Source organism: Ambystoma mexicanum, chromosome 5q (assembly GCF_040938575.1).
Source record: "Ambystoma mexicanum isolate Mex_15411 chromosome 5q, UKY_AmexF1_1, whole genome shotgun sequence".
Classification (NCBI taxonomy): domain Eukaryota; kingdom Metazoa; phylum Chordata; class Amphibia; order Caudata; family Ambystomatidae; genus Ambystoma; species Ambystoma mexicanum.
Genome location: NC_090933.1, coordinates 607,641,471 through 608,794,903, shown reverse-complemented (window position 1 = coordinate 608,794,903; position 1,153,433 = coordinate 607,641,471). Strand labels below are relative to the sequence as shown.

At 46.9% G+C, this 1,153,433-nt stretch overlaps 1 protein-coding gene across 1 annotated transcript; it reads right to left on the bottom strand.

The window, feature by feature from the left end:
* Window positions 1–569,256: 569,256 nt before the first annotated feature.
* On the bottom strand, window positions 569,257–1,091,882 carry LOC138497543 (uncharacterized). The gene is made up of 5 exons (XM_069621077.1): window positions 1,091,348–1,091,882; window positions 790,109–790,633; window positions 760,287–760,444; window positions 640,690–640,930; window positions 569,257–569,579 (listed from the first exon to the last, which is right to left on the bottom strand). The coding sequence occupies exons 1-5, from the start codon at window positions 1,091,556–1,091,558 to the stop codon at window positions 569,431–569,433; spliced, it is 1,284 nt and encodes a 427-aa protein (XP_069477178.1). The 5' UTR covers window positions 1,091,559–1,091,882; the 3' UTR covers window positions 569,257–569,430.
* Between the last annotated feature and the right edge of the window lie 61,551 nt (window positions 1,091,883–1,153,433).

The following is a 1,153,433-nucleotide window of genomic DNA, read 5'->3' as shown; positions in this document are numbered from 1 at the left end:
TAGAACTTTTTCTTGCTTAGATTGGGGAAATTCCAGATAGCAAAGGCACTACAAGAATGTGACTTTGAAGAAAGCTAGATACCTGGATAAGACAAATTATTTTTCATGAATAAGTGGATAGAGAAATAGAGAGGAGGGGACAAATTCAGCGGCAGGTTTTTTTAAAAGTGGAATTGGAGTTGCAATTTTGAATGCAGTAAGGAAGTTTCCAGACAAAAGAGATTGATTGAGCCAAGAGTAAAGGTAAGGAATGAGCAGTGAATAGTATTACATTAAAAAGTGTGGTAGTGAGTCAACAGGTGCAGCTGTATAATCTGCTTGAGAAATAAAATGAGCTGCACCTAATTCAGAAACTGGCAAAAATGCAGCGAAAATCAGATTGAGGTAGATCAACTTCTAACATTTGCTCAAAAGAAGGACAGAAAGAAATTGTGATCAAGTAAAATAATAGCTTTGTACAGGAGTGAGCTCTATCTTAGAGGTACGTTACAAGACAAAATAATGAGCAAACAGAATGAATAAGGATGCAGGTTCATTTGGTGGTGTGAATTGCATTCTATTGATGAGGAAAAGGTTTTCTGGAGTAGAATCCTTCAGAAAAACAACATAGGGAAAACAATCCCTATTATCAAATGTTGGTCCCTGAGAATAAGAATGGTGTTAGGACCAAAAAGTTGCAAGAGTGTACATATGCTTATTTTTAAGCCAAAGCTCTTCTGCGTCCACAGCTGGGTGTTCGGAGACTTCATATATGAACATGGCCAAGGAAAAGGTTGTTTCTGTCTAGATTTAAATGCTTTGTCTGGAAAATGAAGATCCATTGAGGCAAATATGGTGACCTTAAAAGTATTCAAAGCTGAATACACACCAGAGAACCAAGATGAGGAAAAACAGAGTACCGTAAACACCGTAGGAGCAGTAGGCAGTTTTCGTAGGAGCAATAGGCAAACACTGCAACAGAAAACACAACCTGAAAAACTAGACAAGCATAGCGAAAGATGTGTTTGACACAAGAAGGTCTCAGTGACAAATATCAAGTCCATACCTGCCCCTTACCAAGTGCAGGAGGAGAGAGGACGAGTTTGAGCATATGATAGGTAGAAATAAGAAAAAGAGAAGATAATTTCTCCCGAATATGTAGATTCAATTTGAAACTATCTGTAGAGGAGGAGCCAAGTACCCCCACTCCACCTACCCTGCCTACATTACCTGAAAAGTATGAACCAAAGTATGTGACGTATACTGCAACAATAAGAAAGCAAGAGGAAGAGAAACAACTCTGTGCAGTACCCATAAGAATACCTATACCTAAGAGAATATTGGAAGTAAAGTACCCATTGAGGAAACCATACCTACATCCAAGACAATATGATGGCCATTTGAACGTGATTCCCGATGAGGCAAAGAAACTGAATGACCAGGATGATGGTGACGTCATACGAGACTGAATCAACTCCATATAGAAGATAACCAGACCAGAGAAGCAGACGATTTATGAAGAATAAAGAAGTACCAAGGATAAATGACATCTTGAGATCAAGATAAAGAGACATATGCCATAATCATGATAAAGATACTTAGTTTAAATGTTTACAGATGCAATGAAACGCAAGCAGCAAAGCAATCATGAAACTAGTCAAATGCTTATAGTGAATAGATCGCTGCACGCACCAACATATACATATATACCTCATAGATACATATGGATTGAATAAAGAGTGAATGTTTCACTACGTATGTATCAGTCTTGAGCAACAAGGAAGGCCTCAATTCAGTGTCGCAGTTACAAAAGAAAATTGAATTAAACAGAATATATTTCAGCTAAGGAGTTGGATGACCCAAGAGAGCCAAGGTCTTACCAGAACTAGAATTGGCTGACATTTGATAAAATTAATGTAAAAGAACAGAAGCTCCTGTTCAGGAAGGTCAAGTGAAAACAAAAGACGTCAGAGGACTATTAGAGAAAAAAATCAAATACACAAAAAGGTTCAAATCGTGGTGTCCAGTCACGTGATGGAAGAAAGTTGGATACATGAGAAGATCACACCTACGCATGGAAGCCAGACAGTACCCATACGCCTTAAAAAATCCCAGAGAACAGTACAGACTTAAGGCCAACTTCAAAAGATAATTGACACTGAACCATTGAGGTGATGATGGAGTGTACTTTCAATTGGTGGGAAGCTGGTATCAAGACAAGCCCGCACCCGGTTGTTCAGTCTGCACGCTGCTCACATAGGACGGGGTTAGTAGCCAACCAATTGTAGAGGACCACATAGTTGGGGTCCTATAGTTGTATAGCCAATGGGACGTTGTACATTTAGTGACGTTCATAGTGGCCATTTTGAGGCGAGGGCTTAGTTGCCCCACCTGTTGTTAAGTATTCAATTATTTCTCTCTGTTACTCTATACAGATATAACACCTATGCTTAGTTATTCACTTAGACCCAATCCTGCTTCCAGATAGGTTTTAGAAGTTTGCCACGCAGGATGACGTTGGTAATGACGCAGGTCAGCATGTCAGCTATGACGATTTTAGGGTTTAAGAACCCAGCTTTTTTATGAAATGATTGAGAGTTGAGTATCGGGCGATTGCTGATGTTCGTTGTACTCCCTGTTTTAGTTGCTTACATTAAAACAGACAAACATTTTGCCAAGCTATTTGTGTCGTCTGAATTATTGATGTTTGATTAAAATCTGCATTCCCATCCATCTCCAGGGTATTGCTACTCATCTTAAAGGGCTGGAAGTCTCCAGTTCATATTTTTAACAAAAAAAGAAGAAAAAAAAAGAAATGACAAGATTTATGTTCTCCATAAACTATCATAAAAGTCCCATGTGGGTGATAGATAACATGTATAACAAGAGCACCAGATCTGCGTAATTATAGACATGAAAACTCAAACGAGGACAATGATGTAGGATAGAGCACTTAAGTTGATGATATATTCATTGAGTTTGGTATGACATATCAACTTTGCTGCCGTTGCCTTATAATCTTTGAGTAGGTTAATAGAAAGATTGAAAGAAGTGAGAGCTGCGCTTTTATGAGTACTGTGAGGAACCTTCCATATATCAATAATGCAAAGAAAGAGCAGGTGGCATGATAAAATAAATCAAGTGCAGGGAAGACTTATTTACAATACATCTAGAATTTAAAGTAATAGTTGTTGAAAACTCTTAGAAATAGTTGGATAACGTAATGAACCTGTGAAATAACAAAATTAGGTTGGTACGATTTCTGATTATGCGAGTTGGAACATTGATTATTGCAAGGCAATAATTCAGCTGAACCATTAGGAAATAGGCAGGCAACAAGCAACACATTGCCAGAAAATAATAGGAGCTATATGAATTTGATGCAAACAAAGCAAGGTCATAAGCCTTAGCTTGTGCCCTTCACAAGGACATTTAAGCGAGGATGCTCTGAGGAAATGGTGAATAGTGTCTCTCCCCATATTGCCACTACACAGGAGAGGCTATATGGTGTCTTCCAGATCAAGGGTCCACAGAAGGTCTGGAGAAAAGACGAGAAGTCAGCACCTGCAATGTTCCAGGTGAGTTATCCACACAGGCTCTCCTGCCACTAACGACTCCAATGTGCATGTGCAATGCCCCTCCCCATGTTGCCAACACACACGGCAGACTCACCCCAGTTCGAATGATTTACAAGGTCACACTGATAGTGGGTGTTATTTTCAGGTTATATTAATAAAGGGGAATACAAGCAATCACCATATACATTACAGGCATTCATACATTTGAGGAACTCAAGCGTGGTAACCTGAGGTAATAAAAAGGACATCAGTTAGGGAGGAACACGTTTTGCCAAAGTATGGAACGGAGGAGATAAAATGGATGTAATAAAAAAGGAATCTGGTGCAGTTAGTTGAGGAGAGAAGAAGGCACCAGGAAAGTAACCAAAGGGATGTGGCATGGCGAAGAGAGAGGAAGAGAGGGAGGAAGTATGACGCAGTGAGGATCATCTCAGTCAATGCTGAGGACATGAAAGCAAGCCCAGAGACGAAAGCACTCGGGGGAGAACAGATGAGTCATTCTGAAGAGGTCGAGGGGATGCCAGCAGAGAGCCGACTTCATTCCTTGGTTGCAATAAACAGGATAGAGAATTGTATTAGGTTACATATGTTAGCCATCATAGCCTCCTACGTCACATCAAAAGGAGGGATCATCAAAAAAGATGGGGACTGGATAAATGTCTCCTTTTACCGAATATAAACAATATAAACAAAATGAAAAAACAAAGCACCTGTAAGAGACACGAGTTTCTCAATGTTTGCCCTTTGTTCCACTCTCATCCTTTGACAAACATTTTCATACCTAACATCCCATATGTTACAAATTCAGCCTGTCATATAAAAATATTTTTTTTTATGAAACTATCAAAACTATCAAAACTATGCACATATACATCTATCTATTATAAAACTCTAATGTTGTTAAAACAGAAGCTGGTGTATTAACACCTCATACAATACAAATCAATAATTGCATCAAAACTCATTTTCACTTTTGGACACAAAGCACTGGTCTCCATTTACAGTTGCTTAATTGATACTTTTGTTTGGCCACTTTTATAGCACAATCCCGATATTTCATTTGGCCAAACCTTTTTTTGGCAGAACACTCCGGGCCCAGTGAATTCCCGGCATCAGTAATTCACGTCTCAGACCTCTTCTGGTTTACAGTGCAATGTATTTAAAACAAAAAAACATGTTGACACATGTGTGTTTCGGCCTCCTAATAAGGGGTAAGCTCTTTGAAATCGAGCGTTCCTCTTAGTTACTAATCAGGCCTTCATCAGGACAGATACAGATTTTAAACCCTAACCTGAGAAACAACTTACTATGGACATTTCAATGTTGACCTTTCATTTGCAATCAATGCTGCTGCCATATTTGAAGAAACTTTCTTCAGTCTTAATACAGTCACTCATTCACGGATGTCTTTCTAAGAAAAAAACAGAAAAACACACACACATACCCACGTAGGATCTGTGGTTACTGAATAAAATATTAGTTTTACTTGTGATGGTTTGTTTACCTTGGGATTGTTTTCCTTCAAATACTTCTCAGGGTGGATAGTGGATTTCTTCTACCTCAAAAAATCTACCAATCCCTATCAGGCTCTATGAATAAAAAACAACAAAAAGAACGCAGGGGGATGCGGGTTGGCCCCTTAAAACCTCCTCCTCTCTGCATCATCTGTTTATGCAATATTATTGATGTTTACCTGAGAGTAAATAGCGCTCAGGCCATCACACTTATCTAGCCATCATCCAGTCCTGGATGTCGACCTCCTACTTCAAACTAAACCCATCCAAGACTGAATTCATCCTCATCGGTCTGCCCGGAAGCAAATGGCAGAAAGGCACTGGTATCCATAGCTGATCCAAAAACAATCAACACCCACAAATTAATACTAGAACAAACAAAAAAATGTAACCAAGAAAGCACAAATAGCCTAGCTCAGGATATCTAGCCTTTGAGAAAAATCTAACCGGTCACCCCACAGAAGGACTTCCGGACCGTAGTACAGGCCTGTGTGGTCTTGCATATCGATGGGGGAAATGCTCTTGTGACAGAACCCCCAGTTGCTCACTTGGCTCCCGTAAAACAGTCCACCTCGCTGTAGCATGTTTTATTATGGGAGCAAGGAAATCTGACCAAATTACCCCCATCCTACGCAAACTACATTGGCTTCCACTCCAAGCCAGTATACTGTTCACGACTGCATGTATCCTCTACAAAGCAGTCACGAGTAGCACATCAGCGTCCCGATGACTAAGCCCCATATATCTGGGTGCAACCACTCCTGGCGCAGCAAATTGACCAACCAGCTTGAACCAGAATGTGTCTGCAAAGAGAGCACCCACAAATGATCCTACTTTTGTCATGAACCCATGTTCTGGAACTCGATCCCAGTGTCAGTTCGGAATGCCTCCACAATTCTTCAATTTCACAAATCTCTCAAACCATGGCTCTTTCAACAACACCTGACCAAGTGCTAATTCCAATGGATACACATACCGATGCAAACCTCACAGTACTGCGCTACTCTTAAAAGATGCCAGCCCAAATGCCAGCTACCCACATTCTTCACTGCGCTCAAGTTAGGCCCATGCTTTAAACAATAATGAATACAAATAAGAGCGTGGAAAATGGCAGTATATGGGGGAAACCCTGGTAAAGAGTTAACCTCTGATTTTGCAGAACACTGCAGACACAGGAACCTGGCTTAGTGAATTATATGCATGCTTGCTTGCTTTCTTTCGAGATGGCAAATAGCATTCAAGTCACATCAGAGAAACAAGCAGGACTTGACTGTAAAAATCGTTCATGCCCTGCAAAACTGGAAAGTAGGATAGTGGGTCTTGGTGTGCCAGTGAATGCTTTTTGATGCAATAGATAACAGAGGGCATGTTATAGAACCATTAACCATAGTTAGTGTGAGGAGTCAGGAATGAAACTCTGACACAAGTTACACATGGGTTTACAAAGACTTTAATTAATAAATAAAAGGGGTTGGAAAACCTAAACTCAAAATTAAGGATCGGTCAGTGTCAGAATATCCAAAACAAAACTGTCCAGTGCAAAACAAAACTGTCCTGTGCCCAAAGTACTATTCTGACCCTTGCATTCTAAGGAAATAAATCTTAAGGTGAAAAAGATAATGGGCCTGATTACATGTTTGCTGCTCCGGAATCAACGGACCCTCATCGTTTTCCGGACCGGCACATTCTGACCCGCGATGGTGGAAACATCATCCCCGCATATCGACCCCACGCTGCCACCGCAACCAGTAGCACTGTGACCGGAAACAGTCAGACGACTAGGCGGAGCTCTGCCAATTACTGCCAAGGCGCTCTACTGGGTACATTACGAGTACCACGTACACGGAAACACCACCACGATTATGCTTGTAATACCGTGAACACTGTGCCTGTAACACCGGCACCGCGGACTAGGCGTTAAACAGTGGCAGGTGATTGAAGAAGACATCAGCAGCCACATCAACATCTGGACTGCAATCCCATCCCTGCTGAAGGTAGTCTCTGTACTGCACTTTTTTTGGCACGGGAACCTATCAGCACACTGTTGGGGAGCTGCATGGGCTGTCACAACCCTGTTTGTCCAGGATACTATTCCAGGTACTGGATGCGCTGCTGCGCCATGTGTCAGACCACATTGCTCTACCCCGTACCCCTGTCCAGGTCAATGCCACCACAGTGACCTTCCATGCCATTGCCGGAATGCCCAATTGCATAGGCGCATTAGATTGCACGCATGTGGAGTTGACTGTCAGACATGCAAATGAGGTGGCGTATCGCAATCGTAAGCAATTTCACTCACTCAACATCCAGATGGTCTGTGATGCCCATCTCATCAAGCATTGCTGTGCACGTTTCCCAGGGTCCACACACGACGCGATGGGATTGCGGAACTCCACGTTGCCAGGGTACATGGCATGTTATGCGGGACAACGGACATGGCAGTTGGGTGAGTACAACTTCCAATGCATGACCCCTGTGTAGTTGGGGGGGGGGGAATAGGCAAGCACCACAGTTTCCCAGGCTGCTGGGTGAGCACAACTGCCAATGCATGACCCCTGTGTAGTTGGGGGGGGGAATAGACAAGCTCCAGAGTCCACCCAGCTTACCGCTACAACTGTTAAATGGCAATATGCCATGTTACAGCAATACATACCCTGCCTATCATCAGGAATACCATAGCCATGGAGTGTCACAACATGCAATGCCAACCTGTGGATGTGGGTACCTCCCCCGGTGAATTAATATTAGCTACACACATGTGTATGATGGGTGCACCTCGTGCTGTGTGCAGAAGCCACATCATTGGTGTGGTCTGCGTCTGTCTGATGCAGATCTGCCCACCACCTTACAATACAAGAGCCACCTACCACATCTGAACACATGTACATTGCAATGATTGAGACATGTACTTGCCTACCATCACTCAATGATTGGAAGCATCAGACATTACTGACTCTGTGAGGATGTGTGAACCAAGTGTGCACAATATATATGTCCAACATAGGAATACCAAATAGGACATCTGTGAGCTGTAGTGATCACTGTGCTGATTTCATCCAGAGACTCTAAACATGCTATCTGATACAGACACAAAAAGTAACATGTCTCCTTACTATCACTTCCATGCATGTGATGCTGGATATGGACTCACGCCATGGCTAATGAGGCCCATACGATGGCCACGGAACAGGCATGAGAAGGTCTACAACCGGGCACACATACGGACACGTGGCGTGTTAGAGCGGACCTTTGGACTGCTGAAGGTCATGTTCCGCTGCCTCAGCCGATCAGGTGGCGCATTGCAGTACAGCCCAGTGAAGGTAGGAAAAATAGTGCTGGCATGTGCCATGCTGCACAATATGTGCATACGCAGGAACATTCCACTGCCCCTGGGCATTGAGCCAGCAGATGAGGATGAAGATGATGATGACGATGATGAGCGGATGGGTGTACAACCAGGCCGGGGTGTCATTGATGGACTACAAGCACAGGGAGCACTCATAGAGAATGTTTTCTGATCAACTTCAAATGCACATTCTGCACTTCAATTTGTGACACTTTGAGTAAATGATTACAACACACACGAAATGAGATTGTCCACTCGTAATTTGTATTTGCACACCAGTCTATTGAGAAAGTAACAAATGGAACAGGTGCAAATACAAATAATGCCCACACGTGCCCACCCATCTCTGCAACATACCCACCCATCGACCAGGCCCCAACTAGCAAACCCCACTATAGACCACCCCCACCTCCGCAACGTACCCACCCACCAACCAGGCCCCAACTAACAAACCCCATAATGGACCACCCCCACCTCCGCAGCATACCCACCCATCGACCCGGACCACATCACAACATGTGTGACTTCTGTGTCACGACGTATGCCCTATTTTTTCCCACGCTTGGGCCCATGATTGTCCCTCCCAGTTGCTCCAGCCAGCCACGATGACCTCCTCCTGGGGTTGCTGGCCACAGAGCTCAGAGGATTGCTGCTGGTGGAGGGCAAAGCAGGGTTTGGTGGGGCAGATGGCCTATGATGGCCTGCAAGGCCAGCAACATTGTCTCTGCAATGTTCGATTGGATGTTGTTCCCCTCTCTGACCCTTCTTGACAACACCATGTTGATGGTGGCAAAACGCCCTATTGCACGTGATAGGCGGCGCACAGAGGTGGCGAGGTGGCATTGCTCTCACGCTGCAAGCGCGCCTTCTCACATTGGAGCCTTCGCTCTTGAAGCTGTTGCTCCACAAGTCACGTGAACGTGTCCTGGCGCTCTTCAATGCGCTGCAGCCAATTGGTGAGTTCCTGTAGGGATGGTGTAGGAGAGCGCATTGGACTGTGCAGTCCTGTTGGGCGGAATGTGCCCAGCTGGTCAGGTGTGGAGGTGCACCCTCATTCCCAGACCCTGGTGCCTCAGCGGTCTGATGCTCATGCACACTTTCCACGCCATCAGACTCCTCATGGCTTGGTGGTGCAGCAGCACTTGTGATTGCACTTGTAGTGGCAACAGGGGTATTCACCAGTGGTGAATGCTAGTCCGCAGGTGCTGCAGGGATGGTGGTCTCTGTAGGATGGTGCACCGGTGCTTTAGTCGCTGCATGGGTGCCAGAGGTGCAAGCTGTGGATTGGTGTTGTGGTCTCGGACGACAGCCACGTGCAGTCCCCCTTGGTGTTGACTGTACACCCCTGTCACTGTCGGATGATGTTCCTGTGGGGGATTGTAAGGCATGCCGTTAGTGGTGTCACAGGATGTGTATGGGCCAGTCACATGCAACACACTCCTCATGCTTCATTTAGTTGCAAGTACATGCATTGATGGGTGCTGCGCTGAGGTGTATGATTCAGGGGATGCACTCGGTTGCACGCCGTCTGGCTGTCCGGGTGGTGGTGTCCCATGGGGGTGCTGGGTGTGGTAGGGTTGATGGGGACTGTGCTATGTGGCTCTGTATGCCTTGCTGGGGGGGTGTCGTGGGGGTGCTGGGTGTGGTAGGGTTGATGGGGACTGTGCCACGTGGCTCTGTGTGCCTTGGTGGGGGGGGGGGTCATGGGGTGCTGGGTGTGGTAGGGTTGATGGGGATGGTGCTATGTGGCTCTGTGTGCCTTGCTGGGAGGGTTATGGGGGTGCTGCGTGTGGTAGGGTTGATGGGGACTGTTCTATGTGGCTCTGTGTGCCTTGCTGGGGGGGCAATGGGGGTGTTGGGTGTGGTAGGGTAGATGGGGACTGTGCTATGTGGCTCTGTGTGCCTTGCTGGGGGTGGGGGAGGTATACCCTCATTCACATTCATGTCTTTGCACTATATGTACTTACCAGCCTCGTCAGGTGTGTCTGCTCTGGCCTCGGCTTCGCTTACCCCTCAATTCCTTCAAGGCGCAGCACGCTGCTGCACCTCTCCTCCCATGGTTGAAGCTGCAGTGGGGAATGTGGTCCCCCTCCTGTGGCACAGCTTTGCTGTCTGTGGGCTGACAGCAGGTTCCTGACCCGCAGCTGCAGGTCGTCCCACCTCCTATGGCAGTCTTTTACTGTCCGCACAGTCACCCCCACAGCTGAGGATTTCTGGGCAGCCTCAGCCCATATCACATTTCTTCTCATATGCGTGGAGCACCTCTGGTCTGCGCTGAATGGAACTGCAGCATTCTCCACTATGTGCTCAACGAGCATGGTAAGTTCAGTCTCAATGGACCGGGGTTTCCGCTGCCAGATGGCTGGGATCCTTGATGTCATCTTCCTGAAGGATTTTAGACAGTCACAGGAGCTGTTATCCTTGTGGTTCCAGAGGATTGCAGTATATTGTGATTAATGTAATGGTCGCCGCGCTCTTTCCGGTTTTTGCGATCACAATATTTCCGGTGCCAATGTTTCTGCCTCCACTGATACCAGCATGGCCGTGGCGGATACGGATGTAGCACTGGCATTTCTCCCGGTGCATCCGTCTCTGTGGGTGTTGCTGTGCTGAGGCTTGCAGCCACCACCCCATAATTCTTCCTTGTTTCTGCATCCATGAGGTCACAGAACCGGTGTCACTGCTATCACAGTAACACCGGATTCCGGACCGGCACACTTGTAATGAGGGCCAATGTCTTTGGCCTTCAGTGTTGAAACGGGAAAAGGAATAAATAACTCTAACAAAAAGTCTCTCAAGGATATTGCTTCTTAATCCAGAGTGTGTCTCCCTTTCCCTGCATTCTTCTTCACGGTTTCTTGAAAATAACAGTTCTTGTCTTTTTTCTTGATCAGTGCCAAAGTCCTGTAGAATTATTTTTGGGCTTTGGGTTGTCAGGATACCTGATGTACTCTTCTGCCAGGGTTTTTCTGCTCTCCTATATTCACACATTTGTGATTGCCTGGTGTACTCTTCTTCCAGGGCTTCTTGTATTCACACACTTGTAATTGCCAGTCTCTGCAACTCCACTTTTGATAATTTTCCACATTAGCCCTTTTGACTAATTCACATTGGCCCTCATTACAAGTCAGGTGTTAAGGGTTTAACGGCGCCGTCGGCGCCGTTAACCCTTAAAGCCTGATTCACACTTTAATGCCTGCTTTTTGCAGGCGTTAAAGTCCAAGGCGCTAAGCGACCTTGGTTCTAATTACGGCACCGTAATTTACAGTCCTGTAATTAGCGCCTTCCCCATCCCCATTATGCCCTATGGGCCAAAAATGGGAATGGGGAAGGGCAAATGGTGAATGGGGAATTACCGCCCCACTCACCTTGGAATGGGGCGGTAATTCCGCCATCCAACATGGCGGAATCCGGCATGGACCATGGTGCTAATAGCACCATGGTCCACCGCCTGACTTGTAATGAGGGCCATTGTCTGGAAAATATTAGCTTGTTACTGTTTCATATTCTCTGTACCAAAGGGGTAAGCTTCAAAGATTCCTTCTGTGGCAAATGTACTTGTACTTTCCGACTTTCAGTGTTAACAAACGGTTTCCTTTCTTTATCCATTTTGGGTTGTTTAACTTTTAACATGCGACATGCTCACCAATACACCCCGGTGTTCCCTTTTGTCCCAACGTGGACTCACCGGCTCTTCATGTCATTTCCCAGTCTGCTCGCAGCCCGCTGATGACAGTTGCCGGATGCTCACTTCCTTGCGCTGCTCGGCTTTCAGGTTCTGTGTTTCACGTGGTTACAGCTGGGCTTCTCTTCTCCTCACGGGTCTCCGGTAAGTATCATGCTGGTCTTTTCACTAATGCCCAGGAGCCATGCACTTGCTTCTTGCGTTCCCGCATAGAGTCTTTTTCACGCAGCCTTCCTCTGGGTCAATATCTGAGCCGGTTGGCTCCAACGTCTTTCTCCTAGCTTTTCGGTAGCACGAAGGGCAGCAGCCCACCTTTTCATCTGGAAATCCTGTTTTAAATGTCACGGGCACAGATGCATTCTCCCAACAACGAGGGTGTTGCCTGTGCTCTGGGCTTGTTCTGCTCTGTATTTCTACATTCCTCTTCTTTGTTGCAGTGTTAAGGTGTTTCTTGGAATAGTAGTTCCTTTTAACTAACTTGCACAGAAACATTGGAGGAATTGTTTTCACATGTTCCGAGGGCAAGGCAGTGTTTGAGAGTTGATCTGCAGATTGGATTGAGAGAAATCCAGCACTCTCCTTTGAGGGAATAGGGAAAGAATCACAATAGGTCACTAGGGTGTTTTGTATGGGAGATTCAACCTGCAAGGGGAAAGGGGACTACCATGTCTCATCCGTGGATACCACCACTCCCTCTCAGAGGTTGTCTCCTCCCATGTGATCCTCCCTCATAAAGCCACCCCCAGGGTCAGGATCAGGCAACTACTGCCATCCTCCGGCCACATGGGAGAAGGCCACCCTTAGGAAAACAGTGATGACTCCATCAGATTCATCACAATAGCTATTACTAATCAAAACAGAAACGGCACACATATAAACTTTGAACCAGTGTTCACAAATCTTACTGTGAATGCACTTTTGATGTGCCGGAACAACAACAGAGTCCAAGATCATCAGGGAGCACTAAAACAGTCGCAATTACTTGGATATCAGTTTATGATTTGTGTTCATAAAGACTAATATACTATATTGCCCGAGAACCAGTGTACCAGCTTACGTTTTGTGTTCATAAAGACTAATATACTGTATTGCCCGGGAACCAGTGTACCAGCTTACGTTTTGTGTTCATAAAGACTAATATACTATATTGCCCGGGAACCAGTGTACCAGACCATATAACAATGGTCGTATTCTAGAACAAAAAACAGTGTTTGAGATTTATCAGGTGAAGTTCCATATCATGTTTTCCCAGGAACATATACATTTTGATGTCTGATAACTGTTTTCAAAAATGTACTTTTGTTCACAAATAATGTATTGGATGTCTCGCAATAAGGTGTTTACAAACGCACTGTGGTTTTCAATAACGGGTATGAGAAGAGTGTTATGAAATTGGTGACTAACTTTAGCGAGTGTGACGGTCTGTTTTTTTTGTCAGGAGAAACTGTACTAAATTATATTTGGTTTAACTTTACACATTACTACCTTTTTCTCGACCAATGACACTGTATAAATACAACAGGTTTAACCGGGATCCTACAAAGTACGGTATGTTAGCATGGCAGTGTACAAGAACCAAAGGGCTAGTAAAAATGACTTTTCTATGTATGTGTTAATCATTCCTATTATTTATTTTAACAGAAAATGTAAAATTGCAGTATCTTTTTTAAAATGAAATCCCTTCTACAAGTTTCCAACACCAAGAATATATTGCTTGCTATTCAGCTGTAAAATATTTGGCGATTCTTATTTTTGTGTTCAAGATTAATAATTCTGCAACAGAATGTTCATCCAACTCTCATTTAAAACCTTGTTCATATCAATCTATTTCTGGGATACTTAAACCAGAGATAAATGCAGGTGCCACTTAGTTCATACCTCGATTCATAATGTGCAGCTCCGCCATTTCATGCCATCGATTTACAGTCACACACAATATAACTGAGGTAAACGAGCAATGAGCATAATCATTCTCAATGACAGTCAATTAGTGTCAGAACAGCGTTATGCACGTTACCGTGATATTAAAATGGCCGCTGCTGTGAAATGAAGACGTGATGCATGGTGATAGTACAAAATCAGAATGAATGTGATTTGTGGATTCGTCTCAGTTCCGCTAGTGTTTTAGCTGTACTGACGTCTTACCCTGTTGGACCATATCAAATCTGGTTTGTAAAGTTAGACTATTAAATCCACTTGATTTCACATCATATTGATTAGTTGTCCTGTGTTATGTCGTTCTCAAACTGTGCTTTTTTTGTAACAAACTATCTGCCTGAACAGATGCGGTCCTGCCTTTTTTTAGTTTGGGCATTAGGTTTAGTGCTGCATATAAACCGAAACTATTGCATGAGAGTGCATATAGGGAGGAATGGCATATGAGGAGGGACACAAAGCTTGTAGGTGTTGTTAGAAGCTTTCAAATTAATTGCACTTTAGGCAGAACCAGCCGCAGCAGCAGCACACAGAAAAGGGAAGTGTTCTGCATTTTTCTTTTTTTGGTCTACCAGGGGAGCAAAGGATCAGAGGAGAAACAGACAAGTACCAGAGGAGAGCAACTCACCTGGAAGCCTAGAACGAGATGGGTGATGGACACACAGAGAGTGACTCACCAGGGAGTCAAGGCTCAAAGGGGTGACAGAACAGAGGAGCATCTCACAAGGGAGCAGGGTTTCCAGCTAACTCCATGTCATGATAGACACCCTACTCCACTCCTGGGCTTTGCTTTCACCTTAGTTTTCCTCCAGTCCATGTTTTTTCAATTAGGTTTCTGTAGCCAGATGATTACTGGAAACTACAAAGCGTATTGAGTTGAAGATATGGGATGGGTTTGCCCAAAGTATTGAATTTCTGTTTTGCTCAATTGCTATTATTGACTAAAATAAATTACTTATTAAGAGAACATGATACAGTAATATTAAATGAACATTAAAGAGTTGCCTGTCAGGGCTGGGTTGACTTCCTGTACTATGCAAATAGGAACAATTCATTTTTTTTTCCTACTGGCACTGTTATGCATTTCTAATTTAATTGCAATAAAAATATGATTAAAGGTATGTTTGTAATCGAGTCTTTTAGTGTAATAGTGTAAACGAGGGATCAAAGATGTTCGATAGAAGCGTGTATCAAACAGCATCTTGTTTAATTTGCATACACATTTGGATGAAAGATTTCTATTTCTGGATCCATTGTATAAATATTGCTGTCTGGTAAGACGCTCCAGGCACGGTCTCGTCAAGCCCCAATGCACCAAGATCCAATGAAGATTTCAAACCAAAGTGCCAGCCCTACCCTGCGCCTCCCACACCTTCCCTGCCAACCCACTCTCTCCTGTTTGGGTGCAGCCAGAGGACCACCTCGTTTTTTCCCGACTTCCACCCCCTGATGGCATATCCGTTAAGATGGTTGCTCCAAATAGCAACTTGAATAATCCATTTAAATGAATAAAAAAAACAAAGAAACAAGGCCAGAATCTCCTGCGCTTGCTGTAGGCCTTTCGCTTCCTATGAGAGCAGCTAACCCTGCACAGGAATCCTGCCAGTGTTGGATCACTTATATGAATGAGCTGGTGCGAGCTTGTCATGAGGATAATGCATCTCCCGGGGAGTAGGACAGTGGTGGTGGGCTTTCGGGGTAATATTTACATGTGTCTCCATTAGCACAGAGTCAGCTCATGGCCTGAACATGTACCTTCACTTCTCGTGGCTAGTTGCAGGCTTGCTGCCACGTGCATAGAACCTGCACAGACAATGTTTTCAAATTAAGCAATGTGGTTGCATGCATATGCAGAGATCCACGTCTCCCTGCATAGTCATTGCAGAGACTATGGGCCTCATTACGAGATTTGGACGTAGCCATGGCGCTATTAGCACCATGGCTGCCTCCAAAATTGGTCCGGGTTCCTTGAATGGGGATTTACCGGGTCATTCCAACCTAGGAGGACCCAGTAAGTCCCCATTCAAAAAACCAATCCCCATTCCCATTGAGCCCTGATAGGGCTCATAGGGCTCAATGGGAATGGGGAAGGAGCAAATAACGGGCCCGTTATTTGCTCGCTGGTCCCTTAGCAGGTCCCTATAAGGGCAGCTGGTTTTTACCAGTAATAGGGCGGTAGGGGTTTAACGGCACTGTCATCCTTACCGGTGCCGCCAGGGTCGGAATGACCCCCATGACTGAACTTTGTTATGATGTAGAGGCCATGAATCTACATGATAAACCGTGTGCCCGGTCCACCATGTCGCTTTGCTCTGCTACACAGCTTTTAGATACTGAACTAAAAGTGTTATAATTCAATATAATGCGAGCATAGAAGCCAATGATGGCGGATTAAATCACACCTGGCATGGACCAAGTTAGGGTATTGCCTAATGAGTGGTTATGCTTTCAGATTGCGACACACCTCAGAAGTGAGTGTGTGCTACAGTCAGCTGCCTGTAGTCATTATTTTGCACGGGGACAGAGGCGTGCAGCTTGTTTATATGCATCACTCACAACATTTGCCATTCACAAAAAGTACATGTCATTTGCACATAAAGCAAGCAATAATGCACCATTATCCGCTGTCAAAATGAGCTCTAAACACAGATGAGCTCTGACCAGAACTGCATGTTGGACCCTGTGGCAATAACGGTGGGTCTTGACCCTCGTGACCCTGTCTAAACCATTGATTTTAATGTACTCTAAAGTCAAACTAAACCTCATTCAAACTTCACCCAAACCACTGAGTATAAAACATTAACGCAAAGCTCCTTACAGCCAAATTACAACCAAGAGAGCACACTGAACTCCATCGTTTACAGGGAACTACGAATGTTTGCTGAAATCCTAATACATCTAGAGAACTTGGACTGCAAACCGATTGCTCATACTTTCACTTCTGACAGGACAAGATGCCAATGCGATCCAGTAAATTCATCAGACAGAGGGGACTCTGGAGTTAGTCTGTGATGCAGCATGGAAAAAGTCAAACTGCCATGGAAAAAAGTTTCCCTTTAGGGCCAACGAGACAGGCCACCATCTTCCGATGAAGTAGATTGGTTAGCATTTTGACTTTCGCCTTGAAAAATCGCACTCCGCTCGTTAAAATAGAGGATTCAAGTTCCATTTTTTTGCCAATACCACACGGAGTCCACGAGGCTCCAAACTATCCATTATGTTTTTCAGACTGTGGAACTCCATGGAGCTCTGCTGGACAGTCTAGATTACACCCAATAATGTCTGAATATTACAAATGTATAGGATGCCCACATCCCTGAGCATCTGGCAGGTAGAGATTAAGTCAGGCGCTGTGGAGTCAGAAATGGCCCATCCACGTGCAGCTTCTGGCACTTAAGGTGGTTGAAGGGTGTTGCCCATCCCCCAGTGTGTGTCTTTTCCACTTTTCAAATTTGCTCATAGGCAGTACTCCATCTTTGACTCCGCTAAGCACTGCTATTTCCATCCCGCTAATGGCCATCATTACCTGTGGGGAAGTGCCAACACTTGTAAGCGGTGTCATGGCCCAAAGAAGAGTGAAGCGTATAACTGTGTTTTGAAGAAAAGAATGCATACGAACAATCTAGTACCAGAGCTCAGAAGGATGGTGGGACACAGTGGGCATGTGTTGGGATCAATAATGTCCATAGAAAAGAAGGTGAGGTGGAGAGTGTTTATGTTTAATGTTCAATTGAGTGGTGAAGACCATGAAAATGGTTACAGATCATGCAGAAGGTAGGTGACTCTTTGCACATTATCTGCCATGAACATGGAGAGGTCCAAGAAAGGAGGTATGGGTTTATAAAGCATTTGGGTTGCAATGTGGAAACTAGTATTCTGATCAACTGGTTCTGCCTACCAGGAGATTCCCTGCTGAAGGCTTTCTTGCTGCCATCGTTAGGTAAGAATTGATGTAGTCACACTGTGTGAGACGACACAACACTTATCTGCTTGCTATTGCTATTAGGTGACCCACCTTTTGGTATAGGTCTGTGCTATATAGGTCGGTAGTGTGAATGAGCAGCCAGGCCTATCTCTAGAGGAGTAAATGTGAGCTGTGGAGCTGTACAAATGAAATCCATAAATACAAGTAGCCAAGTAACACTTACACTCAAGGTTAATTATTTATTTAACACACATTTTTAAATAAGCATTCTTGACAAAGGCAATTCATGTAACAATGTAAATATGCTTTAAAAACACTTTCCAGAATCAAAACAAGTTAGTGAATAATCTTTGGATATGCTTCTTACACACTTCCAAAACTGACTTCAATTACAAGGACAGTAATGGCATTTATATATCACACTATTTATACTTTGCAGATTCTGAGGTTGCAGAAAGAAAAGGTTAGGGAAGGAAAAATGTTAAACAGGTTCTCATTACATATAAGGACAACTAACTCTTCCAATGAAATCTAGATAGGTTTTTACCAGAAGTAACAGTTTGCACTAAGCTACCACCTATGAGGGACAACCAGTATCAACGTCAGTGGACTAGAAGAGTCTGCAGGGAGCAAGGACAGCCAAAGTCAATTGGAACACAGTCTATGGATCTGACACACTTCTTAAATCAAAGTCTTGCACAAAGTTAGAGAGTTTTAGAAAATAACTTGTAGGGTCACTAGCTATTAAACCTGAGCAAAGAGAGTTGGAATAAACTCTAAAAAGGTAAACCACTACAATTCCCACCTGAGAAAAGCACAGCTAAAAGACAATGAGGTAAGTACCACAAGCCTAAACAGTACCTCTGGTTTGAAGAAGAGTGGTCCAGCTGTATTCTGTCTTGCTACAGCAGTGCAGACCCTGTGTTCCTGAGCCTCAGTCATAGGGACAAGAGGGAGGACATCTGGAGGGCTCCTACCGCGATACTTGAGAGGTTGTTGCAGCTACAGGCACTTATTTGGATCAGCAGCACTTTGCGTTTTCAGCGCTTAGTAAACAGCACCATTGCGGATCTCGGATACTGGTTGGACTTCCTTCACTCCTTGGGTCCTGCACTGTGGTAAGGGGCCTCAGGATCTGGTCGTCCTGCTTCTGGAGGGTCCTTAGGAGACTCCTCACGCTTCTAGCCAGATTTGTTACCGTTTCAGATGTTTCAGTCGACTATGGATATTTGACCCCTGGTATTGGGCTTCCGAAGCAACAGAGAGGCACAGCAAGTCGGGGGTGATGGTCCAGTGGAGTTTTTCTCGGGTTGGTTTGTCCCACGAACTCAAGGTGAGAACTCATTCCGGAGGAGCTTCTCTGTTGAGGTGAAAAAGGTGTTTAGCACACCAGCAGGGCTTCCCCAGGCAATTCAAAGGTCCAGGAGTATGCAGCAAGCTTCGTTCTTTCTTCGTCAGGTGTTTCTCACAGTGGTTGACTCTGCCTCTAGTCCCAAAAACATTGCCTTTTAAGCAGGTTTCTCCCATTGATGCATAGACTAGGCTGTCACTCACACAGCAGGGTGGCTGTCCTGAAATGACAGCTAGCCAGTCAATCAAGACTGGTTGCATTCAGGCATTCCTAGAGACAAAGGACAGGGGAGATCCAGAACCTCCCTCACATTCTGCCCTTCCAGACACACTGGAGCCAGAGGCGGGCTTCGGGGCTGAAGCCCGCCAAAGGCAAGACAAACAAAAGGCTCGAATCTATCTCAACACACACAGTAAAATGCAAGAAAGACCTCACAAACAGAAAATGGCAAAAAAAGAAGACAGGGGCCATTTTGACAAAAAGGTCACCGTTGGGTGCTGTACTGCAGCTGAGGGTCTAGCCTGTGGTAGAAAAGCACAATGGTAGGAACAATTAAACCACTGCTACCAGCCAAGTAGTGAGGGTAACATAAAAATGTTGCATGACAATGTAGGATAAGGGGCTACTACGTAACCCCCCAGCACTCCACATAAGATGGTGTGTGCTGGACCTACAAAGAGAAAACGTAAGTAAAGTCAATTTCACTTTACTCTTCTTGGGAATGGAAGTTCACACAAGAGAAGGTATTTAAACGTTGTGAGAATTCTAAAAGGAGTCCTCAGTGATACAGCACTGAAGGTTCTACCTGTGGAGTTTGTCAGACTCCAAATCAGGTCAAAACACATAAGATAGTGAGAAAAAGGTCTCACTCACTCCAGGGTTAAAATTAAAAAGTCCTAAATCCAGCAAAATAGCTGGGGGTCTTTAAGTTTGAAGGGAATTAGCATAGAAATAAGAATTCTCCTTAACAGCCATCACTTTGAGCTTTGCTGGCTTTGGATCAGGATGGAAATCTACAGAACAGGCCTAAACGTAGTGGTGAGTAAATGTCAACACTGGGCTGTATTACTGGTGGCTTCAAGTTGATTGGATGCAATTCCACAGAGGCATAACTACATTTAAGACAACTTCCTGTATTAATAAAGATACAGTTCCGCGTTTCCACAAACTGCAGAGGTGTGTACATATTGTTATTTATGTTTAAATAAGAGACACAGCTAGTTAATGAGGGTTTGTCTCTGTGCAGGACGCCTGATAAAGAGAAGCCTAAATCCACTATCACAGGGCAGCACCTTCAGATCCATTGTCCATGTGTTGATGGTGGTGATGCTTCATCTGAGCAGGTTTCCTTCTGCTCCTCGGTACGTGCAATCGAGGCAATATTTTGAGTGCCACCACTATTATGATTAATATTCAGTTCATAAAGGCTTTATTCAACACAATAGTCCTTAGCACACAGCAAATAATGCACAAGTCAATAAAATCACTAGACACCATAAAAATCATTTGTCACAATATAGATACACATATGAATATAATACAAAAATAAAAAGAGCATCATATAAAAAAAGAGAAAAGACTATCAATTGTCAGGAAAAAGTCCAATCAGTTCCTGCCTGTCCATGCCCGATAGATATACTTTATTTATGTATTTATTTATTGTATGCTTGTTAGGTGCTTATACAGCAAGCACATTATGTTTCAAAGCACCCACAGGGAAACATGTAGGGGCCATGGGGATAAGATACATTAAAATACATAATAAAATATAAAATGCAGTGGGGGTGGGAGGGGTGGACAAACCTACTATGCATTGTGAGTATTACGAATGTGCATGTGCAGAAGGGAGGGGGCAGTGGGGTAGGTGCTGGGGTGCTCATGGGTGAGCAACAGATGAAGTGCAAGGTATGTTAAGTGCAAGCCTCCAGGATGGAGAGTGTGCTTAGGCAAGTGCTGAGGAAAGATAGAAGCTGGGGAAAATTTGGAGTGGGAGGTCAGGGCTCTGAGGATGCATAAGCGTCCTGGACACCAATCAAAGCAACTGTGAGATTATCAGAGGAGAGAAGAGGAGGGGGAGGAGGAGGTAAAGAGGAAAGTCTTGAGGAGCTTCTGGAATTAATTGAATTTAAGAAAGTCCTGCTCAAAACAAAGAGGGAGGGGAAGGCTCTTACAAAGAAGGGAGCCAGCTGAGTAAAGCGAGCGACCTCCTGCCCTCCGTTTGGTGAAACCGTTTACTCACAAAGAGTTTGTGCCAGAGAATGCAGAGCTCTGGAGGGGGAATATTTAGTAAGAGAGAGTTGCAGCTAGTGTGGTCACCGGCCACAGACAGCCTTGTGTATGATACAGAGGGATTTGAATTTAATCTGTGAAGCAACCGGGAGCCAGTGAAGACTTTTATGGGCAGGAGAGATGCGATTGTGGGGCTTGAGGCCAAGGATAAGTCTCACTGCCCTATTCTGGATGAGCTAGAGGGGTCTCAGAGTGGAAGAAGGTAGATTCAGGAGGAGGCTATTGCAATAGTCAAGCCTAGAGAGAACCACGGCTCGGGTCACATTGAGCTTTTGGCAGAAGGTGAGAAAAGGTAGAATTCCTTCAAGAATGAAGAGCTGAAAGTGGGACTTCTTGGCAATGTCCTGGTGTGAGGGAGGAAGGGAAGAGAGGAGTTGAAGATGACTCCAAGATTTCTGGCTTCAGAAGAAGGAGCAGGGGAGAGCTCATGGAGGAAGGCCAGAGTGAAGGGAATGCGGCAGGAGCAGTGGTCCCAAAGGGAAGGATCTACGTTTTGCTGGCATTGAGGCAGAGATCATTGGAAGTTTGACAAAAAAGTTGTGTGTTGTCAGCATAACACTGGAAGTTGTGGGAGAAGGAGGAAATGAGGAGTGCCAGCCGAGTAAGGTAGATGTTAAAGAGCCAAGGCAAGATGATAAAGCCCTGGGGGACACCACGGGTGGACAAAGAAGTAGGAGAAGAGAAGGTGCCCAGGATGACTTGTGAGGAGTGGTCAGTGAGGAAGGAGGTCACTTTGCCACAAAGAAGACATTGCTCTGATTGGTAGTTACCTGGCATGACAATAGTGCTTCTGCTACTATAAAAATCCCTGCCTTCTTGAACAGCTGTAGAAATACTGTGACCTCAAATCCTTAAATGACTCACAAAGGATCAGAACATGGATGATGTATTCCACATTGTTACCCCCACAATGGACAGATATCACGGTGTGTAGCCTTCCAGTTGCTAGGAAATTTAGCAACCTTCAAAGTCTCTGTCTTAAATTTCATATAAAATGCTCATGCATAAACCGGAACAATGAAGTTATTTTTCATATTTAAACTCACTTTTCACAGCCAGGTAATGCACCCCTGTTTTTAACTGTAAACATCAGTTTTCACCTATACCTCTCTGAGCTACATGTTTCACTGTGCACTTGCTATGTGTGGTAATAATTTCAGGGTTTTCAGTGGCTCAAATTGATGGCACTGAACTGCTGTTTAATATGATGTATCCAAGCAAGCAAGTGTCCTCCGGGTTGACCCAATATGTGAATTGGGGCCTCTCTGTACTTTTATAATTTCAGGGTCGCCGAAAGCCTAACCTAGCACATAACAGACTTTAAAGATACCACTCTAGAGATTGGCACTAGCCCACACCCTAAATGTTGCGGGCCATTCGAGTAACTCCTCGGAAGTCTAGGGAGCGACTTCACAAACTTATTTTCTATTGGAGCCAATTTATGACACTCACTATGGCCCAATATCTCAAGCACACAGACCTGCGCTAACCCCCTGCAAACCAGAATGGGTGTTGTGCCTCGTCTTTGAATACAGTGTGTCACAGCCACCCTTGTGCCTGCATGGATCACCATAAGGGGCTTTGTAAGACCACCTATATGCCTATTCTATTAAAGATACCCAAAGTCTCCTGTTGCGACAAGGAATCAAAAGACTGACCAAGCAGCGCTATAGTGGTTGCTATACACTTTTATTAAATGCAAACCAAACCTATCTACACCTAACTCTAAGAGGGTTTCCCTACCTAACCTAAAGCAACTCTGGGGCTTGTCAGGAAGTCTGTGTGAGTCAAAACAAAAAGGCACCGTCCTGGTCAAAAAGGCTCCTACTCTATCCCTGTCACTACAACAGAACACCATAAAGCTCAACTACTGTTCGTAATCCAGGAGAATGACTCCCAACTCATGTATTTCAAGAGTCCAAATGCCTCTCAGGTTGATCAAAGCAAAATTGGCCACAAAGGTTCAGGGTTCTCTGTGACCCAAAAGAAATAAACAGTTGCATACAGTTCTCGTGGGGATAGGAGAATGACTGGATCCTCCTAGCTGGTTCCCTAATGTCTTTCATAGTTCTTAATAGGGTTTGTAACTCTCTTAGGGAGGTTTTCACAACCCATAGGTTTTGTACAATTCTTGATCTGTCCCCACTGGGATGATGAAGCTGTTCCTGGAGTCCTTCTTGACTCTCCAGCACCACACTTTTGTGGAACTGGCCTGGGAAATGTATCACAAAATGGTTTACGATTTTCTTTATTTCTCTATGGCGTACATTATTGTAACTTCCCCACCCCCTCCCAGACTTGTGAGTATTCCTGTTACCTTTTCCCAGGGAACTCTTCACCAGTTTCACCTGGGGTCGTGGGTCTACACTTCTTAGATTAACTTCTTTCTTCAGTAGTCCTTTGCATCTTACATCTTTCCACCTTGAGTTATCATGGCCCACCTCAGCATAGCTGTCAGACCCCTCGTTCCCGCTGTGACAGTTTAAGCCTCCTCCATGGTCTCTTGCTCTCTTCTGATAGCCACCTTGCGGCTCTACTGTAGGATATGGTTGGTGATCTCACTGCTGTTGTTGGACCAACCCCTCACAGTCTCTGCATGTTTATCACACTGGTTCCTAATTAACCTGCAAGACGCTTCACATGCGTCCCACTAGTCCTCTTATCAGCCATGGAGATGAGCCTTGCTGCAGACTCCCAAAGCCATGCGCCAGCTTTCCAGGCTTTGAAGCAGTCTCCTCAGTCGCCTCGTTCTCCCTTTGGTTGTATCACAGCTTCCAGCCTGCCAGAACAACACACGCCATTGCTGGACAGGTCCGCGGATGACGAAGAACCCAGTCCGCCTTTGCTGTTCAGTTGAAATAGCAGGGATAGCTCCGGCATAACGTCCTTCCAAATGATAGCAGCTGTTCTAGCTTTCGTTCTGCTCAAATGTAGCATTTTGAGCATTTCTTCTTCTCAGTACTTTTGTCATCAGATGGGTTTGATATTTCACAGAAACACATTATTTCGTAGGTGATCTTATGTTGATAGGTTTTGGGCGTTATCATCAGGCTACATGGTGTGATACACAAGGGTTGGCCTCCCAATTGCATCCTTAACTCCAGGAGAGTAGTCCCTCCCCATGAGATCCTCCCTCATGTTACCACCCACTAGCGACACTATTGGTTAGCAGCCATGGATGTCACTTAGGGGATGCTAGGGATCACAGCTGTGACTTCTGGCGGTTGGCTTGCAACCCCTGGCCAATCCTTTGCAACCCCTGGCCATCCTGCCCCATCCTTCAATAAAACGCTGGTAATTGCTTGCGTGCCTAAATCCAAAACGTGGCACGCATGCACAGTAGACAGACGCAGGCAGCACAGCATGAATTCCTCCATTTTGTCCTGGCAGCCCGTGTGTGAAGAAGTTGGTCGGTCTGTGAGAGAAGGCGAACATTGTTAACATGTGAGCAGGCGTCCCTGGCCCAGTTTGAGGGATTTAAATCAGGGAAGTGAGAAGGAGTCTGAGGGTCAGGGTGCGGGGCGGGTGCTGTCATTGTGCGAATTTGGAAATTGGGTCTCTTCCTCCTCTGCTGCTCTTGGGAAGAGGGTCTCATCGCTCGAGCTGAGCAGCGACACTTGTGTGTCAGCACTGTCCGGAGGCCTGGGCCTATTTTATTATGTGGGGGAAGAAACGGGCTGGCAGGCTATGCCGTGCCAGGTGCATTTATGTCTTTGATCAATTCCACTGTTGGACAGTCTGAGTGAAGTTTGCTGGACAGACTGAGATTTCTGTAAATGAAGCAAGTACAACCGTCATACGCTTTATTTTTGAAGGGACTGGTTTCCTGCAAACATTACTGCCATTCTATCGATAAGAGCCTGCATAGTGCAGGACTTTTATCCCCATTTATCCCCATTTCGTTTCCACCAGATCCAAAACAGTTGCGACCCAATAACATGACCCCAATTATGCAGACTTTGATTCTCGCCAGTGTTAAAACAAAGGGTAAGTGATGCGTCATTTGTCGAAACCTGTGAAGGGTTTATTGGAACAATGGGCACATTCGTGTTTCACCAGACTTGCCTCTAATTGATTTAATAAGCATGTTTTATTGGCCAATTTAAGTGTTGCCCAAGATTCCTAAATAGCGTTTTTTTACATATGGTGTATCCTTAGAGTCATCGAACAAAACGTGCATTGCGGCATATAGACAGTAGAAATGGGGAACAGGGGCCACATGGGACCACGCGCCCTCTCTTCCTGTGTTCCCCATTAGTATTCTAATAGCAGTCGCAGCATCATCTGGGCCAGCTTGACAAGCAGGCTGCAGCTGAACGTTCCCCTTTCCTGCATTTAAACTGAAGATTTTGTAGTGCAGTTGGTGTTAAAATATCTAGATTGTGTCCATCCTGCACACATTCTTCAGTGGGCAAATGGATATTTGTTCAGATTTAAGCCTTGAAATATAATCACAGCCGAGTCACTTGGTTCGGCAGTGGACCCTGGTGCTGTTGGCATTGCTGTTTTGTGAATGCATGGCAGGCTTCATAACGCCCTAGGCTTTTTTCTAATGGGCAGGGTAAGCAATCTTTAATTCTCTCGTACAATGGTGATGTTACACCAATACTATATGAAACGTGTTAGGATTGGTGATCCAATTTGTTAAATACTCAGGTACACTGGTAATATGGCACTACAGCAAGAAAGCAAATGAGACACGGAGCCAGCATCACAGCTTGATGCTCTTTATTGAATCAGGCACGAACTGAGCTCTCCGCTGAGCCCTGCCTACATACCAAACACGTCGGTCGCAGCTCACTCAAGCATGGCAACAGAAAGGAGACGTGGCTCCTCATAACAATAAACATGGACGTTACATCTCCCCCTTCCTTGACATGTGAACTGGGGGCTTTAGTTAATTTCCTCTGCAGGTGGTGTCTCGCTTATCATGCAATCACTGTCATCAGCGTCGCTGTCCTCTTCTTTGTATTCAGAGCCTAAGTCTATTGAGTTTTCGGCCCTGGTCACGTCAGGGTTTGTCTTGCTTCTTTCACCTTCAAACATCCAGAAGAACGAGGAGTTCAGTGTGATGGTGCCTCATGGGCTTGCTGCGATTATCATTGACCCGTGTATGTGAGTCACTGTTATGGGTTCCAGCTTGAATGCTGGAGTGTCTTTGGCATCTGATTTTGTTGCACCAGGACTTGGTCTCCTATTTGGGTCCAGCTTCATTTGGCATGTCTCCTTAGATCTGCATATTCTTTCATCTTTGTTTTGCTCTCCTTGTCTTTCTCTCTTGCGATGTCAACATAATTGTTAGGAATATCAGCATGGGCGTTGTGCGGCAATGTGGTTCTTACTACCCGTCCAAACATTAGTGTGGACGGACATTCCCTGGTCGAGCTTTTTCTGTAGTCTCGTAGCAGTGTGCATATTGCCTGCATAAACAATCCGTTGGTGATGGAGCAGATATGGAGGGCACATTTTAAATTGCTCATGAATTTCTCCACCATCCTGTTGGCTTGTGGCCTCAGTGGAGTGATCTTTTGGTTTTCAAAGCCAAGATGTTCTGCGATCATGACAAAGTCATGTCCGCTGAATGGTGGGCCATTGTCCGATTTTACTATGGACGGAATCCCGTAATCTGCAAAAGTTTTGTCAAGAGCCAGTATTACTGCTTGTGCGCTTGTGGAGTGGATGAGATGTACCTCTGGGAATCGAGACATTTCATCGACAATCACTAGAATGGACTTGCCATTTGCCAGGGGGCCGAACATGTTGATGGCCACCTCATCCCACACTTGCAGAGGCATCAATGACGTTTTGAGAGGCTCTGGGAATGTGCGTGTGGCGACTGCCTGGCATGCGATGTAAGTTGCCTAGTAGCTGTTCCACCTTTCCGTGGGGGAACCAAACCTTGGTTCTAAATTGTTGTTTTGTTGACACTATTCCCCTATGTCCCGAGAGTGCTAGTTTTAGCACTTGTTCTTGCAGACTTGCTGGGATAACAATTCTGTTTTCTTTTTGCACGAGAACTTCTGGTGACATAGATAGTGCGTCTCTAATAAGTTTGAAAGAGCGGAAATGTCTCTCTTCAATCGGAGATAGAGGTTGTCGATGATTGAGCTTGATGTGCCATTAATTCGACTTTAGGCATTCTTGTATCTTTTGAAGTAATTGGTCTTTTTTCAAGGCTTCCATTATTTGAACCATTGTGATGGATTTGGAGAGTGCATTACTTGTCAAATAATGTATATATTGGGTCGCTTTGTCAGACTGATGTTTGCCATGAGCTGGAAGCGGGTACCTGGACAAGAAGTCCGTCGGGTTGTTGACCTTACCCGGGTGATGTATGATTTTGAAGGAGTACTCTTGCAATCTTAGTCCCTTCCTGGCGATGTGTGACAGCATCTTGGTGGTTGGTTGCCATAGATTGTGGTGAGAGCATGGTGGTCGGTGATGATTGCGAATGGGCGTCCATATAGGAATAGGTGGTAGTGTTCACATGCCCATACGACCACTAGACTTTCTTTCTCGGGTTGTGAATATGTGCATTCAGTTGCTGAAAGACTGCGGCTTGCATAGGCTACAATGCTCTTTGGGGAGTCCGGTGGCACTGCTGGTTTTGACTGTGCTTGTATCACTCCTAACCCCACTGGGGTGGCATCCACTGTCAGTTCTGTGTCGAGATCCGGATCGTAGTATGCCAAGCAGGACCCTGATGCAATGCGCTTCTTGATCTCCTACAAGGCTTCTTCGCATTTGGTTGACCAGTGGAATTCTTGATATTTTCCGGTGAGTAATCGGAGAGGCGTGCTTACTGACGCAAAGTCTTGGATATAGCGCATGCAGTAGCTTGCCATTCCCGGTAATGAGCTTACTGCGTACACGGATGTGGGTGTGGGAGTCTCCACCAACGCTTGCACCTTTTCAGGGCCCGGTTGTAGGCTGTTGCTAGAAAATATGTGTCCAAAGAACTTTAAAGTTGACTTGCTGATTTCACACTTGTCTGGGTTGAGGGTGAGGTGAGCGTCCTCCAGGGCCATGCACACTCTTCTTAGTGTGTCATCATGTATCTCCTGGGTGGTGCCAAAGATTAAAATGTCATTGTTATAGTTTAAGCAATTTGGGATGTGCTTAATTACTTGGTGGATTCCATTTTGAAAGATTTCAACTGCTCAGCCTTTTGTACCTAAACAGTCCCAGGTGTTTTGAGAATGTGGTGATGTATCTGGAAGATGGGTGCAATTCCAGTTGGTGATAGCCTTTGTTTAGGTCCAATTTAGAGAATACTTTTGCCCCATGAAGTAGATGCATCACATCTGTCATCCTGGGCGCGAGATGACATTCTCTTTCTATTGCTATGTTTGAAGCCCTCATGTCAACGCAAATGCGGATGCTGGCCTTGTCTTTTTTAGGCACGGGCACAATGGGGAACACCGATGGTGTGAGTCCTGACGCATGTTCAATTATGTCTTGTTTTAGCAGGGATTGGATTTCATCCTCTACATGTCTCTGGATGTTGAGGGGAATGCCCCTGTAGAGCTGTGCCGTCGGTTGAATGTGTTGGGTTTATATGTAGCTTGATTGGTTTATCTTTTAACTTCCCCAGACTCTTCAACAGCGCCAGAAACATTTTCTGTATCATTTCCTTGGTACTGGTAGTATATGCGGACGTAATCTGGTACATTATGTCTATAAGGCCCATTTGAATGGCCGACTTGAAACTCAGTATGCTTCCAGCTGCTACTTCTCCTTCGATGACATAAATCTTGACCCTTTGGCTTATATCCTTGTATTGGCATGTGGCTGTGAACATGACTCGGCAGTTGAGGGGTTTGTTTGACCAGGATGGGTAGATTAGGCTGTCTGCTTCGCTTAAATCCTTCTTTGTGGTGAGCGACTTGCATGTGTCGTCATTTATCACATTTACCATTACTCCGGTGTCAATCAGGAATTCACAACTTTGACCATTTATCTGTAGCAATAATGTCAGACTATATTCTGCAGCAATGCCGTTTCCGATGGTGTGAACGTATCCTCTCTTGCTGTCTCCGCAGGAAGAGGAAGAGTGTGAATCTCGTTGCTGTCGTGGAAAGTCTTGCAGATATCTGATTTTCTGTTGCATTTTCTATGTTGAGAGTCGTGTCTGCTCCTGTAACGACTAGAGTGGTCTATCCTTTCTTCATGTCGTCCATCGTGGTGTGATGACTCCCGCGCTGCGCTGTGAGAGCTGCGCCTGCTGGTGGTGGACGATCGTCGCGCGTAGGATCTTGTGCTTTCCCACCTTTAGGGGCGGCTATCTTGTCTCCTGGAATCTCTACTAGTTTCTGCTGGTTGGAAGAATTTAATGTTCCGGCAGACGGACTGGAATTGATTTTCACTTCCCCATTTGTCGCACCGATGACCTATGGCCGGGTATGGACCAACATGTGGGAATTTGAAACTGCATCTATAACACTTATTTTGTTCGCCCGTGTCTCCTGACGTGCAAATGGGGCACACCATTGCTGCTGAGGCAGAGTGCGTTATTTTAATGTTGCCAAGCGACTCTGTTTGCAGAGATAGGGCAGAGTCAGCTCTTGCTAGCTGTAGGATCTCTTCTAGTGTTCTGCTTTTTTGGAGTAGTTTCTTTCAAAATTCAGGCGAGTCACAGCCGACGATTGCCTGTGGTTTGAGTGCTTCATCTGTTGAGTATCGATCAAAGTCACAATATCTTGCACATTTTCTCAGTCTCATTACAAAATTGTCCAAGTTTTCCCCTTTTTCTTGGTTTGTGGTATGGAAAATATGTCCCTTGTAATCTACATTTCTCAGTGGTGCAAAATAATTATTTAGGGAGTCAATTACACATTGAAATGTGTCTGTGTTGTCTTCTGCAGCTCAAATACAATGTCTCTTACCTCTGGGCCAAGCGAATGCATGAGAATACCCCTTAGGTGGCGTTCCTCATGGTGGACCCCTGATGCGTCAATATATATTTGCAGTACTTTAAGCCATCTGGCCCATCTGGGTGCCAAGCTACTGGTGTCAGAGATATCAAATTGTGGCATAGCCTGCAGCTGTAAGGACTCGGCGCCCTTCTCATCTCTGTGCACAGGGTGGTGAGGTGTGGAGTTAGATTGGGGGCTTTGTAGGCTGCTGTCTGCTTCATTGGTTGACATGATGGCAGAAATCAGGTGTGCAGGTTCTCACCTTGGGTGTTGGCTGTATGGTGTCCTCAGTGTTCACTGCTGCTGTGGGTAGTACAGCCTTGTAATGAGCTTGGGAGTGTCTTCCTTGGTGACACGTAGATTGCTGGCAGGGCTGCAATGATGTGATGTCAGCAATTGTTCAATGTTGCTTGTCAACGATCTTGTAGTTTTTGTTCAACGGACCATTTCCTCCGTGGCTATGCAATTAGAGCACTTGTAGGCAGAAGCGTTTCCTCCGTGGCGGTGTAATTAGAACACGGGAACATTCGCTTGGAGGTTTTGTTTGACGGAACATTTCCTCTGTGGTGATGCAATTAGAACGCAGGAACATTCATGCCGGCTTATGGTAGTTGGCGTGCTGTGCGCATGGTGATACGCAATCTGTGTTGTTGGTTGGCATGTGTTGCCCACGTGTGGGTTGTACTGCCATACACGGTCCAGGTTGTCCACCTCAGCAGCGCATTGTGGCGCTGAATGTGGATTGCTCACCGTCTGTGGCATGTGGAGCGTTCGCCTGCGCGCTTTCCTGGGCCGTGGGCAGTCTGGGTAACAGCTGCGCGTACCGGCTGTCTGAACTTTGGATGGATGACGTGAGTTCAGCGTCGTGCAGGGTTCATAGCAATCCTTCGGTGTAGCAATAGCCTTGTCGCCATTGTTAAATATTCAGGAACACTGGTAATATGGCACTACAGCAAGAAAGTAAATTAGACACAGATCCAGGATCACAGCTTGTAGCTCTTTATTGAATCAGGCGCAAATTGAGCTCTCCGCTGAACCCCGCCTACATACCAAACAGGTGGGTCGCAGCCCACTCAAGCATGGCAACAGAAAGGAGACATGGCTCCTCATAACAATAGACATGGGACGTTACACAATTGCTCACAGGAGTCGACCTGAGCACCAAAGAGAGGATTATGTGACTAGTGAGGATTAAGCACACTCTTTAGTCTGGGCAGGGTGGTTAAGATGGGATAAGGTGGCATCCCTGTTGGATTTTTAACAGGATCCCTTATTTTGTTATTGGGTAAGGGTGCGGGGGCTGGGAGAGGGTTGTTGGTGCGCCTAACATACATGTACAGATTTTCCTGATAGGGGAAGGCTAAACACGTGGTTGGTACGGCTGCTATTTCATCCAATATGCCAACCTTGCTTCCCAACCTCTTGATATCAGTAGGTCTGCAGGCCAGTAGTAGTCTGGGGCTACTGACATCATTCTTTTTTAACATTTCACTTCAACAATCAGAGTGGCCTTCAAGTCACCACTCACCAAATGTAGTGCAGCCTATCATTTACAAAATCCACACTTCCGACTGCAAGCATCAATTCAGCAGCAAAGCCATCTTGCATTTTTCCTCCCTGCCCACTAACCTAACCCACTCCCTTCTGTCAGATCCATCCACCAGAGTGCCTGGAGGCCATGCAAAATGCGGCAGTCTGTGATATAAATCCCAATAGCATAAGATAACACCCGGTTTCCACAATCCCTAAGCGAGACATCACTGTCACACTATGTGAACACTGGCTGCATGTGAATCTGGAGTTACAATACAGCAGGTACAACACATGTAGAATTCCCCGGTGTCACATTTTCCTGAATGTTGGCGTTAATAGCTAATTCCTCCCCACCCCCCCCAACCCCTCCAGCACTATCTGAAATGTCGTCAGGCCTAGTATGATAGTCGTTTGTTTTGTTCCTCCCCTACCTTTCTGCACCCCTCTCCCTCACCTCTTGTTTTTCTCCGGCTCTACCAGAAACGTCATCAGGCCTAGAACGGTAGTCACCTGTCTGTTTCCATTTCCTTCCCACTCTCCCGTCCCGCTCCCTTCTTTATCTATGTTTTAGCTCTTGCAATATCTGAAATGTCGTCAGGCTGAGCACGATTGTTAATCTCACATCCTTACTACTCATGGCCTGTAAGAATGTCATTGTAGTTTCCCTTGTTCCCTCCCTTGCCTTGAAGCGCTTTGGAACACATTGTGTATAAGCGCTATATATATATAAACTATCATATCATACCACACATTAAGGTCATGGAGTCGGATTACATGCAGAGAAGTGATACATGTATGTATTCACTGGTGATGATTTATATTGCTCTCACCATTGAAATCTGCTTCAGGCATTTCTTTTGTATTCTTCCACTCCCGGAGTAATCCAGTGAGGCCCACACCACTGCTCGCAAATTGGAAACCATTAATGAGGTCAAATGTGTGTGTACATTTCTAGTCTTGGTCCTACACCCGTCATGTCCAAGGCATGGGGATTCGGTGCACTATCCAGTCCACTGCTGCTTTAGAAACATCATGCATTAAAAGCCATGTGGCAGGCACAAGAGACAGAGCACTTCACTAGACATTGTCTGCAGTTACTTTACCAGCCTTTCAAACACACTGATTCCAACTGCTCTAGGTATTGTCTGTAGTTACTTTACATTGCTAACAAAAATGGTTCTGTGTTGAGGGATATGTCTCTGAACCACTGTGGACTCAGTAACTGCTAGGTCGCTCCCTCCCCTCTCTCGTTCCTTCCTCTTCACCTCGCCTAGTGTGGTGTGATCCACACCTGCTGGTTTGTCATCCATGTGGAACAATATCACTTTAACCACTACAAACATTGGCACAATGTCCTGCTAATGCTAATTTCACAAGAGGGCACACTTCTTTTAACGATAACACATCTGAAGATACCTTCCTCTTTCAAAAGCTCTAATATCCATGGAACACACATTCCTTTTGAACATGACCAATATCTATGGAAAGCACATTACTTTTAGCATTACTTACATTCCTGTTGTGAGTGAAAAGGGACAGAGCCCCTTTAAGAGGGAAGCTCAGGACCAGGGGAGGGTGCGGGAAGCGGGAGGAAAGGGAGGGGCAAGGGAAGAGGGAGGTCAATTGTAACATGGAGGAATAAAGTGAAGGTCAGGAGGAATACGGCTCCTGTGCAGTTAATGAGATGAATGATGAGGGGGGCTACAATTCCTTCTCCCCTATTCCCTTTCTCCCATTTTGGTCCCCAGGGCTCCAGTCCTACAAAAAGAAGTTGGGGGGGACTGACATGCGCGATGGTAAGTCACAGGAAGTGTACATATCCCAAACTGAAATATACAAATTTCATTTGATGTGGAAAATCAGAGTTTATTAATAGTGACATCAAGCTCCCGTGGAGAGCTGGACTAGATAAACGTCTCCATTTGATTTCAGCTGCTTTTAGCGCAGCATGAAGGGAAACAACTGAACGCAAATTTACGAATACCACATTAAATAAACCATAGCAGAATTGAAAGTGTACCACATGAAATGTGGCCATAAAGACATACAGCAAGACACTGCAAGGAATACAAAGTGAGATTTGTTCTTATACCTCCCCACGTTGTAAACTGTTAGAGGAGGCGTCTGGGGCATCACACCTGGCCCAAGGTTTGCACGGTGGTCCACTCACACTGAAGGCTGACTCTTTAGTATTGGGGAGGGCATATATCATATTACAGTGCTATCCTAACCATATTTTTCTTAGTGTACTGAAGGACAATGCTATGTGATGCCACTTTGTGTGATGACGAGGGGTGAAAGGCTGTGTGCCATCACTTCTTGTGATGTCACTTGGTGGCAGGGTAAAATGACAACCCTCCCTGTTTCGTCAGGGAGGTCAAGGGTCATGTGATGTAACTTCTGCTACCCCTGGAATTTTGGTGAAATGACAGCCATGTTAGCTGCCTCACCTCTCTAGCCTCGTGGGAAGGGATTCTCCTCTGGGGTGAAGTACATTCCGCTTAGTTTTTTGGCTTCCCCTATCTGTCTCTACAGGAAATCATGGAAACATTATGATTGTGGGTCTAGAAACTAGTGTACAATGTGGGGATTCGTGCCTTTGTTCAGGTTAAGACAGGTTAGAGGGGAGTGCCATGTCACCAAAGTAAATTTGTGCCCGCTAAAATAATTTCACAGGTGTTCCACGGACCATTTCTTAGCAAGGTCCTACAACTCTATGGTTGCATTATTTATTTCAGAAGGGAACAACTTTCGACTTGTGTAGAGAACTGGATGTTCCATCCCATCATGGATTTGTGATAGGACAGCCCCGAAGGCCAACCTTTGAAGCATCAGTCTACAGGATACATTCTTTATTGAAAATAGTTACCCACAATGGCTCTGATCTCCAGTTGCCAACTTTTTCTTTCAGATTCCCAAGGCTCACCACAGAATTCTGCCCAAATCTCTTCTCTCGCCATGTCCGAAACCAGAAAGTTAGACCACCAGTTGTCCAAAAATGTGCATTATCTGTGCCCCCTTGAGGAGAAGGAGGGAAGATACTATGCCCCGGTACAAGTACAGGGGCAGGGTACAATTTTGGCACTGGTGGACACTGGATCCCAAGCTACCCTTCTGTCCAAAAGGGCCTTTGAGGAACTAAATGCAGGAAGGGGGGAGAATTACCGAATTCCTCCCACCTCTCTTCCTGGACAACTGCAGAACTTTGACGGGAAGGAAATTCCCGTTGAGGGGACTGCAGACTTGGACATTAAAATTGGGCGACACAAGGTGAGACACCCGGTCATAGTAGTGACTCCAGACACCCCTTGTTTACTAGGGAATGACCTCCTGAGAAGGTTGTCACCCCTAATAGATTGTGTAAACAAGGTCCTCTGGACCCAGACTAGCCGACCAATAAAATTAAAACAGAGTGTTAACCATGTTAGTTTAAACGGCACCTGCCACATGGTTGAACAAAAATCTGACCAAGTACAATTTCACTTCCAGAACAACCAAATTCCAGACGTGACAGTAATAGCAGTAGGACAACAGACTGGTGATGGGGGGTCCTCTCTATTTCTGAAAATCAACCTTCCTTCCAGTTTAAAGTGGTATTCCACACTGGAAGGAAACACCCTGAAATTCTTTACTAATCCACAATCAGAAACTCCCACTCCTATAGTCCAGAAAGATGTGAAATCAGCTCAGAGCCTGGCTGATATTCAGCAAATTGGAGAGCAGTTGTTCATCCCTGTTCAGTTAAATGATGGGAAGGACTCTGTTCTCGCTCGAGTGTGCGTGAACAACGGTAAGAGCTTCATCAGCGAAGCCATGTTCCGCCAACTCCCAAAAGATCCAGCCATTCCCACATTCAAACTGATAGACAAATGGGAAATGGACCTGGAAGCACCTAATTCCAAACAGCTCCTGCCAAGCAGGTGTATGCTCAAAATCTCCATTGGCAACAAGAGCATAGTCCATAATTGTTGGGTCGTGCGAGACGTCACTGCCGCCTTTTACTTATGCAGTGACATTCTCAATCACTTTGCCATTAGTTTGGACCTAATAAACTTCAAAGCTTGGTCCCGATTAGCGGATAATCCCATGGGCTTTGATGATCCAGAAAAAGCATTTGGGTCAGCTCAATTGCTACCTTATGCAGTTGAAATTCAGATTAAAGAGGAAGCCACCATCCCAGAAAGGACCCGACAATTCTCCCTGGAAGTGAAAGTTAAAAGAGGACAATACTTGCAAAACCCTGATGCTTATATACATCTAAATGCTTCTCTCCAACAGCAAGGGTTGGGGGTAAACCCAACACCATGAGTCAACATAGAACATGACACCATTCCAATAGAGGTGGATAACAGCGACTTAAAGAGTATTACTCTAGCCGCAGGCACCATTATTGGAATGGCGGTTGATGACCGACATTTTTCCATTGATTTAGGAAATGAACTGTTAGGACCAATCCCCAAGGACTGTTTTGACAGTGACAGTGAGGACAATACAACACCAGACAGGATTTTTACCCGGCATGGGGGGAACTTCCTGGTGTACACTTCCTGCCCCTATGGTAAGGAAGATGTGACTTGTGACTTCAGGAGGGATGAGGTGATTTTCCAGGTCCATGAGGGCTGCCTTTCCCACCTGAAGCCTCCAGTCCAAATCAGCACTCTGACCAGGGACTTCTCCACCCAGCTGGAGGAGGCCGCTGAAATAGCCAAACCAGAAGTCTTTCCAGGCTTCAGGCAGATGAAGGAAGAGAGAGTCAACCTAGCTGATGCCTGTGTGACTCTGGAACAAAAGCAAAAGTTGAAACAAGTTTTCTTGGATTTCCAAGATCTCTTTGCGGTAGACTCATATGACTGTGGTCGCACCGACATCCACACAACAACAATCCCCACGGACCCTGGCATGACTCCAGTGTTTGTGAAGCAATATCGTTTGCCTCTCGCATCCATGGAGTCCCTTACTGAAATAATTAAGAACCTTGAGTCCCGGGGAATAATTCGTCCAGTTCACAGCACCTTCAATAATCTGGTGCTGGGAATATTGAAGATAGATATTTTTTCTGGAATGAACTATGATCAGTAATTAGGTTTATAATGAAATGTACCAATGAAATGAATTATTCTTTTTATGGCACTTTATTACATTTATATAACTTTTAGATGTGCAAATAACTTCGAATGAATGTGTTTGAATGTATGAGTAGTAAAATAAATATTTTCTAAGTACTATGTATTATATAATTCAAAATAAAATGAAAATGATTATTTGAATTTGCATCCATTCACCCTTCTTTTTAGAGTCTCCTCCCCTCCTGGTACCATCTTTCGTGTATTATCATATGTTCTTACCTCAAGGTACCAGTGATTGTTGAGGTTCCCACTTCTTTTGGGTTTTGTTTGCTGGGAATATTGAAGCCAAACGGCCAGTGGAGACTCTGCGCCGACCTCAGGGAGCTCAACAAACGGGTCCATACTTCCCGATGGCCTCTGCCCTACATTGACCAAGGGCTGGCCCAGATTCAGGGGTCAGAGGTATTCACTGCAATAGACCTGACCAATGGATACTGGACTGTGCCTGTCAGTAGGGAGGACCAATACAAGCTGGCTTTTACCTTTGGGGGCCAGCAGTACACATGGACCCGGACTCCCTTCGGACACCTCAACTCCGGCAATGAATTCAACATTTTCCTACACAAGGCCATGCCCGACCTGGGTGCAAGGGGTAACCTGGCTTATGTAGATGATGTCCTCATCAAAAGTTCATCTGTGGAGGAACACATAGCGGAGATCCGTTATGTTCTGACCCAGTTGAGGGCCGCCGGAGCAAAACTTTCCTTTCAGAAAGCACAGTGGTGTAGAACCCGTGTTAATTTCTTGGGGCACGAGATTACTCCTCAGGGTCTCTGTCCCCAGGAAAAGAAAGTGGAAGCACTTCAGAAACTGAAAGACCCCACAACTCTGCGGGAACTAAGGAGCCTCCTTGGACTGACTAATTATAGCAGAAAGTTCATTGAGGGCTACGCAGAGATCACCAGACTCCTGATTCATCTCCTGAAGGGGGGGTCAAGTGGGAATGGGGTCCAGAACAAGCCGAGGCAGTAAGACAACTCAAAAGAAGCCTCTCACAAGCGCCTTGCCTAGCTTACCCTGTCAGAAACAAGGAGTTCTTCCTGGAGACGGGGTTCTCTAATACGTGCTTGACGGCAGTATTATACCAAAAGCATGACAAGGTCAATAAAGTAATCTCCTATGCGAGCAAAACTTTATCCTCTGTGGAGGAAAAATTCAACGATTGTGAGAAGGCACTCCTGGCAACGGTGTGGGCATTGAAGAATTACCGCCCGTTTATCCAGGGGGAACACATCATCGTGGAGACTCCACACCAGCCTCTGCAATATCTCCAAAGTGACAGAATCCGGGCCGGAAATGTGAGTAATTCCCGAATGACTTCCTGGATTCTGTCAATGCAAGGCTTTCCTGTGGAGATCAGATATGGCCAAAACAAGAAGAGTCCCCTCGCGCAAGGTCTGGCTGACTTGCATGATTGTGCCAGAGAAAACTGTCTCGAGGACGAAAGTCTAAAAATCAAGGACAACACGGAGGCATACCTTAATTCCCCACACAAAGTCTTTGAAGAAGACAAGTGTGAGGGAATGCCCACTGTCTATGTGGATGGATGCTCTTACCATGTTGACAACAACAGGGAGAAAGAACTGGTGGCTGGCGTAGGGAATGTATGGGGAAGGAGTTCCCAGAACCCTCCGCCGGATACAAAATTGGTCCCCGAAGTAGTCAGGTGGCAGAATTAATGGCTGTGCATCAGGCCATCCTCACTGCTGTCCAACATCAACTCCACGAACTGGTCATAATCACCGATTCGGATTATGTACGGAACGGGTTTGTGGAGCCCCTGGTTAATTGGAAAACCAGAGGCATGTTATGTGCTAATAACAAACCCCTGAAACATGGGAAGTTAATCCAAAACATTGATGATCTGGTCACCTCGAAGGGGATGACCATCTATTGGAAGAAGATCAAGGGTCATTCCAAAGTAGAGGGACCAGACAAAACTGGAAATGACTTAGCTGATCAGCTGGCCAAAACCGGGGCCATCCAAGGGGATCTAATTGAGATTGAGTCCCTGTTGGGGGAAATCCAGGTCACTGCTATCACTAGGTCCCAGACAAATGCTCACAATGATCTTTCAATTGCACAATGGAGTAAGGAGACCCTTGATGCTGATTTGATTACCGCTCAGAAGGGGGATCCAATAATTGGTAAATTTTACCAACACATTGAGGATCCTGAGAACTTTCCCCTGACGGATACCGATTACAGTGGGAAAGAGGACCTAAGAGTGTTGATGAAATGTCCAAAAATGTTCCGGATCCAAGACGGTTTGTTGGTAAGGAAATCCCAAGCTGGCCATGATCAGTGGGTGGTTCCTACCTCCTTCCGAAGCCTTATGTTAAGTCACGGCCATGATGCGGCTACCGCCGGTCATAGGGGGTTTCATACAACACTTGAGATCTTAAGAGAGGTTGCCTACTGGCCACACATGGGCCAGGACATCAACCAATATTTGAAGGGTTGTCTTGTGTGTGCACAATTTCAGCCAACATCCCTCACACACCGGGCGCCTCTCCAAAAGAGGGGAATGACACTCCCATGGTCAGATTTACAAATCGACTTTGTAGGCCCGTGATTCGCTCTGCTAGGGGGAATAAGTACATGTTGACTGTGACATGCTTGTTTACCAAGTGGGTGGAATGTCTCCCAGCCCCAAACTGCAAGGCAGAAACAGCAGCTGCCTTGATGATTAACCACATCTTTTCCCGTTTTGGTCTACCTCAAAGGATTGAGTCAGACAGAGGTAGCCACTTCACCAGTGAAGTGATGACAAAGATGTGGGAGATACTGGGGGTCAAAAGGAAGTTGCATATTGCTTACCGGCCAGCTTCTTCTGGGGCAGTAGAGAGATATAACCGAACCATTGTGAGCATATTAAAGAAGTTTGTGGCAGATTCTGGGCCAAGTTGGGATATCCGATTACCTCTGGTCCTAATGGCCATCAGATCTACCCCTTCATCTGCAACCAAATTGTCACCATTTGAGTTGATGACTGGGCGCAAGATGGTGCTTCTGCAGCATTTGCTCTACAGGACCCAAGAGCAGACACTAATAAATGCCTCCACAACTCACGAGTATGTGGAGAATTTAAGGAAACACCTTCAACATGCTTTTGCTTATGCTCAGCGGAATCTAGAAAGATCAGCTGATAGCATGAAGACCCACTATGACCTGAAAACTTGCAGGAAGGAATATCAGGTGGGGGACCGGGTCTATTTATACAATTTCCAAAGGAACCAGGCCAAACAGCGAAAATGTTTGCCTACATGGAAGGGACCCTTTGAGATTATAGACAAGATCTCCCCTGTGGCCTACAAGATCCGCATCCCCAAGGGCGGTTTGGCAGAGGGGGACGACAAGTGGGTCCACATAAACCAGTTGAAGTGTTGCCATCCCAGGCACACTTTGCAGCAACTGGAGGAGTCCTCTGCAATCCCAGAGGGTACCGCTCCAGAGTAATTCAATTCCAACCCTAAAAGATCCTACATATAGCCTATCAAATTCTGTGTTTCTCAAGTTATGTGTTCCTGTCTCTTCATTTAAAAAAATGTGCATGTTCATATCTGTTGAGTTCTAAAATATATATGCCACCCCACTATATCAATGGTGGGGGAAAATGTCCATGAATAGGTATTGCCGCTTTTCCTTTGTCGTCCTAGGAGAAAGAAAACCTGGAGACTGGCCAATGAGGCCGAGGGGCCAAGGGTACCGACCAATCTTCCCATCAGGACCTGCGAGGAGAACCGATCGATCCGACCGGATGGAGAAAAAGATGCTGAACTGTGCCATCTACCGGAAGAAGATGAGGAGAACATCCCAGATCTTGCGAGTTCCATCAGTGAAACAGAATGGCCATCGCAAGAGGGGGGCTTGTGGGATGTTTTTACCCATGCATCCGAGCCCTACCAAAAAATAAACTGTGCATTACTGGCATTGAAAACATCATGAGGGCCAGAGCTTCCCAGAAAATGCACAGGGAAATGCATGAAGAATAGGCTGCCACCCATTTTTGCCGATGTTATGGGCACAGAAGGGCACTGCCTAAAACCACCATGGGCTACCCACAAAGTAGCCTGAAACCATAGGGAATGGCAATGCTGATTGCCAAAAGCAACCTAGAACTGTGGGGAATTCATTTTCTTAAATCCCAAAAATGGTTGCATTACCAGTACTCACCACTATCAGAACGCCGGCGTTTTAAAACAACACCAGACATTTGTGTAAAACTGAATAAATGAACCCAAAGCAGGCTAAAGAAAGACATACTGAGAGGTGGATACAATGTAAAGTTATATTCTGAAGTGACTTGAAGGTTTATAACAAGACTGGCTGAGCTCTGCAGGTCTGCAGCGGCTTAAACTGAAACTGGATTTAAAATTACCAAAAATCGAAATGTGTAAATAAACTGAGGGACAGACTTGTGACTGCCACATAGTTTGTCACTGTTAAAATGTCATAGTTTTGAGCTTAGAATCAGCATTCTAGCTGCATATGTAAAAATTGTTAGTTTTATTTGAATGCAGAAAACTGGGTAACTAAAAGTGACATTAGCTGGGGCCTGGCTTAAGGAACTGGATTCTGCCCGACAACTTCCCCCCAATCGGAGTGAAACTGGATCCACAGCAGTTCTCAGGCCTGGCTGCATTCTGAGGGGAGGTTACCCCTCTCTGATTGAATTACCAAGGGACTGCTAGAGACTAAACAAAGGACCCAGGCAGAGGGTTTATTGGGGGGAGGCCATAAATGGCTTCATCTTGAACAATGGGCCTTCCAGGACTAAGGCAGATGGTTTATTGGGGGGACCGTAAAACAGCTTCCTCTTGGCAGACGCTGGGAGGGGCAGGGTCTCTGAGCTTGGCACAAACTGGATAAACTGGTTTCTATACCATGTGACCTGAAAAGAAACACCCCTGTTGGCCAGAATATGATTCTAAGAAAGATGTATAACTCACAGTGCAGACTTGTCAAAATTATTAAATTGATACCATAATTCTTGTGAATTTTCTGTGCACGTTTTAAGACGCGTTGGGAATTTGTGTGGTGTTCTGGGGCAAAACCCCGCTATTTATGGATACTACAGACTCTGTGTTTAAGCTAGAGACATGGGAATTTACTGGAGTATGTAAGGACAGGCCGTGAATATGTGTATCATTTTTAATGAAGAACCAAGGTTGCATAACCCACTAAAATCAAAAATAAGTTGCCATTTTTGAATGCAAGCCCTCAGGAAGAGCAGAGTTTGAACAGAGTATACCTCATGTGATAGGTAATATGTACATGCAATGACAAACCACTTTGTATTTGAGAAATGTGTATTTTGATCAAATATAGATTTGTGTGCAATTTGACAGTGGATTGTCCTTTCTGCAAGCCATTAAATGACATCATTCTGACACACAATCCTGCTCTCCAGTGAGAATGCAAAGAATTCTCCAACCTATCAGAACTCTGAAGGGGTTGGGCCTAGAAAGCTTGCCTCTCCACCCACTTTCAAAACACATAAAAAGAGACTGCTGGGACAGGTAGGGACATTCAATTCCATTTGCTGCGGAGCATGCTGACCAACGACTTCACATCCAGAGATCCTACACTTAGACTTCCAAGCTAAACAGAGACTACAGAACTTTGAACCAAGAAGGCCCACTGCAAGCAAAAGTATTTGTCAGCAGGCCCAAAAATCATTTGCAGACTATTCACAGCCGGACCCAGGTGTTGATTCTGGCCTGAAACCCTGTGCCAGAAAGATCCAGAAGCAGTGCTGTACCCAGAGAAAGCAGAGCAGTATCCAGAACCAGAGTGACCTAGACCGCTGTTAGCAGAACCAGAGAGCTGACCCAGATCACTGTGAAGTGCCGAGACCAGAACCGGAGTCCAGTCCAAAACCTGACCAGATCCGTGGGAGGCCTATTTCAAAATATATTGTGAGTACCTAGCAGAACTGTGCAGAACCAATCTCTTAGTTAAAATAATATAATTCAATCTATTTTAATCTTACCAGAACTGCCTCCTAACTGTCACCTGTCATTTGCAAAGCTGTCACCTGTCATTTTCTAGCTGCAAGCTGTAACCTGTCGCTTTGAACTTTTAAAATTTCAAATCCGAAAAACTACCTTTATTTAATCGTCCGTATCTCTGGAACCGTTTGGGCTAGGAACTTGGTTTAACTTTCCTCTGAAAGCTTAGAATCTCAGCAAGAACCGACTTGCTACTCCTTATACTTTTGCTGTAATCGTGATTCACACATTTGCGAATTTTGCTGCGATTCGCGATTTGGTTAAAAATCCAGCCACGTGTGAAAACAGTAGCTTCCTTGCTTTCCTTTGCCAAAAATTAGTTTACCTGCTAGTTACTCCTAGATCCTTGCTAAAGTGAGCCTGAACTCATCCCAAGTATATTTCACTCACCCTGAACCTCCTAAAGGGAATTAAAACCATTTTCAGCATATTCCTCACTTCATTGCCAGCACATATTAAAGCATTTTAGGCTTGTGTTTCAAATTTCTGTAGTCTAAGCTTGCTGGGGGGAACTGAATTACATTTGATTGCATTTCTGAGAACTGTGTGCTTTCCTTCCATTTCCTTGCATTGCATAAAGGGGGGGAGTGGATTGCCAGAGGAAAGTGATTACATTGTGTTGTTGAAATCATATTGAGTATTTTCTGTATTGCATTTTCATTCAACATTGCATCCATCTGAAACTAGATAAAGCATTCTCTACCACCTTATTCTTCTGTTCCTATTCCCAAGCGTGCTACCGGTTTATAGTCATAATGTCGACAGTCAAAATGTCGACAGTCAAAATGTCGAAAAAAAAATGTCGAAAAATAAAATGTCGACTTTTTTTTTCAATGCATTTTTTTTTATATGGGGGGGTTCCCCCCCCCAATCCCCCTTTTTTAATTTTTTTTTTAATTTTTCCCTTTTTTTTAGCTCCCAAACCCCTAAAATAAATATATAATTAAAAAAAGAGAAAGTCGACATTTTTTTTTTCGACATTTTTTTGTCGACATTTTTGTCTGTCGACATTTTTTTTTCGACATTATGACTGTCCACCCGTGCTACCTCATCCTTTATACTACTCCTGGGTAATCAAATCAGTTTATTAGTAGAACATTACCCATTGTTGTTAACTGCTCATGTTCTGAAGTGTGAAACTAATTATTAATTTATTATAAAGTGTGATATATATATATTGTTTACATTCTCAAATAAACCGTTTAAACTTGCAAAACAGAACTACTTCTTGGCTCAGTGGGATCAGGGGGGTTCCAAGAGAGGGGTGTTATATAGGGGTAGTCATCCAGAACTCATGAACTGGACATAAAGATATATCAATAAGGGTTTCCATTCAGTATCCCAGACTAGGCATTGACTTAGCTGTAGTGCTGGATTGAATCCTCTTACACCATGATGCAGTCCTTTGATTGTGTTCTTCATTGTAAATAAAGGTTAGTCCCTCGATTATGTCTAGTGAGCTTGAAGCTTTGCTGCTACGTTTGGAGGTCGGTGCCGCGTGAATGAAGAGGGTGCTGATTCCACTTATATTGTGACGGCGAGGACGGTGTTTCCTAGAAGGTAAGGGATGAGCGAGCAATAGATAGATGCTTGTGGTGACGATGGTCCGCCGAATGAGTAGTCACAGAAGAGATTTGGCACATTACGAACGCACTTAGGGGCGATAGATTTCAACATAGAGTTGCTCATGTGGCAGAGTGCCAGAGCGTATATGAATGCACTGGGGTCTACTTTATTGGTGTTATTGGCCAGCCGAGTGAGAGAATGGTTTATAGATACCACGTGGTGAATGTTACGGGGATATTGATAGTGTTGATACCGCATGTTAGGGCTCCTGGCCATGTTATTATTTAATGCAGAGGACAATAATAATATGGACACTGGATGTTACAGGTAGTTGGTATTTTCTATTGATGGACTGCCATTATTTGTTGCATTTACAGTGCCACGGAGTGATTACTATATACTAGTATACATCGCGCTACTACATCTTGAAGGTTCCGGAAGGAGCTTCTTTTGGCACTAGGTTGTGTGTAAGTTTTTATATTTATCTTTATTTTTCATTTTGATTGTGTACCATATAAGGTCACATGTAGGCAGATTATGTGCCTGGTAGTGTTGAATATGTTAAGTAACACACTAAGTGGTGTTCTTTGTTTGCTTTTGTTGGTTCCACAGGCTCATTATACATACTGATGCTAGTGGAGGATTCATTCCTGTTGTCCCACCCACGATCCTGAGAAGTGTATCTTCGGGGTGAGTAGGGCGTCGTGTGTATTAATTTCTAACACAATGTGACATTTTTTGTCACCTCGTTTAAGAAATAGGGATGACATTGTTGTTTTTATTATTGATTTTTAGATTTACTATTGGCCCATATACGTAAAGAACAGGGTGGAGTATTCGCTCCAAGCCCAACGTCCTGAAGAAGGTCTCTGACCGAAACACGTGTCGACACTTTTCTGAAAAAGATATCTGGTGGAATTCGATGGCAGTTATACAATGACACTTGATACTATGGACTGGGTCATTGCTGAATAGGCCAAAGGAATACATTTGTTGTAATGAACATGTGATGTAATGATATTTTGAATACCTATTGTGAAAACACTAGGGCTTTTTACATTCAAAGGTTTGAATGAGTGTTGTATGTGGTTATGAATGAGGGCATGAATTGATCGATTTTTATGTGATTTTATGATATTAGTATGAATTTTATTGTGATGAATTAATTGAATAAAATGTGATATGTATTAAAACTTAATCAGTGTCATCCCGTTCTACTGATCCAATTTCTGTGATAACTGCATTCTTCAGTCTGCAATGGTCATAAAGCACCCCATCATGGGGTGCTTTATACAGACCACATGTTAAATACAAGATTGTTGGTGGCATATTAGTGTGGTTCTGGAAGTCCCCGCTGTCTGTGTCATGCAGATGCACTAGAAATACTGCACAGACACACGTTGCAGATTTTGCCACTTTAGACAGGTGAAGTGAGTGCATATGGACCTGCTCCACTTCTAAACAGCAATTCTGGCGTAATATCGATAAGGGTGCTGCATTAAGAGGAGCCTAATGACTCTTATACCTACCAGTGCATTTCACAGATCAAGAGCGATACCAAGGCTGCCTGGAGCTGTGGAGTGCACAGTGGTGTGGTGCAGGAGTCAGACATTGAATAAGTGGTGTAATTTACGCTGCTTAGATTGTGGACATATTGTGAGCTGTTAAATGGCCCAGCCACGGGCCACTCCATTCCTCCCACTCCAAGGGCCACTTTACATAGAGCTGATTTGAGAGGACAGGTGTGTGAAGGTGATGGCTTCATTTAAACAGTTTAACTCTTCAGAATCAGCCCGCAGCAAGTATGATGAGTGTTTTAGCCCTTTTTAGCGCACTTTTGCTGAACCCTTCCTGTGCACTGTGGGTATGAAGGTGTTATGTCTGGGCACAGAGAGCTGCAGGGAGCCGGAGACCCGAGGACACAATGCTAGGTGCGGTGCAGGTCCAGAGAACAGCACCCCCATGTGCTCCTTTCATTGACATGTGTGGCACGCTATGAGCGATAGATTGTCTACGTATGTTCTGGGCAATCTACAGCACAAATCATGTTTCCTCTTTTTGAACATATTTGCATAACATATATTTATAATTTCAGACACTGGGCATAGTTCATTTTTTTTTCCACATGTTTGCAATACCTATATTTACAAGTTGGGACACTTGAGGGCAGTTCGTTTTTCTTTTTTTTTCAACATGTTTGCATAACATTTACTTACAAGTTGAGCTGCGGGCACATACAGTGATTTTCCCAGAATAACAAGTGATTTGGTTGTGGCAGTGTCTAGTACTCCACGTTGACAACTTCGAAATGTTGCACACTTGTCTCGGGCAGTGGGCACACTACCCTGAAAAGAAAACTGAGAGAGCAGAATAGGCAATACAGGTAAACCAGACGCGGCACAACGCCACCTAATACAGTCATCCTTGGGAGCATCTGAGCAATGTATTCTGGGTATGGAAATGAGTTTCAAAGTATGTTTTTTGCTCCACAAGATTGTCTTTGTCCTACAGGGCAGTATCTAATAAAACTATGGTCACAGAATGTCCGGTCTTGAGATATTTACATTTTCCAAACGATTGCCTTCCAGGGTTAAGTGTTTTCATTTTACTAGTTCGCTGCACGCCATATTAATTCCCCACTGATTGCCTTTCAACTGTTGTGAAAGCCTGCCTCATTAATGGGGAATTGGAGTATGCAACAGCTCATTTAGGCATCACCCCATAAGAGCACTGGGTGTCACCCTAACCCTTTCTCCAGGGTTGAGAGAATGCCAGTGAGTTTCAAGTTTGCCATTTGCTGCGTTGCCATCTGCATTTCATGCTTTAATTGCTCATTTCACACACTTTGCTCTACTCCCTCTGCGACACCATTATTTCTGCTGCATGCTCTGCCTTTGAATATGCGTGAAATGCAGGCAATATTTAACCAGCAGAGCAGGGATCACCACCGTGATGCATTAGGCCCTGATTCTGAGCTCGGGAGAAAAGTGGTGTAGACAGCCCACAATCTCTCCTTTAGTTTCCAGCAGCAGCGTTCTGAGGTGGGTGGAAGGGCTAGAGGGGAGATATTGTGCTTTCCAGCTGTAAAAGCTGATAGACATCTATAGTTGCGGGTGCTGCATGTGCACAAGTGTCACTGTCACTGCAGGCATTTCTCAAAATGTGACACTTTTCTGATTTACGAAAGTGTCCTTCAACCTACAGTAGATCAGAAAAGTGGTAAAGCCATCCCGAGAAATACCTAGCCTCTAAAGGAACTGCTTTTTCAGTTAAAGACACCTCAAAGGTGCAGGATTTTATTTCATATCTTGTTAAACATGCAAAAGTTGGGCTCTGTAAGGAGAACACCCCCACAGTGTTTTCCTTGAGTTACTTACCCTCACTAGGGCCATTGTTAGGCCATAAATAAGGCACACACACGTATACCAAACTCCCCACAGGGCTCGGCTTCATTACCGCTGTGCGTGCTGGATTTACAGGGCTGTTGACTGACTGACAGAATTTGCACGCAGAATGAATCTCCTTTGCTATTGTGCCACTGTCATCATTGAAACCCATTGTTTGATGCAGTGCTTTATATATTCTGTGGATGTTTTGTATGACCCGCCTGTTGCGTATGACCCGCCTGTTGCGTTGCATATTAGTCCTTTTGTATTGTTGCAAGTATGTGTGATCTAATCTTTTATCCATTACCGATGGGCCAATAAGTCAATGTGACTGTGCCCATCTTACGGACGAAACACTTCTTAGCAAATGTTTCGCCAGGACGCATTCCTGTGGTTTGCTGGGCGCAGTCCATGTTCTTATGATGCCAGCCCAGCCAGAAGGCTACATGAGAGCAAGAGTGTTGGGCAGGAATTCCATTGAGATGATCTCTCATGACAATCTTTAAAACAACATAAGAATCATCTGGAAACAGTACACGGTGAGAGGTATTTCCCTGTGTAAATAATTATGCACCTCAAGGTTATGCACCCCCATGTTGTCTGTCTTTCCCAACCCTGCGCTTTACTACCCCTTCACCCTACTTAGCTGACCGCCCTTTCTGCTGTTTACCATCTGGTTGATAATTTGCCTCCTGGGCTGTGCAATGTTGCACCTACTTGCATCCATTGATCTGACTTTTGAACTGCTTTCCTTGATTTCCCCCTTCTCTGCCTTCTGTCCTCAACGTTCTTTGTTACCCCCTTGCCCCTCTTCTCTCTGATCTACAACCAGTTCTCTGACTTGCCGTTTCTCCTTCTTGCTTATCTGCACCCCTGGTATTTAACTGTCAGCCTGTGCTTCTTCTACTTGCTGTATACCCACCTTCCCCTTTGACCTCAGCTCACTGCCTTGTGTTGTGCTTGATCTGTCTACCTTCACCCCTTCATCCCTTGTTGTGGCCAAGCACAGCTGTAGCACAGCTACACTTGCAGGCGCATGCCAGGCACAGTGCCACTTGCCAGGCACAGTGCCACTTGCCAGGCACAGCTGTAGCAGAATTAACTACCCGTTGTTGTAGAAGCAGAAACATGGTGCAAGTTCCTGGGCATCATGATCTAATAGCAGTGCCTGGCAGAAGCTTACACCGTATGCTCAGAGCCAAAATGTTGGCTTTGTCAATGCTTGTGTTTGAACAGGATCTCAGTGGCTTTGCCAATGCTGTTGTTAACAGGACTTCAGCAAAGGACACGCAGAGTGCTTATAAATCGGGTGCCCGAAGGGCTGCAGCAAATTAATTTTGTAATGTGAGCTCCGCAAAGCGCACTTTTAAAGCCCCAGAACGAAAACATTACAAAAATGTATATATTGCAGCTTTATACAACTGATGACTGGCACATGGTGGTAGTTGCTGGTACTTTCTTTACACATTGTACTAATGATTATTCTGGTGCAGCTTCAATGTTACAAGCAGTTAACTCTCTCTCCTTCATGTGTGAAAACCCTTTTAATACTGCTCTGAGCCTATGTTGCCCTTTCTCAGATCAGTCTCTCGCTTTCTCTTTACAGACCATCAGCAACACCTTATATGAACAAATCCAACCAGTCCAGGGCAATTGTGCAACTAAAAACATAGGACTTCAACCTCCACAGTGCACCTTCTGGGATTTGGATTTTCCATAGCCTGCGAAGGAGTTCATTGCAGTGACCATTCGAGGTGAGCTAGCATGAGTCTTTTGTAGGGTTTGGTGCTCAGGGCACTCCAACTCTGTTTGTGTTCATCTGTAGTAAAGCAGGCACACAGCTATCTTGTTTAATTTTTTTTTTTTTAAAAGAAGCCCATGTTTGTGGGGATCAATGAGGTGGGGGAAAATCTGATGAACAGTACAGACTACAGAATGGCATCTATGACTAGCTGAGAGGGTGGCATGTGAAAATGGAAAGTCATATATATAATGCAAAAAGGCCTACTTATGGTTCAACGGAAGCAAACCTGTCCATTTGGAAACAGTTTTTCGAAGGATGGGATTGAGTGGTGGTTCCCACTTACCTCATGATGTCCTGGTGTCTTCCAGTTGAATGGTATACAGTAATGTGTTTTACTGCTGTAAAATCCCAGTCTTTCAAACATCAGAATACCTTCTTTCTAATCTTCACCATTGCTCTCACAGTGCTTGGGAGGGGTTAGGGTTGTGTCATGCAGTCAGAAAAATCTCCCTACATTCTAAACAATGTTTTTTTAGAACAGTATTAACAGAATAAACTTGCCTCATTTCTTCCATAAGTACTCATTTGCCAAACAAGCTGCAATACGTACTGTGTGGCTGGTGTCACATTTGCTAATGGGCATGTGTGTTAACGCATGCATAGATAACATCGGCAATTATACTCAACTGTACTGGTCGATGATAAGTACAGCAGAGTTGTGTATAATTGCAGACGCTATCTGTGTCTAGTACCGACTAATTATACTTATGTCTTATTGAAGAGCATACCTAACAATGACTACATGATTCCATCTACATATACATGTACATAATCATTTTGCTTATTAACAGGGGTCACTGTTGCCGAAAATGAATTCAGTGGACCAATTACTCTCAAAACCATTTTCTGGACTCGCACACAGTGAAAAACTGGAGGTGAAAAGACTAGGGCCTAATCGGCCAGATGTAAAAATTGAACAGTCCGCAAAAGATGGGGCAAAGGCTTACACACGCACATTTTCCATGGTGTGGTATGAAAAGAAGACACGGCTCACTGGTAGCATTGCTAAGCGGTCTTTGTTCTGCTTCCCTTGCCTGCTGTTTGGAGGTGAAACGGCATGGACAATAACCAGAGTCACTGACTTAAAGCTTTTGTCAGAAAAAAGCAAGAGACATGAATCGTGCAAATCTCAAATTGAGAATATATTACAGCTGTGCATGTCGGGAAGTGTAAACATTGCAACACAGTTGGATGATGCCTATTACCGGAGCGTGATGAGGCATAATGAGGATGTGGATAAAAACCAATACATCTTGTCAAAGTTAATAGACTGTGTGCGTTTTTGTGGTGCGTTCTAATTGGCTTTACGTGGCCATGATGAAACTGAAGACTCTTGGGCACTTCAAAAACAATTCAGAATGAACTGCTGGTCTGTGTGCTCATGGTCACCAGAGAGATCCTTGTAGAGCAGTTAAAATGCACAGATTATGTGGCTATTCAGGCAGGTGATACAACTGATGTTTCCACTAAGACTCAGTCTGTGCTAGTCTATCGCTACATTGATGAACGATACAGAATTGTTGAAAGGTTTTATGGATTCTCTCATCTGAAAGACTCTAGTGCGCAGACCATTGCTACTGCCATAATGGAAAAATTGGACAAAGTATTCCCTGAAGATTGCCACAAAAAAAAAGTAATTGCGCAAACATATGATGGTGCGAGTGTAATGAGGGTGGTGTCTGGTGGAGTCCAAAAGAAAGTAGCTGAAGTGTATCCAAATGCACATTATGTACATTGCTATGCACACCAGCTTAACCTCATCATTGAACAGGCTGTTTCAGAAATCTCAGAAGCTTGAGTTTTCTTTTGTGATTCTCTGGCTTCTGTACATTTTTTTCTCGTTCTCCAAAAAGAACCGAAGTTCTAGATGAGGTACCAGATCAAAGACTTCCAAAACCATCTTGCACTCGCTGGAGCTACCATATTCGGGTAGTGGACGCCATATATCAGCACAGGGAAGCACTCCGTACATGCTTTGAGACCATTATTGAATGACGGACTGATTTTGAGGGGGTTACTGTGCATGAGGCCCAGAGATTCATTCGAACTCTGAAAGAGAAGGAGTTCCTTTTCTTCCTTTTTTTGTTCAATGACATAATGCCCCATGTCGACATTCTATATAACCAGCTTCAGAAGCGAGACATTGACTCTGTGTATGTGCAGAAAGCTACTGCAACTTTTATCAAGTGAATTGGCAGAGTACATGAAAGCACTGACAATCTGGAAGCTAAACTTCCATCAGAGGCAACTTTTTCAGGTCGCAATGTAAATATGAACACTTTGAATATGTGATATTATAGTTGAACAAGCCCAAGAACGCTTTGCATTTACTAACCACTTGGAGGGGGCCAAATTGTTGCAGAGTGACCTATTTCAAACACATGGACAGTCTTTTCCCAATGATGCACTGAATGCAACTGTCCAAGCGTACCCCATGCTAAACAAGGACAGACGGTGCACTGAGCTTTCAATTGTTTATGAGAGACCAGAATTCTGTAGTTCAAGTGGGGCAATTTCTTTATTAAAAGTGTTTGTTGAAAAGAATCTCGAAGAAGCATTTAGTGAGACAATGCAGTTATTAAAAATTCTGATTACTACACCCATGACAACAGATGAGTCTGAGCACTGTTTCTCCACCCTGAAGCGAATTAAAACATTCTTGAGAAACACAATGACTGAGGATTGTCTGAATGCTTTGGCCATGCTGTCCATGGAAAAACAACTAATTCAAGAGATCCCTGACTTCAATAAACGGACTATTGATAAATTTGCCTCTCTGAAAAATAGACGTGCACAATTTGTGTACAAACTTTCAAAATGATTGATCAGTGAATGTTCTGTTACAAACAAGCTATTTGCAGTTATTTTGTGGGTTACCTTGAATTCTTTGTTTCAATGGCCTTATGTATGTTAGGAGTTTGTGTAAGGTTGCAGTGATCTATTTGACAGAACAGTGAGAAATGTGAAGTATGTTTTGATGTTATGGTTGTTGGTTGATAATAAAGCACTCAACATAATAAACTTAGTAAACTATTTCTGTTGCATTTTTCTCCATGCAATATGTATGTGCTATTTCTGAGACCTGTGCATTCCACGTGTTGCAACTTTGAGAAACTGAAGCAATGGCAACTCAGCGAGGCAGACAGCCATGAAAGGTAGGACAAATGTCGCATTATTTAAGTGGTTAAAAACTAAAGTAATATTTTAGCTTAGTTTCCCCCTTTCAGAAAATGCCTAAAATCCCACCTTAGTAAGAGGATGAGCGCATGTGAATGCCAGTAACAGCATGACAAACATATGTTTCCATCATTACTGACTATATAATGAATTTCTTTATGCATACACCATAGTACCAGCTATTTTCAATACAAGCTGCTGTAAAATACACCATCACACTTGCACACGTGAGAATAGTGTACCACCATTAATATGTAAAACCGAATGCTTTTTTCATATTTCGGTGGGTTTTTTGGACAGTAAATTGCACATTTTGTAGGCCATTTTTCCAAAATTTTCGAGGGGGGAGAACCCCCCCCGCACCCACCTTGGGGGGGGGGGGAGCCAGCGCACTGCACGCGCTTGCTACTAAATTCGTCCTGGAAAATGTACGCCCCACCAGCTTTCAAACTCACCAGCCGCCACTGGTTTCAAGATCAAGATATTCTCTTGCCAACATGTCAGTCTTTCTCCGTTACCCAAAAGACTTTCAAAACCTTGCAAATCTTCTATACGCGCCACTCTGATACACAGTATATTCATACAGCCTCGTTAGCATACCATTTGTTTGTTCATACAGTTCAGTAGCACTCACAAGTTTATTTGTGACATGCGCCCGCTCTGCACAATGGTATCTTCTTTTCCTCTTGCTCGCACACCGAGTATCTTTACACACAGAAACTCACCAGTAGCTTTACTTGATGCTGCGGCTCCTTTGCTCTCATGGCTTCTCATGAACTGAGGGTAGCGTCTCACCACCTGCCCTTCAGGCTCTCCTGGGCTGGCTTCTCCTCCCACGGGAACAAGCACTTGCAGAACCAAACGGGAAGGGCTGGCACTGCATACGGCTTCCTTCTTCTTACCTCACCGGCTACCTGGAGACACGGCTCCCTCGCCACGCTTCCGCAGTGCCCCCTGCCCTGCAACTTTCCAGTGTTCTTGGGTTCCACTCCCCTCCAGTGTCCAACGTCCTGTCTGGGCTTTGCTACTGCTCTCTTCTCCCTCTCTGCTGCTATGTTCTGCTTGACTGCCACACCATCCTTTTATACACCTGTATCCCATAAATGCTTCTCTTGCCTATTTTGCATGAATCCAATCAGACCAATTACTGGGACATGCCTGGCCTTCACCTCTGTAGTGTTCAGTGTGGGACTGCCTCTTTTTGGTCCCAGTACTATAGTGGTGTTTCCAATAGGAAGAGTGCATAACTCTTAGTTGCCTCTTCCTCGTCTCAGTACTTGATGTGAGATTACAGGGAAAAGCTGGAAAGGACTGGCAATATCCCATAAAGACTGAGGAAGGGTCTGATAGGTCAGTGATAGTGAATCGGGGATACCATGTCTCGCATTCAGGCACCTTCTCTCCAATACCCAAGGACCCTCTGCCCAGGTGATCCTCCCTCCTTTCTAGTCCACCCCCGTGTCGGGATCCAAAAGCAATGGCCCTTCCCTGGCCACCTGAGAAGAAGATCCCTGGTGAGCAGATGTGAGAGTATCTTCAGGTTTTTCACAGCAAGTACATATGCTGTGTGTGGTTATAGCTGATGTTCATATGGAAGGCCTTGGTGCTTAGCAAATTGCGTATATTTTTAGCGTATTTTGTATTTCTTTCACTTTTTTTATTATTGATTTGCATTTGGTTCAATTACATAAAACAATTTCATGTAGAACCTTTACAAAGTCTAAAATATATAGTTCAGCAATTAAATATTCATTATTTCTAGTCAATTTCTTTTTTAAAAAAAAATCTTTACAAAATTGATCGCTAATATACACGGTGTGAACTATAAAATGTAAGCTATCAAAGCCATTGTTAAAAGATGTTTTCAACAATCACATATATAACTCTTGAAATTCACTGTTAAACAATCATATGGTAGATAATAAATACTGTGCAAATAATTCTGTTAGATCCCCAAAATCCAACCCTCTAAATATTTCCTTTAAGAATATAAGCAAGTCGACTACAAAAATAAATCAAGTTCCTTCTCAATATGCTTATAAAAGCTTACCAACTCATAGATTAAGGGTTTATGTGCTCCCTGCATCATTCTAGACCATAAGGATTCGAGACAGTCCTCATATTCACTATTCACAAATTTCATAAATCTCGATGTCCTTATGTTCTTAAAATGAGGACAGTACAATATAAGGTGCTTCAGTGTTTCATAAGGTTCATTGCATTCATCAAAGCGACATCCTACACAATGTTTTGTTTAATTCATTTTCCAATTCTTAATTCTTTCTCTTGTATGGAATAGATTCAATCTATATCGAATATATACCTTCCGTGTATGTTCGCAAGGGAATAGCGTGACATGATCATATCGTGGGATGCGCTGCTTGACATATAGCCCATATTCTTTATATAGTCTGTAGGTCATGATCCAATCAATAGTTAAGCACCAGTCCATTTCAAAAAGCTTTTTTTTGGCATAACAGGGGCGATATTGTATATCATCAACAGTGATGTTCACATTACCTAATATTTAGCATTTTCGAATGGTAGTTCAGAAAGGAATTTGAGGTTTGAGTGCCCAGCATTTTATTCATGTCCATATACAACAAATTAGTGGGTGGGTAGTGTATCTTTACATAATTGGACAGCTGTTTCTATTTCCATCGAGTTGAAAGTGATACCAGCCCCAATTCATGTCGGATAATGGCATTTGGGACCGACATTGGTAAGAACATAGCAGATTTCAGAAGAGAACCCTGTAAGCTGTCAAGCATAATAGTCATGTCACATAGACATACATCAAATGTGTAAAGTATGACACTTTCAATTTTCAGTGTCATAAATTCTATTAGCGGAATTAATGAGAATTTGCAATACCGGGTATATATGTTTTTCATTTCAGACAAGAGTGGTCAAGTCTTATATTTAATGATCGCCAACCATGAGTTGATAGAATTTTGGGCTGATAGATAATACCCTAGGTAAATTGTATTGTTAACACAAGATATTTGTGTATTCATGATTTGCCATCTGAAATTACCTTTTTTAGATTTCATTCCAAATTTCATGATGGCAGTTTTTGCTGGTTTGGGAGTCAGATTATGTGTTTTTGCAAAATTCTTGAAAAGTGATAGTTTAGTTTGGAGCCCTGCCGGGGTAGGGTCACACAAAATAATATCATCTGCAAAAGCAATCCATTTCAAATGAATACTCCCAACCTTAAGAGAAAAAAATTCCCATTTTCCCAGTTCTCACCCAAATCGGATAGATATAGATTAAACAGGGTAGCCGCAAGGTTACAACTCTGTTTCAAACCTATCTCTGTACAAATTGGAGCAGTAGTGCCACCTTCCAATGATATTCTTATTATATACAATGTATTTGTGTGCAGCTTTATAATCCAATACAACAAAACAATTGGGATTCCTAGCTTCATCATTTTCATCCATAACAGGTTGCGGACAACAGTATCAAAAGCTGAGCTCATATCAATCATCGCAATATAGACAGGGTTAGAGTTCTTTTCTTTTACTCCAGCAATAACATGTGACATAATAACTGCATTTAGAGTTGTACTCATGTTCTTCCTAAAACCAGTTTGAAATGTTGAGTATAAGCCGTTAGCCTCAATAACTTTCTCGAGATCGTGTAAAAGAAGGATCGCAAAGATTTTAGCCTCACTATCAATTAGTGATATTGGACGATAATTCTCTGGCAAAGATGGATCGCCATTTTTGAATATAGGGACTATATTTGCAATTAGCCATGATGGTGGAACATCCCCAGAATTGATGATGATTTCAAATTTGTTTTTTATAATGACAGCCCACATCGCAGGATCCGCCTTATAAAGACACGGGGGAAGCCCATCTGGCCCTGCAATATTTGAGTATGACAGCCTAGAAATTGCCCAAATAATATCACTACAATTCCACTTCAACCGCGGAATAGTATGATACTCCAGAGAAACACATGGGGCATGCTGAAATTCATAAGGCAATTGATATTTAGCCATTATAAATGTTTGCCATATCTGTTCAGGAATACAATTCGGAGAAAGCAGTTCGACACACTTGTTGTCAGCTTTCAAGGTGCGCCAAATTACACGTGTGTCGTGAGACGTAATGGTGCGAATTAATGCACAATTCATCTCATTGTGTCTTGAAATACGGGCAAATCTTAAATTTTGTTTATAAACAGATACAATTTGATTCCGCCTAGCCTTATTGTCTTCATTGCACAAGCTGCTTTTCTCCAGATATCTCAATGCCCTATTTTTATTCCTTTTCAGTAATTTGCATGTGTGATCATATAAATGTGTATGTTTCACATTACTTTGTATTTTACAGAACCTCGCAAGTGCTATGTTAACTATTTCAGAGTACTGCGTACCAGATATTTTTTCCAAATTTCTCCCTTCTCGTCGTATCCTCTCAATTTCAAGAAATGTGTATTTTACAACATGATTGCACATCCCTTGGTTCCATCTAATGGAATGCTGAGAGCGATTAATTTCCACCACTGCCAATGTTATATTTGGCCTGAGCTTTTGACATTTCAAATGTAAGAGTGTAGAAATGTGTGCGTGGTCACCAATCTCTATCTGACCTACTTCTAGTGATGCCGTATGCATAATAAGATTGTGAGAGACATATATAAAATCTATCATTGAGTTCTTTATGCCTCGTTCCCACATTACTTTAGATTTCATGTCATTTGTAACCATTAAATCCATATCCCAATCAGTGAGGAGTTCTCTAAACTTAGCTCCTCTAGTGCGTGAAAGAGTTGAGGGCTTGGACATATGACTCTCAGTCATATTTCTGCAATCACAATTAAAATCCCCACCTATAATAATTTCACATATCTGATACCTGCCAGATATGTATACTAAGCACATATCTAGTTCATCCAACATCTCATCAATTGTTGTAGAGGCAGGATTCCAATATAAAGAGATTATCATTAGTGAGGAATATGTAATTGATGGTATAGTGAGATTAACCCCCAATAAACTTGCAGATTCCCAAACCAATTTTGATTGAGCCTTCAAAGATATATTGACTGCAACCGCCAAGCCCCCAGATGGACGCCCTTGGAAAGATCTCTTTGCGGGTGAGGAGAAGGTCAAATAGCCAGGAATCAAAAGTGGTTCAATTTTCATGGATTCTTGTACTATTATTATCATAGGTTGATCTTTAAAAGTTAATGCAGAGTGCCATTTCATTAAGTTTACATATCCACAAGAGTTCCAAGAAATTATTTTTATACTTATCTTATTGAGTGGCTATGTGGCAGAAAAAGATGTTTTAGGACACAAAATAGCCGAGAGCATTGGTTCCAACCATAGTAAGCCTTTTGCATCAGCTACTGATTTCAATAAATCCAACATTTCACCTTCCGAACCTGGTTCAGATAGCATGCCAGGTCTACTTATTTCAGGAAGCTTTTCAGCACCCTTACCCACAGGTTCTAAAAAATCTCTAGCCTCCACCGCAGATTCAAAAGTAAACAGCACCAACCTCATTATGTATTTCCTCACGGCTAAACCAGATGAATTTCATTACGGCCTCAGAGCTGAGATAACAAAGAGCCCTATAATTATTTACTCTTGCCAATAAGACCCTTATGATATTCTTGAAAACAAGGAAAGTATAAAGGATGGATTAATGCGATTATCTGCCAAATCATTTACATCCCCCTCAAATCCAATGATATACTGTCTTTCAAGTTCAACTTGTGGAGGCTTAGTAGAATTTATATTTGTTACTGTATCTCTAAGAGTAACTGCTTTCGACGAAGCACTAGCAACAGCATGAGGAAACTGCATTGACAATGTTCTCTTAGTACTGTTTACATTTTCATTAGCCTCAAATGAGAGTTTACACATGCTGTCAAATAATTTGTCACTGTGCAGATGACCCTTGTTAACTTTGATTTCGGATAAAGACCTACTTAATGCAGGACCATGAATTGAAATGTGATTAGGGATATATGGAATTTCCATAAAATCAGCATTATTAGTTTTATTGATTATAGGGTTCCCAATAGGAACGATAGAGGGTACCTCAGCCACTTCAGTTTTTGTACCCCTACCATTTACCACTACAAGATGCTTGTTTTTGTTCGGTACACTATCACCGGAAATCAATGTTTCTGCTCGTGCGGGCTTCATTTTGTTACCCATACTATTTCCCACATTTAAATGCTTATCTTTACTCAGCGTACATTCATTGATTGCAGTGGTTCTTAAATTCACAACATTGGTGCAAACCTCACTATAAGATTTCCTTATGGGTATATTTAGAGGGACACTGCCACATGAGTCAGAATATTTCATGTCTCTTTTTGTTGTGCAACATCTCCCTACAATTGGGAAGTAGCTGCTTAAGGTAGGTTTCACAGTAGCTTTAATAATCGATTCAGTAGCAATCATTTCACTTTCTTTTTCAAGGGTTACGTGGACCTTTGGGGTCATCGTACCTGTATTTGGTTTCATTACAGAATTACAAATTATTACTTCCTCAGAGACTGTTTTTACCAGTTGTGTGTTACTCGGTTTAATAGTTACTATCTTCGAATGCACATCTTCCTTCATCAACAGGGCATTACTAGATCCCCCACTTCTCGTTTCCACATTATTTGCAGGTGTAAGTGCGTCTTGACTTTCATTAGACATTTGTTCTAAGTCAATATGTTCCTCATCTGTTATTTCTAGAATTGGGGTAGATTTTAAGTCTTTTGCTATTGATTCCTTCTTGTGTAGTAGAGCTTCCTTCCTTCATTTAGCATATCTCTTCACAGCACGCAAATGCATCCTTTTAGCCCGACGAGACATGAAGGTGGACGTTTCTTCAATGAATGAGTTTACATTCTCTGCCTTTTTTTGTTGTTCCATTTCTTCCACCAAAACAGATGGGCTATCAGGCGTAACTGGAGGTGGTACGATGTTCAACAAGTGCGTAGCAATTGTAGTATTCAATGCTGCTACTGAGGCTTTGATCTCTTTCAAGTCATTATCGCAATTGCACTTCACAGACTCAAATGGTACTCTAATTGACTGTGTAGTCAGGCCCCCCTCATAACAGCCAGATTGCAAACATTGCATGCTTTTATCGTAGCTCACATCACAAGCCTCATTAATTCCTTGACCACGTGTTTCAAACTGCATAGACCTCAAGGTATCAACAGCAGTTATAAATCCCTCAATTCTATCCATCTTAGAACATAGATAATGCAGAATTGCCTTTGTTTCCTTTAATTCCAAGTGGGTAAGTTCATGGCCCTTATCAAGCAAATCCAATATTTTGGTAATAACTGGAAGAGGACCGGGGGATTGATGTTCTATTTCGCTCCCATCAGATGTACCACCTTCAAGATCATCAGGTAACAGCCTACTATGATCTTCAGGTTGATTGAGAGAGTACAATAAAGCATGCGGAATCACTTCAGAAACTCTGTCGCCTGTTGTCTCATTGTTAACCTTAGAAGTATCATCTCTACTAGATATTTTTGAATTGGCCATCTTAGATGATCTATTTACAAGTGGGGTCATCATACTGATAGACCGATTGACCTGCTCATCTAATTCGGACATTTTCCGCTTAGTAATTTTAAACTGGTCTTCATTAGAAATACATGGCATCAATGGAGTCGTACAAGCACTCATGTTCTCCTTAGTATACTCCCTTTCCTCTTCTATTGGGGGGCATACAGACATACAGGAGAAACAGCGTGAACCTGAGCTAAGTGGGTAACATGTGTAACAGATTTTATACAACTCAGAGGTTCACCTTTTGGTACCACTTCTGAAGTGTCTGTAGTTGATGGATCATTGTACGAGGTACGCCCTTTACACACAAGGGAGTCAATATTAGATGCAGTAAGAGCTTTCATTGTTGCCTCAGTGCAACGGCCACTCCGCAGGCCATTGGCCATTATTATATAGCAAAAAATCAAGCTAATAGAAGTATACTAGAAAGGCAATAATCTCAATCCAGTAAACAATTTCTAGAAGTAGCAATACCCAACTCAGAAACCAAATAGACAATACTGGCCTGATAGAATCAAGTTAAAGCGTAAATTAAAGATAAGTAGCGCCCAGCACCCCACTTGACCAGAGAAGAATCAACAATGCTTAACCAATACTTCGCCGGTGCACAACATAAGTGCGCTAGACTGTTTGTTAAAAGAAGAGCCAAGGTGTGCGGCGGAGCCAAAGAAGGAGATCAGTGTGCAACAAAACCCCTGCTTTTTCGCCAGCGCAACAGTCAATTACACTTCCGAATACACTCCTTGCACTTTCCGGAAGCTCACCGATGTTACAGATTCACACGGTCCAGAGGCTCCAGCAAGACCAGACAATACACCACTCGGCCGAAGTGCTCGTCTCAAGGTGCTTGTCAATTGTCACTGCTGGAATGGGCAACCAGAGGGGATCAAAGAGGAAATCCTCAGCAGTCTCCCGTCCGGTAAGCACACCACCAGTGCCAAACAGCCGCACAACAGCCAATAGGCATGTGTCTGAAGGGCTTAACGCTGCAAGGGTGGCTCGAGTCTCATAAAATACACTCGGGGAATCACGTGATCAGTCACGTGATCTGGACTGGGCCCGCCTCCTCCAGGAAGCAGGGGGCCTCAAGGGGCCTCACGGCAAGAGCGGCGCTCGCTGTGCCGTGTAAAGGTGCTTGAATGCTTGAGTTCAGGTCAGCGTTCCAGATAATTAACAATCCGTCCTTGCACAATGAAATGCTGTAGAAATGCACCGCTCGGGCGGCTCGAGTCTCATAAAATATACTCGGGGAATCACGTGATCAGTCACGTGATCCGGACTGGTCCCGCCTCCTCCAGGAAGCAGGGGGCCTCAAGGGGCCTCACGGCAAGAGCGGCGCTCGCAGCGCCGTGTAAAGGTGCTTGAATGCTTGAGTTCAGGTCAGCGTTCCAGATAATTTACAATCCGTCCTTGCACAATGAAATGCTGTAGAAATTTCTTTCACTTTCAGGGCACAGGTGTCATATATAGAGCCTCATTACGAGTTTGGAGGTAGCCATACCCTTAATAAGAGCATGGCTGCCTCCAAACTCGGGTCCCGGTCTGGGTTTTCCTGAATGGGGCAACACCGGGACATTCCGACCTTGGAGGGCCTGGTATTTCCCCATTCAGGGAACCCGAACCCGGACCATCCCCATTCCCATTTGAGCCCCCATAGGGTTCAATGGGAATGGGGAGCATGCTAACAACGTTAATGACGGGCCCGTTGTTAGCATGCTGGGCCGCTCGCGGGACCCGCTAAGGACGTCTGGTAAAACCAGGCATCCAGAGCGGGTCCCGCTCGCTGACCTAATAGGGCGGTAAGGGGTTAAAGGCTCTGGCGCCTTTACCGGTGCTGTTAACCCCTTACCGCCCACCTCGTAATGAGGCCTAGAGTGATTCGAATCCTTAGTATCTCAAAACTTTTCTTTTTTTTCTCTTTTTTTTTACCAGTGCTCCAATACAAGCTAAAATCTAGGATCCTGCCAAAAGTTAGACATGTCGAATTGGCCAATTTTGAGATAACTGGGCCAAAACAGGAAAAATCCATGTTAAAAGCTGGTCAAAACACGATCAAAGTAAACATTTTTAAACTCTGAAGCCGTTGCTGTAAGAAGTTTGCATACACAGGCGGCTGCCTCAAAATATGACACTAATATTTTCAGATTTTTCCATGCAAGCGTTTGTAGGTTGTTGAGAAAAGTCCTTTTCTGAAACACCATTGAGACTTTGTCTTTACCTGAACTATGCATTGTGCAAATGCATAATATGGAAATTGTCATATCTGAAAGTATTTTTTCCAACAAAGTGCCTTTTTTTGAATGATATATATATATATATATATATCAACAAAAAAACTGTGTTAAAGAGACGTTATGGTTACGTTGCACTAATAAAAACCTATGAAATTCAATGAAAAAAAACTTTGTTTAAAGGGACGTTGTGGTTACAAGTAAAATGGAAAAACATCAGAAATTCACCAGTTACGGTAAGCTAAGCAGCCATAACTTGCGCCACCACGGTGCACTGCTAAGACTAACACCCATGACAATTTCATAGGTTTCATAGGTTTTTAGTAGCGCAACTTAACCATAACATCCCTTTAACAATGTTTTTTCACTGAATTTCATAGGTTTTTAGTAGCGCAACTTAACCATAACGTCCCTTTAACAACGTTTTTCACTGAATTCATAGGTTTTTGGTAGCGCAACTTAACCATAACATCCCTTTAACAACGTTTTTTTACTGATTTTCATAGGTTTTTATGAGCGCAACTTAATCGTAATGTCTACGAACATCTGACTTCATTGCACACCTTTCAGAGAATGCCACATGACCATATGCTTGCGCACAGCATGATGACGTGTCTGAGAACCCATACGCACTTCACAATAACATCTGTGCCTCGTGGATAGTTTGGAACTACATTTTCTACTGATGTAGGAACTTGCAACTTCAACATTTCCCTTGTACAGCTCCAACACCTATTCGTACTCATCCATTAACAATCTAGTACACAGTACATACTTTTAGCAAAACGGCTATTTATGTTAAAATGACATCAGCTAAGGCCATCCCTCCTCCCCAAGAGACACTACCACTGCTGTAATCAAGGAGCATGAGAAGCACTCACGCATAACATTTCCCCCTTTCCACCTGTCCCTCCATATTAGTGTTTGGTGCCTCTTCCCTCATTTCCCTCGCCACCTTTCGTTCTTAGCTCCCCAGCCAAAAAAAATCCATCCAAATAAATGTTCCTTTAGGAACCACCTTTCACAGTTAAAAGATAGAACTAAAAAAAAAGTCGCATAGAGTCCATCTACTTTGTATTTCTCAGTAAAATACATAGGCGCAATAAGATTTTCCAACATTTCCATTTGCATTTTGTATTATAGTAATGGGAATATTGTAGCGGTCATGCGCCGTTCCAGGGACTGGAATGGTGGATAAAGGCCCAGTAGCCCAAGTTATCAGCCCAAGCGAAGCGAGGGTGGATAACAAGGTCTCTGGACCATTACCCCCATTTCAGCCCCTAAAATGGGGGATGAACGCCATTAGCAGCCTAGGTTTCCAAAGCGGTAACCCGTGCTACTAAAAAAGAGGATTTTTCGTCCTATACCGGGACGCCTTTTCCAAGCTGGCCACCATGTAAAGGGAAAGCGCCAGTTCCATACAAGGCCTCTCTTCGCTTTCCATGGCAGCCTCCAAAAGGCAAAAAGAAATCCCTCTAACCATATTAACATGAGCACATTTTTCTTCCCTTTCAAATCTATCCTAATTGCGTATACCTTTACCACAAAGCCAGTCCCAGGTGGACATGACTACTTTAATCCTATGTTTTGTCCCTTGTGGTCATGGCCAGTAGCCACATTGTCCGGATCATGACCTTATACGATGACCCTGACATTCTGGCCACTGCCCATGGCAACAACCTACCCCTCAGGCACTAAAGCTATACCGCTATTTATTTTTTAGAAAACACAGCCACATTGGCAAAACCATGCTTTTCGATCCTTGCCAATGAGCCTTACGCAAATTTGCTGTAAACCACCCACTTTTTATTTTTTCAAAAATAGTCAAAAGAATACACAAATGATTCATCATAAGCTGTGTACAAAATCCCAACAAACTTTGTAAACTCATTGGAAATCACGTCAGAAATATTCCACCCATCATCATCACCCATCACCTCCCCATATATTATTGCATAAGTTTCACAAGTGCAATGCTCAGAAAATATTATTGTCCCGAGGGTTTTACCATGTATTTTTGTACATACGTTGATCTATCGCAAACATTTCCAATTTACCTTACCTCATTTATCCTCTTTGAGAAATATACGAAATCTGGCAGCAGGGCACGTCCATCTTGTGCTATTGTTATCCATTGCTGCATAGGCCTAAGGTAAACTGGCCTGACGTCACTAAATCATAAGCCAGGGTATCATAGTACAAAAGCGTACTAAAAACCTACCAAGAGATGGGAACAATAGCCACAAATAATGCCAATAGCCAGGGCATTTTTAAACAACAATGTGATTGACATATAATATCCAAACATAAGTACTGCTTTGGAAAACATGTGCCTATATGACAGAGCCTAAAACTACTCCTACAAAAACTATGTTATGCCAGATGAGACAACTGGAAATTATTCAATCTCAACTTGTGAAAGAAGCCTAATTAATCATATAAAGTTTCAATTAAATCTCCACAACATAGAGAACTTTATTATATGGCCCTACTACAACTTTTGAAACCTTGGAGAAAAGAAGAATTATTAGGTGACCATGACTCATTTGAAGCTGCATTCAATGCAAATGAAAGCATTATAACAAATGTCTATTTTATACAATACAAACACATTTTGGACAATGAATGCCAACAAGGAGGAAGCCATTGAAGATTAAGACACTCCCGAGGGCAGTCAACCTTCTCTTAAAGGAAGCCAAGAACCACTCATTCTAAATGAAGCATAAATATCCATGACTGAGGTAGAAAATACCATGTATAAATCTAAACAATCTTAAAAAGACTGGGCAGTGCTCAGATCAAAGCTAAATGATGAACAACTCACCATTTATTGAGAAGTCACTGAATAAATTGAGCATGGTTTTAAACATGAAACTAAAACTTGTACCTGTAAAAATTATAAACCTCTGCTCCTGTATTTAAGTGGTGAAGCTAGTTCTGGCAAAACACTCTTAATTAAAATAATCAGCACATTTCTACAATACTTAAACAACAACCTTTCAGCTGTTTTAACAGTCCACACAGGTCTAGCTGCCTACAACATAGAAGGTGTAACTTTACACCGACTACTTCTCCTCCCAGTAGAACACCAAAACAAATGAGAATACTACAAATTATCCACAGAAGTTGCTACTGAAGCACGCAGAATTCAGAAACAATATGAAAGTCCCCCTCATTGAAATGTAAGCAGGATTTCCAAACTCATGCTGGCTTTAATCTAACAATGCTAGGAGTCCTAAAAACCGACTACTAAGAACTGTTTGGAGGAAAACAGGTTATTGTTTTCGGAGACGTCCTACAAGTTAACACCAGTAAAAGGTCGACCTATTGTCAAAACATTAGGACACAAACAATGCTATTAATACACTCAGCAGCATTGAAAATTTAAATATCTGTCAACATTTTCGCTGCAGAGAAGTAACTTAAAACATTCGTCAGTCTGCAGATCTAACCTATGCTAACCTATGCTAACATTTTAAAAAGCATCAGAACTGGTCTACTTACTCTGCATTCTGATGCACTCAAATACATGGTGGACATGGTGGACATTTCCTCCAAGCCTCAGTGGAATCTGGACTTGATGTGAACTATTCACTGGATACAATTTCTTTTCAACATAGCTCATACTATTTCATTGGTAAACCAGGAAATAAGTCTACAGACGAGATTTTTTTTTACCAACTTTTTCATCATTTAAAAAAAAAAAAACTACTGGATGGATTTACACCAAATTTGCAAAAGGACCCTCTTGGGACCAAACCGCTGCTCCTTATGCAAGTTTGTTGCAAATCCATCCAGCGGTTTAGGCTTTAAGTACAAGCAAAACATTGTTTTCCATTATGTCTTTGAGGATTTCAAAGGTTTTGGGACTTCCCCTGCCCCATAGACGAATCCTCACCAAACGTGGCAAAATCATTCAGGCGTGGTCATTACTTTTTTTTTGCAAAGTTTGGTGAGGATTCGTCAAATGGCGCCAAAGTTATAAACCACCCAAAAACTGCTCTTCCTATGAGTTGAGCAACTTAAAGGATAGTTCCGGGACTTTTTTTTTATTGTTCCTATGGTTCGGCCATGTGTTTTTAAGCATAAATCGGTAGATCGTAGAAAACTTTCCTATGGACCTTACCCGACTTTTCGTCCATTAACGCACTCGAAAACATCCGCCATTTTATGATAATCCTATCATTTCCCCCCATCGCCCTGGCTCACCTGCTTTTGCGGCACTAAATCAAATCCCCCGCCCCTGAAACAGACTTGATCAAAACATTCATATTCCCCGCCTCTATCCGTGACGTGACTGTGCTGCGTAGGCAAACGCGCCCAGGCGTCTTCTACGCGACTCCACACAGAACCAGGAAATCAACACAGATGAGCTCACACAACACAGCGCGCCACAATTGGGAATATGAAACTGTACTTTTAAATTAAACCGCAAGATTGTAAATTTGGTAAAGTACATTTATTTGACATCAAATGTTTTGAGAATATTCAGCGATTTGCATTTTTATTTGCCCACGTTCCAAAAAGTTCGTTTCGAGGCACACGATGTTCCTTTGCTGTACACAGGGTCTTAGATCATCTCACAATACAGCGCCACAATTCGGAATATGAAACTGTGGTTTAAAAGCAAACGGCAAGATTGTACATTTGGCAAAGTACATTTATTGGACATCAAATGTTTTGAGAATATTCAGCGATTTGCATTTTTATTTGCTCACGTTCCAAAAAGTTTGTTTCGAGGCACACGATGTTCCTTTGCTGTACACAGGGTCTTAGATCAATACATTTTTATTTGCTCTCGATCCAAAATATTTCGTCTTGAGGCAAGCGATGTTCGTGTGCAGTACACAGGGTGTTGGTTTATGATAAAATAAGCTCTTCGGTCGCACTGATAATCGCATGGCTGTTCCAACAACGAGGCACTAGGCCACCACAACGGTCTGTATGTTGCATCTAGCCGTTAGTACCGCGTAAGGGCATACTTGTACTTGGCGATCGTCCCACAAAATGGTCAGGGTGCTAACGTTGTTCACGCGGAGAAGCAACTGGCGATTATAGAAGCCATCCGCCGGTGTCTGGTACTCGTGACATAGACAATAATGGATGATGTACCTATTTGAAAAACATAAAAAATGAAATTAGTCTCACCATCAGATCTTTATTGAAATTATTCATTTTATATATTAGGTCTGGAAATTATTTCATAGCTAGGACAGTGCAACTGGGTTTTATACGTCAAGGGGGGGCTGTAGGATACTGAGACAGTCCCCCAGTGCAGGGGTTGACAGGGAGTGCAGGTGGAGAGTGGAAGGGCCCAGGACAGAGGTCGCAGACAGTGGACCAGTTGTAGCAGGGGAGAGGGAGAGAGAAAGCAGAAGCAAAGAGGAAGGTTTTGAGGTGCTTCCGTAAAAGGAGACGGTTCTCCCCAAGATAGTGCGCGGTACAAAACAATATGCCACATAGAACGAACAAGTACAACTTAACCCGTCTTTAAAGCTACTGTATAGCAATTAAATTGCGGTATAAACTCATCTAAAGAGTTACTTACATTATATTTGCATTTTCCATTGTGTCTGTGCGTAGGGCAGCCCCGAAATACCACTCCTTCTATGCCGACGTTATTTCTTCTAATGAACAAACATGAAATGGCTTTCGTTTCTGAAATTATATTCATTATCGTTTCTTACGTGGTCCCGGCCTGTCAAGGTCAAATAACAATAGAACCTTATACTGAGTCGTGGGCCATTCTGGCACCCGAGAAAAAATCAAAGCAGCTGACCTTCACTTTGAACGAACACACATTCCTAGTTAGCTACATTCAGTGTAAGGCCATCTCACAGGACTTGAAATTTACACTCCATCTTTGCATTTTGTCTGCGTGCTTTGCAGCCCCACAGAACCATAAATACGGAGACATTCTATATTTTTTGAAAAATGATTTATATTACTGTTTGGTTTAATTTAATTTAATGCGCAAATGAACAAGGTTGGATAGATAAACATATTCAATGGGCCTGCGACATGAGGAGACTCGAGAGAACAGACAATCAAATTACAATCATTTAAACCGTGATGTGTATTTCTCAATGAGCTCTTCTTTAGGTGGACATGGAACAGAGGCAATGTTGGGTGGCAATGCAGTTGTCCCCTGCACAGGTTCGTTCACAACTCCATTTATGTGCCTATCTAGGACGTCAACAATAAGTCTCTCAATAAACTCATATTGCATATCCTCAAACACTGGTTTGATCACCCATTGTTTACTTCTTTTAGTGAAGGCCTTATTGTAGCGAAGCGTCCCTAAAGTTCCGGTCGTCCTACTTTGTTGACGGCCAACATTATGGTTATGTGCCAAGACCGCTAAAAGAGTCCGATTTATCATGCCCTCCATGCCAAAATGCAATCGTTTTGGCCTGTACTTTAGGCACATATTGTGGAACACCTCCAAATCTCCTGTGTGGCAGAATTCCGTGAGTCCCCTCAAAGCTTTTCTTATAGTTTTATCAAATACAATCTTTTCAATGGCTTTGTGAGTGGGTGATGAAGGAATCAACCACTTCTTCTTCCGTGCCTCCTCTGTGGACAAATGGCCATGTTCACAATTGTGGAAATGTTGGTTCGTGTTCCAGCGGTGAACGTTTGTACAGTGTAGCATTACTGACCGCCATTTTTCCAGTAGAATTTCCAACGACCCTCCACATGTTTTTGAGCTCCACCAAAGATGGTTGCTGATTGACTTGGACCACTGTGAAATACCTTGCATATCTTTTTTTTTACCTGCAGCCGACAATTTTTTATTGATTGTTTTTGCAAGATGCCAAACGTCAAATTGGTGATTTATATTTTTGTACTCTTCTCTCATTGTCTTGGCAATTGAAACGTGTCTGTCCGTGGCTATCAGGTCGATCACCATTCCCCGCGATTGTAGTTCTTGCAATGATGCTACAAAGCCAACTTTCTCCATGGCCACTGAGGATGTACTTTGTGACACCTGCACGACCACCGAACTCACAATTTTCTTACTTTCCATGTCCTGAAAGTGGTAGGTGCAGTACTTGGCTGAAAATCCTGGGCTGTCGCACTGTCCATCACCGGCTAGCCTGAACCGTTTGCCCGCGAATGTACTATCAATAGACATTTTTTCCATTCTCCAAGCTTCGCTAATGGCTGGAAATAGATAATCGGTTTGGTATTTGTAGAACTGAGTTTTCGCAATGAAATGGATTCCCACAAACTGAAAGAAAGACTCTAATTTTTTAAAACTTGAACCACTAAAAAGTGCAGCCGCTGCACAAAGTAGATTGCCTGCTGGCAGTTGTCCCAGCATGGGTTGTGCAGACCATGAGAAAGGATGATATTTTGTACAGGTGGCATGTATTTTAAGGTTAGTGCCTCGAATTGCACGAGTCACATTAATCAATGGCTCCCCACATACTTCCCCACCTACCGAATGCCCACATTTCAACCGAATAATAATATCAATCAAACAACTATCGAATACAATGAATTTGGCCTCTTTCCTTATACTGTCACTCTGCATCCCAGCTGGTTCGGCCTGTAACGTTGAGGCCATGTCACTCACATGAAAGGTAGAATCTCTGATATCGTCTTCCGCTATGTTCAGTGATATTGAAGGTGTTTCATTGTAGTCCACTTCATTCTCTTCCATTGCAACATCTGTTCCTTCTCCGGCAATGAGTGAATAGGACAATTTCTTCAACTTTCTCGCGGTCATAGTTTTTGCGGGTGTGGATTCTGTGAATTTATCTCCGACTGCATCCGAACTACCAGGAGGACATTCACTATCAATGGCTGGATGTGGTATAGCTCCGTTGTCAATCACTTCATATTGTTCCCATTGGCACGATGCATCTCCAGTCTCAAGTCCCTGCCAAAAGGTTTGACAAGCAACATCTCTCGTTCGCTTCACTGTCTGTGTAGATCTAGTTCGTACACCCACTCGCAACTAGAGGACAGATTGGAAAAGGGATGTTCAGTTTAAACACAACTTACAGTATTGAACTATTAACAGTGAAAAACAACATAATATAGTGACCAGGACACTAACCTTCTTTTGCTTTCTTTTCTTTGAAACTTTCTTGCCTCGAACTTCAACATCAGGACGCTGTTGCTCCGACTCGTGTGTGCATGTCTCCACTTCCTCTTGCGCTGCAACGACTATATTTTCATGATAAGCACATCCATCACGCACTGACGCTCCATCGACTCCCTGAAACATAGAACTTTCATTAGTATGTATAATAATATCGAAAACACAAAATGTACTTGTGGACCAATACCCACGTACATCTCAATAGCAAAACACGAATGAACGCTTTGTGTAGAACATTCAAACGACAATTATTCACGCATTGTTCATCTAGTTAGATGGAACTGTCAAGATCCATACCTCGGGCTCCTCATAGACTTCCATTGATGATATTATTGAAGATGATGCTTCAGTGACTCCCTGAAACACAGTAATTGCATTAGTATGGTTTTCTATTTTGATAAAAAGAACAGAAACTTTGTGCAGGCGTGAACGGCTCATCTAAATAGACCTGCACAAATGATCAGTTGTCTAAAATAAATAATGGATATGTAAATATGATTCGATTTGCTCGATCGTTGGAAGTGTCACCACCCAGAGATCTGCATCAACTACTAGGGGTGATGTTCTTGTAGAAGAAGATCCGTCATCTCCCTGAAACATAGTACTTGCGTTAATAAAGAAGGAAGTATAGCGGATGTAATCACGTCATATGATTTCGCTTGATCGAACTGTCAGTATCCATACCTCGAAATGCATAAGAACATCAAGGGACGATGTAACTGCGGTGCACACTTCTGCAAGCTGTTGCGCCGACCCGTAACTGCATGCTCCCCCTTCTTCTTGGACTAATGCTCCATCGACTCCCTGAAACATAGGACTTTCATTAGTAATGAACACAATATTGAAAAAAGAAGACACATAGGAGGGCGACGGAACTGTCCTGAAACGTACCTCGAGCATCTGAGTGACATCAACGGTAGTCGTCAATACGTTGGACTCCTCAGCATCTCCCTGAAAGACAGTACTTGCATTATTTTGGATAACAATAATTATAACTGAAAACAAAGACTAGAGGACGAGTACAAGGGTGTACCATTAGGTAAAATAATTACACGATAAATTAAAACTATTGATTTACATGCCTAAAACAAGTCAGTGGCAGAATAGCCAAGTAAGATTACCCGATAGGCGCTTGAAGTGGCTGATGACTGCAATAACGACACGGATGGAGAATCTTCCGCCTTCATATTGAGTGGATACATAAATGGGGAAATTATTGTTAGCTAATGCTACACACTACCGCAAGGCCGAGAGATAAATACGTAAACTTGACTCACCAGTGGAGGGATGTGGACGAATAGAGTGGGAATAGCGGTTGAGAGCAATTTTCGCCTCGCTCGCGGTGTGTTCTTCTTTATTAGCAATGATGTGGAGTACATGTCTGAGCTAAAGTGCCTGCTGCAGATGCGGTATCGATCACCCCTCTTGTCCGCAAAGACTTCTAGGACTCTACTTTCAAGCTCAGACGGTGGATATCCGCAATATCGGACCCATTCTCTTATCTGATCTATTGTTTTAGGGAAAACATGCATTATAGTACCTTCAGATTTATTATGGGTCTTCGAAGGGCAACCGCCAATGGAACAGGCAGGCATTGTGGAAAGTTCTGAAAAGTAAAGATCAACAATTCTCTATGAATACCAATGTAAACTCAGAACATGTGACTAGTTCCTTGCATGTACTGTCTTGAACGAAAAGAAATTGGACGCAAAATGATTATGGTACATGGCCTTACCTTGACGAACAAACAGTTAGATGCAGGGATCAGAGTAGTTTCTTGTCGTAGAACAGGGAGCAGTTCACAGGTTGCAAACTGAGGAGTTTCCTCGAAGTGGTCACGGAAGTTCACAGAGACGAAGAGCAGATAGCCAGCACCTTCACGGGTTGACTAGCAAAGCGCAAAGAAGTGCTCATTAGAAATATGAAGTGGGTTATAAAGAATTCGAAACAGGGGTGTGTTTGTGAATGAATGACGTGTATAAATCGTGGCATTATGCGGTTTGCAGGGGGCCGTCCAGCGTGAGGGGGGATGCTTGGCAGGAGACACGGGGTCTGGAGGTAGACATGGGAACAACAACCCATGCTCTATAGACCACTTTGAAGTGTACATAGTCTTTGGCACCTCTTGGCCTTTATCGCTCCCTGACAGCTCCAGTTGCCAGCACAAGTACCCCGGTCCGAACTGCCTTTGATAGGGCGGGGGGTGGATTGGGGCGGTGGTCGTGCAGACAAGACACAGGAAGACTCGTGAATGGAGACACACTTATGTGGATTGCAGGGGGGCGTCCAGCGTGAGGGGGGATGCTTGGCAGGAGACACGGGGTCTGGAGGTAGACATGGGAACAACAACCCATGCTCTATAGACCACTTTGAAGTGTACATGGTCTTTGGCACCTCTTGGCCTTTATCGCTCCCTGACAGCTCCAGTTGCCAGCACAAGTACCCCGGTGCGAACTGCCTTTGATAGGGCGGGGGGTGGATTGGGGCGGTGGTCGTGCAGACAAGACACAGGAAGACTCGTGAATGGAGACACACTTATGTGGATTGCAGGGGGGCGTCCAGCGTGAGGGGGGATGCTTGGCAGGAGACACGGGGTCTGGAGGTAGACATGGGAACAACAACCCATGCTCTATAGACCACTTTGAAGTGTACATGGTCTTTGGCACCTCTTGGCCTTTATCGCTCCCTGACAGCTCCAGTTGCCAGCACAAGTACCCCGGTGCGAACTGCCTTTGATAGGGCGGGGGGTGGATTGGGGCGGTGGTCGTGCAGACAAGACACAGGAAGACTCGTGAATGGAGACACACTTATGTGGATTGCAGGGGGGCGTCCAGCGTGAGGGGGGATGCTTGGCAGGAGACACAGGGTCTGGAGGTAGTCATGGGAACAACAACCCATGCTCTATAGACCACTTTGAAGTGTACATGGTCTTTGGCACCTCTTGGCCTTTATCGCTCCCTGACAGCTCCACTTGGCAGCGCAAGTACCCCGGTGCGAACTGCCTTTGATAGGGCGGGGGGGGTGTGGATTAGGGCGGTGGTCGTGCAGACAAGACTCGTTTGCCGCAGGGCCTCACCAAGGAGAGGCCATCTAACTGCATGTAAGAGGCTGGCTGCAGGATCTAGTACATGGAAGGCAGGGGGGTGAGTTTATAAATACCTCACCCTCCCAGGAGAATATATGGGTGCAGTTCACCCTGGAGACCCTGGATGCCTAGGCAGTTAGTCAGCAGCAGGCTGGCCTGTGGTGGCAAGGCGGCACGGGCCAGAGGTGGTCATCTCTGTACCCGGTGCCCAAAAGGATGATTTATTATGATCAACCATATTGATTATTTACCTATAACCATGTTTTGTATCAATAAAATCCAACGGCCTTCCTTTTATTGCCAACGCTTGAACAAAGTGGTGTGGTAAGTATTTTTGGGGGAGGAGGCAAGGCCGGGAGGCTTGATGCCAACCCGCAAAATAACATATGTATGTCTGCTGCATATGGGTTCAACGGTTATGTGGATTGAAGGTGGGCGGCCAGCGTGAGGGAGGATGCTGGCCGGAGACATGTGGTGTGACAAGACAAGGCACATGAAGACTAATCAATGTAGACACACTAGATTCATTTAAAAAATCAAAACAACCATTGTTAAAATATATGTTGGGTTTTATTTTAGATCTTAATTTCAATTGAACATAAATAATAAACATTACACATTGTAAAGTTGCGGTTGCAGCACATCCAGGGAAAATCCGCGGTATTGTCCACTGTCGCTGGGGAAATGTTGTCTAATGGCAAGTACCGCACAGGCAGGTATTACTCTCCGAACGCGGTGTCCGAGCCTCCCGTGAAGCCACCAAGTGAAGCAACGATAGGCCACCAGCCTGTACCACCTGTGAAAATGAAAGATGCAAACTGTATTAAAATGACAAAACTTTCTTATCACTGTCGATTCAGGTAAAAAATGTCATTCTGCTTTGAAAAAAATTCTATCTAGAAAATGCACAATATGGAACCAATTTACATGCACTCGAATGATATGTAGATGTAATTTTATATGTGGGAGACGACCATGACATAGTAGTGGCATCACTGACATCACAACCAGAGTATACTTACTCGTTACTCGGATTACGCGGACGAACAGTGCCGCGAAGTTCGTGCATAAGCACCATCATCATCCTCAACACGGTCCGTGAGAGGCAGGCTTCCCTGAACTCTGGCAGCTCGGTGATGCATTGCGGACTTGGCTCGCCTTCCGAAATGTAGGCCAGGCATCCCGAGTTTTCTCGGCAGCAGCAGTTCTCCTCCTCAGTTGGCATTAGCTCGCACCGATTGCACGTGCACCAGGTGGAGACGCCGTCCATGCGACATGGTCCAGGCTCTTCATCCGTTGACTGGTCCTCCCAACTGCCGTCCGAATCCCCATCGTTTTCGCGTGCTTGCCTTTCCAGTAGTTCTTCCTCGGTGTACTCGGGCTCGTACATATACGGCATTATTGTAGCCATTGTGTGGTAAAGAAAGTAAAATAATTTATAGCGGTGGTACTGGTATCTGTTCACACGGGCTACAATCAACGAAGGTAGCTGACCAGAGCACAGAAACGAGTCACAGAATACTCAAAGTAACACAGAGAGAGGAATGGATTCGAAAATCTGCTGCTGTGTGTTGTGAAACGGTGTGTTTATACTTATTGAGGAAAGAGGCGTCCTGCCATTTCCATGGCGACACTTCATTAGCTGAGGCGCAGCGATTGTTGACACGAAACGGGAAATGGGCGGTACGCGTCTGCTGATGTCAGGCTCAGGGGCGGGGGATTTGATTTAGTGCCGCAAAAGCAGGTGAGCCAGGGCGATGGGGGGAAATGATAGGATTATCATAAAATGGCGGATGTTTTCGAGTGCGTTAATGGACGAAAAGTCGGGTAAGGTCCATAGGAAAGTTTTCTACGATCTACCGATTTATGCTTAAAAACACATGGCCGAACCGTAGGAACAATAAAAAAAAAGTCCCGGAACTATCCTTTAACCATAACTACATGGCTCCTACCACACGCCATGCAAAATATGACAAGAAATTATTGCAGCAAAGCAGCAGGACCACACTCCAAGGTCTGGAGGTGCTTGAGAAAAATGACAACACCTGTGAGTAGATAACATGGAGAATTGTATTAATTAAAAGGCAAAAGGTTGCAGAGTACAAGGGACAAAGCGTCCTGAGTATGGCGTGTTGCACTCTTTGAGTCTTTGTACACACAAGGGTTCGGGCAGCAGTAAGTATTTAATATGTGATAGTCTCTCTTTCTTTTTGGTCGGCAAAGATGGTAAAGCCTCAAACCTGCAAAGCAGGCGGATATGTTGGAACGGAAAGCTGCATTTTGAGAAACCATTCACTATTCAATTAATGTGACAATCTCTAACAAACCGGTAGGTAAAAACGGTGGAAGGTTAAAACATTGCATTTCAATTGATGGCAGTAGGCAGGGGAAACACAGAAAAGAAAAAAAACATTAGTTAACCAGAAACCCCAATATTAAATTACAATACAAATATTGGAGGCAGATAAGATGACATAATGCATCAAACCAAATGTATCTTCCTCACATCATAAAGTGCTAATGCACAGCTGCCATCAAATTACAGTACAAGTGAAAATGCATGATGCCACAACAATCAAAATGCCACATATTAAAGTGAATGTTCAATGCAGCTGCCAACTAAAATGTGCAAAAATAACTTAATAAAATAGGCCTCTATGGCTCAATATGCTGGGATCCAATGGAATAGACTGGCACTCTACCTACTGAAGCCCATGGTCAACATAATTACATGAGGTCCAATGACCTCTTGTGGACATAGTGCATAGGGGCTGTGAGAAACCAAAGAGTGTTCACCTGCTAGTCGCCGTGGATCTCTCTCAGGTGGCATGGGCACGGCCATCACCTTTGGATACAGACCCTGGGGGTGAACCAGTGCGGGAGGATCACGTGGGTGAGAAGCCTTTGGGGAGTGGGGGCGAGGCAGCCGGTGGTGAGACACGGTATTCCTCCCTTTCCTGTACCCATGATCCCTCCTATTTAATAGGATTCTCTGGTGTCCCAACTTCCCCCCTTAGCACACAAACACAGGGCCGAGGAAGAGGGCGACAGAGTAATAATGCTAACTCTTAAACAACACATTGGACATGTCCCGCTAATCGGGCATACATCCGATACAATTAGCTCTACTCACACAGATAAAAGGCAGAACATAGAGACACACTCTGAGCAAGGTGAAAAACGAGTAAGAGCAGAACTTCTGGGGTAAAGATCAGCCTATTGGAGGAGAGCCACGGACTGAGGACCGAGAGCCACGGGTGGAGAAACCCAGGAGTTCTCTGCAGGAGGTTGTTGCCTCCGAAAGGCTGCAAAAGACACGTGGAGGAAGCGAACCCCAAATTAGAAGGCTGCATTGTATTTCAAGGATGCCAGTGACCCTCCTGGGTGAACGGTAGAGTTGGGGAGGCCTGGCCAAGCATGTGGCACTAACCTTGACTCGTAAACTGGAAGACATTAAAGACAAGAAAGAAACACACACAACCGATGAGTTAGCAAGTGACACGAGCGACTGGTGTTTGCTAAAGAAAGATTGAAGTGGCAACATTATATTGCACAACTGAAAGCTGCACGTGTGTGGATGAGACACAAAGAAAGGCAGACCTATGAATGAACCTTGAAGTAACGAAAGCTGCAAAGTCTGGGATACTGAGTAACAGAGAGTTCCGGTGAAAGGAAGTAGCCCACTCGAAAGTCTCAGTGAAAGGTGAAAAGTTTGTAGTGACAAGGTGAATGAACTGTAAAAGCGAGGTGACTGAAATTGACCATGAGAAAGGGGAGAGTAAAAATGTGAACGTTGATCTTTGGTGTATAATACAGTGAACTACTCAGATCAGGAAGCACTGGGGCAAATAACATACGAATCTGAACTTTTGAGCTGGAAAGTCAAAGTGGTCCTGCGGAGGTCTGTAGAAAAAAGTCATGCACATTCGAAAGTCTTCGACATCAGTAAAAGATCCAAGTCCGACTGAGGGAGACCAAAGGTGTAATAAGTTAGGGGATGGTTGCCCCTGAAGGAGGTGAATTAAGCTTGGGGAAGGGAACCCCTGCCAGTGTTTTTGTTTTGCTGTGAAATTTCTGAGCCCAACAGAGGGGAACCGATGTGAACTTTTTGGTGAACTGTGTTTTGGAAATTGAAAAGTAAGACTTTAATGTAGAAGGCCAGATGGGCCTTGATCCACATCTTGAAATGCCTTTGTGTTAAAGAACCTGAGCCAGAGTGTGGCATCCTGCCTATAGGGACCGCCTTACTCCATGCTGTCCAACGTGGGGACTCAGCCACATTTATACTTTATATTTGAACACTGACTTTCCTTTGCATACATATTCTTCTTATCACACTTTTTGTACAAGATATAGGGCAGGCATTACGTTTTTGTTAGTATAGGCCATTTAGATATGACGGACTCAACTAGGACTATTTGATTTATTATTTGATGGTCGAGAATGCTCCCATTTTAGCTATAGGGCCAAGTAGAGGTTTCTGGAACTCCATTGAAACTTCAATAAAGGTTTTTATTAAATGTACCTTTTGTGCCAGTATCATACTTGTGATCAGTGGTGACAGAGTGGTCAGAGACAATTGGTAAAAAGGTTGAACAGCCAGTTTGTAAAAATAAGGGATAAAACAATAAAATAAATGAAAATTGCAAAGGAGGATGGAGCCACAATTCCTAAAAGAAAGGCTGGAATTAAAGCTGAGCAATAACTTAAGACGGGTGGTCAAAAAAGAAGATATGAAACATGGTCAGTGCAAGGAAACTAGGACATAGTAATCAGACATAATGATTATTTAATCAACATAAATATAAATTAAAAAAATTATGTAAGGTAATATACATAAAAGGTGACCAAGAATAACAACCAAGGAAAGAAAAAATGTATATAAATACTCAGTCTAAATAACCAAAATTTTACATGATCATGAAAAGCTAAAACGAACCCATTGACTAAGTCAAATACATGAAGAATTTATTAAAACTGTATATGCTAAACAGTGATAAATGAGGAGCAAAAAGAGCAGCAAAATAACCAACCCACAAAATACACGAAATGACACACTGCATTGAAAATGAGGGTACAAGAAAATTAAACATAATGCAAATCAGACTCCAAAAAAGGGAGTAAAGTTTTTCATGGATATTGTGGCCTTGAGGCACCTTAGTATCGAAATCCAGAATAAGCTTTGCCTCCAGCTGGCATAATCTGAGAATCCTATCCCCACCTCTAGGATAAATAGCAACATGGGCAACACCAAAAAAAGTGAACTGTGAATTATTGTCGTCTTGCTCCTTAAAGTGCTTGGCAATGAATAAGATGAATCACAGGTTTTGATAGCTCTAAAATGCTGTAGGAACCTAAAGGTTTACACGTGGTGCCGCCCACATAACATTTATTGCAGGGGCAACACAGTACCTAAACAAAAAAAAGTGGTGTTGCACGTGATAAACTGTTTAAAGGCTTGAGGCATGACATGTATAGGATGTTCAAGCGATTTCTGGCAAACAGCATGTGTAGACACACCTTGCATGTGTGATATATATATATATCTTACTTCAGCCGTCGTTTCCGCAGTTGGTGGAGGAGCACTCCTCGGTCCCAAAAGAATTTACAGAATCAGGAAACCAAAATGCAAAATTGTTCCACTTTATTTAGGTATCAAAAAAGAAAAATCCATAAAATCATTGCACATCCTCATGGCAAGAAAAAGTTTTCACAAGCCACTCACATTGTGGCCCTCCCAAGGTAGCTGGCGCATAGTAGATGGAGTCTACGCGTTTCACGGTCCACTGACCGCTTGTTCACAACTAATGACCCAAACATTGTAGAGGGTTAAAATACCCCATGTGACATATGGACAGACATAGAGAGAGGACTACCCAATCTATCTGTCGAAAAACCGTGTCTGCCATTTTGGAACGGGTCTGTTCTGTCATATGGGTTTGCCAAACCCAGGCTACTAGCCGTATTATATATATCTTGGCCATCCTTTTGGGTAGCATGTCGTAAAGCTCATTTGGTGAAGGTACCAGTGATTTACATAAGGTTTGTGTGTCCCAGCATAGTGCTTGTCGTTGCCTCTTCATTATGTGGTGGAGATCAAATGACCTGTACGGATGATACTCTTTGGTAATTCCAATGGTGGTAGGAATACAATGCTATTATAAATAATGAAATTAATTTCATGTTACTCGCAACATAGCTAAAAAGTGCATAGTGCTATCAGCGTAGCCATAAGGTGCATAGTGCACATATTGCTTAGTCCAAAAAAGTTTTGCAGATTGCTCGCAGCATAGCTGTAAAGTGCATAATGTCAGCAACATAGCCATAAAGTGCATAGTGCACCTATTTGCTAAGTCCAAATGGTCCTTCACAAAGCCTGCCATACTTAATATTAAAAGTTGGCGGTTATTTGGCTAAACCGTCACCGAATGGCCTTCGGTTTATATATACACATGGTACTCGTACCTTGGTCCAAAGTGGTCCAAAGTGCAATGTGCTAGCAGCAAGTTTAAAAAAAGTGCTATTCGTCTCTCCCTCCAGAAAGTGCAAGTGCCTATTGTTCTAACAAGGACAGGTACCAATCTCTATATACAGATTAAAATCATAAAAAGGTTTAAAATCTTAATATGAACGTCCACATGTCACATCCAATCAAAACCCTACAAATATCATTGTGAATTGGATCACCCAAACCCATCAAATCCCAAAAGTGAATTAAAATTACACAGTCTCTACTGTTAACCCGATACTGGAAAAGAGAGAAGGTGGGAAACAAAAGACCAACACGACAGACAAAATCTCCAAAAGGGCAAAAGGACTTATTACAACACAGGAAATCCTTTCTTCTCATACTTGATATAATCTACTCGGGAGAGCAAGTTCGCTTGCATATCATGGTCCACATCAGTACTCCGGCTAAAATTATATCGGTCTCATTGCATCATAACAATTCAAATATTAACCCAGGAACGTGTATAGTTCTTCATCTGTATTGTGCCCACTGGGTGTTTTGCTTTCAAAATCTAGGATGCAACAAGTTTCTTTTTGTCGAAGTTTCTGCTCTCTATTACCTCCTCTGGGATCGATCTCTATCTTGTGTATCCCAAAGAAGTAAAAACTGTCCATCTTAGCCTCATGATAATCACTAAACTGTTTGGCCATGGGGTAATTCGGATCTTGGTGTTGAATGGCCCTCACATGCTGTTGAATCCGAATTTTTAATTTACACTTAGTACTCCCGATGTACCATTTCTTACATGCACATGCCAGTACATAAACTACAAAATCTGTGTCGCATGTGATCTTCTCCTGAATGGTGATGGAATTGCCTAGCACCGGATGTTCATAGGACACACAGTTTCTTGCAAATTTACAAATGTTTCATCAAGTGCACTTTCGGAAGCCTGGCTTCTATGTTTTTAGCCATGTTTCTTTTGTGGATGGCCTATCCTTGAAACTTTGTACCAAACTGTCTTTCAGGGATCGATTCCGTCTGAAGCTTATTTCAGGATTCATTTTCAGATTTGCAGCCAAATCCTTATCTGCCAGTAAGATCCTCCAATGTCTACGGAATATTCGTTTTACTTCTGTTATCTCATTATCAAAGGTAAGAATCATTCTCGTAGTTTTGTTTTCATTTATTGGTTCGGCTGGCTTGTGTGATCCTGTGAGGAGTTCTGATCTTTCTTGTTTTCTTGATTTTATGTATGCCTTTTCTATGACTTTTTTGGGGTAGCATTGTTCAAGGAAGCCGAATGCTGCACTTTTACTGTCCTGATCATATGCCGCTAGGGTGGAGCTGTTACGTCTAATTCTTATAAACTCCCCATACGGGATGCTCCACACCATGTTCTTGGAATGTCCACTTGTTGCATGAAGAGGAGTATTGGTTCCAGTAGGTTTCCTGTGCAGCTCAGTTGTTAGGGTCTGGTTCACAATCCTTAAATTCACATCTAGGAAGGTTAGAAAGGTACGACTATGTGTCTCTGTGAACCTTAAATTATGTTAATTCTTGTGAGAGTTTTCACAAAGTCTACCCAGGCTTTTTCTGACCCTTTCCAAATTATAAAAAAGGTCATCAATGTATCTTAGCCATAGTACAACATCTTCCGTGGATATTTGGTTCTTGTCCGACCATACATCTTTTGCTTCCCAAGCCCCCATTGTCAGATTCGCATACGATGGGGCAAATGTTGTGCCCATTGCGGTGCCTTGCACCTGTCTGAAGTATTCGTTGTTGAATAAGAAAACATTATTTGTGAGGCACAAATTGATCATTTCAAGAATAATTTCTGTGTGTTCCAGGTAATTTAATGATCTGGTGTTTAAAAAGCTTTCACTTGCGTTGATGCCATATTCGTGTTCTATGCATGTGTATAAAGAAACGACATCCATTGTAGCCAGTATATAGTTTGTGTCCCAAGGTATACTTTCAATGCGTGTGAGAAAGTCTGTTGTGTCTTTTAAGTAGGATGGAAGAGATGATATATATATATATATATATATATATATATATATATATATATATATATATATATATATATATATATTTAAAAAGAACCCATTACCCGATCCGTGATGGAAACGGGATAAGGTTAGCGGAATGCACTCCCAAAAACAAATAGAGAAAGCCAAAATGACCCTCTATACAGAGGCAAAAAAACCAGAGTTCGTCCAGACTGACATACCTTTATTTTAAAGTCAGCATGGATAAGAAAAAAGCACAGAATACAGAATATATATATGGTGTAAATTACAGGGCCTGCAGTAGCGGCCCTGTAATTATGGTTAAGTTGCTCAATCCATAGGAAGAACAGTTTTTGTGTGGATTATAACTTTGGCACCGCTCAACGAATCCTCATCAAACCTTGCAAAAGAAATACATGGGCACCTCTGAATAAAAAGTTTGATGTGGTTTCATCAAGGGGAGGGGGGGGCAAAGTTATAGGAGGTCCCAAAACTATTGAAATCCAGATCATAAATAGTAAAAATGTTTTGCACACGCCTACTGCTTAAACCGCTTGATGGATTTGCACCACCTTTGCATTAGGAGCGGTGTCCTGATTCCAGAAGTGTGTTTTTGCAAATGTTGTGTACATCCATCCAGGTCTCTCTCTTTTTTTTAATGGCTAAAAACTAGGTCCAAAAAAAAGAATAGCGTTATCTGCATCCAGTACGCTCACTCACTTCCTGATCAGTGTCTGCAGACACCTCAGGAACAATTAGAAAGCAGCGTAACAATCACAGACATCGTACGGGCCCACCGATTGGTCAATAAAAAAGATGAGGTGTGTCAAAACCTTTGAAATGGATGACATATTGGATTCACAAACTGCGCCCGTAGTCTGTGAAACATATTAAAAAACACAACAGTCCACTTGTCAAACTAATGGAGCAATCTCTGGGGAGGTGAGGGGTGATGTGGATGGTGGGATATGTCCAGAAAAAAACAAACATCTGGTGTTTATTCTTCTCCAAAGTCTGCAAATGTCTCACATTTTCTGGGATATTGCTGGGATACTCTATGAACTTGACAAAAGTTTGAGAGCCTCAACGCATATTTGTGCATTATAGTGTCAGTGACAAGCAGTTTTTGGATGGCTTATAACTTTGGTTCCATTCAATGACACTGCTTGAAGTTTTGCAATATCATTTTAACCCAACTTCGGATGCATCTGGTTTGGTGCAGTTTGCTGCAGTTTCAGTAAGAAGGGGCCAAATTAGAGAAGGGGTCCCAAAATGCTTGAACGACTTATAAATCTGGTGCCGTCTAACAAATCTGCATACAGGTTTGAAAAATATTTTAGACCCAACGTTAGGGGGATCTGAACATTTTTAGATGGTTTATAACTTTGGTGCCATTTGACGAATATGCACAAAGGGTTGCAGAAAGATTATAGACCCACCCTTGCATGTTTGTGCAAAGTTTGAATGGATTTTGTCAAGTGGGGGCTAAGTTATATAACTATGTTTTGTACATACATTTTGATACTTTTCAAAAACATAAAACACGGATGGATTGGCAACAATCTTGTGCGAGGAGCATTGGCAAGGAGTGTCATAATGGAGGTACAAAAAAATAGTGATCTACTTTTGGTGACTGAGGTCTAGCCTGTGGTCATGGCCAGTGGCCAGATTGTCTGGGTCATGGCCATACCCCGGACAATCTGGCCACAGGCCATGACCACCATCGACTGGTCATTGGGTTAAAGGGGGTATGGCCACCAGAAACCGGTTATGTGATAAGGTTTTTCGAAATCAGGATATGTTTGAATGGGAAATGAAATGTGCTTGTGGCTACAGCCCAAAATGCTGGACAGGATAGCAGCTAACTTGCGCGAGGAGAAACAGCAAGGACCTGAAAGCATGTTTTCGCAAATGTGTCTGTGCTTTATTTTTTTATAAAGTGTCAAAGTGTAAGTACAAAAGAAATAGTGCTATAACTTTGGTGCCTGGGCAGTGCACCTGGGGCTCAGCAAGGACTAAGGTCTACTCTGATTTGCTTATTGAGGCATGCAGCATGGCTGAAGCCCATTCCCCATGGATTGTGGAGACTGGCGAGGGCTGCAAATCATGAGCACTGGTCATTGGTCATAATATGAGGGTATAGTGGACATTGAACTAGGATGCAGGGCCGGTGCAGTGGATAACGGGGGTGGTTTGGAGGGGCTGGGGTCATGATCGAGCCACATGCCCTCGTCAATTCAACCATGACTTGCATCCCCAGCATGCACTGCTGATAACGACACGCATCAGTATGCGTTGAAAAAATATGTTTGTTAAAGGAGGTTTATAGTTTGTTCATATATGTTAAAAGAAGAATCATTATTAATGTATATAGTGATATAACATGAAACTTTTTCACTAATAAAAACCTGTGAAATTCACTGAAAAACGAAAAAAACAAGAAATGTGCCAGTCATAAGCTAGGGAACCATACCTCGCGCCACTGCCATGCACTGCAAAGACTAACACCCAGGATATCAAAGATGACATCACAAATGGCATCATTGATGACATCAATGAGGACATCACATATATCAATTCTGATGAAAAGCCCCGACAAGGTTGTGTTGAGAATGTTGCTAGCAACATATCAAGGGAGATTCATGCATCAAAATACGTTCTTATTTGAACCGAAACGTTATATTGAAGTACAGCAATCTAATAATACATACACAGTGGCAATGGCTGCATCATGGACCATTGAAGTTATTAATTTGGTATTATTGGCCTATAAAATCATAAATCCAAGCCTGTAAGAATCTTGCTAATGTTAAACTTTGAACTACCAGCTAACAATACAAGATTTACTACACATGTGTTCATACAAACAATACATATGAAGAGCATCAATGCATACAAATCTGAGGCACATACAGGGAAACTCTAGTAAGGAGGAAAGAAACACCATGACCAGAAAATGAAAATATGATTAGAGTTCATCATCATGTATGAAATTAATTGTCTGTTTGGGACCTTCTTATTTCCCCATGTATGTGCACCATGTGCTCAGGCCAAACCCAAGGAAAGTACCTTAAGAACAAGGACAAGGTTAACGTCTAGATATACAGCACCTTTGAATTTTAAAATTCTCACTGTCACTGAACAAAAACAATCGGGCCGGATATGTGATGTCATCAATGATGTCATTTGTGTTGCCATCTTTGATGTCCTGGGTGTTAATCTTAGCAGTGCATGTTGGAGGCGGCAGTTACGGTTGCATAGCTTACCATAACTAGCGAATCTCTTGGATTTTTCGGTTTTACTTGAAACCATAATGTCCCTTTAACAAGGTTTTTTTTAAAATAAATAAGGGTGAGAGTTCATCTGAAGTCATTTGCAAGCTTTCTTAATTTTCAGTTCACTAGTGTGATGAATCCTGCTGAGCCATCACCAAACCCCAGCCTAAAGCCTCCTTGCATGTGGCCAGGACAGGGCAGCCGCTGCCTTACCCTAAGCAAAAAACAACAAGCTCCACCGTGATGAAAGGATAAGTTCAATAAATCATAGACTTGAAATTTACAGTGTGTCTATAATTATTTCACTGTGATTCTGATGTAAGCCAAATCAAAATTCTGTAAGCCATCAAGTGATTATATCATAAATTAGCCTTACCCTAACTCTCGGGGTGTGTATTAGGGGGAAGGATCACATGGGAGGAGATGGCTATCAAGGGGAGGTGTTGCCTCTACTGCGAGAGACGCAGTGCTCATCTTCTTCTGAGGACGAGCATGAACTAATTCCAAGATACTATGGCATGCTATCAATGTACCAATCCCTCTAATGTCAATGACCAAAAGCCTGCTATACAAGCCATTTAAACAGAACAAAGTTGGTGTCTCAAAGGCTGAGGATTTATAGATGAAAGCATTGAATTGTTTTTCTGCCTTAATGAGAAAAAGCCTCACTTTAAGGTGTAAGGTGGAATTACAGACCTTTCCCACAATCTCCCCTTTCTCTAATAACTCTCTGCTCCTAGAACAACCTGATTTAGTTAAAAGTAACATGACACATCTTAATGCTATACATTCTTCTATGGACTGCAGTTCCCATAATGCTAAAAGCACTGGGACGAGGAAGAGGAGCTCCAAAGGTGCGGTCTAGTTGTTTTCAGTCAAAGCAACTCAGTGGGATATGTTGCACCCAAGATGAAGCCCAGCTGGCGGATGAAGGTAATGAAGGAAACGAAAGAAACAAAAGGTGAAAAAGAGGAAGAAGGCCAAGAAGCTGTGAATGGCCGGGCGGGAGAAGCTGAAGCCATTGAAGGTGCAGGAGCAGCCTCGGAGAGAGGTCCGCTTGCAGGAGACACCCAGAAGGGTGAAAGTAGGCAGAACTGCACAGCGGAAGGCAGAGTATGAAGAAGGAGCCCAGCGGAGGAGACGTGCCCCCATAGCAGCATGAGGCAGACAGGTGAAATTGCAGAATATCAACAATGCTCCCGAAGACTGCAATGCAATTTACCAGAGGCTCCCGAGAGCAGAAGGAACAGCCGACCAAATGCTGCAAGGCCACAGCAGAGTCTGATAGCCAGAGGGAGCCACCGCAATGAACCGGTGAGTTGACAGTGAATGAATGCTGACCCTGGGCTGCTCTGTAAACCAACGCTATCACCCAATGATAATTTTGAATGTTGAACAATTGAAAATGTACAGCAAAACTTTAATGAATGCTGAATAGCTAAAGAAAACCATTTAAGTGGCAAGGAAGAAAGTTCCTTTATAAGGGACTACAAGAGGGGAACATTAATAACCAGCATTAGCCACCGCCAAGAGGCTGTCTAAACACTTTGAGAAAACTACCAGTGGGGAAGCATCTTACCAATACTACCCACAGCCAAGAGACTATGGGCATACCATATCAAGATAACCACTGGGGAAAACTCATAACCTGCATTGCAATCAGCTAAGAATTTGTGAGAAACTTTTGATAAAGCAACCAAAGCATAAACCCCATTTTCAGATATATACTTTTGGGAAAGCTTGTATCTCACATTGCCAACAGCTAAGCGACTGTGACACTACACTAAGGCGACAAGTGCACAACTCTTCCTTTTTGGGATTTCAACTGGAAGAAGCTTGAAACCCAAAGTGCAATCAGTCAAAAGGTTGTCTAGAAATTAAAGAGAGACCCTTTGCAAATAATTCTGGTACATTCCGTTCTCAGTTGAGGAAAACCGAAACATAAGATGTCAAGAGTCAAAAGACTATAAGAAAATGCAGTCATTGGTCAAACCTCCTTCCAAGAGAGATTGGTGTGCAGGATCTTACCACCAAGTTTGTTGTAGGTGTTTTTCTTCCTGGCAAGCAAGTATACCAGGAAAGGGCTTATAGTGGTTAGGCCTGGCAGGAAAGTGGAACCAGAAAGAAGATTGTGGTTTGATATCTTTGTGACAGAACGATATGTGGAAAGATGTTTAGTTCAATTGAGAGAATACATGTACTGTATCATTAGTTTGACAAGTAGTGGCATCATTGAAACAAGTTGCTTTTTGCTACCCTAACAAAAGTGTTGAGAAAGATTAAAGTGCTATCTTGACAAGAAGACGTTTCTTTGAAGAAAGTGTAAAAGGGTAACTGAACATTTATATTTCATTTGAAACTGGTTTGGAGTAGAAATTCAAACATCATTTCAAAAGAGATATTGTGGAAGACATTGGGCCTCATTCCGAGTACGGCGCTAACCAATGGCGCTATTAACGCCTTGGTTGACGCCGTACCCGGACCGGCAGCGCCTTGGTGGTTGGCGGAATTACCGCCCCATTCCAAGGTTGGCGGGGCGGTAATTCCCCAATCCCCATTTACCCTTCCCCATTCCCATTCTTGTCCCATAGGGCATAATGGGAGTGGGGAAGGCGTCAATTACGCCACCGTAAATTACGGTGGCGTAATTAACATCAAGGTCCCTTAGCGCCATGGTATTTAACGCCTGCTAAAAGCAGGTGTTAAAAGCACCATGGCGCTAAGGGAACTCGGAGTATGGCGGTAAGGGATTACCGCCACCGCTCTCGTTAGCGGTGGCCGCTATCCCTTACCGCCATACTCGGAATGAGGCCCATTGGGCCTCATTCCGAGTACGGCGCTAACCAATGGCGCTATTAACGCCTTGGTTGACGCCGTACCCGGACCGGCAGCGCCTTGGTGGTTGGCGGAATTACCGCCCCATTCCAAGGTTGGCGGGGCGGTAATTCCCCAATCCCCATTTACCCTTCCCCATTCCCATTCTTGTCCCATAGGGCATAATGGGAGTGGGGAAGGCGTCAATTACGCCACCGTAAATTACGGTGGCGTAATTAACATCAAGGTCCCTTAGCGCCATGGTATTTAACGCCTGCTAAAAGCAGGTGTTAAAAGCACCATGGCGCTAAGGGAACTCGGAGTATGGCGGTAAGGGATTACCGCCACCGCTCTCGTTAGCGGTGGCCGCTATCCCTTACCGCCATACTCGGAATGAGGCCCATTGTCTTCTTTTGAGTTATCAACCAACTGTGATGAAAAGGACACTTGTTGTATCTCTGGAAAAGACAGTAGACTTTTACATTTTATGGAACTGAACTTTTTTGAATCAGAACTATAATTTAAGTATTCCTGAATTTATCCAAGCGAAGGGAATACAGCCTTTGACGCAAGGAGTGCTTTCAAGAACATTTGAGTTTGAATTACAAAACTTTGTTGAATCAAACGTCAGCCATATTTTCCTTGTATAATTTTGTTGTGTGTAAGTGTGAGGGCGAGAGATATTTTAGACTCTAGGTAATTTTTCTTTATTTTGCTCGGCAGAGACCTCTCCATTAGGTTAGGGCTAGTTAGGTTGTTTATCAAAACCCCTTTTTATTTTAAATAAATGGCAAAGTCTGAGAAAACATTACCTTTGTGGTCATCTCCCATTTCTGGCCCCTCACAGCAGTTTAAGAATGCACCTCTGAAAAGTCGTATCCATTCACGTGAGTGTTTCGGATTTCTGGTTCCTTCACGCGCACTTCAGAGATTACCCCCACACATTCCAGTCTGAAAGATTTAATTGGGATGCTCTCTCTCTTCATCTAAATATACACAAAAATATCAAATCTGTAAAAAGTGTAGTGGAGGAATTCCTGCAGAGAAATTAAAAAAGTAATTTCACTTGACATTAAACAGTGTTTGTTAATGAGCAATTGTAATGGAGAGTCAATTGATATAAAGCGGAGTAGTGCAATTCGAGTTAAAAGGGTTTGGTACACATATAGTAATAAACTAATAACCTGATGTATACTGCTATGTACATGGCTAGTAATGCACTGGCAGTACTCAAGGACTCACAAATATTGCTTGCATATTGGGTAGAGAAAATCAATCATTTAAAAAGATTTGAGCACACCTTCGCAAGACAGAGACAAAACCGTCAGACTTGTGCAAGATGCTGTCAAAAGATTCACTATGCGATCAGCCAGGAACCCCAAGTCTGAAAGAACAAACTAACGGACCAATCATGCATGGCGTGGTGCCTGCCAGCAACTGTTTCAGGGAGATGGATTTGCCAGGCCCCTGGGTTTCAATACAGTGTAATCCAACCCAAAATTCAATATTAGACATTTCAATAAAGAGAATATGTGAAGTTTCTTATGCAAAATAAACCTTTGAAAACAAAGAGAATCAAACACATCTTAATTTACTAAGCACTTTTGTATGGAGTTTCCATGGTCACACAACAACCCAAGCAACGTATCAAGGGAAGACATCTGTATACTTTTGGTGCTCCGAGGATTGGCTCAACCTGGTAGTAATTACTGTAAACAATGTACCAAACCATGAGAGTAACAGTGCTGAAAAAACGCGAGTGACAAGCCAGGTGAGCATTCTGATGACCAGAATCACTTGTGCTCCTTGGGCAGAGTCATGGCACTGGTTAGGCTGGTGCTTCTGACAAGTATGCAGAAGGCAGCCCAAAACTATAAAATAAAAGAATAAAGCAGCATGCTATTTATATTTCTGTGATCATTCAAAAAGTGTAACTGTTTTGTTTTTAGGGAACTCTTAAAAGCGGCATTGGATATCACAAGGTACTACTATGTAGTTGGACTACCTAAATATCTCAAGTATTGTCATACAGGGTGCATCATATTCACTCGTCAAGCATGCATGTAGCAAATACCTTCTCCATGCATACTTAAGCTTCAAGGTCATTTTTCATACAGCATTTGTTTTTGTTCCATAAGCAACAAAAGAACACAAAATGCACAAGATCAATTAGAAAAACGAGTTGGTGTAGGTTGTATTTCAACCCAGCTCTCATGACTGTTCCTCATTCAGCATCCAGCGCCCGCCTTAAACCCTTCACTTTCAATATTGTACACATGAAGCCCATGAAAGCAGAGATGAGCATTAAAGCATCCTTATACGTAACCCTGTGCTCTGCTTGGCCAAAACCTTGCTCATGGGCAGTGTGGTTTCTATCTAGTGTCAAACCATAGAGAGGTGCTGTTAGCTTCTCCTTAGGCCTATTGCCAATGGAACAGAAAAAATAATCAAGAAAAGGTCACTCACCTACAATAGGTGCTGTATCAGGCCAAAGGGCGAATCGTTCAGATGATATTACTAATGCCGATAAAAGTGCAGTGTATGGAGGTTCTCAGAATATTTACCAACCCTAGAAAGAGCAGACACTAACAAATTATTCTTTTTTCAGTATGAATGTGCACGTTATGCTGCACGGAATTTCTTATCACAGTTTCTGCCATTACGATGGTGAAAGACACTGATGTACTGACAATTGAGCAAATTTAGGTTAACATAAGAATGTTAGCATTGAGATCCAGGTCCGAATGGCTTTCCTCACCATGAGAAGATCAACACTGGATTGAATACTTAGGCAATAACCCCCTCGACTGCGGGCCTTTACCGCATAAGGTAATGCCCTCAGGGCCCATAGTTACAAGACCCCAGGGGACTACGTGTAGTCCCTTCTCCCTCTTCCATGGCAGCCATTTTCTTTGTTTAGCATGGTTGCCACGGAAAGAGAAAACTTATTTAATTGTGTTTATTTTTTTTCCAGCTGCGAAACGCAACGCGTCTTGCAGCCGGAAAAAGAAAACACAATTAGTACCCTGGTCTAACGGGCCGGAGTACTAATGGCAATAAGCCCCTCGACTGTGGGCCATTACCGCATAAGGTAATGCCCCAAGAGCCTTTGTTAAGGCTCTTGCTACGCTTGGTGCTGTAACTATGGACCCCGGGGGCATTACCTTACGCGTTAATGGCCCACCGTCTCGTCACTTATTGCCTAAGAACTTCATTGCCTGCTGGAAAGATATTGCATACTGTTGCTTTGCAGCAATTGGGAACCCGGTCTATGAAAAAGAGTGCTGCACTAAGTAAAGGGATGTGTGTACAAATATGCTGCCCAACAGTAGCCAGTTGATAAAGCATAAGGCTATTGAAGTATGATTGTAAGTGGCCAGGTACAGTCTGCCCATTGCATTCGAAAAATCGTAAATGAAGCAGACAAGACATAGGGGGAGGATCATGTGTATATGCAGGTTGATTACTAAAACGTTGAGCAACAAAATACCATTTCACAAGAGCACTTAGCTGAACAACCATGATTGGACATCCATGTAGAAGTTGAGATTTTGAATCCTCCGCAGAACAAAAGAGCAAGTTACTAATGAACGAGGCAAGGGTTTGGTTGTAAATTCAGTGCAAGCGTGGTGGCCCATAATATTCATCTCTGTTGTGTCTGGATGTATCTTCTGTCAGTTATACCACAAGCACAGATCCACTGCCTCGAAGCATTGCCAAACTGTATGTGTTTGATCTCCAACAGTTTCATCAATATAGGAGAAGGATCTGGGTGAGAGTGCAGTGCTAAAGGGTGATGTCACATGAGCAGATGATCTTACCAGAGCTGTTAAATGCCATACTATTTGAAAAGCAGTGGTGATAGAGTTGACTGTGTAGGACATCCACAGGACAGATGCTAGGCAAAGGATTAGAAAGTTGGCATAAATCCTTTCTGGAATCTTCTTGAAATGTGAATAATTTTAGGGCCTTGCAACCTGTGGTCAATTTACAGAGACACTTCAAAGGATTGCCATCATTAATGGTATAAAAGCAGCTGAGAAAGACAAAGAAGCAGGGTCCTGACATTACGCCTAGATGGAATGGAGCACTCATTCACACCCAGAAGCTGGTGTAATCCTTGGTTGGAAATGGCCTATTAAGTCACTTGACTTAACTTGAAGCTCCTCACAAGATACATTCCCCAAGCATTTAAACGTATACCGCAAATTTAGTTTAGGCTCTAAGGGGGTAATATCCTATGAATTCAGGCGAAAATTCTTCAAAGTTGAATTACAAAAACCAGTCTGGAATTGCACTGGAAAATAGAGTCTCCTTAGAAGGTGCCACAGAATGATTACATTGAGTAGGCTGCAAGTGGAAATTCTGATTTATCTTTAAACATAGCTGCATGGCAGGGGTCCAGAGGAGACCAAGAACACCAGTAGTCTCGTAGTGTTTGTAATAAAGGAAAAGAAGGATGTTATGAAATGGGGGGTCTCCTAAGTTAGCACATGTGGATGCTCTATGTTGCTGATATCACTGGAAAACAACATGGGACCATGGGCAGCTAAGCAGCAATAAATTGCTATTTGAAATTGATCAATTAACATTTGATGGCAGACATACCTTGTTCAGAAGGTCTATTCCTTATACATGTCTGGGTGTTTGAACAGTTTAGTTATCTGAATTACAACATAGAAACTGTCCAGTCTCCATATTTTTAAAAGGAGTAGAAAAGGTAACTAATATTCGTCAAAGCCTGCTGTCTGGACATGAAAATTGCAGGACAGATATTCTGCAATACAAATACAATGCACAGGGAAGTAGTGAATAGTCAGCATTGATTATGAAACAAAATTCCTTTTCTGCAGGAGCACTTTGCAGACCACTCGAAATCATCATAGTTGTCAATGGGTTGGTTCGATGCAGTTGTTTGACAATGATGTCAAAAGACGACATCCTTTATTATTCCTGTTTTATCACCGATGGAGTTAGTGAACATTTGACGTTCAATCTTTTTTCTTGCGCAGCATCTTCTGACTCCAAGCAAGGCTTCTTGGCGCTCTCCTCTGAGACTTCTTGACTGAGGCTAGCAAATCTGTTCATCATCAAGGAGTTTTGATCACCACAATGACCAGGCAGTGGTTGTATCCTATATACAATGGACCGCCAGTCATACAAAGTGCCATGACGAGGCAGAATGGGCCATAATGCCGCTCATGCTCATACACAAGAGAGAGGGACCTGGTAAGAAAAAAAGGGGTTATACCAGGTGACGTACTCAACTATGCATACAACAGAACCCCCTTGGGCATGAGTCATTATCCAGTGGGAGAGCTTTTCTTTAATGGAACTGAGCTATCACAAGTACTATTTTTGTCAAACAATTAGATTTTATACAATACGAGTTCCTCAGACAGACATGATAACACTCATTAATTGTTGAAAATGAATAATCCTGTAGGTCGCTGTTCCGCCTTATCCTGGCATGGTGCAGTTTGTTGCGCTGTAAATATCTTGGATATCGTGCATCCTAGGACCTTGAAACGTGGTTTTTGTGGTCCCAAAGGGACCTCAAGTTTTGTTCCTCGGGTTCGGATTGGTTGAGAAACATCATTTTTTCTTTCCCTTCCCGGTGGCCATGGTTCACGGCTTCGTTTGCAGGCACCATCTCGCAATCAAACTCTGGAAAAGCAATTTTACCTGATGCAGCAAAAATGTTGACATTACTGAAATGCTACCTGCCTTCAACTTCACCTCAGGTCCAGTCGCCTCTCATACATTTTTTGTTTTTTTGTTTCCCTTCCTGGTGAATATGTTTTATGGCTTCATTGGCAGGCCACAAACAAATTTGAGCTTTTGCTGAAATCCAGGGAAAGGGGCGGGGTGTCCAAATCTCATGTAGCCAATAATGCCCAGAGGGAACAGGTAGCTATGCAAAATATGATGCAGATTGGTCAAACTGTGTGGTGGGGAATTGTATAAGGAACAATGCTTTGCACCACAAACCCACACACAACTTTTGACTTGTATATATGATTACAGTTAAAAACTTCAATGCACATTAAAAAAATATACATTCTTTGCAAATTAAATTTAACAATTATAAATCCCCAGTCCGAAAATCTCCAACTTCGGAGGTTATGATCCAAGTCTCAAAATAATTATGACACCTAGGCATCCACTCATCTTTAACACTTTGATTATGTAAAAAAGAAAAGATTGTTAACGTCCTCTTTGGACCCATCTATTAGTCATCAAACATAAACAACCCAGTCTGTGTTTCCTTAATCTATGGACATCTCATGATGAAATACACTGGGTCCATGTGATATTATATCGTAAGGTCTGCATTCTGAATGCCTAATCGAGATCATACAGCCCCTCTACTTTTAGGGTTAAAAAAAAAACACAATACAAAAGTGATAAAAACAGCATCAGATACATAAAACAGAACATATGACCAGGAAGCATAAGAGCTAAGCATCAGAGCATAAATGTCATGTACAAAACAAGGTAAAGAAATCAGCGCAAACAATTCTTTATAGTTCGATTCCATCATTTATTAAATAACCCACGAAGTGCTCAGCGTGATATTTTCTCCATATGTTAACAGGGTATAACACCATGGGCCTCATTACGAGTTTGGAGGTAGCCATTCTGTTTTTAGCGCCATGGGTACCCCCAAACTCGGGCAAAAAGGGAATTACCGGGCCATTCCGACCTTTACGGGGCCGGTAATTCCTATTCACAGGACCCGGACCCGGTACATCGCCATCCCCATTTGAGCGCCCAGAGGGCTCAATGGGAATGGGGAGGATGCTAGCAACGGACCTGTTAATGACGGGCCCGTTGTTAGCATCCTGTTCTGCTAGCGGGTGCCGCTGTGCACGTCTGGGCTGGCCAGGCGTACAGAGCGGGACCCACTGCAGAACTCGTAATGTGGCGGCCCAGTATGAACGGTGCCGGTCCCTTACCGGCACCATTCATACCATGGCCGCCACAGTGGTAATGAGGCCCCATGTATCCCAGTTTAAAGTGCTGCCTATTTTGCGCTAAACAAAATATATTGTGAGGCCCAAGGCCATAAATAAAATATATGTTTGTCCGACAGATGAGGCCTGGAATAAAAAAGGTCTTCATAGCCATTGCAATCTGTGACAGCATATAGAGAAACAAAAAAGCTGCACACCTTTGATGAAAACCCTCTTCCAAGCTCAATGGTACATAGGGCAAAAAAGCCAAGACTGCACTAAGAACCTCAGAAATAGCCACACCATGAGCCAACCACCGTGGCCAAAGGCAGTTTCTTAATTTTGCACTTTACAGCATGGTTTGCATTCTGTTAAAAAGGGCCATGTCAGATAAGTTTCAATAGTTGGTGGCATCTTCAGCAGCGCATAGTTGTGGACAGTTGATTTGTCCTTTTTGTCTCATTTTTTCTACACTCTATGGTAAAGTCTTCAGAAAGTCTCATTTCGATAGGATTTGCCTTAACAGGGAGAGTCTCTGGGCTGTTCTACCATTTGGACAGTCTCAGGTTGCAAAGATCATTATTTACACATTGAAGCCAATCAATGTTCCTTCCCACTTTCTCCCCTCCCACCACATAATCCCAGAGATATAACTTGCTCACTGCCATGTGAATGTTGGTCCATTTCTCAACCCATAACAGCAAGGGATAGAGATTGATTTGACCCTCCATGTATTTCATGCCCAATTCCTCATGACTGATTGAAGTGGTCATCGCCGGTGGGAAAGCAAGAATACTCCTGGCAATTTGGGAATAGGTCATTCAGGAAACTATTCAACTTAAACAGGACATTTTTCCAAATCAAGGCTTTTAAATGACAAAGACGATGTGTACCCAAAAGGGTGTTATGGTTGTGGCCCACGTTCGTGTGTTACTGTCGACCAATTTACCCCAAGGTTTGGATATTTCTATGCTGATTTGTGGAAAACCTTTTGATTTTCTATGTTCTAGTTTTCTAGCAGGTGAATTGCGATTTTCCAAGTTCCAGCTCTAGATAAGGCATATGTAGGTTGCTTCTATCCGGTCTGATCCTGGCAGCACTTTCGGTTACATGGCATACAGTTTGATGTGGACTGCCTCTTTTTTATGAGACCAGGGATAATTTACCAGTGGTTTTTCCTCTTCTATAATGGCAATTATGTAATGCAATGCTCCACATAGAAATGTCCAGTGGTTATAATAAATTCAAAGCATTCCAACTAATAACAGTGAGTTTCTGTATGTGACATAAGTATGCTCAGACATGGTTCCCAAAGGTTGTGTCTAGAACCCCAACAAACCTCACAGATGATGCTTAGTGAGACTGAGAAATGTCTGTTGTTGCTTGTAGTTATATGCAGAGATTTTATGCAGCAGTTCAGCTGGATTGCACCTTTTGGGTAGAACCAGTGGTGAAGTGCACATGGGGTTTTTCTCTTCTAAAATATCACATATCAGATAAAGAATGTTGGATTAAGAAGGTGCCCAAAGGAATTCCCATCAGCCAGTGACAGTTCTAAGCTTTCCATTCATTACCTGTTTTTGTTTCTTTGCTTCAGTGTCAATGTTTATATTATGTGCATGCTGAAGTTTTGTTATGCTAGTATTTGATGGCACATTCTCATGATAAACCACAGCATCAGAGCTCTGCTGAAAACATATGGGTAGCATCACCCACTTCTCCATAATTGCCTATGGTTGTAGGGGGTGCCTGAGATTAGCAAGGTTGTCTCATAGCTCAGAGGAAAGAGAAGTAGGCAAGAGCAGATCCTGCTGGAAGAAAACAGGTATTCGAAGCTCCTCAGAAGTTGAAGCGGTCAGGGGCTGAGCGGGTCAGGGAGGAATGTGGACAGTGCTCGAATAGCCCCTCAGGTCCATGATGTGCTTTAACAAATGTACCTAATAAAAATAATAATGTGGATCCAGAGCTAGGAGGTGATAGTGGAGAAGGCAGGCCCACCTGAGCAGGATTTATTGTACAAAGGTATGATTGTTTGAGGAAGAGCAGAGGGGACTGACTAGGAATTCACTGTGTGGTGTGTAATTGATGAAAGGGCAGCATATCTGGTTGAATGCTTGTGCTTCATTTACAATTACTTGAATGTTATGCATTTTGAGACTGGAAGCTAATGACTGGAGGGGAGTCCAATATGATGTGTTCACTTTTCCTGGTGAGGAAAAGGTAGAAGGTACCAACATTCTAGACATGCTGCAGCCTGTGAGCAAAGAAGAAAGGCAGACCAAGGTATGATGTGTTTCTTTAATCCGGTCTAAAAGAGAAGAGGGAATTAGCAATGGTAGGTTTGTGTAAGAAAGTGAAATAGTGACAGATATTTATGAGGATGCAAAGGAGATGGATTATGATGTGACTACAGCAGTAATTTGGAGGGCAAGAGAAAGTTGGGTGTATCTTCAGGTGGACAGCCTGGAAGATGGAAACGGTCCATTAGAAGGAATCTAGTTGGACAAAGGCAAGATTTCTGATGAGTGATTCATGATACAGTGATTTGTCTGTTTACTGTTAAAATAATTTAAACCAATTGCATTGGTTTCTTGTATTGTGCTTCATGCCAGATTCCAGTGTCTAAGCATGATATTGGAACTGTGTATCTAACCCGTGCTGCTCAGTGTTATCTTGTTTACAAGACCAGTGAGTTGCCCCTGACCTATCCTTCCCTGTTAGGTTTGAGCCAGTTGCTCAATATCTTGTCATGAACAGTTGACCTGTATTGGTGGAGGATTTTGGAAGGGGAGTCAGGGTTCTTGTGCAATCTGAGAAAAGATTTAAGTGTCATCAACATGTAATTGAAAGGTGTTATCAAAAAGGGGGATGACTGACACTGGGGCATGTTGATACCTTTTTATGAGGCTGGGAGAGAGAGAGTTAGATGGAGAGAGGGGGGTCTTGAGGAACTCCACACGTTAAGGATTGAGGTGTGGCTTTACAACTGGAAGAACAATGTGCTGGAAACTTAGAAAGCAAGGAGTCAATCTGTGAGAGTTCAGATTATAGACTCTGGCAGAAAAGAGGTGGAAGGTAGGTTTATGGTAGTCAACACTGTTATATGCTGATGACAATTCTAGGATTATTTGGGTGCCAATGAGGGTGGGATAACCAGTTCAGTTGCTCAAAAGTGGTAGAAACAAGCATGGGTGCAAGAAAGGAGAAATGGTTAGTTCTAGGAGTTTGTTAAGAAGGGGAAGTTGACAATTATTAGGGATTGGGGATCCGAGGAAAGGTTGTTAGGAGGGGTGTCATAATTGCCTGTTTAAATAAAGGAGGCACAGTGTCACATGGAAGGGAGGGCTTGAAGCAGAAGAGTATCCACTTAATAAATACAAGCATGATATATTGAAAGCTAGAGAACAGCAAGTGGTTGAATAGGGAGCCAAAGTTGAATGCAGAAGGTAATCCACTCCCCTGCCAGGCCTAGTAAGACAAAGTTCTCTGCTCTTGTGTACTCTCCTGCCAGAAAAGATAAAAATCCAACAACATTCTGTGACCCTTTGTACTCTACTGCCAGGCCAGAACAATCTACTTCTTGCAAGTACGTCTGTGCTAAAGGTTAAACTCAAACAGGTTATCAATGTCTTTAGCTCCACAACATCAAATATAAGAAACACTTCAACGGAAACAAGAACCACAATGGTGCTGTATGCTTTACCCGTGTGATTGCCACACTATCTGCAGGTTAGATTCCATTCCCTCTGAAAGTCCTCCTTCAGAAGGGCAACCTTCCTTCCACTCTTGTTTCTTCCCTTTTCCACTAACCAACTGCTGATTAGGTTTCTGTTTTCAATGCACTCTTCTTTGGCTTTGGCAATGTGGGTTTAAACCATTCTCTCTTAGTACCTCCTTTTCACATGGTTAATAGTTTTTACCAATCCCTTGTTCTGGTTTTGGCAATTATGGTTCTTTCTTTATTGCCTGGGTAGGTTTCTATTTTGGCTTTGACAATGTTTGTTTATCTTTACTTTTATAGATATTGCCCCTTTGTGTAGCAGGATCTTGTTATTGTTTGTTTGTTTGTTTGTTTGTTTATTTGGTATAGCGCAGAAACCAAACCCGAAGGGGTAGCTGGGCGCAAACAGTACAAGGTTGCTTAAGAACTTAGTTACAGGAGAAATACACGTTATACATTCGCAGTTAAATCATGAAAGTGCAGTTTATACAGTTCACCTTAGATCAACGGTAGGTATAGTGAGAAAGCAACGGGAAAAGAAGAAAAAAAAGAAAAAGGGGAAAAGTGCGGAGCTAGGGTTAAGTCTAGTTGATCGGATGTCATTCAGCTGGTTGCAGATATCTAGTGTCTATGTGGGAGGGGGAGGTCCAGCTAAGTGTCATTGGCACGGATCCAGGTAAGGACTTTTCGCCTGAAACTCGAGTAAGGTTGGTCCATTCTGAGATCCAAGGGAAGTTTGTTCCAAGTTTGCGCAGCTATGATTGGGAAACTAGTGCCGCCGGCTGTACTCTTTTTGAATCTAGGCATCACTAAGGTGAAGGCGTTGGTCAGTCTAGTGGGACGGTTAGAGGTTCTCTTGTGGATTCTGTTGGCCAGATAAGGGGGGGCAATGTTGTTAAGACATTTGGATGTGAGTGAGAGTATTTTAAGGGTGATCCTGTCTTTGATTTTTAGCCAATGGATATTTTTCCTAAAGGTGGAGATGTGGGCTCTGTTAGGAATGTTTAAGGCTACTCTGATAGCGTTATTTTGGAGAGTTTGTAGTTTGTTAAGGATATACTTGTTAGAGCCTGCATAAAGGGCATTGCAGTAATCCAGCTTGGATATGATGAGAGCATTAGCTAATGTGATGCAGCTAGTCTCAGTTAGGAAAGGTCTACATGCTCGGATTAATTTGCAAGTATATGCCGTGGAGGATGCTAGTGAGTTCGTTTGCTTTTTGAAGGTGAGCGCTGAATCAAGATAGACCCCGAGGGTTTTGACTGCAGGCATCACTTTGATGACGTTATTGTCAATGTTGAATGCGGCATAGTTGGGGTCAAGTTTTTTGATAGCCAATGCTGAGCCAATGATCAGTAGCTCCGTCTTGTCGTCGTTCAGGCAGAGGCCATGGGATGCCATCCAAGTCTGAATGAGGAGATATATCTTATTTACTAAGTCCGTGTCTTCCAAGAAGTTACCCGAAAGGGGGATTAGAATCTGAGTGTCGTCTGCGTAGTTAGTGTAGATAACACCCAGTCTGTCCAACTTATCAAACAGGGGCTTAGTAAAGATGTTATACATCGTCGGAGAAACACATGATCCTTGGGGAACACCGCAAGAAACTTGTATGGGATCAGCGGCTGCTGAAGGTGAGAAGACTCTCATTGTCCGGTTTGCAAGGAAGGATTGTACCCAAGCTATGGCATCACTTGAGAAATGAGCGGCTGAGCTGAGGTGATTGCATAAGACTGCATGATCTACCAGGTCGAAGGCCGCAGATAGGTCAAGGAGGAGTAGCATCGCTGTTTTACCATTGTCCTTCAACTCGTCAATTTGGGTCTTGAGGTCAATCAAGGCTGTTTCAGTGCCGTGAAGGGGACGGAAGCCAGATTGCCGTGAACCTAGTAAATTGTTAGTTTCTAGGTAGTCCTGGATTTGCAGGTATGCTACTCTGTCTATGATTTTAAGTAGGAAAGGGACAGTAGTGATGGGTCTGTAGTTAGTTGGTATAGCAGGGTCAAGTGTTTGTTTTTTTAGTAAGGGAAGCACCCAGGATTGTTTGAGGTTGTTCGGTACTAGATTAGACTTAAAGGATGCATTAATGATTTTTGAAATGAAAGGTGCTAGGTCACGAGCTGCATCTTTTATAATTTGGGCCGGACAGTTGTCACCATTACAGTTGGAGGGTTTTAGAGATAGTATAATTTTTTCTGTCTCTAATACGGATATCTTTCTGAAGCTAAATAGGTGAGGGGTGTTAGATTGGTTAGGGGGGAGCTGAGGTTGCAATGTGGGTTCTGTTGGCAGGAGCAAGGAAGCTTTTTTATTAGCAATTTTAGATTGGAGCGAGCTAATTTTACCCGCCAGGGCATTTTGTATATTAGTGCACCAGGACTTGTTTTTGGGAATGTTGTCAGGTGGGGTTGTGGGTGATTCCATTTCACGGAGGATGGAAAATAGCTCCTTAGTGTCTGATTTGGCTTTAGAGATTCTGTCATTGAAGGTATTTCTTTTAGTGTTTATAATTTCCTTTTTATACTGTTTGGCAAGGGTGGCTAATTTAGATTTGTTCTCCTCGGTGGGTGAGTGTTGCCAGATAGACTGCAACTTTCTTTTTTGGATTCTAAGGTCTTTCAGGTGTGGCGTGAACCAGTTGTTCAGGTGACAGAGTTGTTTGCTTTTGCGCAGCTTGGTGGGGGCAATCAAGTCAAGTGCCTTGATCATAGAGCTGTTGTAAGCTTCAACAAGCGACGTAGGGTCTGTAATGTTGTCTAAATTATTGAGAGTAGGGAGAAGGTGGGGTAGGAGTTGTTCTGATGTGATGTCTTTTTTACTTCTGGTGGGAAGTGGCGGGGCCATGAGTATAGGTTTGGGCCGGATAAGGTCTAGTGAGGCATTGAATACAATTAAGTGGTGGTCAGTCCAGGATTGTGGTATTATGTTGGTAATGCTGATGTTACAGTTCCGATCAGCAACCCAGTCTAGGGTTCTACCTTTGGCATGAGTAGGAGAGGAGACTTTTTGAGATAGGGCGTAGTCATTCAGGAGTGATGCGACAGATAGGGCATGTTTGTCGTTGCTGTCATTAAAGCCCAGGTTAAAGTCTCCCAGTAATAGTATTTGAGCGTGGTCTTTAGTATTGTTGGTTATAATGCTGGTTATGTCGTCTTCAAAGGTACCCAGAGGTCCAGGTGGTCTGTAGATAGCATGCAGGGTGAGAGTCCGGTTGCAAGAGAGGTGCAATTTGGCAGTAAGGAGTTCGCAAGATGAGAATATCTGGGTAGTAACTAGTTTGATAGGTAAGGTAGCTTTGTGAATGATGGCTAGGCCGCCACCTTTAGTGTTAGGTCTATCGACTCTTAGTAGTTGGTAGCCGTCAGGTATAGCTAGCATGATGGCAGGGCCAGCTGCGTCATGGAGCCATGTTATGTCCCACAATGTCCCAAACACACACTTCTGATATGTTAATCAGGTTCTTATTTTGCCATCTGCGCCCTTTTAAATCAGCTTGGTTTATAATAGAATAACTAACTTACTTTCTATTGGTTCAGTATTCATAAACTGTCTTCTTCACTTGTTTTACTTTGTGTACTATGTTTCTATGTTTAAGGCCCCTAGACTTGGCCAGCGGGTGGCTATGGACTGCTCTGGGGTCATTAACTAACAGTGAACTCACCGGGTCTGGTATGAGCGTCCATTCTATACCCAACTCCAAAGTACCTTTGAAGCATAATCTCATGTTTGAAACACAGACTTTAATTATGCAAAACTCAATTAACAAATCAGTGTACAATAATGGTTACAATTTCGCCCAATTGCTGGGCTATCAGTGTTTCTGAGAAACAAAGTTACACTGATGGTGAAAATGGCTGAAAGAAATGTCTTCCGTGTTGCCCTAAAACCTTTCTTACATCAACTTTAATTGTACTTCGTGTCTTATTGTGTTATATTTTTTTTTATTGTATTCACTTGTTCATTCCTATCGTACTGTAAATTGATCTAGTTTGTGCCTTGGTGTAAGGGGCTATATAAATAAATAAATATGAAATACAAAAAAAATTTAGATTACCACCACCTGAGGTGGTATTTCTGCAATAGCTCGGTTGGTATTCCAGAAATATCACCTCCGCTGGTGTAAACTTTGAAGAAGTTGGATTTTCTGAAATGCCACTGGCTCAGGTGGCAACTTTCTCCAAGGGTATTCATTTTTTTTTAAATCCACTCAACTCTCAATAACCCACTTAGTTTGTAGTCTGCTAATACTGAATACCTGAATGTTACCTCCAGTGCCGAAACGAAAGTACCGTAAACGAACTAACACTTTCTTATTTTTCTCTTCAACAACTTTTATTTACCTATACTGTGTTGTCTGCAGATAGCATAACATACATAACAATCCAAATCTCCATGACCTATTGACATACTCTAATAGATTGAGACCATGGACCAACCCTCAGACACTTGGTATATGGAACAGCGTCGACCCTTACATACATATATTTTGTCTCCACATGGCATACCCTGACTGCCCCTGTAAGAAAAATCATAGTAAAGACGCATTTCTTCTGTACATGGGCGGTTTTGTGGTTACCACAGGAACTCTGAATACTCTATAAATGGCATCCATATCCACCTGTACTTTTCATATATGTTCCATTGCATAAAGCCGTAATTTCTTCTGCTGCCAAGATGGTCCACATTTTTCACCCACCACATTTGGAATACTGGGACTTCTGAGTTTTACAAATTACGAGCGATGGTTATCTTGGCAGCCACCAGCAGGTGACCAATAAGAGCAGCCGAGAGACCCGTTATGGGGAGTACTCCCGGCGCCTGAATCGCCCAACAGAAGAACCAGTGTGTCCATTGGGAGCAGCTGCCCAGTTATCCCTTTAATTTGAGCCAGTGCTCTCAACTTGCCAAATGTCTATAATAGCTGCCGAACTTATCACAGACTCTCCAACATTTCAAGGAGTAAACTTGATTTATGTTATGTTGTCCGTGAAACTTACAAAGAAAACCACAGCACAGGGGAGCCCGGGAGACTGAAAGCAAAGGCCACCGCAATCATAAATACAACACGGTTGTATTTGTAAATGCTGTAGTTTTCTTTTTAAGTTTCCCAGGCTCCGCAGGGCTGGAGGAGCCCGGGAAACTTAAAAAGAAAACCATGGCATGTATACATACAACTCTCCCGTGCTCCCCCGGGCCATAGGAGCCCGGGGGAGACTCAAAGTGAAAGCCGCTGCAGTCATAAATACAACAAAGTTGTATTTATAATTGCTGTGATTTTCTTTTTAAGTTTCCCGAGCTGTGGTTTTCTAAGAAAAAGTAAATAATAAGCACTTACCGGCAGCAGCCTTCCTGCCTGCATTCTCTGATCTCCGGCAATAATGAAGCAAAAGCTGCTTTAATAAAAGCTACCAGCAGGTGGCTTTTCCTTCATTAGAGCTGCAAGGGCAAAGATTAACACAAGCACAGGTAGCTCATCCATTTCACAAAATGGATGCCTCCTAGTACTTGACATTATTGGGTTTGAGCCTTATTTGCTCAACATTTTACTTAGGAACTTTCTTTAAAAAGATGTATAATATATGTTTTTGATTATTGCCCATCTTTTAAGATAATAACATTTCTGAGCGCACTTTCCCTTTAATCATGCATGGTAAGCGTTCCTGGGGGTCGAATCAGTCTGGCAGGTCATAAAGTGTTGAGATCTTGGATGTTGATATACCAGCGCCATATGTAAGGTCCAGAGCATTGAATGGTCTCACACCCCTGGCATTAGCGCTGAGTTGGGAGGGCCAATTTCTTAGCTGTGCAAAAAGGAAATGCCTATTTTCATCCACCCTTCATGCAGTTTTACATTCAACCAATTGTTAGTGGCTTACCCACGTTATATAATTGCTACAAATTCTTTAACCCTCTGTTGATCAACCCCCTGAATTGTTCCTTAGCCATGCTCAGATGGAATTCCGGGTTATCCCATAGCAGTATCAGGGGTCCCGTGCCCACTGGTGTCCCCCATCTGCGTGTCGCTCTATTCCAGTAATAGATCATGTGTTTAGTCGAAGTAAAAACCGGAATACCCTCACCATGTCTTATTGCACTCAGGAAGGGAATTTTGGACATTGCCTGCTCTATCGATTTCCATTTAGGCATTAAATCACTCCTCCGGTCAGGATTTGTGACACCTGAGCTACCAGATTATACAGCTGGACATCGGGGACCCCCAAACCACCACATCTCATCCCACATAGCAGGACCTTCTTAGGAATGAAGGCTTTCTTTTTCCCTCAAATGAATTGGACAATTCTCATCTGAAGAGCAAAGAGGCCAGAATCTGGGACCTTGACAGGAAGCGCCAAACAGTGGCAATCTAGGGACTAACTTCATTTTAACCACTGCTATCCTTCCGAACCATGAGCTTTCCCTTTTGTCTCATCTGTCAAGATCCTCAGAAAGCTTGTAAAATAAATGCATGAAGTTAGACTGAAATTTCTTTGGCATGGCGCTTGGGATCTAGTCCCCCAGATAACATATAGGGCCTCATTACACGGACGGCGGTAAGGGTTAATGGTCACCGTTAATGGCAACGGTGACCGTTAACCCTTACCGCCGTACTACGAGGTCCCTTTGCGGGTTGGTGCTCTAACGCCTGCTTTTTGCAGGCTTTAAAAACCAACCCGCTAAGGGACCTCGGAGCTAATTACGGCGCCGCAAAATTGCGGTGCCGTAATTAGCGCCTTCCCCATTCCCATAGAGCCCTATGGGGCAGAAATGGGAATGGGGAAGGGCAATGGCGGAAGGGGGATTTACCGCCCCACCGACCTTGGAATGGGGCGGTAAATCCCCTTTCCGCCAAGGCGGTGCCGGTAATTTACCAGCATGGTCCAGGGTGCTAATAGCACCCTGGATCACCGCCTTCCGTGTAATGAGGCCCATAGACTCCTGATTTCATTTTATAGAACATAGTAACTCAAGATTCCTCATCCTTCTTTAATGACAGGACTTTGAATAAAACCAGAGGTGAACCCAAAGTTGGCTATCATCGCTAATAGTGCAGTCAGCAATGGAACAACCTCCGGTAAATTACTATGAAATCGTCACCATACAGGGATATTTTGTATTCCTCCCTACCCACCCACCATAACCCCCTTGATCCTCCCATTTTTCCTCAACTTTCTCACTAATGGCTCCATAGGTAATGCAAAGATCAATGGGGGCAGGGGACAACCCTGTCCAGTACCTCTCATAATGGCTACTGCCAGTGTATGCACCCCATTAATTCTAATCGATGAACCCACCACCTAAAATTTGAGCCAAAGGACTCCAAAGGCACTGGATATAGATCCAATCCCCCCTATCAAAGTCTTTATAGGCATCAAGAGCAATAACTCCCATTTCGATTCCATCCCTATTCACAACTTCTATCATTGTACTCGGTCCACTATGAACCCAGTTGTTCCTCATTTATCAACCCTCGGAGAGCCCTCATTAGCCTGTGTGCAAAGATTTGTTTAATATATCTTTGAATCGTAATTCATTAAAGTGATGGGCTTGTATGAGCCACTGCTTGCATGGTCTTTGCCCAACTTTGGTATTTACATTGTAGTAGATTCCTCCATAGACGGCATTATCCTTCTGAGTACCAAAAATGAATTAAACAGGTGTGTCAAGTGAGGGATTAATTGGCCCTGGAACTTCTTGAAAAAAGTTGCTGGCATGCCATCTGGCCCCAGGGCTCTGACTTTAAGGGCTTTTATGGCACATTCCACCTGAAATTCCTGGATTGGGGTTTCTAGCTCCTGTGCGATGTCAGTAGACAGCCGGGGCAAGTGAGTCCCTAAGAGATATTTCTTCCGCACCAACAGCTGAAGTGATTCCCCAGTCATCAAGGTGGCAAAATATTTCCGTATCACCTCAATCTTTTCAACTTCCGCAAAGCACAAGTTCCCGGAATCATCCCTAATTACTTACATATTGTTTTGAGTCTTACGTTTTTTCAATTTATATGCTAATTGCTGGTTCACCTTGTTACCGTGCACGTAATAGAATTGCTTAGTTTTGAGCATCGCCTGCGCCGATCTGTGCTTGTCATGCTTCTAATCTAGCACATGCCAATTTAAAACTTTCTGAACACAGATCTGGCCCCTATCTATGTTCATGTTCTGTCTCGGCTACTTGAACTTCCTTTTCTAACTGCGCCCAAATAAGCCTACAAGCTCTTGTGTATGCAGCTGTTCGATGTATGATCTCCTGCCGAACCACCACTGCTATTGCATCCCAGATGATCGCTGGGGTGTGGTCAGCCCCACAGTTTTCTGCAACATAATTTGAGATAACTCCTGAGATTTCCTGATATAATTCCACAGCTTTCAGTATGGGAGTGTATAGTTTTCAGGGATATCTAATTGGGGAAGGTTGGCCTGTCGCCACTATGTTTACCAACACTGACGTGTTATCAGAAATTGCTCGGAGCCCTATGATCATCTCCTGGATGCAAGGGAACAAAAGCACCAGCCAACAACAAGAGCTCAATCCTAGAGAATCCCCAGTGGACGTGTACAATGTGAAATCCCTGTACTGACGAAGGACCATATTAGCCAGAAATGCATAGGCCAAATATGTGTCTGCTTTCAAGTGATTATCAAGCATAATCACCACTACTATTGAATAAACTTTGATCCACACTTTCTTTTGCAAGATTACGTTATCATTTTATACTATTTTACTACAAATTGAAGCAACCACGTAGTGGTTAATAGGGTGTGCAGCCCACACCACTGACTGAATGGCCATGGTTTTCGCATTTAAATCCCTGTACTCCCCATTGGACAACCACCTCACATCAACCAGTCCCAGTTTCCGCAGCAATCTACCGAAGGAGATTGCATTTTTGTAGTCCACTCCAGTAGGTGGCATCATCTTTCAAACGTCCATTTCTAAAACCACCATATAGTAACATCCATGAGTTCTACTAAACTCCTTTTGTATTTAACTCACTAGTGATCAAGAAATTCACCAGAACATAGGGGAAGAATTCTTGCAGAATGAAACAGAGGGCAAACGCTAATAGGATATGGGCATTTACTTCCTTGCAAGTAGGAGTCCCAATAAGCTGCTGAGGATTGTAACAGACCTTCGGTGTATGGTGCACAGGGGCACCAACATTACCATCCACGGTCACAGAATGTGTCATTACAATGTGTATGTTGCTGCTGTGCAATATGAGCATGCACCTGTAGCCTAGACTCGTCTCTCTCATTTATTCACTGTATCGGGGCACGTGTGTTTTCACCAAAACACAATAAGTCTAAAATGAGTAGGAGTGCTTTGCCTCATCTACACAGAAAAAGAGCAAGCTTTGCAGTATCTGCTTCCTTTGAGGTAAGCTGGATTCTGAAGGATTGCCATTTGGTTATTTTTTTGGGGGCATTTTGCAGCTCTGGTCCAGGGGGCAACAGCCCAGCCAGCCTCTGGGGACATCACTCCCTAACCCCATTCCCAGTCTGCCCCCGATACCCAGAGAAGTAAATGTCCTAGTGGATCGTGGAGATTCTTTTCAGTAAGAAGGAACTTCTTTCCAGTAGGCAAGGGAATGGGATGCAGAAAATTGGGTAGGTTTTAGTTAGGTGAGCTTGGGCATGACTTTGAGGAGTTTTCTGTGTGTGCTGGGCATTATAAGTGGACCTCTAGATGATTTGAATTTAAGTTCTTACTATTCAGTGCCAGCATAGTAAAGTGAAGGATGATGGGTGCTGTAGTCCAAAACAGCTGGAAGACAACATGAGTAACCACATGTTGCGACATTACGGATTCTGGTGGGGAAGTAGGCTTTTTTAGCACATTGCATCTGATGTGTCTGCTCTTAAGGGAGTATGGTCAACAAGTCTTACTTAGAAAGTACACTGGTACATTCCAGAGCATCTAGCTTTTGTTGGGATTGATGGCTACTCCTTTGCATAGATTTTTTGGGGATTTGGGCTAACATCTCCAAGGCATGGGGGGAGGAGTTTGCTAAAAGAGTACAAGCAGGCAGCCTGGCAAGGATGCACAACTGCGCCGGATTCACAGGCCAAGAGGAATGGGGCAAGAGGGTGGTTGGATATTTTCTTTGAAGCTCTGGAAGATACGAATTACAGTAAAGAGGGGAGGGGTGTGAAAGCCAGGGGAATGGAAGATATCATAAAATAGATGCTTAAGTAGTTATACCATGGAATTGCACAGCATTGGAACATGTGATACACACAATATATTATGTGTGTGAAGAGAGAGGTATGGCATTATTGGACGAATGCAAAATATGCCAGTGCTTTATCCTTGTCCTAACTCTCTCCACCCTCATTTTGAGGAGACATTGGTGTCCTATGTCACAACAGCTCAAAACAATGGAGGGTAGGTGCCCCCAAGTGTGAAACCCTAATCGTAAACCATGTTTCATAATACAATATCACTGTTTTACAAATCATATGTGTGGTCCTTTTACCTTATCTTTTACATGTAGTGGTTTGTTTTAAAACTTTTTTATTTTATTATTTGAAACGACTATGGACCTCTTGGGCCTTGAATCTAAAGAGCCCTACAGCTCAAAATAGTCTATTGCTGTTTTTCTCATTCGTTAATTTCTCTCACAGGGAGAGCGAAGTAATGCTGGGATGGGACGATGGGGTTACCTTGCTCAGGAGTGACGTTCTTGAGCTTTGTGGGAAAGCCTGCATACTGTAGGTAATGCATCCAAGAGCAAAGATAAATTCCACTTACGTCAACAATGAAAGCAACGACTTAATGACGCCTTGCAAAACAGCGACTAGAAGCAATTCTGCTTACTGCAGGGTTCTCTGTGCGGGTATCTGCCGTAGCATGCTTGCATGATCAGGTGGAAGACGTCATAGGCTAATGACCACTCAGCTTGTCAGACCTAGTTATCACACGCCAGAGCAACAACTAGACCAAGAATTGAGGAAAATAGCACTTCTATGTTAATGGTTGCCAAACAGTATGGTATTTGCAATGAGCTGAAACAATGAGGACAATGGGCCTCATTACACGGAAGGCAGTAGCCATGGCGCTATTAGCGCCATGGCTACCCCCTTACCGCCGCCGGAGGCCGGGTTCCCGGAATAGGGACTTACCGGCCTACTCCGACCTTTGCGGGACCGTTAAGTCCCCATTCCGGGAACCATTCCCCATTCCCATTTGAGCCCTCATCGGGCTCAATGGGAATGGGGAAGCAGCAAATAACGGTACCACAATTTGCGGTACCGTTATTTGCACTGAAGTCCCTCAGCAGGTCCTGTCCTTAACGTGTGGTCTGACCACACGTTAAGGACGGGACCCGCTGAAGGACCTCATAGTAGGGCGGTGGGGATTACTGACACTGGTGCCCTTACCGATGCAGGTAATCCCCTACCGCCTTCCGTGTAATGAGGCCCAAAGTAGGAAAACTGCAAAAAAAAGCTCAGATCCCAAATGTGTGCTATGATATTACACGGTTTGAAGAGAACAAGGTCAGGATCCACCATTGGCTCGTTAATGCTTTCAGTCAGATTAAGGTTGTGCAAGTTATTGAAGAAAGCCTCATGGCAGTGGTTTACGTTCTCATATGTGACTTCCACATTGAACTGCTTTGTGTACAGCTGTTGGGGTGCGGTAGTCGAGCACATTTTCTTTGCTGGCTAATGTAATAGCTCAGAGAAAAAAATACACAGATTGTTTTATTGGGTTTCTCTTTGTTTTTCTACAGATACTTAGCATTATGGCTCCATCGAAAGCACTTGGCAATTTAACCTCTTACAGTATTCTGGGACAGTGTTTCATAAAGTTAAAATAGAATGAATAGAATGATAGAATGAATATTGTCATTTAATGTTCAGTTGGCAAGCTTATATATATCAGGTGGTCTTACTTATCATTAAGGTTTTTATTAAAGTGCATTGAATTACAGGGCCCTTTAGCTCAATATATCACATTGTCCATCTTTAACAAAAAGCATGTACACATAGATAAAATGTTATGACTATCAGGAAATGCATTTTGATATAAAGACCAGTGTTTCAAATACCAAAACTGTATTTAGTAGAAACGAATATGGAGACATTTGAGAGATTCCAACCTTGCTGTACGCAGCCTCTGCTGACTACTGTATGTCACCCAACATCGTGGTGCCATGGTATGCATTCTATTTGTAAATGGTTTCCACTGACTCCATGTGCACAAATATGCATTAATGTAGGTGTTCTGTATAGTCAAAAGGGAAGTACCAGGCAGGAATTTAGTTCAAGTGGTTTATTTACATTGTTGTTTCTGTTGTATGCTACAATTGGATCCTGAAGAAAGCATTTAGTAGATGTAAACTCCAAGTTCTACTACAATGAGCTATGTAAAGCTGACATCGAACTACTGTATAAATCCGACCCATGCCATAACCAGCCTCTGCCATGTCATGTGTTTTATTTGAAGGCAGTGTGTAGTGGTGGAAACCTCCTTGAACATTTCAAAATGGTTTCTACTGCATCCTCTAGCTGGCATCTGGGATTTTCTACATCTCTTAAACCACTATTAAGAAAAAATATAAAAGTTCATCTAATGTAACTAGAACACATGTTTATTAAAGAAGATGTGTCCTCCCTATCATGTAACTTTCACTGAATTACATGGAAGCAAATGGTTAAAGACAGTGGGCCTCATTACAATTATGCCGGTCCAGAAACAACGGTGCCGGTAAGCCTACCGGCATGTTGTTTCCGGACCGGCACACTACAACTCTGCGGATGGGTGCTGTCCCGCCCAACACACCTGCCGGGTGGAACGGCACCCGCTCATAGAGTTCTCACGGGAGCACCAGCACCATTGTTAACGGTGCCGGTGGTCCCGTGTCCCCATGCCCATGGAGTCCTATTGGACTCCATGGGAATGTGGACTTACTAAATTACTGGTGCCTGACTTCCCGGCCACCGATCTCGGAATAGCCCGGTAGCACAGGGAAGTCAGGGGCAAGTAATGTTTTACAGGTCTGGCGGCAACCCGCTGGTAGCATCAGCAGGGTTACCGCTGGACCCGTAAAGAGGCCCAGTGTTTATTTTTTGCAGACATGTTACACAAATGAAACAAAACAATGTTAAAATGCACTGTGTGGTATACGTGTTGAATTTATTTTATTGATAAAGCCCTATTTTACCAACTTCTGAATATAGAGAAAATGAACCATAGTGTTCTATTTGCATGTCATGGGAAAAATGTTCAAATATAGTTGAAACCAGTCCTGTATTCCATGAAGCTCGGCTCAAAAGACAAAGACGCTCACAGTTCTGTTCTCTGGTAAATAAAGACTTATCATTAATCAGCAACTAATATATTTGCTTAGCTGAACAGATAGGGTATTTAGAGCATATGTGAGAATACAGAGAACCAGGCCTGTTTGCATTCCACAATTCTCACTTTGCAGATTTTCAACAGTTTTTAGCCTTTAAGTCAGGTCAGAAGGAATGGATCTATTTGAGCAATAATCCTAAAGCCGGGGGGGAGCATTAACTGACTCGGTAATGCCCCCGGTAAGGGGATTATTACTATCAGTACCCCAGCCAGTTGGACTGCAGTACTAAAAGAATGTTTCTTCCTTTCCAAAATGCTCCATTTTGGAAAGGAAGAAAGAGAAAATTGCCCCGCCGGGGAAGTTTTCCCTTTCCATGGCAGCCATTGAAAATAATTTTTTTAAGTAAACCATGGAAAGGAGAGAAGGGACTATGCATATTCCTTTCTTTCTGTCCATGGCTGCCTGTCACAGATCAGGATCGGACACGCTGGAGACAGAAGTGTTTCCAGCATGTCCTCTCCCAAACAGGAGCAAAAAAAGCATGTACCTGGAGGGAAGAGGGGGGGCATTCACCTGAATCCCCGATGGGGGAAGATAGCGACCTCCAGCCAGGAGGAGGCTTGGAGCGGGGGGATTACCATGTGGTAATTACCCCATTCCAAGCCTCCACATTGGCTGGGAGGCTGCCGACCACCCGAGCCCCAACAGGGTACTGATTCTTATTAAGGCAATATGTCAAACAACCAAGTTTTGAAGCAGACCTTGACCTTTGTGACCTGTGGCATGGCCATAAAAGACCATCTATATGTGTATTGTGTGGACAGGGATATCAACTGACTAAAGCCAACATTTGAAGTTAATGATGAACTTTGATGGAAACATGCAATGCACAGAAATAAAATAAAGCATTATAAAGTACTGATTTTACTGCACCATGAAATTGCAATATCAGACATAACTGAAAGCAAAAACAGATTTATCTTCAGCAAAGCGTTTACCATAACATAATATATGTACAAACACAATATGCTAAGTCCAAATTGTTGATTAATTTACATATTTAAATAACTTTTTAATATTACAAGTCATTGGAACATGTACAATATCTGCTAATTCAGAATTATCTTGTGATTATGAATATGTTGGCCTCAATAAAGGAAATAAGGCAATTGCTGAGTTTATAAAGGAGACATAGATTTAACTCCAATATGATCAGAACTGCAGATGGGAGAGGTGGAAACCTGACATTGTCACATGGCAAAATACATTTGACCAATTAAAACACAAGGGGGGATAATAGGGAGTAATAGTGTCTGAAAAGAATCAATGATAGGCCCCATCCAATGAGAAAATGTTACATCAAATGACACTGCCTCTGTGGCTTTCACCAGTTGTTTATGGCCAAACAAACAGAAATATTGTGAATTCTTGGGAAATCTGCCGATTAAGGGTGCTTGCCCCAAAGGGCAAATGCTTAGTGGGTTTCCAGCTTGGATGTAGCCAATGGGAATCCATGTTAAGAAGGCCTTTTCCTTAGGAAGCCGATGCAGACGCCTGGCCCAAGACAGAACCAAATTTCCTGCAGGGGATTTTGAAAGCAGGGCACAGAGTGAGGCCAGAGCTTACCTGGCAGAGATTGCCTGCAGTGTTTGTGATCACATATTTCCTGTGCCTTTAAAATGCAAACCAAAAGTGAGTATAACAATCCCTGGGCCTTTAGAAATATGTCCCAGCAATAAGTTATAATTAATTATAGCAATTGAAAGTCCTCTAGGGGCAACCCTTTACCAGCTAGGCCACTGAATATGGGGGCTGGGCTGTAAAGGAAACTTCATGGAAGTGTATTTAAAATTGCATGCCCCAGAATTAATTATTTCAAAGGGCGCATAATATTCTGTGACTGTAGCCAAATAAAGTAATTCTCGAGTTTATACAGCAATCATTTATGCCCAGATTCGTAAGAGGGTTTACAAAATGTCACAGATTTGCTTAATTTCCCAACATGTGGAAGCCATAGTTTATATAAAAGAGAAATCTTGGATAGTGCTATACCTCTTAGGGTAGAATAGGAAGAAGGTTAGTTTGTTCATTTTATTCCAAAGAACATAACATCAAATTACATAACAAACATGTTTCTAAATATGATCAAACAAAAATTTGAGGATTCCACCATAAGCAGAATCCTAATGCCAAGTATAAATGAATTGTTGATTCCTGTTGTGTCCCAAAGTTATACTCTCATGCTTGTGTGACACTTTAAATGAACATAGAGTTTGCGCTCTCTAAAATAAAAGATTCTATTCTAAAGCCAAGCCTTTAGACAAAGAAGGCCAACATCACTTTCTGTATTTTATACACAAGCCCAAACCAATACTACCTTACATCTAGAAGAGAATTGCCATAGAATAGGAAATGTATATGTGAATCCAATATATGTTTTTCTCTGCTGCCCTCACTTGTCGATGGTATTAGAGAAAACTAAGAGATCTATATTCTAAATTCTTGATGAGGATATAGAACTGTTATTATCTTGAAATAGAAGGTTGACACGTGGTGATAATTTTAATATTTATCTTGAAAATGATTAAATAAACTTTTTTAGAATAGTTATTCAGGTGAGATTTTATATGAACAGATGTTTGTGTCTTTTCCAAATATGGGGGAGGAAGGATATCTCAGGGACAACGCGTTCATCTTGAAAGCAAGACAACGCAGCGCAACACAGGTTAGAATCCCAAGCCCGCGCTTGGATACCACTCGCTAGTGTTAAGCGTGTTATAAAATAACAATTATAAATGTTTGTGAGGAAATAGGAGGCAGGTTATTTTTCTTTTCTGTAGGCAAGTTACCTGTAGTGCTGTGGAGTATTGTGGGTGAATTCCCCAGCATAACGCTATGGGACCACAGTTACTTTTATTATATTATTTTAAATTAAGCTGAATAGTCAGACCAAAAACAGCTTGTTGCTTGTTACATAATTTTGAGGATGGTTTGTCATGGTAAGGCGGTGTAAGATTACATGATGTTTCTCTGCATATCTGTATCTATAAAGCTGAATGTATGTATGTATGTATGTATATGTTTGTCCGGCTATACAAATCCACACTGTTGAACCCACATCTAGCCAAATTTTGCACGGATTCCTCTTTTGTCTGGAGCAAGATCGTAGTCTATGTTTGGATGCAAAAATCTTATATGCAAAAGAAAATGTGGATGTGTGTGTGTGTGTGTGTGTACCTTTGTCTGAGTATACAAATCCACACCGTTGAACCCACTGCTTCCGAATTTTCCTCATTTGTCTGGGGCATGATTGTAGTCCATGTTTGGGTGCAAAAAAGTCCCTCTGTAGACACCATCATTTACTGATGCTCACCCCGATTCACTACAATAGGTACTAGAAGGAGGCAAAATGTGGAAAAGTGCCTGAAGCAAAATGTTCGATGGGTTGGTTATTCCTTTGAAATGTATTACTATTGTATACAGTTCAAAAGTTTTTATTAAAGCATTTTTAAAGGGAATTAAAAATGTTTTTTATCACGCCACTCCAAATATGGGAAATGGCAAGGTTACAGTTTACTTAAGTTCATCCAGAGAGCACAATCAATCTTTCTTGGACATTTTCTCAAATGTGCTGAAGCCATTGAGTGACTGCAACGTGCCGCACAAAAAACGAACATCATTTGGAAAAGCTCCATCTGATGCAAAGCGACAACCAATATGAAGAGCTTCTGAAACAACAACCAGCACGTCTTGCCGACCAGAGAACAAGATTATGTTTCTCTAGGGCAAATGAGATGCCAGGGCAAACTGTAGCCCGACTTGCTAACAGGAGGACAAGAGCAACATCCTCCAGGGCACAGGAGACACCAGAGCAAACTGAAGCAAAACTTGCCAACAACAGGACAAGAGCAGTGGTCGGACAAGAGCACTGGTCGAAGTAGGCGGGAGGGGTGCTCCTCTACTTCTTTTAATTAAGTTTTACAGTTCCTATACTTTTATTTTAAAAAGAAACTGTTCAAGAATGGTTTCATTTTCAAATAAATGTTTAGGAAGAAGTTGAACCCTTCACTTTCAGTGCACTACACTGAACGTTCCCCTAAACAGCAGGCACATGTGTTTTGGGGTTTGTATTGTGCTTGGAAGGGTGTGTGGCGATGGGGTTTGTGGGGAGCCGTGCAGGCCAGTAGGGAACATAGTTCCACTACTTCTTTTCGTATACTTCGACCACTGGACAAGAGCAACATCCCCCAGGACACGGACAACGCCGGTACCCCAGCTAGTTGAATAATCAAATGGCATAAACAGAAAAGTTCTGTGATGATATTTCTTCCTCCCTCTGCATCTCATCACTCCCATCTCCATATATTTGTAGACAGTGTCCTGTGAACTGCATTCTTTCCCTCCCTCCTCAATCCACCTTTCCATTCTTCTTAGAACTCTGCTTTTCCTCACTCCTCACCGGTACCTTTTCTTTCCCTACACCTCCTTGCCCCACTGCCCCTCTTTCTTTCTGTTACCCTCTTTCCAGTGTCATAAAAAAATCAAAACGTTTGCCCTGGACAACGCTATGCGTAAAAGGCCGTGAAAAAAACAGAGCAGTGCACCAGCCAACTGCCAACAGGTAACTGTAGCTGCAAAGGTTTGCACTTTAAATATGTGGCTAGCGTTCTTTCTTCAATCTGTGACTCCAAAATAACTGCCGTTACTTCTAAAAACATTTTTATTAGCTATGTAAATAGTAGCAGCCCCTTTCATATTCGATTTCGAATTTCACCACTCCACAAGGCCGTATACTGGCAAACACTCTGTAAAAATAGATTAAGAAAATGATGCTTTTCCCCAAGCGGCAATGGTTTCATTATATTAAATGGAAAAAATGCAGTTACAATAGAAAAAAAAAATTGTTGAAACATTTTGTGTAGCAGTTAATAAAACTGGCAAGCAGTGTTCCAGGATACGCAGTAAACAGGCAGAGCGTGCCTTGTGAAATCCCCCAGGATATTAAGCAATACAATTAGAATCCTACTTTCTGAACTGTTGCAAACTTTATTTGAAATGTGCTGCAAACAATCTTGAATCCTCTGTATGAATCTAAATGTTAAAATCGCAATACGAGCCAGCATTATGAAAACGCTCATTTGTGACACGAGTGCAACCTCTACGCTTATGCTTCACAAACTTTCACTCAACATTATAACTCAGTTATTGGATGGGCCTAACCTTCAATTTTCGTTATTTTAAATGTACATCTTTAGTACATTACTTCTCTTCAGTACAGGTATCAGGATTTTTAGAATAACTCCATGCAATAAGTGCGTTAGGGCTCAAGTGACAAGACCTCTGGTGCACAAGTAAATCTTGAGCCTAGGACATTGCAGGCACAATAATTCTATGACAAGACTGGAGGCGAGCATTATGCTTCAACTTCTTTATTTACTACCCTTCAGCAGTTTCAACAAAACTATTTCAAACCAACTAGGAATGTTCATATGTCCATATAACTTTCGTTTTCCTGAAACTACAAATCCCAAAGTCTCTGTAGTCCATCCTTCCAGCTCAGCTATGACCACATCCTGTCCCTGAGCTCCTCCTCTTCTTTTACTGCTCTTCACGCAGATAAGTCACGTTCTCTCTACTTTCCAGTTAACGTGTATATGCATAGCAATAACTGATGCCTAGATGCTATTATTTGTCTTTAAGTAGCATAACGACTGCAATATGCCATAGTCCAGTGAGTTTTATGAGGAAGCGCGAGCGTAGGATCTACTAGCGCATAGCGGTATTCCGGACGGTGTCGGTTCGAATTTCTCGAAGTACGGCGTACCACTCCGAGGACGCAACAGGAGCTCCGGCAGCCGCCTTGGCCCCGTGCCGTATTCCCGGCACCTCAAGGGGCGTCGGCGAGCCGCGGAGCTCACGGAACCGCGCTGGCTCTCCCCGGAAGGTAGCGCAGTTTTCGAAGAGCGCAGGGGCGGGGCCGAGCGCAGACAGCCGCCAAAGAGTGATACGAAGCGAAGAGCAGCCCCCTTCCTTCGCGTGGGCGGAGCGGGCCGAGTGCCGAGCCGCGTCGCATTTAGTCTGCGACGCGGACCGAGACACTGGCACCACTGTGGAAACACGCAACAGAAAGCTGAGACCCAGCCGAACGTCGAAGTGTTTGACTTCACTTGCGGGAGCAGATCCCGGAGAGAGCTGAAAGAGGAAGCAGGCCGCTTCAGCTTCCGCGTGGATTGGGCTGGCGAACAGCACACGCACACGAGACAGAAGCCTCTCGAACACGGTCAATGTACCCAAGCCACCTCAGGCATACGGTATATCGCATCACGAAGCAGTAACCTCAGAAAGACTGTCAGTGAACCAAAGCCGCCTCAGGCATAAGAAATATCTCAGTAGTCCGGTGCAGCCACGATAAAAAGAAAAAATTTTTTTTTTAAAGAAAGGGAATTTGGATCCCTGCTAAGCAGCTACTAGGAAGTGGACAGCGAAGACACCTTCTTACAGGTACCGAGGCACAAAGCACCCCTTGTCATGTCCGAATTCGAGTGGAGCGAGGAAGAGCAGGCGCTAGACCTGGCTGCCAGTTTCAAGGAGGTGCTAGGGAATTCCCTAGTAGATGCAGTGGCGCAAGGGGTAAGACCCTTACAGGAAAGGCTGGAGACCCTGGAAGCAATGCTTCATCAGCCTAAAGAAAGCACCATAAGGACTCGCAGCTGGTCCATTGAACCCTCAGGTACAGGGTATACGGGGAGTATCCAGGCCCGCAAGAGGAAAGCCTCTGCAGACCCCCAGGGCCCTTCAGATGGGGCGAATGATAAGGCCCCGGAGGTTGCCGACGCCTTCGCGAAGCTTAAGAAAGCATATTTGCAGCGTCAGGCCGTGCCGAACCTCGCGACCCCCTCTCCTGGGGAAGAAAAAGAAGGAGATGATGACCTAGGCTCGGAAGGAGAGTCAGAGGAGGGAGTACTGCCTCCTCAAGAGCCGGAGGACGCAGTCGAGGAAGATTGGGCTAAGCCCAGCGGGGGGAAGAAAGCCCGCAAAGAAAAGCACCTCGAGGAGGAGCAAGACGACATGTTCGATCCGGATGCCAATAGAAATCCGAGATCTTCCGACTGGCAACCTTCCCCGAGAGTGGCTCAATATATGACGGCGAGGCTAAGGAAGGCTTTAGATAAGGAAGTGAGGCAGCGTCTACGAGCAGAATGCCCTCGACCTGATCTGCCAGGGAAGGTAGCGGAAGCTCCCGAATTAGACCCTAAGATGCTCACGTTCGTCTCAAAGACCAATAAAGACCCCCGTAAAGGGATAGACAGATCCTGGAAGAGCTGCCAGGAGAAAGTTCTGGACTTAGCCGGTCCCCTCGCCAAGATCATGGACCTAGCAGAGAGGGCTAGGGACACGGGCGAGGAGGTGGACCCAGAAGCCCTAGCAGGTTGGGCGCAGAGAGCGGTGTGCCTACTAGGTAACGCGAACTGCGCCATAGCCTCCGAGAGAAGAAGGGGACTGCTTCTAAAGATAGACTCGAAGCTTAGTGACCTGGCATCCTACGAGGCAGGAGAGGCCGCCCAAGGATTCCTGTTTGGGGAGACGTTTGGGAAAGAAATGGGCCGCTTTGTAGGCACTTACGCCTCACTGGAGAAAGCGCAAGCTTCCATACGAAAGATCTTCCCACAGAGAGTTTTTGCCGGGACCGGTCGATACAGGGTTCGCTCGACCGGTCGCCAACAAGGAGGTAGAAGACCCTCGAATTACAGAGCACAGTATTGGGAAAACAGACAGCAAGACACGTTCTTCCCATCCAGAAGTCGCAACACCAGAGGGCGACGAGGAAGAGGTTCCGGACGAGGCCAAGGGTTTACACCAGGTGAGAGCGGGAACTTATCCTCCGGTGGGAGGGAGGACATGTATGTTCTGGGGAAACTGGCGCGCGCTTTCCAGCGATGCCTCGATATTGCAAACCGTCAGAGGTCTGCAGCTAGAGTTTATTCAAGATCCTGTACAGACCTCTATTCCCCAGCGCCCGTTCTTAGCGAAAGCGGAGCAGGAAGCTCTCGATGCAGAACTAGTGCAGTTAGAGAAGAAAAGGGCCATAGAGAGGTGTCCCGGGGCCCCGAGCTTTATCAGCAATATGTTTCTCGTTCACAGGAAAGAGAAAGTACGCCCAGTGATCAATCTGAAAGAGTTGAATGGATGGATAGTTTACCATCACTTCAAGATGGAAGGGATCCATCAGCTCAGAGACTCCCTGAGAGAGGGGGACTGGCTGACCAGGCTAGACCTGAAGGACGCATACCTTACAATCCCAGTTCAGGAGCAGTTCAGGGGATTCCTAGCTTTTCGCTGGAAGAAACAGTTCTGGCAATTCAGGACGATGCCATTCGGGCTATCGTCGGCGCCTTGGGCGTTCACGAAGCTGATAAAACCTGTCGCCGCAGCCATTCGGGAGAAAGGCATTCGGTTGATTATATACCTGGACGACCTACTGCTTCTTGCAGAGGATCGTCAGGCGCTGGAATACCAGACGAAGTGGGTTCTAGACCTGCTGCAGTCCCTAGGATTCCTAGTGAACTCGGAGAAGTCGGATACAAAGCCGGCGCAGAGGTTAGATTTCCTCGGCTTCATCCTGGATACAAGGAAAGCCACCCTGGAGCTACCAGCGAGGAAAATACGAGACATCAAGAGAGAGATCAGAGCATGTCTAGCGAAGAAAGTGATTTCTCTAAGAATCCTGGCGAGAGTAGTGGGCCTCCTACCAGCCTCTATCCAAGCCATTTTTCCGGGTCCCTTACATTACAGAGCTTTACAGAGGTTAAAGATAAGGCACCTGCAGCAAGGGTTGAGATATCACCAATTGATTGCACTAGATCAGGAGTCTATAACGGAACTGGAATGGTGGTTGCAGAATATGGACGCCTGGAATGGGCGTGCCATATTCGGAGACAGGCCGGACCTTGTGATAGAATCGGACGCCAGTCGTCTAGGATGGGGTGCCCGGTGCGGAGAGTTGCAGACTGGAGGCAAATGGAGTGTAGAAGAGCTCAGCCTCCACATAAATTGCCTAGAGATCCTAGCGGGCTCCTTCGCGATAAAGACGTTCACAAGTGGCAAAGTGAAGTCTTGCGTCCTGTTGAAGATGGACAACATTTCAGCAGTTCGCTACATAAACCACTTAGGAGGGACAAAGTCCAGGATGCTAGTCGAGCTAGCGAAGGACTTCTGGCATTATTGCCTGAGAACAGGGACATCAGTAACGGCAGAATATCTGCCCGGAGAGCTGAATGTAGTAGCAGATTGGAACTCGCGACACCTCACAGACTCCAGCGATTGGAGGCTGGATCCAGCGGTGTTTCAGAAGCTGGTCCAGAGATGGGGGCCTTTACAGACAGACTTGTTTGCGTCGCGCCTGAATGCCCAGATACCCAGTTATTTCAGCTGGAGATTGGATCCAGAAGCCAAGGGTACGGACGCGTTCCTACAGGAATGGGCAGGCGGCACGCACTACGCATTCCCTCCATTCATGATGCTGAACAGAGTGCTGGCGAAGTGTCGGAGGGACAGAGCGGAGCTAGTACTAGTAGCACCATTGTGGAAAGCGCAGGTGTGGTTCCCGACGCTGATAGAACAACTGATAGATCTGCCGAGGGTTCTTCCGGAAGGAGAGCATTTGCTCACAGACCCAGCTGGGCAGTGTCATCCTCTGAGAGTGAAGGGGACACTCCCGCTCATCGCGTGCAGGATATCCGGAGACGATGGGAACTGCCGGGCATTTCGATGCAAGTGGCGGAACTTATTGCCGAATCCTGGGCTCCATCGACTAGGAGGAGCTACGACGCGGCTTGGGCCAGGTGGACAGATTGGTGCAGAAGGAGAGGTTTTCATCCCGTTTCGGCACCTGTAGTAGCCATTATAAACTTCCTAGCACACCTGTTGCATAATGGGAAAGCTTTCCGTACTATCAGAGTATACAGATCAGCGATCTCAGCAGGTCACAGTCCGATTGAAGGGGTGCCAGCAGGCGAACACCCGGCGGTATACAGGCTTATTAGAGGAGCTAAATTCAGAGCACCACCCGCGCCCAAATATACAGTTTTATGGGACGTGGCGAGAGTACTGAAATTATTGGAAAGCTGGCCGGGAGATAGATACTTACCTCTCATGCAGTTATCAGGTAAACTGGCGATGCTGTTATGTCTCATATCCTGTAAAAGGGTATCGGATGTTAGAGCATTAGAGATTAATAGAAGGACATTTGGCCCAGAAGGGGTGACCTTTATAGTAGTACAAAGGACTAAGTCGAACACAACCTCAGTGCACTATCCGTATTTTCCAAATAATAACAAGTGGTGTGTAGCTGGTTGCATAAAAGAATATGAAGCCAGGACGGCAGAAGTAAGAGGACAAACGCGAATCAGTTGCTAATAGCGCGCAGGAGACCTTTTCAGGCGGTAAAGACAGCTACCATTGCGAGATGGGTAAAAGAGGTGATGCTAGCAGCAGGTATTGATCTGAAGCGGTATGGGGCGCACTCAGTGAGAGGGGCCATGGCTTCTAAAGCGTACAGGACGGGAGTTCCATTGCAGGATATTATGGCAGCTGCTGATTGGGCGAATGATCGAACTTTCAGAGTATTTTATCTTAAACCAGCGGAGAGTTTAGCGAGCACAGTGTTGGGACAGCTTTGAACAAGCATAATGCTCGCCTCCAGTCTTGTCATAGAATAAAGATTACCCCTGCTATCTGCGCAGGGAGTATTAATTCTATTAAAGACTAGGAGGCGAGCATTAGTTCCCACCCTCACAAGTTTGATAATCATATTGTATGGTGATAAGAGGGGGATATGATGACAAACTAACTGCCACCCTGATGTTATGTAGATAATAATATTGTATGGTGATAAGGTGTGGATATGATGACAGTCTAGCTGCCACCCGGATGTTATGTTTATGTTCTCTCTAGGGGAAGAGCAGAAGAATAATTGATGGAGGAACGAGAAGGTTTAAGCCGGAGTGAAGTTAATTGTTGGAGTTCATGGAGTCCTTGCTCGGTTGGCGGGACGAGAAAGTTTGGTGACAAGCCATTCAGAGCACGTAAAAGAGAGGAGGAGCTCAGGGACAGGATGTGGTCATAGCTGAGCTGGAAGGATGGACTACAGAGACTTTGGGATTTGTAGTTTCAGGAAAACGAAAGTTATATGGACATATGAACATTCCTAGTTGGTTTGAAATAGTTTTGTTGAAACTGCTGAAGGGTAGTAAATAAAGAAGTTGAAGCATAATGCTCGCCTCCTAGTCTTTAATAGAATTAATACTCCCTGCGCAGATAGCAGGGGTAATCTTTATTCTAAACAGAGATGACTTGAAATGTGCAGAAACAGCAGCACAAACCAACCTGGCTAAAAGAGCATGTTTTTTCTTTTGTTTTCCCCATACGAAATGGAAGTATCCAATTGCCAGTATGCAGATTAATGCAAGCCTACAAAATCGCCTCGGCTCTATAAAGAAACAATATGCAAGAAAAAGCAAATGGTTTTAGTCCTGTGTTTCACCCAGCATGGATCCCTTCCATTTAATCACCCGCCGTTTGCCAATTCCATTCATTCACTGCTTTCCATCATCAACTAGCCTTCTTGATGTCTTCTAGAATAATCACATTTGGTTCTGAATCAGCGTAATGGTTCTCCGAGGCAGAAAGGTGGATTTGTATCTGTCCTCCAGGGGTGGACTGGTCAATAGGGAACTCTGTAAAATGTACTGGTAGGCCTCTGCACACTTGGGCTCTTGTGTGGTATTTTCCAAACGTTCCATTGGGAAAAGGCTTGGGATTGCTGAACGTGTGTGACATGGGCCACTTTGAAAAAGATTTCCAGGGCCTCTTTATCCACAATGAAGGGATAGTGCCGACCAGTGCTCGAGGCATCTAGTCTCCAGCTACATTTGCCCATTACCTCCACGTCCACTCTTCCTCGTCCCAGTACTTACATCATGAGGCCCCTGCCTCCGACACAGGTCCTTCTTCTATTTCGTTTATTTCGTATAACTCCTCCCTTTAACCCACGGCATCCAGTATAATTTTTCCTGCCTTCGGCAGGTTGACTGTTCCTGGTGTGGGGCTCCGGGGAACGACGATTGCTGGCACCCTGGTGGGGCTATGTGACGGGGCCTCGGTTCCCTTCAGGTGCAGCGTGCTCCCGGTTCCCCTGCTGGACTTGGGCTCCGCTAGTGCATGGACTGCAGCCTCTCCTGGTTTTTGCTGGGCATCATATCCGGCGTGTGAGGCATCACTGCCCAGGTCCTGCAGGTATGGAATAAGGTCAGGGGCTGCTGTGAAGGGTCGGGACCCTGTGTATGCCCCTGGCTGTCCGTTCCACGGAACGTGATGTTGTCTCCAGGATCGATGTGCAACAGGTGGTGTTTGTGCCTTCCGGGTGGGGGTTGGCCCTGTCTCCCGGGGGGAGTTTATTAGTGGTTTCTCCAGAGGGCCTGGAGTTAAGCATTGCTGTAACGGCCCGTTGCCAGGGGGATTGAGTGATTGTTCTCGCTCATTGGTGGGTTCTCTCCCGGTCCTGGAGTTAAATGTTGTGCAACAAGTGTTTTCTGGCGTTCCTGTTTTTGCAGTATTTGTGCTGCTGCTCACACCATGGGAAAGTGCACTGATAAGCTCAGTCACCTTGCCCTTTCATATTCCTCATCCTCCTCCTCCCCTGAGCTTCGCAGGAGGCAGAAGAAAAAGTCGAGAACATTTTCCTTGTCCAGGAAGGACATTAAAAAGTTGCTTCTTTGGCATCATGGCCACACGCATAGGCACAAGCGCCGGCGTTGATCATCTTCATCTTCCTTCTCTTCTGGCGGAGAGTCCTCCTCGTCGCTTCCCGTTCCTCATCGGCTGGTGCGGAAGGAAAATATCTGGACTGGAAAAGGTGGAGGGAGTTCTTGCACAAGTTTAGGACTGCATGGGGTTTTCGGAGCCCACGGTGCAGGTGGATGGGGCTGACCCCACTATTCGCCAGTATAAGCATACCCCGAGGATGGGGTTGCCTTTGGTCTCTGACATCCGGGCTAAGATCCTTCGTGAGTGGTGTGATGACATGCAGGTTGAACTCATATCCGATCTAGCGTTTGATGGAGTTCGTGGCTCTGCGATGGCCATGGGGGCTGGTGTGTCGGCCCGGAGGCATGTGCATCTGCAGGATTGGAAAACGGAGGGTTCACAGAAGGCGACTGCCCTTAAAATTCCTTTTAACGGTTCCAAATTCTTTGGTGATTTGCTTGAGGATAAAGTGCATAAGGTGTTTCGTGCTGAAAAACACGCTAACAAGTTACGGCAGAAGTCTACCTCGACGGTCAAAAAATCTTCTGGTGCGGGGACTCGATGGTCGTTCCCTGGTTCCTCTTCCCGCTCATTTCCGAGGCACAGGGGGGGCGCTCTTCTCGTCCAGGCTGGGGCCAGAAGTCCTAATGGTTTGAGCGGGCCGGTGGGCGGACATATCCATCTGTTTTTTTTCATTATGGGACCGGTGGTGCTCGGATTCTTGGGCTCTGGACACTGCCCGGAGGGGTTATCGAGTGAACTTCCTGTCTCCCCCTGTCCAGGGGTGCATGGTTCGAACTGCTGTTCCCCGCTCGCTGCCCAAGAGGTTGGCTATGTCAACAGCTCTGATGAAGTTGTCACTGAAGGCGGCTATCATGCCCATTCCCTTTCCGCAGCGGGGTCTGGGATTTTACTTGCAGGTGTTTCTGGTCCCCAACCCTTCAGGGAAGTCTTACCTCATCTTGGACCTAAGGGCTCCGAACTGCTTCGTCCGGAAGGAATGCTTCAAGATGGAGACTTTGCAAAACATTCTCCCAACGGTGTGGGTTTCTTTTGAACTGGCAGAAGTCCTCTCAGGATCTGGTTTTCATCGGGGCTCAGATTTGCACCAGGATGAGGAGTATTTTTCTGTCCCGAGAGAGGGTCCAGCGCCTGCTGTCTGTTCTAGGCAGGGTTCTCAGGCGATGGTGTGTCCCGGCTCGCCTGTTGCTCATTCTTTTTGGGCTCCAGAGGAGGTCCTTCACTCGCCCAATTGGAAGGAGTTGTGTGCCATTCTCCAGGCACTGTTGTTCTTCAGGGTGTTTCTGGAGGGCCGGGCAGTATTGGTCCAGATGGACAATACCACAGCATTGGCATGTGTCAACCGTCAGGGGGTCCGGCCGCTCCTTGAATGCTCTGGCGGCCCAAATAGGTTCCTGGGGGGAGTTGCACCTGTTGTCCCTGGTGGCCTCTCATGTCAGGGGGGTGGATAATGTTCAGGCGGATCTGCTGAGCTGCCGGTTCCCCTCCTCTTTGGAACTGGTTCTGTCAGACAGGGTGTTTGCAGAGATATGTGTCAGGTTCGGGCTCCCAGTTCTGGATCTCTTTGCCTCTCCAGCTTCTCAGAAGGTTCTTCTCTTCTGCTTCCTGTTCCCAGCTGAGGGGGCTTGGGAGTGGATGCCCTGATTGTGGAGTTGCCTTGGGGTCTCCTTTATGCATTCCCTCACCCTCTACCCTTCTGCCCCTGGTGGTTCAGGGCATTAGGCAGAGCGGGTTGACTGTGCTGTTGGTTGCTCCATTCTGGCCCTGCCTGAGCTGGTTCCCCTCCCTGTTGAAGCTTCGGTCCAGGAAACCTTGGTTGATTCCGAGGTGGCCTTGTCCCCTGCAGGCGGGTCTGGGGTTTAGGGTCAGGCAGATTCAATGGGTGGTTTGGCTATTGCACGGTCTCGGTTGATCTCCCAGGGTTTTTCAGGTCATGTGGTCGAGTCTATCATTAATGCCCGTAGACCTTCTACTCTGAAGGCATATGACAGACACTGGAGCCACTTTCTGGATTGGTGTTGGTGGTCTGGGCCCCCCCCCCTGCGTTCCGGTCTGTCCGCAATCCTCCAGTTCCTCCAGGAGGGTTTTGACAAGGGCCTGTCGATCTCCTCACTTCGCTCCCAATGGGCCTCTATTAAGTTCCTCTTGGTGGACTCTTATGGCCACCTGGATGGGGAGGTCTTGGTGGGGAAGTTGCTTCAGGGTCTCTTCTTCCCGTCCTTGTACTTATAAGGGCTTTTCAGGAGAATTCTTCAGAATGGCTAATTTCCCTTATCTACTGAGTCCCTCAGCAGCTTTGCTGGATTTCTGGGGTTTATTTTGTCCCCTGGTAAGAGTGTGAGCCTTTTCTTCCCACTCTTACATGTGTTTTGCTGTGTGTCTTTAACATTTTCTTATGTTCGTAGACTATGGAGCCTCACCTAGTCCGTAGGCATCATCTTTTTACTGTGTGTTACACAACACCTTCAGTGCAGGGACACAGGGTTGTCTTTTTGACTTCCCAACTCCGAATACATTTTCTGAAACTGACTACTGTCTCTCAGAACATGTAAAGTTGCCATTGACTTTATTAGTCTCTTTTAAAACTCACAGACCCAGTACAAACTATCTTAAATATAGTTCTGGAAAGGGTTGATAGTTATCCCTTTTTGTCTGTTTCTCTTGGAGCATTGTTTCGCTCCCTTTTCATTAAGACTTGGCTGGTGGCAGTGGTAACTACCCTATTTTTCCTACCGCGGTTATCTTAACTCGCCCTGGTATTGTTTTGGGCTATCTTGGTAGCCTCGAACTTAAACCCGCTAGACCATATATGTTTTTATACGGTTCCAGCTGGGTTTAGTCGCCATTTCTTTTTGTAAAAGTCTTTCTCGTGTTTTACTCTGCGCGCCAAACCAGGTTTGGTTCCTTTGTTCGCCATCCTTTCCCGGACTTCTGCGCCTGTATGTCTGGGGGGGACAGGATGTGAGGGAGGGGTTTAGGACTCACTGCACAGGGTCTCCTTGGAGACCCATGTCGCACTCTGATCTGATTGGCTGTGGTGAATGTCCCGGCGGGACAGCCACCCTGCTGTGTGATGGACAGCCAGGCTGTCTGAATGGGGGAAAACTGCATAAAAAGCAGGTCTCTGGGTCTGGAAAGGCAGAGCTGCCATTGGAACTAGAGAAGCAAAGAGGGGCTGACAGAATAGGACCACTACAACGACTGAACCGCCTGGTGAAGCACTGCTGCATGTCCGAATCTTTATACTCCAATGACAGGGAAGATCTGCAAAGAATCTTCTCCCCTTGAGCTGGTGGGACCAACCAGTTCACCCAAACTCCAAGCAAGGCTCCCATCTCTGGTCGAATTTGCTGTACAGAGCTACAGTGAACCAGATAGCCAGGAGGAACAGACCCTGCTTGCGTTTTAAGGAGCGCACCTTTTATTTGTTGCTTTGCTCTGCTGCTGGTTTCTTCCCTGGGCAGTGCAGGACCCTCCAGTCTTCCTACTTTGTGTCAGTCTGACAGTCGCTTCAGGAACCGTGAGCCTGCAGGACCGGCCAGGAACGTCCACCTCAGCTACAGCCTTCTTCTCCATTTAAGGTACTTTTCAAATCCGGTTGTGCGTTTCGTCCAGTTGCGGTGAAAGTGCGTGAAACCTTTTGCCAATCCGAGGGCTTGTCCTTCTCCATTCTATAAACTAACTTTTCTGCCGACCAACTTCGTCCGGAACTCTTGGCAAAGACTTAACCGCAAACTACCCTGAACTGTGTGACCTTGAGCAAAAGACTCTGACCCATTGACCTTGGGCCAGGCCCTGTTTGAAACTGATTTCCTCACTGTAGTTCCTTTTTCTAGATTGCCCTGCTTACTTACTTATTGGTGTTACTCAATTTCTGCCTAACTTTGTCTTTCCCTCCCTTTTAAATTGCTTGAGTGCCATTTTGCTCACACTTCATTTTTTAGCCTAACTTGTCCAGAATATATTGGGTGTGGTGTAGTGTATTAAGAGTGTGAATTTTCAACTGCTTTACTTTAGTGAAATGTTATACAACTGATGTGTAAATAAATGTATATTCTTTTACTTAGAAACCCTGAGTCAGTGTTTGTTTGAATCATAGTAATTGCTGTCCTTTGTGTAACTATTGATACTGCTCACTTACTCTTGAGATAAGTCTGGCTTCTCAGCCATTGCTACCACTTTACTGTGTAGTACAGGCTTGTACCAAAGGTGAATTTGTACTGTCATTTGCAGTCTTAATTGTGTGTGGTGTTCCCAAAGGGTACTGCATATAATTCTGCCTAACAAGGGCCTTCCCCTTTGGGACCTCCCTCTTGTCTTGAAGTTCCTTCAGAGGCCTCCCTTTGAGCCCCTGTCAGAAATTGACATCAAACACCTTACATTAAAGATTGCTTTCCGGATCGCTATCATGTCAGCCCATAGGCTGAGGGAGGTTGGGGCTCTGTTCTGTCATCCCCCTTTCTTGAGGGTTCTACCGGACTTTGGTTTTGCCGGGTGATCCGAAGTTCCTGCCTCAGGTTGTGTCTCAGTTTCACACCTCTCAGGATCTGGTTCTCCCTGCTTTTTTCCAGGATCCACAGATGCAGGACGAGGTGGCTTGGCATGCCATAGATGTACGGTGGGCGGTTCCGGAGTATTTGGCTCGGACTGCCTCTTTCCAGCAGTCTGATGGTCTCTTGGCTACTATCGGCCCCGCTGGTGCGGGACGCAAGGCCTCTGTGGTTTCCATTAACCGGTGGATCCATGCTGTTGTCTCCATGGCTTACGTGGCTTCTGGCCTACCTGTGCCTGCCCACGTTCGGGGTCGCTCTACCAGGGGTTTGGTGGCTTCCTAGGCGGATGCTAGTGGGGTTTCTCTACAAGATATTTATAGGGCGGCCACCTGGGCAGATCAGAGCACCTTTGTCAACTACTATCAGTTGAATGTCTCCCGCTCTGGGGATGGTTCCTTCGGAGTTGGGGTTTTGTCTGTTGGTATGTGATTTTGGAATCAACAAAGGCGTGCGTTTTTTGTTGTGCACTTTCTGTCTCTGTGTCTTATTGGGACCTCTCCCCGTTGCTGCTATGGTATGCCTCATGATGTAAGTACTGGGACGAGGAAGCATGGACGTGGAGGTAATGCTCTGATTACTTACCAGTAATCTTCATTATTCCTAGTCCTACTCTTCCTCGTAACGACTCTCCTCTCCCTCCCTGCGGGGGAGGTCCCATGCTCCGGCTTGAATATGTTAAACTGGATGCCGTGGGTTAAGAGGAGGAGTTATATGAAATAAAAGAAATAGAAGATGGTCCTGTGTCAGAGGCAGGAGCCTCAAGATGTAAGTACTGTGACGAGGAAGATTAGGACTAGGTGTAATGAAGATTACCGGTAAGTAATCAGAGCATTTATGTTGTGAGCATCCTGGCTTCGACCTGCAAATAGTCAAGATGAACGACGGAAAAATCGTCAGTCTCTTTCCGGTTCTCACCTAGAATGTTCTCGTCCTTGTATTTTCCTACCTCAAGCAATGGCAATGCAATGCTCAGCAGGTGGAGTTCTGATTACTGGCACCTGGCTCCTTGATTGCGTCTAAATGCATTTTGGGCACTGCCCGTAAAAAGCGTGACACTGTAGTCTATTATGTGTAGTACCATCGTACGAAACCTTGTCCCTTGCTGGTTGCTCTTCGGCCTTTGAATATCTGTTCCTGTTTGTTTCTGTTGAAGTGTGGTGCCTCCGAATTTCCTGCCAGAAGCCATAAGGAATTCCTTTGCAGCCTAGCACGTGTTTGACTTCCAAAGTGCTCATGATGAGCTGATGTACTCTCCATTTCTGTCTACCTTGTTTTTATGGGTTTTGCCACTGGTATTTGCTGCTATTGCAGTAGCACCTTTGTTTTTCTTGGTCATTATTTAAAAAAAACACAAATCTTGCGGCTATGGTAGCATTGGCTTCTGTGTATTTCTAACATCTATATTACTCTTAGGCCAACCACCTTTCTACCCAAATTATTCATAGACACACCAAGGACTAATAAGGCTACACCACCTAATCCCACTATCAATATAAATGCCACAATCCATACTACAGGACTTTTCACCACATGCCCTAGTTCCAACGTAAGAAACATCAGACTCAGCCCACTAATATCCACCGTAACAAACGCTGCCCAAAAATCACAAGCAACCACCCCAAGAGACCCCCATCAACTAAGCCTTCCCAAAACAACCACCCTGTGAACCAGAAACAATTTAAAGCCTGTAATAGCCCAGCAAACAATGCCAAACATTCTACCAAATGAGCCTTAATAAACGCCATATCCTTAGTAGCACATCCACTGAGATAGCAGATATCATCTTATCCAACAATGTGGACTTCCTAGCAGTTACAGAAACCTGGCTCTCTTCTACTAGCAGTCCCAGACAACTATTGCATCTTCAGAGCTAATAGACCTAATTCCAGAGGAGGAGGCATCGTCATCATATTCAAAACCACAATTGACAAAAGGCTAGACCCCTCATCGACACTCTCCTCATGCAAACTTCTTTCAGCTAAACTTCAAACGTCGCATAAAAGCACCACCACAATACACCTCATCTACAGACCTCCTGGGCCCATAGGTTCCTTCGAGGAAGACTTAACAACATTACTTGCTGACGCCATCCAAACCACTTTGCAAACCTTAATCCTAGGTGAGTTCAACTTAGGTTATAATGACCCCAATGACCACTCAGCTATCTCTCTAGCCACTGCACTGACTGAACATGGACTCACACAAAAAATCACCCAGCCAACCCACGTAAAAAGAGGGATCCTTGACTGGGTAGAAGACCTGAACTGCAATATCACAGTGAACGAAGTCCTACCTCAACTATGGACTGATCACTATCTTCTCACTTTTCAATTTAGCAGTAACAAACCACCTAACAAATCTGGTCCTGTAGCACCACCGTGCCCTACCAGAAATAAAAGCAACATCACTGCTGAGGCAATTATGCCACTGGTAATCCCCACTTTAAGCGCACTACCCATCACAAATGACCCTAATATACTGGTAGATGCCTATAATGATGCCATGGCCAAAGCAATAGACTTAGTAGCACCTCTTAAAATGTGTAAAGGGAAACCTGGAGCTCACATGAACTCCTGGTTCACCCCCAAACTAAAAGCACTTTGGTCAGAAAAAAGAAAACTTGAATCACTCTGGAAACACATCCCTTCAGCAGAGAACAAAACTAATTTAGCCATTATCACCACTAAATATAAAGAGGAGATTATCCGCACCAAGAGGGACACATTCAATAACAGAATCAGCCAAGCAGGATCTAGCACCAAGGAACTCTTCATTATTCTGAGAGAAACGGAGACACCCATCCAACCTATTGACTCCTGCCTAAAAGACAAACTTTGGTGCACAAACATTCAAAATGCTCTCACCAACAAAATTACCGGCCTTCAGTCTAAAATGGCAGATAAACGGCGACTCCTAAAAGATTCAACCTCATCCAAACAGAACCTTACTACCACTACCCAACAGCCATCAGATTTTAAATTCATTAATGTATTGGTACCTGAGATACAAATAATCATAGCATCTCTGAAACCTTCTAATTGCCAGAACGACAGCTGCCCCTCACAGATTATTAAAGATGCAGCCAGAGACCTGGCCCCATTTATTACCAAACTAATCAACGCATCCTTCTCTAGTGGCACTGTTCCTAGCAACTTGAAGGAATCGTGGGTACTCCCTTTACTCAAAAAACAGACATCAGACCCCACGATCCCCACTAGCTACAGACCCATTACCACAGTCCCTGTCCTGTTAAAAATGTTGGACAGGGTTGCATATTTGCAAATCCAAGATTACCTAGATTCCTAGAAACTCAGCAATCCGAGTTTAGACCACAACATGGGACAGAACCCGCCCTTATTGATCCCAAAAGCCAGATTGATGAAAAAAAAGATAAAGGAAGACTTGCAATCCTGCTCCTCTTGGACCTGTCGGCTGCATTTGACTTGGTTGATCACAAGATACTCTGCGATCACCTCGCCTCAGCAGCACACTTCTCCAAGTCAGCCATCTCATGGATCCAATCATTCCTAAACAATAGAAACATGCGAGTTTTCTCGCCCTCCACTTCAGCTGACTCGATACCTATTACCTGCGGTGTGCACCAAGTATCGTGCATATCGCCAACTTTGTATAATATCTTTACAAAGCCTCTATTTGATGAACTGGACTGTCTGGATGTCACGTATTCAAACTATGCAGATGACACACAGATACTCCTACCCCTAACAGGCATCTACGACTGTGAAGTACAACGTGTGAACGAAATCCACACTATCATTCAGGCATGGATGGCCGTCCATGGCCTCTGCCTGAATGACGACAAAACGGAACTCCTCCTGGTCGGCTCACAAACCAACATAAACAAATTAAGCCTGAAATACACTACTTTCAATATAGATGGGAACATCATCCCTATTGCCAAAGATGTAAAAACTCTAGGGTTCTATCTTGACGCCACCTCCAACCTCTCCAAACAAGTGAACATGACTGCATCAGCCACGGCCTACACAGGCAAGTTGATAAGGGCTTGCAAACCATTCTTGTCTACAGAAAGCTGTCTCACATTAGCTAGAGCATTTATAATGTCCAAACTGGACTATTGTAATGGTCTCTATCTAGGCGCCAACAAGACTGTACTTAACAAACTACAGATAATGCAGAATAAAACTCTCAGTGCTGCATTAAACATACCTAAAAGAGAGCATATATCAGCAACTAGAAAATAATGTAAATGGTTATCTATTAAAGAAAAGATTGAACTCAACACCATATGCCTCACCTTCAAAGAGTTAAACCACACAGCCCCTCCATATCTCACTGAAAAATTCAATCTTAGATCATCCATACGAACCACCAGATCCTCCAATTCATCCTGCCTGATGGTCCCAAGATTTAATCTAAAAAAAAGCAGGCGGCCCCAGCTTCCCAATCATGGCCTCTCAACTACTCCCCGCCGATATTAAATCTATCCAGGTATTTTCCAACTTCAGGAGAAGTGTAATCTCTTGGCTTCTCAGCAAGAACTAGCTAGTCCTTTCCAGTCCTAGCAACACCACTTCCTAAACTATCGTATTGCAACTGCTCACTTTTTTCCATGTATGCACTTTCTGTATCTTAATGCTTGATTCTGTAATGTACTATTTAACGCAACTACTGTATTATTATTACTATTCTAATTTCTGTAACTTGCTACTTGTCTCAAATCGCCCAGATACCCCTGGGTCAGGTGCACTATATAAGAAAAATAAACAAACAAACAAACAAACAAACTCACTGACTCAGGCTAGGCTACCCGAGTGTTGGGCCGGAATGGCCCGATAAAGAAGGAAGCGACACCGGAGAGGATTGTATGTCTTTCTTTATTAAACTCAACATTCGTACTCCCTTTCCTTTCTCCCCTCCCCGCTCTCACATCATTCCCCACGTAATCTCTGTCTCCCTCTTAAAGGGAAAGTGCTTGCTAACATCACCCCTGGACAAATGTCCTGACATCCGCCTAGCACTCTTCTACTAGACGAAGCAGTCTTCTGATGGTCCGCTAAGGCCTTGCACTCCTTTTGCCGCTCACAGGTGGCCTGGCTGCTTCCACCGGCTCTGTTACACGACACTGAGTGTCTACAGGGGGAGTCCACAGGTCATCCCTGGGCTCTCGAGAGTCAGTATCGGGGTCAGGTGGCAGAGGTCTTTCTTTCTCCCTCTTGACGAAATGCTTGAATTGGGAACTGTTCCTTGTCACCTCTTTGTCCGCATTCTCAGACGTTACCATGGTTCCTTTAATGGCTCTGATGTTGAATTGCTGTGGGGTGAACCAAGCATCCGTCTTCTTCGAAGTCACTTGCTGTACCAGCATCTCATCTCCTACTCGAAACTCCTTGGGCTTGGCCCCTCTTCTCACGTCTGTCTCCACTCGATTCTTTTCTTTCCGCTTCGTGTCCCTTCTTATGACCTCCGGATTGGCCTCTTGCTGGGTCATTGGGTGTCTCACAATGCGGGTGCGCACTGCATATCTCATCATTGGGTCAGCGGGGGCCTTGTTAGTAGCCTCGTGGGGCGTGTTTCGGTAGTCCTGCAGCAGCCGGCATAGTGCTTGATGAGGGTCAGTGCCCTCGATGCGGGCCCTCTGCATTGTCTTCTTAATGGAGGACATGAACTGTTAAGCCATTCCATTGTCTTGCAGCCATCGGTGAGTAATCTTCTGATAGGCGAACCCCCTGTGTTTCGCAAAAGATGCAAAGGCATGTCCACTGAATGGAAGCCTGTTGTCGGACTTGATCGTGCCAGGGATTCCCCATTCACTCAACACTTGGTCAAATATTGCTGCTACATGAGCGAATGCTGTGGTTACTTTTCTCTTTACGATGGGGAACTTGAATGTTCATCTATGAACAGTAGGAGGTATGCCCCTGATTCCAGGGGTCCATAAATGTCAACAGCTATCCTTTCCCAGGGATTCTCTGGGATTTGTGTTGGCTGGAGTGGGACCGGTGCCTCTTCTCTGGCTGTGCATTGGCACGCAATGCAGTTTTTCACCCACCTATCTACCATTGAGTCCAGGAAAGGGAACCGCACGTGATACTGGAGTTGCCTCTTAGTGTTTTCAGCACCTCTGTGTCCCTCGTGTGCCGTCTTGATTACTTCTGCTCTGAGCATCACAGGGATGACTAGTCGGCACGCTCTCAGTAGCAATGCATTGTCCTTCACAGCCAGTTCTGTGTGTACTTTGGGGAGTCTTTCAATTTCATCTCTGCACACCCCCCGGTGGGTCAGCACGGCCCGACGTTAGTTCTTCCGCTTGTTGTTCTCAGTTGGGCTGATTGCTAATGCAATGGAGGAATCTGCGGCGTATGCTGTTGCAACTGTGTGTAGCGAAATGGCAGGTGGAAGCACATTGGAAGCTACGTAGTTTATGCACTGCGTGTCTATGGCTCTGGAGATAGGCTTGCCCACCGGATGTCAAGATAGATAATCAGTGTGGTTGTTTTCTCCCCCAGTTGAAGTCTGATGCCCCATTGTTCTATCCGGGGGGGGCATCTTGGTACGGGGGTTCCCGAACAGAGACAGCAGGGCCTGGTGGTCGGTGATGGGTGGTTTTTTTGTTGCCTATAACGAAGTTGTGGAAAGGCCTGCAGGCCCACACGGCTGCCAGGCTCTCTTTTTTAGCTTGTGAGTAGGCAGATTCAGGCGGAGCCAGTGCTCTGCTGGCATAGGCAATGATGTGCCTGGGGTGAGAATCGACCCCATTCGTCTGGGCGAGTATAGCCCCTAGCCCCACCAGGCTTGCATCCACCATTATTTTGATGTGCCAGTCTGGGTCGAAGTAGCCCGCTATCCCCACAAACGACCGGACATCGACCACTTGCGCTGGTTCACGAAAGATCGAGATGGTGGTGACATTGTCGGGGTCCGGAGTCATACCGTCAGCGGAAAAGGTATGGGCAAATAATTTCAATTTAGTCTTGCTGAAACAGCACTTCTCTATGTTCAATGTCAGACAGGCTCCTTGGTCAGCTGCACAGGTCGCTAGCAATGCAGTGTCATGCTCCGCACAAGTTCTTCCGAAGATGAGAATGTCATCACTATAGTTCAAGACTCCATGTACTGGCCGGATGACTTGTCTGATCGTCTTCTGGAAAATCTCAGCAACTGAAGAGATGCCGAAATTGAGGCATTTGTAATGAAACAGGCCATTATGGGTGGTGAACGTGGGGATGCCCTTCGAATCGGGGTGTAGCTCCAACTGATGATAACCTTGATTGAGATCTAGTTTGGAGAACAGTACCGATTTATTCAGCTGGACAATCATGTTCTCAATTCAGGGCCTTGGGTGTTGTTCTCTCTATATGGTGGTGTTGGCCATTCTCATGTCTACACAGAGTCTCAAACATCCTGGATCACGTGGATAACCGTGGTTGTGGACAGGCCTTTGTGAATGAGCTGGCGCTTGAAGTGTCCAATGGAGTGGAGGAGAAGGTCTGTTCCCCACTGGAAGATCCTGGACGTCGCCTGAGTTAACGATGGCCTTTCAGGGATTTGCAGGAATTATTTTTCCCACATAATGTTGACGGTGGCACCGGAGTTGACCAGGAAGCAGAATTGTCCACTGCCTATGTTGACTGCTATCCTAGGTGCCTTTTTTGCCTCTCTGTCATCCAGGATGAGGTTAAAATACTCGACTTGCAAGTATTGGTCCTAAGTCCCAGTGCTAATGGCACGTTCTGGCTGTGACATGGCTGAGGTGGTCCGTCATATTAATTTACCATCTGCGGGTCTTGTTTATATGGTTCGAATTCTCGGGGATAGTCTTCTAGGGAGTGATCCTCCACCACTCTTACATATCGTCTTGGCCCTTGTTGGTAGGGTCACATCTGATAGGACGGGTTCTGTGGGGTCCAACTGTATGTCCTATGTTGTGGTTGTGGTGGTATTCGCGGGTTGGGAAATGGTCTGCTTTCCCTGCAGACGGACTGAAATTGGCCTACTCTGCCACAGTTGATGCATCTCTGGGAGAGAGCAGGGCACGTCCCTGAATGGGAGAACACCATCCCACAACGGCAGCACTGCCGTTGCATTCTGGGGCTTGTCTGGTACCCTCCTGTCACTCCTCTGTCTCCTGGGCATTGGCTGGCCGGGTGAACCGCTGAAATGAGTTCGTTTTTGTCCTGTTTGGTGCTGGCGCCCCCTGACATTAAGGCTGCTTGCGCGCCCACTCTTTCAAAGATTCTAGCCATCTCGCTGGCTTCCACGATGGAGAGCGGATTCTTCAGTAACTGTTTCTTCAGGGTCTGGGACCGGCACCCTTCAATCACCCTCAGCCGTATTGCTTCGTCCAGCAAAAAGGCATGAAATTGACAGTGTGCGCCTTTGATTCTGAGTTGAGTGATGAATTTGTCAACTGTTTCTTCCCTCCTTTGGGTGCACTGGTTAAACATATAGCGCTCGTAGTCGCGATTGGGCTCAATCACAAGTTTCTTGTTGAGCCGATATCACCGACGCAAAATCTGGCTGGTCCACTGGGGGAATGGACTTGATGAGCGTCTTGACCTCACTGCCAGCAATGTTGATGAACATGTTCTGTAAATTCTGTGAATTCTCCTCACCTGCCACCTTTATGAAGTTGTTGAAGTCGTCCAGCCATTCTACCCACCTCAGGCCTTTGTCTGCCTGCGGGGTCATAGTGAACAGGAGTGGCATGCGCCACACGGTGGCTGTGGACCTTGCGGGATGGTCCGGCATAGCACGTGGTTGTGGCACAGGAGCAGCTGGTGCACTCATAGGTGTGGGTCTATTTATGGCCAGCAGGAAGACTGGCAAAGGGAGGTTATCCACCCGCAGGAAGTCTGTGGCGGAGAAGTCCCCGGTCAATGACTGTTGTGGGTGGCACCCACTGTACAATGGATGGGGTTGATCACTGTGGGTGCACCCCACTACCAGTGTGGAGGCAGGGAGGCACACGTGGTGCGTAGGGATGGATGCTTGAAGTGTCCCAGTTGCACACTTGTTGGTAGGTTCCTGATGGAGGCCCGGGATCGGGTGCTTCAGTACTTGGCGGGATCGCCAACGCATATGATGGATTGTTGTAGAATGCGCACCGGAGCGGAGTGCTGGATTCAGTGTTCTGTGCAGTGGGATCACCCGCCAGCTGGAGAGGAGGACTCTGGGTCGCAGGGAGAATGCCTCGTCCCCAGTTGTTGGGCCAGAATGGCCTGATAAAGGTGGATGCGACACCGGAGAGGATTGTACGTCTTTCTTTATTAAAACCAACATGTGTACTCCCTTTCCTTTCCCCCCTGCCCGCTCTCAGGTTTCCAAGTTCCTTGCGTGAGGAAGGCACCCAGTCCCTTTTTTGTTCTTGGAATTCTGGGATTTGCAGTTTCCATTTTAAATATACAACTACTAACCCCAGAATCCCAAGAAAGTAATGAGACTGAGTGCCTTTCTACCAAATGGAAAGGGGAAACTTGAGAGCTGTGAGGTAATGTATTGTGTATTCGCCTCTAATATTAGAGTACTCTATATAGTTTCTCAGAGCTCTCAAGTTTGTTGTTGGAATTGTGGGACTTGTAGTGCTACATTTAAAATGGGAACGATAAAACTACAAGTTCCAGAATTCTAAGAATAAAACACTGGACTGCATGACTGGCTTACAAGGCATGGGCAAACATGAGAACTCTGGTCTCTGCATGTTTCCGTTGTGTTGTTTCTATTTCTTCTCATGCCGTTTTCATTCGTTTGTCCTATACCTTGAGCTTCTCAGTCAGTTTCCCTTTTCCCATTGCCCTGGTCTAAGACCCATCCAGGGTTATCTTGGAGTCCTTTCGTAGATACCTCTCCCCTCCAGTCTTTCCCTGCTTGTTGGATTTCCCATAAATCCTCTCTCTACTGTTTTCAATGTATCTGCTGCAGAGAGCCGTCTGTTTGTTATCAAGGGTGGCAGTGAGTATGATGGAGCAAGTGAGAGGGTGCTTTATATCCCCCTTCCGCACAAAGCCCATTTAATCTCCATTTTCCCATGGAAATTCTGGGTTGCTGTGCAAGAATAAACTGCTGCAATATGGCTTTCGGAAGTCCCAGGGTAGGTCGCACTCAGGCAGCAAAAACATTCATTATCATTTCTTTTATGGTAGTTTGTCTTTCATACTCGCTATTAATTATTCCTATAGCCATCTATCCTGTTGGCACCCTCCAATACTCTGATGCTGCCTTTCCCCTTTACTATTTTTCATCCTTTCATTCCTTGCATTAATCTCCCATTACCATTAAGTCCTGTTTTATATTTTTGTATGCATCGCCACTTCCCAGGGCTCTGTAATGTATGCGGCTGTAATGCGACCACTCTACAGCAGAACGTCTGGCGTGTGTGCTGGCTCTTGGCATTCGGTCCTGTGAGAGATGGAGAGGTTGGAGCTAGTGGGAAAAAAAAGAGAGGGACGATGCTAAACCTGACGATTTGATGCATGCAGTTTGGAAGGGCCCATGCACGCTCTTTGTGCTGAGTCCACGAGTTCGAGGGGAAAACACATGGGGTGTTTGTCGTCAAAGTGGAGCGCCAGGTGTTGTTATCCTGCTCATTAACCAGTTAGGCCCTGTTAGCACAGATGAGCCGGGAGTTCTATGTAATAACGTCCCCAAAATAAATTCTCTGTTGTAGAAACAAGTATTGGCAAAGTCAATAGTTTTTCCATTTACTGCTCTCCTTTGCATTTTGCATATATAGGCACTATGGTGGAAGGAGGAGAGTGCAACTTTCAAAGGAGGATGTGATAAGGGGTGCAGGTGGGCAAGGGAATGAGAAGGAAGGACCATAGAGCAAGGGAGAAAACGAATGAGAGGGTGCCATCGACAATGAGCAAGAGGAAATATGAGCGAAAAAGTTTGAGAGTGAGAGGGTAATAAATAAAGCAGGGGGTTGAGGTTGGGATAGAGAGAGTGGGGGCGAGTGTGGGTAGAGAGAGGTGGGCGGAGTAGAGAGAGTTGGGGTAGGATGGCTGAGTGAGGGTAGAGTGGATGTTGGTGATGGTATACAGGGTGGGGTTAGCTTGGGTGGGTGTGTAGAGAGGGTGGCGATTAGGGTTATGTTTTGGTAAAAATATTTATTAAGTGCTCATACACCCGTAAGCATCTTGGCACTACAAGAACCAGCCAAACACTAACCAGCAACAACCATTGCCTAAACGAGAAATGTTTTTAGAGCTTGCCGAAATGAAAGATGGTTCCCCATAGCCTGCAACCACCGAGGTAATGAGTTCCATAGTTTGGGGGCCTATGTACAAGACACGGGGACTTGAACTGTACCCGTTTCCCAATAGGGAGCCAGTCAAGCTGGCGGAGAACTGGAGAAATGTGGGAAGCAAACAGAGCATGGTTCACAACTCACGCAACAGTATTTTGTAGAACTTGGAGCCATCGCAACAAGTACTGTTGCTGGGTGTTAGGGAGAATTCTCCAGAATGGCTAATTTCCCTTACCTACTGAGTCCCTCAGCAGCTTTGCTGGATTTCTAGGATTTAGTTTTTTCACCTGGTAAGAGTGTGAGCCTTTTTCCCCACTCTTACATGTGTTTTGCTGTGTGTATTTTTATAATGTGTGTGATCTTGGGCAAGGAGCCTCACCTACTCCTCAGGCATCATCTTTTTACTGTGTGTTACACAGCACCTTCAGTGTAGTAACACAGGGTTGTCTTTTAGACTTCCCAGCTCTGACTCCATTTTCTGGGGCTGACTACTGTCCCCCAGAAAAGATAAAGTTGCCATTAATTTTATTTAGTCTCTTTAACCACAGACCCAGTACACTCCATCTTACATGGAGTATTGGAAAGGGTTAATATTTATCCCTTTTTGTCTGTTTCTCTTGGAGCATTGTTTCGCTCCCTTTTCATCAAGATTTGGCTGGTGGCAGTGGTAACTACCCTATTTTGCATACCGCGGTTATCTTAAATATCCATGGTATTGGTTTAGGCTATTTTGTTAGCCTCAAATATAAATCTGTTTGACCAAATATATTTTATTTTGGTTCCGGCTGGGTTTATTTGCCATTTCTTTTTGAAAATGTCTTTCTCGTATTTTACTCTGCCCGCCAAACCAGGTTTGTTTACTTTGTTCGCTGTCTTTTCGCGGGTGTCTGAACAGAAGCTCTCCTTAAGGCGCCTGAAAGTCTGGGTAGGCAGGATGTGAAGGACGGGTCTTAGGACCCCTGCCATGGGTTCCCTTGGTAACCCAAGTCGCACTCCTGTTTCATTGGCTGTCTGACTGTCCTTGCCAGGACAGCCACCCTGCGGTGTGATTGACAGCCAGGCTGTGTGAATGGGGGAAAACTGCATAAAAGGCAGGTATCTGGGACTGGAAAGGCAGAGTCGCCACTGGAACGAAAGAATCGACGAGGAGCTGACAGAAGAGGACCACTTCCACGACTGAACCGCCCGGTGAAGCCCTGCTGCAGGTCTGAATCTTCAGAATCCGACGACAGAGAGGATCCTCCAGGAATATTCTTTCCTTGAGCTGGTGGGACCAACCAGTTCGCCCAAACTTCAAGCCAGGACCCCTCCTCTGGTTGAATTGACTGTATAGAGCTACAAGGGGCCGGATAACCAGGAAGGTCAGGACCCTGCTTGGGTTTTAAGGAGCGCACCTTTTATTTGTTGTTTTGCTCTGCTGCTGGTTTCTTCCCTGGATAGTGCAGGACCCTCCAGTCTTCCTACTTCTTGTCAGTCCGACAGTCACTTCAGGAACCGTGAGCCTGCAGGAACTACCAGGAACGTCCGCCTCAGCTACAGCTCCCTCTCCGTTTTAAGGTACTGTGCAAATCTGGTTGTTCGTTTCGTTCAGCCGCGGTGAAAGTGTGTGAAATCTTTCGCCAATCCGAGGGCTTGTCCTTCTCTTCACTTAACACTAACTTTTCTGCCGACCAACTTCGTCCGGAACTCGTGGCACGAACTTTACCGCAAACTACCCTGAACCGTGTGATCTTGAGCAAAGACTTTTGACCTAGTGACTTTGGCCCTAAGCCTTTTCTACCTAATTCTATCACTGTAGTTCCTCTTGCTCAATTGCCCTGAGTACTTACCTGTTGGTGTGGTTCAATTTCTATTAACTTTGTCATCCCTCCCTTTTAAATTGCTGGAGTGCCATTTTGCTCCCACTTCATTTTATGAGCTTAACTTGTCTGTAAATGTATATTCTTTTACTCAGAAACCTTGAGTCAGTGTTTGTTTAAATCATAGTAATTGCTGTACTTTGTGTAACTATTTGATACTGCTCACTTACTCTTGAGATGAGTCTGGCTGCTCAGCCATCACTACCACTTTACTGTGTAGTACAGGCTTGTACCAAAGGTGAATTTGTACTGTCACTTGTAGTCTTAATTGTGTGTGGTGTTCCCAAAGGGTACTGCATATAATTCTGCCTAACACTGGTGTACAGCGGTGACAATCAAGTATAGTGATTACACTTAGAGTGCTACTATTACCTTGGATCAACTAACCACAAGGCTAACATAAAAAAAAGCAATATTAATCATGTTTGATATGGAAAGCTACAGTCAGGAGACCCTTCTTAGCTATACTGTGAAGTATCTGAAAACCCTGTGTAGAGCTAGGAATCTCTCTGGCAAAGGCAAAAAGTCTGAATTGATTGAAAAGTTGTTAAAGAACCAAAGTCTGGGGAGTGGGTCTGAAATACCTGACTCTCCAGCAAATGTGGAAAGTATTGAGGATGATAATGTGTCTGTTAATGATGAGCTGGAAGAGACATGAGTGTCTCCTAATGTAGTCCTCACTGCTCTCTTGCCTGCTCAGCAACCTCAACCCTTGTCCACTGGGACCCCCACAGGTCCTACACTCAGTCCTGAATTCATTGTTCTAGAGAAAATGAGGCTTGAATTGGAATTCAAACCTTTAAATGCTCAAACTGAACAAAAGCATCAGGAACTTAAGCTCAGAGAAATTGAGTTGAATCATGAACTAGAAATGAAAAGGTTATCTCTTGAAAATGCTTCTCTCCCAGAGTCTTCTAGGTCTTCCAGTCCTAAGAGACCCTGTATGCCTAAAGAAATTGTGGGTATGTATGGGGTTAAGCTTCATATTTTGGATTGGTTGGCAATGTTTGAATATACCCATGGTATTCAAGGTCTTACAGGGAATCAATTGCTTCCCTGGCTCTTCTCTAGGCTACCCACTGTTGCATCTGATGTTGTGATGGAGTTGGGGGAGGTGGATAGGATGGATTATGAGTGTGTGAAGCTAGCTTTAATTGCTAGATTTGGAAGACCCCTTCCCAGTACCTTAAGAGGTTTAGGACCCTCAAAAAGGATGATGGTACCCCTAGGGCTACCTGAGTATGTGAATGTTTGAAAAACCTAGATGGTTGGGTTAAGGGTTACGGAGTGAACACTTATGAAGGTATGAGAAATCGTATTATTTTGGAGTCAATTTATGATGCCTGCTCCCCTAAGCTCAGACAAACTTGGCTGATTCTAAGGAGATAGATCCAAAGAAGTTAGCTAAGGCTGCTGACTTGTGGGTTGCCAACAGGGCTACTCACAAGGATTCTGGGGCTACTCAGAAGAAGGATGAGGGAAAGCAGCCAAAGAAAGATAACAAGGAGAATTCTAATAGCTGCAATCCAAAAGAGGGCCACAAACAGCAACATAAGGGTAAACCACAGGGAAAACCAAATCAGGCTAGTGCAGCATCTGGACCCAAACCAGATGGAGGTCAGAACACACCCCCATTCATCAAGACATTTGGGAAATGTTATGTTTGTGGGTCAACTGACCATGTGAAAGGGGATCCCAGATGCAAGGGTAAACCTTCAGGGGTCCACACTGTCTCCTTAGCCTTCTCCCCAGAGGAAGAAGTACCTATGGCAAGTGGAAACTTTCACCTACTGGCTGATGAACCCATGAGAGTCTCAGCTAGTGTTTCTTTAGTGTCCCTGGGCTTGTGGGAACAACAGAATTTGGATGTCTATAATTCCATCCCAGATAATACTAAAGAGTATCTGTAACGCTCACCTGATTCCCGCAGAGGCGCCGGTCTTGACTGGGTGAATGCCGTATCTTCAAAGGTGATGTGTAACACACGGTTGGCTCTTTGGGCTGGACCTCTGTGCACTGTATGTCTGACTTGAAGAGTAAGATGTCTGCAGATAGAAAATATGGGATTAATGAACTGGGGTTATTGGGTGCCTCTCTCCTCTTCCCTTTCTCTTCTCCTGTAGAACCCCAAAGGTTAACGCCCTCACTTTAGGTAAGTGAACGCCGAGCTCTCCATCTGCCTCGGGGCAGGGTGCCGTAACCAGTTTCTTCACTGGATAAGGGTGCAGGCCTCTTGACCTCAGAGGACTGCTGTCCGTCGTTAACTGCACGAACGGTAAGTTCTGGGCACTTCAAATGTCTTAAAAGTCTTTTGTAATGATATCTCTTGTTTTGCAGGGTTCCGGCGATGGCCGATGGCGGGCTGATGAGAGTTGAGGATCGAACCCGCGTGAGGAATAGAAGCGCCTGGAAGCACGTAAGTAAGCGCTTGTAGCCTGCTTCACGATGCGCACTAACTGTCCCTTTTATCTTGCAGGTACAAGTTCGGAGCTTTAGAGAAGCTGAAGGGTGCTGGAATACCCACTGGACTCGGCGTGGGAAGGAGTAATGGCACGTGAGTAATAAAGTTGCCCAATGTCTTTAAACGCACCTTCTTTTGTCTTTCAGATGCGGGATGCAGCGCCGAAGGCCTCCGGAGCGTGCGAAGAGTAGGTAAGCCTTTGTCTTTCAGATGCGTTGGTGACAGCCGATGGACCAGGTAAGAGATGCGCTGCCACTGAAGACCGTAGTGCTAACCTGTTCTTTCTTTGTCTTTACAGGTGCTGCTGAAGACTGGATTCCAGGATGGTAAGCCTTTGTTCGCTTAGGCCCAGGATCAGAAGCAGAAGACACGATGAGCGTTCTGCTGCAGAGAATGCAGAATAACACAAAGCAAGATTCATCCATCGGGTGTGGTTTAAATAGCCTCCTGTAGTGCTTAGGTGTCTCCTTCCACAGCCACGACTAGGTAAGAAAAGAGTTCCTGCTTTCCAGAAGAGTTCCAGTGTTCTGAACCTAGGGAGTGGCTCCTGCCCCACTCAACAGGAAAAGTAGTCCCAAACAGAAGAGGATCAGGGGTTCAACTGGCAGGTAAGTAAGCAGCATGGTCTGCTGCAGGTAAGTCCACCCAAGCATTATGAGCCCGGCGCTTCCAGCGCTGGGACTGGGCATCTTTATGAGCCTGGTGCCACTGGCGCCAGGACAGGGTCCAAAAGGTCCCAATTGGGACTGGCTGGCACTCGGAACCGGGGTTATGGGTCTGCTTCCAAGGGAGTCGGGCAAGTCCTGATCTTTTGGAAGCAGAGATCATGACAGCACCCCCCCTCAAGGCCCCTCCCAAACCGGGCTTCTCTGGGGGTTTGGGCTTGTTAGGAAATGTTCGATGAAATCTTTTGATTAGAGGAGGCGCGTGGACATATTCTGCAGGTTCCCAGGATCTTTCTTGGGGACCGTAGCCTTTCCAGTCAATCAGGTAAAATAGTTTAGATTTGGAGATCTTGGAATCCAGGATGCTTTTGACTTCAAACTCGAGTTCTCCATCAACTAGAATAGGTTTTGGAGATGTAGTTAGTCGGGTTTGAGGTTGCACGGGTTTTAATAGAGAGACGTGGAAGACCGGATGTATCTTCATGTGAGGGGGCAATTCCAACTTGACCGCTACTGGATTTACTATGGTAGTGATGGAATAGGGACCAAGGTATCTTGGGTTGAATGTGCGTGGTCCTTTTAGAGGTAGATATTTGGTGGATAACCAGACTTGATCTCCTACTTGATATTGGGGGGCTTCCTTCCGATGTTGGTCTGCTCCTTTCTTGTATTGTTCTTTAGCCCTTTGAAGGTGAGTAACGGCTTCCTTAAAGGCTTGGGTGATTGTAGAATGCAGGTGGTCTATTGCTGGTGTTCCAAGATCTTGGAGTGGATCCATCTCCGAGGTTCGAGGGTGACTACCGTATAAAAGAAAAAACGGGGTCTTCCCAGTTCCCGAGTGGACAGAGTTATTGTAGGCATATTCGGCTATCCAAAGGATATCTTTCCAAGTTTTTTCAGTTTGTTGTAGCATGCAGCGCAAATAGTGTTCCAGAGTTTGATTGGTCCTCTCGATTTGTCCGTCGGTTTGAGGGTGGTGGCTGGTCGAAAGTCTCACATCAATTTGAGCCGACCGACAGCAACTTCGCCAAAAATGAGAAATAAATTGACTACCTCGATCCGAAATTAGAACTGAAGGAAAACCGTGCAGTCGGACGATGTTTTCGAGAAATTCTCGGGCCAGAGTTGCTGCTGTTGGTAAGCCTTTGAGTGGAATGAAATGCGCCATCTTGGAGAATAGGTCCACGATTACTAGGATCGTATTGTATCCGGAGCATGGAGGTAGATCAGTGATGAAGTCCATAGAAAGCGTATGCCAAGGGCGAGGCGGGATGTCAATAGGGCGTAAGAGGCCGGCTGGTTTTTCCTTTTGACTCTTGTTTTGGGCGCATACTCCACAGGACATTATAAAGTCTCTGATATCTTTTTTCCAAGACGGCCACCAGAAGTAGCGCTTGATCTTTTCCGAAGTCTTGGTCATACCGGGATGTCCTTCCATTAAAGAATCGTGATAACAAGAGATTACCTTTTTCTGTAAATCTGTGCTGGGCAGGTATAACCGTTCTTGGAAATATAATAGGTTGTCCTTCACCGTAAAGTCCTTTCCCTGCAGATGCCAATTCTGTATGTCTGCTGGAGTTACCAGTAGCCTGGCTTTATCCTTAACTTCCTCTATGGATTGTGTGGCGATTACACCTAGAATTCTTTGTTCGGGAATGATAGGTACAGGTTTAGGATTGAGCTTTTGCGGTTTTCAAATATTGCAGGTTTCGGTGATCTGTAATCACAGAAACGGTGTGTCGGGCCCCCAGAAGATAATGCCGCCAAGCCTTAAAGGCGGACTTGATAGCTAGAAGTTCCTTATCAGTAATAGTGTAATTGATTTCAGGAGGCGAGAATTTGCGGGACCAAAATGCCACGGGATGCAACTGATTGGTTACTGGGTCCTTTTGTGATAGAACTGCCCCCACGGCAAGGCTCGAAGCATCAGTTTCAACGATGTAGGGGAGTTCTGGGCGAGGATGTTTTAAGATCGGTGCAGAGATAAATCTAGTCTTCAAATTCTGGAAAGCTTGTTCCGCCTCGGTAGACCATTCAAAACGTTTGTTTTTCTTTAACAAGGCGGTGATGGGCTGCACTATTCGAGAGAATTCGGGGATAAACCTGCGGTAAAAGTTAGCGAAGCCTAACATGCTTTGAACACCTTTTACGGAGGATGGCGATGGCCATTTGAGAATTGCATCGACCTTCTTTGAATCCATATGCACTCCGCTAGGTGATAATATGAATCCCAAGAATTCAACTTCAGTCACGTTGAAAACACATTTTTCCAACTTAGCGAAAAGTTTGTGTTGACGCAATCTCTCGAGGACCATTTTCACGTGTTTCCGATGTTCACTTTCCGATGAAGAATAAACGAGGATGTCGTCAATGTAAACAACAACACACACATCTATGAGCTCTCTGAGGACATCGTTCATAAAATATTGAAAGGCGGCCGGGGCATTGCAAAGTCCGAAGGGCATGACCTGATATTCAAATAGCCCATTCTTGGTGCGGAAGGCCGTCTTCCATTCATCGCCCTCTTTTACTCGTACCAAGTGGTAGGCTCCTCTAAGATCCAGCTTTGTATATATGCATGCTTTTCTGACTTGGTCCAGGAGTACAGGGATCAAAGGTAACGGATATCTATTCTTAACGGTGATCTGGTTCAGGGCGCGATAATCTATACAAGTTCTAAGGTCCCCTACTTTTTTTGGAACGAAGAACAAAGCTGAGGAAGCAGGGGACTTGGAAGGACGAATAAACCCATTCGCTAGGTATTGATCCAGGTATTGTCGGAGGTGAAGATTCTCAGGCTCGGTGAGGGCATAAATTCTACTACAAGGAGGAGTAGATCCAGGTATCAGGTCTATCTGGCAGTCATAAGACCTATGAGGAGGTAGAGAGTTAGCCTGATCCTTCCGGAAAACATCTTGGAATTCTAGGTATTCAGGAGGTAACTGGGGAGCCTCCGAGGAAATTGCTGCCAGTGCAACACCAGGTCGAGGGTGACAAGTAGAGACACATTCTGGAAACTGAACCGTTCTTGCTCGCCAATCGATCTGAGGATTGTGCTTCTCTAACCAAGGAATTCCTAGAATAATCTGGAACTGAGGGGCCTTGATCACATCGAACACGATCTTCTCATGGTGTCCATCTTGACTTACTAGCATCACTTCTTGGGTGGTATGCGTTACTGGTCCGGAGGCTACCTCCGTACCATCCACCGTAGTAATGACGTCCTTTACAGCCTTTGGACAAAGAGTCAGATTCATCCTCAAAACCATTTCATGATCCACATAATTGCCGATGGCACCGCTGTCGACGTAAGCTTCAATCGCATGTAATCGATCTGGATGTTCAGGGCTAATGAGGACCATAGGTATCACGAAATGCGAGGTCACTGAACTGGTTTTAACGCTCGGCAAGAGGACCTCTATTCTTGTCGGGCGAGGTCGTTTCCCTGCTCAGAGTTTGTGACCCTGGTAACTGCAGCTCCTACTGCCTTCTTGGCTGGTTTCACCAGACAGTCTCGAAGAAAGTGCCCCGAGTTTCCACAATAGAGGCATAATTGCAGCTGTTTTCTCCTTTCCCGCTCCTTTTGTGTTAGTGGTCCTTTCAGGCCCCCTATTTGCATGGGTTCCCCGGAGTCTACTCCTTTGGTAGGAGTTGGTGGTTTGGAAAATACTCGAGCATCAAACTTGGAACGATCGGCCTTCCTGTTCTGCAGTCTGTGGTCAATTTGAACGACTAAGTCAATATAGTCCGAACAGTCTTGCGGGGGATTCACTACTTGGGCTAACACATCTTTGAGCTCTCCACGTAGACCTCTATAAAACAGCGTAATCCTTTTGTCCTCAGGCCATCGAGTTTCCACTATCAGTCTGTTGAAAGACGCAATATAAGCCAAAAGGTCTTGATTACCCTGTCGCAATGAAAGGAGCTCATTCTCCAAGGCCTGCCCCTGTGAATGTCTTGCAAACAGTTTTTCCATACTGAGCTGAAAAGCTTGAAAATCATGGAGAACCGGATCATCTTGATTAACTAGAGGGATCGACCAGTCTGCCGCATTGCCACTAAGGTACGAAAGCACGAAAGCTACCTTAGCTTGATCAGTTGGAAAGGCTGCTGGCCGGCATAAGAAGTGCAACCGGCACTGATTAATAAATACTGCAAACCTCTTTGGGTCACCAGAAAATCGTTTGGGCGGAGCCAGAGGTACATTCCCAGGTAGGTTGATCTGCACTGGGTTCGTAGAGGATGTTGAAGGAAGATTTGCCCCTGATGCAGGTAACGGAGTTTGTCCGGCTTGTGACTGTAGCAATTGTCTAGCGAGATCGTCTGTTCGCTCCTTGGAAATAATCAGTTCCCTTCTTAGAGCATTCGTTTCCTGACGGGCTGCATGCACTTCTGCTCTTAGTTCCCCAAGTAACTGGGCTAGCTGGTCGGTATCTGAGGTTTCCATAGCGCCTGGGTGGGAGTTTTGCGGTTGGCTTTGTGTTCTGTAACGCTCACCTGATTCCCGCAGAGGCGCCGGTCTTGACTGGGTGAATGCCATATCTTCAAAGGTGATGTGTAACACACGGTTGGCTCTTTGGGCTGGACCTCTGTGCACTGTATGTCTGACTTGAAGAGTAAGATGTCTGCAGATAGAAAATATGGGATTAATGAACTGGGGTTATTGGGTGCCTCTCTCCTCTTCCCTTTCTCTTCTCCTGTAGAACCCCAAAGGTTAACGCCCTCACCTTAGGTAAGTGAACGCCGAGCTCTCCATCTGCCTCGGGGCAGGGTGCCGTAACCAGTTTCTTCACTGGATAAGGGTGCAGGCCTCTTGACCTCAGAGGACTGCTGTCCGTCGTTAACTGCACGAACGGTAAGTTCTGGGCACTTCAAATGTCTTAAAAGTCTTTTGTAATGATATCTCTTGTTTTGCAGGGTTCCGGCGATGGCGGATGGCGGGCTGATGAGAGTTGAGGATCGAACCCGCGTGAGGAATAGAAGCGCCTGGAAGCACGTAAGTAAGCGCTTGTAGCCTGCTTCACGATGCGCACTAACTGTCCCTTTTATCTTGCAGGTACAAGTTCGGAGCTTTAGAGAAGCTGAAGGGTGCTGGAATACCCACTGGATTCGGCGTGGGAAGGAGTAATGGCACGTGAGTAATAAAGTTGCCCAATGTCTTTAAACGCACCTTCTTTTGTCTTTCAGATGCGGGATGCAGCGCCGAAGGCCTCCGGAGCGTGCGAAGAGTAGGTAAGCCTTTGTCTTTCAGATGCCGGAATGCAGCGCGAGGCGTTGGTGACAGCCGATGGACCAGGTAAGAGATGCGCTGCCACTGAAGACCGTAGTGCTAACCTGTTCTTTCTTTGTCTTTACAGGTGCTGCTGAAGACTGGATTCCAGGATGGTAAGCCTTTGTTCCCTTAGGCCCAGGATCAGAAGCAGAAGACACGATGAGCGTTCTGCTGCAGAGAATGCAGAATAACACAAAGCAAGATTCATCCATCGGGTGTGGTTTAAATAGCCTCCTGTAGTGCTTAGGTGTCTCCTTCCACAGCCACGCCTAGGTAAGAAAAGAGTTCCTGCTTTCCAGAAGAGTTCCAGTGTTCTGAAACTAGGGAGTGGCTCCTGCCCCACCCAACAGGAAAAGTAGTCCCAAACAGAAGAGGATCAGGGGTTCAACTGGCAGGTAAGTAAGCAGCATGGTCTGCTGCAGGTAAGTCCACCCAAGCATTATGAGCCCGGCGCTTCCAGCGCTGGGACTGGGCATCTTTATGAGCCTGGTGCCACTGGCGCCAGGACAGGGTCCAAAAGGTCCCAATTGGGACTGGCTGGCACTCGGAACCGGGGTTATGGGTCTGCTTCCAAGGGAGTCGGGCAAGTCCTGATCTTTTGGAAGCAGAGATCATGACAGTATTATAAAGATAGTGTTCTTGTGAATAGCCAGGAGACCCCTGCCATCAGAGACACTGGAGCCAGCATAACTGTGGTGGATGAATCATTTTACAAGGTGGATGATGTTGCTAAGGCACCTGAATGCCTCACCAAGTTAGCTGGAGGCCCTGTGCAAATGCTTCCCCAGTCACCAGCTCTCATCCAGTGTAATGATATGACTGTCAAAATACCTGTTAGTGTGCAGAGTGAAGTGCCTGGGAGAGTCCTGTTGGGTAATGACCTAAAAACTCTTGGAGTTGTGTCAAGCACCCCCAGGCCTCCCAGTAAGGGGAGACATGAGCTCACTAAGCCTGCAAGGGAGAGAACCTTGAGAGGCTCTCCAGAGGAGTTGATAGAGGAAACTATCACTCCCACTCCACAGGAGTTGGTCACTGCTATTTCTAAGAAAACAGAGGCAAAGGGGAAACCCAAGACCTCCAGAAAAAAGTCAGACAGCACCCCTGTGCTACCAACACAGACATCCCCAAGATTGTCCAAAGTCACACCTGTGACTCCTCCACCTGCTGAGGCAGAGTGTGAGGTGTAACCTTTTGTGGTTGAGCCAGTTTCTGAAGAATCAGATCTGGAAGAAGAAACTGCCTTAGTTGGAGATCTTGACCCTGAGCTGTAGTCTTTACTGGCAGAAGGTGGACCCAACAGGGCAGACTTCAGCAGAGGACAGAGAGAGTGTCCTACTCTTGAAGGTCTTCGACAACAGGCTGCTAACCAACTTGATGGGCAAGAAGTAGGAAAGCACAGGTTAAGCTGGGAAGATGGCCTCTTCTACAGTGAACCGACTGAGTCTATCCCTGGGGACTGCAAAAGAATTGTAGTGCCCCTTGCCAACGGTATCAGGTATTAATATCCCCAACAAAAATATTGCCGTAAATATGGCCGTTTGGTTCGCCATAGGCGATATTTATATTTGGGATATTATGTGGGAGTGGGGGTTGCGGGGTGTCCCCTGCACATTAAAAAATGATGCGGGGGTGTCCCCCACAGGGTGCATTGTGATTTTCGCCGCAAAAATATGGTGATACTTTTGTATCGCAATATTTTTGCGGCTGAATTATCACATGGAACCCTTGTCAACAGACTTCAGTTCCTACAGTTAGCCCACGACATACCTTTGGCTGGTCACTTGAGCTTCAAGAAAACCAAGGACAGGCTCTCTCTCTCTACTTCTACTGGCCAAAGATGGGTGCAGAAGTTGACAAACCTCTGGCAAGAGTGGAGCCAAGAATGTGGCAACCCTGGTGCCTCCCCCAGTGGTTGGAGTTCCTTTTGAGAGGGTGGGCATTGACATTGTCGGTCCCCTTGACGTTCCTACATCTTCAGGAAACAGGCTTATCCTGGTTGTAGTAGACCATGCTACAAGATACCCAGAAGCCATACCTATGAGAACTGTTACGGCTCAGGCTGTGGCTAAGGCTCTACTTGGTATTTTTACCAGAGTAGGGTTTCCTAAGGAAGTGATATCCGACAGGGGATCCAACTTTATGTCCCACTAAATGCAAGCCTTGTGGAAAAACTGTGGTGTCACTTACAAGTTCTCTACAGCCTACCATCCACAGACCAATGGACAGAGAGGTTTAATCGTACTATGAAGAGCATGATAGGTGCTTTAGAAGAACCCCCTAAAAGAAAGTGGGACCTTCTACTGCCATGCCTTCTCTTTGCATATAGAGAAGTCCCTCAGGAGGGAGTTGGTTACAGTCCCTTTGAACGTCTTTATGGCCATCCAATCAGAGGTCCATTGGCCCTGATTAAGGAGGGGTTGGAGAGTGCACCTTCCCCAAAGCCAGTCAAAGTGACTGACTATGTAATAGGTCTCCGAAGGAGAATGTCACACATGATGGCAGAAGCAAGTGATAACTTAAAAGCAGGTCAGGCTCTGGTCAAACATTGGCATGACCAGAAGGCCAGCATGGTTGAGTTCATTCAAGACGAGCTTGTATTAGTTATGGTGCCAACAAGGCAGAGGGCCTTGCAGGACAAATGGATAGGACCCTTCAAGGATGTGGGCAAACTTGCAGAGGTGAACTATTTGGTGGACTTAGGCAGACCTAAGGAGGCTCCCAGAGTCTTTCACACCAACCGTTTAAAGGCATATGTCACAAGACCAGAAGTAGGAGCTTTGCTTCTAGCTTCAGCTCAGGAGGAGGAGAGTGAACCTCTACCTGACCTCCTCAGAGGCCAACCTTTGGATGAGAAAATAGAAGGAGTTAATCTCTCTTCTCAGCTGACTTCGGAACAACAGGAGGAGTGCAATGTTCTGTTGAATCAGTTTGCCTTCTTGTTTTCACTATCACCAGGCTTGACCCCTTGGGGCCAGCATGATATTCTCACTGGTGACCGTTTACCTGTGAAAAGCAGAGATTACAGAATGTCAGAACATGTGAGATCCCACATCAAAGGAGAGGTCAACAAGATGCTTGATCTCGGGGTTATAGAACCCTCTACAACTCCATGGTCTAATCCAGTTGTTCCAGTACCAAAAGCAGGATCCAAGGAGTTGAGATTCTGTGTGGACGATAGAGCTTCTGTGTGGACTATAGAGCTCTAAATGCAGTCACTAACACTGATGCCCATCCTTTGCCAAGGACAGATGAACTGGTGGATAGTCTTGGTTCAGCCAAGTACCTCAGTACATTTGGTCTGACCTCAGGTTATTGGCAAATAGCTCTGACAGACCATGCTAAGGAGAAAACTGCATTCTCAACCCCAGCAGGCCTCTACCAATTCAAGGTTATGCCTTTTGGACTAAGGAATGCACTTGCTACATTCCAAAGGATGGTCAATCAAGTTCTGAATGGGATAAAGGACTTCTGCATGGCATACTTGGATGACAGTGCAGTGTTCAGCCCTACATGGAAAGAACATATTGATCACATAGGATATGTTTTGCAGGCTCTTGAGCAGGCCCATCTGACCATAAAGGCAAGCAAATGTTAAATTGGTCAGAGCAAAGTGGTCTACCTTGGTCATGAGGTAGGAGGAGGTGAAAAAAGGCCATTGCCCAGCAAATTACAAGCTGTGCAAAACGGGGCCACCCCTACTACTCAAACCCAAGTGAGAGCTTTCCTAGGTCTCAGTGGGTAATAAAGGAATTTCATAGAAAACTATGGGACCATACCTTCTCCCTTGAATGTCATCTCCTCTCCAAAATTCCCTAAAAAGGTCAGATGGAATGAGGAGTGCACTCAAGCCTTTGAAAACCTGAAGAAAGCCCTTTGTCAAGCTCCAGTCTTAAGAGCTCCTGATTATCACCAACCCTTCATTGTGCAGACAGATGCATCCAATACAGGTATAGGTGCAGTCCTTAGTCAACTGGATGAGAAAGGTAGGGAGCACCCCATTTGCTTCATCAGTGGGAAACTGAAGGAACCAGAAACAAGGTGGGCAACCATAGAGCATGAATGTTTTAGCATTGTGTGGTCTTTGAAGAAGTTTAGACCATACTTGTATGGATCAACTTTTGTGATTCGAACTGACCACCAGCCCTTGAGATGGCTAATGCAAATGAAAGGGGAGAACCCACAACTTCTAAGATGGTCAATCTGCCTGCAAGGGTTTGATTTCACCATTGAGCACAGAGCAGGATGTCACTACCAAAATGCTGATGGTCTCTCTAGGATGTTTTTAACCGACTAGAGGTAGAGATTCATCCAGGAGTGGATTAAATCCTCCTATCCCTTAGTCTGTATGGGGGGCGAGTGTTAGGGAGAATTATCCAGAATGGCTAATTTCCCTTACCTACTGAGTCCCTCAGCAGCTTTGCTGGATTTCTAGGATTTATTTTTTTCACGTGGTAAGAGTGTGAACCTTTTTACCCACACTTACTTGTGTTTTGATGTGTGTGTTTTTACAATTTGTGTGATCTTGAGCTGAGGAGCCTCACCTACTCCTCAGGCACCATCTTTTTACTGTGTGTTACACAGCACCTTTAGTGCAGTTACACAGGGTTAACTTTATTTAGTCTCATTAACCACAGACCCAGTACATCCCATCTTACATGGAGTATCGGAAAGGGTTAATATGTATCCCTTTTTGTCTGTTTCTCTTGGAGCATTGTTTTGCTCCCTTTTCATCAAGACTTGGCTGGTGGCAGTGGTAACTACCCTATTTTTCATACAGCGGTTATCTTAAATAACCATGGTATTGGTTTAGGCTATTTTGTTAGCATCAAAGATAAATCCGCTTGATCAAATATATTTTATTTCGGTTCCGGCTGGGTTTATTCGCCATTTCGTTTTGAAAATGTCTTTCTCGTGTTTTACTCTGCACGCCAAACCAGGTTTGGTTCCTTTGTTTGCCGTCTTTTCACGGGCTTCTGCACAGAAACCCTCCTAAAGGCGCCTGAAAGTCTGGGTAGGCAGGATTTGAGGGAGGGGTCGTAGGACCCCTGCCATGGGTTCCCTTGGTAACCCAAGTAGCACTCCTGTTTGATTGGCTTGGTGACTGTCCTTGCCAGGAAAGACACCCTGTTGTGTGATTGACAGCCAGGCTGTGTGAATGGGGGAAAACTGCATAAAAAGCAGGTCTCTTGGACTGGAAAGGCAGAGTCACCACTGGAACAAAAGAACCGACGAGGAGCTGGCAGAAGAAGACAACTACCACGACTGAACCGCCCGGTGAAACCTTGCTGCAGGTCCGAATCTTCAGAATCCAATGCCACAGAGGATCCTCCAGGAATCCTCTTCCCTTGAGCTGGTGGGACCAACCAGTTCGCCCAAACTTCAAGCCAGGACCCCTCCTCTGGTCGAATTCGCTGTACAGAGGTACAGGGGGCCGGATAGCCAGGAAGGTCGGAATCTGCTTGGGTTCTAAGTAGCGCACATTTTATTTGTTGTTTTGCTCTGCTGCTCGTTTCTTCCCTGGGTAGTGCAGGACCCTCCAGTCTTCCTACTTCTTGTCAGTCTGACAGTCGCTTCACGAACCATGAGGCTGCAGGAACTACCAGGAACGTCCGCCTCAGCTCAGCTCCCTCTCCGTTTTAAGGTACTGTGCAAATCTGGTTGTTCGTTTCGTTCAGCCGCGGTGAAAGTGTGTGAAATCATTCGCCAATCTGAGGGCTTGTCCTTCTCTTCTCTTAACACTAACTTTTCTGCCGACCAACTCCGTCCGGAACTCGTGGCACGAACTTTACCGCAAACTACCCTGAACCGTGTGATCTTGAGCAAAGACTTTTGACCTAGTGACTTTGGCCCTAAGCCTTTTCTACCTAATTCTATCACTGTAGTTCCTCTTGCTCAATTGCCCTGAGTACTTACCTGTTGGCGTGGTTCAATTTCTATTAACTTTGTCCTTCCCCCCCTTTTAAATTGCTGGAGTGCCATTTTGCTCCCACTTCATTTTGTGAGCTTAACTTGTCTGGAACTTATTGGGAGTGGTGTATTTTATTAAGAGTGTGATTTTTAGACTGCTTTACTTTAGTGAAATGTTATACAACTGATGTGTAAATAAATGTATATTCTTTTACTCAAAAACCTTGAGTCAGTGTTTGTTTGAATCATAGTAATTGCTGTCCTTTGTGTAACTATTTGATACTGCTCACTTACTCTGAGATAAGTCTGGGTGCTCAGCCATCGCTACCACTTTACTGTGTAGTACAGGCTTGTACCAAAGGTGAATTTGTACAGTCACTTGTAGTCTTAATTGTGTGTGGTGTTCCCAAAGGGTACTACATATAATTCTGCCTAACACTGGGATAAAAAGGGCGAATTGCAGTAATCTGCACCACTCAAGACAGGATGTGCGACCACAGGGGCATGTAGCTGAGCAGGAATAAAAGCTAGAACTGTACATATGATCTTTAATCTAGAATGCCCAGACTGGCAGTCAGCTGGGCTAGGGTGGGTGGGAATCGGAAGAAATGATCTACCACAAAATAACGAATGTGAGAAATGACTGCATTTGTTGAGCGATTCATTTCGGATTTTGCAGATATCGGTGTGAGGTGGGCTAAGGTAGGAGGGAGGGAGGCATTGGGGTTCTACCCTCATTAAGTAAAAAAGAAATTGGTCATTTCTCACATCTTTTCATTTCTCAGTAATCCGGGTTTATGGGGGTAGAGAGGGAGGGGGTAAGGTAAGAGGGTCGGGCTATGGTGGGTAGAGGTGGGGTTAGAGAGAGTGAGGGTGGGGTGGATGGGTGACGGTAGTTGGTTGGAGCAAAAAACATGAAGAACAAACCCACCTTGGGAGGACTTGTCAAAAGTAGCCCAAACAAAACTCAACCAGCACACTTAATAGGGTGGGATGGCTAGGAGGCAGTAGAGAGAGTGGCAGTGGGGTGGTTGGGGATGGAGAGAGTGGGGTTAGGGCTGGGGGTAGAGAGTAGGTATGTGTAGAAATGCAGCCTCAGGAGGGCAAAAAACAGATCTGTCGAAAGTACCCAAAACTGTCCCAAATGATCTTGGAAATTGCCCCAAAATAGCCCAATATAAAATCACTGGGCAGTTGGGAAATGGGGAAGCCCAACTTACTTCTTAAAAAACTGTTGATTTGAGCAAATATTGTTAGGGAACTTTTCATTGGGTAGAACGGCAGAGGAGTTTGGATAAAATAGATCCTAGTAATTGGTGTTTCATGTCACAGCATTGCCTGTTGCTATGCCAACGCAATATCCTCAGTTCAGAACCCATATTCCCTCCCTCTCTCTTCTGTTACAATGGTTATGGCAATTTTGTGGTGCAAAAGTAGTAAAAAAGAAGAGGTTAAACAAATACAATTCACATAGCAATTTATGTATTTATTAAGTATAGTAAATACATTTAAACTGTACACATGATTGACTCAGTAAACACATACAAATTCAATGATTAGTTCAATAAAATACCACCTTTTATCAGATTATGAGTTTAAATCCACAAAAGCTACATGTTTAAATACTTTGTTTAGCTAAGCGAACACTTAGTTCAAGTATCTGTTCAATAAGGTGCAACATTTTTGTTAAATAATACAATCTTTAAAAAAATGTATTTTAATTTGATTCAGCTGATCGAAATCAACCTTTCAAATGATGCACTTAAAATATTTTTTAAAAGTGGGACTTCATGCATGGTATATGATATTGCCAAACAGAACATCCATACAGAAACATTTAAAACATTAAAAACATGCTAACAGATTAACAATCTAAAAAGAATATAAAAAAATAAGTAACATTCAAAACAGCATATAACAAACACATTTTCTAAAACTCTGTGCTAAAATAGAACCTCATTGCAAGATTATAAGAAACATCAATTGTGCAGTCTGTGCATATCTTATATAGTTGATGTTCTGTTAAAATTACACCATGGTTTTCTAAGATGACTAAAAGTGAATGGTCGCTATATTGGTCATCAAGCATTGGCAATTTAGTATGGCTGGCCATAATGTATCAGATGTCATATTACAATAGCTTGAAAAGAAATGAAAAAGTACTTTCTTCTTGCGTCAGACAAAGCAGGACATTCAGCAATTATGGGGGTAATTCATAGATTTCAGCGCAGAGGCAACGCACGCGAGCAGCGCAGAGAGGGATCGTGCGCCAGCGTGCGCCAGCCGTGTGCGCTAAACAGCATTCTGGCGCACCGCGTATTCATTGAATTCCCAAGGCAAAAAGAGCCCTGGCGCAGAGAACATCCCGCAGCACCAGTTATGCCCCCAAGAACGCCCCTCGCGCAAGGAAAAGCCATCAAAATCCCCACTCCCGCGCAAAGGGCTGTGCTAACCCAGGACCAGCTTACAGGGCTGCTACACAGCAAACGCCGAGCGGGGAACGTGTATTCCTGGGGTGCGCTGGAATTATCACACGCGGTAGGGCCTGTGCGAGTGGAGTACGTGTATTACTGGGGTTCGCAGGGAGTTTCACACGCGGTAGGGCCTGTGCGAGCGGGGTACGTGTATTACTGGGGTTCGCGGGGAGTTTCACACACGATTGGGCCTGTGCGAGCAGGCTATGTGTATTTGGGGGGTACGTGGGGAGTTTCACACGTGGTAGGCCCTGTGCGAGCGTGGTACGTGGATTTCGGGGGGCGGGAAGTTTCACACACGATTGGCCCTGTGCGAGCGGGGTACGTGTATTACTGGGGTTCGCGGGGAGTTTCACACGCGATTGGCCCTGTGCGAGCAGGCTACGTGTATATGGGGGGTACGCAGGGAGTTCCACACGCGGTAGGCCCTGTGCAAGCGTGGTACGTGGATTTCGGGGGTGCGTGGGAAGTTTCACACACGATTGGCCCTGTGCGAGTGGGGTACATGTATTTCGCTGGTGCGCGGGGAGTTTCACACTCGATTGGGCCTGTGCGAGCAGGCTATGTGTATTTGGGGGGTACACAGGGAGCTTCACATGCGGTAGGCGCTGTGCGAGCATGGTACGTGGATTTCGGGGGTGCGCGGGAAGTTTCACACACGATTGGCCCTGTGCGAGCGGGGTACGTGTATTTCAGGGGTGCACGGGGAGTTTCACATGCGATTGGGCCTGTGTGAGCAGGCTACGTGTATTTGGGGAGTACGCGGGGAGTTTCACACACGGTAGGCCCTGTGCGAGCGGGGTACGTGTATTTCGGGGGTGCGTTGGAAGTTTCACACGCAATTTCGCTGTCAGAGCGGGGTACGTGTATCCAGTGGGGTGCGCGGGGTGTCCCACATGTGAAATGGCAGTGTGGGTCCGCCCAGGTGTGCCCTCCACGGGCCCTGCAGGCAGCCCACACCACCGGGGACTACCCTGCACCCCTGGCCATGTCCCGCAGGCAGCCCATCCACCATGGGCATGCCCCCCAGCCAGGCCACATGTCACCTTGCACTAGTGATCACCAACTCATGTCCCCCTGCACCCCCACCCCCCAGGCATGAGGGGCACCTGCCAGCAGGCCCCCACTCATGTCCCCCTGAACCCCCACCCCCCAGCAGAGAGGGGCACCTGCCAGCAGGCCACCATTCATGTCCCACTCATGTCCCCCTGCACCCCCAACCCCCAGCAGTGAGGGGCACCTGCACGCAGGCCCCCACTCATGTCCCCCTGCACCCCCACCCCCCAGCAGTGAGGGTCACCTGCCAGCAGGCCCCCACTCATGTCCCCCTGCACCCCCACCCCCCTGCAGTGAGGGGCACCTGCCAGCAGGCCCCCACTCATGTCCCACTCATGTCCCCCTGTACCCCCAGCAGTGAGGGGCACCTGCCAGCAGGCCCCCACTCATGTCCCACTCATGTCGCCCTGCACCCCCACCCCCCAGCAGTGAGGGGCACCTCCCAGCAGGCCCCCACTCATATCCCACTCATGTCCCCCTGCACCCTCACCCCCCAGCAGTGAGGGGCACCTGCCAGCAGGTCCCCATTCATGTCCCCCTGCACCCCCACACCCCAGCAGTGAGGGGCACCTGCCAGCAGGCCCCCATTCATGTCCCACTCATGTCCCCCTGCACCGCCACCCCCCAGCAGTGAGGGGCACCTTCCAGCAGGCCCCCACTCATGTCCCCCTGCACTCCCACCCCCCAGCAGTGGGGGGCACCTGCAAGCAGGCCCCCACTCATGTCCCACTCATGTCCCCCTGCACCCCCACCCACCAGCAGTGAGGGGCACCTGCCAGCAGGCCCCACTCATGTCCCCCTGCACCCCCACCCCGCAGTAGTGAGGGGCACCTGCCAGCAGGCCCCAATTCATGTCCCACTCATGTCAAGAATATAAAAAAATAAGTAACATTCAATACAACATATAACAAACACATTTTCTAAAAATCTGTGCTAAAACAGAACCTCATTGCAAGATTATAAGAAACATCAATTGTACAGTTTGTGCATATCTTATATAGTTGATGTTCTGTTAAATTACACCATGGTTTTCTAAGATGACTAAAAGTGAATGGTCGCTATATTGGTCATCAAGCATTGGCAATTGAGTATGGCTGGCCATAATGTATCAGATGTCATATTACAATAGCTTGAAAAGAAATGAAAAAGTGCTTTCTTCTTGCGTCAGACAAAGCAGGACATTCAGCAATTATGGGGGTAATTCATAGATTTCAGCGCAGAGGCAGCGCACGCGAGCAGCGCAGAGAGGGATCATGCGCCAGCGTGCGCCAGCCGTGTGCGCTAAACAGCATTCTGGCGCACCGCGTATTCATTGAATTCCCAAGGCAAAAAGAGCCCTGTGCAGAGAACATCCCGCAGCGCCAGTTACGCCCCCAAAAACGCCCCTCGCGCAAGGAAAAGCCATCAAAATCCCCACTCCCGCACAAAGGGCTGCGCTAACCTAGGACCAGCTTACAGGGCCGCTACACAGCAAATGCCGAGCGGGGAAAGTGTATTCCTGGGGTGCGCTGGAATTATCACACCCGGTAGGGCCTGTGCGAGTGGGGTACGTGTATTACTAGGGTTTGCGGGGAGTTTCACACGTGGTAGGGCCTGTGCGAGCAGGCTACGTGTATTTGGGGGGTACGCGGGGAGTTTCACATGCAGTAGGCCCTGTGCGAGCGGGGTACGTGTATTTCGGCGGTGCACGGGGAGTTTCACACGCGATTGGGCCTGTGTGAGCAGGCTATGTGTATTTGGGGAGTACGCGGGGGATTTCACACGCGGTAGGCCCCGTGCGAGCGTGTTACGTGGATTTCGGGGGTGCGCGGGAAGTTTCACACGCGATTGGCCCTATGCGAGCAGGCTACGTGTATTTGGGGGTACGCAGGGAGTTCCACATGCGGTAGGCCCTGTGCGAGCGGGGTATGTGTATTTCGGGGGTGCACGGGGAGTTTCACACGCGATTGGGCCTGTGTGAGCAGGCTATGTGTATTTGGGGAGTACGCGGGGGATTTCACACGCGGTAGGCCCCGTGCGAGCGTGTTACGTGGATTTCGGGGGTGCGCGGGAAGTTTCACACGCGATTGGCCCTATGCGAGCAGGCTACGTGTATTTGGGGGTACGCAGGGAGTTCCACATGCGGTAGGCCCTGTGCGAGCGGGGTATGTGTATTTCGGGGGTGCGTGGGAAGTTTCACACGCGATTGGCCCTGTGCGAGCAGGGTACGTGTATTTCGGTGGTGCACGGGGAGTTTCACACTCGATTGCGCCTGTGCGAGCAGGCTATGTGTATTTGGGGGGATCGCGGGGAGTTTCACATGCGATTGGCCCTGTGCGAGCAGGCTACGTGTATTTTGGGGGGTACTCAGGGAGTTCCACACGCAGTAGGCGCTGTGCGAGCGTGGTAGGTGGATTTCGGGGGTGCGCGGGAAGTTTCACATGCGATTGGCCCTGTGCGAGCGGGGTATGTGTATTTCGGGGGTGCACGGGGAGTTTCACACGCGATTGGGCCTGTGTGAGCAGGCTACGTGTATTTGGGGAGTACGCGGAGGATTTCACACGCGGTAGTCCCCGTGCGAGCGTGTTACGTGGATTTCGGGGGTGCGCGGGAAGTTTCACACGCGATTGGCCCTGTGCGAGCGGGGTACGTGTATTACTGGGGTTCGTGGGGAGTTTCACACGCGATTGGGCCTGTGCGAGCAGGCTACATGTATTTGGGGGGTACGCGGGGAGTTTCACACACGGTAGGCCCTGTCCGAGCGGGTTACGTGTATTTCGGGGGTGCGTGGGAAGTTTCACACGCAATTTCGCTGTCAGAGCGGGTACGTGTATCCAGTGGGGTGCGCGGGGTGTCCCACATGTGAATTGGCAGTGTGGGTCCGCCCAGGTGTGCCCGCTACCCCCTCCACGGGCCCTGCAGGCAGCCCACACCACCGGGGACTACCCTGCACCCCTGGTCATGTCCCGCAGGCAGCCCATCCACCATGGGCATGCCCCCCAGCCAGGCCACATGTCACCTTGCACTAGTGATCACCACTCATGTCCCCCTGCACCCCCACTCCCCAGGCATGAGGAGCACCTGCCAGCAGGCCCCCACTCATGTCCCCCTGAAACCCCACGCCCCAGCAGTGAGGGGCACCTGCCAGCAGGCCCCCATTCATGTCCCACTCATGTCCCCCTGCACCCCCAACCCCCAGCAGTGAGGGGCCCCTGCCCGCAGGCCCCCACTCATGTCCCCCTGCACCCCCACTCCCCAGCAGTGAGGGTCACCTGCCAGCAGGCCCCCACTCATGTCCCCCTGCACCCCCAACCCCCAGCAGTGAGGGGCACCTGCCAGCAGGCCCCCACTCATGTCCCACTCATGTCCCCCTGCAAGCCCACCCCCCAGCAGTGAGGGGCACCTGCCAGCAGGCCCCCACTCATACCCCCCTGCACCCCACCCCCCAGCAGTGAGGGGCACCTGCCAGCAGGCCCCCACTCATGTCCCACTCATGTCCCCATGCACCCCCACCCCCAGCAGTGAGGGGTACCTGCCAGGAGGCCCCCACTCATGTCCCACTCATGTCCCCCTGCACTCCCACCCCCCAGTAGTGAGGGGCACCTGCCAGCAGGCCCCCATTCATGTCCCACTCATGTCAAGAATATAAAAAAATAAGTAACATTCAATACAACATATAACAAACACATTTTCTAAAAATCTGTGCTAAAACAGAACCTCATTGCAAGATTATAAGAAACATCAATTGTACAGTTTGTGCATATCTTATATAGTTGATGTTCTGTTAAAATTACACCATGGTTTTCTAAGATGACTAAAAGTGAATGGTCGCTATATTGGTCATCAAGCATTGGCAATTGAGTATGGCTGGCCATAATGTATCAGATGTCATATTACAATAGCTTGAAAAGAAATGAAAAAGTACTTTCTTCTTGCGTCAGACAGAGCAGGACATTCAGCAATTATGGGGGTAATTCATAGATTTCAGCGCACAGGCAGCGCACGCGAGCAGCGCAGAGAGGGATCGTGCGCCAGCGTGCTCCAGCCGTGTGCGCTAAACAGCATTCTGGCGCACCGCGTATTCATTGAATTCCCAAGGCAAAAAGAGCCCTGTGCAGAGAACATCCCGCAGTGACAGTTACGCCCCCAAGAACGCCCCTCGCGCAAGGAAAAGCCATCAAAATCCCCACTCCCGCGCAAAGGGCTGCGCTAACCCAGGACCAGCTTACAGGGCCGCTACACAGCAAACGCCGAGCGGGGAACGTGTATTCCTGGGGTGCGCTGGAATTATCATACCTGGTAGGGCCTGTGTGAGTGGGGTACGTGTCTTACTGGGGTTCGCGGGGAGTTTCACACGTGGTAGGGCCTGTGTGAGCGGGGTACGTGTATTACTGGGGTTCGTGGGGAGTTTCACACGCGATTGGGCCTGTGCGAGCAGACTACGTGTATTTGGGGGGTACGCGGGGAGTTTCACACGTGATTGGCCCTGTGCGAGCGGGGTACGTGTATTACTGGGGTTCACGGGGAGTTTCACACAGGACTGGCCCTGTGCGAGCAGGCTATGTGTATTTGGGGGATACGCAGGGAGTTCGACATGCGGTAGGCCTTGTGCGAGCGTGGTACGTGGATTCCGGGGGGGCGTGGGAAGTTTCACATGCAATTGGCCCTGTGCGAGCGGGGTACATGTATTTTGGGGGCGCGCGGAGAGTTTCATACGCGATTGGGCCTGTGCGAGCAGGCTATGTGTATTTGGGGGGTACGCAGGGAGTTTCACATGCGGTAGGCCCTGTGCGAGCAGGTTACGTGTATTACTGGGGTTCGTGGGGAGTTTCACACGCGATTGGGCCTGTGCGAGCAGGCTACGTGTATTTGGGGGGTACGCGGGGAGTTTCACACACGGTAGGCCCTGTGCGAGCAGGTTACGTGTATTTCGGGGGTACGTGGGAAGTTTCACACGCAATTTCGCTGTCAGAGCGGATACGTGTATCCAGTGGGGTGCGCGGGGTGTCCCACATGTGAATTGGCAGTGTGGGTCCGCCCAGGTGTGCCCTCTACCCCCTCCACGGGCCCTGCAGGCAGCCCACACCACCGGGGACTACCCTGCACCCCTGGTAATGCCCCCCAGCCAGGCCACATGTCACCTTGCACTAGTGATCACCAACTCATGTCCCCCTGCACCCCCACCCCCTAGGCATGAGGAGCACCTGCCAGCAGGCCCCCACTCATGTCCCCCTGAACCCCCACCCCCCAGCAGTGAGGGGCACCTGCCAGCAGGCCCCCATTCATGTCCCACTCATGTCCCCCTGCACCCCCAACCCCCAGCAGTGAGGGGCACCTGCCCGCAGGCCCCCACTCATGTCCCCCTGCACCCCCACTCCCCAGCAGTGAGGGTCACCTGCCAGCAGGCCCCCACTCATGTCCCCCTGCACCCCCACCCCCCAGCAGTGAGGGGCACCTGCCAGCAGGCCCCCACTCATGTCCCACTCATGTCCCCCTGAACCCCCACCCCCCAGCAGTGAGGGGCACCTGCCAGCAGGCCCCCACTCATGCCCCCCTGCACCCCACCCCCCAGCAGTGAGGGGCACCTGCCAGCAGGCCCCCACTCATGTCCCACTCATGTCCCCATGCACCCCCACCCCCCAGCAGTGAGGGGCATCTGCCAGCAGGCCCCCACTCATGTCCCACTCATGTCCTCCTGCACCCCCACCCCCCAGCAGTGAGGGACACCTGCCAGCAGGTCCCCATTCATGTCCCTCTGCACCCCCACCCCCCAGCAGTGAGGGGCACCTGCCAGCAGGCCCCCATTCATGTCCCACTCATGTCCCCCTGCACCGCCACCCCCCAGCAGTGAGGGGCACCTTCCAGCAGGCCCCCACTCATGTCCCCCTGCACTCCCACCCCCCAGCAGTGAGGGGCACCTGCCAGCAGGCCCCCACTCATGTCCCACTCATGTCCCCCTGCACCTCCACCCACCAGCAGTGAGGGGCACCTGCCAGCAGGCCCCACTCATGTCCCCCTGCACCCCCACCACCCAGTAGTGAGGGGCACCTGCCAGCAGGCCCCCATTCATGTCCCACTCATGTCAAGAATATAAAAAAATAAGTAACATTCAATACAACATATAACAAACACATTTTCTAAAAATCTGTGCTAAAACAGAACCTCATTGCAAGATTATAAGAAACATCAATTGTACAGTTTGTGCATATCTTATATAGTTGATGTTCTGTTAAAATTACACTATGGTTTTCTAAGATGACTAAAAGTGAATGGTCGCTATATTGGTCATCAAGCATTGGCAATTGAGTATGGCTGGCCATAATGTATCAGATGTCATATTACAATAGCTTGAAAAGAAATGAAAAAGTACTTTCTTCTTGCGTCAGACAAAGCAGGACATTCAGCAATTATGGGGGTAATTCATAGATTTCAGAGCAGAGGCAGCGCACGCGAGCAGCGCAGAGAGGGATCGTGCGCCAGCGTGCGCCAGCCGTGTGCGCTAAACAGCATTCTGGCGCACCGCGTATTCATTGAATTCCCAAGGCAAAAAGAGCCCTGTGCAGAGAACATCCCGCAGCGCCAGTTACGCCCCCAAGAACGCACCTCGCGCAAGGAAAAGCCATCAAAATCCCCACTCCCGCACAAAGGGCTGCGCTAACCCAGGACCAGCTTACAGGGCCGCTACACAGCAAACGCCGAGCGGGGAACGTGTATTCCTGGGGTGCGCTGGAATTATCATACCCGGTAGGGCCTGTGTGAGTGGGGTACTTATCTTACTGGGGTTCGCGGGGAGTTTCACACGTGGTAGGGCCTGTGTGAGCGGGGTACATGTATTACTGGGGTTCGTGGGGAGTTTCACACGCGATTGGGCCTGTGCGAGCAGGCTCGTGTATTTGGGGGGTACGCGGGGAGTTTCACATGCGGTAGGCCCTGTGCGAGCGTGGTACGTGGATTTCGGGGGGGCGGGAAGTTTCACACGTGATTGGCCCTGTGCGAGCAGGGTACGTGTATTACTGGGGTTCACGGGGAGTTTCACACGGGATTGGCCCTGTGCGAGCAGGCTATGTGTATTTGGGGGGTACGCAGGGAGTTTCACATGCGGTAGGCCTTGTGCGAGCGTGGTACGTAGATTCCGGGGGTGCGTGGGAAGTTTCACATGCAATTGGCCCTGTGCGAGCGGGGTAGATGTATTTTGGGGTGCGCGGGGAGTTTCACACGCGATTGGGCCTGTGCGAGCAGGCTATGTGTATTTGGGGGGTACGCAGGGAGTTTCACATGCGGTAGGCCCTGTGTGAGCGTGGTACGTGGATTTCGGGGGTGCGCAGGAAGTTTCACACGCGATTGACCCTGTGCGAGCGGGGTACGTGTATTTCGGGGGTGCGCATGGAGTTTCACATGCGATTGGGCCTGTGCGAGCAGGCTACATGTATTGGGGGAGTACGCGGGGGGTTTCACACACGGTAGGCCCTGTGCGAGCGTGGTACGTGGATTTCGGGGGTGCATGGGAAGTTTCACACGTGATTGGCCCTGTGCGAGCGGGGTACGTGTATTTCGGGGGTGCGTGGAAAGTTTCACACGCAATTTCGCTGTCAGAGCGGGGTACGTGTATCCAGTGGGGTGCGCGGGGTGTCCCACACGTGAATTGGCAGTGTGGGTCCGCCCAGGTGTGCTCTCTACCCCCTCCACGGGTCCTGCAGACAGCCCACACCACCAGGGACTACTCTGCACCCCTGGTCATGTCCCACAGGCAGCCTATCCACCATGGGCATGCCCCCCAGCCAGGCCACATGTCACCTTGCACTAGTGATCACCAACTCATGTCCCCCTGCACCCCCACCCCCCAGCAGTGAGGGGCACCTGCCAGCAGGCCCCCATTCATGTCCCACTCATGTCCCCCTGAACCCCCACCCCCCAGCAGTGAGGGGCACCTGCCAGCAGGCCCCCATTCATGTCCCACTCATGTCCCCCTGCATCCCCACCACCCAGCAGTGAGGGACACCTGCCAGCAGGTCCCCATTCATGTCCCTCTGCACCCCCACCCCCCAGCAGTGAGGGGCACCTGCCAGCAGGCCCCCATTCATGTCCCACTCATGTCCCCCTGCACCGCCACCCCCCAGCAGTGAGGGGCACCTTCCAGCAGGCCCCCACTCATGTCCCCCTGCACTCCCACCCCCCAGCAGTGAGGGGCACCTGCCAGCAGGCCCCCACTCATGTCCCACTCATGTCCCCCTGCACCCCCACCCACCAGCAGTGAGGGGCACCTGCCAGCAGGCCCCACTCATGTCCCCCTGCACCCCCACCCCCCAGTAGTGAGGGGCACCTGCCAGCAGGCCCCCATTCATGTCCCACTCATGTCAAGAATATAAAAAATAAGTAACATTCAATACAACATATAACAAACACATTTTCTAAAAATCTGTGCTAAAACAGAACCTCATTGCAAGATTATAAGAAACATCAATTGTACAGTTTGTGCATATCTTATATAGTTGATGTTCTGTTAAAATGACACCATGGTTTTCTAAAATGACTAAAAGTGAATGGTCGCTATATTGGTCATCAAGCATTGGCAATTGAGTATGGCTGGCCATAATGTATCAGATGTCATATTACAATAGCTTGAAAAGAAATGAAAAAGTACTTTCTTCTTGCGTCAGACAAAGCAGGACATTCAGCAATTATGGGGGTAATTCATAGATTTCAGCGCAGAGGCAGCGCACACGAGCAGCGCAGAGAGGGATCGTGCGCCAGCGTGCACCAGCCGTGTGCGCTAAACAGCATTCTGGCGCACCGCGTATTCATTGAATTCCCAAGGCAAAAAGAGCCCTGTGCAGAGAACATCCCGCAGCGCCAGTTACGCCCCCAAGAACGCCCCTCGCGCAAGGAAAAGCCATCAAAATCCCCACTCCCGCGCAAAGGGCTGCGCTAACCCAGGACCAGCTTACAGGGCCGCTACACAGCAAACGCCGAGCGGGGAACGTGTATTCCTGAGGTGCACTGGAATTATCACACCCGGTAGGGCCTGTGCGAGTGGGGTACGTGTATTACTGGGGTTCGCGGGGAGTTTCACACGTGGTAGGGCCTGTGTGAGCGGGGTACGTGTATTACTGGGGTTCGTGGGGAGTTTCACACGCGATTGGGCCTGTGCGAGCAGACTACGTGTATTTGGGGGGTACGCGGGGAGTTTCACATGCGGTAGGACCTGTGCGAGCCGGGTACGTGTATTACCTGGGTTCGCGGGGAGTTTCACACGGGATTGGCCCTGTGCAAGCAGGCTATGTGTATTTGGGGGGTACGCAGGGAGTTTCACATGCGGTAGGCCTTGTGCGAGCGTGGTACGTGGATTTCGGGGGTGCGTGGGAAGTTTCACACGCAATTGGCCCTGTGCGAGCGGGGTACATGTATTTTGGGGGTGCGCGGGGAGTTTCACACGCGATTGGGCCTGTGCGAGCAGGCTATGTGTATTTGGGGGGTGCGCAGGGAGTTTCACATGCGGTAGGCCCTGTGCGAGCGTGGTACGTGGATTTCGGGGATGCGCAGGAAGATTCACACGCGATTGACCCTGTGCGAGCAGGGTACGTGTATTTCGGGGGTGCGCATGGAGTTTCACACGCAATTGGGCCTGTGCGAGCAGGTTACGTGTATTTAGGGAGTATGCGGGGGGTTTCACACGCGGTAGGCCCTGTGCGAGCGTGGTACGTGGATTTCGGGGGTGCACGGGAAGTTTCACACGCGATTGGCCCTGTGCGAGTGGGGTACGTGTATTACTGGGGTTTGTTGGGAGTTTCACATGCAATTTCGCTGTCAGAGCGGGGTACGTGTATCCAGTGGGGTGCGCGGGGTGTCCAACAAGTGAATTGGCAGTGTGGGTCCGCCCAGGTGTGCTCTCTACCCCCTCCACGGGTCCTGCAGGCAGCCCATACCACCGGGGACTACTCTGCACCCCTGGTCATGTCCCGCAGCCAGCCCATCCACCATGGGCATGCCCCCCAGCCAGGCCACATGTCACCTTGCACTAGTGATCACCAACTCATGTCCCCCTGCACCCCCACCCCCCAGCAGTGAGGGGCACCTGCCAGCAGGCCCCCATTCATGTCCCACTCATGTCCCCCTGAACCCCCACCCCCCAGCAGTGAGGGGCACCTGCCAGCAGGCCCCCATTCATGTCCCACTCATGTCCCCCTGCACCCCCAACCCCCAGCAGTGATGGGCACCTGCCCGCAGGCCCCCACTCATGTCCCCCTGCACCTCCACCCCCCCAGCAGTGAGGGGCACCTGCCAGCAGACCCCCACTCATATCCCCCTGCACCCATACCCCCCAGCAGTGAGGGGCACCAGCCAGCAGGCCCCCACTCATGTCCCACTCATGTCCCCCTACACCCCCACCCCCCAGCAGTGAGGGGCACCTGCCAGCAGGCCCCCACTCATGTCCCCCTGCACCCCCACCCCCCAGTAGTGAGGGGCTCCTGCCAGCAGGCCCCCACCCATGTCCCCCTGCACCCCATCCCCAGTAGTGAGGGGCTCCTGCCAGCAGGCCCCCACTCATGTCCCCCTGCACCCCCACCCCCCAGCAGTGAGGGTCACCTGCCAGCAGGCCCCCACTCATGTCCCCCTGCACCCCACCCCCCAGCAGTGAGGGGCACCTGCCAGCAGGCCCCCACTCATGTCCCACTCATGTCCCCCTGCACCCCCACCCCCCCAGCAGTGAGGGGCACCTGCCAGCAGGTCCCCATTCATGTCCCCCTGCACCCCCACCCCCCAGCAATGAGGGGCACCTGTCAGCAGGCCCCCATTCATGTCCCACTCATGTCCCCCTGCACCCCCAACCCCCACAAGTGAGGGGTACCTGCCCACAGGCCCCCACTCATGTCCCCCTGCACCCCACCCCCCAGCAGTAAGGGGCACCTGCCAGCAGGCCCCCACTCATGTCCCACTCATGTCCCCCTGCACCCCCACCCCCCAGCAGTGAGGGGCACCTGCCAGCAGGCCCCCACTCATGTCCCACTCATGTCCCCCTGCACCCCCACCCCCCAGCAGACAGGGGCACCTGCCAGCAGGTCCCCATTCATGTCCCCCTGCACCCCCACCCCCCAGCAGTGAGGGGCACCTGCCAGCAGGCCCCCATTCATGTCCCACTCATGTCCTCCTGCACCGCCAACCCCCAGCAGTGAGAGGCACCTTCCAGCAGGCCCCCACCCATGTCCCCCTGCACCCCCATCCCCAGCAGTGAGGGGCACCTGCCAGCAGGCCCCCATTCATGTCCACTCATGTCCCCCTGTACCCCCACCCACCAGCAGTGAGGGGCACCAGCCAGCAGGCCCCCATTCATGTCCCCCTGCACCCCCACCCCCCAGCAATGAGGGGCACCTGTCAGCAGGCCCCCATTCATGTCCCACTCATGTCCCCCTGCACCCCCAACCCCCACAAGTGAGGGGTACCTGCCCACAGGCCCCCACTCATGTCCCCCTGCACCCCCACCCCCCAGCAGTGAGGGTCACCTGCCAGCAGGCCCCCACTCATGTCCCCCTGCACCCCACCCCCCAGCAGTGAGGGGCACCTGCCAGCAGGCCCCCACTCATGTCCCACTCATGTCCCCCTGCACCCCCACCCCCCAGCAGTGAGGGGCACCTGCCAGCAGGCCCCCACTCATGTCCCACTCATGTCCCCCTGCACCCCCACCCCCCAGCAGTGAGGGGCACCTGCCAGCAGGTCCCCATTCATGTCCCCCTGCACCCCCACCCCCCAGCAGTGAGGGGCACCTGCCAGCAGGCCCCCATTCATGTCCCACTCATGTCCTCCTGCACCGCCAACCCCCAGCAGTGAGAGGCACCTTCCAGCAGGCCCCCACTCATGTCCCCCTGCACTCCCACCCCCCAGCAGTGAGGGGCACCTGCCAGCAGGCCCCCACCCATGTCCCACTCATTTCCCCCTGCACCCCCACTCACCAGCAGTGAGGGGCACCTGCCAGCAGGCCCCACTCATGTCCCCCTGCACCCCCAACCCCCAGTAGTGAGGGGCACCTGTCAGCAGGCCCCCATTCATGTCCCACTCATGTCCCCCTGCACCCCCACCCCCCAGCAGTGAGGGGCACCTGCCAGCAGGCTCCCATTCATGTCCCACACATGTCCCCCTGCACCCCCACCCCCCAGCAGTGAGGGGCACCTGCCAGCAGGCCCCCACTCATGTCCCCCTACACCTCCACCCCCAGCAGTGAGGGGCACCTGCCAGCAGGCCCCCACTCACTTCTACACCAAAATACCACAGCACGCCACCCCAGTCTTGAGACGCAATGATTTCCCAATCCACCCCACACTGACATGCCTATCTCAAGACACAAACCAAAACTCACCTATGTACATCAACACATGTCCGTCACACACACACACACTTGTTGGCATTGATTGTGTAAATTGACAAGGGGGGTCCTGGGAGTCTCTCTGCCAGACATTAGCCCTGGTTACGAGAGACTTACCCAGAGTCTTTAGCTCACTATCTTTCACAGAGAAGAAATATCCCAAACATATCAGTCTTTGTCCTGCCCTGGGGCAGTCCAGCACCGAAATGCTAGGCAATTCTCCTCTGAACAAGAGTACCAACAGCATCCCCAGACACGTGTTTCGGTCTGGTTGGACCTCATCAGTAGGGAGGAGCTGTGCCTCTCTAAGAATAGTGAGCAAGGGGTCCACGTCTGGATTCCCCTAGTAGCCAGTGGTTATGATTTATTCAAAACCTTCCAGCCGTCACCTTTTTGTTTTGCTAAAGTCACCCCGAGTGGGACGGGTATGCCCAGACGTGCAAAAGGGATGTGACCTAGCAGTTCGGGCTGGACTGCCCCTTTTGGGGTAGGACCATGCCTGATTTGAATATGGTTTTTCCCCTTCTGTAATGGCTTGGCAGACTGAAAAACGATGGTCTGGAGGGTTGCCCAGAGCTTTGCCAGTGGTTATGATTTATTCAAAACCTTCCAGCCGTCACCGTTTCGTTTTGCTATTGATTGTGTAAACCCACATTTTCACATGCATGAACCCAATGAGCGAATCACACACATGGAAGTAAAATATCAAAATGTATTATGGACAAAAATAAAGCAATGAAATGAAAGCATAAAAAAATAGCAAACATGAAATGAAAAGCATGTCCAAAAGATGAGTAAATGAAAAGTATAACCAATCCAAAGAAATCCAAAAGAAAAATAGTGCAAACTCTCCCTCCACCAAAGCAAATCCAAAGGAAACGTAAAAAGAAAAATCCATTAATCCATGGTGAAATCCAAAGAAAAAGTTCAAATTAATCCATTGTCCAAATATGTACAATCCATTGTCAAAAAGAAAAATCCATTAATCCATGTTCAAATCCAAATGAAAAGTTCAAATAAATCCATTGTCCAACTATGTACAATCCATTGTCAAGGGTCCATGAGCCCAATGAAAGAAATGAAACCTACCTAAGAAACTACCTAAGAAAAAAACTATATACAAATGTGTGGGGCATAGTCCAATCACCCCAAATCAAAGGAAAACGAAAATGAAACCTAACACCAAAAACTATTTACAATGGCGGCAGGCTAGTCCGACAGCTCACTTTCCGATGTCCCGGGCATCATCGAACTCCCGCTCAATGTCCTGGAGGCGGTCCTCTTCCATGGCCCGAGGGTTTGCAGGGACGATGACATGTTGACCTCCAACTCCCTGCGAATTGCCTCGAGGCACTCGGCCCGCCTCAGTGCCCTCCGCATGGAGTTCTCCGCCCTGACCATTGTGAGCCGTGCCTCTTCCACCCGCCGCTGCTCTGCATCTATGGCGTGGCCCAACCGCTGCCACATGGAAGACACTTGTAATCCTGGGTCCTCCTGCCCTCTGGCCGATGCCTGCCCTTCCGATGTCGATGGCCCTGAGCCATCATGGCTCCCACCTTGTTGCTGCTGCTGCTGTGCCTGTGTCCCTGCTCTTGCTGCCTGCACGTCCTCCTCTGGCTGGGGTGCAGTTGTCGTGGTGGCCACCCCTGCTGGACGTCCGACTCCCGACTGTGGCAGGGATGTGTCCCCCACCAGCCTGGCCGCTGGGTCAGAGGCAGCTCCACAGGGTACCCAGGTGATACATGGGTGGGAAGATGGCATGGAGGACGACTGGCGCGTAGGGTGTTCAGGTAAGGAGGGGGTCTGAACAAGGTCCAGCAAACGGAGGAATCCAGCCCTGGTGACCAGTCCCAGTAGGTCAATGCGGTCAATGAGGCATTCGAGATGACGTGCAGTGTCTTCACGAAAACACTGCAGGTCACCTCGCATGCCCCGTTGACGCAACGCCATCCCACTCAGGACAGGCTCAACCCGGTCCCGGATAGCCACGTCCTCAGGGAGAGGAAGGCCAGTTGTTGTAAGCGGATCCCCTCCCTGAAAACGGGTCTGGACATAGGCATCCCTGCTGGTGCAGGATGATGCAGTCACAGGATCGGGAACAGGATTACACACAGGCACCTCCGCGGCGGCCTGTGCTGCCTCCTGTCCCTGCCCCTGCACTGCACCACTAGCACCAGTGGAATACCCACCTCCAGACCCCATGTGTGTCCCTTCCACGGCCTCCTTCTCCACCAAACCTCCCACCAACCTGGATGACTCCGTGCCATCTGCCTCCGTCGGACCCTGTGGGGTCTCAGCTGCCCCTTCTGCTGCCGAGGAGTCCACCTCCAACCTCTGCCTCTTGGACCAACCCTCGGCAGCTGCGGCCTGGGACGCGGCACCAGACTCCTCACTCCCCGACAAGATGGCAACCTGGGAGGGGAGCCGGGCCTTGCGTCTGTGGCTGGTGGTGCGATCCCTGCCGCTTTGCTAAACAGCACCCTCTCCGCCCTCTTCATCAGTTGACGCTGCAGACAGAGAGAGATAGAACACAGGCATCAGGGCACTGGACAATGGACTGATACACACATTACAGTTGTACATGAGTGTCAGTGTCAAACTTCAGACATGGCATCACACTCCACAACACACATGTCATTTCAACTCACACACATGAGCAATTCAACAGCATTATTGCACCAGGCAGCACCATCCATACACAAACAACAGCACGAGCAGCCGAAGGGGAGCCTGATGTCACATGAAACACGGGGAGTGCACAAAACATGCACACAGGCCACCACACTTACATGCATGTGTACATCTCCACCAACTGTCGCAATGATGTGATTGCCATCCATGTCACATCTGCCATTCAGCCTTCAACATGTCAGTGTCACATGCATCCATGTTGCATCACAGTTGCACTCTTGTCAAATACACACACATGCACATGTACACAGTGCAGATACATGCAGCTGGAACCACCATCCATGTGTGACACCACAACCATGCCAACGTACATACACAGTAATTCAAACATGTGTGCTCCCACACCTGCATTTGGCCTGCATGCTTACCAACACATACACCGTCCATGTGTCTCACACATGAGAGGACTCACATGTGTCAGCCTCACGCCCCTGTACATACACATCCATACATGGCCCTACAAAAACACATGTGCAACCTGCACACTACTGGCACACCACAACACGCACAGCGTCCAATCAGTATGCATGTACACTTACCGCTCGACTCCAGACGGGTCTGCCTCTCAAGGACCTGGACATGGAGCGCTGGGCGTGTGTGTTCCAGGACCCTCATTTGGTGGTCCAACAGGTGGCCCCGGCGCCCCTTGGCATCCGCTGCCTTCAAGAGGCGCTGGGCCTTGTCGAGGGTCCTGGACCTGAAGTCCTCCCAGCGCTTCCGGACATGTTTGATGTCGCGGACTGCCACCCCCTCCTCGTTGATGGCAGTCACGATGTCCATCCAGATCCTGGTCCGTCTTTCATTGTCGGCGCGCGAACTTCCAAAGAGGGCATCATACTGCCACAGGACTTGCTCCACCAGGACACCAACTTCCCTGGCACTGAAGCTGGTGGCCCTCTGCCTCTCTGGCTGGGGGCTGCTTGTGGTGTCGGATGGTGTTGTGCCCGACATGGCAACCCCAGAGGCAGGTGTGGGTGGGCAACTCGGTCCTGGGGCTGGGCTGTGGAGCGATGGTATCCCAGTCGGGAGTCTTCAGTTCCAGCAGGGGTGGTCACAGACACTGCACCACTGGCTGGCGTGCAGGCAGCAAATAGCAGGGCACGTGGGCAGCAGGCAGTCAGGCAGCAGCAGTTGGCAGGTGGGAGCGTGCTCGGGCTCTGGGGCAGGAAAATGGCCTTTTGGGCAGGAGCGTGGTCTTCCATGTGTATCCGCGTGGCCAGCTTGATACGAAGTGATTTGGCACGTGAAAAAATTGCATGTCAGCGTGTAATTCGAGGAAAGGCCCTTGGCGCGTAAGCGCGCCGGTGACGTTAGGCGCGCAGGCGTTGCCCACAACATGGGTGCATAGTGAATCAGCACGTGAGAAAACTGCACGTCACTGTGCTATTGGAGGAAAGGGCCTTAGCCCGTAAGCGCGTAAGTGACGTTTCACGTGTGGGCTGGCTTAAAAGGTACGAGTATCACGCTATTTCCTTGTACGTGCTTTTTGTGGAGAGCGAGCGGGTGTATCTTGTACTTCTTGTCGGTTCACACGCGATTAATTCACAACGTTTCCAGTTCGTACTCCCTGTTTCCTCAGACTGCGTTCTTTTCTTCTTTTGGCGGGGGTGTTGCCTACGCGCACACGCGTGTCTTTTTCACGTTCTTTTTCAACGCAGACGGTGAGCCGCACACGTATTTTCCAACTGTGGTTGCCCCCGTGTGTCACGTACCCCTTCAGAGGTCATTGTAGGCTGCGTGTAACACGCGTACACTTATTTTTGTGTTTCTGGGTGCCACAGCGTAGTGCAGATTTATTTTTCCATGCACGTGGTTTACCAGGGGTTGCGTGCACGTGTGCTTTTGTTTTTGGGGTGCCTGTGCGTTGCGTGACCCGTCATCTTCACCCAGGGGTCACATACAGCCTTGCTAGAGCACCAGGGTATGAATTCCATCTAGTACCCTACCCCTTTCGCCCCAATTGCCCAGGTCAATTGTTTACTGCAACTCCCATACGCACAACAACATCAGTGCCATGGTTGGGAGGTGACCAAGCAGTAAGGGAGGCAAAGGTGGCGGACCTCCAAAAGGTGGGCATGGTGGGCGCAGTAGGGGACGTGGCCAGGATTTGCAGGGTGCCCCTAGACCCCATGTGTGGAGGACCAATCAGGGACACCCATGCCCATCCCATGGTTGTGGGAAACGTAGCTGACACCATGCCAGCGCAGCCCTTGTTGGACCGGCCCATTTTGGCACCTGAACCGGCACAGGATGACTCCCAGGCTGACTTCCAGGTCAGCATGTCTAAGCCACGTGTGGCGGTGCAAGTTGCTGTCACCAAGCCACGTGGATCTGGGGCAGCAATGTCATCTGCTGCCCCAAGTAGGCAGGGTGGGGAGGCTGCAGGGGCAGCTGCAGCTCTATTCACCCCATCTCTGAGTCTCCCAGCCGGGACAGTGTCGGTCCAGGTCCATCAAACCGACATTGGCCCTGCCAACATCACCCTGCAGCCAATGCCTGTACCAAGACATATGGTCATTGTGCATTCGCACACTTCTAGTACCCAGTCCACCTGCGCTTCTGCCCCTACTGACCAGAGCGGCGTAAGCCACTCAGGATCTGCACCACCTTTGAAAAAGAAGAAGAAGGGTGCTCTGGCACTACAGGCTGAGACCCCAGACACGGCTACACACTCCGGCACGTCAAGGAAGCCTAGCTTTAATGATGCCGAACTTGATGCACTTGTGGCCTATGTGTCGGCACATAACCGCGAAATGGTGGTGATTGCAGGGTGCAAGACCACACCAGGTCAACGTAGGGCACAGTGGCAGACCATCGCGGACCACATTAGTGCCCTTGGATTTGTGAGGCGCACAGCTGATGATTGCTACAAGTGGTGGAATGACCTGAAACGCAGAGCAAAGAACAAGGTGGCCTCAAATCATGCCTCTACTCTGGTGACTGGTGGTGGGTCTCCACCAGAGGACAACCAACTCACTGAACATGAGTCTGTTGCTGGAACCTTCGTCACAGAGGAACAGATCCAAGGCGTGGGAGACCTACCAGATTACGACTCATTGTCCGGTGAGTGCCCATGCATGTTTGTGTAATCCATGTGTATGTTGTTTGGGTGATGGGTTCTGATTGAGTGCCAGGTGAGGGTGTGTACTCCTGAGTGGTATGGGTCACCCATATGCTTCCTCCAAAACATTCACCGGCCTTGGATTTGGGTATAACAGAATCCCTTCTGCCCACAGTAGCCAATTAGCGCCACATTACTGCAGTTGCCCTTGAACTGTCATCTTGCAACAACATTGTTCTGAATTTTTCAGTGTTCATTCAGGCTGACTGTTTCAATTCTCCCATTTTTTTTTTCAGCCCTAATGCCACATATGTGACATGGTTCTGTCATTGATTACACCCCATATTGGCCCGCATTTGTTGACTTGTTATGTGAATGATTAGACCATTCAGGCTGATTGAGTATTGTCCTGCTCACATTAATTTTTGGGGCCTGTTTGAATGTGGAACATGATAGTTGTTTCCTATCATGTTGAAGTGACCAACCATTTATGTGTACATCTGCCTGCGATCACTGTATTATTGTACACTGGATGTGTTGCAGTGTGTGGCACGTGCGTATTTTGTCACACTATTTAGCATTTTTCATCTCATCATGTCCATCTCACATGGATGGGTGACAGTACTCATTCACTGACATATGGCTGTACTTGTCAAATGTACCATGGCTAGGCTACATGCCATCTGTGTGCTGGCATGTGTCATGTATGTGTATTGGACATGCCACTTACAGGCTAATGTGTGATGCCAGTGCTACCCAGCATGCAGCAAATGTGTTGCTTTTCCATCTTGGTGTCCTCAGTGTCTGCTTTTTGCCTCCCCTTCCAACTCATTGACAGTGCATGCATGCCAGGGTTATTGTCATGTGGGACATGTGTAAATCATGTACTGGATCTCTGGCTTGTCAGGCCTATGTGTGTGCTATGGTGCTCATGCCTGTTTCCATTTGTTGTCTTCCATGTTTTTGCAGGTGATGACGCACTTGATGCTGTTGAGGTTGAGGAGATGGTGCAGACCCAGGAGGAATCTCAGGCACGACCGGGCACCAGTGGAGGACGTGGTGTGGTGGTGGGCGAAAACCCAATCTTATTGCAGACCATACTGTCCAGGGGTATCTCTGGTTGCACCTCCCCAGACCTCTATGATTCAGGTGCTGAATCGGATGATGAGACTTATGTGCTGTCACAGGTGAGTGTTTCTGGCAGGGATTCTGTTCTGTCCAACCCACCTGCACCAGAGGTAGAACCCTCTATGGGGATGTCAGTATTGGTAAGTCCGCTTTTGGCGGTTACAGATGCAGGGTCACACTCCACAACATCTGATCCTGTTCCTGGGCCAGCAGATCAGAGGGGGAATGCAGCCCTGCAGCCTCAGGCAGTGCCGGCACAGCAAGGTGCAGATCGCCTTGACCCAAACAGGTGTGGTGCCCGCCGACACAGTGGCCGTACGCCACCAGGCAATACTGTATGGGAAAACTCCATGTACGGTATAGCAGCACAACAGGGAGCATCAGTTGAAATGATGGCTCAGGCAATGGAGAAGGTGGCAACTTCCATTCTCCCCCCTGAAAGGCAGATGGAGCAACAACAGCAGGCAACAGACTCCATTTGCCAATCACACAGGGAAGACATGTTGGCGTCCAATAGGGACCGACGGGCGGCACTGGAGACTCTGCAGGAAGCCATTTCTGTAGAGTCACAGGGCCACAGGGAAGCCCTGAGGTTAGAACTCCAGTTCCTCAGGCAGACTCTAAGTGAACTTGAGGCTTCCCGAAATTTAAGGTCAGAACAGCAGCTGGAGCAGCTCACACGTTCACTCTCAGCTGAGCTGCAGTCAACTCGGGAGGAGATCGGGGCATCACACGAGGCCATGCGTGCAGAAATGCAGGCAACCCGTGAGGTGCTGCATGGGGATCTCCGCACTATCATCCTCCAGAATCAGACCTTCAACACCCGCATGCTTGCTGCCATAGAGGACCATACCAGGGCTTTGCGTGGGCTGCCTCCCATAGCACCACCACCTCCTGATGCAGAAGCAGAGGGTGAAGAGAGCGACAGCAGCAGTTCTCCCACAATAACATAGCTGTGCAGGCCATGAGCCAATGGAGGTATTTTTTTTTCCCAACATCCACGCAGGTGGGTGTTGGTGTGCACCCTGTCCTCGAACCTCCTGGGTGCCCCCCCTGACCCCCACATGGCCATTTTTGATTTTTCTTTTTTTTTTTTACAGTGTGTTGCCTTGTGTGGCTCCCGTGGGCATCCACTGTGTATTCCAGCTGGGCACATGCAGGCTTGTCCTGTCTTTGGGTTAGATGCTTGGGTTCCTGACACACACACCCCTCCTGCTTCCCTTTCCATGGGCTTGCAAAGGGTGTGACCAAGTGACAGTGACTTACACAGTGACATTGGGCTCCCATGAGCTGTGTGGGCAGTCTGTAGTCAAAACTGTGTGTACATCCCTAGTGGGGATTGTGGTTGTATTGTACACTGCATGGTGTATTGATATGTGCTTGTGCATCTATATCTTCCTCCTTATTCACAGGTACCTTCTTCATGTCTTCACAAGGCCGTCTCCTTTGCGGATGCAGTTCATGTTGTATGCAGTACACTGACACATTTGCCTGACGTCAACACTCTGCAGTTGGAAGGGGTGGATGTGCTGGCTTATTCAGGTTGTAAAACTTGCACTACTTTGATTTGGTACTGTCCTATTTTGGCAATGTTTCATCCTGTGTTGCTGTATTGTGTTGCTGGTAAGTATTTGGTCATGTGTGTTGTTTGTTATTGAATACTGGGAGCATATTGTCTGTGGCCTGTTTCCATTTGGGACAGTGCACTTTGTGACACTTGTGTCATGTGTTGTGCATTCCTTTGTTTGCTTTCACATTGCATGACATGCCATGGTGTGTTGGGTAGAGGAGATGGGGAGGGGTTGGGTGACATGGCGCTGTTTTCATGTTCTATTTTGCAAGGGGGTAGTCATTCATGCAGCATAAATGTGTGTCTTTTTGTGACACAGCATTGGTTGTCTTTAGGTAGGTAGGGATGCACACAATGTAACACTTCCAGGTGACAAATCTCAGGCTGGTATGGTTGTGACAGTTGACTGTCCCTTATGTCATACTCATTGAGTGTCAGCTGGTATGTGCCAGGGCTGTGTGCACTCCACAGGGGCGTGATTTTAGGTGAAGTAATTAGCCACCAGCTGCGTACGGGCTGCCTCTCCACGTGCCCTTTCCCCTCCCATGCGCAGCGGGTCGTGCATGTGGTTGGGGATGTGGGGGCACCACCATGTCCATCGGCAGGCCCTGGCGGGTTGCAACGTTGTGCAGGACACATGCTGCCATTATGATCCTGCACACTACTGGGGGCGCGTATAGTAGCTGCCCACCAGAGCGGTCATGGAAGCGAAAGCGTGACTTGAGCACTCTGAATGTGCGCTCCACTATGTGTTACGCTCACCTGGACCCCACAGAGGTGTCGATTGGACCCGGACAGCTGTGGTCTCCTTCAATGTGATGCGTAGTGCAGAGATGACTGTCTTCATTGGCCTGCCCAGTCTTGTCTGCGGACCCGAAGAAGTATTTTCCTGCAAGTGGAGACAGGGATTAACCACCTGTGGGTTTTAGTGATGGCCTCCCAACTGTTCTCGCTCTCCCCCACTAATCACCTACGATATCCCCTTGGTAACCTCACCTTATGTTCGTAAAAGATGAACTCTCCATCCTCCGTGTCTTGCAGGGGCGCATAGATACCAGTTACTTCACTGGTTTGAAGGCGTTGGGAGAGTTCCGGTAAGTATTGACTCTGAAGTCCCTGGCGGGATTGGTAAGTATCAAGTTCAAAGAGTTCAATGTGCCCGATGTTCACTCTTGTCCCCTTCCTTCCTTAAGTTGCAACTGAGTTCGTGAGAAGAAGGTCTCGTAGCTGCTGCTGGCGTTCACTTAAGAGTCTGGGTTACCCAACGCTGTCCGGTAACTATCATGCGTTAACGTGTTGTTTTTCTCCCTCTTTACAGATGCGGCATATGAAAATGTGGAGAGTTATGGAATAATACCGCCGGTGGTAAATCAGGTAAGTCTATGGTGGTAAGAGATTGTATTTGTTGATTCCCTTGGCTCACCTTGTTTTTTCTTGTGTCCCCTAGGTGCCGGATTACGGCGAAGAAATGATGGAGACAGTGCCGGATCGAAAGATGCAGTGAGAACTGGTGAGTATGGCGCCGTGCTGGAGCTGGCGAAGCGACGCGTGCAGGACTGATGTACTTTCCAGGTCCGGAGATGAAATGGTTCCGGAATTAGGTGAGGAATTTGAAATAAGTTTGTTTTCTAACCTTGTCCTTTTCCTCTTTTTTACTCTAGGAGCTCTGGATTCGAGGCGGGCCTGGCAGAAGACTGGATGCTGGCTGCAGGCACGCGGGCGTGGCAGAAGACTGGATGCTGGCTGCAGGCACGGTGAGCGTCACGCTGCTGGATGCAGAATAACGCGAAGCATGTGCTGCTGTTCGGGTGTGGTTTAAATAGCCTCCAAAGTAGTTCCAGGTAAGAAGTTCCCTAGAGCCACGCCTGAGTAAAAAATAGTCCCTGTAACAAAATAGTCCCATCCAGGCCTCATGTAGGCTTGGACTCTTTTACAGCATGGTCTACATCAGGTAAGTAAAGTCTATGAGCCTGGCACCTATGGCGCCAGGACTGATTTCTATGATGACCCTGGCGCCTAAGGCGCCAGGACTGAACCCAGACAGCCCCTAGCCGCGGCTGCTGAGGTTTAAACAAATGTCTGGATGCCTGCTCCCGGAGCTGAGGGCCTTGGTCCTGATGCCCGGGGGTAGGCATCATGACACTATGCCCGGGTTGCAATATGGGCTGTGTTGTATCTTACCTCGGGTGGTGTGGTGGGGTTCCGAATTGGAGTCATCATGTGGGTGCTCAGAGGGTAGGCACTGTCCCCTGGGGAGGTGATGATGGGTATCATTAGTGGGGTTGTGACATTACTCAGTATCTGACATGCATGCATGTGCAGAGGCATTTATACTCACCAAGCAGCCATGTATCGCCATGCCGCCCAGCTTCTAGGTCCCGGTTTAGGGTTGACATTCTGAAAATGAAACTGTCATGGGTGGACCCTGGATAATTGGCATATACTGAGGTGATGATTCCCTTGGCATCACATACTACCTGCACGTTGATGTAATGCCAGTGCTTGCAGTTTCTATAGATATGCTCAGTTGCCCTGGGAGGACGTAGAGCCACATGTGTGCAATCAATGGCACATAGCACTTTGGGGAAGTGAGCCACCCCCTAAAACTCCTGGAAGGCAGCCTGCCTTTCTACAGGTGTTCTGGGTAGGTATATGTGCCTGCGGACTGATGGGCGTGCAGTCATGATGGTCAACACCTGGTGTAGGCAGCGTGACTGCGTGGCCTGTGACACCCCCCCACTATGGCACTTGTCCGCTGAAATGAACCAGTGGCCAAGAAGTGCAGTACATTGAGCGCCTTTTCCAAGGGGCTCAGTGCTTGGGAGCACAGGGTGGGTGATTTGAGGTCATCCTCCCACTCACTCACCAGGTCGAGTATTATGTGAGGTGGAAACCTGTACCTCCCATACACCTGGTCATCAGGCATCCCAAAAAGGCTGGTCCTGGGTGTAAAAATTCTGGCCCTGACTATCCTCCTCCTCCTGCGGTGTCCCACGACTGAGCTTGTTTGTTGTTTGCGTGCACTTTTATGCTGCGCGGGTCCATGTACACCTGCTTCCTGCTGGCATACGTTTTTCCGGATTAGCGTGTCTTTTTTGGTGCATGCGTTTCCCCTGTTCGATTACATGAATACGTGTTGTAGGCGTGCATGTGGGCGTTCTGCGCATTTGCCTCCTGTACTTCCCCCGTAACGCCCACATTTTCACTCGTTGTTCCCCATTCCGCGTGTTACGCCCCGTATTACGCCTACTTTTGTTGTGTGTGCAGCGCTATGTGCGCTTTCGCTGTGCACGTAGAGCACACCATTTGATGACGTGTGCGCCCGCGGGCACCACGCAGGATTTTAGCATGCATCCCAGTATTTACACGCGCACCGACTTCCATGAATCGATGTGCGCGGCTTTCGCACGCTTGCACTGCAATTTTCGCACTTGCGCTGCGATTCGCACGCTTGCGCGGAGCTTTTCGGTGCACATTAATTCCATGAATCGACCTGTGGTTTCATATTGCTTTGGCTTCAGACAAAATCTGCACAGATTCTGTTCTGTGTTGATTAGTCGACGTCTTGTTAAAACAGCTCTAGTATGCCATAAATCAAGACGAAACCTCAAATATTGATTTCTTAAAGTAGCAGTCAGGGATTTGTTTAAGCAAAGTTCCAATTTGTTGACGTTTTTCAGCATGAAATTATGATCTTTAAATAGAGAGAGTTTGGTCCAATTCTCTCTCGTACTAATCCAATCAGACAGCAGGAGTTTGTTCTTTGCTCTATCTGTAGTTGTAAGTAACAGCATTTCTGAAATGCCTGTGTTTTTCAAACACTTTATTTTAGTTCGCCAGATTTGCATTTTTGCATGTTTGGTAGTGAGCACATAGTTCGATATGATGTCCATCAAGCCATTTTTTTTGTTGTTTAATAGCTACTTCCTATAAGCTGACAACAATTTCCACATATATATGGTTCCATGTCGTAATATCGCTGCAATAATATTGCGATACAAAAATATTGCCATATTTTTGCGGCAATATTGACCCATGGACCCTGTGGGCAACACCCCCGCAACCCCTGCTTTATTTTAAAATGTACGGGGGACACCCACGCAACCCCCGCACCCACAAATTATCCCCCCAAAAAATATCACCTATGGCGAGACAAACGCCCATATGTACGGCGATATTTTTGGTGGGGATATTTTGTAGGGATACCATATATATAGTGTTTAAGGAAGCAATGCCTAACTCGTGTTGAATGGCACACATAGGGGCGGAGTTGGGAAGGTTTAGGATTGATCTCCAGAAATGTCCTTCCATACGTAACCAAAATATCTCAGGGCACCACGCTCTGGTTTCAGCAGCGTAGACAAGAATTGGCACGGCTTTTTGCCTATAAAAGGTTATTGCCGGTTTTACTGAGAACTTGCCCTATTTAGCCTGCAGGATGCGTGTTTGTGATATGGCAGTTTTAAGTTTTCACTGCAGATCTTGTATATAGGGTAGGTCTGATATGTGATTGCTGATAATCAGTCCAAGATATTTAAATTCATTGACCACCTGTATCGCCTTATGTTGGAGTAACCATTTAGGTTTAAATTTATTCTGAATTAATTTGTTTTGTCAATTACAATTTTAAATTTGGGTTGGTTGATTGTTAGCATGTTGGCATCTGCATACATGCGAAGCTGGATTAGGAGTGCTTGGTGTCGCCTGGGAGTCTTAGCTAATAGCACAAGGTCATCAGCATAGAACAACCAGGGGACACGCTGCCCTCCCAACTTAGGTGGATCAGAGATCACCTCCGCAAAGCGATGCCGCATGCCAGCAATAATAAGTTAAAAAGTGACGCGGCAAGCAGACATCCCTGTTTGAGGCCTCTGTAAGTGGTAATAGGAGAGGATACATTCCCATCCAAGGACAAACGTATCTGTATGGTCGTTTTATGATGAAGTTGCTTTATCCATAAAATCAGGTATGCGGGGCAGGCGGCGCCACGCAATTTTTCAAGCAGTATCTCCCTAGAAACCAAATTGAAGGCTGCTTTAAAAATCAATCAATGCCATGTAGAATGACAGTTTTTTTGGCATTCTTTAGCTTGATAGCGTGTAGCATATGCAAATTTACAGTAGTGCCTACATCCAATACAAATTCAGTCTGTTTAGGATCTTGATGGTCTGTTGTCATAAGCCAAGCATTTGTTGTATATCGGGATAATAATTGATTGCCTCCAAGAAGCAGGAATCTGTCAACTCTGAATAGTTTTAATGAAAATTGCTAAAAGAATTTTAGCCCAAGCCTGAGGATGTTTTTTGATCATACAGTTTGAGAGGCCATCTGGGCCAGAGCCCGAGATGAGCATAGTTTTTTGATGTAGCACAAAATGGGTCTCATTACGAATGTGGTGGTAAGGCAACAACGGTGCCGGTAGTGCTACCGCGCCGTTGTTACCATACCACCACATTACGAGTTCTGCTTTCAGGTGCCTCTCTGCACGCCTGGTCAGACCAGGCGTGCAGAGCGGCACCCGCGAGCAGAACTCGTGATTGCACCGGCACCTATGAAGGCAAACTATTGTTCTTAACTATTTCTGTATTGCTTCATGAATGAAATAAGTGATATGCAAAAAATTGGTGAAGCCATGCTTTCTATTTTAAGTGGTTTGAGATAGAGTAACTGCCATACCTGTTGGCCTCTAATTGAGTGGACTGAGAAAGGGGTAGTTGATTTCACCTGTTCACTTTTCAGTAACGCACCTTGGCCCTCATTACGACCCTGGCGGAGTGGGTTACCGCCAGCGGTAATCGTGGCGGACCCGTCCGCCCTACTACGAGTTCCCGTAGCGCCATGGAGCCTTTCTCCGCCTGGTTTTACCGGGCGGAGAAATCCATGGCGCTAAGGGACCTCGTTGTTAATTACGCCACCGTACTTTACGGTGGCGTAATTAACGCCTTCCCCACTCCCATTATACCCTATGGGGCAAGAATGGGAATGGGGAAGGGCAAAATGGGGATTGGGGATTTACCGCTCCGCCAAGGTCGGCATGGGGTGGAAAATCCGCCAACCCCCATGGCGCTATCGGCAGCTTTCCGCCGTGCTCCGCGGTGCATTTAGCACCGCGAATTCCGCCAGGGTCGTAATGAGGGCCCTTGTAAGGGGGCACAATTGTTCACCATTTTTTTTACTTTGCCTTGCAGCCTCTTCTTTTTGCTATTTGCACAGTTTCTTTCCTTTGCTATGCGCAAATGGTGTTGTGCAAGCATTGCGGCTTCTACTGCCTTGCTTTCTTTTGCTTTCCTTTCCAATATGATTTCCTAAAGAAAACAGAATGTGCTTGCTTTACATGTAGCAATATATAGTACATAATGTATGCTTTACAATACAGTGCGTACCAATGGGGTTACTGTACAAAGTCATTCTGTTATGAGGGACATTTCTTTCCTGCAACTCGAAGGTGCATGGCATTGCCGCGTTTCAAAACCACACGCTACACATATGTACTATTGCATACTGCAACACCTGTGCAATCATTACAGACTGTTCTGCTTCTTTACTACTTTGTACCGACATTTTGCTGTAAGCTCTTGCCAGTTGTTACTCTGCCCCTTACTTCTTTGTTCCCATGTACAGTAGCAGTGCAGTACGATTGCTGAAGGGAGACGTTCATTCTGCTGTTGCTGCATTCCCTTATGGTATCCTCCCAATGTCTTTCTCCTGATTGCTTTGCACGTACACATTTTCAACACCTACCCCATTTTGTTTAGCCATTTTATTGCCATGCTGCTGTTTTCATATATTTTTAGCGTTTGGTGATTGGCACCACTATGTAAGAGAGCAGGTGACTACCTGAGCAGGTTGCATGCCACCCAATGTGTGCAACCAGACGCATAGTTTGTGACTGCCATCTGCATTACCATGCCGCCAGCAGTTTCACTATGCTGGAAAGTTCTTCTTTACAAACTATGTATACCCTGCTAAAAACCAATGAAATGCACTGGCAAAAAACGTTGTTAAAGGAACCTTATGGTTAAGTTGCACTAGCAAAAACCTATGCAATTCAATGGACAAATGTTGTTACAGGGACGTTATGGTTACTGTCACGATCCCTACCCATGAACACCTCAGAGGCAACAGCCCCCTGACAGCAGTAAGGCAAACCCCCCTAAAAGACTCCAAGGGCCTTAAAGACCCATCAGCACAGGACATGGAGTCAATCCTGGTGCCTTTGGCGCCAGGCTCATTATTCAGACTGAAGCAAACACCACACTTGGGACTATGATCCAACATGGAGGTCCTTATTCCAACTCATCCCCAAGAACTGAAATTGGCAGTCTAGTGTTTTGGGTGTGGTCAATCTGCTGGCTATATAAGCCACACCCGAACTAGGATTCACGCTTCACGTTATTCTGCACTCCTGCAGCGTAACGCTCACCGTGTCCGTGTCCAGCTCCAGCTACTCAGCTTCTTCCAGAGGCATTCCTCTGGAGTCTCCGAGCTTGATCCCATCGGGAACCTGCAAGAACAAGAACAGCATTAAAGGAAGCTTACATGTGATCCATCCGCACTTCCTGAGTGCTCAGCGGTCTCGCGATCCCCAGAGTGCTTCATAGCCTGCAAGAACAAGAACAGCATTACCGAAGGATGCTTACCTGTGAGTAGCGGTTCCTATGTTCGTCCGCACTTCCATCAGCGCTTGACAGTTTCTTCATCTCCAGAGCACTCCGCGACCTGCAAAACAAAAGGACAGCAGATTAATAACCCGCACTCAGCAAGCAACGGGTTATACATCGCGCAATGCTTCCTGCAAAGGTAACAAGCTAAAGACACCAAATTCATTCACCTGAATAACTGGTCGTTGGGTTTTTCACTCCAGTTCGTCAGCACACTGCATCCTGAGGAGATAAAGAGAGAAAAGGCAGGTTAGCAACTAAGTCACATTAAGCGGCGCTGCTCTTCGCGCTAAACCACTTACCTCAGCATTATCGTTCGGCGCAGCAGCTCTGCCATCAAGAACACCTGGGAAGACAAAAAGAGACTTAATTCAACATCGAAAAGACATGTGAAGGAACTGAACTAAAAAGACTTACCTGAATGTTATAAGCAGATAAAAAGAGTCAGTGTCACAGCCGGACTGGACCCGACACGAAGGGCACAGGACCAGTGAAGCAACTAGGCCCTCAGAAAGCCCTCAACTATCATGCGCCCAAGCGCAGAGGTGCAGGACGGAGAGCTCAACATACAAGTAAACAAGGTGAGGCCGAATCTCCAAGCAAAGGGGATTGATCAGTGGGAGGCGGGGGTCCCTATCACAGACGTGATACCTAACCTCCATTCTCCTATCATAGGATCAGTCCACTAGCCAACACACAAACAAGCAGAAGGGGTCCAGGAAGTGCACAGCCTCTCATCCGGTGTCGTGTGGCGCTCCCGTGGATACCAGGTGAGCATAACAGTTACAGGTAAAACCGAATAAAACACGATATTTGCAAGCAACCATAACTCGCGCCACCAGTGTGCTCTGCAAGGACTAACACTAATGACATCAAAGATGCCATCACAAATCTCATTCATGACATGGCCCAGCAACTCTCCAGTGAGCGCTGCCCACAAGCGGCAACTTCCCACTAGCATAATCCGTTCTCATGCCTCTGCCTTCTCCCGTGGCTCTGCTTCCTTCTGCTTCCGTTTGGCTTCTCTCCCTTTGGAAAAAGTAGACACCATTTTTAAATGTCCAGCGTGTTTGGGACTATTCATAACAACTAGCCTGCGTATTCAGTTTAGTGGTTCTTCTGATCCATATTAACTCCTTTCTCCTCTTCCTCTTCCTCACCCCAGTACTTGAGGTTTTATGGGAGTTGGAGTCCATAAGAGTTATAAGACTTTTGAGCTGATTTTGGTAGGGATTTCTGGTTACCATCAGAGACGGGAGGTGTCATCTGTGTATTATGTACATATGAGGTGAAAATAGTATTCTGTCTAGAATGTCTGGTAGGAAGGGATTTTAGGGTTTTGCAACTGGAGGGATTTGTATAATGACAACATGCCATCCGGATCTCCTCCCCCATAATATCAGCCCCAGGGTCAGGATCAGGTAGCGGATGCCGTCCTCTGGCCACATGGGATGAGATTGCCAGGGTGGGGATCAGTGATGACCCCATAGGACATATGAGTAGTCTAGATGTCTAGAAATTCATATGCACATCCAGGTGACATTGCACCCTTCTATTGAAATATGCTTATTTGGCGAGAGCAGTATATCCATTCAGTGTTAGGGGATGGAGTACCCATATTTCTTGCGCTGAAATCACATCATGTAAATTGAGGAGACAAACAGAATCCACATAATGTAATTCACTACCAATCCCTGCTACATTCATTGATGCTACTCACAATATTTCATTCAATGCATCATTATGTGTTGTTCCTAAAATTACCAGTCCCACTAAATCACAATAGCCTAGGTTCTTACAGGCAGTAGGGTGTAAGTCATTATCATTTAGGGTGGTTAGAATCTAGAATCTGCTATTCATATCTCATTGGGCTGGGAGGGTTAGATCATTTAAAGACTTTCTATTGCTTGTCATATTACTATTGTATGCAACTTGGGACAGCCGAAGTACTGAAGGGGGTTGCTGATGTCTAGAGCTGTTATCCAAGAAGGTATTTCAAGTCTACCCAAATTGATTCATGTTTTTTTTATCTGCTTAAAACATAGTAGTTGAGAAAACAATAATCATTGCAATAGTCAAGGACAACAATATCTATATTTGCTTTTTTAGCCAAGGGATCTACCCTTTTTGCCAACGGGTCTCCTGTTAATATGCTTTGAGCCAATGCTTTAAAATGAATATCAGCATATGGGGTTCATTATCACTAGATGTATCAAGCTCTTGGACCTTTTTAATACAATTACTGGTGGCACCAGCTCTGGGGACACGTTTAATCATTTCTTACAGCCTGATTACAAGTTAGGAGGTATTACGCCTGGTAATACCTCCAAACTCTTTTACCACCACCACATGCAGTCATTCCCGGGAGGTCCGGTAGGAACATGTAATCACAAGTCATGCGGACCATTCCGTTATTCCCCATTTTGCAGTACTATCGGACTCCATTGCGGTCTGCTAATGACTTCCTGTGGTAATGCTGCACCGGGAATTCCAGAATTTGGTACTGATTTTTATGTTGCCAAAATCTGCCACTCAAAACCAGCCAATAAAATGAGTTTCCAAAATTGAACTCATCATTTGGTAGAGTGGCAAAACATCCGGTAGCAGCAATTACCGGTTGTTTTACACCTGCCACCACACCTGTAACCAGGTGCCTGAGTGTGCATGTGATAACATTGCCAATTTCAGAGCAATTTGGGTGCAGGAGGGAGGTTGCACCATTCATTCGTAATTTACTAGCAGAGACATAATAAATAACTAGCCCTGGTTGTGAATTTTCTGCATGGATCATGGGGTGAGGCTGAAAGAGCACATCTCCCTCCCCCACCTTCCTTGTGAAGAGATCCTCTTGGTGTCGTTTATGGGCTCCATCAAAATGACCACCTTTGTGATTTATCTTCAGTGAGTGCTGATACGCTGAACTGCGATATGCCTGCCTTGGATTGATTGATTATGGGATTATGTGGTACAGATCCGGCAGATGTTAATTGCCTTTCCCTACCGTAGTGAGATGCACTAGTGAGATTGGGTTTTTGCTCCCCTTCCCACAGCTCACTTCCTCCTGCATGATTCGTTATTTATTTCTTCTTCGTTACCCCTCAATATCGCAGTAGCTGAATTAACAAATGATGATGTACTTTCAGGCATATATTGCACTATTGATGTGATGCATTACACTAAATACATAGAAAATGAACGATTCGATTAGCATGAGACTTTTGTGCAGAAAGTCCATACCGCAAGAAGTTTAAGTGAAGTCCCTCCTGTGCAGGCTCGGAAAGGCGCACGGAGGCAAAAGAACACAGATTCCCCTCTTTTTAGCAATAGCATTTGCTTGCTTCAGTATCCAACGTAGGTTTATCCTTCAACATTTTAGAGCTGCGATTTCTTTTGAGTTTTTCAGTCCCCTCCTTCATATTTCACAATGCCTCCAGTTGATAATCCTTCTTCACACGGTAATCCTCCTTTACACCCTTGCATTGAGGTTAGATGTCCTTCCATCATAAACTGGCCATGTTTTTACATGACCTCTGTGACAGAGATGGATCATCATGGCCGTCTTGTGACTATTAGGGGCACCTTGCTCATTGTTGCCAATAAAGGAAGTTGAAGCGTTCAGTACCAATTATAATTGGTTATTCATGATGCGCTTAATACCGAAGAGGTTTCTAAGCGCAGACCTGGGATTCAAATCTGTGTTGCTTTGCGTCGTCTTGCTTCCAAGACGAGCGCGGTGCCACTGACCTATACTACCCGTGCATGCTACCCTCTTTACTAGCACACAGGGCATCATTGCGGGTTTATCGAAAACCTGCCATAGGCGGCTATCAGCAACCCCGTAACAACATTTCCGCCGCCTGACTTCTCTGTGCCACTGGGATATTACTTCACATTGCCGAAATGGTAAATCCATCGGCCATCATTCATGGGCCTGGCAATACAGTCCTTATTAGGCTTCTTGTGCTGCAGGTGCCTACACATGCCAACGGCATCCAAATTTAATACGAGTGTGGCAAGGTCAATTCATGTTTTTACCATGACTAGGAGGTGGAATTCCAAGACATTCCAATCCCTCAGGCCTCTCATTCACTGGCGGCTTTCATAATTTCTGTGGCGATTAACAAAAAACTTTAAAGTTGTGGTTCTAATGATTTTAAGTGTTAGAGCCAGGATAGGTTGGAATAAGCTATGTACTCGACCTTGGGATGCCTTATAAACCAAGAAGTTTCACTTCTCTCAGTGCTATGCTCGTAAAGTGCAAGGAACTAGACAAAGGGCCAAGGAAATCTTCATCCTTCCTGAGATCCAGCAATCAGCTAGCTTCCCTACAACGCTTAGAGATATTGATCCGGGCACACTTTATCATGCACTTTGATGGCCCTAAGATATAGTAACTAGAATGCTTAGAGCCTTTCTTCTCAGTATCAGGGTTGTAATGCACAGCACGCTTCTTGGTTTACTGTTCAATCTCAAGGTTAAAGCACCCAACAATCTGCTTGCTTTACTTCCAAGTGTGAGGATGTCCTCTGGCTGGCTCTTTAGACAAGCAAGGTGGTGACTCAGGGGGAAGATGCCACTACTAGTCAGTGGATGTTGGGCTGAGATGGTATGAAGAGGCTCCCCCGATCACCCTGGCTTGGTCCTTGTCACATGACAGGGGACAATCACAGTACTGCCTATGATAGATAGAACCTCCCCACTCCTCAGATGCCCATTAGGGCAACAAAGTCCTGAAAGCTATGTCCCTGTCTATACCCTTTGGCGACTCTGTAGAGTAATCATTGTACACACCCTCCCCACTGAGAGACCCCAAAGCTCTTGCTGAGCAGACCCAAATTGATAATGTTGGTAGGAGAAGTGGGGAGCATGCTAACAACAGGCCCATTAATGACAGGCCCGTTGTTAGCATGCTGGACCGCTCGCGGGTCCCGCTAAGGACGCCTGGTTTTACCAGGCGTCCTTAGCGGGTCCCGCGAGCGGACCTCGTAATGAGGTGTTAGGGGGCCAATGGGGCCGGCAGCTATACCGGCCCTGTTAACCCCCTACCGCCAGGGTTGCAATGACCCCCAATGTGTGTTGTTGAATAAGGTTGTGATGAGCAGTGAGACAGAGTTAGATTGTGATAGGAGGATTGATTAGTAAGTGCTGGAGGTGAGAGGGAAGAAGGAAGTGGTAGCAAAGGATTAGGTCATTTTTGGGACATCAATGAAGTAAGTGGTGTCATAGGAGAAGGAGGAGGTGGTAATAAAATCAGAGAAGGAGGAATAGAAGAGAATGAAAGTACCAACAGTTAAGGTGTAGAATGAAGGCAACCAAGAGAACTCGTAGGGGGAGGCTTAGTTTGCCCAAGGCAGGTCAAGGAAACAGGTGGAGGAGCAAGACCCCAACATGGTGGACAGATGAGGAGTAGTTTGGTCACAGGAAGGGGCACTAAAATTAGAAAGGGAAGTGATCATGGCATTGGGGAACAGTAAAGTACCAGCAACACGTGGTGACGGTCCCTGGACCACTCTCAAACTGTCTGAGAAATTGCGGCTGTACCACCCGGTGGTCGAAAAGACTGTGCAACTGACAGAGAGATGATTCATCCTTGATGAAAAAGGTCAGAAGAAAAGGCACTTGAAGCCCTAGGAAAGCCACAACTCCACTATTAAAATAAGAGGACATCACACCCTGTTATTCGGCATTGTTCAGTCTTCTGTACATTCTACTCAGGCCTCCTGACACATGTTTTCAGTCTCAGGTTTAAAAGAGCCTGGATGTTTTGTGCCCAGGCAAATAGCACCCACCTCGCTCCTCTCTCTACATCCAAGAATATAGCACCCAGTTCGCTCTGCAGCTCTCACACTAGGCATTCAGGGATATAACAGTCTGCACTGCATTCGAGGGAAATAGCAACCAGCTTGCTATGCAGGTTGCACTGTGCCTTCAGGGGTATATAGCCCAGTTCCATCTGCCTGTGGGGATAAAGTGCCCAGTTTGCTGTGCATCTTGCACTGTGCCTTCAGTGGTAGAGCTCCCAGTCACTCTACAGCCATCACATAGCCTTCAGTGGTATAGCGCTGTAGAAAAGGTTATGTGCTAACGAAAGTGTGCAGCATATTGTATTCTGTGTGTAGTGTAGTACATGGGTCACTAACATTTAGTATTGGGGACAACAAGTGGGGTGACATTGGTTACTAACATTTAGTATTGGGATGAATTCAGTGGGCTAGATTTGTTAGGCCACGTGCTCTGAGTGTGCTAATAGTACAGCAGGCACATGAACATCACTGACTAATCATTGCCAGGTTCATAATGTAAAATTGAAAATTGAGTAGCAGTTAGTGCTTTGCAAGGCAGAACGTGCGCGATGGGCCTTGAGAATAAACATTCATTGTTCAAAGCAGGAAGAGAGGAAGGAAGGATAAGCAACCTTATTGGGAGGTGTTGTGCAGAATACTCTGCCCAATGGTCATGAAGCCAGGGGCTGAAAATACACGAGCAGAATAAGAGGGGCAGTATATATGCTGGAAAGTTCTGGCACGTGGTATGACATATGACGCAACAAAAGAGGCTGGAAAATGGTGAAGGAAATGTAAGGGGACATAGCATAAAAGATAGTTCCCACTGAAAGGCTTAAAAGAGGATGAAAGGAGGAAGGTAGGATCTTCTGCTGGGTCAAGATGTCTGGTCTTTAGAGCATCCTGGTGAGAGGGGGAGCCTTGTAGGGCTTCTAGCTTCCCGGGGAGAGTGGGATGCTGTTTCTGGCTGGCTGAAGAAAGAGGGCTGTCCTGTGTAGCTGTCTCTGAAGTTTTCTCGTCTGGGCTGGATACCAATGTAGCTGAGAGGGAGTGCTTTGAAGGCTGAAGAATCAGGGGCACTGTCTGGACAGAGATGGGCCGAATCGCACTTGGCTGCAAAAAGGATTTGGCGAGTTAAAGATGGGGATATTTGAAAAGAAAAGGGCTGAGTGTGAGTATAAATAGGGTGACAATCAATTGGGACCCCCTTCTGCAGGGCATTGTAATTTGCAAAGTTTACGACTGGGCACAGAAAGGCAGAACTGTTTTAATCTTTCTGGTACCAAAGGATTAACAAAGTAGCCAGAATCCAAAATATTAGCTGGGGTTTGTCTCGTTCACACAGACGGGGGCAGGGGGTAAACAATCTCATAAACTTGTAATCACACAATATTATAACCTTCCTACTAATCCCACTTAGATAAGGGTAGGGGAGTAAATGAGATCTGAAACTGTATTCATAACGCATTCATTTCATAGACAAAAGTGCTAACTTGGATGTCTCAGGTTAGAGGGAAATCACTTATGCTTGAAGTGCTATGCTGATCCAATGTAAAATAATTATTAATGCAAAGTGTGTGTTCCCCCTTTCTCACATGTGTCCAATGTGAACACTTACTAAAACTATTTGTATGTTTATGAACTGGTTTGATTATATATCTGTTCTTTCCGATGAATATATGTAAAAAAGAGCATAACTGTGAAAGCATGTGGTGGTCACTGGTTTGTTGTTGGTTTATCTAGAATACAAATGCACAGTACAAAGTCTGTAGATGTCTAGCTAAGATCATCTGGTACAATTGTGCGAGAAAGGGAAGTGTCAGGAATTATTTTGTAGTGCCCAACTCACTCTGCCTCCAAGTATATGGCACTCAGATAGCGATGCTGCTCTCACCTCATTCCATTTTTCTTCCTACTCATCCTCTAAACCGTCTCCTCCTTTGACTCTCTGTTTTCTGGGCTTCTATATATGCTTTTGCTAATTGGGATTATCTGCTGCTGTTATTTCTGTTTTGCTCACAAGGCTTTACAAGGTCCACCAGCTATTTTGAAGTCTAGTGGGAGTCGCACCCTTACTCCAGTGTCCATGTTGCTCCAGACTGCAGTATGCAAGGTCTGTGTCTAGGTTACTGAAACTGCTTGCCACTTTATTTGGGGAGCAGGATTTCTGAGATGAAAGCACCCAGAAAACGTCTTGCTTTACTTATCAGCCTCTGGGATATAGCACCCAGCATGTTCTTGGCTTTACTTCTCAGTCAGTGGGTTATAGTGCCCAGCATGCTCTGTGCCCATGGACATAGTTCCCACCTCGCCCTCACTCTGTGTCCATGGATATATCTCTCAACTTGCTCTGCAGCACTCACAATGTGCCTTCAATAATATTGCATCAGCTTGCTCTGCCTCCAGGAATACCCATTCTACAGCGTGCACTGTGCCTTCAGTGATATGTAATGCATAGTTCACTCTGAGGTTTGCCATGTACCTTCAAGGATACAGTGCACAGCTCACTCAGCTTCAAAAGGTGTAGCACCCACCTGGATATGCAACTCTCGCCTTGCTCAATCCTGACTCCTTCATTTCCTTGCTGCCCTCTACCCTTCACCTCTACCCTTCACCTCTCTGATGTGTCAGCTTGTACATGCTTTTGATCATTGGGATTACCTGCTGCAGAATCTGACTATTCCTCCAGCATTTGTGCAGCTCCACCCGGCAGCTGGACAAGTCAAAGTCTGGTATACTGAAAGTGAACCCCATTTTCTTTAGGCTCCATGAGCGAGGCTCCTTCTACCGGTTGTTTCCAGGTAAGCCAGTCTCTTAGTCCTATGGCACCACGCTGGGGCACCAGGCATGCCCACGAATAAATTGGGCAAATGCAAATAATAGGCTATAATGAGGGGATCCCCATAATGAGAAGGCTGGGTTATCTGCTGGGGTTCTGTCCAGGCATTCTAGTAGAGGTGAGGGTCCTTCGGGTTCTGACCTCCCCTTGCATTTAGCTCACAGTATTGGTGTGGGGTCCATATGAGCTCACATTTCCACAGCATCTCCACCTCCTTTATGGGAGAAAAGAGGGAACTCACTTCATCACCCTTCCTAAAAGTACTGCCTCTGTGGAGACATCCATCGCCGGCACAGCAATCCTCATCAACACAGTTGTCATATAATTCTTGAAATGATGCACAGGAGGCTGTGAGGCTCTGGATAATGTTGCTTTATTTATAACATCCAGCAACTGATGAAATGCAGCTCATCTGAAAACAATACCAACAGGGCAACAAGCCCACAAACATGGGGCTGCAATTATGAGTCTAGGTGGCTGCTTTATGGGGCCTGTATGCCAGTCCAATGGAGGAGCAGGCAGGAGCCGATGGTGCTCCGTGCCCCCGCTCCAGGCTTCTCCGCGGGAACCGCAGGGCGGCGTTTCAGCATCTAGCGAGACCATGAGGTCTCGCGATATCTCTACAACAGTTCACATTGAATATCACCAACGTCAATGGGCAGCCTAAAGAAGCCCATTTTTCAACCTTTAGCCTTTTTTCTCCAGGTGAACATGCACGTTTCCTCTGGAGTGAAAAGGGCAACTACACTGGAGGATACATGAGTCCCTGTAACTAGTGTGTCAAGACCCTGATGGTCCCTTTTTAAGCATCCAGGAGAATATAGAGGGAGAAAACCACCTGTTCTCATGTTAAAGGCCACAGAAAGGTGAGGATCCCTGAATGAGAGATAAAGTGCTGTATCTAATAATATAGCCCACATTGAAGGGGCAGTGTTAATGCTATCGGCGCCCTCTTGTTAGCACCCTTTTAATTTAGAAGCTACCTGGGGGGCAGAAACAGAAGCGAAGTCTCACAGTGAAGCGAGATGTCTGCATGAAAAGCCATGTACCTGATGTGTGAATGTTTATTGAGAAGCGCAAAGGGAGGGGCACGAAGAAACGCAGATGGCTCAAGCCTACATCCCCACTTTAATGATGCCAGAGAAAGGCATGTGGGTCACCTGTATCGTGCAGATTTGTGTGGATGGAACAGGATGCAGACAGTGAACGCGTGAAGGAGGCTATGGTTAAGGCAGTGACCGTTACTCAGTTATTTGCAAAACATGAAAATAGGAGAAAAATAATGAAACAGTATTTCCAGGGATACTGCTTCCAGTATTATTGAAAATCCTCATGCATTATTCATTTTTTTCATCCATTTTCATCCTTATATTAAGGCCGTACATTTTTTTGTACCCAAAAGCAATTGATACTGCTATTGATTTCTGATAAAATTGTTTACGATACAAGCATATTTAAGAAGATATGTGATGGCGTATGTAGGGATTTTATTTTAGTGTACACATCAGCTAAGTTCAGACCTATTAATAAACACCCCATTCTGAGCAATTTCATTGGCTAGCCGTTGTTATGCTGGTGTTAATGTAAAATACTGTAGGTAGATCAACCAGTAGTAGCCGTGTCGTTTGACTTAAGTCTGATTCTGCTTGAATCTATGGGTAGACCAGAATACTTTAAGGAGTTTAATAAAAATGCCAACATCATCAAGGTGGGTTTCCACCAGTTTGGATGCATTCCCACCTGTGTCCAGGTGTCAGCTGCCCATATCACAATGTTTGTGTGCATGAAAGGTGCTTAGTCTGCATTACTATGTAAAGGTACGACTACAATCCTGGCACTTGCTCCACAGTCTCTTCTAGTGAGTGTCTACATCTTGAAAGTAGACAACCAATTAGCCAGTTTCTGACATTGTCCCTTGCCAGATCTGATATAATTTCCATTACTCCTCGTAAAGAGTAATATGGAGGATTCTATTGATTACATGGAGGTGAGAACTAAGCAATGTCATTTCCTTTTTTACACAGTGGTTGTAAACAAAACAAAATGTTCGATTGAACTACCACTCCCACAATTTTCTTATTTCCCCACCAATCAAGATTTTAGTCCTCCTTTAAGAAGCTTCTCCTCCTAAATCACTTCTTTTTTATCACAACCACCAGCATCTCTGTCCACTAGTTTCGAAGGAAGAATCAAGAAAGTGATAAAACCCATAAACCAACAAGTCCACACTAACAACGCAGGTGAACCCACTATCATCTCAGAAAACCGATGACCCAAGATGGTATCATTGGCTGTAGTCGATACAAAGAAACATGGAGGGTGAGAATTGAGGGATAATATTCTCCTCTATGTCATTAATAGAATCCATACACTGTATCATAATCGTTACTAGGAATAATATACATTCTATGTCATGGCACATAGGTTTCTTATTATACAAAGAAGGAACTACTACAGCAGGATGAGCAATAGTTTTGTAATGGAATCTAAGAAAAACGTGTTGTTTCTCTCAATCAGCTGTCCAGAGAATGTCTATTAGTCTTGCTCCAACCCACAAGGCTTTGGATACCATAGCCCACCAAGATAATGGGCATCAAAAGTAGAAATGCCAGTACCTGCTAAGGACGTGACCCCTTCAACACATTGGACTAGCATAGAAGGAGAGACTGGATTTTGCAGATTCTGGAAGGATATAAAAGGGTGTACGGAAGACCCTCTTAGGGAAGACATTCAGTCCTCTTATTTCTTAAGGCTTCTAACTACACAAATGTAAGACCTTTCATCACAGACTGGAAAAGCAACATTGGTAGACCTTGTCTTACTTCTTGTAGCAATTCTAAAGGAAACCACAGGAGGGGTAAAAAAACACCTGTACAGTTCTAAGACCCAGACATTGAACACCCTTCTAAGTGAACCCATACACATAATCATAACACGCTCAGTAGATAGTTCTTGAAAAGAGAGGACAGCGATGCCAGGCCACTAGCAAAACAGAAAGAAAAACACATTAACACCACAGTAGTGAAATCTTCTAAGAAGTCTCCAAACCAAGGGGTGGAACCCAATGGTCTAAACATACACACAATGATGAAATGAAGAAATTGCTCATCTGTTCTACAACCTGAACGGATGGATCCATGCACCATTCATCACACCAACACAGCCAAGGATGTCAGGCACACTCTTGGGATCTGCTGTTGTTGGGTTCCCAAAACTTCCAGAGGAGTCCTGAAGCTTCTGTCCAAAGACTTCCGGGGGCCCATGTACTGCCAATATTAGCCATTCTGAGAGAGGAAGGTAGCCTGCAAGAGTCAGGGGGTAGGAGCTGTCCTGGGATCCAGAAGACATTATAGAGGTCTGGAAGCTGAACTAGTAAGTTCATGACCGTCACAATGACCAGAGAAACCACACCTTTGCCTGCCAAAACAGGATGATGAGTAACAAGGAATGCTTCTGTGTTCTTGCATTCAGTATGGTTCTCACAATCATTGGGAAATAGGAAATGCAAACTGGTCTGTCTGACGTGGGCTCCCCTTCAGTGGCAGAGGTTTTAAAAAAATCAGACTTGGGGGTATGGCTGAGAGCACCGTCGATGCAGTTGTCTCTGTGAGAGACTGCATGGGGAACTTGGCATATGGAGCTCTGCCACCGGTACCGGCATCTGGCCAATAATAAAGAGGGAGGAGGTGGGCTTTAGAATCCCCAAGCATACCTGTTGAGCCATCCACTGTGAAGATAACACCGTTGGTCTGCCGGACGGAGCAGAAACGCCAGAGAAACCAAGATGGCGCCCGTAGGACTGCAGTGAGATGGTGCTGCTGAGGGATGTTAGCTCAGCCCCAAGATGCTGAAAAGGGATGCCTCATTCCTAGCATGCAAATCAGTAGCTGGGCATAAATCAAGAGAGGGGAGACCCCTAAGCGTCCATGGGTTGATGGCAGTGCTATCGCCCAGTGACCATCCATCATCACGCTCCTGAGATGGAATAATTGGGGATCCTCTGGCCCTGAGGCACCCACACTGTGACCACAACACAATCCCGTATTGGTGTGAGCAAGACGAGCAGCCCTAATCAAACCAAGCGGTTTTTCTGTCAGGGATCCATACAGGGGCATTCTACACCTGGGGCCTTGGAGCACCAAATTGGGGGAATACAGTGCGCATCTATGCTGTGGGTTGCCTCTGGACGACAGTTTGTGGCACAAAGCGACACTATAGGGGCAACAGTTGTAAAAGTGAACCACACTACAGCCCTAGGAGGTGGATTGCTGGAAGCAACTCTGTTTGGGACAGCGGAGACATACCGAAGTAGGCAAAACCCACAAAATAAAAAGACATTGCTGCAATATTGCAAGCGCAAGAAAAGGTGGGGAATGAACATTGTAGCTCTCATGTGACACTCACCAGAACACCCGGATATAAATATGGATAAATTAGCTACCAAAGCTACCCTCGACAATGTTATGGGTGATATAAAAATTAAAATAGGAACTGCATGGTGGAACTCACATCGAGGGTGGAGCACTTGGATGTTAGAATCGTTCAGGTGGAACAAAGGATTGTGGACTTGGAGACTGCATCAACTGATCAATCATCAAAGATATCAGAACATACTCGGGTTATTAACCCTAGAAAATAATGATGAACCCCTGCAGGCAAAGAAGGAAGATATGTAAAATCATAAGATGAGGAACAACGTGAGACTGAGAGGGATTCCAGCAACAATACTGGATACAGACCGCCCCACGCACATAGGAGCCTTATTTCGGTCTTTCTTGCCTTCTCATGAAGAGGAGAGGTTGTTGCTGCACCAAACTCACAGTGTCTGCAGGCGTCTGGTGAGTGAAATGGGGACACCACCGGATGTCATAACACGGGTGCACTTATTAACTACAAAGCTAGATATTATGTCAACGGCCCGCACCATGATGGATATATCATTTTGAAATGCCCATATTCAAATCTACCACGATCTGGCCGCCATAACGATACAAAAGAGAAAGGCTTTCAAACCACTGACATGTTCCATGCAGAATAAAAAATCCAATATAGATGGCTCTTTCCGGCTACTCTGCAGTTCACGATGGCAAACAAAACCTGGGTCATCCAATCCCCCAAGGAGGCAGGAGAATACTTGCAGGCTGAATCACCACAACTCCTGCGACCAGTTGATCCACTGATGATGTCCCTATCAAGTTTTCCAGCACCAAAACTGCAGCACACTACAATGGACTACAACTGGGAAAGCCTGCAAGCATTTTGGCCCCTGAGACGCAAGTGAACTCAGTTTTCCACCAAACTCTATGATGACCACCAAAGCATCCTGGGAATGTGGATCCCGGGGACATATACAAGAGCATGGGGGATCATCATGACCATGAGCTGGAACTACCTCGTGCAAGACTAATTTAATTCCAATCTTGCTGAGAGCCCTATGGTATTAACCCCGACCTGTGGAGCAGATGGTTCGGAGGTCAGAGGGATGTGATTCCTATCATTTATCTGTTTCTTGTTTTTCTGTCCTTTTGGATCTCCTTTGGTTGGGGAATTGGGAGGGATGGGCGATGGTTATTATCTTGGGATTGTTAATGGAAAATCGGTTGCAGCAACAGGGATTGATCACAGGTTGCAGGTTATAGGCTGAGAGGCCCTCAATATCCCCCTTTGATTGGGACTCTCACCCACGCCGAACATAGCCAACATTCACAAATGCATGTCTTCACCCTTAATGTACAAGGCCTCAATTTTCCTAATAAATGTAAATTAATAGTCCAAAGGCTTTTGGATATAGGATGTGCAATTGCTTTCCTCCAACTGACACATCTGGCTCCCACAGATATGATCAGACTGTGCAGCAGACTTTACACCTTACAGTTTTTAGCATCTATCAGCTCAAAAAAGGAGGTAAAACTATCTGATAGCAAAAGGAGTTCCATTTGTAGAAATTGCGACCAAAAAGAAAGGGCGAGGTATATAGGAGTTAAAGGTTCGTTATACGGGCAACTTTTCACCTTGATTTCAGTTCATGCCCACAATGGCAAACAAGACGATTTCCTGAGTGACCTGGTTACAGAACTATTGCCATTTGTCAAAGGCTAATTGCCTTTTGGAGTGGATTTGAATGTGGTACCGAACCCTTACATTGACAAAACTCTTCCCCCTCTGCTGGAGATTTTAAGAATGCCATTGATTTTCTTTACCTCCTTAGAACACTGGCGGTGGTGTACATTTGGAGACTATGACGACATTTTCCATGCAGCATGATTATACACGTCCATCAAACCTTCTCAAGAATGTATCTCTTATTGACCTCTCCTCAGGTAGTGCCAACCGCAGACGAGGTACTCATAGGTACATGGATAGGTACACAGATCCTCTCGGATCATGCACCAGTTATAGTGCGCTTGAAAATCCACACTCTGCCCTCAGAGAAGCCCTCATGAAAATGATATGACCACATTCTTAGTGACTGTGCCCTTCGAGATGATATTGCGAAGGCGATCTTGTGCTATTTTCATGACAATGCCATTGACTCCCTCTCAGACCCAGCAATATGGGACGCCATTAAGGCAGTGACCAGGTGTGAGCTGATTGCTCAGTCATCAGCCTATATAAAACGTAGGAAACTTCTCAAAGTAGAACTGGGAGAAGTTGTTAGGAATTGTGAATCAGCTCACAAAAACCTGTGCTCCCCCAAAACACAGATATCTTATAGTAGCCCTAAATAAACTGGAAGCTTATTTGGCAGAGGAAACTGCTCAGGTAATGGTCAAAACTAAGCAATCATATTATGCCAAAGGCAATAGAGCTAACAAATACCTGGTAAGGAAACTTGCTGTCCTTAAAAACAGATATGTAGTGGTGGGACTAGAAGACCCTTCGGGGTGGTGCACTATGCAGAGGATTCCAAACTACAGATAATGGAGAAATATTTTAAGGGGGTTAAGGTGGCCACACACCATACTCAATCAGAACAAACACAATAATATATTGAGGAAGCTGGGCTTCCTCAGCTCCCGAAGCTAATAAAGCTCATCTAGACCATCCTATTAGTATAGAAAAAGTAGACAAGGTGATCAAATCCCTGAAAAGGAGAGCTTCAGATCTGGATGGGTATACCCCATCATTTAAAAAAACATTTAGAGTCCAACTACTCAAACTCCTCCCTAAAGTATATAATTATTTTCTTCAAACAGGACGGGTGACCACCACAATGGAGGCTTCAGCCACCATGCTAATAGTCAAACCAGGGAAAGATCCCCATAATTGTGACTCCTATAGACCTATATCACTGTTAAATATGTATTTGTTTAAATGATGTATCAAATTGTTTTTATGTAACGCGCCTAATACCGTTCGGCTTCTAATCGCGGCTCTGGGATTCGAACCTCTATTGTTTTGCGTGGTCTTGCTTCCAACTTTGGCTAATCGATTGTCAGAGGTGATGCCATCATTAGTGGATCGTGATCAAACAGGCTTTATTAAAGGGAGAACCACCTTTGATAACATATGACAGGCACTAGATTTAATAGATTTTTTATATACAAAAAGAAAGTCCGATATTTCATTAGGTGTCACCTAACACTCTTCCCACATCAAGTGGAATCAATTATCACAAAATTTTATTAATAAAGATTCAATACATTTCATGAAACAATCATAAAAATGATCATAGTACATAAAACATATACATTATGTTAAAATAACACAAATAGGAACACCATGGGTGAGTAATGTTTCAATATTTCCTTAAGGATCACAAAATGAGTGTACATATCACACTCTGATTCCTATGCCTCACTACTTTTAGCCTATTTACTGTTAGTGTATTTCAAACAACCCGACTTGTACAAGTTTCTGTCCCTAATATACAATCATGTAGGACATTCTTCAGGGGAAATTGTCTTATGCCGGAATTAAAAATCTTCTTTTGTTGGGGAGAGAACCCTGTTAATCAAAAAATGGACACCCTATAAGTATCTAATAACAAAGTATCAATCTCTATTGACATAAAACTGTACCCTCATCCCTCAAAGGGTATCTTAGTAGGATTTTAATTACATACCTCTCTTTCCCATCAATACATTCTGGGCCTGTTCTGGTATTTGCTGCAAATTTGCTATTTGAGATATCTGTGGTATTTGCTGCAGATTTTTAATTCCGGCACAAGACAATTTCCCTTAAAGAATGTCCTACATGATTGTATATTGTATATGATATGTACACACATTTTGTGATCCTTAAGGAAATATTGAAACATTACTCAACCATTACTCAACCATGGTGTTCCTACTTGTGTTATTTTAACATTATGTATATGTTTTATGTACTATGATCATTTTTATGATTGTTTTATGAAATGTATTGAATCTTTATTAATAATTGATTCCACTTGATGTGGGAAGAGTGTTAGGTGACACCTAATGAAATATCAGACTTTCTTTTTGTATATAAAAAGTATATGCTCACAGAGCAAGAAGTCTGTTGATCCCTACCTGTGACTCAGAACCATTTTGAGAATAGAGACTAGATTTAATAGAAGCAGCTAACAATAATAAACTTAAAATGGCCACATTGATGCTGGATGCCACTAAAGCGATTGACAGGGTTGACTGGTCCTTTATGAGTGAATCTTTGAATTTTGGCACCTCATTTTGGCAAATGATATTAGCCAACTATTAAACTAACGTTACGAAAATATGGTGAATCGTAAATGTATGAACCCCATACCAATTTACCGTGGCACGACACAGGAATGTCTCCTATCCCTATTACTTTTTGCATCAGTAATGGAACCCTTTGCTAAAAGTATTAGGGACAACCTTGGAAGGGATAATTGAGAGAAGGGTGCAATATAAAATCTCCTTGTACACAGATTATGTCATGCTGACAATGAAGACCCTGAAATCTTCCATAACCGAGACAATGTCGGAATTCGATCGGTTCCAACAGCAGGCTTTGTTGTCGGCGATCAAAAATCGGCGGCCTCTGGGATTGCATTGACCAACTTGGACAGGCGATTGCTGAGCTGATTATGTCCATTGACCTGGAGGTTGACTCAGTGCAATACCTGGGGGTTCAGATCCCTGCGTGTCCCCAAACTACCTACTTGGCAAATTTCCCAAAACTTTTTAAGACACTGGAGGAAGACCTAAAACGATGGGGAAAACAAGAGATCTCTCTTATGTGCCGAATCAATGCAGTGAAAATGCAGCCTAGGTACCTCTATTTCTGCTCAGCACTTCCGTTCAAGGTTCCGCTATCGGCCTTACAACGACTACAGAACAAGATATCCCGATTTGTATGGAGAGATAAACAACCCAGGATGACTAAGGTAGTTTTGAAGGGAGATGCTCGCCTAGGAGGAATGGATGTGCTAGATATGGTCAAATATAACATTGTTGCGCGGATCTCGCTCATTGCGAAGTGGTGTCATGCTGATGTCCCCTTGCCACCCAAAATGGATACACCTAGCACAATCAAGGGCAAAATCACCCCTACATGCCTTACCATATAAGACAACCACGGCCCGAGCACACCTGACTCCACTGCTGTCGGCCATCAAAAATGCATTGCACTATTGTGGAGAGGGATTGAGAACTAAAGGAATCTCTGCAAGATTGGGCCCTATGACCCCCATACTTAACAATCCAGAGTTTTCCCTGGGGCTTAGACCAAAGGATATCAATAGCTGGACACAAGGGGGGCTACAATACATCGCACTACTGTTTAGAGAAACATCACCCCTAACCTTTTTTGACTGCAAAGAGAAATGTTCTATCACAGAAAGGGAACGATTTAGATACTCTCAAATTAGACATTGGATTGTCCATCCTCAGGTTAAACAGGCAGTGCTGCGGATTCCCTGCACCCTAGAGCTTACCATTGGGGGTGGCCCAACTAGGGGGTGCATCTCCAGACTATTTAAGATTTTGAGAAAGCAGATGCCAGTGATTAGGCCTAGATACATGAGTACTTGGGAAACAGACATGAACCGGCCAATCGATGGCCACACTGGGCTAGAAATATGGGCACAAAATGACTCCCCCTCCATATGTTACACAAATAGAAAGTGTATGTTTAAAGTGACTTACAGATGGTACAGCCCCTTTACCCCTGCTACGTTACATAAAATCATGAATTCCATCGATCCTCGGTGCTGGCGTAAGTGTTGTCTGCAGGGCTCCTACTTTCACATGTGGTGGGATTGATCAATGGGAAAAAATATTTAGCGGCCATAACAGATATAACAGGGGTTCAGCAACCCATGGACCCGGTGGTTGTCTTATTAGGGGCACCTTGCGAGGGGATATATACAAAAGCAGGATGGACTACCAAAGTGCTTACCCATTGAATAGTGGTGGCGAGAATCATAGTTGCTAGATTTTGGAAAGTGGAAGGGGGCTCATTTGTTCCATGATGGTGGTCTAAAGTGGGCTCTGACAGTTTGGTGGCAGAGAAAGTTACAGCATATGTAGACAATCAATACCACAGTTTGGAGAAGTCTGGTCACCAGTGCTCGATTTTGACTTAAATAATCCAGCACAAACTCACAAACTGGGGGCCATAAAACATTTCTTGCAGCACTGAGCGTCACTAGGAGGGTCTAGGGGGAAAGAAGAGATGGTAGTGGTGGCAGTCTGAGGGGAAAGGCAATGGGACAGACCCGATTGACTTCTGATGACTATATTGATTGCTACTGTTGCAACCAAACCTGAGTAAAGTTGATTAAAAAAAGAATTGAGACTTGTCTAGCCTCCAGTCACTACACTTTTTCCATTTCTGGGGACACTAGGCTGTGGCTGGATTTTAAATAGCTGACTGAACCTTCATACATACTGAAGCTGAATTCCTAAACGCCAACCATCTGGTCTGAAAGACATTTGGATTTTTGATCCCCCTCATTTTGTTGATTTGACTATTCAATGTTTGTCTGTAAGGAGTCTCACCACACAGCAGGACAGATGCTTTTTGAATTTGCAAACGGCAAAGGAGCCGACAAGAATCTCCAAACGGTTCATGTGCCATAAAGACTCCCAATAAGACCATTGCCCTCCATTCTAAATGGCTCCTGAATATCTTTGGCTTGTATCTCTAATTGAAGAACTGGAGCATATTGTACTTCCATTCCTGGCTTCCACATTCCTGGCTTCCACGTTCACTCACCACCATCTTAGCTCTTCCTTTTCATCTGTGGAAAGTATGATGAAGCCTGAATAGTCTTTTCCCTGGAAAGCCCTTCTTGTTAACCAAAGAAGAAAGAACTCCTTAGTGTAGGGGACCCTGAAAGACTGCTTTAATAGAGGAAGGCAACAGCCCTCTGATCTAGGACAAGTTGCTTGGGGTACCGTAAGGATAGCACAGGTGTGCTTAGGTTCCTCCTCAGGCCCTTACTGATTGATACATTCTTTCAGCATGGGGGCCACAAAGTGGAAGTCACACAATCGACCACAAATCCCAGAAATAGCATCCTCCATTGTTTACCAATTTAGAGAGAACCACAGTTCCTGCAATAGATTCACCATCAGTGTGAGCTGGAGCATAGTGTCTCCCTGGGCCTGCCACAGGAGGAGAATATTGTCAAAAAATTAATCTTTAATTCAGTTGACCTCAGATAAGCCACCAATGTTCTTAGAAGCTTTGTGAGGCAGACACCAGGTTGAAAGGGAGGGAGGGGATCTGGCATTTCCTCCCTCGTCAAAATAATTGAAGCCATATGTTGAGAAAATACTGGAGACCTCAAAGAAGCATCTTTTAAGTCTAACCTGGCCAGGTCTACGGGTCTCAACATACCTCTCAATACAGAGACCATCCCCATCCTGAAATGCTGGTAAAGAATGAACTTGTTAAACTGAGATGATCACAGCCTACAATCCTTTCTTTTTTTTCTGGCAGGGAAATATTATTCATAAAATGCCAGTGGTGCCGAGGAGCATATAGCCTCATTTTTCCATGACTCTTTAAATTCCAAAACAATCAAATTCTCATTCTCCCTTGTGAAATGAGCTGCTCTCCAAGGAGGCAATTCAATGCAGAGGGGATGGAAATTACAGTCTGAACCCTTGTGCCATCTGGAGGACCTGTGGTTCCAGAGAAACAAGAAACAAGCTTTGAAAACAACATTAAATTCCTCCCTCAGAAGGAGTGCTTTAATGTAAAGGATTGAAACTGCTTACCTTGGATACAACCTACACAACCTCAATTCCTTCAGAATCCCCTGGTTCTGAATGGTTGGGCCTTTGGTGGAAGAAAATAGACTTCTGCTGCTGGAACTCTGGGAATTTCTGGCTCTGGGCGAGAGTTCTGATCTGTGGGAAAAGTTGCCGGCTGAGCGACCTCTCCTATGAGTGGCTGAGGAAGAGGCCCATGCGTTAAATGGTGTCCATAGGGATGTTTGATCTTTGTCTAGGGAAGTAAAAGTAGTAATATAGTTTCCCAGATCTTCAACAAATTTCTTTAACAGTTATTTCCAAAGAAATGGGGCACTGCCACATCATTTACATTTATCTATACTTGACCACTCAACCTAGGGCTTACCTTAAGAAGCCTCCCCTTCTTACGCTTGTGAGTGAAAGTCACAGTAGCATTTCCAACAAGTATGGTGACCTAATTGATACTTTCAATGGGGTCTAGATGTGTACTATGAGCTGAGCCTCCTCTGAAAAGTCTGCATGGTTTAAAACCCGATCATGAGGTACGGCAAGACCTATCTATGCCATTTGTCAGGTCTTACCCATGGTTGGAATAGTCAACTTTGAATCTATAAAAGGGAGTGGAAGTGGTTGTATTATGGGTATTGGGCTGTGGGCATTCCGCCTTAATTATATTACTTGAGAACGAATCCAATTCATGCCTCAATAAGTTTCCATTATACCGTGCTCATACTCTTTCCAGTGGACCGTGCTCCCTGGAATTTGGTTGCATTATTGCAGATGGAAGGAAAATAGACTACCCTTAGCAACAAGTAGGTAAGGGACCTCCAGTATCATCATCGTCATCATTCCCAGGGAAGAGAGGTGATGGGGGAATACTCCTTTTGTCCTGTGGAGGCAAGCCCAAAGCTAGAGGGGTGCCTTTTAGTCTGACATTGTCCTTCTGCCTAGACACTGGTTCTTAACCGTGCTTACAGCACCTTCAGCACCTTAGTAAGTCACAGAACTGGGTATCCACATAAAAGGTCAACAAAAAAAAAGATTGGTAGAATTGTTCGAATTTGGGCTGTACCAAAATTACGTACAGGTGAAAATTTCGCACAATTCTACCATACCTGACCATTATAGCGAACAAGTGAAGCAGGGTTTGCTGGGGTGTCCCACTCACCCTTGTTCGCTATAATTGCATTTGGGGTTTCGGGGTGTCCCCCGCTCCCTAAAGAATAAAGTTTAAAAAATAAAAGGACCCTGGGGCGCTGGATCCCATCCACGGAAGTGAAGGGAACAGGCGTCGCAGACAGCAAAGTGTGCCGCCAAAAAGTAAGTAAGGGGGCAGGGGGAGCAGTTTGCCAGAAATGTCCGGGGGGAGAAAAAAACGAAAGTGATTTGCGTTCAAATACCTTTCGTTTTTTTCTCCCTTGGACATTTCGCATTCCATTTTTTTTATGGCCATCCACAGTACTGCACCTCTCAAACGCCTGGTGTTGGTAGGCTTAGGAAGAACACGCACCCTACTGTACTCATTCGTGTGCCAGGTTCTGTTTAACAGGAGAATTTCTTAGGATTCGAGATTCCCTACATCTCCAGCATTTCTAACCCAGCTCTAGAGTTTTAAAAGATTAAGAGAAGGTGAACCTTTGACTGGTGGGTATATGCGATGCCTCATTGGAGGGGGAAGGGCATTGTGGCAGTGTTGGTTATAATAACAAATGTTTCCTTTCTTACTGCTATGATGTGATATTGCATAATAGGAAGAGAAGACTCAGTGCCATGATATAGAGCCAAGACGTTTTCTCTCTTGGGTTCACATTCTATTGCATTCCAGGGCTTGTAGTATGGCATTTTAAAACTGTGCAGCAAGCACAATGACATGCGCGAACACGATGTGAGAGATCTGTTTCAGCATTTTTTTTAAAGAAACAAGATTGTGAAGGAAGTCGTTGAATAAGAAAGAGGGGCATTGATTTGCCTGCATTACTAGATTTCGAATGTTCACACTCAGCAATTATTTTGATTGAAATGTACTATTGTACAGCAGAAGAGAAAACATGTACCGATGTGTGCATGATATGATATGGTAAATCATTTATAACGTACCTGTACACAAGTGTTTCTAGCCGTGAGTGCATACATGCATGAATGTATATGTGGGATGTATATAATGCAAGCCTAGCCAGCAACCAATAGAGTGCCGTGTTTAAAAATGGTAAAAATATAGAGAGCGGACAATGGGAGAACGGATGGTGGGAAGGACAATTAAGTGGGCTAATCCCATGGGGCCAGGTTTACATATATGTAGCTATCCAGAGATCTTTGTGGAGCCTGCATGCGAATGTCGGAATTCTAGCAGAGCCCTTTGTGACTTTCACCCTTGCACAGCTGGGAAAATTAGTACTATTAAGTTGGGTGACGGGCGAATATGTTCTCATAGTGCAATGAATAAAGCCACTAAGATCTCAGACTTTGGCCTGGCTGTTGGATCTGACAAGATAATGCACTCCAATTAAATATAGTTTATGACACCCGCAGCTGTAGGCCCAAGTGTACACGGTGCCGAGGAAATTCTGGCCAGACCATGGAATCCTCAGCCAGGACAAAATGGTGTTCTGTCTACCATAGCACGCTGAAACCTAAGCTATCATACTAAAACATTGCTTGGCCTCCTAGAAAAATCACCTCTCCTCATAACTCGTTTCATTGCAATCCAAGAGATGTACATTAAGGAAACCACACTATCTCCCTACCAAACAAAGGATTTTCTTTTTTCAGTGTGCCTACCATGTGAAAACGATCCAGGGAAAACATCACGCACAGGCTCCAAGCACCTCCCTTAGCAGCTCCGGCCATTCCAGCAATTCCAAAAAACAGACTGTATCACCACCCAAATAAGCTAGCCAAGTCAGAGGGCGTGTCTTCCCGACCCGGCACTGACCCTGCAGAAACACTTCCAGGGGAAACAATTACTATCTCATTGTTCCTAAGTGGATTTATTTCATTACACAATGCCAACGGCCTGTTCAATCCATTCAATACCAATTCGTCCATTACAAATGATTTCAGACGCAAACACCACATGCCACAAACAGAAAGAACATAAAACGTTAAGGAGATGAGGGGTGCTATCACATGCACAGCATTGGTGGACATTTACGGTGCCCACATTGCCATAAAGAAGGCAACCATAGCCCTCTCAATTTGAGTTTTGAGATGTCCAAATGGGTAATAGCGTTACCTCCGATGTTATTTTTGAACTCTACTTCATTATAAAAAATCTGATTTGTTGAGGGAAACAAATGCAGATTTCCAAGAATACTGCTTCCTTCATGCAGTATTTCCTAATTGTTCATCCATTTCAATCTTTACATTGATTATGTAAATGTATTGTAAATAAAAGCAATTTATGCTGCTTTTGATTTCTTTTTAAAATGCACAATTAGTTCTTTTGTGACCATTTTGCCAGGGACGTAATTTCACCAAAATGCCAGGGGTAGCGAAAGTGACATCACACGACCCTTGACCTCTGATGACCTCACCCCGAAGTGACATCACAGGAAGCGATGGAACAAGACATTTCACACCTTGAAAAAACAGGAAGTGGAATCTCATAGCATTGTTCCTAAGTACACTACGAAAAATATGGTTACGATATAACTGTAATGTGGTATACATTTCCTACAAGAATGGATGATATGTATTGTTAATATCAGTGTGTATAGGCTCATATTACAAAATAACTGTGAAAGCAAGCAGACTTCAAAGGCCAAATGATAATGATGTGTTCTTATGTAGAACAAATAAATATACATACAATATCACCAACCTGTGTTGGTACTCATTTATCCACTTGATGTGCTATGGTCAAACATTTCGACACTGTACACAAGCTGTTAGGCATAAGGATTTTGTCAAGTGACCGAGCACACCGAAATGGAATGTCTTGGGATGATCTAACAGAGACAGCCGCAGAAAAAAAACATGCTAAAACTGCAACTTGTGGAAAGCAAAATACATAGGGGGTCATTCCGAGGTTGGAGGTAAGTAACTGTCCTTACCGGCATGGAGTAAATACCGTGTCCATGTAGGTCAGAGACCCCTAATAGAGGGCTAATACGAACTGGCGGGCACGAGCTTTGTGCCATGCCGGTAACGACATTACCGGCATGCTGCTAAAGTCCCAAAAAAGGGCCTTAGCGCCATCAAGTAAAGCACAGATTGCACTACCGGCATGAATCAAGACAGCATTAGTGGTGACCGCTAGTACCGGTCACCGCTATCAGCGTTCACCATAAATAAGCGGAACCAGAAGTAGCGTCATCGCACAGGAACGGGAAAGAGCATGGCGGCCATCTTTAAAAACACAATCCATTGCCATCCTCAGCAGCCAGGACCTATAGGATACTGCTGTGTGTGAAATCCTAACCACTACAACACCACAATGCCCAAGGCTGTGAAGAAGGGTGTCTCCTGCCAGCACAAGGAGCGCTTTAAGGAAGATGAGTTGACCATGCTCGCGGAGACCCTGCAAGAAAATGCAGATGTCTTGTTTGCCCAGAGCCTCAAGAGGGAGGCCATAATCAGAAACTCATTTATCCACTTGATTTGCTATGGTCAAACATTTCGACACTGTACACAAGCTGTTAGGCATAAGGACTTTGTCAAGTGACCGAGTACACCAAAATGGAATGTCTTGGGATGATCTAACAGAGACAGAGGCAGAAAAAAAACATGCTAAAACTGCAACTTGTGGAAAGCAAAATACATAGGGGGTCATTCCGAGGTTGGAGGTAAGTAACTGTCCTTACCGGCATGGAATAAATAATGTGTCCGTGTAGGTCAGAGACCGCTAATAGAGGGCTAAAACGACCTAGCGGGCACGAGCTTTGCACCATGCCGGTAACGACATTACCGGCATGCCGCTAAAGTCCCGAAAAAGGGCCTTAGCGCCATCAAGTAAAGTGCAGATTGCACTACCGACATGAATCAAGACGGTATTAGCGGTGACCGCTAATCACAGTCACCGTAAATAAGCGGAACCGGAAGTAGCGTCATCGCACAGGAACGGGAAAGAGCATGGCGGCCATCTTTAAAAACACAATCCATTGCCATCCTCAGCAGCCAGGACCTGTAGGATACTGCTGTGTGTGAAATTCTCACCACTACAACACTACAATGCCCAAGGCTGTGAAGAAGGGCGCCTCCCGCCAGCGCAAGGAGCGCTTTAATGAAGATGAGTTGACCATGCTCGTGGAGACCCTGCAAGAAAATGCAGATGTCGTGTTTGCCCAGAGCCTCAAGAGGGAGGCCATAATTAGAAAGAAAGAGACCTGGGCACTAGTCGCACAAAAAGTAAGCGCGGTCGGTAACACCCCCCGCACAATCAAGGACTGCAGGAAGAGGTGGGATGACTTGCGCCTACGAGTCCGCAACATCCTCTCGGCCAACAGGAGCCAGGCCATGTCAACTGGCGGAGGAGCAAGCTCTCCCATAAAGCTGTCCCAGTGGGAGGACATATGTGCAAGCCTGATTGGCATGGAGGCCATAGAAGACGTGGGAGACATGGAGTGTGGGGACACGACATCAGCAGACGGAGGTGAGTGTCCTAAGAAAACACTGTAATGCAGAGTCTGATGATAGTCCACCAATATGTCTGTCTAAAGAGGCAAGCCATGGCACAATACACACACATTCCCAGAAAAGTTGTCGTACGCAGCACAGACACATGCAGATGCCTGCAGCAAGGCAATGCCATCCCTTACACAAACCACACTAAGATGTCAATGGCATAAGTCACACTGCATGCAGGCCCCAAGAAATATGCATGTCACAAATCATACGTCTGCCCCAACATGAGTGACCCCGACGTATGCCTGCATTAGCCACCCATGTAGCAAGCAACATGATCATCCAAACTCAACTGCCTATTACCCTCTAATGTGTAGATGAGCAATTATACAAATGTATGCATGTTGCTTATCAAACCATCACTCATGCCGTCCCTCTCTTCGACCCCCACAGGCTCAGACCATGACAGCGAGGTGCGGGACTCATCCCCACAGCCAACCACACCCCGGAAGAGGGCCCGGGATGAGGTCAACAGGCCTTCGACCTCAAAGGCCCAACACAAGGCCCGACATGCACCACCGAGGAAACCACCTCCAGATACCACGGCACTAGTGCCTCCAAGGGCTGTCGAGACAGAATCCGCTACTCATGTAAAAATTGCAACACAAGAAACACTGCTAAAGCTCCACACTCAGCAGAGTCCAGTGCAGTCGGGGAGGCGGCAGCCACAGCACCCCTGGCTGAGGAGGAGGCGCAGGAAGAGGTGTGGGTGCCCATGGAGGATGACTCCTCCGAACTGCCTCACACACCAAGTCCAGCACCATCCCCCCAGATCACATTGTTAAAGTCTGACCACACCACCACCATGGAGCTGTCTGGGGGAGTACAACCAAGGGGCCATGAGTCCCATAGTGGAGCCCATAGAAGTTGTACATGACACTCAAGCACCCTCCATCTCCACAGGTGTACCGGCGGTGCCGCAGAGGCAGGAGGAGCTGACTGCCCTTGTGCGTCAATTTGTGAGTGACAATGCCCAAGCAAGGCAGGAGTGGCGCGAAAACATCGCCTCTCTGGGCTAGATAATTGCTGATTACACTGCCTCCCTGGGCAAGATCTTTGCAAAAAATACAAGTAGACTGTGTGAGGAGGTATCAGCCCTGAGGCAGGTCCTCGGCCACATTGCTGATGCAATGGAGGCTGAGCGTCCGGCCCCCCAAATGGAGCAGGCGGCCACCCCATCATCCTCCAGCTCAACACAGACCAGCCCACTCCGCAGGTCGTCGTGCACCCTGCGCCGCCGGACATGCCGCCACCAGGTTCAGGGAGTGGCAGGAAGTAGACTGGCCAGCCTGATGACGGCAATGGACACTTGTTGGGACATGCGTGGGGGAGTTGTGGGGGGAGGGGAGGAGGGGGAGGGTGTGTGGGGGAGTTGTGGGGGGAGCAGGAGGGGGTGAGGGTGTGTGGGGGAGTTGTAGGGTGAGGAGGAGGGGGAGGGTGTGTGTGGGAGTTGTGGGGGAAGGGGGAGGGAGTGAGGGTGGTGGAAAGTCAGTGCACTTTCATCTTCATTGTACATTTCAATACACCCGTTGTGTTAAAAAAAATATTTTTGCGCATGTGTCATTTATTCACATACAGTGCATAGTGTACATGTAAGCCCACACCCAGTGCCCTCTGTCCAACTATCATATCACCCTCTGCAGCAATGTGTGTCAGAAATATTGTGCAATCACTGACTGACGCACAGCATGTCCCTCCTGTGCATCGGCACCGCGATGATGTGCAGCCACATCTTCTTCACCCCCTTCATCATCACCAGGTGGTAGCAGTTCAATGTCAGGGGGCAGGGGCATGTTCCTTCGGATACACATGTTGTGCAGCATGACACATGCCATGATGATCTTGGCCACCTTCTCATGCCTGTAGAGGAGTGCCCCACCTGACTGGCTCAGGCAGCGAAACCGTGCCTTCAACAGGCCAAAGGTCTGCTCAATGACCACACAGATACAGGTGTGGGATCGATTGTAGTCCTCCTCATGCCTGTTCTGTGGGTTTCGGACAGGGGTGAGGAGCCACGGCTTCAAGGGATAGCCACTGTCACCTGCATGGGAGGCAAAAAAAGGTATATGTCAGTTGATTTATGATGGACAGTTGTACTAGTCACACATGCCTGCAGATTATCGTTGGTCACGTGCACATGCCCCTGGTTGTATGCATGCCATTCTTAGGCCCTCAATGTGTCCTGTGCCATGGAATAATGGTGTGGGTTGCATCTTCAAGATGATACACGGTGTACACTGCCGTCTTGTTGCTCATGCATTGTGTACGCATACAGCTGTGTTTGTGTCTAATTTGTGATGTGTTGTGTTCTGTATGATTTTCTGACTGGGAGCGTTGGTAGTAGGCTCTGCAATGTTAGGTATTCAGCGCTGATTTTTCCCATGGTGACATGCAGCATTCCTGTGGTTGTGGTGGCCCTGTGACAGACAGTGAATTCCCTTGGTGGTTTTGTTCAATGCACTCCCCTGGATGCTTGTCCTGTGTGGTGATTTGCTGGAGACAGCAACATAGTGCATATTCACTGCATGTTGCTGGATGGTGTTACGGAGGCTGAGGTTCGCTGATGAGTAGTGCACGTGTTGTGGGATGTGGCGTGGTTTACTGTTAGTCATGTTGTGATAGGTGTCGACCTTACTTCTTTCCTATGGGATTTGGGTGTCATGTTCGGTTTGGGATGTTTTGGGGCACAGTGTTTCTTGATGTGCACATTGTGCAGTCACATCAACATTGACACCATGGTGGTTTGTGCATCTCTCCCCCTATTTCAATGCCATGTGCAGGTCATGTAACTTACCAGGCAGCCAGGCACGTCGTCCAGCATGCCGCTCCATGAAGCGTGGTAGAGTGGAGTTTCGCAGGACCATAGAGTCATGAGTTGATCCGGGATATCGGGCACAACAATGTGTGATGATCTTCCTGGCGTCGCATGCCACCTGCACATTGATGGAGTGGTATTGCTTGCGGTTGCGGTACACCACCTTCATGGCATGCGGGACCACCAACTCCACGTGGGTGCAGTCGAGGGCACTTATACAATTTGGCATGCCTGCCAGTGCATGGACGCCAACATTTGTATCAAAAATCTCCTGGGGAGTCCGTGGTAGGGATATGTAGTCCCTTGTGTGCTTGAGGAGGGCATCCAGCACTTGCTGCAGAATGCGAGAAAATAAGGGTTGTGATATGCCATGCATGTGCCCCACTGTGTGCTGGTAGGTACCTGTGGCAAGGAAGTGGAGCACAGACACTACCTTCAGTAGAGGGGGGATGGCGGTGCGTATTTCAATGAGGCTGACAATGTCATTGTGTATCATGTCCACGATGGTGGTGATGGTGTCCCGGTCCAGACGGTACAGGGTGTGGATCTGCTCAGGGATTAGGTTGAAAGGACTGGCTCTGATGTGAGGGATTGGGGGCTGCCTGCATGGTAACGCTTTCTGCGCTGGTGGAGCATGCTGGGCCTGTCTCTCCCTCCTTCTCCTCCTGCATCTCCACTGTGGTGCCTGCTGTTTCTGTTGTTGTTGTTGTTGCTAGTGTGGCAATGCAAGCATGTCCTCCAGCTCCAGTATTGCTACTACTATTGGAATCTTGGTGTGGGAAGGGGTGTGGTGTGTGCTCCTTTTGTACTGGCCCAGACTCCATTGCCTCCACCTGTGCTGATTGTGTGCACCTGTGGCAGTTGGGAACACTGCACATAGCATTTTACGGTTGGTTCGCGATGCCGGTATTAGCGGCATGCCGGTATCCCCTATTGGCGCCTTCATGATGCTGGTATTTGCTTGTCCGCCCAACTTGTGATTTCCTCCGATTAACGTCATGCCGGTATTGCCGGTATGATGGGCCGCATGCCGGTGACCATGCCGCTATTAGAAGCACCATTAATAACGGTACCTCTAATAGCGGGGTCTTAGGTCAGAATAGGCCAGAGCCGTATGCGATGCCGGTAATCCTTTACTGGCATTGTTTTTCCATTACCTCCAACCTCGGAATGACCCCCATAGTCTGAAATGGATGCTTCTTCTACTCTAAATGGTTTTTGGACATTTTTGTCTGCATTGTGAATTTGAGGTGTCTAAATCAGTGGCTCAACCCCTGCAGTGTGCCTGAAATAAACCTTTAATGAGTCTGGAAATTATTGTATAGAATTCCAGAAAGAAAAATTATTTGTTGTTCCTATCGTTATTATTTAGGGTCACTGCTGAAAGTGTTACACTTGTGGAACCCCCTTTTTTTAATAGGCCCGAATAAAAAAGCCAGCCACTCCAGAAACAAAGCCACATGGCGCTGCCCCCATTTTATTTTAGGAGTAGCAAGGGATACCATAGGTGTAGCAAGGGATACCTCAGCGGTCGCATCCGCAGGGAGAACCCTGGGGACCACTAAATGACATCCCTGCATTTTGCACATTACATGCCACGTTCGTGAGAATAAGAATCAGAGGTAATCAGAGATGTTTTTTGTTTAAATTAAGTGTTTGGTCTCATAATGCAGCAATAATTATAGCATGTGGTGTTATGGGGAACTACCACATGCAGTAAAATCAGCAGGCCAATAATCAGGCAGTCTGAAAAAGCTAGTGGTATTTCCAGATTAAGGGGCTGTGATGAATCATTAGATGTTGTCACTTCTCCCAAGGGGGAAACCCTGTCTAATGAGGCCTGGGAGGGGAGTCCACTACCCAATAGTCACCCTGGGGGTGGTATAATGAGGGAGGAACTCATAGGGAGGGACCCGGACCCCCCCCCTAGGGAGAAGGATGACCTTCTTGGGTATAGCTCTTATAGGAACATCACGCCCCCATACACTCTAGCCTCAAAGTACTGGGACGAGGTGGGACACAGAAGCAATGAAGAACAATACTAAGAAGGAACTGCAGTGGTACAGACTTCCGCAGAGGCATGGTCCTCCTTACGCATTGAAGACCAAAAAAGGACTGCCTGTCGGAGAAATGCAGCCAACCAGGACGAGAGACCGTGAAGCCCGGGAAGCAAGAAGGAGACTCGGGGAAGGCCAGGACAGAGCCGAGAGCAGTGTGCTCCCTCACAAGAGGACAATGGGACACCTTGACCTGACAGCGCACAAACAGTTACAGCAGAGTGGCAGACGGTGATGCGAATGCAAGAAGCAGCGTCCATACTGTCACTCCAAGGTCTGGGCAGGAGATCTGCAAGGTTAAGAACCGAGACGCAGAGGAAAAGGGCCCCAGAAAGAACCAGGTGTGCATCCCGGGTGCAGACAAGGTAACGGTAAAGGCGCAGGACCAGTAGGGGCTGGAAGATGCGGGAGGCACAAACCCTGTACCGAGATTACAAGCAGTACTTTCTTCCTCATGTCAGTAATTGCCAAACAAGGCAGCCAAGAGGACATAAAGAGAGGGGGAGTAGAAGAGTCGAGGACCTCACCTAAGAGAGTGATACAATCCATCTTCCTCATGGCAGTACTTGACAGGGAAGTGAACCAAGTGGTCCAGACCAAAGAAGAAGAGAAACAAGGATCGAGGAACCAAACCAAGAGAGTGATATGAGTCATCTTCCTTGTGACAGTACTTGGCAGGGAAATGAACTAAGTGGGCCAAACTAAAGAAGAAGAGAAACACGGGTCGTGGACCCCTAACCAAGAACGCAATATGGGTCATCTTCCTTGTGCCCATGGAGCGGGACAGACAAAAGTCAGCTGAAATATCTACCATCCTGACTGTCGTCGGAAAGAGGGTGAAAGAGATGTCAGAGAGCATCTCAGCCTTTGCTGAGTCAATGCAGGCCAGCATGCTATTGACGGGTCTGAGCAGTCCACCTTTATCACCCCCACAGAGGGATCTTTGCCCAGCACCCAAGGCACCGCTCCATGCGCAATTTGACTCCAAATGTACTGGAGGAGACCAGTAAGGGTAAGAGGCCACACAAGTGGCTGTACATTTGCATATTTGCACAAGGGTGGTGGGGGTGTGTGTTGGGGATGGTGTTGTGTGGATGGGGGAAGTGGGGTGTGTGTGGGGATGGTATTGTGGGGACGGTGGAATGGGGGGCATGTTAGGGATCTTGTTGTGGGGAGTGGAGAAGCAGGGAGTGTTTGCACATTTCAAGATTAAAGAATAGTTCACTTGAATCAATGCTAGGACATTCTGTACTGTGTACATGTGTTCATGACATGACTATATTTACAGAGGTGCGTAACATATGGATATCAATTTGCTCAAAAAACGTGTCCATCAGCTCTTGCCAAACCAGACGTCCATCCCAACTCTCTTCCCACCATTTGCATGGCAGCGCATCACCCACAGGCAGTGAGTCCTCCTCGTCTGGTTGTGGCATTTCCACATCAGGGATTCAGGGGACATTCCGCCTGAGGCAAATGTTGTGCAGCATGGCACAGGAAAGCACAATTTGTCCAACCTTTACTCCTACGTCCCGTCTCCTTTCCTCCATACTTATGGGACATCTCTCCGTCCTGTGGGACGGGACCGGAGCACTTTTGTAAAAAGCATCCACATTTTTTTCAAAAATGTGTCCCTCCTCTCTTTCCTGTGCGGGGCCCGGCACGCGGCCGTAACCCCGCCCACCTTGGCTCCGCCCTGCGCATCGCCCATCAGTCCTTTTCTCCGCGCGATCGGGGCCGGATGCACTTGCATCCTCAGAAGATTTTCTTCCCTTTTTTTCCCTCTCTGGCTCTCGCTAGCATTCGTTTACTAGTCTGTCTATGTCTTTTAAACTAGATTTTCCAGACTGTTCATCGTGTCACTGTCGCTTCGCGAGGGCGGATCCCTATCCTCTTTGTTTAGAGTGTTTGGGTCCGGAACACCGTTGGGACTCCTGTTTTTACTGTGACTCCCTTTCGGTCCGGGCACTTCAACGTCGGTTGGAGCGGTGGAAGGAGGTGTTCGGACGGACTCCTCCTTCGCATTTTCAGGCGTTCATCGACGAGAAGAAAAAACGCCCAGTAAATTCTTTAATTTTCAGAGCACCCCGGCCGGGGGATACCTTCCCGGGTTCCTCTCGAGCCGGGAGGGGCGTTGATCGCTCTGTTACCGGGGTTCGCCCTGAGGTGCCTGTCGGGCCTAATAATTCTACCAGAGTTTTCTCCAAGGGTCTCCATAAGGGGCCTGTGAACACCGGAGTACGCTCCGAGGCCCCTCCTGTGGGGGCTGTTTGTAGACCCAGTTCTACTGAGTCGTGGGGTACCAGAGCATGCTCTGAGGCTGCTCTTTCGGCTTCCCTCAAAAACAAAACCGGGGTACGCCCCGAGGTCTTGGCTGGGCTTGAGGTTACCGAACGGATGTTCGAGGCCCGTGCTGATAAGGCTTCTACCGGGCCTAGGTCTGAGGTCCCTCGTACAGAGGCTAAGGAAACCAACAGTTCTGAGGGGCCAGGCAGGGCCCTGTCGGTGACAGCGCACCGTTCCCGCTCTTGTGGTGACACCAGATCTGTTGAGGGTGCAAAGAAGAAAGTTTCTTCTTTTACCGGCAGTGCCGAGGCTCTTCCTTCGAAGGCTCAGTTGGCGATTGGTATGTCGCAGAAACATTCCAGGCCTCATAGTACCGGCTCTGCCGAGGTTCCTTACGTTAAGGCTAAAATTAAGACCCCTGATCCATTGACGGGGACCCCTGCCTCACTTACTCACATGCCGCAGTTCCCCTCAGATGAGGACAAAATGGCGGCCGTTCCCACCACGACCACGGCGGCCATTTTAGGTACTAACCCTACAACTATGCCATCGGCCCCTGGTGTAGGGTTCGGTCCTTCGGGTGAACCCAAGGTCCCTTGTGCGCATCTTTACCGGCCGGTTTATGATTGGAACGCCCGGATGCCTCTTCCGCACAATGTTTCGTTGCCCGCGGGGGCGGCTCCCTTGATTTATGTGGATACTTCGGCAGAGGGGCCGGCGTGGCACCCTTCCCCGTTACATCCCTGGATTTGTCCACCTCATGAGAGGCCTCCTCAGGTTCCGAAACAATCTCCTGAGGATGCTTTTTCGGTAAATTTCAAGTGCTTATGCGCACCGACCCCATGAGGGAATATTTCAAAGGGCTTTTCAAGGAGATATGTCCACCCGCGCCTCCGGCTCCACCCGTTCCGACGGTGGTTCCGCCGTCGACTCCCTTGCCCGTGGTGCCTCCCCCTGCCCTTCCGCCTGTGCCACCATTGTCCCCAGTGGACAAGGCAGTGCCTGACGCGGTTCAGCAGGATCCTGACCTGTCAGATGACCCTCAAGGCGATCAGGACAACGAGGACCTGCCCCGCTCTACCAAAACTTTCCATGACCGGGTACTGGACATGATGAGCTTCTTAGATGTTCCGGTGCCTGAGGCACCTGCTCCGCAGGAGGGCGTGCTTTCTGGGCCTTTCACCTTGTCTCCTTTGGAGCATACCGGCCTGTTCTTGCAGAAGGACGTTCTGGCCGAGGTCTGAAGAGTTTGGGAAAAGCCACACTCTGGACTTTTTGTCAATAAAAAGATTGACGCAAGGTACAGGCTACATTCCTCGGAAGAAGTGGCTTTGTCGTCTTGTCCGCCTCCCTCCTCCACAGTGGTGGCTGCGGCCACGTTGCAATCCAGACCTGCAGCATCCTCCTCTGCCACGGCTACTCAGGTCTTGGGAAAGGAGGACAAGCGTAGGGAGGAAAATCTTTGCCAATTCGGCCTTGCAGCTCAGGCAGGCCAATGCAGAATTGATTTTGGCGCGAGCTAACATGCGGATGTGGAGAGGTCTGTCGGAGTTTGAGGAGCACATTCCGGTCGAGAAGCTGGAGGATTTCAGAGGAGGCCTTTCCGATGCCAGGGTCTTAGCCCAGGATCTCCTGGAGGCTGCGGCTCATCACGTAGACACCTCGGCTCGGGGTCTGATGCTTGGGGTTGATACCTTGCGGCAAGCATGGATACATGCCACTAAGTTCTCGAAGGAGGTGCAAGACAAGGTTCTGGACCTTCCATTTGATGGTAAGGAGCTTTTTTACTCTTCTACTGATGTAGAACTCACCAAAACCAAAGACAGCACTCAGACGGCCAAATCATTGGGCCTCATTACGAGTCCGGCGGTAACCGCGGCGGTAAAACCGCCTGGTTACCGCCAGACTCGTATTACCATTCCGCCTCCGTGATTCCCGGATTTACCGGGGCATTACAACCCCGGTTTTCCGGGAATCACGGAGGCAAAATGGTGTTAATTCCCATTCCCATCGAGTCCTATGGGACTCGATGGGAATGGGGATCATGGAAACACCGGCAGCATCTCGTAATGCTGCCGGTGTTTCCTCGTCCGCCTGCAGGCGGGCGGTGTTAAACCCGCCAGGTCAGACCTGGCGGGAACATCACCTCCCGCCTGCGGGAGTCGGGATCAGGCGGTCCGGAAACAACGGTAGCGGCCGGTTTAGCGCCACCGTTATTTCCGGACCGCCTGAGTTATAATGAGGCCCATTGTCTGTTCTGGTCAAAGCTCCCTTCAAGGCTCAAAGGCCGTTGTCGCAAGGTCGACCTTCCTCTGGTTTTAGGGGCTTCCTCAACCGCAAAAATCCCAGAGTGGATACCCCTGCAGGGAATAACCGCCGTAGACAACAGCGTACGCGGTATTTCTCCCGCTCCTCAGCCTCCTCATCAGGTTCAGGTGGCACCGCCACCGATAAACCTGCCAAATGAGGGTTTTCCACGCTCGCACGAGACCCCGGTGGGAGGACGCATTGCGTCTCATTGGGAGGCGTGGCAAGCCATCACAGAAGACAGATGGGTCTTGTCAGTCGCCCGAGCGTGCTTCCGCTTACCTTTACCCGCTACCCCTCCCCTCAACCCTCCTTTTCAGCTGTCGGGCTCACCCTCCCTCAAGGCCGAGGTTCAGAAACTTCTGCTCCACAGAGCTGAGGAACCCGTTCCCCTTGGGGAGCGAGGGGAAGGCTTCTACTCCCAGCTGTTTACGGTGCCCAAACCCAACCAGGCTGGCCTGCGCACGATCCTAGAGCTTTCCCAGTTCAATCTTTCGCTACCCCAAGAGAAATTCAAGATGATCACGCCCGGCCAGATTCGCTCCTCGTTGCAGGCGGGCGACTGGCTCAGCGTGGTGGATCTTCAGGATGCATACATGCATATCCTGATTTGGAACCCACACAGGAGATACCTCAGTTTCTCTTTGGGAGAGGAGCACTTCCAGTTCCGGGTGCTTCCTTTTGGCCTCAGTTCGGCACCACGTGTCTTCACGAAGATGATGTTGGTGATCGCGGCCTATCTTCGTCTCCAGGGTATCCATGTGTATCCCTATTTGGACGATTGGCTCCTACGCAGCCCTTGTCCGTGACAGCAGCGGGCAACCTCCAGTCTCTCCTTCAGCTCCTGTTCCATCTTGGGCTGTCGGGGAACTGGCGGAAATCCTCGATGACGGTCTCACAGGACCTGATTTTCCTGGGTTTTCGTTGGAACACGATAGACTGCCGAGTGTATCTGACCGGGGACAGAATGGCGGATCTGTTGGCCACGTGTCAGATGTTTACGCAGTCGGAGAGCATGTCGGCCTGGTGGTTCCAGAGGCTTCTGGGCCTCATGGCCTCGTGTGTACTGGCTTTTCCTCTTGCTCGTCTCAAAATGAGACGGACCCAGATGGCTCTTGGAGTTCCTGGCGTCAGGCTGTGGACCCGCATTCCAAACGAATAATGATTCCGGATTCCATGAGAGTGGACCTGGACTGGTGGTCATCTCTCAGCAACCTGTCAGTGGGCATGGGGTTCCAGGACCCAGCCCCCATGGTGACGATCACGACAGACTCCTCCCTTTTCGGGTGGGGCGCGACGTTAGATCTTCTTCAGGTCTCGGACCTCTGGTCATCTCAGGACAAGCTCCTGCACATAAGCCAATTGGAGCTTCTGGCGATTCTTCTGGTGCCCAAGGCGTTCAGACCTCTCATTGTAAACAAGGCGGTCCGCATAAGAACGGACAATGCGGTGTCAATGTACTACATAAACAAGCAAAGGGGAACGAAGTCTCCTCCTCTCGTGGATCTGTCCATCCAGATTTGGGAGTAGGCCATGCTCCATGGGGTCTGGCTGCTTGCAGTGCACATCCCGGGCCGGCTGAATGTCACAGCGGATGCCCTCAGCTGGCATACAGTGGTCAGCTACAAGTGGGAGTTGAAGGCAGAGATCCTCTCATGGATTTTTTCGCGTTGGGGCACACCGGAGGTGGACCTCTTTGCCACGGCGGGAAACAAGAAGCTTCCTCAGTACGCCTCCAGAGGGGGGCTGGGAGCCTCCTCTCTGGGGGACGCACTTGAGATCCCATGGCACAACATGAGAGCTTATGCCTTCCCGCCTCTTCCTCTGGTTCATCGAGCAATTTGGAAGTTGAAGTCCTCTGTCAACTGTTCTCTTCTACTGATAGCTGCGTGGTGGCCGGCCAGATTTTGGTTCTCAGAACTTCAACACCTGTCGGTGTGTCCGCCGATCAGGTTATCAGTAACTCCCGATCTTCTTCACCAAGGGGAACAGCAGATGTGGCACCCCTCCCCACAATCGCTCAACTTGGCGGCATGGTGCCTGAGTTCACGGCTCTAGAGCATTTGGGTTTGTCTGTGGATAACATGCACATTATCAAAGCAGCCAGGAAACCCTCGAGCCCTGTCATTGGTGTTTGGAGAAAGAATTGGACCTGAGGGTGGCGACGATTGACACGGTGCTGTCCTTTGTCTCCTCCCTAGCAGAGTCAGGGTTCATGTCTTGTCCTGCAGGACTTATCTTTCGGCAATTTCCGCCTACCTCTCTACAGGCCGGTGTTCTTATTCGTTAACTAACCCCGTGGTGAAGAGACATTTTGCTGGTTTGACACACATCTACCCTCCGGTTCGTAGTCTGCACCCGCCCTGGGACCTAAACGTAGTCCTGACGGCGCTGTGCCATAAACCTTTCGAGCCAATGGCTACGGTTGACCTCAAGTACGTGTCCTGGAAAGTGTCCTTTCTGGTCGCCATTACGTCAGTGAGGAGAGTGAGTGAGCTCCAGGCATTTTTGGTGGAGCATCCTTTCTTGGTCTTTCACAAGGACAAGGTAGTCCTTCGGACGAACCCAGCTTTCCTACCAAAGGTAGTGACCGAATTCCATCTGAATCATTCGATTTCCCTTCCGGTCTTTTTTCTGAACCCTGCCTCGGAGGCGGAAAGGGTTCTACACTGCCTGGATGTCTGAAGAGCGCTTAAGTTCTACCTGGACAGGACTGCCGAGCTTCGGAGCTCTTCCCAACTTTTTGTGACCTTCGGTAAACCCCAGGGCAGGCCGGCGTCTAAGGCATCCATTTCCAGATGGATTGCTGCCTGTATCACAGAATCTTTCACCGTCCAAAAGCTGAAACCTCCTATGGGTATCCATGCACATCAGGTGCGAGGCAAGGCAGATGTGGTTGCTTTTCAGAAGTATGTTCCCTGGGAGTCCATCGCTAGAGCGGCTACTTGGGCCTCCCCATCTGCTTTCTGTAAGCATTACTGCCTCCATATGAGCTCTAGGGCTGACGCTCTGTTCGGCCAGGCTGTGCTGAAGAACCTGTTTCAGTAAGGGGTATTTCCATCCACCTGTAAGGAGTGCTTGGGAATCTCCCATAAGTATGGAGGAAAGGGGACGGGACGTAGGAGTATTACCAGGTTACTCACCCTAGTGACCATCTTACTCCTAGTCCATAGTCCCCTTTCCTCCATACGCCCGCCCGCCGTCCCCTCTAATAAGGTTCCTCTGTTATTGCTAATGGGTCTTGGACCATGCGATAGAAAAGGACTGATGGGCGATGCGCGGGGCGGAGCCAAGGTGGGTGGGGTTACGGCCGCGTGCCGGGCCCCGCGCAGGTAAGAGAGGAGGGACACAATTTTGAAAAAAATGTGGATGCTTTTTACAAAAGTGCTCCGGTCCCGTCCCACAGGACGGAGAGATGGCCCATAAGTATGGAGGAAAGGGGACTATGGACTAGGAGTAAGGTGGTCACTACGGTGAGTAACCTGGTAATTCCGGGCTGTTCATCAATGCACCTCCAATTTGGTGTAGGCACCGGAAGCAAGCCTTCAACAGGACAAAGATCAGCTCAATGCAGAGTGTAGTCAGGACGTGTGCCTCATTGTAGGACACCTTCTGTGGCGTCTGTAGATGCTGCACAATGTGTCATTAGCAATGGTAGCTTGGGGTATCCAGAGTCACCTACACAGGCAAATTTCAAAGGTGTCAGTCAGAGAGCATTGTAGATGTGTTGCGTTTTACGCATGCATTCTATGAGTAGTGTTACACAACACGTCTTACAATCATAGGATTTGCATGCGGAATCATTCAGTATTTGCATTGTCATGTAACACCATACAACCAGCTCATGGCCAGCAGTTGTCACTTTCAGGGTCTGTGATTGGGCCTGTGCGTTGCTCTCATGCATATGCCCTGATGGTTGGTTAGTTGTACCTCTTCAGGTTTGTGTCGACTGCGTCTGTTCCATGATGGCTTCATATACCTGAGTACATGGCATTACTACTGTCAGTGTTCCATTCCTTTGTATAATGTTGCATTTTGATACATGTAGTCATGTGTGTGGGTTGGTAGCCTTTTAGGGCAATGTACATTGGTGACTCCATACAGCATATTCCCTCATGTCCAAGTCCTGTGGGTTGTAGGCTGTTATGTGTGTGGTGAGAGGGCAGGTCCGACATGTACAGGGCTTTAATAGTGCATGCATTTTTCCGTTGTGGCTATGCACCCCCCTTCACATTGCTTTTCGTTAGTGCTGCGAGATAAATTTGTGTTAAGCCACCACTTTTACTCACCCAATATCCACATCCATTACCCTCTGTGCCTCTCCATGTACCCAGGCAGTCTCCTGTTCCGCAGGACCATGGCATTGTGGGTGGAACCAGGAAAGCAGGTGTGATGAAGAGGTTAGAATTGCAGGTGACCTGGACATTGAGGGAGTGATACTGCTTCCTATTGCGGTATGCCTCTTCAGATACTCAGGGGGCCATCAACGCCACATGGCACCCTCCTGTGCCAGGGTGGTGGGCAGGGAGATTTACTGGGACACATGGAACAGGAGGGCGTCCAGCACCTGCACGAATATGTTGGATAATGTGGCCTGGAAGGTGCCAGTTGCCAGGAATTGCAGGCTGGCACAAGTTTCAGCAGCAGGGGTAAGGCTGTTCTTATGCTGACCCTGCTCTCTATGTCTTCCTAGATTATGGTGAGCAGCTCAGCTACGGTTCCCCTGTTCAGCCAGTACAGGGTGACCAGCTGGCTGTCAGTCAAGTCCAAGGTGAGGGCCTGACCCAGGGTATGAGCGCTTACATGGTATCTCCTCCGCCTCTCTGCATCCTGGGTTCTGTGCTGATCTTCCTACCTCTGTAGCTCAATGTGGAGCAGCAGCAGCTGCATGTCCCAGTTTGCAACAGCTAGTAGCAGCATGGTGTTGGAAAGTGTGTTTGGGGAAGGTGAGTGCCTTCTGTACCCTTCTTGAGTGGATTGGGTGTACCTGTGGTTTAATTTCTAGCATATGTATGCATTTACCTCCACCTAACTGCATTGTGTTTTTGGTCCAATTACTGCCACTTTGGGCAGTATTTCAGGAGTATTTCTACTTGTATTATGGCACAAATACCCTTTTGGGTATGGGTGGTAATTCACTGGCAGATTTAGCACCGGTGTTGATTCAGCCACGTGGTGGTGGTAATTCCACCGGGGCTAATTCTGCCGGGTCTAATTCTGCCACGGAATTAACACAGACTCATAATTCGGGGTACGGTAAAAGTGGCAGTCACTACATTACTGCCACTTTTACCATATACCGCCCAACTCAAAATGATCCCAAAGCCTGTTCTACCATTGCCGCCATACTCATAAGGAGGGCCTATGTATGGGAATTAAATCACCCCATCTATGCTTCTTGTGAAGGCATCATGAAGCAAGACACAGACAACAGACTTACATTTTAAACAAAAGATATGTATTAACTTAAATGTCAGGATGGTTAAAGGTCTAACTTGCCCTATGCTAAGGTGGAATTTCCCTACATAAACGAAACTAAAGCAAGTCTGAGTCAAAGAGTTCAATTTAATAGTCCGCCTTTGTCCAAAAACTATTCTTGCCCTCACAACTAGAACAAACAAATGTGTAGGGATGTCAACGTCAAAAGAAACAGGGCCTCATTACAAGTGAGGCGGTAAGGGGTTAACGGCGCCCGTAAAGGTGCCGGCGCTGTTAACCCCGTACCGCCTCATTACGAGGTCCCCTCGTGGGACCCCCTCTGGACGTCTGGTCCCGCGAGGGGATCAGAATGCTAACAACAGGCCATCATTAACGGGCCCATTGTAAGCATGCTCCCCATTCTCAGTGAGCCCTATGGGGGCTCAAATGGGGATGGTCCGGGTCCAGGTTCCCTGAATGGGGAAATACCGGGCCCTCGAAAGTCGGAATGGCCCGGTATTTCCCCATTCAGGGACCACAGACCCTGACACGATTTTGGAGACAGCCATGCCCTTGTTAAGGGCATGGCTGCCTCCAAACTCGTAATGAGGTCCACAGTGTTTAACTTAAAGTTATGAGCTTCTTCCTGCTCCAGGTTTCTCTCAGCTCCCCTTCCCTGAGCACAAGAAAGTTCCATAAAAAAGGGTCTTGAGGTTTACCTTTCTCCAGTTCAAGGCAGTATAGTTCACCAGTTCAAGGCAGTATAGTTCAGAACCAATACTGGGGTTCCCTTCCCCAAGTGTCAAATAACACAATCCGAACAAACCCTGGGATTCCCTTCCCCAAGGTTCAAATAATATAATCCAAACAAGAGGGGTTCTTGGGACTTCAATGCCAAGACAACACACGCAAACATGCAAAGTCTCAGGGTTCCCTACCCCAAGACTTCAAGGTCTCACATAGGTTCCTTGGTACTTGCTCCTGTGCACCAAGTCACATTTCTTTGGTTTCCTTAATTGGTTTTCTGAGTTTAGGGTGTGCTCTTAGACTCTTCTGGTTTCTCTTTAGCTGCCTCAGGGGTCTGCCATCAGGCATTACACACCCTTTTGCAAATGGTAGCCTTGTCACACTGTATTTACTTTTTAAGGTTTGCCGCTTGGGGTTCTGTTCAGCTTCAAAGTTTGGGTTTATTCTTTGTGCAACAATCATGTAGTATTATTCAATTGCAGTTCAGGATTTAATGGAATGTTGTGTGGCTTTAAATGCTGGGTTGCGTTGCTTAATTATCTACAGATTCAAGATTTAGGTTCAGTCATTGTGCCACGTGCATTCAGCATTCAATGTTTACTGGTTTTAATATTTCTCTTAAGTTCGGTATTCAATATGCATTGGCTTTCTTTAAGCTTCCCTTTTAGTTCAGCATTCAATATGCGTTGGCTTGCTCTTAATGGACAGTTCATCTGATTTAAGACACGCCAACACTTCACCAACAAGTTAATGGATTCAAAAGGGAAGGATTTGTAATGTTCAGAGACTTTCGAAAACGCCCATGTTCCTTTAACAAGGCACACGACCACTCTGCTACATTGTACCAGTCTCTGCTCTCATTCAACAATATCACTTCACCTTATGAGCCTTGCACTTACTGTAATATCAGGTTTCTCGATCTGGGCAACTCACCGGCTCACTGTGCAGTCTGTTTCCATATTGCGCTGGCCACAAACTTGATGGCTTCCTCCAAGCAGGTCTTTGTCTGCCCCTTAGACACTCTTGCGCTCTTGCAGCACCATGGGAGCACAAGCAGTTCCTTTGATGAACTGAATGACGACCCGTCATCTGGCCTCCTTGCTTCGCCTTGCCTCTCTGTCACTGAGATTTTGCTCCCACTTCACACTCGCCGGGACCCTCAGCTGCTTCAGTCCTCAGTGTGCGTCTCTGGCTGCAGAACGGCTCACCAGGGCTCCCATCAGTGTCTCACCTCTCACCCTACACCTTCCTGTCCATACCCCTTTTATACACCTGACTCGTGTAAAGGGGTTGCAGGTGTGAGTCATTTCTCTCAATTGCCTAACCATAGTTAGGCTGGTTAGTAAGACATGCCTGATCTTGACAATGGTACTCCTCTGAGGCCCTCTTCCTCATCTCTGTACCAAAGTGGTGTATCTGCAAATTGGTGTACATCATTCCTAGTCACCTCTTCCTCGTCCCAATACAGTCAAATGTCACATGTGGAAAAATAAGGGGAGCTGGCTTGTAATCGCCAATAAAGGTTGGGGGAGGTTGAGGTTTGTCACCAACAGAAAAAAGGGGGGTACCATGTCTCACCCAAGAGTTCCCCACTCCCAGTCCTCAAGGACCCGCAGCCAGGTGATCATCCCTCGCTTTTCCACCACCAGGGCCAGGATACAAAAGCGATGGCCTTTCCCTGACCTCCTGCGCACAGGATCCAAGCGGAGTAGGAGTAAGAACACCCTCAGGTTTCTCACATCCTATGAATGTGATGGTAGCAGCCTTATTGCAAAGGAAACCATCACAACTAGGCCTGGAGCCCCACATGACAGCTAACTTGTGCAAGCATCATGGATCAAATAGGATGTGTAAAGCACATTTTAAAAAAAAGAAATGGTTAAACATATAACACAGCAACAACACCTACACTTGGCAACATGATGCCCAAAATGTTGGAAATGGCTTGCAGCATTCTACTCCTTGTCACTGAAAGTACATGTATGAACGCCAATGCACCAGGCTTGACTAGCCAGTTTAATGCATTGACAGGGCGCTCACCCAATGCAAGTTAGCATTTATGGTTTGAGGACATACCCCTTCATAACTCTATGGAGAAAAGAGAGGTAAATCAATTGTAAAAATAATAATATCCCATTTTTCGGTAGCGCTTCATGTCAGATTCCTCCAGTATCTAATCACTTTGATAATAGGTCTGATTATTAACCAACGTAATGATTCTCAATTCATTGATCTTATAAGTATGAATGGCTCAGTCAGCTCTTGTGGGATTCCAGCCTGGATTCAGCAGGATGCACACAGATGTCTGAGGCAAGCTCTGAATTCACTAAGCTACATCAATGGCTACTTACTTTAATGTCCAAAATGGCTATGGCCCCACCAATAAAAATGTTGGGGCCTGTCATTGAAATTGACTTCATGAGGTGCTTGCCCTTGCAAAGTAAATTGATCCTGCTGACATAAAAAAAACTCAGTGCACGACTCTTTTATCGACAATGCTTTTTGGACATAGAAAGTTGAATACACAGACATAAACACCAAACACAAAGCTGGTTAGAAACATATATGATTCATAAAAATGCAAAGTATTTAAACAGCAAAAGCTTGTAAACACAAACATATTTAAAACAATAATAACTAACCTTATTTGTCTGGAATTAATCATTAAGGAGTTATACCAATCATACCCCAGTTATTTGCGTTTTGAGAAATTAGATTCTGTATCATTTGTGTCCGAATACAGTAGTGTTCTTCCCCGCCTGTTGGGTGATGTCAGGACACTGCTTTGCTGTATCAGAAACTCTGTGCGGCAGTTTGAAATGTCCTCTCTTGTTGGTGGCTTCAGCTAAGGACTCATCTGATCTTGTGTCAGATAACCTTTCAATCTCCCTCCAAGGAAGGGGAGCTGCTCCTTCAGACAACTACTAATAATCCTATTTTTTCTTTCTGGTACCCTGCCTTGAGTGCTCTAATGCTTTTGCTTTGGGTACAGTGCAGTGGTAAGCCATATCTTAACCTTTACTTGTATAAAGGTATTTCTAATGTTGGATTGCATGAATCCGTTGTGTTCATGAACAACCTTTTCTGCTGATCAGAAAATATTGCAATCCAAGCACATGTGTCTCAGCGGCCTAAAATGCTGTTTGGAAGACTGAAGAACTGATACAGCAGCCTATCATTGTTGTAATGACTTCAATCTATGGAATATATCTACATTTCTAGCATGTGATTCTTTTACGTAGAAATATCCCTGATCTTAAACTTCCATCATGACAATCCCATCCAAAATGCGGGAACAAAAAACGGCTATTCTTATATGAGTATTCTGTTTCAATGTTGGTGAAGTCACCCACAAATATCCAAGTAGAGGAACTGTGCAAACAGAAAAGAAATGCAAAATGCTGGCTGTAATCTTTCTATTGTTTACGTTCACAATACACACAAACATCCATATGTATAAGTGCAAATCAGAATACTGTTCTAGACAATAGAATAAAATCATATACAGTATAAACATACAAATTGTCATCGTACATAGAATTAAGAAAACACAAAACTTTGCATAGACTAAACCTTACAACAATACAAATCATTTAGTGTCCTCTGAAACTATTGACAAGTGTTGACATCAGAAAAATATCGGTTTGACATAGATTTGATTCACTTTAAAATGTTGGACACTTTTGGTTTCTAGGTTGGACATATATAGAATGCTTTGTAGGTTTGACTTAGCTATACATATTCTACAGGCTTGGGTTTAGGGTATAAGCTTTATTTTGGAGAGAAAAAAAACTTTTTGTATTAAAGGGTCATACATTGAGTTTATAAAATTGAAATAGGAAGGGGCTGAAGAACTACATTTTAATTGGCATTAGGAGTCTCCTTAAAACAGAATCTGTCTATGTCTGTGCAATATTATTTGGAAAAATTCCAAAAGTTCATTATTTCAATTGACATTATTTTGTTGGAAATGAAGGGGAGGAACTAACCTCCTTCCCATTCCACTTTGAGTGGTAGAAATCTTTCATGATGATTTTTACGTAAACTATGGTTTTCACAGGGCAGCAAGTCTATCAATCCCTCAAAATCTGTGATTCATGTTGTGCACCTTGCAGAGAACCCTGTATATACTCTGCTCCTGTGAAATCTGAGGGAATAATTATTAATTGCTTACTGTCAGAGTCTTTGGCCGAGTGTGGCCACGACGAGAGTCTGCTTTGTTTCTTGTCTTTTTTGGCCGCTTCCTGTTCGCAGAGTCTGTCTGCTCTGCTCATTTCAAGGAAGAGGAGCCTATTTACCAAAACACTTGCCACGAGCATGGCGGAGTGTTTGGCCGAGTGTTCGGCTCAAGTGGAGCTCATTTGGAGCTGTTAGCCCGGTCTAGCAGTTTTGTAGCAGCCTTGAAGCAGCATCTACAAGGGAAGCTCACCGGAATAGTGTGAAGCGCATAACATGGAACATATACTGCCTGATTCATTGTGGGAGACTGCGCCAGCTGCCACTTGTACGGTGAAAGTCGATGAGGTGAGTGGTGTGCTGGACAAAGACATGAAATCGCTTCCATGTCCGCTAAACAGTGTTAATGTAATCATTGCCGCCCAAACAATCTCACCCCTCATGACAGCCCTACATAATGACCCGGTGCTTCCCCCTCAGACTTCCATTCCTCTGCAAATTCACAGCACAAAATCCCTGACTTTGCCCCATACAGAAACGGTGGACGCTCTCTTTGTTACTCACGAAGAGCGTGCGTTTGAGCAAAAAACTGCCTGAACCACGTGTGCCAGCTCTGAATCTTTTCTTGCGGATGCTGAATCGTTGCATGAACTATCGCATGAAACTCACCAAATAAGTGATATTGAGACCGAAAGACACAATTGTGCGCTGGATATGGAGATGCTCTGTACACCCACACACTTGACTCAAACATTTCCATCCAAAGCGCCTGCTGGTAGTTGTTTAGGGAAAGGAGTGTGCAGCGCTTCTGCAACTGAGCCAGCGACTGAGTCAGCGCTCGGGCCAGCTGTGAAGGGCATAGACATCTATGTCAAACCTTTAATTGCATTGCAAGCCCCAATTGAGCAAACACAAACAAAATCAAACTATACTGTGTCTTCACCAGCATGCCCTGCTAATTTTCAAGCTGAAGTGCGACAAACTATAACGTCTGATAAAATTGTCAACCCCTCAATAGTACCGTAGTTCGGACCCGGCCAACGATCGTCTATCCAGCCCCCCTGGCGCCCTTATCTGGGAGGACCAGCTTACAGCATTTTGAAGTCCACCCCTTAACTCAATTGGCCTTGAAAAAGACTTAGGTTGAAACGCGCGTCGGCTGTGTAGCGAGTTACCATGTCAAAAACTTGTCATTCATTTCTACAATGATGTTTTCTTTGGTGCTAACTAACCAAAAATAAACAAATTAATGACTAGGGGCCTCATTACGACCCTGGCGGAAATCGCGGTGCAAAATGCACCATGGAGCACGGCGGAAAGCTGCCGATAGCGCCATGGGGGTTGGCGGATTTTCCGCCCCATTCCGACCTTGGCGGGGCGGTAAATCCCCATCCCCCATTTTACCCTTCCCCATTCCCATTTTTGCCCCATAGGGTATAATGGGAGTGGGGAAGGCGTTAATTACGCCACCGTTAAATACGGTGGCGTAATTAACAACAAGGTCCCGTAGCGCCATGGATTTCTCCGCCCGGAAAAACCAGGCGGAAAACGCTCCATGGCGCTACGGGAACTCGTAGTAGGGCGGACGGGTCCGCCGCGAATAACGCTGGCGTAAACCCACTCCGCCAGGGTCGTAATGAGGCCCTATGACCTGATTGGACCATATAATTGATCAAATTGCCCAACAGCGACCATTGGACCACCATACCCTACCAGCGCCCAACTTATCCAGAGTTTGTCATCCCCACAATTCTCACAAATAAATGGAAACCCCGGAGTTGGTTCCTCGACAAACCAGGATCCAGGCTGCTGGTCAGATTCGGAAACAAGAAAACCGGAGGTGCGCAGGAGAAAGGGAGTCCCACCACGATTAACTCCACCCCTGCTAAAACTACCCCTCAATAGTACCGCCTGCTCAAATTAATTCTCTTGTGAGCAACGATCGTCTATTTGCCAGTGACAAGATCTTACAATCAACTGATGCTCACATGCACAGAAATATATCAGTGAAGTATCACTAGCAGGTGGCAAAATAAAGCAACGTTATATTTTTCCAAGGAAGCAGCTTTCCATGCCTTATCATCTCCCAGAGAAATGTATATGGAATTCTGGGAGCAGCGACAACTGGCGCCTTCACCAACATGAAAGGCAGCAAATTGGCAACAAACGCTCCCACCCGCCCAGATCTCATGAACCACCCTTAGCAGGGTTGGATATTTCTGACCAACAGCTACTAGATTCTGCTTCTTCATTAGAAGCACTTGAAATTCAAGCAAGGAGTCATCTGTAGTTGCAACTGAAAAAACGAAATCACACAATAAAAGTGATTTCATCCTCAATTCAAGACAACGAAAGTTGAATCATTGTGCCACCTCTACTCTCCATTGGAATCCTTCTGGGAGTCAAAATATACAACCAAAAGACTCTGCAAGCAGTGGATAACCTGCTACCCGATAAAGTCATACTCCGGGATGATGCAATTCAAACCGAAGAGGTACCAAAGAAGGATACACAGAGCAATTCAACCTCTACAGTTAATTCTGAAAATAACTTCACTGTGATTACAACTATGACTGCGATCATGGCACCATTCATGAAGCTGCATGAGCAAATGGCAGAACAACTAAAAGATCAAACAACAGTCATAAAATTATGACTTCAAAAATAATATTTGTAGAAGCATTCATAGCTGCCATACAGAAGGACATGGATATGAGTCAAGCGAAAGTGGCAGCCCTCCTTCACTCTTGATCCAGTGATAAAAGAAAAGGAAAATCAATGTCTATCCAGGCGATTTGAGTCAATTGATGTAGAAACTAACACAAATAAATCAGTTGATCATCTGGTGGATCGTTTTGAGATTCCAGGGGGCAATTCTTCAACAATAGATCCACTGCACAAAAAGATCACTGGCCAGCCTCTTGGCGAGACTATACCATCACTGAGAACAGCTGCAACACTCGACAGGAGTGAACTGCCTCAGAAGGAAGGGCTAGCAGAAATTGCGCCACCACCTGGCACGGGTTACCCGTCATTTGGTCGAAAAAAAAAGGTCGGCATGACAAATGGTCGACACAATTTGGTCGAAAGACAAATGGTCACATTTCTTTTTTTTTGTATTTTCAATTTTTTTTTTGTTTTTGGGGGGGTCCTAAACGAAAACCTGAAAAATATATATATAAATAAATAAAAATTCAACCATTTGTCTTTCGACCAAATTGCGTCGACCATTTGTCTTTCGACCAATTTTCTGTCGACCAAATGACCGGGCAGCCCTGGCATGGCTACTACTCAAGTCCTATGCAATAAATCATCTCAACAAATATGTCCTATCTTTGTCAAAGGAACAACAATTCCTAAATTGAAATCCACTAAAAACTTATCAAGACCCAAACAAGATCACAAGATGAAAACCAAAATAACTGATTCCTAGCAAATTCAAAACAACTAAGGACTCAGAACATGATTGAAGTACTACCTGAGACCAACTTAAAAAACTGACAATCAAAACCAGACAAAAAGAAGGATCAAGAATCAATGAACACAGAGTCACCAATGAAATTGCCACTAATCAATCAAAAAATAAAGACACCTCTAGAATTGACCAGAGATGACCCTCCGCACAATAGAAATAGCAACCAATAAGAGCAAAACTCACAAGACAATCACAATCAAACATCAGTCACAGAAACAAATTGTGAGTTGGAACAGACCATTGATGAAAACAACACATCATCAGTAGACTTGATGAATCCATCAACTTATTCCATCATAGCAGCATCATGACAAATGAAGACCTGGAAGATGACTAGGGGGCAAATGTTAGCGTCTCTTCAATTTATACTGACATTGAGGACGGAATACCAGAACCTAAAACTAAACCACACTGGAAGGGTGCACCTAAATGGCCCCTCCACTTGCACATAGAAAAACCTATGCCAAACCCTGAATTCATCAAGGGAGGCATAAAATCTAATAAACTGAGCTCTGCAACTCAAAAAAAATCAACATGCCTTGACGGAACGTCAGAAAGATCTAGAACAGAACAATATCATCATCAATGAAAAGAAAAAAGAGAAAGTGACGAACAATGAAAAAGCCTAATTGCTGGCACGGAGTGCAAAATTGCTTCTGAAACCCACAAACAAGGAGAGGTGCATGGTGACTCACGTGCAGAACCGAGTGAGGGCACGTATCACAATGTCCCCACTCAAATTACCACAACCTTTGAAAAGTCATGATGAACAAAAATCAGGAAAGAATGTAAACAACTTCAATGTGTATGAAGATGATCTCTTACTAGAAAGAATTAGCACAGAAGAAGATGGGTTGATCATGAATCTAGCAAATGTTATAAGACTACTACACCACATACCCTCTCGACGATGACTAACCTCTAGTGACCTAGCGAGAGTCGAATTTCCTGAAGAGAATTCACTCGATCGAGTACTTATCTACCCAATGACTCCATTGATCACTCAATCATTGAAACAAGAAATTTCTCAATTAAGATCTTTAGGCTTTGACCTTACTGAGCCGAAAATCACCTACGGCTCATTAAAAACCTTATACACTCCATCTGAGGTGAATCCAAAATCTGTGCACAAGTCAAACGTCAGATATAACAACAAGTGGTCTTCGAGAGCTAACGGAATAAATGAAAGAGCTACATTCAATGACACTTATGATAGACACTCTCACAAAAATGAGTGGCATGATAGATCACGTCGACAACCTGATCGATACATGTCAGACAGAGAAAAGACTGATCACCACAGGCATCCTAATAGGCGGGAAGAATCAATGCCGCCATCATTTAGTAGAGCAGATAGCTATGACAGATCAGCAAGTAAACAAGATAAAAGGATGTCAACGAAAGGAACTGAAGAAAATTGGAAATGGCTTATGGGCCTAGTGGCTGACAAGATCATGAAGTCATAGGACGGGCCTTCACTAGTTTCAAAGCCCCTTACAATCGCATCATGGAACAAAAGGGGCTTCACTCATGTGTTCCAAAAAGAAACTAATCGAAAATCATGATATATTCTGCCTTCAAGAGACTTGGAGGCGAATCTCCCCTGTAGTTGAAGGCTACTCGAGTCATCTAAATCCTGCAATCAAGGGAGATACTGGCAGACCAATGTCAGGATTACTCATTCTCATTAACAACCATCTTGACTACTCAATAGTGGAAGAGATAACACCAACCTCCCTAATTCAGATTATAGTGGGCACCCTCAAAATTAACAACACAGAAACAAGGAAAACACTCATTGTTCTTAATCTCTATTGGAACCCAGCATCCATTGCGAGTTTGAGCTTTCCAGAACAAATTGAGAAGTGGATAGTACACTGCAAACAGAAATGGCTGGATCATTGGTCATTGGTTCATCATTTGTGGAGATTTAAATTCCAAATGCTGGCATGAGAAAAGAGGACTTGTAATACTCAACACTACATCTGCCACACTTACAGAAAAAAGAGGCTATCAGTGGAACATCACCATGGATGCAAACAAACTGAAATTACTTATTGGAAACACTGATGGCGATATACCAGCAAATATCACCAGAAAAAGTCAAAATGGTGGTCAAATTCTGGACTATATATACATTTCGACTGAAATTATTTAATCGGTAAACAAGATGATAGTTCAACAAATGGATAACAGGGATCACAATTTGCTTTCAGTAAAACTGCTGCCAGTTTTCAATAATGCAACTTACACAAACATGTCTGCTGTAGGAGTCAACATGGGAAGAAATCGAATTAAAATTCCATCCTCTAAATTACCCTCATTGACTCAAAACTTAAGCAATCTTGTGAGTTGTCGGCATTCGACATGAGGGGTCGAACCTGTGAACTATCTCAGCCTGTTTAGGACATTTGATACAAAATCAAAATTGACCTCACTGAAGAAGACAACTCATCATTATGCTTACGATAATGAAATCATACTTTTAAAAAACTGAGGAGACAAAGTTTAAACAATTTTAACCGATATTGCTCCATAACAGCCATAATAGAAAGGAAAGAAATTCATCAGCATTATCACAACTGGCTACGACGTTACAAAAAGGTATTACAATGAAATGATACAGAAAAAATGCTAGATATCATCAAATCTTCCAACACAGCGGAAATGTGGAGACAAATAAATCAGCTGGTAGTTGATCAAAATTCATTGACGATGACACCAATCCCTCCTGCCATTTGGGTCTCCCATTTCAATTTAACCTTTAATCAAGAACCATATAACATGATACCTCCAAAAAAAAGAAAATTAATAGACACTTCATATGAAACTGTTATCAAGAATTTATCTAGATCAAGAGCATGTGGCCCTGATGGCTTGAGTAACATGGCCCTTAAAGAAGACTCAGAACAATGGGCTAACTTTCTCTCAATTCTATTCAACTATATTGTGAAAGTTCAAAAGTTACCAACTTCATGGAAAGAGTCCATAATCATACCCATTTACAAGAAGGGTAATCGAGCAGATTGAGCTAACTACTGCCCTATAGCATTGATGGACTCTCTGGGCAAGGTTTTTGGAATTCTTGTACTAAAGTCATTACGAGCATGGGCCACATCTTCAGGTCACATAGACCCATGGCAATCAGGTTTTGTGAGAGGAATTGGGACCGCACTTAACATCTTTATACTAAACTTGCTGAAAAGTCGTACAGAGAGAAGGAAAGGGACAAAAACGTGTATTGCATTTATCAATCTTACGCAAGCGTTCGATAGCATCTCCCTCCCTTCATTATGGACCAAATTGAGTGAATGGGGATGTCCGCCTTCCATCATAGACCCCATCAAGAAATTCCATCAGGATATTACTCTCCAAGTTCGACTGAACAAGACAGGTCTATTAACTGAACCTATTCCTACCAACAAAGGTGTCAAGCAAGGATGTCCAATGGCCTCTGAAATATTCAACCTATTCATTTCTGACATAGACTCTGCAGTCAAAGATGTAAGATGCTTTCCTCCATCTATAGCAAACATCCAAGTGGGACGACTTTTGTATGCTGATGATGTGGTCCTCAGAGACCAGACTCAATAGGTCTTCAGAGACAGCTAAATGCCCTACAACTTTATTTGGAAAAAAATTGATTCATAATTAATCCAAAGAAATCTGCCATATTACCTTTTGGCGCCCACAAAGCCCAATCCAGATTGAAAACCATGCAATGGGCCCTACTAGGAATAGAAATTCCAGTAGTTCAATCCTTTGTGTACCTAGGAGTATGTCTAAACGCAAGTTCTATTGATGCTCCTCGATATCAAGCATTATCAAAGAAGGCAACAAATCTGACAGTTCTGGGAAAAATCATTCTGAAACGCTATTGTGGCTATAGTTTGATTCCTCTAATCAAGTTCTATAAAGCTAAGGTTGTTCCAATTTTAACCTATGGCGCTGAAACTTCCTTCAACTTCAAAAAGAAAAACTCGGCTACATTAGAGGGTCATTTTGGAAAAACACACTTCGACTACCTAAAGGCACTCCAATACAGGCAGTGCAAAGGGAGCTAGGTTTAACTTCTCTTCTAGCAGTTGTTGAATGGAAAATACTCTCATTCTACAGAAAATGTATAGATGACAACCCCAAAGGAGGATTCAACTGTCTTAAGAAAGTCCTTATGGAAGAACAAGATCCTGCCTTGATTCAGTGGCAAGCTGAATGTCAGAATTTGCTAATTACTATAGGAGAACAAACTGATACTCTTAACAATCCTGACAAAGTCCAAAAAAAAATCTACTCCCTCGATTGGTTTAAAACAGAAAAAGAATGGTGCGCATGTAAAATCTACGGCAAACCGTGGGAGGACAACAAGAAACCAAACACTCTCCCCAATTATCTAAGATTGTTTCCTCACTGGTACTTCAGAGATCAGTTTTTTAGATTTCGGCTGAATCTAATTAAAACAAGAGTACTTTCCTGGCCTCGAAATCATGCAGATAATACCTTGATTTGCAGATTATGCAATAAAGATGAGACTATAGAAAATATGAATCACTTGATGATGAACTGCCCAGCCTTATCATCAGAAAGACAAATTCTAATGGATACTAACATAAAAAAGTATGGACGTAGATCAAAAGACTTATGGTGGAAAATTATGCAATCTGTTGAAAAAACATCAATAACACTAGCCGTAGGAAAATTCTCAATCCCCATTCAGAAAAAGTTAATATCATTTGATGAACCATAAACTCTCATTTAAAGGAACATTGTTTCACTTTAAAAAAAACATTTTTTACTAATGAAACTGTGACTAAAGTTTGTCAATTGTATAACCATAAATCACATTAAATAAAAAAAATCCAAAAAAATTACTGTCAGAGACTATTGTGCCTTGCACAAATTAGGAATGCAGGGCAATCTATTTCAAACATATGTGCTGAACATTTAATTTACCGACTCATTGTTCCCATTTAGTGAAATAAGATGCAAACAGGGTTTCCCCAAAATACTCACAGTTGCTATCTGGGATTTAATTAATTTTTGGGGCATTTATGTAACTGCTCTTGGATTATTAAATTCATGGTTGGTTTATCTTTTTAAGCCCCAGGACAGGTAGAACTCCTTTCAGCTCCGGCAGAATTCTAAACAAACCTTGATTGGCCTGTGCAACAACAAGATGTTTTTCCAGTGTTTCAGAAAAGGTAGACGGTATTCAGAAATTAAGCTTTCACTGAGAATTAGAAGCAAATGTCCACTGCTGCCCCCAGAATGCATTTCACATAGACTCCATATTTGAGTCAAAGATATTAATTTTTTTTTAATGTATTACCGAAGGACAGGACAAATATCACCCAGATGTGGTAGAAAGAGGAGGAGAAGGAAGGGGGTGAGGTACCTTGGTAAAAAACACCTTTATTCTAGTGGCAACTGACCCTCCCCTCCCCTGACCTGTATAGGTAATTGTAGAGCAGTTCCCCTTTATTCCCCTCTTGGGGTACCTAGCAATACTGGGATTAGAAAGAACCAAATGAGAGTAATGAACTTTACTGACTTTCCCCACTCTAGTACTGATTCGAGGAAGAAGAACTGAGAGTATTGAACACCACTTACTCTCACTACATTGGTACCGGTACAAAGAAGATGCATGAAGGTCAGGCATGTCATTTTAATCAGAGTCAGGAAGGAGTAATTGATGGAATACACCTGCAGCTCATTGAAGGACCACAGGTGTATAAAAGGTGAAATACAGAAGCACAAAGGAGCAGCAGTGGAAGAGGAAGCATTAGGAGAGAACTTGGAAAATTAGGCATAGATTATTTGACCCAGGGCCATGATAGAGTGTGAGAAGCCAAGCCGCCGGGACGCAGACAAAGATCCCGGGAGTACTGCCGGTGGGATTGTGCAGGATGAGGAACCTTCGGAAGGCAAGGCGGGCAGCAAGCGCTGTCGTGGAGCGGAGGCAGAGCGAAGCGCAGAAAACCTTGTGTGCTGGATGAAGCACCCAGCAAACAGGCTTTCCCGATTGGGGAGAAGCAGACCAGTTGAGCTGCCGGATCCCGGTAAGTGTCGTGGACAGTGAAACCACCTGGGCGCTCCAAGGGACCGTGAATATAGTAGCGGTCCGTGAAAGTAAGACACTTTCACATTTATTGAATACTGAATGGAATGAACAAGTAAAGTTGGATTTAAAGAAGCAAAGTTGCCTTTATTGAATGCCGAATCAAATGAAACAAGCAAAGTTGCATTTATTGAATACCGAATCGAATGAAAGAAGCAAAGTAGCATTTATTGAATACCGAATTGAATGAAATAAGCCAAAATGCACGTATTGAATGCTGAACTGAATGAAATAAGCAAAACTGCACATATTGAATCCAGAAGTGAAAAGGAAAGGCAAGACTAAAAATCTTTTTATATTGAACTGTATGAAACAACACAAACTGCTAACCTTGAATATCAAATCGAATGCAAATAACAGACCTGTGTGAAAAAACAGAGGGTGTTTCACAACCTAGTCTTCGGGGAGTGTGTACTCAGGTTGCCAGGAAACGGCCATCGTTTTTGTATCCGAACCCTAGGGGTGGACAAGCAAGGGATGATCACCTGAGTAGTGGGTCCTCGGGCAGTGGGGAATGTGAAAAACCTGAGGATGTTTCACAACTTAGTCCCCAGGGATCCCCTACTCAGGTGGCCAGGGATAAGCCATTGCTTTTGGATTCCGACGCTGGGGGTGGACAAGCGAGGGAGGATCACCGGGATAGGGTGTCCTCGGGGAGTAGGGAGAAGTACCTGATGGTGAGATATAGTATTCCCCCTTTTTCCGCAACCCATCCAACCCCTATCCCTGCTTGTTTTATGGGAAACTACAGCCCTTAATTCCTCCCCACTTCACATTTACAACTCTACTGAGCCGAGGAAGATGAGGAATGAGGCCATGAAGATTACCTCTACTGACTTGCAATGGCTCTGTCCCTTTAATGAGATGTAATCCTAACTATACACACCTGCCACTTGTTAACACTCCATGTCAGGATAAAAGGTTGCGGGCACAGGCACACTCTGAGCAAGGCTGGGTACGAGAAGGTGCAGCTCTTTCGGGGCTGATGTGAACCAGGCTATGGAAGTTGGAAGGCAAAAGGGCTGATCAGCAGTTGCGAAGAATGAGAAAGAGCCAGGTGAGAACTGGTAATGGCCTTGACTACTACATGAAAGGTGTTGAAGAAAGAAGCCCAATTAACATGACCAGTGAGTTATTGAAGGCAACAAAAGCCTGGTTTTGTGCTAAAAGCAAAAGTAACTGTATGTCATGGCCACTTGCCCAGAATCACAGAAGCTGAACCATCAGGTGGAGGGAGAAAGGGGAACCATGGTCACACGCGTCCCTTTGGGACGTTTATACACAGAGGGCCCGGTTGGAGTCAGTCCTGGCGCCTTTGGCGCCAGGCTCATGGAGAAACATAAGCAAGACTTTTATTATGGGCAGGAGTGCTTTCAAGAACTTTCCACTTGTGTGCAATCAGTCCGGGTGTGGCTTTCTATCTTAAGTTGCGCGTGCAACTTCAAGGAGTGGCAGGTTGTGGCAAGCAGAACTGAGCTAGTGAGCGTAGCCGTATCGGCTCAGCGCCATCCCAACCCCAAGGCGCACGCTTCGTGTTAATCTGCATTTGCATGCAGCGTAACAGTCACTGCCGCCTGGGTTAAGTAGCACTTACCTTGGGAATCCAGTCTCCTGTCCATACGCTTACCTCCTGGATTCAGCTTTCACCTGCATTCTTCACCGCTGATCCTGGTGTCCATTGTTCATCTTCCGGATTGCAGGACTTCGGCTCTGGTCATGGAATATTCTTCATCTCTGGCAGGCAGAACTTCAGCTCTCGGCACCGCAGCATGACATCTTCTTCATCTTCCGACACGCAGGACTTTGGCTCTGGGCTCTGCAGCACGACATCTTCTTCTTTCACGAAGGCGGATCCTGTAAAAGGACAAAAGGCAAGGTTAGACATACAAACCTGCAGCTTAAGGTCGCGCTTGCAAAATTCTTTGTGCTTGTCCTTAAAAGCTCACTTACTTGCTGCTGGACCACCGCAGGATCCTCCGCTCCTCATCCGGAGACACCTCGGGCTCTGTTGCTCTGCTGGACCACAATTACAACTAGTTGGGATAAAGATGGACATTGTTACAGGGCTGACAACAGGCTGTGAACAAAACCATACCAATACTTCAAGACAAACAGAAAACAGAAAGACACTTACCAGAAAGCCGCAGCAACTCGCACGCACTTCACCACACTGCAACAACAACCACACCACACAGACCTCCAAACAACAGCACACAACGGACTCAGAACCGAATAACATACCAATATGCTCGACGAACAGTGTTAACAAAACTGAAGCTGCCAACAGTATTTCACAGCTCCCTTGCTCTTCTCCAAACTTTGCCCTACTAACACGCCCAACCTACTCCCCTTTGTTTCAGATCCACCAGAGCGCCAGGGGACCACTCCAATGGTGATAGTGTGTGGTACAAAAATCCTTTAATATTAACATTAACATCGCGCCTTGAAGCACTTGTGTATAGGCGCGTTATAAAAGCCATATCAAATCATATCATATCATTAACATACATTGAAGCTGCTGTCTGTGTCTCCTTCCATGATGCCAACCTCACATCATACACCCCCTAGAATCCTCTTAATGACTTCAATTGACCCAATACATCTTCCCATGTCATAAGGGGATCCATTTAGCTCCAGGTTAGCCCTCCCCTCAGGAATCACGATCAAATTGAACTGAAATATGTCTTTCCCTTATAATTCCTTGTATGGTTCTGTACCATTGATGGGACTTACATATTGTGGCAGGCCAGAAGCAAGAGGTGGACAAAGAGGTGGCATTTCTACCTATGATTTTATTCAAATAATAAACAAAAGGTTGGTCTTTCCCTACCAAAAAGGCTTTTTCCCTTCCTAACTGAAATCTAAAAAGGGTGCTCATCGTCAGTGAGGTATTCCAAATCAAAATAGTCCATCCTCTGTAGAAAAACGACCCTACGCTGACCCTATCACTAAATATTTAATCAACAAAACAAAAAGGGTTCCAGGAGAATGACTCCTTGGAAAGGCCTTCTTATTCTTAATAGTCTTGAGATTGCTCCTTGTGGCATAATTTCCTCACTAGAGGATCTTCGCCTTTATTCCCCTGAATTTTTTTTGCCTCAATATCTCTTTCACTTGAACTTGTTTCACAGTCTCTCATTCCACAGAGACCAGTGTCCGTCCCTAGTTTCTTATACCACTTAATTATCTTCTAAATACTTCCCTTTATGAGTACCACCATATAGGTGTGTCTGTACCTATTTGCTACAGTGTTGGTCTTCCCAACCACTGAGACAAGTATTATCAGTCTTTTTATTTTCTTCACTATATTTTCTGCATTTTTAATCACTGGGATGAGTGTGAGGAATCCCTCTGTATTCAATATATATTCTGCTGCTTTCATATGTATTGGGATGAGTATGACAAGTCCTTTGGTATTTGTTATATGTTCTGTGGCTTTCACAGTCACTGGGATGAGTATGATGAGTTCCTTGATATTCGGTATACTGTTTGCGCTTTTCACAGTTACTGAGATGAGTATGATGAGTCTCTCGGAATTCGTTATACTCCTTGCTGCTTTTATCATTACTGAGATGAGTATGTTGAATCTCTCGGTATTCGTGATACTCTTTAAATGTTTAGCGCCTGCCTGTGGCCCCTCCCGGGTGTCCTGCAATTCCCTGTTACCTCTAACTTGTCCGATTGGCATCACATTATCTTCCTGTAGGGTGGGGATCACGCTGTCTCGATCTCGTGGTCTCCGAGGCTGCACAGAGTATTCAGCTGGATGCTGGCAACACATATGAGTCGTCTACATGCCGGCTACTGCACCTCTTTCCTTCTTTGTTCTCCACGTCTTCTCGACTGAGGACCTCCCGGAATGCCCTGGCTTCTCTCTCCCAGGTTCGAACTTCCCAGGCTTCACCTGCTTGGCGAACACGACTCCTCAATGCAAGTCCTTCTTTGCTTTTTTTGCATCTGAGCTGGGTCCTCCCCAGCCGAGAATCTTGGTCCGTCTTCTCTTTCCACGAAGTACTCTTTCTTACTCCATAGTTCCCACTCTTCAGAGTATTCTCTATTTGCCATGGAGGAGTGATCAGCATTACTTCTTCACTCTTCTTCTGCTCAGTGGATTTGTGTTGGGTTCTAATATTGGAAGTTATATTACAATAACACACAGTTGTCTGTTCATGTTGTATCTTCTGAGGCAGTGATGGTCTAAGGGGTTCATTGGAAAGTGGGGCAGGGAGTTCCTTCACGGAACAGAAGTGCTTTTCCCCAAAATGCAGAGTCTCTCCCTGCGAGGTCCTGCTGACCACCGCCCCTATTTTATTTGATTATTTGTACAGCTCCAGAGGCAATCTAGCCCAGGGGCATCAGGACACCCACACGACATGCAGCACATAACAGGAAAGCTAAATAATACTCATCAAGATGAAACTAGATAACCAAAAGCAACCAGAGCTGTGCATAGGACAGTCTTAAGTAAATAGGTCTGTTTTCACAATACACTTGAACCTTGTTAGGGAGCTGCAACCCCTCAAATCCAGAGGAAGTGAGTCCCACAGTTTAGGTAAAGCGCTAAAAAAAGCGCATTGGAAGATTCCAAGATGGCCACCGACGAGTGAAAGTGCACTCCTGAGAGCTCCCGGCCAGGCCGTTTCTCCTTTATTGTCTTTCTGGACAATAAAGGAGATAAGGGTACCTGAAAACCCATAAGCAGGATAGAGTGATAGAGAATACGGCAAGCAGGTGAGGCAGAGGCAGCCTCAGGTGAATAGAAACAACCAGAAGCTCCACACGAGCGTTCGCTGGCATCCACTGAGTCAAAGCCAGACGGGGTGAGGCAGAACGAAATGCTGCGACAGGGAGGCAGTGCTTGCTGGAGGGAGGACCGAGGAAGATTGCCAGGTGAGAGGACCCCTGCCAGAGGCAGCGGTGCAAAGGTTGCAACCCCTCTGATGGAAGAGCAGGGAAGAAACGGCTGCCCTGGCTCCCTGCACGAAGGAGAGCAGGCGAGAAGGAGCTCCGTCATCAGCGGAGTCCCTGCAGTAGAAGAATTCAGGGTAGAGGCGGCCCGACTGAGACCCTCACCTCCTGCATTGAAGATACAAAGGCCGGTGCGGGCAGGCGCTGAGGATTAGAGCTGGCAAGGAAAACGGGGAGGAGCAGTGAAACCCTGCTTTGGTGACCGGAGCCGTCAACGAGAACTTCGCAACCCGGGAGGAGGAAATGCGGGATACCGGAGAGCACAGCTGCAGAGGCTCTAAGCAGAGGAAGACAAGAAGAGACGCGGAGACTGCCGGCAACAGGGATAAAGGTAGGATGGCCACTCTTAACACCCTCCACATAATAGAATCCACAGAGAGTTTCAGGCATCATAAATTGATAAGAGGCCAGCACGCACTGGACAGTTAAAGGGCTGCATAAATAGAGACTCAGTACACAGTAACACCAATGGGGGAGACGCCTGAAGTGAAGCACCACGGGAAGTGACTGTGATCACAAGACATAAGGCAGCAGAAGGAATAAAGGGCTGGGAAGTGAAGCCAGGAAAGGCCTAAAAGCCCCCTAAAGGCTCAGAAACTGAAGGGTGTGGCAAGCAGGGCCTGGAAGAGGCTGTGCACCGGGGACAGCAGAAGAAGAATCGGGGGGGCAGGGACAAGACGGTGGAGAGCTGCTGGTTGGAGGGAGAGCTAACAAGGCAGTTAATAGAATAAAGAAGGGGAAGTTCTGACACATTAGCGGAGAAACGCAGATACTGGAGCACGTTCCCATTCTCAAATGCCAGGTCCAAAGGGGAAACAGACACCAGGACTGCAGTCTGCAAAGAAAAGCCATAAAAAAAGCCAGCTGGAAAAGTACTGGCAACGGGCGCCCTCGAACACGGAGCAGGAAGATTCTGGCAGACAGGGACGAGGAAGACATACAGGTAACTGAGGCAATGGCCTTAAAAAAGGAAAATCTTTTACTGGGCATGGAGGAGAGAATCACAGCATCCTTTCAGCAGCAGATAGGGAGTATGAAAGAAGATCTGAAGTGCTTGCTGAAAGAAATCAGAGACAATATCAACTCCTTAGGGGGCAGGGTGGACGCAGCAGAGAATGGTATGTCCGAAATGGAAAAAGAGGTACGGCAAAACTCCAAACTATTAGAGCAGATAGCCTCCACCACACAAAACCTAGAAATATAGGCAGAGGATTTGGAAAATCGTTCAAGATGCTTGAATATAAGGATTAAAGGCCTGGCGGAGGCCACCCGGATGCAGAGGTGAAATCTACATTGCAGCACTGCTTTGCCACCGGAGGGGATTCGGATAGATCGGGTACACAGAGTGGGCCCGAAGAGTAGTGGAGAAGGAAACAGGCCTAGCGATGTCCTAGCGGCCTTAGCGTCCTGCGAGGAGAAGGAGAAAATATTAGGGGCTGCAAGAGGGCAAGAATTGATAACAATAAATGGCTCGGAAGTAAGTCTATTTCAAGATTTGGCTGCGTCCACCCTGCAGAAAATGAGAGTGATGGGACCGGTGACAAGGAAAGTCCAGGAATGAAAAGTCCCCTATAAATGGACATTCCCCTTTGGCTTTATATTTCATTGGGGAGGGAGACAGCAGAGGGTAACCACATGCGACAAGGGATTGGCCGTCCTTGAGTTTGAACCGGAAGACGCGGCCTCAGGAGAGAGATCCAGCTATACACAATGGAAGGGGCCCAAGCCCTGGGAATGGTCATTGGCACAGAGGAAAAGAGGAGAGAAATTGAAAAGCCCTAGACCAAGAAAATGAAGAAGAAGTAGATCTCTGCAACCTTGGGACAATGAGCAACTAAAGGTCCACCTGAGATGGGTGCTCGTGAGGAGACTGGGGCATGTGTAAATGCACAACTTAAAGTCCAACGACGATGATCCCTGGTCATGGTGGCCCGGTAGGGAGGGAAGAGGTACAACTTGGAATCTTAGAAGGTTATGTTAACCTTAGGGTCCAGGAGAAACATGGGTTGGTGCCCACATTTTGTGAAGTATCTCTGGACACCGAGTCATACCCGGAGAGGGACGTGAGGCGGTGGAGGGGGTATGGGCATGGGGGGGCAAGGGGAACTGCATTGAAAGATGGTCACGAACAAAATGGATAGGTCACACCAGGAACACATGGGCTAAGGGAGGAACACATGTACAGTCTAATGGCTAGGCCCTTGCAGATAATTTCACACAATGTACAGGGCCTGACCACTCGATATAAAGGAAGAAGGTGCTAACTCAGATAAAGAGATGTAATGTAGATATATTCCTACTTCAGGAGACACATATTCAGAAAGAGGATAGTCACAAAACACAGATACAGCAGTACACACAATTACATCAAGTAAAGGCCCGTAATAAGACAGCAGGAGTTGTGATGGGCTTTAAGAATACATTGGGGGCACAAATACACAAAACACTAGCAGACCGGAATGGGAGGTACAAATTTGTGCAAGTGCAGATAGGGGAAATAATTATTACCATAGGCACCACATATGCCCCCAATACAGGACAAGATCCCTTTTACGGACAAGGTTCTAGGGATACTAAAATAGTTTGCTGAAGGGGAAATCATTATTATAGGAGTCTTCAATATGACCTGGCACCCGGAAATTGATAGGAGTGGGCAGAGTATGCAGAAGGGCACCAACCCCTCTGGGCGGTGAAAGAAAAGATGAAAGGACTGGCGCTGAAAGCCTTATGGAGGGCGAAAATGGGGCAGGAACCAGGGTATAAATGCTTCTCTCAAGTGCATCACACACACTCTAGAATAGATTACACCTGGGGGACCCCCAAAATACTTGGTTCTTTAACAAATATAGAACTCGACCCGATCTCCCTATCGGACCATGCCCCGATGAAGATATATCTAGGGGGCTAAAGTCAAGCAATCCGCTATGAACGTGGAGGTTCCCAGGGGAACTCATGAGAGACCCAGTATTACGTGACACAGTGAGAGGGAAAATAGCAGAATACTTTGATTGGGACAACACGAATGAGGTTTCACTGAAGCGTGTATGGGATGCCTTCAAGGCGGTACTACGAGGAGAGTTAATTTCACTAAAAGCTCAGAGGCGGAAGGAGAGGGATAGACTAGAGAAAGAACTGGAGGCAGAGCTGAAACAGGAACAAGGCACATTGGCAGGCCGTAAGAATAGGGAGAACTACAATAAAGTAAAAGAGGCGCAGAGAAAACTACCACTATTGAACACGTCGAAGGCGGAGAGCGTCTTGTTAAGGCTCAAACAGCGATATTATATGGACGCCAGTAAGGTGGACAAAATGTTAGCCAGGCTTCTGAAACAGCATATACAGGGAATAAAACAAGCAGACGGCTTATTAACAACTGAATCGGATAGGATTATGCAAGCCTTCTTAGCATACTATAAGGAGCTTTACTCTACAGGGAACCCAGAATTACAAAAAATATGGACCTTCTTAGATTGGATAAAACTCCCCAAGATTAAGGCGGAAGAGAGAGATAGCCTGGAAAGGGAAATTACAGAGGAAGAAGTGGAAAGGGCGATTAAAACCCTGCTGAGTAATAAGTCGCCAGGGCCGGATGGTTACACTGGGACTTTCTACAAAGTGTTCTGTAAAGAGGTTAAAGGCTTCCTAGCAAGTCTGTTCAACATATTTAGGAATGAGGTAGGGGTGACGAGCTCCATGATGGAGGTGAAGGTGGTTCTGTTTGAGAAGCCAAATAAGAACCCCACAATTTGCGGGTCATACAAGCCTATGGCCTTTTGAATATAGATGCCAAATTATATATCGGGATATTGGCGGAAAGAGTAAAGGAGGTTCTCCCTGGGGTCATAGAGCAAGATCAATGAGGTTTTATAAAGGGGAGGCAAACATGGGATAATACCAGAAGGGTGATCCATCTATTAGAAAAATTAGAGGTAAAACAAATACCATCCACTCTCATCTCATGGGACGCTGAGAAAACTTTTGAAAGGGTGGAGTGGCGTACCTTTTTCAGACGATGGAACTAATGGGCTCTGGGCCAAAATATATGCAAATGGTAGGGGCAAATTATAGCAACCTATCGATTCGCTTACTATTAAACAATTAGGTCTCAGAAACGATACGTATAGAACGCGGAACAAGACAGCGATGCCCCCTGACGCTGCATCTGTACGCTATTTATTTAGAACCCTTGTTAGCAGCAATTAGACAGAATCAGTCTATCAAGGGAGTTCCATACATAGGGGAAACACATAAAACGCTGCTTATGCAGATGACATGTTACTAACAGTAGTAAAACCTGAGAGGTCTATCCCAGCTCTAGTATGTATTCTTAAAGAACAAGAAGGGCTGTCGGGTTTGAAAATAAATATGGGGAAATCAGAAATGTTAGAGGTGGGACTCTCGTAGGAAGAGGCCAAACAGATACTTAGTTGCTAAGTACAGAAATGATTTTGGGCCTCATTACAAGTTGGGTGATAAGGGCAAATACTGGCAGTAAAGGAATTGCCACCACTACCCAGAAAATGGACGCTTATTACACGAGCAGAATTAGCATTGGAAACTAGTGAAATTAGCCCTGATGGTAATATCATTGGCGGAATTACTGCCTTAAATAAAAATGGTAATTCCACCACAAGCAATTAGCCATATTGTATCGCTTGGACTGGCACACCATTGCAGACCTGTTGACCCTGGGCACATTACAGCACACACATGGCATGCTGCATGGCATGTCCCAACCAACATTCTCGAAAGTTCTGCTGCGAGTGTTGGATGCGTTAATGAGACATGCCCATCAGAACATCTTGCTGCCCCCAACCCAGGCTCAGGTGCACTCGGCAAAGGCACTTTTCTCCACCATCGCCCAGTTCCCCAATGTCATAGCAGCACTGGATTGCACACATACGGCATTAGTGCCCCTCCTTCCCCAAGGCAGTGGATCTGGCATATCAGAACTGGAAACAGTATCATTCTATGAACATTCAGACGACATGTGATCCAGATCTCACTACCAGCCACTGCTGCACACAATTTCCAGGTGCCTCCCACAATCATATTGTCCTGGGGGAGGAAAAGCACCCTTCAAGATTGCATGAAAACACACAGAGAACAGGGTACCTGGCATTTGGGTTACTGGTCAATCTGACAATATGTGGCACAGAGACACACAAGGAGACAGGTATGAGAACAAATGTGAGCAAACTACAAGTCGCATAATGCCCAGTCCAAGACACATTAAATAGTCCATGGCCCATTACCCACTTTCTGCTGGTCACAGAGTGGCCTGAGGAAACTCTACAGGCGATCATGGTATGCATGAAAGCAGGCGCAAGATTCCTCATGTCAATCAATGCTCCTGTCAAACCCAACAAGCCATTCGATGTCAGTGCATGGGGATAGGTCAGTAAATGGCCTAGCGTCATCACCATAATATCACCTTAAGGGGTTATGTCCAAACAGACCAAAACCCATGAACAATGATATAGGACACAATACAATTTTCTGCTAGTGCTCATTGAAAGCCACTGTCCCCCTGGCCCTCCCAAGGGATGTATGGGGTGCCATCCACAAATTTATATGAGCAGATACCATCAGGGTCATCAGCACAATAGGAATAGTAACATGCACTTTGGCAACCAACAGTCATGTTCAAAACTGTGCTTTCTACCTGTTGTAGGTGACTCATGCTATCCGCAGTTACGCTGGTTGATGACACCTGTGAGGCACCCTGCTATACCTATAATGAGACACACAAAAGGACCAGAACGTGCATTGAGTGAAGATGTGGATTGCTAAAGGGAAGAACCCTGTTGCCTCCACCAGACAGGTTGGTCCCTCATGTACAGCCCAGTAAACGTTGAGAAAATAATTTTATGTCATGTGCATACGGCAGAACATTCCAATGCCTTTACATGAGGACAATACCCCCCGATCCCAGCTCTGATGATGAAGACGTTGCAGTTTCAACCACGCACCTCAGTATAGACGTGAGCAAGTGAGAGAAGGAGGCTTGATCTGCCAGGACCTAAGTGACAACCATTTTTGATTCCACACATATACACTGTAAGGAAGGCAAGGTATCAAACAGTAAAACAGACACAAGTGATCATAGTTCAAGGGTGTTTATTGAACTTCAATTGGTTTGAAAAACACCTACCTAAACCTAAATCTAAAGATGGGAGCAAGCTATAGCCATCAAATAATAATAACACAGTACTAGTGGTGTCTGTCAAAAATAAAAGGGCCTACACTAATAAGCCTATTGTCAATCTTTACTTCTAAATGCAAACAGTGTGAGAAACAATGTTATGCAAAAGAAAAGTGTTCAAGAAATGATATGTCAGGATATTCAAGTCATTGGCTTCCCTTCCACATGTTTTCAGCACGGGACAAGGAGGCCGGCACACTAGAGCTTAGCACGCTCTCTGCTTTCTCTGGCACAAGGATGCAGTTCAAGACTTCAACATCAGGACCTTCCGTGCCAAAGTCTTTCTCTGTCATTCAAAGTCTCTTATTTCAGAGGGCCTGATGCAACATGAAAAAACAGTAAAGTTCCTTTCTTCTTATGATTTTCACATATACAACTTCTCGTGAGATTTACTGTTCACCTTGGGTCCGCCGGGTTCAGACCCACTTTAACACAAAACCTTCAATTGGTCTCCCTCTGCCGGCCTCGCACCAAATTCACGTACTTTTCCAAACTTTCTCTATTTCATCAAAATTGAAGACTTACGACTGTGTGCGGGATTTTGCTTGACCTGTCGCAGGACCACTTCGATTCACATGTATTTGTTCTCTTTCAATTGGTCTCCCTCTGCCGGGCTCAGGCCAAATTGTTCTACTGTTATTACTTCTCAGCTGGATACCTTACAGAGACCTTCGATTGAGCACCCATGCAGTGCCAGACTACCTTGTCAAAGGTATTGTAGCTTGCTTTAAAGTTCAATCACTCATCAGCAGTTTAACTTCACTCGCGTCCCTTATCACACGCGTTTTAACAATGTTTGTTGCAGCTCTCACCATACAATGTTGCTGCTTGCAATCTTGGCTTCAACACAGACTGGTCTTGTATGGATCTCCCAAACTTACCTGCTGTATTGATTTCACTGATGCTGCTTTGTTCTTGGAGCCAAGGATGGGACCACATCGGCTGGCGATTCTCCCTGCCTTGATTACTGACTCGGGAGGGCCCCGGGTATCTCCGGCACACAATGCAGGATTCTTCAGCCTGGTTTCCTGGTTTTACACTTTCTATTCTCGAGGTCTCTGGAAAGTAATGGTTCCTTGTCAAAAGGGTCAAGGGAATTTCCCTCCTTGTGATCCTCTTTGGTTTGTCTGTCTTTCCCCTTTCGTTCTGCTGCCAATTTGAAACTGCTGTTTCGTTGTGTGCTTTGCCTCACTTAGACTGTGCTCTCATGCTGCACCTTTTAACCATGAGGGGAAGTGTAATGGGAGTCAGGTGTGAGTGATTGTCGATAATTGCCTAACTTCGACTAACCATAGTATTGGGACATGTCAGTTACACGGCTCCGGTGTTAGTCTGTTTTTCCTTAGATCGGGCAGTCAGAGAGAAAGTGTTTGGGTTGTAAAAGGGGGGAGTGGAGTTCCTAAATATCCTACCGGGTAGGATGGGGTAAAGGTGTTACAGGGAAGGGGATACAGCATCTCACCATCCGGTGTCCCATTCCCCGAAGACCCCTCACCCAGGTGATCCTCCAGCACTGGTCCACCCCCAGGAACTGGATCCAAAGGCGATGGCTGTGTCCAAAGGCGATGGCTGTGTCCTGGCCACCTGGATGTCAGATCCCTGGGGACTTGTGTGTGAGACACCTTCTGGTTTCTCACATGCCCTTCCCCTATGCGATGTAGTCGTATCTGTTTCACAGGGAAACCGAGAAAGGAAATCAACGTTCCCCTGGTCTTTACCTTTTCAGTGCTCCACAGTGAAACAATTGGGTTGCAGGTCTAGGAACTGTTGGGAAGTACCTGGTGCCTTTCTTCGTTCCCAAGCTTCCAAAGTGCTTTAGAATTAGGCAAGACTTCTGATAACTGTTTTCTAAGCACTACAAGAGTCCAGGGGTGGAGGGTCACTAAATTAAGATAGTTAGGATTTAAATATAAGGTGCAAATAATTATTTAGCTGAATATATTTGTAAAACTGTTAAATTGTAGTTAGCTTTTCTCTAAGCACGGTAAATGCAGCCTGTGCTGAAAATAGACTGCAGGCATTGCCTGGTGTCGGCTAAGGCTGGCAGAGAGCACGAGGTAACATAACAGGTGTATCCTGTCCATCAAAAGCCCATGCAGACTAAGAATAGGGGAGTGTACGTGCTCATGCACACAATGCAACATTATGTGAAAATTAGGTTTCACGCGGAATTACTGGACCAGATAAAATATAAGAATATTGAGTGAAGTGTTGAGATTATGGCGGGAAGGTGTGTTTATATAAAACTGTTTATAATATAGAAAATTATGCTAAACAAGAGCTACAATGTATTCAAGTAGAGGCAGCAGTGTGTTAAGTAGGTTGTACCCTGGTCATGCAAGAAGGGTGACTGCAGAATACCTTTTAAGGAAGAAGAATAGTTTTGGATGAGCTATGCCGGTATTCAGTGACTGAGTCATACAGTATATAAGGTGCCTGCTTGGCATTAGTCTGCAGGAGCCAGCCACGGAAGACAGAATGCTGCCCCCCCATTCTCATCTTTCTACAGATTAAAGTTTGTTATCCCTGCAAGATGAAGACTTGTGACCTTAATTCCCTAGAGTGGTGCATTTACTCGTGTGTGAGCGTGATAAGTGGTCTCTGTATTTAAGGAGTCTCCTCCCTCCTGGCCTCTACCACACATCTCCTCCTCCTCAGTGACCTAAATATACATTTAGACTCTCCTTGCTCCTCCTCTGTACTCTTCCGTGACCTCTGCGACTCCCTCTCCCTGTCCATCCTCCCCTCTGGCCCGACTCACTCTGCAGGGCACACATTCGATGTCTTGATCTCCTCTGACCTCCCCCTCTCCATCCCTCTGACCACTCCTCTCTCCTGGAGCGATCACTCCCTCCTCTCATCTCATCTCTCCCTCTCTTCCCCCCAAGCCAAGCCTACCCTTGCCACCTACCTTCTCGGACATCCGGCCCATGAAGCGTGTGTCAGTTGAGGCTTTTGCAGCCACTTTCTCTCCCCCCCTCCACCTTTGGCTGTCTGTCATCCTGATACAGCCCTGTCTCTGCTCTACTCTTCAATTTCTGATACGCTTGATGCTCTTGCCTCTGTCACGAGGATCCGTTTGGAGTCCAAAGCCAAGTGCAATTCCTGGTATGACTCTGACCTAGCTACACTTAAACGTAAGTGTAGGGCAGCTGAGAGGAAATGGAGGACTTCCTATTCATCCTCTGACAAACTGGCCTGTCGCCTGCTACAAAGGCAATGCCGACTCTCTGTCCTCACCAAGAAGAGAGTTCACATTCAAGCTCGTGTCTCTGCCGCATCTAACAACTCGGCCGAACTCTTTAAAATCTGCAAGGAGCTGGCCAACCCTGCTGCAGTCTCTACCCCTCCTGTTGCCTCCCAGGCTCTTTGCAATGTCCTTGCCTCTCACTTCATTTCAAAATCCCAGGACATCCTGTCCCCCCTCTCCACCTACACTCCTCTTCTTCCCTCTCCATCTGTGCTTGCTGAGCCTCCTTTAGCCACCCTCCCACCATCCTTATCTTCCTTTCTTCTTTTCACCCCTGACAAGGTTGCTAGACAAGTCCGATCTATGAAAGCCTCTTCAAAACAGGTTCATCCCTGTTCCTCTAAAACCATCAAGGACCACATTGACACCTTCGCTCTGGCCCTTGCTGATTTTTGCAACCACTCCTTTGCCTCTGGATCCTTCCCCTCCCCTCTGAAGCACTCCTTTGTGCATCCTCTTCTCAAGAAACCCATAGCTGATCCTTCTTGTCCAGCTAACTATAGCCCAATTTCCATTACTCCCTTTCTTGGCAAACTCCTGGAAATGTTGGCCATCTCTCAGCTTAACCTTCATTCCAATTCTGTTGGCTGTCTCCATGACCACTAGTCTGGCTTCAGAGCTGCCAGAAGCACGGAAACTGCTCTCCTAAACATCCGTGAAGATCTGCTCACCAACCTTGACTCTAACATTCCATCTGTCCTCATCCTCCTCGATCTCTCTTCTGCCTTCGACACAGTCAACCATACCATCCTGCTCAACCGTCTCTGTGAAAACCCGGGTATCACTGATCAGGCTCTGGCCTGGCTGACCTCTTTCCTTTCAGATCGACCCTCCCAGGTCCAACTTGTGTCCTTCCTTTCATCTATCTTCCTCTCTACCTGTGGTGTTCCCCAGGGGTCTAACCTCTCGCCCTGGCTTTTCAACCAATACCTGGCAACTCTCGCCCACTGCATTGCCATTTTCTGCTCAAATTTCCAGTGCTACGCTGACAACACTCAACTCATTTTCAAGCTGCCCTCTGCCACCTCCTCTTCCTCTCTCATCTCTGATTGCCTAACTGCCATTCAAGATTGGTGTGCCGCCAATGATCTTTGTCTGAATGCCAGCAAGACAGAGATCCTCCTCATCGGCACACCTTCACCATCCTTTCCCTTCACTCTCTGGCCGGCCTCCCTTGGCCCTGCTCCTACCCCCACCTGCAAGGCTAAGAACCTCTGGGTCATCTTTGAATCCGCCCTTTCCTTCTCCGCCCACATCTCTGAGGTCTCTAAAAAGTCAAATTTCCGACTGCACCTTCTCAGAGGTACTCTGCCTTTCCTCTCCTTCCTATCAAAAAACGAATGAGCAAGGTCAGGTCAATCTCTGCTGAAGAGTAACCACTGCCACACCCTGAATGGGTGACCCCTTGTGTGGATGGTCACAACATTCTCATGAAACTGTTCTTCTGCACAAAAGGGTTTTGGTTTTATTTTGAAGTGCAGTGGTGTAGTAATACACTGGTATTTTAAAAAAAAACATAGGATATTCACATTTGAGGACATACAAAGTGTAGTACCTAAGTACAAATGATCAAGTAGTCAATATTTGAGACATCTACTTGTACAGTTTGTTCATTCTTTATAGGTTCCTTGGGAAGGAAGCTTAGAGAATTCAGTGGAATCATAAACAGGTGGGGGGCCCATAGAGTGTGGGCACAATCAAGAGTTGAACAACAACATATAATACATGTCAACACGACAGTGTTTTGACCATTTTGCGTGGAGCTAGGTGAGCTCTAATGGTGTAGGCCTTCATCAGGACAGGAGTGTCTTTACGAGTGGAGGGTCCTATGTGGTCGAATCCGAGGAGCTTAGTGGCTCAGATTAAGAGGTGGAAGGATCCACTTCTTCAGGATGCAGTCGTCATCTTGTCAACAGGCGCGGTCACGTCTATTGTCAGTGCATTCAGCTGCCAAGATCGTTGAAGCAGCAGTGTGACGTCCAGCAAGACAGAGATCCTCCTCATCGGTACACCTTCACCATCCTTTCCCCTCACTCTCTGGCCGGCCTCCCTTGGCCCTCCTCCTACCCCCACCTGCGAGGCTAAGAACCTCAGGGTCATCTTTGAATCCACCCTTTCCTTCTCCGCCCACATCTCTGAGGTCTCTAAAAAGTCAAATTTCCGACTGCACCTCCTCAGAGGTACTCTGCCTTTCCTCTCCTTCCCCCAGAAGCTCATGGTATCTCAAGCTCTGGTTCTCTCTAGCTTGGACTGTTGTAACAGCCTCTTTCTAAATCTACCTGCCTCTACTGTCTGCCCTCTGCAACTAATCCAGAACAGGACTGCGAGACTTGTCCTTGGCCTCAATCCCTGGGATCGTATCTCTCCAGCTCTGAAATCTCTCCACTGGCACCCAGTGGATGCAAGGATTACATTCAAAACCCTCTGCATTGTCCACAAGGCTTTTTGGGGCCTGGGTCCAAAATACCTTCAGCTATCCCTCCGCAAATACCTCCCCTCTCGAGCTCTTCGCTCCTCTACCTCCAACTCACTCAGGGTCAGTCGTTTTTCTAAGAAATGAGCTGGGGGTAGATCTCTGTCTTCGGCTGGGGCCTCCCTCTGGAACAGCCTCCCTGCCACTCTAAAACTTGAGGAGAAACATCTCCGGTTCCGGAAGCACCTCAATACCTTCCTCTTTTCTTCCGCCTTCGCTCCCCCTCTCCCCTGCTGATCTGTTCTCTCTTGGCACCGTGCACCTGGCCACCCTCTGTCTTTTAGGCCCAGGTACCTGCTCATCCTGCCACCCTCCCGCAGTGCCTCCAGGCCACCCCTTGCACTGGGGTCTGTATCTGTACCCATACAGCCCCCCCTTTTTCTTCCTGCACTTATCAGACCTACCCTGTCTGCTGCCTTAAACCTAGCACTTGCAAATTGATGGCTGCATTACCACTGTTTGTTGCCTTTATTATTTATTTATTGTTATTTATCTGTTTCTCCTCTGCTTCGCACTTTCCACCTCTCCCCCCTTCCATGCACCTTTCCTTTCCCCCCTCTCCTATGCACTTGCGCGTTCTCAATGTCACTGGGCCTAGTAAGATCGCTGTTTTGTTCTCCCCTGTTCCCCTCCCTTGCCTTGTCGCGCTCTGAAACACTTGTGTACGAGCGCGATAGAAATAATATATCAATCAATCAAAAAAAATCCTGTAAGTTGGGTTACCTTTCAGTGGGGACCCCGACGTGACCTCAGTCTTTCCCCGCTCTTTACAAAGCCTAGGCCTAGTCAACAGGAAAAGAGCCACGTCCATCTAAAGTGATTGGTCCCCTTAATCAAAAACCCCATGTATTTTGAGCAACTTTAGTAGGAGCCATTTTAAAAGAAATCCTCTCCGCTCACTGAAGCAGGGCGTGGCTCCAGAGCGACAGGCCAGCTTCGTAACGGAGGAAACTCGAGTGAACAACGCCCACGTGAGTATACTCTTGCAAGTGATAACAGCATGGGAACATGTATGTATGACATGGTGATGTGAATGATGCACAAGGTCAATGGAATAGATGGAATAGGACTTTTGGTGATGTATTATGGTATAGGACCTTTGGTGATAAGGAATAGATTGGATAGGATGGATTGGATAGGATTTCAGGTGATGTGTTAAGGAGTAGATTGGATAGGAGGTGGGTTATGTATTGAAATTGTCATGTATTTTTGTTTTTCTACTTTTTATAATGGAAGAAGGGAACCTCAGCTTACAAGGACTGGGAAGTAAGGGATCCTCAGCCATAATAGGTTGAGAAGGTAGTACCACACATTATTGTTTTATGACGATAAAAGCAATGGGATCCTCAGAATATAAAAAAATGCTGGGAAGGTGGTATTAAAAGTAATGGCTCGGTATAAAGGAATGGGCCTGGATTTTAGTCCATTGTTTTTTATATTTTCTCTTGCTGTCTTTTGTGGTAAAAAAGGAAGGAAGATGGATGAGTCGCTGTGTGTGTGTTTGTGTGTGTATGTGTGAAATCAAAGTGGAGAAAGTATAAGGGGATGGCGAAAAAGTGTGGGTTAATCTGTATTTTTGTGTAAAAAGCTGAAGCATGCATAGCAGTAGGGTCTAAGTGAAGTATTAGGGACGCGCACAACATTATGGAGGATGAAACACCAATAAAATACATGCATAGGGTTCTGCCACTATATTGTGACAGAATGAATAAACAATGGATAGTAGAAACAAAGGAGGGGGGGGATGTCCTGCTCCTGGCCAGAGCAGAGCTCCCATAACAGAAACATGCTAGAAGAAATGTTCATCTTTTTAGCAGAAAAATATGAAGGGAACAAGTCCCAAAAAAGAAAAGAGATTCTAGATCTCTGTCAATTAGTTGAGGATATGGAAGATCAGGAAGGTGAAAAAGAGATCCAATGTAATGGGATATTCCCCATGACGCCTAAACTTGCAGTAGGGCATACAAACCCAGTCTATAAGCCTCCAGTGGTAGAGAGAGTGTCAACAGGATTGACAGGATTAGCAACTAGGGGGTGGGGGGCTCAAGAGCTTTTGCACCTCCATATAACCCATCCACAAGGGCAAATATGCCCGTAGAATGGGTGTACCCAGAGGGTCCACAAGTAGACATAGACAACGAGTTAAGAGCATTGTGGAAACAGGTGAGTCAGGTTACAAGAACCTGAAGAAGTATCACCAGAAATAAGGGTCCCGGTGCAGAAAACAGGGGATTGGATGTCAGGAGATTTTTTGTTTAAGTTTAACCCTGGGGGAATAAGAAATGTTTGTGTTGAAAAAGATGATGGGCCGAGGTCCTGGGACAAGAAGTAGAACAAGCAAGGGATAATGGAGGTTAAGATCAAGGTGGTAGAATTAATGAAGAGGCAGTGCAAGAAGGAGATCAAGGAGAGGAGGTGGCGAGAAACCCGTCCCTGCCACAAGAGGCAGTGAGGAGGGACAGACCAAGAAATAGACCAGATTTAATCATGATAGTTCAAGATAAGAAGAATACTAAAGGGGTGGAAAACAAAATATATATGCAGATGCCTCTAATACATAAAGGAGTGGGGATAACGCAGTATGTGGCATGGCCTCAAATGGACAAAAATAATTTGATTAAAGCTCTCAACCAGCTTATAGCCGGAGCTACTAAATGGATCTTGAATATGAAAAACAAACAGCAGGGGTAGCCTTAGCACTAGGACATTTTAGGAGTCTACTGATCACCATAGTTGGGGACCAGGCTGGGGACGTATGGACAAGGGCTGGGGTAAGTCTTACCGATAATGTACATGATGGAGCAGATTTTGATGAGGTAGGTGCAAGTGAATGGGCTGCTCTACAAAGGGTGTACCCATATACCCCTGACTTACATTCTTTAATGCAGTGCACAATGGGTGATGATGAGGACCCAGTTAGGTTTATTCTTAAGTTACAGGAAATGTGGAGAGTTGAGACAGTACCATTTTTCTATTTTATTGTAAAGAGGGGATTACCAAAAGAGGTCCAGAAGGCACTAGATAAAGTTGTGGGAATTGAAGCCAAAGGGTGGGCAGAGATACAAAGTATAATAGTCCACAATTGTAAGAGAAACAAGGAGCTTGTCAGGGAGACAGTCCAGAAGCGTCAAACTGACGAGGCAAAACTAGTTGAAAAGAAACTAAATAAGGTTGTTGTTCAAGCACATGTGAAGGCACCAGCTCAGGGGGAAAGGACAGGAGACACTCAACAAATTGAGAATGCTACAATTGTGGCACTATGGGGTGAAGGAGGACAGTGACAATGGGGTGGGGGAGACAGTACCCCAAGCCACAGTGGCAGTATGAAGGAACGTTCAGGAGGAGAGGAATTCACTGACGGGCCCATAGGTCAGCGCTCACCCTCTAGAACTTGTAAGACAAGATAGCTGCACCATGTGAGGACAGGGGGTGCAGGATTCACTTACTCCAACACGACTCAATAATGAGGACTCAGTAAATTGGCAAAGGGAAGTCCGTTTACTGACAAGTACATCAAACAGAGAAACAAATGGAAATCAGCAGCATTGTGATCACCTGTCTCGCTCCGACTTCCTCGAACTTCAGTTGAACAGCAATTCTTATAGGCAATATTCGTCATCATTGACATCTAACTCTACAAAAACTCGACTGGTAATTGGTTAGGAAAGGTAACTTAAGTATAGGTGCTATATCTGTATATGAAAATAGGGCATGCGGATTGGATAACTCTTATCGGGTGGGCGTCTACGCCCATCCCACTACACCACACGTGATTGACGTCACTACAAGTACGACGTCTTATTGGTTCTACTATCTATAGGACTCCAGATAACTTGGTCCATTGTAATTGGGCAGGTTACACCCCTAGACATAAATCCCCATTTTAATTAGCGGCATGCAGAATGGACACCCATGTGCCTGGTGTCCCAAGTTTCACCCTGCCTCCCTTCCATCAATCAGTATCTTAGGGCTATGTGTCAATTAGTTGGCTGGGTATGGCCTCGACACTGTAGCCTCTTATCAGGAAAAGTTATGGCATCCTCGGGTCCTGGATGACATCAGGCGGTGGTACTTCTTCGCACCTGGCTGGTCACGTGTTACTTCACCATGAATCTGCTTCAGTTTCCAGCTTTTAGTGCATTTAATTCTGTTTCAGCCTTGCCACCTGCATGGGCCGCCCTTATCTTGACCTTCATGGGGCAGGCTGGTATGCTCTGAAGTTTGAGTCTTGGTAGCTGATGCTCTCCTCCCTTTCTCTGGTTGACCTCGATTTCCTAGGCCTGAGCCGCACTTTGTTAAGTTTCGATTCCGCTCCTTCTCTTGCCTTTGGCTGGGTTACAAAACTTGGCCTGTTAGGCCTCTGACAGCCTGGGTACATTTCTGCTTTTACAAAACGGAGTCGCACTTGTATAATGTGCCTTATTGAGGTAGATATATGGTTGGCGCTTGCCGCTCTAATCTTCTACTAAGCATTGCAAGCAGTATCGTTTCTTTTGCCTCTTGCGTTCCAACCCTATTTACACATGTTTGACAGGTTGGTTGCTCCCATCTTGTCTCGTAGCAACGTTTCCTCACATTTTAACATTGTCTCTTCTCTGTGTCCATTACATCTATTTTCGTAATTTCTCTCACTGGCGTGCTATCTTCGATAGCTGCTTTTGTTCATTCACGAGTCGGTTCAGGCCCTTGAGTCATTTCCATTGGCCTTCCGTTAGGGCTTTTTGGGTCTCTTCATGGACCGTCTGTAGGTACTCTTCGTTTCGTATCAGCGGCTAGTACGGCTGTCTGATAGGGTACCATGCTGCCCAGAGTTGTCTGGTTATGGGCGCTTCAACAGTATGGATCTTCTGATGTATACTGGGCAGAGTCCCAGTGCAGCTCTTTGTTGGTTCATTTGCTCCTCATACGTCACATACCTTGGCGAGTATGCTCCTGGTACCTCGAAATGAGGCGAAGGGGTGCAGGCCATGTCTGGGACCTCCTCTGCACTCCCCCCTCTGGTCGGTCCATCGACCACTTCTGCAACTCTGTTGCACTTATTTCTTTTGATTCTTCGGTGTCATGTTCATCGTCTTCAGGGTTTGTACATGATGGTGTGAATGTGTGAGCCTTTGGAGTCCATATTTTTATCACTCCTTTCAAACTCCCTGCTGTTTTCACATGTTCGTCTTTGTTCCATGTCATCAGCTGGCATTGTCCATTTGGGCTGCAGTAGATCCATTTTCATTCATACCTTCTTCGTTTCTTAGGGTATGTGAACCTTGTTTCTTCTGGCGCAAATTTGCTGGCCTTCACAAAGTCTCTTATTTCTTCATCAGTCAGGTCTCTGGGCTTCCACCCTGGCTTGACATCAACCATTATTTTCATCCCTATGGCTTTCTTCACAGTTTTCTGGCACTGTGTAATGATTATCTTGATAACACAGAATCCTAGCAATACCATTGCTAGTAGAGCTCCCAGAAACTTGAATATATCTGACATCCATTGTGGGACCCACGAGAATAGGTCTCCAAACGGGACCCACGAGAATAGGTCTCCAAACCAGCTGTCATCATCCACTTCATCACTTTCATTGATCATCTGGTTTTTCAGGTTTGTCAACATGCTTATGGCCTCTGTTAGGGTTCCATTTTCTTCATTGTGTGATGATACAAATGTGGAACATGATTCTCCGATTTTTGCACAAACACCTCCATCCATTGCTGTGATCATGTCAAGCACATATCTGTTTTGGAGGGTCATCAGTCTGATTGCTCTCAGCTCTTCTTTGATCGCGTTGAATCCTTTTATAGTGGTATTGATGGTCTGCAATAACTCCCATCTGGTTATCTGCAACCATTTAGCATTCACTCCAACTTGGATGTGGGGCAGGAGTAGTATTGTGAATACTGTTGAGGTGAGGCTGAACAGCCTGTGTTCGTACGGGATTGCATGGAATGCCTCTTCTGATTTGGGAGAAAAGTAATTTTCCCTCTTCATCCTGGATACCAGTTCGACAGATCTCCTTCTATTTAGATGAGCATCTGCTTTCGGGAAACTGTCCAACTTCAGGTCATTCTTAGGGATCACTAGCGTGGGAACGTGGATGTTCACAAGTGTGCATATGCCTCCCCAGTTTTTCGGCAGCCTTATGTATGCCTTGGATCCACACGCCCAGTAATGGTCCATAATAACTGCGGTTCCTTGTGTCATTCCTGGAGCTTCAAAGATTTGTCCGCAGTTTTGATTCTCTCCCATCTTCCTTGTGCCATTGTTTCTGAAGCATAGTTTCAGGCTCTCCAGAGGCACTATCGGCAGGGGTCCTCCTCTATCTTCGACCCATGTTAGTAACTTTACTAGCTTTGGGCATAGGGGTTTGCACAGTTTTTGAGAGTTTTCTATTGCTTCTTTGCAGGCTCCAAGGACCATCTAATCTCGGCAGATCACTACTCCTTCTTCCTATCTATTTGGGGAAAGCACTGTTCCCCAGATCTGCATTTGGCCTCTGTTCTTCCAGATTTGTGCCTCTTTTGCAGTTTTTCCTTGAATGTTCAGTCTTGGGTTTGTACCCATCGTGTTCCTGATCCTTTGACATCAGGATTCTCGTTTCGGATCACGTGATTCCTGGTGTGCGCCCTGTTTCTTGTTTTAATGTCCTGTACGTAGCCATCTTTGTCTGGGTAGTCCTTTTGGGTGGCCCATATCAGTGAAGTGTCTCTTCCCATAAATTGTCCTCTGGTGTTGCACATTGCTACGTGTGACATACAGTGTGCTATGGGGACATCAATTTCTACAGCCACGAAGATTTTGGATTTGCCCATGCTGTACGGCAGGAGAGCACAGACGAAGCATTCTCCTTCTGACTGCCTTTGTCCTACTTCCTTCATGTGCTGGTACCATATGTTATTTCCGAGATGGGCTGTGCTGTCCAGGTAATTGTTGAGCTCATTGTCATCTTTGTACGGGCTTCTCTTGATTCTCAGCGTTTTTCTATAGTTTGCTATGACTATGTCTCTAAATGCATCTGTGCTGCTTTTCCACTCTGTGCGTCTTGGTGGAGCAGGGTCCTTTTGCTGCATTGCTGTGGTAGGAAAAGGTTTTTGTTTCTCTTACTCTCCTCTTGTAGTTTTTCATTGAGGTTCTCTGGCCGCCATTGGCTCACCATCTCCTCAACGTGTGGCTGAGTCATAGATCTGATGCTTGTTTGCAGTGCTCGAGCTGGCGTGCTTGTTGTTATAGTCTCTGCAGTTCTATGTTCCAGCTCCTCGTGCAGTTTCTTTGCTCTGATTATGACTGGGAATAAATGATCTATCAGCGTTTGTGTTTTCTCTGTGAGTTCCTTTATGGCTACTTCTGTTCTTTCGAGGGATTTTGCTATGCCCTCCCTCTTGGGTTTCTCACTTGACTTCTCTTGGTCACTTCCACTATTTTCTGGAACTGATTTTTCGGCAGGCTGTCTCCCCTTCTCTGCCACCTTCCTTGGAGGCCCTATAGCCATTGACATTTGCCCTTGTCTGTGTGCATCCTGTGTGTGGGTGCGTGCAGTGGTCAATGCAGCGTTTTCATTCATTCCGTGCTGACCCTGTCTCCAGCTTTTCTCTTCATTTGTTACCTCAAATTTGTGTAAATTACTGCTAATTACATTTAATTTTAGTTTGTTACTTTTATCATCAGGGTTTCTTGGGACTGGAATGACTATATAGGGCCTGGGTGTTTTCGTAGGCCCCAGACGTTCATTATCTGGTGGGTGCACTGAGATTGGGACACTTCGTGCACCAATAAAGAAAGCAGTTCTGATTGTTAATGGCAGAAAAACAATAATAATAACTATACATATACACATAATCATTCGGAATGACAATTTGCAGCATTTTCTTCCAGGGAAGTGGGGGCGCCCTTCTGTTGGGGGTAAAACCAAGTTACTGTTCTGGGCCCCCATTTCAAATGAGTTCATAGACAGTTATTTATTCGTTCTCTTGCTCTGGTCTCGTAGTTCGAGAGTTCATTACTATTAAGTGACGAGTGCTTTCCAAATGTCCCCCCTCATGTGAGTGACGACGGTAGTCTCTGGGTATTCAGTACAGTTCCTGTGCTAGGCTATGGAAAAGGGTTAGGCTAGCAACTTTGGTACATCACATCCATCATGCATATCTATAATAGGTAAGGTCCCAGTGCACTCCTCGAATTTGCTTTGGTCCTGAGGACATGCTGGAACTTGCTCAATGGGAAGGAATGAAGAGATGGAACTGCTAAAAATCACACAGAAATAAAATGTTGTAAAAATAAAAATAAAAATTAAAAATAAAAGCGAACATAAAAAAATAAAAATAAAAATACAAAATAAAAATAAGGAACAGTAGAGGAAAAGTACAAAGAAAAAATAGGGCGGTGTAGTTCTTGTCTTTGCTCTCCTCGATCTGTCCTGCGGCTGAAAATTGAAGAACTGTGTCTCTGTCCTCGGTTTGTTCCATGGCGGAAGTCTTACTGGAATCTCCTAAGGTATTCTCGCTGGAAATTGGATAGCTCCACCTGGAGCATTATGCCATGGAGAAGTGTGCCCATGTGTGGGCCGTTGGCTGGATCTCTAAGGAAGGTGATGACGTCAACATCTGCAGGCCTCCCCACCATTTCCGGATAGTCTGTGACTAGTCTAAGCAGGACGTTGTGTGCCAGCAGGGTGTCCTCGGGAGATAGGGACATTTGTCCTGTTTGGCTGGGTCCTGGTCATGGGCTTTTCTTTTGATTCGCACAGTCTTTACACTTTCCTGCTGCGTGGATTGCGACCACGTAATTTAGCTTGATCCACAATTGGTTCAGGTATTCATTGTTTCTTGGATCTCTGATAAATGTTAGGGTATCTGTGGTTCTCCCTACAAGTCCTGGGCATTCCTCTATGATGCGAAAAAAGAGCGTGTATGTCAGCTCATCAATGATCACTTGTGGTGGAAGCATCTGTGTCCTTATCACCATAGTCGGGCAGTACAATGAAGGCTTCCGCGATGACAGTCAGTAGTTGCCAGATTATTTTCTCGTTTGCTGGATCTTGGACAAAGTCTGTGATAGTGGTAACTCTCCCTACAAGCGATGGATATGTCTCTAGCACTAACTGAAAACAGGACAGCACATCTCTTGTAATATTCCTGTTGGGGGATGTCATACGTTCTGCAAAACAAAGTCTGGGTGTTGGTTGACTCAGGTGACTGTGTGATGTTCTTAACTTTTGCTCTTAGTTCATCAAAGTCTCGTTTACTAATAATGCTTCAGGATACCGTGTTACACTCTCAGACAATATTTTGTTTACAGTCTATCAGAGTCTTGATTCTTTGTACTACTTGGGCATGACGTGCTTTCAAAAGTTTGTTCTATCAATGTTATTGTGGCTTTGGATGTGCTTCTCTTTACCCTGCAACTGGGATGCACAGAGTGTTTGTTTTATGTCCTTTATTATCTTTCACTGGTTTGAGAAAATGCCTTGTTTATAAGCCACAATTTAAATCAGTGTTCCTTTTGTCTTAATTATGCTGCTCATGCGTCCTTCTTCCTCGCCATGGATCTTGTCTGCACGTGCTTAGGTTCTTCCCCATTGTCTGTGGTTTTTTTCACAGTTGGATGCAGCAGGAGGGCTCTCCCCTATGTACGGTTTAATGTCATTTATGAAGATCCATGCCCTTCTTCCCTGGAGCTTGACGGCGGAAGGGGTGCAGTCTTCTACGATGAAAGGGCCATTGAATCGTGGCTCGTCCCATCTCTTCCTCGTAAAGTTCTTCACAAGCACGCTGTCACTAGGGAAGACGAGGGGCGCATGTAGACCTTGTGCGGGGTCAGCTTCAGCACTTCCTGATGTGTTTTGTGCTGCACTGTCCACTTTTCGCCGTCGCTGCAGCTGGCCTGAAATGACAGAGGTGCTGGATGTCATACAGTTAAGGCACTCCTGCATCTCTGTTCCCAGAACCTCTCTAGTTTGCTGGGCATCACATCTAGCTCTATCTCGGGGGTAAGAGGGATCCTCATCCGTCTGCCTGTTACTATCTCGTGCGGCGTAAGATGATGGTCAGAGCCGGGTTAGTTCCGAAGTGCATTCAATGCCAGTGGTAGACAGTGCAGCCATCCCTTTCTTAATGTGAGCTTCAACTTGGCTATCCTCTCCTTTAACAGGCCGTTGAGCCGCTCACATATCCCATTGCAATCCGGGTGATACGCCGACGAGAACTTGGGCTTTATACCAAGCAACAAGCTGATCTGTTGGAACACTGCATTAACAAAGTGAGCCCCGTTATCGGATCTCATTACTTCGCACACCCCCCATCTAGGGAACACTTCCCTCACTAGAAATTTGGCAGCACAGGTAGCGTCTGGGTGTGTACAGGGACCTGCTTCTATCCATCTAGAGAATGGACACACCACCACAATTAAATACCTGTACCTGTTTCACACTTGAATAATGTCGACGTAGTCGATATGCAAGTGCTGCAATGGTCCATTCGGCCGGGGGATAACTCCTCTCACTACTTTTAATGTGTGCCCAGCGGTGAACTGTTGGTAGATAATGCAGTTCACCATGAAAAATGCAACATGCTCTGCTAAATTCGGTGTGAACCAGTCTTCTGCGAGCGTTGCAGCAAGATTTTCTTTTGTCATATGTATAGGGTAGTGTAACTGCTCCAATGCTACCTTCAGTAGGGCGACAGGCATTACCGGTTTACCAGTGCTGTCCTGCCTCCACAAACCGTCAGAGGCGTTTAAGGAACACCCTCGATGCTTCCACATATTTTTCTCTTCCTGAGGTGCCTCCCCTTGGAGTTCCATTAGCTGAGTCTGCCCCATGTTATTACAGGCCTCAGGTGTGGCTCGCTCTACCATCATCCTCTCATGGGTACTTGCCACCTCCACGTCTATGATTGTTTCAGTTTTGGATGCCATGCGCTTGGCTTCCGTGTCGGCTTCATGGTTTCCACGTGACACGAAATCTGTCCCCTTGGTGTGGGCGGCGCGTTCACGACCGATATGCCCACTGGGAGCTGTAGTGCTTTTATCAACCTGTCCAATAAGGCTGCGTGTTGCACTGGCGTGCCGTCCACTCGGAGGTAGCCCCTCCTTTTCCAGCGCGCTAGACCTGCATGTACTGTGGACATCACAAAGGCGGAGTCACTGTATACAGTTACTTCCTGGTCTGCATTATTCTCAATGGCGAGTATCAGCGCCAATAGTTCTGCAGCTTGCGCAGAATAGTGAGAGGGTATTCGCGTACTGACGAGTACTTGGAACTCTCCATTCGTTAGGTGTTTTACCACAGCCGTGCCTGTATATCTTTGTCCGTCTTCTTGATCGATTCTTGAAGAACCGTCAATGAACACGATTTCACCATCTGCCAGGGCATTTTCCTTTACCCTGGGGATTTCATCACAGAATTCCTCATAATTCGCACAGTCATGCATAGGTCCTCCTTCTGCGACTGGCTCAGCTATGAATGTAGCAGGGTTCACAGTTTTACATCAAACTATTTTGATCGATGGGTTGGAAATAATCACCTCATAGGCAGATGCTTTCTGTGATGTCAGCGTGCCCTTTGGCTTCTCTAGTATGGCGAATAACAAGTGCTCGACGTACAATGTCATGGAGCACCCCATCACAATAGATGACGCCTTCTCAATGGCGAACGCGGCAGCAGCTAGATTTTGTTCGCATGGGAAGTGGCCCCTCATGACCGGGTCCAGACTCCCGCTGTAATGTGCTAGGGGCTTGTACTCTAGCGAGGTTTGCTGCGCGAGCACTGCGTCATAAAATTACCATCAGAGTGTGAGAATAGGTAGAATTCCTCTGCATAATTAGGAATCCCGAGAACTGGGGCCTTACAAATTGCCCCCTTAAGTTCTGCAAACCCCTTCTCCATTGCCTCAGTCCATTCAATTACTCCTTTTGTTGCCTGGGCTTTCTTCAAAGCCTGAAGCAGGGGCTTGGTATACAAGCTGTAGTCGAAAACCCATGCTCTGACATAATTGTACAGGCCTAAGAAGCTTTGCATTTGTTTTATCGTGAGTGGTTTAGCCGTGTTCATGATAGCTTCAGCCCTTTCTGGGGTTACCTTTTTCCCTTCGTGTGAGATTAGCTGGCCTATGTACAGCACCTCTCGCTGACAGTATTGTAACTTTTCCTTATGAACTTTGTATCCTTCCTCAGACAGGATTGTCAGTAGCTGGACAGAGTCGCGCCTGCATTGTTCCTCAGTGATGCTGCAGATCAGAATGTCATCCACATAGTGCAAAACAACACTGTCTACTGCAATATTGTTTAGGTCCATCTGCAGGACTATTTTGAAAATAGATGGATACTCACAGTACCCCTGTGGCAACCTCGTGCTTTTCAGGCGCATTTGTCTGAAAGTAAATGACGTCAGATCTTGAGAGTCATGGTGCAACGGGATTGAGAAAAACGCATTTTTCAGGTCAATCACCGTGAAATATTTTGTCTCATTTGGTATGTTGCACAGAATTGTGGATGGATTAGGGACTAGAGGGAATTCGGCTTCAACTATATCGTTTAATGCTCGTAAATCTTGGATTAAATGCCAAGACCCTCCCTTTGATTTCTTGACAGGGTAAACAACTGTGTTGCAATGTGATTCTGATGTCACTAGGATGCCCTGCTCCATCACGGTGGAAATTGTCTTCGCGATCCCCTCATCTGCCTCTCTGGAGATGGGATATTGTCGCGCTCGTGGTAAAATTGCTCCTGGTTTCAGTTTAATTTTTACTGCACCTGCCCCGTTCAGGAGGCCTACGTCATAGGGCCCTGTAGTCCATACCGCGGCAGGCACTTGGGCCATGTCATCATTGAAGTATTCTGGATGTATCAGTGACAACATCATTTTCTTTTTGCTCTTCCCGTTTGATCATTTTGACCCCAAATGTCAGACTTACTTCCACCCTCATCTTTTCCAGTTCAGGCTCTTCTTCCAACAGATCGTCGTCGGTGACGTCAGTCACTCGATACCCTTCTTCGATGGCGATAATAGTACACCATTGTCTGCCTTCGTCATCATATCCTTCTACTAATACCACTTTTCCTTGCACTGCGGCAAATTGTATCATTAAGGGAAATACTTGTCCCTCCTCTTCGTGCATAGGTATTCTGGGTCTGAATAAAAACTCATCAGGTGTCCTCATAGTTCTATCTGCGAGGCCTGGCAGTCCTGCCATGAGCACCCGCACCCCACAGGCGAAGATTTCTGGCTCTAACGGTATAGGTCTCATGGCTATACGTCCGGACTATGCTCTGATCATTTCGCACACGTTTGAATAATGCATTCCTGGAGTGGAGAACACTATACTGTTCTCGGTAAACGAGATTGTCATATTTAACTTAGTCATTAAGTCCCGACCCAGAATGTTTACTGGGGTCTGACGTGAGTATAATAAGGGTACATTCATTTTGCGCTCTCCCACAGAGACTGGGAGTGCGTCTGTAAAGGGAACTCTACTGTGAGCTCCCGTGAAACTCTGAGTATCTATGGCCTCGCCGGACAAGGAAAACTTGCCTTCTCGTATGCACTAACGCGTCGCACCCGTGTCAACTAAGAAGGAATATTCTTCACCCCCTATGACGACATTCACCCTAGGTTCCCTATTAGGGTCTGGTGTCACTGATATGATAGAACACATCACAGTCCCCCGTGAGCTGTCATATTTCATATATAAGTTTGGCCCCCTGTATACTTGTTGATTTCCCCCAGCCCCAGGGTTGACTACCCCTCCGGAGCTAGTGCCCTGTGACATTTGCGGTGGTGCCTGCTGGGATTGTCCCTGCGGTACGTTCCCCATGTGCGGGAGTTAAACCACTTGCTGTGCACCTTGCTGCCTGCCTGGTGCCTGCTGCTGCACTGTGTGATTTTGTGCAGTGCCCTGCTGCGGGACGGCAGGCTGATTCACCATGCCTGCCCCCATCCCTTGGCTATTTTGCCACATGCCTTGGCTTCTGCACACACGCACCACATGTCCTGTCATTCCACACAGCCAACACACTGGCGGTGGTCGGGTCATCTGTCCATCTGGCATAGCTGGACCGCCCACCTGTGCGTTCTGAAAGCCATTTTGATTATTCTGAAAGCCTCCCTGGTTACCTCAAAACCCTCCCTGATTACTCTGCCATCCTCTTCCTCCTTCCCCTCGGGTAAAATCCTGCGTTACCCTGATTGTTCTGCGATGGGTTAGTCGCTTGCTGTGCACTTGGCTCAGCTGGGCTCATCAGCATGGCTCCCTCGAGAGCATACTTTGAGAGTTTCTTTTGCACCAGCTTTGCCTCCTCACCCTTACGGATTGCTTCGTTTTTCCGATTCTTTTCTTGCAGCAGTCTACAGTAATGTGCAATTGTCAACTGTATTTCGGCCCATGGTTTTGCTTCTACTCCTACCAATTTTCTTTTAGCTGCTTCCGCACCGGTTCAGGGAACCCCTGGCATAATATGTGGTAGAATACAGGGATAGATTTCGTCCAAGACTCATGCGTTTCCAGCACCCACGCGTCTTGAAAATTCTGGATATAGATTAAAGGATCCTCTGACTCTTTCATTTTCCGAGTCATTATAGCCCCCATATCAGAAGTGGCTGGATATAGCGTTCGCAGCGTTTTCCACACTGCTGCCCTACAGTTATTAAATGGCGCTCCGTCATGGGAGGTGTTAGTTAGGGTTACCCTAGGATAGCCTGCCCGTTTCCATACATCATCTGCTCTTTCACCAAGTATGGCAATTAGGAGGCCCTTAATGTCCCCTATAGCTAAGGTGACACCCCCCATCATTTTCTCTAACTCATGTATCCACTTTCCGGCTCCCGATGTCAGCATTAGAAGCTTATTTTTAAGGTTCTGTTGGTCCATGTGTGGCCATGGAATATATTGTGGTCTTGCTCCCCTCTTTTCTAGCAACGGGAATTGGAATGCGCAGTCTTCCTTTTCCTTCCTCATAGCTCCTCTGTCTACTGCTGAGGTAGCATTCCCGCCTTGCCGTCTCCCTGGCAATGCCCTTAATCTGTCTGCATAGGTAGGTGCTGCCGCCCTCCTCTGACCGTGGGGTGTTCCTTCTTGTCAGCTTGACTGCGCGGCAGACTTTGGTGCCCTACTTGTGGACCCGCTAGCGTCTGACCATCGTACCCCTCGATCCCCTGGGGACCATTTTTTGCACCGTCTCCCTTCTTCATGTGCCTCGTCCTCTGTTTCCCCACCGGAGTCGGTTTCTGAATGATCCCAGTCTACGCAACTCCTTGCATCCTCTTCGTTCTGCCTGACAGTCCCCTGCTCCCACTACTTCGGGTGACATCCTCAGTGTCATATAGCTGATTGCTCTCTAAGCGCTCATCTTCCCTTCCCCCATCGGATATCTGCTCTAGCCCCATCTCATTGTATATGTTATCAATTGTTTCCCCAATGCTTCTGCTGTCAAAGTCATCTTCAATATTTGTCCCACTTATACCTTGCACCGAGTCGTGTGCAGGATAGAATTCTTCTATGTCTTCCCATTCTACGACAGGATTGGGTTTTTTAACTTCCCGCTCCAGATATTCAAGATCCCGTGCCCTCTGTCTGCACTTACGTTCCATTTCCTAATTTACTTCCTTACGCTTCCTCTCTTCTTCTCTAGCCTTATCTACTTCCCACATTATTTCGTTGGTACATTCCTTTGCCCTTCTAATTTCCTCCTCTTTTCATCTCTTCGCTCTCTTCTCAAGTACCCTTTGCTCTTCTTCCATCCTTTGCTTAGTCTGTCTGTACTGGTCGTAGGCTACCTCTTGTCTGCGATCGAGCTGTTTCTCTTGCTCTTCGCGATATAGTTGTTATTGCCTTAGCCTATCTTTCTTTCTTGTCCTTCCATCCCTTACTTCCATCTCTTTCTCTCTCTCCTTTGTGTCTCATCAGACCTCTCCCTTGGCCTCAAATCATCACTTCCTTTTCCATCCAACTTCAGTAATATCTGACCTCCCATCCATTCGTCTTTCGCGAATTCTATCTCATCAACTCTACCTTAATTTCCTTTACATTTATTTCCCTCTTTCTCCTTATCTGGAGGTGCACAACTCCGTACCCAATCTTTTCCTTCATCTTCGCATCTCTCTTTGTCCCTTGAGACCACGGAGGTGATATTGTTTTCCTGTTCCTGTCCCTTATTATCGTCACTACTGTACGTAGGCGACTCATATGCAGGGTTGCTATACCCCGTGGCTGCCTTAAGTTCTCTTAGTGGGTAAAGCCCCTCTGTTTTACTCCCTTCAATGACTGGCTCAGGCGGAGCTGGTGGCGCGGTAGGCATCTCACCCCCTCCGTACATACATTTAGAGTCCAGTCTGTGGGTGGTTCTTCCACCTTCGTTTCTTCAAACATCCTCCACAATTCTAGAACAGCAAGACGTTTCTCTAGCTTCTTGCCTGTATATGTGGCGTGTAGGAAGGTCATCATATGCTGTAAAACAGCCTTAGAAAGGGACCCATTCTGTGGCCAAGGCATGAACATTTTGTGGGTGGTACCCTTAACCCACTCTGTGCTATACTTCTTGAGTTTTGGTACATGCTTAGGTAGTTGCATGCACAGATGCGCAAGTGGGGTGACCTCCTCCATTTTTGATTCCGCCACCAACAATGTCTATACAGTATTTTATCCTTCCAATAGTTTGAGCAAGCACCAAATACGCAAGCTCCGATCCAAGCTTTTCCCGCCAAAATGTTACTATCAATTAACTCAAAACCATCAATTCCTTGGCGATTCCCTCTCAGTTACAGAATCGCGTAAAACCAAATTTCATTTCACACAATCAATAATACAATTATTTTACATTCGACGTACAACAAAACACATCTGACAGACACTTGACAGACTAGACAGACACCAGCTGGTCATACATATATTTGCCTTCTAATTAATACCCTGTCATGGAGTTTAAACAAACTCCTTTGATGCGTCTTTAAACGTCACCGTAGTCTATTTGTCCCTTATTATATGGGCTATGAGTTCACGTTTCTTCTGACCGCTGTATTAAAGCGCAGGAATAAGGCGAGTCCTTACGTTTTTATCTCAGGTGTCCCCCTGGTAATCCTTCGTTTTTATCTCAGGTGTCCCCTGGTAATCCTTCATTTTTATCTCGGGTGTCCCCCCGGTACCCCTGGTTTTTCTCTCGGGTGTCCCCCCCGGTACCCCTTGTTTTTCTCTCGGGTGTCCCCCCCAGTATCCACTTTTTATCTATTATGCTTGAGTCATTACCCCCTATATATATATATATACAGTCTTCTCTACTTCTGACTATTTCACTTTTTCTCCGCCACCCACCGTTACCTTTCCCTTACCGGCTCTAATGCCTACATGACATTTGCCAAAGTAACGAGTTTGTTGTTTCACTCACCGATCGCACCCTTTCCTCTCTGGAACTTCGGGATCACCGCCCCTTCCTCTTCCAGCCTTTTAAGGTTTTTTCGTCCGATTGGCTGCCCGTGGGAAGGAGAAGGGTTATGCTTGGAAAGGCAGGTTCCTTCGGACCCACTGCAGATTTTTTTATGGACTTACTCTATCATTGTCCACGGGGAGCTTCTCAGTCTACTCAGCCGGAATGGCGAAAGGACTTGTGATATTGCCGAAGGCCCGGAGTTACTTCGTGCCATCGGTCTAAGGTGTCTTAGTATTATATAATCAATAATTAATGGCTGAAACCATCCTCTGCTACCAAGTGTTCAGGAGGAGAGGAATTCACTGATGGGCCTATAGGTCAGCGCTCACCCTCTAGCACTTGTAAGACAAGATATCTGCACCATGTGAGGACAGGGGGTGCATAATTCACTTACTCGAACACAACTCAATAACGAGGACTCTTTATTGAGGCGTCTACGCCCATCCCACTACACCACACGTGATTGACGTCACTACAAGTATGACGTCTTATTGGTTCTACTATCTATAGGACTCCAGATAACTTGGTCCATTGTGACTGGGCAGGTTACACCCCTAGACATAAATCCCCATTTTAATTAGCGGCATGCAGAATGGACACCCATGTGCCTGATGTCCCAAGTTTCACCCTGCCTCCCTTTCATCAATCAGTATCTTAGGGCCATGTGTCAATTAGTTGGCTGGGTAGGGCCTTGAAACTGTAGTCTCTTATCAGGAAAAGTTATGGCATCCTCAGGTCCTGGATGACATCAGGCAGTGGTACTTCTTCGCGCCTGGCTGGTCACGTGTTAGTTCACCATGAATCTGCTTCAGTTTCCAGCTTTTAGTGCATTTAATTCTGTTTCAGCCTCGCCACCTGCATGGGCCCCCCTTATCTTGACCTTCATGGGGCAGGCTGGTATGCTCTGAAGTTTGAGTTTTGTTATCTGACGCTCTCCTCCCTTTCTCTGGTTGACCTCGATTTCCTAGGCATGAGCCGCACTTGTTGAGTTTCAATTCCGCTCCTTCTCTTGCCTTTGGCTGGGTTACAAAACTTGGCCTTTCAGGCCTCTGGCAGCCTAGGTACATTTCTGCTTTTACAAAATGGAGTTGCACTTGTATAATGCGCCTTATTCAGGTAGATATATGGTTGGCGCTTGCGGCTCTAATCTTCTACTAAGCATTGCAAGCAGTATCGTTTCTTTTGCCTCTTGCGTTCCAAGCCTATTTACACATGTTTGACAGGTCGGTTGCTCCCATCTTGTCTCGTAGCAACGTTTCCTCACGTTTTAACATCGTCTCATCTCTGTGTCCATTACATTTATTTTCGTAAACGCTATTACGATAGCTGCTTTTGTTCATTCACAAGTCTGTTCAGGCCCTTGAGTCATTTCCACTGGCCTTCCATTAGGGCTCTTTGGGTCTCTTCATGGACCGTCTGTAGGTACTCTTCGTTTCGTATCAGCGGCTGGTACGGCTGTCTGATAGGGTACCATGCTGCCCAGGGTTGTCTGGTTATGGGTGCTTCAACAGGTATGGATCTTCTGATGTATACTGGGCAGAGTCCCAGAGCAGCTCTTTGTTGGTTCATTTGCTCCTCATACATCACATACCTTGGCGAGTACGCTACTGGTACCTCGAAATGAGGGGAAGGGGTGCAGGCCATGTCTGGGACCTCCTCTACAGGAGCACAAAGGGAAGAGGAGGATTTCGGGGAGCAAGAGCAGGAGGCTTTGGGGGGATAGGCCCTCGGGGAGGAGGATTGGGAACATCACAGTGCTGGTATTGCGGGAAATGGGGATATTTTCCAAGGGAATGCAGGAAAAGGCCTGAGATGGGATTTAATTATGGACTGTCACCCACAGGGCAGGAATTCCAAGGGCCTCAAGGAATGGGACAACAGCAATTTGGCGAGGCGGTGAAAATCAGTTCCCTTATGGGACAACGTGGGCAACAACTACACCAGGGTGAGGGAACATAGTTTAACAGGATGGCAGGGGGAACAGGCGCCCCATCCCAAGGAGTTGCAATGACGGGGGCACCCCTTTTTCATTCCCCGGGACAAATACATTTTCTGATTAGGACAAGCCACAGAGAGCACTCGCATGTCCAATCCTACTGATAACCGCACACCCTGAAGAGGAGCCCTTGGTGATAGTGGAAAAAGGAAAAAGGCAATTTTTTTTATTTATGGTAGATTTAGGTGCAACCAAATTATGCATCATGGAGGGGAACTTTCCATTATTAGGTAAAACTCTTTACATGCAGGGATTCTCTGGGGCTATTTATACAGTTTCATACATGGAGAAGCTGGATATAAAAGTGGCAGGGGAGGTTGTACCAGCCCCCTTGTTATATTCAGAGTGTTCCCCTGTGAACCTGTTGGGTAGGGATCTGCTCAATACAATAAATGTAATTATATCATTCACAGATCAGGGGGTAGTGTGTTCCACTCCAGGGATGTGTGTAGCTCAAGCAATAGTAATAATCAATGCAATGGTAAGGGAGTCAGTAGTACATGGGGTTCCTGTGGCCCCAGATATATTTTTCTATGGTATTTTTCTATGGTGTTAAAGGTATTAGTAAAAGCAGTGCCTCTAATTGCGACAACGTGTTGGCAAGTGCCTACAGATTTTATTTTCCAACCCATGGTGCCACCCGAGATGGTGACAGGGACAATATTGTCATTAGATTTATAAGCACTAGTAGTATCAGACAAAAGAGTAGTCCTGATTGGAACAGACCATGTTGGGTGCGAGTGGCGCACAATATTATGTTTAGACATGACAGTGTAATTAAAGAAAATGACTGATGAGGAGTTATTTGAGGACAGTGAACAAAATGGGGAGATTATTTTGGAAATCTGCATCCCCTGTGATATCATGTTGCAGTATAGGCAGGTACAGTGCCCCCTGATGGCAGTGGCAACTCAGATGTTTTTATTTTTTGAGGAGGCCACACGATATGTGCCAGCACAATTATGGACTGTTAATCCAGATGATGGTGGGTTACTGAGAGATTACACCCCAGTACAGATTACATTGAAGTCAGGTACTTAGGTACTTAGCACAATCATCCAGTATGTGGATGATCGGTTGGTATGTAGTGAAAATGAACATCAGTGCAGGAGGGATTCTGTTGCATTATTGTAATTGCTGGCTCACAAACGGTACAAGGCAGATAAAAAGAAGCTACAATACTGCCAACAGGAGGGACCATCCTTGGGACAACTTATTTTTTGTAAACAGGTAAAAATATTATCAGATATGGCATCAGCAGTACGCACCGCCCCCTAGGCCCAGTACTGTAAAGGAAATGCAGCAGTTTTTTGGGCTTATGTAATTATTGTAGGGCATGGATCCTAGACTATGCAGTCTACACAAGGACACTGTTACAAAGTCTCAGGGAAGGACAGAGGACTTAAAAGTACATTTGAATGGACTAACAAAAGAACTAGATAATTTGAGGACTTAAGCTATTTGCACGGCCTCTGTTTTAGAAAATCCAGATTATATACAGGAGTTTAATTTATTTTTCCACTCTGATGAACGGCTCATGCAATGATGGAAGGAGACATATTATATGTTGATGGGTCATAAATAATTGACCAGGTGACAGGACGGAGGCACACAGGGGCGGTTGTGGGGCACGGTAAGGGGGGGAGAAATAGTGACCACCCCTGTAGAAAGCAAGCCTATAGTTCCATACACAGCATTACCCATATTACAACTGGTCCATTATTATCTGGGGAACTGATCAGCCCCAGGTTTAAAGGTCCATATGAGGTGGTGTTCTGTACTCCTCTCGCCGTCCGTATGAAGAAGTTAGCTATTGGTGGCATCTCTCAGATGTCCGAAGAGCACCTGAGACAAGGCAAAGTTTAGTAAGGGCATTGCCAAAGAAGACATTTTTGGGGATCCATGCCAGGGTGCTGTGCAGTGGCACACGCCTAATTTTTTCTTTCTTTTTTCATTGTTTCATTTTTTATTGCTTTTTCATTTTGATATTTTTTCAAATTATTTTTGATTTTTCCATTTTTTGGAGGTCCAGAACCAGGCCGGCCCTGGTAGGAAAAGGTCTCTATCTCTCCCTCCTCCTCTCCCTTTCTCTTTCCCTCTCTGCTTTCTCTCCCTCTCCTCCCTCTTTTTCTCTTTCTCTCTCTCTCTCGCTCCTTCTTTCTCTCTCATTCTCTCTTTCTTTCTCTCTCTTTCTCTCTCTCTATTTCTTTCTCTCTCTTTCCTTCTCTTTCTCTCTCTTTCTCTCTTTCTTTCTTGATAACCTTCTCCTCTCCAGGAATAAGCAAAGATGGCTGACCATCCTCTCTGTTATGTAGGGATAATGATAATAAAGATTTTATGTATTGTAGCAATGTAGTATAGTTGTTTTGTGTGACACTAGTTGTGGTTGTTGAAGTGGATGAAGGTATGTCTGTTATATGGGGTGGCCATATAAAGGTCGGTGGGGGGGTTTGGACTGTTGGAAAAGAAATGCTAAAATGAATATCCATAAAAAAAGAAATACAAAATGGCTCACTTTTTTCCGGCCACCCCTACAGGTTTTCTTAGACAAATGAAAAGGGAAGTATGAATGACATATGATTTACACAAGGGACTGGGCTTGGACACTATTTCTGACATCCAGCATTTAGGAACATTGAATAGCTGTTACTCTGATATGCGCATTGCAGGAAGGAAATCAATGAAAGCTGTTACATGTGTGCACTTATCCCACACAAATCATGGACTTCTAAGGTTTTAGTTCCACATCCAGTCCCAATTACAGAGGCAGAATACTTGGTACATCTTGCACTATAGGGAATAAAGGGCACATTCCAGGCACACAGCGTGGAGTTGAGGAGCATTGATCTAGACCCAGCGTTATGCAATGGCAACACAAAATACCGCCAGTGTCTACCAGTACCATATTTTTCCTTGGGAGGTTACTCAAAAGACAACAACAAATGGCAGGGCACCACAGTGTTGTGCCTGGCAGATGGGCTGATCGAGTACAGTGGAGAAGCAATATTCCAAATAGAGACTGTGTGTGCAAATATGGTCCCATCACATCACAAGGCTGACACGGATTGCAACAATGAAGAAGCCAGTGCGAATACACAGAGCCATAGACGCAGTGAAGGAAAAGTTCCTGGTGGCGCAAACACACAGTGCAACCACACTCTTGTGATCCTTGATATGATAAAAAGGTACGGCAGCAGTGATGGATTACTACTGGGTGTGTGGCCGACAAGCCTACCTGCACCTCCTACCATCTTGGAGGGGCAGGTGTTCACTGGCCACCCTGCACTCAGTGCTACTAGCAATCCTGGAATAACACCTGAAGGGAGAAGAAATGCCTGTCGGGTTGCTAACAGCCACTCTAGGACCTACAGAAGCAGAACATAGCTTGCAGATCACAAAAGAATTTGATATGCTGCCAGAAAAAGGGCGATTTCAATGGCGGGGAAGAAAGAAGAGATCGAACTGTCTCAAAAGGACTGTTCTGTACTGCTCAGAGGAATACCTGATGAGTATCAGCCTTTTAGCTCATCAGAGACTTTCTTTTTTATCTTTCTTGGCTCCTGGGGTACAAGCAGCTGCTGCATTTTTATACCCCCAGGGGATGCAGAGAATGGGTCACTATCCCACGTCATCCAGGCGGTGCACAATCTAGGTGTTCAAATGAAAAAAGAAGGTGGAGTTCAGAACACAGATTGGCTATCGCTTTCCTTTGATTAGGTCCCATCATGGCTGAAGGCAGCAGTAAAAATACTGGATCCTGTGATCGTGTTCTTCTTGGTTCTCTTCTGCACGTGCAAATTGGGTCTCCGATGGTGTGTTCATATAATCCCTAATAGTGCAAAGATGATGGTATCAATTGGGGGATCTAAAACACCTTACCATACAATAAACAGCGAAACTCAAACTAATATTTATGGGGTTGTAGATATGTCGGGTGGGGATGAGTTTGTTACTGTAAAAGTAACAAAAGGAGGGGAATGTTGGGAAGTAGCTAGTGCCTTTCTTCATTCCCAAGCTTCCCAAGTGCTTTAGAAATAGACAAGACTTCTGTTAACTGTTTTCTAAGCAGTACAATCATCCAGGGGGGAGGAGAGTCACTAAATGAATATAGTTAGGATTTAAATATAAGGTGCAAATAATTATTTAGCTGAATATATTTGTAAAACTGTTAAATTGTAGTTAGCTTTTCTCAAAGCACAGTGAATGCAGCCTGTACTAAAAATAGACTAGATGCATTGCCTGGTGTCGGCTAAGGCTGGCAAAGAGCACGAGGTAACTGAGTAGTGGTGCCCTGTCCATCAAAACCCCATGCAGACTAAGAATAGGGGAGTGTACATGCTCATGCACAAAATGCAACATTATGTGAAAATTAGGTTTTAAGCAGAATTACTGGACCAGATAAAATATAAGAATATTGAGTGAATTGTTGAGAGCATGGTGGAAAGGTGTGTTTATATATAACTGCTTATGATATAGAAAATGCTGCTAAACAAGAGCTACAATGTATTCCTGCAGGGGTAGCAGTATGCTAAGTGGGTTGTAACCTGGCCATGCAAGAAGGGTGACTGCAGAATCCCTTTTAAGGAAGAAGAACAGTTTTGGATAAGCTATGCATGTATCCAGTGACCAAGTGAAACAGTAAATAAGGCGCCTGCATGGCATTAGTCTGCAGGAGCCAGCAACGGAAGACAGAATGCTGGTTGGGGGGCAGAGTACTCTGCCCCCGTCCTCATCTTTGTACAGATTAAAGTTTGCTATCCTTGCAAGATGAAGCCTTGTGACCTTAATTCCCTAGAGGGGTGCATTTACTCTGGTATGAGCATGATTAGGGGTCCCAATATTTAAGGAGTACCCCTGTAAATTGGGCTACCTTTCAGAACCATTGCATGACTCGAGGATTAGAGTCCTTTCGTTGGCTTATCCACACTAGTGGAGAATTATCTGTGTTGAGTGTGAACTTCCTTCCTAGGAGATAGTATCTTAGATGGGTGATGGCCCATTTGATGGCAAGGGCCTCTAATTCTAACATCGCTTTTTGCTCACTGTACATTTCACAAAGGAGGAATATTGTTGCAGGACCACATTGATTCACATGTATTAGTTCTCTTTCAATTGGTCTCCCTCTGCCCGGCTCAGACCAAATTGATCTACTTCTGCCGGGCTCAGACCAAAATGATCTACTGTTATTACTTCTCATGTGGATACCTTACAGAGACCTTCGATTGAGCACCCACTCGGTGCTGAACCACTACATCAAAGGTATTGTAGCTTTCTTTAAACTTCAATCACTCATCAGCAGTTTAACTTCACTCACGTCTCTTATCAAACCCGTTTTAACAATGTTTGTTCCAGCGCTCGCCATAAAAGGTTGCTGCTTGCAACCTTGGCTTCAACACAGACTGGTCTTGTATCCCCAATTTACCAGCTGTGTTGATTTCACTGATGATGGTTTGTTCTTGGAGCCAAGGACCATGTCATGAACCATCAAACTCGCCCTTTCTGGGCCTCCTGGTCCCTGACACGTCGGGGTCTATACTCCATAATACTACCAACATGGCGGCAAGCCCAGAACGCCGCTCACCAGTCTTCGCGTTCTACACAGCGTGCTCTATAAAGAGACCACTCCCCCGCGGCCCCATGCGTCTCAACGCTGCTGCTAGCTGTGTCCGGACGTGTGCTCCGTACTCTTCCTCGTACTATTCTGTTGTTTCCTGGTTCCAGGTGTTCTGCTTGAACTAAAATGGCACTGGTGCGCAGTGCATTCTGGGAGCGCTCAGAGCCATGATGGATATTTACTTCATGCCGCAGTGAAAAGCTGCACGCATTTTGCTGAGAGTTAGATTCAGGGTGCTGAAGAAAACATGCTTTCCAAACCTGGTATGCAGTCAACAACATTTCTGCTGGGAAAGCTAACTTTGTTATGTCTTGTTATGAGCTATGGGACTGTTTTTCGTGGTGCTTGTTTTTAGAGGAGGGAGGCACTCTGCTCCTTGAGGGTACTGTCGGTTGACCCAGCTGGCCACCAACAGCTGCTCATCAATGTGCAAGTCCGTTGCCAGAAGGTTCAAGAAATCGCCACCCCTTTTCGGAGTGTGCATATATGCGGAACCCCGTGGGTGGTCAGGTGAGACTTCAGCCGGAGGGGGACGCTTTCGTCCAGCATTCCCGTGAGCTGTTGTGCTCTCGGCATGGCTGTTATCGGGGTCTTCCAGCCGCTTCTGGCGAGATGAGGAATCCAGTTATGCTCACGGTGATGTATTTCCTTTTGAATTCTTTGCGTCTTCTGTGATTTATTTCTATGTTATCACTGGTTGCTTCTAAGGTTTGAATAAACAGCCGTATAAGTGCTTATTATTTTCTAAAAGTGTGTGGTTGCAAGTTATTGCGTCTTACTGCGTTCAAAGTATTGGCTCTGTAATTGCATTGGTGATTTACGATTTTCCGTGCACTCTGGGAGAGCAATCCGTTTTTGGCGTCACAAACAGGATATTTGTGATGAATTGTTCCAAATATTCAAGAATCTGTTTGAACGTAGATAGGATTTGGTTACTTTGCAAGTGAAAGTAATTTGGCAGTGAGTGTTGAACAGTGAAGTTGTTTTTTTTCCCTTTGCTGGTGTGTGCGTGCTTGTGGGAGTGATTGTAGTGTGGAAAGAAAAAAAAATATAGATATAAAGAGGTTTTGTTTTGTTTGCAATAATGAGTAGTTTGTTCAAGAAAAAGAGCGTTACCGCTGGCGGTGAATGTTCTGATGTTGTCATTCCAGGCTGGACTAAGAGTCCATATGATAAATTGGCCTAGGCGTGGGCATGCGGTGCAGGGCTAAGTGAAACATGGGATCAGGGATTGGGAGATGCTGATCCGTCTGATGTAATGGTATGCTTGCAACAAGGTCCGGTGGAACGTGGCAGAGAATGCGCTGCATTGGGTAGGCGAGGTTGGGTTCTTTTGCCTGCTTATAGGAAAATACATCAAATGAAGGTGGAAATGAAAAATGAGGTTTTGCGATTAGAAATAGAGTTGGCTGCAGAAAGGCAGACTGCGTTAATGCAGCAGATTCAAATGAAACTTTTTAAAGATAAGGCTGACACATATCAGGCTGTGGCCGAGAGGGCAGCAGTCAGAGTAGCCCGGTATAAGTATAGGAAAAGACGGGGAGGGGTCAACAAAAGAAAGGTAGCAGCTGTAATCGCTACGGCCGGTGTGGACTGGGATCCGGATAAGTGGGATGGTGATATTTTTGACTCAACCAGTCTAGAGAGTAGTTCCGCAAATGAGTCCGACCCCAAAATGGAAATGAAGCAGAAAACAGTGGTGGCTAAGCCTGTTAGAAGACGGCGAGCCGGACCCCACCCGCAGAATCCTGCCGGCAGAATGGTGGATTTAACCATGCTAGAGGATTACACCCAGCAGGAGGTTGGGGAAATTATTACCCGTTTGAGGCAAAAATCAGGGGAATCTTTATTGACATGGATGGTGAGATTGCTAGATGGGGTGCTGCAGGGTTGTTGGTAGATTCCACGGATTCACCGCGTTTTCTGCCCATTTCAACTGACACCAATGTACAGGAGGTCTTAAGGGTAGGACCGCCCCCTGATGACAATGGTCACGATGCACAGGTGTCTTTGTTGCACCTAGTAACCCAAGCATGTAACCGTAAATACCCCATTACCACAGATTGGCCTAGTTAAGAAACAAAGTGGTATACCTTGAGAGAGGCAATTAAAAAAAGTCAGAGAGCATGCTATGAAAGAGGCAATTCACGAAGATGCTCCAGGACACATGGGGACCGTGCCGCTCTCAGTTTCAACTCAAAACATGGTGATTAGAACTGCGCCACCCGCATACAAAAGTGTTATTATGACTTTGCTCGTAGGTATGACGGGCAAACCCACTGATGAGGTAGTGGATGCCATTTGGCAACTTGCAGATTAGGGGAGTGGGACAAGAGTGATGACAAGCCACGGGAGAGAGAGGGGCGTAGTGAGAGAAGAACTGAAGGCAGGCGGCAAGATAGCAGAGACTCCCGAGTGTCCCGAAAGGACATATTTCTGGCTTTGTTAAAAGATGGTGTGCCACACGAAGAGATTGATGGCATTGAAACCCGAGTAATGTATGAATTATACAAAAAAAGAGAACTTGCAGCCAAAGAGCGCTATAAACAGGTTAAGAAACAGGTAGTAACCCAGCCACAGGGGGACACCTCACCTTCTGCTCCTCCTGCGGAAGAACAAGAAGAAGGGTCTATGGGGACACCTTCCCCGTACCAGCCAACATACGCTGATTTGAGAAAGGTGGTGAGTGCAATGCTAGAGGCGGAGTCAAGTCACACTCATTTGAAATTTGACTAGGGCTACGGCCAAGCTCCGGCAGCATCTGCTCGCATAAAAGTTGATAGGAGGCCCCATGTTGATGTTAAGATTTTTTGGGGGCCAGAAAATACACAAGGGGTGCAAGCATTGATAGACACCAGGGCGGAGGCCTCTCTGATTCATGGCAATCCAGCACGATTTAAAGGAAAACAATTTACTATTACAGGTCTCGGGGGAAAGGAGACCCCCGCAGTACAAACGAAAGTGGAGATGAAAATAGGCAATTTGAATAGGCAAAAATACCAAGTGTTGATTGTCCCGATACCTGAATATATAATTGCCTTTGACATTCTGGAAGGGTTAACTTTGGGACTTGGAGGTAAAACGTACCAGTTTGGGGTCAGTGCATTGACCTGTACACCCATTACCGTAGGCAAATTGAAGATGCCCCCAATGCAAGTGCCGGTGGCAACCAAGCGGGTAGCAATGAAGCAATACCGCATTCCTGGGGGGCACAAGGAAATTTCAGACACCATCAAAGAGTACGTGGACGCGGGTGTGTTACGCCCTATCACCACCGCATGGAACAATCCTCTCTGGCCTATTAAAAAGGGGGATGGGTCGTGGAGGATGACGGTGGATTACCGGGAGTTGAATAAACACACTCCTCCCTTAGTGCCCGCGGTCCCAGATGCCATTACCTTGATTGAGAATGTCCAAAAGTTTGAGGGGACTTGGTATGCAGTGATCGATTTAGCCAATGCATTTTTCTCTGTGCCAATTGCTGAAGAGTATCAGGAGCAGTTTGCATTTTCTTGGAGTGGGTGTCAGTACACCTTTACAAGGCTACCTATGGAGTACATACATAGCCCGACTATCTGTCACCGGCTGGTGGCAGAGCACTTAGACAAGATAGCGTGTAAACCTGACATACAAATCTCTCATTACATTGATGATATTTTGATTCAGGGCAAGGATGAGCACAGTGTGCAAAGCCAGTTAGATGTCATTTTGGAAGGATTGAAGAAGGAAGGGTGGGAGATTAACCCGAATAAAATTCAAGGTCCAGCTGAAACAGTGATATTCCTAGGAATTCAGTGGCATCATGGGCATCGAGAAATGGTGCCAAAAGCCCGACAGAAAATACTTGAATTCACCACGCCAATGAACGAAAAGCAAGCTCAGCAGTTTATAGGGCTGTTTGGGTTTTGGAGACAGCACATTCCCCATTTAGGGCACATATTGGCCCCCCTCTACAAGGTGACACGCAAGAAATATGAGTTTCAGTGGGGGGAAGAGCAGCAGAAAGCATTTGAGCTGGCGAAAGACACCGTGCAGCAGGTGCTTGATTTATGGCCATTGAAGGAAGGCGAAGTGCAATTAAATGTGTCTGTTCAAGACAATTATGCTAACTGGAGCGTGTGGCAGAAACAGGACAGAAAGCGTGTGCCATTGGGGTTTTGGAGTCTTAAGTTGCCCGATGCTGGTAACTCATACACTCTGTTTGAGAAGCAGTTGCTGGCGTGTTATTGCAAATGACGGTGGGCCATGATGTATTGATGAGGCCAGAAATACCAATCATGCAATGGGTACTGAGCTCTCCTAAAACGCACAGAATAGGACATGCTCAAGAAGCCAGCATAATTAAATGGAAATGGTACATTCAAGACAGAGCCAAATCAGGGAAGGGTGGAGTTGCAAAATTACATGAGCAAGTAGCTAGCATACCGCCCTCAGATTACATACCACTGGAAGTGCCTGAAAAACGTGAGTCTCCTGTGAAATGGGGAGTACCTTACAGCGATTTGACCGTGGAACAAACAGAGCATGGCTGGTTCTCAGATGGCTCAGCCCGATATGTGGGAACTGAGTGATACTGGAAAGCAGAGTCGTACAATCCCAAGACAAAAAAGATGTTGACAACGTCAGGGAAAGGGGAGAGCAGTCAGTTTGCAGAGCTTTACGCAGTTTACCAAGCATTGAAACAAGAAACCCCTGGTCAATGTTATGTGTACACAGATTCATGGTCAGTCAGTGGCGAATGGATTGGCAGTGGGGTTGCCAACCTGGCAAAAGAATGGGTGGAAGATTCATTCAAAAGAGTTGTGGGGAAAAGAACTGTGGCAAGATATTGCAGAAATGTTATCACAAAGTGAAGTCACTGTGTATCATGTGGACGGGCATTGTGCCACAGACTCATTAGAACGTTGGTTTAATTCTGTTGCAGACGAACACACCAAGATTTCATCTGTGGATGCGGAGGCTCAGGAAGACGATTTGGAGGGTTTGGCCAAGTGGGCTCACCAGAAATGTGGGCACCTTGGAGAAAAGGCTACTATCAGATGGGCACAAGCTCGAGGAATCAGTCTTTCTTCATAGGTAGTGAAAACGATCATTTTGCAGTGTCCAGTATGCCAACACCAACAGCATAGACTTATCCCTCAGATTGTTCGGGGTACATTGCGAAGAGGAAAACTGGCAGGTCAAATTTGGCAGATTGATTATATCGGTCCCATGCCAATCAGTAAAGGTTGTCAGTATGCATGCACTATTGTGGATACCTACTCAGGATATCTGATGGTTTTGCCGTGCAAGCGTGCAACACAACTGAACACCATCAGGTTGTTAGATCAGATCATATTACATTATGGGGTGCCTTTGCAGATTCAAAGTGACAACGGGTCACATTTCAAAGGCAAACTAATACAGGAGTACTGCCAGGAAAAGAGCATTGAGTGGCTGTACCATGTGCCTTATTACCCTGCTGCTTCAGGGTTAATTGAACGAACGAATGAATGGGTTGTTGAAAGAACAGCTGCGCAAATCTGGAGATGGCAATTTGGCAGGCTGGCGTGATCGTGTGTTTGATGCGGTGCAAGTATTAAACAATAGGCCTGTGAATGAGCATGAAACTCCTTTGATGCGACTAATGACTCCTACTTTGCAGATTCAACCCAATTCAGTCAGAGAAACCCTATTGTACTGGGATATTACCCCGGGTTCTTTAGCTCCCTATCGGGCGACTCCAAAGTCAGCAGGAGTAGACTTGCATTCCCGTGAAGAAATCAGATTAGACCCAAGAGGGATTGTTGTAATTGAAACAGGGATTGGAGTACAAATTCCCCCAGAGCATATGGGATGGATTGCCCCTAGATCTGGCCTAGCACTAAAGGGAGTTCAAGTGTTGGGAGGGGTAATTGATGCTGATTACCAAGGCGAGATCATAGTCATCCTGATGAATAGTGGGGACCAATTGTTATCAATCCACAAGGGTGATCGGGTGGCCCAATTGATCATTATTCCCGTTAAGCTGTCCATGATTAAGAAGGGGGAGCCTCCTACAGTGTTCAATACCCACGGGGATCGTGGTTTTGGCTCTTCAGAGAGTATGGTACCGGGTGCGAAGGTGTGGGTGGAAAGGCCAAGTGGCCCACCAGTGCCCGCAGATGTCATTGCATCAGGCAAAAGACCAAGTAGTTTTAGTCATGGAGCCCGGTAGAAAGAAATGGCAATATGTGCCCGCAGAAAAATGTTACCTGAGAGAGTGATGTACAACACTGATATCTCTTTTCTGGGTTTGCCTTGTAGATCCTGTGTCTGGCTGGTGTAATTGTGGTACTAAATGGACTCCATTTGGGAGAGTTAAACAGCATGCTGCTACCAACGAAAAATGTCACATCTGTGCCAGTGATCAAGGGGATACTGATAGTGATGAGTAATGTTGTCCAAAAGCAGCCTTATGCCGATGCCGAAAAACCAGCCAGACCGAAGACATGGATTTGTGAAATGCGGCAAACACATCAGGAGCAAGTGAAAACAACCTTGATGCCAGTCATGCGAGAGGCATCTTCAGGACGGCGAAGACATTCTCCCATGATTACGAAAACTGAGAATATGTGGATATACCTGGCACAGCAGGTGCTCAACATTACGCACTTTTGCCTTACCGATGTGCCCAATGCTGAAGCCTTATTGGCTACGTGCTTAGTAGCAGTGCCGATGCCAGTTCTGGTTTTAAAGCATATTTTCGGCGTCACACACAATGATTCTTTGGTTCAAGATTCCAGGGTAAATAATACTATGTCTTGTAATCATACAGTGATAGCTGCCAGTCATTTGAATCATGTGAAACTTCCAACAGGATGGCTCTTTTCATGTGGCAACATCACATACACTTATATTCCAGCTAACATTTCCGGAGGTCCATGTGCCTTTACTCGATTAGGACTAATGATGTTTCCTTTACACCCAGCAATAACTCGAGGCAAAAGATCAACTTTCGAGTCTGTGGGTCTATCTCCCGATAGTGATTCACATGTACACTTGTTATCAGAAGCTGAAGTTCTAGCATTAACCCTTTCATTAGTGGGAGTTTGGGGTTTAGCTGCTGGGGGTTACAAATCTTTGATGAAATTAGCATGTTTAGTAGTCAAAGGACTTAATCATACTTCTCAGGCATTAGAAGAACTACTCCTTGATAGTCAAGTTATTAGAAAAGCCACTTTGCAAAACAGAGCTGCTGTTGATTATCTATTGCTAAAGCATAATTTAGGGTGTAACGCATTTGACGGTATGTGTTGTTTCAATCTAAGTGACCATTCACGATCCATTGAAAGTCATATTCGAGGTTTGAGGGATCTCATTTCTCAAGTGTCCCAAGATCGTACTGGGAATTGGTGGGATTGGTTATTTTCATGGATTCCTGATATTGGGGGTACACTACGTTACGCTTTTGCTTGCATTTGCATTATATTAGCTATCATAATAGCTTGTTGTTGTTGTATTCAATGCATTCCTAATTTAGTTTTAATATTTCGTCGGTTTCAGAGACATGCTCCTCTGCCACTGGGCGATGGAAGGTAAATATCCAAGGGCGGAATTTTTATGCTTGAACTAAAATGGCGCTGGTGCGCAGTGCATTCTGGGAGCGCTCGGAGCCATGATGGATATTTACTTCATGCCGCAGTGAAAAGCTGCACGCATTTTGCTGAGAGTTAGATTCATGGTGCTGAAGAAAACATGCTTTCCAAACCTGGTATGCAGTCAACGACATTTCTGCTGGGAAAGCTAACTTTGTTATGTCTTGTTATGAGCTATGGGACTGTTTTTCGTGGTGCTTGTTTTTAGAGGAGGGAGGCACTCTGCTCCTTGAGGGTACTGTCAGTTGACCCAGCTGGCAACCAACGGCTGCTCATCAATGCACAAGTGCTTTGGCAGAAGGTTCGAGAAATCGCCACCCCTTTTCGGAGTGTGCAGAACCCCGGGGGGGGGGCGGGTCAGGTGAGACTTCAGCCAGAGGGGGATGCCTTCGTCCGGCATTCCTGTGAGCTGTTGTGCTCTCGGCGTGGCTGTTATTAGGGTCTTCCAGCTGCTTCTGGCAAGATGAGGAATCCAGTTACGCTCACGGTGATGTATTTCCTTTCGGAAGCCGGGGACGGCCGAGCGGGCTTGTATAAGACCCGAACCATACGAAAGAAGACTCCTCCTAAAGAAGTCATCAGGCAACGAAAACAGGTAAGAAAGGGGGAAACCTGTGACAGATTGAGACGCCACCTGACCGAAGTCGATACAGACATGGAGGCAGCCATCCAGGATCTTATGCGCGGCATGCAAGAACTAACCACCGAAGTACAAAATCTGAAAGCTGAGAACGCAGCGTTAAAACAATTGGTACTATCCCGTGACTCTGCCACAAAGGACAGTGTGCTATTGGGCGGCATTGTCGACAAATATGATGGCTCTGCAAAAACCCTCTGTGGATTCCTGGATTCTTGTTTGGTCCACTTTACCTTTAAACCTTATTATTTTTCTACCCCCAGGGCTAAAGTGGGCTGTATTATTTCACACCTTTCCGGGAACACATTAGCCTGGGCCACACCATTAGTTAATTCCAGAGATGCCCTTTTAGATGATTATGACGGATTCATACAAGCACTTAAAACCATGTTTGACTGCCCAGAACAGGTCTTTAGTACTCAAGATTGTTTACTCGATTTCCAGCAAGGCTCTCAGGACATGCTCACTTATGTGACTCGATTCAAGCAACTGGCTAAAGAAGCGGGTTTGCCTTCTGAAGCTTGCTTCACTCTCTTTCGAAGAGGGCTAAATGAAGATATAAAGGATGAATTAGCCAGGGTGGCACGTCCAAGTTCTTATCAGGCACTTATGGATTTTGTTCTACAGATTGATTTTCGCATCCAGGAAAGGAAGGCAGAGAAAAGGAACACCAAGTCACCCTTCCAGAAGAACACCTTAGAGACCTTCTCGAAATCCAAAGATCCTTCTGTCCCCACAAACGAACCCAAACCCATGCAACTAGGCGCCTTCCGTGGACCCATATCCCCCCCAAGAAAGGTTGCGAAGGATCCATACTGGCTTATGCATGTACTGTGCCTCGGACAAGCATTTAGTCAGAGAATGTCCAATAGCCCCTCCGCGGCGTTCGGGAAACGCCAGCTTCCGATCCTAGATGGAGCGCAGTTTCGGGAGAGAGATGTAGGCTCCACATCTATACCATCCTTGAACTCTCCTGGACAAAACTCTCTGGTAATTTTACAGGCCTTTCTATCACCATCCAAGAAGGAAACCTACCCCATTCTGGCATTAGTGGACTGTGGGACTATGGTAATATTCATAGATCAAGAATGGGTCCTTAAACATCATATTCCCTACGAATCCCGGACAATCTTGCAACCCGTAGAAGCAATTGATGGCAGGCCTCTCTCTTCTGGACCTATAACCCTTCAGACCAAGGAAATTGAGCTTGCAATAAACCATCATCGAGAGAAGATAAAGTTTGACATCATAAAATCTGCCCATTACCCAATGGTATTGGGAATGCCCTGGCTACAAAAACACAATCCATTCATCAATTGGACAGCAGGTTCCTTGTTCCTAGGTTCTGAATTTTGCATGTCTCATTGTCTACTCCTGGATCCTTCTCCAACACCATCGGAAGAATGTTCAACAACCCAGCAAGGTCCTCTCACGGTCTCCAACATCGTCCAGGTTCCTAAAGCCTACCAGGAGTACAGAGATGTGTTCTCTTCTGCTATCGTTCAAGCCTTACCACCCCATAGGCCAGAAGACTGTGCTATCGAAACCGAACCTTCAGCTGTGATTCCCTTTGGAAGGATGTTTATTCTGTCTGAGCCCGAGAAAAGGGCCCTTTGTGAATACCTAGATACTAACCTAGAAAACTGAACCATACGCCCATCCAAATCTCCAGCCGGAGCTTCACTATTTTTTGTTCCTAAGAAAGATACCAAAGAGCTCAGACCTTGCCTTGATTATCGAGGTCTAAATCAGTGCACCCTTAAGGATCGTTATCCGTTACCCCTGATCTCAGACATCCTGAAAGCCGTAAGAGGAGCCGTAATATTCACCAAATTGGATCTCATGGGTGCCTACCATCTGATCCGTATTAGGGAAGGAGACGAATGGCAGACAGCCTTCAGAACACCCTTTGGTCACTATGAATACTTGGTCATGCCCTTTGGACTCGCTAACGCTCCGGCGATCTTCCAACGCTTTATGGATCAGGTGTTTTCGGATATGCTGTTTCTCTTCGTCATCGTCTACCTGGACGATATTATGGTATTCTCTAAGGACCCTCTCAAGCATGAAGGACATGTTAAGGCAGTACTACAACGACTACGTGAGCACAAGCTTCTAGCAAAACCCGAGAAGTGCCTTTTTCATGTTTCCACCGTCCACTATCTAGGATTTGGCCTTAGCCCAGATGGCATAGGAATGGATCAATCTAAGGTTAAAGCCATACTATCCTGGCCAACTCCGACCACTGTAAAACAGATCCAGTCTTTCATGGGCCTAGCTAATTTCTATCGAAAGTTCATACCATCCTTCTCCGAGATTGTTCACCCGATAATTGCCTTGTTGAAGAAAGATACTCCCTTTCATTGGACATCTGCCCAGGAGAAGGCTTTCCAACGCTTGAAAACAGAGTTTACACAAGCCCCCATCCTGGCTCAACCTGATATAAATCGACCCTTCCTAGTGGAAACAGACGCCTCTAACTATGCCATCGGAGCAGTTCTGAAGCAGGAACTCGATGACGGACTGGAACACCCTATTGCCTATCTTTCACGGACATTGACCCCCAGTGAAACTCATTGCTTGGTTTTAGAAAAGTAACTGCTAGCCATCCGTCAAGCCTTCACCGAGTGGCGTCATTTACTTCTAGGAGCTAAACATCCTGTCCAGGTTCGCACGGACCATCGAAATCTCCAAGTATTACAGGCCCTGGAATGCAGGAGCAGCCGTCAGGCCCGTTGGGCCTTCTTCTTTGCCCAATACCAGTTACAGATTCACCATGTTCCTGGAACACAAAATATAATCGCTAACGCCCTGTCTCGGCGTCCTGACTATGAACCTCCTGAAGACCGAACATTTCCTAAGATGTTTCCCGATACAATATTTGTAGCTCAGGCAACCAGTCTTCTAGATGAAGTCCGCGTGCAAACTCAATCCTCTGATTTCTGCAAGGACATCTCGGGCAAGAACCAGTGGAATTTGAAGACTAAGCATGGATACCTGTTCAAAGATAACGCCTTGGTTATTCCAACACAAAAACTACAACAAAGGATAATAAACCTCTGTCACGATACCCTTTACTCCGGACATCGCGGTATTACCAGTACCCTGCGACTGATACAAAGGCAATTTTGGTGGCCCGGAATGAAAGCTGACGTACAACTGTACGTTCAGTCATGCTCTGTCTGTAATAAGAACAACCACGACAACAAAAGACCGGAGGGTCTACTACAGCAACCTCCACTCCCAACAAGGCCTTGGGAATTCATAGCAACAGACTTCATTGTGGAATTACCGCCTTCCAGGGGATACACAACCATCATGGTCAACATTGACTTGTTTACTCATATGGCTCATTTTACACCCCTGTATAAATTGCCATCCTCATCAGAACTTGCTGGAATTTTCCCATAACACATATTCCGACTACATGGACTCCCTTCCAAGATCATATCGGACAGAGGGCCTCAATACATTTCTCAGTTCTGGAAACACCTTTGCCGGATACTAGGAATTCAACGTGCCCTCTCCTCAGGCTACCATCCCCAAACCAATGGAGCTACTGAGCGAGTAAACCAAACCCTGGAACAATATCTTTGTTGCTTCTCTACCAAAGTCCAAGACGATTCGTCCTTTTTAATACCAATGGCTGAATTCGCTTATAACAACTCGGATCACTCAGCCGTTAAGACTAGCCCTTTTTAGCCCATCATACACCAGTTCCGACAGTCGACTCCTGGATTGAAACACTCATTAATGTACAAAGAGAAGCCAAAGAACAATTAGAGAAGGCCAGTACCCAGACCAAGCTGTATGCGGACTCCAAAAGAAGGCCGAGCCCTTCCTACTCAATAGGGGATAAAGTATGGCTATCCTCGAAGCTGCTGCCACGGCATCTGTGACCAAATAAATTGGCTCCCCGGTATTATGGGTCATTCCATATAAAGGAAATCATCAACCCAGTGGCCTTTTGACTCAAATTACCAGACTCCTGGAAGAAAATCCACCCAGTCTTTCATACATCCTTAATGAAGCCCTACGTCCAGACCTCTCGAACTAACCTCCGGCCTAATCCAGTACTCATCAATGACCAACTGGAGTATGAGGTCTCCAGAATTTGTGATTCCAGATATAGACGTGGCCAACTCCAGTACCTGGTGGAATGGAATGGATATCCCCCCAGTAAACGCACTTGGGGACCTATCTCAAACTTACTCAGAAGGTTCCATCTCATACACCCGGGCAAACCCGGCGGGACGGGTTTTCGGAGGAGGCATGCTGTCATGAACCATCGAATTCGCCCTTTCTGGGCCTCCTGGTCCCTGACACGTCGGGGTATTTATTCCATAATACTACCAACATGGCGGCAAGGCCAGAACGCCGCTCACCAGTCTTCGCGTTCTACACAGCGTGCTCTATAAAGAGAGCACTCCCCCGCGGCCCCGCGCGTCTCAACGCTGCTGCTAGCTGTGTCCGGACGTGTGCTCCGTACTCTTCCTTGTACTATTCTGTTGTTTCCTGGTTCCAGGTAACCCTTGTTCCAATCTACCTTTCCTCCCTCTTATCCAGCCTTCCCGGAATCCTTGCACCGCCTCCGCGTGCTTCTTATCCTCTTCTTGAGTCTCCTAGAGTTTTCCCTTGATCCCGGGCATCGAAGCTGAACGTACACTGGAAGCCGAGGACGGCCGAGAGGGCTTGTATAAGACCCGAACCATACGAAAGAAGACTCCTCCTAAAGAAGTCATCAGGCAACGAAAACAGGTGAGAAAGGGGGAAACCTGTGACAGACCGTACCACGGTGGCTGGCGATTCTCCCCGCCTTGGTTACTGATTCAGGAGGGCCCCGGGTATCTCTGCCACACAATGCAGGATTCTGCAGCCTGCTTTCCTGGCCTTACGCTTTCTATTCTCGAGGTCTCTGGAAAGTAATGGTTCCTTGTCAAAAAGGTCAAGGGAATATCCCTCCTTGAGACGCCCTTCGGTATGGCCGTCTTTCCCCTCTTGCGCAGCTGCTGTTTGAATCTGCTGTTTTCTCGTGTGCTTTGCCACGCTTAGCGTGTGCTCTCATGCTCTGCCTTTTATCCATGTGCAGAAGTTTAATGGAAGTCAGGTGTGAGTGATTGTCGATAATTGCCTGACCTCGCCTGACCATAGTATTGGGACATGTCAGGTATACTGCTTGGGACTTAGTCTGTTTTCCCTTAGAGCGGGCTGTCAGTGAGAAAGTGTCAGTGAGAAAGTGTTTGAGTTGTAATAGGGGGGTAGAGTTCCTAAATATCGTACCAGGTAGGATGGGGTAAAGGTGTTACGGGGAAGAGGATACCGTGTCTCGGTTGCGGTGTCCCATTCCCACTCCCCGAAGACCCCTCACCCAGGTGATCCTCCCACACTGGTCCACCTCCAGGAACTGGATCCAAAAGCAAGGGCTGTGTCCTGGCCACCTGGGTGGCATATCCCTGGGGACTAGTGTGTGAGACACATTCTAGTTTCTCACAGCACCTGTCACTGTACTGTAACCTTTCACTGAATGCACATGCATTACCCAATAGAAGTAAACACTGGAAACATTGGCTGTAGTACAAAGTGATTTATTTATTATGTACCCACCCCCAACCCCAACAGCATACCCTCCCCACATCTTCCTCTGCAACACCATACTCTCCCCACACCCACATCTCCAACACCATACACTTCCAACACCCTTGTGGTGTGCAGTCAATCACATGGACGTGTCTACTACTTTCTCTTGCCACCTTTTTCAATGAGCCACAGTGAGCACCTTGGTGGTGCGTTCATCATGAGCTGTTGGGGTGGCTGACACTGAACTAGCAGGTTCACCCCCTGGCCCCCCCCCACCCGAGATGTGCTGTAGTGTGAGGGTTATGGGTCGTGACACATTTTCATTGGTGGCAGACATGTGCACTGCCAACTCCTGCACCCTTTGGCTCATGAGTGTGGTTCTAGCTGTGCCATCGGTGGCTGAAACAAATGGTCCAAGGCAGTTGCAACCCAATTGACGGTAGCCTGCATCACGTCATGCATGGTCTGGGAGTAGCTCAGTTATTCCTGTGAAATTTGTTCCATCTTCTCCTGCTGCTGATCAATCTGAGTGAGCCTCGCCCCAAGGGCATTGAATCTGTGTTGCAGAACTGGGCTTGGTGTAACATGGCAGTGCCTTCCCTCAGAGCCAGAACCCTGTGCCCTGTATGCATCTCCAACCCCTGGAGGTGAGTCAGTGTCTTCTGCATGATGCCAATTCTGGGCATTGTGCGATGATAAGGGGGAAGGACGTGTATGCAGAAGTGAGAGGCTGGGAAAGGAAGAGGAGTCCATGGACATGTGGCTCACTGGGGCAGCTTGAGTAGTAGTGTCAATGGTGCCTGACCCAGGTGCCGCAATGTGGGGACGTAAAGTGTCTGTGTCAAGCGCAGTCAACAGCCTCACAGGTGTCTGTGGTCGGTAGGTGGTTTGCACCCCAGACTTGGTGCCAACAGTGGTGGAAGGCAGCTGGATGGTAGGTACTCCTGCAAGCTGTCATATGGCCGATGTGGTTGTCAAAACCATTGGAGGTGTGCTCATGACCCTAGAGGTGGCTGTAGCGGTACTCCCGTACGGTGAGGACCTGGAGGTGTCCTTGTGGCCATGGCTACTTGGCTTGCCAGAGGCTGAATGATTGAAACCTGCTGCATGTGTTGGTGGCAGGAGTGGGAGATGTGCTGGGTCCTTCCATAGTCTCCTGGCTGTCTTGTCTGCCTGTTGGGAGATATGGAACATAGCATGATTACCCTTGGGGAAATGTTGGTATGATTTTATGCAGTTTAGCATTCATTTACTTTACTAGTAACACTGGGTGGGCAGGGTGCAGAGGTAAAAAAAGGGACTTGTTGAAATGGCAGGCAGAGTTATGGGTGACTGGATTGATTATTGGTTGTCATTTGTAACTGCTGGGAATGTGTACCTTAGCTGCCCTGTGGTCTCAAGGACTTAATGGCTGTGCAAGTTCATGGGTTCCCATGGAGACCTGAGCCCATTTTCTATTTAGTAATCCTGTCACCTGAGGGGTGCCCAGCTCCCCGTCATAATGTGACTTTGCCATTTGGTGCAACACGCTGTGCATAGAGGCCTTGCTGTTACTGGTCTGTTGTACTTGTTGTCTGCAGGGAGTAGACGGGGCACGACCGGGCGGTCGCGCTATGGTTTTTCATCAAAAATATAGAAGGAAGACGTTTTTCCTCTGTGGGCAGTCATGGTGGTGCGTTAAGGGCCCCAACGACATCCCGGAGGGAGTTGACCTTAGCCCTGCGAGGCAACCCCAAAAGCAATGTAACTTGTAATTAACTAAGATTGGGATCCCCCCCTGTTGATCGAATTTGCATTGTCCTGATGATGGCTCTTCTATGTAATCCAGGCAGACATAACACCAAAACTCGCGTCGACAAAAAAATCTTAATTGAATTTAACTGTTTGACAGTATCTTCAAATTGGAAAATCCTCATTTGCATTTACATTATATGTGATGCAGGCCATCAAGAAAGGAATGGTGCAATGTTCTGCTTTTTTATTGTTCTTTGCACTTGAGGTGTATATATTGACCCTCTTTTGTCATTTTTATGGTATATTGTATGAATTCATACAGCAGGAATGTTTGATATGGTATGATTGTTTGATGAGAGGTTGACAGGGTTTGCATTTGCACTTTGGTACTGTGTCACTGGTCTAACAATATTGGTGAATTGTATATTGAAGAAATGAATTAAATGTATGAGTAATATTAAATAAACTATTTACTAAATGTAATTAGCAGAATGCCTTTCTTGAGAAGGTTGTCTGATGGGCCAGGCCATCAGTAACTTTGGGATGTGTGCATCGGATTTTGTGGGTGGCGTCTCTTTGGCAGACATGTGTTGTCTATGCATGAGTGCATTGCATATTTCCCACAGGGTTTGGTAATGTACTATATGATTCCAGGATACTTGCTGTTTCATGTTTCTGATGTAGGTCCCATATGAAGGGCCTCCTCCCTCTCTTTGGTGAGTCTTTTGGGGGTTACAACCTGCCATGCCACCCAATGCTCAGTTCAATGTGTTGCTTGTGCTTGTGCAATGGCTGCCTCATAATCTGCAAAATGACAAAATGACAGCAAGTTTGTATGTTGACATTCAATTGGGGTTGAAGATAAATGAGCGCATGGGTCACTCATGTACTCACCGGGATCTTTCTGGTTGCCTGCTGTGACCCCTGCTGCTCCTACACCCTCCAGGCCTGCCATGTGCAATCCTGCTCACTGTCTCCTCCCAGGATGTGAGTTGCAGGGTCTCCACTGTCCCTCCTTAATTGGCTGTTGTCTCCCTAAGGTGGTTGGCTACTAGGGTGTGGACCCTGGCTTTCCACCTCTTCCCCAGGTACTCACAGTCCTGTGGCACGTCCCCACAGCCTCCACCGTGTCCCAAATATCACTACAAGTGGAATTTCTGCACTGGTGGGAGGTCTTCCGGTTTTGTGCCCCACTGAGCTCTTCCGGATGGGCCACTACCTGCTCAGTGAGCCTAGTGAGCTCTGCAGTATTTTAGGGAAACATTGCCTTTCCCTTTGCCTTTGGACATGTTTTGGCAGACTTCCAGGTTCAGATGGCACTTCCAAAATGGCGATATTGCCCTGAACTGACTGTTGACAAACACCTGACAAGTACCTTCTTGCCCTGCCCCAAATAAAACCCAGCAGTCCACTGAGCACAGCACCTAAGCATACTAGAGTGAGGTTCAAGGCATCTTTCAAGCCTGCCAACCAGCATACTAAGAAATAGAGAGAGAGAAAGAGAGAGAGAGTTTGAGTGCGGGTTTGGCAGAGGCAATGTGAGCTAGTGAAATGGGACCTCTCTGCAAGAGGCCAGTGTTACGACTACAGGGTTGGAGGTTGTTATGTTTTGTAAGGTCTTTTACTCCTCCACAACTAACTGAATCCCCTTTAAGATATCCTACCAATTTGTATTTGTACTTGTGTTTGTATTTTATTGATTCATATAGCGCTTCCGCCAAAGCACTGCACAAAAATAGATTTTTCGATATATGTGATAAAACAATTCTGAAAGGTTACTCTATCAGCAGGCAGAAGAAAGGAGAACATTTTTTTCAGATTTAAACAACCTGTTGGAAGTGTAGAAGAGAATCTAATATCAAGAAGTGGAGAATTCCAATATTTGGTTTCCAGAAGAGCGAAGGGCCGGAAACTAGATGAGGAACAATGAGGTTTGGGTACAGCAAGGAAGAACTGACAATGTGAGTGAAGGGAGTTAGAGAGGATGGACATGTAGCGTGGTCAGTGAAGACACATAAGGAGTGCCAAACCCATGGATGCATTTAAAAACACTGCAGATCAAATGGAAGAGAAGGTGCAATTTGAAGGAAAGCCAAAAAAGGGAGTGTAGAAGGCTGCTGAAAGATGGAGAAAATCATTTTAGTGAGAAGGAAGGCTGTGACTGATGGAGGGGATAGGTAAAGAACGAGGTGTAAAGGGTAGCAGTATGAGGAACGGTGAGTCACAGAAGATGCTGTAATGTGATTATCGCCACTGTCTCAAACAGAAGCAAACAGGAAATGTTTCCCTGAGAAGTTGCCCCCCTTTGGAGAGGGCATCAGGTGCACAGCGCTGACCCGCAAAAGTCGAGATGCTGGAGGCAAATGCCTCAGTCTCCGGTGGCATATCCTCTGTTAAGCTCTGGGATATAACATGGACTAGGATACATGACCGACTGGTGAGGGCAGATGGGAAGAGTCACCAGAGAGCAGTAGCTCAATGGCAGGATAAGCAGGTGTAAAGGCACCCACCCACAAGGGGGATATTGGAGGTTTTCAGTGAACACACAGATCACCCACAAACGGCCACCATATGTCTAGCCATTACCACATCAACGCTAACTGAACGATGACTAACCTCTCCTCTTTAGTCCTATCACACTCTATGTTATCAACTGGCTAACCTAACTCAAATCAATGTAGTATATCAGATCTTGGGCTCCTTCCTATGAATAAGATACTCTCAAGTTTCTCTTTCAAACCCATGGAAATCAGATTGGCACACAGGAAATGGGTACTTCCAACCTGCATCATCAACACGCCAGGTTTAACATCGGCCTCTCCCGTGGCCCCACTAATGACCCCCTTTACTTAAAGAACCATGCACAGTGAGGCCACTAAAGGCAGGCCATCATTGCTTCACCCACTGCTGGTAATGTCCACCTGTTGCTAACTCCGTATTGGCTTATGCCCTATCTTTATATGACCTATTGCCTTTACCACTCACCTTCTGCTGACTTACAATTTCTTTCCAGGGTTGTCAGGTCCTGTTCTTATCCTGTTATTCACCACAAATGTGTTTTGACCAGACATTCAATTATATCCTCTTCTGGTTTCAGTCTCCAACTGGTCTTAGCGTCTCACAAACTGAATCATGCTCTCTTACACTTTACTGGGGACTTCTTGATTTTTCTCTGTGATGTAACAACTCCTATAATCTTTCCCTGTCCTTACTAGATATTTTTTTTGGATGCACAGTTTTCTTTTTCAAAGATTCACTCAGCTGCCTATGCATTCTCGGGCACAACATCATCATAGGACTAAAGCATCAATGTGTTTTGGGAAGCAAAAACCAATGTGCATGCACTTCACACTGAAAAAAATAACAATTTCTGATATTAGTAACACTGAACTATTCAGTGGATTCAACTCAAGATTCTGCAGCGATATCCTTCATAAATTAATAAACATACTGATATTTACCATGGCCCCCATTATTGTGGTTTGCCCGAAAACCTCCTTTCAATCAATACTGTATTTTTTAATAGAGACACTCACGCTCAGGCTGGACTATAGGGCAATAGGGCAATGCCCGAACAAAAAATGCAAAATGCTGGTGTGGGCCAGTTTAGTTGGTCAAAGTGGCCCACTTTTTTGACCAATGTGGGCCAGTTTCATGAGTTACTTCACTATGCAGCTGGTCGTTCTGACCAGTGTTGCTGAATAAATATTCTTTAAAATGCCAAATTTGCATGACATTTTATCAGAAAACTCCCCCACGGGTATTATTCAAACAGTCTGTCACAAAAGGAATGAATTGCCATTTGCAACCATGTGCCATTTTTTCATTGGTGCCCGAGACAATTGTATGCCCCAGTCCGACCCTGGAGACACTTTCATATCCGGACTCTCATGTTTGAGTGTCTCCACTCATCCATACTCTCATTGGTAGGCAAAGTTTGTATACAGTAAGTACCCTTTGGGTGCACTACACACAACTCTGACTACAGGTATAGGAAACCCAACCTTTGGTATAAGCTTGTACTGCACAGTTTTGGTAGCGTGTTGAGCAGCCAGACTTATCTCAATAGGGGTCAATGTGAGCTGTAGAGGAGTTACACAGAGATTCACAGTGACAAGTATTCAAATAAACTCTTACACACAAGGTTTCTTGACCAAACAATTATTAATTTATTTGTCAGTCAGTTAGAATAAGCCTTCTTCAGAAGGGAGCAATATAAACAGTAACACACAAATACACTTCAATACTGTACACGCTTAGTTTTTAGATCAGTAAATAGCCTTTTGGGATGGCCCACAGACACAACCTACACCCTCAGGCGACTTCAATAGCTAGGGTGCTGGGAACATTAATATCTTACTATTGGCATTTAGAAAACTCTTAGAAGTTGGTAAAAGGAAAAGATTATTAGAACAAGAGACCACAAATATTCTTAAGCAGGCAAATACTTTTGGATCCCCCAAGAAGAGTCATTCAGTACAATAGGCTAAGCCAAAGTAAATGGGCAAAAGTCTTATATAGGATGCAGCACTTCTGGTAGGTAAGTAGAAAAGTCTTTGCACAATGTTTTAGAAGAATCAAATGTAGGGCCACAAGCTGATTAGACTTGTGAGTAGTAGAAGATGCAAGCAACTCTACAGTAAGAGGTAAGTTCTCTCAGACTTTTACAGTACCTTTACATTGAAGAAAAAGTGCAGCAGATGTCTTCTGTTCCTGAGCAGCTCTGCAGATCTCACTGTTCCTGGGCCTCAGTCTTGGGGACAAGAGGGAGGACGTCTGGAGACTCCTGCACTGCAATGGGATGGTCACCACTTGCAACTGGCAATCTTCATATCAGTGGATGTTCAGTGTTTCAGCTCCTCTCGTCTACCACAAATAGTAACACTGTGGTTCCTGGCTGTCGAGATGGACTTTCCTTGCTTCTGTGATCCTGCACTCTGTTGAGGGGGCTCAGGCTCGGTCAGTCCTGCTTCCTTGGAGAGCCGAGGATCTTTCTGGAGCTCTTGGCTAGCTTAAAAGCAACACACACAATCTGGTGTTCCTCTTCCTGGCTATACGGTTTCCAGCAGCAACTCTGTAGAAAATCAACCAGCTCCGAGATGGATGTCCAGGTGGCTTACTTTGGAGTTGATTGGTCCCACCAACTCAAGGGGAGCAATCGTCCTTGCAGGGGCTTTTCTGTCGATTCAAATTTGGAGTTTCAGCATGGCAGCAGGGCTTTACCGGGCAAACCAACGATCCAGGAGTTGCAGCCAGCATCCTCTTAAAGTTCTTCTTCGGTTCTTCCGTCCAGTGGTCGACTCTGCCTTGCAAGCCAAAAGCCTCGCCTTTTATTCAGTTCTCTCCCATTCATTCCAGTCTAGCTGTCAGTTACCCAGCAGGGTGGCTGTCCTTGCCGGACAGTCAGCCGGCCAATCACAACAGAGTGCATTTGTGTCTCCTAGGCGACTAAGCACAGGAGTTTCGGGCACCGCCCTCACTTCCTGCCTACCCCAGACACCCTGGAGCCAGAGGCGGGCTTCACTCGTGAATCCCACCAAAGGCAAAGCGAACAATGGGACCAGACCTGGTTTGGTGCACAGAGTAAATCTCAAGAAGGACCTTTCCACAAAAAGCAGACCGGGCCATTTTGACAAAAATGGCACCCTTGGGTGCTTTACTGCAGCTGCGAACGCAGCCCACGGTAAATGCACACCACGGTAGTTAAAACCAAACCACTGCCACCAGCCATTCAGTGAGAAAAGGGTAACATAAAAATGTTACATAAGAAGGTAAACAAAGGACATATTAGGTAACCCCTCCAGCACCCTATTGTAAGATAGTGTGTGCTGGATCTAGAAAGTTACAAATGTAAGTAAAGTCAATTTCACTTTATTGCTCTGGGAAACAGTAGTTTATCCCAGCAAAGGTATTTAAACCTTTGGGAAATCTGAAAGACTTCCCTGTGCCACTGCACTGATGGTGCTGTGTGACACAATGTAAAAATGGATGCCTATGAAGTTTGTCAGACTCCAAAACAAACAGAAACACAGAGTTCAAAATCACATTAAAATACATGAGAGAGTGGGAAAAAAGGGTCTCACTCTCTCCAGATGAAAAAAAAAAATCAAGTCCTCAAAATCCAGTTTAGCATATTTCTGAGAATTCTCACCAACACTCATAATTCCAGTTTTGTGGAAATATCTCACAAGTGAACGAATTTGACACATCTACTTAAGTTTCAAGCGGTGATATCGTCTATAGAGAGACTGTTTTGAAATGATTTCTCCGTTAATAGTCCGCGCCTATCAATGCACTGGATATGACCGCGTGCTGTATTTTCCTTCCTGGCAGTGCCCGTTCTCCCCGGCTGCAATAGAAATACCATGCGCCCATAGATACAACTCACGGCTCGACAACCTTGTGACGTTTTCTCTAATACGAGTGGAATATGGCAGCTCGACCCTGTGCAGCTATGGATGTGACGGAGGCAGTCCCTGAAATTGCACGAATTGATGTAATTTATTGGGCCGGATCTGTGCTTTTTAGCTTTGGAACTGAAGTGCGCCACTGGCTCCCGACTCCTGACTCAGCACAACAGTTCGATTTACGAGCAAATGGCTGCATTATGAGACAGATGCGACAGGCTGTGTCTATCAATTGGACTGCAGAGGAAAAATTAGCCATTTAACAGTGCAAATAAAAGGATTTACTGAAAACAATTTGACCGAAGATGGGGTAGTATTTCAAAGGATCTTACACTGCAGGTGACATTTCAGTGTTGTGGAGACAATAAACTATGGTTTCAATATTTGCCTTGTTTCTAAACTGTTCATTTTTCTGGGTTTGCAGAGGATTATTGCTTTAGAGAACTTTGTGTATGAAAGTTTCACTGTGCCCTTCAATGTCCCTTGAAATAATGGTTAGAATTGTGGGAATATAAACTGCTCTTGGGGCTGGCTGCAGAGAGTCTCAGCGCTCAGGAGAGCTGGTGCATTTGTGAAAATGACTCAAAAGGGGCCTCTAGCGTGGCAAAGGCAGTCACGTGATACCACAGAGGCGGGAAGCCATTTTCATTGCTCGAAATGAATCAGTTCAATGTACTGAACCATTTTCTTAGTGAAACCTTGAGTGCTAGTCCGAGCTGGGGAAAGGTTCTATATCCCTCATTTGTGTCAGTTATCTTCTTCCCTGCACCAGTTCATGCGCAATTTTGCACTGCATTTGCACCAAGGCAAATGTGTCCTAGTACAACTATCTATTGTTTTGCACCAGAGCAATTTTCGCCCTGGTCCAAATATCATTTAAAAAAAGGATTGCACCGTTGGATAGGGTCTGTAATGCAGGTCCTGGTCTTTCTGCCTGTAAAAACAACACATGAAGAGAAAATGTAAACAAAGATTGCTAAAACGGCACTGTACTGAATGATGACAAGCTGTAATCTTTCAAATGTAATGCATCCATGACAAGAATCATGTGTTTAGAACGTTTGACTGGGGGCTCCCAACTCAAACACAAAGACTTGGTAGAGTCTCTCCCAGGCGCCATCCACCCAAGAACAGGTCAATGGGTTGTGTTTGTGCTGGTAGAGGGATTCCCAGAACCCCCCTTGTTTCGCATATTAAGTAACTTTGGGTCTCACCCAAAGTTACCAGGGGAATCCAGACGGGAACCCCTTGCTCACTGTTCTTAGAGAGGCACAGCTCCACCTCTAACAAAATAACTCAGCATTTCTGCAAACATATCTCACTCAAAAATCTCACACAAGCATCTCTCGCACAACAACCCGCACGCACTTCACAACACCGCAACAACACATAAGCAACACCAACAGCACACGAGGACTGGCATCGACCCAATACTCGCACCAAAGCTCAGCACCCGGTGTATACCGAGTTGAAGCTGCCAACAGAACACCACTCCTCTCACTATTCTACTCCCGCTTCACCTACTAACCCATCCCACCTTCTCATTTACAGATCCGCCAGAGCGCCTGGGGACCAACTCCGTTGGTGACGGTGTGCGGTACAAATACCTTTAACATTTAACATAGAATGTTGTGCTCTATAAAAAATAATATCTACACGTTTCAGCTATATATCCGCTATCGGCATCCGTTCTCAGGGAGAAAGGAAGACGGCCTATTGTTCAGGTTCGGTTTCGAAAACTACTGAATAAGTACACATAGACATATCACTGCATATGTCACCTCTTCAGTGTGATAGCACACCCAAAACCGCCGTCAATAAATGTGGAAGTCTTATTGTTATGTCGCGTTCTTGCATGAAATCTAGTCTGATGGCGCATAAATGCACAACACCGACTACATCGAAATGCCAGATGGTGACAGTGGACCCTGAGTTGCCAATAGGATGGTAAATCATTTGCATTTGTATTTATTTCGATTTTTATAGTGCTTTCTGAAAAGCGCTAAACATTAAAAAAAAGCTGCGGTACGAAAATAAGGCACTGATTGGATAACAAGAAGTGATCTGTCAGGTATTAGGAATCAGGAAGAAGAAACATTATGTGGGCTTTTAGGCATGTACGGAAAGTACAGGAAGTAGAAGAAGAACAGGCAGTGAGGGGAAGTGAGTTCCAATGAAGAGGTGCAAGCAGAGAAAAGAGTGAAAACGGGAGGCAGCGCGGAGGGGCGGGGGGGTTTAGGAACAACTAGATGAAAAGAGAACTGGGAGAAAGGGAACGAGCAGGGGATTAGAAAGAGACTAGAGGGGACAAGTACACTGGAGCAATCCCATGAAAACATTTAAAAACAATAGACAGAAAAGGGAAAAGAAGCAGGATTCAAAGGGTAGAATGGAAGACGATAACAGGGAGAAAAAAAAGAAGCTTGTGGAGGAAGATAGAAGAGAAGATGGATTGGAGAGGGGTAAGATGTGAGACAGGAAGACCAACTAAGAGGGACGTGCAATAGTCAATCCAAGAAAAAATCAGAGCAAAAATAAGAAGTCTAGAGGCGTGGAATGAGCGAAAGGACGAGGGTGGTGGTGTTTAAACGGAAGAAAGCGGAAGTTACATGCAGCAAGTGAAATATGGAAGGAAAAGGAGAGAGAAGAATCAAAAGGAACACCAAGATTTCAAGCAGAGGTAGAGAAAGAAAACAAAGAAGGGGCAACAATTAAAAGGGGGAGGGGAAGGAGGGCGAGGGGAGGGAGAGCGGAAAGAAGAGAATCTCTCCCTTTGAGGGTTTCAAGAGAAGAAAATTCGAAGATATCGAAGTTTGAATGGCAGAGAGACAGGCAGAGACTCGAAAGTAAAGAATATTAGGAAAATCAAAGCAGGTGAAAAAGATTTGTGAATCGTCAGCATAGAAATAACAGGATAGATTGAAAGATGAATTAAGAAAGGAAAGAGGAATGGTATAAAGGGAGAACTAGAGGGGGCCAAGGACAGAGCCCTGGGGGACACCATATAGTCTATATAGAGGACGGGGGGGAGAGAACCAGCCCAGGACACGGAGTAGGAACGACCAGAGAGAGATGAGCAGAGCCAAGTAAGAGCAGGCCATTTGTGCCAAAAGAGGAGAGAGTGGTAAGAAGAGTGGGGTTGTCAACAGTGTCAAACGCTGCAGAGAGATCATGAAGAATTAGTATGCAGGAGAGTTTGTTATGACAGGCGGAAATAAGTGAATCAGATACATGCTAAAGGACAGATTCTGCAGAATGGGCTGGCCGAAAACCAGACTGGAGTAGCTGAAGAAGTGAATGAAGATGTAAGAATAAAGAAACTTGAAAATAGATACCATGTAAGAATGAGTAATGCATGAAAAAAGTAGGGTAGATGGCTCCTACCACAATATCTTAGAGAGGTCATGGTTGAGGTGATTCCCAAAGGGAATGACTCATCAAGGAACGTGCCTAATTCTTTAATCAACAAGGACACCAACATACTCTCCAGAAACCCGGCTGACTGACTCCTTGGTATCAGAATAGATGTTATCCATCCATAGGAGAACATTTCTCCCAGAACATTCAATGAGCTTCAATCAAAGGCTTCTTTATATGGCACTTGATTATTTACCGAGATCAAGCATTCAATGCAGTTCTGGCTTGGAAAAAAGAAATTTAGCAGTATCAAATGGGTCCACATGATTAAACTGATACATCAAAACTTGTTTTGGCTTAGAGTTCCTGATGAAGATGCAACCGTTTTATGGGGTTTAACACCAAGTGTAAAAGTGAATGGATGCCTATTGAATACCTTTGAGTTGATAATGGGAACTACACAGGGTTCCCTCAATCACCATTGTTATTTGCACTCCCTACCAACCCCCTGCTGGAATAGATAAGAACCAACCTCACTGAGATGAGGTTTTCGTAGCCACGGGAGGCACCTTGTATTTATGTACAATGAAGACCTCCTACTACATTCAGTAGATCCCCAATATTCAGTTCCTACACGTATGACTATTGTTAGGGAACTTGCCAAGCACATACATCTAAACATTAAGTGGACCAAATTGATACTGTTCCAATAGACAGAGACAGACCTGCACTCTCCAGGCAATATGTGCAATCCCAGGGCTGCAGAGTGCTGGGGGATACCTTCAAATAGCTTGGTGCACAGGTCACAGGAACAAGCACAATCATTTTAGATCATAATCTGAACCCAGCAGTTAGGTAATTTATTAGGTTGTCAGACACTGGAAGAACTTGCTGCAATCATTCATGAGCAGGGCACTCCTTTATAGGGTGATGTCCTTCCCACACGTACTTTAAGCACTTCTAAGCACTCTGTACATAGTGAGAGAAGATACAACCCACAGGATAGATTCAGAAGTCAAGCAACTGTCCTGGAGGACAACATTTCCAGAATTTCCCTATAAGTGTAATACAATTCAATATAGGAGGGCTCCAGAATATGAGTTTGAGGCTTACTCTTGATGGTCATCAATGAGTGGAAATAAAACGATAGGACCAACCCTGCAGAAAGACTGGAATTAGACAGTATTAGAGAATCATTAAATGGGGCGATACTGTATGAGCAAAGGAGATGTAGGTATATTGCACTTACCATGCAAGCAGTGGAGGTGATCTGAACTAATCATGCCACCAATGCTGTGGAATGGTCAGGACGATATTCACAAAGGACCCCATTTTTGAAATGCAGAGGAGTGAAAAAGGTAAAGAAGTTGTCGGGCTATCAGAACTATGAGGAAAATGGAATATGCAGAATTAGCAGCGTAAGAAGGATAGATGTCTGGGGAACTTGAAATGAGCCAACAACCATCGACCTGGAATGAACCAATTAATATGCCATGTCTCTGTTATGGTTCGCCAGCTATCCATCCAAACCTTCCCTAGATCACACCTTTTGTCTTTTTCAGCGTATCATCTTCCCAAGAAACCTTTCATCCTTTGGCACACATCTTTTTTACCCTTTGCATGCACTCATGCTTTCATCCATCACTCATCCTAGCTCAACCTTTTATCCTACTTCAATTTCCATCCTCTCATACCCTTAGAGCACCATCCACCTTCTATCTCCTTTCACTATTCATCTTTTCATCCCTTTAACTCTCACAGCCTACGTTCACCCCTACACCCATGTTCACCTTCTGGTCCAGAATGTTCTCTTTCCCACTGGCCCATGTTGTGGACCTGGCAGTTTTTGTAAGTGTGGCATGCTCTTGCAACCCAAAAGGTAGAGTGTCTGGTCCTTCTGGAGGGATCCCACATAGACGACAATGTACTGACAGCTGGCATATATTGAAACCCATCTCTACCCTTTGTAGTTTGTTTGTGGTGTTTATGGCAGACCTACTTGGGCTAAGGAAGACACAGGATCTCAGCACCAATGATCATCATTTAAAATGAGCCTCCTACTTTTACTTATTAGTCTTGGGTGTTTCACCTGGCTTTGCCTGCCTCACCCCCAAGGTCTAACCAATCTAACCTACCCGAAGGTCGAAAATTCATCCACTATGACACAATCATGCATTCCTACTTCGGGGCCACTCCTAAATCACCCGTGTACCACAGCTATTAGGAACTCTAGACTACGATCCAGATTCACAAAACTTTATGAACCTACTATTAGATCCTTGCCCCCTGTTAACCAGAAATCCAATTGCCTCATCAACCAAAAAATCACAAGGACCAACCTTATCCCCAATAAGCCACATACTCATGCCACTTCCAAAACCCAACCCATAGGTATACAGAGTACAGCTACCATCACCACCCCTAACCTTACAGGTGCCCTAATGAATGCCAGATCATTGGTCGCTCACGCCATAGAGATATCTGACCTTATTCAGTCCGAAAAATATGATTTCCTGGCAATCACTGAATCCTGGTTACATGCTGCTGCAGGCCCTGCCCTTTCAATGGCTATTCCCAATGAATATACCACCTGAAGAGCTGATAAAAACAAAGCACATGGAGGAGGCATAGCCCTCACTGTCAAGTCCAATCTCTCAATATGACAAGTCACTCCCCTTGACATTAAATCATGTGAAAATCTCACAGCTCAAATATCCATTAAAACTACCAGACTGTCACTATCCATTTGATATACAGACCCCCAGGTCCGATTGGAACATTTGAGGAGGATATTTCTACTATCCTTTCTAACAGCTTAGAAGCGGAGTGTACTGAGTGTTTCCTGTGTTCTGGGTCCTGGCAAGTCTGTTTACCATTGCCATTGCAGGAAGAGGAGGAGTTTTTCATAAAAACTACCACTACTCCAAGCGGAGCGGAGCGGAGTGTACTGAGTGTTTCCTGTGTTCTGGGTCCTGGCAAGTCTGTTTACCATTGCCATTGCAGGAAGAGGAGAAGTTTTTCATAAAAACCACCACTACTCCAAGCGGAGCGTAGCAGAGTTTACTGAGTGTTTCCTGTGTTCTGGGTCCTGGCAAGTCTGTTTACCATTGCCATTGCAGGAAGAGGAGGAGTTTTTCATAAAAACCACCACTACTCCAAGCGGAGCGGAGCGGAGTGTACTGAGTGTTTCCTGTGTTCCCTGGTGGTCCGTGGAGGAGCGTGGAGGACCGTGGGATGCTGACGGAAAGGAAACAAAAGAATCGGCGAGTGAACGAGTGCCACTCCACTGGGCCGCCCCGGTGGTGGAATCGGGTAAGAGCAGCCCTGTACGTGTGTGCACGCTTACCTCAATAGACTCGAATAGACTCTGGAAGTGCTTAAGAATGCGGAAGGGTGCAACGGCGAACACCCGTGCGCAAGCGAAGCGTGTCTCTGGAAACGTGACTGGCATAAGCTTGCAAGCCGCTCACGGAAGGAACGTGCATGCGGAATCAAGATGCGCGGACCTGTCCGTGTCACCGCGGCCCCTCCCTGTGATGTCGGTGCCTGATGGTGCCCGGACTGTCAGGCAGGGGGAAAGGACTGGTGAGGTAACAATCAGCGCGGTGATCGAGGATCGAGAGGATTGTGCCGAAAGTGACAGCGCGAGTCAGAGCGATTGTCAGAGCGATAGTGAGAGTGATGAAGTGGAAGGTGAGGGGGCGGAGGAGGTGTCGAGCTGGAGGAGTAAGAGGAGGGGAGCAAAAGGGGTGATCGAGTCTGCCTCCCATAAACAGCAAACACGATCATGCTCACAGATAAAACAAGCTAAGGATCGGACGGTGAAGGAGACACTGGGTGAGGCGCTGAGGGTGGAGGCCGGTACAGAGTTTGAACATTGTAAAGTAATGATACACCATATACCGGCGGTGAGCCCCCCCCCCTGATGATACCCCCTTCTCAGCTCGAACCCAGTCCAAGATTGCCCTCAGTATCAATGAGTGAGGGTGAAACCCCCAAGTGGGGCTCATCCGATCCCCCTGCCCCGACAGGCCCCAAAACTAATGTTAATTCTAGTGAAAAACAAACAAATCTACAGATACTGGCTGTGCAGTGCAGCCAAGACAGCCGTGTTGATGAGCAACCATCATCAGGGTGGATCCAACCAGTACAAGCGATAAGTTCAAGGAAGGACAATTGTAACAACGAATCGTCACCTTTACAGAAAGCCCCATGTACGGAGAAACTAATTAAATCTGGACCCTCACTGAAACTACTGGCTTGGGCAAGAGTGGCAGCCATGCACAAGCCGGAACACAACATTTTAGAACTAACGAGTTCAACCCTACAATCACCAATTTCGAGACTGACTGAGGAGCTATGCCCCACTCCTCCATCAATGCTGGAGAACGAAATTCATGTCGGGCCATCGAGAGTTACAAAGGAGGTTTGGGGGAGTCCTGAAGTCTGGAAAGAAAGATCTGATGAACAAAACATGCCCAATTTGATAACTCAAAGAGACTCTTTGGGGATTGCGGACAAACTACTGAAAGACCTCGCAGAGATGAACCATAAAATATTGCAACCTTGAAGAACCTCACAATCAAACGTATGTGGGGGAATAATACCACAAGCAGAGTGGCTATTGACTAAAGATAGGAACATTCGTGAAGTACTGAGTCTTGAGCCAATACACCCCCCTTTGAGACAAGAAATGACGAAATCATAGTCTCGCAAAAAGAGGAGTAGACGAAACAGAAGCTTGGATGCTGAAACTGAGGGTTCGAACAAACGTTTTAAAGGAAGGATAGTTGTGGAGGAATCCACACTGCCCATAAGAGCGAGCGAACCCACAAGGAAGCATTCAACGTTGGAGCCTGAGAGTGACGAGATGACAACGTCTGGGCAAAAAGTGAGTCAGCAGTTGGAGGAACCCATAAATGCTAGTGCTCTGAAAAACTGTCAAATCAGCTCTACCCTGCTGGAGTCGGTCATCTCTAAACTAAGTCCGATCCTGATGTCAGCAACGACGATAGCTGTGGCACCTCTGATGAAGCTATGCGAGAACTTAAATGAGAACTGTTGTGATCAAACCACGTTACTAGCAATACTCAATTTCTAAAATCATAAAACTAGAGGCCGACCTGACGGAAATGACAGCACAGGTCGTGATGTCAAGAAGAGGCAACAAAATTTCCCTAACAGCTTTAAAAGAGTCTCTAAAAAACTCAGCGGAAGATAAGAGACTCTTGGCTGAAGCAACGAGACAGGCTCTGACCCTGTTACAAAAGGAACGTGAAGGCAAGGATGTTGTGGTCTATAAACATAAACCTGCTAAAACCCATTCAACAACTGACACAACGATAGATCTGGAAATCATTGATAACAGCGAGGGTTTAGCCAGCGTCAAACAACAGCAAGAGAAAACTACAAAAAACAAAAAGGCGATCTCAACCCAAAATTGCTGTTATGAAAAGGAACTTATAATCAGCACTGTGGAAAGTGATATCCCTAAGATAGGGTTCAACGAAAATGGTAGCTCTAAGGATATAGACGTTCATACGGCTACCACTTGTACGACGAAACCAGCAAAAGTCGATTTACAAGATACCTCCCAAAAGGAAATGGAGAAAGAAAAAGGAGAGAATCCTCTGACAATCGACCTGACCCAGGCTGAATTAAGCAAGGAGATCAGTTCAGTGAATGGGAAGAGTTGCTCTAAAGCATCGTCACCAAAAAAGAACGAAACGGAATGGTTCGATATATTTGATAATCCGAAAGCCCAAGGTAACAGCGGGAATCTTAAAGGAAAGACTGCTGAACAGAAACAGAGTAAAAGTAAAAAAAAGTCGAAAAACCAAAAAATACAAAAGAACCAAAATCCGCGAAGCTCTGCGAATTTCTTTAGAAAAATTAAAGCATTGAATATCACAGTAAATAACTCAGACCAAAAATCAACAAAGAGTAACCAAAACAGCGACGATGGTGAGATGCGAGCTGAAAACAAAACTTCTGAACCTCAAGATGAAGCCAATGTCTCTCACCCAGTAACAAATAAAAAGTCAAAGAGCCAGAGTAGACCACCGGTGATAGAAGATGAGGAGGCTGAGGCTGAGGAACTTCTGAACCTGTCAACATGCAGCTCACCTGTCGAAGAAGATTTGGAGACTGGAAATCCAAGTAAGGTAGAGCAAGCAAGGGATGAGGCGAATGGTCCAGTTGAGGTTCCAAGAGATTCATCGGGTACACGGTCACCTCAGACCAAAAATCAACAAAGAGTATACAAAACAGAGACGATGGTGAGATGCGAGCTGAAAACGAAACTTCTGAACCTCAAGATGAAGCCAATGTCGCTCACCCAGTAACAAATAAAAAGTCAAAGAGCCAGAGTAGACCTCCGGTGATAGAAGATGAGGAGGCTGAGGCTGGGGAACCTCTGAACCTGTCAACATACAGCTCACCTGTCGAGGAAGATTTGGAGACTGGAAATCCAAGTAAGGTAGAGCAAGCAAGGGATGAGGCGAATGGTCCAGTTGAGGTTCCAAGAGATTCATCGGGTACACGGTCGCCTTGCAATGACCCTAAGAAAGTGAGTGAGGTTCAACCGATAAGCAAAAGAGTTTTCTCTTGGCCAATAACACAAAAAAAACAACGCTATAAAAGAAAAGGAAAGTGCAAAACTTCAAGAAGCACAAATTTACTATACATTAGAAGAGAAACGCGCGATAAGTATGCAGAAAGCCAACTTTGGGACGAAGAGCTCGGCTGAACTACTGAAGAAACCAAATGATCCCTCACCGAAGCAGAAGTCAAATTCCGAGAACCTAAAAGGGATGCAGTGCTCTTTATCAAATGCAACGAGGGAGCTGAGCGAAAAGCCAGAGAAACCTAACCGGCAGCAGCTCCACGCCGAAAATACCAATCCCATCATGCCGGCAAGACTTCAGCCTTTTAGATTATTGGTGGAAAGGATCGAAACTAGAAAAAGTGACACTCCTCTAAACAGGTACTCCATACTGCAGCTATTCCAAAAAATTCCTGTTCTAAGATCAATAAAAAGTGCACAAATTGACCGTGTGGAAATCATAACAGATGCGAATCAGAAATTCGTACTGTTACACATCATGGACAAGAAGGTTGTGGAACTGCTCATGATGTGTGAGAGGCAGTTGTGGGATATGGGCTACCTAGTTTATGAAGTGGATAACGCTTTGGTGGGTGAAGCGTTTGAGAAACTAATGGAAGAAAACGTACAAGAGGAAAAAGAAACCGGCCCCGTGGTTAACACCCCGGCACCTGCATGTACAAGAGCAGAGGCTCAGAGGAGTGATGAAGCACAATCGAAAGAAGGTGATGAGGAAATGCCCTGCTCAAGGTTTGAGACAAGACTGAAAGAAATCAAAATAACAGTCGAGAATCGCCAGGTGACATTGTCAACGGCTCCAATGAACGAGGAGCGGAATGCCCTTGAGGATGGGAGAAATAAATGGGCTTGGCTGGCAAAATCTTTAAATGGTCCGACGATGAGTTAATGCCATGAGCAATCGACAAAGATGATAATAGCCTCTTGGAACACGAGAGGCTTCTCCCACCTTCTGAACTCAACACCTGAAATCTTAGTAAAGGCCGATGTGATATGTCTTCAAGAAACGTGGCTCACTGATATACCATATGTTGATGGCTTCGAAGTCGCCATAAATCCAGCCATTAGACAGAATAAAGGCCGTCCAATGTCAGGTCAATTAGTTCTCATTAAAAGAAACTCTGGCATGAGAATCAAATCAGTACTAAACTTATCGCCTTTTCTACAGATGATTGGTGTTGAACCCGTTAACCAGACAGAGAAGAAGAAGCAAGCTATTCATCTCCTAAATGTTTACTGGAATACAACGTCAAAAACACACCAAAAATTTGAAGACGACTTCCTAGATGCAATAGACAACATTCTAATTGATGAACCGGAGGCCCCGTTGATTGTGTGTGGAGACTTTAACATGAAATTAATAGAAATCGACCATGTAAAGGCGCCCACTAATTTTAAAGAAAGATACAAGTGCGATTGTTGGTTGGACGAAATGGCACACAGGAATCTGGTATTGCTGAACGGAACAACTAGAGGAGATATACCTGCGAAACCAACCTGGGAAAGAGGTGGGCAAAAATCCACACTAGATTACATCTTTGTTTCGAACAGAGTAGTGCCAGAAATCGTTTCATTGAACGTGAACAAGTCAAACAAAAGTGACCATAACATCGTGTCATGGAATGGAAGATGAATAAACCAGTAAAGCTGAAGCAATGGAGTCAAGCTATATCGATGGTTCCAGGTCGGAATAGATTACGTTTAAAGAATGTCGAAATAGTGGCAGTAACAGAGTCTATGCACCAGTCTCAGGAGTTGGGTCGAAGTAACCCGATTGAATACCAGCAATTTCTAGAGATGTATAAAATCAATAAGAAGACCTCCCTGAATAGAGTTGGATACAAAAAACACCAATACGACCCTGAAATTGCGAGAAGACAGAGAGAGTTAAGGAAGACCGTAAGAAGAATTGGCGCGACAAAATTGGGTGATTACAAGAGTCAGATAAAAAAAGCAAAGAGCCGATATAATAATTGGTACAAACAGCATAGAGCAGTAATGGTGCAACGGGATGCCGAGCAAATGCTGATGGCCCTAAACAAAACAAACTCCAGGGGCTTTTGTGCTATAATAAATGAAGCAATGAACTCCGAAAAGGCGATGATAGCAAATTTGGTAAATGAAAATGAGTGGGAAAGGCACTATACAAAATTATTTCAAAAAAGAAAAACCACGAGTACCACAAACTTTCAATGGAACCAGCCGTGGGAAATTGCAATAGACAAAGATGACATTCGCACAACGATCATAAAATGCGATGCCTCACGTGCTGCAGGGCCTGACGGTTTGTCAAATGGGGACCTAAAAGAGAATATTGAAGAGTGGACAGACTTCTGTGACTTTTTGTTTCGATTAATAATAAAAGAAGGTCGGATTCCATTGACATGGAAGTCTGGAATAATCGTACCCATCTTCAAGAAAGGAATCCGCACAGACCCTGCTAATTATTGGCCAATAGCCCTACTTGATGTTGTGGGAAAAGTGTTTGCATCGCAATTACTTGCGCAACTGACCACATGGATTCGAAAAGAGAAGATCTATGATGACCGCCAGTCTGGGTTCGTGAAAGGTGTAGGCTGTGGCATTAATATGTTAATTTTGAACCTACTAAAAATTGATGCTATTAGATCTGGCCAAAAAATATACCTTGCCTTTATCGACATGGCGAATGCGTTTGATGGGGTGGATAGAGAAACACTCTGGAACAACCTGATGGAGAGGGGGTGTAGCATGAGCCTTATCCAAGGCATTAAAGAGCTATATTCAGAGACATTCATACAAGTGCGTATGGATAGCAAAGGAAACCTATCGAACGCCATTTCAACAAAGAGAGGCGTGAAACAAGGATGCCCCCTAGGGGCAACCCTATTTAACTTCTATATATCAGAAGTTGGGACCACCCTAGAAAGTGTTGTGTCTTTTCCACCGCTGATAAACGGAACCCAGATAAATCATATCATGTACGCTGATGACATGGTGATCCTAGATCGTACACCAATTGGCCTCCAGCGAAAACTGACAGCACTAAGAACCTTCCTGGAAGATCTGGGATTGGAGATTAACGCGGCAAAATCAGAAATCCTGGTTCTTGAAAACAAAAGAGGAAGAAAATCCAACAAGTTCAGACAAGGGTGGTCGCTTGGGGAGAAAAAGTTGAACAAAGTTCCACATACAAGGTACCTGGGAACAATCATCAGTTCCAGTATCAATGACGAGCCGATGTCCAAAAAACTTTTAAACAGCTGCAAACAACTGACTTCGCAAGGCATCATAATCCAAAACAAATATGGAAAATTTTCATGCGAGCCAGTAAGAAAATTTTACCAGAGCAAAGTCTCTCCAATTCTAACCTATGGAGCAGAGAACATGTTTGGGTGTGACCACAAAATATGGTCACGTTGCGAAGGCTTCTTCTGGAAAAAAGTGCTTCAGATTCCCCAAAGTACGCCGACCGCCTGTGTCCTGTACGAAGTAGGGATCTCCTCTCTTAATATGAGAATCACATGGAATAAATTAGCACTGTTCAGAAAAATATATGAAGAGGCAAATTTGCCACCTCTTAAAATGTTGGCGGAAGAGATGACACAAAAGAAATCAGCGCTAAATGAATGGAAACAACAATGTAAAGGGATCCTAAACCAACTAGGAACAGACGAGCGAACCCTATGGTACAATCCAAACTCAGTGACAAGAAAATTACTTGACCTCGATTGGATCGAAATCGAAGAGAGAAGATCAATCCATAAATCCATGCAAAATATTCCATCTGAAGCCAAAAAACTCAATACACTCCCAAAATATCTGATGTTATCACCTTGTAAACGCTTAAGAAGGCTGTTCTTAAAGTTCCGTTTGAACATCTTTGAAACCAAAGAAATTTTAAGACATTGTCAGATGATCCCAGAAAGCAATGTAAAATGAAGATTCTGTGCAAAGGATGACGAAAATGTAAAACACCTGGTGTTGTTTTGTTCGGAACTTGAAGTTCAACGTGAGAACTGTTTGGGGAAGGTGATGAGCACATTCCAGACGTACAACTCCGAAGAATTGTGGAAACAACTGCATATTGGGGAAAGCAAAACGCTGATGATTGGCATGATGCGATTTTTGGAGCAAATTCAAATCAAACTAGAGACAAGCCCATATACTTGAATAGCGATGAAAGTATGAAAGTAAGAGAGAATGGAACCGTGATGATCCACGTAAAGGACACTTGAGTCACATAGTCTATCCTAACAATGAGTAGAAGAATATGTTACAGGACAAGTGAAGTACTTTTAAAGGCTAGAATTTAGGTAAAAAGTGACAAGTGGCTTTGTCTTTTCTTTTTTTTTTCTCTGACATTTTCAAAAAGTTTGTATAAACTAAATGAAATAAAATGTTTTTTTTAAAAAAAGGCTTCCCAAATTATCTTACTAGGGGTCATTAATTTGGGCTTCAATGACCCTAAAGACCTACACGCCTTAAGAGTGGCCAATATTCTGACCGACCTTGGCCTTACACAGGCAGACCATAATTGCAATGTTACTATCTCGTCGATCCTCCCTCAAATATGGTCAGATCATCACCTTGTGACATTCTCTCTATCAACTAAACGACATACCTCTACCCCCACCAAGCTGGCCCCTCCCTTACCCACAAGGAACACAAATAATGTTACCCCTGATAACTTACTCCCTTTGATCCTTCCCACTCTCAATTCTCTTCCGGAAAATTTGAACCCCGAAGCTTTGGTGATCGAGTATAATAAAATCATGTCCACTTCCTTAGACTCCATCGCGCCCCCTAAAATGTGACCAAGTAAACCTAAGGCTCACCTTAACTCATGGTACACACCACACCTGAAAACATTACGGACAAAAAGAAGACAATACGAGGCAACTTGGAGACTATTACCTTCCAAGGAAAATAAAATTAAACTCCAGACGATATCTGCTCTATACAAAAGCAAAATAATTGCTGCCAAACGTGAAACTTATAATACCAGAATTTCACAAGCCAATTCAAGTATAAAATAATTGTTTGTTATGCTGAAGGAATTAGAAGCCCCTATACCAATACCTGACAATTGTGTTAAAAGATAAACCTTGGTGCTCCAACATACAACAAGCATTATCCAACAAATTTACAAACTTAGAAGCCAAAATTGCCAAAAAAAAAGCATCTCAAATTCCTACTACTACCCCTAAAACTTCTACCACACCAGCAATAGATATTGTTTGCCCCCCCGCTTTAAGTTCTCCAAAGTCTCCATCATTGAGACTGAAAAAATGATTCTATCGCTCAAACCTGTTACGCTCACCTGGTATCCATGGGGACGCCCTTATGTCCTGGTTGCCGGATTCACCCTGGACCCTTCTCAATTCCGGATGGTGCCTTCTATGGAGGACGGGCCTGAAAACACAGGAGGACTGGACTTAGGAACAGATTTGTTTCCTCCCCCCTGCACCCTGGATCCGATCTGAAGGCCCACTCCTCACCTTGTTGTGATGTCTGGCGTGCCCTTCATCCTGCCTTTTGTGCAGAGGCACGTTGTTTCCTGCAGGTTTAAGCGACCGAGTTAACTTCACTGGTGCTAACCCATTCAAGTGTCTTTAAGGAGGTAAGTCTGTATAGCAGTTTTAAGAGGTCCTTGCTTTCCTTTCTTGCGATTAATGTCTTTGCCTTATTTTTCCCCCTTAGGTGCACAGAAGTTCGGTGGATGCGCAGCATGGATCGGACTCTTACCAGGAAGATGGACGCAGGAGCGTATGATGGATGGTAGGTTAAGCGGGAAGTGTGGCGCGGTAATGTCTTCTTTTGCTAACCTGTATTCTTTATTTCTTTTTAGGTCGCGAAGGTCTTTCTGGGCGTGTAAAGATTTCCGGAGCGGAGCCGGACAAGAAATGCCCAGCCAGGTGAGGTTCTCGTGATTACTCCCGTAAATGCCGTGAGTAACCTGTTTTAACGTTGTCCTTCTTTCTCTCTCCCTCCAGGTGCTTCGTTCCGGTGCGTGGTGTCCCGATGATGCTGCCAGCTGGTTGGAAGACCGCGAGCAGCAGGAAGATGGATAATCGACGGATGGAAAGTTGCAGGTAAGCAGAGACTGCTAACGATGTTCTTTTGTCTCCTCTGCAGGTCCACTGTTCAAGGATCGCTGGGTTCTGGTCTCTGGACACGATGAACATCACGCTGCTGGCTGCAGAATAACGCGCAGCACGCTCTGTAACTTGGGTGTAGTTTACATAGCCCTCCAGTATAGTAGTCCAGGTAAAGTAGTCCGGGCTACCACACTCAAAACACTGCACCACACAGTCTGGTTCTAGGAACTAGGCTGTGTGGGTGCCTCCATGTTGGCTACAGGCCTCCAAATGAAAAAGTAGTCCCTTCAAGACAGTGTTCCAATCTGAACATGAGCCTGGCGCCAAAGGCACCAGGACTGACTCCAGGAGAGTCCATGAGGATAGTGCAAGGCCATTGGGGCCCCAAGTGAACCTTGAGTCTTAACCCTACCTGGCATGTGACCATGCCAGTGGGGTTTTGGGTCACGGGTCGTGACAAAACCTTCTAACTGTCAGGGAGATCAATGCCCTGCCCAACTGATAAAGGACGCTGCCAGAGATCTGGCCCCCTTCATTTCGAAACTTATCAATGCCTCATTCTCGTCTGGCACCATACCACATAACCATAAAGAATCTTGGGTGCTCCCGTCACTTAAAAAATAGACGCTAGACCCGGCCATCCCCACCAATTACCGAAAGATCACAACAGTGTGCTTCCTTCTGAAAATTATAGATAAAATGGCCTATATACAAATTCAGAAACACCTGGAATCTAATTGTCTGCTGGGTGCTCGACAGTCAGGCTTTCGGCCCCAGCTCGGGACCGAAACATCCTTAATAGACCTAAAAGCCCAGATTGATGTCCGAATTGACGGTAAGTTTCTCTGTCCGTGATGCTTTTTCTTCACGATAGCATTTCACTTTCAGCATTTCAACTCACTTTTTAATTCACCTCTTTCTTCTTTTTCTTTTTCTTTTAAACTCATGCACTCTATGCACGTTTGAGCATCATGCATTATTTTGATGAGCTCTTTTACAAAGATGCTCTCCAATTTGTTACGGTCTCTGACAAGTTCAGCCACCCATAGAAATCATGGTGTTTTCTCTGTTTTGCCTCCTCTCTTCCCTTCCTTTTTTGTACAGATCAGGTATTCATTACCGATCAACGTCCCTTTATTGGACATTCATTTGCCAGCCATTCGTGGTAGTTCCTCTCCCTTTACTCAGGAGTTGTCAATCTTTGATTTATTCACGACAGTTGTCACGACGTGAGAATCCAACATACCTTTTTATTCAGGTATATCCTTTTTTCTTTTCTCATCTTTTTTCTACATCCAATGCTTCTCATGGTAGATTCTGCAAGCTTCAGACACTCATTTGAGCTAATTCTTATTTTATTCTTATATCATTTGATTTTTAGTGATGATTCACCTCAATCCTTGCTGCATCAAGCTCCAAACTAGGATATTTACCAGAAAAGCTGATCTTTCTTGTCTTCTTGCATCTGTTGCAAAAAATTACTTCTATTACATTCTTGTTAAAAGCATAGGAGTTTGTGTATTTGGTATATGCATTCACTTTTGCCAAATAATAAAAAATGGTAACATATATATTTTTCTCAATAAATTGTGTGTGATGTGATTTTGCATTGCTTTGTGTCTCGGCTTGGACAGTCTGGGTAGTTTCAAGTTTGGATATCCATTTGTTGGATACCAAACTAAATAAAATCAGTAGCTTTTTTCGAATTTACTCCTTTACAGCTTGTGTATTTTTTGTGCGAAGGTTTGAGACCCCCTCACTAGCTGTACCACATTCGGGGCAATCCCCTTTTATGTTCACGATCACAGGGTCCTCTGCAGCCATCTGTACTCAGCGGCTCAATTTTCTAAAGAAGCAATAGTATGGATAGAATCCTTTCTTAACAACAGGACTATGAGAGTCTTCTCCCCTACTGTGGTGGCGGACCCCATCCCCATCACTTGCAGAGTGCCCAGGGCTCTTGCGTCTCTCCTACCTTGTACAACATTTTCACAAAGCCCCTTTTCGATGATCTGGACCATCTTGGTATCACCTACACTAAGTATGCAGATGAAACTCAGATTCTCCTACCACTTACTAGTGATTATTATAAGGATTTGGCCTTGGTGAACAAGGTATCTCTCATCATCCAGGCATGGATGGCCTCCCATAGACTATGCCTGAATGATGACAAGACTGAGATCATTACCCTGGGCACCTCTTCAACCCTCAAAAAATTGGGACCCAAATATTCAACATTGATAGCAACCTTATCACAGTCGCTAGTGAGGTAAAAACCTTGGGTTTCTACTTGGACTTGACCCTTTCCTTCAATAAACAAGTTAATGCAATGGCATCTGTCACAGCATACACCTGCAAATTGAAAAGAGCAGGTAAACCTTTTCTGTCTAATAACAGTTGTATTACCTTGGCCAGAAAGTTGGACTATTGCAATGCTCTTTACATTGGGTCCAACTAGGAAACTATCAAGAAAATCTAGATTCTCCAGAATAATGCTCTTAGAGCTGCCCTCGGAATCTCAAGGAGAGATCATATCTTTGAAACGAGAAGATCAAACGACTGGCTCTCTACACATGATAAAATTCATCTGAAAGTAGCCTCTCTCACATACAAATGTCTAAATCACGCGGCACCATGTTATCTTAGTGAAAGACTCACTAGAAAAGCCCTTATAAGACCTACCAGATCAATGAGTACCAACTGCCTCTTAGTCCCAAGATTTAAACTCTCCAGAGTTGGGGGAGGTAGCGTCTCGGTGAAGGCAGCTCAACTGTGGAACTCCTTACCCCCTCCCCTGCGAGCTGATCAATCCTACTTACAATTCCGACAGAGCCTCATAAGATGGTACAAAGATTCTGACAAGTAACCCCTCAGCTCACGCTAGACTACCTTTTAGGCCCTTCACCTGTTATACCACTTTGTACATATTATTGAGCACTATGTGCTTCACTAGGCTATATACCACCTTTACTCTCAGAACCCCTACCTAGGGTGATCTTTTTGCTTTCAATGAATAACTGAATCTGTATTTCATATTTTATGTCTATATTTTATTTTGTACTCTGCATATGTGCCCATCACCTTACTCTGTATCTTTACTTTGTATTTGTATTTGTACTTTCCTGTAACCAAGCTGTAAGCTGTTTTATGCAATGCGCCCTCATACCTATGGGGCTGGTGCGCAATACAAGTAATAAAACAAACAAACAAACAAAAGACAACACTGAAAAGGGATCTTTCTGTCACACACACATGGTGTTTCTTCTGATCAAACAATAATGTGATCAAGTCTTCCTTGGAATCTGGGCAGTGTGATGAATCCTGTGGAGTCATCGCTGTTCCCCAACCTAAAATCTCCAAACTGAATTTACCTGATTCTCCATATCTAAAATGTCAATATGGGGAAAGCAGGAGTCAATGTTGTCATGAGCAAATGAACTGTTGCAAAGTAATTGAAAGGCAAGAACTATACAGATCTTAACACATGAAAAGTAAATATAGAGGAGAATGGAACAAGTATTGCCACAAGCCAATGAATGCTAACAATGAAGATAACAATGAACACTTGAACATGTCTCCATATAAGGGATGCCAAAAGGGAGTGTTACCTGGAGCCAATACAGTATAGACATTAAAGGATGACCACTCTGTTATACCTTAAGATACCAAGAGAACTGAAAGAGTGTTAGAAGACCTGGATGAAAGAGTGCATCAGACAGTAAACCTTTGGGAAAGGGGAGATACCTGGCAAGAGAGTACACCAGGGGATCATCAAAGCCAAAAGGGGGGGGGGATTCCTGGCAGGGGAGTATACTAGGTAATCCATATAGAGTTGTTAGACAGAAAAGACGTTTTGGAAAAGGATTCCTGGTAGGAGAATATACCAGGAGACAATTTGTATATGTTGTTTGACTAGAAAAGACATTGAAAAGGGGGTTCCTGGCAGGGGTGTATGCCAGGAGACCTTCTTTAATAAATCACTGAATAGAATGGACATTTTGCATCATTCATTTAAAAACCACCTCTGCCTTGAAAACATACTTTTTGTCATTCCTGGGAAGGTGTTGTGTAGAAGAGACATCTCTACTGTCCTTGGGGAGTCATTGTTTGGAAAAGACAATTTCATCATCATCCCTAAGAAAGAGTTATAGTATAATTTCTTACGTTGCCAAGAGATACTTTTGCCATCATTTCGTCATCATTGTTTTCATCATCATCCCAAAGAAAGCATCGAAGCATCTCTTCTTAAGTTGTCAAGAAATACTTTTGCCACCCTTGTTAGAATCACCATTGTTTGGAACAGACACGTTTCATCATCTTAAGGAAGTGTTATATGAAAGAGACATTTCTCCCACCACTAAAGGAACTATTGTCTGGACTGAACACTTTCTATATTCTACCTGAAGCAGTTGAAGGGAAGGGGACCATCCCCTGGATACAAGGATTGTTTTTGTTGAATTTACACACTTTAGTTTTTGCACACTTTTTACTGAATTTAAAACAGAGACTTTTACCTTGCACAGGTTGTTGTTCATTTTTAGTGTGAGGGTCAGATATGTTTTGGACACAAGGACATTTTGCCTACTTATGATGACGCGACACAGACTGATCTTTAGTTGGTTTCATAGGTAGGCAAACTCTCTTTAGGATAGGGATAGAAACGCCTTTATTCAAGCCCTTTTGACTTTAATAAAATGTCTAATGTTGAAAACATTACAAGTTTGTGTCTACTGTTGTAAATTGCATGATCGTTGGATTGCTGTGGGTTTACAGACCAGCTGTAGACTAAGGGATTTGCCAGGTAATCTTTATTCACATATGTACATATATACAGGAACCTGTTAGTCCTAGAGAAAATGTACAATTGGACAGGACAGAGGGATAGGAGCTCACCCACCGGCTATCCACATGCATCCCTGCTCAGGCCCCCAACTGTTACTCCTGAATCTTTCATACACAATCACATGGCAACATTCCCCATAGCTGTCAAACAAACATTCCACAACATTCTATCACTCATACAGAAGGCCATCTCTCTTTTTTCTAGCAGAGCAGCATTTTTGGACTTCTTTCTAAAGTGTCTACATGCCACTTTTTCTAACCAAAATCTCACAGCGGCAGTGTCGGAACTAAGTAAACATGTACTCAAAGACAGCGAAAATTGGTTTGTGAGTGTGCTGAACCTAATGTATCCCTGGAAAAGGACCGTTGAGGAGGTACGGGCTGTGCACTTTAAATCTTTCTGCAAATCCATTCTTACAAAAAGAGCAGCTGAGCTTGAAGTGGGTGCCTTTTTAGAACAAGTGGTTGTGCTTCCTTTTTTACGGTTTTATGACCCTGTTTTGGTGCTTCCGAAATCCTCACCAACAATAGTTAGATTACATTCCCCTGACAGCCACATGTTACTGCTTATGGCACAAATAAATGTATTATCTTTGCAAGCGAGAGTCCTGTGGTTGAGGTTAGAGAAAACCTGTCCCTGTGGTTTGGGTTGGATTCATGTTTTAACTGTCGGTAGGTTTAAATTCACATGAGGAAACACTGGCCTGGGTAGCATTTTAACCAGAATAATAGAAGAACCTGTATCGGGGCAAATACATTTTTTATGAATACTGATGATGTAACATTTTTATCCGATGTAGCCAATTTTATTAAGGAAGCTTTTAATGTATTAAATATTTTATTGAAGAAAGGAATCTGTATATGATGTCTAATGATAATTGTATGCATTGTTGTGTTATTGTGCTCATGGCCGAATTGTCCGAATAACATTTATTTTCTCTGCCCGGTAGGAAATGGAGGCATACAGAAGGCCAGTGAAGACAAGCACATTCATCGGGTTCCATGTCATTTCACCGCGGGATGTTTTTTCGCAGGGTTTTTTACCGTGAGTTTTTTTTATTGAAAAAACCCATCAAATGTTTTTACATTATTTTTGGGGGTTCCCCCCATCTCCCATTCCCTTTAATTGTTTATGTATTCCTAAACACCCACATTCCATATATATATCATTTTCTAACCCCCTCTAATAAATTCGGTGGGGTTTTTGGTTGAAAATATCACAGTAAAAAAACCTGTGAAAAAACATCCTGTGATGAAAGATGTCGTACCCATTCATCATAACATCCGCCTTTCATTTCTGACCCCTCACAGCTGGCAGTGTGGTCACAATACAGATGAAGTGATCAGTGATCAAAGGGTAAATACTGGCAAGTGAGACATTGTATTTATTTATATTTATATTTATAATTGTGAAAGACTGTCACCTGTTGTACCTTCCTCCTGGTCCAAGTTACCAGGAGAATGACTCCCTTCTGCTGGCATCTGTAACACACTCTCTTACAACCAGTGGGAATGACTTCCTTCCCCTGGTCTTCTCCTCATTAGCTATCACACCTGCAACACCCAAATCCAAGTGCTAGGGGGGCCCGCAACCCTGGCTTCTCTCTCCTTCTTTGGTTTTTCTCACTTGGTCCACTTCCCAGCCAAATTCTGCCATGAGGAAGATGACCTGTATTGCTCTCTAGGTTTGGATCCCCGACCCGGTTTTCTCATCTTCTTTGGTTTGACCCACTTGGTTCACTTCCCTGTCGAGTACTACCACAAGGAAGATGACTCATATCGCTCTCTTAGTTCGGTCCCAGAACTCGGCTTTCTCTTGTTCTTTGGTTTGGCCCACTTGGTTCACTTCCCTGCCAAGTACTGCCGCAAGGAAGATGACTCGAATCACTCTCTTGGTTTGGGTCCTAGACCCTACTTCCTCTCCTCTTTCCTTTATGCCTCCTTGGCTGCCTCGCTTGCCAAGTACTGGCATGCGCATGGGATGTGCGGACGGTACTTACTTGTGGATCTCCTGCCCAACCTTTGGAGCGAAAGTCTGGACGCTGCCTCTTGCATTCGCATCACCGTCGGGCAGACTGGCCTTACTGTCTGGAAGCCGTCGGGGAATCAAGTCCCGTTGTCCTCTTGACTCTAGGAGTGTACTGCTCTCTGCTCCATCCTCGCCTTCTCTGTGTCTCCTTCGTGTTTCCCAGACTTCACGGTTTCTCGTCCTAGTTGAAAAGCAATCCTGCTTTGGTTTTTATGGCGTAAAAGGAACCACACCTCCACAAAAGTCTACACTGCTACAGTTCCTTCTTGGTATTGCTCTTCATTGACCCTGTGTTCCACCTCGTTCCAGTACTTGGATTACCTATGTCCTTGATGTTCTTATTTATCTCCGTCCTTTGCAGGTCCTTGAGGTAGTCTAGTTTACAACAGTAAATAGATCTACTGTCTAGAAAGAGGTTCGTAGAAGGACAGGCTAGAGTGTGCGGGGGTGTGATGTTCTTATAAAGGTTATACCTTAGATGGTTGTATTTGCACTGGTGGGGGAGTCCCTTCCCATGCGATCCTCCTGCATTATATCACACCCCCAAGGGGACTATCACGTAGTGGGCTCACCTCCCTTGCCTCATGGAAAAGCGCTTCCCCTCAGGGAGAAGGGACGACATGTTGTGTATCATCACAGTTGGTAAACATTTAGTCCTGCAAACCTGAAACACTATGAATTTGAACATAAGCCTGGTCATGAAAGGGAAGATGGTTTGTAAATTTGGATAGCACTGGGAAGTGGGTACGGAAGAGGGAGGGAGGTTTTGGAAGACTGTCAAGGATGTTGTATTGACCTTTGATATCATTGTGAAAAGTAAGCTGTGAGTATAAGAGTACACGTGCAAGTGTGGACTGGGTACAGAAACGGTAGTGAAGTGAGACAATTCAGAAGCCTGGTGCAAAGTTTCCAAATGCCTAGCATTCTTATTGTCTGCGGTCCACTGTGTTTTGCTCAGGGTGATAATATAGCATTAATGAAAGTTCTGGAAGGAATTATCAGGAGATATTGGCGCACCACCACTGATGGCAAAGGAAATTAAAAGGGGGGCTATTGAGCTAACTAAGCATCCAACAGGACTTATCAAAACCAGAAAGAGACCTATCAAAAGAGTCCCTTTTGTAGGGATCCACAGGGGATACAGAAAACAAAGAAAGCTGGTAGACAGCAAGGGAGTAATAAATGCCTCTGTGTCATTAATAGAATCATGACCTTCTGGCTAAATCTTCTAGGAATATAATCTGAATTCAATGACATGATCCTGAGACTTCTTATTATGAATGTTCAAATGTCCATGGTTGAAGCAGGCAAATATATATGCAATATAATTTATGAAAAGGGTGGCAATGGATCAATTAGCTGAAGTAAAAAAAGTCTAATTGGGCTCAAGACCAAAATGCTTGGCAAGACGTAGTGCCACTGGAAGAACGAGGTCCATAAACGGAGATCTCTATGCCCACCTGACCCATTATCCATTTAAATCTACTGGATACATTATATAAGGGAACTTGATGGAAAGGCCTCCAAAATAATGAAAAGGTCCCTGGAAGAGGTCCTAAGATCAGAATGGTTGATGTATATTGACGCAGACAATGCATGACTAAAAGCTCAGGACAATCTAGAAAGGCCTGAAAATCAGTCACCTTTGAACCAATTTTAGTGTGACAAAATATATGAGAAGAAACACCAGATGGCAAAAATACCCACTTTGATAAAGCCAGGAACGTAAGCCAGACACTCAGCGGAATGCAATCAAACACATCAGCATGACTAACTGGGCGGATAGTGCCTGTAGTGACAGATTTGCATTATTCGACGTGTCATATAAAATAGCTAAAAATACATTCATCTTTCGCATATAGCCTGTTGACATTGCAGGGCGTTAGTTGAACATACTCCATTAAGTGGAAGACACATGAAAGGGTGCTTACCTATTCAAATAACTGACACCCAGTTGGCGATGGGTACAAATAGCAGATCTATAAAGATTAAAAAGGGGATAACGGAATGTTTATGGGAAATCAGCAAGAAAGTTCTGTCTGCACCTCAGATGGATGAAAGTGATTCAAATACCTTTGCTCACACCAGCAAACCCAGAACATCCAAGCAGAGCTGTAGGATCTGATCCCTGGTAACCCAGATGCCTTTAATCATAGAAGAAGTTAGTCACAAAAAGCTTCTGGACTACCATTGATCCCAAATATTAAACAACTCATCAGTTGTGCTTGTCTTCCACCAGTAAGAAATGAGGTTCCCTTGGCTGGATTTGCCAGTAGACCATCAAACAGTGGTACACGTTTGAACAAGGTGAGAGCAATTTGATACCAAGCCTGGGTTGGCCAGCGCACGGAACCCTGACTCCATACCTCAAAATGGATCTATGTGATTACTGCGCCACCCATAATGTCGACCCAAAAAATGCTGACTTCCGTTACGGTGCAGCGCAGTGATCCCATAGATCACATGTTCCCCGCATTCCATCACCCCTTTACTCACAAGATCTACACAGGTAACCTTCATCACACCTATAGATCCTAAATCAGCATTGGTATCCTGATACTGCAGTTAGTAGAGGGAGAACTGAGAAGATAGTTTCAGTAAGACTTTCAAGGTAGCGTGTCTGATGCTTTCAGAATCCTATACCATCAATCCCATGGTAGTCTGCTTGCACTTAGAATACTTTAGGGCAGCATACCAATCATGCATACAAGAGTCTAGGAATGGTAGCAGGCCTTTTGTCCTCACAGATGATCTAATGACACAGCAACATCAAAGATAAGCTATATCTTCTGAGCTCCAGGTATGCATAAACGCACCACTGTAGTGGACATCTGCAGCAGGCATGGCTAACCATCCACGCACTTTAGAATGTAGCTAGGAACTACAACAACAAAATGTAGTCTAGCTGGACACTTTATGTTCTTAAGCTTACTGAAATAACTTGGTTCCATAAACTGACACCCCTGAGCCAGCAGGTATGTTACTGTGGGTTTATTCTGTAAGATAGTTAACAGAAACACTGGCACGTCCCTCAGCGCCAGTTTACACTCTCCAACTGTGCCACTTGGAACACTAGTTCAGATAACAACACTGACACTCCACACTGACACTCCATAGTGACATCACAGCACAGCGTGCACTCCACACTGACATCACCACACTCAGAGATCAGAGAGCCAATGATGTCTCCCACAAGCCAGACATACATTACAACGCCTCTCTCTCCTTACATTCTTGAAAACTATAAAATGACCTTACCACACTTCTCCCTCCTTACATTCCTGAAAACCTAAAGGATTTGCAGCACTTCCTACATTTGTACCCCCATACATCCCCTACAAATACGTGTGGCCATCACGTACCTGCACCAACAACACCAGAACCCAAATGGACACACAACTCAAACACTCGGAAAAACTGTGCACCTGGAGCATCTCTCACAATCAAAACAAACACCAATGACCACCTAACCTAGACTGCCCTACAACATCCCATAGCACACTAAGAACAGATGAGCTACAATAATAAACCACACGCGGCACCCCATGAATCTATACCCTAACTGTGCCAAAGAATACATTAACTCCATCTATACCCTAACCGTGCCAAAGAATACTTTCGACTCCACTCCGTTCCCAACAACGACAAACAAAACGAGGAACCCACTGAAATAGAATGAGGGCTAATCACCTACCCTCAGCCTGGACTGGAAAACACTTGAGGACCAAAAACAATAAAAATATGCACTCCGCCTGTTTCCAGCTTCCCCTTGAAACCTAGAGCCTGCCACGCCCCAGCGTTCCACAAAAGTACATTACACTAACCATCAAACCCTTCCGTGCACCAACATCCTTCCACCCTGGTCTGCACCCCAGGGCACCAGGGCTGCCACCCCCGGGCACTACACCAGATCACACAAGAGCAACAACAAGCACACACCCTGACATCAGTCCATAACACCACGAGACCCCTAGTCCCAGCCAACTGCACAACCGCAGTACACCAACACACCATGGGACCCCAAGTCCCGGCCAACTGCACAACCGCAGTACACCAACACACCATGGGACGCCAAGTCCCAGCCAACTACCACTGCAGTACACCACCAACTGCCACAGCAGTACACTACTAAACTGCCTACTATAGTACTCCACCCTGACACCACGGGACCCATAGCCCCCACCAGACTGCAAAAACAGTAAAAAACACTACCAAAAACATGGGACCCCTAGCGCAGGCCAGGCTGCCATCACAGTCACCACCAACACACAATACGGGACACCTTGCCCCGAATGGACTGCTAACATAGGAAACATCTCCACACACACACAGGACCCCTTGTCCCAGCCACCGCGACAACAAAGCAAATATCATTTAACACCAAAAATTAGTACCGACACTGCAGGACCCTGCCGGAATCCCGCAGACCAGAGATGCACACGAACCCACCCTGCATTCTGCGTCCTAACTCCCGAAAACAGCACCTCACTGCAAACTCTGCACATGCTCACGCGCGCACACCCTGAACACAGGACACAAAGAATGGTTGCATAAAGCGCTAACACAACACAGTATGCATTCACTACAATAATCTCATAATAACAATGTTGTGATCCACTGAATGACGTGTCTTTTCACTGATAGACATCCTTATGGTAACATTAAAATTTAGGGAATACTCAATAAAAACAAACCCAAGCCCTCGAGTCCCAGGTTGTAACACGAAATCAGAAGACCTTCCACCCACGAGTCCCTGGTTGCAACCTCCCGCCGTTTCAAAATACAACAGTACACCTCTTCATTAAATCCTCAGGACACTGGACACCAAAACTCTCTATTTCGAACCCCTCCTGAAGGAAAGAACAAATTAAACAAAATAAAGACGCAGCCAAATGACGTGCAGCTCCTCAGCTGACTGTTACGCTAACTTGGTCTCTGTGGGGACGTTGGGGCACGGTTGGAGCCCTCCCTGGATTTGGCTTCCCTGGATCTTGCTTTACCCCCAGCTGCAACGATTTGGTCTAGTTTGGTTGCTGGCAATGCCCTTGGGGAAAGGTAAGAGGCAGTGAGAAAGCTGTGACTAACTGCGATCCCCCTCGGACCCCTTGTGCCAGAATGAGATGTGCAAGCGTTTTCCCATAGGCTCTCACCTGTTATTTTGCAAAGATGAGCTCTCCGTCCTGCTTCTCTTCAGCAGGGGCGCTATAGATGGACCCAGTTGCTTTACTGGCTCGTATGCATAATGGCCCAGACCGGCTGCGACCAATCCTCGTGGGAGGTGAGTGTTAATAACAATGATTATTGTCCGGATGCTTCTGTAAAGTCATTCCCAATGATTATTGTCCGTATCCTTAATAATGTCTTTCTTTTCCCCAATAGGTGTTGAAGATGGCGCCGCTGAGTCGCGTTGCTGACAGTGTACCCACGCGGTGTCAGAAAAGAATGGAGCAGACCCCACTAGCAGGTAAGTAGGGTTTCTAAATGAAATGCAAGGCTTACGTGTTGCGCAGCCAAGCTTTAAATGTTTATGCGGTTTCTAACTTTGTGCTGTCTTTATTCCTTGCAGGGATGGCCTGGTGTCGGAAAATGGAGAACGGCTATCCGGGAAGTTGTTCGCAGCTGCGAGATGGAAGAACCACGAGGATGCCTGACGAGAAGAAGACTTCTGCGCGAATGAAGACTCTGACAGGTGAGGAAGAGGCGCCCAGCAGAAGATGGATTCGAGGAGAAAGGTAAGGTGCACGCTGGAGATACTGGCGTGAAGCTCGTAGTACTTCAAGCAGTGGTATGGCTGGCTTCAGGTAAGGTGCGCGCTGTGGATGCCGGATTGAGGTTGGATGCGCTCCGGGCGATAGTATAGCTGAATCCAGGTAAGGTGCGCGTTGAAGATGTACAGCTGGAATCAGGTAGGTGCGCGCCGCAGATGTGAAGCTGGAATCAGGTAGGTGCACGCCGAAGATGTGAAGCTGGAATCAGAAGATGCAGAGCTGGAAACAGGTTAGAGCTTCAGACGGCAGTAAGTGTTACGCTGCATACAGCATATTAACGCAAAGCCTCAACATGCGGGTGGCCCCGGCTTAAATAGTCTGGCCGTAGCCACTCCCCTTTAACTTGGTTAGTGGCCATGACAGCACTCCCCCTCAAGGCCCCTCGCACGGGTGTTCTTCCTCCTGGCCCCAGTTTGGTGGGATTGTCTCGATGGAATTGTTTCACTAGTCGTGGAGTATGGACAAACTCGACGGGGTCCCAGGTGCATTCTTGGGGTCCATAACCTTGCCAATCAATCAAGTAGTATAGTTTTGATCGTACTAACTTGGAGTCCAAAATGTTCTTAACTTCATATTCTGGTTCCCCCTCTATGATCTCTGGCTCAGGTGGTGTTGAAATCCGAGTATCAGGTTTCATTGGTTTTAGAAGGGAAACATGGAACACCGGATGAATCTGCATGTTGACTGGTAACTCCAATTTCATAGCAGCTGGATTAATGATGGCTTTGATGGGGTAGGGTCTAGGATATCTTGGACGAAAGGCCTGCGGTCCCTTCAATGGAATGTTTTTGGACACCAACCAAACTTTATCCCCGACTTGATAACGCGGGGCTTCCTTCCTGTGTCTGTCCGCAAACCTTTTTTGTTGTTCCTTGGCTCGGTTTAAATATTCGGTAGCTTCTTTAAGTGACTGGGTAATGATGTTATGTAAGGAAGCGATTTCAGGCATTTCTAATTCGTCCAGCGGATCAAAGGAAGATGTCCTAGGATACCGACCATTCATTGTGTAGAATGGTGTCTGTCCGGTGCTGGTATGAATAGAGTTATTGTAAGCAAATTCAGTTAGCCAGAAAATGTTTTTCCAGGATCCTTCTGTCTGCTGCAACTTACATCTCAGGTATTGCTCAAGAGTCTGGTTGGTCCTTTCCATTTGACCATCTGTTTGGGGATGGTGACTTTGGACAACCGTAGGTCGATTTGGGCGAACTTACAACACCTCTTCCAGAAGGCTGAGACGAATTGCGTTCCTCGGTCCGAAACCAATATGGATGGAAAACCGCATAATCTGACAATCTGTTCCAAAAATACAGTGGCCAGAGTAGCAGCAGTGGGAAGTCCTTTTAGAGGAATAAAATGTGCCATTTTTTAAAATAGATCCACTACGACCAGGATTGTGTTCAACCCTTCACAGGGTGGTAGATCGGTAATGAAGTCCATAGATAGTGTATGCTATGGTGCTGGAGGTACTGTTAATGGACGCAATAATCCTGCAGGACGTGACTTCTGGGATTTAAGTTGTGCGCAAACTCTGCAGGTTGTAATAAACTGGGTAACATCCTTTCTCCAGGTGGGCCACCAATAGTTCTTTTGGATCTTAGCCCGAGTCTTTGCTATTCCTGAATGTCTTTCCACTAATGACTTGTGGTAGTTGGATATTATTTTGTTTTGCATTTCCTTGTCTTGTACATATAGGGCCTCATTACACGGACAACGGTGGACCAAGGTGCTACTAGCACCTTGGTCCATGCCGGTAAAACACCGGCACCGCCTTGGTGGAAAGGGGAATTACCGCCCTATTCCAAGGTTGGTGGGGCGGTAATTCCCCCTTCCCCCATTGCCCTTCCCCATTCCCACTTTTGCCCCATAGGGCATAATGGGAATGGGGAAGGTGCTAATTACGGCACCGCAAATTGCGGTACCGTAATTAGCTCCCTGGTCCCTTTGCGGGTTGGTTTTTAACGCCTGCAAAAAGCAGACGTTAAATTCCCCAACCCGCAAAGGGACCTCGTAGTAAGGCGGTAAGGTTTTACCGGTACCGGTAAAATACCGGTACCGGTAAACCCTTACCGCCGTCCGTGTAATGAGGCCCTTAGTCTTCCTTGAAAATAGGGTAAATTGTCTTTGATGGAGTACTGATCTCCTTTACTCAACCATTCCTGTTGGGCTGATTGATCCATTTGAGATTGTAGATCAGCCTTCAAGTCTTCCCAGCAGGCGGTTGTAGCAATCTGAGTCTGAATCCATACTTCAAGAATAATGGCTACTGCTTCTGATGGAGAGAAGGCGTCTTTGTCTTCTTCCATGCCGGATAAGGCATCTGCTTTACCGTTTCATACACCTGGTCTGTACGTTATGATTAAATCATATTCGGCAAAGAAGAGGGCCCAGCGAAGCTGACACAAATATTGAGCCTTAGCAGTTTTCAAATATTGCAGGTTCCTGTGGTCTGTGATAACAGTGACCGTGTATCTTGCCCCTAAGAGTCTCCAGGTCTTTAGGGCCCCTTTAATTGCTAACAATTCCTTGTCAGTGATTGCGTAGTTCTTTCCTGGTGCTGAGAATTTGCGGGACCAAAATGCTATGGGATGTAACTGCCCTGTCTCTGGATCCCTTTGTGATAGTACCGCCCCCATGGCTACACTGGAGGCATCCATTTCCACCACATAAGGCAGGTCAGGTTGAGGATGTCTAAGAACAGTGGCTGAGGTGAATGCTCATTTCAATTCTTGGAAGGCGTTCTCTGCCTCAGAGGACCAGAAGAATTTACTGTTCTTTTTAAGGAAAGTAGTGATTGGGTAGACAATCTGTGAAAAGTCTGTGATAAATCGTCTATACAAATTAGCAAACCCGAGCACACTTTGCACTCCTTTGGTATTTGTTGGAGATGGCCATTGAAGAATGGCATCCACCTTACGTGTGTCCATATGAACTCCTCGTGGGGTAAGCATGAAGCCCAAAAATTCAACTTCTGTGACATGGAAGAAGCATTTTTCCAATTTGGCAAATAGCCGATGCTGACAGAGTTTTTCCAGGACTGCCCTTACATGGCCAACATGCTCTTCCTTAGATTTTGAGTAAATTAGGATATCGTCGATGTAAACGAGGACGCAGATGTCCAATAGTTTGTGAAGCACATCGTTCATGAAGAACTGGAATGCCGCTGGTGCATTGCATAACCCAAAGGGCATCACCTGATACTCAAAAAGCCCATACTTAGTTCAGAAGGCTGTTTTCCACTCATCACCCCTTTTAACTCTGACAAGGTGATAGGCTCCTCGTAGATCCAGTCTAGTGTAGATTCGAGCATTCTTCACTTGATCGAGTAATTTGGGAATGAGTGGCAGAGGGCATCTGTTCTTCAAAGTGATCTGATTTAATGCCCTATGATCTATGCACGTTCTAAGGTCCCCCTCCTTCTTGGGTAAGAAGAAGAGCGCCGAGGAGGCAGGAGACTTAGATGGGCAGATGAATCCGTTAGCTAGGTACTGATCTAGGTAAGTCTGTAGATGCTGGTTTTCCTGCTCTGTTAAAGCGTAGATTCGGCTGCAAGGAATCTGAGCTCCAGGAATCAGGTCGATGTGGCAGTCGTAAGGCCTGTGCGGAGGCAGGGTATTTACTTGTTCTTTTTGGAACACGTCCTGGTAGTCCAGATACTCGGGGGCAAGGTAGCAGAGAGCCCCAGGATGGGTTTAACTTTGACTTCAGGACTCTTTACACTCTTGTGGTAGCAACTCTTGGCGCATTCTGGAGGAAAGGTCAGCACTCGGGTTCACCAGTCAATCCTGGGGTTGCGAGTTTCTAGCCATGGCATTCCTAAGATCATTTGGAACTGAGGTGCCCCAATAAGATTGAAGGAAATGTCTTCCCGATGACAGTCGTGACACATCAGCATTACTTTATCGGTATGTTGTGTTACTGGGCCGGACGACAACTGAGAGCCCTTCACTGCGGTGACATTTTCCAATTGTTGTTTCTGCTGGAGAGGAAGGACAATTTGTGCAGACAGATTCTGATCGATATAGTTTCCAACAGCTCCACTATCAATATACGGTTCCAAGGCATGTACCCTTGATGGTTGCTGGTGGTGGACTACAAGGACTGGAATGACCAGGTGTAAGGTCTGAACAACTTTCTTCTTTTCGCTCGACAAGTGTACCCCTACGCTTGCCGGGCATTGGAGTTTTCCGGGATCTGATCCTTTTTGTCCATGCTGTTATCCGTTGCACCTACTATTCTCTTGGGAGGTTTTATTGGGCAATGCCGAAGAAAATGTCCTGTTTTACCGCAATACAAACAAAGTTGTTGTTGCCTCCTTCTTTCTTTCTCATCTTTGGATATAGGGGCCTGTAATCCCCCAATCTGCATAGTTTCGGTTGGTTCATGAGTTTAAGTTTGATTGTCTCTGGGTCGCATGTAAACCGACCCCCCTTCAGATCTTGTGCGGTCCATTTTCCGGTCTTGTAGCCTATAGTCCAGTTGTACCGTCAGGTTAATGTATTCCGCACAACACTCCGGAGGGTTGACCACTTGGGCTAGCATGTCCTTTAATTCCCCACGTAACCCTTGATAGAACAGTGTGGTTAACTTTTCTTCGGGCCAATTGGTTTGTGCAACGAGGCGATTAAAGGTGGAGATATATGTCAGCAGATCGTGGCTCCCCTGTCTGAGAGATAACAATTCGTTATCAAGGGCTTGTTCTTGGGTGTGCCTAGCAAACAACTTTTCCAATTCCTGTTGAAATGCACCGAAATTGTGAAGTACTGGATCATCTTGGTTAACTAATGGTATGGACCAATCTGCTGCCCTGCCTCCCAAATATGAAAGTACAAAGGCAACTCTGGCACTGTCGTTAGGGAAGGCCTCAGGGCGGCACAAGAAATGGAGATGACACTGGGTCATGAATATAGCATATTTGTTGGGATCGTCGGTAAAACGTTGGGCAGGGCCAAAGGCACAGCCCCCAGGAGGACCACTTGGACTGGTGGTGATGGCTGCGGCGAAGGGGTTGTTGCGATCCGGGGTAAAGGAACTTGCCCTGCATGAGTTTGAAGCATCTGTCTTGCCAGATCATCAGTTCATTCCCAAGCGACAATAAGATCCCTTCTTAGGGCATTAGTCTCTTGTCTGGAGGCATGCACTTCAGCCCACAATTCCCCCAACAATTGGGCCAACTGGTCAGTTTCAGAGGTTTCCATAACGCCTAGGCATAGATTTGGAGAGGCTTTGCGTTCTGTTGCGCTCACATGGTCTCTGCGGGGACGTTGGGGCAAGGTTGGAGCCCTCCCTGGATTTAGCTTCCCTGGATCTTGCTTTACCCCCAGCTGCGGCGATTTGGTCTGGTCAGGTTGCTGGCAATGCCCTCAGGGAAAGGTAAGAGGCAGTGAGAATGCTGTGACTGAATTTGCGATCCCCCTCGAGCCCCTCATGCCAGAATGAGATGCGCAAGCGTTTTCACATAGGCTCTCACCTGTTATTTTGCAAAGATGAGCTCTCCATCCTGCTTCTCTTCAGCAGGGGCACTATAGACGAACCAGTTGATTCACTTGCCCGTATGTGTAATGGCCCAGACCGGCTGCGTCCAATCTTTGTGGGAGGTGAGTGTTGATAACAATGATTATTGTCCGTATGCTTCTGTAAAGTCTTTCCCAATGATTAGTGTCCGTATCCTTAATAATGTCTTTCTTTTCCCCAATAGGTGTTGAAGATGGTTCCGCTGAGTCGTGTTGCTGGCAGTGCACCCACACAGTGTCAGAAAAGAATGGAGCAGACCCCACTAGAAGGTAAGTAGGGTTTCTAAATGAAACGCAAGGGTTAGGTGTTGCACGGCCAAGTGTTAAATGTTTATGCGGTTTCTAACCTTGTGCTGTCTTTATTTCTTGCAGGGATGGCCTGGCGTCGGAATATGGAGATCGGCTATCCGGGAAGCTGTCCCCGGCTGCGAGATGGAAGAACCGCGAGGATGCTTGATGAGAAGAAGACTTCTGTGTGAATGAAGACTCTGACAGGTGAGGAAGAGGCACCCAACAGAAGATGGATTCGAGGAGAAAAGTAAGGTGCGCGCTGGAGATACTGGCGTGAAGCTCATAGTACTTCAAGCCATGGTATGGCTGGCTTCAGGTAAGGTGCACGCTGCGGATGCCGGATCGAGGTTGGATGCGCTCCGGGCGATGGTATAGTTCGATCCAGGTAAGGTGCTCTTTGAAGATGTACAGCTGGAATCAGGTAGGAATCAGGTAGGTGCGCGCCGAAGATGTGAAGCTGCAATCAGAAGATGCAGAGCTGGAGACAAGAGCTTCAGACGGCGGTAAGCGTTACGCTGTATACAGCAGATTAACGCAAAGCCTCAACATGCGGGTGGGGCCATCTTAAATAGTCTGGCCATAGCCACTCCCCTTTAGCTCTGCCTTGTGGCCCCACCTCACCACTCCCATAGATGATTGCACGTGCCTTCCAATGCTTTCTAATGGGCACGCCCGGCCTGGATACACATGCCTTGGACCCAAAGGGTGCTGAGCACACTTTCTTATGACCCAAAGGGTGCTGAGCACACTTTCTTATGAGCTTGGCGCCAAAGGCGCAGGACAGGGTCCATTTGGACCCTTTGGAAGGAGGAAATAAGGGCCCTTGGTTAGTGGCCATGACACTGACACAGGAAGTCCATGCATCCTTGTCCATTGCATGCCACACATGGCACGCATTCCAGAACCACCTCACTTCCCAGCTGCACACGCTGAAACACCAACAGACATCCCGCTGACTTCACCATTAAGCCAGCGGGCACCGCGGGGATCACATCACCGCTGCCAGCTTTACTGAGGCAACGAATCAAGAGTTCATGGCGCCAGGGAACCTCCACCCCGACGCCCTCCATTGCTGTGACCTCCAGAGACTCATCACACACCAACACGAACACTTTGGTGTGCCTCGCTCTTCGCCGGACAGCCCGTCCGCCAGCGCTATCTTCGGCTAATGGAGGCTCACCCAGTTCAGCCTCACTCCTGCACTGCCTGGCAGGACGCTACTCTGCGCCCCCGGGAACAGGCTCATTGCGGGATGAGCAGCGCTGCTGCAAGTGGAGCCACTGCTGCGCACCGGACTCTATAACATCTGGCACCGGCTCCAACACCACAGACACCGTCTGCCTTCAGCACCACCTGGCTTGCTGAAGATTAGCTCCCAGGTCCGGATTCCCAGAGCTAGACACAGCTGACATCAACACTATGGGACGTGTGTAACTGAGGGCGATGTCCTGACTGTTCTGCTGCCCCCTTCATGGCAGATCCCATCCTCGTCGCCAGTGAAATAACGTGGTTCCATAAACTGTCACCCCTGAGCCAGCAGGTAAGTTACTGTGGATTTATTCTGTAAAATAGTTAACAGAAACACCAGCACGTCCCTCAGCGCCAGCTTACACTCTCCAACTGTCCCACTTGAGACACTAGTTCAGATAAAAACACTGACACTCCATAGTGACATCACAGCACAGTGTGCACTCCACACTGACATCACCACAGCCAATGATGTCACCCACAAGCCAGACATACATTACAACACCTCTCCCTCCTTACATTCTTGAAAACCACAAAATGACCTTACCACACTTACTCACCCCAGAGTTGCCTCAACACCTCTGGCATTGGAATACAGCGACTGCCTATGACATAATTCTGGTACAGCTGGACACATAACGAGTCGCTTGCACTTGCACACAATCATGACCTCTTGGGTTGCTTACTGGAGTCTAGCCAGTCCATCCAATCCCTAGTCTTGGCCATATGTACACACGCATTGTAAAACCTCTTTGAGAATTTCCCATACTCTGGATTCCGGTCTCCAAGGACGTTCCCACCACAAACTGATTGAGACTATAGTAATCGTAAAAGGGCACAATATAAATAACAATTACAATTACAATCAGTAAGTGATCATGTGTTTCCAGTGAAAAGGATGTGCCCCGAGATGAGTCCACTGTGGTTGTGTTCCACTATTCTGTAAAGAGCGATGAGCATCAGCTGTCCTTTGTAAACTGAATCACAATGTCACCCCTGATAGGTGGACCCCATACACTCTCAATCCTGGGGTAACTGACCTGCAGTGGCAAACACCACACAAAACAACATAAAGGGATGTGTCCTTTAGGCATACAAGCAGGGACGCTCACCAGGCAAGGTCCTGTCCTCTACAGTCCGTATATAGTGGAAGAGGCTGATCAGCAATCAGAGCAGCTCTGGGCTTCCCTGCGCCATATCCTCACTCCAAAGCCTTGCAGGTAAGCTCTCAAAGCAGACATCATCAACAAATACAGCAAAGAGACAATACCTCAATAGCAACAAAGTGGCCCCAAAAAGATATGGGCATGCTGTAAGCGCACACTGGGAAAGACAGGCAACCTGTAGCTTGCAGGCCAAGTGCAATTTATTGACCCATGGTGCAGTGACCCAAGTCCACAATGCAGTGGCCACAACTTCCAGAAAACCTAAACTCAATACCAATTTCTCCTTCACCCACGCATTCTCAAGTTAGACATTATAGACATCACTTTCCTTTTTTAAACATATATTTCAATTGGAACATCCTCCACATAGCAAACATAGTAAAACGATTTCACCAGGATAAAGTAATTTGGTGAAATGGCAAAGCTGGGATTTAAACCTTGGTTTCCTCATGTCCTAATTTTTAATTTGACAGAAGGCTACCTCTCTTCCCATCTTATACCATCCCATCCCATTGTTAGATTTAGACTCATGTAAAGAAGTGGAGAAGCTTGATAATTCATTGGTAGAGCCGAGTCAGTTGTTCTGACTTTGCCCTAAGAGCCAAACATGTGCTGGAATGGCAAAAGACCTATAACTGACTTCCTGCCTCCCCACCCCACAACTCAATATCTGGTAGTCCCCCACAGCCCTCACAACATAGGAACCTCCAATGGAATGGAATCCAGCCTCCCCACCAGTAGGCATTATATAAATGGTTAATATTTATTTCGGGAGTAACACTGTAGATCATAAACCCATATAAATTAAACTTTCCTTAGAGACAGTTAAGGAAAACAAGGCACAGTGATGAAAACTGATTTGCTCAGGATCACAAAATGTGTCAATTGTAGAAGGCAGGGATTTGAGCCATAGCTTCCTGGTTCCATTGTTTCTTTTTTTTTTTTTTATTGAAAAACTTCAGTTTGAATTCAAGAGACAAACTTTTGTTTCAACAGAAAGAAATCACTTCATAGCCAAGAAATAGATTCCATCAGTTTTCTAAAACAGGCTCTCGCTGGTAATTCTAGTTAAGAGAGTCCATTTTCAGAATCGAGTCAAAGTAGTTCACAGTCGCGCATACAAGTCTTATGTTGCTTCCTGAAATTATCCGCCCCCACCATCGCTCCATATCTTCATCTAGTGGTGCAAAATTTCCTAGATGTAATGAGCGTTGTCTGACAGTTTGAGTGCATTCGTTTAGCAGATGTTTGACTGTTTCAATTGACTGTTTACAGAAACGGCAGAGATTATCGTCAATAGATTTGTCCTTTCTTTGCCAAAGAATTCCTTTCGTTTTTAAAGCATTGACTCGCAACCTTAAGAATTGGGTTCGATGATGACGAGATGGACAGTGCAATAAATATCGCGCTGGTTCGTTTAATTTCCTGTGCACGCCTCTCATTTCCTCTGTTGATTTTAATTTTGACATTGCTTCATTGGTGACGATCCATGCCCAGTTTTCAAATTTCTTTTTTGCAAGCTGTGGCCAATTCAGCAGTTCTTGATTGCTTATTTGTGCGGCTGTAAGAAAAGCCGACAGTTTGTGAAACCATAGATTGAGAAGGTCGCCTTTTTTTGAACTGCCATTTTTGGCAAAGATTTTGTAAGCCGGTGCCGATGAATCGAGGGTCATTTTTCGCATTATTGAGATTGAGTTCCAGACCACTCTCATATGAAGGGAGTTAATTGCTAGTTCTTGTCGCAGACTAGATAGTGGTGTTGCATGTGGCAGCTGCAGGACTTTCCGCCAAAAGTGTCCTTCCAAGGCATGCCAAGTTTGCACGCTTATATTCCAACCCGCCGCAGCCCCAAAGATTATTGTTGGGGTTACTTTTTGTAAGTAGAATTTGAGTACGGGTTCCAAAGAAAATTTTCCAAAATTTTTATTGATTTTTACAGCCTGTAGTGCTAACTTCGACATTTTGGATGTTAGTTCTGCCGTCCATTGTTGTTCGCAGACGGAATTGTTAAATTGTATCCCCAAGTATTTTATTGAGTCGACGGATGTTAAGCTAGTTTCTTCGATTTTCCACCTGAAACCTTTATCTTTTTTGCTTCTAATATTTCCAATGGACATGATCTTGGTTTTATGTGAGTTTATTTCCAGTTGGTTTATGCCCATATAGGATTTCAAGCCTAGTAAGAGACGTTGTAAGCCAATTTGGGTTCTGTCTATCAGAACCAGGTCATCCGCGTAGACTATACAATTGATTGCTGTTTGATTTATTTTTGGTGAGAAGCATATGACTTTGTTCAGGTAGATTGGCAGATCTGCTAGAAATAGTTTGAATAATTCTGCAGCTAGGGGACAACCTTGCTTAACACCTTTATGGGTAACTATTTCATTTGATATCAAGCCGCTGTTGTTTAGCCAGACTTTGATTGAAGTGTTTTCATGTAGAGCAATGATAGGCTCTAAAATGGATGCCGGACGCAGCCATTTTGACAATTTTTCCCATAATAAGCTTCGATTCACACCATCGAAAGCTTGTTTCATATCGATGAAGGCTAGGTGAATCTTGCCATTTTTATTTAAGGTTTCTAGCTTTAGAATCGTAAGAATGAGCAGATTTACGTCGACTCCGGTCCCTTTCGTAAATCCAGTTTGCCGAATGTCGTTGATCTGTGACATCTCGGCCCATTTTGCGAGCTTGATACGTAAATTCGACCCAAAGATCTTTCCAATGGTGTCGAGCAAGGCAATTGGGCGATAGTTGTTTGGATCGTCCCAACTGCCTCGTTTGTGAATTGGCACCACAATCGCCGATGTCCAAGATTCAGGCAATTCTTTGGATCGACTGATTTTTATGAATAGCTTACCAATGAAGTCAGCCCATTCGTTTGGATGTTTTTTTAGATCGATATTTGAAATCAAGTCGGGTCCAGCAGCACGTGAGATCTTTAGAGTGCTGGTAGCACGGACGATTTCCTCATGGTCCATCTGCACATCCCATTGAGTATCAGCAGAGCGTTTTGGTGTTGGGATCTCAAATTCCGGTTTTTTGAACACCAGAGAGAAGTGCCTATTCCAAACGTCGCCTGTTATGGTGTTTATTGGGATTGAGTTGCAATTAGATAGATCCATATTCAGGATTTTCCATATGTCACGTGTGTTTTTAGTCATAATTAATTGTAACATATGCTCTGCACGATCTTGCTCTATTATGGCTGCATGTGACTTTGTCCAATTTCGATACATCATGCGTCGTGTCTTTAGTTCTTTTTGGGCGTCCAACTTGGAATTTCGCTTCTTTATCAATCTCAGATCTTTCCGCAAAGCCTTTTTTGCTTCATGTAATACCTTACAATATATATGGCGATGAGTCTGACCGAGCTTTGATGAGTTTTTCCCAGGAATAGTAAAATCTGTTAACAATGGAATATAGTCAGGTCTTTGATTTCCTGGCTCAATCATTAATTTCTCCCCGATTCGTTGAATTTGATTGCTTTTTAGTCGTAGACGATTTCCACGACAATTGGTTTCTAGTGAAGCTTTGAATGAATTTATTTGCAGGTTCGTGTTTATCTTAATACGTAGTTGAAGAAGGCTGTGATCACTATAGTTCATTTGCTTTATTTGCAAGTCCACTAACTTAGGCACCTGGTTCCTCGAGAGCCAAATATAGTCAAGAATGCTATGTGAGGCATCTCGATACCAGGTTGGTTTGGCAGGCACGTCTCCTTTGACGTTTCCATTTAACATTACAAGATCGCGGACACTCATGGCGGTTTGCCATCTTTTTGCTCTTTCATCGAGCGCCTCGTTTTCGAGTTGCTGGTACTGTTTCGACGAGTGATTTTGTTGGAACCACGTGCAGTTCATATCGCCACAGCAGATAACTGTTAGATTGTTATAGGCTATCATTGCGTCGTCAATTAGTGATATTGCCGAAATTATGCAATAATTTGCAATATGCAAGATCTGTGCTGATCTTTAGTGGGTTCCAATAGATGTTTATAATTAGTAAATTAAATTTCTTTGTGGTATTTTTTTCCAAGGTATGTATGATAGTTCCTTGTAGGTACGGATTTGGGTTTAGTGATATCGGAGATGACCAAGATTGAGTTATTCTTACCAGTGTAATTAAGCCCGAGCTTGGGCGACCTTTAGTGTTTTTGACTGCTGTATTTAATAGAACAGTGAATCCATCACAAATAGGAGGTGTGCATAGCCATGTTTCCTGCAAGAAAATGATGAAGATATTTTCAAGTGGTGTCTCAAAATCATTGAATAAATGCTTATAGCCACGTGTGTTCCAGGATAGAAGTACCATTGGCTTTCCCCTTGTAGCTAGTCATGGCTAATGATGTGTCCTTGTTTGATTTTGGTTATATTTTTTCGATGTATTATTTCTTTTTGAGGACTGACCTGGACTTGAGGACACGGTGATACTCATTGACTGTCTTAGTGTGTCCGAGCGAATTGGGTTAGATTGTTGCTTTTTCCCCATGTTTGATCTTTCAACTCGAATTGACTCATCTTGATCCGGTTCCAGAGAGATTTCAAACCCAAAGAATAGCAGTTCATCAACAGCCTTTAAGAGCGTGCTACGCACGCTTGCAGAGTTGATGTGTAATAGGACCTGGTCTGAGTTTTTTTCGGTCGCATACTCAACAATGCGTATGTCATCTGAAACGATTGTGCGTAACGATGGCACACATTTGAACAGTTTCATGATATTTGATCTGTTGAGGTTAACCTCCGCATCATCGCATTGTATATTTTGCAGACGTAATTTACGACATCCACTTGAAATTTCCGTGTGTGTAGTCTTGTGTACTTTACTTTTAAAGTGAACCCGTTGAGTTTGTTAGTTGGATGTAAATTTCGGATTCAGCTGTTTGTCCCCCGTATGATCCTGAGTGGAATTAGCAGCGCCCCCAAAACTCGGGTGCTTTTCTTGTGACCCGATTTTTTCTTGTTTACCTTTCCGTTGTTTTACGGCCTGTGCTAAGGACAGTCCGGAGGACTCTTTCGTGCCCGGTAACCTGCATTCATCAGGCAGTTCCTCGCCAATCGAATATGTGGACAGATCACATAAATCGATTGAAGTGGATACGATTGTAGTGTAGCTGGTCTCAGAGTCAGAGATGATTCTTCTTCGTTTCGAGGATGGTTTGTGAATTCCTTTAGACGAGGACACTGGAATAGCTAGGTTTGCAACAGGATCTGAAATCTTCTTGTTTGAATTGTTATTACGTTTAAACAGACTCGGACGTGGCGGAGTTGATAAGTTTCTTATGAATTCTTTTTTCTTAGAGGAGCCTGCTCTTTTGGAAGTTTTTTTTGCAACCTTAGTTGTTGTCCCACTTTCTTTTTTATCAAGAAATTTGATTACATCTACAGTAGATGTGGTAGCAGTTGTTTTTGCAGAGCCAGAGAAAATGCCAAATGAAGAGAAATGACATCCCGGTAAGGCAACTTTCACTTGTAGATCTTTTTGGTGTGGTTCAACGGTTACATCTTTTGTACTGTTGTCCATTGATTCGCTTCCATGGGTACCAGATTGAGTTGTCTTACCAGGATCAGTCGCAGCGTCCATACCGATGTTCTGAGGGTTTAATTCTTTTGTCGTTGTTGTGTTGGTGGCTATTTGGCGACATCCAGTAGCTTCTGGAAGTGTCGCACTCTCGATCTCCATTATGACTTGACAATGTTTTACGGAGATTTCATCCGATGTTGTGGTAGAAGTTTTGGTGTTCTTTGTGCTAGTGTTTGGGCTTTCATCCTTGCGCATCACATAACTTTGACAGTTTTGCATTGTATTTAGAGCATTTATGAGACCATCTACAAGTTTCTCCATTTGCGTGCTGTTTTGAACGGCCTGGTCATGTTCTCTTTGATGCCATGATGTTGATCGTTCAGCCTCAGCCTGTATTTTTTCCTTTAGGTTTATATTGGATTTTTCCATTTCTTCCATTTTCTGAATTAGGTTCGACAGCATGGCACCTTGGTCCTGTAACCGTTTGCTTAGGACTTCATAAAGTTTAATAAATGGAATCATGGCTAAAGAGGATGCCGCTAAAACGTTGTTATGTATTTGCATTGCTGCGGCTGACGAGATGCTCGCTTTTGCTGGCGTTTGTCCAATGGTCTCGGCACCACTTGCTGAGAGGCACGATGCATCCTTAGCTTGCGCACTCGTTTCAGGAGTCGGATCAGCTTTTCGCAGAGAATCAAGGTCCTTGTTGGTTTTACTTTTCCTTGTAGATGCCAAGGGAGTGCTTGTGAATGGATTCGCTGTTTGAAGGATTGGATCCGACGTTACTCCTTTGGCAGTATTTCTTGTTGTGGTTTGTGTGTTTGAGACAATATCTTTGTCTCGACATGAAGACATGGGTGCCCTCAAAGCTGTAGCAGCTGTGTTTAGTGACTTTACATTTCGATTGAGGACTTGCTCGGAAGCGGTATTCCAGTTGGCATAGGATGAAAACGTCTTACTTTCCCTCCAGGTAGTGCTGATCCTCCATGGGTTGCATGGAATTGTATCTGATGCAGATTTCTCGTGGTGGCATTTATCGAGGCTCGTGGGAGATCATGAGTGCATTCCATTGTTTCAGATTTAGACAGTGGAGGAGACATCTTTGTATCCTATTTCATCTTCAATATTAGAACCAACAAAACGCGTTCTGCAAATTAGTTATTCAAGTGTTAAACTAATACATTGTTCAATAAATCTGGCTTTCAAAATACCAGGTCACACGGTAAAGAAACCTGACAAAATATAAGAGAAGTCGGTAAGGGAGCAGAAGAAGGAGGCTGACACAAAGGTGTCTATCCCCATTCCTAAGAGGGGTTTACCTGCCTCAACTAAAGAGATAAGGTGACTGTCAGGATGTTTGTCAACTTAAAAGTGTCCACTGTCCTGTGTCATGAAACGCTTACTTCGGTCCCTTCTGTCTTGAAACAGTCTCATGTCTCACATGTTGTCCTGGGAAATGGTTCCCTTCCCCCGATGGTAAACTTCCTAACAATACTTTCTCACAAGTTGTCAGGGGGAATGGCTCCCTTCCCCTGATGGTAAAGTTCTAAACAATACTTTCTTGGTGGGCCAGGAGAATGTCTCCCTTCCCCTGATGTCTGATCTCAAATAGCCCAGGGGACTGACTCCCTTCCCCAGGCCGTTTTGGGCTTTACTGCTGGTCCAGGTTACCAGGAGTATGATTCCCTTCTCTTCTCCTGGTATCTTATTATCAGTTCCTTACAACCAGGGGGAATGAATCTCTTTCCCTGGTCTTCTTTTTATTATGCTTCACACCTACAACTGTGAGTCTAGAAATTACCCTACCAAAGCATAGAAGGTATATTATGTTGGCCGAAAACCAATCGCATCATATACCCTACATCGCCAATAGAGAATCGTCAGCATAACCATAGAGCATCCATTTTGTGCTTAGATCTGCCATTTGCTTTCTTCGCCTTTCTGTTCAACACTTTGCAAAATGTATTTTATTCCATAAAGCTCATCCACGGAGCAAGGCCACAGTTTACATATTGAGAGACCGGCCCAGACAGAAATGCCAATCAGTACAGAAATACATTGTTTTCCTCCCTCACAAGTCCTTGAAGGCGAGCAGAGAGGCATTTAATCAGCGGCCAGGTGCCGGCCGGTCTCGCTGAAACTGTAGAAACAGGCTGTTAAAGCATGGATTATACTTTCCTAGCGGCCCCCTTCGGGGCTCTCCTTAGATCAGGCTGACCCCTAGCTCACGAATAGAAACCAGTAGATAACATACTTTGGAATGTGTCTCTCCTACGAACACAGTATCCTCGTGGAACAAGTGCCTAGTGTTCTTCATAACAAAGAACTATGTCTGCTCACTGCAAATTGCAACTGTTGCTAAAACGAGTAATATAGATTGAGTAAGAAACGTGTCATAATGTGTCATATTTGTCATAATTGTCAATTACCGAACCCTAGATCAAGAAGATACATTATGTGTCTCTCCTACGAACACAGTATCCTCGCGGAACAAGTGCCTAGTGTTCTTCATAACAAAGAACTATGTCTGCTCACTGCAAATTGCAACTGTTGCTAAAACGAGTAATATAGATTGAGTAAGAAACGTGTCATAATGTGTCATATTTGTCATAATTGTCAATTACCGAACCCTAGATCAAGAAGATACATTATGGGCAGTTTTGATGTGTCACAAAAAGATTGTACGATTGTCTATTTATATATATGATACTGTTGTAGAATGTTCGCTCTCTGGCGTCTCACAAGGTCTGAATGACACACGTTGTGAGACGTTTGACCCAGTCGGCCGATTGAGAATATTTGCTTTGCAATAAACCCTAGTACTTGGAAATCGATCCTCGTGTCTGTCGTATCACTTGGTGTATGGTGATTGTGCCTTGTTCCATGCGCGAGGGCCTAGCACAACACTCAGTTCTAAGCGTTATGAGGGTCCACGGCCCTGGCTTCTCTTCTTCTTTGATCTGGCCCACTTGGTTCATTTCCCTGCCAAGTACTGCCATGGGGAAGATGACTAGTATCACTTTCATGCTTTGGGTCCCAGACCCTGATTTCTCCTCTTCTTTGAACTGGCCTACTTGGTTCACTTCCCTGCCAAGTACTGCCACGAGGAAGATGAATCATATCACTTTCTTCCTTTGGGTCCCAGACTGTGGTTTCTCTTCTTCTTTGAACTGGCCCACTTGGTTCACTTCCCTGCCAAGTAGTACCACAAGGAAGATGACTCGTATTTTGTTTAGGTTCCCTGACCCTTCTTGGGCTGTCAGTGGGCTTATCTCTACCACTGTATAGCCGGTCCGATAGCACAGAGAGTTGAGCGCTCTCTTTGACATATGTGCAGAGTATGCTGGTGCAGGTTCAAATCCCAGCAGGGCCAAACTCGGCCTTACATCCTTCCAAGGTTGATAAATTAGCACCACACACTGTGGGTAATAATAAGCAGCGCTCAGATGCCTGAGGGTTCGTAGCGCTATATAAATGCTAAATTATTATTATGATTATTATATTACTGTCGTGAGGGACTTTCCCTCTCAAGATCTCTTTATGGTGCTTGAGGTCCTCGACCCTTCTATGGTGGTCAACAGGCTTCGTTCCACCACTGCGATGAGGACATGGTTTGTAGGCTTTCTGCTTTTGCCGGGCTACCCAGGCATTATGATTGCAAAGGGGCCTAGGGACAACTGCATCCGTCCTCGTGGTGAGCCTCCCCTCATCCCCTCTGAGTCTCCCGCTCCACCCTTTACCTTGTTGGGGCTTTTGGCACATCACTGGGGCTTCCTGGGATGGCGGCGTTTGATTTGGCTTCTCCGGCACCTTGCTATCCCGGCTGCTGTGCGACGGCATTCCCGGATGCCATCTGCGTTCCTTCCTTCTCTCGACACTGATGTGCACAGGACTGCTCCTGCAGACCTTCAGATCATCAGATACAGCGGACTGCCAGCATCTTTGGAGCTTTATCCCTCCGGATCAGCAACAGAGGTTTGGCCCATTGTATAAGTCCTTTGTCTCTTTCACAGGTTTCATCTTTATAAAAGAGAATTAAGGATGCACTTAAGGGACATTTAAAACATATTGGATGATCACAATAGACAAAAAGTTTGAGTTTGCATCTTTCAAACAAGTTAGATTTGTTGCTCATTTAGTACTAGCCCCTTGGTCTCGCAGCGGCAGATCCTGCCTAATGGGTAGTAACCGATACCCAGGAACTGCTTTTTGCTCCTAGTCAACAAATCATAATTTTGATCCCTGTGTAAGTGTTGTTTTTCTTTGCTTTTTCTTATATAAATTACCTCAATTACCTACGGCAACCACACCTGCCCTTGTGGTTAAACCTGATCTGCCACTTAATAATCTGGCCTGCAACAAAATCCAAGCCTGCCTGAACCTATACCATTTAGCTCTACCAACTATGACCCCTATAACGAACCTTATGAGTCCTGCAGCATCCACCGCAGGTGCCCACCTCCCCAGCAACCACTTTAACCAATACCTTAATGACCCAGCTCTCTGGTTGGAACACTTTGCCATGAAACCCACTCCCAACCAACCTTGCCCCCTCATTCTTAGAAACAAGAGACTTGGCACCAGATTTCGCCCACGACATTCCCGCACCAATGCCACTAAGCAAATCTCACAGATTACTAAGCAAATCCCACATACTCCACCCTGCTCACCTTCATCCACCGCTATATGCAAAACCATTACCACAGGGGTTAAACTGCCTGTGTTCAAGGGCGCTCTGATCAATGCTAGATGTCTCACAGCACACGCTCTAGACATAGCCGACCTCATCACCACTGCTGACCTTGATTTCATTGCCATATCTGAAACTTGGCTACATGCCGCATCTGGCCCCGCTCTATCCCTGGCTTTACCGCCTGACTACGGCATCACACGTTGTGACCGCGCCTCTGCCCAATCCAGAGGCGGTGGCATGGCCTTCATCCAAAAAAACTCCCTTGACCGAAGAGTGGTCTCCAATTCCAAACTCGAATCAGCTGAACTGCTGTCAATCAAACTACTACTAACGCCCAACCAAACAGCTACCGTTCACCTTATCTATAGGCCCCCTGGCCCGGCACCCACCTTTGTCAGTGAAATTTCTACTCTCCTCTTCGACAAAACGAAAAACAATGCACAAACCATCATCCTAGGTGACCTCAATCTAGGTCGTGGTGACTCAAAAGATCCTGTGGCAACTGACTTGGAGAATGTTCTAACAGATCTTGGCCTCATTTGTACATCCAAGAACCGACCCACATCAAAGGCAGGACCATTGATTGGTTAGCTGGTTCCAATTGCAATATCCAGGTCCTCAAGAATACCCCATGTTTATGGTCTGACCATCATATCATAACTTTCAATATCGAAGCTATCCCACGAGCCCCGACACCGATAGCCCCAGCACTCCCCACTTGTAGTAAAAAAAACATAACCAAGGAACAACTCCTCCCTCTGTTACTCCCTGCCCTCAACGCGGCTACCAACGCATGCTCTGACGCCACCTCCTTAGCGGACACTTACAACCAAACCATGCTCACGGCTATAGACACCATAGCACCCATCAAATTTAGGAAGGCCAAACCACGAGCACATCTTAACTCATGGTTGACTCCACAGTTAAGAATCCTCCGCAAAGTTAAACGCTGTGCGGAAAACCGCTGGAAAAGCTACCCGTCTGATGAGCATAAAGATGGCTTCCTTCTTGCCTCCCTTACCTACAAAGACGCCATCATCACTGCTAAAAAAGAGTCGCTCAACAATCGTATTTTGCAAGCTGACTCAAACTCCAAGGAACTCTTTAGAATTCTAAAAGAGCTTGAAACTCCAGTCTCCCCTCCAGACACATGCACGAAAGATAGTAAATGTTGTGCTAACATTCAAGCAGCCTTACTAAACAAATTCTCCACGCTTCGATCCAAAATTAAAGACAAGCAGGACAGCCTGAAGTCGGACAACCGCTCATCCTCCCCTGCCAGGTCCCCCCCTCTAGACACTACCAACACCAAACCTTTCGCCTTCTCACCGCTCACCACTACTGAGGTTGAAAATATCATCCGCAGAATTAAACCATCCAACTGCCAAGGTGACCCTTGCCCAGCTCCCATTATTAAGGACTCTGCCCATGATCTAGCCCCCTTCATTACGGCCTTCATCAACTCCTCCTTTAAAACAGGTATTGTCCCGGACAACCTCAAGGACGCGTGGGTAATCCCGTTACTCAAAAAACCTTCCCTAGACCCAAGCATACCTACGAACTTCCGACCTATCACTACAGTACCGTTTCTGCTCAAGATTCTGGACCGCGCAGCTTACCTTCAGATCCAAGACTACTTGGAATCTAACAATCTGCTAGGTCTATGACAATCCGGTTTCCGGCCCAGACACGGGACCGAAACTGCTCTAATAGACCTAAAAACCCAGATTGAAGTATTGAAGGACAAGGGCAAACTAGCAATGCTATTGCTCCTTGACCTCTCCGCCGCATTTGATTTGGTCAACCACCAGATCCTTTGCAGGCACCTCCACTCTGCTGCAAACTTCTCATCTTTCGCTGCGGCATGGATCAAATCCTTCCTGAGCAACAGATCCATGAGGGTCTTTGCACCATCCGCAGCCGCGGACCCCTCCCATATTCACTGCGGCGTACCTCAGGGTTCCTGCGTGTCACCCACACTTTACAATATTTTTACGAAACCACTTTTTGATGTGCTTGAATGTCTGGGTGTCTCCTACACTAACTATGCGATGACAGACAGATACTCATCCCCATCTCAGGTGATTATCTTGCTGACACCAAGGCCCTCAATGACATCTACCTGGTCATCCAAGCCTGGATGGCCCAACACCAGCTATGTCTAAATGACGAGAATACGGAGCTCCTTATCTTGGGTACCCCACAACGCCTGAGCAAACTTGAGCCATCTTATCAGTCTTTCACCATAGACGGTAATGTCATCAGAGTCTCGAAAGACACCAAAACGCTAGGCTTTTACCCTATCCTTATCGAGACAAATAAATGCTGTCAGGTCTGCCTCTGCTTACACGTGCAAATTTATTGCAGCCTGCAGACCATTTCTCACTACCCCCAACAGTGTCACACTGGCTAGAACCCTCATTATGGCAAAAATTGATTACTGCAGTGCTCTTTACTTAGGTACCAGCCAAGAGAACCTGAACAAACTCCAAACTACCCAGAATAATGCCATTCGAGCGGCCTTGAACATCCCCCGCACCCACCACATCTCAGAATCCAGAACCAACCTAAAGTGGTTACCTGTCAAGCAGAGAATTTGCTTAAAAACACTTGCCCTTACACACAAATGCCTGGCTAACAAAGCCCTGATCTACCTCTGCAGTCGGCTATCCTGCGACTCTACCTCCGGACCACTTAGAACTGCCCAGACTCATTGTCTATCGATCCCCAGGTTTAAGCTGCAAAAAGCAGGGGGCACCAGCTTCCCGGTCTTAGCCTCCAAACTATGGAACACCCTTCCCGCTACTATCAGAGCTGAAGACTCTTTCAACACCTTCAAGACCAAAACCAAATCCTGGCTCTTTGACCAGCACTAAGACTTGCCGCGTCTCTGCCTGACATACTTTGACCTGCCTCCTCTGATTTTACCCTCTGTTAATCCAGTGGCACTGTAACTTATGTAATATATGTAATTAGAAAGAGGGTTAATATGCTTTTACTGTAAATTTACTAGTGTAATTTTTTGTGTAATTTTTGTGTGGACTTTACTGCAACCTTGTACAAAGTGCGCCCTGATGCCTCCAGGCCTGTTGGTTTTTTGCGCGTTATAAATAAACAAATACAAATACAGATTGTATTTATATACACATGTAGTGTGCAGACATTCTGTAGATTGGGTATACATGACAATTGTGTCCTTCACCTGCTGACCACCCCACTACACCTCCTAAAATTGAGGTCTGGGCTGCTCTGTCGCAACTAACACTTGGAGATCCTGGTGCGCTTGAGGGACTCACTAGTAGTACCTAAGTCAAGAAGATACACCTAAAGAGCCTGGCCATAGGACTAAAGGCAAATCAACTCAGTAACAAAGTGGTGCTCAGTGGTGTGGATACTGGTATCAGGACACAGTAAACAAGGTAGTAAATATCTGTGAGAGACTTACATACAAGGAGATACAAAAAGATACATACGTACCTTGAAAGTATTACTATACAAAAAGGAAATGTTCACTGTTGATGCCTTGAACAAAGTCAAAGCTGAACAACTAAGTTAATTATGAGTGAAAAGAGAACTTAGTTAAGCTGGTATAAAGGGTGAGCTAGTAGAAGCCACTTGTCAATAGAAAGACCAGATCTCTACAGAGGATGAGGAATCCTCTGGATCTACCTCTTCCCTTGATCCACAATCTCTGTCCCCGAGCTCTACCATGGAGGAATCCCTCGAACTGCTGTGAATGGAGTTGGATTATGGGAGAGCCCAATTTACCCAGCAGAGACAAGGACAGGGGAATCAAATGGAAGAAATTGAAGTTGAAGCACTTGAAGCTCAAGGAGTCCAGAGAAGCAGAGGCAACAGCTGACAGAGGCAGGGAACTGCAACAGCAACTCAAGATAAAGGCATTGGAACCTGACAGATGCAGAGAGATGTAACAGCAATTTAAGTCCAAGGAGTTAGAGCCTGACAGAGGCAAGGAGCTGGAACAATAACTCAATATCAAAGAGTTGGAACCTGACAGATGAAGAGTGCTGTAACAGCAATTCAAGTCCAAGAAGTTGGAGGCTGGCAGAAACAGGGAAATGCAACGGTAACTCAATATCAAGGAGTTGGAGCCTGACAGACGCAGAGAGCTGCAATATCAACTCAAGATCCAGGGATTGGTTCCTGACAGACGCAGAGAGCTGCAATATCAATACAAGATCCTGGGATTGGTGCCTGACAGACGCAGAGAGCTGCACCAGTAATTCAAGATCACAGAGCTGGAGCCTGACGGATGCAGAGAACTACAACAGCAATTCAAGGTAAAGGCGTTGGAGCCTGACAGAGGCAGAGACCTGCAACAACATCTCAAGATCAAGGATTTGGAGCATAATAGGTATAGAGAGGTGCAATAACAACTCAAGATCAGGGCGTTGTAGTCTGACAGTGGCAGAGAGCTGGAACAGTAACTCAATATCAAGGAGCTGTAGCCTGACAAATGGAGAGAGCTCTAACAGCAACTGAAGATCAAGGAATTGAAGCCTGAGAGAAGCAGAGAACTGCAACAGCAGCTTTAGATCAAGGAGATGGAGCCTGACAGAGACAGAGACCTGGAAGAGTAAGTCAATATCAATGCGTTAGAGCTTGTAGCAGCAAATGCCAAGAGCACCCTTTTCACCAAGACAGGTGATGGTGACAGTCCAGACCATTCTCTTAGGATTCCCACAAAGTGGGTGAGTGAATACAAGGTGGCAAATGATGTCATGTTATGGTTGAAGTCCTTTGAGAGAGGTTGTAGAACGGTCTTATGCCTGATGGATAAACTGCCTCAGAGTGCTTTAGAAGCTGGAACTGGATGAAACTGAGCAAGAGAATTCTGAATGTATGAAGATTAGATGGTGAAATTTGGTAGGGCTCCTTCTTAATAATCTAAGAAGCATAAGAAAAAGATGGAGTGACTTCTTCCCTTAAAGATAAGGGTGCATGCATGTTCCTCAGGGCTACATCGCCACCTTTCTGACACTAAGGAATACAACCCAAATAATCTGGCAATGCAAACAGACCTCTGGGTCTCCCACAGAGTGTCCAAAAAAGGGTCTCCTAAGAAGAGTGAGCCGCACAGGGCTACCTCTGATAAACACCCTCCCAAACAGGTCCACAAAATAGAAGGGGGAACGTTCCATGGAGGTGGTAATACGGTTAGTGGGGTCTTTGCCCAAAGGCAGGAGGTTAAAAATTCCTTCCTAAATTTCCATCTAACTGTGGAAGTTGTGTGTCTTCAGACAACAGCAAATGGGGCCCTAGATCTAAAGGGGCCTCAAAGGGGATCCAGGCCACAAGCCATACTTTCCTGCCTGGACATGGGTACAATAAGACATACTCATGATAAACCTAAGCCACTGTAGCAGAAGAAACAGGAACTTTTAGGAGGTTAATTCAGAGGATGTCTATCAATGGGCCGGAGATCACTGGTCTTAAAGAATCGGGCACTAGCAGAGCAGTAGTGGATAAGAGTCTGATCCATCCTGAGGACTATCTGCCAATAGAACCTCAGATCACTAGACTGGGAAGTTACCTGGAAGAACGTAGCATGGTGGTGCTACTTCCTTCCATTGCTCCTGACATGGTCACAGGGCCACAAGCACAAAAGGCACGCAAGCAGACAAGGCTGTCACCACACCAAAGTAGCATTAGTCATCTAATGTGGCAAAAGGGCAAATGGAAAACCTAAAGCAAACAGAAGTAAGAAGAAAAATTCACCCTATGTAATTTAGCCATTTCCTGAACCAGCACCTATAGCAGGGCTTATTACCTTAAGGGAACCTTGGAACTCTCTGTGAGCTACCACATCATCTAGCACAATTGAGCATGTGCAGGCAAGGAATCTGCCTTGGTGAACAAGTGCGTCCTACTCTAGAAGCTCTGACAAAATAGGCTGATTCCCAGACTAAATGGATAGTGCGTGGCAAGCACAAATTCTTTGGGATGATGGGCTCTTTACAGTGAACCTGTTGATTCAGAGCCTGGGACCAAGAGATTGGTGGTGCCTAAGGCACATAGGCCCTTCCACTTCCAGTTAGCACATGAGCTGCCTCTGGCTGGTCAACGTGGAGTGAAGAAAACCAAAGAAAGTTTGACTCTTCACTTCTATTGGCCCAAGATGGGAGTTGAACTAGAAGGCTACTTTAAAATCTTGTCACACCTGCCAAATGCAAGCAAAGTCTGTGGCAATTACTAATGACCTATATTACCACTCCTGTGGTTCGAGTTCCGTTTCAGAGGGTGGGAATTGCTATGGTTGTTCCCCTAGTCCCTCCTCAGGAATCAGATTAATTCTGGTTGTGGTGGACCATGCCACCAGATATCCTGAGGCAGTGCCAATGAAAACTGTCTTCTATATATTTTTATAGGTGTAGGGTTTCCCAAAGTGGTTGCCTCTGACAGGTGAATATGAATTTATGTCTAAGTACATGGAGCTATGTGGCAGGAATATGGGGTATCCTAAACATTGTGCACCACATATCTTTCTCAGACCAATGGTTTTGATGTAAGATTCAACAAAACCTTGAAAAGCCTGATAGTGCATAAGAAGAGACATCAGTCAATGTCTGTCTCTTCCAGTGAGAGGATGAGACATGTCCCATCAATAAAAGAGGTGGAGTAGGGGGAGCAAGGATTCCCTCAGAAACCTCTAATGAATGAATGTCAGAGAGTCACACTAGCTTGATTCTGGTGGCAGAAAGCAGCAAACTCTTGGCTATGACAGTGATACATCAGTCAATGGTGTCTCTTGAAGTTAGGGGATGAGAGGTCTGTGAGGAGAAGGAGGAAGAGAAAATGCTTGAGAAATGCTTCTGGATCAGTCATGCAAGCGTGATTTTTGTGGGAGGAAGTAGCCGAGATTCAGGGATGTGGGTGATACACCAGTAAGTCAGTGAGGGATGTGGGTGATACACCAGTCAGTGAGTGAATGACACACTGGAACAATATGACAGAAGCACCCAAACAAACCAGAGGCCGGTGCAGATGTGCTGCTCGTGGTCTTTTCAGATCTTCAGCAGTTGTTGTGTGAACTGGGAAAACCAAGAGGGTATAATTTCACTCATGTCCACACCTCATTACAAGTTGCACTGGAGTACATGCCAGTTGAAGTATGTTACATTTACAATATACGAAAGGTAGTGTGTTACATCTCAATATACATCAGGCCCCTACTCAAAGATACATCAGGAAACGTAGAGGACCTCTCCAACTATAGACTCATCTCCAACATCCCATACCCATCTAAACTGCTCGAAACATAAATGTACAGAACTACCCAAGAATTCATAGAAGGGCACTGCCTATTAGACCAGTCACAAGTAGGCTTTAGACCTATGAGAGGAACGTAATCAGCACTCCTCTCAATATGGGATGACCTAAAGGCAAGTGCAGATTCAGACAACAGTACTGCTTTGATACTTCTAGACACCTTAGCGGCATTCGACACAGTTAACCACGACATCCTCATCACTAGATTGGAGGAATTTGGAATCACCGGCCACACACTACTATTGATCAAATCCTTCTTAACAAACAGAACAGAGACCATATGGATCAAACCTTTCAGATCCAACCCAAGGGAATCCTCATGTGGAGTACCACAAGGATCATCCTTCTCCCCATTATTATTTAGCATCTACCTGTCTCAATTAATCAAGATCATCAAAAGACACAGCCTAACCTGTTACAACTACGCTGACGATACACAGTCTACAAAATATTAAACACTCAAGAAGAAAACCCAACATTAGAGAACTGCCTTTGTGAAATATACAACTGGATGAACTCAAATTACCTCAAACTCAACCCAGGCAAAACAGAAATAATGATCAACACAAAAAACAGAGAGGACAACCACTACATCCCCTGGCCAAGGGAACTCAGTACAACCCCAGCTCGATCGTCAATTGTAAAAAGCCTGGGAGTCCTGATGGACAACAAACTTACTCTAAAGCCACAAGTAAATGCTTTAATCAAGAAATGCTTCTATCTCCTGCGATCAGTAAAAAGGATCCTACCATTCCTGTCATTTGCTAACAAAACCCTCACCGTCATTGCTCTCGTCATGCCCAGAGTAGACTATGTCAATAGCTCATATCTGGCATGCCTGACCGAATTCTAAAGAAACTACAGCGCATACAAATGCGGCAGCAAGACTGCTCCTCAAACTACCCCGAAGAGAACACATCACACCAGCGTTGAAAACACTACACAGGCTACCAATAAAACAGTGAATCAAGTTCAAATCAATGTGCATTATGCACAGAGCAATCCACGACCAAGGCGCAGAGTTCCTAAGAGACAAATTAAACCTACATCGTCCAACAAGGATGTTTAGATCGAGCAGCAACATCCGTTTGGAACCAAAACCCTACAACAAAAGAACATTTGGAGGATCTTCTTTCTCTCACCTCGCCTCAAAAACTTTGAACGAGCAACAAAGAACATTCGTAACACAAGAAACCACCTATTATTCAGGTAACTCCTCAAATCCTGGCTTTTCACCCCATAACTAGAAGAACACCTACGGGGGCATATACATAGCTGAAACAATGCTGAGTGAAGAAACCGATCCCCCCGATCCTCCTAAGCTATCGTCTATAAACAGAAGTTAAGGAAGAACAACCTACGGCATATCAATTTACCAATTTGAGAGATAGATATGATAGGACAATACCTTAGAATAAATACAGATAAATCGGGATGGAAGGGCAAGGACAACATATCAATAACACCTTGGCCTGCACATCACATACAGGCAACAATGGACCACCAACAGAAAATAGGTAACAAGGGAGTGGGTGACTGCTAATTTACAGCACTAATACCAGAGTGGGGGACAAGAGACGCCCCTTACTATCACACTAAGTTCAAAACAACACAGCTGGTAACGTGCCACGACATCACCCATAACAATTAGATGGACAGGAAAGAAAATTGGAAATGTTGCCCACCGATAGGACAACCGGACACATACAACAAGATGTATAAGGACTAAAAAATATATAACCCACTAAATCTATGCTCAAATCTCTGCATAATTAAACTCGCACAAAAATCCACACAACCATCTTCTCGCTTAGCAAACCACACCCACTTCACCACATCGCAACAGCAAACAAACAACGCATAAACCGCACCAACAGCACACAAGTTCTCGCATTGATCCGATATTCACACCAAAGCTCAGCACACAGTGAAAACCGAACGGAAGCTGCCAGCAGCACACCACTTCTCAGACTTTCCTACTCCCTCTTCACCCTACTAATCCACCCCACCTTCTTGTTTAAAGATCCGCCAAAGAACCCGGGGACCAATTCTGTTGGTGACGGTGTGTGGTACAAATACCTTTAACATTAACATTAACATAACACGGGGCGCTGTTGCGAACATCAAGTATGGCCGCCTAGTGTGAGAGCTCCGGCTCAGACAAAATCCTTGTTTGTCATAAATCCTCTCAGATTTGTCCCAGACTTCAACAGAAGCCAGCATCCGAGGGCAAGAAACACAAGGCACAATTGGGTGAAAGAGCGGTGGAAATCCGTGCTCGTGTTCGCAAGTTATTGCGTCCGGTGTTCTCGGCGGCAAAGGGAGACCCGCGTGGCCGCCTGGAGGCTCCACAAATGCTTGGACTGCAAGCCGCGGTGAGGGAGGGGCACCGTGCGGCCTACGATATCCTGGAGACGAAGAGAAAGCCGAGAGGCTGCCAGCCCCTGAGACGATCGTGGCTGCAGCAGTGATCGCTCCTCGGGACCCTTGGAAGGAGACAGGAGGAGGCAAGAACGAGAAGAGGGACCCGGTGGAAGTGGACCGCCTTCATCCGGTGGGACCGGGAGTGTTGCAGGGCCCAGCCCCAGCCCACAGCACCTGGCGGCGCTGCCCGCTGGGGTGCCGACTTGGCCCGGGGGCACGTGCGGTAGGAGTCCACCTCATGCACATATAAAGTAAGTGATTTTGGGCCGCACCGGGGGCCCTATTTCAGACGCCCGAGAGGCGGACCCCCTACGATACGTGGCTCGCGGAGGCAGCTGCGGCGGGGGGGGGGCCCACATCATGCCCCACGGCAGTTATCTCGATCCAGTTATAACCCCAATGGATACGGGGGAATAAACACGGATCCTTGAAAGTGGGGGCATCCCGGGGTCCCATTGGGCCACATGCATGTGACTGAGGGGGAGAATGAACATTGGCCCTTAAGTGCAGTATAACTGCAACAACCTCAAGCCTTGGAACGTGCAGACACAACTGGGGGACACCGCTTTTATTGATCCGGGCGCACTGCCCAATGCTCCAACAAGGCCCTCACGAATACAGACCGGAGTGGTGGCCGGGGGGCTCCCACCAGCGCAAAACTGCCGGATTTACTCAACCTATAGAAGCGAACCACCATATACTAAGGGCAGACATACAAGGAAACAACCCTTCCCCATTCTGAGCCAATCACCAGTTCATTGGGCGGCAATACATGGGAGAACGCAGTCCACCCCCAGCAGAACACCACAGCACATGGGCCGCAACGAGAAGAAGGGGACAGGAGGGAAAAAGACTGGCCCAATGGATACCTACACCAGTTCGCAACCACAAGGGGCAACTGGGGGGAACCATCAACGTCAGATCGGCAGGAGAATGACCCGATGGATCGCCTGGCAACGCTGCTACAGAATGGATTCATGGCTGTGAATGTTAAACTAGATGACATAGTGGCGACGATCGGATCCCTGAAAGCATGTGTGGAGAAGGAGAGTGCACGTATTACTGAGGCGGAAAACAGGATAAGTGTCAGCGAAGACACGATATTACAACACAGTTGAGACATAGCCCACCTCCAATCAGAATAGCACAAAACTCAAGCCAAGTGCGAGGATCTCGAATCGAGGTCCCGGAGAAATAACATACGGATCGTTGGGGTATCGGAAAACTATGGCAAAGGACCCATGGAGAAACAAGTAGAAACGCTACTGAAGGACATCCTAGGCGCCGACTCCTTCTCGGAACACTTTCTGATTCAAAGGGCCCACCGCACCCTAGCACCGAGCCCGAAACCAGGAGCTCCCCCTCGAACTATAATTGCACGGCTCCTTAACTATAGGGACAGAGACACTATACTCCGACTATCGAGGGAAAAAGGAACTCTACACCATGATCAGAATAGAATCCACATATATCCGGACTTTTTGACCACTGTGCAAACGCAAAGGAGATCGTATGAAGGAGTGAAAAGACAATTGCGAATGAGTAATGTGCCCTATGCCCTTATCTTTCCAGCGAGGATGAGAATACAACATGGGGGACGGGCCCATTTCTTTGAAAACCCCACAGAAGCCATGGCGTATGTTGAGGCGTCCATTCCGTTGCCCCCCGGAGACCGAGCGGTGAACCAAAATGCGAGACCACAACCAAGAGATGAGAGGCGAGACCCGACAGACTGAAAATGGAATGAAAACCTGCTACCTGTCGACTGAGGAAAAATTGACAACTACATAACAAGGACGAACAGAACAAAGACTCATGATTATCCAGGTTGTGAGTCTCTAGCTGGGGCGCGCCAGATGGCTGCAACTAGTGACCCTCTGGAAAGCTCCACCAGTTCAGGGGAATGTCAATTACAGGGAGGCATTGTTAAGTTGGGGAAGATGATGTGGGTGGGGGATTAAAGTATTGCAAGTTGTTTAGCTCCGTTGAGCATTGTGGAAATGACCGGGGGGAGTTGGGATATTGGGAATCAGTTGGAAGAGTCCCACAAGTTCTTAAAAAATGTGGTGACAGTGCGGCACATGTAACTCTCCTAAATAGCAGTGCGAGGTGGGGCATGATGAAGACATGCGGATATGGCTAACCCCAATATGATGGCCCGAGGGTTGAGACTAAAGCTCCTCACATGGAACGTCCGAGGGTTGAATAACCGAGCCAAGTTAAAAAAGGTGGGGACCTATGTCAGTTGACACCACCCCCACATAGTCATGTTACAGGAAACTAATGCACTGCAGAGAGTAAAGACTGAGCTTTTGAAGGGGTGGGGTCAACACAAATACTATACCGAGTACTCTTCACAGGCGAGAGGAGTACTCATCCTGATCCACCCCTCAGTTTGGTTTCAGTTTGGTAAGAGCAAGATAGACCCAGAAGGTCGCTACGTGATAGTGTGGGGAAGCATCACAGGGGAAAAATTGATACTGGTGAACACATATGGTCCGAATGTGGATGATCCCGATATTTACACAAATGTAATACAAGAGGTGAACTTCTCTGGTGGCGAGCAAGTGGTGTGGGGAGGGGAATTCAATACCATTCTGGATAACACACTAGATCGCTCTACGTCTAGACACAGAAACCCCACCAAAACCGCTGGTATCCTACAACAAATCCTGGTACAATTCACGCTAGTGGACGCCTGGAGGGCTGTTCACCCCCATAAAAGGCAATACTCCTTTTACTCCTCAGTGCATGACACAGAGTCCCGGATAGATTACTGGCTGGTGTCTGCGTCGCTCATGCACCAAATTGACAGTAGTGAGATGCTCCCCCGTACCCTATCTGACCACTCACCTATCCTTTTAAATATGACACTGGAGAATATAAAGCCCCCTCCTAGAAGATGGAAAATGCCACCTGATATTTTCAGAGACCCCACAGTGACGGAGGCACTGCACACAGAGGTGGAGTTCTTCCATGAAACAAACAAAGATTCAGTGAATAGCAGTGCAACTCTATGGGAGATGTTTAAGGTTTGGATGTGGGGGTTTCTGATCTCCAAGTCCATGGGGCTGTTGTGAGCTGTCAGGATGGAACTGGCGGAAACTGAGAAGCGATTAGGCGAATTGGAGATGCGATACACAGCCGCGCATGAGGACAGTGTCCTGGCGGACATTAATGGTAACCTGCAGGAATTCAATAGACTGGCCACTAGGGAGCTGCTGTATATGGCAACCCCAGTTAAAGCATGCCGTTATGGCGAAGGGAATAGGGCGGGTCACACCCTAGCCAACTTGTTGAAGGCCGAAAAACTTCATACCATGATTTCTAGCATAATAGCGGGGGACGGTACGGTGGCCACAAGTGAGGGAGATATAAATAGAGAATTCACCCAGTTCTACACAGACCTGTATGCTAACCATTATCTGAAAACACCACAAGAAATTGGAGAATACTTAGAAAACATTACACTCCCGAGGCTGTCAACAGAGCACAGACTGTTACTTGACCAACCCCTATCGGTCGAGGAAATTAAGGAAGCGATAAAGTCACTAGCTGATGGTAAGGCACCCGGCTCAGACGGATTGGGGGCCGAGCTGTACAAGGAGTTCAGCGAGGAACTAGCCCCGGTGCTCCTGTCTGTGTGGGAGGAGGCCTTGGAACTGGGGACACTCCCAACATCCATGAGGGAGGCTATTATAATGGTGCTCCTCAAACCCAGATGCCCGTCGAATGAAATGGCCTCATATCGGCCTCTATCCCTTATAAATTGCGACGCCACGAGACTCCTGCCTAACATGCCAGTACTGGTCCACCCGGACCAGTGCGGGTTTATCCCTACCAGATCCACGGCGTTAAATCCCCGCAGGCTATTTGGTATCATGGCCCAGATTAAGCCTGATGCCCAGGCGGTGGCAGTGTCTTTGGATGCCGAAAAGGCGTTTGATTCGGTGTCCTGGAGATACCTGTTCTTGGTGCTGGAGAAGTTTGGAATAGGTCCATACTTCCTACAATGCGTGAAGCTCTTATATACCAACCCCGGGGCTAGGGTATTGCACCATGTCTGATTGGTTTATGCTGGGAAGGGGTACGAGACAGGGGTGCCCGTTCTCCCCAATATTGTTAGCCCTCACGGTGAAACCAGTCGCAGCAGCCATTAGAGAACATCAAAGTCGAAGGGGCATATACATGTCGGGCCTGACCCAATCCATTTCTCTGTATGCAGATGATGCTATGTTGTATGTCCGATAACCAGACACACACCTGGGGCCAGTGATAGGGGCGGTACAGGAATTTGCAGAATACTCGGGATACAAAACTAACCGTTCCAAATCGGAAATCTTTCCCTTGACCCCCGCCACTAAATGTCCGGAACATACACATGGTCTAAAATGGTCCCCTGATAAGATTAGATATTTGGGTGTGATCGTGTCGAGCGATAGAACCTCCCTATTGTCCAACAATCATGATTCCCTCTTGGACACAATTGCCACTAAACTCCGTTTTTGGGCCAAGCTCCCCATATCGCTCATCGCCCGGGTTGCTGTATTAAAAATGGTTATTCACCCCAAACTATTATATGTATTCACTAATGTCCCGATATGGCCTGATAGGCAATTTTTTGATAAACTTAGGTCTATGGTGGTGGAGTTTGTCTGGTGTGGGGGGCGGACAGAATGAAGTGGGAAAAGATGGTCGAACCTTATAACAAAGGAGGCACAGCAGCACCAGATTTTGAATTATATTACCTAGTGGCACAGGCCCAGTTTGTTAAACATTGGTATGACGAGCAAGACACCTCACCCCACATAGTCCTAGAGACGCATGCAGCACGTCCGACCGACTTAAGGTCCATTATCTTTAAAAACAAACACAAGGATGAATGTCCATTCGACCCAGTTAGTACAACAGTGCATGCATGGTCCAGGATCTTCCACAGGCTCAGGTTGGAGTCACCATACTACTCAGAAGCCCCGTTCTGGAACTTCCCAGGTATAGCACCCACGTATGACTCTGATGTGCAAAAGACATGGGATCCAGAGAGACAATTCAAAATCAAAGACATATTCCCAAATGGAAAAGTTATAACATTGGAGGAATTCAAAACGGGGATGGGTAGAGATCAATTGATGGTTTTGCAATACTATAGAATGAAAATGGCATTTAAGACTAGATGGCCCCTGTTCCCTGATGAGCCCCCACCACACCCGTGCCTGGCGACCTTGTCCACCCGATCGGGAACCAGTATATCGGGACTCTACACGGCCATACAGGCTAATACTCCTACTGTGAACTTTATAAAGGCCTCCTGGGAATCAGATGTGGATGCTACCATTAATGATAGGTCCTGGGAGAGGTATTGTGAACTGACCAAGAGGGTGTCCATGAATGCGGCCTCCGGCTGATCCAATTTACGGTTCTGAACAAGTTACACTACACACCCCAGAAAATTGCGAAATTCACACGAAGCAGCCCTGGCAGATGTCCGAAACGCGGGGCCGATCAGGCTGACTCGTTCCACATGTATTGGAGCTGCCCACACATATATGCATTCTGGGGGGAGGTGGCGAAAATTATGGAAGAAGTTACGCAGATACCGGCGGACCTCACACCATTAACATACCTGTGTTTTAATACTGGTGATCAGTTTGTAAATCTCCAGGTGTGCGGTTGGATGCAGCACCAGCATTTTGTGCGTTATCCTCCTTCTCCGATTTGCAAAGCTTAAGCAGACTACAGGTGGGTGGCGTACCCCCGCCGCATGGTCTACACTGTCTCCTTCCTTGCCCTATATCTCTTGAGGGGCTGGATTAGGCTGTCCAGGCCGCTCACACTTGTTCCGTGTGTGAGGGGCTGATGCTCGTGCACAACATAATGCCACGCCACTCCCCTACTCGTGTGCGACCGCAAGTGGTTTTGTCTAGCAGCACTGAGCTGCTCAGCAGTGACACCCAAAGAGCCAGAGAGCTGCTTAGTAGAACACAAGAAGGAAATAAATAGGATCCAAGATCCTAGGACGCCTGCATTGATAAGCGGTGAACAGTTTGTTTTTACAAGAATTAAAGATATGCACTGTGGACATTCAAAACAAATCAAATATCCTGTGGATTCTGCCAGACCTAGAAGGCTTCTGCATTTTTACATTGTCCATTTTGCCATGGCAAATATTCCCAGACCACCTCTCTTTTATGCAAGAGGTGGGGAACACCCTGTTAAGTGGGAAGATTGGAAGGAAGGGTTTTTACACTACATCCATGGAGTCTATGAAACATACTTTGCCAGCAATAGATATGACTCTCTCTTTTGTATCATTGCTTGGGCCATGATGAACAAATCATTTTCAAACGTCTTTCGGATCCAATACAGGGAGAATGTGAGGGCTTCAGTTCATTTGAGATGAGCCTACTGAAACTGGATAAGCACTTCATTGTCAAGGAGAACAAGATTTTAGCCCGGTATCATTTCACAGCCCCGCAGCAAAAGAAGAGGGAGTCTATAGAACAGTTTATAACTGCCCTTTGAGGCTTGGCCATAAAGTGGAGTTTCTTTCGAGCATTATAGAGAGGAGCATCTCATAGACCAACTGATGATAAAGTGTTTAAATCACAAGATACGAGAAGCCACGTGGAGGGAAGGAGATTTGCCTTTGTGAATGCTTGTAGAAGTGGTGAAAACAATAGAACACAAAGAAATGGAGGCAGAGGCATTCAAGCAGCTTAGAGATATTCTCTATGTGGTGATAGAGTCCCAAAGACCTGCAATGAGGAGGACAGATCAGAAGATTGTGCGGATGGACAACAGAAGTGGCTATGATAGGAGATGCTATTGTTGTGTTAGTGCCAAACATCTGGCCACTGATAAGGAGTGTTTCGCCATTTACATAGTGTGCAGTGATTGTGGGAGGAAAGGACACATCGCAAGGTGCTGTAGACAATGGACTGGTTATGGCAGGTTAGTCCAGGACGTCAATTCTCTGAGTGGAACACACATACCATTGTTTAAACCCTGTACAGTGCTTGATGTAAATGGTGTTGATTGATAGTGTGGCTGATTATTCTTTAGTTAACGTGAATACTTGGAGGAGGAGTTTGACGTGTTGTACTTTGCAATTGTCAGTGGTGACTGCATATGCATATGGTGATGTATCAATTGAAATTGTGGGTGAGTGTGACGCCAATATGCAATTTAAGGATCGCAGGGAGAAGGGCGTGATTCAATTCACCAAGAAGGGCACTGATTTGTTGCTTCGGGATGCGCAAGCAGATTTGGGAATAAAGTTAGACCCAGAGCATCCTGAACAAATATTGATGGGTGATATGAGTGCTGAGATTAGGAAGGTGGATGGAGAAAACATTGAATCTCCTCAAAAAGATTCTGTTTTAGGAAGTTCACCTAGACCAAGGTAATGGTGCTTCAATGTCTCTATTACTTCTGTTCCTCTGAAAACATGAAACCTTTTCTGAAGAAAAAAGGGGCGCCCAAATGCTCATTGGGTAAGCATTTTAAAGTACCATTAAACCTTTCCCATAATAAAACGGGCACAAATTAAGCATTACAGCAAATGCCAACTGGGTCTCATTTTAGACATTTTGTACAACGTGTTCTATCGTTAGAAGCTTCACACTGGACTACTCTGCGACTCCTGTTTCAGGAGGGGGCTAAAGGGACCCACTTAGAAGAGTGCGTACATCAGGCACAGTGAGGAAATTCTGTCTCTATAAGAACGAGTGGAGTCCATGTTGCGTCCAACATACACGCAATGTGATATAGGACACGGATACCATTATCATGCTTCCAATCTCTTTATTCTGTAACTACAGACTAACTTGTCCCTCCCCTTTTCCCTCCCTTCCCCTGTCTTCCCCTTTCCCCTGTCAGTCACTTCCTCTTAAAGGGGCTGCACTCTTTTACTCTCTAACAGTCAACGGCAGCAGGCCTTTAATTTAGTATCGTTTATTAGAGGTAATTATTTTGAAAGTCATGATACCTTAGTAGGGCCAAGTTCGAGCTGTACACACATACACGCCATACAATATGCGTGTGCCTGGCCAATAAACACCAACAAACAAACAGTAAATGAACATCTTCGAAAGACCACGACATCAAGCACCCTACCCTCTTTTAGCACGTGTATTCATAACACATCTTTAGTTTATGTTGTCTGGAATTAACGTCGACCCCTCTGATGATTCATTTATTTTTCTAATACATTTTCCCGCTTGACCTTCTGTTTAGAAGGAAGCAGCGGGTATTTATTTCCCTGTGAAGTCTTTCAGGCGCAGGCTGGTGGAGACACTGATAATAATACTATTAATAATACTGGCAATAACGCGGTGCACCCGCAGCCATAAATAACAGCAAACATATTAAATTTGCAAGGATGACCTCTGACCGGGTCAGCAGCTTGGAAAGAGATGGCAGCAGATCACGTCTCAGCCAGGGTGATAATTGCACAAATAACATTGCATGGGGAGATTACATCGTGGGGCAAATATATAATTAAACTTCAGCTTTGGTTTCTGAATAGACATGATAGTGCACTGCTAAGAAACACCACTCATGTATATTTATGAAGCGCTGTTTATGAAGCGTTTGGTAATTTTGCAGAAATATTAATATGTCTGCATTAGTCATCCGGAATCAAATGAGGGACTCAGGGAGAGGGGCCTGTTATGAGCTGCAAGCATTTGAGGTTTATGTGCTGAATGAAAAAAAGGAAGGAAAAGAAAATGTGAAATTACTTTTTTGTTCTCTTTATGAATGCCTTCTCTTAGCAAATTCATTTTGTTATGACCCTGTGGATCCAATCTGAAAGAAGTAAGAATGAGCATACATTTTTTATACAAAAATAGAATATGTTGTTCCCAAATGTTCATGTTTTAATTTATATCAATTTGGAAAAAAGTCCTGATATATCTTATTTCCAGCATTTATATACCCATTTCACTTGCTACATGTGTCCTTCATTTTATGCACTGCTTTCAAGCCCTTAAAGGGAAGTGACGTCATAGCAGGAAAGGAAGTGCAGTTTGAAGATACATTATAGAAGCAAAGCGGAAAAGTAAGCGGTTGCCTTTTCTTACTCATCCCCACAAGTGCTAAGGACGTTCATTTTCGTAGCCATGTATAATGGCCCATCACTTAAGGTTTATTAAAGGAATACAAGTGTTGCCGGCCACCAATGGGTTAATTTGTTTAGCCCCCGCCGTTGGAGAGGCGGAGTTATGACAGGGAGTTGGGGATCGAAAGGAGTTCTGGGTAAGGCACGAGAAGCGCCAGTTACTGTTAGGGAAAGTAAAATAAAGACGTGTTGAGAAACCGCTCCGTGTGCGCGTCCTCCTTTCAGGCCTCGTAGAAGGCAACAACAAGAACATATTTTGCAGCATGTGAAATGTCCACACCACCTTCACTTTGAATGTGGCATAGAGACAGTGTGAGAAAGCTGAGGGTATTCTCACTTCTACTCCCCCTGTATACTCTTCTCAGGTGGCCAGGGAAAGGCCATCACTTTTGGATCCTGAACCTAGGAGTGGAGAAGCGAGGGAGGATCACCTGGGTGAAGGGTCCTTGGGGATTAAGAGTGGAGTGCCCACAGGCGAGACACGGTATTCATCTTTCCCTATTGATGACTAAACTACCCCTCTGCCGGCCTTTATAGGCTACTATAAAACCTTTCCCCTCATTTCCCCACATTTAACCTCTGAAAGTACTGGGACGAGGAAGAGGCAACTAAGAGTAATGAACACTATAACTGAATTTCACCACTCTGGTACTGGGATTAAGAAGATGCCTGCAAAGTGCTTTGAACGCCAGGCATGTCCCTTTAACAATGGTCAGGGAAGCCAAATTGTGAATCCACACCCGCAACCTGCTAAGTGGTTGCATGTGTATAAAGGGAGACCAGTGGAACAGCAGAGAGAGCAAGAGGAAGACCTGTGTGGGAAAGACCAGCAGGGGACCTGTGACGTGAGGAGGCAGCCATAGTGGGGCCTGTTAGGAAGCCAGAATGCAGGCTGATGCCCAGAGAACCTGTGGACCAAGGCAAGTTAAGCCGTTAGTCTACCACAGGTGTGGGAGCCTCAGTGTTGGGAAGCGCGTGGCTGAACATGTAAGCAAGCAGGAAAGAAGATGGGACCCCATCTGCGTATGTGGCGGTGAAGTCTAACCACTGGCATATGCGAGCAGGACTGCAGAAGATGGTCCGTCGACCAGAGGAGCAGAACGAAGGAAGCAGGAGCTGCAGGAGAGGGTGCCGAGGACTGGTGAGTGCCAGGGAGGTCACTCAAAGACAGGGTGTCTTGAGAAGCCGAGTGAAGGTGAACTTGGACACAGGGGTAAATACAGGAGAACCTGTGAGGGCTGAAGAGCCTAGGATTCCTGGTTGCTCAACCTGTGGTGGGTGGACTGTGTGGTTTGACAACTGTGCCTAGTCCAGGGAGCCCTGAAATGGGAAGGCCAAAGACATTGCAAAATATATCAAGATGGAGCACTACAAATAAGCTAGCAAGCTAAGCAAATCAAAACGAGGGTCAAGTTGGCCTGGATTTATGTTGAACTTTGAAGGACTGAAACAAATATCAGTTCTTAAATTGAAGCCTTGAGGAAGGGAACCCTGAGACCCGAGGTACTACAACGCTGTCTTGAGGATGGAGCCTCAAGACCCTTTGGTTTTGAACTGTTTTGCTTGGAACTTCGGGACGGGAACCCAGCGGATTGAGCAGAAATGTATTGCCTTGAACTTGAGAAAGGTAATATTGAAACATTTGCTGAACCTTCTTGAACTTGGGAAGGGGAGATGAAAAGGAGGCTATGAGCTGCCAAAAGCTCAGACTTTGTGTTGAACTCTATTTCTTTCATTATTGCCATCCATACAGGTTGTTTAGCTTTATTTGTGAGGGCAAGGATAGGCTTTAGACACAGACAGACTTTTAAATTGAACTCTTTGACTCAGACTTTCCTTAGATTTGTTCAGGTAGGGAAATCCCACCTTGGCATAGGGCAGGTTAAGCCTTCAACCATCCTGACATTTGATTTAATGAACCATTTTATTTTGAACTTTGAATCTGTTGTCTGCGTCTTGCTTCATGATGCCTTTACAACATACTTGACCTTTGCAGCAGGTAGATCCAGCCAAGACATATAGAGGATACATTTGTCTATCCGTGTGTTTGTATTTGCATAAGTTAAGGAAATGGTGCTTCAACAGTAAACACATAAAGAGATACAAACAGCAGACAGGGCAATCCCATAAATGGGTGCCATACAAAAAACCTTTTGAGAAATGCACAATAAACCAGACTATGATAGGTATTTAAGTTAGCAAAGTGATCTTATATAGTGCCCTTTCTGTTGGCCTTGCTCACCTTGGCTTTGTAAGAAAACAGGGGGGTTGTTATTAAGAGTGGCAGAGGCAGATGCAAAACCTGTGGTGTAGATTGGTGCAGGTCGGAAGTACCCGGGTCCTATGTGCTGATGGGCATTCTATGGGTTTGGCAGGACACTTAGGGATATGTTATCCAACTGGGAGAGACATGGATCTGCAGGATGAAGGACTTTTGTAGCCCTGTTCTCAAGCACTGGTCCGTGCCAGGGTGTACTCCTCCCTCCCTTCCCTGGAGCAGGGACAGTTCCCATGGATACCACACCCCCAGCCACCAGTCCACCTGGATAGGGAGGGGCTTTGCACCTGCCAAATAAAATGGTTGTGAACAGGAGACAGGCTACATCATGAGTTCTTAACTGTCTAGCTAGACAGAGGCCAGAGTGAATTTTATAGGGATTCCAACGGGGACCCTTTTTTATTTATAAAAAAACACTCCAACTGAGCTCCAACTAAATGCGGACCTGCTATGTCAGGTCACCCTTCCTTGGAGGGGTCCCAAGGACCCTTCGGTTGTGTGTGATGCAAAAGACTCCTTATCTAAACTCAGGTACCACCCACATGGAGTGTGAGGCCAGAGTATGGCCTCTGTGGTTGTTCCCATCTTGATAGGCGGTCTCAGGCAGGCCGCCATATCCTCCCGCCACATCCTCCTCACACAAAGGTACCTTCTTTCCACCTCCCTTTTCCTATAATAAAACAGCCTACACCTAAATAATGTATAACCTCCATAACACTCCCTTCCCATTACTCAAATATATGTTATGTTATGTTAGGATTGCTTGCAAAGCGAACCTTCGCCCAGAGGTATCATGGTGCTGGAAAGGGAGAAATGGACCTGAAGGAAAAAAAAGAACGCCATAGTCTGCCCATAAATTAGAAGAAGTGGATTTTCAGAGCCTTCCTAAAGGCCAGATAACTAGATGTTTTTTTTCAGAGTCATGAGCAGCTTGTTTCAAAGCTTAGCTGCAGTAGAGAAAGCCTGTCCCCCAATCAGGGAACGACGAAAAGATGACACACAAAGCCGGCCAGCATACTCAGACCTCAGGGAGTGCTTCAGCCAATACCGTACACATTTGGCACAAAGATATTCCGCCACCTGAGCATGAAGAGCACGATGCACAATACAAAGCGCCTTAAATTTGAGGCGTTGAGCAACCAGCAGCCAATGCAACCGGCGCAGAGTCTGAGAGATATGGACACCATAAGGGGACCCCGTTGCCACCCGTGCTGCAAGGTTCTGGAGGCGTTGCAAGTGAAGGACCAGGCCCTTAGGCTGTGCAAGATAAAGAGAATTGAAATAATCCAGCCGACTGGATACAATCGCAGCACAACCGCTGGATGTAGGGGATGTGGCATAAAATGGAGTACTTTTTTCAGGATTTTCAAGTGACAGTCTGACAGACAGATGAAACCTGAGCATCCATAGATAAAGTATCGGTCATAGTAACTCCCAGATTTTTAACCTTCACCGAAGGAACAGGAAGAGTGCCCAAGGAGGAGGACCAGAAAGAAGCAATCCAGAGTGAAGGGCCAGGGGCAGAACCCACCACCAGCACCTCCATTTTGTCCCCATTCAACTTTAGCCAATTAAGGCCCATCCACTCCCCCATGGCCGACAGACACTGATGGAGGCCAGACGACACCCTGTCCCGATCAAGATCTAAACGGATCAGAATCTGGGTGTCGTGGGCATAAAAGTAGCATCTGACACTGAAGGAGCGAATGAGGCACACTAAGGCCCAGATATAGATGTTGAAGAGAATAGGGGACAGAGTGGAGCCTTGAGGGACACCACAACTGAGGTGACAAGATTTAGAAGAGCAAGGTGAAAGAAGAAGAGATTGAGATCTATCCACCAAAAAACAAGATAACCAAGCTAATACTTGACCTGATATACCAACTTGGACCAAGCGGGATAGCAGGGTTGGATGATCAACTGCGACGAAAGCCACTGATAAATCAAGTAATATCAGGGTCTGACACCCCCCACATCCACCAGCCTGGCCAGGTCTTCCTGGGCAGAGACCAGGACGTTCTCTGTGCCCCTGCCAGGGCGAAAAACCAGACTGGGCTGGGTCAAAACAATCAGATCGTTTGAGAAAGGAGGACAGAAGAGGAGAAGCCAGTGATTCCAAAAGTTTCATAAAAGCAGGAAGAAGAGAAATAGGCCAAAAATTAGATTGCAGGGAGGGGTCCAGTGAGGGGTTTTCAGAAGAGGAATGACTGTTGCAGCTTTAAGCTCTGATGGTATAAGTCCTGATTGAAAGGGGACATTATCAGCAGCTGTGATCTTCCCAAGAAGGTCAGGTGTAATCTCTTTCAGAACTCTTAAAGGCACCACGTCAGAAGGAGCACAGATATATATGCATACATATATACATTGACATACTGCATATATTCAACATGTAACACACATAAAAAACTATATCACAGTGGGGTAACTGCTGCAGTCAATCACCCCTTCACAGTACCATCAAGGGCTGTCTCTGGTGGTGGCTGCCTGGGACCTGTCCCCTGATGTTCCTCTGGCCTGAACCACTCCTCTTTTTTCTTCTAGGGTACCCACACAACAAGTGGGGCCACCCATGTTCACCACATAGACTGTGCTGTTTTTGGTCTTCTCAGCGGCCCTGTCACATGTGGGGTTCAACCCACAGTCACCACCTCTCCCGAGTCCTTTGTTGCATACTTCTGGGTGGCCCTGACAGCATGGGTGCCACCTGTGAACACTACTGTGTTTGCAGCCTTTGATAATCTTCTGGGTGGGCCTGGATAACACATGTGTCAGATCCCATGAGCCAAGCTCAGTTGTGGAAGGTGATGTGTTTTCTGGTCATACAGACAGAGCCTTCTAAATGGCAGGACAGGAACCTGCATGGCCATGTCTCTTCTTAGATCTCTTTGTGAGGGCAGGTTACACCCTCTGCCATGAATATCCACACAACAGGCAGCTGCACTAGGCCCATGTATCAAAGCAGCACACCCATTCAAAGTAGTAACCTCACACCAGGGTGCAGAATTTCTAAATGCCTTTTATTCCTAGTGAGAATGAAGGGGCTTATTTAGAGGAGGAAGGAGGGCTCTGTACAGTGGAGTAAGACTTCTACCATCTTGATTCTCTCTGCCTCTCTCTCTCCTTCCTGCCCCTTCCATGTCCTATGAAGCAAAGCAGTTTGGGTTGGGTGTCAGAAGGGCAAAGTTCACTTCTTTCAAGAACAGGGATTGGACCACCAAGATAGGCTAGCTTTAGTTGTCTTCTTTTACCTTTAAAAGAAGGGGTCTCTCACCACTTCTTGGAATCATCTCGGAATCATCTCTGAATCCAACCCTGGAAGAAGATTCTGCTGGATCCTGATGAGAGAGCAGTCCTTTCTAAAGTCCTCCAGTTCTGAGGTGAAACCAGGTGTTCCCAGGCAGAGGCAGGCTCTGTCCCCCAATCATCCTCAGGGACCAGTGAGGTTGTTCTCTGCTGCATCTTTGCCAGCCACCCTGTTGCCTAGGACCTCACTGTGTTGCAGGATCCCTGAAGGTGTGGTAGCCTCCCCTATGTTTGAGAGCCCGAGAAAAGGATTAACCTTAGCCCTTGAGACCCTGGAGTGGGTCTCACAGCTCCCGAAAGCCTGAATAGCCAAGATCCCTGTGTTTTCAATGCCGACCAACTGCAAGCCATGATTTGAGCATGTTTGATGCCAAGCGAGCCAGCAAGACCTTTCAAAGCTGCCTTTTTCATCCATTGTTCTCCGAACCAGCGTTTGCTGTTTGACCCTCTTCGTTGCTGCACTGCACCAGCTGAAGCACGTCATTGCCTCGGCTTGAGCCAACGAAGTGCCTTGTATTTCTTGAGTCACCATTCAATGCATCAGTTTGTACTTTTTTTCTCCTGTAAGTCGATCAAACTGACCCTGGTGTCCCCTCAACAGCGACCTCTAAACCTCTGCATCAAATTGACTCATCTGTGCATCATGGTACCAGCTCACTGCCATCGAACTTCGACCACCGATGGAACCTGGTGACTGCACAATCTGCACAGCTCAAGTAGGCGCTTCAAGACCACAACTACCTTCCATTCAACCCTGACTCACCGTCAGTTTACCACTGGATCACTGGGATTGCTGCATCATCGAACCGAAAGGATCCCGCAAACAATGCAGAGAAGCAACCTCAAGAAATATAATTTTTGAACATTGTGGACTTTTAATTCCCTTTTCTCCCCCGTCTTATTGCCCCGAGCGCTGCATCTTTTCTATCTTTGAATATGCTGTGTTCTTTATACAGGGGTTGGCTTTTAGTGTTTTCTAGTAAGCTATTATTGTAAGGTGGGTTTCATTAAAGTAGAAGCTTCATTGGGCATTCCTTTATTTTGGATTGTAATACTTCCCTATTTGGGTTGATTATGAATCATATTTACACCCCTCTTAAGCATATAGCATTCCCTTGGCCCACGTTACCACACAAGGCAAAAGAGGTAGATCTCTTAACAGCACCTGTTTTCCCTTCATGATTGTGTTGGCTCTTGGTTTGTAGAAATGTGAGGGCTGAGTGGGCTCTTTGAACCTCTACTCATACTTTTACTCCTCATGTGCCAAGGTTTATCCATCATACTGGCTCTGCTGGGAGTCAAATTTGCCCTCCAAAGTTAAGTAATACATTAAAGGGTTAAGAGATCCATATAGCAAGATGGCTGGAAGAGGAAGAGTCATGGCGATATTATCGCTTGTCATTGGGCACTGTGGGAATGAGGAGGTGGTGAGAAGGTTAATGGAGGTCAGGGTATATAGTCGTACACTTCTGGTACTGGAATAAAAGGTACAAAGACTAGATCTGCTAGCATATTGCACATTTTAACAGCACTTCAAAGTTGTGTAAGACCCTGTAGAGAAAATATACATGGTCAAACTGGAGCATTTGTCATTACATGCAAGCTAAAGAGTTTGCGTCTCTGTGTAGGGAGATATGACAACTGGTGATGACAGCTGATCTTTCCCACCTGGTTCTGAGTCTTCTCTGGTAGCTGCCCCTATTGTCACTGTGCTGCTGCCTTGCGAAGCCATCCACCACCAAGCGACTTCAGATTGCTTCTCCCTGGGAGCATGTGACGCTCCCTGCCCCTGTGGTGCTGTGGCAGCTACTCCATGACACACCAGGTCACTAGTACCACTTAGTGAGTCTTGTAGCCCTCTACGAATTTCTTATTCCTTTGAGCCCCGGCAGCAGTGAGTCCCATGTGATGGCACCTACCCATGATGCGGCCATATTGGTGTGGGCTGATTATCCTGTGTGCATGCACCTTGATGATTACTGGATAATTTAGCAGCCATGTTGAGCTATTAGACCATTTTGCATCAGTTGTAATGTATGTCAATACGTCTCCAGCTACTTGACCCCGCAGGTATGGATACTGAAATGAGGCCGAATGCCCTGGGCAATTCTTTTCTAATTTGACATTCTGGGAAATAAATGCTTGTGGGGCAAGGTGCATACAAAAGCCAGACTGTACACGTTCATCAGGTCATTTTCAGAGTTCTTCCTGGCTATCAAGCCTGAGCTTTCATTGTTTCTGGAAAGTACTTTGTATTTCTGCATCTTCACTCACACGTAGACTCGTGTGCTGCGACTCAAAGGAGTACCTGGGGGTTTACTTTAAACATCAAAAGACTATAGATCATGAGAGACATACATTTAGCCCAGTTTATCAACTATTTGGAGACTCAATAGATGCGTTTGCTACTAGACTATGTAGCTGGTTGCATATTGCGATTTCCGCCAATTCAATAAAAATAAAGCCATCCACCATTGCTTAATAAGATGATGCTCAACAGCCTGACTCTCGCCCCAAGCCCGAAAACAAAGTTGTGTTTTTTTGATGTTTTAAGACACCCCCTTTCATTTGAACCCCCCTTTGTTTGGAAAAAAATTTTGGGGGGGGCATTTTTTCAGAGAGCATCACTTATGACGCTTTCCCCCCAAAAGTGTTTTTTTTTCTGATGGATGGAAATTCACCAAAACATACTGGGCCGAAGCCTAACATGATTCTGAGCAAGAAAAACTAAGTCTGGTGAAAAAATTATGTACGCTCACATTTTTACACAAAATCTCACTGTTTTTCACTTTTTCCAGGGAAAAAAAAAGTTCCCTGGAAATTGAGACGTTGCCCGATTTTCAAAAATAAGGTCTTGTTTGAAAGGCCTAGACCTTAGGCCAAAGAAACAAAAATAATTTCATGAATATCTGTTTTACACACAAAATTATAAGGGATTAAAATTCTAAGGTTTATTTTCGACATCATATAAGAGGCACACTTTTAACATGGGGGCTGGGAATGTCTAAAATAATATATATTTCTGGGATTGTTTCGGAGTCAAATTTTGCACAGCTGAAATACTTACATTTGAAGGCACATCAAGCTGAAAAAATTATTCAGATAGCATGTAAACTCACTGAATTATAGGCGATTTTCTCTGATTGTTTTTATTAATTATTAAAATCATGTAACCAGTGCAGATTTACAAAAACGTTTTTTTCTTAATGTGAAACATGGATTCAAGTCATCTTTACATCAGGCTTCTTGAACAACAGAAAACATATCTGTATGTGTTTTTTTCACTTTTTTATCTTCATTTTTCCTTTCAGGTTAATGCAAAAAGCGGCATATATGACTATATGGTTTCTGGATTGAGTTTTGGTAAAATGACCAAAACTCATGTTTAAAGTAACTATTGAATAAACTCTCGATTTGAATGGGTTCCACATACTGTAAGGCCTATATGAAGCAAGAATTGTGTAATTGCTTTCATCAGTCACCGAATTATAGGCAATTTTGTGAAGTGTTTTGGGATCAGAGAGCGGCCATCTGGTAGTGCAATGCATTCCAATGGGCCGGGTGGGATTTTCATTTGGCCCATTGGCAGGACTGGAGGGACCCAATGAGGAGTGGAGAGCGGTCGACCCCCATGGGAGACACGCATCCGAGGATGGGGGCAATACCCCCAACCACCCTGGAGCTCTGGCCAGGCCCCTTTAGAGCTTTTACCTCCACATTAGAGCATTTTGCCTCCTGGAAAGGACAGGGACTCCCCGGGGCTACCGCTGGGCTTGGGGAAGGTAGACGCAAATATAGGAAGGTGCTCCCAGGCCGTGAGTAGCACTAATGGCTGTCCTGGAGCGCTGGCCAGGCCGCTTTAGAGCTTTTCCATCCACGTTAGAGCTTTTTCCCACCTGGGAGGGACAGGGACTCCCCGGGACCACAGCTGGGCTTGGGGACAGTCAATCCACATGTGAGGCAGCCACCCCAGGCCGAGAGTAGAACCACTGGTCATCCTGGAGTTCTGGAAAGGCTGTGTTAGAGCTTTTCCCGTTACATTAGAGTGTTTCCATCCTGGGACAGATGGGGACTCCCCTGGACCACTGCTGGGCTTGGGGACATTCGATCATGTGCGAGGCAGGTGCCCCAGTCCAGAATTAGCACACCTGCACGTCCTGGCACTTTGGCCGGCCAGCATTAGAGCTTTTTACTTTGTTTTAGGGATTTTCCCTCCAGGGAGGGCTGGGGACTTGGGGACGTTCAAAACCATGTGTGAGATAGGTGTCCGATGCAGGGGGCAGCACCCCTGGCCGTCCATGAGCTCTGGCCAGGCTGTGTTAGAGCTTATCATTCTAGGGAGGGACAACAAACACACTGGGCTCCCTGGGACCATCGATGGGCTTGGGGAAGGTCGACCCGCAAACAAGGCAGGTGCCTAAGGCTGGAACCAGTAACCCCAACATGCCGGGAGCTATGGCCGGTAAGCATTAGAGCTTTTTCCTCCAAAGAGGGACAGGGACACTACTGGGGCTCACCAGGAATACCGCTGGGCTTGGCGGACAATAGACCCATGTGCGAAACAGGCACCAGAGGCCAGACAAAGCATCCCCAGCAAACCTGGAGCTCTGGTCTGGCCATACACATTTCCCATCTGGGGAATCTCATCTTACCCTATCCCCCAGTCACCCTTTCTTCCTGCCTGCTTTTCTGCTCCTCATAGCCTCTCCTCCAGTCACCCTTCCTTCCTGCCTGCTTTTCTGCTTCACATACCCTCTCCACCAGTCACCCTTCCTATCTGCCTGTTTTCTGCTCCTCTTAGCCTACCTTCCCTTCCAGCCCACCCCTTCCTTCTGGCCTGTTTTTCTGCTCCTCATAGCCTCTATTCCAGTCACCCTTACTTCCTGGCTCCTTTTCAGCTCATCTTACCCTATCCCCCAGTCACCCTTTCTTCATGCCTGCTTTTCTGCTTCTCATACCCTCTCCACCAGTCACCCTTCTTGTCTGCCTGTTTTCTGCTCCTCTTAGCCTATCTTCCCTTCCAGCCGCCCCTTCCTTCCTGTCTGCATTTCTGCTCCTCTTAGCCTCTCTTCCAGTCACCCTTCCTTACTGCCTGCTTCTCAAAGCCTCTCCACCACTCACCCTTCCTTCCTGCCTGTTTTTTCTGCTCCTCTTAGCCTCACATCCCTTCCAGTCCCCTTTTCCATCCTGCCTGCATTTCTGCTCCTCTTACCCCCTCCTCCAGTCAGCCTTTCTTCCTGCCTGCTTTCCTGCTCCACTTACCCTCTCTTCCAGTTACCCTCTCTTCCAGTCCTGCCTGCGTTCCTGCTCCTCTTACCTTCTCTTCCAGTCAACCTTACTTCCTGCCTGCCTCTCTGCTCCTCTTACCCTCTCTTCCAGTCACCCTTCCTTCCTACCTGCTTTTCTGCTTCTCATGCCCTCTCCACCACTCACCCTTCCCCCCTGCCTGCTTTTCAGCTCATCTTACCCTATCCCCCAGTTGCCCTTTCTTCCTGCCTGCTTCTCTGATCCTCTTACCCTCTCCACCAGTCAACCTTCCTTTCTGGCTGTTTTTCTGCTCCTCATACCCTCTCCACCAGTCACCCTTCCTTCCTGGTTGCTTTTCAGCTCATCTTACCCTATCCCACAGTCACCCTTTCTTCCTGCCTGCTTTTCTGCTCCTCATAGCCTCTCTTCCAGTCACCCTTCCTTCCTGCCTGCTTTTCTGATCCTCTTCCTCTCTCTTCCAGTCACCCTTCCTTCCTGCCTGTTTTCATGCACCTCATAGCCTCTCTTCCAGAAACCCTTCCTTCCTGCCTGTTTTTCTGCTCCTCATAGCCTCTATTCCAGTCACCCTTCCTTCCTGGCTCCTTCTCAGCTCATCTTACCCTATCCCCCAGTCACCCTTTCTTCCTGCCTGCTTTTCTGCTTCTCATACCCTCTCCACCAGTCGCCCTTCCTTCCTGCCTGTTTTTCTGCTCATCATAGCCTCTCTTCCAGTCACCCTTCCTTCCTGGCTGCTTTTCAGCTCATCTTACCCTATCCCCCGGTAACCCTTTCTTCCTGCCTGCATTTCTGCTCCTCATAGCCTCTCCTCCAGTCACCCTTCCTTCCTGCCTGCTTTTCTGCTTCACATACCCTCTCCACCAGTCATCCTTTCTTCCTGGCTGTTTTTCATCTCCTCATAGACTCTCTTGCAGTCACCTTTCCTTTCTGGCTGCTTTTCATCTCATCTTACCCTATCCCACAGTCACCCTTTCTTCCTGCCTGCTTTTCTGCTCCTCTTACCCTCTCCACCAGTCACCCTTCCTTCCTGCCTGTTTTTCTGCTCCTCATAGCCTCTCTTCCAGTCACCCTTACTTCCTACCCGCTTTTCTGCTTCTCATGCCCTCTCCACCACTCACCCTTCCCCCCTGCCTGCTTTTCAGCTCATCTCACCCTATCCCCCAGTCACCCTTTCTTCCTGCCTGCTTTTCTGCTCCTCTTACCCTCTCCAGCAGTCACCCTTCCTTTCTGCCTGTTTTTCTGCTCCTCATAGCCTCTCTTCCAGTCACTCTTCCTTCCTGGCTGCTTTTCAGCTCTTCTTAGCCTCTCTTCCAGTCACCGTTCCTTCCTGCCTGCTTTTCTGCTCCTTGTACTCTCTCTTCCAGTCACCCTTCCTTCCTGCCTGTTTTCCTGCTCCTCATAGGCTCTCTTCCAGACACCCTTCCTTTCTGCCTTTTTTTCTGCTCCTCATAGCCTCTATTCCAGTCACCCTTCCTTTCTGGCTCCTTTTCAGCTAATTTTACCCTATCCCCCAGTCACCATTTCTTCCTGCCTGCTTTCCTGCTTCTCATACCCTCTCCACCAGACACCCTTCCTGTCTGTCTGCTTTTCTGCTCCTCTTACTCTCTCTTCCAGTCAATCGTCCTTCCGGATTGTTTTTTCTTCTCCTCATAGCCTCTCTTCAAGTCACCCTTTCTTCCTGCCTGCATTTCTGCTCCTCATAGCCTCTCTTCCAGTCACCCTTCCTTCCTGCCTGTTTTTCTGCTCCTCATAGCCTCTCTTCCAGTCACCCTTCCTTCCTGCCTGCTTTTTTCTTCCTCTTACTCTCTCTTCCAGTCAATCTTCCTTCCTGGCTGCTTTTCAGCTCTTCTTAGCCTCTGTTCCAGTCACCTTTCCTTCCTGGCTGCTTTTCTGCTTCTCCTAGCCTATCCCCCAGTCACCCTTTCTTCCTGCCTGATTTTCTGCTCCTCTTACCCTCTCTTCCAGTCACCCTTCCTTCCTGCCTGCTTTTTTCCTCCTCTTACTCTCTCTTCCAGTCAATCTTCCTTCCTGCCTGCTTTTCTGCTTCTCATGCCCTCTCCACCACTCACCCTCCCCCTTGCCTGCTTTTCAACTCATCTTACCCTATCCCCCAGTCACCCTTTCTTCCTGCCTGATTTTCTGCTCCTCTTACCCTCTCTTCCAGTCACCCTTCCTTCCTGCCTGCTTTTTTCCTCCTCTTACTCTCTCCACCAGTCACCCTTCCTGTCTGCCTGTTTTTCTGCTCCTCATAGCCTCTCTTCCAGTCACCCTGCCTTCCTGGCGGCTTTTCAGCTCTTCTTAGCCTCTCTTCCAGTCACCTTTCCTTCCTGGCTGCGTTTCAGCTCATCTTACCCTATCCCCCAGTCACCCTTTCTTCCTGCCTGCTTTTCTGCTTCTCATACCTTCTCCACCAGTCACCCTTCCTGCCCGCCTGTTTTTCTGCTCCTCTTAGCCTGTCTTCCCTTCCAGCCCCCCTTCCTTCCTGCCTGTATTTCTGCTCCTCTCATCCTCTCTTTCAGTCACCCTTCCTTCCTGCCTGCCTGCTTCTCATAGCCTCTCCACCACTCACCCTTCCTTCCTGCCTGTTTTTCTGCTCCTCATCGCCTCTCTTCCAGTCACCCTTCCTTCCGGCCTGTTTTTCTGCTCCTCATAGCCTCTCTTCCAGTCACCCTTTCTTCCTGCCTGTTTTTCTGCTCCTCATAGCCTCTCTTCCAGTCACCCTTCCTTCCTGCCTGTTTTTCTGCTCCTCATAGCCTCTCTTCCACTCACCCTTCCTTCCTGCCTGTTTTTCTGCTCCTCATAGCCTCTCTTCCAGTCACCCTTCCTTCCTGCCTGTGTTTCTGCTCCTCATACTCTCTCCACCAGTCACCCTTCCTTCCTACCTGTTGTTCTGCTTCTCATAGCATCTCTTCCAGTCACCCTTCCTTCCTGTCTGCTTTTCTGCTTCACATATCCTCCCCACCAGTCACCCTTCCTTCCAGTCTGCTTTTCTGCTCCTCTTACTCTCTCTTCTAGTCACCCTTGCTTCCCTTTTTTTTCTCCTCATAGCCTCTCTTCCAGTCACCCTTCCTTCCTGCCTGTTTTTCTGCTCCTCATAGCCTCTCTTCCAGTCACCCCTCCTTCCTGCTTTTCTGCTTCTCATACCCTCTCCACTAGTCACCATCCCACCTGTCTGTTTTTCTGCTCCTCATAGCCTCTCTTCCAGTCAATCCTCCTTCCTGCCTGTTTTTCTGCTCCTCATAGCCTCTCTTCTAGTCACCCTTCCATCCTGGCTGCTTTTCAGCTCTTCTTAGCCTCTCTTCCAGTCACCCTTCCTTCCTGCCTGCTTTTCTGCCCCTCATACTCTCTCTTCCAGTCACCCTTCCTTCCTGCCTGTTTTCGTGCTCCTCATAGGCTCTCTTCCAGAAACCCTTCCTTTCTGCCTTTTTTTCTGCTCCTCATAGCCTCTATTCCAGTCACCCTTCCTTTCTGGCTCCTTTTCAGCTCATTTTACCCTATCCCCCAGTCACCATTTCTTCCTGCCTGCTTTTCTGCTTCTCATACCCTCTCCACCAGTCACCCTTCCTGTCTGCCTGCTTTTCTGCTCCTCTTACTCTCTCTTCCAGTCAATCTTCCTTCCTGCCTGTTTTTTCTGCTCCTCATAGCCTCACTTCCAGTCACCCTTCCTTCCTGCCTGCATTTATGCTCCTCATAGCCTCTCCTCCAGTCACCCTTCCTTCCCGCCTGCATTTCTGCTCCTCGTAGCCTCTCTTCCAGTCACCCTTCCTCCCTGGCTGATTTTCAGCTCATCTTACCCTGTCCCACAGTCACCCATTCTTCCTGCCTGCTTTTCTGCTCCTCTTACCCTCTCCACCAGTCACCCTTCCTTCCTGCCTGTTTTTCTGCTCCTCATAGCCTCTCTTCCAGTCACCTTTCCTTCCTGGCTGCTTTTCAGTTCTTCTTAGCCTCTCTTCCAGTCACCTTCCCTTCCTGGCTGCTTTTCTGCTTCTCTTACCCTATCCCCCAGTCACCCTTCCTTCCTGGCTGCTTTTCAGCTCATCTTACCCTATCCCACAGCCACCCTTTCTTCCTGCCTGCTTTTCTGCTCCTCTTACTCTCTCTTCCAGTCACCCTTCCTTCCTGCCGGTTTTCCTGCTCCTCATAGCCTCTCTTCCAGAAACCCTTCCTTTCTGCCTGTTTTTCTGCTCCTCAAAGCCTCTATTCCAGTCACCCTTCCTTCCTGGCTCCTTTTCAGCTCATCTTACCCTATCCCCCAGTCACCCTTTCTTCCTGCCTGCTTCTCATACCCTCTCCACCAGTCACCCTTCCTGTCTGCCTGTTGTTCTGCTCCTCTTAGCCTACCTTCCCTTCCAGCCCACCCCCTTCCTTCCTGCCTGTGTGTCTGCTCCTCATAGCCTCTATTACAGTCACCCTTCCATCCTGGCTCCTTTTCAGCTTCTCATACCCTCTCCACCAGTCACCCTTCCTGTCTGCCTGTTTTTCTGCTCCTCTTAGCCTATCTTCCCTTCCAGCCCCCCTTCCTTCCTGTCTGCATTTCTGCTCCTCTTAGCCTCTCTTGCAGCCACCCTTCCTTCCTGCCTGCTTCTCATAGCCTCTCCACCACTCACCCTTCCTTCCTGCCTGTTTTTTCTGCTCCTCTTAGCCTCACATCCCTTCCAGTCCCCTTTTCCATCCTGCCTGCATTTCTGTTCCTCTTACCCTCTCCACCAGTCAGCCTTTCTTCCTGCCTGCTTTTCTGCTCCTCTTACCATCTTTTCTAGTCACCCTTCCTTCCTGGCTGCTTTTCAGATCATCTTACCCTATCCCACAGTCACCCTTTCTTCCTGCCTGCTTTCCTGCTCCTCTTACCCTCTCTTCCAGTCACCCTTAATTCCTGCCTGCTTCTCTGCTCCTCTTACCCTCTCTTCCAGTCACCCTTCCTTCCTACCTGCTTTTCTGCTTCTCATGCCCTCTCCACCACTCACCCTTCCCCCCTGCCTGCTTTTCAGCTCATCTTACCCTATCCCCCAGTCACCCTTTCTTCCTGCCTGCTTTTCTGCTCCTCTTACCCTCTCCACCAGTCACCCTTCCCTTCTGCCTGTTTTTCTGCTCCTCATAGACTCTCTTCCAGTCACCCTTCCTTCCTGGCTGTTTTTCAGCTCTTCTTAGCCTCTCTTCCAGTCACCTTTCCTTCCTGTCTGCTTTTCTGCTTCTCTTAGCCTGTCCCCCAGTCACCCTTTCTTCCTGCCTGATTTTCTGCTCCTCTTACCCTCTCTTCCAGTCACCCTTCCTTCCTGCCTGCTTTTTTCGTCCTCTTACTCTCTCTTCCAGTCAATCTTCCTTCCTGTTTATGCTCCTCATAGCCTCTCTTCCAGTCACCCTTCCTTCCTGCATGCTTTTCTGCTTATCATGCCCTCTCCACTAGTCACCTTTCCTGCCTGCCTGTGTTTCTGCTCCTCTTAGCCAGTCTTCCCTTCCAGCCCCCTTCCTTCCTGCCTGCATTTCTGCTCCTCTTAGCCTCTCTTCCAGTCACCCTTCCTTCCTGCCTGCTTTTCTGCTTCTCATACCCTCTATACCACTCACCCTTCCTTCCTGCCTGTTTTTCTGCTCCTCTTACCCTCTGTTCTATTCACCCTTCCTTCTTGGCTGCTTTTCAGCTCATTTTACCCTATCCCCCAATCACCCTTTCTTCCTGCCTGCTTTTCTGCTTCTCATACCCTCTCCAACAGTCACCCTTCCTTCCTGCCTGTTTTTCTGCTCCTCCTAGCCTCTCTTCTAGTCACCCTTCCTTCCTGCTTTTCTGCTTCTCATACACCCTCCACCAGTCACCCTTCCTGCCTGTGTTTCTGCTCCTCTTGGCCTGTCTCCCCTTCCAGTCCCCTCTTCCTTCCTGCCTGCATTTCTGCTCCTCTTAGCCTCTCTTCCAGTCACCCTTCCTTACTGCCTGTTTTTCTGCTCCTCATAGCCTCTCTACTAGTCACCCTTCCTTCCTGTCTGCTTTTCTGCTTCCCATGCCCTCTCCACCAGTCACCCTTCCTTCCTGCCTGTTTTTCTGCTCCTCATAGCCTCTCTTCCAGTGACCCCTCCTTCCTGGCTGCTTTTCAGCTCATCTTACCCTATCCCCAGTCACCCTTTCTTCCTGCCTGCTTTTCTGCTCCTCTTACCCTCTCTTCCAGTCACCCTTCCTTCCTGCCTGCCTGCCTGTCTGCTCTTCTTAGCCTCTCTTCCAGTCACCCTTCCTTCCTGCCTGCTTTTCTGCTTCACATACCCTCTACACCAGTCACCCTTCCTTCCTGCCTGTTTTTCTGCTCCTCATAGCCTCTCTTTCAGTCACCCTTACTTCCTGCCTGCTTTTCTGCTCCTCTTACCCTCTCCACCAGTCACCCTTCCTGCCTGCCTGTGTTTCTGCTCCTCTTAGTCTCTCCACCACGCACCCTTCCTTCATGCCTGTTTTTTTCTGCTCCTCATAGCCTCTCTTCCAGTCACACTTCCTTCCTGCCTGCTTTTCCACAGGACCCAAGGACATGGAGAGGACCACAGTGAGCTTTCAAGTGGTGCCCTGGAGGATGCTGGGCCTCAGCTCTAACAATGACAGGCACCTTGATCATCAGACCATGAGCAGCAAAGCAAGTGCAAATGCATGGCCTACACTAGGTCTCACACTGATTAGAACGTGGAAGCTGGGGAACAGTGTCACTTATCCCAAATCTCACATTATCCATTTCTGGGTATCGACAGACATGTTGGGATGGTGAGAGACACACCATGACAAGGAGAAAGACCCAGGTATTCCTGAAGGCCACCATTAAGTGACAACAACAAACAATAGCTATGGATGAACCACTAAACAGCGAAGTAAAGAGGTACTGACACACACACACTCATTAGAAGGTTATTTATTGGGCTAATACATTTCATGCTAACAAGGCTATCTCAGTGCTAAGATGCAACCATTCAGAGACACATAGTGCAAACACATTTTTTGAAATGACAAGATAAAAGATTTAATTTAAGAAAGCAAATAGGAATATACAAAAGACTTAACAAATGCACATGTAAAGAGAGCAATATCTTGGAAAACACGTCTACTAAGGCAAAACAAATCATTAATCAATGGTCATTATGACATTTTAAAAATTCAACAAAACATTAGCAACCAGGAATATACAAACCACTTAAAAATATAAGGTAATTAGCAAAAAGGTACTTTTAAAGAGAGTGATAACTTAGAAAACAAGTCTACTAAGGCAAAACAAATTCAACAGTCATTATGAAATTTACGAAATTCAACAAAACATCAGCAAACTGGAATATATAAAAGACTGAAAAACATAACGTAAATAGAAAAAAAGGAACATGTAAAGAGCGATAACTTTGAAAATAAGTCTACTAAGGCAAAACAAATTATTAATCAATCGTCATTATGAAATTTACAAAATTCAACAGAACATTAGCAAACAGGAATATACAAACGTCTTAAAAACATAAGGTACATAGAAAAAATTTACATTTAAAGAGAGTGATAACTTAAAAAACAAGTCTACTAAGGCAAAAGAAATTATTAATCAATAGTCATTATGAAATTTACTAAATTCATCAAAACATTAGCAAACAGGAATATAAAAACGACTTAAAATATAAGGTAAATAGAACAAATGTACATGTAAAGAGAGCGATAACTTAGAAAACAAGTCTACTAAGACAAAATAAATTATTAATCAAAAGACATTCTAACATTTATAAAATTCAACAAAACATTATTACATGCTGGAGAATGTAGCTAAAACCCATAGCTGGAGAATTGACAAGGAAGATAAACCTATTGAAAGAAAGGATAGGGGAAGCAAGTAGAGTGAAAACTGATGCAGAAAACAGATAGGACAGAGACAATGCAAAGGAAAGGGGGTATATGATCACAAAAAAGGACACAAATAGAAATACATATTTGGAGAAGTACACAGGAAAAGAGAAGGAAAGATAAACAACTACTCATTCAAGATACAGAATGGACCATAAGACTGAAAGCTGACTGCAGTACACAGGGAAATACCGGAAATAGAGGAAAAGGAAATAGAAGGATTGGGCATGAAAAATAAGGAAATGCAGAAAAAACAAGGAGAAAGAACATTTGCAAGAATACTGTTGTCCAAAGAAATTAGGTGTTGTGAATTGGAAACAGTGTTTGGGAATCAAAAATTGAAAAGTTGGTTTGTTTATTGAAAATCCTGTTAATCGTTCCAGTCAGGCACCTCTCCTCTGTGTGATTTTGTAGATAGCGTGTAATTGTAGGATAGGTCCACTCCAACTGCAATGTTGTGTCTTGCAACAAATAGTATCACATACTGATTGTTCCCACGTATGTCCAGTGTCTGTACAATTGGTTGTACATTGTAGTGTTTTTTTGACTCGTATATAAATCGTCCCGGGGTTTCCATCATTGAGTGGCATGTGCATGGCAAATTTGGGGCAATGATGCACCACGGGGTTCCAGAAGAATCATGGAAAAAAAATAAAGATCTCAACTCTTTGGGTTTAAGCTCATCAACTTTTCTTAGTCCTTCTTCGGCAGAGATTAACTCCCCGTGGAAATCACATAACACCTCCCCTTTCTGGAAGGTGCGTTTAGTGGACACTTTCCTCCCTCTCTTCTCATCATCAACTAAACCAAGTCCTTTCCACTTTTGGTGTTGCACCAGCGATATCATGTAGGCGTCTGTTGGATCCATATCTTGGATTGTCGCAGGCTTCCAGTTCCTAATAATATCAGACACATCAGGTACATTTTTGCTCCAGTCCATTCTTTTAAAGAAACGTTGGATGTGTTTTTCCGTAGGTTCGCGCCATGAGAAATGTTCTGCAATTAAAAGGAAGGAAAAAAGGTTAATACTGTGCTCAAAACTGTATTTGGAAACATAGTTCTTTTACAAACAGGAAAGTTTGCTTACTCGTTGTTATCTCCTTTCTCAGGAGTTGCTGCTTGACTCTCCATACATCATAAAATTGCCGGTCATGCTGCCCAGCCAGGGCACCCCGCTGCTTCTTGTTGGGCGGGTTACCGCTGGGTGTCACTGGGAATGCTTCTTCAAAATTACGAAGTAAGCAACCAAATGGGAGGCTGGTTAATTCCTCACGGGCCACTTTGGATGTTGATTCCTGATGAAATGCCCTGTAAAAAACAAGTAGTCATTATCAGGGCATATATTGATAGGTTGGAGGGCCATGACAAATACAAAAGCCAATTATGAGCTGTTTAGTAAAACATTGGAGTTTTTGAATATGTTTCTTAGAACAAGGGTATGCAAAACCACTGAGGATGTTTTTGAAATAAGTAAAACACCTAATACCATAGTCAGTTTCATTTCAGAAATATCTCCTGAAAGAACATATCATCCTGGCCAATATTGTTGAGCGAGCTAGAATGGAGGCACAGGCTTTTCAGGTACCACATTATCACCCTACTATAGAGTGTAACTACTTGTTATGTCAAGGACTAGGCAAGTTAATAGGTGCACTCATCACTCTCCATATTGGTCAATCTGTGCAAATAGCGGGAAAGTATCATTGTAGAGTCTGAATAGACTTGGGGAGAAGGAAATGTAAAAGCCAATGCAAACTTACATCATACAACCGGCTACATGCCCGACCCCATGGATCTCTCACATAAGGGCAGTGCCCAAGAAACAATAAAAAAGATGGCATTTGCATATGCAACAAACAAACCGCTGAATTGAAAGAGGCGTCCAGGGATGCATATAAATGATAAGATCAGTTACTTAAATGGCACCTGGAGTATTTTCTAAATTAGATTTAAAATAAGTAAATTCCAGCATACAAAAGTGAAGAAAAAAAAATTCAATACATCACAACCTTTTCTACTTACATGAAATTGGTCATTTGGCAGGGGCTTAACTTTGGGAATTCTTCGGGGGAAGAAATATTTTAAAACCAGATCAGGAAGGTTATTAGGTGCATATGTAATTTTTTCAATTGCAGTGATGGCATTCTGGTCCTTGGGGAAACAAGCAACATGGCAAAGCTCTAGAAGAAGTCTCAAGAGATGTTGAAAGAGCTTTTTTATCATTAAATATATCAAAATGTTCGTTCAAAAAGGGCAAACTGAGATTCATTGGTCGTCTCCTCTTCTGCAAAGGAATGCAACATGATCCAGAGAAAGTGCAGGGCATGGCCGAAACACATGCTCCTCTGATGCCAGTGACAATGTCTCTTTTCTTTGCATGGCAATCTATTGCATTTGATATACAAAAACTTTGCAACAACCTATACTGCGGAACTAACAAAACCAGGCAGACTGTTCCACTAGTTGAAGGACTTTCCGGATGCATTTCAGAAAATAAATTCATACATACAGCTCTTTGTGCGGTCTCAAATTCCCTCCTTACTGCCCGCTATTCTAAGCATTCCTCTTTTCTTGTTTTTCTTGATCTTTCTGTGGCTTTTGGCAGGGTGGATCACTCTATCCTGCTGTCCTCTTTTTATAATCTTGGCTTTTGGGGCACGGTCCTAGATTCCTTCACTTCTTCCCTATCATCCCATACTTCCTCTGTCTCCTGACTCAACCACTCTTCACCTACTCACCCACTCACCTATGCTATTACTCAGGGTTCCCGTCTTGGTCCTCTTCTCTTTTCTTTATACACCAGCCCCTTTGCTGCTATTATCTCTTACTTTGGAGTCTCCCATCACCTTTATGCTGTTGACTCCCCAGATCTTTTTTTCCTTTTTTTCTGAAATCCATTCTAATCTTTCTGCTTATCTACTTGCCATCGAGTCTTTCATCACCTTAATCCCTAAAAAACCAAGGTGATTTTCTTTCCTGCTTCCACTGTTCTCCTCACTTCCTCCTCCTACGATCATCTTCCCCTCGCCTCTTCTTCTGCTGCTCCCTCTCAACTGGCCCGTAACCCAGGCATTATCTTCTACTCCTCTCTCTCATTTGCTTCCCAAATATCTGCTTATTCTCGAGCATGTTGGCACCAGCTGTATAATATAGGGAAGGTTCTCCCATGTCTTACCACTCATGCTACTAAACTACTCCTCCCTTCACTGTCTTTTCCCAATGGAGACAGTGCGGTGAGAGTAGATTGCCCACAGATTGCGGATCTCGATAATGTCACTCCTGTCCCAATTATAAAAAATTATAATTATAATCCAATTATAAAAAACCCTCTTAAAGTGGGCATTTCACACATGATTGGGTTAATTCCGACAAAATTAATGCAAGCCTTACTTAACAGCACACCGGGAGGGGAGCTTTGGAGGTGGTGCGGCAGTAATATGCAAAAAAGAACTTGGAGTTTACGAAGTAAAAATACAATGCATAGACTGTGACCTGCTACATATCAAACTTCTCCCTGACTCGAATCATAGCATAAACCTGGTTCTAGTTTACCGTCCACGAGATGAATCCTCTAAGTTTAATGAGGAGCTTGTATATGTCAAAGCCCCACTACTGACAACTAACTCTGCCTTAGTGATATTGGGTGACTTCAATCTTTGGAAAGGTCATGCTAAAGACAGTAAAGCTCTCGGCCTGGAGAAGACTCTAAATGGCCACGAGATAAAAATACATAATTGTGAACCTACTCATATAAAAGGACATATCCTTGATTGGTGGGAAGTGGAAACATCCTTCTTGACAACATAACTACCACACCATGCATCTGGTCGGACCACTTTTCAATTTCTTTTCAGCTGACACTCCCATCTCTTCTACCCAGAAAGCATGAACCTGGTCGTAAAATGCTTAACAGGAGCATGAAGACCATTACTGCACCTATTCTCATGAAATGTCTAGACACTATAATGACTAAAACAAATGACTCTGATCACCCGGAAGTCCTCATTAAAACTTACAATGATGAGATCATAAGTATGCTGGATCTTGAGGCACCTCTGAAAACCAGAATTGTCAGAGATAACCCTAACCATCATAAATGGTTTACTCCTGCGTTGGCAGAACACAAAACTATAAAAAGACAGGCGGAACATACCTGGTTGAGAGATAAGACTGTGGAAAACTGGGCAGCCTGGACGCAAAAGGCAAAGGACTACAAAGCTAAAATTGTGGAAACCAAGTGCAATTTTTCCAACAAACAAATCATCCAGGCAGGGAATTAAACCAAGGAACTTTTCAGATCATTTAGGTCTTGGGAGAAACCTGCTAGCACCAATCCCATCATTAAACCCACTAATAAAGATTGTAATAGAGTATAGAAAGCCTTTTCTGATAAATTAAAAACTGGCCAAAGAGAAATTCAGGAAGAATTAACCAGGACAACCTTACATGCCACTCCCGTCATTGAGGAGAGAAATGAAGAAGGACACATCAACTCTGTAGTGGGCCCCCAATCCTTGGAAATTGGGGACCAAGCCCCAAAGAAGTGCCAGACTGGCTTTAGATTTAGGGAGCATACCAAGTTAGAATTTCACAATATTTTGAGGAAGATGCACCCTACGAGCTGCCCGGGTGGGCTCCTCCCATCAAAAATTATATTGGAACAGAAGGACATTTTTGCCCCGTTTCTTTGCAGATTTGTAAACTCGTCCTTCAGAACTGGCAGTATTCCATCCTTGATAAAAAAATGTTGCACTTACACCATTATTAAAAAAAGCGGAACTGGACCCCAATGATGCGACAAACTTGAGGCCAATTACGAATACGCTTTTCTTTTTAAAACGTATCGATAAAGTAGCAATACTGCAACTTCAAACCCATGTTTCAGAAATGGGCATATTACACAAAAAGTAATCAGGCTTTCGCAGCTTTCATGGCACCTAGAGTGCCCTATTAGATTTGCAGACAAACATGCCCTCTGGGCTGGAGTCCAGCAAGTTAGGGCTGCTGATGCTGTTAGATCTATCAGCAGCCTTTGACCTGCTGGACCATAATATTCTATTGGATCAGATGGCCACTGTAGGGGGCCTCTTTATGGATGCTATTACCTGGCTCAAATCTTTCATTGAAGGATATAGCTCCCGAGTCCATTGGGGGAACAGTGCATCAGAGGCTGAAATTACCACCTGTGGAGTCCCTCAGGGGGCTTGCCTCTTCCCTCTGCTTTTTAATATCTACATCATCCACTATGCCTGGACCTAGAAAATCTGGGCTTTTTTTCTGCAATTATGCAGATGATTTCCAATTAGCACTAGAGCTCAGTGGAGATCACAACAAAGAGCAACTGGTGCTGGATTCAGTCTACCAGATTGTTAAGAATTGGATGTCTACTAATTGGCTATGCCTTAACACGGCGAAGACCGAGTTAATGCTATATGGCACTAGATAAACCAGCGAGAAGCTGAGTCTAGCATACACGAAATACTGCATTGATGGCAGTCAGATCACAGTGGCACCTAAAGTAAAGACCCTGGGAAGCCAGCCTGGATAGTGGTGCCCATGTGGATGCCATTGTGAAAGGCACCAACTATCATCTTAAGGTGCTGCGATAGGTGGCCCCATTGGTCTCTGAAGACAACCATAAAAAACTGGTCAGGTCCGTGATACTCCTGAGAGTGGACTATTGCAATGCGCTCCTGGGAGGGGCTAAGAAGTCAGACATACAAAAATTACAGTAGATCCAGAATGCTGCTGTGCACATTGTATAACAAATGAGCCGCGCCGAGCCTACTTTGGTGGCCAGAAATACCCTTCGCTGGCTTCCGGTCTCAGCCAGAGTTCAGTTTAAGCTGCTGACCACCTGTCACAAATGTGTTTTCGGCGATGCTCCAGTCTACCTTAAGAACAGTCCGAGAATCCATAAACCTAAAAGGAACTTGCGATCCGCTAAAGCTCGTCTCCTAGTAGTGGATCGCGTCAAGAGAGCGCGAGGGAACGGTCATGCCTATCGCATTCAGGCTGCGCGGGCTTGGAATGCCCTCCCTGAATAATTGCAAAACACTGTAAATCACTTGGATTTCAGAAAACAGCTAAAGACTATTCTGTTCGCATAATTATATAGGCATTGTTTTCTCGCTCCTGGATGCCTTCGGGCTTTGGTGCCCTACAAATGAATTAACATAACATAACATTTATTCTATTGCTCTTCTATCCTCGTTGGCCTCCCTACCTACAAAATTGCCCCCGCTCAATATATAACTCTTCTTTTTGTCTTATTTTCTCTTTATCCCCTCCTGAACAAATTCCACCAGCTCTCGTTTATCGTTTCATTTTCTTTGTATAGTCTTTAAATGTCTGAACGGTCTTGCACCTCCTTATCTTGCTTCTCTTGTTTTTTCTACTCCACTGCTAGCTCTCTTCGGTCTCAATCTCAATTCTTTCTATCTGTCCCCCATCGTCCAGGCACGCCCTCTCGCTCCCGATCTTCCTCTCAGCTTGGTCCAAAATTCACTCTGTTGAAAACTCTTGAAACACTTGTGTATAGGCGGATTATAAATATCCAATAAATAATATAAATATCAAAGACTACCTTCTATCTTCCTGACCTGACATTCCATGCTGATTTTGCATTTTCTGTTACTGTAGCACTTATCGCTTTTGTCCAGCGCTTTGGCGTAAGGCATTTTATAAATAAAATAAAATACAAAATAGAAACAGCAATGGCCCAACACATGGTATTTTGAAATTTCCCTATGCACAGAGTTAACAGTGGGTGGTGGTGCAGTGGCCTTGTGGTCATGATGGCTCAACACAAGCCAGGAAGAGACCAGCAAGACGCATTGTCACCTATGCCAGCCGGAATTTATCAGAGATGCAGAGGTCCAAAGAAGCTTGCCGTTATGTAGACATGTTAGCATTTTCTGGTGTTTATTTTGGGAAAAGCTTTTGCCATCATAACAGATCAACAGGCTTTAACATTTAACATCCGCTTATGGAAATCCCAGATGCAAAATGTCCCCGAGGTTTGAAAGGTGGGGTCTCAGGTTGTAAGAATACAATTTGAAAAAAGTCCACAAGCCAGGAAGGGAGTTCAACATGACGGACTTCATGTCCCTTCATCTGACTAAGAAAGTACAAAGGCAGGAGTCGTTGGCTCAAGAATACACCAACTCCATAATGCATGGTACTGGCTTTGTAAAGCAACTAGTCAGCTTGACACAGACGGATGTGACACCCTGCAAAGTGATCGAAGTGTTAATGTCGAGTCGCTAGAGAATGATTAGAATTGCTAGTTTATTGCCAGAGAATGAGAGTCATTCTGCTTCAATTGCCTCCAAGCAGACACAGCAGTAAATGGGCGATGCTGGCAGAAGGTGTACTTCTCTGAGGATCAAGGACAGTCCTATTGAAAGAACTCCAACAACAAATAGTTGATACTGTGCATAAAGGACATCGAGGGGTAACAGCCACAAAGAGGCAACTAAGAGGTACCACGTGGCATCCCTAACTGGACAGAATGGGTGAGTCAATTGTGGGCGGGCACATTTCACATATATCAATGCCCCAGCAAACCCGAATCACTGGTGCTGTTGGGTCCCCTGCAAGCAGTTTTGCATGTTTACAAAATAGAGGGCCTCATTACACGGACGGCAGTAACCATGGCGCTATTAGCGCCATGGTTGCTGCTGGTATTTTACCGAGTTCGCCAAGGTGAATGGCGGAATTACCGCCCTATTCCAAGGTGTGTGGGGGTGGTAATTCCCCATTCACCATGGCCCTTCCCCATTCCCATTTTTGCCCCCATAAGGCTCAATGGGAATGGGGAAGGCGGTAATTCCTCCTAGGTCCCTTTGCGGGTCCTGTCCTTAATGGCTGGTAAAACCAGCCGTTAAGGTAGGGGCCCACAAAGGGACCTCGTAGTAAGGCGGTAAGGGTTTACCGGCACTGGTACCCTTACCGGTACCAGTAAACCCTTACCGCCGTCCGTGTACGGAGGCCCAGAGTACTAAAGGAAGGTGGGGAAAACATCCGAAATCGCCTATAAACTCTCATGTTGTGCTCAGCTGTGTAAAAAATGTGAATGCTTTGCAGATGCCATTAACAATGTATTCCTTGGGAATCTCCCTGCTTTTAGCAGGTGCTTAATGGAGGTTGATACCATAGAAATCAATCCATTTGTTTTGTGCCTGCAGAAATATCTCATGCAGGCATAATATGATGAGCACGTTGAAACCGGAGAAGAAAAGCATTGCGGAAACATTAATTCCATTGAATGCCCCTTCTCTGCTGTCAAAGTGATTTAAAATATTGCATGGCGGTAAACCAAGCCATAAGAAGTGTTGTGCCCTGCATTTATGCCTTGATTTACCACTCAGCCAGCTATAAAATGACGCCTTAGTGTGGTTGTTGGGAATTCATTCTCGTTTTTAATATAAATCCCTTTGTCTGGATTTATGGTATTTTATCTCTGACTGTTTTTAAAATGTGTATGCTATTTTTTGCACTTCCTATAACTTCATGATGGATTAGGCTTTGAGCTCAGCCAAGCTATTAAAAGGAAAAGGAACATTCAGAGCCTATGGCATACCTCATGTGTTGCTATCTGGGTCTCAGTCATATAGAACCTCACTTATGTTCATGTGAGATTGGTACGATGGAACATCTGCTATGGGATTGTAGGCTGGTGAGACTGTTTTGGGGTGAGATTGGACGTGTGTGTGATGAAGTGATTGTTGCTCTCCCAGTCTTGGATTTTAGTGCGATCATATTGGGGAGTGATGAGTCTTTGGATGATCTCACTCAAAGTGAGAAGAAGTGGTTGTTCAGAGGGGCGATGACTGGTAAAAGAATTATATTGAGGAACTGGAAGAATGCTTTGACATTGAATATGGAGACGTGGTTGTCTGAGATGCATGAATTTGCAAATATGGAGAGAGTGATGTATAGGAGACTTGGTAAATTGGCTTTGTTTGAGAAAATATGGGGTAGATTTTTGCAGTTGTTTTAAATTGACATTATAGTTGTTGGGTGGGGGGTAATTGAGAGATGTATTTGAGATGTTGGGGATTTAGGGTATTGTATATCTCGCTGTGTACATAGTACTGTGTAAAATGTTGTGCTTTCTTGTGTTTTTTTTTCATGTGTTATTTGATATACGCTGATTGTATTGGGATTTGTTATGGATGTTGTGTAAATAAAGTTTTAAAAAAAAAACTCTTTAGCTTCTGTTCCTGTACCTTCTGTACCATTATAGGCCCAGTGACTCCTCACATTGGGTTCTATTGACAAAGCTTCCTAATGGCTTTATGGCACATGAATAACTCCACTGGAGAAAAACATACACATGGGGCCTCATTACGAGTTGGGCGCAAAGGGATACCGGGCACTGGTAAGGACACCGTACCGGTAATCCCTTTGCACCCTATTCAGAGGTCCCTTTGCGGGTCCCGCTAAGGCCGCCTGATTTTACCAGGCGGCCTTAGCGGGAGCCGCAATGGGTCCAGTGAGCAAATAACGGTACCGCAAATTGCAGTACCGTTATTTGCACCTTCCCCATTCCCATTGAGCCCTATGGGGGCTCAAATGGGAATGGGGAATGGTATTTTCAATGGGGACTTACCTGTCCCGCAAAAGCACCATGGCTACTTCCAATCTCGGAATGAGGCCCATGGTCTATTTTCTAGAAATTCATATGTTTACCATTTATCCTTGAGGTGGATTTGTGAATTGTCATCATGGACATTGCATGTGTGTGCATGACATTCTCTCTTATAACCCATGAATTTTAATTCCTTGTCCGAGGAATTCATATCTGTGGGTTTTGTGTATGTAGGGGGTTGGTGTTGTTTGTGTGACAGAGTGGTTGTGTGTCTCCCTCTTTGAGAGATGTGAGTGACTGTTGGGAAATTGGCTGTTAGTATATGTGATAAATGCAAGAGAAATGGTATGATTATGTGTTTATGGTGTGAATGGCAGTGGGTGTGTGTAAATGAAGTGTTTGAAAGACCATGTTTGTGTGCACAAATGTGTTTGTGTGAAGAAAAAGTGGGTGTGTGTAAACATGGTGAACTGGATGATCTCCAAACAGCCCTTTAAGATGAGTAGCAGTACCCTCGAGATAGACAGGGATGCAGATTCATACTCATGCATCAAATAATTGAGACAACTCAATAGTTTGGCAAAGTGAGTCAGTTTAATGACAAGTTCATAAAACGGGGAATACAATGAACATCAGCAATCGCTCTATCTTCTCGCTCTCCTTACTTTTAGAAAAAACACAATATTTGTAGCAAAAACTCATCATTGCTGACATACACCCTGCACACATACTAACATCATTCTATGTGGCAATCTTAAAAACCTAACATGCAATTAGATTGGTTATAGGAAGGTAACTTAACATAGGTACTATATCTGTATAAGGTAACAGGGAGAGGGGATTGGATAATCAATGTTTAACAGTGATGCCACGTGAGCCTCCCGGTATTCCTGTTCATCTCATTACCTCTGTATTTACAGGAGAATGCTTTTGTGTTTGGCAAATGGAATTGAGAAATGGAATTTCTCAAGTTTAGTCTGCGCCAAATCCAGACAGAAATGTGATTGCTAGCATATGCCACACTTAGATGGAATTTCAGAATTGTGATTGTTAGCATATGCCACACTTAGATGGAATTCTCAAGCTTAGCCCACGCCGCATCTAGAGAGAAATGTGGTTGTTAGCATATGCCACACCTAGAGGAATTCTCAAGTTTAGTCTCCGTGCCAAATCTAGACAGAAATATGACTGTTAGCATATGCCACACCTAAATGGAATTCTCAAGCTTAGCCCGCGTCGCATCTAGAGAGAAATGTGATTGTTAGCATATGCCACACTTAGATGGAATTTCAAAATGTGATTGTTAGCATATGCCACACTTAGATGGAATTCTCAAGCTTAGCCCACGCCGCATCTAGAGAGAAATGTGGTTGTTAGCATATGCCACACCTAGAGGAATTCTCAAGTTTAGTCCGCGTTGCATCTAGAGAGAAATGTGATTGTTAGCATATGTGATTCTCAGCAGGCACCACACTTGGAATTCTGAACCTAGCTTGCATCGCATCTAGATAGATAGGTGACTGTTAGCTCGTGCCACACTAGTATGGAATTCTGAACTTGAGCTTGCGTCGCATCTAGATAGAAATGTGACTCTTAGCATGCACCACACTCAGGATTCTGAACCCTAGCTTGCGTCGCATCCGGACGGAGTGTCACTGTTGGCATGTGCCTGACTAGTATGGAATTCTGAACTTTAGATGGAGCGACATCCAGATAGAAATATAACTGTTAGCATGTACCGCACCCAGATGGAATCCCACAATTGCAAGGACAGCAATGCCAACTAACCAACCAACTAACAATTCCATCCCTCTGCATACACCTCTCAAACTATAACCAAACACAACCACAAACCTAAAACGCAGCAATCCGCACAGACTTCAAAACAATGCAACAACAAAACAAACAACACATAGACTTGCACAACAGCACACGACGACTACGGACCATAAAACACCCCAAGCCCAGCCAATGGACCCACCGGGCTGAGGCTGCCACCAGCACATCACTGCTCTCTTGCACTTTTCCAACTTATTCCCACTAACCCACCCTCTCTTCCCCTTTTTCAGAGCCGCCAGAGCGCCAGGGGACCACTTCGGTGGTGATAGTGCGCGGTACAAATGTCCTTTAAAATTAACATTAACATTAACACATGCTCGGGTGCCCTTCCTCTGCTCTGTATCTCTTGTCAGCGTCTTGCACTCAGTCTCCTTCCTCGGTTCTGCCGCATCTGTCTGCAGTTCGCAGGGCGTCCAGTTCACTCCCTTGTCTGATGGTTCCAGCGCTGTTCAACGGGCATACTGCCCACCATGAAGCTGTCATAGTAACACTACCACCGGGAAAACACTTCCCTTCTCCTTTGGCTCCCATTTTCGGAAACGGTGAGCTTCCAGCCTTTCCCTGTGCTGATCAGGACTCCTACGAACGTTACAGGCTCTGTGACTCTCCTTGACTCCACCTCCTCCAGGCATCACCTCATCAAGGGCTTCCCCTGCTTATGTTCCTCTTTCTCTGGTCGTGGTTCACCTCTCCTCTGCATGCTCTCACTCGTCCCAGGGTGTTCGCTCTCCTTTTCCAGCCTACTCGTCTCAGTTAAATGTACGTCTCTCTCCTTAAAGAGACAGGGCCTTTTTCTTGTTCAAAATGGGATATTATAGACTTGTCTTCAACTGGGTCCTTGTATCTTACAATGTTCTTCATATCTGATAGTCCTCTATATGCCATTATGGTGAATGTTCTATGGAGTTCCTTAAAGAAACAACAATCCTTGTTCCCTAAGGGGGAGTCTCTCCCAGTGAGGTCCCAATTGCCCGGACCCCTAAGGAGGGTCTTGCAGAGCAGGCTCACCTCCCTAGCCTCTAAGGGGGTGGCTCACCCTTGGGGAGAAGGGACAAATACCCAGATTTGTCACACTACCTAAAGATTTCTGTACAGTAGAAATGTTCTCAAACAAACAACATTTGTTTTTCAAGGATACCAAAAGGTGACCTACTGTGGAGGCACCGCCCATAAATCCTGAAGTAACAGGCAGTTATATTTTTTCTGATTGATAGAATAAACCGTACTTGCTGTGAAAATAATAATTAAAAAGCAATTAGAGACCTGATCTAGGATGGCAAAAAGTTGATGATCTTTGGTGAGCAGGGATGTTGTGGACAAAATGAAACTTTTTCTGAAAGCTGAGGGTATTAAAAGAAAGAAAACAGTGACTTACTACATGGAATATGCTGAAACCCTAAAACTTTTAAATGAGGGTTCTCTGAATTTGTTGCTCCTTTCAGATCTAAAAAGATTTAAAAGAATTGGACATAAATTGACAAATTGATGAAGTGACAACATTGACTTTTCACACATGTTGATTTCTGCAGCGCATCCTCCACTACCTTGACAAAGAATGTTATGCCACGATGGTTGGCAACATTATAAATTCGAAAATTAATTATTCCAACTATTTGTTCACTACTGGGAATCTGTTACTTTTCAAAATCCCCAAAATAAATTTCAAATCCAGGGCTGATTGAAGATTTGAGGTAACTGCCCCCATCTTTGGAATGGGCTGCTCATTGCTCTACATCAGACGGATCAATAGTTATAAATTTGTGAAGACCTTAAGACACTGCTTTTCTGCTAAGGCGATTTGTCTTTTGGGGTGTTTTACCCGTGCTTAGCTGAATTCTTGCACCCTGATATGGTTTGATCGGTTTGGTGGAGCGTTATAAATTATTATCAGAAGTCAGGGGTCTCTGAATTTGCTGCTCCTTTCAGATCTAAAATAGACACCTTTCAATCAGAAACAATGCTCCACTAACAATTTGCATCAAATAAACAAATAGGGGTGCTGAACAGAAATGGTGGAAATATCCTAGTAACTTGCAGAGGGAACATCAGAGATCCCTGCAGAGAGAATACAAAAAACATTTTATTAATCAAGTATCTACTTACGGCAATTCAAAGAAAGCATTGTTCCTGATACTCAAGTAATTAACCCACCAAGCCCTGCCTGTTTGATGACAACTACCCTCAAGTCTAGTGCAATAAATCACAGATTTAGTTTTATGAAAAGACCTCCAAGACATGAGGACATGACCCCACAGATCAAAAATTCACCACGACGTCTAAGGCACTCCATTAATTTTTCTCCCAGTACAGTCAAGAAATCAGCTGGATCCAGTTTCTCACTCCAATGAATGATATCAAAAATATCCTTAAGAAAATGAAATCAACTTAATTTCAGTGGAGGCCATTTCCCTCCTAAATGAGTCAATGATTGTGCCCAAGATTTAGCAGTTGAAATTGTTAACCATTAATTTGAAGAGGGTGTTGTCCCTGAATCAACTAACTGTTGAAGAAGCCATCTTCAAGCGTCACTCCATGTGCCAATTACATGCACATATCAGACGTGCCATTCTTGATGAAAATTCTGGACAAAGTATGATGGTCCAGTTCCAATCTCACATAGAGGCATTTAAGATCCTCAGTGACCCTGAATCCAGTTTTAGCCATAAAAGCGACAATGATACGACACTAAAAGATGTTAAAAACAACTTAATAGAGTTGATGAATTTGGCTGGCTGTGACATGTGCTTCCTACTAGATCTCTTGGTTTTGTTTGATACAGTCAATCATTCCATCCTGCTGGACAGACCGAGAGATGTAGTGGGCATCACAGATACTTCCGAAAAATTGGTATACTTCTTCCTTGTGTGCAGATCTGTCTCTCATGTCAGGTTGGACTCCTTTAAATAATTTTCTTCCAAAATCGAATATAGAGTACTGCATGGGTGTTGTTTGTCCCCAGCTCTGTTTAATATCTATAGGAGGCCACATCATGATTTGTTGGCCATGGAAGGTGTATCATTCCTTCAATATGCAGACAACACACAGAGTTGGTTCAACTTGTCTAGGGACCCAGCTAGCAGCCTTGGTCACATGCAGTACACATTCAACATTATTGAAAACTGGATGGAAGTTAGGTGGTGGGTCTCAATACATTTAAAACTGAATTTCTTGTTTTAGCTATTCAGCAACTTCAGTAGAGGATAAGCCTTGCATACAAGCACATTCCTATTACGAATAGAACTCTGGTCATCCTGAAGCAGTGGAAATCATTTGGAGTCATATTTGACTTAACCCACTCTATGTCAGCTCAGATGAATACTATATTCAGTTCAACTAATAACCAGTTTATGATTTTATCCCAGATTCACCCCTTTTTGTCCCATGCCATATAAGCCACCACTTCTAGAGCTACGATGGGTGGCACTTGACAATTTTAACACCTTGTTTGTTGGAGCCAGTACAAATATTGGTCAGCATTTTGAGTTTTTTACGAAGCTGCAAAGGTGAGCACTAATATCCCATTATTTTTAAAAGCTACCACGGTTGCCCACGAAGTCTCAAATTTCCTTCTATGCCCGCACTGGTCACAAAGGCATTGTATGGCCCAGCTCCTCAGTACCTTAGAAACAAAATCAGGTGGCACCTAAGCAAGCACAAACCTAAGTTGAACACAGGTTTCTTCTCAGTATCACGATTCAGACAGAATGAAGGTATGGGTCATTCTTTCCAAGTCATGGATGCTAGGCTGTGTAATTCCCTCCCAAAGGATGTGTGTGAAATTTGCCAGTTACTGTCTTTTAGGAAAAGGACAAAACACTCCCCTGAATCTGTCACCTTTTTGAAAATGTTGACCTGGATGTCCTCCCTCTTACCGAGACATGGTTCACAGCCAGCTCTGTCATGAGTTTTGACACTTTCCTCCCTGACAGCTACAAGATCCTCTCCAAGCCCAGAACCAACTGACCCAGAGGTTGAGTAGCTCTGATCTTTTCCTGAGTGGCTCCCTGCTTCTGTTATTCCTACGCAGGCCTACTCCTCCTTTGAATGCCTGGTCTGCAGGCTCTCCATCTCTCCTGGTCTCTGGAAGGAACTCATGGTGACAACAGTAAAGACAGACACAAGTGATCACAGTTCAAGGGTGTTTATTAAACTGTATGATGGGTGAGAAAAATGCCTACTCTAAACCTAAATCTAAGATGGGAGCAAGCTACGACCATCAAATAATAAGAAAGCAGTCCAAGTTGTGTCTTGTCAATTAAAAAGGGGCTATACTAAAAAAAACTATTGCCAATCCTTACAACAAAGTTACAAAAATAGTGTGGGATAATGTTCTTGAGAAAAGAAACACGTTTTCACAAAATGATAAGTGTGGATAGTATGGCAGGGTCTCCCTTCCCATCTCTTTAGCACTGGGCAAGACAGAACCTTTCAGCACAGCACACTCATGGGCCTCTCCAGCATGAGGTTACAGTTCCTTTGAACGATGCCAGGACCTTCCCTGTCCAAGACTCTTTTCCTATAAAAGTCTCTTGCTTTAGAAGGATGGCTGTACCAAAACAATAAACAAACAAAAGTTCCTTTGGCAATCTTTTCACCTTGGCGACTGCTCCTCAGCCCTTGGATCCCACCCAGCCGGACTCTGCTCCTTCTTGTGATGATAGCCTCCCTCAATCCAGTTCACTACGGCCTTTCACTCAAACAAATATCACTTAGTCTCAATTCGCAGGCATCCCTCTGTCGGATTCACATTTGCCAGTTTTACAATTCTCAATTCGCAGGCATCCCTCTGTCGAGTTCACATTTTCCAGTTTGACAGTTCAATCAGTTTTCTCTCACGTGTAAAAGACTTTCGAGTGTACCAGGGCTTTTCCTCAACCCTCGTAGGACCACTATGACACTTTACACTAGCCTCTTCTAAGGTCTCTTGGTCTTCATAGTTTCATCAAAACAACACAACCTCAAAAAGGCTTCAGTCAGAGTCCTTCAAATGAGCATCCCCGAGATGCCTGACCACTCAGCTTCTGAACCTTTTACAAGGGTTTCTTTAAAGTTCAATTGCACAAGTTCTTTGTTCAACAAGGTTGCCACCTGCAACCTTGGCCCAGAACAGTTCGGTTTCACTATCTGTCTTCTCAGACTCACTGGCTGTGCTGAACTGTTGGAGTCTCTTGTCTCGGGAGTCAAGGACAGCACCACGGTGGCAAGCGCTTCTCCCCACTTTGACTATCAGCACAGGAGGGTCTCATGTGCCGTTGACACTTGTCACACCACACGCCAGCTGAACTTCCCGGTCTTATAATTTCCCTTGTGGAGGATTTGCGGGTCTGAGGTGAAAAGGGCCAGGGCAATTCCCTCCTCGTCATCCCTCCAGGTCCCTCTGCCTTTCTCCTCTGTTTGAACTGCCAGTCCAGAATTCCTGCTTCCTTGTGCGTTCAGCCTTGATCAAGGTGTGCTTTCATGCTGCGCCTTTTATCCTTGTGGAGAAGGGAAAGGGCCATCAGGTGTGCATAGTTTTTGTTAATTACCTGACTCTGCCTGACCCTTGTGTTGGGACATGTTAGGTTAACGGCTCGGGTGTTAGTCCGTTGTCTGTCACGGTGTAGGAAAGTGTTCATGTTGGGGTATAATTTCTGAATATCTTATGAGCTAGGATGGGGAAAAAGTGTTAGAGGGAAGAGGGTACAGCATCTCACCCGTCGGTGTCCCGCTTCCACTCCCCCAGGAACCCTCATCTAGGTGATCCTCGTGCACTGGTCCACCACCAGGAACTGGATCCAATAGCGATGGCCATGTCCTGGCCACCTGGATTACAGATCCCCGGGGACTAGCGGGTGAGACACCTTTAGGTGTCTCACATACCCTTCCTCCATGCGATGTAGTCGCATTTGTTTCACAGGGGTACCAGGAAAGGAAGTCCATATTTCCCTGGTCTTTGCCTTTTCGGTGTTCCACAGTGAGACAATAGTGTTGTAGGTCTAGAAACCATTGCATTATCCGAGGGTTGGAATCTTTGCTTCGGCTAATCGGCTCTAGGGGTGAGTGGTCTGTAACAAGTGTGAACTTTCTTTCCAATAGGTAGTATCTAAGATGAATAATGGCCCTCTTGATGGCCAGGGCCTCTAGTTCCAACACAGAGAAAAAAATGTCATGTGGGAAAAGCTTGCGGCTAGCAAATATGATGGGATGTTCTAATCCATTGCAAAACCAGGGACAGGACTGCTCCAAACCATGTAAGGGAGGCATCTGTCTGTAAAAGTTTATCGGTCAGTTTAGCTGTTTGGTCAGAAACGTTGGGGATAAACCTATGGTAATATCCTATTAATCCGAGAAAAGTGCTAAGATCCCTTTTGGCCTTGGGTGTTGGTGTATCTAAGACGTCTTTCACCTTCTCATGTTCAGGCTGTACATTCAAAATTCCTACAAAAAAGCTGAGGTATTTTACTGCTAAGTGGGCCGACCTGCATTTAGCTGGATTAGCAGTTAGGCCAGCCCCTCTGAGGACTTTCATGATGGTATAAAGATGGAAGAGATGGTCCTCCCAAGTCTTACTATAAATGATGATATTGTCAATATAAGCTCCACAGAAATTGGAATAGGGTTGCAGGATTTTATCCATGAGGCGTTGGAAAGTGGCTGGTGCACCCCATAGACCAAAAGGGAGGACTTTAAATTGAAACAGTCGTAGAGGCGTTGAAAACGCAGTCTTTTCCTTTTCTGGCCCATATCCGGGAACTTTCCAATACCCCTTGGTCAAGTCTAGGTTGGGTAGAAAGGTGGCTGTTCCAAGTTTGTCAATTAGGTCATTGATCGTGGCATTGGATAGGCATTGAAGTCTGAAATGACATTAACTTGACCGACATCTATGCAGAATCTCCAGGAACGGTCAGGTTTAGTAACCAACACGATAGGAGCAGATCATGGACTTGAAGAAGGCTCAATAATACTGGCTTTCAACATTTTGTTGACTTCCTCAATCACTATATGTTTACAGGCTTCTGGGAGTCTATACAGTTTTAAATGAACCACTTTACTCTTAAGTGTTCTAATATAGTGGTATGTGCCTTTTACTCTTCCTGGTTTTTCTGAGAATACATTGGGAAATGAGGTGACTACATCTTTTGGATCTTCTTGTTGTTGGACAGATAGCTCTGGAGGAATCAAATCAAAGTTATCCTTCTCTTCAGGAGCTAGTCAGGCTAGTACTTTGGCTTGGGTTTCTGACAGTTCTCTTTCCACTCTTTCAAGAGATGTATGTGATACAAATGGACCTTCTGTTTTCTGTCTGGTTGGGCTACTTTATAAGTACATGTTCCCGTTAGTTCTAATATCTCATCCCAGGCAGCTGGGGAGCAGGTGTAAGTGGATCTAGGTCACCTGGCCTAATCCCTGCCCACCTGGTGCCTTCCTGGTTGCCGCTCCTTTTCACCACTTAGCAAGCCACGCCCACCTGGTGCCTTCCTGCTTGCTGCTCTTTTCCCTACTTAAGGAGCCCTCCAGCCACTTTTCCTTTGCAGCTGGGTAGCAGGTGTAAGTGGATCTAGGTCACCTGGCCTAAGCCCCGCCCACCTGGTGCCTTCCTGGTTGCCGCACCTTTTCACCACTTAGCAAACCCCGCCCACCTGGTGCCTTCCTGCTTGCCACTCCTTTTCACCACTTAGCAAGCCCCACCCACCTGGTGCCTTCCTGCTTGCCGCTCCTTTTTACCACTTAGCAAGCCCTGCCCACCTGGTGCCTTCCTGCTTGCCGCTCTTCTCGCTACTTAAGGAGCCCTCCAGCCTATTTTCCTTTGCAGCTGGGGAGTAGCTGTAAGTGGATCTAGGTCACCAGGCCTAAGCCCCACCCACCTTCTTAGCCCTGCCTCTTCCTTCCTGCTCTTAACTCTTACATAAAGGGTGTCTCTTGCCCGGGCGTCCAAAGTGAAGGGCAGTCAAAGAAAAGGGCTATTGCTGTTTGGACCTGTTCGGACCAGTAGGATCCAAGGTCCGACCCCCTCCTAAGACAGCAGGTAAGCATGCACCAACATGTGTTTACACCCTCTATCCCAACAGGCCATCCCCACCCTCTCTGGTCCTCCTGTGTTGTTCCTTTGTTCACCCCCCCCTTCCTGCACAAAGTAGTCTGACCCGATACATTCTGGTTTCACCATCACCGTCTTGTGGCCAATGCTGCATTTTACTTTTATGGGCTTCATTGATTCACTGTGCGTCACCCTTTCTCAACTCTCATGCTGGACTTCCTTTGCATCGTGTACTCATGGTGGCCCTGAATCATGCTGTTCCATCTTCATCTTGTATCCTGGCTTGCATGTGTTACTACTGACTTCTGCAATTGTATTTGCTCTCCTCTCTTGCTTCTCCACTCTTTTCGACTGCTTACTCTCTGTTCTCTCCTCCCCTCCCCTCTCCCTTTTCCCATCTCCTCCCCTCCTCCCCTTTCTTTCTTCTATGCACTTACTCTATCAGAATTGTCCCTGGACCTACTATGATAGCAACCTCGTCTGTCGCTCCCCTATCCACTTACTGTTGCCCCCCCCTCCCTCCAGCACTATCTGAAACGTTGTCAGGCCTAGTATGATAGCACTTGTTTTGTTCTTCCCCTCCCTTTCTGCACCCCTCTCCCTCACCTGTTTCCTCCGGCTCTACCAGAAATGTCGTCAGGCCTAGTACAGTAGTCGCCGGTCTGTTTCCATTTCCTTCCCAATCTCCCCCTCCCTTCGTTATCTATGTCTTAGCACTTGCACTATCTGAAATGTCGTCAGGTCAAGTATGATAGTTAATTTTTCATCCTTACTGTTCATGGCCTGTAAGAATGTCATTGTATTTTCCATTGTTTCCTTCCTTGCCTTGAAGCGCTTTGAAACACATTGTATATAGGCGCTATATAAATAAACTATCATATCATATCATATCATATCATAGGTTCCGAGCCACTTGGAGATGAGCTTGTTTTCTGAGGTGGGTAAGAGGACCAGTACTTTCTGTCCTATGGAGAATGATCTTAAGTTCACCTTCTTGTCGTAAGTGGATTTTTCTTGTCTCTGGGCCTTTTACATAAGAGTACAGGCTAGATCTCGAACTAATTTCATATGTTCTCGCATTCTGGTGGCAGTTCTCGTTCTTCCCAGGTTTCACGGAGCATGTCCAGGACATCTCTGGGTTCTCTACGATAGAGCAATTCAAAAGGAGAGAAACCTGTAGTGGCTTGAGGGGTTTTCCTTACTGCAAATAGTGCCCTGGGGATAATTCGGTACCAGTCTTTCCCATCCTTATCTACCAGTTTCCGGAGAATCAACTTCAGAGTTTTATTGAATCTTTCTACCAAGCCATCGGTTTGGGGATGGTACACAGAAGTTCACAAGATGGTAATATGGAGTAGCTCTTTGACTTCTGCCATGAGCTTACTCATAAAATGTTAACCCTGGTCGGTTAGTATTTCCTTGGCAAAGGTAACCCTGGAGAAATATGGAAGGAGGTGTTTAAGGATCTGCTCGGTGAGATTATTTCACATTGGGAATGCTTTAGGATAACGCGTTGCATAGTCCACAATCACAGAGACATATTTGTTGCCTAGCCTGGATGTTTCGAGAGGTCCAATTATGTCCATCCCAATTCTTGAAAAGGGGACTTCTATGATCGGCAACGGGTTCAGAGGGGCAGGTAACGGGATGTGAGTGCTGGTCTTTTGACATATTTTGCACGTTTGTATTAAGGTCTTCATATGGGCATGAATACCTGGCCAGTAAAACTTCCCACTAATATGTGCCTTGGTTTTAGACTGTCCTAAATACCCCCCGGTGAGATGGGAATGCGCAATCTCCAGTACAACCTTTCGGTGGCTCTTGGGTATTACCAACTGTGTTTTTACTAAGCCTTCTGTCGATGTCTCTCTTCTATAAAGTAATCCTTGTTTTTAGAAGAAAAGGGGGCTTCCTTTGTCTAAACCTTCATTTTCCAGTACAGCTTGTAGGAAAGCTTCAGCGACAGCTGGATCATTTTGCTGTGAGAAGGCTATGTCGGGATAGATGGTAGGCTCTTCTCCTTTCCGTTCTTCGATGTTAAAAGGTTTATCAGATTCCCCAAAGCCTAAAGTACCTCTTTCTGTTTTGTCTGGTTTACTTTCTTGAAACTGAGGAAATCAAGCCCTTTCCAAAATACCTTGGGCAATTTGATCTCCATGACGGACTTCAAAGAGGATCTAACCATGATTATGTAAGAGAACCTTTACATCTCCCCGGAAGTCGGGATCGATGATGCCTTCTAAAACGTCTATTCCAACCATATACGCTAGGCAAGATTTTGGGGCCAATCTTTTATAACACCCCCAGAAAAACCAAGTCTGTAGGAATCATTCCTCTTTTCCCAGGGGGGATAATAGCTTCCCTAATGCTACAGATATCAAAACCTATTGATTCCTTGGTGGCAATGGAAGGGTAAGAAGCTCTCTAAGTTTTTCAAATTGTAGGGTTCCCCAATTAGTTTCAATTGAGTCACATCCCACTCTGACACCATATGTAAGCAACTCATGGTGACCACAGTTAAGACAGACACAAGTGATCACAGTTCAAGGGTGTTTATTAAACTGTATAATGGGTGAGAACAATGCCTAATCTAAACCTAAATCTAAGACGTGGAAAGCTATGACCATCAAATAATAAGAAAGCAGTCCAAGTAGTGTCTTGTCAAATAAAAAGGGCCTATACAAAAAAAACTATTGCCCATTCTTGCAACTAAGTTACAAAAATAGTGTGGGATAATGTTCTCGCGGAAAGAAAGAAGTGTTCACCAAATGATAAATCAGGATAGTATGGTGGGGTCTCCCTTCCCCACGTCTTTAGCACGGGACAAGGCAGGACCTTTGAGCACAGGCACACTCCTGGGCCTCACCAGCACAAGGTAACAGTTCCTTTCAACGATGCCAGGACCTTCCGGGGCCAAGTCTCTTTTCCTGAAAAAGTCTCTTGCCTTAGAAGGCTGGCTGTACCAAAACAATAAACAAACAAAAGTTCCTTTGGCAATCTTTTCACCTTGTCCGACAGCTCCTCGCCCCTTGGATCCCCCTGAGCGGGCTCTGATCCTTCTTGCGACATTAGCCTCCCTCATTCGAGTTTGCTATGGCCTTTCACTCAAAAACATATCCCTTAACAGTCTCAATTCACAGGCATCCCTCTGTCAGGTTCCCATTTGCCAGTTTCACAATTCTCAGTTTGCAGGCATCCCTCTGTCAGGTTCACATTTGTCAGTTTCCTCTCATGTGTAAAAGACTTGTGAGTGTATGAGGGGTTTTGCTCCACCCTCGTAGGACCACTTTGACATTTTACGCTAGCCCCTCCTGAGGCCTCTTGGTCTTCATAGTTTCAACAAAACAACACCAGCCCCAAAAAGGCGTCAGTCAGAGTCTTCGAATGCACGCCCCCGTGAATACCTGACTACTATGCTTCTGAAGCTTTTACTTTAAAGTTCAATTACACAAGTTCTTTGTTCTACAAGGTTGCTGCCTGCAACCTTGACCCAGCACAGGTCGGTTTCACTATCTGTCTACTCAGGCTCACCAGCTGTGCTGAACTGTGGGAGTCTCTTGTCTCGGGAGTTAAGGACAGCACACGGTGTCAAGCGCTTCTTCCCACATTGACTATAAGCACTGGAGGGCCCTGTGTGCTGGTGACACCTGTCACACCACCGGCCAGCTGGACTTCACAGTCTTATGATTTCCCTTTCGGAGGCTTCATGGGTCTGAGGTGAACATAGCCAAGCCAATTCCCTCGTCGTCGTCCCTCCAGGTCTCACCGCCTTTCTCGTCTGTTTGAACTGCCAGTTTGGAATAGCGGCTTCCTCGTGCGTTTGACCTTGCTCAAAGTTTGCTTTCGTGCTCCGCCTTTTATCCTTGTAGGGAAGGGAAAGGTCTGTCAGGTGTGCATAGTGTTTGTCAATTGCCTGACGGGCTAGGCCTCAAAGGGATAGGCCTCAAAGGGCTTCTGGAATCCTCCAAGAAGTGTAATTCGATGAAAATCCGCCCTTGAGGGGCATAGAAATTTCCGAAACGGGTCCCCGTTGATCGGAAGAAGAATCGGTGGGGCTTGAGGCTCAAATTGACCGAAAAAATAAGAGTAAACTCTTTGAAAAAATGCAATACACAGTAAAAGATCGAGATCTACAGCACGAGGACTCCCAACACTTGAACGTGCGGTAAAAATCTGAAGATGGCTGCCAGAGGAGGGGCTTAGGTAGAGGGCAGTCATTGGCTGGGGGCAGTATGACCCAGAGACCAGTGATTGGTAGAAAGACAGTTCAGAAACAAAACTGAAACTGATTTTTTCTTTACCAAGGATTCCCAGCCTGACGACAGGGAATATTCACGAGCATGTGAATCCATGCCAGACCCATGCTGGCGAACAACAGTTACAGGTAAGTAACTTGTTCCCTCACAGTAATTAGCATTGCTTTCTGATCTGGTGTGGAAAGGTGTAATTAAGGAAATATCTGACAGCAATTGTAACAGCACCATTTTGCCCATTTTTGAAAAGGGTGACAACATTTTGCCCTACCGTTTTTTTAAATTTGTTTGGGGGCAATTGACAGAATGGTTGTGTCACAATTTCAAATTGTCTCTGACATCATGATTCCTGCACAAGGAACATACTTTTCTGTGATTGATGCATTTACCTTTACTAGAATACCACAAGGATACACTGAGAGTACTAGCATTTACAGTAGGGCTCTTAAGGAATAAGTAGGTACATTAGAGTTACGACAATACTGCTCATTGTTACTAACTGCAGCAGACTCCTGTGAAGCATGCTAGAAGGGCACTATTGGTTTACTAAAGGATCTTGCAAATACAGGTCACAGGGTTTCTTTGAAAAAGTACCAAAATCGTCAACATGAGGTGGCATATGTAGGGTACCTCTTGTTGAAGGAGGGTAGGAGCTTTGCCCTCGAGAAAGTACATGTTGCATCACCTTTGCAATGGGATGCTCATTGTCAGAACACTTTTGTCACACTAAAAATGGTTTTGTGTTGCACTCCAGTCTTGGGGACTTCTAATTATGTTAACATTTTTTGCCTTGTTTGTATATGTAAACGATGGGTGCGCTTTGGCAATTCTAACCCAGGAACATGGTGTGAAAAATAGACCATGAGCATATTTTTCCTTCACATTGGGTACTGTTGCTTATGCACTACCTAAATGTCTTACAGTAGTAGCTACAGCAGTTGCATCATGAAAACAAAGTGAAGGCATGGTTTTGGCTCACCATGATGCCTCACTCACTTGATGTGTTACTAAACAGAAGACTACGCAAATATGTCACATCAGCTCGATTTACCAGATACACACTTACTCTGTTCACAGCACACATTGGGATCACAAGATGTAACCTATTGAACACAGCTGAGTTGCTACCTTTCCCTGAGCAAAATGATGAGAATGAGGACAACCATGATTGTGTATACACCACTGAATACGAGAGCAAAGAAAGAATTGATTTGTCTGACACACCTTTGTCGCTTCCTGGACTAGCACACAATAAATTGGAATAGCCTGACACCGAGCTCCTACCACTGCTGTCTCACACACAGCCTAGAACAGGTCTCACCCTGTATAAAAGTGTGAAGGGCAGTGTTTATGCAGTATAATGCAGGAATTAATGGCTTTGCGTTGTTTGAAAACAGTTTAACCACATCTGCCATACCTGACACTGGACTTTATTTTGGTTTCTTGAAATACATCTGGTGCAGGACGACTGGCCTACTGATTGGCATACAGACTGGCCTACAGCTGAACACCCATGACAAGTGACCGCAGAGCTGTGGAATGAATAATGCCTCAGGGTGCCGGACATGCTAACAGCTCCGCCTGAGAATGTACACAGCAATGATGCGGCTGGCTCGAATCCCAGGGTACAAGATGCTCGCAGAAACTGCCTGCAATTGAGAGATGTACTTCCCTGCTGTTCTTTCGAAATGGACATATTTATCATATGTACATTATACAAGCTGTTCGCATGGGCGGCAAGAAGAAAAGAAATTGGAACCATGCAGCACTTCTGAAATAAGCACCTTTGCCCCTGCCCAATGACAACTGGGTAAAGGAGGGTTAGGGGACAGAGAAATACATAACAAATACATACCCCGGTGTGCCTTTCAGTGAAAAAAAGAAATACTGACCCTAGTTTTGAGCAACCTGAGGGTCTGTTGAGATCTGAATATACCCGAATTGTTCAAAGATCACTCTGTGTCCAGGGGGACATGATACAATCTGTACCATGGAAAGATAGGGAAAAACCTTTGAGGTAGGAAAGTGTTGCAGCAATTTGTGCAGCACCCACAGAAACCAAAGTGTGTCCCTCCCATACCCGCCCAAAGACGCCTGGAGGTAGAGGGGGGCAGGGAACTGAAGACTTGAATTAAGGAAGGACATGTGGTCAGGTGCCACCCACGGATGGACCTATAGAGCCTATATCAGTGAGGATTCGTAACGGACACTGATAGACTATGCCCATTTTTGGGTTTGCAAAGAAATGAGGATATGGCCAACTTTGCCACAGAAATGATCTGATCCAGGAGACCATGGTCAGCTAGAACAAATATGTAATACTTGGTCTAATAATAACTGGTAATGATAATAACAACTGTCTTTTGGGTACTAGAGTCTGTCTTTTGGGTACTAGAGACTGCACACCATCTCAGAAAACCGTGATATATATATATATATATATATATATATATATATATATATATATATATATATATATATATATATTCCCTGCTTTTGTCCACAGTTTGCTGTGCATCATTTAGAGCAGTGTTTTCAGGTAAATAGAATGACAGCACTAACATTTTTGACACTACTGCAATGCTTGCAGGTATCATCCTAGGATGCTGCCTATGTATACAATGCTTCACTGTTTTAGTTTCCATACTATGTACATGTTCCAGAGATCTGGCGCACTTATCAGCCATCATGGTAAATTGACAAAGGTTTACCTTCTCTCACCAGGACACTACTACCTGAGTTTCACTACGCTTTCTCCATTGTGTTACTGCACAGTATCACTATTCCCCTGTCTATGTTACTACATGAGTGTCTAGCTAAAGTTCCTTCTTTTTATCCCTGTTTTTCTGACCTCTCTGTAACATAACTTGCCTGATGTCAATGTACCATCTCCTCCACACTACTGCCCTGCGTTACTGCCCTAGAATTGATTAACTTATGCTAAAAGGAGCATTTGTGAATCTGTATTTTAATGGTTAGCATAAGCTAATCCATTCATTCATTAATGTAAACTCTGTTTAGCAGTATGGTTTGTTCTGAGCAATCATGGATTAAGATTTACTGAGAGCCATATAGAAAGCTATAATGTATTGTACTTGTTATTTTGTATAGCGCACATTCTAAATTTCTAAGTGCTAAATGTGTTTGTTTGCCAATGTGAAAATGCTATAACACAGCTGAACAGTGTAGAGCTGATATTGTAAGAGAGTATCTTTTGGCAGACCCTGTTGGCAGACTGTCAGCTATTCTCAGCACAGAAAACAACCTTGGCTGCGGAGAACAAGATAGTGTGGGCAAAATTGGAATGTCTTGTACCAACGACAAAAATGCTTGCACATTATTTCTTGCTTTCTCAGAATATTTCAGAACTACATGTGATTATGTTACAGCACAGCACATGCTCTAATGAAATATGTACATAAGCAAAAGTATGATGTTTCTCTGAAATGCTTCTACGCATATAATGTACATCACTGCCACTATGTATAAAGAGTGGATTTCTTTTCAGTAGAAGAGGGGGGCCTTAGCTTGTTAGTGAGCAGCTCACTAAACTGGCTTAGATCGAACACTCCCAAGCTCACTTCACTACTTCCCTTTGGACGTGTTGAACATGAGCCAACACATGCAAAATAAAACTGTGTTTTTCGTATACTATCTCTGTGTCTCTTGTGATCTTATTTTATATTTGTAGGTTTATAATTTTGGGTCTTACACCATAGCTGCTTTCTGCAGTTCAGATAACCCTCCTGGGCTGGCTTAAACGGTCAAAGAAAATGGCCTATTAGGGATGCATGCTGGGGAACTGCACGTCTGAAAGTGTATGGGGTTTCACCTGTGCCTCCACACACATTCAAATGGTCTGAGGCGGTGGCAAGGCTGCACTCAAACTCCTATGCACATGTGAAGGAACCAGAAAGCACTCTTTGCTTCATGTTGCATGTTCATGATGCCCAGTAGTCAGAGGGCTTCTGTGTTTCCAGGAAGGCCAGCACATGGAGAAGAGCAGAGTCTAGACCAGGGCTGAAGGTAAGAAGAATTAATTATGTATGCGTTTGTGTGTGTGCTGATGCGAATTAATGATTGTATTATGTATGGTTGGGTGCTGGGTTTGCATATTAATGAGCGAGCGTATGGTGTATGAGTGCGCAGGTGAATACTGTGTGAATGCGCAAGTGACTTTTGCACGGATGTGTGTGGTGGTGTACGCTTATGTGTTATTGCTAGCCCAGTCTGCTGATTTGGGTGGCCGGGAGGCAGACGACAAAATCAAAGATACCGCATAAAAAAGTGATAGCATCAGTATTTACAGGGCATCTTTGATAAAGCACTCTGGTAAGTGTTTTTCAGTGCAGCCATACTGAGCATCTTTGATAAAGCTAACATGATAAGTGTTATCACTGTTATAAAGTGTCATTTTGGTGCAGCCAGTCAAGCTATTTCTGTGACATCTATAATAAAGCAAGCATGATAAGCGTTATTATGTGTCTAGACTGGCAATTTGGTGCAGCCGGACTAGCTATTTTGCACTGCCATTCAGTGATAAAGCAAGCATAATATGTGCTATGTAAGGGTACAGAAGTATGAGTCGAACACAATGGTGGCATTGTGAATGGCAAATACTTTTATTTCACCAAGAAAATAAAGAGAAAACCTATCTCGCCCTATCTCTTAGAGGGGTTTCTCTGCCTCAACTAAAAATACTACAGAATCTGTCAGTATGTCCAAAGTCAAGGGTCCACCGTCTTGTGTCAATAACCTATTTCCTTGGCTTACAGAATGAAACAAAATAACTGAGGGGACTTCACCAGTTCCAAATTGAGACTGTGTTTTGAGGGAAGGCCTGCCTTCCCCAGGCTACAGTATCATTATAAAGCAAAATAAAGTTCCAGGTTAACCAGGTTTTTTAAAGTACAGTTCACAAGATATGTCCCTTGTTGGTCATAGTTGTTTTCACTATTGTATCTTGGCAATGTAACTTTCTTCAGTTTGTTTCTGGACCAGGGGATGTCTCCCTCCCCTCTGGCCCCAGTCAACAATGTTAGGGGGGGTGTCACCCTCCCCCTAAACTTTCTTACATTTTTGGTTAGCTTCCTTGACCAGGGGGATGACTCCCTGCCCTCTGGTCCCAGCTCTGGTAGCTCAAGCCTCTTTCGAGGGAATGTCTCTCTTCCCCAGGCCTTTCTCAGGCTTCTAAGATAACACCATGTTCACAAACACACCAGGGGGAAGGACTCCCTTCCACTGGTTCTCTCTCTCAGCTCTTTGCACTGCCAAGAGAATGCCTCTATCCTTATGGCTTTCCTGGCTCTCTCCGGGCTTCTTGCAATGCCAAGAGATTGCTTCTCTTCTCCTGGCTTTTCGCAATGTTCACAATCACACCAGGGGAATCACTAATTTCCCCTAGTTCTTTCTCAGCTTCTTGCACTGCCAACACAATGGCTCTCTTTTCGTGGCTTTCCTGGCTCTCATTAGGCTTCTCGCAATTCCAAGAGATTGCTTCTCCTCTCTTGGATTTTCACAATGTTCACTAACACACCAGGGGGAATGACTCCCTTCCCCTGGTTCTCTCTCAGCTTCTGTTGGGCACAGCCAACCTGGTTCACTACCCTGCCAGGTACTGTGACTGTGAAGAATGATGATGGTCTTTCTTCCTTATATGGGTGTGGGTCCCAGACTCCCCTTTCTCGCTTGACTTTCTTTCTGGACAGACTTGGTTCACTTTCCTGCCAAGTAATATCGTGTGACCCAAGGTATGAAAAAGTCTCTCCGCTTGGTCATGGGTCCCAGACCCGGTATTCTCTGCTTTCTCATCCTCTCTGGATTGATTTGTCACCACCTTCTCTGGGCCCCAGCGCCTTCCCAGTAACCTGCATAACTTTTCGTGCTGTCCACAATCGCCCTGGGACTTTCTTGGCATCTGCGGCTAGCAGTGGGGCTTCCCTGACTCTCTTGGTCTTCATTCGGGCTACGGCGGCTCCGCAGCTGCAAGCTTCCTTCAAGCAGTTCTCCCTTCTAGTGCTATCCACCTCTGAGGAATACCTGGAGCGTCTATCTCTGGGGTTGTCGAGCAGTTCCCCCAATGTGGACCGGCCTCAGACCTTCCCGCTCCCTTCTCTGCGTCCTGGTCTGCTTTCCTGCTTCCTGCGCTGTGCTGGCCCTCGCTACTCCTCCGGGAAGGATTGGACAACATGTGTAGTCCTTCTTTCCTTTTTATATCTTTAAAGTCCCTGCATTGAATGGAACGTGTACCTTGGTTCCGTGGTGCGATCCTCATTCCTCTGCAGATCTTCTTCGTCCCAGTATTGTCATGATTACTCTCTACTGGGTTAGGTAGATTCTTCTTCATCTCAGTTTTCTCATGCACTCCAAATAGGTAGTGCGTACTATTCCTTGTCTCCGTATGTCTCGAGGATGTGGTCCTCTACTATGCAGAAACATATAGAAGTGTTGGAGACTACAGAGGTGGGTGTAGCATGGAAGGATGAGGGAGGAAGGGGTGGAGGATGGAAATAATGTGTTCTCCCGCAATAGTCGTTACTGGTCCCATAGGGGCGTTACATCCCCATGAGATCCTCCCGTGGACTACCACCCCCAGGGGGACTATTGGGTAGCGGCTTCACCTCCCTGGCCTCATGGGAAGGGGCTCCCACATTGAAACAGTGGCAATACCCTAGGGTTCGTCACAGTTATTATTATGTGTCTAAACTAGCATTTTAGTACAGTTAGTCCAGCTATTTCTTACTGGCCATCTTTGATCAAGCAAGGATGGTAAGTGTTATCACCTGGCAAGAATGGCATTTTGGTGCAGCCAGTCAAGCTATTTCTTTGGGATGACATTTTTTACTGGGCATCTTTGATAAAGCAAGCATGATAAGTGTTATTACCTGGCTAAACTGACATTTTGGTGCAGCCAGTTTGGACATGTTTGCATATTGTGGCCTGGCATTTTTAATGGCAGAGCCAAATGGAGCATGTTCTTACATAGGGTTCTACCATATATTGGCAGAACCAGCATGGACTTTTTTAAAGTATGGCATTATGCTGTTCGTATATTGGAATACTGGGATATATTGGTGTAGCCAGCATGGTAATGTACCGGCACAGCCAGGGTGAACAATTGTTTATATTGGCATATATTGTGTGGAATAGCATCATGAAAATGCTTTAAGAAATGCTCCTGTGTAGTTGGTAACTTACATCGATTGGATGTATTCATTTGTCACCCTGCAAAACCAATTGCAAACTTTCTTTTACCCAAAATTGCTGTAAAATGCACCATTTTAACCCATTATTCAAAAAATGTAAGCAGGGAGCACCCCGCAACCTGAACCCTCCTTGTCGGTTTCGGGTATGGAAGTTACGCATCATCGCTTTGGCATATTTGTGGGATATATGTATGCCCCTGCAAATAACAAATTCACCAGCTGCCACTGTTAGCTGTGCGCTATATCGGCAAGTCTGAGAAATCAAGATGCTAACTGGGCGCTATAACCGTGAGACCGTGAGCGGCGGGAGCCAAGAAGTGAACTGGGCACTATAACCCCAAATCTATTTTTTAAATTAGGCAACCCTGAAAGGAATGTTGGTGCTTTATCTAGGCCTTTAAACCATTTGAGTACACCGATACTAGCACCCTTAGGGCCTGATTCACAGAGCGTTTTCAAATGGGATTGTGCCATTATAAACGGCTCCTGTGAATCAGGCCTTTAGTCTATTCATCCCGTGAATCAGGCCTTTAGTCTATTCATCCCGTGAATTAGGCCTTTAGTCTATTCATCCCTCTTGAGTTTTAGTTTAAACCTGAGGCCGCTTAGGGATTTCTCCAACTCCATCCTGTTACTTGCAAATAAAGGTGTTCAACTGCGCATGTGGCTCTTGTGTGTCTTGGGTGCGCTTCAAGGATGGAGGCATTTCAGGGGTGTGCTAAGACCCCTGAAATGCCTCCATCCGCGTTTTTAGAGTTGAGGCGGGTTTCAGCGCATTTCGGCAGGGCACAAAGACAATCCTTTTTCATGATACATACTGCAAATCGATCCCAATTTGATTTGCTTTGCGCTCTGGAAGCCTTGTTGTCTTCTCACTTTAAGACCGTGTTCCCTACCAGTCAGACAAGGAACCAAACCCCTTTGAGTGTTGTGGACCATCCCAATCCGAAGCCTTTAACACCCAAAGTAAACCATAAAATATCCCCTATCCAAGGAGTACACAATTCCATCCTCAGTCTTTGCTGGTATAGTAATATTAACTCATGATCCTCTTGCCACACCATTGCCCCACATCCACTCCCACACACACATGCGCTTGGGTAAGGCCTTGTGCACCGTAGGACGAATACATATCAGCAAGGAATAAATAAATACATAATAAATAGAGAGACGGGAATATAAACAGATTGACAAAACACATCCATGAATACCAATGTATGTACACAAATATTTCTTGGCCATGCATAAAAACGTTCAGATGTGTATTGTCAGATTACATTACATTCCCATCATGACACTACCACCTCCTCGCAGGCATAGACTCGGAGCCTACATTCTGCTCAAGCAGAATCACTGTCAAAAGGAACTGTAATGCCCGCAGCGACACGAGGAAAATTAGACGATGGCTGGCAGCAATCAACCGTATAAATAGAGTTTATGCGGCTTGGCAGTGGCTGTCCGGAAAGTGGAAAATAAGGACGACGTGAGACATACTTTACTGCTTATACTGAGGGTTTGCCCAGGATGCCACTTTTAAACGATGTTGCCATTGATCCCACTCCCAGCCAAAAAAAAACGAATGTATTGGAAACATTTTCTGAAAAGTGCCCTTGTCGTCTGCCTTTCTATGTTTAAACTACAGTAGTAAAAAAATAGCAACATACACAGTTATTTAAATGCATCAAAATAGGGATCCTTAGATCGTTTTATTTCTTTGCCTAAAACTAGGTGTGTTTGCAGTACTCGGGGTTTAGGTGGAATGAAGAAGTAAAATAAGAAGCTTTGACATGACTGTAGGAGAAAAGAAACAGCAAGAAGAAAAGCAGCATTTCTGCCATATTAGGTTCATCAGCGATCACACTGGTTTTCACTATGTCTTACAGCGGGCCGCCACCAGATCAGGTGATAGCCATGTCATCATGCCAATAAAGGGGGAGGTCTTCCCGCCTGCGAGGACAGATCATCCCAGTAATCACTAAGACGACTTGCATCTCATTTGTGTGTACCGGTGACCCAGCATACTATATAACAACTGGCAACGAGGTCCATCGAGGCCCACCGTGCCAACTAGCACCTTGGGGCATAGAAGCCCGCCAGCGCGGAGACGCCATGTGATTCGCCCGGCATGCCGGCAGTGCTCAGACGGGACTCTGCGAGATGCAGGCGCCCCGGCTCGAGCCACAGCGCACAGCGGTGCGTTGTGGAGCTTCCCGCTTCCTCCCCTGATCAGCGGAAGGGCCGGTGAGTCCACGCACCGGCGCGCAAAGGGAATTTGAGCGGAAATAACGAAGGGAAAAGTACTTCTAAATAGACAATTGCATGTAGCAAAGAGGTAGGCACAGCTGGTAGCAGGGAAAAGGGGGTGCCTGCTCTTTCTCTCCTTCCACTTCGGCACCTCTATGGTGGGGTCAAAGCACATCCAGCCGGTGATTGCAGGGAACGGGTCCCACAGTTGCAACAGATCTCGGGTGGCAGGGTGCAGAGAGGTCTGGGTGTTCCCACCATAGACAACGACTGAGTTCCGTTCCAGCAAGAGGCCCTGTGTCAAGGGTGCTCATGCTGCTGGTCAGCGCAGGAGACCTGGAGACCAGAGGGAAGAGTAACCTAGTCCCGTATCCCGGCTATCGGTCCCCTACGACGAGGAAAAGGGGGTGCTCATGCGGCCGAGAGGAAAACAAGAAAAGGGTCTCTCCCCACAGACGTGCCCGTCCAGTAGGCAGGGGGAACACACGCTTGGGGCAGGCTAATCTTCACCGTCATGGGGGAGCCCGATCAAGACAACGACATGGACAGCCTCGCATCATCCAGAGTATCACTGTCAACAACCAGTTGTGAGGGTCAAAGAAGCAGGAGTGCACCACAAGAGACTCATACAAGTTTCACAGGCTGCCCAGTGCCTGAGTTTGATGTTAAAGGTGTGCCCACAACCCTTGGTCCAAGGTGGGACAGGAGAGAGACCGGAAATGTTTTTCGACACCATCAAGGAAACTGATGAAAAGATGATGAAAGCCATGCTCCTTTTGTAAGCTGGCAGCGAGGTGCATCAGATATTCAGAACGCTATGACCTCGCAATGACTCGTATGATGCGGCAAGGAAACCCTACAAAAGTACTTCTGTCCACTGGTCAATCACGACTATGAGCGATTCCGCCTGCGGCAAGCCCATCAGGAGTCGTCGGTGTCCCTTGACGCATATCGCGCGCAACTGTGCCAGCTGGCCATGACCTGCTGACTGGCAGACGAAACAGATGAAATAAGGGTCCAAATCATACAGCACTGTTCATCTGTGGCACTGCGATGCCAAATACTGAAGGAACAGACATTCCCCTAATCAGAATACTGGAGCTTTGTCAGACGCAGGAATTATCAGCGTCCAGAGTGATGGAGATAAAGGGGACTGTGATAATGGCCGTCAATGCCCAAAGGGCCGTCACAAGGAAAACGTTGTTTTTCAAACACTTCAAACCAGAGGAAGACACCGGACAGGAGACCAGGGCGCCCGAAGGAGGAGGAGAGGAGAATGAGGACAGCCCCTGACTCCAGCCGGAGCAGGGGGCGACCCAGGCGAGCTGTCAAGAGGCCATGAAGACTTATTGAAGAAGTGTAAAATGGCTGTAAGCAGATATTGTGAGGGGGAGGTGTTGTGAGGGAGGAGGCAGCAAGTAAGGAAAGGGTTTAGGAAGATGATGCAGGAGTAGGAAGAGGAGGAGCCCCGAGGGGAAGAGGCAGTTAGTCAAATAAAGTGAGAGTTTGATATAAGACGTATCATCTCCTCCTTCCATGCATGAGTGGTAATTATTTCCTTATAACACCCTTGATTACGTTTTTTTATTTCTTACTTCCTCACCCTCCCCAGCTACCTTTAGTTTCAGTGGCGGTGTCAAGGCGCCACCGGCTCTGCTGCTTCTGCCGCGCTCCATCCATGCCTCCATGGAAATGGAAGAGGGGCTCTGTGGCAGCCACCTAAGGACCGTATTTTGTTTGAATGAACGGGACGCTATCCATGTGCCTTTCATTCAAGCAGAATATACCGCCATGAGCATCTTGGGTTACCGTATTGGTAACCCGGGGTGCTAATAGCATTAAGATCCTCTCTGGCATGCCAGGTCGGGTGTTATCGGGCCAAGGAACTAGTGAAATGCCCTCGCTTCACTCTGGACTTTACCTCAGGCCAGGGCCGATAACAGCTGATGCAGCCTGACAGACATGATTGCTATAACAGATATTAAAAAACACATGGATCCTTTACTTAACATATCAACTGCAACTTCCTATTTTTGTCCTTAGATGTGCTTTCAACAGCATAACATAATAATATTTATTGTGACTTAGTTCAAATTTGAACTTTACACACGCTATACAAATACATAACCTAATACAGACATACAATCAGAAACATACAATCAAAGACAGTAAATATGAAATTGTATAAAAATTGTATAAAAAGAAGTTATATATAGAATAAAATACAAAATAATATGAAAACATTTTCCAGAGATATCATATACAACCCAGCACATAAAATGCCTATCACCAATGTACACATTCCGCGAGCACATGGTAACAAAATGACATTCATAATGGTCAAGCCACAGGCTACGGGCTAAGTACTGGGAACAGATGCCTAGACAGGTCACTCAAAATCAGCTAAGCCGGCAGATTGGCCAATATGCTTTTTACTTTGACCCAAACCCTATATATTGCCATGCTGGGTCCTGATAGAATCCGAATTTAAGCAATAATCCCAAAAGGACTCGCCCTTTATGGTCTCATAGTTGTTAACCAATTCACCCAGCATACACATATACAATGCACCCAAACTGGGGCACAGAGTCAAAACGTGCCTTGTAGTTTCTAGGTGTTCACCCATCACACAGATACAACAGCACCTATCCTTTAATACAATACCCAACCGGGACCCGTTGACCGCTAACACCTGGAGCTGATTCATCCGCAGCCTTAGCATAAATTGCCATACCTCCGGATCCGGGCACAATATCAGATATGGATGAGGTTTGCTGTATCTATGAATTACGTGCGATACAGCTTCATGCCCCTTAAGGGTCGACAGGTGGATATAATTCTGTGTCCAATCCCATCTGTTCAACAGCATAACATTGTTCAACAGCATAACATTGTTTGGATATATTTTGAAGGCCTTGAAGACATCTCCCTTTGGTGTGAAACACGTGTCAGACAATTTTCTTGCATGATTACAATATATGAAGAACAGAACATTAAAGAGAATTCATAAAAAGACTATTGAATTTATGGATATGGATGCTTGAAAACTAGATAACACTGGATAATCACAGACGTTAGCAAGAAACCCTGGCAAAATAGGGATGTATATCCAGGACCACAAGTATGTAAAAATCGAGGCTTTGCCTAGCTTGTTATTTAAAATGTTCTTAAATATTGCTGTACAATAGGTTGGTTAAATCGTTTTATGGGTTGGTGTACCATATTAGCCCTCATAGGTTAGTTGTTATGAAGGGTATATTATCCATTTGCATTCTAACGGTTTTCATGTTCCTGTCTTGGTTTTGTTGCCGCGTATGTCATATTACTGGAAATCCCAAGAATTCCCAAATTAGCAGCATCAGATTTTATTTTAATACCTTTGTGAACTATATAGAGAAATGAACCAATAAAGGTATGCATCCATCTCACAGCCAGTTGAATGAGGACCTGTTCATTTTTTTCTTTCTGCGAAGTTAAACCCAATTCCACAAGTATGGCCAGAAACAGTGATGATGGAGGACACCCTGAAAGATAAAAGGCTTTCTAAACGACCCAACAAGACATGACTTGCCACATTCCAATATTCACACCTGTAAATCAATAACAATATCAGAGATATTTTACACTCACATGACACTATAAATGGCTTCACCAACACTGACCTGGTGGCATGCCGAATCAGCCATTACGAATGATCACTGCTCTCGTTCGCACTCTGACATTTTGATAATGCTTCTTCCATGTACATTTTCTATTAAACAAGAGTCCTAAATATTGGAAATCCACACTGACTGAAATTTGGGTGAGACTATCACTACTTTTGTTGTCTCTTTTTTCATCTGCAGATAATATGATTGACATTATACATATAATTGATTTATTGAACTTTGGAGACCCAACGTAGTAGTGCCAAGCTTCTCAATATCGTCAGCATGTTGAGACAAAATCCTCAAACATCCTGCTTCAAACACCTATCGCTTACTAGCTTTGGTGTACATCCGCCTCTCAATCACATGCAAACTTTGACCCATGTAAATTGCCCTAATGTAAAATGTAAATTGCTCTAGTGCAACAACCATGCTTTTTTGAAACTGGGCAAAGATTGCCCTTGTGCTAATATGGAATGGTATATGAACTAGGGCAAACTTTGCCCTTGTTCAGAAATGCATTGAAAGTGCCCCAGTGCTTATGCCATGCAAAATTGCACGTGTCATGGAGCAAAGTTTTTGTTTTAATAAGGCCCCAATATGTTTTACACTGCAGCAAAGTTTGCCTTAGTGCTAATACCGTGCCACTTTGCACTTGCACTGGTCCAACGTTTCCGTAATTTGGCCCCTGAGGTTCCATTAATTCATTAAGGCTGTTGCATTGCAAGATTGAAAACCTTTGAATTCTAATAGTTTAAACTGTTACGTATTATTTAAAGTGCACCACATTACCATCTTTGTACAATAATTCAACAGTTTATTGGAGAGATACATAGAAAGTTACATTAAAGAACCTTGGAATAGAATGATGTTTCATTTTGGCTTCAATTAATGTGCAGCAAGAAAACTACATAAGTGCGCCATTCAGAATGCTTGGCATCCTCTTATCAATTGACCTTTGTCATTTTAACAGAAATAACTCTGTAGCACCAGCTGCACCCGCATCAAATTTCTGATCCACTCAGGTCCGATAGGCAGTTCCATGATTTGTAAGGAATGAGCTTTCAGCCCAAACTGCTGTTGATTGAAAGACATTTAAAACTCAGCTTTTGGGGTCAGTTCATATGCGAGTTCCTGGTGTATGTATGAAACTCTATGCAATTTGTGGGGTGCTATTTCTTAGAGGAGCAGATAATTATTGGTTTTCCATAAGCGCATCCTTGTTGTGGTATCTAAAGAGAGGTGACAATCATGAATTAAATGATGCCTTTTTCTGGCACCCCTCTCTCACTTAAACTTGAGACAGTGTCCATGTCCCATTTTCTCCCTACAATAAACCATCTGCCCCAAACTTGAAAGAAGGAGGGTGGTTTCTCTGCATAGGTTTTCTTTAGGTTTTCCTTAGGGTGACAATCCCCACCTCCACTAGGGTGGGACCGGTGCCTTAAATTTGCTTGTGCATCAAAGAAATAGTGGCCTACATTCGCAAATGAAATTAATTCCTTTTGTCTAAGACTATGTATGTAGTTCCCAAGAAGGAGTGTTTGGTAAACTGTGCTGCAAATTGTGAAATGTAAAGTATATTTTTTCATTAACGCTGGTCAAAACTACTAGCTGCACGCATAAACTGGCCCACTTTGTGCCTATATGGCTCATTTTGACCCATACAAATGGCCCACACTACGATGTTTGGTCTGCACCTCAGCATTATCCAATTGCCTTTAAGGCCAGTCCACACATGACCTCCACACTACCCCACATCAGTCTTACCCCACCGTGCCACAATTTACCTGGGCCTTCCTTTCTCCACCTTACCCTACACTTGCCTACACACACCCTATCCCACACTTGTCTTACTCCTGCTAACACCAACATTATCCCATGCCTGCCTACGCTCACCCTACCTGCACACAACTATCCATACCTGCCTACACCATCCTACCCCACATTTGGCTACCCTCCATACCCATGCCTGACTACTCCAGCCATCCCTAAAACGGCCTATTCCAACCGAACCCCAAATCTACCAAAGCAAAACCACCACACCTGCATAGTCCCACCCTAGCCAATCCGTGCCTAACCCACCCTATCCCATTTCTGCCGGCACCAACCCTACTGCATGCATTCCTACACCAACCCTACTCCATGCCTGCCTATACCCATCTACCCTACGGCTGTATTTAACCACACTACCTCATCCTTACCCTACCAACTCACAGCTACCCTCCTCCATCATACCCCACCCTATGCCGTTAATATCTACACCCATCCTATCCCACACTAACACATGGCTGCCTACACTCATCCTACCCCACAGATGCCTACCTCACCCTTCCACACACCTGCCAACGGCCAGCCCACCACACCCCATGCCTGCCCACCCCAGGCTTTGCTACCCTCACCCATCCTGAATGTTTCAATGTATATGGAGAGACTATCTCCAGCTAGCAATTCAGTGCACATAACTCTTGGGTCAACAATGATACAAGTGTAATTGCTGCTTTAAGTGTACAAAAGCTACGAAGTGACAATCCCATTGCACCATACCACAAAATACAATGCTCACATATTTCATATCACCAACCTAAAACCACCAACAAAAACAACCTAGCTCCACCCTGTTTCATGTTTTGCTATCCCCACTCTATCCCACACTTTTCTACATTTACACTATGCCATGAATGCCACCTCCACCCTAAACCGTGCCAACATTCCCCCATCCCTACAATATGACATGCCATCCCTACCAAACACAACCTTGCCCCACCCTACCACAGAGTGGCCTACAAACACCCAACCCACATATGCCTACACCCACCCTACACCATTAATTCCACCTGTGCTCTAGCCTATGCCAGTACTCCCCCACTCTACAACATGCTTGAATAATCCCAGCTTCCTCAACCCTAGCCCACACATGCCTGCCAACACCCAACCCCACACCTTCCTACCCCACCCAACCCAAAGTCATCCTACCCCACACATCCCCACCACCCAACTTGCTCACCTCCCCCACACCAGCCTATCCCTATCCTACCCACCATACCCCATGCCTGCCTCACGCACCCTAGCCCCTGCCTTGCCCCACCCTACCCCCTGACTGTTCATCCTCTCTAGCTTTACTCACCCACCCGTGCCTGCCCCACCCACCTTAGCCCTGGCCACCCACCATAGCCTAGCCCTGATAACCTCATTTCCATTCATCCTCTCTTGCTCACTTCTAAACACCCCAGCTCCCCCACCCGACCTCTCCTCGCTAGGATAATTCTAAAAAACACTTCCATGCACTGTAACTTTAAATGTTCCAAACAAGTTTACATATTAGTGTTTGAAGGCACATAATATTAGTACGCTGCAGTGTATATATGTGTTTTTGGTGCATCTCATACTAATGGTATATGTCTGCAAACACTAACTTGCAGGCAGGTTTGGCATCATTGACTGTGTAGGCCCCAAGTATTTGCTGCATTCTTGTCTATAAATGTTAAATGCAAAAAACAACTGCAAATGCCCAAACTCTTGACTTTGCCATTGCTTGTTACTACCACAGAGCACTCCCACAGTGCCTGTTATTGCATCATCGTACTACTAATATCCTTTTATTTTTTATTTAAAAATACAAATTCTTTACACCCACAGGATGATACACGAATCAGTGGCTGTCTCTTGAAACAAGTGGGCAAGACATGTGTCATGAGATGACACCTGGGAGGAGCAGGAGGAGCTCAGCATTTGTGATGGTAGCTGGTGGAGAGACACAGAATTAGGTGATTGCGATGAACATGGACTGGGGAGGATGGTGATACCAAAGCCAGTGTCTGTCTCTTGAGGTGTGTGGATGAGACATGTGCGATCAGGTGACACATGGGAGGGTGAGTGGGAGGAGCCATTAATCCCTGATGGAAGCTTGTGGGAGAGACACTCTCACCGGTTATTGCAGGAGGGAGCAGCAGAGATTTGGGGAGTCTCCGCCTTTTGAAGCGAGTGGATGAGTCGCATGCCGTTAGTTAAAACATGGGAGGAGGTGTAGGTGGAGCCAGGAATCCTTGAGGGCAGCTTTTGGGAGTGTCAAACTTTCCTGTCTTTGCTTGAAGGGAGAAACAGGGATTCAGGGAATCAGGTGAGAAACTAGTTAGTGTCAGTCTCTTGATGTGAGTAGATGCTTCACGTGTTTTTACACAACACCTTGGAGGGGGAGCTAAAGGATGTTGGAACCTCTCAGGGCAACTTGTGAGAGAGACATGGTCAACACATTTTGCTGAGAGGGAGTAGGAAAGATTTGGGGAGATGTATGATACACCAGCCAGTGCCTGTCGCTTGTGGAGAGTGGAGAAGACATGTGCCATCAGTTGGAAATCCAAGTCTCTGTCCCTACCACCCCTATTCACTAAGTCAGAAAATAATTATAATGACGAGATGGATGATGATCAAAGCAAAGATTATGATTTGTCAGTGACCAGACATGAATGCAGGAATGCTGAGTAGGAGGAGGAGAATGACAACACAGATGTAGAAGCTGTTGCATTATTATATTATTATAAACTCCCTTCCTCCCCCCACATGTGCACAGTCTATTCGAGAAACAGTCATCATGTCACAAATTAAAAAGGACATAATCCCCTGCAGTCTCCCAAGCCCTATGTGACACCCTATCACTGCACTTCCACAATGTCGCTATTGAAAGACACTCCGCCATCATCTCTATATTGAACACATGCCCCTGCCGCCCACAGACCGACCTTCTTCAGAACCCCACCTCGATAAAATTCTTCGACTCTTCTCTCCCATCTCACACTAGGAGTTCCACTCGCTCATAGCAGATAGCCGCCCTTCCGGCTCCCCTGAGGACCTCTGCCCACCCACACTCCTCAAAAACATCCTAGCCTCTACTTGTGCTGGTAGTATTGCACGCTCAATCCTCAACCACTCACTCACTTCAGGATCCATCCCGGAAGCCCTACAATCCTCCTACATCAAACCCAAACTCAAAAAAACGCTGTTCGACCCACTCCTCCCCCAAAACTATCGGCCAATCTCCAACACATGATTCATACGAGGAGCTTGGCCTTTTCACTGGAGCCAACAACCTCCTAGACCCTGTACAATCAGGCTTCAGGCCACTGAGAGGAACAGAATCCTCCCTAGTATCCATCTGGGATGAACTAAAAAGAACAGCCGATGCAGAAAGCTGCTCTGTACTGATCCTACTGGACCTCTCTGCAGCCTGCGATACCATCAATCACACTATCCTACTAGACAGGCTACAAACACTGGGAATCAGACACACAGCCCTCTCTTGGATCTCCTCCTTCATCTCAAATCGCTCACAAACCATGCACCTCCACCAGTTCACATCCACCTCACGTCCAGTATGTGAAGGGGTGCCACAAGGAGCATCCCTATCTCCCCTAATCTTCAACTTCTACCTAAAACCTAAAACCCCTGCCCGCAATCATCCGCTCATACAATCTTACCTGCTACAACTACGCAGATGACACCTAGATCATCCTTAAAATCCCAAAATCTCAAGGTTCCAGCAGTCCAGTCCTGTCATCCTGTCTCTCTGATATTGACCAGTGGATGAAAATCAACCACCTCATCCTCAACCCTGCGAAAACTGAAATCCTAATATGCGGGAAAACAGCCCTCCTTCCCCAACCAATTCTGTGGCCTCAATCCCTAGGACAAGCACCAGCAACTTCAAAAGTGGTAAAAACCCTTGGATGCACATTGGACACAGACCTATCCCTCACCGAACACAGCATCTCCATATCCAAAACCTGCTTCTACCATCTACGGATTCTCAGGCATATTTTCCCTTACCTCACCTATCCCCACCTATTTTCCACCGTCAACTCCATTATCCTGCCACGCCTAGACTTCGCAAACCCCCCCCTCCATATGCGCTCCAGTGTTCCAACTAAGGAAACTCCAAAGAATCCAAAATGCGGCAGCACGCCTGCTAATTAACCTACCCCCAGAGAACACATCAGCTCCACACTAAAAGTCCTCCATTGGCTCCCGATTGGTCGACGCACTTCCTTTAAGGCCATGTGCATTACCCACCGCACCATCCACAACACTGGCTTGGAATTCCTTCAAGACAAAATCCTCCCCTACCAGCCCTCATGAAATCTCAGATCTCACACAGCATATCGCCTAGTGTCCCACCCCACAACTCCTCCAGGATGGGTGGATCCTTGTTCTCCGTCCAAGCACCAATTATCTGGAACTCCCTACCTCTACACATTCACAATACTGAAAATCACCTGAAATTCAGAAAGGCCCTAAAAACCTGGCTCTTGCCAACTCCCATCTGAACTCCTCCCCTCTCTAAACTACACTGCCGAACCCAACATCGCTATACACCAATCACAGTATTGATGCCGGCAGCATTGGCAGCGGCTCACCTAGACAAACTGTCACCCCATGCACAACAACACACCCACCCGATAAATACTGCATGAAAGCCAGCAGCATTCGCTGAGACACTCCACAGTAAACCTTACACCTCCTCCAACTACAACACAAACAACAACAGCATTAGCATCGGCTCACCAGACAAACTATCGCCCCATACGTAACAGCACCCCTACCGGTCAAATACGCCAGGGAAGCCAGCAGCATTCGCTGTGAATACTGCATAAACCTCACCCGCCCTCGCCACTCAGACTTTCGCACCAGAGAGACCATGAATAATGAGACCATGCCACCCACACTGGACAAAGGACGCTGCAGCTGAACTACGTCAAAGCATACGGTATGTATACCTGTTAAGCACATCTGTGGACACAGGCCGCAGGCACGGCCAAACATCCATGCACTGTAGAATGCAGCTATGGCTATGCCCATCCAGTCTAGCAGTGCACATAGACGTCCACACTGAAACACCTGACATACCTCAACACCTCTGCCACTAGCATACAGTGATTACCTATGAAAAAAAATTCGGTTTAGCTGGCCACACATCGAATCTTCAACAATAGCAGTCTATCGTATACCACCAACAGCGCACACCCGCGTGCCTGACCTTTGGGTTGCTTAGTGGAGCCTAGCCAGCCACCTAAGTCCTAAACCGGCGAAAATGCACACAAGCATTTCTTAATCTAAAACTCTTAGAACATCCACCACATTGACTACAGTCACCAAGGGCGTTCCAACCACAAAGCGCATTGAGGCCATACAACTGGAGAAAGAGCGCTATATAAATAACCAACTACAATACAATACAAAACAATGTGGCATCTGGAACACCACCAGCATACCCACTCCCTGCACAATGCAACCCACATGAGACCAGCCTGTGTGCTAGCCCATAAACACAAGTCAAAAGTGTGTCAGTACTTTAAAGAGTATAAACACAACCGAATCTGACCACTTCAACATTCTGCCAGAAAGTGGCGTGTAGAGGGAAGGCAAAGACCAATTTGAGTAACACATCTATGGGGTCCCTTATAGAGCGGCATCATGCACAGACATGGGAAGAAGTCCAAAGGTCTGAGGTACATCTCTCCCCATCCCACCAGACAAGCTGCCTACCTCCACAATTGCACATAATTACCCCTGAAAATACTTGATCTGTGTTAGTGTTTGTGAGTGCAACATCAACCTCTCCCCCTGGTATCCCAGCAGTGCGTAATGTTTATCCCTAATGGCATCAAGCCAGTGTTGTGGGAAGCTTTTGAGCATAGTCAAACGTATCACAAGACAGACAGTGCCTGCTCAATGCTAACTGGGCTATAATGTTAGCATTTTTACTCTTGCCCTACTCTATTGTGGTGAATACCCTGGATTCTGGTGATTTAAGGGAAAAATCAATCCCTTCAAAGCCCATGTTATTTGCTCTTGCAAACAGTACTGGAAGGGATACGTGAACCAGTGGTCAGAATATTTACTACATGGTGTTTGCAACAAACTGCGTGGCATTTCCTTCGTCTGATAGCCAAGAGAGATCTCAGAGTAGTTCAAGGGTGCCACAGGTATATGAAATTCATCCCCAGGTATTATTTGCGTGCAAGGGCTTCAGGGAAGATACCATAAGGGAGTGGACATCTGTGAGAAAGTGGAGGCATTAGAGATAGTTCGGTGTTGGGCAGACAATGGTTCAAATGTCCTTGCTGCTTTTTGAATTGACAACAATATGCACATCCCCTGCTTTGCAGATGTCCTTCACCTCGTGGTCAGTATTTCTGAGCCTGTGAAAAAGAAAGTTCCCGTCACCCAGAAGACCAGCTAACATTTAAGTCAGGCTGACCATGCAAAAAATGCCCTTGGTCAACTGCAGGTGTGCCACTGCACAACCTGAAAACACCAGTGGCCATCTGTTGGAACTCTACTTTGCATGTGTTGGAAAGACGATGTGAGCAGAGCCATTACAGATTACTGCGATAGTTACAGAAGAACTCCAGATTGGGTTTCTTTTACCCTGTGCCAGTGGCAACTTCTGTTTGAGGTCTGGTCTGCACCACCACCTCTTGAGGAGGCCACCAATGGAAGCCACCATTGATTTAGTCATCCCAAATCATCTCTAAGTGAGGTTCTCTCTCTGGTGTACCTGCCTCAACCTGACCAACATGACAAGGTGCTGTGCCTCGGCAGGTGATGGAAGTGTGGCAGAGCTGCTAAGGCATCTGCTTTTAACCTTGTGTGGTGATGCAAAAGTAGTTGGATTTAAAGGTAGTATTGAGTACCTGCAGGTTTCCTTTATCGAGACACATTTCAAAGTGAAAATTATTGTTTTTCATCTGTTTCTCTGGGTGAGGAGGACTACCAGCAAGCATCACAAGTAAGAGATTCAACATCAATTGGAGAAAGGCATTTAGCCAAGTACATGTGAATGTCAAGCCCAAGAGGATTGATTTCATCAACGGATAATACATCAATGGCACCTACTAAATGCTTTGTAGGATGAGCGGGTGCAGGCTACAGGGAGGAAAATCTGTGGGACACCTTCCTCAGTGACTCAGGCATCTTGAATACAGATAGTTCATCAACAGCGGGCTGTCAACTGCATGGATACTTAATGTATTTTCCCTTCTCACATCCCCCGTGACAAGGGAAAATGGTACATTACAGTACTTGTAAACCAAATGGTCCATCTGGCCAGCAACACTTGTGAGAGTTGATGCTGAATCCCTAACATACCCCCCACCAGTGTGAAGACCTGAGATAATTTTTCGTGTGGCCGTGGCTATTGGCTCTAACCGCAACAGAAGCCGCACATTGAACAATTGACATTTATACAAATGAAAAGTCGCATTACTGCAGAAGACTATGGAACACCAGCTACCTATAGCCAACACACCAGCTCAGATGATGATTTGTTACCCAGTACATGTCAGACACTGAAAAGGGTTGTTTTGTAGTGCATGTGACTGGGAAATGGATGGCCAAAGAAATGATTGGGAAGCCCAGACCATTTGCTGTATTATACGTATTGTGTTATGATTATTACACCACTTGTCAAAAGCTCTCATGATTTTCCACAGGGCACAGCTAAACACTAAGGTTCTGACAGAATGCAGCCACCCTTTAGTGTTCTTTGATTTGTTCATACTGCACAGCCACCCATTAACCTTCTTGGGTTCTCTCATAGGGAACAACCACACCTTAACATTTTTATTTTTTTTCACTGCACGCAGCTGCTCACTAAGGTACTTGGGTTCTACCACAAGGTTCAGCTACCACTTAAGGTTGTTGGTTATTTTTAGAGGGTACAGCCATACACAACATGTCGTTGGTGTTTTCACTGGGCACAGCTACCCTTGAATGTTTGAAGGTACTCACACAAGGTGCAGCCACCGCTTAAGGTCCTCAGATTATTTTCAGAGAGTGCAGTCATACCTTAAGGTTCTCAGCCACCCCTTAAAGTTCTTATGTTTTTTCACAGGGTACTAACTCAATTAAAGATCTGTTTTTTCACGGGGCACACCTGCCCACTAAAGCATTTCCTAACCAGCTCTCCCTCAAACCACTGCCAATTTTTGGTGGGGAGTCTCCTGGTGAGGCTGGTCCCTCCTCTATGTCTGCCTCAATCCTACCCCCACAGACACACCCTCCAGGAGGTAAGGGTAGTGGACTGCCACATACCTTCTCAGGTTGCCCGCCACCACTATATGTTCCTGCCCCCCCCCGGATCATGGTGGTCCTGCAAGAAAGGCAGTATGTGCCCAATATCACCACCATACAGCTTCATGGCCCTCTCCTTCTTCCTTTCCACTGCTGGAGGGGGTGTTGGTGAGAACCAGCCAGTAGCAGTATCCATGGAAGCAAAGGCCTCATTAACCAAATGCAAATTCTTGTGCCGTCTGTGAACATGTTTCCTCATGGCAGTAGTCCCTAGGGTGCAACCCTGGCTGCTTCCCTTCTCCCCGCTCTTGATTTTTTTCCCACTGTCCCCCACCATGTAGAAGACCTCAGGCTCCTCCTCGCTGATGGCCTTCCCCTTATGATAGGGCAAAATAGCCCTACACCCAGGACCATATGGGCTGTACTATGGGGGTAAGGGATTCTGCACCTGGGACTCTGTATGTGCATGCATTGGCCCTTCTGCTAGTCCGACAACAGGGAATTTTCAATCAGTATGTGAGTCTATGAACTATCCAATGAATGAGAAGAGTCTTTACTGCCACCTTCCTGACCCACTCATCTGGTTGGTCCTCTTGCTCCTTCCCTTCAGGGAGGTCCACCACCCTGGTACAGGTAGCAGGGAGGTCCTCCTCTTGATATGCCTCCTGGTGGACCTCCCCGTCATCCTCAGCAACAGCCTCAATCTGCAAGAGACCCCTTCCTCCTCAATGCCCCCTAGCTAAATATGAGCAATCCCATACTCCCCTTCCTGGCTTTCTGCGGCGGTCCCTTCCCCTACACGAGGAACATATCCTCCAGCTTCTCCACTGGCCCTGCTTCTGTGGGGGAATGTACTAGAGGCTTTGTATCCATGGGCAGGAAACCTGGCAAAACTTGCTCCACTGATACTAGTTGGGTACAGCTCCTTTTACTCTAACTCCTCCCCCAATGTTTAACCTGAAGCCCCCATGGCTTAGCCTCACCCATCACCATGGAGGATTAGAGATGCTGTTTGCCCAGACCTAAAAACCTGTGGCCACAAACAGCCCAAGGTTCATCCCTCCACATACATCATGGATACATCTGTTTCCTCCTCCTGTAAGGAGAAACATAGCTCTTCCTACTCTTCCTTCTTGCCATGAAAACCTCAAATGTGAATGGCAAAGCTGAGTGAGAACTGTGTGTGAGCACACCCTGAAATACCAGAAGTCTGAAACACCAAATCAGCCCTGAGAACCAAAATCCAACCCCAATATAAAAGTAACCAAATCATAAATCATATTAATTCTATAACACTACACCAATGACGGACCTGTACCTGGGGAGAATAAGCAACAACAAGAAATATGCAAGGGGAGACTAGGGAAGGGCAAACACATTTTATTGGTGGATTTTTAGACATGTGAACAGGGGCAGTGCATATTTTAGGGATTTTTACCATTTTAAAAGGGACACAAAAAGGAAAAGGCACAAGCGGGAAGGGCAAACTGGGGGTAACTAACAACATACTATCAACACACTGAACGAACACTAAAAAAGGGGGTGAAATATGACCTACAAAAACACACTAAACACCAAGAATCGAACTAGACAAAAGGCCAACGCCAAACAGCTGCAATCCCTCAAAAGTAATCAGAACCCTGCTCCAAACCTACAAAAACCGTCCCTACACCTCTGTACTCTTTGCCTCACAACCTAGCAAACCTATAAAGCAACAGAAAGTGAACAGGGCTCTATGTGGGGGGCTGCACGTTCTTTATGAGATTGTAGGGCTTTGATTGGCTAAGCAAAAAAGAACAAACTCGAGAATGAATCCCAAGAGAGCTCTGATTGGCAGGACAAACTTAATGAATAAGCATGTAACATCCGAAATATGTGACTCATTATTGGATGAGGAATCATTGCGCAAGAGTCAGATGTCTTCCACAAATTCATCCTGGGATTCGTCAGTGCCAAAAACCCATCCCATATCAACAAGGTACGGACGACTCGTCTCTCTCCATCTGGTAACTTTCTCCCTCAAACCTCCTGTAAGGACATGTATGGGACTTTTGCCAGCATATAACATATAGCATTTTGCCAGCATACAATATACATTAGTTTTGCTAGCATACAATATACATTAGAAAACACAGCCAGGCCCAGTTTGGAACTGCAGGCATGGCTGTGTTGGCTGTGTTTTCTAAAGTATATTGTATGCTAGCAAAACTACTATATATTGTATGCTGGCAAATATGCTATATATTATATGCTGGCAAAAGTCCCATACATGTCCTTACACTCCTCCTCCAATGTAAATTCCTTCCTGCAATCTTCAACAGGCAGGATAGTGCACCATACGTGACGCTACAATCTTTGAGCTGTAAAAAGAACAAGGGGAAGGGACTTACCTCCTTTATACATGGGTAATACCGTTGTTGATAAAAATATCTACAGTTAAGTCTGACAGGGTAGTAAACCAGACTTCATACTATGTGTGTGAACTGAAGAGAAGAACAAGGGGAAGAGACTCGCCCTTGATACTTGGGAACCGTGCTCAAAGAGTCACTCGTGTTTTCTCATCAAGAATGAAACATCATAAGTCTGTATCCAGAATGTGAGAAGCCTCCCTCTGGATCAAGAAGACAGTCAGTTTTCCTTAGTTTAGCATAAGGCACAGAAATAGGTTTGGATGCAGGACAGTGGACATCCTGACTGAGTCCTTAGTCTTTTGCTGAGGCAGGGCAACACCTCATAAAAATTGGCAAGTGCTCCTCTCAATAGACCTCTGAATCCCCCATCTCCTCCAATAACCTTCCCCCAGCTCCTTCTCGAACACCACAGAGTCTGACTGAGCAAACTGGCTTTTGTAGTCTGGTCACTCCTCCAATAGGGTAGGGATGTCATTTAGGGGTCACCAGGGGTCGCATCTGTGACCCCTGCGGTCTCCCTTGCTACCCCTGTGGTCTCCCTTGATACCCCAAAAAAAGAAAAGCTTTTTTAAAAAAAATGTATGCTCAGTCCTGGACTGTGGCCAGCGCCATGTGGCTCTTTGCTTCTTGAGTGGCTGGCTTTCTTATTCAGGCCTCTTAAAAAAAAGAAGAGGGGTTCCACAAGTCTAACACTTTTAGCAGTGACCCTAAATAAGAAAGAATAGAAATACCAAATAATGTGTGTTTCTAGAATTCTATACAATAATTGCTAGACTCTTTAAAGGTTTATTTCAGGCACATTTCAGGGGGTGAGTCACTGATTTAGTCTGTTCTTAAACACCTCAACTCAGCCTGTCTTCCTTCTGAGGTCAATAAATGTTTACCAACACAGGTTCGGTGATATTGTATGAATATTTGTTCTATATAAAGCTCTTAAGACTAACAGGGTAATTCATAGAATTTCGCCGAAAAGTGTCGCAAGCGGCTGGCGCAGAGTGTCCGCGTGCGATTGGGTGCGCCAGGAACATGCGCTAAAACCGATTTCCGCGCACAGCGTATTCATGGATTTTAGGCTCCCAAACCAGCCGTGGCGCAGAGAATCGCAGCGACCCTGCAGCAGCGCCAGTAACGCCCCCAAGAACGCCCTCGCGCAAGGAAAAGCCATCAAAATCGCTAAATCATCGCAAAGGGCTGCGCTAACCCTGGACCAGTTCACCGGGCTGGCAAACAGCAAACGCCAAGCGGGGAACATGTATTTCAGGGGTGCGCGGGAAGTTCCACACGCGATTAGCCCAGTGCGAGCAGGGTACGTGTATTTCAGGGGTGCGCGGGAAGTTCCACACGTGATTTCATCAGGGTACGTGTATTACAGGGGTGCGCGGGAAGTTCCACACGCGATTGGCCCAGTGCGAGCAGGGTACGTGTATTTCAGGGGTGCGCGGGAAGTTCCAGACGCGATTTCAGCAGGGTACGTGTATTCCAGGGGTGCGCGGGAAGTTCCACACGCGATTGGCCCAGTGCGAGCAGGGTACGTGTATTTCAGGGGTGCGCGGGAAGTTCCACACGCGATTTCAGCAGGGTACGTGTATTCCAGGGGTGCGTGGGAAGTTCCACACGCGATTGGCCCAGTGCGAGCAGGGTACGTGTATGTCAGGGGTGCGCGGGAAGTTCCACACGCGATTTCAGCAGGGTACGTGTATTTCAGGGGTGCGCGGGAAGTTCCACACGCGATTGGCCCAGTGCGAGCAGGGTACGTGTATTCCATGGGTGCGCGGGAAGTTCCACACGCGATATCAGCAGGGTATGTGTATTTCAGGGGTGCGCGGGGAGTTCCACACGCGATTGGCCCAGTGCGAGCAGGGTACGTGTATTCCATGGGTGCGCGGGAAGTTCCACATGCGATTCCAGCAGGGTATGTGAATTCCAGGGGTTCTGGGGAGTACTACACGTGAATTGGCCGTGTGGGTCCTCCCAGGTGTACGCTCGACAACCTCCACGGCCCCTGCAGGCAGCCCACACCACGGGGGACTACCCTGCACCCCTGCTCATGTCCCGCAGGCAGCCCATCCACCATGGGCATGCCCCGCAGCCAACCCACATGTCACCTTGCACTACTGATCAACAATGCATGTCTCCCACCACACCCACCCCCCAGCAGTGCAGGGGCAGCCTCCACCAGGCCCCCACTCATGTCTCCCACCACCCCCACCCCCCAGCAGTGCAGGGGCAGCCTCCACCAGGCCCCCACTCATGTCTCCCACCACCCCCACCCACCAGCAGTGCAGGGGCAGCCCCCACCAGGCCCCCACTCATGTCTCCCACCACCCCCACCCCCCAGCAGTGCAGGGGCAGCACCACCAGGCCCCCACTCATGTCCCCCTGCACCCCCACCCCCCAGCATCCAGGGGCACCCTCCACCAGGCCCCCACTCATGTCTCCCACCACCCCCACCCCCCAGCAGTGCAGGGGCAGCCTCCACCAGGCCCCCACTCATGTCTCCCACCACCCCCCAGCCACCAGGGGCACCCTCCACCAGGCCCCCACTCATGTCTCCCACCACCCCCACCCCCCAGCAGTGCAGGGGCAGCACCACCAGGCCCCCACTCATGTCTCCCACCACCCCCACCCCCCAGCCACAAGGGGCAGCCCACACCAGGCCCCCACTCATGTCTCCCACCACCCCCACCACCGAGCCACCAGGGGCACCCTCCACCAGGCCCCCACTCATGTCTCCCATCACCCCCACCCCCCAGCCACCAGGGGCAGCCCCCACCAGGCCCCCACTCATGTCTCCCACCACCCCCACCACCCAGCCACCAGGGGCACCTTCCACCAGGCCCCCACTCATGTCTCCCACCACCCCCACCCCCCAGCAGTGCAGGGGCAGCACCACCAGGCCCCCACTCATGTCCCCCTGCACCCCCACCCCCCAGCATCCAGGGGCACCCTCCACCAGGCCCCCACTCATGTCTCCCACCACCCCCACCCCCCAGCAGTGCAGGGTCAGCCTCCACCAGGCCCCCACTCATGTCTCCCACCACCCCCACCCCCCAGCAGTGCAGGGTCAGCCTCCACCAGGCCCCCACTCATGTCTCCCACCACCCCCACCCCCCAGCAGTGCAGGGGCACCCTCCACCAGGCCCCCACTCATGTCTCCCACCACCCCCACCCCCCAGCCACCAGGGGCACCCTCCACCAGGCCCCCACTCATGTCTCCCACCACCCCCACCCCCCAGCAGTGCAGGGGCACCCTCCACCGGGCCCCCACTCATGTCTCCCACCACCCCCACCCCCCAGCCACCAGGGGCAGCCTCCACCAGGCCCCCACTCATGTCTCCCACCACCCCCACCCCCCAGCCACCAGGGGCAGCCACCACCAGGCCCCCACTCATGTCTCCCACCACCCCCAGCCACCAGGGGCACCCTCCACCAGGCCCCCACTCATGTCTCCCACCACCCCCACCCCCCAGCAGTGCAGGGGCAGCCTCCACCAGGCCCCCACTCATGTCTCCCACCACCCCCACCCCCCAGCCACCAGGGGCAGCCCCCACCAGGCCCCCACTCATGTCTCCCACCACCCCCACCCCCCAGCCACCAGGGGCACCCTCCACCAGGCCCCCACTCATGTCTCCCACCACCCCCACCCCCCAGCAGTGCAGGGGCACCCTCCACCAGGCCTCCACTCATGTCTCCCACCACCCCCACCCCCCAGCCACCAGGGGCAGCCTCCACCAGGCCCCCACTCATGTCTCCCACCACCCCCACCCACCAGCCGTGCAGGGGCAGCCACCACCAGGCCCCCACTCATGTCTCCCACCACCCCCACCCCCCAGCCACCAGGGGCACCCTCCACCAGGCCCCCACTCATGTCTCCCACCACCCCCCAGCAGTGCAGGGGCAGCCTCCACCAGGCCCCCACTCATGTCTCCCACCACCCCCAGCCACCAGGGGCAGCCCCCACCAGGCCCCCACTCATGTCTCCCACCACCCCCACCACCCAGCCACCAGGGGCACCCTCCTCCAGGCCCCTACTCATGTCTCAAACCCCCCCACCCCCCAGCCACCAGGGGCACCCTCGACCAGGTCCTCACAATCCCCAATCATGTGCGTTATGGTCAGCCTCCACAGCCAAAAAGCCCTATCAAGTAACCCATTCACCCACATGGAAATGGAAATTACATGTCACACCCCCAATGTTCATGAAGCTAATGAACCCATGTCCGTCACACACAATGTTTGCAATTGAATGGGAAAACACCCAACATGACATGCATGAAACCAATGAGATGATACCACACAGTGAAGTATGAAAACAAAATTGTATTGAAAAAAAGAAAGAATGCTAAAGAAATGAAACAAACTACAATGGGAAGTAAAAAAAATCAAGCTGCATGTCCGCATAAAAATAAAGAACTGCAAATCATAATCCAAAAAAATGTCGTCCAAAGTCAAATGTAAAAAAACTATCTATCAAATCAAGAACTTTGTAAAAAACTCGAAAGGGTCCATGAGCCCAACTGAACAAAGGAAACCTAAAAAAAAACCTAACTAAAAAGCAACTATATACAAAAAGTGGAGCAGTGTCCGTCGACTCCAAATCATAAGAAAAAACAAAGGAAACCTAAAACTAAAGAACTATATACAAAGGCGGCGGGCAAGTCCAGCGGCTCACTCCGTGGTGTTCCGGGCCAGGGCATCATCGAACTCCTGTTCGATGTCCCGGAGGCGGTCCAGTTCCATGGCCCCGAGGGTCCGCAGGGACGACGCCGTGTCCTCCTCCAACCCCCTGCGGATTGCCTCGAGGCACTCGGCCCGCCTCAGGGCCCTCCGCATGGAGTTCTCCGCCCTGACCATTGTGAGCCGCGCCTCTTCCGCCCGCCGCCGCTCCGCACCTATGGCGTGGCCCAACCGCTGCCACACGGAAGACACTCTCTGTCCTGAGTCCTCCTGCCCTCCGGCCGATGCCTGCCCCTCCGATGTCGAAGGCCCCGAGCCTTCATGGCTCCCACCATGTTGCTGCTGCTGCTCTGCCTCTGCCCGTGCACTGCCTCCTGCTGCCTGCACATCTTCCGCCGGCTGGGGTGCAGTTGTTGATGTGGCCACCCCTGCTGGACGTCCGACTCCCGACTGTGGCAGGGATGCCTCCTCCACCAGCCTGGCCGCACTGTCAGAGGCAGCTCCACAGGGCACCCAGGTGACTGATGGGTGGGAAGATGGCACAGAGGACGACTGGCGCGTAGGGGGTCCAGTTGAGGAGGGGGTCGGAGCAAGCCCCATCAGACGGAGGAATCCGGCCTGGGTGACCTGTCCCAGCAGGCTGACGTGGTCAACGAGCCATTCGAGATGACGTGCAGTCTCTCCATGAAAAGACTGCAGGTCACCTCGCATGGCCCGTTGACGCAACACCACACCAGCCAGGACAGGCTCAACCCGGACCTGGATAGCCACGTCCGCAGGCAGAGGAAGGCCAGTTGACGTCAGCTCATCCCCTGCCTGAAAACGGGTCTGGACGTAGGCATCCCTGCTGGTGCAAGATGATGCAGGGACAGGATCGGGGACAGGATTGCACACAGGCACCTCCGCGGCGGCCTGTGCTGCCTCCTGTCCCTGGTCCTGGACTGCACCACTAGCACCAGTGGGATCCCCACCTCCAGACCCCGTCTCTGGTGCTTGCACGGCCTCCTCCTCCACCAAACCCCCCACCAACCTGGATGACTCCGTGCCATCTTCCCCTGTTGGGCCCTGTGGGGTCCCAGCTGCCCCTTCTGCTGCCGAGGAGTCCAACTTCAACCTCCGCCTCTTGGACCTCCCCCCGGCAGCTGCGGCCTGGGACGCGGCACCGGACTCCTCACTCCCCGACGAGATGACAACACGGGAGGGGAGCCGGGCCTTGCGTCTCCGGCTGGCGGTGGGATCCCCGCCGCTGTGCTCCACAGCACCTTCTCCGCCCTCTTCATCAGTTGACGCTGCAGACAGGGAGAAACAAAACACAGGCATCAGGGCACTGTACAATGGACACATACACACATGACAGTTGCACATGAGTGGCATTGGCAAACCTCAGACATGTCATCACAATCCCCAACACACATGTCATTGCAACTCGCACACATGAGCCATACCACAGCCATATCGCAACTGCCACCACCATCCATACACATACAACAGCATGAGCAGCCAAAGGTGACCCAGACATCACATGCAACACAGGAAGTGCACCACACATGTACACACACCACCACACTTGCATGCATGTGTACACCTCTGCCAAGTGTCGCACTGTTGAGACGGGCATCCATGTCAATTCTGCCAATCAGGCTTCCACATACCGCAGTCACATGCATCCATGTTGCATCACTGTTGCACCCTTGTCAAATACACACACATGCACATGTACACAGTGCTCATACATGCAGCCGAAAACAACATACATGCGTGACATCACAGACATGTCTACTTAAATACACATTCATCCAAACATGTGTGCACACACAACTGCATTTGGCATGCAAGCCTACACACACAAGCACCATCCATGTCTCACACATTACAGCCCTCGCATGTGTCAGCCCCACGGCCCTGGACACCCCCACCCATACTCGACCCCATACAAACAGATGTGCAACCTGCACACCACCGAATAATCACCACACGCACTGCTCACAATCAGGATGCATGTACACTCACCGCTCGACTCCAGACGGGTCTACTTCTCCAGGACCTGGACGTGGAGCGCTGGGGATATGCGTTCCAGGACCCTCATCTGTTCTTCCGACAAGTGGCCCAGGCGCCCCTTGGCATCCGCTGCCTTCAAGAGGCGCCGGGCCTTGTTCAGGGTCCTGGACCTGAAGTCCTCCCAGCGCTTCCTGACATGTTGGAAGTCGCGGACTGCCACCCCCTCCGCGTTGATGGCAGTCACGATGTCAGTCCAGATCCGAGTCCGTCCTTCCTTGTCGGCGCGGGAACTTCCGAAGAGGGCATCATACTGCCCCAGGACTTGCTCCACCAGGACACCAACTTTGGTGGCACTGAAGCTGGTGCCCCTCTGCCTCTCTGGCCGGGGGTTGTCAGTGGTCACAGATGGTGTTTGCCCCGACATGACAACCCCAGAGGCAGGAGTGGGTGGGCAACTGGGTCCTGGGGCTGGGCTGTGGAGCGATGGAATACCAGTCGGGAGTCTTCGGTTCCAGCAGGGGTGGTCACAGCAACAGCACCCCTGGCTGATGTGCAGGCAGCAAATGGCAGTGCACGTGGGCAGCAGGCAGTCAGGCAGCAGCAGATGGCAGGTGGGAGCGTGCTCGGGTCTCTGGGGGGCAGTAGTTCGGCCTTCTGGGCAGGAGCGTGGTCTTCCGTGTGCATACGCGTGGCCAGCTTGATACGGAGTGATTTGGCACGTGAAAAGTCTGCACGTCAGCGTGAAATTCGAGGAAAGGCCCTTAGCGCGTAAGCGCGTCAGCACGCATACGCGATTCTATTGGACCAAAGGCCCTCAGCGCGTAAGCGCGTCTGTGACGTGACCCGCATGGGTGTTTCCCACACAGCACGTGATGACAGAGCACACGTGGAAAGACTGCACGTCAGAGTGTCATTGCGTGTTATTGGACAGCACGTCAGAGTGTCATCGCGTGTAATTGGTGGGAATGGGCCTAGCGCGTACACGCGGCAGTGACAAAGCGTGTAATTGGTGGAAATGGCCCTACACGCAGAAGTGACAAAGCGTGTAATTGGTGGAAATGGCCCTAGCGCGTACACGCCGCGTAAGTGACGCTGGACGTGTGGGCCTGTATAAAAGGTACGTGTAGAACACCATTTCCTTGTACGTGCTTTTCGTGGAGAGCGAGTGGGTGAATTCTGTACTTCTTGTCGTTTCACACGCGATTTACTTAACGGCGTTTCAAGTTCGTATTCCCTGTTACCTCTGACAGCTTTTTCTCTTTTACTGGTTTACCTGGGCCTGTTCCCTCAAACAGTGTTCCCTTCTACTGTTGTCCTGTCTCCTCAGACAGCGTACAAATCTTCTTTTGGCGGGGGTGTTGCCAACCAAACGCGCTCCTTTTTCACGCTCTTTTACCTGGCAGACGGTGAGTCACGCACGTATCTAACATCTGTGCTTGCCCCGTGTGTAGCCTACCCCTTCAGAGGTCATTCTAGGCTGCGTGTGACACGCATACGTTCATTCTTGTGTTACTGGGTGCCACAGCGTAGTGCAGGTTTTTCTTTCTGCACACGTGGTCTAGGAGGGGTTGCGTGCACATCATCTCCCTTTTTTGGGGCTCCTGTGCGTAGCGTGACCCGTCATCTTTCCCCAGGGGTTACATTCAGCCTTGCAAGAGCACTAGGGTACAATTATCATCTGGTACCCAACCCCTTTGACCCCCAATTGCCCAGGACAATAGTTTACAGCCACTCCCATACGCACATTTACATCAGTGCCATGGCTGGGAGGCGAGGATTCCGTAAGGGTGGCAAAGGTGGAAGAGCCACAAGTGGTGGCCGGGGTGGATCCGGTAGGGGACGTGGTCGTTACTTGCAGGGTGAGCCTGTCCCCCCATGTGTGGAGGACCAGTCAAGGGCACCCATAATCCCCCCCCTCCCGTTGAGGCTGATGTGGCTGACACCATCCATGCTCAGCCCTTGTTGGACCAGCCCATTGTGGCACCAGACCTGGCTGACTCCATGGCTGACTTCCAGGTCAGCAGGCCTATGACACGTGCGCTGGTGCACGTTGATGTCACCATGCCACGTGCATCTGGGGCAGCAAGGCCATCTGCTGCCCCAAGTAGGCAGGGCGGAGAGGCTGCAGGGGCAGCTGCGGCTCCATCCACCCCAGCCCTCACACACCCAGCCAGGACAGTGTCGGTCCTAGTCCATCCTGCTGACATTCCCCCTGACACCATCACACTTGAGCCAATGCCTGCACCAACTCCCATGCTGAGTGTGCAATCCCACACTCCTGATACAGAGTCCACCAGGGCTCCTGCCCCTAGTGTCCAGAGCGGCGCAGGACACTCAGGATCACCACCACCTTCCAAGCGGAAGAGGAAGAGTGCTCGTCCGGCACAGGCTGATGCCCCAGACACGGCTACACAGTCCGGCCCGTCGAGGAAGCCCAGCTTCACGGATGACGAACTGAATGCACTTGTCGAGTATGTGTCCGCACATGACAACGAGATGGTCATTGTTGCAGGATCCAAGACCACACCTGCACAACGCCAGGCACACTGGCAGACCGTTGCGGACATCGTAAGTGCCCTTGGAATCGTGAGGCGCACAGCCAATGATTGCTATAAGCGCTGGAATGACCTAAAGCGCAGGGCAAAGAGTAAGCTGGCCTCAAGTCATGCCACAACTCTAGTGACTGGAGGTGGGTCTCCAGTAGTAGACATGGAACTCACTCCACATGAGTCAGTCGCTGGGACCTACGTCACGGAGGAACAGATCCAAGGCGTGGGAGATCTGCCTGATTACGAGGCATTGTCCGGTGAGTGCACATGCATGTGTGTGTCATCCATGTGCATGGTGTGTGTGAGGGCTTCTGTTTGTGTGCCAGGTGAGAGTGTGTGCGCCTGAGTCGTATGGGTCAGCCATGTGCTTCATGCAATACATCCTGCGCAGCTGCATTTGGCCATAGCAGTATCCCTTCTGCCAACAGTAGACATCTAGCCCAACTGCACGCCAGTTGCCCTTGAAGTGTCACCTTGCCACAACATTGTTGCTTATTTTTCACAGTTCATTCAGTCAGATTGTTTGCGTTCCACCACTTTTACTAGGCATTTCGCAGTCCTCTAGTCACATGTCTGACATGGCTATGGTAAAGTGGAGTGACTTTGTTACCTGGATATCATTTGTTCACACATGTCCCTGTGCAATTGGACCATTTCGGACTGGCAGCTCCAGGTGAAAAATCTGACCTGTTTGAATTAGAAAAGCTATTACATGCGGGAACTGGACTGAATGAATAGGTGCTGCCCTCCTCTCCATCTTCACTCAATAGCAATGGTACATGCCATCTGTGTGATGGCATGTGTGTTTCACCTGGCAATCACAGGCCAATGTGTGATGCCACTGCCCGGCAGCATGCAGAAAATGTGATCATCTTCCATCTTGGTGTCATCAGTGTGTGCCATTTGCCTGCCCTTCATATGCAGTGAGGGTGCATGCATGGGAGGGTTTTAGTCATGTGGGACATGTGTCAATCAAGTACTGGTTCTCTTGCTTCTCAGCCCTCATTGTGTGCCATGGTGCTAATGCCTGTTTCCATTTCTTTGTTTTTATGTCTTTGCAGGGGAAGACGCACCTGATACTGCTGGGGTTGTGGAGATGGTGCAGACCCAGGAGGGGTCCGAGGGCCGACCAACCACCAGTGAGGGACGTGGTGTGGTGGTGGGTGAGAACCCACAACTGCTGCAGGTCGTGCTTTCAAGGGGTGTCTCTGGCTGCACCTCCCCCGAGCTGTACTCAGGTGTTGATTCGGATGAGACCTACGTGCCGTCGCAGGTGAGTGTTCCAGGGAGGGATTCTGTTCTGTCCCACCCACCTGCACCAGGGTCAGAACCCTCCATGGGGATGTCAGTGTTGGCAGCTACGCCTTTGGTGGTTACGGATGCAGGGTCACACTCCGCGACATCTGATCCTGTTCCTGGGCCAGCAGATCAGAGGGGGAATGCAGTCCTGCAGCCTCAGGCAGTGCCGGCACAGCAAGGCGCAGTTCGCCTTGCCCCAGACAGGTGTGGTGCCCGCCGACGTGGTGGCCGTACGCCACCTGGCAATACCGCATGGGAGCAATCCATTTACGGTATGGCAACCCAACAGGCAGCATCATCCGAGATGATGGCTCAGGCCATGGATAGGGTGGCCACTTCCATTGTCCCCCCTGAAAGGCTGATGGAGCGACTACAGCAGGCAACCGACTCCATCTGCCAGTCACACAGGGAGGACATGTTGGCGTCCAACAGGGACAGGCGGGCAGCACTGGCGACTCTGCAGGAGGCCATCTCCACAGAGACCCAGGGCCACAGGGAATCCCTGAGGCAGGAGCTCCTTCACCTCAGGACGACTCTTGTTGAGCTTGAGGCTTCAACACACCAAAGGACAGAACAGCAGCTGGAGCGTCTCACCCGTACGCTCTCAGCTGAGATGCAGGCAACGAGGGCGGAGGTCCGGGCATCCCGTGAGTTGTTGTATGGGGACCTCCGCACACTCATCCTCCAGAACCAGACCTACCACACCCGCATGCTTGCAGCCATGGAGGAGCAGACTAGGGCCTTGCGTGGGCTGCCTCCCATAGTGCAACCACCTCCGGATGCAGCTGCACAGGGTGATAATAGCGACAGCAGTGATACTCCCACAATAGGGTAGCCGTGTGGGCCATGAGCCCATGGAGGTGTTTTTTTTTCCCAGGATCCACGCAGGTGGGTTCTGGTGTGCATCCTGTCCTCGGACCTCCTGGGTGGCCTCCCCAACCCCCCCGGGCCCATCAATGGCAATTTTTGATTTTTTTTTATTTTTATTTTTATTTTTATTTTTATTTTTAATTATTTTTTCCCAATTATTTTGGGACAATTTGTTGGCTTCCGTGGTTCCTGTGGGCATACGCTGCATTGTGGCTGGGCACATGCAGGCTTGTCATGTATTTGGTTCAGATGCTTGGGTTAGAGTCACACACACCCCTCCTGCTTCCCATTTCCATGGGCTTGCAAAGGGTGTGCCCAAGTGACATTGACGTACATGGTGACATTGGACTCCCACGACATGTGTGGGTAGTCTAGTCAATACTGTGTATACATTCCTAGTGCATATTGCTGTTGTGTTGTACACTGCATGTTGCATTGATGTGTAACTCATCATCTGTGTCTACCTCCCAATTTGTAGGTCCCTTCCTCATGTCTACACAAGGCCCTCTAGTTTGGAGATGGGGTCCATGTTGGCAGCAGTGCACCTACAACTCTACATGGCGCCAACACTGCACAGTTGGTAGTGGTGGGAGTGCAGGCATTTCCAGGTGGTGAGACTACTAATATATAACATTTGTGATGTCATGTTGATGGTAGTACCTGCTCAAGTTTGTTGTTGGTCCTGCATTACTGTGAGCATTTCAGGTGTTGCAAGTTTCAATTAGGGACACTCTACATTGTGACACTAGTGTCATGTTGTGGGGATTAGTTTGTTTACCTGCAAATAGCATGACATGGCACGGTGTGTCGTGTGGCGGTGCTGTGGATGGGTTGGCTGACATGGCACTGTCCTCTTGTTGCATTTTGCAAGTGGGTATTCATTTTAGCTGCTTGAATGTGTTACTTCACAAAACTGCATTGGTGGTGTCTGTGTGGGTAGGGATGCACACATTGTGACACTTCCAGGTGAACAATCTCAGGCTGATATGGTTTTCACGGTTTATTCTCCAGACATTCAGGATCAGTGTCAGGTTGAGTCATCATTGATTGTCAGATGGAATGTGCCAGGGCAGTGTGCACTCCACAGGGGTGTGATTTCTATGTGAAGTAATTAGCCACTAGCTGTGTACGGGCTGCCTCCCCCCGTGCCCTTTCCCCTCCCATGCGCAGCGGCTGTGCATGTGGTTGGGGATGTGGGGCCACCACCATGTCCACGGCCAGGCCCCGGCGTGTTGCAACGTTGTGCAGGACACATGCTGCCACTATGATCCTGCACACTACTGGGGGAGCGTACAACAGCTGCCCACCAGAACGGTCAAGGGAGCGAAAGCGTGACTTTAGCACTCCGAATGTGCGCTCCACTATGCCCCGGGTTGTAATGTGGGCTGTGTTATATCTTACCTGGGGTGGCGTGGTGGGGTTCCGAATTGGCGTCATCATGTGGGGGCTGAGAGGGTAGGCACTGTCCCCTGTGGAGGTGGTGATTGGTATCATTGGTGGGGTTGTGACCTTGCTCAGTATCTGACATGCATGCATGTGCAGTGGCATTCATACTCACCAAGCAGCCATGTATCGCCATGCCGCCCAGCTTCTAGGTCCCGGCTTAGGGTGGACATTCGGTAAATGAAGCTGTCGTGGGTTGACCCGGGATAGTTGGCAAATACTGAGGTGATGATTCCCTTGGCATTACATACTACCTGCACGTTGATGGAATGCCATTGCTTGCGGTTCCTATAGATGTGCTCTGATGCCCTGGGGGGACGTAGAGCCACATGGGTGCAGTCAATGGCACCTAGCACTTTGGGGAATCGTGCCACACCGTAAAAATCCAGGGCGGCAGCATGCCTTTCTGCAGGTGTTCTGGGCAGGTATATGTGCCTGCGGACTGATGGGCGTGCAGTGATGATGTTCAAGACCTGGTGTAGGCAGCGTGACTGGGTGGCCTGTGATACCCCACCCACAATGGCACTTGTCCGCTGAAATGATCCTGTGGCCAAGAAGTGCAGTACATTGAGGACCTTCTCCAGGGCGCTGAGTGCTTGGGAGCACAGGGTGGGTGATGTGAGGTCATCCTCCCACTCACTCACCAGGTCCAGTATAATGTGTGGTGGAAACCTGTACCTCCCATGCACCTGGTCATCAGGCATCCCGAAAAGGCTGGTTCTGGGTGTGAATATTCTGGCCCTGACTATCCTCCTCCTCCTCCTTTGGTAGCCCACGCCCACTGCTGCTAGGAACGGTATGTTCATCCTGGGTCTGAGCTTGTTATTTTGTTAGCGCGCAAATTAATGCGTTGCGCGTGTTGTAGGCGAGTGTGTGACCCGCGCACCCCTGAAATCCAGTACCCAGTCCAATAGCGTGTGGAAATTCCCGCGCACCCCGGGATACAGGTGCGGTGACGTACTTGCGTGTGTAAGTGCCCGCGCACCCCTGATATACACGTACATAGGCCAATCGTGTGTACGCGCACTTTTGTCCAATTACACGCGATGACACTCAGACGTGCTGTCCAATAACACGCAATGACACTCTGACGTGCAGTCTTTCCACGTGTGCTCTGTCATCACGTGCTGTGTGGGAAACACCCGTGCGGGTCACGTCACAGACGCGCTTACGCGCTGAGGGCCTTTGGTCCAATAGAATCACGTATGCGTGCTGACGTGCTGACGCGCTTACGCGCTAAGGGCCTTTCCTCGAATTTCACGCTGACGTGCAGACTTTTCACATGCCAAATCACTCCGTATCAAGCTGGCCACGCGTATGCACACGGAAAACCACGCTCCTGCCCAGAAGGCCAAACTACTGCCCCCCAGAGCCCCGAGCACGCTCCCACCTGCCATCTGCTGCTGCCTGACTGCCTGCTGCCCACGTGCACTGCCATTTGCTGCCTGCACATCAGCCAGGGGTGCTGTTGCTGTGACCACCCCTGCTGGAACCGAAGACTCCCGACTGGTATTCCATCGCTCCACAGCCCAGCCCCAGGACCCAGTTGCCCACCCACTCCTGCCTCTGGGGTTGTCATGTCGGGGCAAACACCATCTGTGACCACTGACAACCCCCGGCCAGAGAGGCAGAGGGGCACCAGCTTCAGTGCCACCGAAGTTGGTGTCCTGGTGGAGCAAGTCCTGGGGCAGTATGATGCCCTCTTCGGAAGTTCCCGCGCCGACAAGGAAGGACGGACTCGGATCTGGACTGACATCGTGACTGCCATCAACGCGGAGGGGGTGGCAGTCCGCGACTTCCAACATGTCAGGAAGCGCTGGGAGGACTTCAGGTCCAGGACCCTGAACAAGGCCCGGTGCCTCTTGAAGGCAGCGGATGCCAAGGGGCGCCGGGGCCACTTGTCGGAAGAATAGATGAGGGTCCTGGAACGCATATCCCCAGCGCTCCACGTCCAGGTCCTGGAGAAGCAGACCCGTCTGGAGTCGAGCGGTGAGTGTACATGCATCCTGATTGTGAGCAGTGCGTGTGGTGATTATTCGGTAGTGTGCAGGTTGCACATCTGTTTGTATGGGGTCGAGTATGGGTGGGGGTGTCCAGGGCCGTGGGGCTGACACATGCGAGGGCTGTAATGTGTGAGACATGGATGGTGCTTGTGTGTGTAGGCTTGCATGCCAAATGCAGTTGTGTGTGCACACATGTTTGGATGAATGTGTATTTAAGTAGACATGTCCGTGATGTCACGCATGTATGTTGTTTTCGGCTGCATGTATGAGCACTGTGTACATGTGCATGTGTGTGTATTTGACAAGGGTGCAACAGTGATGCAACATGGATGCATGTGACTGCGTTATGTGGAAGCCTGATTGGCAGATGTGACATGGATGCCCGTCTGAACAGTGCGACACTTGGCAGAGGTGTACACATGCATGCAAGTGTGGTGGTGTGTGTACATGTGTGGTGCACTTCCTGTGTTGCATGTGATGTCTGGGTCACCTTTGGCTGCTCATGCTGTTGTATGTGTATGGATGGTGGTGGCAGTTGCGATATGGCTGTGGTATGGCTCATGTGTGCGAGTTGCAATAACATGTGTGTTGGGGATTGTGATGACATGTCTGAGGTTTGCCAATGCCACTCATGTGCAACTGTCATGTGTGTATGTGTCCATTGTACAGTGCCCTGATGCCTGTGTTTTGTTTCTCCCTGTCTGCAGCGTCAACTGATGAAGAGGGCGGAGAAGGTGCTGTGGAGCACAGCGGCGGGGATCCCACCGCCAGCCGGAGACGCAAGGCCCGGCTCCCCTCCCGTGTTGTCATCTCGTCGGGGAGTGAGGAGTCCGGTGCCGCGTCCCAGGCCGCAGCTGCCGGGGGGAGGTCCAAGAGGCGGAGGTTGGAGTTGGACTCCTCGGCAGCAGAAGGGGCAGCTGGGACCCCACAGGGCCCAACAGGGGAAGATGGCACGGAGTCATCCAGGTTGGTGGGGGTTTGGTGGAGGAGGAGGCCGTGCAAGCACCAGAGACGGGGTCTGGAGGTGGGGATCTCACTGGTGCTAGTGGTGCAGTCCAGGACCAGGGACAGGAGGCAGCACAGGCCGCCGCAGAGGTGCCTGTGTGCAATCCTGTCCCCGATCCTGTCCCTGCATCATCTTGCACCAGCAGGGATGCCTACGTCCAGACCCGTTTTCAGGCAGGGGATGAGCTGACGTCAACTGGCCTTCCTCTGCCTGCGGACATGGCTATCCAGGTCCGGGTTGAGCCTGTCCTGGCTGGTGTGGCGTTGCGTCAACGGGCCATGCGAGGTGACCTGCAGTCTTTTCATGGAGAGACTGCACGTCATCTCGAATGGCTCGTTGACCACGTCAGCCTGCTGGGACAGGTCACCCAGGCCGGATTCCTCCGTCTGATGGGGTTTGCTCCGACCCCCTCCTCAACTGGACCCCCTACGCGCCAGTCGTCCTCTGTGCCATCTTCCCACCCATCAGTCACCTGGGTGCCCTGTGGAGCTGCCTCTGACAGTGCGGCCAGGCTGGTGGAGGAGGCATCCCTGCCACAGTCGGGAGTCGGACGTCCAGCAGGGGTGGCCACATCAACAACTGCACCCCAGCCGGCGGAGGATGTGCAGGCAGCAGGAGGCAGTGCACGGGCAGAGGCAGAGCAGCAGCAGCAACATGGTGGGAGCCATGAAGGCTCGGGGCCTTCGACATCGGAGGGGCAGGCATCGGCCGGAGGGCAGGAGGACCCAGGACAGAGAGTGTCTTCCGTGTGGCAGCGGTTGGGCCACGCCATAGGTGCGGAGCGGCGGCGGGCGGAAGAGGCGCGGCTCACAATGGTCAGGGCGGAGAACTCCATGCGGAGGGCCCTGAGGCGGGCCGAGTGCCTCGAGGCAATTCGCAGGGGGTTGGAGGAGGACACGGCGTCGTCCCTGCGGACCCTCGGGGCCATGGAACTGGACCGCCTGCGGGACATCGAACAGGAGTTCGATGATGCCCTGGCCCGGAACACCACGGAGTGAGCCGCTGGACTTGCCCGCCGCCTTTGTATATAGTTCTTTAGTTTTAGGTTTCCTTTGTTTTTTCTTATGATTTGGAGTCGACGGACACTGCTCCACTTTTTGTATATAGTTGCTTTTTAGTTAGGTTTTTTTTTAGGTTTCCTTTGTTCAGTTGGGCTCATGGACCCTTTCGAGTTTTTTACATAGTTCTTGATTTGATAGATAGTTTTTTTACATTTGACTTTGGACGACATTTTTTTGGATTATGATTTGCAGTTCTTTATTTTTATGCGGACATGCAGCTTGATTTTTTTTACTTCCCATTGTAGTTTGTTTAATTTCTTTAGCATTCTTTCTTTTTTTCAATACAATTTTGTTTTCATACTTCACTGTGTGGTATCATCTCATTGTTTTCATGCATGTCATGTTGGGTGTTTTCCCATTCAATTGCAAACATTGTGTGTGACGGACATGGGTTCATTAGCTTCATGAACATTGGGGGTGTGACATGTAATTTCCATTTCCATGTGGGTGAATGGGTTACTTGGTAGGGCTTTTTGGCTGTGGAGGCTGACCATAACGCACATGATTGGGGATTGTGAGGACCTGGTCGAGGGTGCCCCTGGTGGCTGGGGGGTGGTGGGAGACATGAGTGGGGGCCTGGTGGGGGCTGCCCCTGCACTGCTGGGGGGTGGGGGTGGTGGGAGACATGAGTGGGGGCCTGGTGGAGGGTGCCCCTGGTGGCTGGGGGGTGGGGGTGGTGGGAGACATGAGTGGGGGCTGCCCCTGCACTGCTGGGGGGTGGGGGGGTGGGAGACATGAGTGGGGGCCTGGTGGAGGGTGCCCCTGCACTGCTGGGGGGTGGGGGTGGTGGGAGACAAGGATGGGGGCCTGGTGGAGGCTGCCCCTGGTGGCTGGGTGGTGGGGGTGGTGGGAGACATGAGTGGGGGCCTGGTGGAGGGTGCCCCTAGTGGCTGGGGGTGGTGGGAGACATGAGTGGGGGCCTGGTTTAGGCTGCCCCTGGTGGCTGGGTGGTGGGGGTGGTGGGAGACATGAGTGGGGGCCTGGTGGGGGCTGCCCCTGCACTGCTCGGGGGTGGGGGGGGTGGGAGACATGAGTGGGGGCCTGGTGGAGGGTGCCCCTGCACTGCTGGGGGGTGGGAGGGGTGGGAGACATGAGTGGGGACCTGGTGGAGGCTGCCCCTGCACTGCTGGTGGGTGGGGGTGGTGGGAGACATGAGTGGGGGCCTGGTGGAGGCTGCCTCTGCACTGCTGGGGGGTGGGGGTGGTGGGAGACATGAGTGGGGGCCTGGTGGAGGGTGCCCCTGGTGGCTGGGGGGTGGGGGTGGTGGGAGACATGAGTGGGGGCCTGGTAGAGGGTACCCCTGGTGGCTGGGGGGTGGGGGTGGTGGGAGACATGAGTGGGGGCCTGGTGGAGGCTGCCCCTGGTGGCTGGGGGGTGGGGGTGGTGGGAGACATGAGTGGGGGCCTGGTGGAGGGTGCCCCTGCACTGCTGGGGGGTGGGGGTGGTGGGAGACATGAGTGGGGGCTTGGTGGAGGGTGCCCCTGGATGGTGGGGGTGGTGGGAGACATGAGTGGGGGCCTGGTGGAGGGTGCCCCTGGTGGCTGGGTGGTGGGGGTGGTGGGAGACATGAGTGGGGGCCTGGTGGAGGATGCCCCTGGTGGCTGGGGGGTGGCGGTGGTGGGAGACATGAGTGGGGGCCTGGTGGGGGCTGCCCCTGCACTGCTGGGGGATGGGGGGGTGGGAGACATGAGTGGGGGCCTGGTGGAGGGTGCCCCTGCACTGCTGGGGGGTGGGGGGGTGGGAGACACGAGTGGGGGCCTGGTGGAGGGTGCCCCTGGTGGCTGGGTGGTGGGGGTGGTGGGAGACATGAGTGGGGGCCTGGTGGGGGCTGCCCCTGCATTGCTGGGGGGTGGGGTGGTGGGAGACATGAGTGGGGGCCTGGTGGAGGGTGCCCCTGGTGGCTGGGTGGTGGGGGTGGTGGGAGACATGAGTGGGGGCCTGGTGGAGGATGCCCCTGGTGGCTGGGGGGTGGCGGTGGTGGGAGACATGAGTGGGGGCCTGGTGGGGGCTGCCCCTGCACTGCTGGGGGATGGGGGGGTGGGAGACATGAGTGGGGGCCTGGTGGAGGGTGCCCCTGCACTGCTGGGGGGTGGGGGTGGTGGGAGACATGAGTGGGGGCCTGGTGGAGGCTGCCCCTGGTGGCTGGGGGTGGTGGGAGACATGAGTGGGGGCCTGGTGGAGGCTGCCCCTGGTGGCTGGGGGTGGTGGGAGACATGAGTGGGGGCCTGGTAGAGGGTGCCCCTGGTGGCTGGGTGGTGGGGGTGGTGGGAGACATGAGTGGGGGCCTGGTGGAGGGTGCCCCTGGGGGGTGGGGGTGGTGGGAGACATGAGTGGGGGCCTGGTGGAGGGTGCCCCTGGTGGCTGGGTGGTGGGGGTGGTGGGAGACATGAGTGGGGGCCTGGTGGAGGGTGCCCCTGGTGGCTGGGGGGTGGGGGTGGTCGGAGACATGAGTGGGGGCCTGGTGGAGGGTGCCCCTGCACTGCTGGGGGGTGGCGGGGTGGGAGACATGAGTGGGGGCCTGGTGGAGGCTGCCCCTGCACTGCTGGGGGGTGGGGGTGGTGGGAGACATGAGTGGGGGCCTGGTGGAGGGTGCCCCTGGTAGCTGGGGGGTGGGGGTGGTGGGAGACATGAGTGGGGGCCTGGTGGAGGGTGCCCCTGGATGGTAGGGGGTGGGGGTGGTGGGAGACATGAGTGGGGGCCTGGTGGAGGCTGCCCATGGTGGCTGGGTGGTGGGGGTGGTGGGAGACATGAGTGGGGGCCTGGTGGAGGGTGCCCCTGGTGGCTGGGGGGTGGGGGTGGTGGGAGACATGAGTGGGGGCCTGGTGGAGGCTGCCCCTGGTGGCTAGGTGGTGGGGGTGGTGGGAGACATGAGTGGGGTCCTGGTGGGGGCTGCCCCTGCACTGCTGGGGGTGGGGGGGGTGGGAGACATGAGTGGGGGCCTGGTGGAGGGTGCCCCTGGGGGGTGGGGGTGGTGGGAGACATGAGTGGGGGCCTGGTGGAGGGTGCCCCTGGATGGTGGGGGGTGGGGGTGGTGGGAGACATGAGTGGGGGCCTGGTGGAGGCTGCCCCTGGTGGCTGGGTGGTGGGGGTGGTGGGAGACATGAGTGGGGGCCTGGTGGAGGGTGCCCCTGGTGGCTGGGGGGTGGGGGTGGTGGGAGACATGAGTGGGGGCCTGGTGGAGGCTGCCCCTGGTGGCTGGGTGGTGGGGGTGGTGGGAGACATGAGTGGGGGCCTGGTGGGGGCTGCCCCTGCACTGCTGGGGGGTGGGGGGGTGGGAGACATGAGTGGGGGCCTGGTGGGGGCTGCCCCTGCACTGCTGGGGGGTGGGGGTGGTGGGAGACATGAGTGGGGGCCTGGTGGAAGGTGCCCCTGGTGGCTGGGGGGTGGGGGTGGTGGGAGACATGAGTGGGGGCCTGGTGGAGGGTGCCCCTGCACTGCTGGGGGGTGGGGGGGTGGGAGACATGAGTGGGGGCCTGGTGGAGGCTGCCTCTGCACTGCTGGGGGGTGGGGTGGTGGGAGACATGAGTGGGGGCCTGGTGGAGGGTGCCCCTGGTGGCTGGGTGGTGGGGGTGGTGGGAGACATGAGTGGGGGCCTGGTGGAGGGTGCCCCTGGTGGCTGGGGGGTGGGGGTGGTGGGAGACATGAGTGGGGGCCTGGTGGAGGGTGCCCCTGCACTGCTGGGGGGTGGGGCGGTGGGAGACATGAGTGGGGGCCTGGTGGAGGCTGCCCCTGCACTGCTGGGGGGTGGGGTTGGTGGGAGACATGAGTGGGGGCCTGGTGAGGGTGCCCCTGGTAGCTGGGAGGTGGGGGTGGTGGGAGACATGAGTGGGGGCCTGGTGGAGGGTGCCCCTGGATGGTGGGGGGTGGGGTGGTGGGAGACATGAGTGGGGGCCTGGTGGAGGCTGCCCCTGGTGGCTGGGTGGTGGGAGACATGAGTGGGGGCCTGGTGGAGGGTGCCCCTGGTGGCTGGGGGGTGGGGGTGGTGGGAGACATGAGTGGGGGCCTGGTGGAGGCTGCCCCTGGTGGCTGGGTGGTGGGGGTGGTGGGAGACATGAGTGGGGGCCTGGTGGGGGCTGCCCCTGCACTGCTGGGGGATGGGGGGGTGGGAGACATGAGTGGGGCCTGGTGGGGGCTGCCCCTGCACTGCTGGGGGGTGGGGGTGGTTGGAGACATGAGTGGGGGCCTGGTAGAGGGTGCCCCTGGTGGCTGGGTGGTGGGGGTGGTGGGAGACATGAGTGGGGGCCTGGTGGAGGGTGCCCCTGGGGGGTGGGTGGTGGGGGTGGTGGGAGACATGAGTGGGGGCCTGTGGAGGGTGCCCCTGGTGGCTGGGGGGTGGGGGTGGTGGGAGACATGAGTGGGGGCCTGGTGGAGGGTGCCCCTGGTAGCTGGGGGGTGGGGGTGGTGGGAGACATGAGTGGGGGCCTGGTGGGGGGTGCCCCTGGATTGTGGGGGGTGGGGGTGGTGGGAGACCTGAGTGGGGGCCTGGTGGAGGCTGCCCATGGTGGCTGGGTGGTGGGGGTGGTGGGAGACATGAGTGGGGGCCTGGTGGAGGGTGCCCCTGGTGGCTGGGGGGTGGGGGTGGTGGGAGACATGAGTGGGGGCCTGGTGGAGGCTGTCCCTGGTGGCTGGGTGGTGGGGGTGGTGGGAGACATGAGTGGGGGCCTGGTGGGGGCTGCCCCTGCACTGCTGGGGGTGGGGGGGGGTGGGAGACATGAGTGGGGGCCTGGTGGAGGGTGCCCCTGGGGGGTGGGGGTGGTGGGAGACATGAGTGGGGGCCTGGTGGAGGGTGCCCCTGGATGGTGGGGGGTGGGGGTGGTGGGAGACATGAGTGGGGGCCTGGTGGAGGCTGCCCCTGGTGGCTGGGTGGTGGGGGTGGTGGGAGACATGAGTGGGGGCCTGGTGGAGGGTGCCCCTGGTGGCTGGGGGGTGGGGGTGGTGGGAGACATGGGTGGGGGCCTGGTGGAGGGTGCCCCTGCACTGCTGGGGGGTGGCGGGGTGGGAGACATGAGTGGGGGCCTGGTGGAGGCTGCCCCTGCACTGCTGGGGGGTGGGGGTGGTGGGAGACATGAGTGGGGGCCTGGTGGAGGGTGCCCCTGGTAGCTGGGGGGTGGGGGTGGTGGGAGACATGAGTGGGGGCCTGGTGGAGGGTGCCCCTGGATGGTAGGGGGTGGGGGTGGTGGGAGACATGAGTGGGGGCCTGGTGGAGGCTGCCCATGGTGGCTGGGTGGTGGGGGTGGTGGGAGACATGAGTGGGGGCCTGGTGGAGGGTGCCCCTGGTGGCTGGGGGGTGGGGGTGGTGGGAGACATGAGTGGGGGCCTGGTGGAGGCTGCCCCTGGTGGCTAGGTGGTGGGGGTGGTGGGAGACATGAGTGGGGTCCTGGTGGGGGCTGCCCCTGCACTGCTGGGGGTGGGGGGGGTGGGAGACATGAGTGGGGGCCTGGTGGAGGGTGCCCCTGGGGGGTGGGGGTGGTGGGAGACATGAGTGGGGGCCTGGTGGAGGGTGCCCCTGGATGGTGGGGGGTGGGGGTGGTGGGAGACATGAGTGGGGGCCTGGTGGAGGCTGCCCCTGGTGGCTGGGTGGTGGGGGTGGTGGGAGACATGAGTGGGGGCCTGGTGGAGGGTGCCCCTGGTGGCTGGGGGGTGGGGGTGGTGGGAGACATGAGTGGGGGCCTGGTGGAGGCTGCCCCTGGTGGCTGGGTGGTGGGGGTGGTGGGAGACATGAGTGGGGGCCTGGTGGGGGCTGCCCCTGCACTGCTGGGGGGTGGGGGGGTGGGAGACATGAGTGGGGGCCTGGTGGGGGCTGCCCCTGCACTGCTGGGGGGTGGGGGTGGTGGGAGACATGAGTGGGGGCCTGGTGGAAGGTGCCCCTGGTGGCTGGGGGGTGGGGGTGGTGGGAGACATGAGTGGGGGCCTGGTGGAGGGTGCCCCTGCACTGCTGGGGGGTGGGGGGGTGGGAGACATGAGTGGGGGCCTGGTGGAGGCTGCCTCTGCACTGCTGGGGGGTGGGGTGGTGGGAGACATGAGTGGGGGCCTGGTGGAGGGTGCCCCTGGTGGCTGGGTGGTGGGGGTGGTGGGAGACATGAGTGGGGGCCTGGTGGAGGGTGCCCCTGGTGGCTGGGGGGTGGGGGTGGTGGGAGACATGAGTGGGGGCCTGGTGGAGGGTGCCCCTGCACTGCTGGGGGGTGGGGCGGTGGGAGACATGAGTGGGGGCCTGGTGGAGGCTGCCCCTGCACTGCTGGGGGGTGGGGTTGGTGGGAGACATGAGTGGGGGCCTGGTGAGGGTGCCCCTGGTAGCTGGGAGGTGGGGGTGGTGGGAGACATGAGTGGGGGCCTGGTGGAGGGTGCCCCTGGATGGTGGGGGGTGGGGTGGTGGGAGACATGAGTGGGGGCCTGGTGGAGGCTGCCCCTGGTGGCTGGGTGGTGGGAGACATGAGTGGGGGCCTGGTGGAGGGTGCCCCTGGTGGCTGGGGGGTGGGGGTGGTGGGAGACATGAGTGGGGGCCTGGTGGAGGCTGCCCCTGGTGGCTGGGTGGTGGGGGTGGTGGGAGACATGAGTGGGGGCCTGGTGGGGGCTGCCCCTGCACTGCTGGGGGATGGGGGGGGTGGGAGACATGAGTGGGGCCTGGTGGGGGCTGCCCCTGCACTGCTGGGGGGTGGGGGTGGTTGGAGACATGAGTGGGGGCCTGGTAGAGGGTGCCCCTGGTGGCTGGGTGGTGGGGGTGGTGGGAGACATGAGTGGGGGCCTGGTGGAGGGTGCCCCTGGGGGGTGGGTGGTGGGGGTGGTGGGAGACATGAGTGGGGGCCTGTGGAGGGTGCCCCTGGTGGCTGGGGGGTGGGGGTGGTGGGAGACATGAGTGGGGGCCTGGTGGAGGGTGCCCCTGGTAGCTGGGGGGTGGGGGTGGTGGGAGACATGAGTGGGGGCCTGGTGGGGGGTGCCCCTGGATGGTGGGGGGTGGGGGTGGTGGGAGACCTGAGTGGGGGCCTGGTGGAGGCTGCCCATGGTGGCTGGGTGGTGGGGGTGGTGGGAGACATGAGTGGGGGCCTGGTGGAGGGTGCCCCTGGTGGCTGGGGGGTGGGGGTGGTGGGAGACATGAGTGGGGGCCTGGTGGAGGCTGTCCCTGGTGGCTGGGTGGTGGGGGTGGTGGGAGACATGAGTGGGGGCCTGGTGGGGGCTGCCCCTGCACTGCTGGGGGTGGGGGGGGGTGGGAGACATGAGTGGGGGCCTGGTGGAGGGTGCCCCTGGGGGGTGGGGGTGGTGGGAGACATGAGTGGGGGCCTGGTGGAGGGTGCCCCTGGATGGTGGGGGGTGGGGGTGGTGGGAGACATGAGTGGGGGCCTGGTGGAGGCTGCCCCTGGTGGCTGGGTGGTGGGGGTGGTGGGAGACATGAGTGGGGGCCTGGTGGAGGGTGCCCCTGGTGGCTGGGGGGTGGGGGTGGTGGGAGACATGGGTGGGGGCCTGGTGGAGGCTGCCCCTGGTGGCTGGGTGGTGGGGGTGGTGGGAGACATGAGTGGGGGCCTGGTGGGGGCTGCCCCTGCACTGCTGGGGGGTGGGGGGGGGTGGGAGACATGAGTGGGGGCCTGGTGGGGGCTGCCCCTGCACTGCTGGGGGGCGGGGGTGGTGGGAGACATGAGTGGGGGCCTGGTGGAGGGTGCCCCTGGTGGCTGGGGGTGGTGGGAGACATGAGTGGGGGCCTGGTGGAGGGTGCCCCTGCACTGCTGGGGGGTGGGGGGGTGGGAGACATGAGTGGGGGCCTGGTGGAGGCTGCCCCTGCACTGCTGGGGGGTGGGGTGGTGGGAGACATGAGTGGGGGCCTGGTGGAAGGTGCCCCTGGTGGCTGGGTGGTGGGGGTGGTGGGAGACATGAGTGGGGGCCTGGTGGAGGGTGCCCCTGGTGGCTGGGGGGTGGGGGTGGTGGGAGACATGAGTGGGGGCCTGGTGGAGGGTGCCCCTGCACTGCTGGGGGGTGGGGCGGTGGGAGACATGAGTGGGGGCCTGGTGGAGGCTGCCCCTGCACTGCTGAGGGGTTGGGGTGGTGGGAGACATGAGTGGGGGCCTGGTGGAGGGTGCCCCTGGTAGCTGGGGGGTGGGGGTGGTGGGAGACATGAGTGGGGGCCTGGTGGAGAGTGCCCCTGGATGGTGGGGGGTGGGGGTGGTGGGAGACATGAGTGGGGGCCTGGTGGAGGCTGCCCCTGGTGGCTGGGTGGTGGGAGACATGAGTGGGGGCCTGGTGGAGGGTGCCCCTGGTGGCTGGGGGGTGGGGGTGGTGGGAGACATGAGTGGGGGCCTGGTGGAGGCTGCCCCTGGTGGCTGGGTGGTGGGGGTGGTGGGAGACATGAGTGGGGGCCTGGTGGGGGCTGCCCCTGCACTGCTGGGGGATGGGGGGATGGGAGACATGAGTGGGGGCCTGGTGGGGGCTGCCCCTGCACTGCTGGGGGGTGGGGGTGGTTGGAGACATGAGTGGGGGCCTGGTGGAGGCTGCCCCTGGTGGCTGGGTGGTGGGTGTGGTGGGAGACATGCATTGTTGATCAGTAGTGCAAGGTGACATGTGGGTTGGCTGGGGGGCATGCCCATGGTGGATGGGCTGCCTGCGGGACATGAGCAGGGGTGCAGGGTAGTCCCCCGTGGTGTGGGCTGCCTGCAGGGGCCGTGGAGGTTGTGGAGCGTACACCTTGGAGGACCCACACGGCCAATTCACGTGTAGTACTCCCCAGAACCCCTGAAATACACATACCCTGCTGAAATCGCGTGTGGAACTTCCCGCGCACCCCTGAAATCCACGTACCCTGCTGAAATCGCGTGTGGAACTTCCCGCGCACCCCTGAAATACACGTACCCTGCTGAAATCGCGTGTGGAACTTCCCGCGCACCCCTGAAATACACGTACCCTGCTGAAATCGCGTGTGGAACTTCCCGCGCACCCCTGAAATGCACGTACCCTGCTCAAATTGCGTGTGGTACTTCCCGCGCACCCCTGAAATACACGTACCCTGCTGAAATCTCGTGTGGAACTTCCCGCGCACCCCTGAAATACACGTACCCTGCTCGCACTGGGCCAATCGCGTGTGGAACTTCCCGCGCACCCCTGAAATCCACGTACCCTGCTGAAATCGCGTGTGGTACTTCCCGCGCACCCCTGAAATACACGTACCCTGCTGAAATCGTGTGTGGAACTGCCCGCGCACTCATGGAATACACGTACCCTGCTCGCACTGGGCCAATCGCGTGTGGAACTTCCCGCGCACCCATGTAATACACGTACCCTGCCGAAATCGCATGTGAGACTTCCCGCGCACCCCGGTATACACGCACACGTAATTTTTTGTCAGCGGGTGTCCGTGTTTGTGGGTACCCCTTTGCACGTCATTTGTCCTGGAGGGCCACAGTATAGGACATTCTTCATGGCTGTATATAGGTGCTATTTGTTGGCGCACCTTTTGGCGCACATTTCTTCCAGGCGCAGAGACGCTACCGCCTGCTTTCTTGTGGCGGTCGTGTTTGTGCCTGTGCGCTGGTTTGTGCGTGCGCTTTTTTGCCCTATTCTATTCCATGAAAACGTGTTGTAGGCGAGCGTGTGGGCGTTCCGCGCACTTGTACCCTGTACTTCCCCCGTGACGCCCACGTTTTGGCAAGTTGTTCCCCATTCCGAGTGTTACGCCCCGTGTTCCGCCTACTTTTGTTGCATGCGCCGCGCTATGTGCGATTTTCGCTGTGGCCAGTGCGATTTTCGCTGTGACCTGGCGCACGCTGTTAGATGGCCTGTGCGCCAACGTGCGCCGCGCACTTTTTTTTCGCACATCCGATGGTTTTCTCGCGCACGGCCTTCCATGAATCGTTGTGCGCTGCTTTTCGTGCGATTTTCGCACTTGCACTGCGATTTTCGCTATTCCACTGCGATTCGCACGTTTTTGCCCACTTGCGCCGCGCTAATTATTCCATGAATCGGCCTGTAAGTGCTATATAATAACACATTAGTATCATTTGGCCTTGGACGTCTGCTTGCATTCACAGTAATTTGGTAATATGGGCTTATACACACTTATCTTAATGATACATATGGCGATCCATTCTTGTATGAAATGTATATCACACTATAGTGATATCGAAACCTTATTTTTCGTAATGTACTTAGGAACAATGCTATGTGATGCCACTTCCTGTTTTTCAAGGGGTGAAAGGTTGTGATCCATCACTTCCTGTGATATCACTTCAGGGTGTGGCCAAATGACATCACTTCCTGTGTTGTCATCAGAGGTCAAGGGTTGTGTGATGTCACTTCCGCTACCCCTGGCATTTTGGTTTAATGACGTCCCTGTACTCGGGTGGTTATTAGGGGAATGGCTATCACCTGTCTAGTGTGAGTTGGGCTGGTCTGTGATTGGGCCATGTACTGCAGTCATTTGGGCTGAAAGGGGTTTGGGCTGAGCTTATGTGAAGGCATGCCGCCATTTGGATTTTAAGTTCGCCCTGAACATGAGTGAGGTCTCCTTCTTGTCCCTTTGGAGTCATGTTGACATTGCCTGCTGTGAACTGGGTTCCTCTGTTTTTCCATTGTGCAAACCAAAAGTCAGAAAGTCCAACGCAACTAAGTGGAATCTGGCTGGTGTGAATATAATACTATTGTCACAGGAAAGCGGCAACTTTGGAACCTCTGTGATGGTAGGAGGTGAACATGTCTTCTTAGTTTTGTCTTCCATGTGGTTTTATGCTTACATTTCATTTCATTTTTTTTTTCGAGCACAAATTATGTCTTTCCCTTAAGAGCTCTCTTTGGCAAGGGTGTCGAAGAAAGAAATGTATTTCCACACATGGCAATTAATGTCTGAGCATTCAAGCTTCATTCCCTTAAGGGAAAAGGCACAATGTGCTGGGTGTTTCGGTCCGGCTAAATGGGTACCAGTCCAGGAAGTTTACTGGGGATTAACATTTGTTCTATTTGCAATTATTTATCTTTCCCCAATCTGTTTTTTGGCAGCACATCTCAAGAATTATGTTTACCAGTCCTTCATGTGCCAGTACCAAATCTGTAACTTTACCGGGATCAGTTACTGGATAACTGCCTTATGGGACAAGTTGCAGTCTCACCTCGGCAGGCATAATTACATGCATAAGTTGTCAGCCAATGATGGATGAGTGTCCCAAGCTCCTCAGAAAAGCTCTGTGGTTTGTCTCTAATGTTTTGAAACACTTGCCAAAGTTTCTGAGGTCCCCCAGTGAGCATGGGGCGTATACAGTGACAAGATTGCCTGTGTCATCAGAGTTCCCCACTACCTGTCTCATAGAGGCTTGTATTATAGGTGTCTTTCTCCTGTAGTTGGTTCCCTCTCAAGTAACAGATAGAGGGAGTTAGCAGGAATTTTGGTGAACCTGGGAGAGAATAACTCCCCAGCTATCCTGTGTGGAGGATAGGCTGGCGGACCAGTTAAAGGTGGTACTGAAATGAAAAACTAACTAGTACTGTTATATTTGGTGTACATGTAGTGTGCTGGAGAGCCCTTGGGTGGTATCAGCACTTCCATGGACTGACCTGTCCCCATTGTTCTGTCTAGTCATGCTAACTGTGAGAAGTCAGAAATGAGGGCAAGACACAAGGAGGTAATGTTTCAAGAAGAGATTTATTGAAAGAAAATGGGTTCGAAAAATACCTCTCTCGCCCTATGCTAAGGAGAGTTTCCCTGCCTATGAACTAAAACAAGCGATCTGTCTGTGTCAGAAAGTTGATAACTGAAACTGTCCTTGTGTCCAAAATGTCCTAACCTTACCCTCATACTGTAAACAAAACACAAAGGGTGCAAGGAACTTGACTTGATATTGTCAAAAAGTGTTCAAAACCAAAAGTATCAAAATTGATTCCAATGAAAATGTTTTCCAAGGTAAAGATCCTTGGACCCAGAGGTTGATCCCCTTCCCCTGGTGTCTTGATAGGATGGCAAAATGTGTTGCTGTAAATAACAGTTCCGTTGTTACACTCATAAAGTTCTTGTTTAAGCTACAGGTTATGTAGCAATCTCTCTGTAGTGTTTCTTGCAGCTTAACAAATCACATGGTGTATTCCCCTGTCAGGAATCTTCATACAATGTTAGCTGCCTGGTGTACTCGGCTGCCAGGACTTCTTTTGTAGTTTTTTCTAATCAGTATTACCCTAAAATATTGTAACCAAAATACTGAATCTACCATTATTGTGATTTTTAAAGGACACAAATGGTCGTATTATCCAAAATAGCGCATCACGTTCCCATTTTCCTCACTTATATTATATTACAAGTTTATATTATCACGTAACCACATCACATCCATTTGCTTACCCTGTCTTCCGAATTGAATCTAATCCTTCTATCACTGCACAACATCACATCCATTTACTTACCGTGTCTCCCGATATGAATCTATTCCTTCTATCATCGCACAACATCACATCCATTTACTTACCCGTCTTCCGTATTCAGTCTATTCCTGTCGTTTCCTGACTGTGTCTTCTAAAGACTTTCGCCACCTGCTGACAGTCAACGTACCTGCTGCACAAACGAAAATAGCAAATACAATTATTCTGATATCAAACAATTGATTACACATTTAATCCCATAACCATTATTATTAGTAAACTACACATTCACTAAATCACTGAATAATTTCAGAAGGATTCCACAATACTGTTGTAAAAATGCTTACATTTATTTAATTGCAATAAACATTTGCAACTTGTTAACCATCTAGTATGTAAGAACATTACCTTCATCAAACATTTTTAAACTCATTGGTTACGCACAATTAAGTTATTTTTTCACCAGTGTTTTCTTTTTGTGTGCACTTTTACAGCACAAAGAATGTAACATGAAAGGCTAGACAAGAAATATAATCACCTAAACCCAATGTTTCATATTTTTCAGCATTTTTTTTCAATTTGTGGGTATTCAGAATACTCGTAGATGATTTATTTTTTGAGAATTCTTGCCACTTATTCTTTGCAGAATAGATGTCTTCTGCCCTTTTTATGAAGTTTAAAAATGTCCAAATCGACGCCTTGCTTTGTCCCACTGCTACATTAAGGCTATGATGCCATCCTTCAAGCTTGTTGTTCATTTTGGAAGAACTGTGCATTATCGCCTCATAGCAGTTCCAATATTCTATCTTGATGTTAGGTTGTTTTCTGCCAAAACGTGTCTATGATGCAATCCAGTTCTCCTCAAGGTAATTTAAAAAATGTGCCAACTCGGATTAATTTCTTTAAAATAGTTTTCGTTAATTGTAGCCATGTAGCCTCTTATTACCTCATCTTTTGGCAGAAATGCTTATGTGCAAACATTTTTGATCTGGTACTGAAATTCGCAAGCAGTAGTGTATTTATTTTGAAGCCCATATTTTTGTATATTTCTCCACATATTTTAGTTAAAAAAACAACCCTGCATTTCTGTTTCTGGGAATGTTACTGTAATACTTTTAATTGCTGCCATTTTGAAATCCACAATGCATGTTTTTGGTGGTTTTTGGCGGCTGTTTGAACTTCGCAAAATATCTTTTCAGTGTGCAAATGCTTCCTTCCTTGTAAGCCTTCTCTGTTCTACTTGTCATTAGTATATATACCAAAGGGAACAATTCATTGTCAATTTCCCCATGAATACTGTATAGTTGACTGAATAGTTTCGGGCAACTTTTGAACATGCCATCCATCATCCAGGTTGGGCTGATGGCTAGTCTTCCGAGATGTGGACTAGTTGCAAATAACAAAAAATGATATTCTCCAGACTGACTGTCATACTGTAAAAGAATTGCCTCCCAGCAGTGTTAATTCTAGACTTTCTGGTATAATTAGTTCTTGCAGTTTTTTGGGAATCTGGGGCACTTTTGATTTGATTTAGCTTTTATATATTATTTGCCGTTTTGTCTTGTGACATGACTTGCAGCACTGTCCTCATTTAGTGCCTTTTGCTTCATTACATTAATTTTCTCCTTCACTTCGATCTTGCTTGCATCATTTGGCTTGTGATTATGAGCTGTTGCAAATATAACCATTTCATTTTCAGTACTTGCCCTTCCCCTGTGGTCATTAATAGAATATAAGACAAACTTCCACCAGGACATCCCACATTTTGTGATCTCATTAGTATAAATATAACATTCATGACTGAGTTGCCTTTTTCCATTGTTTGAAATTATATATTTAGCCACTTCCATTGACTTTTTATATGTCACAAGTCTACAAAATAAAGTAATAATGTATTAGAAACTCACAACAGAAAGTTTTCCCCATGTTCTAGCAGTTAATTTGTTCTTCCATTAAAACATGTTTACCTTTGTGTCTGTTGAACGGTTTTTCTTTTAAAAACCGATCACACTGCGTCTTGTATGTGTCTCTTTCTCACACAACGTATATGCAGTTTTTTTTCTCTCTACGTGCATCGCGTGATTACAACTTCTGTGTTTCAAGATCTTTTGCAGTTTGCATCACTTTGACTGGCGTGGTATTCCAGGAGGACTCAAAACCATAGCTAAGTAAATCTCATTTGCACAATTGAAAACCAAATGTTCACCCACCATCTAGCGTACACAAGACATCTTTTTCAGAACATATAACGTTTCTGCTCGCGGCTCAGAACCCACGATTATGCAATACGATATTTTAACATAGATTCTTCTGAATCACCTGGTATACTAGTATCTTTGTCAGCTTCAACTGCCTGGTGTACTCGCCTGCCAGGATTTCTTTTGTGGTTTCCTGAATCACTTGATATACCCCCCTGCCAGGTATCCTTATTTAACTTCACAGTTCTTTGGCTATACCACAATATCACATTCTCAATTCAACTTCTTCTTCACATTGGCATTTCATTTATCTGTAGTTGATTGAAATTCGTCTTTATGCTTTACCAAATATTCTTCTTATTGGATAACACTTCCCCCACACTGGCATTTCATGCATCTATATTTGTTTAGGGTTTATTTTTGTGCTTTATCTTGATTACATTTAAATAGGCTTATGGTATTTCCTATACCAGCAATCTCATATTGTTCAAGTATTTGGAAGCATGCTTGTCGGAAAGCCCTGGGGCCCCCAACTGCTTTGAGCATACTCACTGCTGGTGTCCAGCATCTCCTACTCTGCTCTCACCTTGGCTGCGTGACTCCTGCAGCCACTTTCCATTTTGGAGTATACAGGCACTCTCCCAGCATCCTACGTGGCTCTGCAGTCACGCGTCAGCTGCCTCGGTTTCCTGATTTCCTCTATAGTGGGGAATAATTAGTTGACAATAAGCCGTTAAGGTCTTGGGCGTCAGAGGGTTCTCCTTATGGGAAGGGGGAAAATACTGTGCATCATCCAATGAAGTCATGCCATAGCCCCGGTGGTTGTCTTATCCCCTGTGATCCGCCCTCATATAACCACCCCGAGGGTCAGGATGAAGTAGCAGCTGCCTTCCCCACGTCACATGGGAGGAGGTTCGGACCAGGGAATTCGTGATGACTCCATTGGATTCATCACATAATGCTTGCTCTCCTTGCCAACATTTGAGACTGTCTCAGATAGACCCTTCTTCAACTACTCTAACCACACACATACACTCAAAGGTAAAACCACTTTTCTAAACTTCTGAGTGGGAAGAAAATCGAGGGGAGAGAATGGGAAAACTCTGCTAAGAGATGGAAAAGACAATAACTCACACAGGAAAGCTCTGCAGGTTTGGAAAGAATAAAAAGAAAGCTGTGCAATCATTGTCTTTTCCACATCTGCCCCTTGATTTTGTTACCCACTGACAGGTTAGGTCATTGGTGTGACTGCAAGCCAAGTCATACTCAGACCCATCCAAACATATGTATACACATTCACACAACTCTGAAGTCCTGGCATCATGCATGTAATACTCATCCCTTCATTCTTCTATCAGGAGCTGGCTACATAATGACATGAGTTTCCCTATATACTGACTGATTAGAGTTACACAAACGGACTAACTGCATACAATTACCTGGCTGTCTGACTGGGAATATTCCTAACATTGTCATGTGGGGCATTCCAATACTGTGCACATTTAATGTAATATAATGTAAGTGGTCTTGTATAGCACTCTTCTGCCACTGTTTGTGGCCTTGCAGCGATTGATTTCCAAAGAAAAACAGGGATCATTAGTGGAACATTGAGGGAGGCAGAAACAAAACCTGTAGTGTTGATGGGTGCAGGTCCTGGGTGGCAGACAGCTTTCTATGGGTTTTGTGGGGAGACTTGGGAGTATGTCATCCATAGGAAAGTACCCACAATCTGAGAGACTGCAGCGCTTCAGGCCTGTTTAGCCACTAATGTGGGATAGTGTGATAGGGTTAAAGAGGAGAGCTAAGTCATGGTTCGGTTAGTCTTGATGTGATAATGGCTAGGTATGTGGAGGCCATCTGTCGGAGATTTGGGTGTATGGTGTAACATGATAGGAGGGGAGTCGGTTAGTCCAGGGAAGATAGCAGTGCACAAAAAGGGCAGCTTGAAATTTGAATCTCAGAATGTGCCCTTAGTGACTTGCTAGGACATTTGCCTACCAAGGCAATGCCTTTTGGGGTTAGGGCAAGGTGTTTGTTTGGGCAGACTGAGTAGGGGATAGAATCCCAGAGGGGGGGGTGGGTAAAGTTTTATGGAGGGTCCTAAAATGTGTGGTTTTCATCATAGATGCAATGGAAGAAATATTTTTCTTACGTCTACAGCCCAAACCGCTGGACAGATTGTCACAAAATGTGTGCCAGGTGCGGCGGTTTGGTCCCGAAAGCATGCTTTTGTAAATTTGGTGTAAATCCGTCCAGTAGTTTCTTTTTTAAATGGCCAAATCGTAGGTAAAAGAAATGAGTGATATCTGGGTCCGGTCTGCGGACTCACTTCCCTACTCGGTCTGCAAACACCGACCTGGACCAATCAGAGAGCAGCATGATGTCCACGGACATCGTACGCACCCGCTGATTGGTCAATTAAAAATGTGAGCTGTGTCTGATATTTTGAAACAGTCGCCATGTTGGATTTGCGGACAGCCGCCGTTGTCTGCATACATTGCGGTAAAAACATATTAAAAAACACAACATTGCACTTGTCAAACTCATGAAACCATCTTTCGGGAGATGAGGGGTGATGATGATGGGATGGAATATGGCCATAAAAAGTCAACAAATGTGTGTTTTTCATCTCCAAAGTCCACAAACAGTCTGGATGTTCGGGGGCAGCCCTGTGATGTTTGTGAACATCTCAGAGGTATGGGGACATCCATACATATTTCTGCATTACAGGGTTGGTAAAAAAAAAGCAGTTTTTGGTTGTCTTATAACTTTGGCACCAATCAATGAAACTGCATGAAATTGTGCAATATCATGTTGGACCTGACATTGAATGGTTATATGCTGTTTCGCCAAGAGGGAGCCAAATTAGAGGGGGGAGGTCTCAAAATATTTGAAAGGCTTATAGTTTTGGTGCTGAAAAGATTTTTGACCCAGATTTTAATGTGTTTGCAAAGTTTGGTGGGATTTTATTAAGAAGGGGCAACATCAGAGGGGGGCCTTAACATTTTAAGATGGTTTATAACTTTGTTGCTGTTTGACGAATGCGCACAAAAGATTTCAGAAGGATTATAGATCAAATCTTGAATTTTTGTGCAAAGTCTGAACGGATTTTGTCAAGTGGGGGCTAAGTTATATGACTATTTTATGTATGCACATTTTAACACTTTTCAAAAAATAAAACATGGACGGATTTGCAGCAAACTTGTGCAAGGTGCATTGATAAGGACCCGAAAGTATGGTTTGGCAAATGTGTCTGTATTTTATTTTTTGAAAAGTGTCATAATGTACGTACATAAAATTGTGAGATACCTTTGGTGATTGAGTGTATAGCCTGTGGCCTTGGGCAGTGGCCAGATTGTCTGTGTCATGGCCAAAGGTCATGACTCGGACAATCTGGCTACTGGCCATGACCACAAGGGGCCGGAAATGGGGTTAAAGTGGGCATGGCCACAAGGAACTGGCTATGTGGTAAAGTTTTTCGAAAACAGGAGAGGTTTGAATGGGAAAAGAATTCTGCTTGTGGCTACAGCCTGAAGTGCTGGACACCCATATTTGCGACCATACCTGGAAAAGATATTGGGATTGCATCTCGGTCTCATTTCCACAACCTTGCAGCAATGACTGGCCCACAACCACATGCCTTGAGAAAGACCCTAGAGGGTGAAAACACAGCGCTCACTCTCCTATTCGAAACCTAACACTTGATGAAGGAAGTGCACCTTCACAAAAGAACCCAATCACCAGCAGCAGGGTAATCCAATTAAAGTACTAAATCAAACGCAGTGATCTACCCATTCTACTGTCCTGCAGTTAAATCATAATCGTGTACTCTGATTTGCTTATTGGGGCATTCGGTATGGCCAAATCCCTAGTATTGAATGGGAAAAAATATCCTGCTTGCAGCTACAGCCTGAAGAGCTGGACTGGATTACAGCAAACCTGCGTGAGGAGTATACGCAAGGACCTAAAAGCATGCTTTTGCAAATCTGCCTTGTGTTTTATTTTTCCAAAGGGTTCAAATATATGTCAAAAACATAGTGATATACCTTTAGTGCATGGACAATGGACCTTGCCCTCAGCAAGGATGAATGTCTACTCTGATTTACTTATTGGGGCATGCAGCATGGCCGAAGCTGTAGGTTTAAATGTGAAAAATAATTCTGCTTGCGGTTGCAGCCCAAAGTGTAGAATAGATACAGAAGTAGGGGTAGTAGAATACGTGCAGGGAGAGGAGGAAGATGGGAGAAAAAGTTGAGTGGAGAGAGAGAGCTTGAGAGAGATGAGGAGTGAGATTGGTGGAAGGAGAGAGGAGGTAAGAGAACATTGATGTGAGAACACTCAACAAGAACAAGTTACCTTTAGAAAGACCCCTAAGGAGACAGATAGAGAAGTCTACAACCTGTATACCCCATTAGGACAAGGCCAGCTTATATAGTAGGTATTACTGTGCATCCGTACAAACCTTTGGGACCATTGTGAGGGCTAGGGATGCCTTGGTTAGGGCATAGGGAGCCCCGTGGAGATTGAGGAAGTCATAGGTTCCCCTTTATTTTGGACCCACCAAAATCTCTTGGAGAATATCTTACAAATCTTAATAAATTGTGAAAATGTATAATATCTTTGTCTGTGAATTGTTTAATTATCACACCCTTCTTACGTGCACCGCTAAATGCTAATCATCATTTCAGCATTTTGACCAACCAAAGACTGATTATTACAAAAATATTCAGTTTATTATTCATTTTTGTAAAAATAATGTTATCTCTTAAAATACATTACATATTTATGACTTGTTTCAAGCAAACCATTAGTACAGAGTAATTTCAACAGTTTTTTCGTGGGGTTAGTATGGTGTCACTACAGTTCTATTATAACACGTCATAACATTGTAAGTGGTACAGATCCGTTTTTCAAAAACCACTAGTGCTCGGGTTCTTTTTGACTCAGAATCAAATCGATGGAAAAAATGGTTAGCACATATAGCCATAAAGATGTCACCATGTGTTTCGCCCCCTGTCACATTATGTTTTCTGAAAGTTCTTAGACAGTTGTTGAATGGGCCTTCTTCAGGCTGGAAATGAGTTAATGCTAGAATATATCGATGTGTACCCCAATGATTGTGCTCTGAAATACAAAAAAAGAGCAATGTAAACTCTAAAGAAGCTTGGTTGGATTAAAACCCATATGATAGGTTATCCTATGGTGCTTGAATATTAAATGAGGTAGTTAGAACCTATCAACACTCACACCAAACCAATTAAATTTGTGAGTCTTAAATATCTTATCGAACACAATTATCATTTATTAACAAAAATGTCTTTCTGGAATAAAAAGCCAACAGCTGTCAGTTGTTGTGGCAAACAATATACATTTTCTAAAACACAATTACTAAAACATTAACAAAAGTTAGTGACAAAATGTCCTAAATCGAGTAGGATGTTGTACATATAATAGACACAGTTAATTATAGACAACGTAAGGAGCCTTCACCGTCTTTCAGTTGTCTAACAATGGGACTGGGTTCAAAACTGGTTCCTAGTAGAACCCTTTACTAGGTCAAAGAACTCGACATGTTTCAGTTCTCTTATGTAATTCATGGAACTTTCATCTGGAGATATGTCACACTTATGTTTCCATTATGATAAAACAAACTTTTGTCAAAAACAATTTTGACACTTGTCCACAGTATGAAATCTTCTATTCTTTCTTCTATTATGTGGCTGTTGATAGAACACAAAGCAGGAATAAGCGAAAGTTGCTCAGGTTCTTATAGATACTATAATTGTATCAAAATTAGGCATGTTACATTAATTAACTGGTCTAGTATGTGGAGTCAGTCCTCGCTAGATAAGATCCTCAAGGTAGCAGGAAAATGTCCTCTGTAATCAGGGGCATCTCAAAAGTAGTTGCTTGACCTGGAATTAAATTGACAGGACTTAGCTATCTACTAAAACTAGGTAGTCAAAATGAAATCATATTTGAAGGACACCAAGAGGTTATCAAATGTTTTTAAAATATGCCGTACAATGTGACAACTGAATGCTTGATTGGCTTAGACATCATATCCCTCTACACTAAAATTCCACAACAGGAAACTCTGGAAACCATTGAGGAAATTCTCCTTATACACACCGACACAGACCTAGTAGCTACGTCTTTCATACTATGGTGCATTGTGATTTTTCTGACCAACATTTTACTTTTTAATTCCAAGGATGTTTCTACCAACAGATTGAGGGTACAGCAACGAGTCTAGCCAATCTATACACAGAATTCTTTGAAAAGAAGTTCATTTACCCAGACCATCCATTTGAACAAAATCTCTTGTCCTGGGCACGCTATATTGATGACATAATAAGGGTATGGACAGGCACACAGGCCCAAGTAGAGGAATTTTAATTTGGTTGAATCAATGTAATCATCATCTCCAATTCACAATGACTTTCAAAAATGAAGAAATTAATTTTCTAGACTTGACCATCTTCCATCATGAAGGCCATTTACTAGTAAATCCATACCATAAAAGTACAGATAAGAACTCGTTATTACATTATCATAGTCATCATGTCAAACATCTGAAAGATAACTTGCCCTATCAGCAGTTTCTAAGACTGAAGAGAAATAGTAGCAATAAAGAAGCATACGAGGAGGAGGCCGTGGCCCTCATGAAAAAACTAAAAGAAAGGCAATATCCTAAAAAAATTATCAGAAAGCCTCAAAAAGTGCATTCAATAACAATCGTGAAGCCCTTCTAGAAGATAAGATTAAAAAACCAACAGAAGACAATATAGTGAGTGTTAACACCTTTAGCAACCTTAGCCTCACCATCACTAACATTGGTCGAAAACAATGGGAGATTTTTGAGAAATCAACAGTGAAACTCCAATGTCCATTTTTTGCCTACAAGAGATCCACTACCATTGGTAATCCAGTTAGCAGCAGCAAACTAAGAACGAGTCGTTCAGAACCTGCAAGCCTCACAAGAATGTGGTGGCTTGATCCAATAACGGGTCATCATCCGTGCGGACAGTGTACGGTGTGCAAACTCACTTCAAAATCAAAAGCGATAGACATAGGTCTCAATAAACCTTGACGACAAGTTCACTTTTCGAACTGTAACTCAGATTATGCCATTTATATGATTACATGTCCCTGTAATCTTAAATATATAAGCAAAACGATCAGAAAGGTAAAAATATGGATTATAGAACATAGAAGTTGTATTAAAAATGACACTGCGCTTGCTCCAATGGTAAAACACTTTATGGAACTGAACCATACATGTGAGGAATTCAAATGAACAGTCCTGATGACCATTAAAGGCAATGACAATATCAAAAAGAAAAGAATATTACTCGAAAAAGAACAAAAACTCATCTTTCTTACAAAAAGTGATTAAGAAGGCCTTAACAAAGCCATAGAGTGGCATCAAATCTAATTATCCGATCAAGTTAGTAACATTATGACTATACTTGCTAGATGGCCGAAACTGTTATATAGTATCAATGCGATTAATATTTTCACCTTTCTATAAATCCCAGCCCTCTGTAGATCCACGAGCTGTGGGCCTTGTTACAATAAATGTCCTAATGGTGAACGTATCAACAGCATTATTATCCCTATATGTTCAATTACGATTGATTTATAGATACCGTTTAACATCTAGCATAAGATGTCGGCTTCTGAACCTTTCAAGGATATTATTAGAATGCAAACACACTAAAAGATAATATCCACTTTAAAAATTAAGTAGAAGAATGGTCCCGCCTGTGGAGGAGAATTCCTAAGTTGGCAAAGGCTTCGCAAATACAAGAAGCCTGGTATAAGATAATATACGGGTGGCATTATATGCCGGAAATCCTGCACAGGATGAACCCTGAGATTACAGGGGAGTGTGGGAGAGGTTGTGGGCAGGAGGGAACAGCCAAACATATTTGGTGGAGGTGTCCGAAAATCGCTCCATTCTGGGAGGAAGTACATAGAGCAGAAGCTCAGGCATTGGGAGAGGGGGAGACTCGACCTCTAGAACAAGTGCTATTGGGCCTCCGGGGCGGCGGATCGGTCGGGGAACCGCACAGCAGAGAAAGAGCAAGGGTGATATTGACACTTACTGCCATGACTCTTATTGCCCAAAGATGGAGGAGTGTTATTGTGCCGACCTTCCAATGCTGGCTACGAAGGTTATGGGATACTATCGCTCTCGAGTGGGCCACTTATGCTATGAACGGGGAATTGTCGATATTTGCTGGAGACTGGGGAGAGACGCTGGCCTTCCTTAGAGACGATTACAGAGCAAACTGGTGCCCCCAACGCCTTAAGATCCTAGACCTGTATCAAGCTTGATGAACATGCCCAACCAGGGGCTCCCCTGGAAAGAAGAAGAAAAGCACCCGGTGGGGTAGGGGGTTGGGGGTTGGGACGGGAGGGTGTACTGTTGAGTTTTCATTTGTTCTCTTTTACTGTACAGACTTAATAAAGAGAGGTTAAAAAAAAGAAAAATTAAATAGATATATGTTAGATGTCACGCTACTTATAGGGGATTTATTCCGTTAGTATTAGAACCGATTTTTTTCAATATTTATCGGTCCTATCTACAGTAAAAAATAAAGGAAGGACTCCGGGAGTTATATATACCTACCTAAGATGGCAGCCGTAACACCATTAACCTGACCGCAGTACCAGAAGGAGGAGATTTACTCTCCATATACAGCAATCTTCTAATACACCTGAGTGACACCAACAAACTAAATCTTAAACAGGTAATGGACATTTAACACAGGGTAACACTGCTGAAATCTTAAATGCCGGCTATGCTTTACGTACCCTAGAGCCATCACAGCAATAGATCCATTTCAATATCATTAAATTCATATACATCTTTTTGTAGACGCAGTAGCGGTGAACTGCATCATAATCATTTTTGGAATCACTACAGCCACCTCCCTGACTGTTATTCTAAAGTGGATCCGGAGTATCTTGTACTATATGCAACACCTCACATTTATGGATACGAGTTAGAGGTAAGAGTCTATTTTGAAAAGCAGCATATACGCACATTTCTTAAATACAATTGAGTGACTGGTTGCTTTTCTAATTTTAAATCTAGTGACCCACACTGGGGTTGACCATTGAAAGAATTGCAGCTAACAGAACGAATGACACTGTATGCAGTGTGAAGGCATTTACTCTGCCCCTTAACAAAAGACGTACCTATAAAAGGTAAGCTTTTGACCTACTATTGGAGGTTTTATTTAAAGCAACTAGGAGCTAACTGATTTCTGGTTACCAGATAGCTAAGTCCTGTCAATTTAATTCTATATCAGGCAACTACTTTTGAGATGCCCCTGATTACAGATGAAATTTTCCTGCTACCTTCAGGATCTTATCTAGCGAGGACTGACTCCACATACTAGACCAGGTAATTAATGTAACCTGCCTAGTTTTGATACAATTATAGTATCCATAAGAACTTGAGCAACTTTAGCTTATTCTTGTTTTGTGTTCTATCAACAGCCACACCAGACTGAAAGAACAGAAGATTTCGTATTGTGGACAAGTGTCAAAATTGGTTTTGACAAAAGTTTGTTTTATCATAATGGAAACATAAGTGTGACATATCTCCTGATGAAAGTTCCATGAATTACATAAGAGAACTGAAAGATGTCGAGTTCTTTGACCTAGTAAAAGGTTCTACTAGGAACCAGTTTTGAACCCAGTCCCAGGGTTAGACAACTGAAAGACGGCGAAGGCTCCTAACGTTGTCTATAATTAACTGTGTCTATTATATATACACCATCCTACTCGATTTAGGACATTTTGACACTAACTTTTGTTAATGTTTTAGTAATTATGTTTTAGAACATTTATATTGTTTGCCACAACAACTGGCAGCTGTTGGGTTTTTAGTCCAGATAGACTTTTTTGTTAATAAATTATAATTGTGTTCGATAAGATATTTAAGACTCATGAATTTAATTGGTTTGGTGTGAGTGTTGATAGGTTCTAACTACCTCATTTAATATTTAAGTTTCATATTCCCCAAAAATGTAGAGATTTCCACATTTGTGGTTGATTTGGGGTTCCCCCTATATATCGAGGATTATCCTATGGTGCATCTTACTAACCTTTGTCTTAGGTCGTGTGGTATGGTAATAGGATTGCGCTGTCACCATTAGATTTCTTCTTTCTGGAGATGCATGGATCTTCCCTGAAAATTACCTAGGTGTGCGCAAGGAGGCTTGGTAGTAATACTCGTACTCGCATTTATTGTCGCATTTATTTCAGCATGTATTTCTGTTTACTGCTGTTACATATAGCTTATGCAGCATGCCAAGCCCTCTAGCACTCACCTTCACCATACACTGACTTTTATGGACGTATTTCTTAATTGAAGGGCTGTGGCTTTGCATTTTCTTACGAACTGTGTTTAAGAGTTCATTTATATTTCCATCATTTTCGTTCCTGAAAAGGAACGGTACAGTGGTTTCAGCTCAAAGAATCATGCTTTGTGATCTTATACTTCCATCATTTTCGTTCCTGAAAATGAATGGTACAGTGGTTTCCGCTCAAAGAATCATGCTTGGTGATGTTGCAAGTGATTACAGTATTGCTTTCATCTTATCGTGAAACGGACAAGAGGTAGAACTGTCTCTTAAGGAGAAGGCCTCTCGTGCCTTCTTTTTTATCATTTTTATCAGATATAGGTCACCACGTGTTTCACTTTCCAAAATTGACTGCTATGAGTCTTCTGCTCGCATATCTTTACACAGCTTTTAACTAAGAGAGGTACTTACTTTGCGGGTGTTTTAGAAACACGTCAGGCTTCACAAACTCTGAGAGTGGTTGATCTCTACAGCAGCAACGATTGAAGCGTTGTTGTTTCCTCCACTAGAGCGCACACTCTAAAGAACTTATTATATAATCGGGGTGGCCATTTTGGGAGTATTGAGTGCTTCTAGTTGATTGGCACATAAGATTACTGGATTTTGAAACATATGTAGTGTCTACTGGGTACATGTTAGTTGTTTATTACCTATATCTGGGTTTATTTAATCCCGATTAAAGAAGAGAGGTGCATCGGATATCTGTGTGCACAATCAGTAACCCTTTATTTTGGCATTACAAGGAACCCAACAACTCGTTCCTTGTCATATACAATTATTTAGATATTGTTTAAACAGGCGGGTCTTGCAAGGGCAGGCCACCGTCTATAGGTTCCTATCACATGAATCACATTTTATTCGTCCTATTTGGACAAGTGTGTTGTGATACAAGTGGGACAATGCATCTATATTGCCTCTGAGTGATGCAATCCGGTATTAGTTGGCTATTCAAGGTATATGTTATGTTATGTCATGTTATGTTATTTGGCATTTATATAGCTCTCTATATATCATTGGTATGACCTCAAAGCACTGGTAGGTTCAACGCCCTCGGGAACCGTAGTTCGGGTCAGTAGATAGAGATAGTGTCGTAGGGTGCGTGGGTGCACCAGATAAGTGTGCAGCTGGTGTAATTGTCGGGTGGTAGCTGCGTCCTAGCGTTTAGGTGTGTGTGGTGTTGCAGATGTCAGTTGGATGTGTGCAGTCTGGTGGGTAGACATCCAGACTGGGCTCTGGCTGCGTTAGGCCTGAAGGACGCATATGTGAGCAACTATGCCGGAATGTGCTCGGCTAGCTGCGTTTTATTAGGGTGATGAGGTGTTGATGAGGTCGTATTCGTATGTGGACAGCTAGGAAAAATTAATCAGGGGTATAGCTGTGTTCTAGTTGAGTGATTGGGTATAGAAGAGAGTAGGAATAGTGATGTGATATGATGGTTATCTTTAGAGCGCCCCAGACCAGGCACGTGAACCGGATGGTGGGAACATAGCAACGCACTGAAAATTAGAGACAGGGTGCGATACGGATATATAGGGGGGATACAGATAAATAGCATATATTGGGGGATACAGATATATAGCAACAGCATGGGGTACAGGGAGGCAGGGACCACAGTGATACACGTATGTGGCGAATTCCATCGAATTCCGCTCATTCCATCTGCCCCATTCATTCTGTCCACTCTGTGCATTTCTTCTACTTCATCCACTCTTTCTACTCCATCCACTCTATCCGTTCTATCCATTCCACCTATTCTATCCACTCTATCCATTCCTTCCATTCCACCTATTCCATCCACTCTATTAATTCCATCTATTCTATCCACTCTATCCATTCACCTATTCCGTCCACTCTATCCATTCCATCTATTCCATTCGCTCTATCCATTCCATCTATTCCATCCACTCTATCCTTTCCATCTATTCCATCCACTCTATCCATTCTGACCATTCCATCCATACCATCCATTCATTCCATCCCCTCTATCCAATTCATCCATTCTATCCAACGTATCCATTCTATCCACTTCATCCATTCTATCCACTTCATCCATTCTATCTATTTCAGTTAATCTATTCTATCCACTCCATCTACTCCATGTACTCCAGGTACTCCGTCCATTCCATCTATTCCATCCATTCCAACCACTCTATCCATTCCATCCACTCTATGCCTTCTATCCACTCTATCCATTCCATCCACTCTATCCATCCCATCTACTCTTATCCATTCCATCCACCCTATCCATTCCATCCATTCTATCCATTCCATCCACTCTATCCATTCCATCCACTCTGTCTGTTTCATCCACTCTATCCGTTCCACCCACTCTATCCATTCATCCACTCTATCCATTCCATCCACTCTATCCATTCCGTCTATTTCGTCAACTCTACCCATTCAAGCTATCCCACTCACTCTACCTATTCAATCTATCCCATCCACTCTACCCATTCAATCTATCCCATCTACTCTACCCTTTCAATATATTTTATCTACTCTACACATTCAATCTATCCCATCCACTCTACCCAATCAATTTATCCCATCCACTGTACCCACTCTATCCATTTCATCCACTCTGTCCATTCCGTCCACTCTGTCTGTTCCGTCCGCTCTGTCCGTTCTATCCACTCTCTACATTTTATTTGTTCTGTGTATTCTATCCATTTCATTCATTCCATCTATTCCATCCACTCCATCTATTCTATTGATTCAATCCACTTCATCTGCTCTATTTATTCCATCTGCTCTATCCATTCCATCCGCTCTATCCATTCCATCCGCTCCATCCATTCCATCCGTTTCGTCTACTCTATCCGTTCCGTCTACTCTATCCGTTCCGTCAACTACATCAGTTCCATCTACTTCATCAGATCCATTCCATTCACTCCATCAGTTCCATCCACTTCATCAGTTCCATCCGCTCCATCAGTTCCACCAGCTCTTTCCGGTTCCATCCGCTCCATCCAGTTCCATCCACTCTATCTGTTCCATCCACTCTATCTATTTTGTACGTTACATCTATTTTATCTATTTCATGTGTTCCATCTATTCTATCATTCCATCTGCTTTATCGATTCCACCCACTCCATCCATTCAATCTGTTCCATCTACTCCATCTGTTCCATATACTACATTCATTCCATCTACTCCATCTGTTCCATCTACTCCATCCGTTCCATCCACTCCATCCAGTTCCATCCACTCCATCCAGTTCCATCCACGCCATCCCATTCGAACCATTCCATCCGTTCCGTCCGTTCCATCCATTCCATCCGCTCTGTCCGTTCCATCCGCTCTGTCCATTCCATCCGCTCTATCCATTCCATTCTCTCTGTCCGTTCTATCCGCTCTCTCCGTCCCATCCGCTCCGTCCACTCTATCCATTCCGTCCACTATGTCCGTTCCGTCCACTCTACCCGTTCCATCCACTCAAACCGTCCCATCCACTCTAGCAGTTCCATCAACTCAGTCCATTTCCATCAACTCTGTCCAGTTCCATCCACTCCATCCACTCAATCCACACCCTCCCCTCTCTCAGTTTCATCCAATTCTATCCAGTTCTATCCAGTTCCATCCACTCCATCCAGTTCCATCCACGTCATCCCATTCGAACCATTCCATCCGTTCCGTCCGTTCCATCCATTCCATCCGCTCTGTCCGTTCCATCCGCTCTGTCCATTCCATGCGCTCTATCAGTTGCATTCGCTCTGTCCATTCTATCCGCTCTCTCCGTTCCATCCGCTCCGTCCACTCTATCCATTCCATCCACTCTGTCCGTTCCGTCCACTCTACCCGTTCCATCCACTCAAACCGTTCCATCCACTCCAGTAGTTCCATCCACTCAGTCCAGTTCCATCAGCTCCGTCCAGTTCAATCCACTCCATCCACTCCGTCCACTCCATCCACACCATCCACTCTCCCAGTTTCATCCAATTCTATCCATTTCATCCAATTCCGTCAGTTTCATCCAATTCCATCCACTCTCTTCATTCTATCCAATTCCATCCGTTTCATCCAATTCTATCCATTTCATCCAAATCCATCTGTTTCATCCAACTCCATCCGTTGCATCCACTCCAGCCACTCCATCCACTCATTCCATTCACTCCTTTCATTCATTCCATCCACTCCATCCATTTCCGTCCACACCATCCAATTCCATTCACTCCATCCAATTCTATGCACTCCATCCAATTCCATCCACTCCATCCACTCTCTCCATTCCATCCACTCTCTTCATTCCATCCATCCATCCACTCCATTAATTCTATCTGTTTCATCCAATTCCACCCGTTTCATCCAACTCCATCCACTCCATCCACTCCATCCATCTACTCCATTCCATCCACTCCATTCCATCCACTCCATGCACTCTATCCACTCCATCCATTCATTCCATCCACTCATCCATTCATTCCATCTGCTCCATCCATTCATACCATCCATTCCTTTCATTTGTTCCATCCACTCCATCCATTTTCATCCACCCCATCCATTTCCATCCACTGCATCCAATTCCATTAATTCCATGCAATTTCATCCACTTTCTCCATTCCCTCCACTCTCTTCATTCCATCCATTCCATCGGCTCCATCAATTCCATCAGTTTCATCCAATTCTATCCGTTTCATCCAATTCCATCCATTTCATCCAATTCCATCCGTTTCATCAAATTCCATCCACTCCATTCCAATCCATCTGTTTTATCCAATTCCAACCATTTCATCCAACTCCATCCAACTCCATCCACACCATCGATCCACTCCATTCCATCCACTCCACTCCACCCACTCCACTCCATCCACTCCATCCATTCCATCCATTCCATCCTATCCTGTGGGTAGATCGACGGTCTTTCAACACCAGGTAGAGGTCTCATTTTGTGTTTCGTCATTGATTTGTTGGAGTTCGGACATATCTTTAGGGGGGTCGTTGGTGTTATGTGAAGAGCTATGTTTTAACTAATTTGCGGAATGACATATAGTCTTGGGTGTGTCGGATGTGAGGTGGAAGCGAGTTCCACAGAGTTGGGGCCAATGCTGAGAAAGAGGATCCTCTGATCCTGACGGAGTTTGTGCTTGGGATCACTAGAAGGAGGGCAGAGCTTGATCTTAGGTTGCGGGGTGAAAGGTAAGGTTTTAGCTTGTCTTGTAGGTATAGAGGGCCGGTCTTGTGCACTGCACGATGACTGATGCACAGAGTCTTGAAAGTGGCCCTTCGTCCAACTGGGAGCCAGTGGAGGGTTCTGAAAGCTGATGAGGTGTGGTCTCTTGGACCCAGGGCTCGTAGCATTTTGGCAGCTGCGTTTTGCGCTCTTTGGAGTTTATTAAAGTGGTATGGCGGAACCCCAAGGTAAAGGGAGTTAGAATAGTCTAGTCTCGACATTACAATGGACAAAACAGCGGCAAGTCTGTTCGGGAACGAGAGGTAGGGAAAAATGAGCCTAAGAATTTTGAGATGGTAATGACAAGATTTAGATACATTGTTGATTTGTCGGGAGAGGGCTAGGTGAGAGTTCATAGTGCATCCAAGGTTTTTTACTGTGGCGAAAGGGAGCCAAAGCAGTGGACGGGGGAGAAGTTCAGTGTTGCCGCACACCGTGATTTCGGTTTTAGTGGGGTTTAAGAGGAGGTGGTTTGTGGTCATCCAACAGTCGATATCAAGGAAGCAGGCTGTGAACGTCGGGCTGAGAGTTGGGGTCTGAGTTGAGGAGTCTCAAGATGATTTGTGTATCATCGGCATAGTTGTAGCACAGGATATTGTGCGGGTGGATGATTCTAGGGAGGGTGGACATATAGAGGTTGAATAGGAGGGCTGATACACATGTGCCTTGCGGTACTCCAGTATTAACTGGGCGAGCAGCCGAGGAAAATGGGAGAGGAGGGTTATTTGTTTCCTGTTGTTGAGGAAGGAGGCGATCCATTTGAGAGCGGTTCCTCGCATTCCTATGGAGTGGAGGCGGTCAAGGAGGATTGAGCGGTTAATTGTGTCGAAAGCGGCAGACAGGTCTAGGAGAATTAGTGCAGCGCATCCTGCAGAGTCTGCAGTGATTTTAAGATCTTCCCAGATTGAGGCCAAAGTGGTTTCGGTTCCGTGTCACGGTCTGAAGCCTGATTGGGCGGGGTCAAGGAGGTTGTTGGATTCGACAAAGGCGTTTAGGTGGGAGTATGCAGTACGGTCGATGAGTTTCGCAAGGAATCTGGTGTTCGAGATGGGGCGGTAATTTTTGGGGTCAAGGGAGTCGAGCGATGGTTTTTGAAAGAGGGGCTTGACATGTGCAATTTTGAAGGCATCAGGGAAGATTCCAGAGCTGAGGGAGTCATTTGGGATGGTTCTTGCATACTGTCCTGCTCCGGTGGATTAGAATATTTCCTTGAGGACTGAGGCGGGGCAGGGGCCTAGGGGGGAACCAGAGGGTTTGCGAGCGGAAAGAAGGTTGAGAAAGTCTTCTCTGGAGATTGGTTTGAGGGAGTCAAAAGTGGGTGAGGTCGGTGTTGCAGTGGTGGGCGGGGGGGCAGTTGTTACTGTGGTTGGTTTTTGGGGCGGGGAGAGGAGGAACAGTTTGTTGTTCTGGGAAGTCGTTCTGTCGAGGGCGGTCATGTAGAAGTGGAGCGAGTGAGAGTCGCAGAGTGATTGTGATGGGGTAGATTGGGCAGAGGTACAGGTGGGTTTGACGAATTCAGATATGATTCTGTGGAGTGCCTTGCTGCGGTTTCCACAGTTGAGAATCCGATTGTTGTAGTGGGCTTTTTTGGCTTTTCGGATTTCTGCTTTATAGTTGCGATGGTACAAGGCGAATGTGGATCTACTTTTCTTTCTCGCCATTTGCGTTTGAGGGATTTATTTATTTGTTTGGCTTTCCTCAGCTCAGGAGTAAACCATTTGGGAAATGGTCCAAGGCGTGAGAAGGAGGAGCATGAGGGGATGAGCGGAATTAGTGAGTCATTGAGCCATGAGTCGAAGGAGTCGATGGTTAAAGATTCATCAGTGGGGGGTAGTTGTGGGGTGTCTGTGAAGCAGGACTTTGGCTAGGTCAGGGAGGATCTTTAGTTTGTTCCAGCATTTGCAGGGAAGGGGGGTGGCGGGTTCGGGGGTGGGGGCAGGGGCGAGGATTGAGAAAGGGGCGACAAAGTGATCTGACCAGATGAGTGGTAAGGGTGGGGCTATCAGGTCATGGGGGCTGAAGATAGCATCTAGGGTGTGTCCTTTATAATGGGTTGGGCCGTTCATGTGAAGGGAGAGGTTAAGCGCATCAAGGCTGTAAACCAGTGAATGGGTCATCGGGTTGGTGGGGATGTCTAACCAGATATTGAAATCTCCTAATAGAGTCAGGGAGGGGTGGCTTACTTGGATGGTGGCTATAGAGTCACAGAGGCTGGTTGGGAAATGTCTGTCATAACTGGGAGGTCTGTAGATGATTAGGAAGCTGTGGAGAACGTTGGAGGCAGTGAAAGTTTAACAAGGAGGGATTTGCACAATGGAGTGCATGTCTGGGAGTCGACGAGTGAGGAGGAGAAGTGAGATTTGAAAAGGATTGCCACGCCGCCTCCTCTAGAGGGTCTGTTGAGCGGGATGACAGAGTATTCGTGGGGGAAAGCCTCATGAGCAACAGCGGCGAAGTCGTCGGAGAACCAGGTTTCCGTGATAAAGACTAGGTCAGGATTGTCAGAGGAAAGGAGGTCAAAGATGCTGTGTCTGTTGTTTGCTACAGAGCAGGCATTAAAAAGGATGCATTTTACTTCGGAGTGGGGATATGTCCTGGAGGTTGTAGGGGTGTGGGTAGGGTGTATAAGGGTCGGTGGCTGGGGCATTCAAGGTCAGTGGGGCAGGGAGAGGAAGCAAAGGGGGGAGGTAGGGTGTCAGTGGGTTACGGTTGATGGGTGGTGGGGTTAGGACGAAGGAGGTTGGGAAGAGAAGGCGGGGGAGGAGGATGTGTGAGGTGGGACGGTAGAATTGGGAAGGCGGGTGGGCAGTTGGTCAGAGGGCGGGAAGGGATTTGGGGCCTGAGAGTCTTCTGTGAGTCTCGAGGGGCTGGGAATGTCTGGTGTGCGGGGTGAGAAGTCGAGGGAGAGGGTTTGGAAGCCGGACGAGGGTAGGGGGGAGTGTGGTGATGATGGGGGTTGAGAGATTGTGGGGTTTGGTCGAGGTAGGAGAGATGAGGAGTAGATATTCATTGAAAGGGACCAGGCTCATTTTCTACTTTTCAGGGGTTTCAGTGCAGTCAGTGTGTGAGAGAGGGTGGGGATGGTCGGAGGGTAATGGTGATGAGACCATTGTTCTTGCCAGGGCGAGTCGTGCAGTTTTTAGAGAGGGCAAGGGATACGGTGGGGGGGATGTTGGTTGGTGTCGATGGGGGATAGGGCAGGGGGAGGAGGAGGTGGATCTACAGTTCTGTGATGTGGTGGGGGATGGGGACTGTGAGGTAATGGGGGTGAAATGAGGGGAGGTATGATTGCAGGACGGTGGGAGGAAGGGATGCGAGAAAGAGAGGCTTTTGTATGTTTGGAGCGTCATCGGGCTCCTCTGACTTGGGAGTTTGATAGAGGGCGGGGTGTCATGGCGACGCTTACTAGGGAGTTCTCAATGGTGGGTGGAGGGTGGGAGGGGAGCGATGAGTTTAGTTGGGACAGGAGGGGGGTTTAAGAGGAGAGAAGTGGGAGGCGCGCCAGAGTGAAGCTCTCATTTTAGATTTAGATGGGTGGCGGGGTGTCATGGCTCGGTGTAATGGGGAGTTCGGGGTCGCCATCTGGATGTGGGGGAGCCCTATGATGGAGGTTTCCTTGTGATGCAGAGTACAACACGGTTATCTTTGGGCGGGGAATCTAGTTGTGACACAGTCCCAAGGGGCAGGATCCAACACAGTAATCTTTCAGTGAACTCGAGGCACAGGGGGTGGAATGCAGCACAGTATCGCTTGACCACAACACCCAGACGTGACACTGTCTTAAGAGGCGAGTTCAACACAGCAAACCTCCAGTGCAGAGTCAATGTCCCTTGAACACAATATCTAGATGCAGAATTCAACACAGTAAACTTTAGTGAAAGCTCAATGTCGCTTGACCACAACATCCAGGAGTGACACCGTCGTAAGATGCAGAATTCAGCATAGTAAACTTTCAGTGCAAACTCAATGTTGCATGACCACAGAATCTAGGTTGCAGTTTAACACAGTAGACTTTTAGTGCAAATTCAGTGTCGCTTGACCGCAATATCTATGTTCATTATCAATAGATGTACACAGTAAACTTATAGTGCAAACTTAATGTCGCTTGACCACAATATCTAGGTCGCAGTTCATCACAGTAGACTTTTAGTGCAAACTCAATGTCGCTTCGCCACACTATCTGGGTTGCAGTTCAACGCAGTAGATTTTTAGTGCAAACTCAATGTTGCTTGACCACAATATCTAGATGCAGAATTCTACACAGTACACTTTTAGTGCAAATTCAATGTTGCTTCACCACAATATCTAGGTCACAGTTCAACACAGTACACTTTTAGCGCAAACTCAGTGTCGCTTGACTGCAATATCTAGATGCAGAATTCTACACAGTACACTTTTAGTGCAAACTCAATGTCGCTTGACCACAATATCTAGGTTACAGTTCAACACAGTAGACTTTAAGTGCAAACTCAATGTCGCTTCACCACAATATCTGGGTCGCAGTTCAACACAGTAGACTTTTAGTGCAAATTCAATGTTGCTTGACCACAATATCTCAATGCAAATTCTACACAGTACACTTTTAGTGCAAACTCAATGTCGCTTGATCACAATATCTAGATACATAATTCTACACAGTACACTTTTAGTGCAAATTCAATGTCGCTTGATCACAATATCTAGATGCAGAATTCTACACAGTACAGTTTTAGTGCAAACTCAATGTCTCTTGACCACAATATCTAGATGCAGAATTCTACACAGTAAACCTTTAGTGCAAACTAAATGTCTCTTGACCACAATATCTAGATGCAGAATTCTACACAGTACACTTTAAGTGCAAACTTAATGTCGCTTGACCACAATATCTAGGTTACAGTTCAACACAGTAGACTTTAAGTGCAAACTCAATGTCGCTTCACCACAATATCTGGGTCGCAGTTCAACACAGTAGACTTTTAGTGCAAATTCAATGTTGCTTGACCACAATATCTCAATGCAAATTCTACATAGTACACTTTTAGTGCAAACTCAATGTCGCTTGATCACAATATCTAGATACATAATTCTACACAGTACACTTTTAGTGCAAATTCAATGTCGCTTGATCACAATATCTAGATGCAGAATTCTACACAGTACAGTTTTAGTGCAAACTCAATGTCTCTTGACCACAATATCTAGATGCAGAATTCTACACAGTAAACCTTTAGTGCAAACTCAATGTCTCTTGACCACAATATCTAGATGCAGAATTCTACACAGTACACTTTAAGTGCAAACTTAATGTCGCTTGACCACAATATCTAGGTTGCAGTTCAACACAGTAGAATTTTAGAGCAAACTTAATGTCGCTTGGCCACAATATCTGGGTCGCCGTTCAACGCAGTAGACTTTTAGTGCAAACTCAATGTCGCTTGACCACAATATCTAGATGCAGAATTCTACACAGTGCACTTTTAGTGCAAACTCAGTGTCGCTTGACCACAATATCTAGATGCAGAATTCTACACAGTACACTTTTAGTGCAAACTCAATGTCGCTTTACCACAATATCTAGATGCAGAATTATACACAGTACATTTTTAGTTCAAACTCAATGTCGTTTGACTACAATATCTAGATGCAGAATTCTACACAGTTGTCATGCCTACGAGAACTCCACGTTTCTCTCACGTCTATGGGAGAAGGAAGTGGCGTCTACCCTGGCACCTACGGCAATGTTCCTGATGACTTTCTTAAGGCACTACGGTTCCCAACGGGGCCCGTGCTACATGTGTCCATGGAACGCTGCTTGTCTTGCGTTTCATGCCTCACTTTGGTTTATGCTTCCTACATAAACTACACCCCCCAACCGCCGTTGCTCCTAAACCGTTGTTATGGCGAGCAGCGTTTGTTTCCTGGGAATGTCTTTGTTTTTTTTGTTTATGTGGTACTTGGACCTGGCTTGCCTCCTGACTCCCTCCTTGGATTTTGTTCTGCTTCGACGCCACTGTGAATTAGCCTGTTACGTGCCTCTGACTTCGGATTGCTATCAAGGACCGCCTTTTGGATGCCGTCTGTGTTCTGGTTACTGGCCCCCTTTTCCATCTCCCAGACCCTCCCTGAGTTTACTCTGGCTCCTTCGCTCTCAAGAATTTGAGCGCTTCAGCATCTCCGGTCTTCAGCTATTTGTGCTTTTGCTGAGGACGCTATATTGGTAATGTTTTGACTGTAATTTCCATTTGTGCCCCTCTTTTTACAGACACTGCCCTTACCTCCCTGGACGCTCTGCTGCTTAGGAAGGGTGGTGCACTGTACTTTTTGTGCTGCTGGATTACATTACCCTTACCTGCCTGGACGCTCTGCTGCTTAGGAAGGGTGGTGCTCTGTACTTTTTGTGCTCCTGGATTACACTGCCCCTACCTCCTTGGACGCTCTGCTGCATAGGAAGGGTGGTGCTTTGTTCTGTTGGAACTCATAAACACAGATTCTCTGCTTGGATCTTTTGTGGATTACTTCCTGTTACTCCCTAGTTGCACCCTTGTTTCGCCCAGGTTAGGGATACTCCAGTCCTGCATCAGGAACAACAGTGGTGCATGTTTTCTTCCAGACTCCTCCCAGCCTGGGTTGAATCATTGACCCTTTCTACATCTTGTGTTCTAACGCAAGTAGGTGCACTGTTGATCAAGGGATTATCACAGGTAAACTTGTGGGTATTGGAGGGAAGAGGGGGAGTGACGTGTTTAGCCATCACAGAACAACGGTATGTAATGATTGCCTTGTTTTCCTCTCTCTAGTTCTGCTGTGCATCCCGCCTTTTTACCTGAGCCCTTGGGCTGACAAGTTTTACAATCTTGCAAGCCGTGCTCTCAGGAAGAAAGTCTATTTTCTTCAGTGGCGAAGGGTCTGCTTGGTTTTCTGGACCATCAATAGACCCGACGGTGTACGACAACAGTACACTTTTGGTGCAAACTCAATGTAGCTTGACCACAATGTCTAGATGCAGAATTCTACACAGTACACTTTAAGTGCAAACTTAATGTCGCTTGACCACAATATCTATGTTCATTATCAATAGATGTTTTGGGTGAATGAGTAAACAAACCCCATTCCATGCTTGTGTTAAGGCCATTTGGAACTGTGTCCAATTTAAATATCCATCTTTGTTCCGTTTTCCTCAGAAGGAGGTCACAATCACCCCCTCTTGCGGGTGCTGCAATGGTTTGAATTACAAGCCATTATAAATCAGAGGGTTTGTGTTTTAGTCTTGCAAAATGTGCTACTAGGGGTTTGTCAGCCACCTGGTTTCTTATACAGGAACTGTGTTCACAAATCCCTTGCATCACTCGGTGCTTCATTTTTCCAATATTAATTAGATTACAGGGGCATTTAATTCCATAAATAGCCCATTCAGTCTTGTAATTGGTGAAAGATGTTCAATTCCACGTGAGACCATACAGGTCGACTGTTTTCATGTCCTTTGTTAATTGGCACACTGAGCATCTCCCACACTTAAAATGACCTACTACAGGAGGTAGATCCCAGAGTGTCATTTGTTGTTTCCTTGTCTTTCTACGGGTATCTTTTCAGGTTTTTTGTCTTTTAAAGGCAAATCTAGGCTTAGCTGGTGTAAAATCTGTGGTTTGTACTAAATGCCAGTTCTTCAAGATGGACTTTCTCAGACTGTTACTAATGGGACTGTTTGTGGTTATGTATGTGATTGTATCTAGCTTGGTTTTGTCCTGTGGTGTGAGGCATCTTTCACAGGGTATATGATGAGCCATTTTCTGGGCCTTACGTACTATTTTTTCTGGGAAGCCCCGATCAGTGAGGCACCTTTTTAAATCTTGACTGTGTTTTTCAAATTCAGTTGGCAATGTGCAGTTTCTGTGAACTCTCAAAAATTGTCCAACAGGTAGGACATTATTTAGGCTTTGCAGATGGAAGCTACGATACTGGAGTAAGGTGGTTTTTTTAAATCTGTTTTCTAAATGAAGTGGTGTTCAAAGTTTCTTGATCTGATTTCTGGACCATAGGTTCTAGAAACCGCATGTTTTTTTTAATCATAGGCCAAAGTAAAGTTGATAAACTGATCTTGTGTGTTGAGCCACACTAAGAAGGCCATCAATCATGTCACTGTGTCGCTCCAGACCAAAAGGATATATCAATGCACCAATGTCACCCACTGATCAAGGACTTAAACTGATTATTTTCATTGTAGATCAATTTTTGTTCCAGATGATCCATGTATAAATTGGCTATGGCGGGGGCAATTGTGGCCCCCATACTTGTGCCATGTTTTCGATTGTAAAATTGTCCATCAAAAAGAAAGATGTTTTCAGTCAGGGCAATTTGAATGCCTTCAAGCATAAAAGCTGTTGGAACCATATTGAGAGTTCCATCCTTTTGTCCAGATATTATTTCATTACCATGATACATTCCATCTGCAGTATACTGGTGTATAAAGCCTCTACGTCGAGGGAGAGTAAAAGATCTCCATGATCGATTTTCATGAGTGCAAGTATGTTAATCATTTCTGTGGTGTCTTTAACAAAAGATCTAATTTCTCTTACAAAGGGTCTTAAAAAAATCTGTGTAGATGGATAGTGATTCTAAGATAGACCCGATAGCTGATACAATGGGTTTCCCAGGTGGACAAGTGCTGTTTTTGTGAATCTTCAGAAGAATATAGAAAGCTGGTATGGTGGGATTTGGTTTATTGAGAAAGATTTTTTCATCTGAATCAATTCAACTTTCCAATAGGGTGTGAGACGTTAAACCCTTGATTTCTTCTTTGAGTCATTGTGTGTGATCTCTGTCAAGTTTTTATAAAACAGAGAATTGTCAAGATGTTTCATAGCCTCTTATCTATATGCCTCTCTGGACCATAGGACTATACCCCTCCTTTGTCTGCTAGTTTTATTACAAAAGTCAGGTTGTTTTGTAAGCTTTTTAAGGCATCTCTTTCACATTTGCCCAAATTGCCTTGATCATTATTTTTAGATGCTGCCAGTTTTTTTGACTCAGATAGCATTTTATTTTCAAAAGCTACTATGGCTGGACTCACCATGTTGGTGGAAGGCGTAAAAGAAGGAGGAGATTTTGAACCAGTTGTACTTCTGTCTTTTTGCATTTCCATTATAGGATCTCTAAAAAAGTATTTTAGACGTAAAAGTCTGAAAAACCATTGAAGTTCCACTTCTGTTTGAAATGGGTCTGCTCTAGTGGTGGGCAGGAAACTGAGTCCTTTACTTAAGACATTAGTTTTGTGTAAAAAGTACATAGTAGTTTAGATTAAATATAGGTATCACTGTTCTGGTTGTTGGCTGCTGTTCCACTGTCGAGTTCTCATTCTCGGTGGACCTTGTTGTCTGTTTCTGCCTCGTCTCCCGCATCCCTGAAAAAACTGGAGCTGTTGAATGGAGAAGCCCGCAGTGGTCACTACATTACCTCCATTGTTGGTATCAGAGTCACTACTTATAGAACTGTGGGAGGTATCTGAGAAAGTAACACATTTTTTTTTTGTGAATGGCGTGTTATTCAATCTATTTCTATTGTGTGCAACTTTATTTTGTTCCTCGTAATAATGTTCAACAACATACAGGTATGTTTTTTCTTCTTTATAGCTTTCGACATATTTTTTAAGTTTCCTAATTCTTTCATCCAAGGTGAATTTTAAATTGTCCAATTCCTTCATTGATCTTTTCCAATGTTATGTTAATATCTTGTATTAAATTGTCTTTTTGAATCTTATTATCAAGTGTCTCTATTTCTCCCTTCTGCGTTTTGTCTTCCTCCTCTGCTGTCTCAATTATTAGAATGACCCAGTCATGGGAGCACTTATTTCCTACACCGCTGAAGTTGGTCTAAAACTTGGGATTGTCTATGAAAACCTGTGGTATATTGCGTACCTGAAGGCCCTCAAGAACGACATCAGATTTAAGGTATTTCGACATCAATTGACCATGAGATCCTGTCCTCACTTATTTCTTCCTTTTTTTGGGTCAGTAGATCTAAATCATTGCTGTTGGGATTGACAATTCGGCCACTGGGGTTTGTTTGTTTGTTTGGCCTATTAGCCTTTGAAAGTGTTCTTCTGAAAATGACACTGTGTTTACATTTTCCATGATAACAAATATCGGTCTACAATTTTCCGTATATGATATGATAAGACTGGTCCCCCAAAAACTAAAAACAGGGATGGATCCAATTGTGTATACAAATGTGAATTTTTTAAGCCATCTGTGACAAGGTTCTCTTCGCCAGTGGAGAGAAACTACATTCATTCAGTGTTTTGCATGTAATGTGTAATGCACCCAAACATTTAAGCACGGTGAGTGGAACCCAGTATAAAAAAGGGATACTTTTGTAGAGAAAGTCAACAATGTTAGATTCAAATGCACACCATTTGCAAAAGAAAGAATGTGCTTTTTCACACCTTCCCTGTGCAGCTTAAAGTTTTTTGCATGTCAGTGGGCTTACATTTCCAAAGTTTCAACCAGCCTCCAGTTTTTCCACTTGGAATGTGCATTAGCATCTTCCTGGCAGACACATTAAAAATAATTGCTTGCAGTAATTGTAATGGCTGAGGACTAGGAATAGCACCCTACACCAGTGTGAAGAGGTTAGTGCATGTTTCTGGAGCCTCCATGCTGTGCTAGGGTCGTACAATAGGTTAACCGGGGTTACTTAGGCCTACTTGTATACATCTGGTGGAACCAATGCAGAAATATCCCTTAAGCTCCCAATGTGCCATGTCTAAATGTATCCTAGTTGTGCCTAATGTTTGGCAGTGCATTACTGACTAGCACACAAAGTGGCAAATGCAAAACTATGTTACCCCTGTTAAAATTGAGACATTTTCACTGTTAGCTGATCGTGTCTCGTACTTAATAATGGGTACTAATCATTTGTTCTCAGGCATCCAAAGTTGCCATGAATTATGCCTGTGTCCTTACTCATTCGGGGGTTCTGAGACATTGGGCCTCATTACAAGTTGTGCGGAATGCGTTTAATGGCGCCGGTAATGGTGCCGGTGCCGTTAAACGCATTCCGCAATTCCGCACTATTACGAGGTTCCCTCGCGGGACCCGATGTGGACGTCTGGTTAATCCAGACGTCCATAGCGGGTCCCGCGAAGGAACCAGGGAGCTAACAACGGGCCCTCTTGTAATGGGCCCGTTGTTAGCTCCCTCCCCATTCCCGTTGAGCCCTATGGTGGCTCAAATGGGAATGGGGAAGGTCTGGGTTCGAGTTCCCCGAATGGGGAAATACCGGGCCCTCCATTCTTGGAATGGCCGGTATTTCCTCATTCAGGGAACCCGGACCCGGTTTTGGAGGCAGCCATGGCGCCAATAGCGCCATGGCTACCTCCAAAGTCTTAATGAGGCCCATTGTGTCCAACAATAGAATGTAAGAAGTGGTAATGTCAGATTGTCTTCTGGCACTGTCAGTTTGGTTGCCTTGAAGATCCCAGGTTCAAAGTAGGCCATATTTTCAGCAACTTAGTGGCCATTTATAAATGTCAATGTTGCTGGTTGCCCAGCACTTACAATTTATAATCTTCAAATCTATGAAGGCAAGAATCTGTCTATGCATGATTATAGGACTACATGGTTTGCATGTACATAATTGGAATGCACTTTGAAATATGTGAGCATGGTTTCCAATCACCTGTGTATATTTGAATCCTGCATTGAGATGTTAATCAGAATGTGAATTTAGCTTTGAGGGTTTAATGGCAGGCCCAGATCCAGATGTTTATTTTTGGGATTGTGACCCTGGTAAAACAAGAAAGGAAAATGTGAGATATCAGGGGAGATCACAGCTAAATACTGTGTAATATAGTGAGATAAAACACCAAATGCATTTGTTGATTTCTATGAATATTAATAATACTTTTCCCCTAAGAATATTTGCAAACATCATAGGCAAATGGTTTATTATAAAGCACATTCCATAAAATAGAAAGGATTTAAGAACAAGCTAGCAGGGGTTGATCTCCAGCTCCTCAGCCCATGTCAGTAACCAGGAAGCTCTCCCTGTTTATAGGCTCCGGTCAGCGTGGAATGCAGGAGTTGGAGGCGTAGACGGCAGCTGAGTAGGCGGCATCTCGTTGAGTCGAGAGGGAAAGAGCTAAGGCAAAGAAGCATTTTTGTCTGTGTGTATGGATGTGTGCGAGGATTCATGTATGTATGAATGTATGTGTGCATGAATGCGAAAGGGTGTCTGTGTAAGTGCACATATGTATGTGAGGGAGTGTCTATAAATGCGCACATCTGAATGAATGCGGTGTGACTGGTGTGCATGGGTGCGAGTGCCCGTGTGAGTGGGAATGTTCTGGGTGCAAGTGTGAATGACAGAAAAGCTGTATGGGTGCTTGAAGGTTGGGTGAATGTGTATGACGTGTGTGTGTGTGTGTGTGGGGGTATCTGCATGTGTGGGCTAGGGTGGGGCCAAGGGCGGTATAGACCATTTATGGGCCAAAACAAAGCCATTTTGATTAGTGTTATTACGTGGAGGAGGGATTGGGGTGGGTGGAGGTCAATACAATGGGCTGGCAACCTGGATCATTTCATACTGTGGCATGGAATGTCGCACTCTCATTAAGGGCAAAGCCTACATTATAAGTATTCGTACATGGGGATGGGGAGGTCATGTTTCCTTACTCTGGCATGGCATTTTTGACTGGTGTCAAGGTCAAATACTTTTCTTACATGGGGGCATTTGTGCAGCCCACAAGGCAATATTTTCTTACTGTGGCTTTGTATTTTTTACTAGCAATAGAGGGGAAATACAAGAAGGGCATTTTTTCAGCCAGCAAGAACAGGTTTTCAAACTGTGGCATGGTTTCTTTTATACTTGCATTAAGTCAAAGCTAACAGGAGTATGTTCTTATGTGGGGATGCTGGTATATATTGGCAGAGCCATCATGAACATGTTAAGTTGTAGTATTATTAATTTCATTATAGGTGAAACACACATATTATTGTTTGGGAATGTTGGCAAATATCGGTGAACCAGCATGAACTAGTATGGGCACGATCAGCATGAAAATGTGTTTTCTAGCATATTAACTGTAGATAGTGGGCAAAGGCATTATCAAAATGCACTGGAAAATGCTACTGTCCATTGTTGGTGACTTGGCATCTAATATTTTTGTTTTAATGTCTTACCCTACAAAACCTTTGTACCTAATTTGCCACAGAAAGTTTACTGTAAAATCCACCATTTTAACCCATTATTTAAAAAGTGGTCACGGGGGAGAAACCCCCTGAAACGACTTTGGATGGTTTAGGTCCGTCACAACATCCGGTGCTTTCTGCTCATTCAGCCAGGGAAAGGACAAACCCCCTTCCCTCTGCGGGCTCCCCTCGGGGTGGACCCAACTACATTAGCTTCAGGCGCCAGTTGTTAGACAATCCTGGCTACTAGTCTGGATACATCTGATGTCTTAAGGTTAAGCATGTAAAGTGCTGTATAGTAAAATGATGCATACAGCTTTGACACTAGACCTCAATCCTGATCTGCACTGCTCCTGCTGTTTCAATAACAGACAACACAGAGCTCTCCCAATACATCTCAATCCTGACCTTCTACCTCCCCTGTTGTGGCAGCAATAAGTGGCACACAGCTCTGCCAATATGCTCGTCCCTGCCCTTCAGCATCCCCTGGTGCTGTAGCATTAAGTAACAGACATTTCTGCAAATACACCTGGATTCTGGCCTGACAAATCCCCTGCTGGCACATTGCTAAGTAACAAACAGCTCTGCCAATGCACCTCAATCGTGATTCGATGCATTCTTTGCTGTTTCAGTACTGATAAACCAATCTAAGTGATCATCTGGCCAAAAGATAAAAGGCGTGCGTGCTATTGACTCTTTGGTTGTAAATTGTAGCCATAACAGGTTAAAGTGGAGCTATGCTACTGTTGAACGTTTTAATGAGAACATTAGATATACTTTTATTAACTCTATCATGGAGCAGAATTTCAACTCTATTCTATAGAAGAGTTTAACGGCGTAATAAAACAATCAATGCCTTTTAAAGGGCATTAAAGTTGGAAATATAGCCTCTAAACGGCATCAGCATAAGTTTGATAAGATTGTACAGGAAAAAAAGAAAGGCAGTAGAAGGGCGATTCGAGAGATCAGACAGAGGGGGTTAGAACTTGCAAGTACTACAAGTGTAATTAAGAAAGAGAAACAAAGGTTGAAAAATTGGTTTAAAGATTGGAGAGTGCTACTCATACAGCAAGATGGAGCGAGAATGTTAGCCATATTTGGGAGGAAGTCTGAGGCGAATTTCTGGTCTACAATAAATGCGTTGGAGATCATTCAAGCAGAGGATTTTAGAAGAAGTGTGGGTGCATTACTTTTCGAAATTGTATGGGAACAAAAAGAGGGGACCTCTGCCAATTTTATCAGCGGATATCTCGGCGTGGTGTATAGATTTCTCGCAGGAGGATATAGAAAGAATAATTAGAAAGACTAATTAGCTGCGAGTAGTTTAAGAACGGGCGCCCGAATCAGCGATCAAATATTATTTTTAAGCAAGCTCGAGAGCTGTGGGCTAGCATTTTACATATTCTGTTTGAAGATGTTATGCGCAAACAGTGTAGCCCCCAGGTCGTGGAAGAATGCTCTGTTAACCCGGTTTACAAGAAGGGCAATGGATTAATGAGGAATAATTACCAGCCTATAACATCAATTGATCCGGACAGCAACATATGTGCTTCATTTATTTTAGAAAACAAGTGGAGAGCTGGGCTAATGATGTGGGGTTGCTTAATTAAGCACAAACGGGGTTTCAGCAGAATGTCAGAATCGACTGTAATGGGTTTCTAATTACCTGTTTACAAACATGAGCCTGAGGTAAAAATGCAACTCCAACCTACATGGTTTCTCTGGATCTCTCTACCGCCTTTGGTTTGGTTGATTGATATATTTTGCGGTCCAAACTACATAGGTGGGGCATTCCAATTGGCCTCCTCAAAATCTTGACTTACCTTCATAATGAGACTTTGATTCAAATCAGATTAAATAACGAGGGAGTCATGTCGAGGGAAATAGACACTACATTAGGTTTGAGGCAAGGGCAGTGGTCGACGTGTACACAAAAGAAGTAGTAGAACTATGTTCCCTGCTGGCCTGCACTGCTCCCCACAAACCCCATCGCCACGCCCCCTCCCATGAACAATATAAACCCTAGAACATATGTGCCTGCTGTTTAAGGGAGCGCTCAGTGCACTGCACTGAAAGTGCACGTTTCAACTGCTTCCTACACTTTTATTTTCAAATGAAACCATTCCGGAACGGTTTCTTTTTAAAATAAAAGTATAGGAACTGTAAAACTTAATTAAAAGAAGTAGAGGAGCACCGGACCCACCCACTTCGACCACTGGGCAAGGGTGCGTATTGGCACCGTGCCTTTTTAACCTGTTTGTATCTATTATTGATGATGTTTTGGAGAAGGTGTTGTTTGTCTCCCAGAAAATAGGTGGCATTAAGTTAATATGGCTAGTTTATGCCGATGACTTTCTCCTCCGAGACTTGACTCCAGTCTCCAAACGGCCGGCAGCGACTAATTACTGCATTTGTTTAGTACACAAAAGGATAATAAATAAAAAAATAATCCAGTAAAAACTAAAGTTATTTAGTCGTCAAAATAAGAAATGTAGATTCACGTGGTCTATTAATAAGATTAGATTGAAGGTGACAGACAACCTGGTAAGATATGATATGGCATTTATAACGCACCTATACACAAGTGTTTCAAGGCGCGACGAGGCAAGGAAGGGGAAACAGAGGGAAGACAGAGACAGCGATCCTACTAGGCCAGGTGACATTGATATTGCGCAAGTGCAGGGGAGGCGGGAAGTGGAAAAGTGCATGGCGAAAGGGGAGGGGGCAGCGCAGTATATAGGATAACAGTAGAATAAATAAAGACAATAAATAATGATAAAAGTGCAGCCAACTGGTGACAAGTGCAAGCGTAAGTGCAGACATTGGATGTCAAGTGCTAGTAGGGGCTGTAGGGATACAGAAACAGTCCCAGAGGGCAAGGGTTGCTAGGGGGGCAGTGCAGGTGTGCAACTGGTGGGGAGGGGACCTGGGCCCGAGATCAGAGGGTAGCCAGGTAACCAGTGCAGTTTGAAATTCAGCCAGGAGATCAGCAGGGGAAAGGAGGAGAGAAAGCAGAAGCAAAGAGGACGGTCTTGTGGTGCTTCAGGGAGCCAGAGATGGTTCTCCTCAAGTTTCAGCGAGACAGAGGGAGGCCCCAGCAGAGGCAAGAGATCTACCACCAACTCGCTGCTTGGACAAGCGACTAACCCTGAGGGAGTTGGAGGCGGGTGGGCGAAGAGCTCGAGAGGGAAGATATTTAGGAAGAGAGAGTTGAAGGTATTGAGGTCCCAGGCCCCAGAAGGCCTTGTGGACAATGCAGAGGGTTTTGAAATTAATCCTCGCTGCCATTGGGAGCCAGTGCAGAGATTTCAGTCCTGGAGAGATACGATCCCTGGGCTTGAGGCCAGGGACAACTCTCGCAGTCCTGTTTTGGATGAGTTGCAGAGGGCGGAGAGTAGAGGCAGGCAGATTTAGAAAGAGGCTGTTGCAGTAGTCCAGCCTAGAGAGAACCAGAGCTCTGGAGACAGTGAGCTTCTGGGGGAAGGAGAGGAAAGGAAGAATAACACTGAGGAGGTGCAGCTGGTAGTGTGACTTCTTAGAGACGTCACAGATGTGAAGAGAGAAGGAAAGTCTGCAGTCAAAGATGATCCCGAGATTTTTAGCCTTACAGGTGGTGTTGTAGCTGAATAGAATGTGGAATGTAGGCAAGGGAGCCTGAAGAATGGAATGTGGAAGGTGGGGCTGGAGACAACTGTAAGGCAGTTAATATGAGACATTAAAAGAAGTAAGACCTAATCCATGTCTCAGCGTCATCATTAATGTTATGGAAGATATGCATGAAATCAGGATCACAACAGGTGGGAACAGGAAGAGGGCCAAGAGAGGCCAGCCAGAGAGTGACAGGAAAGGAGGGAGCTGGTGTGCCAATGAGGAGAATCTCAGTCTTACTGGCATTAAGGCAGAGATCCTTGGCGGCACACCACTCCTGGATGGCAGAAAGACAGTCAGAGATGAGAGAAGGAGAAGAGGTGGCAGAAGGGTGCCTGAGAATGAGTTGAGTATCATCCGCATAGCACTGAAAGTTAGGACAGAGAGCGGCAATGCAGTGGGCAAGAAGTGCCAGGTATTGGTTGAACAGCCATGGAGAGAGGTTAGACCCCTGGGGAAAACCACAGGTAGAGATAGAGATAGAGGAGAGGAAGGACCCAAGTTGGACCTGGGAGAGGAAGGAGGTCAGCCAAGCCAGGGGCTGATCGGTGATACACAGGTTATCACAGAGACGGTTGAGCAGGATGGCGTGGTTGACTGTGTCAAAGGCAGAAGAGAGATCAAGTAAAATGAGGATACAGGAGGTGTTGGAATCAAGGTTGGAGATCGTCACAGATGTTCAGGAGAGCAGTTTCCGTGCTTCTGGCAGCTCTGAAGCCAGACTGATGGTCATGGAGACAACCAACAGATTGAGAGTGAAGATTAAGCTGGGAGATGGCCAGCTTTTCCAGACATTTGCCTAGGAATGGAGTGATGGAGATTGGACGGTAGTTAGCCGGGCAGGAAGGGTCAGCAGAGGGTTTCTTAAGAAGAAGGTGCACAAGGGAGTGCTTCAGGGGGGAGGGGAAGACTCCAGTGGCAAAGGAGTGGTTGCAGAAATCAGCCAGATCAGGAGGTAAGGTGCCAATGTACTCCTTGATGGTTTTTGAGGAACAGGGATGAACCTGTTTTGACAAGACTTTCATAGATCAGACTTTTCTAGAAACCTCGTCTGAGGAGGACAGGGGAAAGGCAGAGAAGGAGGGAGGAGAGGTGGCCAAAGAAGGGCCAGAGGAAGAGCAGGGAGTAGAGGGAGGAGGGGGAGAGGACGAGAGATAGGACAGGATGTCCTTAGTTTTAGAGATGAAATGAGAAGCCAGGGCCATGCAGAGGGCCCAGGAGGGGACAGGAGAGGTAGAGACTGCCAGGATTGGCCAGCTACTTGCAGATTTTAAAGAGTTCAGCCGAGTTGTTAGATGCCACAGAGATGCTGGCTTGGATGTGGGCTCTCTTCTTGGTGCGGGCGGCAGTCCAGCTTATCAGAGGATGTACCGGAAGCACACCATTCCCACTCAGCCACCCTGCACTTGTGTTTAAGGGTGACGAGGTCTGAGTCATTTTCACACTAATAATAACACAGTCCTATCGATTGTAAAGAGTTTGTCAAAGAAAAGCCAATATGCCTAATTGCGCTTTCCGAATAGTCTCTTAGTGCACTGATGTTGTGCTAAAAGACACATGCTCCACCACTTTGGCTTTGGCATGTGTTGGCTGCCCCCCAAATAAAGATAAACATTAATTTTATTGGGTTTTCTCTGGGTAGGCAGGTGCAAATGCAAGTTAGTTAAAATTGTGAAGAATTTTCTTCAACAAGGGTCTCTCTTGAGGTAGGTCACCTCAGATTGAGAAGGGGTCCCTGGATGCTGGATAGCCCAGGCTAAGAGAACGACTCGAACCTAGTGCTGAATACGTACCGCACAGTCTTTGTTCGTTCAATTTGAGGCTTCCCTGCTAAAAGCATCCAGGGACCCCTTCTCAATCTGAGGTGACCTACCTCAAGAGAGACCCTTGTTGAAGAAAATTCTTCACAATTTTAACTAACTTGCATTTGCACCTGCCTACCCAGAGAAAACCCAATAAAATTAATATTTATCTTTATTTGGGGGGCAGCCAACACATGCCAAAGCCAAAGTGGTGGAGCATGTGTCTTTTAGCACAACATCAGTGCACTAAGAGACTATTCGGAAAGCGCAATTAGGCATATTGGCTTTTCTTTGACAAACTCTTTACAATCGATAGGACTGTGTTATTATTAGTGTGAAAACGAAATTGGGCAACACACAGTTGCATTACCCTAAAAATAGTCCTCCTTTTGATGAGGTCTGAGTCATACCACGAGTTGCACTTGGCTTTGGGTTCAAGAGGATCCTCATGACAGGGGCAAGAACATCTAGAGTTTAAGCTATAGCAGAGTGGAGCATGGAAAGGTCTGTGTCAGGGTGTGATTCAGCCAAGGGGTGGGAAGGAGTGGGTGAGAAGGTGGCCGCGAAAGCCTCCACTAACACACACTTCATGGGTCGGATAACCGAGAAGGTGGGTGGCAGTGCTGGAGTTGGCTTGGCCTGAGGGGTAGAGAGGGTGAGATGGGAGGAAAGGAGAAAGTGATCACTCCAGAAGAGATCACTCTCCTGGAGAGCGGAATGGTGAGAGGGATCAAATGGGGAATTAATGTCTGGGGAGATCAGAACATCCAGAGTGTGCCCTGCAGAGTGAGCCAGGCCAGAGGGAAGAATAGAGAGTGAGAAAGAGTCGCAGAGGTCACAAAAGAGTCCAGTGGAAGGACAGTATATTTGGGATTCCCAATTCTGGCCCATCCAAATAAGACTCTCCATAAAGACTTGTTTCTTTTAAAAGCCAGCGATTTGGCTACTCGGATGCTGAAGATTAGTAATAGATATAATTCTCCCTGGAGCCCGTTTTAAAATTTTATAATGGGAAAGTTGTCACAAAATTGTTACATGGACAGGAGGTTTCTCTGAATTGGCTGCTTGCGGAGCTAGATTATGTTGAAGCCCTGCTATGGCGAAGGCTGTTTTATTTTATACCGAAATGTGTTCCTTAAATGGCTATTCAGCGATTTGGGACTTCAATTTCTCAGTGGGAGGGTTTAGTGGAAAAAGCTTGCTTTGTATCAGAAATGATTGTGTCTCCCGTTTCGGACTATCATTTATGTATGCCCGTGCTCAAGTTAGCTTCTTTATGGAGAATTGTGTGGTTTATTTGGAGGTGCTAGAAATGTCTGTGAACACTTAGATTTTTAGACTTTGCAAGGTTAAGGAGTTAGTGGTGTTAAGGGGCTGGGTATGTATGAGAGAGGTCCTGGGCAGACTTACTTGGTCCGCACATTTGATCTGCACACATAAGAGAGCCAGGGAGACAGAGGCTTATGTAAGGAAGTTTCCTGATAGGAACTATAGAAACATTATCATGAGGTTTGGATTAAATGTGCTGCCAATGAAAGAAATGTATTCGCAATGATCTCCCTAGAGAAGGAGCCTATTGTAGACATTGCCGTACATTAAGAGAGAGGGAAAATCTAAGACATCTGTTGTTGCATTGCCCTACCCTGATACCACAGTGCATTACCTTTTTAGGGGAAGTTTGAGTATAATCTGGTGCATAAAAACCTATGGCTAACTATTATGGGTGATAAAGCTGTTGCATTGTCAATTGCTGTTGTAAGATTTGTAAAAGATCTAGACTTATGCAAACAATCGAAAGGGCTGAAGTTGAAATTGTTCTCCATTGTGGCAGAGTACTTCACCAACACAGGGACCAGACTATTACATTTGCTTGCACCAGCATCTTGTTGATCGGTGCAGTGCCTCTTTACCTTGCAGGGGAACATCCCTCAGAGAATTCCCATTCAGAAATAAGCCCAGCCTTGAGAAGGACCGGGGTACGGTTGAAACACGTGTTGGCACTTGGCCATGTGTTTATTGATATTTAAAGAATAAATAACATATTGGTATCCAAATAAGGAGTGACTAATTGCGATAAGAATAATTCTTGGCATTGAAAGCACGATATCATATCCTGAAGAGTTGTTTGGACTAGCACCAAGAGAGGTGCCACTTTGTTATATGCATCAATTACAAGGTATGGGGATGCCTTTAGGCACCTACTAGAGCAGCAGCCTACTCCAGATAAGAGCAATAGACAAGCACAATGGCATTTAGCCTAGCCCACTTTCTTGATACATATGACAATCCACAACCATACATTAGCACGTTCACAACATGAATGGCTAAACAATGTATACGTTCTTTTATTGCACATTCTTTAGAAGGCTTTAATGGAACACAATGATTGAGTTGATCCATGAACATGCAGATGCAACAGTTTTCCACATTTATAAAACCCTTAGATAGAGGTGTTTAACCATCTAGAGTCCTCTGTTACATGTGATGAATTAGAGGCACTATCCATCCTCTATTACGAGGTGGCTGAGCCACAGGGGACTGGGTTGGTCCGGCCGCTACCCAATGAGTCTCCCAGAGAATAGAAGGAGGTGGATCCCTATTCAACTTTCCACATTTAATACTCCAGCAACCCAAGCAGTGTGAAGGGATTACAAGCTCCAGCAAACTCTACCCCAGACACGACAAGATCACAGAGGGAGTTAATACTTAACCGCAAACTCGCAGTAGAGCTAGCTTACCCACGTTGTCAAAGAGGAAATAAAGTTTGGCACATCTGCAGACCGCACAGTTAGGCAGGGACACTGTGCCTGCTCATGCAGCAGATCCTGACATCCACAGAACAAGGCAGAGGTGCAAATACACCCAGCATGAGTTCCAAGACGACACTGAAGTGACAGGCTATATTTAAATCAGTGGCTCGGGTAATGAAGCCTAATTATCCCAATCTAACTCTTACCCAATACGAGGAGACTAGCAATAATTGTATTAACCAATTAAGGAAACTAGAGAGAAAAGACCAATCAATGAACCTGGGGCAAATCACCCAAAGAACAAACCAATCCTTAATCAGCTAACAACCACACTCACCAGAGTAGCTGTAGGAAAGTGGCTGGAGAAAGCCACAAAAGGGCGCAGACATGCTACTCTGTGCTCCTTGGAGAGAAAGGGAGACTTCTCTCTTGGCTGAGGTAGCATACCTGTTGTCAGTCTGTTAGGGAGAATTGTCATTCATGTGCTAATTCTCTTCAACCTTAGAGACCCCCAGCTCATTTGCTGGTTTTAGGGCTTTTTTTTTAATTTGAACTCTTGAGTCAATGGACCTTTTCCTCACTCTCTCATGTGTTTTTCCCTGATTTGGATTTTAAGTTTTCACTGTTTTTGGAGTCTGACAAACTCCATAGGCATCTGCTTTTTGTATAGTGACACACAGCACCTTAGGTGCAGTAACACTGAGAAATCCTTTAGATTTCTCTTAAGGTTTAAATATCTTTTCTTGGGTGAACTACCGTTCCCAAGAATAGTAAGGTGAAATTGATCTTACTTACCTTTTTCCTCTGTAGGCAAAGCACACAGCATTTTATGTGGAGCGCTAGGGAGTTACTGAGTATCCCCTTATTCTGCTTTCTCATGTAAAATGTTTTGTTACCCTCACTACTTTAAATGGCTGGTGGCCGTGGTTTAAATTTTACTAACAGTGTGCTTTTGTACCGACGGCTCAACCCTCAGCTGCAGTACAGCACCCATGGGTGTACATTTTGTCAAAATGGCCCCAGTCTTCTTATTTCGCCATTTACTGTTTGTGAGGTCTTTCTTGGATTTTACTGTGTACATTGAGACAGGTTTGAGCCCTTTGTATGTGTTTGCCTTTGGCGGGCTTCAGCCCTGAAGCCCACCCCTGGCTCCAGTGTGTCTGGAAGAACAGGATGCGAGGGAGTGTCACGGAACTCCCCTGTCCTTTGTCTCTAAGAGTGCCTGAACAAAACCAGTCCTAATGGTCTGGCTCGCTGTCCTGAAAGGACAGCCACTCTGCTGTGTGATTGACAACCTAAGCTGTGCATGAATGGGTTTTGGGACTAGAGACCGAGTTAACCACTGGAAGAAACATCCGAAGCAGAAATCGTGAAGAGAAACCCAATGCAAACTCCTGGACCTTGAAGTGCTGGTTAAACCCTGCTGCTGTGCTGACCTCCTTTTTTGACTCGACAGAGAAGCTCCAGAAGGGATGACCTCTTCCCTTGGGTTAGTGGGACCAACTAACCCCGAGACAAACTCCACTTTGACACAATCCCCGACTTGGTATGCCTCTCCGTTGCTGCAGAAGCCCAATGCCAGGGGTCGAGTGTTCATAACCGAGTGCAACGTCTGCCGCGGAATGAATCTGGCAAACATCCAGAGTCCCCTCACCAAGCATGGAAAGTCCTACCGAAGATATTCGATCTGCCTTAGTGCTGTTTGCGAAGTGCTGCAACTGCAAAGTGCCGCTGAATAGAAGAGAGCCCGTGGCTGCCGACGACCTTCCTGAGTACTGCACTAGGAGCCCTCCAGACGTCCTCCCTCTTGTCCCCACGACTGAGGCTCAGGAACCTGGGCCTGCATTGCTCTAGCAAGACGACATCCAGCTGGCCCACTTTTCTTCTAACCAGAGGTACTGTTTGGGCTTGGGGTACTTACCTTCTTGCTTTAAATCGTGCTGTCTCACTTGAGAGTAGCACTTGCTTGCAATTCTGAGTTGATTTCAACTCCCTTTTGCATGGGCTTAACAGCTTGTGTGGCTACAGTGATTTTTTGAACTATCTGACTTTGTGAAAGACCTTTATCCAAGAAGTGCATCAGAACTATAGACTTTGTCCAATTGACTTTGGCTGTCCTGGCTCCCTAAAGGCACCTTTCTGAATCCATTGACTTTGGCATTGCTTGTCTCTCATAGGTTGTAATTTGTTGAACACTTTTACTGCTGGGAAAGGCTTATCTAGATTTAATTGGAGGATTCCAACTGTCTTTACTTTTTAAATAAAGTATGTTCTAACCTTTCTATGTTTTCCGTAACCATTTCTTTCTGAAACTCAGAGTCTACAAAGTATGTTGGTATTATATATAAATGCAATACTATCTTTGTTATTGAAGTGCCTTCACTGTGTAGGAGAAATGTATTAGCATATCCAAAGGGTATTCTCCAACTTTATTGACTGTTCAAAAATCATTCCAATGTTTGCCTGACTGTTACAAACAATTGCCTTTTTGAAGAACGCTTAACTAAAATTATGTGTAAATAAATAAATAATTATTTATAACTGAAACCTTGAGAGTAAGTGTTACTTGGTTAATGTATTGACTGATTTAATCTGTACAGCTCTACAGCTCACGTTTACCCCTCTTGAGATAGGCCTGGCTGCTCAGTCACACTACCAACGTGTTTAGTACAGACCTACACCAAAAGGTGGGTTATCTAATACCAAGCAGATAAGTCTTGTGTAGTCTCACACAGTCTGACTGCACTAATTCCTAGCTAACACAGTCATACAGCGGAATCTCTACCTGGATAAAACTAGATATCCCGCCATGAATACAAGATCAATGGTGTCCAGGAGGTGGAGCTTAACACCAGGCTCAATTAGGAAGATGCACAGACAGGTGGGGAGCTTGAGGGCTGGGCTCTGTAAAAGGAATCCTGGAACAAAGAAACCCCTAGTAGGAGCTTAACAATATGGAATGCCTGATAGGAAACCTCTCTGAGGGGTGAATAATATTTATTACATCTTGAAGGTGCTTGTGATGCGGAGATTAAAGCCAGCAATGTAAATCCAAATTCATGGCAACGAGTGTGTTCTCTGGCCTATGAAAAGACCATGAAGAGGTCCTGTGAAGAAAAGTCAATAAAGAGGTTTGTGGAAAGAAGAGGCTGTAGTGAGTTTCTGTGGATAGTCTGCGGGACCGTGGAGAGGTCCTGAGAGAAGAGAAAGTCATTGGAGTGGTCTTGATAATGGAAGGGCAGTGGCGAGAAACTAGCTGAAGAGAAAGAAGAGAGTTCCTGAGAAGTGAAATACCATGGAGATGTCTGATTAAGGCACTTAATGGCCATGGAGATGTAAACATTGTGATTTACCCCAGGGGGAGATTTCCCAGGAAAGCATCTTTTGTGTTCTACTCTAGACTAGGGCTGGACCTTGATAGATTAGGTTTAAGGATTCATTTGTAGGTCAAACTGTGGAACAATTCTGTTATGGGCTCAGGGTTTGCCAGGAGGCTAAAAGACTTTTTAAGAGCAGTTTGTACTTTTCTGTTGGTCTTCGTCTGTGGGCTTGTGCTAGATAGAGATGGGTGCACCTGGAGGGAAACATACTTGTTAAGAGTAGGTTTGTGACTTTTGTGTTCATCTTGAATCATTGTTCCATGGTGTGGGAAAATCCTATAAGAACCCCACGGTGTGTTATCTTCTCCTTGACACAGTATTACAACTGTGTTCCTTATTAGTTGAAGAATGTTCCCTTAGACCCAGTAGGCCTTTTTCCAACCTTAACTTTGACTCTTTGATAATCAATAAAATACATTGAATCTTCCCTTCCTTCCTTTTGTCATTGCTTGACCTTCCTATATACATTAGTAATCCATCTGACCATAATCTTGTTGGGGTTTCATGGAAATAAATATCACATACCCAACTTGTAAGGAGTATATAGGTGCTCTACACTAACCATGTTTTTAACGGAGAGGTTAGGACTGATTCATTTCAAATTTTCAGGCTCATGGGATGGGTAAGGAATGCATGGCATCAAAGTAAGACAGACACAGGTGAGGCCAGTTCAAGGGTATGTATTAAACTGTATAAAGGGGAGATAAACGCCTAATCTAAACCTAAATCTAAGATCGGAGCGAGCTACGACCATCAAATAATAATAATACAGTCCTAGTGGCGTCTAGTCAAATAAAAAGGGCCTATCCTAAAGAAAGACTATTGCCAATCCTTACCACTGTGCTACAAAAGAGTGTGGGATAATGTACACAAAAAAAGAAAGAAGTGTTCACAAAATGATAAGTCAGGATGTTATGGCCGGGGTCTCCCTTCCCCACATTTTTAGCACGGGACAAGGTGGGACTCTCTAGCACAGCACACTCCTGGGCCTTTCTGGCATGAGCGTACAGCTCCTTTTTTTTCAGTACTATGGCCTTCTGTGCTTAAATTCTTCTCATGCAAAGTCTCTTGTTTCAGAGGACCTGATACGACAAAACAAAAAAACAAAAATTCCTTCAGGTAATGTTTTACGTGGGGTGAATACCTGTCATCCTTGGATCGCCCTCAGCCGGGCTCTGATTCGTCTCTAAATCGTCAGCCTCCCTCACTTGGGTTCAAACCAACCACTCACTGTGGACAGCCCTCAGTGGAGTTCACACTTGTCATTACAATGTTCATGGGTGTTTTAACACTATTGGGGATTCACTTCCCTTGGTTTTCCGGCCCCCAGTCAGGCTTTCTCTTAAGCCCTCAGTCAGCCTTTCTCTTAGCCCCCAGTCAGTCTAAACATAGTTCTATCATCACTATCATCACTACGATTTTGCAGGCATCCTTCAGTCGGGTTCACATTTGCCCCAATAACACAATTTGCTTTGTTTAGCTTTTCTCTTCTATTATAATCATCAGTCTTAATGTTTTTTTAAACAATTGCACAATGTTAACATTAGGTCCCCCTCGTCTGGCTCAGACGTCCATATAACACTTTTTTTTGTCAACTTTAAACAGAGACTCCTGAAGGGCAAGCGCAGGCTTCCCATCACCACAGTTTTCACAAGTTCCCCTCTGTCGGGTGCAAACACCAGTTTTATAATCACAAAATGTCTGCAAGATGTCAAGGCCTTTAGATTGTACAAAGGATTTGACTTGACCCTTGCCTGACAACCTTAACACCTTATACCGGCCTTCCCTATGGCCTCTTGGTACTTTTAGTTTCCTTTACTAGTAATGTTCAACAAAGTCCCTTTGTTCAGGAGAGGGGCCACTCTGACTCTGCTACGCAGTTTGATCATCAAAGACCTTAGGTCTATTTTATCTTCTTACTGTTGCTACTTGCAACCCTGAACCTAACACAAGCCGGTTGACTATCAGGCTCTTCCGACTCACTGGTTGTGTTCAACTCGTTGGCGGTTCCCTTCGCCGAAGGAGTTAAGGACGGTACATCGATGGCCACCACATCTCCCTTGCTATCAGTGTGGGAGGGTGCCATGTACCGCTGACATCCGTCACACCACCTGCCAGCTGTGATTTCTGGTCTTACGTATCTTTTGTCGGAGGCTTTGAAGGTCTGGGTTGGAAAGGGCAAGGGCAACTCCCTCCTTGACATCCTTTCAGGTTTCTCTGCCTTTCTCCTCCGGTTGAACTGCCGTCCTGTAATGGCTGCTTCCTTGTACGTTCAGCCTTGCTCCGAGTATGCTCTTGTGCCATGCCTTTTTTCTTTAAGGGGAAGGGAAAGGGTAGTCAGGTGTGTGTGTAGTTGTCGGTAATTGCCTTACTCTGCCTAACCCTTGTGTTGGGACATGTTAGGTAAACGGCTCGGGTATTAGTCTGTTGTCGTTCACGCTGTGGGAACGTTTTCGTTTTGGAAAAAGGAAGGGGAGTTTCTACGTATCCTGCTGGGCAAGATGGAGAAAAGGTGTTATAAAGAAGGGGATAACGCGTCTCACTCTTAAGTGTCCCACTTCCACTCCCCGAGGACCCTCATCCAGTTGATCCTCCCTCACTAGTCCACCCCCAGTAAATGGATCCAATAGCGAAGGCTGTGTCCTGGCCACCTGGATGACAGATCCCAGGGGACTAGTAAGTGAGACACCTTCAGGTTTCTCATATATGCAAGAGAATACAATTAGAAAATGATACATTTCACATGAAAAAATAGGCCTTAATGAAGTGCTCATCTATCTTCTACATCCATACCCTGGACCAACAGTTAGTATCTAAGAATATGTATTTTTAATATTTAAATACGGTGCTTACTTATTTACAGTAATGTTCTACGAAAAGGGTTAACCATACAACTACTGGTTTACATGTGAAAACAATCCATCAGTTATTTTCACTTTGAAGAAACAAATCAAACTCGTAGTTGGGTGTAATGTATGTCCATTCCACAGCCACATTAATGGACCACTGCTGAAGAAACAGATGCTAATTTATTTGACTAAAAAACACACATATAATGGAATGGCAGGGTTTCCCTGGGCCTAAGCAACTGATCCGAATCTCTTAAGTGTGTTTGTTAGAGACTCATTATGAGTTGCTGTCAAATCAAGATATTTTCTTATTTTCGGTTGTCATTTGAAATAACCATTAGTTAGACGTAATGGTTTTTGCAAAAGAAATTCCAGAAAAATTATGTCTTGATAATCTATTAGTTAGAGTTCTGGACATGTTACTGCAGGTTAAGAGCAAATTAATTACTTGTATGATGGAATGAAATACATTCAATAAGTGAACTTTGCCATGGTGCAAATGTGCATTCAAATCATATGCTTTGGGGGATCCAAGATGGCTGCTAATGGGAGGCCGTGTGTTGAGAGCGCTCTCCCCCCCCTGGGGCCTACGACAATGAAGCAGTTATAACAAAGCAATCCCCGGGTGGGTATTCCCTAGCGGGAATGGTGAAGAAGGTGCAGCGGAAGAAGTGAGAGGTAATTGGGATCCAGGGTGTCCTCCATTTATTACCCCAATGCTGGGCAGGAGGGGTTTCTGAGGATGGTATTGGGAGAACTCTAGAGGTTTGCGAAGGGTAGAATAGCGCTTACAGGAGATTTTAATTTGGCGTGGGACTCGGACAAAGATAGGAGTGCAAGAACATACCATAACCAGAGGGCCCCATCTAAGAAAACAAAAGAGGGAATGGAGAGGCTGGGTCTGGTGGATACATGGCAGGAACTAAAGGAGGGGAAAATGGATATACGTTCTAATCACACGTCCATAGGTCATTTTCAAGAATAGACTACTTATGGGTGGCCCGGCCCCTTTTGGGCAGGTGGGTGAGATTTAGCTGGGGCTATAGCACTCTCCTACAATGCACCGATTGGCATAACTTTGCAAAGATGGAGGGGCCCGGGGCTATGGCAGTGGACATTCTCTGAACTCCTTCTCAACAACCCAGTGATCTGCGAAGAATTGAGGGGCTGGATTAATGACTCTTTTTTAGGACAATCTGTTCACAGGGGTCGGAGGCAAATATCAAATGGGACGCATTTAAAGCCACCATGAGGGGGGAGCTGATAGCTAGAAAGGTGCAGCGAGATAGACAAAGAAATCAGTTGCAGAAGGATTTAGAGGATCAACTGAAGGGGGTAATGTCCAGAATGGAGACAGATGAAGGTAATGCAATCAGGAAGGAATACAGTGGGATTTTAGGGCCAACTGGATGACCCCCAAACTAAGAGGGTGGGGAAAATCACTCCTATACTTCCAACAGAAATTTTACATCCAAGCCAACAAGGTGGATAGGCTATTGGCTAGGCAGCTAACGAAAAATGAGGGGTCCAGGATTATAGAAAAGATTAGGGCTGGGCAAAAAGGGGAGTGCAACTCGAATGAGGACATCATGGACGCCTTCTAGAATTTTACTTGAGTTTGTTTGGAACAGATTCTCCGGGGGAATGGGGCCCAAAAGAGAGTTCTTGGTGAGTTCCCCCTTACAAAAAATTTCCCAGGAACAATCAGAGGAGTTAGAGGGGGTTATTACTGCAGAGGAGGTGCAGGCCTCATTATGGTCGCTTCCGAAGTGGAAAGCCCTTGGGCCGGATGGCTACTTGGCCTGTTTCTATAAAAACATTTCAGGAAGTCCTGGTTCACTTGTTCAACACTTTTGGGAAGACAGGGAGAATTGCTCGCTCTATGGAGGAGGCCAAAGTGGTCCTGCTCTTGAAGCCCAATAAAGACTCACAGCTATGTGGGTCATACTGTCTTATTTCCCTAATCAATTTGGATGCAAAAATATATACAAAGATACTGCCAACCTGACTCAAGAGGCTTTTCCCGCAATTAATCGGAGTGGACCAATCCGGATTCATTAAAAATAGACAGGCTTTGAACAACACCCGCAGAGTGTGTCACCTTATAGAAAATGCTACCTTGACCAGCACTCTGGCAGCGCTCCTGGCTTTAGACGCGCTGAAAGCCTTGACTGTGTTGAGTGCACTTTTCATCTCCAAACTATGTAGGCCATGGGCCTGGGGGAAGGATTCATAAACATGGTAAGTGCCAACTACAGGGACTCGACTCTGTGCATTGCTATAAACGGCCAGCTCTCGGAGACTATAAAAATATCTCAGGGCACGAAACAAGGGTGCCTGCTCTCCTCGTTATTATATGCAATTCGTCTAGAACCCCCACTTGGGTGTATTAGGGAAACCCCGGAGATCTCTGGGATTAATTTATTTCGGCAGGGGGACGCAAGGTGATCACCTTCGCGAAAGACATGTTCTTAGCAGTTACTAATCCAGCGACAATAGGGAGGGAATTGGAAGAGTTTGGGGGGGTGGTGGGCTTGAAAATCAATTCACAAAATCAGAGATGCTCAACCTGACTATGATAAGGGAGAGGGTGGCAGGGTTGAAGGAAGGTGTTCTTATGCGTGGGCTACCTGGAGTATCCACTACTTGGGAATCCAGCTTACGGGGTCACTGGGAGAAATATATAAATCAAACTATCACCACTCCTGCAATTATTGAGGGAATGAGGGGCCCCTTTTGATCTCATGGTTGGGGAGAGTTAACGTCTTGAAGATGGTGATCCTTCCTAAGATTCTCTTTTACTTTCAGGCTCTCCCTATCAAAGTCTCGACTCATTTGTTTAAGGAGATCCAGGGGCTGTTGAGTTTATTTATTTGGAATAATAAAAAGCTGCGATTGTCCATGGGGCTGTTAATGGCACCCCCCTCAAGGGAGGCCTGGGAGCTCCACATTGTTATTTCTATTACTTGGTGGTGCAGGTCAGAGTTATCGAGGAGTGGTTTAGGGTGGATCAGGAGAAGGTGTGGGGGACTATGGACAGGGCAGTTGTGGGCCGGCCGTTGGATGGGGTGCTACGGTGTCCCAAGGCAGACAGACCAGAAAATATGTATTTGAGTAAGATCACACCCCTAGTGGGCGAGGTGTGGGCTGCCCTGGTCAGGAAGGTGGGTTCAACAACCTTTCACGCCCCATTGAAGCCATTATTTTGCAATCCACAATTCACGCCAGGTAGGGAGGAGGTGTAACGCTCACCTGATTCCCGCAGAGGCGCCGGTCTTGACTGGGTGAATGCCGTATCTTCAAAGGTGATGTGTAACACACGGTTGGCTCTTTGGGCTGGACCTCTGTGCACTGTATGTCTGACTCGAATAGTAAGATGTCTTAGGTAAGTGAACGCCGAGCTCTCCATCTGCCTCGGGGCAGGGTGCCGTAACCAGTTTCTTCACTGGATAAGGGTGCAGGCCTCTTGACCTCAGAGGACTGCTGTCCGTCGTTAACTGCACGAACGGTAAGTTCTGGGCACTTCAAATGTCTTAAAAGTCTTTTGTAATGATATCTCTTGTTTTGCAGGGTTCCGGCGATGGCGGATGGCGGGCTGATGAGAGTTGAGGTTCGAACCCGGGTGAGGAATAGAAGCACCTGGAAGCACGTAAGTAAGCGCTTGTAGCCTGCTTCACGATGCGCACTAACTGTCCCTTTTATCTTGCAGGTACAAGTTCGGAGCTTTAGAGAAGCTGAAGGGTGCTGGAATACCCACTGGATTCGGCGTGGGAAGGAGTAATGGCACGTGAGTAATAAAGTTGCCCAATGTCTTTAAACGCACCTTCTTTTGTCTTTCAGATGCGGGATGCAGCGCCGAAGGCCTCCGGAGCGTGCAAAGAGCTGGTAAGCTTTTGTCTTTCAGATGCCGGAATGCAGTGCGAAGACCTCCGGAGCATGCGAAGAGTAGGTAAGCCTTTGTCTTTCAGATGCCAGAATGCAGCGCGAGGCGTTGGTGACAGCCGATGGACCAGGTAAGAGATGCGCTGCCACTGAAGACCGTAGTGCTAACCTGTTCTTTCTTTGTCTTTACAGGTGCTGCTGAAGACTGGATTCCAGGATGGTAAGCCTTTGTTCCCTTAGGCCCAGGATCAGAAGCAGAAGACACGATGAGCGTTCTGCTGCAGAGAATGCAGAATAACACAAAGCAAGATTCATCCATCGGGTGTGGTTTAAACAGCCTCCTGTAGTGCTTAGGTGTCTCCTTCCACAGCCACGCCTAGGTAAGAAAAGAGTTCCTGCTTTCCAGAAGAGTTCCAGTGTTCCGAACCTAGGGAGTGGCTGATGTCCCACCCAGCAGGAAAAGTAGTCCCAAACAGAAGAGGATCAGGGGTTCAACTGGCAGGTAAGTAAGCAGCATGGTCTGCTACAGGTAAGTCCACCCAAGCATTATGAGCCCGGCGCTTCCAGCGCTGGGACTGGGCATCTTTATGAGCCTGGTGCAACTGGCGCCAGGACAGGGTCCAAAAGGTCCCAATTGGGACTGGCTGGCACTCGGAACCGGGGTTATGGGTCTGCTTCCAAGGGAGTCGGGCAAGTCCTGATCTTTTGGAAGCAGAGATCATGACAGCACCCCCCCTCAAGGCCCCTCCCAAACCGGGCTTCTCCGGGGGTTTGGGCTTGTTAGGAAATGTTCGATGAAATCTTTTGATTAGACGAGGCGCGTGGACATATTCTGCAGGTTCCCAGGATCTTTCTTGGGGACAGTAGCCTTTCCAGTCAATCAGGTAAAATAGTTTAGATTTGGAGATCTTGGAATCCAGGATGCTTTTGACTTCAAACTCGAGTTCTCCATCAACTAGAATAGGTTTTGGAGATGTAGTTAGTCGGGTTTGAGGTTGCACGGGTTTTAATAGAGAGACGTGGAAGACCGGATGTATCTTCATGTGAGGGGGCAAGTCCAACTTGACCGCTACTGGATTTACTATGGTAGTGATGGAATAGGGACCAAGGTATCTTGGGTTGAATGTGCGTGGTCCTTTTAGAGGTAGATATTTGGTGGATAACCAGACTTGATCTCCTACTTGATATTGGGGGGCTTCCTTCCGATGTTGGTCTGCTCCTTTCTTGTATTGTTCTTTAGCCCTTTGAAGGTGAGAAACGGCTTCCTTAAAGGCTTGGGTGATTGTAGAATGCAGGTGGTCTACTGCTGGTGTTCCAAGATCTTGGAGTGGATCCAACTCCGAGGTTCGAGGGTGACTACCGTATAAAAGAAAAAACGGGGTCTTCCCAGTTCCCGAGTGGAGTTATTGTAGGCATATTCGGCTATCCAAAGGATATCTTTCCAAGTTTTTTCAGTTTGTTGTAGCATGCAGCGCAAATACTGTTCCAGAGTTTGATTGGTCCTCTCGGTTTGTCCGTCGGTTTGAGGGTGGTGGCTGGTCGAAAGTCTCACATCAATTTGAGCCGACCGACAGCAACTTCGCCAAAAATGAGAAATAAATTGACTACCTCGATCCGAAATTAGAACTGAAGGAAAACCGTGCAGTCGGACGATGTTTTCGAGAAATTCTCGGGCCAGAGTTGCTGCTGTTGATAAGCCTTTGAGTGGAATGAAATGCGCCATCTTGGAGAATAGGTCCACGATTACTAGGATCGTATTGTATCCGGAGCATGGAGGTAGATCGGTGATGAAGTCCATAGAAAGCGTATGCCAAGGGCGAGGCGGGATGTCAATAGGGCGTAAGAGGCCGGCTGGTTTTTCCTTTTGACTCTTGTTTTGGGCGCATACTCCACAGGACATTATAAAGTCACTGATATCTTTTTTCCAAGACGGCCACCAGAAGTAGCGCTTGATCTTTTCCGAGGTCTTGGTCATACCGGGATGTCCTTCCATTAAAGAATCGTGATAACAAGAGATTACCTTTTTCTGCAAATCTGTGCTGGGCAGGTATAACCGTTCTTGGAAATATAATAGGTTGTCCTTCACCGTAAAGTCCTTTCCCTGCAGATGCCAATTCTGTATGTCTGCTGGAGTTACCAGTAGCCTGGCTTTATCCTTAACTTCCTCTATGGATTGTGTGGCGATTACACCTAGAATTCTTTGTTCGGGAATGATAGGTACAGGTTTAGGATTGATCAAATGTTCTTCCACTCCCATCCGAGAAAGGGCATCAGCTTTACCGTTTTTTGTACCAGGTCGATAGGTAATTATGAAGTCAAACTCGGCAAAGAATAGTGCCCAACGGAGTTGCCTAGAGGATTGAGCTTTTGTGGTTTTCAAATATTGCAGGTTTCGGTGATCTGTAATCACAGTAACGGTGTGTCGGGCCCCCAGAAGATAATGCCGCCAAGCCTTAAAGGCGGACTTGATAGCTAGAAGTTCCTTATCAGTAATAGTGTAATTGATTTCAGGAGGCGAGAATTTGCGGGACCAAAATGCCACGGGATGCAACTGATTGGTTACTGGGTCCTTTTGTGATAGAACTGCCCCCATGGCAAGGCTCGAAGCATCAGTTTCAACGATGTAGGGGAGTTCTGGGCGAGGATGTTTTAAGATCGGTGCAGAGATAAATCTAGTCTTCAAATTCTGGAAAGCTTGTTCCGCCTCGGTAGACCATTCAAAACGTTTGTTTTTCTTTAACAAGGCGGTGATGGGCTGGACTATTCGAGAGAATTCGGGGATAAACCTGCGGTAAAAGTTAGCGAAGCCTAACATGCTTTGAACACCTTTTACGGAGGATGGCGATGGCCATTTGAGAATTGCATCGACCTTCTTTGAATCCATACGCACTCCGCTAGGTGATAATATGAATCCCAAGAATTCAACTTCAGTCACGTTGAAAACACATTTTTCCAACTTAGCGAAAAGTTTGTGGTGACGCAATCTCTCGAGGACCATTTTCACGTGTTTCCGATGTTCAGTTTCCGATGAAGAATAAACGAGGATGTCGTGAATGTAAACAACAACACACACATCTATGAGCTCTCTGAGGACATCGTTCATAAAATATTGAAAGGCGGCCGGGGCATTGCAAAGTCCGAAGGGCATGACCTGATATTCAAATAGCCCATACTTGGTGCGGAAGGCCGTCTTCCATTCATCACCCTCTTTTACTCGTACCAAGTGGTAGGCTCCTCTAAGATCCAGCTTTGTATATATGCATGCTTTTCTGACTTGGTCCAGGAGTTCAGGGATCAAAGGTAACAGATATCTATTCTTAACGGTGATCTGGTTCAGGGCGCGATAATCTATACAAGTTCTAAGGTCCCCTTCTTTTTTTGGAACGAAGAACAAAGCTGAGGAAGCAGGGGACTTGGAAGGACGAATAAACCCATTCGCTAGGTATTGATCCAGGTATTGTCGGAGGTGAAGATTGTCAGGCTCGGTGAGGGCATAAATTCTACTACAAGGAGGAGTAGATCCAGGTATCAGGTCTATCTGGCAGTCATAAGACCTATGAGGAGGTAGAGAGTTAGCCTGATCCTTCCGGAAAACATCTTGGAATTCTAGGTATTCAGGAGGTAACTGGGGAGCCTCCGAGGAAATTGCTGCCAGTGCAACACCAGGTCGAGGGTGACAAGTAGAGACACATTCTGGAAACTGAACCGTTCTTGCTCGCCAATCGATCTGAGGATTGTGCTTCTCTAACCAAGGAATTCCTAGAATAATCTGGAACTGAGGGGCCTTGATCACATCGAACACGATCTTCTCATGGTGTCCATCTTGACTTACTAGCGTCACTTCTTGGGTGGTATGCGTTACTGGTCCGAAGGCTATCTCCGTACCATCCACCGTAGTAATGACGTCCTTTACAGCCTTTGGACAAAGAGTCAGATTCATCCTCAAAACCATTTCATGATCCACATAATTGCCGATGGCACCGCTGTCGACGTAAGCTTCAATTGCATGTAATCGATCCGGATGTTCAGGGCTAATGAGGACCATAGGTATCACGAAATGCGAGGTCACGGAACTGGTTTTAACGCTCGGCAAGAGGACCTCTATTCTTGTCGGGCGAGGTCGTTTCCCTGCTCAGAGTTTGTGACCCTGGTAACTGCAGCTCTTACTGCCTTCTTGGCTGGTTTCACCGGACAGTCTCGAAGAAAGTGCCCCGGGTTTCCGCAATAGAGGCATAATTGCAGCTGTTTTCTCCTTTCCCGCTCCTTTTGTGTTAGTGGTCCTTTCAGGCCCCCTATTTGCATGGGTTCCCCGGAGTCTACTCCTTTGGTAGGAGTTGGTGGTTTGGAAAATACTCGAGCATCAAACTTGGAACGATCGGCCTTCCTGTTCTGCAGTCTGTGGTCAATTTGAATGACTAAGTCAATATAGTCCGAACAGTCTTGCGGGGGATTCACTACTTGGGCTAACACGTCTTTGAGCTCTCCACGTAGACCTCTATAAAACAGCGTAATCCTTTTGTCCTCAGGCCATCGAGTTTCCACTATCAGTCTGTTGAAAGACGCAATATAAGCCAAAAGGTCTTGATTACCCTGTCGCAATGAAAGGAGCTCATTGTCCAAGGCCTGCCCCTGTGAATGTCTTGCAAACAGTTTTTCCATACTGAGCTGAAAAGCTTGAAAATCATGGAGAACCGGATCATCTTGATTAACTAGAGGGATCGACCAGTCTGCCGCATTGCCACTAAGGTACGAAAGCACGAAAGCTACCTTAGCTTGATCAGTTGGAAAGGCTGCTGGCCGGCATAAGAAGTGCAACCGGCACTGATTAATAAATACTGCAAACCTCTTTGGGTCACCAGAAAATCGTTCGGGCGGAGCCAGAGGTACATTCCCAGGTAGGTTGATCTGCACTGGGTTCGTAGAGGACGTTGAAGGAAGATTTTCCCCTGATGCGGGTAACAGAGTTTATCCGGCTTGTGACTGTAGCAATTGTCTAGCGAGATCGTCTGTTCGCTCCTTGGAAATAATCAGTTCCCTTCTTAGAGCATTCGTTTGCTGACGGGCTGCATGCACTTCTGCTCTTAGTTCCCCAAGTAACTGGGCTAGCTGGTCGGTATCCGAGGTTTCCATAGCGCCTGGGTGGGAGTTTTGCGGTGGGCTTTGTGTTCTGTAACGCTCACCTGATTCCCGCAGAGGCGCCGGTCTTGACTGGGTGAATGCCGTATCTTCAAAGGTGATGTGTAACACACGGTTGGCTCTTTGGGTTGGACCTCTGTGCACTGTATGTCTGACTCGAAGAGTAAGATGTCTTAGGTAAGTGAACGCTGAGCTCTCCATCTGCCTCGGGGCAGGGTGCCGTAACCAGTTTCTTCACTGGATAAGGGTGCAGGCCTCTTGACCTCAGAGGACTGCTGTCCGTCGTTAACTGCACGAACGGTAAGTTCTGGGCACTCCAAATGTCTTAAAAGTCTTTTGTAATGATATCTCTTGTTTTGCAGGGTTCCGGCGATGGCGGATGGCGGGCTGATGAGAGTTGAGGATCGAACCCGCGTGAGGAATAGAAGCGTCTGGAAGCACGTAAGTAAGCGCTTCTAGCCTGCTTCACGATGCGCACTAACTGTCCCTTTTATCTTGCAGGTACAAGTTCGGAGCTTTAGAGAAGCTGAAGGGTGCTGGAATACCCACTGGATTCGGCGTGGGAAGGAGTAATGGCATGTGAGTAATAAAGTTGCCCAATGTCTTTAAACGCACCTTCTTTTGTCTTTCAGATGCGGGATGCAGCGCCGAAGGCCTCCGGAGCGTGCGAAGAGCTGGTAAGCTTTTGTCTTTCAGATGCCGGAATGCAGTGCGAAGACCTCCGGAGCATGCGAAGAGTAGGTAAGCCTTTGTCTTTCAGATGCCAGAATGCAGCGCGAGGCGTTGGTGACAGCCGATGGACCAGGTAAGAGATGAGCTGCCACTGAAGACCGTAGTGCTAACCTGTTCTTTCTTTGTCTTTACAGGTGCTGCTGAAGACTGGATTCCAGGATGGTAAGCCTTTGTTCCCTTAGGCCCAGGATCAGAAGCAGAAGACACGATGAGCGTTCTGCTGCAGAGAATGCAGAATAACACAAAGCAAGATTCATCCATCGGGTGTGGTTTAAATAGCCTCCTGTAGTGCTTAGGTGTCTCCTTCCACAGCCACGCCTAGGTAAGAAAAGAGTTCCTGCTTTCCAGAAGAGTTCCAGTGTTCTGAACCTAGGGAGTGGCTCCTGTCCCATCCAACAGGAAAAGTAGTCCCAAACAGAAGAGGATCAGGGGTTCAACTGGCAGGTAAGTAAGCAGCATGGTCTGCTGCAGGTAAGTCCACCCAAGCATTATGAGCCCGGCGCTTCCAGAGCTGAGACTGGGCATCTTTATGAGCCTGGTGCCACTGGCGCCAGGACAGGGTCCAAAAGGTCCCAATTGGGACTGGCTGGCACTCGGAACCAGGGTTATGGGTCTGCTTCCAAGGGAGTCGGGCAAGTCCTGATCTTTTGGAAGCAGAGATCATGACAGGAGGGAGCTTTAGGGAGATGGGAAAAGGCGGCGTGCCAGTGTACTGCTCTCCCCCGAAAAGTGCATGAAACAACCATAAATCATCAATGCAATTATGGAGCAAGTACTTTGAACCAGAAAACAGACAGACACAATAACTCACAACCACGCACTCTTAGAAGATAAATCAGCTCTTTACGGCTATTTATTCAAAGCTTACAAATACATAGAAATAACTCATAAAAATAGTAAGGTCATAGATCACAGAAGAAGTAAAGAAGTCAAAAGGAAATACATCACCGTGAGCGTAATAGAAGTCCTCATCTCATCCAGAAGCAGCTGGAAGACCCCGGGGACAGCCAGGTCGAGAGTACCACAGCTCACAGGAAGGCCAGACGTAAGCGTCCTTCTCTGGCTGAAGTCTCACCTGACCCCCTCCGGGCTTCCGCATATATACACACTCCACAATGGGGAGTTAATTCTCGAACATTCTGGAAATTGCACCTGCGCAGTTGAGGAACAGTCGTCGGTTGCCAGCTGGGTCAATCGAGAGCTCCCCTCAAGGAACGCAGGGCCTCCCTGCTCTAAAAACAAGCTCCACAGAGAACAGTAGCAAGCCATAACAACGTTAGCTTTCCCAGCAGAAATGGCCTTGACTCCATACCAGGTTTGGAAAAGCATGTTTGTCTCAGCACTGTGAATCTAACACTTCAGCAAAATGTGTGCAGCCTTTCACTGCGGTGTGAAGTAAATATCCAACATGGCTCCGAGCGCTCCCAGAATGCATTGCACGCCTGCGCCATTTTGAACCAAGCATAAATCAAGCATAACAATTCCACCCTCTGGATATTTATCTTCCATAGCCAGGTGGCACTGGAACCGGTCTCTGAAACCTACGAAAGATTCAAACTAAATTGGGAACAGATTGAAGGCAACAACAACAAGCAATGATAATAGACAGTATAATAAAAATGCAAGCGAAAATATAACGTAGTGTACCCCCAATATCAGGTATCCATCAAAATAACCAATCCCACCAGTTTCTGTTACGATCTTGAGACACTTGAGAAATGAGATCCCTCAAACCTCGAATATGACTTTGAATGGATCGTGAATGGTCACTTAAATTGAAACAACACTTACCTTCAAAGGCATTACACCCTAAATTATGTTTCAGCAATAGATAATCAACAGCAGCTCTGTTCTGCAAAGTTGCTTTTCTAATAACTTGACTATCAAGGAGTAATTCTTCTAAAGCCTGCGAAGTATGATTAAGACTTTTAACTACTAAACACGCTAATTTCATCAAAGATTTGTAACCTCCAGCATCTAAACCCCAAACACCTACTAATGAAAGGGTTAATGCTAAAACCTCAGCTTCTGATAGCAAATGTGCATGTGAATCACAGTCAGGAGGTAGCCCTACAGATTCGAAGGTAAGACCTTTTACCTCGAGTTATCGCTGAGTGTAAAGGAAACATCATTAGTCCTAATCGAGTGAAAGCACATGGACCTCCAGAAATGTTAGCTGGAATATAAGTATATGTAATGTTACACATGAAAAGAGCCATCCTGTTGGAAGTTTCACATGATTCAAATGACTAGCAGTTATCACTGTATGATTGCAAGACATAGTGTTATTTACATTGGTGCATTTGCGTGACATTCGTGAACACAGTCTCCTCTCGAACGTAGTATGATTGTACTGATTGGTCAACTCTATTTGTTTGCATTTACCAATTTCTTGTGCCTTGCACGTCATAATATAGCACACATCACCTTGGGTTATATTGTACGTAATCACCCGTGTCAAATTTCTCCATTTCTTGTCAGTCTCTTGGCAGTACCGACAATATTCATAAACTGAAAAAGATTGTCTAATGTCTGAGTCTTGAACTAAAGAATCATTATGTGTGACGCCAAAGATATGCTTTAAAACCGGAACAGGCGTCAACACTGCTACTAAACATGTAGTCAATAAAGCTTCAGCATTGGGTACATCAGTAAGACAAAAGTGTGATATATTCAGTACTTGCTCTGCCAGATATATCCACATATTCTCTTCTTGCGTAATCATAGGAGAGTGTTTCCTCCTTCCTACAAATGATTCCTGCACAGCTGGCATCAAGGTTGTTTTCACTTGCTCCTGATGTGTTTGTCACATTTCACAGATCCATGTCTTCGGTCTGACGGGCTTTTCGGCACTGGCATAGGGCTGCTTGGGGACAACATTATTCATCACTATCAGTATCCCCTTGATCACTGGCACAGATGTGACATTTGTCGCTGGTAACAGTAGATTGTCTAATTCGCCCAAATGGAGTCCATTTAGTGCCACAGTTACACCAACCAGACCCAGGATCTACAAAGCAAACCCAGAAAAGAGATATCAGTGTTGCACATCACTCTCTTAGGTAACATTTGTCTGCGGGTACATATTGCCATTTCTTTCTACCAGGCTCCATAACTAAAATCACTTGATCTTTGCCTGATGCAATGACATCTGCGGGCACTGGTGGGCCACTTGGCTTTTCCACCCACACCTTTGCACCCGGTACAATACTGTCTGAAGAGCCAACACCGCGATCCCCACAGGTAGTTAACACTGTAGGAGGCTCCCCTTTCTTAATCATGGACAATTTAATGGGAATGACTATCAATTGGGCCACTCGATCACCCTTGTGGATTGATAACAATTGATCCCCACTATTCATTAGGATGACTTTAATCTCACCTTGGTAATCAGCATCAATTACCCCTCCCAACACTTGAACTCCCTTCAATGCTAGGCTAGATCTAGGGGCAATCCATCCCATATGCTCTGGGGGAATCTGTACTCCAATTCCTGTTTCAATGACAACTATTCCTCTTGGATCTAATCTGATTTCTTCATTGGAATGCAAGTCTACCCCTGCTGACTCTGGAGTTGCTCGATAGGGAGCTAAAGAACCTGCCGTAATGTCCCAGTATAACAATGTTTCTCTAACTGAATTGGGTTGAACCTGTAAATTAGGAGTCAATCATCGCATCAAAGGAGTTTCATGTTCATACACAGGCCTATTGTTCAACACTTGCACCGCATCAAACACACGATCACGCCAGCCTGCCAAACTGCCGTCTCCAGATTTGAGCAACTGTTCTTTCAGTAACCCATTCATTCGTTCAATTAGCCCTGCTGCAGCTGAATGGTAGGGGATGTGGTAAATCCACTCAATGCTCTTTTCCAGACAAAATTCTTGGATCAATTTGCCTTTGAAATGTGACCCATTGTCACTTTGAATCTGCAAAGGCACTCAATAATGTAATATGATCTGATCTAACAACCTGATGGTGTTCAATTGGGTTGCACGTTTGCACGGCAAAACCATCAAATATCAGGAGTATGTATTTACAATAGTGCATGCATACTGACAACCTCTGCTGTTCGGCATAGGACCAATATAATCAATCTGCCAAATTTGAACTGGTAATTTTCCTCTTCTCAATGTGCCTCTAACAATCTGAGAGGTATAGGTCTATGCAATTGGTGTTGGCACACGGGACACTATAAAATAATTGTTTTCACTAATTCTAACGGAAGACTGATGCCTCGAGCGTGTGCCCACCTGATAGTAGCCTTTTCTCCAAGGTGCCCACTTTTCTGATGGGACCATTTGGCCAAGCCCTCCATATCGTCTTCCCGAGCCTTTGCATCCATTGTCGTAATCTTGGTGTGTTTGTCTGCAACAGAATTAAACCAACATTCTAATGAATCTGTGGCACAATGCGCGTCCACATGATATACAGTGACTTCACTTTGTAACAACATTTCTGCAATATCTTGCCACAGTTCCTTTCCCCACAACTCTTTTGAATGAATCTTCCATCCATTATTTTGCCAAGTCGGCAACCACACTGCCAATCCATTCGCTACTGACCATGAATCTGTGTACATATGGCATTGACCAGGGGTCTCTTGTTTCAATGCTTGGTAAACTGCGTAAAGTTCTGCGAACTGACTGCTCTTTCCTTTCCCTGTCGTTGTCAACATCTTTTTTGTTTTGGGATTGTACGACACTGCTTTCCAGTACCGCTCAGTTCCCACGTATCGAGCTGAACCATCCGTGAACCAAGCATGCTCTGTTTGCTCCACGGTCAAATCACTGTAAGGTACTCCCCATTTCACAGGAGACTCACGTTTTTCAGGCACCTCCGGTGGTATGTAATCTGAGGGCAGTATGTTGGCTACTTGCTCATGTAATTTTGCCACTCCACCCGTTCCTGATTTGGCTCTGTCTTGAATATACCATTTCCACTTAATTATTCTGGCTTCTTAAGCATGTCCTATACGATGCGTTTTAGGAGAGCTCAGTACCCACTGCATGATTGGTATTTCAGGTATCATGAATACATCATGACCCAACGTCATCTGCTCGGTATCAACAAGAGCCCAATAACATGCCAGCCATTGCTTCTCAAACGGAGTATATGAGTTACCAGCATCGGGCAACTGGGGACAACATTATTCATCACTATCAGTATCCCCTTGGCGACTCCAAAACCCTAATGGCACACGTTTCCTGTCTTGTTTCTGCCACACACTCCAGTTAGCATAACTGTCTTGCACAGACACATTTAATTCCACTTCGCCTTCCTTCAAGGGCCATAAATCAAGCACCTGCTGCACCGTGTCTTTCGCCATCTCAAAGGCTTTCTGCTGCTCTTCCCCCCACTGAAACTCATATTTCTTTCGTGTCACTTTGTAGAGGGGGGCCAATATCTGCCCTAAATGCGGAATGTGCTGTCTCCAAAAGCCAAACAGTCCTATAAACTGCTGAGCTTGCTTTTTGCTCGTTGGAGTGGTGAATTCAAGTATTTTCTGTCGTGCTTTTGGCACCATTTCTTGATGCCCATGATGCCACTGAATCCCTAAGAATATCACTGTTTCAGTTGGACATTGAATTTTACTCGGATTAATCTCCCACCCTTCCTTTTTCAATGCTTCTATAATGACATCTAGCTGACTTTGCACACTGTGCTCATCCTTGCCCTGTATCAAAATATCATCAATGTAATGAGAGATTTGTATGTCAGGTTTACACAGTATCTTGTCTAAGTGCTCTGCCACCAGCCGGTGACAAATAGTCGGACTGTGCATGTACCCCATGGGTAGTCTCATGAAAGTGTACTGACGTCCACCCCATGAAAATGCAAACTGTTCTTGACACTTGTCAGCAATTGGCACGGAGAAAAATGCATTAGCTAAATCGATCACTGCATACCAAGTCCCCTCAAACTTTTGGACATTTTCAATCAAATTAATAGCATCTGGGACTGCGGGCACTAAGGGAGGAGTGTGTTTATTGAACTCCCTGTAATCCACCGTCATCCTCCACGACCCATCCCCCTTTTTAATGGGCCAGAGCGGATTGTTCCATGATGTGGTAATAGGGCGTAATACACCCGCCTCCACGTACTCTTTGATGGTGTCTGAAATTTCCTTGTGCCCCCCAGGAATGCGGTATTGTTTCATAGCTACCCGCTTAGTCGCCACTGGCACTTGCACTGGGGGCCTCTTCAATTTGCCTACAGTCATGGGTGTACATATCAATGCACTCACCCCAAACTGGTACGTTTTACCGCCAAGCCCTAAGGTTAGTCCTTCCAAAATGTCAAAGCCAATTATATATTCAGGTATCGGGACAATTAACACTTGGTGTTTCTGCCTCTTTAAATTGCCTATTTTCATCTCCACTCGCGTTTGCTATGCAGGGGTCTCCTTTCCCCCTAAACCTGTGATCGTAAATTGTTTGCCTTTAAATCGTGTCGGATTACCATGAATCAAAGAGGCCTCCGCCCCAGTGTCTATCAATGCTCGCACCCCTTGTGTATTTCCTGGCCCCCAAAAAATCTTAACATCAACATGAGGCCGCCTATCCACTTTCATGCGGGCAGACGCTGCCGGAGCTTGGACGAAGCCCTAGTCAAACTTCGAATGAGTGTGACTCGTCTCCGCCTCTAGCATAGCACTCACCACCTTTCTCAAATCAGCATATGTTGGCTGGTACGGGGAAGGTGTCCCCATAGACCCTTCATCTTGTTCTTCCGCAGGGGGAGCAGAAGGTGAGGCGTCCCCCTGTGGCATGGCGACTACTTGTTTCTTAACCTGTTTGTAGCGCTCTTTGGCTGCGAGTCCTCGTTTTTTGTATAATTCATACATTACTCTGGTTTCAAAGCCATCAATTTCTTCATGTGGCACACCATCTTTTAACAAAGCCAAAAACATGTATTTTCGGGACACTCGGGAGTCTCTACTATCTTGCCGCCTGCCTTCGGTTCTTCTCTCACTACGCACCTCTCTCTCCCGTGGCTTGTTATCGCTCTTATCCCACTCTCCCAAATCTGCGAGTTGCCGAATGGCATCTGCTACCTCATCAGTAGCCTTGCCCGTCATGCCTACGAGCAAAGTCATAATGACACTTTTGTATGCGGCTGGCGCATTTTTAATCACCATGTTTCGTGTTGAAACTGAGAGCGGTACGGCTCCCATGTGATCAGGAGCATCTATGTGAGTTGCCTCTTTCATCGCATGCTCTCTGACTTTTTGAATTGCTTCTCTCAACGTATACCACTTTGTTTCTTCACTGGGGCAATCTGTGGTAATAGGGTATTTACGGTTACATGCTTGGGCTATCAGGTGCAACAAAGACACCTGCGTATCTTGACCATTAGCGTCAGGGGGCGGTCCTGCTCTTAAAACCTCCTGTACATTGGTGTCAATTGACAGGGGTAAAAACGCGGTGAATCAGTAGAATCTGCCAACAACCCTGCAGCACCCCCGTCTAGCAATCTCACCATCCATGTCAATAAAGCTTCCCCTGATTTTTGCCTCAAACGGGTAATAATTTCCCCAACCTCCTGTTGTGTGTAATCTTCAAAAGTGCTTAAATCCACCATACCACCACCAGGATTCTCTGGGTGTGGCCCGGCCGCCGCCTTCTAACAGGCTTCGCCGCCACTGTTTTCTGTTTCACCTCTGGTTTGGGGTCAGACTCCTCTGCGGAACTACTTTCTAGACTGGTCGAATCAAAAATATCACCATCCCACTTGTCCGGATCCCAGTCTACGCCAGCGTTAGCGATTACAGTTGCCACCTTCCTTTTGTTGACCCCTCCCCGTCTTTTCCTATACTTATATCGCGCTACTCTGACTGCTGCCCTCTCGGCCACCGCCTGATATGTGTCGGCCTTATCTTTAAACAATTTCATTTGAATCTACTGCATTAACGCAGTCTGCCGTTCTGCAGCTAGCTCTCTCTCTAATCGCAAAACCTCATTTTTCATGTCCACTTTCATCTGATGTATTTTCCTATAGGCATGCAAAAGAACCCAACCTTGCCTACCTAATGCCGCACATTCTTTACCACGTTCTACTGGAACTTGTTGCAAGCATGCAGTTACCTCAGTCGGATCAGCATCTCCCAATCCTTGATCCCAAGTTTCACTTAAACCGGCACCACATGCCCACGCTTGAGCCAACTTATCATACAGACTCTTCTTCCAACCTGGAATAACAACATCAGAACAGTCACTGCCAGCGGTAACGTTCTTCTTCTTGAACAAACTACTCATTATCGCAAGCAAAGTAAAACCTTGTTGAACCTATATATTTTCTTCTCCACACTGCAATCACTCCCACAGGCACTCAAACAGTTAACAAAGAGACAAAAAATGTCACTTTTCAAGAAAAACTTCACTTGCACGACAACCAAATCCTATCTACGTTTCAACAGACTCTTGGATGCACGGAACAACTCATCACGTACATCCTGTTTGTGACGCCAAAAATGTACTGCTCTCCCCCGAAAAGTGCACGAAACAACCATAAATCATCAATGCAATTATGGAGCAAGTACTTTGAACCAGAAAACAGACGGACACAATAACTCACAACCACGCACTCTTAGAAGATAAATCAGCTCTTTACGGCTATTTATTCAAAGCTTACGAATACATAGAAATAACTCATAAAAATAGTAAGGTCATAGATCACAGAAGAAGTAAAGAAGTCAAAAGGAAATACATCACCGTAAGCGTAATAGAAGTCCTCATAGCGTCCAGAAGCGGCTGGAAGACCCCGGGGACTGCCAGGCCGAGAGTACGACAGCTCACAGGAAGGCCAGACGTAAGCGTCCTTCTCTGGCTGAAGTCTCACCTGACCCCCTCCGGGTTTCCGCATATATACACACACTCCGCAATGGGGAGTTAATTCTCGAACATTCTGGAAATTGCACCTGCGCAGTTGAGGAACAGCCGTCGGTTGCCAGCTGGGTCAATCGAGAGCTCCCCTCAAGGAACGAAGGGCCTCCCTGCTCTAAAAACACGCTCCACGGAGAACAGTAGCAAGCCATAACAACTTTAGCTTTCCCAGCAGAAATGGCCTTGACTGCATACCAGGTTTGGAAAAGCATGTTTGTCTCAGCACTGTGAATCTAACACTTGAGCAAAATGTGTGCAGCCTTTCACTGCGGTGTGAAGTAAATATCCAACATGGCTCCGAGCGCTCCCAGAATGCATTGCACGTCTGCGCCATTTTGAACCAAGCATAAATCAAGCATAACAGCTAGTTGATAAGAAACTTTACGAACAGAGGGGAGGTAAAAACGTATAAACAATGATTAAAGGATTTTTCATTGGGGGAAGGGGAGAGGTTTCCTTACTCCCAAATAAGTCATTGAGTGAAAAGCCCCAGGGTAGTAGTGGCGGTGACGAGGGGCCTCACTAGCTTTGAGAAGTATGTGACAAACAACTCTGGGGGAAACTCATATTATTGGGGACCTCTATAGGATATTCTAGTCCTGCGGAGGAACAGGGAGATAGCCCTACATGAAAAAGTGGGCGGATGCTGTGGGGCAGGAAATAGAAGGAGACGAGTGGGAACAATTGAGGATAAATATCCTCCACCTCACCAGGGCGGTCCAGATCAGGGCAACGTGGGTCAAGGCCATGGTCCAGTGGCATCTCTCCCCGACGAGGCTGCACAAATACTACCATACGGTTTCCGACCGATGTTGGAGAGGGTGCGCCTCCCCGGGAGACTGGGGTCACATTTGGTGGTTTTGTGGGAAACTGAAGACGTTTTGGGAATACATAAGACAGGCAATGTCGGAAATATTTGGCATACAGGCCCACAGGGACATTAAGGAGGCCATGCTGGGGATGGGGGGCATATTGGAGTCCTTGCCAACTAAAGCTCAGAACAGGGCCTACGAGATTCTCAGCAGGGCAGCACTATTACTGGTGGCCCAAAGGTGGAAAACCGGAGCAGTTCCCATCAAACATGATTGGTTGAATAAGGTTTGGCAATTTGTGGCCTTGCAGCGTGTGATCTACTTCTTGCAAGGAGATTTACTGAAATGTGGGGCTTTTTGTGATGCAGCGTTATCATTTCCCCACAGTGACTCAAGACTGGGACTGTGTCCGAGGAGATGGAAGATACTAGGGTTGGTGTGAGATCACGACTTGCTATGGTTAAAGGGGAGGAATAGCTGTCAGGGGGTTGTTTGGGGCATGGGGGATAGGGGTAGGGGTTGAAAAGTGTTTGTGTTTACAAATGCCACTAAAAATATGAAAATAAAATCATATGTTTTTTGCATGGGGCATTTTTGCCCTGCTGCTAATTCTGTACAAACTTGCACTTGGACAAGTGCAACGTGTCTGTAGTCTGTGCCAAAGTACTCATTTCATACTCTGCCTTTCTGTGCCCCTCACACTTAGTAGTATTCACCTACATACAGTCTAGTTGCTGCGATCTGTCTGGCGCCTAGGACTCGCTCACTCACTGCAAATAACCTATCTTGTATTGTAACTGGACATGGTGTTTGGCAAGCGTCCCCCCTGCTTCTGGTTCATTTAAGCAGCTACTGTTATTAAATGCTTTTGTGGTTGACTTGCCTACACACACATATGTGCAAAAGGAGAGACATTCCATAATTTAGAGCTTTGAACAAACCCATTTAAATGTGTGTTCCTTATTTGTGCCCTTTGTAAGATTCATCCCACTCAATATATTCCAATAGTGGGCTGTCGCCTTCCCTGTTTCTGAATAAACATGTCAGTACTTGGTACCAGTAGCAGACCCATGGAGACCAGTGAAAAAAAGATAAAGGTTCCCAATACCCTTCACAGAATAACTGCTCTGATTTGGAGTCAGAGGCTCCCAAAATAATTCTAGTTGTGGGGTTCCAAGTTCAATTGCAAGAGGGGGGTACTTGTGGGAAGCATCCACTCTTTTGGAGTCCTTGAAATTATCTGTTCAGGCTGCAATACTCCTGTACATAAGAAGTGGAAGCTCACCTGCCTGAGACCCACCTTCAGTGAGGGTGTGGCCAGCGTGCTACTCCAAATGGACCCTGCACCAATGGCCATGGGGGAGAATAGGAGGTTCTTGCTTCCCTGGGGGATGTTGGACTAGGACCCAGACGACGTGACAACGATTCTGTCCAATGCCTACAAGTATAATGTGAAGACAGCAGTCAAAATAGTACAAGTCCTCACTCTCATGAATACAGACAAAAGTTGCAGAATGCTTGAGACCAGACTGTTAAAATCTGACACGTATCTCACTGGGCACACCTCTGCTACCCAAGGAAGTGGGCTCAACCACCATACCCACCAATTAGCAGACATCAGCTTGGAGTGAGGAGAAGGGATCCTTCACAAAGGGTGCAAGCAGGGCAATACGATTACACCCTGAATCAGTAGCCATGGTTACCCAGTAGCCCACTGCTGCACAGATTAAGGCTAGGAGGCTCCACCTGAAAACGGGAGCCAGGTGCCAGCGGACGATAGGGGTTCGAATTCAGTCAGATTGTACTGAAGAGCCATGGTCAAGTGGGAGCAGGCATGCCCTTGCTGCTGGGCAAGATCCTGACCCTCTCATTTTGGACCAATGAGTTGCTGTCTACAGGTGAAACAAACAGACAGACTTCTCTCAGACCCTGGTGCTCTCACCTTGAAAATGATGTTTCATCAGACAGATTCTGAGTAATTGACTCTGGTGACATGGTACCAAGCAACTGATGAATTCTAATGATTGTAATTAAGGCCAGAGTAGAACATACCAGAGTACTCAATATAGTTAAACACATTTTATTATGCACAACAGGAAGGGTGGCGGTAACGCATCTAGGGTCGAGGAGTGTCACTCTATAAAGAATAAATGACAATAATGCAAAAATTAAAGGTGTCAGAATGGGATATCCCTAACTGGCTCAATGGTCTAATTATGGGAATCTCGATCTTCACCTGGTTCCCAATCTAGACAACAGTCTCCGGGATATAGCACCCATCTTGCTCTTTGGCTTCTACTTACAAAGCAAAGCATATGCATTGGTCTTTGTTGACCTCTGTCTTGATATGATATGATATGGCATTTATAATGTGCCTGTACACAAGTGTTTCTAGGCGTGACAAGACAAGGAGGGGGAACAATAGGGATGACAAAACAACAATCTTACTAGGCCCCGTGTCATTCATATCGTGCAAGTGCAGGGAAGTGGAAAAACAGAGAAGTGTCAAGGGGGTGGAGGGGTGGTGGAGGGAGAAGTGCAGGTAACTCAAAGGGCAGCCAGCGTGTGGCTCAGTGCAGGAATCTCAAGAAGTGCAGCCAACAGGTGGCTCATAAGTGTAGAGAGAAAGGACTGTAGGGTTGCAGATACAGACCGCAAGTTCTAGGGGAACCGTGAGGCAGTGCAAGGTGCAGCTGGACATACAGGAGCCTGGGCCCAAGTTCAGAGGGAACATCCTACATCTCTAGACCTTTAAAAGACATGGTCCATTCAAGTGATGACCTAGTCAAACATCCCTACACCATACCTAGCATAGCCCTAGCATATCTTGAGACCCTCATGCATCTACAGTATGCATTTACAATTCATTCATCTTCAGACCTCCTATCACTCTTTAACACACATTTCAAGCTACCTTCCACTCTTACTACGCTCCTTGGCTTACCTTGTCTATCTATATCCCACTAGTTTACTTTTCCTCCATCAGACTAAGGTCTGACAATCCCTGAGCGGGGACTCAATGCGCCATACAAGGATACACGCTTTGAGATCAATATGGCGGTGATTCGGTTTAGTGTAAAAGCCCAACAATTAATTCATTATTTAATCATCAATATTTCCATTTGTAAGTTTGAACACACTATACAAAGACAAAGTAAGCCAATGTAATATCCCTCTCAACAGATGTCATGCAACAGAACACTACACCTCTACAACCAACCCAAATACCACTGCCCGGTCAATGCATCCTAGCATCGCGGGAACCTCATTCTCTTTTTATTGTATATTACAGTCTATATAAGACTTTTTATGCATGTCCGCTACGATTATACTAGAATATGTACATTCATTAAATAGACATTGCACTAAATAACAATTAATCAATAGAATGTATCAATTGAAAAATAAAATAGGAAGGAAAAGTCAGATTATTATCAGATTCACATTCTACAATTGATAAACATACAATTCATTAACAAAATTGATGATTTTACGGTTAAAAGAACGTCCAATACTATTGTTTACATAATTACAATAGTATTGATTTGATGTTTATTCAGAGCTTAGTAAGATTAAAGATGAGATTGATATTATTGCCCATCATAAATCTTTGCCACATATCCTCCATATTCGTATGTCCCAGTTCTGTGTACCATTAGGGATCTTAATCGGAATGTCAATAGTGACCCGCATTGAAGTCGTTGTATACCTCTGTAAAGTGGTCCGTCGCTCGCTTCTTGAAGCTAGGTCTGCACTCAATAAATACCATTATAATAATAATAATAATAATAATAATAATAATAATAATAATAATAATAATAATAATAAGAGTAGGTTTTTGATATTATTAATATAAACATCCCCACATAGTCTGCAGCTTCTGACATGCCGGGGGATGTTTTCCCAGGCTCCTGTAACTTCCCATGTTTCTATTGTTTTGAATTTAACCCAATATACTCTGACAATGTATTATAGAAATAGTCTTGTGCTCAAGTATATATTGTACAAACAGTGCACTGTTGATTTTAGTAGCCAGATCTATGGCTGATTGTTCCTCACTATATTCTCTCATCATAGCTCTAGATAGTGTTTTAAAGATGTTGTTATTAGTATTGAGGATATAGTTAAACATGAATACCATGCTCCAAGGGCTTCAACGGCCGGTAACGTCCTGGGGCCCTAGTTATAGGCCCAAGCGAAGCGAGAGCCTTAACACCGGGCCCCAGTGCCATTACTGTGCCGGTGAAGCCCTTAGAACATGGCATTAAAGCTTAATTAGCTTTAATAGCAAGTCCAAGAGTGTTTATTAAAATTACAGGTAGTTAGAAGGGCTTTGGATTTCAAGATTCTTCTGAGCATACCGGAATCTAGGGGGGAATTGGCGCTAGGGCTGTCCCTCTCTAAGTGGTCCAATCCGGCCTTATCCCAGCCTCCCTAGCCCAAGTGTCCCTAACAGGGGATGTTAGTAGTTATTGGATCGGTAACCCCTAACTGTTCCTTTCTGCCTTAATCTATTTTGGCACGTCCCTAAGTGATGGCTGACTGACTCCCTAGTTGTCTTCTAGGCTTTCCCGAAGCTAGCCCACTTAGTAGTCTTAGGCAGTTACTGATGGTTCCTCTTTCACCCACTGTCACGTTCACTTCTCTCACTCCTGCTCATATCTGCCACTTTACTATACAAGTCCCTTTAAGATGTTCTCCTCCCACCACTTCAATGTCCTTGTGATCTTTCACTCTGCCTTTCTGCCACCACCTTTTGATCTTACTTTGTTTCTTACTCCCATTCTTACTATCACTCATACCTCCAACTACCGCTCTACCTCTGTTTCCTACTTTTGCCTCAATCATCTCGCTCTAGTTCCTCACCTCTTACTATTCCTCTAGTTCTTTGTCTCACTCCATGCTGATAGTTACTCATATTCTTCCACTCACTGTCACTCTTCCCCCTCTCTGTCTATTGTTGTCCCTACTTCATTCCGAACACTATCTCTTTACTACCTTCACTTCCCACTACTACTACTGTCAGTTTATTCTCAACTACTCCTACTACCTCCACCGCTACTACCACCACCACTCTACTAATTCTACTATACCTCTACTACTCACACTCACACAAACACTTCACAGATCCCCTCATGATAATAGCCTGCACACTCCTTTCTCGCTCGCCTCCTCTGGTCTCTCAGATACCCTCCACCACCTCCTGTCCTCACCCAACTAACCCATAGACTTACATAAATATCCTATGTCACGAATCCTGCAGAGTCATCTCTAATTCCCGGTGGTCTCTTCCCACATGGCCAGGGAAAGGTGGCTGCTACCTGATCCTGACCTTGGGGGTGGTGTAAGGAGGGAGGATCATGTGGGGTGAGAACACTTTTGGGGAGAGGTGATGGCTCCGACAGGAGAGACGTGGTATTCTTCCCCTCTTCCCCTGACTGTGGAGAAGAAACCCTAATCCCAGAGTCTCTAATGGCCTGTTGTCATTCTTCTTGTAAGGTCTTAAAATCCACTTCTGTTAAACATCTTGAGCAGAACTTTATTCATCCTTTACATTTGTATAACCCCTCTGACACCTATTTGACATCTGAAGTTTATGATGATTGTTATGGTGATATAAGTGTTCAACAACAAAACTCAAAACACTATAGTGATCCTTTGGACTGTAATTCCCAGAAGGCGTTCAGTAGTGGGCGAAGAAGAGGGGTAAGGAGTCAATGAGGACCAGCAGCACTGCTAAGAAGAACGTGTGGTCTAGTTGTTATCCATTCAATCGATTAAGGGGGATATTTAAATCCCAAAAGCACCCGTAGTTGAAAGAGAGTTGAAGGCGAAGGTGGACCAAGGTTCAGAGTATGCAGAGGGGAGTCGTAGAGAGAGGCAGAAGCATGGGAGAGAACCGAGCTGAAGAAGAGCAGCGTTCTTGGACTGGCTCTTGTCACTCTGAGGTACTGGAGTGGCGGAGGACCCAGCAGAGACTGACAGGCTCCATAGAAGGACTGCAAAGGCACTGACAGCTGCAGAGATGTTGTCAGTGGTGCTGTTGAACTGAAGGGCAGCAACCTTACCGGCGAGGAATTGTGAGGCTGGCAAAGGAGCTGAGAGAGTTTGACATGCCACGGAAGCCAATCCTGAAGCAATACTGCATTGCAGCAACATGCCACATGTCAGAGATGCCAGGAGATACTGGTAATTTGGCCCAGTGAGCGTGGTAACCCCAGGCCATTCCGACAGGCACCTGGACCAATAAGGGAATGTTTTGAATACTGACCAAAAAGACATTAAAGAGAGAGAACAAGAGGGCAGACATGGTGCAATTCTCCTAATAAGAGATGTCAGTAGGGGAAACCTGGAACCCGCATTGCCTTAAGCCAAAAAAGACATTAAAAGAGAAATAAGGTGGCAAGAGTAGTACAATTCTCCTGACATGAGATATTAATTGGGGGAAACCTGGGACAAGGATTGCCAAGTGCCAAGAGGCATTGTAAAAAAGATGGGAAGATACCTGGCAGGAGAGTACACCAGGAAATACAATATTGTGTTGAAAAGGAGCCTTTGTTAAAAGTTGAACATTTTACTTTGCCATCCTAAAGACTTTGAAAGACTTTTATTTAATACATTTCAAACTGTATGGTAGAAAGAACATTTGCTTTGCCATCTTAAAGAGAACATCAGTGAAAAAGACATTGTCATTACCTTTATTTGTCACACTCACCTGATTACTCTGCAGGAGCGATGAATCCCTCCAGTGCCTATTCCGCAAGTGGGTCCTCCTCCCGCTCCAGACTGGGACAATACATACAAATAGGGATCAGTGCTCTACTACTAACCTGGGGCTCCCTCTCTCTGAGAGCCAGTGTGTTATGGGATCAGGGGTCTAGGCTCACCTCTACTGCTGGTTTGCTGCGCTCTCCATCCTGCTGGGAGCAGGAGCGCTGAATCTTGGTTGAGTTACTGTATGTAAGCTGTATTTAAGCTCGGGTAGAACCCAGATGCTCCACTGGGTTTGCAGATGAGTTCAATGGTAGCCCAGTTGCTCCACTGGGTTTGCTGACAATTCCAATGGTATCCCAGCTGCTCCACTGGATTGGCAGTTTGAAGGTAAGTCCAAGGGGAGCCCAGGAGTTGCTTTACTGGGTGTGCGGTAAGTTCAATGGAATCCCAGTTTCTCCACTGGGTTTGAAGTTTGCAGGTAAGTTCACGGGGAACCCAGTTGCTCCACTGGGTGTGCAGGTAAATTCAATGAAATCTCAGTTGCTCCACTGGGTTTGCAGTTAAGTTCAAGGGTGTTCGTATGGTTTGCTGACTGGGCTTTGAATGCGCCCGTGGGTGGGGGTTAACGTTCCCACGGGGATGCCCGTGGTTCGAAAAGGGCTGCAGGGCTTTCTGAGGAAAGATCTAACTCACTGTCTGTGCTTGTATTTTTGCAGGAGCTGCCGGGAGTGGGCTGCGCTACTATGCGCCGAGATGTGCAGAGGCTGGGGTTCATAGAGTGGGTCCGGAAAAGGAGCAGCGCCAAGACCTGCAGAAGCTGGAGTTGCCAGAAGCGGGCTGCGCTACTACGCGCCGAGATGTGCAGAGGCTGGGGTTCGTAGAGCGGGTCCAGAAAAGGGTCGGTGAGCTGAAAACAGATGTCTTCTTCCTTTGCAGGGACTCCGGAGAGCGGAGAAGTCGCGGAAGAGCCAGAGCTGCAGGGAGCCGAGGTGAGCGTGTGAACAGTAATTCACATGAAGCATGGGTCTGTCTTCTGGGCGTCACTTAAATAGCCAACTACCCCCAGAGGCTAGAATGTGCCTTGTACAGTTCTCTACCCTGGCATAGGTGCCATGTTGGTTAGGCCAGTAGTGTACAGTGATCTATGTTCTGCTGCTGCTAAGGGGTAATGGGAAAGTGTGCCCAGATTGACATGATGCTGCCAGAGCCTTATTATGCCAGGTTCTAACTAGGGGTGTACCGAACTTCGGCTTCGAGTAAGTATTCGGCCGAATTCCGGCTGAAAAAAAGCTATTCCGCTCCGTCCGAATAGTTTCGAGCTATTCGGCTCTTGCCGAATACTTCGAATACTTTGAGATTCTCATTTGAATACAATGTAACATGAACTCAGAAAGGCAAATATAGACTTCAGTTTACAAAACTGAATATGATTAGACTAGATAAATTGCTATCACACAGCAGAAAAATATCTTATATTGTAATCTGCTCTTTAGGACATGTTTTGTTACAGATTCTTAGACATAAAAGGTGCTCATCTTTTATACTTAGCCTGTAACAATACAATACTTTTCTTTTGGCAAATGTTTCTATGCAATGTGTACTTTTTTCAGTTGGAAAAGACAAATTGAAAGAAAAGTGCATAGATACTTTTAGTTCCTGTCATGTCACTTCCGATTGCGTACGTCATAGTCCTCCCTTCTCTTTTTTTAAGGACTTGAGTCCTGAGTATAACATTATCTGATTATTTTATCAGGAATGATACGTTGCATATGTTTGTGTATTGGTGAGAAGGAGTGGCTAGGATAAGTGAAAAGCGAGCATCATTTGTTTGGTCGGGGTGAATAGTTGTGAGATGGAGTTCACCCATTTCAGATTTCCTCTTGACTTGTGTCCTGCATGAGCCAACATGAATCATTTTATACATTTCTATGTGAGCTGCAAAGAAGTTTTGAAACTAGACTACATCGACTTTGCAACTGGATGGAGAATGCAATGCATCTGATTCACAAAGGCAGTCCTTTTGGATTTGTGAAGCCTCCTACTTTAACGGGCACTGAATATGCAACAATCTTCTGTACAATCGGTCCCTTCATTTTGGTTAAATCTGGCTTTTATACTTTAAATTAAGATGCTACATTAATTACAATGAAGAGAAATAAAAGTATAGAATGTATTTAAAATGGTGCTTTATTTGTTTTTTTAATAAGTGTGTCTTTTGAAGTTTGGAACATGATTTATTAAATACAGCAACTATTCGGCTTCGGCCGAATATTTGACAAACTATTCGGTATTCGGCCGAATACTAAATATGCTATTCGGTACGGCCCTAGTTCTAACCCATATGGCTCCTGACTGCCTATACCGGGTTCCCCTAAAAGCCAGGAGAGACCAGCCCCCATGACATTATTGGAGCTTTGATGAAACAGAGCATTTACTTTTTCCTGAAACAGTCCAGGGGAAGGGAAATTGACCCTTGAAGGCAGTATTATCCGAAAATACTGAATTTAAATGGTCGAATTGGCCATTATTGCAAATTCAGCACGTCCGAAAATATTGTATTTACGAACATGCTGAATATGTAAATAGCTTTCAGTTTTTTGTGTTTTGCTTTATTCCTGTTTTCATATGTAATCTTGCATCTAATGCTATATTTTCATTTAATTGCGTAATGCGCTTTCATTTGGGGTAACGCATTGTGATTCAATGTAATGTGCTTTCATTTGGGGTAACGCATCGTGCTATTCAAGCTGGCTCCCTTTTTCATCTTCGTTCGCTTTTAGTTAGCCGCTTTTAGTTAGCCGGCTGCAGTGACCCCAAAACTGATTAAACACGGACATGGCCAAGGATGTGGCCACTAAAAGCAAACCCTAGAAGACACGTATGATGGAACAGTGTTTACTTTGCCGGCGAGAGAAGGAGACAGAGCGCGGCCTGTGTGAGAGCCACTCATTAAACAGGGTGAGTAGGGAGTGATAGGCAGACAGTAGGGATCCAGAAAGGTGAGCAGTGGATCCAGAAAGGTGAGTAGTAGACATTTTCAGAATGCAAAGCTTTTATCTTCGCAGTATGCTGCTGCATCCATTTGCGCTGCAATATTATCTCATAGATCCCCAGAGACAAGAACTGCTTTGTTGAAATTGTATACATAGGATTTTGCACAATTTGGTGGAAGTGAAAACAGAAATTCTATTATACCTTTTTCTTATTCTGTATGTTAGTGTGGGGTCAGATGGAATTTAGACGCAAGGTTACTTTGCTTTATATTTGGTTTCATAGGTAGGGACATTCTCTTTTGGTTAGGGCAAGATAGGCATTTTTTCCAACATTACAACTTTGTGTCTGCGTCTCTTTGCTAAGCCCTCACACCCAGCCCTTCCCAGGATTAGCCACTTACCGTAACCAATAGCTTAACTAGCACCAGGGTGTGTGACAGGGGAAAGCAGAAAAAGGCTGGTAAGCTGTGCCCCTTTCCAACACGATCCCCACTGGGTCCAGGGATGTTGGAGGTGAAGGCCTCCATGGGTCCTTTTAATATAATAATTACATCCCTGGTGGTATAGTCGTTAAAGGCCTTTGTGGGGTTTTGTTTAATAATAAAAATTCCCTAGTGAGTTAGTGGAGGCTCCCTACAGGCGCAGGCTCCAATAGACACAGTCTGCTGGAGCTGCACCTGTGTTGTAGTTAATGAGTCTCCCATTCATTCTTTGCATCCCTTTGCTACGTCCCCCAGCTTTGGGCGGCTGGTGTTGTGCTGCTCGTGGCACCCTTTGGTTTTTTAGTTGAACAATGCTCCTCGCGGTCTGTTGTGGCCTCCCTCAGCTGTTGGCATCTTCTCCTGCTGTAGAACTGCCATCTGGCACAGTTAAGGTGGGGTGGGGGCCGCCCCTGGCACCAAGGTCCGGTTTTGGCTCCCTCCCTCGCCGTGATAGGGCCACACCGCTGGCTCTGTCACACTAGCAGTGCAATATAGTCTGCATAGCCCAGTCAGTAAAGTTTAAAGTCATCTAATATAGGGAACATAATATTTCGAGTAGTATACCTCACTGTTTGAGGCCCTTGTGAGTTGGGATCCAATTTGTCGCTGCACCCATTTTATTTATTCTTACACTCATGCTTGCAGATGTGTGTAGGGCTATGAGCATGCTCAATAGTCCTTTGGGGATGTTCCATCTATTATGTTTATGCCATGGATATTCTCTTTTTACAGTATCGAATACAGCGCTAAAGTCTACAAATATTTTAATATAGACCAAACTTTCTGTATTGCCGTCATGAGTGCCACAACATTATCTAACGTATTTGTCTTCTGGTGAAATCCAGTTGGGTTTATAAAAATTATATTATTGAGATTTACCCAGTTATTAAATTCTTGCAGCAGCACCTGGGCAAGGATTATTGCTGGTGCATCCAGCATCGCAAGGATTCTGTAGTTACAAGGATCTGTTGGCTGACCTTTTTTGAACACAGGAACTATGATGCTGTCTTTCCATGTGGCGGGCAGAGTCATGGTTCTACTGATGGTGCGAAATAGCAAAACTAAGGTGTTGGCCTACAACTCTGCATTTTTCTTAATCAGGGCATTACAGAGGCCGTCTGATCATGGGGCCCTGGAGGGACTGATCGACTTAATGGTGTTAGCAACTTAATGCACCTGATTGGAGAATGACTATGTCTCTGATCTTAAGTTGAGTCACAACTGTTGATGTATGTCCTATGATCTTGCTAAAGTGCTTTTCCAAGTCTTTAAGTGAGGCCCCACTAATTAGCAATGTGCACGTTTTTTGTTTGCGTATTGTCCAAAATGCTCTTGTATCTTTTGTAATGGAGAAAATCGCTAGCACTTTCCATTTCTCTCCATTTCCTTCAAGAAAGTGTGCCCTTATCCATTTTTAATATTTCGATTCTGTATTTGAGCTTCTTTCACATATTCTCCCGCTACCTGCTGTCTATGTGAGAGAATTCGCCGTTCATGTATGCTCTGTTTTTTCATTTCACTAATCTCCTTATCATATGGTCAATGGTGAGTGACCTGCGTATTGACAGCTTTAACATAGCTCTCATGCGATCTCTTGTGTTCTATGAGCGACATAATGCTTTTGACAACTCTCATATTCCTCCAACATGATTATGTCATCTTCTGAGTTGCTGATATGCCTGGAACTTCCAGAAATTGAGTCAGCAATACCCCTATCCATTGAATTAATTAAATGATTAGCCATATCTATGTTTTGGGGGTTCCAATTAAACCTATTTAATCCGATGTTAATGCCAATGTTTCCAATCTGATCTAGATTGGGAACATTTTCTTCAAAACTCATGAGTGTCAAAAGAGGAAACTGATCACTCTCTTCTCTATGAAGTATATTCATGTCAATTGCATATTGTCTGAGTAATGAGTGTGCAAATACATAGGGCCTCATTACGAGTATGGCGGTAAGGCAACGGTGCCGATATCTCTACCGGCAACATTGCTACCGTACCACCATACTAGGGGTTCTGCCTCTGGTGCCCTTGCAGCCACCAGGTCTGACCTGGTGGCCGTACCGGCACCCGCGGGCAGAACTTGATGGTAGCAACGGTACCCTATGGGGGCTCAAATGGGAATGGGGATGTACCTGGCCCGGCACCCACGGAAGGGGAATTATGGGGTCCCCAGAGGTCGGAATAACCCATTAATTACCCTTTTGCAGTAGCCGGACCCGGATGCGAGTTTAGAGGTAGCATTGCCAGTAAAACCGGCAAGGCTACCTCCAACTTCATAATGAGGCCCATAGTCTGTGAAGTGGCACTATTACTGCTAATTCTTGTGTATTTGCTAAGGATATCCCCGGGGCAGTTACCTTTACGCATGATATAACCATGTGAGTATAGTGACTTAGCCCATCTTAAACCCTTAGGGTCAGTAATGGTTTGTATCCTGTTGGGTGAACTCAATCCTGAAGTGTCTATATAATTGTCGGGTGGAATTCTGCATTTAGGTCACCAGCGATAACTGATGTTGAATGTGGCAAATATGTATTAATAAGAGACTCCAATATATTTATTGTGTTGGCATGATCGTTTCCTGTTGGTGGGTCATACACATTAATTACCAATATCATGATATTTTTTTCCCTGATTGGTATGAATTAGTATTTCACCAGCCAGATAGTTTTTCGAGTGTGTTTCTATTTTAGTAATGTGATGTGTCTTTTTCACACTGATGAGCAGCCCACTTTTAGGTCTACCTTTGGGTCTCAATAGTAAAATGGGTAGTTAACCAAGTTTCTTGCAGCAATACCAATCTACAGGGAGCGATACTATCCAACAATCTGTAATTTTCCATATAGTGGGTATTGCTGCGAGTATTCCCAGAGAGAAAGGTTAATAGGGTCTCTGTATGTTTTGCAGTTGTAATATTGATGCTAACCATACCGAGCTATTAACTGGAGTTTCAATGTTTCCCCCCTGTGATCTTATGGCCTGCACTCTGCCAGCTCCTTGGTCATCAATGGCAATAAACATGTATTTCTTGTTTCTAAAAGTCTTGTTATCCGGATGTCTATCTTGTGTTTGTGACGTATCGACACATGTAAGCAATGCCCTATCGTGGTTGATCAATGCTCATTCTTTCATCTTACTTCCCTCGTCCTCTTTATGCTGGGGTACAGTAACTATTGTGCAATCATATCCGAGCTTGCCTAGTTCAATGTCAAAGGTCTCAATAAAAACAATAGCCATGTCAGAATGGAAGTGCACGATTGCTGAAGCATATGTGGTGTTTTCTAATATATCAACACATTTTATATCTTCTGACATAATACTGCGAAGCTGTATCACATTGTCTAATGGAGATAACACCACAGCATGATTTAAATAAGAGTCAGTGCTCAGACAAAACAAGCTTTGTACTTTCAGTGCCCTATTGCAGTGCCCACCATTGGGGCGACTATGCAGTACATTTGCATTCCTTCATATGGTATTTTAAGTCTATTATGCCTGTGATCTCCTAATTATTTTAGATGTCAAGACAGTTGGTATATTTGGAATAGTATTGTCATTTGAGGCAATATTGTCCAGGTGAAATAAATGTTCAATGTCTTGTAAAATGATGGAATCCGCAGTGTTGCTGTCATGCTCGCTCCTATGCACTAATGTGGAATTGGCGCTACGGAATCCGTACTTACCAAGCTCAGTATCAGTTTTAGAAAAATAGGAGCGAATATCCATGGCTGGACAAGTAGTTTCACTGTCAATGGGAATACAATCTTGATCTATAGCATTTTCGAGCCTCTTCTTTTTTTGTGGTCTTAATTTTCTCTTCTGCAATTTGATTTTCATTTTCTGTTTGGATTTGCCTGATGTTTTGGTTACTACTTTGTATTGTCCATTAACATTGGTTGTTAGCATGGAACGAGGTGGGTTTGCAGACAGATGTATTTTTTTACAACATGCCTTGTTCATTGGCTTAGCATTTTCTATATCTTGCACATTTAGGTTGAATGCTCGAGACTTTCTTTTTTCCCTTATGGTGTTTTCTGCTGTGTACTCTATTTCTGTGCATGGGGCTATTGTTGAGCATTCATTGATGCTGACCCTGTGTGGCTTTCCATTATTGGTAGCGTGTTCACATTAGCACTGCTCTCTGCCACGTGCATGCAGGAATTAAGAGTTAATGTAGGGCTTTGAGGTGTGCTTTTGTTACTTGTCATCGAGTAGAAATGTTGCAGTCTTGTTCGATTCTAGTTATAATGATCTTCAGCTTCACAGTATGGTTTTCTGATGTGGGTTATAAATCTTCACATACTTTGATGAATGTAGTTAGAAGGCATTCCAATGCTTCATGTTGGGTGGTTGATGAATCGGGTTCATTACATCTGTTATAAATGTGTGGAATTGAGATGCTGCATCTTCAATGACTATTGCCGTCCATAATGATGGAGTTATGTATCGGTAATTGTGCAGAGGATACTTTTATCAATTAAGTCTCTGCTTCCATTATGCACGTCAACCTCTTGTCTTGCTATGACTGTATGTTGGGTGTTAATTAAGTGCTGTGCTGAGTTAGTCTAGGCTCCATTGCAAACCTGTCTCATTATTGTATGGTCCGTATCAGGTTCTTTTGAAATAAGGGGTGCATTAGTTGGACGATAAGCAATCTTGTTGTGAGATATAGATTGTGTTATCTCCTTAATTAATTTAGTCCCCAGACAAGACACCAACGAGAATAAATGTGATTCAATCGAGTTAGCTATATTAGCCCCCTCCTCTACTCTTGGGGAAAAGAAGATAGTGATTTTAGTGACTTGATAGGTGTGGCATTGTAGGGGAAGATGCGGTGTGGATAACTTTGAGCGAACATGTTCTTGGGTGTCTTAGGTCGCATTTACATAAGTTAGTATTTACTCCAGAATTGATGACGGTCTTTGATTCAGTGTCAATATGTTCCATGTCCATAGAATACAAAGCTTGCACTGTAGATGCATCCATGTCCTCTACCTCTTCTGCCGGATGACTGCGACACGCTTTGCATGCTTCACGCGTGATACCCTCCTGGGCACCATTCTTATTGCCGAGTGAAGGGAGTTTAAGGGAAAATCTCTGCCCGGCAACAAAGTAACCTGGGAGAAGTAGTTTCTCAGGTGAATTTTCAGATATCACGAGTCTCTGTGATCCAAGAACATAACAAATATGGAATTTTACGATAGTTTCTTGCATTGTCACTCAATAAAAGTGCAAAAGAGTGTGACAAGCCCAGTAACTGGGCCTTGTCAAAAGGGGGTCAGGAACCCCTATCAGCCGGGCGTTGTAGGTCTACCAGGTGATTGCCAGAGCCAGTACTACCCCTGAGGTGGAAGGTCGCAGCAGAGAGGGCCCAAATTCCTGCACCCCATGTGCCAAGCTGTTTCTATGCAGAACCCTGTCTTCAGCCTTGCCTCCCAATGCATTTGCTCTCCAGTTGTCCGCTGACCTTCCAGGGACCTAGTTTAAAGAAAGGAGTCCCAGGAACGTTGAGAAGTGAGAAGGAACAAGTTACTTACCTGTAACTGTTGTTCTCCAGCATGGGTCTGGCATGGATTCACATGCTCATGAATATTCCCCGTCGTCAGGCTGGAAATCCTCGGTAAGGAAAAAATCAGTATCAGTTTCGTTTCTGATCTGTCTTTCTTAGTAGTAACCAATCACTGGTCTCTGGGTCATACTGCACCCAGCCAATGATTACCCTCTCCCTAAGCCCCGCCCCTGGCAGCCATCCTCAGATTTGGTAGCACGTAAAGTGGCAGTATGACCAAGTGAAGAGCCGCAGAGGGGTAGGAGGGAGGGTTCGCATGTGAATCCATGCCAGACCCATGCTGGAGAACAACAGTTACAGGTAAGTAACTTGTTCCTTCTCCAGCATGGGGTCTGGCATGGATTCACATGCTCATGAATATAAGAATACATAGCAGTACACACATGCGCAACCACGGGAGGTGGCTAGGCTCAACGTTAAGCATTACATAAAACTCAACATTAAGCATCTCTTACCTCCTCACCAGGCTCACCTTAAGCGAACAGGTTGCGCAGCACTGCCTAGCCGACTCTGGACTCCTCTCTGGAATCCCGGTCGACGCAGCAGAATCTCGTGAAGGTGTGCGTCGACCTCCACGTAGCAGCCCTGCAGATGTCCAGCAGGGGCACACCAGATAAGAACGCCGTGGTAGCAGCGATCACTCTGGTTGAATGGGCTCTCGGACGGCCGGGCAACTGTCGGTTTGCCAACCGATGACAGCGCATGATGCAGCCGGAGAGCCATCTGGAAATGGAAGTCTTTGAGAGAGCCTTCCCTTGGTTCACAGGTCCAAAGTTCACAAACAGCTGTGATGTCTTCCGAAAACTCTTCGTTCGGTCCACGTAGAACTTCAGCGCTCTAGCTACATCCAGCGAGTGCAAAGTCCACTCGGCCGGCGACGAAGGCGTCGAGAAAAAGACTGGTAACAGCAAGGGCTTGTTGAGATGGAAGTCCGACGGCACGTTGGGCATGAAGGAGGGGTGCGTCCTCAGCACCACCCTCGTCTCGCGGAAAGTCAAGTATGGAGGCTTGCAGGAAAGGGCCTGAATCTCTCCCATGCGTCATGCAGAGGTGATGGCCACGACAGGAACTTCAACGGGGCCGAATGCAAGGGCTCAAATGGTGGGCCCATGAGCCTGGTCAGCACCACGTTGAGCTCCCACACCGGGGCTGGGTCCTTCACTGGCGGGAACAATCGGAACAGTCCTTTCATAAACTCCTTTACCAGGCGATGAGAACCACAGGGACGACCGCCCTTTAGTTCTGGTGTATCAGGAAATCGCTGCCAGATATATCTTTATGGAAGCATGAGCTAGTCCAGCTTTGGCCAGTGACAGTAAGTACGGTAGCACTTGAGGGGCTGTAATCCGTAGAGGGTTAATCTTCTGTGCACGGCACCAGACAGAGAACCTCTTCCACTTGTGTCCATAGCACTTGAGAGTTGAGGACACCCTGGCCTTTGCAAGAACCTCTCTGCAGTCAGCCGGGATATTGTACCCTCCAAACTCTAGTGCTGCAGGAGCCAGGCCTGCAAGTTCAGCGACTCTGGGTCGTGATGAAGAATGGCACCTCCTTCTCTGGAGAGAAGATCTGCGTCCGTCGATAGTTTGACTGGTGGGGACGCTGACAAGTCCAGAAGTTCCGGGAACCATATCTGTCTCGGCCACCTCGGTGCGACGAGGATCATCCTGCACCGGGACCTCTTGAGTTGGTTGATGAGCCTGAGTAACAACGGCAACAGAGGGAACGCATACAGGAACAGGCCGTCGCAGGGGAACGAAAAAGCATCGTCCATGCTCCTCGGCTGGGGAAACCTGCTGGCAAACCTCTGGCACTTGGAGTTTGTCGCTGTCGCAAACAGGTTGATTTGGGGTTTGCCCCATCGCCGGAAGATTTGATCCACTTGATCCTGGCATAGTTCCCACTCGTGGCACGAGCGCAGCTCCCTGCTGAGTGTGTCGGCGATGGTGTTTTTTATCCCTGCTAGATGAAAAGGAACCAGAAATATTCCCTGGGCAACGGCCACGTGCCACAGATCCTGGGCTTCCTTGGACAGGGCTGGGGATCTGGTTCCTCACTGCTTCCGGATGTAGAACATTTTAGTGGTGTTGTCGGTGAAGATCCTCACCACCTTGCCCTTTAGGGACGGGAGGAATGACTTGAGGGCCCAGAACACTGCTCGGAGCTCCAGTATGTTGATGTGGAGCGGCCTCTCCTCCGGGAGCCACAGGCCTCTCGCGTGAAGATCTCCGGTGTGCGCTCCCCACCCCTCCAGGGAGGCATCCGTCGTCACCGTCACCTGGTGTGCTGGGGTCTGAAAGTCTGTGCCCGCTGTGAGATGCGCGCGGGTGCCCCACCATTGAATTGCTTGGCGCAATACTTCGTTGAGTGAGATCTTGTCCTCAGAGCTGCCCGTCGCTTGCATCCAACAGGCGTTGAGGAACTCCTGCAGAGGACGCATCCGAAGCCTGCACAGGCGCACCAGATAGATGCAAGAGGACATCATCCCGAGGAGGGACTTGATGGACCTCACTCTGGCCACGTCCGTGGCCAGCAAACGCTGTACCTAGCCCAGGATGGCCTGCGTTCTTTCCTCCCACGGCGAGGCCAACTGTGCTACTGTATCGAGCTTGGCTCCCAGAAACAGCGCAACCTGCGACGGAACCAGGTGGGATATGGGGAAGTTGATGGAGAATCCCAGGTCCGTGAGCAGCCGGACGGTCTTTGCTGTATGTTTGACGGCGAGTTCCCTTGTCCCTGCTCGGATGAGCCAGTCGTCCAGGTAGGGGTAGACGTGGATCCCCTGCAGGCAAAGCCGCACCGCCACTGGTGCTATGCACTTGGTGAACACCCTGGGCGCCGACTTCAATCCGAATTGGAGGACCTTGAACTGGTAGTGCCACCCCTGGACTACGAACCTGAGAAACCTTCGGTGTCCTGTTAGGATGGGGATGTGAAAGTACGCATCCTCCAAATCCAACGACGATAGGAAGTCGCCTTCCTCCAGCTGGCCCAGCACGTGCTGGAGGGTGACCATCCGGAACTTCTGTGCCTTGAGGTATTTGTTTAGCCGACGCAAGTCCAGGATGGGACACCAACCTCCTGTCTTCGTTCTGACGAGGAAGTATCTTGAGTATACTCCGGAGCCCCGGAGCCTCTTTAGGACGAGCTCGATGGCTCCTTTCTTGAGCATCGCCCTTACCTCTAACAGCAGTTGAGGGACGTGGTTTTCCTTCCTGGCCACAGGAGGAATTCAGGGGCACTTCTTTAGAAATTCCAGAGTGTGCCCGTGGGCCAGGGCATCCAGCACCCAACGGTCGGTGGAGATGGACTCCCACACGCTGACGAACTTTGTCAGCTGGCCTCCCACCGGGGTGCCTCGGTGGGGGCCCGACGCAACAGCCGGTTCAGTCTTACTTGGAAGCAGCCTTGCATCCTTGGCCTCCCTGGCGACAAAGGCGAGATCCACCTGACTTGCCTCGTCCCCTGTAGGCTTCTTGCATCAAGGAGCCGCCGCCGAATCCTTTGGAGGCACCTTGTTTGCCTCCGGAGTTCCGAAAGGGCGGCCGCCGTTGCTGCAGAACTCCCAAGGCCCGAGCCGTCTCCGTGTCGGTCTTGATGGCCTGCAGTGACTCATCCACTGTCTTTCCGAACAGATTGTTCCCGTCGAAGGGCATGTCCAAAACCTTGGCTTGCACGTCCTGACGGAAATCCGTCACCTTGAGCCACCCCCGCTGTCGAAGGCAAACGTCGTTGCCCAACTGGCGGAAACCGGTGTCGGCAATGTCCGTGGCCACAGTTATGGCGTGGTCCGACACCACCTCACCCTCCTGTAGGATCGCCAGGGCCTCTGCCCTCTTGTCGTCCGGGAGGAAGTCCAACAGGGGGGCGATCTTGTACCACAACTCCCTGTCGTAACGGGCCACAATCGCTAGGGCATTGGCCGCCTTAATCGTCGTCGCCGCTGACGAGATGACTCGTCGTCCCATGGCATCTAGTTTCTTTCCCTCGCAGTCCGGTGGGGAAGTTGAAGCCGACGCCCCCCGCGCTTTCTTCTTGGCCGCTGCCGAGACGACCGAATCTGGGGTCGGTTGTGCCCTAAGGCACAAAGGGGCGCCGTCGGGGGCCCGGTACTTCTTCCCGTACCGGTCCCTTTTGGCAGGCGTCGTGGACGGGTTCTTCAGGAGGGCAAGACCCTCGTCCCAGATGTCATCCAGCAACGGCACCGCGAGGACCGTCTTCCTCTTGACCTCGCGCCGTTGGTAGAGGAAGCCTTCTTTCTTCTTTTCTTCGGGGCAGAGCTGAAAAAGCTCGGATGCCCTGGCAATCATGGAAGGAGCCAATTTCGTCAGGAGGATACGCCTGAGGAATCGGAGACGGGAGGTCAGTCCCGTCGTCGCCTCCGTTGTCATCCGTCCCCGTCGTGGCCGTGTCTGTTCCCGTTTCATCCCTCGGGGCCAGGGAGGGCGACAAAGGCTGAGAAGGCGTGAGGGCTGAAGGGGAGCCGAATTAATCCTCCTCTCGTTTGGAGGGCTTCCCGACGGACCCGGATCAGCTGGGTCATCCGTCGGGGGTAGGGGCAGTCTCATCCTTATCTACGTGCATAAGGCTTGGATTGCCGTCAAAATGGGCGCTGAGTTGTCTTGTGGCTCGGGTTGTGACGGGCGTGCTGTGAGCGACGGTTGTTCCTCCTCCACGGGAACCTCGTCGTGGCCACCCTCGCTCTCGTCATCCCCTTCGTCGGGATCCCTCCCGCGGGACTGAGCCTCTTCCAAATTCTCAGTCAGTTCCTCCTCGGAGGTTGTGTCCATGTCCGTCACGGCTACCGGCCCCCCCTCTTTTTCCACCGGGGTCTTCATGGGGGTCTTCTCGACGGGCTTAAAAGAGGATTCCTTCCGCGGAGGCAGGGAATCTCTGGGTCCCGAGGTCGCCTCCACTGAGATAGCCTCCACAGGCTTCGCCAGTCCCGCAGCGACTCCATAAATTGAGGGTTTGGCCGGGATCAAGGCCTTCACCACCTTGGGCGCGCTTGTGGCCTTCACCTTAGGGGGACGGTCACTGGCTCGCTCCCTTTCGGCCTGATCCTTCGAGATCGACCAGGGCCTCTCCAGAAGCTTAGTCGGGTCCTCAGATTTTCCCTTCCCCGAGCCAGAGCGTTGGCTCGTGGTAGATGGCGTCGGTGACGGTGCGCCCTGCCTGGCAGCCGAGGAGCCCGACCATTCTGCGCTTCCGGTGCCCGTGGACTCGCAGTGCTTTGCCTTCTGTTGGGTCCCCGTCGCCGGGGCGCCCTCACAGGACTTAGAAGACCGCTCGGATTTCTTCTTCTTCTCACCTGCTGGGCTCTTGCCTTCCAGCCAGTTGGAGAGACGGGTCCGACGATCCCTAATAGTCCGATCCGACATGTTCATGCAAAACGCACAGTCCTTCTCCACGTGCGTTTTGTCCTCGTGGAGTCAGTAAAGGCATTTCGAATGCTCGTCCTCCTTGAACACATTTTGTAGGTTGCATCCAGGGCAGATCCTGAACAGTTTGCCGGGAGTCAAGCTTCCCTTCTCCTGGGCCATGTTCTTCTCATGCGCGAGGTAGGCCTCAGAAACTTCTGGAATCCTCCAAGAAGTGTAACTCGACGAAAACTTCACCCTTGAGGGGCGTAGATAAATCCAAAACAGGTATCAGTTGATCGGAAGTAGAATCGGTGGAGCTTGATGCTCGATTAAACCGAAAATTGAGATAAATCTCTTTGAAAAAGCGCAAAACGCAGTAAAAGCTCGAGAGGTATAGCACGAGGACTCCCAACACTGAACGTGCGGTAAAAATCTGAGGATGGCTGCCAGGAGCGGGGCTTCGGGAGAGGGCAGTCATTGGCTGGGGGCAGTATGACCCAGAGACCAGTGATTGGTTACTACTAAAAAAGACAGATCAGAAACGAAACTGATACTGATTTTTTCCTTACCGAAGATTCCCAGCCTGACGACAGGGAATATTCATGAGCATGTGAATCCATGCCAGACCCCATGCTGGAGAAAGCAGTTATTTTGTGTGAATATACAACTGGAACTGTGATAAAGGAAAAACTAAAAGACCCAATGCTTACTCAATTCTCTAAATTCTCTAAAGAACCACATGCAATTCAAGAGAACCGCAATTGGAGAACAGCAGGTTCTCTTGAATTGCATGTTGCTCTTTAGAGAATTGGGTAAGCATTGGGTCTTTTAGTTTTTCCTCTATCACAGGTTGAGTTGTTTTAGAAGACACTATTTAATATTAGTTATGTCTGATTTGGCAGGGTATAGTCTTGGACTTGACTTGTCTAAGCGGTGGACGCCTCTTGGGGATCCGTATGGACACCATGTTGGAATCATCCTAATTAAAAGGTACATTTGAGGAATTTTATCCTTATTTATTTCACTTTGAGTTTCATTTTTTGGAGTCACACCAGTTGGGAATTATGATGCATTAGCCATGATGAAAAATCTAAGGATTATGTGCAATATTGATTAATTCCTTGTTTTTGTTAAATTTGAAAATAGCGTTCGTCATGATTTGTTCAATCATCTTGAGTATCCATTAGATTATGAGGTGACTGATAACTTTGTGTATACATGTATTTGCAGATTGTTGCTCCTGAAGAAGGGGTGTTTCCCCGAAACGCGTAGAGCTTGAAATCGCATTCCAACCATCTAAGAACAATTTCCTTCTTTTTTCCTTTTTGCGTTTTATGTTGGCCCTTTGTGAAGCCTAACACTATCTGTTTACATTCAATTGTTAAATCAAAGCAATGTATGCTGTAATTTGTGTTTCATTATTTTACTTAATTATATATTTGTGAAAACTTAAACAGTATATTGACTGATTTATTTCAGCTTTAAAGGTGTTCAGGGGACGGGAGTGTCTTTAAATTTAGACACTTTTTCTTAGTTCATGTTTAGCACAGGCTCCAGTGTCAGGGCTTGTATTCCTCCCCAGCACCCGGAATAATTAAAAGTGTTTTTGAAATTTCTTCACGCATTGAGAGGTAAATAGGTGTGCTCCTATTGATAAAATGTTCTTTGCTTATGAGGTGGCAGATAAGCCAGACAGCAGAAGTGAATTTAAGGTCAGGTCTACCCATTAACTGGGCATCATCGTTGAACAAAAGACCTTTGAAGCCCAGGAGGGCAGGGTATGATCACATGGGCCAGTCAGATGTCCTAATCAGGTCAAACATATGCAAAGATAATCACCATCTCTAACACACTCTGTGGGGATTTTATACTTTATGTGCATATAATTATATTTGTAACATGCTTAATACTGAATAGGTTTCTAAGTGCGGACCTGGGATTCAAACCTGTGTTACTCTGCGTCGCCTTGCTTCCAAGACGGGTGTGATGCCACTGAGCTATACTATCCGTGCATATGTCGACTCAGGGTTCCCTTACAGAGTCAAGTGCGGCATGGGGAATGGCTATTGCATTTTTCTACTGCAAGTGTTTGTTTTCCTTTCCCCTTGTTTTATGTCTCTGTGGATTTTTGTTTCTTTCCCTGGTTTTGTTAGCTTGTGACACTGGTTTGTTGATGGTACATTGCCGCTACCAGTGGGTCATTGATAATTTCCACGGGACTGCTGAAGTGTATTCACATTTGTTTTTGTTTTTTCCTTCTCTGATGATGCAAGTATAAGCTTATATAAAATCGGGCCATCGTACTATACACCTGCATAGGTGTGTCTCAGATTCACCACAGAGATATCATTTGATGAAATGTGATGTCTTATCCCATGATCTGGTACTTCATATGTTGCAGAGAGGGTACCATGCCTAATAGTGATGTCCAACTATGCATTAAACACAGAGGCATTGTATTCTATTTATGCTACCACGGTTCAGCCGCATTGCCAATAGGTGCTGTTATATTTAATTATTTAATATTTATATACAAAGTTTTACACTGATCCAAAGTTATATTGGTTGGATTCCAACAGAGAGCGTGTTTTACACCAGGTCATGTATGTGATGTGTACTTTGATCCAGCCACTGTTTAGATGGTTACTTATATATCTTTACGGTATTTATGTATTTAATATTTAAATTATAAAAAGCCACCCTGTCACAAGGGCGATAAATTCATTTGTGTGCATTGACATTATTTCAACTCTAGAGAACATAATATTATCCTGTCCATGCAAAGGACATTGTGTTTTCTTTGCAGGTAGTAGGGGTTCTGGGAGCTTGCCCCATTATCTTGCTCCCAGTGGAGGCACTTATTTGCAAGCAAGAAGCCCCAGTGTTTTTTGGGGTTTTCTCTACTTCTCCCTCTGGAATGCTGAACAAGCGCTGACCAGTTCTCCTGGTCCTCACAGGCGCTAGTATAGATGGGTGTAGGAACATTCGGTTACCTTACGTTTCACTTCAGGGTCAGTTACACCTTACACAAGTTAATAATACTAGGATTGTTATGATCATCATGGGTTTTTGTTAGGCGATCCTCAGCACATCAGGCCTCCCCACTTCAGAACACTGCTCACATTCCCCAAACACCTCCACCCCAGCTTCGAGGCTCAAGGGATTCGGTGAACCCACAGAACCGAAAACACCGTTCCTTCTTTGGTGTACGGGCTCGTTTACAGCCTTTCCTGCATTGGCAACTGCCTTGGAGGATGTATCGCAGAAGGGACGGCGATACGTCATCACGTCGGTCACGTGATACAGTGTGGCGTTCCTCACGTGATCTTGGTAGACGTCACATGACCCAGGGACACACAGTATAAAGAACTGAGAAGCAGGACGATCATTGCTTCTCAGCTGGCTTCGGACCCTGTTTGGCATTTATACTTGCTCCTTGCTACCTCGACCACGGAACTCTATCTTGGACTCTCTTGGACACCCCTTTGTACCTTTGCTCGGAACTGTTTACCTGTTGCCGGATTTTTGGACTGCATATCGACTTGTCTTTGGATCATCCCTGAATTTCTTGCTGTACTTCTACGCCCAAGTCAAGCCCTATCTTACAGGTGGCCTACCTGTATCCACGCTTACCTGCGGTTCTACCACTCCAGGGACCGCTGTATCTTTTTGAGCCTCGAACCTCCCTACTAGGTTACCTGGGTCTCCCTTACACCAGATAGGTAAGACACTTTAGATTCTTTTGTTTACCTGCCTGTATTGTGATTGCCTGGTGCTTAACCTCATTCCTTCTTGACAGCAGCATCGGTGTTCCAGAGGCTCCGTGGATCTGGGAAGACATCTCTCACCTGTGGCCTCAAGGGTCGCACAGCGGGTTTCTGTTTTGTTCCCCTGTGCGTCACTTGGGGACGGAGGTCTCATCGGTCTACACGACACTCAAGTCAGAACAGACTGAGAAGCCGTATAGTCGTGTTAGACGATGCAGGGATCCACGGACGAACCCATAACTGCTCTAGTTCAGGCAATTACAATATTAAGGGCAGATATGGCCGCCGCGAACACAGTGATCCATCAAAGGTTGGATACCATACAGAGCGTTCAGCATTCCCTTCCTGCAGACCCGGAGTTTGGAGATGGCAGCTCCTCCACTACACCCCCAGTCCCGACTCCATTAATCCTCCCAACTCCTTCCCCCCTGGCTGCTCCTGAACGTTACCAGGGTGATCCCAAGAAATTCAGAACCTTTGTTAACCAGTGCAAGTTACATTTCTTATGCAGGCCTTTGGCTTTTCCCACGTCCACTGCTAAGGCCGCCTTCGCCCTTTCCCATTTAGCTGGAACAGCTGCCGCTTGGGCTAATCCCCTGTTAGAAAACAATAGCCCGGTTCTTTATGACTTTGATTTGTTGGTCCTAGAAATGTCCCGAGTATTCGACACTCGACACAAGGCACAGTCTAGGGATTTGGAGTTGTTGGAATTGACTCAGGGCAAAAGAACTCTGATAGATTACATCACCCGGTTCAATCAGCTAGTTGCGGAAACATCATGGCCAGAAAACAAGCGGGCGGTGGTCTTTTATAGGGGGTTGAGTAACACCATGAAAGACGCTTTAGCAGTGATCCCTTCTATGCCTACTCAGTATCAGGAATTGGTTGATCTCGTCCTGCAGGTAGATGCACGACGATCGGAGCGTAGAGCTGAATTGGGGGCCTCCTCCTCTCCTACTCTTGTTAATACTCCCGCTTCCGGTACTGAAGAACCTATGCAAGTGGGAGGGGTACGCAGTCCTATTACAACATCTGAGAGGGAACGAAGAAGGGTAGATAATGCGTGCTTTTACTGTGGCACCACTGGACATTTCGTGAAAGAGTGTCCTCGACGTCCCAAGAAGAGTCAGGTTTTTCGGATGGCTCGACCTTAGAACCGGAGACCAGGTCGAGTGTCCCATCATCTACTCCGGGAACCCCTCTTGCATTTGCTCGTGTTCAACCCATCTCCGTAAAGGCTACTCTATGTCCCTCTACTGGCCTTCTACATGCAGTCAATATCATTATTGATTCCGGTGCCACTGGTAATTACATAGATATTGATTTGGCCCATTCCCTCAATTTACCCTTAGTGGTGAAAACACGACCGGAACATGTCCAAGCCGTAGACGGCTCCGCATTGGTTTCTGGTCCTGTTAGACATCAAACTGCACCCCTCTTGTTGAACATACAAGACATACACACAGAAACCTTATGTTTTGATTTGATCACCGCACCTCAATTCGGTATCATACTAGGGATTCCCTGGTTACGTGAACATAATCCACTGATCAATTGGCAAGCAGGCACTGTACTCTTTGAGTCCGATATTTGTCAGAATTATTGTCTCCCGATCCATCAAGCCCCTGACACACCCTCTCGGGTCTTGGGAGCCTTAGCACAACTCACACTGACAGTTGACGATCCAGAAGTCATACAGTCCCATACTGTTGGGGGGTTGGTGTCCGGGATTCCGCCAGAATATCGGGCTTTCGAATCAGTTTTCGATCGTGGCTCGTCTGAGGTACTTCCTCCACATAGAACTTATGACTGCCCAATCGAATTGCTTCCTGATTCCACTGTTCCTTCGGGCAGGATCTACTCTTTGTCTCCTTCGGAGGAACTGGTGTTAAAAGAATATGTACAGAATGCCCTGCGTTTAGGACACATCCGCCCCTCCACTTCACCAGCGGCAAGTCCTATCTTCTTTGTACCCAAGAAGGAGGGGGATTTACGTCCTTGTGTGGATTATCGGCGTCTTAACGCGATCACCAAGAAGGATAGATATCCCATCCCGTTGATCACTCCACTCTTAGATCATTTAACACACGCTTCCATTTTTTCCAAACTCGATCTACGCGGCGCATACAATTTGGTACGCGTTCGCGAGGGAGACGAGTGGAAAACTGCTTTCTGTACTCGTTACGGCTTGTACGAATATCTTGTCATGCCCTTTGGCTTATGTAACGCCCCGGCCACGTTCCAACGATTCATGAATGACATTTTCAGGGATATTCTGGATGTGTACATGGTTGTGTATTTGGACGACATCCTGATCTTCTCTCGTGATCTGGATGACCATGTAAAACACGTCCGAGAAGTATTAACTCGTTTAAGCAAACATTCCTTATTTGCCAAACCTGAGAAATGTCAGTTCCATAAGACCTCTGTTGAGTTTTTGGGTTTCCACATCACCCCTGGGGCGTTATCCATGAACGAGTCTAAGGTCAAAGCAGTCTTAGATTGGCCAGTGCCTCAAACACTCAAGTCCTTGCAGGCCTTTTTAGGATTCGCCAACTTCAATAGGTGTTTCATTTCTTCCTTTTCCACGATTGTAGCCCCACTCACGGCCCTGACTAGTCCTCGGGTACCATATCAGTGGCAGAGAGAACAGCAGGAGGCTTTTGAGACTTTGAAAACCGCCTTTACTACCGCACCGGTACTCCAACATCCCAATCCTGATCTTCCGTTCATAGTCGAGGCAGATGCCTCTTCCTTTGCCCTCGGGGCGGTACTGTCACAAACATGTCCTAATACAGGCAAATTACATCCAGTGGCATACCACTCCCGTAAGTTTTCCAGTACTGAGTCTCATTATACCGTTACGGAAAAAGAACTCTTGGCTGTCATGGACGCTTTCCGTGTTTGGCGTCATCATCTTCTGGGGGCTAAATATCCTATCACAGTATACTCCGATCATCGGAATCTACAGGATTTGGCCTCTCTGAAATGCATTAATAGCAGACAGGTCCGATGGCATCTTTTCTTTTCCTCCTTTGACTTCCGTATTATGCACCGTCCTGGAACGGCACATGGGAAGGCGGATGCCTTGTCACGTTCCCCGGGGGGGGTCCAATTGCCTACATTCCCCGACACTGTTCTCGGAAAGAGTCATGTGATTTGTCTCTGTACTCCCTCATTGTCACTGATTGACTCGGTTCGATCCTGGACTAGCGATCATTCTGACCAGTTGCGAGAATGGGACCCAGTGTTCTCTGATGGATTACCGTTCGTACATGAACGCCTGTTCCTTCCCACACCTGACACACGTAATCTGGCCCTTGAGTGGTCTCATGACGCTCCCTTTAACGCACACCCCGGACAAGAGCGCACTCTAGATCTTCTCAAGCGTTGGTGTTGGTGGCCTTCTATGAAGCGCGATGTAGAATGTTATGTTAGATCATGCGCAGTATGTGCTCAGGCTAAACATCAAAGGGGTCGACCAATTGGGTTGTTGCTTCCGCTTCCGGTACCTCCCAGGCCCTGGCATACGTTGACGATGGATTTCGTTACTGATCTCCCCAAGTCGAAGGGCTTCGATTCCATCTGGGTGGTGGTGGACACGTTCACTAAAATGGCCCGTTTTGTTCCCTGCAAAGGTATCCCTTCGGCTCCTGTATTAGCGGATTTGTTTTTTGAACATGTGTTCATGCTATTCGGCCTTCCTTCGGTCATTATATCTGATCGAGGGTCGCAGTTCACCTCTCGGTTTTGGAGATCCCTGACGAAGCTATTGGGCATTGATACCAGGTATTCTTCGGCCTACCATCCTGAGACCGATGGACAGACCGAAAGGACGAACCAATCTATGGAACAATACCTTTGTTGCCTTATGTTGCAACATCAGACCTCTTGGTTGGCCGCTTTGCGGCTTGCGGAGTTCGCATATAATAATGCGGCTCATTCAGCCACTGGTTATTCTCCCTTTTACGCCCTCTATGGCCAACATCCCAAGGTCTTGCCAGTCCCTGATGCTTCTGATTCTGCGAACCCTGCGGCCACGACATGTCTTAGGGATCTTTCTGCCTTACACGCTAGTACAGTGGTTCATCTCACTGAAGCAAAGGCTGCTATGAAGGCCCGTGTGGATGGCAAACGTCGGGCTGCTCCCCCTCTGGTGGTGGGTTCCAGGGTCTGGTTGTCTTCCCGTCATCTTCGCCTAGTGGGTTGTCGGAAGTTGCTACCTCGCTTTGTCGGTCCCTATGTGATTTCAAAGGTTGTTAATCCGGTGGCTTTCCGTCTAGTGCTTCCCAGCTCTTGGCGCATCCATCCTGTGTTTCATGTCTCCCTCCTCAAACCTTGTCCCGACTCTGTCCGTCTTCGTACCCCTGTTGCGCCGGTTTCCTTGTCCTCTCCTGATGTTTTCGAGGTGTCGGCCATTTTGGGCTCCAGGTGGTTTAGGGGAGGGATCCAGTATCTGGTGGATTGGAAGGGTTACGGCCCGGAGGAACGTTCATGGGTTTCCACCTCTGACCTGAACGCCCCTCGCTTGGTAGCCCGTTTCCATTTAGACCATCCATCCTGCCCACGGGGTCGTGGGCCGTTGGGGAGGGGCTATGTTAGGCGATCCTCAGCACATCAGGCCTCCCCACTTCAGAACACTGCTCACATTCCCCAAACACCTCCACCCCAGCTTCGAGGCTCAAGGGATTCGGTGAACCCACAGAACCGAAAACACTGTTCCTTCTTTGGTGTACGGGCTCGTTTACAGCCTTTCCTGCATTGGCAACTGCCTTGGAGGATGTATCGCAGAAGGGACGGCGATACGTCATCACGTCGGTCACGTGATACAGTGTGGCGTTCCTCACGTGATCTTGGTAGACGTCACATGACCCAGGGACACACAGTATAAAGAACTGAGAAGCAGGACGATCATTGCTTCTCAGCTGGCTTCGGACCCTGTTTGGCGTTTATACTTGCTCCTTGCTACCTCGACCACGGAACTCTATCTTGGACTCTCTTGGACACCCCTTTGTACCTTTGCTGGGAACTGTTTACCTGTTGCCGGATTTTTGGACTGCATATCGACTTGTCTTTGGATCATCCCTGAATTTCTTGCTGTACTTCTACGCCCAAGTCAAGCCCTATCTTACAGGTGGCCTACCTGTATCCATGCTTACCTGCGGTTCTACCACTCCAGGGACCGCTGTATCTTTTTGAGCCTCGAACCTCCCTACTAGGTTACCTGGGTCTCCCTTACACCAGATAGGTAAGACACTTTAGATTCTTTTGTTTACCTGCCTGTATTGTGATTGCCTGGTGCTTAACCTCATTCCTTCTTGACAGCAGCATCGGTGTTCCAGAGGCTCCGTGGATCTGGGAAGACATCTCTCACCTGTGGCCTCAAGGGTCGCACAGCGGGTTTCTGTTTTGTTCCCCTGTGCGTCACTTGGGGACGGAGGTCTCATCGGTCTACACGACACTCAAGTCAGAACAGTTTTTTGAAGATGGATATGAACTTTGCTATTTTGCAATAGGCTGGACATAGTCCCATTAAATGAGAGAGATTGCATAGAAAGGCAATGTCAGAGCAGGTGATGAGGTGAGGCTCTTTGATTGTTCGGGATGCGAGGGATCAATCGTAGCAAAGCATGGTTTGGAAGGGAGGATAGGTACAAGCTCAGTGAAGGAGGTGGGAGAGACGTGGGATATAAAAGAGAGAGGGGTAGAGGGTGCTGAAGGGAAGGAGCGAGGAGATTGGGTGATGGAAAGGTGACTAAGATGTCAAGTAAATTTGGAGGAACGGTAGAAGGCAAAGCCATCAGTAGAGAGTGAGGAGGACGCAGAGGGGTTAGCATTAGCTATTGGGCCATAGATTGAGAGCGTTTCAGCAGACTGCAGATATGCGATGTATGAAATAGGAGGATTTGTAGAGTCAACAGCAGTGATAAGAGCGAGGGGAAATGTTTTTAAGCAGTGAGGAGAGCCTGATTTTAGCAAGTGGTGTAAATGGAGAGCATGGTAGTTCTCGGTTGTCTGATGGATCGGGAGTTCTATGGCTGAGGGCTGGGGCAGGAGGAGGTGAAGGAGTGGGCTTGATCATGACAGAGGGGGTAATCAGTGAGGTGTTGAACTCAGATAGACTGAGCTAGTGAGGGGAGAGATTTTGGAAGAAGGTCCGGATGTGGTTGTTTTAGTGGAGAAACACTCAGTCACCTAAACAAACATGAGAACTCTAAGAAAACTGAAGGGCCTTGAGAGGCTGAAATGCCTAGTAAGCCTGAGAACCCTGATAATCTTGAGTTAGCTGGGTATTATAACTCTGCGCGAGCTGGGTGGTATATCCCTGAGGGAGCTGGGCACAATATCCCTGAGAGAGTTTAGTACTATCCCCCAGTCAGCTGGGCACAATTTGTCTGAAAGGTGAGCAGGGCACAGTATCACTACTGGAACCTAGAAGAAGGGGACCAGACCCTTTTGTGCTGGGGTGCGGAAGGTCCGGATTTGGTCTTTTTAGGGTAGAAACACTCAGTCACCTAAACAAACATTTAGTATTAACTGTTTTTATGAAGCCGTCTTGTAGTCTGTCATCACTTTGCATGACCGTTTTTAAACTGTGCCCACTATCATCAATCATGGCAAGAAAAAACAGATGACGCAGCTTTTTCCTTGCCCTCTGTGTCTAGGATTTAGAGTTGCCCCAACAGATCTGGGTAACATAAACAAGAGGTATGCACATGCACTATACCCACTTTTGTCTGCTTCCTGATACCCAGCTTGCTGTAAAAGTAGACGGGTTAGAGAGTCAGGCAGGCAGGGAAGAAAGAAACAAGGAATGAGGTGCTCCCCTCCTGCAAACAATATGCAGCCTCTGAAAGGAGGCAGCCAACAGGCGAGTGGCCCATTTTCAACTATAGGAGGCCCTTCTTTCTACTGTTGCTAACAACATGTCGGAAATCGTAGTAGATGGAGAAAGTGTCTACCACATGCAACAACATTGAAACACACAGCAGTCTGGTGTTCACTGCTTGAATGGCGAGGTATTATAGTCCGTCCTCTCTTTCCCTGACGGTTTATATGAGGTGCTCAACTGGCAACAATCATGGAAAGATGATACAGGCCAAACAACTTTTCATTCACTTGCCATATTTATTACGTTCACAGGCGGTGGTGCACTAAATTAAGATGTTTTGTTTTTTAGCTTCAGCTTTTCATGTATTCGATTTAAATTAAACAAATCACTCTGACGTCTGTTACTGTTAATAATGAACAGTTTTAAAACATTAAGTCTGTAGGTCGAAACATATTTAAAAATGATTTTGCAAAAGGTGATTTTGCAGTATTGGACTACAAATTCATAACACAGAAAATGAATAAACCTTGCCACACAGTGTCGATAAGCTTTGCCATTTTATTTATAGATGGGGGCGGGGGGAGACACTTCATGGGTGCCTATCACACTTTCAAGGATACCATTTTCAGAGACAATACTAAAAATTGACTTGTTGCAAAAATAATACAAATATTTTGTTTAACAGAAATGTAGTGTTCCTCCAGTAGATTTGGACTAATCGTTCATATGTTCATCGGGCAAGAGTTGTGTTTTTAGCTTTAGTTCCCTCCTTGCATTCGATATTTTATTGGAAAAACGCTTCCGGAGTCCGGCTTCTGTGGGTTCCTCCCAGTTATTTTCCTTGCATATGGAGCGTACAAATTCTAAAACAAAGACAAAAAGAGTTTGTGAAAAGGTTTGAAATGTACTGATATCTTACTGGCAAGTGATTAAGGTGGTGTAATAGCTTTCCTTTAATTGAAATTCAGTGGATAATATTCAATAATGTACCTACTGCATTACAATTGCAAATAACTTTTTTACACTTAACAACGATCATAATTGTTCTTTTTGCACCCAAGAAACATTTTCCGGTGAAAACGAAGCCAATTCTGAACATTACTAGGATTCTCCCTGCTCCCGATCCACTTGTGTTGTGAGACCCCTTCAGCGCTTGTGTTGTACTATTTCGCCGCTGGGGTGGGTTCTAAAGGCTTAACTGGGAACTTCCCCTGCCCACAACACAAGTGGATCGGGAGCAGGGTAAAAACCTAGTAAGGCTCTTTGAACCCACCGCGGCTGAAATGTAAGCAACCTAAAGCGCTGGGGGGTCTCATAGCACAAGTGGATCAGGAGCAGGGAAGACCCTAGTAAGGCTCCAAGAACCCATCCCCGAATAAATAACTATCCCACAAACAGAGCGTGGGGGCTTCAAAAACTCAAGTGGATCATGTGAGTAGAGAATGCCAAATTCATCTCCAAAGATTACACTAAGAGGCTAAAACGCCTCCATCCATGGAAAACTACAAAACACATGACCTAAAACTCAAATGGCTCTAAGAACCCACCCCGAGGAGTATCAAGTGAAAGGTTTCACAACGTGGGGTTGTTTTGTCAAGAAAAGCAGATCAAGAGCCCTAACTTCAGTGAAAATCACCCTGTTAGCAAGCGAGGGCGCAAGTGCTAAACCTGGTCAGGTTGGACATCAATGAAAGGCACATAAGCGCACACCTCCCCACCTCACATGGAAACGACATGAGAAAGCAGGCAGAACCTGCTCCAAAAGACAAGCAATTTATGAATAAGTCACAGCTCACAAGCTCTGTGTCACGACCCTCGCCCAAAACCCCCTCTGGCAAACCCATTGGCCAGGTGGAGTCAGGACTCGGGCCTCTAGAGCCTGGCATCCTCTTCAAAAGCCCTCATGAGGCCAGTCCTGGCGCCTATGGCGCCAGGCTCATAAACCATGAACAACAATGTGCTTGGGAACTACTTTATTGTATTGTCAGCCAACATGGAGGCATCCATATAGCTTGGTTCCAAAGAACCAAGCTATGCGGTCTAGTGTTTTGAGTGTGGCAGGCCTGGAACTACTTTCCCTGGTACTACTTTACCTGGCCTATATAAACCACACCCTGACTACAGAACATGCTTCGTGTTACTTTGCAGCTTGCAACGTGACGCTCACCGTGTCCAGCTATTCCCTCGAACCTCGGAGAAGCAGGACCTGCAAGGAGACAAAAGGAACATCATTAGCAGCAGCATCTTACCTGCAGTCTTCATCTTTAAACACACGCAGCTACTGAGAACAGCTTCCTCGAATCTGCACGCCTCCCGGACAGAACGACCTGAAAGAGGAAGATAGAGGCAACATTAAAGAAAGCTGTAGAGACATTTACAAATTACGAACTGCTCAAAAGGCTTACCTGGCTGGTCGTCTCTCGGCTGGCACCACTCCCAACATTCCACTCGCGCTGAAGAACACCACAATTTACAAGGAAGGAAAACACAGGTTAGCAAAGGCAAGACTTCGCAGCGCTGCGGATAGCGCTTACTTACCGCATCATGGCGCTCTTAATGCGCCATCATTTACCAGCGGGGCTCAACCAAGCCAGTTCGCCGCGCTGAAGCTTCGCATACCTAAGGGAGAAAAAAGAGACATTTTAAACAAAGAAAGGTATGCAGGATAGCAATAAAACTAAATAACAGCAATAAGACCTACCTGAACAATATCAAACGGGCCGGCGTCAGTGAAGTAACTGGACCGCACTCGCCCACAACGTGCCCCTGCAAAGAAGGCAGGACGGATAGCACGCCTAATTCTACCACAAGGTGAGGAGAGGGTGCCAGAGGGACTGAAAGCATACGGGGGTGTCGGTCAGTCTTGAACAGAGTCCTTCTGTATTTTCAGGGAGAACCTTCCCCACAGACCACATCAGGGCAAAGCTGAGAAGAATACCAGTGAGTAACCCAGCTGGGTGGCGTCCATGTGGATACCAGGTGAGCGTAACAGAACACGAAGCCTACCATAACAAATCCACCTGGGCGCCATGGAGACATCAGAAATGGACCAATTGGCCCAATTACTAGGAGAGCTTCGTGCTGAGGTTCATTCTGCCCGACAAGAGACCAATGCCCTCCGGAGAGACCTAATAGTGACCGAAGTTTGCATTGAAGAGATTAGCAGACAATACTTGCAATCACAGGCAGGACAGACACCTCTACCTGGAAGCAATCCAATGATGCAAAACCCCGTCATACCACCCACTCCGGTACAGATCACGTTACCTGTAACAGTGCCCCTGGCATCACCAGAAAGGTACTCAGGCGACCCACAGTATGCAGCATTCATCAATCAGTGCGGCCTTCATTTTCTTTGTAGGCCTGGAGCATTTCCAAACAACCAATCTCGGGTAGCTTTTGTCTTATCATACCTGAGTGGTAGTGCAGCAGATTGGTCGGTGCCATTGGTAACCCATGACGATCCTCTATTACATGACTTTGGGGGGTTCCAGAGAGAAATGGAAAAACTTTTTGCTCACAATACCCAGGAACAAGCAGTAGACAATGAACTCTTATCCCTCCGACAGGGGAATCAGGACTTGTTAACGTACATTGCTACCTTCAACAGACTGGTTGCCGAAGCTAGGTGGCCAGAAAACAAAAGAACCACGTTATTCCATCGAGGCTTACGAGGCGAATTAAAGGACGTCTTAGCCCAGGTGGTTGATCTACCCAGAGACTTGCAGAATTCATAAATCTGGTCGTGCAGCTAGACCACCGGTTGTAGGACCAAAAGGCAGACCAGTCTAAGACGGACCCTCGGACCGTGCATGTTCGACCAAGGGAAACCACACCCCGTGTACCTGAAAATGCTTTAGAACCCATGCAGATTGGAGGGATACGGCCTCCATTAACAAAACAAGAGCGGGACAAAAGAAGACAACAACAGCTTTGTTTGTATTGTGGGAAACCAGGACATTTCCTGAAGGACTGTCCAGTAAAACCCCCAAGAAGAACAGTCGGGGCCACAGAGAAGGATTAATCTAAGGAATCAGGAAACTACCAAGCTCGACAAATGTAGAGGCCAGTCTGTCGAGTGAGAAGAAAGAGCTACTGACCTCGCACTTTGCAATACCAGTGATCTTAATTAACCACCAACAGTCGACAAGAATGCATGCCGTTGAAGAAGGATACATCGATAGCGGAGAAGTTGGAAATTATATTGATCAAGAACTGGCAGCAGAGATGGGGCTTCCTTTGTGTTCTAAGCCGACTATGGACAAGGTAACCACCGTGGATGGGACAGAAATCGCTTCTGGACCAGTAACCCAGTGCACAGCCAGGGTAACCGTGCTGTGTCAGGACGGACGTCGGGAGTCTATTTCATTCGATCTCATCAAGGCACCTCAGTTCAGGCTAATACCAGGGATGCCATGGTTGGTTGCTCACAACCATTTGATAGACTGGACGAAAATTAGCCTTCCCCGGTGACTGCTCCCCTGCCTGCTATTACCAAGAGGAGAAACCCAACGGCTGTATCCCCATGACTCCCGGAGCGACAGTATCAACCCTGGGAGCAACTAATACCTTGCCAAGTGAATACTATGATTTCCAGGATGTTTTCCGAAAGGACCAAGCCAATACATTGCAGCCGCACAGGCCCTATGACTGTCAGATCGACCTTGTTCCTGGTGCACAAATCCCATGCGGCAGGATCTACGCTCTCACAGAACCAGAAAACCTTCATTTGAAATCCTATTTAGACCAGTACCTTGCAAACGGATTTATCCGTCCTTCGAAGTCCCCTGCAGCCAGTCCTTTGTTCTTCGTACCGAAAAAGGAAGGAGACTTTAGAACCTGTATTGACTACCGCGCATTGAACCAGATCACTGTGAAGAACAGCTACCCCTTGCCACTTATCCCTGAGATGCTAGACCAAGTTAAAGATGCCCAGATTTATACCAAATTGGACCTTCGAGGAGCGTACCACCTGGTCCGAGTCAGAAAAGGAGATGAATGGAAAACCGCCTTCCGTACTAAGTACGGCTTGTTTGAATATCAAGTCATGCCCTTCGGGTTATGCAACGCTCCTGCGGCATTCCAATATTTCATGAATGACGTCTTAAGGGAGTTAATTGATGTGTGCGCCTTAGTGTACATAGATGACATCTTAGTATACTCAGCCTCGGAACAAGACCATGTCAGGCACGTTCGTTCAGTCCTCCGTCAACATCGCTTGTTTGCAAAGCTTGAAAAATGCTTTTTTCACGTCACCGAAGTAGAATTTCTTGGTTTTATCCTTACTCCAGGAGGCATCAGAATGGACGTGCACAAGGCAGATGCCATTCTGAAATGGCCTTCACCGACATCTCTGAAAGGGGTACAAAGCATGCTGGGCTTTGCAAACTTCTACCACCGGTTCATCTCAGACTTCTCTCAGGTTGTGCACCCAATCACAGTACTATTACGAAAAAACAATAAAAAGTTTGCTTGGACCGAAGAAGCAGAAGAAGCCTTTCAGGCACTTAAACGAAGGTTTACCTCCACTCCAATCCTGCGACATCCTCGTCCAGACCTCCCTTATGTCATTGAAACTGATGCGTCCAGTCTCGCAATGGGGGCTGTCCTTTCACAGAGGGACCCGGAAACCGGCCAGCTACATCCTGTGGCCTTCTGGTCGAAAAAGTTCTCACCTCCAGAGATTAATTATGCCATCACGGACGAGGGGGCGTGGCTAGGAAGCCATGTGAAAGGACGTGTCTGTACGGGGCTCCCGAAGATCCGTACATTATCCGACTAAAAACCGTGCAAGGACCGATGTAATTTGGCTGAGACTGATATGGCTGCGTACATGAATCTCAGGTGAACGTGTGGACACGTTTCGATACGGGCCTGCACCGCGAAAGCGCACCGAGAAGCTAAGAGAAGACTTGGAGGCGAGAGTGCGATGAACGAGAAAATGGCCGCCGCCGCTTAACGAAGGAACAAAGGAGTGATTGATCTGGGCGCCTGACGAGCGCACTGGAGCATGGTGGTGGTGAAGGAGCATGACTCGGGTGCATCGTGGTCATTAAGGACACCCGGTCCCGTGTGGCCGACGGCGCGGACCTCGGAAGAGAGCATGGCCTGACCGAAGGTACTTTGTGACTGGACGTGCGGATAGCAGGGGAGCGTGCGGTGTGACCTGAAACTGTGCCCCTGACTCTTCATGGCCTAAAGTGCGCTTCAAAGGGTGAGACGCGACCTGGCTTAGCTAGGTAGTAGACAAGATGGCCGGGGGAGCCGGAGGACACAGGAACTTAGTGTCGGAGATGTGGCGATAGCGATGGGACACCCGAAGAGCGCACTGTGACACCCTGCCCCAGACCCGAGTGGAGATAGGACGGGAGACATGTCTAATAAGCCCCTGAGAGCGAAGAACAAACAGCCCACGCTCGACGAATACGCTAAGACGCCTCCCGGCCCAGACGGAGCCAGAAGCAAAGATAAAACTCAGGCCAAGGAAATGGCCGCCGGGGGTGCGAACCAGGAGGTCCTCGCTGCGATCGCAGACCTGAAAGCGACCTGGGAGACTAAGCTCCAGCTCGCTGTGGCTGAACTGAAGACCGCAATGGAACTCCAGGTTGGGGCGGTGCAGGAGGACGTGAACCTCCTAAGGCAGGACGTGCGTACTCTGGCAGAGCGCACGGAGACTTTGGAAAAAGAAATGGGCCCTACTGTGGCGGACTGCGCTGTGCACAAGCGTGAACTCCATGCCCTGGTGCAACGTGTGGGCAATTTGGAGAGTAGGGCGGAGGAGGCAGAAGGACGCGCCCGGAGGAACAACATCCGTATCGTGGGCCTGCCGGAGGGAACTGAGGGCCACAATCCAACGGAATTCATCGAGAACATGCTACTGCAGGAGATCACAGGAGGCACCCTGTCGCAGGGTTTTGCGGTGGAGAGAGCGCACAGGGCCTTGACTAGGAAGCCACCGCCGGGAAACCCGCCCAGGCCGGTGATAGCCAAGATCCTCAATTACCGGGACCGAGAAAGGATCCTTGAACACTTCCGCAAGGGAGGCACAATACAACGAGGAGCGGCGAACATAACTGCCTATCCCGATTATACCCTGCAGGTACAGCGCAGTCGTATGAACTTTGGATCGGTGAAGAGGAGATTGCGGGAAGCGGGGTTTAGGTACATGTTGCTCTATCCGGCCAAACTGAAGGTTTTCTTTCAGAGCAAGCTGCTGTTCTTTGTCACTCCGGAGGATGCCATGGAGTGGCTGGATGCACAAAACTGCCCTCAGGAGCCAGATGTTCAGACGGCTGGCGAAAAAGAAAAGACAAGATAAGTAACGCTGTAGGCCCGGTCGGGTCACGAATATTGGGACTTGAATATAGTCATTGAACTCGCTGGAGAACATGTGCGCGTTGGTGGTTATTAAACATGGTCCGTGAGCACGGACATGGTTGCGAGGGAGAGGAGCCTCCAGAGGCCGCTCTTTACACCCCTTTTTTGTGTTTAGTTTAGTCACTGTTAGTGGGGTGACACCCTGTCGGGTTCTCTATTTGGGTTTCCCAGGGAGGACCGAACACAGGGATGCCTGAGATCCAGGGATGGAGCTGGGCAGTTGTTTGGGGTAGGGGTTTGGGGGGGTGTTTTAGTTTTTGTATGAGCCTGGGGGTGAAATCGGGATTGGGTGGTCGCAAAGTGGGGAGGGATTGCCTCGGATGGGGGGAGGAAACTACTGATAGGCCATGGGAGACCTCAGGATATTAACGTGGAATGTCAGAGGGCTTAACAGTTATCTTAAGCGAAATAAAGTAATGATGTATCTTAAGAGGCAGAAGATAGACGTAGCTCTGCTACAGGAGACACATCTAAAGCGAGAGAAACTGGAGCTGGTAAGGAGGAAGTGGAAGGGGACAGTAGTAGGATCGACGTACTCCGCCTATGCCAGAGGAGTGCTGGTGTGGGTGGCGCCACATGTCCCATTTAAGTTAATTGAGGAGGTTGTGGAGGCGGATGGGAGGTTGGTTATGGTGAGGGGGCTGGTAGAGAACAAAGTAGTGTGCATTGTAAACACATATGCGCCTAACCAGGACACGGCGACATATTTTAGGACGCTGTGCACCAAGCTCAGTGTCGGGATGGGGGGTACGGTGATATGGGGTGGCGACTTTAATTGTGTGTTGAATCCCAGGGAGGATAGGTCGGATGACAAGATGGCTAAGCCCAGTCCGGCGGCCAAGGTATTGCAGAAGCTGCTGGCGGATTTTGGCCTGGTAGATGTGTGGAGAGCGAAACACCCTGGCAAGAGACAATACTCGCATTATTCGGCCCCGCATCTACTGCACACGAGGCTTGATTACTTTTTCGCCACGCCGGACATAGTCGCGGAGTGCGACCATATAGACTACAGGGCGAGAGTCCTCTCTGACCACTCGCCCCTGGTCATGCGATGGCAGCTGTATTCCCCACGAGCGCGTATACCAACATGGCGCCTCAGGGCGGAGGCGCTCAAGGACCCTGCCTTCAGAGAGGATATGAGGGAGGAGATAACTGCTTATTTTGAGGTGAACACAGGGAGCGTTAAGACGGCTGGCACTTTATGGGAGGCCTTTAAGGTCGTAATGCGGGGGATCGCCATTGCGAAGTCTAAGGGATTGATGGGGGGAGACCTGGCGGATCTGCATAGAGCTGAGACTGAGCTGGAGGAGGAGCTGGAAGGTGGTGGGATAGATGCGGAGGCGGTCTCCAAATTGCAACAGAAGTGTGCGGAACACTGGGATAGGCTCTGTAATCTGAACTATAGAAAGTATATTGAGAGACTGCATGCGGGGGGAGATAAAACGGGCCGACTCCTAGCTTGGCTGTATAAGAGCGAGACCCCACGATCCCCGATCAGATTGGTAATCAATGAAAAGGGTGAAGAGGCGAACACCCAAGAAGGCGTAAACAGGGCATTCGTGGAATACTATAAGGTCCTATACGAAGATCGTGAGGGGGGCAGCCAGGAGGAGATAGACGAAGTGCTGGAAGATGTAGGCTTGCCCAGGGTCAGTGACGAGGAGCGAGAGGAGCTGGATGCTCCGATCACCCTGGAAGAGTTGAAGGAGATTGTGAGGCAGTTGCCCACCAGCAAGGCCCCAGGGGCGGATGGGTTTCCCAGTGAATTTTATAAAGTATATGCGGAGGAAGTGCTCCCGCCCATGCTGGAAATGCTCAACGAAGCGTACGAGGTGGGACGGCTGCCGGAGTCACTTAGGGAGGCGATTATAATACCGCTCCCCAAGCCAAATAAACCGGGACACGATTGTGGCTCCTACAGGCCCCTGTCGATGCTGAACCAGGACAGCAAGATCCTGACAGCTGTCCTGGCTACTAGAATGCGTAGAGTGATCAGCAAGTTGATCCACCCAAACCAGACGGGCTATGTCCCAAACAGGAACATTACTCACAACCACAGACGCCTCCACAGGGTGGTCGAATGGGGATGTAGTGATGACGGCGAAATGGCGATAGTGGCATTGGACGCGGTTAAAGCGTTCGACTCTGTTCGGTGGCCTTGGCTGCTGGCGGCTCTGAGATGGTACGGGATGGGACCAGGTTACGTTAGGTGGGCCGAGATGCTATACAGTGCACCACTGGCCAGGGTCCGCACGGGTGCAGTGGTGTCAGAGAGATGGCAGTTGGGCAGAGGCACTAGGCAGGGGTGTCCCTGGTCCCCAATGTTGTACATCCTGGCCCTAGAACCCTTGGCAATTTACCTCCGGCAGCAATATGACCCGGTCGGCATTGATGTAGGAGGAGAGTGTCACCTTATATCCCTGTATGCAGATGATATGCTGCTATACCTAAGATACCCGGAAGAAAATTTGCAGTATGTCTTAGAGGTGATGGGGAGGTATGCCTGGTTGTCCGGTATAGCGGTAAACCCCCAGAAATCCACTCTATTTCCGCTGGGAGGCTATGTGGGGACTCCGGTGGAGAGGTTGCCAGTGTTGCAGATCCCATGGGCGACGAGCTCCTTCCGATACTTGGGAATTGACGTGTATCACACGCCTGAGGAAGAGCACAAGCACAACACTGAACTTGCTGTGGGGAAGATCGAGAAGTGCATGAGGTTCTGGGAAAGACTGCCATTAGCGATGATGGGCCGGGGAGCTATGCTTAAAATGGTGGTACTGCCCAGGCTTTTGCATTACTTTGACAACATCCCTTACATGATTCCTGAGAAGTTTTTTGTGAGGCTACATAGTGTTTGCAAGGAATTCCTGTGGCACGGCACGCGTAACAGAGTCGCACTGTGGAAGCTGCAGAACTTCTACGAGAAGGGCGGAGTTAAACTGCCGAACTTCGAGGCATATTATGTGGCAGCGCAGCTGCAATATGTGTCCAGGTGGCTCTCTGACGACGAGACCCCTGAACACAGGCTGTTTGGGAGGGATTGTTCCCCGTTTTATTTGCAAGAGGTGATCTGGGTGACTAATGCAAGCATGAGGGAGCGGCCTAGAATGCTAGCTTTGGGACGGAACATGTGGAAACGGGCCTGCCGGATGATGGGTAACCCTTTGCCGTGTGTGTCGCAGTTCCCACTGGTCGCACTGGCGAAGGGAGACGGGCAGCTCAGAGCAATCATCCGGACATACTGGGAGTCAGTGGGGTTGGTCACCATGGGAGATATTTGGCAGGATGGGACCATCATGGAGTTCGAAGAACTAGAGTCAGGGTCGGGATTGCACAGGGATCAATATGTGACATATCATAGGATAGTGCAGGAGATCCGGAGTAGGTGGCCTGAAACCACCTTGGCCGATGAACCAGACGCCACGGTGGGGATACTATACGACACATCGGAGGGCGGGCATGAGGTCTCTAGGTTGTATGAGATGTTGATGACAAAGGTTGGGAGTGATTTAGTGCACTTGAGACTGAAATGGGAAATGGAGATGGGGGCCCCGATGGCAGATGGGTTGTGGGAGCGTGCCTTGGGGTATCATAAAAAAGTATCGAGGAATGCCAGGTTTAAGCAAATACAGCTATATATAACGCACAGGGCATACATGACCCCCTTGAGAATATCCAAATTTCGGGACGTTGGACGCCAAGCGTGCCCTAAGTGTGACGAGGAGAATGCAGACATGATGCACATGTTCTGGGCGTGCCCAGTAATTGCAGGCTACTGGGGTGAAGTGGCGCAGAAACTGGCAGGGAAGGGTATCACGCTCAAAGTGGATTCAGCCTGGGCCTGCTTACTAGGGGGATATCCCAGAGCGCGTAAACTCAGACATGTTGAGAAATTGAAAGATTTGGCTTATGTGCTTGCTAAACGTAGGATTGCAATGGGTTGGAAGGAGTGTCATAAGCCACGAGTGGAGGTCTGGTGGAGGGATCTCCAAAAATGGGCGGAGGCCGAGACGGCGGTGTGGCGGGATACCAGTATTGCAGGGGAGGAGGAGGAAATGTGCTCCCTCGCGGCATGGAAATTGATGATAGCCGAACTGTTTGGAACGGGGTTGGCTCCAATTGAATCTGAGAGCGATGACGCCCCTCCGTTCACATCGGATACCGATGGCGGACACCATACAGGCTCATAGGGGGGAGGGATGGGGATTGCAGTGCTTTTGTTGTTAAATGTGGTTATTTATGTTCTGTTGTATTGTCGTTTGGTTTATATGTAAAAATAAAAATATATTTAAAAAAAAAAAAAAAAAAAAAAAAATTATGCCATCACGGACAAGGAACTCCTGGCTATCAAATCCGCCTTTAAAGCCTGGAGGCACTACCTTCTGGGGGCCAGACACACCATTACAGTCATCACAGACCACCGAAACCTGCAATATCTCAAACCAGCCAAGGTCCAGTCCTCACGCCAATTACGGCGGGCCCTTTTCTTCGCCGAACATGATTATGTAATCACATTTCGACCAGGAGTCAGAAACGGAAAGGCGGATGCCTTATCTCGCATGGGCATAGATGAAATAGTATATACAACTCCAGACCCAGTACCTATTATACCTGAAGACAAACTCTTGGGTATCACGACAGCCTTAACACAAGCAGAACTACGAAAAGAAATTCATCGGACAATGAATCCTGATGCCTACCTCGCATGGCAAACTCAAGGAGAACACTATACCATCAAGGACCACCTACCCTTTTTTAGGGATCGCCTATATGTACCCAAGAAGGAATTACAATAGCATATTATTTCAAACTATCACGATTCATTGATCGAAGGGCATCCTGGGATCGCCAAAACCCTAGCTAAGGTGAAAGAGAACTTTTGGTGGCCTACCTGGGGTAAGGACATCATTCAGTATATTCAGTCCTGCGGTGTCTGCGCACAAAATAAATCACAGAAACAAAAACCATCTGGTCTCCTACAACCATTGGACATTCCTCCAGTTCCATGGCACACTCTTTCCCTTGACTTCATCACTGATCTACCTCCAAGCCAAGGGTTCAACACCATCCTTGTAGTTGTGGACTTATTCTCGAAGATGGCCCATTGTATTCCTCTCAAAGGCCTCCCAGACGCAGCCACTTTAGCAAATGTGTTCCTGGAGGGCGTGGTTAAGCTACATGGCTTCCCTTCGGTTCTGGTCTCTGATCGAGGCAGCCAGTTTGTTTCAAACATCTGGAAAAAATGCTGTGCAATGGCGCAGATCGACGTTCGGCTATCTACCAGTCACCATCCCCAAACAGACGGCCAAACCGAGAGAACCAATCAGACACTCGAGCAATATTTACGGTGCATGCTGCACCACGAGCAAAGGAATTGGAAAGACCTACTATGGATAGCCGAATATGCATATAACAATTCTTTGCATTCAAACACGGGACAAACGCCCTTCTATACCCTTCATGACAGACATCCACGTACCTCTGAACTAGACCTTCCAGCCAGCTTGGAAATGCCAGCAGTAAAGACTCTACACACAACCATTACTCAGGCTTTCAAAAGGACAAAGTAACACCTTATCCATGCCAAAGAAAAACAAAAAAAAACAAAAGAGATTCACCGACCAACACCAGAAAAAGGCCCCTGATTATGAAGTAGGAGACAAAGTTTGGTTAGCCGCTAAGTTCGTACCCATCAAGAGAACCCGGACCTTTCATCACAGATTCTTAGGATCCTATACCATTAAGGCAATTATCAACCCAGCAGCTCTGAAACTGGATTTACCACCTAATCTACACATCCACCCGGTATTCCATGTGTCCCTACTGAAACCAATGCAACCCGGCACACGGATTGGGACAACACCTAAGCCCATACTTGTTGACGGAGAACCAGAATTCGAAGTCAAAGATATCTTGGACTCTAAATACTCTAGGACTAAGCTATATTATCTCATCGATTGGAAAGGATTTGGACCACAAGATAGATCCCGGGAGCCCAGTGAGAATATCCACGCACCACGTCTAATCAGGAAATTCCATTGGAACTTCCCAACCAAACCTGGGCCAGACAGAAGGAACACATGGGAGGGGCCTTAGGGGGGAGTGCTATCACGACCCTCGCTCAAAACCCCCACTGGCAATCCCATTGGCCAGGTGGAGTCAGGACTCGGGCCTCTAGAGCCTGGCATCCTCTTCAAAAGTCCTTATGGGGCCAGTCCTGGCGCCTGTGGCGCCAGGCTCATACACCATGAACAACAATGTGCTTGGGAACTACTTTATTGTATTGTCAGCCAACATGGAGGCATCCGCATAGCTTGGTTCCGAAAAAACCAAAGCAATGCGGTCTAGTGTTTTGGGTGTGGCAGGCCTGGAACTGCTTTCCCTGGTACTACTTTACCCGGGCTATATAAACCACACCATGACTGCAGAACATGCTTCGTGTTACTTTGCAACTTGCAACGTGACGCTCACCGTGTCCAGCTATTCCCTCGAACCTCAGAGAAGCAGAACCTGCAAGGAGACAAAAGGAACATCATTAGCAGCAGCATCTTACCTGCAGTCTTCATCTTTAAACACTCGCAGCTACTGAGAACAGCTTCCTCGAATCTGCATGCCTCCCGGACAGAACGACCTGAAAGAGGAAGATAGAGGCAACATTAAAGAAAGCTGTAGAGACATTTACAAATTACGAACTGCTCAAAAGGCTTACCTGGCTGGTAGCCTCTCGGCTGGCACCACTCCGGACATTCCACTTGCGCTGAAGAACACTGCAACCTACAAGGAAGGAACACAGGTTAGCAAAGGCAAGACTTTACAGCACTGCGCATAGCGCTTACTTACCGCATCATAGTGCTCTTAATGCGCCATCATTTACCAGCGGGGCTCAACCAAGCCAGTTCGCTGCGCTGAAGCCTCGCATACCTAATGGAGAAAAAAGAGACATTTTAAACAAAAAAGGCATGCAGGATAGCAACAAAACTAAAGAACAGCAATAAGACCTACCTGAACAATATCAAACGGGCCGGCGTCAGTGAAGTAACTGGACCGCACTCGCCCATGAAAGACAACGCGCCCCTGCAAAGAAGGCAGGACGGATAGCACGCCTAATTCTACCACAAGGTGAGGAGAGGGCGCCAGAGGGACTGAAAGCATACTGGCGTGTCGGTCAGTCTTGAACACAGTCCTCCTGTATTTTCAGGCAGAACCTTCCCCGCAGACCACATCAGGGAAAAGCTGAGAAGCATACCAGCGAGTAACCCAGCTGGGTGGCGTCCCTGTGGATACCAGGTGATCATAACACTGTGTCCAAACAATTGTCACAAGCTTTCATATGAATGGCGGCAGGGATCAGCCTCGAGCGGGCCCTAATTTGGATTAGGGTCCCCGCTCATCTGATCCCTCTGTCCCCAAAATATATTATTGTTATCCTTATCTGATGTTATGGTTGCTACCGATCCACTTGTGTTGTGAGACCACTTCAGCGCTTGTGTTGTACTATTTCGCCGCTTGGGTGGGCTCTAAAGGCTTTACTGGGAACTTCCCCTGCCCACGATCCACTTGTGTACCCCAGTGCGCTTATCTTGGATATAAAATGCAAGGGGGGTGGGTTCCGGAGCCTTACTAGGAACTTATCCTGCTCCTGATCCACTTGCGGTGAGACCCCCCTGTGCATGCATGGAGGTGGATACTTGAGGCTTACTAGTACATGTTTCTGCTCAAGGTCTTCCCTCCTTTTCTGTTTTGCAAGACCCCTAGAGCACTAACCTGTATTGATTTTATCTGAAATGGCTTCCTGGAGACTTGATGAGGATCCTTCTGTCTCGTGGTCCACTTATGTTGGTGGATTCAGAGCGCCTGGGTCTTACATAACTATTTTTATAGAGAAATAAAATAATAGACAAACAAAAACCCAGTGTCTTTTAAATCCCTTCTTGGAGTTGAATTTTATAATTATTTTTAAAGTGAGGCCTTTTAGCCTCCCCTTGTATTTGTGTACGTCCCATAGTCTACCTGGCCCCCGCTACTGGGGTTCTTTGCAGCTATTTGCAGGGTCGGAGGGAGGTATTTTTTAGTCATGCAGCTGTCCTGCTGCTGTCAGCGAGATGGCGGGGAGAAAGAATGAGAGGGACCACCTTGCCCCCTCCAGATAAAGGCAAAATTCTGCCTGGGGGCAAGGTGGCCCCTCTTTGAACTTCAAAGGTCCCCGCTCCGCATCTGCCAGGATGCGAAGGGGGGACCATTGAAGTTGAAGAGCAAGGTGACGGGGCAGGGACTACCTGTTGTTACCTGCCCCCCTCACCTCGCTTTCCTGCACTGGTGACGCATAGTCTGGGTCCCCTTTGTCCCGGGTACCCAGCTGCCCGCCCCCACATGTGCATGCTAAGTGGGGCAGCACCTGACTTCGCACAAACCCCCCACCTCCCAGCTTACGGCCCCGGGCCTCCCATCTGGGGGGGCCCGGGTGTATAAGCCTGGAAGTGTTTTTGTGCTGGGGAGTGGCATGTGGGTGACAGATGTCATGGATGACAAGTATGATATGACAGGAAAGACAGTAATGACACTTTCAGGAATGAGGAGACTGTACCAGGATGTGAGGTGGAAAAAATTTGGCCACAAGCTTTATTTTAGTACTAGCCATGGTGCAAAAGAAAAACCAACCATAACATCACATAAGAAGGATAACAATAATATATTTTGGGGACAGAGGGATCAGGTGAGCGGGGGGGCCTACCCCCAATTAGGGCCCGCTCAAGGCTGATCCCTGCTGCCACCATGAGGGGATGCTGACCGGCATCCCCCAGGTGCCCCCAAAATAGGAGTTATGAATTAAGTACAGCCCGTGGCCGCCAGGGTCCAGAAAATGTTCCTTGTGAAAATGTCCTCCAGTGTGTCCATTATCTCCCTCCTTCGTCCCCGTACAATCGTTTATAAAATTCAAGGAACTCTCCGTTCACGCCCTCTTGGATATCCAATATTTGCCCACTCTTCCCCACTACTGCTCTGACCATTGGTCTGGGGGGGGGGTCTCACTTTTATACAACCATGCTAGCATTCTCCACTGTTTGTCTCCCCCTACATGCTGCCTCTCTATGTATTTCTTATAGTTGAGATTGCACAATCTCTCCCAGTGCCCTGCACATTCCTGCTGCAGTTGGCTTATGGTTTCAGCATCCTCCCTGGAGTTGCCTCCTTTGCCCAACACTGTCTCTAGTTTTGTCTCTGCCTTCTGCAGTTACCTTAGTATACGTCCCTGCAGCCACTTGGATTTGGAAATAGCTGATCCTCTCATCACCACTTTAAATGCTTCCCATAGAGTGCCGGCCAATTCAACACTCCCAGTGTTGTTCTTCTCTCAGGTCCTCCCTGAACACTGTGTCTTTCAATGCTTCAGCTCTTAGTCGCCACGTTGGGATCCTAGCCCTTGGAGGCAGATATTGCCATGTTAAAACCAATGGCGAGTGGTCCGAGAGGACCCTCGCCTTGTACTCTGTTAGCACTTTTTCCGCCATCATCTCCTATGTGGCAAACATATAGTCTACCCTTGTGTACAAGTTTTGTGGGCAGAATAATGCGAACACTGTCTATCGTGTGAATGGTGTAACCTCCACATATCCTCTAGCCGGAGGTCTGTTAACAGGGTCTTTAGGGCTTTGGCAGCAGGGGCGGGTTTGTCTGATTTCTTGTCTGACCTGTCTACACTTGGGTCTAATGTACAGTAAAAGTCTCCTCCCCAAATCAACCCCCCACTCCAAGAACGGTCACATTTTGCTGTATAGGGTCTTGAAGTAAGCCAATGTGTCCTGGTTCGGGGCATATGTATTGATAATGCATATTTCTTTATTGTCTACCAGCCCCCGTATTGCCACCATCCTCCCATCCGCATCTACTGTGGTCTGTAGCAGTTGGAAGGGGACATGCGGTGCTACCCAAGTGATCACCCCTCTGGCATAGGCCGAGTACGTTGCACCAATGATGGTCCCCTTCCATTTCCTCTGAATCACCTCTTGTTTCTCTTTCGTGAGGTGTGTTTCCTATATTAGGGCAATATCTATTTTCTGCCATCTTAAGTACATCATAATCTTGTTCCTTTTCAGGTAACTGTTGAGCCCCCTGACATTCCAGGTAATTATCTTAAGGTCCCGCATATTTCAGCCATATCCAGTCCCCTCCATTGTCCTTCCCCATCATCTGGGAAAAGGAAAAATAAATGGGTAAGTCCCAGGGTTTTTTGTTTAAGGGGGATTGAGCAAAAAAAGGGACTATTCATATAGTGTAAACAGCGAGAACAATGCTCAATTACCTCTCTCTTAGTCCACCTTATAAGCTAGTCAGAAAGAAACTAGATCAATTGGGGTAAGTTATCTATTTCATTTACCCACAGTACATATGTGTTGACAAAAAACATTGTCGTGCCAGAGAAATACAGGTGTTAAAAACACATTTTAATCAGCAATTAAATTCAATACATAGTGTGGTATATGCTTTCCACAAGACATTACCACCTTTCAAATATATAAAAAACGTTGTACATTTAAGAAAGACAATTTAGAAAAAACAAATCCAGAGTGTTGGCACAATGGTGCCAATTGTGGCTAAGGTTAGTAAGTGACAAACACAATTATGCATAGACATAAGATGTTATTACCAATATCTATTTTAGCAGAGGAGCAAACTATCAGTGTTCAAACAGAAATTACACAAAAGTTTTGTGTAAAAAGACAACGTTGTTTACAGTGTTTTAGGGATGTCTACATATGTTTCGGCTGAACAGAATTTCGTGAACACCTTCCCTGCTGTTCCGCTGTTATTGTTTAAAGCCCTCTTCAGGACAGTGCGTTGTTTTAAAGAATTGACAGTACGTTAAATGCTCCCGTCTCCGTTTGGTTGGAATTGAAAAGGAGACTCTAAAGAAAGAAAAGAAATTGGAGTCTTTTTTAGTGAATTGTCCCGAATTGTGCAGAATTTAAAAACAGAGTGATTTTGAAACACTATTTTAGGCAAAATATATATGTGATCGGGCTATTTGCATGCCCTATGTGAGCAGTTTCACTGACCTTTTGATCTTGAATTGGTTGGACTAAAGTATTTTGTGGTTTTTTCAGGCCGTGACTTCCTGTTTCGTGATTTGTGAATTTGAACAGTTTATCCACTTAGTAACTTCAAATCTGTTTCTCAAAAATTCGGGGGACAGACGCGTTTTTGCATTTTTCAATTTGAGGCTATGGACCTATTGTGACATAGACAGAGGGGAAAAGGAAGAAGACACAAAGTTGTCCGATGTATTTTTGAAAACATTTTGTTTTGTTTTTTCAGAACAGGTTTCTCTTACAGAGATATGTTAGTTAACATACCTCCTTGCCAAGGCTTCTTCACAGCTTTTTTTATGCTGTTTCTTGTTTTTAAAGGAGATTCTGAGGGCCCACGTACATCGACTTCAACTTTGTGAACTCATGCCTGAAAATAAAGCAAACGGGCGGGCTTGTAATCATATCGGTCCCCGATGGAAGAGAGTTGCCATTATTATGCATGTTTATCTAGCCAACTATGTTTGTTTCTCAGTATTCGCTGACTAAATTCTATATTGGCCATGGTGCTGCGGCGTTTGTTTACCTGCTAGTTGCTCTCGTTTTCAATTTTCATGCGTGGGCGTCTTTCAGGTCTCCGTTCACGTACACCTTTGTGGTCAAATAATTCAAAAAAGCCGCGGGTTGTGACCTGCCGTGTTTCTACGGTCATGTGATCATGTGTATGCGTGATGATGCACAATTTTGCAACGTAGTCTGGAGCGTCGCCAAGATTTGTGTGATTGAGAGGCCGCCATCTTGGAGTAGTATGCGCGGGCATGGGTACATATTAGAATGATACTTCACTTCATAGTTGGTGGATGATGCAACCCCCAGATTGTTAATTACTGAATTATTCAGATATATATTATCAGTGTGTTATTTTGAAACATTTGAATTGGTGCTATCTGATTTCGCAATTATGGAAAATTCTGCCACAGTCAGATGTATTCTAAACCTGGCATATTTCTCAGGGTTATTTAATGTACGTCATTTTTAACACCCCATACTTAGTTGCTTGGATTTATGATGGAGGCACTGGTTAATTTAATAATGCAATCCAGTGAGCTTATTCCAGATGTTATGTGCATTAGCTGGATTAGTGAGGGAGATCTAGGCGTTAGAAAAAGATGCCCCATTCGACTGCAGAGTTCAGACCGTTCTTGACAGTGTCTAAGTCGAAAATCCACTTTAGTTCGCTCTTACGGAGGGCCAGGTCTCTGTTTCCCCCTCTCTTAGATGCTTGAGATGTTTGGATAATAAACCAGAACATTTCACTTGGTTTATGTTTTAACTTCATATAGTGAGCCACTAGAGGTTTATTGGGTGTTTGATTTCTGACGTTACATCTGTGTTCTCCGATCCTGGTTTTAATTTGTCTTTTCGTTTTGCCAATATACAATAATTGGCACGGGCATTGGATGGCATAAATGACCCATTGAGAACAACAGTTTGTGAAAGTTTTAAACACCCAAGGTTTTCCCTTCAGTTGAATACTCTTCATATTTTTGGTTAGAGAGCGGACTGAACAGTTGCCACATCTAAAATGTCCTGTAACAGCTGGAAGGTCCCACTGTGTTCTTTGCATGTTGGTTGTTTTGTTTTCTTTGGGATATGTATGTACAAGATTGTCTCGTAGATTGTTTTGTCTTTTAAAGGCAAACCTCGGTGGTGCTGGTGAAAAATCCTCTGTTCTAATGATGTGCCAATTTTTCAAAATTAATTTTCGTAAATTGTGGCTTATCGGACTGAAGGTTGTAACGCAGGTCATTTTTTCCGTGGTAGTTCTTTTTATTGGATTTAAACATGCCTCGCGATTTTGGTTCTTAGCCCTCTTATATGCCACATTTATTTGTTTTTTAGGGTATCCTCGTTGTTTGAGTCGTTGTTTGAGTTGCTTCCCATGTATTTCATAGTCTTCCAGACGGGTGCAGTTTCTTCGAACTCTTAGGAATTGTCCTATCGGAAGATTTGATTTTAGACTCGCAGGGTGAAAACTTCGGTACTCTAGCAGGGTGTTTTTATCAGTTTTCTTCCTGAATAAATTGGTGATTAGAGTGCCATCGTTTTGTGTCCTGATTTCTAGGTCCAAGAAAGGAATGACTTCAGTATTATGAGCCATTGTGAAATCGATGTTTTGATTACATTGGTTTAGCCATTGGTGGAAATCCTCAAGGAGGGAGACTGGAACCCTCCATACGATAAAACAGTCATCAATATATCTGTGCCAAGCTTTTATATTTAATGAATATGGGTTGTTGTTGTGATAAATTGAGTTATTTTCCACATGGTCCATATATAAGTTGGCTATATCTGGTGCAAACGTTGCACCCATACTTGTTCCATGTTTTTGATTGTAGAAAGTCTCCTCATACAGGAAATAATTTTCTGTAAGGGCTAACCTGGCGCATTCCAGGATGAAGGCGGTGGGCACCGTTTTGTTGTTTATATTCCGTTGATTCAAATATTGTTCAAGGATTTGGAGACACTCTACTAGTATATCTTCCCCATCATCTGCCTTAAGTGCGGGTGCCCATGTGTGTAAGCTCGTTTCCCAACAAATAAACTACACCTAACAAATAACACTGCAACTCCCCCAACTCCCCTCCCACCCCCCGCCCTTCCCGCCCCCAACTGTTGCCCAGCTCCATCCCTGGATCTCAGGCGATCCCACATTTAGTCCTATCCTGGCTTACCGATACTAGGAACTCAGCAGGAGGCTACCACACTATCGGTAGCCTATCTAAACTAACTTCTGGGGTGTGAGAGTGAGTCCAGTGTGTCTGCGGCATACATGACACATTATATTATGTGCGCTCAAATTCTTCCACCCAAAACCTGGCTATTTTCCAGTTTATGTGCACTATACTATATTCTAGTCCCAATGTCATAGTTATACAGCACCTCAGCCTCTGGATCCACCATATCACTTCTCTGTGCCGTCCTCCTTCTGTGTGTCTGTCCCGGAGGGGCAGTTCTGTACATCCAGCCACTCTGTCGCATCCTCTGGGGTGTTAAAGAAAAGGGCCCTGTTCCTGTGGAACACTTTCAGCTTTGTCGGGTACATCAGCATGTACTTAAAGCCTGCCGCACGCAACCTCTTCTTCACTGTTCCATAGTTCAGTCTCTTCCTCTGCACCAGGAGAGTATAGTCTAGGTACGCTGTGATAGGAGTGGATGCCTTATGTATTGTACCTCCTTTTCGGAAGAATTCCAGGGATCTTCTCCCTATCTCGGTAGTTCAGGATTTTAGCTATTATTGGGCTCGGGGGGGCTCCAGGCGGAGGTTTCCTCATCAAGGCCCTGTGCGCTCAATCCACCGCAAACCCCTGGGTGAGTGCCCCACCCTCTATTTCCTGCAGTAGCATGGTCTCAATGTAGTCTGTGGGGTTAGGTCCTTCTTCTCCTTCAGGGAGCCCTACGATGCATATGTTGTTTCTTTGGGCCCGTCCTTCCGCTTCCTCTGCTCTGTTTTCCAGGTTACTCACTTGCTGCCGCAGTATGTGGAGCTCTGAGGCATGTTACGTGCAGGCAGCTGTGTTTGAGCTTGCTTCCTTCTCCAGTTCGCCTGTGCGTTCCGCTCTTTTCTTCACGTCTTGTCTCAGTAGATTGACATCCTCTTGTACCGCTCCTATTTTAAGGTCCAATGATGCTTTGATTTCACCCATAGCTGCCTCCAGTTTGGTTTCCCATGCAATTTTCAGGTCCACAATCGTGTCCAGGATTTGTTGATCATTTTGCGCTGGTACAACGTCCGTTTGAAGGTTCCTGTCCTTGTTTCTGGCTCCATCGGATGATGGAGGTGTTTTTGCGAATTCATCCATTGTCGGTTGTTTGTTTTGGGTAACCAGGACCAGCCGGATGCAGGATGCGTTTTCAGATATTAGTGCTGCGACAGATGCACTGGTTTAGATGTATTGGCCCAGGATCTGCAGTCTCTTGCTGTGCCTCCCACCATTTATATGCTTCAGCTCGTCGTTTAGACTTGCAAGGCGTGCTAGCACCTGATGGACTCTTCCAACAGCAGTGCTGTTTGGTGTGCTTGGCATGCACCGAGTTGCTTTATAGGGGGTTTGTCCCAGTGCCCCCTCTCTGGTCTGCTTACTTCTGTTGTCCACTGTGTATATTGGCCTCGCAGGGGGCTGTGTGTGCGTCTGTGGCGATGTATCGGCCCCAGCCAGTCACGCAAGGAGACACTGCTCTGATGTCCATGTGTCTTGCAGCGCTCTTGCATCACCATGCACCCAGTTCCACTGGCAGGTCACTTGGGCAGTGTTGTCTGTTGTTTGCACCTGTATCTTGTTTGGGAGTCCCTATTAGCCCCCTCCACTTTGCTTCGGCACCCACTGCAGGGGCTGGGAACGCTGCATTGTAGGGTTATTAACTTGTGGCAGCCTTCACAGGTCTATCTCCATTGTGTTATTGTACTAGCCGGTGTTGTGCTAGTATCGAGTATCCCTCCACTTTGGGTCCAACGACCGAATGTCTCGTCAGTTTCCCTGCCTTCAGAGCTTGATTCCACTTCCAGTTATAGTGTAGCAAGTCTGTGCAAGCCTGTGTTATTGTACTAGCTGGTGTTGTGCTAGTATTGAGTATCCCTCCACTTCGGGTCCGCTTGAGCGAACATCTCGTCAATTTCCCTGCCTTCGGATTTCACTTCCAGTTGCAGTGTCCTTGTATCTCAGACAGCGGGTAGCTGCCGTCTCCGCACTCTTCGCAGTCAACCGGTATTTGCAGCTTCAGGCTCCGTACTTTGTTCCCATATGGAGGCCATTTTGTATCTTCCTCTTTAGAATCTCGCGCAGGTCTCCACACTGCATCTATGTCAATGCCTTACAAATCACCTCCATAGTATGATAATTTCGTTCCTCTCCTATTCCCACAGCAGAAGTGTTGATCATATAACAGTGGCATCAGTTTCAGCACCAGAGTGCGCAAAGATATTACAGGATCAGCTGGAGACACTAATGGAAAAGTCCTATCCCATGGCTCCTTGGCCACGCCCCCCAGCCAAGACTTTATAGTTAAGACTACATTGAACTTTACATTAAAACAAAATCAAAAATGTTTTCCTTTGAAACTTTTCTTTCCATCCAGGAATGTGAAACAGATTTGGCAGAACACTGCCCTATCAATGCCGGAACACTGATGCCAAATGTGGCAAAGTTCCAATTAGGTTTTCATGCGGAAAAAGATTACTAAAAAATGCAATTTTTGCATGGACGTTCACAAAGAGGCTGAAAAATGCACTACTTAACCCACAATACCCCAAAAATGTTTGCTTCCATTCTCAGGATATTTTGCACACTCTCCAGTCTGGGCTTAAGTAGAACAAGCGACAGAAATATTGAAAATCCCATCAGCCAAAAGGCTTCTCTTTCCTTTGCCCAAAGACGTGTTTCTATGCTACAAAAAGCAAAAATGAAAGGGGTACCTGTTTTAACGTCCCTAGTTCTACAGGTCAATCAATCAGAAATATACAAGAGACAGAACTAGTAGACAGGGTTAAGGATGACGAAGTGCACAAACAATTTTTAACTTGGTTTAAGTTCCCAAGATTTTTTTTGTTTATTTTATTCCAGCATGAATGCTATATCTAAAAGCATATTAAACATTACTTACAACACTATGGCCCATTTGTTTTACCATTCATTCACATTCATACAATTCTCATCAATCTTTCATTCCACAATTCATTTTTTAGAAAAATGGTTTATAAAAAACAGTTGGCATCTGCTATATCTCAATATGATTATAATTCATTATAAACTATCCCCACACATTTGGGGTATCATAACAGTCTGTGTTCTCTTATTTACACAGATCCACGTCGACACGTGTTTCAGTTGCTCTCTGCGAGCATCACCATTGGTACTCTCTCTGTACGGCAACCTTCTTCAGGACAAAACAACCCATTTTTCAAGCACAAATATTGGCATGGGCCACACCATCTCCTATCCAATGGAGTCAGGAGGGGCAGGATGTAGTATTCAATTTCAATACAGCGTAGTTAGAATCTCGGGATGTAGTATTCAATTTCCATACATCATGTTTGGAATCTGGAGGATGAGTGTCCTCTGATTCAAAAAAATGGAAACAGCCGTGGATTGCAATGTTGATTTATATTTACTGGAGCAAGTGGTTTATATTGCCCAGGCTTCCCTTCTTTCCACAGACTTGTTTTCGGTTCACAGGCACGTGAGTCTGACTCTCGCCGTCCGGGGGATTTGTCCTTGGATCAGGAAGGGAGAAGACTAACCACAAACAAACAAACTTTGTTAGAAAACTCCCGGACTCCATGACAGATTAGGAGGGTCCCAGTCTCTTTGTCACAGAGGACTTCAAGTTTGTTGTGAGAAACCTGTATTCAAAATAAAAAGGTGTTGGAAAATGCCTCACTATCCCTATTATAAGAGGTATTTCCCTACCTCAACCAACAAACGAAGAATCTGTCCAATGTCAAGATGTCCAAAGATAACTGTCCTGTGTCCGAAATCCTATCCATGCCCTCACATTCTAAAAGTAACTCTAAGGTGCTAAAGGGCATTTCTGTGGTCTGGAAAGGTGCACAAAGGTTCAAGTTCAAAAGAAATATATAGATACTCCAACACAAAGGTCCTAATGGATTTACTCCAACACAAAGTTCCCAATGGATACGGTGCACTGGTGCAGGGGATGGCTCCCTACCCCAGGTTTCTATTCAAGAGTTTTAGGATTCCCAAGGGTACAAATCTTCCTTGAAGTTTTATGGTCAGCAACAAAACACGTTGTATTCAAAAACAACTTAAATGTGAATTCCAACCATGCAAGCAAGACACTTGGTGTACTCCCCTGCCAGGTTCGTCTCCACTTTAGTTTCACTTTATTCACAGTCTTCTTTTGGCCTAGCGTATTCCTCTGCCATGACTACTTTATCTGGTCTGCTTTATACACTTGCAAACTTTGTTTGTTTGTTTGTTTATTTATATTGCGCGCCAGACCCTAAGGTATCATGGTGCAGAGGAAACAAGAAGTCTTTCAACTTAGGTTACACAACGGCAAAAAAGAAAATACAAATTGAGAAATACAAATACGTCTTGTACAAGGGATGGAAGATACAGACAATCAATACAAGAAGAGAGCTATACAGACAAGAGCATAATTAACAGAACACTCTGAAATCTATTTACAGTACAATGACTTAGGGGGCAGAGGCATTGCTGGTCATTGTCTTTAAGCCAGTTGATGAGATTCAGTCTGAAGTTCATATATGTTTGATCCACTCGCAGGGGTGGGGGCAGGGATTTCCAAAGCTGCGCTGCCTTAACTGGAAAGCTGAAACCCCCGACCTTGGAGAGTTTAAATCTTGGGACAGTGAGGCAATTGGTATTAGCTGTTCTAGTGGGCCTAATTAAAGATTTTCTAGTAAATCTCTCAGTAAGGTAGCAAGTCGCAGCATTCTTCAGACATTTGTAAGTAAGTGAGGCAGTTTTCAGCCGGATTTTGTCAAAAGTATATAGCCAATTGTTTTGTCTCCTGATCTTAGAGATATGCTCTCTCCTTGCTATTCTGAGGGTAGTTCTGAGGGCATTGTTTTTGAGAGTTTGAATTCTCATGAAAATGAAATTATTGGCCCCAATTTAGAGAGAGTTACAGTAGTCCAGTTTGGACAAAATGAGAGCTCTGGCAAGGATGATACAACTGTTCTTAGATAAGAACGGTTTACCAGCTCTGATTAATTTGCAAGTATATGCAGTAGCGGAAGCCACGAAATTTACTTGATTGGTGAATGTGAGGGTAGAGTCGAAGTAGAAGCCTAGAGTTTTGACCACTTTGGCAACTTTAATAGGGTTGCCGTCGATATTGAAGGTGTATTCAAGGCCACGTTTTATGAGGTTCGAGGTGGTGCCCAGGATGATGAGCACAGTTTTGTCATCATTCAGGCATAGACCATGTGCAAGCATCCATGCCTGGATGATGTGGTATGCCCTATTCACCAAGGCCAAATCCTTGTCATAATCCCCAGTAAGTGGTAGGAGAATATGGGTATCATCTGCATAGTTAGTCTAGGTGATACCAAGATGGTCCAGATCATCGAAAATGGGCTTGGTAAATATATTGTATAATGTAGGTGAGACACATGATCCCTGGGGCACTCCACAAATGATAGGGATAGGGTCTGCGGCTTCTGAGGGTGAGAAGACTCTCATAGTCCTGTTGCTTAGGAATGATTGTAACCAGACAATGGCCTCCTTAGAGAAATGCACTGCTGAGTCCAAATGGTTACATAAAACCTTGTGGTGCACAAGGTCAAATGCAGCCGAAAGATCAAGAAGGAGAAGTAGGGCTGATTTCCCTTTGTCCCTGAGCTCGTCGATTTGGGCCTTAAGGTCAATTAATGCCGTTTCCGTACCATGTTGTGGCTGAAAACCTGATTGGCGAGCTCCTAGCAATTGGTTAGTCTCCAGATACTTCTGGATTTGTAGATAGGCCACCTTATCTTAAATTTTAAGAAGAAATGGCACACTAGTGATAAGCCGGTAGTTGTTCGTTATGGACGGGTCTAGAGTCTGTTTTTTAAGGAGAGGAAGTACCCAGGATTCTTTAAGGTTACTTGGGATGGGGCCCGAAGAGAATGAGGCATTAATTAACTTTGATATGAAAAGTGCAAGATCTATCGCAGCATCCTTAATAAGTTGGGCTGGACATTGGACACCCTGGCAGTTCGAGGGTTTGAGGGAAAGTATAACTTTTCAGCCTCAAGAATAGAAATTTTAGAGAAGCTAAAGCGAAGTGGAGATGGGATGGAGAATTGAGAGAAGGCGTAGGGGAGTTGTTAAATGAGGTCATGGTAGTTAAAGAGGCTTTTTTTTTTTGCGATTTTGTCTTGAAGGGTGGTAACTTTATTGGCTAGTCCCTGCTGAATATTGGAGCACCAAGATGCGTCCTTCACACAATTGTCTTGCACTGGGATAGGTGTTTCTAATTCTTTTAAAATTACAAATAATTCCTTCATGCTCGAGTTGGCTTGCGAGATTCTAGTGTTACAAGTTTCTTGTTTGGCCAAAAGTATTTCTTTCTTGTAATGAGATGATATATTGCTAAAGTTGTTTTTGTTTTCAAAAGAGGGTAGTAACCTCCATGATGCCTCACATCTTCTTTTTTCCATTTGCAGTGTTTTCAGGTATGGGGTGAACCAGGAATTAAGGTGGACTTTGGGCTTGCTTTGTCTCATTTTTAGGGGGGCAATGGAATCAAGTGTTGCAGTCATAATTTTGTTGTACTCGTCGACTAGCATGTTGGGCTCCATACTATCCAGTGGAGAATTAAGAGTAGGAAGGATGAGGGGTAGAAGTTTATCAGCTATAATATTCTTTTTGTTCCTAGTTAGTGTAGGAGGAGCGGAAGGAGTATATTTGGAGGTGGGCCTTTTGGTTGCTAATGTGAATGACCGAAGGTGGTGGTCTGTCCAGGTTTGAGGGGTTATAGTGGTGATCGAGGCGTGCAGTTATAGTCTGCCACCCAGTCGAGTATTCTTTCTTTGTTGTGTGTGGGTAGGTTCACACCAGGCCAAGTTCTGTCAGGATGTTAAGATCCCCTAACTGTAGTACTTGCGAGGTACTTTTTAGGTTGTCTGAGAGAATGGTAGAGATATTCTCCTCAAATGAACCGATGGGTCCTGGAGGTCTGTATATGAGGTGAATGGTGAGTGTCTGGGAGTTGGCGATAGGTAATTTAGCTGTAAGGGTTTTGCAGGATTTAATGTCTAGGGAAGGGGCTAGTCTCATCAATAAATTAGATTTGGCAATGAGAGCTATACCTCCTCCTCGTGCCTCGCATCTATCTGCTCTCAAAATCGTGTAGTTGTCCGGAATTGCTAACATGAGGGCAGGACCTGCTGCAGCATGCAGCCAAGATTCGGTGATGGCAAGAAAGTCGTAATTCTCTGCCAAAATAAGGTCACATATCTTGTAGTATGCGCAACTAGAGATCTGGCGTTTATTAAGGCTCCCTCAAGGTCTGGGGCAGAGCTGTCTGGTAATGGGGGACTGAGGGATTAGTAGTAGCTCCAGTGGCCTGTAAGGCGATGTGTGGCTTAATTTGTCGAGGTTTATCATGAGAGGGGTTATGCGTAGTATGAGAGGGTGGGGAGATGAACCGAAGTTTTTCTCCAGTGGTGGTATGTCTGTTAAGTAGGTTTTTTCTCATAAGGTCTGGGTTAGTCATAGAACTGGCGAGTGGTTCAAATAATTTGGCCAGTCTAGAGCGGAGCCTTATGTTTCTAGAGGCTGTATTGCACAGTCTATTAGAATAGGGTGATCCCCGAATGGGGTTCGAGTTACATAACAATTGTCCATCGGCTAGGTTGTTAGGATGGGATGAGGTGGGCATAGTAACCAAAGTCATTGCCATGTTAAATATGAATTTACAATTTGGTGCTTGTAGAGTAAGTCTCGTGGAACTAGCCGATGAGCCTAGTGCTAGTAGTGTGCCGAGGGAGACTAGGTTTAACACAGTAATGTACATATTGCCCCAAGGTCCGATATAGCACAGAAATGCGCTATAACTAAGTAGAATCACAATAAATTATACAGTATGGTAGCAGCTAGTTGAGATCACTCGCTTAGGTTGCTAGGTCTAGACCAATGTATCTGTTATAGGAGATCTAGACAGTATTCAATATATTTAGTGCATGCAGACAACAATTGCATTAAAAATAATAACACGGAATACAATCAATTTCGAGTGTCGCGGTTAAGGCAATATATCATCTTACACAACTTTCCATTATATTCCAGTTGCTCGGGGTAGTAGCAGGCAGATTCAAATCATAATAAGTACAATATTCGGGCCGCTGCTACCAGATGTAATAGTCAGGATGTGGGCGGACTCAAGTACTAATAGTGAGGGAGGTACAATTTGGTTGCAGCTGCTATAATATACTAATTCAAATTACAATCAGATATGCAAGCCGATACGTGATACTAATAGATAGGTAAGCGGCATCAGTCGGTACGAAACAGTAAGTTTAGCTTCATAATATGACCATAATTATAATGGTGACCCTAGTGGTAGGCAGAGTTCAAAGTTGGCAAGAGGCAGGATCTACTGACATGTGCAGAAGCCTGTTCACGGAACCAGTGGTTCATAAGAACACGGAAGCCGGTATTAGTTGGCTGTCCTTGGTGTAGGGTTTACAATAATAGTCAATGACAGCAGGTGAGTATCTCAACACTCCCTGTGGCGAATAGGGGCAACCAGGGCCTTACCTCGCTTCACCTGCCGGCGGATGCTCTCTGCTCAAGTAGAGCACGTTGCTAGGCAACATATAAACAAAATAATGAAGCTGCCATTTTGGGCAGGCTGCCGCTTGTAGGCAGTGCAGCACTTTGGCTTTGCCTGGTATACTCCTCTGTCATGGCTTTTAGTGCGAGTCTCTTATCCACTTGCAACTGTCATGGTTTCACAAAGTACACAAAGTGATGGGTTATCCTTCTCGCCCATTAACCTCTCTCAGGCTTTGCTTCCCTTAGGTGTGAGTCCCAGACTCGTAACTATTATGGTTTTGCAAACGTTCACGAGGTGAGGGGTTATCCTTCTCGCCCCTTAGCCTCTCTACGGCTTTGCTTCTCTTGCGTGCGAGTCCCAGATTTGTAATTATTATGGATCTGCAAAAGTTCACGAGGTGAGGGGTTATCATCCTTTCCCCATCACCTCTATCTGCTTTACTTCCCTTGTGTGTGAGTCCCAGACTTGTAACTCGTATGGTTCTGCAAAAGTTCACGAGGTGAACTCTTATCCTTCTTTCCCCTTGACCTCTCTCGGAATTTGCTTCCCTTTCACACACTTGTAAAACTTGTACACTTCTTATGCTCGTTTCCATTCATTCCTTTTTAGCAAAATCGTGTCATTCTTTACATTCCATTCACTGGCCCTCATTACGACCCTTGCGGAAAGCGACTGACCGGAGCGCCACAGCGTAAATAGCGTTTCCGCCATTGTACGAAGGAGCAAAGTGCGGCCCATTCCGACCCATCGGGCACGAGCACCACGCCACGGCGGAAGTGCAAAGTCCGCGATGGCGGAAATGACCCCAAAACGGCCCACACCGCCGCCGTACGGCGCCCTAGGTGCAATACCGCCACCCCACTTAGCGGTCACCGCAGTGTGCGCCTACCGGAAAGTACGGTGCCCGGAAATATACGGAAACGGAAGTTAAAACATGGGCCCGGAACGGGAAACATCCCGGCGTACACCTATAAAAACACCAAAACCACACAACCACTAAAATCACTACCCTGAAACACACCCCAACCCGTCAACCACCCTAGCGAAACCACGAAAAATGGGAAAAGTAGCGAAGAAAGCGTGCGACCGCAAGCGGCAGGTCCACTTCTCCCGTGAGGAACTCACCGTGCTAACAGAGACCCTCCAGGAGAATGCAGCCGTCGTCTTCTCCACGCAAATGACCAGGACGGCACTTGCAAACAAGAAGGCCATATGGGCTCTGGTGGCACAGCGGGTAAGTGCGGTGGGGACCGCACCCCGCACCCCACAGCAATGCCGCAAGCGATGGGACGACCTGCGGATACGCGTCCGCAGCATACTCTCTGCCAACCGCAACATTGCCACAGCCACCGGGGGAGGCCCTGAATCACCCATCAAGTTGACCCCCTGGGAAGAAATCTGTGCCTCCACCATCGGAATGGAGAGCATAGAGGGAGTCGGAGGGATGGAGAAAGGAGTGCAGACATCCGAAGATTCAGGTAGGTGGGCCAGATAAAACAATGCCAAATCCACAAAGTCCAACCATGTGAAGTACCATGCGTCCACATAGTGCAACAGAAACACATGTCCAGGAGAACGTCCACACACATCGGCCTGAAAGCGCACGTCAAAACCCACAATAAATACATAAATAATTAAAAACCCCTAATACACGCACTACACGTGCAGCAGGCACACCCTAACTGCAGGCTGCCAAACAACTGCACCCTCACTCCACACACAAATCAAAGCACCTCCAAGACCCCGACCCAAATCACCCTCAGGTACCACCCCAATGCATGTGATACAATGCCATTCCAATTCCCACTGACCCATCAATAACCCTCGCCCTCCTTTACTCCACCACAGGGTCCGATCCAAACGACGAGCTACAGGACACCCCTACCAGCACACCTGCAAAGAGGGCCAAGACCAACGGCCAGAGACCCTCCACCTCAGCTGCACGCATCAAGACACGGCAGCAGCACAAATCAGGTGGCAGCACAGAGGAGGGAACATCAACAGGCACCCCAGCAGCCAGCATGGCCACAACACCACCACCACAGGTCCCCCCAATGGATGCCACAGAAGGCACTGCCTCTGGTGGCAGCAGCACCATAGGTGACACCCCATTGATGGCAGCATGCTCGGACACAGAAGACGGGGATGTCGAGGTCAGATCCATCCATGACCTGTCCCAATCCCCCTGTCTGTCCCCTCCCGTACAACATGAGGATACCACGCAGGTGCAGCCACAAGACGACGACTGGCCATCCCCCACAAGCCCTGTGGCAAGGCAACATGAGGACAACAGCCCCTCTGTGACACCACCGCAAATGGCCATGGCCCAGCAGAGGCAACAGTCCCTCGACAAGTTAATCGTCCAACAGCAGCAAATGGCCACACTCCTCAAGGGCCATGCCGATGAATGTGGGCGCACCAAGGCAGACATAGAAACATCAACAGAGACACTTAGGGCAGAAATGGAGAGAGGTACAGAGACGCTAAGGGCACAAATTGAGAGTAGCACCGAGAGCCTGAGAGTCCAAATGGAGAGTAGCACCGATAGCCTGAGGGGGGAACTGCATGCGACGTCCAAAGACGTATGTGCCGAACTTGCCGCAGTGCGCCGTGTGCTCACTGAGCTCTCGCAAACCCTTAGGGACATGCATGGACGTGAGCAGGCAGACACATCATCCGTTGCAAGTTCCGTCCAGGGCAGCCCCCAACGTAGATCTGGGAGGAACCTGCGCTCCACAGGCAGGGGTGCCCCTGATACCCGCAGAGGGGGCATGCAATAGCGACAGCCCACTGACAATGAGCATCTTTGGACACTGGTGTTCGGGTGGGAGGTAGGAGGGTGGAGGGGGTGTGTTGGGCTCACTTGGGTGGCGGGTCGATAGGGTGTTCAACATGATATCACATATGCCATAAAAAGTGCACGATCAACCAATGAGAAGTGTGGACATTGATCTTTGTGTACTAGGCCATCATAGGCGTACAGTCCATATTGTGCATGTCCCAGACACACGCAGTGCCACGAGTCCCGTGTCCATGCATCAGCCACCAGGCGTGAGTGCTAGAAGCATACATCAATGAGATGCTGACGAATGTCACGGCCCTCCGGTGCCTCGCAGACTCCATGAGGTGCTGCCACATCCCCACCCTCATCATGACCATCATCAGGTGCTTGCAGTTCTGCGTCAGGGGGCATGGGCACATTTCTAAGTACGCACATGTTGTGGAGCATGACACATGCCATGACCATCTTTGCAACCTTCTCATGGCGGTACAGGAGTGCCCCGCCAGACCTGCTGAGGCAGCGGAAACGGGTCTTCAGTAGGCCGAATGCCTGTTCTATGACTACACGGGTACGTGAGTGGGCATGGTTGTAGTCCTCCTCATGCTGGTCCCGTGGGTTCCGGACTGGTGTGAGGAGCCATCTCTTCAGTGGATATCCAGCATCACCTGTATGTGGACGAGAAACGTATGATGTGGAATGCCATTGATACGTACGCACACCCCCCCCCCCCTTCCTGGCAGGTCATTGACAATTCACATACCCCACATCATCATGCATGTAATGAGACTCACCGAGTAGCCAGGATCTGTTCCCTGCGTGTCGTTCCATGTAGCGTGGTATTGTAGAGTTCCTCAAGACCATAGAATCATGGGTTGATCCAGGGAATCGGGCACAACAATGTGTAATGATCCTGTTGGAGTCACACACCATCTGTACATTCAGGGAATGAAATTGTTTTCGGTTGCGGTACTGGGCCTCCATGGCATGTGGGACGACCAATTCAACATGGGTGCAGTCGATGGCACCAATGCAACCCGGTATGCCGGCAAGTGCATGGAATCCCACTTTTGTGTTGGTAATTTCCTGCTCCGAGCGTGGTAGAGAGATGTAGTCGTCTGCGTGCTTCAGGAGGGCATCGAGCACTTGCAATAGTGTCCGTGAGAACAGTGGCTGAGAAATGCCATGCAACTGTCCGACTGTGTGCTGGTAGGTGCCTGTGGCCAGGAAGTGGAGTACAGACACCACCTTCAGTAGGGGTGGGATGGCGGTTGGGCTATCTATCATGCTGACAAGGTCAGCCTGTGTCATGTCCACAATGGCGGCTATGGTGTCCCGGTCCAGACGGTAGAGGGTGTGGATCTGCTCATCAGTGAGGTTGAACGGATGTGCTCGGAGGCGTTGAATTGCGGGCTGCCTGCGTGGTGGTAGTGGCTGTGCTGGTGGGCCTTGCTGGCCCTGCCTTGGCCTCCTCCTCCTCCTGCGTCTCCTCCGTGCGGCTGGTTGTAGTTGGTGTTCGTCTACTTCTTGGAGTCGGAGCACTTGCAGTGCTATCAGGTCCCCCAGGGCCAACATCGCGAGTCCTGCCGGTAGCATTTCGGTGTGGTTGTGGGAGGAGACTGGCTGTGCAATTTATGTGTTCTCAGGCTGTATGGCCTCCACCTGTGGTGATTGATTCCACCTGTGCAAACTGCTCTCCCCTTTGGCCGAGCACGTCCCGCGCACAACGCTGCAAATCGGGGAATTGTATCTTGCTATTGCAATCATGTATTTGTACCCGATGGCCGTGTAAGATTGGTTGATATGTTCATTCTGCTGTGGTCCCATTGTTTCACATACTATCTGTGCAGTCGCGAACAGACTTGTGAGGGGTCAGTGGGACGTAGTACTCGAGTAACGGTGGGCCCTCATGCATCACTGTACCGAGTTGCAACGACGGGCGGGGCGTCCCATTCGTGGGTGAAGGCAGTTGCCATTTTCACACACAGCCGCACTCGATGGGATAATTAGTGATTTCAAACGCCCACAGATGCCTTTTCGACGTGATGTTGCAAATGAGGAATTCGAAGGGCGGCGCTTTCGGTTTCCAGCTAGCGGCGAGGAGATGCCCACAGGTCTGACTGCAAATGTAACGTTCTATTGTTCTATGTCCTTGAGACAGGGCCCATGGCGAGGGAGCAATGATTGATATGAATAGTTTGGGATGCGCAATAGCTACGTGGGCGATGAGGCCGTCCGTTCCCAAATACATGTTACTTCACAACACTGGAATTACGGGCTGGGGCACTGTGGATTTAGCAGGCTGCATAACGCACAGACTCAATGGATGTTTCTAATGTCATGTGAGTAATTATTCAGGCATTTTGATCCCGGGATGAGGGAATGATGGATGGATGCATGGGCAGGTGATTTGATACAGAGTTTGCCATGTACAGGGCTTCTTGGGATCTATCCGCCTCCCCTACGCTATGTGATGCAGGGCTGCCATAGTGGGACCATCGTCCATCTGGCCTTGTTGAGCCCTCCCTGTCTCGAGGCGCCCTCAGACACTCGTTTGCGATGGTGTTTGCACCTCGATATAGATGGTTATGAGTCGCAAGTGGTTTTGGGGTGGTGATGTTCCTTTGGAGTGGGCTAGCATGCATATGGCTGTGGATTTCGTGTGATCATTGAAGTGAGTTGTTGGTATGTAGTTCTGATGGCCATTCTGTTCTTTTTCTTTTCTTTTGGTTGACAGGTATCTCCTCCCCTTTTGCCACTGCCATCTGTATGCCACTCCTGCAGATGGATTTTACTCCCGACACCTGCTGCTTCGTGTTAATCAGTGGAGCAGCATTACGATCTTATGGGACGATCGCCAATGGGCCACATGCCCTTACGCAGTACTGGTGGCTCGGAGCAACATTTCGGCCTTTCAGCTGGACTAGTGCCTCCCCATTGGGACGGCCCTGCGGTTCTGTGCGCTTCCATGTTGCCTTTTCGGACGTGAATGTGGCTCTGTGTACCATGGGGGAACAGGGCGACACACAGGTAGTGGCTGGTCATTTCTTGCGGAAGCAGCCCACAATGGTGATTGGTGTTTTGGATTTCATGGCCTGATGGCTGTATGTGCTTGGTGATTTTGATGTGCATAAATATCTATTCTGATTTGGCCCGTGTAGCGTTTTTCTTTGCAAGTGATGTGGCATATGCCTATTTGGGGGGCGATGTATTGTGAGGAGATCTGCATTGGGTTCCAGCTTCGGGGTTTAGTTGCGTGGTACTGTGCTGTGCGCGTTTGCCTACGAAGCACAGTGAGGTCAGGGATGGGGGCTGCCAATATGCCAGTTTGAATGTTGTCATGCTCAGGGGCGGGGGATTGGGTTTTGTGTAACAGATGCCGGTCAGCCAGGTGGACTGGTTGAATGATGTGGTTTTCGGTATATTGCTGGTCACAGGTGCCTGTGTTTGCGTGCGTTTCTTGGTGGGGGACTGTGGTCATGTCCATTGGGATGGCTTCTGTATTCGTGCCATCTGTGCCCTGCAGCTCCCATTGGCCCCTCTTGTGTTTCTTTTGTTCGTTGGCATGCATGGGTGACTTGTACATTTCAATGGTTGCATTGTGGCTTCATTGCACCTACGGGGAGTTGTACTTTGTGGGCAGGGAGCGGTGTACAGGCACTCAGTGGGGCCGTTTACGGTTGATTCGCGATGCCGTACTTCTCGCCATGGCGGAATGGTACATTCCGCCATGCCTGATGGCGTTAGGTACATGTCCGCTAGGGTCGGAATTGGCGTACCGTTGCACCATGGTGGTGTTTGCGGTTTGGCATGGCGCGCGCGCGCGTGCTTGGTGCAGTTAGCGTTGGCGTTCACTACGGTGTCGCTAATGGCTTCGTACTTTGCGGTGACGGGTCATAGTCGCACCGAGCGCTATTCGATGGCGGTATTGCATTTCCGCCATCGTTTTTCGATTTCCGCCAGGGTCGTAATGAGGGCCACTGTCTTTTAACGTTCTTCAGTAACGTTGCCAAAGTACTCCGGTGTCCCAATCTCCCTACTTAGGACTCACCGATTTCCTGTAGCGTTCTTCGGTTCTCTCCCGGTAGATGGGGAGCAGCTTTTTTAGGTGATCCGCCTCTAGTTTGCAGGCTTACCGGCTTCACTCGCCTGTCTCCACGACCTTCGTGTCTACCGCCTGGTTGCTGAGACTTTCTCCATGCTCGGGCGGCTGAAGTGCTGCTCTCCGGCTTCCGTGGCCACCAACCAGACTTGCTGTTCTTTTCTGGTGCTGTCCCAGCGCAGCAAACCGTTCCCTGCAGCCTTCCTCCTTCTGCCTTCTCCTAGACCTGGTTGGCTCTGCAGGGTTTCTCTCCCCAGCAGTAGCCCCTCCATCAGCGTCAAGCGGACACCGATTCTCCAGGTAGCTCTCTCTTCCTACATTCAAATTCCGCTTTTTAAATGTGCCGCCACCCGTCATATGCTCGTGAACACTGGAGCGCGTTCTGCACGTCTCAGTCTCATGGATCTTCATTGCTCCCTTCAGCCTCCTCGTCTCAGTACTCTCATATGTGTGAAAAGGTTGAGTCTTTCTGGGTTTTCTTCGTACATGATACTGGAAGAGGTTTTTAGTAGATCTGGTAGGGAGTGGGAGGGAGCTTTTATAATAAGCCATAAAATCTCGAGGTAAGGAAGGAACATCCCTAAAAGGGAAAGGGGGTACGTGCCTTCGTCTGATGATGCCATGTTATCCCTTTGCGGGTTACCTCCCCCCATGTGGTCCTCCCTCATAGAGCTGCCCCCAAGGTCAGGATCAGACAGTGGCTGCCGTCCCCTGACCACAAAGGGAGAGGCTACCTCTGGGAAAGGAGTGATGACATCATCAGATTCATCACAGTACGCATATGCCAGAATAGTTCCCTGTGACTATACACAATAATGCCTGTAAGAGACAGGGCCTTGGGAATGTTACTGTGCCAGAGGACATTCCAGGGGGATTCAGATCTCTGCAGCGAAGATGTACGCCAGAGGCGGGACTTCTTGCTGGACCTAATATGGCAAAAACCTCTTTTAAGTTCTTCGATGGCCAAGGACACGCCTCAGCTTGTGCAAAAACTCTGCAAGCCTATACAAAGGCTTGAGCGGAACGAGAGGCAAAGTAATTAACACAGATGCCTGAGAGAGGGGCGCAGGCTGGGGAACAGGAACCAGGGAGCTGTAAGGAAAGGCCAGACACCAACCCAAACCCAAAATCATTCAGAACAGAGCACACCAAGCATTGCTGGCAGAGCAAGAGAAAGGAGCTGATCCTTTTGAAGAAACTAAAAGGCCTGAGCAAGTTCTTCCTCCTTAGAGAGATAAGGGGCTCGAAGGACTGAGAAATGTAAGAAAACTGAATGGCCTTGAGAGGCTGAAATGCCTAGAAAGCCTGAGAACCCTGATAATCTTGAGTAAGCTGGGTACTATAACCCTGAGAGAGCTGGGTGGTATATCCCTGAGAGAGTTTGGTACTATTTGGTACTATCCTCCAGTCAGCTGGGCACAATTTCTCTGAAAGGTGAGCAGGGCACAGTATCACTGGAAGCTAGAGAAGGGGACCATACCCTTTTGAGCTTGGGTGCATTACAAATAGTGAGGCTGGGCATACATCCCCAAGACTCTGCTAGGTCAAAGAAAGCATGCTGGGTTCAATATCCCTTACACTGTGAATGGGGGAAAATAATGGGTTGAGTGCTATATCACTGAGACTGTGCTTGGTCAAAGCAAGCATTCTGGGTGCAACCGCTCCAAGATTGTGAATGGGGCAAAGAAGTGGAATGGGTGGTATATCGCTGAGACTGTACTTTGTCAAAGGAAGCAATAGCCCTGAGCCTATGATTGGGGCAAAGAAGCAAGCTTGGTGCTATATCCCTCAGAGTATTTTTGAAGAAAGGAAGCATTCTGGGACCTATGTCCTGAGACTGATTATGGCAAAGAAGCATTATTGGTTCTATATCCCTGATAATGTATTTACTACCATTATCCTGAGAGACCAGTATACCTGTTATACACTGTTGATACACTTTAGGTTACCCTGCTGAACTGCCTTTTTTCTTAGATCATTCCAAGATAAGAACTAGCGTTTTAGTTGTAAATAAGCCACTACCTCTTGTAGGGATTTATCTCAAACCCCACACTGACTAAAAAAAAATGAAAATGCTGAAATGCTATCTTTGTGTAAATGTTTTGAAGATCTGCCAAAACTGTCTTCTTCCCACCACTGGATCCAGTGCTCAGAATCCCTCCAAGCAGCATAGTTGTTCTTGTGGAATCCTCCACCCCGTGCCAGCTTCTGCAATGTATGATCAACTCCTACTCAGATGCTTCTCTGGGTCCGTTTCCGCACAAGGCTGCTGTAGCTTTTGCTTCTGTCTGGTCTTTTCTAGGATTCCACAACTTCTGCATTTCTGCTGTGTCAGTTCTTGCTCTCATAACTCACAAGTCGTCATCCCATGGGCTGGGAGTCCGACTGGTATAATTGGTTTACTGGTTGTTGTTTCCTCCTTGTTTCCCAGTATTCTTGAGTTTCAGACCTCAGATGACATGATCTGAAAATGGTGGGGGATGGGGCTATAAAAGCTCCGGCCGCCATCTTGGATTTCATTACTGCTGTGTTCTGGAGCTGCCTACCCAGGACTCTGCTAGGTCAAAGTAACCATGCTGGGTGCAATATCTCTTACTCTGTGAATGGGGCAACAAATTGGGCTGAGTACTTTATCACTGAGACTGTGCTTGGTCAAAGGATGCCTGCTGTGCGCAACAGCTCGAAGATTGTGAATGGGGCAAAGAAGTGGAAGGACTGGTATATCGCTGCAACTGTACTTGGTCAAAGGAAGCATGCTCGGCACAATAGCCCTGTGCCTGTGATTGGGACAAAGACGCAAGCTTGGTGCTATATTCTTAGAATATTTTTAAAGAAAAGAAGCATTCCGGGAGCTATGTCCCTGGGACTGATTACAGCAAAGCAGCATGATGGGTGCTATATCCCTGACAATGTAATTAGTACCATTATGCTGAGAGACCAGTATCCCTGTCAGTGATGGCACAAGCTGAAATGCTATCTTTGTGTAAATGTTTTTATGATCCGCCAGAACTGTCTTCTTCCCATCACTCGATCCAGTGCTCAGAATCCCTCCAACAACATAAGTGCTCTTGTGGCGTCCTCAACCTTGGGTCAGCTCCTGCAATGTCTGATTGATTCCTCCTCAGATGCCTCTCTGGGTCCGTTCTACACAAGGCTGTTGTAGCCTTTGCTTCTGTCTTGTCTTTTCTAGGATTCCACAGCGTCTCGATTTCTGCTGTGTCAGTTCCTGGTATCATTGGTTTACTGGGTTTCTTTTCCTTCTTGTTCCCCAGTATTCTTGAGTTTCTGACCTCAGATGACATGTTCTGGAAGGGTGGGTAGAGGGTAGTTATAAATGCTGCGGCCACCATCTTGGATTTCATTACTGCTCTGGAGTTGCCCGGCCAGAAGAGAGTGTTCTCTGTGTTGCTGGGTTGTCTATGTTAACTGGATCTGTTTCCATCCACTAGGACATGTATACACAAAATAGTGGCCCTCACGGTCATTTGAGGAGTTAGAGGGAGTTTAATATATGTTTGGCAGACCATCGGGAAGTCACACTTTAACCCTTTAAATGTTATTAATGCTCAAAATCAGATAGATTTCTTCAGAAATGTTTCAGTGATAATTATGTTTCCTGTTCATAATCTCTAAATACAAAGCAGTTCCTCCAAACTCAAATATTCACCATGCAGAATGTTACATTTTACATTTTACTAGGGCGTAATCCCTTTATTTTATTTTATTCAGTACACTTGTGGTAATTGTAGAATGAGCCATTTTAATTCTTAAATCAAGAAATGTAATATACTTATGGCTTATATTGCATGTTAATACCAGATTCATTTACCTTTACATGAAGTTAAGGTGTTAAAACAAATACACCCATCCTGTGGATCCTCTCTGTTTGTTTTTGAAACTGTGTATGTCCTTCTAGACCGTTCTTAGGTTACATTCACACTTCTTGAATGGTATCTTTCCTCCCGAGTATTGTCTATTCTGCTCAGAATAGCAATTGTGTCTCTATCATATGATCAATAGATTCACCATAGTCAACTCCAATACAAAAACATATCATTTACAAGGTGTATTGTGCCACTGAGTTGTCCAGTTTTCAACACTGACCCAGACTAGACACAGTATGAATCAGCAACCTGATCAACTTCAAACCCACTTACTTAAACCCCTTTTACCCAAGTATAACAAATACAGCTTTACTACCTCCAGAAGGTCCAAAATGTGGTGTTTCAATTGTTGCCAGAGGCCTTTCCCACCAAAGTATTGTTGAAAAAGGACCACTACCTTCAAAGCAAAAACACACAACATGCATTGACTATTAACATACTACTTATCACCCACGCTTACTTCTCTATGGGATCTGAAAAGCATTATTTGCACTGTTCAGTCTCCAAAGCTATGTAAATATCTCTGAGACTACTCTAGGGAATCTCTTCTCCAGTTCTCCCTCAGAGAGCTCTTAAAAAGAGACTTATCAGCTAGCATGCTACCAAACCAGAGCTGCATTACCTAACATCTCCGGAATGCATATTGCATTTTGAAATAATTAACCTTGTGGTGTAATCAATACACATTATTTAAAACAAAATTGATAAATCATACATGGAAATTATACTTGCATTCTCCTTTGCTGTCCCCGTCAAATTCCCAACTTGTTAGAATTGATTACAGTGTATGAGACAAGCAGGATAAGGTGACAGGAAGGGACAAAACTGCATTCAGCAAATCATGCCACAAAGATCAGCCTGGGCAATAGTGGCAAAGAGCCTAGGAGATTTTCTGAACTTGTGTTTGGCAAAGGTGGAAAGCAGAGCTTATATTTCATTCTTACTTTGAAGGGATTAATTTAACAGGGTGGGTTGGAGCTACAGAAATAGGAATGGATAAATATCAAATATGAAAATATTAAAAGAGCCCAGGGTTGTTCTTGATGATTCCTGGCCTATTGTGTTGTGTTGCATTTAGGGAGTCAAGGTATTATTTTTATCTATGTGTGTTGATTTCTCAGCTTGCATAATGCGAGAAACTAAAGGGTGTCTCACTCGCTAGTCCACGGGGACTTGTCATCCAGGAAACAAGCCATCGCTTTTGAATCCAGTTCCTCGGGGTGGACCAGTGCGGGAGGATCACCCGGGCGAGAAGTTTTCAGGGAGTGGGGGTGAGGTGACTGATGGTGAGGCGCAGTATTCCCCCCTTTCCGGTACACCTGACCCCTCCTATTTTATAGGATTCTCTGATGTCCCAACTCCCCCCTTTCTACACAAACACTGGGACGAGGAAGAGGGCGACTGAGAGTAAAGAGGCTAACCCTTACATATCTCATTGGACATGACCCACTAATCGGGTCAGGCAAATTCAGACACTTAACTTTAAGTGCATACATCTGATACCAATTAGCTCTCTTCACATGGATAAAAGGCAGAACACAGAGACACAATCTGTGCAAGGTGGAACATGAGAAAGAGCAGAACTTCAGGGGCGAAGGCGAACCTACTGGAGCAGAGCAACAGACCGAGGGATGAGAGAAAAGAGTAGAAAACCCTGGAGTTCCAGGCAAGAGGTTGTTGCCTCAAAAAGGCCTCGAAAGACACGTGGAGAAGGCCAAATCCCAAACAAGAAGACTGCATTGTGTTTGAAGGACGCCAGCGACCCTCCCGGGTGAACAGCAGAGTTGGGGAGGCGAGGCCAAGCCTGTGGTACTAACCTTGACTTGTGAATGAAAAACTGCAAAAACAAGAAAGAAACACACACAGCCGGTGAGTTGGCAAGCAACATGAAAGACAGGTGTGTGTTAAGTAAAGATTGAAGTTGCAAAACTATATTGCACAATAGAAGGCTGCACGCGTGTGGATGAGACGCGAAGAAGGCAGACCTTTGAATGAACTTTGAAGTACTGATAGCTGTGACACCAGCGATACTGAGTAGCGGAATAGTCAGTCGAAAGGAAGTAGCCCACCCGAAAGTCTCAGTGAAAGGTGAAAGTTTTGTGTTATGAAGAGATAAGGTTAATCAACTGTAAAAAGAGAAGTGACCAAAATGAACCCCAGGAAAAGGGGAGAGGAAAAGGTGAACCATGAACGTTTGTGCTTATGACATCGCACAACCCAGACCAAGAGACATTGGGGCACATAACACAAGAGTGTGAAGAAAAGTCGAAGTGGTCCTGCGGTGGTCTGTAATAAAAGCCACGCACATTCGAAAGTCTTTGACATCAGGAAACGGCCCGAGCCCGACTGAAGGTGACCCGAAGTGTAATAAATTGGGCAACGGGAACCCCTGCAAGTGTTTGACTTTGAAAGGTTCGAGCCCGACTGAGGGAGACCAACCTGAACTTTTGCTTTGAAATGTCCAAGCCCGATTGAGGGAGACGAATGTGAACTTTTGCTCTGAAAGGTCTGAGCACGACTGAGGGAGACCAGCGTGAACCTTTTTGTTGAACTGTGTTTTGAAAGCTGAAAAGTGAGACTTTAACGTGGAATGCCAGGCGGGCCTCGATCCACGTTTTGAACTGCCTTTGTGTTAAGAACCTGAACCAGAGTGTGTCATCCTGTCTACGAGGACCGCCTTACTGTCTAACGTGGGGAGGAGAGCTGACTCAGCCACATTTACTCTTTATATTTGAACACTGATTTTCCTTTGCATACATATTCTCCTTTACACACTTTCTGTACAAGAGATAGGGCAGGTATTACGTTTTGTTAGTGTAGGACATTTTGATTTGACATACTCAACTAGGACGGTTTTATCTATTATTTGATGGTAGAGACTACTCCCATCCTAGCAATAGAGCAAGGTAGGAGTTTTTCCAAACACAGAAACTTTAATAAAGGTTTTACACATTGTACCTTTTGTGTCAGTATCATACCATGCCTCCCTTATAGTAATAAAAATGTGAATACAAAAAAAAGAGCCCAGGGCGAATACATTGTCAACGTTGCCATCTTTAAGTGCAGTTGTTGTGAAGCAATGCTAAGTAAGTGGAACTGTTAGGTTTCGTCCAATTTCCAGTATTGACACACACTGTGAACTCATTGATTTCTTGGTGATTCCCATAGAGAGAACTGTGAACCTTCACAAAGGTGACCAAAGAATGAAATAACTAAAGAAAACAAGAGAAATGAAAGACAAGATGCGTTACTGACAATTAGGACTAGGTTAGATAGAGAGTCACTAGTAAGGTAGTCCAGAGGTTTGCAGTAAAGACAATGATGCTTCCTACATTTAATTTAGTCGAAGCACTGAAAGTAATGCTTGGTGCTGCCGGGATTAAAAGCAAGGATAATCATTTTAAATTAAATGTCCTTACTTCTAAATAGGTCTGTGTCTCACTCTACAAGCACAAGAAAATCAGGCTCTGTTGGGCATGGTCTCTAGCAACCCCACATTCCAAGTGTTAGGACTATAGACTTGGTAGGTGACCAAGGCACCTCCTAGTGTCCTGTCTTTGACAGCCACATAAAGTGAAATATAGAATTACAGCAAACGCTGGAAGAAAGTAGATCTTATGTTAAATCATATTGTTAAGGTAATCAGAATAGCTTCTGCCTTACATAGCTCTCAAAGACAGCAAGCAGTGGCCCTGTGAACACACGACTTGATTACATCAATATGGTGGTACAGTAGTTTTCGGGAGATAGAATAAAGCAGTACCAAAGGGTGCAGCTGACTGTCCAAATGTGTATCCTTTGCCTACAATCCAGTAGAAAACTTACTCATGACAAGCAAACCAAAATGCAGCAGACCTAAAACAAAAAATGTTTTTACCACTAAAACATGTATATACTGTATTATCACAAGGAGGTCCCTATTGGCCTTAACTCAGCCAATCATAATGCTCGGAATGCAGTCAATAACTATTCGTTTTGAATCCATTCTGACTTCAGAAGCAGACAGGGAAACTACAGAAAGCATTCATCTGCCTTCAGTAAACAGAAATTCAATTTGCCCACAAGGATTCCTTCAACAAGACACTGCAACATCAAATTTTAAAAGTTCCTGTTCCTGCGCTGGCACTCTGGACTTTAGTGCCCATTGTAGCCTCTTCCTGTACTGTTCCTGCGCTGGCACTCTGGACGTCAGTGCCCTTCAGAGACTCTTCCTGCGCTGTTCCTGCACTGGCACTCTGATCTTCAGTGCCCACCAGCTCTCTGCATCTAGTGACTCCCTGACCCTCTGACCCTCCACCCGCCCCCCCTTCTCGGGCCGTGGCGTCCTTTCCACTACGAGCCCTAGGTAGCCCCTCACCCGCTTACCCCTCCTTCCTTTCCAACCAGCTCTCCAACTTCCGTGTCTCTGCCCACCTTCCTCCACACACCGGGGCGTCCTTGCCACTAGGCCCTCTCTGCAACCGGCTCCCTGAACCACAAGGTCTCTGCCAACTCTCCTCTACCGACAGGTCCACTCTGCTGTCGGCCCCACCTCAGCTGTTCCCAACTTGGCCCCCAGTGTGGCCCTCAGACCTATTTACCTACCAGCCCCTCATCTACCAGCTCAGTGCCCCACCCCAGCTGCCCAACTCATCTGCCCAGCTCATCTCCCACCTCTGAGTGCCCCACCTCAGATAACCCAACTCGACTGCCCAGTGCTGCCTCCAGTCCTTTTTTCCTACCAGCCCTCATCTGCCAGCTCTCTGGTCCTCACTATTCTGCCCACCTTCCCGACCCCAGCTCTCTGTATCTACCAACCCTCCTCTGCAACCTGCTCTCTGAACCATCTCTTCATCCCTCTCCTTCCTCTTTCCCCCCCTCGGTTATGTGTTTGGCCACATCTCCTCCCCACCGTCCTTTTTACCCTTCCCCCCAACCTCCTCCCCCTCTCTGCCACCCCTCTCCTACTCTCCTTCTACCTCCTCCTCATGTCCATTCCCCTCTTTAATCCCCCCCACTCTTCCTATACTACACCTACCCTCTCTCACCGCCCTAACCTTCTCTACCCCCCCACTGCCCAACCCTCCTCTCTCATCAACATTGCTCTCTGGAACGCTAGATCCCTCTGCAACAAGACCGCAGCAGTTCTAGACATGTTCCTCCGTCTCAAGCTTCACTTCCTTTGCCTTACTGAAACCTGGATCCCTCCTCACAACACCACAGTCCCTGCTTCCCTAACCACCTCTGCATCCTCCTTCTCTCATATCTCTCGTGCTACTGGCCGTGGCAGAGGTATTGGCCTCCTCTTCCACCCCAAATACCTCCATCCCTTCCTTCTTTCCCTTACTTCGAGTTTCTTTACAAATCCTTCTCCTCTCCTCACCCCATCTCCTTTCTAATCATATATCGACCCCCTGGCCCGTAAAGTGGCAGTATGACCAAGTGAAGAGCCGCAGAGGGGAAGGAGGGAGGGTTTGCATGTGAATCCATGCCAGACCCATGCTGGAGAACAACAGTTACAGGTAAGTAACTTGTTCCTTCTCCAGCATGGGGTCTGGCATGGATTCACATGCTCATGAATATAAGAATACATAGCAGTACACACATGCACAACCACGGGAGGTGGCAAGGCTCAACATTAAGCATTGCATAAACTCAACATTAAGCAACTCTTACCTCCTCACCAGGGCCACCTTCAGGCAAAAAAGGTTGCGCAGCACTGCTTGGCCGACTCTGGACTCCTCCCTGGAATCCCGGTCGACGCAGTAGAATTTCATGAAGGTGTGCGTCGACCTCCACATAGCAGCCCTGCAGATGTCCAGCAGGGGCACACCAGACAAGAACGCCGTAGTAGCAGCGATCGCTCTGGTCATATGGGCTCTCGGACGGCCGGGCAACGGTCGGTTTGCCAACCGATGACAGTGCGTGATGTAGCCGGAGAGTCATCTGGAAATGGAAGCCTTCGAGCGGGCCTTCTCTTGATTCACAGGTCCAAATTTCACAAAAAGCTGTGATGTCTTCCAAAAAACTTTGTGCGGTCCACGTAGAACTTCAGCGCTCTAGCTACATCCACCGAGTGCAAAGTCCTCTCGGCCGGCAACGAAGGCGACGGGAAGAAAACTGGCAACACCAAGGGCTCATTGAGGTGGAAGTCCGATGGCACCTTGGGCATGAAGGAGGGGTGCGTCCTCAGCACCACCCTCGTCTCGTGGAAAGTCAAGTATGAAGGCTTGCAGGATAGGGCCTGGATATCTCTGACTCGTCGTGCGGAGGTGATGGCCACAAGGAACGCTGTTTTCCACGACAGAAGTTTCAACGTGCCAAATGCAGAGGCTCGAATGGCGGCCCCATGAGCCTTGTCAGCACCACGTTGAGTTCCCACTCCGGGGCCGGAGCCTTCACCGGCGGGAACGATCGGAACAGTCCCTTCATAAATTCCTTCCCCAGGCGATGAGACCACAGGGGTGACCGTCCCGTAGTTCTGGTGTAACGGGAAATCGCTGCAAGATGGATCTTGATGGAAGCGTGAGCTAGCCCCGCCTTGGCCAGCGACAGCAGGTGCGGCAGCACTTGAGGGGCCGTAATTCGCAGAGGGTTAATCTTCTGTGCACGGCACCAGACAGAGAACCTCTTCCACTTGTGCCCGTAGCACTTTAGAGTTGAGAACGTGCTGGCCTTTGCAAGCACCTCCTTGCAGTCTGCCGGGATATTGTACCCTCCAAACTCTAGTGCTGCTGGAGCCAGGCCTGCAAGTTCAGCAACTCCGGGTCGTGATGGAGGATGGCGCCTCCTTCTCTGGAGAGAAGATCTGCGCCCGTCAACAGTCTGACTGGGGGGGACGCTGACAAGTCCAGAAGGTCCGGGAACCATATTTGTCTCGGCCATGCCGGTGCGACGAGGATCATCCTGCACCAGGACCTCTTGAGCTGGTTGATGAGTCAGAGCAGCAATGGCAACGGAGGGAACGCATACAGGAACAGGCCGCCCCAGGGGAACGAGAAAGCATCGCCCATGCTCCTCAGCTGGGGAAACCTGCTGGCGAACCACTGGCACTTGGAGTTCGTCGCCGTTGCAAACAGGTCGATCTGGGGTTTGCTCCATCATTGGAAAAGTCGATCCACTTGATCCTGACGCAGCTCCCACTCGTGGCACGAGCGCAGCTCCCTGCTGAGTGAGTCGGTGATGACGTTCTTTATTCCTGCTAGATGGAAGGGCACCAGAAACATCCCCTGGGCGACGGCCCAGTGCCACAGATCCTGGGCCTCCTTGCTCCCAAGGCCCGAGCCGTCTCCATGTCGGTCTTGATGGCCTGAAGTGACGTGACTCATCCACTGTTTTTCCAAACAGGTTGTTCCCGTCGAAGGGCATGTCCAAAACTCTGGTTTGCACGTCCTGGCGGAAATCAGTTGCCTTGAGCCATTCCCGCCGGGGAAGGCAAACACTGTTGCCCAACTGGCGGAATCCGGTGTCAGCGATATCCGTGGCCACCGTTATGGCATGGTCCGACGCCACCTCACCTTCCTGCAGGATCTCGAGGGCCTCCGACCTCTTGTCGTCCGGTAGGAAGTCCAGCAGGGGAGCGATCTTGTACCACAGCTCCCTGTCGTAGCGGGCCACAATCGCTAGGGCGTTGGCCGCTTAATTGCCGTCGCCGCAGACGAGATGACTCGCCGTCCCATGGCGTACAGCTTCTTTCCCTCGCCGTCAGGTAGGGAGGTCGAAGTTGAGGATGACGCCCCCGCCGCCTTCTTCTTGGCCGCTGCCGAGACGACCGAATCCAGGGTCGACTGTGCCCTGAGGCACAAAGGGGCGGAATCGGGGACCCGGTACTTCTTCTCGTACCGATCCCTCTTGGCAGAGTCGTGGACGGGTTCTTCAGGGGAGCAAGTCCCTCCTCCCAGATTTTGTCAATCAATGGTACCGAGGACTGTCTTCTTGGCCTCGCGCCGCTGATAGAGGAAACCTTCCTTCTTCTGTTCCTCAGGGCAGAGCTGAAAAAGCTCTGATGCCCTGGCAATCATGGCGTGGAAGTAGCCAATTTCATCAAGTGGGGGGGACCCGAGGGAGTTGTGATGGAAGGCCCATTCCGTCGTCACCACCGTCGTCACCCATCCCCGTTGTGGCCGTATCCATTCCTGTGTCATCCTTAAGATCAGGGGAAGGAGATGAAGGCTGAGCGGGCTGCGAGGGCTGGAAGGCGGGGGGGTGAACTCTCCTCCGCTTGTTTGGAGGGCTTCCCGACGAGCCCGGTTCTGCTGGGTCGTCCATTGGGTGAGGGGCAATCTCGTCCTTATCTCCTTGCATAAGGTTTGGATTGCCATCAAAATGGCCAACGAGTTGTCCTGATGCTCGGGCACTGGCTGTGACGGACGCGATGGTTGCTCCTCTTCCACGGGAGTCTCGTCAGCGCCACCGTCGCTCTCTTCGTCCACCTCCTCGGGGTTCCCCCCGTGGGACCGGACCTCCTCGAACCTCTTGTTGAGGCCCTTCACGACTTCAACGAGCTCCTCCTCAGAGGCTGTATCCGTGTCCGTGACGACCACCGCCCCCCCTCTTTTTCCACCGGGGACTTCACGGGAGTCTTATCGATGGGCTGAAAAGAGGATTCCCTCCGTGGCGGCAGGGAAACTCTGGGCCCCGAGGTCACCTACACCGGATTAGCCTCCACAGGCTTTGCCAGGGCTGCTGCGACTCCCTGAATAGAGGCCTTCACTGGGTGAATCAAGGCATTCACCACCTTGGGCGCGCTTGAGGCCTTCACCTTGGGGGAGGGGTCACCGCCTCGCTCCCCCTCGGCTGATCCCATTGAGATCGACTGGGGCCTCACCAGAAGCTTAGCCGGGTTCTCGGATTTTCTCTTCCCTGAGCCAGAGCGTTGGCTCGTGGTTGATGGCGTCGGTGAAAGTGCGCCCTGCCTGGCAGCTGAGGAGCCCAACCCTTCGGCGCTCCCGGTGCACGTGGACTCGCAGTGCTTTACCTTCTGTTGGCCCCCCGTCGCCGGGGTGCCCTCACAGGACTTAGAAGACCACTCGGACTTCTATTTCTTCTCACCTGCTGGGCCCTTCTCCAGCCAGCTGGCGAGGCGGGTCCGACGATCCCTCATAGTCCGTTCCGACAGGTTCTTGCAAAACGCACAGTCCTTTTCCACGTGCGTCTTGTCTTCGTGAAGGCAGTAGAGACATCTCGAATGCTCATCCTCATTGAAAACATTCTGTAATCTGCATCCAGGGCAGATCCTGAGAGCTTAGATCCGGGTGTTGAGCTTCCCTTGTCCTGGGCCATGTCCACGAGGTAGGCCTCAGATCTTCTGGAATCCTCCAAGAAGCGTAACTCGACGAAAACTTCACCCTTGAGGGGCGTAGAAAATTCCGAAATGGGTCCCCGTTGATCGGAAGTAGAAACGGTGAAGCTTGAGACTCGATTGACTGAAAAAATGAGATTAAACTTGTTGAAAAAACGCAAAGCGTAGTAAAAGCTCGAGAGAGCTATATTACGAGGACTCACAACGCTTGAACGTGCGGTAAAAATCTGAGGATTGCTGCCAGGGGCGGGGCTTAGGGAGAGGGCAATCATTGGGTGGGGGCAGTATGACCCAGAGACCAGTGATTGATTTAAAGGAGAAATACAGTTTGTAAGTGAAAGTGAAACTGTTTTTTCTTTTACTGAGAATTCCCATCCTGACGACGGGGAATATTCATGAGCATGTGAATCCATGCCCAGACCCCATGCTGGAGAAACAGCCTTGCTCTGGAGTAGGTGTGGAGGTTTGGAGAAGGTCCCAGACTACAAAGCAGAGAAAATAGAGCAGAGGAAGAGGCACGAGGAAGGAGACGAGGGTAAGGAAAGGATGGTGTAATAAGAGCAAACGATAAGAAGGAAGGAAGGAAGGAACACAGAGGGGAACAGGAGGTGGGCAGAAGAAGAGACCCAGGAGAGGTTGGGTCATTAGGAGGGAAATATCAGAAGGACGCACAGATTAATAGGAAAGCGGTAGGTTGGAAAAAGGAGGACAGAGTAGGGAGAGGGAGACTAGAGAAGGGACGCTGGAGAAGATCAGGGGATGGAGTGCCATCAGCAGAAGGAGGCTATAGGTAGGTGATGAACAATAAGGTTCAGAAAAGCCATCTAGCAGTGGCCAAGTCAGAAAAGTCAGCAACAGGATTTGGAGACAAAGGGTAGAGCCAAGGGGGCAAGAGGTGGCAAGGAGACAGATACTAGGGATTTCAGTTAAGAGCATTATGGTCCTGGGGGCAATGACTGGCAGGGTCCAGGCGTGTACACTACTGAGACTTTGAAAAGATCAAACAAAATGTAGGAGCCATTATCTGTAAGGATGAAAGCTGTAGCCCGTGGATCGGCAAACACACCAAGGATACAAAGGAAGACTTGATCAGCAGTCCCAAGTCACTGACTGCTACCCAGGAGGCTCCCATGGCACCTGAGACCCAATAATTGGCCTAAAGGTTGAGCCGATGGTGAGAAAGCCTAAAAGGAAACCAAGCCTGTAAGAGGCTATTGAAATACCAACCTAGAATAAGAGAAGAATGGTAGAGTTCTCATCCCAGAAACCGGACCAAGAAGACGACCCTGGTGGAAACCTATAATGATTATGACCAGAAAATCACAGATGGGAAAGAAATAGCCTACTAGTGGCCACAGGTTAACCCTGGCCCAGGAGACACAATCATTGCCCCAAAGACTGATATTACATGAAAGGGTCTCAGAGCCAGATCTTTGAAGGAGGAAGCCCTAAGAACTCCAGAAACCTGGTGTGGACTAGGACTTTCAGAAATACAGACCCAAGGGACAGTGAGTAACTTTGGCGTTTGGGCTTTTCTCAAGTCACTCATCCCAACTAAGAACCGTTGGTGAAATCTCGACTCCACCTAAGGGCGAAGACCCTGAGGGAGATTGGCAAAGAGTTCATTAGCATTCCCTGAACTTGTTTAGTTCTCCTCATCCTCAACTTCTTTACAGGAGCATAATCCAGATTAGTTTAACCTGTTCTCCAACCCGAATATCTTTTGTTGTCTAATTAAACTGTGTTTAATGGTGTTCAGCGTATTTCACTGCATGTCTTTCAGTTTCTCACCCCTAGCAAATGATTCATGTGACCATAGATTTTCTTCCTTCCTCTTTCGCTGGGAATCCAGTGTTTATATAAGATTATAGACAATATCTCTAGATTCGGTCAACAACAGAAACATCAACCTAAGGACATCAGTGTTAAATGCATCTGAAATGTTCATCATCCACACTTCCTGTTAATGCTTGAGTCTCGATGCTAATCTTGCATGATTGCTGTGTGTACGTAGATGACCAAGTTAAGCTTTACTGCTTAATCAACCTGTGACAAACGTATAGGTTTCATGGTTAATTTTCCTCATTTTTACAGAGTTCTAAATGTGTTAACAACATCTTTGCAACAACTTCAGATCACCTTATTCTGTAAACAGGAAATATTTGGCAAGTGACAAACAAAGTTGCAAAGAGCACAGCCTTGAGTGAGTGCTGCCAATTCAACCAAGAGGGGTGTAGGCGATTTTTCCTTTGTGACAAAGCCCCCTGTCTAAGCCTAAAGGTGAAGGTTTCAAGGAGCCATCACTGTACAAGCCAGGTGATGTCAGGAGGGGCCTGGCTACCTCGTCATGCTGCCAGCAGGATGCAGGGGGTCGTAACATGGTGTCGTTATGCAGTGTTGTGGCTTTAAGGAATCGGCACTTGTATTACAGAGGTTTGCCCAGACCCTCCATGAAGACAGAAATGCCCCTTATTCACTGCAATATCATAACTTCCACACTACAAATGTGCGTAGTCTCCCACCCGCTCACAAAATGTATACAGACCAGGCATGGACACAGCGGTTGCAAAAAAGAGCAGGGAACCACAGAGTGTGGCCGGAGTTGCAGTGGGGAACTTTACAAGCACTACTGTTTGCATGCAGAAGTCGGCAAAGTCGAAAAAGAAGATGTCGGCCCAGTATCTTTATGCCACAACCCGTGGGTGGAAGTTCCATGCATTACACTCAGCAGGGAAAACTGTAATTCCAAAACCTTATAACCAATCCAATACGTTCCCAATGCTTAAATTCAAACAGCCGCCAAAGGAAAGGGGGTTTCCAGGAAAGGGAGTGAGGACATTTGAAAAAGGAGCAAAGAAGAAGAAGAACAAAGGAGTGAGAAGGCCGGATGAGGCAATCAGGAGGCTAGAGGAGAGTACTAGGAGGCTGGAGTGGGAAGGAGACTGGACGTTTGTGTGAATTAATAGAAAACTGTAGAGAAGAGGAAGTGGATACGAACGGATAGGAGGAGGTTGTTGGGAACATAGACCAAAGAGGCGGGGAAGAGTAAGAAGGAGGTTGTTGGGAATGCAGGGTAGGAGGTGATAAAGAATATGGAGAACTTCAGGTGATTACTTGAGGGAGATGTCAGGGGAACAGCAGAGGTAAAGGAGAATTTCAGATGGACAAAGAAAATATCATGAGGAGGTGCGTGGCAAGGAGGACAAGGGAACACTTCTAGACAAACATCAAGAGGAGGATGGAAAAGAGGGGGGAAAGGAGAGACTGAAGAGGGCAAAAAGGTGGACATGAAAAAAATCTTCAGGGGAGATGGGAGGGAAGCGAGATGCAACCCCCAATTCAAACACAGTAAGCCACAAGAGGTAGGCAAAGCCAGTGGCTAATGAGGAAGGAAAAGACCACCAGATATGAGCACGCTGAGGAAGAGAGAGGGGGTCGGTGGACACTAGAGCGAGGTGGTGGTGGTGGTCTAGGAGAGAATCCAGGAAAGTCATTCGTATTCTCTTTCCTGCTCAATTCCCTGGGCCTTCCTGTTGGAAACGGGCCAGGACCCAACATCTTGTGAAGCCCAGCCGACGGCCACTTCTCTGAACCAGGCACCAGGTGGGGTGCATCTCTTCACCGAACTCAAACCATTATAGTCATTGTCAAAACCCTAAAGAACCAGAGAGTGCTAAACTCGCCCAAGACTGTGATTAACGGGAAAGCGCCCGAGAGGTTCCTTATGAAAGGGAGGAATGAGAGGCTATCCTAGTTCATGGACTTTGTAGTTGATCTGTGGTCTACTTAGCATTTCTCTGAAAAAAAGAGGATTTTCTAGTTTATGGAATTTGTTTTGATTTGTGGACATACTTTTTGGTTCTATGACAAACCGGGAACTATCTATCTGACCAACCTGGAGCGAGCCATACCCAGCTGGGAAAGAAAGGTGAGAGCTGCTTTCATTCGATCTGATTACAGTGACACTTAATCCCACCCCCAAAATCCTCGGGGCTATAAACGGGAGGTAATGCGTTCTTATCCTTAGTTGGGATTTTGTTTGAGTATAAATGCACATGGCATTCCTAGGCGTTGATTCGATAGTCGCTTTGTGACACCTCATAATATGTACATGGGCACTCACAGGACACTTGCCAGTCACCGATTGCCAGTCACCGACACTGTTCTGCTCCTATAACATCAATTTAGTGCGCTGTTGCCGTGCCATGGATTTATTTTCTCCTCACTTCTGGTCTATTTTCTGGTGAGTGAATTATCAATATTTTTGGAAACATGTTTAGTTCGTTTAAGTTTCACTATCAGGAGCATGCACCCGCAAAACATGTACTGGGGAATCATGACTACAACATGAGAATCGGGCATGTCCACTAATGTCAGATATGACAAGTTTCACGAATGTTACCATGGTTACACTTCTTCTCTTCTGCTCAGTGGAAAGTGACTGTGCTTGTTGCTTGCCAATCACTGGCAGGCGAGCCGTTCAACTCATTCTGTGCAATTTGTTATGTGCCCGTATATTTTTTCTCCCTTCTTCTTTCTCAAAGATAATTCTTTCACTTCATAAAAAATACATTTCCACAGTGGAGTCAAAAAAGAAGCAGCTTAAGAACATCAGGGTTAAGAGCTTGTGAGACGTCATCGTTCACACTTCCTTAAGAGTGCTTGTAGTTGCTGGCTAAATATGTGTACATGTCGTATGCAAACATAAATCTTATTAAAGTTTAACTCCAACAATAAGCATGAAGTACATACAAATTTCTCTTTCTCTTTTTATAATGTTTCTTTTCAAACTATGGAAGGACGTTTATTTTTCCAAAACTATAAGCCACCTAATTTTGAGGAGGACAGACACTCTTGCCAAACAAGCATCAAATTGGACAACTCTGGTCTGGTTCTGGATTTTCAGCCAACAGCTCTTTGCATTCTGGGACTTGCAATTCAGTTGTCAGCATTATAAATGGCATGCACCTACAGTGGGTTAATGCGCCTACTGCATCATCTGTGTGGACCCAACGGCCAGACCTTCGATTGCATCTTGTGCATACACGAGGTGAATACTGGGACTTAATTTTGTATTATACTATATTTTAGGTGGTATAATGTGTGTCCTCACATCTGTTCCTTGAACTGAACCCCAGGTAAAAACAGGCACTAGCAAAGTCATCATTTTTGGTTCTTGTATCAGTATTAGAAAGGCATTTGCCAGGCACTGCCATTTAATGCCCAATAATTCCGGCTGCCCAGATCTTATGCCCAGGTAGTGTCATTATGGTGGTGTCTGGTGAATGGATATCCTATGCCTACCCAAAAGCCCAAACTGTTCGCTTTGAAAATGCTTGTTTTTGTAAGCTATGTTCATTAGTTGCATGCAGCATTCTGAAATGCTAAATTAAATGTTGAGATGTTGTCTGACAAAAAAGGGTTTCCTGCTCAATGGGAAATATTTGCAGCAAATACAAGGCATGGGATATTTCTTTGCACTGTTCCTTGCAATTTTACTGATGGTACGACCCAATGATTTATTGAAGTAAATTGAATTGTTGAACAAATCTGCCCATCACTGCAACTCGCAATACTACACAAATTTACTTTTTCGAAATGAAGATAAAAGTAAGAGAGAATGTGTGTAAGAGAGAATGTGTGTAAGAGAATGTGTGTAGCTGTAAATGATACTGTAAGCCCAACAATACTAACTCAGTGTCCCTGTTAAGTAGTGAGCCGGAGAAACCAGAGTATTTTCACAAATGATATTTATTTCTTGATAGTACTTCAAGTTGCAAAAAGGGAGGTTATGCAAAAATCTCAGTTCGAAATTAACAGTGCCAACCAGGCTTCTCAGAATCCCTTTTTAAAACGTGACCGTAATCATAGGTTCAGGTTTACCTCCAAGAAAACTTTGTTCGTGCCGTGCTGAGCGGTTTCCTTCACACACTCGACTGAGCACCCCGTTAGAGAGAGATCCGTCATATAAAGTTCCTCCAGTCTTCTTTCCGTCCATGAAGTGAAAGGAAAACTCAAACTCCAGTATTTTTATCACCTTGTGAGCAGTCCCTCTCGTGGTGTCTGTGCTCTGCTCTGTGCACAGTGTTGCCTGCCGTCTCGATAAGGGTTCGTCCTGCGGAGTGCCCTTCTTCCTCTAATAAGCCCACCGGTGTTGTGAGCTGGTCTCTTCCCACTCGGAATCCACGCCGGCCGTCGCCTTCCACTCCTGCAAATGAGACACACGTTGAGGTGTTTAGTGCAGCTTTAAACCCTTGGGCCACTCCTCCTCCTCCCCAGCAATTAATCACAGGTGCCTCTGGGCGCAGTACAGCCGATGCTAATTCCCCTCCTTCCTGCTTCACACACTCTGAATCAGCGTTAGTTTTCACCCTTAACTGGGAGAGTCTATTCATATAAGGAAATGTGGATTCCCTCCTTCTTTCCCTGTTTTCTTTTCTCCGTTGTTGGCTTTTATTTAAAAAATGCATCTGTTGAGGCCTTCTGGGAGTTGTAGTCCGTGTCATTACTGTATTAATCATTTCGTCTGCTGTGATGTGTGAGGTCTTCCCCTTTGTACCGTTTTGTTCTTTATCATTTCTCGATAACCTCTCCGCTGCTACAGGTTCTCTATCACATACTCCCCCCGAAGACCCATGCCGTTCGGGCATGTCCATTGCTCTGGATAAATAGTCCGCCACACATTGATACCTTCCAGGTTTGTGAACTGTTATGAAGTGATATGGTTGTAGAGTCAAGAACCACCGTAGTACTCTATGATTGGAGTCTTTTTGTGTTGCCAACCATTTCAGTGGTGCGTGATCTGTGAAGATGGTAAACCTCCTCCCCAACAGGTAGTATCTGAGGGACTCTTCTGCCCATTTAATTGCCAGGCATTCTTTTTCAAGGGTTGAATACGGAAGCTTGTGTGGAAGGAGCTTCCTACTGATGAATGCAATGGGACACAGGTTTTGTTCGGTACCCTGTGAGAGTACCGCTCCTAGACCACATCCCGAGGCATCAGTTTGTAAGTAAAACTCTTGGCCGAAATCCGGACAATGGATAACTGGTTTGGAGGAAACCATTTGTATTAATGTCTGGAATGCCTGTTTTGCTTCATGAGATATATGTAGGGGTCTTTTTGTTTTTAATAAGTCTGTAAGTGGGGCTGCTATTGTAGAAAAATGAGGCAGGAATCTCCGGTAGTACCCTACAAATCCTAGGAAGGCTCTAATTTCTTTTCGGGTTTCAGGCATTTTTAGCTTTTGCAAGGATTGGATTTTATCTAACAGTGGGGTTACCATTCCGCCCCCTATTTCATACCCCAGATATTTTGTGGTATTGGCTGCCAATTTTGATTTTTTCGGGTTAATGTGTAACCCGGCTTCTTTCAATGCCATTATTACTTGGGTTAAATGTGCCAAATGTTCTTTCCATGTTTTGCTGAATATTACAATATCGTCTAAGTATGCAGCTGCATACTGATCATGAGGCCTCAGTATTTTGTCCATTAGGGTTTGGAAGGTTGCTGGGGCCCCATGTAGCCCAAAAGGCAAAACCGTAAATTGGAACAGACCCTGTGGTGTGGCAAATGCGGTTTTCTCTTGGTCGACTGGGTTGAGTGGAATCTGCCAATATCCTTTTGTTAAATCCAGTGTGCTTAGGTATGTGGCTGAACCTAGTTTTTCTATGAGCTCATCAATTCGGGGCATCGGATACGCCTCATACCGGGAAATATCATTTAGTTGCCTAAAGTCCATGCAGAACCGGGTGGTGCCATCCGGTTTAGGAACTAATACTATAGGGGAACACCAGACGCTTTTTGAAGGCACAATGGTTCCTAATTCTAACATGTTCTCTATCTCCTTGGCAATCTCTCCCCTTTTTGCTTCCGGAATCCGGTACGGTCTGAGGCGTACTGTTTTTCCCTCCTCTGTAGTTATTGAATGCATAGCCAAATGGGTCCGCCCTGGTATGCTAGAAAAGGTCTCGGATATCGGGTTTAGAGTAGAGAACAGCTCCGCTTTTTGGGACTCACTTAGTTGATCCCCCAACTGCACTTCTCGTATACCACAAGGATGTTTTGGAATTAATTGTTCCGGGACAGACGTGTCTGATAAGGTTGAACACAGCACACTTTGGGTTCCTTCCTTCCACAACTTGAGTAAATTGATGTGATAATTCTGATACTTGTTTTTACGTTCTGGTTGTTCCACCTCATAATTCACGGGTCCTAAGATTTTTGTTATCTGATACGGCCCGTGCCATTGAGCTAGCATTTTGTTCGTGTGGGTCGGTAGTAGCACCAGGACCTTGTCCCCTATCTTCAGGGATCTAGGTCTGCTTCCCTGATCATAGTACTTCTCTTGTTTTTCTTGTGCTCTACCCAAGTTTTCATGAGCAAATTCCCTCAGTTTTCCCAGCTGTTCTCTTAGGTCCTGAACATATTCGGTGAGGGATGTTTCTTCTTGTTGCTCCCACTTATCTTTTAGGATCTGTAACACTGATTTGGGTTGTCTTCCGAATAACAGCTCGAAAGGGGAGTAACCTGTAGAGGACTGAGGGGTATCTCTGAGTATCATTAAAACCCATGGCAATACCTGATCCCATCCCAAACCGGTAGGGCTGGTGGCTCTTTTTATCATCTGTTTGATAGTCTTGTTGTACCTCTCCACTAACCCATCTGTCTGGGGGTGATACACTGAGGTTCTCAAGTGGTGTATACCCAGGGTTTTGCACACCTCTTTCATTACTACCGACATGAAATTACTCCCTTGGTCTGTCACTATCTCAAGGGGTATTCCCACTCTAGCAAAGAATGGCAATAGTACATCACACACTTGTCTGGCAGAGATACCTCTTAGAGGAAAAGCCTCGGGATATCTGGTGGCGTAGTCCACTATGACCAGGAGGAACCGAAATCCTCTACTGGAGGGTTCTAACGGACCGACTATGTCTATACCTATCCTTTGAAAGGGCTCCTTGATCAAAGGCATTCTTTGCAGGGGTACACGAGCCGGGATATGATTGCTCGTTTTCTGACATATGACACATTCTTGCCAATATTTAGCTATTTCAGCATAAATCCCAGGCCAGTAGAAATTCTGTAACACCCTCTTTCCTGTCATATTTTCAGCTAAGTGACCCCCTGTAGTATGATTGTGTGCCAGTTGGATCAAGGTTTTCCGATATGACTGATGAACCAACAGTTGCTCCTTCTCTTGGTTGTCTGTTCCTCGGGTCATTCTGTAATAAAGCCCTTGTTTTTCTTTGAAATAGGGAGTGGTAACTGGTGAGTCTTTTATGGTTAAAGCTTGTTTGCGAGCTCGCTTTAGAGTCTCGTCAAGACCGACTTCGGTCCTGAAGGATGGCAGATGGTCGTCAACCCTCCAATCTATAACGGCAATATCTCTTCCTGGAAGCCCATCCTGGTTATTTTCTTTTTTCTGTTTCTTGGTGAGTTTTCCCCTTGGATTCCCCCCTCTTATCTCGGTTTGTGAAAAGGGAGCTTCTTTTAACCATTTATCAAATTCGGGAATGTCTGTCCCTATTAGTACGGGTGCGGGTAGAGAGGGTATAATAGCCACTTTAACGGGTATTTCTTCTCCCTGTAACCCTAACACAACGTCTTTTGTGGGATACCCTTTAACGTCCCCATGTACACATTTAATGTCAATAGTTCTCACCGGTCCTGGATCTTGTTCACTCACATGGGGTTGTATGGCTGTCTGCCGGCTTCCACTATCCATCATGGCTTGTTGAGGATGACCATCCACAGTAACTTCTATCACATAGGGAAGTCTTCTTCTGTTCCCCTGTGGTTGTAAGGTGCCTATTTCCATGGGTTCGGTTTTGTTTCTCTCTGCACAGAACCGGGCGATGTGACACATTCCCCGCATTCAAAGCATTGAGGCGCCGGACCTTTTGTTAGGTTGGTTCCGTTGGTTGCCTTAGGTTCCTGTCTGACTCGTGGCTCAGGTGCACTTCCCCGGTGGTTACTGCGTAAGGCGGGAAGATCATAGTAATGCTTTGCTGTTGGTGCTGCCACAATGCGAGGAATTCCAGCTTTTTGGTAGGCTGTGGCCACGTCTATGGCTTCGGACAATTTCAAACGGTGATGTTGCCTAACCCACCGTTGGATAGGACCTGGCAGTGCTTCAATAGATTGCTCGAGCATCATCTTCTCCTTGATTTGCCCGATTGTGGCGGTATTGGTTTGCAACCATTTCTCTGTTAAATCTTGTATTCGGTAAAACAACTGTCTTGGGCTCTCGCCAGGTTTTAGTCTGGTTTCCCTAAACTGGAGCCTATAGGATTCCTCATCCATCCCTAGCCTCTCCAGTATTGACTTCTTGATGTCCACATATGGGGTATCCCCGTTCGGATTGGCCGCCTGATATGCCCCTTGCATTACTCCTGTGAGCAGGGGCGCCAAAAAGAAAGACCATCTGTCCTGGGGCCATTGTGCCGCTCGGGCTATGCGTTCAAAATTCACAAAGAAGAAACTAGGATCGTCTCCTGCTTGGTATTTTTGAAGCACTGTGGGTGGAATGGCTGGATATGTCCTGTGCGCCGCTACTGATTCTCCCAGAATTCGCAGAGCTTCCCTGCCCTGCTCTTGGGCTGCTGTTTGTACCTGTAAAGCCTGTTGCAGGGCTTGTCGATCTGCTTGGGCTTGATGTCCTTGAACCTGTACCAGCTGTTGTAATTGCTGTTGGCCTTCAGCCAATGCTTTGATGACTGCTTCCATTATGTCAAAGTAGACGTGTCTCTACAGCATCCCACCGCTGCCACCACTGTTAAGTAGACACCAGAGTATTTTGACAAATGATATTTATTTCTTGATAGTACTTCAAGTTGCAAAAAGGGAGGTTATGCAAAAATCTCAGTTCGAAATTAACAGTGCCAACCAGGCTTCTCAGAATCCCTTTTTAAAACGTGACCGTAATCATAGGTTCAGGAAGAAAACTTCGTTCGTGCCGTGCTGAGCGGTTTCCTTCACACACTCGACTGAGCACCCCGTTAGAGAGAGATCCGTCATATAAAGTTCCTCCAGTCTTCTTGCCGTCCTTGAAGTGAAAGGAAAACTCAAACTCCAGTATTTTTATCACCTTGTGAGCAGTCCCTCTCGTGGTGTCTGTGCTCTGCTCTGTGCACAGTGTTGCCTGCCGTCTCGATAAGGGTTCGTCCTGCGGAGTGCCCTTCTTCCTCTAATAAGCCCACCGGTGTTGTGAGCTGGTCTCTTGCCACTCGGAATCCACGCCGGCCGTCGCCTTCCACTCCTGCAAAATGAGACACACGTTGAGGTGTTTAGTGCAGCTTTAAACCCTTGGGCCACTCCTCCTCCTCCCCAGCAATTAATCACAGGTGCTGCCTCTGGGCGCAGTACAGCCGATGCTAATTCCCCTCCTTCCTGCTTCACACACTCTGAATCAGCGTTAGTTTTCACCCTTAACTGGGAGAGTCTATTCATATAAGGAAATGTGGATTCCCTCCTTCTTTCCCTGTTTTCTTTTCCCCGTTGTTGGCTTTTATTTAAAAAATGCATCTGTTGAGGCCTTCTGGGAGTTGTAGTCTGTGTCGTTACTGTAGCAATCATTTCGTTTGCTGTGATGTGTGAGGTCTGCCTCTTTGTGTCGTTTTGTTCTTTATCATTTCTCGATAACCTGTCCGCTGCTACAGGTTCTCTATCACAGTCCCATGGTAAATGTGGACATCCACCCACCGTTATGGGGGACTTCAAATAAGGTGAATGTGTGTGTACAAACCTAATGGCACTGGACGTATCGATTACATGGATGGGAGATGAGACAAAGCTGAGTAGGATCGACACCAGGATTACACGGAAATAGGCTGAACAGCAATATATTTAGGCTAGTTAAACAATAGGCAAAAAGAAATAAATGTTTGAAACCTCTTCCCAAACTCTCGTGTAACTTCCCTTTAGTAACTATCACTGGAATTCAACATTGTGGATTCTCTTGTGCAAGATTCTGCAACAATAAACAAGATGGCTTCTCCTAAGGTTTAAGCAAAAAGTGTCTGGTTTCATAATCCTCCCAGACATCCTTTGCCGGTATATGTCATCACTTCTCAGTCACAGTCTTGGGCGTTTGGGGGTCCCTGCATTTATATCTTGGTCCTTGTCGTGTAGATTTCGGTTGTCAGTTTCTTGTCCTTGACTCCAGGGAAAACCCTTTGCCTGGGTTGAGTTTCTGGGCCCCGCGTGTGCTTGCATGTTAGGCCTGGGCAATGGCAGAAGGTTGGGCAATAGCAGGATAAACCAGATCTTACACCAAGGTGCTGGCCACCTGAGTTTCTCTACGGGTTGGGACTTGGTGCCTTCTCCAACTCCCTGTCTTAGGATCCTAGTACCCAACACGCTCTCCTCATCTACCTCCTCGACAAGTCGCAACAGCCATATTCAGTCTGCACACATCAACATGCCATTTCACATTCACAGCGGCAAGCAGGAAAACAACCAAGACCCAACACATCAACTTCTCTTAGAACAACAAATACAAAAACCTGTGGCTGGACAGGCCCAATCAACATAACCACGAGACTTGAAGTCACTGTTTGCCGTAAATAAAGGTGGCTTTGTTTAGGAGAGAGGCAACGACTGAAATCCACAGTCATAAGGCAGGTTGAACTCTTGGAACCACACCCAATGGAACTAGTCGACCCTAGCTCCCTAATGTTCTGTTTGTGCACAACAAAGGAACTACAATTATACTTTGGCTGTTGATTCCTTGTTTGAGACTCCCAAGTTCTTCTCTTCGCAACCCCGTGTTATCTCTGCCTCTATTGCTGGTGTCTCAGCTGAGCTGCCACTTTTTCATGCAGACTGACTCACTCTGCGTCTATTGCTGGTGTCTCAGCTGAGCTGCCACTTTTTCATGCAGACTGACTCACTCTGCTTCTATTGCTGGTGTCTCAGCTGAGCTGCCACTTTTTCATGCAGACTGACTCACTTATGTTACACCTGCTCCCTTAATTCTACTTTCCCCCACTTCTCACCCAATGCTGTCCCATTCTGTCTCACTGTTCCTAACTCACCCATCAACAATGAGAGCAAGAACTTTTATAAAATCAACTCTCTCAGGCGATCCGAAATGCCCCTTTTTCACAACTGCACCTCCATATGTTACAATGACCTTTGCACAGATGGCTTAACGTTTTCATATAAGACTGAGACTTGGGGTTACAACCTGAAAACTTTCTTCAACCTTTATTCCCCCACTTCAATGTGGGCACCAGCTCATCCACTTATATCCCTCTTTCAAGAACCTGCCACTTCATCAACAATAGCTACAACTTTGACATCTTCTGCTCTGCAGAACTTATCACAGCCATGCAAGGGTCCCAACTCACAAACAATCTGTGTATGCCAACAGTAAACCTCCAGACGTTCATCACACTTGCTTCTGTACGGCATTGTGTTTATTTCACATCCATGAATGTACCGTTGTGTACTGTGATCCGCTGTGAATGGCTGTTCCTCTCCCTGCCCTTCTAAGTATTTATTTCGCAATTTAGCAGTTATAAAACTTTAAAATGAGTGGTAAAGAGGCCCCTTGAGGAACGGGACATTTACATGCTGGTTATCTTATAATGCATACAGCCTACATTGCTAAGAAAAGAGGAAGAGAAGGGAAAGAATGGTCAACAACTCCAAACATGAGAAACTACAAGCACACAGGATTCCTCTCATTCTGAAAAAGATGAAGAAACAAAAGCGAGCAGCTGCGTGAGGTTAAAAATCAGAGTACAAGTTTAAGCAGTCGAAGAAAAAGCGTAATACCCAAGTAAGTGGAGCGCAAAATATTCAGCCTCAAAATTAAAGAACACATTTGTTTAAGACCCAAGTATCTCAAAAGAGAACAGTTTGCAGTGTTCTGAGTATAGGTAAGTACATTTTAAAAACTTTAAAAAACTCATACTTATCATCCACAAGAAACACAGACACTTATAGAACCTTATTACTGTTCAAATGCAAAGCCCTACAATTCGTTTACTCTTCAGCACCCATTAAAGGAATAGTGTGCTCAAAAATGTTATTGGCTAAAAAGACGGCCCATAATCAAAACTATATATCCATGCCTGGTCTGTAAAAATATGTTTAATGTATGTTTTGGATTATTGCCCATCTTTTAAGGCAATAATATTTTTGAGCACACTATTCCTTCAAAGTACATGATGAGAGACAAACAATCATACACAAACAAGGCTACACTTGGGCGTCAATAACAAAATAGTCCGAAATTATTGTTATTTTAATTCAATGCGAATGAAAGACCAGCATAACAGCAGAAGTGTTTCAGGATGTTTCAAAAGCTGAGGGCAATGGTTGGCTTTTGTCAAATGGACCACAAGCCAATTCCAGGCTGGCAAAGGCCAATAACATTTTGTCTTGGGTAACATGCACATTTAACTACCCAAAAGGGCCAGCTGCTCAAGCGTTTATTTAGCTAATTACCTGTTAAACTTTAAAGGAGTCTTTTTTATAATACTCTAGAGTCTAAACAAGGTGCTAAAGACAGGTGTTAAGTGTCATGCCTGTCTTAACACCTTTTTATACACTTCAGGGTATTCTAGTGGTTTTTGGAGGCAGAGTGGGGGCACAGAATTGGAGGACCATTTCCACCTTCACTTACCGCTCCACCTCCAACAACCACTTAATTTTACTCTAGCATGTCATTTACATGCTGGCGTAAAAACAATGGATTCCCAGGGACTCTGGCTGTAATTAGCACCTGCTAAAAGCTGGTGGATTCCATAAGAATCAATTGTAAATGCTGCCTGCCAAGCGTGAATTGAAGGCAGCGTTTACATGTTTTGCAATGCTAAGTGTAAAAAGAAGGTTGTGACGAAATGGCGACTGTTCTGCAGGAGTACAGAGATGAGTAGTGGTTTCTAAACTCCAACTTAGTCTCACACTACCACTAAACCAGCAGTGACCGCAATCATAAATGCTAAACAGGCACAACATGAATGGTAAACATACTTTGCTGCTTTAAGGTTGCATGGCCTTGGGCAAATTGAGCCAGCAAGGAATTATCCAAAACAGCAATAGTAATATAGTACCAAAATAAATGTCCATTTAAGGTTCCATACAAATATTCGATTTTAATAAAAACGAAAAGTACAGACAAACTAATAAAAAGACTAACAACCTGCGCCTATAATGAAATACGACGGAAACACTACAGATACCTTTCAGTCTTCTTGTTTGGGCTCCACAGTGTCGATCCGCGATTATGGGTTCTTTTGGAGGCATCGATTCAATGTCGAGAGCTGGTCGACTAGGTCTAACACGCGGTGCAAGTAAATAAGTGGCAACTGAACTTGGAGCTAAAGAAGTTTCAGAAAAGCAGGCGATGTTTGGTTTGGCATAGCTTGCAAGCGTCCAACGAGTTTTTCGAAATAGCTGACAGAGCCATAAGCAGCTTTTTTTTCCAGGGGTGCAGTGAGACCCTGTCCAAGGGAAGGTGCTGCATTTTTCTGCCTTTCCCAGACAGGAAGGTTGCCAAACAGTACTTGAAGGGCTCACGCTTCAGTAGGCAGAGCCATGGTTACCAGTGTTCCAGCTGCAGGCAGGCTTTCTAAATTGCAGGTCTTTAGCATGCTGCGAGACACTGAACCTGGTTTCTGAGGAAAGGTACATCTGTCTTCTGTCCTTGCAGGCAAAGGAGGTTGCCAGAGAACACATGCGGGGGTCTCACTTCAAATAGTCAGAGTCATTGGTACTGGTGTCTCTGCAGGCAGGCAAGCTTGCTAAACAGCCATAAACTCCAAATGCTCCCCCAAGGTGGCTGGAGAAAAGACCTTGCTCCTTCGTTGGAAAGCTTTATCTTCAACTCAATGGCTGAGGTCTTTGAGCAGACTCTACCCTAATCAAGTGAAATCCTTCTACTTCTGAAGTGTTAAGATGTTCAATTGAGTCAATTTGACACAACGGATTGGCCCACTTCAAGCCTTCTGTAATGGGCCAACCCAATGTGCTGTGGCATGAATCTTTGTCTTCTGATGACATACCCAGAGTGCTTTCTCTGTCGAATAAGATTTGCCAATATGGTGGAACCAATCTCTTGTTGGTAACTTCTCTTTTGAACTGCACTACTTCCTCGTCTTCCATGTCTGCCTTAAATCAAAGAGACTCCAGTCATAATTCGCCTATTGTGCTGGTTGAGTTTCCTTTGAAGCAATGACTCCCATCCGGCAGCTTAGGGATAGATCCTCTACTCCTGGAAAGGTGTGAAGCCTTCCCAACTAAGAACAAAAGAAGTCTATGGGGCTGGGCATAACAGCTGTGTGAAAGGACCCCAGCCCCAGACAGACTAATACACAAAACTCTGAAAGTTGGCAGAGGTCACTTGAAAGCCAGCTGCAAAAAGAGATATCAAATGGGTTTTGGCAATGTATAACTTTATGTTTCATTCCTCTCCTCCAAGGCCATCATTAATGTCTATCTGAATGGCACCGTTTTGGACCAGGGCCCTCAGCCCAATCTGTTCCTTTTGTATAGGTGTCTCCCGCGTCTTATCAACTTCCTTCCTTCTCCTGCTACTGCTACCAGCACCTCTCTGGCGCCTCTGCCACCTCCTTCTTCTTCCGCCTCTCTGGCACCCTCCTCTCCCTCTCTGGCTACTCTGCCACCTCCTTCTACCACCTCTGCCCACTCTCTGGCCCCTCTACCTTTTCCGCAGGGTGGACTTCAAGCCTGTACCCTTCCAGGGAAGCATTTCAAATGTGGCAACCTGCTACACATCGCTACACTCAACTCTCGCTCTGCTGTCAAACACTCCTCTGACATCTGCCACCTCCTTGAAGAACTTGACCTGGAAGTCTTCGCTCTCACCGAGACATGGTTCACGGCCAGCTTAACACTCTCCTCCCTGATGGCTACAAGATCCGGTCCGAACCCAGAACCAACATTCCCAGAGGTGGAGTAGCTCTGATCTTTTCAGAGTGGGTCCCAGCTTCTGTAATTCCTACACAGGCCTACTCCTCCTCTGAATGCCTGGTATAGAGGCTCTATATCTCTCCTGGCCTCTCTCTGACTGTGGCCACCATCTAAAGGCCACCTAGCCAGGTCGCCCGCTTCCTCTCAGAGTGGGCTGACCTCTCCTCTTCTCTCCTTTCCTCTACCTCTCAACTTCTCCTCCTCTGAGACCTCAACATCCACCTAGATGCTTCCAATCCCTCCTCTGGGCTCTTCCGCAAGTTCTGCGACACTCTCTCTCTTTCCATTCTACCCTCTGAACCGCACATTTTGCCAGGCATATCTTGGATGTTCTCATCTGCTCAGACATCCCCCTCTCGAACCCTTTCACCACTCCTCTTTCTTGGACTGACCACTTTCTGCTCTCATCTCACATGAAGGATGAAGGTCTCTGTCCCCCAGACTAAGCATACCCCAGCACTTCCACCTGCCTTCTCAGTCTTTCAGCCCATGAAGCGTGTGTCAGTGAATGCCGCTGGCGCTACGTTCTCTGCTCCTCCTACTTGTGTGGCTGACTCACACTCGGACACAGCCCTCTCTAACCTGCATCTTTCTATCTCCAGCACGCTGGATGTCCTTGCCACCGTCATCCATCTGAAGTCTACCTCCAAGTGCAACTCTTGGTATGACTCCGACCTCACCACTCGGAAACGCAAATGTAGGGTGGCTGAGAGGAAATGGAGGGTATCAGGTGTATCCTCTGACACACTGGCCTGCCGCCTGCTGCAAAGGCAATACAGACGCTCTGTCCTGTCCAAGAAGAGAGCCCACATCCAAACCCGCATCTCTGCGGTCTCTAACAACACGGCCAAACTCTTTAAAGTCTGCAAGGAGCTGGCCAATCCTTCTGCAGTCTCCACCTCTCCTGTTCCCTCGTAGGCCCTCTGTATGGCTCTGGCTTCACCACTAAAACTCAGGACATCCGGTCCTCTCTCTCCTCTTCCTCTCCCTCAACCTCTCTCAGCCCCCTCTGGCCGCCTCTCCCTCTCCGCCTGCTTTCTCCTCTTTCTCTCTGATTACACCCGAGAATCTTTCTAGGCAAGTCCGGTCTATGAAAGTGTCATCCAAACAGGTGCTGCCCTGTTCCTCCTTAACCATCAAGGACCACATTGACACCCTTGCTCTAGCCTTCTGCCGATTTCTGCAATCACTCTTTTTCCACTGGAACGTTCCCCTCTCTTCTCATGTACTCCCTTGTGCACCCCCTTATTAAAAGGCCTTCTGCAGATCATACATGTCCTGCAAACTATTTCCCAATCTCTGTCATTCTTTTCCCGGGCAAACTCCTGGGATAGCTGGCCATCTCCGAGTATGCTCTCCACACTGAATCTGCTGGTTGTCTCAATGACCTTCAGTCTGGCTTCAAAGCAGTCAGATCCACGGAAACTGCTCTGCTGATCACCTATGAAGATCTGCTCATAAATCTCAATTCAAACCTTCCTTCTGTCCTCATCCTCCTTGACCTTTCCTCTGCTTTTGACACAGTCAATCATGCAATCCTGATTAATCAACTCTGTGAGAACCTGGGCATCACCGATCAGGCCCTGGAGTGGTTGACTTCCTTCCTCCAGGACTGACCCTCACAGGTGCAACTTGGGTCCTTTCTCTCCACCACCTCTCTCTCCACTTGTGGTGTTCCCCGGGCTCTAACCTCTCACACTGGCTCCTCAATGTCTACTTGGCACCTTTGGTCTACCTTGTCTCTACCTTCTCTGATTTTTAGTGTTATGCGGATGACACTCAGCTCTCTTTCAGGCTCCCCTCACCCTCCTTTCATGCTCATTCCTGACTGTCTATCCACGATTCCGGATTGGTGCGCCTCCAACGATCTCTGCCTTAATGCCAGTAAGACTGAGATCCTTCTTATGGGGAACCCTGCTTTCCCTCTCTCACTCTGGCCGCCCTCCTTGGGACCTCTTCCTTCCCCTTCCTGTGAGGCAAAAAACCTTGGTGTCATCTTCGATTCCACTCCCACTCTCTCCTTCTCTCCTCACATCACTGACCTTGCCAAGAAGGCCCACTATAAGCTGCACCTCCCCAGAGGTATTCCTCCTTTTCTCACTTTCCCCCAGATGCTCACTGTCTCCAGTACCCTGGTTCTCTCTAGGCTGGACTACTGGAACAGCCTCTTTCTCAATCTGCCTTCCTCTACTCTCTACCCTCTGCAACTAATCTAGAACAGGACTGACAGACTTGTGCTTGGCCTCACGCCGAGGGACTGTATCTCTCCAGCCCTGAAATCTCTCCACTGGCTCACTTCGCTGGAAGGATCAAGTTCAAGACACTCTGCATCGTCCACAAGGCGTTCTGGGGTCCAGGACCCTCACTACATCCAACTCTCTCTTCCAAAACAACTTCCCTCTTAAGCCCTTTGCTCAGTCACCTCTAACCCTCTGAGGGTCAGACGCATCTCCAGGTAGAGAGTATCTCTCTCCTCTGCAGGTGCCTCTCTCTGGAATGGCCTCCCTGCCCCTCTCAAACTTGGACTGGACCACCTGAAGTTCCGGAAGCTGTTAGGCAGAATTATATGCAGTACCCTTTGGGAACACCACACAAAATTAGGACTACAAGTGACAGTACAAATTCACCTCTGGTACAAGACTGTACTACACAGTAAAGTGGTAGCGATGGCTGAGCAGCCAGACTTCTCTCAAGAGTAAGTGAGCAGTATCAATAGTTACACAAAGGACAGCAATTACTATGATTCCAACAAACACTGACTCAAGGTTTCTGAGTAAAAGAATATACATTTATTTACACATCAGTTGTAAACATTTCACTAAAGTAAAGCAGGTGAAAAATCACGCTCTTAATACACAACACCACATCCAATAGATTCTGGACAAGTTAGGCTCAAAATGAAGTGTGAGCAAAATGACACTCCAGTAATTCAAAAAGGGATGGAAAGACAAAGTTATCAAAAAATGCAGCAGTACCAACAAGTAATAGGCAGGGCAATCTAGAAAAAGGAACTACAGTGAGGAATTCAATTCAATAGGCCTGGGCCAATGTTAATGGGTCAAAGTCTGTTGCTCAAGATCACACAGTTCAGGGTAGTTCGCGGTTAATTCTTTGCCAAGAGTTCAGGACGACGTTGGTCGGCAGAAAAGTTAGCTTAAAGAATGGAGAAGGACAAGCCCTCGGATTGGCGAAAGGTTTCACACACTTTCACTGCGGCTGGACGAAACGAACAACCGGATTTGAACAGTACCTTAAATGGAGAATAAGGCTGTAGCTGAGGTGGACGTTCCTGGCAGGTCCGGCAGGCTTCGGGTGCTGAAGCGACTGTCAGACTGACACAAAGTAGGAAGACTGGAGGGTCTTGCACTGCCCAGGGAAGAAACCAGCAGCAGAGAAAAGCAATGAATAAAAGGTGTGTTCCTTAAAACACAAGCAGGGTCCGTTCCTCCTGGCTATCCGGTTCACTGTAGCTCTGTACAGTAAATTCGACCAGAGAAGGGAGGCCTGGCGAGCAGTTGGGTTAAACTGGTTGTTTTCACAAGCTCAAGTGGAGAAAATTCCTTGCAATTGGAGTATGAAGATTCGGACCTGCAGCAGGGCTTCACCAGGAGGGTCAGTCGTGGTAGGGGTCATCTTCTGTCAGCTCCTCTTCGGTTCTCTCGTTTCAGTGGCGACTCTGCCTTTCCAGCCCCAGAGACCTGCTTTTTATGCAGCTTTCGCCCATTCACACAGCCTGGTTGTCAATCACACAGCAGGGTGGCTGTCCCGCCAGGACAGTCACCACAGCCAATCAGATCAGAGTGCGACATGGGTCTCCAAGGAGACCCTGTGCAGGGAGTCCTAATCCCCTCCCTCACATCCTGTCCCCCCCAGACATACAGGCACCTAAGGAGGGCTTCTGTGCAGAGGCCCGCAAAAGGACGGCGAACAAAGCAACCAAACCTGGTTTGGCACGCAGAGTAAAACATGAGAAAGACTTTTTTTTTTTTTAAATGGCGACTAAACCCAGCCGGAACCGTACAAAAACATATATGGTCTAGCGGGTTTAAGTTTGAGGCTACCAAGATGGCCTAAGACAATACCAAGGCTATTTAAGATAACCCTGGTAGGAAAAATAGGTTAGTTACCACTGCCACCAGCCAAGTCTTAATGAAAAGGGAGAGAAACAATGCTCTAAGAGAAACAGACAAAAAGGGATAAGTATTAACCCTTTCCAGAACTCTATTTGTACTGGGTCTGTAAAGTCAATGGCAACTTTACATGTTCTATGCTTCAGGTGCAAAAGACTGCCAATAGGCGTAAAGAGGGGCATGGGCGCACTGACATATCTGACCCAATCTGAAAGAACAGCAATCGGTTCACCTAGATGCTTGAATTCTGCTCCAAATTGCATAAAAGGTTCTGGTCAAGGATGCATTTGGTGGCATAATCCCTAACTCAATCTGTCCAGAAACGGAAGAGTTGTAAGTGGTATATTGATATCCAAAGCCTCGTAGGACCTGTACAAATAAACTATGTGACGGACCTTAAGTGGCCATGGATGACACCCATGACATTTGCTAGACAAGAGGAAAGCACTTCTGCACTGTGGCAGGGTAGAAGCTAGAACAAGCTTGGTATTGCCTCTAATATCTATCAGGGGCAATGCAGAACAAATAATGACAAAGGACAGAGTGGGCGTAAGACTACCTTGGGAACTCTGTCATGTGCCCCACCTTTCTCTGCCACAGGGGGTCCTAGGCTTTGCCACTGAAGCATGTAGGGCACATTGCCAGATTGTGGCAGGGGCATGGGGTGGGAGAAAGCATTGGACACGGCCATGCTTACCCCTCACATTTCACCACATTTCACCAAACATCATTAACTGGGCTGCTGTTGTTATGCTGCTATTGATGTGCTGGTTGCGCAGCGCATTTAATGATATGTTCTGCACATGTAGAAACAACTTAGGTTGGCACAATTATAAAGAGCTGACAACAAAAATGCTCAGATGAAAACGTCGCAAAATGTAATTTTCAATGCCTACTTATCAGCCACTTTTAAAGGGTTTCGCCAAACATTTCGAAATGTTTCGATATCATTCCGAATTTTACAAGGCCCCATGAATGATTATATCCCATGTTCCCTTCCCGTCTTGGAGTGCTTTGAAGCGCCAGTTTTGTGTCTAGGCGCTTTATAAATAAACGATACAATACAATACGCAACCAGCCTGTGGTCATTGTTTACATGTCAGAATCAATGCAAAGATAATGGCAATCCCCTGGGCAAGAGTTACCTCTGCAGGCTTGCACCCGCACCGGATCCAGGGCATCATCCTTCCTGTTTCCTCTCATTCCAAGCCCCGATGACTGGGCGAGCTCCAGCGGTGAAAATACCATATCAATGGCTTGGTTCAAAAGGGCAATGCCATGGTCCTTTGCCGCCCGTGCTTTGGAGATGCTGTCGCGCACCTTAAATGAGTCGACCAAAATATGACTGAATCGCTCTGGGTCCTTTGAGTGGAGTATAAGAGGAACCTTAAGGGGAAGGAACGGTGAGAGTTACTACACAGCCCGGCAGGAACCAATACATTCATCAATACTCTTGCGATGGTACACGTGCCAGGGACAACCAATCACGTTGCATGAAATCCGGAGGCCTGCATTCCAGAAACTGCAATTATGTCATGGAGTAAGAGTATTGTTTTATTACATTTATAACAGAATGTCAAATGATGTAAACATTTTTGAAAAGACTATACACACTGAACTCTGGCTTACATTTTAAAACAATTTCTATGGTCAGAATGCAATTTATACAACGCTTTTACGTACCTATTCCAGACCAAGTTATCATACAATATTTCCTGATGTATAAGAATGTTTGCTTTGTAAAAGTCCAAATAAAATGCATGAGAACAGCTTCTATGAATGTCAACGGATCATTTTCTCAGTTGTAGCTATTCAGAGACTTCATCAATTCCTCGACTCTGCTCATATTTAACTGAAACTGGGGTCCGTCACGAAGAGGCCGTACATCAAATGTTACCCAGACCCATTTGGCCTAAGAGCTTAGGGTTTATTCAGGACTCTAGTACAATTAAAAAAGGAGTCTAAACAATACTGGGGTGAAGAAATTGGGCAGTAGCAACTGGGGCGCATCAAGTGCTGGACGGGATGACCAAAATAACTGGTTTCAGGCCCAAATAACCAGACAGACAAACAAATATGGAAAAGTACTACTTTATTATCAGTTCGATAACGTAGGCAAATCTGGCAAGCATAACAAGTCGTAGCTCACACACTCTCAAAAATACATTTCAGCTACACAAAGGCTTTATACCTTAAAAATACGCCAGATATGATGTCATCCTACATGCCAAATAGTAGAAACCTATCAGCCGGAGGGATAGGTTAAGGGAACATATATACGTATGGATTATTTAGGTGTTAGCAACATAATTTGCTGCCCCATATCAAGTAGGCATGCTTGGAACAACCTCTAACTATGTATAATACAGATAATAGCAGAATAACAGCAGCAGATTGGCTTCTGCAACAATGCATATTCCATCATGGCAGAGGCCATCTTAATTGACCAAGACAATTGGACAATTGTCTGCTGAACAATTCCCAAATGGGTTCCCAGTCAGGATCAGGAACTGCCCATTGTCTATGGTGGTTTGACTCCCTAACTAAAACGGCAGAGACTAAAGAACAACCAGGCCTCTATGTAGCCATGATCGATTTCCGGGCAGCCTTGATTTGCTTATAGCTATCATGGACCTACATGAGAATACTACAGTGCAAATTAGGCTGGATAATAGGGGCTCAGTGTCTGCGCCTGTTAGAACAAACCAAAGGGTGAAACAGGGGTGCTCGCTTGCCCCCCTGTTATTTAATGTATATATTTGGAAGAACTACTGAATGTGCTTGAGTCGGCCAACAGCTGTCCACCTAAGCTAATGGGGGGCAAGGTTTGTTTGACCATACATTTTCTGGCCTTAAAAGATCAATGGAAGCACTACAAAAGTTCACCAAGGACCATGATCTCATTTTGAATTATAAGAAGACCAAGGTCATACACTTCTCACAATAGCGTGTTTCTGTTCCTACCGTGGCCATTGATGGGAATATCATTGAGCAACTCCATCATTATAAATATCTGGGTGTTGCGTTCACCCCTATGGCAGACTATGGAGAACTGGTAGATATAAGGACATGAAAAGCAATTACCAAGCTGAATATGATGCATAGATGTCTGAGAGCGGCTTCAGGATTTGGCCTTATGGGTATTCTTACTCTCAAAAGGCAGTGCTTCTGCACCTCTCTATTTTATGGCCTGGAAGCAATTAGCATGAAATACTTCTCTTGGCTTGACGTGTTGGAGGGCAGATTCTGACGAAAAATGCGGGGGTTGGGCCCTGGTGTCCCAGTTGAAATTATCTGTTTGAAGCTGGCCCTCATGTCGTTGTCAACTATGGCATTGAAGAGGAGAAACATACTCCAATATGCCCATTGCTGCACACACTGGGCCAGCAAGCACCCACTGTCCTTCCCGATTCGCTGATACCGTTGACTCTTGCGGATTTCAGATATATGGGTTAGAAACCCAGTTGGGAAGACAGTTTACAGGAACTAATTTAGAAGTCTTCCCGTAAGCTGGAGCAATGGGATTGGTGTGCAAACTATTCATATCTTGACACGCTTAGTAGTTATCGCCCTATTATTGAGCAGATTGTCCATAGATATAAGGTGCCTCAATGTTATATCAATGTATGCCCCTCCCCAGAATTGTCTAGGTTTGTATTGCTACTACATATTGGCAGATTACCAGTTTTAGCTGCCATCGGTCCAGAGCAGGGAATAGCTAAAAAGGGAAGGAGCTGTCGCTCTTGTGGTTTAGAAGGAAAACCTGAGACAGCCCAACATGTGTTGACGGAGTGCAGAGAATACGGCCCCCTATATATAAAGATGATAGGCCCTTTTGTATTAGATACAACAGTATTAAGAGTGAGTCTTTCTGGTAGTACTGTTTGAACTCTGGACACAAATCCATGCACATAGAATTGTTCAATATTTGGAATGTATTACTTAAGTTAGCAAAAGTGGGGAAAAACGCACAGACTGAATAATTTAAACTGACAGCTGACCCTAGCTTATTGGGAATTGTACTATATGGTTTTGTATTAATACTGTTCAATGTGTCTTAATGTGTTTTAATGTGTTATGTAAATGTGGATGTAGTGAAGTGTGATATGTGCACTTTAGGTATGTTATTTGATTAACAGAATATTTGTATTTTATGATTAATTGAAAATTGAATAATCTGAATATCTGTACTGTACATGTATCAATTTGTTTGTATAAAGCTCAGTTTGAGCTATAAACATAATACATTATTATTATTGTCCAATATTTGGCACTCGCAAATGTTTACTCCTTTGCTTAATCTAAGAGAAATATGTCTTACATGCATGGCTTACCCTCTTTGACTCCTTTTGTATCCTGCAGTTACATCTCACTGTGGCATCCTTGATCTTTAGCCAAACAAATGTTCTTTATTCTTGCATGGATTTGCATTACAGTCCCTGTCAGCTCTTTAGCCTTGGTCTCTCTCCTTGGGGTTTTCAACTCACTATTATACAAAACCGACGTCCATCTTCTCATCATGGCTGCTTTAGCCATGTTATACTTTATATTGTAGCACAAAGCTTCTATATATCTCATGTATCTTGCGTTTCTACCTATAAACATCTACTGCATCTCTTCTCAGTATATATGATTTCTTCGTAGCCGCATATTCGTTTACTTTGTTACTTCAGTCACATCTTTATTCTTTAAGTATTCTTATATCATTTCAGTGCACCATTGTGTCTTCTCTTCATGATGTCACTTTACACCTGTCAGACTTTACTTATAGCTCTTCTCTGTCCCATGGTGTCTGCAAACTTCCTTCTACCACCTCAGTTCGAGAGTGTTGCCCGGGATCGGGCCGGAAATAACGACGCACACACTCTCAGAGGATTGTATCAATGAACTTGCTTTATTAGCATCTACTTTCTAACTGGCGCCAACCGCTCCGTCCCTTCCCTTCATCCCCCCAAGCACTACGTCTCCTTGCCAGCCCACTGGTGGGCGGGGACTTTGTTAACCATGTTGTGCCCGGCAACACCACCCCCGGGCGAATCTCCAAACGTCCTTTTTAACATTCTTCAACTAACCGAGTCGGCCTCTTGATCACTCATTGTAGCCTCTCGCAACGGCTCTCCGTTTCTTCTTCATTCTGGGCACCATTGCTGTACTCCGTTCCACTGGTGCTTTCTTTCGGCGGAGTCCACAGGTCATCTTGTGGGGTCCTTGGCTCAGGGGTGCTAGGCCTCGGGGGAGGCTCACGCTCCTCCCTTTTAATGTAATGTTTGAATTGTTGGCAGTTCTTCATGATGTCTTTGTCGTGGTCCTGTGCCGTCACCATAGTTCCTTTAACTGCCGTCACTCTCATCGGGCTCGGAGCAAATCGAGGGTCTGTCTTTCGTATCATGGGTTGCTGTACCAACACAGCATCTCCAATCTGAAAGTCTCTTGGCATTGCTTTGCGCTTTGTTTCGGTGTCTAGCTCCGCCCTATGTTTCTCTTCGGCATCTTGCTGAAGTATTTCTGCATCTGTGTCCTCGTCGCCTGATGGGTTTTGTGGGATGCGTGTGTGTACTTCGTATCTGATCATGAGTTTGGCGGGCGTTTTGTTTGTAGCTTAATGCGGTGTGTTTCGTTAGTCTCTGAGGAGCCGGCACAGCTCTTGATGGGGGTTGGTTACTTAGATTCAAGCTCTCTGGATTGTTTTCTTTATTGATGCCATGAATCGTTCCGCCAACCCATTTGCTTGCGGGAATCGAGGTGTGATCTTCATGTGTTTGAAGCCTAGATGTTTTGCCAGCGCTGCAAATACATGTCCACAGAAAGGTGGCCCATTGTCCGATTTGATCACTCGTGGAATTCCCCATTCACTTAGTACTTCCTCCAGTACTGCGGCCACTTGGGAAAATGCTGTGGTGGATAGTTTTTTGACTAAGGGGATTCGAGAGTGTTCATCAATCAGGAGTAAGAGTTATTCGCCTGACTCTGTGGGTTGCATAAAAGTCTTTGGCCACTCTTTGCCACGGGTGGTCTGGTATTTGTGTATGTTGTAGAGGAGCTGGAGGTTCAGCTGGCGCCGTGCACTGACCGGCATGACAATTCTTTACCCATTCCTCTACTGCGGTCTCTAGAAATGGGAACCAGACATGACGCCTCAGTTGTTTCTTTGTATTTTCAGCTCCTCTGTGTCCTTCGTGAGCGGTGCGGACAACCTCTTTCCTCAAAGCAGCCGGGATTATGATGCAGCAGCCTCTGAGTAGAATGTTGTGGTCTTTTACCGCTAGTTCACTGTGTATTCTCGTGAGTCTTTCGATTTCCTCTCTGCACACCCCCGGGTGGGCCAGCGTCGCTCTTCGGTGGTCTCTCCACTTGTTGGCAGCTGTTAAGCTCATGGCAAGGGAGATGGTAGGGTCTGCGGCCGATGCTGCAGCCACCGCGTCAATTGAGAGCGCGGGTGGCAAGGAGTTGTCTGCTACATAGTTGACATACGCAATGTCTCCCCGCCGTGTCAGTGGGGGTCCTAGTGGATGTCGTGACAAGTAGTCAGCCTGAGTCAAATCACCTCCGGGTCGATGAATGATGTTGTAATCGTATTCTTGAAGGCGGATGCCCCAGCGCACTATTCTTGGAGGCATCTTGGTATGTGGATTGCCGTACAGAGAGAGTAGTGCCTGGTGGTCAGTTATCAGAGTAAACTTTTTGCCTATTAGGAAGTTGTGAAAATGTTCACAGGCCCAGACCGCGGCCAGGCTTTCTTTCTCGGCCTGGAAATAAGCTGTTTCAGGGGTGGATAGCGCTCTACTTGCGTATGCTACCACATGCCTGGGGTTAACATCTGCCCCGCTTGTCTGCGCCAGAATCACACCTAGACCAACTGGGCTGGCATCTACTATCACCTCAGTGTGCCATGTCGGATTGAAATAGGCTAGTCGATGGGACTCAGTGAGAGCCTGTTTGATGTCATTGAACGCGCGTTGACAACTGGGAGTCCATTCAAATGTCGTGTCCTTCTGCAGGAGTTTCCTGAGTGGCTCTGTTAGAGACGCATAGTGTGGTATATACCTGGCGCAGTATCCTGCCATGCCTAGGAATGAACGAATGTCAGTTGCTTGGTGTGGTTCTTTGAGTTTCTTAATGGTGTCTACTTTTTCAGGGTCGGGCATCATGTGCTCCTCTTATTGGTCTGATTATTTGTCGCACCGTCTCCTGAAAGATTTCAGCGGCTGAGGAAATTCCAAAATTTAGCCTGCGGTATCTGAATAGTCTGTCGTGAGTTGCAAAGGTTGTTATCGATCTGGAGTCTGGGTGTAATACCAGTAGGTGGTAACCTTGTTTCAGATAGAGTTTTGAGAACATGCGGGCGTTGATTCATTGTACTATCGTGTCCTCTATGAATGTGCCCGGGTGTCTTTCGCGTTGGATGGCAGTGTTTGCTACCCTCATGTCTACACACAGGCATAGCCTGCCTCCTTCTTTGGGCACTATGACAAGGGGGACACCCATGGAGACAGTCCTGTTACTGGTTCAATAATGCCATCAGCGAGCAGTTGTTCAAGTTCACGTGACACTGCCTCCTGGAGGTGGAAACCGACTCTTCTTGGGTGTTGTGAAGAGTCTCACCGTGGGGTCGATGTGTAACTTTATTGGGGGTCCTTTGAGTTTTGCCCGGCCAGAGCATATGTTTGGGAATCTTTGTGTGATGTCCTCCTTTGATATTAGCTTTCGTGATTGTTCATGGGATACCATTCCGATCTGTTCTTTCGAGTCTTGGCGGATCGTGGTTGAGATAATGGTGTCCCCTCCCCCTACGTGTATCTCGATCAACCCTAGGTGAGGGATCTGATGACGTGAATGGTGGTGTCTGTTTGACGTCCATTTAATAAAAGGCGGTGCGTGAAATGTCCAATTGTCTGTGGTGGCGTGGCTGCACCCCACTGAAAGATTCTGGAGAGCGATGGTTCTAGCACCGGTGGAATTGGGATTCTCCTGTAATCTTGTTCGCCCATAATGTTCACAGTGGTGCCCGAGTCCACCATAAAATGAAAAATACAGTTTTCCATTTTTATGAGTATTTTCGGGGCTTCTCTGGCCTCCTCATTGTCGAGCACAAGGTTGAGGTACTCGTCTTGGTAGTGTAGTTTGTAGTATATATTGTACACAACTTCTGAAGGGTTGTGGTAGTATGTGTCCTCACCATACCCTTCTGGAGGTATGCTCGTCTGTTTGGTGTTGCTGGTGGTCAGGGAAACCAGGCGTATGCGTATATTTGTGATCCTGATACTCATCAACCGCTCTTACGTACCGCCGTTGATTTTGTAGGTGGTATCTTTGTGATCCATATTGAGGAACTGTTGGGCGAAATGGCGTTCTGATCAGTGCTTGGGGTGGCATCGTGGGGAAAGGTTTCCCTTCTCTGCATACTGATTGAAAATGTCCCTCTCTTCCACAGATCGCGCACCTTTGAGACAGTGCTGGGCAGGATCCTGAGTGTGGATAGGCAATGCCACAGCGGTAGCATAGTCTCTGCTGATGTGGTGGTTGCTGGGTATGCGGTCTGTATGAGTATTGGCTTCTTTCATTCTGACGAGGTGGTTGGATAGCGGCTATGAGTTCTGCTGAATCTTGTTTTGGGTTGCTGGAGCCGGACATGGATGCTGCTTGTGTATCGACTCTTTCGAATATACGAGCGAGCTCACTGACTTCAGGGATGGTTAGTGGTTTATTTAATAACCGCTTTTTGAGTGCGGGCGATAGGCAGCCCTTTATGACTCTAAGGCGTATTGCTTCTTACAAGGAAAATGCGTCAAATTGGCAATGTGCTCCTTTCACTCTTAGACGGGTAATGAATTCATCTACTGTCTCTTGTGGTTTCTGTGTGCACTGGTTGACGAGATGTCTTTCATAGTCGCAATTTGGTTCAATTATGAGTAGCTTATCAAGGGATTTGATTAATGCTGCAAAGTCGTTTTGTTCAGCAGCCGGGATTGTCTTGACTATGGTTTTTATCTCACCCCCCACTAAGTTGAGGAAGATGTCTCTTATGTGTGGGGAGTCGCCATCCCCTGACCCTCTCACGAAGTGCTGGAAATCCTCCATCCACTCCGACCATCTTGGTCTTTTTGTGGCCTGCGGAGTCATGCTAAATGGTGAAGGCATCCGTAGCTGGATGGATTTGGAAGCTCAACCTGGCTGGGCAGACGCCGGGTTGCTCATTTTGTGTGGTTGGGAAGTCTTTGATGGTGCTGAGTTTGGATGCTTGGGCGTGCTCTTGTCTATGGGCCGGGACCTTCCAAATGGCGGCTTGGCCTTGAGGCTGTTGTCTAATCTTGCGTGGGTCTGTGTGGTACAGGCGTGCAGGGTCTTGTCCACCTGTGCTAAGTGGAAAGTCTCTTTTATTGGTGAGTTGTAGGAGGCTGCTTGTGGGTGAGGATGATTTGCTTCCACTCACTGTTTGTCCTGCAGACGAAATGGTCTTGCAACTGGTAGGCCGTGGTTTGACGTGTGCAGAAACCTTGCGAAGTGTGACGGGGAGGCTTAGGAGGAGGCTGTGCTGGCTGCTTGTTCTGCAGTGTGCGCCCGGCAGGCTAACCAGCTCGCATGGGAGGAGGTGGAAATTGGGCGGGCTGCCCGTGCTGCAGTCCGCTCTCGGCAGGCTCGCCGGCGCACGTGGGAAGAATGTAGGAGCCTGGGGACTTTATTAACCATGTTGTGCCCGGCAACAGAGAGTACATTCAGTATGGTTGTCTTTGTGCATATCGTCTTTCATATCTTCGATGCAGTATTAGGCTGAGACCAGGTGTCATGCACAGTGATTTCTTGCTTCCTCTATGACAGAGGTGAGGGGGTGGGCTCCATGAGTGATGTGTACATCTGCTTCTCTACAAAAGTAAACTTAAACAGTCAGAAGTCCTTTTCTGATATGGTAATTGCCCGGAAGTTCTTTTCTTATTTCATTGTTCAAATAAAGCCAAAGGAAAGTTGTTCCTGTTCTTGTTCAATCAAAAAAATATAGCCCAAGAAAATCCATCAGTCTCAGATCCAGGCCCACTTCCTGGCAATCCACTGGGGTCTTAAACGACTCACTGTCAGGGATGGATTTTCAGCCCCTTTCTCACTTCTTCTCCAACTTCCAGCCGGTGTCGTTTTCTCCTTTTCCGTTCTCAAAGGCACTAGCTTTTAAAGGTCACATGATGTGAACGCCCACATCTAGAGACCTCTGAAATGAAGGTACGCGCCACTGAGTTTAGGCTCCACTCCTTGTGCAGGTCTTTGACTGGCAGGCTGCTATTGCGGGGGGGGGGGCACTCCAGGCCTATATGTTCTCTGACTACCTGCATCGCCTCCGCTTATGTTTCTCGCATCCTGGACACGCTCTCGTTCCTTGGGACCGCCCTTCTAATCCTCTCTCTAGTAGAACATGGCACTACTCCTCACACTCCACTGGTTGACTGATGTATACCGCTGTATCTTTCTGTGATACGAGTCAAACATAACTGTCAGATTGTTGCCTGTTTTCTCTGCAGCTTTATTCCGGTTTTAATATATCTGACCTAAACCGGTCATGCATGGCCCAGAAATCAGCCAGGTCGCATGTGTACTCCTATAAAGAAATGTTGCTTGCATTAGAGACTGCGGCTGCTTTCTTCTTATAAATCATGTTTTCTTTTTGCAAAGGGCAGCTTGAAAAGTTCTGAATGGTGATAGTTGAATGGATGAACACGTGTAACAATACACGATGTCCCCCTAACTTTGAAATATACACGCATACAGACTAATTCATTCTACGTTTGAAAAGCGTGTGCAGTACAATATACTGATAAGAAAGAAATATCATGAAATTAGCAAAAGCCACGTATCCCGCAGCTCCCTCTTATGTTACAAAGATTCTAATCTGAAAGCAAACATGTTCCCTATGAATGTAATGCAGTGATGTATTCACTAAAATGTAACATTACATTGGGCCCCATTACGTCTATGGCGGTAAGGCAACAACGGCACCAGTAGTGCAACAAGCGCCGTTGTTACCATGCCGCCACATTACGAGTTCTGCTCGCAGGTGCCGCTCTGCACGCCTGGTCAGACCAGGCGTGCACAGCGGCACCCCGAGCAGAACAGTACTGCTGCTACCATCCTCCCCATTCCCAAAGAGCCCTATGGGGGCTCAAATGGGAATGGGGACGTACTGGCTCCGGGTCCCGCGAAAGAGAAATTACCGGGCCCTCCAAGGTCGGAAGGGCCCCGACCCGAGTTTGGGGGTAGCCATGCCCTCATGGCTACCTCCAACCTCGTAATGAGGCCCATTTTGGAGCTCAACCTTGTCACACACAAGGAATGCGTAGAAAGAATAGAAACATGTGCCATGATCTGACGCACAAAACGAAATGTGAAAATTGTCAGGCACCATTCCATGATGGCATTAGTGAAAATACTGTTTTAGTCAATGAAGTGCACTCTGTGCATTACAGAGCAGCTGATTGTTATGGATTTGGATTACGAGCTCTGGTATCATCATCTTTAACCACACTAAAATGGAAAACGCATCAATGTTCGAAAATGCACAAGCTCTTAAAAGCAAAATTCAACAACCCTCTCTCACCAGCATTTGCACTAACGTTCATAAAATGGCCGATACTATACAGAACTTTCACCATGATGTACTCTTTATGCATCACAGAGCTGATTAAGACCGTAGTCCCTCTAAATACTGCTTCAAGAGTCAGGGAGTGAGTTAAAGCTCTCTGATTCCATGGCGACACTTCGTGTAGGCTACAAATATGTTTTCCCGGGCAACGAACGGACAGTTAGGGGGCACATATACTTCAAATTTAGAACAAGTAAAAATGCATATAAACAAATATAAGTATCAATGCTTGGCCTACTCACATTTATTTCCTCGCAATGTAGACTGCATAACGTATTTGTTTTTTCATGTGTTACCACTTCCCCATTACTTTATTTCCACTTAACACAATGAACAAACGCCCTCATTGCTCAGCCAGTGATGTATTGAGCATTGCATTTCACATATTGACTGTCTAACCTAACTTGGCCAAGCCAGCACACACTGCACCACCTGAACTCTCCTGGGCATTCAGTATGTTGATCTTTTCATCATTCTTATTATTACACATTTAAAAATAGTGCAGCCAGTGAATTCAATCAAACAATGAAAAGAGCTCCAGAATTATATTCCTCATACAACCCGATCACCCCAAGTCAGTGCTTACATTTTTGCCAGCCTATAAATAGGCAGTGCAGGGACAGATTCCCCAGCACCTAAAGGAATGGCGAGCCCTCTGCCACGCAATGCCCAACGTGCTCTCTGAATCCAAAATGGCAATAAAAAAGAACTTCTGCACTACACTTGCAGTGGTTCAACCTTTCGCCACTTGCACCTCAAGATGGTTCTCATGGACTGGATAAGCGAAGTAGCCCATGTAGAGCGAGAATCGGCTCGAAACCTCCCCCACAAGCTTCTGCAGCCAAATCTTTTCCCTCTCCCCGCCTAACTGGTTCACTGTACCCTTCTTCCTTCTGTATAGGGCTCTGTTACTTGGCCGATAGTAGATCCAAAGAAATCCATATGCATGCATACAAATCTATTCTCTCGCACGGTTCGCATTCATAAGCTATAGGTAGTAATTGCTGGGTTCCTTGTTGAAGTTGTGTTGTAGGAACGGATGTATGTGTTCTCATCGAGAATATTTTCTCGAAGACGATTTGATAGATATTAATCTTTTTAATTCATTTGTTTAATTTAATTTTTATTGATTTTCATAACAACCAAGAAAACAACGTATAACATTCTCCACCCCTAACCCCTTCATATCCTCCATCTTCACCTTTGATGGCAGAAGGATAACAGGTATTAACAACTTTTTGAGTCTGATGGATCAGAGAATGTTCAGGATGCGGATCTTGTGGGGGCACCATTGTAACATATAGTCGCTTTCAAGGTAGAGCAGAATGTCTCCCCAGGTCGCCTGAAAATCTTCTTGGGAGCCCTGTAATTTGCAGGTCATCCATTCTAACGAGAGGAAGTTCCAGACCTTCTGGAGCCATTGGAATTGTGTGGGGGGTCTGTTTCCAACCTTGGGCAATTGTCAGCCCTGCTGCTATGATAAGGGCCATTACCCCTTTCCGTTGGCGTCTGGTGTATGTTCGTCGCGACGGGTCCCATAGGCCCGCAAGCCATACGCTTGCTTCCAGTTCTTCTGCTCCTTGAACCATTTTCCCCGTTTGCGTTTTAATGTCCATCCAGAAGTCTGAGAGCGCCGGGCATTCCCACCAGACATGCTTCCAATCTCCTTTTTGCTGACAGCCTCACCAGCATAGGCCTTCGGTGTTTGGATAGAAGGTCTGCAACTTTGCCAGGGATAGATGCCATTGCAGAACACCCTTTTGCCACATTTCCCTCAATTGGATTTATCGCGTCAGTTTCGGCAACTCTTGCCATACTTCTGACCATTGGGGTCTTGGTATTGTTCTCCCTAATGTTTGCTCCCACCTCTTCATATATGACCAACAAACCCTTTCCCCTTGTTCATTCAGCAGGGTATACAGATTCGAAATGAGTTTACTGCAGCCTGAGTCTGTTGTTAGGAACGTCTCAAATTGTGTCAGTTGTCTCGTTCCTGCTTCCTTATACAAAGGGGTTGATAGCCAGTGTGCTAGCTGCGTGTGATGAAATTTCTCTGTCGATGGTATGCTGAATTCCCGTATACATTCTTCAAATGCCCTTATAGCTTGGCCTTCGAGCATATCTTTTATCTTGGAAAAGCCAACCTGCTTCCATGCTGAGAATGCGTTGGGGTTCATTCCTGGGGGAAGGTCCGGGTTCCCGAATAGCGGGGTGAACGGGGATGAGATTGCTGTTATGTTTCCTCTCCTGACCGCTGAGTCCCAGGCCCCCATGCCCGCTCCCATCGACAATGCTGATTTTGGTGTTTGGGTGCCTGAGATTCTTTTTGTTCCACAAAAGGTTGGATAGTGGAGCGCCTGCCACGGCCTCATCTTGCCTGGTCCAAATTTGTTGGGGGGAGTTTGCTACCCATTCCTTCACCACCCTCAGTTGTGTCGCTTCATGGTATCTCCTGAAGTGTGCTAGAGCCAGCCCTCCTTCCCGGGCATGGGCAGTCATCATGGCCATGACCACTCTTGGCTTCTTACGTTTCCTGACGTAAACCGATATCATTTTGTTCAATGTCGTGAAGAATGTGTTTGGAGGTGTCAGCGGGAGTGCCTGGAAGTAATAGAGAACTTGGATAATATGGTCATCTTGACCGCGGCTATCCTCCCCCACCACAATGTGTTGAGGGGGCTCCATTTTTACAAGGTCTATTGGAGCTGGATGAGGAGGGCCGGGAAGTTGGCTGCGTAAAGACTTGATATGGAAGGTGTCAGGTTGACGCCCAAGTAGGGAATGCTTTCTTGTGCTATCTGCATCCCTAATGCTGCGGGTCGGCCGAAAGGTTTAAAATCTCAGATTTGTTCTTATTTATTTTGAGGCCCGAAACGTTCCCAAACTCTTTGAGTGCCTGGATTAGTGCTGGAAGGGAATGTTCTGGTTCGGTGAGGGTTATCAGCATGTCATCAGCAAATGCCACAACTTTGTTCTTTGTCCCCCAGGGGGATCCCTTTCATCTGTTGATGGGACCGGATTTCCGCTAGGAGCGGTATCAGGAAGAGGGCATAGAGGAGGGGCGACAAGGGGCAGCGCTGCTTCGTACCTCTATATAGGGCAACTCTGGATGTCAGGGCTCCCTTAAAAGTGATTTTTATCGTGGGGTTCCTATAGTTTGCCTTGACCATTTGGATAAACCCTCCCCCAAATCCCATTCGTTCCACCGTGTGGAAGAGCTGCGACCACTCAACCCTATCGAACGCTTTTTCAGCATCTAAAGCAACCAGTGCTGCTTGCATCTTCGAATGCTCGGCCTTCTCGATAAGGTGGCATACCCGCCTTGTGTTGTCTGCTGTCTGACGTGTTGGGATAAAGCCTGCTTGGTCTGCATTCACCAGGGCCTTTAAGTGTACGGAAAGCCTTTTTGCTAATACCTTTGTGTACAATTTAGCATCCAAGTTGATAAGGGCGAACAGGTGGTAAGAGCCTGGCTGAGAAGGGTCTTTTCCCGGCTTGGGAAATAGCAACAGTTTTGCTTCGTTCATGGAGGGTGTTATATTTCCTTGATTCCTGAATGTGTTGAACAAAGTGGTACGTCTGGGAGTTAGGGATGTCTGGATTTTTTTATAAAATGCTTCAGTGAAACCGTCGGGCCCCAGGGCTCTGTTTTTAGGGAGTTTCTTGATGACATCCACAGCTTCTTCAGGTTCTATTTCCCTGTCTAGGTGTCTTCTGCTTTCTTCCGACAGCTGTGGTAGATCTATTTGTTCCAGATATGCCATCTGTTCCTCTCTATTTGGGTTTGCTGTGCTATATAGATTCTGATAAAAACTCTTTCATTACTTCACCCATTTCTTCATTTGTTGTTACCTTGTCTCCGTATGAGTTTTGTAGAGCTAGAATAGACACGTTGTGACTTTTTTCCCAGAGCTGCAGGCCTTGGACGTGTTTCATCGCTCTTTTCGCAGGTCTGCTGGGGTTGTTCGCCACATCTACTTTCTTCTCCAAGTCCTCCTCCCATTGTGATAGTTGCTTATCTCTCTTTGCCTTGAGCGCTATTAGTTCCCTCCGCAAGACCGCCTTTAAGGCGTCCCATACCACTCCCCGTGGAGTCTCCCCCGTGTCGTTCTCGCCGAAATACGTATTTATTTTCTCATCTATCCCATCCACCACGTGACGTCTCGGAGGAGCTCTTCGGGAAATCTCCAGGACCACAATCATGCCACGCGGGGCCCTAATGCCATTGACGCGATCAGAGGGGCGTGATCCGAAAAGGAAATCGGATCCTGGAATATCTCTTTGGTTTTCCCAATTAACCCGATTGATGTCCAGATGTAATCTATCCTCGATTGCGTATTATGAACATGTTCGTCTCCTCTTTTGGCTCGCCACAGGTCATGGAGGGACAGTGTCTGAAATGCCTTCCTCAAGGACTTTGACGGGACCTTGGTGTCGTAGCTGGTTACGGCGCTCCTGTCCAGACTGGGGTCCCATGCTAGGTTCAAGTCGCAACCAAGGATGATGTCTCCCGTTGCAAATTCTTCCAGTGTTTCCAGAGTTTCCTTAATAAAACTTTCCTGTCTCGTGTTGGGGGCGTATACTGATGCTAATGTTATCCGCCTTCCCTCTAGATGAGAGTTCAGGAAGATATATCTTACCTCTTTGTCCACCCTGTGTTCCTGGATCTTCATGTTGAGTGTGTCTCGTGCTGGTATAAGGACCTCTGCCCTCTTCCCCTCCTTGTTGGATTGGTATATTTTTGCGTAGCCCCGTATCTTGGTTTTGGCTCTCTCACGTCTCTTTATATGGGTCTCTTGGTACAGAAGAATGTCTGCTTTCCATCTCTTAGCTTGTCTGTCCAACTTAGCTCTTTTCGCTGGTGTATTCATGCCTTTGATGTTTTGCGATAGGATTGTTGCCTGCTCCCTGAGGTTCTTGATGTGGTTCATTCCTTTGACTCCGGGCCCCTGTGACTTATCACCTCTGCTGGTCTGAGTGCCTGGTCCTGTTTATTCTTCGCCATCTTTACCCACCCTCTTACCCATACCCCACTGTAACTGTTCTTTGAGGGGGGGCCAGGGTGCTACACGCCCTGGGACGAATTGTCCAGAGCACCCGGTCCCTTTTCCTCCTCAGGTCTAGGTCGTGGGGGGTCCTAAAGCCCACTATTGATTCTAAACGTCCAGCTCTGACCTTCTGCCGGGCCTGGTAATGTCTTTTCGGACGAGTCGCATAATGTGCACCCATTGAGTTGGGTTACAGGTGTTGCCCTTTCGTAGCCCTCTGTTCCACGTAGTAAGTGCTTGGGGGTTCCACGCCCTACTTATGGTTTCCCCCTTTGCCTTTTTTATGCACTGTTGTCCAGCTCTCTTTTCTATTTGGACCCCTCGCTCTTCTTTGTGGGAGAGCTTGCGGACTGGTTGTCCCGCTTTGTATGCCCAGGATCTTTTCTCCCTCTTCGCACGACGTCACTCTGTGCTGTGACCTCTCCCAAGTGAACAGGAGGCCGAAAGGGAACGTCCATCTATATTTCACTTTGTTGCTTAACAGGTGTTGGAGAACTGGACCCATCTTCCGTCTGTTGAGAAGGGTGGATTGGGTAGAGGTATACCTCCTGCCCGTTTATTCTGATTGGAGCTGCGAACCGAAACCTTGCGGAGTATCTGCTCCTTAAGGGTATACGACATTATTGCTGCAAGAACATCCCGTGGTCTTGCTCCCTATTCGGTTGTTCTTCTAGGTCCAACTCTGTGTAGCTTATCCAATTGCACTTGCTGTTCCGAGTCATCAGCGAGGATTTCAGTGAAAAGTTGTGTGACTGTCACCATGAGGTCGCCCTCGGCTATTGATTCAGGTAGGTTCTTTATCCTTATGTTAGACCTTCTTGACCTATTTTCTAAATCCTTGCATTGGAGTTCGAGGAAGGTAGTGGCCTGCGCAATTGGGTCGAGCGTTTCATCTGACTTGAGTGTGTCTTCCTCCACTTGCTGAACTTGTCTCTCTAGGATGTCCGTCCGGTCCTCCAGTTTTGCTATATCTTGCCTGATTTCCTGTAAGGACTGTTTCATCTCGTCCCGTAACATTTTGAATTGGGATTGTACTGAGCTGATTAATAGTTCTTGGAGCTCCTTGAAGCATTCCTGCATCTCGCCGAGTTCCCCGCCATGCCTTCTTGTCGGGGATCGTGAGGTGTTGGCCGCGGCTCTTCAAGCGCGACGCTCGGGGTGTCTTGCATGGACCAAAGCTGTCTAAAATTCCTGTTTTGTTTCCGAGGGGGTGGGGAGTGTGCTGGGGTCTTCGTCCACGAATTGGACATCAATGCCAGACTCGGGATGGACTTGATTAAGCTACTTATGGCGACCAGCGAGTTCCTCTCCCCGTATGCGATATTGCGACACTGCAGAGCTGAAGGTCTGTGGGGGATGCGGGGAAACTCCTATTCCCAAACCGCAGGGTATCCCGGGCCTCTCCCTGCCTGGGGGGGGACTTGTGTAAGGTGCGAGCTGACAGGCCCTTTATGGACCCAGACCTCGCCCGGGGGAGTCACCTATGGCCGCTTTGCCCGGGACTTAATTGCCAAGCCCTTGTCCTCTTGGGGCGGCAGGGGTGTTTGCGGGACTGGAGGTTGATTATGACAGGACGCTGAGGCTGGCTTGCCCCCTCCTCCTTACCTCCTGGGTGCTCTTGTGGTGCTCCTTTCTCCCCTTGGGCCCATAGGGCACCTGCTGGAAGTCCAGGTTTCCCCAAACTCTCCTGCCAGAGGTATTTGGGGAGCTCAACTGCTCCCTGTTTTCACAGTGCCCTCTTGCCGCTTATCATGCTGCCGCGGGGGGTCCCCGCTGGTCTCGTTTCCTTCGAATCACTGCCACATATCTGGATTGCTGTGGGGGAGACCGAGCCCCGTTAATATTGCTGGTGGCACAGTTCTGACGGGGGGGAGGAGAGGTTGTATCTGTGCCGGGGGTCCCCTCTGCTATGTCTCCTACTCTTCCCCTGAACACCTCGGTGGCGGACGGCTCCCCTCCTCACCTGCCGCCAATGCTCTCTGGTGTCACCTCTGTAGTGCAAACGCCGCTGCTCCGGAGTGACTCCTTATCCGCCGACTCCGCTTAATGGGGTTGTGCTCCCCACGGTGATCTGTTACTTGCTGGAGCAGCTGGGCATCTGATAAGGCTCCTTCTCGGTGTATTCTCTCCAGGACCTTCTTGTTTCCTCGGTCCACGCTCTAACGCAGGCCCCGGTGGAGAGGATATGGCCGCCAGCATTCTGTCCTCCCCCGAGACTGATGGGGGAGGGGCAGCATCCACAGCGGAGGACCAGCTGCGCCCCGGGCGATCTCCAGGGACTCTTCTGCGGCATCGGTGCAGTCGCTCGGGGCTGTCTCTGTGTTCCACTGGGGGCACCCGCAGGTATTAATGAGCCTGCTGAGGTATGCTCTTCGCTGGGGAACTGGGCGCTCATTGCGTCTCCTTCCAGGGGCACGCTCCAGAGTATGTTTGTTGCTTGGTTCTTCGGTCTTTTCCCAGTGCAGGGCATCCGCTCGTGGGACCGTCAGCGGACTCCACTCGTTGAGCCTTAGGCTTTCTGCATTCTGGAGTGCTTGTAAGGGCAGGGGCTCGCCCAAAATGCTTATTTGATGTGCTTTAATTGTATGGCCCGGCCGGGAGAGGCACTCAAGCACGTCCTCCTGCACCGGCCGCCATCTTGGAATCCTGCATGACGTATTTTAACTACAATTTGTAACTCTCAATTTTACCTATCATAACATATATTTCGTCAACTTGTTTCTATGGTGTCTGTTTGAAACATATTGCAGGCCTCAGTAAATGCTTTCCCTACATTCAAACTGCAGGTTTTGCACCAGACACAATCCAATCTACTTCCAATTATATATATATATATATATATATATATATACAATTCTCTGTGCATTGAGAACTGAGTATGTGCACCACAATCCTATGTATAACCATCCTTACACTGAAACAGTAGGATATCTGTGCACTGACAACTGAGCATGCGCACATTCATCCTTACCCTGGGACCTGGCTACATGTTTGCATGGGAGGAAGGAAACATTTTCTCCAGACTGTCCTGGGGGCTCAATTGCCCCAAAAGATTGACTGATGTTGCTGTCAGTCAATCCTCACATCTGTATTCGTAGGCTTTCTGACTCAGTATATAAAGTTCAATTTTACAGACCTTGTTATTTGTTCGGGTGGGTGTTGTGAAAAATTAAATGAGTACAAGCTGTGTACATTGTGTACTTAGTGATTCAAGGATACAACCCTTATTTTATCACAGACATATTTGTCAACTATAAATATCTGTGGTCAATCTTATGTTGGCAAAATGATCTTTGATTTTATGCAAAGCAAGCTGGAACCCTCGCTTGTGTCATTTATCCCCTTCCCTTTTCTCATAATGGTATTTTGAACAAGTACAACAGGCGTGTACCAAACTGTCCATGTTGGAATGCTAACCTTTTATCACATTATAATGTATATGGTAATTCAAGGTTTTGGTGATGTGGTTTCATTAATAAGACAAGCCTAGTGTTCTTATTATGACGGGAATATAAACTGCAAGTGATCATTAGACACTACAATTTTAAAAAGAAACAGTGAACAATGTTAGTATAATTACATAGTTTGCATTATTAATAGTTGCTTTTACTGAAGAACACTCTCCCCAAGATATCTGTTTTATTCCTCTGTTCATGCAGCTTTCAGCAAGGACTGGCAAACATGCACCTAACAAAGTGACTCTTGTCCGGAGACAGAGGGGCAGAGAGAGAGCACAGAAAAAGGTGAGAGAGAAAGAGATATAGATATAGACAGGGTTTGGGAGAGGGAGAGAGGGGGAGAGAAAGAGAGAGGAGGGAGAGAGCTCTAGATTGGCATATGATACGTTAAGTACAGCTAATTTTACTAAATGCACTTAACAAACGCATCAACATAAAAAAACGAAGACCTGCCTTTTCACCACTAATATCTTCCACGAAGATAACAATTTGCCAGTAATAAAGCACAATATGCCTGCACAATATCTAACCAATTGACGCATAATTGCTGGTCTTTTGAAAGACAATACAAAAATCAATTGTTCCTTTGTGCTGAATGAGTTTCCTGTTCTTAAAGTAGGACACATTTCGCAATATGCTGCTTGCCACAGAATGTCACTGCCGTATCTGGTTTGACAATATTCCAGTATTGACATTTGAGCAGAATGCCTACCTTTCAGAATAACTATAGCTCAGCCCTTGGAAGATAACAAACAAGCAATATCCAGTTTTCGAACATCATCGGAGAGCAAAATAAACTTCACGGGTATAAGATCACTTTAATGGAAAACCGGAAAACCCTGTTGATGTTAGAAAAAGAGGCTGGTGAATCCTTTTGTGATGTAAACATCTTTGCTACAGTTACTGTGCACCTACATCTATTGCAATCGGCCTATGTAACAAAGACAGCACCCGGCATGTAATGGCAGGGCTCTCAGCAGACATCTTGTATACCAACTCAGGCCGAGGGAGAGTATGTGCTGCAAATGAGTGTATGAGCTGTTCCACAAGCTATGTACAGGCTTGTTAAGTGAACGGTAATACACAGCCCCTCACCCCCATCCACAGGAGAAGGTAACATTAGCACCAACAGTAACTGATCTAAAATCAAAATGTAGACATGTATCTTATTCTGTAGTTTATGGGACGGAGCGTACAATGAACCATGGTTCAGTTCTATCGAGACAAACATGGCACAGCCAGCTGTGCAATGTGGAAGGTGCCTGCCCTGCTGTAACGATCATATTGAGAGCCCTGTTCAAAATAGAAGCCACCAGGGCGCACCTACCTATGTAACAAGGAGCAGAGCTGACGGGGAAGGGGGTGATTAACAGCATGAATGCAGTAAATACAGCACCAGCAAATGGTTGTAGGTATCTGGCATTTTTAAAACTTCAAATTGGTTCAAGGTTGCCCAGCCTAAACAATTACAGCAATAGTCTACCACTATAACCACAGCTGAATGAGAAATGGAAAGTGATTGTGGACTTTGTTCAGGTATGTTTTTGCTTATTAGTGTGTTGTTTACGATTTAAGGGGCTTTCTTAAGGATCACCTTGTCGAAGCATTTAATCCAGCATGAAGAACTATAAAAAAAAGATTTGGAACCTAATTACAGCACATAGAAGCTAGAAGAATCCGACATGGTACGCTATATAAATCACAAACTTGAAGCACTATAAGACTCACCCAATCATGACATAATTGCAGCACTTAGTAGATGGAGGAATCCAGAAAGAAGTGTTATATGAAACACAACCTTTTGAACACATTTACAGTACGCTGAAGTCGGAGGAATCCAGAATGACGCGTTACATAAATCACAAACTTATGAAAACAATGAGTGCTTTGAACCTGAAGAAATCAATCATGAAGCACTATGTAAATGACCAAATTATGGAAACAATTACAGTGCTTAGAATGTGTAGGAATCGACAATACCTGCGGTGTACACAGAGTATGGGGCCAGAGAAGGTGTGGAGAAGCACAATACAATCCAGGAGGTGTAGGGGGAAACACCAGGGGCCTCGATCAGTAGGTGCCTGCGAGGCTGCAGTGCAGGGTCTGGGGTGGTTGGTGGGGTATGCAATACAAGGACAGGGGGTGGGGTTGTACAATACAGTGCCGTCGGGATTGGGGGCCACAATAAATTGCCTGGGAGGGCCAAAAGAGTGCTTAGGGTGCGGGGAGCCCCAATATAGGGCCTCAGAAGGTGGAGTCACAATACAGGGCCTGACGGGGTGGGGGAACGCAATACAGGGCCAAAGGGTTGGGGTGCCCAATACAGGGCTGTAGGGTTTGGTGGACGCAATACATGGCCGGTGGGGCAATAGTGTGCCTAAGGGTCTGGAAGCCCTAATACAGGGTGTGAGAAGGTGGGGGCTGCAATGCAGGGCTTGGGGTGTGCATTAAACCAGGCCTGGGATGAGCGGGGGGACAATACAGGTGCCTGGGGGTTAGGGGCTGTAATGCAGGACCTGGGGTAGTGGCGAAGTGACAATGCTGGCCCTACGGTGTGGGGCAGCAATACAAGGTCGGAGGAGCACAATACAGGGCCATGGGGCAGAGGCTGCACAATAGAAGGCATACGGTTGTGGGGCCACAATACGCTGGGGGTGATGACACACTATACAGGAGCTGGGCAGGGACACACTGGTTGGTGGCATGAGATTGGGTGAAAGTGACATGTGTATGAGAGTGTCTGTGAGAGAGTTTGCGAGATTGCGGGAGAGTCGAGAGACAGAAGGTGCCTGCAAGGGTGAGAGGGTGAAAGTGATTGAGGTTGACTGTGATCAAAAGCACGTGAGTTTGAGCCTTCCTGTGAGAGGATGCGTGATTGTGGGAGGTGCATGAAGGAAGGCGATTGCTTGCACGTATGAGAGAAAAATGTTACAGAATGATAATAGATGGAGGGGTCAAGTCAGTGTGCGACAGCATCATTGAAATGCATTGAAAGATAGGAATTAGGAAGGCACAAGCTCAAGGGCGTTACCTAAACCAGAACATGTGCATCGTTTAGAGGGAAAAAAGAAGCACATGGGGGTGCTGTGACAAGATTTGGGGAGAGTGATCAGGCAAAGGTAGGCACATGGGGTTCAAGTGGAAATGACAATACAGGTGGAGGTGAAAACAGGCCCCAAAATGGTTCTGTCGGTCAGTCAGTGAGCGTGGGGGCCTAGGTTCTCGTCCTGTTCTTGGGAGCAGCAGGTTACTTCCTTCAAGGACAGCAGACAGCCAGTGCTGGAGGGTCTGGCTACATTCACAAAGGCAGACCTATTGGCTTTGCCAATGCTTGTTTTGTATGCACGTGTCCCAGCTGATAATGGAGTAAGAACACATTGCACATGAGTTTATAATGGTTGGCAGTAGAGATGGGCAAACATCCAAGGCTGGCATACCTATACACAATTTATCACGTGCAAGAAACACGTTATGTTTATCGAACAAGGGTATGAGTCTCAACTAACATTTTAAGAGAAGAATGAAATACAAAATATGAATCAGGCAAAGACACACTTTCAAAATAAAGAATACACATTTTATTAAAATCAAAGCACATTACAACAATGGGCAAGAACATTCAAGACTGGTGCAAACAACCCCTATGTCAGTTTGCTATCATTAGGCACATTTTCTAATGGTTCATCCTACTTTCAGGTGACCTTTGACATGAGCAAAGGAAAATATGTTGCAACTGTTGGATTGAAATATATGTAAATGTGGAGAAAAGTTTGTTTCATACACTATGCTCTTTTAACCTTTCACAAATACATGTTGTAACACACTGGAAATCACTGATAAAGTCATTGATAAAGTCTCAGAGTGAATAAATGAAAAGGTTAGCATGAAGAGCAAGCTATCAGAGGACTCTGCTTCCTGTGATGATGTCTCCTGCCTTGGAAGTATGGGGAGGAGCCCCAGGTCAGCTCCACTAAGCCACCTCCGGCACCAGCAGCCAGGGGACCATCACTTATTCACTCCCAAGAGTCATGTCCCTTTAAGAAGAAGACATGTTTGGCAAGAAACCCAGACCCATCTCGCTCCCAAGGATTTGGTCTCCGTGCAGCAACAACCCAGAGCAAGGCGTATTAGCTTTGACAGATCAGAACTATGAGGGAGAAAGAGGGGAGTGGAGCATGAGGGAAATGGAAATGAGTGTGGAGGAGACAGAGGGAAGAGAAAAGAGCAAGTGGAGGAAAGAGGAGACCATCAGAGGGTGAAATAAGCAGAACAGCTGGATGAGGACGGAGGGCAATATCAGGGGGTGGAAAGAGGAGACTCGCAGGTGTAGGAAGGCAGTGAACAACAGTGGGTGAATGGAGGAGAACAAAAGTTGGAGGAAAGCAGGGAAGAGCAGATGTTGGATTGAGGCAAACAATAGCGGTATAAGGGCATGAACAGTAAAGGCAACCATTCAGAAGTAGCGGACTGGCTTAAAGGTCGACACACAGCGGACATTGATGGAAAAATATGACAGACTAGGGAATAACCAGGTTACTCACTGTAGTGACCACCTTACTCCTAGTCCATAGACCCCTTTCATCCATACTTATGGGACATCTCTCCGTCCTGTGGGACGGGACCGGAGCACTTTGTAAAAAGCATCAAAAAATGTGTTTTCAAAAATGTGTCCTTCCTCTTTTTCTTGCGCGGGGCCCGGCACGCGGCCGTAACTCCTCCAACCTTGGCTCCACCCCGCGCATCGCCCATCAGTCCTTTTCTATCGCCAGGTCAGAGACCTATTAGCAATAACAGAGGAACCTTATTAGAGGGGACGGCGGGCGGGCGTATGGAGGAAAGGGGACTATGGACTAGGAGTAAGGTGGTCACTACGGTGAGTAACCTAGTTATACTCCTACGTCCCATCCCCTTTCCTCCATACTTATGGGAGATTCCCAAGCACTCCTAACAGGAACTACGGGTGGATGGAAATACCCCTTACTGGAAAAGGTTCTTCAGCACAGCCTGACCAAACTGAGCATCAGCTCTTGAGCTCATGTCAAGACAATAATGCTTACAAAAAGCAGATGGGGAGGCCCAAGTAGCTGCCCTAGCAATGGACTCCCAGGGAACATATTTCTGAAAAGCAACTGCGGCTGCCTTGCCCCGCACCAGGTGTGCATGAATACCCTTAGGAGGGTTCACCTTAGGACGGCGAAAGACTCCGTAATGCAGGCGGCGATCCACTGAGAAATAGTCGCCTTAGAGGCCTGCTTACCCTGAGCGTTACCAAAAGTCACAAATAGTTGAGAAGAACTCCTAAGCTCGGAAGTTCTGTCCAGATAGAATTTAAGAGCCCTTCTGACATCGAGACAATGCAGAACCCTTTCTGCCTCTGAGGTAGGGTTCAGAAAAAAGACTGGCAGGGATATCGACTGATTCAGATGGAATTCAGTTACCACCTTCGGCAGGAAAGCAGGATTCGTCCGTAGGACTACCTTATCCTTGTGAAAGACCAAGAAGGGAAGCTCCACCGACAAGGCCTGGAGCTCACTCACCCGCCTTGCTGACGTAACGGCGACCAAAAAGGACACTTTCCAGGATAGGACACTTTCCAGGCGGGTGCGGACTACGAACTGGAGGCTACAGGCGTGTCAAGCCTGCCAAATGCCTCTTGACCACTGGATTACACAGAGACCGCTGAAAGGTAAGTTCTGCATGACAGAACGTGAACACCCGACTCTGCTAGGAAGGATACGAAGGACAGCACCATGTCAATCGTAGCCTCCCTTGAGTCCAACTGCTTTTCCAAACACCAATGATAGAACCTGAGCCATTTACTTCTGTATTGGGATCTAGTCGAGGGTTTCCTGTCCGCCTGGATAATACTCATGTTATCTGCAGACTAGTTACGATGTTCTAAAGACTTGAATTCAGGCACCATGCCGCCAAGCTGAGCGATTGTGGGGAGGGGTGCCACATCTGCTGTTCCCCCTGAAGAAGAAGATCGGGGGTCACTGGTAACCTGATCGGCGGACACATCGACAGGTGTTGAAGTTCTGAGAACCAAAACCTGGCCGGCCACCACGGGGCTATGAGTAGAAGGGAACAATTCACCGAGTTCTTCAGCTTCTAAATTGCCCGATGGACTAGAGGCAGAGGCAGGAAGGCGTAAGATCTCATGTTGTGCCATGGAATCTCGAGAGCATCCCCCAGAGAGGAGGCATACTGAGGAAGCTTCTTGTTTACCGCCGTAGCAAAGAGGTCCACCTCCGTTGTGCCCCAACATGAGAAAATCCATGAGAGGACCTCCGCCTTCAACTCCCACTCGTAGCTGACCACTGTCCGCCGGCTGAGGGCATCCGCTGTGACATTCAGCTGGCCCGGGATGTGCACTGTAAGCAGCCAAACACCATGAAGCATGGCCCACTCCCAAATCTGGATGGACAGGTCCACGAGGGGGGGAGACTTGGTTCCCCCTTGCTTGTTGATGTAATACATCGACACCACATTGTCCGTATGTATGCAGACCACCTTGTTGGCTATGATCGGTCTGAACGCCCTGAGCGCTAGGAAGATCGCCAGAAGCTCTAAATGATTTATGTGGAGGAGCTTGTCCTGAGGTGACCAGAGATCCGAGACCTGAAGAAGATCTAACATTGCACCCCACCCCAGGAGGGAGGAGTCAGTCATGATCATCACTGTAGGGGCGGGTCCTGAAACCCCGCACCCACCGACAGGTTGCTGAGAGATGACCACCATTCCAGGTCCACTCTCATGGAAGCCGGAATCATTATCAGCTTGGAATCCGGGTCCACAGCCTGACGCCAAGAACTCTGAAGAGCCATTTGGGTCGTCTCATCTTGAGACGAGCAAGAGGAAAAGCCAACACGCACAAGGCCATGAGGCCCAGAAGCCTCTGGATCCACCAGGCCGACATGCTCTCCGACTGCGCAAACATCTGACACGTGGCTAACAGATCCGCCATCCTGTCCCCGGTCAGGTACACTCTGCAGTCAATCGTGTTCCAGCGAAAACCCAAGAAAATCAAGTCCTGCAAGACCGTCATGGAAGATTTCCGCCAGTTCACCGACAGCCCAAGATGGAACAGGAGCTGAAGGAGAGACAGAAGATTGCCCGCTGCTTCCAACGGACAAGGGCTGCGTAAGAGCCAGTCGTCCAAATACAGATACACATGGATACCCTGCAGACGAAGATAGGCCACAATCACCGACATCATCTTCGTGAAGACACGCAGCGCCGAGCTGAGGCCAAAAGGAAGCACTTGAAACTGGAAGTGCTCCTCTCCCAAAGAGAAATGGAGATATCTCCTGTGTGGATTCCAAATCAGAATATGCATGTACGCATCCTGAAGATCCACCACGCTGAGCCAATCACCCATCTGCAAGGAGGACCGTATCTGGCTGGGCGTGATCATCTTGAATTTCTCTTGGGGTAAGAAAAGATTGAACTGGGAAAGGTCTAGGATGGTGCGCAGGCCAGCCTGGTTGGGTTTGGGCACTCTAAACAGCCGTGAGTAGAAGCCCTCCCCTTGTTCCCCGAGGGGAACGGGTTCCACAGCTCTGAGGTCCAGAAGCTTCTGAACCTCGGCTTTGAGGGAGGGTGAGCCCGACAGCTGAAAAGGAGTGTTGAAGGGTGGGGTAGGGGGTAGGGGTAAGCGGAAGCCCGCTTGAGCGACTGACAAGACCCATCTGTCTTCGGTGATGGTCTGCCACGCCTCCCAATGAGACGCAATGCGTCATCCCACCGGGGTCTCGTGCAAGTGCAGAGAACCCTCATTTAGCAGGTTTTTCGGTGGTGTTGCCACCTAAACCTGAAGAGGATGCTGAGGAGCGGGAGAAAATCCGAGTCCGTTGTTGCCTACGGCGGTTATTCCCCAAAGGGGTATCCACTCTGCGAGACTTCTGGTCGGGGAAGCCCCTAAAGCCAGAGGAGGGTCGGCTTTGGGACAATGGTCTCTGTGTTTTGAAAGGAGTCTTAACAAGGACCGACAAGGACTTAGCTGTCTGAGTGCTATCCTTCGTCTTGGTGAGCTCTACATCTGTTGTAGAATGAAAGAGCTCCTTACCATCGAACGGAAGGTCCAACACCTTGTCCTGCACTTCTTTTGAGAATTTAGTGGCATGCAGCCACGCCTGCCATGAGGTATCAACCCACAGCATAAGGCCCCGAGCCGAGGTGTCTATGTAATGAGCTGAAGCCTCCAGGAGATCCTGGGCCAAGACCCTGGCATCAGATAAACCCCCTTTGAAGTCTTCCAACTTCTCGACCGGGATGAACTCCTCAAACTCCGACAGAGCTTTCCACATCCGGATATTAGCCCCGCTAACATCAGTTCGGCATTGGCCTGCCTGAGTTGCAAGGCAGAGTTGGCGAAGATTTTCCTCCCGAGGGAGTCGAGGAGCTTGTCCTCCTTTCCCAGAACCTGAGTAGCCGCCGTGGAAGAGCATGCTGCAGGCCTGGACTGCAAAGTGGCCGCAGCCACCACTGTGGAGGAGGGGGGCAGACAAGACGACAGGGCCACCTCTTCCGAAGAATGTAGCCTGTATCTCGCGTCAATTTTCTTATTGACGAAAAGTCCAGACCCTGCGGACCTCGGCCAGAACGTCCTTCTGCAAGAACAGGCCGGTACGCTCCAAAGGAGACAGGGTGAATGCCCCAGAAAGCACGCCCTCCTGCGGAGCGGGTGCCTCGGGCACTGGAACATCTAAGAAGCACATAATGTCCAGTACCCAGTCATGAAAAGCTCTAATAGAGCGGGGGAGGTCCTCGTAGTCCTGATCGCCTTGCGCGTCATCCGACAGATCAGGATCCTGCTGAGCCCTGTCGGGCGCTGCCTTGTCCACGGGGGACAAAAGGGGCAAAGGTGGAAGAGTCGGGGAAGGCACCGTAGGCAAGGGAGGTGCCGGCGGAACCACCGGAGGAACGGGTGGAGCCGGAGGCGTGGGCGGACATATCTCCCTAAAAAAGCCCTTTGAAAAAGGCGTCCTCCGGAGACTGTTTTGGAACCTGAGTAGGCCTCTCATGAGGTAGACAAGTTCAGGGACATAACGGGGAAAGGTGCCACACTGGCCCCACCACCGATGTATCCACATAAATCAAAGGTGCCGACCCCGCAGGCAACGAAACATTGTGCGGAAGAGGCATCCGGGCGTTCCAATCGTAAACTGGCCGATAAGGATGTGCACAAGGGAATCTATGTTCACCCAAGGAACCAAGCCCTACACCTGAGGCCGATGGCGTAGTTGTAGGGGTAGCACCCAAAATGGCTGCCGCGGTCGTGGCGGGAACGGGAGCCATTTTGACCTCGTCAGAGGGGAACTGTGGCTCGTGAGGAAGTGAGGCAGGGGTCCCCGTCGATGGATCAGGGTCTTAACTTTAGCCTTAACATAAGGTAACCTCGGCACAGCCGGTACTATGAGGCCTGGAATGTTTCTGCCACAAACCAATCGCCAAATTAGCCTTCCCAGGAAGGACCTCAGCACTGCTGGTAAAAGAAGAACTTTCCTTCTTTGCCCCCTCAACAGATCTGGTGTCACCGCAAGAGCGGGAACGGTGAGAAACAGCCTTCACCGGTAAGGCCTTGTCAGTCCTCTCAGAAATGTTGGTAGCTTTAGCCTCTGAAAGAGGGACCTCGGACCCACGACCGGTACAGCCTTATCCGTGCGAGCCTCAAACATCTGCTCAGTGACAGCAAGCCCCACCAAGGCCTCCGGGCGCACCCCGATCTTATTTTTGAGGGAAGCCGACAGAGAGGCCTCAGAGCAAGCTCCGGTATCCCACGATTTAGTAGAACAGGGTCTACAAACAGCCCCCACAGGAGGGGCCTCGGAGCGTGCGCCGGTATCCACAGGCCCCTTACGGAGACCCTCGGAGAAAACTCTGGTACAATTATTAGGCCCAACGGGCACCTCAGGGCGAACCCCGGTGACAGAGCTATCAACGCTCCTCCCGGCCCGAGAGGAACCTGGAAAGGTATCCCCCGGCAGGGGTGCTCTGAAAAGTAAAGAATTTACTGGGCGTTTTTTCTTCTCGTCGATGAGCGCCTGAAAATGTGAAGGAGGAGTTTGTCGGAACACCCCCTCCCACCGCTCCAACTGACATTGAAGTGCCCGGACCGAGAGGGAGCCGCAGTAAAAACAGGAGTCCCAATGGTGATCCGGACCCAAACTCTCTAAACAAAGAGGATGGGGATCAGCCCTCGCGAAGTGACGGTGACACAATGAACAATCTGGAAAGTCTAGTTTGAATGGCATAGATGAACAAGTTACTTCTTACCTTGTAACGTTCTTTCGACGGGATGTTCCTCCGACGTATTCCTCATCTTAGATATCTCCTTCCAGCTCTGCTGACCTCGGAAATGTTTTTCTCTAGTGGGCGCTGCGCGTCCACGTCCTCCGAGTCGATGTCCCTCGACAGCCGCCATATCGACGTCAACGTCATCCTGCCTATAAAGGCCGCGCGCAGCGTCCGTTGCTCAGTTCCGTTTTGTAGCCCACAATAATACTTTCTGGACTATACTAATCACCCTGAAGGAGCGTAAGCTGCAACAACAAGGGAAGTAGAACTGCGGGGATGGATGGGAGGGTCGATGAGGAATACGTCGGAGGAACATCCCGTCGAAAGAACGTTACAAGGTAAGAAGTAACTTGTTCTTTGAAGGGATTGTGTCCTCCGACGTATTCCTCATCTTAGATAGGCTCCCATAGCAGTATTCTATTATTGGAGGAGGGAGTACTGACTTCACGCTGTCTTCTATTGATGAATAGAATGCAGTACAGCCCTTCCAAACCTAGTCTCTTGACTGGAGGAGGAATCCAAATTGTAAAATCGTGTAAAGGTATGGACAGACGACCATGTAGCGGCCGCACAGATGTCTTTAACCGGCACGCCTCTTTTGAGGGCCGATGAAGCTGCAATACCTCTGGTCGAATGAGCCCTAAGGTTTTGAGGGGGCTCTTTCCCTGACAGTTTATAACATTCCAGAATGGCTAGAATGATCCATCTGGAAATGGTCTGCTTAGTTATTGGTAACCCCAGCTTGTGACCTGTGTAACCTACAAACAGCTGGTCTGCCTGTCTTATCCTGGCTAGTCTACTGATGTAAAAACTTAAAGCCCTTCTAGGGTCTAGCCTGTGTAACCTCTCTTCCTCTTTCCCCGGATGAGGAGGAGGATAGAAAGATGTAGGGTAATCTTCTGAGTGATATGGAATTCAGAAACCACCTTTGGGAGGAAATTAGGCTTCACTTGCAGGACAACTTTGTCTTTGTGAAATATTGTGTGAGGGGGTTTACAAGAAAGAGCTTGTAATTCGCTCACCCTTCTAGCAGATGTAAGTGCTATTAATAAAACAGTTTTAAGGGTAAGGAATCTTAGCGAACAAGAATGGAGTGGTTCGAAAGGTGTGCCCATCAGGAAAGTTAGTACTAAGTTTAAATCCCATAGGGGAACTTGGAATGGTCTTGGGGGATAAACATTGGTTAACCCCTTTAGAAACTGTATTACCAAGGGTAACTTGAAATAGGATGGTTCTTCCGCAGTGCGCTTAAAGATGGATAGCGCTGCGAGATAGCCCTTAATGGTGCCAACTTGAAGGCCTGAATTCGCCAAATATATAAAGAAGGACAAAACCATTGGTGTACCACATGAAAAAGGGTCGATATTCTGTTCTCTACACCAGCTGCAAAATCTGTTCCAACGGCAGCAGTATAAAGACTTTGTTGCTGGCCTCCTTGCCGAAAGCAACACCTCCATAACATCATCAGGGAGGTCCCAATCCTTGTACCTCAACCTTTCAGAAGCCAAGCGTGAAGGTTGAGGGTTTTGATGTCTGGATGGAGAACCTGACCTCCCTTCTGTGAGAGTAGGTTCTCTCTGAGTGGAAGTCGAATTGGAGGGCAGATGGACAAGTCTAGAAGGTCAGGGTACCACATTCTCCTGGCCCAATCCGGGGCAATTAGGATCATGGTCCTCTGGAATCTTCTCAACCTCCTGATCATTTGAGGAATGACAGGGACCGGTGGGAACGCGTACAGAAGCGGACCACTATGAACGCGTCTCCCAGAGCTCCTCTCGGGGGAAATTCCCTTGAGCAGAACAGATCGCATTTCCTGTTGACGCTGGTGGCGAACAGATCCGCCTGAGGGGTTCCCCAAAGGGCAAATATCTCTTGAAGGACTTCCTGAGGTAGTTCCCACTTGTGGGAGACTGTGCTCTGCCTGGTCAGAGCATCCGCTGTCAAGTTCTTCTCTCCGGCTAGGTGAACTGCCGATAGAGAGATTCCTTCTTGGATTGCCCCAAACCAGAGCTGCATCGCCTCTCTGCACAGGGGTAGTGATCCTACGCCTCCTCTTTTGTTGAGGTAATGCATGGCCACTGTGTTGTCCGTCATTATCAGGACGTTTTTCCCTTGCACAGCTGGCAGGAACGCCTTCAGCGCAAGTCTGATGGCTCTCAGCTCTAACAGGTTGATATGTAGTCTGGACTCCGATGGAGACCAACGACCGCTGATGGTCAAGTCGTTGGCGTGGGCTCCCCACCCCGTGAGTGAGGCATCCGTGACTACTGTTATCTCCGGCCAGGGTTGCCAAAACTGTTCTCCTTTCAGAATGTTCTCCTGACAGGCCCACCACTGAAGGTCTCGAGCCACCCTGTCGGGAACCTGAAGAAGATCTGTCATTCTCCCTGAGAATTGTGACCACTGAGTCCTCAGTGCCCACTGGAGGGATCTCATTCTCAGCGAGCCTCTGGCACTAGGAAAATGCAGGATGCCATGAGGCCTAGCAACCTCAAAAAGTCGAAGGCTGGGAGATGTTGGGCATCTTGGAACTTGGTAACCATCTGTAGAATATCTTGAGCCCTCACCTCTGGTGGCGAGGCTTTTCCCAGGGAAGTGTCCAGGATCGCTCCTATGAACTGGAGTCTCTGTGATGGTATAATTTGTGACTTCTTTGAATTGAGGGAGAAGCCCAGTTTGTGAAGGGAGTGGCACACGTGATTTAGCTGAATCTGAGCTTGTTCCGAAGAGACAGCCCTGATCAACCAATCGTCCAGGTAGGGGTAGACGTGAATCCCTTCCCTCCTTAGACTTGCCGCCACTACCGACATTAACTTGGTGAAGACCCTCGGGCGGAGGTCAGCCCAAATGGCAGCACTCGAAATTGATAGTGAGAGTTGCCAATTGCGAACCTCAGGTATTTCCTGTGTTTGAGATGGATAGGCACATGGAAATAAGCATCCTGAAGGTCCAGAGATACCAACCAGTCCTGGAACTGAAGGGCCTGGAGGATCTGAGAAAGAGTGACCATCTTGAATTTGTCTTTCCTGAGGAATTTGTTCAATTCTCGCAAGTCCAAGATGGGTCTCAGTCCTCCGTCTTTCTTTGGAATGAGAAAATAAGGGGAGTACCAGCCCTTGTTCCTCTCCGCTACAGGTACCGGTTCTATGGCACCTTTCTCTAGCAGGTCGAAAATTTCCTGCAAGAGGAGCGGATCTGGAGCTTTCTGAGAGCTGATCCCCGGTGGATGACTCTGAGGTATGCGTAGGAGAGGCAGGCAGTAACCTTGGGCAACTGTTTCCATTGCCCAAGCATCTGACGTGATAGCCTGCCATTCCGCCAGATGTTGAGTCAACCTGCCTCCTACAGGTGTCCTGTGAGGGAAGTCCTCAGAGTGGTTTTGGGGCGGCTGATGCGGATGCCGATGGTAAAGAGGCACCTGCTGTTGCTGCGGCTTTTGAATATCTACCCCGTCCACCTAGGGTAGTTCTTCTTTGTCCCCTTTGAGCCGGACATCCTCTACCTCTTCCGAATGCGGAGTAGAAGCGAAAGGACTTGCTCCTCGCAGAGGTTCCTGTGGGACGAAAAGGTGTCTGACGAATTGCAGTGCCTGGGGATTTTGCTGCTGCTTTTGAAGTTTGCAGTTTCTCTAAACTGTCATCCGCCTTTTTCCCGAACAAAGAAGAGCCATCGAATGGCATGTTCAAGAGCCTGGCTTGCACATCAGGGGCAAAACCAGACTTTCTCAACCAAGCGAATCTCCTGGTTGTTGTACTTGCCGCCATTGCTCTGCTGATACTGTCAGCCGAATCAATGCCCGTCTGGAGGGATTCGCACATAGCGTCTTTACCGTCCTGTATGATATTCAGGAACGCCTCCCTTTCCTCTCCCTCCGGGATGCAGTCAGCCACTGTAGAAGCACACTCCCAAAGTGTATGGCTGAATCTAGCAAGGGTGCAAGTAGCATTAACAGATTTTAACGCCATGCTACATGCCGAAAAAACTTTCTTTGCCATAGCATCATATTTTTTATCGTCCCTGTCCTGTGGGACGGTAGGATAAGCCGTCTTGACATCGGTAGAAGATGCTGCCTGTACCACCAGACTTTCTGGGGATGGGTGTTTTGACAAAAACTCTGGGTCTGTAGAGGATACCCTATATTTTGTAGACAGTTTTTTATTTACTGCCGGGACGACATCTGGGGTTTCCCAGTTCGTCATAATCTTCCTCTGAAGAGCTTTATGAAAAGGCACCACAGGATCCTCCTGTGGGCCTTTGTCAAGAATATCCGTGAGGTCATCTTGTTGGAAAGATTGTGAAGGTGCAGGCCACCCCATAAATTCTGTGATCCTGGCCATTAAGACTCTATAGGGGGCTTCAGCATGCTCCCCCGGGTCTGGCCTAGCAAACTCCACCTCAGGGGAATTGTCTAACCCACTTGCCTCATGTAAGGAATCATGAAGATCCTTTAACCTGCGTTCTTCAGAGGAAAATTCCTCTCTAATTGGGGTTACAGGTCCCTGCAACTCAAATGTGTCTTCCTGTTCAGACAATTCACCCTCTTCCATAATTGAGGACATAGTTCTCAATTGTTCTGAACTCATAAAGGGTGTAAATCCCATTTCCAAGGCAGAGGGTGGCGAACTTGTCATAATCGGCCTCGAAAACGTCAATGTCGTCGACACCGACGTCGAAGGCTTCGAGCGTGGCGTCGAAAACAAAGGCGGAGGCCTCGATGACCTCGACAGAATTGGGATTCTACTCGACAATCTCGAAGCCATCGTCATCGAGGACCTGGGGATAGTCACTGGGTGTGTCGTGACCGTGACTTTTCTTGGCGTCGACGCCGGTGTCGAAGCTGGCATCGAGTCGACAGACCCGTGTGTCGAAGGTCCCTTCGACAACGGCGTCGAAGATGCTGACCTCGGCGTCCACGGAACCTTTGTCGACGGCGTCGACGGAACCTTCGAGGAAGGTTTGGAGGTCATAGTCCTACTCGAGGGTTCGTGACACGCTCGAGAGGTTTCCTTCGCCGGGTACTGCAACTCGCGGCGTTTTTGACCTTCGGGTCTTTCAACCAGAGCATCGCTCTCGGCAGTCTTCGAGGGGGTCGAGGCCGCTTTCTCGAAGACGCTCATCATATTTTTGCGGAATTCCTCCCATTCAGCCCGGGAACTATGTTTCGTGGGGCAAGGGATTCTTTTTGGTGAAACAGAGGAAGAGGAAGACGGAGAAGGGGATCTTCGACGTCTCCTCTTCGAGTGCTTCGATCTCGAGGAGTGATGGGACCCACTCCGAGACCTGGAACGCGAATGGTGACGAGGAGACGAATGTCTCGACTTCGTCGACGAAGAAGAAGCTTTAAAGGTCTTACCTTTCTCCAGCTTCCCCCTACGCTCCTTCAGGGCCTTAGCTGTCATGGACATACAGTCCTCACACTCCGAACAATGGTGTTCAGCTCCCAAACACCACAGACAAACTCTGTGAGGGTCAGTCAGCGACATCTTTTTCCCACAATCTCGGCATTTTTTGAAGCTGGATCGAGGAGTTGTCGGTTCCGACGAAGAAGCCATCGAGTACGGATCGAATAACTCGAGGTAAATAGGTTTAACCTGACAAAAACTGAGCAACGGTATTCCGAGGCACTGAGTAAGCACGGAAAAACGGAACTGAGCAACGGACGCTGTGCGCGGCCTTTATAGGCAGGATGACATCGACGTCGATACGGCGGCTGTCGAGGGACATCGACTCGGAGGACGTCGATGCGCAGCACCCTCTAGAGAAAAAAATTTCCGAGGCCAGCAGAGCTGGAAGGAGATATCTAAGATGAGGAATACGTCGGAGGACACAATCCCTTCAAAAGACTAGTACACAATCGCTAGCGAGAGCCAGAGAGGAAAAAGGGAAGAAAATCTTCTGAGGATGCAAGTGTGTCCAGTCCCGAACGAGCAGAGAAAAGGACTGATGGGCGATGCGCGGGGCAGAGCCAAGGTGGGCGGGGTTACGGCCACGTGCTGGGCCCCGCCAAGAAAAAGAGGAAGGACACATTTTTGAAAAATCATTTTTTGATGCTTTTTACAAAGTACTCCGGTCCCGTCCCACAGGACTGAGAGATGTTCCATAATTATGGAGGAAAGGGGACGGGACGTAGGGGTATGGAGTTAACACAGGTTTGGAAGAATAAATGTGCACTAAACGTTGTCAGAACTGTTCTGCTCATTGGTGGGATAATGATATGGGAAAAACTATCCAAAGGGAAAAACTATCCAACTCTCTCTTGGGAACAAAATGTTCCAAGAAGCTCTGCCAGTCCTCAGTAGGTCCAGTGCAGGGGTTCCGCTGCCAAATCCACACAGTACATCAGGAACACACAGTCCTGGGTTTTAAGGACATTTCTCTGATTCTTACTTGGTTCTCAGTGCCAGGTCTTAGCTCTGTCATTGGATAGGGTGTAAGGATTTAGTAAGTGGGGCCTTGCCTTAAATGGCGGGCCTTCCAAGAAGGACGGGAGCTAGAGGTTGACAGATTCTCACAATTATTCTTCATTTCCTCCATTCGTGCCAGCGTTCGGCTCTTCCAGTCACCTACTCCAGTCTCTCTTCCCCAGTGTCTCGCCTCACGTCTCACCCACACAATTGCTTGCACTCTTATTTGTCTTCTTGGATGTACTATTTTTTTAATCTTAGGGTCCACCTCCTTTGTTTTGTAAATTCTCAACTCCCCACCTTGCTTTAATGTCCCCTCTCCTAGTCCATTATAAATTCTCCCCTTCACCGCCTCAGTTGCTCCTACAACCACTTCCTTGAGGATGCCCAACAGCCCCCTTCACTCATTTCTTTCCGTCATGTCCTTTTCCGCCTTCTTGAGGTTTGAACACACCTTCACTTCCTTCAATACTTACTGCCCCCCTCTGTTTCACTTTCCTCTATCTCCTGTTCTTTTCTTATCTAACCCTCATCAATAATTTCCTCCAATTGCTGTCTATTCCCTTCAGCCTCTTCATCATTAAGGGCCTCTCTCTGATACACTTAAATACTCCAGCTATCTTCCAACTTTCCCACCTTCTTTAGTCGTTTGGGCACTCCAATTATCGCAAGAATGTTTCCCCAATTCAATCCTTATGCATCTACTGTCTTCATCCCTTTGGCCACCCTTTTTATCCCCTTGGGCACTCCCCACATAGCCCTGCAAACCACTGCCATACTTACAACACCACAGGCAGAAGCAGGCCGATCATCACCAGCTCCGTCATCTGCTGGGACCTCTCCCATCGACTTCATCTGGCGCCAATTATGGGAGTGTCACCCCGGCATTGGACCATCCATGCCAATTCAGGTCTCCAGTAGGTGGCATTTTCTCCTGCAGGAAGTACTATATGCCAACAGCACTAAATGCAACAACTATTGAGGCAATTGATGATGCCTGGGCAGAGCATAGGTGAAATTGGCAGTAGTTTAAAAACAAAAATGTAAATCTCTTTTTCAGGTTTGTTTCAACCTGACTGTTAATTAATGTATGGGACTCTCTTGTATCAAGAAACCTATCAATCTATCATTAGAAGGAGTTGACGGAACACCATTGGAAGCAGCCCCATCATCCTTAACACCATTGATCTACAATTGCAGATTGTTCAACCTCAAGAGACGTTTTCGTTTGACATCATCACAGCAGCACATTTCCTGCTGATCTTAGTGATCTCTTGGCTATCCTGTCACAACCTGTATAGTAATTGGTGTGCACAAACTCTTTTTCTTGGTTCAGAATACTGCAGGTGTCGGATTAGAACGTTCCCACCACCCTCCCACCTACAGGATCAAAACCTTCCAGAGACATGGGCAATTCCGCTACTCTCCGTCATTCCACAGAAATATGCTTCCTACCATTTTATTTTTATTTATTTATTGCATGTGTTACTCGCCAAGACCCTTGGGTATCACAGCGAGGTTACAGACAGCTTAAAATATATACATTAATGGAGCCAGTGTGGCGCAGTTATATTGACACAAGTTACATGGCATAAAGTAAGAACATGTGATTACAGCGATTAGCAGAGCAGAACTATAAACATGAATGTAGACCTATTTACAACATGTTGTGGTGGCTAGTTATTATTGGTATTGGTTGAATAGCCAGATTTTAAGCAATTTTTTGAAATCTTTAAGCGATTCCTCATTTTTGATAGTGAGTTCCAGTGTTTAGGGACTAGGTGTTGGAAACTACCGCCCCCCGCTATGGTATTTTTGTAGCAGGGTATTGCCAATAGTGAGTGGTTATTAGATTGTGGGGATCTGGTAATTGTTTTTTTGGTGATTACATGGTTTAAGTATAAAGGTGCATTTTCATGGAGGCATTTGAAAGTGATGCACAGAGTTTTTTATATGACTCTGGCTTTGATGGGTAGCCAATGGTGCTCTCTTCTGGTTTTGGAAATGTGGTCAGTTTTTCTTATTCCAAGGGTAACCCGCAGCGCTTTATTTTGTATCAGTTGCAATTTATTGAGGTTGGTGGGGGAGGTACTGAGTAGTAGTACGTTGCAATAGTCAAGTCTGGATAAGATCAAGGCCCTAGCTAGAGAAATGCAGTTGGAGGGTGTCAGAAATTGGTGGCTGAGGGAGATAAGTTTAGAAGTGTATGATATGGACGATGAAAGTGCACTGATATGTTTGGTTAGGGAAAGGTTCAAGTCCAGGTAAACTCCTAGTGTCTTTACGTGTTTGAGTACCGGAATGGTGGTGCAGTCTATGTTGATGGTGGTGTAGTCCGGATGAAGGGCATTTATTTTGGATTGGGGACCCACAATGAGAATCTCGGTCTTCTCATCGTTAAGGCTCAGACTGTTTAAAGCCATCCAGTTTTGGATTATAGAGTAGATTTTATTGATAGTCAACGTATCTTGGATGTAGTCCCCTGAGAGAGGGATAAGGATCTGGGTGTCATCTGCAAAGTTAGTGTAGATGACACCCATATTGTGCAGGGCTGAGAAGAGGAGCTTTGTATAAGCGTTATAGAGTGTGGGAGATAGGCAGGAGCCTTGATGGGGGCTGGTATAGGATCTGCAGCTTCTTTGCCTATGGACACTCTAGATGTTCATTCTGCCAGGACGGATTTGATCCACGTGGTGGCATTCTTGGAACGCTGCAGATAAATCCAATAGGAGAAGGATGCAGAGTTTTCCTGAGTCTCTGATGGTGTCCATTTGGATTTTGAGATCCAGGAGGGCTGTTTCCGTACTATGGTTAGGGCGAAAACAAGATTGTCTAGTGCCAAGGAGTTGGTTCTGTTCCAAATGTGCTTGGACTTGGTTACATGCTATTTTATCCAGAATTTGTAATAAAAACTGAACTTTTGTTATCGGCCTATAGTTCGTGGGCACAGTGGGGTCGAGGTAGGGTTTTTTGAGCAAAGGGGTAACCCAAGTTTCCTTGATGCTGGCTGGGACCAAGTTTGTGTTGAAGGAGGCGTTTATGAATTTAGTTATGATGGGAATCAAGGTGTGTGCGCATGATTTGACTATTTTTGCTGGGACAGAATCTCCCTTGCAGTTAGATGCTTTAAGCTTCGATATAGTGTTGAGCACTAGTTCTAGTGAGACTGGCGTGAATTGAAAAGTTGGTTTAGTGTTTTCATTGAGAGTGGGTAGGTGATTAACGGTGGCATGTCTACTAGGAGTTGTTTTTAGTTAGAATTTTGTTTTGAAGTCAGTTGATCTTGGCTGCAAGAGCATCTTGGATTTAGTGCACCACTCTTTGCTGGTGTTGGTGCAATTAGTGGCTGGAACTGGATTTTCCAATTCTTTAAGAATTGAAAATAATTTGTGTCAGTCAGATGCAGCGTTGCTGATCCGAGCGTTGAAACAATTGGCTTTATGGGTGATGATGGCTTTTTTGTAGGTTCTGTTTGCCTCCCGGTAGGCTGTTTTGGTTTCTGGTGTGGGATGTTTTCTGTAAGTGTCATGTTTAGACACGTTCCTCATTGAACCAGAAGCACAATTTTTTTTCTGTGCATTTGATTTTTGTAGTGAGAGGTGCTACTGCGTTAATGGTGGACGTGAGGCAATTGTGATAGGCCTCTGCTAGTGTGTTAGGCTTGTCATTAGAGATAGACCACTTGTCTAGCGCTTTGGATAGCACTGGTTCAAGGTTTTCCAGTGTGAGTTTGCGAAGATTTCTAGTTTCATAAGAATTACAGATTTTGGATGTGGTTACGGAGGTTCAGTAAAGTTGATGGTAAACATAATATTGTGATGGTCTGACCAGTCTAGTGGGGTTATGGAATCGATGGAGGTGTCCGTGTTGAGTGAGAGGGTCCAATACAGGGTTATACCATCAGGTATTTCAGAAAGAAACATCTAAAACCCTTCCACCCTACAGACCTGAGGACTGCTCCAACGATCGTCTCCCGAATACTTTGATACCTTTTCATTTATCTAGTCCCCATTGGAAAAGGCAGCACTAAAGGAATATCTACAAGAAAATCTAGAAAACAGATTAATCTGAGAATCTACCTCTTACGATGGGGCATCTTTCTTTTTCATCCTCAAGCAAGATTTCTCAGAATTGAGGCCTTGCATTGACTACAGACAATACAGGGGCCCTCATTACAACCCCGGCGCTAAACCATGGCGGATTAGCACCATGGTTGGTGCCGGTGTTGTAACGAGTCCGCCATGGTGGAATGGGGAAATACCGCCCCATTCCAAGGTTGGCGGGCGGTAATTCCCCATGCCGCCATGGCCCTTCCCCATTCCCATTTTTGCCCCATAGGGCTCAATGGGACTGGGGCAGGCGCTAATTACGGCACCGTAAATTACTGTGCCGTAATTAGCTCATAGGTCCCTTTGCAGGTTGGTTTTTTAACGCCTGCTAAAAGCAGGCGCTAAAGTGCAACCCGCGAAGGGACCTCGTAATCAGGAGTTAAGGGTTTAACGGCGCCGACACCTTTTACGGCGCCGTTAACTCCTTAACGCCTGGGTTGTAATGAGGCCCAGGGTGTTTGCATCTCTCTTAAAGACAAATACCCTTTACCCTTAATTCCAGACATACTGGAGGCGGTCCAAGGGGCACAGCTATTCACCAAATTGGACCTCTGAGATGCATACCATCTCATAAGGATTAAAGAAGGGGATGAATGAAAAACCACCTTTCAAATGCCTTTCGGTCATTATGAAAATTGTATAATGTCATTTGGGCTGGCCAACATTGCTGCAGAATTTCAAAGGTTTATTGACCACCTTTTCTCTGACCTTCTCCTGCACACTGTGATTGCATACTTGGATGATATTTTGGTATTCTCTTGCAGCCCTGAAAACCACTCAGGCCATGTTAAGGAGGTACTCCATCATCTTGAAAAGAATCATCTGAAAAGCCAAACAAGAACATTGAAAGTTTGATGCTACCTCAGTTCCCTATTTGGGGTATATGCATTCGGCTGAGGGAGTTGTCATGACCCCACAAAGATCATAGCAATACAGAATTGGAGAGCCCCTTCTTCCATTAAAGAACTCCAACAATTTTTGGGATTAGCCTATTTTTATTGCAAATTCATTCCAGGTGTTTCACTAAAAGTCCTTCCTTTAGCAAATCTGTTGAATAAAGATCAGAAATTCATCTGGGATAGAAAGACCAGCATGGCTTTTCAAGCTATAAAGTAGGCCTACACCAGTGCACCCATCCTGGCCCAGCCCGGTGTGCATAAACCGTATAGTTTCCCACACGGGTGCTAAGAATGTGTATATTTAAAAAAAAAATAATAATAACAACCTTACTTTGGTTCACAGCCCGGCGCCTCGCAATGGTTTCCCAAGTCCATTTTCAATGTTATTGACGCCATGGTCCTCAACACTGAAAACTAACTCGGGAACCACGGCACAGCACCGGGTAGCACAGCAAGGTACTGTTCTTTTTTTTTTTAATACTCTTCATTAGCACCTGCGTCGGGAACTATCTGGGTGCTAATGGCGATTTACACCTTGGAGGCGAGCCGAGCCTGTCGGTAATGGCACTGCTGCTTTGCTCGGACCTTTAACTTGGGCGGCGGGCCATTACCAGCAGGGTCGGCCCGCCGTCTCTGTGCCTATCACCTCAATAAAATTCACCATACATAGGGGCTCATTCCGGGTTTAGCTGAACCATTTCTGAACCCTTATAATGTCAAAAGGAAAAAAAAACACTAGTGTTGGGCTGAAAGTAAGATCTTCATTCAAAATATAGTCTTGTCTGACTCGCAACCGACTACAATAGCAATGGTGCCCGAAAAACTGCAACATTTACAAACTAAAGATGATTCAGTGACACCGACTCCACAAGTAGCTGATATCTCAATTAATGGACTTGCTGACCTTTCGACATATTCAATAGCGTCATCAGACAATCCTGAATCGGAACATAATAATGTTGAAGAATCATCATGCGCTCCTGCATCTTCAGAATCTGATGACGACAATGACGAACCCAGTAAAATAAGATGGAATTAACCACTGGTAGACCCGAAGAGCTTAATGCGTCAAAGACAAACAAGATCAGTAACTGAGACTAGGAGAACAAAGGCTGTCTCAGAGTGTATTTCAGCAACAAAAAACAGCACGCCATGTACAACGCATTAGGATCCGGACTCTGGAAGGCCCCAGAATTTCATAAATCTGTCGTTATTACAAACAAAAATCATATGGCAAGCAGGGACAACAACATCAAAAGGAGAAACATCAAAAGGAGAAACACGCATGAAAACAGCACCAACCGCACAAGAAGAAGCAGTATTAGCACAATTGATCGAGCCCCAAAAAGATGCGCATACTATTGAATATAGTGAACGACATATTCCACACATGACTGACTGAAGAACACCAGAAGCTGTCCACTGAGGATAACGTTGTGATATCTCCCCTGTGAATAGTGCAAAATAACTACAGCCAAGAGGCACAGTATGCACCTACATATGGCGAGTGCACACCATCGACCGCAGCAAAACAAGCCGATCTAACATACTGAATTCTGTTGGAACATATCAGTTTTGAAGATGATGGGCTAACTTTAAATCGTGACAATGTTATCAGACTGCTTCACCATTTATCAACACTAAGGCTACTATCATCACAGGACTTAACAACCATCGAATTTCCAGAAGAAAACAGAACTGATGAAGTGACTGTACATTTAAGAAGCGTCCTAATTAAACATGTTTTGCTGGGAGAGGCGCAGAAGCTACGACCACTGGGATTCCATTTAATGGAACTAAGTGACAAATTACAAACTGTTAACATAACAGCAAAACAGAAACCTGTATCAAATTATCATCAAAAAGCAGTGTGGAACCACATTGATACAAGAGACCGCCACAGCCCCAAAAAATCATTCCAAAAACCAGCAGAAGAGCGATTTCAACCACCTAAACCACGAGACATAAGATTAGAGCCACAAATATTGGAGCAAGGCACAACGGAGAATTGGAAATGGCTTGCAAGTATGTTTGCTGCCAAAATGACTAACGCATAGAATCCAAACATCTGTATTCTAACCGACCATACAGCGGGCAATAAACCAGGAGAAGCAACTTGGACGGGAGCGAAAAGCAAGCAAATCTTGGACTATATTTGCACTTCAGAGAACATAACAAAATTCATGACCTCCATGCAAGTAATTGAAAAATTGCAAAGCGATCACAACCTATCATAGCTGGCCTGGCACTGCCAAACTGAATTCAGAATGAACCAACATAATGTACAGATTGAAGTAATGCCAGGACGTAATCGCCTAAGAATAACTGCAGCAAAGTTATTTCAACTACATATTAGATTGCAGGCGTTGATTGAATTAAGCACTCTGTGCAAAGCCAAAAATGTGACACAATTTGGAGCATTACTCCAACTGTTCGAAACCAAAGATGGAAGCTCCTCAAAAACAAGAATGGTGCGCCGGCATTGCTTTGATTTCACATTGCCAGAGAAGAAAAAGCAAATGAATAGAGAATTGCGTATATTGAACATCAAAAAAACATCCACACGACAAATCCAGGCCAAAAAAATTAAACAAAAATATCAGAATTGGCGAAAAGCACACTATATATTGACTATTCAACGGGATGCTGACAAAAATGTCGCTCAAATTTGGTCGCTGATTAACAACTTGGACACGCCACAAGATGCCATAAGAACGAATTCAATCACAGCGACAGATTGGACCGACCATTTTTCAAAATTCTATGATGCCAATTCGATCGAGGCTGCCGATCAGAACGAACATCAATCAAGCTGGGATATACTTGAAATAGATATACGGGGTAATTCATGGATTATTTGCACCGAAAGAAACGGGATAAGTGTGCCATTCTGCCTGCAAATTCCCATTTGTTAAACAGGGATTTGCGGAAGAATGGCGCACAAATCCCATTTTTTTGGCGCAAATATTCCATGAATTACCCCCAAAGACTCAGTAAGAGAAGCAATAAAGAAATTGAACAGCTCTACAGCACCAGGATCTGATGGTCTCACAAACGCTCATCTCAAATAACACCTAGACCAATGGGCCGAGATTATAATGCTGCTATTTGCACAGATAATTACAAATCAAGAAGTGCCAACATCATGGAAAGCAGCAATCATAATACCAATTTTTAAAAAAGGCTTAAGATCTAAACCACCCAACTACAGGGAAATCGCCTTACATGACGTGATTGGCAAAATGTTTGCTTCCTTTGCAGCAAAACAACTAAGCAAATGGAGCATAGAATCTGGTCATCGTGACCCCTGGCAAAGTGGGTTTGTTAAAGGTATTAGTACCTCACTAAATTTATTCATAATCAACATTCTAAAGTCACAAACCGAACAATGAAAAAGACAAAAAAATCTTTGCAGCATTTATCTACCTTAGCGAAGCATTTGATTCGGTGAACAGACCTAAACTTTGGCATAAAATAAAACAGTGGGGTTGCTCGAGTGCAATACGTCAGGTTATCCAAATGTTGCACACAAATACCTCTATACAGATCTGCCTCGATCACCAGGGTTTGCTTACCAAATCTTTCATAACCAATAAAGGCCTCAAACAGGGCTGCCTGCTGGCAGCTGACCTTTTCAATCTCTTTTCAATCTCTTCACCTCTGATATTGATCAAGCATATGGCAACATGCAAAGTTTTCCACCAAAAATTGCAGAGACTGAAATAGCACATCTATTATATGCTAACGATGTAGTCCTGCTGGACCAAACTCTCGTAGGACTGCAGCGTCAATTGAACGACTTGCAAACTTACGTTCAAACAGACTTAAAATTAATCCAACAAAATCCACCAGAGTGCTGGCCTTTGGTGAGCCAATAAAACAGACCAAAGGAAAAAGATTGAATGTGTGGCATATAAATGGCGAAAAAATATTGCAAGTAACAGCATTCACCTACCTTGGTGTATATCTTAATGATAGCAGGATTGACAAAACAAGACTTGACGCATTAAAAGCTAACACCATAAATCTTGCAAGCCAAGGAAGAAACGTATTTTTAAAAAAGAAATGTATTTAAAATGTTTGGTTTACATTCAAACCTTTCATCTCGTTGTCTTCATCCATTTGTTGCTCAAATTACGTTAGGTGATCTATCAAGACTCTGGTTTTATCTTTCCTCATGCTTGTTGGCCTTTGCTTCGGCTTTTTGTTTCTTAGTCCTTGAGTTACATTTATCCTGTTTGCCTGTTGTTCATAATGTTGTTCCAGAAAGATATTAGGGCAAACACCAGTTTTTTTTCATTTCCAGCAATCATCCTCACCCAGCGATCTTCATGTGTTAATGCCGTTTTGTCTTTCATGAACCATTCTCTGGATAGATGTCTTTTTTCATTCAGTGCAGGGCATATCATGATTATATGGTGTAAGCTCTCTGTCATCGTTTCGTCCTTACAGAATCGGCAGTGTTTTTTTAATTCCAGAGTTTGTTTCCTTGCTGCCATTATTTCTCGAGTCGGGAGGATGTTTAAGCGTAGTCTCATGAACGTGTCTCTTATTTTGGAGGAGGGGAAGATTGACAAATACGATGGTAGTTAGTTAATTCGTCTGTTGTCGAGTGCACAATGTATGTCATGTCGGTACTTAGCTTTGGCTTGGTTCGTGTTCATCCAGTCGTTCTCTCTAAGTTTTATTTTCGCTTTTTGGGGTCTTTCTAATAACATTTCCAAGCAAATGTCTTGTTCTTCTCTTTTTTGCTTCCATCGATCTTTTCCAGATTTCTAAGGCATGTTCTGTGTTGTCGATTTTCTCAGTTCTCAGTATTTCAAGCGGTGGTGTATGAGTTTTGCTCATAATTTTCCGATATAAATCGAGTTATTTCCACAGGACAATGTATTCGAGCGATTGGATGGCAAGTTCAGCTCGGATACGTGTTGTAGGGAGGGACATAGGCAAGCTTAAAACTTTCTTCCAGAATTTCCCTTCCAAATGGGACCAGATGGAATTGTTGATGTTTATCATAGTTTCTGCTCTGTATGCTAAAACAGCTGTTACTTTTTGTTTGTAGAATGTCACTACTGGATTCAAAGAGAATTTTCCATACTTTCGGTGTATTATTTTCGGCTGTCGCGCTAGGGACAATGTTTTTTCTTTAAGTTGTAGTGCCCATTCCTCCTCAGTTGGCGATTGCGAGATCCATACTCCCAGGTATTTTATGTTCTTTACTTGTTCCATCCTATCATTTCCTATGTGAAAAGAGGGCAGCTGTCATTTTTTCCTAGTTTCTTTCTTTAATGACATGATTTTGTTTTTCTGTGGGTTTATTTTCAGCTGGTTCATTGTCATGTATTCTTCTAGTTTTGTTAGTGCAATCTGTAGTCCTCTAGGTGTTTTTGCCAGTAGAACAATATCGTCAGCATAGAAGATACAGGGTATTGCTGTGTTGTTTATTTTTGGCGGGTTTATTTGTGGTGTGTATATGTTTGTTTCAAGGTCTGCCATATAAAGATGGAATAGTGTGGCAGATAGTGGGAACCTTGTTTCAGGCCGTTGCATGTTCTGATTTGTTCTGTGAGTGTGCCGTCTCTCGATAGTGTAACTCTTATAGTGGTGTTTTCATACAGAAGTTTGATGGGTTCAATGATTTCAGTTGGGCACATCCATGTGTTCAACTTCTCCCATAGGGCGTCTCTGCTCACAGAATCGAAGGCCAGTTGCAGATCTACGAAAGCGGCATAAGTGTGTGTTTTTGTGCTTATGGCTTCGTGTTTCAGTATGTTTAGTATGAACAGATTGATATTGGTGCCTATCGTTTTGACGAACCCTGTTTGTCTTGTAGCGTATTTCTTTTCTTTTGTTGCCCACCTGTCTAATTTCCCTAGTAGAAGTTTTGCAAAAATCTTCCCCATGGGATCAAGTAAGGCTAGAGGTCTATAGTTTTGCGGATCTTTTGTGGAGCCGTGCTTGAATATGGGTATTATTGTTGCTTTCTTCCATGTACTTGGGATCGATTTAGTGCTCTGGATCATCTTGAATATGCTCTCGTATATTGTTCCCCAGACATCCGGGTTCTGTTTGGTTACCATATTCGATAGCCCATCCGGGCCTGGGGCTCTGGAGACATTTAGAGAACCTATTGCCTTTTGTATATCTTCAGGATCCCATTCCCATTGCCATGTTACGTTTTTGATTATGTGGGGTTTTTCTTTTGATGTCTTGCTGTTTCCATATATCTCTGTAAAATAAGTAGTCCATCTTGTCTGAGATACATCAGTGATCATTGTGTTTTGTATTTGGGTTTGGTCGTGTAATAATGCCCATAGTTGTGTCGTGTTTCGATTTTTTAGGGTCTGTAGCATCTTCTCCGCGTCATGTTGTATTATTAAGGCTCTGTTGTTCTTTGTCCAATTTCTATATTGTTGTTTAGCCGCTTTAATTTGCTTGCTTTTCTCAGGCGGGTTTTGTTTCATTATCGATTTTATTCTTGATCGCAGTTCCTTTTTTTTGTTATTATTTTGTCGTTGTAAGCGTGGGTGTGTTTGTTTGCTACTTGCTTTCCATTTGTATTGTTCCGGCATCTATATGGTAGAAGTAACCATCCATAGTTGATTTTTTTAGTATCGTCTAATGTTGAGTTGTTCATTATGTTTGGCAGTTTTTTCATCATTTTTTGTCCGATTCTTAGTCTATTTCTTCCGTTGTTTATTTCAGTTTCTGTTGGTTCCATATTTTCATTAGCCAGTTTCTCAGTGTTCCATGATCTTTTCATTATGTAATGATTGCTCGTTTCTGTTTTGATGTTTTGTGAGATGCTCAGTTCGTCGTGTATACCTTTAGTCATGTATATAGTCGATTGTGGCTATAGAATTGCCTCTTGCCCAGGTTTCCCTCATACTTGCAGTTGATGCGTCGAGGCTGTCCGATCTTCTCAGGTTCCTGCATATGAATTCTTTGGTCGAGATTTTGTCTCGGGGCCTGAGATGGGTTTCATCTAGTTCTTCTCCTTTTTTGTCAAATATGTGGATGTTTAAATCACTGCATATTATAAATTCTATCTCTTTGTATTTTTCTTTGGTGTTGTATATTGTCGATAGAACCTTGTCTATGAATTTCTCATCTGTTATGCAAACCGGGTTCCAGTACAGGTTCATTAGTGCCCATAGTTGGTCCTTTGTACAGTTCTTAGTTGATGTTTCTTTCTCTTGTTTTTTTGTTATGCATTTGAGTATTGTTATTTGTATCCATGGGTTTAGGTTTTCATATTCTATTACTTCTATCTTTCGCCCGTTTTTGATTATCGTTAAGAGTCCAGATGACGGGCGGACCTTTTTCTTCTGAATTGCTGGGTTCATTATTACTCTATAACCGTCGCATATAGGTTGTTCTGTCATCCAGGATTCCTGAATGCAGATTATGTCTGCAGTTGTGAGCGTTGGGTTTGTTGTATTGAATAGATGACTGTGTCCCCGGGTGTTCCATGAGCATAGAGTGGTGTTATTCGTGTTCTCTTCTTTTGATTGTTATCTTCTTCGGTTGTGAATTTCTTCGGTTTCCGTAATTGGATCCTCTTGTTGTCTCCATATTCCATATTTTCGGTACAGCTCATGCCGGTTTTGGTGTTCTTTGTTGTCATTTAGTTTTGTCTTGTGTAGGTGCTTTGTATTCTCATATTCAGGTGGTTTGCTTTCATAGTCATCGGCCTTTGCATATGTGCTTTCATTGTGGCCAGACTGTCTCCTGCTTGACGTTTCCATTTGTTTTTTCTGTCCTGTACTTGGCATTTCTTCAATCAGGGTTAGCTCAAAGCCTAGATGGTCAAAGATTAATTTGTTGTCTATCATTCTGTTCATTGTTTTTTCTGAGCTGAAGTTGATCTTCACTTGGTCCGTTGTTATCTTGTCACAAAATTCTACCGTTCTTAAGTCTTTCGTTGTTATATCCCTCATATTTGGGATTGCTTGTATCAGTCTTAAAACATTTGTGCAGTTCATTATCAAATTGTCGCTTTTCGTTGCTGTTCTTTTTAAAAAATGTTTATCTTTTTTTTTATTTGTTTGTTTTGTGGGTCGACAAAGGTTGGTAATTTTATTACATTTTCCGTTAGCCCGTGAATTGCTCCGTTCTTATTTTTGTTATTTCCGGGTCTAATTGTCGGTGGTGGTTCATCAATCAGGTCTGATGTTGGCTCTTTGTCGTCTTCACAGTCTACCTTAGATATTTCATCGAGGGTTATTTCATGTCTTGAGCTTTCTTGGGTTTTGTCTTCTTCTGGTAGATCTTCGTATTGGTCCAATGTGATCATGGAGGCCTCTGTGATTTCGATTTGTGCTTCTTCTGATTGATCAATCACGTCTTCCATATATGTTGATAGGTTAATTAGCTCCTCTATTTCTAGATTGTCGCTATTGCGGTCTGGGGTTTGCATCCTTTCTTTGGCTTTGTTGTTTTCCAGTTTATTTTACAGCAGTGATTTTTTGCTTGTCATTTTTTTGCTGTTCTCATTTGGCTGGCGCTCCTTTACGGGAATTGTCAAGTTTCTTATAAAGGCGCGGGAGCCTCTTTGTTTTCTTTTTTTCGGGGTTATTCCTTTTTTGGCAGGTTCTCTGTTTGCTGCTATCTTATTTCCTTTGGAGAAGATCTCATACGTTTCTGGACCTTTCGTTTTAGATTTGGTACTCTTGTCGTCTGTTGGCCTGATATCATTTTCTTTTTCTTTGTCTGTTGATTTGTTTGTCTTTGTTTCCATGATAGGCTCTTCACTTAGGTCAATTAGGTTTGCTTCATCGATAGTGGTCTTGTTTTTTCCTTCTTGACTTTCAGCTGTCTTTGCTAATTCAATTTTCTCTGCCTTTTCCTGCTGCTGTGTTGGTTTAGCGGTCTATTGTGGCTTGATGGAGGCATCAGTTTCGGTTTTTCTTTATTTGTTGTTGTCATCATTGTGATTAATGCGTGAGTCAGGTCTGTTTTTTCGGCTCTATCGCTGCGTGCTATGTCGAATAGTCTTGTTTGCCAAAGGTGGCTATTTTGTGCTTCTATTTTGAGCCTATCCAATATTTTGTTCATACACTGTTCAAGATAGCTTTGTTTGGAGTGGATTAGTGCAGTGACAGTTGATTGATCTTATTGACTCTACTAAGTATTCTTGTAGCTTCATGTATGGCAGTAGCGATTGTGTTGTAGTTGTTATTAGCATGTTTTGCAGATCTAACATTGACGTTGGTATAGAGGCTATCTCTTGGTCGTTGGGGTTGTTGCATCTGCATTTGTTGTCTAACGGCTCCTGTTTTTGTATTGATTCCTCTTCAAATTCAGTTTGCCGTTCGATTGCGTTTTGCAGGTTTCTGTCTCTGCCCTTGTTTATTTGTTTGTTCAGGGTTTGTTCTCTTTCTGTTCGTTGATTTTGGTTCATGTTGTCAGTTTCGTTTTTTATTGCCGGCGGTGGTGTGTTCCCAAATACCTCTCTTCTTCTTTCATGATTCCTCATGAGGTTTTCGATCTCGGTTATATCAAGAGACAATCTTGCTGCTTTAGGGTTTGTCTGTTTGTTTTTTCTTGTCGCAAGTTGTTGTGAATGTCTGCAACTTTCGTATAGAGCTTGCCATTTTTTTTGTGCTTTCACTGCCTTTTCTTGCTGTGTTAAGATCTTTCTATCTTTTTCGTCCCTAACTTCTCGAGGGGCAGATAGTTTTAGCTCGGCCTCTCCTTTATTTCTCTCTTCATCTTTCCACAAGTGCATTTTTTTTCCTTGGGCAGGCTTCGGTGTATTTTTTGGGCCTTCAATCATGGCTTCCTTCGATGTTGGACTTGAGTCTTCGATAGTAATCCTCTCGCCTTCATTTCTAGGTCTTGTCTCCTCTAATTGTTTTGAGTTACGAGGAGGCTGTATGTTTTTTAAATCTTCAAACATAGTCTCTTTCGATCTTGGAGTTGAGTCTCTGCTGGTAGTTCTCTCGCCTTCACTTCTAAGTTTGATCAAGAGGCTAGTCTCTGTCATGTACCGGCGTGTAAGCAGTCTCAAGAAACGGATGCATAGCCCTTTAAGAACACTACAACCAGGGGCTTGGAAGTTGGCATGGCAACGCTGGCGTCCTCTCAGCGTTTCCCACGGTCGACGCTGGAAGCCGCGGAACGCTGTCATGTGACCTCACCTTTATAGTCTCCGCCTACACTCCAGATCGGTGCTTCTGATTGAGAATTGGTGGCGCCTCGTATCTTGTACCTTGTATCCAGCTTTCCTTATCATCCCGGTTCTGTCCCTTTCCCTTCCCCTTCCCTCCAGCATTTCTGATTACCTCGTTGCCTCGACCCGGACCGTTTACCTGGCTTTGGATTTTGGACTGCCTTGTTCTTGTTTGCTGCCCGCATCATTCTTCGACCTCGGACCGCTCACGGATTTCCTAGCCTTCGCCCATTGGTTTTGGTTGCTCTTCGGTTATCTTCTGGATCATCAATCATCTGGACTGCATCTGGGTATTTTGAGGAACTTTGGAACTTTTCTTGAACTTTGGATTGTTGACCTTGGAACTCTTGAACTTTTGGATTATTGAACTTGGAACTTATGAACTTCCAACCTGGGGTTTCCTTGTGACGCACACTATCTAGTGTGTATTAGGCGTCCTCGTGCCGGCGGGATAGGTGGTTGAGCTTTGCTGGTATTCTGCATTGTGGACTTCGGAGTTCTTCTCTTCCTGGTTCCATCTGGTTCTCCCCGGAGTAACGGTAAGCCTAGGGGTTGTTATCAGAATTGGGATCAACGTATTGCATTCTTTCTGTTGTGTTCGGGTTTGGTCAGAAGGGCGGTTGTTATATTATCTGTATTGTGTTAACTCCTCACTTACAGATCCAACGCCTGTCCTCGGCTACTCGTACCACCCTGACTTCTACATTACAACTCCTGCGTCCTCTGGGTCTCATCAGGTATCCGTTCTTTCCTCTGATTGATCGCTCTGGCTGTCCGTTCCTGGGGCCAGAGGGTTCCATCGGGAGGAAGAACTCTTCGGCTACACGACGTGGGCAACTGGATTCTGACATAATCAGAAGCCTTTCAATATGGATACCAATGAGACGCTGTCCACTATTTTACAATTGGTGGCCGATTTACGTAATGATATGACTGCGGCTCATTCAGCCACGCAGCGACGCATTGATGAGTTGCAAGCAGGGTTCCAACCCCTTGGGGCAGCTGCCCCACCTTTGGCCAGTGTCTCTGGGGCAGGTGCTGGTCCATCCCAACAGGGTGCTGGACCAGTTTATATGACTACCCAGTTCCCTTTGGCTCCACCGGAACGCTTCAATGGAGACCCCAAGACCTTTAGGACCTTTTTGAACCAATGTAGACTACACTTTCTGTGTCGTCCTGCCTCTTTTCCAGATTCCACTACTAAGGCGGCGTTTCTGTTATCTCATTTAGGGGGTACCGCGGCTGCCTGGGCTAATCCGTTGTTGGAAGAGGGCAGTCATCTTCTTTACAATTGTGACGCCCTAATTGAGGCAATGAGTCGTGTGTTCGACACACGTTATGCCACACAAGCTACGGATTTAGAACTGCTTGGTCTCCAACAAGGCAGTACACCTCTCCTGTCCTATCTAGCCAAGTTCAATCAGCTGGTGGCGGAAACTAATTGGCCCGAAGAGAAGAAGGCCTCTCTCTTCTATAAAGGGCTATCCGACTCCCTAAAAGACACACTGGCTACCGTTCCGGTGATACCTACTGCTTTTTCGGAACTATTGGATTTGGTTCTCCAGATCGATTCCCGACAAGCAGCACGGAGGGGTGAAAAGAGAACGGTTCCTCCTGTTGCTATCTCCGTTCCTTTACCTGCCGCTGGATCCACGGAACCCATGCAGATTGGGGCACTTAGAACCCCTCTCTCGGCTGAAGTTAGGGAACACCGGAGAAAGAATGGATTATGTTTCTATTGCGGAGGTTCAGACCACTTGCTCCGAGAATGTACCAAAAAACCTGCTAAGAAACAGGGAAACGCCAAAACCCGGTGACTGAAGGGGTCCAGATGCCGGGTGTTTCTTCGATTGACCCTACCATATACAGTCCTTATTGTCTATCTGTTTCCCTGTCGTCTCCCGGTTCTGAGAAATGGGCCGTGATGATGGTCCTGGACTCAGGCGCCACAGGGAATTACGTGGATGCCACTTATGCTCAGGAGTTGGGTCTGCCAGTTATGCACAAATCATGTCCTGAAGTGGTAAATTCGGTGGATGGCTCTTCCTTGGTCTCTGGGTTAGTGACGAAGCGGACTACTGACCTCACCATGATCACTGACTGCGGTCATCAAGAGAGCATCTACTTTGATCTCATTGCGGCACCACAGTTTAAATTCATTCTTGGCTTACCTTGGTTAAGATTGCATAATCCTTCTGTGGATTGGCATTCTGGGGAGGTATGTTTTCCGTCGGATTACTGTGAAAGGAGATGCCTCACTATAAGTTCGGAGATCATCAATCCAAGTCATGCTCTTGCTGAAACTACCCGTACTGTGGGGGCAGTACTTAACACTGTCCTTCCTATGGTGTACAGGAAATATCAGGATGTATTCGACGCACGTGGGGCAGAGATACTTCCACCCCACAGGCCCTATGACTGCCCTATCGAGCTGATTCCTGGAGCTAAGATTCCGTCTGGGCGCATATATTCCCTGACCCCTAAAGAGGACTTGATTTTGAAGGAATATATTGACAAATCCTTGAGTACTGGCTTTATTCGTCCTTCCCGCTCACCTGCTGCCTCACCCATGTTCTTTGTCCCTAAGAAGGAGGGGGACCTGCGTCCTTGCATCGATTACCGTGCTTTAAATGCCGTCACGATCAGAAATCAGTATCCGATTCCTCTGATTTCAGTCTTATTGGACCAATTGGGTGCAGCTAAGGTGTTCACTAAATTGGATTTGAGGGGAGCCTACAATCTCGTCCGGATTCGCGAAGGCGACGAGTGGAAGACGGCCTTCAAAACCAAATATGGCCTCTTCGAATACTGCGTTATGCCCTTTGGCCTATGTAACGCTCCGGCGACCTTCCAATACTTCATCAACGACGTATTTCATGACATGCTAGACCAGTACGTAGTCGTTTACTTAGATGACATCTTGGTCTACTCTCCTTCGGTGGACACTCACGTCATCCATGTCTCCAACGTTTTGCAACGTCTAAGAGAGTACCACTTGTATGCTAAGTTGGACAAGTGCAGGTTTCATGAAACCGAGGTAGAGTTCCTAGGCTATGATATCACTAGCCGGGGAGTGCAAATGAGCCAGTCTAAGATCACCGCGATATTGGAGTGGCCTCGTCCTGATACCTTGAAGGCTCTGCAATCCTTCCTAGGTTTTGCAAATTTCTATCGGCGGTTTATCCAAGACTTTTCAGCCATTGCCTCTCCACTTACTAAACTAACCAGCACTAAAAGTTTGTTTGAATGGAACGAGGAAGCTCAACAGGCTTTTGAGGCCCTAAAATCTGCTTTTACCACGGCTCCCGTCCTTCAACATCCGGATCCCTCTTTGCCTTTCATTGTAGAAGCAGATGCTTCAGATGTTGCACGGGGAGCTATCCTGTCCCAACTTTGCCCCGAGTCCGCTGGTTTACATCCTGTTGCGTATCACTCCAGAAAACTCACCTCCTACGAGAGGAATTATACGATCACAGAACGGGAATTGTTGGCTGTAAGAGACGCCTTTATGGTATGGAGACATCATCTTTTGGGGTCTTCCGAACCAGTCCAAGTGTTTACTGATCATCGGAATCTCTTGGCACTGCAATCAGTGAAGTGTACCACGGCACGTCATGCCAGGTGGCATGAATTTTTCGCCATGTTCAACTTCACCATTACCTATCGCCCTGGTTCTCTGAATTCGAAGGCTGATGCTCTTTCCCGCATCCATGGAGTCCCTGAACCATCCGAGCATAAAGGAGCTCTTCTATTACCCAATCAAGTGGTGTGTGGGTGTACCTTGCGCCCCTCTCTGAAAACAAGGATACAAGAATGGGTGAGAACTACTCCCTCCGAGATTTCTAGCCTGGGGTTGGAGGTCATCAATTCATTGCCTTATAAGAAGGGTAAAATATATGTGCCTGACTCCGACACAAGACACACCGCCATACAATGGTGTCACGATTCAGCGGTAGCGGCACATCCAGGTACTGGGAAAACTATTGATCTTTTGAGAAGGTGGTGCTGGTGGCCCTCCATGTCACACGATGTTCGGGAATACATCGTTTCTTGTGCCATTTGTGCACAGTGTAAACATCAACCGGGCAAACCGGTGGGCCTGCTTCAACCCATGCCTATTCCAGACAAGCCTTGGTTTATGGTCTCTATGGATTTCGTAGTAGAGCTTCCGGTAGTCGACGGCTACGACACTATATGGGTGGTCGTGGACTATTTCACTAAATCAGCCTTGTTTGTACCCTGCCAGGGGATTCCTTCTGCTCCGGTTTTGGCGGAACTGTTCTTGAAGAACGTCTACCGAAGATTCGGTCTGCCTTCCATTCTTGTTACTGACCGGGGACCACAGTTCACTTCTCGTTTTTGGAGAGCCGTGACTTCAACGTTGGGTATAGACGGCAGGTACTCTAGTGCATACCATCCACAAACCGATGGGCAAACAGAGAGGCTTAACGCCACCATGGAACAGTATCTACGATGTCTTACCCACCAACGCCAAGATACGTGGGTTTCTGTTCTACCTCTGGCCGAGTTCGCCTACAATAACTCTATGCATACGGCGACAGGTGTATCTCCGTTCTTTGCACTATATGGCCAGCACCCCCGGTCTTTGCCCAGTATTGCTGATTGGCCATTACAAAATCCGGCTGCCTCTGGTTGTCTTAGGAACCTATCAGATACCCACGCTATAGTTAAGAGTCAACTATTAGAGGCCCAGTCACGTACTAAGTCATCGGCAGATGCACATCGCTCACCGGCCCCTAACTACCGACCGGGGATGAAGGTCTGGCTGTCCACAAAAAATCTACGCCTGCCTGGTCGAAGATCCCTGTTGCCTCGGTTCGTGGGTCCCTACAGCATTCTGCAGGTTATTAACCCTGCGGCCCTCCGATTGGCTCTTCCTGCAAAATGGAAGGTACACCCGGTATTCCATGTCTCTCTAGTGAAACCATGCCACCCATCTACCAGACTTCCTGCTCAGCCACCACCGATTAGGGTGCGTGGTTTTGATGAATATGAGGTGGGTGCGATCTTGGATACCAAAGTCCGAAGGGGCCGACGCCTCTATCTGGTCGATTGGAAGGGCTATGGTCCCGAAGACCGTACGTGGGAACCTGTGGGAAACATCCATGCTCCGGCCCTATTGTCTCGTTTCTGGTCTGCTCGGGGGGTGACACCCCCTTTGAGGGAGGAAACTGTCATGTACCGGCGTGTAAGCAGTCTCAAGAAACGGATGCATAGCCCTTTAAGAACACTACAACCAGGGGCTTGGAAGTTGGCATGGCAACGCTGGCGTCCTCTCAGCGTTTCCCACGGTCGACGCTGGAAGCCGCGGAACGCTGTCATGTGACCTCACCTTTATAGTCTCCGCCTACACTCCAGATCGGTGCTTCTGATTGAGAATTGGTGGCGCCTCGTATCTTGTACCTTGTATCCAGCTTTCCTTATCATCCCGGTTCTGTCCCTTTCCCTTCCCCTTCCCTCCAGCATTTCTGATTACCTCGTTGCCTCGACCCGGACCGTTTACCTGGCTTTGGATTTTGGACTGCCTTGTTCTTGTTTGCTGCCCGCATCATTCTTCGACCTCGGACCGCTCACGGATTTCCTAGCCTTCGCCCATTGGTTTTGGTTGCTCTTCGGTTATCTTCTGGATCATCAATCATCTGGACTGCATCTGGGTATTTTGAGGAACTTTGGAACTTTTCTTGAACTTTGGATTGTTGACCTTGGAACTCTTGAACTTTTGGATTATTGAACTTGGAACTTATGAACTTCCAACCTGGGGTTTCCTTGTGACGCACACTATCTAGTGTGTATTAGGCGTCCTCGTGCCGGCGGGATAGGTGGTTGAGCTTTGCTGGTATTCTGCATTGTGGACTTCGGAGTTCTTCTCTTCCTGGTTCCATCCCCGGAGTAACGGTAAGCCTAGGGGTTGTTATCAGAATTGGGATCAACGTATTGCATTCTTTCTGTTGTGTTCGGGTTTGGTCAGAAGGGCGGTTGTTATATTATCTGTATTGTGTTAACTCCTCACTTACAGATCCAACGCCTGTCCTTGGCTACTCGTACCACCCTGACTTCTACATTACAACTCCTGCGTCCTCTGGGTCTCATCAGGTATCCGTTCTTTCCTCTGATTGATCGCTCTGGCTGTCCGTTCCTGGGGCCAGAGGGTTCCATCGGGAGGAAGAACTCTTCGGCTACACGACATGGGCAACTGGATTCTGACAGTCTCTGCTGCTTCCCTTCTATTTTCTTCATTTTCTGTTCTTGTGGGGGCGTCTTTGCTAGTAGACTCTTTGGAAACTTCATTTATGTTTTTTCTGTGTGCTGCTTTGATGGGTGCAGATTGTGATTCTGGTGTCTCCATTGTCTTTCTTCTAAGTTTCATGTGCGGGGGGTTAACTCTGCTTTTTTACCACACTTTATGGTGCGTGTCATTGGGGGGGTGTCTGTATTGTAACGGGGCTCTTGAGCTCTCAGGTGCTACTGAGTATATATCCTTCCTTTGTTTCGGATGCTTTAAGGTATGTTTGCTTGCAGGGTGTACTGAGTTCTTTTTGGCTCGCTTTGTCGCCGGGTGGAGTGTTCGACGCCTCTCTTAAAAGTGAATCTCGCCGTGCATTGCTTGGTGGGGTGGATCAAAGGTTACTCGCCCGCAGTCTCTACTCGTTTCCGTTTATTTATTTATTTATTTAGTGAAACAGGTTTTCCGTGCGAGGTGCTAGGTTGTTGGGAGGTTTCTTTTCTCGAGTTAGTGCATTATCGTGTTCGCTTCCATGGGGGCAAACTATACTAGGTGCGTTCTTGCTCGTCGATCGCAGTGCTATGTCATTTCACTCGGCAGTGTGTTCTTTGAAGTATCTGGGGTCTTGCACTTGCATGAAAGCCGCCAAAAAGCTCAACAGCTACTAACCAGCCCTTCTGTCCTCAGGGCTTACGCCGCAGGCAGGGCGCAGGGGTTGTGGCTATATGCTCAGCTGGTTGTCACATGATGTGCTTGTAACAGGAAGTGTTGGCGGTGTTTCGAGCCGCGTTAAAGCAATAGGCGTCCTTTTCACCTATTTGCTTTCCGTACAGCTTTCTGCACAGTGAGTGCGTCTGAGGGTGCAGAAGGGGGATGCAGAAGCTCCTTCACGCTATTCAAGATGTGTCGCTCCTCTCCTTCCATAGCGAGTGAAGAATGTACTTTGTAGGCGCCGCCACAGCTCAACAGCTACTAACCAATCCTTCTGTCCTCAGGGCTTACGCCACAGGGCGCGGGGGTTGTGCCTATATGCTCAGCTGGTTGTCACATGATGTGCTTGTAACAGGAAGTGTTGGCGGCGTTTCGAGCCGCGTTAAAGCAATAGGCATCCTTTTCACCTATTTGCTTTCCGTACAGCTTTCTGCACAGTGAGTGCGTCCAAGGGTGCAGAATGGGGATGCAGAAGCTCCTTCACACTGTTCAAGCTGTGTCGCTCCTCTCCTTCCACAGTGAGTGAAGAATGTACTTTGTAGGTGCCACCAGAGCTCAACAGCTACTAACCAGCCCTTCTGTCCTCAGGGTTTACCTATTGAAACGCTATTGTGAGTTCTCAATAATCCCGCTGATAGATTTTTACAGACTCAAAGTGGTTCCCATACTTAGCTAAGGAGCTGAAACAGTCTTCACATTTAAATCAGAGAGCTGGGCTATGATCGAAGGACTCTTTTGGAAAAAAGTGTTGGGACTACCTCCTGGTACACTGATACAAGCAGTGCGCATGGAATTGGGGCTGACTTCATTAAAAGAAATCATAGTATGTAAATCACTCGCCCTTTATCGCAAATGCTTAGATCCCCCACAGAAATCTGGCTTTGAAGTATTAAATGATGCGCTCGAGAAAACCTCAATTATACACTACAAGAATGGAGGACCATCTGTCAAGCGATAATAGCTGATTTACCAGACACTGGTGGAGAACCCAGACAAGATCAAGAACAAGCTCTACAGGAGTGATTGGATTACCACGCAAAATGAAAATCAAAAGCTGAAGCTATATGGAAGACCTTTCCCAGAAGGAAGAGCTCTACATACTATTCCTCGATATCTGTACATTTTTCCTAATGCCTTGTTTAGAGACTAATTCTTGAGGTTTAGGTTAAATCTGTTGCCCACCGGTGAAATATTAACCAAACGAGTAACAGAGAAGCAAAACTGTAGATTGTGCAATAAGGATGACACTACAGAAACAATGAAACACCTAGTACTATATTGCACCAAATTAAACGAAACTAGATTTCAATTGATGACGTAATTCACAATTCACAATGCTTTTCGAACGGCTGAAGATTGGTGGTTGGAGTTCCTGAGAGGTCCACAACTGCGATTTACAATAGCCCTGGTCAAACTAATACTAGTAATCTGTAAGAGACTCAAGAAGTTAACATTTAATGAAAACTAATAGTCAACACTTTTTTGGACTAACCAAGCAAAGCAAAACAAAGCGATTAATGCTGTTCACAATTGTTTTAAATATCTTTTCATTTGTAACTGCTAAATCTACATACTTTTATTTCTAATTGTTTTTTTCAGGAATATGTATGTATTAATACTAAAGGCAAAAAGGTTTGTAACATACTAATTACAAAATTGCCAAAAAAAAAAAAGAACCCTTAGATGCAGCGCAAGTGCTCATTGGGTTGCTATCTTAGCCATCTTGCCTTGACAAAATTGAACAGTCCTTTTATGAGTGGAGTCTTCCAATTCATGGAAGGGTTGTAGAGTAGTTCTCTACCACTATGTGGTAGATATGCACTCTTTAGGTTCTTCTTGAAGGGACTGCATATAAGGGTTAAGGAAATTGCAAATCCTTATAGAGTCCTGTGGACTCTTAAAAATTGGTATTTACACTATCTACTACCATTTGTAATCCTGTGATAAACACACAGGACCAAGTGGCGGCAACAGTAATTCTGTTTGGCGGTAGTTCGGGGGTAATTCTGACGAACTGCCGCCAAACACATAATGAGCCCCTTTGAATGGTTAATTTCATTGGTGCGATATGCACAGAGGCGGCGGGCCGACCCTGCCGATAATGGCCTGCCACCCAAGCCTGCCACCCAAGTTAAGGGTCCTAGCGAAGCCGGGGGTCGGTGCCATAAGAAGCAAGCTCAGCCTACTGCTGAGGTGTATATCCCCATGGGCACCTGTATAGTTCCCTATCCGTGTGCTAATGGTGAGTATTAGAAGCTACCTTGCTGCGTAGCTCTGCACTGCGCCGTGGTACCCAAGTCTGTTTTTAATGTTGATGGCTGTGACATCTTCAACATTGAAAGGGGACTTGGGAAACTACGGCGCATCGCTGGGCCGCACACAGTACGCAGTACGTTTTATTTTTAAATATACACACTCTTAGCACCATCGTGGGAAACTATACGGGTGCTAATAGGTGAGGGGGGCAGGGAAGGGTACTGGGCGGTGGCTAGCAGCACCGAGGCTGTTCGGAATGCAGATGTGTACCAGACAATAGAGCCTGCATTCGGAGCATCCTGATTGGCCAGCGCCCCCTTCCAGGGTGCTAATACCTGTTCCACAAGAAACCAGAGGAATGCTTTCACAGCAGATATTCTGTGGTCAGATTTTATCAGGTCCAAGCAAAGCCTGGTTGCTCTTTGGTGGAAAGTAATATTATAGTTCCAAGACATGTGCATTTATCTAATTGAGCTTTTTCATAGAAAAGTCCAAACCTCTGACCGTCTGGCACCCTACCATTTGTATCCACACTTTATGTATGGCAAGTGGTCAGCAAATCGCAGCACAGCCTGAAGTGCGTTTGCAATATCGTGACCTTAGGTTAACTGGCATTTTTATAAACATTTAGATTTGGGGCCCACACCCGAAACAGTTTGCATGTTTGTCCGGGATGTTTTGTGCCAGGTCAATTTTATTTGGGAATTATTTTGAATGCTGTGTGCAATAAAAGCACACATGGTTTCGAAAATATAGATTTAGATGATAAGAAACAGCACAACTTTAAAAGCAAGAATCACCTGGATAATGACCAATCTGTCGAGAGCCTTGACACCCACTACTGTGCACAAAATGGTAGATTTGAAGAACTTTGCAAATAAATCAGTGATTACAAAATGTATTTTAAAATAGAAACTACTATTATTCCCTGGTTTTGCTTCTGGCCAATCGAAAGGTTGATGTCACATGTTTTTAGGTTTTTGGACGTGTGAATTTTCATATGTTTAAAGCATCAGATGATTTTCGGCAAATATATGAATCCTCATCTCCCTCTAACTAATGTTTCAAATTGTGAGAATTGAACTGACAGTAGACGATGCCTCGGGAAACCGTTAAGTTCTGTCAATTGCCACTGCCCCCAGCATCAGAATAATCAGGCGCCTTTTGAAATGAAGTGAGACGTTTAGGACACTAAACTGTTTGCATGAGTTTTTAATTTTGACAAAATGTAATAAGCCCTTCAGCAGATGGCAAGAGGTTCCCGAGGCGAAGTCTGCACCGTTTTATGCCAGATATTTCCTTGTGTACATGAAATGGCGTTTCAGGCTCTAATTTGCGTTAGGTTATGTCCTTTCACAAATGCAGATTTTCCTAATTTACCTAATGGAAATCTATCATTTTATTAACAATAAGGAGGCAGGCATTGTGTATGTCTTTCTACAACTCCAAATAAATCACGGACAATCATTATAAGGAAACTATAATGAAGAACAAAGGGCACTATAAGGAAATGTTAAGCGATGAAATGGCCCTCCTCCAAACAACTTAACACTTATCGATACCATCCTGCCCATGCTCATACTTCTCTTTTGCTTGATGTGCACCACTCTAACAGGATACACACACTGAACACCATGAACGGCTGAATAATGAAAAGTAAGGAATTCTCATCATGACTGGTGCTGCATGAGTACTGGAGCTGTATTGCCAGGAGCATCCCAGGTGGCCGTATTGTTTGCACCAGATCAATGCACATACACAATATCGATGGGTAGCTATCAACTAAGGGGATATATTCAACCAAGGTGCTCCGAGTGACAGCTGATAGACTGGGACCTCTGGGTTGGAATACGCCCTTTAGTTGAAAGCTACCCATCAATCATTTTAAGTTGTGTATGCTTCCCCTCTGTCTCTTTTCCACTCCCTGCACTGTCCACATGGATCAGAATTGCAAGCAGTGTAATAAGGAGGAATGAGAAAGATTTCCCGGTGGGCCTCAGCACCATGGACCACTTTTGTGTAGATGTCCTGCTTTTCTCAATCTATTAACCTCACACCCATCCACGCTGCCTCCTTGCTACCACCTTTCCTCCTCCCCCACATCCATTTGAAGCAAAGAATTTGTTATAAAGATTCCAGTATGTTGTTCCTCATTCCAAACAAATCTTTTATGCCAGTTGTTTTGTTCAGTTTAACTACATTGTAAACATTATATAGTGACCAATGTGCTTTAAAATTCAATATTTGGACCCATTTCTCCCAAATTGTATTGGGGAGAACCCCATAAACCCTATTCAGCGGCCGGGGTTGGTATTGCACGCTACATTTACTTGCACAATACACAATGTTTTGCAATACATTTCCAGGGCCACTTTTGGTTCCCAGTCCACCCCTGGGAACTATATAAAACAAATGCACAATACATAAATATAATAAATTCCTGGTTCCCTCTGCCTTTGACTCACAGCAACCCATAAAGGGAAAAACAAAATATCTGGCATAGAAAATGCAGTATGCACCTGCTGCGATTTCTCAGCAGTTGATCATGAATACCATAATCCTCTGGCACGAGGTTATAGTACGAGGGAACAGAATTCAGACAGGCAAGTATCTACTAAGGGACTTGCACAGCAAATACATTATCCGCCGAGGGAGGTAAAGAAAATAATCTTTTAAGGAAGTGATCAAATAGTGATTTAATAATGCTGTCCTGCGTGTTCGTAAAATAAATCAGGGATTTCCTTCAAGTTAGTTAGGAAAATATACATTTTAAGACAAGAACAATGGCTCCTATTACACAAGTCCAAAGAATACACTCACAACGCTTGAAATGTGTTTGATTGGCTTGAAATAAAATGTCCTAAAAACAGGACTATATGGGTAGGCTGCAACCAGAAAGGCGCCTTTTAGTTTTACTCTTGTTAATGTTAAAGGACATTTGTACCGCGCACTATCACCACCGGAGTGGTTCCCTGGCGCTTTGGCCGATCTGAAAAGGAAAGAGGGTGGGGTGGGCGTGAGTTAGTAGGACTGAGCGGGAAAAAGTGCAAGAGAACAGTGATGTGCTGTTGGCAGTTTCAGTTCGGGTTAGCACTGTTCGCTGAGCTTGGGTGTGCTTTTCGGTTGGTAGCCGTCATGTTCTGTTGTGCAAGGCTATGTGTGATTTGTTTTGATGTTGCTGTGTAGTGAAGTTTGTGTGGTTTGCTGTGGTTTAGAGGTGTGGTTTTCTTTGGTTAGAGTTTGAGAGGTGTAGTGTACGCAGAAAGGTGATATTTTTAGTGGGTTGGTTAGTGATATCGCTATCTAGATGTGATGCATGTAATTTCCAAATTTTCACTTGATGTCGTGCGTGACTAACTCCACATTTCTATCTAAATGTGGCACAGGCCAACACTCATATCAGGATGCGATTCAAGCTAACCTTAAACAATTCTATGTGAATGCAGCAAGGGCTAATATTCATACTCCTGTCTGGATGTGGCATTGGCTAGTATTCACAATCCAGTCTAGATGTGACGCAAGCTAATATTCACAGTTTTATCTGAATGTGGCACTGGCTAATATTCATACTCCTGTCTCCATGTGGCATTGGCTAGTATCCACAAGACTGTCTAGATGGGACGCAGGCTAATATTCACAATCCTGTCTAGATGCGACACAATCTAATATTAGAGTTATATCTGAATGTGGAATTGGCTAGTATTCACAATCCTGTATAGATGTGACGCAAGCTAATATTCACAGTTCTTTATGAATGTGGCATTGGCTAGTATTCACAATCCTGTCTAGATGCGACGCAAGCTAATATTCACAGTTCTATTTGAATCTGGCACTGGCTAATATTCACAGTTCTATCTGAATGTGGCACTGGCTAGTATACACAATCCTGTCTAAATGCAACGCAAGCTAATATTCACAGTTCTATCTGAATGTGGCATTGGCTAGTATTCACAATCCTGTCTAGATGCGATGCAAGGCAATATTCACAGTTTTATTTGGAGTAGCTAGCACAGTACATTTCATCTAGATCTGAGATATGGCTAGGCAATACAGTTGATAGCTTACTGGATATATGTGGGGTTAACAGTTGCCAAAAGGAGAGTGGTACATCAGGCAGAATTTAGGCTAATGGGTGGTGGGGAACATAAGATATGTGAGAGGTGGGACAGTTTGGTGGGGCACAGTGATTGCTGTGCTCCCCTGTCCACACCCGACTTAGGCTGTCCTTGCTGGTTAACAGCTGCCTGCTTCCTGCATCCCCTGCTGACACCTGCAGACACCATCTGGAGCTGCTTCTGCTGGAGCTGCCCTTTGCCTCTGGGCCCTTAGCCGCAGGGGCTGCAACGGGCAGGGGGCTGCCCTGGTTGGTTGTGATTTGAAGGTGGAAGGAACCAATCAGGGCTCGGGGGAGGTGCAGGAGGCGTGATGGGACCATAGAACCAAGGGAACAAGCGCAGGAGAGCGCACTGGATGCACTTCTGTAGGGGGCATTTTAAAAGGTACAAAGAGCACCAGGGCCACCCTTACCTTCACCCAGGGAACTAAAGAAAGAAACAGAAGAAACAAACAGAAAAAAAAGAGGGAAAGAGGGCAGGGGTGAGGTTGCACAAGAAAGCCAAGTACAGCAGAGGCCACGGAATAAGGAAAGGCAGATGAAGGATGCAAACAGCAGAAAAGAACAGGAAAAAAAGAGGGAAAGAGGGCAGGGGAGAGATTGCATGTGAGAGCCAGGCACGGTAGAGCCTGTAGAAAAAGTAAAGGCAGAAGAAAGATGCAAACAGCAGAAAAGAACAGAAAAAAGAGGGAAAGTGGGCAGGGGAGAGGTCAGACATGAGAGCCAGGTACGGAAGAGTCCGTAGAAAAAGGAAAGGCAGAAAAAGGATGCAAACAGCAGAAAAAAGCAGAAAGCAATGGAAAGCAGGGAGAGCATAGTGCAGGAAGAGAGGACACCCACCTCGCAAGGTCTAGGACGCAAAATGAAGTGAAACTAGCCTGGTCCCAGAAGGTGTTTTTTCCTTCCTCTGAAGGAAATGCCAATCTGAGGTAAGGGAAGCGGGTCAGGAGCGAGAAAGAGGGCAGGGGAGAGGTTGCACAAGAAAGCCGGGCACGGCAGAGGCCATTGAATAAGGAAAGGCAGAGGAAGGATGCAAATAGCAGAAAAGAACAGAAACAAAGAGGGAAAGATGGCAGGGGCCAGGACGCAAGGTGGAGTCTTGCCAAACATCCTTTGCTGGCCCTGGCACCTCTTGTGCTGAAATCATGAATTCGAACAAACTTAGCGTAATCATCTTACTAAGTGAGCTACAGAAAATAAATGATGTATAGAGGTTTTGCAAAGCACCTTTAAGGAGAGTAAATTAGTATCCGGCCTTCCCTTAAAGAAGCCAACAATACAACCTACTAAGCAAGACTATTTGAGAGTGGATTTACTGCAGACAAAATAAGTGTAGCTTGCTAAGATTGCTGGTCTCCACCATCCTATAAGAAGTCCACCAAACTATACGATTCAACTGGCCATGCAATTCATTTTAGGAGGATACACATTTGAACTTCAAGTACATTGATGGAAAAGAGGTCCTATTTTATACTCCAGTAAGCCCACATAAACCATGCTTATGTTTCAGGATCAGCACTCCCAAATGAAGGTGGAAGCCATGACCAAAATACCACAGATTTTGTAATAAGGCTTAAAATGCTCTATCCTAAATGTGTGACAGTTTGTACCAACACCATGCAGTGAAGGTAGCCCATTGATTCTCAGAGAATAAATATGAATAAAGGTGCTATATAAATACAATTACATATAAATAAATAAATAAATACATAAATAAATACATTGTAAATAAATGAATTTGAGAATTTGGTGGATGATCCACAATTGGGATGTACATAAAAGAACATTCAGTACCATGGATGTCATGCAGTAAGAAATGATGTGCTCTTTGCATCATTAATGCCAGGAGACGAATGATGTGTATGCCTGGGGGTAATCTTGGATGAGGTCATCTGATGCACCCACTTTCAATGCAGCCATCGACTGAACAATTAAGACATTGTTGAATTGATATGGAAGCAGGTGCATGCGACACATACCAATTTCTCCATTTGTTTTCAAAAGATCCACTATCCAGTCCTGTGTGTTATGTTTCTCAAGGTCCATCCAGCCACCAAGTTACTAAGACCATGGTAGTATTCTGCTGGAGAAAATATCTGGTTATTGAGGCAGGCCTGGAAGAAGTCCCTGGCTAGGTCATCTTAAATAGTTGAGCTGGTTCCAGCCTGGTGATTTCACCGTGCATGGGTTGTCCATCTTCAGCGGAATTCAACGATATGCTGTGCAACTACACAGCCTCCTACTAGCAAAGAAGCCTAACAGTAATTCCAAACCATTCAAATGGAGGGAGAATTCTGTCAAAAACCACTTACCTCCAGTCAAAGGATTGTCTTGGCGTGCACTGCCAGCCCCAGGGGATAATGCCCATGATATCGTTCAGAGTGCTCACAAAAGATGCTCTGCATTCCAGGCTTCCATGTGTTGCAACTATAACCTCTATTCTTGCATCATATTTATTAATGTTCTTGATAAGCACATGCCTGGCTATAGGTCTGCACAACCATGTGTGCAAATTAACAATAAGGCACATGATTGCATTGTTTATGTTATTCCACTGTCAGGAAAAAACGTCAACTTATATAGTTATAGAAATTGGGGAGTTACTATGACTCAGGAACATGATGACATGCATTACTCACCGTAATAGCACTTCTGATTATTGTATTTGCTTAGGTTCACATGCTGTCCATATTGTCCACCCAGTGGTAACAACAGAGTATTGCATCTTGTCTTTCGAGGATCGAAAGGGAACATCGGCATAGGCATGTCTGTAACACGCGACGTGTAGTGTGACGTGTAGTGTACACAAAAACCCTCACGCGCAGAGGTCCCTCCAATTGTATTTTTTCTGTCACTATCGTGAGTGAGTACATAAAAGAGAGAAAGTAGTACAACATCTATGTTCCTTCCAACCGGGCGGGGAGGAAGGGTGGGCGCATGTGAATCTAAGCAAATACAATCATCAGAAATGCTATTACTGCGAGTAATGCATGTCTTCTGATGCTTGTTAATCTGCTTAGAATCACATGCTGTGCATAGACTAGCGAGTGGTACCCGGAGTTGGAGATGGGTTGTGAGAAGAAACAGTAGTGAAAAGATGTCTTAGTACTGCTTGTCCAACCCGAGAATCAGACCTAGAATGAGTGTCTAGGCAATAGTGTTTTGTAAAGGTGTGTACAGAACTCTAGGTTGCCGCAATAAATGCTATGGAAGCCAGAGTGCCTCGAGTAGAATGTGCTCTAGGCTTGAAGGGCAGTTCTCTCTTAGCAAGAGTGTAACAAAGTGTGATGCATTTGACTATTCAACTTGAGATTGCTGACTCAGGCAGTTTTCTCAGTGGTTTAGTTCTTTCCAGACTGCCCTGTGCACATCTAACGTGTGTAGGCTTCTTTCGGCCATGTTAGAGGGGTTCTGGAAGAAAGTGGACAGTTCTATTGACTGGTTCACGTGGAACTTGTAAATACATTTGGGCACAAATCGAGGGTGAGTGCGCAGAACCACCTTATCTTTATGAATAGTAACGAAGGGGTCTAGTACTGAAAGGGCCTGTAGTTCACTAACCCTTCTTATAGAATTGATAGCCACAAGGAAGTCTGTTTTATAGGTAAGGTCTTTAAGACTTGCCTTGTGCATAGGCTCAAAGGGTGACCGCATGAGTCTAGTCAAAACCACATTTAAGTCCCATCCGGGAGCTGGGTTTGAAATGGGGGGATGAATCCTCTTAACCCCTTCCATGAAAGCCTTGATAACTGGTATTTTCCACCACAACACGCTTTCTTGTGACATAGTGTAGGCTGAGAGAGCAGCTAAGTGCACCTTCAGGGAATCAAAAACCAGGGCTGAATCTGGTAAGCGAGTCAGGTACAATACAATGTGAGTAGGAGAGCAGTCAACGGGATTGACACCCTTGGCATTACACCAGATAACAAAGCATTTCCATTTACTGGAACAGCAATATCGGGTGTTGGGTTTCCTCGCTTCCCTGAGTATGTCCCTACATCTCTGAGGGAGTTGAAGGTGTCCGAACTCAATGACCTCAGGAGCCAGGCCGCTAAGTTCAGAGTTTGCAGACATGGGTGCAGTGTTTCTCCCCTGTCCTGAGATAACATTTTGTACGGGCAGGGCAGTTTCATAGGAGGGGAGAGGGACATCTCCATCAGATGAGAGAACCAGGGTTGGCGGGCCCACATGGGGTCCACCAGTATCATGGTGACTGGTTCCCCTTGGAGCGGTTCTATGGGTACCTGGAGGCTAAATCTTGGCATTGAGCGTTCTCCAGAGTTGCGAACAAGTTGATCTCTGGGAAGCCCCATTCTGCGAAAACATTGGCGAGTCTTCGTGTAGTCACCATTCGTACTCTACGGGAAGTGGGAAATCTCTGCTGAGAACGTCTGCCAGAAGACTGAGTTCCCCTGGAATGTGTTGGGACAGTAGGAACATCCTGTGGTTGAAAGCCCATAGCCAATTATTTTGGGACAGCTTGGATAGCCCTGGAGAGCGTGTGCCTCCTTGTTTGTTCAGGTAGTACATGGCTGTGGTGCTGTCTGTCAAGATTAGGACTGTCTTCCCCTGTAACTGTTTTTGAAAGGCTTTCAGTGCTTTGAATACCGCAAATAGCTCCAGCAGATTTATGTGGTTGGATGCTACTTGTGGGGACCGCACGCTGTGCGATGTCTGCTGAAGCAGGTTACCCACCCACCCCATGAGGCTTCTACTGCGGGGGTGGTGAAGGTCTTCCCCTTCAAGACGTTTTCCCTCGACCACCACTGCTGAGAGAGAACGAGGGCTGGTGAGACAACTACCAGATCTTCCCATTGTCCACTGGCCTGACACCACTGGCTGTTGAGCCACTCTTGCCTGGGACGTATGCGCAGACGCACGTGAGGAACTCATCATCCCTAACAGTCGCATGACTTTGCGTACCGTCACCTCCTGACTGGCTACATATACAGGGATCTGAAACAGCATGCTCTAACCCTCTCGTTGAAGGGGAAGACGAGGCCGTCTTTCGTCCGAATTAGAGCCCCTAGAAACTGTTTAACTTGACTGGGGTCTAAGCTGGATTTCTTCTCGTTGATGGAGAATCCAAGACTGAATAAGAGGTCTATTGTCTTCTGCGTGTTCAATAGGCAGGTTTCGTAGGACTCCCCTGTTATGAGCCAGTCGTAGAGATAAGGGTAAAGCGGGACGGATAGTCTGCGCAAGTGTGCTGCTGCTACTGCCAGTACCTTTGTAAATACCCTCGGTGCTGAGGCAATGCCGAAGGGGAGTACCCTGAACTGATACTGCTTGTCCTCTATCATGAACCTTAGGTATTTTCTGTGCGCTGGCAACTTTGAAATATGAAAGTATGCATCTTTCATGTCCAGTGTAGCCATGTAATCCCCCTGTTTCAACAGCGGGATTACTTCCTGTATAGTGACCATACAAAACTTTTAAGGTTTGACAAACTTGTTCGCTATGTGCAAGTCTAGCACAGGGCGCATGGTGAGATCCTTTTTGTAATGCCTAATGATGACCTAAAACTAGCGCAAGGGGCCACTGCGGACAGGAGAACGCAGCTAGAACCAAAGCGGTGTACGAGTAACTTTAAAGTGGACACCGAAACAAGTAAACTGTGAGAGGGAGGTTGCGCAACTTTCTATTTCCACTAGACCGGCATAGCGACAAACCGCGTCCCAGCCACTACAGATATCTGAGATTAAACGTTCCCAGCTTAAGGGGATTTTACTCTTACACACGAAGACGTTTTTGTTACTCCTGCAACTATTTACCAGTTGACTGCGAGTTAACCCTTCAAGGTTGGCTTTATACAACGATAGAAGCTTCCCTCTAATTACTGCCCCCCCTTATTTGCACCAAGTTACATGGTCAATTTTTGAAATCTGTAAACGATTGTAATGCCAATTGTTGTTCATAGCACATCACCCCTGAAGAATTTCCCGGTAACAACTCTCGAAGGAAAATGGGAATGAAACATGTCGGGTTTTTTTCTGTGAGAAAGATGTTGCAGTTATAATAAGGCATTGAGAGTCGCTCTGGATCCAGAACTAGTAATAGGAAATTATCAGTTACTAAGGAGATCCAATTTAGACATCCGTTCTGTGGGTTAATCCAGGATGCTAATGTATTTATATATATATTTGTTTATGTCATTTGTGCTGTCTATCATGTAATTGGATGTTGTTGTTTTAGTCGTGCAATAACCACCACAATAGAGCAGTATTTGTAATCATAATCGTTTTGTTCTGCTGTTTTGATGTTTTTTTTAGTTTTGGTGGCGGTAGTTTTTTCACGCACACATGGAATTCTAGGAGCACTTTTCTCATTTCCACTCATTCTTTATTAGTTTTGCATTTAGTTATTGATTGTTCCTGCTCGAATACATTGTGATTATTGTGGTCGGTATGCTATTTTTAAGAAAAGAAAATTAAATGGATTTTTATAACATGTAATTTTGTAATAAAGTATAATAATATGTATATTTTTTCAACCACAGCTGTCAGTGTAATTTGTTGCAACTGAGGGGGTGTAGCAGCAAGGTTTTCAAATAGTTGAATTTGTATCCCTAAGGGAGCAGTGACGAGAGGAGCTAGGACCCTTCTGTTTTTGATAATACGTTTTCTGTGGGCACCGTCCTAGGCCTCTCTTAAATAAAAACCCAGTCCTTCTCTAGTTCTATGGAGATACATTTTGGGTACAAGGAAGTACACTGAATAAATATCTTTGTTTACCTGTAGAACAGGGACGACTTCTATGGCGTCCTTTCCTAGAAGGGTCTCCACCTCTTGCAGAAGGATCCGCAGGTGGTCCGGTATCAGGCATCTTGATTTTGGCAGTCTGAATTGGGGTGGTTGGGCAAATTATATGCAGTACCCGTGGGCGACCGTCTTGAGTACCCACTGGTCTGTTGTTACCCCCTCCCATGCAGCAAGGAAAGATGTTATACGCCCCCCGACCGGGATGCCATGGCAGGAGACCTGGATCCAAAGGTCATTTCTGACCAGAGGCCGGGGCGCCTCTGGAGTTCGAACTTCATCCTCCATCTTTCCCATGCAGCTGTCCTCTTGGTGGATAAGTGGTGGAGGTATTAGACCCTTATCCCGAATTCCAGTTGTATTCTGCATTATACTGCTTCTGGGGAAAACAAGATTGCCCACGAAAGGACCAGCAGGAGCCGCTTCCTCTCTGAGGAGAGGGTTTCGAGGTAATCTGTTGAGGGGACGTAAGTGTTTCATATTCTTTCTTGGCTGTTTCCAGTACATCGTCCACTGCCTTGCCAAACAGTTTGGTCACCTCAATGGGTTTGCTTATAAGGGTTGCTTGGGTCTCCGGCTTGAAACTGGAATTCCTCAGCCATGCATGTCGCTTGAGCAAGATACCTTGTGCCAGGGTTCTTCCCGCTGTCTCTGCAGCGTCCTGAGTGTTTTTGAGCACATTCTGGTTGACTTGCTTGCCTTCCGAAACGATGGCGAGCAACTTGGTCCGTGTAGGTTCTGGCACTTCCTGAAGGCCTTCTTGCAGAAACATACAATTAGCGAGTAAGGGTCTAGACTGTGCGCTATTGCCCACACAAAGATCCTGAGAACGGACTGAGCTGCAATGCACAGTTCACAGAATAGGTGTACCTATTAAAAAGAACAACTGTTTAAGGTTGTGGTATGCTTTGCACTCATCCATTCGTTACCGTTATCACTTGTAAATGACTAGATGTACTAAAAATATACATTCAATTGTGATTCTTTATTATGTTGCAGCATCAGCCGACATCTGTTTCGACTATAGCGTCGTTTTCAAGGCTGACAATATCATTCAAAATAAATGTTATACATACAATCGTATGCAAAATCACAAACATAAGGTTGAAGTGCAACAAAATTCACAAACCCCATTAGCAGTCATGTTTACAGGGCACAAGGGAGGGAGAACAAAACAACAAAAAGGTGAAAGTAAGACTTTTGCAATGCAGAGATAAATGTCATTTAGATGCATAATTAAGCAGATAGTGGCACTGTTGGTTATTTGATACTGTTAACATTGGTGCAGTCGAGCCATATGTCAAGGTGAGAATCGAGAATTTGTTTCTAAACATTTGTGGTGATGGAAGTGACTCCTTTGTGTGTATAGTCCTGCCCATCACTTGTTGGCACCAGAAAAACCGTGATAAGAAACAGATTTTGTATTGCTATGCATACAAAAGTAACTGCACATTGGTGAGGATAACGTGTGTAAGTTCATAGATCTATACGCGAAAATGTAAAATCATAGATGTGAAAGACGGTACTGCTGTCACCTATCTTCTTAATTTGAATGATCAAATGTCATCTGTGCTTGAAATAGAGCTGTGAAGATTAAATAAAATATACAGCTATTGTGATACCTATGTGGAGAGTCATACATGATTGTTGCATAATATTACAACATCGGACTGCGCATGCGCGAGCCACGCATGAGGAGCTAACTGCATCGGCTCCCCGCGGCTGCGGCAAAATATCCTGTAAACATACCGTTTCCTAGAATCCATCTCGCCTCAAAACACACCGAAAGTGTGGCGGACTTACTAGTGCAGCAACTGCTGCAACCTGGGGGAAATCGGACCCGGGAACACCAGTATCGACCTCTTGCCTGCCTGCGTGTGACTTGCCGCCATTGCCGGGCGGTCGAGAGCAGCTGATCTGCCCCTCCCCCTCCAGACTGCAGCAGTCCTTGAGGCCCCGGAGAGGCAAAACAGAGACAGAGGACGATGGCACCCCGCCGACATTGCCTGACCGCTGCCCGGGATCCTTCCTCCCCGCCTGATTGCTGACACGAAAGCCAGACGAATGCCCGGGTCATGGGCATGGCAGCCGACAATATCTTGCACGGCCAAGGGCCCCCCACCAACATCACACTCTCTCTGCGGCGGACCCTGCGCCAGGGGTTACCGCGATCCCTTCCTGCGGGGAAGAACAGCCTGGACCATACAAAGGGCAGACACCCGCATCGCGGTGCCCGGTGGACGGCAGGATGCCGAAAACATGAAGAGCCTGCCCCGTGCTGCCTGACCTAGCACTCAAAAAGCGGGCGAGACAGGACACGCATTGGGGAGCTGAACCGGGAGGTGCCTGCCCCCCCTGCACCCCCCATCCTTATCTCCGGTGGACCCGGAAATCGAGACGTCACAGCGTCCCGCCAAAAACACTATAGAGAACGGATGAGGCCTGGGCATCACAGAAACAGATCCGCAGCGCAACACTATGGAAACTCTACCCTAGCGGCCGCAGCCCTCTAGACAGCACAGTCTCGACCACAGTCCGGGTGACTCCGCAGAAGTTTTATAGTTAAAAGTTAAAAGTTTAATGTTTGGGCGACAGGTTGTCCCAGTTTGGGGGGGAAGTACAGGGTGGGGGGGGAATCAACGAGTTTTGGCAACCTGAAACACAGCATAAGAAGGCAAGATGCTCATTCCCACGGGTGCAGTAAACACAAACAGCCCGCGTGTTGGGCCCGCAAGACCCGCAATGTCCCAGCACATGGTACACTGTCATATGGCATCCCTGGGAAGATTCCCTCCAAAAGACACACCTGGGTAACCCGGGGCTACACTACGCTTCCAGGGGCACAGAGAGATCCGGACAGAAGACAAGTCAGTCTAAATTCATCAGAATACTACATACTACCCTGGAGACCAATGAGACAGCAGATCCTTCGTGATGCCCTACATTGGGACCCACGCAGCTGAAATAAACACAGATAAGATATCCTTACTGACCTGGATATGTCAATGGTGCAGCGTGAAACGAAGACTGGTGCTCCAATATCTCAATCGATACTCACAAGACATAGCATTCCTCACGGAAACACAGCTGATAGGAACCGGAAACTGTTTCTTTAAAAGATCCAACTACTTGCATACTTACCAAGCCGGGTTCACAAAAGGAGCCAGGGACACAATTATACTAATTCACAAACGAGTCCCCCTACAGGGGGGTCTCGCTGCGGTTTATGCCCCTCCCACACTTAGGAAGGAACTACTGGGCGAACTGCAGAACATACTTCTAGAGGAGGACGCCAATTTATGGGCTATAGGGGGGGACTTCAACGAAGTTATGGACGTCATGGCTGACAGCTCCCACAAAAGAGCAGGAACCCGATCTGCCCCGACAGCTCTTCACACGTTTGCCGAGACACTGGGACTGTCGGACACCTGGTGCTCACTGCACGAGGGCGTGGCTGGATTCTCCGTTTTCTCCAGTGCTGTCCTCCGCGGGAAGCCATCTCTGCGGTATCAGCCTACTGAAAGCGACACGCCCAACAGATCGTGGAGGCCAAAAAGAAAGTATTGGAGTGCGGAGACACCTTCTTACACACGGCACCCAAGGCCCTGAGGAAGCCTTAGTGACCGCGCAAGAAACCCTCAGTAATATAGCCCAGGATAATGCACAGGCGGCCCACTGGCTAGTACGGAGTCAAATTTATGAGAAAGGAGACAAGGCAAATAAAACCCTCGCCTGGTTGGAGCGACGTGAGCAAACTAAAGGACATGTGCGAACCATCCAATCCCCGGAGGGAGAGCTGCTCACTGAAGACTCGGACATAGCCGAAACATTTGCCGCCTATTAAGAGAAAGGAGAAACTCTACACTCCACCAACCGGGAATCCCACATCGTGCCTTCCAGCTTCTTAGGCCGGATTGAGATCCCGAAATTGTCCGCTCAACAAACAGAGCTCCTAGACACTGAAATCACTGAAAACGAAGTTCAAGAGGTGCTAGCTCAGCTCCAACCGGGGAAATTCCAGTGCCCCAACAGGTTCCCTACAGAGATCTATAAGCAAAAAGGCGTAACACTAACGGGACATATGCATCAAATGTTTCTTCGCAGTAAAGAACTGGGCGCTCTCCCCCCCCGGACCTCAGAAGGGCAAGTATTGTGGTCATACATAAAACCGGAAAGCCCCCGGAAGAATGTGCTTCCTACCGCCCTATCTCGCTGATCAATGGGGAAGCCAAAGTCCTTGCCAGGGTACTTGCTAACTGACTGCTCAGGGTGATGGAGACAATCGTCCATCCGGATCAATGCGGCTTTATGCCCAACAAATCTACCCGCATGAATCTACAAAGGATCCAACTCGCCCTCGATAGAGCCTCGGAGATATCGGGTCTTCTGGCCCTCCTGGCAGTGGACTTTGAGAAGGCGCACGATTCCGTGGGAAATGATGGCACGAATGAACTTTGGGCAAAGCTTAATTTCATGGGTTAGACTCCTTTATGTATCTCCAGAGGCCACTGTGAGGGTGAATGGCAACTCCTCCAGATCATTCCCCCTGGGCCGAGGCACCAGACAGGGACGCCCCCTCTCCCCACTCTTATTCCTGCTTGCCATCGAGCCACTTGCAATCGAACTTCGATCAAACAAAAACTGATCCGGATTCGCTTGGCCAGGAGGAGAAGATCGGCTCTCGTTGTATGCAGACGACCTCCTTACATATCTTAGTAACCCGGCCACCTTATGCCCGATTGTATCCTCCATCCTTAAAGAATACCAAGCCTTCGCCGGCCTAAAAGTAAACATCTCCAAAACCATTTATTTTCTGATCCAAGGCGGCGAAGATGCAATTCCCGAGTCCTGCCCCTACCACGTTTGCATCCGGGAGTTTAAATACCTTGGCATATGCATTGGCCCGACCCTGGACGGTTTTCTCCAACTCAACCTGCAACCCGTACTAGACAGGTTCAACAGGGACGTATCCCACTGGCAATCACTCCCCATATCATTAATGGGTAGGGCTGCCCTGTTTAAAATGATGACACTACCTAGACTTCTATACACTCTCCAAAATGCTCCGTCAAAATTCTCTCCTTCCCATCCCCCATGAAACCTTTTCACTCATTGATAGAAACCTCTGCACGCTGCTCTGGGGAGGGAAGCAACCCAGAATCGCCCTCACCACACTCCAGCGATCAGTGTGGGAGGGAGGCATTGGACTACCCTGCATACGCACATACTACCTAGCAACGCAGATTGGGGTGGTGAATGACTGGCTACACACAGACCCCACCCTACCGCACGTCAGCATTGAAATGGAGACTATGCTACCAGTCCCGCCCCTACAGGCCCTATATGCCACCAACAACCAATTCCCGAGAATACCAAGAATGACATGCCACATCCGGCATGCCTGGAGGGACACACATAAACTCGTTGGCTGGAAAGCGACACCAACACTTGCCCAACCCATATGGCACAATGCGCATCTTCCAGAAATACAGAAAATGGGATGGTTTGGGAACTGGGAAAGTAGAGGGATAACTACACTAGCCCATGTGATTCAAGAGGGACGCCTACTAAGCTTTGATACCCTGCAAGACAAATACGGTTTGGCACCTATGGACCGGTTTCGATACGCACAGCTTGCCGATGCTATACGCACCCAATTCCCAGACACCACTACCATACCTCCCTGCTCTCCCATAGAAACCAATGTTCTCCCGCAACACATCCTCTCCAAGGTCACCTCCACACTTTACCTGGCCCTTAACTCCTTTGGCGCCAAAGAACTAGGTAAGCTGAAAGAAAGATGGAAAAGGGACTTGGGGCCTCTGGAGCCTGAGAACTCACCGCTCATACTAATTTCGTACCGCCATGGCCAGGTTGGGCGACACCGGCGATGCAACATGTACCCGATGCAAACGAGAGACTGCCACCTTCTTTCATATGATTTGGGACTGTCAGGTGTTACAAGTCTTCTGGGGTAAGTGCATGGACATGATCTCCACCGTATTGGGAACGCCAATTCCCAAAGACCCCAAGATGGCACTTCTGGGAATCTGGGGGGAGGTTGACCTTACTAAGCATGAAAAAACATTTGCGGCAGAGGCACTGGGTGTGGGGAAAAGACTTATTGCTGCAGGTTGGGGCTCGGCGGACCTGGTGTGTCTGAACCGCTGGCCCAATGAACTGAGTAGGTGCGCATCTCTGGAACGCTGCATCTACAACGTGTGGGTCTGCCCCCGAAAATTTGAAAAGATATGGGGGAAATGTCAAGACGCTTGCTGAGACACACCTCCGCCCTACTTCCTCCCCCCCTTGCTCTCCCTATCATCCCCCCCTATAAACGGAAGTTAGGAGATTTAACCAGAACTGCCATTTACTACCTGTTCCGCGGAAGCAATATTACCTGTTAGGCCTGCATTGCCTCTCTTTGCTGATAATGCTGATGTGTTTTCCGGATAAATGCCTTTGTTTGTTTTTGTTTTTATGTTGTTTTCTTGGTAAACCAAATAAACAGTGTTTAAAAAAAAAAATATTACAACATCAGAAATTTGGCATGAATAGAAAATAACCTTGCAATGATTAGTATGAGGGTAGTTCAAAAGGAGGACTCACCAATTCTAATGTCGAGTGACCAGAAATATGTGTACAAAGGTTTAGGCAATATCTACGGTACGGCGACTTGGGATGTTGCCGTTCTGCCGTTAAGCTTACTAATTAGGTTGATCTATTAAAAACAATAGGAAAAAGGGTCACCATAATTGCGAAAACAAAATATGTTGATTAACATATATATCAAAAAATGGGGTTCACGTAACAACGTGGCAGAATAAGCTTACCTATTTATATGGGCTTGATCCCTTTGTTGCAGAATATATAAAGAATGCGAACGTCGTCTTCGGTCGTTTTTATCTAAGTAGACCGTGGTATGTTACGTTATGATTGGCCAACACAAGAGAAATAATTGCGCATGCTCAAAGTTTAACCACTGATTACATGCACGTGGTTTCTTATCTAGAAGCTGCGGAATACGCATGCTCCTAAAAGAATCACTGATTGTAGACAAATGTCTTGACGGATCGCCAATAATTCATAGGGCATGCGCGTTGCGCTCATATATGTTGTGAAGCACTCTTAAAGTCGTATTGTATTTAGCTGTTTAAATTCGGGACAAGGCTTGCATGTGTATCTTAATAAAGATAAACGCTATTTGTTTAAAATGGTTTTACACGTTATATGATAGATATAAATCTATGATGTAGTTCTCATATTCCCTAACTTCGAAAACAAAGAAGATAAAGATCTCGCGGATCAGTGGGAAACTAATCTTAATCCAAGCTCGAGGAACATGTTGGAACTTTTTATTACACATGCAAAAAGGGAACATACTAGTGTTATTAATCACATTGATACACTTAAAGAAGAAATCTCCAAAATGTCCCATCCAGAAGCAACAAAAAAGAAAAATGTTGACAAAATGTATGAAATCTTGTCTGAATATCAAGATGAGGTAAAACTAAGGAAATGTCCTAATTTTTTAGGGATCACAAGGACTACCGTCAAGATAGGGTTTACACCTTTCAGTCCAAATATGATGATCCAACGTCACGTGAAAATACCCCAATTGCCTCTCCAGTAAGTTCTGACCCAGATTCGGAAGAAGAAGCAACTGGACATACAGCAGACTCTATAGAAAGTGGAAAAGGTTTTTTAGATCAGATAAAAAGATACAAAAGGGGCTCTCAAACGTCATTCAAACAAGTAAGGTTCCGACTAGACACTACAGCAAATATTACAACACAAACCATCATATCAGGAACAGGAGGAGGGGAAGAAAGCATAGGGGCAAATATAGGACCACGAGGAATACTAGCTCGATCAGTTGCAAAGAAACAACAAGGGAGATAAATGTCCCCGATTTAGTTGTGAATCTATCTAATAAGTCTTTAACGCCTACTGAATTATCGGTCCTCAACAAAGGATTGTCTTATACACCAACTTCTGGTACTGATTTTGTTGAATTCCAAATAGACTTGTTTAAATGGGTACGAAAGCTTAAACTTAAAAAGTACTTTTCTACTCAGGTTAAGATATACTCACCCAAACCACCTCTCAATCCTTTAAGTGCCTATAATATGCAACATATAGATGACACCCAATTACTTATTTACTCCACATTTGGGTACAGATAATGTTATTGAGACCTTTTTTTCATAACGACATTTTATTGGGTTTTACAAAAGAGCATTACAATAAACATAACAGCAATCGCAGAACAGCAATCAATAGGTGTGTTAAAGCGGTAATGTCTCTCGGGAGGACCGGTGTGGGGGGGACCAGCTTGACGGATTGGGCATTACTGTCCATTGTCTGTCCTTAGTCGCCAAGTGGATTACAGAATGATGTGAAGCTATGATGTGAGGCTGTGGTTCAGTAAAGCGGGCTGCTTTGGAGCCGTCTGGTTAATGGAGGTCGCTTGGCGAGGGCCGGGAATTTGGCGGCGTAGTCCATAAATGGGTCCCATATGTTTAGGGCTCTATTCAGGGAGCATGTTCGGATTGCAGTGATTTTTTCGGCCACCGCTATGTCCCAGCATTTCGCCCACCAAAGTGCCACGGATGGGCCTTCTTTATTTTTCCAAACCCGGACCATTGCTATTTTTACTGCTAGGAGTAGATGTGTGCATAGCCTGGGGATTTGGCCCGAGATTGGGAATGCCCCGTCACCTGTGTTGCCTAGAAGAATGATTCCGGGGTCCGAAGGGATGGAGAGGTCTGAGATTTCCTTAATGTGTTTGATTACTTCTCTCCAGTATAATTCCGCCTTCGGACATGTCCATACCATGTGGAATAGTGAGTCGATAGATGGGCACCCTCGCCAGCAGGTTTCAGGAATATTTGTATTGGCCTTATTGATTTGAGCAGGAGTTGCATAGTACCTGTAGCAAAGTTTGTAGCCCCCTTCTCTGTTTGTGATGCATTGTGAACTTTTATGCCTTCTGGCCCAAATTATCCCCCATTCTTCTACTTCAATTTCTTTTCCCAGGTCTTTTTCCCATTCGAGCATATATCTTTCCTTTTTAGAGGGGTCTGCCCTGTCTAGGAGACGGTACAGGGTCGAAATCCTGCCTTTGCTTGTGGGGGTCGCTAAGGATAGTTCCAATGCTGTTAAATCTCTGGAGCATTTCTCCCTGGTCACTCTGTGGGATATCCAATGGCATATTTGTGCATAGTGGAATGTTTCTCGTTCATCAACCCCGAATTTTGCTTTGCACCTTTCGAATGAGATGGGTGCCTCTGTTTCCAGGAAATCGCTTGTCTTTCGTAAGCCACCTTCAATCCACGGTTGGAAGCCGTGCGATGAAAAGCCTGGTGAGAATTCAGGGTTATTCCAGATGGGACTTAGGGGGCCTAGCCATCCGCGGATACCCCATTTTCGGGCTGCTTCCTTCCAGCAACGGACTGTTGTTAACGTTGCCAGCAGGGGTACGCTATTTGTTTGTGGCTTTATGGGTGGAAGATGTGGGAGGTCTGAGGGCGCCACTGGACTCCAATATTTTTCGAGTTGTGTCCATTTCGGTTTATCTGATTCTTGGGCCCATGTGAAAGCGTGAGACAATTGCGCTGCTAGAGTGTATCTGGCTAGATCCGGTACTCCCAGCACTCCCTGTGGTATCCCCCTCATCATTATCCGTTTGGCTATGCGAGGTCCCCCTACCCCCCCATATGAATGTTTGGATTTGCTTTTGTAAGGCCGCCATGGCTGGACCCGGGATATTGATTGGGAGTGCCGTGCATTGGTACAACCATCTGGGGATCAGATTCATCTTAATGGCCGTGATTCTGCACAACCAGGATATTTCCTGGGGCTTCCACCTTTTAAGATCCTTCAGAAGATCTCTGATTATTTGTGGGAAGTTGCTTGAGTACAAGCGCAGTGGGTCATTAGGGATGTGAACCCCGAGATAATCGATTGGACCAGTCGACCATGGGATTGGCATTAGGGGGCTGAGAGCGTCTTTTTCCTGTCTAGAAAGGTTACCCGCCAGGGCTGCGGACTTGGACAGGTTTACTGTGAATCCTAACAGGGCCCCGAATTCTGAAATCTCCTCCCACAGGGCTCCCAGGGACTTTGATAGGTTTGTCGCTGTTATTAGGACATGGTCCGCATATAGCGCTATTTTATATTCATGGCCACCCACTGATAACCCAGTTATACTAGCATTTTGCCTGATTCGTGCAGCGAAAGCCTCCATAAATAGGGAAAAGATTAGGGGTGAGAGTGGGCACCCCTGCCTAGTGCCTCTGGATATGTGAATTTTGCTGGACCTAGTGCCATTGACCCTTAGCTGCGTGGTAGGAGATTGATAATTGGCCATTACCCATGTGATAAAATTAGGGCCAAATCCCAAGTGCTTCAGGACTACTTGGATATACCCCCAATCAACCAGATCAAAGGCTTTGTGTGCCTCTAAAGATATGGCTGCCATTCCTACCTTTAGTTTGTGGGCACTTTCAGTCATGTTAATCGTCCTTCTGATGTTGTCGTGGGTCCCTCTCCCAGGGATAAAACCTGTTTGGTCTTGATCAATTAGGATTGGTAGGGTCGGTCCCAGTCTGCTGGCCAGAACTTTGGCAAAGATCTTCCCGTCGTTGTTCATTAGTGAGATAGGCCGGTAGGAAGCGGCTAGTTCGGGGTCTTTTCCAGGTTTGTGTAGCAGGACTGTGAGTGATTCTGCCATTGATCCGATTATTGACTTTGAGGTGATAAAGGAGTTGAATAGGGCTGTCATTTGAGGAGCTAGTATTCTGGCTTATTTTTGTAAAAATTTGCGGATAAACCATCAGGGCCCAGAGCGGCGGTTTTGAGAGATTTAATAGCTTCAATGATTTCTTCAGTGGAGATGGGTAGTTCCAGGGATTCCAGCTGGGATGTGTCTCGGGGGGTCATGATACTCAGATATTCTGGCAGATTGTCTAGTACCGTGGGGTTCCCGGACATGATTGATTTATGGTGATTCAGCAGTTCCTCAATCTTTTCAGTCTCAGAGTAAAGCATTTTTCCATCTTCCCTTCTGAGTTTCAAGATGTTGTTTCGGCTGCGGATTTTCTTCAATTTTTGTGCAAGCACCTTGTTTGCCTTATTCCCTTTGCTGTAATAGAATTGCTTTGTAAATGCTAAGGCCTTCGCTGTGCGGTCGGCGCAGTGCATTTCCAGCGCTGTTTTAGCTTCCTTAGGGCTCTTTCCGTTTTTATGGAGGTGTGTGATTTGAGTTCGTCCTCTAATTGCCTTACATTTTCCTCCAGCTTGGCTGCCATGATATTCGAGACTCTTCTTTGTTCCGCTCCGGCACTGATCAGTGTGCCTCTGAACGACGGTTTTCATGGCATCCCAGATGATGTTGATAGGAGAGTTTTCCGTCGTATTTTCTTTGAAATAGTTGGAGATTGTTTCTTCAGTTTCCGATCGGATGCATTCATCTAGTAGCAATGAGTCATTGAGTTTCCAATGTCTTTGAACAGGATGTTTTGACCTGAGATGGCTAGTTTAGCGGATACTGGGGCGTGATCCGATATCATGCAGGTGTGGATTTCTGCGTTGTTAAGACATGGGAACAAGACTCCAGATATTAGTATGAGATCTATTCTTGAGAAGCCTTTATGCACACAGGAGTAGGGAGTGTAATCTCTTAAGGTGCCGTTGAATAGCCTCCATGCGTCGACAGATTCGGTTTCTCTGAGTAATTTGGCTATTGACAGTGCTTGTGCAAAGTCTGTGTTTGTGGGGGGGCAGAGTTTTATCCATTTGTGGATTTGGCATGCAGTTGAAGTCTCCACTCATAATCAGGTGGCCTTCGCGAAAAGCTAGGATGGTTGGGATTAGGTTTGTGATGAAGTTGGCTTGGGATGTGTTGGGGCCATAAATCGAAACGATGGTGATAGGAAGATCTTCAAACAGGCCCTTTAGGAGGAGGAAGTGGCCTTCCGGATCTCTTTTTATGGTGATTTTTGACAGTGGGACTCTGTCGCTTAATAGAATTGCTACTCCTCTCTTCTTCTTTCCGGAGGAGGCGAAGTATGCTCTGTTTCTATACCTACTGAATCTCACCCGGCTTTCGTCTTCCTGCAGTAGGTGACTTTCTTGGAGAAGTATGATATCTCCCGATAGTTGTCCCAGTCTGTGTTCCACTGATTTGCGCTTTCTTGGCAAGTTCAGGCCCTGGACATTCCATGTGAGTATCACTATCTCGCTTGTATCAGCCATTGATATCTACTTTCGCATTTGATGTGCCTTGGTCCGTGTCATTTTGCCGGGGCCGAGAGTCTGCTAGGAAAGATTGCTTGCTGCTTTGGTTTGGTGAAAGGTTCGCTGCTGATGCGTTATGCTGCGGTGTTGAGTGTGGGGCCAGACCCCATGAAGTTCGGCGTGCCCTTCTCTGGGCTGATCGCTCTGATAACTTAACTCCCCCCAACCCCCCCATAACTTGAACTAGTAGTAGAACCATTGTTCTGCTGCCACTGGGGAACTGGTGGCACCAAAGCGCCTAGCGATGGCCAACTGGGCCGCTGATCTGAAGTATGTTGGAGCTCAATCCTGCTCCTGCACAATTGGCGTGATTGTGAGTGGATGTCTCAGAGGCCCACAACACTGTAGGGGACTCGAATCATTGTAAGCTGTGAGATGCGCCTCATCTTAAGAGTGGTTGCCTGCGAAGGGCATCGGCCCAAGATTGTAGTGCTCGGACTCGACTGAGTTATTGCCGATTGGTCATCCTGGAATATTGTCTTTCTTAGGGGGACCCCGAAGTCTGCGCCGCCTGCTGGTTTTTGACCATTCTCCTGTGGAGGGTTTACCCCGAGTGGGGCGGATTGATTCTTCTGCTTCCGACTCCACGTCCGATTTTCCGAGGCCCATGAATTTGTCTGCTTCTTTTGGTGTGTGAATTTGTTTCAGGGCTCCCTCCCACTTGAATTTGACTGAGGTCGGGAATCCCCACTGATACGGGATCTTTCTTTCTCGTAACCATTCCGGTAGAGGTCGCATGATTTTCTGTTTTTGGAGAGTAGAGGCAGCCAGGTCTTGGTAGAGAGAAATTGTGGATCCCTGAAAGGTGATCTGGTGCATTTGCATCGCTTCACGCATAAATTTGTCCTTCAATTGAAAAAAATGGATTCTAACCAGGACGTACAGGGGGAATGTGGACTCCCGTCTTGGCGAGGTTCTGTGTACCCGGTCTAGCTCCAGGGGCGCACTGTCTGGAAGTGTAATTATGAATCTGAGTAGTTTTGAGACATAGCTTCTTAATTCTGCGTCTGGAATGGAGGATGGGATCCCTCGTAAGCGAATGTTATTCCTCCAAGAGCGGTTATCTGCATCCTCCTGTTTTGCCTCTAGGAGGTTGCATCTTGCCTCTAAGGCTGTGATCCTGTCCCTGTCCTGTTCATCTTCAAATCTCTGGTCACAAACCTCGCCGTTTGGCGTTCGACTTCTCCCACCCGCCCATCCAGAGAGTTGATTTTCTTCGTGACTTCTTCAGTGCTTTTTTGAATTTCTTTGGTCAGAGCTGATAGTAGGTCTTGCAAATCGGCTTTGGTGACGATTTGGGATGCGCAGTGGGCATATGCCGGTACCGTGGACGTGGAATTGTTGGAGGGCTCTTCTGGTAGATCCCCCTTTCTGGATCTCTCCGTGGTGGTATTCGCCAGTAAGGAGACAATATCTGCTTGCTTAGAAGTCTTGCCGCTTTTTGACATTTTGGTGCTGTTGGGTATCTGTTGTAGGCCTTACTTTGTGGGATGTTTGCTGTTTTTCAAAGGGTGAGAGCTCACGAGTCTTCTTTAGATACCTGCCCTGCCACGCGCGGTCCAGGGTGCTTGAATATCGAGGGATGTTGCAGTGTATTTTCGGTTGACCGTAGAAGTTTGTTGTGGGGCTCGGAGGATCGTTTGGTGGGTCCCGATGATAGGGAGGAGGAGTGGTGGAGTGTCAGGTAGAGGAGGCCTGAGGGTGGGTCCGCAGTGTTCAGTAAGAAGCGTGATTCAGGAGCCCGCTTGGAGTAAAGCTTCAGAGAGAGTTGAACTCAGGCAGGTATCCCCAGCCCCTCCCTGCTCCTCACCTCAGGGATGCCGGTCTGATTTGTTTTTCAGGGGGGCACAGGGAGTCCGTGTTACCCCGCACGCTTTCAGGAGATCAGTCCTGGTGGTTTGAGGTCCAGGAGTGTTGTGAACTGAGGATTGGGAGGCTGGCGGTGGTTCGCTGTGCTGAGCGGCCTGCTGGGCTGCAGATCTGGGCGGGCTCCGGCTGCGTCCTCCGAATGGTCCGGATAGCACGTCATGGCGGGCCACTCCGCCTGAGGCTGGTGCCCGGCTGGGCAGATGGGACGCTGCCGCCGGAGCAGCTGCCAGGGGCGAGAAGCTGAGAGTCCCAGGCAGGACCCACGGGGCGCGACACTCCCTGCCTGCATCCATTCCCCCCCGGGGACCAGCTCCGGCCAGGCCGCTCCAGGGGAAGCCACGTCCGGTCCAGCCCCCGCACAGGCTGGGGGAGAGGAGGCGCGCTGGCAATGGTGGCGAGAGCAGGAATTGCAAAGTTCCCTGAGTCAGGGCCCCCCGCCTTGTCCAGAGCGGGTTCCGTCGGGGGTGGCGCAGATCTCTGCTGTCACGCCGCCTTCGCTTCTATGGATTCTCGGGCTGATCGAGACGTCCGGGCTTGATTGCGTGCGTAGGTTTCAGGGCGAAATGCTGGTGAGCCAGTGCGGGACGGAGGGCTGAGAGCGCTAGGCGGCTTAGTTTGTTTTGGTGCACCTGCCCCTCCCCCTCATGGAGGTACTCTTCTGCTTTTGGTCCGCGGCCGCCATCTTGCTGTCGAGCGGGATCCTGTGGATAAGAACACTCCAAAACTCTGCAATTCGGCCCCGGAACAGAGACCCGCACGATCAGCAGCCGCAGCGTGAGTTCATGCATCAAATGTTCTATTTTCGCCACATACCGGGGTCTCGAAGCGGCAGTGGCGATAACGGCGCGATGGGCCAAGCAGAAGCTCCTAAGAAGCCATGCCACCCGCGGCAGGTCCAGGCCACGCCCCTATAACAAATATTTTAATCTCAGCCAGGAGGAAAGAGTGTCGCTCAAAAGATTGGCCAATGATAATTCTATAACCATTAAAGAGGCTGATAAAGGGGGCAATGTGGTGATACTCAATACCTCTGAATACATTAATATACATACATTGAGATGGCAAACAAGCATCTAGCTACACCAAACTGTTACAAAGCTTTACGAGAAGATCCTACTAAAGTAGTAGTTCAAAACATGCTGATAATGATCAATGAATGGCATTCCATGGACTTTCTCTCCGATGATGAGAAAAAGTACTTAAGCATCACTGAGCCAATAATGCCCACGCTATACTTTTTACCCAAGATTCATAAAACATATGAATTACTTCCTGATGTCAGGCCCATCATGAGTGGGATAGGTTGGCCCACCGAAGGGATATCACAGTATCTAGACAATTCGCTGAAACAATTTGTTACCAAGATTCCATCATACATTAGAGATACCACCCATGTACTTCAGATGCTATCAAAAATTGAATGGCAATCACATTATTTATTGGTAACATTGGATGTATCTGCTTTATATACCAGTATTGATCACAATCTGGCAGTTGCCACAATTGACTATACCTATCGTAATGATTCAGCATCACACCGCACACACATCATGATGCTTAAAATGTTTTTGAAATTCACCCTTAACAATAATTTTTTTTGTTTAATGATCATTACTATTCTCATTTCGGAGGAGTGGCTATGGAAGCAAAATATGCTCTTTCCCGTGCCAACCTATTTATGGCCCAATTGGAAGAGACTCACATATTAAACAACACACAGTACAATCACAACATTGTTCTCTGGAAAATATTCATTGATGATGTGCTTATGATTTGGTCTGGTACAGAAGAAGACTTTACACAATTTACTGAATATATCAATATCAACTCATTTGGTATTAAGTTTACAGGATAATCTAGTAGAGAACATATAGACTTTCTTGATCTCAGAATCTTCATAGTTGATGATATGATCAGTACAAAGACTTTTCGTAAAAGTTAATTCGACTTTGCATTCAAACAGTTGTCACCGGATATCAACAATACAGAATATTCCTAGGGGTGAATTCTATAGAGCTCGTAGAAACTGCAGTAGAAATGAAGACTTCGAAAGGGAATGCAAGCTCATATCGGACAGATTTAGGCAAAGAGGCGATTCGGAAGTCACTGTTAGAGACAGTTTTACCAGATATTCCTCAATGGACAGGTCTATTACGCTTGAACCAAAGCAACACATATCTAAATCACAGAACAGAGTTGATTTTATTACTAAATACAGAAGGAACTCCAGCTGCTTATACAGGCTATTGCTCAGACATTGGAACATTCTTTTATTAGACAAAGATATCAAGCCTTTTTTGGCAGAGAAACCCAAATTTGTCTACACTGGAGCAGCTACTATACGAGATAAGATCAGCCCTTCATTCTTAAAACCTTTACGTCATACAATTGAGAGAAATACCACATGGCTAACCACAGTCAAAGGATTCCAAAAATGTGGAAACTGTTCAATGTGCAAATATGCACATAACCACACAACTCAATATGAACACCCAAATGGACATGTGAAACAGATGCGCGATTTTATTAATTGCAGAAGTACATATGTGGTTTATGCAATACAATGCGATTGCAATAAGTACTATGTAGGATCCACCATTAGACAATTGCGCTTCAGGATTTGGGAACACATGGCTAGCCTGAGCAGCCAGGATCCGGAACTCCCTCTTGCCATTCATTGGCAAACTAAGCATCAGACAAACAATAAGGAAGATATACGCTTCATTGGTTTAATGAAGGTCAAGAAAGGAGTAAGAGGTGGTGATATTGTATTGAAGCTGAGACAATTGGAAGCTAAATGCATTTGTTTATTACGTTGCACACAAGACAGTTTCAACACCGACAATGAAATGTATGTATTCTTGTGAATTTGTATTCTGTATACATCAGTGTTAGTTACTGGCATACACATATGTTATCAACATATGTGATAAATGCGAAATGTGACTAGTAGGGATATGATTTATTAAGTTTCATTAAGGCCTTAAAACCATAGTCTGGAATCAGTGTGTACAATATTTAACATATTATATGATTTAATACAGTCTACTCAATATTTGTGTACACTTAAATGGAACATTCCTACATAGGATTTTAATAGCATACATAGAGTATTGATGTGCTCGAGTCATTTGCACTGTGAGATCATGTCAGAACATAAATTAATAAAATTATTTTCAATATATCATACGAACCTGAGAACTACATCATAGATTTATATCTATCACATAACGTGTAAAACCATTATAAACAAATAGCGTTTATATTTATTAAGATACACAGGCAAGCCTTGTCCCGAATTTAAACAGCTAAATACAATACGACTTTAAGAGTGCTTCACAACACATACGAGCGCAACGCGCATGCCCTATGAATTAGTGGCGATCCATCAAGACATGCGTCTACAATCAGTGATTTTTTTCAGAGCATGCGTATTCCACAGCTTCAAGATAAGCAACCGCGCCCAGTGTAATCTGTGGTTAAACTTTGAGCATGCGCAATTATTTCTCTTGTGTTGGCCAATCATAACGTTACATACCACGGTCTACTTAGATAAAAATGACCGAAACGAACGTTCGTGTTCTTAATATATTTTGCAACAAAGGGATCAAGCCCATATAAATAGGTAAGCTTATTCTGCCACGTTGTTACGTGAACCCCATTTTTTGATATATATGTTAATCAACATATTTTGCTTTCGCAATTATTGTGACCCTTTTTCCTATTGTTTTTAATAGAGCAAGCTTAACGGCACAACAGCAACATCCCAAGTCGCTGTACTGTAGATATTGCCTAAACCTGTGTACACATATTTCTGGTCACTCGATATTAGAATTGGTGAGTCTTCCTTTTGAATTACCCTCATACTAACCATTGCAACAGTATTTTCTATTCATGCCAAATTTCTGATGTTGTAATATTATGTAACAATCATGTATGACTCTCCGTATAGGCATCACAATAGCTGTATATTTTATTTAATCTTCACAGCTCTATTTCAAGCGGAGATGACATTTGATCATTCAAATTAAGAAGATAGGTGAGAGCAGTACCATCTTTCACATCTATGATTTTACATTTTCACGTATAGATCTATGAACTTGCACACTCTATCCTCACCAATTTGCAGTTATTTTTGTATACATAGCAATACAAAATCTGTTTCTCATCACAGTTTTTCTGGTGCCAACAAGTGACAGGCCTTCTTGAAGAAGGTTCCACTGGACGTCTGCCTAGCTGGCTAATAGTGTTGTGTTATTAAATATTAGTTTGGAAAATGCAGCAGCAGTTGTGACCCTCTTTCCCAGTGCATATAGTCTCTTGGACTTCTTATCGGGGGTGCCTTTCCTGTAGACAGAGGAATACCAGCCCGTTTTCTGGTAGTGGTAACTACTAAGGAATCTGGAGTGGCATGTCCCTTGATGTAGGAAGGGTCGGTCGGAGATGGATGAAATAACTTCTCCACCCTAGGGTTCACCGCCCAGGTTTGGGCTGGTGTCAACAAGGAAGGTGGCAATCTCCTCTTAATAGAGTTAAACAAAGGAATGGCCTGGCTGGCCGGAGGTTTTTCTTTGAGTATATCCTCCACAAAATCAGAATCTGGTAATGGTTCCTGATTGGCGATCTGAAAATGGTCAGTCGCCTTCTTCCAGATGGCGTTAAATGCCATTTTATCGTCCACTGGGGAGGCTTGACGGGCCGGAGTTGAGGGGGGGAATCTATGCACAGGGCATCGGGGTTGTGGGTGGGAGAAGGGGGCATCCAAGGTTGAGCATCAACCTGACGGCTGTCTTCCTAACTGTCTATAAGATCTGCCTGATCATCCACATTGTAGTTTCCAGAAAGGTGGCATCCTCATCCTGATCATATGTGTCCATAACAGTGTTAGCGCCCTTTAATTTTGATTGCCCAGTCGCAGGCCGCGGCTGCAGGGAAGGCTGTTGATCATGCCGATCAGAGGATCCTGTCGAGGTTTTTGATGGTTCCGTTGGCACTTTGGTACGCATCGACAGTGCTGCCGAAGCAGAAGCTTGGGTTGTGTGTTTGGTGTTATGATCGTGTGCGCCCCTGTCGCCGGGTGTTTTCCCCATAGCGTGACTCGCGTCAGGCCTGGTGGGGTCAGGGATGGGCGTCGCGGACCGAGAGCCGTCTGCCGTTAGGTCCATGGCTTCCGACACAGAGGCCTGGTCATTGCTAGTCCTCCCATCACTTTCGGCGGTGGAGGAAGAACATTGGGCCTGGGACATGCCGTAGGCCGCCCACCGCTTCAAGCGGCGCTCCTTAAGCGTCTTAGGGCACAGGAGTCTACAGGCCGCGCAATTCGCTTCTTTGTGGTCGAGCAGAAGACAATTGTTGCACCGAGAGTGCTCGTCTTTCCAAGGATATTTGGCCCTACACGAGGGACAAAATCTAAACGGCGTCTTTTCCACAGCGAAAGACAGGTACAGCAATGAAAAAACCCAGGGAGCAGAGAGGGTGAACGAGGAAAGGCATACTTGTAAAGAATATGGCCACCCTGACCCCACTCTCCCTACTGTATAGGCCGGCCAGAAGGCCCGGCCACGTGGACGGCATTGACGCTAGGATCAACAGGCTTCGAAAGTCTGCAGCAGCCTTTCGGCGTTGTTTCACAGGATTTAACTGTTGAAGTGACTTAACGGAAATAACAACAAAGTCGATAAATATGACAATAACGCTATCTCTATGTAAGAGCTCCGCATTAGGGCGACCAGTGATCTGGGCGGAAAAAAACAGTCTGAGGGACCTCAGCGCGTGAGGGATTTTTGGTACACTACACGTCACGTTAGGGATAGTGTTACAGACATGCCTATGCCGACGTCGTTTTTCGATCCTCGAAAGACAAGATGCAGTACTCCGCGGTTACCACTGGATGTTGGACCATATGCACAGCATGTGATTCTAAGCAAATTAACAAGCATCAGAATTGTAGTTTTCTAAAGAGTCTTGTCATTGACCTCCTATGGATGGCCAGTACAAGGATTCCTATGCACCCAAACTCCTGTCTTCGCCTGCAAGGCATATGTAACCTGTTCCTTACAACATGCAAGATTCTAAGGTAACCCTTGGGAGAAAGGATTGTTTAGCCATGCTCCTGGACGTGAATATCAGGGCAAGGCGACATCCCTGAACACTAACCCGGATGGCCAGAATCTGTTTGAACATCTGATCTTAAAAACTATCTGTGGGGCTGAGTGTTTTTTCTTTAAGTCCAAAGCAGTTATCGTGTTTTAGTCGCGGCTATTTTCACTGTGGCTATCTTAACTGGTGGTTTCACTGCAGCCGTTTTTGGTGATTTTCTTTTAGTAAAATATGTGTTGTGTGTTTGGGTTGAGGATCGGGGGGTGATGGGTGGCAGAGTGAGGTGGTGGGGGTGGGTTAGAAGGGGGTTGGGCAGAGCCCGCCATTTAAATAATAAGAAATGGACAGAAATGGCTGCGTTGAAAACACCACGGTTAAAAATGCCACAGTGAAAATAGCCGCAATTAAAACACATGCATCCGTTCAAAGTCATAGGTGCATGTTCTACTTATTCGGCAGCTTGGGTGCTAGGAGAAGCAATTTAGATGAGACAAGGTGTACTGAGGAGCGCTCACATACAATCAGGGGTGTTTTCCCGCAGCCATACAGTGGTTAGTTTCTCCTTCACCACGTGATAACAGCGAATATGAAAAAATGACCAAGAAACTGGTGGTCGGGAAGGCCTATATACTAAAGGCAGGGATGGGGGAGATATGATAGGCAGCATTAATGTACTGAATTGGAGCCCAAAGGTCCCTTACAAAACGCTGTCCATTGCAGGCTTTCATGTGATGTAGTCATCCTCTTGCTAAAGAGCAAGAAGTAGGGACTCTGCATATGCCATATTATTATGCCTTATATTTGTAAAGCTTGTTGAGTAAGGTCCAGGCAAAAGAGTCGTACAATCATTCGTCCAAGATTGATAAGGCATTTAATGTCATCTTTTATGTGGTTCTAATTTAAGGAAATAACCTCAAGGCACAAAAATATACAAATTGATGAGTCATTAATGAGTAAAAAGGTACATAGTCTATGATGTGGCCTCTCATAAGGGGTCATTACGAGTTTGGAGGTAGCCATGGCGCTATTAGCGCCATGGCTGCCTCCAACCCCGTGTCTGGGCCCGGGTAGTGGGAATGGGGACTTACCGGGTCATTCCAACCTTGGAGGACCCGGTAAGTCCCCATTCTGAAAACCATTCCCCATTCCCATTCGAGCCCCCATAGGGATCAATGGGAATGGGGAAGGAGCTAATAACAGGCCCGCAAATAGCCGGCCCGTTATTAGGTCCCTGGTCCCTTAGCGGGTCCTGCTAAGGGCGGCTGGTAAAACCAGTCGGCCTTAGTGGGACCCGCTAAGGGACCTCGGAATGCGGCGGTAGGGGTTAACGGCACCGACATCCTTACCGGTGCCATTAACCCCCTACTGCCGTACTCGTAATGAGGCCCATAGACATTCTCAGAATGTGCACTACAAGGGTCTTTTGAGGTGCCACATGGAAACTTAGTCTATTCCTTACAACAGACAAGTTGTCAAGAAAGCCATTCAACATAAATATCATAACCAATGGCTCAACCATCTATGAGACTCCCTAACACAGGTGTCCAGAATCTATCTAAAATGCCCCTCTAGGAAACAGTCTATGAGGTGGGGGGAGGGTGTAGCCATTCATAGCCGAAGTTGAACATGCTTCCTAGGATCCCAAAGTAGCAGTTCTGTGTGGTTACCTGATCTGGCAATTTCAGGGCTAGGAGATGTAGGAGAATTACAGGTGAAATACAGATTCTACGCCATATGATATGATATGATATGGCATTTATAACGCGCCTTTACCCAAGTGTTTCTAGTCTCGACAAGACAAGGAGGGGGAAACAGAGGGAGGACAAAACCATGATCTTACTAGGCCTTATATCATTCAGATAGCACAAGTGTAAGTAAGTGGAAGGGGAGAAGTGCTGAGGGTGTGTGGGATGAGAGAAGTGCAGGTAACTCAACAAATACAGCCAGCGGGCGGCACATAAGTGCAGAGAGAAGGGACTGTAGGTTTGCAGATATAGACCATAAGTGCTGGGGGAGCCCGGAGGCAGTGCAAGGGCAACTGGACATGCAGGAGCCTGGGCCCGAGTTCAGAGGGTAGCCAGGTGACCAGTGCATGGAGCAGTCAGGACATCAGCAGGGGAGAGGAAGAGAGAAAGTGGAAGTGAAAAGGAAGGTCTTGAGTTGCTTCCGGAATGGAGGTGGTTCTGCTGAAGTTTGAGAGAGGCAGGAAGGCTGTTCCAGATGAAGGCCCCAGCCGAAGAGAGAGATCTGCCCCCAACTCTTTGCTTGGAAAAGTGTCAGACCCTAAGAGAGTTGGAAGTGGATGAGCAAAGAGTTCGAGAAGGGAGATGTTTAGGAAGAGAGAGTTGGAGGTAGTGCGGTCCCAGGCCCAAGAAAAACTTGTGGACGATGCAAAGGGTCTTCAACTTGATCCTTGCCGCCACAAGGAGCCTGTGAAGTGATTGCAAAGCTGGAGAGATATGATCCCTCGGCTTAAGACCAAGGCCAAGTCTTGCAGTCCTGATCTGGATAAGTTTTAGAGGACGGAGAGTAGAGGCAGTCACATTTAGAAAGAAGCTGTTGCACTAGTACAGCCTAGAGAGGACCAGAACTCTGGAGACAGTGACCTTCTGGGGGAAGGTTAGGAAGGGAGGAATACCTCTGAGGTGGTGCAGCTGATAGTTTGACTTCTTAGAGATGTCAGAGATGTGAAGAGAGACGGTTCTTAGCCTCATGGGTAGGAGCAGGAAGAGGGCCCAGAGTGGGTGGCCAGAGAGAGAGAGAGGAAAGGAGGGAACTGGTGTTCTGATGAGGAGGATCTCAGTTGAACTGGCCTTAAGGCAGAGATCAGTAGCGGGCCGCCATTCTTGAATTGTGGCCAGACAGTCTGGTATGTGGGAAGGGGAAGAGGCAGCTGAGGGGAGCCTGAAAGAGAGATGGGTGTCATCCGCATAACACTGAAAGTTGAAGCAGAAAGTAGCGATGGGGTGGGCAAGAGGTGCCAGGTAGTGGTTTAAAAGCCTGGGAGAAGGGTTAGACCCCTGGGGAACACCACAGGTAGAGAGAGAGAAGAGTGGAAAGACCCCAGTTGGACCTGAGAGGGTCAGTCAGTGAGAAAGGAGGTCAGCCAGGCCAGGGCCTGAACAGTGATACCCAGGTTATCACGGAGCCAATTGAGCAGGATGGCATGGTTGACCATATCAAAAGCAGAAGTAAGATCGAAGAGAATGAGGACATTACGAAGGTTAGAGTCAAGGTTAGAGAGCAGGTCTTCACAGGTGTTTAGTAGAGCAGTTTCCATGCTTCTGGCAGCTCTGAAGCCAGACAGGTGGTCTTGGAGACAACCAACAGATTCGGTGTGCAGATTAAGATGGGAGATGGACAGCTTTTTCAAGAGTTTTCCCAGGAAAGGACTAATGGCGATAGGGTGATAATTAGCCGGAGAGGAAGGATCGGCAGAGGGCTTCTTTAGAAGGGCGTGCACAAGGGAGTGCTTCAGTGGGGAGGGCAAGGTTCCAGTGGCAAAGGAGTAATTGCAGAAATCGGCCAAGGCTGGAGCAAGGGTGTCAAGGTGGTTCTTGATGGTTCTGCATGAGCAGGGGATAAACTGCTTTGACAAGGTTTTCATAGATCAGAGTTGTCTAGAAACATTGTCTGGGGTGAACAAGGGAAAGGAGGAGAAAGGAGGAAGAGAGACGGCACACGCCGGGCCAAGAGTAGAGGAGGAGGAGGTAGAGGAAGAGAGGGTGGACAGGGGGTGTATAAGATATGGAGGGGTCGTTGGATAAGGGGGACTCTTTGGGTGGATAGGATGTAAATGTAATACATTGTTCAAAAGCCTCAGTAAACTAGTTCTCCTCTGCTTATTCCACGGTATAATACTGCGTCTCACCTGGGATGTTCCCCAGAGCATAACCCCGGGCTCCCCTACCCAGGTGATCCTTCCTCACTCGTCCGCCCCCAGGGTTGGAATCTTTGAGCACCAGCCCTTTCCTGGTCACATGAATAAGGGATTCTCGAGGTCTACTCAGGGGAATACCCTCAGGTTTCTCACATACCCTTCCCCTATGCTGTTTGGACTGCAGTGTTTCACTGGGACATTGCACTGTGGAACACCCAGGCTGTGGGGCCAAGCATTCCAACATATAACTGGAGTTGTAACTGCTGGTATTCACTGTCCTTTCCTGGTTGTTTAGGGCTTGTGTGGGAGATGGTTTCAAGAGTTCTCTCACTTCTATTTCTCTTTCCACCTTCCTTTGTTCTTCTTGAGCTTCATCAACTCCTCTTCTATACTTTCAGGGCAGATCTCCATAACATGGCCCCACTCACCACAAAATAGGCATTGTTTTAATTGAGAGTCGTTTGAGTCACTCAGAGATATCATGGACGCTGACCCTCTCCTATCTTTATTCAGGGAGCTAAGAAAATGATTGGGGAAAATGTTTGTTTCGTCTCGGTAGGATAGCTCTGGGGCAACGGGCTTGCCTTGGTAGCAAGACAACACGGAGCACCACAAGTTCAATCCCTGGGTCCGCACTTAGAAACTCTGGGTATTAAGCGCGTTATAAATAACCTATCATATCAGACCATGTGATCATTCTTGAGTTTTTGTTTCTCCTGGTCATCTGCCCATTTGGGTTTTTCACCTTCTCTCTCACTTGTTTGTCCCCTTCTTTTCCTTCTGAATAGTAAGGATGGTGTTCTAGGATTTCGTTTTCTGTAGAAGCGATCTCTATGTTTCCTCCTGATGTTTTATTAGATAGAATGTCTCCCAAGGTCTCATAAATGAGGTTCTCTCTGGGTGTTTTCCAAGGGGTTTCATACACTAGGATCCCTACTCTGTCTCGCCTCCAGATTTTTACAGGGCTCGTGGAGGAGTTCAGGAAGACAAAGTTTAATTCATCTTTGCCAAAGAAAAGGGGTAACATTTTTACTTTAACTTCCTTACAGGGCATAATATAAAAGGATCAACACAGGGGACATTTTATTCTTATTTGTAAAGAGATTAAAGCCTTGTCCCTTTCCTGTGGCCAATAATCTTGAGGGTAAAAAAGGTAATGGGTGTTGCCCTCAACATTTTTTCGGATAGGGAAAATGGCTTCAGAGGTCAGGGGAAGATATTAAACTCCCATTCTCTGTTCCAAGGGCTGGAAGTAGTGTGTCATGTTTTCCAAGATTTCTGAGTCTCCTTGGGGAGAGGTGTTCATTCGCTCTTTCTCTAACACTGTGGGTAGACCCTGGAAATCTCCATTCGGTCTTTCATTATATAAGTGGGCTCTACAACTACTATCAATTGAATCATATCCCACTACTGAGACCATATGTAAGGAACTAATGGTGGCAACAGTAAAGACAGACACAAGTGATCACAGTTCAAGGGTGTTTATTAAACTATATGAATCAGTGAGAAAAACACCTAACCTAAACCTAAAGCTAAAATGGGAGCAAGCTACAACCATCAAATAATAATAAAGCAGTCCTAGCACCATCTTGTCAAATAAAAAGGGCCTATACTAAAAATCCTATTGCCAATCATTACCACTAAGTTACAGAAGAGTGTGGGATAATGTACACCAGAAAAGAAAGAAGTGTTCACAACATGATAAGTCAGGATGGTATGGATGGGTCTCCTATCCTCACATATTAAGCACGAGACAAGGCGGAACTCCTGAGCACAGTACACTCCTGGGCCTCTCCAGCACGAGATTCACAAGTTCATTCAAGATGCCAGAACCTTCAGGGCCCTAGTCTCTTTACTACAAAGTCTCTTGCCTTAGAAGGCCTGCTGGATCAAAAACAACAAAATAAACAAAAGTTCCTTCAGTGATCTTCTAAATTGGGTGATTGCTTTTCCCACCTTGGATCTCCCTCGGCAGGGCTAGAAACCTTATTGCAACGTGGGCCTCCCTCTGCCTGACCCATGTGTTGTGACATGTTAGGTAATTGGCTCTTGTATTAGTCCGTTGTCTGTTACGATGTAAGGAAGTGTTCTTGTGGGAAAAGTGGGGGTAGAGCTTCTAAATATCCTACAGGGTAGCATGGGGAAAAGGTGTTACCAGGAAGGGGTACCGCGTCTCAACCTTCGGTGTCCCACCTCCGCTCCCTGAAGACCCCCCATCCAGGTGATCTTCCCCCACTGGTCCACCCCCAGAAACTGGATCCAATAGTGATGGCCGTGTCCTGGCTACTTGGATGACAGATCTCTGGGGACTAGCGTGTGAGACACCTTCAGGTTTCTCACGCTGCAAGCAAGGGCTTCTTGGAAATCGCTGAAGGATGAGTGGTCTGCTCCTATCATAGGCGGTCTGATAGTGAAAATGTATTGGCCCTCTGTCCACAAGTCTGAGAGCATATGCGCTCTGCGAAAGATTTCAGGGAAGTCCAGTCCTTCAATGGCTGAGAAAGTAATTTAAAAACAACTACTGTCACTGGACCCAATGGATTGGTGGATTTTCAGAAAACTGCAAAAAATGGAAAGCAACACACTTTCATAATTGGTGGAAGACTGAGCAGTCATTTCATTTTGTCTTGGAGAGACTACATTGCAGCTGATGAAGGAAGGTGCCAGAATGAATTACAGGCTCTCATCACCAATGTGGTAATCCTTCTGCACAATATCCAAGCATCTACAATGGTTAGAAAGGGGGCTGCAGACAGTTCTTTTTGTTGCAGTAATTACATACCAAACAATGACTGGCTACCTTTACGTGCACTCAGTACTTGTCTGAACATGTATTTATCTTTCAACATCTCTTGTGCCTGCCAGGAGGTCGCCATTATCATTTGTTCTCTTTTAAATCTCTGTCCACTCATATTTTCAGGTCTCCCCATACTCCTGCTGTGTGCTGTGCCTCTGCGCATTACTACATGTGCCTACAGGGCTAAATGGGAGATTGATAGTGTCGTGGTGAAATTGCAGCTGTTGGCACAGGCCAGTGCTGGGTTTCCTGGGAGGAGACCAAGCTGTTTTCACTTGATCATGCTTTACTACGACTTCTAAAGTGTTGTTATACCTTGTCATGTCCTTAACCTGCTTGTCTTGACCATGTTATGCCTTGCTATGCGTGGGTTGATGGTTTGCACACCTTGTTAACCTCATCACCATTCTACTTCTAACTTATGCTATGCTGCTCCAATGGGACCCACTGTGGTTCTGCCCAATGGGATTTGTGCCCATTGTATCTCATTGCCATTTTGCTCTTTTGTGTCCCCCTACAATTTGCCCCATCATGAGGTTTTGCTCCCTGGTGTGCTGTGTGATTTCACCCCCTGGCACCCAATGCAATTAGTACCCACCATGTTTTGCTTACTGATAGCCAATGTAATACACATGAATGGCTCTTGGCTATTTCACCTCGACCTGGTAGCATACTGGGTTCTTCCTATGGACCCCACCAGAACTCTACTCTCTCTGGAATGCCTACTCTGAACGGCCTATTCTAACCCACTGTCTACTTTGTACCCACTGCTGCATGATCTCTAGGTATTCCACTCCTCCCTGTGTGCCCCCATTCTCACAAAAGGATAATTCCCTGCACACTGTCCACTACCAGAGATAGCAGGCCACTCCAGGGTGCCCCAGGTAATTCCATGAGAAGGACATTACCTGAAGGGTGCCACTATCAAGATGTTGCCATGATCTTACCATATGGTTTAGGAGAGAATTGCCAGGCATTTCGGTGCTGGACTGCCCTTGGGCAGCACAAAGACTGATTTGTAGTGGAAATTTCTCTTCTGTGAAAAGGATGGTGAGCTAAAACTCTGGTTGAGACTCTAACCCCTTGTTTTTGCATATTAAGTAGCTTTGGGTTTTCACCCTGAATTACTAGGGTAATCCAGACGTGGAACCCTTGCTCACTGTTCTTAGAGAGGGACAGCTTCACCTCACTGACTAACACGTGTCTAGGGTTGCTGTTGCTACTCCTGTTCAGAAGAGAATTGCCAGGCATTTCGGTGCTGGACTGCCCTTGGGCAGGACAAAGACTAATATGTAGTGGAAATGTCTCTTCTGTGAAAGGATGGTGAGCTAAAACTCTGGTTGAGACTCTAACCCGGATATAGGCCGGTAGTAGATAAACTCCCAGAACCCCCCTTGTTTTTGCTCCAAACTGCCCACAAGTCCTCCTCTAACCTCCCTGCACTAACCTTCTCAACCTCACCACCAAACACACTATACGTATACCAACTAAGTCCCTTGCACTCACACACACAATTAAATAACCCTCCCAAAAGACATCCAATAACAGAACCCTACCCTTAGAAATCACAGTCCCAGCCAATGCATCTTAGCACCATGGGCATGAAAAACTCGCCTCTAGACACAAATGCCTCTATGCCTGCGATACAGGATACCTAGAAACATACACTGTAATTCAATACTTCTGGTCTGAAAGCAAAAACACAACAGCAAAGATAACTTGCCTTTTTCACTTTTCCCACTAACCTAACCTATCCCCCTTGCTTTTAGATCCACCAAAGAATAGACCATAAAAATGGCAGCGGTGTGCGATATAAATCTCAATGATACAACATAACATAACATGACATGATTTATTCAATATCTGTAAACTGCCAACTGAAATTAATAGGAATTACCAAAATTAAAGATAGACTCAGGAAGTCAGCCTGCCTATTACGTCATGGCGTTTGACCAAAGTCACTGAGAGGAGGAGCTGGATTAAACTAGATTCGGCCAATAGACATCAACATACTGATCTATTAGGAAATATCAAGTCAGTCAGAGACCCTTTCCATTGTAGATAAGACATGCCTGAAACAGTGCTGACATGATTTGAGCTTAACCTTGCAATGATGACCTCATAATGGCGCTGCCCGCCTTCATGCCAAGTAGAGTACTGAGTGCAATAGGGAGACCACGTGACTGTATTTAGACTGGCAAGTCTTTAATTTAGGACCCTTGTCTGTGTATAAGTCCTTAACATACTACATTTGTCCATATTTTGAAGCGTTTATACAGACAACAGACAACAGAAATCTTAAGTAAGCCTGCCCTGTCACTGCCCCCAAGCATATTGGTCTCCCGACCTTTGGTGAAACCATTGGTGGCAGGGTAGGTTTCCTTTTCTGCTATCCAATCAGCACTTACTTAAGGTATGCCTGCTAACTTTGGCATACAATTCAGGAAGGGTGCAGGCGACAGCACGCTCGGAAGCATCACTACCCCTTAATGCTGGCAGCAGCAAATCGTGAGCCGAGAACTTGCTCAGCTTCTATGCTGGCTCTTCCAGGGCAGGCTGTGACACACTCATCTGTTGGGCAATGACGCCCCCCACTGCTCAAAGCTCCCCACTATAGTGGTGTAATCACATCTCAGTTGCTAGAGGAGGAACTGCTTTTGCGTTCCCACAGCCGGGACCAGCAGTGTAACCTTTGACCAGCAGACACTGCCAGAGCTGCTGGTGGAGCAGATGTGGTGGCAGTTGCTGTTATCCAGCCAAGGCTTCAGGTAGCAGTCGGGTGGTTGGAGGGTGCAAGCAAAGTGAAGTTTGAATCAAGTCAAGACTAGCTAAAAGTGTGGGGCTACTTGGCTACTATGTACCCTCAAGAGAAACTTTAACACAGCTGCAGCGTGTGTCTCTAGAGTACAACTGCCCTTCTGAGAGGGGGTTTGGGAGTTGGATCATTTCATATGTTCCTTACAGCCAACTTGAGTGTGTTATCAGTGGCAAGACTGGCTTAAATGTGTACACTTAATTCGTATAGTTACATTATTTACATTATTGGGCACTGCAAATATCAGTGGGTTTTAAGGTGCCAATACTACCATATATTGTGGACACATGAATCCTGAACATGTGCCTGGCAGTGGTGGCATTCATTGAGGACACTGCCATCATAGAAATGTGTTGTAAAATGATCCTGTGTACTGTGATGATCTAGCATCTATTGGATTTTTTCATATGTTAAACAAAAAAACTCATGTAGATTGTATGATTTTTACCCAATGATTGACAAAAAGGGAAATGTAAAATACACCATTTGAACCCATTACTTTATGAAATGTCTTCGGGGGAAGAACGCCCGTTGACCCCGCCACTGACACCATTAATTGTTGAGGGTCCCTCTCTACGTTCCATCACTGACAACATTTATGCCATTCCCGGTAAGAGGCACCACTCGAGTTCTTGACTGTTCGAACTCTACAATGCCCTCCGTTACAGTTCTAAACATGTTGAGTTTCTCGTTTGCCAATATTACCGTTTCAGATGCGTATTTCTTCATTTGGTACAACTTTGAATAATTGTTAGCTTATGCGTTTCGTCCAGAATTTGTCCATAACTTTGACCCTTTGTCCAGAATTTGTGTAGTGACTGTCCACAATTTGCTGAGTGCCAGGTGGTCCCCCCAAAAGTGGAGAGACATGTGAGTAGATTTATTGGGGATCAGTTGTCAAGTCTTACGAGACTTGAAAGGCAACAGCTTATAAGAGGCTGTGCGTTGGTGACAAAGTACACTATTTTTTGCCCTAACATACTAAAGCGTGAAACCTATGAGGGTCATTGATGACAGATTGAGGTTTGTTGTCACCTTAATTAAACCTGTTGCACTTCCGACTGTCGCTTAGTCGCCACTACTCGTTGATTTAAAATATCTGGATTTTAAAGATTTTCATCTTTGCCCCTGAAACCATAGTTCTTTAAAGTTTTCCATTCATAATATCAAACTTGCTATTAGAAATGTAAGCAAACGCTTTACATTTTCATCTCACTGATTTTGACATTCTCAGGACTAACATGTTAACAATTGTGGGAATGAGTCGGCTTTATCAATTGAGGTTGGAAGGTGTTTAAGGAACTGAAGTTAGTTATAGATTGAATTGTTACTAGTGATTTGAATTCTTGCTTCTTTGTTTTTTAGGATGTTTGCTGTATTTGTATTCAGAATATGTAAATTTCTGTTGGATTTTATATTGTTTTACTATTTGTTGAAATGTGTTAAACGTCAGATTTTGGCTAGTGCACAATAAATTAAAAAAATTTAAAAAACTAACATGTTAACAATGGTGTTCTGGGTATATTTCTCACACGTATAGACGACAACCATTACGTTTCTTGCTGAAGAGATTGGACTACATTTTCCATCTGTTTGTCTGGTCACTACTACTAAAACACGTCACTCAGGGCCTGATTCTGAACCTTGTGTTAAGTACTTGAAAGGTGGCGCATTGTTCCGAAGTCGGAATTAATGCAACATTTTCAGAATATGTATGCAAGTTGCTAGGAAGGGCAGAAAACCAACCTAGGAACCGGCACTATCGGGTATCATTGATTTTAGATGCCGATTCTTGTGGCACTCCTCCCCTTTTGCAAAAGCAAAGAAGTGGCACCCATATACGGTACCACTTTGGTGTCGTTCGGGTCGCTGTTGTGTAGGAGTGGCATGGATAGCAATGGTAAGAGATAAAAATACAGTACAAATAATGTGATGTAACCCCTTCCCTGGCCAACTTTAACAAATAGTGCTTCTTTTCAGAGAAGGAAGATAAGGGGTCAGGATTTTAAAAGGCTGGCACCTGTTATTTTCCAGCTTTAGGAACTATTCACAGGACCACGCTGAAAAGATCTCCATAGCCACACATGCTATAGTAAATTTTGCGTACTACTTCACGTTTAGTGTTTTGGCAGAATCCATGAATGGCTTACTGTTGAACAAGAGCTAGATTGCATGTTTATTTCACTAAAATGAAACTACAGCTGCCGAGGTGTTCTCAGCAGCACTTTCGTTAAATTGCGATTCACGTGCTATTTAACAAAAATGCTACCGAGACTGCAATCCGCCTGTTGGGCCTGATTCTGAGCTCCTGATACAAAGTGTGTGGAAATACAACATTCTCCCCTCCAGTTTCCAGCACCACCATTCTGAGGTGGGTGGAAATATTGAAGGGGAGATGTGCTTCCCAGCAGCAACAGCTGCTAAAATCACACATTGCTCCAGTGACACTGCGAGAATTTCTTAATACACTGCCACTTTTCTGGTTTAAGAATGTTTTCTTAAACTTTCATTAAACTAGAAAAGTGGTGCTGCAGTCTAAGAAATGCATTGTTTATAAAGGGGAAAATGTGTGCAGTGGAGTTTAACCAGCTCAAAGGTCCTGTATTTTGACTCCTTTTTGTCGTTCAAAAACAGTGCTGCTGGGTGGAGAATCCTCTCCATGTGGCTGCCCTTCATTCCTGATGGTTGCTAGAGCTGTTGTCAAGCCATAAATCAGGCACATGTAAAAGCTGAAGCTTTCATGTCCCTGCACCGAATTCTTTCTTCATTAGAATATGGTGTTTCTAAGTAAAGTGTTCCTCCCTCATGAAGAAACACTTTCTTACATTTGCACGCACCTCAGAATCGTCCGGTTATCTCAGAAAACAGGCAAATTGCAGACAGTGCACTGTTGTGCACTGCACGGATGCCCAGGCGCACTTCAGAATAAGCGTGCTGTCTTGGCGTCAGAAAAAGGCGCAGTGAAGCATGCTGATTAGCATGCTCACTGCGCCTCAATGAGAATCGGGCCCCAGTGCAACCTGCAGGCACCAAGACGCTGCCTCGGGAAAAGCCTGTTTGCACTTCAGTGAGAGAGGCATGACATTCAGTGCCTGTCTGTAAAAGTCTCTCTTATAGGCAAAGTTGCAGTGAAGGAAGTCTTGTTATATTGCATTCTTAGTACTGGCCGGTTACACTGGCTATTATGCTGCAAGACTCCAGTGATTTCTTAAAATGTATATTAAACATCATGATTATTATGCAACCCCACCTCACACTTTATACAAAATGGAGGCATGGAACATTCTGAAACCAATCTTGATCCCTTTTCTTTTGTACCCCAATCCGTCCCATAGTTCCCTCTACAGCAAGCTATTCTCTCTTACCATCTAGCCTCCCTGGGCGCCTAAAGCCACACTTAACTGTTCCATACTGAAGGTACACTCCATGGTCTCCCATACTGATTCCAGAAATTAATTTACATCGTTTTTCATTACGGATACATGGTTTCATGACACGCTTTGACTGGTCAAGTTGAGCGTGACTCCTCCCCTGTTTTGCATCTTGATTGAATTGGTGAAAAGGGGGAGATCTTTTGAACTTGCATCAAGTAGTAAACAATGTAATACTTTCCTTGTGCAACATTATTTGGGTCAAAGCCTCAATTTCTAAATTAGAGACTATTAATTTGCACTATTATGTTGTTCACCAAATTCCAGTAAAGTGTATTTATCTGACCAGCTAAATGTGTTTTTGCTCTCCCTCGCGATCCCCACGAATAAATGACCGGTTCTTGTTGATTTGAACGTGTGGGTAGATGATTCCACTGATTCTTATTACCTAGCCATAAAAAACTCTGGGGAAAGTATATGGATTTCCTTCCCTATCCCGGGACCCGCTCATACATCAGGCCACACATTGAACTAGATTTCCTCAAAGAATATGGTCCTTACAATGCACAATGTTGTCAAATTTGATTGATCTCACAATAGTGCCATCAACCTCATTATAACCCACTCCACCATTCCTTGGAAGCCCAAATCTGCCCCCCTTTTAAAAGAAAGGTCAGGTCCTTCCGCCTCCTAAGATCATAATCATTTTTCCACAAACTACTTCTGCTTTATATCCATTACGCATATTGTCAGGACCTAACAACCAAGTATATTTTTATACTACCACCCTAACCAATATCAATAATGAAAAGGCTATAAATCTTTGAGACACTAATGGTACACTACTGAACTCTGTATCTTTATTCAAGGATTAAGGAGAGCCCAGAGAAAATGGCTCAGAACTGAATCATTGGTTAACCAACATGTACTAAAAGATCTTCTCTCTAAATATAAGATTAAGCTAAAGCTAGTTAACAAAGCATTTTTTGCCTTGGAAATTGAGATGGCTAAAAAACGTGCATACATTTATTGGAGACTACATTATATTTATTAAAAAATAAGATCCAATCAAAAACATCCAATCCTTCTTCTCTGGAATGACTTAAGAAACTCTATTTCTTTTATAGTTCCAAAATCTCAACCATTCAATTTCAAATATCTATACAGTTCAATCTGTCCTAGAAGAATTGCCAGCAGATCCTAATATTCCCTTTGTCATTCTCCTTGCTTTAATTTCTGCAAATCACACCTCTTGAAATTCGGCAACTTGCTTCCTCAATTTTATTTATTTATTTATTGGCAGAGCCAAAACCCAGTATCACAGCACTGGTACAAATTAGTGAATGGAAACAGGCAGGTACAGAAAATGAGGAACAAAATCAGGCAAAAGTGAAGGCAGATAAATAGCGGCCACTCGTAATCAAACTAGTTATATTTCTCAAGTCTTTTTCTGAAGATTAAATAGGAAGGTTCATCTTGTATGTGGAGGGGGAGGGTGTTTCATAGAGTGGGAGAAATGACAATGAAACTGGCTCCCCCTGCTCTTTTCCTGGTGAACCTTGGAATGGCTAGGGCCAGTGTGGTAGAGGAGCGCAGACATCGAGGTTTCAATCTTTTGGAGATGCGTTGATTGAAGACGGCAGGTGCAACGTTGTGGATGCATCTGTGTGTTATGGAAAGGATCTTGAACTCGATGCAGGCTTTGATTGGCTACCAGTGGGCCTCCCGTCTGGCCTGGGATATGTGATCTAAACGTTTCAGACTCCGGACAGCACTAAGGGCATTATTTTGAATCAGTTGAAGTTTGGTAAGATTTTTGTAAGAGGTGCCGGAGAGAATGGCATTGTAATGATCTAATTTGCTGCCAATGATGGCCCTGGCAAGTGTAAGACAGTTGGCAGTGGACATAAATTTCGTACTGCAGTTGATGAGCTTAGTGGTATAAGCTGCTGAGGAGGCAAGGGCCTTAACATGTTTGTGTGCATAGATAGTTTTGCATCTAAGCAGGCATCCAGGGTTTTCACATGCCTCGAAACGACGGTGGGATTACCATTGATAAAGAATGAGGTGAACGCTGGGTCCGGGTGTTTGAATTGGTGTGGTGATCCTACAAAGAGGAGCTCTGTTTTGTCGTCCTTCAGGCAAGCATGCTGTTCAGTAATGCAGGCCTGAATGATGCTATAGATGTGGTTAATCTTAGCAGAGTCAACAGCGTGGTTCCCTGTGAGTTTTAGCAAGATTTGAATGTCCTCTGCAATGTTTGCGTAGGGCATCCCAAGATGGTCGAGTTGGTTGAACAGAGGTTTTGTGTACATATTTTACAAAGTGGGTGAAATGCTGGACCCTCGAGGAACTCCGTAGGGACGGGGATGGGGTTGGCAGCATCTGGGCCGGTGAAGGCCGTAGAAGATTACTCGCTGAGAAAGGATTTTATCCAACTGGCAGCTTCTCTGCTTGAGACATTGAATTTAGTGGGAGGTGCTGGCACAGGATGTCATGGTCGACCAAATCAAAAGCCATAGAGAGATCGAGTAGGAGGAGGATGAAACCTACATCTAGCCTGTTAACTCTTCCCGATACAGATCACCCCAGATTGTATCAATACTCTGCTCCCTTTCTTGACTATTTTAGTAAATGATTCTCTAAGCACTGGTGTCATCCCCTCTGATTAGAAACTCTCCTGCAGAATGCTGATGCAAAAGAAACTATCCTGCGATCCGAGCCAACCTTTCAAATATAGACCCACACATAATATTCAGTTTCTGATGAAACCTCTTGAAAAGGTGGTCCCAACCCTAATGCAAACTTTTGAAGAGACTCATAAGTTGTTAGGAGAATATCAGATGGGTTTCAGACCAGGCTGAGGCACTGCAACCACCTCTACGATGTTAAGGATCACTTGCTCTGGAATTCAGACAACCACTCTTTCTCACTCCTGAGTATAATTGATCATTCCGCTGCATTTGCTACCCTTGACACAGAGTCAAATGAAGACATACTCAACAGACTAAGTTCTGTGGCCGGGGTGTCTGATGTGGCATTAGGTTGGTTCAAATTCATTTTAAATACCTGATCCTACTGTTTAAGTCTAGATGGTTTGCAGACTAATGTCATGACCTGTTCTTTCACTATGAAATGATGCAGAGCTTCATTATGTGTTTCTGTGGAGCACATTGAATTGTATGCTTTGAGTTTCCAAATCTGTCCCATGTTCAAAGGCTGGGTAAAGGTACATCGTCATACCCCAAGTACAGTGTTCATCCACCCCGACTGCCCACTTTGTGTATGCATAGAGAGTAACAGCCCCTTTCCTGTACTATACCATCTATCTGCTTTTACCATTAGCTTACAACCAGGAGGAGGTTAGAAAAGGGGTTGCACCAGCCTGAAGAAATTTCTTGGGGGATTACAGAGCTAAGGCAGTTTAAATCTACAAAGTGTTAAGAAAATGTACTCTTGGGGGATTACAGAGCTATGGCAGTTTAAATCTACAAAGGGTTAAGAAAATGTATTGAGAGGATGCCCTGTGAGAAGCGAAATGTTGCAGAGGGTGTGAGGAGGCGAGAGGATATTCTTTTAGGGTTTAGGGAGATAGGGATTTTGACTGAGATGCTATTCCTTATCAGGGTGTAGATATGTGGCAGGATCTTTATGGCTTTATCAAAACTATTACAAATAGATTTTTCGGAGAACATTGTAAAGGGTCCCTTAATTCATAATTTTGCAATCTAGAGTGGCAATTTATAGTTTATGCAGCCCGGAGTTGCAACTTACTGTATATATATGACTGACGGTTAATAAACACATTTAAAAGAAGGAAGAACCTTAGTAAAAATCCTAATGAAAGGAAGAAACCTTGAAGGCTAGACCATTTTACACATTTTGAGTCAGATTATCTAACATTTGCCCTTGTGCTGAAAATTGAGTAAATGCGCTAAGTGCCAATGTTCTTTCTTCGTTAATAAGGAATAGAGCAAACAGGTTCTGTCCCAATCTATAGTACCTAAAACGTTTGCATTAAGGAAACAAAGTAATCAACCATTTTTGTACTATGTTTGCTGCGTAACATAAAGTAGTATGTGTATACTACCTTTCATTGTATGCAGAGTCTGCTTTGTTTTTGCACTACAGAAAACATTTTTAAATAATAGGAATTGGGGCAAAACATATTGGCTCCACCCCCTATCGTACAGCAGCACATTTTGTAATAAATTAATTTGGCCAATTTTTTTCCACCTCATCTTAGTGGAACCTGATGATTTTCTACTGTCCATGTTCGCAAGAACACCATGAGGTTCAGGATCTTCGGCCTGTACCTATGGATTGATCAGCTTCAGAAACCTCACTGGTTGTCATTTTGGTGGAGTGATAAACTAAAATGACAACCATCTAGGTAATCCAAGACACCCTAATTATCAAAGATAAAATCAACTCATTCCTACTCAACATCCTCAACCTGTTCTGTTCTTGACAACGTATGACACAAGGCCCTGCTCGCCACTCAATCATCATAGGCTGTCATTGACACACAGTCCTTAAAAAAGTTCTTCCTGTTTCTCTCAAGCAGACAATGTTTGCAAATGGTGACTTCCAGGTCCCCCCAACCTCACACTCATTGTGAAATGTGGCATTCAGCCAGGACTTTATTGATTCACCAATGATCTTTAACCTATAAACTGGAGTTCTGCATGACAATCTGTTACCTGTGATCTTGATTCAAGCATTTACAAAAATGGGTATTCATAGTCCACTAAGAACATACCCCCCCAACTGAAGGTGTATACTACCTTGCAGTGTTATTGAAGCTACATTCCTGGCTCAAAGGCATAAATTAGACCTGGCTGCCTTATCCTCATCATCGAACAGGGATCCTTCCAGCAATCCCTAAAAGACGATGTGATGAGAAGTAATAATCAGTCGGGAGCCTCTTCCAAAAGACCTAGCATCTTGCATCTAACCTCTGTTCTAGCATCCAGAACATCAAACTATCCGTCAGAGACAGAAGCACTACACTGCTCTACCATGCATCACCTTGAGGTTGCTCAAAGCCATGAACCATTACTGCCTGATAATGTAGCAAACGAAATTTGGCTGCACCTCTCCCATAGTGAGTGAAAAACAATGTTTTACATCAATGCAAAACCCACAGCAATATCTTCAAGGTGATCAATTCCAAGAAGCAAGAGCCTCACTTCCCAAATTCCAATAACTGGCAACCTACATACCACAGATTTAGAAAAATGTTTGCTGTGCCTAACAAATCAAAAAGCACCTCATTAATAAGGCCCAACAAGGCTAACATATTTCTTGCACAGCTCCATGTCCAGAAGGGGTATGGCCTTACATTTGGACTGGGTTTCGTGTATTGGTGGCAGGACAAAGATATATTTCCATGTGGTTAGTGCCCTTATGCAATGGCATAGTTGGGCTACAAATAACAGAATAGAAGATGACGAAAGGAATTTTGCTGGTTATGATTAATTCAAAGCTTTGCATCGATGACTTTTGGTGTCCATACCACAAATGTTCATACCTTGCAAGGTTGGAATTCCTGAAGTCACAGAAAGGAAGCATCACAAGGAAATCCGTGCAGTGGTCTTTTGCAGACTCTAGAATGAGCTTAAATGACTAAAGCACTCACCTCCTGTCTATACATGTTAATGAAGGAACATAATGCATACCTTCTTTATACAACACCTTCCCACCTCACCTAGCGCTCTCATTTACCAAACTTAAAATATCTTACTCCAGCCCTCTCTCACTTCTTCACCCTGTGCCTAGAACACTGAAGAATGCCCAGGTTGAATGTCACACTATCCTTTTTGCTGTATCACATTTTTGCTCTGTTTTCTACTCCACTTCAGTTGCGCTATTTAAACCCAGCCTTACTTGAGATCAATCACCACGTACTATTCACATCATTATGTTGACCTTTGGTGGTACAGCTAAGTTTGCTATAAAGTTTACTTAAATGTAATACAATAAAGAGGGCTAATGCTTTAAAAGGAAACCACTATGGCTGCTACCCTGGCGAGCATTGACCACCCTCTACTTCCATGATTGCTACCAAGGAGTGAGAAGGGAGATGCAGCAGGTGATGGCACCCAAGCACTAAATTGGCAATGTGGTGTGCCAAACAGGAACATCTGGTACTATACAGTGTCATGTAGGTTTCTGCAAGGGAAGGAGAAAAAATAGGAAGAAGCATTGCATTAAAGAAGGTATTAGAAAAACACACATGATTGCGGTTCCCCATAACACAACATAGCGATAGAGTGACAAATGGCACGCTCTGACTGCATGGTAGCAGCAACTGGATGTGATAGGTTATGGTGAGGTTTGATTGGTGAACTTGATCTTTCTCTCACTGGTTGAAATGTTCCCGCAGCGTCCTTGAAAAATGTAGCTTAATCTTTTATTTTTGTGTTTTTTGCTAGGTTTAAAATAAACAAAGATGATTAGAGGCCTCAAAATGTGAGCTCGCCACTAGCCATTGGCGAGTGCTAACTGACTCTTGGCAACAGGAAATGGTGCGCTGCATACATCTGGAGAAGTGAGGTGGCGAGTGACTTTTTATGTGGACTGGTAAGATGCAACTTGACATGTTTACCCTAAATGCATTTGTATGCTTGTGAACTAAAATCTTTTCAGAATTACACAGGCCGATTGATATTTTCTCACACTTATAATATTAATGGGGGAATGGGATGCGAGTGGTGTTCCGAAAAGACCACTTATACCTCACAAAACATGTCTCCGTGGCGCACCGTCTACCGATAGACTTCTCCATTCTGCTTGAAGTGGAATCCAACCTTAAGTTAATGTCCATCATCTGCAATAAAGTCAGTCATGCAGGAGGTTCCTGTGCCACTAAAAGTCAAGGTCATCCGACATGTAACATTTCAATGTCCATTCCACATTTACAACAGGGATTTATTTTCAAATGCAAACATTTTAGACATTCCAGTGTAGCTGTTTGGAACAGCTGACTTGGGTAAATACTCTCCCAAACGAGGGTCATGAAGGTACCTGCCCTGATTCTCCTAGATGGGGTAACTTAGTTTTGTTAATAAAATTAGTGGGTCGGAAGCAGCCTCTTTGTTTCCTGCTTCCTACATTTCCTATGTGCAGCGAGATGCGGCTTGACACTTTGGGTGCATTACTCTGATCTGACTCTGACCTGATCTGATCGAGTGGAGTGGAGCAGAGCAGCGAAGGCGGAGAAGGCAGACAAACAACCCGGTGCAGCAGTGGTGCTTTACTGTGCGGTCTCTTGGTGTAATAGTGGAGATTCACATGGCTGCTTAGCCCTCGATTGTGGAGGTTGCTCTGGGTGAGCCTTGTGCGCTTGTGGGGGTAGCACTGTGACCGCTGCTACCTGATAGCGGCGAGGTTCGAGGGAGACGCCTACTCATTGGGTTCCGCCGTGGGCTTATTGGTGTGGTAGCAAGCACTGCTGTGGTCCGCCACTTGTTGTGTTCCCGTGTGGCCCCGTGGCCTTGTGGCATTGTGCTTTGTCCCCTGTGCGTCTTGCTGGTGGCCGTCTGCCAGTGCATGTGCCACTTATCTGTCTGAAGAGAGGGGGCAAAAAAAAAAGAAAAAAAGAAAAACAGTGTGTGTGCCGCCTTTCTGTCTTCTCTTGTGTAGAAGTTAGCTGGGGCCCTGTTCGCTGGTTTCCTTTGTGGTGAGGAAGACATTATGGAGCCAAATAATCAAGCAGGTGGCCTGGCTTCACGCTAAATTGGGCTTTGTACAATTGGATCAGGTGGTGTCCAACCCCTTTCCAAGTAGCTCCACACCCCAAAGTGTAAAATCCCCCCTGAGCTCATTGAAAAGTCTATTAGGCAATGCCACCAGAGAGCTGTCTGCTGCCTCTCTGAGAAATATGAATGGCTGGAAAGGGCCAGGTTGGGAAGGGGCTTCTTGGAGTGAGACAAATAATACTAATGAAATAGAGAGGCGGAGATCACAGCATACAAGATGACCATGTGATTCCTGAGGATAACACTAATCTAACAGAGGTGTTTGGAGTTTCAAAAAACTCTGACCTAGCAGCTAAACTAGCTGTTGACCTTTCAATTCTCAAAGATGCCTGAGCATCTCATTTATTAAAGAGAAACTCGATGCCTTCACTAAGGATTCTGCCCCTCTAATAAGGGCAACACTGAAAGAGCAGAAACAGCCTATGGATGGGGATAATTCCCAGTCCTGCCTGGGGGGTGTCCAAGTTTGGATTTATTGGCTGTAGTGGAAAACATTTAGCAAAATCCATGGATAAACACCACTATGAGACCTGAAAGTCATTAAACCTTAGAGGTAAGTCCACTGATAGATGATAGTCTTGATGAGGATGATTGCTCTCAGGATATTCAGAGCAATAAAAGTGTTTCATCATCTGCAGACTCCAGTCTACCACATAACTGCAGTGATTCAAGAGATGATCGGTGCCTCAGGGGTGTTATTTCCAAGGAGGAGAGAGCTAATATACAAAATATTGTGATTGCGTGCCTGACCATCTCTTTATCCCCCTTCTGCTAGCTCTATGAATCTATACACTCGGCGATTTAAGAGCATGCAAACTTAATGCAAACTTGGCAGCAGAAATTGACAAACCTGGACATCTTTACAAGAAAATTGGAACAACGACTTGATACTGAGGGAGAGACCTCGGATCAGTGGAAGAGAAGGCTGTGTGACTTGGCCAGGAGTGAAACAGCGAACAAGGCCCTGCTGATGGAAGCCATCATCGAAGAAGGGAAATGGATGAGGGACCACTGGAAGGCTGAAGAACGAGAACCCACAAGGGTCCATTCCGTCTCTTGTGTCAACTCAAGGGCTGAACTGAAGTGAGCTCAATGGCAGCCAGTAAGCTAGACAAGCCGGTGATTGATTTGACTAAAATACATAGTTTGGAGCCCCCTAAGTAAAGCGCATTTTCGATATTCAAATCATCCTCATCATCCGTATCCACAAAGGAAGGGGCTCGTGGACAGAAAAGGAAAAGTGATGCCTTACAAGAAAAGAAATCTAAAATTCTCAAACTGGCTCCTAAAAAAAGGATGAATTGGTCTAGAGCCTTCTTTTAGAATATACAATACCATCACAGATGGAGCCTTCTGATAACCTCAAAAGACTACGTAAGGAATTGGCTTTGCATACACCTGTGCCACTAAAAAAGCCTGCCATTACGCCCAACCTAAACCAAAGTCATGCCTCTAATTTTGATGAAACTACGCTCCAGTCTGACATGTGTCTCAGCGATCTCCTAGAAATAATGGAGAACGAAGAAGACGATATATGGAATAATCTGAGTGAGTCTGACTGGAGGGAAATTGAGAAGAATCCTTAACATCACAGGAAAGTAGTAGGGGAAAAAAAGAGTAGCTCCTTGCCACCACCCGTGGACCCGGTTTTTCAAACATTGGAGGACAAAAAAAAAAACGGAAATTCAAAAAGTGGCTTGGTTCCATCAAGGAAAAACACTAACGGTGACAAGATGCCGGTCTCAGCATATATTGAAAGACCCAGCGCCAAAACAACAGAAAGGAGACAATCAGTTGGGACTACTAACTGTCCCAGGGGAAATCGCCCACTCTTGTAAAAATCTAAAGGAGGCCCCAAAATTACTTTTGACTAGAATTATAGCGGATCAAAGGATCTTACTCCTTAATAGGAGCAACGTGATGAAGCGCCTTCAATGTGTACCTGCTTTAAGATTCATATCAACAGGAGACATTAAAGTAGTGGAATTTCCATCTGAATATCGAGGAGTTCGTGTAATTCTTCACTTAGACTCACTCCTCATAAAGGTATCGTTGATGGAACAGAGTGAAAGGTTGCTCTTTCTGGGGTATGATCTTAGTGACTTCAACTGGAGGCCTCTTTATAGTAAGCAGCCTTCTCACAGGAACCAATCTAAGAGACAAGCTCCCCCACCACCTCCACCCAAATCCTCAAAACATCTAATAAGAAAAGTTGAGTCAAATCCAAATAGTCCTATACAAATTATGCAAAAGAAAGATGTGAGTCTCCTTGGAAACTTTACTATCAGAAATGAAGGATGCAGAAACTTTAGGAAATCGAAAACCAACGCGCCTGGCCGTGAAGCTCCAGGACAGACGGATTGGAGTTGGCTTGCAGGAACTTTGGCTAAATCAATGGATGAATAGGTTGCTGTGGAAGAGAGGGGAAATCCCTAAAAGTGATATCTTGGAATACACAGGGATTTGAATTTCTATTTACAAAGGAGGGGCTGATTCTTGGGGGCTATGACATCATCTGCCTCCAAGAGACATGGTTACGGGACAAGCCGGCGTGTGAAGGTTATGAGACTTACTTGAACCCAGCTCTAAAGGGGAAGCAGGGTAGACCCTTCTGAGGCCTGCTTACCCTTATCAAAGTAGAACAAGGTTTTAAGATCTGTCATCACCTCATACCTAATCCCTATATACAAATATTGGAAATTGAAAGGTTCCATCAAAAGGAATCGCTCCTGTTAATAAATGTGTATCTTGGCATTAAAGGTCCCCTAGCTGAAAAGTGGTTAAGATTGATAATGGAGAAAGTGGATGAATCACTAATAGAGGGGGGAAACCTGGTAATCCTTATCTGCGGAGACTTTAATTTTCGCTTACTATCTGAAGATGGTTGGCCACTATAGTGTGAGAAACTTGATGGTTTTGCTCGAGATGGATGGAGGAGGCAAACATGTGGAAAATTAGATTGCTGAATGGGCAAACGATGGCCGACGGCCCAGGTGTAACCACCTGCAGCAATTGTACCCATGTAGCATGCATAGACTTTTCCTTTGTCTCATCTACTTTGGGGGATAGGATCTCCAGGTTTGAGGTAGTGCATCTACCCCAGAGTGACCATGACCTGCTATCTGTTAATATAGAGACTCCTGCAGGCCGTCAACTACATAAAATCATGCCCCCTGTTGAGATAAATGAAGGTCTAAATCGAGTAAAAATCCGAGCGGGAAAGATCCCCTTCCTGGCCCCTGGCTTGACCAAGGCTTTGCTAGGGATGATAAAATAGTGGAATACGCATGGGTTCTGAGAGGTTTCACACAAAATCTTGGAAAAGGTGGTCAAGCCCATCTCGTACCTAAACATATCTATAATACCAAGTTAGTTAAAGCCTGGCGTGGGTCGGAGACAAGGAAATTAAGACGGTCAAGTACAGTTTCCTCTAAAGTGCTACTCAGAAAATGTAAGAAGTCCTATATAAATTTGGTGAAAGCACATGAATCAATACTCATCCAAAATGATGCAGAGAGAATGCTGCTCGCAGTCTTTGGGAAAAATTCCCGCAACATGTGGGAACTCATTAACAACGGGGGATGGAGTAGAAAAAATGAATTGATGGGCGGAGTTACAGAAGAAGGATGGGTCAGTCAATCTTTGAGGGATCCCCATCAATAGTCCAGCCCTATTTGGATCATGACCTTAGTGGTTGGTCTTTTGTTTTCGATGAGGCTGAAGCCAGGTCCATGATCATGAAGCTCAGTTCATCTAGAGCAGCCGGACATGATGGTGTTTCCAACTGCATAATGAAGACAAACCTTGACGCCTGGACGAAATTTGTGGTATCCCTATTTAAGCAGGTGATGTGAAATAGACGTGTGCCGGGATCATGGTGGGAATCCTGGGTTATGGCAGTGTTTAAGAAGGGCGATAGGTCTGATTCTAAGAGCTATTGCCCTATCGGCCTCTTGCACTCATTAGGCAAGCTTTTTGCATCAGTGGTCCTTTGTGATCTCAGCGCATGGGCGACGGAAAAGGGGATACTTGAACCCAGACAAACAGGATTCGTCAAGGTGGTAGGGACCTCTATAAACCTTTTTATCCTGAACCTATTAAAATGGAGGGCTATTGATACCAATTCCACAGTATAAGTGGCCTTTTGGAGCTACACAAGGCTTTTGACGGAGTTGACAGGAATCGCCTGTGGGACAAATTGAAAGCCTGGAAGTGCCCGATAGACATCTTAGAGGCAATCCATACACAGAAACATCTATACAGATCAGATTGGGGACAGGAGGCCAGATGTCTACGAAGATCTTGACATTTCGCAGGCTTAAACAATGCAGCGCGTTGGCTCCCATCTTATTTAGTCTGTATTTGTCTGACCTTGGAATCTCAGAAGCTGCCATTCGCGCATTTCTACCAAAGCTGAATGGATGTGTTCTCCCATGGCTGCTTTTCACAGACGATATTGTCTTTCTCGATCAAACGGCCATAGGCCTTCAACTCAGAATCTCAACATTTAATGTTTATTTAAATAAAAATGGCATGAGAATGAATGTCCAATAATCTCAAATCCTCCTTATGTCCACTGCTAGGAAGACATCAAGGACGTCTTTCTCATGGAGGGTAGAGGAACTACGGCTGGATGTAGTGGAAACCATCATATACTTAGGAGTCAAAATTAACAAGAACATAAATGAAAATGCCCAATTCATTTGGCTCAAAATAAAACTGCAAAATTTGACAAAGGAATTGCCATTCATAGACGCTATGGGGCCTTTTTTACGATACCTATTCTCACCTTTTATCGGCAAAAGGTGATACAAGTCTTAACCTATGGAGCGGAATCCTTGCCCAATCTAAGTAAAGAAACATGGCCCCTAATGGAAGGCCACTTTTGGCGCAAGTCTTAATACTCCCAAAGTCTTTACCTATAGCTAAAATTCGGCATGAGCTACGATTACCCTCAATGGCCTCCATAGTTCTATGTAAGGAAATTTCTCTTTATCGGAAATGTACTATGTTGAAGACCCACCCCCCCCCCCCCCATTTGCCATTTTGAGAGCTGCTAATAGGCTAAATAAAAGATTCTTGAACCAGTGGTTTGAGATAATGAATGAGCCACTCGATAACTGTGGGGTGGACATAGACCTATTGAGGGAAAACCTGCTTAAATTAAAGACAATTTTGGAAAAGGCGGACTGCATCAACACCTGTGAAGCCAGACCTATCACCCCCCTAACTTTTAGATGGTGGAAGGAAAAAAAGGGTCTTCATGATCCACCCTTTTATCTCTGTAAATTCCCCTCAGCTATCTACAGGCACCTCCTTTTGCGCTGCCATTTGAATATCATGCCCACACGTGAAGTTCCATTTAAACGGCATCAGGGAGGGGTGGAGACAAAACGTCTGTCGCTTCTGTAAGAAAGCTGGTCAGGTGGAATCTCTGTTTCACATTGCAATGGAATGTCAAGCACTTCAGGTGGAAAGAGTACATTTTATGGGAAGCTATATGGAGGGAAGTCAGACTCCGGATGATCATTGGCACTGGCTATTAATGGGACAGAAAATCGGGCGAATCCTGGCTTTGGTTCAATTTATAGACTCAATAATTGGTTTGAATTCTGAAGGGGTTTGAGGATTAGGCAACTGATGGAATCAATTGATTTGGATTTTTTTGCCACTGAAGTCTGATATCTTTTATGCTGTTTTTTGACTTTTTGTCTGTTGGTTTTAATTTGGATCTAAATAAGGAAACACCCTGTTTTTGTAATTGGAATGGATGTTTATTTGTTTTCTTAAACTGTTAACGGTTTCTCTTGCTATTACATTGCTTTTAGTTTTGAAACCAATAAAACTTTTTTTTAAAAAGAATACAAAAATAAAATGAATCTAGTTCTTCCCAAATGAGGGTACACTTCGTTCTTTAAATGTGGTCACGTAGAAGGGTCTCCTGCGAAGGGGATCTAAGAAATATTATCTTGCTTTCAGAGAAAGTGAGGTGAGTTGGTATGGAAAACACAAAAAGGGACAAGTGCCTAACGTGGCATGCCCTAAACCTGTTCCTGTCACAGGGGTTGCACCATAAAGCAAATTTAGGGTGGTACAGAGCTGGTAACATGCTGCATACACTTTCCACAAATCTCACCGAAGCAACCAAGCTAACATTGCAGCAGAATCTATGCTGTGAAGATTTGCAGGTTGACCTTCCTCTCTCTAATGAGAAGTGCTCTTCCCACCCTCAGAACAAGCTGTATCCTCACCACATTTGGCTTAAACATATCAAAAGCATAAGAATGATTGCTTATCAATACAACAGAATACAAGTATGACAATAAGAGACGACAAAACCTGCAGGGCCTGCAATATGCCTGTTAAGGCATCCAATACTCAGGACAGAGTTCCCCCCTCAAAAGGACAAAATTAAACCATGGAGCAAAGTTCTCAACAAATGGAAAAGCTCAGGGCTCACCAAACAGAAAGGGGCAGGTTAGAAACGACCCCGGCGGCCGTGCGGCCCTGGTCCAAAAGCGAGGCACACTAGGCCGACCATATGCAGAGCCATTAAGAAGGCGTGCAGCACATTATTCTTATCATGTCAATGACGTTGCACACAATTCAAATTAGATCAATGATGACTGTGACAACCTATTGAAACTGTTTTACATTTAAAATTGCAAAATTCGAGGCGAGCACAGTGAATCACGGTAAGCTACCCACCATAAACCCACCCACCACAGGCCCACAGAAGAATCCGACATTTCTGAAGATGAGGATGAGTCGTGAAGCTACAGAGCAACACCACAGTCTCCACACACTGTTTGCCAATGCATCCTGCCTCAAGGAATCACTTTCAAATGGGCGCTGAGAAACTGCTTGTAAATGCTTCATGCATCAAGGAATTGATTACAAATGCTTGCCCCAATATTATAGAACTTCTGAACAAGTCCTTCCTCAAGGGTGTAATTCTCAACCTGCTGTAGTGGTGAATACCAACCCCCACAAGAGCAACCCACTGTCTACCCCAATGCACTAACACATTAATAATCCATATTAAACCTTATATTTCCACAGGCACCTTTCTAGAAAGGAAGGTAACCACACAACTTTGAAAGTACCTGGTACACCACAATCTACTTCACAATCACCGGTCAGGCTTCCCACAGTTGAATGGGGCATACACTTTAGTAGCAAATATATGAGAGGCTCTACAAAGACTGTTTTGAAGGATTCATACTCCATGGCCTCACTGCATACGATTGCACATTGCATCGTGAAGTAGGCGTCCTGCTCAGATGGCTGAGTGAGCGTGTGCGTACTTCAGGCACCACTGCGGTAGAGTTAACTCAGTCATTCTTATATAATCGTATTAAAGAGAATAAGGTCTATCAAATCATCCATTAAGAGACTTGTGTGGGTCGCTTGCCTATTTATTCCTCTCAACCTTGCTATGCATCATCCGTCACCAATTCTCCTCCACCCTCCTCTTGAAATCAGCCTGCAAAGCGAGCCAGGTATACCACTACCCCATCCACAGGCACACTGCACTGTAATGTACTTGAACCACTGGAGAATTGCCTCCTACATTGTCACATTGAGGTGCAATTACTATCCAGAACACAGGCTACTTCACCACATAAACTAGCCCAATCTTTGTGTGTAAAACAGAAAAAGTACCTTGTAATGCTGAGATACCTGGAGCTCCATAACACATCCCACATAAACAAATCATTTCTACACATTCATCGCTTGACGTGGATTACCTGCATATTTGCGGGGCTCAGTACAGTGTGACGTTCCGTTATTTCAGAGGTAGAGGGAGAAGGAGGTGGCGCATTCGTTTTTTCCAAATTTTCCAAAACCAGTCGCAGATAATATGCAGCGGAGTCGCGTGTTTCACGGGTAAGCAACCGAAATGGTGCTTAAGGAAAAACAGAAAAAGAATGAAGTGTTTTTAAATATTGTTTAGAAGCATTATGATGAAACAATGATACATTATGCAAATTGTCGCTTCTGCACACCTACTGATTTGAAATGACGGGGATGCAGACGGCCCAATCCCGAGTCATTTTGGGATTGAGCAGTGATTGCGCAAACTACTGCAACTCTGAAAACCGGTAATAAATGCATGCGAGGGAATCTGGAGGGCTGACCCGCGCATTGGACGCGGCGAGAGCTCTTATTTACGCTGGACCATCGATCCCTGGGTTTACCTCTTCAAATTGAATGACGTAAAACATCATGACGTGAACATTGTAAACATGACTGAAAACGAAAAAACGTTGCAATCTGAAAATAAAAGGTTTACTCTTTAATTAACATAAATGCAATAATACTGATCCAAGACACTAAAACGTCCTACATCCAATACCCTGAAATCCCTCGTGATCCCCCATGCCTTTTAAGGTTACCATATGGCTATAGGGCAAGCACCAATAATGATACAGGTGGATTAAATGAAGCATGACAAGTAAGCACATTCTTTACAAAGTAGCCGAGAGATCAACAAATGATGGTGTTCACAAGAACAGAGTTGAAAAAAAATGTGGGGAGTGAGCCCAGATGCAGTCCAACTGAACAAATAAATGCAAATACTAACATGCAATTGAAGATTGGGCTGTAGAATCGAGCCTGTTACATACCTGGGCACCAACATCATATGTAGGCAGGAGTGGTGAGAATGGTCTGCCGTGGGAGACTGATTTAATTGCTTGCAATGATGCAACAATTGAAGCAGCAGTAATGTTTTGGTGTCTACAGTGGGAGGTGGTCTCTTGTGAAGAAGCAGAAAAACCAGCCTTAGAAACTGCAGTCCCGCGCGGAGCGTGCGCGGGAGTGGTGAGAGTTGGCTGCGTTGGGAAACTGATTTAATTGCCTACAATACTGCAACATGAAAAGCAGCAGTATTATTTTGGTGTCTACAGTGGGAGGTGGTCTCTTGTGAAGAAGCAGAAAAACCAGCCTTAGAAACTGCAGTCCCGCGCGGAGCGTGCGCGGGAGTGGTGAGAGTTGGCTGCGTTGGGAAACTGATTTAATTGCCTACAATACTGCAACATGAAAAGCAGCAGTATTATTTTGGTGTCTATAGTGGGAGCGGTACCCTTATGCAGAAGCAGAAAGACCAGCCTTAGAAACCACAGTCCCGCGTAGCGTGCGTGGGAGTGGTGAGAGTTGGCTGCGTTGGGAAACTGATTTAATTGCCTACAATACTGCAACATGAAAAGCAGCAGTATTATTTTGGTGTCTACAGTGGGAGCGGTACCCTTATGCAGAAGCAGAAAGACCAGCCTTAGAAACTGCAGTCCCGCGCGGAGCGTGCGCGGGAGTGGTGAGAGTTGGCTGCGTTGGGAAACTGATTTAATTGCCTACAATACTGCAACATGAAAAGCAGCAGTATTATTTTGGTGTCTACAGTGGGAGGTGGTCTCTTGTGAAGAAGCAGAAAAACCAGCCTTAGAAACTGCAGTCCCGCGCGGAGTGTGCGCGGGAGTGGTGAGAGTTGGCTGCGTTGGGAAACTGATTTAATTGCCCTCAATACTGCAACATGAAAAGCAGCAGTATTATTTTGGTGTCTATAGTGGGAGCGGTACCCTTATGCAGAAGCAGAAAGACCAGCCTTAGAAACCACAGTCCCGCGCGGAGCGTGCGCGGGAGTGGTGAGAGTTGGCTGCGTTGGGAAACTGATTTAATTGCCTACAATACTGCAACATGAAAAGCAGCAGTATTATTTTGGTGTCTACAGTGGGAGCGGTACCCTTATGCAGAAGCAGAAAGACCAGCCTTAGAAACCACAGTCCCATGCGGAGCGTGCGCGGGAGTGGTGAGAGCTGGGTAAAGCTGGTGGCTTGTGGCCTTCCTGTAAATGGTGCTTACTGACTCTCCATCCAGGTAATACTGTGAGATTTGCAGTGCCGCCAACAGGAAGCCAGCGGGAAGCGTCTACGCATCACAAAGTACTCTGCCGCTGTGCGACCCTCACAAGCTTTGCTCTGAATCGTATAAACACAAACTTTTAATCATTATTTCCAACCAGCAATTTGGCTTCAAATGCCCGTCTAAAGGGCTTGTTGCTTATTTCACGGCGGTTTTAAATAATATAATGTCCTGCCCCCCTCCAATTTCACTGTTTTCCAGCGCCTGCTCAAAAGCCATCCCTGAATAATCGCGTGGAATCTTAAACACACATTTGAACTTGTGTAGCCTGATCTGTGATAAGCGACGGCAACAGCTGCTCTCTGTAAACTGGTAACAACTACGGAGCAAGACATACTTTTTGGGGGTATTGCCCCAAACGAATGGGGGAAAGGCTGAATGAGCATTTACGGCACGTTCCACATTAACAAAAATGCTGAATCCCATTATAGTGAACAAGAGGAGAGGGGGGTGCTGTGGTGTCACACCTCTCCCCTTGTTTCCTATAATGGGATCGTGGGTTGTGAGGGTGTCCCTCAATTCCATAGAAAAACAAATGCAGCATAAAAAAAAAGTTTCGAAAAAAAGGGACCCTGTTGCGGACGTCCTGACCCACTTTAGGGTTGGGAAACTTCTGCCGTAGGGAGACAGATGCAACGAGATTAGGGAGCGAAAGTAAGGAAGCAGAGCAACAGGTAAGTAGGGTACAAGGGATAGCCGGTAGGTGTAAAGCAGATCTGGGTGATAGAAGGGATCACTACATATGAAATTCATTGGGCCTAATTATGACTCAGGCAGTAGCTGTGCCGTTAAAACCGGCACGGCTGCAGCCAGAGTCATTTTTTTTTCTGGCCCCCAGGAATGGGCAATTACTGGGGCATTACAGCCCCGGCGTACCCATTCCCGGGCGCTGGAAAATATTAGTCCCCATTCCCATTGAGTCCAATTGGACTCAATGGGAATGGGGAGGCCGGATGCACCGGCACCATTTAGGAATGGTGCCGGGGCATCCGACATGGTCTGCTCGTGGGTGCCACTCCGCCCGCCAGGTCTAAGTAGCTGCGAGCAGAACTCGTAGTTTGCCGTTCCGATAACAACTGTACTGGCAAGCTTACCGTTGTTACTGCACCGGCAACCTTATAATGAGGCCCACTGTGTTTTTTTCAGTTTTCGGTTTTTCATGCATCACTGTTTTGTGACGCGAGGTTTTGGGCTGCATAATTTTTACCTAGAGCCCTTTTTTGGAAACAAGGCACGTGCCTCAGAGAGACTTGATAAATTCTTGGGGGGAGCGCACAGTTTATTATTTTAAGCACTGAATGACAGAGCTCATGCTCAAACGCCCCCTGAGATACGCAACTCGCAGTAATACAAAGAGCAAGATGGCAAGTGTCTCGCTATCCGACCAGCCATTGATCACAGACACAATTGCAGCCCAAGAGGGGGAGAGTGTGCAGACTAAGGACATGTGTGACCCAGGGAGCAGATCATCAATGACTGTTTCTGTTCACATCCATACCAGGAGCCGCCGATCACAAATAACTGGTCAATTAGACCTATAGGAAAGAGTACAGAGTACTACACAGCCCTGCCAGAAAATGGGCACCTCAATGAAGTTAGTCATAGAGGCTGACGTCAGAACAAGCCAAGAGGGCCTTGTGACAGACTTTATAGAAACTAGCAAAGGCCTAAAGCAAGGTTGTGTTTTGGCGCCGCTGCTTTTTTATCTTTATGTAGCCGACCTAGGAGCCACAATGGATGCCTTTGACTCATAACCACCGAAAATAGGCAATAGACCGAGAGGTTGGCTAACGTATGCAGATGACACTAATCTTATTTGATAAAACTCATGTTGGCTTGCAAATGGCCTTGACGGCACGGCATGTGTATTCCAAAAACAATGCTTGAAATTGAACAAGTCTAAGACGAAGATCATGGGGGTAGGATGGAAGAGATTGGCAAGAAACGTTTATGGAAATTGGACGGTGAGAAAATAAAATACTTAGGAACACTCATTACTCCAACATGTTACAGACCAAGCCTGAATATGTTACCAACAGGGCTATAAGGAAGTTTCTGACAATCAGAAAACATACTTCGACTAAGGTTGGGTTCTCTATAGAGGGTCCAACATTAGTCTACCGCTCAAGCATGGTCCCATGCATACTTTATGGCCTGGAATTGCACAAGGAAAGGGAGGTGTGATGGCATAAGATATTAGAAGGAAATATCTGGAGGCGGGCCGTCAGCCCTCCACAAGGCACGCTGTAGAGGCCACTCAATTAGAACTAGGGCTGGTCTCGTTAAATATGTCAATCAATATCAGGAGAAACATGACAAAATACTAAATGATATGGGGTGACACAATATATTTGGTATACCAACACAACAAGAGGCCAGCCAGTTATATGTGATCAATTGAAGGAGTGGGACACATCAGTAGAGTAATTCCACAAAGAAATAGGCTTGAAAGCAGACTACACAGAGCATGAAACCTTGTATAAGAACAAGTTAAAAAAGAAAGCGCAAGAATGGGACCATATCTCCAATATCGATCACTTATTGGAGAAATCAACCTTCCAAGAGTATGTTGCTCAAAGGTTATTATTCCTCCGACCGTTTCCCTACTTTAACCTGTGGGATGACCCATGGGCTAGACTGTTTGCGTTACAGCTCAGATTTAACCTTTTACCATCTTTTATGAGGATAGGCCCTAGAATAAACCTCCCCAAGGACAAAAGACTGTGCAGGCTTTGTACTCTACAGCTCAAATCTACTAAGCACCTTCTGATGGCTTGCACTGCCTTGCATGAATACTATTTGAAAAGCCATGGCGAAATGGGAAGGATTGGGGCAGAACATTATGGCACTTTATATTTAATCTGACATCTTATTCTCTAAATTGTGTAGTTTATAAAGTATAGCACAGCGAGTAGAGCGCTTGCTTTGAGATCTGTACAGAGCCTGCTGATGCAGGTTCGAATCTCGGCATGGCCAAACTCAGCCTTTCATCCTTCCGAGGTCGATAAATGAGCACCACACACCGTGGGTAAGCAGCGCTCAGATGCCTGAGGGTTTGTAGCCTATATCAATGCAAAAAAAGAAGTATGCAATCAAAAAATACAATGGCACCCTCTAGCCATATGACATAATGCATTTTAACTTCCGATCTGCTGAAGACTGTCTACTTATCGAAAATATGCTTCATAAAATACTTCAGACTTGAGAGCTTTTGTGCTATTCGTCTTAATAGTCTTTAGTTTTTATATTAATCATCTTTTTAGTGATTTTTTAAAGGTTACAGCTTTAATTAAAAAAATAATTATTGATAGTACATGCTTTCTCTATAAAATGTTTAAGATATGCAAGACGCTTTTATGGATTTTACTGACTTTATTTATAAAGCTGGTGCAAAAAAGTTGTATGTAAACGGAAATGCACAAAAAGAAAAAGTACATATGAACCCGCAAAATATGATTTTTGTGGGCTATTTTATTGTACAGAGAACAGGTTATGCCAGTGATTTGCGTTTTGTGCCAAGCTCTACTTATTTGTAAAGAATGAGCGTTTTGTGTGACAAAATGCATACTGGTCAATCATATTGTACAACAAATGTATGAAGCGTGTGGCGTGCCGACACATATTTAGTGTATTACGGCACCCTTCTTCAGGGCCATAATTCAGCAGCGGTTTTCTCTTCCCTCTTTTAGGCGTCTTCTCTGCTGCAAATACTTACAGCTTTGGTTTTTGCATCAAACAGTGTATTACTTTGGGAACCACCAGCTACTTCGTGATGTTGTAACTTCCGTTCATGCCTTTTAGGATGTACCAGTTCGGGAATAACATCTATTTGTCTACAACTGGAATCAACCATTACAGCTGTTTCCTGGTCCGGTATTTTAATGGGAAATGTTTACTGGTTGCGTTCTTTTTCTGGTTACAGAGTTCAGAATATAATTGTCGTCTGATTCTTTTTCTTCCTAGTAAATGGACACTGTGTCTGGGGATTGACCCAACACGTGATGCTGGCTCCAACAATAACCAAGGGCTTCCTTGGCAACATTCTCTTAATCCTCCTTATACCATTGTTTACCTTCCAATTTTTGACATGAAGGGTTATAGGATATCATTAGTCCTATAACGATGGGTTCCTTGGAGGATCATCTTGGACAATGATATGTTGAATAACTTTTTACTACAAAGGCAAAACAATGTATATTTCTTGAGGTTGGGGCAACCAGTTAATTGTACTTGTTAGTGTTTCCTTACATCTCTTTTCATTGGTCCATCATCTTGTTCCTGATATCTGATATCCAGTGGTATTCAATATTGGATATTACCTGCCTGTCAGTAATGCATTTGGATTTGACATATTGATGGTTTCCTAAAGGATAGGTTGGAAATGCTGCCAGACCAATTGTTGTATGGGGCCTGGTAAAGGGTCCAATAACTGTTCCAAAAGCAATGCTTCAATCTTTTTGGAACAGTACGGAGGAAGACATGGCACATGAAGTCACAGCTGAACATGTCGCAACTAGCATGTTTGTTAGTCTACATGACAAGGAAAGGTTTGCATCTCAATTTGTAGACTATATGACAAGGAAAGGTTTGCATCTAAATATGTGGAAGACGACCTTGTGCTGTCTCAACTAGTTGACTATTGACAATTTAGACCATTGATCATTTGGATGAATGTAGGTACATATAGGTGCATTCACTGAGATTTGCTCCAATTTTGTGAACACTGACTACTGAGACTATTGATGATTAATGAATTTATTCTCATCTGATGTTGTTTTTTGATGAATGGAATGCTATTATTGTGTAATTTGCTTCACTTTAGATGGTGGCATTTTTATCAGAATAGGTATTTAAATGTTTGGGTTTATTCGTTACCCAGTTTTTTATATTGATGAAAGATACAATAAATGTGTTGTGTTCATTTGTGTATGTCTATTGGGCAAATTCATTGTTTTTGATGTTGTAGTGTTCTGGAGTCTTGATTCAAATGATGTCTTTGTGATGAGCCTGAAGGTTAAACAATGTGGCTCACTAATTTTAGACTTTTTGTACTTTTTTATACACATTAAATATATTTTTCAAAATGTTTCATTTGTTGTCTGGTTATATGATCTGATGAGTAGGCTACTTCTACTAATAATATAACTAGTTAGACATTGTATCGCCTTTCTTGAAACTGTTTAGTAACTATGGTATGATTCATCCCCTATGACAACACTTTTTCCAATTTTCTTTGTTATTGCCATGGAGGTCTATGGGTTAAGGGGATTACTTACATTTCCATTTTTTTGGTAACATTCAAATGCTGCGTCCTGCACTACTATGTACCCATTGAGTTTCTAGGAGGTACCGCTCCTGTGAAAGTTTCCACCTTCATTTACTCTGCGGCCACCTGCAGCTACATGCACCTACACTTCCCCAGGAACAAAATGATTCCTATTATATGATATGATATGATATGGCATTTGTAACATGCCTATACACAAGTGTTTCAAGGCACGACGAGGCAAGGAAAGGGGAAACAGAGGGAGTACAGAGACAATGATCTTACTAGGCCAGGTGACATTGAGATCGCGCAAGTGCAGGGGAGGGGAAAAGTGCCAGGGGCAGGGGGAGGAGCAGTGCTGTACATGGGATCAAAACAATAACAAGAAGTGCGGCCAGCAGGTGGCAGGTGCAAGGGTAAGTGCAGACAGCAGGTGTCCAAAAGTGCAGCTAGGGGGGACTGTAGGGTTACAGATACTGACCCAAGTGTAAGGGTTGCCGGGAGGCAGTTTGGGTGTGCAACTGGGCGGTTAGGGACCTGGGCCCAAAAGCAGGGGGTAGCTAGGTTACCAGTGCAGTATCAGACCGGAAATCAGCAGGGGAGAGGAAGAAAGAAGGCAGAAGCAAAGAGGAAGGTCTTAGGGTGCTTCTGGAACCGGAGATGGTTCTCCTCGAGTTTCAGAGAGGCAGGGAGGCTGTTCCAGAGGGAGGACCCAGCCGAAGCAAGAGATCTACCACCATCTCGTTGCTTGGAGAAGCAACTGACTCTGGGGGAGGTGGAGGTGGAGGAGCAAAAGAGCTTGAGTAGGAAGGTATTTACGAAGATAGAGCTAGAGGTATTGAGGACCAAGGCCCCAGAAGGCCTTGTGGACAATGCAGCGATGCCTATGTTTATGAAGCCTCAGCCAGCACCAATCCTTTCTTTAGACAGTTCCCCACTGATCTACATGGGATCACCCAAGTGAACATTGATTTATGAATGTGCATTCAGGATCACCAAGAGTTCATCAGTGACGCACCAAACCTGCAAGTTATCCTGGGACATGCCTGCTTGTCTTGTCACAACCGTAGCATCGACTGGCCAATGTAAATGTTCCATTTTTCATCTCACTATTTTCTGTCGGAAACCTTATTTCACCAGCATAGTAACAACCTGCTCAAGAGAGGTACACCCATGAATTAGATCATGCCAGATTATCAAGCCTTCATTGGTGTTTTCTCACTGGTAGAAGCTGACAAACTGACATACAGACTTAAAACTGTACAATTGATCTTGCACCCAAACAGAAGATCCCAAACAGGTGACCATACCCCTGCGCCCCAATCCTATAGCCCCCCGACGTACCAGCTGCATTCCGGCGCACAAGCCGCACACTCGTCCGGCTCCCATCCAGGCCATGCCCACTAAAGGCCCACATATGACAGGTGGCCTTTTGTATGTGGCCTCCTGTACATAGGCCTTTAAGGGGCATGGTCTACAGACCACAAACGGTTGGCATTGTTATCACCTCAATCTAATCAGATGGATCAGCTGAATTTACCAGATGATACAAAGTGTGTAGAGCATTCAGCTCTCCGCAGATCGCTGGAATCCCTCTTGGATCACCATCCAGTTTTACAGAACATTCATTCTCACATTTCAATGCTACTATGTTACTCTTTTTTTGACGCCATCATCTGGATCATCATCTCTGTAAAAATCCACAGAAGCGTTTCATGACATAGTAACACTGGGGACTCTCTATATTTCAGTTTTCAAACCTAACTGGACACATGGGGGCCTTATTTGGAACTACTCAAACAAGTACAACCATCTACTTGTCCAATGGAAGCTAACACGTCAGCAGCTGAACCTGCTATAATTGGTTCTACTTCTAATAAGGTTTATTAACGATCTTCCCCGGCTACCCCAAATACTATTATAATTCCTGACAAAGTACAAACTAGCTGCAACTTTGTCAACAGCAAAGCTATCACTATTTCTTGTCCAGGCTAGGAATCTTTAAGAATCACATTCCAGCAATCAAGACTGAAATGGTTAAAAAGGAATATAAATGTAAAAAAGCCTATTGCATCACGTAGGTCTTCAAGGAAATATCTGCACTCATAACAAGAAAATTCTTGACAAAAATTCACTGCCCCGTTTCAAATGATCCGGTTAGTCCAAGACTGGCTGGACCGAAGTATGTGGTTTTAACAAGATTGGTGCTAGAGATATAACTTTGCATCTATAAACTTCCAAGCAGCATGCTTCATCATTAGCCTTGGATCAAAATTTTGTAGATTCATTGGATATTGCGGCAGACTGATCACCCTTTAATAATCAGCCTGTTAACTATGATGACGAGATCATTGACTGTGTCAGTCAACCATCGACCTGTTCACTCCTAATTAGTGATGGTGATGTTGTTCGCTACATAACCACTCTAACAAAACAGTGAGGTGACCCCTATCCTTATAGTACCAACAAGAGTTGCAAAATCTACGTCTCACAAAAAAGACGTTTCATCAAGACCTTTGTGTTTGGATTTAGAATTCTCAGGGTTCTTCATTTTTATTCAACAGATCACATGTTCTCGATTTAGATTAATTACTTAAAGAGATGTTAATCTAGAATGTGATGATACAATTAGAACTGATATTGGGCCTCATTACGACCCTGGCGGAGTGGGTTTACGCCAGCGTTATTCGCGGCGGACCCGTCCGCCCTACTACGAGTTTCCGTAGCGCCATGGAGCGTTTTCCGCCTGGTTTTTCCGGGCGGAGAAATCCATGGCGCTACGGGACCTTGTCGTTAATTACGCCACCGTATTTTGAGGTGGCGTAATTAACGCCTTCCCCACTCCCATTATACCCTATGGGGCAAAAATGGGAATGGGGAAGGGTAAAATGGGGAATGGGGATTTACCGCCCCGCCAAGGTCGGAATGGGGCGGAAAATCCGCCAACCCCCATGGCGCTATCGGCAGCTTTCCGCCGTGCTCCATGGTGCATTTTGCACCGCGATTTCCACCAGGGTCGTAATGAGGCCATTGTCTTTTACATGCTCCGTCGGAAATTGTGTATGATATGATCTTAATGGAAATGTAATCATTTATTTTAGTGGGTCACAATTTACCTCCATACCCCGATAAGCAATCTTATAATATTGTACTCTCTAAAGATTTAAGGGACACAAGAGTTTCCGTATAAAGATAGAATCTAAGGATTCGGCCACCAGGGGGCGCACGGATGGACACGATCTCCGTGTAGGCTCTGCGCAAGGGTCCCGAAAAGTGGGTTGAGCCCCCACCACGAGACCCCCGCCGGCTGCAACACCGATGGAACCCGGCATCGGAAGTATCCAGGCATCATCCGGAACAAACCCGACGAAAATCGGAGCCCGCTTCAGGGAGAAATCCGCTCCTGCGACCTACGCTGAGTGAGCACAGACGGGGCCTACGAGCTGCCATCGCACGTTGTGCCGAGATACGCGCGGCTTTGTGGAGCGCGTTATAACGTGCACTCTCGTTCTTGCTGGGGACCGCAATAAGGTATGTGCACACATGGCCCCATAAATCATACCTCACGGCGGCGCGGTCCCCAAGGACGAGCCCGCCCTGCGAGGCTCGGAAGTGAGCGGCCCGGTCCCCGGCCCTCGCGTGCAGTCTGCCCCGGACAACGCAAGAATCCTGACCCGCAGCGGTCTGACAATAGTTATCCCCGGCCCGCAGCGGTTCCTTGCGGGTGGACATTCCATACGCGCCCAGAGCGGGCCCTTCCACGGACCACGGTGTAGCTGCCGCATCGGACCCGGACAGCACGCATCAAGGCCCGGCGGCCGCCGCTGACATTTGCACCCCGGTGGAGGTGGAAGGTGGCGATTGGGATCCACCACGACGCCTCGTTGTCTTGCTGCCTGCTCTGCGCAGATAGCTCTCCCTCGAGCGAGCCCATGTGGAAGAGAGGCGCCTGAACTTTTTTTTTTGTTTGTTTTTGGGACAGCTGCATCCCCGTACCAGGACACCGGGACTGCGCACGTTGCGCAACGCAGAGCTCCCCATCTCAAATCTCTCCCAGGCCATTGTGGGCTGAGGGTTGGGCCCCTGGTACGCAGGGCGTGTGCCCTCCTCGCCCTCCACTGCGACCCTAAGGCCTATCGTCTCTACACCCTGCCTGGACTGGACCCTGTGCACAAGGAATTCCTGAGGAGGCCGCGAGCACTTCTTGGAAGGGGCTCATACACAGGGGTTGCCACCCTCAACCTCTCCTCTGCTCGCCAGTATTGGGCATCCCAGGATACCACCATGAAGCCTTAATTCCAGCGCTTTGGAGCGTATTAAAGGTTTTACTAGCTATTGGATCCCCTCACAACATCCTGCCCTGGTCATGTCTCACCAGTGCTGACGGCAAGGGTAACACGAGAACACACAACCTTTGGACGCTCACGCAGACATCAAGCAGAGACCAGCCCACCGCGTCATTGGGATCTCGTTACCCATGGACCCTAAGGGCAAACTGGCAAAGTATAAGTTCGCCCCACCTCAGGAAGATCCGAAGTGCTGCATCGAGCAAGCGATGTTGTCCCAGGGGTCAGACGCCGCTGCAACCAAAGGGGATGTCGCTGATTTACTTACGGGGATGAGGAGCATGAGGGCAGATATAGGAGATATAGGAGGTAGGATTGACAAAATCACTCAAAGGATGGACAAAATGGAGGACAGAGTGGAACAGGTCGAACACAATCAAACCTCTTTAAACACGCTGGAAGCCCAGATGGATCATCGCATTGCGGAAATTGAACACAGGGAAGAGGAAATACGATTAAAGGTGGACGATCTTGAAAACAGAGAACGCCGTAACAACATACGCATCCACGGCATCCCCGAAAAGGAAGGCGAAACTGATTCGGATCTGAAACAATCCCTCCATAACATCCTAAAGCTCCTCTTCAAGGACGATCTGATAGATGAGCCAAAAATCGATCACATCCACAGAGCGGGAGGCAGAGCAGGGGGCCCGCGCTCAGTCCTAGCCAGATTTCATAACTATGCGGACAGGGCCCGGATCTTGGAAAAAGCCAGACATGCCCCGTTACTCTCCATGGGTGACGCGACCGTCTCTCTTTATCAGGACTTATCATCTCTCACGCTTCCTTTGAGGAGGAAATGCTCCCCGATTACGCAGATGCTGAAGGATACAGGAACCAGATACCGGTGGGGCTACCCGTTCTCACTCACCTTTGAATGGCAGGGCTCGACAATAAAGCTGGCTTCGGAAAAGGAAATTGCAGAATGTATAGCTGATCTCCTGGGCGACCAGGCAGAGGGCCCCTCCCATGGAGAATCAAAAAGGGAGGAAGGTGAATGGCATACTAAGGGTCCCCGCCGTAGGCGGATCCAGGGATCCAGGAAATTTCGGAGAATGAATAACTCACACGGCATGGAATATTAGCCTGGACACCAGACTGGCATGCTGAAATGCTTGAGGCAATGGACCCTTATATTGAGTGTTAAGGCATTGCCCGGGGTGGCACGAAGCCAGGCGGATGTGTCGGCCGGGATGGTGCCTGCACGACATACATCATTGTTGCACCTGACTCCCTCGACACACCCCTAGATTACAATATGTTAATCCTCTCGTATCATGGTGCACCTGGTCATGCATGCAAGAGGCGCCCAGAGAAGGATATGAGATAATATCCACGCTGTGATGACGCCTTTGTGGGGGTCGATATTAAGATTCTGACTTTTGAATTGTGGATGTTGGTATATGAGCTGTTGGTTGGGGGCTCACTGTTATATATGTTTATATTACGATAGGACTGCTTGTTTTTGTGGTCCCCATTGGTGGTCCGAGATCGACTGGGTGATGTTAACCCGGACGGGTCGGGCGCCGAACATAGATGGGATAGGGGGGGGGGGGGTGGCAGGGGAACACATATTTTGTCACAGTTCAGACCTGAGGAGCGGGAAAACACAATATGGGTATATAAAGGGGCTTGATGGGGACTGGACGGGTCAGTTTTTGACCCCTACGGGACTAATCGAGACCCAATGCAAAGATAACGAACCACATACTCTAATAAGAAACATGATAAGGGCCTTGAAGCAGGCATACTGGATGCTCACATACTTGTCCATAACTTAAGATGGCTCCCACGCTCTGTACAGACACGATACGTATTTGCACACTTAATGTCAAAGGTTTGAACTCCCCCACAAAAAGATCCATGGTGGCTAGAGAATTCAGGAGATCGAAAATAGATATTCTTTTTCTTCAGGAAACGCGATATCGGAAGGGTGAGGAGAGAAAGATCCCATCGCGGGAAGTTGGGCCCACCTTTTGGAGCTCTGGTATTTTAAAGAAAGCGGGAGTGGGGATTCTGATACGCAAAAGCCTCCGGATGTCAATTCTGGAGACATGGACAGATAAGGAAGGGAGAGCCCTCATAGTCACCGGAAACATACGGGGCACAATAGTCACCCTTGCTATGCTTTACGCACATAATCAGGGGCAAAACAGATTTCTTCATAAAATTACTGAGAAAGTCTTTGGGATGGCTAGGGGACACACGGTTCTCGGTGGGGATTTTAATACATGGATGGACAGTTCAATGGATAGACAAACTAAAGCCGATGCAGCAGACCCACCCGGTACCAGAAATGAGGCAGGCATCAAAATAACCTTTGATCTCTTTGGCCTCGTGGATTGCTGGCGCCATTTGCACCCGATGGGAAAGAGGCTTCACTTTCCACTCTCTCCCCCATGACACACTCACGCGCATCGATTACATCTTCCTCTCAGAACACCTCTTGCGCACGTTGCAGGTGGCCACTATACACCCCTCTGCATGGACGGATCAAGATATGGTGATGGTGGATATATCCTGGAATGGTCTGGCCCCTCAAAACACCAAATGGAGATGTAATGACTCCTTATGGGCTGATTCGGTCTTCAGGGAAACTTTCGAAACTGAGATTAAGCAATTCTTTATTACCAATGACACAGGGGAAGTTGGGAAGACAAACGTGTGGGAGGCCGCTAAGGTAACTCTGAGGGAAGTACTTATTAAGGAAGGAGCCGATAAAAAAAGAGAACGTGCCCTGATAGAGAAAGGCATTAGGGAGAGGCTCGGGAAGGCTCAAGATATGGCACAGTCCTCTCCATCTGAGAGATCCAAGTATATCGCTGAAGTCAGACGTCTCAGGGAAGAGTTGAAAATACTTATTGCGGGCAAAACAGCCCAGTCCTTACAGTACCTTAAACAAAAATATTATGAGAAGGGCGACAAGGCTGACGCCCTGTTGGCAGCCCGTCTTCGTGCACAGAAGGCGGAGAGATGGGTTGACTTAATTGAAAGAACGGATGGTACCCTCACTGACATGATAGTCACATCCCCCGAAGACATACAGGAAGCATTTGCCTACTTTTACGAAGACTTATACACGTGCGACCCCCCCCCCCACATGCAGGAAGTATAGACACATACTTGAAGGAAACACAGATCCCCACACTCACATCCACGGAGGCAGCGTCCCTAGATACGCCAGTCTCGGAGGAGGAAGTTGCAGACGCTATCAAGAGATTGACAGCGGGAAAGGCCCCGGGCGATGACGGATTCATGCCCGGGTTTTACTAGACGTTCTCCCCCCTCATTGCCCCCTTTCTCGCATCCTTGTTTAATCACATCTTTGACACAGGCCAAGCACCTCTGTCCTTTTCGCAAGCCCTTCTTGCTGTTATTCCAAAAGAAGGTCGGGATCCCAGGTACTGTAGCTCCTACCGTCCCATCTCCCTCCTCAACATCGATGCTAAGGTATACGCTAGAGTGATTGCGGCACGGCTTGAAACACACCTCCCTAGGCTGATACACTCCGACCAGGTTGGATTTGTCCTTGGAAGACAGGGCGCGGACACTATGAGGAAAACGCTGCACCTAATCCATGAAGCACAGGAAATGGAGGGGGACCCGTCCCTTCTGTCCTTAGATGCCGAGAAGGCCTTTGACCGGGTCTCATGGGATTTTCTAGAAAGGGTATTGGTGTCATATGGGCTGGGACCAAAACTCTGCCGTGCCATTAAAGCACTGTACAGTTCCCCCACAACATCAGTGACGGTGAACGGAGGCTATTCTCGTTGGTTTCCTCTTGAAAGAGGGACAAGGCAGGGCTGTCCACTGTCAGCGATCCTATTTGTAATGTCACTTGAGCCATTGGCGCAAAAGTTGAGAAATGATAATAGAGTAAAGGGTATCACAGTAGGCGATCAAGAATACAAACTGGGCCTATACGCCGATGATATCTTACTACATTTGACCGACGCCTTAGAATCGGTCCCGGCTGCGCTCCGCATAATTGAAGAATATGGCGAGCTGGCGGGTCTGAAAATTAATACAGGGAAATCTGTCCTTCTCCTGATTGATAGACGTAGAGATTCTGAGGCCGAACGCTTCGCCCCCTTGGGAGTAAAAGTCAGCCTCACCACACTCCGATATCTGGGCATCAACGTCACCCGTGATCTGGGATCCCTTTATGGGGCCAACTTCCCTCCATTGTCACTAGCTCTTCAAAAAGATGTCCAAAGGTGGTCCAAGCTTACCATCTCGTGGCTAGGCCGTCTAAATGCTATAAAAATGGTCCTTCTCCCCAAGATATTATACTTGTTCGAAAATGCTCCCCATCAAAATGCCTCCAGAATATTTCACGGATACGAGAAGGTTGTTACTAACCTTCCTATGGCAAAGTCAAAATTCGAGAATCCCGAGATCCCTCCTCCAACTTCGAAAGGACAACGCTGGGGTGGGTCTCCCAGACATTGAAACATATTATAGAGCGACTCAACTCAGGGTCCTTGTCCCACATTTTAGGCAACGGTCGGAGCCCCAGTGGATAGCGCTCGATAACTACCATCTCCGCCCCTTTATTTTATGTGAATGGCTATGGGTGCCTGGGCCTCAATTACGCAATAGCGTTAAATCTCACCCTATTATAGGCACAATATGGTCAATATGGAAACCGGGCAAGAAAATGGTGGGAGTCACGACATGGCCCTCTCCCCTGGGACATCTTTGGTCACCCGGGATTCGTGATGCAATTCCTGAACCGGGAAACTTTGAAACCTGGTACTAGGCAGGGCTAGAAAGGGCAGGCCAATTACGCCGAAATGGCTCTTTTATAACCATTCAGGAATTACAAGAGGCCCTTGGCATAGGTACGCTCTCGGTCTTTCTGTATCTGAGACTCAAAGGGGTAATGACTAGACCAATATGGAAAGAGCAGTTGCAGAGAGATCTTACCCCGTTTGAGAGAATCCTGGACTTATCCACGGGCTCCAGAGGTTTGATAAGTGCTATGTACCTGGCATTGATTGAAATTGATATTAAACCCTCCCTGGCACTCAAAGGCAGATGGGAATCAGATATGGGTAGGCAAATCTCACCAAAGCTATGGTTGCAAATATGCAGACGAACGGCAAAATCTTCCTTATCATGTCAGTATAAATGACATGCCATTAAGTTATTATATAGATGGCAATACGCCCCAATCCGGCTTGCCAAAATGTACCAGGGAGTAAGCCCACATTGTTGGAGGGGATGTGGGAAGCGGGCCGATTACTGGCATATGTGGTGGGGATGTGCATTGGTTCAAACCTATTGGTCAGAGGTCCTTAGCTGGATCAGGGACCTAGATGAAGAAGACAGAGAGAAGCAACCACTGCTCATTTTGTTTGCCCTAATTGAATCAGATGACAAGATTGTGAAGGCAGGCAAGATGGTGCAGGGTCTCCTGATGGCTGCACGAGCATGTCTTACCATGACATGGAAAAGGCCCGCACTCCCCAGCAAAACTGAATGGCTGGCGGTCGCATTGAGCATTTATAGAATGGAATGCATGACTGCAGCCTTACACGGCGATCGAGCTATTGTTGAGAACGCCTGGTCTGAGTTTCGATCCGCGTATGCTTAGTGAAAGGATTGTGTGCAAAACACTGTTGAGTTTCGTGTCAATTTGGTTTATCGCATGACGAGTCTGTTGTACTGGAACTTTGAATCATTGTGCGTCTTCTTTGCCCGAAGCCACGAGTACAATGGCGGTTTATTGATATTATTCAATGCTCTCTTCGTTGCCAGGTCTGAGTTTATGTGAGGGGGGTGGGGGGTGGGACATAATGAGAAACACAGAATGGGTTTTGTTGTTCTTACCTGTTAATTATCTGATTTCTAAAGACTCTACACACGATAAATGAGAATGTAATTCACTGTATAGGCCCGCCTTTTTGAACCACGAGATGTAACTTGCATATATTTGAATGTCAAACTTTTACAAAACCAATAAAATTGAAATTTAAAAAAAAAAAAAGATAGAATCTAAATATGTTGTCAGGGTAGGGTATGGGACAACAGATCAGTCCAATTTGTGGCCAGCAAAGGTTCTTCTACCATTGATTTACTGGATTAGTCCTGGCTTCCATCTATTTTGCACGCTGTAGATTGAAAAACTGCTACTGAGGAAACATTTTTTTGAAGTTTTGTCATGGAACTCTCAGGGTCATTGCCATCTTCTACATAATCCATCCCTATATGCATGTCTTAAGAAATCTTTCCTTATACCCTTACAAGAGGTGTGGCTGCAAGAAGCTCCATTATGTGATGGCTGCTTCATTTGCTTACAAATTAATTATTGCCATTGGTAATGAGTTCATTGTTGAAGTGGAAAGATGGCTTGACTTTCATTTTGATATTCTTACGGTAAGGTTACAATTTATAAGGATCCTTTTAAAAATGATTTGCTTTTAATTAATATGTATTGGAATCCTTTTTTTAGATTCCTTTGTTGACATTTAGAAGTATGTTTATTTATTAATTAATTTATAACGTGCCGGGAGCCAGTTATGAAGTATTTTGTGCAGGCCATGTACTCCTAGTGGGTGACTTCAATTCCATCTGTCCTGAAGTGAAGGTAAGGCAGGGCAGCATTACTGTTATATCATCTCTGAATCTTTGGAATGTGGGGCTTTCTTAAACTTCATGAAAACATAAACAGAGATATCCCACGTAGACATACTTGGCATAGAGGAAGCAACAGCTCTTGTATCGATTACAAGTAGAGCACTTACATTTATTTAATTTGTGTTTTCAATACAGTGTTATTGAGACATACTTAAGTGATCATAATATATTATCGGCTCATATTTCATGTAACCCTGTTCTCGAACTATACTGTGGAGGGCAGTTTGCCTCAACGGTCCATTCTGCTAAGAGCCGTTTTAAATGGCATACCAACAACATACGTAAATGTAATCAAATCAAGTTAGGCACATATTTATCGTCCTCCTGGGCGGGAAAATTTGTTAAATATTCTTCATAAATATTTTCCACTTTTATACTGGAAACAATGTTGACACTAACTGAAATAAAAGCTTGAATCATAAACATTGGGTTCATTCATACTATCAACATGTATGAAGGAAATAAAACAGATTATTTCACAAGCTTTGACATATTAGTAGGAGTAGATTAGAGCCCCAAAGTCCTAGAAGATAAAAGCTGTATGACAGATTTATTAAAATGGGTTGATTAGTTACAAGCATTGCGTGGTACGGAAGGATAGCCAGCTTATGTTGGAACATAACTTAAAAAAACAGGCTGCTGGTTTTTGGTAAGTAATTAACAGCAATGCATCTACTCCAATTCATTACCAATTAATTCCCGTTTTGGAGAGTGAGTGGATCCAACATTTTTTCTGAATTGTATGCAGCTTCTACTGTTAAGGTATATTTTGATCTAAACAGTTCTCTAACTCCTTAGGTTTTGCACTTTGAACTTAGTGACATCTAAAATATGATTCTTAAATCTAGTCATTCCAAAGCTGTGGGTCCATTTGGGTTATCAAACAATATATTCAAACACTCCCCTCCTATATGGGCATCTGTCTTGAAAATTTAGTTTTCACATATTTTGAAGTCTCGTACAACACTGCTTAACTGGAATACCTTGTATATTTTACCAATGTGCAAAAAAGGTGATAGGCTTAATCCATGTATCCAGCCTACTGCTATTCTAGATGTGAGCAGCAAAATGTTCTCCTCTTTAATTCTGAATGAAGACGACAGCTGGGCTCTGGAAACAGGTACTCTAGAAACATCCGCTGGTTTCCGAAGGATGACTGGTAACTCATTAAATGGATTTGTCATGGAATTTTTCCACAGACAAACCTGACAAAAAAAAATTGTCTCCCTATTTTTGTGGACAATCATTGATCTCAGTGCATCATTCAAATTTGTTAGGAGAACTCGTCTTGGGGAAAAAACATGCTGCCTGGTGGTTAACGGATGGACTAATTAGTATTATAATTCACTTGCATACAGATACATCTACTCAAGCCACATTAAGTATTCAGGTACATCTCCCTAGCAAGACATAGAGAATGTTTCCTTGGCTCCTTCTCCTATAGGTAGGAATACGTGGACAATGTAATTCTTTTTGATCATTTACCAATTGGGCTTCAACAGCTTATTCATTTCTTTCACCAATATGTGCTTGGAAATTACCTAATAATTACAGGAAACGAATTTAAAATTTGAGCCAGTCAAACTCCAGGAAACTACTGCAGTATTCCTGGCAGCTTAACAACAAGTTAGAAGTTGATAAAGAGTTCATCTTTTTGGGCTATCCTATTTTTGTGGAACCTAATAACATAATTACCAACTAACTCTACCTGTTTGACTGCTCTAATGAAAAGTATGAACAGGAAATATGGTTGTATTTGTATTTTGTATTTGTATTTTATTTATTTCTATAGCGCACCAGGCCCAGGGGCAACCGGACGCATAACTTGGATACAACATGATGAAAGCATAACAAGGCAGTATAAATGTTTTTACAGCAGAATTTCAAAATTTACAATCAGGAGAATAGCAGTAAAAAGATAAGCAGAATGCCTATACAAGAGTCTGTCAAAGTGCAAGTAGGGCAGTGAGCCAGTGTTAGATGTCTTGGGAGGACAGCCAGGCTTTGGTAAGCTGTTTGAATTTCAGGAAGGAGGGTTCTGCTCTCAGCTCATTAGGGAGTGAGTTCCAAAGTTTGGCTGCCAAGATGGGGAAGCTGGTTCCATCTGATCTTTGGAGATTGAATCGTGGGATGACAAGGCAATTGGCTTGGGGCGATCTGCGAGGTCTAGTGGAGCTATGGGGGGCAAATCTGTTCGCCAAGTAACAGGGAGCTTGGTTGTGAAGGCATTTATGGGTGAGAGCCAAAGACTTCAAGGAAATGCGGTGTGGGATAGAGAGCCAGTGAAGGTTACGCCTAGTATCGGATATGTGCTGGCGCCTGGGAATGTTGAGGGCCGCTCTGATCACATTGTTTTGGACAATTTGTAACTTATTTAAGTTACAGCGATTAGTACCTAGGTAAAGGGCATTGCAGTAGTCGACCTTGGACAGTACGAGGGTCCTCGCCAAGGTCACGCAGTTAGCTGTGGAAAGGAACGGGCGACAGGCCGTAATGAGCTTACAAGTATAAGCTGCTGCTGATGAGACCGAGATGGTTTGTCTAGTCAGGGATAATGTCGAGTCAATGTAAATCCCTAAGGTTTTAGTGTCCTTAGCAGTAGGGATAGTATTCCCGTCAATGGTGAAGGACTTAAAAGCAGGGTCAAGTTTTGTGAGTTTTTGTGGTGAACCAAGAATGAGGAGCTCTGTCTTTTCATCATTTAGACAAAGTCCGTGTTGAGCCATCCAAGCTTGGATGACCTGGTAGATGGCGTTGATGGCGAGGGAGTCAGTAGTGTAGTCACCTGTGATAGTGATTAGTATCTGGGTGTCGTCAGCGTAATTGGTGTACGTGACAACCAGATGGTCCAGAATATCAAAAAGGGGTTTGGTGAACACGTTATATAAGGTGGGCGAGACACAGGACCCTTGAGGCACGCCACAGGCGACCGGGGCCGGTGGGGCGGCTGCTAATGGAGAGAACACGCGCATTGATCTGTTATCGAGGAAGGAACTGATCCAGGTTGAGGCTTTGTCTGAGAAGTGTGCAGCTGATTTGAGGTGGTGACAAAGAATTTTATGGTTAACAAGATCAAAAGCCGCCGAGAGGTCCAGGAGAAGTAGTAGCGCAAGTTTGCCTTTGTCTTTGAGATCTCGATCTGCGTTTTTAAATCGATAAGGGCAGTTTCAGTACCGTGGCGTGGCCGAAACCCCGATTGCCTGAGTCCAAGAAGTTTGTTTGATTCAAGGTATTCTTGAATTTGTAGGTATGCCGCACGGTCAAGGATTTTTAGCAAAAATGGGACAGTGGTGATTGGCCTGTAGTTTGTGGGTATGCTGGGATCCAAGGTAGGTTTTTTCAGGAGCGGGATGACCCAGGCATCCTTTAGGTTGTCCGGTACAATCCCAGAGCTAAAGGAAGAGTTAATGAGTGTAGTGATGAATGGTGCTAGGTCATGAACTGCTTCCTTAATAATAGGCGCAGGACAGAGGTCACCATGGCAGTTGGAAGGTTTAAGGCTGGGGATGATCTTTTACACTTCAGGAATGGAGAGTGGAGAGAAGCTAAAAGGAGTCAGAGAATCTGGGAAGGAGTGGTTTATAGTAGGTGTAAGGATCGGTGGAGGGTTAGATTGAAGGCTAGTTTGTTTGTTGTTGATTTTAATTTGAAGAGTGGCAATCTTGCCTAGGAGAGCCTCTTGGATTTTGGAGCACCAGGTGCTATCTTTGGTACAGGTGTCAGGTGCAGTAACAGGAGTTTCAAGTTCTTTTAGGATTTTAAACAGTTCTTTGGTGTTGGATTTGGCTTGTTCAATGCGTTTATTGTATGTGTCTTTTTTTGCCTGGAGTATGGCTTCCTTGTAATTGAGGGTGGCCAAGAGTAGACACGATTTGTTGGCTGGAGAGTGGTTACTTTTCCAGTGAGATTCCGCAATTCGTTTATCTTTGCGTAAAGTTCTAAGCTGGGGTGAGAACCAGGAGTTCAGGTGGGCTCGAGGTTTGGATTTTCTCAGTTTAGAGGGTGCGATGGTGTCTAAGGCTTTAAGCATAGCCCGATTAAAGGCGTCAACCAAGGCCGTGGAGTCAGAGCATGAGAGAGCCTGGTCATTGAGAGCCGGAAGGAGGAGAGGGAGGAGTCTGTTGCAGGTGATGTCACGTTTATTGCGAGTGGCCGTAGCAGGTGCAATGCTAGGAGAGAGGCTGACAGATTTGGACTCGATATTGAATGTAATTAAGTTGTGGTCAGTCCATGAGCACTGTTGGTTGGAGGTGATGTTGATGGGACAATTATGGGCGGCTAGCCAATCAAGGGTTCTACCCTTGTCGTGGGTGGGTTGGTTTATGAACTGTGTGAATCCAGCATTCGTAAGGATATTGTCAATAGTCGTGGCAGCAGTGTCCTTGGGGTCAGAAAGATCTAGGTTGAAATCCCCCAATATCGTGACCTGGGAATTGGTTTTGGTGTTGTGAGTGATGATGTTGGAGATGTCCTCCGTGAAAGTGGATAGCGGGCCAGGTGGCCGGTAGAGTAGATGGAAGGTGATAGAGTGGTTCGGGGTAACAGCTAATTTAGCTGTCAGTGCTTCCAGAGTGGAAAAGTGGTGCGTGGCAGAGAGGTGGAGGTTTAGGGCATTTTTGTGGATGATGGCAATGCCACCGCCTTTGGACTGATTAGAATTACGATCATGTCTGATAATGTTATAGTCTGGAGGGATGGCGAGGGAGAGAAGAGGACCTGAGGCAGGATGGAGCCAGGTTTCGGTAATAGCGATAAAGTCAAGGTCGAGGTTGAGGATGAGGTCAGCTACTTCTAGGGCGTGAGCCGAGAGAGATCTGGCATTGATTAACGCACCTTTGAAGTTGCTTAAGTTGGGGGGATTGGAAAGGGATGGTGGAAGATTTGGCGTAGGTGTGGACGGTGTAGGGGTCTGAGGCAGTTTGTTACGATGCGCTGAGTGATGGGAAGCGTGGGTGAGTCGCGAGCCAAGTCTGGCATTTCTCAGGGTGATGGAGCAAGGTATGTTTGGTAAAGGTCTAGTAGCAAAGTGTTGGATCCAAAGGGCTGGGTTATTGAGGTAGGGGTTGGTGTGGTGAGCGTAGGATGGCATAGTTGTGGTGTGATGCAGGTGAAAGTGGAGGACGGGGGTGGTGGTGTGGTTAAGTACGGTCCAACCAGAGTGCAGTATAAGGAGGAGAAAGGTGGGCAGTAATCTAGTGAGTAGGACACTGAAAGTGTACATGGGTGAGTTTATAGCAATTAGACTATTGGTGAGCGGCATGTTGACCTAGTATAGTCTAGGAGCAAATGGTCTGATAGTGACCAAGAGGGCGACCATAAGGCACAGCACAATTACAGTGGTCCGTTAGCGACCATAAGGCACAACACAGTTGTAGTGGTCCGTTAGCGACCATAAGGCACAACACAATTGCAGTGGTCTGTTAGCGACCATAAGGCACAACACAATTACAGTGGTCCGTTAGCGACCATAAGGCACAACACAATTGCAGTGGTCCGTTAGCGACCATAAGGCACAGCACAATTGTAGTGGTCCGTTAGCGACCATAAGGCACAACACAATTGCAGTGGTCTGTTAGCGACCATAAGGCACAACACAATTGCAGTGGTCCGTTAGCGACCATAAGGCACAACACAATTGCAGTGGTCCGTTAGCGACCATAAGGCACAACACAATTGCAGTGGTCCGTTAGCGACCATAAGGCACAACACAGTGGTCCGTTGGCGACCATAAGGCACAACACAATTGCAGTGGTCCGTTAGCGACCGTAAGGCACAACATAATTACAGTGGTCCGTTAGCGACCATAAGGCACAACACAATTGCAGTGGTCCGTTAGCGACCATAAGGCACAACACAATTGCAGTGGTCCGTTAGCGACCATAAAGGCACAACACAATTGCAGTGGTCCAATAGCGACCATAAGGCACAACACAATTGCAGTGGTCCGTTAGCGACCATAAGGCACAACACAGTGGTCCATTAGCGACCATAAGGCACAACACAGTGGTCCATTAACGACCATACGGCATGGTACAATAGCCTTGCAGGTTAGTCAAGACATAAGCTTGGTGAAGGCCGAACACGGAGAGACCCCTATAGTGCTGTGGTAGTAAAGTCAGCTATAGTAAGACGGGTGAGGTCTGTAGTGACCAGATGGCGCGACACAAATCAGTGTATACTGATAGTGATCATAGGGTACAGCAAAAGACATAGGTGGATAGTTATTGACCCTGGGGCAGAATACACATCATAGGATACAGTGCACACGAGATATGAATAGGCCAGGATAGCATAAACCGGTGAGGCAGCTGTATGCAGCAAGGCAAGGCGGTAGTTAAGCAGATGACGTGGCGCGCATATCGTAATAGGCATAGGAGTTAGTACGGAATTAAGCACATGCCATGTTAGAGGTAGGTCAAAGGTAGAATCCTGGTAGGAGATGCTGCCATAGATATTGTTAGCTGTGCGAGTAGAGATTCTACAGCAGTGATGTACTCACGGGTGGTGACCGCCGATAGCGGGAAGAACACTATTCCTCCGCCTTTGCAAGGGACTTCGCTCTGCAAAGCGGCGAACAGGGGCAAACAGGGTCGAATGGCCTTAAGAGGCCTTCGGATGGCCGCTGGCTCTTCCGCCTGCCGGCGGATGTTTGTATTTAAGTAGAAATACAAATACACGTTGCCTAGCAACGTAGAGGCGTCTCAGCCTCGTTTCCGTGCCGCATTGCGCCCGACATTTTGAAAAGGTGGATGTCGGCGCGTGCGGCTTTAAAGCGAAGATGGGGGGCCAAGGGTGCCAGGGAGGCGATGGGGTGCCCAGGCAGGGCAAGATGGAGCATCAGCTGGTGTCTGCGGGCGGGGAGGGCCGGCTGCCGCTCGGATGCAGCGTGCTCCTCGCCGGGATCTCCTTGCCGGGTCCTCGTTCCTGGTGGGTGTGGGGGCTCCTGCCCTCTCCACAAGTGGGGATGAAGATGAGGGGCAAACAGGGTCGAATGGCCTTAAGAGGCCTTCGGATGGCCGCCGGCTCTTCCGCCTGCCGGCGGATGTTTGTATTTAAGTAGAAATACAAATACACGTTGCCTAGCAACGTAGAGGCGTCTCAGTCTCGTTTCCGTGCCGCATCGCGCCCGACATTTTGAAAAGGTGGATGTCGGCGCGTGCGGCTTTAAAGCGAAGATGGGGGGCCAAGGGTGCCAGGGAGGCGATGGGGTGCCCAGGCAGGGCAAGATGCAGCATCAGCTGGTGTCTGCGGGCGGGGAGGGCCGGCTGCCGCTCGGATGCAGCCTGCTCCTCGTCGGGATCTCCTTGCCGGGTCCTCGTTCCTGGTGGGTGTGGGGGCTCCTGCCCTCTCCACAAGTGGGGATGAAGATTGGGGGTGGGGTTGATATTCTTTACTTCCCCTTGATCAAATTTCAAAGCGAACGTTGTTCCTGCTTAGATATATAGCCTTGAGATATCGCATTTGGTATTCGGGCTCGATTTAACCGAATGTGAAGGTCTTCTGTGGAAAGCAGTTTTGTCCTTGCCCAACTGTGTGGCAGCCACATTATTACGCTATGAGTTAGGACTTTTTTGTCTACAGGGATGTATGAGATGGAATTACCTTTTACTGTATCGTAAATTCCTTGATTCATCATCTGATTCCCTATTTCAAGATTTACAATGTGTGGCACAAAAAGGGGCCAATGTGTGGTTCAATAAGTTTAAGATTAAGGGTGTATATCCCCTTACATCTTAGACGCCATCCCTGAAGCACTTGTAGAGAATCCTACACAAGTTAAAAGGATATTATGGCTTAGTGATTGGTGAGATATATGTGATTCTAATCAGCATTACACTTCGTATGCTAATAAAACCCAGGAGAATAAAAAGCTTGGGGTATTCTCTCCTTATTTGAAAACATTTCTGAATGCTATTTGGAGACATCACTTTATGAGGTTTAGATTACGCCTTCTTTTAAAATGGGAGATTTTAGGAATTTGTGGGAAATATGATCCAAAGGCACATACTTGTAGATAGTGTATGGTAACTGGTGAAATTGGGACCCACTTACCATTTTGGAGGAGCAGCTGCATGCCTCTGCAGGAAGTCCCGCCCCCATTTTGCCTATACTCTGGAAACTGAAATTGCTACATGCGCAACGCCAGTGATGATGCCTACACCACGAATAGGCTTTGAGACAAGGCATCCGTTGAGAAAACCCTACATGATGTATCCTCGTAGAGATGACAGTCGGAAGGAGACCCCCGAAGAAGTGTGAAAAAGAGAAAAAGAGAGGCTAGTGACGTCACAAGAAATGAGCATGACACACTGAGAAGAGTGGTTGAAGAAGAGAATGCATAGACCTTATAGAATCTGATGGCGACGTAAAGAATCGAGAAGACTTTCATGTGCAGAATGAAGATTGCACGTGTGAAGAGCACTGCAAACATGCAAGCTGTTTTATAACTATACAGATGCTGTAATGCAAGTAGACTAAGTAATCGTAAAGGCAAGCTGTACGTAGTGAATAGACTGCAGGCAGTGCCGCCAATATGTATATATATATAGAATCTGGATATTCGATGTCACAACCTTAGGAAGCTCAACCCGTGGAGAAAGGAGGATTGATAACTATGCATGTGTCACAGCAAAGAAATAAGCTAAAACTCGAAGGTAGACCAAGGAAGGATGTTTGGCCTGATATCAAAGGACAAAGCAGCCAACACTGGTTATCAGTCCTTGAAGAATAGTAAATGTGAGACGCTGAGGCATCCCTTGCTATTAGCGCCATGACTAGCACCATTACCGGTACCGTGTCCGCCCTTGTTCAATGGGGACTTACCGGTCTAGTCCGACCTTTGCGGGACCGGTAAGTCTCCTTTGAAAATGTCAATCCCCATTCCCATTTGAGCCCCCATAGGGCTCAATGGGAAGGGGGAAGGCGGCAATAACGGTACCGTAAATTACGGTACCGTTATTGACCCCGGTATCCCTTTGCGGGTCCCATCCTTAACGCCTGCGAAAACCAGGCGCTAAGGGAAGGACCCGCAAAGGGACCTCGGAATAGGTCGCAAAGGGATTACCGGCACCAGTGTCCTTACCGGTGCCCGTATCCCTTTGCGCCCGGGTCGTAATGACCCCCACTGTCTCCTGTCACGTGAGTCCAGGATGGAAATAGAAGTGGGCATGCAGACCTAAACCTCGATAAGAACATACTCACCCTCCCTTAAAGTCCCAGAGACAAGAAGCTACTGCAAGGCCAAGTTCAAAGACAATCTAAATGGCAGACAGCATGAGTGATGATAGATCGTGGGCTAATTGGGTGGGGAGGCACGGTCAAGTCCACCCAACAGCACCTGGGTACCAGCTTACGTGCTGCTAGTGAGTTGAATATTCCAGAAGGGTACAAGCGTGCCAACCAATTGAAGAGGGCCGTATAACGAAAGACCTTATAGTTTGAGAGCCAGTGATATGCTGTGTACTTATTAACTGTTGAAGATGCCTTGCACTAGGGGTGAGCATAAGTTGTCCACCTGACTACAGAGACCCAATCACAATACAATCCCTTATAGAAAATATACTTAGATATTCTCCTTGAACCAACCACAATCGCACTTAGGTTTTCTTAGTTTGCCACGTACTATGAAGTCACATATGACACATTTTTGTTGTAAAAGAGTTGTTTTTTATGAAATGCTTTGAGACTATGCTGTGAGACGTCCGTTGATGTCCGTTGTAACTCCCTGTTTTAGATAATTGAGAATAAAACAAAAACATGTTGCCAACTTCCTTAGTCGGTCTTATCATTTGGTGTAAGAGTTAATCTGCATCCCCTCCATCATATGATGTGTTACCTCGATTAAAAGGACCATAAGGGTTCACCATGATCTGAGAGTACTGTATTTTACAAGATTTGTTCACAATGAAATATGTGTATCCTCAGATGCTTTTGGTCACCTCTTCTCTCCGGGAGTCAAATTTCACTTTTATTAGCAGTGATCAGATATTTAGAAAGATTACATTTCATAAAGTTGTAACTGTTTTGGGAATATTAACAATTTTACTGTGTATATCCTATAACAATTTGTATAATAATTCTAGAATTCTACATGACGCTTTATTGATGATCCCGGTAATAATAGTTTTTTAGATACTATGCATATCATGAAATGTATATGATGGATATCTTATGGATGTTAGATTTTATTTGTTGTGTGTTCTCTGTAAGTCAAAATCCCAGTAAAAAAATAAGAGTAGACTAGAAGCCCCTAACAAGACTTTTCTAGGTTCTGATTCCCTGTCCCTTGTACCTTGGGACTTGGGGACGGTTTACAACGCCTTACAATACCTTATGAAGACATTCAAAGTAATCACTTTGCGTTTAGATAGTTTTCCCCATTTTCGCCTGTATTTTTACCTCAAGTTCATCTATTACCCAAAGTGTACACCCTATCTATATCTAATCTGCAATTTCTCTGTTTTTGACATAAAAGGGTGGGTTATTTGTGCTTTCAGTAAACTGTCTATATTCAAGTGAAGTATGTTTTTTATAGAACATTGTTTGGACATTTCTTTTGCTTACTCTTGTTGTTTAAGGCTTCTCCTGTCGACTCAATTGTATGAAAAGCATATCCTGCCCTCGGCCCATATTACCAAAGCAAAGGTGAAGGTGGTACACAAATCACTTTTTACCTGTGTTACCATTATGGCTGTGATATTGCTCTACCCAGTTCTAGAACAAGTTGGGCAAAGCCCTCACACCCTGTATACCAATGAATGTGTACCACTACAAACTTTCCGGAGCGTAGCCCTACAACTCCCAAGAAATCATTGATAAAGCATGTGGCCATGCTCAACTTGGAATGATGCTCTGCAGTTGCCCAGAGGGTATACATCTGCCATGAATGTATGTGTCCAGCAGAACACTCCACTCAACCATATTCATAGCGAAACAAATAGAATTGACGAGGTGTGATCCTGCCAAGAAGCATGGTGACTCTAAACGACAGGGAGATATTGTCGGTAGCGAGAGATGATCTTATTGTCACTTCTTGTGGGGTAGAGAACTGGGGGTGGGTTTGTGGTAGTCATATTTATTATTTTAGTTAAGTATTCAGGGGTGCCGGTCTTGTGAGATGTACTCAGACTTGTAACGACTACAATGAGAAAGGGGATAAGAAAGTACTGCACACTGTTTGACTGCATGAGTCAAGAAAAATGACTAATGATGAGGAAGGAGGTAACTCATACCCTACTTGTGCTACAAACGCAAGAGCTGATCTGGATTTTACTGAACAATGGTTCTTCTATATTAACCTCTTCTGAAACTAAACTAAATCCGGAGCCAGTATATACAAGCACTTCTGGGGGAAATGTGTTATCCATTCAAACCGCACTAAAAAGTATCACAAACGTACCTGCATTGTGCGCTGCCGAAAGCATCTGTTTTAAACGTGCATTTTCTTTCTTTAACTTCTGATTTTCTTTAATCAATTTTTCCAAAACTGCAAAGGGGTTATTTTTGTCACTCTTATCCTCATCATTTTCTTCATCTTCTGTATCTTCTACGGACTCAAAATCCCCCAGTGGGAATTGCAAGGTGTCCTCATCTATTGAGGAATGCAGCCTCGAGACACCGGCCTGCTCAGACTTCACCGGCACAGGTGGCCGGCTCATTGTCTTGTGAAGGTGTGCTGAGGCCATGGGCTCTGGGGAGTATCTGACGCCGCCATATTGGAAATGAACATCGTAAGTCTTTATTTTCTTGCAAGGTTGGCCCAAGTTGTCCTCTCCTGTACTGCTGACCTGTGTTGATGGCATCAAAGGGCTGAACTCTTTAACCACGTCGAGCAGCAAGTCTAGAACCTCATGCCCAGGCATGCCCGCCTTCTCAGCAACAAATCCTTGCAGTGCCCGTTTTCTTTCTTCACATGAATTAATGCCTATGAGAATAAAAGGAAGGCATGTTACTTGAAAAAGAATGTGATAAATGCATCTGCACTGGGTGGCCAACTTTACAAAATGGTTTAGCTGGTCACTTTAGACGTAATAGCGCATCAGAAGCTGCCTCCAGTCAGCGCTGTTCCATGCAGTGTCAAATTGCCCCCGAACCCCCATCAACTTTTTGGTAAAATTAGTGGGAGATGGCATTGTGACACATAAACAACACAACAAAATAACAAAACTTTCAGGAAAATGATCTTTTAGAGAGCTGTCCAGGCCGTGTACGGTCAAAGACGTGCAGACCTAATTTGCATATGCATTGAGACTTATTTACCAACAGCATGTCACGTAAAAGAGACACAATGGGATTTTCAGACATAAATCTTTGCAAGCAGACTTTACAAGCTTCAGTGGATTTGTCTTCCAATTATGGAAATTTAATTTGCTCCTCAAGGTCCTGCTCACCTTGTCCTGTTCCAAAGACCTGGCTTTGAACCATAATGGTGACATTAAAAGGCAAGAATAGAAGCAGCGTCCAGCTGAACGTCACGCATCCGTACTTTGCAATTTCGAGAAACAAATATGTTAGGATTTATTAGACTCCTTTATGTCTGCACCAGCCGCTGCGAGCGTGGGATCCCATAAGAAGTATACGTTTCTAGACAACAGGCAAAGCACCTTCAAGACTCTTGCAGCATTTTAACGGATCTACATTAAATGAAAAACGTACAGTTTCCAATAAGGGTCTCCCAGTCATGTACAAGTGGGTTAAGTCAGACTTTTCTATGGCTCATTTGAGGTTACAAGTGCCCACCGCATGCAGTGCCTGCTGCCTATTGGGAGCTTTGTAAGAGTAGGTCTGGCATCGTATCCCTAGCCCCAGCTCTGGGTGCAACTAGAAGAGGAGAGGTGTGATAGGTTAAAGCCATGCCGATGCCACTGCTATGCACGCACAGGGAAAGATCCAAATAAGCATTTGATGAGCAGGAGCTAAAGGTAGCTCCTTGTGTATCAGGCATCACCTAGTAAGCAGGAGCTATACCTGAGGAAGGAGGAGTAAGTACATAGTCTGCCACAAATCCAATTCAATGTGAAATGAAAGATATAACTTTTGCTTATATGACCATTATCCAATTAACTGTCTGGTAGTTATGTTCTAACGTTGCTTTATGCACATAGCTAATGTTACATAGGGATGTTTAAATCGACCCAGGTAGCTTTGGGAGTCAAAGGAAGCTGCTCGTGTGACGCTAACCAGGCACATATAGGATACAAGCAGGAGCCAAGTAGCTCCCAACAATTTTGATCCCTGCTTTCACAATAACATCACACATCCAGTGTCAATCTATTGAGTAATGTCACTAATTGCTCATTTAAGGGGACTATGCTTTGTGTTTGCACCAACAAAGCCAAGCATAGAACCTGTACCTTTGTAGAACATATTGTCATCAAACACACCAGTGTAAAAGGAGAGATGATGAATCAACTTGACGGACAGGTGTGAATGAAAAGAGATGAAGGGCATAGGTGAGTTCAGCACGTCAACAAGGGAGGGTTCTGATGACGCCAGAACACTCTGCAGTGGTGTGGGAGCAGAACCACTTGAAAAGTAGGGTGTATCACTGTGCAGGAGGAGTCAGGTGAGGGGCAGCAATCAATCTGGATTCCGCCTGGACCACTCAACAGAAACGGCTCTCTTCTCTGTTTCGAATTCTATTTTTCATGGACAACATCTAAAACTTTCTTCTATTCTAATTCTGCTAAAGTCCAGTGCCACTTTCGATACTGTAGATCATTCCATGTTGCTTTCCCCCGTGTCATCACTTGGCATTTCATAAATGGCTCCTCAATCGTCCTCTTATCTGTCTTATCATTCCTTTGTGGTGTCCTGGAAATAATTGTCATCTCGTTCTTTTCCTATTTCTTTCAGTGTTCCTCAAGGCTCAATTCTTGATCCCCATCTTTTCACTGCTTACAGTTCACCCCTGGAGCTTTGATTTCTTGGCACTGTTTTCAGGCATACTTTTACACCAATGACACTCCAATCTTCCTTTCTTCCCCTGCTTTCAATGACTATATCCATCAACGTCTTTCTGCTGGTGAAAACCTGGATGTCCAAGCGATTTCTACGCCTAAACCCTAAGAAGACAGATTTTATTTTTCCAAGCTTCCTCCTCTGTTTACTCACCATCCTTTATTTGTTTTCCTCCTCTTAATCTTCCGATAGTCCCTCAGGCTCGTAATTTGGGTTTCATCTTTGACTCTGCCTTCTCTCTTCAAAAACAAATTTCCGCAATAACTCAATTCTGTCAGTTCTACCTCTTAAACATTAAAAGAATTTGTCATCTCTTAACTTTTTCTTCCACTAAATTATCATTACAAACCTGTGTTCTGCCTTGTTTTAACTATTGTTGTTCCTTATATACTGGCCTTCCAGCCTATGTACTTCTTCCATTATATTCTATTCTTCATTCAGTAGGCAGATTACACTCTTCTAAAATAACCCCCCTTTTTGATTCAACTTCACGGACTTCCTATTCGGTCTAGATAGTAGTTTCATTTTCTTTGTTTTCTTTGTTTAGTGTTTAAATTTGTTCATGTATTGGCACCAGACTATTTGGTCTCTTGAGTCTCCTTATATCATCTCCTACAGTTCTTTGTTCTTCTTCTCAATTCCTTCTTTCGGTTCCTCAGTCCCCTTGAGGCTTTTCTTGCTTCCGTTCTTTTCAATCACTTGCTCCTAATCTATGGAATGCTCTTCCTCTGGACATGCGTGCTTGTTCTAACCTTGCTCTATTTAAGAAACCTCTTAAAACTCATCTTCAATAGTCTGCTTTTCCTCATCACGCTTTTCCTATGTCTTTTTGATAACGCCATGAGTTCTATTACATTTCATGCTCAAACTGTCATACTTCATTATTTCTTATAATCTGTAATGTTTGTACAGCGATTTGTATAAAGGCGCTATATAAATAACAAATAAAATAAAAATACATAATAAATCAGTAAGGGAGGTACCAAGCAAGGGGAGTGGAAGGAGTAAGTGGAAACCTACATGTTCTTCTGGTGTGCAGCAGTCATCAAATTAGAGAGCATAAAGGGGAGGAAGGATAGCTCAGAAGCAATGCGTTTGTCTTGGAAGCAGCGCGACACAGGTTCGAAATCCGATCCCGTACTTAGAAACCACTCGCTGGTATTAGGCGTGTTATAAATGAACAATAAAATAAATAAAATAAAGGGAGAGAGGGTACAGAAAAGAGGGTAGAATGGTGGTGGCTTCATGGAAAAACGACCTAAGAACGGATTCACTAAAGACAACAACATGTTTTGAGATTTCACAAAAGATTATGCAGTGACAGAAATTAGATCCCTGGGAGGACAGTTAGGAAATAAGGTAGACAGGGGGATGGGAGGTAGTCTCTCCACCTGAAAGCAGCAGTGCCTGTGAAGCACTTTGCAGTCAGTAGTGGTGATACCTCTGGCTCAATTGAGTGGGTCTATAAAACAACGTGGAGGAACGCATACAGCAGAGTCAGGGGGTCACTGTGGGTTTGGTTGTAGCAGTGGCAAAGACATCAGGTCAGCACATAGGGACGGGTATTTGGTTGGTTGGGAGCATGTGAAGTATATTTCTTAAAGTGACCTGCCCAATCAGATCACACATAAGTAAGAACATCTCAGGAGGTTTTCTGAGGCATCCAATGATGCCTCCATCACCATCAAAGAGCTTGAAGCTGCACTGAAAGGCATGCAAGCAAAAAACAAAGACTTGGAAGAACGCTGGGTGAAATGATGTGAGGATCTTGGGCATGCAGTAGATGAAGAAAACTGACATTTAAAAAATGTGTTGTGACAAATGGCCCTTTTCAAATAACATCTGATGTAAGGAGACTTATGTGATATTTCACATAGTCTTATGGTTATAACTCCCTTGGCTTGTCTTGAAACCAGATTGTCTCATACACTTCTCTCAGCTTCCCCTGGACATTGAGCTCTGTGTTGGGAGCCTTAGAGCTACAACTTTCCTTGGGAAAAACAGTTATTTGATCAATCATCCCACACTGCATTCTAGGCTTTTTTGACTATTCCGTAGATCTTAAATTCATAGGGCACTATCAGAATCCAAGTTCCCACCAGATAGTGTTCTTTCTCAGCGATGCATCACACAGTCATCCAGGCTCTCTCTTTAGTCCGTTAGGTCAGTGCTCTACGTGTTGTATTCTCTGTTATCCTTAAAGTCTTGATATCTCTCACTGGTTGTGGAATGTCAGAACCAAATCTCTCATCAGATAAAGCATTTAGGGAGTCCCTTGCCTATATGCTGCAATATCAGGATTACAGCTCCCATCAGTTAGTGCCCTCAGCCGATCAGTGCACTACTTCTCTTGGTTTATAGGTTGGGGAGTTCCAGGACTACACCTCTGTTATTATCATAACATAAATACTGGAACACTTTATAAGAGGACATGTTAAAGGTCCAAAATCTGGTCACTCAGTATCAAGAAATTATACTGATGAGAAATAACACATTAAAGTGTAATTCAGAGTAGTTCAAAATTCATATAAGAGTAACACTAACTCACCATAGCACAAATAGGGCATGGCACTCTATAAGATTACTTTTTAAAGGTCCGAACTGTAGTGTACAAAATCACCAAAGACCTCGAGTGAGAAAAGACAGCCTTAAAAGTGTCAACGTAGCCTTACTACAGAACGGGAGCGCCCCAAACTCCTCCCATTTTAGTTTGCAAATTGCTGTTTATGGGCGAGGCAGCTGCTTCCTGGCTCCAAGACATTCCCCCGTCAGGAAAGTTCACATCTTGTCTATATGATAACCCCTGGCAGCCTTCCTTATCCCTGGAAAGACAGCCCCTAAAATGCCCCTGGGCGGGAGTTAATGCACCTTAACTCGGACACGGTTTGTGTGCTTTACTTGCGACTACTATGGTGGTGAGATGGCGCAGAATAAAAAAATCCTAATAATAATAATACTTTATTTACTTTCAGTGTGCTTATCTTCACTTTCCTGCACCCGTTGGAACCACTTTGGTTCAAGGGATGGTGTATCCAGCTTCATGGGGTGCCATTCCACCTTTGATTTTGGAAGCTCTTCGTCTCTCTGACCAACGCAAGGTTTCAGCACCTTCCTTAAACCAAATATTTGATGCTGCTTCAACATCAAGTGTGCTGTGGCAGAGGGATTTGACACATGTGGGAGATACAGGAGTAAACATCTCAGCAAAACTATAAAGGATTCTGGGCCTTATCAGATTGCCCAATGAACAACAGACAACACTGTTCGTTGCAAGACCAACATTGCCCTGCCAGGCAAACATCACAGCAGGCTTACCAAGCTTGCCAGCCAACATAATAAGCAGGGTTAAATAAGCATCTGTGTTTTTCAAATTTCAGGAAGCTCGTTTACTGAACCAAACGTTCATGCCTTGCATAACTCTTAACACTTCACTTATGGAAATGAGTGGAGTCTCCAGGCTAACCCTCCTCGAAGATGACAATTTCCAGATCATAGTTGCACATGGTGTAAAAATGTGTAGATGTATCCATTAAGGATATGAAGTGAGGGAAGGGAGAAAGAGAGAGGGAAATAAAGATGGGAGAGAGACTGCGAGAGGGAGACAGGGAGGGAGAGGGAGAGAGAGTTAGAGAGAGACAGACATGCACAGTCCAGTCAGCACGCAACTTCATTTCGTTGGCTCGTATCAATACTACAATCCCCATCAAGCAGTGCACTTGTTTGGTCAGTACACAACTGCAATTGGCTTACATATTAGGGAGTATCAGGACTACAACTTTGATCACGCAGTGTGTTAAACTGGTCAGTGCACCACTTTAGCTTGCTGAGCTTTTGGAAAGTATAGTATAAGGCATAAATTAGTTTAAAAAAATTGATTAGCAGAGTTTGATCATTAAATTATTTTTTATTAGCAAACTGGCTCATTTGATTAGCAATTCTGTACTAATATTGTTAATGTCCCAGAAGTTATTTGTACCCAAGACATGAAGGTTCTATCTCATATCATCGGCCGTTTTTTCAACTGGTGTTTTTCTGAGAAAATGTTTGATTTGGGGGTCAACCCATCTATTTTTTACTGTTCCCAACCCTTTATATACCCTCCCCCTGACCCCTGCCAAGGGAAATTTGATTTCTTTTCGGCAAAAATGATTTGGAAAAACTGTTGATGACTGGACGTTGTACCAACATAAAATTAGCAACAATACATCAGTTTTGCAACGTCGTACCGACATGAAATGAGCAACAATACAGCAGTTTTGCGTACCGCTGAAATAAGACATTAGTGAGAGGAGTCAGTCATTGCAAATTGTTTAAACTTCCACTAGACCTGCCACTAGGTGGGATAACTTAGTTTACCTATTCAACCTAAGAGAAATGCACTCGATCCACAGCAATAGAGGACAACAAATTAAAAATATGATTTCTTTAAAATGGTGCATGTCCCTACAAACCAACTTGTCATGCATGGTGAAACGTTTATTTGACATTTTTCCGCTAAGTAAGTGCTAAATAAAACTTTCAAACATCTCTTGCAATTGCTACTCGCCCTTTATAAAATGTACTTGACTATGAAAGTGGGTGAAAAGACTTTGCAAGCCATAGATGAGTGTCTGTAAAATGTAAAAGGTTAGTTGCATGAATGGACACAAATAAATAGATATGATAAAAAAGGCTCTATAAACAGTTTGACCAGCTATCTCCTGCAGGTGGTAATTTATAACACAATCATAAAGCAAAGCGTACGCTGGAGGCCAACTACAGTGTTTAGTATTGCACTAGATCTGTAGATGCACAGACTGGATGCAACTATTGATCACTACTTTGCGTAAGAATCTTCTTCGCTTTGTGTATTCATTGTGTAAGAGGTAAGAAAGAGACTAAGTAGAGTGGATTGCGTAGCAGGCAGAACACTGGACAAACTAGGAGGAATATTGTAGTTTGTGGTCATCTCACTTTCAGGGCACCTGGTATAAAGCAACAGAGCGACAATATAGAATTTCAAGGACTAAGGGTTTGCTCATGGGTTGAGCACAAGTTGTAAGATGTATGCAACTTGCAGGTTACAGAACTAGGTTTGCCATCAAAAGAATTTGATCATGTGCATTTTCAAAAGTGTTCACATGTCTGTCAATATGATGCATCTTTCCCAACAAAATGAAATACAGTCGATCCTATGAAATTTAGATATACTAACCTAAACCTTACTGTAATGCATGGAGATGAAGCAGTGTGTTACGGTATCAATACTGTAATTATGCATTCTGTAACAGCTTACATTTAAGGAATGGAATTGCATGACTCTTTTAATATAAATATAAAGTTGGCACATACTGGTCTTTGCCAGACAGGATATAGAAAGTTTAATAAGAGTATCATCCTGATTACTTCTGGTATACAATTATTTCAAAAATAAATTCTTGCCTAGCACTCCCACACATGCCTTTGGCACTTAGTGGAGGAGATGATTAATGCTGCACTTTCTCTCCATTAGCACTTGAAGTGAACAGAGAAAAGAGGGTGAAGAAAGCACCATGGTCAAGAGAGGAATGCAGGGCGAGCTGTGTGTTCATTGAAGAGGGCAACTTAAATAGCTAACTTTGCTACACAAGTGTCCATTTGATTAGCAAACCCTCAGAATTGCATAGCAAATTGCTATGCGACACTGCTTATTTTATGCCTTGTAGTATTAGTGCTACAACACCCAACAAGCAGTACACATGTTTTGTCAGTGTACTCAGGTTACAAATACCATTAAGGAGAGCTATTGTCTGGTCAACGCACCACTTCACTTGGCTTACACATTGTGAAGCATCAACTACAACTCCTCTCAATCATTACTCTAAGCCCTAAAGATAAGGGATATATCAGACACTGTTACTCCCAATAAAATATAAAATACTCCCCAAAAAGAAAAAATAGGCAGCACAAATATTGCCAACAAAAATAGGAAATAGGCACATAGGAGCTTGTCTCCCGGTTTTCATCCACACAGCTCAGTAGATATGTTTGGACCAGAAGTACACATAGTGCCAGAGGAGGAAACTACTATTATTACAGCATAATCCAAGTGGTAACATTTTACCTTTTAGTGTATATACAAAATTAGGAGCAACAGAGTGTTTATTATGGAAATATAACTGCTTTACAGTTAAAACATATTTTACTTGCTTATTAAATACTCCCATTGGGAATGGCACTGACATTTTCACTCCCTAAAAAAATCATTTCATTCCCAACGTTCAAAATTAGGCAGTAAAATACTCCCACTGCAAAATGTTATCTGGAGCACGAGTCTGATCAATGCACCACTTCATGTAGCTTACTCTTGGGGAGTAGTAGGACTACAACACACATCAAGCAGTACACTTGACTTGCAATTGAACCACTTCTCTTGCCTTAGCTTGTTGGGGAGTATTGGTACTGCAACTCCCATCAAACAGTTCACTTGCTTATTACATGTACCAGCCATAAAAACGCACATTCCCCATAAATTCTCCACATGCACACAGAATATTATTTCGTACGAGATTAATAATTACGAAAAGCATAAGTGGAGTGAAAAAACCTTGATAAAGGAATGGTATGTTTAAGTTGCACTAATAAAAATCTATGCAATTCATTGAAAATAAGTTTGTTAAAGGGACATTATGGTTGCAAGGTAAAATTCAAAAACTAAAGACATACACCAGTTATGGTAAGTTATGCAACCATAACTTGGGCCAACACCATACACTGCCAGTCTTGAGTTTCACAATTCACTGAATTTCAAGGGTTTTGTTGCATTAAGTTTACTCACCTTAAAAGCACTTCAGCTAAAGTGTTTTCCTTGAATTTCAAGCGTTTTGTTATACTATTGTTACTTTGGGGCGAAGGCCATGGCCAGTGGCCACAGCCTCCTGCCGTGGCCAGTGTATATTTTTCAGCACCACTGGCCGAACTGTATACTGTAACAGTTCCTTCTTCGTTTGTTGAAAAGATTGCTTTTCCAAGTGCCACAAAGAAAACAGCACCAATGGTAATCCTGGATAACCTCCTTCCAGGATAGAATGGATAAAGTTCAAAACAACTTCTACTTCAACTACAATTCTTTTGTGACTTATGCAGCATCTTTAATATAGCTTTGCAGGATGCTTCTTCTAAGGGGATTGCTTTCTCCTTGGCAATTCCCTTCTGCGAATGATACTGTGAAAGCATGCTTCTTTGCCTCACAGTCTACGACTACTGAGTTCTGTCAAAATTATAGACACCCACAGTTCTACTGCTTCTGCTGCGACATGATACTTTGAACGTTTATCAGACAACTTAGACAAGACTCTTCAACTTCTTCCGGTAGGCAATGCACTTCTCTTTCCTATGCCATGAGAAAGGGAAGCCTCTTTGCCTCTTTGGTCTGTCTTACAGCTACGAGACAATCTGGTTTCAGGGTAATAATCTGTCTCAGCTTCTAGACTGCTCTCTCGCTCAGATTCAACAGTCTCAGCTTCACAGATCAGTTATTTTAACAAGCACCCTGCTCCCTTCCCCAGCTTTATGTACACCATCTTGTTTTCAGTAGTTACCCCAAAGCAGTATTGCCACTCTTCCAGCCTTGGATAACCTTGTCACCTTTGTATCAGAGGACAGCATTAACAACTTTTAAACAACTGTGTTTAGATCTTAATTGGGCTAGTTTCAGCTTAGAAAGGATCTGTCTACTAGCTTGGGTATTGCTTGTTCTTTTCGTGGCTTCAACAACTTCTACAATTACTAAATGGTTGTTACAAGAGTCAAATTGCACTTTAGAATTTTTTGTAGGCACAAGCGATCTCCCCTTCATGACAAACTTCCACTTAAAGGCTTGCGTTCGCTTTTGTGCAAAGTTCTGCTTCCACGGGTATCGGGAAACACAGTTTCTTACAAGCAAAATTTCTTTGATGTTAAACAGTATTGCAACACTTCAGGAAAACCAACTACTACTTATTGAATGATTACCGGCAACGTTTGCCTCTTAATAGAAGACATGCGACCCCTTCCGTGTTCATTTAAAGGTAACAATGGGAAAAGAAAGGTTTTCCTTTTTACGCCAGCACCTTTACTTGTACGAATAAGCATGTGATACAATTCCCTTTGTTCTGATGAATTCCCCACAACTTCAAACAGTTTTACTTCCTTCTACACACACGCAAGTGTTAATTCAATTGGCTAAACCGGCAAGGAGTTTCTTCACTCTCCGGCTCCAAAGTCACAACGGTTGTGAGCTACTTCCACTTGCCGATTTTCATTCTTCTGCTACTACTGATACAAGCACTCTTGGGACCCACACCCCTCTGCAGTACGGGTGTCTCGTATCCGGCCTCAACAACAGAGATTCTTCTTTTCTCCAGCTAACCTCAGCTTGCCTCTGAACACGGGTCTCAGGTAGGATGCACGGATTCAGCTCTGCTTTCACAGCAATTAGGCGCAGCTGGAAAGACTGCTAGTTTCTCCCAGTCTCTTCCAATGCAGCCCTAGCCAAACAGGGTTTGTGAGCACAGGACCAACTCAGAGTCTGCAGGTGAAATCTGCTCTTCTCTCGTCCCGGCGTCCCTTCTGCTAATGCTGCCGACCTTCAAGCTCCGGCTCAAGCTTCGTTCTACTGCTCTTTCCTGCTACAGCTTTTTATGCCTCTCAGTTGGGGCAATTGGCTTCAGGTGCAGGACCTTAGTGTTAACTGCCTGACCCTGCCAAAGACTGTTAGGCCTGCCTGCCTGTCCTTTACCTCTACATACCTCTTCAGCCCTCTTCTTTGTCACAGTCCCTGAGGGATTCTGGAACATGAAGTCCATTTTAGGGAAGTTCGATTTTCCTGCTTCTTTATTATTTTTAACAAGAATTTTACTTCCCTTGATGTTGTCAAAGGACCGATTGTAGGGTATGACTTTTTTAGAGACAGATTGGACAGGAAAGGCCACATGTCCATCATTCCTTTTGGTATACTTTTTGCATTAGGGAGGACATATGATGTTAGGGGTAAAAAAAGACCTGTTCTTTGGAAACAACACCTAGTTGGATTACACCCTTGGTGCTCAAACTTCCATCCTTAGTCGGAGGTTGAGATGTATCAAAATGACAATAAATCAATTCCTCCTTCCACCCAGTGGTAAGAGTATCCCTCTCCAAGGAGAAATACTGTGTCTCATCCTGCAAAGTCTCCCCACCACGCTGGACTTTGTCTACACGCAGGTGATCCTCCCACAGTACACCAGCCCCAGAATTGGGATCAGGAAGCGTCTGCCCTCTCCTGGCTACTTGGGAGGAGACTTTAGGCAGGGATTTAGCGGGGGATCCACAGGATCCTCCACAGCCCCAAAGACAATTATAGGTGCAACATGGTCGGTGGCCATGGCCAAAGGATGTGGCCACTAGCCCTTGCCAAAGGCCAGGGCATTTAGGCCCCAAAGAAGCATATTGGTGTAAAAATAGGCATATTGGCCCTATTCAGAGTCCACAGTGAGAGAGTGGTGGGATCTGGATGTTTTTACTATCATGGTGGTTCAAAGAAAGTATCCAGAGAGCTGGAGCTTGGCAGTCATCTGTCCAGTTCATAAGAAGGAAGACAAAGTTAGCTCAAGCAGCTATAGACCAATATCGTTATTGGATAATTCCTTCAAAATCTTTGGGGGGAAAGTGCTGGAGCTGCTCCAGAAATGACAAGAACATCTTAGTACTATCAGAATTTGGTTTTAGAGCTGGCTTGCACACTTCAGACCAGGCCGTGAATCTTTATTTGATCACTTCTAGGTCCCTAGTCCTCAAGGAAGAAAATCTTCATGTGTCCTCCTTTTATGGACCTGGCCACGGCTTTTGATTCTGTGGACCGTAGGAAATTGTGGGCCACTCAGAGCGAGATGGGGGTTACCATTGAACTACTGCACATATTTGTGGTGGCTCCTGAGATCATTAAAGCAGTGGTTCACTACAGCAGGGAGGGGCCCAATGCCTACACAAAGGGCAGAACAGCAAGGCAGTGTCTTTGCCCCTCACTTTATTCTTTTTACCAAGACCCTCTAATGGAGAACTCTGCAGTGTTTCTGCAGATTACATTTGGCAGAATTAAAGATGCATACTCTCTCATACACCGTCTCCAACCCCTCCAAACACTAGCAGATAACTACATCAGTAATTTGAAGCACTTGGGTTTGAATATTCATGCAGCTAAATCATCCACCCTCCTTTTCTGGATAGAGGGCCCAAAGACTACCCGAACTTTCCATTCAGGAGGAGTGTCAATAGAGAAGTTGACCATGTTTTACCTCCTCAGTGTCCATTTTTCCACAAAACTTAATAACAATGCCCACGTGTAAAGGCAGGCAAATAAAATGCAACAGGTAATGGAAGGCATATCAGCATTTGGCAAACATGTCACGACCTCACATGCTTACAATACTATGGTCAATAAGTAGCAGTATATCCACAAGGTAAGGAAGTGTGATGGTTTCTGGCAGTCTGAAGGGTTGCAAAAGAAAAAGAATAGATTTTGTAAGAGGCAACTAAGACCTTCCCTATCTGCTCCAACCCATCTGTCTCAGTCAGAGTTGGTTTAGATTATTTGATTGACCACATAAAACGACGCACTGTGTCCTTTTTTTAAAGAACTCTTCCGAATGTGAAGACAAGTGTATGGAATGTTACAGTGAATGACTTACTGAAGAGTATGAAATATTCCCGGATTCCCTTGCTAATGCTTGTATTGAGAGAACAAACCAGTGTGCAAGGAGTAGATACGATTGGGACCCCTCTCACGGTAACTAAATCAAAGATTCAGAAAATACTAATGGATTTTTTGACCAGTTATAAGTCTCAGAGAGATGAAGCAGAGTTAAGGAGCACCACACATAAAGCAATCAGTGCAATCTCTTGTGCCTCTGCTCCACAGCCACATTTAACTTGGAGTCCCTACATTAAAGATAGGAGGCTGGTTATGAGCTAAACACCACGTTACCGCTAATGGCAGGGGGTGATGCGCAGGAGTCTCACGTCCTGCTCTGCCTCACTGTGCCAGAGACTACATTTCAAGTAGTATTCTTTTGCTCTCTAAAGACTGCCACAATGCAATTTATCAGAAGAACCATGGCAATAGGGATGACAACTCTAACTGATATGGCTAGTTTGTAATTGTAAGTTTCTGTCTACTAGCTGTAATGTGATTAACATATATCCTGAATAGTGGGATTTCATATGCATTATAAAGTTAATGATGATTGACTTTGCTTGATGTCATATATAATGTAATGATGTTATTATCTTGATCAAGAGCACTGTCTTGTACTATTGCATCTGGATCTTTGCTATAGATACTTGGTATCCAAATAAGCTATTCGAGAAGAACAGCAAAACCATGAGATTGAAAGTACTCCAAAAACTAGAACCAACTGCGCTCCAGCTAAATAAGACCTAAAAAGAACTCACATTGGAAACATCTCTGCATGAGAGGACCGCCATGCAGTACGGTAGGAGATACCATACAGAATTACAAACCGGAGATATTGGCATTGTGTCCTAGGCTAACCAGGGCCACCAACAATTGCATGAAATAATCCACGGATGGCTGCCACATTTGGTACACAATTGGATTCATGTTACTGCAGGTGGATATTGCGTGGAGGTGGCTGGCTATGTTTGCACTTTAGTGCAAAAGGATTCCCTCTGTACAATAGTCACGATTTCTGAAACCAGGTGGAAACAGGCTTTTACACATTCTTTTTCCCCCTCAATTACAGAAAAAGTGTAAATGCCTACTGCAATTATCGATTGTAGGAGGCATTAACAAAGGAACCCACCTGCTTTTACCAAGTGAAAAAACAGGCAGATTTCATTGGTATGCATTGGTTTATTGCCGGGATGAAAGTCTCATCGTGGCAGTAAAACTGGCGGATTTGGCAGGCGGACTGTAAAAGCTGTAATACTGTTAAGTCAATTTCCCTTTACAAATCCACCTGTCATATGAACGACAATCCTGCAGACTGGAAATCTGCCACTTTCACCAATCTGCTGGCCTTAGAAAATTACCCCTTACGAAATCATCCCATAGATATCCTGTGCACCTTTATAGGATCAATAAATACACTAAATAAACTATTCCGCGGGCTCCATATCTCGATTCATCAAAGGTTGTCCATGGGAACACATGAACAAAGAAAGCCTTCATGCAAAAGAAATGATTCTACAAAGACAGCCTCATACTTTAAAGTTAATCTTTAGGTGGAACAACAGGATACATCAGGCCACTACCCCACAGAAAGCAGAAAGTGTTCTAAATCTAGAGGAGGAATTAGAATCATTGAACATAAGTCAGGTAGTCGGAGAAACACATATTTAGAAAATATATTTTTTTAAACAAGGGGGAGACATGAATGGGCTATTGCTGTGTCGAGAAGGGCTATTGCAGTGTCGAGAACAATGTTGGATTTTCAGACTTAAAACAGATAAATATGGATTAAACTAAGATCTCTTGGCACCAATTAGCCACAAAGAGTGTCAAAATATATGCAATGATTGGATCCAAATATAAAAAGAGTATAGACAATGGCAGATTTAATTACATTTCCAGAAAAAGGACCATAACATCATTCATAGTGCACACAGCATACCTTGTTTTCTATTTGTACACAGCTCCCTGCACTGCTGGTGCCACTGGCAGCTCCATCATTTTACCTCAGGACAGGTCTCTTCTCTAATTAACACAGTGGTGCCTGGTGCTGTTTTATATGCCCTTTTTAGTTTTAGCTATTAGGTGCCCTCTTTAGCACCACCTATAAGCCAAAACGATTGCATTAGAGAACAGCTATCGAAAAATGGCATATGAGGGGGGACACAAAGCTTGTAGTTGTTGTTTGATTATTTCCCCACCAATTGACTGCCCATGGCAATTCCTATGGCCATTCCCACCCACTTCCTGTCCCATCCCGCCCAAAACACATCCTCTTAGGATCTCTTTGAGCTAGGTTTATCAAGCCAAACGTTGAGCTCAAAGTGCCGGACAGTATTTTCTTAAAAGCAGTCTTCTAAAAGTTAATGACTTAAACTGGAGCAGTAAAGGTGCTGCTGTTGTAATAAAAATCCCTCAAGCAGGTCTGCCTTCAGCCTCTCAATTTATAAGTACTATGCATGTCCTTAACTAAAGTCTTGTTAAAAACAAGTATGGGCAAAGTCAACAGACTTGGCTTGTGTATAAGTATTAAGCATTTGGCAGGCACTGCTGTTGTATGCCGATGTGCTCACACCATTTTGCTGCGGCTACCATCAATGGCCAGTTAATAACACTACGCAGTGCCTGGCAAATGCTTTTCCCATGCCTACGAAAAAGCTGAAACTGTTGGCATTGCCAATGCTTGTTAACTAATTGCATCGTAAGAGATATTTTTGCAGAAGTGTTTTTGAGTAGGGAAATGTATCGGCTGAAAAGGCTCGAGTGAATTGAAGTATTCACCTTATGCCCAGAAGGCAACCACAGCTGAGAATGCCTGTGGGGCATGGGTGCTGTAGTGGTGGGGGTTGGATGGAGCTGGGGCAGATATAGATGTGTTTGATGCACACCAGAGTGTGCATTAAAATGACAGGACTCTATTGTCTCACATGCGGTTCAACAGCACTCTGCAAAGGGACGGACCCATGTTACAAGTGCGAACCCGTAGTTACACTTGAGTTATACTGCAAAGGGAATTACATATCCAATCAAATGCAACCTATCAATGCTTTTCTGGTGGCCACTGATTTTGGAGAAGTACCCCATTGCCAAATGTGCCGACGGGCACAGTCTAACATGACAATGCCGCGGTCCGACCCTTGTCCAGTGATCTGAGCAGGATTGTAAAAGGGAAGAGAGTTTTTGGAGAGCACTGAACATGCTTTTGGAGGGGAAAATTGTACTTTCGCGTGCTAAAATGCCAATTTCAAGAAAACACCTTATTTGGGGAGGACCTGTCTTACAACGACTTTGTGATGTTCCCTGCAAAGAAGCTGCATGTAGTTCACTGCCTGCCTATTTGCCCGCTGGATGCACCAATGCAGTCTCTTTGACAATCTGGTTATCAGCTCATAAGCACTAATGATTGTACTTTCATTTTGCCAACTTCTCTGTTATCTACAAAGTGGCAAGTTACGTGGTGGTGATGGTATCATCCCGGGGGAGTAGATATGTGCGGAGGGTAGAGCAGGTGAAGGGGTTCAGCAGTGGGAAAGGGTCGGGGAGGGGGCATAAAGGGGTTCCTTTGTCTGAAAATGAATGGAAAGTGGTTGGAACACCGTGTCAGCCAAATGACCAGTACAGCTCGTTGTTACATAGCACGTGAGTGTGTCCATTCTAAATGGGATGCTCGAAACACTGAGAAACTGGAGAACACTGGAATTAAAGTGAACTCTTTCTTTTAAGAATCTGCAATCAACATTCATTGGGACAGGGATTTACTAAGGCCCCCGAAGAGTAACCCCATTTTTCTGACAGCACCCCGTAACCTTAGACACTAGAAAAATAGGAAAACGGAACTGCCCTTTCTCCCTTGCTAATACCTGCGCCTCAGGCCTCATTATAAGCTTGCCGGTCTGGTAACAATGGTACCGGTAAGCTTGCCGGTACCGTTGTTACCGGACCAGCAAACTATGAGGACTGCTTGCGGGTGCCTTTCCGGCAGCCAGGTCTGACCTGGCAGACGGACCGGCAACCACAAGCAGACCATGTCGGATGCACCGGCACCATTCACGAATGGTGCCGGTGCATCCGGCCTCCCCATTCCCATTGAGTCCAATGGGACTCATATGGGAATGGGGACTCATATTTACCCCCAGGAATGGGCAATTACAGGGTCCGCCAGGGCTGTAATGCCCCAGTAATTGGCCATTCCTGGGTGCCGGTAAATTCATGACTCCAATGGCAGTCGCTCGGTTTTTACCGACACGACTACCGCCATGGTGATAATGAGGCCCCATGTGTATGGTGCACCAAGCCTTTTAGGGCCTTGGAGTGGAATACTTGCAAGTGAAGTTTCTGCGTTATGTGCCTAATCGCTCTCTGCGCTCCCAGCTGGCTCTTCTGGGAGCGGTCCCTCAGTATAGACTAGCTGGATCAGGAGGGTGTGCCTTTTCGGTGGCAGCCGCCAAAGCCTGGAATTACCTTTCCCCTTAAGCGGGGAACTGCTGATCATCTTGTCTTCCACCGGCTAATAAAAACAACACTATTCTAGAATTCAGTCCCATCAACAAAATTGGCTATCACACTACTAGCGCCAAGATGCCTTAGGGCATGGGTGCACAACATCCGGCCCGCGGGCCAGTTGCGGCCCGCCATGCTGTTTTGACCGGCCCGCGAGGCACAAACACTTTCCTAATGGAGGGCGGCCCGCAAGCAGCATCGGCCGCCCTCCATTAGGAAAGTCTTTGTTGTCTTCCGGGCCGGACAAAACACTGGCCGTCATTGGCTCAGCACACACGCACCACGTCGCTCCTATGAGCCACGTAGTGCGTGTGTGCTGCACCAATGGAGGGTCAGCACTGCGGCTGGCGTGGCCAGTAAGGTTTGATGACGGAAGGCATTTCAGCCTTGCTTGCCACGCCAGCCGTACTACGATTCCACTTACCTCGCCAGCGTTCCAGTTTACCTGCCTTCCAGCACGTCTTCGGTAAGTGGTCTGTGTGTTTGTGTGTCGGGTCTGTTCTGCTGTATATTTGTGTTGTGTATGTTGAGATGGGGGTGTGGGGGGCGTGTCGGATGTGTATGAATGTTTGTTTTTGAGTATTTGTGTTGTGTATGTTGATATGGGGGTGTCGGATGTGTATGAATGTTTGTTTTTGAGTGTTTGTGTTGTGTATGTTGAGATGAGGGGTGTCGGATGTGTATGAATGTTTGTTTTTGAGTGTTTGTGCTGTGTATGTTGAGATGGGGGTGGGGGGGTGTAGGATGTGTATGAATGTTTGTTTTTGAGTGTTTGTGCTGTATATGTTGAGATGGGGGGTGGGGAGGGTGTTGGATGTGTATGAATGTTTGTTTTTGAGTGTTTGTGTTGTGTATGTTGAGATGGGGTGGTGTCGGATGTGTATGAATGTTTGTTTTTGAGTGTTTGTGGTGTGTATGTTGAGATGCATGTATGGGTGCATGCTTCAGAGTTTGAGTGCTGAGCTGGGGGGTTTGGGTCTGTATGGGTGCATGCTTCAGAGTTTGAGTGCTGAGTTGGGGGGTTTGGGTCTGTATGGGTGCATGCTTGAGAGTGTGTGTGCTGAGTTGGGGGTGAGGGGTTCGGGTCTGTATGGGTGCATGGTGTATACTTGAGAGTGTGTTCTGAGTTGGGGGGTGGGGGTTTGGGTCTGTATGGGTGCATGTTTGAGAGTGTGTGTGCTGAGTTGGGGGGTGGGGGGTTCGGGTCTGTATGGGTGCATGTTTGAGAGTGTGCTGATTTGGGGCGTGGGGGGTTTGGGTCTTTATGGGTGCATGCTTCAGAGTGTGTGTGCTGAGTTGGGGGGTGGGGGGTTTGGGTCTGTATGGGTGCATGCTTGAGAGTGTGTTTGGGGTATAGTGTTTGGTTGGGGTGAGGGGAGCCATGGGGCATAGTGTTTAGTTGGGGTGAGGGGGCCATGGGCATAGTGTTTGGTTGGGAGTGGGAGCCATGGGGCATAGTGTTTGGTTGTGGGTGAGGGGGCCATGGGGCATAGTGTTTGGTTGGGGGTGAGGGACAGGGGGCATAGTGTTTCGTTGGGGGTGAGGGGGCCATGGGGCATAGTGTTTGGTTGGGGGTGGGAGCCATGGGGCATAGTGTTTGGCTGGGGGTGGGAGCCATGGGGCATAGTGTTTGGTTGGGGCTGAGGGGGCCATGGGGCATAGTGTTTGGTTGGGGGTGGGAGCCATGGGGCATAGTGTTGCACTCCAAGAGTGAACTCAATAATAAAGCTAAAACAGGCACAGTTAGGAGATGTATATCCTTTGCTTTTTTGAGGAAACCTGACTCAACGGAGGCCATACTCCTCTTGGGCAACCCAAACAGCAAACTATAGCAGTCCAAAATAACGGAATGTCCAATCAAGGGTCAATAAAATATATATATCATTTAATTAAACAGACGATATACAATAACTAAATTGAAATAAATGATAACAATGGAAAATGTATAGTACAAAATGTAAGTTTGAAATGCAATAAAAATCGTTACCCCTCAAAAACATATTCTTTTTCCATGTGTTTAATACAAATTGGGGGTTGAAAAAGCCTCCTGACATGTCCCGCCTACCGTCCCGCCCACTTTTACTTTTCGGCCCACTATAGCCCTCATGTAAAGTACTTTCAGCCCTCTGTCAAAATCAGTTGTGCACCCCTGCCTTAGGGCGTACGTGCGCTCAACAAGTTCTGTTAACAGAACAGGCACGATGTTCACTTCTCTGATAGAAAATGTGCTATTATTATGAGGAGGGCGTGGCAATAGAATACCTGTGCCTGTCATTTCTGTGACAGGCAGCTGAATGCGACACTCTACCCTAAGCAAATATGCCTCTTCCTCGTCACACTGTGCAAAGCAATTTAAAAATATGCATCAAAGAGCAATGGACCAAATGTAATTCCTGCTTTCGCAAAACCTGTATTTCCCTTTTACACGACAGAACAAGCGACCATTAGTCCTCCTTTCCTCTGTTACCCTAACACATCATTACTCGTACCACAATGCATTTTGCAATCAAACTCTTGTAGCCCAGCATGGGGGTGCAGTTTGAGTTGCACTCTGATCGCCTGAGGAAGAGGTGCATTTGGTCCTGAAAGATGGTCGCCATAAATATCAGTTAGCCTGGTAAAGATATCAGCTGTGCAAGAAGCTGTTTTTTTAAACGTATTTTAAAAGACCTGAAATCGCTCATTGTACACTTATTTCATTAGTTTGGCTCTCACCTCATTGGCCAGAGAATAGGCATTGAGAAGAACAACGCGGTGGGGAAGGCTAGAGAGATTGTGGGGCGGGGCCCAGGGCGGTGGGGGAGGAGGCTCAGCAGGGCAGGTTATAAGGTCAGATAAGAGCGCGGGAGGCATGAAGTGACCTATGCCCTTTCAAAGAACTCTGTCCTCGAATTTCAGATTCAGGAATTTACATTTATTTAACGGTTTTTCTCCCTTTCTTTAAATGGGGCCGCGGGTCAGTGATGAGTGATATTGTACTCCTATTACTTATTCTTTCCACTAAATAAATCACAGAACTCGGTTTTAAAGGCTTCTGGAAGAACATCGGGCCTCCGGCGAGTTGCCGCCAAACTTGTAATAGGGTTTGCGCCGCCTGATATCTCGGTGCCACCGGTACAAGACGGCGGAAAGCGTAAATCCCCATTCCCGTGATTGGACTCCAGGGGAATGGGGACACGGAAGCACCGGCACCATTGAGAATGGTGCTGGTCCTTCTGCCAAAAAAATGCCTGCAGATGCCGAGCTCTTGGCAGGTCAGAACTGCCGGGAGCAACGGCCCCTTCAGGCATACTCGTAGTCTGGCGGTTTGGAAAGGGTGCCGGTACTTTGCTACCGGCACCCATATTGCCAGACCACCAGACTCAGAATGAGGCCCATCATCTAGCAATATAATAAAAGGCCACATGTATGTTTGTCCTTTATGTTTGTCCCATGCAGTAGCTTTGCCCGTTGTCGCTGCTAGAGAGAGCTGATGCCTTTGGATTTATAGTGGTCCAACATGTGTCAATGGGCCTCATTAGGACCCTGGCGGTAAGGGGTTTGCGCCAGCGTTAGCTGCGCCGACCCCTTACCGCCAACTACGAGTTCCCAGAGCGCCATGGTCACTTTTCCGCCCGCTTTTTGCGGGCGTAAAAATCCATGGCGCTATGGGACCTCGGTGTTAATTACGCCACCGTAGTGTACGGTGGCGTAATTAACACCTTCCCCACTCCCATTGAGCCCTATGGGGCCGAAATGGGAATGGGGAAGGGTAAATGGGTCAATGGGGACTTACCGCCCCGCCGACCTCGGAATGGGGCGGTAAGGCCGCCATCCGCCATGGCGTAAAGGGACTTTGCGCCATGGCGGAAAAGTCCGCCGATGGCGGAAAAAATCCGCCAGGGTCGTAATGAGGCCCAATATGTTTTACATCAAAATATACCACATAATATATCAACACTCTGAAAATGTCTTTCTTTACGCATCTTGGCCCGTGTACACGGGCTGTTCAAATAGTTTTGTTGATATTCTGATTTCTTCTCGTAAATGGTTGCATGCTCTTGGTGAAAGACAGGAAAAGGCGGGCGTGTGTCGGGGTTTCTGACATATGGAGCGAATAATGACTTCCTACTTGTGGTTCTGGGGTCTGCTGAAATTAGTCGTTTCTCTTACAGTCAGTGAGTTTGGATAACGTAAAGGCTTTAACAATGATGCATGCAACGTGCACTGATTCTTATTGCATGCCTGATTGACTAATCACAAAGATTAATCAGCATGGAGTTATGCGGTCTGACCTTTGGCTCTGGTTACTAATTACAGTGCGGAGTTACAGGAAAGACTGAGGATTAATAAAACCACAGCTAATATGCCCTTTACGCCGTCCAGTTGACATAATACAACAACCCTAAGATCTCCAGATGTGAGGAGGCATATGAATTTACATGGGAGGTAGCGCTCCAAGACCGCTCTATATTGGGGAGAAGGGGTGTCATTCTGAATAAAATGGGGATGGAAGTTTCTGGATATAAGACTTTCAAAATAAATTGCGGCGTATTCGTAAGCTGTTCTGTACCTGTTCTACTGTTGATGCAAGTTTCAGATACTTAAACATATTGATTACAGTACTACGCTAAATTTGGTCTGGTCTGTACTGCTTTCCCAATACTGGTTTTCAGATATAGCGGTGTGTGGACTGTGTTTTTTAAAAAGACTATTGATCATCACAGTCTTATAGGTGCAATGGCGTAAAGGTTTGTTAATTTAAGATAATCGTTTTGGCAGAAAATGTTGTCCGTGGGTGGCAGGTGTGCAGAACCTTCCCTTAGCGGGGAACCAGGATTGTGAGAAATGTCACACTTTGTGGGAACTAGTAAATGCTTGCCAACCCATGGATTACAGGGTTCCAGTGAGCACATGGCTGGCACAATGGAAAGCATACTTGACAGAGTGCAATGGAATAAATCAATGAAAGTTAACCTTGCAATGGCCAGGTCTAACGAGTGCGCTCATTTTGCATGTGTCCACTATATCATCACATGCTGTAAAACAATAGACGTTTCTGTCATCCCTTAAATGAGCACTGATGACATTAGAGTGTATGTGGAAAAACCACAGCATTCAGCAAATAGGCAACTGAAGCATAGGGAAAGAAAGCAACTTGCCCACAATCAAACAGCTTTGGTCAAGCTAGCAAGGAAGCCAAGGTTACGATCCAAATCTCCTGGTTCCAAATTTAGCACCTTGGCACTTCTCTAAATCTGCTAAGTGTACCCTCATAGTGGTCAATGAAAAGACCTCACAAAACCCTTGACCGCAGAATGACCTCGCAGGAAGGACATCAAATGATGCTCTAACACAAAGGTGGCTAAATGTATGCTGCTTACACAATATGTATTAGAAACCAGGGCATGCAGCGTGTTATACAGCGCCAGATGGTGGGCACCAATACCCAGATATAACACCCAGAAAAAGGTAAAGGCATACAGACGCTTAACAGCAAAGTACCAAATGATTGTAAACAGAAATTTAGAGATAGCAGTTGCTACACTGAAATCATGCCTACAATTATAACCCAGACCTGGTGCTATTGAGCCACTAGGCCATAGTTGTCATGATTAGCCTTTTGCATTCTAATATTGCACTTTAGTGTTTTGCCCAGGGTAGAACAGTTTTGGACACATGAGAAAGTCTGAAGTAAAACCTTGATCTTTTTCTTCTAAAGTCATCAACTTTGCTACTGGACTGCATCTGCCTGCTTTCCTGTCCAGTTTTGTGGTTTAATGGTATTCTGCTTACCTTGAGGCACTACTACATTTGGTAGATAAGCACACTGGAGCACACGGAGATTGAGGAATGTGCCCTTTATCACACAGTTTTGGTTAGGTGAAGCAGCCAGGATTATACATTCTAAAGTCTGCAGTTAGGCCACCAGATCACATTGCCCCTTTCTTCTCCAGTCATTGGCTAAATAATATGCATGATATTGATGTTCAAATTCCATTTCTAAGCACTCCCCCATTTAGCGGATAGGCAAATTGAAGGACAGGGAGATAACGTGATTTGCCCAAGTTCACTCAATGTTGGTTAGGAGGGGAGGCCAGGATCAGACATCAGACATTCCTGTTCCAAATGTGGCAACCTTTTTCTCTCCTTCCTTTCACACCCTATCCTCTTTTTCTTCCCTGCGCCCCTCTCTTTCCTCTTTCAATCCTGTGCTAGTTGGGCAGTGTAGATGGACAGCTGAAATGTACCCGAGGAATATGGAAGGAAAATGCTGATGTGTCTGTGCCGATTGGGGGCTGGGTGAATGGTGGTGATGTGTCCGCAAGGGATGGATGCAGATATGTGGTAGGATGGGGATGTGCCAGAGTGGTGCATTTTCATTGTAAGGAAACGGGGTAGATTTTAGAGGGGATCTGCCAGTAGGATGCGGCCGGAGCATGGAAATGTGCCTGTGTGGAAAGAGTGTAGAAATCTGCATGTGGAGATGTTGATAGAGGTATGGAATGTTCCAGTGAGGGGGAAAGGAGGATGGGGTGGAGCTATCTCTGTAGGGCTATGAGTGAGGTGGGTGAAGTGTGGGAAGGTACTTAGGCGAGGTGTGGAGATGCAGGTATAGATCCGTTGATGGAAGGTGGAGTCAGTATTTGGAACCCTTCTTGATGGTCATTATTGCCAATACCTAATGAGTTCAATATTGCTTGTCTATTGCATGTGTTTATTGTTGCTAAACATTTGCCTAACAGTCGACATTGCAAACTCTGCTTAAAGAGCCTTATTCTTGATGCTGATCGATCGCCATTCATGCTAACCCTCTGCTACATTATATTTGCTTTTGAAGGGATAGTGACATGAGTCTCACTGACCAATGTATTTGTAGAAAATCTGCTTGAAATGCAGTGGTTGAATCTTAATAAGAAATCATTTTAGCTGAAAAAACCCATTAAAACGTCCTTAAAAAGGCTAGGCTTGCTTGCTTATTGACCTCATTCTTTAGTCCAAAGCGGTAAGTATTTCACAGCGATCCATGGTTTGTGGGAATTATTTTCTATACGTTTTGGGTGGTGTCTCCGAAGCGATACATGTTCTCTATTTTACGCAACTCACCAGTGTTTTCTACTTTTCTCCTACACTCAACACTTCTTGCATTCTCTGGGTTGCGGTGTGGTCAGTCAATATCGCACAAATATATTGATATATGTGTAGTTGCAATGTATATGCTGATATACTATTTTTGAAAAATGCTGCTTCTATCTCTATTTCTTTACAATAGGCTGAATCCATCCCTTAATTAAATTACACACTTTTAGTCGGGACTGGTGCTGTTATTGCATATGCTTTTAATGGATATGAATTGTTTGGCATGCAGCTTAAAAAGTGCCAATCACTCATTATGTGGACCTTGTGAGGTGGAGACAGATGACAGTGTGGATTAGGTCTCTTGTTGCTTCAGTGTTGTACTTAGAGAAGGACCGGATATTGTAAGGGCAGTAGGAACCAGTGGTTTCTGGTGAATGTGTTCAATGGTGGGAGGTAAACATTCCCCACAAATGTGTGTGAGAGGCCAGACCAACCAGAGAGGGTTTGGGGGCGAGGTATTTTAAGTCAGTACTTCCCCAAGAATTAAGTACATAAAGTAAATCATGTGGCTCATTGCTGTGCTTAGTGAAAGACAGTTCCCTGAATTGTATTGGTGTCCTTACCTTCTTTGTTGCTAGATTCTTTAAAAAAAACCTTCCAAAACATTATATATGAAAAAAATGAAAAGAACATGGTCAAATCCTATTGAAATGTCTGCATATGAAGTATGGACAAAGGTTTTGACCTTAAACCCATCTGTACACCACGTTTTTGGGCAACCTCGTGACTAAAGGTTTGGAGCATGGTACGGGTGAGACCCTCCCAGGATACAGTTTTTGAGGTGGAAGGTGGACAGATCGCAAAACTGCTACTCCTTCGCATAAACAGCACACACGTTTGAATCTCACACACTTGCCTACAGGGATCATCTGCTCCTTCTCCAAAGTGTCGCCTTATGTCTCATCCACCCACTTCACAATCCTGACACCGACTGGTACCTCCAATTCCTGAATCTTCGCCACTTCCTCCCACCAAAAATCACACGAGAGTGATTCTTGCACAGGCTGCCCACAAGGATTCTCTGCTGCTCCTCCTCCTCCCACGTGTCACGATAGGGCCTCTGTCCTGTCCCCTCACTTTATGAACGGGATGGACACTGACTGGTAATGCCTGCTGAGTCCTGAAATGTCTGCTACTTCCTCCCATATAAATCAAAGGAGTGTGAGTGTCACACAAGCTTTAATCAGGGACTGCCCCAGCGTCATTTCACTGAACGTGTTTCGTCATGAGACAGACACTGACTGGTGACTGCTGTCTTCCATCTCTCTGAATCTCAGAGTCCCTCTCACAAAATCACACACAAGAGTGAGTCTAGGATAAAGTGCCCTCAAGGATACCCTTCCTCATCTGCTCCGACTATCAACTGTCACCATTGGTCAAATAGTACAAAATGAAGTAGTGGAACTATGTTCCCTGCTCCCCATCACCAAGCCCTCTCCCACGTGCAATCCAAACACACCAAACACACCTGCTATTTAAGGGAATGTTCAGTGCAGTGCACTGAAGTACACGTTTCAACTTATTCCTACACTTTTATTTTAAAACGAAACCATTTCGAACGGTTTCTTTTAAATAGGAACAGTAAAACTTACATTTCTTGAAGCATAGGAGCATCACTCCCAACCACTCCCGCCCACTTCGACCACTGACTGTCACCCAATTGCATGTGTTTTGTCTACTTACTTTACGAATGAGGCAGACAGTAGCTGATATTGGCTGCCTCCGTCCCTGAATCTCTGCTACTTCCTCGAATCTCTGTTACTTTCTCCCAAGTGAGGGACGGCATGCTGGGGTTGGTTAACAGCCCCCGGGGGTGTGCGCAGTGGAATTGGTGGTGATACTGGACCCGTGCGGGCATCGACCCTGTGGGGAGTATGGGTTGGGGGGATGGGGTTGGGAAAGTTGGGCACTGTTTGTTCAAAATGATTCACACTCTTGGGACCGGTCAGCAGCTGGAGTACGGCTCAAATGAGTATGTGGGCATGGCTGGGGTATACAAACAGTCTCTGGGCTAATGGTGGCTAGTAAAGTGCTCATTTGGAAAGTGCGTGGACTCAACAACCCGGGCAAAGCCCACAAAGTGATCCAATGCTGTGAAAGGCACGGTGCCAAGGTGGTCCTTCTGCAGGAAGCCCATTTCGTAGGTAGGGGGAACGAGGGGGTTGTAAGGGCTTGGGGGGACTGCAGACACTACTCCTCCTACTCTTCATACTCAGCTGGGGTTATGACAGTGCACAAATTCCTCTGCTTCCGCACCACGGAAACTGTAATCGACTCAAATCAGAGGTTTGTGATTGTTTCGGGGTGTTGGGGTCCTTCACTGGTTACATTTGTCAAAATATATGGCCCCAATGTCGACGACCCCGTTTTTTAAAATCCTTACTGAGTAGGTGTCACAAATTCTTCACACTAGCATTGTGTCGGCCCGGGGGCCTCAATATCATACTGGACCCGAGGAGGGATAAATCGGTGTGGGGTGAGCGTCCGCGCTCTAGAGCAACAGAAACGGTGCAGAGTTGCATGCAGGAGTTAGAGTTGGGTGATGTGTGGAGGCTACTCCGACCGTAAAGGCGGGGGAGTATTCATTCCTCTCGTCGGTGCATGGGACCGCCTCGCGTTTTTGACTATATTGTGGCGAGAACCCCCCCCCCCCCGGTACACAGAACAGTTGATTGCGTGTTTTTGCCCAGAATGTTATCTGACCACTCGCCTGTCCTCTGTTCGCTGAGCCCGGAACGGGAGGGAACCATCTTGGCCCTTTTGGAGGTTTAAAGCCGCAGTGCTATCGGACATAGTGTTCAAATGCAAAGTGCATGGCTTGGTGAAGTTATACTTTCGTGAGAACTTGGGTTCAGTAACAAGATGGGTTCTGTATGGGAGGCGTTAAAGGTGGTGCTATGGGGCGGATGCCTGTCCCTGGAAATGGGAGTTTTGAAACTGATCCGTAGGAAGCTAAATGAAGCTGAACTGGAAATCAGGGCATAAGAGGAGGGGTAGACGGGGGGGGGGGGAGTGGGACTGGTTCCAGGGCCAAAATGAGGGAAGCAATGTACTGCTTTAATAACCTTGCTGAGCGAGAGGTTAAATACCTGCCATGCCCGGCAATAGCCCGCAGGTACAGTGAGGAGGGTAGGTCGGGCAAATTGCTGGCAGCGATGATCAGGCACGAAAGGGCGATTGCGTATATAGCAGCAGTGCAGCCGGTGGAGGGTGCGGTCGCTGTGAGGCTGGAGTCTATAGTGGACGCCTCTCGCCAGTAATATGAGAATTTGTATGCGTCCAGAGGGTCAATGCCTATGGCAGAGCTAGAGGAATATATAAAGGAGACATCCCTCCCGGTGCTGAGTGGAGAAGCGGTGGAAGCGCTTGCCACGCCCATTACACTTGACGAGATTCTCCTAGCGCTGCACGCCCTGCCCTCCTCTAAAGCGCCTGGCACTGACAGTATAACTGCTGAATTCTACAAGGAGTGGAGTCCTAAGGTGGCTCAGCATCTGCTGTCGGTGTGGGAGGAGGGTATGAAGATGGGACTGCTTCCCCCAACGATGCGTGACGCATTGATTTCGTTTATCCTGAAACCAGAGAAGAAACCCTTGGAATGCTCCTCGTACCGCTCAATCTCTTTGTTGAACCTTGACAGTAAAGATTTCGCCATGGTGCTGGCAGACCGTTTGCTCCTGTATATTTCAACCATCATACATGTAGACCACTCAGGTTTTATACCTGGGAGGGTGACCTCATTAAACCTGCGTAGATTGTTTGCGATCCTAGCTCAGATTGTCCCCAAGGTGCAGCCGTCGGCGGCTCTGCTTGATATGGAGAAAGCATTTTACTCTGTCGAGTGGAGCTACCTATTAGAGGTGCTGCACCAGGTGGGGGCCCCAGAGAATTATCTATCGGCGGTGCGGCTGCTGTATGCCGAAGTAAACGCCCGGGATTGGTGGTACAAGATCTCTGGCCTTTGATCTGGGTCGGGGGACCAGGCAGGGCTGCACGCTGTCGCCCCTGCTCTTTGCTGTAGCGATCGAGGCAATGGCGGCTCAGCTGCAGAAATTTTATGGGGGCAGGGGCCTAGCTCTGTCTGGTACTAAAGAATTAGTATCGCTGTATGCAGACGATGCAATTCTATACTTCAAAGACACTGTAACCAATCTGGGACCGCTCTTGCAGGAGGTTGCAAGGATCAGGCAGGCCTCTGGTCTCAGGATAAACTGGTCTAAATCCATTCTATTTCCACTAAATGTAGCTACGGTTATACATTCAAACACTGAAGGATACTGATGGGAGCAGATGTCTGTTACATATCTGGGGGTGCGGGCTCCTGGTGGACAACCATGTAAGATACTTGCTAAACCCTGAAGAAGAAGGTGGAGAGGTGGTGCAGACTTCCCTTTCGCTACTGGGCAGGATTGTGGTAGCCAAGATGGTAGTGGTCCCCAAACTGCTATACATTTTTCAGATCATCCCGGTTAAGCTAGCTTGCTTTCCACGAAACCCCAAAATTGGCTGGTATACACTGGTTCTCCCCTGGGAAAGAGGGGGTGTTGACACTCCAGACGTGGAGTTATATTTTCTAACAGCGCAGCTATAGTTTTCATCCCTATGGATACCGGGAGCCCATCTTATCCTCACGTGTACATAGAAAAATGCTCAGTGCGCCCGTTAATTCTGCAGGGGGTCTTGATCTTCAGAAGGGTGTCGGATAAATGTAAATTTGATCCTGTGGCGTGCACTGTGCACACATGGAATAGATTCCTGTAGCGGTTGCAGGTAGACGTCCCTTTTGACCCGGGCATACTGTTGTGGAATATTGAGAGTCTGGCACCAATACGCAATGAGGCTATAGTTCAGGAATGGCAGGGCGCAGAGAATTAAACACATGGAGGACCTGTTCCCGAACGGGCCATTTGTCACCCAGGAGCTATTTGTTGAAAAGATGGGAGAGGGCTTTCAAAGCAGGTTGCAGTATTTCAGGATGCGAGCAGCTTTTAAGCCGCCGACCACTACACTGATGAAGTTTATTGTGGGCTCATCTGTAAGCAGAGGAGTGGTCTCTGCATTATATAGGTTAGTTCAACATGGCTCCCTTCAGGAAGTCCCAAAGTGTAAACAGAAATGGAAGGAGAATATGGCGGCCTTCATTCAGGATAAACAGTGGGCAATGATCTGTGAGCGTAAACACAGTGGGGCATCCAGTTACAGCTGATTCAGCTAAAAAATGTGCACAGAGTGTACTTGTCTCCAGCCTTTTGTGCATTTGTTCGACAGAACTAGGGCGGCTAGCTGCCTGAAGTGTAACTCTGACTCGGCCGACTTCCTCCACTTGATGTGGGCCTGCACTAGGCCAAGAACCTTTTGGGAGGTGGTGGCAGATGGTATTTCTGAAATGCTGGGGCCTACTATCCCCTGTGAATTGTTGTGTTGCATGTTTGGCTGGCTCCTTGGTATCCCAAAACAGTACCGGAAATTGCTCACGACATGTATGATTGTTGCTAGGCGATGTATATTGATGAAATGGACTAGCTCATCTCTCCCAGGGATAAGCACTTGGCTCAAAGATCTGGTTTGGTTTAGTGATACTGACAAAGTGTATGGTGGTCTATGTGAGCTGCAGAATAGGCGCAAGAATATATGGAGTCCCTTTATGGCTTATTTACTATCTCAGAGCCCTGAACCGGACAAGTAGGATACGAGGGTCGAGAAGTGGACAGTAGCTCAACTACTAGTCTGGAGCGTAGACCGAACCACTCTATCAAAATGTGTTTTTTGCTAAACCGCCTGTTCTTGATTGTCATGCGTGCTCAGAAACAACCTGCCCGCTGCCTGTCTGTATATTGTATGAACTCTATGCTTGAAGATGTACTTAATTTTCGCAATGTATGATTAATCGTCTTGAGACGTGAATCAACCAATAAAGAAAGTAAAAAAAAAAAAAAGAAATCCATCTTCCAATGTATACCACTATGGTACTCAGACGAGGAGGAGACCACATAGGAACTTACATTCATCCTTTATTGACTCAAACATGCACACACACCACTCCGGTACTGAGACGAGGAAGAGGGATGCTGAGTACCAAGACTGTTGTGAACTCAATGTAAATATTCTGCACCTGGAGCCAGAGGGGCGGTATAAATGGCCCGCTCAGGTGAGGCCAAAGAAGGAACTAGAGAAGCTGAAGCTGGAGCAGGTGAGACAGATGGAGAAGCTGGAGGAAAAGGCAGGGAGATGCGTGTCCGAAGCGCTGAGGTGCTGCAGAGTCGCTGCAGCAGAAGCAGCGTTTGCTGGCATTGTCAGAAGGTCTCCAGAGGCAGGGTTAGACTGCCAACCTCTTGGCGTGAAGAGGACTCCCGCTCTGGTAACCTGAGGTGTTGGATGCCCAGATGAGGGGCTTCCTGAGCCGGGGACAGCTGCAGCATTGAAGGACCGACCGAAGTGGAGAAGGGCACACAAAGACAGCGTACCCAGTGAGTCAAGTGAGGCTGAGTGGCTCCAAGACGCTGTGGTGCAAGCCATGTGGTAAAGGAAGGTTGGAGTGCTAGCGAGCGAGCGATAGTGGAGGCATTGTGATTGCTGGTACAGAAAATGTAAAACACTGATGCTTAATGGCTACGATAATGTAATGACAAGGAATGGTTTGTTAATACCGAACTGTAGTAAAATTGGGAAGGCCGCGTAGAGGGCCAGAAAAGCATTAAACTTGAAAACTTGAAGTTGAATGGGAAGCCTGTGAGAAGGGTGCAAATTCCCAGCAGGAGAGTGAACTGAGAATTTGCCACTATATTGTTTTGGATATGAATGAGATGCAATTTTGAATACCGAACCAAGGGAAAGCACTAATGAGTGAATGTCACACGAGTGGAAAGTGGAGAAAAGCTTTCCCTGATACAAAGGATCGGTGAATTATGGAAACTAAAGAAAGCAAGTAATGATAATGAATTTGAAGAACTGTGAATTGTACAAGTTAAGAGAAAGCAAGCACTGGCAAGAGCCACAACGAAAAGAGGAACTGTACCAGTTGTAAGTTGAAACTGAAGCAACAATATGGGAAAGCCTGACAAGCTAACAAGTGAATGGTGGCAAATCAAATGCTGAAAGGAACTGTGAAAATCTCAGTCCAATACCACTGTTGAGCTGAAGCAGTGGTGGTGAAATTGTGGAAAAGAAGCGAATCAGGTGTGTCGGTGCTTGACCTGTAATGGTCAGACCGTGTGGTCTGACAACTGTGCACAGACCAAGCTCGCCACACAAAAGCGAGGCCACTTGACTCATCTATATGTTTATGGTTGAATATCTAGAGAAGCTTGCATATTATGAACTGAAAGAGTTGAAGTTTATGATATTGATGAAAGAGCCAAGAAGGCTGAAAGCTGGGAAACATCCCGAGGAATTCTGTTGTTCTGAAAACAGAGACAGACTTGAAAGCTTGGGAAAGGGAACCCCTTTGTAATTGAAAGTGAACTATTAGGAATCATGGTGAAGGGAGAGCCCATTTCCGACCAAGCGCTGGAAGAGCTCTGAACTTTTATTTGAACACTTTTTTCATTTGATGCTGACATCCCTACAAAGATTGATCAAACAGATGTGAGGGCAAGTATAGGTTTTGGACACAGGTGGACATTTACTTTGAATTCCTGACACAATCTATCCTTCATTTTAGTTAGGTAGGAAATCCCACCTTAGTGTAGGGCAAGATAGGCCTTACCCCAACCTCTTTGTGATTTTAATAAAGGTTTGTAGCACAAACTTTACTCTGTTGTCTGTGTCTACTTCCTGATGCCTACACAAACACATTTTGTGTCATCTAACAGTAATGAGCAGAAAATGTCCAGTTGGATTCCATTATTTGACCCTTTGGTAAACCTCCCTTTAAACAGCTCATCAGAGAAACAGATGTTTAGTGTGAATTATTAACCTTATTTGTCAAAGGGCACTTGGAGGATGTTCAACTTGTCCCATACTATAAGCCTATGCATGAAAGTAAAGAACTCCATTGACCAACCCTATTATGCAAAATAGCCATACGTTGAGAGCACTGTTGGTGCAACCCTATGTGCAGGTGTTTTAGTTAGGTGTGTGATGTATGGGTTTAGCCAGGGTGTAAAAATTAAAGATGCAAGCTACTAGCCAGCCATAAAAAGTCACTCACCACTTCACTTCTATACATAGACACAGCAAATAATTTCTTACTCGCCAAGAGTCAAATATCATTATCTATTGAGAAGTGGTGAGTGCACATTTTGCACCCTGTGTGTAGCTCTCAGAATACACAGAACGACGTGGTGCTAAGCAGGGGGAAAACGAACTTCAAAGCAGAGGTAGGATTTACATTTATTGTCAATACGATAACATTCCAAAATCTTGTTAATCCTTATTGACTGTTAAATTCAATGGTAAAAAATGTAGAAATTGTTTATGCATATTCGTTTTTTATTTGTGTTCGTATTTGCTAAAGATCTTCAACAGAAAGGCTGCGCATAGGTTACTCCAAAGATCATATGTGAACTCAGAGGTGAACTGTAACATTAGCCAGTGCTTGGGAGAAAGGGGTACGTGCTGTACCATTAGGCTAGGTAGGTGCAGCCGTTATCCAATAGTCCCACTAGGGCTGGTTTAATGCAGGAGGACCTCATCGGGAGGCGCTCCCCCTATGGTGATAAGGACAATTACTTAGGGTACAGCCTGTTGGCCACCGTCACACCACAACCTTCTCTAACCCCTGCTCCATTTCAAACTACTTCCTTGTAGACCCATGTATTTCTGTAGTGTAGGAGAAACAGCCAAAATATAAAGAATCAAGACGAATAGGAGCACAGAAGACATGAAGATTACTGACTGTGCTAGGAGCTGGCCCCAAGGATGCATGAAGAGCAACCTATCAAGAACAAAGAAGGACTTTGACAATCCGCCAGGACGGGACAGGCAACAATGTATAAGAAGAGTAAAAGGACTGATGATTTGGACAAGTGCAACCAGGAGAGGCAGCAGGTGTGGAAACTATCCTGAGCGGGAGTTCCAAATCCTGTCGGCTGACCGGGGAAACCGAAGAGGGGAGGATGCTGGAGAAGCGAGGGAGTTCTCCATAGGTCCTGCTGGAGCTGGCCCGAAGCAGGAAGTTGAAGAAGAGCAGTGCAGGAGAGCACAGAGCCACTGTGCTGCTGTAGAAGTGGAGGCGAGAAGCCCGAAGAGCCGGAGAGACTGAACCCAGTCCCAGGAAGCCCCAGTAGTGTACCGAAGTCCCAGAGAATGTAACAGGAGGTACGAGAGACACAGAGGTGAAACAAGGGTGGAAGAGGGGCAGACTCAAGCCGCTCTCCATGGGCCCAGTAGTAGCAATCAAACTATTGGGATGGGGGGAAAGAGCACACAAGGATAACTTCCTCGTTGCAGTGGCAGCAGTAGCCCACTGACCACCACAGAAGGGTCTGGGACCACACCACAAGTAAAATAAGCATTAAAGGAGAACTTCCTCGTCACAGTGGTGGCAACAATTCCACTTACCACCAGAGAAGGGTCTGAGGCCCAACCACAAGTTAAATGAGCATCCAAGGAGGGTTACAGCTATGGAAGAGTTGCTTCAGGAAACAACGACAACCACCAAAGACCTGGAACGGAGAGTGAAGGACCTGAAAGTGAAATACACTGAAAAGGAGATGCGTGCTGAAGACGCCAAAGGAATAATATCCAGCTACTGGAGGAGATTGAAGGATCAGACCCCACTTCCTATATCGAAAACCCAATCCTCTAAGACTATCCCAGGGATTTGAATTGAGCGGGCACACCGCTCGCTATAGAAAAGACCACCTCTGGGATACAATCCGCAACCTGTAATTGCCAGGGTCCTAATCCTTAAAGATAGAGAGGTGATTCTGCAACTCTCCAGGGAAGGTGGCACTATCCAGAGGGGTAATTCTATTGCCTCATTTACCCAGACTACACACCACAGGTCCAGAGGAAGAGGAAGCTGTTTGTCCCTAATAAGGAGCGGCTCCATAGCCAGGGCCTTAAGTATTTGCTATTTTATCTCGCCTAATTGAATGTGCTCCACAAAGAGAAATCGCTCTTTTTTGAAACCCAGGAGGCTGCCAATTTATGGATGGACCACAGCGGCATGGCTGGCGCGGCCTCTGACGATAGCTTGGATAGAAGAAAAAGCCCTGAACTAATAACAAAGTGATGTGCAGTACTTTACAGACTACACTTGAAACTGGATTCTGACTGCTACTTGAGGATGCGTTTGGTTGCGGGAGCACAGTACTGCTGTCCAGGGCGAGGTATCACTGTCACCCTCAGCGAACTGGACACGGGTGGTGCTGGATAATTGCTGGTACTTCCCACCTGATCCCCACTTGGCGGCCTCTAGCCCAAAGGGGATGGGTACGCCTGAATAGCTGGACGCTCTTGAGCGCTGTTTATGCTCCACTGTTAGGGGTGACTACTTTTTGTTTAGTTGCATAAGGTTGTTATGTTCTGGCATGAAGGTTGGCATTCTGGGTGCTGGGAGGGAGTCAGTGGATGGGTGGGTGACGGCAGTTGAAGGGGGGCAAGCTATGAGGCCTTTCTACAGGCAATGGGGGTCTGGGATCCAGGTGTTTATTGCTGTGGGAGGGGGCATCGCGTGCCACCACAGTTATGCCCTAAGGGAATAGCTGGGGGCTTCACGATTACTGGGATGGCACAGCTTAAAATAGTGACCTGGAACATCAGGGGGGTGGGATCCTACTTAAGCAGGAACCGGGTGAGAACCTTTTTGCGTAGGAAGAGAATATCTATCGCTCTACTGCAAGAAACACACTTACTCCCCGCCGAACAGGAGTCAGTAATTGCCGGGTGGGGGGAATGTGGTTCTGCCTACTCCAAATTTTCAGAGGGGTTATGGTGTGGGTGGACCCTGGGGTTCCCTTTCGACTTCTCAATGAGGCAGACAAGGAGGGAAGATATGTGATTGTGCATGGGTATGTGGACCATCAAGAGATATTTATAGTGAACTCCTACTGCCCTAATCCTGATGCTCCCCCTTTTCTTCGGTCCCTGGGCAGTAAGTAGGCCTGAAGGCGGACACCCTGTTTCTTTGGGGGTGGGAGGCTTTAACTGCTTTATGGACCAACCCTAGATAGAATGGATTCCAGACGAGCTGGGTCATTACAGGCTTATGCAGCCCTTAATAATCTCATGATGGAGTTGTCGCTGGTAGACATTTGGAGAGAACAGAATTTCAGTGGGCGGGAATATTCATAGCATCTAGCTGAATTTTTGAGAGTGGAATACATGGGGTGTACTATTTCAGATCACTCTCCACTACTGGCACACTGGGATATTCTGGGGCCAAGACTACCCGTCCCGGCCTGGCTTATGCTGATGGAGTCACTACAAGATGACGCTAGAATTGCCCAAGCCAACTCTAGCACAAAAGAACTCTTTGTCATCCTCAAAGAGCTAGAAACCCCCATCCCTGTACCAGACAAATGCATCAAAGACAAACTCTGGTGCTCCAACATACAGCAAGTTCTAGCCAACAAAGTCACAACCCTACAATCAAACATTGCCAGGAAAAAAGCGACTCTATCCGGCAACAAGCCCACTAGCATCAACCTAGACCACCCAAGTAACTCTACCAATCGCCCCAGATTTAAGTTCTCCAAGGTTACCATAAAAGAAACAGAAAATACTATACTATCTCTTAAACCCACCAATTGTCAAGGCGACCTATGCCCCGCTCAACTTCTAAAGGACGCAGCCAGAGACCTGGCCCCCTTTATCACGAAACTGATCAACTCTTCCTTCTCCACCAATACCATCCCATCCAACCTCAAAGAATCATGGGTACTTCCTCTATTGAAGAAGCAGTCCCTAGACCCACTAATACTCACCAACTACCGCCCGATCACTACAGTGCCTTTTCTCCTAAAGATCTTAGACAAAATGGCATACTCCCAGATTCAAAAATATCTGGAAACTAACTCTCTACTAGGAACTAGGCAATCAGGCTTTCGGCCCCAACACAGGACAGAGACAGCCCTAATAGACCTCAAGGCACAGATAGATGAACTCAGGGATAAGGGGAAATCAGCCCTCCTTCTACTCCTGGATTTATCAGCTGTCTTCGACCTGGTCGACCACAGGGTCCTATGTAACCACCTGGACTCGGCAGCTCACTTCTCCACAGAAGCCATAGCGTGGCTACAATTGTTCTTAAATAACAGGACTATGAGAGTTTTCTCACCTATGGCAGCAGCCAACCCCATCCCCATCACATGTGGAGTGCCCCAGGGATCTTGCGTCTCACCCACCCTCTACAATATCTATACCCAGCCCCTTTTCGATGATCTGGACCTTCTGGGTGTCACCTGCACTAACTATGCAGATGACACACAGATTCTCCTACCGCTTACTGGTGATTACGACAAGGATTTGGCCTTGGTGAACAGGATATATCTCATCATCCAGGCAGGATGGCCACCCACGGTCTATGCCTGAATGATGACAAAACACAGATCATCATCCTGGGCACTCCTTCAACCCTAAAAAAACTCAGCCCCGAATACTCAGCCTTCAACATAGACAATAACATTATCACTGTCGCCAAGGAGGTTAAAACTCTGGGTTTCTATTTGGATTCCACGCTCTCCTTAAACAAGCAGGTCAGTGCCTTGGCCTCGTCCACGGCATATACTTGCAAGTTGATTAGAGCAGGCAAAGCCTTCCTGTCACACGACAGTTGCATTATCCTAGCCAGAGCCCTCATTTTATCCAGGCTTGACTACTGCAACGCTCTATACATAGGAGCCAACAAACAAATCATCAACAAAATTCCAACTCCTACAAAATAACACGCTGAGAGCAGCCCTAGGAATCCATAAGAGAGAACATATCTCTAATACTAGAAGAGCCAACAACTGGCTCTCCACTCACGATAAAATAAAACTAAAAGTTGCCTCCCTCACGCACAAATGCTTGAATAATGCAGCACCCCCCTACCTATCTGACAGACTCACTCGGAAGCCTGCCACAAGAATCACTAGACTTGCCAATACCAACTACCTTTGGCTCCCCAGACACAAACTTGCCAAAATCGGAGACAGCAGCTTCCAGGTCAAGGCAGCCCTCCTCTGGAACTCGCTACCATCCCCTCTAAGAATCGATCAAACCTATCAAAACCTTTGCAAGAGCATTACTAGTTGGCTCAAAGATGCTGACATCCAGGCCTGTCCCTCTGAAGACCTAATGTTCCCAAACGATCGCGAAACCACCAGCTCTTCTGCACACAGCCACCCACCACACTTCTTGCCGAATATGCCCGGCACCTCCCCCCACAACACATGGACCAACCTATCTTGTGAAACTTTGCATGCACACACCTCCTGCTTTCAATGCGCCTGCCTGTAAATATCTTAATTTTAACGTGCCTGCATGTAACCAATTGGCACCTGTACCTAAATGTATTTTACATGTTGTAACCAAGCTGTGAGTATCCTTATGCCTTGCGCCTGAATACCCTCGGGACTAAACCAACTAAACTAAAATACCTGGGAATAAACACAGCCCACAATCGCTGAAGAAATGCACGCTAGGAACACAGTTAAGGCGGTGGACGGGGTGAGGCGGTCCATGTCATTTTGGGGTAAACTGCCACTATCCCTTCTAGGTCAAAACACAATAGTGAAGATGATAATATTGCCACGTTACCTTTACTCTTTTGCTAACGTGCACTAATTTATTGCAGTGTTTTCTTTTTCTCGCCTTGCTCAGGGAATTTCTTTGGTGCCAGAAACATCCGAAAATTGCCCTGAACACTCTAAGCATGGCTTATGGCAACGGGTAAGAGCAAAGCCTGCGATTAGAACTTTATTACTTAGCTGTGCAACTTCAGTATGTGGCGAACTGGCTGTCAAATGAGCCTACTGTGGAGTCTAGGCTGTTGCAGGATATGCTACAGCCAGCTGCGCTGAAGGAAGCTTTATGGGTTGCAGAGTGCTGCGTAGGCCACATGTCATTGCTGATTAGACTTGGGAAACAAGTCTGGAAAAGAGTGGTTCAATTGCTACGTATGTTCAATCCATACTTCCTGCATGTCTCAATGACAGCGGATGCATGTTCAGTGCGGAACGAACTGGCGGTGGCCAGGATTGGGAAAACCTGGGGCTCACCACGTGGGGTGACATGTACAAAGGATGGAAGGTGCAGGGACATAGATGAGTTGATGCAGACTGAGGGTCTCCCCAGGGGCCAGTTCTTACAGTATCGGAAGCTCGTGGCATCGGCAAAGAGGAAATGGGCGAGCTGGCAAACTCCGGCAACCTCTGAACCAGAACCTAATGCATTGGTATCGTTAATGTATGAACTAGAAGATGGCTGACGCCAGGTGTCTCAGGTGTATAGATGCTTACTGGGCACAGTTAGTGTGCCGAACATGAGATTGAAAGTGTTATGGGAGGTGGATTTGGGGCTGGAATTGAGTGACACCCAATGGGATGCAGCATTGATTTTTGTTAAGAAGGTTTCCTGAAATATGCGAGCCCGCCTTTTACAACTGAATGTACTCCACAGAACATATGACGCCTAGGTGAGTGGCTCGATTTAGCCCTACTGTACCATCTGCCGGCCTGTGGTGTAATATGGAAAATGCTGATATTATGTATGTTCTGGTACTGCACGCAAGTGTATGCTTTTTGGTAACAGATAAAGTAAACATGTGTTAGGGCTGGGGTCACACACTATTGCTGGGACCCGGCAGAGTGCTTGCTGGGAACATACTCTAGACTGTAGAAATTTAGGCATGTGGTTAAACTGATGGATCTGGCATGCGTTTTGGCCAAAAGACGCATAGCAATGACCTGAAAGCTGACGGGGGGCCGCAGTATTCTATTTGGTGTAAAGACCTCATAAGATGGAGTGTGGCAGAAACCACCATTTGGTACAGAGCTTTGAGAGGAGGAATGAGTGAGTCCACAGACAATGTGGAGGCATGGAATGCCCTTCTCCTGGCATTGTTCCACCCATCAGACGACAAGCCCTGTGAACATTAAGATGTTAAGTTATTCTTTGTTGTCTATGCACTTAAGGGTGTACTGTGACGCCCTTGAGAACCCCCTGCCCCCACTTGCTTGAAACGGTTCACTTATTTAGATGGCCCCGAGGTCATGGATGCACCATGGGTGTGATCTGACCCCCCCCCCTAGCTACTGACCCAAGGCCTCTTGGTTGCCCTGTTTTTGTTTCGTTGGAACGCCTTTTGTTTTATGTTACATTTATGTTTTGCATGTTATGTTAATGATAGCGTATCTGTCTTTTCTTGCCTTCATGATACCGACGATGGATATTGTACCATATGTGCTTTAACCAATAAACAGAGCTTAAAATAAATTAATTTCCTGAAAGGTCAAAAGGGACCATGAGTTCTGTGTTTTGTACAGTAGATAAATAAGGATTTTGTAGACCAAGGCAATGTGAGTGGAACAGGTAAGAGTAGATGGAGTCAATGAAAACAAGAGTGTGAGTGATGATAAAAAGGGGAAGATGAGTCTATGGGAACAGAAAAACATCTCACAGGAGTCATGCTTAAGAAGATTGAGGGAGGAAAAAGAAGAATGTCTGTCTTGCTTGAATGAAAGTGGAGTGAACGGGAGAACATCACACACTGCATGGCAGATAGACCGTCTGAGATAGTATAAGCAAGATATGGAAATAAAGATCCGGTAATCAAACAGGCAGAGATTGAAGGACTTGCTGAAGGAAGATATCATCGTAGCTAAAAGAAGAGCCGAGATAGACATTAATAGAGAACTTAACAAAGTTCCTTGGGGAAACTCCACAATGAAGGGGAAGAGGCAGGGATAATTGGGCAGACCAAAAACGGAGTAAACATGATTGAGATGTAGACCAAGTGCTGACCCTGAAATTCCAAGAGAAAAAAAGAGCAGTGGAACGAAAAGAAAGGTTGTCTGTCCATAACTAACAATGCTAATAGGCAGAGTACAATAAGTTGAAAGGACAGTATAGTGCAACGAAAAGATGAGAGTGAATCAGTCACAAAAACAAAAGCAGTTTAGTTTAAACAGCAGGATAAAATCCAGCCGGAAGAGGAGAGCGAAGAGACTACCTATGTCACAACAGCTGATAATAAGGCGCATATACTCCAGAAGCTTGGAAAGAAAAGAATGGGGGAGATGGGGTGTGAATTATTAAGCGCGGACGTGGCAACGAAGTGAATTAGGAAATATATCTGTTGAGATAAGCTTGTTACATAGATCTACAAGAAAGGGGCGTATGGATGGATAGGCTGATGGAATAAGAACAGAGCAGAGTTGTGTAAGGCTTAAATAGGGACAAATTAAAGGCCGAAACATGTCGACAGCGATCTAGAATACCCATGTTAATTAACTGTGAGATTGTGTTTTATATGAACAAAGTGGTCAGAATAATATGAAACCTTGTTATATAATTTTTGTGTATCCCTTTCTTTGACGTTCGATTGTTGCGCAACGCATTTTTGTTTGAGATTTACAGTTTTTTAATCCAATGGCAAAGTGCTTAAAATGTGTAATACCATGTATTTGGCACTTTGTGCCTTTTTAATGTTATACAACATGTGAAAACAATACATTTCTAAATATTTTTGTAAATACTGTATACGTATTGGGTTCATGACTTTAGACAGTAGCTTATGTGAGAGGCATCTGTGTATGGTGTAATTGTGGCTTCATTTTAGAACACTGGGGAATGGAAAGAGGGGTATCAGACTCACTTTCATGTTTCATAGTGTGCTCGACTTGGAGCTAGTTCCCTTTGAGTCTTGGTCCCCCGATAAAAAAGCTGGGAACCTTACCTGTTTTTGGTAATACAGGCTTAAATAGGGAGCCATTAACTCATACAGATGTTTCTAAATGCTATGTCTCATACTATCACATCAGGCCAGTGAAATATGGAAGTGATATTCCACTTGTGTGACATTATAGCAAAGGAATACAGTGTGTTCTCTCTCTTTCTCCAGTATATGCAGGGGTGTGCAGAGTGAAGGAAGATGACACTAGAGTGGGGCAAAGGTGGCAAGACCATATTCATCATATTTTAGCCATGTTCTCTATTCAGCTCTCATGCCTTCAGTATGTATGATATGATATGATATGATGGTTTATTTATGGAGCGCCTATACACAATGGGCCTGATTCACAGAGCGTTTTCCTATGGGGTTGTGCCATTATAAAATTCTTCCGTAAATCAGGACCAATGTGTTTCAAAGAGCTTCATGACAAGGGAGGGAGCAAGGGAAAATACAAAACATTCTTACAGGCCATGAACAAAAGTATGTGAAATAACTATCATACTGAGCCTGGCGACGTTTCAGAGCAAGTGCTAAGATTAGTACTCAAAGTGAGCAAGAGAAGTCGGGAGTGGTGCTCCTATACTTTTTAAAATTACCTTGTACAGCTCCTATACTTTTATTCTAAAAGGAAACCGTTCCGGTATGGTTTTGTTTTAAAATAAAAGTGTAGGAAGAAGTTGAAACCTTCACTTTCAATGCACTGCACTTGAACGTTCCCTTAAACAGAAGGTGCAAGTGTTTGGGGGTTTGTATTGTGTGTGGGAGGGGGCGTGGTGATGGGGTTTGTGGAGAGCAGGGGCAGGCCTGCAGGGAACATAGTTCCACTACTTCTTTTCGTACACTTCGACCACTAGCTAAGATACAGAAAGGAGGGGAAAGGAAACAGACAGGCAACTACCGTATTAGGCCTGACAACATTTCTGGTAGAACCACAGAATTACACGAGTTAAGGGAGAGGGGAGGAGATAGGAGGGAGAGGAGCAAAACAAGCGACTATCGTACTAGGCCTGACGACATTTCAGATAGGGCTGGGGGATGGGGGGAAACAAGTAAGGAAGGGAGAGGAGAAAAAACAATTGTTACTATCATACTAGGTCCAGGGGCCATTTAGATAGAGTAAGTGCATAGAAAAAAGTAGGGGGATGGGGGGAGAGAGAGAAGGGGAAGGGAGAGGCGAAGAGAACAGAGAATAAAACAGTGAAAGGAGCAGAGAAGCAGAGAGGAGAGCGAATACAATTGCAGGGGTCAGTGAAACAAACAACGTTGCATGGGATCACAAAAAGTAGCCTAGGATTCACAGTGACAATGGGCACAGCATGATCCAGGGCCAACCTGGGTGCAATCCAGAGAGTGCCGGCATGAAGGTTGAAAAGGGTGAGGCACCAAAGTGTAAGTGTTCATAAGGTCAAATCCAGGCATCAGCAACAGGTCGGATATGGTGAGAACCAAGGTGAGTCAAGACACTCATACAGTGCAAAGGAAAAAAAAGGGGGGTGGAGGAAGGGACGAAGGGGAGGGGGCAGCGGGAAGGGAGAGAACAGGGAAGAAAACGGGGGGCAGTCAACATCACATGGCAACGGAGGGGGTGGGAGGACAGCGGGGACCATCACATGGCAACGGGCCTGGGACGTCAGACAACATCACGGGCAATGGAGGGGGTGGGGGGACAGCAGGATCTATGACAGGGCAACAGGGAAACGGAGGGGGTGGGGGGACATCAGAGAACATCACGGGGCAATGGAAGGGCTGGAGGGACAGCAGGAACATCACAGGGCAACGGAGGGGGTGTGGTGACATCAGAAAACATCACAGGACAACGGAGGGGGTGTGGTGACATCAGAAAACATCACAGGGCAACGGAGGGAGTGGGGATACACCAGAAGCACCACGGGGCAACGGAGGGGGTGGAGGGACATCAGAAAGCATCACGGGGCATCATAGGGGGTGGGGGGACATCAGAAGACATCAAAGGGCAATGGAGAGGCTGGGGGACATCGGGAACATCATGGGGCAACTGAGGGGGTGGGGGGACAGCAGGAACTATCACAGGGCAGTGGAGGGGGTGGGGGGACATCCAAAAACATCACGGAGCAACGGAAGGGGACAGCAGGAACATCACGTGGCAACGGAGGGGGTGAGGTGAAGTCAGAAAGCATCACAGGGCACCGGAGGGGGTGGGGGGACACCAGAAGCATCACAGGGCAATGGAGGGGTGGGGGGACATCAGAAAGCATCACGGGACAACAGAGGGGTTGGGCTGGACATCAGAAAACATCACAGGGCAACGGAGGGGTGAGGGACATCAGAAAGCAACACAGGGCAACGCAGGGGAGGACAGCGGGAACATAATGGGGCAACTGAGGGGGTGGGGGGACAGCGGAAAGCATCACAGGGCAACGGAGGCAGAGTGGGGACAATGGAAAGCATCACGGGGCAACGGAGGGGGTGGGGGACAGGGGGAACTATCATGGGGCAACAGAGGGGGTGGGGGGACAGCAGGAATTATCACAGTGCAACGGAGGGGGTGGAGGGACAGCGGGAACATCACGGGGCAACAGAGAGGGTGGGGGGGCAGCAGGAACTATCACAGGGCAACAGAGGGGGAGGGGGACAGCGGGAACTATCACGGGGCAACAGAGGGGGAGGGGGTCATCAGAAAGCATCAAGGGGCAACGGAGAGGGGGTGGGGGGACAGCGGGAACTATCACAGGGCAATGGAGGGGGTGGGGGAACAACGGGAACATCACAGGGCAAAGGAGGGGGTGGGGGGACAGCAGGAACTATTACGGGGCAACAGAGGGGGTGGGGGGACAGCGGTAACTATCACGGTGCAACAGAGGGTGTGGGGGGACATCAGAAAGCATCACGGGCAATGGAAGGGGGTGTGGGGATAGCGGGATCAATCACAGGGCAATGGAGGGAGATGAGGGACAGCGGAAAGCATCATGGGGCAAAGGAGGGGGTGGAGGGACAGCGGGAACATCACAGGGCAAAGGGGGGGCAGTGCGAACATCACGGGGCAACGGAGGGGGTGGGGGAACAGCGGGAACTATCACGGGCAACAGAGGGGGAGTGGCGACAGCAGAAAGAATCACAGGGCAACGGAGGGGGTGGGGGGCTAGTTTGAACTATCACATGGCAACGGAGGGGGGGACAGCGGAAAGCATCACAGGGCAATGAAGGGGGTGTGGGGATAGCGGGATCAATCACAGGGCAATGGAGGGAGATGAGGGACAGCGGAAAGCATCATGGGGCAAAGGAGGGGGTGGAGGGACAGCGGGAACATCACAGGGCAAAGGGGGGGCAGTGCGAACATCACGGGGCAACGGAGGGGGCTCACCAGATGATCCGGCGATGAACAGGGAACAAACAGGGGCCTTTTTCGCAGGCCGGCATTCGCCTGCTGGCTCGCCGGATTGGCTAAGATTAAGAGAGACAACCAATCAGGGCGGGCAGGCCTGGTGTAGAGAGGCCAGCTCCACTAACAAAGAAAGGGTCGGCCATCTTGAAGAGCCTGATCACAATAGCCCAAGCATGATAAAGTCAATAAAACTGCTTAAGCAGGCAGACGCCGTGGAGCAGTTCATGATAGCAATGTCAAAGTTTGTAAAAAAAAGACATCGCTCTGTTCAGATGTAATGTATCACTTTCATTGAGTGGGGATGGCAAAGGAAAGCTTGGGGGTCATACACAACACAAAACTGTAGATGGGCACCCATCTACGGATAGAATTATGGATGTCTACAAAATATGGAGATGTATTCAACAGAGGGGTTCAAAGTGACATCTGATAGATATTGAGAGCGAATCTAGTCTACCAATACCATGCCCAAATCTGTGAGTCATGTTTGTTTATACTCTGAGTAACTGCATTTAATGTGTATTGCTGCACTACAAATAAGCCCCTGTTTTATACCCCTCTAAATGAATAAACTCGAAAATAGGTTTTTTAAATGTTAAATTTGACCATCTGAGATGAGTCTCAAACCCAGCACTCATGGCTGTTCGCTTCCCCAGGTGAATGTTTTAACCTCTAGGCCACCAATGCTCTGACAATGACAGGCAACTGAGTGTTAATATGCCTGATGATGATCATCGAGTTTGTTGTCCACGCGGTATTCACGTGCAGGCGTGATGCCCCCATTTAGTGCTGCATATACAACTAGTGGCAACATGATAAACAATGCCTCATGTGGCTGTGCCAACTGCAGCTCAGGGAGAATTCGGAACCAAAATAGTGACAAGATCTGTGAATGAAAGGGCTGTTTGGGCCTGAAAAAGAGAGATATGTTCAAATGCTACTGTCAAGTAACCTATACGATCAAAGACTAGAGGGGACCGCAAGGACAAAACTAGGAAACAGTCTTTCTTCTGCTACACTGCAGTCCCATGGAATTCCATCTCAGTAGTAATCTGGCCCGCTCCTTCCCTCTGCCTGTTCCGGAAATAGCTGAAAACCTTGCTATTTCAGTCACACCTTGACAGTACCTGGACTCCAGGGCTATTCACCAGCCACGGGATAATTATCTGCAACTCAACACACTGTGCTACTGTGTTATTTTGGGTACACACACACAGTACTGCATTACCGCATGCCCCTCAACACTCTTGCCTTGTAACATTACCCCAATCCTGCTGTAGAGTGTTCCACTGCTTCCGAGCTAAGTCTACACGATATAAATCTAATAATAATAACAATGATAAACAACGTATTTATTCATAAACGTACTTTCTTTCTGGGCCATGTTGGAAGCCTTTAGTCAGTGGCAGGAACAATGGAAGCCCTTTGACAACACAAAATGAGCAAGTCTTTAGTTAAGGCTGAATGTGGTTGAAAACACAAAACAGAGACTAGAATCGGCATAATTTTAAAGGCACGGGCCCACGCGTTTTTTGGTTACAATACATTATCAGTATACATTGCATTGGGTATTTCAATAATCATGTGTAGAATAAATATAGAAAATAGCTTTTTCATAGACTGCATAGAAAAGAACCTCTGTATTCGTTCTGTTTTTATCTGCTTAACAACCAATATATTTTTAGAAACATCACAAATAGAAGTGTCTCACACTGAATATAAATGCTATCAACTTCGCTCTTAATATTAAAGAAAGTAACAAGCACATTGAACTTTGACAGTTAGTATCTCACCTTAGTTTTGCAGTCTTAAGCTTGACATTCAGTGTGAAGTTCTCAAATCCGCTTTTTATGTAGATTTTACAAATACATTAAGCCAGTCAAGCAATACTTTTATTAGAGTTGGAATTTATTTACATTTACGACTGGGACATTCACCAATTTGCATGCATCATAGGACCCATGCCACGTGTTTAACGAGTTTAGTGCTTGTCAGTTTTAGAAGTTGAGATTTTCCGATACCTCTGTCAAACATGTACTGGCTAAATATAATTTACAAGCACTGGCTACAGGAAAGTCAACTGGGATTGTCAGGGGTGGCAGCTGCATGTGTGCTCACTTTCTTTGATGTCATGTTTCCATGCATGTGTTATAGGAATTTTGTGTGCGATGGGCAAGCACTAGCACTGGCCAAGGATGCACATTTATTATGTATGAATAAAGAGCATTCGCATTCGCACCCGGGGGAAGGGCGCTCAGCCAATCAGGTGGCTGGAACAGCAGACAAGAACACACAATTCCTACGTGCTGTCCAGCCATCCGAGTTCCTTCCCCGGGTGGCGCTTTTTTTCTTTGTTTTTTCATCATTGCGGGACCGGAGCATTGCGCTCCGGTCCCAGAGTTCATCCTGCTGGGCTGCCAAGTTTCCTTATGGCGACATGCACCATTTTACAAAAAGCAGTGGTAAATATTGTGTCACCAGTCCACTTGGGGCGAGTGCATTTCTCTTGGGTGGAGTATGTAAATTAAGGAAATCACCCTACAGTTCTAGTGGGATTTTTAACAATTTGCCAGGCCTGCTATAGAGTGATAAAAGGAGTGTAAAGGGCTAGGGGCCGGGAAAAGTGGTATGAGGGGACTGCATCAAGAACAAAATATGGACACCGTACGATGCATTTCCTTCCCCATGACGCAGCACGCACCATCCTGGTATCGGGATCATGTCACCACATCCCTTCTTAACCATAATACAACACAACAACATTAATAGTTAACTTTGGCGTTAAGAGCTATATCAGTGCAATTCTGTTCATTCCACTACATAGTCTTGTAACCTTGCCGGTGGCCTCCTCGCCATTCTCAACTGGTACCATTACTCTCCGGGTGGATTCTTCTGCTGACCCTCCCCTACTTGGGTGCCAGGGCTCTGGCTGACGGACCGTGCCGGGACTTCTTCTTGATCTTCCCTGAACTCCGTGCCAGTTTCCTGCATGTCCGGCATTTCGTCTACCTTCGAGCTAATCCTCCAGACCAACTGCAGTTTCTCGTAACAGTATCTGCACCTCTGCTTGTCATGACCAATTACCCTTTTCTGTGCATCATTGTCCATGGGAAGACTTTGTAAGGTGAACACACCTTCTGCGTGGCATGACGGTTCTTGAAGAGCACTGTGTCTCCTACTTGGATATTCGACACCACCAGCCTGCGTCGTGCTGTCTCCCTCTCATTTACCACTGTTTGTGCATCGTGTACCTTGTCCGTGTCCACCAGGGGAGTGCTTCTGGAGCTGTGTATGGGCATGGCTGAACCCACCTTGCGTCCCATGAGAGCTTCGGCCAGAGACACCCCATTTGATGAGTGAGGGGTTATTCTATATGCCATTAGGAACATCACCAGAGCCGCCTTGTTCTCCGTCCCCACTTGTAGCGCAATGCGAAACACCTTGTTGAGGGTTCTCATGAAGCATTCCACATCTCCATTCACCCTCGGCCAACACAGCGTGATCCGGATGTGTTTTATGCCTTGAACTTCAACAAAATCTTGAAACTGTTGCCCTTGAATAAGTGCTCCATTATCCGACCTGAGCGAGTGTGGAAGTTTGTGCCTAGCAAAAATGTCCTGTGATACTGAGGACCAGACACTCAGTCGCTGTAGGCCGTATGAACTGAAAAGGAGAGAATTCGTCCAGCAGCACCAAGGAGTGTTTCTCCTACTTGATCGTGCCAAAGTCCACACTCACCTCCTGCCACAGTGTCATAACCCTCGAGGACAATTCGATGGGCAGTCCCTTTGTTGTCAAGTTAGCCGCTTGGGACCATGTGCACCATGCCAGCAATTCCTCCACTCGCTTTTCCAAGTCCAGGAACAAGACTTTTTCCCTCAGTCTCGCTTTTGTCTTTGTGCTCCCTGGTATTCCGTGTGTGCTATTCCTAGCACTTGTGGTATCAATGTGGGCGGCACTACAATTGTCGACCCTCGCAGAAGCACATCCTCTGCCCCTAGTGACAGCTCTGACTTATCTCTGCAGAGGCCTGCCATGAATGCTTTGGTTTCAGCCGTGTATCGAGTCTGGTCGCCTGGCAGTGATTTCCACTGGGCGCGGTTGAGTTGGTCAATAACATGTGCCATGCCCCATGTCGCTGTGTTGCTTCTGAGATGTTTGTGTATAAACAGATCTCACAATTTTAAGTCATACACGAGGTGATAACGAGTTGAGTGGTATTCCAGAGGTAAATCCGCCGGAATACCGCCCAACGGAATTACTGTTACCGCCACTTGATCTGGCGGAATTAGCATCCGATTACAAGTGGTGGTGGCAGAGTTAATCTCCATTTCTTTAGAGTTAATTGGACTCTATGGGGCATTTTTTGAAGAATTGCAGCTGGCAAATTACCACTCGCAGTAATTCTGTTGCTTTTGCCAATTTCTCGCAGAAAGTGGGAGGGTTTGTTTGTTTCTTTGTTTGTTTGTTGATTTGATAATGCGCACCAAACCCTCAGGTAGCTGGGAGCAGCAGTAACAAGAATATTTGAAGCTTAGTTACAACATAGAAAGTCGGTACATAACATAACACATTACCGTACATACAATTGATATGAAGTGTGCAGGATACAGGAGGGTGCGGTACTAGGCCCACGATGTGATACCCATGGTATATCGTATGTGGAACCCTAAGGTCAGGAGCACAGGAAAGTCAGTGGGGTGATACATTTCTTAGATGTCCTTCGACCTAAGCCAGTTCAGTATGTTACATCTAAATCTAGCGTATGGCTGTTCCACCCTAAAGGCTGTGGGAAGTACGTTCCAGGAAAGAGCCACTTTGACTGGGAAGCTGCCTCCAGCATGATGCTGGAGGTATATCCCCCACTCTGGGGCCACATTCGCGGTATGGCAGTGTGGGAAAAATGCCGGTAATTCCGTTACCACCAATCATTTCTCACACCACCATACTTGTAATGAGCCCCTTAGTCCTCATTGGATAGACCTCAAAAGTACAGACCTTTTTAACTAGAATATATATGCACATATTTAGCTGCCGTAAGTGCATTAACAGCATTATCAGCATGGCTGCAAAATCTCATGGCTTCACTTATCGTGCTGATCCTCAGCAAAAGGAGCGTTGGTCTCAGATACATCCTTATAAAATATAGGTAAGGAGGGCATGCTAGAAGAAAGTGCTATATGGGTTCAATCTTGTCTTTGCAATATGGACATTTGTTGGACACAGAGGCATCCTTTTTGATTTTTATCTGGGCCACTGGTAAAATGCTAAATCTTAATTTGAGATATAAGGAGCGTAGGAACCTTGGTTTCATGACGTCTATATAGGGTTTGTAGCCCCTAGCACTTTTGTTTCCAATCGATAGGTAATGCAGTATAAGCATGATAAAGCTTCAGGACATCCTGCTCACATTTCTGCAGGTAATATGAGGGGTCAGAAATGCGAGACGGACACTTAGGTAGAGTTTTCTCACAGTTCGCCATTTTATTATATGATAAGGGGTGAGATTAACACCTGTCTATCCCTAGCCTAATACAGATTTCTATACCTTGGAAACTAAGACTAAAGGAAAATTACCTAATGTACGAAAGTATCTGTCCCTCACACTAGTACATACAACAAAATCATACAGGAATTTTTACGCGTTTTAAACACACAAAATAACATGTAAATTCAAACACAAAAGTTATACACAGGAATTCTTGTGACCAGGGTTGGATCCCCTCCCCCTGGATCAATTCAGGATGGTTCAAACCAAAGTTCAATTTCAGAACATTTCTTTTCACTAGCCAAGTTCTACTCTGGGTAGAATCTAAAAGTTATTTTGATTGAATATATCCTTCACTTGGCAAAAAAAAAAAAAAAGTTCCAAAAGGTTTGCTCACACCTAAAACAATTGTTAAAGTTCCTGCCACCTTCTGCTTGGCAAAACAAAGACTTTCTCTTCACACATTAAGTCAGAGGTCAATACAAATGTTATTTTCTCTGTAGACCAATCATTTGTTTATCACACTGTATTTCTCCTTCATAAACAACACATTGGTCAGGATGGTTATACAACAGTTCATCAAAACACAGTAGTCGAATTGCCACTTCTTTTCCATCACAACATTCTACCACATTTATAGTACTTCAAATCATCTTCCAGGTCCACCCGCCTGCCAGGAATAACTACTATTTGTCTCTTTCCTGGTTTACTCACCTGCCAGGATAAAACTCCTACTACTACAACTTGTACTCCGTGTTGAGTTTTGTTCCAAATTTTTCACACTTAAATCCTCAATTGAGGGAAAGTTGAATCAACAACTGCTTCTTGATTTAGTCTCTTGACTTTTAACGCAATTATCTTACAGCTCCTTTCACAACCATACTGTGCAAAGGTACAATAGTTCTCACATTGATATGTTTGCCATGGGCAATGCAAGTTGCACTTCTCTCCCCCAGGAACCAGGAGGGCCTTTCTCCTGCAGTCTTTGATTTCTACATAAACAACCTTGTGTCTGTTGGCAATATGGTTTACAAGTTCCTCCCTCAAGGTGTCTTGTTCTGGGACTATTATGCTCAAATTGCCTTGGTGTCACTTCCAGCTTTCTTTGGCTTTGGCAATGCAGGTTATTATTTCACCTTTATGGATATCCAGCTTTAGGAAAATTGTAGTCCCTGGGTTTCACTGTTGCCCCTCTTTGGCTTGGGCATTGTGGATTACAATATCCCCTTATTGGATATTCCCCTTTTGACAAGTTGTATTTACTTTGCTTTAGTATTGCCCCCTTTTGGCTTTGGTAATGCGGGTTCCAATTTTTCCCTATTCGACCTCTATTAATAGGAGAGGTGCCCCCAGTTTGCTTAGCTTCAAATGTTCGGTGTTCAAAATATTCGTTCTTACATGGCGGTCTCCTTTGGAGCGCCCCTGAGTCACCTGCAGTAGGCCAACCCCCTGGTCTATCCTGGCGTCTCCTTCTGAGTCGCTGGTTCTGCTTCCTAACTTGTCGGGACTCCCACAACGTTTGACCGCTCCCGTCAGCCTGCCACTGCTCGCACTGACAGTCAATGGAGCTTCAACAGCTCTAAACGCTCACCTGTGAAGACCACACACCGGAGTGTATTCAGGACGTAGTGAGCTTCTCTCTCCTATGGGGTAGCTTGCCGCAATACCGCTTCCCACTGCACGTCCTCTGCATGTGCTAGGAATCACGATCTCCACCACGTTCTCTGTACAGCGTCTCGCCGTCAGAACAGCAGCGGCTCCAACTCCTGCTTTCTCCGGCTGCTCCTCCCTAACTAGCACCTGAAAGGTGTTCAAATTTTTATAGGTCCGCTCATGTGTGGTTCATTACAACAACTAGACCGCTCACTATGGTTTAGCAACTCTGGATCCCGTTTCCTCGTGTCAGTACTAAGAGCATTATGGGACTTGAAGTCCATAATGTTCTTATCTGTTTTAACATCAGAATCCTCAACTTTACAATAAGTCATTAAGACTGTGTGATCATTAGGAAAATTACTCAGAGGGTTCTCCCATCCTGCCTGACCCGAGTCTCCTCCTATGTGATCCTCCCGCATACTACCACCCCCAGGGTCAGGATCAGGTAGCGGCTGCCTTTACCTGGCCACATGAGAAGAGGTTTCAGGTCAGGGCTTTTGGGATAATCACCTCTGATTCATCCCAGTAGACTGCCTTAATGATTTCCTTTGCAGTGCCTGTTATTAATTCAGGATGCAGTCAAAGTTCACCAAATCCAGTTTCATGCAACACTCTTTTAATATGAATGAACCACAGAAGGGACAAACCACCTGACTGTCCTAAAACATCCTTAGCTGCTTCTCTGAATTTATAGAATTCGGGACTGCTTCATAACCTAATCCAGTACAGAATTGTCCTTATGGCCGCAATATGCTCGACTAGAGGCAACCCTGTTTCTTTGTGAATTAAGAGTGTAAAAGTACCTCTAGTCAGGCTTAGATTTTTCTTATAAAGCCATTTTCAGTCACAGCTAGGATACCACAATGAATGTGCCTGCATAGTTCTGCTCCATAGAGGGCGACCTGTCTTGCTTGAATTCTATATGCCTGTAATATTGGGCCTATTACCCCATCGCCAGATTCATATGAAATTTTAGTAATAGCCTCACAATACCTGGCCAGCGATGCTTCCACTTTGTTCAACTGCTGGTCCCACTTGCAAAACATGGCAACCCTCACTCCAAAATGATCGTAGGAGCCCACTTGTGAGGAAATTCGTCACACTAATACTGACGACATGCTACCTCTACTCATGAAGGCTAACCGCTCTTGTGCCCCATCAGACCCTCTTGCTCCTCAGGTAGTCAAGCCTGTTGCCCCTTTAGTGACCTCTCACCTCACTGAAAAGTTCAACCTGTCCTTCGACTTTGCTTACTTTCCCTCTGTTTTCCAAACAGCCACGGTCATCTCTCTCCTAAAAAAGCAAGGGGCTGACCTGAACCTACCGACCCATTTTTGCCATCTATCGCTCTTTCCGCACTACTCTTAAGTGCTCGAAAGGGTTGGGTTCAACCGTTTTACCAATTTCTTTGTCATCCACAACCTTTGAGACAAGCAGGTTACCTCTCCTGTCACTCCAGGCAAATTGCTCTTATGAATGTGTCCAACTTCATCACCTCTGCTAAGCACTCCAACCTATGCTCTATCCTAATTCTCCTTGGCCTGTCTAATGCCTTTGACACTGTCGATCACTTTGATCTCCTTAATACTCTCTTTTTGCTTGGGATTCATGATTGAGCCCTTGCCTGGATTGAATCGTACCTTGCACCTCGCCAATTCTCTGTCTCCTGGAGCAACAACACCTCTCAACTCACTCCTCTAACTGTTGGTGTTCCAAAAGGCTCTTGCTTGGGTTCGATCCCCTTTAGATTCTACACCTCTGCTCTTGGGGCACTTATCTCCTCATTTTGGTTGTCGTATTAACCCTATGCGAACGACACCCAATTCTTCTTCTCTTTTCCTGAACTCTCCTCTGATCTCTCTATCATCTCTTCCTCTGCCTATTCAGTTCCCACCTGAAAGTCTCCACTACTTTTCTTCAGCTACACACCTCAGCGTTATCTATAACCTTTCTTACACCTTCTCCATCTGTAAAACTGGAACAGCAGCTCACCTCAACCTCCTAAATATTAGGAAAATCAGGAACTTCCTTCCTTTCAACACCACCAAGCATCTCTTAACCACTCCTGCCTTCTTTAAACTGGACTACTATGCCAACATCCTCTTTGGTCCCCCCAACTATGCTTTCTGTCCTCCCGACAAGATCATTAAGTTCGCTACCATGACTCTCTTTGATCTCCCTTCCTCGTACCATCACCAGGCTGGATGGCTGACTATGCAGAACAGGGCCAGCTTTAAATGTCTTCTCCTGGTTCACAAATCTATTCACTGTAAGGCAAAACTGTATCTATCCTCCTCTATCCAACTCTGCAAGCCTTCTCGTAATCTCTGCTCGGCGTCCTCAACTACCCTTGTGGCTCCTCGCCATCGCTGTCCTTTCTCTCATTTCCGCTCTTTATCTCTTCTTGCTCCACTTGCATCGAATTCTCTTCCTGTGGACATCCGAGAAACAGTCCACACAGATTTGTTCAAAACCCAACTGAAAGCCTACCTCCTCGCCTCTGAGTTACCCTCTTAATCTACCTCTCATCTGCATGCTAGCTAACATTTTTCACTCGCCTCTAACTTGCCTCTGTCCCTCACTTCCTCGGCCACACTTCCAAACTAGCACTTCAACCATCATGGTCACATACTGAGCACAGCTGGTCATACTGCCTAACTGCACTTAAAAATGTCCAATGTTGGTTGTCCTTAAACTATTTATGTCCACTTATGTATTGTCCCCGGTGACTTTTCCATTTACTACCCTCCACAACCTGGTCCGAAAGTCTCTTAAACTCACCCCATTGTAAGAAGATCACTGCTTCCTGTCAAATCTGATTCCTTATCTATTGTACCTTCTTTTGTGATCAAAAGAGCAGTGTTCCTACTGTATATAAATAAATAAGTAAATAAATGAACTTGTTCGATAATTTCTTCTTGAATTGTTAGTTACACAGCATTTCTTTCACGGAAAACGTAGATTTAGTCTTACTAGCATTTATTGCTAAACCCCTCTCGCTGCAAAATTCTTGAAACAAACAAACTTGCTGTCCAAGACCAGAAGAAATGACATCATCTGCAAATGATAACACTGGAAATCTTTCCCCAGCAAGAGTCGGGGCATCTGTTGGTGTCGCCGAGATTTTGCCAACTAAAAGTTTTACATACAATAGAAATCGTGTGGGGACCAACTTATATCCCTGCCACACACACTTTTGTACCTGAAACAGAGCAGTTGTTTCACCACCCAAACACCACCTAACTATAGGGTCAATATTTTAATATAGGAACAGAATGGCTGAGAAAAGAGGATGGGGAATACCATACTCCCTCAGAGTTTCCCAAGGTTTCGAACGGGGAACTGCTTTGAATGCTGTATGCAAGTCAACAAGCAAGGCACAGATGTTTATATTTTTCAATACTGCACTTTTCTTAATTATTAGTGAAGCACTACAGAGCTTATTCCCTTTCTAAACCCTGCTTGCCCATGATAAATAAGATTAAGATCTGTTACCCAATTAATCAGGTGGCCAAGTACAGCTTCAGCAAATATCTTGCCAGATGGGTCGAGTAAAGAAATTGGTTGATAATTACTCAGGGACTTACAGCCACCTTTCCTGTACAGCAGAACAATTTCTATGGAAGACCATGATTTAGGGGCCAGATTCACACTGGTTACTGCATTAAACAGTTGGTGTGGCTAGTGTGCCCATATTTGCACTTCAGACTTGCAAAAGTCTCCTGGTATTTTATCAGCTCCTGGGGCATATTATATTTCTGTGCCAGTATCGCTTAAGTAATCTCACTAAGAGTGAAAGTTAAGGGATTAGGTACTTGAGTTTCGAGCTGTGGGATTGCGGTAGATGGGAAAGTCCTTTTTTCTCTATGCAAATTACTAAAATAATCGCAATAACACTTTTCAGGAACATATTTCCCTGGATTCTGGATTGCTTCAATAATTTGATCCCAGGTTTTGACCACATATTCCTTCTTTTTGACAGCTATGATTTTATTAATAAATTGCCTGGCAAAGCTCATTTCCTCTTTCATTATTAACATTTTCAACACAGCAAATTAAATTCCTTTTTGCCTCGCTACACTCCCAATCATACCAAGGAGTATTCTTTATGGTTACTTTCCTAATTACTTTAGTAGGAGTGGTCATATAGTTTTTCATTATATTACTAATAAGAACGTTTTCTAGGATTTAGAGATTTGGGGCATCATGGTTATCAAGTACACACCTAAGTGGTGCCAACAGTTCTCTGTACAAACTGGGTAATACTTGCTCTAACTCCAGGTTGGCCCATTTGACGGACCATCTTACATGTCCCACAAAATTGCAATGTTTTTGTCACTATTACTGTCAAATGGCTGTGGATCCACACAACATACCAAGGACACTACCAATGGTCTGTGATCGCTTTCACACCTGGGGATCACCTCACATTTCCCAACCATGGCCCAGGATTGTATGTTGAGCATAGCATAATCTATGTGGGTTTCACAGCTATCTGCAACAAAAATGGGTATGCTGGTATGTCTCCCCTAATCTTCCAGCTGCAAGCTCTTAAATGTAGATTGAGCCATACAAGTGTAATCTCCAAAGCATGCGTATGCTGTCACTAGGGATACGTGGCTGCCAACTCAGGTATATCCCAAGCTTGGTCCTCCTTGTCCGTCTAACCATCGGTTATATGAAGGGGCGCAAAATATACATTCTACACCTGCTAAAATGATAGGTGTTGTTTTTACTTGATTTACTTGATTACTTGTCTCAGGAGGATAGCTCAGGGGCAACGTGCTCGTCTTGGAAGCAAGGTGATGCACAGCACCACAAGTTCGATCCCCGAGTCCGCGCTTAGAAACCTCTGGGTATTAAGCATGTTATAAATAACCAATCACCATCACCATTTGCTTTTCATGCCTTCATTTGGTCATCTTTAAGCAACATGGTTCTAATACCATTTCCAGCTGCCTGTTTATTGTATAGGTTAAACAGGAGTAGGCTGGTACCCTTACATAATTCAATGTTAAGTTCTTGAAGGACCCTGCAACCACAATCTACCTCAATGTTATAAGAGATTAAAGAGGTGTCAACCCATATTAATGGACCCCCACTCGGTCTGCCACATGTGCCTTTCTTAGCAAACAATTCAAAAGATGCATGACCCTGGATGTTTCGGCTGACCATTGTCCATGTCTCCTGTAAGCAAATGATATGATGCAATCTAACAAAATGACACCAGTCATTGTCCTGCATATTCTTACTTAGGCCCACAATATTCCAAGACAATAAGCGTACCTCGTGCACCATGGGAATGTCAGCTACCCCAAGCAAATGGGTGATTCCGATTGGCACGCGATAGCTCGTTCCACATCATCCAGGTTTGGGGTTGCATATGGTCCCAGGAAGAAATGTGAGTGTATTCCCTCTAGAAGTTGGAAGGGAGGCTCTCACTACAATATTCACTCCACTAGAGGAAATGACCTTAGTTAAGTGGGTAGTAAACCATTCTCCTAGGTACAGACTGACAATATATCACTCTGGCCGTGGCAAATATGTTGATTTTTTTAAATGTTTTTTATTTGCGTTTATGGTATACATAATACCTTAAACAAAAAAGAAAAAGAAAATACAAATATACGAATTCTCAACACCATTATTAAAACAGAATATACAATAATTCACCACTTATTAATCAATAAAACCAGATATCCTATAAAAAAAGCCCTTAAAATGCAATCCCCTTGCTCAGCCACCTCTAACAAATCATCAAAAACATGCATTAAAAATGTCACCAATGCCAATAAAAGAGACACTTGCGTTTCCACCATTAATCTGTTACAGAAATTAGTTGCACTAACAGCTGAGGTAGAGTGAACAAACTGTCCCAGAAACGTTAACCTTTCAGTAGCCATCGCTGTGCATTCCATAACCGCACAGTAAAGTGACTCAGTGTAATCATTATTACAAAATCTACATGATCTCAGTTCCTTCAGTATCTTTAGTCGTGGGCCAATGACCTCTAAGTTTGGAAGGCACTTTAATTTGAATCCTAAATACCAAAGTTGTACCTGCTGTGATGAAAATGTCCTCAAGTATGTTCTCGATTGAGGCATCAGTATGTAAAAGAGGCCTTGATTTCTGTACAGTTTCAATCTGTGTAGGTCCTCTGTATCTAAGATTTTGTCTCACGTTTTGATTGTATTTTTTAAAACCCACTGACTCAACGAGATCGGCTGACTCCATAAAACTAACACAACGTTTCTTAAAATGACACAAAAATATGTTAGAATCCAATTTCAACAAACTGCACAGATGTAAGCATATGCTACCATCTTCGGCCTTGCCAATTTGTTTTTTTTTTGTAAATTGGATTTTATTAATTTCAAAAGACCATTGACAGATAGAAATCAACATAAGGGCACAAGAGGGGGGCGTGGCCAGCATGCGAGCAGGCAGGACGTGAGTCCGTGGAGCTCCAGCGGCCGCCGACGAAATCCTGTTTAAACATCCTTTTCGGTGGAACATATTTTGCTCCAAACACATCTGTGGCGAAGAGGATAAGGTGCGGCACAGGTACACGGAGCTGGAAAGCAGAAAACCAGCCTCTTACCGAGATATTCGACGACAACGAAACCCGATCGGGCGCGAAAGCGTGAAACCAAGATGTCCACCGCGACTCTAGTGGAGCTGCAGAAGAGAGCTGTGGCATCACGAAGGGGCTGGGAACGTGCCTGTGCTGTCGCCCGGTTAGTGTGACCAACACCGAGGAGGCAGGCAACGTGTGCGGAGCTGCGGTGCAGGACGGAGGGAGAGACTCAAGGAGCAGCGGGAGTGGCGGGTGACACGCGGAGCGGATGGCACAGCGCTGCGTGTGCCTCCCGGAAAGAAGGTAGGAAGGGACGCTGTTCTGAGAGGGAGCGGACGGATCCCCTCTTCCCCCAGCTGGAGTGTGCGATCCTTCGGACCGGAGAACATCCTTTCGACTTCTCTCCCCTCCCCCCCAACCTCGTTGGAGTAACGGCTTGCTGTTGGATTGGCGGTGAGGCTGGAACTCCGCTCTGGGGACGAGGCAAGAGACTCAAGTTGGCGTGAAGCGGCCTCCCCCCGTGAGTGGCACTGGCTCTGTGGCCTACGGCTGATCCTATCCTCGCCTCCCGCCCCCGCGAGGAGAACTGGAGAAAATCTGCATTCCGCAGACTGGGCAGAGAGGCAACAATAGATCCGGAACCGGCGCCTGCAGGGACACTCCAGAAAGCACTCAGAAACAACTCCTACCTCGGCAGTTACCGAGAAGCGAAACAGGCACGGAAGCGTGCCAGAAAGCATGAAGCGTTAAACCCACTTCGCCCCAGTCAGGGTGTGCAGGCACAGGGGTAGTGCGGGTGACACCTCCCATTAGGAAGAAGTGGTTACACAGCGCCCGGACCAGACACTGCCAAAGCGGAGTCACAGGAAGCCCCTTGCGGGGACGCATGGGCACATTCTAGCCAGCATAGCAATCGCATATCTAAGTGATGCCTGTGAAATCAGTTAAAGAGATTAATAGAGCAAGCTTCCACACACTATACCGCCACCTCCCACGCTACAGAATGGGGAAAGACAAACCGCGGAAATCGAGCATACAAAGCAGAATGGACCAATATTCTTTCGCGACGACATCTCAACCGACGGATCAAGTACCGCTGGCAAACTCTCCAGACGCGGAGGACACCCTCTCTCTGAAAGATGTAATGGCGGCCATTGCGAGTTCCCGCACCTCCATGGAAATGAAAATAGACAGTATAGCGGCGGATCTGTCCTTCCTCCGCCTCGACCTGCAAAAACTCACTTCTCGCATGGGGGAAGCGGAACAACGCATCTCAGGTACAGAGGACAACATTAGCAATATCAACCAACAATTGTCACAGACACTGCACCGGTTGAAGACCCTGGAGGCCAGAGTGGATGAGGGCGAAGGCAGGTGCGTATCCTTGGAATCCCAGAGGGGTTGGAGGGACCGAGTATGGAACTGTTCCTGGAACAGTGGCTAGCAGACATTTATGCCCCTCATTCCTTTTCCAAATTTTTCTCAGTAGAACGTGCCCACAGGATGCCTTCTGGCAAGCCCATCCCAGGAATGACGCCCAGGACTGTAATTGCCAAGCTCCTTAATCATCGTGATAGAGATGCGCTGCTCCAGATGGCCCGTGCGAAGGGAACGGTCACTTATAATGGCTCCCGGATAGCCTTCTTCCCTGATTACACGAAAGAAGTGCAACGCGCAAGACAATCATTCGAACCACTGAAGCGGCAGCTATCCCTCATGAAAGTGAAATTTGGACTGTTATTTCCAGCTCAGCTCAAGATTTATCATAAAGGTACGACCACACACTTCACTGAGCCTCAGGAGGCCTGGAAATGGGCGGAGACCCACATTGAGGGCGACTGGTCGGCGTGACCAAGGAGACAGGAAGGTAGACCCCGGCCCCGCCTGGACAGGGCCCCCAGGGGAGACCCCCGGCGGACATGGAACCAGTGGCTCTAGAACAAGCAGTGGAGCCCGCCGAGCACCAGCCAGGATGATGCACTCTCACTCCGAACCACAAATAACAGCACAAAAACAACATAGCAACGGCGGCCGCCCGAGGCCACCTCCCAGGAATTTCAACTTAAATTTAGACTGTGACCACAAACAGTCAATTTGGCAACGGAACAACCAAAGTAAGACAGTTGGAGATTGGGTAAAGCAGAAGCACAGAGACTTGGGTGATGGTTACTAGTTAATGAGTTACCTGTCCGTTTGACAGGGTGTTTGATTGTTGTATTGGGCGACAGATGCTTCAGGTTGGGTGGAGTATAGGGTGGGGGTGGGAGGGTGTAAGTTGTTATGTTAAAAGTTACACCAAGTTCAAGAAGTACATGGCAATAACTCCCTCGCGTTTGACCCGCATGGAATGAAAGAGCAAACTGTCCCGACATTGAACCAACAGAATTACAATCTAGCTGAATCCCTGCCCGGGTTGGTGGATCATGGAACACTCTTAGATATACAACATACTGACACCACACTTGCACAAGTTACATGGCGCAGAACACCAATGTAGATAAAAGCAGAGCCATCCGGGTGATGACATGGAACGATAACGGGCTCGGAAATAGTATTAAAAGACGCCTAGTTCTACAAGCACTGAACCGTCACTCACCGGATGTGGCCTTCTTAACAGAGACACATCTGGCGGGCACAAGATGCACACTGTTTAGTCGCACAAACTACCGACAAGCCTTTCATGCCGGATTCACCATGGGATCACGTGGGGTATTGATCCTATTACACAAAAGACTCCCCTATAGCCCCACTGCAGTCACCCAGGACCAGGGAGGTAGATATGTACACACGACAGGAACCCTGTGGGAACGCACCATCTCTATGATCGCTGTATATGCACCACCTAGCCTCCTAACCCCCCTGACTAACGATATTACACCCCTAATTGTTGACAACACTGAAGGCCTCACGTTGATTGGAGGAGACTTTAACGAAGTCATGAACACAGAGTTGGATAGGACACATGTACGATCCAGAAACCCAGAGATATGCACTAAACTCGCCACATTTACCAATGCTCTGGGGTTACATGATGCATGGAGATCCCTACATCCCAATACAAGAGAATATTCGTACCACTCCGGTGCACATGCTTCGCTATCCAGGTTGCATTACTTCTTCCTACCAATGTGTAACATACATGAGGCGTGTGACGCACAACTGCTCCTCAGAGGTATTTCAGATCATTCCCCACTCATGTTAATGATTAAGACCAGCAGGCCACTCCCCCCACCCAGTTGGAGACTGAATGGTTATTACCTGGGGTTTCCCGAACTGGTGGAACACATACAAAAAGTTATCGAAACATACTTTGAAATAAATACTGACTCTGTGGACAGCCCAACAACGCTAGGGGAGGCACTAAAAGAGTATTGAGGGGTGAAATCATAGCCTGGACTGCAGCCCACAAGAAAAAACACCTTGAAGCGATACGTGCAGCTGAAGCCAAGGTACGGAATGCCGAATCTGCTCACCTGGTCCATGACCTACCCGAGACACAACGTGCACTGCAGTTAGCACAGAAACAGCTACAGCACATAGCCTTAGACAATGCAAAACAAGCGCATGCAGCAATGCGAGCGAAAATATATGAAACTGGGGACAAGGCGGGGAAAATTCTGGCATGGTTGGAGCGCAGGGAATTAGGCCTCACCCAAGTTAGGAAACTAGCGACAGAAGAACCAGACCCACTAGTAACAGACCAGGACATAGTGGAGGGATTTGCTAAATATTACGCTGAACTGTATAGTGCACCACTTGCACTGCCACCGACCGATATATTAGAAGAAATTACCCTTCCTACCCTAGACGAGCAACAGGCGGTCCTACTAGAACAAGAAATCATGGAGGAAGAAGTAACCTGTGCAATGTCAGAACTTCAGTCAGGGAAGACCCCAGGCCCGAACGGTTTTCCTGTCGAAATATGGAAGAAAATAGGTGCAAACATAATCTCTCCACAACTACTGCGCCTCTTTCAACACTCGCAGGGTTGCCTCCCCCCAGACCCCCCAGACCTCAGAAAACCTGACAAGTGCAGTTCCTACAGACCCATCTCTCTTATAAACTGCGAGGCCAAAATACTGGCGAAAGTACTGGCCAATTGGCTGCAGCGCATCATACACACACTAGTGCACCCGGACCAATGCGGATTTATGCCACAAAGATCCACCAGGCAAAATATATATAGATTACACACAGCACTCGAAAAAACACCTAAGCTATCAAACCCCCTAACCCTACTGTCCATAGATTTCGAAAAGGCTTTTGACTCTGTGCACTGGGAGGCAATTTGAGAAATTATGCGACGAATGGGCGTAGGCCCTTAATTCATGAGTTGGGTTAAACCACTATACCACCTTCCAGTAGCAGTAACAAGAGTGAATGGGTATACTTCCGAACCATTCCAGCTAGGTAAGGGCACGCGACAAGGCTGCCCCCTGTCAGCTTTGATTTTTGCGTTAGCAATAAAACCTTTAGCAATCCTGTTAAGATCCACGCAAACATGGAGTGGCTTCAGGTGGGCGGACGGCTGGGAAGACAGAGTGTCTTTGTACACGGATGATCTGTTAATTTATCTGGCAGACCCGCGAGTTTCCTGTCTTGTTGGGTCACACTTACTAGAGAGATATGGCGCGTTCAGCAGACTCCGCGTCAACTGGTCAAAGTCCATACTATTCCCGGTGAAGCATATAGACATTGCGATACCAGATGTGTGCCCCTACCGTATTCAAAGGGAACAATTCAGATACCTTGGTATACAAATCACACACAAACTAACGGACTATGTGGGGAAAAACTTACATCCAGTGGCGACCAGGTTCAAGGATGATGTTCGCCACTGGATGTCCCTACCACTCACATTGCTGGGACGCGCGGCACTCTTCAAAATGATGGCCCTTCCCCGTTTTCTCTACGTACTACAAAATGCACCACTACCAATAGCACCCAGTGAGTTCCATAAAATAGATCAAACACTTAGGAGGTTGTTGTGGAAAGGGGGGCACCCACGAATGGCACTTACTACCATATAAAGATCCATATGGGAGGGTGGGATTGGACTCCCCCGGCTACAGACCTACTACTGGGCCAGTCAAATGGCAATAGTGAATGATAAATTGCATGGGGATACCACTCTGCCGCATAACATAATACAAGATACCGATGCACAGGAAAGACCCATCATGAGCCTCCTTTACCAGAAAAAAGAGCGACCCGCTGACCCATCCATGTTGTCGCATATAACCCTAGTCTGGGCGATACACATAAATACCTAGGTTGGGATAAAAAACTAACTCTAGCACAACCACTCTGGAACAACAGACATCTCCCGGAGGTGAACAAACTCCCTAAATGGCAAGCATGGGCCCAACTAGGTATTACGAAAGTTGGCGATGTGATGAAAGAAAATGTGATAATAGCATTTGCAGATCTAGCTGCCACCTTTGCACTCCCACCCAACGAGCAATACCACTGTATCCAGCTCAAACATGCTTTGCAGGCCCATCTCCCTGAATTGAGTGACATACCTGATTACTCTCCACTAGAACGTAATATATTCCCAGAACTGCTTAAACAGAAAGTCACATCGACTATGTACAGTGCTATTAATTCCTTTGCTACGAAAGAGCTGTCGAGCCTGAAAGCCAAGTGGGAGAGGGAGGTAGGTGATATACTCCCAGAGGAATGGGTGACTGCGTTGATGTACCCCAGAGAATCAACTATCTCCTCCAGGCTTAGATTAATTCAACTGAAGATATTACATAGGATTTATTACCCAAGGGTGGCACTGTTCAAGTGGGGAAAGGCTACGAATCCATACTGTTTGCGATGTAAGAGGGAGGAAGGCTCCTATTATCATATCCTGTGGGACTGTGCCATCATTCAACAATACTGGCAACAGTGCTGTGATGAACTGTCAAGGGTAATGGGCAAGAGGATACTTGCAAATCCAAAGCAATTACTGCTGGGGATAGAAGGAGACACTGATCTAACGAGGTATGAGAGAGAGCGTTCTTATCTACCACCACTGCAATACTCAAAAGGAACATAGCGCAACTTTGGAGCTCCGAGAGGCCACCGAGCCTTGAACAATGGATCACGGATGTGGATATCTGCATCGCGATGGAAAAGAGAGTTTATACTGCCAGGGGTTACCCAGAAAAAGCGCAAAAAATATGGCAAAGTTGGGAAGAGGCGCACTAAAAGTAACTTATAATACAGTACCGTTACGCTACCCAGAGACATGCAGATGGACTGGTGGGTGTATTGCGAAAGGGACAAAATGTTGTGGCATGTTTTGAAGCTCGTTTGTAAGGGGCCACAGCGGGGAGTTGTTGGCGGGCGGGTAGGGGAAGTTTTGTTTACCCCACTGTGTGGGGCTGTATGTTTTGTGTTTCCAAAAAAACAATAAAATGTGGTATTAAAAAAAAACATAAGGGCACAAGCCCTCTCTACGTGCTTGCAGCTTTGAAACCTTCATATGTACTGGTCCACCCCCCTCCCCAACCCCTTCAAGAACCACGTAGCAACTTGTGTTTAAACCTTTGTGCCTAAAACAGAAAATCAAAACTTGTGGTAGTCGGGCACATTTTCCCACAGAGAGTTGCATGTGTCTTTGCCTGGACCGAGCTGAAGTGTCTTTGTTATCTAGGTATTACTTCACCCCATCCCAAATATTTTGCAAAACTGCTGCAATTCCCTCTCCACATCTGCGCTACCACTGTGGATTGCTGCCGTAATCTTTTTCTTGAGATAAATGTCCTTTGCTGTGTCCGCCCATTCCTTTAGGATGGGGAGTTGCCCTCTCTTCCAATGTCTGGCATGGCATGCCCTGACCGCCAAAAGGAGAAAGTGAACCATAGAGGGCAGGGGGGGCATTGCTCCTTCTGCTTATCCAGACCAAGCAACACAAGCACAGGGTCCAACATCAAGTCCCTCCACTCCACATCTTTGATCCACCCCAGTACCTCTGCCCAATATCTGGATCTTCGGACAACGCCACCACATGTGCCAGTAGTCAGCTCTGTCTTTGCAGCCATGCCAGCATATGGGATTCACAGTTATCGCACCGGGTCATATTTTCACTGGTGTAGTAGCTTCAGGCCATAGAGTTTGTAGTATTGGCAGGATATAGACGTTTTATAAGCCCTCCTACACATGTGTTGCCATAGATGTCTATCCAATTCCCAGCCTATATCCCGCTCCCACTTCTGTCAGAGGCCCTCCACCACATTCCCCGGGAGTTTCCAGCAAGGCGCTATAAAGTAGTCAGATGAGACCCCTCATCTCTGTGTGTCCGTCAAGAACCTTTTTCGACTGGGGTGAGGTCTCTTTGTATCTTTGCCTTCCATTTCTCAGCTGTGAACACTCTTTTCAATTAAGGTATAGAAGCACAGGCAGCCTTCCTATCTCTAGACTAGTTTCCTATACATTTCCCCTGCTCACACAGTTGACCAACTCTGGAGAATCGTGCATCAAACCATTTTTGGTATTCATCCAGCTCGGGTACCTCGTTCCATATCGGGGATACCCAGATGTGACTCATTGGGGAGGGCCATGAGGTGATTCTCTGCATCCTGGCTCCTTTATTTAACACCTCCCAGTAAACACCCAGAAACGGGTGTTCCCTAATTCTCCTTGGGAGCTGACCTCTAGGGACCCAGAGCCATTCCCCTACCGTCGCCGGGCTCAGGTGTTGGTTTTACAGGAAAACTCATTGTTTCTTGCAGTCCTCCATCAGGTGTGGGACCGCTGCTCTGAGCTGAGCCACCATATAGTATAACGTTAGGTCTGGGAGCCCCCCTCACCCCTGGTCTTTTGGGAGTATCAATGTGTTGTAACCCACTCTGGGGTTCTGGTTCTGTCACAGGAACAGCATAATTCGAGATTTAGGTTCTCTCAAGAGTGTCTCCAGGGCCCTGCGGGTTAACATTTGAAACATGTACAGGACCCTCGGTAGCAGGTTCCTTTTTAGGGCCTCCCCATCCATGAGATCTGTCCCTTGGCCCTTGCCATTTCATTGAACAGGGTGGCAAATAAAGGGGGAAATTGACTGCACCTAGGTCTTCACCTGGCCTAACTATGGTAACCCCCAAAAATCGTATGCTTTCCCACTGGATTTCTAATCCCAAGGGCCGGAGCGCTTCAACATCTCTTTGGTCGTCCCCTGCAAAGGGAAACACAGCTGATTTGTCCTTGTTCACCTTGAAGCTTGAGAAATATACATATTCCTCAATTATTGCTAGGGCTGCTGGGGTTGAGCTTGAGGGGTTCTCCAGATGCAACAGGACGTCGTCTCCATATAGCCCCACCTTGAATTTCCTGTCACTGACCCTTATCCCTTCCACCTGTGGGGCCCTTCTAAGCCGTTCTGCCAACAACTCCATCGTAAGTGTGAACAGGAGTGGCGAGAGAGGGCAGCCCTTTCTCGTGTCCCTCATCAGATTGATGGTCCTCGATAGTCTACCTTTGACCATCGCACGAGCCACCAGGGAATCGTACAATGCCCATATCCCCTTGAGAAACCCGTCCCCATCCCATACTTCTGCAAGGCCCCATAAAGGAAATCCCAGTCAACCCGGTCAAAAGCTTTCTCAGAATCCAGGGAGCTCAGCACTGGGTTACCCTCCTTTTTTGCTGCAGCCTCCATCAGATATAGTGTTTTACGTACTGTGTCATCCTTCTTTTACCCCTGGATAAACCCCACCTGGTCAGAATGGGCCAGTTTTGGCATGATCCCCTCCATTTAAAAGGGAGATCGGACGTATGATATACAATTCTTTGGGTCCCTTCCTGCCTTAGGTATAACAGTTATTAGTGCTCTTGCGAACGAGGGGGGTGCGTCCCCAAGGTCAGGATGCTATTGAACAGTTTAGAATGTGCTGGGCCAATCCTCCCGCAAATGCCTTGTAGAATCCTGCTGTGTAACTATCGTCGCCAGGGGCCTTCCCTACCTTAAGAATGCGAATAGCTCTCAGAACTTCCTCCTGTGTGATCGGTTTCTCCAGGACCGTGACCTCATTTTCCTGGAGAGTTGGGAGACCTCCTTCAAATATCTGTCAAACTCCACCTCCTCTGCTTACCTCTCTTTTCCGTACAATTGCTCGTAGAATGTGGCAAATTCTTGGGTAACTTCACCTGTCGTAGAGTGTAACTGTCCCTCCAAGTCCACAACCTCAGAGACCCACTTGTCCGCTATCAGACCCTTAAGCCTCGATGCCAGCAGGGCATCTGCCTTCTCTCCATTCTCATAGTATCTTTGCTTAAGAAACTGTAGGCCAGAGACCACCTTCCCCACTTCAAGTTCCCTCAACTCACTTTGTTTCTCTCTTGCCATTCTTGTTATCGCCCTTCTTCCCTCCCCTGGGTACCTCAGCTTCCAGCCTGCGGATCTCCCCACTCAGTTTCTTCATTCGGTGGATCCTAACCCTCTTCTTCGAGGCGCCCTCCCTTATCAGAAGGCCTCTCCAAGTGGCTTTAGCTGACTCCCAGACCATACATAGGTCTATCTCTCATGTGTCATTTATTTAGTACTCCTCTATGGCCTCTCTCATTTCCTTGGCAAAGGCCAGGTCCTTTTGTAGGCTATCATGACAGCGCCATAGTGTTTCTCTAGGTCTGAGGCCCATCAACACTACACCCATGTCGACCGACCAACTAATGGGACTGATTTCACTGGTCATTACTCTCTAGGCATGTTGGTGGTGAACAAACCAGTAGTCTATCCTCGTTCGGGAACCATGGACTGGGGAAAAGAAAGCAAAGCTTCTTGTGGCTGCGTGACATTCCCTCAAAACATCAATTAAACCCTGATCGGTCATGTATCCGAGGAGTCCCCCTCCCCTTGTGCGCCACCACCTCCGGGTGTAACCTGACCACCACTGTGATCCATGAGCCGATCTGCCCACATGTTAAAATCCCCTCCAACACGAGGAGTCCCACCGTTCGGGTGAGTATCTCTCCCATGACTCCCGGAAAGAAATGGGACTGGCCCATGTTCGGGCACTACTTTGCCTCAATAGTCCCAGATACCGCCAGGGCCCTGCCCCAAACATGTGCCTAAGCTATGCGAATCCTCAAATTAAGGAGGTTACCCACTCCTCCCTTCTTGGTAGACCCTGATGCCCAGAACGTCTGCCCAACTTGAGCCCCTGGGACGCGCCTTTCCAACCCCCGAATCAGCCTCATCTCTTGGACCAACAACACATCTAGACACCTGTTTCGAGTCTCACTGCCCAGCAGTGAGCACTTAGTGGGGGAATTCAGGCCCTTGACATTTAAGGTCCCCATCTTAAGTGCATCGGCTCAGACCCCTATGTCAAGCTGTGCCATTCTGAAAGTTACTCAAGTGTTCTGACCACACTAACCTCCTTGAGCCCCTGATGTCTATCTGATTATGGACTGTCCTCCTCCCCTTCCCATCCCTGCCCCCCTTTGCCTACCTCCCTTTCTGCTTCACGCCCCTTCCCCTGCCCCCGCCCACGCCATGTACCCCCTATGCTGGGACACCTTCTTTCCCTGAGAGACGGCCAATGTGTGATGGGCCATCAGGGGTGGCCAATGCTTCGCCCACCATCTCCCTTACATCCTCCCTTTCCCGCGTCTGCCCGTAAACTTTGCAGGCCCTCTGGGACCGGCTGCTCAAATTCAGTCACTTTTCTCTGCCCAGGGCCTCAGTCTTATTTTGCCGTAGGCAGAGTGTTCAGCTTCTTATATTTCCTGCCTCCTGGCATCCATCTCTTTACATTGCGATTTCCCTTCTGGAGTTTGCTCCATTGGTGTGCCACTGCTGTTCCCCTCACATTCTGTGTCCGAAGTCTCCTCCTTCAGGACGTGAAGAACCTGTTGTGCCTCCTGGCCAGTTGTGATATGATAGTCCAATTCTTCTCTTTCAAATGTCATTGTGAAGGGAAAGAACCAGCGGTATCTGATGACCTTCTCCGTAAGCTATTGGTTCAGGGGGCGCAGTCTCTTCGTCTGGACAGGGTAAGACCCGACAGATCCTGAAACACTTTGACCGTGTCCCTCTCGAATTGGATGCTGCCCAGGTGCTTAGTTTTATCAATGACTTCCATCTTTTCCCTGTACCTTAGGAAGCAGACAACTATAGACCTTGGGCCCCTACCCCCTCCACCGTCACCTCTATGGGCCCTTTCCAATTGGAAGTCCTTCCCTCCGTCCGCCATGAAGATAGAATTGATCAATCCTTGGACTTTCTGTCCTACATCAGCTGCCGTTTTTCCCTTCTGTTCTCTTATCCCGAGAATACGTAAGTTGTTTTGACGCTCCCTGTTCTCGAGGTTGTCCAGTTTCAGCAACGTTTCTTCTTCCCTAGACTCAAGGTCTGTCACCCGAGCCTCATTCTTCATGTCTAGAAGGTCGATCTGCAGGTGGTTGTTTTCCATCCCCTCCATTTTATCTTCCAGTTTATCGACCCTAACTTTGACGTCACATATCGAGGCTTGGATGTCAGTCCGGATGGCCTTGATTTCCTGAAAAATATTTTTCAGATCGTCCCTGGTTAGAGCAGGTGCGCTTCTGCCTTCAGCCATGGTGTCCTTTTTGTTTGGGGTGTGGCCTGGGTCTCTTGAAAATCTGTGGGGTTGCTATCCCCGAGTCAGGGCCCTTATGCTGTGAAGTATGGCCTTGAGGTCTCGCCAGTGTGGCTGGGTGTTTTGGAGCTGCCCTGTGCCGGGTTTTGAGCCTGGTCCGGCTCTATCCACCATGCTGGATCCTGTGTTGAATCTTCTGTGTTCGCTGTATGTTCTGGCGCAGAGGGATTAAGTGATGCCTGTGAGGACCTCTCCCACCACTCCCACTGTGCCTGTTAGGGGGTATCCCCTGTGTTCCTTCGCACCTGCGTTTTTAGGGGGTGCTGGGCCTCTGGACTGGTGTCAATGGGGAGTCCCCCCGTCTTCTCTGCTCTGGGGCTTGGCCTGCACTCCAGCTACTCCCCAGATGTGTAACCCTAATGGGTCCTTTTCTGTGAAGTGGCGCTGTTGGCCCCATGGGCAGCGGGGTGGGGAGTCGGTTTTTGACTGTTGGCGTGCCCGTTGCACTCCTCGGGCCACTTCCTGCCCCTGGGGCAATTTATGCCTGGTCCTCATCCGGGTGGTACAGGGTCCACCTCCCCTCTTTTGATCACTGCAAAGTAGGGCCAGTCCCCCGCCCCCTTTCACCTCTTGGGCCCTGGGGAGCACCTCACCTCTGGCGCTGTGCAAGTCCACAGTTTCTGGCTGGCTCTGTGGTCCGGGTCCCTCCATGATAGAATCCCGACTTATCTCTGCTGCTGGGCCTCCTCGACTCACCTGAGGCTCTTTCCTCGATGCTACTTGGGCCTGTCCTGGACTGCCTTACACCACCGTAGGCAGGGTGGGCCGATCCACCACCACCCTGCACCGAGTGTGCACCAGTGGCTCTCCCTGCTCTGATATCATGGGGAGTTGGGTCTCCCCACGTCGCGCTCCAGCTGGACTGCGTCGGTGCTCCGCCAGGTCCTGGGGGGATTCCGGTGGAGCGTCCAGATCGCTCGAGTCTCCTGCCTCTGCGCTGCTAAGGCCCTGCTCGGCCTACCTGCGCTAACCACCAGCGGTGGGTGCGTAATACTCCTCGGCTCCGCACACTGGGTGTGTCAGTCACTGGTGTTCCCGTTTCGTCAAGAGGCACTGCTCTTGGTATCGGGGGGAAGCCGTTATCCTCAATAAAGACGGTGTGTGGCCGAGCTCCGTCTTTACGCGGCCATCATGGTCTCCTTGGCCTTGACAATTTTGAGATACAAAGAAATACTTTCGTGGATATAAAGTACCAACCAGGATTGCAGTCCCAACTCCAATCTGATAATACTGATGGGAACCGATTTTGGTAAACCAAGGACTTCTTTCCATATGCGTCCCTCAAGTCTATCCAAATATTTTCTATTTCTAAAGAAAACAAATTCTATTCCGTAGAGTACAATCGCTGATATCTTCATGCAGTAGAATTCAGTGAGAGGGGCAAGTGAATATGCACTTAATTTGCGCTTCAACACTTTCATCATTGAACTACATTTTCTTAATTTTCCCGCCATTCTCATTTTTGTCTGTTTAGTGCATTTTTCGTAGTGCACACATAACCCAGATAACAGAGTGCGAGAACCTCTAACACTCTAATGTTGTTGATTGCCCAGACATACTTTTTCCTCTTACGTTTATTTGCAATAATCATGATCAGAGATTTCCCTGGATTTTTAACATGTTTTTTCTGTTAAAGCTAGGAAGCCACCCCGTCCAATGAGCGCTGTAGGCCAGCAAAACAAGACCAAAAGACTGCCTTCTGTCCGGCTGCGGCTCCCTGGAGACAAAGCTTCCTCGCCACGCTGCAGCCCTTCAAACACACCGGCCAGCGTCTCAGCATCCCGCACTACACCGGTCCTTCTGGGCTCCTCTCCTTGCAGCTTCCTGCTTCTTGGCCTCATGGTTCCATCCAGCAACCCCAGCTCGCTCAAAGACCCGTGCAGAATCACTTGTTATATATTGCAGGTGAGAGTCAATAGGAGTCAGGTGTGCACAGTTGGGTAAATGTGCCTGACCTTGCCTGACTCTATTAGTGGGGACAATTCAAAGGTGTTGGATGGTAGGCCTCACTGTGTATCACTATGTTGTTGCTATGTGTACTCCACATTATTCTCAGTTGCCTCTTTCTTGTCCCAGTGTTTGTTGGAAATGGAGAGGGGGAGAGAGGGCAAGATGGAAATTGAGATTTAGGGGTGAAATCAGTATAAGTTGATTGAGAGAGGAAGGAGAGGAGTTCTCTGGCCCTGTCTGCATGTGGTGGTGTCTTTTCTGTCTGGTCTAAGCCAGTGGAAGATAAGGTATTACAGTTAAAACTATGTGTTTGGCATATCTGGCCCTCCTCCTTGTCTGTTTTTGTTCTACTGCAATACTTCCACTTCCTTCTTGGATTAGGGATCCCGGCAGAGGGGTAGACCGGGTAGGGCCTGAGTGGGCCAGGCCCACCCAAAATCTGTAAATGCCCACTCAGCAGTCCTGTGCGGACATTTACAGATGTTAATGACACTGCGATGGACCCAATTACATTAGCTTCAGGCCCCACTTCTTAGACAATCCTGGCTACGCCTCTGGACCCCGGAACCTGAATACCCCACAAAGGCTTCTGAGATTTCCTCCTCCTCACCTGCCGTCCTGTTGGAATACTACGCCTCATCGGGGGTACTCCCCAAAGAACAACCGCGGGCTCCCCTACCCAGGTGAGCCGCCCTTGGTCATCCACCCCCAGGGTTGAGATCCAAGAGCGATGGCCCTCCCCAGGCCACCTGAATAGAGGATTCTCTGGGTCTGCATGTGAGAATACCACTATATTTCTCACAGTGAGCAGGAAAGGGAAACTGATATGGGGTTCAATCAGACTCATGAGTTATTCTATTTTCTTATGGTGCTTTTAAACCCTATGAATGTGACAGTGACCAATAGAGTGTTCTCAAATGAATCACAGGTAACTTATCAACCTACTGGTGGTAACGAAAATATGTCATGTTCAGTGATTTCAGAGTATCAATAAAGTGATTCCTCAGTGTTCATGGTACCATACAGTTAGTGAGACAGATAGAACGGGGTGCTGAGAAGCGGTTGTGTATCCATCCCTGGGAATGATTGCATTTTATATTCCTAACCTGTTCAGGAGGAGCATCAATCAGGTTGGAGAAACAAAAAAGAAATGCTATTTTCTTAGAGGGATAAAAGGGAGTTGTCAGATAGGGTGTGGAATGGAGAAATACAGCCCTTGCCGCATGGAGGGTATATCAAGGCCAGTCTCTCAAGGATCATTGGGGTCATCTAGAAAGAGCTAGGAGCTTATAATAGGGGTACTCCTTGCCATTACAGATGTGAACATGCGAGAGCGCTACGTCATCAGGACTCTTAGCACGATTACCAGTGAAGTGCTGACCTAGTTGATCCATGAACTGGTAGCTGCCGGAACAGCCTTAGAATGAGATTTTGCCTGTGCTGAGGTTCAAGACTTCCTGAGGAATCAACTAGTAAGCATTTGAGAATATGTGGTTCGTCACAGTTAGTCAAAAATCTTTAGAAATGATTAGGGGAACCTTGAAGATCAGTGGCCCTGAAGATACCCGTGGGAGTACAGTGGATGGAAATGCAGGTAATGAGCATACACCTTTCAAGCTGAAGGCCCAGTTAATCGCACATGGACTCCCACAAACGAACATGAACTGGGGTCTTGCCCTGCCTGTAACTGGAACTGAGTCACTCATTGCAATATATGTGAGGTGCAATCCCTTGGGAGTCCCGCTTGTTATCTGACGTCTGTCCAAGAAATAGCCCCTGATATGTGATAGTTATAGGAAGAAATGGGGATTTATTGCCCCTCCAACCTCCACAGCTGTTATGCCTAAGCAAGTTAGCAAGGGGATAGGCGGTATGGGTGGGCAACAGGATTTGCTGGGAAGGTCATGCACTCTGTAGATATTCATTTTATCTTGCAGGCAAAAACTGCAAAACAATATATATTGAAAGGATTTGTGTAGTTTATAAATGCAAGAGAGACAGGTGGACAAAAACATTGATTATAAGATTGACAATTGTTCAATTCAAAAGCTTGATGTTTTAGTGTAGTCTTTTATACAGTTGATGTAAACATTCTCAAACATTTCTTTGTCCCACCTGTAATCATCTCCTCAGTTTCATCATTTTCATATATCAGAAAAGAAATGTAAATAATGTGTTCTTATGTTTCATAGATATATTTAATATGTGAGAACACCTCTACCTGTGTTTGACCACCCTTTTTGGCGCATCTTCAGGAGGATTTTAGCTTAAACTATTCCAAATGGCACAGCTTCTTATTTTGCTAATGTGGTAAATCACGCGGTCAAAATAAGAAGCTCTGCCTAGACTAGCTTATCCAGTTCTTGAAAGAAATAAAGGATTTCTGAAAAGAACTACATTAAGCTCCCGAGTGAGCACCCTCACCAAAATGAATCCTGTTGTTGATTATCAAACCTAATGTTTATGTTAAAGGGTTTTATACCGCGCACTGATGCCACTTGTGTGGCCTCCAGGCGCTCAGGCAGCTTTGCAATGCAAGGAGGGTGGGTGGATGGTTAGATGGGTTGAGTGGGAAAAGAACAAGAGAGCTGTGATGTGCTGTTGGCACCCTCTGTTCGGAAACACTGTTCCCTGAGCCTAAATGAATTTCGGAAGTTCTCCACCATGTGCTATTATATGCAAGATTATGTGTGATTTGTTTTGTTGTTGTGGTGTTGTGAAGTACGTGCAGACTGTGGTGCTGTAGAGGTCTGGCTTTGTTAAGTCAAGAGTTTGAGAGGTGTATGCATGGAGTGTGTTTGTTAGTACGGATTGTTGTTCATCAAAGTCCTGGAAATCCACCCAAGTGCTACACACCTCCCATCCCCCGAAATCCACCCAAGTCCCAAGTGTATCACATCTCCCACCCTATGGATCCATCCAAGTGTGCCCCCACCCCCTGGAAATCCACCCAAGTGCACCACTCCCCCATACCAGAAATCAATCCCAGTGTGTCATATCTCCCCCCCTGAAAATCCATCCAAGTGCATCACATCTCCCACCCCTGAAATTCACCCAACTGTGCTAAAACTCCCATCCCAGAAATCCATCCAAGTGTGTCACACCTCCCACCCCAGGATTCCATCCAAGTGCGTCACACCTCCCCCCCTGAAACTCTGTCTAAGTGCATCAGATGTCCTACCCCTGGCACTACCTAAGTGTGTCTGATTTCCTAACCCTGAAATCCATCCAAGTGCATAACAATTCCCACCCCTGAGATCCGTCTAAGTGTGTCACACTTCCTACCCATGAAATTCATCCGATTGTGTCACCTGTGGCTGTCATGATCTTTGTCTCCCGCTACTTGGCTTTTCTGGGTTTTACCTCGATTGTCACCTCAGGGGTCATGATTCCTAAGCATCTCAGGGGTTCGTTAAGCTGTCTTGGTATAGGCCCTATATCTATCAAGGTGCTGTGTTCACTGGCCTCAGGGGAATCTGCAGGGAACGGTTAGTCGTCTTGCTCGATACCCTACGGGCTTTGTCTATTATCTATTGGGGAGGTTCTGGTGCTTTACTCCTGTTCACTTGTTGGTACACAGTGGGGGTAAGCCTAGGCTGAGAGTATCCCTTCCCTGATGTTCCCTCCCCCAGTTTCCCTTGGGGCTCCTTCCCTGGCCGAATATATCGGGCCTAACATCTTCTCCAGTTTCTTAGTGGTCCCTCTTTGAGGGGTTGTGGGGGGCATCTTTATTTAAGGTCTCTATTCCCAGTCCTATCACTTTTTCCTCTATTGTTTTTGGGCTACTTTTCCTTTTTTCAGTACTTGCCCGGTTACGAGGTGTTCAGGCGCTGTTCATTCGGTTTCATTGTGTTCGGAGCTCAAGAGCCAGGTTTTGAGATGTTTTCTGAATTTTGTATGGTCCGCCATATTTCTTATTTCCCTGGGAATGGAGTACCATCTTTTCACAGATAGACAGGAGAATGCCGATCCACCCAGTTTTTTTCTGTGTGGATTGTTTGGGTTCTAAGTGGATGTCGTTGCAGGATCTCAGGGTTCTGGTTGGCTTGTAGATGGAAAGTTTCTTTTGAATAAATTGTGCTCCCTGGCCATGTATTTCTCTGTCCATTATGCACATTGGAATAATGGAATCAAATCCTCCTGACAATGTTTATATCAACTGTATAAAAGACTACAATAAAACATCAAGCTTTTGAATTGAACAATTTACAATCTTACATTCAATATTTTTGCCCAACTGGTGCTTTTGCATTTATTAATTATACAAACTCGTTTTCAATTTAAACACTTTCGGGCAGACACAAAAGTTGTAGTTAATTAAAAGCAACTTGGAAACCCAAATATTTAGAGAATATCGCCCCAAGGAAGAGTATATGTCTGCACATATTTTTCATTAGAACATATATATATATTGGCCTGCCGAGAAGAAGCGGATGGTAAGGTTGCATGTGGAATTTCATCACATTTTCCTAGTAGGTTTAAAGGGTTGTTAGAATTATTGAAACAGGTTGAAAAGATTACTGATGTTCAGCGGGACTTGCATGTTTCAGATGTCATTTTTAACGGTGAAAAGAAGGCTTTCCAGGTTGTGCACCATACTGCGGCTCTGTGTACTTCCTATGACATGATAAGTCCTATGTTTGAAGATGTTAGGGAAATACCTTTACATGCCACCTCTTTGTGTCCAATACTATTTTTTGTTCATGTTCTGTTGTAGATGGTACAGTTGAAAGGACCGGATTGTTGTTAACACCACACCTTCCAGACCCTATAGGATGGGAAATAGTAGTTGCTACAATTCTTCAATGATGTTTCAGGATCTTTATTATGAACCAAATGAATTGCAGCTAGAGGTGGATGCCCTGATTAGTGGGATTTACATTGTAATATAGGGGAGTAATAAAGTTATGTCTGCTGTTGCGGGTCAGAAGATGGACACAGACTCTGGTCTGCCATTTCAGTATATGTTTATTAAATAAAAATGTAAAAACTCCTATCTTTCCCTCTATTAAGGGTGTTTCCTACCTAACCAAACTAAGGTGCTTGTCAGTCCCAGAGTACCCACTCTGACCCTACCACTATTAGAACACGATAAAGCCCAAGAGAATGACTTCCTTCTCCTGTGAGCTGGTTCTTCACCACGTTCAGTTCTGTATTGGATCTTTAAGTAGTTATTGGTAACTACTTTTATCAAGTCCCACAGTTCTGACACTGGATCTTTACAAGTTTCACGTATACTTTCTCTTTCATTATTCCTTTTCTCTTTTACACATTTCCCGTCTTATTTCTTGGTTCTTTATTCTCTTCTCTTTTTGCAGAGGTAAAGAATTAGTTTTACTCAATGTCCACCCTTTGCCTTGAGTAGAAATACTTTTTGTGTGTGCATATAGCTCTTAATACAAAACCTTATACAAGACAGAACAAAACAAAATACAATATACCATAATAATTTAAATAATAAACATTTGATCTAGTCTAACCTACCCTAACAAAGGTTAAAAAACGCAATTCAGAATAAATATCATCTATACAAGGCAGAGCTGCTAAACCTAGTGAAACATAACTTCCTGACATTATCTGTAGCCAAACATCTTCCGGATCAAAGAGCCTCCTGCCAGAAACAAAACAAGAAAGATGACAAACTCTCAAAGGTCTAATCAGCGCGCAAAGCAATATTAAATGATGTAACAATTCAGTGGTTCCCTCAGCCCTACACAATCTACATGTCTTTTTGTTCCGGTCAAGACCCAGTCTAGCACGTTCAACTTCAAAGGTAGGGAGTAGATTTAAACAACATTGTAAAAACTTTGTTCTCCACTTAGCCTTAGGAAATCTTTGTAGGTAAGACCCAGCAACAAAAAGCATTTTAGGGAGGATTATTGTGTCGCTAAATAAAGAGGTCTTAAAAACGAGTTCTGTTGTGGAGATCCAATCGTTCTCTTACAATGCACGCTTCATCCTCCCAGGATCATCGATCAGTGATTCAACTCAACGATTTAGATTTAGCATTACTCCAGATGAGATCCTCAAGTGTACTCCAGTTGGGATGGGAAGACAGATCGTATGAATATATATCATTTAGCAGTACTGGCAGGATCTTGACCCTGTAATAGCTAATTGTTTGTGTTAAATGGAATTGAACTAATTTGAAGATTATACGTCTCAACTGTGCAGAAAAAAAACGATACACTTCCTTTTCAGGAGGTTCAGATGCACAGTTTTAGATCTCCCAATATAGACAGTGAAAACCAGATAAACATACCTATCTGCTCTTCCTAGAGTATCCCTTAATCCTCCGCACAAAGGAGGGATGATTCTTCCTCCTAGAATCTCTCACTAAGATCTATATTTTGGCTACATTTATGATAGTTTATCCAGGGAGCACTGCAATCCAACTGGAGTCTGATCCAGTATAACTAAGTCATCTGCATAAAGTAAATACAGAAATGACTGAGACCCCATCCTCGGAGGAGAGCAGCCCAGCCCTGACAGCCACATGCCCAGATCCTAGAGATACCGGTTAACGAGCATTGGGCCCAAACACGCAGCCTTGCCTGGCACCTTGGCACGTGCATATCGGCTCCGACAGCCCCCCGCACAGCATCCAGGCGGAACAGAACACTTGTGGCCATATGGAGAGAGACAAGAATTTCCAATATGTAACACATTAGCCTTCGACCTTTTAGCTTCCTACAGAGAATTCCTCTATATACGCTATCAAATGCTACAGGAGGTCTACAAGTCTACAAAACAGACATAGAGAATTTCCATTTAGAGCTGCTATCCTGCAACAACATAGAGAGAGTAAATCCATTAACAGAGGTAACCAGGACTCATCAGAAGCCAGACTGGTTCGGTCCAGGCAATTTATCCTTCCAATCCACTCATTCAGAATTTCTGAGTGCTTGTACTGTGGAGCATTAGAGGGTATCCCCTCGGGTGGTGTCCCAGGGAGGCAGATGCACTTTTCATACCTGGCCACAGTTGCCGGTGGTGCCAGGCTGAGGCAGTAGATCTGCCATGTCCTCTGTAATGCAGGTCTACCTAAAGGTAGAGTGGCACGGTCTGTCAGGAGGGCCAGTGCTTCCAACGAGCCTCAATGGGACTCCTTCCAGCTCCTTGCCTTTCTCCTGCTCTTTCCTTTCCCCCAATCACCTACATGCAGTAGGTCCCTGGGCTTGTCGGGCGCAATCTTTGGGGATGACTCAAAGCTGAGCAGGTGATACCAGCTCCGCAAGCTCGGCAGGAAGTGCCCCAAGCCTCGCTGGCTGTCAGAGAGCATTAGAGTGGCATGTCAGTCCTGGCACACAGTCAGTATCTGGCAGGGCATCTGTGTCTCAATGTCTCCCTTGTAGCTGGGGCTTGAAGTGGGCTACGGACAGCTGGGGCAGAGTCCTGGCGGTCTCAAAGTGTTAATGAGGTTGGGCGCTGGCATGGCTCCCTAAACTCCCCTGGGAGCCCTAGCCAATCCGGCCTCTAGAAGCCAAGGCCATTTTGTATCGAAAGCCTGAATCTCTCTCCCATAAGCGAGAGCTTTAGGCTGCTCTACAAAAAATGCCTTGACTTATAGTCTCCATCTTTCCTTTTGCTTCTTAATTGTGGTGCCGCCTCCCGCCAGGCATTGCTGCAAGCCCCGCCCACCTTGTGCCTTCCTGGTTGCCACTCTTTTTCCCTACTTAAGGAGGTCTCCAGCAACTTTTCCTTTGCAGATGGGGAGCAGGTGCAAGTGGATCTTAGTCACCTGGCCTAAGCACCGCCCACCTTCTTAGCCCTGCCTCTTCCTTCCTGCTCTTAACACTTAGATCAACGGCACCTCTCGCCCGGGCGTCCAAAGCGAAGGGCAGTCGAAGAAAAGGGTAATTCCTGTTTGGACCAGTAGGCTCCAGGGCCCGAACCCCTGCTCAGACAGCAGGTAAGCATGCACCAACAGGTGTTTACTCCCTCTGTCCCCACAGGCCATCCCTGCCCCTTTGGTCCCCCTGTGATGTTCCCTTGTGCACCCCCCTTCTCGCACACAGGTATTACCTGTTGTGCTTGATTCTTCTACCCTGCTCCCCCTGCCCCCTCCAGCCTACTTCCAAAGGACTCTGTCCTGATACATTCTGGTTTCACCATCACTGTCTTGTGGCCAATGCTGGATTTGACTTTTATGGACTTCATTGATTCACTGTGTGTCACCCTTTCTCATGGTGGCCCTGAATCATGCTGTTCCCATCTTCATCTTGTATCCAGGCTTGCAACATTAAGTGTTACTACTGACTTCTGCAATTGTATTCGCTCTCCCCTCTTGCTTCTCCACTCTTTTTGACTGCTTACTCTCTGTTCTCTCCTCCTCTCGCTTTCTCCCTTTTCCTATCTCCTCCCCTCATCCCCTTACTTTCTTCTATGCACTTACTCTATCAGAATTGCCCCTGGACCTAGTATGATAGCAACCTCGTCTGTCTCCTCCCCGCTCCCCTTACTTGTTTTTTTCCTCCACCCCTCCCCAACCCAGCACTATCTGAAATGTCGTCAGGCCTAGTACGATAGTCGCTTGTTTTGTTCCTCCCCTCCCTTTCTGCACTCCTCTCCCTGACCTTTTGTTTTCTCCAGCTCTACCAGAAATGTTGTCAGGCCTAGCATGGTAGTCATCTGTCTGTTTCCATTTCCTTCCCACTTTCCCCCGCCCTTCCTTATCTATGGCTTAGCTCTTGCACTATCTGAAATGTCGGATAGTTAATTTCACATCCTTACTGTTCATGGCGTGTAAGAATGTCATTGTATTTTCCCTTGTTCCCTCCCTTGCCTTGAAACACATTGTGTATAGGGGCTATATAAATAAACTATCATATCATATCCAAAATGATGGAAGTAAAGATCTTACTGCCGGAGTCAAGGAGCCGATCATTTGAAGGAACTGTCCAATCATCCTTCTTGTAGATTGCCACCACGATGGCCCTCTGCCATGATGTATCACTCTCTTTACTTATTCTTATTACTCTGTCCTGACTGGGGCAAGTTTGAGTTTTCAAATAATGATTCTCTCTCTCCTCCTCTGTTCCTAATCTTCCATCTTGACTGGGACGAGTGTGAGAGTTCCAGTAATGCTCCTTATGCTTTTCAAACACTTTCAATATGGAATTTTGACAGGGACGAGTATGAGCATCCCAATAATAACTCTTTTTCTTCTCATACACTCCGGATATCTTATGTGGGCTATTGACGACTATGAATGTTCCAATTTTTATCTTCGGCCTCCCTCCCTGGTCTCCCATTTTGCCCCACTACCTGTGCTCTTCAGGGATAACGTCACCGGGTGGTACAAACTTGCAGGACCCTTCAGGTCAGCTGTCAGGTTGGCTCTTTGGTTTCTCCACAGTTTCTCATGCTGGCTCTCTGCTGCTTCTTCCCTGAGTTTGCTTTGCTCTCTCTCTGTAAAAGTGGTGTTGGTGTAGTTAATGGACCGACTAGTCCACCACGGCTTGTTCGTGGTCACGCCACTGCTTGTTCCTCGTTCCAGGTTGGGACTCCTTGCGTCCCTCTGAATACTTTGCTTCTCTTCTTCTCTTCATTGCTAGGCTTCGCTCTCTCTCTCTCTGCAAAAGTGGTGTCGGCGTAGTTAATGGACCGACTAGCCCACCACGGCTTGTTCGTGGTCACGCCACCACTTTTCCTCGTTCCAGGTAGGGACACCTCGTGTCCCTCTCAATATTGCACTTCCATTCTCCTTTTCGTTTCCAGACTTCCACTGCTGTAATTGGGCTTTCGGTCTGCATTGGACGCTGCAAGCCTGATCTTCCTGCCATTTCTCGTTGTGAGCCGATTTGAAACTCATGGGAGATCTCCCTGTGTAGGTCTACGCCCGCTCCTCTTATTATGCTACAGTGGCACTTCCCCAGCATAGCGTTGAAGTCCTACCTTTGTTTCTGAATCATGATCATTACTCTTTCAAAGTTTTTCTTCGTCTCAGTATGATTCAAGCCTTCCCTTACAGGTACCATTACAGTATATGGATGACAAAAACACATTCTGAGGGATTCTTTTTCCATTTATTCACAAGATGTTCTTGAATGAGGTGGGATGTGGTTTAGGGAGTTCTTCCCCAGAACAGGACTCCATGTCCCCATGGGGAGAGTCTCTCCTGCTGAGGTCCTGCTTGCCTCTACCCCTAAGGAGGGTATTGCGTAGCAGGCTCACCTCCTTAGCCTCACAGGATAAGGCTCCCCCTGGGGAGAAGTGACAGAATGCAGTGATTCGTCACACTGAATAGGCCCAGTTTGAGGAAAACCTTGTTTGATATTCTTGGTTGCACCTTAGTACATAAGTGGGAGCTGAGGAAGAATAACACTGATAAATAAATAAATAAATAAATACATAAATAAATAAATGAGAATTAAAATACAATTTTCTTCCAGGTGACATTAAGCATGACCTGAATAAAGTTGAGACACCGTTATTATGTCACCACTCATTCCCCTTAGGATTTTCTTATTTCTCTCATTTAGCCAGACTATTAGCTTTTAGCCTGTCCCATACGGCTTTGAGAGCATTTACCTCATTTGTGGCTCCTTTTGGTGCTTATAGTACCTTTACGTTTGGCATCAGCCGCGGCTGTCTTTCAGAGGGTGATGCAGTTTTTGTTTGATGAGATGGTAAATGTTAGGTGTTTTCATGATACTATTTTGATCTTCATGGCTGATTCTCACCAACACAATGCATGTGTGAGAAAGGTGCTTAGTATACTCAAGTGTGCAGGACTTACAGTGAAGAAGGATAAGTGTGAGTTTAAAGTGCAGGAATTGTCATATCTAGACATGTTATAAATTACCATGGTATCAGGCCAAAAACAAGCTTGGTTGAATCTGTATTGGGGGCAACAGCTCTCTGTGATATTGTTACTCTTAGAGCGTTTCTTGGACTTGCTGAATATTACTCCAAATTCATATAGGGTTTTGCGGCTGTGAGTGCTCCATTAAGACAGTTGCTAAGGAAGAATGTCTCTTTTTAGTGGACACAAATACACAAATGTGTGTTCAGGGAGATTAAACAAAAGATTGTGGGTGCTCCAACGCTGAGTATGTGTGATCCATGCAGTAGAATGTTGTTGACAACGGATGCGAGTGCTGTATGTATGGGGCAGTTCTCACACAAGCTAGAGATGTTTGTGAAGTTGTGATTGCGTTCGCATCGAGAGCCTTACAAGGAGCACAGACGAATTACTCGACTGTAGAGCGTGAAGCCATGGCAATTTATTTGGGCTGTGGACCATTTCAGGTTTTTCTTGTTGGGTGTGCCGTTTTTGTTAAAGACAGATCACAAACCATTGGTTCATGCCCAGGGAGGTAAGGAACAAGTTACTTACCTGTAACTGTTGTTCTCCAGCATGGGTCTGGCATGGATTCACATGCTCATGAATATTCCCCGTCGTCAGGCTGGGAATCCTCGGTAAAGAAAACAAATCAGTATCAGTTTAGTTTCTGATCTGTCTTTCTTAGTAGTAACCAATCACTGATCTCTGGGTCATACTGCCCACAGCCAATGACTGTCCTCTCCCTAAGCCCCTCCGCTGGCAGCCATCCTCAGATTTGGTAGCACATAAAATGGCAGTATGACCAAGTGAAGAGCCGCAGCGGGGAAGGAGGGAGGGTTCGCATGTGAATCCATGCCAGACCCATGCTGGAGAACAACAGTTACAGGTAAGTAACTTGTTCCTTCTCCAGCATGGGGTCTGGCATGGATTCACATGCTCATGAATATAAGAATACATAGCAGTACACACATGCACAACCACGGGAGGTGGCAAAAGGCTCAACATTAAGCATTACATAAACTCAACATTAAGCAACTCTTACCTCCCCACCAGGCCCACCTTCAGGCGAACAGGTTGCGCAGCACTGCTTGGCCGACTCTGGACTCCTCCCTGGAATCCCGGTCGATGCAGTAGAATCTTGTGAAGGTGTGCGTCGACCTCCACGTAGCAGCCCTGCAGATGTCCAGCAGGGGCACACCAGACAAGAACGCCATAGTAGCAGCGATCGCTCTGGTCGAATGGGCTCTCGGACGGCCGGGCAACGGTCAGTTTGCCAACCGGTGACAGTGCATGATGCAGCCGGAGAGCAATCTGGAAATGGAAGCCCTCGAGAGAGCTTTCCCCTGGTTCACAGGTCCAAAGTTCACAAACAGCTGTGATGTCTTCCGAAAACTCTTCGTTCCGTCCATGTAGAACTTAAGCGGTCTAGCTACATCCAGCGAGTGCAAAGTCCTCTCGGCCGGCAACGAAGGCGACAGGAAGAAAACTGGTAGCACCAAGGGCTTGTTAAGATGGAAGTCCGACGGTACCTTGGGCATGAAGGAGGGGTGCGTCCTCAGCACCACCCTCGTATCGTGAAAAGTCAAGTATGGGGGCTTGCAGGATAGGGCCTGAATCTCTCCCACGCGTTGTGCGGAGGTGATGGCCACCAGGAACGCTGTCTTCCACGACAGGAACTTCAAAGGAGCCGAATGCAAAGGCTCGAATGGTGGCCCCATGAGCCTGGTCAGCACCACGTTGAGCTCCGACGCCGGGGCTGGAGCCTTCACCGGAGGGAACGATCGGAACAGTCCTTTCATAAATTCCTTCACCAGTCGATGAGACCACATGGACAGCCGTCCTGTAGTTCTGGTGTATCGGGAGATCGCCGCCAGATGTATCTTGATGGAAGCGTGAGCTAGTCCAGCCTTAGCCAGCGACAGTAGGTATGGTAGCACTTGAGGTGCCGTAATCCGTAGAGGGTTGATCTTCTGTGCACGGCACCAGACAGAGAACCTCTTCCACTTATGTCCATAGCACTTCAGAGTTGAGGACTCCCTGGCCTTTGCAAGAACCTCTCTGCAGTCAGCCGACTCTAGTGCTGCAGGAGCCAGGCCTGCAAGTTCAGCGACTCCAGGTCGTGATGAAGGATGGCGCCTCCTTCTCTGGAAAGAAGATCTGCGTACGTCGGCAGCTTGACCGGTGGGGACGCTGACAAGTCCAGAATGTCCGGGAACCAGATCTGCCTCAGCCACGCCGGTGCGACGAGGATCAGCTTGCACCGGGACCTCTTGAGCTGGTGATGAGTCGGAGCAGCAACGGCAACGGAGGGAACGCATATAGGAACAGGCCGTCCCAGGGGAACGAGAAGGCATCGCCCATGCTCCTCGGCAGGGGAAACCTGGTGGCGAACCTCTGGCTTTTGGAGTTCGTCGCCATCGCGAACAGGTCGATCTGGGGTTTGCCCCATCGCTGAAAGAGTTGATCCACTTGATCCTGGCTTAGTTCCCACTCATGGCACAAGCCCAGCTCTATGCTGATTGAGTCGGCGATGGTGTTTTTTATCCCTGCCAAATGAAACGGCACCAGAAACATCCCTTGGGCAACGGCCCAATGCCACAGATCCTGGGCTTCCTTGGATAGGACAGGGGATCTGGTTCCGCCCTGCTTCCGAATGTAGAACATCGTGGTGATGTTATCGGTGAAGATCCTCACCTCCTTGCCCTTGAGGGACGGGAGAAAGGACCTGAGGGCCCAGAACACTGCACAGAGCTCCAGGATGTTGATGTGGAGCGTCTTCTCCGGGAGCCAGAGGCTTCTCGCGTGAAGGTCTCTGAGGTGCGCTCCCCACCCCTCCAGGGAGGCGTTCGTCGTCACCGTTACCTGGTGGGGGCAGGGTCTGAAAGTCTGTCCCTGCCGCCAGATGAGCGTGGGTGCCCCACCACCGGATCGCTCATCGGAAAGGTCTCGTTGAGAGGGATCCTGTCCTCGAAGCTGCCCGTCGCTTGGGTCCAGCGGGCGTCGAGGAAATCCTGTAGAGGGCGCATCCAAAGCCTGCACAGGTGCACAAGATATATGCAAGAGGACATCATCCCGAGGAGGGACTTGATGGACCTCCCCCTGGCCACGTCCGTGGCCAGCAGACGCTGCACCTTGCCCAGGATGGCCTTTGTCCTTTCCTCCGACGGCGAGGCCAGACGCACCCTTGTGTCGAGCTTGGCTCCCAGAAACAGTGCAACTTGCGAGGGGATCAGGTGGGATTTTTGGAAGTTGATGGAGAACCCCAGGTCCGTGAGCAGCTGGACGGTCTTTGCTGTGTGCTCTACGGCGAGCTCCCTTGTCCCTGCACGGATGAGCCAATCGTCCAGGTAGGGGTAGACGTGGATCCCCTGCAGGCACGGCCGCACCGCCACTGGTGCAAGGCACGTGGTGAAAACCCTGGGTGCCAACTTCAATCCGAATGGGAGGGCCTTGAACTGGTAGTGCTGTCCTTGGACCACGAACCTGAGGAACTTTCGGTGTCCTTTTAGAAAGGGGATGTGGAAGTATGCATCCTCCAAATCCAACGACGACAGGAAATCCCCCTCCTGCAGCTGTCCCAGCACGTGCTGGAGGGTGACCATCCGGAACTTCTGTGCCTTGATGTACTTGTTCAGTCATCACAGGTCCAGGATGGGCCGTCATCCTGCTGTCTTCTTTTTCACGAGGAAGTACCTCGAGTATACTCCGGGGCCCCGGAGCCTCTTTGGGACGAGCTTGATGGCACCTTTGTTGAGCATCGCCCTTACCTCCAGTAGTAGTTGAGGGACGTGGTTTTCCTTCCTGGCCACGGGAGGAATGCGGGGGCACTTTTTTAGAAACTCGAGGGCATGCCCCCGGGCCAGGGCGTCCAGCACCCAACAGTCGGTGGAGATGGACTCCCACATGCTGACAAACTTCGCCAGCCGGCATCCCACCGGGGTACTTCGGTGGGGGCCCGACGCCACGGTCGGTTCAGTCTTGCTTGGGGGACGCCTTGCTGCCTTGGCCTCCCTAGCGATGACGGCGGGATCCACCCGACTTGCCTCGTCCCCTATAGGCTTCTTGCGATGAGGAGCGGGCTGCCTGGCGGTATGTAGAGGAGCCACCGCCGAACCCCTTGGAGGCACCTTGCTTGCCGATGGAATTTCCGAAAGGACGACCGTCGTTGCTGGAGAACTCCTAGGGCCCGAGCCGTCTCCGTGTCCGCCTTGATGGCTTGGAGGGACTCATCCACTGTTTTCCCAAACAGGTTGTTCCCGTCGAAGGGCATGTCCAATCCCTTGGTTTGTACGTCCTGGTGGAAATCCGTCGCCTTGAGCCACCCTCGCCGTCTAAGGCAAACGCTGTTGCCTAGCTGGCGGAAACCGGTGTCGGCAATGTCTGTTGCCACCGTTATTGCGTGGTCCGACGCCACCTCACCTTCCTGCAAGATCTCCAGGGCCTCGCCCTCTTGTCGTCCGGTAGGAAGTCCAACAGGGGGGCGATCTTGTACCACAATTCCCTGTCGTAGCGGGCCACGATCGCAAGGGCATTGGCCGCCTTAATCGTTGTTGCCGCCAGCGAGATAACTCGTCGTCCCATCACATCCAGCTTCTTTCCTTCGCCGTCCGGCACGGAAGTTGACGTTGAGGCCGATGCCCCCCCCGCTTTCTTCTTGGCCGCCGCTGAGCGACCGAGTCAGGGGACTGTTGCGGCCTAAGGAAGAGGGGGGCTGCGTCGGGGACCCGGTACTTCTTCTCGTACCGATCCCTCTTAGCAAGCGTCGTAGACGGGTTCTTGAGAAGGGCGAGTCCCTTGTCCCAGATGTCATCCAGCAGAGGCACGGCGAGGACTGTCTTCCTCTTGTCCTCGTGTCGTTGGTAAAGGAACCCCTCCTTCTTCTTCTCTTCGGGGCAGAGCTGGAAAATCTCGGATGCCCTGGCAATCATAACGTGGAAGGACCCAATCTCGTCGGGCGGGGAGGCCCGAGTCGGAGGCGATGGGAGATCCGGCCCGTCGTCACCGCCGTCGTCATCCGTGCCCGTCGTGGCCGTGTCTGTTCCCGTGTCATCCCCAGGGACGGGGAATGGGGGCAAAGGTTGAGCAGGCCGAGAGGGCTGAAAAGGTGGGGCTGGATGGGTCTGTCTCCTCTTGCTTGGGGGACTTCCCGAGGGGCCTGGTTCTGGCTCCTCCATCGGGCCTGGCTCCGGTTCCTCCGTCGGTGGTAGGGGCAATCTCGTCCTTATCTCCGTACATAAGGATTGTATTGCCAACAAAATGGCCGCCGAGTTGTCCTGCGGCTCTGGAAGCCACGGGCGCGACGGTTGACTTGGAACCTCACCTGCACCGCCGTCGTTCTTGTCGTACTCTTCGTCGGGATCCTTCCCGTGGGACCGGGCCTCCTCAACGCCCTTGACTAGGCCCTCCAAGACTTCAACCAGCTCCTCCTCGGAGGCTGTGTCCGTATCCACGATGGCCACTGCCCCCCCTCTTTTTCTGTCGGGGTCTTCACAGGGGTCTTCTCCATGGGCCTGAAAGAGGCTTCCGTCCGCGGTGGCAGGGAAACTCTGGGCCCCGACGTCGCATCCACTGATCTAGCCTCCACAGACTGCGTCAGGGCTGCCGCAACTTCCTCGATAGAGGCCTTAGCCAGGTGAATCAAGGCCTTCACCACCTTCTGTGGGCCTGTGGCATTCACCTTGGGGGGAGGGTCACCGCCTCGCTCCCCCTCGGTTGGATCCTTCAAGCCCGACCGGGGCCTCTCCAGAAGCTTTGACGGGTTCTCGGCTTTCCTCTTCCCCGAGCCAGAGCATTGGCTCGTGGTTGATGGCGCCGGAGAGGATGCGCCCTGCCTGGCAGCTGAGGAGCCAACCGTTCGGCACTCCCGGTGCCCGCGGACTCGCAGTGCTGTGCCTTCTGTTGGGCCCCTGTCGCTGGGGCGCCCTCACAGGACTTAGAAGACCGCTCAGACTTCTTCTTCTTCTTCTTCTCACCTGACGGGCTCTTCCCTTCCAACCAGTTGGAGAGGCGAAGATGTCGATCCTTCATGGTCCGCTCCGACATGTTCCCGCAAAATGCACAGTCCTCCTCCACGCGCGTTTTGTCCTCATGAAGGCAGTAGAGGCATTTCGAATGCTGGTCCTCCTTGAACACATTCTGTAGCTGGAATCCAGGACAAACCCTGAACAGCTTTCCGGGCGTCGAGCTTCCTTTCTCCTGGGCAATGTCCGGGTAGGCCTCAGAAACTTCTGGACTCTTCCAAGAATTGTAACTCAACGAAAACTTCACCCTTGAGGGGTGTAGAAAATCCGAAACGGGTCCCCGTTGATCGGATGGAGAAACGGTGGCGCTTGAGGCTTTGTTTAACCAAAAAATGAGAAAATCTCTTCGAAAAAAGCGCAAAAACGCAGCAAGCTCGAGAGCTAAAGCACGAGGACTCCCAACAGTTGAACGTGCAGTAAAAATCTGAGGATGGCTGCCAGGGGAGGGGCTTAGGGAGAGGACAGTCATTGGCTGTGGGCAGTATGACCCAGAGATCAGTGATTGGTTACTCCTAAGAAAGACAGATCAGAAACGAAACAGATACTGATTTTTTTCTTTACTGAGGATTCCCAGCCTGACAACGGGGAATATTCATGAGCATGTGAATCCATGCCAGACCCCATGCTGGAGAAGAACATATGTGTGTCACCAAGGATACATTATTGGACCTTAGCCTTAAAGGAATGCAATTTAGAAGACAGTGGAGGGCCCTACAACTCTATGGTGGTGGGTGAAGGTGTGGGGAGTTATGACAATGGAAAACATTTGCGTCACAAAATCAGGGTCATATCTGAAATTCTTAGCCATATGGGACCCACTCCAGGACTATGTGGGGGAGCGGGAGAATCAATACTTTAAACCCCGGGCTCTTAGAAACATCCATATCAGATAAAGGCAGCAGAAGATATGGCGAGGGGCTACCTCTTGGAACTGTTCTGGTTACAACCATGGTTTTGATTGGTTCAATTAATAAAAGGAAGGGGGGCGGGTGGGGGGGAAGAGGGGGGAGGGGTGGGGAAAAGTATGAAGACAATACTAGACTCTACAAGAAAGTTCAAGGGAATGAATAAAAGGTTCATGTTGATAACAATGTTCTTAATATATGTTGTGACGAAGCTCAACTATTGCCTTAAGTTGAAAAATGAAAATAAAGTTGGTTAAAAAAAAAAAAAAGGAATACAATTTATCAGTGGTGTATAGACCTTGATTGAGGAATGTAGTGGCAAACTTGTTGTCGCGACTCCCGGTGGAAAGTAAAGATATATTGCCAGTAGAGCGATGGGCGATGATAGCGCAAGTGACAAAAGAGGGTGTTTTAGAATTGGCAAAGTGACGAGAGAAGTGTGCTGCGGATAATGAGATGAATAAAACATGTCAGATGTTGGAAGTAGGGTGACCTAAGAGCTCATCAGGTGTGAGCACACAGTTAGACCAGGTTCGAAAAAAACTACAGGTGGAAGGGGATACATTGTGCAGAGGGGAGAAAAGGTGTTCTGCCTACAGGCATGAGGTCTGTCATTTTGGTACTATCTCATGAAGGTCACTTGGAAAGGAACATGACCAAGAGAAGAGTTAGGGAAACATATTGGTGGCCTAATAAGGACACTGATGTGGAGCGTATGCTGGCTCATTGTTTGCTGTGTGCAGTCGAGTGTCGAATCGCTTGTCACAGTACAACCACGTTTGTGTCCTGTAGAAATACGGGCGCAACTGACGGAGGAAATAGCGTTGGATGTTATAGGTCCTTTACTGAGGTGTTAATAGGGGAAAAGGTTAATGTTTGTCCTGATGGATTATCAAAGCAAGTGGTGATGTGTAGAATTGTAAGATGATATTACTGCCAAGTCTGTATTGGAATTCTTGGATAGTGTTTTCAGGGATGAAGGGTTTCTTTCAGTAGTGTTTACTGAAAATGAGGTTCAATTCCAGTCGAATGTATTTGCTGATAACCTAAGCAGTGCTGGAGTGAGGCATGAAACGACCAACCTGTACTGTCCCAGGCCGAATGGAATGGTGGATGGGTTTAATTGGGTTATGAAAAGGACACTTCAGTTGGCTTTGATGTCAAAACTAGATATTGTAACTGGTGAGACATATGATATGGGAGTATAGAACGACGCCACCTTCCACCACAGGTGTGACACTGTTCATGTCATGAGGGGAAGGAAACCAGTGACTGAATTGGGTCCAAAGTGTCTGGGTACCTCAGGTCCTGTCAAGGTGAAAAGAGAAGAACTAATCAGTATAGCTGAGGGGTGCCAGGATGCCAGGAGAAATACAAAAAGTAGTTTGAGAAGAAGAGACGGATATAAGTAGATCTGTTTTGAGAGGGTGACAAAATAAGTGCCAGGAATGCAAGAGTGAGTGGGAATACATTTACCTATTTGTCCACTCCCAAGGGACTGGTGAGAAACATGGGCACTGTGGTGTTGCTAGATGATGGAACAAAGTGGAGTGAGAGGCAGTTGGTTAAATGCCATGAGGCAGAATGGAGAATGTGCGATGGAAGGAAAGGTATGGCTAGTGGGAGAGGTGATGATGAGGTGGTAGACTACAACAGAGGTGGTGTGATTGGTTCAGGGACAGGAGAATGTCCTGGAATGGATCCCAAAGAGGAAGGAGATGCATGGATTATTTTAACACCAGAAGTAAGCGAAGGACCTTGTGCTGTGCAGAGAAAGAGACGGAGCATAAGAGTACTGCATCCGGAGAAGAGAGAGGGAACGAAGAGAAAACTTCAGACTTCACATTGGAGGGAGAGCCTGGGGGTCAATAGCAGAGTGGAGGAATAAGAAGAGGTGCACAGTTGCGGAGAGTTCCCTCTAAACTAAAGGAAATTGGGCCTCATTCCGAGGTGGGTGGTAAGGGATACCGGGCACCGGTAAGGAGACCGGTGCTGGTAATCCCTTACCGCCCAATTCCGAGGTCCCTTAGCGGGAAACGCAAGGGATGTGTGGTCGGACCAAACATCCCTTATGGGTCCTGTTAAGGGACGGAGCAAATAACGGGCACGCTATTAGCAGGCCCGTTATTTGCACCTTCCCCATTCCCATTGAGCCCTATAGAGGCTCAAATGGGAATGGGGAATGGCATTTGGAATGGGGACTTACCGGGTCCGCCTAGGGCGGGATGTCCCAGTAAGTCCCCACTCCACCAGATCGGACGGGACACGATTTTGGAGGCAGCCATGGCGCTAATAGCGCCATGGCTGCCTCCAAAGTCGTAATGAGGCCCATTGGGTTGAGCTTTTTGTCTAAGGGGGAAGGTGAGTAGTGTGCAGTCGGTGTGTGACAGTGCTCTGCGCCCCAAGCGGGCATCGGTCTCCCCGTGCCACGTCAGTGCGGGTTTTAAACTGGCTGCAGTTGGTGTAGTGAGTGGAGGCCGACGGCCCTTAGGGAGCAGCATTAAGGCGGTTGAGTGTGGCACAGCTCCCTGTAGAGTTTACTGAATAAAGTAGTATCAAACCTGCTTCCTTGTGAGCATTTCCTTCTGTTCTCTTTCGATAACTCCCCACAACAAAGATCTAAACGATGGGAAATATCCTGTTGGCTAGAAAACAGCAGGTTTGATTTTCAAAAATAGGAGACACAGGACAGTAAGAGACACTCGCCGGGCAGCCCAGTTGCAGGATTGATTCCCTGCCGGTCCATCGGGGCCTCGAGTGAGTGAATTGTTTATTCTTCATTTTTTGCGCGTGGTGTGTTTTTGTTCTCCCCCTTCCCTTGCAGCCTCTTCCTTGTGCCCTCCTCCATCCCGCCTCCCTCACCGCCCACCCCCCTCTGATTGGCTCTCCCAGGTGTCCCTCTGGACTACCCGACGGCTGCTCTCCCGCTCGCCTCTTTGTGCAGAACTTTGGGGTTGAGAGCAGCTCGCCGGGCAGCCCAGTTGCAGGATTGATTCCCTGCTGGTTCATCGGGGCTTCGAGTGAGTGAATTGTTTATTCTTCATTTATTTATTTTTTTACAGCGTTCCGTGCACGTGGAGTGTTTTTGTTCTCCCCTTGCAGCCTCTTCCTGGTGCCCTCCTCCATCCTGCCTCCCTGCCCGCCCACCTCCCCCCCTTTATACTGACCCTCCTGGGCAGCCCCCTGCCCGGCAGCCCCCTCGGCCAAGGGCCCCTTAGGCAAAGGGCGGCGCCCTCGGCTGCGGCTCCTGTTGGTGTCTGCAGGTGTCCGCAGGGGACACCAGGCACCGTTCCGCCGCTCCATCTGGTCAGCTCCACCTGCTCCCCGGCCCACCCCACCTACACCTGTTCACTTCATTCGCATTGTGTCTACACTTCACCGTGTTCTGCAATTTGTGGTAAACTAGGGGTTTTTCTCCCCTCGCAGGATTCTCAAACTTAGGTGGCCTCTCCACTGGTTACCTAATACGCATTACTGTATGTACTGTTGTTCTGAAATGTGGTAAACTAGGGCTTTTTCTCCCCTCGCAGGATTCTCCAACTTAGGTGGCCTCTCCACTGGTTACCTAATACGCATTACTGTATGTACTGTTGTTCTGAAATGTGGTAAACTAGGGCTTTTTCTCCCCTCGCAGGACTCTCAAACTTAGGTGGCCTCTCCACTGGTTACCTAATACGCATTACTGTATGTACTGTTGTTCTGAAATGTGGTAATCTAGGGCTTGCCGCTCACTCCCTGTCCGCTTGCTCTCGTCTGTCTCCCCCCCCTCCCTCCTATTCCATGGTGCTCTCTATCTCGCCTATCTTCTCTAACTGCTTCTCCATTGACTATCCTGCTCTCCTCACTAAATCTGGTAGGAAAAGGTTTAAAAAGGATATCCTGTCTCCAAACCCAGGCCTCCCTATCGCTAACACCTACACCAGTGCCTCCTCCAAGGAAACTCTCACTGACATCCTCTTTTTCGTACCTTCTCCTGACCTATGGACCCTTCATATGGTCTCTGTGCTCTTTCCTTTCTCCTCTTCTCCCATTAATGGTGGCACCTGGTGGGATGTCCTCTTGGCCTCCTTCCACTCCTCTAAGGCCATTATTAATGTCTACGCTAATGGGACCGTCTTGGTCCAAGGCCCTCAGGCCAACCTTCACCTCTTTGATAGACGCTTCCCGCGCCTCATCAACTTCCTTTCCTCTCCTGCTGTCCCCCCTCCTCGGTCCTCGGCTACCTGGCCTCCACCCTCCCTCCCTGCCCCCTCTTGTGCTCCTTCACCTCAGCTGGGCGTACCTCTGATCTGTACCCCTCCCCAGAAGTCCTTCAAGGTTGGCAACCTTCTCCACATTGCCACTCTTAACTCTCGCTCTGCCGTCAAACATTCCTCTGACATCTGTCGCCTTCTTGAGGAACTGGACCTTGACGTCCTCGGTCTCACTGAGACATGGTTCACGGCTAGCTCTGTCACCAGCTTTGACACACTCCTACCTGACGGCTACAAGATCCTCTCTGTGCCCAGGCCCAACTGTGCTGGGGGGGTTGTGGCCCTTATCTTCCCTGAGTGGATTCCTGCCACTGTCCCTCCTACGCAGACTTACTCCTCTTTTGACCAACTCTCTCTCTCTCCTAGCCATTCCCTTACTGTGGCTACTATCTATCGGCTACCTGGTCAAATTTCCTCCTTCCTCTCTGAGTGGGCGGACCTCTCCTCCTCACTCCTGTCCTCAACCACTCAACTCCTCTTTCTTGGAGATTTCAACATCCACCTGGATGCCTCCTGTCCCCCCTCTGGACTCTTTTGCGACCTCTGCGACTCTCTCTCACTCTCTATTCTCACGTCTGGGCCGACTCATACTGCAGGGCACACTCTTGATGCTCTGACCTCTTCTGACCTTCCCCTCTCTGTCCCTCTCTCCACTCCTCTCTCCTGGAGTGATCACTTTCTCCTATCCTCCCACCTCACCTTCCCTATCCCACAGGCAAAGCCCCCTCATCACTGCCACCCTCCTTCTCGGTCATCCGACCCATGAAGCGCGTGTCAGTTGAGGCTTTCGCTGTCACCTTCTCGCCCCCCCCTCCTCCTTTTCCCTGACTCCCACCCTGACACAGCCCTCTCCACTCTTCACTCTGCTATATTTGATACTCTTGATATCCTTGCCCCTGTCATGAGAATCCGCCTGAAGCCCAAAGCCAAATATAACTCCTGGTATGACTCGGATCTCGTCACCCTTAAACGCAAGTGCAGGGTGGCAGAGGAAATGGCGTGCTTCATGTGCATCCTCTGACAAACTGGCCTGCCGGTTGCTCCAAAGGCAATACCGGCTCTCTGTTCTCACAAAGAATAGAGCCCGCATCCAAGCCCGCCTCTCTGCGGCATCTAAAAATTTGGCCGAACTCTATAAAATCGGCAAGGAGCTGGCCAACCCTGCTGCAGTCTCTACCGCTCCTGTCCCCTCCCAGGCCCTCTGCATGGCACTGGTCTCTCACTTCATTTAAAAAACTCAGGACATCCTGTCTTCACTCTCCTCCTATCAACTCCCCCCCTCTATTCCCTGCTCTTCCTCTGGCCCTTCTGCAGCCACCCCTCCTCCCTCCTTCTCTGCCTTTCCCCTTTTTTCTGCCGACGAGGTTTCCAGACAAGATCTATGAAAGTCTTGTCAAAACAGGTCCACCCATGCTCCTCCAAAACTATCAAGGACCACATCGACTCCTTGACTCCTGCCCTGGCTGACCTCTGCAATCACTCCTTCGCCTCTGGAGTCTTCCCATTCCCCCCTCAAGCACTCCCTTGTGCACCCCCTTCTTAAGAAACTCTCTTCTGACCCCTCCTGCCCGGCTAACTATCGCTCAATCTCTATCACTCCCTTCCTGTGCAAGCTCCTGGAGAAGCTGGCCATCTCCCAGCTTAATCTCCATGATGAATCTGTTGGTAGTCTTCACGACCATCAGTCTGGTTTCAGAGCTGCCAGAAGCACGGAAACTGCTCTCCTGAACATCCGTGAGGACCTGCTCTCGAACCTTGACTCTAACACGCCATGTGTTCTCATTTTGCTTGATCTCTCTTCTGCCTTTGATACTGTCAACCATACCATCCTGCTCAACCATCTCCGTGATAACCTGGGTATCACTGGTCAGGCTCTGGCGTGGCTGACCTCTTTCCTCTCCAATTGACCCTCCCAGGTCCAACTGGGGTCTTTCCTCTCTGACATCTTTTTCTCTACTTGCGGTGTCCCCCAGGGATCTAACCTCTCTCCCTGGCTGTTCAACCAGTAGCTTGCACTTCTTTCCCACCGCATCGCCGCTCTCAGCCCCAACTTTCAGTGCTATGCGGATGATACCCAGCTCATTTTCAGGCTACCCTCTGCCTCCTCTTCTCCTTCCCTCATCTCTGACTGTCTTTCTGCTATCCAGGAATGGTGTGCCGCCAATGACCTCTGCCTTAATGCCAGGAAGACTGAGATTCTACTCATCGGCACACCCACTCCCTCCTTCCCTGCAGCTCTCTGGCCGGCCTCTCTTGGCCCACTTCATGCTCCTACCTGCAAGGCAAAAAACCTCGGGGTCATCTTCGACTTCACACTCTCTTTCTCTCCTCACATATCTGATGTCTCTAAGAAGTCACACTACCAGCTACACCTCCTCAGAGGTATCCTTCCTATCCTCTCCTTCCCCCAGAAGCTGACTGTCTATAGAACCCTGGTTCTCTTGAAGCTGGACTACTGTAACAGCCTCTATCTAAATCTGCCTTCCTCTACTTTCCGCCCTTTGCAACTCATCCAGAACAGGACTGCGAGACTTGTCCTTGGCCTCAAGCCCAGGGACCGTACCTCTCCAGGACTGAAATCGCTACACTGGCTCCCAGTGGCTGCGAGGATTAAGTTCAAAACCCTCTGCATTGTCCACAAGGCCTTCTGGGGCCTTGGGCCAAAATACCTTCAACTCTCTCTTCCTAAATATCTTCCTTCTCGAGCTCTTCGCTCATCCGCCTCCAACTCCCTCAGTATCAGCCGCTTCTCCAAGCAACGAGTTGGGGGTAGATCTCTCTCTGCAGCAGGGGCCTCCCTCTGGAACAGCCTTCCTGCCTCCCTGAAACTTGAGGAGAACCATCTCCGGTTCCAGAAGCACCTCAAAACCTTCCTCTTTACCTCCGCTTTCTCTCCCCCTCTCCCCTGCTAAAATTAGTGAAACTGCTCTGAATCTGCAATTGGGCCACTCACCGAACTTGATCCTTGGCCCAGCCACTCTCCCCTGCACTTCCTCCCTGGCAACCCCTGCACTGTGGGACTGTCGCTGTATCCCTTCAGCCCCCCTCCCCAGCACTTGTCTGCACTTACCTTGCACTTGCCACCAGCTGGCCCTTATTATTTATCTTGTTATTTTACTAACCCTGTACTGCACTTCCCCTCTCCCTTTCCCCCTTGCACTTTTCCCCTCCCTTCTACCCTTGCACTTGCGCGATCTGAATGACACCTGGCCTAGTAGGATCGTTGTCTGTCTCCCCTTGTTCCCCCCTGCCTCGTCGCACCTTGAAACACTTGTGTATATGCGCGTTATAAATGCCATATCATATCATATCATATCAGGGTGAAGTCTGTATTGGAACTCTCATAATGAGCAAACAATAGGAACGGAAACATAGCCCAGTCCTTGACAACAGACTTTAGTTCACAAGCACAATAAATCAGGAATAGAGCAGCAGATTCACAAAAAGCTTTCCTCGTACGTGTGTGCCAAGTACACACGCAATTCAGGAAAAGAGTGCCAAGGGACCATGCACACAGTGCGCGGTACAAGATCCTTTAATATAACATAACATAAAATCACTGCATTCTGTGGGTGGTGTGAGAAACCTGAGGGTATCCTCACATCTACTCCCCTTGGATCCTCTTCTCAGGTGGCCAGGGAAAGGCCATTGCTTTTAGATTCGGACCCTGGGGGTGGAGAAGCGAGGGAGGATCACCTGGGTGGAGGGTCCTTGGGGATTGGTGAGAGGATATCCACAGGCGAGACATGGTATCCCCCCTTAACTTCTGAGAACCAACCCTCCCCTCCCCTGTCATTTATAGGCTATAGTAAAGCATTTCCCCTCTTTTCTCCATATCTAACCCACTTTAGTACTGGGATGAGGAAGAGGCGACGAAGAGCAGTACACACTGGCATGTCACTTCACCACTCTAGTACTGAGACGAGGAAGAGGGCTGTGAAACATCAGTATACAAGTCAGGCAAGTCCCACTAATTGGGGTCAGGCAGAGCACTTACACCTGGAGCCAAATAGCAGACCACAGGTGTATATAAGGAGAAAGAAATCAGAAGGACAGAGAATCCAGCTGGGAGAGAGAAACCAGGTTGCCGGAGTCCAGCTGGGAGAGAGAGAGCCCAGCACGCAGGAGACAGTGTCCCATGTGGAGAAAGGAGCCTGCTCAGTGAAAAGGGTGCCGAGCTTTGCAGGAAAAGCAGAGAGATGCTGCAACCTGACCGGGCTGTGAGAAGGGTCTGAGTCCTGCAAGTTATGAGGCCATGTGTCCCCTGCTGGAGCTGGGGGACACTGAAGTCTCCAGGGATCCACAGCATACAGCAGGAAGGTTCAGATGAGCCTAGACAGGCTCGCCAGGGCTCCCGACAGGACGACAGGGAGCGAGCGAATGCCAATGAGGGAACCGAAGGCCACCCAGCGGAGTTGCCGGATGCCAGTGAGGAAAATTCACGCCAGGGCACTCCAGGGGCTTGAGTTAGGGAATGCAAGGATGCTGATTGGAGAAAGGCGAATGTTTGTTGGGTCAAGAGACCAAAGGACAGTTTTATAACACTGAAAAATCGAAGAAATACAACACTATTGCAAAGTGTGAAAGTGTGTTGCAGAGGTAAGGAAAGTCTCCCCAAAGTGAACGTTGTTAAAGACACCTGGAGGCAGAGCCTAGGAGGCTGCCAAAGAGGAAAGTGCTGCAAACAGCTAAATAGTGCAAGTATCAAGAGGGAGCATGTGCCTGCAAGGAACTTTAAGGAGAATCAGTGACTGTAATGAAGTGCCAAGGGTTTTCGGTTGCGTGACCTGTGATGGGTGGACCATGTGGTCCGACAACTGCACCTAGACCGGAAGGCCCTACTTGAACTGCAAAGTTGGTGGGGAAAACTCACTGGAAGCCAAGCAAATTGAATCTTATTTTGAAACTGTTAAACTTGGGGAAGGGCACCACAAGGCCTTATCTTAGAACTGTATTGAACTTTGGGACGGGAACCCCAAAATCCTTGTTAAACTGTGTTACCCTTAGGGAAAGGATCTCCGAGGTTTGGTTTGTGAAGGTGCTATGAACTTAAAGAAGGGCTGTATTACAAGCCGAGGAGCTGGAAGAAGCTCAGATCTTTATTTTGAACACTATTGTTGCGGTTGCTGACATCCCTACACTTAATTATCTTTAGATGTGAGGGCAAGCATAGGTTTTGGACGCAGACAGAGTTTTAAATTGAACTCAAGGACACAGACAATCATTAGTCTCTTTAGGTAGGGAAATCCCACCTCAGGATAGGGTGAGTTAGGCCTTCTCCCATCCTGACATTTACGCTGATAAAGGTATTTTGTTTGAGCTTTCAATCTATTGTCTATATCTTGTTTCATGATGCCTTCGCAATCATTTCAAAAATAATCTGTCCCCACTAATTGCTTTACGTGGGCACTCCCAGAATGTGCAGGTAGTGGGCATGTCAGAGGAGTGACAGCCATGCATGAACGAGTATTCCTTACACATGTGCAGCAGTTCCTGCAGTTATTAACACTCATCCTGATCTCTTGCCAGGAGTCTGCACAAAGACACCTGCCAGCAGGGCTCAAAACGAGGGTACATGCTGGGGGCGGAGTCCACACACTTTATTTAGAGGGGGACTCAGTCCCCCCAGCTAAAATGATAAACATTGAATGTCCTCTTTGAATTTATGAATTAAAGCTAACCTTGGGATCAAACCGCAGTCGGTAGATTTGTAGGCCGGAAACTTCACCACTGCGCTATACAATACAATGAAAAATAACAAACAACTAAACGTGAAATGTCCCATTTCGGTACTGCAAGTACCAGGGAAAACATTTGTATTGGTTCTTGGAGTTTAAAACGTGCACATCTTTTAAAGTTTTCAAAAACACTATTAGAAGAAAATATCCTCTCTTGGTTGTGTGTGTGTGTTGATTTTATGAAAGACAAATGCCACTCGCCCCGTGTAAATTGGGTGGTTATGCCAAGCCAATTTAATGAAATGTGCGTATTTCACCTTGATATGCTAATTTCTGGCGACGTCACTTCCCATTGCGTTTGTTGACGAGTCCCCCCACTTTAATTTTTAGTACTTGACCCCTGCCTGCCAGCATTTCACACCCCAAATAGAAACGCTTATGCTTGTCACTGCTGAAAGCGTGTTGGAACTCGGTGGTAGGAGTGTCCCTGCCTGGCATTAGGTGTTATGGAGAGGATGACTGCAGACCTCTTGCGCTCTTAGTCGTTTTATCAGGCGGCCTGCATCAGAGGAGCTAGAGGCAGAAAACAAGTGTCCCTTTGCCCCTCAGATTCTGGCTGCTCCGCTGTCCATGAAATGGTGACATAGAGCCTAGATAATGGCCCATGCTTCAAACAGTTTGTGATTTTCATGACAGTTTATCAGCACGACCCGCTATGAGATTTGGGAAGGTTCCATATTTAAAAAGATCGTGCTTGGAAAGAATTGACTAGGCAGAGCATCGAGAACCCTCCCTCATTGGTAGATAGGAAAAGGGGGCTTTTCTTTGCATGAGAAGGCCAATAAAAATGAACCAGAAAATAAGCAATCCATGGGTTGACACATAGAGCGTATGCGCTAGAGAGCGGGCCACTGTCCTAATGCGGAGTGGCAGAATTGTAAACATGCTAAAATCCTGCTATAAAATGCATTTAGAAAAATTAAGAATCACAATCCATGTATCAAGACTCAGCCAGATAAGACTATATTGTACAGCTATAAATCCAAGTGTGGTGACAAAATTGAACTGAGTTTATTGAACGTATTTAGGGCTATGGTAAACAGCATATTGACTTGAGACACGAGACTTAATTATGATGATTTATTTTTTGGGGTGATTTAATGCATTTTTGGCATCTCATGCACTTTTTTGGCTTGACAACGGCAGACAACCCACAATGACTGACAAACTGGTGCAGCTGGTGTGGTGTGTGTCATTAACAAAACAAAATGACAAATGTTCTTGTAACGAGAACATTGGAAGCATTGTGGGCATTTTATAAAACCGACTTCATTTAATTGAGAACAGCACCATCTTGTGGCATTTTGGCACTCCTACATATGAGAGTCTTTGAAATAATGTTGCCAATTAACACTATTATGCTTTGTATGCATGATCGGTCCAACTATTAGAGGTACATTTCTATTTACGTAATATGTTAGCATTATTTGGATGTGAACGTAATGGGCCTGGAACTGTTTCGAGCTTGTTTAAAATAAATTAACAATAGATGGTGGGCGACTAAACGACCTATAACGGAAAACGGTCATTGGAGTGTTTATTTATTTACAGCTTTAATGGATTCGCTGCTTCTCCATTTTCTATCACACCGTGACGTGCTTAACTGGTAAACGTAATGCTCCTCCCCCATAGACACTACAGCCATTGTGCTGGTCAAGCAGACTTTGTTGTTGTTTTTTTAATGTGTTTACACTTTAGATGTATATAAAGCTTTATAAACATTCGACCCCTTCGTGGGCAGATTCCTTTAGAGCAGGCCTGGTATCTTTTCTTTGCTATTTTCTTTTGCTCAACATATGTGTTTGTTAGTAAAGAACATACTTCCTTTTATAATAATTTGAATTAATTGAGTCTTAGAAATATGTAATTTGAAGAATGTGCCAATTTGAAACAGCATAGCTTTTGATTCACTACAAAATGTGAGCATACAATTCCATAACTTGAATATCTGATTTGTTTATCATGGGGTACTTGCTACAATAGTGGCATATTATCAGCAGCGGGGGTGCAACTAGAGTTCGGGGGGAGGGGGCTAACCCTTCAAATGTTGGGAGAGAGGCTAACTTCACAGATTGTGGGGGAGAGGCAAACTTACTTATGTGGGCGCACTTAACACATAATAAGGACTACTGTGAGAATGAGCAGCCTCCTGACACTCCCCCCCACCCTTCAAATCACTCACCTGACATGCATGTGCTGACCCCGACCCCCATCAAGATTTCAATTCCCTAAAAACGTATGCATACGAATGCAGTTGCTAACAGTGAAATGCTTTAAATTAGGGCACCGTTTATCTTCTGTATCCTGCTTGTCCTGCCACCTCCCAACATTTCAGCAGGGGAGCAGGGTGGGGGGATTTGTGGGGGTGTTAAAGCCCCCACAAATCCCCAATGGTCATTGCGCCACTGATCAGCAGAAATGTGGGCTAATATACCCGTTGTAAACTCTCATTCCAATTACACTCAGGGGCTGATTCTGAGCTCACGCTAAAAAAAGAGTGTGGAAATAGGACATTCGCCCCTCCAGTTTCCAGCACCACAATTCGGAAGTGGGTGGAAGTAATGGAGGGGCGATGTCGTACTTTCCAACAGGAAAAGCTGCTAAAATCTCCCATTGTGGAGGAAACATGTGCTCCAGTGGCATTGCAAGCATTACTTTTAAGACCACGGGGGTCATTACGAGTTTGGAGGTAGCCATGGTGCTATTAGCACCATGGCTGTCTCCAAAGTCGTGTCCGGGTCCGGGTTCTCGGAATGAGGACTTACCGGGTCATTCCAACCTTGGAGGACCCGGTAAATCCTCATTCAAAATATCCTTCCCCATTCCCATTCGAGCCCCCATAGGGCTCAATGGGAATGGGGAGGGAGCTAATAACGGGTCCGCAAATAGCTCCCTGGTCCCTTAGCGGCTCTCGCTAAGGACGGCTGGTTTTACCAGCCGGCCTTAGTGGGACCCGCTAAGGGACCTCCGAATGCGGAGGTAAGGGGTTAACGGCACCGACATCCTTACTGGTGTCTTAACCCCTTACCGCCGCACTCGTAATGAGGCCCCACCTCTTTTCTAATTTAAGGAAGATTTCTTTCATTAAACTAGAAAAGTGCTGCTGCAGTCTAAGAAATGCGATGTTAATAAAGGGGAAAAGAGTGCAGTGGAGTTTAACGGCAGCTCAGAGGTGTTATATTTTAACTCCTTTTATTGACGTGCTAAACCAGTGCTGCTGGGAGGAGAATCCCCCTCCATGTGGCTGCCCTGCATTCCTCATGGTTACTAGGGCTGTTGTCAAGCCGTAAATCAAACTCATGCAAAAGCCTAGGCTTTCATGTCCCTGCACCACTGTTCCCTGTCAGAATACGGTGCAGTTAAGAAATTTATTTTTTTCTGGCTTTGAACAACACATTTCTATTTATACACATACCTTTGATTCAGGCCCTCAGTGTTGCAATAACTTCGGGAATCTCTTTGATATGCAGGTTTATTTTCGAACTTCAATTGCCTGTTGGTGCGCGAGCAGCCAGAACCATGGACCGCTCCTCTTGCTTCTGCAATGCTGACACTTGTTTACTGGCTAGTGTCGCGATACTGCGGCAAGGTTGGAGTTCCTTTCTTGAAAGATTTAAGCTATCCCTGGGTGGCTTTGTACAACCAACCTTTTTGTTACCAGCTCTAGCACTAATAGAAAACACCACAGAGACTGCTTGTGAAAGGATCCCAGACAGGCTTGCAGTATCAATTGGAGCAAAAGCATCATTGTGATTAGTATGTTTAGACACAGGCATTCCTCTGTTTATGTCCAGGGGGAATGACTGATAAACCATCAACAACACTCCAATCCCCCACCCCGCTGGCAGCCACTGTCAAGTTAGTCTTACTTTTATGTTAGTGGCCCAATCCCCTTTTTTCATTTTGAAAATCTGGTCACTCTACTCCCCAGGCCACCTGGTACCATACAAACATGCCTATCAGACATTAAACCTGTGTGGTTGGGAATACATTTATAACAAATGTATAAGATATTTAAAGCAAAATGGGTCATTATAGATTTGCAGCATACTATGTACTACTGTGTACTGGCTCCTATTACCACAAAGATAGCTCCTAGTTACTGCGTGATGCCTGATAGCAAGAAGTTGCTTTTAGATCCTGCTCTTCAAGTCCTTATTTCAATATCTGTTCAATTATGCCATCTGTCTCACTCTCCCTTTCTAGGTTTGGAGTTCTTGGTGCTGCTCTGGAAAACATTGCTACTCTCTCCATGTTCCATAGCATCCACGTTCAATGCAGTCATAGTTGTTGTCTTTGTATGCCACTCTAACTGGAGTTACTTGTTTTTTGTGATTAGGTTTTATTTTACTAAGCCCCCTGGCACTTCAATTCTTGTAATCACTCTTTTTTGATCATATCAATACTTCTGTTTTTGTTCTCTTGCCTTTTTCATCCTGAATACTACAACCTCCTGGTTAAAGGTGCCATCTTCCCTCACTTTGGGTAGCCAAGCAGGAACCAGTGAGCTTGGATGTAGCCTCTTTCTTGCCTCTCATTATTTGAAACATAGATATCCCGGTCATAGCATTCAGTATCAACTGATGTGCAGCCACAACCCCCATTGTAGACTCATGGGGGTCGGTCTGAGCCATACGCCAAAGTTAGCTGAATGTTTCCCTCTAAGAACCTATTGGCTTTTTCAAATTGGCCATTGACTTGTGGATGGTACAAAGTCACTTTCCTCTGCTTTATAGTATGGTAGTTAAGGAATTTCTCCTACTCAGCGGATGTCAGCTGCTCTCCATTGTCAGTCACTATTACTTTTGGCAATCCTTATTATTGTAGAAGTTTGGATAATAAAATAAATTAATGAATGCATGGGAGAAACAATGTGTGTGGGTATATTTGCAGTAGGGACCAGCGCCTATCCCATATGACGTGTCTGCATCTGTGGCTCTTTGGTTTTTTGTACAACTTCCATTTGCGCTAGCCAGCATACGGTGGTATGGTTAGGGATCAAGGGAGTGACAGTCCAGAAGATCTAGAGAGCCAAAGGTTGCAGATCTCTGCCATATGAAGTGCGGCAACAACTGCCCCTCACAACTCTCGTTTCCTTTTCTAGCAGACTTTCATTAGGCTGCCCCCTTCACGCCTTTTTACCTAAGACAATGCTTCTTCTACCACATACTGAGGATGCATGGACAGGGAAGGTGAACTTCATGCTTCATCCCCTCTGGAGTTACTGAAGCAAGGCTGCGTGCCTCAGCCTAGAAGAATAAACCGGCATGAACTAGACCGCACAATGGATAGTTGTAAGAGAACTGATGTCATTGCGGGGTTGAGGGCCTACGCCCCTCTGCTGTGTGGGCGAGACTAGAAGCACTCATCTGGAAAGGGTCCCTGCCTCCCGACAGGTCACCCTTGACTGGAAGCAATTGTCATGCCTTACCATGCCTACGTCGGAGACGCTGGTGTTTTCGGTCCCTCCGGTGTCTGCATCTGCTTTCACAGCGATTGCTGTTTTTCCCCATTCCAATATAGCGGTTGCTTCAGGCGCGGCGCCCCTTCCAGTATGGCGGCACTTGTATTTCCAATTGTGCAGTTTGTGACGCTACTTGAGACCACAGCAGGCACGGTAAGTTGCCCCTTATTGCGTAATTCCCTATTTTCCCCCTTTGGATGCTTCCTTCTGAGTTCTGTGTTCCTGCCTTGCTTCCTCTTGGCTTGCCTCACTTTCCTGCCTATATTTTTGGGTATTCTTTCAGTCCTGCCTTATTTTTGTTACTCCTGTTCTTTTTTCCATTGCAACAAGGCCTTCCTACTTCTGCTACCTACCTGCGTCACTGCCTGTAATAGAAGTCTCCTTCCCTGGACTCCTTCCTGCAGTCAAAGCAGCAGAAGCCTGGCGTTGATGGAATAAGGCGCCAAAAAAACCTTGATCCTCCTGCTTTGACAATTGACCAGGTACAATAGTTACTTGCAGTGGTTCAGAAACTGGCAGCTGAGGTGCAGGCATTATGTCAGGAAAACGCTTCTTTATGGCAGATTGTTGCTGACCTTGGGGCTGTTCCCTTGGACCCCGTCCTGGAAGCCCTTGCCTGTGGGAAATTTGATGGCGATCTGAAGCAATTAAATGTGTTTTTGAGTATGTGCCTGATCCAGTTCACGTTTAAGCCACTCCAGTTTACGAAAGATTGATCAAAGATCGGCTACCTTGTGTCCCGTCTCACGGGAAGCACCCTAAGCTGGGCTACCCCTTATATGATGGCAGCAAGACCATTGTTGGACCAATCTGACACCTTCATTGTGAAATTGAAGCGTATGTTTGGTCATCCTGAGCTCACTTATACATCTCAGGAGAAGTTACTGGACTGTCGTCAAGGTTCTTCTTCTCTTCTTAGTTATGTGACTCAAATTAAGCAACTTGCTGATGAAACCAGATGGTTTAGGCCAGGGTTATACTGTTTAGATAGAGATTAAACGACGAGCTCAAGGACGAGTTAGCTCGAGTACCACATCCAGCCACCTTCCAGGAACTACTCCCTATAGTCCCACAACTGGAATACCAGTTGCCGGAAGGGACGGAAAAGAGACGCACACAGCCTGCTTCTCTGCTTCTCTGCTTCTCTGAGTCAGAGTCTGGGCGGAATTGGACCAAGAAATCCCAAGAAATCCCACAACCCATGCACAACCCATGCAGTTAGGAACAGCCTCTCTCCATGGAAGTTAGGAACAGCCTCTCTCCATGGAAGAAAGCGCATGGCGTAGAGATCAAGGCCTCTGTGTGTACTGTGCTATAGCTGGCCACATTGTTTAAGAATGTCCACTAGCCCCTCGCAAGAAGCAGGAAAGCTCTGCCTCCCAACCATAGAGGCATCAGTGGTTTGGGAGACGGCATCTGGTTCCCATTGCAGCAATCAGCGATCTACGGATGACGTTTGTAAGGCCACATCCACTGGTTAGTTTGTGATCAGTATCAATCTGTAGTGGGAGAACGGTGCCCTCACCTCAGTCCCAGCTCTAATTGAATCCAAAGACACAGGAGTCTTTATGGACGTTGCTTGGGCCCTTCGTTACCACATACCCAGACAAAGGAAACGTGAGCCAGTGGCGGTTGAAGGGGTTGACGGAGAGCCCTTGGCCTCCTTAGTGGTGGAACATTTAAACCTGTGGAATCACTCTCTTTTGATCTCATCAAGACAGGCAATTTCCCAGCGATACTCTGAATTACTTGGTTGCACCACCACAATCCCTATATAAACTGAGCATCTAAGATTTATTTCTAGAGTCTGAGTTCTGCATGCAAAACTTTATAAAATAAAGAGTCATGAGATACAAATTATATGTCAAGACCGGAGGCTCCCATTATGCTTCTCTTTCTTTAATTCAAAATCATAGAGAAAGCTCAGCAGCAAGATGGATGCACCAAATTGATAATATTACATAAGAACATGAAAACAAGGGTGCAGAAATCCCGTGAAAAAACAAAACCATTAAACATGTAAACGAACTCCAGTCCATGAACAAAGTCACTGAGGAAAACAAACTCAGTTTCCCAGGAGGCTTATCCATGCTCATAACTGGTCACAGAACAGCTTGCCGGAAAAGGGCTGGCCGAGACAGTTCCTCGTTTCGAGGACAAGAGAGAAAAAGGTTGAACCCTCTGTTTACGTCCCAAAGTTTTTTGTAGTGGGACGGAGGCGGTACTGTTAGTCGTATACCCTTAAGTAGCCTGCATGCTAGATGATGCTCCCCTGCTGGATAACCCTCGATGAGATCATGGCCTGCCGGAATTGCAGAGCGCTAAGCTATAACTGTCCTGTAAACTAGACCGCGTTCTACTAATGAGGCTAGGAAGTTTAAAATCTCCTCTACAGGTGCTGAAACTGGATGGAGCTTTCGCTCCAGGCCCCAGCATGTCCAGGCGCTCCAGGAGTTAGAGTACCTTGTGGAGGTTGTGGGGGCCCAGCTCTGCTCGATAAGGCTGATTGCCTTGTGTGAAATGCCTGGGACCCTGCATCTTGCCCTGAAATCCTCCAGGCTGCTAGGGTCAATGACCCGCTCAGGAGAAGGGGGTGTTGTTGACCTGTTGGACCCGATAGCAGATCTGGAGAATGGAGTAGAAGGCTTGGAGAATCCGAGGAAAGTTCCAGAAGAACTGGATACCAAGTCTGAGAGGTCCAAAACGGGGCTAAGAGAACTAGCTCTGTTTGTTCCAGACGGGCCTTCATCAGGGTCCTTGCTATCATGGTGAAGTGGAGAAAGGCGTAAGAGATTCCCCCGGTCCACCGTTGCAGAAAGGCATCCTTTGCTGTGGCCGCTGGATCCGGTCTCCAGCTGTAAAACTCAGGAAGTTGGGCATTGAGGCAAGAAGCAAACAGATCCCTGGACAGAAGGCCCCATATTTGCTGTAGGCACGTGAAGATCTGTGTTGAGTCTCCAGTCGATGAATTCGGTGGAGTGGCTGGAGTTCCAGTCCGCTACCTCGTTTTTGAGCCGTGGAAGATATTCCGCTGTGACGGATATCTGGTGTTCTACGCAGAAATGCCAAAAGTAATTAGCTAGCTCTGCTAGAGGCCTTGATTTGGTGCCACCCAGATGATTGATGTATCTTACTGCTGAAATGTTGTCCATTTTTATTAAGATAGAACAACTCACTCTGCCTCTGGTGAAAGATTGCACAGCGAAAGAGCATTCTAGTAGTTCCAGGCAGTTTATGTGCATCCCTAGCTCCTGGGGACACCAAGTTCCCCCCGTGGCCACGGGGCCGCATCTTGCCTTTGTTCCCTTGAATTCAGTATGACACTTCTGATGCTCAAACAGGCATAGAGTGGCCCCTCCACACACGTTTTGAGTTCTTTTTTGTTCTTTTCACTTTAACACTGTTGACTTCAACTATTTCTTTCTACGTTCTAGAGCAAGTATTGGCAGGTCAGACCTTGTATCTACCATCACTCTGGTTTCCTTGTAATCAATTGTAATGTTGCAGTTTGTTTCTTTTTCTGCACCCTTGAAGTTTCACCGCCAGTATTGTGTGATCGTACGCTTCCAATGTGGACTTTTCTTTAACATATCTACAAGGGTTAACAGCCTAAATTGTGCAGTCTTTCTGCCAACGCACCTTCAAGTGGCCTATCTTGCCACAATGTCCACATGCCTTTGCTTTTGCTGCACAAAGTGTGTCATTAGCAAGGTTTTTATCACTTCATCATCTATATGACTTCATGGGTTCCTTTCGTCGGTTACAGATTCTTTTGGAATCATTTCTCTTCTTGTTGCCTTCTTGTCTGCATTCCTGTACTGCGTTACTAGCCAAAGACATTCCCGCATTTCTTTACATCTTGAACTGGTTTCTTCAGTGCTCTAGCAATCTTCAGGAAAAAGCCTTCAGTTAAAAGCTAAAGACAAGCCTCATTAAGTAAAACAACTAGGTACAACTTAACTAAGCAACCCTGATGTCCTGTACTTTTACTCGTTTGGCCACTGTCTAGATGTACACGCCCGATGCCTGCGGGCTCTGGCGCGATATAAATAAATAAAAAATACATTTTTAAAAAATCTGGATGCTTGGTCTAGCGTAATCTTCTTCTCTTTGATACATGTATCCATTGCCTTCTTGTTGATGGCATGTACCGTGACTATGGGGGTAATTACGAGTTTGGAGGCAGCCATGGCGCTATGAGCGCCATGGCTGCCTCCAAACCCGTGTCTGGATCCAGTCTCACTGAATGGGGCCTTACTGGGACATTCCGACCTATGCGGACCCGGTAAGTCTCCATTCAGTAAACCATTCCCCATTCCCATTTGAGCCCCCATAGGGCTCAATGGGAATGGGGAAGGCGCTAATAACGGGCCTGCAAATTGCGGGCCCAATATTAGCTCCAAGTTCCCTTAACGGGTCCCGCAAAGAACGACTGGTCAGACCAGCCGTTCCTGCTGGGACCCGCTAAGGGAACTCGGAATATGGCGGTAGGGGCCTAACGGCACCGCCATCCTTAACGGTGCCGTTAAGCCCCTACCGCCATACTCGTAATGACCCCCATATCATACTCTCTGCATAGTTGCTAAATGTATACATCGGTTTCTTCAGTGCTCTAGCAAACTGAATGCTTGGTCTAGCGGTATCTTCTTTTCTTTGATACATGTATCCGCTGCCTTCCTGTTGATGGAATGTACCGTGACTATGAGCCTCATTACGAGCTTGCCGGTCCGGATACAGCGGTACCGGTAAGCTTGCTGGTACTATTGTATCCGAACCGACAAACTCCAAGTTGTGCTCGGGGGTGGCTTTTATTCTGCCAGGTCTGACCTGTCGGAATGAAAGGCACCCGCAAGCACAGAATGTGTGTAGCACAGGCACCGTTATGAACAGTGCCGGTGCCACGAGCATCCCCATTCCCATTGAGCCCAATAGGGCTCAATGGGGATCACCCCATTCTGGCACCCGCAAAAGTGCAATTACCGGGTCAGGTGGGGTCGGAATACCCCAGTAATTGCCCATTCGCGGGTGCCGGACTTTCTTGCAAGTTTGGAGGTAGCCTTGCCGTACCGCCAACCTTGTAATGAGGCCCTATGTCTTGTATCATACTCTCTGCATAGTTACTAAATGTATAAATCGCTGCCACTTCTTTTAATCTTATGACATAATCCTCTGTGGGCTCAGATGTCTCTTAGTTTCTTGTGTAAAGCCTCGGTGCGTGCAACACTATGTTTTCGTTTTTCATGAATCTCTTTACCATGCTTCTGATGGCTTCCGCATCAGCATCATCATTTTCTTCTGCCCTCATAGCCAGTTCAGCATTTAATCCTGTAAACACGCTCTGTCCTTCCACTTCTAATGGATTTAATCAAAATAGCTTTATTTCTTACGGGGGCATAGTTTGATTCTCCTAACGCTCCTACATACGTGGCGACCAAAGGTAGCCATTGCGTCCATTGTATAGCTGGCCTACCTGGCTACGGCAGGAACAGCAGAGACTGCATTGCTCCTGGCATGCCGGTTGTTATTATGATTTTTTCGTTTGTCATAGCAGATCCTGACTTGTCATCAAATGTTGTAATCTCTGACCAGAGTTACACTATGAGCTCCAATAACTTCCAGAAAAGATTGTGTATTTAAACAAGAATGCAGGTTTTTCGTCTAATGACTATCATTTCAAGTTACCAGCCTGTGCATGTGAACGTCAGCATCTTTGACCACTTCTCTCGCTCTCACCTACGCTCCTGGCATGCATGCACTGTTTTTCACACTGGTCGTGCAAGACTCCATCATGGTCCCGGTTCCTCTGAGACCCGTACTCACACAACCGTCCAGTGGTCAGGGTTTGAAATTGAGGGGAGCTGGGTGCTATTTTGCTCCTGCCTGTAGCCTAGAAGAGCCTGGTCAGTGTGACACCAACAGCTACCAGGAGCCATTTTTGGCTCCACAGGCCAAGTGATGCAGAAGAACCACACTTCTGTGAATTTAACTATGTGTATTTGGGACAATGTATAAGACATGCATTACTTACCGTAATAGTATTTCTAATGATTGTATCTGCTTAGATCCACATGCTGTGCATATGGTCTGACATCCAGTGGTAACCACGGAGTATTGCATCTTGTCTTTCAGGGACCGAAAGGGGACGTCGGCATAGACGTGTCTGTAACACTATCCCTATCGTGACGTGTAGTGTACCCAAAATCCCTCACGTGTCGAGGTCCCTCCGATTGTATTTTTTCTGCCATGTGGGAGCCCAAGGCTATTGTGAGTAATTACATGAAGAGAGAAAGTAGTAAGACGTCTATGTTCCTTTCACCCTGAGTGGGGAGGTAGGGAGGGTGCATGTGAATCTAAGCAGATACAATCATCAGAAATGCTATTACGTAAGTAATGCATGTCTTCTGATGCTTGTAAATCTGCTTAGAATCACATGCTGTGCATAGACTAGCGAGCAGTACCCGGAGTTGGAGGTGGGTTGTGAGAAGGAACAGTAGAGAAAAGATGTCTTAGTACTGCTTGTCCTAACTGAGAATCAGACCTAGAATGAGTGTCTAGGCAATAGTGTTTTGTAAAGGTGTGTACAGAACTCCAGGTTGCCGCTTGCAAATGGACTCTAGGGGAACGTTTGCAATGAATGCTATGGAAGCCCCAGTGCCCCAAGTAGAGTGTGCTCTAGGCTTGAAGGGCAGTTCTCTCTTAGCAAGAGTGTAACACAGTGTGATGTATTTGGCAATCCACCTTGAGATATCTGATTTAGAGACAGGATCCCCTTCTCTACCAGCTGCCACTGAAACGAAAAATTGGTTTGTTTTTCTCAGTGGTTTTGTTCTTTCCAGGTAGAACATGACTGCCCTGCGCACATCTAGTGTGTGTAGGCTTCTTTCGGCCATGCTAGTGGGATTCTGGAAAAAGGTAGGTAGTTCGATCGATTGGTTCACATGGAACTTCGAGATGAATATAGGCGCAAATCTGGGATGAGTGCACAGAACTACCTTATCCCTGTGGACTGTAACAAAGGGGTCTAGAACAGAAAGGGCCTGTAGCTCTCTAACCCTTCTAATAGCCACTAGGAAGGCCGTCTTGTTAGTAAGGTATGCATTGGCTCAAAGGGAGATCCCATAAGCCTGGTTAAAACCACATTTAGATCCCATCCAGGAGCTGGGTGAGAAATGGGAGGATAAATCCTCTTAACCCTTTCCATAAAAGCTTTAATCACTGGTATTTTCCACCACAACACCTTTTGTTGTGACGTGGTGTAGGCTGAAAGAGCAGCCAGATGAATTTGTATGGAAGTTCAGAGTTTGTGGGCATGGGTGTAGGGTCTCCCCTCTGTCCTGAGACAACATGTTGTACGGGCAGGGTAGTTTTACTGGTGGGTAGAGGGACATTTCCATTAGATGAGCGACCCAGGGTTGGCGGGCCCACATGGGGGCTACCAATATCATGGTGACTGGTTCCTGGTGCGTCTTGTGCACTATCTTGTTGAGCAGGGGAGTCGGGGGAAAAGCGTAAACAAATTTCCCTGACCATGTTATCCAGAGACTGTTCTCCTTGTAGTGGTTCTGGGGGTACCTGGAGGCGCAGTCATGGCATTGGGCATTCTCTTGAGTTGCGAACAGGTTGATCTCTGGGAAGCCCCATTCTGCGAAGTCGTTGGACACAATGTCTTCGTGCAGACGCCATTCGTATTCTATGGGCAGTGGAAAATCTCTGCTGAGCATGTCTGCCAGAAGGTTTAGTTCCCCTGGAATGTGTTGGGACAACAGAAACATCTTGTGTTTGAGAGCCCACATCCAAATGTTCTGGGACAGCTTGGATAGCCCTGGAGAGTGTGTGTGCCCCCTTGTTTGTTCATGTAATACATGGCTGTGCTGTCTGTTAGAACCAGCACTGTCTTCCCTTGTAGTTGCATTTGAAAGGCTTTCAATGCCTTGAACACCGCTAATAGCTCCAGTAGATTTATATGGTTGGATGCTACTTGTGGGGAGCACACTCCATGCGCTGTCTGCTGAAGCAGGTGAACCCCCCACCCCATGAGAGATGTGTCTGTCGTGAGAGTGGCTTCCACTGCAGGAGTGGTGAAGGATTTCCCCTTCAAGAGGTTTTCCCTCGACCACCACTGCAGAGAGAGAACAAGGGCTGTCGAGACAACTACAACATCTTCCCATTGTCCGCTGGCCTGACACCACTGGCTGTTGAGCCACTCTTGCATGGGGTGCATGCGCAGCCGCATGTGGGGAACTAAGTATATGCATGACGCCATCATCCCAAGCAAACGCATGGCCTTGCGTACAGTCACCTCCCGGCTGGCTACATATTGAAGGATCTGAAAAGGCATGTTCTGAACCCTCTCGTTGGAAGGGAAGACGAAGCAGTCCTTTGTCCGGATTAGAGCCCCTAGAAATTGTTTTACTTGACTGGAGACTAGACTGGATTTCTTCTCGTTGATGGAAATCCCAGACTGAACAGAAGGTCTACGGTCTTCTGGGTGTTCAAAAAGCATGTGTTGTAGGAGTCCCCTGTTATGAGCCGTCGAGGTAAGGGTAAACCGAGACAGATAGTCTGCACAGATGTGCTGCAACTACTGCCAGAACCTTTGTAAACACCCTTGGCGCCGAAGCGATGCCGAAAAGGAGCCCTTTGAATTGGTAATGCCTGTCCTCTATTATGAACCTTAGATATTTCCTGTGCTCTGGCAACATTGAAATATGAAAGTATGCATCTTTCATGTCCAATGTTGCCATGTGGTCCCCCTGTTTCAACAGCGGGATCCCCTCCTGTAGCGTTACCATACGAAACTTTTGAGGTTTTATAAATGTATTCGCTGGGCGCAGGTCTAGAACAGGGCGCATGGTGAGGTCCTTTTTGGGTACAAGGAAGTACACTGAATAAATACCCTTGTTTACCTGAAGAATAGGGGCAGCTTCTATGGCGTCCTTTCCCAGCAGCGCTTCCACCTCTTGATTCAGGATCTGCAGATGGTCCGGTCAGAGGCACCTTGAGCGTGGTGGTCTGAACTTGTGGTGGTCGGACGAATTCCACACAGTACCCATGGACGACCGTCTTTATAACGCACTGGTCTGAAGTTATCCCCTCCCATGCCGTGAGGAAAGATGTTAAATGCCCCCCGACCGGGGTGACATGGGAGGAGAACTGGATCTGATGGTCCTTTCTGACCATAGTCTGCGGCTCCCTCTGGGATTGGGGCCTCTAACTCTGCCTTTGCCGCATCGCTGACCCCCTTGGTGGGTAGTAGATGGGGCTTCCTGATGTTTGTCCAGAGTTATAGTTTCCCGTGCTCTTGTTGTTCTGACTTGCACGGGACTGCCCTCGAAAGGACTGACGAGAACCACCTATCCCTTTGGGGGGGTAGGTTTTTGAGTTATCTGTTGCAGGGACTTAAGAGTCTCATGCTCTTTCTTGGCCGTTTCTAGGGCATTGTCAACCGCTTTCCCGGAGAGATTGGTCTCTTCTATGATTGTTGATAAGAGCGGCTTGTGTTTCAGGCTTGAACCCTGAGTTACAAAGCCAAGCGTGTGGCTTAAGTGCCCTGGGCCAGAGACCTGCCTGCTGTCTCTGCAGTGTCCAGAGTGTTCTTTATTATATTCTGGTTCACCTGCCTCCTTTCGGCCATGATGGTGAGGAGCCTGGACCTGACTGGTTCAGGGACCTCCTGGAGACCTTCCTGTACCAGGTTCCATTGTGCGTCTGCATAACTCGCCAACAGCGTGGTGTTATTCGCTATGCGTGTGGTGTATGCAGCTGCCGAGGTAACACACTTAGCTAGTGCGTACATCCTCTTGGATTCCTTATCCGGAGGTGCCTCCCCCGTAGCAAGGAGTACTCCTGCAAGTTTCCGGGTGGTAGTCACTCTTGGGTTCACTGCCCGGGTCTGAGCGGAAGGAGGAAAATCCAGGCATAGAACATCAGTGTCCTGATTTTGCATGGGGAGAGTCCACGGCTCCTTTTCCACCTGCTGGGTTTCCTCCCAGTTATCCATGGCATCTGCCTGGGCCTCAGTGTAATCCTGCAGGAAGGAAGGGTCTTCTTCTTCGCTGTAGATGTCCTGATAAGTGTCCATCTGGACGACGTCTTCATGATGGACAGGTACCGAGGGTTGAGAGTCAAGATTTTCTTGGATACGTGAAGCCGATCATCCACGAGATCTCTTAGGGGAAGAATGTTCAGAAAAAGAGATAATTTTTTCAAGACGATCCATGCACCCTTCAAATTTCTCCCTTGCCCACTTATAGGAACCAGAAGGGCCTACAGGTTGAAAAATGTTGTCTTCCGTCCTTGGCGTCGAAATGTGTCTCCAAGGGTGTTGGAAAGAGGCTCCTGACTGTCCTCGTAGGTTTTGCGAGAAGCAGGGCACCATGGCGCCTCTTTAGGCTTTTCCGCGGCCTGCCCCATGCGTTTCGACGGAGTAGGTACCAGCCTAACTGCCAAAGCAATTCTCGCGATACTATCTCCAATCACCGCTGAATCGGTGAGTTAACGGGTCCGAAGGTCTATCAGTAGATTCACTGCCTACCGTGGTGTTAGAGGGCCTAGCGGTAGATTTTTGACTTGGATTCCTAGTAGTAGGTTTTGGGCCTACCGGGCCTTTAAGAACCGTAGGGGCGTCGATTGCTTCGACGTGTAAACCCGATTTAGGGATAGCGCCCTTATTCTTGGAATGCCCAGTCGCAAGACGCTGCTGCTGATGCAGCGAAGGCTGCTGATCTACCCGATCCGAGGAATCCGCCGTAATTTACGACAGCTCTGTTGGCATTTTCACCTTTTTCGATGTACCCGTCGAAAACGGTGGTGGGGTTGTGTGTTTAGTGTGATGTGGTCTTTGTACGCCCCTGTCGCCGGGTGTTGTCCCTGAAGCGAGATTTGCATCCGCCCTTGAAGTGTCAGGGACGGGCGCGGCGGACCCAGAAATGTCTGCCTCAAGGTCTATAACATCCGATATGGATGTTTGGTCATCGGAGGTGCCCCCGTCACTTTCGCTGGGTGTGGCGGTGGGGGAAAAGCTTTCCGCCCGCGACATACCATACGCAGCCCACCACTTTACACAGCGCTCCTTAAGAGTCTTAGGCCGAAGGAGATTAGAAGCCGCACACCGCTTCTCATCGTGATCTAAGGGGAGACAATAATTACACGTTCTGTGCTCGTCTTTCCACGGGTATCTGACCCTACACTTAGAGCAGAACCTAAATGGAGTCCTTTACATAGCAAAAGGTATAAACAAAGATGACCAGAGCTAGAGGGCAAAGAGGGGGAAAGAGGAAAGACATAACGAAGCTATGGCCACCCGACCCCACCCTCCCTACTGTGAAGGCCAGCCAGAGGGCCCGGCCACGTGGATGCCTCAGCTGCCGGAATTTAGGCGCAAAAATCCACCGCCGTAGAAACTCCCTGCAGTCTTCGTCGTAGTTCTTCTTGTCGTCGAAGTGACTTACGGGGGAAATAACCGACAAAGTCGGTCTAAAGACAAACAATGGGCCTCATTATGAGGTTGGAGGTAAGGGGTTACTGGCACCGGTAAGGATGCCGGTAACCCATTACCTCCGTATTCCGAGGTCCCTTAGCAAGCTGCTAAGGGACCATGGAGCTAATAATGGGACTGCTATTTGCGGGGCCGTTATTAGCTCCTTCCCCATTCCCATTGAGCCCTCTGGGGGCTCAAATGGGAATGGGGAATGGTTTTCAGAATGGGGACTTACCGGGTCCCCCAAGGTTGGAATGACCCGGTAAGTCCCTATTCCGACAACCCGGACCCGGAATGCGGTAAGGGGGTATCCATGGTGCTAATAGCACCATGGCTACCTCTAACCTTGTAATGAGGCCCAATGTCTCTTATGTAAGAGCTCCGCTATAGGGCAACCAGTTATCTGGGTGGAAAAAAACAATTGAGGGACCGTGGCGCGTGAGGGATTTTGGGCACACTACACGTCACGATAGGGATAGTGTTACAGAAACACCTATGCCGACGTCCCCTTTCGGTCCCCGAAAGACAAGATGCAATACTCCGCGGTTGCCACTGGATGTCGGACCATATGCACAGCATGTGATTCTAAGCAGATTAACAAGCATCAGAAATATACATTAGGACACATCCACACAACAGTTAAAGCATAAGGGTTCATAAATGATGGACAAAATGATACGCTTGCATCTTATATGCAAGTTAGATTTGCGTAATGTGGTGTACTGGTTCCTCGTTCCCCAGTGGCAGCTCCTGGTCACTGGTTAACGCTGAATACCCAGGAGCTGCTTCTGGCTCCTGCTTATCCAATTTTCATTTCGATCCCTGCAATGTGCTAACCATAACATTTTTCAACAATGGCAAAAAATGACTTAAGACAATTACTACATCTTGACAGCTTTCGAAAGCAGATTCAGCACATCTAAATAATGACCTGAGCACAGCCTGCACCCAAGGGCTGTCACTGCCTAACACCTTGGCATCAATGGACGTTTCATGAGGAGGGTGAAGTGGACAATTGCTCCGGTCACAGGTGCTTTTAGAACACGGGATCAGATGTTCCCACCATCCCAGTGCCCAAAGACTAACTTCAGAGTTCTGCTCCTGTTTTTCTGCTTTGCATTTAAAGCAGAGAGAGAAAAATGAGCACTAGGCTCTGCTGACATTTTTATGAAACATATTTTAAATGTATCCCTTTGATATCAGCAGTCCATTTCTAAGGGAAAGTGATTAGTCGTCGATGGTTACAGACACGGCAATGGGTTGGCCACTGAGAGCGGACTCTCGCGCAAGAAGTGCTAATGGTGGGTAAGAAGACAGAAGAATGCATAAGGAGTGAAATGCTGTGAGAAGCAATGACCATAAGCACCTTCAAAGTGTATTTGTATTACCTGGAGCTGGAAGAAATGTGCCCTGGCACCTAAATCATAGCTTCGCCAATTAACCAACGTGGGTGATGCTGGACAAGTCGATTAATCTCACTGTGCCTTTTCTTCAAAAATTGAGAGTCCCGATTCAGTTAGCAGCGTGCAATATTAAAATTAAAGCCTCACTCACAATTTACCATAGTACAGAACTGACAAATCGATCAATTTTGGTTGTTGAACAGTGCACATTTTTTCTTTGTTGCAGCATATTTACCTTACAAAGAAATGCATGGGACGAGCGCATGATCTTGGCTACATTTCTGATAGCTGCTGGTGATTTTTGAGAGAGGTTTCAGAAAATATATATCGATAAATACAAATGTATGTTCTTTGATGGCTGATAAGCTTTCAACTGAGCAAAAAGATCGAGAAAGTGAAACTATGCAGCAGCAATAAATGCGTTTAAGACAGAAAAATCTATGCGTTTGTGCACTGTACTGACAATGACCATATACATGAGATAAGGAAAATGTATGATTATTTACAATATTGTTGTTTAGTTGGCGGTGTCTTCTTAATTTAAGTAATTTCATAATAAATTAATAAAACCAAACCAGCTTTTGTTGATATTTCTTACATTTTATAATGCCTCGGCAGGCTTTGCAGCATGAGGGGCAGATTGTGGTATTTCGCCATTGGGCACCATATTATCTCGTAACTGCGCTAATTGCCCCCTGGCAACTAATTCACACGCGATTCAAGGCATCTCACAAGGCTCAACTCAACATCCTGCTCTGGCCGCCTCCGAAAGCCAACAAAGCAGTCACTATATCACTTTAGCTTCAGTAGACCGCCCCACAAAGAGGCGCAACCAACCCCATTCCACACCACAGCCCTCACTCTCTAGTCCTATGGCATCCTCAGGTGCGACTACTGACCTGCATGTTCATCAGTACCAAGCGGCTGCACGCCTAGCCATCTATACCTACGGCTGCCATCACCTCACAGAGGGAAATAGTTCCCCCCTGTAGCCCATTGAGAAATCGGCAGCTTCCACGAACTGTACGGAAAGCACACTAGAGCCACCTCTAAAAGTCGATGCACCACACTCAGGGTACTCGTAACTGCAACATCCCCTACTAAAAACACCACCAGCATCCCCAACATCATCACAGGTCAATTTCACAAGCGACTAGTTATTACGGAGACATGGATCATGGACATCTCGACACTAGTCCTTGTTTCCATCCTATCTCCACACTAAACTACCATCTGGGATTAGATCCAGGCACAGGGCAAGCAGGGATGCCCTGAGCTTCACCAATACCAACTCCTGCATAAGGATTAGGGGGTGCAGTAACACATCAACTAAACAAATCGTCATTGAGTGTATCACAAGTCGTACCTTATCACTACTCTGTGGATCCATCTACTCTCCTCCAACCCCCTATCCAACATACATATTCCCTGGCTGATTTGTGCAATCTAGGCAAACACCTCCTCTTATCCAGCCAATATGTCCTACTTGTGGAATTCAACATATATGATGACTTTCCACCTCGGCCAACGCCCAAGAACTGCTCACTGAAATAGATAGCCTGGGCCACTCTCAATAGGTAGATCGCCTCATCCACGTCTCCAGGCACAGCATTCATTTACTGTTCTCTCACTAACTGTCAAGGATGGCACTCTGTCAAGAGTGGCACCGGGCACCCAGGTAGGTTTTGGGTGGCTGTGCTGATGTAAGGTGACAGATAAGCACACACAGCAGGAAGTTCAACAAGAAAGAAGAATAGGTAACAGTAGCTGTGAACAGAAAGGGACAGAGAATACAAAGGTACAAACAAACTGGATTCCCTCTTGGGGTGTATGCAGAAAATGGGATAGAGTGTTCCACGGACCTTTGGAAACTCCAGCCTTCTGCACAGATTGCTATTACAGGAGCCCACTCTGTATGCTCATGGCTGGGAACAACAGCTGTGGGTGTCTGTACAGTAACAATATAACTGAAATGGATAACCTAAGGGAGGACAAAAGACTCAAGGAAGAGGAGGACAGGGATCAAGAACAGGGAGTTGCAAACAAGGAAGAGAGTAAAGGAGCAGTAGCCAGGAAACAGGGGGGCTGCAAACAAGGAAGCAGGGCTGGAGTAACAGATGGCACAAGGAGCAGGCAAACTGTTGAGGACTGCAGAGAACTGTAGTAGGCTGCAAGGCAGGGAGTCCAGAGGAGCAGGACAGAGAGCTGTAGTAGGCTGCAGACAGAGAGCCCAGAGGAGCAGGGCAGCAAGGAGCGAGCCCAGAGGAGCAGGGCAGCGAGGCAGGGAGTCCAGAGGAGCAGGGCAGCAAGGAGCGAGCTCACAGGAGCAAGGCAGCGAGGCAGGGAGCCCAGAGGAGCAGGGCAGCAAGGAGCGAGCCCACAGGAGCAGGGCAGCGAGGCAGGGAGCCCAGAGGACCAGGGCTGCAGGGAGCCAGCCCACAGGAGCAGGGCAGCGAGGCAGGGAGCCCACAGGACCAGGGCTGCAGGCAGAAGAGTGTAGCAGGCTGCAAGCCAGGAAGCCCAGTGGAGCAGGGCAGCAAGGAGCGCTGGAATCAGAAGCAGGATGATACGGCAACAGGAACAGCATTCAAATTGTGGCTCAAGGCAAACAGGTGCTGGGAGGAATCTTAATGCAAGAGACTGAGCTCCTGCAGGCAGCTGCTTAAATAACGCCTTGCCCTGTACTGAGGCAGGCTAATTGGCAGCACCTGGAGCAGCACACCTGAAGGCAATCTGCCTCCTCCCTCTCTGGTCCTGAGAAGGTGGAAGCAGCACTGATCGCTCTGGCTTCTGGGGATTGTGGTTCCAATACTGATGAATGGGAATAGCCAGGAATTGATAACTGTAGCAAGGTGCATTATGGTACATGTAGTTAGCTGAATTAAATAAGAAAGTACAAGAGTCGTGCAAATGGAAATTAAGGACCAAAATGTGAATAGGGGTTGCTCAAAGAGTATTATGAAGATAAATGAGTTCCAAATAGTCCATGATGGTTGCCAATGTGTGCGCCAGTGGCACAGGCATGACAGTATGCCCCTCTCCATGCCCCTCTCCAGGCCCCCTGAAGACCGACCAACAAGAAGAGCAAGTCCAAGGCCTGTCACACCGTGCGAGAGTCTTATACTAAAAAGGCACATCATGAAGATCCAAAAACTGTTTAAGACTGCAAGGTGAGAGTTGTTCAGAACCTTTGGATTGAATCCAGAAAAGACAAAGTCTTAGGGGCACAAAACACAACAGTGCGTTCATGAACTGAGGAACTGTGAGGATATACTGCAGGCTCCATGGCATATCTTGCTTTGAAAGTAGTGGTCTTCCTTAGGGCTGGCAATGGTACAGTGCTGAAAGGTGGAATCAGAGATACAGCTGAATTGGTTGCTCTAGTAAGGTCTTCCAAATCTTCAGATGTATTGGTAGTCGGCGTGATCTTTATATTTGAAGACAAATCAGGCAAGACAGGAATTTCATTGCAAAGTGTAAACAGGGGTGTATCTTTATTCACAAATTGAACTTCAACGGTATTCAGATACCTGGACTGGTTCTTGAAAGGAACGGTATCCTCTAAGCACTCGGTTGTCTCATTAGATATGATAGAAACTATTACCACTACAGGATAGTTCGAGGGATGTAGATCAGGAAGAGAAGGTGCTGTAGGATCAGGTTGTGTAGCAGAAGCAGAGGAGTCAGCCGCAGCGAGCATAGCTGCGGAGGAAGCAGAATTCGGGGCATCGAGAGCATCAGAAGTAGTTTTAACTTCAGGAAACACAGCTGCAGGTCCTTCGGAAGCAGCATTGGCAACATCAAGATTTGCAGCAGGGACTTCAGGAGTCACAAATGTTGCAGGGTACCCATGAGTTGCAGGGAGTTCAGAAGCCACAGCAGCTTGGAGATCAGGAATAGCAGTAGGAAGTTCAGGTGCTGTAGCAGCTGGGAGTATAGGTGCCACAGGAGCACCAGCGGGCAGGGACGCAACTGAGGCTGATGGAGTAGAGTCTGGTAGTTTTGGTGCTGCAGAGGCACCAGCAGGAACAACCAGAGCTGTATCCTTAATAGGAGAACTTTTAACTGGCTTTGCAACAGGTAGTGTCCTTGCAGGCAGAGAGGAAGGGTGCTTCTACTGCAGTAAGAGTGATTTGAGATGCTGCATCAGTAGTATCAGATTCAGGAGTACTAGCAGGAGGAGCATCTGAGATTGGGCTTGCAGATTCTGTAACAGGTAGCATGGCTGATGTAGGATCAGGAAAGGGTAGGCTTTCTGATGGTTGGCCTTCAAAGTCTTGTGTGCTCAAGTTGATAGATGGGTCTGGGGTATTGACTGTTTGCAAAGCTGGATTCCAGACAGGTACTGGGTATAGTTCAGGATCTGACTCATGGTTTGGTGCACAAAAGTCCATAGAAGCAGAGTACATCTCTGACTTGGTCACTTCAGTAGAGGCTGTAAGTGTTGAGTAAAGGACCGCCATCAAGGGTAAGAACCGGACAATCCTTTGACTCAGCAGGATCTCCAGTCAGGTGATTACACTTGATTTTTGGTGTAATGGCAGTGTGAGGGATTCGGCCCACCGAAGGAGTTAATTCTTCACTATCTGAACAACAGCCTGAGTTACTGAGGATAGTAAGTGAATGAGCTATGTCAAGCTTTAGATGGTATGCATATGCCAAGTTCAGATCTTCTATCTGCTCTGTATAAGGCTGTATCTTTTTCTGTGTTTCCATTCCAGGCCTTATCATGTCAATCTCTAAAGACAGAATGTCTGGTGTTTGGCATAGTGTCAGATGGTCTGGTAAATTGTGTCCCTTTGCTAGATTCTTATAATGCAAATAGACAAATTCATCATAGAGGTCTTCGGTTTGTCTATCAAGGCGCAAGAGCTGTTCTTGTAACTGGTATGTTCCATTTGCCAGTTCTACAACTTCAGAATCTGGTGTAGCAGAAAAGCCAGGTGTTGCTATGTGAAGACTGACCTTGGTGTTATGGTGGTTAGTAGTTACTGGGGGAGCATTAAGTCAACCGATGGTCAGTATTGGTCTTTTGTACCCAGGACCAGCTGCACTAACCTCAGTATACTGAATACCTTGTCCTGTTAAATGAGTATTATCAGCAGTCTGGGGAGGTCGTGTAGTTTGCCAGGCTGATCTTGAGCATATCACTTTGGCAACAACATACTCTGGTTGAGAGTTTGCCACAATGAGTGCAATATCTTTGGCTGTAGCAGTGTTAAGACATTGGCAGGGGCGTTGCTAGGGGGGGGGGCGAAGGGGGCTATAGCCCCTGATCTTTTGGTTGTAGCTCCGGATAGAATCTCAGGAGCTACAGCCAAAAGACTAGCTAGCCCCCAGTCCCAACAGTTCTGACATCAGCTTAGTCTTTTCCAGACCTAGCAACACCCCTGGACATTGGTCCTGAGACTGGGCAGCCTGGAATAAAGGAATACAAGGTTTGTGTACAGGCTGAATGTCGAATGAAGTGTCAGAAGAAATGCCAGAAAGCGCATGAGTGTTTTCCACTGTTTGGGCTAACAAAATCTGCAAGAATTCATTATCTTGCTATAGTTCTTCTACAGACAGGGACTGTAGATCATAGTTACAAATGTCATAGTAGTTCAACATAGAAGGGTCAGAGAGCCAGTGAGTGTAGTACTGTGCTTGCAAACCTTTGTTTACTAGGGCTAGTCTGTCTTTTAAACTAGGGTTTTTGTTTGCTGTCCTTAGGAAAACTTTGGATTTTTGCAGAGGTTTCTTGAACCGAAAGGAAAGCATCTTTGGTCTGCGTGTGCCTTTCCTGCCTATGGGACAAGAATTTTTTGGCTCTTGCATTCTGTCAAGGATGGCACTCTGTCAAGAGTGGCAACGGGCACCCAGGTAGGTTTTGGGTGGCTGTGCTGATGTAAGGTGACATATAAGCACACACAGCAGGAAGTTCAACAAGAAAGAAGATTAGGTAACAGTAGCTGGGAACAAAAAGGGGCAGAGAATACAAAGGCACAAACAAACTGGATTCCCTCTTGGAGTGAGATCAAAGGGCATGGAGGAGAGCTGGCGAGACAATGGAGAAAGACAAAATGTACTCCCAACTGCAAGACCGGCCTCATAAATAGCCACGGACAGGATATATGTAAGCCCTCAAGAGAGCAAAAAAAGGCTACTTCCAAGGCCACATCAATGCTGGAGTCTGCTCCTTTTAGGAGCTCTTCCAGATTTTCCAGGAAATTGCACTCACTTATATAATGTTAAATGCTGCTTTTAAAGTGATCTATCCCCACCACTAGGGCACACTAGGGAAGACAGAAGGTGAAATGCCAAGCCATTTGTCCATGCCAAACAGCAGTATGGTTAACAGTAAGTGTAAGATCGATAGGGAGGTTGTTCCAAAGATTCAGTGCCTGCACCAGGAAGGCCCGACCACACATTCGGCTTCACCAGCATAGGCAAAGTTGAAGAAGTCCTTCAGAATTTTACTCTAGATCACTGGTTGGATAATAAGGAATACATTTTTTGAAAACCTCTCAGGGAATGAAAACTCCATGTAACGATTTAAATGTGACTTTCTTCTTCATTGGTAACAAGTGAAGGCTGCTCAAGACAGGTGAAACATGTTCTGCAACTGGCATACATGGAAGGGTCCTCTCTGCCGCATTCCTCAGAAGTTACAACAGGTTAATTAAGTTAGCTGGAAGGCTTAAGTAAATGCTATTCACCTACTCTTCTCTTGATTCCACCAAAGCAGTATTAGCCTGCATCTGATGAGAGGAGCCAATATAGACAAGAATATGTTTCAAGGACCTTAAAGGAAAATAACCTGTCTTCATGGCTTCACTGAACGTTCAGAATCGACGGAAATGCAAGATTAGGACAGCTGAGGTTGCCGTGGAACTGGGGCTGAAGGAAGGTGGCCATACTGGGGCTGCCGAGAAGGATGTATGGCTGGTTATCAAAGCTCTGTTTTTCCGAGATCGAGCTTTAGAAAATTCCTACTCATCCATTCGTTCAAGGTGAACAGTGTGAAGGGTCAGAACAGGCGGACAACTTTGTGAATGTTTTTCATAAGATGCCATTTTATTAACTTAAAAGGGTTCGATTAATGCCCCACTATCCCTACCCTAAAGAGAAATTCCCTGCCTCTCAAAAGAACTAAAGGAAACACTCTAACAATATGATTGTATCCCTCATACATATACATACAATAAACACATGAAGGAAATGTATGGCAATTCAAAGTATAACAAAATCACAGTTGTATCAAAAATATACTTAATAACTGTTTCTCCTTGTGACCTGGGTAATGTTCCCTTCAACAGATTCAAAGTAGAAATTTTGTATACACAGTTCAAAATAAGAAGGTCTGTTTTATAACACAGTTCTGGAAAACAATGTTCTTCTTGCTCCAACAAGTCTCTCAATGGGTCTTCCCAATAGTTCTAACAGAAATAACAAATCTGTGTTTTCCACTGATAACAAAAAGTTCAACACAGCTTCTTCTTCAGAACCAAAATACTTCCACAGTTCCTTAATGACAACAGAAATCGTTTTTCAGGATGATTCTACAATTATTCACAATATAAGGTAGTGGCTTTGCCAATTCTTCTTCTCCACAGTCTTTAACCACTACACAGTACTTTACTATCTTCCACCTGGTCCACTCACCTGCCAGGTCTAAGACTGAAAGGTGCCTTGCCATGGTATACTCACCTGCCCGACCCTAAACTTCAAACTCTACTGCAAGTACTTCTGTGGTAAAGTTAATTTGGCAACAGCATAGGAAAGTCTTTGGACTTTCAGCAACTTCAGTAACAACAACTTGGTAAAGTCTTTTGGCTTTCATCAACTTCAGAGATAAACACTTCTTCTATAAACATGAACCACATTGGTGCTATTCATGCCACCTGTACTGCAGAATATGCTTCTCTCCTCCTGAGTGCTGGCTATCAGGGGGGCAGCTCTTCTGCTACAACAAAGTATTTTGTTATCAACAAAATCAGTAATAACAACTTCAGTATGGGCTACTTTTGCTAGGTGAACATAAAACACATTGATGTTGCTGGTTTCACCCTTGGGATTGCCACCTACGATGCAGATTCCACTCCTCTCCTCCTGAATACTGACTATCAGGATGGCAGTTCTTCTGCCACACTTAAGTCCCACTTTTGCGTCAGTACCCATGCCATGAGTTAACACAGCCTGAAAAGCATCCAAGGGATAGTTTGTTTCAATAAAGTATAACAATTATTATCAACAACTCATACTATGATTTTGCTAGATAAGGCAGGTTTGAGATAGGGCAATTGTTTGACGTGTGGAGTGGGTCAAGGAAAGGAATCTTCTGGAGAGTGGCCACTATTGCTGATTTTATAGGGTCTGGGATTAGCACTATCACATGGAAGTTATTGAACTTGATTCTTAGAACCTGAATGAATCAGAGAGAAATATCTGATAGAATTTGGCAGTGAGCATGTCCTTGGGTAAACCGGACACCTGGCTAGTGTCCATCAACTGGGTCATATGTGAGGGGGTGGTGGGAGTACAAGATTGGATTTTGGGTACCTCAGTGTCTGGTATGATGGCAGTTTGCCAGATAGGCAGAGGAGAGGCTGATTTTTATCGGACTAACAAAGTAAATATTATCTATTTTTACAATAAACGCTTTTTCATTCTGATCACTTAGGAGCTGGGAAGAAGGGCTTCTGAACTGAAGGGACTAATACACTGCCCTAACTTGATGCAGTTTTTCCAAGATAAAGTTAACACACTGTGCAGCAACACTGGCCCTCGACCCTTCCTCCTGTCGCACCAGTGGTTTCTCCTCCTATATCATCCTGCCCAGTTACTCTCACAGAGTTTGATCCGACCACAGAACAATACATCACTAAGCTGCTGAAGTCCTTAAGCCACTCTTTCAAACCACTTTCAGTCATTGTATAAACGGTATACACGCATTTCGCCGACCTATTTTTCAACGTGGGACTTTTCATTGTCAGAAGTTTCATCGCCAAAAACCCAGTTTTTTCAATTTTTTATTTTGGGGGGTGTTTTGTAGGGGTTGGGGTATGATTATAATAGTAAACGGGGGGTCTGGGGGTGAACCCCCCCGGAATAAAAAAAATGAAAAGTCCCACGTTGAAAAATAGGTCGGCGAAATAACGTAGAACCGTATAAACACAGTTTATAAACTGCACAATCTATAACTGTGCATTCCCACAAAAGTAACACACCATTATCATACATTTCTCAAAATACTGAATGCAGACCCTTTGTCGTTTTCGATACTGTGGATACCACCACCCTCCTGCATCACATCAAATTCACCTTTGGTAATGAGGAGTGCATGCTCGATTGGATTCCATGTTTCCTCATCAATCACACACCCCATGTGAAATAGTCTTCTGTCTTCCCATGAGTCACTAACATCTGCTGAAGGGTGTCATAAGGATCTGCACTATCACACACCCTCTTCAACATCAACAGCAGGCCCACTTCATCGATATCCATCAAATTGGAGTACTTTGATGATAATCTTGCACAAGGCTGGATGCACAGCAAGCAACTCTGCCTCAATACTTGAAAAACCCAAGTCGCCCTGATAGGCCAGATATTCCCAACAGCACTTTCAATCTCATGGCTGTCCACCTTGGGCCATTCCTCCCTCCCGAACACATAGTACAAAACTTTGAGGTCACCTTCAGCACAAACCTCCCATCCAAACCTCAAATCAATGTGGTAACCAAGTTGAGATTCTACAAAGGAAGCTCTTACATTCAATCCTCCCTATCCTGTACCTATCACACAAAATGACACTGACCGTAGTGGTAATAATGTCTAGACTTCAAACTGCAATGGCATCTACATGGGACTGCCTGCTAAATCCTTGAAGCCCTTGCAAGGAGCCCAAAATTATTCCCTACACTCATCTTCGGACTCGTGTCCGAGCTACATCTCTAAGGCAATGCAGTCCCTGTGCTGGCTGCCAGCGAAATGCCAAATGTATATCTGGCATAGGATGCATTTCATGGCATTACTTTCGGCTTTCTCAACAGGGATCCATTGCCATCAGCTGATTAAATGTCTAAGGTGTGCTTTGAAGCCCTCTTCCGAGAAAGCGCTGCATGAATCCATGTCTGTAGGCATCAGGAACGCACTAAAACACACTTGTTTTGAGCATCCTATGATACCAGTGCCTGAATGACAGCCAGGTTGCTAGCTACGTACCCCCCCCATGCAAGCACTCTTAAGCTGCTTTACTGAGGCATGAGCTTTTTACCAAAGGTAAGAGAAATAGAAAAATCAGGAAATGGATTTAAGACGCTTTCATATATGTATCTACCATTTCATAGCGACCTCAAGAGCTTAGGTTTGGCAGGCGAATGGGTGGCAGCTTTGCTGGAGCACATGTATTTTCTGTATGTTTGCGGTGGGGTTTTCAATGGAATGATTTGCTATATTTTGACTGTAAGTCATTATTTACTATGGCAACTTGCTAATGGCTAGAGAAAGGCAGACATTGGGATTACTCAACATACGACTGGTGGATGCAGGAGGCCTAGCATCCCTGGATTGTTTTTATGAAAGAGTAATGCATGGAACTTCATCCCATTGACTGTCTTGTGCAACACCTTATGAGATGAGTCTGGGTAAGGAATGACTTTGAGATTAAACAGCCCAGAGGTATGGTTGGTGGGTTTTCGGCTCCTCGGGCAGCCCCCTTGCTTATTCCTGGGATTCCTATTTTCCCCCTTGGGCCTTGACTCAAGCTGGTCATATGGATGTCAAATAATATCTGATTAAAGAATCCTGAAGGACTATCATCTGGAAGGCTATGCTGGGCAGTGAGTTTGAGTTTGAGTGTTATGTTATACACAGGCTGTTTGAATTCTGTTTTTTGTGTTGAGAAAGTCCAGTCTCGGTCTTCACTCATTTGTTCTTTAGCAAGGAGATTCACATTTCTTCAACAAGGATGTGATGTTGATATTTCACAGGGATATCATTCACTACCTGACAAGGGTCCAGAATTGTTTGTAGGGAAATCCGGCAAAATATACATTAGAAGAACCTCTATGAAGTTTTTCAGCAACGTGATAATGATGCAACAGCGATGTTCCAAGGTTTCTGTTGAGGCTACTTCTTACGCCATTGCTGATTCTGTTCAGCAAAACAGGAATAAGGGTTTGAATAGCTGTAATGTGTTGGCTCCTGCCTTTAAGGACTCAGCATATGTCCTCGCTCCTCTCCAGCTACTCCCCATGCGTACTGCACTTTCCGCCCCCTGGTATTCTTCTGACGTGAGGGCATTGAAACAGAAATGCTGTTGCATGGAGCGGAAATGGCACCCTCTATCTGACCCTGATTCTAAGTTGGGTTATATACTAGCAAGGAAGCCTTATCAAGATTCTGTCAGAGCAGCTAAAACGCAGCATTATGCTGACCAAATCCTTAATGCTTTGTGCTCTTCTAAGGAGCTTTTTGCAGTTGCTAAGCAGCTCACCGCTCCTGTTCAAGCACCTTCCTTGAGCACTCGCTCACAATCTCATTGTGACCTTATTGCCTCTTTTTTCCATAATAAAATTAGTACTATTAGAGAGAAGATATGTGCTGAGAGAGCTTCCTATCCCAGCTCTGACATTTTTCTGCGCTGCCCTGTTGTTAAATGTTCTAGTACGTTTAGTTTTGTTACCATGACAGATGGCATGGTATCAGAGGCACTACTTAAGTTAAAATCTGCCTCACCTGCGGATCCTATTCCCTTGTACATTTTACAGGACCCATCCCTGATTCTGGTTCCACTACTGACCGAGGCGCTTCAATAGTCATGTACCACCGGATACATTGCCCCCTCTCTTAAGCATGCTGTTGTGTGTCCACTGCTTAAGAAGCCACATCTGGACCCCACAGTGGTGGAAAACTATCATCCAATCTCCTTCTCCCTGTCATGTCCAAAGTGTTGGAATCCTTTATTCCTCCTCAGCTCTCTACTTTCTTTGAGGCTAACCATTTTCTCCACCCTTTCCAGGCGGGTTTCCGTCCTGCACTGGGTACAGAATCAGTTAGGGTCACACTTCACAATGACATTGCACTAGCTTTAGATCGCAGAGAGACAAGAGCCCTTATTTTACTCGGCCTCTCTGCAGCCTTTGATACCATTGACCACCAGAAATTATTACAGTGCCTGTCTGAAGTGGCTGTTTCAGGAGTGCCCTTGAAATGGTTCTCCTCTTTTTTATCTGGTCACACTCAAGTGGTGTCTCTCCAGCCCTTCACCTCTCCTCCTAAGGTGGTTGACTGCAGAGTTCCTCAGGGCTCTGCACCCTCCCCTTTACTCTTTAATTTGTACATGGCTGCCCTGGATAGACTAATCACCAGTTTGGGTGTGCATTTGTCATGTATACAGACGATACTCCGTTTTTTTTCAGTCTCAACTCTCCTAGAGAACGTTCTTCTGAACCTCTGAGTTCTTGTCTCTCAGCCGTGTGTCAGTGGATGTCTGAAAACTGCCTCAAGTTCAACAGGGAAACATCTGAGACACTACTGATCGGTTAGGCATCCAACAGTTGGACCTCCGTTTACTAGCCCACCTTCTTGGGACCCTGTCACAAACGTACGTCCGTAGTCAAGAACTTGGGAATTAAGATCATGACTTCAGGCTCTAGAAAGGCACAAATCTCTGCGGTCTGCCAGAGTGGCTTTGTGAAACTCAGGGTACTGAGGAAGGTGCTCCCATTTCTCCCTAATACAGCTAGGAGCAGAATTGTAAAAGCCGCCATTAAGGGTGCCATTGATTAATGTAATGGCATCTATCTGGGCCAGCCAGAGGCACTGCTCCAACGACTTCAGATCCTTCAGAATGTGGCAGCTAGATTGGCTTTATATACCTCTACGCTAGTCCATTCCCAGGACCTACTTCAGCGCCTCCACTGGCTACCGTCAGGACATGGGTGAAGTTTAAGATTCTTTGTATGGTCCACCATGCCATCCACTTTATGGGTGCCCAGTTCCTTCAGTCGAAGCTGTCTCTCTATCAACCTAAGAGAGATCTTTGCTCAGCTAATCAACTCCTGCTGACTGTTCCCCGGTTTCTGCGTACTCGCTCGGGCAGATCTTTTTCTGTGTTGGCCCTATCCCTGTGGAATGCTTTCCCTCTACATGTTAGGAGCACCCAGGCCCTATCTTTGTTTCGTAAGCAGCAAAAAACGTATCTGTTCTGATTTCGGCTGCTTCTGCCTTACACTCTGGTGGTCCATCACCTCTAGCGCCTTGATGTGTGGGTGTATCTGGGTTTTTAAGGTGGGAGATAGAGTCCCAGACCGTTTCATGCTCCCTACTAAAGGATGATGAACTTTCCTAAGAGGTTAGGGAATCAGGAAGGTTGATATTTTCCCACAAGGACTCGGCCTTGGAATGATCATACTCCAAGTTAGAGTGGATCTCAGCTTCCCCTTCTGAGTGATATTATTATTTTCCCTGGGCCCTAGTCTCCTGGGATGGGTTCTCTAGGATGGTTTGTGGACTTTCCCTTGAGACTTCATAACTCAAATACCCGACTAGCCTCCCCTCTGAATTTTAATAGGATTGTGAAGAAAGTTCAATATTATGGCTTGGATGTTTTGGTGCCAGGGGAAGAATGGTAGGATTCTCAGCCCTTTCTTCTGTCTTGGGTTCAAATATGCAAATAGATCAGGAGGGACATGGACCTGCAGGTCTAACGAGAGTATTACTTTTTCTCTCCCTGGGATCTGCCAGTCATAGTGACTCAGTAGATCGTAGCTATTTCCTTCAACATTCTTCCTAACCGAATACATGGATTGGAAGGTTAGGGAAGTAAAGGTGCACTCCAACCTATTATTACTTAAGTATGGGTAAGCAATGATTTCAAATGCGAGGTGTTCAGGGTCTATGGCACTGGGGTCAGAATTGGTTTTTTTTTATCCCTAGAGAACTCCCTCTACTAGTAGCAGTGCTCCAGATAAGATTTTGAGGTGAGGTGGGAGTATTTTACTCCCTATCTTTAAACTTTGAGAGTAAATGTGATTTTAAGAGAATAAAAATGACTTTTCTCCTTTGCAAGAGAGTAAAATGTATGTGACATTCAGCCGACGTATGCAAAAACTGTATGGAAATCATTACCATGCGGCAGCTTTCTGCATTGTGACACTTTTCATTATTTCTCTAAGGTCTGGCCATTTGATCACTCCTGTATATATTTAAATGTTGAAAACACAAAAACTTAGCCAATTACATAGTAAAGCAAGCATGATTTTTATTGTGTGTTTTGAGGTTTGATAGCAGAATTGTCTTTTGATGTTTAATGAAAGTCCTTGTTTCCTGGAGCTATTACTACCTAATGGTATGCCAATGTTATGGTACAACAGTGCAGAGAGGCAAGGACTCCATGCTAAATTCTATATCTAATCTCATGGTCAAATGGTTATTTATATAGCGCTTTTGGCAAAGCGCTGTACATAGAACATATTGATCACAATTATCATCAAACCAAAGTCAGTCCTCATTTATCGAACTTGAAAGGATGAAAGGCTGAGTTGGCTTTGCCGGGATTCAAGACTGCAACCTACAGATCACGCACAGATCGCTGCAACAAGTGGTCAACCGGCTGATCTATCTTATTGGCTAACATCCTTTAGACGTTGGTTAACTGAGTATCGCCTGAGGTATAATAATCACAGTGCCTAGATGTTGGACGAACCATGTATGAAGTGCTGCATAAAGTTAAATACCTATCTGGATTATCACAGGGACAGGTTTTGCAGAGTTTCTATTTCAATTACAAATGTAACTTTAATTTGTTTGTTTTTGAAAAGCGCTTGCACTTCCTGGATAGTCAGGTTTTTGGATGTTTTAATTGTAGTCTTGAAGATTTGAGAGGCTAGAACACCTGTGATTGGTGTAATGACAATCACTCACCCTTGAACAAAGACTCTGCTATCACTGACCATTTATAGTAATGTACCCCATTGACTACAAGGTTGAATGGATGTAAACTAGACAGTGCACAGTCCTCATTGTACACACTGTTTTGATAATTAGAGTGTAAATAAAATTATAATTGTAAAAAAGATCTGCCTCCGCCTGACTATGCACACAGCACAGGAGCTCTGAAAAATACAATTGTGCAATACCGGTTTGCCTTCACTGGGAAAAAAGCATAATTTGTTACAAAATATTAATTCTCAATTGCAACTCAGTTTTCCCTCTTATTAATTTTACAAACCTAAAATGCTAGGGAAATAAATATGCACATTGCTTCTGTTTGTTCCATTAGCAGCAACACAGCAGAAGCTGAATGGAAATAAACCATTCCTTTTATCACACTATGCAGTTTCTTTTTTTGAAAGGCTTCAGAGAAATACATTGGGCCCCATTACAAGTGTGCCGGTCTGGAAACAACGGTGCCAGTAGTCCGGAACGCCACACTAAGGGTTTGCCTGCCGGAGCCGCTGTGCCCGACTGGCCTGACGCTGCTGGGCACAACGGCCACGGTAGGCAAGCCATCACGGAAACACTGGTACCGTTAACAACTGTGCCGGTGCTTCTGTGGTCCCCATTCCCATAGAGTCTCATAGGACTCTATGGGAATGGGGACTTACAAGTTACCGGCGCCTCACTTCCCAGACCGCCAGGGTTGTAATCCCCCAGTGTTACGTGGAAGTCAGACGCTGGTAATTTTTTCCGGGTCTGGCGGCAACCCACCGGTATTACTGGTAGTGTTACCGCTGGACCGTAATGAAGGCCATTCTGTTTCAGAGCATTTATCCATGGCTTACAATTACACCCATGTAGATAAAAATCAAAAGAAGCCTTCTGGTTTCTATCAAGTAACCTAACCTTTAAACTGCTCTCTGCTCCAAACTTGTGTGTAAATGTACACAGGAAAATAATAAAACTGTCATATTTACAAGATTTTCATGCATAAAAAAGCCAGGTACGCACCTTATCTAGAGGCCTGACTAGTAGTGCAAAGGACTTGAGTCAATGCCTTTTCAAAGGTGGTGATATTGGGGCTGGAAACAGTCCTGGCCAGGTCATACTTTGGCGAGGTCCCCCAGCTTGGGTCGACCGGGCAGCATCTCACTCCCGACACCATATGTAAGGGTCCAGAGGTAAGACTCTGACATGGAGGGGTCATTGTGGTTGGCATAAACTTTGATTCAAGTGAGAATATGAAAATAAAACCCTATCTTGCCCTAGCTCTTAGAGGGGTTTCACAGCCTCAAACAAAATAAATTATTAATGTCACTGTCAGGATGTCAAAAAGCAAGAGTCTACAGTCCTATATCAGAATCCTAGCTCTGTCCCTCACACTCCATGTTAAACTAAATAAAAAAGGAGATCTTCCTAGTTCAGAGGAATGCCTCCCTTCCCCTGGGCCAAAAGGCAATTCTTGGTTTGTATGTTTTTCAAGTGTTTGGCGACCCTTGTGCAGCCTTCCTCAGGCTTCTGGTACAGTTCATCAACTGCTGAGGGGATGTCTCCCTTCCCCAGCTTTCCTCAGGCTTGTACCACAGTTCAACAATTGGAGGGGAAATGTCCCCATTACCCAACTGGCCTTTCCCAGGCTTCTTCTCTGTCTCTGGGGTCCCAGACCCTGGCGACCAGATCCGGTTCTCTTCTACTAGGCAATGCTACGAAGAAGAGTGGTTTGGGTGCTCTTCCAAACTCTGGTGGGTCCCTGACCCTGTTTGGCAGACCTGGTTACTTTTCTACAAGGTCTCTTAGTCGCAAACACAGACTTGGTTTACTCGCCTGCCAATTACCATCTCCATATGTATTATTCTCACAGTTCTCTTCACTTCTTCTCTCTTATTTGACAGCCCTGGGTCATCTTCCCCCCAAGTACTGTCATGAAGAAGATTAGGTATTCTTGTTACGTAATATGTCTTTCTTTTGTAAGGGTCCCAGATACTGTTCTACTTGTTACAGTGTATTGATCATGTTGCTCTTAATGTCCTGTAGGGGTTATCCACTTTCCCCCACTTCCAATACACTGTTGTCTTTAGGTGTTCCTGTACCCTGTGGGGACCCCAACCCTAGGCTCAGCCAACCAAATACCTTTAGGGTCCTGGCTGCAGCCCTCCGGTCGCTTGTGGGCTTATCCGTGTCTTTCACTACCTCACCAGCGTTCTGGGGCTCGTCTCGACTTGCCACAGCAGCTCCACTGCTTCTGGCCCACTTCGGCATGTCTCTGCCCATCAGACCACGTGGTCCTGCAGTTCTGCACTGCTGGTGCTCTCTAAAGCCAGCCTCTCAGTTCGCTCAGCGTGTCCCGTGTTTTAGCGTCTCTTTGCCTGGGTCTGCTCCTGCTGCTCTCTTCGCCAAGTGTCGGTCCCTCTCGCGGTTCCTCTCCGGAGCATCTGACCTTTGGGTTATCTCATTCTCATTTTTTATGTTGGTATCCAGTAAGGTCTGTAGTTGAAGACTACACTGTTTATGCAAGTTTATCTGAGTGATCGCTGTGGATCCGCACTTCTGCCTCTTCTCAATCTTTTCTACTTCTTGAATCTTAAAGGGATAGGATTGGAGGGTAGGGGTGGAAAGAGTTGGGTTGAAGGAGAGGTGTAGTGTAGTCGCCCCTAGTACCATAGGGGGATCCCTCCCATAAGACCCTCCTGCTGAGTACATCAAGGACCAGATTAAAATCACCCAGACACCTAAAACTCATGTATCTGCAGTCTACACATTGCTAAACCAGTTTTCATAAAACAAGTGCACAAATATGCAGATTTAAAAATGTTATCCTCAAAGGTACTCCAGGCGATCTGCACCCTCATACCCTGATTTTATGCCCCAACTTCAGTCTGCAGGTTACTGTCCAAAAATGTATCTTCTTCCAATGAGAAACCTGAAGATGTCTCCCTGTCCAAACCTCGAGGATCCGTCATCGAGGTGGCCAGGACACAGCCATCGCTATTGGATCCAGTTCCTGGGGGTGGACAGTGAGGGAGGATCACCTGGATGGCTGGTCCTTGAGGAGTGAGAGTGGGACACTGATGGGTGAGACACGGTATCCCCTTCCTTTGACACCTTTTCCCCACCCTCTCACATAGGACATTCAAAGCCACTGCCCCCCTCCCCTGCTTTTCCAATGCGAACACTTTCGCACAAGACAAAGGACAACAGACGAACACCAGAGCCGTTTACCTGGCATGTCCCAATACAAGGGTCAGGCCAAGTCGGCAATTAATCAGAATCACACAAACCTGTCAGCCCTTTCCCTTCCCCACAGGGATAAAAGGTGAAACCAGAGAGCACAGGACGAGCACGGCAGACAGCACAACGAGGCGGCTATTCAGGTGAGGCAGTTCAAGAGCAGGAGAAAGGCGTCAGGAATCGAAAGGGTGGCGAGGCGAGAGGTGACCTTGCCCTTTTCATCCCGGACCCACGAAACCTTATTGTTAGAAAGCCTAAGACCGCAAACATTAGCACAAGTGTCTTGCAGCAGATGTCCATGGTACATGGGCAAGCCTATGGCGATACGCAGGAAAGAGGGAAGCTTCCGTTCCCATGGTACCGGCCTTGACTCCAGTGAAGCCAAAAGCCAAGCGGTTCATCACAGCCAGTGATTTGAGGGGATGACCGATAAGAAACGGGCCGTGTTGATTAAGAATCGCGAAGTGGCAAGATGAACCATGTTTGATGAACTAAGAAAGAACGGTAAAAAGTGTTAAAAGTGTTAAAAGCTGCAAAGGGAAACCGGCGGGGGTGCTAACTCCAAAGACTCTGGTCGGTCCCCAGCTGAGCGAATCTACAAATACCAGAAGGCTGTAGGAGAGCCACCGAAATAGGTCAATGTGGTCATACTGAGGATCAAGGAAAATCCCTGTACAATCGAAAGACTTTGATCTACAAACTGTGTGAAAGAAAGGGAAACACCCTTTTGTATCTTGTGAACCCATCCTCTCCCCAGATTCAAAGTACAGCCATTTGAGGAACACAGGGGACCACTGTCCCAATTATTGCAGACAACTTCCATATGCGTTTCCCCCAAAACACTTGTACTTGTGCACATTACCATAAGATGTGGAAAAAGGTACCCACAGTTTTACCACATCTCAAACAGTTATTTCGGTCTGTCGCCCCCATCGCACCAGTGATGTTCTCGAGTAATACACCCTATGGAATATTTTGTACTGAATCAGGTGCAGCCTAGCCCCATCCCAATTTCTCTTGGGAATATGAGTGCTTCGACCCACTCCTCCGGATCCAGCATCCCCATATCACTTTCCCATTTGCCCAAAGTCAGGACAGTTCGGGAGATCCAAAGGCCATCAGCACCTGATATAATGTTGAAGTGACCTTCCTGCTCAAGCACTCAGGAAAGACATTCTCTTCTAGGGGCGAGCATGTGGGTATCTCTTCTAGGGAAGAAACTGGGACCCTATCGCATAGCATAGCTGCATGTATTTATAATAGTCCCTCCCTGGCATGCCAAACGACAGTGGGGATAGGGGGTATCCCTGCCTCATGCCACATTCAAGGGTAAACCCCTCTGATAATACCCCGTTAACCTTAACCGAAGCCTCAGGAGATATGTACAGCAAGAAAACCCACCACAGCACGCCCTCCCCGAAACCCATATGTCCCATAATTTCCCAAAGCACCTGCCATTTTACCGAATCGAAAGCTTTTTCAAAATCAATGGCCAGGAGTGCCGCCGGTGTTTGTAGCTGTGATCTCTGGTCTTTGGCCATTTGTGCTCCATGGATGTTCATTCGCGTGTATTTGGAGGGCATAAACCAGCCCTGGTCCGGGTGTACTAAATGATCTATGACTCCCAAGAGGCGGTTGGCCAAAACCTGTGCCAGCACTTTGGCCTCACAATTAATCAGCGATATCGGCCGATATGAGGCGCACCGCTCAGGGGTTTCGGCAGGACCACTATACATGCCTTCCCCAGATCTGGGGGGAAGATCCCGTTGACTTCATACTGCCTGAAAAGACGGTGCAGGGGTCCCGAAACTTTCTCTATGAGTCGCTTTCAGATCTCAGCTGGGAAGTCGTTAGGCCCCGGCGCCTTGCCTGACTGTAGCTGCAGGAGCACTGCAGCCACTTCTGCTTCCCTTATGTCTGCCTCTAACCAAGCTTTCGGGTGCACTGTTAGTCAAGGAAGTTCTGTGGAACCGATGAACCTTCGGCCCGCTGGCCCAACCTGATCCTTTGGGATGCTGTACAGCTCCTTGTAAAAGGATGCAAACGCCCCTGCAATCTCCCCATCTTCCGTTAAATGCTGTACCATTCTAGTCCTGTACAGCCCGTACCCTCGCCCCTCTCTCCTCTGCAGCCATGCCAGCATCCTCCCTGCCTTGTCCCCAGACTCGTGTACTTGGCTCCGTATTCCCAGTGTGCCTGCCTTACATTGTCCAGAGCTATATTTCTTAGAGCCTCCTGTGCCGTGATCAGGGCCTCCCGTGAAGCCTGGGTGCCAGAGAAGAGGAACTCCTCCTCCACTCATAGCGCCTGTTTTTTGGCCTCCTCTACTTCCCGGGTGTGCTTCCTTCGTGCAGCTGCTATCAATGATATCGCCTTCCCTCGTAACACTGCCTTGAAACCCTCCCAGAGCATGACTGGGCTGTCCACGGACCCCTTGTTCTAAGTGAAGTATTTCAAGGTCTTCTGAGACAGTTCCTCCATTACTTCTGGCTCCACTAAGTGGTATGTGTTTAACCGCCACATAGCCACTGGCCTGGCTCCTACATTGTTGAGTTTTATGAGGAGGGGTGAGTGGTCCGAGATCCCTCTGGCCAGGTACCTGGCGGAGACAAGCCTATGTGTGGTCCTGCGGGAGAGAAAGAAGTAATCAATGCGCGACATGGAGCTATGTGCATTCGAGAAAAAGGAGTAGCCCGATTCTGAATCATGTAGGAGGTAAGATTTGCTTAATGTTCCAAGAAGAGCTCCATGCTAGGGCCCTCCTCCTTCTCGGGCACACCAAGAATGCAAAGGTTATTACGGTGTGCCCTACCTTCAATGTCTTCCGCCCTGTTTTCTAGATGTGTGAGTTTCTGGGTGACCGCCATAAGCTGCTTCTCCAGTCTCTTGATTGTATCTTCGGCATCCGAGACGCGTTGTTCAGCTTCCCCTACCCTTGCTGCCAGGTTCCATAGGTCCTGGCGCAAGAAGGACACTACCGCTGCGAGGCTGTCCACTTTGATTTCAATGGCTGTGCCTGAATCTCTTATGGCCTTCATTACATCACGGAGGGAGAGCAGGGGGTCCCCAGCTTCCTCCTCTATCCCTCTTGTCTCTTGTGTTGAAACTGTGGGCGGTTGGGCAGCCCCCACTGTAAACTGGTGCATTTTGCTCTGTAGCCCAGACCATGGCTACACCGTGTGTGACAGCAAGGGCAGCTATCGCCATCAATGTGGGTTTGTGTCCTTCAGCAGCTGTGGTGGGTCTCCGCTATCTTTTCTCGGGCAGTCCCCGTGTGTGACCACTGCCTTGCCTTCAGATTGGTAGAGCATATCGCCAGTGGCAGGCCTCACCATCGAGTCTGGGCCCCCTGTCGCAGCCAGGGCCTTGTTCTGTGTCTATCCTCCCCGGGGGGCTCCTGTGTTTGTTGGATACATCTACCATGCCCCACGCTCCTTCTTCTGTTGTTTTGCCCCTTTCCTGCACACCCCGGCTTACACCTGGCATGCATGGCTATGCCCGGCTCACCGGCCTTGATTCCTGTGTAGGACCTTTGAGGTCGATTGGGTGCCACCGTGGCCCCCCAAAACGAAGTCCGATGAGACAGCTCCAGACTTGGCCCAGGCCTGGCTCCCAGGTGTTCCCCAGCTCGTAGATCCACGTGTGTGCGCTGCTAACACCAGCACATCGGTTCTCCGTTGCAATAGTACCCTTTTGTCGAGCGCCGGCATGTAGCTGCAGCCACCCATTGCCTCAGTACTTGGCCAGATCTCACAAGCGGTCCGTTATAATTCTGGGAGCACCCTTGCACTGGGACTGTTGGCCCGATGCCTCGCACTGTGTGGCCCTCCTCTGCCGACCCTCCGCTTCCCTGCTGATGTGTGCCTTGTTGAGGCGATCCTATTTGGTGGCGCAATTTCCAGATGGGGGCAGTCCCACGTTTGTATCCAAGTCTCCCACAGCTGGGCGGGGAAGACACCCACCTACTCCGGCAGTACATGTGGCTGCAACCACAGGCCCAAGATGGCGGCACCCTGCAGACCATCCACTCTCAGTCGCGGCGAAGAGCAGTACCCCATGTCCGTTTTTAGCCGGAATACAGTGGCCGAGAGCCAAAACCCCTAGGAATCCAACCCTTCGACGGAATATCTCCTCCTAGGATTACGATGGCCCGGACAAAGCTCTCCGCGCTCACATCCTCATTCATCCGTGACTCAACAGCACCCCCCCCCACCATTAGCTTTTCTTAAGGGGTTGCAACTCCCAATGACCCACACCCTGCTGTGTTTCCTTTGAAATGCATAGGCTCGTTATAAATGCCATATCATATCACTAATGATAACAAAGGGATACCTTTAAAAAAATATTTCACTGAAGTGTCCGCAGGGCCTTGGAATGGAATGAGCCTTGAGGAAGAACTTTCCATGACAAATGTGATCACATGCACATGAAAAATAAACATCACATTGGACTCATGACCCTAAATTGTGCCATAATTTAACATAGAAACATGAGAGTGCACCAGAATCTCTGTAACATAAGTCCTCCCTCTTCCGCACTAGGAGCATAGGTAGACGCTGTTCAAATCCTGCACTACATTCTCTGCTGTCTCTAAAGTAAACTATTGCACTAAAACTCATTATAGGTTTCCAGGTGTGGGGAAAAGGCCGGTAAAAGTGGCGATAATACCGCCACTGGCACATTTCCCACACTGGGAAACAAGTTTGCCAGTGGGGGGGGGGGGGTGACTGATTTACCTCCAGCCCAGAGGTCACGCCGCAATGAAGCGGGAACACCCATATTTTCGAAATCAGGCCAGACTCTTAAGGGGGCGTGCACAAAAGGGGCATGGCCTAACAGGCCGCATTCAGGTCAGGGAAGTATTGCCTCTTAATTGTGCCTCTTAATCGGCCACACCCCGTAAGAACCCCTGGTCGAGTTTGCATACCAATTAAAACACTGAGAATAACCGACGCCCCTGAGAACCTCCTGCATCACCCCAAACTTTGGAACGATGAAAAGAAAAACGCGTGTAAGGACACACCACACCACACATGGTTTTCTTGTCCAGAAACGAGTGGGAAATGAGAATAAAGCCCTTAGACAGCCGCGACTGTCAGGCATTGTGCATGCCGAAGGAAAACAAGGAAAAGGCGGGCCACTGTTGATAAAAAATAGTAATGATTTATGATGCATGATTTTGAGTGACTCAATGTTTTGGTGCAGATCGGATTTTGGGTCATTGGTCACCTGTTAGGTGAATAATTCTGCATGCGTCATTATTACTGACACCAAACATTGTACCACATCATTTCATTTTGTTTTATTGTTTTCCTATTCATGTGTCTACTTGTTCAGGGCTTGATTATGTCTATTAGTTCGTATGCGTGGTGTTTTGGAAATGTCGAAACTACGTTTTGAAGGTTTTCGGTTATGTTCTACTGCCCTCTTGTGGTTGAAATGGATATAAGCATTATGTTTAAACAGCTGTGTTCTTTCCTTCTTTGAATTATTGAAGCTAATCATGACAGGTACTTTACTGACTAGTCATGATCCATGAAATTCATACCTACATTTAATCCTAATGGTGGATTGAAGACATTAAACATCAAACACTATGTATTGAATAGGCAACCGTGGTTGCTTTGTGATGATATTTTTTACTTCCAAACAAAAACAGGCAAAAACGAAACTGCCATGGAATTCTGCAAACATAATAAATATAACAATTATATCTATACAGCAGTCTTAACATAATGTTCCAACAAAAACAAAAGACATGGAGAAAAAAAAATACCTGATATAACATATCTCATCAAATGACTTTCAAATGAAGTATATATGTAAAACAACAATGTAGCACAATAATACTGTTGATACAATGTGGCATCATTAAAACAGGACATAGCTTACACTGCATGTAATTAAAGAGACACTTAACCATAGGTGTTTAAGAACAGACCCCAAAGGCCATAGAATATGTCAGATTCATCTTTACACTCCAGAATAGCTTTTTCATGTTGACACAGTTCCTAATTATTCAACCCACTCATCAATGTTGAAGCTGTTGGGGGACTTCCAAGCACACAAGATCATTCTTTTTGCAAGCATACAGCCTCTTAGCACCCATATTTTCTTTGAAAATGATAAGTCACCCAAGGGGGTGACATCACCCAGAATCAGAAGCATGGCTTTTCTTGGCATCGAACATTGGAGCACCAAGCCCATCCGCTCACATATCTCTTCCCAGAAAGTTTTATCTTCACACAAAACCACAGTAACTGACTTTGAGTACCCACCGATTGGTTGCACTTCCAGCATCTGTCATTATTTAAGAGTCATCTTTTAAACATTCTATCAGGTGACTAATATGTTCTGAAGAGCAGTTTTGTTTGTGCAGATCTAAGTCCCCAGTCCATGCTCGAGAACCGGACATTGTTGCAACATCTCTGCCAGCAATGTGGACTAACTTCCTCGCCCAATTCCACAGCCCAGACAGCTGCAAGTTCAGGGAGTCCCTTTCTTTTCAATGCAGGGATATTATATACAGTGGCAGCCGGGTGATTTGCTCGGGCACAATGTTCCATTGCAAGCCAGGCTGCACTTTGCCCAAATTCTTCAGGCTAGAATCAGGTTTGGCAGATATTAAGCCTCTCAGTAGTCTGTATTCTGCATAGCTACAATCTAGTATTCCGAAGATTCCTCTTCAATTGAGTGAATGGGATCCATGATCCATTTTCCAGGAGGTCTTTGATATATCGGATGCCACTCAAGTACCAGGATGCACAGAATAGTACTTTCCCTTGTCCGGTTTTAGATGGATTCAGCCAGATTGATGCATCTGGGTGGATGAAAGGGTCACATTCCAGGCACCTGGATAAGGATTGGCAAATTTCACGTAAAAAGGCAGTAAGCAGGCTCAGCTGTCGACTTTGCTTTGATGATGTCGATAATAAGGCACAGGGTTCCAGCTGGAAGGTACGGTTGGATTTTAACTCTACCCATCTGTTTGGTACAGTCTCCAACATGCAGGACAAATATCTCATTGAGAACGCTAAGTGATATTCTGAGAAATTTGGCCAGTTCATTTCCCCTGCTTTAAAGGTAATTGCATCTTTCATAGAGCCATCATGGGTTGTTTGCCATCCCATAGGAATCTTTGCATTAGACCATCCAGTTCATTAAAGAACAATTTGGATGTTTTCAGAGGAAGCATGGACAGAAGATAATTGACTCTCAGCGTTATATTCATCTTTATGCAATTTACTTTGCCCCATAATAAAAGCCTTAGAAGCGACCAACGATCTACATCTGCCCTCAGCTTTGGCTACACGCAATCTAAATTAATTCTCGGCAGTGTTCTAATCTCAGGGCTGATCCAAATCCCACGATATTTGATCCTTTCTGCACGCCACATAAAATCCATGTTATTGAACATGTGACGCATACACTGTCTTGAGACTGCAAGGATCACGATTTACTCCAGTTCACCTTGTATCCAGAGACGACAGAAAATAGATGTCTTCCATCAGGTATGATATGCCCATTTCTGGGTCCCGCATAACCATCAAAAGGTCAACCGGATAAAGCCAGAGTTTTCCAGAACACCCTGACAAGCACCCTTTTGGACTTTCTTTTGTATAGCGCAGGGCTTAGTAACACAGGTTTAGGGAAAGATTTGGTATTTTTACTTTAAAGAGAGAAGGAACAAGTTACTTACCTGTAACTGTTGTTCTCCAGCATGGGTCTGGCATGGATTCACATGCTCATGAATATTCCCCGTCGTCAGGCTGGGAATCCTCGGGAAAGAAAAAACCAGTATCAGTTTAGTTTCTGATCTGTCTTTCGTAGTAGTAACCAATCACTGATCTCTGCGTCATACTGATCACAGCCAATGACTGCCCTCTACCTAAGCCCCGCCTCTGGCAGCCATCTTCAGATTTGGTAGCACGTGAAGTGGCAGTATGACCAAGTGAAGAGCCGCAAAGGGGTAGGCGGGAGGGTTCGCATGTGAATCCATGCCAGACCCATGCTGGAGAACAACAGTTACAGGTAAGTAACTTGTTCCTTCTCCAGCATGGGGTCTGGCATGGATTCACATGCTCATGAATAAAGAATACATAGCAGTACACACATGCACAACCACGGGAGGTGGCAAAGGCTCAACATTAAGCATTACATTAAACTCAACATTAAGCAAATCTTACCTCCTCACCAGGCTCACCTTAGGCGAACAGGTTGCGCAGCACTGCTTGGCCGACCCTGGACTCCTCCCTGGAATCCCGAACGACGCAGTAGAATTTCGTGAAGGTGTGCGTCGACCTCCACGTAGCAGCCCTGCAGATGTCCAGCAAGGGCACACCAGATAGGAACGCCGTGGTAGCTGCGATCGCTCTGGTGGAATGGGCTCTCGGACGGCCAGGCAGCGGTGGGTTTGCCAACCGATGACAGTACATGATACAGCCGGAGAGCCATCTGGAAATGGAAGCCTTCGAGAGAGCCTTCTCCTGATTGACAGGCCCAAAGTTCACAAAGAGTTGTGACGTCTTCCGAAAACACTTTGTGCGGTCCTCGTAGAACTTCAGCGCTCTAGCCACATCCAGCGAGTGCAAAGTCCTTTCAGCCGGCGACGAAGGCGACGGGAAGAAAACAGGCAACACCAAGGGTTTGTTGAGGTGGAAGTCCGACGGCACCTTGGGCATGAAGGAGGGGTGCGTCCTGAGCACTACCCTCGTGTCGTGAAAAGTCAAGTACGGGGCCTTGCAGGAAAGGGCCTGGATCTCTCCCACCCATCGTGCGGAGGTGATGGCCACAAGAAACGCTGTTTTCCACGACAAGAACTTCAACAGAGCCGAGTGCAGAGGCTCAAACGGAGGTCCCATGAGCTTGGTCAGCACCACGTTGAGCTCCCACGCCGGGGCCGGAGCCTTCGCCGGCGGGAACGATCTGAACAGTCCCTTCATGAAGTCTTTCACCAGACGATGAGACCACAAAGACGTCCGCCCCGTGGTTCTGGTGTATCGGGAGATCGCAGCAAGATGAATCTTGATGGACGCGTGCGCCAGCCCAGCTTTGGCCAGCGTCAGTAGGTACGCAGTACTTGGGGAGCCGTAATCCGTAGAGGGTTAATCTTCTGTGCGTGGCACCAGACAGAGAACCTCTTCCATTTGTGTCCGTAGCATTTAAGAGTTGAGGACGCCCTGGCCTTTGCAAGAACCTCTCTGCAGTCGGCCGGTATGTTGTATCCTCCAAACTCTAATGCTGCAGGAGCCAGGCCTGCAAGTTCAGCGACTTCGGGTCGTGATGGAGGATGGCGCCTCCTTCCCTGGAGAGAAGATCCGCGTCCACTGGCAGCTTGATTGACGGGGACGCTGACAAGTCCAGAAGTTCCGGGAACCATATCTGCCTCGGCCACACAGGTGCGACGAGGATCATCCTGCACCGTGACCTCTTGAGCTGGTTGATGAGCCGGATCAGCAATGGCAATGGAGGGAACGCGTATAGAAACAGGCCCTCCCAGGGGAACGAGAAAGCATCGCTCATGCTCCTCGGCTGGGGAAAACTGCTGGAGAACCTCCAGCACTTGAAGTTCGTCGCCGTCGCGAACAGATCGATCTGGGGTGTGCCCCACCGTCGGAAGAGGCGGTCCACTAGATACTGTCGTAGTTCCCACTCGTGGCACGAGCGCAGCTCCCTGCTGAGTGAGTCGGCGATGGTGTTTTTTATCCCTGCCAGATGAAACGGCACCAGAAACATCCCTTGGGCGACGGCCCAATGCCACAGATCCTGTGCCTCCCTGGACAGGGCTGGGGACCTGGTTCCGCCCTGTTTCCTGATGTAGAACATGGTGGTGGTGTTGTCGGTGAAGATCCTCACCACCTTGCCCTTGAGGGACGGAAGGACCTGAGGGCCCAAAACACTGCACGGAGGTCCAGGACGTTGATATGGACGGACTTCTCCGTCGGTAGCCAAAGGCCTCTCGCGTGCAGATTTTCGGTGTGCGCTCCCCACCCTTCCAGGGAGGCATCCGTGGTCACTGTCTCCTGGTGGCAGGGGGTCTGGAAGTCCATGCCCGCCGTCAGATGCGCACGGGTGCCCCACCACCGGATCGGTCATCGGAAACTCTCGTTGAGTGTGATCCTCTCCTCGAAGCTGCCCGTCGTCTGGATCCAGCGCGCGTCCAGGAACTCCTGCAACGGGCGCATCCGGAGCCTGCACAGGGGGATGAGGTAAATGCAAGAAGACATCATTCCGAGGAGGGACTTGATGGACCTCACTCTGGCCGCGTCCGCAACCAGCATCCGCTGCACCTTGCCCAAAATGGCCCTCGTCCTTTCCTCCGACGGAGAGGCCAGAAGCGACACTGAGTCGAGCTTCGCTCCCAGAAACAGTGCCTCTTGCGCGGGCACCAGGTGGGACTTGGCGTAGTTTATGGAGAATCCCAGGTCCGTGAGAAGTTGGACGGTCCTTGCCGTGTGCTCCACGGCGAGCTCCTTCATCTTCGCTCGGATGAGCCAGTCGTCCAGGTAGGGGTAGACGTGGATCCCCTCTCGGCGCAGCTGCGCCGCCACCGTTGCGAGGCACTTGGTGAACACCCTGGGTGCTGACCTCAGTCCGAAGGGAAGGGCTCTGAACTGATAGTGACGCCCTTGGACCACGAACCTGAGAAACTTTTGGTGTCCCTTTAGGATGGGAATATGGAAGTAGGCATCCTCCAAATCCAACGACGACAGGAAATCGCCCTCCTCCAGCTGACCCAGGACATGTTGGAGGGTGACCATCCGTAACTTCTGTGCCTTGATGAATTTGTTCAGTCGTCGTAGGTCCAGGATGGGACGCCATCCTCCCGTCTTCTTCTTCACGAGGAAGTATCTTGAGTAAACTCCGGAGCCCCGAAGCCTCTTTGAGACGAGCTTGATGGCGCCCTTCTTGAGCATCGCCTTTACCTCCAAGAGAAGTTGCGGGACGTGAGGTTCTTTCCTGGCCACAGGGGGGACGCGCGGGCACCTCTTTAGAAACTCGAGCGCGTGACCCTGGGCTAGGGCGTCCTGCACCCAACGGTCGGTGGAGATGGACTCCCACACGCTGACGAAGCTCGGCAGCCGGCCTCCCACCGGGGTGCTTCGGTGGGGGCCCGACCCCACGGCTGGTTCAGTCCTGCTTCGACGAGGCTTTGCCGCCTTGACCTCCTTGGCGACGACGGCGGGGTCCGCCTGACTTGCCTCGTCCCCTGTAAGCTTCCTGCGACGACGAATGGGCCGCTTGACGGTAGGTGGAAAATCCGCCGCCGGAACCTTTGGAGGCACCCTGCCGCTCCGAAAGGGCGGCCGCCGTTTGCTGGAGAACCCCAAGAGCCCGGGCCGTCTCCGTGTCTGCCTTGATGGCTTGAAGGGAATCGTCCACTGTTTTCCCAAGCAGGTTGTTTCCGTCGAACGGCATGTCCAAGACTCTGGACCTCACGTCCTGACGGAATTCAGTAGCCTTGAGCCATCCACGCCGCCTAAGGCACACGCCGTTGCCCAACTGGCGAAATCCAGTGTTAGCGATGTCCGTCGCAATCGTAATGGCGTGGTCCGATGCCACCTCTCCTTCCTGCAAGATCTCTAGGGCATCCGCCCTTTTGTCGTCCGGTAGGAAGTCCAGCAGGGGGGCCAGTTTGTACCACAACTCCCTGTCATAGCGGGCTACGATAGCCAAGGCGTTGGCCGCCTTAATCGTCGTTGCTGCAGACGAGATGACCCTGCGTCCCATCGTATCCAATTTCTTTCCCTCGCTGTCCGGCGGGGAGGTCGACGCAGAGGCCGCGCCCCCCCCGCTTTCTTCCTGGCCGCCGCGGAGACGACCGAGTCCGGGGTCGGCTGTGCCCGAAAGCACAAGGGGGCCGCGTCCGGGACCCGGTACTTCTTCTCGTACCGATCCCTTCTAGCCGGCGTCGTGGATGGGTTCTTGAGGAGGGCGAGGCCCTCATCTCAAATATCGTCCAGTAGAGGTACGGAGAGGACCGTCTTCCTCTTGGCTTCGCGCCGTTGATAAAGGAAACCTTTCTTCTTCTTCTCTTCCGGGCAGAGCTGGAAAAGCTCGGATGCCCTGGCGATCATGGAGTGAAACGATCCAATCTCGTCGGGCAGGGAAGCCCGGGTGGGAGGTGACGACGGCAGATCCTCGTCGTAAACCTCGTCATCCGTACCCGTCGCGGCCGTGTCAGTCCCCGTATCATCCCCACGAGTCGTGGACGGGGAGGAGGGCTGAACAGGGCGCGATGGCTGAAAAGGAGGTGGAGGATGAATCCTTCTTCTCTTAGGGGGAGGGCTCCCAGAAGGGCCTGGCTCCGGGTCCCCCGTCGGGAGCGGTTCCTCCGCTGGTGGTAACGGCAGTCTTGTCCTTATCTCCGAGCATAAGGACTGTATAGCCAACAAAATGGACGCCGACTTGTCTTGAGGCACTGGTTGAGGGGAGTCCGACGGGCAGTCAGGGGCCCCGTCGGCACCCTAGATGTTATCGTCGTCTCCTACGTCGGGGTCCCTCCCGACGGGCTGGTCTTCTTCCACGCCAACGCCGTGGCTTAAGACTTCGATCAGCTCTTCCTCAGAGGTTGAGGCCGAATCCACGACGACCTCCTGCACCCCCTTTTTCTTCTCCGTCGGAGGTTTCACGGGGGTCCTGTCGATGGGCATAAAAGAGGACTCCCTTCGCGGTGGCAGGGAGACTCTGAGCCCCGAGGTCGCCACCACTGGTGTAGCCTCCACAGGCTGAGCCAGGGCCGCCGCGACTGTCTCGATAGAGGCCTTGGCCGGATGGATTAAGGCTTTCACCAGCTTAGGTGCGCTCACCGCCTTCTCCTTGGGGGGAGGGTCACTGCCTCGCTCTCCCTCCGATGGGGCCTTCGAGCTCGACCGGGGCCTCTCCAGGAGCTTCGCCGGGTGCTCGGCCTTCCTCTTACCCGAACCAGAGCGTTGGCTGGTGGTTGATGGTGCCGGGGAGGAGGCGCCCTGCCTGGCGCCCGTAGAGCCTGACCGTTCGGCGCTCCCGGTGCCAGCGGACTCGCAGTGCTTGGCCTTGCGTTGGACCCCCGTCGCCGGGGCGTCCTCAAAGGTCTTAGAAGACCGCTCGGATTTCTTCTTCTTCTTCTCGCCTGACGGGCTCTTCCCTTCCAGCCAGTTGGCGAGACGTTGATGGCGGTCCTTCATGGTCCGCTCCGACATATTGCCGCAAAACGCACAGTCCTTCTCCACGTGCGTCTTGTCCTCATGTAGGCAGTAAAGACAAAAGGAGTGTTCATCCTCCTTAAAGACATTCTAAAGCTGGCATCCAGGGCAGACCCTGAACAGCTTTCCGGGCGTCGAGCTTCCCTTCTCCTGGCCCATGTCCGAGATGGGCCTGAGAAACTTCTGGAGTCCTCCAAAAGCGTGGCTCGACGAAATCTTCACCCTTGAGGGGCGTAGACGAATCCGACACGGGTCCCTGTTGATCGGATGAAGAAACAGTGGAGCTTGAGGCTCTTTTGACTGAAAAATCGAAGTTTTTGAGGAAAAAACGTGAAAAAATAGCACTAACGCTCGAGAGCAATAGCACGAGGATCCCAACACTTGAACGTGCGGTAAAAATCTGAAGATGGCTGCCAGAGGCGGGGCTTAGGTAGAGGGCCGTCATTGGCTGTGGTCAGTATGACACAGAGATCAGTGATTGGTTACTACTACGAAAGACAGATCAGAAACGAAACTGATACTGGTTTTTTCTTTACCGAGGATTCCCAGCCTGACGACGGGGAATATTCATGAGCATGTGAATCCAAACCAGACCCCATGTTGGAGAATACAATTTATACTTATCATGCCTCCTTGTCCGTCTCCTGATTCTGACTTACCACAAGTGGCATCAGAAGTGGGATGTTCGTGACGCGATTCAAAGTGAGATCCACCCAGAGAACCTGATGTCAAAGCGGCTTGACCAATTACCCTGTATAGGTCAATGGGGGATAAAACCCTCCTTAACCACCGTCAAGAAAGCCTATAACCGTAGGATGAGAGGACCAGCAACCAGACGCGACAGCCTTGTCCCTGACCAGTAAGTTACCTAGCAGCTCAGAAGGAGAAGCAGAGTTCAGACCTCATGACACCAAAATGTATTCTACTATTGAAGCATGTGTGGGAGTCTTAGAACAGTCATTAAAAATTAAAAATGACCACTTCCCCATCTCTTGAAACTTTTATCGATAGCAGGAGAAGGCCGATAGGAGGCATTACTAGACTCTAGATAAGACAGGTGGGTTCCCTGGAGGTCGTCATCTACCTCACAGAGTGGTGCAGCCCTATTGTGAAGGTGATTATCTGCGGGCATGCTAACGATTTCTTGGCGGATGTAAGAGGTAATCATTACCGCATTTGCAGCAAGCATTTTTCCTCTCATTTGAAAGAGTCTTCTCAATTCACAAAAGAAAGTGTCATCCGAGACAGACTCGTACCTAACTGGCAAATGCTATTCTCACTATCTTTCAGCATATGCAAGCAGAAGTCAGCATAAAGTGGAGCAATGTTTTGAATATGTCATGTTTCCTCCATTTCTATTCTACATATTTCAACTTCTGCTTGGTCTACTAACCTCTGATATTTCATGACAAATGCATGTGATCCACCACCAAATGAGCTTTTAATCTTGATATAAACTGATTGGGAAAATATAATTTGCAGTACCACTTTGTATGTTCTATGCATCAGTTATTATCATTGAGTTGTATTTCTCAATTGCAACTTTTCAATTTCAGTATCCTTATAGAGATCCATGTTAAGCGATCAAACTTGCACCGTTCATAACTCTGAGTGATGCTGGAGACGACTTGGACGTCTTTTTCTTTTATTTCATCATTGCAAACCTCTCAGAACACCCATGTACCCAATGTATTGTTTTGTGCCTTTTGTATGGATACTTTTTTCTTTAGCTTTCGTTTTTTTTTAAGATATCCCATTCGATTGACCAATATTGTATTCTTTCACAGATGTCTAACTCTGTTCCTCGCCTTGCATTAAAAGATGCGCTGTGCAAATAATTTTCGAACCTATCTCCATGTCTTTAAACCCACCTGGGTGTGTGTATACCAAAGACTTCTGAGATGTTGATTAGTACATTTTGTTTTCTTTGTGTATCAAAGTGAATCACTGGCATGGCTATCTTATGTCATGCTAGAGTGTTTGCCCAATTAATAGTTTATTTCTCATTCTTGTTTGCTGGTGTAATCAATATGTAATCTCATCTTGTCCATCTTCATCACATTTCATAAGAATGATAGCTTTATGTCCGCTCTGTTATCCGTTTCATCAGGCACATGCCAGGGTGCACAGGTATGCATTTCTCTTTATATGCATTCTACTTTTGGAGATTACTGGCATCATCATGCATTTCACACATGCATGTGTTTGGAGTCTCTTGACATAGATCGATGGATATCAACAAGCCCTTTCCATTTGTAAATATTGATTGGCATCATCAGTGTGTTCATATTAGTCCTTCAGGAGGAAACAGTCATGCTTACTTTTATGACAGGACCATGACACTACTGAAGGGGAGCAGGTATTTGATGTTATGTGTATTATTGCTTTAATGGTGCAGGTATTAGAATTCATAGGTGTAATCAACCCTGTCAATACCCAATACCTGTTTTCTCTCCATACTTGCATTCGAATGTATAGCATCAAGCAATTGTATATACTTATTTTTCCTTTTGTTCACTTATCTCGTCACTATTTGAACTGAAGAGGGATACTGTGATGGACAGTGTTCTTTACGGAATGTACAACTACACACAAGGACAACATGTACGGTGGAAGTGTTTGCTGTGTTCATATATGTGTGATGGGTTTACAGATTTCTGAAAGCAACCATGTCACAAGTGAATGATATTGCTATCTCGCTTAGTTACAACGCATATCACATGCCTTTTCCCTATGTCACAAGTGTGCCCTTTTCTCACTTCCCTGATCTTTTCTTGTTTGGAAAGAGTCTAGCTTTATGTTGACTCTTATGCCAGCAGCATATGATACAATGCAAGGAGAACATGTTTGCCAGGTGTATTGGTTTGGGGTTTTGTCAGGATGTCCTTTATCCAAGGCTATAGTTGTCTGTGTAAGCCAATTTGAGTCATGCCCTGTACTTGTGTCGGTATTCTTCCTGTCTGTTAAAGTCCAAGAGCATTCCATTTATTGCAGAATGAGACCCTGGTGGCGAGTTTTGATTTAGGACCACATGACACCCTGCAAGGAGTACAGCTGTGACTATCTTGTTGTGTTTGTTATTCTTTTTACACTTTTCTCTTCAGAAGAATTCTAAATGTGTATCAATTGATAATTTTAAGTTAACTGTGAAAACATTTGAAAAAAGGATGAACAATGTCACAGAATTAATTTTAACATTGAGTTTCATCTATAGGTTTACAGTGTAAACTGCTTGTCTAACTTTGCATTATTGTTATTGTCCTATCATTGCATGAGACTGACACGGGTACAGGATCAGTAACTGTTACCCAACGCATCAAGAAAACAAAGGTGGGTGCATATAGGACTGATGAAATCATACAACAGTAATTGGGAAGAACTGTTGTGGCACATTGCTGAACCTAGACCCAATAGTGTCATGATGGATGCCCATGTGCAGTGGCCTGCATTTTGAGTTGAACACCACTGTGAAGCCCTGGAAAGTAACAAAGGATTATTGCTACTCCTCACCATGTCCTCCTCAACTGCCACTATCAACAGGAGAGGCAACAACTTTCAGTGCAGATCAAGTCACACAATTAATACAATCGAAAGGCTTGGTGCAGGATCCTGAGGTCGTTTTTCCTGTTTCACTGATTGAATCGCAGCCACCCAATGTATCCCTGTTACAAACGACTGAAGCAAGCTCAGAATGAATGGCTAATTGCAAAGTCAGTGACTACACAGCATGTCAAGTGTGGAGGAAATAAACATCTCCTTTAAAGCGGAAGAAACTGAATTGACTGATGAGTGGCTTTTTTTGATTAACAGCTGTGGGTAACCTTTGATACATTTTAAAAGACATGCAGTTGGAACAAACATGACCATTCAAGGAAGCTGTGAGGACGAACACGGCAGCCTTTCTTTGTCTGCTCAAGCAATGCTTGGGAATATTCCAGCAGGAAATTTACTAAGATCTTGCAGTTACTTAGTGTCTCCCTATTTTCAAAAACCTCAAGCTTTTGTAAATTGTCTGGATTGGAGCTCCTAACGAAAAACTCCTACTGTAAATAGCAGTGCAATTACTTATTCCCTGCAATACATGTTGCGTAGAATGAAGAACAGGTAGCACTGGACAATGCTATCGCTGGCAAAAGGCTTTGGCTGGCAGGTGATACACAGTGTGACCGTCTTGGATTTTGCAGAAGTATTGCATGTATCACCTGCAAGACTGGGACACTAAATCATTTCTCTGTGGTCGCCAAAGTGACTTCATGTACATCCTCATTTGCCATGAAGAATGGTTTTGTGAAATCCACTGAACAGCTTTAATCAAGAGTATTACAAATTGAAGTAATAGCCACAGACACGCGTGGGTATTGCCAAAATCAGACGAGAGAGGTTCCCACAGATCAGGCATCAATTCGGCATTTGGCATGTGTCAAAGTCTGTTGCCAAGAAAATCAATGCTGCAAGAAAAAAAGGCTAAGGCAACTACTGAAATGGTTAAGCTCCATAAGAAATCATCTCTGGTGATGTTCTAGAAACTGTGAACGTATAGTGGACATAATTGTGGAAAAGTGGCAATCACTTATCCACCATGCTGCTAACAAATATTCATCGGGTGAAAACACACTATCATGCCTGCACACCTCCTCCTCTGATAGAGGAAGAGAAGTGGAGGAAAACTGTCTGGAGCCCGGGCCGCCTCGTCATATAGCTCTTGTTAATGATAATGTCTGACAAAGGACACATCAGATATATGCAGGGCCTCGCAGAATGCTGTCACATGGGGGGTTTGGAGGTTTGCCACAACATTTGCCTCAAATACAGGCTCAAAGGTTTGCATTTCAGCATATAAAGTATGGATGTTTGTACACGGCAGAAATGGTTGCTGACAATCAGAAAGTTGGTAGGCAACATGCTAGAACTGGTGGTGTTGCAGGTAAATTGCGTTACGGGTTGGCCTTCACAAAAAGAAACAAGCATTGACAATGCCAACAGTTTGGACTTTTGTGGGCATCTAATAGCAGTACCTGCGAAATGCCTAATCTTTAAAGCTGAATGTATGTGTTTGTGTGTGTATGTTTGTCCGGCTATACAAATCCACACCGTTGAACCCACGTCTACCAAATTTTGCATGGATGTCTGGGGCAAGATCATAGTCTATGTTTGAATGCAAAAATCTTATATGCAAATGAAAATGTGTGTGTGTACGTTTGTCCGGCTATACAAACCCATACCGTCGAACCCACTTCTACCAAATTTAGCATGGATTCCTCATTTTTCTGGGGCATGATTGTAGTCTATGTTTGGATGCAAAAAATTTACTCCGTAGACACTCTCATTTACTGATGCTCACCCCGATTCACTACAGTAGGTACTAGAAGTTGGCAAAATTTGGCAAAGTGTCTGAAGCAAAGTGTTCGACATGTTGGTTATTCCTTTAAAACATATTACTACTGTATGCAGTGCAAAACTGTTTGTTAAAGCAGTTTTAAAAGGAATTTTTAAAAAGGACATTTTCGCGAATGTGCTTAAACTATTAAGTGACTGAAACATGCCACACAAAAAATGAAACATCACTTGGAAGAGCTCCAACTGATGCAAAATGAAAATCAATATCAAGAGCTTTTGAAACACAACAAACAGCAGCACCACCTGCCGACCAGAGGACAAGAGCAACTTTCTCCAGGGCAAATGAGATGCCATAGCAAACTGAAGCAAGACTTGCTGACATGAGGAAAAGAGCAACATCCTCCAGGGCACATGACACACCACTCGATCAGGACACGGGCAGCTATTCTTTATACCAATGGTCAATCAATGGGTGGGCAAATAACTAAACACCTTCAAGCTTTGTGTCGTCTCCAACATACGGCACTCACATAATCCAAAATGCACCAAAACGGAAGCGCCCGCACCTCCAAATAATCTGTTCTGGGCTCTGCTTCGCTGCAAGATAAGGTAGCAACCAAAAGAGTGTTTGCTGCCGCGCCTGAAAGAAAAACATATGTTTCAGCTCTGCGCTACTAAAAAGAAGAAAAAATCCCAAAACGTGATTGTCCTTATTCTGGTCACTCACAGATGGATGAAATCCTGATTCCACCTCCGTGGGATTCAAACATGTGACCTATAGATTGCATTCTGTGCTGAGTCAGTAGCATTCGCTCAACCCAGCCATCTATCCTAGCTAACAAAGCTAACATTTTTCCTTCACCTCTAACCTGCCTCTGTCCCTCACTTTCTCTGCCTCCAATCTAGCACTACACCCATCATGATCACATCCCAAGCACAGCCATCCGTACTGCCTACCTGCACGGAAAAATGTCCAATACTGACTGGCCTTAATCTATATATGTGCACTTATCGGGGTTCAGCCTTGGAGCAACTGCGAAGGTGCAGTGATAGTGTGGGGGCATTCCTGTCCTGTGGTTCAGTGGGTTGGGCATGAGTCTAAAATGCTGGCAAGCCTCCAGATTGTAACACGAGGGGTTGGTCCCGACAAGAAAATTATTTAAATCTGGAAATAAATTGCTACACTTTCTAATGTGTGATAATATGGGGCATATTCTAACTTTAACGCCTGTCTAACAAGACCCTGTAAACAAGCAATGTCTCAGTCATATACAGCTCTATGTAAACATTTTTCATTTTTCACCAAATTTCAAATTATATTATGCATTTGATTAGGCATACATTTGTATTATCTTAATCAAACATGAATGAAAGAGAAATTCAAAAATACAAAAATAGAAAACTAAAGCTGACATGGAAGAGACTCCCAGCATCCAGGACATTTACAGGCTGCTGCTGAAGGTCTCCCAAGATGTTGGGGAAATGAGAGCTGACCTGAGTGGTAAGGTGGATAACTTGGACAGCAGGGTTGGGCAGCTAGAGAAAGATTCACCTGGATTTTCTTCAGATGATATGAGATATGAGAAAGGACATGGAGGACTTGAGGATTAAAAACTTGATGCTGGACTTGAAAACCAGATGCCATAACCTTAGACTTATGGGTCTTCCAGAGGAAGCAACTGCGGAGGGGCATTTGGAGACCTCTTTAATTAGAATGTTATCAGAGAAATATGGCCAAGGTATTCTCTTACCAGGTTACGTGGATTACGCCTTTAGAGTTGGAAAATTGGCCAGTAACACACAAAGGCAGATCCTCATGGTGTTTAGCAAAACAAGTGCTAAGGTGAAATTGCTTAAGGCAGCCAGAAACAAGGGGCAGGCAATTTACAAGACATCTAAACTGGCAATATTTCCAGATTTTCCTAAAGACCTAGTGGAAAAAAGGAAATCATTTCAAGAGGTCAAGAGGTTGGCAAAAGAGAAGGAGATAAAGGCAGTCCTGGGCACACCTACCGTTTTCAAATTACATTTCCCCATCTGGTTTAAAATCCACTGAGGGCCCTGAGGAAGCAAAAAGGTGGATCTTGGGTTACAAAAGCTCTGATTTATGTAGTTAGAGATGGCTATGGTTAGGATACATATGCATGAATGTAGGGCGTATCATTGGGTGTGATTGTTCCTCACCAATACATTTCATCTTGCTTAGGGACACGTTAATGATAGTTTTCTGCAATTAGTTTAACTTATGTCATTCGTATTTTATTTTATTTTTTAGATTTTAGCTTGGTAGATGCTTTAAGTTAAAATGCTGTTGAATGTATCAGAATGCCTATACCCCTTTATCTTTGAAATTATGCGCACAGAAGTGTTTTCGTCCCGAGATCGTAAGAGGTTTAGGTCCCTTCTTCTAATCTCAGACTGCTGTCGTAACATAGCGGGACGTCAGCATTGCACTCCAGGGTTTCTCGGTACATGCGCTTTGTTTACTGAGAGCGCGGTCTGGTATATGGATTGATGTATTGCATAATACATTGCGGAGCGTCTGTGAATTGGCCGGCGGGTTTTGGGTAAGCAAGGTTATGGTATTGTTGTCTGCTTCGATGTGACCATGCCCTTCCCTTTCTAATGTTTGTGTCTTTTGTTGGGTGTGCGCACTGGTGCCTTACACTGCCCGTTTCTCGAGCAGCAATAACTTATTCAATCGACTGACACAACTACACATAGCCGGAGTCTCAGAGCTCATTTGCCTATTATCCATCTAGTATGCCATGCGCTCTTTTTTAATAAGCGGAATGGCACTCAGAGTTTGTATATGCAATACCAATAAAGCCACACAGCACCTTCATCAAGAGTAATGGGTGCATTTATTTTAAGCCGTTATGTTGTGCGGAAATACCTAGGGGATGGGGCCCGACTTAGGATAATATTTTCGTGATTTCACTATACAGGACTCTCGAATCCAACTGTACTTAGCCTTGTTCCTAAATTGCACCGTTAGGTGTAGGCCTCTCTCCCACTATACAGGACTCCCGAATCTACGGTACGTATATCTCACACCACTAGCGTGGGCACAGGCCGCAGGCACGGCAAAGCATCCATGCATGATAGAATATGCCTACGGCTAAGCACATCCAGCCTAGTGCACACATAGCCGTCCAGAATGAAACAGTTGACGTACCTCAACACCTCTACCATTAGCATGCGGCAACCACCACCCGAAAGGAATTGGTATAGCTGACCCACATAAACTCTCTCAACAATAGCAATCTATCTCTAACCCTCAACAGCACCCGCCCATGTGTCTGACCTCTCTCGTTCTGCTTAGTCGAGCCTTGCCAGCCATCCAAGACCTAGAACGGCAACATGCACACACGCATCTCCTAAACTAACCCCCTAGAACTCTCCAGCGACATCGACTACAGTCACCAAGGGCGTTCAACCAAGGAAAAAAGCGCATTGAGGCCACACAAGTGGGGAAAGAGCGCTATATAAATAACAAAATACAATACAATTGGTTAGGCTTTCATGCTAAGGAAATGACATTTCACACGGCAGTTCAATTCATTTTAATTGCCAGGATGGGTGTGTGGGTGAAGGAACGACTGAACCTGGATTTGGACAGATAGTCAAAAACACACGAGCACTAGCTCACAACCACTGTCGTACGGCAGGCTAACTCTTTTAAGCACGTAAGAAGATTTTATTTATTAATTTTATGGTTGAAGTTATTAATTCTCTCTTTACTTCCATGGGTCATGCTTTCAGGGTTCGCATTCCAATAGGGAGCTTCTTTGATGCTGCATTGGGAGGCACTGTCAATTTATATTTGCAGCGTAGTGGTTGGTATGTTGTGGGGCTAGAAGAGATCTTTCCCGGTGCCTGCTGCCTCCATAGTCCGAATGGAAGGCCTGAAGGTTGAGGCTTTTTTGGGGGAACTACTAAGTGATAGGATCAAAATATGTGACTGGTGTTTGTTTAGTTTTGGTTGATAAGGGCCACGTTATGATTCTAATAAGCGGAGGTGGATTCATCCTGGGCTATCAGGCTAAACACATGTATATTGGGGTCTTCCATTCCAGTCCTTGTGTACTCAATAATACTCCTGTTCTCCTGGCAATCGTTGATGGGCACATGACTGGTTAGAGAGAACTAAAGTTATTTGGTACCTGAACGATGAGTGGGTTTACAATTTGTGATATATTCATTGAGATACCTTATTGTACGGACTACGCATACTGTCCTTAAGCTAATTTGGGAGTAGTATGGCAGCGGTTTATGATTTTGCACCACAACCTTACTAAGTGAGAAGGTTTGCAGTACTTCTTAGGTGTACACCATTGGCATCAATGTAGTGTATTAGGGGTACTAGTAAATTAGTGTTTACTTACCATATCCATTCAGAGAATTGTATTTTAGGATTTAGGTTCATTAGGTTCCACTTTTCAAAGACCCTTTACAGCACTTTTGTATTTTTGAAACAATATTAACCGGTTGATATTTTCTGGATGGGGAGTGTAGAATAGTTAGTTTGTTTCATTGGTTCATTGATTAGGGGGAGAAGTAGCTCTCTGTGTGGATGGGGCACACAGTTTCTTAACTTGTTCTATTCTCAGCACAGCTCCGTGTTGTGATATGTTTTTTTAGGTTTGGACTGGTTGTTCTGAGTTTTTTGTTAGCATTGTTTATTTGGCCTTTTTTGTCTGTTTCTTTATTTTCTATTTTCTTTTATAATTTTAGTGGATTTACTTCCCATTGGTCAAGTATGGCAGTTCATGGTAATTTGTCAAAAGATTGTGTTCGAGTGGTGTCTTGGAACATTAATTGGTTGAATAACCCCATTAAAGGAAAGAAAGTTCTAACACACTTGAGACATTTAAAGACAGATATAATCCTCTTACAGGAGACTCATTTGTCAAGGGACGAGGCTGTTAATTTCGAGAAAGGTTGGGCAGCGCTGATGCTCTATTCAATTTACAGCTCATGCTCCAGAGGGGTGTCGGTCTGGTTTAAAAAGAATTCCAAGGGAAAATTATAAGTTCTAAAATGGATAAGGAGGGCTGTTGGTTGATGTTTACACTCCAGATCCAGGACATGGAATTCACCATTTGTAATGTATATGCCTCAAATATAAACAGTGGTGTTTTCCTTAATGGTTTAGGCAGTTGCTTGCTGGATGCGGGGAAAAAAGATTTGTTAATTTCCGGGGATTTTAACCTGGTGGTTGACCCAGCTCTGGATAGAAGCAGCAGAATGGGCAGGGATGGCAGAAAAAAGACTTTGGTTTATCTGATGTTTGGAGGCTACAACATCCCACTGGAAGGGAATATACCTATCATTCGGGAGCCCATAACAAGGTGTTAACATCTGGTGTGGTAAATCAAAATGTATTGACTTGTGAAATCGACTCCATCATCATTTCTGACCATGCACCCATTACATTAGATCTCTCTCTTAGCTACACATCAAAAAGATCTAGGTTTTGGAGGTTGAATACTATGATTCTGAAAGAGGATGGTTTGAAGGAAAGGTTGATGGAAGCAGAGGGATATATTGCAACAAATCTAAAAGGAGATGTGGGAAGTGACACTGCTTGGGAGGCCTTCAAATGTGTAATGCGTGGAGTGGCAATGAGGTTGTCTGGTGTTAGGAAGAAAACAGGAGAGGAAAAACATGAAAAATTAAAAATTTCTATAAAGAGTTTAGAAAAAGACCTAATGTGTAGCTATGATGCAGAGAAATCCACAAGACCTATGAAATTGAAATACGACTTGAACAAGATTCTAAGTGATAAGGCAGAGTTCACAATTTTCAGGTCCAAATGTAAATATTTTGAAGGGGGTGAGAAGTACAGTCGGCTACTGGCCCATAGATTGAAGCGGAGGGAAGCAGGTAGAACTATAGATGCCATTAAGGACAGGCGAGGTGTGACCAGAGACCCAGTTGAAATTAATGTTTTTAAAAGCTTCTACGAGGACTTATACAGTGAACAGTCTCAGATGGACTCGGCCCGGTTAAACATGTTTTTCGAATCACTAGAGCTAAAACAATTGTCAGTTGCTGAAAGAGACTTTTTGGATTCAGAGATTTCTCTGGCTGAAGTGTGAATTGCAATTTGGACGTTAACCCTGGGGAAATGTCTGTGTCTGGACAGGCTGCCAATTGAATTCTACCGTGTAATGCCAGAAAAAGTATTAATGCTGTTATGAGACATGTTTTTAAACAGTAAGACAAAAGAACTACTGCTTCCGACTGTAAGACATGCAACAATCTTGCTCCTGCATAAGCAAGGTTGTCCAGAATTCGAAACAGGAAGCTATAGACCAATCAGCCTGATAAACTGTGACTCTAAAATACTATCCAAGATCTTGGCCAGCAGGCTGGAGAAGATTCTCCCCAAGTTAATACACCTGAATCAGGCTGGTTTCATCAGGGGAAGAGTCTCTGCCACGAACATGAGGAGGTTGCTGTTCACCCTGGAGAAATGCCAAAAGCTTAACTTGTATTCGGTGGCCATATCTGTGGATGCCGAGAAGGCATTTGATCGTGTAAAATGGGGCTTTTTGTTGGGTACCATGGAAAGAATGAATTTTGGCCTAGAGTTTCTGAGTTGGGTCAAAGTATTATATACAAAACCAACTGATGAGATCAACTGGATGATACAGAATGGCTAGACATCTGGCCCAGAGCTCACACATCATCCAGGTGTGTAACGAACAATGAATGCGCCTTAAAACTGCTGTTCTGATGGTACTATCCTCTGACATAGATTCACCACTTCCAGGCCTCAATTCCCTCTACCTGCTGGCGAAACTGTAGGGCACAAGTTTCATATTTCCACATGTGGTGGACCTGTCCCCGGGTCCATTTGTTTTGGGAGGTTATTGTGGGGACTATAGAAGCCATCACGGGGAGCAAACTCCTGATTTGTCCTAAGACTACTGCTGGGGTCCCGGGTGTAGGATGCATGCCCAAAAACTGAGGCACACGCCAAACTGCTGACACAGCTGCTTTTGGCAGCACACATCACCATTGCCTGACGCTGGAAAGCGCCGGAAGGCCCAGACATGATCCTATGGTGGGTTAAGGTTTGGGATATGTTGGTGTCGGAGAGAGTGACTGCAGCAAGGGATGGAAAACTTCACCAATTTCAAATTATTTGGTCGCATTTACTGGAATACGACTGTAAATACCCAGCCCTAACCTTGAAACCCCATCTGGCCCGGGAGTGAGCGGATGATGGGGACAATGGGGGGTGATGTATTTTCTGGAGGGGTGGCTGGACAATCAGGGACGGAAATGTGCTTGAACTGGGGGATGGGTGGGGTCTCTATCGTTTCACTCACTTGTAATGTTTGCCTTCTCATGATATGATGCTGTTATGATATGCTCCAACTGTTTAAAAACAATAAAAAAAATATTTTTTAAAAAGGAACAATATTCACAGAGGGCGCTAGAGCGCGACCAAGATGGCCGCTCTGGTGTGAGCTCTGCCAGCGCATCGCATCAATACTGTAAAATAACGCGTATCTGGGGGCCATCTGATCCCCCCTACAGTGGGACAGCTATCCCAACACGAGAGGCGTCAGCCGACACCCCCCCTGGAAGACAGAGAGATCCCCTCGGCGGCCAACCGGTGCGGAGTGGGAGAGAGGGGGAGGCCCCGATCTGCTGCAGCCCGCAGCGGCATTCTAAGCGAGGAGCCGCAGGTGGGAAAGACGGCGGTGCCTGACGCCGCGGAGGACCGCGCCCGAGACGACTTGACAGGTTCCGTGTAGACCGGCGGGGAGAGATCAGATCCAGTGGCCCCATCGGCGAAGGCAGAGAGGGCAGCAGCAGCGCGGCCTCGCGGGCCGAGTAAATACAGGGACGACCCGGCTTCCCCCCCACACCGACGAGTGTCAAGCTGGTTCGGGGTCCATCCGGCCCCCCGGAGGTGAGAGTCCAGCCCCTGCAGGAAGTGGGAATGGCGGTGGCTGGGGGATGCCTGGGGGCGGCCTGAAGGGCGGGTGAAAAGGAGAGAAGGAAGCCCGCGCCAACGGTGCTTCGCAGCCTCCCTCTGAGGGGAGAATACAAATGAAACGCAACACGACAAGGCCGGAGGGCTCCTGTGACGGTCCGCGGGAGTCGGGCGGCCATTTTCAGCACTCGAGTGGGCCCCGTGACTCGAACCCGCTCTGGAACAGCATCGCATGCGGGGGACGATCACCCCAACGTACTCGGCTCAATCACAATGCCAACAGCGAGATGGGAAAAGCAGACAAGTCTCAGCGAAAGCTAACATTTGAGGCAGGAACCATAGTGAAAGCCCCTAAAGCACACGTGCAGCAAGAGCAACCGGAGGAGAACATGCCCAGGGACGACGAACGACGCCGCGGAGGTCCGTGCCCGAGACGACTCGTCAGGCTCCGTGTAGACCGGCGGGGAGAGATCAGATCCAGTGGCCCCATCAGCGAAGGAAGAGAGGACAGCAGCAGCACGGCCTCGCGGGCCGAGTAAATACAGGGACGACCCGGCTTCCCCCCACGCCGACGAGTGTCAAGCTGGTTTGGGGTCCATCTGGTCCCCCGGAGGTGAGAGTCCAGCCCCGGCGGGAAGGGGGAACAGCGTTGGCCGGGGGACGCCCGGGGGCGGCCTGAAGGGCGGGTGAAAAGGAGAGAAGGAAGCCCGCGCCAACGGCGCTTCGCAGCCTCCCTCTGAGGGGAGAATACAAACGAAACGCAACACGACAAGGCCGGAGGGCTCCTGTGACGGTCTGCGGGAGTCGGGCCGCCATTTTCAGCACTCGAGTGGGCCCCGTGACTCGAGCCCGCTCTGGAACAGCGTTGCACGCGGGGGACGATCACCCCAACGTACTCGGCTTAATCACAACGCCAACAACGAGATGGGAAAAGCAGACAAGTCTCAGCGAAAGCTAACATTTGAGGCAGGAACCATAGTGAAAGCCCCTAAAGCACACGTGCAGCAAGAGCAACCGGAGGAGAACATGCCCAGGGATGACGAACCCACGCACAGCATAGACATTAAAGAAATCTTGCTCGAGCTAAAAGCGGGAATCAGCAATATTGACAATAAGCTGGATTCCCTGTCCACCAAAGTCGACCAGCTACAACACCGGCTGGACAAACACGGGGACAGGTTAGACACTGCCGAACAGCGTATCTCCGATGTAGAGGATAATATGGCCTCCACGTCCACTAAGGTTACAACATTGGAAACACAAATGAAAGCTTTCATGACCAAAAACGAGGATCTAGAAGGGCGATCACGCCAGAACAACATTAGGGTCCTGGGGGTAAGAGAGCAGCAACCCGCGAGGAAAATGGAAGACTTTGTTGAAAACATGTGCAGAGAACTATTTGGAAGCCCGGCACTGTCCAATCTATTAGTGGTGGAGCGAGCGCACAGGGTGCCAACCAACTGACCTGTTCCCGGAGGGCCCCCCCGCCCGCTTATAGCGAGACTGCTCAATTACAAGGATCGAGATACTATTCTTCGCCTCGCTAGGGAAAAAGGGAACCTGCAGTACGACGGGGACACCGTCCAATTTTTCCCCGACTTCTCCCCCTCGGTCCAAGCACTGTGCAGAACGTTCACAGGAGTGAAACGGCGACTACAGGACAACAAATTGACGTACTCTATGCTCTATCCTGCCAAATTGCGGGTTCAACACGATGGCAGATCACAATTTTTCAACACTCCCGAAGAGGCAAATTTGTTTCTTGATAAACTGGGGTGCAAACAAAATTTCAACAATTCAAGATCACTAAGGAGAGACCGACCAAATGGCGATCCACCCTGAGGCACATCCAAACTTGGAGGCCGGCTTCCCCGCGCCGTTTGATATGATCCCCTGGATTCAGGAAAACCGCATTAGAGTCAAGATGCGCTGGTTCCTGGGAGTTCCATATCGCCCCAGGCGTAGCTAAGTTATGTTAAGGGACACTGGGGGGGAGGAAGCTAATGGGCGAGTTGGGGGTTGCCCATGATTGGGAGGGGAAAAGGTTCCTGTTATGGAAGCATACTTGTTAGGGGGTCGTACCTCCCCCCGCCGCCACCTTGAGACTCCCAACGGAGAGTCGATGGGCACGTGAATTGGGCTGCCACAGGTACTTTGCGTCCTACTCCTCATACGCCAGGGGAGTGGCAATCCTAATAAACAGATCACTGAAATTCAGACTGATTGCAACCAAGAGTGATGAAGAAGGGAGGTCACTTCTAGTTCATGGCATTCTGGAAAATACAGAGTTTATTATTATAAATTCCTACGGACCGAATACAGACAGTCATAATAATTTTGAGTGGGCAATGACACAACTAGGAGAGTCAAGATCCACAACAATCATGTGGGCAGGAGACTTGAACACCGCTCTCGACCTTCAGAAAGACAAATCGCACCCAACCTCTACGGAGCCCTCCAGGGCGACACTCCAGGTTCGCGAGATTTGCAAGGCCTATGACCTCGTGGACATTTGGAGACGCCAACATGGCTAGTCTTGTGACTTTTCATTCCACTCCTGGGTTCACCAAACGAGCTCCTGGCTGGATTACATCCTAGTGTCCACACACAGTTCAGATCAATGGTCAAACTGCCAAATACTGGCCAGATCCCTTTCCGACCACTCTGCCGTCACTGTTGAATACGCCCCGCCAGATCTCTCGGAGGGGAGGAGGCACTGGAGGTTCAAGCCGGGGTCTCTGCAAGATCAGGTCTTTGCCGAAGAGCTACGCACAGACATTTTATCGTTCCTTGACATTAACCAGGGCTCAGTATCATCCGCTGGGACCCTGTGGGAATCTCTGAAATGCTACATCAGGGGGATTTGTCTTACCAAAGAACAAGGAATCCTGAAACTCATCAGACATGAACTAGCACAGAGCGAGGCTAAATTGAAAGAGCTTGAACGATTACAATTGAACTCGCTGGGACCGCAGGTGCTGGCATCGCTGAAGACCGAGCTCGACAAGTTCAGAGCGGCAGCAGACAGAGAACTGAAATTCCTAGCGCAAGACCATCGAGTCCGCCAATACGGAGAAGGTCAGAAGCCGGGCACCCTTCTTGCAAGACTGATAGCGGTGGACCGTAAACCTGCGCAAATTGAGCGGATTCAGAATCCCCAGGGCACCCTAGTGCATACCGAAAAGGAAATAGAGAAATCTTTCCGCAGCTTTTACCAGAACCTATACGGGACCAACTTCAGCGCCTCCCAGGAGGAACTGTCCAACTACTTGGCAGATATAGAATTATTTTGGCTGGAGGCCACGTTAAGGGAACCCTTAAACTCACCAATCACGATAGAAGAAATCCTCCTGGTCATTAAAGATCTACCAAGTACCAAGGCCCCCGGCCCAGATGGGTTGATAGGAGAGTTCTATAAAGCGTTCGCACCCATTCTTGCCCCACTATTACAACAGGTTTATGAGGAAGCACTTGAGGTCGGATCACTCCCTCCGACCCTCCGTGAAGCCAACATGATACTAATACATAAAGTTGGCAAACCGCCGGAAGAATGCGGCTCATACAGGCCAATATCTCTGATCAACTTAGATAACAAAATATTGGCCAAGATCCTTGCTTCCAGACTCATCCCCCTGATGCCAGCAATGGTCCTAGCTGACCAAGTCGGATTTGTGCCTGGCCGCAATACCACGTTTGGTATAAGACGCATATTTGGGGTCATGGAGGCATTGGATCCCACGCACCAAGCGGTGGCAGTCCTTTTAGATGCCGAAAAGGCATTTGATTCCATCGAATGGCCATTCCTCTTTGAAATCCTACAGAGAATGGGCCTGGGCAAAAGGTACCTCCAACTAGTAGCCTTGCTGTATAATCAACCCCGCTCCCATGTTATCCTAGGGAAAACTAGATCGGGGGCAATCAACCTCCAAAGGGGGACTAGGCAGGGGTGTCCACTATCCGCCCTACTCTTTGCACTGCTGATGGAGCCCCTAGCCTCAGATCTTCAAGCTCGACATATACAGAGAGGCCTGTCCTTCGGTCCCCATAGGGTAATAATCTCGCTATACGCAGATGATATTGCCCTTTTTATACGTGACCCGTTAACAAACTTAAATCCAATAATACGTGATATAATAAAATTCGGCAACTTCTCCGGATTAAAGGTCAATCACAGTAAGTCTGTCATATTCCCGCTCACTCCGCAGACCCAACAATTCCAAGATGACTATGGCCTCAAATGGGAACACTCTAATGTGCGCTACCTGGGCATCCACTTAGCCAGAGATCACCAATCCCTGTTCCAAGATAACTACGGCAAAGTGTTTCAATCTTTGCAGGTGAAAGTGGAGAGGTGGAAATCATTACCACTCACTCTATGGGGTCGGGTTTCGCTGGTGAAAATGGTGATACTCCCCAAACTTCTTTATTTATTCGTAAACCTCCCTCTACTAGTGCCCCAGCGACATCTCCAACGTCTACGGAGCATGATTCTGGAATTGCTTTGGGCGGGTAAACCAGCCAGAATAGCCTATAAGACATTAATTCAACCAGTTAAAATAGGCGGGGTGGCTCTTCCCGACGTAGAACGATATTACTGGGCAGCACAAGCCCAATTTCTGGGGCACTGGTAAGCTACTCAATTCATTCGTCCCCATGTCCAACTGGAGCGGGCCTTGGCATCCCCGAATCTGCTCAGAGCTGTGATTTTGGGCACGACACAAACCTCACACCACTCCCTAAACCCGATGCTCACTACTATTACCATATGGAAAAAAAGAGTGCAGAAATCCAAAGTCCAGACCAGGTTTTCCCCCCTACTTCCAGTAAAATTCATTCCCGGGGTCCCGCTGTATGCGGAAAAAGTTTATTTGACATGGGTAGACAAGCTAAAATTTAAATGTATAGGTGACCTCTTCATAGACCGGCATTTCCTTACCCCCCAACAGGCAAAAACTTGCGGGGCCTCCACTGCCCTAGACACGTTCATCTCACCTTACAAACCATACTACCCTCGTTTCCCCACCAGCCCTAGACCTGGCAGCTACTCCATGGGGTTATCCAATCACAGGGGGAAGGAAGGCTGGTCTCAATGCTGTATAAGTCCCTCATAGCAGATACCGCCCCGAGCCCGACAGCATCTAGGGGGAGATGGGAAAGAGCGCTCCAGGCCCCAATCCCGGATGATGACTGGGAGTATATCTTAACACAGACGCAGAGGGTATCACTAAACACGAGATACAAACTAATTCACCTGAAATTCATTCACCAGGCGTACCATACCCCCGCCAGAATTCACCACTACCATCCCGCGACTCCTCCACAATGCGGCCGCTGTGGTAATCCATCAGCGGACTTTCTTCATCTCGCATGGGCCTGTCCACCGATACAACACTTCTGGGTTTCAATATTGGAAAAAACATCAGCAATTGTAGACACACTCATCGAACCAAACCCCAAGATTACTCTCTTAGGGCTCACTAAAGACCTCCCCTCTGCAGTACGCAAGCTGGGAGGGCTGCTGCTATTGTTGGCATGTAGAAGAATAGCAATGGCCTGGGAAAAGGACCTATACCGACAGCTCAAAAGTGGCTGCAGGACGTATCATATTGTCAGGACACAGAGGTGAACTTCATCAAACTTCTCCCCCTGCATGCTCGACCTCCCGACATCTGGGCCCATATATCGCTTATTTGTTGTCCACCGAAGGCAATGGCTCATCCAGAAGGGTGACCCCAGAATCCCAAAAAGGTCCCAAAGACACACGTCCCAGTACGACTGCTGTAAGCAGCGGCAACATTTTACTGACTCAGGTGGGTGTGAACGGGAGGAGGGGGGGGGCGGTGGAAAGAGGGACGGGTGCAAGGTACAGTCACTTCCATGTATGTTCGGTTGTGAGTTGTTTTTTCTGTTTTGCAAATACCAAAAATAAAGTGTTAAAAAAAAGGAACAATATTCAAACAAAGTGAATGTAATTTCCAAAAAGAGAGACTACCTGTAAGAGAAGATTAAAACCAGCATTGCCTAAGCCAAAGAAAGGCAATCACAAATGAAAGGGGATACAACTTTCATACCAGGAAAGGAGACATTGTAAAGTACATTACCAGCAGCTAATTGATGGTGTAGAAGGAAACCAAAGATTGCAGGATGTAAGCCCTCCTTTTAGAAATCATCAAGGGGGAGAGAAATGTAACCTGCATTGCCTGGGGCAAACAAATCAGTTTGAGAGGCATTTTCAATGTGTACTGTATCCTTGTGGAATAACTTATAAACCCCTTTTTTGTTGAAAGTCAAAAGACTTATTTCAAGAGAATAAGAGTTTTATCCTGGCAGGTGAGTATGCCAGGAAAGGGACAATTAGTGGTTGGTCCTGGCAGGTGAGTGGACCAGGAAGAAGATAATTTGAGGTTCTGCAGTGTGATACAAGGTTGTGATGGAAAGAAAGTGTCAAGTCCACTAATGTTAAATGTTGTAAAACCATCCTGGCAAAACTGTGTTACTTATGTAGAAGAAATGTGATTTGAGGAAAGGTGATTGGTCTTCAAGGAAGATAATAATTGCACGGAATACTGACTTGATGTTTGAAGACAAAGTCATTTTGGTTTGTCAAACAGATGTTTGTGGAAACTTTAACAATTCTCTTGAAGAGTGAGAAATCCTGGTTGGAAACAAGACAATTAAATTGCCATGTGAAGAACCTATGGAATGATAAGAACTTTATGTTGTACTTGGAGTGGAGCTTGGCTTTTGAAAAAAACGTTCTTGATTTTGGATTTTGGTTTGAAATATTGTGAATTGATCCTGGGGAACGGGATTACTATTATTATTCCATTTTTATATCACGCAACACACCCATGGGCCTCAGTGTGCACACATAGCCTAAAAAAATTTTAAGGTATAGAAGGGGAATTCCTGGTCTAACTTTGTGGTCAGCTGTGTTGTATTTAGCTAGTCCTTTGAACTGAAAAGGTGGGTCTTTATGGCTTTTTAAAATGTAGTAAGAGTTGGAATATTTCTTAAATCAGGATGGAGTGAGTTCCAGAGGTTTGGTGCGCATATGTCAAAGCAGGTGCCAATCTATTAAGATTGAAGCTGGGTACATGTAAATTATCAAGTGCATTTGACCGACAGAGATGTGTGTTCGGATTCCTTTTCAGCCATTGCTGCAGACAGATATATGCTTTACCATTAACACATTTGTGCATGAATGAGAGGACTTGATTTGATAGCTGATGCAGCGGTGGACTGGCAGCCAGTGTAGGGACTTTCTTGCCTGAGTCACATGGTCGGTTTTAGCCAGCCCACACACTGCACTTACAGCTCCGTTCTGCACTATTTGTAGTGATTTGCATTGCCTTTGGAAGTGTCAGCCAGTAGACTATTGCAATCATAGAGTCTTGAATTAATCAGTGCCGTTGCTACTGATGAGATGTTTTTAAAAGATAGATCGGGTTTAATTAGTCTGATAAATATTGTTGTATATTATATGAGGAACTCGAGGGATCCTCCCATCTACTCCCCGTGGGTCCTCTTCTCAGATGGCTAGGGAAAGGCCATCGCTTTTGGATCCCGACCCCAGGGGTGGATATGCGAGCGAAGATCACGTGGGCAGAGGGACCTTGGGGAGAGGATGTCTTTAGGTGAGGCATGGTATTCCCCTTTCCCTTGTCAGAATGCACCCTACCCTAACCCTGTATTTCTTGGTAATTATTAGTCTGCCCCTCTTTCACACACACAGACTGTCCCACATTCATGTTCCTTTAAGACTGGGATAAGGAAGAGGCAACTGGGAGCAATGCACACTTCCATTGGTGTACACCACTATGTTACTGAGACGAGGAAGAGGACTTTGAAGCACCACTACTGGGGGCAGGCTCGGTGGGCACCATGGTGAGGTCACATATCTGGTATATCAAGGGAATACCTTGCAGGGGCACAGGGTTACACTAGCAGTAATTTTCCAATAGCGAGGGTGAGGGGGCATGAGCAGGTTTGTCGAGATGGATGAGCTACAAGGCCTGGCTCAAGCCGGTTCACACGCGGGGTAGTGATCTCAGAGGAAGAGAGAGAGAGAGATGCTACATTTGTTTTTGTTTCAATTACCTCCGGCTCAAGCGTGAGAATGGGGCCGCAAGGTTTTCCAGACAGCGAGAGAGAAGTTGGGGGCCATGTGTGCGGTGTGCACGGCGCTGCTAAGGGGAGAGAAGCTTTTTCCTATTATCGCAGTGAGGCCTAGTTACCAAGATGGAGTCAAGGGGGCACAACATGGATGCCACATGACCTGCACAACAGCCCCATCTACGGAAATGCCAACCGGATGCTGGTATTACATAAGGGCGATGGGGGCATTTCCCACTATTGGAGGCAAATGGTCCAAGTTGTACTAAAGGAAGGGAGGGACGGGGGGCCTACTGGCCCCTCACTCCCACACATCAGCTCCACCTGAAGCTGTACTGACTTGTAATTAAAATTTCGAATAATGAGCTCATTGCCCAACATACAATCTGAAGAACGTTGCTCAATTTAATTTTGTTGTGCCTCCCACCCCTCTATTCTTACTTCATGATGCCTTCACAATCCAAATGCTGCTTTGCTTTGTAAAACATGCTGTGTCATGGTGAGACCTGAGTCCAAGTATAGTCCCAGAGTTTTCACCCATGAATTAACTTGTATGTATGATTTGACCCCGATTACATGGAATCGTGTTTATACATTTTCTGTTCGAATATAACTGTTATTTCATGGAGTTTAAACAGCCACATAATCCCTGTATGATTGTGTAGTATCTATGAGTGCGAGGGGCAGATACTTTTGGATATTAGATCATTTTCGTCTAGCCTTAGTTTGAGAAATAGCAAAATCCTTGTTAGGTTAGGGAAAGACAGACATTTGTCTCACCCTTATTTAATACATTGGCTACTTGTGAGAAAACTATATCTACTTGTCTGTCTCGCATTTCTGACCCCTTACAATAGGCACCATCATTAGTGGAATGGTGGCTTCGGCTCGTATGGCACAAGCTGGCATTGCAACAGGGAGATCATTGTATTTGGCAGGCCTGGACCTATCCTCTGCATTCGACAAGGTAGATAGGGCTAGATTATGGGCTAGGTTGAGTCAATGGGGGATGGATCCGGGGTTGCTTAACATGCTTCAACTGTTTTATACTAACAATGAGATTAGAATATGGCTCAATGTGCAGGGTGACTTTTCGAGTGCAATTTAAGTGAGCGGAGGAGTCCGCCAAGGTTGTGTGATTGCACTTTTTAACCTATATATAGCAGACTTGTGGGATGAGAGTATGAAGTAGGGCACTTTTCCCCCTAAACTGAATAGTCTTAGAGTCAACTGCATAGCCTATGCAAATGATTTGATTCTTTTTTATTTCACGCCAGCGGCCTTACAGAGGTCACTAAATCGGTAGTCGCTTTTTTATTGGAAAATAAATTGGTTATTAATGCAGAGCGATCCCAAATGATGACAATAAGTAATAAGGAGGTGCGAAATAGGAGATCATTGTATTTGGAACCATAAATAATGTAAGAATAAAGGAGGTGGAATCGATTACAAATTTAGGACAAATTTTTTCTATGAGGAATAGTCTTAAGAAACAAAAAGGAAAAAATGGTGGCAAAAGTAAAAGACATGTATCTCGTTGATGAAACTGATAGAGCCTTTTCGATGTGAACATTAATTGAGTTTTATCGCACCAAAGTGTCTGCAATGGTTTTATATGAGTTAGTATCCATCACTAATGTCTTGTGGCAATATTTTCTTTCTACATTGGACATAGATAGTAATAAGTATTTTCTCTGAAGCCAAAGTGAATACGGGAAATATTTTGATATCTTGGAGGGAAACATCTGAAAACAAGTTTTAGGTTTGCCCAAATCTATACCAATAAGTATTATAAGATTGGAACTGGATTTGCAATCTTGGTGGTCTGTGTATGTGAATAAATGTGTTGGGTTGCAAAAACAAGTTATGGATATGGAGAGTCTGAGCCTATGCCTTATTCTGGGTGAGATAATGAGAGTTAAAACTAAAGTCTACATTCAAAAGTTTAAAAAGCGATGTGACGGCTTAATGCTTGATGTATGTTTCAATGGTGATGACTCAAAATGGGTAATTGAAAAAAAATATCAGACGGTGGATGAGAATGCAGATAGTAGGGATTTAATGAGATTGAAACTGTATCAAGATACACCTTTTTGGTATTCAACAATGATGGAAATTAGACCCTATTTGAAAATACTCCCTTCTCGGGATAGCAGAACTTGGTACATGAAATTTCAGTAAAACTGTTTACCAACTTTAGATGTCATAGGACCCAAATTGGAATTTCTGAAAGAGTTAAGAAAATGTAGATTGTGTGACAAGAGCTGTTCAAAAACTATCGTTCATGTTGTAATGGAATGCTGTCTTTTGACATTCCTTAGGATAACGTTTTTGGGACTGCTTGTGCACTCGACAACCACAGTCATTTCACTTGGGAGTGATTAATGAATGGATTACAACTGATTATTGCCTTGGTTAGATTTTTCTAAGTAATTTCTAATCAATTGCAATTTGTGATTTAACAAGGAAATGAAATTTTAGATACAGTATTTCATTTGACTTGATCATTTTAAATTCATTGATGCACGTGGATGCTTTTAGATGTGTATTATGTGTAGATTTTGATCACTGCAAATGAATTGTTGTATGTTGATGATTTTAGATGGGTATTATGCGCAGATCTTCTTTCAATGGATTGCTGTATTGGGAATTGTATTCATATTTAATGTGGAATTTGTACTTTGTGTAAGGTATGAATCATACCAAAATCACAATTTATTTTAAAAAGTGAGCTTCATTTCTGTTTTGTGACAGTGCTTGTGCTGACTGGAAAGACAGGTTTTGAATATTTTGAGTGTAGTTTTGAAGATTTATAAGAGGCTGTAACCACTATGATTGCTGTATGACAATCACCTGAGCAAGGGCCTTGATGCTGCTGATCATTTATAGTATGTAAGACAGGCATGGTATCAAGAGAGACACCGGGCCTCATTACGCGTTTGGAGGTAACCATGCCCTTATTAAAGGGCATGGCTACCTCCAAACTCGGGTCCGGGTTCCTTGAATGAGGAATTACTGGGCCATTCCAACCTTGGAGGACCCGGTAATTCCTCATTCAATGTACCCATCCCCATTCCCATTCGAGCCCCCATTGGGCTCAATTGGAATGGGGAGGGAGCTAACAATGGGCCCATTAATAACAGGCCCGTTGTTAGCTCCCTGGTCCCGTCGCGGGACCCGCAAAGGACGTCTGGTCTGACCAGACATCCAGAGCGGGTCCTGCAAGGGGACCTCATAATAGGGCGGAATGGGTTTAACGGTGCCGGCACCTTTACCAGCGCCGTTAAACCCATTCCGCCTGTGTCGTAATGAGGCCCACAGACTCTAAAGTAACAGTTTGAAAACCTTTATCAAACTTTGTGGGGTTGGTGTAATGCCTACCTGGCTCTAACTCTAAGGGGATTGTTCCCTCAAATTATGTTTCTAAGGGCCTTCAATGTCTGTAAATTCAAAACCAAAGTTTGTCTGAATCCAAACCTAGGCTTGCCCTCACTCTTAAACTAACAGGGTAATTCATAGAATTTCGCAGAAAAGTGTCGCAAGTGGCTGGCGCAGAGTGTCCGCGTGCGATTGTGTGCGCCAGGCACGTGCGCTAAAACCGATTTCCGCGCACAGCGTATTCATGGATTCCACGCTCCCAAACCAGCCGTGGCGCAGAGAATCGCAGCGACCCTGCAGCAGCGCCTGTAACGCCCCCAAGAACGCCCTTGCGCAAGGAAAAGCCATCAACATCGCTAAATCATCGCAAAGGGCTGCGCTAAACCTGGACCAGTTTACAGGGCTGCCAAACAAGGAACGCAAAGCGGGCAACCTTCATATCAGGAGTACGCGGGAAGTTTTACACGCGATTAGCCAGGGTACGTGTATTACAGGGGTACGCGGGAAGTTCAACACGCGATAGTCCAGGGAACGTGTATTACAGGGGTACGCGGGAAGTTCAACACGCGATTGTCCAGGGAACGTGTATTACAGGGGTACGCGGGAAGTCTTACATGCGATTAGCCAGGGCACGTGTAATACAGGGGTACGCGGGAATTATCACACGCGATTTGGCAGGGTACGTGAATTACAGGGGTGCGTGGGAATTATCACACGCCATTTTGCTGGGTACGTGTATTACAGGGGTGCGTGGGAATTATCACACGCGATTAGGCTGGGTGGGTCCTCACAGGTGTTCCCTGTACACCCTCCACGGCCCCTGCAGGCAGCCCACAAAACAGGGGACTACCCTGCACACCTGCTCATGTCCCCCTGCACCCCCACCCCCCAGCAGTGCAGGGGCACCCACCACCAGGCCCCCACCCATGTCTCCTACCACCCCCACCCCCCAGCAGTGCAGGGGCAGCCTCCACCAGGCCCCCACCCATGTCACCCACCACCCCCACCCCCCAGCAGTGCAGGGGCATCCTCCACCAGGCCCACACTCATGTCCCCTATCACCCCCACCCCCCCGCCACCAGGGGCACCCTCCATCAGGCCCCCACTCATGTCTCCCAGCGTGCTACGTGTATTTCAGGGGTGCGCGGGAAGTTCCACTCGCGAATAGCCTGGGCGCGTGTATTTCAGGGGTGCGTGGGAAGTTCCACACGCGAATAGCCTGGGCGCATGCATTTCAGGGGTGCGCGGGAAGTTTTACACGCGATTTCAGCAGGGTACATGTATTTCAGGGGTGCGCGGGAATTCTCACACGCGATTTGGCTTGGTACGTGTATTACAGGGGTGCGTGGGAATTATCACACGCGATTAGGCTGGGTGGGTCCTCACAGGTGTTCCCTGTACACCCTCCACGGCCCCTGCAGGCAGCCCACAAAACAGGGGACTACCCTGCACACCTGCTCATGTCCCCCTGCAGCCCCACCCCCCAGCAGTGCAGGGGCAGCCTCCACCAGGCCCCCACCCATGTCTCCCACCACCCCCACCCCCCAGCAGTGCAGGGGCAGCCTCCACCAGGCCCCCACCCATGTCTCCCACCACCCCCACCCCCCAGCAGTGCAGGGGCAGCCTCCACCAGGCCCCCACCCATGTCTCCCACCACCCCCACCCCCCAGCAGTGCAGGGGCAGCCTCCACCAGGCCCCCACTCATGTCTCCCACCACCCCCACCCCCCAGCCACCAGGGGCAGCCTCCACCAGGCCCCCACCCATGTCTCCCACCACCCCCACCCCCAAGCACTGTGGGGCACCTGCCAGCAGGCCCCCACCCATGTCACCCACCACCCCCACCCCCCAGCAGTGCAGGGGCATCCTCCACCAGGCCCCCACCCATGTCTCCCACCACCCCCACCCCCCAGCAGTGCAGGGGCAGCCTCCACCAGGCCCACACTCATGTCCCCTATCACCCCCACCCCCCCGCCACCAGGGGCACCCTCCACCAGGCCCCCACTCATGCCCGACTCATGTCTCCCACCACCCCCACCCCCCAGCAGTGCAGGGGCATCCTCCACCAGGCCCCCACCCATGTCTCCCACCACCCCCACCCCCCAGCAGTGCAGGGGCATCCTCCACCAGGCCCCCACCCATGTCTCCCACCACCCCCACCCCCCAGCACTGTGGGGCACCTGCCAGCAGGCCCCAACCCATGTCACCCACCACCCCCACCCCCCAGCAGTGCAGGGGCATCCTCCACCAGGCCCACACTCATGTCCCCTATCACCCCCACCCCCCCGCCACCAGGGGCACCCTCCACCAGGCCCCCACTCATGTCTCCCAGCGTGCTACGTGTATTTCAGGGGTGCGTGGGAAGTTCCACTCGCGAATAGCCTGGGCGCGTGTATTTCAGGGGTGCGCGGGAAGTTCCACACGCGAATAGCCTGGGCGCATGCATTTCAGGGGTGCGCGGGAAGTTTTACACGCGATTTCAGCAGGGTACGTGTATTTCAGGGGTGCGCGGGAATTCTCACACGCGATTTGGCTTGGTACGTGTAATACAGGGGTGCGTGGGAAGTTACACACGCGATTAGGCTGGGTGGGTCCTCACAGGTGTTCCCTGTACACCCTCCACGGCCCCTGCAGGCAGCCCACAAAACAGGGGACTACCCTGCATACCTGCTCATGTCCCCCTGCACCCCCAGCCACCAGGGGCACCCTCCACCAGGCCCCCACTCATGCCCGACTCATGTCTCCCACCACCCCCACCCCCCAGCAGTGCAGGGGCATCCTCCACCAGGCCCCCACCCATGTCTCCCACCACCCCACCCCCCAGCAGTGCAGGGGCAGCCTCCACCAGGCCCCCACCCATGTCACCCACCACCCCCACCCCCCAGCAGTGCAGGGGCATCCTCCACCAGGCCCCCACCCATGTCTCCCACCACCCCCACCCCCACCCCCCAGCAGTGCAGGGGCAGCAGGCAGTCAGGCAGCAGCAGGTGGGAGCGTGCTTGGGGCTCTGGGGGGCAGTAGTTCGGCCTTCCGGGCAGGAGCGTGGTATTCCGTGTGCGTACCCGTGGCCAGCTTGGTACGGAGTGATTTGGCACGTGAAAATCCTGCACGTCAGCGTGAAAACTGAGGAAAGGCCCTCAGCGCGTAAGCGCGTCTGTGACGTGACCCGCACAGGTGTATCCCACACAGCACGTGATGACAGAGCACACGTGGAAAGACTGCACGTCAGAGTGTAATCGCGTGTGATTGATGGAAATGGCCCTACACGCAGAAGGGACAAAGCATGTAATTGGTGGAAATGGCCCTAGCGCGTACACGCCGCGTAAGTGACGCTGTACGTGTGGCCCTGTATAAAAGGTACGTGTAGAACACGTTTTCCTTGTACGTGCTTTTCGTGGAGAGCGAGTGGGTGAATTCTGTACTTCTTGTCGTTTCACACGCGATTTACTTCACGACGTTTCAAGTTCGTATTCCCTGTTACCTCTGACAGCTTTTTCTCTTTTTTCTCTTTTACTGGTTTACCTGGGCCTGTTCCCTCAAACAGTGTTCCCTTCTACTGTTGTCCTGTCTCCTCAGACAGCGTACAAATCTTCTTTTGGCGGGGGTGTTGCCAACCAAACGTGCTCCTTTTACACGCTCGTTTACCAGGCAGACGGTGAGTCACGCACGTATCTAACATCTGTGCTTGTCCCGTGTGTAGCCTACCCCTTCAGAGGTCATTCTAGGCTGCGTGTGACACGCATACGTTCATTCTTGTGTTACTGGGTGCCACAGCGTAGTGCAGGTTTTTCTTTCTGCACACGTGGTCTAGGAGGGGTTGCGTGCACGTCATCTCCCTTTTTTGGGCCTCCTGTGCGTTGCGTGACCCGTCATCTTTCCCCAGGGGTTACATTCAGCCTTGCTAGAGCACTAGGGTACAATTACCATCTGGTACCCAACCCCTTTGACCCCCAATTGCCCAGGACAATAGTCTACATCCACTCCCATACGCACATTAACATCAGTGCCATGGCTGGGAGGCGAGGATTCCGTAAGGGTGGCAAAGGTGGAAGAGCCACAAGTGGTGGCCGTGGTGGATCCGGTAGGGGACGTGGTCGTAACTTGCAGGGTGAGCCTGTCCCCCCATGTGTGGAGGACCAGTCACGGGCACCCATAATCTCCCCCTCCCCCCCTCCCGTTGAGGCTGATGTGGCTGACACCATCCATGCTCAGCCCTTGTTGGACCAGCCCATTGTGGCACCAGACCTGGCTGACTCCATGGCTGACTTCCAGGTCAGCAGGGCTACGACACGTGCGCTGGTGCACGTTGATGCCATCATGCCACGTGGATCTGGGGCAGCAAGGTCATCTGCTGCACCAAGGAGGCAGGGCGGAGAGGCTGCAGGGGCAGCTGCGGCTCCATCCACCCCAGCCCTCACACACCCAGCCAGGACAGTGTCGGTCCTAGTCCATGCTGCTGACATTCCCCCTGACACCATCACACTAGAGCCAATGCCTGCACCAACTCCCATGCTGAGTGTGCAATCCCACACTCCTGATACAGAGTCCACCAGGGCTCCTGCCCCTAGTGTCCAGAGCGGCGCAGGACACTCAGGATCACCACCACCTTCCAAGCGGAAGAGGAAGAGTGCTCGTCCGGCACAGGCTGATGCCCCAGACACGGCTACACAGTCCGGCCCGTCCAGGAAGCCCAGCTTCACGGATGACGAACTGAATGCACTTGTCGAGTATGTGTCCGGACATGACAACGAGATGGTCATTGTTGCAGGATCCAAGACCACACCTGCACAACGCCAGGCACACTGGCAGACCGTTGCGGACATCGTAAGTGCCCTTGGAATCGTGAGGCGCACAGCCAATGATTGCTATAAGCGCTGGAATGACCTAAAGCGCAGGGCAAAGAGTAAGCTGGCCTCAAGTCATGCCGCAACTCTAGTGACTGGAGGTGGGTCTCCAGTAGTAGACATGGAACTCACTCCACATGAGTCAGTCGCTGGGACCTACGTCACGGAGGAACAGATCCAAGGCGTGGGAGATCTGGCTGATTACGAGGCATTGTCCGGTGAGTGCACATGCATGTGTGTGTCATCCATGTGCATGGTGTGTGTGTGAGGGCTTCTGTTTGTGTGCCAGGTGAGAGTGTGTGCGCCTGAGACGTATGGGTCAGCCATGTGCTTCATGCAATACTTCCTGCGCAGCTGCATTTGGCCATAGCAGTATCCCTTCTGCCAACAGTAGACATCTAGCCCAACTGCACGCCAGTTGCCCTTGAAGTGTCACCTTGCCACAACATAGTTGCTTATTTTTCACTGTTCAGTCAGTCAGATTGTTTGCATTCCCCCACTTTTACTAGCCATGTCGCTGTCCACTAGTCACATGTCTGACATGGCTATGGTGAAGTGGAGTGACTTTGTTACCTGGATATCATTTGTACACACATGTCCCTGTGCAATTGGACCATTTCAGACTGGCAGCTCCAGGTGAAAAATCTGACCTGTTAGAATTAGAAAAGCAATTACATGCGGGAACTGGACTGAATGAATAGGTGCTGCCCTCCTCTCCATCTTCACTCAATAGCAATGGTACATGCCATCTGTGTGATGGCATGTGTGTTTCACCTGGCAATCACAGGCCAATGTGTGATGCCACTGCCAGGCAGCATGCAGAAAATGTGTTCATTTTCCATCTTGGTGTCATCAGTGTGTGCCATTTGCCTGCACTTCATACGCAGTGAGGGTGCATGCATGGGAGGGTTTTAGTCATGTGGTACATGTGTCAATCAAGTACTGGTTCTCTTGCTTCTCAGCCCTCATTGTGTGCCATGGTGCTAATGCCTGTTTCCATTTCTTTGTTTTCATGTCTTTGCAGGGGAAGACGCACCTGATACTGCTGGGGTTGTGGAGATGGTGCAGACCCAGGAGGGGTCCGAGGGCCGACCAACCACCAGTGAGGGACGTGGTGTGGTGGTGGGGGAGAACCCACAAGTGCTGCAGGTCGTGCTCTCAAGGGGTGTCTCTGGCTGCACCTCCCCCGAGCTGTACTCAGGTGTTGATTCGGATGAGACCTACGTGCCGTCGCAGGTGAGTGTTCCAGGGAGGGATTCTGTTCTGTCTCACCCACCTGCACCAGGGTCAGAACCCTCCATGGGGATGTCAGTGTTGGCAGCTACGCCTTTGGTGGTTACGGATGCAGGGTCACACTCCGCGACATCTGATCCTGTTCCTGGGCCAGCAGATCAGAGGGGGAATGCAGTCCTGCAGCCTCAGGCAGTGCCGGCACAGCAAGGCGCAGTTCGCCTTGCCCCAGACAGGTGTGGTGCCCGCCGACGTGGTGGCCGTACGCCACCTGGCAATACCGCATGGGAGCAATCCATTTACGGTATGGCAACCCAACAGGCTGCATCATCCGAGATGATGGCTCAGGCCATGGATAGGGTGGCCACTTCCATTGTCCCCCCAGAAAGGCTGATGGAGCGACTAGAGCAGGAAACCGACTCCATCTGCCAGTCACACAGGGAGGACATGTTGGGGTCCAACAGGGACAGGCGGGAGGCACTGGCGACTCTGCAGGAGGCCATCTCCATTGAGTCCCAGGGCCACAGGGAAGCCCTGAGGCAGGAGCTCCTTCACCTCAGGACGACTCTTGTTGAGCTTGAGGCTTCAACACACCAAAGGACAGAACAGCAGCTGGAGCGTCTCACCCGTACGCTCTCATCTGAGATGCAGGCAACGAGGGCGGAGGTTCGGGCATCCCGTGAGTTGTTGCATGGGGACCTCCGCACACTCATCCTCCAGAACCAGACCTACCACACCCGCATGCTTGCAGCCATGGAGGAGCAGACTAGGGCCTTGTGTGGGCTGCCTCCCATAGTGCAACCACCTCCGGATGCAGCTGCACAGGGTGATAATAGCGACAGCAGTGATACTCCCACAACAGGGTAGCAGTGTGGGCCATGAGCCCATGGAGGTGTTTTATTTTCCCAGGATCCACGCAGGTGGGTTCTGGTGTGCATCCTGTCCTCGGACCTCCTGGGTGGCCTCCCCAACCCCCCCGGGCCCATCAATGGCCATTTCTGATTGTTTCTTATTTTTGTCTTTATTGTTATTTATTTTATTCCCTATTTTTTTGGGACGATTTGTTGGCTTCCGTGGTTCCTGTGGGCATACGCTGCATTGTGGCTGAGCACATGCAGGCTTGTAATGTATTTGGTTCAGATGCTTGGGTTTGAGTCACACACACCCCTCCTGCTTCCCGTTTCCATGGGCTTGCAAAGGGTGTGCCCAAGTGACAGTGAATTACACAGTGACGTTGGACTCCCATGAGCTGTGTGGGCAGTCTGTAGTCAATACTGTGTATACATTCCTAGTGCATATTGCTGTTGTGTTGTACACTGCATGTTGCATTGATGTGTAACTCATCTTCTGTGTCTACCTCCCAATTTGCAGGTCCCTTCCTCATGTCTACACAAGGACCTCTAGTCTGGAGATGGGGTCCATGTTGGCAGCAGTGCACCTACAACTCTACATTGCGCCAACACTGCACAGTTGGTGGTGGTGGGAGTGCAGGCATTTCCAGGTGGTGAGACTACTAATATGTAAAATATGTGATGTCATGTTAATGGTAGTACGTGCTCAAGTATGTTGTTGGTCCGGCATTGCTGTGAGCATTTCAGGTGTTGCAGGTTTCTAATAGGGACACTGTACATAGTGACACTAGTGTCATGTTGTGGGGATTACTTTGTTTACCTGCAAATAGCATGACGGCACGGTGTGTCGTGTGGCGGTGCGGGGGTTGGGTTGGCTGACATGGCACTGTCCTCTTGTTGCATTTTGCAAGTGGGTATTCTTTTTAGCTGCTTGAATGTGTAACTCCACAAAACTGCATTGGTGGTGTCTGTGTGGGTAGGGATGCACACATTGTGACACTTCCAGGTGAACAATCTCAGGCTGATATGGTATTCACGTTTCATTCTCCAGACATTCAGGATCAGTGTCAGGTTGAGTCATCATTGATTGTCAGATGGAATGTGCCAGGGCAGTGTGCACTCCACAGGGGTGTGATTTCTATGTGAAGTAATTAGCCACTAGCTGTGTACGGGCTGCCTCCCCACGTGCCCTTTCCCCTCCCATGCGCAGCGGCTGTGCATGTGGTTGGGGATGTGGGGCCACCACCATGTCCACGGCCAGGCCCCGGCGTGTTGCAACGTTGTGCAGGACACATGCTGCCACTATGATCCTGCACACTACTGGGGGAGCGTATAACAGCTGCCCGCCAGAACGGTCAAGGGAGCGAAAGCGTGACTTTAGCACTCCGAATGTGCGCTCCACTATGTAATGTGTGCTGTGTTATATCTTACCTCGGGTGGCGTGGTGGGGTTCCGAATTGGCGTCATCATGTGGGGGCTGAGAGGGTAGGCACTGTCCCCTGTGGAGGTGGTGATTGGTATCATTGGTGGGGTTGTGACCTTGCTCAGTATCCAACATGCATGCATGTGCAGTGGCATACATACTCACCAAGCAGCCATGTATCGCCATGCCGCCCAGCATCTAGGTCCCGGCATAGGGTGGACATTCGGTAAATGAAGCTGTCGTGGGTGGAGCTGGGATAGTTGGCATATACTGAGGTGATGATTCCCTTGGCATTACATACTACCTGCACGTTGATGGAATGCCAGTGCTTGCGGTTCCTATAGATGTGCTCAGATGCCCTGGGGGGACGTAGAGCCACATGGGTGCAGTCGATGGCACCTAGCACTTTGGGGAATCGTGCCACACCGTAAAAATCCAGGGCGGAAGCATGCCTTTCTGCAGGTGTTCTGGGCAGGTATATGTGCCTGCGGACTGATGGGCGTGCAGTGATGATGTTCAAGACCTGGTGTAGGCAGCGTGACTGGGTGGCCTGTGACACCCCACCCACTATGGCACTTGTCCGCTGAAATGATCCAGTGGCTAAGAAGTGCAGTACATTGAGGACCTTCTCCAGGGGGCTGAGTGCTTGGGAGCACAGGGTGGGTGATGTGAGGTCATCCTCCCACTCACTCACCAGGTCCAGTATTATGTGTGGTGGAAACCTGTACCTTCCATACACCTGGTCATCAGGCATCCCGAAAAGGCTGGTTCTGGGTGTGAATATTCTGGCCCTGACTATCCTCCTCCTCCTCCTTTGGTAGCCCACTGCCACTGCTGCTAGGAACGGTATGTTCATCCTGGCGTCTGGCTTGTTATTGTTAAAGTGCGCAAATTCATGCTTTGCGCGTGTTCTAGGCGAGCGTGTGACCCGCGCACCCCTGAAATCCAGTTCCCAGTCCAATAGCATGTGGAAATTCACACGCACAACGGGATACAGGTGCGCTGACGTACTTGCGTGTGTAAGTGCCCGCACACCCCTGAAATACACGTACATAGGCCAATCGCGTGTACGCGCACTTTTGTCCAATTACACGCGATGACACTCTGACGTGCAGTATTTACACGTGTGCTCCGTCATCACGTGCTGGGTGGGGAACACCCGTGCGGGTCACGTCACATACGCGCTTACGCGTTGAGGGACTCTGGACTAATAGAATCGCTTATGCGTGCTTACGCGCTTACGCGCTAAGGGCCTTTCCTCGGATTTCACGCTGACGTGCCGAATTTTCACGTGCCAAATCACTCCGTATCAAGCTGGCCACGCGAAAACACACGGAAGACCACGCTCCTGCCCAGAAGGCCGAGTTACTGCCCCCCGTGCCCCAAGCAGCCTCCCACGTGCCATCTGCTGCTGCCTGCCTGCCTGCCTGCCTGCTGCCACCGTGCCCTGCCATTTGGTGCCTGCACATCAGACATCTGCAGGGGTCCAGTTGCTGTGTCCACCCCTGCTGGAACTGAAGACTCCCGACTGGGATTACATCGCTCCACAGCCCAGCCCCAGGACCCAGCCCACCCACACCTGCCTCTGGGGTTGCCATGTCGGGCACTTCCACATCTGGCACCAGTGGCAACCCCAGGCCAGAGGGGCAGAGGGGCACCAGCTTCACTGCCACCGAAGTTGGTGTCCTGGTGGAGCATGTCCTGGGGCAGTATGATGCCCTCTTTGGATCGTCCCGCGCCAGCAAGGATGGACGGGAGAGGATCTGGGCCGACTGTGTGGTTGCCATCAACGCGGAGGGGGTGGCAACCCGCAACATCCAGAAGATCAAGAAGCGCTGGGAGGACTTGAGGTCCAGGACCCTTGTGAAGGCCCGGCGCCTCGTGGAGGGGGGCCGGGGCCGCATGAGTTCCATCCAGATGAGGGTCCTGGAACGCGTACGCCCAGCGCTCCATGCCCAGATCCTTGAGAGGGAGGCCCGTCTGGAGTTGAGCGGTAAGTGTCCAAGCATTACTGTGTGACACAGGGCATGTTGCTGTGTGCTGGGTCTATGATACTTGCCTGTATGTGTGCCATAGGCCATGTATGCATGTATGTGTGCATGGACATCTTGGTAATGCATGTGCAACCAGTGATGTGTGACCCACATGGTTGTTGCATGTGTTCAAATGCCGCATGGGGACCCCTATGCAGATTTTGAACATGAGAGCATGCCAGTCTCTGTACCGGGACATGGGTGGGGGTGAGGGATGGGTGCCGATGCCAGGTACATATGTGGTAGCCATGTCTGTGTGGCTGACATGCGTGTCTGTGACTTGTGCATGCCATGGATGCATGACACATGTGTGTGACAATGCACAGATTCAGTGAAGCAGCCAAATTGCCCTTGTATCCGCTGTGTTTGTTGTGTTTGGGGCCAGATGGATGTGACTGAGGTGAAGTGTGTGCATGTGAAATGCATGAGCCATGATGCATGTGAGTTCCATATCATTGAATGTTTCAAGAGTCCATTGGACATGCATGGAAATGTCCATGGCATGCAGCATGCCTGTTACTGTGTGTGTTTTGCCTGGACTGACCCATGTGTTGTGGAGGGACATGATGGAAGTGTACTTTGACAGTGGTGGTCATCTGCTATTGCTTCCTGTCTAGGGGACCATTGTACAGTACCCTGATGCTTGTGTTCTTTGTCTCCCTCTACGCAGCGGCTAGTGAAGAAGAGGGCGGAGACAGCGCTGTGGAGCAAAGCGGCGGGGATGCCCCCACGGCTGCAGCGGAAGGGGTGGGTGAGCCCCCACAGGGGCCTGCTACGGTGGGAGACGGTGAGGAGCCATCCAGGTTGGTGGTTTGCACAGAGGAGGAGGAGGCCGCCACTGGGGCACACATGGGGCCTGGTGGGGGCATCCCTGCTGGTGCAAGTGGTGCAGTCCAGGGCCAGGGGCAGGAGGCAGCACAGGTCACCGTGGAGGGGCCTGTGCATGTCGCTGTCGCTGACCCTGTGAGTGCACCACCATGCACCAGCAGGGATGCCCCGTCCCAGGCCCGTCCGCAGGTAGAGGGGATGTCCATGTCACCTGACTCCCCTCCACCTGCGGACGTGGGAACCCCTGGCCGTGCGGAGAAGGTCCTGATTGGGGTCGCGATGCGCACGGCTGTGATTCGTGATGCTGTGCGTGCTTCCCGGGAGGAGCACGCACGTCATCACGAAGTGCACCGTGCCGACGTGGCCCAATTGGGATCGGCCATGTTCGGGGATTTCCTGCATGTGTTGGCCAATGTGGCGGCCCTCTCCTCCTCTGTGCAGGCTATACACCAGTCGTTCTCCTTGCCGTCTTCCAGCCCAGATGCCACCAGGGCCCCCTGTGGACCTGCCCCGACCAATGCAGCCAGCTCGGTGGGGATCCCATCCCTGCCACAGTTGGGAGTCGGAGGTCCAGCAGGGGTGGACAACACAGCAACTGGACCCCAGCAGATGGAAGATGTGACAGCATCATCAGGCAGGGCACGTGCACGACGGCGTCGGTGGTTTCCATCAGCCTGGATGCCGTCGTGCTGGCAGAGGCAGTGGCGTCGGAGGCAGCAGCGGGCTCGACGTGGGAGGCATCATGGCTTGGGGCCATCAAGATCAGAGGGGCAGGCATCGGCCGGAGGGCAGGGCAACCCTGGGATGGTGGTGTCTTCCGTGTGGGAGCAGTTGGTCCAGCGGATAGGTGCGGAGCGGCAGCGGGCGGAAGAGGAGCGGCTCACCATGGTCAGGGCGGAGTTCTCCATGCGTCGGGCGTTGAGGCGGGCTGAGTGCCTCGAGGAAGCTCGCAGGGAGTTTGAGCTGGACATGGGGTTATCCCTGCGAGACCTCGGGGCCAGGACAGAGTCCCACCTCCAGGACATCGACATGGAGTTCGATGATGCCCTGGCCAGCAACATCACCGAGTGAGCCGCAGGACTTGCCCGCTGCCTTTGTATATAGTTATTTAGTTAGTTAGTGTTAGGTTTCCTTTATTCATTTTTATTCATTTGGACCTCTCGGACAATGGCCACTTTTTTGTATATATTTTTTCATTAGGTAGTAGTAGGTTTCATTTATGGTGTTGGGCTCATGGACCCTTGAATTTTCGTGTATATAGTTTGCTTTTTGAATGGACATTTCTTTTATTAATTATTGTGTTCACCATGAGGAAATGGTTTTTCATTATTTTCCTTCCACATGATTTTGCTTTGGACTACATTTGTTTTTGGATTCCTAATTTTTTATATTTTTTTACATTTGTTCTCGGACATGGACCTTTTATTTTGTTATCCCCATTGTTGTGTGTTTGATTTGTTTACTTATCTCACATCTTTAATACAATTTTTTTTTACTTTCACTTGTGGTATTTTCTCATTGGTTTCATACATGTCATGATATGGGTTTTGACATTCACTTGCACCCATTGTGTATGTGTGTGTGACGGACATGTGTTCATTTACATACTTGCCATTGGGGTTGTATCATGTAATTGCATTCACTATGTGGGTGGATGCAATCCTTGCCTGGGTGTTTGTGCTGGGTATGCTGCCCATTACTGCCATGATTGAGTATCGTCAGGACCTGGGGGCAGGGGGACATGTGTGGGTGCCTGGTGGAGGGTGCCCCTGGATGGTGGGGGGTGGGGGTGGTGGGAGACATGAGTGGGGGCCTGGTGGAGGGTGCCCCTGGTGGCGGGGGGGTGGGGGTGGTGGGAGACATGAGTGGGGGCCTGGTGGAGGCTGCCCCTGGTGACTGGGGGGGGGGGTGGGGGTGGTGGGAGACATGACTGGGGGCCTGGTGGAGGGTGCCCCTGGTGGCGGGGGGGTGCGGGTGGTGGGAGACATGAGTGGGGGCCTGGTGGAGGCTGCCCCTGGTTACTGGGGGGGGGTGGGGGTGGTGGGAGACATGAGTGGGGGCCTGGTGGAGGGTGCCCCTGCACTGCTGGGGGTTGGGGGTGGTGGGAGACATGGGTGGGGGCCTGGTGGAGGGTGCCCCTGGTGGCGGGGGGGTGGTGGTGGTGGGAGACATGAGTGGGGGCCTGGTGGAGGCTGCCCCTGGTGACTGGGGGGGTGGGGTGGTGGGAGACATGACTGGGGGCCTGGTGGAGGGTGCCCCTGGTGGCGGGGGGGTGGGGGTGGTGGGAGACATGAGTGGGGGCCTGGTGGAGGCTGCCCCTGGTTACTGGGGGGTGGGGGTGGTGGGAGACATGAGTGGGGGCCTGGTGGAGGGTGCCCCTGCACTGCTGGGGGTTGGGGGTGGTGGGAGACATGGGTGGGGGCCTGGTGGAGGGTGCCCCTGCACTGCTGGGGGTTGGGGGTGGTGGGAGACATGAGTGGGGGCCTGGTGGAGGCTGCCCCTGGTGACTGGGGGGGTGGGGGTGGTGGGAGACATGAGTGGGGGCCTGGTGGAGGGTGCCCCTGGTGGCGGGGGGGTGGGGGTGGTGGGAGACATGAGTGGGGGCCTGGTGGAGGCTGCCCCTGGTGACTGGGGGGGTGGGGGTGGTGGGAGACATGACTGGGGGCCTGGTGGAGGGTGCCCCTGGATGCTGGGGGGTGGGGGTGGTGGGAGACATGGGTGGGGGCCTGGTGGAGGGTGCCCCTGGATGCTGGGGGGTGGGGGTGGTGGGAGACATGAGTGGGGGCCTGGTGGAGGGTGCCCCTGGTGACTGGGGGGGTGGGGGTGGTGGGAGACATGAGTGGGGGCCTGGTGGAGGGTGCCCCTGCACTGCTGGGGGGTGGGGGTGATAGGGGACATGGGTGGGGGCCTGGTGGAGGGTGCCCCTGGATGCTGGGGGGTGGGGGTGGTGGGAGACATGAGTGGGGGCCTGGTGGAGGGTGCCCCTGGTGACTGGGGGGGTGGGGGTGGTGGGAGACATGAGTGGGGGCCTGGTGGAGGGTGCCCCTGCACTGCTGGGGGGTGGGGGTGATAGGGGACATGGGTGGGGGCCTGGTGGAGGGTGCCCCTGGATGCTGGGGGGTGGGGGTGGTGGGAGACATGAGTGGGGGCCTGGTTGAGGGTCCCCCTGCACTGCTGGGGGGTGGGGGTGATAGGGGACATGGGTGGGGGCCTGGTGGAGGGTGCCCCTGGATGCTGGGGGGTGGGGGTGGTGGGAGACATGAGTGGGGGCCTGGTGGAGGGTGCCCCTGGTGACTGGGGGGGTGGGGGTGGTGGGAGACATGAGTGGGGGCCTGGTGGAGGGTGCCCCTGCACTGCTGGGGGGTGGGGGTGATAGGGGACATGGGTGGGGGCCTGGTGGAGGGTGCCCCTGGATGCTGGGGGGTGGGGGTGGTGGGAGACATGGGTGGGGGCCTGGTGGAGGGTGCCCCTGGATGGTGGGGGGTGGGGGTGGTGGGAGACATGAGTGGGGGCCTGGTGGAGGGTGCCCCTGGTAGCGGGGGGTGGGGGTGGTGGGAGACATGGGTGGGGGCCTGGTGGAGGGTGCCCCTGCACTGCTGGGGGTTGGGGGTGGTGGGAGACATGAGTGGGGGCCTGGTGGAGGCTGCCCCTGGTGACTGGGGGGTGGGGGTGGTGGGAGACATGAGTGGGGGCCTGGTGGAGGGTGCCCCTGGTGACTGGGGGGGTGGGGGTGGTGGGAGACATGAGTGGGGGCCTGGTGGAGGGTGCCCCTGGTGACTGGGGGGGTGGGGGTGGTGGGAGACATGAGTGGGGGCCTGGTGGAGGGTGCCCCTGGTGGCGGGGGGGTGGGGGTGGTGGGAGACATGAGTGGGGGCCTGGTGGAGGGTGCCCCTGGTGGCGGGGGGTGGGGGTGGTGGGAGACATGAGTGGGGGCCTGGTGGAGGCTGCCCCTGGTGACTGGGGGGGTGGGGGTGGTGGGAGACATGAGTGGGGGCCTGGTGGAGGGTGCCCCTGGTGACTGGGGGGGTGGGGGTGGTGGGAGACATGAGTGGGGGCCTGGTGGAGGGTGCCCCTGCACTGCTGGGGGGTGGGGGTGATAGGGGACATGGGTGGGGGCCTGGTGGAGGGTGCCCCTGGATGCTGGGGGGTGGGGGTGGTGGGAGACATGGGTGGGGGCCTGGTGGAGGGTGCCCCTGCACTGCTGGGGGTTGGGGTGGTGGGAGACATGAGTGGGGGCCTGGTGGAGGCTGCCCCTGGTGGCTGGGGTGGTGGGGGTGGTGGGAGACATGAGTGGGGGCCTGGTGGAGGGTGCCCCTGGTGACTGGGGGGGTGGGGGTGGTGGGAGACATGAGTGGGGGCCTGGTGGAGGGTGCCCCTGGTGGCGGGGGGTGGGGGTGGTGGGCGACATGGGCGGGGGCCTGGTGGAGGGTGCCCCTGCACTGCTGGGGGGTGGGGGTGGTGGGAGACATGAGTGGGGGCCTGGTGGAGGGTGCCCCTGGTGGCAGGGGGGTGGGGGTGGTGGGAGACATGGTGGGGGCCTGGTGGAGGCTGCCCCTGGTGACTGGGGGGGTGGGGGTGGTGGGAGACATGAGCAGGTGTGCAGGGTAGTCCCCTGTTTTGTGGGCTGCCTGCAGGGGCCGTGGAGGGTGTACAGGGAACACCTGTGAGGACCCACCCAGCCTAATCGCGTGTGTGACTTCCCACGCACCCCTGTAATACACGTACCAAGCCAAATCGTGTGTGATAATTCCCGCGCACCCCTGAAATACACGCGCCCAGGCTATTCACGTGTGGAAATTCCCGCGCACCCCTGAAATACACGTACCCTGCTGTAATCGTGTGTGGGACTTCCCGCGCACCCCTGAAATACATGCGCCCAGGCTATTCGCGTGTGGAAATTCCCACGCACCCCTGAAATACACGTACCCTGCTGTAATCGCACGTGGAACTTCCCGCGCACCACTGAAATACACGCGCCCAGGCTATTCGCGTGTGGAACTTCCCGCGCACCCCTGAAATACACGCGCCCAGGCTATTCGCGTGTGGAACTTCCCGGGCACCCCTGAAATACACGTACCCTGCTGTAATCGCGTGTGGAACTTCCCACGCACCACTGAAATACACGCGCCCAGGTTATTAGCTTGTGGAACTTCACGCGTGCGCCTGAAATACATGCGCCCAGCCTATTCGCGTGTGGAACTTCCCGCGCACCCCTGAAATACACGTACCCTGCTGTAATCGCGTGTGGGACTTCCCGCGCACCCCTGAAATACACGTACCCTGATGGAATGGCGTGTGGAACTTCCCGCGCACCCCTGGAATACACCTACCCTGATGGAATCGCGTGTGGACCTTCCCGCGCACCCCTGAAATCCACGTACACGGCCAAATCGCGTGTGAGACTTCCCGCGCACCCCGGTATACACGCACACGTATTTTTTGTCAGCGTGTCCGTGTTTGTGGGTACCCCTTTGCACGTCATTTGTCCTGGAGGGCCACAGTATAGGACATTCATCATGGCAGTATATGGGTGCTATTTGTTGGCGCACCTTTTGGCGCACATTTCTTACAGCCGCAGAGACGCTACCGCCTGCTTTCTTGTGGCGGTCGTGTTTGTGCCTGTGCGCTGGTTTGAGCGTGCGCTTTTTTGCCCTATTCTATTCCATGAATACGTGTTGTAGGCGAGCGTGTGGGCGTTCCGCGCACTTGTGCCCTGTACTTCCCCCGTGACGCCCACGTTTTTGCAAGTTGTTCCCCATTCCGAGTGTTACGCCCGTGTTCCGCCTACTTTTGTTGCATGCGCCGCGCTATGTGCGATTTTCGCTGTGGCCTGTGCGATTTTCGCTGTGACCTGGCGCACGCTGTTAGATGGCCTGTGCGCCAACGTGCGCGGCGCACTTTTTATCGCACATCCGCTGGTTTTCTCGCGCACGGACTTCCATGAATCGACGTGCGCTGCTTTTCGTGCGATTTTCGCACTTGCACTGCGATTTTCGCTATTCCACTGCGATTCGCACGTTTTTGCCCACTTGCGCCGCACTAATTATTCCATGAATCGGCCTGTAAATGTGATAGGGGTTTTTTAAAGGAAAAATGGTGACTCAAAAAGAAATGTTAATCACAGCTGGTTTCAGGTATGTCTTACCAATAGGTTTAGTTCTGCTAGCTCAAAATAGTGCAACTCAAAAGGGTTGCCCTTGGAACCTTGCACATAGGGCTCTTGCAGTAAATTAATAGAGTTCAAAATGTCTCTGGGGCTCTTGGAGTTTCCTTCCCCAAGCTTTGATCCTACTAGTTCCAAACAAAAAGGCACAGTTCCTGTAAGGCATCGCAGGGTTCCCTTGCCCAAGGCTAGGCTTCTCTTCACGAAGATCAACAATGTCTCTTTAGGGTCTCTTAGGGTTCCCAAGCCTAGGCCCCTCTGGTCACAAACAAACAAAAAGTTCCTCCTGTCAGGATCTACCTTTCACTGTACAGTTCTTTTACGGATGTAGTATCAAGAGATTTTCAAGAACCACAGGCTCCTTGCTCCTCCCAGGTGTGACCACTGTGACCTCTCATCCCTCTCTTTATTCTATGGCACCTTTTCCTCTTCTGTGCCTCTTTCACTGTGTCCCTTTTCACTTGCATCTGTAATAGAGAATCGTGTCAGAAGCGGCCTCTGAGTGCGTTAGTGAGATACTGCCATTGAACGGCAATTGAGGTGTGGCTTGACACGTTGTAGAACGCAGTGCCACGCATTGCCACGTCCTGAGGTCCTTTCCTCTAACTCGTCAGAGCCGAGAGACGAGTGAGCCGCGAGCCGCAATCCGCGGGTGAGACGCGAGGGAGAGCTGCGAACAGCAGTGCTTTGTATCCTGCACTCTGCCCTGTACCCTGCACTCTGCACCCTGCCCTGCCTGCCTTACCGGCATGCCAGCGAGCCTCTGAGGCTGTGAGTTTGCAAAAGGTTTTTTGCAAAGGAATTTTGTCTAGCGTGCTCACGGAGGCAGTAGGGGAAGGTGAGGCGAGGCTGAGGCGGCTCAAGGTAGCTGAAGCAGCCGGGGAACCAACCTAGAGGAGTCTGCAGGACCTCTCAGAAGTGTCAGATTCTGTGGGGTAAGCCAGACGCTTGACTTGGTTATTGCTTGGCTACCAGTAGTGCTGGTGCTGTGGACTGCTGGAGGAAGGGGTGAGCATCTCAGATGTAATACACTGGTTGTAACATACTAGGTATATTGCATTCTAAGCTGTGAGCCTGAGGGTGAGGCAAGGGGAGACCCTTGAATTAGCGAAGTGGGACTGCTCTCCACTCTATTGGCACGCAGAACTTGACTGAGAGGCTTCAGTCACATATATTCCACTAGTGCAATATAAATATATGCACAGTGTTTAGTCATTAAGGTGACTACTTATCCCTGGCTCTACCTCCCTTGCAGCTCGGTGCCCGTTATATACATTATTTGTTCCGGGCCGATTTTTGTACTACCGATTTCTGAGGAGAACCGGACTGTGGGCCTTTTGCCTTTGATCCGGGGCAGTTGAATATAGGTACCGTGTGATTAAGCTCAGGGGTGCCTGGTGAGAGGAACTATCTGGATACCCCCGGAGGACGGTGGGACATTACCCTCTCACTCTGTGGGGCCCATTCTAATAACTATTCTCTGTCTTGGACTCCAACAACTACCAGCATATCCTACATTGAAGCCTCACCTATTCCGGACTAGTGAACTGTCGTTGGTTAGTTGGTGGCCACGCTGATATGCAGCGAGGTGAAAGGGCCGCCCATTCAATCTATAATCTTCGGAAATCCAAGTCCCAACCCACTAAGGAGTATAAGGAGACCAATATGAAGGGCGTTAAACCCAAGAAGAACACTAAATACTCTAAGCCGGTGGTGCAAGGTGCCATCACTGAGTTTTTTCCTGTGAATCCTCCCCCGGAAATAAATTCTACCATCATTGAGGAAATTGCAGCCCTCGGCCTTAGTGGCTGCATTTCTTTAAATACTACCAATTTTGACGACATTGACAACAATTCCCTCTTAGATCTTTACCTAAACATACAGAGAGGGATGTCGTCACAAACTCCTCCGGGGGTACCAAGTGGCAGAATGCTCCCGAATGAAAACATCACAAGCATGCCTCCTGGCCTGCATAATTCCGGTGGAAGTAGTGGTCGCTTGTCTGCATCTCCTAACTTAGCAATGGCATCAATGGAAGATGTGCCGGACAAAGAGGTAGATGATAACATCTGTCTGCACCCGGGCTCAACTGAGATAGCTGAGCTTCACTCATCGGTTGCAGCCCTCCAATTTGCACTTAAGATCCTTTTGCAAATGTCAGGCCGCATTCTGACAAATACCAACACCCTCACTATGGCATTAGATTTGAAGGTTCTCCCTCGTGAAGAGGCGGAAATTAATTTATCTGCTGCCTTGCAACTAGCTGAGGGGACTGAAAACCAGGAAATCAGGGTAGAGGTGGTAGCTAAGCCTTCAGATCCCCTCAGTAGCATTATAGATGAGGAGGTACCATCGGAGCCTGAAGACGATCACGAACCAGAACAAAGCTTTTTGGCGCCACTTTCACGGAAACAACGTAGACTGGCAAAGAAGGCACATAAAAACAAGAAAACTAAAATAAGTGCCCCATCTCCGATTGTTGGGCCTAGGATAGGGCCAGATACACGATCTAAAAAAGCTAGGAAAAGACTCATGAGAGCGAAGGCACGGGCGTCTTCTACTAAGGGTCTCCTCACAGACTGGCTTGTGCCGGAAGAGAAGTCCATTTATCTGGACTCAGATGAAGCCTCCCTGGTGGACTCGGAGCAAGACTTTGTACTCAGTGTATCAGCATGCCCGGAGCAACCTCCTGGGTCAATCGAGGAGGGAGAATCATTCGATCAGAAGAGTGCAGTCAAGAATACCAACGAGAAACGTATTTGTTTTATCAAGAATATATATTCGAGTGGTAAAGACCCCTGGCTGGCGCGTTCTGAGCTATTAGTCAGACTTTACTGCATTCCCCAACTCTGTGTCTTAAAGTCTGATGATTTCTTATTTGTCGAACCTCTGAAGGGCCCCAACTCACACGTCTCTGCCTTACACTGTACTTTTCTGTCCCCAGCGCGACTGATTCGTAAATACAAAGAGGAACTGAGGGCTGTTGACATTGATATTGATGTGGACCCATATGAGAATGATCTAGGTTCTGAATCTGATGACATTGTCATTCCGGCCCCCTCCTCCAAGGATTCTAAGCCTGTGGTAGGGGAAAACATTGCCCTGGCCGAAATACAAAATGTCCTTAAGTCACTTTTGGAATTGCTCCCGAGTGCCTTATACAACCATTGATGCTTCTCATTACTCACTTGGAATTGTCGAGGCTTTGCCCACCTTTTGAGATCAGAGGGCTCTGTAGACCTATTGTCCAACCATAGTTGTATTTGTTTACAAGAGACATGGTCACTGGACCCTTTATTGTTGGATGGCTTTGTTATATATCAATCACCTGCTAAACGGGGTAAAAAGGGTCACCCCTATGGAGGGTTACTCACAGGGGTGGTTAACACGGTTAGATCACGTAGGATCCTGTGTAAAGCTGAGGATCATCTCATGGCAGTAGAGGTGGAATACAGAGAGGAAAGTGGCTCATATAGATTCCTCCTTATTAATTTGTACAATCCGCCAGGAGCGGTAGTGAGAGAATCTTTACAAGAAGCATTACAGGACCTACTTTCCTCTTGGTCTCTGAGATATGGTAATGTTGCGGTGGTGATCATGGGGGATTTTAACTGCCACATGACAGGCGAGGCAATTACACCCTCTAATCTAATCTCAGCGCAACATGTCTAATGACACATAAAAAAAAGGGAGGCAGAGGGACTAGGTTGGCTCCAATTGTTCGATTCATGGGACCTCATGATGATCAATGGCCGTACTCCAGGAGATAGGCCTGGGAAACATACTCGGTCAAATGGATCATCATTTAGCACTCTGGACTACATATTTATGTGCCCCGAGATGCAATCGAGAGTGATTGACATGAGTGTGACCGACAACAACTGGAGTGACCATGCGATGCTTCACTGTTCACTCCGCCTTCCAATCCCTCTAACCTCCCTATCAAATATTGGCAGCACTTAAATTAACTGTGCAGGGTCTAGAATTGCCTGGTCTGAAAAGAATATAAGATCGGCCACTGAAGCCCTTAATCTCGCTATGCTAGAGGGACTCCCGGATTTCAATGTCATGAATGTAAATGACATAGAAGATTGGATCATGGCATTTTCAGGCAAACACGCCACAGCTATAATGGGTTATAGGCTAAGAACAGTGGGTATTAAACCTCCCTATAATAAAGGAATCAGGGATGCCAAGAGAGGACTGAGAGCTGAGATCCGGGGTCTTAAATCCTTGTGTCTACCGGAAGCCCTTTACTGTGAGAGAATAAGAAAAGCTAAAAATAAATATAGAGCTAGCATTAAGATCATAAAAAGAGCAGAGAGGAACAACACATATCAAAGGCTAGTGCAGATCATCTGTTCTAGGAATTCCCGCAGTATTTGGTCGCTCCTAAATGAGAATAGAGAGAAAGTCAAAGGCCCATTAGCCAACCCTATTAGTGAGGAGGTGTGGGTAAAATTTCTACTAGGCGCACTTCAGGGGAGCCTTTAAGCATATCCCCGTACATGGCCCCTAGCGTTCCTCCCTTTGATGTCTCTGCGGCGGCCAATTTGAATAAAATTATTGCTCTTAAGTCCTCTAGAGCCCCTGGCCCCAACGGGCTGGCCAATGTAGTAATCAAGAACTACCCTGCATTCTGGGCCGACTTACTCTCCCTACTCTTTAAGAAGATCTTAGCACAGAGGACAATTCCACGATCCTGGCAAACAGCTATCCTCAGTCTTTAAAAAGGGCAGCCGCACAGACCCTAATAACTATAGGCTCCTCTCTATGCTTGACATCACAGGAAAACTTTTTGCCTCATTACTGCTAAGTGAAGTGCAGAAATGGGTGGAAGAGGCCAACATACTGAGTAAATTCCAGTGTGGATTTTGACAGGACTTTTCCACCTCACATAATCTACTGGTGATGGACATACTCCGTACACGGGCACTCAGCAAGGGGCAGCCCCCACTATATGCACTATTTATTTCACGGCTGCCTTTGACTCCATCCCAAGAACTAGATTATGGGCTAAGCTTGAAAGAATGGGTTGCCCTACTGGTCTGCTATACTACCTGAGACTCTTGCATCAGAACACCTCTGCTCGTCTCAGATTGAATCACGAAGGTAGTATGACCAAAAATGTGATCCAAAATAGGGGGTTAAACAGGGATGCGTTACGGCTCCCCTTATTTACAACTTGTATGTGTTTGACATTCCCGCAATGCTAGCTGAGGCTGATGATTGCCCGCCGAAAATAGGTGAGGCACCCTCTGTAGTCCTGGCATATGCAGACGACTTGGTCGTATTTGATAACACCATAAGCGGACTCTGGCGCTCAGCTACCACCCTCTGGGATTATGCTAGGACCAATGGCTTGACCATCAACCTTGACAAGACCAAGGTGCTTAGATTCACCAGAAAGCGAGTATCCCGAGTTAACCTAATGGTGCATCGAAATCACATACTATATGCTCCCTCCTATCGGTATCTGGGAGTGGATATTGAGCCTCTGGGAGATTACCTTCATTGTAGACAGGGACGTATTATCAGGGCGACGTAAGTCACCGCACTGATATCTGCATTCACTAATAAGCAGGGTGGCTTTACTCTCTGGGGGACCCGACATCTATACATACAAGTGTTTGCCCCCATGATCACCTATGGCCTTGAGTCCCTCCTTTCATTCGATCTGGCATGGCTACAAGTGATGGAGGGCAAATTTTGCCACCGTGGACTGGGGTTGTCCCCGGGGGTCCCGATGGCCCTGATTAGACTTGAATTGGGCCTTCCTTCATTGAAAGCCTTGGTAATTAAAAGGAGGCCAGGGTTCTATCCTAAGATGACTAGTTGTCCTACCAATCCCTTACTGTCCGTGATTCACCAGGAAGTGGCAAAAAAAGACACCACTTCACCCTTATTAAAAGCCATAACTAAATTTCTCGCAGATATAGGCTAGACACATAGAGGGGCTACCATCACCAAGGAAGCCTTAAATGCACTTGTGAAAAAGGTGGATTTGTGGGATTGGCTCGAGAATTTCTCACATCTGAGCACCCTAAAAACTTACCAATTCATAAAATATAGACTATACACCTTTATGAAACCCCAAGCATACCTGTATCTCTGCCCCACTAAAAGGCTCAGACGTTTTATTATCCTGTTCAGACTGGAACAACTGCCCACCTTGAGCAATCTGGGAGCCAGGGAAAATATTCCCTGCCAAAGAGCGAGTCTGTCGTCTGTGCAAATCTTTAGAATGCTTAGAGACAGCCAAACATCTCTTAACGGAATGTCAGACATTAAATCACACAATATTATTATATCTTGGTGAATTTGCTCACAATCCTCAAACCATCTGTGAAATATCATTTTGGCTGTATTGCACGAACACCTGCAACATGCATTTGTTTATTGCACTATATAATGTCTGGCAACAGATTGAAGTGAGTCTGGGCTTGTTGATCTGAGGTATCTGTCAATGGTGATGTCTAAATTAGACATGACACACTGTGATTGGGAGTAGGCATCTCGCTAATTTTTGTTTCTATATAACTCCGATACAAGTAGTCTTTTGTAAAGATGTTTCTGTTATTACGGTATGACGTTAGCCAGGATAGAATTTTGGAAAAGATAGTAATATATGTATTTTAACATGATGTATTTTTATTGTTATTTGCGCATGTAAGTACTTTTAATTCACATTTTCCTTTTTTCATTGTATATAATATCTGTTGATGATTTGTGTTTCCTGATCTGTTATTAATGTATGTAATCTGTTTTATGTGTAAAGTTTGAATTTATTTTCAATCTATATCACATTAAAGAATTATTATTATTATTACTTTACTGTGCTTCCTGCACATCTTCTTTTTCTGTTGTGCACACGTGCACCTTCGTCCCACCTTTCCGTACCTCTTGCACACTTCTCTTTGCTTTTCACCGTGCTATCTTGCACCTTCATTTTCTCACTGTGCTCTCTTGCACCTTCATTTTCCTGTTAAAGTGCCTCTTGCACTTTCTACATTTCTTTTGGGTTGCGTACACCCTTTCTTGACTGTCCGCTTTCCTTTTCAATGTCTCTTTGCTGTCTCTCTCTGTGTCGGGTCGCTGGCACCCCTCTCTTTACTTTTCGGGTCTCCCGCGGCCACTCATGGCTGTTTCTGCACCACCAGTGCACTTTGCTGTCTTACATTATTTCTGCGCCTCTAGCGCACCTTTTCTGTCATTCCAGTTTACTTTCTTTAACTGCTTTCCAGTTTTCGCTTGCTTTGCTTAGCTTTTACCTTTCTCTTGCTTTGCTTTGCTTTCTTTCACTGCTTTCCAGCTTTCGCTTGCTTTCTTCCTGCTTGCATTCACTGGGCTCTCCTTTTCACAACGCTCCTGGCTCCCTCTCCAGCCACCAGCACGCTACTGAGTTTCTCTCTGTCTCATGAAACTCACCAACAGTTGTGTGGTGCCGGCGAGCATGTCAAAATCGTTTTGGGTCGAGGTTAGGGTCTCACCACCTGCCCCTCAGATACCTCTGGGCCCGCACACGTTTCAGGGGAACGTGCACTGGCCTAAACCATGCCGATAGACTGTCCTGCTCCGGCATCCTGGAGACACGAATCCCTCGCCACGCTGCAGCCCCTCGCACACACCGGGTCAGCCTCTCAGCATCCTGCACTCCACCGGTCCTTCTAGGCTCCTCTCCTTGCAGCCTTCTGCTCCTTGGCCTCCTGGTTACATCCATCAACCCCAGCTCGCTCAATAAATCTGCCAGAACCAACCATTTTATACTGCAGGTCAGAGTGAATTGGAGTCAGGTGTGCACAGTTGAGGAGAAGGGCTTGAACTTGCCTGACTCTATTGGTGGGACAATTTAAAGGTGTTAGATGGTAAACCTCACTTTGTATCCCTATGTTGTTTCTATGGGTAATTTATGGCTCCTGATCGCCTCTTCCTGGTCCCAGTACTCATTGTAAATGGGGAGGAAGAGATGGGGTGCAATTGGAAATAGCCCATTAAGGCTGAGGGATAGTGGGTTGGTGTATAATTGGGAAAGGGTAATACCATGTCTCGCCCTTGGGTATTCTCCCAATTCCCTGTGACCCTACGCTCAGCTGATCCTCCCTTGCTTGTCCACCCCAGGGTCGGTATCCAAATGCAATGGCTCTTCCCTGGCCACCGGAATGGAAGATCCCGGGGAAGTAGGTGGGAGAATACCGTCAGGTTTCTCACAAGTACCATTTACAACACTGAATGCATTTTAAGGTTTCATGGACATTTAAACTAGACATTGCATAGTCATCTGTGCCCCAGATAAGGTTATGAGGTGGTGGTAATGTACACACCGTTTTAATAATAAGAGTGTAAATTAAATTGTAAGAGCAAAAATAATTTGCCTCAGCAAGAGTGTAAATAGTATGTGGAAGGCAAGCAGAACATTACTAAACTTGAAATATGAATAGAACACAACTAAAACAGGTGTGTAGCAAAGAAGTCTGGCCTCTAACAAGTAATTACATTTGTGAAAAACCTTCTCTCACACATTAATATGTATGAACATACCACATAGATGCATCTTGACGCATCATGCACCGGTAAGATAGCTCAGCAAATTGAGCACTCGCTATGATGTCCAAGTGATCTGCAGGCCGGGGGTTCGAATCCCTTCAAGGCCAACTTGGCCTTTGATACTTCTGAGGTCAATAAAGGAGTATGAACCTCCACTTGGTGATAATTGTATATAAATATGTTCTATGTACAGCGTTTTGGCGAAAGTACTATATAAATAGAATACTATTGATTGCAAATGCACACACTCCAGGAACTGTTAATAATACTTTGGTGCAATGCAAGCAATCATTCACTAAAAGGCATAATTTGTTTGTTAAAATAATACTTCACAATTGTGTTAAGGTTTCCATTTTATCACTGCTATGACCCGAAAATGCTAGGAAAATAAATATGCATGCATTATGAATGGCCATCTACAGACCTAAAACACAGCAGAAGTAAACAGAAAGAAACCATTCCTCCTCTCACTGTGTGCTGTTTCTGACAGGCCTCGTGTGTGCAGCACAGAGAAAAATGTGTCTGAACTGCTCCTACATGGCCTGCAATTTCATCCATGCAGATAAGAATAAAAAGAGGTGTTCTGGTTTCCATCAAGTCAGAAGAGAGCCCACATCCAAGCCTGCGTCTCTGCGGCATCTAACAACTCGGACAAACTCTTTAAAATCTGCAAGGAGCTGGCCAATCCTGCTGCAGTCTCTACCTCTCCAGTCCCACACCAGGTCCTCTGCACGGCCCTGGCTTCTGATTTCATCTCTAAAACCCAGGACATCCTATCCACCCTCTCGTCCTTTCCTCCTCCTCCCTCTACTCTCTCTTCGACCTTCGGCTCCCCTGTGGCCACCTCTCCTCCCTCTTTCTCTTCCTTTTCTCTGTTCTCCCCTGAGAGGTTTTCTAGACAAGTCCGATCTATGAAGGTCTCATCAAAACAGGTTCTTCCCTGTTCTTCCAGAACCATCAAGGACCACATTGACACCCTCACTCCTGCCCTGGTTGACTTCTGCAACCACTCCTTTGCCACTAGAGCCTTCCCTTCCCCCCTGAAGCACTCTCTTGTGCACCCTCTTATTATGAAACCCTCAGCCGACCCCTTCTGCCCGGCTAACTATCGCCCGATCTCCATCACTCCTTTCCTGGGCAAACTCCTGGAAAAGCTGGCCATCTCCCAGCTTAATCTTCACACTGAATCTGTTGGTTGTCTCCATGACCATCAGTCTGGCTTCAGAGCAGCCAGAAGCACAGAAACTGCTCTCCTGAACATCCGTGTAGACCTGTTCTCTAACCTTGATTCTAATCTCCCCTCTGTCCTCATCTTACTCAATCTCTCTTCTGCCTTTGACACAGTCAACCATGCCATCCTCCTCAATCGTCTCTGTGATGACCTTGGAATCACTGATCAGGCCCTGGCCTGGCTGACCTTGTTCCGCTCTGATCCACCCTCCCAGGTCCAACTTGGGTCCTTCCTTTCCTCTATCTCACTCTCTATCTGTGGTGTTCCTCAAGGGTCTAACCTCTCTCCCTGGCTGTTCAACCGATACCTGGTACCTTTCGCCCACCACATTGCAGTGCTATGCTCCCACTTTCAGTGCTATGTGGATGACACTTAGCTCGTTTTCAGGCTCCCCTCTGCTACCTCTTCTCCTGGTATCAGGTAATATTATCCCCATTTATATGGTCGCGTAAATAATATCGCCGGGAAAAGGTTGCGGCGGTATTATATGGGTGACCATATACATGGGGACAGGGGCAAAAAAAAAAAACGGCCATTTTTCGGCGAGCTTTTTGCATGGCGAGATTTTTGTGGCGACATTATTACATGGAACCCTTCTCCTTCTGTTATCTCTGACTGTGTCTGCTATCCAGAAGGGTTGACGCCAAACGATCTCTGCCTTAATGCCATTAAGACGGAGATTCTCCTCATTGGCACACCTACAACCTCCTCTCCTGTCACTCTGTGGCCGGCCTCACTTGGTCTTCTTCCTGCTCCCAACTGTGAGGCCAAGAACCTCGGGGTCATCTTGGACTCCACACTCTCCTTTTCTCCTCACATCTCTGACGTCTCTAAGAAGTCAAACTACCAACTGCACCTCCTCAGAGGTATTCTTCCTTTCCTCTCCTTGCCCCGGAAGCTCACTGTCTCTAGAGCTCTGGTTCTCTCTAGGTTGGACTACTGGAACAGCCTCTTTCTAAACCTTCCTGCTTCTGCTCTCCGCCCTCTGCAACTCATCCAGAACAGGACTGCAAGACTTGTCCTTGGCCTCAAGCCCAGGGATGGTGTTTCTGAGCACTGAAATCTCTGCATTGGCTCCCAGTGGCTGCAAGGATTAAGTTGAAGACCCTCTGCATTGTCTGCAAGGCCTTCTGGGGCCTGGGTCCTCAATACCTCCAACTCTCTCTTCGTAAATACCTTCCTACTAAAGCTCTTCACTCCTCCACCTCCAACTCCCTCAGGGTCAGTCGCTTCTCCAAGTAACGAGTTGGTGGTAGATCTATTTCTTCGGCTGGGGTCTCCCTCTGGAACAGCCTCCCTGCCTCTCTGAAACACGAGGAGAACAATCTCTGGTTCCGGAAGCACCTCAAGACCTTCCTCTTTGTTTCTGCCTTCTCTCTTCCGCTCTCCTGCTGATTTCCTGTCTGATACTGCACTGGTCACCTGTCTACCCTCTGATTCCGGGCCGGGGTCACCGCCTGCCCAGTTAACACCTGCACTGCCTCCCGACAACCCTTGCACTTGGGTCTGTATCCGAAACCCTACAGTCCCCTTACCTGCACTTTTGGATACCTGCTGTCTGCACTTACCCTTGCACCTGCCCCCTGCTGGCCGCACTTCTTGTTACTTTTTTGATCCCATGTACAGCATTGCCCCCTCCCCTTTCCCCTGGAACTTTGTCCCTGCCCCCTCCCCTGCACTTGCGCAATCTCAATGTCACTTGACCTAGTAAGATCGTTGTCGCTGTCCTCCCTCTGTCCCCCCTTCCTTGCCTTGTCGCGCCTTGAAACACTTGTGTATAGGCGCGTTACAAATGCCATATCATATCATATCTTTGCACTCACATCTCACACTGGTGTGTAAATGGTACGCATAGAAAGATAAAAGATGTCGTATTTACAAGGTTTGAAGGCCTAAAAAGGGCCAGTACAACTGTATCTGGAGGCCTGTGCAGTGGTATTGAGAAGCTAAACAGGAGTCAGAAATGCACATGAAGCGGACATTGCGGAAAGTGAACCAAGAAGAAAACCAAAGAAAGGTAAGATCCCAAGTGCCTACGGGCGCCAGAGATGTTCCCCCACAATACTGAAGATAATGGGGAGAACTGGAATACCGGTAAGCCAAAAGGGACTCTTTACAGAAGTAACGAAACTCGTCCCAGTACAAATGACAAAAGTGTGGAAAACAAGTTGAAAACGTTGAACTATATTAATGTGGTAACGAGAAATACAGAACACACCAAGAATGAAAGGAATAGAATTGGAGTGTTCATACCTTGGGAGAAGGGGAAGATCACCCAATATCCAAGGGACAGAGTGGAACACAATAAAGACCAGAGAGGTCCCTAAAATAAACCCATAAATAAGGAAGAGGAGGAACTAAAAGAAGAACCATAAGCATTTGGCAAACAAAAAAGGACACGATACAAGAACACTCCGAATCCGATAATAAAGAGAGAAGGATTCTGACAAGAGAAAGGAAGAACTCTAACAAAGAGGAGAAAAAGATAATCCATTCCCTAAAGGAGTTGAAGGAACAAATAAGAGAGAATAACAAGAGACTATTTAAGGATTGCTTATTGATCAGATCTATAGAAAGAAGAGAACATAAGTGCAAAAGTACAACTACCAGGAGAAGGGAGTCATTCTCCTGACTTTAGTTAATTAAAATAGTTGTATGGTCAGTTAGGTTAACTTTGGACTTTATTCACGACTGAAGAGCACCTTAGTTGGTAAAGTAGGCAGGAATAGCCCATAGTGATAGGGAAAGATAAGCCTTCTTTTTTATTCTTTAATTAACGCATGACAAAAATGTCCTCAGAATGTCTGTGTCCTTCTTCTGCCTCACCACATTTTCCAAATAAATAAGCACTAGTCTTCTTTAAATTAGGTCTGTCACCGGGGGTAGTGATGGCAATCGTAAACTATGTTAACTGTACATTGTATCTTCAAATTAAATACATCAAATATGCATCATATTTTTATCGTACAGACATCTAACCAAAGAACTTATTTTTGGAGTACTAAAATGCTATTTTGATTTGATAATATGGGCTATATAATATTTTATTGATAGAGTACTTTTTGATTAATTACCTTTTAAGACTTTCTCTTTTGAATTGTATGCAATGCTGTTTATTTTCAATTGGTTTATACAGTTTTGTCAATTGTAACGTTTTAATGTTTTTAAGAAATGCATTATTTCTGAATCTGTTTAACTGAACTGAACCTATGTGATTGCTTTAAAAATAAAATGGCAATATATTTCTTTTCTGAACCATATACGCTCCATTTTATATTCACTTTGGTTTAAAAGAAAATACGTATTACTATCTATGTCCAATGCAGAAAGAAAATATTGCACACGCAACATTGGTACTGATTGGTAGCATGTAGTTAAAGATGGTTTTCGGGTCCACCTGGGATAAAAATTGGTTTCTTTTTCCAGTAATCCTAGCTAAAAATCCAAAGGGGGGAGAAGATGTACCACCACCACCCAGACCCTCAACATACCCATGCCCAATCTTAAAATATGAGGAATGAAGGTCATGCCTCTCGGACCCTGCTGACAGGCTATGGGCAGCCCCCACTGGGATGGCTCCATGATCCTGGATACTCGGGTCGAGGTTCCAAAAGCCACCACCGTGGAAAGGCTTCCTAAGAGGTGCCGCTGTCTGAGCACCATCATGGAAGGGAGCGCTCTACAGGTGCTTCAGCGTCAATTACCAGAAAGTACCAAATTATCAATTTCAAACACTATTGATCATTCAGTGCTACAATTTGATTTTTAAATATGACAACACTCTTTGGTTGAAAAGAAACTACTTTCATGTAAAATATACTTTCAAATGCACACTGTTGTATTCACTAATATATACACTTTGGGCCTGATTATGAGTTTGGCTTTGTGGCTAAAAGCAGTGGTAAAATAGTTACCACTGCATTACCGCTGCGGGTTTCGAAATTGAGGGGAGATGGGAGCCATTTTGCACCTGCTTCTAATCTCAGAGTGCCTGGTTAGCTTGAAACCAACAGTTTCCAGGTGCTATGTTTGTCTCCCAAGGCCACCTGGTCCCTTATAGACATGCATATGTGACATTAACTTTGAGTATTTGAGAATGCTAATAAAGAAGAATTAGGTCACATCTAGTATACATTTAAACATAATGAATCATACATAATGCAACAAAGTTAAAGTGTGCATTTCATGTGGAAGTTAGATTTACCATGCACCGCGTACTGGCTCCTGGTTCCGAATGGTAGCTCCCGTCTACTGGGTAATGCCTTACACCCAGGAGCTCGTTTTAGCTCCTGCTTATCTAATCTTAATTTCAAACCCTGCGCATTTCCGCACCGCCGAACTATGGGTTTGGAGGTAAGGTGGAGGGAAAACCTCGAGCAAAATGCTGGAGGTAATTCCGCCACTGTACTGCCAAAAAACGGCCATTTCAGCAGAATTACCACCGGTGGTAATTCCGTGGAAATCCCCATTGAGTCCTATGGACTCCATACATTGGGTGTGATGAATCACAGAGCCTCGTCACTTCTCACCAGAGCGGGGCTGCTCTTTGTGAGGCTAAGGAGTTGAGCCCACTGCACAATATTCCCCCTAGGTGTTGCGGTAAGCGGGAACTCACAAGGAGAGACTCCCCTCTTGGGAACAAGAGGACTCTCATTCCCTCAATAAACTCCCTAACTCCCTTTCGTATGAGCCCCTCATAGCATCATGACTTCAGAAAAATCATCCTGAACAAGTTAGAGTTTGCTATTGTGGCATCAATCACAAACTTGAAGGCAAATACACTGATAAGAATTGTAAAGAAGGCATAGAGATTGTCAAATGGTAGGAAGCCAACCATAATGGGAAGAGGAAGAGTGAGTTGTCAAACCGGATATTAAATTATGCCTCTTATTACAAGTGATTTGTATGTATATTGGCCTACGCCAAGTTGCTTGAAAATTGTACGCAAATAACTCTCTGCGGCAAGGTCTTGACCTTAGAAATTAATGTAAGCCGCCATCTTGAATCAAGCCTCCATTTTAGGTTAGAAACCGCCATTCTGGGGTTTTGTACAAAGTCACCCTGTAATCTAAAATGGCCGTTTCGTGTGTCCTTGTTGTTGCCTTAACCTCTCCAACCTCGGTAGGGAAGTTAATGTCCAACCTGCCTTCAGGCTACATGTTAGGGTCATGTAGACCTTGTTCTTTGTTGACCTCGGAGCAGGGGATTACTTGAATTAGCAATGTTAAACTACAAGTATACAAGAACAGTAATGCTATCCGAATATAATATGCGAAACATCGTTTGGTCTGTATTAAAACAATATATAAAGAGTGTAAATGTTAAATTGAAGAATAATGGAGTGTGTTAGTAAATGTATTGAAAAGTAAACCCCATGCACGAGATATGTAAATTAGGAAAGTGAACCTGGCGCGACCCTAGCCCAGTGCATGATTAACCTGTAAGGGGGCTGGACATCATTTTACAAATTGTATAAAAGCACCGATGTCCAGCTAGGAAATTCCCTCACTGCTCATATTGTACCCTGCTGGTGAACTCTGTGATGTATTGACGACCAAATAGCTATTTGTGTACTTTGTTGAATACTGTTCAGTTTTGTAATAAAGATTCTGGGAATCTTTATAAGCCTGTGTCGGTGTATTTTCCTTTGCTCGGTGTAACAGCTGTAATATTGTATTTTTTCTGATTCCACATGAGTAATGGAGAATGCTCATGAGAAAGAAAGAAAGGACTACAATCCTTCGCTGGGGAGGACCTAGGAAACTCAAGTTAAAAGGGAAGAAGGACTAGCGTCTAGAGAACGTTAAGCCAGGGAGTTTCTAAGGAGCAAGAAGGAAGAAGCTGCTGAAACCTGGGAGATCCTCAGTCGAGAAAAGGAGTGAACGCCAAGCCGTCCACACTCCAGGAGGGATCTGGACCCCACAGGAAGACCCAGTGAAGCAGGCCTATAGGAAAGCAAGTAACGAGAGTGGAAGGAGACCCAGGAGGGAAAAGGGGATAAAGATAACTCTCTTCCTACTCGCCCCACTGAATGGTTAAGAGTCAAGACAACTGAAGAGCACTTAGGTACTCATCCTACTCATCCCAGTGAAGGGATATAAGTTAAAGCAAGTGAAGAACCCTAAGGGGCCAAATCTATTCCTCCCACTGCACAGCCAAGGAGGGTGAATGTAGAAAGAACCATCTGAATAACAAATATAGAGCAGTACATCATCCAAGCTTAAGTGAAGAAAGTAGCAAAGAGACACTACAAGTTGTCATTAAGGATAAGGGTCAAAAACCTAAATTGATAACCCAAGTGACTTTTGTACAGAAAGAAAAGGGTATACCCCGGAGGTGAAATAGCCCCCTTTCAGAATTGAAGGAACTGATTCCGGAAGTCACCAAGAACTATTTGTCAGTAGTGGGATACTGTCCAACTGACAAATGTTGGGGGACCCTGATGTTTAGCAAACTAACACCAAGAGCCTCAGCACCTACGTTGGCTGCACCTGAATTCATTGGCTTGGACCTCCATAGTAGTGTGGAAGTCAATATCGAAGTAAGAGAAAGACAACTGTTTCCCACGGGCCTCAGTACTCTCTCCCCCTAAAGCGGCCTATGTCAGGCTTGTGTCTAAGTCAGGGTTAGCCTGGAAATATGGTCTCAATGTCATGACTGGAGTAATTGATCCTCATTATAGAGGTGCCATTAAGGTCCTGATACACAATTATGGGAAGCAAGCCTACCAGGTTAAAATAGGAACGAGAATAGCTCATGGAAAACTTGAAAATTACATGTTCCCTGTTTCCCAAGAAGTATAAGAACATGAGGTTACTGAAAGGGGTGTCCAAGCCTTTGGAGGGGCAGATAAGGTGCCCAAAGAGAAATTGCTCCCACAAACAGAAGAAAACAATCTTATTCCAGATCTATTATTTGCCCAACACAATGATCCCATCTTCACAGAAGCCTTTTCCAAAGTGGTTATGGAGAGAGAAGGTAGGGCTCATGCGGACCCTTCTTTTTCTTAAAAAGAGGTCTTCTGTACCGACGTCATACTACTCCTGAGGACCTACCCAGAACAAAACTAGGGATTCCCCTGAGACACTGCAGGGTAGTATTGGAGTTGGCGCACTCACACTTAATCTCTGGCCATCAGGGAGTGACAAAAACCCAGAGTCAAGTAACTTCGTAACTTGACTCAAGTTATCCCAAAGTTTTACTGGCCAGGGATTTATGCCGACATAAAAAACTTTGTGACAATTTGCCCTCTATGTAAAAAAACAGCTAACCCAATGGTTCATCCTGCACCTCTTCAACCTCTCCCCATCATAGAGGTACCTTTCTCTCGTATCGGAATGGATATTGTTGGCACGCTTGAACCAAGCAAGATAGGAACTATATATATCTTGGTTGTTATACTACAAGATATCCTGAAGCATTTGCCCTCAGGAATCACAGCTCTCACCTGATTTTGAAGCATCTCATTCCCTTCTTATCTCATGTGGGGTTCACTAGAGAGATCTTAACAGATCAGGGGCCCACATTTATGTCCGGAATAATGGCTGAGGGGAAAGAGATACTACAGATCAAGACATTTTGAACATCTGTTTACCATGCTCAAATGGACAGACTGGTTGAACGCTTCAACCAGACATTGAAAAACATCTTGAAAAAACTGGCTGAAGCAGATGTCAAAAATGGGGACATAATGATTCTTTGGGTGCCTTTTGCAGTGAGGACAATCACCTCAGGCCTCTTTAACTCCTTTATGGTAGGGAGTCAAGAGATGTCCTTGACATGCTCCGAGAAACCTGGGAGAGAGGGGAAGCTTCTTTGCATATTTCACAAACTGCCCAACATCTTAAACGGCGCATGGCCGTAGTGCGAGAGGTAGTAAAATCAGGACGCACAATATGATAAAAAGGCGGTTCCCCAGTCGTTTTCGGTGGGACAGAAAGTATTCTTACAATTACCCACTTCCAATCAGAAGGTGCTCTTGAAGTGGTTCGGCCATAAGCAACTAGGATTTTTCATGGTGTGACAAATCTGAGGATGTCGTTCCCTATCCTGTAGGGGGAGACCTTTCTCATGGGGGCAGGGCGGTGCGTACACAGTACAATACTCCCCCTGAGGGTGGTGCACCAAGTGAGGATCACATGGGGAAGGAATCCTTCTATGGGATTGGCGGTGATCATCATCAGAGAACGCAGTATAAGCATGTCTCAATACACTCAACCCCTTCTTCAACCCTAAATCCTCCTTCCCACTCGCTAGATGGAGTTAATGTATTTTGATGTCAAGTCAATCAAACCAACAGACATGACGAGACTGAGAGACCAGAAAGTACTAAGTGTTATACATATAATTTGGAAACTTGGCGCTTGGAAACACTTGTGTATAGGCGATATACAAATATCCAATAAATAAAAATAATCTTGTACTGTGAAGAAGATGACCGGGAGTCTCAGGGTCACTCTGGAGAAGCAGAGTGAGCGATCTAGATTCTTGCCACAAATGATTGGTCCAAAGGAGTACAACAATCACACGCAGGAGTTTCAAAACAGTTCAGGGGGGATACCAAGAGGAGAGAGCGGCCCTCTGAGAAGGAACAGCGGGAGCCATGCAGGAAAGCAGCAGAGATGAGCTGAAAGGGAAGCCGTACCGAGAGGAAAGGGGGAACCCGAACATGGTCTGCTAGGAGAGGACTACTCGGGCTGCCGTTGAGTGAATCATCTAGGCATCTCAGGCCCCAGCGAAGTGCACATGAAGGAGAATGTGCAGCCTGGAAGCGTTAGAAGACTGCCGAGCTGCTGCAGACGCCACTGGAAACCTGAATGCTACCAGAGCCTCACAAAGGGACACAGCTGCCTGGGGACTGCTGACACCTGCGAGAAGGAAGGAAACAGGTACGCGGGGTGTCCGGGAGGTGCAGATGGTCCAGGGAAGCAACAGATTAATAAAAAGCTGGAAGCAGAAGGTCTGGGACCCTGAGTGAGTTGTATACCTGGCAGGAGGGTGAACCAAGGGGATACAAAGCAGCCGTGCAAGTCTGGGACCCGCACCCAAACAGGATAAAAAGAATAAGAGGGTCTGGGACCTGAACCAGTTGTGGCAGGAGAGTGAACCAATGGGATACAATGAAGCCGTGAGAGTCTGGGACCCGCACCCAAACAAGCGAACGAGAATAAAAGGGTCTGGGACCCTGAACAAGTTTTATACTTGGCAGGAGAGTGAGCCAAGCGGATACAACAAAGCTGAGCAAGTCTGGAAACCGGACCCAGACAAGAGGGTTTCGGACCCTGAATGCAAGTGAAGCAAAGTCGGAAGAGTTGTATGTTTGGCAGGAGAGTGAACCAAGTGGATACAACGCACCAATGCAAGTCTAGGGTCCTCAGCCATCTGAGGAAAGAAGGGTCTGGGACCCTGTGAGAGAAAGAGAGACAGTCAATAAGAAAACCCTGGCTTGGCCAGAGAGTGAACCAAGCTGTGTAACGTATTACAAGTCTGGGACTCGGACCCACATAAGAGATTGAGAACAAGAGGGTAAAGAACCCTGGAATGGACAAAAGGAATCCTGCGCATGATAGCGAACTGTGTCAAGTTGCTAGGAAAAAGAAACACAAACACAAAACGCATTACCTTGTGAATTGCCCAGTGACATTTTATCTAAGAGAAGAGGGGCTCAGGAGCCTAAAGGAATGAGCATATGACAAGAAATAGTCTAGGGGAAAGGAGCACAACCCTAGCATTGGAATCCCGTATTTTTTGTAACATTATTTTGCATCACCTTTTATTACCAGAGAGACTGGTAACTTTTCTGTTGGTTGAAAACACGAAGAACACCTTTTACTTTCAGAAAAGAACATCCTTGCACAGTTACTTTAGATTGTTAGTGTTTGGGACAGAGGTATGTTTGAGACACGCCAGTGACAGACATTTTAGTTTTGGACTTCCTGGCAATTTCACTAGTTCTCTTTGAGGTAGGCAAACCCTTCTTAGCATTAGGGATCGAGAGGCATTTTTCCAACCTTTTATCAATAAATAAATGTTTATATACAAAAATATGCCACCATTGTGTCTGAACATTACATCTGCTGCCCTTTTAGTGGGTAAAGGCTTGGTCCAACTCCAGGTTGAGAAGGTTAAGGGTGTATAAATGGCAGCACCACCCAAAACAAAAAGAGAACTGCAAGCCTTATTAGGACTTAAAGGTTTTTATCGCAGGTTCATTCCCAAATACTCCACTGTCACCTATTGTGTAACAGATGAACTGAAAAATGCAGTGGCCCAAAAGTTGAAGTGGGAGGCAAAAGACCAAAGTAGCTTTGATATGTTAAAACACATACTGTGTCTGTTCTAAAGGTCCCTAATTTCAACAGGGAATTAATCCTACAACAGACAATTCTAAAGTAGTCATTGGCGCTGTGCTCTCGCAGAAATTTGAGGGAGTAGAATATCCTGTTCTGTACATTAGCAGGAAACTCTTTCTGAGAGAGCAGAATTATGCAACCATAGAATTAGAGGCTGTGGCCATTAAGTAGGCAAATACATATCAAAAATACTATTTGACGGGAAGAAAATGTAGATTAGTGACAGACCACTTCTCCCCTGACCTGGCTCAGTCTAAAGAAAGATACCAACCCAAGAATCATGCAATGGTTGTTAGACCTTCAACCCTACTGCTTCACCGTTGAACATATAAGAGGTAAAGAGCAAGGGAATGTCGATTTCCTTAGTAGGTTTCCAGTCTGTGAAGAAGGGGAAGGCAGACTCATAATGGAAAGGGTATGTTGATGAATCGCAGGATCCCGTCACTTCTCGCCAGGGGGGGAGCCGTTCCTTGTGAGGCTAGGGAAGTGAGCCCGCTGCACAATATTCCCCTTAGGGGTGGCGGTAAGCGGGAACTCACAAGGAGAGGTTCCCCTCTTGGGAACACTGACTCTGATTCCCTCAAGGAATTCCCTAACCCCCTTTTGTATGAGCCCAACATTCCATCAGGACTTCAGAAAAATCATCCTGAACAAGTTACTGTTTGCTTTTGTGGCATCAATCACAAACCTAAAGTCAAAAACACTGAGAAGAAGTGTAAAAAAGGCATAGAGATTGTCAAATGGTAGGAGGCCAACCATAATGGGAAGAGGAAGATAGAGTGAGTAATGGAGAGTGCTCGTGAGAAAGAAAGGACTACAATCCTATGATGGGGAGGACCCAGGAAACTCAAGTTAAAAGGGAAGAAGGACTAGCATCCAGAGAACGTGCAGGCCAGGAGTTTCAAAGGAGCAAGAAGGAAGAAGGTGCTGAAACCCAGGAGATCATCACTCGAGAGGATTCGGCCAGCCGACAAGAAAAAGGAGCACAGAGAGGGTGAAAAGCCATGCATGAACCACGAGTGGTGGAGTATGCAGTCCTTAAACAACGGCGCTGCAGTATTGGCTCCACGGAGCCACAGGAACGAACACGAGAAATAGGAGTGAACGCTGGAGTTGTCCACACTCCAGGAGGGATCCTGACACTGCAGGAAGATCAGTTGACGCCAGCCTGCAGGGAAGAAAGTACCGGGAGCGGCGGGAGACCTGGGAGGGGGAAAAGGGATACAGATAACCCTCATCCTACTCGTGCCCGTGAATGGTTAAGAGTCAAAACAAGTGAAGAGCACTTAGGGACTCATCCTACTCATCACAGTGAGTATTTAAGAGCCAAGACAAGTGAACAGCACTTAGGACTCACCCTACTAAGTCAAGCCTAGTTAAGAGCACTTAAGAACACATCCTACTCGTCCCAGTGAGGGGACAAAAGTTAAAGCAAGTGAAGAACACTTAGGGACCCAATCTACTTGTTCCAGTGAACAGACAAGAACTAAAGAAAGTGAATGGAGAAAGAACCGCCTGAATAAGAAATAAAGGGGATCACAGCATCCAAACGTAAGTTAAGAAAGTAGCAAATAGACACTACAAGTAGTCATTAAGGATATGGGTAAACACCCTAAATTGAGAAACCAAGTGACTTTGTCCAGGAAGAAAAGGGGATACACCGGTGAGGTGGAAGAGCCCCCTTTCAGAATTGAAAGAACTGATTCAGGATGTCACCAAGAACTATTTAGGAATAGTTTACTGAAGCTGCAAAGGCGTTTCCACAAGAAGGGAGTCGTTCACGTGGACCTTTCTTTTGTTTTGCTTAGTGATAGGGTTATCATAGATTAGCTTTTGGACGAAGGAACAAGTTACTTACCTGTAACTGTTGTTCTCCAGCATGGGTCTGGCATGGATTCACATGCTCATGAATATTCCCCGTCGTCAGGCTGGGAATCCTCGGTAAAGAAAAAACCAGTATCAGTTTCGTTTCTGATCTGTCTTTCGTAGTAATAACCAATCACTGGTCTCTGCGTCATACTGACCACAGCCAATGACTGCCCTCTACCTAAGCACCGCCTCTGGCAGCCATCTTCAGATTTGGAAGCACGTGAAGTGGCAGTATGACCAAGTGAAGAGCCGCAGAGGGGTAGGCGGGAGGGTTCGCATGTGAATCCATGCCAGACCCATGCTGGAGAACAACAGTTACAGGTAAGTAACTTGTTCCTTCTCCAGCATGGAGTCTGGCATGGATTCACATGCTCATGAATAAAGAATACATAGCAGTACACACATGCACAACCACGGGAGGTGGCAAAGGCTCAACATTAAGCATCACATCAACTCAACATTAAGCATCTTACCTCCTCACCAGGCTCACCTCAGGCGAACAGGTTGCGCAGCACTGCTTGGCCGACCCTGGACTCCTCCCTGGAATCCCGGTCGACGCAGTAGAATTTCGTGAAGGTGTGCGTCGACCTCCACGTAGCAGCCCTGCATATGTCCAGCAGGGGCACACCAGATAGGAACGCCGTGGTAGCTGCGATCGCTCTGGTGGAATGGGCTCTCGGACGGCCAGGCAGCGGTCGGTTTGCCAACCGGTGACAGCACATGATACAGCCGGAGAGCCATCTGGAGATGGAAGCCTTCGAGAGAGCCTTCCCCTGATTGACAGGTCCAAAGTTCACAAAGAGTTGTGACGTCTTCCGAAAACCCTTCGTGCGGTCCACGTAGAACATCAGCGCTCTAGCTACATCCAGTGAGTGCAAAGTCCTCTCAGCCGGCGATGAAGGCGACGGGAAGAACACAGGTAACACCAAGGGTTCGTTGAGATGGAAGTCCGACGGTACCTTGGGCATGAAGGAGGGGTGCGTCCTGAGCACTACCCTCGTGTCGTGGAAAGTCAAGTACGGGGCCTTGCAGGAAAGGGCCTGGATCTCTCCCACTCGTCGTGCGGAGGTGATGGCCACAAGAAAAGCTGTTTTCCACGATAGAAACTTCAACGGGGCCGAGTGCAGAGGCTCGAACGGAGGTCCCATGAGCTTGGTCAGCACCACGTTGAGCTCCCACGCCGGGGCCGGGGCCTTCACCGGCGGGAACGATCTGAACAGTCCCTTCATGAACTCTTTCACCAGACGATGAGACCACAAGGACGTCCGGCCCGTGGTTCTGGTGTATCGGGAGATCGCAGCAAGATGAATCTTGATGGACGCATGTGCCAGACCAGCTTTGGCCAGCGTCAGCAGGTACGGCAGTACTTGGGGAGCCGTAATCCGTAGAGGGTTAATCTTCTGTGCGTGGCACCAGACAGAGAACCTCTTCCATTTGTGTCCGTAGCATTTAAGAGTCGAGGACGCCCTGGCCTTTGCAAGAACCTCTCTGCAATCGGCCGGTATGTCGTATCCTCCAAACTCTAGTGCTGCAGGAGCCAGGCCTGCAAGTTCAGCGACTTCGGGTCGTGGTGGAGGATGGCGCCTCCTTCCCTGGAGAGTAGATCCGCGTCCGCCGGCAGCTTGATCGGCGGGGACGCTGACAAGTCCAGAAGGTCCGGGAACCATATCTGCCTCGGCCACGCAGGTGCGACGAGGATCATCCTGCACCGTGACCTCTTGAGCTGGTTGACGAGCCGGATTAGCAGAGGCAAGGGAGGGAACGCGTAGAGGAACAGGCCCTCCCAGGGGAACGAGAAAGCATCGCCCATGCTCCTCGTCTGGGGAAACCTGCTGGCGAACCTCCGGCACTTGGTGTTCGTCGCCGTCGCGAACAGGTCGATCTGGGGTGTGCCCCACCGTCGGAAGAGGCGATCCACCAGATCCTGCCGTAGTTCCCACTCGTGGCACGAGCGCAGCTCCCTGCTGAGTGAGTCGGCGATGGTGTTTTTTATCCCTGCCAGATGAAACGGCACCAGAAAAATCCCTTGGGCGACGGCCCAATGCCACAGGTCCTGCGCCTCCTTGGACAGCGCTGGGGACCTGGTTCCGCCCTGTTTCCTGATGTAAAACATGGTGGTGGTGTTGTCGGTGAAGATCCTCACCACCTTGCCCTTGAGGGACGGAAGGAAGGACCTGAGGGCCCAAAACACTGCACGGAGCTCCAGGACGTTGATATGTAGGGACTTCTCCGTCGGGAGCCAGAGTCCCCTTGCGTGCAGATTTTCGGTGTGCGCTCCCCACCCTTCCAGGGAGGCATCCGTGGTCACAGTCTCCTGGTGGGCTGGGGTCTGGAAGTCCATGCCCGCCGTTAGATGCGCGCGGGTGCCCCACCACCGTATCGCTCGTCGGAAACTCTCGTCGAGCTTGATCCTTTCCTCGAAGCTGCCGTCGTCTGGATCCAGCGCGCATCCAGGAATTCTTGCAACGGGCGCATCCGGAGCCTGCACATGGGAATGAGGTAGATGCAGGAAGACATCATCCCGAGGAGGGACTTGATGGACCTCACTTTGGCCGCGTCGGCCACCAACATCCGTTGCACCTTGCCCAAGATGGTCCTGGTCCTCTCCTCCGACGGGGAGGCCAGAAGGGACACTGTGTCGAGCCTCGCTCCCAGAAACAGTGCGACTTGCGCGGGCACCAGGTGGGATTTGGCGTAGTTCACGGAGAATCCCAGGTCCGTGAGGAGTTGGACGGTCCTTGCTGTGTGGACCACGGCGAGCTCCCTCGTCTTGGCGCGGATGAGCCAGTCGTCCAGGTAGGGGTAGACGTGGATCCCCTCGCGGCGCAGCTGCGCCGCCACCGGTGCAAGGCACTTGGTGAATACCCTGGGTGCCGACCGTAGTCCGAAGGGAAGGGCTTTGAACTGGTAATGACGTCCTTGGACCACGAATCTGAGGAATTTGCGGTGCCCCTTTAGGATGGGAATGTGGAAGTAGGCATCCTCCAAATCCAACGACGATAGGAAGTCTCCTTCCTCCAGCTGACCCAGGACGTGCTGGAGGGTGACCATCCGGAACTTCTGCGCCTTGATGAACTTGTTCAGACGTCGCAGGTCCAGGATGGGGCGCCATCCTCCCGTCTTCTTCTTCACGAGGAAGTATCTCGAGTAGACTCCGGAGCCCCGAAGCCTCTTTGGGACGAGTTCGATGGCGCCCTTTCTGAGCATCGCCTTTACCTCCAGGAGAAGTTGAGGGACGTGAAGTTCTTTCCTGGCCACGGGGGGGACGCGCGGGCACCTTCTTTGAAATTCGAGCGCGTGGCCCCGGGCCAGGGCGTCCAGCACCCAACGGTCGGTGGAGATGGACTCCCACACGCTGACGAAGCCCGCCAGCCGGCCTCCCACCGGGGTGCTTCGGTGGGGGCCCGACCCCAAGGCCGGTTCAATCCTGCTTGGACGCGGCCTTGCCGCCTTGACCTCCTTGGCGACGACGGCGGGGTCCGCTAGACTTGCCTCGTCCTCTGTAGGCCTCTTGCGACGACGAGCGGGCCGCTTGACGGTAGGAAGCGAAACCGCCGCCGGAACCTTTGGAGGCGCCCTTGCCTCCGCCGCTCCGAAAGGGCGTCCGTCGTTGCAGGACTCCAAGGGCCCGGGCCGTCTCAGTATCCGCCTTGATGGCCTGAAGGGAATCGTCCACTGTCTTCCCAAACAGGTTGTTCCCGTCGAAGGGCATGTCCAGGACTCTGGTCTGGACGTCCTGCCGGAAGTCCGTAGCTTTGAGCCATCCACGACGTCGAAGGCAAACACCGTTGCCCAGCTGGCGGAATCCAGTGTCGGCGATGTCCGTCGCCACGGTGATGGCGTGGTCCGAGGCCACCTCACCTTCCTGCAGGATCTCAAGGGCCTCCGCCCTCTTGTCGTCCGGCAGAAAATCCAGCAGGGGAGCCATCTTGTACCAGAGCTCCCTGTCGTAGCGGGCCACGATAGCCAAGGCGTTGGCCGCTTTAATCGTCGTCGCTGCCGACGAGATGACTCTACGCCCCATAGTATCCAATTTCTTTCCCTCGCCGTCCGGCGGGGAAGTCGATGTGGAGGCCGCACCCCCCCCCGCTTTCTTCCTGGCTGCCGCGGAGACGACGGAGTCCGGGGTAGGCTGCGCCCGGAGGCATAGGGGGGCCGTGTCCGGGACCCGGTACTTTTTCTCGTACCGGTCTCTTCTAGCTGGCGTCGTGGAAGGGTTCTTGAGGAGGGAAAGGCCCTCATCCCAAATGTCGTCCAACAGAGGCACTGCGAGGACCGTCTTCCTCATGGCCTCGCGCCGCTGATAAAGGAAGCCTTCCTTTTTCTTCTCCTCAGGGCAGAGTTGGAAAAGCTCGGAAGCCCTGGAGATCATGGAGTGGAAAGATCCGATCTCGTCGGGCGGAGAGGCCCTGGTGGGAGGCGACGACGGGAAATCCTCGTCGTATGCCTCGTCGTCCGTACCCGTCGCTGCCGTGTCAGTCCCCGTATCATCCCCTCGGGTGGACGGGGAGGAGGGCTGGAAGGGGCGCGACGGTTGAAAAGGAGGTGGTGGATGGATCCTTCTTTTCTTAGTAGGGGGAACACCAGAAGGTCCCGGTTCTGGATCCCCCGACGGGAGAGGTTCCTCCGTCGGTAACGGTAGCCTCGTCCTTATCTCGGAGCATAAGGACTGTATGGCCAACAAAATGGCCGCCGAGTTGTCTTGCGGCGCTGGCAGAGGGGAATCCGACGGGCGAGCAGGGGCCCCGTCGGTATCCTCGACGATGTCGTCGTCGTCACCTGCGTCGGGGTCCATTCCGACGGGCTGGCCTTCTTCCACGCCTAGGCCGTGGCTTAAGACCTCGATCAGCTCCTCTTCTGAGGTTGAGGCCGACTCTACGACGACGCCCTGCCCCCCCTTCTTCTTCCCCACGGAGGGTTTCACGGGGGTCCTATCGATGGGCACAAAGGAAGACTCCCTCCGAGGAGGCAGGGAGATTCTGGGCCCTGAGGTCGCCACCACTGGTGCAGCCACCACAGGCTGAGCCAGGGCCGCCGCGACCGTTTCGATAGAGGGCTTGGTCGGATGGATCAAGGCCTTCACCACCTTAGGTGCGCTCACCGCCTTATCCTTGAGGGAGGGGGCACTGCCACGCTCCTCCTCTGCCTTAGAGCTCGACCGGGGCCTCTCCAGGAGCTTCGCCGGGTGCTCGGCCTTCCTCTTACCCGACCCAGAGCGTTGGCTCGTGGTTGATGGTGCCGGGGAGGGTGCGCCCTGCCTGGCGCCCGTAGAGCCCGACCGTTCGGCGCTCCCGGTGCCAGCGGACTCGCGGTGCTTGGCCTTATGTTGGGCCCCCGTCGCCGGGGCGCCCTCAAAGGTCTTAGAAGACCGCTCGGATTTCTTCTTCTTCTCGCCAGACGGGCTCTTACCCTCCAGCCAGTTGGCGAGACGTTGATGGCGGTCCTTCATGGTCCGTTCCGACATGTTGCCGCAAAACGCACAGTCCTTCTCCACGTGCGTCTTGTCCTCATGAAGGCAGTAAAGGCAGAAAGAGTGTTCGTCCTCCTTGAAGACGTTCTGCAGCTGGCATCCAGGGCAGACCCTGAACAGCTTTCCGGGCGTCGAGCTTCCCTTCTCCTGGGCCATCTCCGAGACAGGGCCTGAGAAGCTTCTGGAGTCCTCCGAAGTGTAGCTCGACCAAATCTTCACCCTTGAGGGGCACAGATGAATCCGACACGGGTCCCCGTTGATCGGATGTAGGATCGGTGGAGCTTGAGGCTCTTTTGACCGAAAGAATCGAAGTTTTTTGTAAAAAGCGCGAAAAAATAGCACTAACGCTCGAGAGCAATAGCACGAGGATCCCAACACATGAACGTGCGGTAAAAATCTGAAGATGGCTGCCAGAGGCGGTGCTTAGGTAGAGGGCAGTCATTGGCTGTGGTCAGTATGACGCAGAGACCAGTGATTGGTTATTACTACGAAAGACAGATCAGAAACGAAACTGATACTGGTTTTTTCTTTACCGAGGATTCCCAGCCTGACGACGGGGAATATTCATGAGCATGTGAATCCATGCCAGACCCCATGCTGGAGAAAGATGGACTATTGCTTTGAACTACGCTATTGGCGAAGAGCACCCTAGTTAGTATTGTGTTAGTTAGGGCAATCCTTTAAAATAGGGACTGGAAGGCCTTTTCTTATCATTTACACAAAGCAATACATTTTGGAAATTAATTTCATCGGACCAAGTGGCGCTAACAGTAAATCCGTTTGATGGTATCTCAGCACCAAACCTGTAATGAGGCCCTTTGCCTTTGCATTTACTTTCGTTTGCTTCATATCTATGTCTCTGCATCTACTCTAAAATACGGAAAAAAAGAGGCCCAAAACAAACCAAAAATTGGTGTTGATCGAATTTCGAGAAAACAAAACAAAATTGCACTTTTTTCTTTTTTTAATGCAGGGCTCCCTCTCCCTCCACAGCCGCCCTGACCCCACAGCCCCATCTTAAATCATACCCGAACCCAACCCCATATCGTTTTTGTAAAAAAACGTGCAAGAATCCAGCAAAAATTCAACCAACCACATTTTTTGCTGTTTTTGCATTCGTTTTTTTGAGGTGATACCATGTATCTAACTTTGCATGCTTGCATTAAAGCTGGGATGGCACTTGCCACAATACCCATCCTCTTCTCGTAAAATGGCCACCATATTGCCCACTACTCTCTGCATGTCTGTGATGTGCATTCCTCTTTAAGTGTCCATTACCATTACGTCTGGGGACTGGCATGGAGGAGTAGCTGGGCGCTTTCAGGTTCACAGTACAGTTAACGCTGCAGGAGAGATCTGAGGTGCTGCATGGACTGAGAGTCTGGCTGAGAGGAGCCAAGAAGAGTGGAAGGGGACAGGAGCTGCTGGAAGGTACAGGCGGCTTCCTGGTACTGTGCCCAGAGAAGTACATAGAAGTGTGCAGCCTGGCACAGGGCCACAGAGAGAACTTTAAAACGTACCCTCATATGGCACGTTCCCCACTCCTGGAACTAATTTCAAATCCCAAACAACCTTGACTTAAAAGGGATCCTCCTCCCATTGAAGAGACACCAGGAACCATCGGGCTAATTGGACTTCAGGGCCCACACCCGACTTCTGTGCACGCAATCAAGGGACCTCACCACGGAGGATAGAATGCTGGTGGTAAGCAGTGTCAGTGACAATCCTTAAGGTGCGGAGCTGGCACTTTAGAAGGACCTGACATTCACTTTTTAGTTTTGACTTGACTAAGCATGTGCCCTTCTTTTTTCCTCTTGCTCTCTCCCTCTCTCTCTCTCTCTCCCTCTCTCTCTCTCTCTCTCTCTTTCTTTCTCTCTCCGTTTCTCCCTCTCTCTCTAACTCTTCTGCTTTCTCTCTGGAATTCTTCATCACTCTCCCTCACAATTCCCCCACCCCCACGTGCACTCTCTCACGGGGCTGGCCTTAGGCAAGGATGGCCCTGGCGTTCACCCAGGACGCTGACAAGAGGGGGAGCCTCAGGGTTTCTCCCCTGCCTCCCTTTAATTTCTTTATTCAACATCTGGCGGCTCTTATACTGGGACCTCCTGTCTGGTCATTATCACCTCACGATCATCAGCCTGTGTGATGGGGGGGGGGGGGTTGGGGAGGGGGGGTCACATTTAAATCCGATAAAGCCAAAAGTATCTGCCGCAATGTAGCAAATCACCTCTTTTGATATCTGCCAGTATGTTTTTTTATCATTAAGTTTGTCAAGTACGAAATGTTAACTGTGTGTTTCCTTTCTTGCACTTTGAATGCACCTATTTAAATGCATTGCACTTTGAATGTATGCATTCGTTCGTGTGCTAACTTCACCCCCAAAAGCGACTATGCTCGTTTTGCCTAACATATTTCTATGAAAACGTATTATATTTTGTTAAGATTACTTATGGGCCATGGTCCATTCAAAGAAAAGTCAAAGAAATGGTAGCCTACACATTTGGTGGGTGGAGAGATTCCCAGGGGGATACGTCGTTGAAAGACAACCAAAACAGAGGGAAGATAAATTGCATCCTCTCCCTCAGTTATGCCGATAATTTCAACCTTATGCAAAGTAAATATTTGGTGGAAGGTTTGATCATTTTGCTTGCTATTATAATTCCAATTATTTTGCATGTTTTTTGACAGTTCAAATGTGTGCCAAATTGGACGCAAGTCTAGAATTTAGGAGAGCTGGATTCCACGCATTACCAACATTGTTTGATCCTGGGCCTATCACCTTCTCTCTCTGTGCCCCATTCAGGGTTAGCCTCAAAACTGGGAGTGCATAAAACTGGAACCACCTTAAACATTGCAACATAAAAACTGAACAATCATTGACAATACCACTAGTTTTGGCTTTGGTATAGGCTTTTCGAAGAATGGCTGTGAGGGACTGAGAGGTGTTGAGTGACGGAAAGAGGAATCGAGGGAAAGAGTGGTAGTGAGAGAAAGAAGGGTGACAAGGAACAACGGAGGGGTGATCAGTATGGCAAAGAGCTGAGCTAGCATAGCATTTTCGGCATATGTACAGACAGGGATATGGAGGGTGGAGCAGTGCACAGGGCCGGACAAAAATCACCACTAAAAACTACTTCAAAGCAGTTCGGGAGACCTACAAAAACCATGTCAAGAATTGGACCCATTAGAAACTATTTTGAAATACTAAAGCAGAATTTCCAACAGGAGAGACACCATGCCTTCAAGTTAAAAAAAACCTAAGATAACATAGGCTGCTAAGGCAGTGGTGTAATATTGAAAATGTTCCATATGAGGGGGGATAGCTCAGGGGCAATGCATTTGTGTTGGAAGCAAGACAAGGCAGTGTAAAACAGGTTCGAATACCGATCACGTGCTTAGAAACCAATCTCTAGTATTAAGCGCCTTATAAAGGAACAATTATAATTATAATATCAGCAGTGAGCAGCTCAAGTTATTGAAACTGCATCTAAGTTTCTAGTGTTTCCAGTGGTAGCGCATGGGTTTTCATAGATACACCTAATTAAATATAAACATGCATGGATCTTTCTCGATAGAGTTTCATGAGATGTGCAGATATCTGTGAGCAAATTTACCTAGTAGAAACCATTTGGAAAACGTTAAATGTAATCAATGCCAGAGCACCGTGCCTTGCGGTGAAAAGCGTGAGACAGTAGGGGCTACTTACAGGAGAGGCGGGATTTCTCAATTGGGTCCCACTGGAACCCATTGCTGACATACAGCTTATTTGAGGATGGAGGAAACTACGCAAATGGCAGAATATAAATAGGCACGCCTTTTACGCAGCCTCAAAAAAGAATGTTGCGCAATGGGAAATATTCACACTTCGGTCATTAAATGCAGAGCACACATACCTATGGTCAAAACCTTTATTGTGCTTCCACCATAGAAGGATTTGCTGTTCCCTTACTTAATATAAAACGTGTTCTTTCCATGCACCTTCAAAAGGCATTTTTATAAAAGAGATTGCATTTTACTTACTTGCACTTTGTGAACATCTTTGTCATTTGGTTGCTGTTTTAATGGTGTTTTTGATTGTGTTCTTTTAGATGAGCTTTGCAGGGTTTTAATATTAAATGCAGGAAATGGGGGAAAAGGCCGACAAATAATGGTGTGTCATGTTGCTATAAAGTGTTGCATATAGATGTGCAGTGGTGCAGTGATTTTATTTCCTGGTGGTCGGGCATCAAATATATTTTTGCCCAGGGAATCTTCTAGGCAAAGGCCAAGTCTGCTCGATCACCACCTGCAAGTTCACTTCCGCCATTGGTCTCTACTCCCACTACTTAAAATTCTCTCTGACCTCCCAGTTGTGATCTCTTTTCCTTCATCCTGTGCTCTCTTACCATGCTGGCTGGCAGTACTCAATCATCCTCAAATTCATTGACTTATCCTTCATCCTCACATTCACTCATCTTCACATTCTCATCCATCCGATCCAACATCCTCAGTTATTCCCACTTGCATATTCAACAGTCCATTCATCTATATCACACGTATGCCTTTATCACTCCATACATCCTCATAGTATCCTATTCCCTTAACCTTTCATTTATTTATCTATCTTGAAATCTTGTATTCACCCCTCCAGCGCCATACCCTTACACAGTCATCTACCATCACAGCTATCAATTCCCACATCCCCCCTTGCTCTCCTTCATTCATCAATCCTCGCATTCGTATTCATTCATCTACCCCTCTGCATCCTTTTTCGAGGGTATCTCAGTTTTCCCCTCTACATATCAGCCCCCACCTGCCTCAGTGTGTCTAGAGGCATGAACTCAGAAAAGGTTTTGACCGTGCAACAGCCACTGGCTTTGTCAATGGCTGTTCCCTGCAGGCTTTCAAATACTCCGCACCTCATTTTATCTCTGACTGCTTCAGCTAGGCTCTTGGAATGCGAAATGTAAACAAATGTTCCTTCCCCTTTCCCAGAATGCTCCTTACTAAGCTGCGATTCCGCTGCATTTCCAAAGTCTTAAGATACCCCACAAACACCATGTGCATGCTTTTAAAAAGGCCAACGTTTTGCCACACCTTAGGAATGGCCTACTTAACTGACGGTTCCTTTATTTCAAATGAAAAGTGTATTAAAGGTATTAAAACGAAATTATTCACTTTAGTAGTTTCTCCATTTCACTCAATCATTTGAATCTTAATTTTTTTGCTGTCAAATACTGTTTATTAAACTGTGTTGGAACACTACATTGTTTCTAAGTTTCGACCATCGTAGATAACACAGTGCAACCATCCGTTGCTATTCTATGCTCTCAATGGCCGTGAATAGCAGTGGGGTGAACGGAGTAATGTGCATGCCGAGCGGAAAGCTCCAGGCCAGGCTTTCCCCTAGCTTTCAGCTGACGTGCGGGGATATGTAATAGCCAAGAGAGAACTTGTAATCAGACCCAAAAAACTATTCTAGGCAAGCTGTAATATTTTAAAGGAAACTGTAAGCATAAAAGACAACACAAGAAAAGAAATCAAACAGCAAAAGGGTGGTGCAGAAAGGAACCGGCACGGAAGAAAAAGTCACAAGTAAAGCATGGAAGCTCTGATACCAACCACTATTGTAGCATCCTGCATGTTGTCTGCTGGGTGCTGCATATGGAATGCCTTTGGAATGTGGAGTGTGAGTGTGTGGGATTTCCCAGAGTGACTGTTGGTGGAGACTTCAGCATGGGACTGTGAGCTGAGAAGGTCTATACTCCCTTTGCTCCCATCTAAGCCTTATCTGGAACTGAAGAATAAAGTGCCTTTCCTGTTTGATACTCACTGGTTCCTGTTTCCAGAGTACCATGCTGGATACTTCAACTAATGACTTCAGAATGTAGGTAGAATACCTGGTGAACCTGGGCCTCTCAGACATGCTGTAAATTCTCAGTTAATTATGCTTTGAAGCATTTTAAACACAATTGAGAAATTATCGTAACCAGAATCCTTCAAATATTTTCTTTTTGCCTTAATCAATATTACCAACAAGGTATAAATATAATTTAACATTTAACTTCGATCAGTTCCATGGTGATCAAGTCAGAGGAAACAAATGGGAAAATCAGTTGATCATACTGAATTAATTCGGGGTTACCGGTTTCAATTTGAGGATATGCTAATATTTTACTTGCGGGTGAGGTGATCCAAACCAGAAAAATACAGTTGCTAATTACTTCAAGGTGAAAGGTTTCACGTTTGTGTGCTTATGGAATACTTCTGTTTACTTTCTTCAAGGAAGACCTTCGCCCTGTGGCCGTCACAGATAGGTCACATGGCGAAGCTGTCGGTTCCCAGTTGATCAGTGGCTTCAAGAAATAGATAGCTGTTGTGAAATATCAAGGACCCGTCATCAAGGCCCTTGTTTTTGCTCCATGGTATTCAAAGGCATCTAGCATTTGCTATTTGTTAGAGTGTGATGGAATCGCTGTAACTTCTGACCAATCTCGCAAGTGATCTTCTGCTGGCCGGTGTGTCCCACCTGTAGCATTGGTTCCCATACTTCAGTTGCAAAGCTTACAAAGCCTTTTTAAGTGATTGGTAGGAACAATGCCCTGCTGCTGACGTGTTGAAAAGGGTGAGTGCCCAAGATGCCTCATTTTGAGTTTGCTGTTCCCGGCCCCTCTCTTGCTGGCATGCATCAAAAAGGGTGGGACGTTGTAGCATTTGTGTTACACGGGAAGACACCTGCCTGGCCGAAGAGACCTGACTGGCTGCATCATGGTTCCCTGCACCGGAATCCCGTGACAGTGGAGCGAGCATGAGTTCCGAGCTCGAGGGCTGGAACGAGAATGCAAGTTGAAGCATAACGTCTCTCAGCCACGGCAGTGATGGGCGGCCTCCCTCCTCTTTCCCCTATACTAATGTAATATGTACCGGCCGTTAATAAATACCCTATCTTGAATCACATAACCGATCCTGCGTTGGAGCGTCTTTCTGGCCCTTGATACTACAATTGGCGACGAGGAGACCCTCACCTTCGTACCGCCGGCTGCTGCGTCGCCTCATCGGGAGCTGCTCCGCTCATGCTCGAGCGTTGCAGCGGCCCCGGACAGACTTCATTTGAGGTAACGCGCGTTTCACACTATCCATACATATGAGGTGTCCAATCTTCGTTCAGTCTACTTAACGGGCCCATCTTTGCCTCCCATACGCCCGTCACGCTCCGTGCGCGTCCGCAAAGCCAATCCATACTGAAGTGATTTCCTCATTCTTTCTCTTCTGCTGCCACACGCGCATGTGCAATACATTACGTGGAGATTGATGTCTTCATCACGTGTCTCTTAATACTATGCTGTTAAAGCTGTACACACGCTCCTGTTCCACGCGGGCCTTGGTCTATGAAGAGACCTGTAATAAGTGAATCGCTGAAGTGGGAGTACGTTTTATACACGCTGCCCGACATTTTTAAAAGATTACTGGGGAGATTACACTGATCAAATATTATTACATATTATGGCAATAGAAGCAATTTCATGCATGCCTCATGTAAATACATTAATTACATATTGGTTGAGGACTATTCAGTGCATATCGCCAACGTTGATGTAATGTGCATGTAATTTCTGGGAGGATTATACTGGAGAAAGCCATAGTACAAAGAAAGCCATAGTACATCACAGCAGTCTACAATCATGGCATTCAGCAGTGTTCCCCCGCCTGCATTCTTCATGCCTGACACCAATGAGCCTAGTATGCCGTGGAAAAGATGGATCATGTCCTTTGAACATTATGCCGGAGTTGTTTGTGGCCTGAATTGTAGCGCAGAAAAGAGGAAATCCCTGTTGTTACATTGTTTGGGCCCAGCAGGCCAAGAAAAATATGAGACCCTGCCAGAACAATCAACAGAGGAAGGCTCCAACATTAATGAATATGAACGCGCAGTCATGAAAATTGACAAACATTTTGAAAAGAAAATAAGTATTATTTTGGAGAGGTACAAATTTGGCAAGAGAACACAAGAGGAGGGAGAAAGTGTTGAGAAATTCATCACTGCATTACGGAAACTTGCTAAGTCATGCAACTTCTATGAGCAACTTCATGAAAGACTGAGGGACCAGTTTATGCTGGAGTGCCGGAGTGCAAAAGTGAGAGAGAAACTTTGGTCAGAAAACGATCCATCCCTAGATACTGTGCTTCGTCTAGCAAAGGAAGTAGAACATACTGAGGAGTGTGGAAAAGAATTAGAAAATAAGATGAAACATATTCAAATTGAAACCAATAATTTGAGAGCTGCCAAAGTATACTGCAATACCACTGAAGAAGCTGAGTCCATATCTATGATTAATAATGCCTCTTTCAAATGAAAAATGTCAGGCAGACAGTACAAGCCATCACAGTCTAACAAGGGGAAGTACAGAATCAATCAGAAAGGAATTTCTAATGACTGCACCAGGAAGGATAGTCCTGATAAACAGTCTACAAACCCAAGAAGAAGGCGTCAAGGGAGGTGTTATAGGTGTGATAGCGTCAATCACTGGGCTGACGACCCAGAATGCCCAGCTTTAAAAATTATATGCAGCAAATGCAAGGGTAAAGGTCATTATTCGAGATGCTGAAGGTTTCGTAACACTTCCACCAATTGGATAGGAGGTAACTCAGACAGTGGCCACAGTTGTGGAGAGGAAGGCGAAGAATGTGTGTTTGTCATAACCGGTGACGATGATGAAGAGGTCCTAGAAAGTCCCAAGGCCATGGTTTCGGTTGATGGGGTAGAGATGAACATGATGATAGACACTGGTGCGAAGTACACATTGCTACCACTACATTTATGGGACAAGGCAAAGCATGAATATCTGTACGAAACCAACATCAACCCCAGAGCATATGGTGGTGTAAGGATTGATACGATAGGTTGGTTCTGGGGAAAGTTGAAATTTAAAGATAGGAAAGCCAAAGGCAAAGTTTACATCACTAGTGTAGGCAAAACGCCGCTTTTGAGTTGGACTCATCAAAGTAAACTACAAGTCAAATTAGATTCTACCGCCGAAAAATCTGTCTTTGCCATCAGCAATGATGTGAGTAAGCCTGAGAACAGTCATGATGCAGTTAAGGGGAGCACCATTGATGTCATGCAAGCTGTGTTTCGTGACGGCGTTGGATGTCTTCAGGGTTACGTGCATGAAATACAGTTAAGACCAGATCATATTCCAGTGGCTCAGAAATTAAGGAACGTTCCTTTGTCCATGCGTGATGAAGTCAGAGAGGAGATAAAAGGGATGGAAGAACAAGGAATTATTGAAGGTATTGATGCCAGTGAATGGGTCTCGCCGTTGGTGGTCATTAGGAAGAAGTCGAGAAAACTCAGAATTTGTGTGGATATGCGGGAATTGAACAAGTGTGTTGTCCCTGACAGACATCCTCTCCACAAAATACAAGAATTAATCTCCACAATTGGGCCATCAAGTTTCTTTTCCACCCTGGATTTGACTTCCGCATATCACCAAGTTAGATTACATACGCGATCCAGACATCTCACTGCTTTTATTACGCCGGATGGCCTTTATCAATTCAAGAGGATACCATTCGGACTGGTGTCCGCTGCGTCAGTGTTTCAGAAGATAATGCACAATTCGTTTGAGATGTAATTTGTTTTCAAGATGACATCTTAATATACGCTGACAATCAAATATGACATGATGAGATACTCAAATATGTGTGTGAGAAGTTATACAAGGCAGGGATGACCTTGAGCAAGGATACATGTAAAATGAATTGCTCGGAAATAGAATATCTAGGACACAAGATTTCCGCTGATGGCATTTCACCCAAACCTCAATTAGTGAATACCATAAAAAATGCCCAGACCTTGCAACAAAGAAGAGGTGCGCACATTTATTGGAATGGCGGAGTACTATGCAAAGTTTGTTCGTGATTTTGCACTTCACACCGTTCCTTTACGAGAATTGCTCAAGAAAAAAACTTTGATTGGAACGACGATTGTGAGGAAGAGTTCAACTTTATAAAAGCTGCAATAGATACAGCCCCAGCGTTAAAGAATTTCTGCAGCAACAAGAAAACCATCATCACTACCAATGCTAGTAATATAGGCCTCGGAGCTGTTGTCACGCAAGAAGACAAGGGGCGTGAAGTTTTGATTGCATTCGCATCGAGGTTACTAAAAGGAGCTGAGAGATCGTATGTTGTAATTGAGAAAGAGGCGTTAGCGATAAAATGGGCAGCTGAAAAATGTAGGAGTTTCATATGGGGCGGTGAAATAGAATTTCGCACAGATCATAAACCTTTGGTCCATGTAATTATGTCGAAAGGTTTGGACAAAGTTTCCAATAGAATCAGGAGGTAGGTGATGCTCCTTCAAGAGTATAATTGCACAGTACATTATGTGCTTGGAGCTAAGAACGTTACAGCTGATTGTCCCGCCTTACCAATATTTCGGAAATCACGGATGGGGAGGATGATATGGAAGTTGTGCTGAGCATAGAGGCAGCATCTATTTCGAAGATGGAATGGGATAATGCTGAACGAGAAGATGAAACATTTAAATAATTGAAAGAACTGCTTAAATGTCAGGGTCCATGGAACAAAACTAAATTTGAAGAAGCGAACCTGATGGCGTATTGGTCTGTTGCTGATGAACATGTTCACGATAAATTCATTATGAGGGGAGATAAAATAATCCCTCCTTCAAGTTTACGCCAGAGAGTGATCGAACTTGGACATGAAGGCCACCAGAGTATTATAAAAACTAAACAAAGGATAAGAAATGATTTCTGGTGGCCCGGATGCGATTTGCAGATAGACCGCTACATCAGAGACTACATCCTCTGCAGTAATAGTGAAAAATGTCAGGAATAGGGTTTGGGGAAAGCCCAGGAGACAGTATCTGAGAAAATGAGTGTAAAGACTAATGTTCCCAGCATGCTTAGGAACAGTTTGTAGTTCATGGAGTTTCGTGCCGTGAGACAGCTGGAATTCATTATGAGGGTATTTAGCCATTGACCACCCGTGCACAGGTGCTGGTAATTGATGTTTGTGAAGCATGGGCGGCCAGGACGGCGAGAATGGGCTCTTGACGGCGATCCAAGCAACCACGGTGGGGAGAGGGAGGAGTTTAGCCGGCCTGCGCCTGCAGTTCTTTTCGGGCTCTGGCTGTGACTTTTGAACGGTTACACGAGTTTCTTGGCAGCCTTCCCCGGCCGCGGCGGTGGTGGAGACCCAAGCGATCTTGGCGGCGAGCAGGAGGTGCTTGGCTGGCCGCACTTGCAGATCTATTCGGGTCGTGGCGGATCCATGAATTATTTGTCAGCGTTTCCCGGGCTGCGGCGGTGAACCTTTCTAGCAGCCGTGGTGTGCAGCGCTTTCAGTCTATGCGCGGCGGGGGCTACATGCGGCTCCGGCACTACAAAGGCAGCAGGTCTTGATGTCCGGTTGTACTCTTGAATCACCCGGACCCTAAAATAAGTACTGTGAAGTATTTCTGTTAACACCAGAAGCATTGTGTTAAATGGCTAGTTTGGGAGAGTATCTAACGTTTTACAGGAATGAGGGCCAGTATTACAAAACTGTGGTAATATGGTTGCTGCCTGGAGTATGAGGCAATACTTAGAGGAAAGAATGGACTCTGGAGCAGAATAGTCCAGACACGCATTCACAAACAAATCATGCTTTATGTTTGCTTATGTTAATTGTCAGCCCAGTGGGCCATGTTTCTTGTTGTATTCATGTAGGGAAGTATCTCTTGTTCGTGCCATACTGTTTGTGGTAATTCATGTTCTCTATGTGGCACACATTACACGCATAAGGTCATTGGTATGGTACGATCTAACCAGGATTCCTGGGTGTTAGTTAATTATGCTCAGGTGCAGGACAGGCTAGGCAGTCTTGAGTATGGTAAGAATGAGTATGACATTTCAGTATTAAGGTCATGTGTTAGATATGCATGTTTTCTCTTCCCTACCTTTCCTTTGTCATTCCACCCCCTTTCCCTAACTCCGTCTTCCCCCCCATTGGCTGCCACGTGGTTCTCTGTCTATTCACATTCAGACGCCCGTGCCAACCACGGTGGGAGGGTCGATCTATTTGGCTTCTGTGGTTTGGGAGAGGGGGTTGAGACCCTTTCATCCCTCAGTAGACTTGACAGAATTACCAGCCCCCGATTTAGAGGTATTTGAACCACCCAAGCCAAATGGAGTTGAATCCTCCTTCGTTAGCAGAAGTGCTAAAGGCCCTGCAGGAGATTCAAGTAGAGATAGCACATGCTAGACAGGAGTCTAACACTATCAAGGCTCAGGTACAAGGGTTAGTGGCTCAGGGTACGCCCTTGGAGGGGGCGGGACCATCCACAGGGACTCCTACAGGAAGGACCTCTACAGTTATTGTACAAGCACCCAGTAGTGTTCCATTAGCGGCACCAGAAAGATTTGCGGGAGATCCTAGAAAATATATGACATTTCTGACTCAATGTAGGTTGCATTTTCTGTGTAAACCCGCTGCATTTGAAACTATTCAAGCTAGGACAGCTTTTGTGATTTCTTACTTAACAGGGGATGCAGCGGCGTGGGCTATGCCGCTGGTCCAAAAGGATGACCCCTTGTTATACAACTGGGATATGTTTTTGACAGAATTCGGACGATTATTTGATCGTAGAGAAGTTTCATTAGCTCCGGACAAGGAATTGTTAGCCTTAAAGCAAGGAACATGTGACTAATTATCGTATGTTACGCAGTTCCATCGGTTGGTAATAGAGACAGATTGGCCAGAGAATAAACAAACGGTATTGTTTTATCAGGGACTCAGGAAAGAATTGAAGGATGTGATAGCTCAGGTGGAACCCCAACCTAGTTCTTTTACTGCTATGATTGATCTAGCCTTGAGATCAGACCATCGCATGAATGAAAGAAAAGGGGATAGGAAGCGACCTGAGGGGTTACCTTTTGTAAGATTGGACAAGGGACGGGGGAAGAAATAGTGATGGAGAGCCCATGCAAATAGGTAGTGTAAGAGGGCCGTTGTCAGCGGTGGAAAAAGAGCAGCGCAAGGTTAATAACCTATGTTTATATTGCGGGCAACCAGGACATTATATACGAACCTGCCCTAATACGCCAAAAAAGGTTGTGAGAAGTGAAGGGAGCAAGGTGGAAGTGGGAAAAGGATTGGGCCGGCCTTAGGGCGAACTCAGGTGTCGGGCCTCGGTTTGAGTAGGTTCCCCAACTGGGCAGCTAATACGATGGATAACAAGAATTCTCATTTGTATCTGTTGGTAACATTATTATTTGCATGCACAAAACAAATGGTGTCAGCTATGGTAGATTCAGGTGCTACTGGAAATGTTATTGACATGGATTTGGCCCGGAAGTTGGGATTACCTTTAAGAAACAAGGCACAGGTGGAAGGAGTACAGTCAGTGAATGGTTCTCCCTTAATCTCTGGGCCCATTTGTCAGCAAACCCAACCAATTCAGATGAGATGCGGATCAGGACATGTGGAGGAAATTGTGTTGGATCTGATAGCGGCACTTCAATTTGGCCTTATTCTGGGAATGCCTTGGTTAAGCTTACACAATCCTAGTATTGATTGTGTCAAGAGGGAGGTATCATGTGAAATGCCGGACATGTGGAAGAAGAGATTGGACCGGCCCTATTTCTGGCGGATCAGGCAGGAGAGGCACAAGTGGTGGGGGCTGTGGGAACTGACATTCCTAGCCAATATGTTGACTTTGCATGAGTATTTGACAAAAGGGGAGCAGAGAGGTTACCTCCATATCGCTCTTATGACTGCGTGATTGAATTAGAAGCTGGGGCCAAGTAACCATGCAGTCGTATTTATGCCCTAACAGAAAAAGAAAATCAACATCTAAAGGACTACTTGGATGAGATGTTGAAAAAGGCTTTTATTAGGCATTCGACTTCCCCAGTATCTTCACCTTTCTTTTTTGTGCCTAAAAAAGAAGGAACACTCAGAACTTGCATTGACAATAGAGCATTGAACAAGGTAACCATAAAGAATGGGTATCCCTTACCTTTAATTTCTGTACTATTGGATCAGGTGAAATCAGCAGTGATATATACTAAACTGGACTTGAGAGGGGAATACCACTTGATTCGTGTAAAAGAAGGTGATGAGTGGAAGACTGCTTTCAGAACTAAGTTTGGATTATTTGAATACTTAGTTATGCCGTTTGGCCTGTGTAATTGTCATGCCGCCGGTTTCTAGTCGCCGGTGGGGGCTATGGAACGCCTGGTGCTGGCGGCGCCATTAGAATGTTCCGGGTTCTCTGTCCACCTCCGGGTTTCCCGCTCTAGTCTTTGCTCTGTCTTCCTGGCTTTCAGTACTTAAGCTCCGCCCACTTCCGGGTTCGGTGCGTTGCAACTTTGTTTATCTACTTCGTTGCTTGCTCCGTGTGTTTTTTCCTCTGTGCTTCTCGCTCTGCCCCTTGGCCCTCTGACGGTGTCCCTTAGCCGTCCCTTCTGTCCTGTTTTCTACCTTGCGGCATCCCCTCGCCGCTCCGTCTTCCTTTCCTTTTTTCTTTGGCGTTTCTTCGCCGTCCTGGTCCTCCTGTCTTCCCGCTTGCTCCCATTTTTGTTTCTCTTCCCTTCCTGCTTGTACCTGTGGACGCTCCTGTTCCAACATTCGGATTGTTTCCATCATCCGTCTCTTCCGGAACCTTTTGAAGGACTTGCTTCACCTTCGGTCTTCAGTCCAGAAAAGCTCCATCAGGCATCCTCCATCTGTCACTGGGTCTGCAGGAATTCATCGCTTCACCTCCCGGACCTGTTGAATTGCCTTCCTACTCACAGAGGGTTTTTTTGAGCGTCTGCTTTTTTCTCTCTTCTATTCGGTCCCTGCAGGAAGGAAGCCTCCTGCTTCCCTGCCTGGCAGGGAACCAGGGTGGTTTCCCAGCGCGGACGGCCCTACCTCTTCTCAAAAAAGAAGAAGACCAGGAAGAAGTCTATCCGCCATTTAACTTCTTCTCAGGATTCAGGTGAGGAGGAAGGGGAGGAGGTTGTGGATATTACTGATACTCCTTCTAAGGCTGCTGAGTTTGACAGTTTGCAACGCCAACAGTTAAGAGCTATGGCCTCTCCCGATCAGGTGCAAGAACTGCTCACAGCTGTGCATACTCTCACACAGGATTTACAGGCAGTCAAAATGGAAAATACTACCCTCAGACAGAGGTTAGACCGTTTCGAGCAGTCTCGCAGTGACCTTCCTCCCATGCCTTTATCCTGCGCTAAATACGACGGATCACCCAACAAATTCAAGGAATTCATGGAGGCTTGTGTGATCTATTACACATTCAGACCCCATACTTATGCTGCAGACCAAGCCCGCATAGGGTTTCTGATTTCTAATCTGACCGGGAATGCCCTGTCATGGGCAGCCCCTTTGGTAACTAGTGCCAGTCCTCTCCTTCAGGATTATGCTGGGTTCACAGCCAAGTTCAAACTGGCGTTTGAACGACAAGAGACTACTCTAGTAGCCAGTGAACAGCTACTAGACATTCGTCAGGGGAACATGGACCTTTTGTCTTACATATCCTGCTTTAAGAGGGTGGCCGCTGATGCAGGTTGGCAGGAGAATGCTCAGTATACTATCTTTCGTCAAGGTCTGAGAGAAGACCTTAAGGATGAACTGGCCAGGGTTAATCGTCCTTCCACACTCTCGGAGCTCTGGGCTACTGTCATCCAGCTCGATTTCCGGCTATCTGAAAGACGGTCTGAGCTTCGGAGGCAACGTGGGTCTCCAATTTTTGCTGACCCAGCTCTGTCTTGCCCCACTCCTATGGGTTCAACGAAAGACGAGCCCATGCACATTGGAACCACTAGAGGACCACTTACGGCCGAAGAACGAAAGCGGCGCAGAGACCTCAATCTCTGCATGTACTGTGGTTCCAACACCCATGTCTTAAGGGATTGCCCAGATGTACCACCCCGCAGGTCGGGAAACGCCATACCTCGGAACTAGTGGGGGCCAGTTACCGAGGGGGATATTCCGGTCCCTACATCTCTTTGTCTATCACACCAACAGTCAGCGCCACCGATGACAACCGTCTCATGGTTATCGCAGTCCAGTTGAACCACTCACATCAGACATTCGAGGTCCTAGCGCTACTGGACTGCGGGGCGGCAGGATGCTTCATGGATGTCGTCTGGGCAGACAAGACAGGTATTAGCCGCCTGGAGAAAGAAGAAGACCAAAAGGTTGAGGGTGTTGATGGTACGCCTTTAAGCTCCGGTCTCATCACTCCCGCCACCGCTCCCATGATAATGAAGGTGCTCCATCATACCGAGACCATCCAATTTGACTTGATCCGAGCAGCTCATTTCCCCATCATTCTGGGGGTTTCCTGGCTCCGGAAACATAATCCTACAATTGATTGGACCAAGAACCAATTGTCTTTCTCTTCCAGTTTTTGTAAAAAATCCTGCTCAGTGCAACCCTTGGCTGCTACAGTCCACACACTTCCTGATCCTCATACCCTGACAGATGTGTTATCTGTGAACAACATTCCCAAGGAGTGTCTTCTCTATCAGGAAGTTTTTCATGATGAGGGTCCTCAAGAACTACCTCTGCATCGGCCTGAGGATTGCCATATCACCCTGGTACCCAATGCGATGGTACCATTTGGACGTATGTTCTCTCTTTCCCTCAAGGAGAATAAAGTACTTAAGGACTACCTTGACTCCAACCTACAACACGGTCTCATACAACACTCCCACTCTCCTGCAGGGGCATCCCTGTTTTTTGGTCCGAAGAAAGGCTCTGATGAATTACGACCTTGCATCGACTACCGGGTCTCAATCAAGTGACGATAAGAGACCATTACCCCATGCCTCTCATAAAGGATATTCTGGAGGCGGTCCAGGGAGCGCAGATCTTTTCCAAGATCGACCTCTGAAGAGCCTACCATCTTCTGCGCATCCATTCAGGAGACGAATGGAAGACTGCGTTCCGCACTCCGTTTGGACATTATGAGTACTGTGTCATGCCTTTCGGCTTGGTCAATGCGCCATCAATTTTCCAGCGCTTTATGGATCGAACCTTCTCGGATCTTCTCTTTCATTGTGTTATTGTCTACCTCGATGATATTTTGATATACTCAAAGACCGCCCAGATCCATAATACTCATCTCCTCCAAGTTCTTAAAAGGCTACAAGACAACCACCTCAAAGCCAATGCAGAAAAATGTGTCTTTGGAGTCCCTCAAGTATCTTACCTTGGTTTCATACTGTCCTAGGAAGGCATTCGCATGGATCCAGCCAAGACCGAAGCTATCTTGCGTAGACCTCCTCCGGGATCAGTGAAGGAAATTCAAAAGTTCCTTGGTCTTGCAAACTTTTATTGCAAATTTATTCAGGGATTCTCGGAAACGGTTCTTCCCATTACTAGACTACTTAAGAAAACTTCCAACCCTTTTTCCTGGACTCAAGAAGCTGACCAAGCCTTCTTACTGTTAAAGGAGAAGTTTTGCTCTGCTCCCATCCTCCAGCAACCGGACCAAGGGTTAAGGTTCATAGTGGAAACTGATGCCTCTTCAGCTGCCTTGGGGGCAGTTCTCTTACAGGAACATGCTGGTCTCGAATACCCTGTAGCCTACCTTTACAAGACCTTGAATGTCAGTCAGACTCATTACTCCGTCATCAAGAAGGAACTACTGGCCATGAAGATTGCTTGTGAAGAATGGCGACACCTTCTGCAGGGGGCTATTCATCCATTCGAGATCAGAACAGACCACAAAAAACTCAAAGTCCTGCAGAATATGGAGTGCGTCAACTCACGCCAGGCCCGATGGGCCCATTTCTTTTCACAATATGACTTTCTTCTGACCTACCTGCCGGGATCCAAGAATATTCTAGCAGATGCCCTTTCCAGGAGACCATGTACCGGTTGTCCTGCCAGGGAACTTCCCAGTTTGTTGCTTTCTGACGTCAAATTCATATGTACCGTCGATGCTTTCTTGGAGAAGGTACGTCAAGTCACTCAGTCTGATGGTCTTCCTCTTACCACTCTAGGCTCGGAAGACATAACCATCCAGGATGGTTTGGGATTCAAACAACAACTAATTTACCTACCCGATTCACAGACTCGGCGCACTGCGCTAAAATGGTGTCATGACAATCTTGTGGCCGGGCACAGGGGGGTAAAGAACACCCTGGAACTGCTTCGACAAAGCTTTTGGTGGCCTAACATGTCTAAAGAGGTGGTCTCGTATGTTCGCTCCTGTCCGATATGCTGTAGATCTAAGTATTCAACTCAACGATCCATTGGGTTCCCATAGCAAGGTGAGGTACCGAAAAGACCCTGGAGTCTTATCTCGACAGATTTCATCGTGGATCTGCCAGCTTCCGAGGGATGTTCCTGCATTATGGTTACAGTTGACTGTTTTTCTAAAATGGCCCATTTCACATCTCTGGCTCGGTTACCCACCGCTGCTGAGATGGCGACGGTGTTCGCCAGAGAGATTTTCCGCCTGCATGGCACTCCTGACAAGATAATCTCGGACAGGGGTTCGCAGTATACATCACGCTTCTGGAGGGAACTACGTGAGAGGCTGGGCATCGACCGTACCTTATCGTCCGGCTTCCATCCCCAAACCAATGGACAGACGGAAAGAACGAATGCCACCCTTGAGCAATATCTACGCTGCTTCACCAACAACCAGCAGGACAATTGGGTTAGCCTTCTCCCTACTGCTGAGTTTGCCTACAATAACTCTGTACACAGTGCCACTGGTCTTAGTCCTTTCTACTGTTCCTATGGGTTTCATCCCAGATTTACTCCTTCCCTGTCTCTTGCTCCTTCTACTGTTCCTTCTGTGGATTCTCTTCTCACTACTTTGACAGAGGCCCATAAAACTGCTGTCAATAGTCTACGGGCTAGTAGCCAGCGCTATTGCAATCAGAGTAACACCAAGCGCTTGCCCTCCCCCACTTGGCAAAAGGGGGCTAAGGTATGGTTATCCACCAAATACCTCCCGCGTTGGCTGCATCCCTCTAAATTGTCTCCCAGGTTCTTGGGACCTTTCCTCATACTGCACAGGATCAATCCTGTTGCCTATCGGCTTTCATTACCCAAACATATGCACCACCTTCACCCTGTCTTTCATTCCTCTCTCTTAAGGGAGTATAGGCCGGACCCCTATCATTGCTCCATACCGGCTGTGCCGATCCCTGTTGCTTTACCCCTGGAGGAGTATGAGGTGGCCTCCGTGTTGGACTCCTGCTTTCGGGGAGGTCGCCTGGAATATCTCATCCATTGGAAGGGGTACCCCCATTCTGAGGACTCCTGGGAACTGGTCTCTCATGTCCACGCCCCATCTTTGGTTCAGAGGTTTTACCGTCTCTTTCCGGGCAAGCCTGGGGGGGTCTCCATGGTGAGGGGGCATGCTGTCATGCCGCCGGTTTCTAGTCGCCGGTGGGGGCTATGGAACGCCTGGCGCTGGTGGCGCCATTAGAATGTTCCGGGTTCTCTGTCCACCTCCGGGTTTCCCGCTCTAGTCTTTGCTCTGTCTTCCTGGCTTTCACTACTTAAGCTCCGCCCACTTCCGGGTTCGGCGCGTTGCAACTTTGTTTATCTACTTCGTTGCTTGCTCTGTGTGTTTTTTCCTCCGTGCTTCTCGCTCTGCCCCTTGGCCCTCTGACGGCGTCCCTTAGCCGTCCCTTCTCTCCTGTTTTCTACCTCGCGGCATCCCCTCGCCGCTCTGTCTTCCTTTCCTTTTTTCCGCGGCATTTCTTCGCCATCCTGGTCCTCCTGTCTTCCCGCTTGCTCCCGTTTTTGTTTCTCTTCCCTTCCTGCTTGTACCTGTGGATGCTCCTGTTCCAACGTTCGGATTGTTTCCATCATCCGTCTCTCCCGGAACCTTTTGAAGGACTTGCTTCACCTTCGGTCTTCAGTCCAGAAAAGCTCCATCAGGCATCCTCCATCTGTCACTGGGTCTGCAGGAATTCATCGCTTCACCTCCCGGACCTGTTGAACTGCCTTCCTACTCACAGAGGGTTTTTTTGAGCGTCTGCTTTTTTCCCTCTTCTATTCGGTCCCTGCGGGAAGGAAGCCTCCTGCTTCCCTGCCTGACAGGGAACCAGGGTGGCTTCCCACCGCGGACGGCCCTACATCTTCTCAAAAAAGAAGAAGACCAGGAAGAAGTCTATCCGCCATTTAACTTCTTCTGAGGATTCAGGTGAGGAGGAAGGGGAGGTGGTTGTGGATATTACTGATACTCCTTCTATGGCTGCTGAGTTTGACAGTAATGCACCGGCGGCATTTCAGTACTTCATGCAAGAAGTGTTGAGGGAGTTTTTGGACATATTTGTCATTGTATATATTGACGATATCTTGATTTATTCTGCCGCAAAGGACCAGCACATAAATCATGTGTGAGCTGTGTTAAAAAGACTACAAGAGCATGAATTGTGTGTAAAGTTGGAAAAATGTGAATTCCCCACGATTAAGGTCGAATTTCTTGGATTCATACTCACTCCTACTGGAAAAGTAATGGATCACAAAAAAGTACAGGCGGTCATAGATTGGCCAGTGCCTCAATGTGTTAAGGATATTCAGTCCTTCTTGGGATTTGCCAACTTTTACAGAAGATTCATTTCAAATTTTTCACAAACAGTTGCGCCCATAATTAAGTTGTTAAGGAAATCCTCTGGGTTTAGTTGGAATCAAGAAGCAGAGCAAGCATTTAGCACACTTAAAGAGGCATTTACTTCTGCGCCTGTTTTGAAACATCCAGATCCAGAAAAACCTTTTCAAGTTGAGACCGATGCCTCCAATATAGCAGTGGGAGCTGTGTTGTCTCAACAGGATGGGGAAGGTAGGTGTCATCCAGTGGCCTTCTATTCCTGGAAACTCACGAGTTGTGAGCAGAATTACTCTATTACGGACAAGGAATTATTGGCTATCCGAGCAGCATTTCTGGAGTGGTGGCAGTATCTTCTGGGAGCAGGACATCAGGTGATGGTTATAACTGACCATAAGAATCTACAGTACTTTAAAACTGCACACACTCTAAGTCCAAGACAGTTGCGGTGGTCACAATATTTCAATGAATTTGACTTCCGGGTAACCTTCCGGCCAGGGAAGAAAAACGGAAAGGCTGATGCATTATCAAGACAGCAAAATTTAGAAAATGTGGTAACAGAGGTGAAGACTATTCTTCCGGTGGAAAGAGTGGTAGGAGCTGTAACCAACAGTCTGTTGAGACAGGTGAAGGAGGAAATGAAGAAACAAAAGAATGTGACATGGGGGACGAGGGAACCCTTAGAGACGATCAAGGATGGTCTTCCATACTATGCAGGGAAAATATATTTACCTACTCAGGATTTACAAACAAAAGCATTGCTTTGGTGTCATAACTCTCCTTTGGCAGGGCATGCAGGAAGAAAAAAGACACAGGAAATGTTGACAAGGTATTTCTGGTGGCCAACTCTAAAACAGGACACCATTAGTTATATTCAAAGATGTGAAACATGCACACGGTGTAAGGCTGATCATGTAAAGGCAGGACTGTTGCAGCCACTGCCTACTCCAGAAATCTGGACTAACATTTCAATGGATTTCATAACTGACTTGCCTCTTGATAATCATTATGACACAATTTGGGTGGTAGTGAATTATTTGTCCAAACAAGCTCATTTTGTGCCTTATCAAGGCATTCCCGGGGCAGGGAAGTTGGCAGAGTTATTCTTACAGAACATTGTTCAGTTGCATGGGTTGCCACTCAGCAATGTGTCGGATAGGGGCCCTCAGTTTACATCTAAATTTTGGTGTGCCTTTTGTCAAATGCTGGGGATTAAGTGTGCTTTATCTACAAGTTATCACCCACAGACTGATGGACAAACTGAGCGGGTCAATCATACTCTGGAACAATACTTAAGATGTTATTTTCATGATGGTATGGATTCCTGGGTACAGGCTTTATGGTTAGCAGAATTTACGTACAATAATACTGAGCATGCTTCACTGGGGATGGCACCTAATGAATGTTTATATGGACAAGGACAAAATATGTTGCCAGAACATCTACCCCCAGTGGAAACCTTTCCAGCATTACAAGAAAGAAAGGAATTACTGTTGACTATCAGACAAAAGGCTAGAGTGCATTTAGAACAAGCCAAGAAGGATTATAAGAGACAGGCAGATAAAGGAAGACGGGCAGCTCCTCATTATCAAGTGGGAGATAAAGTTTGGTTATCCACACGTAATTTACCATTAGCAGGATATCGTACATTTGCTCCCCGATTTATTGGACCGTATGAGGTTGTGAGATGTATATCACCCATGGCTGTTAAACTAAAGTTGCCTGATACGTTAAAAATACATCCTGTGTTTCATGTGTCTCTCCTTAAACCTGCAGTTCCGGGAAGACGTGTGCAGAGACCACCAGCCATCACTAAAGAAGGTCAAACGGAGTATGAAGTCAGGAAGATATTGGATTCAAGACGCAGACAGCAGACCTTGTGGTATTTAATCCAATGGGCTGGTTATGGGCTGGAGGATTGTTCCTGGGAACCTGCTAGTTCAGTGCATGCACCAAGATTGGTAAGACAATTCCATTTACGTCATCCGGAAAAAGCCGGGCCAGGGAAGAGCCCTGGGAGAGGAGGTACTGTCAGGAATAGGGTTTGGGGAAAGCCCAGGAGACAGTATCTGAGAAACTGAGTGTGAAGACTAATGTTCCCAGCATGCTTAGGAACAGTTTGTAGTTCATGGAGTTTCGCGCCATGAGACAGCTGGAATTCATTATGAGGGTATTTAGCCGTTGACCGCCCGTGCACAGGTGCTGGTTATTGATGTTTGTGCAATACGGGCGGCCAGGACGGCGAGAATGGGCTCTTGAAGGCGATCCAAGCAACCACAGTGGGGAGAGGGAGGAGTTTAGCCGGCCTGCGCCTGGTGTTCTTTTCGGGCTCCGGCTGTGACTTTTGAACGGCTACACAAGTCTCTTGGCAGCCTTCCCCGGCCGCGGCGGTGACGGAGACCCAAGCGGTCTTGGCGGCGAGCAGGAGGTGCTTGGCTGGCCGCACCTGCAGATCTATTCGGGTCGTGGCGGATCTATGAATTATTTGGCAGCGTTTCCTGGGCTGCGGTGGTGAACCTTTCTAGCAGCTGCGGTGTGCAGCGCTTTCAGTCTATGCGTGGTGGGGGCTACATGAGGCTCCGGCACTCCAAAGGCAGCAGGTCCTGATGTCCGGGTGTACTCTCGAGTCACCCGGACCCTAAGATAAGTACTGTGAAGTATTTCTGTTAACACCAGATGCATTGTGTTAAATGGCTAGTTTGGGAGAGTATCTAACGTTTTACAGGAATGAGGGCCAGTATTACAAAACTGTGGTAATATGGTTGCTACCTGGAGTATGAGGCAATACTTACAGGAAAGAGTGGACTCTGGAGCAGAATAGTCCAGACACGCATTCACGAACAAATCATGATTTAGGTTTGCTTATGTTAATTGTCAGCCCAGTGGGCCATGTTTCTTGTTGAATTCATGTAGGGAAGTTTCCCTTGTTCGTGCCATACTGTTTGTGGTCATTCATGTTCTCTATGTGGCACACATTACACGCATAAGGTCATTGGTATGGTACAATATAACCAGGATTCCTGGGTGTTAGTTAATTATGCTCAGGTGTAGGACAGGCTAGGCAGTCGAGTACGGTAAGAATGAGTATGACATTTCAGTATTAAGGTCATGTGTTAGATATGCATGTTTTCGCTTCCCTACCTTTCCTTTGTCATTCCACCCCCTTTCCCAAACTCCGTCTTCCCCCCATTGGCTGCCACGTGGTTCTCTGTGTATTCACATTCAGACGCCCGTGCCAACCACGGTGGGAGGGTCGATCTATTCGGCTTCTGTGGTTCGGGAGAGGGGGTTGAGACCCTTTCATCCCTCAGTAGACTTGACAAAAAAAGCTGTATGTGTGTGAAACAGTCTATGGTGATTAGTGAGATTCCAAATAAAGTATGGAAGGATGTGGGCATGGATATTCTAGGTCCTGTGTATAGCAATGGAGTGCAGACATTTTGTTTGGTTGTTATTGATCTCCTCACCAGGTGGGTGGAAGTGCTGATTGCACCAAGCATTACTGGGAAAACTGTGATTGAATTTCTGTCTGCTGCGTGTGAGAGGGAAGGGTACCCAGGGAGTATTCTGACCGACAATGTTAAACAATTCAAATCTAAAGAGATGGCAGAATTCTGCAATAAATATTCTATTGAGCATAAAAAGAGTGCTATATACCACCCCCAGACTAATGGAACAGTAGAGCGTTTTAACAAGATTTTGAAAGAGACCATTAGAATGGCTTGGTCCAATGGTATGAACTGGGAGGAAGCGGTCAAGGAAAGGATAATTGCTCATCGCTTTACACCGCATTCCACCACAGGCCTTTCTCCTTTTGAGTTAAGTAGAGGAAGGAAGGCCAACACAAAGTTAGCACCTTTGTGGTTAGACAACAAAGGTAATGGGGTGGAGAAAGATTTTGGCTCTGTATGTGATAAGATCAGAGAGGTACAATGGAAGAACAAATATATCCATGATAAGAGAAGAAATACTGATAAGTATGATAAGGTCTCTGTGGTGGGAAAGTTGGTTAGGATTCACCTTCCTCCTGCTCTTAGGGAGGGCCCGTGTAAGTGGTCTAGGCCAACCAGAGTCATAGAGGCATTCAAACATGCTGTCAGAACGGAAGATGGAAGGATTTGGAATGTTGAGAGGATATGGGTATGTGGTGACAGCAAATATGGTAGTGGTGGTGGTGATGATGTCAGTTTGGGTGTGAAGGATTTGGGTGAAGGATTCAATTGTCGTGGAAATGATGTTAGAGTGAAAAGTATGAGAAGTGTGCCTAGGGCAAAGGTTGTACCGAAAGCTTTTCTGAAAGTGTGTCCAAACAAATCTGAAGTTGTTTCCTTGCCAGCTTCTTCCAGAGACATTGCCTGCAAGTCCAGATGGGGAAGTATCTATCGTACACCTAAACGCATGGAAGACTATGTGTGACTTTTCTTGTCTTTCCAAGACATTTTTTTTTTGTTTTTTTGTCGTTTGTTGTACATTATAAAGGAGGGGAGATGTGTAGCATTCGTGCTACACAGGAAGACACCTGCCTGGCCGAAGAGACTTGCCTGGCTGCATCATGGTTCCCTGCGCCGGAGTCCCGTGACAGTGGAGCGAGCATGAGTTCCGAGCTCGAGGGCTGGAACGAGAATGCAAGTTGAAGGTTAACGTCTCCCAGCCGCAGCAGTGATGGGCGGCCTCCTTCCTCTTTCCCCTATACTAATGTAATATGTACCGACCGTTAATAAATACCCTATCTTGAATCACATAACCAATCCTGTGTTGGAGCATCTTTCTGGCCCTTGATACTACAGCCATCCCATGCAACATTGACTGAGGACCATTCGCTTAGGCAGCTTGGGTAAACGATAAAGTGGTCACCCCTCTCCAAACTCCCAGAGTTCACAACCGGGACCCTAGCATTCAGTCCTTACGACCAAATAATGAGTACTTGTAGTCTGATATCAAACCGGTACAAACGAAGCATAGACTTCCTTAACTAATAGCGCTACAACAAGTGTTAAATTATTTGCCATTATTTTAGTTCCTATTTTATAATCCATGTTCAAGAGCGTTATAGAGCGACCAAACCACACATTTTCTTAAAACTCACAGCTTTGTGAAAACTCACAATGATAATTTGTTTGTTTTGATGAATGTTTATCGTATACAATCAAATTATTGAGCCATTTGTGAATACAGCTGATCTGAGAAAATCTTATCAATTTCAATGGTCGATCCACGTAAATCCTCAAACAATTCCATCACACCTATCTCCGGAAATGTAACTCTCCATTACTTCCATAGATATGGTGGGCCATTTTAACACATTCTTGTAATAGTGTTTATCCTTCATGATGTTGTAGATCTGTGCCAACAGTCATTGCATATTGCAATTTTACCCCAGTACCTGGTTCAATTGTTAATGTTGTAATAGCCTGGATTTTATTTTGGTCTGTCATGACAGACTACTATTTTCCAAGCACAACCACCATCTTTCCCTACACCTTCACTGTAGCCAGATTCATTCTGCACTCACAAGTAGAGAAAGTTCTGCTGTACGGAAGCAGGGAATTATTAAATAAAGTGAGTACCAGCACTAAAAGCGTAGATTAATAATTGTGCACCAGTTTTTCTGCTTGCAAACAAGGCAGAGGAAAAAAAAGTTTCTTATGATCCATATTTCATAAACATACGTCTATTAGAGCAAACATGCTCCACAATTACTTTAGACAATGTTGAAATTGAGCAAATTGACTTGACCTAAAACTTAGTCCAATTCTTTAGGTTTTGGCTCATAGTTATGTAGCCAAAATCTACTGTAGTGAAGAGCAAAGGATGAGATGTCTGCATGGACGCATCTATGCCATTGATTTGGCAATGAGCCCACCCACTCCACACTCTGCAGGCATTGTTGGCCTAAATGAGACCACGTCACTAGTACATTTAGGCTGTCATTCCGATTTCTCAACTCCAAGACATTGAAAATAAGCTGTGTTGCTGGAATTAACTGTCTTTATCGGTATGAACATGATAGGCTGTGGAGCGTTACAAAGACCATTTTGCAAAAGTAAAAGGTTCCTTTGCTTACTGGAGTTTTTGCCCCTTCTCCCCCAGGGGGAGCCACCCTCTTGAAGCCTAGGGAGGTGGGGCCGCTCCACAGGACCCTCCATAGGGGTCTGGGCATGGGCAAGTGGGACCTCACTGGGAGTCCCTCCCACTTAGGGGACAAGTGCTCCCATTCCCAAAGGGAACTCCCTATGCAGGACAGTTTATCTATGTATATGGGACTGCCTTCCTTCAAAAACCCTGTGTCCTCTTTCTCTTTGGCTTTAGGCAATGTTGAATCCAGCACACCGTCTGAAGGAAAAGGGAATACCCCTTTAAGAAGAAACTCCTATGGAAGTGGGACGAGTAGACCAGAAAGGAAAAGAGACAAGTGTGCACAGGGGAAACCCCCTGACGTCAGAATGCTGTGGAGAGAGAATCTGAGAACACCAAGCACAGTCGCCGTAGTCCCAGCGAAGCAGACAACGGGGAAGTCGTTGTCAGGACAGAATTCGAGGAACTGTCCGACGTGGTGGTGTGACAGATAGATTTAGGTTTGGACTGAGGACATTTTGAGTTGGACTTCATGACGACAGACAAGCACCTTTAGTTTAATTTAGTTAGGTAGGGAATACCCTGATAGCGATAGGGTGAGATAGGCCTTTTTCCTTATTATTTAAATAAAATAATATCAGAATGTCCACTATGTGTCGGACTCCTTCTTCCGACCCACCACATTACAGTCTGTCACAGAAGTGCTCCCTGAAGTTGTGAAGCACACAGAATTAAACAGCCAACCTGTGAGATGGATCCCTCATCAATGCTTTCCCTGAAACGTGTTCAAATTCTGAATAGCTCATTCTTTTACAAACCGTTAATTTATGTGTAAAGAAGACATGTTTCACCATGTCACATATTTAAAACATTACTGCATGTAAAATTCTCAATGTTTATCTCGTTGCCACAATTCTTGAGATTTGTATTTCTCTTCAAATAGCTTCTTTTGGACTTCTGTTACTTGTTTCTGATCCTGCAAAGAACTCGTCGCTGATTATTTTCAAACTTACACATCCTAATACGGGATTGCTTATAATAACAACATTAACTAGATTTCTTACATAATATACATAGGCAGACATGTGAATTTGATTACAAACTATTTCCAAATGGTTTTAAATAGATCCAGTTACAGTTCCACATTGTTTTTTTGTACATCTCCTAAACAGTTAACAATAAAGTTACAGGGGTGATTTTATTATTGCATTTTAATATGGGTGTTTCCATTATTTTTCTGATGTTGTTAGGATAGGAGGATGCCAAAATATTATAAGAAACGGCCATGCAATGTGTAGTATAGGATGTGTTTTACTGTGTCAATAGCATGCACAGAAATTGAGATACAACGGAGAAAGAAAAGATGCAACCAGGGTGTCATGATGCTGTTGGGATGGAAATTTGTTTATCCCACCCCCTAGGCGCTTTCAGGTGACGCGAATCCCCTATGAGAAAGTGTAGTGTATATGGGGGGAGAGAGCTGCACTATGAAACTCAGTGCGACAGTAATATAGTGCGAGCAGCAGATGCATGGCATTAGGAGACACATAGAAAGAAACACCATTTTGTAGTTATGCCAAAAGCACAGGCTTGCTTCACCGCGCTGCACCAGCCGAGATCCATGGAAAAGATTTCACTAGCCCAACATCATTAAGGCAGAACGAATCTGCACTGCCAGTTCTCACAGAATTCCACTTCCCCCATATCCCTTCACTGTTACAAAATGTAGTATCTTTCAGAGGAAGGCGCTCTGCAAGAGCGTGAGACAACACCAGGCTCCGCGCAGTGCCAATTCATCTCCACTAAGGTGCCAACAGGTTTCTAAAACCCACCAGCCAGCCCAAAGCCAGCCCCACACTACTGACCCGACCCCCACACCCCTACATTCCATCATAAGCGAGCGACTCCCCTGTCCTAGCACAAACAAAGTGACCATAAAAGATCTAAGCATGCGCGACTGCTTCACCCCCCACCATAGAAATGCATCCTTTGTAATACAAGGTACAGGAAGGGATACATTATAGATCAAAATCAGGGTGGAGACCTTGGGTGCGAGAGGAGCGGTATCAACGAAGCCCAGAATGTGTGGGTCAGTGTGACTGTATTTCATCCTCCCTTCCCCCTGGCACCAACCCCCGAGCTGCCCAGGTGCATGCCACACTGATAGAGTAATATGCTTAGTGTGCTAGTTCAGATGTAACACTGTACTTTATGAGCGACCCTACCTTCACCAGACAACAGGATGAGCCCAGCTGAACCACGTGGAGCCTGACCGACGGCGAAGGAACGAACCAATTGTAGCCTGGCATCCCCTAAGGAGCAGGCCTATGTATCTGGACTCCCCAATCAATGGCGCTAGATTGTACTATGTGTGATGACGCCACTTTGCCTTTTAAGCTCCTGCTTGTTTTATGATTAACCAGAACGTTCTTGATCAGCAGAGTCCTTTGCTGATATTTTGTATTCTGTACAATTAAAACCTTGTTATTCTTGCAAGCTATTTCCTGGCTTATCTCCCTAGAGGGTTTTATTCACTCTGAAGTGTGCATTAAAAGGGACTTGCTTTCATTTGGTGACTCTTGCGACATGATCCCATCACCCCCATACCTGCGTAGGTATCCAGGCAACCTCTCCGGAAAGGCCGTGCCCACCTACAGTGACCAGTCCCAAAATGAGTACGCCAAGTGGCCTTGTGGGAGCCGTCTTTGCAGAATCCTGCCTGCTCTTTGGAGCAGGGTGTGGCCCCAATTAGAGGTGCAGGCCAGTTATGGAACCCTGTGAATGGAGGTCATCGGGAGAATGTGGACGTGTGAGTATAGCCTGCAGGGGATAACAAAGTAGGGTTGGGTGTATGGAGCAGTGTGAATAGGGTGAACAGTGAACACGCAGTGACTGGAATTGAGAGTATGCTTAGTTTGCGGATTGTGTTGATATTTTTTCTGCCCATTTTATATTTACTTTTTAAGGATAAGGAAAAAGGAATACGGGACCACCCCCTCCACCCCCCGAGTAAGGGGGGAGGGTGGCACCACATACACTCGACCAATGCGGAAAAAATCTAAGGAGAAATATAGGAGCTCCATATAATTAGAGAGCTCGAGAGAAGTAGTGGTTGTTGTTTTAGCTTGTTATTTTAGTTTGTTTTGTTGGTGTATTTTAACGTGTAAGGAGGAGGCCCAGGAGGGGCGTGTATGGTGTACTTGTGTGGCTGCATCAGGCAAGTGTTTAGTGAGCAGGCGAACACGCTACATTGGGGAATAGCGGGTGGCGAGAAGTGAATTGATGATTTTTCCGTGAGCTCATTGACGGTATTGACATGTACTAAAGACAAGGCTAAACTGTGTAGGTTTTACATGTTCTAGATGAAGTTCTGTTTTGACTATGACGCAGTAGCATATGCATAGCCCCAATACAAGACACCCGCCCAACACGTCCATGGGGACAGACACACCCTTAGACCACATATGTAAGCCTTGCCCTTGTATTGTGAGAAAATTAAGAAGTACCACAATCAATGGGTGACCAAGACTAGGGAGGAGGAATGCCCCATTCCTGGCCAGAGCAAGGGTCTTTTGACAAATGTGCACTGGAACACATGTCCACCTTCCTGACAGCAAAGTATAAGGGGAAATTGCTACAAAATGGGCAAGAAACAGAGGACCCGAAGTGAGGAGGGGCGACACAGGACAGTAACACAGAGAAAGGAGCAGGGGAGGGCGATGAGAAATGGGGGACAAAAAAGGGGATATATCCGCTAGCCACACGCCCAGCAGAAGGATATACCAACCCAACATATGTGTCAGCGGCCACTATGGTAGTCACACCAAGTACGGCCCCACCATACGTCTCACCGCCAGAGGTTACTGCCCACACCGGGGTGAGCGCGAGAGACCTACAGGTAGTGCTTGCATCAGCATGCACTGAATTGGCTAGGTTACGGGCAGCATGTGAAGCGACTAAGGTGGGAGAAACTCTGATATTGCCCGCAGGGGCACCCCCTCAGCCATCCGGGAATGAGTGGAAGTCAGGTGACATCCTATTCAGAATAGACAGCGCACCTATAAGAACCGTCCACGTATAGCGGGACGGGGAAACAGACAGCTTGGGTTACGAGAATGTAAGGTCCAGAAGAGGGGGCGAGGAATATTGGTGAGATTTTGACGAAACAGAAGAAGAACAGGCACCCCACACCACACCGAGACTAGAGAGTCTATGGGACGGAGGATTAAGAGAGAGGTTTGGCATAATATTGTTAGCACGGAAAAAGGGAAGTGCAACTAAGGGCGGGAAAGGAAAACTGAAAATTCGAATGCCACTTATGCACAAAGGCGCAGGGCAACCGCTCTATGTACCTTGGGCACAAATGGAGAAAAATAACCTCCTTAAGGTGCTCCCCAACTCACAGCGGGGGCTGGGAACAGGATCTATGCATTCGAAAGGAATACAGCAGGGTACCCTTAGTAATAAGGGATATCATGAGTTTGTTGGTAGCCGCAGTTGGGGATCAGGCAAAGACGGTGTGGATGAAAGCAGATTAACATTGAGTAATGATGCCCACAATGGAGCATCGTTCAACAAGATTAGAGCACGAGCATGGGATGCGCTGCAACCCACGTTCCCAGACATCCCAGATCAATAATGCAGTGCACAACAGGGGATGAGGAAGACGCTGCACAGTACATTATTGGGGTTCAAGAGATGTGGAGAGAAGAAACGGGCAGCAGCTGGTATCAATCAACATCACTAAGCAAAGAACTGCAGAAAGCACTTGACAAGATAGCTGGGGTAGAAGCAAAGGGTGGCCCGAAATTCAAAGCATTATAGTTCACCACTGTAGAAGGATCAAAGAGTGATAAAAAGAACCTATTCAAAGGTGAAAGGCAGAGGAAGCGAACCTAGTTCAAAATATAATAGTGAAAGTGGCCACAGTATCGTCAGGGCCGCACTCAGGACAGACAGGGGAGGAAGGGTGCGCCTCTAACACGACCGAGGCCAGAATAGCGGCGGTGTGGGCTGAAGGAGGACAAGGGCAGTGTGGAGGAAGCCAACAATTTTCAGGACCCCAGTGGCAAGGAGGGCAACAACGAGGACGATGTGTGTTCCGAGGGCCTTGAGGAGGGGGGTTTGGAGGTCCAGGACCAAGAGGTTGGGGACCTGGGCAGTGCAAGACATGCAAGAGGTGGGGTCACTTTTCAAGGGAGTGTCGCAGCAGGCACGGGGGAATCTACAACTACAAACAGCAGAATTATTATCCCCACTTAGGTAGCCCAGAGGGGCCTCTTCCAGGATGACTTCATTACCATATGAGATCCATCAGGCTTACACGCAGCTACCCCCCACAAATCCCCAGCCCCTATCAACCACCACAGCAGCAGCAAGCGTTGCAGCGATACCAGCCCCACCCTAACCAACAGCCGGTAGAGAAGAGACACGCTTTCAGTACTGAACCTAACGGTGCAGTTGCCCCATTTTAAGGTGCTACAGTAGTGGGGGGAATCCCTTTCACGTTCCCTGGGACAGTCAAATACCCCGACTAGGACAGCCCACAGAGAGCGCTTGCATGTCCAGTCCTGTCAATTACCCTAAATCCAGGAGGAGAACCGTTGGTGTGAGCAGAGATAGGGAACAAACAATTCATCTTTATGGTGGACTCAGGAGCGGAGAAGTCGTGCATCGCTAAGGTGACTTCCTGCTATCAGAAAAAACTCTCGACTCCCAGGAATACTAAAGGGAAATTTTAACGGTTCAGTAGACAAAAGATCTAGAATTCAAAGTGGGAGGGAAGTCGTGCGAGCACCCCTCTTATACTCTGAAAGTTCTACTGTGAACTTGCTCGGTAGGGACCTGCTTAACAAGTTGAACATGACAATCTCATTCACAGACCATGGTATCGTTTGCGCCACACCAGGCATGTGCTCCCTAAGAGCAACGCTTTTGATACATGCCATGGCAAGTGATGTGGCAGTCAGATGTATCCCTGTCGACCATGACATGTTTATTTACGGCATTAAGGTACTTGCACGAGCTGACCCTCAGATTACTAGAAAGAGTTGGAGAGGGCCCACTGACTTTATTTTTCAACCTGTAGTACTGCCTGAGCTGGTTGCTGGCACAAAACTATCATTAGACCTAGAAGGCCTGCTGGTGTCTGCCAAAAGGATTGTGGTACTGGGTACTGACCCCCACGGGTGCCAATGGTGTACTGTGGTGTGTATAGATCCCAATGTACCCCTGAAAGAATTGACTGATGAAGAAATATTTGAGCATGACAATAATGATGGGGAGATCATCCTCAAGATTTGCATACCCTGCAAGATCATGGTGCAATACAGGAAAGTTCACAACCCCCTCATGACTGTTGTCACACCACCCCCATTCAGCCAGGCAGACTTGTAGTATGTCCCCACACATTTATGGATCACAACCCCACACGATGTAGGGATGCTGAAAGAAGTGACTCCTGTAAATATTACACTTAATCCAGGGCAGTACTCCCACGGGTGAAACAGTACTCGTTGTCCAGGGAAGCGGAGGAGGGGATTAAAGAAACACAACACGCCCTACTACACCAGGAAATCATAGTACCCTCCACTTCACGAAGCAATACGGCCATATGCCCCATTAAAAAGGCAACCGGTGTTAGATGGAGCATAATCCAGGATCTCTACCCATTTAATGACGTAGTACAGAAGGAGTTTCCACTTGTCCCCAACCCGGCATCCATTTTGTGCAGCATCCCCAAGGTGGTGACCCATTTCAATGTAGTAGATTTGAAAAACACCTTCTTCGCAGTACCCCTTCACCCAGACTCCCAGTACCTCACAGCCTTTACACTGGGCAGAAAGCGCTACGAACACCCTCAATTGCCCCAGGGGTACTGCGAGAGCCCTAGCATTTTCAACAGAATACTACACGAAGACTTAGGGAACATTCAAGTACCCATCACAATAATTCAATACGTTGATGACCTACTGGTCTGCAGCAACAGCAAACAGAGATGTCGAAGGGACTCTATAGCACTACTGCAGTTGCTAGTAAGGAAAGGGTACAAAGTGGACAAGGCAAAACTCCAGTACGCCAACTGGAGGTACTTTACCTGGGGCAACTAATCTCCAACAACGGAAAACGAATCATCCCTGACAAGTCAGCAACAATGCATGCCACCCCCAAACCACTCACAGTAAAAGACATGCAATTTCTCTAGGGTTGTGCAGTTATTGCAGGGCATGGATTCTACATTATGCAGCGTACACGAACCACTCCTACAGGGCCTCATGGAAACACAAAAGGAGAGCAACAAAATAGAGTGGACCACAGAGATGATAACAAGTTTCAATCACTTAAAAGAAGTCATTTCCGTGCCAACTCAGATTACACACAGGGGTTTAATATTTTCTCACACTCAAATGGTACACTCATGACAGCAGTACTCACGCAGAAGAGCACAATGGGCCATAAGCCGCTAGCCTGCTACAGTGGCACACTCGACTCTGTCATGCAGGGAAAATTCGCCTGCGAACAAGCTCTTGCAGCTCTTGCAGCTGCAGCCTTTGCAATTGAAAAGAGCTCCACAATTGTCATGGGATGCTCATTAACGTTGTATGTGGAGCACTCACTTTTTGCGATTTTGGATCGCTCAAAGTCCACACTCACCACACAGAGAAGATCATCTTATGAAATCATATTGTCAAGGCCCCACATCCATGTTGTAAGGTGCAAGACAGTAAACCCAGACACATTCCTCACACAACCATGCACCGCCGAAGATTTGCAACAGCATGACTGTGCACCTTAGGAAGCCGAGGACAATGATATCCCCAAAGCCTAAGACAGCCCTCTAAAAGAGGGAGAAATGCTCATCATTGACAGATCAGAATCAATTGATAAAGAGACTGGGGAAAGACATGTTGGGGTGGCCGTAGTACGCGTAGAATAAGGAGAGTATGAAAAGCTTGTAATGAGGACATTGCCCATACATTATTCAGTCCAAGCAGCTGAATTGGTAGCACTCATCGAAGCCCTGTGGGCATGTATGGGGTGCTACGTCACCATCTACTCAGACTCTGCCTATGTCACCACAACGGTGCACACAGGTCTGTTGCGCTGGAGACGAAAAGGGTTTAGGCAAGTAGATGGTTCACCACTACAGCATGCCACCCTACTCAACACACTGATTTCCACCCTTGCAGAACCCTCTGTGTTAGCGGAAATTAAATGTGCAGCACATACACACAATACAGTCAAAATCTCACTGGGAAATGCAGAATATCTCCCCATGTCGACATCTGCTGAATATGTTGTAACAACAGTGAACACCAGGACAGATACAGAAGCATACACAACTCTCCCTATCGCACAGATAATTCAGCTGCAGTGTAGGGCACCCCCAGATGAGCAGGACATATGGCTCAATCGTGGGTGCGTGCAATCCCCCACTGACCTCTTGTGGAGACAACAAAGTACAGGAAAAGTATTGATGACAGTGGAGTTATTACACACAGCTTTTTAGCAATTGACTTACCCTTCTTATAGCTCCAAACAATACATTGCAGCAGATATTCAAGAAGATTGGTTTATCCCCAATTTACAGGAACACCTCTCGACTATGGTTGTTCAATGTACCACATGCCAAGTGTTTAGTACAGGAATGATGCTCAGAACGCTGCGAGGAACTCTACCCCCCCGTCGGCACATTCCGTGAGCTCTACATTGACTATGCAGACATGGGGGAACGATGCAATGGGGCACAATATTTGATTGTGGTGGTGTATCCGTTCTCCAGATGGGTCGAAGCTGGTCCATGTGCCCACCCAGATGCCAAGTGTGCCACCAAACTCCTCTTCAGTTTTAAGATCAGATAACGGCACCCATTTTTTCAATTAGCTCTTTAAGGAAATAACTGCATTGTTAGGGATCAAACATGTTATGTATTCACTTTACCATCCACAAGCAAATGAGGTGGTAGATAGGATCAATGGCCTCCTTAAGAGCAGACTCTCCAAACTATTAACACCCTAAAAATGAATTGGGTGTATTGCCTGCCCCTGGCTCTGTTTCATCTGCGCACACAACCCAGCAAGGACCACCACATGTCCCACTAAACAGTGACTGGCAGTCTTATGCAGACACCTCTATTGCCTGTGAGGAGAGCATCAGATGCTCATAGAGCAGCAGCAGTTCTGGGGAGGAATTAAAACAATATGTATCCCAACTGAAACGTGCAATAAGATGTATCGCAAAAAACAAATGGCTCCACCAAACACAGAAAACGCATAAACATCAACTGCCCCACAAACTGACGCTGCACCCATGCAAGCACTGTTGCTGGGGGAACTGGTCTATGTCAGAAGTTTTGTGCGAAAATGGAACAACCCCAGTTTCCATGGGCCCTACGAGGTCGTGTTCTCCATCCCCCTCGCAGTGAAGGGGCTCAGGTATTGGATAGACCTCTCGGACATTTGTAAGGCCCCACCCGACTCGACACTAAGTGTCCAAAATCAAGGCAACACTACCTCAGTTTGCGTAGCTTCGTGCTGTCCATGTGGATGCATGTGAAAATGGTTTAAATACATGCATTGCTGCTAGAGCACCAGCTACGGGAATTAAAACTCTCTCTATCTCTCTCCCTCTCCTTCCCTGCTCTTTCCTCGTCCCCTCCCCACCTCGTTCTTCCCTCCATTCCCCGTTTCTTCAAATCCACAGGTGTGACAACGATCGAGATGACCACGCCAAAATATTCTTCAACTGTAGATAGAAACAGTATTAGTAGTACCAGAATGTACAGCTATTATTGTGGCCTCCATTTTGTGGCTATTTTGTTTACAATAATGATGTTTTTATTAGGGATTTATTGGGGAGCTTCTTTTATCTGGGCTGGCCATCTAAAAGAAGGGGGGAGGGGCCCTGGAACATGAGTATACCTTCTAATGTCAATGAATGAACTCCTATAAACATGAGTGTATCGTCCAATGTCACTGAAATTACTGAGGTTACTCCCATACCCGCCCTTGTAACCTCTAACCCTATACCCTCGGTTGCAACCACACTGAGTTCCGCCCAGACCTGAATGAAAGGATGAGTGAAAGTGTACTATTTAATCCCACCGAACCAAACAACATAACAACAACCGTACAACAAAGATTGATGAGGAGTGAAAGGAATTACTTCTTGTTATAGAAGGACACACCTGAGGACAGCAAAAGAAGCACCTCAGAGTGATCATCAAAAGTGATATTAATAATGTTTTTGGGGTGGGTGTGATGCTGGAAATGCATCGGAGGGACAGGGCCTCTGTATCCTTGTCCTTTACTGCTTGTTATCGTGTGTTCTGTCGTGTTTTCCGCGCAGGAGTCCATGTAGGACTCCTGGCGGTGCAGCTCTCTCTCTTTTGGTTTGGTGAACGGACCCGTGGGATACCCTTATGGCACCCATGGGTGGGGGGTGTGTTAGGAAAGATTTCATAATTGTAGGGAATTTTCCTTCCATGTGGCAACCCCTAAACTTTTTGCTATTGTTTTTAACCTTGTTCTTGACTTTGCCAGAGAAGTACAGCCTTCTGCCGCACTTCTCTGGGCTTTCGCTCCTTTTCTTATGGGGAAACTGACATGCCCTTAAGACAGTCAGTACCGGGGAACGCTGTTTCCCGTAGTTTATTTTATCGTGTTGCGGCTTTAGTGCAACATGACACAAGAGGGAACTGTAAGCTAAGTTACAGCTCTCTTGGGTCTCTAGCCTTCTACAGACCCTAGATACTCTTTTAGGATGGTATTTGATCGGTGCAAGTCATTCAGGGACTCGAATGGTGGCAGCGATCGTTTTGTTTATTTTGAGCTCCTTTTGGCGTTCTGAGCACGTTTTTCGCACTGAACCCAAAATGGTGGCCTGGCTCCCAAAATGGCCAGACCACGAGGCTCCTTTGTCTTGTCCACTGACCGTCTTGCTCCCTTCACCTTCCCCAGGTCGGGCGACCCGGGGCCTTCCTTATTTGGGCATGTACTTTCCCGCGAAACGTGGTTGCTTTCGCGGGCTTCTACATGTCGTTTGTGTGCCTCCAGGGTGTGGGCTGGGATGTCTGGTCCCAATACACATCCTGGGTGCCAGAGACTCTAGGGTGGTGTGAATGCCTGGGACCACCGTGGTCCGTGATTGGTCCACGTATGGTATGTGTGTTGATGAGCGGATCTCCCATTGGCTCCCCTCCGTTTTGGCGCGAAGGGAACCGTGGATAAGAGGGAGCTGGAAACACCACTACCATGTCGATCTCCTGAGTTCTCACGAACGAAGGAATACAGGAGCCAAGTATCCTGCAACCCAGAGGCTGGACCGAGGAATCGCTGGTGACCCGCTGAAGGAATCCTCCTTTGCACTGCTGTCGTCCTGTGAAACCCTTTCCTCCTTGGATCGAACCAGAAGGCCTGTACTGGTGCTTCGACCTTTGGAATAGCAGGAACAGCTATTCCCGGCGACTTCATCCTCTCCTGCCAAGTAAGCCTTCGGAAGTGTCTCTGGGCCATCCAGTTGACTGACCAGCTTACAAGGGAGTCCTGCTCTGTAACTGCCGCCAGGTTGTGTTGTATTTCGAGTCCTTGTCACTCTCCCACGCTTCGTACACTTGGCGTTCCCAAGTCTGAAGGGAGGAGTGTACATTTGGCTTGAATACACACGGCCGCTCCGTTGTCCTGCTGCGGCAACAAAACTGTGCTGGTTTCGTCGATTGGGACGTCTTTTTGCTCTACACGACTACGAGGCGTTCCCTGCACTTCTGAACCTGCCAGCTGCTGAAACTAACGTGGAGAAGCCTGGGTCTGCTTGCTTCGGGGACCGGTGAGTAGTTTAGCTAGGATCTGGTCGCCCTCCTGCAGTATCCCATTGCTTTTCCCTGCTGTGTAAAAACAGCACCCTTTTGACCGTACTCGCGCTCTGCTTCTGCTCGCTGTGGAGGCTGCGCTTGAGTTGCGGAACCTGTTCTCCTTCTGCTGTGCACTAACCCGAACTGCCTGACTTCCTCCGAAGAGCTTCCCCTTTTGCCCGTTGGCACCGGCGTGGCAGGTACTTTGAGCACAAGGCTCCACTCTTCGCAGGGCTCGGACTTCCATCTAGTTAGGTGCCTCTGAAGGCGAACTAAGTCGAAAGCATTATCGCACTGCCTGTTTTCCTTCCCTGGCAGGTGGACTACATATTTCGTGCTTTAAACGCTTGCGACTGTGTATTTGTATATATATTGTGTTGATATGGTATGTGTTGGTTTAATATTGTGATATTGTGATTTTCTCGCTACGGTCGTTGTTTTAAAGGCCTTGAAATAAATGTGTTTATATTTTTGATATAACAACTGTTTGGAGTAGTTTGTAAGCGCTCTTGAGTTGTGTGCTCATTGCGGGCTTTCAGTCACCCTCACCCCTCTTGAGACCTAGTCTTGACCGCCGCGATCGCTACCTTGATTGGTCTGGCTTGTCCAGAGGTTACCCTGTTCCAAGTAATTAGGTTGGCCTTCTGAACTTCTGCGCCACCAGGACAGAGTTCAGAAATCCGTCTTAACAAATTGGTGTACAGCGGTGGGATACGACTGAAGGTATCCAGTGTTGCGCTCGAACTAAGGCATTTCAGGTTATTCCAAACAGTACACGTAGTGAATTGTTGTAATATAACTTTAAAAAGGCCATAGTCCTATCAAACAGTATGGAAGCAAATACCTTGTTAACTTTAAATGCTTCCAAATCAGAAACGCTGAAAAAGATGTGTGCGGAGAGAGGTGTTTCCTCTCAAGGCACAAAATTGGAAATGATCCAGAGAATCGTGGCGTGGCAAGAAGCGCAGCTTGACGCTATAACTTCCGAGGACAGTGCAGAAGGTGGTGGGGCTGCTCTCACTGGCAGAACCGACGGTTCTGCCGCTGCACTGATCCATCGCGACCACGAGGACAGGGAGGATGTAATGTCTAATGTTTCCTCTGCCAGTGTTGATGGGGAGGCTATGCTTGAATTCAAGAAGCAAGAGCTGCGGTTTAGGCAGCAGGAGCTTGAATTCAGCATAGCCAAACTAAAAATCGAACAGGCAGAAAAGCAGAAAGACAGGGATCACCAGTTGGAACTGGCCAAGCTTCAGGTTGCAAATGGATCCAAGGGTCCTAGACATGGGTCTGGGGCTTCCTCTCATCCACGGTTTCCAAAAGATCTGCTCAGTGTGTATGAAGAGAGGAATGACATTATGGACTGGCTGAATGCGTTTGAGTATGCATGCGAGGTCCAGGAAGTTGACAATGCTGATAAGATTGCGTGGTTGCTCAGTAGACTGCCCCATTCTGGCTGCAGTGCCATTATGGAAATGTCGAAGGCTGAGCGGGCTGATTTCGCAATGTTAAAGCAAACTCTCATTTTAAAGTTTGGGAAGACTCCGGCCCAATATTTAAAGCGTTTTCGAGAGTATAAGAAAAAGGAAGGTGGTACTTGGGTATCTTATGTCGCTGAATCTTTGAAAAACTTAACTGGCTGGGTCGAAGGTTATAAGGTTTCTACCTTCGAAGGCATGATAAATCTTGTCATGCTGGAACATATTTTTGCTTCTTCTTCCCCGGAGCTTAAGCAGCATTTGGCCGATTCGAAGGAGATAGATCCTAAGAAGCTGGCCATTGCAGCAGACTTATGGGTGTCACATCGAGTGTCCCATAAGGACAAAACTCATCCTGGTAAGCAGGAGGAAGGGAAAAAGTCCAAAGATATGGAGGGTGGGGAATCTGCTAAATCTTCTTCCCATAAGGGCCACAGAAAGAAAAACAAGGGTAAGACACAAGAGAACTCACAGGGTAGTGGAGGTTCGCCTCCGAAACAGAACTCTGGTTACAATAAGCCTCCCTACGTAAACAGACCCAATGGGGCTTGTTTTTCTTGTGGAGCAACTGACCATGTGAAGGGGGATCCCCGTTGTAAGGTTAGACCTTTGGGGGTCCACTCCGCTAATCTGGCCTTCTCCTTATACGAGGAAGAAGAGATTACAGGAGCATCCTTCTCCTCAGACTCATTTCCCAGCGGAATAGAGGCTGAGGTAGTTTTAGTGTCCCTGGGTTCCTGGGAGCCTAAAGTCGCAGAGGCTTATGCTAGGATTCCGGATAATACCAAGCACTACTTTAAAGACAGTGTGCTGATCAATGGAGTGGATACTCCAGCTCTTAGGGATAGTGGGTGCAGTCGCACTGTAGTGGATTCTACCTTGGTAGACTCAGAGGAAGTTGCCAGAGCTACTCTGATGCCCACTAAGTTGGCTGACGGCCCCCTCCGTATGTTTCCCGTGATCCCTGTAAATCTTACTTTAAATGGTACAGCAGTCAGGATTCCAGTGAGCATTCAGAGAAACGTCCCGGGAAAGGTCTTGTTGGGCAATGATCTCAGAGCTTTAGGGCTCGTAGGAGACACTGCCGAAAGACCCTACACACGGTCTCAAGCACGAGCAGCATTGGCCAAGTCCAATACGCCGCCCCAGCCGAAGGGGAAACCCAAGGCGAAAGGAGTCTACAAGTCAAGACGAGGGAAAGAGAATATTCCCCCGAGCTCGCCTACCACTGCGGTGGAGGAAGTTGGTCAATCGCCCGGGCCTGACGAGGAGGTGGCGATGCCTGAAGTATTCGACCCCAACGATCATCCTGAACTAAAAGACTTGTTAGTTGAAGGAGGTCCTGATAGGGACGAATTCAGTAAAGGCCAACGTGAGTGCCCATCTCTGGAAGGCCTAAGGAGACAGGCCTGCTCCCAGCTTGAGGGTGAACCTCCTGGGATGCATAGGATTTACCAGGAAGGTGGACTCCTGTATAGTGAGCCCACAGAGTCTACAGAAGGAGACCATAGGAGGTTGGTGGTTCCCCTTGCTGTTAGGCCCTTCCTCCTGCAGTTGGCGCATGAAGTTCCCCTTGCTGGTCACCTCGGTATGAGGAAGACCAAGCAAAGGTTATCCATGCACTTCTACTGGCCCAAGATGGGGGAGCAAGTAGAAAGTCACTGCAGGAGTTGTGCCGCCTGCCAGTTGTCTGGTAAGGTTGGCGCGACAATCCAAGCTCCGTTGGTACCGCTCCCAGTTCTGGGGGTACCATTTGAAAGGGTAGGGATCGACATGGTTGGTCCCCTTGACCCGCAAACATCCTCAAGCAATAGGTTTATCCTGGTGCTGGTCGACCATGCAACCAGGTATCCTGAGGCCATCCCATTTACAACTGTAACTGCCAAGCCAGTTGCAGAAGCTTTACTCGGCAGATTTACTAGGGTTGGCTTCCCTAAAGAAGTTGTGTCGGATCATGGCAGCAACTTTATGTCGAAGTATAGGCAGGCTATGTGGAAAGAATGTGGGGTCACCTACAGGTTCTCTTCTGCATACCGCCCCCAGACCGATGGTCTGGGGGGGCGTTTCAACAGGACGTTAACGAGCATGATTGGGGCTCTGGAGGAGCCTCAGAGAAGAAAATGGGATCTTCTTGTTTCATGCTTACTGTTTGCCTACCGAGAGGTACCACAGGAGGGTGTTGGCTTCAGCCCCTTCGAACTTCTGTTCGGTCATCCCGTACGGGGACCCTTAGCCATCATCAAAGAGGGATGGGAGATGCCCACTCCCCCTGTTACTACCAACGTAGTTGATTATGTGCTGGGGCTCAGAAAACGGATGGTACTTCTGATGGGCTTGGCTAGTGATAAATTGAAGGCAGGACAAGCGCTGGTGAAACATTGGTACGACCAGAAAGCTTCCCTCATCAACTTTACACTTGGTCAGCAAGTCCTGATCATGAATCCCATAAGGCCTCGAGCTTTACAGGACAAATGGTCAGGCCCTTACCCAGTGGTGGAGCCCCTGGGTGAGGTTAACTATTCAGTGGACCTTGGAAGGCCTGGACAGGCTCCCAAAGTGTTTCACATGAATAGGCTGAAGGCTTTCGGCCCAAGCGTCGAAATCGCAGCACTGCTACTTGCTTCAGACGTTGAGGAAGAGGAGTTTGAACCTCTCCCCGACCTGTTCAAAAGCAGTCCTTCAGAAAGCTCTTTTGAGGGTGTCCGAGTGGCCCCTCACCAAAATGGACAAGGCTCAGTGGTTTACCTTGGACATGAAGTAGGTGGAGGGAGGAGACAGCCTCTACTCAGTCAGGTACAAGCAGTACAAGACTGGCCTACCCCCACTACGCAAACCCAAGTGAGAGCCTTCTTAGGACTCACGGGGTATTACCGCAATTTTGTGGCAGACTATGGCACCATAGCTGCTCCTCTGACTGCCCTCACAACTCCGAAGAAACCCAAGAAGGTAACTTGGACCGACGAGTGTGAGAAGGCCTTCAATGGCTTAAAAGACTCCTTGTGCCAGGCCCCTGTGCTCAGGGCCCCTGATTATCAAAGACCTTTTATCGTGCAGACTGATGCCTCTGACATTGGGATAGGAGCTGTACTATCACAAGTAGATGAGAAGGGTAAGGAACACCCTATCGGTTTTATTAGTCGCCAGCTTAAGGACAGAGAGCTCAGATGGTCCACGGTAGAGAAAGAATGTTTCTCTGTTGTGTGGGCCCTAAGGAAGCTGAGGCCCTACCTCTATGGGACCCACTTCACTGTGCAGACTGACCATAAGCCGTTAAAGTGGCTAATGAACATGAAGGGGGAGAATCCAAAGTTGCTTAGGTGGTCCATAAGTCTACAAGGCTTCGACTTCACTATTGAGCATAGGCCAGGTGTCCAACATAGCAATGCTGATGGGTTGTCCAGAATGTTTAACCGACCTGAACAAGAGACTCATCCAGGGGTGGATTAGTTCCCCCTGTCCATAGTCTGGGAGGGGCGAGTGTTAGGAAAGATTTCATAATTGTAGGGAATTTTCCTTCCATGTGGCAACCCCTAAACTTTTTGCTATTGTTTTTAACCTTGTTCTTGACTTTGCCAGAGAAGTACAGCCTTCTGCCGCACTTCTCTGGGCTTTCGCTCCTTTTCTTATGGGGAAACTGACATGCCCTTAAGACAGTCAGTACCGGGGAACGCTGTTTGCCGTAGTTTCTTTTATCGTGTTGCGGCTTTAGTGCAACATGACACAAGAGGGCACTGTAAGCTAAGTTACAGCTCTCTTGGGTCTCTAGCCTTCTACAGACCCTAGATACTCTTTTAGGATGGTATTTGATCGGTGCAAGTCATTCAGGGACTCGAATGGTGGCAGCGATCGTTTTGTTTATTTTGAGCTCCTTTTGGCGTTCTGAGCACGTTTTTCGCACTGAACCCAAAATGGTGGCCTGGCTCCCAAAATGGCCAGACCACGAGGCTCCTTTGTCTTGTCCACTGACCGTCTTGCTCCCTTCACCTTCCCCAGGTCGGGCGACCCGGGGCCTTCCTTATTTGGGCATGTACTTTCCCGCGAAACGTGGTTGCTTTCGCGGGCTTCTACATGTCGTTTGTGTGCCTCCAGGGTGTGGGCTGGGATGTCTGGTCCCAATACACATCCTGGGTGCCAGAGAGTCTAGGGTGGTGTGAATGCCTGGGACCACCGTGGTCCGTGATTGGTCCACGTATGGTATGTGTGTTGATGAGCGGATCTCCCATTGGCTCCCCTCTGTTTTGGCGCGAAGGGAACCGTGGATAAGAGGGAGCTGGAAACACCACTACCATGTCGATCTCCTGAGTTCTCACGAACGAAGGAATACAGGAGCCAAGTATCCTGCAACCCAGAGGCTGGACCGAGGAATCGCTGGTGACCCGCTGAAGGAATCCTCCTTTGCACTGCTGTCGTCCTGTGAAACCCTTTCCTCCTTGGATCGAACCAGAAGGCCTGTACTGGTGCTTCGACCTTTGGAATAGCAGGAACAGCTATTCCCGGCGACTTCATCCTCTCCTGCCAAGTAAGCCTTCGGAAGTGTCTCTGGGCCATCCAGTTGACTGACCAGTTTACAAGGGAGTCCTGCTCTGTAACTGCGGCCAGGTTGTGTTGTATTTCGAGTCCTTGTCACTCTCCCACGCTTCGTACACTTGGCGTTCCCAAGTCTGAAGGGAGGAGTGTACATTTGGCTTGAATACACACGGCCGCACCGTTGTCCTGCTGCGGCAACAAAACTGTGCTGGTTTCGTCGATTGGGACGTCTTTTTGCTCTACACGACTACGAGGCGTTCCCTGCACTTCTGAACCTGCCAGCTGCTGAAACTAACGTGGAGAAGCCTGGGTCTGCTTGCTTCGGGGACCGGTGAGTAGTTTAGCTAGGATCTGGTCGCCCTCCTGCAGTATCCCATTGCTTTTCCCTGCTGTGTAAAAACAGCACCCTTTTGACCGTACTCGCGCTCTGCTTCTGCTCGCTGTGGAGGCTGCGCTTGAGTTGCGGAACCTGTTCTCCTTCTGCTGTGCACTAACCCGAACTGCCTGACTTCCTCCGAAGAGCTTCCCCTTTTGCCCGTTGGCACCGGCGTGGCAGGTACTTTGAGCACAAGGCTCCACTCTTCGCAGGGCTCGGACTTCCATCTAGTTAGGTGCCTCTGAAGGCGAACTAAGTCGAAAGCATTATCGCACTGCCTGTTTTCCTTCCCTGGCAGGTGGACTACATATTTCGTGCTTTAAACGCTTGCGACTGTGTATTTGTATATATATTGTGTTGATATGGTATGTGTTGGTTTAATATTGTGATATTGTGATTTTCTCGCTACGGTCGTTGTTTTAAAGGCCTTGAAATAAATGTGTTTATATTTTTGATATAACAACTGTTTGGAGTAGTTTGTAAGCGCTCTTGAGTTGTGTGCTCATTGCGGGCTTTCAGTCACCCTCACCCCTCTTGAGACCTAGTCTTGACCGCCGCGATCGCTACCTGGCTTGTCCAGAGGTTACCCTGTTCCAAGTAATTAGGTTGGCCTTCTGAACTTCTGCGCCACCAGGACAGAGTTCAGAAATCCGTCTTAACAGGGTGCAACCCTGTGCCCCTAGTGTATGTTTTTGGGCACCTGTGGGTGGCCCACAGAGCAGGGTATGGGCTGGTGGCAGCTCCATGCTGAATTTGACAGGTGCGCGGAGTATCCTCCATTTTGGGATACCCCGGCCCTGCCATTGGGATCAGTTGATTCCGGATGGAAAACAAAATGGCCCCTGCGGCCTCTTGCTTTCTATTACCCATTACCTTGTTTTCCCAAAGTGCCAGGAAACCCTGACTCTGTCCCTTACCCCCAACTGGCTGTTGGATGGAAGTGCCATATATGGTGTTGTTGTGAAGGCCCGGCCAGACTAGCTGGAGCCTTCCCGGTGATGTATGTTGTGGGTACCTCCTGTGGGTGGGACCTGGGTGAATAGAGTGTGTGACGAATATGCATTCTGTGTTGTGGATGTCTAGTATCTGGTGGTTGACACAATGACTGAGACAGCCCTGCCCGAAACCAGTATGAATGCAGTTTGGAGTGTTGAATGGCTCGGTACTTGTCCCAATACACATAACTTGTTGTGAGTGTCTGGAGAGAAGTGAATGGCCTGAATACCTCGTGTGCCTGATTGGCTGCCTGCCTGCATGAATGCCCTTAGTCGTGATTGGATGCTTGAGTGTGACCCAGCGGAATGAATGGGAGATCAACAGTATATCTGGGGACCTCTCACTGCTAGGAATCGTGTTCAGAAGCTGAAGTTCACTACGACGAGTAACTGGAGTAACTGAAGCTTGACCTTGAAGCCCTGCTGGACGAGAAGAAGTGCTGTTGCTCTCCTTCACAATCTGAAAGCTGCTGTGTCTCCAAGGACTGACCCAGAGAGAACCTGGTAAGGTGCCCTCTTCCCGAGCTACGAGGGACCATCGTGCACAGCTGATCTTTGCCAAGGCTCCCTGGTAGACAGACCTTCGAAAGGCTGCCGACCCGAGACGGGGACTGCCCCGGAATCTCAAAGAGAAGCACTCAGACTGTTGTCCGCCACTGTCGACGACTGCCGTCGCCGACCGGAGCCGCCGTGCTCCCGTTTGCTTAAGAACTTCATTTGATCATCGGACGCTCTCGTCTGCATCTGTTAGGGAGAATTCTCTGTTTAGGCTGAATTTCCTAACCTAGTGAGTCCCCCAGCAGCTTTGCTGGATTTTTGGGGTTTATTTTTTTTCTCCTGCCAAGAGTGAGACTCTTTTACCCTCACTCTTGGGCATGATTTGAGTGTGTTTCTTTGAATCTAGATGTGCTTAATGGGCTATGGGGTCTTTTACCCCATAGGGCTTCATGTGTTTTTGTGATGTGTGTTACACAGCACCCTCAGTGCAGTAACACAGGGGTGTCATAGTGCCCCCCAGTATAGACTCCATACCCTGGGACTGACTACTGTCTCCCAGGGCATGTAAAGTCACCATTGACTTTACTAGTCTCAAATTCTGAACAGAACCAGTACAAACCATCATATTGTGGACGTACTGGCTGGGGCAATTCAATTGCCCCGGGGTCTGTTAGTCGAGGGAGCACGTCTCCGTCCCCCCTGATCGAGTTTTGGCTGGTGGCAGTGGATACTACTTTTTATATTCAACCGCAAATATTTTCCTATGGGATTTTCCATTGTTTTAGGCTACTATCTTTATTTAATTATTTACGGTAGCCTCGAACATACCGCCGGTTTATTTATTTATTATTAGTTCTCCGGTTGGTATTTTTTGCCAAAACTTGATTCTAAAATGGTGTTTGTGTTCTCTTCTGTGACTCCAACCCAAGTCGAGCCCTTTGTTCCACTTTTTGGCGGGCTTCTCCACAGAAGCCCTACAAAGTGGTGCCACTCTGTCTGGGGTACTTAGGTGGAGGGGGATTTAGGCACCCTGGACTGAGTTGCCTAGGCAACTCAAGTCGCACTCCGTCCTGATTGGCCCAAGTGGTGAGCCAGCCGGCTCACCACTTAGCATGTTTGAGTGACCGCTAGGCTGAGTGAATGGGGGTTTTCTGCATAAAAGCAGGGCTTTGGGGACTGGAACTTCAGAAGTCGCCACAGGACCTAAGAATCCGACGAGGGAGAAGCTGAGCCGACCTGCCACGACGACACCACCGGTGGAGCCCTGCTGGACCGTCTCACCACTTTTCCCAACGACAGAGGAGATCTCCCGCCGGAGAGTCTTCTTCCTTTGACTGGTGGGGATAACCAGTTTCACCGTCTTTTCGCCTTCCCGACGTATCTCGTGGCCGCCTTGCCTGTGCCAAGCACCCCGGCAACCGGGATACCACGTTTTACCACGACCGCGAATTAAAGGGTACCACCTTTAACCGGAAAACTCCGCGGCTGGTTTCTTCCCTGGCAGTGCAACGACCTTCATCTTTCCTCCAAGTCGAGATCTTCTCTTCCCCTGGACGACGACGCGACTTGCACCCACTCCCAGGAACAACTGCCACCGCTGGAGGATCCTTCCCACTTAAGGTACCGTGTCCCGCCTGGCTTGCCTTGCCACCGACTGTACGGGGTAGATTTAGCCCCCGGCTTTCGAACCTGGGTTAGCCTGGGACACCCTGGCTAAACTTTTCTGAGCCTCTCTAAACTCTTTTTGAACTCTCTGCAAGACTTTCTAAGCCTAGTGTAACTGTGTGATCTTGGGCGCATTTGTGCTCTGCTCTAAGAGTGGGCCCAGCCTTTGGACTTTGGCTCACCAGTGACTTTTGCTCTTCTGCCTTGCTAACAGTGTTCCTAAATCTTAGAGTGGTGTACCTTTCCATATTCTGTCTTTTTCCCTCCCTTTTTCACAAACTTATTGGAGTGCCATCTAGTTAAGCGCTCACTTCTGTATGAAAATAAGTGGTGTTTTACAAAAAAGACTTATCTGATAAGGAATAAGGGGTGTATATATTATAATAATAACTGTGTTTAGAGTGTTTTACAATAAGAGTGCTGGAGTGTTTCAAACAGTGTGTTCTTAAATAAATAATTATATACTTTGATACCAAAGCTCTGGTCAGTGTTTGCTTGTATTATTGTGTCTGAGTGCCTATTGTGTATACTTTGCATACTGCCTAACTCTTCTTGAGGGAAGTCTGACTGCTCAGCCACAGCTACCAGGTAAATCTGGGTGGTACAGACTGCTACCAAGTGGGTTTACTGCTAACACCTGCAGTCCTAAATCTTTTGCAGTGTTCCCTAAGGGAACTTCACAGGTTTCTGCCTAACAGCATCGTCGCCCGCTTTATCCCGCTGGAGAAGGCCCGACCATCAACAAGCCAAGGAGCATCCGCTGGTGGGTTTCCCGCCACCTAAGGACCACAGAGATGCCGACGACTCGACGCCCTTGCTGGGCCACAGTTCTTCACCATCTCTTTGCGGTCCAGAACTATCGTCACCGAGGTGCCCCGCACGCCTCTTCCTTGCAGGACGCCAACGCTCTGTCGTCGACGAGCTCCTCTAGGAACGAAGCTGCCACTTGACTGCCGTAGTTGAACCTGTTCGCCGTCGGACGTTCGACGACCCGTGACTCCTGCCTTAAAGGGAGGGCACTCAAGAAGGGCCGTCGATTCCCCGACACCGAACGCCGAGTTCCTCAACGCCTCTCGACGATCCTTGGCTCCTGCTTTAAAGGGAGTCACTCAAGAAGGATCGGTCGATGCATCTTCGGAGAACTCTACTCCACCAGGTACATTGGGGGGTAAAACCTTAATAGGAGGAAATAAGACTATTGAACATTACATGGACTGGGCTTGTGCTATATATCTTTATTTACAGGTTGCCCAGGTGGGGGATCTCCACACAGAACTGTGCCTAGCGGTAGGGGTCAGCATTCTGCCTATTGTTTCAACCATCTTGCGTTCCTTCCTATCTCTATTGCTGGTTTCCTCGTTATTGATCTGTGTGATATTTTAACCGTACAGTTGATGCACTTTAATGAGATTCGATAACATTGGTGGTACCACTTTAGAATTGTATATATTTATCATTATTGACTTCCGAGTACAAAGAGCGTTATTGTGATCGTGTACATACCTTTGAATATTAATTATATAAAGACTGCGTTTTCACCACCAATACAGTGTGTGGACATTCCTTTGTGGAGGTTCAGGGACTACACTGTACTTAAGAACCAGCCTGCATCACCTCCTGAGAAGCTAGGCCTTGATTGCTCGACTACGTTACCAATAATAGAGAATCTTGGCTGGGGTCCTCTGTGCCTCTCCTCTACCATATAGAGACCGGAAGTACAGACACCCCCTACCAGTCTTTACACTGGTGGCAGCGGTGGGATGCTTATGGTTTTAAGAATCAGTGTATAACCGTGCCACTTACAAAATATCTGCACTTTATTAAATTAAGGTTTGGTTGTGTACAAAATAACTGCATTACAAGCAATGGAGTCTATTGCAAATGGTAAATTGACTCGGATGAGCTTAGAGGCTCTCCAGAGTGCTTGTGAAGCCAGGGAGTTAGACTTTGTGGATAAGTCTAGGGCTGAGCTGATAGCTGCCCTGGTGGACTACCAGACCGATGGTGAAACTCTTGATGAGGGGGGGAATGCAACCAATGAGGACTCTGCCCCTGGGGTTTCTACTGAATCTGTTTCTGGGAATGCCACCATTCCTGCTGCCTCTATTCCGAACCCCAGCAATTCCTTTGAGCTTCAGTTATTTAGGATGAAATTGGCCTTTGATAATCGCAAGTTGGAAATAGATGCTGAGCTTAAGAAGGAGGAGCTGCCTCAACAAGTTGAACTCAAGAATAGGGATCTTGAACTCAAAGACAAGGACACTGAATGTCAGAGAATCCAGCTAGAGAAAGCTAGAGTGGAGACTTCAGCGAAACCCAGTGAGAGTGTCAGGTCCCCAGCAACTAAATTCATGAAAGATTTGGTTGGTGTGTTTGTGGAGGGTTCAGATATCCTCCAATGGATTGAAGCGTTTGAAATGGCTTGTGCAATTCATGATGTTGACAAAAGAGATTGGGCTAAGTGTTTGCTAAGCAGAGTGCCTCAGACTGGGTATGACTGTATTCTGAAGCCGAGTGTGGAAGAAAGGGGTCAGTATGAGTGTATGAAATCTGCTTTGATTGCCAAGTTTGGCAAGACACCTACCCAATACCTTAAAAGGTTCAGGGATTTTAAGAAAAGAGAGAATGTGTCTTGGGTTGACTGAGTGAGTGCTGCGCACATGAACATGATGGGGTGGATTGATGGTTACAAGGTGAAAACTTTTGTTGAATTGTCCCACCTGTTGTTTTTTGAGCATTTTTCTGAAGCCTGTTCACCGGAGCTGCATCAGTATGTTGCTGACCAGAACATTTTGGATCCCTTTAAGCTGGCTAGGTTGGCTGACAAGTGGGTCTCCCACCGGGTGTCCCCTAAGGGCTCCAGTGGGAAGGACAAGGACATAGAAAAGGGGGCCTTTCAGAAAGCTGAGGAGTCCCAAAAGCAGTCACAGTCGGGTAAACCTAAACCCCCCTCTCCGAAGACCCAAAAATCTAGTGGGGATAAGTCATCTGGGGGTGGGAATAAGAGTAGTGGTCCACCTGCTGCAAAGCAGGCTCCTGGTGGTTCCAGTACCGTACCCCGCACTCCCGGCACTTGTTGGGATTGTGGGGCTCTGGATCACAGAAGGGGTGACTCCAAGTGTAAAGGTAAGGCACTTGGAGTACAGGCTGTCAGCCTGACCTACCCTTACCCCATGTCTGAGGTGGAGGCCACTGTCCTCCCCTCCTCTAGAGGGATCACATTTGGTGCTCCCGTAGAGATTTCCTTAGTGTCCCTTGGGGCCTGGGACCAGTACGCGGAAGTACTGGCGACTATCCCACAGAACACCCGTAGATTACTGAGAAGTTTCCTCCTGAACTGCCAGCCTTCAACTGGTTTGAGACACACTGGGGCAAGCATGACAGTGGTGGACAAGACCCTGCTCAAGCCAGAGGACTATGTAGGTGCTCCTCTGAGAACCACCAGGTTAGCTGGTGGGCCTCCCAAATGATCGCCTGTAGCCTTAGTCACACTCGTAATTGGAGACAAGACAGCAAAGCTTCCTGTCCTGGTTCAGGACAATGTCCCTGCTAACATTCTGTTAGCAAATGATATAGTAGAGTTGGGATTGATCGCGGATGGTCTTCCCATAACTGCTGCTGCGATCACTAGGTCACAGGTGACCCCGGGTCTGGCTGTGAGTCAGGTACCCGAGCCAAAGGCGCGGCCTAAGGCAAGACAAAGGAAGAGCAAGAAGGCCACCTCTGTGGAGGGAGCTCCTTCTCTTCCTGCTGTTCCTACAGCACCCATTGGGGTCCATGCTCCGGACGGGCTGGGTCCAGTGGTAAACCCCATCTGAACTCCTGTGGGAGAAGAGCCACAAGACTCCCCTGTGGGAGAGGTTCTCAACCCGGAGGATCATCCCGGCCTTCAATGCTTATTAGCTGAAGGAGGACCCTCCCGGGCAGACTTCTGTAAAGGACAGAGAGAGTGTCACTCTCTCGAGGGTCTGAGGAAACAGGCCCTGTCCCAGGCACAAGGAGAGGTGCCTCAGACATTCCAGATTTATTGGGAGGGTGAGCTCCTTGTTAGTGAGCCCACTAAGCCTGAACCTGTTGCCCTCAAAAGGTTGGTGGTACCCCAGGTTTACAGGCCCTTCCTACTACAGTTGGCGCATGAGGTGCCCTTGGCTGGTCATCTTGGTACCAAGAAGACTAAGCAGAGGCTCTCTGCCCATTTCTACTGGCCTCAGATGGGAGTAGAAGTGGAGTCCCACTGCAGGACCTGCCCAACTTGTCAGTTTTCTGGCAAGACTGGAGGCAGTGTCATTGCCCCACTGCAGCCATTGCCAGTGGTTGGCACACCATTTGAGAGGGTGGGCATGGAAATTGTCGGTCCCCTTGACCCTCCCACGTCAGGTGGACATCGTTTCATCCTGGTTTTGGTAGATCATGCCACTAGGTACCCTGAAGCTATACCCCTTTGGACTGTAACCGCCAAGGTGGTTGCCAGGGCTCTCCTGGGCATTTTCACCCGTGTTGGATTCCCCAAGGAGGTTGTCTCTGACAAAGGATCCAACTTCATGTCTAGTTACATGAAAACCATGTGGAAAGAGTGCGGGATAACCTACAAGTTCTCCACCTCTTACCGCCCCAGACCAATGGTCTGGTTGAGAGATTTAATAAAACTCTCAAGGGCATGCTAGGTGCTTTGGAAGAGCCCCTAAGGAGGAAATGGGATCTCCTCCTGCCATGCCTGCTGTTTGCTTACAGAGAGGTACCTCAAGAGGGTGTTGGTTTCAGCCCCTTTGAGTTACTCTTTGGACATCCTGTGAGGGGGCCCCTTGCCTTGATCAGAGAAGGTTGGGAAGCCACCCCTCCAGGTCCCGCCAAGCAAGTGGGGGACTATGTGTTAGGCCTCAGACGGAGGATGACACAGATGATGGGTCAAGCAACAGCGAATCTGTAGGCCAGCCAGGAATTGAACAAATACTGGCATGACCTTAAAGCGTCGCAAGTGGATTGGACTCCGGGACAGGAGGTCCTCGTGATGGAGCCTACCAAGCCTCGGGCATTGGCAGATAAATGGACTGGACCCTTCAGGATAATCTCCAAAATGGGCGAGGTCAATTATCTGGTTGACATGGAAATCCCAGGGGTAGCCCCTCAGGCATTCCATGTTAATAGGCTCAAGCCTTTCCACAGGCGAGCCGAAGTCTCATGTCTCTTGCTGGCTTCAAAGCAAGAAGAGGATGAGAGTGAGCCCCTTCCTGATTTGCTGCATAGCAACCCTCAGGATGGCTCAGTGGAGGGAGTGCATCTCTCTCCAGATTTGACAACCGAGCAGCAGAGGGCCTGCAGGACTTTGCTCCAGCAGTATGCCTCTCTGTTTTCGCTTATGCCAGGCCTTACACCGTGGTGTAAGCACAAGATTGACACTGGTGACAGCGTGCCTGTCAAGAGCAGGAGCTACCGAATGTCAGATACGGTTAAGAACCACATACAGGCTAAGGTTTGCCAAGATGTTGGATCTGGGTGTTATTGAACCCTCAACCAGTCCCTGGTCCAGTCCTGTGGTCCTTGTCCCCAAGGCAAGTTCCCAGGCAGGTACCAAGGATTGGAGGTTCTGTGTGGACTACCGAGGAGTCAATGCCGTCACCAAAACTGACGCACACCCATTGCCCAGGGCTGATGAGCTCGTGGACACCATAGGTGCTGCCAAATTTGTGAGCACCTTTGACCTCACCTCAGGCTATTGGCAAATAGCTCTGATGGACCATGCCAAGGAAAAGACGGCATTCTCAACACCAGAGGGACTCTACCAGTTTAGGATCATGCCTTTTGGGTTGAAGAATGCCCCTGCCACCTTCCAGAGATTGGTCAATCATGCTCTCAGTGGGCTGGAAGCCTTTTGTGTGGCTTATTTAGACGACATTGCCGTCTACAGTTCCACTTGGGAAGAGCACTTGACACATCTGGGTAGAGTGTTGCAGGCCTTGAAAAGGGCTAACCTCACTATCAAGGCCACCAAGTGCCAGATAGCTCAGGGGAAAGTCACGTATCTTGGTCATGAGGTAGGAGGGGGTCAAATCTAACCTCTCCCCAGTAAGGTACAGGATGTACATGACTGGGAGACCCCCACTACTCAAAACCAGATGAGAGCGTTTTTGGGCCTCACCGGGTATTATCGCAATTTCATGGCGGACTATGGAACCATAGCTGCACCATTGACAGCTCTGACTTCACCCAAACAACCTAGGAAGGTTCATTGGACTGAAGACTGTCAGAGGGCCTTTGATGGCTTGAAAGAAAGTCTGTGTAGGGCACCCGTGTTGTGTGCGCCTGACTACAGCCGACCCTTTATCGTCCAGACGGATGCCTGTGACATGGGAATTGGAGCCGTCTTGTCCCAGTTAGATGACAAAGGGAGAGAACATCCTATCATATTCATCAGTAGACAACTCAAGGGTAGAGAACTTAGGTGGGCTACTGTTGAAAAGGAGTGTTTTAGTATAGTTTGGAGCCTTAGGCGTTTTAGGCCCTACCTTACGGGGTCTACCTTCAAGGTCCAAACAGATCATAAACCCCTGAAGTGGCTTATGCAGATGAAGGGTGAGAACCCGAAACTGCTCAGGTGGTCCATTAGCCTGCAAGGGCTAGACTTCACGATAGAGCACAGACCAGGTAAGAGTCACGATAATGCAGATGGCCTTTCCAGAAGGTATGTTGACCGTCTGGATGAGGGTGTCTATCCCGTGGGAGATTAGGCACCCTCCACCTCAGTCTGGGGGGGGCGACTGTGATGCTGGAAATGCATCGGAGGGACAGGGCCTCCGTATCCTTGTCCTTTACTGATTGTTATTGTGTGTTCTGTTGTGTTTTCCGCGCAGGAGTCCATGTGGGACTCCTGGCGGTGCAGCTCTCTCTCTTTTGGTTTGGTGAACAGACCCGTGGGATACCCTTATGGCACCCATGGGTGGGGGGTGCAGCCCTGTGCCCCTAGTGTATGTTTTTGGGCACCTGTGGGTGGCCCACAGAGCAGGGAATGGGCTGGTGGCAGCGCCATGCTGAATTTGACAGGTGCGCGGAGTATCCTCCATTTTGGGCCCCGGCCCTGCCATTGGGATCTGTTGATTCCGGATGGAAAACAAAATGGCCCCTGCGGCCTATTGCTTTCTATTACCCATTACCTTGTTTTCCCAAAGTCCTGGGAAGCCCCGACTCTGTCCCTTCCCCCCGACTGGCTGTTGGATGGAAGTGCCATATATGGTGTTGTTGTGAAGGCCCGGCCAGACTAGCTGGAGCCTTCACGGTGATGTATGTTGTGGGTACCTCCTGTGGGTGGGGCCTGGGTGAATAGAGTGTGTGACGAATATGCCTTCTGTGTTGTGGATGTCTAGTATCTGGTGGTTGACACAATGACTGAGACGGCCCTGCCCGAAACCAGTATGAATGCAGTTTGGAGTGTTGAATGGCTCGGTACTTGTCCCAATACACATAACTTGTTGTGAGTGTCTGGAGAGAAGTGAATGGCCTGAATACCTTGTGTGCCTGATTGGCTGCCTGCCTGCATGAATGCCCTTAGTCGTGATTGAATGCTTGAGTGTGACACAGCAGAATGAATGGGAGATCAACAGTATATCTGGGGACCTCCCACTGCTAGGAATCGTGTTCAGAAGCTGAAGTCAACTACGACGAGTAACTGGAGTAACTGAAGCTTGACCTTGAAGCCCCGCTGGACGAGAAGAAGTGCTGTTGCTCTCCTTCACAATCTGAAAGCTGCTGTGTCTCCAAGGACTGACCCAGAGAGGACCTGGTAAGGCGCCCTCTTCCCGAGCTACGAGGGACCATCGTGCACAGCTGATCTTTGCCAAGGCTCCCTGGTAGACAGACCTTCGACAGGCTGCCGACCCGAGACGGGGACTGCCGCGGAATCTGAAAGAGAAGCACTCGGACTGTTGTCCACCACTGTCGACGACCGCCGTCGCCGACCGGAGCCGCCGTGCTCCCGTTTGCCTAAGAACTTCATTTGATCATCGGACACTCTCGTCTGCATCGTCGCCCGCTTTATCCCACTAGAGAAGGCCCGACCGTCGACGCGCCGAGGAGCATCCGCCGGTGGGTTTCCCGCCACCTAAGGACCACAGAGACGCCGACGACTCGACGCCCTTGCTGGGCCACAGTTCTTCACCATCTCTTTGCGGTCCAGAACTATCGTCACTGAGGAGCCCCGCATGCCTTTTCCTTGCAGGACGCCAACGCTCTGTCGTCGACGAGCACTGCTAGGAACGAAGCTGCCACTTCACTGCCGTAGTTCAACCTGTTCGCCGTCGGACGTTCGACGACCCGTGACTCCTGCCTTAAAGGGAGGGCACTCAAGAAGGGCCGTCGATTCCCCCAACACCGAACGCCGAGTTCCTCGACGCCTCTCGACGATCCGTGGCTCCTGCTTTAAGGGGAGTCACTCAAGAAGGATCGGTCGACGCATCTTCGGAGAACTCTACTCCACCAGGTACATTGGGGGGGTAAAACCTTAATAGGAGGAAATAAGACTATTGAACTTTACATGGACTGGGCTTGTGCTATATATCTTTAATTACAGGTTGCCCAGGTGGGGGGATCTCCACACAGAACTGTGCCTAGCGGTAGGGGTCAGCATTCTGCCTATTGTTTCAAGCATCTTACGTTCCTTCCTATCTCTATTGCTGGTTTCCTTGTTATTGATCTGTGTGACATTTTAACCGTACAGTTGATGCACTTTAATGAGATTCGATAACATTGGTGGTACCACTTTAGAATTGTATATATTTATCATTATTGACTTCCGAGTACAAAATGCGTTATTGTGATCGTTTACATACCTTTGAATATTAATTATATAAAGACTGTGTTTTCAGTAATACAGTGTGTGGACATTCCTTTGTGGGGGTTCGGGGACTACACTGTACTTAAGAACCAGCCTGCATCACCTCCTGAGAAGCTAGGCCTTGATGGCTCGACTACGTTACCAATAATAGAGAATCTTAGCTGGGGTCCTCTGTGCCTCTCCTCTACCATATAGAGAGCGGAAGTACAGACACCCCCTACCAGTCTTTACAGTGGGCTGGAGATTTTCACATGACATTACTTTGTGTTCAGGTCTCTGTGTGTTAATAAAGTAGAGTTGCTGTTGAAGTGTGTCTTTCAGTTACAGTGTTGAGAGTTGCAGCTTCGTATTGAGAAGTGGCTGTGATTCCTCCAAGGTACATCATTGCGAGTGTAGCAGACACTGAAAGACTTCCTAACGCCCCTGGGGTAGACACAGCAGGGACTAAGCAGCCTGGGACTTGGTGACCTGCAGAGGACGAACCTTCCTGAACGGAAGTGGCTTGTTCACTGGGCGCCTCCCGGTCACAGGTGTACAGTATGAGCATATTGCAGGGTTTGTCTATAGCAACCGTTTAATTATAGTTAAGTTGGACTCTCCAGAGCAAGAGCATATTTTATGAGGCTTGTAACTGTGTTGCTGTTCAACGAATCCTTAAAAAACGTTCCCCAAAATATACAGACCTGGCTTAAAATTATTCCTGAAAAGTTCCCGGAGTTTTTCGTTTTGTAAAGTTCCCTGATTCTTTCTCAGGAAGGGGAAAGGAGCTAAACGGTGGGTCCCAGAACGTGTTCATATTCATTTTCCATAGACAAGGATTTGCTCTCATCTTAGGTCGGTACAGCAGGATGGATTTACATCAAAGCTCTGTGAGGAGTGTATTTTCACAATTTTGGTGCAAATTCATCTAGCGGTTTATTTAAATGCCCTAAATGGCCAAAAACAATTACTGATGTCAGTGTTTGGCCATAAACATTTGAAGAGTCACAGACCATGTTTTGGCCACCTCATTGGCTACTTGAGTTCAGGTACTGAGACCCCTTGCAGGGCAACCAGATTGGCTCCTGAAAGAGATCTATTCTTGTTTATTGCCTGGGGAAATCCTTTTTAGGTAGTCACCATTGTGACCATTACACTTTGTGTGGCATCCAGCAAAACAAGGTACTGCAGAAAATATTGAAAGAAGCATTCTTGGGGTCATCTCCACACTGGAGAGTTTGATTGGCCCAAGAGTGGTATGATATGCCCCCAAAAAACACAAACAAGGCCTTTCTGATGCAGAATCTGTGAGCTAACAGGCCCATAGACTACTAAGCCAGTCATCGGGCTACATTTGCAGCTAAGCCCCCGCATGTGAACCACAGACCAGTGTGTTTCCCGGGACCCATGTTTCCCATGGACCCACCAAGTAGTCTACAGGCCATAAATAGGGACAAAGTCCCCACTGAGCATAGCCACAAGCAAAACCGAGTGTCCACTTTCTGAGACTTGGAAACGCCCCTTGGCACAGTCACCAGTGACGATGGTGGAAGGCCATGGCAAGTGGTCATTTCAGGAGGTACAATGGTCACTAGCCATAACTGCAGGCAGAGCACCCCAGTCCAAATTAGGCAGTCTCTCCATTGCTGACATTATTATTATTCCCTATCATGTACACTCACTCTAGTCCCCAGTGTCAGGCAGAGTCATCCACCCTGTCTGGTACAGTGAACCCCAACCACAATCAATCTGGTACACTGTTCCATCCAGTTCCTTAACACCATCCTGCTCCCTGGTTAGGCCCTGCAACTAACATCTAAAAGAGTAACTCCACCATGCACTGATAACCCATCCGGTGCAGTTTCCCCAATGAAGTGACAAGAGAAGCAGAGTAAGGCAGAGAGAGACATGGTGAAAGCAGGAAATAGAGGGCAAGAGAAAGTTAAAGACAAAACAGAAGGAATGAGGGTGAGACATGGAGAATGAAAGTCAAAATGAAAAAGAAAAGGGGAAAAAAGACATGGAGAAAGAAAGTAATAAAGAGGAAGAAAGAATTCAACATCAGGAGCTAAGTTGCTTTCATAACACATACTTTATATTTATTTATTTCTCCTTTGTTTATAGCTCCCTGGACCTCCCCTTTTTTCCTCTGCCAGATCATCCAGCTTATAGCGCTTTTGCAATCCCACAAAATGCTGCGAAAACAGCACTTAAAAAAAAGACTGCAGTTTTAGCAAAAACCCCTGCAAAACAGCATTTTTTTTTTTACTCAAGTAATTGAACACACAAGCACATCTCATCACCTGTGCCAAAAAAAGTAGCCCAATCCACAAAGGACATCAGAATGGGCGCATCCTATATGCACGCATTCAGATGGCCTTTTTCACCTCTTTGCGGATTTGCACAAATAGTGGGCGTTTCTGAGCATTTAAAATCGCGCATTTCGAATTTACAAACAGGATGCACTTTTAAATGTGCCGAAAACTAAGGCTACACTATGCACCTGCTATAAATAGGCAGGCGGGAGGGGAGCGCACGCGACCGGGTCTTTCCTGACCCAGTCATGCAACTTTTTTCTTTTTTAAAGTGGGACAGCAGAGGTGAACCGCTGCTGTTTCATTTGCATTTCTTTTACTCAAACGAGATAGAAATGCTTTGATTTGGATCGCATTTTAGAGTGACAAGCCCCCGTAAGGGGCCTTCACAGTGAAATGTGCTGGGAGCCTATTGAGCAAATTTGCCGGAGAGCGCTTCCGACACCAATATATTCAAGACGGCTGGTCAGCGCATCATTTGTGCTACAGCTCTGCCCTGTGGAAATGTGCAGGTCACCTTTGAGAATAAGGTGCCCTACCCATTTCCAAAAATTGGTTATCTAAAAATAGCATATCCTCTGATTTATTTTTAGATGCCCCATATTTGGAGGATCTGGGCCAAAATGTACATTTTTAAAATAGTCACAATATGAGAGGGAAAGGAGAGAGAGGGTGAGTGATGTGTCAGATGGGGAGTGATATGCAAGAAAGCAGAGGGAGAGCAGTGGGTCAGAGGGGGAAGCGATGAGCAAGACAGCAAAGAGGAAGCAGTGGGGCGGTGTGCCAGCAATCAAAGTGGAAAAATCGGTCCATAAAGCAGAGGGAGCATGGGCTAGAGGGGGAGCGGTGGGCCAGGAAGAGGCAGTGAGCTGCAGATTGGGAGAAAGGATAAGGGAAGAGTGCGATAGAATTGGAGAAAGCATGCAAGATGCAGAAGTAGCCAGAAAGAATGAAAGAATGTAGACTGCGGGAGGACTTGGGGAGTGTAAGGTATGAGTATGATTTAGAGTGTGGCAGGGACCGGGGAATGCAAATTGTGACTTGGCAGTGTGACAGCTCGCGAGTATGTGCATGACTGAGAGTGAGGGGTTCGGGAGTGTAAATTGTGATGGGAAATCGGTGAGTGTGATGGGTGTTGGTGAGAGAGGTTTGCGGGTGTTTGGTGGAATGGGGAACATAAAAGGGAAACATTTCCACCACTATAACTGATAATCATCAATACAGTTCATAATATTAAATAGGGATGCACATTAAACCTAAACATAGTGCAAAACAAACACTTCTGTCAAGCAAGGGTCATCTGGGATTCTTCGTATTAAATTGATGTAAAAGGTACAAATAATGACAACCTCGCTCTCTTGTAGTGCCTTACACTGCCTGTTTCCTGCAATGTGCCAATCTTACACACACCCTCCACTCAATAAAAAATGTGCAGCAATTAATAAATGTTTGTGCCGCAATCCTTTTCTTTTTTATGCCGCAAAATGTACCAGTTCAAGCCGCAATATCGTGGAGGGTTTGCTTTGCGGTGCATCCAACACAGAAAGCATAGAGGATGCTACATCTATCATACATGCCAACCCTCCAGATTTAGGCGGCAGACTCACGTCTTTCTATGAAAAATATTGCTCTTTTTCACTTTCTCTCGCCTAAAATAATTCCAGCACCAATTATTCCTGTGGGAAAAATTAAGTCTCCTGATTTCTATCACAAAATCTCCCTCCTAGGTACGTTGGAATGTTGGCATGTATGCATCTACCCTTTTCCTTACAAAAAGGAAAATTAAAAAGGGCATTACGGCTCATTTCAGGAACGGCAGAGCTACCCGATAAACCCAGTGAGAATGGCCTTTGTCCCTGCTTCGAGGCCCGCCAAGGCCCGATTGTGCATGCCCATTACCAACCTTAAACTGGGTATGGTCAAAAGCCTTGCCCCGGGAATCCCTGATCCACCCAATGGAGCCACTGTGCATGGCCTTGGGCATTTCGCCCCACGGCATGGCCTTTGGCCCTCCAGTAAGTACTCCCAAGCAACCTGTAGTGGGCATTTCCATGGCCTGCGCCAATGGTCAGTGGTCGCTTATGTCAGTGAGGTTGTTCGCCCCGCCCTACAGACAAGGGGTGTGTTGGCCACTTTTCTCTCTACAAATAGGCAAATGCTCCCAAAAGAGAAACATAGGGAGTACAAATACTCCCCATAAATTACGAAACAGACACATAAGGTGTCTGCCCCCAACTTTCACCCACACAACTCCATGGATATGTTTGGACCATTAGCAAATGTGGTGCCACAGGAAGAAACGAATATTTCCTGATATTAAGAGGTAAGAATAGATCTTCTAATGTGCATAAATGACTAGGTGTAAAGCCATTTATTACAAAAGCACTTCTATTTAACATTGTTCCTCGTTTATAAATTATTCCCATTAGAAATAGTACTTACTTTTTAACTCATTGAAAAATCATTTTACTCACAACTTTAAAAAATAGGAAGCCACGGGATTCCAAGATGGTGCATGTTGTAGGAGGACGCGTCTGACCGTCTCTCCTTCATGGGCTGCACAACCTAGCACTTCAACATAGCGGGACGGACGATCCCGCACCTGAAATCGCACCAGTGGGGCACATTAAAAGGGCACAACATACGCGGCGCCCCGAATCCCGGAGGGGACCCCTGAAATAAATGAGCAGACCAGCGCCTGGGGCCACCTGGCGAGATACATTCCAGTGGCCGGTTGAGACATCGGCCCGGGCTGCTGACCGGGGCGCGGCGCCTGGACCAGGCTGGCGTGAGGCATTGCAGTAGCCGGCGGCGTTACTAGCTCAGCAGGCTCACAGGAGAGGAGCTGGCGGTGCACGGGCAGCGACCCGGGTGAGCTGGGACAGAGACCCGGCCAGATCCTGCCACCCGCTCGGAGGAGACTGCAAGAGCGGGCGGAGCGGGTGAACCCGGGCCTCCCTGGCGGGGACTGGAGTCGGGACGCAGCACACCCCCCGCCACTGAGCGGCTCGGGTCCCGGGAAGAGCCAGTTTAGGCAGAGCCCCGAGGCCAGGGAGAGGACTCCCTGAGGAACACTCCGGGTGAGCAGAGGACCCCGGGGGCGGTGGAGCGGAGGCCTGGGGGAAGCGAGAGCAGGCTCGGCAGCGATCCCCCCCACGGTGCATGCAGACTCACACCTAGCACCGCAGAGGGGGCTGGCAAGGGGGCGCTCCCAAATAGACATTTTATTAATGGCAAGAGGCTCTGGTTCTGGACCCGGACCACCCCCCAATCCATACACGGTGGAGGAGTTTGAGCACAAGTGGCGATCATAGAGGGCGAGACTCATAAAAAGACACCCTGCCGGGCACCCCCCAGAAGGGGGGCCCACTGATCTATCCCCAGTGAAATCCAGAAAAGGCAGCGGCCCCCATCAGCTCTCTACAAGTGCCGCTGCGAGAGATCAAGGGAAGCAGGGAACACGGGCACAGTGGGGTGAGTCCGTGAGTGCCAGGGACCGGATCGCACCTTGGGGGCCTACACGTGGGAGGACCCCCGGGGCCGGTGGGAGTGGGCCCCCTCGAGGCACATCTTAACCGCCCCTGGTGATGAGCATAAATGTCCAAGACACGGGCGGGATCCTCCACACGGTCCTCCCCACCAAGATCTCAAGGAAAGAACCTGAAACATCTCTGGGGGATCCGGGCTGGTCCTATGCCCCTTCAGAGAACTTTCCCACGCTGGGCCCCAACTCGACCAGAGGCGGGATAGAGGAACCTACAATGAATAAAGAAGACATACAGGCATGCTTTAAGGATCTGCAATCGCAACTGCTAACCTCAGTCCAAGAGCAATTTGCACTCCTGAGGGAGGAGATGGTGCAATCCATCCAGGAAATCATACAGGACGTTACCAAACTGGGGGAGAAAACGGATTCCCTGGAAAGAAAACTCCAGCAAGTCGAAGAGGAAACACATAAATCAGAAGAGACCCTAGACAAAATAGCCCAGACCACCATGTACCTCTAACAGCAATGCGAAGACCTTGAAAACAGATCGAGGAGGTCTAACATCAGAATCAAAAACCTGCCCGAATCTATAGGGGACCCCGACCTAAGGTCTACAGTCTCACAAATGTTTACAGGAGATCCTAGCAGAAGAAGGCGACCCCGCGATAGGGATTGACCGCATTCACAGAGTGGGTCCTTCAAGACGGGTTGAACCACGACTTAGACCCAGGGATGTACTGGTGGCCATGACATCCTACATCCAGAGAGAGCAGATACTGAAGTAGGCCAGGTACTCCCCCCAGATAAGAGTAAACGGCCATGAGGTTTAACTATACCAGGACTTGGCTCAGTCCACCCTGCTAAAACGAAGGCTGATGGGCCCGGTGGTCCGCCACCTATCAGCAGCCCAGGTCAAATACAGATGGATGTTCCCGTTTGGTCTCCTGTTCACATGGGAGGGAGTCCAACACAGAGTCACGTCCTGTCAAGAGGGAGAAAGACTATTGGGCATAATGAGTGGAGAAGAAGGGGTATGCCTGGATGCCGGGGGTAGAATCAAGGGACCAACCCAACAGGAGGCTTGGGAGAAGGTCCACAAGAAAGGGAGAGTAAGGAAGCCCAGACAAACTCGGGGGCAATCCAAGAGTACTTCAAACCCAGAATGAGCTATGCCCCGATATTGTCATGATGATGAGAGAGGAAGAACGCGGTTGATTCGTCCGTCACTTTTGTAGAAGGCCAGGAGAGGAACAATGAAAGACTAGATGGAATCGTTAGTGGGGTTTAGAACTCCCCACGATGTGTTTAAGAGGGAAAACATGAGCCGGGAGCGCTGGACATTTCGTCTCAGGGCATCTAGCAACCCGGCCCTGACATCATGGGTACTGTTGGGGGGAGGGGTATTGAGGGGGTTTCTCAGTTAACGGCATTGAGGCGACACATGGACAGGACACTATCTGCGGCAGACATCAGAGGCGACCAGAGCAAGTCTAACCACCAACCCCGCAATGAATATGACATAAGTCCCGGTGATAGTGCTATTGCAGAATGTGCGAGGTATGAACACTCCCGCAAAAAGAGCCAAACTGGACAGGCAGGCCTGGAAACAGAAAGCGAACATCCTACTCTATCAGGAGACGCATATAAAGAAGAGAGACAAAACCCGCACCAAGATAAAAGGGGCGAGACATGTCTTCCAGTCAAATCCAGCGGGGAAGAGGGCTGGGGTCCTGGTGGCAATAAAGGATACCTTGAAAGCCCAGATCCACGACTACAGATCTGATGGGCAGGGGAGATATGTTTTCGTGAACATTACGGTCGAGGGAAGGAAGATCACGCTAGCATCGGTCTACGCCCCGTATGTGGGTCAAGAGACATTCCTTAAAGATGTGATGGGATCGCTTGAGCAATTCGCGACGGGGGAAATCATTCTGGGAGGGGATCTGAACCTGGCCTGGGATCCCTCATTAGGTTGAGCAAAGCTGGCGAAAACTCAAAGGCCCCTTCGGAAGCGTTAAAGAGGACATTTGACTCCCTTTCCCCAACCGATGCCTGGCGAGCACAGCATGGGGACAGGCAGGGCTTCACGCACTACTCACATGTCCACAACACTCTATCGAGGATAGACTATGTATGGGTCTCCACGCCCCTCCTGGGTCGAGATCGGAGACGTGGAGACGGGCCCCATCGTCCTCTCTGATCATGTCCCAATAACCCTCTCTCTGGCACTTAAAACAAGAGAGTCCAGAGTATGGTCCTGGCGCTTCCCCTCGGAACTCCTGCAGGACCCGGTGCTGGTGGAGGAAATCCAAGATAAGATCGATACGTACTTCATTGAAAATGACACGGGAGATACCTCGCAAGATACGTTGTGGGATGCTTTCAAGGCCGTCATGAGAGGTGAATTAATAGCAATGAAGTCCAAGAGAGAGAAGCAACTGGGGCAATGGGAGAGAGACCTGGAATCTCAACTGCTAGATGCTCAGCGGGAGGCTGCCGCGAACCCAAGCAGTGCTAAGTGGCGAGCTATGCAACACATCCAGGGTCACCTGGAGCTCTTGCATACCCGAAAGATAGGCCACGCGCTCATGAAAATGAAGCAAAGATACTATCTTCTCGCCAACAAGGCAGATACCCTATTGGCCCGGCAACTTAGGGAGGTAACCAAGGAAAGATCTATCCTGGCGCTGGTGGACTCCTCGAGTGCCCGGAAAACGTCCAACGATGACATGGGTGAGATAATAAGATCTATCAAGACCTGTACACAACCAGTGCCCCATCGGAGGAGGCTCAAGAGCTATACCTTCAGGGGGTATCCCTTCCACGCTTGACGGAGGAGGCCCGGGAAGCGCTAGACCGGGATATATCCCAGGAGGAGGTGCTACAAGCCATCAAACAACTTCCCAAGAATAAAGCTCCGGGCCCTGATGGGTACACTGAAGCCTTCATCAAGAGATTTCGAGACGCCCTGGCCCCGAGACTCACAAGCCTCTTTAACACTTTCAAATCAAGGCGCAATATTACGGCGTCAATGAATGAGGCAAAATTGGTTTTGTTTTTGAAGCCGGGAAAGGACCCCACCCTTCCAGCATCGTACAGACCGATAGCTCTTATTAATCTTGATGCAAAACTCTTCACGAAAATCTTAGCGAACAGGCTTACGGAACATCTGTCATCTCTAGTAGATCCAGATCAATCTGGCTTCGTCCCAACAAGGCAAGCAGCGGACAATACAAGAAGAGTATGCCACATAATAGAAAAGGCTGAGCGCACTGACATTGAGGCTATATTAGTCGCCCTGGACGCTGAAAAAGCGTTTAACCGAGTCGAGTGGTCGCAGCTCTTTCGCACAATGTCCCACATGGGGATGTTAAAAGCAAACTACAGTAGCCCTTCCCTAAGAATAGCTGTTAACAGCTTCTTGTCCAAAACGGTCGCGCAGACGAGAGGTACAAAGCAAGGATGCTTCTTGTCCCCCCTATTGTACGCCCTTTTTCTAGAACCTCTTTTAACAAAGATTCGCCAACAGCACCTAATTAGAGGGGTACGGATGGGCACGCTGGAACACAAAACAATGGCCTTTGCCGACGACATGCTTCTGGCGTTGACCGATCTGACCAGATCTCTACCTGCACTGATGAGCGATCTGGAGGCATTCGGCGCTATTTCAGGCCTCAAAATCAACAAAGCAAAATCTGAGATACTGAATCTTTCTGCCGACCCAGAGACTATCTCAACATTGGCCAAGGAGCAGGGTGTCCAGGTGGCAAGATCACCTACCTCGGAGTGAAGCTCACCTCCAAGCTGAATCAACTATATGCGGCAAATTACCCCGACTTGCTTACACACATACATAAGCTGTTGACGAGATGGACGCCACTTTCTACATCTTGGTGTGGGCGCATCGTGGCGGTGAAGATGACGATCCTCCCTAAAGTCCTGTACTATTTCCAAGCCCTTCCAATCAAGCTCCCCAGGTCTTTCTTCTGCTCATTAAATAGAATGGCATCGGCATACATATGGCAGCGCAGAAAACCGAGGGTGGCGATGACTACGTTGACAGCGGCGGTTCGGGAGGGAGGCCTGGCCTTCCCACACTTCAAGCGATATTACAAAGCAGCTCAACTGCGAGTTCTGAAAGAGTGGGTAGCAGACCACCCGCAAACTAAATGGGCAGTACAGGACATAGCGGTGGCTGGGGGCCCGCTCTCGCACCTACTGTGGTCTCACAAGAAGTACAGACATCCAAACACGCGAATAAGTGAAATACTGGGAGCCCCCCTCAACGCATGGGATTCGGCTGTTAGGAGAGGAAGCCTAACGACGCACCCCTCACCGTTTACGCCGCTATTTTATAATCCCGATTTTCCATCGGGTATGGACCCGAAAGCGTTCACATCTTGGAAGCAGGCGGGCTGCACAAGGATTGGAAACATGTACAACGGCAAAACAATCAGGTCGTTTGAATAATGTGTACAAGAATTGGAAGTAGCGAGGACCGAGAAATTCTGATATGTTCAACTGCATCACTGGTTGTCATCCCGAGCCAATGAAGAAGCAGCAACGAGAGTCTTAACGCAATTCGAGACATACCTGATAACTGATTCAGGCAAGCATGGGCTGATCTCAAATCTCTATACTCACCTGAACTCGCAAGGGGAAAGGTATGTTGGCTGTATATGAAGAGGTGGGAGGGGACACTGGGGATGGACATACTGCGCCCTTACTGGGAGAGAACATGGCGAAATGTCACCACCTTGACAAAATCAATTCAGCTGAAGGAAATGTTGCAAAAAGTCCTGCTCCAATGGCACATCACCCCGAAGAGACTGAGGGACATGTATCCGACAAAGGATGGACTGTGCTGGCGGGGTTGCCTTCAGGAAGGAGACTGGAAACACATTTGGAAAACATGCCCGAGAATCATCCCCTTCTGGAACGAGGTTAAGGCGCAAGTGGGGAAAATGGTTCAAGGGGCAGAGGCCCTGGGTGATAGCATATGGCTAGCTGGTATATGGGACCCTGCACAGAAAACTCACCCCATGCGCCAACAGAAAGTGATTATGGTCTTGATCGTGGCGGCCTGGCTGGTCATTGCTGCTTCCAGCCTTGAGCTGATGCCACCGACTCATCTTCAGTGGCTAAGAAAGGTATGGCTAACCATGGAGTGGGTAACATGTAAACTGCAGGGCGCCACCGAGAACTTTCATACGAACTGGGGTCCAATTCTGCAATACCTCCAGAGTGACTATATGCTCCAATGGTGCCCTCATAATATTTGTATTCTTAATATGTTTTGAAGTCGAACTTTAGTGTCTTTCGTAAAGTTATGTAGTCTTGAGCCTAAGGGAAAGAGGGGGAGGGGAAGGTGGTACGGGGAGGGTACATGGGAGGGATGTTAGTAAGTTGATTTCTGTTACGATTTAAAATTCAATAAAAAGATTTTGGAAAAAAAATAAATAAATAGGAAGCCACACTTCAAAATCTTATATGGAGCACTGGTTCCGCCATTCCAGGGTTCCTCCTAAACCACCAGATGTCTATAGCCACTAGCTCTCCTCCATGAAGTTGGCACTGGTCAGTGGTGTACATGGTCAGAGGCTATGCATGCGCTCCCTAAAGAATCCTGTTCTGTCATCTGGACATGGCCTGCAGCTGTGGTCAGTGATCCACTTGCTCCCTGAAATTGATATGGGCCATAGCCCCAACATGATCACAGACAGGTGCCTGTCTGGATTCACTTCCAGGTGAATTTTTTGTTACTCACTATCGCAAGGTGTGGTTAGTGTGCCAGACAAGAGAGAAAGGGGAGTCTGTTGTCAATTATATGGCAAGACAGGAGGCTCATATTATGCATTACAATCTATATTCTGAAACCACAGCATCAAAGAAAAAACTTTTACAAACAAAAAAGTTGTAAAAACAGAACTAAATAGAGTTCAATGTCAATGTAAGGGGGGACTCCCCAATCCATCATGGAGGACAGGTCATGCCCTGCAGGAGACCAATGAGCAGGGACTCTCCTCTATATAAGTCCTTTACTCCAATCCCAACTCCTCTTTCTTTGCTGCTGACACCACAACTAAGTCACTCCTTTCAGTTTGTATCTAGCATGTTAGTCAGTAGAAATAAACCTTAATAGTTACATTAAGGAAGTAAAATTGTGTACTTGTAAATGTATTTGTAATTGTATTTAATATATATTGGGCCTTTATTTTATAAGGCATTGTATCTGTGAGGCCGCCGGTGGCCGTTTGCTTTTATTAAGGTGAAAAATGTTACGCCACTGAGCCAGTATTTATACATGACATAGTTGTTTTGCATAGTACCATTAAATGCCGTGTTTTCCAGGGACTGTTTATTTGTCAATGCCAGTGTTTGCGCGGATTTGCCTCTTGGTATTAAGTGTGTTATAAATAAACGTGTACTACTTTTTCTTTGCTTTAATCCCGTGCACGCCGATCTAATGGAAGCTTTTACTTCAGGCCCGGCGCGCAGAGGTCTCTTTGATTTATGTTTTTATGGCTGTCGCACGCCGGTCTGAAAGAAGCTGCTAAAGCTTCAGTCCCGGCACGCGCGAGCCTCTTTTGTTTGTTTAGCCCTGTTGTTGGGCCGTTGCGCACCGGTTTTAAAAGAAGCTGATAACGCTTCAGTCCCGCCGCGCACGGGCCTCTGTGTTTGTTGGGGCTTGCCGCCTTGTTGTGGGGTCTGTTTAGCAGTGGTCTTAAAGAAGCTGCTAAGGCTTCAGACCCGGCGCGCACGGGCCTCCGTGTTGAGAAATGCCTGGGAATACCAGGTGCTGTAGAAAGAAGTGCTACAGTGGCGCAGTGCTGGCGACCCAAGTTCAATGCCCAATGCAGGGCAGCAGTTTTCATTTTGGGAGCAGGAAATATATAATTGGTTAAATGTACGCCTCCTTTCAATTAAATGCCACCTGGGAATGCCGGGTGCTGCGGGCGTGCACAGTCCCCTATGTTTTTCTTTTCTTTTCAAGCAAAATTGGTCATTATGTAGTGAAGCTTCTCCAGAGGCAGGGTAGCTCAATTATAGGGCGTCAGGTTTTACATGCAGTTCGTTTTTGCACCAGATCCGATACATGTTTGTTTATATATTTTGAAAGATTATATATTTTTCATTTCATTTTTAAATAAGAATAGTTTGTAATATATATTTTTGGAACCCGCCCGCTCAAGTGCCTAATGCGCTGCCACTCTGCAGCCTTGTTTAAGCGCTGCATATGGCATAGAGGATTACCTTCACTGTAGGTGTGCCATAAACCTGCTTGGTGGCAGGCTTTGCCTGTGTTCCACTGCGAGGGGACCCCCTCCTGTACTGCTGGTTACCACATCCTGCTAGGGTGAGCAGTGGAGGTGCACTCTTTTGCTAAACAATATGTTTAAGCTGTGCCTGGAGCACATTTACGTTTTTCTGATTGGCAGTAACCGGATGGCGCAGTAAGCATCAGCTTTTTTAGAAGGGGCCGGGTTCTGGACCCCTGTTGGGGCGTAACCCCACTTCCTAGGGCATTTTGTATTATTTGTATTTATTTATATGTATTTATTTATTTAGTACTTCAAAGAAAAGAGTGTGTGGAGGTGGTTGTAAACAGACCCATAGGGGGCTGTACCTTCCTCTCTAGCCATCACTCAGGGGTTAACCTTTGTCTTTGTTAGTAAAATTCTGTCGCCCTTTACATTAGTTAGTTTCAGGACAACTCAATCCGTTTCATTGGGCATTTCTTTCCCCAATAACAATTGCTCCCTCAGTAACCGTGTTGATTACGTTTAATGAGTTTTCTCTGGACATGAGGAGGAGGGAAATGACCCTTTATGTCCCTATTTAGGGCTGCAGGGCTTGATGTGCAGTTGGGGTTTGCCTGCTCGGCAACACCAAGTCCACTCCTTAAAGGGTGGCGTGATTTCCCTTACTATTTGTCCCAATATGACATTCATTATACAGTTTTTTTTTTCAAATTCAATTTTATTGGTTTTAAACAGCAAGAGTGAATCATGAGCTAGAAGCACAGTCGAACATACATAGAAACCATATATCACTTCTGCCCCTTTTCCAAACTCAGATTCAAATAACGTAACTATAATAACAGTACAGTCAAGCATGGGTCCACTCCCGACGAGTGAACCATGTAGCTCCCCTTCCCTCCCTCCCTCCCTCCCCTTTTATTGCTCATAACACTTCAGTGGCAAGATGATTGCTTTAGTCCGAAGAGACTTGCGACGTGACCACATCCGGAAGTCATTGTCGTTGTGGATCGTGAATCATTAGCAATGTGATCAGGTGTGTGACAGGCACAGGCGTTTAAGTGATAAGGATCTCAATTTTCATGCATCATGAAAGGCAGTTGGTGAATGCTTTTACTGACTAGATGTTGGGTGGGCGTCCGGTCTTGACATGTAATGGCTTGGAAAGTCACTCCACGCTTCTTCGTGTTGCGCCGCCTTGCCGTGCAGGGCTGTCGTTATTTTCTCCATAGTGTAGATGTTGGTGGCGACTTTCAGCCAGTCTTTTTCGTCCGGTAGCCGTGGGGATTTCCATTTTGTAACTAGGGCTGCCCTGGCCGCTAATAGGAGGGGGGATACCAGTCCTCTCACATGCACTAGCTCGTCTTCGTCCTCCTCAAGACCGAACAACATCAGAAGGGGAGAGGATTCTCTGTCTATGCCATCTAGGCGCTTAATCCACCCGAGGACCTCCTGCCAATAAATGCGCACTTTGGGGCACCCCCACCACATGTGCCAGTAGTTGGTATCCGCTCCGCAATGGCGCCAGCATCTGGGGCTGGAGGTTTGGAACATCTTTGAGAGTCTATGCGGATCGTACTGCCAACGGTGGAGTAGCTTTACAGCGTGCAATTTGTATTGGGTAGCAATAGACACTCTGGCGGGCGTACTGCATATCTGGTCCCAGGCCTGCTGGCCAAATTCTCTGCCGAAATCTTTTTCCCATTTGCCTTTGAGGCGGAGGATCGGGGAGTGGTCCTTGGTGATCAGAGCTTTATACATCCGGGATATCAGCCCTTTGGTCGCGCTGGTCGTGTCGAGGATCATTTCAAAGGGCGTTAATTCTCTGCGCGTGGCGGCTTTCCATTCCTCTCTTGACAGCACCCCTTTTAGCCGTAGGTACAGGAAGATCGGGATCGGGTGGATTTAGAGGGCATCTTCCAGTTCCGAGATTGATATAAATTTCTCTTTCCTCCACAGCTGACCGACTCTTTCTAGACCTGCATCAAACCAGGTTTGATACCTGGCGTGTTCGGGGATCCTCTCCCTGATGCCTGGTGACCAGAGGTGGCTCAGTGGTGAGGGCCATGTAGTAACTCCTGTCATACCCTTCCCCTTCTTCCAAATGTTCCACATGGTGCCCAATATCGGGTGTTCGCGCAGTGGTTTTACAAGCTTCGATCTTGGAACCCATAGCCATTCTGCGAGGGTCACGCTGCGAATGAAGTCGTTGTCGAGCTGGACCCACTGGAGGTCCTTCCTGTCTCGTAAGTGTGGGACCAGAATCCTCAATTGTGTTGCCTGATAATATATTTCCATGTCTGGAAGACCTACTCCTCCCAGCTCCTTCGGTAGTATCAGGATGTCATATGCTATCCGTGGTTTTCTTCCATCCCAGAGGAAATCGAGTATAGCTTTCTTGACCTGTCTAAAGAAGTGTTCTGGGATCATGACGGGAAGGACCTGAAATGGATACAGAAAGCGTGGGATGGTCACCATCTTGATTGCATTCAAGCGTCCCATCCAGGAGATTGTGAGTGGCTTCCATTTCAGTAAATCAGCCTTTAGGGCAGCTAGGAGCTGAGGGAAGTTCGCCTCGTAGAGCTGTGAAAGATCACTTGTTATATTGATCCCCAGATAGCGTAATGTGGATTCCTGTATGGTTAGGCCGAGGTGTGCCAGCTCCCTTTGTTGTTCAGGGGAGGGTACGTGGAGCGGGAAGAGGATGGACTTAGTTCTATTGATTTTGAAGCCGGAGAGTATTCCGTATTCCTCAATGAGGTGGATCGCCCGCGGGACTAACGACAGGGGGTTGAGTACGTGCAGCAGGATGTCATCTGCGTACAGGGCCAACTTGTATTCCCTACCGTTCACTCGGATTCCTTCCACGGTGGAGTCCGCCCGGAGAGCTCTGGCGAGTGGTTCTAGGGACAGTGCGAAGAGTATCGCCGACAGGGGGCATCCTTGTCTCGTTCTACTGGTTAGTGGGAACCAGCGCGAAAAATTGGGAGTTCACCATTACTGAGGCTTTCGGGGTCGAGTAGACAGCTTTAATCGCTCGGCGGAGGATAGGGCCGAGGCCTATGTGCTTCAGCGTGGCTTCTAGGAAATGCCATTCGACCCTGTCGAACGCCTTTTCCGCGTCAATTGACATCAATGCTGGCATATCTGGAGATGTCCTAGATTCATGTATAAGGTGGAGGGTCTTGCGTGTGGAGTCAGCGCCCTGTCGACCCAGAATAAAGCCAACCTGATCGTTATGAATTATCGAGGGCATATGTGTCTCTAGGCGGGCTGTGAGGATTCTTGTGTATATTTTGGCATCGGTGTTCAGCAGTGATATCGGACGGTATGAGGCACAGTATTTCGGGTCCTTTCCTTCTTTGGGGATTACTGCTATCAGCGCCTCTGAGAAGGACGCGGGGGCCACTCCGGAGAGAAGAATGTTATTGAAGAGTTCAACCATAAAAGGGAGGAGAGCTCTTTGAAAGGTCTTATAAAAACCTGCCGTGTAGCCGTCATTCCCGGGGGCCTTCCCTCTCGGGAGTCTTTTAATGGCGTTTTCTACTTCTTCTGCTGTAATGGGGGAGTCCAATGCCTGCGAAATATCTGCCGGAAGAGAAGGCATGGAGGCCGCCGACAAGTAATCCGTGATTGCTTCCAAGCCGGGGGCTTCTTGCGAGGTGTAGAGCTTCTCGTAGAAAGTGGCAAAGGCTTCAGGGATATTGGGGGGGCAACGGACTCGGAGTGGTTCTTCTTCTTGTATAGTGGGCACCCACCTCTCGCGACGCTGGCCTCGGAGTCTGGCAGCGAGTAGTGCCCCCGCCTTATTGCCGTGTTCATAGTGCCTCTGCTTTAGGCATTGGAGTCGGTGCTCAATGGCCCCTGTTTCAAGCTGGCGCAGTTCCTCCCTTTTGGCGTTGGCCTGTTCTATCTTGTGTAGCCTTTCCGTAGTCGCGGTTTGCGCCAATTGGTCCAGTTGAGTGATTTCGGTCCGTAGCCTTCTCTCTATGAGTTGTCGTTCTCTCTTTTTGGCCTCACCCTCCCTGATGAGCACCCCTCTCCAGGTGGCTTTGCCCGCCTCCCAGACTGTGTTCGTGGAGACGTCACCTGTGTTGTTTTCTTCAAAGTAGTGGGTGATGTCCTGTTCAAGTTGCTCACGGAAGACCGAGTCTCTAAAGAGCGACTCATTGCAGCGCCATTTGGTCGATCTCTGAGGAAGGGCCATTTGATCCAATGTGACCGTCACCGTGTCGTGGTCCGACCAGGTGACCGGTGATATACTGGTTTCCGTCATTGCCGTTGTGAGTGCAGGCGTTAGGTATATATAGTCTATCCTGGAGTACGTGGCGTGTGGAGTCGAATAGAAGGTGTAGCCTGTGCGTGACGGGTTCTGATGTCTCCAGGCATCTGTTAAGTTATATACATCCATCAGTTCCGCCACCCTCGAGCGTGCGCTGGTAGCTGGAGTGCTTGCGGAGGGGTCGCCGGCTTGCCTGTCGAGTTCAGGGTCCATCCACGTATTGAGATCTCCACCCAGGATTACTTCGCCTTGCGCCTCAGTCATAACCTTGGGAATCGCTTGGTGAAGAAACCGAGATTGGCCTGTGTTTGGTGCATAAATGGATGCGAGCGTGACGGTGGTGCCTTGTATATTGCCTACAAGGACAATAGTTCTACCGCTCACGTCGGACCAAGATCTCAATAACTCAAATTGTAGAGTCTTGTTGATCAGGATGCCCACTCCTGCCTTTTTCAAGGGGCCAGAACCCCAGTGTTCGGAGCCTAGTTTGGGGTGTAAAACTCTCCGTTCCTCGCCTCTGGAATATCGAGTCTCTTGTAGAAAGAGGATATCAAAGCCTGCCCTCTTGAATTCTCGGGATACTAGAGATCTCTTAGTGGGGGAGTTGAGGCCCTTGACATTTAGAGTGCCGATTTTAAGGGTGCCGTGCCTGTCACCTGCTATGTTACGTTTCGTTGACATTGCTGCACTTAGAGTGTTCGTCATGTGTGTCGCGTCGTCTTCGAGGATTAGTTGCCACAGTGGAAGTACACCGATAAGTGTTTTGTGCCTCGTGAGGCATTGCATTTGCGATCGTCCCACCCACCTCCCCTTCCCTTTGGGTATTGGTCATCATACCCAGTGTTCCCGGTTTCAATCTGAGTCCTGCATCTTTCAAACCCATGTGAAACTGAGTCTTAAAGGTGATGGCGCCCGCGTTGGACCAGATGTACGCAGCCGGTCTTTCAGCGGACCGCCAGTGAGGGTTATAGCCACACAACCCCCCCTCACATAGTAGCGTATTATGGTTTTGAGCCCCCTCCCCCCCAATTTGATTGCTGAACATCAATCACAAAAAAAACAAGCAACAAGAACTGTTATTACAGGTAAAATATAGAAAAAAGAAATGCAACGATACGTATAGGTTCAAGGGACGTCATCCGCCGGTCGGTCCTCAGCTGCAACATCAGTGGAGAACGCACAATGTGGGGTGTCCGGCGGGTCTGTGACGACGTCCCACCGCTAGGTACCAAGTCCCTGGCCCATGGATCTCGAACGAGGTTCCTCAGGGCAAGTGACGGGTGGGTGCCGCTTCATCCATTTACATCTGGGGAGTCATTAGGACGTCTATATTTTCTTGCTCCCTTGACTTTATTCCGCTTCGGGCCCTGGGGTCTCCTCTTCGCTCCATCCCGTGCCGAGTCGCCATGTGATTCCTCCCGTGGGTCCGGGCCCACGAGATCCGCGATGCAGTTCCGGATGTCGTCTTCGGATCGGAGCGTTATCCGCTTGCTCTCGTGCTCAAAATTGAGGGAGAAGGGGTATCCCCACCTGTACCTTGTGCCTCGGTCCGTGAGCCACTTCGTGAGGGGGCTGCAGAGACGCCGTAGGGCCAACGTGAGCGATGAGAGGTCTTGGAAGATGGATATCTGGGCCCCGCTGAGGGTGAGGGAGTCTGCCGATCGAGCCTTTGTGAGAATCCTTGTTCTATCCTGGTACCTGTGGAACTTGGCTAGGACGGATCTTGGGCCCCCTGTTGGGCCGCCGGCTCTGTGTATTCGCTCAATTGCGGGTTCGTCCACATTCTCATCTGCGACTAATATCCTGATGATATCGTGTATGGTGTGTTTAAGGTCTGATTCTGTTTCACCCTCGCGCTCCGGGATCCCAAAAAAGCGGAGGTTGTTACGGCGCTCCCTATTTTCTAAATCGTCAATTTTTAGCCGGATGTCCTCTTCTCTCTTCTCTATGTTGCTCATTCTGAGGTTCAGTTGGACTTCCATTACATCGATCGAGACCTGGTTGTTTTCAACTCCTTCAAGCCTCTGTTCTATGTTATCGACCCTCTGGGTCATTCTGTCGATCTTGCCTCCTAGGTTCGCGCCCATGCTTCTGATCTCGCTTAGGAGGGCGGCTATGTCCCCCTTGGTGGCTGCCGCACCCGCCTCGGGGGGCTCGGTTGACATTGTTCCGTTGGTATCGGGTTCCGGGTATGGGGGGATGTATGCGAATCTGGCGAGTTTGCTGCGGATGCTCATGCGATGTGTGGGTGCGAGGAGGCACACGCCCCTATGCTGGGGGCCTTTCCCTCAGCACCGTGGCTTTGGTTGCTTGCCGGCGTGGGATGTGGGATACAGGATGGTGGCTCAGGTGTCCCGGTGAACTGGAGCGGGCGACGAGAGGAGGCACACGCCCTGGGGTCAGGGGCACTACCCTCCGTTCGCTCTGTGCGTCCCTGGTGGCAGTCTCCAGTCTGGTATCCTCTGCTGCTCAGGTTCCACTACACTGTCCTAGTGTAGCCTTTGGGGCTTGTCCGGACTGTAGTGAGCTCGTGGGGGTCCGGCGTGGACAGTTCGGGGCTAGAGGAGGCCCGGATCAGGTTTGTGGGGGAAGGGCCCTATTCGAAATGCTGCCTGGCTGCTGAGGGGGTTCCGCGCCAGGCCCTCAATGTGTGGGCCAAGCTCTGTAGCGTGTGGGGAGTAATTCCCTACTGGGTGGGGGGAGGCAAAAAATTTTTCGTGTCCTCGGGGTGTCCTGGAGGCCCTCGTGCGGGACGCAAGAGTTTGTGTCCTACTCGGCGCCTCGGGGGTCCGCCTCCGCGATGTCGATGGAGGGGGGGGCTCCTGGTCTCCCTGGTCGGCACCTGTTATAACTCCAGGGCGCGGGTAGGAGACGACTTGTTGTGGTTCCAGGGGGGGGGGGGGAGCGCCGTGTCTCCGCAGGTAGGGTGGCGTTGCTGGGAGTCTCTGTGCTCAGGGGCGGGAGCGCCTCTCGGGGTTCTTGGGAAGCCCGCGCGTAATGCGGGCGGAAAACACTCACCCAACTTGGTTGTAGCCGGTCCGCGGGGCCGCGAGAGTTCTGTGATCCGGGGGGGGGCGGCTGACGGGGGTGGTGCGTTGGAGAGCAGGCCGTTCACGGACTCCCGCGGATTCAGTGCTCCGGGAAGGTGCTGCGTAGGAGGCCCGAGGGGGGCGGCTCAAGTTGGGGCGATTTCGAGGGGAAAATCGCTCCAATTCTCGTCGGAGTTTCGCCCGGAAGTCGGGGGCCAGGTACAGGGGGCTCCGTCCGTCGTTGTTGCTCGGGTGGGGGGGCCAAAAGTGGGGGCTCAACGCACTTTTGGGGGTTAGGGAAGCGGAGCTCACACGGAGGGGTTCTGCATCCGTGCGCCCCCTGGCGGCCGTCGCCCATTATACAGTTTTGACTATTGGCGGGGACAAGGTCAGCTCAAGGGTAACTGTTCAGTTTTGTTGCAAGGTAACGTTGAGCAACCCAGATTCTGACTCGGGTGGAGTGTTTGGTAACACTTGCTGGTATGACAGGGAAGGGTTACCAAATAATAACATTCTGGAGCCTGCCCCATAGTTTTCCTCCAAAGGCTTTGCCTGTTTCCGCTAATACGTCTAGCAGTGTGTTACAATTTCTCATCTACTCGAGGAGTACAGGCACGGTTCTGTACCCTCAAGGGAGTTGTTCAGTTTCTTTCATTCTATTTTTTCATACAGCGCAGCAAATAGAGTGCTTGCTTTCACATCTGTGCAGAGCCTTCTGATGCAGGTTTCTAATTCTGGAAGGGTTTATATCAGCCTTTCATCCTTCTGAGATCGATAAGTGAACACCTCACACACCACACACCGTTGGTAGTAATAATAAGCAGCACTCAGATGCCTGACGGTTCGTAGCACTATATATGTGCTATTTTGATATGGGCTTCATTTTTTCCGTCCCCTGATCCCTAGAGAGGCCAGTCAGCCTTGCATGCATACAGAGGCTCAGGCCTCAGTGTTTGAAGGGACAGTGGTCCCAGTATTCCTTCACAACCTTTCAATTACTGGGCACGATAATTATCCCAAAGTCATCCCCCTCCCGTCAGTTTACTTGCCTTTGCACCAGTTTCCTGGTATTTCACTAAGTTAAGCGGAGCCCCTTCCACGGTCATGGGGGTTGGTTAGAAGTTCAAGAGTGTATTTATTTTAAAGGTGTAAGCAAAGCTTCAGTGTGGTTCTCAGGGTACCCTTTTTTTGGGTTGCAAGGTTTTTCCTTAGATAAGTGGAGGAGTTTTTATCTCCTCCTAGGGGAAGGCACAATATCCCTCGGTGGGATAGAGGGATCTGGGAGTGCTGCTCATCTTCCATCCAAGTTATTACGGCCCCTCTATCATAGGGCGTTCCAACGTCTCTACATTAGCCATCCCGAAGGTATCTGTCAGTGCGATTGCCAAAGGGCTGGGATACATTTAGTTAATGACTGGGTTCTCTTAGCCACCTGCATGGCAGGTAGACCTTTTGGGTTCTCACAGGAGATTGTTCTGTTCAGATTTGCTAAGATGGAGGTTAGCATTTTCCGGTAAGCAACTTCATTTTAACTGTTTAGTGATCAGTTCCTTTGCAGTTTAGAGTCTTTCTGAAGACTATGGAATTTAGTGGATCCTCCTTCGGTTAGTTTATTATCCTCTAGTGGATGTATCAACCATGGGGGAGGGGATAAGGTCTAAGCGCCTGGCGCATCTAGCAAGGGGGTTCAAGTATCACTATAATGGTAGCGATTGGATGTAAGATATGTTTTTCTCTTTGCCAACTTCTGTCTCTTAAGGGTCAGGTTTTGTAAATCTCTTCCTTTTGTCATGGTAGCAGAGTCCTTCTCCTAGGGCTCAGGAGGTCTGAGGGTCTCGGTCTTGGCGGTTTGACAGGTTTAACACTTCCTGGAGTTTTCAAGGATTTTTCGGGAATATCGCTTTGTCATCAGGGCCCCCTGGTTGGGCTTTTCTTAGTCAGGATGTTATTTAACAGCTATCTGCTGGGTTTCAGGTGTTGCCCCTCTCTTCCATCCTGCTTTTGCCTCCAGAAGACATACCTTTTCTTAGTATACATATATGACTGGGTACAATTGTGTGTTAAGGACCGGGCTTGGAGTAGACATTTCTGGTTACACAAGGCCCCAAGTCTATTGCAAGTCTATTGCTTTTTAGCTCCACCTAAGCTAGGTCGTCCTATAACATGTTAATAAAATGTCCTTTTTACTCCCACTTTACCGTCTATGAAGATTTGCCTTTCCCATTCTGTTCCCCAGGGTAGTTATGTGAAATGTCCTGTTTCTAATACGATATCTTCCTGTAACGCATGGGATGGAACCTACAAAGCTTTCACCCCCTAGGGGGTTACATTTTCTTTATCTCCAGGAGAACTAAGTGTTTAACTTCTTTCGTTTGCTACTTAGGTTTCCAGAAGATGGTATGAATTTAAGTGTTTTAAATGTTTGATTTGACAACAGAGGAGCTTATTACTCCTATGCTTTTTCCTAACCTTTTACTATAGGAAGACTTTTGTCTACTGTCCCCTCTCCCCACCTGTCCCCCCTCTCATTTTAACCAGTTGGTTTTGGTGGCCTGTGAGGAACGCTGGAATTGGTGCATCTTCCTAGTTTTTTGCAGTTGATACTGCTATGCCTTATAGGGCAGTTATTGAGGCAGCCTATCCTAGGGGAATACTTTTGCAATCAGTTGATTGATCAAAATTAAAACATTTAAAACACTTCTCCTATTATTATTATTATTATTATTATTATTATTATATTATTATTGTATTGTCACTGTTGTATTGATCATGTTGTACTAATGGGATGCAAGGGCTTCAAACTTGCATAATATGAGCCTCCTGTCATGCCATAGAATGACTAATCCCCCTCACTAGCGTGAGAAGGGGGTTTAGATTATATTAAAGACAAGGAGGCGAGTATTATATCACCCACCCACCCTTGATATGATATGATATGGCATTTATGGCGCGCCTATACACAGGTGTTTCAAGAAAGAACATTCTTTGGTTTGTTGTTCTTCCCATCCACCCACCCTTCTTTGCTTGTTGTTCTTAAAGCTACGAGCTGAGAGATTCTGTTCAGGAACGTGGGTCACAGTCACAAGATGTGGAGAGTGCGTGATACGGGAGCTTCGCTGGATTTGTCTTCATAATTTATCATCTGATCTGTGTAGTGGACGTTTGGTTCAAGACAGCTACAGAAAGAGGAGTTGGGATTGGAGTAAAGGACTTCTGTAGAGAAGGGTCCCTGCTCATTGGTCTCCTGCAGGGCATGACCTGTCCTCCATGATGGATGGGGATTCCCCCCTTACATTGACAATGAACTCTATTTAGTTCTGTTTTTACAACTTTTTTGTTTGTAAAAGTTTTTTCTTTGCTGCTGTGGTTTCAGAGTAAAGATTGTAATGCATAATACTCACCTCCTTGTCTTTAATAGAATCTAAATCCCCTTCTCACCCTAGTGAGGGAGATTAGTCATTGTTTTCGCTCACTCGCCAATATAATGAATAGCTGCACTTCTGTTTTCCCATTTCAAGTACTGGGTTACGTGGAAGTTAAAATATCACAAAATTCAGCAATTCGACATTAATTTAATTTCACCTTTTAAAGATGCACTTAAAATAAGACAACGCAAAGTAAGCATAAGATGTTAACAGTGTGTTTTTCATTTAATTTGGATGGTTAAATGTAGCACAAGAACTATGCACCCCCATTAACTATATCTAAGTATGATCTTAAACCCCGGGGGACTTTATGTAGCTTCACTTGCGGGGTTACAAAATAAAAATCTTTCCTCACATTTTCTAGCAGTGGAATAGTAAATTGGTCTCCTGGAATATTTTGTGGGAAAGGACTAACATATCTCCAGCATTGTTTTCACACTACAATTTCAAAAACATTTTAACATGTATCTGTACACCATGGGCACAAATGAGAGTTCTAAACTGAAAGTGACATTAATAGGGTTTATTTTAGAGAGAAATGCAAATTGTATCCAGAATAACGAATTTCTGAATCCCCACTCTTGTAAATTCATATATGCTCTATATTTAATAATTAAACGTTACTGCGTTTAAAAACAGGTCACAGATAGCAGTAACATAAGATCTGTGCCCGGGAAAGTGATATACTAGCAGTCAAGCGTGTGGTATTGATGTTCAAACATTTAACAGTTGGCCGCCTTTTTTGTTTCTTTTTTTTACGATGTGGTACAGAGTCACATAGAAGAAACATCGCCATATACATAACCCCTCGTAAATGGCAGTTTCTGACGGCAAGGGTTTCAAACACAACCCTCGTGAATGCCAGGATTCGCAGGGCTGAAAACTGTGGAGCGCGTCACCTAACAACAGGCGAAAACGCAACAGCGAACACAGGGACACCGATAACAAGCCCCTTCTATAGCCGTAATATTTTTCAGAATCGTAGCATATCGATTTTAATTTCACTTTAATTCGGTCGGAATTTAAATAGCATTCAACTAAGCTATTGTAAATGAAATAAACAGGTTTTCCAGTCAATATCTTTCAGCGCGTCTGCCCGCCCACATTTTCAACTGTTAACTGCGTGCAGTGGATGTACTGTTAACCCTTCCGTTACTGATCAGCAAGGCTTGCTCATTTCAGCCTAACATGGCAGTCCTCGCCCCTCCCCCTCCCATTTCCCAAGACGGCTCTGGTCTGCAGCAGCGTAACTGCGCCGCGCCAATTACCAATCGGCGGTCTGCTACTTACCAGGGGCGATAAAAAGCACCGTGCCTTTGTATTCCTGCTCCCCCTGTCGAGTGAGGAAGTGCCCTGGCAGCTTGAACGTTACTCTACTTCCAGCGCAGACGTCTCCATTGCCTGCTTCTCTCAGCTCAGACAGCTTCTTTGTCCACAACGAGGAATCCGCGGCAACAAAAACACAGACCCACTGCTCCTCGAAGGCATGTTCCCCTTGCATTTGGCCACCAAAATTCGCATGGGTGGCAACCGCCAAGCTGGAAGAGATCACTGAAAACAGCAGTTGTTGCAGCTAGACTGAAATGCTTACAGCAGTAAACGGGCAGCCTTTTTCCCACTGCTGCTTGGCCTTAAGCAAACTGTTATTTAGCCATCTACTTAACAGCAGAGATGCCTTCGCAAGAATCTCCTCAGCACTGTGAAATGAAACTGCTAAGGGAAAAAAACAGCCGAAGTGGTTGATCGTTAATGAGAAGTAGTGACGTGCTTCTAAGCAAAGCTGTTTGCTTGCATCTGATTAAAGTGCAGAGTAGGCCTCACTGCTGATGTCCTTTAACCCACATGACGTCAGCCACAAGTGCACGAAGGAGGGGCAGTAACTCAATAGCTTTGCTGTTCAGAGTACAGCGGAGGCCCTCTGCTGGTTTATCATGAATGTATGCTAAGTCTGCAGTAAATAACAGTTGCATTGAACCTACTACTGAAAAGCTTTTGGTAAGGCCGTTTCCTACTCCCACTATTCCCATCACTATTCTGCCCATCAGACCGTACATTTTTTGATTGTGAGAGGGGCTTATTAGCTTTTCCCTTTCCAACGCACACGTTCTGTACTAAATCTGGACACAAAGTTATCCACTTTTAGGAAAATATGAACAGATTAATGATGCTGAAGTTAGCTTCTTATTCGGCCAGCTGCTTATTCGCAGGCTGAAGTTAGCTTCTTATTCGCAAAATAAGACTTGCATTTTATGGTTTGTTTTAATGCTCTGCGTCAACTGCATTTGTTTGTGAAATTCAACTTGGCTTACACATGTTCACATTGTATTTTTCACCACACTTTTCAAACCCCAAAAATATAATTTTCAGTTCAATGCAATTCTACTGAGATATGTCTGAATGAGGAACTTGCATTTCCTATGGGGAAATCTATTAGGCTCATGTATATCTTTAATTATCCTCATCCGCCAGGCAACCCTCTATGAGATTCAGGTGTGCTTAGCTATCTCTTACGAAACAAAGAGTGTGCCACATGCTACTCAATGTATTCCTATGAAAATATGTAAGTAACAAGTCCTTTCCTACATCAAAATCAACTTGGCTCACAGATATCGATTTTACTAGGCACACATTGGGACGCCCTCTACCTAAATCTTGCATAATTTCCCTGAGCCAAGCAGGAATAGTTATATTTGACACCCTGAGTTCAATGCAATTCTACTGAGATAAGTCCGAATGAACGGAAGATAGCACAGGGTCAACGTGCTGATCTCGGAAGCAAGACCACGGATCCCGGATTCACGCATAGAAACCGAATTCAGGTATGGTATTAGGCGTGTTATTAAAAATTAAATAAATAATTTAAACTAACATTTCCTTTGAGAAATCCATTTGGCTCACGTATCTTTATTGCTCCCCACCTCGCAAGGCGTCTCTCTATGTGATTCAGGCGTATATGAGCCAAACACTATATCTTACGAAGAGACTGCTGCATGCTATTCAATGCATTCCTATGAAGATATGTCAGAATAAGTAACCAGTCCTTTCCTACTTCAAAATCAACTTGGCTCACGGATATCGATGTTAATAGACACACATTGGGAAGCCCTCTACCTAAATCTTGTATAACTTCCCTGAGCCAAGTAGGATTAGTCATGGTATTTGGCTCCAAATATAGCACACTCAGTTCAATACAATTCTACTGAGATAAGTCTGAATGAGAAACTAGCATTTCCTATGGCAAATCTCTTAGGCTGACATATCTCTTTATTTCTGAAGGCACCCTCTCATAAACCTGTCCTCATAAAAGTGCAAAAATAAAGATAACACGCCCTGTCAGGGAATGAGACCAAGAGATGAGTTGCAAGGATGACAACTTTTATATAATAAAAATGCCAGCAAAGAACTCTGCGGCCCAAGAGCGCTCCGCCAAAACATACATGGGCAGCACCTTATAAGAAACAAAACAATTTCATCATGAATGGCATCATCATATATAGTAAAAAATCACACTGGATTGGAGAGGCCGTATGGCACAGCCTGCTCTATAGAGGATGCCAGGCTCTAATTGGCCGCTGCTTCCCAGTAGATCTGGTGGCATGTTGATCAGCTGGACTCATCTCCGCGGTGTAGGTCAGGACAAATGTGATACATTGCTAATTGTCTAAGCTAAACAACAGGAACTTCAGAAATAATGATGAATATTAGATCATTGCATGAATGGGGCTATTTTAGAAAAGAGGGAATAATATCCTGACATGCCAAACTATAGGTTCAGGGCTCCTTTGATAGTTCAGTTCCCGCTCGCAGGTGCCCACCCCAGGGGTTTGAACTTCAGTCTGCCTTTCCTGGTGCCTCATATAGATAGACATGTGTTGCTTTTGGGAGGATATACTGCGGCACGGGATTAAGGCTGTGGTGGGTGTTCTGGAATAGTCAGTGCGATGGGGGTCAGATGTGTATCAGCATGAAAGGGACTGGGGGGTCAGAGCTGGTGGACCCTACGCCTGGTGGGGTTCCGGCCAAGATGGCACGGGCAGTTTATCGGAGATGAATGGGCACTTCGGCCGAGGCCTGTCTCTGTGCCACGCTCGGCGCTGAGCACATTCTTTCTGAAATTATTCTAGAGATTTGTAACATGGCATGACTGGACCTCTGTGAGAACAGGGTTCGCACAGATCTGGCAGGGGGAGACGATGGCTAGGGCTCTCTGTGCAAGGTGCTGGGGATGGGAGAGCTGAGTTTATGGGGCTGATTTGTGGGCCTACTATAAAGATGGCATCTGGCCGAATAGAAAATGGTGTCTCCCGGCAGGGACATAGGCTATGTTATTCATGTTATGCTTATGTTATCTTGCACGGATGAGTGTTGGGGTGTTGGGCGTCTCCCCCCTTGGCCCACACATAGTTTATTTGCCCCAATTGGGATGAGGGGGGTGGGTTAGGACCATCTCCTTCCCAACATTCCCCCCTTTTGTTACTCCCCAGTGTGTCTGCGTTCTTTAGCCCTTCATGCAGGGGTAACTTTTATGGGCATCCATGCTCTACACACACTTCTTAAACTCTCCCCACATCGTGCATATCCTTCAGGAGTACATGTCATGTAAATACATCCCCCATCCCTATCTAGGTCGACACCTCCTTGTAATTTTCAAGACCCTGGGGATGTTTGATAGTGGTATGATGGTAATTGTCTACCTCATCTCCAGTGTGGTATATTGCCACCATATGGTATTTGGGCTCATAGCCCTCCCAGGTTTGTATCTGTACTTCTTTTTTAGTCTCACGAGGCACCTTGTTATTCATTTCTATTACCAATACTCACCATCAACATCGCACTACTAGGAACTGCCTGCAGCATCAGAGCCCTAACTGGCACACACAGAAGATCAGCAGGAAGAACACGATGATAGGAATCAGCATTTTCATTTCAGTTCCGAGCCATGAGGGTAACAAGTCGAATGCCATGGTGAACCCGTCACTTTCTTGTACCCCCTTCCTTTTTCATTTTTACTCCAAGTTCGTGCACTGCCCCAATCACGTGTGATAGTGTCCCATTCTCAGCGTCTGAAGAAGGTGCGAATGTGCAACATGAACTCCTGATCTTTTTGCAAACACCACCTTCCATAGCAGTGAGGAGGTCCAGCAAGTGTTTATTTTGCATGCTCATTAATCGAAGTGCTCGCAGTTCCACCTTGATAACGTTGAAGCCCTCCTCTGTGTCGTTTGACAGCTGGATGGGTTCCCACCGGACTATTTGCAGCCATTTGATGCGAAAAATGCCTCTGCTGTGTTGAACAGTTTGTACTCGTCGGGGATCTGTGCAAGGAGATCAGAGGACTCTTGAGACAGGTAGTTTGAGGCGCGCTTCCTTCAGACCAAATGATCCTGTTGCTCATCTTCGGGTAGTATGCGAAAGATGGGCAGTTGCGCCTCTGTTGGCCGAGGTGCCACTTGCCGACCTAGATGCACCGCTCCCCCCTTTAGGTGTTCTTCAGGTATCACCAGCAGTGCAAAATGTAGTGTTGCAAGCGCAAAATAGCCCCTCTAGGATGGGGAGAGGTGCAAGTATGCTTTTCTGCCGCACACCGAGTAATATTCCAATAATGCAGCACTGCCTTTCTGAAGATCAGGGATGATGAGGGTTCTGTTGCAGCGTGTGTTTGAACCCATGGTCACTTTTCCTTCCTCCTAGAGACAAAGTTTGTAATTCTCTTCTTGCTGGACCTTGATTGGTTTTTCAAGGACTGTGACCCATGTCAGCTTTGTGATATGTTCTGTCCATATTTGTGCGCATGTCTTTTCCATCCAATCCTGCCTTTCAGCTGACAGGCACGCAGTCCCTCAGCTTTGCACATGAAGGTTGAGTCCTGCCATTTTTTTTCCACGAAGCTTGTGCCCTCGATGGCCAGGAATGGTTCTTTGAAGCATTTTGCGCCTTTCAATGCCTTTTTGCAACTCTTCTCATCTGGCGGAAGGTGTGCCTGAAAGGTGCTCTTAATCCTTCATAGTGTGAGGTGGATGAGACATTGTGACTCTACTAGTGGAGCTTCTTGAATCACTAAAATCTTGGAGGTTCAGGACGTATGCGGTATTAAAGAACACACATATCAACTTTCCATTGGTCGTGCGCCTTCCCGTGGCACTCCTGTTAGACAGTGGTGCATAGTGATTTTTGTACATTTGCGGGTAACATGTGAACCATTAAACTACTACACAGCATGGATTGGGAGCCGTTACATGCCGTATTGAGGGTAGGTGATACTATAGGTTGCTGACTGTACATAGGAAAAATATCAGTATTTATATTCACATCAGTATCTGTATTTGCTTGTCGGTATACCATAGTAGGGGAGAAGGAACTTAATATCATATTGGGAACTGTAGTTGGGTTACATGTCATACATTTCATTAAGCATTGAGGAATATATTATGTTAGGTGGAGAGGTAGCTTGTTGAACTGTAAACATTGTGGGGGGCGGCAATGTAACATTTACTGCATCAGAATCATTTTTAGTTACGTTATTCACAAATAATTCAGTCACTGGGATCACTTTTGTTACATTTTTGTATAGGGTTGTCCAATTGGAGGAGATATTGCTGCTTCCCCTCCACCTTGCCCCCTGGCCCCCTTCTTTTATATGGGCTCCCCAAATAAGACGCTCCCCAATAAATTCCTAAAGTAAACATCATTACAGTGAAAAAGATGGCAACAAAGTGCAGCCCACTGTCATAACTGTAGGCTCGAGTTGCACTTAACTTATTCCTACTGCTATCTGACTGAATATTGACATTAAGTGGTGTCAACTCCAGCATTGTTGCACCTAAAAAAAAGATAAAACCGGGCAGGCATTTATCATGTTTTAGAAGGGATGCGATAGAGAGAAAGAGAGAGCACTTTATCATTTGCAAATAATTGTTACATTTTGCACTGCTAATCACTCTTATTATTTACATAGTTCTCCTTATATCACTTATTCCCAGTAACCCTTTTAAGGTACCACAGTGTTTGTTTGATTGTTCTCTTGTGCCCCAGGTGCTACACTACTGTGTGCTTTTCTGACATCTGAGAGATGGATCCAGTACTGCAGCCCCTTCACCTTTACAGCGAGGGGAGGAGGGGATGCAGTAAATCACCTCATATGGTCCATGGAATCTCTGAGAATTCAATTTCTTTGCAAAACTGTGCACATGCACTGTTAGGCAAGACTGTATGCAGTACCCCTTAGGTGCACTACACAACACTGACCTCCTGGCAATAGGAACCCAATCTTTGGTATAAGTCTGTACTACACAGGTTGGTAGCATGTTGAGCAGCCAGGCTTATCTCAAGAGGGGTCCATGTGAGCAGTAGGAGAGTTACACAGAGATTTACAGTGACAAGTATTCAAATAAACTCTTACACACAAGGTTTCTTGATTAAACAATTATTAATTTATTTAACAGTCAGTTTGAGTAAGCCGGCTTCAGAAGGGGTGTTAGGCAGAAACCTGTGCAGTTCCCTTAGGGACCACTGCGAAAGATATTAGGACTACAGGTGCTTGGCAGTAAACCCAATTGGTGGTAGTCTGTACCACCCAGATTTACCTGGTAGCTGTGGCTGAGCAGTCAGACATCTCTCAAGATCAGTTAGGCAGTACATAGAGTATACACAATAGGTACAGAGATATAGTAGCACAAGCAAACACTGACCAGAGCTTTGGTGTAAAAGTATATAATTATTTATTTAAAGACACACTTGTAAATTACACTAGCACAAAAAGAGGTAAGTAAATTAAACACACAGTCAATACTATATATATACAACCCTGATTACTTATTAGACAAGTCTTAATGAGAAACACCACTTATTTTCAGACAGAGGTGAGCGCTTAACATAAGATGGCACTCTAATAAGTTATATAAAAAGGGAGGGAAAAGGCAGAGTTATGAAAGCACACAAATATCAATACTTTTCAGAGAACCACAGTGAGGCAGGTTAGGCAAAGTCTACTGGAGAGAAAGGAAGTTCAAATGCCAGGCCCACTCTTAGCGAGAGCAAGCGAAATGTGTCCAGGATCACACAGTGGGGTTATGCCCAAAGAGTCTTTGTAGATAGTTCACAAAAGATTGATATCAAGTCAGGAAAAGTTAGTTAGCAGGCCCCAGGCTAACCCAGGTTAGAAAGTCGAGGATTTACTGTCACCCCGAACGATCTGTCGCAAGGGAAGCCAGGCGGAACACAGTACCTGAAATGGGAAGAACGCTCCAGCGGGGGCAGTTGTTCCTGGCAGCGGGTGCAAGTTGGTGTTTCGTCCAGAGGAAGATGAGTTCTCGACATGGAGGAAAGATGAAGGTTGTTGCACTGCCAGGGAAGAAACCAGCCGCAGAGTTTCCCGGTTACAAGGTACTACCCCTTTCTTCGCGGTAGTGGTAAACCGTGGTATTCCGGTTGCCGGGGTGCTTGGCACAGGCAAGGCGGCCACGAGATGGTCCAGGAAGGCGAAAAGACAGGCAAACTGGTTATCCCCACCAGTCAAAGGAAGAAGACTCTCCGGACTGGAGATCTCCTCTGTCGTCGGGAAAAGTGGTGAGACGGTTCAGCAGGGCTCCACCGGTGGTGTCGTCATTGCAGCTCGGCTCGGCTCCTCCCTCCTTGGATTGTTTAGGTCCTGTGGCGACTTCTGAAGATCCAGTCCCCAAAGCCCTGCTTTTATGCAGAAAACCCCCATTCATTCAGCCTAGCTGTCACTCAAACATGCTAAGGGCCAATCACACAAGAGTGCGACTTGAGTTGCCGAGGCAACTCAGTCAATGGTGCCTAAACCCCCTCCCACACCCCCTGTGGTACCCAGACAGAGTGGCACCACTTTTGGAGGCTTCTGTGGAGAAGCCCGTCAAAAAGTGGAACAAAGGGCTCGACTTGGATTGGAGTCACAGAAGCGAACACAAACGCCATTTTGGAACCAAGTTTCGGCAAAAAATACCAACCAGTGAATTTATATTAATAAACCGGCGCTATGTTCGAGGCTATTTTAAAAAGTGGTAGCCTCGAACAATGAGAAAATCCCATAGGAATATATTCGCGGTCGAATATAAAAAGTAGTATCCACTGCCACCAGCCAAAACTCGGTCGGGGGGGACTGGACAGTGCCCCCTCGAACAACAGACCCCGGGGCAATCGAATTGCCCCGACCAGTACGTCCACAATATGATGGTTTGTACTGGTTCTGTTCACAATTTAAGACTAGTAAAGCCAATGGTGACTTTACATGCCCTGGGAGACAGTAGTCAGTCCCAGGGTACGGAGTCTATGTTTGGGGGTCGCTACGACACCCCTGGGTTACTGCACGGAGGGTGCTGTGTAACCCATATATCAAAAACACATGAAACCCTATTGGGTAAAGGACCCCATAGCCCATAGAACACATAGAAAGTCAAAGGAACACCTCAAATCATGTCTAAGAGTGGGAGATAAAGAGTCTCACTCTTAGCAGGAGAAAATAAACCCCAAAAATCCGGCAAAGCTGCTGGGGGACTCACTAGGTTTGGGAAATTAGCCTTTACAGAGAATTCTCCCTAACAAGGGGCAATATAATAGTAACACATAAATGCACTCCAAAATACACACTCTTAGTTTCTCTAAATCAGCAAGTAGCCATTTGGGATGACCCACAGACACTTCCTACACACTCAGGTGACTTAAATAGCTAGGACACTGTGGGCATTACTGTATTACTGTGGCATTTAGAGCAATACTTAGGAGTATGTCAAAGAAAATGTTTATTAGAATAAAACAGGAGATCTCACAAATATTCTGAAGCAGGTAAGTACTTTCGGTAACCCCCAATGCAAACTAAGTTATCCCCTTAGTGGAAGGAAGACAAAACACACAGTCAGAGGGAAGAAGAGTCATTCAGGGTACCAGGCCAGGCCAAAGTCAATTGGACAAAAGTCTAGGTGAGCTGAAGCACTTCTTGCAGCTGGGAAAAAAGTTGTGCACAATGTTTTAGAAGTCTTTGTAGAAAAGAAGAAATTAAAGTATGGCCACAAGCTGATTAGGTTGTGAAGTAAAGAAGCTGATATGAACTCTACAGAAGCACATAAGACAAGTCTCCACTGAGAACAAGGGAGGTTACACAACAAGAGGTAAGTTCTCTTAGACTTTACAGTCCCTTTGGTTAGAAGAAAACGGTTCTAGCTGGCTTCTGTTCCTGTGCAGGTCTGCAGATCCTGTGTTCCTGGGCCTCAGTTGTGGGGACAAGAGGGAGGACGTCTGGAGGACTCCTGCACTGCAACGGGACGGTCGGTGACATAAAACAACCAATTTCTATTCATTGGCACTTCGCGGTTTCAGATCCTCGCGTTTCATCAAATAGCACCACTGCAGACTCTTGGCTGTTGAGATGGGCTTTCCTTGCATATGGGGTCCAGCACTCTGTTGAGGTGGCTCAGGCTCGGTCAGTCCTGCTTCATGGGAGGCCGCAGGATCTTCCTGGAGCTCTTGGACAACTTAAAAGCAAAGCACACGATCTGGCGTTCCTCCTCCCTGGCTCTTCGGGTCCTGCAGCAACTGCAGTGGAAATACAACCAGCTTCGAGAGGATGTCCAGGTGGCTTACTTTGGAGTTCAGTGGTCCCACCAACTCAATGGAAGAAGTCGTCCTTGCAGGGCTTCTCTAGTCGAGACGAATTCGGAGCTTCAGCACAGCAGCAGGGCTTCACCGGGCAAACCAACAGTCCAGGAGTTGTAGTAGGCGTCTCTTCCTAGGTCTTCTTCGGATTCTTTCGTCCAGTGGTCGACTCTGCCTTCCAAGCCAAAAAGCCTAGCCTTTTATGCAGGTTTCTCCCATTCATTGCAGCCTACCTGTCAGTCACCCAGTAGGGTGGCTGCCAGCCGGCCAATCACCTAGGAGTGCATTCCTATCTCCTAGGAGATTAAGCACAGAGAGTTTCATGCAACTCCCTCGCTTCCTGCCCCCGCCAGACACCCTGGAGCCAGAGGCGGGCTTCACATGCAATCCCGCCAAAGACAAAATGAACAAAGGGGCCAAACCTGGTTTGGCGTGCAGAATACATCCCAAGAAGGACCTTTCCACAAAGAAATGGCGAAAAAAGAAGACCGGGGTCATTTTGACAAAAATGGCACCCTTGTGTGCTTTACTGCAGTTGCAAACGCAGCCCGCAGTAAAAGCACACCACGGTAGTTAAAGGTAAACCTCTGCCACCGGCCATTCATTGAGGAAAGGGTAACATAAAGTTACATGAGAAGCTAGACACAGGGAATACTAGGTAACCCCTCCAGCACCCTATTGTAAGATAGTGTGTGCTGGGTCTAGAAAGTTACAAATGTAATAAAGTCAATTTCACTTCACAGCTCTTGGAAACAGTAGTTTATCCAAGAGAAAGTATTTAAACCATTGGGAAATCTGAAAGACTTCCCTGTGCCACTGCACTGAGGGTGCTGTGTGACACAATGTAAAGAGGATGCCTATGGAGTTTGACAGACTCCATACCTAACAAAGAAACACAGAACACACATAGAATTAAAAGTACAAAGTCCCAAGTTCAGCAAAAGAGCTGGGTGTTTCTAAGGTGGGAGGAATTTAGCACTGAACTGAAAATTCTCCCTAACACTCGTCCCCCCCAGACTAAGGAACAGGAGGATCTAATCCCCACCAGGATGGGTCTCCTGTTGTCAGTTAAATTGCCTGCTGAGTACACCAGCAACCCTTTGTAACCTTTGCTATGGCACTTTCTATCAGGTGTTTTCATTTCTAAGCTATATGACTTACAAATCCTGTTTGGTACATCTCTCTTATGAAGGTATAGGGGATCTGTTCTAACAGTCCCTCAAAAGTTGTGACAACTTCTGAACCTACAATAGGCTTTTTCAAGGGGTTCCTAGAAAGGAATCCCTTAGAACTAGAAGGGCCTCCATGGTTCCTCACCACCTCTCTCACAAGAGCAGGTTGGGTCTCAGGTATCTTGATTGGAGGGGTTGTGGCCAAGCAGGGTGTATGCTTCCACTTCCTCTGAGATCTCATTTTACCTGTCTTAGAGGTTTCCCTCCTAACACTAGGATTTACACTGGAGTCTTCAGTAGAAGATCCAACAGTTTTAAGGTGTTTAGCCTTAGACCCATCATTCCTGGTTTTCTACCAGCTTCGAGAATTACCAGTTTTCACAGGCCTAGAGAGGGGTCCAATTTGTCTATCCACCTCTTCCTCAGAAGCAGGGTGGGTCAAAGGCTTTACAACTGGATTGGCAATGAAGGAGCATGGTTGGGGCTCTCATTAACCTAATATTCGAGCCTCAGATTTGCCTTGGTTAGAGATCAACTTACTAACACAAGTACTTACAGTTGGGGTCTCTGTAGAGGGTCCCACAGGCTCAGAGTGGTCTCTTAAGGTTGCCTCTCTAGCCAATTTGGTTTGGTTCTGTTTACATTTACTGGGAGGCCTGGGGTACTGGACACTACTCCTAGAGTTTTTAAGTCATTCCCCAACAGGACTCTCCCAGGCACCTCATTCTGAATATTGACAGGAATCCTCACTGTCATATTGTTAAACTGAATGAGAGCTGGTTGAATTGGAACCATTTGGACAATGCCTCCAGCAAATCTAGTGGGGCCTTTGGGTGCCTTAGCAACATCCTCGGGCTTGAAAAAGCTTTCATCCACTACTGTTCTGCTGGCCCCAGTGTCTCTCATGGCAGGAATATCCTGGCCATTTACAAGAACACTGCCCATATAATACCCTTTTGAGTTATCTGGAATGGATCTATGCACATCCATATTCTGCTTCTTACACAGACCGAGGGGCTCTAAGGATACACTGGCTTGAACACCAAAGTGTTCTTCAGCCAGTAGGTGAAAGTGGGGACTAGCCATTTGTACTTCCCCCCTCAGGGATGAAGGGTAAGCAGGCAGTGCTGACCCCTGCAGGCTTGCTTTTGCATCTGGGATCTCCTTTCATATGGTCGGTTAACCCACAGACATAGCATTTACCAAATGCTCTTTGGAATGGGGTTTCTGCTGACCTCACTCTGGTTGGGCACCAGAGGGTTTACTAGACCTACCGGGTTTCCCATGGGATCTACCTTTATGTGGTTTGTGGGCCTCTTCTGCAGATGGTCAATGGAGCACTTATTTGTTCCTGTGTCCACTAGAAAAGCGTGTGCCCTATTCCCTACTTTCATTTCTACGTAGGGTCCTTTCTGTTCTATGGGAATAGGAATGGGTTCCAGACTCTGCTTCGGGCTGTCCTAGCGAGATAAAACGTTGTCGGATGTAAAATCTTCGGTAAGTATGAATGTGTAGCATTGTCAAAAGTGTTTGCATTCCCAGTATTTTGTTGCTGTCCTCCTTGATTACACCCCCTGATTACCAGTATTATTATCATGTTGTTGGTTCTGAGTAAACTGATTCCTATTCGGTCCTGGCATGCCAATCCGGCTCTCGATCTTTTACAATCATACCATTCGCTCTCTGCTGGAAGATCGGACACTGTTTCCTCCAGTGACCTTGCTTACAATAAGCACATTGGTTCATATTAACAGGCCCTGTTTGTGGTACAAACTGTCCGCTCGTTTGCATATTCCCACCCTGTGATTCTCTCGCAATCTTCGTGCAAAAGCACCCTAGTTTTTAAATCATCCTTTTTCTTCTCAGTTTTCTCCTTCTCATTGTTAATTCTGTTCTCGTAATACTGAGCTATACCTCATATTGCGACTTAGCCTGCCATGCACTTTGAGAGGCAATGATCTGCGACTGAATGTCAGTCAATAAACCTTGCACAAATGTATCCACAAACAATCTCTTTTCTGGTTCCGTTCTCAAATCCTGGCCACTGAAATCTGAAAATACTTGTTCAAATATGTTAAAAAACTTGGTTGTTCCATCTATCTTCCCTTGCATGCATGCGGTTAATTTATCCCAAATAATTCTCTTTTATGGCACTAGATAAGTTTAGTCACAATGTGGTTTGGTAACATTAATATACTCTTGGGTGGCTTTTCCCCAGCTTTCCTGGTTCTGTCTGCTAGTTCCAGTGCATCCCAAGAATCGCCCATAGTAGGTTGATCGTCTACTGTCCTAATCTGCTTCCATAAATTTGCTGGTAGAATCACAGGGTATAATAAATCAATGTCACCTAAAGTGAAAACCGACACATTTAAAACGGATTCTATTTCCTTATAGAACCCTGTAGGATTCTTTCTAATGTCTGGGATAGACTGTTTAAGGGTATTTACTTCCTGGCATGAAAAAGGAACATGAACAAACTGTGAAATATAATGTGCTGGAATAGTCGTGGCAGCTTGTCCATCGGTACCAGGTATCTCTATCTTTGGCACAAGAGTCGGAGGAACCTCTCTCATAGGTAACTGTACAGTGGGAAATTCGGAGCGTTTATTAAGGAGTAAATCCAAATAGAGAGACAATGAGGTTAGCGCGGTGTCAGCAGAAAACACGCACTTATATATTACCATGATATCAGCGGGACAACACAATTTCTTCCTCAAGCATTCATCCTGTAAATATTATACCATAACTTGTAATACCTTCCTTTGCATAGATGGAGAATATTGGCTTAAAGTGTCATGAACCTCGATAGGTGAAATGGAGGCATCTGAGATCCATCTAAGAGTGTCTCTAGTACATATGCGCATTTCTTCACTAACTGTTTTCGGTACAGGCAAAAAATGTTTCTACACATGTGATGTTTGTCGTGTACCTTAGTCCATTTCTATTTGGTGTAAGCGGTCAAGTTCATGTTTAAAGAAAAATAATTTTGCTTAGTGTTTGTGCACTTTCAGTGTGGTATCTCTAGTACAAGACAAGAAACCCTGCAATTCCTGTGGAACAGCTGAATCAGTTAGATCACCCCAAATGTCAACTGGGTATAGTCCCATCTGTTCTATCTACACTTTCTGTTCAGGGATACCCCCATGGTCTATTAGAGAACCCGAAGTGGCTGCTTCGTCACCCCCTTCTATATATGTCTCTGCCCAATTTCGCAACTTCTTCTTACGTGCAGGAGGTATCGTGCTACTTGTTACAATTCTTTGATTGCTAGGGATATTTTCGGGTATCAAAAGTGGAGTAGCAGAGGTAGTTGGTACCGAAAGTAGGAGTAAGTTGTGTGCAGTAGGCGGCAAACGAAAATCATCAGAGTGTGTGGATATTGCAGGTAATGGTGACTGTGCTTGCTGTGCTTGCGGTTGTTTCAGTACATATGGAGGGAAGCAGTAGGGGATGTTCGTCTTGCATTTAGTAACTTATTTATCCGCTCATCAGATGCATGCAATTGTCTTGGCGGGTATATTTTCTGCACTTGTAATTGAAACCCCCGATCCATACTTCTAATAGATTCTTCTTGCTTTTGTTGGTCATGAGCTAAAGCTTTTCCAGCTTGAGTAATGTGTATACTTTACTTTATTACATTTATAATGCGCACAATAGACCCATAGGTGTGATGGCGCAAACAAGACAAAACAACAGAAAAAAACAAACAATACAAGAGTAGGGGATACATTCCAACAAATGACATTCATCAGGCAATTAAACAAAATCGTGGTTGAAGATAGAAAAAGTCCAAAAAAAGGTACCTAGCGGAAAAGAGGCGTGTTTTAAGTGATTACATTACAGTGAGATACACCTTTGGGCATATAATTACAGTTTCTGAGAAAAGCAGGTAAAGTACTAGCCCCACACCCCTCTATAATACAGTCAGTTTCGGGAATCGAGCTCCAATTACTCAGATCTATCCTGCGAATGATTATCAGGTCAGTCCGTCTGACCACCCCTTGGCCTGTCCTTTGCCGCAACCAGGCAAGAACCTTGTTGCGCAAGGATTCATTCGACTCTTTAACTTCAGTTCTTGGAATGTTGGTTATGATGAGATTTCTCTGATCCATAATAAAGTCAAATGTGTGCTTATCTTTTAGTGGTGGCATTTGTGACTTTTTTACTTGAACGAAATACGTGCGTGTTTCTCTCTGCTTTTGAGGCTTTGGGTGGCTTCCTTTCACCAATCCCTAACAGTGTCAAAGGCAGCAGGCCTCACTTTCTTGCTCAACAATACGGACTCCAAATGCTCAATTCTAGCCATCTCAAAACTTCCCAATTCTGGCCATTGAAGTTCTGGTTCATGTCTGGTTTGACAATGCCAAATACCAATAAATGCTATAGCCCCTAAACCGAACTTCAAGTACGTATCATTTGACGGCGACCCTTCGGGTGGTGCCAGCTGACTATGTTCCAAACATTCGGGTTTCTTCTCCTGCAACATGGTGTTGCCCAACAAGATGACCACTTACTCAACCTAGGCAAATTGAAAAAAACAGTTTTACCTTGCCAATATGCTGCACGCAGAATATCTTCAAAACAAAACAAATATCAAGTACTGTCAATTTGAAACAGACTCACCTGATTTCAAATCAAAGTTTCCCCCATCAAATCGAACGAACCCCCATCGTGGCTGGCGGTCTTCCCAAAAAGCAAAACTTACACTGCCTCTGGTCTGGGAATCTCGCTGTGACGACCTCTGGGCGAAGCGTGGCGAACGGAGATCGCAAGTAGCAGTCTGCGAGGAAGTGCATCTCTATGTACAGGGGCCAGTGATGCTCTCTGATCTGGGTTCATTAACTCCGTCCTCGCAAATCAAAAATACACATGGCATGAATTGCGCTCCTTTTAATCGTCTCGAGGCATATTTCCACAATTAGCCGTGGAAAGTCAAGAGTCAGGAAGGCACCTCATTTACAGATTAGCTATGTTTGTATTAGCTCTTCGAGGTCTTAAATTAAAGACAAAACAACATGTTCAACATTCCTCGTAGTTCTGTTCAGGGGCATGTTACAGAGCTTTAGGAGTGGTGACTCTGTGAATCTTTATCGTGGGTGGAATGAAAACCTGGTAAAGTGAGCAAATTGACCAAGATGGAGTTTGGAAGGCGTGATTTAATGTGTAATGTGTGTGCTTAGGCCAATAAACATAATACAAAATGTATGTACTTTTACATAACTGCTTGCAATATCCGCTGTGAACTACCTTGGCTTCTTCGTAGGTAGTTGTAGTGACCAACCTCAACGCGAGAAAGTGAAGGCTGTTCTAGATACCCCACTCCTAAAACTAAAAGAGACCTCAGAGCATTCTTAGGGTTAATCGGTTATTGCCGCAGGTTTATCCCTAACTTCACAGACAGGAGTATAAGCCCTTTTATTATTTTGACAAGACACTACGAGGGCTGTGTTATTATTATTTGATGGTCGTAGCTTTCTCTCATTTGTAGATTTAGGATTAGATAGGTGCTTTTCAAACCCTTTTTGAAGATCTTTAAACACCCTTGAACTGTGGTCACTTGTGTCTGTCTTACTGTTGATACCATGCCTTCCTTACATGTGGTGTCAGCAGTGGGATGTGACTCAATTGAAACAAATTTGGGAACCCTACAATTCCAGACGCTTAGTCATAGAGTGTCAGACCCCTGTATTGCCACGAAAGAATTAATAGACTGTGATATCTGTAGCAGCAGAGAGGCTACTATCCCTCCAGGAAAAAGAGGAATGATTCCCACAGACCTAGTCTTGATACCCCCTCCTGGGTGTTATATAAGATTGGCCACAAAATCTGGCCTGGCTTGGAAGTTCGGTCTAGACGTTCTAGCAGGCGTCATAGATGCCGACTTCCGGGCAGACATAAATGTTTGCCTACAGAACCATGGGGAAATTCCATTTGAAGTACATCGTGGGTACATAACTGCACAAGGAATTCTTGAAAGGGCTCTAGTTCCTCATTTTGAAGAGAGGGAATTTGATGAACCATCTAGCACTGAAGAGAAAAGGGAAGAAGAACTTACCATCTTTCCCGACCTAGCCTTTGCCCAGCAAAATGATCCAGCCCTTGCTGAGGTTTTCTTACAAGCAATTCCCGAAGGGGAGGGAGTAGAGAAGGGGAGTCCCTTTTTGTTCTTAAAGCAAGGATTGCTGTATAGAAAAGAAACATCCACAGAAGGCCTAAGTAAAACTCAGTTGGTGATCCCCAAATCCCACCGGAACATCGTACTAGAGATTGCACATTCTCATCTGACAGGGGGACACTTAGGACAATCTAGGACCCATGCATACATCAGTGGAAAGGTTTACTGGCCAGGTATCCATGCTGATATAAAAAACTTTATTCAGACATGTGAAATAAATCAGAAAACCAGTACTCGCATTCCCTTGCCCGCCTCTTCGAAACCTTTACCAATAATAGAAGTCCCTTTCTCAAGGATTGGGATGGATATCATTGGACCTTTGGAAACCTCTCGAATGGGCAACAAATATGTCCTTGTGATTGTCGAATACGTGACCAGACACCCGAGGCATTCTTTATGCAGAACAACACCACCGAGCAGATTTTATAACACATATTACCATATTTCTCAATGCGTGGCTTTCCTAACGAAATCCTGACGGATTAAGAATTCAATTTCATGAGCAAACTCATGGATGAAGTCAAGGAGCTGCTCCATATCACCACCTTACGAACTTCAGTTTACAATCCCCAAACAGGCGGATTGGTAGAAAGAGTCAACAAAACACTCAAAATGGCCCTAAGCAAGTTGATAGAGAATAACAGGAAGGACTGGGTATTGAAGAGGGAAAATCTGAGAGTCCCTTCCCTCTCGATGGGACTCCCAACCGGAAGAAGCACCCCCGACAAAATAATCATCGACCATACGAGATTGCACCCGGTTGCACCACTCCCAGCATAAGCACACATCACGAACGGTACCCAGCCACTCAACCATATAATCCCGCTGTGCTACGAACTCTATCTAGTCCAAGCAACGACAACCAAGACCAAGCTGGAGATGATTATATGGATCGAATCGACTGACGCTCCCACAGGCCATGCTGCTGGTCGTTAGAGACTCCATGATGACATAGCTGCATTAGACAGGAAGCACACGTGCAACCTGCACAGTCGGGACCCTCACACACAAATCCACATAAAGAACATACGTGTACAGTTCTATGAGCTAGATGACAGTGACATATACATACTGTCTGCACGTTTGTTATTTTGCCACATAGGTTTGCTACCGCTCCGCAGAAACGCAAGAAGCCTGAAAAGCTTGTGTATATGCTTGCAGACACTACATGCTACTAACCCTATGGCTGGACAGAAGCCCTCAAGAGACCTGACCAACCATGACAAGCCCTAACCTATGCACAATTATGTCAAATGAATAACCGGGGCTGAAGTAGGCCTCAGACAAATCCAGCACACGAGAATTTTCTCGCAGAGATCCCGAAGCTGCAAGCTGCTGAGCAAACAGAATAGCCCTGGCAAGGACTGCCACCGCCAAGGCCACAATGTTGCAAGTGATATTCCTCACACACTGTGCCACGATGAGCCCAGCTACAGAAGAGAAGACCCCAAGCTAATATACAAATCAAATCAAAGTAATTCGGTCTCACCAGCGGTCTCCTCACACGTGATCCGGCCGACCTGACATGATGCCAAGGCCTGGAAGCTGGGAAGCTGTGTCCGTCTCACACCGGGGAATGAGCTTGCAACAGAATTTCAACAACCCACCAGCAACATGCGCTGGGACTGGACCGGTCTCATGGCATTAGTAAGACACCCATTGTTACACACTATCACATAGGGTGTCCAGCCAAAGGATCGAAAAAAAGGATCGAATGCCCTTTTTTTTTTAATCCAAAAGGACTGAAAAAAAAGGGTTGAATGCTTTTTTATTTATTTTTTTATATATTTTGAAGTTTAGTATGCATAAAAAGTTTTTTATAAAAAGAAAACAGGGGGTTAGGGGGGAAACCCCCTAAAAAAAAAATTAGACCCTTTTTTTTGGTCCTTTTGGTGTCGAAAAAAAGGCATTCGAGCCTTTTGTTTTCGATCCTTTCACCTACAACCATCACATAGTCACACCTTGTTGATACACATTGTATGAAAGCAGGTGTCTTGCGGGCTGGGAACGGTAGTCCCAGGCTTGAGGGCCTGCGGCCTGACCAATGAGGACACTGGGGGATAGGGGCTGGTGGTCGGACTCTCCAGCCAATCATCAGGGTTTCTAATGTAATATTTATCAGGTAGCAATTTTTAGGGACGATCCAAGTACACCACCTGACACAGTGGCCACCAATAATCTTATTCCCTATATGTCCCTATACTGGACCTAGCACTCTGTGAGCCAACCCGGAGTGGGATTAGGTTCGGGGACAGATTTTGGTAAGTGACGCTGAGTGTGATGTCACAACTGTACAAAAGTGGCCTGCGAGCCCAAAATCGATGAGATGTGCCTGGACTGGATTTTGCTCCATGCTTGTTATCCCTGCTCGTTTGCTATAATAAAACAGCAGTAACCTTTTGCTCCTTGAGTGGACCTCGACTTTTTTGGGACATTGGAAGGAGTTAGGGCCTTCCGCGAGCTGGAGGTCCGCAGACCCTAGGTACGCGCCTTGAAACACTTGTCTATAAGCGCACTATAAATGCCATATCATATCATACGGCTATGCCGACCCCATAAATTACCCTAACAAGTTGGAGACACTGCTGAGATGCGCTCCTGAGAACCCAGCAAGCTTGTTTGTGATGTCAGCTTGGCAAGGTACAGTCCCATCCGCCGTCGGATCTCGGAGGACTGCAGGACCCTCATGAAATTGCGAGACCACTGGACAGCGCAACCAGAGATTGGTCGTTGGGAGCCGACTTCAGAAATCATCCCGTCCACACGCGGTCCATAAGAGGCAAGACGAGCCAAGTGGGAGGGGAGCCAGCAGCCAAGCGGCACCTGCAGACGTGCACCTAAAGTAAATGTGGTCCACACAACTAGCAATTACCTATTGTACGGGTGGGGGGAGGATGTGTAACTAGGGTGGAGGGTGGTATAACATTGTCATAACGTTCGGTACCGAGGCAGTGGTTGGCACTTGTATGAATGTAGGGGACGAAGCAGAGATAGTTCCTTCTTGTGCTGGTGAGCGTTTCAGGGGCGGGACAGCGAGTCCTCATGTGACGGAAGGATTGTTTCGTCGATAGATCTGGACAGTGAACACATGTGTAGGGGCGTAGTTTTCCTATGAATAAAGTTCGGTGAATAGATGTGGATTTCCTATTAATTGAGCGTTTTAGCTCCGTAAATAGATGGCGGATTCCCGTACGAGTTAGCTGTGGCTATCTTAAGATTGTGGAAGGTAGTTGGCTGGTTAAGCTTCTGGGGTAGTAAGCGTATCACACGTCAGGCGACGCGACTGGTGCAGTTCAATTAAAAAAAGAGTTGGTTGATGACGTATACTCCGCTCCGGGGGAGATGGGAAGACAGCTGTGGGGATCGTGGATTTTCATATGTGGAATTAAAACGGCAGGGGGGAGTCTGTGTATAATCCATGCACAAAATGTTGATTGTGAAGGGTTTGCTTGGTGACGTCACCCATAGGTTATTGCATAGGACACTGTGTGATCTGCGAGTGCGGGGCTTGCAACTCGGCGCTGAAACTACAGAGCAGGTGAATTATCAGCTGTGCGAGGACAGCGTTAGTACGTGATCAAAGGGCGTGCTGAGTGGCGACAGCCGTGTAAAGGCGGGGTGGTACCAGAGTACGCTGCACTAGTGTACAGTCGCAGAGGGCCGGACATGTTGAAGGGGTGTGCCGGGTGGCGGTAACACCAGTGGAGGCGGGATATGCCACGTAAGGTATAAGGCCGCAGAGGGCCGAATACATTGAGGGAGCGTGCCGGATAGTAGCAGCTGCGTAAAGGCGGTACGAGATTATGCCTCGCAAGAAGTGTGGCTGTTAAGGGCCGCACGTATTGCTAATTGAACGTTGAACTGCCTAACAAATACATTTTCTACCCCTGTCCTGACAGCGGAGCGTCGAAATCCTCAATTTGAGGTCAGGTAAAACCACGAGTAAAGGCAATGATGTACAACGGGGGCGGGGGCGGAGTACCGTACGGGGCCCATGGGACAGCGTTGACCCCAATCCAGCACATTTGTAAGACACTGCCCTTTTATAAAGACAAAATAGTAAAATACAGTGTAGAATGGACTAAGGGCACGGATTGAAAAATAACAATACCATGGCCGCCTAACATTATTTTCTCGAAGGATGTACTACAGTCACTACTTACTTACCTACACAACACATACAAGGGAAAGAAGTTAGCGAACCGTATGGAAATATTTGAGCTGTGGCGAATGTTTCAGGGGTTTTACCCTGGGATGTTGAGCATACAGGAGGTAAATGAAGAGGTAGGGGACTCTTGTGCTCTGGGCCCTACACCCCCCGGAGTTGTCTCAGACAATGCAGATGAGGAGCAGGAGCAGGGATTATACCCGATTAGAGAGCTAAAGGAAGCTACAGAGCCGCATGAATTAACTGCAGCAGAGGGCTATTCAAATCCCACGTACATGCCACCACCGTACGCCCCGAACACACACGCCCCACGGGCAGAGGCAGGTAGCCCACGCACTGATGAGGGAGGGCTGAGGCAGGCGAAGAACAAATTCACAGGGATAGGCCCAGATGAATGGATAGCTGCACAAGTACTATTGAAGTTACAAGGGACCACCACAGGAGAAACAGAAGGGGCATCAAAAGCAATAGAGGAATTGAAGGTGGGGAAAGGGTGCAGAGGCAAGCCAATGAGCGACACGAAAGAGGAACAGTTTCGAGAAGAGGAGGAGGCAAAGCTAGAGGCAAGAATCACAGAGCTGAAGGAGAAAAGGAACGCGTTAGTGAAACAACTAGAACAGAAACAGGAAGTGCAGTTAGAATTAGAAAGGCAGGAGAAGGCAGAGCGAGAAAACAGGGAACGTGAGGAATTAATGGAGAAGGAGCGGAGAGAGATGATGGAGAGGACAACGACGGGAGGAAGGAACAAGGTGAGTACAGATGCGAAGGGACGTAGAGTACAAGAAAAGGAAAGGGTTGAGGCTGAACGAGAAATGGCATTCTGGAGACGGAAGATATTGTTGGAAAGCACACATAAGTACGAGGAAAGCAGGCTGAAGGAGGTAAGGTTAGCTATGGTGGGGGAGCGTGGAATTAGAGAGAGGAAGACGAAGAAGCGCTACAAAAGGTAAACGATTAAATAATGGAAGAACTAGATCGGGCAAGAGCGGACGAGGTAGAACAGGAAGAGCAACAGCTCTGACGGGTACCGAAGCGACACACAGGGAGTAGCATGGGAACGGCCAGGGTGCACCAGACAGAATCCGTACCACAGAGCGCAACAGGAAGAGGAGAAACGAATGTCGCTAATTTTACAAATATTGATCTCGAAAGCCTAATGGTGCATTACCCACTCCCACGTAAATTGACATTCTCAGACGGATTCTGTAGTGAGGAAGACAAAGATAGCAATGATGTAGGAAAGGAAGGGCTAAGCAAACTTTACATTACACGAACAGGCCAAGGAATGTCGTGGGAATGTAGGCCTCATGATGAAAAGAGTGGAGGACAGCACACTGACAAAACGACTGAGGACACGGCAGCAGCAGTAGTACAGCACACACCCTACATGAATAGGCTCCGAGACCTCCCCGAGCGCAGAAGTGGTGGGGCAGCGGTAACACACAACAGGCGACACACATGTCAGCGGGGCGGGGTCACGGGATGCCCCACACGGGTCACACAATATAGACATCACAAACATCGGAGCAGACATGGAAGATGAGAGAGGAACTATCCAGATACGGCAGTATAGACGGTCACCGGAAGAAAGGGCTGAATATTCACAGATACCATTATTAGAGAGAGGGGGGAACCAGGCCACAATATATACCCTGGAAGCACGCAGACAGGGAAAACGTTAAGAACAGGTTACCATCTCTCAGTGGAGGAGCAGGGAAGTGGATATATGAAATGGAGAAACAGACAGCGGGGCACAGGCTGGCAGTGGGGGACGTGAAAGGGCTGGGTTCCCAGGGGTAACAACACAAAACACAACACATGATGGGTCCCCATTTGAGAATTGCAGGTATGCGGTATGGCAAGTACTAAGGACACAATACTCCGACACTTCAGAAATAGGGGCAATTATGTCACTCAAGATGCGTGATGATGAAGATCCTGTTATCTATATTCAAGAGATTCAAGAGCTTTGGTTTCTCGAAACCCGAGAGCCATGGGACAAAACAATAGCTATCGTCTACCACATCTTAATACAAGGGTTGCCAGAACCTTTGCAGAGACAACTGAAGAATTTAGTGGGAATGGAGGCCAAAGCATGGTCCGAAATACAACTAACAATAGTGCACCATTGTAGATTATGGCAGGAAAAGATGAAACAGAAGGTGGAGGATAGAAAAGCGGACAAAGCTAAATTAGTGCAGAAGAAGTTGTTAAAATACACCTTAGAGGGAGCAGTAATAACCAGCCCTGCACAACCAACTCAGATAGCAGTGTCCCAACCCCAACCACAACTCCAGCACCAGCTGCCATAGCAGCTTCCACAATTTAGCACAGCCCAGCAGTACCAACCACCAATGGGGGGGATACATGGGTATGGGTGGATAGCAGCAAAATTGTAGATGGAGAGAAGGGTACATAAGAGGGCGGGCTTTGGTCCACAAGCACACCATCCCGAAGGGAGATTCTGGGGCTATCCACAAAAGGGAGTGCAAGGCCAAGGGGAGGGAGGAGGAGGAGGATTCCCATGGCAGGTGCGAGAACGGCCCCAATGTTGGACGTGCGGACAAGTAGGCCACATTTCCTGCACGTGCAGATACAGAGCAGCACAACAAGGGTGGGGCGAGCAAGGGCAACAAAGCTACCAAGGGGGCCAGATCTGGTATTATCAACAGGCAGGACAACCGCCAACGGTGCAACAGCAAAGCATACCCCAGCCACTGGCACAACACCAAACATTATCAGGGACATTACAACCACAACAGCAGCAAGCACAACAACAACAACAACAAGACGCACAGATGGCACAACAGCTAACACAATTACAAGACGACTTACAACAACCAATGGACACGGCGACGGTAGTGCCAGTCACAAGCATGAGAGGGGTGACAATAATGGGACACAACCCTTACACTAGCAAAGGAAAATCCCTGTAACCGCAATAGGACACTGCACAGACTACCTCGTTGTGTCCCATTCTATCGGTAACACCTAACCCTGCGGAGCAACCTCGCATAAAGGTGGCGATAGGTGACAAGACTTTTTCCTTTCTGGTTGATACGGGGGCCACCAGGTCATGCGTACGCGAGGGGAAATAACACTTTGTCCGGCGATGCCATGAACGCTCAAGGATTTTCTGGGGCTCGAGAAGTGGTTCCATTCACTGATAACATCTCCTTATCTATTGGATATCATGACCTATCACTACCCCTACTATACTTTAAACATGCGCCTGTAAATACCTTGGTGCGTGACATAATGAGTAGATTGAACATGACCATCTCCTTCACAGAAAAAAGGTATAGTGTGCTCCACACCAGGCATACACATGCTCACGGCAAGGCAAATACTTAAGGCATATTCTGGCAAAAGCGTGTAGAGGGGGGAGCCTGTAGACCCCGAAGTATTTCAGTACGGGACAGATATGGCATTGGAATGGCTACCAGGGATCGCAGGGAAAGTGTGGAGAAGCCCAGGTGAGTACCTTTTTAGGCCAGAAACGGCCACAGATGAAAAGGAAGGAACGTTTGTGTCAATAGACATAGACGGAATAGTGGCACGAGAAGATTGGATTCCAGTACACGCCCTAGACGATGAAGAAAAGACATGGAGGGTAGTAATAGCACTAGCAGAAGGGTGTATATTGATGCAAGTATCTGATGAGGAACATTTCTCACAAGAAAGGGGAACAAGTGAGATTATGTTGGGGATGAGTGTGTACCTTTGGCTATGTTTAACATACAGAGAGGTGGCCCAGAAAATGGCAATGGCCTTAGAAGCACCCCTCCCAGCACCACCCCCTTTCTGCGAGGAGGACTTAGAAAAGGTACCAACTTCACTATGGACAACAAGCCCCTATGATGTAGGGTGCGTTAAAAGCATAGGGGGGTGAAAATAAAACTGAAGAAAGGAGCAATACTGCCCAGTGTTAGACAATACCCACTGTCGAAGGAAGCAGATGAGGGCATTTATGAGACAATAAGCGCCCTCATTGAATATACACGATTTGAGACCCCCTCACCCGCATTGTGGAAGCAGAATACCCAGTAGCGTCTAACCTGGCCACAATACTCTGTGAAATTCCAGCCGAGGCTACACGGTTCACTGTGATTGACCTGGAAAATGCCTTTTTCTTGATACCACTGCACCCAGATTCTCAAGACCTAACAAGCTTCATGTATCGCAATACAAAATGAAAACACACAAGACTGTCCCAAAGGTACTGCGAGTCGCCATCCATTTTTAACAGGGTGATCCAGATGGATCTCATGAACATTGAGACAGAGAGTGCGATCCTACAATATGTGGACGACATCCTCATCTGCAGCACCACAGAAGCTAAGTGCAGGAAGGACTCAGTTAAAATGCTCACTGTATTAGCAGAGAAAGGATACAAGGTAGACAAGGCAAAATTGCAATACTGTCAGGAGGAAGTTCTGTACATAGGCCAAATGATATCTCAAAAGGGCAGGCATATGGCGCCACAGAGGGCACAGACAATACTAAACACACCACAACCACAGACAGTACGAGAATTACAACAGTTCCTCGGTCTTTGCAACTATTGTAGAGCATGGGTTTTTGACTACAGCACATACACAGGATCTCTGCTCACAGCCCTCAAAGAAGCCCAAAGGGGGGAGAAAAAGTTGGGGCGGACACAGGAAATGACCGATGCATTCAATGAATTAAAAGAAGCAATATTATCAGCACCAGTCCTGGGTACCTCTGGGAGGTTTTTATATTCTCACACTCTGATGGTGTGGTAATGAAAGCAGTACTCACACAAAAAACAAGCATGGTCCACAAACCAATTGCATACTACAGCTGGCAATTAGACCCAGTAATGACAGGGCATTTTCCTTGTGCACAAATCTTGGCTGCTGCAGCTTTCGCTATAGAAAAAACATCATCAATAACTACGGGATGTTCCACAACGCTTTATGTAGAACACGCACTCTTCGCGATTCTGCACAAGCCAAAAGGCACACTGACAACACAGAGAGCAACAGGGTATGAAATGTTCCTCTCATGACCAGAACTAAAAATAGTGAGGTGCAAGAATGTCAACCCAGCACACTTCCTGGCAGAAGAGGTCAAAGAAGGAAAATATGTCCATGATTGTACAAAAGCTATCGAATACTACTCAGAAACATGCAAAGTAGAGGAAGATGCACTTGAGGGGGGAGAAGTACTGTACATTGACGGGTCATCAACAATCGACCAAGGTTATGGGGTGAGAAGAACAGGGGCGGCAGTGGTAAGACTAAGAGAAGATTGATCAAGCGAGGCAGTAAAATGCGTGAAACTGCCTCCCCAATATTCGGCTCAAGCAGCAGATCTAGTGGCCCCGATATTAGCCCTTAGAGAGAGTGAAGGGAAACAGATCACTATCTATCCAGATAGTGCCTACGTGACATCAACAGAACATTCTGGCTTAGCAAGATGGTTGAGAAGAGGGTTCAGATGGGCAGATGGCACACCAGTACAGCACACTCTCCTCCTAGGGGAACTAATAGAGGTTGTAACCCACACAACAGAGCTTGCATTAGTGAAGTGCCAAGCACATACTAATGGGAAGACCCGACATCAAAAGGAAATGAAGCAGCAGACTTCTATGCAAAGCATGCCTCATATTGTGGAGTAGTATGTGACCTCCAAGAAAAACAAAAAGAGAGGGGACGGGCAAGACAAATGCTAATTAAAGAAGGTTATAGCCATCACAGACACAGGTAATGGAGCTGCAGGCAGCAGCCCCAATGACGGAAAAGGAACTTTGGGTGAAAAGAGGTCCCCCTAGAGACGCCCTGTGGAGACAAAACAATATGGGGAAGGTAGTTATGCCCCTTGCATTCTTAGAAAGTGCATTAACAAAATATACCATCCTGCGGACACAGGAAAAGAGGTGATCGCGGCACACATTGGGGAATCATGGTTTTGCCCTGAATTTAATGCCCATGCATCAAATTTCATCAGTAATTGCCTAACCTGCCAACAGTTTACTGCTGGTCACACACTTAAGGTGATCAAGGAGTAATACCCTGGCCCGAAGGCCCCTTCCTACACCTCCACATTGACTATGTTGATATGATCAATGTATGCCAAGGCTACTGCTACATGATTGTGGTGGTTTGCCCCTTTTCAAGGTGGATCAAGGCAGACTGTGTTCACATGTGGACGCCCTAAGGGCGGCCAAAATTCTGGTTGGAAAGGTATTCCTAAGGTTGGGCATCTGCAAGGTCCTGCAGTCTGACAACGCCCCCCATTTTGTAAATGAGCTATTCCAGCATATTACCACATTGCTAGGGATCAAGCATACATTCTTGTGTGCGTATCACCCACAGGCCAATGGAATCTGCAAATGTCTTAATGGACTCCTCAAAGAGTGCATAGCAAAGACACAGCAAAGTACTAAGAATAATTTGCTCCACTGCCTAGCGCTGGCTCTGTTTGAGTTGCGGAACAAACCTGGGTCAGACCACCACCTCAGACCCCACGAGGTGGTGACTGGGCACCAGATGCATCTCCCATTAACTCCACCCACAAGAGCTACCAAAGATTGTAAAGGGGCCGCAAAGTTTTTGGTAATGAAATGTATGAATATGTTAATTCACTTGTTTCTAGTGCTTCCTTTATCTCTCAACAGATCCGACGGACACAGGGGAGGTCGGAGAATGATATACAACAAACAGACAACACTCAAGAGCACATAACACAAAGACCCATTAAAAAAGAAGACCAGGTGCTCCTTATGAATTATCTTAGAAAATGGTACTCGTCCAGATTTACGGGGCCGCACGTAGTTGAGGCAGTCGTAAACAGGGCGGTAAAACTCGAAGACAAGACGGCTGGAGTCACCTGCATGACATCAAGCCCTACCAAGCATCAACCTCGCCCTAGCACACCAGCGACAGGACCAACGGTACAACAACGACAGACACACAGGATAGCAACTGTGTCCCACTAGCAATAACATCAAACACAGATATTCCTATGAACCCAAATGGACAAGTGCATACTCATCACTCCACGACCAGACGCTCACAAGCACTTGATCCCTTTAATTGAATGAAGAAACAGAACATAATTTATTAAACTATACAGAATTGCACAAGTACTACCCACAGGAAGATGTATGATGCCCTGATGTAGATATGTCAATACAGCACGCACACACTCATTAGGAATACACTGTGTTAACACTGTTTTAGCATATTCTCTTTTTCTCACACATGCAGGGCTCTGCGTCTAAGTAAATGTGTATGAATAAATGTTAGAAGTAGGTTGAAAAATTGATTCAGATGTAACCCCCCATTGAACACCCTGAAGCACTGTCTCATCAATATATTCATGCTCAAAAAAGGCCTGCACACTCCAGGCCAAGGCCACCACGCGTATATTATATTGCCTTTCTAGAGTACGTAGCCCAAACATACCCACAACGCCACAACGCCCTACCCATACTTAGAAATAGATCAATACATAAAATCTGGGAGGAACTATTTGCATGGGGATTGAATGATTATTTAGTAAATAGGGCTTGAAGTACTTACAAATACTAACCTAAATAACAATTTTTATCGTGATTTTCAGGCGGGCAACTATATCAACTCATCAAACGACTGGACAAGGTGGTAAGAAGTATATATATTCTTACTCATGGCTATGTTAATAAAACTTGTTCTGACAACCGTGTGGCTCATGTTATCCACCTGATTGCTAGCCGCTGTCATTTGGCAGCTGTATTCAGCTCTGCTTGTCTCTGCAACTCCCAATACTAACGTTCCCCCTACCCAAGCTGCAAGGGGCACTGTGTCAGGTGGTACGACCAGCACAGACGGGAAGGTAAGAAGAGGTAAGCGTAGTGTCGGTACTGATGTTAATGGGGTTGACACATATCTCACTGGTACGACACACAGCACAAACAACATGTGGTACAAGCACATATCGAAAATTGGTAAGGACACAACACGGGACAGCTGCTATGTCTGCTCATTGATCCCATAAGCCATGAGCGCTTCCAGAACCTTCGTAGCTACAGAAGTACCAGCAACAATGGTGCAATGCCTCCTATATCTCGCACTGTTCCAGGCGTGAGGGAGATTCCAAGGGAAGACAGCAACACTCCGGTGGAGATCAAAGGCAACCTACTCGTACAAGGACAGCTTCATTAAAACATTGCCTATGTTCGACAACTATTGGCAACACACTCAAGCACTACAATATATAATTGACGGACCAGAGAAAGGAGAAACAAAGGAAGTGACATTGAACTACTTGCCGTGCAAACGGAACGCCAGGGAAATGGGCGGAGAACCCGGCTGCTGGGAACGTCCCCAGATGTTGGTGTTTGGAAAGCTTTACACTAAAGAAGGATGGGTAGATGGAGTGGTGGGAAGTAAGCCATTGACATTAACAAAAGCTGCAGTAAACAAGGTGCAGGAAGAAAATGACAAATGTCTCAAGGAGTGGGCCAGGAGTGCATGCTTGCTGACGTGGCTAGCTAAAGAAGAGGGACCACTAAAAATCATCCCTCTAACAACACCAACTCTATGCTACCAACATGACGGGGATATTGAAGTGGAGTCAAATGAAGGATGCAGGCGGATAGAGAAGATAGAAGACATGGGATCAGGCACGGCGGTACTGATGGACCATTATTGGGCATGTGGATCAAAAGCATATGTCAAACTACCACCTAACTGTGGTCAAACATGTCAAACTAGACGACATCCCAAAAATGGATGAAAGCAACAAACGAAGGAAGAGATTGTTATCACATACTACACTACCACTGGGTCATGACATCACCAAAGATGCCACATTACTGACAGTAAAACGACAAGAAATTACCAATGGGGCAAATCAGAAACTGCGCTCAACGAAGTACCACCATCACATTGGCTGTTCAGCAGGACTGCCATGTTCTTCTCGGCAATAATAAACCCAGGGTTCCAGACATACCCAAATGCAAAATGGCTCCAGATAACACGATGGGAGCTAATGATGACAATAAACTCAACCGTGAATGGGTTCAACGCAATAAAAGAAGAGCTCCGAGCTATACGATTAGTGGCCTTAGAGAACAGGTATGTCCTGGACCTGCTCACAGCTATGTAAGCAGGAGTATGCACAAAGATAGGAGGTTCCTGCTGTACGTTTGTACCAGCAAACGATGAAGATAACGGGACATTATCAGAAGCAGTGTCACAATTGGCAAAGATGCACGCTAAAATGGAAGAAGAATCCAAAGGCACAAGAAAAGACGGAAGCTGGTTCTCATACCTCTGGTCCTCAATGCCATCCTGGCTTGCGGATAGATTAAAAATATTAGCTGGAGACCTAATCCTGGGGTTGGCCTCACTACTTGGGATAAAAGCATGCATGGCAAAATCTAAAACAACTGCAGAGGAAATGATAGTGATGAAGCTACTTCTGCCTTGAGAGGATGACCAACACACAGACATAATACTTATGGAACGAGAGAGACTAAGGCAACAGATAATGGAATCAAACATGTATCCGCCATCAATGAAGTTAGAGAATCCAAGGAATCCCAAGATCTATGTTGGAAAATGGGTTTATTGCAAGCCTGGAGGGGGATGCGTGTTTGTGTACTGGTCATTTGAGGATCATGCAAACCACTACGGACACCTTGCTGGGATTACAAAGGTATGGTGCCTGAGAGATGATAAGAGGAGCAATAATTTTGTGGTTGATAAATCGACCAGAGGGGGGCTGAAGAGGGAAAATCTGAGAGTCCCTTCTCTCTTGATGGGACCCCCAACCGGAAGAAGCTCCCCCGTCAAAATAATCATCGACCATACGAGATTGCACCCGGTCCCACCGCTCCTAGCATAAGCACACATCACGAACGGTACCCAGCCAATCGACCATATAATCCTGCTGTGGTACAAACTCTATCCAGTCCAAGCAGGTCGTTAGTGACTCCATGACGACATAGCTGCGTTAGACAGGAAGCACACCTGCAACCTGCACAGTCGAGACACTCACACAGAAATCCGCACTAAGAACATATGTATACAGTTCTGTGAGCTAGATGGCAGTGACATATACTTACTGTCTGCACATTTGTTATTTTGCCACATAGGTTTGCTACAGCACCACAGAAACGCTAGAAGCCTGAAGAGCTCGGGTATATGCTTGCAGACGCTACATGCAACTAACCCTATGGCTGGACAGGAGCCCTCAAGAGACCTGACCAACCATGACAAGCCCTAACCTATGGACAATTATGTCAAATGAATAACCAGAGCTAAAGTAGGCCTCAGACAAATCCAGCACACAAGAATCATCTCGCAGAGATCCCGAAGCTGCAAGCTGCTGAGCAAGCAGAATAGCCCTGGCAGGGACTGCCACCGCCAAGGCCACGATGTTGCAAGGGACATTCCTCACTCACTGTGCCACAATGAGCCCAGCTACAGGAGAGAATACCCCAAGCTAAAATATAAATCGAAGTAATTGGGCCTCACCAGCAGTCTCCTCACACGTGATCCGGCCGACCTGACATGATGCCAAGGTCTGGAAGCTGGAAAGCTGCAGCCGTCTTATGCCGGGGACTGAGCTTGCAACAGAATTGCAACAACCCATCTACAACATGCGCTGGGACTGGACCGCTCTCATGGCATTAGTAAGACCCCCATTGTTACACACTGTCACATAGTCACACCCTGTTGATAACACATTGTACGAAAGCAGGTGTCTTGCGGGCTGGGAACAATGGTAGTCCCAGGCTTGGGGGCCCACAGCCTGAACAATGAGGACACTGGGGGATGGGGGCTGGCGGCCAGACTCTCCAGCCAATCATCAGGGTTTTTAATGTAACATTTCTCAGGAAGCAATTTTTAGGGACGATCTAAGTACAGCACCTGACACAGTGTCCACCAATAATCTTACGCCCTATATGTCCCTATACTGGACCTAGCACTCTGGGAGCCAAACCGGAGAAGCGTTATTTTTGGGGACGGATTTTGGTAAGTGATGCTGAGTGTGACTCCCAACTGTACAAAAGTGGCCTGCGAGCCCAAATTCGATGAGATGTGCCTCGACTGGATTTAGCTCTATGCGTGTATTCCCTGCTTGTTTGCTATAATAAAACAGCAGTACTATCCTGTTTGATCCAAGAAGAAATAGATAACTTTGAATTAATTCCTCAAGAGCTTTCTAATCAACAACAAGATTCAGTTATAACATTTCCAAAAGTATTCTCAGAGAAACCAGGAACTGTGAAAGTCACTTATCGCTACATTAGAACACCCAAGGGAAAAGTGGTCCATCTGAAACGACATAGACTCCTGGAAGCCCGTAAAGAGATAGTGGTTGAGGAAGTAAATAAAATGTTAAGAGCGAATATTATCGAACCCTCTTCAAGACCATGGTCCTCCCATATAGTATTGGCCACAAAACCTGACCATTCCTGGAGGTTTTGCATAGACCTCTACCACGTTAATGCCATCTCTGACTTTGATGCCTATCCCATGCAACGCATCAACAAATTGATTGATACACTCGGAATCGCCACATTTCTATCAACCCCAGACTTACTCAAGGGGTACTGAAAGGTCTGTGTGCCTGGACCCGATAAGGAAGAGACAGCTTTCTCGATGCCCCTGGGACTGATCCAGTTCAAAGTCCTCCCTTTTGGCTTCCAGTGGCCCGCCACTTTCCAAAGATGTATGGACAAAATATTGCAACCCTACTCGGATTTCTGTGGAGCGTATATTGACAATATAGTAATTTATGGTAAAACCTGGGAAGACCATCTTTTCCATCTTTTTACTGTTATGAGAACCCTCAGAGAAGCCAGCCTAACTGCCAATCCATCCAAACGCAGGCTTGCCCAATCCACCGTGAAGTACCTCAGCTTCTTTGTAGGGAATGGTAGTGTTGAACCTCTAACGCGAGAAAGTGAAGGCCGTTCTAGATACCCCTATGCCTAAAACTAAAAGAGACCTCAGAGCATTCTTAGGGTTAATCGGTTATTACTGCAGGGTTATCCCTAACTTCTCGGACAAACAGATGCCTTCTTTACAGGGTTAGGACCAGTCTTGTCACAAATTCGTGACTTTTGAACATCCTATCTTATTTACGAGTCACAAACTCTTCACACGTGAAAGAAATTCTTCTGTGCTGGAATTAGAGGTCCTTGCCATCAAGTGGGCCATTATCCACCTTAGATACTAACTCCTAGAAAGGAAGTTCTCACTCGTCACAGATCATTCTTCACAAGTTTGGATTAGCCAGCAGAAAGATTCCCTTATGAAGCAGAAGCGTCTACATCGTGTAGGGGAAGGGTATGTGAGAAACCTGTCATCCAGGTGGCCAGGACATGGCCATCGCTTTTGGATCCAGTTCATGGGGTGGACCAGTGTGGGAGGATCACCTAGGTGAGGGGTGCTTGGGGAGTGGAAGTGGGACACTGGATGGCGAGATGAGGTTTCCCCTTCCCTGTAACACCTTCACATCATTCTAGCAGGTAGGATACTTAGGAACTCAACCCCCCCTTTCCCAACACGAACATTTTCTCACAGACAGCTCACTTTGACAAAAAACGGACTAACACCTGCCCCTGACATGTCCCAATACAATGTGCAGACAGGATCGGGCAATCCCTGGCCATTACACACACCTGACTTCCATCACACTTCCCCACACGGATAAAAGACGGAGCACGAAAGCACACTCTGAGCAAGGCAAAGCACACAAGGAAGCAGCAGTTACAAGATGGCAGTTTAATACAAGGAGAAAGGTGGCAAAACTGAAGAGGATTTCAAGGAGGCAAGTGTTCCTGACCTTTTCAATGAAAGACTTTTACTTTCAGGAACCTTCGGGAATAGGAAACATAAGACCAGGAATCACCACTGAAGAACGATGCATTGTGTGTCACAGGTACCCGGGGCTCTCCCGCATCGATAGTCAAGGCGGGGAGAATTGTGTGCTGCCGTGGTACTGCCCTTGGCTCCCACAACAAAGCAGCGCCAGTGAAGTCAGCACAGCCAGTGAGTTGGGGAGACTGATACCAGCCCGGTCTGTGTTGAAGCCAAAGTGGCAAGCGGCAACATTGTATAATGAAAACTGAAGAGAACAGGGTATGAAGCATATGTGGCAAGTGTTGCAAATACAATTAATCAGTGGATGAGTGATTGAACTTTGAAACCAAGATACAATACCGAGAACAGAGTGGTTCGGCACCACATGGGTGCTCATTTGAAAGTCTCTGTTAGGTACCCAGCTGAAGATGTCAAATGTGAAGAGTGATAAAGAATTGTGAAATCGAAGTGGTCCTGAAACGGGTCAAGCAAAAGCCAGTGCACATTTGAAAGTCTTCGATAGTTGATGAAATCGCATAGAAAGTTGGTCTGAACCCGGCAGAGGGAGATCATCTAAAAGCCTTTTGTTAAAGCAAGTTTGTGTAAAGTTATGAACATTCTGTTAAAGGAATCTGAGCCTGACTGATGTGGATCCGGGATCTGAGCCCGACCGAGGAGGATCCAAGATCTGAACCCGATCAAGGGGGATCTGAGATCTGTGTCCAACTGAGGGGGATCCGGGGTGAACTGTGAGTCACCCGAGAAAGAATACCCTACAAGGAATTAGATGCATAAATAATGTACGAACATTGTGGTGAAAGGATCTGAGCCTGGCTGAGGGGGATCCGCGGTGAATAGCGAAACGCCTAAGAACTTGAGATAATCTGGAAAAGGAAAAGAACTTATCGTCAGGCCCTCTGAATGCAGAGACTTTGAAAGCAAAAAAGACTTGGGCACAGAAGGCCTGATGCTAATGATTGAATTGTATCCTTGTGCTAGAGAAGCCAGAAACTGTGCTAAGCTCGAGTGTACCGCCTTGTCCCATGCTGAAAACGTGGGGAAGGGAGGCCAATGGCCTGAACATCCTGACATATAATTTTGTGAACACTTCTTTCTTTTTCGTAACATTATTTCCCACACTATTTGTATTTAGAAGTAGGGATTGGCATTATGTTCATTAGTATGGGCCCTTATATTTTGACATGATACTACGAGGATTGCGTTATTATTATTATTTTTTTTACTTTGTTTTTATTAAGTATTTCAACATACAACAAATCCGCCAGCCAACACCCGGCGAGATACTTCAGCTACAAACATTAATAAAACAGTGAATACGAATTTTCTCTCCTCCCCCCCACCTTCTCTTATCACCCCCCTACCCACAGGCTTACCAGGCTTCACTAGACAGTAGGGTCAAAAGGCATAGGGTCAGAAAGAGACTCTGATTAAAACTTTTCAGGGTTGCAGCAATAGTGAGGTCCCACACAACATTAAGAGATGCGGCAACAGAAAGGGCTACCCCAACACCCAGAAGACTGTAGAGACTTCAGAAGCCAGTCAATTCACAGTTTCATAGCATCACAGTCCTCATTTAAAAGAACCACAGTCCAGTCCTGCAAGAAAGAAGGCATAGTATCATTGGCGATGGTTGACAATTTTTCTTCAGTGAAAATAGCTAATAACTTGTTAAGCCATTCCGCCTTAGAGGGGGCTGAGTAACTCTTCCATTTTTGGGCTAGGGACAGCCTCCCCGTCCTCAACATAGCCCCCATCACCTTAGAGAAGGTAAAAAGGCATGCCCAAGAGGATCTCCAAGGGATGAAGCGAGGGGCTCGGACCCACTATGTCCTTGATCCAGCTGAGCAATTTGGACCAATAGACCTGGATGACCGGACACTCCCACCACATATGGTACCAGGTTCCCCGGTGTGAGCATAACCTAGGACACACCGGAGACACTTTCCCGAACATTCTGGATAGAGTGACCGGTGGCCGATGCCAAGAGTGGAGAATCTTAAAACTATGCTCCATGGCTGAGGTGTATAACCCCACCCGAAAAGATAGACTTGAAGACAGATTTCCATGTAAAGCATTCAAGGGTTAGGCCCATTCTTTCCTCCCAAATATGCTTGAATGGCTGTCTACCCTCTAGATTAGCGGTGACCAGTACATTATAAATCTTAGAAAGGGAGCCCTTTCTGGCCTTGGATTCCACAAAGATCTTTTCAAAGGGGGTCAAGGGGTGAATCATATCAGCCAGCCAGCCGGATTGAGAGAGGATCCCCTTGAGACGCAAATATTCGAAGATAGGGAGCGGCTTATTACTCAACACCTCCAACAGCTGGTCGTATGCAATGAAGACACCCTGGCGAACGAGTTGGGCAACCCTTTCCAACCCCTGATCAGACCACGATTGCGTCTCACGGAAACCCCTGGAGCTCAGATTGAACGGGGGGCTCCCAAAGAGAAGATAAGGGGGAAGGCCAGGAAGAGAGCCGCTTATTATCTTTGTTTGGCTTCCAGGATGCCCACAGGGCAGCTAGTGTTGGATGAGATCTATTAGGCAATGGGAGGGATCTTGGGGGAGCCCATAATACGCAAAAACTCACATATGGGCTAGTAATGTTCTTGAAAGACCTGAAAATCTGCCTAGCCAAACTCGATCCCGCTTTCTAAGCGGTAACAATCTTCACTTTAAGGTTCTTGTGTAACCATTGACAAGCCAATATCTATATCTAATGGAAATTAAGGCACATGATGTCGTCAACTTGGAGGGATTGTGTGGGCTCTTTTGTTTTGTAACCCTGCTTGTATAATTTCTCCTTTTTAAAGGTTTCTTTGAAACCAATACAAATAATTTAAAAAATAATAATAGGTCTCTGACTTTTTTTTCGGATGGGCCTGGATTACATCCTCCGCGTAAGTCCAATAAATCCTGAGGTCATCTCTCAGGTGCTCTAGCATCACACGCAACTGGGCTGCCTTTTATTACAATCTAAAATCAGGGAGGCCAAATCCCCTGAAAGATTTTGGAAGCGTCAGGGTGGAATATTTCACTCTAGCCCTCTTGCCATTCCAAGTAAAGTGAAGAACACAGGACTGTAATAGTTCGAAAAAGGAATCAGGAACTATGCAAGGAAGGGATGAGAAGAGATAATGGAGACGAGGCAGTATATTCATTTAAACCGTGGCCATACGTGTAACGCTCACCTGATTCCCGCAGAGGCGCCGGTCTTGACTGGGTGAATGCCGTATCTTCAAAGGTGATGTGTAACACACGGTTGGCTCTTTGGGCTGGACCTCTGTGCACTGTATGTCTGACTCGAAGAGTAAGATGTCTGCAGATAGAAAATATGGGATTAATGAACTGGGGTTATTGGGTGCCTCTCTCCTCTTCCCTTTCTCTTCTCCTGTAGAACCCCAAAGGTTAACACCCTCACCTTAGGTAAGTGAACGCCAAGCTCTCCATCTGCCTCGGGGCAGGGTGCCGTAACCAGTTTCTTCACTGGATAAGGGTGCAGGCCTCTTGACCTCAGAGGACTGCTGTCCGTCGTTAACTGCACGAACGGTAAGTTCTGGGCACTTCAAATGTCTTAAAAGTCTTTTGTAATGATATCTCTTGTTTTGCAGGGTTCCGGCGATGGCGGATGGCGGGCTGATGAGAGTTGAGGATCGAACCTGCGTGAGGAATAGAAGCGCCTGGAAGCACGTAAGTAAGCGCTTGTAGCCTGCTTCACGATGCGCACTAACTGTCCCTTTTATCTTGCAGGTACAAGTTCGGAGCTTTAGAGAAGCTGAAGGGTGCTGGAATACCCACTGGATTCGGCATGGGAAGGAGTAATGGCACGTGAGTAATAAAGTTGCCCAATGTCTTTAAACGCACCTTCTTTTGTCTTTCAGATGCAGGATGCAGCGCCGAAGGCCTCCGGAGCGTGCGAAGAGCTGGTAAGCTTTTGTCTTTCAGATGCCGGAATGCAGTGCGAAGACCTCCGGAGCATGCGAAGAGTAGGTAAGCCTTTGTCTTTCAGATGCCGGAATGCAGCGCGAGGCGTTGGTGACAGCTGATGGACCAGGTAAGAGATGCGCGGCCACTGAAGACCGTAGTGCTAACCTGTTCCTTCTTTGTCTTTACAGGTGCTGCTGAAGACTGGATTCCAGGATGGTTAGCCTTTGTTCCCTTAGGCCCAGGATCAGAAGCAGAAGACACGATGAGCGTTCTGCTGCAGAGAATGCAGAATAACGCAAAGCAAGATTCGTCCATCGGGTGTGGTTTAAATAGCCTCCTGTAGTGCTTAGGTGTCTCCTTCCACAGCCACGCCTAGGTAAGAAAAGAGTTCCTGCTTTCCAGAAGAGTTCCAGTGTTCTGAACCTAGGGAGTGGCTCCTGCCCCACCCAACAGGAAAAGTAGTCCCAAACAGAAGAGGATCAGGGGTTCAACTGGCAGGTAAGTAAGCAGCATGGTCTGCTGCAGGTAAGTCCACCCAAGCATTATGAGCCCGGCGCTTCCAGCGCTGGGACTGGGCATCTTTATGAGCGTGGTGCCACTGGTGCCAGGACAGGGTCCAAAAGGTCCCAATTGGGACTGGCTGGCACTCGGAACCGGGGTTATGGGTCTGCTTCCAAGGGAGTCGGGCAAGTCCTGATCTTTTGGAAGCAGAGATCATGACATCACCCCCCCTCAAGGCCCCTCCCAAACCGGGCTTCTCCGGGGGTTTGGGCTTGTTAGGAAATGTTCGATGAAATCTTTTGATTAGACGAGGCGCGTGGACATATTCTGCAGGTTCCCAGGATCTTTCTTGGGGACCGTAGCCTTTCCAGTCAATCAGGTAAAATAGTTTAGATTTGGAGATCTTGGAATCCAGGATGCTTTTGACTTCAAACTCGAGTTCTCCATCAACTAGAATAGGTTTTGGAGATGTAGTTAGTCGGGTTTGAGGTTGCACAGGTTTTAATAGAGAGACGTGGAAGACCGGATGTATCTTCGTGTGATGGGGCAAGTCCAACTTGACCGCTACTGGATTTACTATGGTAGTGATGGAATAGGGACCAAGGTATCTTGGGTTGAATGTGTGTGGTCCTTTTAGAGGTAGATATTTGGTGGATAACCAGACTTGATCTCCTACTTGATATTGGGGGGCTTCCTTCCGATGTTGGTCTGCTCCTGTCTTGTATTGTTCTTTAGCCCTTTGAAGGTGAGAAACAGCTTCCTTAAAGGCTTGGGTGATTGTAGAATGCAGGTGGTCTACTGCTGGTGTTCCAAGATCTTGGAGTGGATCCAACTCCGAGGTTCGAGGGTGACTACCGTATAAAAGAAAAAACGGGGTCTTCCCAGTTCCCGAGTGGACAGAGTCATTGTAGGCATATTCGGCTATCCAAAGGATATCTTTCCAAGTTTTTTCAGTTTGTTGTAGCATGCAGCGCAAATACTGTTCCAGAGTTTGATTGGTCCTCTCGGTTTGTCCGTCGGTTTGAGGGTGGTGGCTGGTCGAAAGTCTCACATCAATTTGAGCCGACCGACAGCAACTTCGCCAAAAATGAGAAATAAATTGACTACCTCGATCCGAAATTAGAACTGAAGGAAAACCGTGCAGTCGGAAGATGTTTTCGAGAAATTCTCGGGCCAGAGTTGCTGCTGTTGGTAAGCCTTTGAGTGGAATGAAATGCGCCATCTTGGAGAATAGGTCCACGATTACTAGGATCGTATTGTATCCGGAGCATGGAGGTAGATCGGTGATGAAGTCCATAGAAAGCGTATGCCAAGGGCGAGGCGGGATGTCAATAGGGCGTAAGAGGCCGGCTGGTTTTTCCTTTTGACTCTTGTTTTGGGCGCATACTCCACAGGACATTATAAAGTCTCTGATATCTTTTTTCCAAGACGGCCACCAGAAGTAGCGCTTGATCTTTTCCGAGGTCTTGGTCATACCGGGATGTCCTTCCATTAAAGAATCGTGATAACAAGAGATTACCTTTTTCTGTAAATCTGTGCTGGGCAGGTATAACCGTTCTTGGAAATATAATAGGTTGTCCTACACCGTAAAGTCCTTTCCCTGCAGATGCCAATTCTGTATGTCTGCTGGAGTTACCAGTAGCCTGGCTTTATCCTTAACTTCCTCTATGGATTGTGTGGCGATTACACCTAGAATTCTTTGTTCGGGAATGATAGGTACAGGTTTAGGATTGATCAAATGTTCTTCCACTCCCATCCGAGAAAGGGCATCAGCTTTACTGTTTTTTGTACCAGGTCGATAGGTAATTATGAAGTCAAACTCGGCAAAGAATAGTGCCCAACGGAGTTGCCTAGAGGATTGAGCTTTTGCGGTTTTCAAATATTGCAGGTTTCGGTGATCTGTAATCACACTAACGGTGTGTCGGGCCCCCAGAAGATAATGCCGCCAAGCCTTAAAGGCGGACTTGATAGCTAGAAGTTCCTTATCAGTAATAGTGTAATTGATTTCAGGAGGCGAGAATTTGCGGGACCAAAATGCCACGGCATGCAACTGATTGGTTACTGGGTCCTTTTGTGATAGAACTGCCCCCATGGCAAGGCTCGAAGCATCAGTTTCAACGATGTAGGGGAGTTCTGGGCGAGGATGTTTTAAGATCGGTGCAGAGATAAATCTAGTCTTCAAATTCTGGAAAGCTTGTTCCGCCTCGGTAGACCATTCAAAACGTTTGTTTTTCTTTAACAAGGCGGTGATGGGCTGGACTATTCGAGAGAATTCTGGGATAAACCTGCGGTAAAAGTTAGCGAAGCCTAACATGCTTTGAACACCTTTTACGGAGGATGGCGATGGCCATTTGATAATTGCATCGACCTTCTTTGAATCCATACGCACTCCGCTAGGTGATAATATGAATCCCAAGAATTCAACTTCAGTCATGTTGAAAACACATTTTTCCAACTTAGCGAAAAGTTTGTGTTGACGCAATCTCTCGAGGACCATTTTCACGTGTTTCCGATGTTCAGTTTCCGATGAAGAATAAACGAGGATGTCGTCAATGTAAACAACAACACACACATCTATGAGCTCTCTGAGGACATCGTTCATAAAATATTGAAAGGCGGCCGGGGCATTGTAAAGTCCGAAGGGCATGACCTGATATTCAAATAGCCCATACTTGGTGCGGAAGGCCGTCTTCCATTCATCGCCCTCTTTTACTCGTACCAAGTGGTAGGCTCCTCTAAGATCCAGCTTTGTATATATGCATGCTTTTCTGACTTGGTCCAGGAGTTCAGGAATCAAAGGTAACGGATATCTATTCTTAACGGTGATCTGGTTCAGGGCGCGATAATCTATACAAGTTCTAAGGTCCCCTTCTTTTTTTGGAACGAAGAACAAAGCTGAGGAAGCAGGGGACTTGGAAGGACGAATAAACCCATTCGCTAGGTATTGATCCAGGCATTGTCGGAGGTGAAGATTCTCAGGCTCGGTGAGGGCATAAATTCTACTACAAGGAGGAGTAGATCCAGGTATCAGGTCTATCTGGCAGTCATAAGACCTATGAGGAGGTAGAGAGTTAGCCTGATCCTTCCGGAAAACATCTTGGAATTCTAGGTATTCAGGAGGTAACTGGGGAGCCTCTGAGGAAATTGCTGCCAGTGCAACACCAGGTCGAGGGTGACAAGTAGAGACACATTCTGGAAACTGAACCGTTCTTGCTCGCCAATCGATCTGAGGATTGTGCTTCTCTAACCAAGGAATTCCTAGAATAATCTGGAACTGAGGGGCCTTGATCACATCGAACACGATCTTCTCATGGTGTCCATCTTGACTTACTAGCGTCACTTCTTGGGTGGTATGCGTTACTGGTCCGGAGGCTATCTCCGTACCATCCACCGTAGTAATGACGTCCTTTACAGCCTTTGGACAAAGAGTCAGATTCATCCTCAAAACCATTTCATGATCCACATAATTGCCGATGGCACCGCTGTCGACGTAAGCTTCAATCGCATGTAATCGATCCGGATGTTCAGGGCTAATGAGGACCATAGGTATCACGAAATGCGAGGTCACGGAACTGGTTTTAACGCTCTGCAAGAGGACCTCTATTCTTGTCGGGCGAGGTCGTTTCCCTGCTCAGAGTTTGTGACCCTGGTAACTGCAGCTCCTACTGCCTTCTTGGCTGGTTTCACCGGACAGTCTCGAAGAAAGTGCCCCGAGTTTCCGCAATAGAGGCATAATTGCAGCTGTTTTCTCCTTTCCCGCTCCTTTTGTGTTAGTGGTCCTTTCAGGCCCCCTATTTGCATGGGTTCCCCGGAGTCTACTCCTTTGGTAGGAGTTGGTGGTTTGGAAAATACTCGAGCATCAAACTTGGAACGATCGGCCTTCCTGTTCTGCAGTCTGTGGTCAATTTGAACGACTAAGTCAATATAGTCCGAACAGTCTTGCGGGGGATTCACTACTTGGGCTAACACATCTTTGAACTCTCCACGTAGACCTCTATAAAACAGCGTAATCCTTTTGTCCTCAGGCCATCGAGTTTCCACTATCAGTCTGTTGAAAGACGCAATATAAGCCAAAAGGTCTTGATTACCCTGTCGCAATGAAAGGAGCTCATTGTCCAAGGCCTGCCCCTGTGAATGTCTTGCAAACAGTTTTTCCATACTGAGCTGAAAAGCTTGAAAATCATGGAGAACCGGATCATCTTGATTAACTAGAGGGATCGACCAGTCTGCCGCATTGCCACTAAGGTACGAAAGCACGAAAGCTACCTTAGCTTGATCAGTTGGAAAGGCTGCTGGCCGGCATAAGAAGTGCAACCGGCACTGATTAATAAATACTGCAAGCCTCTTTGGGTCACCAGAAAATCGTTCGGGCGGAGCCAGAGGTGCATTCCCAGGTAGGTTGATCTGCACTGGGTTCGTAGAGGATGTTGAAGGAAGATTTGCCCCTGATGCGGGTAACGGAGTTTGTCCGGCTTGTGACTGTAGCAATTGTCTAGCGAGATCGTCTGTTCGCTCCTTGGAAATAATCAGTTCCCTTCTTAGAGCATTCGTTTCCTGACGGGCTGCATGCACTTCTGCTCTTAGTTCCCCAAGTAACTGGGCTAGCTGGTCGGTATCCGAGGTTTCCATAGCGCCTGGGTGGGAGTTTTGCGATAGGCTTTGCGTTCTGTAACGCTCACCTGATTCCTGCAGAGGCGCCGGTCTTGACTGGGTGAATGCCGTATCTTCAAAGGTGATGTGTAACACACGGTTGGCTCTTTGGGCTGGACCTCTGTGCACTGTATGTCTGACTCGAAGAGTAAGATGTCTGCAGATAGAAAATATGGGATTAATGAACTGGGGTTATTGGGTGCCTCTCTCCTCTTCCCTTTCTCTTCTCCTGTAGAACCCCAAAGGTTAACGCCCTCCCCTTAGGTAAGTGAACGCCAAGCTCTCCATCTGCCTCGGGGCAGGGTGCCGTAACCAGTTTCTTCACTGGATAAGGGTGCAGGCCTCTTGACCTCAGAGGACTGCTATCCGTCGTTAACTGCACGAACGGTAAGTTCTGGGCACTTCAAATGTCTTAAAAGTCTTTTGTAATGATATCTCTTGTTTTGCAGTGTTCCGGCGATGGCGGATGGCGGGCTGATGAGAGTTGAGGATCGAACCCGCGTGAGGAATAGAAGCGCCTGGAAGCACGTAAGTAAGCGCTTGTAGCCTGCTTCACGATGCGCACTAACTGTCCCTTTTATCTTGCAGGTACAAGTTCGGAGCTTTAGAGAAGCTGAAGGGTGCTGGAATACCCACTGGATTCGGCGTGGGAAGGAGTAATGGCACGTGAGTAATAAAGTTGCCCAATGTCTTTAAACGCACCTTCTTTTGTCTTTCAGATGCAGGATGCAGCGCCGAAGGCCTCCGGAGCGTGCGAAGAGCTGGTAAGCTTTTGTCTTTCAGATGCCGGAATGCAGTGCGAAGACCTCCGGAGCATGCGAAGAGTAGGTAAGCCTTTGTCTTTCAGATGCCGGAATGCAGCGCGAGGCGTTGGTGACAGCCGATGGACCAGGTAAGAGATGCGCTGCCACTGAAGATCGTAGTGCTAATCTGTTCTTTCTTTGTCTTTACAGGTGCTGCTGAAGACTGGATTCCAGGATGGTAAGCCTTTGTTCCCTTAGGCCCAGGATCAGAAGCAGAAGACACGATGAGCGTTCTGCTGCAGAGAATGCAGAATAACGCAAAGCAAGATTCATCCATCGGGTGTGGTTTAAATAGCCTCCTGTAGTGCTTAGGTGTCTCCTTCCACAGCCACGCCTAGGTAAGAAAAGAGTTCCTGCTTTCCAGAAGAGTTCCAGTGTTCTGAACCTAGGGAGCGGCTCCTGCCCCACCCAACAGGAAAAGTAGTCCCAAACAGAAGAGGATCAGGGGTTCAACTGGCAGGTAAGTAAGCAGCATGGTCTGCTGCAAGTAAGTCCACCCAAGCATTATGAGCCCGGCGCTTCCAGCGCTGGGACTGGGCATCTTTATGAGCCTGGTGCCACTGGCGCCAGGACAGGGTCCAAAAGGTCCCAATTGGGACTGGCTGGCACTCGGAACCGGGGTTATGGGTCTGCTTCCAAGGGAGTCGGGCAAGTCCTGATCTTTTGGAAGCAGAGATCATGACAATACGCCCAAACCATGAGAGAGTGAGGGGAGCCCTTCTTACCAGGTCGCTCTCAATCTTTGCCAGTAGCGGGGGGAAGTTTGCTGCAAACAAATTACCCAGATCCCTGGGAATATTGGTGCTTATGTATCTGGTGGACTCCCGCTCTACTCTCATACAGAGCACCTCTGCTCTGCCCTTAATTACTTGGTCCAACCCCACCATTAGCATTATGCATTATGCAGGATTTAGTTACCTGCATTTAGTTTATTGACCTTAAGCCCTGAGAAGGAACCAAAGTGGCGAATGAGGCCCAGCAATTGAGGAAGGGAGTCTTGGAGATTAGTCAGGTAAGCCAAAATATCATCCACAAACAAAGATAATTTAAATTCACAATCCCCACATTGCACACCCGAGATCCCACTGTCGGCCCTGACCGCAATGGCAAGGGGTTCCATCGCCAAGGCATATAAGAGGGGGGACAAGGCGCACCCCTGATGGGTACCTCGAGTAAGCGGCAAACATGCCGAGGTACAACTATTAACCAGAACCCTTGCTACAGGGCCATTGTACAGGGCAGAGACCCACCCACAAAATGTGTTCCCTAAGTCCATTCTTCGAAGCACCTTACCCATATAAGGCCATTCGACACGGTCGAAGGCCTTTTCAGAGTCCAGGGAGAGGAGGTAGGCTTCCAGATCCTGCTTCAAAACCTCATACATGAGGTCCAGAGTTTTCCTCACGTTGTCCGACCCTTGGCGACCAGCAATAAAACCGATCTGGTCTTCATGCACCAGGGAGGGGAGGAGTTTCGCCAATCTATTTGCTGGGAGTTTAGCTAGAATTTTAACATATATATTGAGAGGAGAGATGGGCCGGTAGGACTGGCAGAGGGAGGGGTCTTTTCCTTCCTTGGGGAGAACCACAATAAGAGCTGACATCCTGGATTGAGGAAGGGAGCCTGTGTCAAGGGCGGAGTTGAACACCCTAGCCAGGAATGGGGCCAATGTGGAGTGGAACGTTTTATAGAAGCGAACTGAGAAACCATCGTCCCCTGGTGCGGTACCACTCTCACTCTTTAGGGAGGAGATGGTGTCAATTATTTTCTGGGGCGATATGGGAAGCTCTAAGGAGTCAGCATTCTGAAGGGAGAGACCAGGAATGGGAAGAGCTTCTAAGAAACGGTCCACATCAGCACCATCACCCGTGTACTCTGATGCATAAAGGCATTCATAATACTGCCTAAACTGTTCAGCTATTAGGCCGTCCTGCAGGACTTTCTCCCCCGCTCAGGAGGAGATGAAACTTACTCTTCTACTGTTTCGGAGCTCCCTAAGCCTCCAAGCTAGAATCCTATCTGCCTTTTCCCCCCTCTCCATATACCTCTGTTTTAAAAAAGCTAGCTTTCTCTCCGTCTGGCCCACCAGGAGGGCAGACAATTTCGCCCTGAGTTTTTGGAGCTCCTCCCACTTGCCCAGGAGCATCTGGGACCTCAGCTTCCCCCCTGGCTGAATGGCGGCAATTTCTTCTCTCAACTTTAGCTCCTCCCGGTCCTATCCCTCTTTGTCCTCGAACCCATCTCCATAAGGGAACCTCTAATCGTGGCTTTAAATGCTTCCCAAACTCCTGTGACGTCCACCTCCCCAGTGTCATTGAGGACAAAGTATTCCCTGATTGCAACCAGAAGGGACTGCCTCAACTCCTTATCTTGCAGCAAAGTGTCATTGCATGTCCACCGAGACCTAGAAGGGAAAGGAGGTGGGACCCCCAGATTGACTCTGACCAAGTCTTGGTCGGACCACGGGATAGCTTCTACTCCAAATTCTGAGACATAATCCCGGATCGAAGAATCAACCAGGATGTAATTGATCCTCGAGAATGCCGAGTTCACTTTAGAGTAAAAAGTGAAGAGTGGTTTGCGGTCGCGACCAGGCGGGTGAGTCCAACAAACCCAATTCCCCATTAATCCGACGGAAAGAGTCTGCCAACTTCACCTGGGCCCTTAGATCGGGGCAAGGGTTAGGGGATTTCCTATCTTTATCTGGACAGAGAACCATGTTGAAGTCCACACCCACTATGAGAGACCCCTCAGCAAATCCCCTGATTATTTCCCCCTACTCCTCCCAAAAACATCTTGTGCTTCATTCGGGGCGTATACTCGCACAAGAGTAAACAACCTGTCTTTCACTACCCCTTTGACCATGATAAACCGACCTTCCGGGTCGAATCTGTGTTCCTTGGGGGAGAAGTGGGTGTTGGGGGAGATCAGGAGAGCAACTCTGCGTTTCTTCGCGGAATAGGAGGACTTAAACAAGTGTTGTATGGCCCTAGAACTGAAAATTGGTTCCGTCCCTTTGACCCACCGGGTTTCCTGTACCAAGAGAAAATTAAGTTTGAGCCTAGAGAATTCCCTCGTCACCAACAATCTCTTAGTAGGAGAGTTTAATCTCTGCACATTCAAAGACCCCACAGTCAAAAACTGAAGAGAATCACCCATAGAAAAGATGGAAATATTTCTCAGACTCCTCTAGGGAGCCTGTTAAGTCTGTCCCAACCCCCCCGCCTCTGTGCGCAAGAGTGAACCAAGCAGAACCTTGTGGTACCCCTATCCCCCGGAACCCCCGGAATCCTGAAAAAAACCCACCCAAACCAATGCAGGAAACACCCTCAACCCCCCCCAATACACCCAACCCCTGAACGCCTGCACCCCGAGCTCCAACAGCTTGCGGCTGGACCAGGCCACCAGTGACTCCTCCCCTCAGGCGAATGAGCTCAACATCAGGAACAAGAGCCCCCCCCGGAACACACTAAAGACAGGGCAAAAAAAAAACTTAGATAGACCAGCCTTGAGAAATCATAAACCCCCTGCCCAGGCCTCGCCTGGAGCAATGGAGTGACAAAAAGAAAGCCACCCCGTAGGCTGCTAGTCAGTCATAAACACACTTAACTATCAAGACCAAAAAATCAACATTTGAAACCCCACGGAGGCCCCGAACAGGGACCCCAAACACAACAATAGACCAGGCCACCAGAAGGCGGTGTGCCCGCCGGTGAAAGACCAACCCCACAGCAGGTAAGGGCCGTCACCCATTGGTTGAGCCCGGCGAAGCCAGGGCCACTCTCCGAAACTTTCTGTGGCCACGAACTTTGCGTCTTTCGGTATTAGATGCAGGCTTAAGAGGCCCCTTCGGGACCCTATCGCGTTCAGTATCTGTGGATGCAGCCCCTGAGTCTCCAAGAAGTTCCTGAGATACCCTGTTAATGTCATCTTCAGTGACTAAAGCGTTCTTGTAGCCCTCCATTTCAAAAGCAAGCGAGAAGGGGTACCCCCACCTGTAGCGCACTCCCTTCGAATGGAGCATCTTCGCCAGAGGGTCACATAGCCGTCGCCTTGCTAGGGTAAAGGCTGACAAGTCTTGGTAGATTGAGATTTGAGAGTTTTCCCAGGAAATTGGGCCCTTCTTTCGAGCCAAGTCAAGGATTTTGCTTTTCTCAGAGAAGTAAGGAAATTTCACGAGAACAGATCTGGGGCCTCTGTTGGATGCGCCCGCCCTGTACGCTCTGTCGATGGTTGGATCATTCGTGTTGGCTTCATCGAAGCGAGAACAAACCACAGTTTTGACTGCTTTAATGATGTCTGATTGTGTCTCGCCCTCTCATCCCGGAAAGCCCAAGAATCGAAGATTGCAGCGCCGCTCCCTGTTCTCCAAATCGTCCAGCTTCAAAGAGCATTTCTCCTCTTTTCTCTCTAGCTCAGCCAGGCGCTTTTTGAATTGGGTTTCGAGCAGGTCGATTGATGCCGTATTAGCTTCCAGGGCCTGGACTCTGTCATCGATGGTATCCACCTTCTTATCGAGAGAATCCAGTCTGCAATGTCTGCTTTGAAGCCCCTTATCTCCTCCAAGAGGGCTGCATGCCTCAGGTGACAGAATTCATGTCATCTGGTGCTAGTTGTACAGGTGCTGCCATACCGGGAGATGGGGGAGATCAAGCGGATGTTTGGCGAAACCTCTGCAGGAAATCTGCCCAACTCATGTGAGCCTCAGAACACCGGGGCGCTGAACTAGACCTCCGCTCTGCGAAGACTGAAAAGAAAGAGGCCTGCAGTGGAATACTGGAAAGCCCAGGGTGGGCCAGAGAGTGGAAGACCGGGACTCTCTGCCTCGCAGGGCCTCACACAGCCAGAAGGAGCGGCCAACAGGGAATTGCTTTGGTGATTTGCGACCCAGCTAGGCGTTTAGGAGCCCGGAGAGACAGGTCCAGGGGAAAAAATAGGGGGGGCGGCGAACCTCGTTTGGGGGAGAGCGCTGCAGTGTCCAAATGGCCCAAATCAAGCCTCACGCTGACCATGAGGCGAAACTCAAGAGCATATCTTCAGCAGCAGGTTGGGAGATCCCTTGACAAAAACAAAGAGGTGATGGCTGGAAGGTTTAGAATTAATCTTAACCACTGGCAATGCTCTGGGCAACCCTCCAGACCACCGTTCTTCGCCTGCCAAGCCATTACAGAAGGGAAAGACCATATGCAAATCAGGCTTGGTCCCACCCCAAAAGGGGCAGTCCAGCCCGAACTGCTAGGCCACATCCCTTCTGCACGAGACCACAAGCATCCCCAAACATGTTTCACCCTTGCTGGGGCTCATCAGTGAGGAGTAGCTTGGGTCTCTAGGCCCAGCAGGCACGGGACCCACGTCTGGGCATACCCGTCCCACTCGGGGTGACATAGCAAAAACAAAGAGGTGATGGCTGGAAGGTTTAGAATTAATCTTAACCACTGGCAATGCTCTGGGCAACCCTCCAGACCACCGTTCTTCGCCTGCCAAGCCATTACAGAAGGGAAAGACCATATGCAAATCAGGCTTGGTCCCACCCCAAAAGGGGCAGTCCAGCCCGAACTGCTAGGCCACATCCCTTCTGCACGAGACCACAAGCATCCCCAAACATGTTTCACCCTTGCTGGGGCTCATCAGTGAGGAGTAGCTTGGGTCTCTAGGCCCAGCAGGCACGGGACCCACGTCTGGGCATACCCGTCCCACTCGGGGTGACATAGCAAAAACAAAGAGGTGATGGCTGGAAGGTTTAGAATTAATCTTAACCACTGGCAATGCTCTGGGCAACCCTCCAGACCACCGTTCTTCGCCTGCCAAGCCATTACAGAAGGGAAAGACCATATGCAAATCAGGCTTGGTCCCACCCCAAAAGGGGCAGTCCAGCCCGAACTGCTAGGCCACATCCCTTCTGCACGAGACCACAAGCATCCCCAAACATGTTTCACCCTTGCTGGGGCTCATCAGTGAGGAGTAGCTTGGGTCTCTAGGCCCAGCAGGCACGGGACCCACGTCTGGGCATACCCGTCCCACTCGGGGTGACATAGCAAAAACAAAGAGGTGATGGCTGGAAGGTTTAGAATTAATCTTAACCACTGGCAATGCTCTGGGCAACCCTCCAGACCACCGTTCTTCGCCTGCCAAGCCATTACAGAAGGGAAAGACCATATGCAAATCAGGCTTGGTCCCACCCCAAAAGGGGCAGTCCAGCCCGAACTGCTAGGCCACATCCCTTCTGCACGAGACCACAAGCATCCCCAAACATGTTTCACCCTTGCTGGGGCTCATCAGTGAGGAGTAGCTTGGGTCTCTAGGCCCAGCAGGCACGGGACCCACGTCTGGGCATACCCGTCCCACTCGGGGTGACATAGCAAAAACAAAGAGGTGATGGCTGGAAGGTTTAGAATTAATCTTAACCACTGGCAATGCTCTGGGCAACCCTCCAGACCACCGTTCTTCGCCTGCCAAGCCATTACAGAAGGGAAAGACCATATGCAAATCAGGCTTGGTCCCACCCCAAAAGGGGCAGTCCAGCCCGAACTGCTAGGCCACATCCCTTCTGCACGAGACCACAAGCATCCCCAAACATGTTTCACCCTTGCTGGGGCTCATCAGTGAGGAGTAGCTTGAGTCTCTAGGCGCAGCAGGCACGGGACCCACGTCTGGGCATACCCGTCCCACTCGGGGTGACATAGCAAAAACAAAGAGGTGATGGCTGGAAGGTTTAGAATTAATCTTAACCACTGGCAATGCTCTGGGCAACCCTCCAGACCACCGTTCTTCGCCTGCCAAGCCATTACAGAAGGGAAAGACCATATGCAAATCAGGCTTGGTCCCACCCCAAAAGGGGCAGTCCAGCCCGAACTGCTAGGCCACATCCCTTCTGCACGAGACCACAAGCATCCCCAAACATGTTTCACCCTTGCTGGGGCTCATCAGTGAGGAGTAGCTTGGGTCTCTAGGCCCAGCAGGCACGGGACCCACGTCTGGGCATACCCGTCCCACTCGGGGTGACATAGCAAAAACAAAGAGGTGATGGCTGGAAGGTTTAGAATTAATCTTAACCACTGGCAATGCTCTGGGCAACCCTCCAGACCACCGTTCTTCGCCTGCCAAGCCATTACAGAAGGGAAAGACCATATGCAAATCAGGCTTGGTCCCACCCCAAAAGGGGCAGTCCAGCCCGAACTGCTAGGCCACATCCCTTCTGCACGAGACCACAAGCATCCCCAAACATGTTTCACCCTTGCTGGGGCTCATCAGTGAGGAGTAGCTTGGGTCTCTAGGCCCAGCAGGCACGGGACCCACGTCTGGGCATACCCGTCCCACTCGGGGTGACATAGCAAAAACAAAGAGGTGATGGCTGGAAGGTTTAGAATTAATCTTAACCACTGGCAATGCTCTGGGCAACCCTCCAGACCACCGTTCTTCGCCTGCCAAGCCATTACAGAAGGGAAAGACCATATGCAAATCAGGCTTGGTCCCACCCCAAAAGGGGCAGTCCAGCCCGAACTGCTAGGCCACATCCCTTCTGCACGAGACCACAAGCATCCCCAAACATGTTTCACCCTTGCTGGGGCTCATCAGTGAGGAGTAGCTTGGGTCTCTAGGCCCAGCAGGCACGGGACCCACGTCTGGGCATACCCGTCCCACTCGGGGTGACATAGCAAAAACAAAGAGGTGATGGCTGGAAGGTTTAGAATTAATCTTAACCACTGGCAATGCTCTGGGCAACCCTCCAGACCACCGTTCTTCGCCTGCCAAGCCATTACAGAAGGGAAAGACCATATGCAAATCAGGCTTGGTCCCACCCCAAAAGGGGCAGTCCAGCCCGAACTGCTAGGCCACATCCCTTCTGCACGAGACCACAAGCATCCCCAAACATGTTTCACCCTTGCTGGGGCTCATCAGTGAGGAGTAGCTTGGGTCTCTAGGCCCAGCAGGCACGGGGCCCACGTCTGGGCATACCCGTCCCACTCGGGGTGACATAGCAAAAACAAAGAGGTGATGGCTGGAAGGTTTAGAATTAATCTTAACCACTGGCAATGCTCTGGGCAACCCTCCAGACCACCGTTCTTCGCCTGCCAAGCCATTACAGAAGGGAAAGACCATATGCAAATCAGGCTTGGTCCCACCCCAAAAGGGGCAGTCCAGCCCGAACTGCTAGGCCACATCCCTTCTGCACGAGACCACAAGCATCCCCAAACATGTTTCACCCTTGCTGGGGCTCATCAGTGAGGAGTAGCTTGGGTCTCTAGGCCCAGCAGGCACGGGACCCACGTCTGGGCATACCCGTCCCACTCGGGGTGACATAGCAAAAACAAAGAGGTGATGGCTGGAAGGTTTAGAATTAATCTTAACCACTGGCAATGCTCTGGGCAACCCTCCAGACCACCGTTCTTCGCCTGCCAAGCCATTACAGAAGGGAAAGACCATATGCAAATCAGGCTTGGTCCCACCCCAAAAGGGGCAGTCCAGCCCGAACTGCTAGGCCACATCCCTTCTGCACGAGACCACAAGCATCCCCAAACATGTTTCACCCTTGCTGGGGCTCATCAGTGAGGAGTAGCTTGGGTCTCTAGGCCCAGCAGGCACGGGACCCACGTCTGGGCATACCCGTCCCACTCGGGGTGACATAGCAAAAACAAAGAGGTGATGGCTGGAAGGTTTAGAATTAATCTTAACCACTGGCAATGCTCTGGGCAACCCTCCAGACCACCGTTCTTCGCCTGCCAAGCCATTACAGAAGGGAAAGACCATATGCAAATCAGGCTTGGTCCCACCCCAAAAGGGGCAGTCCAGCCCGAACTGCTAGGCCACATCCCTTCTGCACGAGACCACAAGCATCCCCAAACATGTTTCACCCTTGCTGGGGCTCATCAGTGAGGAGTAGCTTGGGTCTCTAGGCCCAGCAGGCACGGGACCCACGTCTGGGCATACCCGTCCCACTCGGGGTGACATAGCAAAAACAAAGAGGTGATGGCTGGAAGGTTTAGAATTAATCTTAACCACTGGCAATGCTCTGGGCAACCCTCCAGACCACCGTTCTTCGCCTGCCAAGCCATTACAGAAGGGAAAGACCATATGCAAATCAGGCTTGGTCCCACCCCAAAAGGGGCAGTCCAGCCCGAACTGCTAGGCCACATCCCTTCTGCACGAGACCACAAGCATCCCCAAACATGTTTCACCCTTGCTGGGGCTCATCAGTGAGGAGTAGCTTGGGTCTCTAGGCCCAGCAGGCACGGGACCCACGTCTGGGCATACCCGTCCCACTCGGGGTGACATAGCAAAAACAAAGAGGTGATGGCTGGAAGGTTTAGAATTAATCTTAACCACTGGCAATGCTCTGGGCAACCCTCCAGACCACCGTTCTTCGCCTGCCAAGCCATTACAGAAGGGAAAGACCATATGCAAATCAGGCTTGGTCTCACCCCAAAAGGGGCAGTCCAGCCCGAACTGCTAGGCCACATCCCTTCTGCACGAGACCACAAGCATCCCCAAACATGTTTCACCCTTGCTGGGGCTCATCAGTGAGGAGTAGCTTGGGTCTCTAGGCCCAGCAGGCACGGGACCCACGTCTGGGCATACCCGTCCCACTCGGGGTGACATAGCAAAAACAAAGAGGTGATGGCTGGAAGGTTTAGAATTAATCTTAACCACTGGCAATGCTCTGGGCAACCCTCCAGACCACCGTTCTTCGCCTGCCAAGCCATTACAGAAGGGAAAGACCATATGCAAATCAGGCTTGGTCCCACCCCAAAAGGGGCAGTCCAGCCCGAACTGCTAGGCCACATCCCTTCTGCACGAGACCACAAGCATCCCCAAACATGTTTCACCCTTGCTGGGGCTCATCAGTGAGGAGTAGCTTGGGTCTCTAGGCCCAGCAGGCACGGGACCCACGTCTGGGCATACCCGTCCCACTCGGGGTGACATAGCAAAAACAAAGAGGTGATGGCTGGAAGGTTTAGAATTAATCTTAACCACTGGCAATGCTCTGGGCAACCCTCCAGACCACCGTTCTTCGCCTGCCAAGCCATTACAGAAGGGAAAGACCATATGCAAATCAGGCTTGGTCCCACCCCAAAAGGGGCAGTCCAGCCCGAACTGCTAGGCCACATCCCTTCTGCACGAGACCACAAGCATCCCCAAACATGTTTCACCCTTGCTGGGGCTCATCAGTGAGGAGTAGCTTGGGTCTCTAGGCCCAGCAGGCACGGGACCCACGTCTGGGCATACCCATCCCACTCGGGGTGACATAGCAAAAACAAAGAGGTGATGGCTGGAAGGTTTAGAATTAATCTTAACCACTGGCAATGCTCTGGGCAACCCTCCAGACCACCGTTCTTCGCCTGCCAAGCCATTACAGAAGGGAAAGACCATATGCAAATCAGGCTTGGTCCCACCCCAAAAGGGGCAGTCCAGCCCGAACTGCTAGGCCACATCCCTTCTGCACGAGACCACAAGCATCCCCAAACATGTTTCACCCTTGCTGGGGCTCATCAGTGAGGAGTAGCTTGGGTCTCTAGGCCCAGCAGGCACGGGACCCATGTCTGGGCATACCCGTCCCACTCGGGGTGACATAGCAAAAACAAAGAGGTGATGGCTGGAAGGTTTAGAATTAATCTTAACCACTGGCAATGCTCTGGGCAACCCTCCAGACCACCGTTCTTCGCCTGCCAAGCCATTACAGAAGGGAAAGACCATATGCAAATCAGGCTTGGTCCCACCCCAAAAGGGGCAGTCCAGCCCGAACTGCTAGGCCACATCCCTTCTGCACGGCTCTGCACCCCCAGCAGAGGCACGGGGGGGGACTAAGGAGTCAAGACGATGGGGGGGCGGGACACCTACCCCCAAGCAGACCACGCTCCTTGCCTCTGCGCCGTCTCCTCCATGCCGTCAACCTCACTCCCGACACACAGGGTGGGAAGGGCCCTCACGCAGGCCGCAGGGAAACAGCCTCTGGTCCAGGGGGGCTCTGCACGGGGCCGCCAGAACACACTCCCCACCCACCCGGAGAGGCAGGCACAGGCGCAGCTCCCTCAGTCTCCAGCCCCTCAGCACAAGGCCAAGGGCAAATTCGCTCCACGCCTCCCTCATTGCAGAATGTGAGGGGGCGGAAGGCCTGTCTCACCAACTGACTAGGTGAGCGTCCTCCTCGAACGGGAGGAGAGAGAGCGGCTCAGCTTCACCGCCTCCCGGCCCGTGCAGTGCAGCTCCACTTCGGTGGGCCAGCGCCCGTGACTACGATCCCAGCAGGACAGGAGGGGTGACACGCTCCCGCAGCACAGGCCTCTGGCCCCTCCCCCACCAAAGCATCAGTAATTTAGGCTGCGGTTCTCCAGCTGGGCGCCGGAGTGCAGGAAGCACCGATGCAGGCAGGAGAGCGAGATCTCCAGCTTTTTCCCACCTACGGAGCTCGGGAAACTCTCCAGCCGAGGCACCAGGGATTCACACAGCCTCCGGGGGGTCAAAACGTCCCTCACAGGGGTGACGGGGGAGCTTAAGTCCCTTGTAACAGGCCCATTGGGAGAGCTAGACTGAGATACTTAGAACATCTCGGCGCCCCTTGGTGGTCTCTGAGTTATTATTATTTGATGGTCATAGCTTGCTCCCATCTGTAGATATAGGGTTAGATAGTCATTTTTCAGACCCTTTTTTAAGTCCAATAAATACCCTTGAACTGTGATCACTTGTGTCGGTCATCTTACTGTTGATACCATGGTTTCATTACATTGTCCATAACAATCCAGCACATAGCACATACTTGGAAGAATATTAGCAACAGTGCTATTTATCTTAGAAATGGCTCAGCTACTGCCATCCATCCTCCCCAAGAGCCAGCACCACAGCCACCACCACCACCAGCTGGAGGACCTGCACAAAAGAAGAAGCACAATACTTCAAAAGACAATGAAGAGGACCATCAAGATGAGGTAGTGGAACTGCCTACCTATAGCACCCAGAGAGAATCATGGGTGTGGCAGTTCTTTATCACTGTTGGAAATGTACCCAAGGCTAAAGCTACCAAAGTGAAATGCACTGAGTACTCAGTCACGGACAACCTGGGAATTATTCCTACAGTACCTCCTCCATGCGCCGCCACACCAAATCCAACTGCTGCAATGCTCTCAGAAAGGCTGTTCCTTTCTTAGGATGTAGTAGGTTGTCTTTCTCTACCTCATCTTCCTCAAACAAAACTGTAACCACACCACCTACTTCTGTAGGACACAAATTCTCTCCAGCTACCTTGCAAGCAATAAAAGATCCTGTTGATCCATATCTTTCGAAGACAACAGTACTCTGTATATACTGCAACACACCACTCTACAGGGTGGAGCAATTTCAAAGTGCTTTTGAAGCTGTAATCAAGGAGCATGAGAAACATTGCCCCCTACCTTAGATGTAACACACATGCATCATCTTCCCCTGAGCACCTGCCCCTCCATATTTGTGGTTGCTGCCCCTTTCCTCATTTCCCTCCCTTCCCTTCCTGGCCTCTCCTGCAAAAAAAAAAAACATAATAAAGGTTCCTTTAGGAACCACCTTTCACAGTTAAAAAATAGGTAAAAAAATAAGATAATAAACTCCATCTACTTTACATTCTTCAGTGAAGTATTTAGATTCAATAAGCTTCTCCAACATTCCCATTAGCATTTTCTACTATGCTAATGGAAATAATGGACAATTGTATACTAGAGAAAAAGAAAAAAGCACAGAAACTATTTTCTGTCCGAAATTATTCTACCTAGTATGCAATAAACACCATAATCCATTGCCCTTTATGACTATCCAAAGTCTTTGCATTTCTAGATCTAATCCATGCCTTAACCCGGATTGCACATGCACACCATCACACAAGACAGCCCTTCTACTCTTTTTACTGTTATGTTTGTAACACTCCCTCATTGCCTGCTTTAAACCATTCACACATATATCCACCAATCACTTAAAAAACTCTACATATAGCACATCAACACATTAAACTTCCACCCACCAACTGCCACTTAACAATGTCTACAAATCCTTTGCATCTGCATTCCCTAAACTTATACCAAACAATGATACATAGTGCTCGAGTAAATGGACATATGCATTGTGCAGTGAGGGAAGTGCATAAATAAAAGGGGCAGTACGAATGAACAAGTGCTCATGGGAGCTCAAGAGGAAAGTTCCAAGGTGGAAGACTACTAGATAACCGCTGGGGCACAGGAGTTCCACGGATGAGGTACAGTTTAACCGTAATGTCCCTTTAACAAAGTTTTTTCTGTCAATTAAAAGGTTTTTATAAGTAAAATTGTTTCATAATGTTACATCCCTAAATATAAATCATTAATAATTCCTCTTTTAACATATATGGAAGAACTACAAACCTCCTTCAACAAATATATTTTTATCAACGCATACTTATGCATATAGTTATTATACCCGCATAATGTAACCAAATGGCCAGTGCTCATAGCTTGCATGGCCAGTCTCCACAATCCATTGGGCATAGGCTTCAGCCATGCCGCATATCCCAATAAGCAAATTAGAGTAGGCATTTGTCCTTGCCGAGGGCCAAGCCCACTGCCCACAGCAAAAAAGCTATATCACTATTGTTTGCACTTACGGTACAACACTTTCAAAAAAGTAAAAAACACAACACATTTGAAAAAACATCCTTTCAGGTCCATGCTAATGTAATTTGCACAAGTCTGCTGCAATGCCGTCCAGCATTCCGGACAGCAGCAGCAAGCAGAATTATTTTTTCCATTTAAACCTAGAGCTTCGACCAATGCTGCATGCCCCAATATTCATCCTTGCTGAGGGCCAGGACCACTGTCCATGCAGCAAACTTATATCACTATGTTTTGTGCTTACATTTGGACACTTTGGAAAAATAAAAAACAAAACATTTGCAAAAGCATGCTTTCAGGTCCTTGCTGATGCTCCTCGTGCAGGGTGTTGTAATTCAGTACAGCACTTCAGGCTGAAGCCTCAAGAAAAATATTTTTTCCCATTCAAACCTAGCGCTTCAGCCATGCTGCATGCCCCAATAATAAAATCAGAGTACACAAGTATCAAGTAATTGAAGTGCGGTAGAATGGGTAACTACACTTCACCTAGTACTTTAAATGGATTACCCTGCCGCTAGTGATGGGGTTCTTTTGTGAAGGTGCCCTTCCTTCTTCAAGTGTTAAGTTTCAAATAGGAGAGCGAGCCCTGTTCACCTTAGTGCTGCTCCATTGTTGGTGCTATATTTATTGTTAGAAGCCGACACATGTTTCAACTCTCTATGGTCTTTCTCAATGCGTGTGGATTGTGGGCCATATGGTTGCAAATAAATGTGGTTAATGATTTGAAGTAGTGGCCTGCTGACCACGTGGGCACCTGGTTCGGTGTCCTAGGTACCTATCTGCTGATTAGCATTGTCTCTGAGTGTATGCAGCAGTAGTCACAGCGATATGTTGATGCAATCCTGGGAAGCACTTCGAGCTGTAGCCACGGACAGAATTTTTGCCACAGGCAGAAATAATGTTCCCATTCAAACCTATCACGATTTTGAAAAACTTTACTACATAGCCAGTCCCTGGTGGCCATCTCCACTTTAACCCCACTGCCAGTCCCCTGAGGTCATGGCCAGTAGCCAGGTGCCCATGGCCACAGTCCATGACTCGTACAATCTGGCCACTGCCCATGGCCACAGGCTATACCTGAGTCACCAAAAGTATATCACTATTTTTTGTACCTACATTATGACACTATTCAAAAAATAAAACACGGACACATTTGCAAAACCATGCTTTCGGGTCCGTGCCAATGCTCCTCGCACGAATTTGCTCCAAAATCACCCATGTTTTATTTTTTGAAAAGTGTCAAACTGTATGTACATAAAATAGTCATATAACTTAGCTCCCACTTGACAAAATCTATTCAGACTTTGCACAAACATTCAAGGTTGGGTCTATATTCTTTCTAAAATCTTTTGTACACATTCGTCAAATGGCAACAAAATTATAAGCCATCTAAAACTGTTCAACCCCATCTAATGTTGCCACCTCTTCAGAAGATCCCACCAAACTTTGCAAAAACATTAAAAACTGGCTGTTCAATCTTTTTGCAAACATATGTGCAGATTCGTGAAACAGCACCAAATTTATAAGACTTTCCAATTTTTTGGGGCCCCCCCTCTGATTTTGTTCCCTCTTGCTAAAACGGCACCAAACTTTGTAGAACCTTTCAATGCCAGATCTGAATGAAATCACATTTCATGCCGTTTGAGTGGCGCCAAAGTTATAAGCCATCCAAAACTGCTTTTCATCAACCCTGTAATGGAAAAATATGTATGGATGCCCCTGAAAATCTGAGATGTTCACGAACATCACAGAACTGTCCCTAACTGTTCGTAAACTTCAGAGGTGGAAAACAACCTGTTTTTTGGCTTTTTATGGCCATATCCCATCCCATCGTCATCACCCCTCACCTCCACAGAGATTGTTTCATTAGTTTGAAAAGTGCAATGTTGTGTTTTTTTAATATGTGTTTACTTGATGTCCGCGGACTACGGGCCTGTCTGCGAATCCAACATGGCAGCCATTTTAAAATATCTGACGCAGCTCACGTTTATCGCCATCCAATCAGTGGGTGCGTCCGATGTTCGCGGACCTCACAACAGCCCCTGGACCAATAAAGGGTCTGTTTGCGTACCGAATAGGGAAATCAGTTCGCAGACCGTACCCAGATATCACTAAATCTTTTTCATCTACTTTTTGGCCATTTAAAAATAAAACTACTGGACGGATTTACACCAAATTTACAAAAGCTTTCGGGACCAAACGGCTGCTCCTGCTGCAAATGCAGTGAACATCTGTCCAGCAGTTTGGGCTTTGGCCGTGAGCCAATTCTTTTTCTATTTCATCTATGAGGAAACCCACACATTTTGGCCCCCCAATATAACTGCGCCCCCCTGGATGAAAGTTCACCAATTTCGCAAAATCAATCTGAGGGGGGCCAAATACTTTTTTTGCAACAGTCCTCTGTATATACTGCAGCAAACCACTCTGCAGGTGGGAGCAATTTCAAAGTGCTTTTGAAGCTGTATTCAAGGAGCATGAGAAACACTGCCCCCTACCTAAGATGTAACACACGCGCACCATCTTCCCCTGTCTACCTGCCCCGGTCCATAAATGTTTTCCATTCCATCTATGAGGAAAACCGCACATATTGGGCCCCCGTATAACTGTGCCCCCCTGGATGAAACCTCACCAAAGTTCGCAAAATCAATCTGAGGGGGGCCAAATACTTTTTTTGCAACAGTCCTCTGTATATACTTCAGCAAACCACTCTGCAGGGGGGAGCAATTTCAAAGTGCTTTTGAAGCTGTAATCAAGGAGCATGAGAAACACTGCCCGCTACCTTAGATGTAACACACGCGCAACATCTTCCCCTGCCCACCTACCCCTCCATATTAGTGGTTGGTGCCTCTTCCCTCATTTCCCTCCCCACTTTAGGAACCACCTCTCACAGTTCAAAAATAGAACCAAAAGAAATAATCTTATAGACTCCATCTACTTTACATCTCTCAATAAAGTAGATAGATTCAATAAGATTCTCAAACATTTCCATTAGCATTTTGTGTTATGCTAATGGAAATAAGGTGGCGTTTATCACCTGTTTCAGAGGCTGGAATGGGGGACAATGGCCAGGTATCCCAGGTTATCGGCCCAAGTGAAGCGAGGGCTGATAACGAGGGCTCCGGGCCGTTATCCCCCGTTCCAGCCCCTGCAATGGGGAATGAGGGCCATGAGCACCCCGGGTTGCCAAAGCTGTAAATCGGGGTGCTAGAAAAAAGCATGTTTCTTCCTACAGCGGGACGCGCACAGCGTCCCACTGTAGGAAGGAAAATCCTGTTCCAAGATGGCCATCATGGAAGGAAGGCAGGTCTCCATACGCCGCCTCTCTTCCCTTTCATTGGCGGCCTGCGGGAGGTAAAGAGAAGTAGCGAATGCGGCGGCGGCACCCGCCGCTGCCGAAATAAGCTAAGTAGGGGGGTGAGCTTGGATCGCGGTTCAAACCCACGTTCCTAGCCACCGGATTGGCTGGCTCCCCAACCCAGTGGAGAGAGGCTGAAAGCAAAGAGGGGTCTGCGCCCGAAAGAACGGGGCACAGGGGTGAATTCATCACCCGAGAAAAGCCATAGTGAACCCCGTGGAGGGAGGCTGAAAGCAAAGAGGGGTCTGCACCCAGAAGAGGGGAACCGAGGAGTGAATCCATCACCCAAGGAATACGTAGAACAGAACCTTGTGTTTGTGTGTTATTTTGTTTTTTGAAAACCTAACAGGCCATCGGAACTAGGAGACACAACCACTGAGGCCCTGATATTGATATAACTATTTTGGTGTCAGCACCTGGAAAAGGGGGACCCACAGGTGAAGAGCCCTCACCCTAAGTAGGACCAGGAAATGAAGTTTCATTTGTTGAAGGAACTTTTGTTTTGTTATTTGAACACGTCAGGCCCTCGAAGGAAAGAGACTTTAAAGGGAAACAAATCTTGGCCATCGACGCTCCAGATAAACTGTAAAAGAACTGTTGACTCGTGCTGGGGAAGCTTGAGTGTGTGCTGTGCTCCAAGATCCCACCTTACCCCATGCTCAAAACGTGGGGTAGGAGAACCCAAGCTGCCCCATCCTGACATATTATTTGTGTACACTTTGTTTTTTTCATGAAAACCATCCCACATCCTTTTTGTATTAGTTGTAAGGTTTGACAATAGGTGTCTTAGTATGGGCCCTTTTTATTTGACACAATGCCACTCAGACTGCCTTATTTTCATTTTATGGTCGACGCTTGTTCCCATCTTAGATTTAGGTTTAAATTAGGTTTTTTTCCAACTTGAACTGAGATCACTTGTGTCTGTCTTTACTGTTGCCACCATCAGTTCCTTGCAGCACGAAGACTTCTACTCGCAAAACTCTCCAATATGGGACTGGGAAAACTCTGAGCCTAGTAAACCTGAAGCAGCCCTCAAAACCCAATTCATAGGCTATTGTAGAGAGACCAATAAAATCACTACACCTATGCCAACACCTACCACAGTTAATCAAGGGAATATGCGAGAGTTCTTGGACATCTCTTGTCCCTGTTCTCTCCCAGGTCTTAACAATGTGGAACCTGAACAAAGAACATGCATATCTACCTTGCATAGGGGAAGAAACCTGAAGGAGTCTCACTCGCTAGTCCCCAGGGATCTGTCATCCAAGTGGCTAGGACACAGTCATCGCAATTGGATCCAGTTCCTGGGGATGGACCAGTGCGGGAGGATCACCGGGATGAGGGGTCTTTGGGGAGTGGAAGTGGGAGAATCGGTACACCCTTCCTTAAAACACCTTTTCCCATCCTACCCCGTTGCATATCTAGAAACTCAACCCCCTCCTTTCCTGACACAAACACTTTCTCTTACCATGAACGACAACGGACTAACAGCAGAGCTGTATACCTGACATGTCCCAACACAAGGGTCAGGCAGAGTCAGGCAATTGCCGATAATTACACA

What these genes read in the sequence shown, in the direction of transcription:
- LOC138497543 (XM_069621077.1), bottom strand. Translation starts at nt 1,091,558, where the DNA reads ATGCAAGGGGAACATGCCTTCGAGGAGCAGTGGGTCTGTGTTTTTGTT. An exon ending in TGAGCCCCGCAAATATGCAG is followed by an intron (nt 640,931 to 760,286) that starts GTAATCCACGTC and finishes CTTCCCCTTAAG; the next exon opens with GTTCCTCTTATACTCCACTC. An exon ending in GCGGGTGCAAGCCTGCAGAG is followed by an intron (nt 569,580 to 640,689) that starts GTAACTCTTGCC and finishes TCTTTGTTTTAG; the next exon opens with AATTTGTACGCTCCATATGC.